The 1,016,977-nt window shown below is 39.7% G+C and overlaps 5 protein-coding genes, 3 non-coding genes and 2 pseudogenes across 28 annotated transcripts; 6 read left to right on the top strand and 4 right to left on the bottom strand.

The window, feature by feature from the left end:
• Nucleotides 1-4,835: 4,835 nt before the first annotated feature.
• Nucleotides 4,836-4,943, top strand: LOC126933245 (U6 spliceosomal RNA). The gene has a single exon (XR_007718487.1). It is a non-coding gene; the product is annotated as a U6 spliceosomal RNA (small nuclear RNA).
• Nucleotides 4,944-75,760: 70,817 nt separating this feature from the next.
• Nucleotides 75,761-75,866, bottom strand: LOC126933227 (U6 spliceosomal RNA). The gene has a single exon (XR_007718472.1). It is a non-coding gene; the product is annotated as a U6 spliceosomal RNA (small nuclear RNA).
• An 83,861-nt stretch (nucleotides 75,867-159,727) lies between these two features.
• Nucleotides 159,728-160,418, top strand: LOC126932043 (protein tyrosine phosphatase type IVA 1-like; annotated as a pseudogene).
• A 28,494-nt stretch (nucleotides 160,419-188,912) lies between these two features.
• On the top strand, nucleotides 188,913-220,589 carry UPP2 (uridine phosphorylase 2). 3 transcript variants are annotated; one of them, XM_050750492.1, is made up of 7 exons: nucleotides 188,916-189,201; nucleotides 193,144-193,261; nucleotides 199,405-199,563; nucleotides 202,142-202,256; nucleotides 206,032-206,241; nucleotides 208,395-208,541; nucleotides 219,356-220,589. In XM_050750492.1, the coding sequence occupies exons 1-7, from the start codon at nucleotides 189,140-189,142 to the stop codon at nucleotides 219,496-219,498; spliced, it is 954 nt and encodes a 317-aa protein (XP_050606449.1). In that variant the 5' UTR covers nucleotides 188,916-189,139; the 3' UTR covers nucleotides 219,499-220,589. The 3 variants fall into 3 exon arrangements, with proteins under 3 accessions (XP_050606450.1, XP_050606449.1, XP_050606451.1); XM_050750493.1 differs by lacking the exon at nucleotides 208,395-208,541 and having other exon boundaries at nucleotides 188,913-189,201; XM_050750494.1 differs by lacking the exon at nucleotides 199,405-199,563 and having other exon boundaries at nucleotides 188,925-189,201.
• Nucleotides 220,590-257,737: 37,148 nt separating this feature from the next.
• CCDC148 (coiled-coil domain containing 148) lies at nucleotides 257,738-541,782 on the bottom strand. Of its 6 annotated transcripts, none has more exons than XM_050750433.1 (15): nucleotides 541,694-541,782; nucleotides 446,922-446,984; nucleotides 438,731-438,852; nucleotides 431,542-431,645; nucleotides 427,712-427,794; nucleotides 427,361-427,512; nucleotides 419,986-420,081; nucleotides 419,722-419,903; nucleotides 394,576-394,714; nucleotides 391,899-392,105; nucleotides 341,399-341,539; nucleotides 310,844-310,962; nucleotides 264,971-265,088; nucleotides 262,594-262,734; nucleotides 257,738-258,023 (listed from the first exon to the last, which is right to left on the bottom strand). In XM_050750433.1, the coding sequence occupies exons 1-15, from the start codon at nucleotides 541,722-541,724 to the stop codon at nucleotides 257,877-257,879; spliced, it is 1,845 nt and encodes a 614-aa protein (XP_050606390.1). In that variant the 5' UTR covers nucleotides 541,725-541,782; the 3' UTR covers nucleotides 257,738-257,876. The 6 variants fall into 6 exon arrangements, with proteins under 6 accessions (XP_050606390.1, XP_050606391.1, XP_050606392.1 ...); XM_050750434.1 differs by lacking the exon at nucleotides 541,694-541,782 and adding an exon at nucleotides 541,395-541,681; XM_050750435.1 differs by lacking the exon at nucleotides 541,694-541,782 and adding an exon at nucleotides 469,168-469,328.
• On the top strand, nucleotides 509,566-516,785 carry LOC126932002 (heterogeneous nuclear ribonucleoprotein D-like; annotated as a pseudogene).
• Nucleotides 541,783-541,932: 150 nt separating the features above from the next.
• Nucleotides 541,933-770,418, top strand: PKP4 (plakophilin 4). Of its 13 annotated transcripts, XM_050751617.1 has the most exons (23): nucleotides 613,458-613,553; nucleotides 613,675-613,771; nucleotides 665,629-665,741; nucleotides 676,857-676,931; nucleotides 691,344-691,378; nucleotides 709,580-709,711; nucleotides 709,821-710,011; nucleotides 713,471-714,020; nucleotides 720,387-720,575; nucleotides 722,708-722,927; nucleotides 729,235-729,367; nucleotides 731,091-731,304; nucleotides 746,743-746,926; nucleotides 750,286-750,403; nucleotides 751,841-752,032; nucleotides 752,214-752,387; nucleotides 755,456-755,606; nucleotides 758,702-758,897; nucleotides 762,668-762,752; nucleotides 762,874-762,991; nucleotides 765,724-765,852; nucleotides 767,573-767,646; nucleotides 769,422-770,418. In XM_050751617.1, exons 7-23 carry the CDS (start codon nucleotides 709,853-709,855, stop codon nucleotides 769,668-769,670), a joined length of 3,135 nt encoding a protein of 1,044 aa, XP_050607574.1. In that variant the 5' UTR covers nucleotides 613,458-613,553; nucleotides 613,675-613,771; nucleotides 665,629-665,741; nucleotides 676,857-676,931; nucleotides 691,344-691,378; nucleotides 709,580-709,711; nucleotides 709,821-709,852; the 3' UTR covers nucleotides 769,671-770,418. The 13 variants fall into 13 exon arrangements, with proteins under 13 accessions (XP_050607567.1, XP_050607566.1, XP_050607564.1 ...); XM_050751610.1 differs by lacking the exons at nucleotides 613,675-613,771; nucleotides 676,857-676,931 and adding an exon at nucleotides 541,933-542,199 and having other exon boundaries at nucleotides 613,417-613,553; nucleotides 709,580-709,705; nucleotides 722,711-722,927; XM_050751609.1 differs by lacking the exons at nucleotides 613,675-613,771; nucleotides 676,857-676,931 and adding an exon at nucleotides 541,933-542,199 and having other exon boundaries at nucleotides 613,417-613,553; nucleotides 709,580-709,705.
• Nucleotides 770,419-789,512: 19,094 nt separating this feature from the next.
• Nucleotides 789,513-790,807, bottom strand: LOC126932591 (glyceraldehyde-3-phosphate dehydrogenase-like). Its single transcript, XM_050751618.1, has one exon. It carries the CDS (start codon nucleotides 790,722-790,724, stop codon nucleotides 789,717-789,719), a length of 1,008 nt encoding a protein of 335 aa, XP_050607575.1. The 5' UTR covers nucleotides 790,725-790,807; the 3' UTR covers nucleotides 789,513-789,716.
• A 96,269-nt stretch (nucleotides 790,808-887,076) lies between these two features.
• DAPL1 (death associated protein like 1) lies at nucleotides 887,077-905,276 on the top strand. 2 transcript variants are annotated; one of them, XM_050750431.1, is made up of 4 exons: nucleotides 887,077-887,190; nucleotides 893,848-893,935; nucleotides 896,629-896,689; nucleotides 904,993-905,276. In XM_050750431.1, exons 1-4 carry the CDS (start codon nucleotides 887,133-887,135, stop codon nucleotides 905,107-905,109), a joined length of 324 nt encoding a protein of 107 aa, XP_050606388.1. In that variant the 5' UTR covers nucleotides 887,077-887,132; the 3' UTR covers nucleotides 905,110-905,276. The 2 variants fall into 2 exon arrangements, with proteins under 2 accessions (XP_050606388.1, XP_050606389.1); XM_050750432.1 differs by lacking the exon at nucleotides 904,993-905,276 and adding an exon at nucleotides 897,296-897,389 and having other exon boundaries at nucleotides 887,092-887,190.
• A 79,117-nt stretch (nucleotides 905,277-984,393) lies between these two features.
• Nucleotides 984,394-984,585, bottom strand: LOC126933322 (U2 spliceosomal RNA). The gene has a single exon (XR_007718555.1). It is a non-coding gene; the product is annotated as a U2 spliceosomal RNA (small nuclear RNA).
• Nucleotides 984,586-1,016,977: the final 32,392 nt, after the last annotated feature.

Genomic DNA, 1,016,977 nt, shown 5'->3' with positions numbered 1-1,016,977 from the left:
TATATAAATTTTGGAAGGACACAATTCAGTTTATAACATCTGTCAAAACTAAGAACAGGAGAAAATGAAGGTAATGGAAACACTGATATACTAGTGGGAAAGTAAATCATCACAGCTACCTAAGAGGAAAATCTGGCAAAATCTATTCATGTTGGAACATGTATGTCCAAAACCTATGAATTCTACTCTGATTTTGGGAAATCTTTTACAGCTGTGCACCATGAAGTACATTCAAAACGATTTTTACAGCATTATTTTCAAGAGTCCCCAGATCGAAAGCAACCTAAATATCCATCAAAAAAAAAAAAAAGGAAAAACAAATTATTTAATTATTTTTTTCTGAGACAGGGTCTTGCTGTGTTGCCCAGGCTGGTGTGCAGTGGTGTGATTATAGCTCACTGCAGCTTCAAACTTCCAGTCTCCAGTGATCCTCCCACCTCAGCCGCCAGAGTAGCTAGGACTACAGGGTGTGCACCACCATACCCTGCTAATTGTTAAACATGTTTTGTAGAGAAGGGGTCTTGCTACATTGCCCAAGCCAGTCTTGTACTCCAGAGTGCAAGTGATCCTTCTACTGCAGCCTCCCAAAGCACTGGGATTACAGGCCTGAGCCTCTTGTGCCTGGCAGGGAAAATAAATTTTGGTGTGTTCATACATTCAACCCTACATAGCAGTAGAAGTGAAAGAAAAAAAAACAAAAACAAAAACAAAACAAAACTAGACCTACATGTATCAACATGAACAAATCTCAAATATAATAATGTTGAGGAAAAAAATCAAGTTAATGAAGAGCATAGAGCATAATAAATCAGTGGGGTGCCAGAGCTGGCTCACATGTATTGGGGTTGTCTCTTCCTAACTTCTTCTTCACTGACACAATGTGGTCATTTGAATTTGGCCTTTGGCATTGGAATTAGCCTAACTCTGGCTTTGCAGCCATTCTTACTAACTGCTTATGGTGGGAGTATGTAAGCATGGAAATTGGCAGATGCTTTAAATTAAGTTGTCTTTTTTTCCCTAGAGAGCCTGTTGTTAAAACCAGGATATCACTGGATAACATTTTTTTAGATTATCTCATTTAATCCATATATCAACACTATGAGATATTATCACCATTTCACAGATGAAGAAACAGGCTGAGTGTTGTAACTTGCCCAATCCACACAGGTAATAAGGACAGACCAGGGATTATTACCTCATAGTTAGAGTTTACATGTATATACCAAATATACACATATTATATACCTGACTTTTTTTGTGTTTTGACCATACTTTCTGACTCTCACTATTACTCTGTTCCTATTATAGCTGCTACATACGTATGTTTTAGCATTTGCCATGCTGAATTGCAGTCATTCGATTATTAATACTCCCTATTCAATTATGAGCCTCCAAAGAGAATGGACCATACCTTATTCATCTCTATAGTTCCAGAACACAGGCTAGACATGGCACATCTACATAAATTCCTTGTTAGTAGCCTAACTCTGGCTTCACAGCCATTTTTTACTAACTGCTCATGGGTGATGAATATTACAGGACCTTTATTGAATGATTAGCCATTTATTTTGCTCCAAGATCTCCAAGATCCCCCATCACAAGGCAGCCTCAGCAGGAAGAATATTCAATACAATCAACCTCTGTTTGTAGAGCTGTTCCTCATACCTTGAACCCCAAAACTGTGATGTCTAGGACTTTGTAAGTTTAAGAACTGCACTCACATCAGTCTGTCCCCAGCAGTTCACACACATTACAATAACTAAATGACAGGATAGCACCATATTCATAGAATATGCAAGAATAAAGGAAAAATATGAGACAATGTAGATCAATAGCATAAGATAAAATCTTGCCAAAAGCTATCTTTTTATTATGATATAGCCATTGGGTCCAGAGGGGCAAGACCACACAATTCAGAAGCTTTCCCACACAGGAAACTAACAGAGTTGGTTGTTGATGGCATTTGAGGCATAACATTTTTATAAATTTTAAAATACTTAACACAATATACCATAGTATCATATAAATACAAGTATTTGGTATAATAAATACCACATTCAGGATAATGATTACTTCTTAAGAGGAAGGAAAGGAAGGTAATTAATGAGGGAAACAGAAGAGCTTCAGTTGAGTTTGAAATGTATTTCTTAAGCTGAGGAGCAGGTATGAATTAGCGATTGTATAGTCTGTGCTTTTTGTTTTGCTAAAACATTTAGTAGTAGATCAATGAAATATGGCAGCCAGTTCTCCCACAGAGTATAGAGTTGCATGGGTGAGGTGGGAGGAGGCACCAGACACATCCTTATGCCATCCCACTAGCTCTGCAGTGAAGGGTAGCTCTATGGCTCCCAGATTTGGCCGTGGAGGTGGTGGGGGAGCAGGGGAGTTTTTAGTATCTCTGGGGCCACACGCAGTTGCCACATTTGGTTCTGAGTTTCCGAAAAGAAAGAAGGAGTAAATACCCACACGATGGGGAGAGGAGAGAATCAGGGGAATCATTCAGGTGGTGAACACGACCATTTTAAGATGACCCTGCAGCTCCACCTGACCTCTCCAGGCTGCCTGGCAGGCAGGGGGTATATTTGGTTACAGACAACAGATAGAAGATATATTATACAGATGCCTATTTCTAGTCAATTGAGTCATAATAGAATTCAAGTTCTCCTAGAAAAGGGCACAAGTAGGAAATGTTAAGGGCAAATCTACAGCTAACTAACATTGGTCAAGAGATGCTAGGAGGGGAGACTTAACTCCTAAGGGAAAGATCCTTTAGCCCTGCTGCTGGGGTAGGTGCCATGTTTTCATTCCTAGGTAAGGTGGTCTAAAGTACTCTACTTTAGTTCCATTCCCTTGGTGCTTGAAAGCAAGTTAATTAGGCATTTATAGGCTGGTCTGGATTTTGTACCTCTCCCTGACCTCCCTCCTCCGCTTCACATTTGTGATACTTAACTGTACGCTAAGCACATCGTGCTGTTTCTACACATGCTGTTCTCTCTGCCCCACCACAATCCTTCTCTTTCTTTAAGTCCTTTCTCTTTCTTCAAGTCCCTTCCCTTTCTTCCTGTGAGAAAACTTCCCCTCTACCTCTCCACATCAACAGAGGCATCTCTGTCTCCTCTGGGTCCCCTTCCTAGGACATACGTTTATCGTTTCTTTCTATGCACAGTATGGTAGTTGCTGCTCATATGTTCATCTCCCCTGCTGCAGTGCTGAGCTCCTTTGAGACAAGAAGGCTGTGTTACTTTACCTTTGTATCTCCCAGGCCTACCACAGACCTGGCACAGACATCGAGTAGGTGCTTACTAGAGGAGAGAAGAAAGAGAAGGGAAGAGAGAGCAGAAAAAATGACCTGACTCTTCACTTCTTTTCTTTAGACATCCTCTCCTTCACTCTATCTTTCCTTTTTTAAACTATCTAACTATCTGCTAACACTCATGCAGAGTTCAGTTGTAGGCAGAGAAGCAAGGCAGGAAGTATGGGGTATGCCAAAGATAAGGAAACTGACACTAGTGGGCACAAGAGGTCTAATTCCATTCTTTGGTGCAACTTCATTTTACATAGTGCTGTTTGTGGGAAATTAATGACCCTATATACAAAGGCTGGAGGTGCACAGAAGGCAGAGGTGAGGGATGATAACAAAGGTCCTGGTACCTTTTCTTCCCCCTTAACTGTCAACCTCTTCTGCTCTGTTTTTTTTTTTTTTTTTTTTTTTTTTTTGGTCTCCTGACCTGGTCTGGGATCTCCTGATCCCAGCTATCAACAGCTAGCAATTTCATGTGTGTTATGCCATGAATTCTATTCTGAATACAGCCATAGTAGGTTTCACTAATTAATTAAATTGTACTTCATAGACTTGGAGTCAGGTCTCTTGAATACAAGATGCAAATTTATGCAACATATGCAAATCACTCATGTTCTCAAATTCCATGAACAAAATCTGGTAGCCTTGAGATAAAAAAGCCCCTGCCAAGCATCATCTCTCCTAATTATTGCTTAATTTCCTCCTCCCCCCACCCTTTAACATTGAACACTTTCAGGCTTGGCAGAAACTGGAAGAAAACACAATGAGAGCTGGTTAATAAACAGGAAGTTCCTCAGGGGCAAAGACCCTGCAATCTATTTATTTTATGCTCTCCAGTGGCTCCTAATATACTGCTGAGCACACAGTCTTGCATAGGGAACACCACCAGTCCTGACTATCAAATTATGGATATTTCAAGATGAACAAAAGTTGAGAGCCCTGAAGGCTTTGCAAAACATGCCATTTAAGACTAGAAACAGGAAATTGATGACCTGTACTATATAATGCATGTAGCTATTAATTTATTTAAATTAAATAGCATTTAAAAATTTTGTTCTTGGCTGGGTGTGGTGGCTCATGCCTGTAATCCTAGCCCTTTGGGAGACCAAGGCAGGAGGATCCCTTGAGCCCAGGAGTTTGAGACCAGCCTGGGCAACATAGGGAAAACCTATCTCTATTAAATAATAATAATAAAAAAATGTAAAAGGAAATAAAAATTTAAAATTTAGTTCTCAGTCAAGCCACATTTCAAGTGTTTAGTAGCTAGATGTGGCTAGTGACTTTCATATTGGGCAGTAGAAGTATAGAACATTTCCATTATCATGAAAAGTTCTACCAGACGGCACTGATTTAGACACTTGGTATTCAAAGTCCAGTCCTTGGAGAGCATATTGGGCGTGTATTGAGAGCATATTGGAAATGCAGAAACTCAGGTCCTACTCCAGATCCACTGAATCAGAATCTGCATTTTAACAAAATCCTCAATTCATTCACATGCACATAAATGTGAGAGAGGCATTGGTCTAGATCTAGAATAGAAAACAGTGGTTCTGTACTCGCTTCAGCAGTATATATACTAAGAAGATTAGCATGGCCCCTGTGCAAAGATGACATGCAAATTCATGAAGGATTTCATTAAAAAAACTTTAAAGAAAGTAGAAAGGAAACAGGGGTTCTCCCCAGAAATAAAGCCACACATCTACAGCCATCTGATCTTTGACAAGGTCAACACAAATAAGTAATGGGGAAAGGACCCCATATTCAATAAATGATGCTGGAATAGCTGACTAGCTATATGCAGAAGAATAAAACTGAAGCCCTACCTTTTGCCATATACAAAAATTAACTCAGGGTGGATTAAAGATTTAAAAGTAACACCTCAACCTATAACAATCCTAGAAGAAAACTTAGTAAACACCATTCTGGACGTCGGCCTTGGGAAATAATTTATGATTAAGTCCTCAAAAGCAGTTGCAACAAAAACAAAAATTGACAAGTGGGACCAATTAACTAAAGAGGTTTTGTACAGGAAAAGAAACTATCAACAGAGTAAACAGACCTACAGAATGGGAGAAAATATTCACAAACTGTGCACCCAACAAAGCTCTAATATCCAGAATCTATAACAACCCCATTAAAAGTGGACAAAAGTCATGAACAGACACTTCTCAAAAAAACACATAGAAGCAGCCAACAAATTTATAAAAAATGCTTGATATCATTAATTATCAGATGAATGCAAATCAAAACCACAATGAGATACCATCTCACACCTATCAGAATAGCTATTACTAAAAAGTAAAAAAACAACAGATGATGGTGAGGCTGCAGAGAAAAGGGAATGTTTATACATTGTTGGTGGGAATGTAAATTAGTTAGCCACTGTAGAAAGCAGTTTGGAGACTTCTCAAAGAACCAAGAGCAAAACTACCATTTTACCCAGCAATCCTATCACTGGATATATATCCAAAAGAAGGATAGGGCGTCATGGCTCACATCCATAATCCCCAAACTTCGAGAGGCTGAGATGGGAGGATCGGTTGATTCCAGGAGTTTGAGACCAGCCTGGGCAATGTAGTGAGACCCCATCTTTTAAAAAAAATAGCCAGGCATGGTGGGCATGCCTGTAGTCCCATCTACTTGGGAGGCAGAGGTGGACGATTGCTTGAGCCTGGGAGGTTGAGGTTGCAGTGAGCCATGATCACGCCTCTGCATCGCAGCCTAGAAAACAGAATGAGACCTTGTCTCAAAAAACCAAATACAAAAACAAAAACAAACAGAAAACAAATCATTCTACCAAAAAGACACATGCACTCATCATAGCGCTGTTCACCACAGCAAAGACATGGAATCAACCTGGGTGCCCATCAATAGTGAATTGAATAAAGAAAAGGTACATATACATCATGGAATACTACACAGTCATAAACAACAAAATCATGTCCTTTGCAGCAACATGGACGCAGCTGGAGGTCATTATTCTAAGCAAATTAACCCAGGAACAGAAAACCAAATACCACATGTTCTCACTTGTAAGTGGGAGCTAAACATTAGGCACTCATGGACATAAAGGTGGCAACAACAGACACTGGGGACTACTAGAGCAGGGAGGGAGAGAGCAGGGGAAGGATTGGAAAACCCTTTGCTCACTACCTGCATGATGGGGTCATTTGTACCCCAAACCTCAGCATCATGCAATATACCCATGAAACGCACCTGCCCATGTACCCCCTGAATCTGAAATAAAAGTTGAAATTACAAAAAGAAAGAAAGAAAGAAAAGAAAGAAGGAAGGAAGGAAGGAGGGAGGGAAAGAGAAAGAAAAGAAAGAAAGAAAGAGAGAAAGAAAGAAAGAAAAGAAAGAAGGAAGGAAGGAAGGAGGGAGGGAAAGAGAAAGAAAAGAGAAAGAAAGAAAGAAAGAAAGAAAGAAAGAAAGAAAGAAAGAAAGAAAGAAAGAAAGAAAGAAAGAAAGAAAGAAAAAGAAAAAGAAAGGAAAGAAAGACAGAAAGAAAGGAAGGAAAAAGAAAGAAAAGAAGGAAGGAAGGAAGGAATCAGTGATTTTCTAATTTTAGTATATTTCAGAATCATCTGGGGTACTTATAAACACAAATTGCTGGGCCACAATATATGAGTTCCTAATTCAGTAGGTGTGTTAGTTTCATAGGGTTGCCATAATGAATTACCACAAAATAGGTGGTTTAAAACAAGCTCCTATTTCTGGATGCTCAAAGTCTGAAATCAAAGCATCAGCAGGGCCACACTTCCTCTGAAATTGGTAAGGAAGGTCCTTCCTTGCCTCTTCTTAGCTTCTAGTAGTTTGCTGGCAATCTTTGGTGTTCCTTGATTTACCGGTATATAACTTCAGTCTCTGCCTCTGTCTTCTATGGAGGTCTCCCCTTGTGTATCCGTGTCTCTCTCTCCTTTTCTTATAAGGACATTAGTCATACTGGATTAAAGGCCCACACTAAGCGAGTACAGCCTCATCTTGGCATATCTAATTACATCTACAATGACCCTATTTCCAAATAAGGTTACATTCTGAGGTACTGGGTGTTAGGACTTCAACCTATCCTTTTGGGGTCACAATTCCACCCATAACAGGAGGGCTAGGGTGTGGCCTGTTAATCTGCATTTCCAAGTTCCGCAGCTGGTGCTAATGCTGTTACAGGAACTACACTTTGAAAACCACAGGTAGGCCGGGCGCGGTGGCTCACGCCTGTAATCCCAGCACTTTGGGAGGCCGAGGCGGGCGGATCACAAGGTCGGGATCGAGACCACGGTGAAACCCCGTCTCTACTAAAAATACAAAAAATTAGCTGGGCGCGGTGGCGGGCGCCTGTAGTCCCAGCTACTCAGGAGGCTGAGGCAGGAGAACGGCGTAAACCCAGGAGGCGGAGCTTGCAGTGAGCCGAGATCGCGCCACTGCACTCCAGCCTGGGCGACAGAGCGAGACTCCGTCTCAAAAAACAAACAAAAAAAAAAAAAAAAAAAAAAGAAAAGAAAACCACAGGTCAAACAATTAGCAAAACAGGATTACTTGGAACAAAAGTTGGATTGTACCATGGAAGTAACTGTTCCACTTCCCAAATGTGCAGAATTCCATGTTTAGGCATACTTGGGAGGTGACCATCCAGCCATTGCATGAATACTTCCAAAGACAGAGTCCCCTTTACTAGCAGTGCAGCTTTCTTGATGGCTATGCTCTTGAAATTTGTGCCCTTTGAACTTTCCGAATATCTGATACATCTAGCTGATGTATGGCAGCAGAAAGTCTCGATATTTTTTTCTGATGGCTGCACAGTCTCAATATTGAATTTTACATTTCCTCTTTGTGACAGTTCTCCAAATCCTTTAGATCCTGGTTTGCTCTGAAAGGCACACTTGTTAAGGTTTTCAGGGGTGATAATCATGTCCCCCCACCCCCGGTTATGAGTTAATTAGAAACAGATATAGGAATCCAACAGATGAAGATCAAAAGATCAATTATATTTCCAGTAAGCATAGATTGGAGGGTAGAAGTTGGACCTTGACCACAATCAGCCTTCCTATGAACCCCCACTTAATTGAATTTATGTAATAGAGTCATATACAAAGAAGCAGGACAGTTGACTCCACACCACTGTGCAAGGTTTTAAGGGTATGAGTTACAGCTATTGCCACGTAAAGAAATGTAACAGCACTAGGAGAGATCAGGTTTTCCTGGGAGAGAGAAAGGAAAGATCTCTACCTTCTCTTCCATCAAATCCACCCATCCCAAGAGGCTTCCTTCTCCCAGGGTTGCCTCCTTAGCATCCTTCCCACCATTTTCCTTTTTTCAAACAGAACCCTAATGTTATCTACAAAAGCCCCACCGCAACCCCTTTCATGGTGCCCTAGTGTCTCAGGAAGCCAGCACTATCCTCAACTGAAGCCAATCCTATTAAATCTAATCTCCTTGCAAGTGATTAGTTTCAGCATTTAGGCTTCAGCCAATCAGTGCATGGCATGACTCCTAGAGATTGCTATTGGATGAGAGATGGACTAGTGATACAGACGAGCCTAATCAGACTACTTTTGTTCAAAGGTGGGAGGAAAGATTTTTTTTTTTTTTTTGACAGGAGTCTCACTCTATTGTCCACGCTGGTGTGCAATGGCGTGATCTCGGCTCACCGCAACCTCTACCTCCCAGGTTCAAGCGATTCTCCTGCCTCAGCCTCCCAAGTAGCTGGGGTTACAGACATGCACCACCACACCTGGCTAATTTTTTTGTGTTTTTTTTTTAAAGTAGAGACAGGGTTTCACCATGTTGGCCAGGCTGGTCTTGAACTCCTGACCTTAGGTGGTCCGCCTGCCTCAGCCTCCCAAAGTGCTGGGATTACAGGCATGAACCACCACACCTGGCCTGGAAAGAATTTTCTAATGAGGAAGCATGCTGTTCCAGGAGTTGATGGCAGTCACCAGGAGGAAGCAACCTGAAGAAAACGCCCCTATCTGGAGGACAAAGGAGCTCAAAGAACAGCAAAGCAATAAATCTCCAGCCCCAATTATGATACTTGCTCTACTTCTGGCTTTTGTTGTTGTTATTTAAAATAATACTAATTTTTTAAATTGTTTAAGCTGGTTATGTCAATGTCTCTGTTATTTCCGGCTAAAATAATTTCTACCAATAAAATACTCAAATATTTTTTCTATGATTTAGTAGAAATTGCCTCATGGGACTGGGCACGGTGGCTCACGCCTGTAATTCCAGCATTTTGGGAGGTCGAGGTGGGCGGATCACCTCAGGTAACGAGTTCAAGACCAGCCTGGCCAACATGGGGAAACCCCGTCTCTACTAAAAATACAAAAATTAGCCAGACGTGGTGGCACAAACTTGTAATCCCAGCTACTTGGGAGGCTGAGGCATGAGAATGGCTTGAACCAGGGAGGCGGAGGTTGCAGTGAGCGGAGATGCTCCACTGCACTCCAGCCTGGGCTACAGAGCAAGACTCTGTCACACACACACACACACACACACACACACACACACACGCACAAAGGAAAAGAAATTGCCTCATGAAAAGCTGAAGAAATAGGACTAGGTTTCCACCCACCAATCCTCCAACTTAATTCATTAATGTTGCTCTTAAAGTATGTGCCCCTAAATGGGCAGATTACTCCAGACACTGTGGTACAATTAACTCCCACCCAGCACAGTGCCTGCCATGGAATACATGCTAAACAAGTATTTGTTGAACAAATGCAACTGGAGACTACACTAACATTTTTAGTGGATGCATAATAATTATATCAGTTCAGGTGAACTAAAAATCCCTAGAAAATTGTAACACAACTTTTTTTTTTTTTTTGAGACGGAGTCTTGCTGTGTCGCCCAGGCTGGAGTGCAGTGGCGCGATCTCGGCTCACTGCAAGCTCCGCCTCCCGGGTTCACGCCAGTCTCCTGCCTCAGACTCCCCAGTAGCTGGGACTACAAGGCGCCCGCCACCACGCCGGCTAATTTTTCGTATTTTTAGTAGAGACGGGTTTCACCGTGTTAGCCAGGATGGTCTCGATCCGCTGACCTGGTGATCCACCCGCCTCGGTCTCCCAAAGTGCTGGGATTACAGGCCTGAGCCAGGCTGGAGTACAGTGGCGCGATCTCGGCTCACTGCAACCTCTACCCCTCAGGGGTCAAGCGATTCTTCTGCCTCAGCCTCCCAAGTAGCTGGGATTATAAGCACGTGGCACCACGCCCAGCTAATTTTTGTATTTTTAGTAGAGATGGGGTTTCGCCACGTTGGCCAGGCTGATCTTGAACTCCTGAGCCCAAGGGATCTGCCTGCTTCGGCCTCTCAATGTGCTGGGATTACAGGCGTGAGCCACCGTGCCCGGCCATATTTTAATATAAACTGATGCCATCACTGTTGTTCTTCACTCTGTATCTGAGCAATTGCATAGTGTATGAAGTTTTCCTTTAAAATTTTTTTTAACCTAAATTAATTGAGTTTAGGAGACTCCAGCATAGGTTGCACTCAGCTGAGGTGATTTTTTTTTTCCACTTTTTTTTTTTTTGAGATGAGTTCTTGCTATGTTGTTCAGGCTGATCTCAAATGCCTGGGTTTAAGCAATCCACCCACCTCCTCCCAAAGTGCTAGGATTACAAGCATGAGCCACTGCGCCCGGGCAGGTGAGGTGATTTTTAATTTTCCATCATTTGTCATGTCAGTTATTCTTCCTATTCTGGTAAGAACTTCAAAAAAGCTACACATTCCTTCTGTGCCTTCATATGCATCAAATAGCAAAATGTTGACCGTAACAGCACAAGCGGAAAGAACTCTAGGTTACCCTATTGTGTGCTAAAAGGAATCTCTCTGTTCCCCTCTATGCATTCCTAACTTGATCCATGAAATGAGACCTTCTGCCCTTGCAGAAATGTCAGGATCATAACTTCTACTGCTTCTAGTTCACTCCTTCTACCTCCAACCATGCTTGATGGTTGGTGAATTTTGGAGAAGGAACTGAAGCTGCCTCAACAATCCCTCTCCGAATTCTTTGAAGTTGCCTCTGTGCAGGACACCTACATTCTCCTCTTCCACCAATCACTGAGCTGCCCCTGAATGGGAGGCCAGAGGCAATTCAGCTGTGCCTATGACTGGAGAGGGATGTTTAACTGTGTCAGGCCTGGAATATTAGCAAGGATTAAGGGCCAGGTTGTGGACACACAACAAGCCACTTTCTCTTATCAGTTTAATCAAAAGCAGAGGTGAGGGGTTCCTTTTTCCCCATCTGGTTGACACCTGTGTTTACTTATTCATCGCTTCAGAACTTAGATGGGTAAGAGCAACTTGTTATTAATGGACTGTTCCCAAAGCTCAATCTTAACACTCAAGATTGATTGTTCAACAGCTTAAAATCTATCAAAACATACTATTATTGAGGCCTTCAACCAATTCCAGGAAAAGTAAGTCTGTCATAGTCCCCTAACCTGACAACTTAATACTCCAAACTAAAAAAGGAAAGGTAATGTTTGGTTCATTTTGGTTCAAAAGTATGACTTATTTTGAGCAAACTGATCATAATATGAAGTGCTTATTATGTTCCTTTTAAAACTTTTTTTTTTTTTTGACAGAGTCTCAGTCTGTCACCCAGGCTGGAGTGCAGTGGTATGATCTTGGCTCACTGCAAGATCCGCCTCCTGGGTTCACACTATTCTCCTGCCTCAGCCTCCCAAGTAGTTGGGACTTCAGGCCCCCGCCAGCACGCCCAGCTAATTTTTTGTATTTTTGGTAGAGATGGGGTTTCACCGTGTTAGCCAGGATGGTCTCAATCTCCTGACCTCGTGATCCACCCGCCTCGACCTCCCAAAGTGCTGGGATTACAGGCGTGAGCCACCGCTAAATAATTAGCCAGGCGTGGTTGCACACTTGTAGTCCCAGTTACTCAGAAGGCTGAGGTGGGAGGATCCCTTGAGCCCAGGAGGTTGAGGCTGCAGAGAGCTATAATTATACCACTGCACTCCAGCCTTGGCAACAGAGTGAGATCTTGTCTCCAAAAAATAAAAATAAAATAAAAAATAAAGAACTGGCCTCAAACCTCAAACTTACACATTTGTACTTTCTGTGATTCCCACTTTTTCTCCTTCCTAAAAATCAGACTACTTACCCATTTCTTGTCTTTGGAAACTACTCCCATGAGCCACACTTCCTCTGAGATTGCCCATTGTAGTAGTTACATGGTACCTGAATTTCCTTCAGAACCATGGAATGTAATTCTCAAGGTCTAGACACTGGAACTCATAAAAACCACCAGGTGAAATCTTGTCTCTCTTGGGCAAACTAAAACAAACTATGGCAACTGTCATGCGTAGTTTTCAACTATGAATAGACTCAGAAATACATGGTAGGTAGTAATTTGTTATTTTGCTGAGGCATTGGACTCTGGCCCACTGTCATAATTGTAAGTGACATAAGCATGCCTAGCTGAGCCCAACCAACTGCCTAACATGCCCGTCTCAACTGTGTGCTTCATATTCTTACTCTTTTCTCTTCACAGTGATTATGTCTTTTCTGTCTGTATGAAAATGATGCTGAACAGCCGGGTGCAGTGGCTCATGCCTGTAATCCCAGCACTTTGGAAGGCCAAGGCAGGTAGATCACCTGAGGTAAGGAGTTTGAGACCAGCCTGGCCAACATGGTGAAACCCCGTCTCTACTAAAAGTACAAAAATTAGCCGGGTGTGGTGGCGCGTGCCTGTAATCTCAGCTACTCAGGAGGCTGAGGCAGGAGAATCACTTGAACTCGGGAGGTGGAGGTTGCTGTGAGCCGAGATCGTGCCACTGCACTCCAGCCTGGGCGGCAGAGCAAGACTTTGTCTCAAAAAAGAAAAAAAAGAAAAAGTTATACTAGAAATCCTAGGAGAATAGAAAAGGATGCTTTAGAGGAAAGAGAAAAAGAAGAGTTAGAATTTGATGGGTCCATGACACCCCTCTGCAGAAGCAGCAGCAGGACTGTAGCAGGTGTGGTTTCCAGCCTCACTGAATCCTTCTGACAAAGAGAGAGCATCAAGCTACTATGGACCATGTGGAATGAACGAGAAGAATAACAGAAAAAGCCATATGACCCAAAGATTAGATACATTGGTACAGAATGCTAAATTTTATCAATAGATATTTCTCTTCACTGGGCACACAGTTAAATTCTATTTCTCTGCCAGCCTCCTTGTATCAACTTACAGCTAAGTGGTTGAGTCTGACTGATTGAATGTGGGCTAAAGTAATATACCACTTTAGGGCCTGATTCGTAAATATATCCTCATGATCTCTCTATCTCTACCTCTAATTCCTTTCCAGTCAGAGTGGCAGGAAGCAAATGATTTCAAAGCCCAGATGATGACAGAGCCCCATCATGGAAGGGGCTTGGATCCCTGAGTCACTGCTTGGAGAAGAGCTGCCTGGGATGACTTCCTGATCATGAACATCCACATTGGACTTTGAGCAAGGAATAAACATCCTATCTTAAGACAATGTGATTTGGAGTTTTTGGCATATGACCAGCTTCAATTACCCTGCATAATGTACACATCTTTTCCCTCTTTCCCAGGTAACTCATATGCCTCCCAGATGTTTATATTTGGAAGGAGGGAAGAAGACCCAAATAATAACTGAGATTAAATTTCTCACCAACTCATTGGGACTCTGAGAGATGCATTTCATTTGATTTAAAGAAAATAAATTACTTTGAAACTAGATTTGACATTATTCCTCCATCTGTATTACTTTTGATTTATGGGCAAGACATAAATTGAGTAATCCTGGTCTGACAGACAAGGTTCCCCAACACGTACCTAATGGTGGTCCCTCCCACCCAGATAAGTATTGGCTTCTTGACCTTTCACTCCCATCCTGTTACTGTCAGACCTGCTCAGCCCTTCCTCAGTGTGGTCAGGAGTCTTGAAGGCCTGGAGAGCAAAGAGTTAAGTCCTTCTTTCAGGTCTTTTTCTCCTTCAGTCGATTAATTAGATTGAAATTTCAACTTCAAACTGCTCTGCTGGTCTCTAGCTAATGCTGTCACCTGAAATACTGCCCACCACACATGAGCTTTTGACAGCAAGAGCCGCTCAAAAGCCTCTTCATGCCTCTATTCCAGGAATAACCCAAGGAAAGGGTAGATATCTGTGAAAGCTGAGTACTGAAGCCCTCTCTGTCCACCGCTTCAAAAGAATAACTACCATGGGTCTGCCTTTATTTTGTATTTTAGTTCCTCTTTGTCAATGAAAAGTTCCTGCTCTCTATTCATTATAAAGAATAAAGAGCTTTTCAAGTGTGAGTTGCTAAACCCAGAAGGGAACAGAGCTATTTTTGAGAGGGTTTCAACTCTGAGCTGTTACATCGACCAGCCTGCCGGCAGCGGAGGTCTTCCAGGGAGGCTGAAGGCAAGAGCGGCTTCTCTTCAGGTGGGCATCTCAGGGAGGAAGCTCCTGGGGCTGAAATGGTCTAGCTCTTTGGCCCACAGGCAGCCCTGGTGCCCTCGAACCTGGCTCCTCAAGACAGAGCTTGCAAGGGGGTCAGGGGAGTCACTGTGATTCTCACCCATTTGAGGTCTGCCTGCTGCCTTGGGTTTCTCACATCCACTTCCTCCACACAGGAAACAATCTGCTTGATTCTCCTCCGGGGGCACAGGGAGGAGGGGGGTGTCTTTATGTCCTCTCCTATCTTCGTCAAGCCATATGCAACTGGCAGCTAGCACGCTTCTCTCTGTGGGAAGAGGATCATCAGAGCTGGATTCCTGACTGAAAGGAGGAACATGCAGAGTTGCCTGCCTCCTGGCCAACAGGAGTGAAATCCTCTTGGCTTGGGTCTGTCCAGAGCTCTTCTGAAGTCCATACACTGTAGGGGCATGGATGGGATCTCAGATTCGGAGTTAGAGGACCTGGATTCAAGTCTCACCTCTCTGAGCCTCTGTTCTCCGAGGCTACAATGAGGATAATGGTACTTTGCTATCAGAGGTGCTGCGGGAGGACCTGGATTCAAGTCTCACCTCTCTGAGCCTCTGTTCTCCGAGGCTACAATGAGGATAATGGTACTTTGCTATCAGAGGTGCTGCGGGGAGGATGACCCATCCTCACATGTGTATGGATAGTCTGTGGACCCTGCAGTGTCATGCGTGGTGATCATTGCTCTGAGGGTCAGTGAGATACGTGTTATAGTGTCTTTTAAGGACAGAAAATGATGCCATTGGATGACAGAGGAGATACTGAAAATTTGATAGAAACAACTAATGATTTGGAGGAATGAGCGTCTGTTTTCTATCCTCCCATTCCATTCAGTTCCCCCACCAGAGAAAAGGGGCAGGGAATTAAAACGATTGCTTTGCTCTGATAGCTTTTGGAAGTTAAAGATGGGCATATGTACTAAAATACTAAGAGAGAACCAAAAGGATCAACTAATTTTTTACAGAGTGGCTAAAGATAATAGAGAAACCTACATGATTATATTTCATCTTGTACTACAGAGGATTTATGAGAGCTTACAGTAAATTTTAAAATTGTTATTATTTATTTATTTTTATGTTTTTAATTGATATATAATAGATGCACATATTTCAGGGGTACATGTGATCATTTGATGCATTCCTATAATCACATCAGGATAATTAGAATATCCATCACCTTAACTATTTTTCTTTATGCTAGGAACATCCTAATTATTCTCTTCTATCTGTTTTGAAATATACAAGAGATTAATGTTAACTATAGTCACCCTACTGATCTACAAAATACCAAGTCTTATTTCTTGTATTGTACTGTGTATTTGTATCCTTTAATTACCCTGTCTTTATCACCCCACCCCTCTACCTTTCCTGGCCTCTGGTAATCACCAATCTACTTTGTATCTTCACGAGATCTACCAGTAAGTTTTTTTTTTTTTTTAAAGAAAACTTATAGACATAAAAATGTAGGCAAAATAGGATGATTAGGTCCAAGAGAAAAGATACTGCACATATAAACAGGTGACAAGGATCTACTGTTACAAAAACAGGGCAGCCAAGTAGGCTCTGAGCTTCCAGGAGGCCAAAGCAAAAAGGGAAATATGATCTGTCACCGAATTTATATCTTTCTTGAGGAACCCCTTCACCACAACCAATTTCTCATCCTTTTTTATCATAAGACTTATAAACGTGGATATTTATCTTCAAGAAGAGAATACTTAGGGAGTTTCATTATGGCCTTCCTCAAGTATTTGATGGGCTTCCAAGTACAAAAAAAAAAAAAAAAAAAAAAAGATTGCTTTGGGTAATTCCAGACCACAAAACTAGAATCAATGAGTGTAAGTTAAGGGGAACAGATTTGGGTTAAAAATAAAGAACTTTCTAACAATTAGAGTTGTCCATAAATGGAATGAGCTGTCTGGCAAAGAAGTGAGCTCCCTGTTACTGGAAGTGATCAAACAGAGGCTGGCTAACCATCTGTTAAGGATAAGAAGGATTTGTGCATAATGAGAGAATTATGCAACAACATAATACAAGGCTCTTCATGACAGTTTTATTTATAATAGTAAGGGAAAAAATAGAATCAACCTAAATGTCCAACAAAAGGGGATTAGTTATTTATGGTACTTTCCTATGATTTTTTTTTATAGATTTTTCAAATATTAAAAGTCAGTACAACAATGACATAGAAAAACGCTGATGATCTATTGCTAAGTGAAAAAGCAGCCTACTAAAATAGCATGCGTACTGTGATACAACTTTGTAAAGAAAATTTTTGTAAACAAATATACATTTTTTTCATTTTGCTATTTTTTTCATTTTATAAAGAAAGATCAAATTAAAGAAAGTACACACATGAAAACATTAATAGTGATTATCAGTATTATTTGAATTATGGGTGATTTTTCTCCTCAGGGCTTGTCAGAGTTTTCCAAGTTTTCTACTTTAAGCACTTACCATTATGTAATTAGAAAAAAAAATTAACAAAAATCCCTTCATTAGTCATTAGTCTATAGTTTTAACTGGTTGATCCCTGAAGTTTTTCAAACCTAGTATTATATGATTCTCATTTTATACTTAGGTCATTTTTTTTCTCTTATAATATAACTTGTTTTTCAAACAGAACTCAACCAAATATAAATACCTCCCCAACAAATAAATAGTGGCTTAAATTATGAGGCTTAGGTACAATCTAATGCATTTCTGACTGCTAGAGTCATTTTCATCTGAAATCTCTTTTGGAAATATGTTGAATATAAATCTAAAAGTCTGTACAATAGAGTAGAAAGAGCTGAGACTTGGAGTCAGACACACTTAGGTCTCAAATTTTGGCTCTGCTACATACCAGCCTTAGTTTCCTCAACTTTAATATGTGATGATAATAACAGCTACGATTTGTAGAAAATTCAGTGTGTGTCAGGCACTGTTTAAGTGCTTTACATGCAATGGGATCCTCAAAATAATTCTTCGAGGTGAATTCTATTGTTATTTTTAGATGAAAAAATTAAACATAGAGAATTTCAATGTTTTGCCAATTTCATGCAGCTAAAAAGTAATGGAGTAAAAATTCAACCTCAGACATGTTAACCTTAGGATCCCTGGCATTAACCACTATACTATACTGCCTTATAGAATGGTGGAGGGATTCATTAAATTAACATACATGAAGTGCCTGCTTAACAGAAATGTGGGCAGTCAGTACATTAGTTTTCTCCCTAAACTTTTCCATGGCTATTTGGCCCCAGGAAGACTTTTGATTACCTTCCCTAAGACTGTGTATTCCACCAATACACTGGGGGAAGTCTGGCTCTGTGGTAGGTAGTTTTACGACAAATTTATTGTCAATGGTATTCATGTCAAACTCAGGGATATTAGAAATCATGTCCTACAGGCCTCCATTCTGGGGCTGATTCTTTAATATTTCATCAATGATTTATATGGATAGAACAGAAAATAAGCTCCTAGAGCTGACAGATGATAGCATGCTGTTAGCAGATGACACCCATCGTCAGTTAGGAAGGCGAGCATCCAGGACAGGATTAGAATTCCAAATGGTCTGGCAAGATGGGGAAGAGGTGGAGGCAGAAAGAATGAACTTCATTAGCAACTATCACAGAGTAATACGTTTATTAAGAGGGAAAAACAGATTATACCAACATAGCAAGAACAGTGACTGGCAATGAATGATTACTGCTTGAAGGAGTTAATGGTGGAAGTTACTCATAACTGGAAATGAGACAGAAAGTCAAATATGATTCTAGAAAAAGGACCAACAAATAGGAGTATATCGGAGTAAATCAATTTTCCCAATATATACTGTATTTTTAAAAATCCCTTTTTGAGTGCTGTTTTTTTCCTCAGTGTTGTTCTGGACATCTTGGAAAAGGCACACAGAAAGCAAAAGAAGTCTTTACAAGTGCAGAATGTAATCTGGGAGGATGGTGAAGTCACCAACATCCTTTAATTGAAGATGAGTCAGTTGCTGGCAATTCATTTGAGAATCATTTACTGAGCACTATCTATGTGCCAGCCTTTGTGCTGGGCGCTGGAGACAAAAAAAAAAAAAAAAAAAAAAGACTTGATTTCTACCCTTGAGGCGCTCCAAGGGAAGAGGATAATCACTTTTAAGTTTATAAAGACTGGTTATTTAGAAAGGGATGAGAACTCTGATGTGTGTCGTTTATGGCCAACTCCTATACATCTCTTTCTTTGATCTCCTCTTTATTCCTTTCTTCCCTACTTTCTCTTGTTTTTTCTTTCCCTTCTTTTATGTAGTCTTTAGATCTGTGATTGGAGCCCCTGGCATGGCAAGTTGGCCAGATGTGTTCAATGGAGTCCCATCTGAGACTATGCCAAGACACCAACACCTTTCTTTTGCGTTTCAAGGTGTTTTTAAAAAAGTAGTTTTTGCCCTCCATATACTCTGATTAAAATGCAGACAATGAAGCAAAACCTGGGGAGAGTAGAGTAGTTTCCTAGGATGCTAAGCAGATCAGTTTGGCTGGAGAAAATGCTAGACTATACATATCATGAATTGAATCATATTAAGGAATTTGAACTTTATCTTATTAATAATAGAAAGTCAATGAAATTTTGTGAGAAAGGGTTTGTGTTGTTTTGTTTACATTTTTCTGTAGAGACAGCACCTCCTATGTTGTCCAGGCTTTTCCATATAAGGAGAATATCTTTCAAGTTCTGAGTCACATGCTAGACCCATTGTGAGTGCTTCTTTGACCTCCTATTTCTTGTTTCTCTTCACTTGTGTTGCTTGCTTTGGAATGAAGGTTTGTGAGAAAGGGAGTGACAAGATCAATATAGGGTTTTAGGAAGGGTAACCTTATTGTGGGAGATAGAATGGGTTGTTAGAGGGCAGCCTGGCAGCAAGGGTCCTGTTAGGAAGTGATTACTAAGCTATAAAAAAATAAGGGCCAGAGTTAGGCAACAGCAGTTAGATGAGGCAGAAGATTTGTGGATGTGAGAAACGCTGTAAAGGAAAAAATTAATAAGATTTGGTGCCTAAGTAAAGATAAGCATTAAAGGAGAAAGGAATTGAAAACAACCTATAGGTACTAGACAAGGACTTTGGAAAATGAAAATGTCATTATCCAAAATAGAGCAGTGGGAATGTGAAGATGGTTTGTGGCAAATAAATCATGATAGGTTCAGGGCTAGACAGGTTGTCTTTGTTTTGATGGGATATATAAATAAAAGGCATATATCCAACAGGGATCTAGGAATAGATTTCCTAGGAGATCATTCTCACAGAGGTAATAGTGTGTTTTGGGCCTCTCCACCTGTATATCCCACTGACACATCACAGTCTACATGCCTAAAACTGAGCTTTACTGTCATTCAGAAATGCAAAGCTCAATTTGCATTGCTCTTCAAGGTGAATCATGCTTTTAAGTACCCAGGCTACCAAACTCAGAGTTACCTCTTCATCTCCCACCTGCCCCTCTCCCACAAGCAACTAGTCACCAAAACAGTGGATTCTAAGAGTCAAATATGTTTTGTGTCAATTCCTATTGCCATAATTAGTACTTCCATGGTTTGTTCCCTTGGCTATCACAACAGTTTTTGTGTTATTTTGTTTAAATTTTCTGTAGAGACAGGGTCTCACTTTGTTGCCCGGGCTGGTCTCAAACTCCTGGGTTCAAGTGATCCTTCTGCCTCAGTGTCCCTAAATGCTGGGATAAAAGGTGTGAGCCACTGCACCTGGCCCACACCAGTTTTATAACAGATTTTCTTGCCACATAAGTTTATTTTTCCACTGCTTAGAGAATGTAATTCAAAGTCTTTCTGGAATGAACCTACCTGTCCAACCTAATCCCTGAGAATCTTTATACAGCCCCAACACAAAAGCCCCACCAGCTTCTTCCTTTTCTTTCATGATGCCTGGCATATCTGTGCCTGGGGTGCCTCTATTGATGCTGTTTTATTATTTTGGAATACCTATTTCACTTAAGGAGAATATCTTTCAAGTTCTCGGTCACATGCTAGACCCTTTGTGAGTGCTTCTCTCACCTCCTATTGCTTGTTTCTCTTCACTTGTGTTGCTTGCTTTGAAAGCAAGAGCCTGAACCAGGGAGGTGGGAATAGACATGGGAAGAAGCAAAGGGCATAATAAAAATCTAAGCAAAGAATTGTGGGGCATAGAGAAGGAAGAAGTCAAAGAAAAAACATGTCAGTCTTGGCTGGTCTTGGTTGACTGGGAAGAATTATGGTGTACCAAAACAAACAAAACAAAACAAAAAGAAGGAAAGATTAATTTGGCTCTGAGCAAGTTTGGGATGAGATATTAGCAATGAATGTAAATTGGGCTAACTGATAAGTGAAAAGTTTTACAGAAATGAAAAGGGTGTTTCAAGCCAGAAAATAATATTTGGAAATTATATGCAAAGAGGTGGTACCAGATGTGTGATCTCCAAAGAAGAGCCTATTAGAAGACCAGGTCTGAGGAGAGAGCTATAAGCATGTTATCAATCTCAAAGGTGAGAGAAGGAAGTCCTATCAGCAAAAGAGCCTGTTGTAGACTGGCCATGGAGGTGAAATGATGAATGTTTTAGTTTTCTTAAAAAGTGAACCCGGGAGGCGGAGCTTGCTGTGAGCCGAGATTACGCCACTGTACTCCAGCCTGGGCAACAGAGCGAGACTGTCTAAAAAAAAAAAAAAAAAAAAAGTAATTGTTTTGGTTTTTAAAATTGTATGAGAAATTTCCAATTTCTGAGATGTTGTGCTTTTCGTTTGAGGAAACTGCTGATTCTCTGCTCAAATTGAGATTCTTTTGATTGTAAATCTTAATAATTAGTGGTATGAAAATTCATTGTTTTTCTTTCAAAGAGGTACTCCCTTCTTAAGTGAAGATATCTAACTAAAGTTTTGTAAGAAAAAAACAAACCAAAACTAACAACCATCAAAAATTAGGCCATAGCCGGGCATGCTGGCTCACGACTGTGGTCCCAGCACTTTGGGAGGCCGAGGCGGGCGGATCACCTGAGGTCAGGAGTTCGAGACAAGCCTGGCCAACATGGCAAAACCCCGTCTCTACTAAAAGTATAAAAATTATTTGGGCATGGTGGTGGGCGCCTGTAATCCCAGTTACTCAGAAGGCTGAGGCAGGAAAATAGCTTGAACCCGGAAAGTGGAGGCTGCAGTGAGCTGAGATTGCCCCACTGCACTCTAGCCTAGGCAGCAAGAGCAAGACTCCATCAAAAAAAAAAAAATTAGGCCATAGAATTTAAAACAGAGTTGGTTAGTAGGGGCTGTTTTTTCACATGATCTGTAACCTACAGGGGCAGGGTGGTGGGCTGGAATAAGATGTGTTAAGAATTGATTCAATTTGGTCAAACCACGGTTTCTGGAAACTCTACTGTGTTTGTTTGTTTGTTTGTTTGTTTGTTTGTTTTAGATGGAGTCTTGCTCTGTCACCCAGGCTAAAGTGCAGTGGTATGATCTTGGTTCACTGCAAACTCCACCTCCCAGGTTCAAGCGATTCTCCTTCCTCAGCTCCCGAGTAGCTGGGATTACAGGCATGCGCCACCACACCTGGCTAATTTTTGTATTTTTAGTAGAGACAGGGTTGACCAGGCTGGTCTCAAACTCCTGACCTTAGGTGATCCACCCACCTCAGCCTCCCAAAGTGCTGGGATTACAGGCGCAAGTCACCGTGCCTGGCCTGGAAAGAACCTCTTTATAGCATGGGATTCTTTGTTGTTTTTATAGATTCATTGAAATAAAAAAATATGTAGTTTACTATTATTAAAACTACCTATTTTTATTGAATATTGACAAAGAAATGTTAAAAAAAATAAAAAATAAAAAGAACAACTCAATCCACAAATATGGAAGTAAGCCCCACTACCATATACCATTTGGAACATACCCTTTTAGAATTTTCAGAATACATACACAATCATATATGCATATACCTTTTCTGTAAGTGATTTGCCCAACTCCCACCATCTTATTGCCTATTTTCTGCTAAAAGTAACAAGCTACAGCAATTAACAATGACGTTAATAAAGGTTATATTTGTACAGCACATCCACACATATTATATTTCACAAGTGTTACAGGTTGAGTACCCCTTATCTGAAATGCTTGCAACCGAAATTTTTTGGGTTTGAGATTTTTTTCCAATTTTGGAATATTTGCATGTACATGATAAGATATCATGGGAATGAGACCCAAGTCTAAACACAAAATTCATTTATGTTTTATATACACCTTATACACATACCTGAAGGTAATTGTATACAACATGTTTGATCATTTTTGGGCATGAAACAGTTACATTGAACCATCAGAAAGCAAAGGTGTCACTATCTTACCCACCCATGTGGACGATATGTGGTTCTTTGGCATCACCATCATTCTTGACTTTGATTTTATATGCTACTGATAAGCAATTGTTTTCTTACACTTATTTACACATACATACAGGAAAAAGTATGACATACAATTAATACAGGGAAAAAATGATGTGTTTGGGCTAACTGAGCAGCACGGTGACATCATCAGGATATTTGTATCAACTGTCAAACAACAGCAAAACAAACAACTGTGGACTTTCTGTCTCCACCTACAATTAAAAGGTTTGGATTAAAAGGTTACAGTACACTGTACTTTTTTTTTTTCAGGTAAGAAGAAACATCAGAAGCAGTTGAGGAACCAGGAAGTGGGTCCTGTAGCAATGAGGAGACATTCTGCTGGATAGCTTTTTAAAATGTTTCCTCCAAAGTCATCTGCCTCATTAACAATGGTTTTTGTTTTAGAAGCCTCTGATTTTATTAACGGACATGATTTCTTGTTCTGTTATGAATACATGCAGCTTTCATCCTTCAATAAACCCATCACACATTTTCAGCACGCTGCCTATAGACACTTTTTCTGTAATGTTAAGATCAACTTCATTGTCACTATCATCTTTTTGTTGTTGTTGTTTCTTTAAATTTTCTTTGTAGAGACAGGGTCTCACTCTTTCATCCAGGCTGGAGTGCAATGGCTTCATCATAAATTATAGATCATAGCTCACTGCAGCCTTGAACTCATGGGCTCATGTGATTCTCCCATCTCAGCCTCCCAAGTAACTAGGACTACAGGTGTGCACCTCCATGCCCAGCAAATTCTTAATTTTTTGTAGAGATGGGAGTCTCCTATGTTGCCCAGGCCAGTCTTGAACTCATGGGCTTAAGTGACCCTCCACGTTGGCCTCCCAAAGCACTGGAATTATAGGTGTGAGCCACCAGGCCTGGACTATAACCATCATACTGATTCAGAGTCATTTCAGCTATTTCACCATTGGTTGATAAGTGAACAACTGGAGACTCATTATCCATGTTAAAAATGTCTTTAATATCTGCTTTTTCCAGCTTACTTACAACAGCCTCTGAAAATATATATTGTTTTGCATATGTAAGAAGGTCAGAGACTTTTTTTTCTCACTCGACATATGGAATTCTTCAAAGTCACCACTTTGTTCATCATCAACTCTGAACATAGTGGCAGGCCAGAGGTTGTGTCAGGCATGTACACTGTGCCTTTAGTCATTGTGTTGCAAGTGTTGGCAACAGCATATATGTCATCTTTCATGCTAAACTTCTCTTGAAAATCTTCCACACCCACACCTCTGTTCACTGCTGCTAGCATATTGTTCAAGAAAATGTTTTTATATTTACTCTTCATTGACCTAAAGATACCTGAGTCACATGGCTAAATTACTGAAGTCACATTTGGGAGAAAGTACATAGTATAAACATTATTTCTGGTGAGAATTTCAACTGAGGATGAGCAGAACAGTTGTCAAGGAACAGCAAAATCTTGCAGTCATCATCTAGTTCAGCACAAGCCATCTACAGTAAGCCATCCACAGTAAGCACAAGCCACTGGTACAAAGTGTTTGTGAACCCAATCAGAAAAAGATTCCGTGGTGATCCATCTCTTTTTGTTAATATGATAATGAACCAGTAAGAAATTCACTCCTTGAAAATAGGGAGGATGTAAGCTTTTGCCTGTCACGGTAAGTTTACACTTATGCACGCCTGCCGCATTAGCACATCCCAGTACAGTTATTCTGTCCTTGGCAGCCTTAATTCCTGTAAGTGCTGTCTCATCGGCTGTAGTCAATGTCTTTCTGGGACAATAATGCCAGAGCAGCGATGTCTCATCAGCATTATAGACTTGTTCTGGCATCCGATTTTCATAACCAATGACCTTGGCAAACTCATCAATGAGTTTCTTCACTGCTTTGTGATTAGCAGATGCTTTACCACCGTAATTTTTTTTTCTTTTTGAGACAGAGTCTCACTCTGTTGTGCAGGCTGGAGTGCAGTCACGTGATCTCGGCTCACTGCAACCTCTGCCTCCCAGGTTGAAGCGATTCTCCTGCCTCAGCCTCGCGAGTAGCTGGGATTACAGGCATGTGCCACCGTGCCCGGCTAATTTTTATATTTTCAGTAGAGACAGGGTTTCACCACGTTAGTCAGGCTGGTCTCAAACTCCTGACCTCAGGCAATCTGCCCGCCTCAGCCTCCCAAAGTTCTGGGATAATAGTCATGAGCCACTGTACCTGGTATATCACCACAGATTTTCAAAAATTTAATGCTATGTCTTTTCTTAAATTTCTGGAGTGAATTTCTTACCAGTCCATTATTATGCTAACAAAAAGACATGGATCCCCAGGGACATCATTGTTGATTGGTTTCATAAACATTTTGTACCAGTCTGTTGAATATTCACTAGTTCCTTTCAATTTTTAGTTTATCATGAAAGATCTTCACTTGTGTTATGATCAGCATATTGTTAAGTGGCATAAGTTCACTGTGACACTGACAGACATACTCTTTCAATATATAATCAACATCTTCATTTTTAGCTTTATGCAGTGTTTTTCTATTTTTCATTAACTTCTGTTCATCACTTCAGCATAGAACTTAAACAGTTTATCCTTCTTTTCCTTCAGGTCACATATGGAGGTCATTCCAACACCATACTCTTGTATAAGACATTTCACACTTACACTGCTGTCCAGTTTCTCCAACAGCTTGACTTTCTGTGTGCTTTGGATAAACATAAATGCTTCCTCTTTTCCTTATCACTGTTACCCAAAGGAGTATCCGCAGGCACTTTTGACATGTTCAACAAATTTTTACACCACAGAGCAGAGAATAAGCAAAAACCCACAGTGAGTAATGCATGTAGGTTTTGGCCTTGTGTAGGGCATCATGGGGAACCTGCCATTGGCGTATCTGGCCTGCACATGTGCCATTTTATGAATCTTGGTGGGTGTGCTTGTGTGGGGAACTCTGGGCATGTATGGAAAAGATGTCACAGTTAACGAAGGGCTGAGAGGGCCTTTTTTCCTTTGGGAATGCTGAAAAACTGTGTGTTATGTGCCTGTGTTTTCACCGTGACCAATCACATGAGGTCAGGTGTGGAGTTTCCATTCATGGTGTCATGCCAGTGCTCAAACAGTTTCTTATTTTGGAGCATTTCAGATTTCAGATTTTCAGATTAGGGATGCTCAACCCGCATATCATAGATCTTCACTCTGATGATCAGAAGTAAGTGGGGTGGGATTATTCCCGTCATTTTATAGACGATGTCCTTTCCCACAAGTCTCATAGTTACTTGTGTTGAAAAGGTTGTCACTCAACTCAGGTTCTTCACACCAAATTCTGAGTTTATTTTCTACATCACCCCATTTTCTACAGGGCAGTTTCCACAATCAGGTCTCCCCAGTCTCTACTAAGGTGCTCTGCAGAGAAAGTCAGCACAAAACTTGGATTAGGTTAGAAACTGAACATTACTATACAGTGGCCTAGTGGTTTTTTTTAGCTGGGAGCAGGGTGACCTTCCCAGCTTGATCTGCCAAATATCTGGATCACATCTTGAAGTGATGACAATGGAAGGTACAATAAGTGCTACAGGACTCCAGACTGAGGTATCTGTACATGATCTAGCTAATAAATAATGCTGGCAATGGGCACATCTACCATTGGACAATGTGCTAATGAAGAAAAATTTGGGGGGAGATACATGATGTAGTATAGTGGAAAGAGCACTATTATCTTTTGTTTCTGAGACATATATTTTTTCTCAAGTTTTAATGCTTGAAAATAAGCATTACAAATCTTACAAATCCATTAGTCTTTGATTTGGTAAAAAGCAGTAAATGGAAACTCATTAAAAATAGCTTCTTTGTCTAAACTCTTACATTTCCCCATCTTGGGGAGGCCATTTAACCTCTCACTGCTGTGACACGAGGTGACATATATAAAGCTCACTATGGGCTACACAGGAGGTGCTGTTAATAATAACTAACATTTATTGAGGGTTTACCCTGTTCCACTGACTATTCTTAGCACTTCGAGAGGATTTTCTCATTTAATCCTCCCAGCAAAACTCTAAGGAAAGCTCTATAAATATCCCAGTGTTCTACATGAGCAAAGTGAGATTTAGAAAGTTCAAATGAATATAGCTATAGGTTAAAAGCTGGTAAGTGGCTAAAGTGGGAATTGAACCAGGTAGTACCAGGCCAGAGGCTCCCTCACAAACTCCAGTGCTATTTCCCTGCTTGCTGTGTATTAGTTCCCAGCAGTTTCCTTATTCCTTTCCTACTCCTCTGTGTGTTTGCTAGCTGATTTTAATTTATTACAAACTCAGATGCCCTCGGGATTATAAACATGGAGCTGGTAAGGGATGGTAAACATTAGGGATGGTAAACAATATGGACCTAATTCGGTATACACACACACATACACACACACACACACACACACACACACTAGACTGACCTTTGGATTGCCTTTTGCACAGTAGCAAAAAATTAAACGAAAAATCAAACAAACCAAACAAGAAAAAACAAAACAAAACAAACAAATAACATTGCATTGGCTCTTTATGAAGTAAAACAAAGAAAAATATGAAAAAAGAAAGCTAAGAATAAAACAGTAAAAGTAAAGCAAATTAAATTTATTTAAAAAATCTTGTGATGTCCCAACAAATGTATTGACTTCAGCTGCCTGTTTGGGAGCTTTCCTTAAGTCTCCAGTAAGAATACTCATCCTAGATTCCTAGATTGATCACAGAAGTACCTGCAAAAACTTAAAGGCAAAGGAGATACTAAAGGGAAGGAGAAGGTAGCCCAGAAGGGATTTGTAAATTCCCAAAGAGGTCTCCACCACAACGTTTTTACTGAGTACTTCCTGTCAAATAATGGGTACTTTCTCTGCCGTTGTCTTACGTATCTTTACCTTATCTCTGTGGAGAAGGGATTGAGAGTTCCATTTTACAGATTACTGGATAAAGCCTTTAGGTAGTGAGACACTTGCCCAAGGGCTTTGGAGCCTAGCTCTTCCAGTATACTCAGCTGGGGGTAGACGTGGATATGTCACAAAGCCTGTCCTCAGTTGCACTAGATCTTTCTGAAGCCCGGAACCTGATTTTATTCATAACATTCTGTTTCTTAATTTGGGGAACCCTCCGAACTGTATAAATGTAATGCCCAAAAACCCAGATCCGCCCCTGTATGAGAGTCAAAGGCTGTGATAACATGCTCTCTTGAGCAAGTCAACCTCAACTATTCCTCCAGGTGTGGAGAATGGCAGGAATGCAAGGATCTCTGGCCAGCTTCAACGATGGCAGGACTTCCCCGCATTTCACCTGGATGTCCTTCCTGTAAACTTAGCATTTAATGATCCTACACTGGCTCAACTCACAGAGTTGCTTGGTGAGCAATGTTGATGATACTTTTATAGCTCTGGTTTTTCTATTAATTGCAAAGTTATCCTTAGTCTGCAGGAAATGAGATGCCAAAAGGAAGAGGAGTGGATCCCTTCCAGACCTCCACAACTCTTAGATTATACTAAACCAGGAGGAAAAACCCTCTTTAGCATATGAAAGGGAAGGCAATTGTATTACTAAGCCTCACTCCACCGCCTCCAGACTTTTCTCAGCCAGAGAACAAAGGGCAAAAAGCAAACACCACTTCATACCCCTATTCACTGGAGGTTAAAAGAGACCTCCCACAATACAAAAGTGCTTCTAAAGGTCAGTTTGGGAGTGTATTGAGGAGGAGGGCACTGGCTGGGGAACAAAATGTTTACCATCACCCTCAGGCGGGCTGCTTCTGTTTTCCTTTCAGCACGTGCATGGGGTCCATCAGTCAGAATTGGACATTTTCATCCCTGATTAGCTGCTGGTGGTCAATTTATACCTCCTTGGCCCTCTGAGGTCTTTTTCTGATTCTCAATTCCAGTTGAACTAAGAAAGTGGGGCCACCCTGAGCCAAGACAAATCCCAGGGAACGATTATTCATTCATATTCATTAAGTCAACAGGTACTGATTGAACAGCCTAATGTCCATCCAGCACTGTGCTAGGCGCTGAAAGGATATAACAATGCACAGAGCCGATACAGTTGTTTGTATAACTTCAGTTCAATTGGGAAGACTGACATTGAATGATGAAACACACACTTCATTATTTAAATACAACTGTGATAAATGTTTAAAGGAGCATGATGTGCAAAGAGAGCTTAACAGGAGAGTTGCTAATGTCAGTTGGGCTGTGAGAGAAGGGGCTTTTTTTGAGGAAGCAAAAGAGTAGGAGTTAGCTATGTGCCAGGGCAGTTGCGATCATGCTGGGTATAGGGGTGGGCAGCAGGCAAAAAGGCCCCAAGTTGGAAAAAATATAGCCTGGCACAGGAATTGGAAAGAGACTAATGTGGCTGGCATCCACAAGGGAAGGCAGAATGGGGCTGGAGACTAGGCAGCGGGGGAACTTCCACAGGGCTTTGTACTCTGTAGGCTTTTGCATTCTGTCTCTAAAGCAATGGGGAGCTAGTTATGGACTTTAATGAGGAAGGTGACTTATGAGGTTTGCAGTGTAAAGGAAAAGTTTTAGGGGGCCAGAGATTTACTTTGACATAGTAAACTATGTCAAAAGACGAGAAGAGATGTTCTCAAATTTTAAAGAATTTTGCCTGGGGACCTTGTTAAAATGCAGATTTCTGATTTAGTGGATCTCAGGTAGAGCCTGGGATTCTGCATTTTTAACAAGCTTCCAGGTGCTGTGCTGCTGGTCCACACTACAAACACTTGAATCACAAAATTTTAGGTCAGGGTTGCAATGGAGATGAAGAAAAGCAGATAAATGTGAGAGTTATTATGTGGGAAGTGAGTGAAAATATCAAGATATCTTGCAGGTCTCTAACTTGGGTAACTGAGTGGAAGGGGGTGGTATTTACTGAGATAGGAGTCACCAAAGAAGAAAGAGCAAGTTTGGGTGGGAGGTGAAAAACTCAGTTTGGGATACGTTGACTTTGATGTGTCTTAGGAATATCCAAGTAGGCAATGGTACATATGGATCTGAAGCTCAAGGCAGAGGAGGAAGCTGGAGATACAAATTTAGGAGTCATCAATATGTAAATGGTAATTAAAACTATAAAAATGGATACTATCAGCCTAGGGAGCATACAGCAGGGGTTAAAAACTCAAATTTGGCCTGTTGGCCATCTGTTGGCCTTCTTTTAAATATCTTGGAAAGAGAAGAGGACCAGGACCAAGCAAGAATTTAACATCTCAGTGGGATGAGGATGTCAGCAAAGAAATCTAGGAAGATACCAAGTTGGAAGAAAAGCCATGTCAATATCCAAGAGTTGTTTCCTTTCTTTCTTGCTAACAGAACAGGTTTTAGTCTTGAAGATGACTTTAGATCCAGGAAAGCAGATCCTTCCTGTAGTCCCAGTAGCTGAGTCATGGTTATCTAAAGCATGCATGATATCTCATTTCACTTTACCTGAAATTCTTTCAGTAGTGGGATCTGACCAAATTCTAACCAATGAGACAAATAAAGGAAGTAGGCTTAGATGAGTAAAGATTCAAGGAAGGCATTTTTCTTTCCAATAAAAAGGAGAAGAACAAGCAAAGAGCTTCATGGTGCCACTGCTGCATGCACCACCACCCCCAACCCTTTTCTTTCTGCTTTGAACTCAAACACAATGTCAGAACAATGTCAGACATCCTAGGACTGAGAAGAGATAAGATAAGGGTGAAAACAGCTACAGGTTGGCAGAATAAAAAAACTGAAGAGTACCTGTGTTGCCATAGCTGAGCTACTGACTTGCGCTGGAACTACCTCACTTCAGTCCATGGTGTTAAGTGAGATAGTAAATGCCTATACTGCTTTAGCTACTGGTAGATGGTTCTGTCACTTGCAGCTGAATGTATTTCTTATGTTAATTAGGATATATCTTATCGTGACATTGAATAGTGTAGTTCTGGAGCTAGATAGACATGGTTCAGATAGATACAGTGTTTTACTTTGGACATTTTTTGTGTTTCCTCAGTTTCCTCACCTGCAAAATAGAGATACTAAATAGTATCTCTCTCAAGAACTCTCATACACTGTTGGTGGGAGTGTAAATTAGTAAAGCTACTTTGAAAAGTAATTTGGCAAGATTTCCTAAAACTGAAAATATATATAGCCTAAGGCAATTCTACTTCTAGGTAAATCTTAGAGAGACTCTTGCACAATGCCTGGAGGGATGTGTGCAAGATTATTCATTGAAGTATTTTTTTTTTTTTTGTATTAGGAAAGAATTAGAAACAGTCTAGATATCTGTCAGGAGAAAATACCTAAGTAAGGTACAGTATATTGATATGATCATATACAATGGAGCAGTTTAAACAGATGAACTAGCTCTCTCTATATATATCAACGTGGATGAATCTCAGAAACATAATGCTGAATAAAAAAAGCAAATTGCAGAGTGAGACATACAGTATGATTCATTTATATACAGTTTAAAAGCAGACACTATACTACATATTTTTACGGATCTGTAAGTCTATGGAAAGTAGATTGGAAGGACACACATTAGATACACTTGGGGATGAAGGATAAAGAAGATAAGAAAAAATGGGGGTCATGTCTAGACAGATGATTATATCATGCCCGTAACGGAAAAGAATGACTGATTGAATCAATTCAGCTCTGAGCCTCTGCAGCTCAACCTTAGATACAAAATAAAACAAAACATAATAGTATTGCTCTTCCAGGATTAAGTGACATAATAGTCCAATGTCTGGCACACAGTAAGGGTTTAACAAATGGTGGTCATCATTATTATTATGCTCTCCTGCTGTGCTCTACCTTTTTGCTTTCCATAAGCTCTTTCTAATACAATAATCTTAGAAGGGGAGTGTGGCTGGGTACTTCTCTATGCACCTAAATTTCCAGTTCTCATTTATTAGTTTGAGGGTTATAAAAGCCAAAGGCTTGGTTTGGGGCCAGGTATTGATGTGCATTGAGGCTACTCTAATGGGTTAAAAAAAGTGCTACCAGGCAGATACACAATGGCAGCCCACATCAATTCACCAAATAACCACAAGAAGAGAAACACCTTACTAGCATAAGTCCTTGTATTTTGCATAAGTAGCTTATATTAATCAGGACTAGATTGGGCAAAAATGGAAATTTATTGGCGAATATATGAATTGGGAAGTTCAATAAAAATAACTGGCTTCAGCTTTCTAAACTAAATTGGAGAATTCTCATTGCCTTGCACCTAATTCTGCTATTTCCACAGCAAAGTTCTGTTGCTTGCAGTGCTCACTCCCAGGTACCATTTCTGAATCAGTTCTGCAAGAAACTGAAAGAAGTTCTGACTCACCTAGATGGAAAAAGGAATTTATTGGAAGGACGCTTTATAGCTCACAGAATTGAAGGAAACACTGATGAGCCAGGTCTTGGGAAGAAAGAGGAACAGGAAGCTACCGAATCTTAGTCAGAAATATACATTAAGTCTTTCCTTAGGTCATGTTATGGAAATAACCCCATTTCACCCACCCAGAGTCTCTCTGTCATTCTCCCTGGAGAGTCTAATTGACTTGGTTTGGTAGAGGGCCCTGTGCCTGACTTTTTTTTTTTTTTTTTTTTTGAGACAAAGTCTCGTTCTGTCACCCAGGCTGGAGTGCAGTGGTGCGACCTCGGCTCACTGCAAGCTCCGCCTCCTGGGTTCACACCATTCTCCTGCCTCAGCCTCCTGAGTAGCTGGGATTACAGGTGCACACCACCATGCCCGGCTAATTTTTGTATTTTTAGTAGAGACAGGGTTTCACTATATTGGCCAGGTTGGTCTCGAATTCCTGACCTCGTGATCTGCCTGCCTCGGCCTCCCAAAGTGCTGGTATTACAGGCGTGAGCCACCACACCCGGCCTTGACTTTCTTATTAAGACTGCCTAGATGGGGGGATCATCTGAGATCAGGAGTTCCAGACCAGCCTGCCCAAAATGGTCAAACCTCGTCTTTACTAAGAATACAGAAATTAGCTGGGCACGGTGGTGGGCACCTGTAATCTCAGCTACTGGAGAGGCTGAGGCAGGAGAATCACTTGAACCTGGGAGGCGAAGGTTCCAATGAGCTGAGATCGTGCCACTGTGCACTCCAGCCTGGGTGACAGAGCGAGACTCTGTCTCAAAAAAAAAAAAAAAAAAAAAAAAAAAAAAGACTTCCTAGAATTGGAAAGCTACTTCCAAAATAAGGGATAAGAATGCTGGTTGTCTTAGTTGGCTTGGGCACCAACTATAACAAAATACTATAGACTGGTGGTTTAAACAACAGAGACCCTTTTCACAGTTCTGGAGGTTGGAAGACCAAGATCAGGGCGCTGGCATGGATGAGTTCTGGTGGGGACGCACTCTTGACTTGTAGAAAACTGTCATCTCGCTGTGTCCTCACGTGGCAGAGAAAGCACTCCGGTAACTTTTTCTTCTTTTTATAAGGGCATTAATCCCATCAAGAAGACTCTACTCTGATGACCTTATCTAAACCTAATTATCTCCCAAGGGCCTTATCTCCATATACCATTACATTGGGGGGTTAGAGTTTCAACAAGTGAATTTTGGGAGGACACAATTTAATCCACAGTACTGGCCTAGCAAAAACATTAGCTGTCTACTACATAGCTAAAGTAGTCTGCATCTTATCAGAGAGTTCCAAAGGTCACAGACTGAAAGATATATTATAGTTTCACTATCAGCTTGCTTAGTGACTTGGGGAACTTAACATCACAATTCTATCTCTTCCTTCTTTCACGCTTGCAAAATACTGTTTGAGACACATACTTTTTTTTTTGAGTCAGAGTCTCGCTCTGTCACCCAGGCTGGAGTGCAGTGGCATGATCTAGGCTCACTACAACCTCTGCCTCCCAGGTTGCAGTGATTCTCCTGTCTCAGCCTCCCAAATAGCTGGGATTACAGGCATGTGCCACCACATCGGGCTAATTTTTGTATTTTTAGTAAAGATGGGGTTTCGCCATGTTGGCCAGACTGTTCTCGAACCCTTGACCTCAGGTGATCCGCTCGCCTTGGCCTCCCAAAGTGCTAGGACTATAGGCTTGAGCCACTGCACCCAACTCCTCACTCTTTTTTCATGTCTGAACCTGCTCTGCTGGCCCAGGGTGGGCATTTGTCCCAGGCAAAGCCAATGATTGTGGCTTTGTCCCACCAGGGTGAGATTACCTCTGCTTGGAATTCAAACTCTGAGTGGAAACCCACAGAGGTGAAAGGTCATTTAGATAGTTATCAATGATAGTGCCATGAACTGAGAAAATCACCAAGAGCTGTGACTGAGTTCTTCACACTTGAACTGCTGTTATTTCTGTCCTTACCAACTCTATTTTTGCAGCTCTCCTGATTTGTGAGCCAGCCTAGAAGCCTTTCAATTAATCTTGTTTGATTGTGGTGGATATAATCAAAGAGCCTAGTGAGTCAAGCTACCTCAAAAGTTTGCTTTGAAATTAAATAAGACAATACATGAGAGGCAATTAGCACATTACAAGGGATATAATAAATGCTCAGTAAACGGTAGCTAGTATTATTACTACAATTTGACTTCCTACTTGGATTCTACATGCTTACACAAATAAATCCCTACTTATTACTGAGAAGTCAGCTATAGGGAGTTGCTCATGTGAGAAGCAGCCTGCCTGTGAACTGAAGCCTATACATCAGTGTCGACTCTTATGCCTTTAGTCAGGGTAAGAATCATATGTAGAAATTCTACTCACTAGGTTGAGTTGGGGAGGCAGAGCTCGACTTTGAAGCCACCAGTTATCTTCTCTAATTGGTGTCTTAATACATACCATAGCTCTCTTCTGATTGACAGATACATGAAACTGCTATTGTTTCTCAATTTTGGGTTCTCTAGAAGCAGACTGCTCTTTGAAAAACCAGAATTCCCAACGTTAACTTCATGTGTGTTGCATGTTTTTTTTTTTTTTTTTTTTTTTTTTGAGACGGAGTCTTGCTCTGTCACCCAGGCTGGAGTGCAGTGGCCGGATCTCAGCTCACTGCAAGCTCCGCCTCCCAGGTTCACGCCTTCCTGCCTCAGCCTCCCGAGTAGCTGGGAAAACCCGCCAATTCGCCCGGCTAGTTTTTTGTATTTTTTAGTAGAGACGGGGTTTCACCGTAAGCCAGGATGGTTCGATCTCCTGACCTCATGATCCGCCCGTCTCGGCCTCCCAAAGTGCTGGGATTACAGGCTTGAGCCACCACGCCCGGCCTGTTGCATGTTTTAAATCAGTCCATCTGCAGTAGGCTGAATGGCTCCCAAGCATGTCAGGTTGTAGCCTCTGGGACCTGTAAGTGTTAATTTATAAGGATAAAGAGTTTCTGTAGATTTGATTAAGTTAAGGATCTTGGGATGGGGAGATTATTCAAATTACATTTAGGGTAGACCTTAAATGGAATCTCACGGGCCTTTATAGGAGGGAGGGAGGGGGAGAGAAGTTTTATCCACACAGAGAGATGATGTGAAGTCAGAGGAGAATTGGGGTGACATGGCCACAAGTCAAGGAATACTGCCAGCCACCAGAAACTGGAAGAGTCAAGGCCCCTAGAGCCTTCAGGGGACCATGGTCCTGCCAACACCCTGATTTCTGCCTTGTGAATCTGATTTTGGAGTTCTGACCTCCAGAACTGTGAGAGAATAAATTCCTGTTGTTTGAAACCACCAGGTTTGTGGTAATTTGTTATTATAGTAGCTACAGAAAACCAATATGTGATTCTAAGTACCTTTGTCAAATGTATTGAGAATCTGTCTAATCAATTGTTTTAACAGACAGAAACTTAATTTTATTTATATAGATTATTTTGCGCTTTCCTACCATGCCAATGTTCCAAAAAGCTGTGAAGAGCTGTTTCTGCCCAGATACACCTCCTCCTGTGGTGCAGCTCACAACTGTCCCTAGTTGAATCATCCTTCTGTAATGCACCCAGGTTCATATGCCTCTCATGTGGTTCTCATGGTCCCTGGATCAGAGCTGCAATCCCTAAGCCCTTGGGCCCCTTCTGAAGGAGGAATGAAAGAGTATAGCTGACTAGGGACAGTAAGCCCCTTTCTCCTCATTCCCACCTTCTCCAGGGGCAAGGAAATGACTCATCATACAAGCTCTCAATGCCTATCACCCATTCATTCTCTTCTCTTGGGTTGGGTGAAGTAAGGTCAAACTTCTTAGGAGAGAATAAAGAACATTGCTAAAGTTTTCTTCCCTCTTCCAGTTCTCTTCCCCTACATTGATTGATCCTTTTACTTTTCCTAATACTTTAAAATGTTAAACAAATATTTGCAAAAATATTTAGACATGGAAGAATGTATAGAAAATTGTGCAAATTTCTTTCTCCAGAGCTTTTCATTGTACTCCCCTCCATGTATTTAACCAGTATTAAAAGTTTGATATTTTCTTCTAGAGATTTCTTTAAATTCACATGCACTTCATTGGATGTACATGCATGTGTGTACGCTTGTTCACATACAGACAGAGAGGGCTTTTTTCTTAATTAGTAATAATAATGGGAAGAGAGTAAATGCAGAATTAAAGCAATTCTGTTATGCCAAGATTAGGGCCAAGATTAGGAAAAACAGGACACTGTCCCTTAAACTGGGGAAATTTGGGTGAATGTCATTTAAGATTTTGAACCCCTAGGCTTCTTTGAATTCTCCTGGTCTGCAGAAGTGACCATCCCTCTCCAAGAGTTAGCACATCCTTCTTGCTTGAAGACAATGGAGAGGCCTTTTTCTGTAGCCACATGTGCCTGCCTCCTGATTTGCTACCACTTCCCTTCCTGGCCACTAGATCTATAACTAGGGTTAAGTTCCAACATAACGCAGCTTCAGACTTGCTGGGTTTGATAAGGATGGAAAGAAGCTCTACCCAAAGGAATTGCAAGACCTAAACAGAATGTATTGGTTGGCATTATTGGCACTGGATTCTGAGGGTGCACCATTAAGCAATCTGGAACAATATATTGGATAGGAGAGACTTTATTTATTTGGGGCACTCTCCAAAAATGTAAGATTCAATACTCTGTCAAGGATCTGAGGAGACGGTAGCAACTCACTACTAGTATAGATCCTAGAAGCATGCAGAAAATGATAACCCCTACTAAAGCTGAAATGCCAGAATTGCTATGGTAGGCAGTGGAGGAAAGGATTAAAAGCTCAGGGGAATGGGCATGCTGAAATGGGCATTACATATCTATGTAATGCTGAAAGACTCACCAGATGATTATGTACCATGAGAAGGACTATTGAGCACACCATTGTCAAGGCCACAATAATGCACTGGTGAGAGGAGTACCAGCATCACTAAAATGTTTAGTGCTGGGACTTCTTTATTAGACAGGGTTAATAGTAGGAGAGGCCATTACAGAGTAGGCTCAATAAAAGCAATGGGGATGTTAGGATTCCAAAACAATAGAGGGTGTGTAATGGTAGGAACTGCCAGAAGCCAGGTTGACATAATTATCTAAATGAGTAGCAGAATCACAGGGTTATAACCAAGAGGGCCTGACCTGCAGAGAGTAAAGGAGATGGCTGTAATACAGTATTCATAGGGGCAAAATATATGGGCTATAAGAGTATAACTCAGCTTGTACTATCAGAGGAAATTGAATATGGGTGACCACTAAATTGAGAGCAATTTAGCTCCTGGGTCTAAGTTCATTTTCAGCTACAGAACCCATTGACTGAAGAAAGAGCCAGGTTTCCAGGAAGATAGACCCTAACCTCATGCCAAATATACATTTTTGTTTGTTTGTTTCTTTGTTTTTTGAGATGGAGTTTTTCTTTTGTTGCCAAGGCTGGAGTGCAATGGCGCCATCTCGGCCAACCTCCACCTCCCAGGTTCAAGTGATTCTCCTGCCTCAGCCTCCTGAGTAGCTGGGATTACAGGCATGCACCACCATGCCCGGCTAATTTTGTATTTTTAGTAGAAACGGGGGTTCTCCATGTTGGTCAGGCTGGTCTCGAACTCCTGACCTCAGGTGATCTGCCCGCCTCGGCCTCCCAAAGTGCTGGGATTACAAGCATGAGCTACCACACCCAGCCAAATATCCATGTTAATAATACCTGCTAATCTTTCTCTAAAGGGACAAATGCCCACTTACTTAGGTATCCCAAATATTTTGGACACTGTGGGATGCAAAGGTCTGAGGTTATACCAGATCCAGAGACCCAAGGTAATATCATGGTCTCCCTGTTAGAATGAGGCCTTACAGTGTTATGACCAAAGTCTTGCTTATAGTGGGCCTATTGGGTTTGTTTTCCCAACTAGCTGTCATTCCTCTGGTACACAAAAGTATAACTGGGATTGCCCTATGTAGTACTTGGGACAACCCTAACTTTGGGTCTTTGGCCTGTAGATTAAGGGATCTCATAGTGGGAAATGCCAAGTGGAAGCCTCTAAAAATACCCCATCATCTACTCAATCCCATCTGAGATGGTCTAAATGTGCCCCCCGGAATTCATGTGTTGAAACTTTATGGTGAATGTGATAGTACTAAGGGGAGGTATTTTGTTTTGTTTTGATTTTTGAGACAGAGACTTGCTCTGTTGCCCAGCCTGGAGTGCAGTGGTGTGATCTCGGCTCACTACAACCTCTACCTTCTGGGTTCAAGCAATTCTCCTGCCTCAGCCTCCTGAGTAGTTGGGATTACAGGCACGTGCCACCATGCCTGGCTAATTTTTATATTTTTAGTAAAGATGAGTTTTCGACATGTTGTCCAGGCTGGTCTTGAACTCCTGACCTCAAGTGATCTGCCAGATGGAGGGCCTTTTGGAGGTGATTAAATTATGAGGGCAGAGCCATCCTGGATAAGATTAGGACCTTATAAAAGGACTTGGGGGAGCAGGTTTATTCCCTTCCATCTCCTCCACCATATGAGGATGCAACAACAAAGTGCTAGCCTGGAAACAGGGAACAGGCCCTGGACAACATCAAACTTTCCGGCACCTTAATCCTAGGCTTCCCAGCCTCTGGAGCTGCTAGAAAATAAATTTCTGTTCTTTAAAAATTAGCCAATCTGTGGTATTTTGTTGTAGTAGCACAAATGAACTAAGATATCATCAAAGGACCAAAAACATTACCACCCCAGGTTGGTAGAGGGCAGAAATTAGTACTGCTTTTAAGGATGCAGAGATGATAGGTGCTCTCATATTTCCATTTAATTCGCCAATTTGGCCCCAGAAGAAACCAGATTGCTCCTGGAAAATGTCAGTTTACTGCAAACTTAAATAAGTTGTTTCTCTAATTTCAGCCACAGGACTAGATATAATTAATATCTTTGCTAGAGGAGATGAACATGGTTTCAGGTACATGGTACATAGCTACTAACTTGGCAAAAACTTTCTTCTATATTCTGATCAGAACGAGTTTGCATTCTCATGGGATGGGTAACAAGACATATTTATGGTTTTGTCCCAAAGCTATGCTAATTCTTCTGCTTTCTGTAATAATACAGTCCAAAGAGATCTGTACCATCTGGATACCCCATAAAACTTCACAATGACCTACTACATCAGTGATATTATGTTAATTGGAGCTAATGAATAAAAAATGGCTGGTGCATTAGAGGACTTAGTAAGACACATGTGCTCCATAGGATATGAGATAAAGCCTGTAGAGAACCAGGGGCTGACATGTAAGCAAATTTTAAGAGTCCCATAGTCAGAAGTATTAATATATATGGGCACATATTTCAAAGTAAAAGACAAATCATTACATCTTGTACCTCCCACTACAAAGAAGGAAACTTTATGCATAATACATTGCCCTCAATTCTGGAGATATCCTATTCCACACTAGGGAATACTTCTTTAGCCCCTGCACCAACTGATAAGAAATATTGCCACCTTTAGCCTGAGCAACATTGCAAAACCTTGGTTGTACAAAAAATAAAAAAGATCAGCTGGTGTGATGGCGTGAGCCTGTAGTCCCAGCTACTCAGGAGGCTGAGGTAGGAGGATCACTTGAGCCTGGATGGTTGAGGCTGCACTGAGCTGTGATCCCACCATTGCACTCCAGCCTGGGCAACAGAGCAAGACCCTGTCAAAAAAAAAAAAAAGAAAAGAAAAGAAAAGAAAGAAATATTGCCATCTTTAAGAAGGTCCTAGTGCAGAAAAGAGTTATGTACCAAATCCAAGGTGTAGGACTAGCAGCTCTACTACTTGGACCACAAGACCCTGCAGATACTATGCTATTAGAAATACCAGTAACAAGAAAAGATACAAAGTGGCAATGGGGCTACAGTAAGCCCCAACAGGAGAATAACAGTGCCAGATTCTGAGATTCTGAAGCAAAAAGAATTATGTACTTGAAAAAACCAAAACAAAACTCCTGGGATACTGCCAGGCATTCACAGAATTCACAAAAATGCCTGACCAGGAGACACCAATGGCCATACCTCCAAGAAATGCCCATCATGAGCTTGATTCACACAGAACCTCCAAATCATAAGGTTGCTTAAGCGCCACAGCAGTTGTCTAAAGATAAGCATGAGCTCCAAGCATAAGAAGGACTAGCAAAAAACAAGCAGCATAAGCACGTAGGCCAGACCCCCATGAATTTCACCACTGCATACTAGGACCAGTCTCTCATCTCGCTATGGTCATGTTGGGAATCTCTCATGACCAGCTAATGGAAGAACCAAAATCCAAAGCTTGATTTAGAAACGGAAGAGTTGTTAGTATGTGGTTCTTAAAAATGGAAACAACTGAACTGTAGTCTCACTCCGAAGAGGTTTTAAAAGACTATAATGAGGGACAGGGACAATCCTCCTAACAGGTAGTTTGGAGTGATTCACCTGTTGATCCACTTTGTGTAAAAGGAGTAGTGGCTTGATGTAACAATAAATCCAGACTCACGGGCAGGAGCGCATGAAAGAGTAAGATTGAAGGAATGAGATAAGCAAGTGGTTGAACAAATGGAAGTAGGAATGAAGTGAGAAAGTCTTTGTGTCACATATTGATGCCCACCAAAGAGCATTAACCGTGGAGATCGATCTAAACAGCCAAGTAAACAGCATTACTCCACCAGTTTCTGTCATCAGCTACCCCAGTGCGGGCACAATGGGTTGATGAATGAAATAGGCATGGTAGGAGAGACAGATGTTATGTATGGGCCAGAGAGCATGGGTTCCCACTTACCAAGGTGAATTTAGCTGTTGCCAGCATCAAATGTCCAACTTGCCAGGGGCAGACACCGATGCTGAGCACCTGATTTATAGTTTCTCAAGGAGACAATTTAGTGGTAAGTTAACTACTACAAGCCCCTTCGAACTTGGAAAGGCCAGAGGCTTGTTCTAATAAGAATAAACACACGTTTTGGGAGTGGGTTTACTTTTCCTGCATGCACAGCCTCAGCTACCATCACCATCCAAGAACATGTGAAACGTTTTCTCCTTAGGAAAGGATCCTTTCCTGACACTGTCAGAGCAGAGAGTTCACTTTACTGCAAAGGAGGTATAGGAGTGAGCCTGTGACAATTGGATCCACTGGTCACATCACATACCACACCACTCAGAAGCTGGCAGCCTGGGAGAGCATTGAAATGTCATGCCCAAGACACAGTTGAAATGCTAGCTTAGAGACAATACTTTACCAAAAAAGGGTTTCATTCTCCAGAAAGAGCTCCAGCTACTGGGCATCAGGAGAGATTGGCTTCCATCTCCCAGGAGATTGAATCAAAACAATTTTACATGATACTGTATCTCCAGTAAGAAAAATCAGGGGTCCGAGAACTAAAGGATAGAAGCAGGAGTGACCCCACTTACCATCTCTCCTAAAGACTTAGTGGAGACTTGAACTTTCTCTCCCCACAACTCTAGGTTCTGAAAGGTTAGAGGTCCTGGTTACCAAAGGAGGTATGGTTTTGCTAGGGGATCCAGCAAATGTAGACAACAACTGCCACCATGCTCCTTGTGTCCAGGGACTGGCAGGCAAGAAGAGAAGTTATCGTCTTGGCAGGGATCATGGACCCTGTTCTTTAGGAGGCAGTAGGGCTGCTTTTACACAATGGGGGCAGGTATAAATATGCATGCATCCAGCTAATACACTTGAGTGGTGAGTGGTTTTTTTTTTTTTTTTTTTTGTATTCCTTTGCTCAACTGTGATTTTATTTGTACATTCAAAAATTTTTATTTAAAAAAATATTTATTTTTCAATTTAATAGAGATGAAGTCTCACTGTGTTGCCCAAACTGGTCTCAAATTCCTGGCCTCAAGCTATCCTCCTGCCTCAGCCTTCCAAAGTGCTGGGATTATAGGTGTCCACCACCGCACCCAGCCCTAACTACCCAATCTTGTCCAAAGTATTCTTCGTTCAATAGAAAGCCTCAATTTAGATGTAATCAAATTACTTTACTTTTTTTTCCTTTTGTTATGGCTTGTGCTTCTGAAGTTTTGTATAAGTAACGCTTCTCTACTCCTAAGTCACAAAAATGTTCTATATTTTATTTTGTTTTATTAATTTATAGTTATAACATTCTTATTTATTTATTTATTTATTTATTTATTTATTTATTTATTTGAGACGCAGTTTTGCTCTGTCGCCCATGCTGGAGTGCAGTGGTGCGATCTCAGCTCACTGCAACCTCTGCCTCCCAGGTTCAAGCAATTCTCTGCCTCAGCCTCCTGAGTAGCTGGGATTACAGGCACCCACCACCACACCAGGCTAATTTTTTGTATTTTTAGTAGAGATGGGGTTTCACCTTCTTGGCTAGGCTGATATTGAACTCCTGACCTTGTGATCCACCCACCTCAGCCTCCCAAAGTGCTGGAATTACAGCATATTTCTTCTTAAATCTATCTGGAGTCCATTTTTTTATTATGTTATATAAAGATCCAGTCTTTGTGTGAATATAGCTAGTTTTCCTTTAGTGTCTATTAAGTTCCTGTATAAACATGTCCCTGGCACTCACTTCTGTTCTTTTTTGTCTATGTTTGTTCTTGAACCAAACCAACAATATAATATTGTGATAGCTTTGCACTGTGTCAGATTAGTTTTACTGGAATCACATTTCCTATAATTATTTTTTCCATATGGTACTCAGTTTGTGTTGGCCACAGGAGGCATTTTGTGTGATACTTGAAAAGTGGTAAGTGAAGGGGCAGCTATCTATCTATCTATCTATCTATCTATCTATCTATCTATCATCTATCATCTATCATTTCTCTGCTCTAAAGGTCCTTGAAAAGTGGCAGGTACAGCAACATCTTGCATGCATTGTTACTGATCTGCTGGCTTATCTTATTGAATCAACTGAGACATCCAGCTCCTCCAGCTCCTGTCAAATCTCTGCCAGATTCTCCAGTTTCTGCCCCAAGTGTGTGGACAGTTCCATGGTGAAAGGTCCCAGCTTCTCCTCCTGATCACTCATAGCACTGATGTTGGAAATGGCAAGAGACACACACTGGTTCTGCTTTGTCTTGTGGGTTCCAGTTCCAGCTCCAGTTTGTCTTCACTGGTTCCAGTTTGCCCATCCTCTCAGCCACAGCTAGCTTTCCTTCCCATCTGCTAGTCTGTCTGAACTATAAACACTTGAGGTCAACACTAGATGCAGATGCAAAAGCTTATATAGACTCTTCTGCCAGCTCCCATAATTGCCTAAAGCCTAACACTATAGTAAATCCATTATTCTATGAATAGAAGTTCTGCTTCTCTTTTCAATTCCTTATTCATATAAACACCATCCTGCTCCTTATTACTACTGTTTATGTTTTAATGTTACAATGTAGGAGTCTACATTTAAAATGGCAACTTAGTCTACAAAATTAGTTGGCATATAAATTCTAGAGTGTAAATTTCCTCACGAAATCTAGCTGGAACTTTAATCAATTGCTTTAAATATACTAATTAATAGATTTTTATGTTAGTGTAATCAGATGTTTAAAATATTGTGTTTGAGAGTATGGTCTTTTCATGTACTAAATTCATATCTATGCCCTTTATAAAAGTCTTAAAATTTCCTCCATAGATGTCTTGTGTATTCTTGGTCAATTGGCTAATGTTAACAAAATATCTGGGTTAATTTAAGATACTTTATTTTTGTTGCAAAAATGAATGGCATAATTTATAAAATGCTCTTATTTGGTTATTGAGGCTAAAGGCAATCAGTTTTTTAATATAGTCTTGTGTCTGTCAACCTTGCCCAAATCCCTTATTAATTCTGATAGTTCATTGATTCTGTGTGTGTGTGTGTGTGTGTGTGTGTATTTGTGTGACTGACTCTGATACTTGCCTACCCATTGGCCAGTCTACCTTCTCTCGTAGTAGTATGTCTAATTCTCAGACATGAATTAGGATTGGTTTACAACATTGCAATCCCATTTCTCTTTGTAATTAGTCTAGGGGCATGCTACCAAGTTCTGTTCTGTTGAGTAGTTTAGAAAAAGACTGTCCTCTCAGTTAAGAGAAAGGCATAGAAAAAGAAAAGTCTCTCTTTACCCATATCCACTTCCTTCCTACTTAGGTATTGATAGGAGCTGATGTGTGAGAAATTTATGCTGGGAGCTCCAGTAGCCACCTTATGATCAAAATGGGAAACTTGGTTGACATGCAGAGGATGGTCCACTAAACAGGTGGGAAAAGTGTGGGCCCTTGCTATGTCATGAGCCCCCTAGCAAACTGGGGTCACCTACCTCCAGATTGCTGTCCGTTGAGGAAGAACTTTCCTAATGGTGAAGTCACCATTGATTAAGATCTCTGTCATTTACAGCTAAAATTACTCTGTTTGATATAGTAACGGTGTAGTTCATAGCAATATCACCTGAGCATTCTCCTTCACATTCTTTCTTTTTCTTTTTTGTAGAGATGGGGTCTCACTATGTTGCCCAGGCTGACCTCAAACTGCTGGTCTCAAGCAATCCTCCCACCTCAGCCTCCCAAGTAGCTGAGATTACAGATGTGTGTCACGTTGCCTGGCTCCCCTTTACATTTTTTAATTTAATTTAGAGACAAGGTCCTACTCTGCTGCCCAGGCTAAAGCACAGTGGCATAATCACAGTTCACTGCAGTCTCCATCTCTTGGGCTTATAAATAATTCTCCCACCTCAGCCTGCCAAGTAGCTAAGGCTACAGTCCCACACCACTACATCCAGCTAATCCTTTACACTCTTAATTACAAAATGTGTAATACATATAATATTTTCCTTTTGTCTATTTTCTACCTTTTGTCTCATATTTTATCTCCATATTCTCCACGTTTTCTTACTTTAGCTCTGGACAATCTTCACAGGCAAAACAGGAAGCAGTCCATATCATCAGAGCTCTGTTGGATCCCCGGTAAAATCAGCTCTGTCTCTTCCCCTTAATCCTCCACCTAAAATCACAGGCAGTTTTACAGGCTTAGTTAATACCTGGGATATTATAACTCTGTTGTGAGTATTTATAAAGAGCAAACAATCAGATATGAAGTTAAAATGAACTGGAGTATAGAGAGTTTCAGACATTTGCCCAAGTCTTAGGCAAAAAGTGTCACATTGCCTTTAAAATTTCTCATCTGATTCTAATAATTTGCTTAAATGAAATTTTTCTGGTAGAGCCAAATGGAAAGATCCCAGTATAAGAGGGAAGAAACTATCAGGTATCCAGTAAGAGAGCATGATGTTGCATGAGTAGGGAGTGGTAACAAAATCATAGGAGACCAAGTATAATTAGATAATGAAAACATTTTAAACCCATAATATTAATAAGAGGTGAACATTGACTCCTTTATAAATACTTTACTATATCAAAGAAGCTTGGCTAGAAGTTCAGGAAACTGAGCTTCTACCTTGTCAATTAATTATTCTGTGACCTTTGAAATTTTCTTCCCTTCATTCTCCTCACTTATAAATGAAATAATGGGATTTTTGTGAAGCTCGAAGGAACTTATACAAGTGAAATTATAGTTGGTTCTTTGTTGTATCTGTGGTTCACCATCCATGGATTTAACCAGTCTCAGTTATAAAATATTTGGAAAAAAAATTAAAAATAACAAGACAACAATAAAAAGAATACAAATTTAAAAGAGTGCAATATAACAGTGCTTCACATAGCATTCATGTTGTGTTGGTATTATAAGTAATCTAGAGATGATTTAAAGTGTATAGGAGGATGTGCTCAGATAATAAGCAAATACTACATCACTTCATATCAGGGACTTGAGCATCCATGGATTTTGGTATCCTCGGGGGTACTGGAACAAATCCCCTGAGGATACCAAGGGATGACTGTACTTAGAAAAAAAGAAGATTCAATGGGAGAAATGTGAGCTACATTTTCTTTCCTTTTTTAAATTGATGACTAAAAATTGTATATATGTATGGTGTATAACATGATGCTTTGATATATGCATACATTGTGGAATGGCTAAATCAAGCTAATTAACATATGCATTACTTCACTTATTTTTTTTTGTGCTGAGAACACTTAAAACCAACACTCTTAGCTATTTTCAAATATTCAATATGTTATTAACAATAGTCACTGTGACATACAATAGATCTCCTGAATGTATTTCTGAGGTTTAACTCAAAATTTGTATTTCTTGAGTAGCATCTGTATCTCCAATCCCCCTGTCTTATGTCATGACCTTTCCCAACCAACTGGGAACCATGAGCCCCTGATAACTACCATTCTAATTCTACTCTCTGCTTCTGTGAGTTTGACTTTTTCAGATGGTCTTTCCATGTCTGGCATATTTCACTTGACATAATGTCCTCCACATTTATCCATGTTGTCACATGACAAGATTTCTTTCTTTTTTAAGACTGAATAGCATTCCATTGTATACATACCACATTTTCTTTATTCATCCATTGATGGGCACTTAGGTTGATTCTATATCTTGGTTATTGTTTATAATGCTGCAATAAACACGGGCATGCTGATATCTTTCTGAGATACTAATTTCATATCCTTTGGTTATATACCCAGAAGTGGGATTGCTGGATCATATGCTAGTTCTATTTTTAATTTTTTTGAGGAACCTCCATACTCTTTTCTATAATGGCCGTACTAATTTACATTTCCACCAACACTGTACAAGTGTTCTCTTTTCTCCACATCCTCACCAACACTTGTGTTTTCTATTATAGCCATTCTAACAGGCATGAGGTGATATATCATTGTGATTTTAATTTGCATTTTTCTAATGATTAGTGACATTAAGCATTTTTTCATATACCTGTTGGACATTTGTATATCTTTTTTGGAAAAGTGCTTATTCGAGCTTTTTGTCCATTTTAAAATTGCGGCTGACTCTGGGCCCCCTGCCTAAAAATTAGCTCTGCTCTGCGAGGAACAGCAAAAAATAAAAATAAAATAAAATAAAATCGGGTTATTTGTTTTCTTACTATTGAGTTGTACAAGTTCCTTATATATTTTGGACATTAACCTCTTTGTATGATTTGCAAATATTTCCTCCCGTTCTGTAGGTTGTTTCTTCACCCTTTTGATTGTTTCCTTTGTTATACAGAAGCTTTTTAGTTTGATGGAATCCCATTTATCCATTTATCTATTTTTCCTTTTGTTGCCTGTGGTAAGCCACTTTTTTAAAGTTATTATTTTTATTTTTTTGAGAGGGAGTCTCGCTCTGTCGCCCAGGCTGGAGTGCAGTGGCCGGATCACAGCTCACTGCAAGCTCCGCCTCCCGGGTTCATGCCATTCTCCAGCCTCAGCCTCCCGAGTAGCTGGGACTACAGGTGCCTGCCACCTCGCCCGGCTAATTTTTTTTTTTATTTTTAGTAGAGACGAGGTTTCACCGGGTTAGCCAGGATGGTCTCGATCTCCTGACCTCGTGATCTGCCCGTCTCGCCTCCCAAAGTGCTGGGATTACAGGCTTGAGCCACCGCGCCCGGCTTTTTAAAAGTTATTAAGCTTCAAGAGGAAAGAGGTCTTTCTGACCACACACAGATATTCCCATGTCTTTTTTTTTTTTTTTTTTTTTTTTTCCTCAAAATAGAAAACAGGCTGGGCACAGTGGCTCATGCCTGTAATCTCAGCACTTTGGGAGGCCAAGGCATGTGGATCACCCCAGGTCAGGGGTTCCAATCAGCCTGGCCAATATGGTGAAACCCCGTCTCTACTAATAATACAAAAAAATTCAAAATACAAAAAGGCTGAAGCAAGAGAATTGCTTGAACCCGGGAGGCAGAGGTTGCAGTGAGCCGAGATTGTGGCACTGCACTCCAGCCTGGGCAATAGATTGAGACTCTGTCTCAAAAATAAATAAATAAATATAAAGCATACACTAATGGGTTAAGCCTAATTTAGCTCCAGGAATTGGAAAATTAGATTTGGGTCCTACCTCTGAACATTCACTGCTTTTTGCATAATCTTAGACACGTTGCATTTCTTCTTTCACTCATTCTCCATCCGTAAGTCAGTAAGTCCTCCTTAATTGTGTTCTCCTCTTCAGAGGAATGGTGTCAAACTTAGGAGAAATACATCCAAGTTCTTAGGTTTTTAGAGTGGTAGTTAGGCAGACAGGAGCAGGGCAGGAGAGGGCTCCCTCCAGGAATGTCAGGTGACCATCAGGTGATGTTCAGGTGGTTGTTAAACTGCCTTTCCAACATAATTGGTCGCAGCTGGTGCCAGGAAAAGACAGCCTCCCAATAGACAGAAAATACCCAAAGCTGGTGATCAGTAGCTTTCTGATAAAATCTCAGGAGTTGGGCGAATGGGCTCAAACATGCACACTAAGAGGCAAAATGGCAGTGTTTAACCGGTATATGACCTTCCTCTAGGAACGCTCAACTGGTAAGGAAAAAAATGCCTCAGGTGAGCATGCACACAACTTCAGTAAACACACTGCACATGGGGCCCCTCCCAAGTGCTGGCAGGCCATCACGCATATGGACAGCCCACTCCAAGGGAAAAATCAAGGAAGAAGAAATGCCAACCCCAGAACCATGCCAATGTAGAAAACCCCAAGTCAAAGGTCAGACGGGGCACTTGGATCTCTCAAGTGGTCTGCTGGGCCCTCTTCCAAGTATACTTTGCTTCCTTTCATTCCTGTACTAAAACTTCAAATAAACTTTCACTCTTGCTCTAAAACTTACCTCGGTCTCTCACTCTGCCTTATGCCCCTCAGTCAAATTTTTTCCTCTGAGGAAGCAAGAATCAAATTGCTGCAGACCCATATGGATTCACTGGAGGTGACTTCACAACCCTCCCCAGTAGTCACCAGGATCTGGGAGAGTGGCAGGAACTTCTGCTGCCCAGCGGAGTAAAATGCAATCTGAGTCAAAGAGCCATAAAGTGTAAACTCAGATATTAAAAATCTATAGGCAGGGAATTCTAGCTGGGGATCAGGTTTTCCAAGCAACCATGGATTTTCTTTGCTTTTAGGCATTTTCTTGTCATCTTGAATGAAAAGTATTAAATACTATGTAACAATTTTTTTTTTCTTTGAGACAAGGTCTCACTCTCACCCAGACTGGAGTGCAATGGCATGATCACAGCTCACTGTGGCCTCAACCTCCCAGGCTTAGTTGATCCTCTCACCTCATCCTCCTGGGTACTACAGGGGTGCGCCAATATGCCTGGCTAATTTTTTGTATCTTTAGTAGAGATGGAGTTTTGCCATGTTGTCCAGGCTGGTCTTGAACTCAGGCTCAAGTGATCTGCCCATCTTGGCCTCCCAAACTGCTGGGATTACAGGCATGAGTTACTGTGCCTGGCCAACAATTTCTTAAAAATAAGGAATCACTATTAAAACCAATGATTCTTAACTCTATCCAAATGCAACTCCCTTCTTATTATAGATATTTTGTAAGACCTGCTTACAATTCTGTCATTAGCTAAATAGACTATATTACTTACAAGTGAACATAATTTTTAAAAGCAACATAATGCCTAATTATGTAAGGGAGTAATAAAAGCAAAGTTGTTTATAATACAGTAGTATGTATTTCAATAGGTAAATATCTAAGTTTGACTTCTAGACTTAATAACATAGTCAGATGCTTACACTAATATATAGAATAAATGTAAATGAGACAGCTATAAATGTAGTATGATATAGCTGTGTTATACTGGAAACTTTAAAACCATATGCGGCATTACTAGTGATTATGTGATTTTCCTAAATGTTGAATACCTTATGGTGTATTTCTAACAAAATATTCCTGGAGGCTGGGCATGGTGGCTCGTGTCTGTAATCCCAGCACTTTAGGAGGCCAAGGAAGGAGGATCTCCTGAAGCCAAAGTTCAAGACCAGCCTGGGCAACATAGGGAGAACCCCATCTCTAAAAAAAACAAAAAACATCTGGGCATGGTAGTTACTACTACCATGTTACATGGTAGGACTACCCCTGTAGTCCTAGCTACTCAGGAGGCTGAGGTTGAGGTCAGAGGACTGCTTGAATCTAGGAGTTTGAGGATGCAGTGAGCTATGATCGTGCCACTGCACTCCAGCCTGAGCAATAGAGCAAGGCCTTGTTTCTTTAAAAAAAATTTCTGGAAAATTTAAATCTATTAAACATGTGAAGAAACTACTTGGCATTTATTTGCAAAATGAATTAAGTTCTAATTTCAGATCATTAAAAACACCTTTTTCAGCTGGATATATGTCTTTGGTGGACATTGAAAAGCATGCAAGATATAGGGCAATTCTTACTGCATGGGACAGTCTTATGCATTTTAAGAAATATTGTATTGGCCGGGCACAGTGGCTCGCGCCTGTAATCCTAGCACTTTGGGAGGCTGAGGTGGGTAGATCCCCCGAGGTCGGGAGTTCAGGACCAGCCTGACCAACATGGAGAAACCCTATCTCTACTAAAAATACAAAATTAGCCAGGCGTGGTGGTGCATGCCTGTAATCTCAGCTACTCGAGAGGCTGAGGCAGGATAATTGCTTGAACCTGGGAAGCAGAGGTTGTGGTGAGCCAAGATTGCGCCATTGCGCTTCAACTTGGGCAACAAGAGCGAAACTCTGTCTCAAAAAAAGAAAAAAAAAGATATAAAAAAAGAAATATTGTATTCCCAGTACCAATCCACTAAATATTAGTTGCTTCCAGTTGTAACACTACAAAAACTTTCTCACAAATGTTTAAAATGCTAATTAATAATAATAATACCACCCCTACTGAGAAACCCTGCTAACAATGTCTGGCACTTGGTATGTATTTAATATATGCTTATTGATTAGATGGACGAATGATTATATAAATATTAAATCTCCAAAAATAACTTTAATATCTGACTGTAAGTATCAGAAAACCCAACCAACAGTAGTTTAGACAAATTAGAGTATATAACTTTTCACTAAGAAGTTCGAAGTTAGGCAACCCAGGATTGGTCTTACACCTCATGATGTCGTCATTGTTCATGGTTTCTGTTTTCTTTCTATTTAGCCATTCTTAGCAAATGTGTTATTTCCTAATGAATTAAAGATGGGTGCTTCATCTCTGGTTCTCACATCTATATTCAAAGCAGAAAAGTGGAAGGAAGAGGAAACGATCATTGCCAGCAGACTTCCTCTTTTCTTATTGGCCAGAACTATGTCACATGATCAGTGCTAGCTGCAAGGGAAGCTATCATCCTCTCCCTCAAAGTAATACTGCTGCCATATAAAATATAAACAAACAAACTTTCAAACACATTACTGAACTGCCAAGAAAGTAAAGCCTCCCAGAAGTTAAAAATAAAGTGAACATGGAACCTCCTAAGAGGTGAGAAATGTGCTAAGGCCTTTGTCTTAAGAACATATGCTAAACTCTGGTGATCTTGACATTGCATTTATAATGGTTTCACAGGAAGTAGGGTGGAGAACAGAAGACAAAGCTTTCAGCCTGCCCAGTGTTTGGAGTCTAATAGTAGACCTTGACTCAAAGTTGGAAAATGAAATGGCAAGCCACAGACTACAGAAAATATTCATGAAGATGTGTGTTCAGAATATATAAAAACTTCTACAAACAGGTATCAAAATGAAAACCCAATTTTAAACAGGAACGAAAGTCTTGGCAAGACACTTTAAAAAAGAAGATACGCTAACAGCCAATAAGTCCATGAAAAGACCCTCAACATCATTAATCATCAGGCAAATGCAAATTAAAACACAATGAGATACTATGACACATCCATTAGAAGGGTTAAAATTTAAAAGACTAATCAAACCAAATATTGGAGAAGATATAGAGCAACTAGGACTTTCATACATACATTTCATATATTGCTGATAGAAATATAAAATATGCAATCATTTTGGAAACTGCTTGGCAATTTCTTAAGATGCTAAACATATACCTACTATATATACAGGATAAATGAAAATATATGTCTACATAAAAGCTTGTACATGAATGATCATAGCACCATTAATAATAATAGTCAAGAAGTAGAAACAACACAAATGTCCATCAACTGATAAAAACATACACAAAATGTAGTATATCCATACAATGGGATATTGTTTAGCTGTAAAAAGGAATAAAGTACTGATACATGCTACAATATGGATGGACCTTGAAAACATTATTATACATGAAAGAAGCCAGACACACAAAAAAGTACATATTATATGATATGATTTACATAGCATATATCCAGAATGAGTAAACTCATACAAACAGAGAGATGGTTAGTGGTTGCTGGGGGCTGGAAGGGAAGGAAGTGAGGAGTGACTTCTAATGAGTAGAAGGTTTCTTTTTAGAGTGATAAAAATATTCTGGAATTAGATAGTGGTTATGCTTGCATAATTGTGCTAAAAACCATTGGATTGTATACTTTAAATATGAGTGGACTGTATGGCATCTGAGTTACATCTCAATAAAGTTGTTGTTAAAAAAAAAAACAAATATAAACTATATACATCATCAACACTGCCACCATCCCAATCACCACTGACAACATCTTGGTATACAGCCTTCCAAACTCATTTCTGTGCATCATATATACGTGTTAAAGAATGAAAATTGGATTATACCATGCATATCCTTTAAGAAGTGTTGTTGTTTTTTAGATACAAGATTTCACTCTATTACCTAGGCTGGATGTAGTGGTGCAGTCATAGCTCACTGCAGCCTCAAATTCCTGAGCTCGATTGATCCTCTCAATCCTCCTGCCTCAGCCTCTTAAGTAGGTAGGACTACAGGTACATGCCACAACACTCAGCTAATATTGTAATTTTTTGTAAAGGCAGAGTCTCACTATGTTGCCCAAACTGGTCTCAAACTCTGGCCTCAAGCAATCCTCCCACTTCAGTCTCCCAAAGTGCTGGGATGACAGGCATGTGCCACCACATCCAGACTTTATAGAATATATTTTAAATTATAACACACATGGCTTTATAATTATAAAGTAATATCAGACTGGAAAACCATTGTCTTTTTTCTGATTTTAAGAGTAAAACTGTCAGTCTTTGATCTTTAAATATGGTATTAGTTCTGGGGTTTTCATAGATTCTCTTTATCAGGTTAAGCTCCCTTTTACTCCTCATTTGCCAAGTGTGTGTGTGTGTGTGTGTTTTTAAATCATAACATGTTGCATTTTGTCAAATGCACTTTTTGCATTAATTGAGATGATCATATGGGTTTTTCTGGTTATTAATATGGTATATCCTAATGATTGATTTCCTTATGTTGAGCCAACCTTGTATTCCTGTGATAAATCTCATTTGGTTATGGTGTAAAATCCTTGTTTAAGTGTAAATTGGCAAAATTTATTTATTTATTTATTTATTTATTTATTTATGACAGGGTCTTGCTCTGTCACCCAGGCTGGAGTGCAGTAGTGCAATCTTGGCCCACTGCAACCTCCACCTCTTAGGCTCAAGCAATTCTCATGTCTCAGCCTTCCAAGGAGCTGAGACTATAGGCACATGCCACCACACTTGGCTAATTTTTGTATTTTTTGGTAGAGGTGGGGTTTCACTGTGTTAGCCAGGCTGGGTGAATTTTATTTAGACCTAAATAATCTACATATGAATGGACCTCACTGTCTCAATTATGGAGTTTCATTATAACACCATTGTACTATTCCGTTCTCACACTGCTAATAAAGGCATACTTGAGACTGGGCAATTTATAAAGGAAAGAGGTTTAATTGACTCACAGTTCTCCAGTGCTGGGGAGGCCTAAGGAAACTTACAATCATGATGGAAAGGGAAACAAACATGTCTTTCTTCACATGGCAGCAGCAAGGATAAGTGCAGAGCAAAGGTGGGAAAAGCCCCATATAAAACCATCAGATCCATGAGAACTCACTCACTATCATGAGAATAGCATGGAGGCAACCACCCCATGATTCAATTACCTCCAACTGGGTCCCTCCCATGACACATGGGGATTATGGTAACTACAATTCAAAATGAGATTTGGGTGGGGACACAGCCAAACCACAGAATTATGCCCTGGCCCCTTCCAAATCTCATGTTCTCACATTTCAAAACACAGTCATGCCTTCCCAACAGTCCTCCAAAGTCTTAATTCATTCCAGCATTAACTCAAAAGTCCAAGTTCAAAGTTTTATCTGAGACAAGGCAAGTCCCTTCTGCCTATGAGCCTGTAAAATCAAAAGCAAGTTAGTTACTTTCTAGTTACACTGGGGGCTACAGGCATTGGGCAAATACACTCATTCCAATGGGAGAAAAATTGGCCAAAACACAGGAGTTAAAGGCTCCACCCAAGTCCAAAACCCAATAGGGCAATCATTAAACCTTTAAGTTACAAAATGATCTCCTTTGACTTCACGTCTCACATCCAGGCCATGCTGATACAAGAGGTGGGCTCCTATGGCCTTGAGCAGCCCCACCTTTGTGGCTTTGCAGGGTACAGTCTCCCTCCTAGCTGCTTTCATGGGCTGGCATTGGATGTCCGTGGCTTTTCCAGGTACATGGGGTAAGCTGTTGGTGGATCTACCATTCTGGGGTCTGGAGGACAGTGGCCCTCTTCTCACAGCTCTACTAGGCAGTGCCTCAGTGGGAGCTCTGTGTTGTGGCTCTGAGCCCACATTTCCCTTCCACACTGTCCTAGCAGAGATTCTCCATTAGGGTTCCAGCCCTGCAGCAAACTTCTGCCAGGACATCCAGATGTTTCTAATTGTGCTTATTTGGATTTTCTCTCTTCTTTTCTTGGTTAATCTTTCTAATGGTCTATCAAGTTTATTTATCTTTTCAAAGAAGCAGTTTTTTGCTTTGTTTATCTTTTGTATTTTTGTGTTTGTTTCAATTTCATTTAGTTCTGCTCTGATCTTGGTGATTTCCTTTCTTCTGCTGGGTTTGGGTTTAGTTTGTTCTTGCTTCTCTAGTTCCTTGAGGTGTGACTTTAGATTATCTGTTTGTGTTCTTCTAGCCTTTTTGATGTAGGCATATTACATATTCTTTCATGCTATGGATACACTGTATAGACACAGCTATGATTTGAGCAGTGCAATTAGTGTCTCAGTACCACTTGAAGAAGCTGTTTTATGCAGAGATAAAATGGAAGAATGGTCAGCCTCTTAATCTAGCTTATTTGAAAAGGCGCTGGAAAAAATATGGCAGACTTCAACAACGTGTGCCAAAACTTTTTCCCTTGGAAGTCATTGACTAGTATCGCTGAATGTTATTTCTTGTGGAGAACTACTGACAGATATGTGCAACAGAAATGGTTAAAGCAGCAGAAACTGAGAATAAGCTGAAACAAGTATATATCCCAATTCACAGCAAACCAAGTCCCAACCAAATATCTACCAGCAATGGCAAGCCTGGTGCTGTGAGTGGAACCATGAGGACCACGTTCCTGCCTCAGAATCTCCTTGTAATGTAAGACTGGGAGGGCTGCTGTGCTACATAGTCTAACCAGTAGTATTCTAGCAGCCCACCCAATATGCATTTGATGTAGGTATTTAGGGCTATGAACTTTCCTGTTAGCACTGCCTTTACTGTATTCCAGAGGTTTTGATAGGTTTTGTTGCTATTGTCATTCAGTTAGAAGAATTTTTAAATTTCATCTTGATTTCATTTTTGACCCAATGATCATTCAGGAGCAGGTTAATTTCCATGTATTTGCATGGTTTTGAAGGTTCCTTTTGGAGTTGATTTCCAGTTGTATTCCATTGTGGTCTGAGAGGGTACTTGATATAATTTCAATTTTCTTACATTTGTTGAGGCTCGTTTTGTGGCCTATCATATGGTCTTTTGGAGAAAGTTCCATTTACTGTTGAATAGAATGTATATTCTGTGGTTGTCGGGTAGAATGTTCTGTGTATATCTGTTAAGTCCATTTGTTCCAGGGTACTGTTTAAATTTATTGTTTTTTGTTGACTTTCTGTCTTCATGACCTGTCTAGTGCTATTAGTGGAGTATTAAAGGCCCCCACTATTATTGTGTTTCTGTCTATCTTATTTCTTATGTCTATTAATAATTGTTTTACAAATTTGGGAACTCCAGTTTTAGGTGCATATATATTTAGGATTGTGATATTTTCCCATTGGACAAGACCTTTTATCACTATATAATGACTCTCTTTGTTTTTTCAACCGCTGTTGCTTTAACATTTGTTTTGTCTGATATACGAATAGCTTCCCCTGCTTACTTTTGGTATCCATTTGCATGCAACGTCTTTTTCCATTCCTTTCCTTAAGTTTATATGAGTCCTTTTGTGTTAGGTGTGTCTCTTGAAGGCAGCAGATAGTTGGTTGGTGAATTCTTATCCATTCTGCAATTCTGTATCTTTTCAGTGGAGCATTTAGGGCATTTACATTGAATGTTTTACTGAGATGTGAGGTATCATTTCATTCATCATGCTATTTGTTTCCTGTATATCTTGGGGTTTTTTTTTTTTAACTGTATTTTTGTCTTGTAGGTCTTGTGAGATTTATGCTTAAAGAGGTTCTGTTTTGATGTGTTGCCAGGATTTGTTTAAAAATTTAGAGCTCTTTTTAGCAGTTCTTGTAGTGCTGGCTTGGTAGTGGTGAATTCTCTCACCATTTGTTTGTCTGAAAAAGACTGTATTTTTCCTTAATTTACAAGGCTTAGTTTCACTGGGTATAGAATTCTTCGCTGATAATTGTTTGTTTGTGAAGGCCGAAGATAGGGCCCCAATCCCTTCTAGCTTATAGAGTTTCTCTGAGAAATATGTTATTAATCTGACAGGTTTTCCTTTATAGGTTACCTGATGTTTTTGCCTCACAGTTTTTAATATTTTTTCCTTCATCTTAACTTCAGATAACTTGATGACAATGTGCCTAGGCAATGATCTTTTTTGTGACGAGTTTCCCAGATGTTCTTTGAGCTTCTTGTATTTAGATGTCTAGTTCTCTAGCAAGACCAGAAAAGTTTTCCTTGATTTTTCCCCCAAATATACTTTCCAAACTTTCAGATTTCTCTTCTTCCTCAGGAACACTGATTATTCTTAGATTTGGTTGTTTAACATAATCCCAGACTTCTTTTTTTTTTTTTTTTGAGGCAGAGTCTTGCTCTGTCACCCAGGCTGGAGTGCAGTGACCCAATCTCTACTCACTGCAAGCTCCGCCTCCTGGGTTCACGCCATTCTCCTGCCTCAGCCTCCCAAGTAGCTGGGATTACAGGCGCCCACCACCACGCCGGCTAATTTTTTTGTATTTTTAACAGAGATGGGGTTTCACCATGTTGGCCAGGATGGTCTTGATCTTCTGACCTCGTGATCCTCCCACCTCGGCCTCCCAAAGTGCTGGGATTACAGGCGTGAGCCACCATGCCCAGCTAATCCTAGACTTCTTGGAGGCTTTGTTCATATTTTCTTATTCTTTTTTCTTTGTCTTTGCTGGGTTGGGTTAATTTGAAAACCTTGTCTTTAAGCTCTGAAGTTCTTTATTCTGCTTGTTCGATTCTATTGCTGAGACTTTCCAGAGCATTTGCATAGTGTGTCCATTGTTTCCTGAAGTTTTGATTATTTTTAATTTATGCTACCTTTTTCATTGAGTATTTCTCCCTTCACTTGTATCATTTTTTGGATTTCCTTACATTGGGCTTCACCTTTCTCTGGTGCCTCCCTGATTAGCTTAATAACTAACCTTCTGAATTCTTTTTCAGGTAGATCAGGGATTTTTTTTCTTGGTTTGGATCCATTGCTGGAAAGCTAGTATGATTTTTGGGGGATGTTAAAAAGCTTTTTTATATTACAAGGGTTGGTTTTCTGGTTCCTTCTCATTTGGGTAGCTTCTGTCAGCAGGAACATCTCAGGCTCAAGACTGTTGTTCAGTTCCTTTTGTCCACGGGGTGGTTTCTTGTAGTACTGTCACCCTTTTCCTAGGGATGTGGCTTCCTGAGAGCTGAGCTATAGTGATTGTTATCTCTTCTAGCCATCCAGCAAGTCTATCAGGCTCTGGGCTAGTAGTGGGGGTTGTCTGCACAGAGTCCTATGATGTGAACAATCTGTGGGTTTCTCGGCCATGGATATTGGCATCTGCTCTGGTGGAGGTAGCAGGGTTATCAAATGGACCCTGTGAGGGTCCTTAGCTTCAGTTGATTATTGCACTATTTTTGTATTGGTTGGCCTTCTGCTGGGAGGTGGTGCTTTCAAGAGAGCATCAGCTGTGGTAGTATGTGGAGGAACAGGTGGTGGGAGAGGCCTTAGAACTCCCAAGAGTTTTTGTCCTTTGTCTTCAGTTACCAGGGTGGGTAGGGAAGGACCATTAGGTGGGGGCAAGACTAGGTGTGTCTGAGCTCAGACTCTACTTGGGCGAGTCTTGTTGCGGCTCCTGTTGGGGGTGGGGGTGAGGTTCCTAGGTCAATGGAGTTTTGTTCCCAGGAGGATTATGGCTGCCTCTGCTGTGTCATGCTGGTTGTCAGGGAAGTGCGGGAAAGCTGTCAGTCACAGGCCTCACCCAGCTCCCACCCAACCCAAAGGGCCAATCTCACTTCCACCATGCCCCCACCCCCAACAGCAACAAGTCAGTTTTCAGTCAGTGGGCCAGCAGGACTGAGAACTTGCCCCAGGCTACCCACCTCCCAGCTGTGAAAATAACTAGGGCTTTCCTTCCTCTCCCACCTATGGAGTCTGCACACCAGATTCACACCCTACCCCAGGTTCTGTCCAGGAGGCTTCTCAATTGGTTCAAATTGTTACAAAGTTCAGCTGGAGCTTTTCTTCTCCCTGTGGCCTTTTCCCAGTGACTCTGGTAGCTCTCCTCAAGGATCCCTGTGAGGTGAGGCAGAAATGGCTTGCTAAGGGACCCAGCAAGCCCACAGAGATTTTCCTGCTACTTCCTCTACTCCTGTATTTCGCTCAGCTCTCTAAATTGACTCAGCTCCAGGTAAGGTCAGAATCTTCTACCATAATCTAGACCTTCAGGTTCCCCTGTGGGGGTGAGTGTTCATGGATGAACAATCTTCCTTTCCCACTTCCACAGTTTGGGCACTCACAGTATTTGGGGTGTCTCTGGAGTCTTGCAGGAACAACCCACTTCCTTCAGAAGATATATGGGTTCTCTTGACTTTCTGAATATATTTCTGCAGTCATACTGCAGCAAAAGGTCACAGTGCAAGCCTCCACAGGCTGTTCTGTCCATTCAAGTGGGAGCTTCAATCTAGTCCTGCCTCCTGTCTGCCATGATCTCATCTCTCCCTCTTTTTCGAAGTCCACTAATTCCAGGATGAGGGCCCAAGCTCATGACCTAATCTAACCCTATTTACTTTACTCTAACCCCTTCTTTAAGTATCATCACATTGAGAGCTAGGGCTTCATCATGTGGATTTAGAGACAGTGAGGGGGAACATTCAGTCAAAAACACCTTATAATCTTTTTTGTTTTGTAAGGTTATTAATAATGTCCCATTTTTCATTTCTGATGTTACTAATTTTAGTCTGTTTTTTCTTTTCCTTTCTCTCCCTTCCTTCCTTCCTTCCTTCCTTCCTTCCTTCCTTCCTTCCTTCCTTCCTTCCTTCCTTCCTTCCTTCCTTTCCTTCCTTCCTTCCTTCCTTCCTTCCTTCCTTCCTTCCTTCCTTCCTTCCTTTGAAACAGAGTCTTGCTCTGTCACCCAGGCTGGAGTGCAGTGGTGCAATCTTGGTTCTCTGCAACCTTGCCTCCTGGGTTCAAGTGATTCTCCTGGCTCAGCCTCCCAAGTAGCTAGGATTATAGGTGTGTGCCATCACACCCAGCTAATTTTTGCATTTTTAGTAGAGATGAGGTTTCACCATGTTGGCCCAGGCTGGTCTCGAACTTCTGACCTCAGGTAATCCACCAGCCTCAGCCTTCCAAAGTGCTGGGATTTCAGACGTGAGCCACTGCGCCCAGCTGAGCTTTTTTTTTTTTTTTGCCTGGTAAGATTAGCTAAAGTTTTGTTGGTCTTTTCAAAGAACCAACATTTGGTTTTACAGATTTTCTCTATGGTTTTTCTATTTTCTATTTCCTTTATTTTCTCTGTAATATTATTTGTTTCCTTCTGATTGCTTTGGATTTGCTTTTTTTTTTTTTTCTCTCTTTAAGATAAAGTTTTGGTTTTGATTTGAGATCTACCTTTTTTAAAAAAAATAGGCATTAATTATACATTTCCGTCTAGGCACTATTTTTACTGCATCTCATAAGATCTGGTATACTGTGTTTTTATTTTCATTTACCTCAAGGCATTTTCTAATTTCTTTTGTGATTTACTTTTTGAGCTTTGTTATTTACAACTGTGCTCAATTTTCATATACTTGTGAAATTTCCAAATTTTCATGTTATTAATTTCTAATTTCATTTCACTGTGGTCACATAGTATAATTTGTATCATTGCAGTCTTTTACACTTTATTAAGGCTTGCTTTATGGTGTAACATAGGTTTTCTCTTGGTAAATGTTACTCGTGTGCTTGAGAAGAATGTATATTCTTTTATCAATAAATGGAGGTTCTTTAGATCTCTGGAAACTGGATTATACCTTGTTCAAGACTTCCATTTTTTTGAAGACATTCTGTCTATCTATTCTATACACCATTGAAAGTGGGTTAATTAATCTCCAATTACTATTGAATTGACTATTTTCTCCTTCAATTCTGTTAGTTTTGCTTGTGAATTTGGGGTTGTTTGGTGCATATATGTTGTTAATTCTGATATATTTTGGATCAATTCACTCTTTTGTTTTTTTTAAGACAGAGTCTCACTCTGTTGTTCAAGCTGTAGTATAGTGGTGTGATCTCAGCTCACTGCAACCTCCACCTCCCGGGTTCAAGTGATTCTCTTGCCTCAGCCTCCCAAGTAGCTGGGATTACAGGTGCATGCCACCATGCCTGGCTAATTTTGGTATTTTTAGTAGAGACAGGGTTTCTCCATGTTGGCCAGGCTGGTCTCGAACTCCTGACCTCAAGCGATACACCTGCCTTGGCCTCCCAAAGTGCTGGGATTACAGGCCTGAGACACTATGCCTAGCCAATTAACTCTTTTTTAAAAAATTATTATTTATATTATTTTACTTTAAGTTCTAGGGTACATGTGCACAATATGCAGGTTTGTTACATATGTATACATGTGCCATGTTGGTGTGCTGCACCCATTAACTTGTCATTTACATTAGGTATATCTCCTAATGCTATCCCTCCCCCCTCCCCCAACCCCCCAGCAGGCCCCAGTGTGTGATGTTCCCCTCCCTGTGTCCATATGTTCTCACTGTTCAACTCCCACTTATGAGTGAGAATATGCAGTGTTTGGTTTTCTGTCTTTGTGATATTTTGCTGAGAATGATGGTTTCCAGCTTCATCCATGCCCCTGTAAAGGACATGAACTCATCCTTTTTTATGGCTGCATAGTATTTCACAGTGTATATCTGCCACATTTTCTTCATCCAGTCTATCACTGATGAACATTTGTGTTGGTTCCAAGTTTTTGCTCTTGTGAATAGTGCCACAATAAACATATGTGTGCATGTGTCTTTATAGCAGCATGATTTATAATCCTTTGGGTATATGCCCAGTAATGGGATGGCTGGGTCAAATGGTATTTCTAGTTCTAGATCCTTGAAGAATCACCACACTGTCTTCCACAATGATTGAACTAGTTTACAGTCTCCCCAACAGTGTAAAAGCGTTCCTATTTCTCCACATCCTCTCTAGCACCTGTTGTTTCCTGACTTTTTAATGATTGCCATTCTAACTGGTGTGAGATGGTATCTCACTGTGGTTTTGTTTTGCATTTCTCTGATGGTGAGTGATGATGAGCATTTTTTCATGTGTCTGTTGGCTGCATAAATGTCTTCTTTTGAGAAGTGTCTGTTATCCTTCGCCCCACTTTTTGATGGGGTTGTTTGATTTTTTCTTGTAAATTTGTTTAAGTTCTTCGTAGATTCTGGATATTAGCCCTTTGTCAGATGGGTAGATTGTAAAAATTTTCTCCCATTTTGTAGGTTGCCTGTTCACTCTGATGGTACTTTCTTTTGCTGTGCAGAAGCTGTTTAGTTTAATTAGATCCCATTTGTCAATTTTGGCTTTTGTTGCCATTGCTTTTGGTGTTTTAGTCATGAAGTCCTTGCCCATGCCTATGGCCTGAATGGTATTGCCTAGGTTTTCTTCTATGGTTTTTATGGTTTTAGATCTAACATTTAAGTCTTTAATCCATCTTGAATTGATTTTTGTACAAGGTGTAAGGAAGGGATCCAGTTTCAGCTTTCTATATATGGCTAGCCAGTTTTCCCAGCACCATTTATTAAATAGGGAATCCTTTCCCCATTTCTTGTTTTTGTCAGGTTTGTCAAAGATAAGATGGTTGTAGATGTATGGTATTATTTTTGAGGGCTCTATTCTGTTCCATTGGTCTATATCTCTGTTTTGGTACCAGTACCATGCTGTTTTGGTTACTGTAGCCTTGTAGTATAGTCCCAAGTCAGGTGGCATGAGGCCTCCAGCTTTGTTCTTTTGGCTTAGGATTGTCTTGGCAATACAGGCTTTGTTTTGGTTCCATATGGACTTTAAAGTAGGTTTTTCCGATTCTGTGAAGAAAGTCATTGGTAGCTTGATAGGGATGGCATTGAATCTATAAATTACCTTGGGCAGTATGGCCATTTTCACTATATTGATTCTTCCTATCCATGAGCATGGAATGTTCTTCCATTTGTTTGTGTCCTCTTTAATTTCGTTGAGCAGTGGCTTGTAGTTCTCCTTGAAGAGGTCCTTCACATCTCTGGTAAGTTGGATTCCTAGGTGTTTTGTTCTATTTGAAGCAATTGTGAATGGGAGTTCACTCATGATTTGGCTCTCTGTTTGTCTGTTACTGGTGTATAGGAATGTTTGTGATTTGTGCACATTGATTTTGTATCCTGAGACTTTGCTGAAGTTGCTTATCAGCTTAAGGAGATTTGGGGCTGAGACGATGGGGTTTTCTAAATATACAATCATGTCATCTGCAAACAGGGACAATTTGACTTCCTGTTTTCCTGATTGAATACCCTTTATTTCTTTCTCTTGTCTAATTGCCCTGGCCAGAACTTCCAACACTGTGTTGAATAGGAGTGGTGAGAGAGGACATCCCTGTCTTATGCCAGTTTTCAAAGGGGACGCTTCCAGTTTTTGCCCGTTCAGTATGATATTGGCTGTGGGTTTGTCATAAATAGCTCCTATTATTTTGAGATACGTCCCATCAATACCTAGTTTATTGAGAGGTTTTAGCATGAAGGGCTGTTGAATTTTGTCAAAGGCCTTTTCTGCATCTATTGAGATAATCATGTGGTTTTTGTCTTTGGTTCTGTTTATATGATGGATTACGTTTATTGATTTGCGTATGTTGAACCAGCCTTGCATCTCAGGGATGAAGCAAACTTGATCGTGGTGGATAAGCTTTTTGATGTGCTGCTGGATTCAGTTTGCCAGTATTTTATTGAGGATTTTCGCATCGATGTTCATCAGGGATGTTGGTCTAAAATTTCCTTTTTAGTTGTGTCTCTGCCAGGCTTTGGTATCAGGATGATGTTGACCTCATAAAATGAATTAGGGAGGATTCCCTCTTTTTCTATTGATTGGAGTAATTTCAGTAGGAATGGAACCAGCTCCTCTTTGTACCTCTGGTAGAATTCAGCTGTGAATCCGTCTGGTCCTGGACTTTTTTTGGTTGGTAGACTATTAATTATTGCCTCAATTTCAGAACCTGTTATCAGTCTATTCAGGGATTCATCTTCTTCCTGGTTTAGCCTTGGGAGGGTGTATGTGTCCAGGAATTTATCAATTTCTTCTAGATTTTCTAGTTTATTTGCATAGAGGTGTTTATAGTATTCTCTGATGGTAGTTTGTATTTCTGTGGGATTGGTGGTGATATCCGCTTTATCATTTTTTATTGCGTCTATTTGATTCTTCTCTCTTTTCTTCTTTATTAGTCTTGCTAGCGGTCTATCAATTTTGTTGATCTTTTCAAAAAACCAGCTCCTGGATTCATTGATTTTTTGCAGGGTTTTTTGTGTCTGTATCTCCTTCAGTTCTGCTCTGATCTTAGTTATTTCTTGCCTTCTGCTAGCTTTTGAATGTGTTTGCTCTTGCTTCTCTAGTTCTTTTAATTGTGATGTTAGGGTGTCAATTTTAGATCTCTCCTGCTTTCTCTTGTGGGCATTTAGTGCTATAAATTTCCCTGTGCACACTGCTTTAAATGTGTCCGAGAGATTCTGGTATGTTGTGTCTTTGTTCTTATTGGTTTCAAAGAACATCTTTATTTCTGCCTTCATTTCGTTATGTACCCAGTAGTCATTCAGGAGCAGGCTGTTCAGTTTCCATGTACTTGAGCAGTTTTGAGTGAGTTTCTTGATCCTGAGTTCTAGTTTGATTGCCCTGTCATCTGAGAGACAGTTTGTTATAATTTCTGTTCTTTTACATTTTCTGAGGAGTGCTTTACTTCCAACTATGTGGTAAATTTTGGAATAAGTGTGATGTGGTGCTGAGAAGAATGTATATTCTGTTGATTTGGGGTGGAGAGTTCTGTAGATGTATATTAGGTCCGCTTCGTGCAGAGCTGAGTTCAATTCCTGGATTTCCTTGTTAACTTTCTGTCTTGTTGATGTGTCTAATGTTGACAGTGGGGTGTTAAAGTCTCCCATTATTATTGCGTGGGAGTCTAAGTCTCTTTTTATGTCTCTCAGAACTTGCTTTATGAATCTGGGTGCCCCTGTATTGGGTGCATATATATTTAGGATAGTTGGCTCTTCTGGTTGAATTGATCCTTTTACCATTATGTAATGGCCTTCTTTGTCTCTTTTGATCTTTGTTGGTTTAAAGTCTGTTTTATCAGAGACTAGGATTGCAACCCCTGCTTTTTTTTTGTTTTCCATTTGCTTGGTAGATCTTCCTCAATCCCTTTAATTTGAGACTGTGTGTGTCTCTGCACGTGAGATGGGTCTCCTGAATATAGCACACTGATGGGTCTTGCCTCTTTATCCAATTTGCCAGTCTGTGTCTTTTAATTGGAGTATTTAGCCCATTTACATTTAAGGTTAATATCGTTATGTGTGAATATGATCCTGTCATTATGATGTTAGCTGGTTATTTTGCTCATTAGTTGATGCAGTTTCTTCCTAGTATCGATGGTCTTTACAATTTGGCATGTTTTTGCAGTGGCTGGTACTGGCTGTTCCTTTCCATGTTTAGTGCTTCCTTCAGGAGTACTTGTAAGGCAGGCCTGCTGGTGACAATATCTCTTAGCGTTTCCTTGTCTATAAAGGATTTTATTTCTCCCTCCCTTATGAAACTTAGTTTGACTGGATATGAAATTCTTGGTTGCGGTGTTTGTTTTTCTGTTCCTGCATCAGTTTGCTGAGGATAATGGCTTCCAACTCCATCCATGTCCCTGCAAAGGACATGATCTCATCCTTTTTGTGGCTGCATAGTATTACATGGTGTATATGTACCATATTTTCTTTAGCCAGTCTATCATTGGTGGGCGTTTAGATTGTGTTCATGTCTTTGCTATTCTTAATAGAAAATGCACAATCAAATTATATTAATGGTAGCCACCCTGTTGTACAATCAAATACTAGGCCTTATTTATTCATTTTAACTTTTTGGTACTTATTAATGATCCCACCTCCCTCCTATCCCCCACTAACCTTCCCAACCTCTGGTAACCATCCTTCTACCCTCTATCTCAATGGGTTCAATTGTCTTTATTTTTAGATCCCACAAATAATGAGACCATGTGATGTTTGTATTTCTGTGCCTGGCTTACATAACATCACTTAACACAATGAATTCCAGTTCCATCCGTGTTGTTGCCCAGGGGTCTTATTATTTTTTATGGCTGAATAGTACTCCATTGTGTATGAGAACCACATTTTCTTTATCCATTATTTGTTGATGGACACTTCAGTGCTTCCAAATCTTGACTATTGTTAACAGAGGTGCAACAAACATAGGAGTGTAGATATCCCTTCGACACACTCATCTCCTTTCTTTTGGGTATATACTCAGTGGTGGGATTGCTGAATCATATGGTAACTCTATTTTTCATTTTTTGAGGAACCGCCAAACTGTTCTCCATAGTGGCTATACTAATTTACATTCCACCAACAGTGTACAAAAGGTCCCTTTTCTCCACATCCTAGCCAGCATTTGTTATTGCCTGTCTTTTAAGCCATTTTAACTGGGGTGAGATGACATTTCATTGTAGTTTTGATTTGCATTCCTCTGATGATCATGACATTGAGCATCTTTCATATGTCTGTTTGCCATTTGCATCTCTTCTTTTGAGAAATGTCTTTTCAAATCTTTTGCCCATTTAAAATTGGATTATTAGATTTTTTTTTTTTTTTTTTACTTTTTGTTTTGTTTTGTTTTGAGACAGAGTTTCACTGTCTCACCCAGGCTGGAGTGCAATGGTGCAATCTTGGCTCACTGGTACCTCCACCTCCTGGGTTCAAGCGATTCTCCTGCCTCAGCCTCCCAAGTAGCTGGGATTACAGACATGTGCCACCATGCCCAGCTAATTTTTGTACTTTTAGTAGAGATGGGGTTTCACCATGTTGGCCAGGCTGGTCTCCAACTCCTGACCTCAGATGATCTACCTGCTTTAGTCTCCCAAAGTGCTGGGATTGCAGGTGTAAGCCAACGTGCCTGGCCAGTTTTTCTTTTTCTTTTTTTTCCGATAGAGTTCATTGAGCTCCTTATATATACTGGTTATCAATCCTCTGTTAGATAGGTAGTTTGCAAATAATTTTTCCCATTCTGTGGGTTGCCTCTTTCCTTTTTGGGTTGTTTCCTTTGCTATACAAAAGCTTTTTAACTTGATGTGATCCCATTTATGCATTTTTGCTTTGGTTGCCTGTGCTTGTGGGATATTACTCAAGAAATCTTAGTGCAGTCCAATGTCCTGGAAGTTTCCCCAATGTTTTCCTATAGTAGTTTCATAGTTTGAGGTCTTTAAGTCTTTAGTCCATTTGGATTTGATTTTCGTATATGTTGAGAGATAGGGGTCTAGTTTCTTTCTTCTGCACATGAATGTCCAGGTTTCCCAGCATCATTTATTAAAGACACTGTCTTTTCCCTAGTGTATCTTCTTGGTACCTCTGTCAAACGTGAGCTCACTGTAGATGTATAGTTTTGTTTCTGGGTTCTCTATTCTATCCCATTGGTCTGTGTGTCTGTTTTTATTCTAGTACCATGATGTTTTGGTTACTATAGTTGTGAAGTATAATTTGATGCCAGATATTGTGCTTCCTCCAGTTTTGTTATTTTTGTTTAGGATAGTTTTGGCTATTCTGGGTCTTTTGTGGTTCCATATAAATTTTAGGATTTTTTTTTTCTATTTCTGTGAAGAATGTCATTGGTGTTTTGATAGGGATTGCATTGAATCTATAGATTGCTTTGGGTAGTATGGATATTTTAACAATATTGATTCTTCCAATCCATGAACGTGAAATATCTTTCCAATTTGTGGTGTCCTCTTCAATTTTTTTCATCAGTGTTTTATAGTTTTTATTATAAAGATCTTTTACTTCTTTGATTAAGTGAATTCCTAGGCATTTAATTTTATTTGCAGCTGTAGTAAATGAGATTACTTTTTAAAATTTCTTTTTCAATTTGTTCACTGTTGGCATATAAAAATGCTATTGATATTTGTATGTTGATATTGTATCCTGCAACTTTATTGAATTTGGTTATAATTTCTAATAGTTTTTTGGTGGAGCCTGTAGGTTTTTCCAAATATAAGATCATGTAATCTGCAAACAAGGATAATTTGATTTCTTCCTTTCCAATTTGGATGCCCTTTTCTTTTTCTCTTGTCTAGCTGCTCTATCTAGGACTTCCAGTATTAGGTTGAAAAACAGTGGTGATAGTGGGCATCCTTGTCGTGTTCCAGATATTAGAGGAAAGGCTTTCAGTACCCCCTGCTACCCCCTAGTTAGTATGACATCTCTTATGGATCTTTTGTATATGGCTTTTATTAGATTGACATATGTTCTTTCTGTACCCAGGTTTTGAGGGTTTTCTTTCATGAAGGGATGCTGAATTTTGTCAAATGGATTTTTAGCATTGATGGAAATGATTGTATGGTTTTGGTACTTCATACTGTTGATATAATGTATCACGTTGATTAATTTGCATATGTTGGAACCATCATTGCATCCCTGGGATATATCCCACTTGGTCATGATGAATCGTCTTTTTAATGTGTTGTTAAATTTGTATTTAGTTGAAGATTTGTGCATCCGTATTCATCCGAGACATGGACCTGTACTTTTCTTTTCTTGATGTATCTTTGGTTTTGGTATCAGGGAAAATAATAGCCTTGTAGAATGAGTTTGGAAGTAGTCACTTCTCCTTGATTTTTCAGAATAGTTTGAGTAAGATTAGTATTAGTTCTTCCTTAAATGTTTGGTAGAATTCAGCAGTGAAGTCATCAGGTCCCGAGCTTTTCTTTACTGAAAGACTTTTGATTATGGCTTCCATCTCATTAATTGTTACTGATCTGTTAATGTTTTGGATTTCTTCATGGTTTAATCTTGGTAGGTTGTATGTGTCTAGAAATTTGTCCATGTCTTCTAGATTTTCCAATTTATTGGCTTATAGTTGTTCACAGTAGTGACTTATGACCCTTTGAATATCTGCAGAATCAGTTGTTGTGTCTCCTTTTTCATCTCTGATTTTATTTATTCATATCTTCTCTCTTTTTTTTGAGCTAATCTGGCTAAAGCCTTGTCCATTTTGTTTAACTTAAAAAAACCAACTTTTTGTTTCATTGATCTTTTGTATTGTTTTCTTCCTTGTAATTTTATTTATTTCTGCTCTGATCTTTTTTATTTCTTCTGTTAATTTTGGATTTGGTTTGCTCTTGATTTTCTAGTTCTTTAAGATGCATTGTTAGGTGGTTTATTTGATGTTTTTCTTTTTTTAGTGTGGGCATTTATAGCTATAAACTTTCCTCTTAGTACTGCTTTTGCTGTATCCCATAGGTTTTGGTATGTTGTGTTTCCATTAGCATGTGTTACAAGAAATTTTTAAATTTCCTTTGTAATTCCTTCATTGACCCACTGGTCATTCAGAAGCATATTGTTTAATTTTAACGTTGATCTTGTTTGGCTGTGTCCCCAACCAAATCTCATCTTGACTTCCCACATGTTGTCGGAGGGACCTCAAAGGAAGTAATTGAATCATGGGGGCAGGTCCATCTTGTGCTGTTCTCATGATAGTGAATAAGTCTCATGAGATCTGGTGGTTTTTATAAGGGGGAATTTCCCTGCACAAGCTTTCTCTCTTTGCCTGCTGCTATCCATGTAAGATGGGACTTGCTCCTCCTTGCCTTCCATGATGATTGTGAAGCCTCCCAAACCACATGGAACTGTAAGTCCAATAAATCTCTTTCTTTTGTAAATTGGCCAGTCTTGGGTATGTCTTTATCAGCAGCATGAAAACAAATGAACACAGTAAATTGGTACCAGCAGAGTAAGGTGCTGCTGAAATGATACCCAAAATTGTGGAAGCAACTTTGGAACTGGGTTACAGGCAGAGGTTGGAAAAGTTTGGAGAGCTCAGAGTAAAACAGGAAAATGTGGGAAAGTTTGGAACTCCTTAGAGACTTGTTGAATGGCTTTGTCCAAAATTCGGATAATGATATGAACAATGAAATCTAGGCTGAGGTGGTCTTAGATGGAGATGAGAAACTTGTTGGGAGCTGGAGCAAAGGTGACTCTTGTTATATTTTAGCAAAGAGACTGGTGGCATTTTGCCCCTGCCCTAGAGATTTGTGGAACTTTGAGCTTGAGAGAGATGATTTAAGGTATTTGGTAGAAGAAATTTCTAAGCAGCAAAGCATTCAAGAGGTGACTTGGGCACTGTCAAAGGCATTCAGTTTTAAAAGGGAAATAGAGCATAAAAGTTCAGAAAATTTGCAGCCTGACAATGCAGTAGAAAAGAAAAACTCATTTTCTAAGGAGAAATTAAAGATGCCTGTAGAAATTTGCATAAGTAACGAGAAGCCCAATGTTAATCCCCAAGACAATGGGGAAAATGTCTCCAGGGCATCTCAGAGACCTTTGCAGTGGCCCCTTCCTTCACAGGCCTGGAGGCCTAGGAGGAAGAAATGGTTTTGTGGGCCAAGCCCAGGACCCCATGCTGTGTGCAGTCTACAGACTTGGTGCCCTGCATCCCAGGCATTCCAGCCATGGCTGAAAGGCGCCAACATAGAGATTGAGCCGTGGCTTCAGAGGGTGTAAGCCCCAAGCCTTGGCAGCTTCCACATAACATTGAGTCTATGCGTGCACAGAACTCAAGAATTGAGGTTTGGGAACCTCCACCTAGGTTTCAGAGGATGTATGGAAACACCTGGATGCCCAGGAAGAAGTTTGCTGAAGGGGTGAGGCCCTCATGGAGAACCTCTGCTAGGGCAGTACAGAAGGGAAATGTGGGCTCAGAGCTCCCACACAGAGTCCCTACCTGGGCACCACCTAGTGGAACTGTGAGAAGAGGGCCATTATCCTCTAGACTCCAGAATGGTAGATCCACTGACAGCTTGCACCATGTGCCTGGAAAACCCATGGACACTCAACACCAGTTCGTGAAAGCAGCTGGGAGGGAGGTTGTACCCTGCAAAGCCACAGGAGCAGAGCTGCCCAAGACCATGGGAACCCACCTCTTGCATCAGCATGACCTGGATGAGAGACATGGATTCAAAGAAGATCATGTTGAAACTTTAAGATTTGACTGCCCCACTGGATTTCAGACTTGCGTGGGGCCTGTAGCCCCTTCGTGTTGGCCAGTTTCTTCCATTTGGAATGGGTGTGTTTACCCAATGCCTGTACCCCACTGTATCTAGGAAGTAACTCACTTGTTTTGATTTTACAGGCTCATAGGTGGAAGACCTTGCCTTGTCTCAGATGAGGCTTTAGACTATGGACTTTTGAGTTAATGCTGAAATGAGTTAAGACTTTGGGGGACTGTTGGGAAGGCATGACTGGTTTTGAAATGTGAGGATATGAGATTTGGGAGGGGCCAGGGGCGGAATGATATGGTTTGGCTGTGCCCCCACCCAAATCTCATCTTGAATTCCCATGTGTCATGAAAGGGACCCCATGGGAGGTAACTGAATCATTGGGCAGGTCTTTCCCATGCTGTTCTCATGATAGTGAATAAGTCTCATGAGATCTGATGGTTTTACAAGGGGGAGTTTCTGTACGCAACTTATCTCTTTTTGCCTGCTGCCATCCATGCAAGACATGACTTGCTCCTCCTTGCCCTCTGCCATGATGGCAAGGCCTCCCTAGCCATGTGGAACTTTTTTTTTTTTTTTTTTTTTTTTTTTTGAGATGGAGTCTAGCTCTGTTGCCAGGCTGGAGTGCAGTGGCATGATCTCAGCTCACTGCAACCTCCGCCTCCTGGGTTGAAGAGATTCTCCTGCCTCAGCCTCCTGAGTAGCTGGGATTACAGGCACACACTGCCACGCCCAACTAATTTTTGAATTTTTAGTAAAGACAGAGTTTCACTATGTTGACCAGGATGATCTTGATCTCCTGACCTTGTGATCCGCCCACCTCAGCCTCCCAAAGTTCTGGGATTATAGGTGTGAGCCACTGTGCCTGGCCCATTAAATTTCTTTCTTTTGTAAATTGACCAGTCTTGGGTCTGTCTTGACTGACCCAAGTCCATTAGTCCATGAAAATGGACTAATACACATACAAATACTAAACATGTATTTGTATAGTTTCCAAAATTCCTCTTTTTATTGAGTTCTAGTATGATTCTGTTGTGATCAGAGAGGATGCTTGATATTATTTCAATTATTTTGACTATTTTAAGACTTGTTTGGTGACCTAACATGTAGTGACCTAACATGTAGTCTATCCCTGAGAATAATCCATGTACTAAGGAAAAGAATGTGTATTCTGTAGCCGTTGGATGAAATGTTCTGTACATATCTACTAGATTCATTTGTTATATAGTACAGTGTTTCTTTGGGCCATGGCCCAGTGTTTCTTTGTCGATTTTCTCTCTGGAAGATCTGTTCAATGCTGAAAGTGGGGTGGTGAAATCTCCAGTTACTATTGTATTGGAGTCTATCTCTCTCTTTAGCTCTGATAATATTTGCTTTATATTTCTGGGTGCTCCAGTGTTGGGTGCATACGTATTTCAAATTGTTATATTCTCTTGCTGATTTCACCCCTTTATCATTATATAGTGACCTTCTTTGTCTCTTATAGTTTTTGTCTTGAAATATATTTTGTCTAATGTAAGTATAGCTACTTTTGCTCTTCTTTGGTTTTCATTGGCATGAAATATATTTTTTTCCAGCCCTTTATTTGCATTCTATGTGTGTGTTTGTAGGTGAAGTGCATTTCTTGTAGGCAACAGATTAATGGGCCTAGTTTTATTTATTTATTTTTAATCCATTCAGTTACTCTATGTCTTTTGATTGGAGAGTTTAATCCATTTACATTCAGTGTTGTTATTGATAAATAAGGACTTATTCCTACTATTTTGTTATTTGTTTTCAGGTTGTTTTGTGGTCTTCTCTCCCTTCTTTCTTTCTTGTCTTCCTTTTAGTGAAGATGATTTTATCTGGTGATATTATTTCATTTCTTGCTTTTTCTTTTTTGTGTATTTACTGTATGTTTTTCAATTTGAGGTTACCATGAGGCTTGCAAATACTATCTTCTAACCCATTATTTTAAACTGATAAAAACTTAACACTATTTGCATAAACAAACAAGCCAAAAGAAAATTAATAGACTATGTCTTAACTTCATCCCCCTGCTTTGTAACTTTTTGTTGTTGCTATTTATATCTTACTCTACTGTCTATGTCTTAAAACATTGTAGTTATTATTTTTTATTGGTTCACTGTTTATCTTTCTACTTAAGATAAAAGTAGTTTACACACCACAGTTACAGTCTTATAATAATCTGTGTTTTTCTGTGTACTGACTATCACCAGTGAGTTTTGTATTTTAGATGATTTCTTCTTGCTCATTAACATCTTTTTCTTTCTGAATGAAGTAATCCCTTTAGCATTTCTTGTAGGACAGGTCTGGTGTTGATGAAATCACTTGGCTTTTCTTTGTCTGGGAAAGTCTTTATTTCTCCTTCATGTTTGAAGGGTAATTTTGCGGGATTTACTATTCTAGGTTAAGAGTTTGTTCTCTTCAGCACTTTAAATATGTCATGCCACTCTCTTCTAGCCCATAAGGTTTTACACTGAAAAGTCTCCTGTCAGATGTACTAGAGCTTCATTGTATGTTATTTGTTTCTTTTCTCTGCTTTTAGGATCCTTTCTTCATCTCTGACCTTTGGGAGTTTGATTACTAAATGCATTGAGGTAGTCTTCTTTGTGTTAAATCTGCTCGGTGTTCTATAATTTTCTTGTACTTGGATATTGATATGTTTCTAGGTTTTGTAAGTTCTGTTATTATCCCTTTGACTAAACTTTCTATCCCTATCTCTTTCTTTACCTCCTCTTTAAGACCAATAACTCTCAGCTTTTCCTTTTGAAGCTATTTTCTAGATTCCATAGGTATGCTTCATTGTTCTTTATTGTTTTTTCTTTTGTCTCTTCTATGTGTTTTCAAATAGCTTATTTTCAGCCTCACTAATTATTTATTCTGCTTGATCAATTCTACATTAAAAGACTCTGATGCATTCTTCAGTATGTCAATTGCATTTTTCACTCCAGGATTTCTACTTATTCTTTTTAATTATTTCAATCTTTTTGTTAGATTGATCTGATAGAATTCTAAATTCCTTCTCTTTGCTATCTTGAATTTCTCTGAGTTTCTTCAATATATCTATTTGGAATTCTGTCTGAACAGTCACATATCTCTTTCTCCAGGATTGGTCCCACATGCCTTATTTACTTCTTTTGGTGAGATAATGTTTTCCTGGATCATCTTAATACTTGTAGATCTTCTGAGTCTGGGTATTGAAGAGTTAGTATTTATCATAGTCTTCACAGTCTGGGCTTGTTCGTACCCATCTTTCTTGGGGAGGCTTTCCAGCTATTTGAAAGGACTAGGGTTTTGTGATCTAAGCTGTATCTGCTTTAGGAGGCAGTAACGCTCTGGTTCTTGTAGACTCACAGAGGTACTACCTTGATGTTCTTGGACAAGATCCAGAAGAATTCTCTGTATTACTAGGCAGAGACTCTTCTTCTCTTCCTTTACTTTCTTCCAAACAAAGAGTCTCTTTTTCTCTGTTCTGAGCCACCTGGAGCTAGGGATGGAGTGACACAAGCACCCCTGTGGCCACCACCTTTTGGACAGAGATGGGTAGGACATAAAGCGAGAATAGCACTGGGTCTGGCCCAAGGCCTGCTATAACGACTCCCTGGCTACCACCTATGTTCACTCAATGCTCTAGGGCTCTACAATCATCAGCTGGCAAAACCAGCCAGGCCTATGTCCTTCTCTTCAGGGCAGCAAATTCCCCCAGGTCTTGTGTGGGTTGGGAGGCCATCCAGGCACCAAGAACTAGAGTAAAAAACCGTAGAAGTCTACCTGGTGTTCTGTTGTGCTATTTTTGAATTGTTTTCTTAGTGGGTGTATGTTAGCCAGGGTTCTCCAGAGAAAGAGAAACAATTGGGTATATAGAGATATGTAGGAGGAGATTTATTATAGGGATTGACTCACAGAATTATGGAGGCCAAGAAGTCCAATGATATACTGTCTGCATATTTCCTGGGAAACCAGGAAAACCAGTGGTATAATTTAAGTTCAAAGGCCTGAGAACAAGAGTACCTAATGACATAAGTCTCCGTCCAGAAAAGTTTAATCCTGGTGTGGGGTGTACACTGGTGTAACTCCATTTCCTGAGAACTTGAGTTGGGGAGGGTTTGGAAGTCCTGGAGTCCAAAGGCCCGAGAACCAGTAGTTTCAATATCTGAGGGCAGGAGAAGCTGAATGTCCCAATTCAAGAAGAGAGAAAAAAATAACCCTTCCTCTGCCTTTTTATTTGATTCATGCCTTCAACAGATTAGATTATGTCCACCCACACTGATGAGGGTTGATCTTCTTTGCTCAGTCTGTTGATTCAAATACTAACCTTGTCAAGAAACACCTTCACAGACACACCCATAAATAATCTTTACCAGCTATCTGGGCATTCCTTAGGCCAGTCAAGTTGACATATAAAATTAATCATCACAGGTTGCTGTTAGAATTATGACAACATCATAATTTATAACAATCTATTTCAAGTTAATGCCAACTTAATTACAATAATATACACAACTTTGTTCCTATGTAGCCCATCCCCTTCCCCCTCATTTTTTGTTGTTATTGTCATGCAAGTTATAATATATAATTCCAAATCTAGATATCCTACTCATTACTGATCATCTCCAGTACATTGTGTACCCTTGAATACAGAAAAAAATATGAAATGCTTTGCAAATCTTAAGTCATCCTTGCACAAGGGCCATACTAGTCTTCTCTGAATTGTTCTAATTTTGGTATACGTGTTACTGAATTGAGCACAATGTGATCTGATTTTACCATTAAAAACTTCACTCTGACAGCATGAAAAATGGATTAAAGAGGAGGCCAGTGAGGAGGTGAGAAGACTGATAACAAGATGCTGGAATAAACAGATAAAAGAAGATGGTAGTCTAAACTAGAGTTCAGTACTGACGTGCTAGAGAATAGAGGCTGACAACAAATTTGAAAAATGTTAAAGAGATAATATTAACTCGCTATGGTGACTGAATGTAGGGTTGAGGAAAATAGAAGAGGAAAAATGTTTAGCTTTCTGCATTATGTAACTGAAGGGATATGGTGCATTTCATAGAAATAGATAACGTTGAAATAGGAGCTTTGGGAGAAAATGCAACAAGCTCAGTTTTAGACCTTTTGAATTTGTGATAGTTGTTGGATATTCAAATAGAGACCCGGAGATGATCAATAAAGAGTGCGATATCTAGATTTGAAACTAAAGTGAGCAATATGAGCTGTGAGTATAGATTTGAGTGATTAGTATGTAGATAGTAATGGAAGCCTACTAAGTTTATTAGAATGCCCAGTAAGAGTGAATACAGTGATAATAGAAGAAGATGAAGGATGGAATTCCAAGGAACAGTAATATTTGAGTTGGAGGAAAAGATTCTTCCCAAAAAAGAGAAGGAGAAGCCCTAGAAATACCTGGACAAGCAGAAGAATGTGTTGTCATGAAAGTTGAAGGAAGAAAGTATTTCCAGAATCAAGATGCCACAGAAAATAAGGACTACAATGTTTTGATTGGATTTAACAATAAGGAAATTAATTAACAACTGTGGTACATTAAAGATAGCTGTAAATTATTTGCTGTTCTCCCTATCAAGAAATGAAGTCTATTTGCCTTCTGTTGAATCTGGACTGGATTGGACTTGTATTGACCAATGTGGCAGAAGTGAGGTTCTTTAATTTCTGAGGCTGAGCAGCTTCTATTTTCACAAGGTTGAAATTGTTCCTCTTGAAACTCAGCCTTCATGTTGAGAGAAGCCCACATGTAGAAAGGCCAGGAGGAGAAGGACTAACTTCTAGCTGAGTTCCCAACCAAAAGCCAACACCATCTGCCAGCCATGTCAATGAGCCATAGTGGATGTTCCAGCTCAGTCAAGCCTCCAGGTGACTGCAGTTCCGTGCAGAACAGAGAAATTGTCTAGCTGAGCCTTGTCAACCCGCAGAATCATGACAGATAACCAATGGTGTCTGTTGTTTTAAATGACTAAGTTCTGAGGTACCGTGTTACTCAGCAATTGACATGTTTTCTTACTATTTTGTAATGTCCGTAAGAGCAGCTGTCCTATTGGGGAACTGCAGGTGTAAATTGCAATGGGTTGAAGAGTGACTTAAAGGATAGAAACTGTAGACATCTATTTTAAGAAGTGGAGTGTGAAAGAGAGGAGCTATTTAGAGTGGTAGTGGAAGAAGTTCTGTATTTGACAAAGGATGTTTTGTTTGTTTTTAATAGGAAAAACTTAAACAGTATTTAAGAAGGGGTTAGGTGGTGCCTCACACTTATAATCCCAGCACTTTGAGAGGCTGAGGCAGGAGGACAGCTTGAGGCCAGGGGTTCAAGACCAGCCTCGGAAACACAGTGAGACCTCATCTCTACAAAAAAAAAGTCAAAAACTTAGCCAGGCGTGGTGGTACATGCCTGTAGTTCCAGTTATTTAGGGGATTAAGGTGGAAGGATCATGTGAGCCCGAGAGGAGGTTGAGACTGCAGTGGGCCATGATTGTACCATTGCACTCCAGCCTGGGTGACAAAGTGAGACCCTGTCTCAAGAAAAGAAAAGAAAAAGTGTTAGTTTAAGGAAAAAACATTGAAGACACAGGAGAGACGAGTTAATTGATGGAGCAAGGTTCCTGAGGAGACAGGGAAAATGCTGTCTTATTCAGATGCCCCTAGAAAGGATCTGATTGGTTTCATTAGATATTATCCAATATGGATGCCTGGATGAGTGAACTCTCATATCTTACCTCCTCAGCAGTCATCCTGTGGATGGCTGCCTATGGCTCAGGCACTAATATATTTTCTAGTCATCTATGGCTAGAGTGTTTAAGTAGTATTGTTTAGGGTATTTCAGGCTACGAGTAATAGAAGACATATCTCAAAGTGGCTAAAACACATCTGAAGTTTGAAGGTTGATTAAATCAGCAGCTCAAAAGGTATCATCAAGGTTCCAGGTTCTTTCTATCATTCTGCTCTGCTGTCTTCAGACTTTTATCTCGTTCTCTTAGGTGTGCTTCCATAATAATCTCAAGATGACTGCTGCAGTTCCAGGGGTCATATTCAGAAGATAATGTCAAGGGACAGAAATAAGTTTCTCCATGCAAGTCCCTTTCCAGAAGGATTGTAGCAAACTACTCAAAAGTTTAGAATCTCATTATATGCCCAGTCAATATCGAGGATGATTTTAGGTAGATTATTTAAACTTTCTGAACTTCCATTTTGCTCATCTGTAAGATGGGTAGCAAAGTATCTATCTCAAGGTTATCATAAGGAATAAAAGAGTTTTATATTAAATGCATCACCTAGTGTTTGGCCCACATGTACTCCATCTTCCATCCTGTGTCTACAGTTCATTTTCTATGAAACATACTTGAGGTTCTCTCCTCCCATTTAAAAGACTACATATGGCTTAAAATAAAATTGATTCATGAGAACGCATGCACACAGGGAGGGGAACATCATATACTGGGGCCTGTTGGGGGGTGGGGAGCTGGGGGAGGGATAGCATTAGGAGAAATACCTAATGTAGATGAAGGGTTGATGGGTGCAGCAAACCACCATGGCATGTGTATACCTATGTAACAAACCTGCATGCTCTGCACATGTATCCCAGACTTGAAGTATTATTAAAAAAATAAATAAAATTGATTCATCTTCTGGTACTAGAGTTTACTTTCCTGAAAATACTCAGAAGAGAGAAAAAAATAACTGGATATCTATTAGAAAAGAAAAAGGATGGATGGACAAATGAGAATGTCTACTCCATGGGACCACCAGTCTGCAAGAAACTGTTCCGGTTGTCTCATTCTTGGGGTGTGAAAACTCCTGGGTTCCAGGCAGGAACTGAAGTGTCAGAGTTTCCTGTCTGGAAAAAAGGGAGACAGCCAGTGTATGGGATGGGGATCCAGGGCACAGATGGAGTATAGGTGCTGCTGTATGTGTTGGGTAACAGAGGTAAACATTCAGAATGATTTATTCTTATTCCAAGTATATACTGTATAGGATGGCCCTATGCTTCGCCACAGACCTGAGATGGAGCCAGAATAATAAATCATAAAGTTCCCTAGGCTCCAAAGAGAATATAACCTGAATACTGAATAGTATTTGCATTATCATGTAACTAAGGCAAAAAAAAAAAAAAAAAATACCATGCATTCTCACATGCCCTGTGCTTTCTCTAGAAACAATTAAATTTCCCATCTAGAAGCTCCCTTTGCTTATCTCAACAGACACAGTGCCATCTACTGAAAATAAAGCACCAATAGCCATGGTACCCTGAGGGATTCCCAGGAGAGCCCCCCTCTCTGTGGGCTCCCTGTCTCACCCACCTCCCAGATGGACTGAAGGGAGTAGGCGGAATCCACAGGCTGTTCTCCTGTCACAAACTGTAATGCATCTGTTCCCTGGTGCTTTCCGTGAGCAGCGAGAGTAAGACGTTCCTGAAGGGACCTAGGGAGCCTGGCAAGGCACTTACAGTGTAAGTGAAAGCTCTTTTAGGCTGCCCTCTTGCCTTCAACCAAGTATAAACTGAAGCTATTTTATATAGCAGAGGCATACTTTTTATATTCAATCATAATAAGGATGAATGACATGTCTTCCTTTGAGTAATTAGGAGATGTTTCTTTCCACACAATAGTGTAGCAATGTGTTTAAGTACGTTTATCCTTCTGTGAAATTTTTAATGGGTACAATGGATAAGAGATTAATAACAGAATCCTGGACCATTATCAAGACAGGTACGTCTTTGGGAAATGTGGGTAACCTAGGTTGCTGTGAAATTCACTTAGGCGAAAGTCCACATTTTAATTCATTATGTCCTCTCCAGGTGGCAATGTCTCTTGGTCTCATACATGGAGAAATGGAGAAACAAAAGAAGACTGTTTCTGATTTAGCCACTACAGTTAATGATAAAATAGAAAATGGAAGCTTTAAAATGGATGCAGCTGGAAACCATCATTCTTAGCAAACTATCACAAGAACAGAAAACCAAACACCGCATGTTCTCACTCATAGGTGGGAACTGAACAATGAGATCACTTGGACTCAGGAAGGGGAACATCACACACCGGGGCCTATCATGGGGAGGGGGTAGGGGGGAGGGATTGCATTGGGAGTTATACCTGATGTAAATGACGAGTTGATGGGTGCAGCACACCAACATGGCACAAGTATACATATGTAACAAACCTGCACGTTATGCACATGTACCCTACAACTTAAAGTATAATAATAATAAATAAATTAAAAAAAAAAAGAACAGAAAATGCATGAGCCTCACTAAACGGGTAGGGATAGTGACAGATAAAATAAAATGACTTTCGGATTTTGTTCCATGAAAAAAAAAAAAAAAAATACAAAGCCTTCTGCAGGACATACTCAACTCTTGCCCTCACCGCCTCTCACTTTACCATTCCTCCTCCCAAGGAATCTTGGCTCAGCATGTCAGGAAGCCCTTCAGGGACCATTTGTAATTTAAAGCTCTGGTTTGAATTGATTCTGATTTGGCTTTTGGTAGTCAGATCTGGCATCTCTTCCATTTGCCCCTCCAAATCTGGCCCCATTTTCTCTATTGCATTTACTGCTCATTCTTTCTGCTATCCTTTTATTAGATTTTCCAAAGCAAAACTCCCTGCAGTTAAGTCTGTGGTCTGGTAATTTATCACAAATATTCTTGAAATTGCCTCATTAAAAGGGGCATTTGAAGCTGAAACCTAAGCGTCCGTTGCCACGGTAACCACCGACAACTATTTAGAACAGCCTGCTTAAACCAGAGGGGTAGAGGATTGCTGTTGGCAGAGATTGAAGGTAGGTAACTAAACTCTACTGGGCAGGGGAAAAGGCCTATAGATTCTGATGTGGAATTCTCAATCTCAAGTCAGATATCCTTCTACATAATAAGACAAAATAAGTTGATGCCGTGCTCCTGAGTTATCTGCTGCATGTAGTCTAGGAAATTTGAAAATTGAAAGTTCTTTTCACAGTCTGATTAGCAAGGGAGCTTGGATTAAAAATGAATACCTCAAAATTACTTGATCATGCTTTGCATGTTCTTGAGCCAGTCATTTGCCTCTCAGTGCTTCAAGTTCTTTGTACATTTTTAAAAAAATGGCCAACATAAACTCCATATGTCTTAGTCTGTTTATGCTGCCATAACAAAATGCCTTAGGCTGGGTAACTTAAAAAGAAAAGAAATTGATTTATTACAGTGATGGAAGCTGAGAAGCCTAAGATCAAGGTGCTAGCATTGATGTTTGGAGAGGTGCTCTCTGCTCCCAAGATGGTGCCTTGTTGTGAAATCTGCAATATCATGGGGTGGGAGGTGGAAGAACAAGAGAACCAAACTCACTTACTCAAGACCTTTTAAGAGGGTACCTAACATCATTCTTGAGGGCAGAGTCCTCATGATTTAATCACCTCCCAAAGGCCCCACCTCTTAACACCATCACCTTGAGAACTAAGTTTCAATATATAAATTTTGGGGGTATACACACATTCAGATCATAGCACTATGTCAGCAGGTTATGTGAATATCAGTGACACAATAAAAGTGAAGCCTTTTTGTTAACAAGGTGCTACATTCCAAGTAGACTAAAACTCATGTTTTGAATCTATAACTGTTCTCCAGAATGTCTTATGGATTGCCATTAGGCAAACTTCTTCTCTCAAAACAGAAACAAAAACGAAAACAATCACAATTCCTCCAATAGAGAGTAGTGTCAAAATAACCTTATTTATTGCCTTTCCAAGACAGGATTCTCCATACTTTCCATTATCCACAGGCCTGTAAAAGAGCTAACAGTGCCTGTTAGGCATATCTTGAAGTGCTACAAAGGTGGTTATAAGAAAAATATATTTGGCAAATAATGAAGATTATTATAAAAAGTACAAATGACATTCCTTCATCCTGTTTTCTTGGTTTTCCAGTGCAAATTTGGATAAAATATTAAAGAGACAGTTATCAGGAGTGCTGAGCACTGTATGAAAATAGAGGGAGATGTCAGGTCAGGCAATATATATGGGTAATGTAGAAAGATCTACATTTTTAAAAGTAGTTATATGCTTGGGAGTGTTTTGTATGTACTGTTTTCTTGGTAGAAATATAGTGCATTAAATCAACAGGATTAGACAAATATGACAGATGGAAAAACACATCTTGGTAAGCAAAGTATGGAGGGATAAAGACATGATAAAGAAGAAAAGACTGCAGAGTGTTGATGTTCTTGTGACAAGAAGAAGGGGGTATGCACTGGAATGGAGTCGTGGTAGGAATAGTTATGGAACACAATAACAACAACAACTCGTGTCATATGAAAAGGGATTGAGTTATGGATATCAGTGGATGCATTAAATTGGCAAGATCTAGAATTTCTTCAGCACTGCACTCCTTTTGTTGTTTTTCATACTAGCACAACTGCATTACTCAAGTATTAGTGAATTTTTGATGACTCATTCATGTACCTACGAAGGAACGGGGTAAGCAGAGCTTACTCATGACTACTTCGGGTAGTCATAAGTAGGCAGCCTGTGACCTCAAATGTTCTAAATTTCCTTCTTTTCACCAAGTGTGTAGGGAGGTCAGAGCTTCCCAGAGATAGGTGGGGTGTGGAGGAGTTCACAGAACATCGAAAATATTGAGATGTTCAAATCAGAATGGATTCAACATCAAAGAGAGATCTTGCACATATTTGAGAAAAGGTGAACAAAGCAATTCCACACAAAATTGCTTGTTTTGTGGCTGTTAATGAGAAAATTCCCTGAAACATACCTTTTACTGTTTATGTCTCAGACCTTGTAAATCATGAAATGCAATTTCAGATTGTAGTGTAAGACCTATAGAGAAACGTGGGTATTGCTGTTAGCTGTAAATACAGTTCTTTATTATGATTGCAGCTTGTTCTCCCTAAAATAAAATTCAGCATGTGCTGAATTTAAGTTTAGCTTGGCTAACTTTTCTGCCAGATAGAATGTAAGTACACTGCATATAATACTGTGTTAGCTTTTTTCTTTTCAACATGAACTCAAATTTTGAATGTTCTTATCAGTTTATTATTAAACCTTCATGCAGAAACAAAATGGGAAAATGTAAGGGCATAATCTGTGGCATCAGATAGAACTGTTTAGATCTTGATTATGCCACTTACTTGATTGCTAATCCTTACTTTCCTTATCTATAAAAATTGGATGATAGACATGCTTACCTCATATGGTAGCTCTGAGGTATAAAGGAGACAATGAATGTAGACTTTGTTGGGATACTTACTCAGTAAATAATACCCATTTTCCCCTCCCAAGTTCTGAACCAATTTAGAAACAGACAAGAGTAATGCAGGCAGGAGACTGTTATCATTGATACAGTTGACACTGGAGAGCTTAGGCTTCCTGATGCTGAATACCAGAAATAGACAGGTTCACCAACTGGTGTCAGGTAGTCCTGGACAATGGGTCATTCCACTGGGAAAAGGTCTTTGCCACTATGCTTACAGTATGCCTAAAATCATGCTCCCTGTGAGATTTGCTACTAAAAGAGAAAGAGGCTGGAATACAAATACCCAGATTCTCTCAAACTTATCCTTGCCAGGGGAGGATAAATGAGGAGGTGGAAGTCTCCAGGAATGTTACAGCTCATGCGGCTCCCTCTCATGGGAGGAAACAGCAGGAGTGGAGAATGAGTATTGCCTCCCACAGAATGATTAGCACAGTGCCTGGCACAAAGAAGCATTTATTATTTGTCATCTATGCCTATTATAATTACTGATTCTTAAGGAAAAGTGAAAATAAATACAAATTATACTTTGAACATATGGGAGAGTAGTAGGTGGCAAGTTTTAGAAAGACTGATAAAACCTGAATAGTTAAGGTCCTTATATGTCATGATGTGCATTTTCATTTTGTTTTGTAGATAATGGATAACCAAAAATAATCTTAAATCAGGGAGAAACTCTGTATTAAGTCTGTTGTCACACCGTTATGAAGAACTACCTGAGACTGGCTAATTTATGAAGAAAAGAGGTTTAATATAGTTCCGCAGGCTGTATAGGCAGCATGGCTGAGGGGCCTCAGGAAACTTAACATTACGGCAGAAGGCAAAGGAGAAGCAAGCATATCTTTACCATGGCGGAGTACTAGATGGAGAGAGAACAAAGGGGGAAGTGCTACACCCTTTCAAACAACCAGATCTCGTGAGAACTCTATCGTGAGACAGCACTAGGGGGATGGTGCTAAACCATCAGAAACCACTCCTATGATCCAATCACCTTCCACCAGGCCCCACCTCCAACACATAGGGTCACAATTCAACATGAGATTTGGGTAGGGACCAGAGCCAAACCATATCAAACTTTCAAGTTTGCATTTTAGAATATGAACTATTTCTTAGACTGTTTCGTGTTGCTATAAAAGAATATCTGAGTCTGGGTAATTTGTAAAAGTAAGAGGTTTATTTGGCTCATGGCTCTACAGGCTGTATTACCATGACACCAGCATCTGCTTCTGGTGAGGGCTTCATGGAGCTTCCACTCATGGTGGAAGGCAGAGGAGAGTAGGTATCACGTGGTAAAGGGAAAGGAGAGAGAGAGAGAATGAGAGAGAGGGGAAGAGGGGTGGGGAGGGAGGTGTCAAACTCTTTAACCGATCTAACAGGAACTAAGAGTGACAACTCACTCAATCCCGTGAGAATGGCACCAAGCCATTTGTGAGGGATTCGTCCTCATGACCCCAACACCTCTCTCTAGGACCCACCTCCAACATTGGGGATCAAATTTCAGCATGAGATTTGGAGGTGATGAATATTCAAAGTACATCAAACTCTAAGTGCAGTATACAACATAGAGAAGATGAACAAATTCTCCCTGAGCCAGGCACTCTGCTATGCACCTAATAGAATGCTCTCTCTTTTAATCCTCACGGCAATCTTGAGAATAATGCCACACTCACATCGCTCCCATTTTAAGATGGCAGAACTGAAACTTTGAAAGTTTAAATAATTTACCCAAGATACTCAGCTTATAAATGAAAAATCTAGAATTTGATCCCATATCTACCTGACTCTAAAACTCAGGACTGGCTTCATGGGCCTATGACCAGTACAGTCACACAGAGACCTGAATTTAGAAGGGCTCTGTGCTTGGTTTTATGCTCAGCTGTCTCAGTATTAAAATTCTTAATCATTTTAGAACAAGGGGCCTGCATTTTCATTTTGCATTGGGTCCCTTAAATGATGCAGCCAGTTCTGCCAAGACATCTTTTCTTACTATTATTCCCGTCACCACTATCACCAAATCTGAAAGATTCTACACAAATAAAACTCCCCTTTTCATCAGAGTTATGGAAAATTAATGAGTCTAGGTGGAAAATTAATATGTGGATGATTGTATATGGGTGTTTCTGCATTTACACGTGTAAATGTTCACAATTCAGAGCCCAGTCATTGTCACCACTTTTTTCTCAAACATTTTTTTGTTCCTAGGGACTTAACCAGTGCTGCCATGCTGGCCCCAGGCTGTGAGTTGGACCCAGACCAAGAAGTGGTGAGGACAAGGCCTGAAGATTAGTGAGGGAAGAGGAGAAACACATTCATGTCTAAGCACATGTGTCTGGTCATATTCCAAGTCTCAGTACAAATTAATTTTGAATTATCTGGTTGATGTTTTCCACATTTCAGCTTCCATCAATTGGCACAAATAATTAAGGGATGATGCAACACATATTAGTACAATTTCTCAACTTTTTTAGAGCTAGGCCCACTGAAATTCAGGTAGCTACTACAGACGATGGAAAAGGGTATTTTAGAAAAACATGCTATGTGAATAGCCCTACATTGGTGCCTTATTTTCAACCACTTTTTTAAACCATTAATTCATACCACTCTTTAAGGTAGTTGACCACTCTATCCCTTTAACAAATACTTTTTTAAAAAAATTAGAAAAATAATTGAAAATACAAAAAGAAAGACCCTAGAAAAATTATTGTAAATCTTTCCATATTTTTTTCACATGCACATACACACACATACACAGACTTACAAAATAGAAAATGGTGGGCATACTTTCTTGTAATCTGAATTTTTCCTACTTATACTGAACATTAGTTCAGTATAAGTTTTGAAAAAAAAACTTTAATAGTTTTTTTGGTCATTTAAATGATTTCCTGTTTTTTTTTTTTCATGAAGTTCATTGTTGTAAAAAAATCTGATTATTTTCTTAAGCTAAAGTGAAATATCCTATTCAAAGGACATATACACTTACAAGAACCTTGATATATATTGCTAAATTGTCTTCAAGATTGGTTTTACCAATATACAGTCCCAGCTCAATGTGGGAATGCCTTTTCCATAAACCTATTTTTAAAAGTTCAGATCTAAATCTATTTGGTTTTCTCCTTCTAGCTGCTTATTAACCAAGGTGCATACTTTGGACTAAAAGGAACAGAAGATGCCTTGCCACTCTACCATACACACTGTGACCACATGATTGTAGAGGCAACATTGCCTCTCTCCACTGGAGAGAAGAGCTTTTCTTGGTTTACTATAGCTTCGGTTATATCTTAGTTTACCATACCTTTAGTGAGGATATATGACTATTGCCTAAACACACTTTTTCTTTCTTTTTTAAACTAGGCTATAATATTTATTGAGCTATTTTTTCCTTGCTAAATGATATTATTAATTTATTCTCTCACATATTTCCCTAGAACTTATTTACTCCCTATCGAATAAATGTATGGCTTTTTTTTTTTTTTTTCCAATCTGAAGTAATGTTGCAATGTTGTTGCCTAATTTGAGGTCTCTAAAATGACTTGTAAATAGATCCCAAAGAAAATTATTCCAGCTAATTATAAATCTTTGAAAGTTATTTTTTTGCTTTAGTTGTATTCTGTGAGGATTTATTATGGCCTTCTAGAGCTTTCTAGAATTAGAGAAGAAACAGCCTGAAAACCAACCTTTTGAGTAAGCTCAGATATTACTCATAGAAGCCCACATACTTAGATCCTCTTCTAAATCCTAGGATTGCTTTAGGGGACACATATCGATGAATCATATTGATTAAACTTCAATGAGAAGTTTAATAGGAAACTATAAATCTCTGGCCAGAAATTGAATAAGTAATTTTAGGGCAATATGACATGTTTTTGAGTGATAAGTTGGATTCTGAAAAGACACTTATTAAGTAATGCTAATAATCATAATTATTTTCACTAATTGCTTTCATCTCAAGTAATATTGTTTAATCAACTGCAGGAGGACCAAGAGAATAACACCAACTTGACCTTTGACTTTTAACCTCAACAGTGCGTCTTCACATCACTGCAGTAGCAGACTGCTGCAGTTCTTCCCTATTGTCTTTTCAAATGTTTCTTTGGAATAGTGCCCTAAACTCTAAGGGTAATTCATTTGCCTATAATGTCAGGGAACTGCTTGTCTGATTATTAGATCAAATAAGAAGATGAACTAGAGAGCTTATCAAAAAATCAGGAAAACATATTTGGGACACTATATAATATTTTGTGTTTGAATCTCCTTCTTTTTTTTTTAAATTTTACTACCAGTCACTCTACTGCTCATTTTGGGAACCTTGCTCATTTCTTTTATTATAAGTTTACCATTTTATAATATACCATTGAACATCTGTAAAGGTCCTCACATTTTTAGGTAGCTAAAATTGGATATTAATATTTTTTGGAAACCTGTTGCCTGGTAGTAATAAGGGGAAAGTGGGACTAGAAACTGGAAATAGTTATTTTGAAATTGTTAGCAAATTCTTCTGTCTCTAGAGGTAAAATTTTGAATTTACTTTTGAGGACAGATTGCTCCTTTACTTCCATGCCTTGATTCCTAGACATATATATTTTGATTGTGGGGAAGATGCCACCATGGTCTCTAATTCAAAGGTGTACCACATCCTGTGAGACAGAATATCATCCTTTTAAGCTGTTGTCTCCCAGTTGGCACCATAACAGAGTCTTCAGTGAACTATTCCAGCTTTGAAATAGCCCAGCCATTTCTGAGAGACTGGGTGTGTGATGAGGCATTTAGACCATTGCTAGGAAAACCTTCATCTGGGGAAGATGCTTTGAAAGGGGATGTTCATTTTCCTTAAGACACACCACAATCACCCCCTCTTACCAATCACACCCTCTAAATGTTTGGACAGGGCCAAATCTCAGTATGTTGTAGGTGGATACGTACACACAATGACCTGTGATAAAATAACTTACATGCTCCAAGCATTTCAAGACTTTGCTAATAAATATATAGCAACCGAAACCCGGGGAACATGTGTAAGAGTACGTTCTAAGGGTCTTTTTCATAAGAAGATACAATATTAGATTGGGTTAAATTCATGGATATGGGTGTACTTAGTAGAGATTCTGGATTTAATGTATTAGCTCATGCAACTGGAGGTGGATTGACTAAAACTTGGACTCAGTGGTGCTCCACATTTAATGGGGATGCCATGCCAGAGCTTCCTTGGCATGCTATGGAGAAGGGAATCCACAGGCTTAAGACATAAAGTTGAAATGGATTTATCATGTGCAACCTGGTGCCCATCCTCCCACCTAATGCTCCACCAGAAGGCCTTGAAGACCTTCCCTTCACTAAGATATTGAGAAATACTTCAGTGGAGGGCACTTCTGAATCCTTGAAATGCTCTGTGATTATTCTACTTTGAAGGTCAGAAATGACTGTGGGGGATGCTGCCCATTGAGATGGGCTCTCTGATTGATTACAACGTGCCTTGATGCATGTCTTCATCTTTCTTTTCATTAACATTTATTGAGGCCAGGCACGGTGGCTCACAACCAGGCACGGTGGCTCACGCCTGTAATCCCAGCATTTTGAGAGGCCCAGGTGGGTGGATCACTTGAGGTTAGGAGTTCGATATCAGCTTGGACAACATGGTAAAATCCCATCTCTACTAAAAATACAAAAATTAGCTGGGTGTGGTGGCGCACGCCTGTAATCCCAGCTACTCAGGAAAGCCTAGGCAGGAGAATCGCTTGAACCCAGGAGGTGGAGGTTGCAGTGAGCCAAGATTGCACCACTGCACTGCCTGGGTGACAGAGCAAGACTCTGTCTCAAAAATAAAATAAAATAAAAATAAATAAAGTTTATTGAGTTTCTTAGATCTATATGTTTATGTTCTTCAACAAATCTGGGAAAATTTCAGCCATATTTCTTCAAACTTTCTGTCTGCTCTTCTCTCTCATCTTGGAGACCACATTTACATTTAGAGTAGGCTGCATGAGGTTGTCCCACATTTCACTGAAATTCTGTTGATCTTTATCAGTCATTTTTTATCTGTGTGTTTCATTTTGAGTAGTTTCTATTGACATGTCCTCATTTGTAGTGTCTAATCTACTTTCAATCCCATCTAGTTTATTTTTCATCTCACATATTGTATTTTTCAACTCTAGAAGTTTGATTTGGGTCTTTGTTGTTGTTGTTGAGATGGAGTCTCACTCTGTTGCCCAGGCTGGAGTGCGATAGTGTGATCTTAGCTCACCGCAACCTCTGCCTCCTGGGTTCAAGTGATTCTTCTGCCTCAGCCTCCCAAGTAGCTGGGATTACAGGCGCCTACCACCACACCCAGCTAATTTTTGTATTTTAGTAGAGAGAAGGTTTTACCATGTTGGCCAGGCTGGTCCTGAACTCCTGACCTCAAGTGATCCGCCTGCCTTGGCTTCCCAAAGTGCTGGGATTACAGGTATGAGCCACCACACCCAGCCTACTTGGGTCTCTTTTATGTCATCATCTATGTCTTTTCTTAACACACTTATGGTTTCCTCTACTTTCTTAAACATATAGACTATAGTTATAAACCTGTTTTAATAACCATGACTGCTATAGTCATTCACCACATAACAACGTTTTGGCCAATGATGAATTACGTATATGACAGTAGTTCCATAAAATTTTAATAAAGCTGACAAATTTCTATTGCCTAGTGACATCTTGATAATCCTGACTCTATGTAGGCCTGCATGTTTGTCTTAGTTTTTAACAAAAAAGTCTAAAAAGTAAATGGAATAAAATTTAAGAAAAATTTTATATCTCTTTCATTTTGGGATGCTATTCAAATCACACATACACTTACCCAAAAAGAATCAGTGAGTGTGAGAGAGAATAAGAGAAGTACACTAAAAACATCAAAAGAGATGGAGATTGAACTAGAGGGATTAGGATAAAAAGGGAAGGAGGAAAGGAGAGAGAGGGAGAAATGATGTCAAAAAAGTTATTAAAACTTTTAAAAATAAGTATTAATGTAATAATGGTAGAAAAGATAATGTGTTTTTCTCTTCATTTTGCACCTTTCAAAATTTTTTTTTTTTTTTTTTGAGATGGAGTCTTGCTCTTGTCCCCCAGGCTAGAGTGCAATGGCGTGATCTCGGCTCACTGCAACCTCCGTCTCCTGGGTTCAAGTGATTCTCCTGCCTCAGCTTCCTGAGTAGCTGGGATTACAGGCGCCGGCCACCACGTCCATCTACTTTTTTGTGTTTTTAGTGGAGATGGGATTTCACCATGTTGGCCAGGCTGGTCTCAAACTCTGTCAGATGCATAGTTTGCAAATATTTTATCCCATTCTATAGGCTTTCTGTTACTCTATTGATAGTTTCTTTTGCTGTGCAGAAGCTCTTTAGTTTAATTAGATCCCATTTGTCAATTTTTGCTTTCGTTGTGATTGTTTTTGGCATCTTTGTCATGAAATCTTTGCCCATGCCTCTGTCCAGGATGGTATTGCCTAGGTTGTCTTCTATGGTTTTTATGGTTTGGGGTTTTACATTTAAGTCTTTAAGTTATGGTGAGTTAAGTTTTGTATACGATGTAAGGAAGGGGTCCAGTTTTAATCTTCTGCATATGCTTAGCCAGTTATCCCAGCACCATTTGTTGCATAGAGAATCATTTCCCCATTTCTTGGTTTTATTAGGTTTGTCAAAGATCAGATAGTTGTAGTTGTGTGGTCTTATTTCCGGGTTCAGTATTCTGTTTTATTGGCCTATGTATCTGTTTTTGTACCAGTACCATGCTGTTTTGGTTTAAAGCCAGGCAGTGTGATGCCTCCAGTTTTGTTCTTTTTGCTTAGGATTGCTTTGGCTATTCGGGCTTTTTTTTTTTTTTTTTTTTTGGTTCCCTATGAATTTTCAAATAGATTTTTCTAATTCTGTGAGGAATCTCAATGGTAGTTTAATAGGAATAGTGTTGAATCTATAAATTGCTTTGGGCAGTATGGCCATTTTAATGTTATTGATTCTTCCCATCCATGAGCATGAAATGTTTTTCCATTTGTTTGTGTCATTTCTGATTTCTTTCTTTCTTTTTTTTTTTTGAGACACAGTCTCGCTCTGCTGCCTAGGCTGGAGTGCAGTGGTACAATCTGAGCTCACTGCAACCTCCACCTCCCGGGTTCAAGCAATTCTCCTGCCTCAACCTCCTGAGTAGCTGGGATTATAGGCACCTGCCTCCACACCTGGCTAGAGATGGGGTTTTACCATGTTGGTCAGGCTGGTCTTGAACTCCTGACCTCAAGTGATCTGCCCACCTTGGCCTCCCAAAGTACTGGGATTACAGTTGTGAGCCACCATGCCCAGCCTGTTATCTCTGATTTTTTTTAGCAGTGGTTTGTAGTTCTCCTTGTAGAGATTCTTCACCTCCATTGTTAGCTGTATTCCTAGGTTTTTTTGTTTGTTTGTTTTTTGTTTTGAGATGGAGTCTTGCTCTGTCACCCAGGCTGGAGTGCAGTGGTGTGATCTTGGCTCGCTGCAACCTCTGTGTCCTGGGTCGACGCCATTCTCCTGCCTCAGCCTCCCGAGTAGCTGGGACTACAGGCACATGCCACCATGCCTGGCTAATTTTTTGTATTTTTAGTAGAGACAGGGTTTCACTGTGTTAGCCAGGATGGTCTCAATTTCCTGACCTTGTGATTCGCCCGCCTTGGCCTCCCAAAGTGATGGGATTACAGGCATGAGCCACTGCTCTGGCTCAGGTACTTTATTCTTTTTGTGGCAATTGTGAATGGGAATTTATTCCTGATTTGGCCCTCAGCTTGACTGTTGGTGTACAGAAATACTAGTTATTTTGCCCATTGATTTTGTATCCTGAGACTTTGCTGACGTTGTTTATCAGTTTAAGAAGCTCTGGGCTGAGACTGTGGGGTTTTCTAGACATAGGATCATATAGTCTGCAAACAGGGATAGGGTGACTGCCTCTCTTCCTATTTGGATGCACTTTACTTCTTTCTCTTGCCTGATTGCCTTGGCCAGGACTTCCAATACAATTTTGAATAGGGATAGTGAGAGAGAGCATCTTTGTCTTTTGCCAATTTCAAGGGGAATGCTTCCAGTTTTTGCCCATTTAGTATGATGTTGGCTGTGGGTTTGTCATATATGGCTCTTATTATTTTGAAGTACATTCCTTCAATACCTAGGAGAGTTTTTAACAAGAAATTAATTTTATTGAGAGTTTTTAACATGAAGGCATGTTGAATTTTATTGAAAACCTTTCTGCATCTATTGAAATGATCATGTGGTTTTTGTCTTTAGTTCTGTTTATGTGATGAATCACATTTATTGATTTGCATATGGTGAACTAACCTTGCATCCCAGGGATAAAGCCTACTTGATTGTGGTGGATAAGCTTTTTGATGTGCTCTGGATTCTGTTTGCCAGTATTTTGCTGAGAATTTTTGCATCAATGTTCATCAAGAATGAACATAGTAAATAAAATAGAATGAAGCTTAAAAAAAGAAATAAAAAATAGAAAAGAGAAAAAATAAAATAGGAAACAGCTTACAGAATAAGGATATAAAGTATGAAAATATTTTTATACAGCTTCACAATGTGTTTGTGTTTTAAGCTAAGTGTTATTACAAAAGAGTCAAAAGGTTTTAAAGAAATTAAAAAGTCTATGAAGTAAAAGTTACAATAAGCTCAGGTTAATTTATTGTGAAGAAAGGGAAATTCTAAAATAAATTTAGCAAGTCCTAAATGTACAGTGTTTATATAAGCGATAGTAGTGGATAGTAATGTCCTAGACCTTCATGTTCACTCCCCAGTCACTCACTCACCACAGCAACTTCCAGTCCTGCAAGCTCCATTCGTGGTGAGTGCCCTACACAGATATGCCTTTTTTTTTTTTTTTTTTTTTTGAAACGGAGTCTTGCTCTGTTGCCCAGACCGGAGTGCAGTGGTGCAATCTCGGCTCACTGCAACCTCCACCTCCTGGGTTCAAGCAATTCTCCTGCCTCAGCCTCCTGAGTAGCTGGGATTCACAGGCATGTGCCACCACGCCTGGTTAATTTTTTTGTATTTTCAGTAGAGATGGAGTTTCACCACATTGGCCAGGCTGGTCTCAAACTCCTGACCTTGTGATCTGCCCACCTTGGCCCCCCAAAGTGCTGGGATTACAGGCGTGAGCCACTGCGCCTGGCCAGCAGGTATGCCATTAAAAAAAAATCTTTTATATCATATTTTCACTGTATCTTTTCTGTTGAGATAAGTTTAGATATACAAATACCATTGTGTTCCAATTGCCTACAATATTCAGCACAGTAACATGCTGTGCAGGTTGTAGCCAAGGGGCAATAGACTACACCAAGTAGCTGTGCGTATAGTAGGCTGTGCCTTCTAGGCTTCTTTAAGTACACCATGATGTTTGCACAACAACAAAGTCTCCTAATGACAATATATCCATGTTTTTAAGCGACCCATGACTTTTGTTAAGCAACCCATGACTTTTCTCAGAATACATCCATGTTGTTAAGTGATCCATGTAACATTCTGGGTCTATTTTAATTGATTTTTCTTCATCATTACAGGTCCTATTTTTCTACCTCTTCATATACCTAGTAACTTTTGAATGGGTGGCAATAGTTGTGAAGTTTACATTTTTAGGAGCTGAATATGCTTGTATTTCTCCACACATACTTGAGCTTTTTTTCTAGGACACAGTTAATTTGCTTGGAAACAGTTTATCCTTTCAAGGCTTACTTTTAGGGTTTGTAATGCAGACTAACAAAGTCTAGGACCGATGGTTTTTGCCTCCTACCAATGTAATATACTTCTGAGTATTCTACCTGGTGTCCCATGCATTACAATGTTTTTCCTCTCTGGCTGATGAGATGACCAACCATTTCTGGATCTCTGTCAGCTCTGGAGATTGCTCTACCTGCTCCTTTTGAGTGGCCCTTTATCCAGCTTTGGGTAGTTTTCTCATACACATAGGCTGATCACTGCCCAGCTGAAGAGTCTCTGCAAGGCAGCCTTAATCTACTTACAGGATTTTTTGGAAATATAAATGAGAGATCCAACTTAAATTATATTAAGTAAAAACAAAGTATTCATTGTCTCATAATACTGGAAAACTGAAGGATAAAACTCACTCGAGAGACTTGCTGCAGTAGCAAATGAGGTCATCTCTTCTGTGCTCACTGTTGCTCTTCCTCCATTTATCCCTTGTCTCTCTCTCCTGTTCTCTTTGCTGATGCTAAATGATTTCTTACTGGAGACGGGTTACTCCAAGCAGAGGGAAAGGTGGTCTGAAGCAGTGGTGGCTATTATCATCATCCTTCTAGTCTTTCCCTAGGTCCAAGTATCAAATCTTGGAGAAACTTATTGGCCTGTTAGAGTCACATGTCCATTATTGAGCCAAGCATTGTGCATGGGAGGAGGTGTGTTCTGACAGGCAAGGCTGGGATTAGCACTAGTTAAAACCTGTGAAATGAGCTCCTTGCAGGAGAGAATAGTTTTATTACTAGAAGATGCTGAAGGAGGGAGTTTGGGTCTACAAAACAGCAATGATCAATTCACCCAGTTTCCTCATCAGTAAAGGGGATAAAAAATTCTAGAATGTGACAGGGTATTTATTAGGTACTTGGCCTATCGTAAGGGCACAGTAAATGTTGTGTTATTATTAATAATCTGAGCTTAGTACCTCCAGTTTTCAGTAACTGCATTCACTTCTCTGTATCGCTAATTCTCAGTAAAGAAGTTTCTCCTTATCTGTCTGTGCCAAGAGTTGCTTGAATTCCTACCATGGGCCTCAGTTTCCAGGTAACTGGGTTCCCGATCATTTGCCATTGCCGTTTCACAAATGCACCTGTTTCTGCCTTGCTTAAGCAGAGATCTTTTGTGATCATCAAACCAGCAGCAGGAAACAAATGGTCCACTCAAATTGGGTAATTTGAGTAGAATTTTAAGGAGATTTATTAAGGAGATTACTTATAAAGATATTAGCAGGTTATAGGGAAATCACAAGGGGTAGTGCAGTGCCCTGGGCTAGTAGAAGGCCTGATGGGACAAAGGACAGAATGGTGACTGGTGCTGGAGAGAGAGGGTCACCTGACAGGAGTGGGGATATTCAGCCAGCCTGTAGTGGCCCACGGAGAGGGAGCCAGTGAATAAATACCCTGACCTTCTGCTCTCACTATTCTACCCTCTTTCTGATCTCCACTGCTCCCCATGGGGTGAATCCAATAGGAAGCTATAGTGCAAAAGAGCCTGTTTATACAGCCTCATAGGTCAGCCTCCTACTTGGGGCACAAAGAGTGATGAAGGGAATAGGGTGGACTGGAAGAACAAGTGGGAAACATCAAGCACGCCCTAGATCTTGGCCTTATTTTTTTCCCAAGATGAAATAACTTATTCCTGGTCATATTCACACAACCTGTGTCTGCTCTGGAGTTTCCTGGTCTTGAGATAGGGAGCTCTGAATTTCTATAACCTAAAGTGGGGGAAGACTGCTAGCCACAGTCTGGTATTTAAGAAAGCAAAATACTGTTTGCAAATACCTGGCCATTTTCAACCTGATAACAGGAGGTTTTTATCTTTAGTTGTGCCCCATGAGATCAACCCATTGATCTTAGATCAACCCATTCCTTGAAGGGGACAGCTTTCCTGGTTGCCTGGAGAGAATGAGCACCAAAAAAAAAAAAAAAAAAAAAAAAAAAAAAAAAAAAAAAAAAAAAAAGAGCTATTAGCTTACATGGAAAGAAGGTACTCACATGGAAGGAGGCTACTGGGGTGAATCACAGATTCACCTTTCAGCATCTTTTACCAATATAACATTCACCTCATTTTTCAAAGTGCTTAGAGGGGAAGCCAAGGATGTAGGGCAGGGGAATGAAAATGGTAATAATAAAAGAGGGAGATGAGGTAAAAACAGGTTGCTGGGAAATACACAGACAGATAAAAGAGAAGACAAAGGGGAGGGTGAAGTAATAACAAAATCAAAGTGATGAGTACTAAAGATAAACGTGCAACTCCAAGCCAGAGGCAATCCTACCATTACAGAGAAAAAGCAGGCCTTGGTCCAGCTTTTGCTGTGGAAGATGAACCAGGGGCCGAGCCATTATCACCGTTAGAGGACACACCCATTATCACAGTTAGAGGCCAATGCAGGCCTGGCCCAACTCTCTGCTCCTTATTTTAAATCTTACATTTTCCTTTCCGAAACACCTGGGAAGCCACTTAGCCAAGGCAAGAGGAAAAGAAAAAGGCAGCTATCTGGCAGGCCTGCCTGCACAGAGCAAGAACTTTGCTGGGCCATTTGAGACTGGTGGGTGATTCAGACTGTACTTCAAGGGAAGATCCCTGTGGTGGTTTGAGGATTTGGGAATATGTCACCAAATATCTCAAAAGAAAAATCACAACGCAAGTGCCCCCTGCCTTAAGTGCATGTTTATTTTCACAGCCTTTGTCTTTCAGAAATCAGCACTCTATTGCTGTGTTGCTATTGTCAGGATGGAAAAAAATAGAACCATTTTAATGTTGTGCTGTTTGCATTTCCCGACAGTTAAGAAGCAGCCCCATTATTAGCTGGCAACACCATTGTGACATTAGTAGTGACTTTGCTGCTTGGGATTCAGCTTATGAAATATCTCCCTTCCTGGTACAATTTTTTTCTTTTTTCTTTTTCTTTTCTTGTCTTTTCTCTCTCATGTTTAATTCTCATGCAAAAGACTAGCTAAATGGCCATCTATGCTTTAGGTCTAACTGCTGGTCCTCGTTAAGAATGGGCTACCAAAGATGCTGACATATTAAGTTTGATGCAGTCTCAAAATACTAGGACCCTTGGAGCCACTTTCTCATGGCTATCCCTGTTGGGCAAGGGAGCTGTCTTTGTCAGGTATGGGGAGGTGGTGTGTCACAACCCAGGGGGCTCAGGGAGGTCCTGATACAGAGGAAGAAGGACTTTTGTGTTGGTGGGAGGCGTCGGAGCATGATGGCGCACGAGGTCTTGGAGGTTGTAGGGGGTGAGAGGGTCTGATGCGGAGTGATGGAGACTAGTGAGAGGAGAGAGATTCCTGCTAGGGATAGGGACAAGCGGAGGCAACAAGAGAGTGATTCAATGAATAAATCAATTGAAGACAATTGAAGCCAGCCTTCGCATTATTTGGGAGACTAATTATACGTATAAAAAGAGAGCCGGCTGGGCAGGGTGGCTCATGCTTGTAATCCCAGCACTTTGGAAGGCCAAGGTTGGTGGACCACCTGAGGTCAAGAGTTTGAGACCAACCTGGCCAAAATGGTGAAACTCCGTCTTTACTAAAAATACAAAAATTAGCCGGGTGTGGTGATGTGTGCTTGTCATGCCAGCTACGTGGGAGGCTGAGGCAGGAGAATCACTTGAACTCAGGAGGCAGAGGTTGTAGTGAGCTGATATCACACCACTGCACTCCAGCCTGGGCAACAGAGTGAGACTCTGTCTCAAAAAATAAAAATTTAAAAAAAAAAAAAGAGAGAGAGAGAGAGAAAACTACAACTCTGGGGCATAGGAAGGGAATTATAGATATTAGTCGAACCTCATGGCTTTTAATATATGGGTATATAGAAGTAAATACAGATGTAAAATGTACACATGTATACGCTTGTGTGTGTATGTGTGTATTTTGCATGTTGCAACGTTTCTCTAAGTGCTGGACTGTTTCAAAATAAAAACAAGAAAAATAATATGAGGGCAATAGTACTATTTAAAATGGAGTATAGTACTAATAATGTTATAGTACCAACAACATGGTGTTATTAAAGGATTAAATGAGATAATTAATGCAGTGGATATAATATCATGCCTGGCACCCAGTAAGCTCTCAATGACTATTATTATTATCCCATGGGAGAAAAGCTTACCATGAACACTATTCTTCATCGTGTTCTTTTCACTAAAAATATATCTTAGAAATATTTTCATAGCAGTACACACTTTACTTTTTAAAATTAATAAATTTTGCTAGTGTTCTTTACTATAATACTTTTATAATTAGAAAAACAAACAACAATCATTGTGGGGGGATAATTTGCCTTAGTATGTCATCTGCTGGTGACTCATAATTTAATTAATTCTTGTTGCTAATGGAAACCTCTGGGTGAATAAGGCTTAGTTGTATTTTAATAGCAGTACTTTAGTGGAGAGAATAAGAAAAAAAAAATCCAACACCAAATCTATGGAAAAATGGATATTCACACTAATTTTTCCTACTTTTGTAAAGCTCTGAATCAAAATCACTGAGTAATGAAAGCAGCTGTCAAACTTCATTGCTTCAGTCTGTGAACAAACCCCTACAGGTCTGCTGCGACCAGACACTATTCAATGTGCTCGGGAGACAGCTGTGAACAAAACAGGCCCTCCCCTCATGAAGCTCTCTCCTCCTAGTGGGGGGAGATGGATAACAAACAAATAAACACCCAACTTTCTGTGCTGCCTCAGTTAATGACAAATTAATATTAGATCTGTCCCTTTCCTTCATAAAGAAAGGCAATTTGGTAATTTCTTTAAAGTTTGTGAGTTATTATTCATTTGACTTTTAGTAACCTTTTGAGCCTCGGTTCCCATATATCAAAAATGGAGATAATAATTATCTTATAAGGCTTTTGTAATCAAATATGTAAAATGCCTGGCATAAAGCCAGCCCCTTCGCAGATGCTTGATAAATAGAAGCCATTATTACATGTTAAATTGTACAATTTTTGGTTCTTGTTCTTAAGACTAAAACAAGATTGTTTCGATTTATAGTTACAGTACCCTAGGTTGGGTGTGTCACTGATATATCCCTAAATCTTATCAACCAGTGCCTACACCACTAGTCATGTTTCCTTTACTGCCCTATCACCACCTCTCACCAACAGGAATGCAGAGCCTGTTCTTCTACTGGGTTCCCTTCTAGAAGGAATCTCAAGAAATCTGTTATGGTCTCTTGTCACCTACCCTGCAGCCTACACTTTGAGTGATCACTTTGCACTGACTATAACTGTGTTTTCCAGGCAGCTCTTCCCAGAGGCCAGGGCTCTCACTGAGTTTCCAAAGCTCACCAGGCCCAGACTGGACCTTGCAAAGCCATGCTAAGCATTTGGATCTTTATCCTGAGAATACTGGGAAACGGAAATGTTTAAGCCGGAGAATGACTTAACTTCATTCATATCGTAAAGGGAATCCTCAGGTTGCTGGTAAAGAATGGGATAGAAGGTGAAGAGAAAGCCAGGAGAGGAAGAGGATCCTGTTGTCACCCAGGTGGGAAACAACAGAATCGGAATCAGGGTGGGAGACAGGAGAGGTAAACAAAGCACGAACTTGAGCTTAAGTCTCTTTGGAGGCAGAACTGATAGTACTTGTTGATGGATTCAGTGGAGGAGTGGGAAGGAACAGGGAAGTTTTCAATTTGAACATTTTGGTGAATTTATATGGCTCTGCCATTTACTAAAAATGAAAAGTAACATGATACTTAATAAAAACTTTACTCAGTGCCAATGGAATCAAGTTAAGTGCTTGACACTGCAGGCACCAGTGGGTGCTCTTCCGGCTTACAGCTGACCCTAAACAAACTTCAGGGTCCTGGCCCAGTCCCCGAAGGCCTCTCCATGGCCAGGAGCAGCTCACACTCCACACATAGGACTTCTAGGCATCCGCAAGCCTCAGCCCTGTGCCCAACCATCAGTCCCTTGAAGCAAATAAGCTTCTCTCCTTCTCTAGGCGTGTTCAGCCCCTCCTCACACTCACCCAGGGAATGGTCTCATTACACTGCACAGTTAAAGTGATCAGCAAAACGCCCCCAAGCACATTTCCGTTTCCCCAAGTCTGGGCTCTTAGTCCTAAAGGGCAGTAAGTAGGGGAGAGTTCAGCTTATAAACACCGTTTTATGGCCAATAAAGAGTTCTTGAAGTCTTCAAGAGCACAGTGTAGTTAAGAATGTCCATAATGGCCAGGCACGGTGGCTCACGCCTGTAATCCCAGCACTTTGGGAGGCTGAGGTGGGCAGATCGTGAGGTCAGGAGATCGAGACCATCCTGGCTAAGATGGTGAAACCCCGTCCCTACTAAAAATACAAAAAATTAGCCGGGCGTGGTGGTGGGCGCCTGTAGTCCCAGCTAATGGGGAGGCTGAGGCAGGGGAATGGTGTGAACCTGGGAGGCGGAGGCTACAGTGAGCCAAGATCACGCCATTGCACTCCAGCCTGGGTGACAGAGCGAGACTCTGTCTCAAAAAAAAAAAAAAAAAAAAAAAAAACAAAACAAAAAAACAAACAATATCCATAATTCCCAATATGAAGCAGAACACTCAGCATCTTCCAGACTGCAGTGTCTGCACTCAGACACATGGAAACTTCACCATCTTCTCCAGAAACAAGGGAGAGATACTTCCTTCCCATTTTAAAAAATAAAGGACGATTCAAATGAATTAAAAAGATAAAAGCAACTTCCAAGAATCACTTGCTTTGGCAAAGAAGCTAACAAACCATCTCCAGTGGGTGCCTTCCTAGGCATACTCGAGGAAGCCTTTCAATGGGATGAGCTTCTCCTTCCTGCTCTTACTCAAAGGCACTTGTTAGATCTGAAACGACACTAGATTTGCTTTCCAAAGCAGCTGTTACAAATGACTGGATTTAGAGCAAGGTATCTTTAAGACAGGGTGGGGAAAGGTGAACATTCCAAGGGACATATTTAAGTGTACAAGATTCTGTGTACAAGAAGACCCTTGGTTCAATGCAAAGCCTAGTGAGGAGACTCCACACCATCGTGGCTCCCTTTGCCTTGTTTCCTTTGCCTCCTTGACTTTGACTCTGTGAGGTACCTATTTGTTTCCTTCTCTGAGACTGGCATTCAGCTTCACTTTGCCAGCCTCTCTGGCAGCAGCAGTCAGTAGTAATACTCCTATCCTTTGCTCAGCCCTTTCTGTGTACTCGTAGGCAGTGTGCTAAGTGCTTGACATGCATCATCTTATAACCCTATAATAATTCCACGAGGCGATGCTATCATTATACTCAGTTGACACGTGAAAAACACCAAGTCGGAGAGACGAAAGTCCTTTCCCGGAGGTGGCACATTTGATAAGCATCAGAAGTCAGGTTTTCATGACTTCCAAGCCCAAGCTCTTTCCACTTTGACTTCAGTCTTTTCTTGTTCCCTCTGGCTTGCACTTTCTCTTTTCAGCTCTGCATTCAGCTGACTTCCCCATAACAAACTGATCTTGCCCACTTCTCAGGTGCCCTGAGTGTTCCCTGGCAACCAGCTGGTCTTGAGGTCCTCATCTAACCATGTCATCGGGAAGTTCTCTCTGCTGCCCTGCCTGGCAACCTTTAACACCGGCCAGGTCCTTGTTCCATGCACATTTGCTAAGAGGAGCATGGGTTTTTCACGTATTTCTCTCTCTCTCTCTCTTTTTTTTTTTTTTTTTTTTTTTGAGACGGAGTCTTGCTCTGTCGCCCAGGCTGGAGTGCAGTGAAACAATCACTGCAACCTCTGTTTCCTGGGTTCAAGCAATTCTCCTGCCTCAGCCTCCTGAGTAGCTGGGATTACAGGTGTGCACCACCACACCCGGCTAGAGACAGGGTTTCAACATGTTGGTCAGCTGGTCTCGAACTCCTGACCTCGTGATCCACCCGCCTCAGACTCCCAAAGTGCTGGGATTACAGACCTCCCAAAGTGCTGGAATTACAGGCATGAGTCACCGTACCTGGCTTTTCATGTATCTCTATTTTCATTAACCAGATGCTCCTGTGTTATCATTTAAATTAAAGTAACAGCAATCAATTTTCAAGCTCAGGATCTAAGAATACATTTAAGATCTCAAAAATGGATTGAAAAGAATGTAAATTTAACTTGTAATTGGATACAGGAAAGTTAATGGTAAGTAAAGATATTTCAAATTCAGAATCCTTTGAGGCTTTTCCTAGAGATGAGAAATTATGACTTTTAAAAAGACTCTGTGTCTTTTTAATGTATATTTGCTTATAAATATGTTCGTTCATGAAACTGCCAAAGTGTCTCAGGAATGTCAGTCTAAAATGTAAATTTACTATTTTGAGAAGGTTATTACTTCTTCAGCTTATTAGAAATAAGCCAGTGTGAGATCAACAATTACCTTTTGGAATGCTGAATTATTTACTGTATTTGATTATCTCGTGTTGCAGGAATACAGTAGGTGTTTAGCTGGATGAATTAGAATGAGTACCTAAATTGCTTTTACCAGTTACAGAGCAGAGTGGAGAGGAATGTTATGTGACTTAGGCTACCCTTGGAATTTTTCTTAAACACACAGTTGTTTGAGGCTTTACTCAATAAAATACTGTACTGGTACAATAAAATGGGTATCCTGTTTCCCCAAAGCTAATGACTTTCTAAAGCACTTGACTTTCTTACTGTAAGATTAGCACTATTATTTCCAGGCCAATCAATAGGCACAACTCCAAGATTAAGAGCAATTTGGATCATTATTCTCTTTTCATTACATATTCATTATTTTCTGTTTGAATAAGACCCGTAATCAGTGTTATTTACCAATCTTTATGGTGAAACTTTAAACTACTGATTGTTTCTGTCTTTGCAGGTATTAAATGCCATTTCAAATATCCTTTCAATAATTTTGTAGTTGCTAATGAAGTCCATTTTCCCAGATTTTTCAGTCCACTGAAAGAACATTGAACCCCCAAGAGTCTTTAAAAGGTATTTGTTGTTTAATTGGTGGCAGCTGTTCCTTAGAAAGTTACCTAAGTATATAAAAATGCTTTTTCTCCCCTCTTTAATAGCTTTTTATCACTGTTTAAGGGTTATCCTTGAAATACATGCAGACTACATATGAAGGTCTCCTGAAATGCTTTGATATTACAAATTTTAAATATTATAATTCTAACACATGCAAGAAATTATAGGACAGTACCCTTTAATTTTGGATTTAATTACTAAAGCTTTAACAAAATGTATTCTCTTGGCTTTCTGGCTAGATTTCTTCAGGAAAAGTTATTAGTTTATTGTAGTTAATTCTAAACCATGTACATTCTGAATTACTTGAATACAACAATTTTTCTGCTTTGTCCTTGAATTCTTTCCAAAAATCATAAAGTATTGGATATATACAGTAATAGCAGATTTGCTTAAATGTCACTATTAATCCAGTTTATAACCCCTAACATTTTGTACAAGGAATTTCAGAAAGAAACCCTTACATAGACATCTAATGTCCAGAATAACCAGAGCCAAACATAATGATTCTACAGTTGAAGGATAGCCAAGACGCACATTTTCTGAGTGTGGTTTTACTGGGAGTCTGTGTGCAGATGAAATATGGCTTTTAAGAACATAATCTTCATGGAAAAGGCTTTTCTTGTCATAGCACTGGGCTGACTTTCAAGCCAAGGTCAAAGTACTTTCTGCGGGTCTATTTTTAGGTTTCCCATTTCTCAACAGGAGGCTCCCAGTTTTGAGTTAGCGCAATGCAGATTGGACTGTGCCCTAGAAGGAACAGGAATGCTTCCTCTTTGTGGCTTCCCCTGCATCTACCTGCAGACTTCCTGCTTTACACAGCTCCAGGGTGAATGGGCATTCTCCAGCTGGCTGCCTTCTGTGGTCATCTTGCCCCAGCAAATGCTGTAGTCTCTTTTAAGGCAAAGGGATATGCAGGGCTCACTTTCCTCTTGCCTCTTTTGGATTTCCTAAAAACGTGGCTACCTTACATTATTGCTATTAATCAAGAATTTTCCAGATCTTCAAACTGCAAACCCAAGGGGGGAAAAATGAGGTCAAAGTGATTTAATTTAGATTGAGATGGAAGACACCAGGAAACAAGAGTATGTTAATCAAATATATCAAATGCTATTTCTTTGTCTTTGAAACTGAATACAGAGGACATACAAGTCTGTAAATAAATTAATAAATTAATGCGTGTATTTTAGTTTTATGTTATGGCTTTTCATTGAAAGGGGCAGAAGAATGAGGATGAAGAAAACCCGGAAAAAAGACAAGCAATCAACCTTGACATAGGCAGAAAATATCTGCTGTAATAATTATGTATCACTTTCCCAAAAGGAACACTAGATTGTTAAAAAGAGTAATCCCTGAATTTGTTATAAGTAGTGCTTTGATTTTATGAATATATGTTCTTAAAATATTTTCCTTTCCTTATTTTCTAGTGAGGAAAGATTTAAATATCCTATCCTGGATGCTGGAAACCGTTGCAGCCTCTTCCCACCAACCATTAACTTTTACTTCCTTGCATAACAGCCCCATCTTGTGGTTATTTGTAAATTTTCCACTAAAGATATGTTGCATTTTCACAGTCACGGGCATAAGTGGAATCCTCCCTTTTATCTTTCCTAGTAGGCTGAATGAAATTAAGCAGGAAAGAAGAACGGGCATGCATGAATTCAGTTTAAAAGGCCAAAACTGGTGAGGGAAATACAGGGCAGGTATTCAGCAAGGATTGTTTGCATTAATGTTAAGTGAAGGCACAGTTATATTAATAGGTAAAAGGTAATACAATGAGGTCCCTCAAATGAGAACATCATTAGCTTCCTCATTAACGTTTTTTTTTCTTTTTTAGACAGAGTCTTGCTCTGTTGCCCAGCCTGGAGTGCAGTGGCACAATCTGGGCTCACTGCAATCTCTGCCTTCTGGGTTCAAGTGATTCTGGCGCCTTAGCCTCCCTAGTAGCTGGGACTACAGGTACGAGCCTCCACGCCCAGCTAATTTTTGTATTTTTAGTAGAGACGGGGTTTCTCCATGTTGGCCAGGCTCGTCTCGAACTCCTGACCTCAAGTGATCCACCCACCTCGACCTCCCAAAGTGTTGGGATTACAAGCTGAGCCACCGTGCCAGGCCTCCTCCCTCATTATCTTAATAAATCTTCTGATCTGGCGCCTGTCTGCTTCACTAGGCCCAGGAGGCTTACCAGAGCTCGTACAGAGCTCTGCAATTCCAAACCCCTGTACTGGGGAACACCCTTTGGTTTCACATGGCAGAAATACAATAGGAAATAGCATCAGAAGAACGTGAAGGTAATGGCTCAGGTAACGAGAAAACCAGAAGGACAGAGGAAATGGGTGATTCAGAAAGACCTGACACAGGATTCTGAATGCTAGCAGGACTCTTTCTCCCTCCTGCGTCTCTGAGTGTTTTGCTCATTGTCTCATTTTCCCCTCTGCTTCTTTTCTGGCTCTTTGCAGTTTCCACGCTCACACCTGGGCTCATGGCTCTCTAACTGGAGGGAAGAAGCCCTCCTTTCCCATAAAGTTTTGAAAAAAAAGCTAGGGAATAAGTCTGATTGGCTTGTTTTGGGCCACATGACCACCCTTTGATCAGTTGCAACGGTCAAGGGAGTGAGGCACACTGATTGGCTCAGCTTGGGTAAGTAGTCCACTGCTGAAGGGAACCAATCACTGTGGACAAGGATGTAGGGTCATGTGAAAATATATTTCACACAGAACATTTGCCTGGAGGGAGGGAGGGAAGGAGCGGTTTGTTTAAAGAAGGAAGAGATGAAGAGACCAACTTGGCTAATTGAAACAAACAGATTTCCTCCTTTCCTCTCCTGTGGTTGAGAGATGCCTGGCACATCTCTCAACAAATATTTGCTCGATAAATGAAAGATTTTCTAATTGAATAGAAGATCCCAGGGTAGGTGCAAATGGTAGCGGGGTGGGGATAAGGGTGTGTTTGCTATTTCCTGGAGCTGAAGAAATCACAAGGTTCCTTTCCTTCTAAAATTCTGAGGTTTTTCCACTCCCTGGCTATGGCCGTATATGGTCTTCCCTCTTGCTTAGAGTTTACACCAAGAAGGCTGGTTTTCATCTGCTTGACTCAGTGAGCATCTTTTTCATCCTTTGGGTATCTTCTCCTCTGCAGTCCTGGCTTTAGTGTTTGCATGCTCACTCTCTGAGCCTCCCTGTACTCTCTGCCCATATAGACCAGTACATACAGGCCTTTTAAAAAAGAGTTTGATTGCTAATCACTCTGAGGAAAATAGAAAATTATAAGAACAGAATAGACACGAGGGAGTTTCAAAGGTTCAACAATCTTACTGAATTGTTTCTACTTTTTTTTTTTTTTGAGAGGGAGTCTGCAGTTGCCCAGGCCGGAGTGCAGTGGCACGATCTTGGCTCATTGCAACCTCCGCCTACCGGATTCAAGCGTTTCTCCTGCCTCAGCCTCCTGAGTAGCTGCAATTACAGGCACGTGCCACCACACCTGGCTGATGTTTGTATTTTTAGTAGAGACGGGGTTTCACCATGTTGGCCAGGCTGGTCTCAAACTCCTGACCTCAGGTGATCCACCCACCTCAGCCTCCCAAAGTGCTGGGATTACAGGCATGAGCCACCATGCCCAGCCGATATAATTTTTAAATTATGAATAACATTGTTATGAATTATCTTGTGATATTTAACCATATCTTTGATCATTAAAAGAGATTCTTGGAAACAGAATTATTAAAGCATACAAATATTTTTATTGTAAATTTATTTCTTTTCCCTCATTATACCAATTTTTAGAAAATACTAAAAATACATAGAAGAATATATGATTTATGAAGTCACTACAAGGAGATAGTAACTTACTATTTTGTTGGATCATCTTTTTATGTGTACATATACTTTAAACAAAACAATAATTACAAAGACACTTTAATAATCTTTATTCACTAATAAACTCAAAATAACTTATAAATATTACTAAAAATTTTAAACAATGGTATCATACCCTTCTATATGGAGAAATACTGTAATCAAATTAATCGATGCCCCATTGTCGAATACTTACATTGTTTCCAATTTACGCTATTATAATCAATTCTTTTTTTTTTTCTGAGATAGATTCTTGCTGTTGCCCAGGCTGCAGTGCAGTGGCGCGATCGTAGCCCACTGCAGCCTTGAACTCCTGGCCTCAAGCAATCCTCCCATCTCAGTCTCCCGAGTAGCTAAAACGACAGGCATTGCCAGCAAAACTGGCTATTTTTTTTAAGTTTTATTTTTTGTAGAGATGGGGTCTCACTATGTTGCACAGGCTGGTCTCAAACTTCTGGCTTTAAGCGATCCTCTAACTTCGGCCTCCCAAAGTGCTGGGATTACAGGCATGAGCCACCACACCTGGCCGATAATTATTTTTTATGAATTTTAATGCACATATCTGACATGGACATGAGGAAGCATTAAAGTGGCATTATAAATCTTACAGCTTTAGGCATATGGGCATCCATTTTTGCTCTTGCCTGGGCTTTACTGATGTTAGGGGTTGGCCTGGCTGCCAAGGCCCAGATATTTAATTCCAGAAGTGGAAAGGCCTGGGGAAGAGGGATTAGCAGGATGAGAAGACAGCACATCATTTGTGACTTTTTCTCTCTTGCTCTGGTAAAATGTAAACAGAAGCAAAACCTCAGGTTGGGAAGCCAGCAGTGTAATTTGGCAACTCACTCGGAAGAGATGTGTTTGATGAGGAAGTGGTGAGATGATGGATACAGAGTTCCTGCATGGCGACAGGCACTCAATAAATAGTTACTTTTCCTGAGAAGGAGAGGGGCGAGGCACCTTTACATATCTGGACAAAAATACTTTTAAGCAGCAGTAAAAACTAAAGGAAGAACAGCTACTAGCACATGCAGATGAAGGAAAGAAAGCTTTGTGCAGCTTGTTTGTGTGAACGGCAAGCCCAGGGGTTTTGTTTTCTTGTGTTTACGTAGGAAAATCACAGACAGGGACTTCCCAAGAGACTGTTTCTGTTAGCCACTGTCTGCTCCTAACAGTTACAAGAACTGCTCTTCCTCCCACAGCTGCGGCAGAAGCAATGCAGGGTCTCTGATGGGGAAGAACTGAGCTGTTTAGGATTGAACTGCCCACCTACTGTTAAGTAATGTTCTGTCTGTAACACAGGATTTCCACTTAGGAAAATGTGCTGTGCACTTGGCTGCAGCATTTACTATGCATCTGCTTTACAAGCCTGTTCTGCAGCTCCAAGGCCCAGCTCCAAACTGGCAAATGGTCCCTGAAGACTTTGCCATCAGAAGGAGCCAGGCCAGAGTTGGGAAGGGGTAGGGTTAGCAACTAGTCTACTAGGAGGTCTGGTGGAATCAATTAGGAAAGTTAAGCAGGAGAGCTCATCAGCGGTTGATTGCCTCTCCTAGAACAACCCCAGCTCACAAATACTCCCCAGAATCATTCAGGCAGCAGTGGGTCTGTAGAACGGGCCCTACTGCAGTATTAAGCTGGAAGGTAGTAAAGTTTTCTTATGGGCTTCCTTGAATCTGAGCTCAAGCCACAGTTTCCTTAATAGTTTTCCAATAGCACTCCATCTCTTATTAAAAAGTACAGTTAATCTGGACCTTCCCTCTCACCGCCCCCGCCCCCCCGTAATGTCAGAAAAGAAATGTGTTTCTGATAATAAATGCTCCTTTTGCTGCACGGCTATATTTCATTAGGACTGTGGTTAGCAAATTGCTGCTGCACAACATAAAACTAAGCAATGAAACATAAGACATATGCCTTCTATAATACACTACTGATTAATACTGCTATTCTCGATCAAAAACACAAAAAGAGCCCCACCCAAATAGAGATCATGCCAACTTCCACCACATCTTCTTCCCCTCCACCCCATAGCAAAACACCCAAACCATTACGTTTTCTAGGGAAATTTGGTTCTAAGCAACTCTTCAATAACAAGTTACTTTTGAAAATGATACTTACATTCCAAAAGAATTCTTAGATTCTATGGTGATAGATTATCTTGGAATGCCTAGCCATGCTGGTTTGTAGGAAGCAGAAAACTTGGTCCAGCAACAGTAAAGAGAATAAAATTACCTGTATTCCTATCCCATAAGACATCTTTTGAGCACAATTTAATTAATCTTCATTATGATCATTAGACAGATTTTTTAAAATTATAATTAAACAAAAACATACAACGTAAAATTTACCCTCTTAACCATTTTAAAGTATACAGTTTAGTAGTGTTAAGTATATTCACATTCTTGTTAAACAGATCTCCAGAACTTTTCATCTTGCACAACTAAAACTCTATACCCATTAAACAACAACTTCCCACTCCCCCTTTCCCAACTCTTGGCAGCCAACACTCTAGTTTCTGTTTCTATGAATTTAACTACATTAGATACCTCATATAAGTGGAATCATATAGTATTGATCTTTTTTGTGACTGGTTTATTTCACCTAACATAATATCCTCAAGGTTCAACCATGTTATCGCATGTGACATAATTTCCTTCCTTTTTTAGGCTGAATAATACTCCACTGAGTATTATTATTTTTAGGCTGAATAATATACATGTGGTATGTATATACCACATTTTGTTTACCCATTCATCTGTTGTTGGATATCTAGATTGCTTCCATTTCCTAGCTATTGGGAATAGTGCTGCTGTGAACATGGATGTGCAAATATCTCTTTGAGACTTTGGTTATATACGGATGTGGTTTTGCTCTGTGTCCCCACCAAATCTCATCTTGAATTGTAATCTCTGCATGTTAGGGGAGGGGCCTGGTGGGAGGTGATTGAATCATGGGGCAGACTTCCCTCTTGCTGTTCTTGTGACAGTGAGCTCTCACAAGACTTGGTTGTTTGAAAATGTGTGACACTTACCCTTTTGCTCTCCATCTCTCTTTCCTGCTTCACCATGGTAAAATGTGCCTGCTTCCCCTTCACCTTCCGCCATGATTGTAAGTTTCTTGAGGCCTCCCAGCCATGCTCCCTGTACAGCCTGTGGAACTGTGAGTCCGTTAAACCTCTTTTGTTCATAAATTACCCAGTCTCAGGTAGTTCTTTATACTGGCATGAAAAAGGACTAATACATATACCCAGAAGTGAAATTGCTGGGTCATATGGTAATTCTATTTTTAATTTTTTGGAGAACCACCATACTATTTTCCATGGCAGTAGCACCATTTTGCAATGCCACCAACAGTGCACAAGGGTTCCAATTTCTCCACATCCTCACTAACACTATTTTTTCTTTAACTAACAGATTTTTTTAAAAAAAAATTACCTTTTTTCCTTGATGTGAATTAAGAAAATATTTTTAAATTGTCTCTTTTCATTAAGACTTTCTTTTAGTGCCCTTTGTATTTATTGAATACTTTGTAGGCATCAAGTTGTCTCATAAAGGGCTCACTTTACATAGAGTTTTATGGATGACTTATGTTAGCAAAAAATATTCTTGTGAATTAGATGATTTTTTTTTTTTGAGATGGAGTTTCGCTCTTGTTGCCCAGGCTAGAGTGCAATGGTGCGATCTCAGCTCACTGCAACCTCCGCCTCCTGGGTTCAAGCAATTCTCCTGCCTCAGCCTCCCAAGTGGCTGGGATTACAGGCACCTGCTACCACACCCAGCTAATTTTTGTATTTTTAGTAGAGACGGGGTCTCACCATGTTGACCAGGCTGGTCTTGAACTCCTGACCTCAAGTGATCCGCCTGCCTCGGCCTCTAAAGTGCTATATTACAGGTGTCAGCCACTGCACCCAGCCCTGGGTCTGGGTCTTGATCACCCTAGACCATCCCGTCTTCCTCTGGAATTTGAACTTGAGATTTGTTCAAGCAACTTTGATGATTGTTAATCCTTTTCTCTAATCCCGGAGAGAGATGGAGGATTTCTCAATAATTAAGTGTTGAGATGGCCCTTTTCTGTCCCCATCTCACAAGCAGAATCAGGTGGTTAATGTTTCAGGCACAGGTCCAATCCTTTTCAATTTTTCCCTCTGAACAAAAAAGAAAGCCAATGAAGAATGGGTGACTAGATTTTGTAACTGCTCATTACGGGGCCATCTATTAGGCTTTTTAGTATGCAGTATCTTAATAAGCCAAGATATTATGGCAGAGGGTCCATAACTAATCTACTGTAATAAATAAAAGGAATGGCAGTAGTACTGGTATATTCTATGGATATAATGTGCAGCCTGCACAGTGTGACATTTTAAATAAACTTTATTCTTGAGGTATTTAAAAAAACATAAAGGCAGTAATGAAATATAGTGCACAACATTAGTTGACACAGCAATTCCTGCCTCTTAAGACCCTGTTAAATAACCAGAGCTTAAATCTTCATCTTGAAATGTACAGCCCTTCTATGATTTTAAGTGAGTTGTAAAACTTTTATGGAGTGTGTCCTAACTTTTTTTAAAAAATATTCTCCACTTTTATAGCAAAGGTGACCCAGAAGTACAATGTGAATAATAGAACAACATATTTAAGCCATAAATTCACCTTTCTGGACAATACAGAAGTCGTCTTAGTACTTATATCTCTGCTGGAAGGAAGCAGGAGCAGAGATGCATCTTGAAATGACTATTTACCCAAAACTTACTGATTTTAACTCTAGAAATAACTAAGTTTTATCTCAAATGGGCACACTTAACATGTCTGCTACCAAACTGAAACAAGGATTCAAAAGTTAAAGCTAGCTATTATAGAAACATAAAGTCAAATCTTTGCACAGCTGAGTGTTGAAACTGGGAGAAGTTCATTCTCTCAATATCTGGTTTATGTAATTATTAGTGTTTGGACATACAACTCTGTAAGCTGATGTGGGCCTGTGAGATGAGTTCATTCCCATATAGGGGGAACCAAATTTGACTCCAAATCTAATTAAGATACTCAAGTGCTTTCTAATTATGGCCAAAATTTCACTGGGTTGCAATTCTTCGATTATATCAAACTCTTGTACATTTTTCAATGAAGTACAAACAATTCATTTTCTATCATTCTTTGTTTCTTCTTTTTAAGCTTATATACTTTGAAAATAGTTGTATAGTTGTAGTCTATTAAATATATATGTCATATATAAATGCATACACACTGAATACACAGTTTGGTCTTTACCTTGACACTGTATGTGGAGCCTCATTTGGAGGTAATGATAATTAACGTTTTAAAAATGAGAAAACCACTGACTTAGGTATTTCTTCTCTTTCCCACTGAAGTCACATAGAATAACTAGATGATATCATAACCAATGAAAATCATTTAGTAAACAGCCTCTCGTAAGTGGTGTCATAGTAAGCATTATCCAAAGGATACTAGTTTTAGTGACTAAATAAAAGCTCCACTTCCTGTGAAATCCCAAGAAATAGCTACTTCCAAAAATATCTAGTAAGGGTGTACTTGTTTACCGAATTCAGAAGTCTTATTAAGATGGTTTGGATTATGCTAATATTCTCTGTTCCAATATTTATAGAGGGCAGTGAACCTGGCGGTGTATCTTTTTTTCTTATTAGGAATTCACTGAATGCAAGTGAGCATCAGCTTCCTTTTTACCTGTACTCATTGTTCCTCCCCTCTCTTCTCTCTCTCCTTCTCCCTTTTCTCTCAGTTCCCAGCCTTCTTCTAAGGAAGGGGCCCAAGGGCAGGGTCGACCAAGTGGGTGCAGAAGAGTAGGCTGCAAGGCTGGAAGGCAGGTGCATGACTGTTTCCCATGTGTGGGTGGGGGAAGGGGGCTGCGTAATCTCTCTAGTTGGACAGCAGGTGGGGAGAGAGGACAGCTACCTGTTACTTTAGGCCATGTTAGGTGAACAGGAAGAGTCCAAACTAGGTAAAATTTTGGTGGGACAGGAAAAGGACATCTTTTCCCTTTTGTCAATACACTCTTACATTCCTGTCTCTCAGAACACCTTCTCTTTCCCACTCTTCTCGGATCTTTGTATCTCCTTTTCCTAGGAGTTCTGTGAAATGGCTGTATATGCTTAACAGCCCCCAGATGTTGCAGGAGCCAGGAAACTAAAGGAGGTGGTAGACAAATCTACTTTGTATTGGGTAATTTATTGAGGGAACTTATAGACAGAAGCATGGTCTTGGGTGGCCCCAAGATAGGTAGATCTTCACATGTTACTCTGCAAACCCAAGGCTTATCCACCATAAGGAAAGGGTATACGTGCTCTAGAAAGACAATTTAACCATCCAGAACAAGCAAGAATGCTACATGTGTCATAGCCTATAATTTGTGTGAAAACATCAAGATTGCTTTGATATAAAATCAGGAGCACATGTTCTTACACTAGGGACAGTAAATAAAGGAGGAATCAGGAGGCCTTCACAGAACTGGGGCTGATAAAAAGTCAAGATGGTGGATTAGCATCCAAGATGGAGTCACTTTTGTCTCCACAGAAGGTAAAAAAGAGGCAAGTTGGTGGGATATGAAAGGAGGCAGAAGAGAGAAGAGAGAACAAACCTGGAGAGATATCCAGATCCATTGCTGAAGGAGGGAGCGGTGAGTAGTACAGGCATAGAAGATCTTGTGAGTTGGGGTGGGGAAAGTGTTCAGAAGCCTCACTCCCAGGGCCACTATGTTTAGGCACCACCCCAGTGGTTCACCTTGCTTCCTCTTATGCCTTTCATCACAATCTAAAATGGTCAAACCATCATATTGCTTTACAGAATTATTGAAAATTCTCTTCAATGATAGCCTGTATAGATTATTTCTCAAGAATTTATATCCTCCAAGGTGGAAGGAAATACAATCCTTTAACACACACACACACGAGAGAGAGAGAGAGAGAGAGAGAGAGAGAGAGAGAGAGAGAGAAATTCTATCTTGATTTCATATGGATAAAATGTATACTTTATTTTACAAATATCCTTGTAGCTTTCATTTTACATGTACATCAGTATAATTTTTTTAAGACAAACAGCTAGCATGAAGGAGTTTTTTAGTGTAATAGATCTGTATCCTGAAGGTGGTTACATAAATGTGTATGTGGGTTAAAATTGTATACACCAAAAGAAAAAGTCGATTTTATTGTATTATAATTTGTAAAAATAAATAAAACATTTTACTGCCACGAAAAGCCTGTCTTCCATATAAAACCCAAAATCTGTCTTTGTGCCTAGCATAAAGGCTAAGGTGACTGTTGAGTAGTGACTAGATTTGCTTGAAAGGCGCAGACTTGCTCTGTTAAAATATTAATGCATTAAACAACGCTTGTTTTTTTTGTTTGTTTTGTTTTGTTTTTTAACACTTATTAAGCACTTGCTGTGGAAATCCCAAAAAGTCATTTCCCTTGAGGAGCGAGTGTTTTCAAAGTGTTCGAATGGACTAAAATGCAGGTCTGGGTCTGTGTTCTCCTTCTGACTTCGCTGCTCCTGTTCTTTGACTGTCCGTGGTCCTCCTTTGCAAAGTGGGGTTAGTTCCCACTCTTTCCTCAGAAGGTTTGGTATGAGGATCCCTCAGCTGAGGGCCCAGGGAGACAGCTCTGTCAACTGCACTATGCAGGACAAGCGTGGACATGATGATCGGTTCCATTTCCCCTCAAGGACGGCAGGGTGGAGCTGGCATCTCCACTCCTTTGCCAAAAAGGAGAAATTGATCTTCTCCTAGTTCCCCAGGATGCTCCCAAGCACACTCCAAATAGCCCACTGCTCACACTCCCTGATATTTCAGGAAGAAGGACAGATGCAACATGGAATGACACCCAGAGAGCTAGAGAAACCCGCTGAAGCAGGGATGAAAATCCCCCAGGCACAGGGCTGAGGTTCACAGGGCATGCACCGGCATTGTTTGTGCACAGATGGCAACCATTCTGACTGGTTGGTGGCTGTGCTTCACTGGTGTTCAAGGATGTTCAACGCAATCCCTGTGGACCAGAGGCCAGTAAGCTGGCATAAATAAGTGGAGCAGCTTAGTATAAGAATTCCAAAGTCCTCAATTCATTTCTCTTTTTCCAATTTTTGATAGAGACATAATTACAGGAAAATATTTCTTGACTCCACGAAAATTGTTAGTGCAATGGAAAATGAAAACAGATGCGTGGCCTCAGAGAAAGTAAAGAATGATGAGAACAGGGATCAAGGGGACAGCTGCTGCCTGGCTCTACACTAGGGTGGTCTCAGCCTTTATTGGGCCATGAACCCCTCTGGCAGTCTAGCGAAGCCCATGGATCCCTTCTCAAGATGATGCTTTTAAATAAAGAAAATAAAATACATAGGATTACAGAGGAAACTGTATCAAAACACAGGGGTTCCCTGGACCTAGGTTAAGAGCAATAGTCTCTGTGCAGGAATATGGATCTTACACTTCTAAATATTTTGACCTTTCCAAGAGAAGTCAAGAACCCTAATTTTTAAAAGAAATTTTCTGACTTTTAACTGTTAACATGAAGTCTTTTTAAACACCAAGCCAGTCTAAGTATGTATCTGGATTGGTTTTGGATGTTGGTCTGATACTGAAACTTAATTTTAAGATTCCAGGAGACTCTTCGTAAACAAAGAAGCGTGACAATCCCATATGGTGTCAACAGACGAGACTGGGGACAGTGTTATGGCCGAACCAGGGAAAGCCTAACACATGGCTGGCTGTTCATCGGAAGAGAACAAAACGCAGGAGAGAAGAAATTGTGTCCTATGTGCTTGGATTCACGTTTTTAACAGAGCTAGTTGATATTTGCCTTCCTTTGTGATTTTAATTTTAATATCTCACCTATCACTGTGATTTCCCATGGAGATATTTAGATAGATTTATTATAAAGTTTGATATTGGAATTTAAGATTTTTAATTTGCTTTTATCACTTCTTTTCTACTAACTCTTAGAAAATGGCTTTTTCACCTTGGTGGGAAAGAGAGAGAGCTAGTATTATACTATCAGCATAGATAGGCTCTACATGGGAAAACATAGAAGACAAAACAGAGGGAAGATCCCTATTTTAAGAAAATTTTCTTAAATTATTTATCTCTGTGATAGATACTGAACATAACTAAAATTAGATGAGATCAGATCATCATCATTTCAAGTAATTAGAAAATATATAGCTCTCTCAAAAACAGCACAGAATCTATATACATTTCCTGACAAATGGATCCCCACATTCCAATAAATGGAAGTTATACCATAAAGTCAGTAGGTTTTTTTTTTTTTTTAATTGAGTCAATGAAGTATTTAGTGAAGTATTAGGAAGTATTTCCTAGATGAGTGACTTCTACATTTTTTGACCACTGTGTGTAATAAAGAAGTATATTTTGTACCATGACTATATAATAAAAGTTTCGGCCAGGTGCAGTGGCTCATGCCTGTAATCCCAGCACTTTGGGAGGCTGAGGCGGGCGAATCATGAGGTCAGGAGTTCAAGACTAGTCTGGCCAACATGATGAAACCCCGTCTCTACTAAAACTACAAAAAATCAGCTGGGCGTAGTGGTGGGTGCCTGTAATCCCAGCTACTGGGGAAACTGAGGCAGGAGACTCTCTTGAACCCGGGAGGTGGAGGTTGCACTGAGTCGAGATCACACCACTGTACTCCAGCCCAGGCAACAGAGTAAGACTTGTCTCAAAAAAAAAAAAAAAAAAAGTTCCATGAAACTGTACTTGAATTTACTAAGAGACACGTTTTTAATTTATTCTATTATGTTATACTTCATTTAAAAATGTTGGTCTGAACCCACTAAATTGACACAACCCAATAGTTGATTTCACTGGCCTGTGCTTTGATGAGCAAATGCTTTGATAACCCACCATGCTGCTTCTACTGCAGGCGCAGCCCTCCATTCCCAGCTTCTCCCCAAAATGCTCCAGAGTCAAGAGAGTCTGGACCAGGTTCTTCTTTCCTCATCCAGACTTGTGCAAAGAATAGGTATAGAGGTTCTGTACAACAGTCAGCTTGCATCTTCTTAATTCCTTATTTATCCACTCATTCTTTCATTCCTACTGTCATTCATTCAAGGAAATATTTATTGAATATTCAGTATGTGGCAGCCACAGATCTTCCATTTAGGGATACAGGCATAAAAGCAGATGATTGTAATGTCACAGGTTAAGAGCTGAGCTGAGTATGCATAGGGAATGGTGGATTCTCAGAGGAGTGGCACCTGGGGCAATGACTTTGAAAGGATAAGAAGTATGATGTGGGTGAAGTCTCCACCTAGACATTCTTACAGGTATCTCAGCACTCTACAAAATGAATGCTAGAGCAGAAAGTGGGTTCAGAGACAGGAGGCCTGGTTGGGAGGTGGGGGTGGGAACAGCATGTATAAGGATGGGGTGTGTTAAAGTTTTTGAAGAATAGTGGGTGAGAAGGGGAGGACGTGATGAGGTCACGGGGTTGCTGTCGGTTGGGGGGAGCATTTGGAGGGCTTTCAGTCCAGTGCTGCTTTACCCCCAATATAGAGAGCTGACATTGCCAAAGTTTGTTGTTTGTGTATTGGCAGAGGATCTCATCTCTCATTGTGACACTCCATAAGAATTAATTGCTACAAACAGCAAAGCCTTAATGCTAAGCTTGGAATCTGGACTCCCAAGATCACTTCTCCTAAAGAGCCTCTTCTCCCTCTGAAAGCTCAAAATGAGATCACAGAATGTTAGAATGGGAAAGAAACTAAGTGATGGTTATCCAATTGCTTTCATTTACAGCAATAACACCTGAAGCCAGTGACCTGTCCAAGTTCACATGACTAGTCAGCAGGAGACCCTGGCCTGGAAGCTGGTCTCTTGCCTTTCACATGGAGTTGGGACATGGAACTTTGGGGTGGGGTGGACACGGTGGAGTTGGGTGGGGGTGATGGAGTAGCCTGCAAAGGTGCCTCTCTTTCTCTCTTTAATTGCCTTTTGCTGCTTCCTATGGAGTCCAGAGGGAGACACCCTACACAAGCAAGGCACTCTTCTGGTGGCCCATGGTTTCTTGTTAGAGGGTTTGACCGAAGTTGCCAGGTCACTGTGGTGGAGCCTCCCGTGTTCAAGCAGCAAACGTTTGGGCTGGCAGGGGCTTTTGAGAACTCCTGCACTGGTCTCTTGAGCTCTCTTCAGCTCTGGATCCCCTCCCTCCCAGGGCCAGAGGAAGATTGCCTAGGGTCAAAAGCATTTAATGTGTTAGGCCTCTAGTTTCTTTCCTTAGTTGACTAAAATGTAGAAGAACTTGAATGTGCATTAAAAATCCACCTGGGAAATTTGTTAAAAATGCAAATCCCAGGACTTAGACATTCCAATTCTTAGGTCTTAAGACCCAGCAACCTGCATTTTAAAGATCTTACCTAGGAATGCTGATATAGGGATCCCCTGGAGCATATGTTTTAAAATAAATAAAATATTTTAAAATAGGCCGGGCGCGGTGGCTCAAGCCTGTAATCCCAGCACTTTGGGAGGCCGAGACGGCGAATCACGAGGTCAGGAGATCGAGACCATCCTGGCTGACACGGTGAAACCCCGTCTCTACTAAAAAAAAATACAAAGAACTAGCCTGGCGAGATGGCGGGCGCCTGTAGTCCCAGCTACTGGGGAGGCTGAGGCAGGAGAATGGCGTGAACCCGGGAGGCGGAGCTTGCAGTGAGCTGAGATCCCGCCACTGCACTCCAGCCTGGGCGGCAGAGCGAGACTCCATCTCAAAAAAAAAAAAAAAAAAAAAAAAAAAAAAAAAAAAAAAAAAAATTAAATAAAACTTAGAGCATATAGGATTTGAGGAAGACAAAGACCTGGGCTTCCTGGGAGGTTATCTCTTCTCCTTAGTTTAAGGACCAAAAGGCTTCCTTCAGCTAACCCACTAAGGCCATTTAGAATAGCTTTCTTGCCCCCAAACTGCCAGGATATCACTACAAGTTGACCTGTAGAGGAGCAGGATTGGGATGTAAACTGCATGGGAAAAGATATTCTTAAGAGTCATTTAATTTAATTAGCAGTAGGGCCCCAACGCCTGGGAAAAATCAGGTCTAAGTGGCAGTTCCCACAGTAGCCACAAGGTGGCCACCTTCGGCATCAATTTGAAGAGCTCAGAGCGTTACCATCAGGTTTAGCTTATTTTCAACATTAATTGTCATCAGTTTTTAACGTGAGCGTTAATTTTAAAAGGATGCAAGAAGAAATGGCTTCACAAGAGAGCCTTCAAACTCACATTTTAATGAAATATTGACATGCTCTAGATGGAGGAATTTAGTGAGGTTTCCACATCAGACCTCAGAAAAAAGATAAAAATCTGTTTGAGAAAAAGCCATAGTGTTTGCAAAATGAAAAATGTCACTCAAAGGAAGTGTTTTTTAAAGCATTCTGAAAACTTGGCTTTCTGGAAAAGTAGCAGGTGCAATCTGGTCATAAAAAATAAAAAAAAAAAAGCATCATCTGGTAAATTTTTCTTTTTATTGAAGTATAATCAAGATCAGAAAATAGGGCCAGGTGCAGTGGCTCATGCCTGTAATCCCAGCACTTTGGGAGGCCAACGCGGGTGAATCACCTGAGGTCAGGAATTCAAGACCAGCCTGGACAACATGGTGAAACCCCTTCTCTACAAAAATATAAAAATTAGCCAGGCATGATGGCAGGGTGCCTGTAATCCCAGCTACTCGGGAGGCTGAGGCAGGAGAATCGCTTGAACCTGGGAGGTGGAGGTTGCAGTGAGCGCCAAGATCGTGCCTTTGCACTCCAGCCTGGGTGACAGAGTGAGACTGTCTCAAAAAAAAAAAAAAAAAAAAAAAAAAAAAAAAAGGATCAGAAAATATAAAAAGGTGGGGTTGGAGGGGCGGGTGTGGGCATGGAAATGCTCTGGATAAATGCAATAACCTCAGGGCCATTGTGGACCAAAAATGACAGCAGAGCTATGGCTTGGCTGATGCAGACCTGAGCCTTTCTTCCCAGCAACTCCACGTGCTTTAGATGTTATCCTAGCTGTCCTGGACTGTGGAGGAGAGCAGGCATGCAGGGAGGAGCAGCTACAGTGGAGGGAAGCCAAATGGGCTAAAAGCAGGATACAGGAGGCCTTGAGGACACACCACAGTGCAACTGCAAGCCAAGAAGCCCTGCCTTAAGCCTCTGGGAGGCCAAGCCACTGGCCTGTGACCTCAAGGACACAGCAGCCAGTAGTTGGGGTTTATGGTGAGGCCAGAGTCACCATTCCACAGGGATAGGTTGGAAAATATAGCAATGGCATCAGACCAGCAGAGAATGCTGGAGACAAGGTTGCTGGTCACTTAGTGGGCTTTGGGCCATATGTGTGCACATCTGTGTGAAATTAGTGCAGAGAGCAACTCCTGGCCAGAGCCTCACATGGAAGACATCCTCTGACTCATCTGAATTCAAGAACAATGTGCCTAGAGAGGTCAGTAGAAGGGGGTCTGGAGGGATAAACATCACATCCTCGTGTTCCAAGAGCACATGGGAAAAGTTGGCCTCACATCCTACCCTCTCATTTCAGCTTCATCTGGAAGAAACAGCCCTGGAAAGCAAGAGAACATAATTGAGGGAGGCAAAAGGTCACCAGGACATAAGGTGGTGATGAAGTACAACAGCTTCCATAGCTGAGGCCTTCCTCTCCATCCTTCTTCATTGTATTTCCTGTTGTGCCCTTTGTGAGGTTAGGAAATGGTGGGAAGGGAAATCTCTTGTTGATAAGAGACCTGAGGGGGCCTGGTTTCTTAGATATTTGGAGAGTTTGGGAGAGGATTCTGAGACGTTTCTCTTTCTGCCTCTTCTCTTATCCTCCCAGAGCAGTATCGGGGGCTGAAAATTCCCGGGGCATTGCCCTTGGTGCTTAGGCTGCCTTCTTTCTAGAAATATACCTTCCGCTCTCAAAGAGAAAGGACAGTGTGGGGCCCAAGTAAAGACCTCAAGGTCCTGATTGTTCTGAGGGACAGCTGTCCTTTGGTTGTTCTCTGATCAGGCCAGCTCACTACAGGCAAAATTGGATGACAGCATATACAGAGAGCAGGACTCATGTTCCCGATGTAAGAACGAGTGTCTCTCTAGGACCGTATCCCATGGGAACCCTCTCTGTGCTGCTTGGTAGTTGGAGGAGATGCTTATATGGTTGAGGAGAGGGGATACTTCATAAGTCACCCCCTTGGCAAGAATCTTTTTCCATGGCATTACCTGTGGCTCCAGGAGAGTGGCTTCCCAAAGTTGGCCACACAGAAAGAGTTCAAACCTGCTGACTGCCATGAGATCACCAGGTCATGTTTAATATAAAATATAACAGGCAAGCAGTCTGTATTAGTCCATTTTCATGCTGCTGATAAAGACATACCCAAAACTGGGAAGAAAAAGAGGTTTAATTGGACTTACATTTCCACATGGCTGGGGAGACCTCAGAATCATGGTAGGAGGGGAAAGGCACTTCTTACATAGCAACAGCAAGAAGTAAGGACGATGCAAAAGTGGAAACCCCTGATAAAACTACCAGATCTCATGAGACTTATTCACTACTATGAGAACAGTACAGGGGAAACCGCCCACATGATTCAAATGATCTTGCACCGGGTCCCTCTCACAACACATAGGAATCATGGGAGTACAATTCAAGATGAGATTTGGGTGGGGACACAGCCAAACCATATCATTCTACCCCTGGCTCCTCCAAATCTCATGTCCTCACATTTCAAAACTAATCATGCCTTCCCAACAGTCCCCCAAAGTCTCAACTCATTTCAGCAATAACCCAAAAGTCCACAGTCCAAAGTCTCATCTGAGACAAGGCAAGTCCCTTCCGCCCAAGAGCCTGTAAAATAAAAAGCAAGCTGGTTACTTCCTAGGTACAGTGGGGGTACAGATATTGGGTAAATACAGCCATTCCAAATGGAAGCATTGGACAAAACAAAGAGGTTACAGGACCCATGCAAGTCCGAAATCCAGTGGGCAGTCAAATTTTAAAGCTCCAAAATGATCTCTTTTGACTCCAGGTCTCACATCCAGGTCACACTGATGCAAGAGGCAAGTTTCTATGATCTTGGGCAGCTCCACCCCTATGACTTTGCAGGGTATAACCTCCCTCCCGACTGCTTTCATGGGCTGGCGTTGAGTGTCTGTGGCTTTTCTAGGCAAATGGTGCAAGCTGTTGGTGGATCTACCATTCTGGACTGGAGGATGGTGGCCCTCTTCTCATAGCTCCACCAGGCGGTGCCCCAGTCAGGGCTCTGTGTGGGGAATCTGAGCCCACATTTCCCTTCTACACTGCCCTAGCAGTGGTTCTCCATCAGTGCCCCACCCCTGCAGCAAACTTCTGCCTGGGTATCCAGGCATTTCTATACATCTTCTGAAATCTAGGCGGAGGTTCCCAAACCCCAATTCTTGACTTCTGTGTACTTACAGGCTTAACACCATGCAGAAGCTCCCAAGGTTTGGGGCTTGCACCCTCTAAAGTCATGGCCTGAGCTCTACATTGGCTTCTTTCAGCCATGGCTGGAGTGACTGGGATGCAGGGCACCAAGTCCCTAGGCTGCACACAGCACTGGGATCCTGGGCCAGGCCCATGAAACCGTTTTCTCCTAGGCCTCTGGGCCTGTGATGGGAGGGGCTGCTGTGAAGACCTCTGACACGCCCTGGAGACATTTTCTCCATTTTCTTGGAGATTAACATTTGGCTCCTCTTACTTCTGCAAATTTCTGCAACCTGCTTGAATATCTCCTTAGAAAATGGGTTTTTCTTTTTCTATCACATTGTCAGGCTGCAAATTTTCCAAACTTTTATGCTCTGCTTCTTATAAAACTGAATGCCTTTAACACTCAAGCCACCTCTTGAATGCTTTGCTGCTTAGAAATTTCTTCCACCAGAAACCCTAAATCATCTCTCTCAAGTTCAAAGTTCCACAAATCTCTAAGGCAGGGGCAAAATGCTGCCAATCTCTTTGCTAAAACATAACAAGAGTCACCTTTGCTCCAGTTCCCAACAAGCTCCTCATCACCATCTGAGACCATCTCAGCCTGGACCTTATTGTCCGTATCACTAATAGGCTTTTGGTCAAAGCCATTCAACAAGTCTCTAGGAAGTTCCAAACTTTCCCACATTTTCCTGTCTTTTTCTGAGCCCCCCAATCTGTTCCAACCTCTGCCTGATACCCAGTTCCAAAGTTGCTTCCACATTTTCAGGTATCTTTTCAGCAGCACCCCATTTCTGGTACCAGTTTACTGAATTAGTCCGTTTTCATGCTGCTGATAAAGACATACCCGAAACTGGGAAGAAAAAGAGGTTTAATTGGACTTATAGTTCCACATGGCTGGAGAGGCCTCAGAATCATGACAGGAGGCAAAAGTCACTTCTTACATGGCAGCAGCTAGAGAAAATGAGGAAGATGCAAAAGCAGAAACCCCTGATAAAACCATCAGATTTCATGAGACTTATTCACTACCATAAGAACAGTATGGGGGAAACCGCCCGTATGATTCAAATTATCTCCCACCAGGCCCCTCCCACAACACATGAGAAAGTGAGAAAGGCTGGCAGGCTTGCCCAGGGCTTGGAGTTCCGATCTGAGCTTCATCAGCCTAGAGCTCTTTGCAGCCAGTGTATCTGTTCACTCACCCCTCAATCCACGCAATGCACTCACTTGCAAGACAGTCCTTTGGAAATAAATTTTGCCTTAAATGAGACATCATTGTAAGTCTGAATGGTTCAATGGTAAAGTAAGTTAATAAGGACAATTTATCTCCAAATATTTAGAAATATTAAACGAAATATTTAGTGTAAACTAATAATAAACTAAATGCACAGTTCTAAGATCAAAGCAGCACTTCTTAACTGAGTTCCTCGTAATTAGAGTTCTGAAAAATAAAGCTTCGTTTAAAAAATGATTTCTTTGAAGCAGATGCTGTGTTGACTGGTAGTCAAATTTTCAGTATCTTACACATTTTAATATCACTTTAGATAATTAGTTACATTGCTTTAATTTCCAAGCACCACGCCTTTAAGTTCCATCTGGCTGCCATGCAGATATTAACTTTACAAGAAGCTTACTGAATGACCAATATGGTGAATGCCTTGACAAGGCCACAGATTTATAATATATAGCACATTCCTTGCCATCAGTAGAGTGGTAACTGAATATATTGTCCAAACTGGGACACTTTTGAGCATAAAAGAATGCACTATTAATAATTACTGCAGAAAAGAGGTATAAACTGGGCACTCCTTACCTATTAGGCAAGGTTTTTCCTTCAAAATTACTTCACAAAGGGAGGGAGACATAGATATAAAAATAGACACAGATATAAATGTAGGTATTATTCAAGACTTCTTGAAGTTTCTCATATTCTAGGTCATCTCGTTTCCTTTTTTTTTAAAAAAAAACACTGTTTAGGAAAGATACAGTCCCTGAAATGACTCAATCACTGCTAGTTTTACAGTTTTAGAGAGAACAGCTTACAAAAATGCGTTTTAGAAAGCAGGCACAGAAATTTGACACAGATTTTGTAATTATTCCTTAGGGTAGTCCTTCAAACTTCCAAATTTGGGTTTTGAAAACACTTAAAATAGCAAAAAGGGAAGTGGTTGTATTGTCAACTTAGAATGAATGGGAACCCCTACTGTTAGGAAAGTTTATGGTTTGAAAGAAATTTTACAGACATCATCTCACATGACTTCAAAAAGTGCTGTATGTCAAACAATGTGCTCTGCACAAGTTGGTGAAAGATAAAAAAAAACCTGGCGATTATGATGAAAGAGACAATGAACATGGAAAATGTATTTTGAGAATGTACAAAACTATTCTGAAACATGAGGGTGGCAAGAAATTCTAAATTAAGTATATTTTAGGTAGTACATGATTTTCAATATCAATAAGTAATTTAATTAACAAATTATTATGAGTAGACAATTGAATATTTCATCCATATCCCTAAAAGTTTACATATTCAAATTGGCCAAAAACTTTTCCTTTGGCTGTTCTTATGGGAAATCACTTTGTATTTGTGGCCATCTTATATGTCAGTATATGTTATAATCACCATATAGATTTCTGTTCTGTGTAAGTTTGTGGCAACAGACTCCTGAAGTTAAGGCTTGGAGAATAAAGGGTGCCCCAGCTTTCTGTTCGGGCAGAAACTTCATCAGGACCCCAGGTCACAGGGTAGGGTACTGAGGCTGTGAACTATGTCTTGCTTGGGCTGATGTCTAAGCCCAGCTACTGTCTTTCAAAATACCACCACATGTAAGGTAAGAGATTATGAATATGAGAAGATCCTACAGCTTAGTAGATGACAGCCAGGATAACTAAATGTCTCAGGGGCAGTTCCTTTTCATCTCACTTCTCTAAGCAGCCTTCAGTCATAGACCCAAGGCCTAACCTAGTCTGCTATTAAGGTGACCTTAGGTACATTTATTAAAAGTAAGCTGCTGGTTGGATCTAAAAAGAAGGGTGTGTCAACCTGTTCTCTTCTGACCTCTTGGGAGCTTAGCATCTAGCTGGGGTGGTTATCTGTACTCTTGTACTAACCAGCTTTGCAACTTTAGGCCAGTCAGTTCCCTCAGCTTTCTGAGGGCATTAGATGAGTTGTGTGTGTGTGTGTGTGTGTGTGTGTGTGTGTGTGTTTCCCTAGAGCTTACTATCCTTTTATTTATGAAAATAAAAATAAAAAGGCAGCAAAATATTAAAATTAAATCAATGGTACAGAAAATAAATGCCTCAGAATTAAAAGGAAACAAAAGATCAGTGTGGGCTGGAGTGGTTAGGGGATCCTTTGATTTCTTATCAGGCTTTCCTCCTTCATTAGTTGTAGGCTTTAGGTTCATAGATTTTGGAGTAGGAAGTAAAGTGAGGGCCAGGGAGGAGAATTCACTCGCATAAAGTCCTGTGGCTACATAAAAGGCCCTCAAGAACTAAAGCATAATCTGGCCTCCCAAGCCCTAAATCTATGTAAGGCATTTCTTGGTATGTTGAGCGGCTTGGAGAAAAGTAAATTGTTTCTTCCTGGTGGTTTTATTCTTACATGTGATGATTTCGTTCTCTGAATTTGGCTCTTTCAAGGGACTTTGGAGATTTTGAGGCCCTGGAGCAGGCTTAAGGATGCGTGAGGAGTACAGAGATCTGGGAAACCTGAGCTGCTGGAACATCTCCAGCACCGCTGAGGTTCCGAGTCAGCTCTGTTTTAACAAGGATCTGCAGAGGCAGCCAGTGTCGGTTTGGAAGGCCGTAGTTATCTTTCCAGTGGGTAACACATAAAACTGGTTAATCAGATACATGAACTTCTTCGTATAACTCACTCAAACCACAACTCCACCATCAGAAGGCTACGAAATAACACTGAGAAGGTAGATTCAATGTCTGCCACAATCCAGATGATTGCATTTCCTACATTTTTGGTTTTCTTCAAAACTGGAATCCCTTGGATGGGTAAAATACTAGCTTTCTTCCTTTAGCAATTTCCTTGTGTTTTAAACAAAGATGGTTAGAATTTGATTGTGATCATGATCATCACAGTTATCACCAAGATACCTCCCTCGAGTATGTTCATCATTTAGAGCAAGCATCTTCACACAGCCGAAAACGGTGTTCCCTTCTGGGCGGCACCTCTCATGAGAGATACTGGAAACGAGAAAGTTCCCAGGAGAGAGCTGCTGGGACAGCACAGGGTCTGGAAACTATGATAGATGAAGATCAAAAGAAAGGGGGAATCTCTGCTCTGGGGAAGAGAATCCTGACAAAAATTAAGAGCTAGCAGCTGCTTGTCATGCAGAATTGGGAGCAGATACTGCTGATTTTGGCTTAGTAGAAATAAGAACTTAATACAACTTACAGCTATTCAATATTGGAGCGGGTTGGGAAGAAGTCATGCACGTCCTGTCACCAGAAATGTTCATGGCGAGACTGGGCAAACATCTTTCAGGGATGCCCTGTAGGGGACCCCCTCCATGGGCTAACTTGTGGTGAAACGTTCTGGGTTTGAACTGAGGAGTCAAATAGGTGTATGACAAAGAGCTTACCTCTGAGGGGCCTGTGGTCTTCCAGAACAAAGGCTGCCTACATGAAAATATAAGCAACAACCTAAGGAAGTGTATGACACAGGACAGGGGAAATATTAAGAGCTGTGGGTGGTGAGGGCAGTGGCAGAGGAGGGCTTCATTAGGAGGTGGGATATGGGGTTGGTGCTGAAACATGGCTGGGAATGGAATCACTGGAGAGGGAGACTCAGGGCTGCATTTGGGGCTACGGGGAACATTGTGAACAAAAGATTGCGCTGGAACACAGTATGTCTGGGACACAGGAGGATTTGTGAGGATACAGATCATAAAATTAGAGAGCACTACAAAGGCTGGATTCTGGAAATCCATGAGTTCTAGGTTATTGAAGTAAATCCTCTAATGGTTTTTGAGTTGCTAAATAGCAATGCTTTTCATATCTGACAGGCAGCACAGGTTTCTTTGTGCAGGGCCACAGAGAGGCCGAACGTTAGGGCAGGAAGCAAGTAATATCATGGCATTTTAAATCCTGACCTCTTTCATCTCTGCAGGCTCTGGCCCTAACAGGCTTTTAGGGGGAAATTGTACATTCCTTCTGGTATTTACCAGTACTGGCCTACCCATCCTTAAACTCTCAAATCCCGCTGTATAATTACCCCTAGGAGGCCAGGGGTCATTTAGAACACCAAGCGTAGGCAACACCCAGCTATTAGAACTCAAACTTCAGAGCTCTACCTAAATTCTGCCCTGAAGCATATTGAAGATGAGAGGGGTGCCCCAAAGGTGGGGGACCTTTGAGAGTGGCATTTCTTGCTTGAAATGAAGGTGTTTAGTTTCTGAGGTTGGCCTGGGCAGGCTGTGTCCCTATATAGGGAAGGGTATAGCTCTACTCCCAGGGAGGCCTCTCTGCCACACTAGAGCCCTGGTGGCAAGAAGGCTCACAGATGCTCTCACACTCACCTACTCTCCTGCTTTCTGCATTTAGCTGGGCTCTCAGGGAGGAAAACTGAGATGAGACTCGAGGATGCTCTTATGACTACAGGTGGGATGGGTGGTTCCCGCAGCGAATGCTGAAGAATAGCTTCTACAGAAGGGATCCTCCAGGGAGCTTGAGGGGAGCCAGCCAGCCAGCCAGTGAGTACTCCTCCTCTTTCATGGGAAGAAGGAGAAGAGGCTGGGGAATGGGCAGTCCAGTAGTTGGTCTCCACGTAGGGCAGTTCCTTGGCAAGATGGCAGCAGTAACTAACTAGTTCTATGCAAGATCTACCTGCAGGCAGCTGTCCCACACGTTATAATTAAAGGGGTCCCACAAGCCCACTTTTCCAAGTAGTTTCTGTTATTAGCCTATCCTCAGGTTTAAAATGCTGCCATTAGGAGAGAGTCACTGGACTTCAGCACAAATCTCACCCCAAGGTTCTCTTAAAACATGCAGTTTCACAAGGGTGCAATGAATTAGTTTATTGGCTTATTCCAACCTGTTGAAAAGAGTGCACTGCCCTGAAAGCATGAGGAGTTAGAGAAAGCAGCCAAAGACAACCAGATGTTTTGAGAGTGGACAGTACCAAGGGTCACCTTTACTTCCTTCAGGATTTGCTCTGGGCCAACACAGACCCAGTTAAGCAGCATCCCCTAGCTCTGGCAACCCAGAGCCCAGGGTAAGGCTCCACACTTGGAAGTGGATACTTTTCAAGCTAGCTGTTTGTTCAGTCTCTCCAGGAGGAAAAGCCATACGTATCTAGGAGATTGACCATGATCATGAATTCCACACTTCCACCTCTGAACTGCTCTTCCTGGTGTTCCTTCCTGCCTGCATTTTCACCATCAGGGCGTTTGTTCTCGAAGCTGCCTGGGGATTCTCAAGTCTGTTCTCTGTGGGGAGGAGGCACGTTTTCACTGAGCAGACACAGCACCCGCAGGGCGGGGAAAGTTCTCCGTTCCTCTTCCAGTGCAGAAGCCAATGTCTTGGCTCCTTCGACCTCACATGCAGGGCAAAGGCTTCTGCTCAGATGCTTTTCAGAGAGAAGGAAACCGTCCAGCAGGTGTCAGTAAGTTCCAAGACGTGTAAGGAGCCTGGCTTGAGGCTGTGCGATGGAGTGTGCTCTTTTCCAAACCAGCTCAGCCTTCGAGGATCTCAGAGGAGATGTGACTGACAGGAGGGCCTTGAGTGACGCAGCTTCCAAGAAGGCAGCTGTTGAAGGGGAAATGGAAGTCCATTTCCTTCCAGAGAAGGACTGAAATTTGTCGTGTGTGTGTGCCTGAGGATTCTGGGAAGTCTGTCCTATAAATCTGGACTAATTACGCATAGTGAATGAAAAGAAAGAGATTGCTTGGCACCAGTCAGCAGTTCATTATGTCTGTTCCTGTGCAGCAGAGCACGAACCATTTCTGGCCTTCTCTCAGGGGCAGCTTGTTCAAACTAGCCTTAAGATTCTCCTTCAAATTGAATGAGGCCTTCAACTGAGGTCACTGTGGAAAGGTCACTGTCAGTCCAGCCTGGAGAACTCTATTCTGCATTAAGGTGGCCCTCCACCAAATAAAGTGCACATCAGAAGCCCCAGAGCCACTGTAGCTTGGATTAGAGCCCCATTTCTGGCCTGGCATCAAATGGGGTTCTGGAAGATGTGAAGCAGAGGTGTGGAAAAGAGTTCTTTACCTTGCTACATCCTCTTCTTTTGATCAGAATTTATTAAAAGACTGCATTTTCAGGTACAGTGCTAGAAACTACAGAGGATACGTAGAGATATAAGACAGGGTGCCTGAGTTTAAGAGGATCAGAATCTTGTTTTTTTTTTTTTTTTTTTTTTTTTTTTTGAGATGGAGTCTCACTCTGTTGCCCAGGCTGCAGTACAGTGGTGTGATTTCTGCTCACTGCAACCTCCGCCTCCTGGGTTCAAGCAATTCTTCTGCCTCAGCCTCCCGAATAGCTGGAATTACAAGCTTGTGCCACCATGCCCGGCTAATTTTTGTATTTTTAGTGGATACAGGGTTTCACCATGTTGGTCAGGCTGGTCTCAAACTCCTGACCTCATGATCCACCTGCTTGGCCTCCCAAAGTGCTGGGATTACAGGCGTGAGCGACCGCACCCAGCCAAGGATCAGAATCTTGAAGTGGGCTCTGATATTCTGTCATTGATCAGCATATTATCCCATTCCTATTGTGCTGGATACAATCAAAAGAACTCCTCCTCCAAGATTTACAGCATCTTGATGGGTTACTAATTGGGCACCATACCCTACTACTGTAGCATGGGCTTGTAACCTGGGCTGGCCAATGAGAGTCTACCCAGGAATTGCTTTATGGGTGTTATTAGTTTCTTACAGCAAGAGATGTGAAACTAATTCATACATTGATGACACTAGAGCTGCCAAACTGTTTAACACTGTAGAAAAACCAGCATGTAATTCTGCAGGGACGGGATTGACTGGTCCAGAGATGTTCTTATTTTACCTTGTAAGCAGTTGTTCAAATACACAAGGGTTGAAACCAGTCTTCCTCTGTTAAACAGCTGTCATCCTTATAAGCTACTTGAATAGGGGATTTCTAGGAAGTTGATTTTCACCTTAAACGTACATTAATGTTTTCCAAGGGATAAGGATTGTGTCAAATAGTTGGCCAAAGGTTACCAAGCTCCTGGAGATGTTGTCGCTCCTCTGACATGTAAGTCACTTGGGCAGTAGAAGGGTCGTGAACGTAGATCCTAAAAGAACTCAAGCTCACAAGCTTGCAAAGGAGCGGTGATGATTTAAAAAGCAAAATACGCCGGGCGCGGTGGCTCAAGCCTGTAATCCCAGCACTTTGGGAGGCCGAGACGGGCGGATCACGAGGTCAGGAGATCGAGACCATCCTGGCTAACACGGTGAAACTCCGTCTCTACTAAAAACATACAAAAAACTAGCCGGGCGAGGTGGCGGGTGCCTGTAGTCCCAGCTACTCGGGAGGCTGAGGCTGGAGAATGGCGGGAACGCGGGAGGCGGAGCTTGCAGTGAGCTGAGATCCGGCCACTGCACTCCAGCTTGGGCGACAGAGCGAGACTCCGTCTCAAAAAAATAAAAAAATAAAAAAATAAAAAAAATAAATAAGCAAAATACTCAACTTTGCTTCTTTAGTCTGTAAAATTAGATACATTATCATTAGAGAAGGGCTAGAAAAAAATGCTTGCTGAGTTTCTTAAGCCATTCTCCAAGATTCACAGTGCCACACATTCTGTTATTAAAGTTATATTTTATGTTTCACAGTTTTCTTTTTTTTAAGGTATAATTTTAAAGTCCTTTCACTTGAGCCTGAAGAGCAGGGTGGACAAATACCCAGCTCCTTCACTGTGACTGTACCGCTGAGCGCTTGGTGGAGACATCACTGACGCATCTCAGCACAGCTCCTGCCCAGTCCAGGTGTGGTCTGGTAATTGACCTCAATACAGAGCTCTCGGCATCAGCATTCATCACCAGGCCATTAGTGTGGGCCTATTGTGTGCCATGAAAGATGAAAGCTATTTTCCAGCTTAAACTATAGCCAGTGGTGCCATTTTATGTACAGACTCTGAGCAGAAATTTTGCTAGCTCTTAATCGGTTCATAAGCTGGTGTAAGTAAGGCTCCGAGAAACACACAACTTTAAAATCAATCAACGATAGATTGTGACACTGATGCTATGAATATAAATGTTTATGGAAAGGCAGGTGAAGATAAGACTGGTTACTTTTAAGTTCTCAACATGTCAGTTTTCTGTCCCTGTGGGCAGAAGATAAATATTCATTGAATAAATCAAAGAATGGTGAACAGTTGAAAGGGGGAGCAGTCAAAATTTCACATTTCCAAATGTGTTTTGCTTCACGCGGAAGGGTACCAGACACACAGTCAAGGAGACCCCAAGGTCTTCTGTATGTTCCTTAAAAGAAAGTGACACATCTCCAACAGAACACTGACTCACTAGAAAGTCTGCATGGGGCTGGGAAAGTTTCCTCTCTTCAGGTTCATTTATTTTTTGGAATCTCAGTTTCATTCCTATCTCAGAGGGCTAACCAGGCTCTCACTTGACATAAAGGATAGAAATGTAACAATCCTTAGCCGGGTGTGGTGACTCACGCCTGTAATTCCAGCACTTTGGGAGGCTGAGGCCGGCGAAAAATGAGGTCAGGAGTTTGAGAACAGTCTGGCCAACATAGTGAAACCCCATCTCTACTAAAAATACAAAAAAATTAGCTGGGTGTGGTGGCGGGCATCTGTAATCCCAGGTACTCGGGAGGCTGAGGCAGGAGAATCACATGAACCTGGGAGGCAGAGGTTGCAGTGGGCCAAGATTGTGCCACTGTACTCCAGCCTGGGCAACAGTGTGAGACTCCGTCTCAAAAAGAAAAAAATCCTTTTGGGGGATATATTAGTTTCCTAGGGCTATTGTAATAAAGTAGCACAAAATGGATAGCTTAAAACAACAGAAATGTATTCTCTGATTGTTCTAAAGGCTAGAAGTCCAAAATCCAAGTGTCAGCAGGGTCAATTCCTTCTGAGGGCTTCGAGGGAGAGTCTATTCCATGCCTCTCTTTAGCTTCTGGTGATGGCCAGCAGTCACCGGGGCTCCTTGGCTTGTAGAGGCATCAGTCTAATCTCTATCTTCCATGGTGTTCTGTGTGCATGCCTGTCTTCACATGACCATCTCTTTTGTAAGGACACCAGTCACATAGAATAAAGGATCCAATCTTCTCTACTATGACCTCATCTTAATTTAATTAATTACATCTGCAACGACCCTATTTCTAAATAAGTTCAATTCTGAGTTGCTGGGGGTTAATATTTTGGCATTTTTTTTGGAGGGGGTGGAGATACAATTTAATCCATAACAGGGAATGAGGAAATATCTGATCCCATCAAACAGTGAATGTTGCCAAAGCGTGTAAAGTAACATCTTAGATGGTTTTGATTTATGGTGGCAGGTTCATGGGCCCTTAGAAAGAAACTAAGGCAGTGTGTATCTGCAATGAGTGGAAGCATTTCTGCTGCGTTTTCCCATTTCTGCTCTGGTTAGAATGTCAACAGTCACCGAAAAGACAAAGGCTCTATATTCCATCATCAGTCTCCAGAACCATCTTATTTTCAGTTTGCCAAGTTTAAGAATGGTAGAACACGTAATTTAGTATTTGTATCAATAACACAGCTTTTTGCATTTTATTCAGGTGGCTTCTCTTTCCTGGGCTTTCAGTCTACCAGATGTTTTAAATGGCTTTTTTTTTTTTTTTTTTTTTTTTTTTTTTTTGAGACAGAGTCTCACTCTGTCGCCCAGGCTGGAGTGCAGTGGCCGGATCTCAGCTCGCTGCAAGCTCCGCCTCCTGGGTTTATGCCATTCTCCCGCCTCAGCCTCCCGAGTAGACTACAGGCAACCACCACCACGCCCGGCTAGTTTTTTGTATTTTTTTAGTAGAGACGGGGTTTCACCGTGTTAGCCAGGATGGTCTCGATCTCCTGACCTCGTGATCCGCCCGTCTCGGCCTCCCAAAGTGCTGGGATTACAGGCTTGAGCCACCGCGCCCGGCCAAAATCCATGAAGAAACAGAAAATATTCCACAGAGGTTAAAGTGATGCGAGGCTGATTTGTTAAAAGTGTGTGTCTTTAGAATAAATGGATACTAAAATAGCTGATTTCAAAGAACCAGATTGATAAACTCATTTTGATTGCACCAATAATGAAGCCAAGCCAAGCAAAGATACTTTGTAGCACATGTTTGCTAGTGTTCTTGTAATTTTTCACTGGGCAGATGCTGGAATGATATATATTTTGTATTATGCAGCAACAGTAGACAGACAGCTAATATTTTTTTCCAGTTCAGTTATTCATATCTTAGCACTGCTGTAGAAAGAAGTAATTTCATTCTTTTTACTGCAGAGAAAGAAAAGAGTTTGTGCTACTCTTCACCCTTGAGCTGGAATAGCCTGTGGCTAATGCCCATTTGCAAAATAATATTGGAGAGAAATTTTTTTACTCTCTCTGCTTCCTGACCTCCCAAAAGACATCATTGTCAAGTGTGGGCATTAGAACTCTATTGAGGGTTTCTATAAAGATGGCAGGGAAGAAGAAAGGGTTGTATGTGCCCAGCACTAATTTTAATTTTATCCCCAGGGACCAGGTCACCAAGGCTAGTGTTATGCACAGAGTAGACAATAGGTTCCATCGGGGCATCCATAATTTTCCCCATGAAGGAAATGCTTTCCCCTTGAGAGCTGCAGGGATCTGCACACCGCACTGAGAAGATCTAATCCACTTTGGCTGGTTGCACTGAGATACTCTCTGTTCCCAATTAAATCAATTATCTGGGTAATCTTCATAATTAACGGCAGGCAGAAGGCTTGTGCTGTCAGGACTGGCTATAGCAAAAATATTTGGGTGTGTGACATAAGCCATAGTTGCTCTGTGGGTTTCTGAGGCTGGGGCAGTGAAGGGGGTCTGGGTGTACCCTGGGGTCAGCTTTCTCAATTAGTAATGGGCTCTAACGAAGCAGCAGACCCACAGGCGGTAGAAAGGGCTTTCAACTAAAAGTCAGGAGATTGTGTTCCTGTGCAACCACTGGCACTAGCAAGCTGTGTCACATTGAGCAAGATTCTTCTCCTCAGAATGACTTTTCTGTACATCTGTAAAATGAAGCAGTGAAACCAGTTGTATTTACAAAGCAAATGCTAAATATCAGGCACTGCAGTAAGCATTATTTCATTTAATCCTTATAACCAAACTTTTATGAAAATCAAGGTACAGAAAAGTTAAGCAACTTGCTCAAGGTTACACAGCTAGTAATTGCCAAAGGCCAGAGGGTCTTTAATATCCCTGTTGAATATAATTTTAATGGCCATTGCTGAGAGTCAGGCATAAGACTCAGTGTCCCAACTAAGGCTTAGGTTAGTTTTGATTCTTGCTCCTCAAGGTTCATGGACTAATAGCATGGGAATCACCTGCCATCTTTCTAGAAATGTAGAATCTTAGATCCCACTCCAAATCTGTTAATCAGAATCTGCATTTTAACCCAGATACTAACTTGGTCCACGCACCTATTAAAGCTTGAGAGGCACTAATCTAAGGCCGACCAAAGTCTAGTCAAATTGGAACAAAGGTAAGGAACTTCCATTTTCTCTCATTTCCAGTAAGCTCTGAAGGCCCTAGACTGAGGCCCCAGGGGAGGGGTACTGTGCCTTCCATTTGGAACTCAGTTTTAAGCCATTTGTTTGTGTGCAGGGCTGTGTGTTTCATCTTGCAGTTTTTTTTTTTTGCCCAAGTTGTCAGCTCCTGGTTTGCTGCTCTGTGTCCAAAAGGAAGCCTCCAGTAACCAGAAGTGAAACAGAAGTTAAAAATGATCTTTGTGGGCTGACTGCAGTGGGGAGGCCATTATGAATGGATTAATGTATGTGCAGGATGAAATTCTCCAATGTCCTTTTGTAGGGAGGAGAGATTGCTGTTCCAATTTTCCCATTGGCTTCCCTCCTTTATTTAACAATGACCCCACACAAAAGCTTTCCATGGAAAGATAATTGGATTTCTAACTCTATTTGTTGAAAATTCACTTAACATTATAATGGCCCTAGTTATATTGTTTGTATCAACTCATGAGTACTAAAGTGCCAATTTCTGGATAGATATCTAGATTTTTGTACATACATCTAGCATTACCAAAGCTGAAAGGGAAAAAGAAGCCAGAAATAAAAATCCATTAATAAAAACAGATACCACATATGCTTTGCTATACTAGGCTTAAGTGTGCTGGATAAATTTAGGTTTTCAACATCTGAGTGCTGTTTTTATCTTACCTATGTATGTATTTGCTTAGTGTTTAATTGCTGTGGTACTTTTGGCAAATGGGTCACTGAAGAAGAATATAGCCTGCTGTACTCATGACTGAAGTGCCAATTTAACTCAATCTAAAATGAATTAAACATACACTTTAAGAGGGATTACCCCTCCCTTTCTCTCAATGGAGGTTGCAACAGAACCCTGCTTTCTGAATACACTAGAGGTTCCCTTTAACATCTTTAGCTCTTAAAACTTTGGTTACATCATGCTTGGCTATTTTTATTTATAAATAAATTTGGTGGCTATAATAGAATAAGCCTTGATCTGGGGACAGAAGATCTGGGTTGGAATGTGACTAATATTACTAGCCATGTGCCCAAGGGTTAGTCATTGAACCTGCTGGAGACAGAATTTTCTCCTTTACAAAATAAGAATAATTGCATTGCCTATCTTATTGAAGCTAATATTTACTAACTTTGTAATACTGTTCAAATCACCTCCCAAGGCCTCAATTTTCTTACCTGTAAAAATGGTGCTAATAGTTGCTCAGCCTAACAGGGTGGCTGTGAGCAACAAATGAAATAATATATGTGAAATAATAACCACAGATTGTCCTCATTATCCAAGGATAGTTGATATTTTAAAAATTCATAATCACTTGAAACAAGAAGTATTTTTCTTACAATAAATGGTGTTTTGAAAATATTGATTGAATTTTATTTTTAAAAATTAAAGGTATAAAATAATTTTGTATTTATTTTATATTTACCAGAATGTTAGCGTTATAATCAATTGCTAATTTTAGAATCAGGAAGTGAATTAAATGTTGATTTTTTTGACTTAAGTTTGCTGGCAAAATTTTGAGATCTCCTTTACTTTACACTGATTTTTGCTACAGTCATGAGAGGGTCATTTTTGCAAAAATATTAAAGGACTTCACTCATTTCCCCAAGAGTCTCTTTTAATTCTCTGATATTCAAATCACTCTCTTTTGAAGCTCAAATTATGTCCTCATCCAAGTTGGATGAAAGCCTACATCTTTTGTAGGATATGCAATTTCGCTTTGTTGCCATCCATTTGCATTTGATTTGCATTGTATGAATGACCTCATGGGAGTGACCAACAAAGATCTTGGTGCCACGTGTGAGAGTAGACAACAGCATAAGTGGAAACTTATGATTAAACGAGAACTAATTACATAAGTGGTCAATTAATTAGTGAATCTTTTTCTGTCCTGAGAATTTTTGCTTTCCCATCTGATATTGGAATTGCATAGATGTAGTTAATGAGTAAATGAGTTCCCTCTCTCACTTCCCCCGCACTGAATATGATTCTATTGCCAGGAATTTGATTGAGGATCAAATTCTTAAAAATCAGACCGTATTTCAAATGCCCTTGGTTGGGAGACACCATTTTAAGGCATCCTTTCATGTTTCCCAAGGAAAACAAAAAGCCTATCTAATCCCTGACTTAATCTTACCTTTATAAATCTGGACTTCCAGGAATCACATTTCCTTGGGTAGGCATACATTTCTTCAGTGATTTAGGGGTCAAGTGATGTTGCCTCACTTCATTCTTTGCAGACCAGGGGCCAGGTCCAGGACCATTTTGAAGTAGGCATAGGTGGGCCAGGCATAGAACAAAGTTCCCCACTTGCAGCAAGAGACTTAAATCCTGAGTGTGGAGCATCTCACGCCTTCCCTGCTACTCTGACTGATTTAGGCCTGTGCAGTGTTTTCTTTTCAATCCTCTGCAGGCCAGGAGTGTTGACAATTAAAGATAAAAGCCGGCCAGGGTAGAACAACCCCCTCCCTTTTATTCCAGAGCACCTCCCATAAGCCATCACATCCCCTGACATGTCTAGAAGGGGAAGCGTCTGATGTGTCATGATCACAGACGCTGCCCTTCCCCCGTCTTAAAACAAGCTCCACCTTCCTATCCTCTGGGATTACCATTGATTAAAGGTTGAGAACAAACAGGATTTCATGGTGTCTTTGTGAGGTTTCTTAAACAGACAGCTGTGGGCAGAAATTTAGACAAACAACAGGGCTTTTAAGGGGATCCTTAAATGATCTTGTCATGTCGTCACTGACGGAATTACTTCTAGTGTCTGCAGCCAACCCTTGGTATAACAAGAAACCTGCACTCCATTGGGGAGACTTTTTTGGGGTAACCTTACGGGAAGAGAGAGGGAGGCCTTTTCGAATGTACTTTGTTCTCTTCTTCCTCCCAAGGAGGACACTGGGCGGGAGAGGGAAAGCAGAGAGACTGGAGAGGCCAGCGAGGATGCTGGAGAGGAAGGGAGGAGCCACACTGTTGGTGGGGAGGAGGCCTTTGGAGGAAACGAGTGATTTCCACCCCAAGTCCTCTCACAACAAAGAGGCCCCTGCCGAGCCTTTTCCTGCCAGGCCTGGGCCTGTGAAGCTCCCCAACACCCTCTGCAAAGAGCAAAGCCAAATGTTGACAGTCTCAAAGCCTCATTTCACCACATCTTAAGGCAGCCCTAAATGCTTGTAGCTTTTCATTTAGGAACAGGAAGAGAGATCCCCTTGGGAAACTACCCTTTGAAGGCATAAGCTCTAATGTTTAAAATCTGGTCACAAACTATCCATTTCTCTGCTCTCACTGGGGCAGCTGGTTTCTCTCTAAATAAATCACAGGGTTGGGGAGCATTTAAATGAGAAATCTTAGGGATCTCCTTTCAACACTGTACAAAAAGCCCAGCCTCAGGGGAGCTGGTCGGGGAACACCTTCTGCAGGCTATAATCCTACTCATGAACGCCTTTGGGATTGGTTTGTCTGGAAGGTGGATTTAGGAACACTGTGCAACCCTGACATTGCAAAAGGGCATGTCATCGTGATGATGAGTCCCATGACATCAGAAGTCAACCTGGCAGATGGGCAGAGAGAGAGAAGTAGAGTCTCTGGGAGAGCATCCAGATGCCTCCTACCTTTGGCGGTCAGCACCTTGGTCATCCGGGGGCTCACAGAGTATTCATGGGAGGAAAGATAAGAAGTGCAGCATTCAAACTTAACAGAATCTGAATAAGCCTCAAATGTAAAGACCATGTTGCTCTATATTGGAGATAATGGTGATTCAATGGGAGAGACCAGTCAGGGGGAGATAACCATTCAAGGGTCTTGTATGTGCTTGCTTAGGAGGATGCAGAAAACAGATAATTCATGATCCTGCCCATATTATTGCCAGCATAGTTACCATCTAGTTGGGGAGATAAGATGAAGACACTTGAAATTGGAAGCAGTGATTCTCTGGGGGCAGTATGCCAACATTAACAAGTTTAGCCTCTGCAATGTAATTTCATGGTGTGAATTTTAGTTCCATCCACTTACCACCTGTATGACTTTAGGAAAGTTACTTAGTCACCAGGAGGCTCCATTTCCCCATTTCCAGTATGTGCATCATTGTGCCCACCTCACAGGGGTGGAGTGCAGCTCAAATGAGCTATCCTGGGAAGGCACTTGGCCCATAAAAGGTGCTCAGTAAAAATTAGCTTTAGATACCTATTATCCAAAGATGAAATATAATTAAGCTCGACACTAGTATGGCCTAGAGTAACTAACAGCTCAGAGTAAAGAAAATAAATAGGATTTGAGGAAGCTTGGAAAAATGGGTTAGATTTAGACTAGCAGTAGACAGGGGCAAAAACCATCGAGGAATTGGAGAAAATGAGAGAGCAAGCACAGACATGTGTTCCTCTTGCAGGCCAGTTTTGATTTTGGCCTGCCTAAGGTGCAGGCAGGTTGAGCCTAGTGGGAAATTGGATTCTTTTAAATGGGCAGAGCCTGGAAACTGCACTGAGGCAAATCCAACTTGCAATGACTGGGAGGAGGGTGAAGAGCAATGTGTAAGTCTCAGAGCAGGAGAGGATGTAGTGACAGTGGAGTTTCAGGGAGACTAAAGGGGCAAGGATGGCAGGATAACCGCAGAGAGAGCCTGGAGTCAGGTCAGCCAGCTAGAGCGACCTGGGGGTGTGGCAGCCAGAATCTGAGGCTATTAGGACATTTACAGGGAACAGGAAATGGGATTTAGTGACACTCGTGTGCACAATGTATACATTGTGGAATATAAAAGTCTTAAATGAATGCTTATGTTCGTTCAGTTATTTTGGTTTTAAGGAACAGAAATGCACTTAAGTAATTAAAGATTTGTACACAAGCATGGGAACACAGGAAAAGCCAAATAAACTAACAAAAGGAGGCTCCAGAGAGACGGTAACCAGAGAGTCCTCTGTAACCTAAATGGCTCTAGTAAGATGTTTGCTGTTTCATTTTAGTCCGTACCAATCACAGCCTTAACTCCGCTCCATGTGTCTGAATGGCAGTCCTCTCCCTTCTGACAAATTCCCTACCCTTTACAAATATAGTTTCTATTCTTGATAGGTAATGAGCGAATACTTTGCAAATATTAAAAGAATGTATTTTCTTGTCCCCCTCAAATCCTATTCTTTGCCATTTTCTACCTTTCCACCTTTTTCTTGAATGTATTTTCTTTTCCCTCTCAAATTATATTCTTTGCAGGTTAAGCCATGAAACCCCCTTGTCCTGCAAGAAAATAATGGGCTTGAAAACCAGGCTTGGATGACAGGAAGAATTTTCAAAATCCCTTTTAGAATTTCAGGAACTAACTTGGATGAATCAGACCATAGAATTTCTCCTGGGGTATAGAGATGATACTCTTTCTATCTAATACGGCTTAGTCACAAGGCTTAACTAGTGATGGTGAAAGGATGGTAAGATGCAGGCGAAGACAAGGAAAACCCCACCCTTTCTAGCCGGAAGCACTGTGGGAAAAAGGAGAGAGGCAGAGATGGAAAGACTAACTTCCTCTTATCTCCCAACACCACCTCAAGGCCAAACTTCAAGGGCAGTGGGCAGCTTTAGGAACATCCAGGTAATTTGGGGTGCTGGAGTGGCATGAGCATTTTGCTCCAATCCATGCCGGGGACTCTAGGAGGCAGTCACTTCCCATGTCGCCCTCTGCACCTCTGGGACAACTTCATCAAGTTGTCCACCTGGAGGTGCCATGGGGTGAGATCAACTTCCTGATGTTTTAGTTTTTGGGTCAGCTTTTGGTGCTCCAGTGACGTGGATTCAATGTAGAGGAAACAGAATTTGAGGAGCTCTACTTCTCAGTAAGCGTGTTTTGATGCTGTGACAGACAAATGGGAGGCACATCCCTTTAGGAAGGGTTATTCACATCAGTAAAGTGCAGTGAGGCCACATGAGCCAGGGAAGGCCATCAGCCACCGCCCAAGCTACGAGAGGCTAGATCGCAAGTGGTACCAGCCGCCAATTGTAGCTGCGAGTACCAGGGGGGCCAGCCATGAGCAGCTGTTCAAGGTCATGGCTGTGGAGACTAGAGGAGATGAAGAATATTAAATGGTATTTGGGCCTCTGTCCCCTCAAAGCCACAAGATCATATAGACTCTAATCTGCCCTACCCAGACATCACATTGACACAGAGAAGGAAAAGAAAAAAGATTCTAAAAAACTGAGTAATACCTAAGAATGTCAAAATTATTGCTTCAAGCTAAGAACTAGACTAAAGCATTTTGCTTTGTTTTGTTCTTTTTGTTACCCAGTGGGTGGGGCTCATTAACAAGATTAAGGCTGTTCTAAATCAAATAAAGAAGTTATATTTTGTCTGCATAGTGGAATTGTAGTTTAAATAAACGTATAACCTCATCACCAGAGTGTATGTTTGCTCATAGTTTCCACTCCCTCATACCCTCACTTGAATATGATCCATCATGACATCCCCGCCAACTTCTCAATTGCTCTTTAAATCATAACCTACAACTTCATTTTTCACTCTTAAGCATCTGGCTTGCTCATTATTTATTATTTCAAGGAATCCCCTAGCCAGAGAATCTGCTTGCCCCAAGTTATTTTTCTGTCCCAGGTTGTATGGATTGAGATTTTAATTTTGGGTTAGAAAATAGGGAGACAGAGCTACACACAAAAGAATTTCCAAGAAAGCATCTAAAGGTAGATAAATTAATAGTCAATTCTTCATTAGTTTGCCTATGGTTAACGTCATGACCAAAGGAGAACTGGGAAGAGTGCCTTGTCAAGATATTAAAAATGTTCTGTCTTGACAACATGTTGCTTCCCTTTAAACCTCTCCACTTATGTAATTCTTATAAACCTCTCCACTTATGTAATTGTGATTGAGTTTTTCTACTACCAGAAATAAGCTTAGGGAGTTCTGTAAGTTTCATCTCTTTTCCTTATATAGGGAACCAGGGAATCAGTCCATTCTTTCCTATGCAGAATTTTATTTTTATATTATAACTACCCAGATATTATAGTTAATAAGACATTGCCATTATAGAATAGAATGATTTTCCAAAGAATTTAAATATATTAAAAGAGATGAACTAAAACCACACCATGCTTGAAGGTTCAGAAGATAGTTCAGAATTTTGCAGACTCTCTGGGTTATAATTATAGAAATCAGCTATCATTGTTCTTTCTGTGTGCATCTAAGAGAGTTTTTGGTTAATAGTCTAAGTCAGCCTATAATGTGTATCTCATGTTGCATTTGTTCTAAGTTTCATTCTATCCAAAAGCAAATTCAGAGTGTCCTGTGGTGCATTTCCTATCTCATAAACATCTTTGTCAGGAACTCCACATGTTCACACAGCGGGGCTATTGAGGTTCATTTAAGGGGAACCAATTGGAAAGCCGATTTTAGGTGATGTACACTTCAGCTTGAGCACAGTCTGGTGAGCTGATGGCAAAGCCACATGATGCCCCCAAGGGTGCTGGGAAAAAGAGGTGGCTACTGGTTTACTTGCACGTCTACCATCAGCTGAGTTTAAACCTACCTTTTTCCCAGTTCCTGTGTCAGTGGCAAGAGGAGCACGCTGATATGAGGATTTTATAGCTGGCATTCAGTTTAAACCTGGGCATCGTTCTCTACTCAGAAATATCACATGGGTTTACCCAAGGCCAAACCAAGAGACCAGTGGAAATGAGAAGGCACAGAAAGTCTTTTGTTTTCCAGCACCACTCCTTAGTGTCATATGTCAAAAAAATGCACTTCAACATCAGTAATTGTTAAAAAACAGATCACGATAGAGCCAAATTATAAAGGAATGTAGCTTCAGTTACAGTTGTAGATAGACAGCATATCATCCTTTACCCTCTTGCCACAGTGGCTCATTCATTCGTTAATTTTCTTTCAACAAGTACTTGGTGAACATATACTATATGCCAGGCTCTTTGTAAATTGCTGGATTACAAGTCTTCCAAACTGGTTTTTCTGAATTCTAGAAGGACCCTCTCTTACCTCAGACTTATTAGTATAGTTGCTTGTTTGTAGAATTTTTGCTCCCAACACAGCTCAAAATCTGAGGACAGGAGTATGTACAGTGAGCAGTCTTGGGCAGAGTTCAGTGAGGGTTAATGAAGGCTGGGGGCATCTGAGATTACATAGCCAGACTTTCAACCAGAGAAGGATTAAGGGGTGAGGTTTCTGGGCATTTCCCCAAGCACCTAATCTATAAGGGGCACTAAACAGTACTAGACATAGAAAAGAAAGGACACGGGTTTTTGCAAGAACTCTCCTCATGGATTGCATTCTCTGTGGCTGGAAGGAACACTTGGACAAGAGACTTGGATTGGGGCAAGGGCAGATGAATGTTTTGATTTCCTGAGTGGAGTCCCCATGCTTAGTTGAAAGAACCGAGTTGCTGAGGAAAATAAAAGAAACTGAGGGTGGATATGGTGGCTCATGCCTGTAATCCCAGCACTTTGGGAGGCCAAGGTGGGAGGATCACTTGAGCCCTGGAGTTTGAGACCAGCCTTAGCAAAATAGTGACACCCCATCTCTACCAAAATATAAAATTACCCAGGCATGGTGGCATGCACCTGTGGTCCCAGCTACTCGGGAGGCTAAGGTGGGAGGATTGAACGAGCCCAAGAAGTGGAGGCTGCAGTGAGCTGTGATTGCACCACTGCACTCCAGCCTGGATGACAGAATGAGACCATGTCTCAAACACCACCACCACAACCACAACAAAAGAAACTGAGGACTCCCTACATATCTTCCTTCTCAGCTTTTCCCCTTTGTAGTGCACAGTCTCTCTTCCAAGTTAAACAAGTGTTTAAAGAGTATTAAAAAATTGTCAATTAGCTATACAAGGTGCCTGATTCCATGTTTAACCATCTTCTTGCTTCTCTGGGATCTACAATCTGTGTGGCTTGAAAAGGAGGAAGGCAGAAAGCCACGTGAGAGCTAGAGGGGAGTTTAGAGTTAGAGGAGAACTCCAGCCCAATTTCTACCCCTGCCCTTCTGCCTGCAAAGCAGAGCAGGCTTTTGAAAAATGTGATGTGAGTCAATGTGTCTTTGGCCATCTCTCCTTTCTCCACTATGGCATCTCCCTTGCTCCAGGCACCAAGTGCTGTGGGTGTGAGCCCTGACAATTTAGAGTTCGCCAGGGTGGTTCCAGACATTCCGCTTGCCCACCCTTCATCACAATTTAATTGTTACCTGTATGGTCCCCTTATGGCCTTACTAGCTGATTCTTACTAAAGTACTGTGTTCTAAAATAATGGTTGACTTTGGATCCATGTCTAACTTCTCCAGATAGAGGCATAGAGTTCAAAAGCAAAACATGAGAGATGGGTAGTCTTTTTCAAAGGCATGCATCTGTCATGGTGGGCTCCGTGACAGATGGAGAGAGATTTAGGGGCAAGTGCATCTGTCAGTGACACACTCAAAACCACAGCACCTGCGTGGCAAAAGAAGTTCCCATTCATGCCACAGGCCTCTTCCTTTAACCTCACTGGTTAAGTTCCAAGTGATTTTCAGGTGCAGTACAAACCAGAGGACATCAGGTTTTGTTAAATGTTCTTTCCCTGTTTTCCTTTTTCAACTTCTTCATCTGCTTACTGTAGCCTAGCATTTATTAGCAGGAGAGAATGGTTTTTCATTTTAGGGGTAATACATTAGTGAGCTTTTTCTCTACTGTGAACAACGGGTGCATGGAAATCATAGGCGGGGAGAACAGGCAGCAGCAATCAGACTAATACACTCTGCGGGGAGGAGGAGCGCCAGGCACTTTAATTGACTCATGCATTAGGGATCTGAGACCATTTTAAAAGATCTCAGTCTGCAGTAGAACAGCCTGTCAGCTTTCATTTGGGACTTTAAAGTGAACTGGGGAATATTACCTAGGGAGAAGAATTTTGTAAATGTTTTACACTAGTTTCTTACGAGCATCTATTAGAATTCAAATATATTTCTTTAATCCTGTTGACAATTTTTCACTTGGAAAAGACTTGAGCAAAATAGCTCTTATGTGATTTCACTTGAACCAACAGGCCCCATTATCATTTGAAATAAAAATCCCCTTGAATTTAAGCTTTTTTTCTTCAGTGTGGTGATTCATTTTTTATTTCTAATGGTTAATCTCCTTGATTCCTTCCATTTTATTTACCTTTTGTTTTTTCTCAAAATATTAAAAGTCATAGGCAACAACAGAAAGTGGAGTGTTTTATGCTTAATTTCTGATACAGAAATTTGGCACAGTGTTTGACTAAAGAGTTTTATGAGAAATAAACAGACATCTTTATGAACTGAGGGTTTCCATGAGCACATTCCCACATTGACCATCTCCTGGAGACAGGTAACATATCATTCTCTTCTGCATTTTTAAGAAAGTGTGAGAGGCATTAGCAACTATTTGCTAAAATCACAGAAGCAAAGACTCTAAGTGAAGACTGAGAAGTAAACAGCTTGGTTCCAATTTGTTTACATGGATTATTTAGTTTCTCTCTCTCTCTCTCTCTGTCTGTCTCTCTCTCTCTCTCTCTCTCTCTACAGGTTCTTGCTCTTTTGCCCAGGCTGGAGTACCGTGGCAAGATCTCGGCTCACTGCAAGCTCTGCCTCCCAGGTTCATGCCATTCTCCTGCCTTAGCCTCCCGAGTAGCTGGGAATACAGGCACCCGCCACCACACCCAGCTAATTTTTTGTATTTTTAGTAGATATGGGGTTTCACCATGTTAGCCAGGATGTAGTTTCTTTCTTTTTTTTTTTTTTTTTTTAATGTACTACTCTATCGTATTCTTATTCTCTAATAATGTAAGAGAAGAAAAATTGCATTAATTATAACCATCAAATTTTAGTTTCTAAAAGAGACCTTAGAATAAGAAGGATCTAACTAGGTGTGATGATATACACCTGTAGTCCAAGCTACTTAGGAGGCTGAGGTGGGAAGATCCCTTGAGCCTGGGAGTTCTAGGCCAGTGTGGACAGCATAGCAAGACCCTGTCTCAAAAAAAGAAGAAAGAGTAAGGTGGATCTGGCATTTACTGAATGGACAAAGAAAATAAAAATTCTATTATTCCAGGAATTTTTTAAAAATGAGTTTTTATTTGCTGCTGTCAAATGTGAGTATGGAATTTGAAACAGGGTGGAACTCGAAAGCAGATAATGTAACTGAATATGAACTGAGGTAATTGAAAAGCACTGAGGTAGTTAGGAAGGATGAAAAAGACCTACTATTTGATAGCATAACAGGGTGACAATAGTCAATAATAATTAGACATTTAAAAATAACTAAAAGAGTATAATTGGAGTATTTGTAATACAAAGGATAAATGCTTGAGGGCATGGATACTCCACTCTCCATGATGTGACTAATTCACAGGGCATGCCTGTATTAAAACATCTCTGTACCCCATAAATATATCTATCTACTATGTACCCACAAAAATTAAAAATTAAAAAAATAATTGAGGCCACTCTAGGAATGTGTGTGTGTATAATATCTTTCATTTTATAACAACCCAGTCTGTCAAACTTCCTTTTTTTCCCCCCATGGAATTTATAAATTGGGAGGAGCATTTTGTATACTTCATAAATTAACTTAACTTTGATGGTCATTTAAATCTTTCAGTGAGATCCTGGAAAACGAAGAGGCTAGAGGGACACAATATGACAGTGCTGTGCTGAGGGTATATTGAGGAATATCTGTTTTTTAGAATCTGAACTACCGGGGGAAATAACTAAAATGAATGAACAAATATAACTTGGAGTGAAGATAAATAACAATTACATGGTCGGGGTGGTGGCTCACATCTGTAATCCCAGCACTTTGGGAGGCTGAGGCAGGCAGATCACAAGGTCAGGAGTTCAAGACCAGCCTGACCAACATGGCGAAACCCCGTCTCTACTAAAAGTACAAAAATTAGCTGGGAGTGGTGGTGGGTACCTGTAATCCCAGCTACTCAGGAGGCTGAGACAGGAGAATCGCTTGAACCTGGGAGGTAGAGGTTGCAGTGAGCTGAGTTCACACCACTGCACTCCAGCCCGGGCAACAGGGAAAGACTCCACTTCAACAACAAAACAAAACAAAACAAAGCAACACAACTACACTTCGCCAAACACAATGCTATTCATGTACAACATTTCACTGAGTCTTTACCAGACCTTGAGAGTAGGGGCTCTCATTCCCATTCTGTGGAGGGGTGCTGTCCAGCTGGCCTGGCACACGTATCCTCTGCTGGGAAATCCAATGCTGTCTGTCCTAACCCTTGAGGCCTTCCCAGTAAATACCCTGCTACCCACAGTGGATAATTCTTCTACCTACAAAAATATTTACGTAGGGGTAAGGTTGCCAGAATTAGCAAATAAAAATAGAGAACACCCTTCATATGTCCCAAATATTATATGGGACATACTTAGACTAAAATAATTTTTTGTTTATCTGACAATCAAATTCAACTGGTGTCCTGTAATTTATCTGGCAACTCTAGGTAAGAGAACAATGGGAACAAGTCACCTAAAGGAAAAAGTAGGTAAGAAATTGGAACCCAACAATGAGCCTAAGGTCCAATAAACAGTGAGGAATGTTCCTAAGGAACAAAAGATGTATCTGACTTACTCTTCTATCAAATGAAGCTGTAGTAGAAAGTGGTGGCAATATCAAGATGAGGGTAAACTGGAAAGAAGTATACTTGGGGTAAGCTTTCAATAACAGGGACAGTTATCAAGAGTTACTTTTATCTAGAAAGGACTCAGTTATTATTCCCTGGAGTAAGGCCTACCATTCTATCCCTAATGGCTAATGCCCTGGACACCAACAGTAGCCACTCATTATATGGGCATTGAATAACTGAATTGGGAGAACAAACTTAGGAGTGATATTAGTTGCCATGCATTAGCTCTGTCACTTTGATAAGGTTACTTAACATCTTTGGGCTTCAATGTCTTTATTTGTAGAATAGAGTTAATATTATTGCCTTTTGCTCAATAAATGGCAGAAGTGGCTTGTCTTCTTCATTGTCATCATCATCATCATCATTATCTAGAGTAGGAACTGGTAAATGTTTTCTGTAAAGTCCCAGATAGTAAACATTTGAAGTTTGTTGGGTCATAATGTCTCAGTCCCAAGACTCAACTCTACCATTATAGTCTGAAAACAGCTACAAACAATACAAACAAGTGAACATGGCTGTGTTCCAATAAAACTTTACTTACAAAAACAGGCATTGGGTCAGATTTGGCCTGAGAGTTGTGGTATGCCAATCCCTGATTTAAAGCAGGGCTCCTCAATCACCTTGCAAATCTCATCATTACAGGGAAAGGATGGGAAAAGAAGAAAGGAGGTGCCCCTGGAACTGGTAGATAAGCTGGAGCACATTTCTAGCAGGAGGTGTGTAGAAGCCCCACACCAAAGTGTAGAGAAAGGAAAGTAACAGAAGACTTGGGTGTCAACTGTGTGTGGTGAATAACAATAGCCTTTTGGGAAGCCCTGACTTAGAAGAATAAGTAAGAAAGATGTAGCCTCTCTAACAAAACCTGGAGGGCAAGGATTGGATTTTACATACTTCTATAATAATACCTAACGTATACCAGGTGCTATATTATGTGCTGGCTGCTGTGCTAAGCACTTTATATGCATTATCTCATTTAGTACACCCCAAATTCTCAAGGAACAGGCATATTACTCTCCTCACATTCTAGATAAGGAAGCTGAGATTTGGAAAGACTCATGATCATAGTTACCCAGAGTTCAATTTCAAGCAGTCTGACTCCAATGTCTGAATGCCTAACTCCCGTACCATATTGCTTGTATATTGTACAGGCCTAGCTCAGTACCATGTACAGGGCTGGATTCAGGACCATTCTATAACCATTTGTAGAACAAGCAAATGGATGGATGGATGGACGGATGGATAGGGCTTTTATTTCTAGGTAAATCATTATCCATACAGTAGATGCTTAACTTTTGGCAGAATTGTTAGCATGTTTATAAATAATCTTACAAAGCTATAGATTAGGTTTTCCGGGGAATCTGAAGTATTTTAGCCACAGGATGTCTCACACATTACCATAATTTACTAGAAGTGTGAGGAATTTATCTTCCACAATTCAAATGTGGAAAATGGGGCATAGAGAGATTATAGGCCTTCTTAATTGCAAAAAGTAAATAGTGAAAAAACTAAAGCAGTGTTATTCCAAAGAAAGGGTTTTCTTTACCAGGTTTGATGGGACAATGTAACTATCTGTCACAAGCATTTTCACAATTTCTCAGTGACTTACAGCAAAATATTAGTAGCTGTGTTGAGTAAAAGTCTGCATTTTTGAAAAAGTGCAAAAGGAGACCGAGGCGGATGTATCACCTGAGGTCAGGAGTTCAAGACCAGCCTGCCCAACATGGTGAAACCCCATCTCTACTAAAAATACAAATATTAGATGGGCACGGTGGCACACGTCTATAGTTTCAGCTACTGAGGCATGAGAATGGATTGAACCTGGGAGAGGTTGCAATGAGCTTAGATGGCGCCACTGCACTCCAGCCTGGCTGACAGAGTGCGACCATGTCTCCAGGAAAAGTAAATAAATAGAAAGAAAAAGTGCAAAAGGGAAAAATATAGCTTATAAATAATTAATAAGTGCCTGGTTTACTTTTTCATGTTTTTGTTTTGTTGGTTGATTTTTTTTTTTTTAAAAGAACAAAATCCTTGCAATATGCGGAGAAAGAAGGAAGTGAGAGAAACTAATTAATGTATTTCTCTATGTTCCCTTGGAGAATCATGGGCTTTGCATATTGAAAGTCATTTTCCTCTGATGATAAGAGATTGTGCTGAAATTTCTGTAGTGGGACATGGGAAAGAGTAAGAAAATGCATGAAAACCATCCCAAAGCCAGTGACTTGTGAGAATCTGGTGTGTACTAGGGGCTTGTTGGGAGATGGGCTTTGCAGCTTTTTCACTGCCTTTTCCAGAAACATCTGCCACTAGTATTTTAATTGGTTCTTCTCATCCCCGTAAATAGTCAATGACTTCTACATGATGTTGAGCTAACAAATTTTTTCCCACTGAAAATGTTTTAAACTACAATAAAATACACAAAACATAAAACTTGCTATTTTAACCATTTTTAAGTGTATATACAATTGGGTGGCACTAAGTAAATTCACAGTGTTGTGAATTATCACCACCATCCATCTCCACAACTTCTTTTAATCTTGCAAAACTGAAACTCTGTACCCATTAGACTAAACTTCCCATTTCCCTCTCTCCCTAGCCCCTGACAACCACCATTCTACTTCCTGTCTCTATTAGTTTGACTGCTCAGATACTGTCTTAGTTCATTATCTGTTGCTTATAACAGAATACCGGGTAATTTATAAAGAATAGGAATTTCTTACAATTCTGGAGGCGGGAAAGTCCAACATTGAAGGGGCACATCTGGCGACAGCCTTATTGTTGGTGGGGGCTCTCTCTGCTGAGTCCCAAGGTGGTGCAGGGTATCACATGTCGAGGGGGCTGAGCATGCTAAGGTGCTGGCTCGGGTCTCTTTTATAAAGCCACCAGTTTCCTTCCCAGGATAACACATTAGTCCATTAATCCATGAATGGATTAATCCATTCATAAGGGCAGAGCCCTCACCATCCAATCACCTCTTAAAAGCCCCGCCTCTCAATATTGTTACACTGGGGATTAAGTTTCAACATGAATTTTGCAAGGGACATTCAAATCATAGCAGGTACCTCACAGAAGTGAAATAATACAGTATTTTTTTGTAACTGGCTTGTTCACTTTGCATCATGTCCTAAAGGATATACATCCTCAGAGCTGTCTTTCTTGACACCCCCAAGTGATATCCTTCTAAAAGTTTCCCATAACACGATGAACTTCTCTTTTATATAATTTGTGAAAGTTGTGATTTTTAAGTTAAAAATGGGTATTTAGTAGGCCATGCAACTATGATGTCAAGGAAGGGTAAGGAATTCAGGCATAACCAACTCCAGCATTTCCAGCAATGTCCCCGGGCCTCTCTGTGTTGGTTTCTTTCTAAGCTAAGCATTCCACTCATGGTGGAGATTGTGTTGTCCTCACAGTCAGCCATTCAAGCTTAAAAGGTCACAGGGTGATTTGGCATTTCTATGTGTGATGATATTTCTAGTGTCTGTCTCCTTCCCTGGATGGCAAGGTCACTTTGTACCCTACATCCCTGGCACATTTCCTGGCATAGAGTGAATGAATGGAGGGTTAACGAGACCTAAAAGGTTCATGTGTGAAGAGAGGAGAGGAAGGAGACATGACTAAACTGGGAGGCATGATGCCTTTAGGATGATGGCTTTCTGTGGAGAAGTTCCTGATTCTTTAAAATTAGAATGCATTTGATATAAACTACACAAAGGCAGATGGTTTCAAAATGAAAGCTTTGAGAAATTGAGACCTTATTTCAACAATTGCTGAAATAAGAAAAACGGTTCTTTTAAAATATATCTTATTCTAAAAACAATTTTCCATTGTTAAACAATTGAGAACTGAGTGCAGAGTTCCCATCCACCCACACCGAGTTTCTCCATTATTAATATCTTATATTACACTATGGTACACTTGTTACAATTAATGATCCAGTAGTGGAAACATTATTATTAATTACAGTCTATAGTTGATTCAGATGTCTTTATTTTGTTTACTTACTTTTTTCCGTTCCCGGATCCGGTATTCATTTCCTATGACCACTGTAAATATTTTTGACAAACTGGGTGGCTTAAAAATAACAGAAATGTATTGTTCTAGAGGATAGAAGCCTAAAACCAAGGTGCCAGGAAGATTATACTCCCTCTGAAACCTATAGGAGAGCCCTTCCTTTTCTCCTCCTAGCTTCTGGTGGCTGCTGGCAATCTCTGGTTCCCAGGGCTTACAGCTACATAATTCCAATCCCTGCCTTCACTGTCAAATGGCCTTCTCCATGTATCTTCACATGGCCATGAGATTCTTATAAGGACAGCGGTCGTACTGGATTCAGGACCTGCCCTACTCTAGACTGCATCCCAACTTAACTAGTTACACTGCAATGACCTTATTTTCAATTAAGGTTGTATTCTGAAGTACTGGGGGTTAGAATGTCAACATATCTTTTTTGTGAGAGGAGATATGATTTAACCCATAACAGATCTCAGGCAAGACACCACATTATGTCATGTCTCTTTAGACTTTGCTTGGCTGTGGCAGTTTTTCAGATTTTCCTAATTTTCTGATGACTCAACAAATTGAAGACTACTGGATATGTGTTTTGTAAGATGTCCCGTTTTTTGGAATGTGTCTGATGTTTTCTTATGATAACACTAGGGTTATGTGTTACTGGCAGGAAGGTCACAGAGGTAAAGTGATATTTTCATCACATCTTATCAAGGGTACACAGTGTCAACAAGATTTATCACTGTTGATGTTGACCTTGGTCACCTGGCCGAGGTAGTGTTTGTCAGGTTTCTCTACTGTAAAGTTACTCTTTTTTCTCCCTTTCCACATTGTGCATTTTGGAAAGTAGTTGCTATGCACAGCCCACACCTAAGGAGTGGGGAGTTAGGCTCCTGCTCTTCAGGGTGAAAGATCTACATAAATTATTTGCAATTCATCTGTGTGGGAGATTTGTCCCTTTCCCTGCATTTATTAATTTATTTAATCATGTATTTATATCAGTGTGACCTCATGGATATTTTATACATTGGATTATGTTCCATTACTACTCTATTTTGTTGCTCAGATTATTCTAGTGTTGCCAGTGGAAACTCTTACAGTTGGCACCTGTGTCCTTTTGAGAAGCTAGTGCAGAGTTCTCACCTACCCCACACCAAGTTTTTCCTTTATTAATATCTTATCTTATACTATGGTACATTTGTTTCAATTAATGATCCAATAGTGATACATTATTATTAACTATAGTCTATAGTTGATTCGAGTTCTTTATGTTTTTTAACCTAATTTTTATTATTAAGTATAGTCTATAGATGATTCAGATTTTTTATTTTTTTAACTTCTTTTTTTGTTGTCCCAGGATGCTGTAGTAGTTTTCTATGGCTGCCATTAAAAATTTTTGTAAAAGTGGGTGGCTTATAACCTCATGCTATGAATTGAATTGTGTCCTCCAGAAATCCATATGTTGAAGCCCTAAACTTCAATGTGACTGTATTTGGAGACAGGGCCTATAAGTAGATAATAAAGGTTAAATGAGGTGATAGGGTAGGGCCTTAATCCAATAGGACTAGTGTGCTTCCGGGCGCGGTGGCTCATGCCTGTAATCCCAGCACTTTGGGAGGCCGAGGCAGGCGGATCACGAGGTCAGGAGATTGAGACCATCCTGGCTAACACGGTGAAACCCCAACTCTACTAAAAATACAAAAAATTAGCTGGGCATGGTGGTGGGTGCCTGTAGTCCCAGCTACTCGAGAGGCTGAGGCAGGAGAATGGCTTGAACCCAGGAGGCGGAGCTGGCAGTGAGCTGAGATGGCACCACTGCACGCCAGCCTGGGTGACAGAGCGAGACTCTGTTTCAAAAAAAAAAAAAAAAAAGAAAAGAAAAAGAATCAGAAGAGACACAAAGGAGCAAGGGAGCATACTCGTACGCTTTCCCTCTTTTCTGTCTCTCTCTCTCCCCAGCCTCTGCGTGTGTGTGTGTGTGTGCACATGCATGGATAGAGGAAAGGACGTGTGAGGACACAATGAGAAGATGGTCTCCTACAAGCTAGGAAGAGAGGCCTCTCCGGAAACCAATCCCCTGACATTACCTTGATCCTGGACTTCTAGCCTCCTGAGTCATAAGAAAATAAAGTTCTATTATTCAAGCCATCCAGTCTGTGGTATTTTTTCTTAAGACAGCCCTAGCAGACTAATACATCCCATCAATTTCTTTTTCAAGCACTTCCATATTTTCTGGTACTATAAGATGCTCCAGACTTGTATATTTCCTACCCAGTCCTAAAATCAGCCATTTGTTTTGATGGAACCCTGGTTCCTTTTATCAGAGAAAGATATTAGACACCAATATTTGGGCAATAAAAAGCTTTTAAGTAAGGAAAATGAATGGTTCGGGAAGCTGAGAGGGAGAAGAGAGTTGTAGGCACAATGCCCATGAAAAAGGAAGGCAGGGAATTGCCCAAGTCAAGCAAAGATTTCCTGGTTAGAGATTCAAGTGGTTAAGGTGAAGAGAGATGAGTGCAGGGATATGAAGAGGACAAGCACAGAAGGTCCCAAAGTCAGCTGAGAGGTCAAAGCAAAGGGCTTTGTTATTAGCTAAGCTACTGATTCTCAGCCATTGAGGAGGTCTTCGAGAATTGACTAAAGATATCCATGTTCCATTGCCTGCCCCACTTTTGAAGAACAACTATCTAGTTGATTGTGACTTCAGAGTCTGAGATCATAGATATCTTCAAGAAGTCCAAGCATGATGCAGAAACATATGGTAGGGAATCTCTGCACTTACAGACCTTGCTGCCCAGCTTTAGCCATCTAGTGAACTTGAGCATCAGGTAACCAAGCTAGTGCCTCAGATAGCTTCATACTGAACACTAATGACTGTCAGTCTTTCAAATTATGTGGCCATTTAAATTGATGGCTAGGATGACTGGTTGCACATCCATTCTGTCACTGAACTGGGCTCTTGTCTTTAAACTCAACCATTGAATTTTCTGAGCTTCCTCTGAATGTTGTTCCACATGCAGTCACATTTTAACATAAGTCATACGTCATATCTTGGCAGCCAGGAATGACCAAACTTAAGCATCTTGCTGGCACAAAAAGAGGTCTTAATGACTTGACTTTGGTCATCTTGGGCAAAAGGGTAAAAGTGATTTGTCCTAGGGAGGCTGAGAACAGACTACAGACTATTGCGGGGAGAATTTGTACAGTGTCTGGCACACAGAGCTCTGGAGTGGGAACACCTCACTTGCCGTAGTTCTCGCCCCAATGGGGCTTCCTCCTTTTTTCCATCCTTTTCCTCTTATCAAGCACTTGAGCCTTTGTCTCATACCCTAGCTGTTCATGGTTTCTAAGTTCAATGTTCTATCTAGACCTTTCATCCTTCAAGGGCCCCAGTTCAAAATATCTTCTTGGTCTTCACCACTCATCAAAATTCCCATTTTCTGGGATTCTGATCTCATCAAGATGTTGGGAGAATGCATTTTGCTTAGTTGGTTAAAGAAGTCCATCATAGACTGTGAATAACTTCTAGGCATTAACACATTAATGAACACATATTATGACTACATTAAACGCATGCAACCTTTTTCAAGCACATCTGATTTATGTATATGTGTGTGCATGCACACAGGCACTCTTCCCATGACTTGTGTCCAACCTGAAGGCTGTAGATCATGGTGATTAGGAGGGCGGGCTCTGGAGTCAGTCTACTGAGTTTTCTATCTGGACTCAGTCTCATTATTTGTGACACTGTATGAAAGCTACTAAGGCTTTCCAAGTATTAGTGTGTCTTCATCTCTACAATAGGTCTAGTAATAAAGGCTATCACTTTAGGTTATTGTAGAGTTAAATGAGATGATACATGTAAAGCACTTCAAGGAGTGTCTGGTGCACAGTAAGTGGTCAAGTAAATGTTAGTTATTATGATAATGGGTAATTGAGACAGTCATCCTCCCATCCTGCCTCTGCTTTGAATATCAGAAAGGTGGGACACAATTTGACATTGCTTTCTCAAAAATTTCTTGCTGATGAGAAACACATCTTCTTTTGTTTTGTCCATGAGTAGACTGCAAAATTCCAAGAGGTCAGCATCTTACCTTAAAGTAATTTGAAGGTTTGTGCTATGGACTAAATTATGTTCCCTCAAAATTCATGTGTTGAAGACCTAACTTCCAATGAGATAGTATCTGGAGATGAAACCTTAGGGAAGTAATTAGATTTAGATGAAATCATGAGGGTAGGGCCCCATAATGAGATTAGTGCCCTTAAAGGAAGAGCCACCAGAGAGCTCAGTCTCTCCCTGCCATGTGAGGACACAGTGAGAAGGTGGCCATCTACAAGTCAGGAAGAGAGCCCTCACCAGAAACCAATTATGCTGGCACCCTGATCTTCGACTTCCAGCCTTTGGAAATGTGAGAAATAAATGTTTGTTCTTTAAGTCACCCAATCTATGGCATTTTAGTATGGCAGCCTGAGACTGATATAGTTTGAGTGATAGCATGTCCTTACAACTATCCAAGTATTAAATATCAGAACTTTTCAGTGAACTCGAAGAAACTTAGCTTATTCAGTTTTATCTTAATAGTAAAGCTAAGACTTAATCCATTGACATGTGATCAGGCTAACTATGTTAATTATAACAACAGGGCACAACCCCAGCCAGATTTCTTTCAGATGAATCATAAAATATTATTTCTGAACTGAATAAGAACCTAGGAGTCATTTGATCTGTCTCCCTATATGGCAGATAAGGTCACTGAAGCCCAGAGTGGCTAGAGGTTTAGTATAAGTCACACAGCTAGAGCCCAGATTTTCTCCCTCCATGCTAGTGTTCCCCTCACACAAGGCCTTAGTGTATATCCTCAGTCACAAGGAGGCCCTGGAGGGGCTGTAGAGGATGAATTAGCCCAAATCAGTGCTCCTAGAAAGAGTGCAAAGATTTCCTTTCTAAAGTGTCTTTATATATATTTGAGAAAACACTGTGTAGCAGCACTGACTTTTTATTTTCACTGTAACTTAGAGAGTCAAGGAAACTGTAGTTTATTTTTTAAAAATAATAGATTTAAACTTCCTCCTGAGCTCCTACTCCCTCAGGGGGTTAGGGATATGGGGAGTGGTGGGACTGGCACAGTGGGCGGGGCCACCTACATCTGCCAACAGACAGTATCACTGTCTCTTCCATTTAAACAGTTTCTTCTAGATCATTTCGATTATTTGGGGTTGGTCTTTTGAATTTCTTTCCTCTCTTCCTGCTCCTTCTCAGGATGGCCTTGAATCTGGGTGCAGGTTTGTGGTCTGGCCTTTGGCCTATATGTCTGAGTTGTACCTGGACCCATATCGCCTCTGGGTGCACAATTTGGCCCTAGCCCAGGCCTCCAGTAGCTCACTGATTCTTTCACTGGCTTCTGTCCCTTTACTGAGGCATGTGGGAACTTTGGCTCCTCTCTCCCAGGGACAGGCACGTTGCATCCCTCAGACCAAAGCCTGTTTTTTAAAATGAAGTTTTATTGGAATATGGCCATACTTGTTTATGTACATACAGACTACAGCTGCTTTTATGCTAAAACAATAGTATTGAATAATTGTGACAGAGACTTTCTTGTCCACAAAGCCAAACATATTTACTGGTTGGCCCTTTACGGAAAGGTTTGCTGACTACTGCTCTCTAATAGAACTTTCTATGATGATGGAGACATTCTTTCTTTGTGCTGTACAATGCAGTAGTCTTGAGCCATACATAGTTATTGAGCACTTGAAATGTGGCTAATGCAACTAAGAAAACACATTTTAAATTATATTTAATCTCGATTACTTTAAATTTAAGGAGCCTCTGTGGCCAGTGGCTACCATATTGGACAGTGTAGTTCTAGATACTGAATGAGCCTTGAGGAGCCAGGAATTCTACCTTTGGGTTTTCTCCCTAGCCATTTCTCTATTACTGCTCCTGGGACATGTATCCACGTGCAAGGTTTTTAACCAGGGGTTTGCATCTTTCCTCAGGCACAGTGAGGAAAACATGCTATTAAACCCTGATGTTCCAGATTCTCCCATATCTAGCAAAGGTTAAATGTGCAGCACTATCTACCCTACCCCAGTGTTTGACCCAAGGATAGGACACAAAGAGAGAACTTTGTAGTACTCTCCTTTTTTAGCTTTTTCTTGAATGATTTAACTTTTTTTTTTTCTGAACAATTACCTTTTCTGGAGAGCCATTCTTGATTACCTCATTTAGGTCCACATCACTCACCTGTCCTCTTTCCCTGCTTTACTTTTCCCCAGAGCACTTCATCACCTGACAAACTCTGCGATTACCTGATGAGCTCATGTTCTGTCTCCCTCTTTACAATACAGACTACATGACAGCAGGAATTCTATTTGATTCATTGCTATATTCTTATTACACAGAGCAGTGCCTGACAGAAAGTAGGTACTCAAATATTTTTGAATAAGTAAAAGAATCAAGATTATACCTCGTAGTATAACTTTGATGTCTGAAGACAAACCAGGAGCCACTCACCGCATGGTAGAGTCTGGTGTACCCCCTGGCTGCTTGCAACATGGCCGCCGCTATCTGGCGACGACCATCTCTGCCTCCTGCCCTGCAGCCCCTGCCACCACTGCCTGGGGACCAGCTGTAGGATTAGGCCAGCTGTAGGATTATTATACTTTAAGTTCTGGGGTACATGTGCAGAACGTGCAGTTTTGTTACACAGGTATACATGTGCTGTGGTGGTTTGCTGCACCCATCAGCCCATCACCTACGTTAGGTATTTCTCCTAATGTTATCCCTCCCTTAGCCCCCCATCCCCCGACAGGTCTTGGTGTGTGATGTTCCCCTCCCTGTGTCCGTGTGTTCTCATTGTTCAACTGCCACGTATGAGTGAGAACATGTGGGGTTTTTTTGTTTAATTTTTTTTTTTTGGTTTTCTGTTCTTGTGATAGTCTGCTGAGAATGATGGTTTCCAGTTTCATCTATGTCCCTGCAAAGGACATAAACTCATCCTTTTTATGGCTGCATTCTCTAATGACCAGTGATGATGAGCATTTTTTTCATATGTTTGTTAGCCACATAAATTATTCTTTTGAGAAGTGTCTATTCAGATCCTTTGCCCACTTTTTGATGGGGTTGTTTTTTCTTGTAAATTTATTTAAGTTCTTTGCAGATTGTGGATATTAACCCTTTGTCAGATGGATAGATTGCAAAAATTTTCTCCCATTCTGTAGGTTGCCTGTTTACTCTGATGATAGTTTCTTTTGCTGTGCAGAAGCTCTTTAGTTTAATTAGATCCCATTTGTCAATTTTGGCTTTTGTTGCCATTGATTTTGGTGTTTTAGTCATGGAGTCTTTGCCCATGCCTACAACCTGAGTGGTATTGCCCAAGTTTTCTAGGATTTTTATGGTCCTAGGTCTTACGTTTAAGTCTTTGATACATCTTGAGTTGATTTTTGTATAAGGTGTAACGAAGGGGTCCAGTTTCAGTTTTCTGCATATGGCTAGCCAGTTTTTCCTCAACACCATTTATTAAATAGGGAATCTTTTCCCCATTGCTTTTTTGTGTCAGGTTTGTCAAAGATCAGATGGTTGTAGATGTGTGGTGTTACTTCTGAGGCCTCTTTTCTGTTCCATTGGTCTATATATTTGTTTTGGTACCAGTACCATGCTGTTTTGGTTACTGTATCCTTGTCGTATAGTTTGAAGTCAGGTAGTGTGATACTTCTGAATAGGAACAGCTCTGGTCTGCAGCTCCCAGTGAGATTGACGCAGTAGGCCACCATTTTCAATGCATAAACACATTCCTCAGTTCTGTGGTGTTCTTGGTCACACATTTATGGAGTTTCTGAAGGGCAGTGGAGATTACTGCCAGGCACAGCACGACCTCTATGCAAACAAGGAAACTGTAGAAATTCATTACTACTCCACCAAGAGGCACCCAAAAGAGTGGTTATCCTGGACACGGAAGTGTTGTATTGAAACTCACAGGGCATTTTACAAGAGTTCTGACCTGGATGGGGTAAACCTCAGTGCATTTCCTTTCTGTTGCCTCGGTATTTCTGGATTGAAGAATTGCCGCTTCTTGTTAGGAGGTTAGTTTCATTTATCATTACTTACAACTTCATACTCAAAGCACAGAGAATTTCAAGTGGAGTATATTGAAGTAGACTTCAGTTTCTTTGCATCATTTCTATATTCAACTTTTAAAATTCTTTCATAACCCTATTGAGTGTCCTTTAACTAAATTAACATGGCTAGAATGAACCACCCAGTTCCTGTGGAAGTCACATACAAGAACATGAGGATTTTTTACTACACACAATCCAACCAATGTGACCTTAAACAAATTTATAGAGGAACTTAAGAAGTATGGAGTTTTCACAATAGATAAGAGTATGTGAAGCAACTTATGACACTGCTCTTCTGGAGAAAGAAGGTATCCATGTTCTCGATTGGCCTTTTGATGATGGTGCACCACCATCCAACCAGATTGTTGATAACTGGTTAAGTCTTGTAAAATTTAAGTTTCATAAAGAACCTGGTTGTGGTACTGCTGTTCATTGCATTGCAGACCTTGGGAGAGCTCCAGTACTTGTTGCCCTAGCATTGAAGGCAAAATGAAAGATGAAGATGCAGTACAATTCATAAGACAAAAGCAGTGTCGAGCTTTTAACAGCAAGTAACTTTTGTATTTGGAGAAGTATTGTCCTAAAGATGTGGCTTCGCTTCAAAGACTCCAGTGGTCATAGATACAACTGTTGCAGTCAATAAAACTGGGGTCCCTGATGCTACTGCCTTGGAAGTGGAACTTGAGATAGGACCTGATTTGTTAGACATATTAGCCAACATGTTGGCTTAGTGATCAAGTCTAATGTAGCTTCCATAGGAGTATTGAAAGGCAGTTTTACCAGGCCACAAGCTAGATAGATTTGGCAACCTCTGTGTTTGGGTTACAGTGAACCTATTTGGACACTTGTCAAAAGATTCTTGCTGTTAGCATTTAAAATATGCTTGTCATTTGTACCAATTGACCTTTCCTGAAATCATGCCGTATTGAGTTATGTGTTGTTTAAATCTATTCCCACGCCAGAATCTTATCAATATATAAGAAAATTAGGAGGATTAGGTGCCACCTGGCACAATATTTGTATATTTTTAGTACCATACAGAACTAAAATCCTAGGAACTATGAACACTCTAGACCTTATGTAGTTTATTCCTTCAATCATTTCAAACATTGAAAGTAGGGCCTATATGGTGACTTGCCTGCTCTCTTTCATACTCGCATGTATCAGGTTTGCTTAACCATTGATTTTTTTTTTTTTTTTTTTTTTTTTTTTTACCAAGTCTTACAGTGATTACTTAATGTGTTTCAATAAATCTTACTTTGTGCTGTTATGAAAAACCTCCATTTAAAAAAATCTACATTGTATAGAAGCACATGTCTTTAATGTCTTCAGACAGAAAGGCCTTACAGTTAATTTAATGTTTGCAATCTGAGGTGCAACTTCACAGGGAAGGCCTGAGAAAAGAATGGAAGGGGGCTATTCATTATTTTTAGCAAAATATTGCCATGGTCTTGCGCAGAGCATGTGGGATATGCCATTTAATTTAGTAAAATATTTTTTAAAGGTAGAGATGATTTGTTACTGTAGCTAAAACAATTCTTAATCATAAAATTTCTGAAATTCTTGTAATTTTTTCCATATTTATCAGAAGTTGTTTACCAACTTATTTTTGTTTGAAAGTGATTTTTTATTTCCTTCTCTTCCTAACCTTTCTTGCAAAAAAAGAAGTGGGTTTCTGCTAATGAACTGAGCAGACATCTAATATTTTATATGCCTTTCGAGCTGTGTAACTTAATATTTGGATACTTGATAATTTGTTTTATTATGTAATTGATAAAATAGTGATGTATATTAAGGTTAGTTCAACCATATATTTATACTGTCTGGGGATGTGTGGCTTTAGTTCTGTGGGAGAAATAATTTGTCAGTGTCCATCAGCTTGTAAAAACTTAATGTGAGAGCTTAAACATCTAAATAAATAGTGAAATGCATTTATCATTAAAAAACAAAAAACAAAAAAAAAAAAAAGAGAGAAAAAGAAAACAAACCGAACTCCTTCCCTATCAGGAGTAAAGACAAAGAAAGACAAATGAGGTGAAGGAGATAGGGAATTCCTCTTCACTGCCTTTGTGGGGAGAGGGAGAAACAAAAGTTGTAAAGGAATGTGGAATCCTACCTGCATCAGGGATTGAAAAACCAAAACTTTGAGAAGATGAACGTGACCCATTATGGGCAGAGAAGATTTACAAATCAATGTGTTCAGATTGCCAGATTCCAAGTTTTTACCATGCCCATTTTTTACTTGTTTACAAACACTGTGCCCCAGAATAATTTCTGAAACTTACTTATTTACCTAAAATTTCAGTAGTTGTCAATGTGTGGAGGTGTCTTTTATTTTTAAATAAAATGATTAGACTGTGTACACTACAATGAGTACCTAAATTTTCAATGCCCAGACACCGATGAACACCCCCAACTATCAAGACCATCCAGGAAAACTTGACTTCACCAAACTGAATAAGGTACCATGGACCAATCCTGGAAAAACAGATATGTGATCTTTCAGACAGAGAATTCAAAATAGCTGTTTTGAGGAAGCTCAAAGAAATTCAAGGTAACAAAGAGAAGGAATCAGAATTCCATCAGATAAATTTAACAAAGAGATTCAACTAATTAAAGAGAATTGAGCTGAAATTCTGGAGCTGAAAAATGCAATTGACATGCTAAAACAATGCATCAGAGTTCCTTAAGAGCATAATCAAGCAGAAGAAAGAATTAGTGAGCTTGAAGACAGCCTATTTGAAAATATATAGTCAAAAGAGACAAAAGAAAAAAGAATAAACAAAAATGAAGCATCACTACAAGATCTAGAAAACAGCCTCAAAAGGGCAAATCTAACAATATTGATCTTAACGCGAAGGCAGAGAAAAAGATAGGAGTAGAAAGTTTATTCAAAGGGATAATATCAAAGAACTTCCAAAATGTAGAGAAAGATATCAGCATTCAAATACAAAAAGGTGATAGAACACCAAGCAGATTTAACTCAAGGAAGACTACCTCCAAGCATTTAATAATCAAACTCCCAAAGACTAAGGATAAAGAAAGGATCCTAAAAACAGCAAAAGAAAAGAAACAACATACAAAGGAGCCCCAATACGTCCAGCAGCAGACTTTTCAGTAGAAACCTTATATGCCAGCAGAGAGTGGCATGACATATTTAAAGTACTGAAGGAAACAAACTTTTACCCTAGAATACGTTTGATGAAAATATCCTTCAAGCATGAAAGAGAAATAAAGACTTTCCTAGACAAACGAAAGCTGAGGGATTTTATCTACACCAGATCTTTCCTACAGGAAATGCTAAAGGGAGTTCTTCAACCTGGAAAGAAAGATACTAACAAGCAAGAAGAAATCCTTTGAGGGCCAGGTATAGTGGCTCATGTCTGTAATTCCAGCATTTTGGGAGACCAGTGAGGGAGGGTAGCTTAAACTTAGATGCTTGAGACCAGCTTGGACAATGTAGTGAGACCTTGTCTCTCCAAATTTTTATTTAAAAATTAGCTGGATGTGGTGGCATGCACTTGCAGTCTCAGCTACTTGGGAGGCTGAGGAGGGAAAATCATTTGAGCTGGGATGCAGAGGTTTCAGTGAGCCAAGATTGTGCCATTGCATTCCAGCCAAGGTGACAGAGTGAGACCTTGTCTGAAAACAAACAAAAACCAAACAGAAAAGACATCATCTGAAGATAGAAAACTCACTGGTAATAGCAAGCACACCGAAAAGCACAGAATATTATAAAACTATAATTGTGATGTGTTTACTCTCTTAAGTAGAAAGACTAAATGGCGAACCAGTGAAAAATAATTACTATAACACCTTTTCAATACATAGACATTTCAATAAGACATAAAGAGAAGAAAATAAAAAGTTAAAAAGCTGGGGGATAAAGTTAAAGTGTAGAGTTTTTATTAGTTTTTTTTTGTTGCTTGTTTATTTGTTTGCTTATGCAGTGTTAAGCTGACATCACTTTAAAACAATGGGTTATACGACAGTATTTACAGGCTTCATAACTTCAAATTTAAAAACATAGTATAAATATACAAAAAATAAAAAGCAAGAAATTAAATCATACACCAGAGAAAACCACCTTTAGTCAAAGAAAGTCAGGAAGGAGGGAAAGAAGGAAGAGAAGGAAGGAAGGAAGGAAAGAAGGAAGAGAAGACCTTCACACACACACACACACACACACACACACACACACACACGGAAAACAAATAACAAAGGGGCAGAAGTAAGTCCTTATTTATCAATAATAGCATTGATTGTAAATGGATCAAACTCTCTAATGAAAAGACATAGGGTGACTGCAAGAATTTTTTTTTAAAAAAAGACCCACGTATCTGTTGCCTACAAGAAAGGCACTTCACCTATAAACACACACATAGACTGCAAATAAAGGGCTGGAAAAAGACATTCTATGCAAATAGAAACCCAAAGAAGAGCAGGAGTAGCTATACTTATACGAGACAAAATAGACTTTAAGACAAAGACTGTAAGAAGAGACAAAGAAAGTCATTATATAATGATAAAGGGGTCAGTTTAGCAAGAGGAAATAACAATTATAAATATATATGCACCCAACATTGAAGTACCCAGATATAAAACAAATATTATTTGAGCTAAGGAGAGAGATAGACCCCCATACAGCAATAGCTGAAGACCTCAGCATCCCACTTTCAGCATTGGACAGATCTTTCAGACAGAAAATTAACAAAGAAACATTGGATTTAATCTATACTGTAGAACAAATGGACCTAAGAGATATTTACATTAGGGAACAATATAAATGTAAATGTTCTAAGAGAACATTTTTAATGTAATAAAAATGTGAATATTTTAAGATAACATTTTAGCCAATGGCTGCAGAATACACATTTTTCTCTTCAGCATATGAATAAGGATAGACCATATGTTGGGTCACAAAACAAGTCTTAAAACATTAAAAAAAAAAAAAAAAAAAAAAAAAACTGGAATAATACCAAGCATCTTCTCTGACCACCATGGAATAAAACTAGAAATCAATATCAAGTGGAATTTTGGCAACTGCACAAATAGATAAAATTTAAACAATATGCTCCTGAATGACCATTGGGTCAATGAAGAAATTAGGAAGGAAATTGAAAAATTTCTGGAAACAAATGATCATAGAAATACAACATACCAAAACCTATGGGATACAGTGAAAGCAGTATGAAGAGGAAAATTTATAGCTATAAGCACTTACATCAAAAAAGAAGAAAATCTTCAAATAAACAACCTAATGATGCATCTTAAAAAAATTAGAAAAGCAAAAACAAACTAAACCTAAAATTATTGGAAGAAAATAAATAATAAATATCAGAGCAGAAATAAATAAAAATGAAATGAAGAAAATAATAAAAAGATCAACAAAATGAAATGATTTTTTGAAAAGATAAATTGAGAAACCTTTAGCAAGGCTATCTAAGAAAAAAAGACATAAATAAATAAAATCATATATGAAAAAGGAGACATTACAACCAATTTCACTGGAATTCAAAGGATCACTAGTGGCTATTATGAGCAACTATATGTCAATAAATTGGAAAATCTGGAAGAAATAAATTCCTAGACATATACAACCTAACAAGATTGAACTATGAAGAAATCCAAAACCTGAACAGACCAATGACAACTAACAAGATCGAAGCTGTAATAAAAATTATCCCAATAAAGAAAAGCCCAGGACCTGATGACTTCACTGCTGAGTTATACCAAACATTTAAAGAAGAACTAATACCAACCTTATTCAAACTATTCTAAAAAATAAGAGTAGAGAATACTTCCAAACTTATTCTATGAGGCCAGTATTACCCTTATACCAGAACCGGACAAAGACACATCTGAAAAAGAAAACTATAGACCAATATTTCTGATGACTATTGATGCAAAAATCTTCAACAAAATACTAGAAAACAAAATTCAACAATACATTTAAAAGATTGTTCATCATGACCAAGTGGGATTTACCATAGGGATACAAGGATGGTTTAATATATGCAAATCAGTCAATGTGGTACATCATATCAACAGAATGAAGGATGAAAATCATATGATTATGTCAATTGATGCTGAAAACATATTTAATATAATTCAATATTGCTTCATGATTAACAACTCTCAATAAACTGGGTATAAGAGAAACATACCTCAACATGATAAAAGCCATATGTGAAAGACTCACAGCTAGTATAATCCTGAATGTGGAAAAACTGAAAGCCTTTCCTCTAAGATCTGAAACTCATCAAAGATGCCTGCTTTCACCACTGTTATTCAACATAGTACTAGAAGTCCTAGCTATAGTGATCAGAGAAGAGAAAGATATAAAGGGCATCCAAATTGAAAAGAAAGAAGTAAAATTATTCTTGTTTGCAGATGATATGATCTTATATTTGGAAAAACCTAAAAATTTCTTAAGGAAACTATTAGAACTGATTAATGAATTCAGTAAAGTTGCAGGATACAAAAGCAACATACAAAAATCAGTAGCATTTCTATATGCCAACAGTGAACAGTGTGAAAAAGAAACAAAAAAGTAATCTAATTTCATCAGCCATGCATAAAATTAAATACCTAGGAATTAACCAAAGAAGTAAAAGATCTCTATAATGAAAACTAAACATTGATGAAAGAAATGTAAGAGGACACTAAAAAATGGAAAAATATTCCATTTCATAGATTGGAAGAATCAATATTGTTAAATGTTCATACTATCTAAAGCAATTCCTATCAAAATACCCATGACATTCTTCACAGAAATAGAAAAAAAGTCCTAGAACTTATATGAAATCACAAAAGACTCAAAACAGCCAAGGCTATCCTGAACAGAAAGAACAAAACTGAAGGAATCACATTACCTGACTTCAAATTACACTACAGAGCTATCATAACCCAAACAGCATGGTACTGCCATAAAAACAGACAACATAGACCAATGGAACAGAATAAAGAACGCAGAAACGAATCCATACACTTACAGTGAACTCATTTTCGACAAAGGTGCCAAGAACATACATTGATGAAAAGACAGTCTCTTTAATATAGGGTGCTGGGAAAACAGGATATCCATATGCAGAAGAATAAAACTAGACCTTTATGTCTCACCATATACAAAAATCAAATCAAAATGGATTAAAGACTTAAATCGAAGACCTCAAAGTATAAAACTGCTACAAGAAAACATTGGGAAGCATTGGATTGGCCAAAAATTTCTTGAGTAATACACCACAAGCACAGGCAACCAAAGCAAAAGTGGACAAATGGGATCACATCCAGTTAAAACTTCTGCACGACAAAGGAAACAATCAACAAAGTGCATGAGACAACCCACAGAATGGGAGGGAGAAAATATTTGCAAAGTACCTATCTGACAAGGGATTAATAATCAGAATGGATAAAGAGCTCAAAACAACCCTATAGGAAGAAATCTAGTAATCCAATGAAAACATGGGCAAGGCCAGGCACGGTGGCTCAAGCCTGTAATCCCAGCACTTTGGGAGGCCGAGACGGGCGGATCACGAGGTCAGGAGATCGAGACCATCCTGGCTAACATGATGAAACCCCGTCTCTACTAAAAAGTACAAAAAACTAGCGGGCGAGGTGGCGGGCGCCTGTAGTCCCAGCTACTCGGGAGGCTGAGGCAGGAGAATGGCATAAACCCGGGAGGCGGAGCTTGCAGTGAGCCGAGATGGCACCACTGCACTCCAGCCTGGGCGACAGAGCGAGACTCCGTCTCAAAAAAAAAAAAAAAAAAAAAAAAAAAAAAGAAAACATGGGCAAAAGATCTAAATAGACATTTCTTAAAAGAGATACAAATAGCAAACAGGCATACAAAAAGATGCTCATCATGGATCATCAGAGAAATGTAAATCAAAACTACAATGAGATATCATCTCACCCTGATAAAAATGGCTTTTATTTAAATGACAGGGAATAACAAATGCTAGGGAGGATATGGAGAAAAAGAAACCCTTGTACACTGTTGGTGAGAATGTAAATCAGTACAACCACTTGTAGAATTTTGGTGTTTCCCCAGAAAACTGTAAAATAGAGTTACCATATGATCCAGCAATCCCACTGCTGGGTATATTCTCAAAAGAAAAGAAATCAGTATATTGAACAGAGATCTGTACTCCTATGTTTGTTGCAGCTCTGTTCACTACAGCCAAGATTTGGAAGCAACCTACTTGTCCATCAACAGATGAATGGATGAATGAATGTGATACACAGATACAATGGAGTACTATTTAGCCATAAAAAGAATAAGATCTTGTCGTTTGCAACAACATGGATAGAACTGGCAGTCATTATGTTAAGTGAAAAAAGCCAGGCACAAAAAGACAAACATCACACTTCACTTATTTGTGGGAGATGCAAATGAAAACAATTGTATTCGTGGAGACAGAGAGTAGAAGATGGTTACCAGAGGCTGGGAAGAGTAGTGGGGGAATGGGAGCAGGGATGTGGGGATATTTAATGGGTACAAAAAGTAGTTAGAAAGAATAAAGAAGACCTAGCATTTGATAGCACAACAGGGTGACTATAATCAATAATGACTGCACATTTTAAAATAATGAAAAGAGTAGAATTGGATTGTGACACAAAAGAGAAATGCTTGAGGGGATGGATACCCCATTTACCCTGATGTGATTGTTGCACACTGCATGCCTGTACCAAAGTATTTCATGGTGTGGTGTGGCTCTGCATCTCCACCCAAATCTCACCTCAAATTGTAATAATCCCCACATGTCAAAAGTGGGACCAGGTGGTGATAACTGAATCATGGGGGCAGTTTCCCCTATACTGTTTTCATGACAGTGAGTGAGTTCTCATAAAGAGGCTCCCCCATTTGCTCGGCATTCATTCTCTCCTGACACAATGTGAAGAGGTGCCTTCTGCCATGATTTTAAGTTTCCTGAGGCCTCCCCAGTCATACAGAACTGTGAGTCAATTAAACATCTTTTCTTTATAAATTACCCAGTCTCAGGTATATTTTCATAGCAGCATGAGAACAGACTAACACATACCGCAAAATATATATACATACTATGTACTCACAAAAATTAAAAATTTTTTTTTTAAAAAAAGAAAAAAAAGCCTACTTGTATATGTCCCTGTAAGATATTCAAATTATAAGAATTTGGTCCTAGATATGCTTCTTGGGTTGGCTGACCAGGGGTTAATGAAAGAGTTGTGGAATTTAGGATCGGAGAGACTTGGGCTATTCACCTCCTGGAGGACTTGGAGCAAATGAACTAACATTGTTGTAAAATGGAAATATCTATGTTACAGGGTGCTTGTGATGACAAAACAAGATCACAGACAGGTAGCACCTGTCATCATTAGGCAAATTTAGAAAAATTAAAAGGTGATTAAATCATACTAAACCCATTCCACTTCATTCAATTATTTTCCCCACTCATACATTTCTCTTACATATATATTTTTTCAAATGGCTGAAAAAAAGCCTTTTCCAATATTTTCTCCCCAACTTGACACTGTTTCTGCTCTTCAACAATGAGTGCGTTTCTGGCAGAGTAATGTTGAATGAGTTCAAGTGAGTCAGAGTTGAGAGAGGGGTAAGCTCCATGCTGCCTCATTCATTGTTCTTTTGCATAATCAGTGTTAACAAATGTAAAGCTAACTGTATTCTGTGAAGTGTATCATGGGAGTCAGTTTCCTGTCAGGCACTATTCACACAGAGACAACCAAGCCATTCAGTGTAATCATCATCTGTGTTTGAAGTCTGACTGTCTGGGGACAGAGTCTTGCTTAGATCCACACAGCCACATAAATATCCCTGGTCTTAGCCCCTTGACTCTGGAATTTCCCTTTCAGAGCCTTCTCATTTGATTAAGAGATTTGGGTTCCATGAGCCACACACCATTTCATGCTTCTTAAATATATATTCCATAAATTTTTATTTAAAAAGTATATGTTAAGATAAATGGTATTAAAATAACAGTAATTGTATCTTTCATTATGTGCTTATAAACCAGGTATTTAATATATATTTTCTCATTTTTATCTTCCCAATACTCCTGCATAGTAATCATTATTGTTTTCCACTTTACAAGAAGAAAACACTAAGATTATGAGCTTGCTGGCCCAATGATACATGGGTCCATTTGGCTTTAAAAGAATTATCCTTTCTGTATATCACACTGCCTCTTTAGGTGCAATTTGTTAGTCTACCATTTTGAAATAAAACAGCATCTATATCCTGTGACAGAATTGTGATGCACTGTTTTTCCTGCTTCCACAGCCAGGAGAATGGCTTTTCTCTGAGTACAATTACTTTCCATTTATCCACACACTGATTATACTCAGGAACAATGCATCATTTGGTATATTGTTGGTCTATTTTTATAAACCTTGATGCGCTACTCCCTTCCAACTTATTGAAGCCATAGTTATCTTTTCCAGCTAGTCCACTTCAAATCAAAACTGGCCAAACATCGGAAATATTTTTTCTACCTTGAAACAAAATTACGACTCTTACCAAAAAGCCAGCCTCTGTATTTTGTCCACCAGACTGTGCCCTCATTAGTGTGGGAATGAAGAAGGGATTAAGGCAAAGTAGGGGAGGATTAGAATTAGTGTGGAACATCTCTGCTCTCTGATCCCCTGACCTTCTCTCACCCCACCAGGCTCTGGAGAGAGGAGAGGAAAGATTTCCAGAAACCTCAGTTATTTGTTAGAATTTTAAAAGTATTCATTTAAAGGCATTTATTTTAAAATATTTTCAAATAAAATCTAACATTGAAAACTGAAGTGTGTCATGCCTGTGTACTCTTCTAAATGTTGATTTGCAGTGTTGTTACATCTCAAATGAGTTACAGACATAAAAATCAAGTGTTGCCAGGAAAATAAAGAATGGATACAGTCTCATAAATTAAATCACAGAATATAGAAAATTGTATGAAAATCATGATTTTGGGAAAACAGGACCATAAGTCCAAACACTGCTTATGTCAATTTTTACTGCTTAACAAAGATAGAGAATATTTCTAATTCTTAACAAAAATTAAGGTCACTTTAAAGAAAAGCTTGTGTCCTGGACCATATTTTTTGTATTGCACTATGTTCTTATTTTGCTTGAGGACTAGGTCAGTTAAAACATTTTTTTCTATTGAAGGGAATGTAAATCAGCAGTCAATATGGAGAATAGCATGATAGCTCCTCAAGAAACTAAAAATAGATCTACCATATGATGCAGCAATCTCACTGTGAAGTATATATCCAAAAGAAAGAAAATCAGTATACCAAAGAGATAGCTGCACTCCCATGTTTATTGCAGCACTGTTCATAATAGCCAAGATTTGGAAGCAATCTAAGTGTCGATTAGTGGTTGAATAGATAAAGGAAATGTGGTCATATACACAATAAAATACTATTCAGCCATAAAAAGAATGAAATCCTGTCATTTGCAACAATGTGGATGGAACTGGAGCCAGACACAGAAAGACAAACTTCACATGTTCTCACTTACTTTGGGGAGCTAAAAATTAAAAATATTGAACTCATGGAGATGGAGAGTAGAATGATGTTACCAGAGGCTAAAAGGGGTAGTGGGGAGTGGGGACAAAGTAAAGATGATTAATGGGTGTAAAAATATAGTTAGATAAAATCAATAAGCTCTAGTATTTTTTATTTATTTTTATTTCAATAGGTTTTTGGGGAACACATGGTGTTTGATTACATGAATAATTTTTTTTTTTGAGACAGAGTCTCACTCTGTCATCCAAGTTGGAATGCAGTGGCTCTATTTTGGCTCACTACAACCTCCACCTTCCAGGTTTGAGCAATTCTCCTGCCTCAGCCTCCTGAGTAGCTGTGACTACAGGCACCCATCACCATGTCCGGGTAATTTTTGTATTTGTAGTATAGATGGGGTTCCACCGTTGGCCAGGCTGGTCTTGAACTCCTGACCTCAAATGATCTGCCTGCCTTGGCCTCCGAAAGTGCTGGGATTACAGGCATGAGCCACTACACCCTGTCTGGTTACATGAATAAGTTCTTTAATGGTGATTTGTGAGATTTGGGTGCAGCCATCTCCAGAGCAGTGTACACTGTACCCAATGTGTAACCTTTTATCCCTCACCCCCTCCCACTCTTTCCCCAAGTCCCTAAAGTCCATTGTATGATTCTTAGGCCTTTGCATCCTTATAGCTTAGCTTCCACTTATGAATGAGAACACACAATGTGTGGTTTTCCATTTCTGAGTTCCTTCACTTAGAATAATGGTCTCCACCATATGCAGAAAACTGAAGCTGGACCCCTTCCTTAAACCTTATACAAAAATTAACTTAAGATGGATTAAAGACTTAAACGTAAGACCTAAAACCATAAAAGCTCTAGGAGAAAACCTAAGCAATGCCCTTCATGACATAAGCATGAGCAAAGACTTCATGACTAAAAGACCAAAAGCAATGGCAACAAAAGCCAAAATTAACAAAAGCGATTTAATTAAACTAAAGAGCTTCTGCACAGCAAAAGAAACTATCATTAGAGTGAACAGGCAACCTACAGAATGGAAGAAAATTTTTGCAATCTATGCATCTGACAAAGGGCTAATATCTAGAATCTACAAGGAACTTAAACAAATTTACAAGATAAAAACAACCCCATCAAAAAGTGGCAAAGGATATGAACACACACTTCTCAAAAGAAGATATTTATGCAGCCAATGAACATATAAAACAAAGCTCATCATCACTGGTCATTAGAGAAATTCAAATCAAAACCACAATGAGATACCGTCTCATGCTAGTTAGAATGGCGATCATTAAAATGTCAGCAAACAACAGATGCTGCAGGGGATGCAGAGAAACAGGAATGCTTTTACACTGTTGGTGGGAGTGTAAATTAGTTCAACCAATGTGGAAGACAGTGTGGCAATTCCTCAAGGATCTAGAATCAGAAATACCATTTCACCCAGGAATCCCATTACTGGGTATATACCCAAAGGATTATAAATCATTCTACTATAAAGACACATGCACACTTATATTTATTGTGGCACTGTTCACAATAGCAAAGACTTGGAACCAACCTAAATGTCCATCAGTGATAGACTGGATAAAGAAAATGGACATATATACACCATGGAATACTATGCAGTCATAAAAAAAGATGATTTCATGTCCTTTGCAGGGACATGGATGAAGTTGGAAACCATCATTCTCAGCAAACTAACACAAGAACAGAAAACCAAACACTGCATGTTCTCACTCATAAGTAGGAGTTGAACAATGAGAACACATGGACACAGGAAGGAGAACATCACACACCAGGGCCTGTCAGGGGTTGGGGGGTTAGGGAAGGGGTAGCATTAGGAGAAATACCTAATATAGATGATGGGTTGATGGGGGCAGCAAACCACCATGGCATGTGTATACCTATGAAACAAACCTGCAGGTTCTGTACATGTATCCCAGAACTTGAAGTATACTTTTTTTAAAAAAAAGAATAATTGTCTCAAATTCCATGTAGGGTGCTCTGAATGCCATTATTTCATCCTTTTTATGGCTGAGTAGTATTTCAAGATGTACATACATATACATGTAAACAGGAAGAAACAGACATATGTGATGTGTGTGTGTGTGTGTGTATGTATGTGTATATATATATCACAAGTTCTTTATCTGCTTGATTGAGTGGCATTTGGGCTGGTTCCATATTTTTGCAATTGAGAATTGTGCTGCTATAACCATGCCTGTGTAGGTATCTTTTTCATATAATGATTTCTTTTCCTCTGGGTAGATACCCAGTAGTGGGATTGCTGGATCAAATAGTAGCTCTACTTTTAGTTGTTTTAGGAATCTTCACACTGTTTTCCATGGTAGCTGTACTAGTTTACATTCCAGCTAGTGGTGTAAAAGTGCTCCCTTTTCACCACATCCATGCCAACATTTATTATTTTTTTATTTTTTTGATTATGGCCATTCTTGCAGGAGTAAACTGGTATTGTATTGTGGTTTTGATTTCTATTTCCCTGATAATTAGTGATGTTGAACATTTTCTCATATGTTTGTTTGCCATTTGTATACCTTCTTTTCAGAATTGTCTATTCATGTCCTTAGCCCACATTTTAATGGGATTGTTTTTTTCTTGCTGATTTGAGTTCTTTATAGATTCAGGAAATTAGTCCTTTGTTGGATATATAACTTGCAAAGATCTTTTCGCATTCTGTAGGCTGACTGTTTGCTGATTGTTTCTTTTGCTGTGCAGAAGCTTTTTCATTTAATTACGTCCCATCTACTTATCTTTGTTTTTGCTGCATTTGCTTTTGGGTTCTTGGTCATAAAGTGTTTGCCTAAGTCAATGTCGACAAAGGTTTTTCTGATGTTATCTTCCAGAATTTTTACAGTTTCCGGTTTCAGATTTAAGTATTTGATACACCTCGAGTTGGTTTTTGTATATGGTGAGAGATGAGGATCCAGTTTCATTCTCCTGCATGTGGTTTGCCAATTATCCTTGCACAATTTTTTTGAATAGGATATATTTTCCCCACTTTATGTTTTTGTTTGCTTTGTTGAAGATCAGTTTGGTGTAAGTATTTGGGTTTATTTCTGGGTTCTCTATTGTATTCCATTGGTCTGTGTGCCTATTTTTATACTAGTACCATGCTGTTTTGGTGACTATAGCATTATAGTATAGCTTGAAGCTGGTTTACGTGATGCCTCTAGATTTGTTCTTTTTGCTTAGTCTTGCTTTGGCTATGCAGACTCTTTTTGTGTTACATATGAATTTTATAATTTTTTTTTCTAGTTCTGTGAAGAATGATGGTGGTATTTTGATGGGAATTGCAATGAATTTGAAGATTGCTTTCGGCAGTATGGTTATTTTCACATTATTGATTCTACCCATTCATGAGCATGGGGTATGCTTCCATTTGTTTGTTTTGTCTATGATTTTTTTCAGCAGTGTTTTGCAGTTTTCCTTGTAGAGGTCTTTCACCTTCCTGGTTATGTATATTCCTAAGTATTTTATTTTATTTTATTTTATTGCAATTATTATAACAGGGAATGAGTTTTGGATTTGATTCTCAGCTTGGTCGCTGTTGGTGTATAGCAGAGCTACTGATTTTCGTACATTAATTTTGTATCCTGAAACTTTGCTGAATTCATTTATCAGTTCTAGGAAGCTTTTTGGAGGAGTCTTTAGGGTTTTCTAGGTATACAATCATATCATCAGCAAATGGTGACAGTTTGACTTCCTGTTTACTGATTTGGATGCCCTTTATTTCTTTGTCTTGTCTAATTGCTCTGGCTAGGACTTCTAGTACTATGTTGAGAAGTGGTGAGAGAGGGCATTCTTGTCTTGTTCCAGTTCTCCGAGGGAATGCTTTCAGCTTTTCCCCCATAAGTATGATGTTGGCTGTGGGTTTGTCATGGATGGCTTTTATTACACTGAGGTATGTCCCTTGCATGCTGATTTTGCTGAGGGTTTTAATCAAAAAGGAATGCTGGACTTTGTCGAATGCTTTTTCTGCATCTATTGAGATGATCACGTGATTTTTGTTTTTAATTCTGTTTATGTGGTATATCACATTTATTGACTTGCATCGTTAAAACATCCCGGCATCCCTGGTATGAAATCCACTTGATCATGGCAGATTACCTTTTTGATATGCTGTTAGATTCAGTTAGCTAGTATTTTGTTGAAGATTTTTGCATCTATGTACGTTCATCAGGGATATTAGTCTGTAGTTTTCTTTGTTATGTCCTTTCCTGGTTTTGGTATTAGGGTGATACTGGCTTCATAGAATGATTTGGGGAGGATTCCCTTTTTCTCTATCTTGTGGGATAGTGTCAACAGGATTGGCATGAATCCTTCTTTGAATGTCTGATAGAATTCAGGTGTGAATCCATCTGATCCTGGACTTACTTTTCTTGGCATTTTAAATTACCCTTTATATCTCACTGCTTATTATTGTTCTGTTCAGAGTTTCTATTTATTCCTGGTTTAATCTGGGAGGATTGTATATTTCTAGTTTCTCCTCTAGATTTTCTAGCTTATACACATAAAGGTATTCATAGTAGCCTTGAATAATCTTTTGTATTTCTGTGGTATTTGTTGTAATATCTCCCATTTTGTTTCTAATTGATCTTATTTGGATCTTCTCTCTTCTTTTCTTGGTTAACCTCACTAATGATCTGTCAATTGTATTTATCTTTTCAAAGACCCAGCTTTTTGTTTAATTTATCTTTTGTATTTTTTTGTTTCAATTTCATTTACTTTCATTTACTTCTGCTCTGATCATTGTTATTTCTTTTCTTCTGCTGGGCTTGGGTTTGGTTTGTTCTTATTTCTGTAGTTCCTTGAGGTGTGACCTTAGATTGTCTATTTGTGGTCTTTCAGATGTTTTGATGTAGATATATATTTAAGGCTATGAACTTTCTTCTTATCACCACCTTTGCTGTATCCCAGAGGTTTTGATAGGTTGTCACTATTATCATTCAGTTCAAAGAATTGTTAAATTTCCATCTTGATTTCATTGTTGACCGTGATCATTCAGGAGCAGGTTATTTAATTTCCAGGTATCTGCATGGTTTTGAAGGTTCCTTTTTGAGTTGATATCCAATTTGATTACACTGTGGTCTGAAAGAGTACTTGATATAAATTCAGTTTTCCTAAATTTATTGAGACTTGTTTTGTGGCCTATCATATGATCTATCTTAAAGAATGCTCCATGTGCTGAGGAATAGAATGTATATTCTGCAGTTGTTGGGTAGAATGTTCTGTAAATATCTGTTAAGTCCATTTGTTCTAAAGTATAGTTTAAATCCATTGCTTCTTTGTTGACTTTCTGTCATGATGACCTGTCTGTTGCTGTCAGTGGAGTATTAAAGTCCTCCACCATTAATATATTGCCATCTATCTTATTTCTTGAGTCTAATAGTAATTGTTTTATAAATTTGGGCACTCCAATATTAGGTGCATATATGTTTAGGATTGCAGTATTTTTGTGTACTCCCAATTCAACGACCCCCCCACCCCAAGTTCTGTCCAGGAAACTTTGCATTCGGTTGAGACTGTTACAAAGTTCAGCTGGAAGTTTCCTTCTCTCTGGTCGTTTCCCAGTTCCCCAGGCAGTCCTCCCTAAGGACCCCTGTGAGACAAAGTCAGAAATGGCTTCCCTAGGGAATGAAAGTGTCCATATGGCTCTTCTCGCTGCTGCTTGTACCCCTGTATTTCACTTGACTCTCTAAATTCCTCTCAGCTCTAGGTAAGGTCAAATCCTTCTCCTGTGATCTGGGATCTGGACCTTCAGGTTCCCCAGTGAGGGTGTATGTTGGGGGTGGAATATCCCCTTTCACACTTTGGGCACTCACAGTGTTTTGGCTATCTCCAGGGGCCTGCAGCAGCAACCCACTTCCTTCAAAGGGTCTGTGGACTCTCTTGGCTGTTTCTGCAGTAGTTCTTGGAGCAAAAGTTCATGATGTGAGTCTCCACAAGCTGCTCTGTCCATCCAAGTGGGAGCTGCAAATGAGTCCTGCCTCCTAGCCTCCATTTTCCCCAAGATCTAGTATTTCATAGCATAACCCAGTGACTATAGTCAACTATCATTTGTTATATATTTTAAAATAACTAAAAGGGTGGAATTGGAATGTTCCTAACACAGATAAATGATAAATTCTTAAGGTAGTGGATATCTTAATTACTCTGGTGTGATTATTACACATTGTGTGCCTGTATTAAAACATCAAATGTAGGCTGGGCACAGTGGCTCACACCTGTAATCCCAGCACTTTGGGAGGCCAAGGCAGGCAGATCACGAGGTCAGGGGATCGAGACCATCCTGGCTAACACAGTGAAACGTTTTCTCTACTAAAAATCAAAAAATTAGCCAGGCGTGGTGGTGGGCACCTATAGTCCCAGCTACTTGGGAGGCTGAGGCAGGAGAATGGCATGAACCCAGGAGATGGAGCTTGCAGTGAGGCGAGATTGTGCTACTGTACTCCTCCAGCCTGGGCAACAGAATGAGACTCCATCTCAAAAAAAAGCCCAAAAAAGCAAAAAAACAACAACAAAAAAACCCCATTAAATGTATCTAAGTATATACACATTATTTACCCATAGCAATTAAAAATAAATTTTAAAAACATTTCATTTCTAATTTTTTGCAATATTATTTTTGCTTGCTAAACAATGCATCTGCCAGCAGCATGGCACACTGACCCACATGGACAACTTTCCTAACAGACATAAAAGGAGTATTGTGTAAAGGTTAGCATGGGCTAGTTTTAAGGAATAAAAGAGATAAACCCCAAGTTTTAGAAATGAAGAGTGTAAGCTCATGAGCTGATGCCATTGAGGCCCAGTGAGGATCAAACTTGGAATAGGCCCCCATGCCATGGTGCTGGGGTTCTGCGGGATGTAAACACAGGGTCCTGGTCTGTAGGAGGTGACCGTTGAACCTGAAACTTCTACATTAAGCCAGGACTGGGAAACTCTGTACCTTCAGTGAAAGAGGGTTAACATCCCAATGACTGTTCTGAAATGCAAAGAAAGTTTGTCTCTGCAGCACGTGGGTACAAAAACAGTCTCCAGTGAGAAACTGAAGTAACGTGTCTCTTGTGTTTGTAGAATGACACTTTATGCTACCTACATGGTACCAAAATCTTTAAAATAAGACATTAATGTCAAACTGGTCCTAGACTGTGGACACACTTGTAGCCTCTAGCAGAAGCAAATACAAAACGGCTGTCTGCGGATGCTTTCAAAAACTTCTGTGTACTGGATTCCCATGGTAAAATAGATATGGACTAAAAAATTGAAATTATAGGCAAAATGAGGAAACACTAATGACAGAAATCAGCTATAACAGGAAAATTAGCACTCCAAGAACTTCAGATAGATCCACAACCTGAAAGAAGTTATAAAATATCTATGTTTAAAATGATTAAATAGACAAAATATGAAACAGAAATATATAGAAAAAATAGGATATGGTTTTTAAAAATAGGTAAATTTGAAAAAGTAATGATTAGCTTACCTACAAATGAAAAAAAGTTTAGTAAAATAAAAATCTCAGTGCATGGTATATTTGTTACCTGTTGCCACAACAACGCTATTGCCTAGGTCCTGAAAGGCACACAGCAAGCATTTCCTACTCATGTGCCTGGGGTCAGTAGGGCTGGCAAAGTGACCTTGCTGATCTTGGTGGGCTGGCTCACTTCTGGGGCTCAGCTGACTGTTGGATGATCTAGGCTGGGCCTCACTGGGGTGACGAGGTGCCTGGGCTCTGTTTCACATGCTTCTCTTCCCCCAGCAGACTACCCTGGGCATGTTAGTGTGACAATGGGGAAGTGCAAAGGCATGAACAAGTGGCACACTGTCAGTTCTGCCTCATTTTCTTGATCAAAATAATGGCATGATCGAGTCTGTGGTCAAGGAGCAGTCAATGTTACCCAGTTTATGGTGAGAAGGCATTGCATAGTTATATGGAACAGGGTGTAGATACAGGGAGGAGTAAATAATTGAGGACATTACTGCAACTAACCACAGATAGGTTAAGAGCTGTTTAAACACATCCAGAGAATGTGTGAAGAAGAAAGATCTGAGAAAATTTCTCATTTTGTTGCAGAGACAAACTGAATGTATGAAAGGGAAGTTAATAAATTAGGAGGACAAACTGAGATGGCTTAACATACATCTAAGAGGGGTGCCAGAAGAAGATAACATATTCAAGGAAGAAATAGTGAGAATTTCCTAACATTGATAACAGATAGACTTTTTCATAATTTGGAAGCACAGTGACCCATGAGAATGATTTATTTTTTAAAAAAGTCACACCTAAACACATTTTTTTTTTTTTTTTTTTTTTTTTTTTTTTTTGAGACGGAGTCTCGCTGTGTCTCCCAGGCTGGAGTGCAGTGGCGTGATCTCGGCTCACTGCAAGCTCCGCCTCCCGGGTTCACGCCATTCTCCCGCCTCAGCCTCCCAAGTAGCTGGGACTACAGGCGCCCACCACCACGCCCTGCTAGTTTTTTGTATTTTTAGTAGAGACGAGGTTTCACCATGTTAGCCAGGATAGTCTCGATCTCCTGACCTCGTGATCCACCCGCCTCGGCCTCCCAAAGTGCTGGGATTACAGGCTTGAGCCACCGCGCCCGGCCCTAAACACATTTTAATAAAACTTCAGGATATAAAGAGAAAATCTAGATGCAACCAGAAAGAAGAGACAGATTACCTACTCAAACACAAGCAGATGAAAACAAACTTTTCATCAGCAACAATGGGTACCAGAAGATAATGAATGAATATGCTATGAGTGCTGAGGGAAAATCACTGACAATCTGGAATTCTAGACCATGCTAAATAGTCACTCAAAAATGAGGATAAAACAAAGATAGTTTTCAGCTCAAAGCCCATGCTGAAGAACTATTATATAATGTGCTTTAGAAAGAAAGAAACCCAGAAAGAAGAAGATCTGAGAATCAATCGTGATCAAAGACATTGGCAGGCACGAATAATATACATTATTATTAACTGTCAACAAAGCGGTAACCATAAGACTAAAAGGGAGGGAGGGATGAAAACAAGATAGATTAAGTTACTTTATACCAAAAATGTGAAGTAGTAATTAGAGTTAAATTGTTCCAAGTTGCCTGTGTTATGCAGAAGAGTATAGGTATTCATTAACTTTGAATTTTATTAAGTCAAGTATGCTTGTTAAAATGTAAGGGTAACTATTGACAGAATAGAAGTAAAATATATAACTTCCAAAATAACATACGGAAATGGAGTCTGCAAAGAATCATGTAATCATTTTTTTTTTCTCGCTTTGTCACCCAGGCTGAAGTACAGTGGCGTGATCTGGGCTCACTGCAACTTCCGCCTCCCAGGTTCAAGTGATTCTCATGCCTCAGCCTACTCAGTAGTAGGGACTACAGGCACACGCCACCACACCTGGCTAATTTTTGTATTTTTAGTAGAAATTGGGTTTCAACATGTTGGCTAGGCTGTTCTCAAACTCCTGACGTCAAGTAATCCATCCGCCTCAGCCTCTCAGAGTGCTGGGATAACAGGCGTGAGCCATTGCGCCCAGCACAGAGAACTTAATCATTCTATAGAAGGTAGGAAGGAGGTAAAAAGAAGCATACATGCACACACACAGACACATTTAGAAACAAAATAAGAAATGAATAAAAGTATATCAGGAATCACAGTATTTGTAAAACAGAGATAAAAGACAACTCTTTGAAAATCCATCGATGTATTGTTTACCTGATACACTCCTAAAACATAATGACATGGAAAGTTTGGAAGTAAAGGACAATATATATAACCAACAAAGGATCAGTATTCATCATATATAAAAATCTCCTATAAATTAGTAAGATAAAAATAAAATACCCAGAAGAAAAAATGGGCAAAGAATGTAGAAGAAAGTTGAAAGACTGCCAAACACATATAAAGGCATTTAATCTCACTAGTAATCAGGGAAATGAAATAAAGCAAAGAGATACCATTTTACAGTCACCACATTAGCAAAGGAATTATAAGGCTAACAACATCAGATTTATTGGCAAGAATATGGGGAAATGGGGTATAGTATACACTGTTGACACAAGTGTAACTTGGTAAAACTATTTTGTAGGGCAGTGTAATACTATCTAGCAAAATTGAATACATGCAAACATATTATTACCACACATTAGAGAAACTCTTAGGTGCATACACAAGAAGATACCCATAAGGATGTTTACAGGAAAAAATTGGAAGCAACATAAAAAAGCCAGTTTTAAAAATGTATGTATAGTATATGTTACATTAATATATATGCGCCATATATTATATATACATATATTTCTTATATATACATATCTACCGTATATGTACATATACCACATACACACACACATATACACATATACCTTAAACCTGCTCATGTAGTTATAAGTACATACTTAGGAGTACGAGTTTTAAAATGTACCCCAAAGCACACCTACCAACTCTCCACCTTTAGGACAGTGATTACCTTCGGGAAGAAAGTAAAGGTAATCTAAAGTAAAGAATGTGGACAGGCTTTAATGAAATCTTTCTTTTAAAAAATATGTGTTAAATATGGCAAAATATTAACAATTGTTAAATTTGGGTAGTAACTACACAGGCATCTAATATATCTGTACATTTCTTTATGTTTAAAATATTTTAAAATTTAAAATTTAAAATATAGTAACTAACATGAAGTAGTCACAAAGACCTAACAATCATCACAGCAACAGTATTTTCTGTTTATTTATTTTAAATAAAAAAACAAGTAAAGTTTTCAAAAGAATAACATTTTTAAAAAGTCATGACATGCCTAAGGTGAAGCATTTACAGAAATGTGAATGTGACCATGATTATACAACCAAGGTTTTCTACTTCTTTAGAAAAAAATTAATGGTTAACTCAATATATTGCACTTAGTAATGTTAAGAGAGTACCATAAAACACGCTGTTCTCTTTCACTCAGCTGAACCTAAATTAGAATCAGTCAGCTTTGAAATTTCATGACTTTGGGGGCCTAGAATTCACCACCTCCACAATATATTAGCATTATTTTCCCATCTGAGCCCTCTTGGGCAGCAGCAGTAATAATCTGTGGTGTGTGTTAGAGGTTAGGACTGAACCTTCCTTGAGTTCCCAGGAAAATCACCCCCTCTCCCTTCAGTGTGGGGTTTGTCAAACACACTTCCTCCAGCTGTGGAGGCTGATTTCCCAGTGTACTTCACGTTCTGGTCAGGCACTTTCATCAGGTGCTGAAAGACAAACACGGGCTTTAATCTCCAAGGCCTGAAGTCACCAGAATGGCCAATCACAGGCAGTGAGAAGCCAGGCTAGGAGACCAACAGAAACAGAGCTTTTCAGCCCTCATGCCGTTTAACTCACATTTCAGGGACGGCTCAGGGGCAGTCAGAAATTGCTCCAGACAGGGTGGTGAGTTGGGCCCTGCTATTTGGGTAAAATCATAGGGAAGTGTTGAGTCTGAGAAGAGTTAATCATAAAGTGTATGTGAGACACATTTTAAGGGTCAATTTAAAATTTGGCAATGAGATGATTTTAAAATCACCTTTAGGACTGGGCCATCATTTTGATGGGGCCATCTTGTTCATCGGCATTCACAGAACACACAGCTGCTGTGGTTTAACTGTGCCCTCTTTTCCTATAAATGAGTTAAATCAACAACCTCATGACTAGCAGGGTCAAATGTGGCAGAGATGCTCCTTACATCCCAGTCCTACTTCACCTTCAACACCCAGATCAAATTCCCTTCTCTTGTTGACACCATTCTCCTTGGATTCTTGTCTTCTTTAATGGACTCCAACATGTACCAGAAGCGAAGTAGAAAGAGTTTTCATGGTTTGTGGCTACACAGATCTAGATCTGAACTCCAATCTCCATTTACTCACTGTAGGATCTCAGGCATTTCATTTAACCTCTCTAGGCTTCCATTTCCTCATCTGAAAATTGGGGAAATAATAATACCTCTTTCACAGAGGTGTTGTGAAGATGAAATGAGATACAGAGTCGAACTGTTTAGTCCAAAGCCTGGCCTGGAGTAACGCTTTTAGCCACTGTTGTTACTGACATTCTTCCTGCTTTTTTCATTATTTTTCCTTGTCCTTCAGATTTCTATTCTGAGTTGAATGTGTTTATTTTGAACTTAGACAAAAGCTTTTACATTTTATTCCCTACTGGTATTGATTTAAGATATGCTTTATTTCCAATGAAATAGCTTTTCTTGAATTTTTGTTAGACACGTGGTGCCTCATATTTTCTCAAACATCATTAAGAACAGAAACATCCTAAAAATTGAAGTCAAGTACATGCAGAAGTTAAGGGTCTTCAGTCTTAAGGCCCTCTGTTGACCAAGCCACTAGAGGCACTGATGACCTTTGCTGGCTTTTCAGTTTTCTGTTGACTCTGAGGCTCTGGTGTTGGCTTAAGGTCAGCTGTTAGAAAACAGTGCATTTATGATTTGGTCACACTGTGGGAGTCAGGCTTCTGCTAAGAAAGACCTCCAGAAAAGCCAGGAAGTTGTAAGTAAAGTTCTTTTCATTTGGATGTTGCCAGAAAAAACAGGCTGAGAACAAAGACCATTATTATAAAATACTAAAACAAGTCATTGCTCATCTTCAAGCATTAACAAACTTAGCACATAGTAGGTGCTTAATAATCACTTACTGCATGATAAGTATGACACTTCTTATGTGGAGTCTCCATTTACCTGGAGACAGGCCCTTTCTGGAATGGTTGACAATAGTCAGTCCTCCCCACCAAAACCGCTACAAAAGCCTATAAATAAATGTTCACACAATTTGAAACTTGTCATTTTATTGACTTTAATCATTGTCCAAAGAGAAATTCCTGGAGATATATATATGTGTGTATATCTACATATATTTTTATATATATATATATACACACACTCTCTCTATATACAGCATCTCTCTATATATATATGAGTTAAATCAACAACTCTCTATCTATATATATATATATAGAGAGAGAGAGAGAGAGAGTGTGTGTGTGCGTGTGTGTGTGTGTGTGTGTGTGTGTATATATATATATACACTCTAAATATTAGGAAGCATAATTCTGGTAAAAAATAAATTTTGTCAATCAAGAAATTTTCCTCAGGCAAATTTCAGCTTTATAAAGATTCCAGTCCTTTGCAAGGATTGGGGGATGCTGCAGTCCTCCCTAGCACCTCAGCATGGGTCAGCCTCCGCTACACTAACCCTCGGGGGAAGGTATCTGTGCAAACATTCAGTTGCCACCCCTCTGCCTGACCCTGCCTAGAAGAGCAGTGCATTTTGACAGAATTGTGGAGGGAAACACCCTCCAAAAAAGAGCAAAACAAACACTGTAGGGTCATAGCATTTGTCCTCGGGATACAATTCTTTATTGCTTATAATTATAATCAATAGAGTACTGTGAAACCTAATACTAGTCTCTTTTTTCTTTTCTGTATACATGGCCTTTTTCATAGTGCACACTCCCATCTATCCGCTGGGGGAATGGGAGGTAGAGTAGGAAATTAGGATTCTTTCTATAGCAATTTTGAGTCCCTAATAAGGCAATGTGAGGAAAAATAAAGATTTTAGATATGTTTATGCTGCCATTAACACAACAAAACCTAGGTCTGGACTTGAACATGGAGATTGTTAGAAACCAAAGAGAACTCAGGATAGAATATAAGGGGAATTCACATAAAACAGAGAGAAAAAGTACAAAGAGGATCTCCTTTTCTAGTTATGAGAGTGAGAGGGCAGGAGAAATGGGGCAAGAGACAGACCAAGGTCTGCGGTGACCGTCCACCCTTGGGGGTGAAAATAAAGGAGGAGGGCACTATTCCTATCCAACTAGGCATGGACCAGCCTGAGAACACTGGAGCCAGAGGCCTGCATCCTTCAATGCAGCCTAAGAAAGGTTGCGATTCTCCAGGAGAATCTCCATAGTCAGCTCAGGCCCGCATCCAAGATGGTGATGGGAAGGGCCAGCATAATGCTCCCTTAGGGCCAGATGGGGCCAGCTGCATCTCAGTGAGCCCATTCAAGGACCCATAGACTATACCTAAGTAGCCACAGGTCCCTCATGGGGACACAGTGGACAATGCCTGAGCTACAACATCACATAGAGCCAAGGGATAATACAAGGAACTGAGCGCATGGATCCAAGAACCCTTCTTTTCCTCCTTGCTCCTCTCCACTATTCCATTTAGTATGTGTCACCTCAGATGGGAGCAGTGGGTACAAGGAAGAAATTGGATGAATACATATCTAAAAGAAAATAAATCATTTAAATGAGACTATTTAAACCAAAGATGCAATTAACAGAGATGCTAACTGGTAAGTTTAAAAACACTATCCTCTGCTCTGTCTCCCAGGAGGGTGGGTATAGTGAGAAAGACTGGATAGCTGATAGAAAATACTGGACGTTTTCTTTGCACATATGTGTAATAATGTTAAACTATAACACGTCTATACTATAAAACAATTGTATATTTTTAACAGCTCCCCTTTTATACGAAGGTTTTGAGGCAGCTATAATCTATGTATTGGAAAATAAACACTCAAGGAAAGATTAAAAGACCTTTAATTAGTTTTAGTTATTTGTCATGAAGGAGCGAATGCTGAATTTACACTTAGTATATGTGTTTTAACATATAGAAGGTTAGTATGAGAAGTGTGGTAACTTGCATTTTCTTTATTCATAGAATGTCAATATTTTTGTGGAAGAAAAGAAGCAAGAACTGTCATATTAATGCCTTTATTTTCAGCACTTCCTAGACTTCCTAGAGCATGGTGTATGCTCAGTTAATATTTATTGAATGAATAAATGAAAATACAAATTGCTTAGCCTCAGAATGGATAGCTTAGGACATTTTTGGAGCTCTCTCAAGCCATTACTGGTGCTATGGGCTGAATGGAAGAGCCAGGGGAATCTGATGTGGCAGGAGGAAAGGGCTCTTGGTTACCCCATCCCCACTCTGACAAAACCCGCCAAAGAAGGAGATGTGAGGACTTTGCTGTGCCTGGACACCCCTGCTCCCATAGGCTGTAAGGCTAGTGTGAGTGTGAGTGTGTGTGTGCGTGCGTGTGTGTGCGTGTGTGTGTGTGTGAGTGTGTGTGCGCGTGCGTGCGTGTGCATGCGTGTGCGTGTGTGTGTGAGTGTGAGTGTGTGTGTGCGTGCGTGCGTGTGCGTGCGTGTGCGTGTGTGTGTGAGTGTGAGTGTGTGTGTGCGTGCGTGCGTGTGCGTGTGTGAGTGTGCGTGCATGTGCAAGGGGCAGTGTTTTCTGGGTATGGGTGCTTGCTGCAGCCTCAGGTGAACGAGTACAACCTTTGCTGATACCCCATGGAGAGGCATCTAAGAACTGAGACTCGTCCCAGGGCCAGTCTAGGAGGCAGGGAAAGAGCACAAAAACATAGTCTCAGGGAGGCCTAAATGCTATCCAGTGGTACATCAAGACCATGCTTTTTTTTCCCCCCTCTAATATTAGAGGTTCAGGGACAAAATTAAGCCAGATAGAAAATTGTAATGGAATTGAGAATGTGATAGTGCCGGCATCATAAAGGAAGACGGTAGGAAGTGAAATGTTTTGTCTCAGGCCAGACACTGTGGAGCATGGATTTGGCAGATCTGATGCAAGACCCTCCTGATCACAAGGCTGGACTGAGTCATGGGCTGTGCCTGGCACATAGCCTTTGTTTGCAAATCACCCAGTGGCCGAGCCTGAGTTTGCCTTGTGCACTCCTGTGTGCATAATTTTTAAAAACGAAACCTTTTCCCATGCTCTTCAGGAGACTGGCCTTTTGCAATACAGTCAATCAAAAAACATTGCTGAGAAACAACCTACCATAAGAGCAGGACTGAGTCTTGAGAAGATTGAAAAGTGGGGAGAATAATTTAAGACTGCCCAGAAGGCATTAACTAGTATTCTACTTTCATAGATCAACTTTTATAGATTCCATAAGATTATTCTGAACTTCATCCAAAAGACAATCACTTGCCTTAATGTCTGGCCGAGTTGTTTCATGGGGTCCATAAATCTCAAATGGCATTACCTGGCACTGTTAGTGATCAAGATCACTGGTTGACTGAATCTGCACTGGAAACAGACATGTTAATCCACCTAGTTAATTCACTGTGGTAATTAATTACTGAACACTTATCTAATTAGCTAATGCTTTTATCTCTCAAACCCAGAGGTAAATGCCAGATTGAAATTGGTGGTTCTCCTCATTATACCTTAAAAATAAAATTGAGAGGTATGGCATGGAATATCAAATAAAAGTGTGCTGGTGCCTGTGGTAGTGAGTGAGTATGGTGAGTCTCAAAATTGCCAGTGGTTCCTGGGAAGGAGCAGCAGGTAGACCAGCCTGAGATGAGTCAGGGTAAGAGACAGATGTATTATTACAAGCTATCAACAATAACTACTGTCCTAAGTTACAAAGGCAACACACATGTTAAAGACTATTTTGCCTCATAGTCATCATTACCTTTTCCAGGATAAGTGTCCTCAGGAATTTTTTGATATCTGGGCACAGTTGCAAACGTCTAGTTGGTGGTAACAATGGCAAGATTTAGGCTACATGGATTCCTCAATATAGAGTCCCCTATTCTTTTTCCTTCCTATTCTGTAAACTTTGCTGTCTGACCAAGATGGGCCAAAGGAGGCCAGTGTGACATTCAAAGAGTTTGCCAAGAATGACTGTCACCAGGAAGAGGAGCGTCTTCTAACATGGAGAACTCAGTTAGGATATGAGCACTTGATTCTTGACTGTGATGCACATTCTTAGAAATCCAAGCATATTAGGAGGTGTCTTGTATTTGCTGCTGTTTGGCATTTATAGACATTTTAGGCTCTGATTCGCCTGAAAGCCATGAGACTATGTTCTTGAAGCTCTCACCAGCATAGAACTTCAGTCGATTGCTCTGGGAGTGAAGGGAAAAAAGATCAGGATGAAGTTATCTAGTTTTCTAGATTTTTCCATCCCCAAAGTGAAAAGTGAGAAGCATTAGCAAAAGTAGTGAATTCATGCCTTTCTTGGCAGAGACTTCGTTTTCTGAAAATACTATGCTATATTATTCCATGTGGATTAACCCCTGATTCAATAAATTTTACCAACGGCCTACAGTTTAAAGAAAGAGGCCCTGGGAAATAAGTTTTTTTTTTTTTTTTTTTTTTTTTAAATTATCAGTCCTTCTGTGTGAACTGGAATGAGCAAAGTTCAGATAAAGGGACATTCTGAGGTCCTGACTTTGGATGCTTTCCTAACTTGTGATGACAAAGAATGAAAACAAGTTGGTGAGGGGCTGGATGGAGAGGGGAAACTGAAATGTTTGAGAACTGGACGTTCTCGTATGTATTGGACACAGTTTTGAGAAGACCTGGTAGGCGTGTTATAGAAACCAAAAGAGGACTTGTATCCGTGTACAGTTTTCTCAAAGCAAATAAGCCTGTTTACAACATCAAACCTGTGTTGGGATCAAGGACAAATGTAAGGGAAAGGTTCTCACCAATAGTTAACAAGCTAACCAACCTGGTCAAAGAGCTAGGATGGCACACCATCAAAGGGGACCTATCTTCTTGAGAAAGTTCTGCTCTGAGAGCTGGGCTGTGGTATAAAAGGCATGTCAGGGAGGGCGTTTTTTATTTGATAGGAAAATTTAAAATGCTAAAGGAAAATGTTTCTTAGCAATTTCACAGGAAAACCTAAGTTTTAAGAGAGGGTATCATTCTAACTTGGAACTGAACTATTATGACTAGATCTATAATAGCAAGTCACAATATTTCTCTTTCTTGACATCAATTTAAGAGTGACTATTCACATAGTAGAGAGAATGGCTTCGGTTATACCTGCCTCCAATAGTTCCATGAGATCTGATAGGAATACATATGTTGGGTGAGTAATTTTGATTTTCTAAATTTGTTTTGATCAGATGGATGCTCCTTAGATTTTGTATTAAATGATTAGATAATGGGCCTCTACAGTTATCACTGGATACAGCTCATAAAACAATAAAAACAATGCAAAATGTCTTTTCAATGACATTTTTACTCCTTGATTTTGGGGGTTAGGGGTTGGCTCATCTAAGAAAATGGGGCAAAATAAGTCAAAAAAACTTGCAAAAATTTAGCCAACCTTCAGTAGTAAACAAATTCAAGGTTCAGCCTGGGACTCACTATAGCGTTCAGCCCTTAATTCCAAGACCATGCGCTGCAATTGAGAAATAATTAAAAGGGTCTCTCAGTGCCTGAGGGAGGTTTAATTGTGTTGCAGGATATTGTGGAGTGATTTAATATGCTTCGTGATGGACCTTACAGAGAATTTACTTCTGAAATACCATTTATGTGATTAATCTCATGGGTAGATATAAAATTGCTGAAGCTGTCTACAAATTTAGCTCCAGTTCCTGCCCCAGGTTAACAGAACACAACAGAGCATTAATCATCACGAGGCATAAGGAGATTTTGATGGTTCCCTCTGATTTCCTGAGAGTTGTGTGAAATGTCTTGCTCAGAGCCTCCATTATATCAGCATTTCAGAAAACACTCCATTTGCCCACCCCAAACAGAGGTAGCCTCCTGCATGTTCCCTTCCTCAGGGAAGCCCAGGAGAAAGAGAAAAAGAAAAATTATGAAGACGAAGGTAATGGCAAATGGAAAGACTTCTTCCCAGCCAGCAATTTCTTTTGTTTGGCAATATTTAATAGTCATCACGTAGTGTAATTTGTCATGATTTACTAAAAAGACTATTATCTGTATTAGGAAAGGAAAAAGAGTTTGAAGAGAAAACAACACGTACAAACTTATTTAGTAAAAAGTATATATTTTGGAAAAATCAAAGTATTGCAAAAACTACATTCATATTGGGTAGAAATTTGGTGTGAAATCCCAAACAAGCTTTTTCTTTGGTACTGACAGAGTGATCATCTTAGAAGTGCTGCTTGATGAACCCAGTGAAACAAGACACTTCTATAGGCAGTCCCCCAAATTTTCTGAGAAATCATTAGACAGTGGGCCAGGGCATCAAGGAAAAGTAATCCTAATGAATTAATGTGTTATAATACAAGTGAAAATAATTAATGGCTCTGGTGGTTGGAGAATTTCTCCCCGGAGATAGGAAGAGTGGTATAGATGAGTGACTTTAAAAACACCAAAGCCCAGGTCTCCTTGAGTAAGTCAATCTGAATTTCTAGAGATAGGGTCTAGGAATTAAAGTGCCCCTGGTGGTTCTGATATGTAGCTAGAGTTTGGAATCACTAGGGTAGAGGAATAAGACTCTTTTATAGAATAATGATTCATAGATTCAGTTGGGAATCCAAAGGAATATTTCCAGGTCGTGAAAGTAGTCTTGGCAGAGTGAAACAGAAAGTGTAATAGAATTTGGAAGAAAAAGTGGATGGCAGTGTTTGTCAAACTTTAATGTGCATGTGAATCACACAGAGTTTGTTAAAATGCAGATTTTGATTCAGCAGATGTGGGGTGGAATCTAAGATTTTGCATTCCTAAGGAGCTCCCCAGGTGTTGCTGATGCTGCTGGTTCACTGACCACAAACTGTATAACGAGGGACTAGGGCTAAATTCTTGCCTCACAAGAGAAGAAAGGAAATGTCCCTTTGCTTTGAGATTTTGAAGCTTGTTCTGTAGTAGTAAAGTGCACTAACACCATGGAATACTTTATTTTGGAAACTAGGTATGTATGACCCAGTAACTAATTAAAAATCTATTACTCTAGATGTTTTTGAGAAGGAAATTAATAGTATTTTGTTCTACTTTCTGAACAGTTCAATTTAATTCAACAATAGAATTTGTTAAAACTTAGGGATTCAAGAAAGATATTTGAGATAGCTTGCCTCAGGGGATTCGCAGTCTTTCTAGGGGGATGGAAACTTAACTACATTACAATGTGAAATGCTATCTACCAGCACTAGTATGAAACAAATGCTTTGGGAACATAGTAAGAAAAAAAGTAATACTGACCAAGGAGAGAAGATGCTTGGAAAAGCCTTTATGGAAGACGTAATATTTGAATTGGACCATGAAGGAAAATTGGAATTTTGGTAGGTGAAAAGTAGAAGAAAGGAGGAAGGATGTTTGAAGGACAAAGGCCTGAAGCAGGGGTTCTCAACTTTGGCTGTACCAAAGATCATTTGAGAAGATTTTTAAAATACTTAAATTTTTTAGATTTAAAATACAGAGTGTCTAAATTAATTAGTGCCTGGTCAATAGTGTTTTTGTTTTTGTTTTTGTTTTAAAGCTCCCTGGTAATTTTAATACACAATCAAAGTGAGAATCAATAAAGATATAGAAAGACACAAGGCTTGGTAAAATGTTTTGAAGTGTATGGAATGAAAAGCATGTGGAAAGGCCAGGCTTGGTGGCTCACACCTGTAATCCCAGCACTTTGGGAGGCTAAGGTGGGTGGATCGCTTGAGGTCAGAAGTCTGAGACCATCCTGGCCAACATGGTGAAACCTCATCTCTACTAAAAATACAAAAAATAGCTGGGTATGGTGGTGGGCACCTGTAATCCCAGGTACTCAGGAGGCTGAGGCAGGAGAATCGCTTGAACCAGGAGGCTGAGGTTGCAGTGAGCTGAGATTGGGCCACTGCACTCCAGCCTGGGTGACAGAGCAAAATTCTGAAAGAGAAGAGAAGAGAAGAGAAGAGAAGAGAAGAGAAGAGAAGAGAAGAGAAGAGAAGAGAAGAGAAGACAAGAGAAGACAAGAGAAGAGGAGAGAGGAGAGAGGAGAGAGGAGAGAAAAGAGAGAACAGAGAAGAGAAGAGAAGGCATGTGGAGAGAAATGGGAGGAACAAAGAACAAAGAAGTCCCAGACAGTTCTTGGCAAAGACGTCTTGACCCACTGTGGTGTGGGGGTAGATACCTTTTATCACTGATAACTCTAGTGGCATATGATTACTACCCAAATAACCAAAAGCTACAAATGATATCCTTCATAAATATGAACTGGATTGAATTAAGGTCATTCTTATAGCCGTCATCAACTCACTGTCTTGCATTTCGTGGTATTTTACAAAGAAAAGAGAGGAAGGATTGGTGTTCTAGCTGTACTGCTGTGATGGGGGTTCGAGCCAGGGCCGTGGCCACTGGGTTGGAAAGAAAGTGGTGTATTCAGCTTGGTTGGTGGAGTCCTCAATGGCAGTGCTATTCAAAGTGTTGTCCACAGACCATCAGCGTCAGGACCAATGAGGAGTTTGCTAGAAATGCAAATTCGGACACACATCAACAACCCACTGAATCAGAATTTCCAGAAGAGGAGTCCATGAAGTGTCTGGCTGATTCTTATGCATGCTACACTTTGAGAAGATAAAATAAAATACAAATAATTTACTCAAGTTTGCACAATTAGGACATATATGGTTGAACTTGTACTGGAACCCAGGCAATCTGAATCCACAGCCCAGTAGCTTATATTCCACAGCCTCCCATGCAAAGAAATCAGATGACCATTACAATCAGAACTGAATAGAAATGGCTGTTTTGTAATTTACTGGTTGTTAATCTTGCACAAGTTTCTCAACTTCTGTAAGCCTTGGCTTCTTTGTTTGTAAACTAAATTATTAATCTTACCCAGCTAATACAGCAGTTATGGCACAAATGAGTTAATGAATTTGTTATATGCAGTTTTCATGCCATTTTCATGCTTAGTGCTATGCTTGGCACATAGTGAGAGCAAATATTCGCCATAATTATTGTTATACTGCATTGCTTCTCAACGAATAATTTAACCCTAAAGGAAGGTTTATGTTCAGGCTTTCTTTCTTGTGAGCTTTCTCTCAAAATTCTTTTATATCTTCTTTGTGTAATTTTTTTTTTCCAGAAAAAGGTTTGTTCATGTTAAAAATCCTTACTTGGATTCAATGGATGAAGACATTCTCTATCACTTGGATTTGGGAACAAAAACACACAACCTACCAGCAATGTTTGGAGATGTAAAGGTAAAAACATTTCTAATTTCAGGAAAAATGATTGAGTTTTTTCTACTAATTTTTCTTCTTACCTTGCCAGAATAATCTATACACCATTGGCTAGTGAAGTCCCAACAGGAACTAAAGTCACACTCATTCTCTGAAACAATTTGGAATGTGTATATCATGAACAATCATTTCCACCCCAACAAGACATAAAGGTTCCCAAACTAAATCTAATGCAAACATGTTATTTGACTACTCTGGTCCCTGGAGATAAATACAATTTTATTGACAATACTGCTGGGTGTTGAGAATTCATTATGTTTTAACAGATTCAGCTCACTAACATCTACATTTATAGCTTAATCTCACTAGTTCTCATTTTATTAAATCATAAAAATAACTCAACAAAACTAACAATATTATTTCACTTCTGGAAAATAATCATTATCTAATATTTCATATTAAGATTTTGTTTCGTAAGAAATATTTCATAAAAATTATTTATTAAATACTACATAAAATTGTACTTCTGCATTGTTTTATCTGACATGTATTTTAATTATATAAGCAATTTGTAATTTGTATTCCTTATTTAAAACAGGGAATACAAAAAAGAATATGATTTTTAAAAAACACCCAGTAGTCCTACCACCTAAACATAGACACGATCAACTCATTTATTTCTTTCAATCATTTTTAATGAATAGACTTTAAAATAGTTGCAACTATATAGCTGCATTCTACACTTTATCATTTAGCTTTACATCATTAACATTTCTCCATATTATTACATTCTTTTGAAACATATCATTTATGGGTGTCAAGTGGTGTACCACACATTACAGAGACTATTATTAACTTTTATGCTAAAATATTTTCCATTATAAACAGGACTCAAATGAATATTTTTGTACCTGAAGATTTTCTACATTTAGGTCAGTTTGCTTAGGGTGATTCACAGAAATGCTCAAAGAGACTGGATTTTTAAAGAACTTTGTTTTCCAAAAGACTATATCTATTTACAGTTGCACTAATGGAGAATCGCGCAGTTTTCATCTGACTTTTTCATTTCTTTGGCAATTACAATAACAAAAATAAAAGCGTCACATGTACTATCTCACTAACATCTGCAGATTTAGCTCTTTTAGGTGGGTTTAGCAGATATTAACTCTCTCCATAAAACAAGAAAATTAAGTTCAGAGAGGTGGAAGAAGGTTACAGTTACACCACAGAGTGGTGGCGCTGAGACCTGGACCAAGTTCTTCCAAGTCCAATCTCTAGGGTCCTTGCTCATTGCACTAGGAGGACCCTTTGGGTCACAGTAACTCAGGATTGTCCATAATTATTTAATCCTAGCTCTTTCACTTACCCATTGGGTCAAGAGGCAGGTGAGAAAAGGGGAGGAAGAAGAGGGAGAGGTTAAGAAGGAGGAGGAGGAAGAGGTTGGAGGCAGAGGAAAAGGAAGGGAACAAGAAAGTAAGGAGGGAGGGAAAGAAAAAAAGTTGGAAAATGAGAAGAAATCGATCTACGATGCCTATGGTCAGTAGGTGCTGAGTGGCCTTCTCCCACTCCCTCACTCCTAGGCAGGAAAGTGTGAGGGTTTGGGTGGGTGTCCTCACAGCGAGGTGACCCACCGTTTCTTCACTCCTCTCCAGGCTGCGCTCCTTGCCTTTGTGTCACTTCCCTCTATCTTGTGCTTCATCTTCTCAATGTAACCTCTTCCCCTGCTGCTGTTTTGGTTTACTTATGCTCCAAGAGTCATTGATCAAGGCGGTTTTTAATACTCAATAATCAGATTGTACCAGAATTCAAATGTTAGATTTGAGGTTCGTGCCTCACAATAATATCCCAGGACCTTTGTCTAGAGATGACTCTGATTAATTGAAAGACTTTTCATAATTAATGAACTAAGACACATAGCTGGTTAATACATTTAAAAGACTTGAGACATGTATTTGAGGCAGAAAGTGATTTGCTATCTACATATCTGGGTTTCTGTCTCTCTTCTACCATTTATGGAGTGCTTTCTATATATCAGACTCTGTGTGGCACGTGCGAATGGTACAGTCAGTCCCCACAGCAACTAAAGTAGTTATTATCTCCACTTTACAGATGAGAAAACCCAGGCTCAAATATATACATAGTGTTATAACATATATATAATATATGTTTATCTGTAATAGGCACAACACAGCTGGTATGTGAAACAACTGAGATTAAAACTTAGGTTTCTCTGATTAAAAAAAATAATGGCTCTTTCTCTGTTCAAACGAAACAAACCAACACAAAAACAAAAATAAAAGCACTATGTTTTAGTACTTTTTAGTAGTCCAAGTATTAGTTTCTGGGAAATCATTGGGATGGAAAGCTTTGTTTTAGAGATAAAAATAAAGGGACTCGCATGTATCTCTCTCTCTCATGCGCGCACACACACACACACATGCACACACATAGTTGTCCCATCTCGGTTATAATCCCAGGAACCAGACCTTCACATCTCTGTCTGTCCAGATTTTGTTCAGCACTTATTCTCACACACTGTTTATCATAACCACTATCCAACCTTATACATTCACCACCCACCTGGTTGTGAACCTTCAGTAAATTATCTTTTGGATACAAAGATATGCTCTGTTTCAAACCTGTTTATCCCATCAGAGAGCAACTCTACTGATTGAGCCACTTTGATGAATAGGAGGCGAGAGAGAGAGAGAGAGAGAGAGAGAGAGAGAGAGAGTGTGTGTGTGTGTGTGTGTGTGTGTGTGTGTGTGTGTATAAATTGAGGAGCAGGTAACCTAGTTCCAAATGATCGGAACTGGCCATTTAACCTGAACTAGAATTTTTTCAAGGCAACAGGTAAAGTCTGATTTATTCTCATAGATGGTTTCCTCAGAAACTTGCCTTCCTCCAGCCATGTTCTCCTCTTTGAACGAGAACATTCTACATTCAATTTCTTGAGTCCCTTAAATCTCAGGGCAGCAGTCCTGGCTCAGAAAAGAGGACATAATCCATCAGTACCTGAAAACTCAGCCTTGTCTTCACAGAGATGATAATCATTATTAATAGCATTATCTTCAAAGAAAGGAGAACTCTGGGTGTATAAAGTTGAAACTTCAGACTCCAGCAATCGCTCCCATTTCCTTCATATTCTTACCATATTTAAAAATTTTTGCTATGTGCTACTGCAAAATCTCAGTAGCTTAATACAAGTTAAGTTTACTTCTCACTCATATTAGGTACAAAGTGGGAGTTCTTGGTTGATGGATGGTTTCCCTACAACTGATGATTCAAGGACCCAGGCTCCTTCCATTATTGTGACTCTGTTTCCTTCAAGGCATAAATTGCCGTTTCCCAGTGTGTCAACATCTGTCCAGCAGATGAGAGTGACAATATGTAGGGTCACCAATACATCCTCCTTGTAGGATAGGAGACTTCTATGGGCTAGGACTGGAAATGGTACCCATTACTTCTGCTCAAATTCTAGTCACTGGAACTCAGACATATGACCTTGTCTAACTGGAAAGGAGGCTGAGATGTTAAGTTTAGCTGGGTGCCCAGAAAGAACGGCAAACTGTTTAGGTGAACAGCTAATCAATCTCTGCCACACTCACTAGAAAGATTCAGACAATTAATACATATGGTGGAGGATCCTTAGGAGTTATCTATTCGATATCAACATCCAAATATGTCTTTTATAAAATCACTAACTGATATCCTCTAATCTCTCACTAGAAATTTCTAGTAATATGTAAAATTATTACTTTATAATACCATACAATATGCATTTTGAATGTATTTATATTCCCTTGTTAATGTAGAAAATGCATAAGATGCAATAGACCAGATTCATACAACATGGCATAGTTAAGACTTTTAAGATACTAGGGATATCTAAAGCTGAGCTTTTTTCTGGCAGTCATTAGCCAAAGTCCTTAACATATTTTTGTAATGCCTCTGACTCCTTCCCATTGTGTTTCTAACTTCTTTGATAAAACCAGGACAATTGATTGTTTTGTTTGAGACAAAAACACCGTAAATGTCACTTAAGGTCAATGTTGGTTGGTGGTCTTCAGCCATATTTTACTTCTCATTAAAGCAGCCAGACTGAAAACTGTGTCTAGAGATGATGTTTAGTGAGTCTGGTTTAGGAGTAAGGAAGGCTTTAAAAACCAAGCTGCTTCTGTCTGTGCATATGATCTTTATGTCTCCAGAAATATTCAGGAATTCTTGTTGATTATAGCAACATCTACAGTTCAAAGGAGAATTCAAACCACAAGCTATTCTAACATCTGTTTTGGTTTTACGGTCAATCTGAATAGTTGTAATTTACATTCGCTGGCACCACACAATGAGGTTATTTTCAAACTACTGTACTGTGTTTTAAAAATTTCCTAGGACTTAGATCGTGAGCCAAGTCTTAACTATCCACACCAACAAAGAAGAAAATTCCATGAATTATTAATAACAAGTTTAAAACTCACCTGAAGCCATGGTCTTAACCTCTTTGTTACCAGTCTTTATGGCTGACTTCTATTGCAGTTCATTACTAGCTTAAGGCTTCATCAGAGAAACTCATAAGAAGGCAGAGAAATGACAATGTTAAGGGTAGAAGAGAAGCAGAGGGCCTGGATACAGGGCTAATAACACCACTAATTGCAAAAGAGTGTAGCTCAGGAACTATTGCTAAATGGAAACAGGATGCATCATGTTATCAGACCACCCAATAGTTAGAGTAAATCATTTGTGAATGGGGCCACCTATTCTATAACCTCAGTTAGGTATTTCATTAGACAGATATTCTTTATCTCTGTGATGGACCTCGTCAGCCCTCCCAATCCTCTGTCCAATGCTGCCCACATCAGCTAGATACCACCAACTGCCTTTTCCTTACTAGAGGACTCAGACCAGCTTCATTTGTACTAAATTCTGCAATATAGGAATAGTAAGCAAGTTCAGAAGCAGGAATAGAAAATTGCTACATGATATATAAATTAACGGTTACCATTTGTCCATCACTGAGAACGTGTCTGGACTTGTGCAATGTCCTTTGCCATATGCAATCTCACGTTCTTCTTTCAAAACCCTCTGAGGGGTACTGTGTTTTTCCTATATTGGGGATGGTCTGAGGCACATAGCTTATTTGTGTGACACTGAGCAAGCTTCTTACTCACTGATGGGGTTGGAGTTCAAAGCCAGGTTTACCCAACCTCAAAGGGCAGACCCTCAGCTATGTTGTCTTCTCTCTCTTTGCATTTTCCTCGCCACTTACTTCAGAATCCTGGAGGATTTGACTCTTGCCACCTTGCTGTGGCCTGTGCTTCCTCCTGGGTGTGAGAGTCTGCCAGTGCTCACTCTCTTGTTGCCGACCCCTAGTGCTTCTCTGCTTCTCTCCCTGGCATCTACCTCTCCCATTCCTGGTCCCTGGGGCTAGTGTACCCCTAAACAGACTGTTGTATGAGTAACTGCCAGACAATTGTATTGCCATCTTCTATTAGACATCCCTGACTGCAACACCTATCCTAATTTCAGAGAAGGGAAAATGTGAATAAAGCAAAAACAAAAATAAATCACTGGAATTGATGAAATGCCACAGGGAGATCCCACATTTACAATAATAAGGCTTGTTCCATAAGAATTTCTTCTGAATAAGAAATTTAAAAGTCTTGAAATGATTCCTTTAAAATTTTAAGTTCACATAATCCATTTCACAATACAAATTTATGATGGGGGATGCGGAATCAGAAAACATACCTAAAACTGGTAGTTCTCCTTTTGCTCTTGTATCACTTACATGCTGTGGCCTCAGAACTTACATCCTAAGCATATGTCATGGTAATGCTCAACAATAGGCTGTCAATGTCAATTTAAGATGCTGGTTGGTGTTCACTATAAACAAAAACACCAGGAAACACCTCCTTGAATAATATGAACATTTATTTTGATTTGTGATTTTTTTTTTTTTTTTACTAATTTAGTGCATAAAACTTTGCATCTGTTGCCTTATTTACAGGTTGATGCAAAATAGCTAATTCATGGAACATAAACCATGACATCTACACACTCTTAAGTAAATTAACTAAAAAGTAAAATAAAAAATTAGAGTTGAAACTGACCCGTGGTTCTTATCCCAGTTACCATGGCAGGCCCTTGTTTATTTTTATTAACAGTTTGTCTGTGTTGGTGGGAGCCCCAACAGAATGAAAGCATTTGCACTGTTTATGCACAAGGAGCTTGGGTTGGAGGAAGCTGAAGAAGACATAAAAGACATCTGTGCTGGGACAGACAGATACTGTATGTACAAAACCGGGCCTGTGCTCACCATCGGTGTGAGTATCCATGGTTGCATTTCAGCTAGTCATTGCAGGCTAGACAAAAAAGTGGGAACTTTTACATGTAGGAGTTCTTTTTCCCTCCTGCTTTGCATTCTTACACAATTAAGCTAGGTGTCCAGGTATGAGTTTCTTATTGGAAAAAGCCCCCAGGGCAGAACATAGCATGCAGCATCATTTTTGTTTATTAGTTACCACTTAGATATTCAAATTAGGGGGAAAATACTCAAAGCACCCCTCCTTTCTCTTTACTTTGTAACTGGTTAACACCCCTCACTCCCCCCACTCAACGGCAATTTTCCTTCCTCTATCCCTTACCCAGCTTTGGGAATGTTGAGCTTTTAGTACACATAGGCTAATTTTCAGGACTGCTAAAGTGCTGCTGTTCAACACCATAATAAGCTCGCTGAAAAGCTGCTAATGCATTTCTACTGAGCTCTTGTGAATTACTGTCCTGCATTTAGAACATGTGAACAGTTACGGAAGCACACAGTGTCCTAAGACAAAATGAAAGGGGAATGATTTGCAGTTTTAGGGAACATGCAGACCATTTCCGCCTTGGACTCAGCTGGGCACACACTGACGAGGGCGTATGTGCATAGGTGTCCAATTTGCCTTCCCATGTTTATCCCTCTGCACAGGGCTGTATTCCGAAGCAATAACTCTGAAGCCATCACATTTCTGGGCAGTGCAATCCTCATAAGAGGCACAGGCAGGCATGCCAGGGGACAGGGGAAGAATCTCCTGCACAGGGTGGCAATTCTAAGGAACTGAGCTGTAAGTGGCTCCTACCAGAGGGAATAGGCATCATCCATGGATTGCCCTACAGTGTGGACGAGCATTGATGAAAACCTGGGGTAAAGAAGAGAAAATTATGCAACAACAATGAGGCAGCTAAATTGATCTCCTCTCTGGGCCAAGAGAGCCTGAAACCTGTTCAAATGGGAATCCATTCAATTATTCGCTTGTGCATTCAATAAACGATTACAGAATATCTACATTAGAAGGAAGCTGAATATCCACTGATCTTGGCAAATTTTTTCTTACCAACATTTGCTGGACTTTTAGACGATAACTGTTTTTTGTACAGTAAATGGAGAAACACAAAAATGTTAAGTTTCTTAAAAATGTGGCACTGCCATAAATAAGCAGTAAAACTTCAGAGGAAGAAATGAAAACAGCAATAGACTGATCCTGCTGTCCTGTCGGGAAAAAGACCTGAAATATGTGTCATGCCAAGGTTACCAATTAGAAATGGGCCTTACTAGGCAGGCAGGGGACTGACAACTGTGATTCCTTCTTTGAAAACTCTTCCTCTCCAGTAGCGGTTGAATGGGGTAAATGTGTGTGAAAGAGAGCACAAGTCCATTTGTCCTTTCATCAACGCGTCACATAATAAGTGACAATCATTAACTTACTAAATGTCTGAACTGGAAGGACTCTGAGAGATCATATAATAATTCATCTTAATTATAGTAAGAAAATTAGGTAAGAAAAAATAATACTGAGAGAGTTTATTCATTAGTCACAGAGGCAGTTCCAAAGTCCCAGACTTTTTAATTTTGGATATACAAATCAATACAAGTTTGATTCCTGGCTCCAGGACGCTTACTAAGCATTTGAAAGTCAGGGCATATTCAGTGGGAACCAGAAAGGGGGAACGCAGAGGTTCGAAATTTCCATAGCTCAACATTCTTGATAGAAGGAGGAAGTTCAGGTGAAAACATCATGGTCACGGCCAGTGGTTTTCCAAAGTCTTTGTATCCAAGAGTAGGACACATTGAGGAGCACATTTGACTCTCTGCTGTCATGTCAGGAATTAAGTTACTACCAGTTTTGAATTCAGTTCCAGTTTCTACAAATTACAGAATGGAAGATCTTTCTGGAGGGTTATTAGGACATCGTGTAGACACCAGGAGTTGCTAAATCCTCCAGCCTGTGTTGATCCCTTTCCTGTTGACATTGATTCCACTGTCCTGAATACTGAATAAAACAGGGTTATGGTCATGATCTATAGTAATTTAAACTCACTTCCATGTTCAGTATAAGTTTAAAATTGTGAAGTGGGGAATCTAGCCCACGTTTCTACCCTAGTACCTTTCAAAGCACACAAAATTAAAAGCAAATGAAATGGATTCACTATTTCATTTAGTATGGTTGAAAAGGACTCTTGATTTGGAGGCCGAAATTATATTTCCTCAAAATCAAGTCAATCGTGCAAAAAGCTCTTTTTCAAAGGCTCATCATGAAGAGCCCAGTGGGAAGATGGGAAATGGCTCTGCCCTGACACACCTGTATACCATACCATCCCCACGTTCTGCTCTTGCTGATGAGGGCTGAAGTCAACAGAACTGGCAGCGAGACGCCTCCCTCTGATCTTCACAGATGGACACATCTGTCAGCATGTCATGTAGGCGCCAGTTAGGGAGGACTTACGTTTTCCTCAGCATTGCCAAAGTCTTAATGATTATGTAAATTTATCTGAGGCCTGTTAACTTGTAATGAAGGAAGAAGATATGTCCTGTTCATGTATCACTTTGCAAGATGTATGAAGACTTTCTCTTTCTCTCAACAGCATGGCACGGGCATCCCCTCCATTTCTATTATGCTTCATGAACTCATCAAATTACTCCACCATGCACGGTGCTGCGATGTCACCATTATTAGAATTGGTACATCAGGGGGAATAGGTGAGACGGATTGATTTCTATTAGAATTGAGTGATCCTTACACACGTGGTAGCTGCCAAAATATACCATCCTATTCAGAGCCCAGCAGAAGCCCAGATGGGCTAAAAAGTGTCAGAAGGCTGGACTTGAGGAAATTCAAGGAAATCTGCCCACATTGCGTTTTTCTTTTCTTCCTTTTTTCTTTATTGAAACCCACAGGGAGAGATCTCACTGCCTATTGCAGGATGGTCTTAGGTGTTTATAAAGGGAAGAGTAGAAAAGTTGCTAGAAGATGTGTTTTGAGGGCAGGGGTAAATTTCAAGTCTTAGGAATTTTTTTGTTGTTGTTTTTGTTTTTGAGACAGAGTCTCGCTCTGCCGCCCAGGCTAGAGTGCAGTGGTGCAATCTCGGCTCACTGCAAGCTCCGCCTCCTGGGTTCAGGCCATTCTCCTGCCTCAGCCTCCTGAGTAGCTGGGACTACAGGCACCCGCCACCATGCCTGGCTAATTTTTTGTATTTTTAGTAGAGACAGGGTTTCACTGTGTTAGCCAGGATGGTCTCGATCTCCTGACCTCGTGATCTGCCCCCCTTGGCCTCCCAAAGTGCTGGGATTACTGGCATGAGCCACCGCGCCCAGCCAGGAATTTTTTAAAGTAACAGAAATAAGTGTGTTCAAGTAAAAAAAAAATCACAAAAATTTCCCAGTTTCATCAGCTAAGTGAGCAAACTGCGAAGCTCTTAGAAAAACATTGCTTTTTGCTCACATCAGTTACTACATCACCTCTGTTGGCTGTATCTTTTCCTCATCAGTACACCAGAAAGAACCCAGGCCAGGCTTTCAGGGAAGGCTTAAGTGATGCTTCCTAAAGTTTTCACAGAGCCTCCTGACCTCCCTTCTTCTTTGGCTTCTCAGGCATCTGTAAAGAGGCCTTGTTTTTGCTTCCAGAATGTGTTGTGATGAAGTTTTGAGGAAACGTCTTCTTCTTCAGCTTTTTCTTAAGGAGCACATCTTGTCAGGGTATGATTTTACCATGTCACCAAAATGCAAACACAGACTGCACATGGTAAATGGAGAAGTTTGGTTGACAGGGCGATAGAACTGAATGGGCATTATAAAAAGGGCTGAGATTTAGGAAGAGAAATGGTTGTAGAATTAGACATTTATGGAGCAAAAAGGGATGTCAGAAATCCTCACACAAATAGCTGGAGAAGTGTTGTGTTCAACATCACAAAGCCACCATGGCTGAGCCATGCGTCACTAGAAATCATACACGTTGGAAAAGATGGTGGCCTTTCCACAGCCGTGGTCCAGGAATCAAGTCCAGCCAAGGCCCTTACATCTGGGAGAAAGTAAGACCTTTGTGGATATCCATCCAGAGAGAGAAGTAGAGTGTTAGCAATAAGTGTTAGATCAGGCATCCTTCTAGATTGTAGTTTATCCAATACCCCAAATAATCAGTAGTAGGGAACTACTCATTTGGGCATGAATTTCAGATAACATAGCTATTAAAGTTGCTCATAATTCTTGGGTTGTGGGTTACAAGGATCTGCCTTCAGAGCCCACATTCATGCATTGTAAAGTCTGGACTGCTACAGTTACCACTTGATATTAATGAACACCAGCATGGGCAAGGTGCTCCAATGACCATCTAGCTCTTGATAATGGTCTTTTATTTCATGGCAACATGATACATACAGCACACAATGAAGGCCCATGGATGGTGGCAAATTAACCCACTGTGCTGGTGTAGACACCTTCATTTTGAAGTTTTATCCTCATTAAGAACTCTTAGCTTATCAAAAAGTTGTATTTGCTTATTTTGTTTTAAGCAGTTTTGCATTTGGAGATGAAAGATGTACACAGTATTATGTTGCTCACATGATCCCTTCCTACATGAGCCAACACACCTTGATAAGCATAAAGTACTCAGTTAAATAGTACGTTGACCTTTGAGAAACCTTAACCATGACATAATACACTAACACATTTAAATATCAGGATGGCATATAAATAACATCATTTTTATGTATACGCTTTCAACTTCCCTCTCAATCACTTTCTTAGGACATTGTGAACAATTCAAGGAGCCACTTACTTGGATTGTTTAAAAAGCATCTGGCCAGGCACGATGACTCACACCTATAATCCCAGCACTTTGGGAGGCCGAGGCAGTGGATCACTTGAGGCCAGGAGTTTGACAGCAGCCTGGCCAACATGGTGAAATCTCTACTAAAAATATAAAAAATTAGTTAGGTGTGGTGGTGTGTGCCTGTAGTCCTAGCTACTCTGGAGGCTGAGGCAAGAGGATTGCTTGAACCCAAGAGGCAGAGACTGTAGTGAGCTGAGATCACCCCACTACATTACAGCCTGGGTGACAGAGCAAGACCCCATCTCAAAAAAATAAAAATAAAAATAAAATAAAAAAAATAAAAAGTAGTTCACCCAACAAGGACCTATTATCAGTGGCCACCTTGGGTCTCTAGTTGGATCCTCTAAAGCATTTTGTAATTAAGTCTACTTTGATCAATATCAAAATTTATGCCACCCTGAAGGATAAGGCTATACTCTATAGCAGGGATTGTCAAGCTTTTTCTGTAAAGGACAAGATAGTAAATATTTTAGGATTTGCTGACTGTGTGATTTCTATTGCAACTTCTCAACTCTGCCCCTAGAGCTTGAAAGCAGCTATAGACAATATGTAAATAAATGGGTGTGGCTGTGTGATAATAAAACTTTATTTACAAAGACAGGATTTGGTTTATGAACCATAGGCTTGCAGAGCTATAATCTATGGCATCTTTGTGAAAACATTCACTCATTCAACAAATTGTTATTGAGTACCTATAATGTGGCAGGCACAGAGCTAGACCAGGAGAGAGCAGTGAACAGACACAGTTCTTGCCTTTATAGAGTTTATGTTCTATCAGAGAAAAAGATAAACAAATGGGTAATTATAAAAATTGTTAGGACAGAGAGAGTCTAGGGCATCTATGAAGATATATCTTCTTATTCAGACTCTAAATAGAAATGAGACTGGGTCAAAAGCTGGGTCAAAACTGGGCCTGGGGAAATTTAGTGTAACCTGTCTGTGTTGCCTTTTAATTTTTTCATTTGTTTGCTTCCCTTCTGTGGATTCAGACCTTTTTCAGGAAGTAAATTAAGCTGACACCTGAAGAGTGACTTGGGGTGTGATGAAAAGGTGGGGGGAGGATGAGAGGGCATGCCAGGCAGGGAGACTAGCAGTTAGCAGAAAACAGTTTCTTAAGTAAGCCCAAGTCCCTTGAGCACCCCAGAGTTTGTAGCCATGGAAGGTCAGCCAAGAGGCCTGATTTACATGGAGTCGGGGAGGGAACAAATGTGACAAGAATCAGAAGAAAAAGAGGATAGAGATGCAAAGAAATTACAGTAATCAAGAAGTCACGAGAAGATTAAATATTAAGAAGTCACATCACTTTATGAAAGCTACTTGCTGGCAGGCTTATTTATTTTTTTCCTGACCTAATTTATTCAGATTTGAGCCCAAAGGCTGGCACTAATTTGCATGTCCAAGAGTCATGTTTGTTTTGAAATCTAAACCCCATCACATTGTAAATATGCATTTGGAAAGACAACAAATGTAAATGCCTCTTCTGAATGTTATTTAATTGCATTGGGAAAAGAAAATAATTTTAAAGTTGAAAACAGGGAGACTCATTAGCAGCTAGCATTAACGTTCGCAGAATTGGTTACATATGCTATGTGTCAAAAGTAAACTCTAAATGATATTCTTCTGTAATCATTTATTATCACATTGCAGCGATTGCACCAGGGACTGTTGTAATAACGGATATAGCTGTAGACTCCTTCTTTAAGCCCCAGTTTGAACAGGTCATTTTGGACAACATCGTCACCCGAAGTACGGAACTTGACAAGGAACTATCTGAAGAACTGTTCAACTGTAGCAAAGAAATCCCCAACTTCCCAACCCTCATTGGACATACAATGTGTACCTATGATTTTTATGAAGGTGAGAACAGTTTATAAACTGGGAAGGCAACAGAAAAATGCCAGCAACTCTTTGTTATTCAAACCCATAATTTATATTAAAAGCTCTCCTTTAGAAAATTAATATTTGTGGATTAAAAAGGAACTGAAACAGCCTTTTTTTACTTACTAAAGCATAAAGACACAAGGACGTAACGAGCAGCAGAGAAACACCCAGAATGAATTTCTATTGAGGGTGAATTTAATCCTCCAAGAACAAATTGAACACTAAAATGTAATTAGTGATGTTCACAAAATCTTATCTCTGTTGAATGCCTTTAACTTAGATTAGCAGCTCTAAGAGAAGGGAAGTATACTGATTCTGTGTTTCTGCCATTCGTCTGTACCTTAAAAGGGATTCTGTCCCCAGGAAAGAGTGGGTCAGAAAATGGGGAGAAATGCTTGGGGAGGAGGTATAAATCCCACTGGATGGTGTGATCTGAGTGGGGTTTTGTCTCTCAGCCATGAGTAAGGGGTCCCCAGACCGAGTTTAGAGACAAATGGAAGGTGACTGCTATGTAGCGGGCTTGCTACTAGAGATGAAAGGCCCAGGGGAAGAAACCTTCAAAGACAGACCCCCAACTTTTCTCGTCCCAGAAGAAAGAATCTACATAGAGTTGGTACCGTGCCTTGAAGGGCATTCAGAAAATCTGGCAGTATAGTTATATTCTTTTCAAAATCCATACTATTTCATTATAAATTATTTTTATTTTCCCTTTGGATCAAACTTAAAATACTATATTGGATTTTAAGAAATTATGTTTGGAGATAGGTCATATTATCTATACATTTTACTTCCAGTTAGTAAAGGTGGTTTTACCACATACTTGTTGTAAAATAGCAGGGCTGTTGGGGTCTGAAAGGGCTGAGACCCTCTGTTTAAGCCCACTGACTCACAGTCCCTCCATCTCGAGGGTCACTCACTGATATGTTAAGCAGAGTTTGCAAATGGCAGTTTGTTAAAGTCAATGTTTCCTTTGGCCTGCACAGCATTTTAAAAAATGTGAATTATTTTGCCAACATTTACAATATCTGGAAATGTTATATGAACATCCACATTTCTGGCTTTTTGAAAGAACTAACATTTAAAAATGTAGAATATATGCATGGCAGCCTTGGCAAGCCCTGACCCACATCTGGGGCTACGTTTGCTGAGGCGGGGGTGAGGCTGCTCCCCTCCGACCAGACACTTGCGTCGGCATTACCTGCGTGGCTCCTGCGAGGTCTTGTTTGAATCAGCTTAAATCGCACTCTGTCAGAGGTGTCGGCTGGCAGCTCTAATGAGAAGAGAAGGAACAAGGGGAAGCAGACTGCCGGGGTGAAGGTAGCATGAAAGAGTTAGAGGAAAGGGAGAAAAAGAGAGGAAAGAGCACCAAAAAGGGGATTGCGAAAATAATGGATGGCAACCGTGTGCTATTAGGCCATTTGCTTGAATCCAGGCTTTTTCAGGAGTGGGGAGGCATTAGAAGGTCTATTTCTGGGTGTGCACAGCGTACAGGAGGAGTAATGACATCAGACTTTCCTTTTCTTGCTTCTGCCTGCACTGGAGGATACAGGTGAAATTCAGTGACGAATGAATATTGGGAGCAGCCTGGAAAGGAAAACATGATCACAAGGGGTGGCATGCAGCCTGAGAGGTGTGCGGAAAGGGGGAAGGCGGACAGTGTCGCAAAGGGCATAAGGAGAGGCGCAATGTGCAAACACTGTCCTGATCCTCAAGTAGCTTAGTGTCTGGAAGCCTCTTTTTCTCTCCCAGCACCCGTCCCTGGGCCATTCCCCAGTCATTGGAGCAACCTGAGATTCTCTTCAAAGGGCAGCTCTCACAGCAACCCGCCACTTCCTGATTTGCCTGGGCACAGTGCTGGCTACCATAGCCACTCAGCAGTGACTGACCCCAGAATTGAGGCCCTCGGCCATGGACGCTCCTTCCTACATATGAGACTCCTGAGCCAGGGACAGCCTCGTTCCATGGTCCTCTGGTAGGAAGAGTCACACAGCTCAGTTTATCCTACATGGGAAGCACACTGCAGAGTTAGAGACAGCCGCGGAGGGCTCCAGCCAACAGCCAGCCTCTTGTGACGCCACTGACAGTGGGGTGGGACATCAAGTCACTAAACGTTCTCCCCTCCCTTTCAGGCCAAGGCCGACTAGATGGAGCACTGTGCTCCTTTTCCAGAGGAAAAAAGTTAGATTACTTGAAGAGAGCATATAAAGCTGGCGTCAGGAATATTGAAATGGAATCTACAGTGTTTACAGCCATGTGTGGACTCTGTGGTCTAAAAGGTAAGCTTTTCATGAATGCTTAGGGTCAAATTCTCCTCCTTCATGCAGCTACTTTTACACTTCCGGAGAAGAAAAAGGGGTCCAGCTATATATTACCTTGGGCTGAATGCATGACTTGTAATTGTATATAATATACATTATCTCATAATATCTTGTGAGTGGCCAGGACATTATTCCTATTATGCAAATAAGGAAACTAAACCTCAAGGGTCAAAATCAAGTTGCCCAAGGTCAACAGCTAGTTGGTGACATGTTCAGGACTCGACAGCAAGTTCGGTTTCCTTCATCCTGGTAGTGGCTGGTAGTTTCTATTACAACTGAATTTATTGAGACAAGATACAAAAAGAAATTCCTAAAATAGTCCATCAGTCATAATTTTAAATAGCACGGTCAGGGAAGGATGGGAGGAGAATGTGCCACATGGCTATCTGGGGGAAGAGCATTCTGATCAATGCAAATCCAAGGCCACAGGCAGGAGGAGCACTCAGGGAGAACTGGAGGAAGAGGGAAGAGATCAGGAGGGGAGAGGCAGTGGTGGAGAATGGTAGGAGAGAGGGAAGGTACACAGATTGTATAGGACACTGTGAGAACTCTGGGTGAAATGGAGAGCTTTGAATAAAGAGGTGGCTGGATCTGACCTGTGTGTTAACAGAATCACGGTGGCTGCTGAGCTGGGAAGACCCGAATGGGGTGAAGGGTGGAGCAGGGAGAAGAACGAGAGGGCGAATGCAGTAGTCTAGTGAGAGTTGATGGACAAAGTGATAGCAGCGGAGGTAGTGAGAAGTAGTCAGATTGTAGAAACATTTTGAAGACAAACCCAGCAACATTTGCTGATGACTTGATGTAAATTTGGGGAGAAAGGCAGGAGTTAAAAGCGACTCCCATGTTTATGGCCTAAACTACTGGAAGCATGAGGTTGTATAACTGGGATAGAAAAAATTGGGGTGAAGATGTTGGGGTAGTAGACATCAAAATGGAGGCCAAGCAAGCAGGTGAATTTATGAATCTGGAGTTTAGGTGGGTCGTTTGGACTGGAGACATAAAATTCTAAGTTGAGAGCATATAGATGGCATTTAAAGCTATGCAATGGATAAGATAACGAACAATGAGTCTAGACACAGATGAGAAGAGGTCCTTGCTTAAACATTAGAAGTTAAGGGAGATGGGAGAGACCAAGGAGGAGTGGCTCATGAAGTTGGCAATACACCAGGGAAGTGTCGCATCCTGATATGCAGAGAGGAAGGCTTCAAAGAAGTAAAGAAGTACAGCACAATAAAGCTTCATTTTTATCATAAGTGGAATTTGCCTTGCAATACTTGTCCTTATAGTCAACCAATTTTAATCTACACATTACAAACAGAATATATGTGGTCATATTTCTAAGAATGCATTTTACAAAAAAGCTAAGGAGATTGATTGTCGAAGTACTATCCTTAACTACTTGCATCTGTCAGAATATATGCACATGTAAATTATTGGTAAAAATGTGGGAGGAACACACAATGCATTTTTGTACTTTTTTTTTTTTTTTTTTTTTTTTTTTTGAGACAGAGTCTCCCTCTGTTGCTCAGGCTGAGTATAGTGGTGTGATCTCAGCTCACTGCAACCTTTGCCTCCTGGGTTCAAGCGATTCTCCTGCCTCAGCCTCCCGAATAGCTGGAATTACAAGCTTGTGCCACCATGCCCGGCTAACTTTTATATTTTTGGTAGAGATGGGGTTTCACCATGTTGGCCAGGCTGGTCTTGAAATCTTGATGTTAAGTGATCCGCCTGCCTCGGCCTCCCAAAATACTGGGATTACAGGAGTGAGCTATCACGCCCAGCCCATCTTTGTACTCTTTTGAAGGTCATTGCTAATACCCTCTTTTAGAGAACAAGAGCATCTGCTTTTCTCTCTACAAGTTAGTGACAGTGGGAAAGCAGCACCCCACACAGCCCGCAGGGACACCTGGATTCAGATGTTTCTGCTCTAGGAAATGCCTCCTCACGTTTATTTATTATATAAACAAGTGATCACTTGAGTCATGTCTCCACCTAATATGTAAGTGTAACATAATCTGTTAACCACTTTATTAATAGTTAAATATAAAATGCCGAGATATCAACATGTTGCCTTTGTGAAAACTGGGTGATGATCAGCAGTTCTTTCTTAAGAGGTACCAATTGGCAGCCAAGAAGAGTTCTAGGCTTGTGGACCTGGACTCTGAGTCTTTCTTTCTCTCTTTAGGATGTTGCAGAAACCTAAGTGAAGTTATTCTAAGAGCCTTTCTGTCCTTGCTGCAAATCCTTGTGACCTTGGTCTCTCTGCTACCTGCAGGTTTCCCTCCTGGATACTTTCTTCTCTACGTTTCTGTAGTTACCGGCCCCCACTGCATTTTCTTTCTTATGCTGCTGCTGGACCTGCTAGTAGCTGATTTTCACCTGCAAATAGCTCTCTCCCAGGCCACTGCTGCAGCCTTTCATGGAGTAGACCCCTTCCAGACTGCCAACATTCACACTAAAGGCTGCATCTGCAGCTCTGTAGTTCTTGGGAGTATTTCTATCCGAATGTCTTCATGGTGCCAGGGGCTCTTTATCTCCCTCAGACACTACTGTTTTAAAAGGTGGATTCCTGGTATGCTGCCCCTTGGAAGATCAGCCACCAAGTATAGAGACAAAAATCCCATACATAGGATGCTAGCATATTCTCTTCTTTCATTACTACTTCATAACATCCTCTTCCTGTAACACTGAAACTTGGAAGCTGGCACCTGGCACCTTCTGATTTTAACCCATTTATAACATACTTTGTGTGAGCCAGAAAAGCTTGCTTGGGGAAGGGCTGAGAATGCATTAACGGACAGCTGCTGAAACAGAGAAAGTTAGAGAGGGCATCCAATGGTAAGCAATATGGAAAAAAAGATTTCACCTGGCACTAAGAGCCCAGGGTCCATAGGCATGTCTCTGCAACCCCCTCCCCGCCACTGTTAGTTATGGCCCACCCTATCCTGTTTCACCAGACAGCCCTCTGAGACCTCTTCTGTTCCTTTAGTACTACCAGATGACTGGATAACCAATCTGAATTCATACTAAGGTGATGGCTTATAAATAACAATTTTTTACATAAACAAGGGTCTTCTAGAGAGCCATTGTACTAATTTAGATGAATTACTCAGAGTTTGGACCATTGCCGAAACAGATCTTTCTATATCTACTTAGCACAAGGAAGCCTTGGGTCCATGTGGATTACCACTTATTATCTTTGCAGTTAGTATTACACATCTCACCCTAAATCTCACCTCCTCAAAAAAGTCTTGCATGACTACCTATACTCACTCACTCACAATGGTGTCATTCTATTTCATTTATCTGCATCACATTTACCACTACCGACTATATTTCCAGTCTGTTTGTAAATTAACTTATATATTATTTCATGCATATTAATGTGTGAAGGCCTATATTGATTATTTCTGTCCATTAGAATATAAGTGCCATAAGAACAGGGACCTTGTTTGTCATTGCTGTATCCCCAGTACTTAGAATATTGCCTGCCATATGGACTTTCAATATTTACTGAATGAGTGAATGAATGAAAAAAAAAGGGCCACTAGACTCTTTTTCACCATGGAAAATGGCCATTGCAAACTTTAACCTTCATTCCCCAGCCATATAAGTGGCTTAGAATTGTCTAAAAGACTTAGGAGTATCTCCTAACTGTCCACAAAAGAGGAAGCAAAGCCTTAAAGTCAAGCCTCCCTTTGCTCTAAGGTCTATACAAATATTTATTTTGCTAGATCTACAACCTCTGGGTTTTTCAATATTTGATAGGCGGACAAACTACCTGTAATAAGGCCACTGACACCCATAAGTCACTGCTGCTATCCTGATCTCATTATCTTAGAAAAGAGAGTTGGGAATCCAATGCTGTTTTAACAAAGATTCAAGTGAAGGGAAATAGTGGAATTCACTCAATTATTCCAAGGCTAAATTTTCAGCATAAGGTAAACCTGTACAATGGAAGCACTGTGTAATGCTCAATAAATGCATTCTCCTGTCACTTTATAATATGCACATATCTGTGTCTCTCTTAAAGCAAAATCTACTTTAATTAAGCCCCAAACATTCTGGTTAAAGATGATAATCCTCTTGTATTGTGAACTTGTGATAAGTATGTTTAACTTGCATTCATGTTTTAAAGACAGTGCTGCCTTTTGACACAGGCTTGCATGACAATATATGAAGCCTAATATTTGCCTAAGCTTAGGTTCTGCTTAAATCCTCTTCTATGTCTAGTTGTTTGCAGCACTCACAGTGGCTTTTCTTTAAAGCATTCAGTGTTATTTCCTTGGACAGACACTGGTAACTTAGGGAAATATTTAGTCTTTATAATATTATCTTAATACAGTTCAATGAGAGGGAGCAGAATCTTGACTTTAATTCCACGTTTATATTCTTCTGCTGTTCCCAACAATGAAGGATATTGGACTCCGAGAACTACATGAGGATCATTGATAAAGGTAAAAAGATACCACAAGGATTAAAGGTTGTAATCGGTTTGGAGCTAGAGTATTTCTTAACCCTAAAATGGAGATAAATCCAGATTTTGAAAAACCCTTAGGCCAGGGTACAAGGCAACCAATTGCAGTGCTCTTCACCTTTACAAGAGAAAAATAGACTGTAGCTCAGGAAGGTTAAATAACCTTCCCACCTTCTCAGAGCTGGGAAACAGGTGAGCTGGACTTTGAACCCAGCTCTGCTGACTCAGGCCCCTTTGCACCCTGCCTGCCATTTCTTGACAGCAGCCTCCCCGTGGAGACAACATGGTCATAGTCTCTGGACAGAAGAGCCAAAATGTGCACCACTAAAAGTCAATGCAGATTTTTCCATTTTAAGCGTCGTGAGCAGATAGTTGCACCACTGCTACAAGCAAACCCTAAGGACTGAGCACATACCAATTGACTTAGTGATGGGATCAAATAAAATGTTAAGCAGATACTTATTTACTAGTATGCAGAGCCCTTATTTTGCCAAGAAAATCAGTCACTGTAGCTGGAAAATCAGGTATAAATGGTATATAATTCACTTATTACTTTTAGAGGGACAAGATTTTTAAAAAATGTTTCTTTTTGCTTTGTTTTCACATATTTTAATCAAAGTCAGTGTCTATAGCTTTGTTTCATTCATTTTAATTCCCCCCTCCTAGCCTCTATTCCACTCTTCGCTCCCCACTGGCAACAACTCACACATTAGAGATCATTTAGGGCCATTGATTCCACCCTGTCTGTGGCTGTCATTATCTGTGGCCCTCCTTTCCCCTGCTCTGGCCCCAGGGAGGCCATCTGGATTCCCCTGGTGAGCCTCCCACCCCCACCTCCAGTAAGTGCGCAAGGCTCCATCCTCTGCCTATCCTGCCACATCTCTGGTTAAGGGTCCCACATCTGGCAGAAGCCCCAGTCCTCGAGGTTACCTCTGGACCTGCTGGAGAAGACAGCAGTTTTTTGAACTAACCAAATCATGTGACGTAGGTAAGCTGAGGATGTAGACTTGCAAGAAGCCTCTGAGATCTAACCTGCTCCTTGCTCAGAGGATGAAATGAGGTCTAGAGAGTGTAATTGACCTGCCTGAGGAAACAGATAGACTGAAACAGAGATGAACTAGAATAGAGATCTCCTGTCTCCTGATCACCACTCTCTTCACTATTCCATAAGGTGCAAAAAAGTACTGTATTCATCTATTGAAAGATGACCTGTACTGCCTCTGTTTGAAAAAGCATTTGTGGCAGCTTTCAATGAAAGAGGAATGCATAATAATATAATTTAAACAGAAGTAAAAAAAAAATAGGAGGCATTTATTTAAGGGAATAGATAGGAAGGTATCCTTTTTTTATTTTTATTTTTTGAGACAAGGTCTCTCTCTGTAACTCAGGTTGGAGCACAGTGGTATGACCACAGCTCACGCAGCCTCCACCTCTTGGGCTAAAGCTATCTTCCCACCTCAGCCTGCAGAGTAGCTGGGACCACAGGTTCAAACCACCACTAATTTGTGTGTGGGGGGTGTGGGTTTGTTGTGGTGGTGGTGGTTGTTTTTGCAAAGTTGAAGTCTCACTTTGTTGCTAAGGCTGTCTTGAACTCGTAGGGTTCAATCAGTTCTCATGCCTCAGTCTCCCAAAATGCTGGAATTGCAGGCATGAGCCACTGTGTCTGGCTAGAAGTTATCAGTATTAAAGAGGCCACCCAGGAGTACAATACTTAATTTAAACACTTAGATTGAGCTCCAAGTTTCCTGGAAACCAAGCTGTAAATGAAAACACTGCATTTGGGAGGCTGAGACGGGCGGATCACTAGGTCAGGAGATTGAGACCATCCTGGCTAACATGGTGAAACCCCTTCTCTACTAAAAATACAAAAAAAAATTAGCCGGGCGTGGTGGTGGGCGTCTGTAGTCCCAGCTACTTGGGAGGCTGAGGCAGGAGAATGGCGTGAACTCAGGAGGCGGAGCTTGCAGTGAGTCAAGATTGCGCCTCTGCACTCCAGCCTGGGCGACAGAGCAAGACTCCGTCTCAAAATTTAGCTACTAAACAAAAACATTTGCAGTTTGTCACAAAATCTTGATCCAAATGTTAAACTTAAATGAAATTATCAGCTATATTATAATGTGCAGTGTCTCTGATAGCACCTTTATAAAAGGTATGGGGCAATTCTTTATAGGTATAATGAATTGGTTCTAATTCAGCATTGTTTGGGCACCCAAAGAACTGGGGTCCAGGTATGTACATTTGTGGTAATGATGATTCAGAGATAGAGTTTCAAGTCTTTAAAGCAGTCATTTTCAAATATTAATGTACAAATAATTTAACTGGGAAGATTTTTTCATGCAGATTCACTGCCCTTTCCCAACCCCCCATCCCCAATTCTGATTTGGTATGTCTGAAATAAAGCCTAAGTATCTCTGATTCTGTTGCAAGAGACTAGTGGAGCACATTTTGAGAAACACCAATCTAGAAGAACAAATTGTTTCTATGTCTCTTACCGTTGACCAGCCCCTTTGAATATAAATTTTCCCCACCTTGTTTTTAATAAGTAGCCAACAGCCTGAGATTAATGTTTCAGCGGAGATACAGGAAGTGCAAAGGCTCTGGGTTGTTGATTAAAAAACATTTTCAGTGCTTTACATACCAGGCATATAGGGAGCAAAGGTAGTGTTTGCTTAATAAACTCAAACCCTTGAGGAGCAGTGGGGGAGGGTATGAACACAACCAGGAAGAGGTAGAAGAAAGGCCAGGCTGGGAACTCCAAAGCTAATCTTTTCTGCTTTGCCATTTTCCAAAGACCAGCCCTGTTTGGCTTCTACTGTGCACATGGGCATTTGTGCCCAGCCCTGCTATTTTTGCCCATTGTTCATGGGAAATCCTTGTTGGAAGTTCATTCTGAATCAGAGAGGTGGGGTTAAAGTGGTGATCCATAGCGGTGTATGGATTCCTAAGGATTCATGAGTGAATTTTCAGGGACCCTGGGACCCCTGAAGTTATACACAAATATTTTGTGTGTATAGGCAGAAGTGTATTTTTGTGCGAAAAGAGGTTCCAATTAAGACTTTCATCAGATTTTCAAAGGGGTCATAAATGTTCCCAAAGGGTTGACAATCACTGGGCAGTCCTAGTTCAGCTCAGGGTGCATCAAGCTCCATGTTCCGGTCTGTGTGTTCCCAGAACATTCTAGCCTCAGGTCAGCTCACTGACAATCTCCTTGGTGGCAGCTGGGTCACTAAGTATCTCTTCCTCCCCAGCAGCCAGCCTCCCTGCCTAATCTGAGGATTATGCTAGCAAAGCTGTCAGGCTTAATTTCAGCAAATTGTTTTGGGTAATTAGTCCCTTTTAATTGCTCATGGAAATAGTAATTTTAGGTGACAAGATTATTATATGCTGCTCGTTAGTGGATTCTCAAGGGTCAAGAAAACACCACTGAGATTGCTATAACCTGTTCTTTTCTATCTTTGGCATTCCCCTTGAAATCCAGAAAAGACATTTAGTAAAGTCGGTTCCCACTCTGTAAAAAGTATAGAGCACTGGTTTCCTTTTATCCTTCTGCCAAAGTGAAGGATTAGAGCAGGACTTTCAACTTTTCTGTGTGACTGCCAGCCCATGTTAGGCTTCACAGGTTTGCTGATCATTAACTTGAAAAGCTGTGGGAAGTTTCTAGCTCTTCCATTTGCTTGTTTACCTGTACAGCCAAGTTGCTTTACAACTCACTGAGTTTTGAATAAATAGGGTCCTAGGTGATGAAATATTTGACGCAGCTCAAGTTGAGTATTTTCATTGCTTTTCACGTCACTGAACAAGAGGGTCAGTCTGACCAATGGGTCAGTCTAACCGATAGGGCAGGATTGCCTAATGGTTCACCATGTGCTAGCTCAGGGGAGGAATGGATGGAAGGTAGAGAACTCTTCTCATCAGTTTAGGAAGCTAGGAGTTGATTGGCTCTGACTAGCTGTGTAATACTGGGTCATTTGGTTGATTTTTCTAAGCCCTCATTTAATCATCTGTCAAAAGGGGACAAAAATAATACCTAGCTCAAGGAACAGCTGTAAAGGATTAAGTGATATCATAAATGCTTGGCATGTAGCAATAACATATCAAACAAAAAAGATATACATGGATTGGAGAAATGTGGAGAAACACATGGAGAAAAGATTTCTAAACTGATACATCTGATAAAAGGTGATATAAAGAATATGCAAGGAACTCAATAGCAAGAAAACAAATTGAGAAATGGGCAAAGGATCTGAATAGTTTCTAAAAGAAGACATACAAAAGGCCAACAGATATATATAAAAACAAAAAACAAAACAAAAAAAACAACCGCTCAACCTCACTAGTCATCAGGAAAATGCAAATTGAAACCATGGTGAAGTGTCACTTCACACCTGCTAGAATGGCCATAATCAAAAAAGACGAAAGATTAAAAGTGTTGGCAGGATGTGGAGAAAAGAGAACCCTTGAATACTGTTGATGGGAATGTAAATTAGTACATCAATTATGAAAAACAGTATGATGGTTCTTCAAAAAACTAAGAATTCCCATATGAGCTAGCAATCCCACCTCTGAGTACATAGCTGAAGGAACTGGTATCAGTGTGCTGTAAGGAGACACCTGCTCTCCCATGTTTGTTGCAGCATTATTCGCAATAGCCAAGATACAGAATCAACCAAGTGTCCGTCAACAGATGAATAGATTTTTTAAATGTGGTATATATACATGATGGAATACTATTTCACCTTTAAAAAGAAGGAAACTCCCTCATTTGCAACAACATGGATGAATTTGGAGGTCATTTTGTTAAGTGAAATAAGCCAGGCACAGATAGACAAATACTATATGATTTTACTTAGATGTGGAATCTAGAAAAATCAAATTCATAGAAATAGAGAGTAGAATGGTGGTTACCAGAGTATAGGGGGATGGGGAATGGGGAGAAACTGGTCAAAGGGTGCAAAATTTCAGTTACAAGGAGGATTAAGCTTGAGAGCTCTATTGCATAGCATAGTGATGAGAGTTCGTAATAATGTATATTGAAAAATCTCTAAGAGAGTAGATTTTAATTGTTTTCACCACAAAAATGCAAGTATAAGAGATGATAGATATGTGAATTAGGTTAATTTAACCATTTCACAATGTACACATACATCACATTGTACCTCATAATTATATACAGTTACTATTTGTCATTTAAAAATAAAGATAGCATGTACTATTATAATTACAGTATACTACTTCTTCCCAAATCTAGATCTTATAAAGAAGTCTGAAGTAGCAGAGAGGTCAAAGAAATAAACATTATCCTCATGCCCAACTCTCTCCATGCCTTCCAAGTTTGTTAATATAGACACATCTAATCAAATCACATATGCACCGAAATCCTTTTTAAAATGATGCAGTTTCAGATGGAGATTATCACACTGTTAGCAATTCAAAGTGGCTAACACTGATTTCGATGTGAGTAACCACATTCCTTGAAATCAAAGATTTGATGTGAAACTGACAATAAAGAATTCATATGGAACTCAATTTTTCTCGCTGATGAAACCAAAGACATTGCCCTTGTGACAACTTTTCAAAAATGAGAGTTTCAATTTTTAAAAAAGACTTTTGTTCTTTTTTCTCCAGTTTCTTATCATAAGATTTCATTCTCATTCTTTAGAAATCAAATGCTAATATATTTGCTCTTTCATGGTGCTGCTTCTTACATTTAAGCATTTCATATCATGTTTTTTTCCTCTCAAATTTCATGAGGACCAGTATTCACCTTTATTGGTATTTCCTGAGGTCAGCATTCTATATCTCTTCTGTATTTACTTTTCTCTTCAGCTAGGGCTGCAATGCAGCAGGCAAACTCAACCATTGCACCAAGGAGTAAAATGTCACCTTGGGAATAATGGCTAGTTCTCTAGTTATATCCTCCAGTAAGAAGACCCTCCTCTTAAGAAATGGAAATAGGATAGAAAACTGGAGATGGCATGTCTCAGATTGCAAAGCTTTCTGCTTTATCTTGAATATGATGCTTTCCTGAGCCTTAATTGTGGAGTCAATTGTGGAGGAAAAGAGGAAGGAGGAGTATTTGCAACAATTTCAGTTAACTTATTTAAATAAAGTGTTTGGTGGGATTCCACAAAAATATGAGTTATATTGAAGACCAGAAGTTTCAGTAAGTTGTGTCTACATTACAAAAAAGGAATACACAAAGCACATGTGCTATGGATGCTGGCGTGTTTGACTAATGCTTCTATAGAGAAGATGAACCCATTGATTCCAGCAGTTGTGCTAATTGTTCTTCTAGCTGCTGTGGTCTGTGTGACACTTCTCAAAAGACTTGACTGTGATCAGATCAACTTGCCTCATGATGTCCTTGTGGAGTACCAGCAACGGCCTCAGCTCCTAATCTCCAACTTCATCAGACGGCGGCTTGGACTTTGTGACTAGACGTCCTAACGGGGCAGCCCAACCCTCCCCTGCAAGTTGGTAGCTCAAGTTGTAACACGAAAGTCATATTTTATTTGTGGCATTTTTATATAGTTCTCATCCACATGCTAAAATCATAATGGAAAGACTTTATGAAATCCTTCTCTCTTAAAAAGGAATTTATTTTAAAAGAATTTAATATTCACACTAAATTAAATTCAAATTTCATTTTATAATAAGTTAACTAAATCTGTCTAATAATTAAAATTTTAAAACTCCTGGATTATGACATTTGGAGTTTCATATGCAGCATTAATTAAGCTCACATCAAAATAGACCAGCCATTTGCAGATACAGTTACCAGTCACTCTGTTTCTGAAACCAATCCAGAAATTCATGTTAGAACATTGTCAGGCACTTCTAGGTATTGGACAAGTGACAGAAACTGATTATCCACATTAAAAATATTTACAGAAAAAAGTGTCAATGAAATGTAGGTCTATATGGAAAAGTTATCATTAGGAAAATATGGCCATACTTCTTTTTTACCCCTACACAATTTCAGTGCACCACAGAATAGGATTCAAGATTTACATATGCCTGTTTGTGTTTTGTCTTGGAATATAACAACTCTGGATTACATTTTCCTTTCAACTGAAAACTCTCAGTAATGCAAAGAAAGGCCTTCCTTTTTCTTCAGAATCACAAGTGACTAAATTGCCTTCTAGACACTTTTTTCTTGTAAGAAATGTGTTTTGAGGAGGCTGTATTTTTTATTCCATTTCAATGTTAACCAAATAGGCTGAGAAATTCATAGCAATTGAATTAAGACTTGAGTTCCAGATGTTAAAGGAATCCTTTTGTGTGACTTGTCCAGACCGGCCTATTGCCCTACCCGTTTGATCCTCTGGGAGGCATGGTGCTCCTCCTGGCTGCACATGCTCTCTGTGAACTGATTGCATCTTGGGTTCTTCTCAATTTGACATACTTGGGAGTTGGAATGACTGGATGGGGGATGGTGGAGGATGACTGGCACACTTGTATAGTATGTAATGTGGTGTACATATATTTATATGGTTGCGGCTCAAATAAAGTTTAATTCCAACACAGTACAGATTATTTGGGTCCTGGAGCCATTGTCACATGTGAGCAAATGGAGGCTTGGAGCAGGAAAGAGGTCCTGGCTGTTGAGTCTGAACTGGCCTGCTCCTGTGTGGGCAATGGCTTTCTCTTTTAAGCAACAACAATAAACAAGAGGTGTTTATCGTCACCAATAAACAACCCACCAAGAGGTACATTGGTTTGTGAACTTCATTTTGGCACTAGAGACACTTTAAGTGCTATTTTTAGGGTATCCCAATATTGACCATCAAATTCAAAGATCAGAGCTAAAGGCAAGCTAGAGTAGTATCGCCATCGTTTTCTGATGGGATTTTTACTTTGTTTCATATTTTTTTAGACCATGTAGTGGAAGCCACCTCAGAGAGCCTTCAGTTTGAACTTTTATCTGTCTGCTCCTGGACAATCCTTTTTTTTTACAGGAAGGAGGAGAGGCTATGAGAGGGAAAAGAATGAAATAATTACAGTTAATCTTCTCAACTCCTGCGAGGTGTGTGTGTGTGCGCAGGTGTGCGCATGCGTGCATTTGTGTCTGTGTCTTCCTCACTGGTATTTCCTAGCTCAGTAAACCATATCACTTGCACAAGCCAGAAACCCGGGAAATCCCTGTGATGATTCTTTCTCCTTAATTCTCACAGCCAGTCGATCACTAAGTCATATTAATTGATCCTCCTAAATATTTCCCCAGTCTGTTCATTTCCTTCCATCTTTTTGGCACCCATCCTAGTCCAGGTCACCATGATCTCTCCTCCAGATCACTGAGGAAGCCTTGCTCCTGATCAGCCTGCCTCCATTCTTGAAGTTTGATTGGGTTATTTTCCTGCTTCAAGGCCTTCACATTGGTCCTAGAATGAAGACCAAAGCCCTCTGCACAGCTTAGGCATTCCCGGCTGGACCCAGCTTGGTAGCCCAGCTCACCTTGCCCACTTCTTCCCCTTGTGTCTGCCCTCCAGGCACATCATCCTTGGTTCTTTAGTCTTACCCAGGGCACAAATTCACAAAGGCACAGTCCCTTGGGAAGGACTGCCTACAGATCCATCTAATGGGAGTGCTTGGCTGTGGGGACAAGTGGGACTGAAATCCACCCTGTCCAGCTAGCTGTGTGACCTGGACAGGGTGAATCTCAGAACACCCTGAGCCACATCGACTGAGAGGGGCCTTTTCCCAATTTATACAATGGTGTTATATGGGATAATGGGAACTCTCAGTGCCAATGTCCCTTCCCATTTCAGAGCCTTTTGCTGTCTACTCTCCCTGAAGGGCCCTCTCTTAACTCATGCTCATGGTTTAAATCTCAACTCAGAGATCCCTTCCTTTAGAAAGTCTTTCTAATCCTCAAACCAGATTCCTCCCATGGTCACCCGTAGGCCCCCTCCACAGCCTCCTCGACTGTTTCTTCAAAGTACACAGCTTGCAACTATGTCATGATAGGAGTCATTATTTAACTAATGCCTACTGTCTAGACTATAAGGTTCTGGAGAACAAAGACTGTACGTATTTTATTTGTGTCTATCGCTCCAAGCATCTAAAACAATACAAGACACACCAGGCACTCAATAAATACTTGTCAAGTGAAGAATGAATCTTTTGCATAGCATTTCCCTTGTAAACTCTCACTATAATTTCACAGTCTTTGCAAGACTCATACTTTCCTTATTCAGTCCTGGTCAGTACAGCTCTCCCTGGCTGTTCCTCCCCTTACATCTCACACGGTGGGGAGGAAAGTCCTCTGTACCATCAGCGTACATCTGTGGCAGTGTCTAGAACCTCTTGTTCCCTCATATGCACATGGCTTTCCCCTCTGTCAAAACCAAGCCCCAAATTCACCTCCTTTGGGGAGGTCTCCAAGTTCAATTTTCCCTCAAGTCATCACTTCTTCCCTCCTTCCTTTAGAACTAGATTTGCACTGGGAAGACAGGAATTCGTTCTCATGCAGATGCTGTGTTGAGAACATTTATCCTTTTTTCATGTTCCTGAGCTGTCTTCATTTCCTTTGTACTCTTAGCATGTTTTGTCCTCTACAGGTATCTTCTGACTGCTTACCTATGCATATTCTCGGTCTGGGCACCGGCTTTTTACTTCACCTGCAACACGCTTCTCTACTCATTCACTCTTACCCTCTTTGAACACCCTTCAAGAAGCAGATTGGCCTGCAAAAACCCTCTTCTGGTCATTTCTATGTATGTTTGTGTGCATTTTTTGTATTTTTTTTTCCTTTTTTCATTCATTCATTATAAACATATAGTCCTCCTTCTTCCCCAGTAGAATCTGAGACAGCTTATAAGGTTGAGTAATACATCAAGATAGTATAAGTTAGAACTAAGTGGGCAAGAAAAGGAAAAGCAAAGGGAAGGGGCATCAACTGGTACAAGTCTGAAGCTTGTGCTCCTGTGCATTCCAGACAGTCTGTGCCTCAGCAGAACTTGGACCCTGACTTGGCTTGGGGCCAGCTAGCAGTTGCCTCATAAAGAGAACAAATTTACAGCATCTCTAAAATAAAAATGCAAAGTAATGATCAGGAGAAGAACAACTAATCCTGATTCTAAGAGGCCACAGTGTGCAGAGATGAGTGTGGGTCTCAGACTGCCTGGGTGTGGAGTTGGGGGATGAGCCCAAGTTGGGCGTCAGTGTGTTCACTCCAGGACACCGCCCTGAGGTTCTCAACACGGGTGCATACTAGGATCACCAGGGAAGCCTTTTGAAAACACTGTTCAGAGGTCCACCTCAGACCAATTCAACAAGAATCTCTGGGAGTGGGACTAGGAAGCTCTATTTTTTATTTTGCAGCCTAAGTTGAGATTTACCAATTTAGAAGAGTGGACAGTCTGTGACTCTGGCCCGTGCTCTTCCAGCTAAACTTCTAAAACTCTTTACGCCTTGTCTCCTAAAGATCTTTATACATAGTTATATAAAGATCAAGTTCTTTTACTTGACTCACTCCTCGATGCTAGCAACAGTATCTTATTCATTTTATATCCCAGCAACTTGCACAGTGCCTGGCACATAGTAACACTGAAAGAATTTTACACACACACACACACACACACACACACACACACACACACGTTTACAATTTATATAACAGGTGATATATTAAAAATTACGTATAATTATGACATAATTGTATACTATACATTATATATTAATAAAATAATATATACCTCATTCAGTCTTACTATGCATGTATATATGTTTTTGTTTTGTTTTGTTTTGTTGAGATGGAGGCTTACTCTGTCACCCAAGCTGGAGTGCAGTGGCGCAATCTCGGCTCACTGCAAGCTCCACCTCCCAGGTTCATGCCATTCTCCTGCCTCAGCCTCCTGAGTAGCTGGGACTACAGGTGCCCGCCACCACACCTGGCTAATTTTTTGTATTTTTGGTAGAGATGGGGTTTCATCATGTTAGCCAGGATGGTCTCGATATCCTGACCTAGTGATTCACCCACCTTGGCCTCCCAAAGTGCTGGGATTACAGGCATGAGCCACCGCACCCAGCCACATGTGTATATAAATACATTCATACATATACACAGGTACACACACATATTTGTTGGTGTGTATAAAATTATATACAAAAACATACAAAAAACTAAACCCCAGCAAAAGATGAAACAAAAATGAACAAAATCACAAAAATAAATAACAAAAAATAGCTGACTATCTCTCAGGGTAATTTTATCCAAATGTTATCACCTGAACAAGTCTTCAGATTGACATGTATATATTAGTCAATATAATTTGCTTTTGTATTCCATTTTCATTCCCAAACATCAGCACAGGAAACAGTTAAGTTTAATCATTGCTTAGAAAAACTCAATCTGTAATCCAAAGTACACAAAATAACGTTTTTGACTTATTTTTATCAGCTATAGAATGTTATCTAGTGGTTTGCATCCTGTAGAGGCTTCATAAGGGATGTAAACTATCAACTTCAGGAATATAACAGTTTGAATTTTATTTATTCCTTTTACAAACACAGGTCTGAACATTTGGGATTCATTTTGGAGACCCTTGATAAAATCTATGAACCCGATCTTCCGGAAAACACACATTCATACATATGCTCCCAAATCTGCATATAATTTCATGGGTTTGTGCACCTTCCTCAGGCCAGGTTGTGGCAGGACACCTGTGTCCTCTACCAAAGGCCACAACTCATGTGGGTGGCTCTTGCCACACTGCTGTCCTCCCTGGGTTCTGGTAATTGCCCCGCTTCAGCCCTCTCAGTTCAGGGCTGGTAACAGTTGTTTCCAGCTGCATCATCCCTTGTTGCTCCCTAAATCCTGCCCACCCCTTGTAAACAGTCCCTTCAGTAAGTTCTCTCAGTTCCCTGTTTAATTATGCCATCTGGTTCCTGCTGAGACTCAGTAACACAACCTCCAAAATACATCTGGGGACCTAAACCATTTTGAAAATCACTGACTTAAGGAACTGAAGTCATTCTATATGAAGATCTTTCAATTATACATTTTTTTAAAATTGCAAAACAGAAGCTAATTCTTTTTTTAACTGGTAAAATACTTTTAAAAATATAATCTTCTGTACAAGAATGCATTCTTTTATTTGGAGATTCTCACGAACTCTCCAGGGCCTGCAGCTTGAGAAACATGGTGCTCAACTTATTTTCCTGGCTGGCTGCTGGGCATCACATGTATGATAGAATTGAAAACTTGCGTAAAAGATAGATTAATGGCCTCTATTATTTGCCTCCAAGCTACAAGTCCTGTCATCCCGTCATGGAAGGAAATTAAAATTGTCTGATACATACTGAGTTTCATAAAGCCGCACTGTTCCTCTCCAGGATCCTGTGTGCCTCTAGATGTCTATACCATAAATAGATTTTTTTTTTTGAGGATTTGATCAACAATCTTCACCTCAGGGTTGGAGCTATGTAAATTAATCTTTAATTGTTAAGATCTCCCTTTGTTCCTTTTAAAAATACATGAATTATACATGTTTTTTCTTTCCCAATCCTCCAGGACTTTCTCCATCTTTTAATGATCCTAAAACTATAGCCAGTGACTCTGCAAACCACTGTCTCCTAAAATGAATAACTGGAAAAACTTACCATTTGCAATCTGCTTCATTATTCACTTCTCAATGATTTTCTCAATTTCTGATTTGTTTTCTCACTCTTCCCAAACAGAAGTCATTCAATCTAGAATCAATTTAACATTCGTTTTTCTAAAAAACTGAGCACAGCATTTTTCACTTGAGAACAAAAGCTGTTAAACCACTTTTTCCCCTTGAAGCATTAAGCTTGATTTAAATATTATTTTTATTAGTATAAAGTAGTTTAGAAATTCATTAGGCAAACAACCTAGACCAGTATATTTTGCACAGGACTGGCCTAGAATTGCCCTACCAAAAAATAGTAATTTAAGGTTGTGTCTATTTTTCTAAATTTCTAATATTTCTTGGAAAAGCTGTACCATCTATTGTAGCTTAATTGTTAACACTGTGAAGCACTGTGGATGTTCCAGGGTTACAGACATTATCTGGGTCATTGGATTTTGCCCATTCCTTGTTAAAACAGGAAGATGGATCTTTAAAAATCTAGATGCTTTTCATATCCAAATCAACTTTTTTCATTTGAGATCAAGTTTGTACATTTCCTACCAGCATTCCAACCAACAAAAACCAATGAGGAGATGAAATAAAATGTCACCCAGGTTCCACTTCCTCTAGGTAAGTGATCAGCAGTGACCATGAGTCCTCTACTCAGATCTGTGTTCTACACTTCATGGTCCTACCTTCAGCGCTATCTTCTTCCTTCCCCTAGGACCTCAGAGGACTCACCTCTTAAAGAGCCAGTCCCACTGTTGGTTTAAGGCTGCAATGCTATGAACTCACTCCAAGTAAACAAGCAAATGACAGAACAAATATATTTATAAAGAATCTACTTTGGGTAAGTCACAAGGCTAGGTGTTATGAGAGAACAAGATGCAGCCAGCTCTGTTAAGCAATTTGCAACCTAATAAGTTCAAGGCACTAAGACAAATGTGTGAATGACTAGGACTCAAAGGATAATCTGATAGACTCCAAAACAGAGGTAGAAATACAAGTGTTTTGAGAGGTTAAACCAAGAAAATGATACTACAGAGCTGAGAGGGTTTGAAAGGGTTTTTGGCTAAGGTGGATATTCGAAATGAGCTTTACTTAAGGGTATTTTGATAGAGGTTCTAGGGGAGGTGTTGCCACTAAAAGGAAAGGCATTAAGAAAAATGAGGAAAATACAGGACTTATGACTAGAATGGTGAAGATTCCTGGTTGGCTGAATCTGGAAATGTATTTTGGGAGTCTATTAGGGAGGGTCCTAAAAGTCAGCTTAAGAAGATTGGACCGTATTGGCCAGGCAATGGGAAGTTGTTAAAAAGTGTAAAAGCACTGGTTCTTTTTCAGATAAAGATCACTAACAAGAACACCTGGATGTAGATGACCACTACTTGACCGGCTACATTTCACAATTTCCAAGGTGGTGGTGGGTGATCGGGGGAGATAGATTAAAGATAAGATGAGGCCTCCAAAGACACTATTTGCTTGTCAGATTAGTCAGTTTCCTTACTTGTGAAGGTCAGTGGCTTCAGATTTTTACCTAAAAAGTCAAGCCGCTTACATATTTCAGAATAAAAATTGCCTTTTCATGTGAAAGATCATGTGCTTCCAAAATCTTCTTATGTTAAAAGGCTAAGGAGAGTTCAAATATGACAGAGCCTGAGCAGAGGCTGTGGAAGACAGTGGCACTGAAATGACTGATGAGTGAGAGATGTCAGTGAAGATCTCAGCATCTATGCAGATAAAACCTTTTATGGTTTTGTGGCTAATAAAAAATTAGCTTTTCCAAAAAAATGTATAAAATTTGATTCATTAAAAAGTAAAGTCTCAGTGAAATTCTGATACATGCTGTAACATGGATAAACCTCAGGATATTATGCTAAATGAAATACTACACACATACAGATAAATACTGTGCGATTTTACTTGTATGAGGTACTTAGACAAATTCACAGAGAAAGAAAGTAGGAAACTGGTTACCGGGGCTGAGAAAAAGAGGAAGTGGGATTCATGGTTTTATGAGCACAGAGTTTCAGTTTGGGATGATGAAAAAGTTCTGAAGATGGATAATGGTGATAGTTGCACAGTAATGTGAATGTACTTAATGCTACTGAATTGTACATGCAAAAGGGTTAAAATGATAAATGTTATGTAAATTTCACTATTATAAAAAAGTAAAGGCTCAGTGAGGTCTATTTTGTGTTTTTTTATACCAAATTCTAATTTACTAATTTTATTAGTTTACTCATTGCTGATACTCATGCCTGCAGGTTGCTATTTCTATGTGGGCTTCTCTGATCTACAGGACTAGTTAAATGGCTTTAAGAAGGTTCTGTGGTGAGTGATGAGTCACAGCAAAGGAGTTGAGTGTCGTAATTGCTACCAGCAGGGAGACTGTGTAGCCTGATGTTCTTATCTCCAATATAAGACTGTATCTGCCAAGAAGTCCTAAATCTTTGAATCAGGCAGTTCAGGCATTCTTGCTCCAGATAGCATAGCTGACTGAAGTTATTTTTTAAAACAATTTATCAGACTCAGGAATGCAGTGAGAAGATATGACTGACACATCAATAGCTATCAGAGAGAATGATTAAATCTAAAATACTAGAGAGAAGAGAAGAAGGTAGACACACCAGGGAATGTTTCTACAGGATCAAAGTCTGTGAGTTTAAAATGGAATTTTCCTGCATCAATCCAATAGGCATTACCCTGGGTATAAATACTCTGGTGTCTCATTAACAGAAGAACAACTAATAAGGTAATTTATCTTTTCAGGTTGTCATAGCATACATGGGACCCTGTGGGATCAAAATATGTTGTTAGAGAAAGAAATGAATTATCATGAAGTGGAGGGAAATAATAAGAAAAAATGAAAGGAAATATTGAGAGGGAAGGGAGACTAGTAAGCAAGGAGGACAGTTGTGGAAGGATATTATGAGAAGAAGTTTACTGGGGGTTTTGCAAGAGGGAGAGCTATTATACCCCAAAGCATCGAGAACATCTACAAAGCCTGCATGAAATATTTTGGGAAGAGAATCAAAACATGCTAGAAAAAAAGAGAAAACTTAAAGCCAGGTTTGTGACCTGAGCTTACAGCTGATACCAAACATGAAGGCTAAGGTTTAAAGCTCATGTAGACATGAAGCCTCATGTCAGGTGAGGTGGATATTGGAACTAAGACCCAGCTGAAGAAATCTTCCCACCTACACAGGAGATTCTAGTGAATCTAGTTTGTCTCTGTTTAACAAGGCAATGGGAAAAAACATACAATTCCCTAAGAAAGTCAAACTCCATGCCTGAGTCTGGCTTAAAATTTGAATTTATGTTTCAGGAACTCCCATTTTAAAAGATATACAGAAAATTGGGTCATGGAACAGAGATGCCCCTGGTACTTCTGGCATAATAAATGCAAAACCACCTGGGGAAGCAGACACACCCAGGTGACACAAGATTCTCACAAAATAGCCAGCCTTGTTGAAGAAAAGCTCATGATAGAAAGTCACAGAATAAGCGAGTAACAATATTTGTATGAGGCACAGTCAACAGGAGGATTAGACCCAAGAATGTGACTAGAATTGGGCCTTAGAAAGCAACTGCCATAGAATAGCTTTAAAATCTCAAAGCTATACCAGAAGTAATTAAAACACAAGAATAAGAAATGTGAAAAGACATGTGAGGATCATGGCGGACGGGAGGCAGGACTAGATTGCAGCTCCATCTCGGACAGAACTGTGTGTGGAGGCTTGCATCGTGAATTTTTGCTCCACAACGGCTGCGGGAATAAATCAGGAAACTTGAGAGGACCCACAGACCCCCTGAAGAAAGCAGATTGCTCCTGCAGGGTCTGGGGGACAACCCAAATACTCTGAGTGCCCAAACTGGAAGTGGGAAAGGGAGACTGTCTGCCCCAAAACACACCTCCCTCGAAGGCCTAGGTTATGGGAGAAGATTTTGACCTTACCTGGAGCTGAGTCAATTTAGAAAGCCGAGTGAAATACAGGGGTAGAGGAAGCAGTGGGAAAAGCCCTGGGAGCTCGCTGGGTCCCCTGGCAAGCTGTTTTTGCCTGGCCTCACAGGGGCGCTTTGGAAGGATAGCCAAAGGTGCTGGGAAAAGGCCACAGGGAGAAGGAAATCTCCAGCTGAATTTTGTAACAATTTGAACTGATGGAGAAGCCTCCTGGCCAGTCGCTCCTCCCTTGGGGGAGGGCGTCAATCCGACGTGCTGACTCCACAGGTGGGGGAAGAAGGAAAGCCATATTTGCTTTTGCAGCTGGGAGGCAGGTAGTCTGGGGCAAGTTCTCAGCCCAGGTAGCTGAAGACAAAAGCGTATACTCTTGGAGTTCTGAGGCCCTGCCCACCACCTGTTCCTCCCCATACTATCATAGCTGATGCTCTCTGGAAAGCACTACCTCACGGCCAGAGGCCAAACAGCACAAAAATAGTGCATTTAACCACTGAAGCTAAGAACCCTCACAGAGTCCATTTCACCCCTCTGCCAACTCCACTGGAACAGGTTGTTACATATGAGTTCTAAATTTCCTTTCAAAGAATCAATATGTCAGTATGTTCAATTCTTTACCATCTACTTTTAAACTTAACTTCCTCATAAAGCAAACTTTTTCCATTACCTGCTCCACCCTGACTCATTCTGATTACCCGCTCTGTCATAACCATTTTTCCTGCCAAAACACTCACCGCCCCCCCCCCCTTACTCTCTTTAAATTAGCCAATCGGAATTTAGTTTAGCCTGTGCAGTCTAACCCTAGCCAGTAGGGGAATGACACAGCAGCATGGGCCACCTGCATCAGGGATACGAACCCTTTCCCCTCCCTTGTCCAAGTGTGTGCTCACCATTCCTTCATCTGTAAGGGCACACCCTTCTATAGAAGTACCTTGCCTTGCTGAGAATTGAAAAGAAAATTTTATATTCGAGTGCTATTTCTTTTGCAGCACCAAAACTTTATACATAACAAGGTGCTGGTATCCATGGCTGAGAGACCCAGGCAGTTCACATCACAGGACTCAGCAGACAACCCCCAGTACCAGCCAGGTAGTGGTAGACTCACTAGGTGGCTAGATCCAAAAGAGAGATAACAATCACTACAGCTTGGTGCTCAGGAAGCCACATCAATAGGAAAAAGGGGAGAGTACTACATCAAGGCAACACCCCATGGGACAAAATAATCTGAACAACAGCCTTTAGCCCTAGGCCTTCCCTCTGACAGAGTCTACTCAAATGAGAAAGAACCAGAAAACCAACTCTGGTAATATGACAAAATAAGACTCTTTACCACTTGCCAAAAAATCATACTAGCTCACCAGCAATGGGCCCAAACCAAGAAGAAATCCCTGATTTACCTGAAGAATAATTCATGAGGTTAGTTATTAAGCTAATCAGAAAGGCACCAGAGAAAGATAAAGCCCAATGTAAGGAAATCCAAAAAGTGATCCAAGAAGTGAAGGAAGAAATATTCAAGGAAATATATAGTATAAATAAAAAACAATCAAAACTTCAGGAAACAATGGACACACAGAAATGCAAAATGCTCTGGCAAGTCTCAGCAATAGAACTGAACAAGTAGAAGAAAGAACTTCAGAGCTCAAAGACAAGGTCTTCGAATTAACCCAATCCAACAAAGACAAAGAAAAAAGAATAAGAAAATATGAACAAAGCCTCCAAGAAGTCTGGGATTATGTTAAATGACCAAACTTAAGAATAGTTGGTGCTCCTGAGGAAGAAGAGAATTCTAAAAGTATGGAAAACATATTTGGGAGAATCATCAAGGAAAATTTCCCTGGCCTTGTGAGAGACCTAGACAAACCAAATACAAGAAGTACAAAGAACACCTGGGAAATTCATCACAAAAAGATCACCTAGGCATAGTCATCAGGTTATCTAAAGTTAAGGTGAAGGAAAGAATCTTAAGAGTTGTGAAACAGAAGCACCAAGTAACCTGTAAAGGAAAACCTATCAGATTAACAGCAGATGTCTTGCAGAAACCCTACAAGCTAGAAGGGATTGGGGCCCTATCTTCAGCTTCTTCAAAACAATTATCAGCCAAGAATTTTGTATCCAGCAAAACTAAGCTTCATATAAGAAGGAAAGATAGTCTTTTTCACACAAAGAAATGCTGAGAGAATTTGCCACTACCAAGCCACTACTACAAGAACTGCTAAAAGGAGCTCTAAATCTTGAAACAAATCCTGAAAACACATCAAAACAGAACCTCTTTAAAGCATGAATCTCACAGGACATATAAAACAAAAATATAATTTAAAAAACAAAAACAAAAAACCAAGTTATACAGGCAACAAATAACATGATGAATGGAACTGAATACTAACCTTGAATGTAAATAGCCTAAGTGCTCCCCTTAAAAGATACAGAATCACAGAATGGATAAGAATTCATCAACCAACTATCTGTTGCCTTCAAGAGACTCACCTAAAACATAAGGACTTGCACAAACTTAAGGTGAAGGTGTGGAAAATGCATTTCATGCAAATGAACACCAAAACAAGCAGGAGTAGCTACTCTTATATCAGACAAAACAAACTTTAAAGCAACAGCATTCAGAGAGACAAAGAGGAACATTATATAATGATAAAAGGCCTTGTCCAACAGGAAAATATCACAATCCTAAACATATATGCACCTAACACTGGAGCTCCCAAATTTATAAAACAAGTGATAATAGACCTAAGAAATGAGATGCACAGCAACACAATAATAGTGGGGGACTCCAATATTCCATGGAGAGCACTAGATAGGTAATCAAGACAGAAAGTCAACAAAGAAACAATGGATTTAAACTATACCCTGAAACAAATGGACTTAACAGATGTATACAGAACATTCCATCCAACAACCACAGAATATACATTCTACTCAACAGTATATGAAACTTTCTCCAAGATAGACCATATGATAGGCCACAAGACAAGCTTCAATAAATTCAAGAAAATTGAAATTATATCAAGCACTCTCTCAGACCACAGTGGAATAAAACTGGAAATCAACTCCAAAAGGAACCTTCAAAACCATGCAAAATACATGGAAATTAAATAACCTGCTCTTGAATGATCATGGGGTCAACAATGAAATCAAGATGGAAATTAAAAAATTCTTTATACTGAACAACAATATCAACACAACCTATCAAAACCTCTGGGACACAGCAAAGGCGGTGCTAACAGGAAAGTTCATAGCCCTAAACACCTACATCAAAAAGGAGGGAAGAGCACAAACAGACAATCAAAGGTCACACCTCAAGGAACTAGAGAAACAAGAACAAACCAAACCCAAACTCAGCAGTAGAAAGGAAATAACCAAGATCAGAGCAGGACTAAATGACATTGAAAAAAAATACAAAAGATAAATGAAACAAAAAGCTGGTTCTTTGAAAAGGTAAATAAAATTGATAGACCACTAGCAAGATTAACCAAGAAAAGAAGACAGAAAATCCAAATAAACTCAATAAGAAATGAAATGGGAGATATTACAACTGACACCACAGAAATACAAAAGATTAGTCAAGGCTACTATGAAGACCTTTATATGCATAAACTAGAAAACCTAGAAGAGATGGATAAATTACTGGAAAGATACCACCCTCTCAGCTTAAATCAGGAAGAATTAGATACCCTGAACAGAGCAATAACAAGCAGCGAGATTGAAATGATAATTTAAAAAATTACCAACAAAAAAGAGTCCAGGACCAGACGGATTCACAGCAAAATTCTACCAGACATTTAAAGAAGAATTGGTATGAAGCCTATTGACACTACTCCATAAGACAGAGAAAGAGGGAACCTACCCTTAATCATTCTATGAAGCAAGTATCACCTAAATACAAAAACCAGGAAAAAACATAACCAAAAAAGAAAACTACAGTCCAATATCTCTGATGAAAATAGATGCTAAAATCCTTAACAAAATACTAGCTAACCAAATCCAACAGCATATCAAAAAGATAATCCACCATGATCAAGTGGGTTTCATACCAGGGATGCAGGGATGGTTTAACATATGCAAATCAATAAATGTGATACACCACATAAACAGAATTAAAAACAAAAATCACATGATCATCTCAATTGATGCAGAAAAAGCATTTGACAAAATCCAGAATCTCTTTATAATTAAAACTCTCAGCAAAGTCAATACACAAAGGACATACCTCAATATAATAAAAGCCATCTATGACAAACCCACAGCTAACACAGTACTGAAAGGGGAAAAGTTGAAAGCATTCCCCCTGAGAACTGGAACAAGACAAGGATGTCCACTCTTACCACTCCTCTTCAACGTAGTACTGGAAGTCCTAGCCAGAGCAATCAGACAAGAGAAAAAAATAAAGGGCATCCAAATCAGTAAAGAGTGAGTCAAACTGCTGCTGTTTGCTGATGATATGATTTTTTACCTAGAAAACCCTAAAGACTCCTCCAGAAAGCTCCTAGAACTGCTAAGAAAAATTCAGCAAAGTTTCCAGATGCAAAATTAATGTACACAAATCAGTTGCTCTTCTGTACACCAACAGTGACCAAGCTGAGAATCAAATCAAGAGCTCAACCCCTCTTACAATAGTTGCAAGAAAAAAATTACTTAAGAATATACCTAATCAAGGAGGTGAAAGACCTCTACAAGGAAAACTACAAAACATTGCTGAAAGAAATCATAGACAACACAAACAAATGCAAACACATTCCATGCTCATGGATGAGAAGAATCAATATTGTGAAAATGACCATACTACCAAAAGCAATCTACAAATTCAATGCAATCCCCATCAAAATACCATCATTTCTTCACAGAATTAGAAAAAACAATTCTAAAATTCATATGGAACCAACAAAGAGCCCACATAGCCAAAGGAAGACTAAGCAAAAAGAACAAATCTGGAGGCATCACATTACCTGATTTCAAACTATATTATAAGGGCATAGTCACCAAAACAGCATGGTACTGGTATAAAAATAGGCACGTAGATCAATGGAACAGAATAGAGAACCCAAAAATAAACCCAAATACTTACAGCCAACTGATCTTTGACAAAGCAAACAAAAACATAAAATGGGGAAAGGACACCCTTTTCAAAACAAATGGTGCAGAAATAATTGACTACCCACATGTAGGAGAATGAAACTGGATCCTCACCTCTCATCTTATACAAAAATAAACTCAAGATGGATTAAGGACTTACATATATGATCTGAAACTATAAAAATTTTAGAAGATAACATTGGAAAAGCCCTTCTAGACATTGGCTTAGGCAAGGATTTCATGACCAACAGCTCAAAAGCAAATGCAATAAAAACAAAGATAAATTTTTGGGACTTAATTAAACTAAAGAGCTTTTGCACAGCAAAGAAACAGTTGACAGAGTAAACAGACAACCCACAGAGTGGGAAAAATCTTCACAATCTATACATCTGACAAAGGACTAATCCAGAATCTACAACAAACTCAAACAAATTAGTGAGGAAAAAAACAAACAATCCCATCAAAAAGTGGGCTAAGGACATGAATAGAGAGTTCTAAAAAGAAGATATACAAATGGCCAACAAACATATAAAAATGCTCAGCATCACTAATGATCAGGGAAATGCAAATCAAAACCACAATGGGATACCACCTTACTCCTGCAAGAAGGGCTATAATCAAAAAGTCAAAAAATAGTAGATGTTGGCATGGATGTGGTGAACAGGGAACACTTCTACACTGCTGGTGGAAATGTAAACTAGTACAACCACTATGGAAAACAGTGTGGAGATTCCTTAAGGAACTAAAAGTAGAACTACCATTTGATCCAGCATTCCCACTACTGGGTATCTACCCAGAGGAAAATAAGTCATTATATGAGAAAGATACTTGCACATGCATGTGTATCGCAGCACAATTCGCAATTGCAAAAATGTGGAACCAACCTAAATGCCCACCAATCAACAAGTGGATAAACGGTGATATATATATAATCAAAGATAGATGTATAGTAGTATCCATATATACGTATGAATACTACTCAGCCATAAAAAGGAATTAATTAATGGCATTCGCAGCAACCTGGATGGAATTGGAGACCATTATTTTAAGTGAAGTAACTCAGGAATGGAAAACCAAACACCATATGTTCTCATCCATGAGTGGGAGGTAAGCTGAGGATGCAAAGGCCTAAGAATGACACAATGGACTTTGGGGATTCAGGGAAAGGGTGGGAAGCAGGTGAGGGATAAAAGACTACAAATAGGGTGCAGTGTATACTGCTCGGGTGATGGGTGGACCAAAATCTCACAGATCACCACTAAATAACTTACTGATGTAATCAAACACCACCTGTTCCCCCAATAACCTATAGAAATAAAAAAAAATTTAAAAACTTTTTAAAAGAAATACAAAAAGACAAGTTTGCTTCGAATGATGTTAATGATGATGATGATGATAGCATAGCACTGACCACATACTACACACTCTATTTTTGCAAATATTAACTCATTTAATTCTCACAACATTATAGTATTATTATTGTGTTATGAGGCATTATTATTTTCCCATTTTATAGTTGAGGAAACTAAAGTACAGTGAAGTTAAGTAACTTGCCCTGGGTCATAGATCTAATAAGTGACAAGAGTTGACATTTGCACAAGGGCATTCTTTATTTGGAGTACAGGGCCTTAGGCACTATACTAAATTAAGAACTAAATCTATTTCCAAATGAAATTTCAAAAGAACTTCAGGATTTGAGAATTACAAAAGTTAAAATGTTGGTAATTGTACAGAAAATTCAGCAGGTGAGTTAAAGAGCTAGTTAGGCATAGTTGAAGAAAAAAGGCATGTATAATAATGTATAATGGAATTGAGAAAATCTAAGAATGTAGTATAAAAAGGAAGAAATGGCAAATATATAAGCAAAAGTAAGAAATCAAGAGAAGAAAGTAAGACGATCCAATATATTTCTGAAAGTTTCAGAAGGAAAGAATACAGAGAACAATAAAGAGGCAAAATTCAAAATATAATGACTAAGAAATTTCCAAAGTTGGTAAAAGACATGAATATTCAAGAAGCACGGTATAAATATACATCACAAATGAATATATGTAATAAGGTTGTCTAAGAAAACTAAGAGAAACTGTTAAAAGGAAGCAAAAAAGGAAAGAGATTTCTTACGAAGGAACAGTTAGATGGATAGCACATATCTCAATAGCAACTGCAAACACTAAAAAATTCTAGATTATCTAGGTGATAATATCTGCAGAGTCCTGAGGAAAAATATTTTCAACTTAGAATTCTATAAGCAAGTAGAAGACCAATCAAGTATGAGGACAAACTGAAAACATTTTTAAGCAAATAAAAATGGAGAGACTCCCCTACACTTAGGTTATTGATGAAAGAATAGCTAATTGAAGGATACACTTCAGGTAAAAAAATAATTGACTCAGATAGGAAAATAGGATGCAAGAAGAAATGGTGAGCAAAGGAATACAAAAATAATAACTGAAAAAAATGTGAGGGATTAAAAGTAAGTACTAAATAATATTAAAATGGAAATCTGAAATATAGAGTTGAAGGGTCCTAAGAGCCCACCATCACTGGAGAGGGCAGGAGAGGTTTGAAATAACATTAGACTTTATTAGTTGTGTATACTAAAATACAAGGTTGGAGGAGGGGGCAGAGCAAGATGGCCGAATAGAAGCCTCTAGCAATTATCCCCCCACCACCACAGGAACACTAAACTGAGCAACTATCCATACACAAAAGCACCTTCATAAGAACTAAAAGCCAGGTAAGTGACCACAGCACCTAGTTTTAACATCATAAGAGGCACTAAAGAGGGCATGAAAGGCAGTCTTGAATTACCTACACCATTCCTTCTTCATCCCTTGGCAGTGGCTACATGATGCAGAGAGAGAATCTGGGCATCTGGGAGAGGAAAAGTGCAGAAATCATGGAACTTTACATTGGAACTCAGAGCTGGCCTGTCAGAGTGGAAAACGACTTGGGGTAGAACTCAGTCGGTGCCCACAGAGTGAGCGTTTAGACCAACCCTAGCCAGAAGCAAATTGTCCATCCCAGTTGTTAGAACCTGAGTTCTGACAAGTCTCACTATGATGGCCTAAGTTCTCTAGAGTTCTAGATAAACTTGAAAGGCAGTCTAGGCCACAAAGACTGCAATTCTTGGGCAAGTCCTGGTGCTGTGCTGGGCTGAGAACCAGTGGACTTAAAGGGCATGTGGCCTAGTGAGACACTAACTTGGACAGCCAAAGGAGTGCTTGCATCGCCCCTCCGCCAGCTCCAGGCAGCACAGCTCACAGCTCCAGGAGAAACTCCTTTACTCTGCTTGAGGAGATGAGAGAAAAGAGTAAAGAGGACTTTGTTTTGCAACTTGGATACTAGCTCAGCCACAGTATAATAGGGACTAAGCAAAGTTCTGAGGCCCCCATTCAGGACCTAGGTCCCAGAGACATTTCTAGACACCATAGGCCCGAAGAGAACCTGTTGCCTTTAAGAGAAAGATGCAGCTGCTGCAGGATTTATTACCTGCCGGCTAAGGGGCCCTTGGGCCTTGAATTATCAGCAGCAGTAGCCAGGCAATACTCACCACTGGCCTCGGTTGAGACTCAGAGATGTGCTGGTTTTAGGTGTGACCAAGCACATTCCCAGCTGTGGCGGCTATGGGGAGAGATTCCTTCTGCTTTAGAAAAGAAGAGGGGAGAGTAAAGGAAACTTTGTCTTGCAGCTTGGTTGCCAGCACAGCTACAGTGGGATAGAGCACCAAGTGGGCTCCTGGAGTCCCCGATTCCAGGTCTAGGTTCCTAGATGGCATTTTTGGACCTGCCCTGGGCCACAGGGAAGCCCACTTCTCTGAATGGAGACTCAGGACTGGCAGCATTCACCACAAGCTGACAGAAGAGCCCTTGGGCCTTGAATGAACATCAGCAGTAGCCAGGCAATACTCACCGTAGATCTAGGGCACTGGTGGCTACAAGGAATATTCTGCTTAAGAAAAGAGGAGGGAAGGCTGGGCACAGTGGCTCACACCTGTTATCCCAGCACTTTGGGAGGCCGAAGCGGGTGGATCAGCTGAGGTCAGGAGTTCGAGACTAGCCTGAAAAACAAGGTGAAACCCCATCTGTACTAAAAATGCAAAAATTAGCCGAGTGCGGTGGCAGATGCCTGTAGTCCCAGCTACTCAGGAGGCTGAGATAGGAGAATTGCTTGAGCCCAGGAACGAAGGTTGCAGTGAGCTGAGGTCGCATCACTGCACTCCAGCCTGGGCGATGGAGCAAGACTCAAAAAAAAAAAAAAAAAAAAAAGGAAAGAAAGAAAAGGGGAGGGAAGAGTGAGAAGAACTTTTGTTTTGCAGCTTGGGTGCCAGTTCAGCCATAGTAGAATAGAGCACTGGGTATACATGTAAGGTTCTGAACTCCAGGCCTTGGCTCCCAGATGGTACTTCTGGACCTACCTTGGGCCCAGAAAAATTCACTGCTCTGAAGGGAATGACACAAGCTTGGCTGGATTTGCCACCTCTTGATTGTAGAACCCTTGGCCATTGAGTAAACCTAGGTGGTAGGCAAGCAGTGGCCATCCTGGTCCTTGAGCAAGACCCAGTGCTATGCTGGTTTCAGGATGACCCAGCACAGTCCCAGTGGTGGTGGCCATAGGGGTGCTTGTGTCACCCTCCTGCATCTTCAGGTTGCTCAGCACAAAGAGAGGCACCATTTGTTTGGAGGACAGTAAGGGAAGAGAACAAGAATCTCTGCCTGGTAATCCAGGCAATTTTTCGGATCTTACCCAAGACCACCAAGGCAGTATCTTTACAAGTCTGCAAGAGTCACAGCCTTACTGGCTTGGGGTGCCACTTAATGCAGATATAGCTTCACTGACCAAAATCTTAGATCACAACATTCAAGTCTCTTCAAATACCTGGAAAGCCTTCCCAAGAAGGACAGGTACAAAGAAGCACAGACTGCAAAGACTACAATAAATACCTAACTTTTCAATAGTCAGAAACTGATGAATATTCACAAGCATCAAGACCATCCAGGAAAACATGGCCTCACCAAACAAACTAAGTAAGGCACCAGAAACCAATCCCAAAGAGACAGAGGTGTGTGACCTTTCAGACAGAGAACTCCAAATACCTGTTTTGAGGGAGTTCGATGAAATTCAAGATAACACAGAGAAGGAATTGAGAATTCTATCAGATAAATTTAACAAAGAGATTGAAATAATTGAAAAGAATCAAGCAGAAATTCTGGGAGTGAAAAATGCAATTAATACACTAAAGAGTTCATCAGAGTCTCTTAATAGCAGAATTGATCAAGCAGAATAATTAGTGAGCTTGAAGACAGGCTATTTAAAAATGCATAGAGGAGACGAAAGAAAAAAGAATAACAAACAATGAAGCACACCCACAAGATGTAGAAAATAGCCTCAAAAGGGCAAATCTAAGAGGTACTGCCTTAAAGAGGAGGTAGAAAAAAGAGACAAGGGTAGAAAGTTTATTCAAAAATAAAAGTAACAGAGAACTTCCCAAACCTAGAGAAATATATCAATATCCAAATACGAGAAGGTTATACATCACCAAGCAGATTTGACCCAAAGAAGATTACCTCAAGGTATTTAATAATCCAACTTCCAAATGTCAAGTATAAAGAAAAGATCCTAAAAGCAGCAAGAGGGAAAAAACAAATAACATACAAAGGAGCGCCAATACATCTAGCAGCCGACTTCTCAGTGGAAACATTTTGGGGGTCCAGGGGACCTTCCCAGCACTTCTTAAATTATACCATTATGATACATGTGATTCCATATCCTGGTAAAAACCCAAAGAAGAGTCATCACTTTATCTGATTCGTGGATATGTCCCATAATGTTCTATAGATACCCAATGTAATTCTTGATACTTGTGATAGTAGAAGATGGTCAATTTGACAAATGCTGAGATCAGGAGACAATAGAGTTGAGGGCTTAGAAGCCAGGTTACCTGGCTTTAAATTCAGATTCTTATCCATTCTGTAATCTTGGGCAAGGTAAGTCACCTTTCTAAGCCTTGGTTTCCCCCATTGTAAAATGCAGGGTAGTAACAGTGTACACCTCATAGTGTTGTTGTTGCAGATCAAATTACCTCATACATGCAAAGCACCTGAAACAATTCCTAGAATTTGGTCTTCCATAAATGTTGGCTGTTACTCTTAGCAGTTCTGACAAAAAAACCTGTCAGTCAAGAATCTGTTGTTCAGGAGTTTGATTTCGATATTTGCATCTGAATAACATGTCACTGTAAAACAATAATGTATTACTGTTCTTTATAATTTCATAAGTTGACTGTGATCAGATGGGTGGTTTTCCTGCTGGTCTTACTTGGGGTCTCTCATGTGGTTGCAGTCATATGACGGCAGGGGCTGGAGTCATTTGGAGGCTTGACTGTACTGGGATGTCCCAGATGAGCTCTTTCCTCACTTGTCTTGTGCCTCAGTGCTCCACCACATGGCTTCACTCTCCACAGAGCTCATCCTCCAAGGCTCTCCGTGGGGCCTATCCTTCAGCGGCATACTTGGACTTCTCACATGGTAACTAGCTTCTAAGAACACAGGAGCAGAAGTTGCTAGTCCTTTTTAATGCTTAGGTTCAGAACTGTCAGCATCACTTCTGCCTCATTCTACTGGCAAGTCACAAGGTCATCCAGCTACAGTATGGGAGGGAGGGCACTAGAGAAGAGCATTAGGAGAGGGAGGCAGGGCTCACTGGGGGTGGTTTTCAGTGACAACAGCTACAGCTGGCATGTGGGAGTGTGAAGAATGTGTTACACCCAAAATGAAGAAAGGACAGGTAAGGTGTGAGTACTATAACTGAAGTGAACAGAAACCAAGACTTGTGGTATAAATAGATCCAAGCAGGGGTAGGCCTGGCAGATGGTTGGCAGAACTCCATGCCAGTGGTTGGTAACAGAAGATGGTGAAGGTAGCTACCAGAGGAATTGGAGATCTTGATCACAGAAGGCAACCTCTGAGTCCTGGAGTACCACAGACAGAAAAACCATTACCAAGGAACCACAAAAAAGTGTCCATGGACAGGATAGGGTGTAACCAACCAGGCCCTGGGCAGTGGAGTGACATGCTGGCAACAGGAGGAGCAGACTCAAGGTCTTGATGCTGAGTGAAGGCAGCCTTCTTATCACACTGTGCTTCGAATCAGGATTGTTCAGAGATTCTGTAAGAGCATTAAGTGTACTGTTTGGGATTTGGACAAGAGAGAAGCAGCAGCTAGAGCCAGGCCAGTCATCACACCTTTGGTCTCTGCAGAGTTATGAATATTTCCATTTGCATATCCACTTGCCCAAGGCTTACTGTGCAGACAGACCTGCTCTGCTACCCCTCTAAAGGAACTTTCCAAGAGAGAAAACATTGAATACATTTGCTCTTCCTCTTGAAGTGATAAGGATTGGATCCCACTGACTTCCACTTTCACATCACCTCACACCTGATTTATTCTGATTAATCATAAACGTTTCCCCCACTCCCAGTGTTCTCCCTGCTTCCATCTGACTGTACCCTGCTCTCCTATCAACCTTCTGGAAGCATTGTCTTTGTTTTCGTGTTCCACAAAGATTTAAATATTTTGTACTCTCTACATAATGAAGTTCAAACACCTTGGGCTGCCATTCATGAAACCCTAGGCCTGTGTCTGTGAAGAACGGGATGGAGTTGGAGGATGGCAGAAGTAAAACTCACAGATACCAGTAGGTATTGCATTCTGGCTTTATAAAGCCTCAAAAGGGATAAAGACAGCACAGACCAGTAAACATCTGAATGTTGTTCTTTCAGAAAGAACATGGAAAGAGACCAAGGGGGTCTCTTTCATCATGGAACAGACCAAGGGGGTGACAACTGGTCAGCAGCCTGCAAAGGTGAAACATCTGCTAGGTCTGAACCAAAGGGATCCCAGAAATTTGTTATCTTCCCTATTGGAAGAGTCCATCGTCACCCAAAAACAATTGCTGCTTCTTGTAAAGCCACTCAACAAGCCACAGGCGTAGGCATGGCAGGTTATTGGCTGAACTCCATGCTAGTGGTTCACTTAGAACAGTCACCCATGCATGGTGTCTGGGTTCTCAGTCCCAATATTTTCAATCCATCATATTCTGCAAGTTTTTCTCTGTGCCTGCACCACAGATGATGCAATTTCCTTTATCTACACCTGTGTAGAGATGAGGAGGTTTTTCCATTTCTCCATGTTGGAGGTTTGTTGAATTGAATTAACCTGTTATAGATTTGGACTCAAAAAGAGGAAAAAAAGGAAACTGTCTAGAAACATTAAACTCTGAGGCTTCCACTGATCTCTCAAGCCAGTTTTAAGTAACTACGTTATATTGATATAATGATATCAGTGGATAACAAAATATTCTCTTCATATTATCTGGACCTTTCCTTCTAGACACCAGGGTCCCAATCTATGCAGATAGAAGTTCATGTTGTGCTGTGCTGGATTTCCTTTAGCAAGGCATTTATTTTCACTACCAAGTAAAGTTTGATTTTATTTTAGTAGGTTTAAAAATATTATTTTTAATAATCTTCCCAAAGTAAATGAATGTATATTTCAATAGTAACAGGGCATTTGTGGCATCATTTTGTTTGTAATATACTGTAAAGATAAGCATTTCAGATGAATACCATATTTATAAAATGTCTAAAGAAATGTAAGCAAATTGTTTTTGAAATTGTTTATAAATATTAGGAGTTTTAAGCATATGTGGTGCTAAGTAATATTGACATGTCTGGGAAAATGTGCAAAATAGAAGGCAAATAAGGCAACTACTCATTCCACAAATTCCCTTACCCATAAGCAAAATAAATTCTTTGAGAAAAAAAATGTGATGAAATTGGTGAGGCCAACAGTGACATTTAAAACATGTATTTACATACAGTTAAGCAGTGAAAAAAACCTTGACCCCTATACTATTAAAGGCAGGAAAGAAAAGGAACACAGGCATTTGTTAGTACAAGAATTACTGTTGAGGGTGGAAATTCTTTCTGGAGATTATAAAAATATGGTAGTAACAGATTTGATGTCATATTTTTCCCTAAGGACTGAGGGGTACAGTTGATTCCATAAGTGGTCGGGCAGCTTGTGGATTCTATTGTTATAATTCAGTCCTGTATTGAGTTTCAAATATCTACTGTTCCTAAATGCTCAGTGTCTAAGTTCCTCATACTTTCCTCTCAGGATCTCTCCAGGATTTAGCAGTAATATATTAAGTGTTCATCTTCAAGTGTATCAGCAGCCATTCAATCATTTTTCCAAAGAAATTGGTCAAATGTCAGAAACAGTAGAATTCCCAGATTGTTTTTTCTTCCTAGGTCAAACTTCATCATTTCTGGGATTTGTTTGAAGTTTTCAAAAATTTTATAACTTAGATTTTCCTCGTGACTTCTCCTGGCAAAGTATTGGTTTTAACAAGTTTCTATTTTCTCCCCCATATCTTTTACTTTCAAAATGGCTTCATATTTTATCTTGTGAGTCCTGAACACAGAACACAGAGGTAAAATATAACTATGTTAGATTTTAAGAGATGACGAAGCTGTTTTAATGAGGGCAAAATAAAACCTATGGAAGTACAAGCTCCATAAAAAATAACTGAATACACATCAAACGTAGAAAGCCCCATCCTTTCTATGATTTTTACAATTAATAGGACCATATAAATCATAGGAATTCGGGTGTGGAAAAGTGGGCTGAGCTCTTTGGAGGGAAAGAAGGTCATTTTATAGTTAGCTTTTCTGTAGTGCAGAAGTCGTTGCTGTGAAAAACAGTACTCAGCAATTAAAGTGAGGTTAAAAAGAAACTGAAATGTTCTCTTCTTCCTATTTTCAGAAAAGAGTGGAAATGGTAGTTGAGACGACAGTTGCAGAGATGGAGGGATTGTCTTCAGAGGGCATGAGGCTGTGGTTGGCGCATCAGAGGAACTGAAAAAAGAGCAGTGGTATGTCATTGCATCCATAGTAGCAAATATTGAAACCCTCTCGAGCTAATATAAGTAGGAAAGCAATATTTTATGGGTGTTAGGTAGTTCTTAGAATTTCTGGAAAGGCCGGAAAGTGATTGTTTGAGGCTATCCAACTAGAGAAGATGCTCAACTCTAACCAGGAAATGGCCCCACTGAAGACCCACTGCTGCTGTGTCCCCTGCACCTTCGCTCACATCAGTTACCCTAAGAACTAAGAACCAGATACTTTAAATTATGCAACTATTGTTCCTTGAAGCTGAAACCTTCCACTGCTACTCTTGTCAGAAGTGGATTCTTGCCTTATCACATAGCTGTCTTATGAACTGCAGTCTCAAATGGGTGCATCTGATAGGAAGATAATATATCACAAGATATTGGGGAAACTGAATCTCTAGCTTCTACTCTGGAAGATAGAGGCATAATACGGGACATTGCCCAAATGTGAGAATGGCAAATATATTCCATCAGCAAATGTCCTCCAACAGCAGTATGGTTCCAGTGTAGGAGATAGGAAGTCAAGAAGTTTGACAGATTAAATGTTACAAATGAGAAAAAATGGGGCATCATGAATGACTCCCAGATGTCAGGTTTTCATACTGTGGTAGACGGTGGCAGCATGACTGAGATGAAGTGGGCTTGAGGAAGGAGCATGTTTAGTACAGGAAAGGCAGTCAGAACCAAGAGTTCATTTTTGGTGAATTCTTTAGGAAGATGACAGCAGAAGTGGCATAATATTTTGAATCTCCTTAAATCAGCCTATAAAGAGAAACAGAGCAAATAGGATAACAAAGCCAAAAACCCATGGAGATCATCCTTAAAAACAGGTGACAGTGTCTGGGTGTGGTGGCTCATGCCTGTAATCCCAGCACTTTGGGAGGCGGGCATATCACGAGGTCAGGAGATCGAGACCATCCTGGCAAAGGTGGTGAAACCTCATCACTATTAAAATACAAAAAATCAGCCCAGCATCGTGGCACACAACTGTAATCCCAGCTACTCAAGAGGCTAAGGCAGGGGAATCGCTTGAACCCAGGAGGCAGAGGTTGCAGTGAGCTGAGATCACACCACTTCTCTCCAGCCTGGCAACAGAGCAAGATTCCGTCTCAAACAAACAAAAACAATAGTTGACAGCATATTTCCATAGACTGTAAAATATGAGTGGATGAGGAGTAATCGCTGACACCAATAAGAACTGCACTTTATCAGTACCTTTGCAGGAGGAACCAGAGAAAAACAAGGGGCATCAGATGAACTTGAGAATGCTAAAATATCCAAAAAGTACTCACTGGAAATTTTATCTGAAACTGAGAGGAGTTTTACACCCTCTAATAATGAGTGAGTTAAAGGAGTTTGCAGTAAAGTCTGACAGGACCAGAGAAGTCTGGGCTCTATGAACTCCCAAACTAACTCATCAAAACTTACTTTGAGGGCAAAGAGTTCAAATGAAGAGAAACTGTCGCGTCTCCAGCAAGGAGATGCCCATTTGAGCAGCACAGAGACAAGAGCACTAAAGGAAAGGGAAGGTCCAGATAAAAGTAAGGGAAAATGTATTTCCAGAAAATAAGCTTCCAAATTTTTTGAATATTGCACAAATTAAACAAAAGAGAGAGCTCTAGAGCCATGAGGTTACAGAAACTATCTTGAATAACAACTATTTCTAAAAATAAAGGAAAACTAATTTCAAGTGTAAATGAGGAAAGGGAGGATCAGATCTTAAGTCAACATCAGATAACAGATCAAGAAGCCAAGTAATATCCCTAAAATAATTAATGCACATTAGAAAAACATTACCACAAAATAGATTAAAATTATAACCTAAAAAAATAACTAAAAAGCTAAACAACTATGAAAATGATATATGAAATAACATTAATCAGAATTAGGAACACTCAAAAATTAGGTAATATATCTCTGGAAATATTACAAATAAAAGAAAAATATTTTAGAAATGAAGAGTACACTACAAGGAGCAAATGAACTAAAATGCAACAGATAATACCTGAAAAATAGGAAGTAAGAAATATAAAAATTTAAAAAGCAAAGACCAAATGGAAAACATTCTATTTTGTTTAAAATGACACTGTGTTCTTCAAAAATGTCAGTTTCATCTTCAGTAAAATACTAGCAAACTGAATTCAGCAGCATATTAAAATGATTATATGCCATGAACAAAAGATATTTATTCCTGGAATTCAAGGATCATTCAACATACAAAAATCTATCAATGTAATACTCCACATTAACAGAACAAAGTAAATAAAATCACACAATCATCTCAATTGATGCAGAAAAGGCATTTGACAAAATTCAACACTGTTTTGTGATTTAAAAAGAATATTTGACAAATCAGGAATTAAAGGAAATTTTCCAACATGATAAAGGCCATATATGAAAAACCCACTGATAACATCATAACGGTTTTTCAGAGCAATTAGGCAAGAGAAAGAAATAAAAACATCCAAATTGGAAAGAAACAAGTAAAATGATCATTTGCATGTTCTTTTTTTTTTGAGACGGAGTCTCACTCTGTCACCCAGGCTGGAGTGCAGTGGTGCGATCTCAGCTCACTGCAAGCTCCGCCTCCCGGGTTCCCGCCATTCTCCTGCCTCAGCCTCCCCAGTAGCTGGGACTACAGGCGCCCGCCACCTCGCCTGGCTAGTTTTTTGTATTTTCAGTAGAGACGGGGTTTCACCGTGGTCTCGATCTCCTGACCTTGTGATCCGCCCGCCTCGGCCTCCCAAAGTGCTGGGGTTACAGGCGTGAGCCACCGCGCCCGGCAATCATTTGCGTGTTCTATGTAGAAAACCTTAACGATTACACACTTATACAAACTGTTAGAACCAATAAGCAAATTTAGCAAAGTTGCAAGATACAAAGTCAACGTACAAAAGTCAGTTGTGTTTCTGTACACTAACAATGAAAAATTCAGAAAGGGAAACAACTCCATTTACAATAACATCAAATAGAATAAAACACGAATTAACTTAACCAAAGAGATGGAAGACTTGTACAATGAAACATACAAAATACTGCTGAAAGAAATAAAGAAGACATAAATAAACAGAAGGATATCCTGTGCTCATGGATTGGAACACTTAATATTTTTAAGATATCTATATTACCCAAAGCAATCCAAAGATGTAATGCACTCCCCATTAAAAACCAATGGCATTGTTTTACAGAAATATTTTTTAAATTCTAAAATTTGTATGGAATTCAATGAACTCTGACTAGCCAAAAAAATCTTGAAAAAATAAGAACAAAACAATCGTGAAAAAGAACAAAGTTGAAGGACTTCCTGATTTCAAAACGTACCACAAAGTTACAGTGATCAGACTAATGTCTTTAGGTTAGCATGGTACTAGCCTAAAGACAGACAGACCAATGGAATAGAAATAAGCCCTCGCATATATGGTCAACTGATTTTCAACAAGGGTGACAAGACCATTCAATTAAAAGCACAGTCTTTTAAACAAACAGTGCTGAGAAAACAATATCCACATGCAAAAGGATGAAAGTGGATTCTTACCGTATACAAAAAATAACTTAAAGTGGATGAAAGTTCTAAATGTAGGTACTAAAACTATAAAACTCTTATTAGAAAACATGGAGAAAAAGCTCCACGACATTGGGTTTGGCAATGAATTTTTGGATATGACAGTAAAAACACAGCAACAAAAGAAAAAATAAATTGGACATTGATATTAAAAATTTTTGTATATCAGAGGATACTATCAGCAGGATAAAAAAGGGAACCTACAGAATAGGAGAAAATATTTGGAAATTATATATATCTGATAAGGCATTAATTTCTGGAATATATGGAGCTCCCCTACAACAGAACAACAGCAAACCAATCCAATTCAAAAATGGGCAAAGGACTTGAATAGACATTCCTCCAAAGAAGATATATACAAATGACCAAAAAGCATCTAAAAAATTCTCACCAGCATTAGGAAAATGCAAATCAAAATCACAATGAGATACCAATTCACACCCATTGAAATGGCTATGATAAAAAACAAACAAACAAACAAACAAAAACAGAAAATAACAAGTACCAGCAAGGATGTAGATAAATTGGAACTCTTATGCCTTGCTAATGGGAATGTAAAATGGCAAAGCCACTGTGGAAAACAGCATGGCAGTTCCTCAAAATCCTAAACATAAAACTACCATATCATTTACCAATTTCACTTCTGAGTATATTCTCAAAAGAATTAAATGTAGTGGTTTGAACAGGTATTTGTACATCAATGTTTATAGCACTGTTATTATAGCCAAAAGGTGAAAACAATCCAAATGTCCTTTGACAGATGAATAAACAAAATTTGCTTGTTGGTTCTAACAGTTTGTATAAGTGTGTAATCTTTAAGGTTTTCTACATAGAAGATGTTGTCAGCCTTAAAAAGGAATGAAATTCTGATACATTCCACAACATGGATGAACCTTGAAAACATTATGGTAAGTGAAATAAGTCACACATAAAAGGACAAGTATTATATGATTCTGCTTATATGAAGTACCTAGAATAGAAAAATTAATAGAGAAAAAAATTAGAATAGTGGTTACCACAGGCTGAGGGGAGGAGGTGGGTAGTTTTGTTTAATGGGTTCAGAGTTTCAGGTTGAGATGATGAAAAAGTTCTGAAGATGTAGAGATGTGATGGTTGCACAATAATGTGAAAATACTTAATGCCACTTAATTGTATGCTTAAAAATGGTTAAAATAGTAAATTTTATATTGTGTATATTTATCACAATAAAAAGTCAATGTCTTGAAAGATAAAAAAGGCTGTAGAAATGAATCAAATTAAAGAAGAATACAAAAGCAATTTAAAAGTTGAATAAAATGTTAACAATAGGAGAATCTGGGTTAAAGTTACAACAGTTTTATTCTTGCAGCTATTCTATAAAGTTATTTCCAAATAAAAAATTTTTTAAAAATGAAAAAAGAGATTAAAAGAATTCAAAACAAAGTGACAAATAAAGACTATAGGCAAAGAAGATCCAACATAGCAAAATAGCATAATAAGAGTCCCGGGGAAAAAGTATAACAAACACTAAAAATTATAATTTTAAAAAATTCCTGAAATAAAATTGAATTTACATTGTGAAAGGGAATATAATTTACTAAGTGTATTAACCCAGAATGACAAACACAAAGTCCACTAAAACTGCTATATTATAAAGAAAGTGAAAAAAACTCTAATCAGGCAAAAAGATCAAGTGATTCTTAGGGAAAGAAAACTATATTATAACCAGCCCTTTGACACTTTATGCTAAGAAAAGAAAACATGAATAAAGTATCTTAGACCCAGGAAAAATTTATTTTCAACAATAAAGATGACCATCAATCTGTTATTAACATTCAAGGACCCAGAAAATATTGTTTGATGACCAATTCCTGAATAATCTTCTGGAAAACGGGCTTCACACCACCTAAATGACAAGAGAGAAACTGACATAATAACTGACAGTATCAGTAAATATGTATTTACTTAAAGAATAAGATTCAATCACGGATAAAAGAGAATATGTATAATACCTACATAATCCCTCACAATATAGATAACAAAAGGAAAAAGAATAGGAAAGGCGTAATAACCCCAAATTTTATTATTTTTGTTTTTATTATATTGGTATTTTATTCTAAGACTTTTGTGGGTAAAATGTGGGATAATGTAAATTAGTAATTATGTCATACTCTAACATGTGTGTGTAATTGGCCACCAGAATTGTCAGTAAGGAAAAAAGAAAATACAAAAGTAAAATACAACATTATCAAGTGAAAATCTTATGGAATTTGAAGTAACAGAATAAATAAATAAAATATTTTATCTGTAGATAATATATGCATATATCTGGATTTGTTGTTGTTTTTTGTTTCTTTTCTTTTTTTTTTTTTTGAGACCGAGCCTTGTTCTGTCACCTAGGTTGGAGTGCAGGGGCGTGATCTCAGCTCACTGCACCCTCCACTTCCTGGGTTCAAGTGATTCTCATGCCTCAGCCTACTGAATAGCTGGGCTTACAGGTGTTCTCGACCACACCTTACTAATTTTCATATTTTTAATAGAGACAGGGTTTCACCACGTTGGCCATGCTGGTCCTGAACTCCTAGCCTCAAGCGATCCACCTGTCTCAGCCTCCCAAAGTACTGGGATTACAGGTATGAGCCACCGCACTTGGCCTGTTTTGTGTATATGTATATGTATATGTATATGTATATGTATATGTATATGTATATGTATATGTATGGGAGTGTGTGTGTGTGTATTTTCTAACCATGCTCATTGAAAAGGTCTAGAATAGAAGACCAACCTAGTAGCAATGTGTATTTTTGCATCCAAATTTTGGTTTTGAATTACCATTTTCCAATAAACAGAACCAAAGCTTCTCAGAGAAAAGGTTAGTTCCAGGTCAGAGCAAGAAATATTCAAAATGAGCTTAACCCCATCAAAAAGTGGGCGAAGGATATGAACAGACGCTTCTCAAAAGAAGACATTTATGCGGCCAACAGACACATGAAAAAATGTTCCTCATCACTCGCCATCAGAGAAATGCAAATCAAACCACAATGAGATACTATCTCACACCAGTTAGAATAGCAATCATTAAAAGTCAGGAAACAACAGGTGCTGGAGAGGATGTGGAGAAATAGGAACACTTTTACACTGTTGGTGGGACTGTAAACTAGTTCAACCATTGTGGAAGACAGTGTGGCGATTCCTCGAGGATCTAGAACAAGAAATACCATTTGACCCAGCCATCCCATTAATGGGTATATACCCAAAGGATTATAAATCATGCTGCTATACAGACACATGCACATGTATGTTTATTGTGGCACTAGTCAGAATAGCAAAGTCTTGGAACCAACCCAAATGTCCATTAATGACAGACTGGATTAAGAAAATGTGGCACATATACACCATGGAATACTATGCAGCCATAAAAAAGGATGAGTTCATGTCCTTTGTAAGGACATGGATGCAGCTGGAAACTATCATTCTCAGTAAACTATTGCAAGAACAGAAGACCAAACACCACATGTTCTCACTCATAGGTGGGAATTGAACAATGAGATCACTTGGGCACATGAAGGGGAACATCATACACTGGGGCCTGTCGTGGGGTGGGGAGAGGGGGGAGGGATAGCATAAGGAGATATGCCTAATGTAAATGACTAGTTAATGGGTGCAGCACACCAACATGGCACATGTATACATATGTAACAAACCTGCACGTTGTGCACATGTACCCTAGAACTTAAAGTATAATAAAAAATTAAAAAAAATAACAACAATGAAAAGACACTTTGATATGATATGGTTCTTTTTACTCACATGTGCCTGGCACATAGTAAGTGTTCAATAAACTTTTGCTAAGTGAAAAAAAAAATGAGCTTAAAACATCTTGTTATGCCCAATAGCAAACATGACAGATTTCAAAAAGTGGCTGCAAAAATACTTCCTGTTTCACATACTTTTATCCAATGTGACCTTGCTACCAATAAGTGGACCTTTTTCTCAACTCCTTTTAATCTGGGGGAGTTCTATGACTGCTTTGATGAAAAAAGTATGGAGGAAGAGACCCTATCCCAGTTCCAGCAGTAGATCTTAACTGGTCTAGAAGCTTGCATTTTATACCTCTCAGAATGTTTGCTCTTGGAAAATTCTATCTTGGAACCCAGCTACCATTCTATGAAAAGCCAAGCCATCTTAAGAGGTCATGTGTAGGTGGTCAGTCCCATTGACAACCTCAGATGAGCTCCCAGCCAACAACCAGCATCAACTGCCAGTCAGGTAAGTGAGTCCTCTTGTTCATTCAGCCAAGTTGAACTTTTGGATGACTACACCCTCAACTAGCAATTGACTACAAATTTATAATATACCCCATGGTAGGCAGAAAACGTCTCCCAAAGATGTCAATTTCCTAATCTCCATAATCTGTTAATGTTATGTTACATGGCAAAGGGCATTCTGATCGCTAATCACCTGATCTTAAAACAGGGAGGTTATTCTGAATTATCAGAGTGGGCTTAATGTGATCACAAGAGTTCTGAACAGTGGAAGAGGGAGGCAGAAGAGGCGTGTGGCGTGCTGGGATGTGAGAAGGATTAGGCCTGCCATTGCTAGTTTTGAAGATAAAAGAAAGACAGCGTAAGCTAAGGACTATAGGCAGCTTCTAGAAGCTGGAGCAGGCAAAGAAATCGATTATCTCCTAGAGCCCTGAGAAAGGAATACAGCCCTGTCAACACTGTGATTTTAGCCCAGTGAGATTCAATTCTGATTTCTGACCTCCCAAAACTATAAGATAGATTTACATTGTTTAAACCATTACATTTGTGGTACTTTGTTACAGCAGTAATAGGAAATTAATATAGGCCCCAAGTGAGAACTACCCAGTAGAGCCCAGTCGACTCATAGAAACATGAGAAATAATTTTTTAAAATGAAGTTTGAACCACTAAGTTTTATTGCATAGCAATAGATAACTGGAATAGCAAGGGAGTTACCAAGTCTATTAGGCTATCTTAATAGAATTCATGAGCCAAACTGAAAAGGTTTCCATTGGGCAAAGGGGGAATAAATGGAGCATCAGTAAGGATAACACTTTAATAGAGTAAATGATCAAATACATTTAAATTCATAACTTCATAAAGATACAACAAAACTGATCAACTTTGTAGGATGTGAAAGAATAAACTCATTATTTGTAAAACTGTTAAGTAAAAAAAAACAAAAACAAAAACAAAATGTAAACACTTACTTAGCCTACTCCTCTTATACTATCAAATACCAGAAGAGGAAAATTTTTTCTTTATATAATTTTTCTAGGTAATAAAGGAAAGAGTGATTGAATTTGAATATATCTCTACCATGCAATCTGTAATTAATTAATGGACTTAGGCATTGAGAATTAGTGGCAGCAAAAATTGCAAAAAGAGGTTCCATCAGACAATATGTATATCCTGCTGGGGGAACACACCACCACAATAAAGCAGCCTTGGAAAAAAGAAAAAAAGAGAACGACCTGAATCTTATGTCTGATAAAGCCTCTGGGTCAACTACCAATTTATGGCAAACACAAAGAACACAGGAGAGAGGAATATATTAAACTATTAATACACCAAAAAGATAAAGTCAACAAAATCCAGCAAAGGTAATTCTGCATATAAATTTCTTTGTTTCTTCAAAAAATAAAATGCAAAAGGGGAAAATGGATGGAGGGGGAAAACCTGTAAATTAAAAAACACTCAAAAGACATAATTTAAAGCTAAAAGTAAAGTATAGCATTGAAGGATGTTCCCTTTGATAATACAATTAAAAAGATAGAGTTAAAGGGTCTAATCCTGGAGCACTTCAACATCTAGAGATGGATAGAGATGGAAGAGTCAGAAAAGGAATTGAGGAATGACCAGAGAAGCAAGAGGTAAAGCAGGCTGGTAACATAGAAGCCAAGAGAAAAGCATGCTCTGAGATGGGGAAGTTGTCAACTGAATCAAATATCATGAAGTCAGTAAGACGAAAATTGAGAAGTGGTCATCAGATTTGCCAACACACAGTTCATTGGTGACCTTGCTGAAAGCAGTGTCAGAGGAGTTGAAGGCAAAGCTAAATCAAATGAGTGACAGTAACTGGAAGATGAAAAGAGACATATAATGGCTATTGGCAACTCTTTAAAAATGTTTGCTTGAGAAGAGGAGCAGAGATACAGCCTGGTAGCTAGGGGACAATACAGGGTTAACGGAGATTTCTTTTTAAAGTGGAGTTTGTTCTAGCATATTTGTATGCTGAGAGAGAGCTTGAAGATATAGAAGAGAAAAAGAATAAACAAAAAAGAAAAGTTCTTGCGGAGTTGAGATGGGATGAAACCCAAAACACACATAGAAACACTGATCTCTGATAGAGGGAGGGTTGCTCCATCTGCCAGAGGATGCAAAAGGTGAATGCCCATTTGGGTATACTTGCAGATTTGGTGGTAGGGAGGTAAGGGAATTTCTACCAGATGGATTACATTCTTTCCTTTCAGTTTGAAACAAGCCCATCATCTTCAAAGATGTGGAGCTGTATCAGGATATCCCATTTGTTAACCATGGGATTGAGGTTAGTGGTTTTTAAATTTTTTTGGACCATTACCCACTAATAAATGTATTTTTCTTATGACCCACTATACACAAACACAGGTAATTGAAATAAAATTTCATGGCCCAGTGCTTACTCCTATCAGGTATGTTCTCTGTTCTTTCTTTTTCAAGCCTACTAGTCTAACTAGACTGGCAAGAGTCATGAAGCAGAGCACATGGGTTGGGGAGGACGAAAATAAAGGGGATCCTATCCCACGTCAGGGTAAATATGACTCATGAGTAGGGACTGGCCTCCCTGTCTCAGAAATACATGTAAATTAAGGATATTAAATCAGAAATTGGCTAACAAGATTATTTCCAATGCACTTATATACTAAAATATTGTTTTTCATAATTTTCTAAGTTTTAAAATTTTATTGGGAATTTATAGTATTACCTATTATAGTATATAAATAAAACACTTATGTAGACATTAAAGGACAATCAGACAGATCCTATACTCACTACCCTGGTTAAGCAATAAAATGTTTTCAGTAACATGGAAGCCCCCACTCCCAACTGTCTCTCCATCTCTGAGAGGTAATCATTACCTTGATTTTACTTTTAACCATTCAATTTTTCTCTATTATTTTGCCACTTATGCATATATCCCTAAATAATATAGGTTAGTTTGTCCTGCTTTTGTACCTTAGATAAATATAATACTACACCATATGCATGTTCTTGTATCTGGCTCCTTTCACTAAATATTATGTCCATGATGCTATTTTATTCATTTTCGTTGCTGAATGCAATTCCGTATTTGAATATACCACATTTTTTATATTTGTTTACTGTTGATGAACATTCTGCTTGTTTTCATTTGGGAATCCTAGTTTATGTCCTCCTACACACATGCAGGAGCTTCTCAAGAGCATCTATCTTGCAGTAGAATTGCTGGATCAAAGAGTATGAATACTTTCAACTTTATCAGACAAGTTCAAATGCTTCCAATTTACACTCCCACTACCAGTAGGCGTTTCCCATCGTTCTATATTATCACTACTTGATATTTTTAGATTTCTTGACACTATTGCCAATCTGGTGGGTATGTATTGGCAATTCATTGTGGGCTTTAATTGGTACTTCTATCCTTTCATATGTTCATTGGCCATTTGGATTTCAGATTTCTTTATTCAATTTTGTTTCATTAAAAAATGCTAGTTAGAGTTGATCTTTGACAAATCTGAAAAACAAAAAAAAGCAATGGGGAAAGGATTCCTTATTCAATAAACAGTCCTCGGAGAACTGGCTAGCCATATGCAGAAAACTGAAAGTGGACTCCTTCCCTACACCTTATATAAAAATGAACTCAAGATGGATTAAAGATGTAAATGTAAAACCCCCAAACCATAAAAATCTGAGAAGAAAATCTAGGCAATACCATTCAGGACAAAGTCACAGGCAAAGATTTCATGATGAAAATGCCATAAGCAATTGCAGCAAAAGCAAAAATTGACAAATGGGGTCTAATTAAACTAAACAGCTTCTGTATAGTAAAAGAAATTATCATCAGAGTGAACAGAGAACCTACAGAATGGGAGAAATGTTTTGCAATCTATCCATCTGACAAAGGTCTAATACCCAGAGTCTACAAGGAGCCTCCACATGTCATCGATTGTTCTCAAAATGGTGGTGCTATCCCTCACAGTACTATCACCAGCTACTAGTCTGTTGGGAAAACGTAAAGGGGATGATATTCAGCTGGAATCTGAGTGTGATCTGCTGTACATCCGTGTGGATGTTGATGTTGGGAAGGATCTGTGGACTCTGAGGAATATCGGTGTCATGCTGTTTAGACGGGGTATGCTCTGACATGGCAGGGCTTTCTTGGGTCTATGTCTGAGGCACCACATCAAGCAAACTGAGGACCCATAAAGGAATACTGTAACCCTGGGAGACACCGTAAGGATAACAATAATGCTCACTACTCCCTAGCTCTTGTTAAACACTCCTTTCTCTCTTTTTATGAGATGTTATGATGCGGCAACAAGAAGGGTGTTAGAATGAATTTTGGAATGCAGATAAGGATATTGCCCATAGAATCTTTTGTGAAGATTTATTCTAACAAGGCTGTACTTGTATTTTTTATTTCCATGATGTTGAGGACAATCATAAAGTCAAAGATTCCACTAGATGGACACGTCTTTTTGTTTGTTTGTTTGTTTGTTTACATTATTCCAGTAATTGCACGGAGGCTGCAACCCTTGGGAGGCAGGTGGGAAATGTCAGGGAGCTGCAATAGAGAGAAAAAGGAGTGGGGGTAATCTTAACGGTAACAATGGCAACTTTCAACAACACTAACTTGTTATTCTGCTTGAAAAATCATTTTTTAGAAATAGTCAAATATTTATGTTTGAGTTTTGTTTGAAATGTTCCTTTTCTATAAAATCATCGAAATATTTAATAATTTGGAACTTTTGACAGCATTCCAAATATTATGAAATTTTAAATATTTCTTCTAAACAATCACACAAATATACATGTTTCCAAACCAAAACAGATATTCCCATGCTTGAAATGCTTTTTCTAATTTCTAATTTATTCTTAAGGGCTAATTTGCAAAATGAAATTGTTTGGATGATTGGTTTGCAGTAAACATGGTGTACCAAATTGGTTTCTAAATTTAGAGAAAGGTTGAGTCTCCTCTTAAAATAATCAAGAAATAATAGAAGTATTAATGATAATGAAGTTTCCATAATTAAAAAGTCAAATTCTCAAATAACAAGCAGAAATGAACATTAGCAGGTAGCAGTTACATAATTTATAATTCTTACAAAGTTATTTTGAGCTCTTTTTATAGGATAACACAACCTCCAACATGCAGTTTGCTAAATTATAGTATAAGTACTATATGTGCCATAATTAAGTTCCATAATTTGGGGGAATTTAGTACTATTAAATATAACTTAAAGATACAGGAAATATAGTGCATAAAATTCTAAGAATCACAAAAGAAAGGCAAAGTTGTTTTAATAGATGCTATGATTTCTATGTCTGATATTTCAAACATTTTAGAAAGTAGTAATTATTATTATCCATATAAATGTTTTCAAAGAAAAATGCTCTTTACATATAGAATTTGAGGAAGAGCTCTATATTTTAAATACAGTAGACTCCATGTCCTTCCTTGGAGGTTTTCGAGGACTAATTTTTGGTAATATCTCTTTGGCATAAAGTGTTCTATGAAGTCCAGCTTCTCGAAGCGCTAACTCGAAGCGAAGCCTAGGGTCAGAAATTATCTGTAGAAATAAAAATACAATTTAAATAGCAATTCATTGAACTAAAATAACTTTTAACATTTAGTTTCATGTTTTCCCAAACTAATTTTTTTTTTTTCTGGACAGATGACTAGGTGACAGTAAACTTTGTGAATACAGTGACTATATTTTGGAAGCATCCAAACCTTTTTGACATTATCACTTTTCAGTACTTCAGTGGTTTCCAATGTAGGGTGTATAGAATATTGTGTACTAGATTAGTCAAAATATAATGCCTTAAAATTATTAGAAGATGAAGTAAAAGAAGCTTACTTTCAGTGCTACTATCTATTTATTACTTATTGCTGGCTGGAATTATAAAATACAGATAAGCATTGATTAAAATAAATCTAAGCCACAGCCTCATACATCTGTCTTTAAAAAGCATCTTAATTTCTCCATCATTTGGCAATATTTAAATTAAGCTTAAACACATGGCCACCACTTGAAAAACAAAATCAATAGGACTTTTCTTCCAAGGCTGGGTTTCTATTTCAAACAGAAGTAGAAAATGCCTCCATCAATCTAAGTGGGAGTAGACATATGAGTAGTTCAATTTCTGTTTTCATTTATAGCTGATTGGATCTTATTCCTCTTCCCCTCCTCCTATGAATATTAAATGTCAACAGAGACTGTTTGAAATGATAAGAAGGTGGCTACATATGGATTTTACCTAATGAGGCATTTTACATGGATTTGAAGTCCCCCTAGAGGATGTGATAATAATCTAGTAAAAGCAGCCCCTCCAGGAGCTCTTAGGCGAATTGGGGCAATAAAAATGTAGACAGATAACTACAGATTATGGCAACATGTGGCAGATGCCCTAAAAGTAGTAAAACAAGGGGGAGCATCTCCTGGTGCTGGCGGCATGAGGATGGTCTCAGGTGAAGATGAGCAATTGAACTACCCTTAAAGTCCAACTTAGTCTATAAAGCAGACTGGGGAGGAAGAGAGACCTAATGAGAAAGGAAGATACATACAAACTCAGAGGTGAAATAGGTCAACCTGGGATAAGGGTGGTTTGAGCAGAGCACTGGTTATCATTGAGGAACACTGGAAACAGATGCTTCTCAGACAAGGACTTGAACTTAAAAGGCTTGCATGGCCATGCCGAGTCTAAGGAGCTACCAGGGTATGTTTGTTTCTGGTTTTTGAATAAAAATAATATAATCACTGTAGTTGCATAGGAAGATGGGTCTGATTGTAAGTTCAGAATAAATTAAGGTAGCAGGGAAAGAAGAAACGGAGGCCAAAAGAGTGGTTAGGAATTTACTACAATTGTCTAGACATAAAGTGATAAATGTCTGAACTTGGCTGGTAGCAAGGAAGAGATAATCGTTAGAAACACTATGAAAACAAGAATCAATAGTACTTGGCAGTTGATCAGATACAGGCCTTGGGGCAACAATGAGTATGAAGTCAAGAATAATACAGAGATTTGTGTCTGAGAAGCAACAAATATGAGCCTAAGACCCAGGTTTTTCCTCTTCTGTCTCAATGTCTTCTCCCTGGTCCAGTCTCATGTGCTCCAGTGATTCATGTGCAACCTGTATGCCATTGACTCCCAATTACATCCAGGACTCACCTCTCTTCAGCTCCACATTGTGAGGCTTAAATTTTTTTTATTATTCAATTTTTGCAGAGCTAGAGCATGAAATGGAGATCTCCCCACTACTGGGACTTCCATCTTCCCAATTCCCTTCCCCACAGGCAGCCCATCAGTTTCTTATAAATACATACTAGATACTTTTACTCTAAACATGGTATAAGTAAAACAAATTCTCTCTTTGCCTAAATCTGTTTTTCTTTCTGTATTCTTATATGGTTAATGGCAGCACCACCAGATGATTATAATTTACTGAATTACTACTAGGTGCCCGGAAATATTTTAGGCAGTGAACATTTATTATCTCTAATGCTCACAAGGGCTTTGTAAGTAATTATTTTACAGATGAGGAAAACAAGGCATAAAGATACAAATAGCTTATACAAGTGCACCCAGCCAATAAACAGTGGATGCGGATTTGAATCCAAAACACCACTCTGGTTTTTTTTTTTTTTTTTTTTTTTTTTTTTTGATACGGTGTCTGGCTTTGTCACCCAGGCTGGAGTGCAGTGATATGAGCTCGGCTCACTGCAAGCTCTGCCTCCCGGGTTCACGCCATTCTCCTGCTTCAGCCTCCTGAGTAGCTGGGACTACAGGTGCCTGCCACCATGCCCGGCTAATTTTTTGTATTTTTAGTAGAGACGGGGTTTCACCGTGTTAGCCAGGATGGTCTCAATCTCCTAACCTCGTGATCTGCCCGCCTTGGCCTCCCAAAGTGCTGGGATTACAGGCGTGCGCCACCGTGCCTGGCCAACACCAGCTCTTAATATTACTTGTTGTCTAGCTTGGAATCATCCTTACTTTCTTTGTCCCCTCCCTTTCTCAGCCAGAGCCATTCATGACCCCACCACCACCACTACTTCTATGAAGGCTCTGTTATTTTAAAAGGAACTCACCCCAACCCACGCCCACCCCCACCAATTTTACATTCAGTACACAGAGCTAAAACATAAATCTGATTATAGTTGTGTGTCACATAATGACAAGGATACATTCTGAGAAATGTGTCCTTAGGCAATTTTGTTGTGTGAATGTCATAGCATGTACTTACAGAAACTGGGATGGTACAGCCTTCTACACACCTAGGTTGTATGATATAGGCCACTGCTCCTAGGCTGCGGCCTGTACAGCATGTTACTGCGCTCATGACCGTAGGAAGTAGTAACACAATGCTAAGTACTTGTGAATCTAACCACAGAAGAGGAAATGCATTGTGCTGTGATGTTAAGACGCCACTAGGCAATAGAAATTTTTCAGCTCAGTTATAATCTTAAGGGACCACCAACATATATGTGGTCCGTCTTTGACCAAAACACTGTTATGGGGCACATGACTATATACAATTTAAAGCTCCAAAGTCTGGCATCTGCATACAGATGCCTTAGTAGCAAGGCCTACTTGCTACTACTGGTCAAATGCCTTAGTAGCAAGACCTACTGTGCTTTTCACCGCCTGAACCTAACCCGTGTTTCCAGTCTCCTCTCCCAGCACTTGTCATGTACCCCTTGTCATGTATCTCACACTGAAGACATCCTAGGAAAAGCCTTGTCCCACCCTCTTCCGCTTGGTCAAACCCAGAGGTGAAATAGGTCTCATCAGGATAAGGGTTAGCCCAGCAGCCTGAGACTTTGCAGCTTCTGATTTCAATCCTTTCAAGCCTCAGCTATTCTCCTCACTTTGGCAGCCAGGATCTAGAGACACCTCTTAAACCTTGTAATTAATCCTTCTCCCTATGTATCTTCCCCCACAACCTATTTTTGTTGTTGTTGTTGTTATTGTTATTATTGTAAATCATCTGGAGTGGATTTTGCTTCTGCTTCCAAAAATCTTTGACTAAGATAAGGCTCAGAAGTTTCCTCTCTGACACCTTCTCTGACTTCTCCAGTCAGGGTTAGCCATTCATTCCCTTCTTCTTCCTAGGGCAACCCTTAGACCTTCATTATAGAGTTGATCCCACCCGAGTGGCATTGTTGCTGTACATGCTACTTTCCTTCCCCAGCGGGCTCTTTTGCTCACTTCCTCCAGACAAGATCAGCCTATCTTGCTCAGATGTAGCCCAGGCACCATACACAGAGCCAGAATAAAATATATGTTGCATAAATGTTGGTTCAATTAATAAATGAATGAATTATGCCTCTTTAGAGTCCCTAGCAAAGTATGTCACACAAAGTAGAGACATAAGCGGATGAATGGATGGTTTCCTGGTTTTTAAATAATTAAATGATTATTTAGCTTCTCTCCTTAGATTTGTAAAATTGACAACTACTTTCTCTTTTAATTTCAGTGACTGACATATCATCCACTCATCCATCCATCCTTCCATCCATCCATTCATCTGTTCTCCCTCCGACCCTCCATCCGTCAATCCATCCATCTAAAAGATCTTTTAAAAATCCTTTCTCAGTTACAAGCACAGACTAAAATGAACCCTAGGTTCCCAAAAATGGTTAAATAAGCTCTTAACACCTTTTTCTGTAGAAAATGTTTTATCATTAGCTCTGATGTATTATCGTCTGTTCATTTTCATTTCTAAAAGCTTTCCTCTGCTTTGTCATCAATATCAGTTGTTTATTTAATATAATTTATATTATGAATTTAAATATAATTCTTAATGTAACAGAGAAACATTTAAACAACAAAATACAATATTAATACAGAACTCTCAAATAAAATTTTATAAAGCTTTTTTTAATTTAAAAAATAAGTTTCAATGACAGATTTATAACATTTTTAGATAAGCTCTTGTTCTGTGGTAGCCTATTAACTAGTTTGTAATATTTAGAATTATGTAGCAATTATGTACTATCATTTAGAAGTAAAAATTATGCTAATATGTGTGATATTCAAATGTAAATATTGAAAACTATTGTAACCCCAAACACACACTTCTACAGCCTTTACCATCATCATGGCTTTTTCATCAGTCATGCTAATTTCCATAATTACCTGCTGTTCATTGTATGTATTCAATGTGAAGAGTGGCTTTTGAAGAATAAATTCTTCTTCAATTTCAATGCCCATCCTAGCTTTCGATGCCATTGTATCTGACATCATTCTAACAGGATCAAATTGAGCAACAACGGCAACCTAAAAATGAGAAAGCATGGCTACTTGGAACAAGGTACAAACTAAATATTTCTGGGCAACATTATTGATGTCTAATGCCCATTAAAGTTGGAAATTTTATTAAAGGTAAAGCCTGGGAGAAAAGGGCAGAAAAAAGTATTAATTGGCCAGTCCTAGAGATCCACAAAGGAGTTAACACAAAACAAGACAATACATATAAGACAAAATATTAAAATGCTATGGCATATAGTTATTTGCTAATGATTGAATAATTATAATTAATTTCAGATAACAATTTATCTTTCTGATATGAAGTCACAGGAAATCCTCGTATAGAAAATCTTACATATTCAACCAACTTGAAAGTCATAGAAAGTAAAAAAAAAAAAAATTCACTTTTTAACCATTAGTAATTTATGGTTATGGTAACAACCCCATGAAGTTTTCTAGGAAGTTTAATCTGATTGACCTAGATCTAGAGCATATAAGTCATGGGTCAAGTCAAGTGTGTTGGCATTAGTAAGCAAGGTGGGTGAATTTCCTTTGTAACAGGCAACTAGATTTCTAGGGACTGCTGTAAACCATTGTCCTCCTTCTACTGAAAAATTGCAAAGTCATTTTAACCCAAATGCCCTTGTCTTTTATAATTCAAACCTGCATCTTAATGAAAAGAAGTCACTAATTCTGTAAATGATATGCACCATTAGTAACACCTGCCTATTAATTCTGAAAGTCAAGAATTAGCATGAAGAAAGTGGCATTCTTAATGCCATTTAAAGACTGTAATAAAATAACTGAGGGTTGAACATGCTTTAATTATTTTAGGTTTGCTAGCTAAAATAGCTTCCATCACAGTTCTAAATACTGATTATAGATAAGAGATAACAGCTATTTCCTCTTTTGAAGCATTCACAGATGGAAAGAATTCTAATCACATAGACTGTGTAGTTATCAAAGTTATGTTTTGAACAAGAATGTGTTTAGTAATAGTGACATTAAATCTTGTACCCAGAAGGCCATGGTATATAAATACTTGCTAATGGTTGAATAACTAAAATTTTGTAGGATCCAGGATTACCAGGACTTACATTCCTATGCTTTACATTTATCTTTATAATTTTTTTATCAAAGAAGATGATGATATAATAGTTGTATGTATTTACACCACATCTATACCATCTCATTTAGCTAGAGTTCCTTGGTTTGAATCAGTATAACATTTACTAGCGGTGTGACTTTGAGGAAAGCACCTAACCTCTGTGTCTGCTCTGTTTCCTCTCCTATGAAATGGGGATATTAATACTGCCCACATCATAAAGTTGTTATAGAAATTAAAGTAATACCTAACAGCATTTAGAAGAGGACTTTACACTTAGTAAATAATAAATTTGAACTCACATTATTGCAAATCTATAAGACAGATACTATTATTCCCATTTTTCAGAAGAGGAAATAAAGTTTACGGAGGTTAAGTAAATGACCTGTTTCCAGTGCTGGTGAGTACAGAACCAGCTTGTACCACGTTGGAAGGACACCAGAGGCCAAGTTCTTATCCATGATTCTGTGTTCCCTCCAGCAACATAGGAGGGAACCAAGTAGCCCTTTCCTATTAGCTGGGAAACGGTGTCAATGAAGATTTTAGAGATTTTGAGTTGAAACAACCACTTCAAGTTCAAAACTCAAAAACTACCAAGTAAAACTATCACATTTCCCAGGTTCTCAAATTCTCACCCTTGCCATCTACCATCCATTTTCATCTACTTTTGCTTACTTTCACTAGGCAAAGTGATGGGAGGCTTTTATTTCTCCACAACATAGATATTTTCTAAAAAGTAATTTTTAACACATTTGTTGACTGTGGAATGTTTCCAAAGGGAGGCTCCTGTGCCAAAGAAGATTATCTTGCTCGAGCTCCACCAGGTTTTTTGAGGACAGTAAAATTCGTAGACTAGATGTAGAGCCTCACTGTTGTAAATGGATACTATCCAGCTAATAAACTCTAGGTGATATGATATACTTAAATAGTGGGAGAGCTTTTTAAAAGGTGATGATAAAGTTCTTTCAATACACTGAGAAACTGGAAATGGTTCAATATAATTTAATTGCTCCTAGGAATGAACAGCAGTATCCCAATTTGGAAAAGTTACATTTTATATAGCAGATGCCATGAACTAAGCCCCAGTAAGAATGCTATTAAGAGCACTTAGAAACATTTTTTTTAAAAAACTACCCATGAAAATTTCCAAATGAAAAACACCTGTTTCCTAAGGGCTTCTAGCCGCCTTGCTCTCTCTTTGTCTTCATGAGCTTCTTGAAGGGCCGCTTCCTTTTTCTCCATCAAACGCCTTTCCAATAATTCTTTTCTATATTTAACCCTTAAAAAATAACACAGAAGGAAGTTGTGGAAGCATCATAATAATATTGGAGATTGTACGGAAAACAGCATAGGGGCATAACACATCTCAGAGGTGACATCACTGTCACATTTTGTTTTTACTTGTTTTTTTAATTGATTTCTCATGCCCAAACCAATAAAAAACACTTGTATAAAATGCAGTTCATAGTTTTTGTTTTTGTTTTTGTTTTTTGAGACGGAGTCTCGCTCTGCTGCCAGGCTTAAGTGCAGAGGCACGATCTTGTCTCACTGCAACCTCTGCCTCCCGGGTTCAAGCGATTCTCCTGCCTCAGCCTCCCAAGTAGCTGGGATTACAGGTGCCCGCCACCATACCCGGCTAACTTTTTGTATTTTTAGTAGAGAGGGGGTTTCAACGTGTTGGCCAGGATGGTCTCAATCTCCTGACCTCGAGATCCGCCTGCATCGGCCTCCCAAAGTGCTGAGATTACAGGAATTCATAGTAATTCTAATAACAACCAGAGAAATGCAGGAAAATGTGGGAGTAAAATTCAGTTCATCTCATTCCTCACAGAAATCACTTTATTAACTCTCAAAGTACCCACTGGCTGCCTTGGCTCCGGCTAACCTGCCCTGAGAGGTGACTGGCTCACTTTCAAGTGAGCTATTATAGTGGTCTCCCAATGAGAAGTTTTAGCACACCTTGAGTTGTTAGAAAGTTTACATTACTGATTAAATATACAAATTTTTAGAAGGAAAAGTAAAATAAGCTACTATAATAATGTCTAAATTATTTTACTTATCTAGAACTTAAACTTTACATATGTTGTCATCTACATTCTCACTTTCTGAGTAGGTGCATACGTGTGTTAAGCAACTTTTAAAATTGCACTTTGACATCTGTAGATGGCAGCAAAAACATGACTTTCCCTTAGCATTCTATTTCCAACCCCCTTGAAATCATCAGCTATTAAAATATGGCACACTTAAATACCAGCTTAAAGCCCTGTGCACGTTGGCCCTCCTCTGCTGCCTTTTTTGGGCAGCTTCCCTTGCCATCTTCTTGTCCAAGCTATTCTTCTACTGAATTACAGAGATGGAAATCATCCTTTCAAAAGAGTAGGCACCTGGGTTCTCAGGGGAGTATTAGCTCTCCACCTTTGCCTTCCATCATTGACAGTTTAGATTTAGCTTTCTCTGTGGCATCAGTCACAAATGTCCTTTACCCTTAGTGTGCACACCTGCATTTTCCAAGGTGGAGACACCTTCACTAGACCTTTTACCTTCTGGATTCTGATATTTACTGCGTGTTCACCGTGCATCAGGTCTTGTGATAAGTGCTTTACATGTTTTAGCTCATTTAGACCTCACAACAATCATATGCTGGGGTGCCATTTTAAAATTCTATTTTATGGATATAAAGAAAGAGAAGCATAGATATGTGATCTTAAGAGACGTACAAATAAGAGCCACTGAGAATTTGGAGAAAGGTGAGATGACCAATCACTGCATTGTGGGACGGGCTGGTGAAACTTAGCAAGAGCTTCATGGAGGAGGCAGTATCTGAGCAGGGTCTTGAGGATTAGGATTCCAGGCAGAGACAGCAAGTGCAGGGTTGGTATCTGGGAGTGGCCCTCACTTGCTTTGACCTAGTCATGGAGGCCACAAGAGGGGAAGAGCTCAGGGTGGCAAGAAGAGAACAAGTGAATGATGAGTGACAGAGAAGCCAGGCAAGTACTGGTGGCTGAGGCTGGCGGCCACAGGGTTCCCTTAGGAAGACATGCTCCTGGGGAGAAACACCCTAGAAACAGGTTGCTCATGAGGCTGTCATGAAAGGAGAGGCACAGGAGAGGAAAGGAGGGAAGCATACAGTGGATCCTTGAGGAATACAAAACCCAGAATGGGATTTAGAAGGAAAATCCTAATCTCCTTTGATGGCCATGAGTGTTCTTGACAAAACCAGGAGTCATTATAGTCAAGACACATGGATTAAAGAGCCCACAGACCAGAATGCTCCCTTTCATGCCTCCATGTCATGGAAAGCTCTATTTCTCATTCTCTCCACTTTCACTAAGGCATGACATGACACAACCTCCCTAGTGAGGTTCTACTCAATTTAAGCACTGAGTACAAGCTAAGTGAACCACTGTGAAGGTTCAATTAAAAAATACCCTGGGATTTGACAATTACCATATGCTAATTCTCAGAACTTTGGAAAGTTTCTCTTCCTTTGGGATATATAGGTTGCTTTGTCTGCAACAAAGTTTTTGCCTGCTTTGTGGAAAAGTAATAGTTGTTACAGTCAGGGGAGCTTGACTAGTGAGGAAGAAATTGCAAATGAGAGAAAGGCATTTGTACTTGTGTGGTAGAGAAGGCTGACTCATCATTTACTCTGAGGCTCATTCATTCATGTAACAGATATTTGTTGAGCACCTGCCATGCATCAAGGGCTGTGTTAGGCGCTGGTGATACAACGTCAACATGGAGACATGCTCCTGTCCTGGAAGAACTGACAATCCAATGTAGATACAATGACCCAGGCAATTATGATACAGGGCAGCTTGTGCTCTGATGGGACAATGGGGCAGAGACCATGGAAAAGACAGCTTTGCCACACTTGGGGCTTTCAGGGCAGTATCTATAATAGGAGGAAGTACTCTGAATTTAAGGTACAAAGAAGGAGCAGGAACGCACCAGGAGGGGAGAGAATAGAAAGAATGATTCAGACAAAAAAGTAACATTTGAAGGCCCAGAGGTGAGAGTGAGCAGGTATGTTTGAAGAACTAAAAGAAATTCAGAATAACAAAAAATGAACAAAATAAAGTGCTGAGGACCAAGAATTGAAGCTAGAGAAGCAAGAGGGTCTGGACTGTGAGGGCTTTGAAAGCATGAGGGCTTTTTATCAGGGAGAAAGATCTGCTGTGATATGGAGGATGGGTTGTCGGGAGGCAAGACTAGAGATGAGCAATCCAGATGGGAGTGGAAGGCTTCCTGATCTAGGATGGGGGAAGAGTACTCATAGGAGGTTGGGAAAAGATAGGGATTTAAAGGACATGTAGAAAATAAAAATCAATAGAAAGTTTTCATTTATTTTATGGGAGAGGCAAAGAGATAGAGGAAGTTTTCTGTCTTACACAGTGAACAGTGGTGTTCCTCCCTACGACTGGGAACTTACATTAGAAACAGGGAAGTGAAGGAATTAAGTTCAGTTTGAACACAGATCGGTCTTCACAAGATCTGGGCTGGAGAAATACATGGGGAGTCTTTATCAGTAGAACGGAATTTAAGCCACAAGGCAGATGCCATCATCTAAAAAGAGTGTAGAATAAGAAGAGAGGTAGGCCTGGGATTGATTCCTAAGGAAACAACACTTAGGAAAGGGACAGAAGGCGAGGAAATCATTTAGGGAAATGAGGAGGATAAGTGGTCTAAGACATTAGGGAAAATGGGGTCAACAACATCAAATGCTATAGAAAGATCAATTCTAGTGCAAAATAATTATTGGGTTAAACAACAGGGAGTCATTGTTGACCTTGGCAAGAACATCCCACAGAGGTGGATGAGGTAAGGTGAGGCAGTAAGAGAGGGTGTGGAGATAAGCAAGTCCTGCAGCAACACTGATGCTAATGGAGAGGGGAGAGACAAGGGGGAGATGGAGGGTGCACAGAGCCGACCACAGTTGCATTGGCTCCAAAGTGATGATCAAGGTTACTCTGACTGCCTCAAGGATTGGCCATGAAAAAATTTCAGGACTTAGGAGACACACTCAATTTCTTCATTTTTACAGATGCTATGGTTTAAACTCAAATAATACTTCACTTTAAAAAGGAGAAACTCTTGGTGCTTCTTTCTTCTACTCTCGATAGAAAATTTTCTTTGCCTAAAGAGAAGTGATGCAGAAAAACTCCTGGGAGGAAGCCAAATACATATTCATGGGGAAAGAAAATAGCAACACAGTAAAGTCAATCATTTGGAAAATTTTCCACATAAATACTTTTAGCCATTTGAGGTAGCAGATTTTCTCCAAATTAAACTGTTGCTATGAAAGTCAATGTCAGGAAGTGGCTAAACTCAATAGTTTTTAAGTTGTGCACTGAATTCCCAAACAGAAACCTTTTTGGGTTCATTTCTCAGTCTATTACATGCTCCCTGAGTCTACAAAGGTTGAAAGTGCTGCAAAAGAGGCATTTTCAACTTCTCTTGGGGGAGGAGAAGCATCATATTGTTCAAAAGTAACAGCTGCTGCAGAATCAGGCACAGCACTAACAATAATCTGGAAAGGATTTTATTTAAGCCTCCAGGCCTGAGTGTAGTTGAAGGGACAGTATGCTTTCATGTAGAAATGGAGAATTTATGTGTCATTTTTGAGACTTTTTAATGTGTGCACTGCACTCTAAGAAATGAGTATACAAACGCAAGTGTTTGGAAACACCTTGATCTGTAGTAACAGCTTCCCTGAAACTTCAGTAAGAACCGGGCAAAATAATAAGTACTAAATCTTGACCTCCCTTTTATCTGGAGTCGCAGCTAACTTTCCTCTCAAAAGACGCTACAGCCACCAAGGGGGAAAAAGACTTCTGACAAATGGTCAATAGTGGCAAGTTCTACAATTTAAAACAAACAAACAAACAAACAAAAAACTTAAGCAATAAAACGGAGCATAAAGACATATCTTAATTAGGGTCTCTAACTAGTATGGAACTCCCCCCACCACCTAACATTTCAGGCAAGTAATTTGCCCTACTGAATTAAAGGCGGTTTATAAACAAACTTGCTACTTAGTGTTTAAGTCGTGTGGCTTAGTCAATATGGAACAAGAAATCTTTAAACAGGCACGTGCCGGAGGTGCTACTATCAGGTGTTTCAGCGGCAGCATCATGGGGAACCTCTTTCTGCCTGTTGGGAAATGCATTGTTGGCTCAGATTTTACTCAGGAGGTTGTTCTTCCCACCAGGCAGAGGGGACCCTTCTATTAACCACAGGGCACCCCAACAGGGAAGAATGTGCAGATCAAAGCAGGCAGGCCAGGTGCTGACATGTTTCAAGTGGAGGGGAGAAGTCTGCCCAGAGAAAAGAATGGAAATTGCACAGGCAGACATTCACACTGAAAGGCATCAGCCCTCTAACCACACGGGCTGGGAGTCTCCACTCAGTGGGGATTCTGGCTAGGGACATAAGCAAAGACCAATTTCTGCAAACAGGAATGTGAATCCTGACACAAGACAGTGACATCCTGGTACAGATTGGCATGAGGCAAGAACAAAGAAAACTCACAGGTCTCTGCAGAACCAGAAAAGATGAACCCATGCCAGCCCCAAACACAGACCATTGTTCCAGCTCAGAGAACTTCCTGCTTCCTTTGTGAAGCTATTGGAACCCTATCTTTTAATTGATTAATTAGTTAAATTAGTCAACATAGAGTTACTTAAGCACCTACTATGTGCCAAGCACTGTTCTAGGTGCTCAGGTTATAATAGTGGGGGGAAATAAAACCAAGGAAAAAAGTCTTTGCTCTGTTGTGTTTTACATAATCTGTGGTCTGTTATGCATGCCTAAATGAACACTGGAGTAAAATCACAAAATTGTTCTTAACAAATTGTCTTTGAATTTATTCATAAATTTCCAAATTAGAGAGCCCCTTCTCAGATTGCTACAGAATCATGGTTCTCAATCACTGAAACTTGTAAAATCACCTGCAATGTCAAGGCTTCACTCCAGAATAATTACATTGGAATCTAGTAGTCAGGCCCAAGTACTGTATTTTGTTGAAAGTTCCACTAGATGATTCTAATGAGCAGCCTGGGATGAGAACCAATGCTACATAGCCTAGTGATTCTCAAATGAGCATACATCGGAATCACCTGTGTGGCTGGTTAACCCTCAGACTTCTGGGCCAGCTCCAAAGTTTCTGATTCAGTAGTTGTGAAGCGGAGCCCCCAAATCTACATTTCTGACAAGTTTCCAGGTGATGCTGATTGTGCTGGTCTGGGGACCACACTTTGAGAACTACAGCATAGATAAATATACAGATTAAAAGGACTCTACCTGACTATTGTTATCAAGACAAAACCAGATACAAATTATTACCTAGACAGGGCTTATTTCTGTTTGCCTGTGCTAAACATTGCAGTTATATGCCTCAGGACTGTTCTAAACTAGAAATTCTTGCTTGGTACTATTGACATTCCAGAGCAGGACCTTTCAACTCCATTCTTTCCCAGCCCCTATGGCCCTGACACACATGGATGACAGATTCCTTCAGAGACCAGAGCCTTCTCAGGCTTGGATAAATGCTGGTGATGGGCAGTTGCAACAATGGCTGTTACTGAACCTTTCTTTCCCTCTGATGGACAAAACACTGGTGTATCCTGATGACAGTTGAAAACCTCGGGTAGCTACTGGCCAATATTTAAAGAGTCTATTCAGCAAAATCAAAGGAAGAGGAAATAACTCGAAGGTATCTCTCAGCCTTGAAAAAGAGGTATGAACCACTTTCTTTGAGAATCATTTTGACAGCTCCAAGGGTTGGATATTTTATCACAATGGAAGCAAAAACCCATAAATAAGAGTACATTTTCCTGTTGATTTTAATCAGTTCTAAGCCTGCTGTTTGAGTTCAGGTGAGCTGGACGTGAGAGATACAAACAAGGACTTCAATCTGGGAGTCCAATGTTGAAAGCAGGACAAGCTGTGAAGAGAGAGACATTGGAAGAATGTTGCAAATATAATATTAGCCCGTTCCCCAAACTAATCCAAAAAACTATTTCTGCCACAACTTATTTCTTCTTCTTTTTTTGAACCATTCGTAAGCCTTTCTACCTGACTTTCTGTAATCCTTTTATATCTTTACATATCTTCAACATTTTCCTCAACTACTCCTTTCCAATAACATTCCAAATGGGGCTCATTATTTGTAGAGAATTTAAAAATAATAAACTGGCAAAAATCTTTTTTTAAAAAATCACCATGCCCCAATAGTCTAAATAATGTTAGTGATAAAACACTTCCTCCACTGGAACACTCAGCCCCACCTGACCCCATTCTCAGTCACTGCTTTCAGTGATTTGCCTTAATTGAAAACCAGTGCTTCCCAGGTGCCACTACTTTTATTGCAACCTCTTAAAATAGAAGGTACCTGCAGAGAGGAGGCTGAGTTTTTCTGGCTCCTCAGTGACAATTTCAGAAAGTTTTACACATTGACTTTGGGATGATACCATCCTATCTGTACTATGGCTCTTGGAATTAACTACTGGCTGGCTGGGTCAGTGTCCAATATTTACTCAACTCTGCCCACACAATCTCTTGATCTCCAGCACCATTAACTCCATCCCTACTTTAACAATCTTTTCCTTAGACCGAACTTGGAGTTGTCATCACCTAGAACTGTTCCCCTGCCAAAACCTTAAACTGGGGAATCCCGTTATATGACTCCAAGGTCTCCAAGGTCTGGGGTCATGGCATAGACTTAGAAAGGCTGTATGCTGCACAAGTCTAGGAAGTGTCATTCACATGGATTGCCTGTCACCCTCCTTCTGACACTGTCACTCACTTAACCTTACTCAGTCTGTGACTTGAGCTTAGCAAGATTTCCATTGTTCAATGATATTTATTAACTTAAATTAATAACCAACCACCTTCCATGGTTATTTTTCCTCTACATACAAACTTATTCAAATGGGGTGGAGGGATGTACCTCTCAACTCTGGCTCCCTTTTCAGATACCATCTTTTTTCTTTCATTACTTTTACTGCAAAATTTCTTAACTGAGGAAGCCATACTTTCCATCTCCAGCTCCTCACTTCTCATTTATTAACTTAAATATCATTGAACAATGGAAATCTTGCTAGGTACCAGGTTAGGCCTTCCCTCTTGAAATTTTCTTTCTAGTTTTTGCCTTTTCACCCAGGCTACAAGAACCAATCAAGCTTTATCTCATTCTCTTTCCAGCTTTGGAGCCCTGGGTCTATCTCTTCAAAGGCATTGTCAACAGTATCCTTTAATTATCTTGCCTTTTTTTTCCTCATCTACCCTGCCAATATCCAACTCTAATTCTTTGTTGAAATTATTATACTCTAATGAAGTTGAACCTTAACTGGACATTTAGCACTACTCCAGAATTATTTATTTTCTCCCCAGCTGCTTGATGTTCTCCTTGAATTTCTACATCATGGCTAACTCTCCCTCTTAGTAGAGAACCTCACCTGCTCCACTGAAAAGAGCATTCATTTCCTCAACATGCTTTGCCTGCTTCCAACCTTGTCAAAACTCATCTTCATTCATCCTTTCCTCCTTAAATCTGGGCTCTTAATCATATAAACCTAGTTGCTGCTAGGATCTTTCTCCAGAAGTAAACTTCTTTCTTTCTTAATTCTTCAGTCTCTCTCTCTCTCTAACCAACCACCTTCCATGGTTCTTTTTTCTCTATATATAAATGTATTCAAATGGGGTGGGGGGATGTATCTCTCAACTCTGGCTCCTTTTCAGATACCACCTTTTTTCTTTCATTCCTTTTACTGCAAAATTTCTTAACTGAGGAAGTCACACTTTCTGCCTCCAGCTCTTCACTTCTCATTTAGTCCGAACAATCCTGCAGTCTGGCCTCTGTCCACTCCACTCTATGGAAACCACTTTCCCCAAAAACACCAGTGACTCAAAATTGCAAAATCAGAGCTGTCTTTCAGAGCTCCTTTAATGTGACCTGTCTGCAATACCTGGTACTGATGATACCTTCTTCTTGGAATATGCTTTCTATCTCTTGCACTTCTTTCTCTCCATTCCTTTTACCAGCTTCTCCTCATCTATCTACCCGAAGTTCCAACATGAATCCTCTTCTTTTCTCAATTTAAAAACTAATTCTGAGAAATCTGACTTCAACTACAATCAGTGCACAAATATCTGTAGCCTTCACCTCCCTCAAAGTCCCAGATCCTTTGAGCTTTTATTTGTTCTTTATGTACATTCAGGGTTACCCTCAAACAAATTTCTCAAGTGTAACTATATTACATTGCTGGTTAAATGAAGAACTGCTGCTTTAAGGGCATCTGAGTTGGGTATAAGGTTGACATCTTCTTGTGCAAAGTTAGGAATGAACCTGATGACACATCTAAATAGAAAGACAGACGGCCTCCTTACATGCTGTTGGAGATGAGCCACTCTGGTACCCTGGGTACCATGGACAGAGCTCAGATTATGTCTGGTCAATTATCTGGGGTTCACTCCAATCCAAAAGCAGACAATCAAGCTCCCAATGTTTAATGTCTTATAACATGGCTGCAACAATTTTAGCCTGAAATATTTATAGAGGAGTTGGTTATTTCAGCTACTTAAAAACCTAAGGAAAGCACTCATAAAATATGTAACTTTGAGCAATAGAACTTCCTGGGGCCAAGAAAATCATGTATATGCTTAAACAACTGATTGCGGTGACTTCACATTTGCAATTATTAGCTATAAACCACTTTATATAATCTAAAACTAATGACTTTGATATTAGAATAGTTTTTTAATATGTGTCTTCTTTCTAGCAGTAATTAGATACCAGAGCCAACTAGTATCTAATTAGATACTAGATGTGTATTATGGACACATCTAGATTTTAATCATTAAATCAGCACTGGGAAAACTGGCTAACTATATGCAGAAGAACAAAACGGGACCCCTACCTCTCACCATATATAAAAATTAACTCAAGATGGATTAAAAGCTTAAGAATAAGAAATCAAGCTATAAAAATCACAGAAGAAAATCTAGGAAATAATCTTCTATACATTGGCCTAGGCAAAGCATTTATGACTAAGTCTTCTAAAAATGCAACAAAAATAAAAATTGACAAGTAGGACCTAATTAAACTAAAGAGCTTCTGTGCAGCAAAAGAAACTCTCAACAGATTGAACAGACAACATACAGAATGGGAGAAAATATTTGCAAACCAAGTATCTGACAAGGGACTAATATCCAGAATCTATAAGGAACTTAAGTCAACAAGAAAAAGAAACAAATAACCCCATTAAAAAGTAGGCAAAGGACATCAACAGACACTTCTCAAAAGAAGACATAGAAGAGGCCAAGAAACATCACTAATCACCAGAGAGATGCAAAACAAAACCACAATGACATACCATCTCACACAGGTCAGAGTGGCTATAATTAAAAAGTATAAAACAAAAGTAACAGATATTGACCAGGTTGCAGAGAAAGGGAACACTTATACATTGTTGGTAGGAATGTAAACTAGTTCAGCCACTGTGGAAAGTAGTTTGGAGATTTCTCAAATCTCAAATCTCCAACTGAAAAAAAAAAAAAAAAGAATTACCATCTGACCCAGGAATCCCACTACTGGGAATTTATTACCCCTCAAAAAAATAAATAAATCATTCTTCCAAAAAGACAGCTGCACTCACATGTTTATTGCAACACGATCTACAATAGCAAAGACATGGAATCAACCGAGGTGCCCATCAATGGTGGACTGGAAAAAGAAAATGTGGTACATAACCTCCACATAATACTATGCAGCTGTACAGAAGTATGAAACCGTATCTTTTGCAGCAACATGGATGCAGCTAGAGGTCATTATCCTAAGTGAATTTAATGCAGAAACAGAAAACCAAATACCACATGTTCTCACTTATAAGTGGGAGCTAAACATTGAGTACACATGGACACAAAGACGGCAACAGTAAACACTGAGGATCCCAAAATGGGGGAGGGAGGGAAAGGGGCAACGGTTGGAAAACTACCTATTGAGTACTATATTCACTCCTTGGGCAATAGGGTCATTAGAAGGCCAAACCTCAGCATCACACAACATACTCATGGAACAAACCTGCACAAGTACTCTCTGAATCTAAAATAAAATAAAATTAAGAAAAATATGTAAACCACAATGTGGTAGACAGCTTTTCCTTTTTTAATCCCTCTAGCATTAACCTAGTAACTCCAACCCCCTTCTTTTGCAGAACTGCCCATTCTTGTTCTATGTAGGTCTGTTGAGGGCTCCATTCTGAGAACCACCCACCTCTTCTTGGTATTAGGATTTACATATGACCAGATATGGTTAATGATAGTACATTACAAGTATGACCACAGGGATTGGACCTGAGTGAACACATGGCTTCAGCTTAGCCCGTTTGACTCTCTTCCCGGGATTTATATACGGGTACTGAAGAAAAGCCTTCTCTTCTCTCTGAGGTCACTAAGCTAGAATGATATAATCAAGCCTGGAGCTGCTTACAGTCATGCCTCCTCTTCTTCCCACCTGCAGCCAGGCCCATAGAGGAAGTTCATATCAATGCAGAGACAGGTAGAGTTAGAAAGAGAATGAGAGGAATCTGAAGATACCATTGGAGTCACTGAGGCAAGACTCACGCCCTGGATTCCCATTCTTGTAAATCAATTCATTCCCTTTTCTGCCTAAGCTAGTTTGAGTTAGGTTTTGTTAGCTGCTTCTGAAGATTCCTGACTAGTAGACATATCTTCTATGTGTAAGGAAATCCATGTATTTTTGTCCTCTTTAACAAGAGGGCATGTATCTAGCTGTTCCAAAGGGTAATCAGTTCTTTTCCCAAATTGATGGTCCATGGAATGTTAATTTCCCACAGGATGTTAACATGTATACCATAAAAATGTGTTCAAGTAAGTTTGGGAAATACTAAGATAAACAAAGTAAAATATATTTATTTATGGCAGGAGCTTTCAGAATATTTATAATAATATGGTGGAGTGCATTATGAATCTCTAAACGGAGGACTTGCTGTGCTTATTGCTCAGTTATCTGATAACAGAAACCTTTTTCAATAGACCCAGTTTGGGAAATAACACTTGCCTTTCCATAAGCAAAGCAGGAATGGCCAATAAACAAACTGAACGGCATAGACACATAGACACTTCCTGCTTTGTATTAGAGTTTTTGTTTTCATGTCTTGTCTACTAGACTGTGCACTTCCTGAGTCTAGTGGCTATGACTCAATCTCCTGTGTATCCCGAAGAATTAGCAGAGTGCCTAAAACACAGAAGATATGCACCAATAAATGAAAGAAACATCGAATAAATTAATGAAATTAAAAAGTGATGGAAAGCATTCCATTGAATATCCCAAGCTGTAGGTAAATAACAGGACACAGGAGTGGGCAAAATAAAATTTAAGAATAAATTAAATATATATTATTCCTTTAAGCCTGTCTAATTAGTCAGTGAATATGTCTTTGTAAGATATTTGATCATTTGAGATGTTGGAAGAGAAGTTGAATTACTGGAGAACAAATCTAGTCTCTAGTTCCTTTTAAGAATAAGGAACCAGGAATGCTAAAAGCCAAACTCAGGCATGCCATCCACGGCCATGACACAGACTTGCTAGGTACATGATTTTGGAGGGACAGCACAGGCAGAACTAACGTTGGCTTTCAGAAATTATGTATCATGAACTGAAATTTAAATCACCCAGGCAGATCAGCATTTATTTGCCCAATTGCCTCCATACATTTATTTATTTAGCACATTTATACAAAGTGCCATATATGTAAATGTGTAACAATTGTATTTCTGCAAAACAAACCAAAAACCCAGAGCAATTAGAAACACCTATCAAGCAGACAAAGGCAGAGCTTACATCTGGATTTTGAATACTTACAGGCACCTGTCACTTGCCATCATATGAACTCACTAACAAGACATCTGCCATTTAATACTAATTGGGTAATTTGCACAGTGACTCTTGAACTCACAAATGGTTTATGGTAGATATAGTATAACTCCACAATTAATACGTATTGCATTTTAACAATCTTTACAAGGCTATATAATCATTTTAACAGTTGTGTAAGAAGGGAACTCTTGTTGAGGGTTTACCGCATAGTATTGGAACTTTTCTTTAAATTCTTATGCCGATTTTGTTTGTAAAGGAAAAGATGCCTTTAAAAGTAAGAAAATGATAAGCATGGGTGATTACTTTTATTGGAGAGGTTTCTTTCAGCTGAAAAATTATCATAAGACACATATAATTTCTGATGCCCAAAATTTTCATAAATGTGTTTTCAGAATCACAAATATTGCAAGAGGCATTGCTTTAGTATTGAGCTTTTAAAAAACATGCTAATAAAATATACCACTGTGTTATCGAATATTTCAGTATAGTTCTATCTATTTTTAACTTCAGCTACTTATTGCGAGAACTGATTTTAATTGGTCCTCATTTTTCCAGAGATAGATATCTGTATGATTGTGATGATGGGACTGGGTTCCCTTCTTTAGCAGCACTGCTGAACCGAGAGGACACTGAGACCACAAAAGAAACCACAGTCTTCTCCCTCAAACAAACGATTTAAGTAAATACGATTAATAAAACATGGCTTCTCTAATGCTGTTTGAAAAAATCCCCATTACATTTTCTTTCTTCCTTCCCAGATCTCTCAGAACTTCTGTAGAAAGCAAACATCAAAAGGACCAAAGATTTTTGTAGCGATTCAGCTGCCCACAGCAAAGAAGTAAAACCCTGATTTTCTTTCAGCTTAGGAAATGATCAGCGAAGAGGCTTCACAAACAGCCTCTAACATTTGAGGTTAAAAAAGAAAGTCAGTGGAGCAGAACAGTTACTTTGTAACACCTTCTGGGTTTTTTCTTCCATTTTTAAAGTAACCCTTCTAATCCCCCCAGTAAAATATTTTCATTAGTTTAAGTTTTTGGCTAGGCATTTTAAACATGCTTTAGAAAAACAAATGATAAAATATATTTATGTATTGGGCGTGACTTTTTCTAGTGCTTTTTCCCCTTGGCGCTCTCAAATGCTGATTTCCTCTGGCTATAGAGTTTCAACTAACTTCTTTGGTGACTCTGCCAAGTCACACCTACCTTAGCAGTTTCCTTTTTGTCTCAGAATTCAGCTTTTGGAATTGAGCTCCGGAATCACTGTTTCTTTTTTTCTTTGGAGACAGACAACTCTACAAAGCAGTTCACCCTATAGTCCCACCAAGTGAACCCTGGTGTTTGGATTTTGGGAGGAAAGCCCATCTCCAGTGCCTACTTGGGGAACTCTGTTACTTACGTTGTAGTTTTTTTCAGGTGAGATGCTAAAGCTTATGTTCAAGAAAGGCAAAGAGAGAGATGTGTGGCTTTTTCCAGCACTCAGACAATAAAGTCAAAAATAGTACAATTAATTAAATTAATAGGGAACCAACTTTACTGGAAAAGATAAAGCAATAAACTGGACAGAGATTCAGATGAATTTACAAACAACACATAGATCACTGATAGCCCCCTCTTTTAAAGGAAACATGTATATATCCTCTCACTAGCTTTATTCAAGTATGGACAGAAATAAACCTCAAGAAACCTTGTCTTTTCCTTTCCTACATTAAGCTAGAGATGTCCATATGGGTCTCTCTTTGGATAGCTCTCTCAAAGGAAACAGAAATTCCTAGAGGAGGGTCGTGGGCCAGAGAATAAAACAGGCTTCCAACAACTCACGATTTGTAAACTTTAGTCGGATGTCTGGATTATAATTAAATCAAAAACTTGGAAGGCATCTGGGGAAGGGTAGACAGGCTGAATGAGAAGTAGGACAGGGTTTACTAAGCAAATCATGGTGTAGGAAAAACAGATAGCTAACTTTTATGAAATTTTATTTTAATAAAGATTACAATGGCCAAGGGTTGGCCATCTAGACACAGCTAACAAAGGACACCAAGAAGTGGTTGTGTCTCTTTGTTCACATTCTATGTAGAAAGTAAAGCAGTAGCAGGAGAGGCTCCTTAGGAAAAAGAGCTCTCTCCCTTCATGAGAACTTCACAGTAATAGAGGTCAGGAAATAAACAGACCTGGCTCTCTCATGGGGCCTAACCATGACCCCCAAACAGTCAACCCAAGGGAAAATTCCACTTAGTCCAAGTTAAGCTGACAAAAGGGCTATCAATATTGCCCACTAAAGATAGGTTTATTTGCTGCTTGGCAATCCCATGGTCTAAATAGAAAAAAAAAGGCTATTTTATTTTCTCTAAAAGCAATAAGCTTATGTCCAAAAGATTATAATTTCTTAGAGATATTGCCAACCCTGTCAATATATGAAAGGCAACTCACATTTTCTCTCCAAGTGACTCTAAATTTTAATCTTTATTATCCTTTCCCAGATGTCACAACTCCTCTCTGCCAGATTCTCTATTATTTCAAGAGACAAGAATATTCCTTAAGGCCTCCTTTTGAATATACATCTTTCTGATATCATGTCTCTGGTTTCCCTGAAGACTGTCACATCAACAAATCTATCTTGTGCCTGGATTCTAGGCTTTGAAAATAATTGTATCAGTTTAGCCAGGCACAATCAACATTTCTCTCTTACATGCTTTCTTCAATTCAAGCAGAATGTTTTGTTTGCACCGCCCCAATTCTATGCATAAAAGTGTTGATGCGGAAATTGGCATAATTGTGAACAGAGACAAACCTTTCTGCAAACAAGACAACTGTCACTCATGGACCACAGCAAGATTCTATTCTGAGACTGGTCCAACATAACATCAGCTATGGAAGTCCTAGGAGGGTATGGCTTGTGGAGTAATACCCTGATTAGTGTGCACCGAAAGCTCACAGTATTTTTTTTAAGCATCAAAAAGCCTTGCTCTTCTAGAAACGTTTAGCGCATTCAAGCCCACACATGCTCAGATAGTAATGATAATCCTTTCTTTGTTTGTGGGATTTGGAAGAGCTACAAAGAATTAAAAAAACCACAATATTTTGACAAAGTGATGCGTTCTTCTCTAGGTGTAGTTGATGGAAACTTTTGGACTTTCCCTGTTCAACTGATAAAATTGCAATTATAATTGCAAGAACATTGGAGTATATAAGGTTTTATAGGCATACAACAGATAAAGACACATGCTTATTAGGTGTATATGAAGTACCTTATATTTTTTAAATCATCCATTTGCATAAAAATGTACAGTTTAAAAAGTATTCTCTGATACATTATCATGACATTTAGTATAAAAATAATTTATTAATTACTCAACTAATATTTAAACAGCATCATTTACTTTCTCCACTTCTGATTAAATGAGGAAGGGTGTTGGCAATTTTTTAAAAATTTAATAAAAATTTCTACTCACCTGTTTCCAAGCAAGATTTGAACTGATATTTAGTATTAAACACAGGTAAAACAACAACATTAAAAATCAAAGGCAAGACAAGGTAAAAGGAGTAGATATTTCCAAGCAATTGTAACAAGTTAATTATCACAGTTGGGCCATGAATTTGCCTCCACAGGTGTCAGCATTTGCTCACCAGATGGAACTAGTGAAACTCTGCGCCTGTTTAACAGGGTGTTTCTAGACCTCTCTCACCAGCAGGGGCCCTGGATTAATTATACTGCTATATTTCTCAGAAAGCGGTGAGAAATCTTCAAGGAATCTTGAAGGATGCCTATTTTTAAAATGCAGATTCCTGGGCCTGCCCTAGGCTCTCTGGAGATAGGGTTCTGGAATTTGCATTTTCATATTACCCACCAGGTGACACTTTTGCTCTCTGAAATTTGGAAACCACTACCTTCCTGGGAATGGTGTCAATTGCATGGGAACTATAGAAAACTCAGCAACAATGAGATAGAAAATTGTTGTAGTGACCAGCCCCTTGGATATTGCTGTATGCTTTGCTATTTCTGCCCTGTACAGGAAATACATTGAAATGCCTGGTCCACAGTTCACTTAATTTTTTATTTTGAATGGTCCCATGTGCTTGAACTCCTCTGACTATTATGTTATTCTCTTTCCAGCATCCCATCCCCCATCTGCCCATCCACACTTTTTTGGTTCCTGCCACAAGCCCCTGATAATTGTGCATGCCCCATAACCTGCTGGTTACTCCTGAGCCCACTTTGATAGGTCTGCATGTGCTACAGTCTCTGCTTGTCTCGCTGGGATCAATTCACTCCATGCTGGTCATGGGTCCGTCTGATACCCTCCCTACTCCAGCTTCTAGCCATCAATGCCTAGGTATGGACCTACATTGGAGAAATTATCTGTTCTTTGTTCTTGAAAGATATTTCCAGTTCACTGGCTTTATTGGCTTATTCTCTGTATTTGAGGTGTGTATCTTAGGCTTTTCCCACTCTCTCCACACTCTCACAGTCGATTGCCCCTGCTCTTTTCCATTTTCCCCCATATATTTATTGGCTTATATTATTGTCTTATGACGTGCCTCTTACATTTGACAATTTCATATGAAGTCATATCCAACATCCGGCCTTTAAGTTTACGGTCCTAATTTCTACACTAAACATATGAATTCTCCAGTCATATATTTGGGAATTCATCATCATTTAACATTCATTTACCCCCAAGTAATTTTGTTTGTTCTTGTTCCCTGTGAAGTTTTGCCTTTTGCTAAAAATTTACAGTAATACTCCCCCTCCCTCTTTGTGGAATCATTAAGACTCCTGTCAAAAATCTTTGCTGCATTCTTGAGAGTACCCATTGTCCCTAGCTCAGAGCCTCCCTTTCTGGTCACATATCACTCAGGAAATAATTTTTAAAAGAGCATGGACAGCACATTCTGGGAGTTTTCTATGGTTATGCTGCTTCCAAAGCAATCTGCATGAGTCTTCAGCAACCTGCAAGAAGACAAGATAGAAATACTACCTCCACACTCATCTCCTTTATTCTTCTACTCAAGACTTCAAAGTGTTTAGGATCCTCCCACTTTTCTTCAAATTGATCATACAAGCCAGGACAAGTGCAGAGTGGCCAGTGGGTGCAGAAGGCTTAGGATCTCACTTCTGAATTTTGGAAAAGTTTATCAGGGGAGGCAGCACAGTAGATACAGCATGTCAGGTCTGTAACATGGGAAATTCCAGAGCAACCCATAGGGAATCACACTTAGCTCCTCATGGGACTTACTCACAGGATTTCTTCCATCAGTCATATGCCAGAGCCGCTTCATACTAGCTGGAGGGAGTGAGCCAATTGTTACATTTTGGGACCTTTGCAAGCTAGTCGTTAAACACGGGCATTATTAAATTATGTAAATTTACAATCAAATCAATTATATTAAAAACAAGGTAACAAATACTAAAAACTCACCACTTTTTAATTATTTTACTATGCTTTACTATCATCTATGCTCTTGAGATAATTTATATCTACTAAATCTGTATGGCGGAAATAATAGATGAGAGTGTGCCACTGCGCATCTCTTCTCATCTCCGTGTTCAGTACTATCAAGTTGGTAATTTGCAATAGGTTACGGTGGGATATTTACACCACAGAAATCAGCACGTGCTGCAAATCAGGATTTAACCAACCCTCTCCTCTGACCCCCAGCCAGTTGTTAAATACGTACTAGTGCATTATTTGCTGTGAACCCAGCTCACTTAGGGAATTATGCATGTACTTTTGATGGAAAGTGCAAAAGTATACCATGGTTATGGGTCAAATTTCCCATCTTAACTTAAAACTTTCTCACTTCCCCAATCTGCTTTCCTTTCCGTATGATCCAACATGTCGCAAGCCAAGGCCTGTGGAAGCACGACCTGTATCAAATAACTTACCTGAATAACGTTCACCCTGGCCCTCCTTTTAAAAATCTTCAGGAATTCTTTCATATAAATTTTACATCTACTTTTTCTCTGCTTAAAGTCCCTGCTCTTTTACCTGCATTGTCTCCTATACCCTACTCTGCACTTGTGTGTCTATGTGTTAATATCTGCGTGTTTGGGTTTGTGTGTTCGTATCTGTATGTACCAGATAGTAGCTGGGCAGTTACTTCTGATTGACTAACTTTAAATTAAAATATCTGTAATTTAAGCCCAGCTTAGTATCTACTAAAACACTAGAAGGTGAGATCATTAACTGTCTTAGAATCAACACTTGAGGCCTTAAGAGGTAATTCAGGAGGTTAGCAGACATTATTAAAAGATCAGAAAATGGATTCAGGAAAATCTAAAGAAAGTAAGACTCTTTATGTGGCAATGATAAGGCTAATGGGGAACTGAAAGTGATCATGGAGAATGATTGGGAATTTTATACAGAGAAGTCTTTGTTCTCTGTTTCCACTCACAGTAAGTCAGGAGAGATTCAACTTACAGCACTTCATCTAAAGAACTGTAGAAGAATTCAGTAAGAGAAAATTATCTAAAGGTTTTCTTTCTCCTAAAGTTGTTTTTAATCAACACTTTAATCAATGATCCTACAGAAGCTGAATTTGAAGGTAGAGAGTCTAATTACAAAAAAGTCACTCAAAAATATAGTCAATGGGAGATGGGATGTCTGAGTTGTCCCCCAAACAGATATGGACTCTGGCTTTCTAATATCCTACAAAGTTCTAAGCTTAACTGAAGATCTTATTTACTAAGGTTACCCCAAGTAGAATGTGTACGGTTAAGGGATAAAGATATAAATACCTAAGACACATGATACCAAATTTGACCAAAGAAACATCCTGTCTAAAACTCTGCTTCTGATAAGGTCACTGAAGTTATTTTGCTGGAGAGCATATGAAAGCCTCTAATAAACAACTTCCCCTAATACTTCATGAGGCCCTTGTGTTTGTCTAGTCTCATTTTGAACCAATTTATGTATTAACTTGCTATGCACAATTTATGTGCAACCTCCTGGTAATTTCTTCCCTATTTTTTATTGCCACTCTAATGATAGACATAGTTTCTATACAAGTTTCTTCCAGTATCCTGGAATTTGCTAAATCTCTGGGTATATATTATAATATTTTTGAAATAGAAAAGGTAAAAACCACTAAATGCATTCATTAATTGGTTAATACAATTAATTCAAATGAATTAATCAATTACTTTAAAAAGTCAGAATTAACCTTATTCAAGCTCTACAATATTTAAGGCTTCCAGGGAATTTTGTAATTTGGCCTCTACTTATCTATTTAATGTTTTCTCTCACCACAACCTTTGCCCAACCTACTCCAAATGCTTCAACTATAGTAAATTACTAAATTACTTTCAGTTCCTCATAGAGATTTGGCAGGAGGACATTTCCTATTTCTGGAGGACCTTTCCTTCTACTATGAAAACACCTGATTCATCCCTGGCATCGCCTACCCCTAGTTTAAGTGCTACCTCCATATGTGTCCATAGCACTTTGTGCTTGCCTTCCCCAGGAATATCTGAATCTCTCATTAGGCTTTCGGGTTCTTGAAAACAGGGACAGTGTCATTTTTGTCCATCATTGTATCCCAAGGTAGTAGACACTCAATAATACTTATTAACTGTGTAAATCAAATAAGTTGGTGGATTTTAAATAATAGTATCACTGTGTTCTCAGTCTAGAGGCCAGTCTATCAACTCTGCGCCTTTGAAGGTGAAATTGAAGAATGGCCCAACTTCATGGCTATTATATTCATCATTTTCTGAATCATGCCAGGAATCATGAAGTTTCCCAAATGCAAATTCATGATGATTTTACACACATGTCATTTCATGCCTTTGCTTTCTTTCCTAATGATGCCTGGGTCTTCATTGGACGTTTTGGCTGATATCTTCAGATAATACTTGTAATGGTTTCAGGGTCTTTTTTTCCAGGTAGGAAACAATTATTTGGAATTATCATCCTATAAGCATAGTTTGTAGGATAGAAAAAATCAGAAACAGTGAACTGAGTTTACATTTATCTTAAGTTAGATTTTGTATGTTACCAGCAGCACAAATTGTATCTCTTTGTCAAACAGAGCTGAAAAGCTATTGTAAAGTTCAAGAACATCTCCCCTAAGGAACAAAAGCAGGAGAAAACTTCTGTTATGATGAGTGAAATCAAACAAACCTTGATTCGGAAACAGCTTTGTTCTCAGAAAGATGACTTTTTAAGGGAGGAGACCAAAACAAGAGTGAAAAACCAGAGGCAAGGACCTTGGGACCAGTAAAGATTAGTTAAGCATAAAGGGATCTGCTTGAAAGTTACGTATAGGGAGAACAGAAGAGTGTCATGGCAGCAAAGTGTGAATTAAGAAAAGATGTCTTGGTTTATAAAAGCTTTTACTTGGTTTTATTCATCTACTCTAAGATGTATGATACTTTAAGATTGGAAAGTAATTTTCTTATAGTTTTAATGAAGACATTTTGATATTGCTTTATTTTTTTAATTTTAATTTTATTTATATATATTTTTTGAGACAAAGTCTCACTCTGCTGCCCAGGCTGGAGGGTACTAGCACCATCTCGGCTCACTGCAATCTCTGCCTCCCAGGTTCAAGTGATTCTCCTGCCTCAGAGTCCCGAGTAGCTGGGATTACAGGCACCCACCACCACCCCTGGCTAATTTTTATATTTTTAGTAGAGACAGGTTTCACCATGTTGGCCAGGCTGGTCTCAAACTCCTGACATCAGATGATCCACCCACCTTGGCCTCCCAAAGTGCTGGGATTACAGGCATGAGCCACCACGTCTAGCCTTTGATATTAATTTAAAACCAGTTTTCAGCTTATAAGTTATTTAAATTATCATTCGATAATAGACTTTAGGTGCTTCTAGATGATAGTTTCTGAAATAAATTGTCATTTTAACTCCAAGTCCAGTCTCAAGAAACCGTAGGTGAATAATGAAGGTCACTTTATGACAATTATTGTGAAAATATAGTCATCTGCTTAGATCATTATTGGGAACAAGCACATTTTTCTTTTTCTTTGAAAATAAAAAGGGTCAAATGATATAAATCTTCCACTTGTGTCTCATGATAACTAAAGATTGGTGCTTAAAGCATAAGCATCTCTTTTTCTGCCTCTCTCCATAAACTTGCTTTCTTAATGATTTTAATCAAATGTTCAGGTGAAATGGCATTGATTTTATATCATGAGGCTTTGAAAAGCAGCTCAAGAGGGTTGAGACACATTCAAACTAGTCATTGTAGTAGTGATCACAGATCATTGTGATGGCAGGGACAGGATAATTGAAAGGTTCTCCTCTCTGGTCCAAAAAAGTCAGCTGCACAAAGACCGAGCTGGGGAGACAGAGTTTAGTGGTGCATGTATAAAAAAGATGATCATTATCTAGGTTCATGCCCTGAAACTGGTTTTTACATCTCACTGCTTTATTTTAGTCTGGACAGACCCAATTGTTTTCCCATAATATTAAGTTTTTGGAAGTACTTAAGGAATACTGTTTAATTTCAAGTCTTGTAGGATGTTCCTCATTTTTGATTTGTCTGATTATTTCCTCTTGATATCCAATTATTTACTTTGGTTCCTCTTTCCCCTGAATTTCCTGTAAACAATAAGTTGGGTCTTAAACAGGGGTTGACACACTATGACCCTGGGACCAAATCCAATCTACTGCTTATTTTTATAAATAAAGTTTTATTGGCACATAGCCATACCCATTTGCTTATATATTGACAGAGCTGAGAAGTTGTGACAGAGACAGGATGGCCCACGCAGCCTAAAATAATTATGATCTAACTCTTTTCAAATAAAATTTGCCAACTCATCGACTAAGAAATTGATTAGGTTCAGGTAAAATATTTTGGCACCAGGGTGATGTACTTCATATTATACCATCATGAGGCACACTGTCAAGTTGCCCCACTGTTGTGATACTAAATCAGTAGACTTGGTTAAGGTAGTGATAGCCAGCTCCCTCCACTGTAAAGGCATATTTTTCCCCTTTTAATTTAGTAATTCATAGAGTTATATTTGGTTCTGTGTAAATGTCTGATTTTCTGAAAAATTCTTTACCTAAAAGTTTCACCATCCATTGATGATCTTGAATTATTACATTAGGAAATAAAAAATGTTATTTTCCAAATCTATCATTTCTTTAGCATTTATTAGCTGACACAACAAAATAGCCTAAACTCACCCTATAATTTCCCTACCCCAGACCTGGAATCAGTCATTTGTTTCCCAGTTGGTCCAGGTTCCTTTAGGTGGGAAATAACATCTAGAAATCAATATCTAGATACTAGGTACACTCATTGCCACTGGAGTGTCATTGTTTCTAGCCCTTACTGTGATGCTCTCTAGAGAGAGAAAAATTTTCATTTTATATTTAATATTAGTTTTGAAATTTTCATTTAATATTGGTATTTTTCTTTTATACTGAGTCCTAGTCCTGTTAATATTAATATGTCAATGTATATGTTTTATTCTACTGCAAATTTAAAATATTTCAAAGTCTCAATACCAGTGTTACCATTAATAATAAACCTAATGAGTGAAGTTTAGGATTTCTTTCCAGTACTTTTTCCCTAAGTATATATCCAAATAATATATACAGAGTACTGTTTTCTTTTATTTGTTACTTTTTTTTTTGGGGGGGGGGACAGGGTCTCACTCTGTCACCCAGGCTGGAGTGCAGTATTATGATCTTGGCTCATTGCAACCTCCACATCCCAGGCTCAAGTACCCTCCCACCTCAGCCTCCTGAGGAGCTGGAACTACAGGTATACGCCACCAACCCTGGCTAATGTTTTTGTACTTTTTGTAGACACGGGGTTTCACCATGCTGCCCAGGCCACTCTGGAACTCCTGAATGTAAGCAATCCACCCATCTTGGCTTCCTAAAGTGCTAGGATTACAGGTGTGAGCCACCAAGCCTGGCCCAGAGTTTTCAAGTTAGTTAAGATAGTTTTTTTCCTCATGTGGTTATATTATCTTAGTTGGGAGGGGTTATAAAAAATATTTTTAGGACAATTGGGGAAATATGAATATGGCTAGGTACTATTAGATATTATGGAATTACCATTCATTTTCTTAGGTATCACAATGGTATCATGGTTAAGTAGGTAATTGTCCTTATTCTTGGCTAATTCATGTCAACATAGTGATAAAGTGTCATGATGTCTGCAACTTTCTTTCAAATGGCATGGCAAAACAAAGTGTGTGTGTGTGTGTGTGTGTGTGTGTGTATAGAGAGAGAAAGAGTACAAACGATGAAGCAAATTGGGAAAAATATTAAAAATTAGTAAAACTGGGTAGAAATTATTTGCACTATTCTTATAACTCTTCCTTAGCTTGAAATTTTATCAATAATTAAAATTTAGAGAAAAGGGTGGGAGAGAAAGAAAAATATTATCACTGTTCCAAGTGAATTTTTTAAAGTGTTCCATACACATACACACAAACACTTTCCCACTTTGGGCAAAATTAATTAATGTATATATCCTGGGGAAAGAAGCTTATAACTTTGCTCTGTTTTAGCAGAAGGGTCAGACCATACATAAGGCTCTGAGTGTTACACTGTGGAAGTGAATAGGCAGAAAGGAATGTAATCAGATGAGAATGGTGTCTTAGGTTTAATAGAATGTCAAGTTTTCTCAGCTTTCCTTCATTTCAGTTCAGTTTTTCTAAAGGTGAGATAGAACCCAAGTATGTAAGAATATTTTGCTTTTAAGCAGCAATACTAATGTTCCCCGCATCTTCCACCATCCTGCTAGACCTGGGATTAGCATACGTTTTGTGGAAAGGGTGCCAAAGAATAAATATTTCAGGCCGGCAGGCCATACAGTCTCTGTTGGCATCTATTCAACTCCGTCATTGCAGCACACGAAAGCGGCCAGAGACAAATAAACTTGGCTCTGTTCCAACAAAACTTTACTTATGGACACAGAAATTTTAATTTCATTTAATTTCTACACAACACAAATTCTTTTTTGTCTTCTTTTTTCAACCATTTAAACATGCAAAAACACATTCTTAGCTTGCAGGCAATACAAAAAAACAGGCAGAGGGCCAGATATGGACTAACCCAGAGAACAAAAGGGAAAACTTACAATTGAATCTTTGTGTTAGCTGTCCTTTTAGCTGCCTAACTTAACTTTGGTGAAGGAAAGGGGCTCTCTTGGATGGTGTGACAGGTTTGAGCAGCACTATACTCTTAAGCCACTGAGCAGAGAGCAGGAGACTCCTCTGAGACCTCCAAGATTAAAGAAGTCCATGAGCTGCTCTAAGTAGGGAGGCTTGCTTCTAGTTTGCAATCAGCGTGATTGAAGGAGTCATAATGAAGGTACTGGTAACTGGAACCTTGGTCTGTTAGTCCAGAATCTACTCAGAGTTGGAGAGCAATGTCTTATTTGCTCCCTTCTGCGAGTGAAGCCACCTTACCCACTGTCTGTGCTTTGAGGCCTTTACCTTGACAGGTCAATCTCATGTTAATATATCTGCGCAGTACAATGGGTTTGCTTTCAGATACGAACTTATCCTATTTAAATAAATATATATTAGATACTGACACAAATAACTTCCTAAGCAATAAGCTTTATTTGTAATAATTTATATCCTTTAACAATAATGCCATAGTGATCCTGAACCACGACGTGTGGGCATCATCACTGTGGTGTCCTCTGGCCAGTGAGGATTTTCCTCCTAAACCCTCCTCCACTAAAATGGCAAATGAGTTGAAAGCATACTCCCTCCAAAAAGAACTCATAAAAGAAAGACCTTATAGGGATGGAGACAGATATGGGGAAAGAGAAAGATATGATATCCTCAATATTAAAAGTTTGTTAGGAGAAAGATTTACATTTGTTTCACATGGTCTCAAACAATAAAAGGAGGACCAATGTGTACCAGAGACAGATCTGAGCTTACTATAAAAAAAAAAGGAATAAAAAAAGGAAAAGAAAAAAATTCTATAGCTATCAAAAGATAAAATATAATGCCCTCAAAGATAGCAAGTTCAACATCAGGAGATGGACATGTACATAGGATGTATGAAATGTAGGAACACTTAGTAGAGAAGTGGAAGAGATTTAAACATTAAAACCATTGAGCTAGATGACTTTTAAGATTTATGATCTTTAATACTCAGGCTTGACAATTTTGGGATGTTACTCTTTCCTTTGTTTAGAACAAAAAGGCAAACATAAATAACCAAGAGACAATTCCTTATTCTTCTAGTTTAACCAGAACTAAAACAAGTGTGGTTCATTCAACTATAACAAATCAGGGCCCTACCATTTGTCTAGTAGTGGTTTATGCTAGTTATTTTCCTCTTCTCAATGAATATTTATTGAGATGGGTTACCTATAATGTGCCAGATACAAAGGTAGGATGGTGAAGACAGATGCAAATTCTACTTCAATAGAATTTACTGGAGTTTACTGGAGAAGATAAACATTTAACAAGTAATTACAATACAAAATGAGTGTTAAGATTGTACAGGAAAAGGGCACTATGGTGGTTTTTGATATGGGATCACAAATTATTTGATACTCCTCCTATTGAGAGTTTGGACCTAAATGCCTTCTACTTGAATCTTGATGGGCCTTATAATTATTTTGACCAGTGGATAAAATAGAAGCAACACTATGTGATTTCCAAGACTAAGTCATGAAAGCTTTAAGGCTTCCGCCTTTTTTGTTGGAAGACAAGCTCCTGGAGCTCAGAGGCATTATAAAGGAAGTCTGGCTCCTCTGAGGCCACTATGCTTTGAAGAAGCCAAGCTTCATGGAGAGGCCATGCATGGCTCCAGATGACAGTTCCCAGCTACACCCAGCTTTCTTTTTTTTTTTTTTTTTAATTTTTTAAATTTTTTAAATTTTTTTATTTTTTATTATTATTATACTTTAAGTTCTAGGGTACATGCGCATAACGTGAAGGTTTGTTACATATGTATACTTGTGCCATGTTGGTGTGCTGCACCCATCAACTCGTCAGCACCCATCAACTCGTCATTTACATCAGGTATAACTCCCACTGCAATCCCTCCCCCTTCCCCCCTCCCCATGACGGGCCCCGGTGTGTGATGTTCCCCTTCCTGAGTTCAAGTGATCTCATTGTTCAGTCCCCACCTATGAGTGAGAACATGCGGTGTTTGGTTTTCCTACACCCAGCTTTCTAGTCATCTCAGCCCAGATGAAAGAAGTCATCAGATTATTCCCCTCCCCAGCCATTCAAGTTCTCCAAGCTCCAACTCCAGAAATTATGAAGCAGAGACAAACTATCCTCTCCATGTCCTGTCAAAATTCTTGACTCTGTCCAAATTCATCTCAACAGGCATCATGAAAACATACACCAAGACGACCTAACTTCAACAAGGGGCCAAAGAAGGTCTCACTGAGGAAGTCACATTTGTGCAGAGACATGAAGAACACATGAATATAGTCAGCCACAGGAATGTTCCCAGTAGAAGAAACATCCATCTGAAGACCCAGTGGATCTACCAGGAAGTGACAGAGCCCAGCAGTCTGGAGAGGAGTAGGAGGGGCAGGAGTCCAGTGACAGATTAAAGAGCTAAGCAGAGTCCAGCTTTGGGTATCCCATGGGCAACATTAAGGCATCTGAACTTTACTCAAAGTGTGAAGAAAAACCACAGAAGGGTTTTCAGTATCTGAATGACATGACTAGCTGTGTTTGCTTTGGGGCAAGGCTGAAGAAGTAGGTGTTGTGGCTGCAATTCAGGTGAGAGAGGATGGTGGCCCTATCAGGGTGATAGCAAAGGATATCGATATTCAAAAGGTAAATTTCCAGAATTTAATAAGCCCTTGGCTGTAGGAGTGGGGAGTAAGAGAGGGAAGAGTCACCTTGGGCTTCTGATTGGGCAGTGAGTACATCCTATTGTCATTTACAGAAAAGGGAATGCCGGAGGAAGAACAGGGTGGAGAGAGCGATGCATATCTTTACCTGAGGCACGGAAAATGTGAAGTGCCAGAGAGACATCCATATAGCAAAGCCCCAGAGACAGCTGGCTAAACATTGTAGATAAGGAGGAAGGTGTCGAGAGAAATGAATATAATAGTGTGTATTGTACTCCGGGTGCTTTATATACATCGTTTCCTTTAATTCTGCTAACAACCACTTGGGTGTGTTCAGTGACATCGGTAACTTGACTAAGGTCATAGAGGTAGGAAGTGGTAAGGTAGGGATTTTAATACAGATTTTCTTACTCCACATTAAAAAAAGACAATCATAATGCCAGATGATTCTTTGTAGGTTTGGAAGGTAGCAAAATCAGCATTTGTGAATGCCACTCCAGTCAGTTTAGTGAGTGACCTAAACAGCTAACAGTATGAACACCGGTCAGAACAAGAGAAAGCTGTCCAGCTGGTCCAGGTCATGATGCAGATGGCAATGCCACTTGGCCTTGGTGCAGAGAGTTCACTGGTGCCCTGGTGTATTCTGGGTGACTAGAATGTCTTATAGAGCGTGTCAAAACCTTTAGAGGTTCTCACATAGTAGAGACCTTCAGGGCTCTGCAGCACAATCGTGCCGTCCTTGCAAGTTGTAATTTTTCTTTTAAGATCTAGCTCTTTAATCACTATTGGACCCTGGTGATCATTATGATAACTATCATTTGTCAAGCAGATACATGTGGTAGGCATTGTAGTAAGTGTTTTCCATGTTTTAGTGTGTTTATCCCTCACAAGAACCATATGAGGTATGTATTTTTTTAACCTCCATTTCAGAAACAAGAGTTTGGCTCCTGATCTTAAGATACCAGGTAACAATGAGACTCACAGCTATTCTAATGAGCTGGGTGTCATCTGAGCCACCAGATGCTTCTAGGAGTGCCTAAGCAGTACCAACTCATTAAACCAAAGTGGAATGGGCCTGAAGACCCAAGTAATTTACACAGACAGGCAGCTCCCACTCAGCATGCCACTCCTGCCACAGCAGCATCCCTCCTTCGACCCACACCCACAGCCCCTAAGACCCCCTCTGGAGAAAGGAAAAAATGAGCCAGTTTTACAGCTGGATCTACACTTGCACTGGTCCAGACAGAAGCTGAGTGCTGGGATTGATGGCACTGCTCAGAGAAGTCCCTGAAAGGGGACTGAGGAGGGAAATTTACCATGCAAATGTAATTTCTATAGGATGATTTCCATGTTCACTTTACCTGATGTAAAGAATTAGTGACTGGCTCATATTAGTATTCAACAAATAGTTTTTAACAGATGAATAAAAGATGGATTAGTAACATTTTGTGGGCAGTAGCTAATGGTTTGGCCAGTAGGTTACGGACATTGAAGGAATAAGATTGGAGGATTTGTGAAAATAAGTCTCCGAAAAATTGTTGGAATTAGTCCAGAGTGCACATATATTGTATGGAGGTGATTTTAAAGAAGTAGGTGGGAGTCATGGCCTATTATGTGTGTATCAGTCTTCTTCTCCAGCAACCTGCCACTTGCTCAATGGGCTTACAATAAAATGCTCCTAGTGATGGGAACAGGGGCTATGGACTGCTCAACCATGTAGGTTGCTTTTATCAAGGCTAATCCGACTACTGTACCTGTGAGTCCTTAACATGGTATAATACCCCAGGGGAATCAGCCAATTTTAGCCAGTTCCAATATTTTATTGCACACTTTTATCGTGGAAAGGACAGAAAAAAATAATTGGATTTTCTTTCACTATACACTGTTTTTGTGCCAACTGTGTATACATAATATCCCACAGGACATTGTTTCTTCCTAAGGAAGTCCATTTACTGTGTAAGAAGTAGAGCAATAGGCTGGAGCGCAGGCATTCACCGCATCACCCGGATGCTGCTGTCCTTATAAAACGACAGATAGCCAATTGAAGACTCCGCTACAGAATGAACTGGGAAGCAGTATTTTCTGAGGTTCAATGCTGTTTTGTAAGAAGTGATTTTGCTCTGATTAGTGACCAATATATGGTGCCATTTCTCACAAAGACAGAATATGCACATAGTTGTACCATTAAATACAAGTGGGAATGGTGCTTTTCACAATTAATACCAAAGATCCTTTAATAAAATTTCTGTTCCCCATCCCCAGGACTCCAGGCTCTGCTGGTTTTACTTCTAAGGCTTCCATCGGAGGACAACAATGGTTACATTGACTTAAGATCTGATGCAAATGTTTGCCTTTTGGGGTTTGTCATACCATGAAGCAAACAGACATAAAAGAAGGTTACAATGTTGGTTGGAACAATAGACCTATCAAGGGGATATAGGAGTACTATAATTTAATACAGGCAGGGAGAAGCAGATGAAATCCAAAGAATCCCTAGGACATCTTATGGAATTGTATGCCAGGGATAAAAGTCAACCTATGCAAGCAAGTCCTTCAGAAAAGGTAGCAGTCAACCTATTAAGTAAAGAACTGCAATCAGTCAAGATGCTGGCTGAAAGCAAAGGGCATATGTAATTCACAGTAGAGAAGGGAAATTATAAATCTGAATTATGATCTTGACCATTTGCAGAAGCAAGGACCACTTACAGAAAGGTGTTCATCCTTGATCTGACACACGCACGCACACACACACACAAACACATACACACTTTCTGTTCACTTCCTTCACCTCCCTTTTCTATACTATTTTATATGAGGTGTTGTTATTGGTAGTGAACTTTAAAATTCCATTCACAGGTCATGGAATATCAAGATAGATCATGACAAGATGAGAGGATGATGGGACAAAAAGATATGACCTAGGGATCCTGGATTTGGAGCTGGATGCTGTCACAAATAAGACTTTAAGTTTATTCCCTTTGGGAATGAAGTGAGTACATTTTGGGTTGTAAAACGTAAAACAACAGTGTTAGGTGGAAGCAAATTTTTTGCTGTTTTAAGTATAGAAAGAAGGCTATGTGTTGATTTTTCCAACTAAAGCTGTGAACTGTAGAAGGTGTTCTCTTTCTTTTTTCTCGGCTTCTGAGCCCCCTTCCTCCTTTGTAGAAACTCCCACTGTAAGTGGGGGCCTGATGCATGCTTTCCCAGCCTCCTTTGCAGTTAGAGCATGAGTGTGGGACCTGAGCTCAGCCCCATGGATGCTGTACTTAGAAGTCAGTGGTGCAGAGAAGCAGGGCCTGTTGAGGAGCTGTTAGGACCCTGAGCTGGGTGGCACGACAGGAACAGGAACAAAGGCAGTGTTGCCAGCAGAGATGTCCAATGTCATGACACCACAGAGGAGGAGGCACGCCATGGTGTCCATTAGTCATAGTTAAACTTAAGAGGATAATTCCGAAGGGAGTTGGGTTCCAAACCTGATTCTTTTCTGCCTTCCCAGATTTCATTATTCCCAACTGTTTGGTAAGCTTGGGTCTGTGGCCTAACTGATGCTTCTGTGGGTTAGTCAAATATCTTTCCGGCTGGGCATGGTGGCTCATGCCTGTAATCCCAGCACTTTGGAAGGCCAAGGTGGGTAGATCATGAGGTCAGGAGATTGAGACCACGGTGAAACCCCGTCTCTACTAAAATTACAAAAAAAAATTAGCCAGGCGCGGTGGTGGGCACCTGTAGTCCCAGCTACTTGGGAGGCTGAGTCCAGAGAATGGCGGGAACCCAGGAGGCGGAGCTTGCAGTGAGCCGAGATCATGCCACTGCACACCAGCCTGGGGCAACAGAGTGAGACTTTGTCTCAAAAAAAAAAAAAAAAAATCTTTCCACGAAATCTTTTTACTACAAAATTTAACTACAAAGGATTTCTGTTGCTTGTAAGCTAAAACCTTTGTAAATGCAAGGAGGATGGACTAGATGCATTGTAAGATTCCTCCCAGCTTTAAAATTATGTGACACTGTAAAACTTATGTTAGAATATATAAAAAAAATAACCCCAGATTATAAACATACTCCCTTCACTAACCTTCTAATTCTTATTTAATATCATCTGATGGCTGTATTTATATATGTATAGATATAAATAAACATAAATGTATATTTTTATACATATATATATATTTTTTCAGGGGTAGTCCCCCAAAAGAATAAACTTCAAGTGCCTGGAGTTCTATGGTATCCACCAGGGTACTGGCATATTGTAAAAGCTACCATTTTATTTCTCCCAATCCATGGCTTTATTCTCCTTCCTTCATTTAACCTATACCAGATAAGTTTCTGCCTACCTAGCCCTGCAGCTTTATAAAATCTTTGCAAAGTTTATGCCCAAAAGGTCAGTATTTCATTACTTAAAACTGCTTAGTAAAACTCCCTAAGAGATTAGTAATAAACACATCAGTAAAGTATATAATGATTGCCTCCATATCACTCACAAATACTGGGTGACATACTGGAGGACACAGCATCCTTTACTGCTGAGGAAGCTGCAAAGCATTTACCTCTACATATAGGCGTAAAGGCTGCCAGAGAGAAAGGCTGGGTTACCCACAAAGGGATGCCCATCAGACTAACAGTGGATATCTCTGCAGAAACCCTAGAAGCCAGAAGAGCGTGAGGGCCAATATTCAACATTCTAAAAGAAAATGATTTTCAATTCAGAATTTCATATCTAGCCAAACTAAGCTTCATAAGTGAAAGAGAAATAAAATCCTTTACAGACAAGCAAATGCTGAGAGATTTTGCCACCATGAGGCCTGTCTTACAAGAGCTCCTGAGGGAAGCACTAAATACAGAAAGAAAAACCAGTACCGGCCACTGCAAAAACATACCAAATTGTAGATCATCAACACCATGAAGAAACTGCATCAACTAATGGGCAAAATAACTAGCTAGCATCATAATGACAGGATCAAATTCACACATAACAATATTAACCTTAAATGTAAATGGGCTAAATGCCCCAATTAAAAAACACAGATTGGCAAATTGGATAAAAAGTCAATACCCATTGGTGTGCTGTATTCAAGAGACCCATCTCATGTGCAAAGACACACATAGGCTCAAAATAAAGGGATGGAGGAATATTTACCAAGCAAATGGAAAGCAAAAAAAAAAAAGCAGGAGTTGCAATCCTAGTCTCTGATAAAACAGACTTTAAACCAACAAAGATCAAAAAAGACAAAAAAGGGCATTACATAATGGTAAAGGTATAGAAGCAACAAGAAGAGCGAGCTATCCTAAATATATATGCACCCCATACAGGAGCACACAGATTCATAAAGCAAGTTCTTAGAGACCTACAAAGAGACTTAGACTCCCACACAATAATAGTGGGAGACTTTAATACCCCACTGTCAATATTAGACAGAACAATGAGAGAAAATTAACAAGGATATTGAGGACGGAACTCAGCTCTGCATCAAGCAGACCAAATAGACATCTACAGAACTCTCCACCCCAAGTCAACAGAATATGCATTCTTGTCAGCACCACATTGCACTCACTCTAAAATTGACCACAGAGTTAGAAGTAAAACACTCCTCAGCAAATGCAAAAGAACAGAAATCATAACAGTCTCTCAGACCACAGTGCAATCAAATTAGAATGCAGGATTAAGAAATTCATTCAAGGCCGGGTGCAATGACTCACGCCTGTAATCACAGCACTTCGGGAGGCCAAGGTGGGTGGATCATGAGGTCAGGAGATCGAGACCATCTTGACCAACATGGTGAAACCTGTCTCTACTAAAAATACAAAAACAAACAAACAAACAAAAAAAAAACATTAGCCGGGCATGGTGGCAGGCACCCATAGTCCCAGGTACTCAGGAGGCTGAGGCAGCAGAATGGCGTGAACTCAGGAGGTGGAGCTTGCAGTGAGCTGAGATCGCACCACTGCACTCCAGCCTGGGTGACAGAGCAAGACTCCATCTCAAAAAAAAAAAAAAAAGTTCTTTGAAACCAATGAGAACCAAGACACAATGTACCACAATCTCTGGGACACAGCTAAAGTAGTGTTTACAGGGAAATTTATAGCACTAAATGCCCACAGGAGAAAGCAGAAAAGATGTAAAATTGACACCCTAATATCACAATTAAAAGAACTAGAGAAGCAAGAACAAATAAATTCAAAAGCTAGCAGAATACAAGAAATAAATAAGATCAGAGCAGACCTGAAGGAGATAGAGACACAAAAAACCCTTCAAAAAAAATCAATGAATCCCAGAGCTGTTTTTTTGAAAACATTAACAAAATAGATAGACTGCCAACCAGACTAATAAAGAACGAAAGAGAGAAGAATCAAATAGACACAATAGAAAATGATAAAAGGGATATCACCACTGATCCCACAGAAAAACAAACTACCATCAGAGAATACTATAAACACTATGCAAATAAACTAGAAAATCTAGAAGAAATCAATAAATTCCTGGACACATACACCCTCCCAAGTCTAAACCAGGGAGAAGTCAAATCCCTGAATAGATCAATAACAAGTTCTAAAGTTGAGGCAGTAGTTAATAGCCTTTCAACCAAAAAAAAAAAAAAAAAAAAAGCCCAAGATCAGACAGATTCACAGCCAAATTCTCCCAGAGGTACAAAGAGGAGCTGGTACCATTCCTTCTGAAACTATTCCAAACAACAGAAAAAGGATTCCTCCCTAACTCATTTTATGAGGCCAGTGTCATCCTGATACCAAAACCTGGCAGACACTCAACAAAAAAGAAAATTTCAGGTCAATATCCCTGATGTGAAAAACCTCAATACAATACTGGCAAACCAAATCCAGAAGCCCATCAAAAAACTTATCCACCATGATCAAGTTGGCTTCATTCCTGGGATACAAGGCTGGTTCAACATATGTAAATCAATAAATATAATCTATCACATAAACAGAACCAATGACAAAAATCATGTGATTATCTCAATAGATGCTGAAAAGGCCTTCAATAAAATTCAACACCCCTTCATGCTAAAACCCTCTCATGCTAAAAACTAGGCACTGAAGGAACATATCTCAAAATAATAAGAGCTATTTATGACAAACCTACAGCCAACAGCATACTGAATGGGAAAAAGCTGGAAGCATTCCCTTTGAAAACTGGCACAAGTCAACAATGCCCTCTCTCACCACTCCTATTCACCACAGTATTGGACGTTCTGGCTAGGGCAATCAGGCAAGAGAAAGAAATAAAGGGCATTCGAACAAGAAGAGATGAAGTCAAATTGTCTCTGCTTGCAGATGACATGATTGTATATTTAGAAAACCCCCTCACCTCAGTCCAAAATTTCCTTAAGCTGATAAGCAAATTCAGCAAAGTCTCAGGATACAAAATATATGTGCAAAAATCACAAGCATTCCTATACACCAATAACAGACAAACAGAGAGCCAAATCATGAGTGAACTCCCATTCACAATTGCTTCAAAGAGAATAAAATACTTAGGAATACAACTTACAAGGGATGTGAAGGACCTCTTCATAGAGAACTACAAATCACTGTTCAAGTAAATAAGAGAGGACAAAAACAAATGGAAAAACATTCTATGCTCATGGATAGGAATAATCAATATCGTCAAAATGGCCATACTGCCCAAAGTAATTTATAGATTCAGTGCTATCCCCATCAAGCTACCATTGACTTTCTTCACAGAATTGGAAAAAAACTACTTTAAATTTCACACAGAACCAAAAAAGAGCTCATATAGCCAAGAAAATCCTAAGCAAAAAGAACAAAGCTGGAGGCATCACACTACCTGACTTCAAACTATACTACAAGACTACAGTAACCAAAACAGCATGGTACTGGTACCAAAACAGATATATAGACCAATGGAACAGAATAGAGGCCTCAGAAATAATGCCACACATCTGAAACCATCTGATCTTTGACAAATCTGACAAAAACAAGCAATGGGGAAATGATTCCCTATTTAATAAGTGGTGTTAGGAAAATTGGCTAGCCATATGCAGAAAACTGAAACTGGATCTCTTCCTTACACCTTATACAAAAATTAACTCAAGATGGATTAAAGACTTAAATATAATACCTAAAACCATAAAAAACCTAGAAGAAAACCTCAGCAATACCATTCAGGACATAGGCATGGGCAAAGACTTCATGACTACAACACCAAAAGCAATGGCAACAAAACCAAAATTGACAAATGGGATCTAATTAAAATAAAGAGTTTCTGCACAGCAAAAGAAACTATCATCGGAGCGAACAGGCAACCTACAGAATGGGAGAAAAATTTTGCAATCTCTCCATCTGACAAAGGGCTAATATCCAGAATCTACAAGGAACTTAAACAAATTTACAAGAAAAAAACAAGCCCATCAAAAAGTGGGCGAAGGATATGAACAGACACTTCTCAAAAGAAGACATTTATGTGGCCAACAAACATATGAAAAAACGTTCATCATCTCTGGTCATTAGAGAAATGCAAATCAAAACCACAACGAGATACCGTCTCTTGCCAGTTAGAATGGCAATCATTAAAAAGTCAGGAAACAACAGATGCTGGAGAGGACATGGAGAAATAGGAATGCTTTTACACTGTTGGTGGGAGTGTAAATTAGTTCAACCATTGTGGAAGACAGTGTGGCAATTCCTCAAGGATCTAGAATCAGAAATACCATTTGACCCAGCAATTCCATTACTAGCTATATACCCAATACCCAGGATTATAAATCATTCTGCTATAAAGACACATGCACATGTATGTTTATTGTGGCACTGTTCACAATAGCAAAGACTTGGAACCAACCCAAATGTCCATCAGTGACAGACTGGATAAAGAAAATGTGGCACATAAACACCATGGAATACTATGCAGCCATAAAAAAGGATGAGTTCACGTCCTTTGCAGGGACATGGATGAAGCTGGAAACCATCATTCTCAGCAAACTAACACAGGTACAGAAAACCAAACACTACATGTTCTCACTCATAAGTAGTAGTTGAACAATGAGAACACATGGACACAGGGAAGGGAACATCACACACCGGGGACTGTTGCAGGGTGGGAGGCTAGAGGAGGGATAGCATTAGGAGAAATACCTAATGTGGATGATGGGTTGATGGGTGCAGCAAACTACCATGGCACGTGTATACCTATATAACCAACCTGTACATTCTGCACATGTATCCCAGAACTTAAAGTATAATAATAAAAAAAAGAAAGAAAACAACCTAATGCTCCAACAAAAACTTTCAAATATCTGTAGCACTAGTTATGTACCAAAATAAGAGTCTGTGTTACTGAAGAGGAGAATTTGAGATAATTTATTCTCAAAAAGATCATAGCACCTAGATGTTCTATTTGGAATTATAGCATCTGTGGTCAATTCATTGACACATACATATGACACAAAAATAATAGTGGGCATAAAGGGATGTAATAACGCTCATTTATACTTTAAAAAACATATTCTAAAGCATTTCTGATTGTTGTCTGGCCTCTACCAGACACATACTTGCTGACATTCCATTTTATGACCCGAACAAGTAAATGCAACAGACAGATCAACTTAGCGTACAATGAAAATCCAGTATCTCTTTAAATGAACAAGATTTCCAAAATCAAAAATCAAAGTTGTAAACAACAAAGTAAAAGCAGCCTAAACTACTCAGCAAACGACATGCTTCAATTGCTTGTGGTTTGGAAGGAACCACATATGTACAGTCAACTTGATGTACAGTCATCAGGAGCTAAATCATCATCCAAGACCTCTTGAATGACCCTCAGCTGTGCCATCTCTGCCCATCTGGTGTTTCATTTGCCCACGGGCACAAGCTTGCTTGCTCATTTTCACATCAAAATGGCTATATATTGCTTTGTCCTTGAATTTCTTATCCTCTCTGTCAATCATGCTTGCTTAGCTAAGCTCCATTCGAGAGCTACTGCAATCATATCCAAATAATCTGTGTATCCATGTCCCAATTTATGAACACACACACACATCTCCCACAATTTGTTTTGTTACACTGAGGAGCAGGTCATAAGTACTATTATTATTATTACTGTTGGCCACCAATGAGGTTTCTTTCCATCTTTTAAGTTACTGCTAATTTGCAAAACATTTCTAATATACATATAAAATACAAAACAGTCCTATTAAGAACTGTATTTGTTTAATGGTTCACAGTGATCTTTGGACTATATCATTTGGCACATCCACTTGGAATGGAGATTTGGTTGACAGAGACTTAATGAACAAGAGCAATCCTACTAATTTTGAGAAATCTCATGCTGAGAAGCAAAAACATGACAAATGTTTGTAAAAATTTCTGATTAAGTCACTTTACTAAACATACTCTTTAAAGATCTCAAATATTAGACTGTGAACCCACTTTAAATTTCCTTAGTGCCTTTCAATACAACATGTTGAAATTTGCACATTGTTAAGAAAAGACATGGAAAATAGAGAGAAACATCTGGCTTTGTTACTTAGAAAACACAGTAACTGTCAATTCCCCGATGCTGGCAAGCACCTCAAAACACACACTAGATTTGCAAGGCCAATTTAGTGTTAGAAAGGCAGCTGGCTCTAGTCTCTTCCTTCCCAAATGGTCATTGACATCTTAAACTTCAAATGTTTACTGTTTTACAACACAGGAAAATGCTGTTATTTGGGAAAAAATAACCTAAAATTAGTGTTTTTTGTTTGTTTGTTTTTTACTGTGGAAAGCAATGTTTTCTCCACTAAACACACACACACACACACATACATACACATAACTGGGTTGTTAGAAAAATAACATGCAAAATTTTTACTTGAAGAGGTTTTCTAGAATTGATAAACTGTTCTATGAATGTAAGTTTCACCTATATGACCTCTCTGAGCTCAGTGAGGGTACTGTCTGGGAAAAGTAAAATTATGGGCATTTCTGCAAAAAGTAGAATGGTCTCAAAAACCCAGTAGATGACTTTGGGCCCACACTTCAGAAAGTGTAGAGAGAACTCTAGCACAATGGTTCTTAAATTTTGCTGCACTTTAGAATTCCCTAAGAATTTCCCAAAAATGTGGGGATCAGAATTTTCCCCAGAGATATGAATTTAGTTGGTCTGGGGTCTGGCCTGGGCATCAGGACTTTCAAAAGCTCCCCAAGTGATTCTAATGTAGCAAAGAATGGAATAACAGCTGCTCTAGTATTACATGAGCATTGACTGATAAAGTTCTTAGAACCTGTAGCATCCATTTGTTGGTTGTAGGCAACTTCAGTTTTTTTGGTCATGAAATGGTATCTAGAGGAACTCCTTAGCTAAGTAAATCTGCTTTTAGAAATCTTTAAAATTATCTTCTGGAGTATATTGTTAAAACATTTTTGAAACATTAAAATTAGCACAAAGGAGGTAAAATGAGAAAAGCAAGCTATTTATTAAATTACAAGAAACAGCAATGGAGATAAGTAAATGAAAGGCCACAATTATAATTATCCTTATTAAAGCAATAATTGGCAAATACAGAGGAAGAAGATTGTTATGTTAACTACAAGAGAGCTGAACTTCAGAAAAGTTAAAGATTGAACATTGTAATAAGCATTTTCAAAATGTCATAATGTAGAGGGGAGAAAGGCCCCTGTGCTTGGAAGAACAGTCTAATTTCTGCTTGCTTGCTCTGCAACAGTCACTGATAATAGAAAGCAGTGATGCTAAGGATATACAGTGAATGAGATATGACCCTTACATATCCTAGCTTTCTACTCCTCCCTGTGTGTAGACTCTTTCGCTACCCAACATAAAGAACACTCAGTAAAGAAAGTTTCTGGGAACAGGGTAAGTGTTTAAAATCACCTGAAAACAAAATAAACATATACATCAAAGAATCACTGCAGCTGTAGAGAACTCTACACTGCAGTGACCAGGGCACCAGTATTGGTCCCAACAAGGTTAGTTAGGAAGCGCAGTCAGTGCCCTGCTGAAAAGAAAGAACAACCACTGTATGCGAAAGAGAGACAGTTTAGCTTTCAGCCATGGTGGGGTGGGGGGAGGGGGAGAAGACTTTGGAGGACTAAGTGGCAACGTTTTGGGATGGCTAGAAAGGAACCACGAGCATAGAGTTACAGAAATGAAATAATACAAAGAATAAACATTGTGGTAAAAAAAAAAAAGACAAAGATACGTTCTTATGTCTATTTTGAAGACTGTCATTTGTTACCCAAAAAAACTAAAGGTATCTTCCACTTAATACTCATATTTTGATTAGTATTTTAACTTTTACACATTTTGCTATACAGTTTGCTCACCAATTTGAAGCCCATCGCAAGACAATCAATGAAACTGAAACTTAGCTGTGGCAAGCACCCCAATATCCATCAATTTATTGTTGTGACATCAAAAATGAAATGAAAACTACTAGAAATTAGGTAATAAAAACACATATTTCAAACCTTGTAGAATATGGCCAAAATAAACAGGAAAAAAAAAACTATAGCCAAATGAATTGGTTAGGAAATAAAATACACTGAAAACAAAATAACTAAAGCTTTCAACCCAAGAGGCCAGAAAAAGCACAATAATATTCAGGGTTTCATTCTTTGTCTTCCTTCAGACTCCATCCCTGATGACATGAGTCACCAACTCTAACTCATGTTAATACTTCACACACATCTGTCAGCTTTTGTAGCACTTCTGCTTCCCACTGTCACTTCCTTAGTTCAGAGACTTTTTCTCAAAGAGCTTACTGAAGGAAACTTATAATTGGCTTCTTGGTCACCAGTTTCTACCTATTTCAAAAATAATTTCTGTCCTCACCCAAAAAAAAAAAAAAAATGATGAACTTTTCTAAAGGATCTAGTAGAAGTCTAGAACTGTAGAGCTATTTGGAAGCATGTCCCCAGGCTGGAGATTAAATTTGGTATATGTGTCAGCTCTCCTTAATAAAATTTCAACACAAAAAAATCAACAACATTTCTAAGTGAAATTTGACATAAGAATAGCTAAGATATTTTTGAAAAGAATAATGAGTGAACACTTGTTCTACTAGATAGCAAAACAGAATAATTAAAACAGCATGCTATCAATGTAGAACTATAAACATAGATCAGTTTTTAATCTAATCAAGAGTCCATATGGATATAAAAGTATAATTAGAAATGTAATATATAACAAAGGTGGCACGTTAAATCAGTGGGTAAAGATGAATCATTAAATAATTGGTGTTTAGATAGTTGGCTATCAATTTAGAACAATTTAGCTCATATCACTCATTAAAATAAGTTCCAGATGGCTACAGAACTACACTTTAGAAGAAATATGAATAATATATACTATTTTAAAAGAATTAGGTAGGTTTATTTGCAGAGATACCATGTATCATTTTGAAGTTTGTGCTTTACAAAACTGATCCATGACCAGAGATCCAAATGAAGTATGACATCCAGCTTTGCCTCTGCTTGTCAAGCTGTATGCTGTGATTCAGAAGGGAATCTTTTCCTAATTTGTCCACTTGTAGTAGGAGCAATATGCACTCTGCCACCAGAAGGAGGCACCTTTTCCTAACTAGCACAAAGGACTTATATGCCAGCAGCAACCTATAAATAAGTTAGTAGTAAATAGTCGATTTGTACATACATAAATGCTTTTTTTACACAAATGGTTGCTATAGACTGAATGTGTTTGCTCAAAATTCATATGTTGAGGGCCTAAACCCCAATGTGACAGTATTTGGAGATGTAGCCCTCACAGTGGGAGTCATGCCCTTATAAGAAGAGACACTCAAGTACTTGCTGATTCTCTCTTCACCATGTGAAGTCACAGCAAGATGGCCCCACTCTGCAAGCCGAGAAGAGACCCCTCACCAGAACCTGACCATGCTGGCACGTTGATCTTGGGTTTCTAGCCTTCAGAATAGTGAGAAAATAAATTTCTGTTGTTCAAGTCACCCAGTCTATGATATTTTGTCATGACAGCCCAGGCTAACTAATACAGTGGTATTATATTGTTAAATGTATTGTGATTTTTATTGCTGTTCTTAAACTTGATTTTGTATAGGTACATACAAAATAGATAGCATGTATGTGTATGCATTTAAAAACAATAAAAGCAATGACTTTTAGAGAAGAGACTACATGAGGGTAGTGGTTAAGGGCACTTTTGCTTTAACTTTAATTTTTATAATAATGTCCTCATTTTTACATTTTACTTAGAATATTTTTAAAATATTCATTTAAAATGTACCTATATATGTACTACATAAAATCTTTAAGAACAGCAACAAAAACCACAATACTTTTTTTTTTTTTTTTTGAGATGGAGTCTCGCTCTGTCATCCAGGCTGGAGTGCAATGGCATGATCTCGGCTCACTGCAACCCCAGCCTCCCGGGTTCAAGCAATTCTCCTGCCTCAGCCTCCGCCTCCTGAGTAGCTGGAATTACAGGTACCACTGCCACCAGGCCTGGCTAAAAAAGCACAATACATTTAATAATATAATAACATTGTATTAGTTAGCTTGGGCCATCATGACAAAATACCGTAGACTGAGTGACTTGAACAACAGAAATTTATTTGTTCACTATTCTGGAGGCTAGAAGCCCAAGATCTAGGTGCCAGCATGGTCAGGTTCTGGTGAGGGCTCTCTTTCTGGCTTGAAGTGTGGCCTTCTTGCTTTAATATTTTGAGAAAAAATACGTTAGTATTTCATGATGTAAAAGTCAATTGATAGGAATCACTTATATTTAATGAATACTTACTGTGTTCCAGGCAGTGAATATGTTACATTCAATGTATCATTTGATCCTTGCAACAATCTTAAGAAGTAGATACTGTTTATATCCCCAATGTACAGATGAGGAAACTGAAGCACAGAGAAGTTAAATAACTCATCCAAAGTTCACACAGCTATAAAGGATAGAGCCAGTATTCTAATGTCAACCAATTCTAGAGCCTTCCCTCTTAATCTCAATGGCACGTTGAGAAATAAAAATAGGGTATTAGGAGGTTAGTGGAAACTTGGGCAAAAACAATTTCGATAAAATGAAGAGGGCAAAAGACATATTCTAATAGATTGAGAAGGTAAATGTAATTAATAAAACAATTATATGTCTTGTTTTAATGTTGAACCACATGAAATTGCCAATACTCAACCATTTTGACCTACAAAAATGGAATTTTATGTGGTTCAACCTAATATATAATTTTATTTATTTATTTTTGAGATGGAGTCTTGCTCTGTCGCCCAGGCTGGAGTGCAGTGGCGCGATCTTGGCTCACTGCAAGCTCCGCCTCCTGGGTTCACGCCATTCTCCTGCCTCAGCCTCCCGAGTAGCTGGGACTACAGGTGCCCGCCACCATGCCCAGCTAATTTTTTTGTATTTTTTTTTTTTAGCAGAGACAGGGTTTCACCGTGTTAGCCAGGATGGTCTCGATCTCCTGACCTCATGATCCGCCTGCCTCGGCCTCCCAAAGTGCTGGGATTACAGGCGTGAGCCACTGTGCCCCACTGAATATTGTTTTCAAGAAATATAATCTTAGAATTTAAAAATAGAAAAGGGAAGTAAATGACATAAGTTTTCAAACCCTCAAGGATATGTGTGTGTGTTCTGAACACAGATCTGGAAACTGCTTCAAGCCAGCTTATTCTGATATGGAAAAAAAGTGTCCGTAGTTAAAATATCAAACACAAGGTTTATGAATTGCATTTCAGTAGTACAGAAAAATGTTTTAACCAATCAACCAAATTTCTTAGTGCTATGTAGTTATGAAAGAAGACAACTTCTGGTTACTATCAAAAGCAAAACCTATCAGTAATTTTGTATGTTGAACTCTATCTCCCTAAGTCACAAAATGAGGAATATACTTCTATAATATTATAAAAAGTTTCCTGAGAATTATATCTCTTATATATACTGATATTTTAAAGGCCTTTTTCACTGATTTTCCATTGGCAAATAAGCATTGGACTCATAATTATCTGAATCTACAGTATTTTAACATAAGAGTTGAACAAACAGATCATAGGCCCTTAAAAGTTGATTAACTCTGTCCTCAGAAGTTATCCAGTTCAGTTTTACAGAGGACAAAACAGAGCCTGTGGAGGTGGAATGACAGACTTTCCCAAGGTCATATAAAATTCAAAGAGTCAAGACTAAAATCTTGGTCTCCGGGCTCCTAGTCTTTAGTACTCTTTTTAGTATCTTATAATATGCCTATTTTTTTGTGTTACGTAATGCAGATTAATCTGATTTTCCTTTTCTTCTTTTTCAACTGAAGTTCTGAATCAGCTAATCTTGATAATTATTGGGACAGGAAGCAAAAACTGAAATGACTCTGTAATCAAAGAAGCTCCCTGACTATGAGGGGTAATTTTAGTGGAAGCCTGTCTCCTAATGCTGGAACTACATATCTGTTCTGTTTTCCCCATTCCTTATAATTTCTGTGGCTCTCTTTCATTTTGCTAGGATAGCTTTAGACTGATCAATCTGCCTTTGCCTTGCCCTTTAGTATTTGGCTGTTTGGGAATTCTTATCCACCTCCTTGTTTCTGACCCATGGCCTCTATCCACTTAGGTCTTGGTTTGTGTTTGTTAATCTGGGTTCTCATTGATGGCTTCACCTTCTAACCATTAGCCCTGGCTTTGCTATATTCTCAGTTCTCTCAGTAATAGATTATACTAAACTCTAAAATCCTGAGCTACCTGGGAAATAATGTGCATTTTGTACAGAAAATCCTTAGGAATGCTTAGCATCTATTTGAAACTCCAGATTCAATCTACAACCTCAGTGATTAGAGTTTGAGATAACAGTCACATGGGTCAAAAAGGAAGCTTCCTAGATACAAATGAACCTCATTGTATCCAATGGTTATGCCTTCCAAAGTTATATGTAAGTCTGAGGGGCAATTTTCAAGATAGGTTTTATTTGTTACAGCAATTTTAGGTTCCCAGTGAAATTAAGCAGAAAGTATAGAGTTCCAGGAAATCTTTTTAGAGTGACTAAGGTAAATATATCAGGGAAGATCACTATTTAAAGGAAATTTACTGTGATTTATGATATGAAATGAGAGCTCTCTCTTCTTTATCTTTTGTGAAAATCACTAAGGAGCTAGCTAAATTAGATAACTATGCCAGTTATCAGTGTAATGCCTCACAGCTCCACCCTTCATTGTCTGCTCTTTGAAAATGGAGGTGGACCCTCTATCTGTCCCTTGCCACTGGCAAAATATTAAGCTGTGTCAGAAGAGGGTGCTTGAAGGACACTGCAGAGGAAGGGGATTTCCTTCCTGGTTCGTGTGTTTATGCCTTCTTGTTCATACTGTACAGCTGCCAGCAGCACGTGTAGGGGACACAAGTGTTGCTGTGTCCATGGAGTTCCAATGGCGCACTGATGGTCAGTCCCATCAAATTTCAAAGGTACTTCTATGGTCAGATTTCCATTGAGCCTTGCAAGCATCTCAATAATTGGCTTCCAGCTTTGGCCTGCCTGCACCCAAGTTGGGTGTTCCCTGTTTGCCTAGTGACTATTGAGCTAGCTCTGTCTTAATCCACCCGAGAACTTCACCATTCAGAGGGGTCATGACCATAGCTTCTACAGTAAGGTGTGAATCCCAACCATGGAGAGGGCTCCTCAGTTCCAAACTTGGTTCTTCCATGGGAACCCTCCTTAAGTCCAAGGGTATTCTTTAGCATGCTATTTATCTCTTTATATAGAAAGGATTTCCTGTTAGAGTTTATCATTCTTTCTCTTAAACTTTCCCTGTTCAAATTACTATATGTTTTTTGTCTCCTAATCGACCCTAACTGATACAGTAACTTTGCAAAAAATAACTTAAATCTCTTATTGTACTCACATGTAAACTGAGGAGACTAGGCTACTTGATCTCAAATGTCCTTTCCAGGTCTAAAATTACATATTTCTAGGAAATTCCAGATTTTTTTCAGGTATTGGGCATGCCCTAAGTATGTTATAATAAACACCACACAGCACTGTATAATTGTGTACTGTCTTCCCCAGCCTCTGTCACAGTAAATGGGTTTTCCTTCTTATTTGAATAATGGTTTTCTCCTTCTGGGTCAAGAGATAGTTACAGCAGCAGCCAGTATCATTTTATGCACACAGTGGGTAATCAAATACTATCAAATCCTCTGTGAGGGTTTTAACTAGGAAGCTATCTAAGGAACAAAATGAAAAACCGGAGGTTAATGTATGAATATGAGAATTTAAAATGCATTATAGATATCATTGTATTCATTTGTGAATATAAATATTGAAAGGATACATTAAGTATAGAAAAATGCTCCCTCTGATATTATTTATTCTAACTCATTGCAAAAGACTCCATTCACCACCTCCATTTCCACACAATTTTAAATTTTCTTTTACCTTTCTCTGTCTTTTAGTGACTGTTCAGCCATTAATTTCTTCAGTTCTTCTAGACGCTGAAGATCTCTCATTTCCATTTCTTGCCACTTCTGTTTTTTCATAGCCCAGTATTTTTTAATCTAGTGTATAAATGTTACATAAAATTTAAATTAACAACAGATATGTAAAAATGAGGGGAAAAGCCATAACCATATCCACTGGTTCATATTACAAAATTGAATTTAAAGGGCACTTCATCTTTTTTGTTTCATAGATATGCTTATAATATATTGGCAACAGAAAAATAAATTAAAACATGAAGGTAGATGCCCTGAGAAACTGCAAGGTTTAACAATTTCTGCAATGAATGGAAATATAACTTGTGCTGAGACCTAAGGTTTAATCTATGGTTAAAATAATCAACTTTCCAGAGAACCACAATAAAAGTATGTTATTGTCTCTAAAGTATATGATCTAGCTGTTACTCAAGAATATTTTTATCTTTTTATGGTAATGCAGTCTTTAACAAATATAGCATTCAAACTATTTTTATTTTAAAAGCATTAGTTTATTTATGCTAATGGACAGCAGGATGTTGAAAGCTTTATGCTTCTGGGGAAGTGGCAGGAGATAGGTGGGAGGAAGGAGGAAAAGAGCAAATTAGCAGGGTTGTGGTATATAGTACTTCTGACTTATGTGGTAAAATAAAGGTCAGGCTTATCAAGTGCAAAAAGGTGACAGCAATGTTAATAGTAGGCCTGTTTTACTTCCCTTTTCCAGAAATGTAAGCAAAATGAGAAAACCAGAAGTAGGTATGAGCTGTTTTCAGGGAGCTGAAACCCTTATTCAGGATTTCCCAGTGGGATGAGACAATGAATGTTTATTTGACAGAGGCCCTTTCCACCACTCTGGCCTGCCATGTTGTGCCTGGGTCAAGAGACTGGCTCTTGAAGGGGAGTACCTCAATGGTACATAGTGAGTGACTGGCAGCAGGGGGTCTATTCTAGAAGCTGGGCTAGCCCTACCCCCAAGGTGGCATTTCCTCTTCTGAGACAGAGGTGAATAGGAAAATCTAAGTGGTTTCCTGACTTGCCAACATGGTCTCTGATTTCTGGGAGAATCAAAAGAAGCATCCCAAGCACCATCGCCACAAACAAAGCAACTCTGCAGCCACAAGAGCAACATCTGTTCAATGTTTAATGAATAACTAAATAAGCCCAATGTGCAGTGATATCCACTCTAGATATGACAGAGCTCTGGATTTAGAGAGAACAGAGATAAAGCTAGAAAGGCAGCAGCACCCAAGATGGAGCGTGACAGAGAGGGTGGGTGCAGGAGAGAGAGGAAACATTGATTGACAAGGAGTGTTCTAGAGTCCTAACTGATAAATGCCAGGGAATTCTATTAATGACAGACACGGAAATGTTAGCAATGATTATGTCATCTCCATCTGGGAATTATAAACAAGCTTTATCTTATTCTTTTCTGCATCACCTTATTTTTGCAATGAATCATATTTCTTTTATAATCAGAAAAAAATTAAGCTACTTCAAAACAAATTTTTTTAAAAGAACATATATGAAATCAAAGAGCATTTTTCTCTGGGTTAAAACAGACCAATAATATTTCCTTACTCCCAGCATTGGCCTTGGAGAAAGTCAGTGGCTCTTTTGCAGACAATCCCTTGACGACAAGCAGAGTAACCCCGGGTTGCTGGCGTCCTCAGATTTCTGACACCACTTGATCACTTGATACACTGTCCTGTGCAGGCCCTAGACGTATGCTATACCTGGAACTTTCTGCAATCTCAAGACTAATTATTTCCATCTTTGACTCTCTGGTACCTTCAGGCATTGCTATAGTATAAGTGTGCTCTCTCTCTCTCTCCCCCTCTCGCTCGCTCGCTCTCTCGATCTAATCCTTTTCAGTGCTTTCTACTGAGCCCTGTGGAACCCCTGTGTCATCATATGTAAAACTCCCTACATCTTCAACCTTCAGAAAACTATTTCCTTGTTTTCGCTGAAATTCTCTGGAGTGAAGGATACTCATATTCTGATACCCTATGTGCCATTTGGCTGGGGAATAGCTTGGGCATTTTCCTCATTGTTAACTGCCTATTTCAGGCCATTGTGATATGTAGAATTCTTTCTCCCTTTGGTGTTAACACCACATGGATATATCACCCTCTACCTGTTGTTTTCATTGGCATGTGTAAATTTCCAAGTCACTCCCAAATTTTCATCAAGAATTCAGATACTTTAGTCACAGTCTTCTCAAACACAGGCAACTTCGGCCTGTCTGAATGCCCTTCCAACCTTCCTAGACAACTTCAGCATCTGTCTGAATGCCTTCCAAACTGTTTTTCTCATAATTCGATGACTTCCTCCATTCTAGGGAACTTTCTCTTCCTCCAGAATTCTATTATCATTGAAAACAGTTCCAACTGGGAAATCCTGAATAATAGCAATAGACTCTGTGACCAGAACCTACCCTCCCATTTCCCATCATCCTCTGGTCTCCAGTTATATAATGCTATTTCCCTAGTGCATCTCTCATCACAAAGCTTTGCTAATTAATATACTTTTCTCTTCTCCCACTAGGCTGCAAGAATTGTGATATATTCAGCTAAAGTGTCTAAAACATAGCATGTACTTAATAACCATTTGATTGATGACATAATTGTAGGAACTAGTACTAAATTTATGGTTTCAATTGAATCTTCAATGACAATAAGCATTCCATTTATGAATTCCTGGACAATGCCTCTCAGTTTCTCATAGTGATATGCTAAAACCTGTTCACTATGTTTAGCTCCATACCTGCTGCTATTTCCTCACTTTCATCAGAGCAAATAGAAGCTCTACAAGATACCTTTCTTAATGTTCAGCCCATCAGAAGAAGAGGTATTCTTCCTTCTGTTCAAGACTAATGCCTCACCTGGGCTGCAGATCCCATTCCCAATTCCACCTTCTTCATGGCCCCCCTCTTCATCTATCTCCTCCTCTCCCCTGTACCTTCAGCTTCTCGCTCTTTGCTGCTTCCTTCTCACATGGAATTAAACATAATTTTATCCCATTACAATAATTCATAAATTCTTTAGAATCCCAAGATTGTAGCATCATACATTTCATTGTTCCTCTTTGGGCAGGCATCTTAGCATACTTGCTTTCTCCCATGTGCACATCTTCTATTTCACTCCTCACCCATGGTATTCCTACCTCTGTGCTCCACTCCAAAGTCACTGCTCTCACTAGTGAGTTCCAAAGGATCAGATCAATATCCTTTTCCATCATGATTTTACTTGATGTCTCTGTGTATTTGATTCTATTAACCCTTACCTATAGTATTAAACCCTTATTGACTTTGGGACTTAGACATTCATTTGTTCAACAAGTATTTGTTGAGCACATGATACTGGTACTTAAAAAGAAATGAAGCCTCTGCCTTGTGGAACTGAGACTTTGTAGAAAGGGAGACAGATAGTAAATGAATGAATGAATGGAATATTACATGTTGTATTAACCTCTAAGAAAGGGATAAGTAGAGTAATGGTTTAGAAAAATTTGAGTAGAATTAGTAGAAGGTATCTTTTAAATGTCTTAAATAGGACATTTGGATGACATGACATTTGTTTGAAAACCTGGTAGATGAGAGTGAAACACCCATGGGAAGAGATGAAGGGCAGTACATTGGGAAGAGGGTGCAACAGCATTGGATGGAGAAGACCTCACATATGTTGAGAGCTGGGAAGAGGCCAGGGAGCTGGAGCAGGTGGCATAGGTTAAGATTAGAAGCAAGATTGGAGAGCTGCATGGGGGTTAGATGATTTGGCCAGGATATGATTCTAGAAACAAGGAAAAGCCATTGAAGAGACTAAAGCAAACGGTAGCACGATCTGACTTATATTTTAAAAAGAAAGCTCTGGATATGAAGTGGAGCATGGGTAGTAGAGAAGCTAAGGAGAAACAGGGAGACCAGATAGAAGGAAAAGGCAGCGCTGGTCCCTGGACTCAGGAGATGGATTCAAGTGTTCAGATCTGAGATGTGCTTTTGAGGAGAATCGGAGGGCTCATTGAGAGATTCCAGGAGGGCTCATTGAGAGATTCCATGTGAAGATTGGAGGAAAGACTAATCAAGGACAATTCCTAGGTTTTTTGCTTGAACAGCTTGTTGAATGGTGATACTAGTAACTGAGATAGAAGATTGGGAGAATAATAGGCTTGGAAAAGGAAGAAAATTGAGAACTCAGTTTTGAACATATAACACTTGACAAGCCCATAAGACCTCTAAGTGGAGGGGCCAGACGAACATCTGAAGGCACAGATGGGTGGCTTAGGGGAGAACTCAGTGCTGGAGACCTAAATTAAGGAGATAGCCACATAAACAGTATTTGACACCAGAGGACTGGATGAGGTCTCCAGTATGAGGATGTAAACAGGAAAGAGAATGTGGTTATGCACTCTCATGCTTATTTGCTTTTCTGCACAGCTTTCTCTACTAGAATGACTTAATTTCCCTCTTCCACCTGTCAAACTCACTCTATCTTTAAGATCAGAACAAATGCCACCTCCTTCTTGAATCTTCTCCTGAGCCCTCTAGAAAAACAGTAGCTCCATCCATGGCACTCCAATAGCTTATAGTTTATGACCCTCCTTTCTTTGACTACCTGCATTCCTTTACTTTTTTCATGAGGTTCTGCCCCTGGATCTTTACCAATATATTTGGGCATTTACTACATGCCTGGAAAGTTCTGCCCTGCCTTATTGCTTGGTAAATCCTTCCTATCCATCCTTTAAAGACTCAGTTTTAGCATTGCCTTCTCAGCCTTTCTCCCTCTCCTCTCCTCCAGACATAGCTAGCTGTACCTTCTAAGGCATTATTTGTGTATTCTTAGCATAGCATTTCCCATATTAATCTGCATTATTTATCTTTGTATCCTTACTACATTGTATCATGTCTAACACATAAGAGGGTATAATTGTTCACTCTTAGGTGACTGGAAGCTTCTTCTGGTCTCCGGTCCAAGAATAACAAAGTTGTGCATGGGAACCAGAAGAGCAGTTTTCTTTTCAGGATGGTAAAGGCCGAACTAAGTACTTCGAACTAAGGACAGTTCCATTCACTTTTCATCAATTAATTCATCCTACAATGTATGTATCAAGAATTATTAGCTTTGCAAGCCTCAAACTGAAGTAAAAACTAAGGGTATTTAACTAGTCCTTTGGGACATTTGTTGAGACAGAGATTTTAAATGTACTGATTGTTGAAGGATTCTTACTATATTCCAATGATAGAAGAATCAGAGAGTCAGCATATGATAAGAGTTGAATTTATAGCTTGTCTCTTTACTTCCACATGAAGTTTATAGAAAAACAAAACAAGCACTCATTATCCCCTATCTCCTCTTATTATTATACTTCTGATTTGTATTGAATGTAAGATGTTTATTTTCACAATCCCACATTTTGTTCATTTTAACAAAGTTAAGCCAGTAAAAGTGTAATAAATACTGTAGAAATAAAAACTGTAGAAACTATTCACCATGTAGATTTTGGAGCCAAAATAATGTCATGATACTTTTCAGTCTAAGATCATTTTTATATCCTACTTTACTTTTGTAATCTTTCAGACTTGTTTCCTATTAAAAACTATACTTGTAAACAGAACATTTATAATATTAGAGTATCTCAAAGTTTAACTTTAAAAAAAACTTGAACCACTATTACACAACCATTAAATTCAACATGAAATAAGAACTTCTTTTTTATACATAGGAAGCAGAAAGTTAGGACAAAAGGATTAGAGCAGCAAACAGTTGGTCTCTTATTTCACGCTGTGTGATGTGGAATCTTTGAACATATAGACTTCTGTACATTGTTGTCAGGTCATTATCTCTGACCTGTGACTCAGTCAGAAGGAAGTCATAACACTTAACCAGACTCATAAAAGATACGAAGTTCAAAGCATCCAGTTCCAGTCCCCATAAGCCATTAAGATAAAGCACATTTTTATTCCATTTTCTAGATTCTAATTAGATAGTTCTTTGCATCTTAAAGATATTCTTTTTTAAGGTAGAGACTAGAATGGTGGTTATTAGAGGCTGGGAAGGGTAAGGGGCAGGGGATGAACAGAAGTTGTTTCATGCATATTAAACTACAGTTAAATAGAAGGAATAAATTCTAGTGTTCAATAGCACGGGTAGGATGACTATAGTTAATCACAATTCATTGTATATTTCAAAATATCTAGAAAAGAATATTCGGAATGTTCCCAACACAAAGAAACGATACATGTTTGAGGTGATGAATATCCCAATTACCCTGACTTGATTATTACATGTTTTATGCATGTATCAAATATCCCAGGTACCCCAGAAATTTGTACAATCACTACGCATCAATTATTTAAAAAGATCCCCTTTCTACTTTTGGCCTGGAATATGCAACTCCACACAAAAAGTATGTTTTACATATAACATAGCATTGTATATGTTATATATATATATATATATGTTACATATAACATAGCATTGTTATATGTAAAAACATAACAGGACGTCTTAATAGAAAAGTATGCTTTTTTTTTACTATAATTTTTCCCATGCACTTCATTTAGATCAATGATGGTCCCTGCACCCCCTAAAATCACCACCAATTGAAGCATGACCCCTCTTTCTATGTGATCAATTTTACAATCATCTATATTTTGCCACATACATTTTTACAACTTTGTGTGAAATTCTGAATGGTAAGGAGCATGCCTTGTACTATCATATTTATTTGTATCTAGTATTGCACCTTTCAGATAAGAGATGCAAGGTATACATTTTCTAAACTGACCCAATGAGAAAGAACACAGAAAGATAGCATTGCCCAAAATACTTTTCTTATATCAGTTCATATGAATCCAAAAACATCTGGATAGGCAACTTTTCAAACAGTGAGCCAGTTCATTTAGCCAGTTCATGCAGGGGTATGGAGGTACATTTAATCCCAACAGAGAATGGGGACCTGGTATGTCTCTAGGTCAAATTGCTCATGGAAGCCAGATTAAAGGTATTCTATGCTTAGTTATTCCTACTCTCAAAACCTTTCGGCCAACATTATCTCTTCTGTAGTTTGATGGTATGCTTCTGTGTGCTTCAACCTAGGACTGGCTTAAGTTTCTGAATAAAAAATTGGCTTCAGGTTGGGTGCAGTGCCTCACGCCTGTAATCCCACTGAGGTGGGTGGAGCACGAGGTCAAGAGATAGAGACCATCCTGGCCAACATGGTGAAACCCCATCTCTACTAAAAATACAAAAATTAGCTGGGCGTGGTGGCGTGCACCTGTAATCCTAGCTACTCGGGAGGCTGAGGCAGGAGAATCACTTGAACCTGGGAGACAGAGATTGTAGTGGGCCGAGATTACGCCATTGCACTCCAGCCTGGGCAACAGAGCGAGACTCTGTCTAAAAAAAAAAAAAAAAGGCTTCAAAAGATTTACCTTCCAGGGCATTTATTATGCAAAGATAGAAAAACTCTCTACATGAGTAAGAAACCAGAGTTAATCCTTGGTTTTCAAAATAGAAAGTCAATTTGGCAACCATCCTGCCTGGTTATTTGAACTTAATAGATCTCCTTTCAGACTACAATTAAAACTGTTTGCATTTCAGCTACTTATCAGTGCCCTAAACTTGAACATTTTAGCAACCAATCTCCAAGATGATAAACAAGCTTATCTACCTCCGCTAGGAGGGTAAATTGTCATACTTTTTCTGAAGAATAAATGTTAAAAAATAAAAATAAGAAAATAACTAGCAAAAATCTTAAGAATTAAGAAATAAACTTTTAAGAATTAACAGGCAGGAATCTATGCAAAGATTTATATGCAGGTATGTTGATCACAACCTTAAAAGGGTGAAAAAATTGGAAACAACACAATGATCCCAAATTGCAAGATTTGCAAATACACTATTCTGATGCAACACTATGCAACCACTAAAAATTATGCAGCAGGAGAAAAAGGGGAAAATATGCAAAATGTTGATCAATGAGAAAAAAATCTGGTTAAAAATAACCTATATTGTGTGATTCTAGTTAAGTTAAAGTTCTTGGATATGTAGAAAAAAGAGTGTAAAGACATCATTAATTTTCTTTTGGCAGTGGTTTAGGATTTCGAGTGATTTTTATTGTATTTTGTATGCTTGTTTGCATTTTCCAAATTATCTACAATGGACATAAAATACTTTATAATTACACAATGGAGCCTTTCTGAAGGTGGAGGGTGGGAGGAGAGAAAGGATGAGGAAAATAACTAATGGGTACTAGGCTTAATACTTGGGTGATGCAATAATCTGTACAACAAACCCCCATGACACAAGTTTACCTATGTAACAAACCTGTGCTTGTACCCCTAAACTTTAAATAAAAGTTAAAAATAATAATAGGGGGGGCGGAGCAAGATGGCCGAATAGGAACAGCTCCAGTCTCCAACTCCTAGCGTGAGCGACACAGAAGACCGGTGATTTCTGCATTTTCAACTGAGGTACTGGGTTCATCTCACTGAGGAGTGCCGGACGATCGGTGCTGGTCAGCTGCTGCAGCCCGACCAGCGAGAGCTGAAGCAGGGCGAGGCATCGCCTCACCTGGGAAGCGCAAGGGGGAAGGGAATCCCTTTTCCTAGCCAGGAGAACTGAGACACACAACACCTGGAAAATCGGGTAACTCCCACCCCAATACTGCGCTTTAAGCAAACAGGCACACCAGGAGATCATATCCCACACCTGGCCGGGAGGGTCCCACACCCACGGAGCCTCCCTCATTGCTAGCACAGCAGTCTGTGATCTACCGGCAAGGCAGCAGCAAGGCTGGGGGAGGGGCGCCCGCCATTGCTGAGGCTTAAGTAGGTAAACAAAGCTGCTGGGAAGCTCGAACTGGGTGGAGCTCACAGCAGCTCAAGGAAACCTGCCTGTCTCTGTAGACTCCACCTCTGGGGAGAGGGCAATAACAAACACAGCCAAACCTCTGCAGACGCAAACGACTCTGTCTGACAGCTTTGAAGAGAGCAGTGGATCTCCCAACACGGAGGTTGAGATCTGAGAAGGGACAGACTCCCTGCTCAAGTGGGTCCCTGACCCCTGAGTAGCCTAACTGGGAGACATCCCCCACTGGGGCAGTCTGACACCCCACACCTCACAGGGTGGAGTACACCCCTGAGAGGAAGCTTCCAAAGCAAGAATCAGACAGGTACACTCGCTGTTCAGAAATATTCTATCTTCTGCAGCCTCTGCTGCTGATACCCAGGCAAACAGGGTCTGGAGTGGACCTCAAGCAATCTCCAACAGACCTACAGCTGAGGGTCCTGACTGTTAAAAGGAAAACTATCAAACAGGAAGGACACCTACACCAAAACCCCATCAGTACATCACCATCATCAAAGACCAGAGGCAGATAAAACCACAAAGATGGGGAAAAAGCAGGGCAGAAAAGCTGGAAATCCAAAAAATAAGAGCGCATCTCCCCTGGCAAAGGAGCGCAGCTCATGCCAGCAATGGATCAAAGCTGGACGGAGAATGACTTTGACAAGATGAGAGAAGAAGGCTTCAGTCCATCAAATTTCTCAGAGCTAAAGGAGGAATTACGTACCCAGCGCAAAGAAACTAAAAATCTTGAAAAAAAAGTGGAAGAATTGATGGCTAGAGTAATTAATGCAGAGAAGGTCATAAACGAAATGAAAGAGCTGAAAACCATGACACGAGAAATACGTGACAAATGCACAAGCTTCAGTAACCGACTCGATCAACTGGAAGAAAGAGTATCTGCGATTGAGGATCAAATGAATGAAATGAAGCGAGAAGAGAAACCAAAAGAAAAAAGAAGAAAAAGAAATGAACAAAGCCTGCAAGAAGTATGGGATTATGTAAAAAGACCAAATCTACGTCTGATTGGGGTGCCTGAAAGTGAGGGGGAAAATGGAACCAAGTTGGAAAACACTCTTCAGGATATCATCCCGGAGAACTTCCCCAACCTAGTAGGGCAGGCCAACATTCAAATCCAGGAAATACAGAGAACGCCACAAAGATACTCCTCGAGAAGAGCAACTCCAAGACACATAATTGCCAGATTCACCAAAGTTGAAATGAAGGAAAAAATCTTAAGGGCAGCCAGAGAGAAAGGTCGGGTTACCCACAAAGGGAAGCCCATCAGACTAACAGCAGATCTCTCGGCAGAAACTCTCCAAGCCAGAAGAGAGTGGGGGCCAATATTCAACATTCTTAAAGAAAAGAATTTTAAACCCAGAATTTCATATCCAGCCAAGCTAAGCTTCATAAGTGAAGGAGAAATAAAATCCTTTACAGATAAGCAAATGCTTAGAGATTTTGTCACCACTAGGCCTGCCTTACAAGAGACACTGAAGGAAGCACTAAACATGGAAAGGAACAACCGGTACCAGCCATTGCAAAAACATGCCAAAATCTAAAGACCATCGAGGCTAGGAAGAAACTGCATCAACTAACGAGCAAAATAACCAGTTAATATCATAATAGCAGGATCAAGTTCACACATAACAATATTAACCTTAAATGTAAATGGACTAAATGCTCCAATTAAAAGACACAGACTGGCAAACTGGATAAAGAGTCAAGACCCATCAGTCTGCTGTATTCAGGAGACCCATCTCACACGCAGAGACATACATAGGCTCAAAATAAAGGGATGGAGGAAGATTTACCAAGCAAATGGAGAACAAAAAAAAGCGGGGGTTGCAATACTAGTCTCTGATAAAACAGACTTTAAACCATCAAAGATCAAAAGAGACAAAGAAGGCCATTACATAATGGTAAAGGGATCAATTCAACAGGAAGAGCTAACTATCCTAAATATATATACACCCAATACAGGAGCACCCAGATTCATAAAGCAAGTCCTTAGAGACTTACAAAGAGACTTAGACTCCCATACAATAATAATGGGAGACTTCAACACTCCACTGTCAACATTAGACAGATCAACGAGACAGAAAGTTAACAAGGATATCCAGGAATTGAACTCATCTCTGCAGCAAGCAGACCTAATAGACATCTATAGAACTCTCCACCCCAAATCAACAGAATATACATTCTTCTCAGCACCACATCGTACTTACTCCAAAATCGACCACGTAATTGGAAGTAAAGCACTCCTCAGCAAATGTACAAGAACAGAAATTATAACAAACTGTCTCTCAGACCACAGTGCAATCAAATTAGAACTCAGGATTAAGAAACTCCCTCAAAACCACTCAACTACATGGAAACTGAACAACATGCTCCTGAATGACTACTGGGTACATAACAAAATGAAGGCAGAAATAAAGATGTTCTTTGAAACCAATGAGAACAAAGACACAGCGTATCAGAATCTCTGGGACACATTTAAAGCAGTGTGTAGAGGGAAATTTGTAGCACTAAATGCCCACAAGAGAAAGCAGGAAAGATCTAAAATTGACACCCTAACATCACAATTAAAAGAACTAGAGAAGCAAGAGCAAACACATTCAAAAGCCAGCGGAAGACAAGAAATAACTAAGATCAGAGCAGAAATGAAGGAGATAGAGACAAGAAAAACCCTTCAAAAAATAAATGAATCCAGGAGCTGGTTTTTTGAAAAGATTAACAAAATAGATAGACTGCTAGCCAGACTAATAAAGAAGAAAATGGAGAAGAATCAAATAGACACAATAAAAAATGATACAGGGGATATCACCACTGATCCCACAGAAATACAAACTACCATCAGAGAATACTATAAACACCTCTATGCAAATAAACTAGAAAATCTAGAAGAAATGGATAAATTCCTGGACACATACACCCTCCCAAACCAGGAAGAAGTCGAATCCCTGAATAGACCAATAACAAGTTCTGAAATTGAGGCAGTAATTGATAGCCTACAACCAAAAACAGTCCAGGACTAGGCAGATTCACAGCCAGATTATACCAGAGGTACAAACAGGAGCTGGTACCACTCCTTCTGAAACTATTCCAAACAATAGAAAAAGAGGGAATCCTCCCTAACTCATTTTATGAGGCCAACATCATCCTGATACCAAAGCCTGGCAGAGACACAACAAAAAAAGAGAATTTTAGACCAATATCCCTGATGAACATCGATGCAAAAATCCTCAATAAAATACTGGCAAACCGGATTCAGCAACACATCAAAAAGCTTATCCTCCATGATCAAGTGGGCTTTATCCCTGGGATGCAAGGCTGGTTCAACATTCGCAAATCAATAAACATAATCCAGCATATAAACAGAACCAAAGACAAGAACCACATGATTATCTCAATAGATGCAGAAAAGGCTTTTGACAAAATTCAACAGCCCTTCATGCTAAAAACGCTCAATAAATTCGGAATTGATGGAACGTACCTCAAAATAATAAGAGCTATTTATGACAAACCCACAGCCAATATCATACTGAATGGGCAAAAACTGGAAAAATTCCCTTTGAAAACTGGCACAAGACAGGGATGCCCTCTCTCACCCCTCCTATTCAACATAGTGTTGGAAGTTCTGGCTAGGGCAATCAGGCAAGAGAAAGAAATCAAGGGTATTCAGTTAGGAAAAGAAGAAGTCAAATTGTCCCTGTTTGCAGATGACATGATTGTATATTTAGAAAACCCCATTGTCTCAGCCCAAAATCTCCTTAAGCTGATAAGCAACTTCAGCAAAGTCTCAGGATACAAAATTAATGTGCAAAAATCACAAGCATTCTTATACACCAGTAACAGACAAACAGAGAGCCAAATCAGGAATGAACTTCCATTCACAATTGCTTCAAAGAGAATAAAATACCTAGGAATCCAACTTACAAGGGATGTAAAGGACCTCTTCAAGGAGAACTACAAAGCACTGCTCAGTGAAATAAAAGAGGACACAAACAAATGGAAGAACATACCATGCTCATGGATAGGAAGAATCAATATCGTGAAAATGGCCATACTGCCCAAGGTAATTTATAGATTCAATGCCATCCCCATCAAGCTACCAATGACTTTCTTCACAGAATTGGAAAAAACTGCTTTAAAGTTCATATGGAACCAAAAAAGAGCCCGCATCTCCAAGACAATCCTAAGTCAAAAGAACAAAGCTGGAGGCATCACGCTACCTGACTTCAAACTATACTACAAGGCTAGAGTAACCAAAACAGCATGGTACTGGTACCAAAACAGAGATATAGACCAATGGAACAGAACAGAGTCCTCAGAAATAATACCACACATCTACAGCCATTTGATCTTTGACAAACCTGAGAGAAACAAGAAATGGGGAAAGGATTCCCTATTTAATAAATGGTGCTGGGAAAATTGGCTAGCCATAAGTAGAAAGCTGAAACTGGATCCTTTCCTTACTCCTTATACGAAAATTAATTCCAGATGGATCAGAGACTTAAATGTTAGACCCAATACCATAAAAATCCTAGAGGAAAACCTAGGTAGTACCATTCAGGACATAGGCATGGGCAAAGACTTCATGTCTAAAACACCAAAAGCAACGGCAGCAAAAGCCAAAATTGACAAATGGGATCTCATTAAACTAAAGAGCTTCTGCACAGCAAAAGAAACTACCATCAGAGTGAACAGGCAACCTACAGAATGGGAGAAAATTTTTGCAATCTACTCATCTGACAAAGGGCTAATATCCAGAACCTACAAAGAACTCAAACAAATTTACAAGAAAAAAACAAACAACCCCATCAAAAAGTGGGCAAAGGATATGAACAGACATTTCTCAAAAGAAGACATTCATACAGCCAACAGACACATGAAAAAATGCTCATCATCACTGGCCATCAGAGAAATGCAAATCAAAACCACAATGAGATACCATCTCACACCAGTTAGAATGGCGATCATTAAAAAGTCAGGAAACAACAGGTGCTGGAGAGGATGTGGAGAAATAGGAACACTTTTACACTGTTGGTGGGATTGTAAACTAGTTCAACCATTATGGAAAACAGTATGGCGATTCCTCAAGGATCTAGAACTAGATGTACCATATGACCCAGCCATCCCATTACTGGGTATATACCCAAAGGATTATAAATTATGCTGCTATAAAGACACATGCACTCGTATGTTTATTGCAGCACTATTCACAATAGCAAAGACTTGGAATCAACCCAAATGTCCATCAGTGACAGATTGGATTAAGAAAATGTGGCACATATACACCATGGAATACTATGCGGCCATCAAAAAGGATGAGTTTGTGTCCTTTGTAGGACATGGATGCAGCTGGACATGGATGCAGCTGGAAACCATCATTCTTAGCAATCTATCACAAGAACAGAAAACCAAACACCGCATGTTCTCACTCATAGGTGGGAACTGAACAATGAGATCACTTGGACTCAGGAAGGGGAACATCTCACACAGGGGCCTATCATGGGGAGGGGGGAGGGGGAAGGGATTGCATTGGGAGTTATACCTGATGTAAATGACAAGTTGATGGGTGCAGCACACCAACATGGCACAAGTATAAATATGTAACAAACCTGCACGTTATGCACATGTACCCTACAACTTAAAGTATAATAATAATAAATAAATAAATAATAATAATAATAATAGTAATAACTACAAAAGCATATTGTATATATTATGTGTAAGTATATTATGGCCAGTTTTTATAAAGTCTGGCCAAGGAAATTAATATTTGGGAGGAGCACATACGGGGCATAACTCTTATTCATTCCTGAAGTTTCCAAATTCTATTCCTGTATCAGGTCAAATGACAAGAATCCTATATATATTTCTATGTAACATTTTTATTTTTTTATCACCTTGCATGTGGCAGCAGTTTCATTTTCTATAGAAAAGTTTCAAAGAATTATGATTTAATTTTATGCCACAGGTCTTATAAAGGCTGGTGCAATCTCATAAGAGGATTGACTTAGGCTCTTGTAAAATTTCTACTGAAAATGCTATCCATTGAGTGGGTTGTACTCCTCCTCCCAGTGCTACCAGCTCCTGATCTGCTAGTATGTTCTCTACTATCAGCAAATAAGAGGTAAATGTTTCCCTCTAACTTTAACCATGCTCAATTACAACACCCTTCTTTAGTCTTGGTTTGCTGACATAATGATATTCCCATTCCCTTAATTTCTCATCTTTTGTTCTTTTACTGACTTTCTCTTTTAATGATTCCTAATAGGAAACAGATGGCACACTGAAAATTAGGATAAGTTAAGAAGAATGTAATAAGCGGACAACTGACAAAGGAGGGTGGGAATGCAGGGCAACCACAAGGACTCATGCAGTGCTGGGCGAGGAGGACCGCCGACAGGAGCTGAGACCTCTGGTGAAGGACACAACTGATCAGCACAATCCTGCAGGACAAGGAGCTGGAGAAACAACTCTCCAAACCCCACACCTCTCCCTCACCTTGATCTCCCATGTTCCACTTTGGCTGAACCAAACCAAAAGCCAGAGGTCAAGGAAGCCATTTGTGAAAACTGTTGCGGAGCAGAATGGAGAGTGATACGACTCAGGGAGAAGATATCCAGCACAAGAGTGTTAATGCCTTTTATTATAAATTGTTTGGAAGTAGATGATGTCTATATGCATAAATAAATAACATTAATCTCTTTTAGGTGATATTCACTTTGGTCACTTATGTGAGCATTTTCCCATAGCAAACCTTCCCACTCAAATTGGCAATAAGCTATTTTCTGCTGTGATGCAGTCCCATGTCCTTATAACATGATGAGCCAAGAAAGTATTCCTGGGTAAACACATTAGTTATCTCCTCCTTAATTGAAATGCCAGGTGGATTAAAAAATAACTGTCATGTCTTCTTTAGGAGGAAGGTCTGTTTTCAGTATGGGCATTGAAATATTGCATAATGATCGTGTCATATGTTGATATTGCAGAAATGAATTTGTCTATAATCTTGTTTAATTTCTCTCGTTTCACTATTCATTAAGAAGGGAGTATATAGACTGAGGATGTTGTATTTCAAAACCTGAAGTGTCAGAGAGAGTGAAAAGTGAAAAGTAATCAAACCTAAGTCATTCAATCGTGGCTTAGAGCCGAGGTGATTTTTAAAATCATTTAATCCAAACACCTCATTTTACAACTAAGGAGGCAAAACCCACAGAGCTTACATAACTTGCCAAGGTCACTGCTCTTGTTAAGACCTCTCAGCTTGGCATGCTTTCCTCTATACCATAACATCAAAGGAGAGTGGTATACTTTTCATTCATTGAATTCATTTATTCAACCACTATTTTTGAGTGCCCTGTGCCGGCACTGGGTCTAAAGCAATAAAGAAACTACACAAATTCTCTTTTCTCATGGGGCTTACATTCTAGAAGTGGAAGTGAAGATAGTCAATAAATAGATGTCAGGGAGTGACAAGTGCTAAGGAAAAAATGAAGAAGGATAAATAGATAGTGACAGGCAAAGAGGATGCCATTTTTGTTGGGCCATCAAGGGCTTTCTTTCTAAGATGACATTTGTGCAGGACCCTGAATGCTGTGCAGGAGTGACTCATGCAGACATCTGGGAGCGCATTGTTCCAATCCTGGGCAAAAGGCTTAGGGGGACATATGCTTGAGTGTTCACGGAGTAGGAAGTAGGTTGCTTGGGCTGGAGCTCAACGATGGGAAGAGGGGTAGGATATGGGATCTAAGAGGTATTGGAGCAGAGCAGGGAGGCAGATCACACAGGGCCAGGTATGTCCCTGCTAGACCTCTAGATTCTATTCTGAGTAGAATGGGAAGTCATTGACGTGTTTTCTGCTGAGGAGTGACATGATCTAAAGTGAGTTTTAGAATGATCGGTCAGTCTGCTGTGTGGAAAACTGATTGGAAAGGCAGAGTGGAAATGGAAAGGGAAGGGGCAGATAAATTAATTAGGAGATTAGGAAGCTATTATAATAGTCCTAATTATATTTTAAAGGTAGAGCCTTCTATCCATGCCAACAGGTAAGGGTATAATGGGGGAAATAGAGGTCAAAGAGGACACCAAGGCTTTTGACCTGAGTGCTAGGGGACTAGATTTCCATTTTCTGAGAAAAGAAAAACTAGGGAAAGAGTATGTTTGGAGAGAAAAGCAAGAATATAGTTTGGGAATATTAGATTTGAGGAGTTACACATGTGAGTTTGGAGTTCAAAAGAAAAGTCCAGGCCAGAGGTATGAATTAGTATTAGGAAATAAATGGTATATGAAGTCATATGGGTTGGTTGAGATCACTAGAGAGTACACATACTGACAGGACTGACACGCCCCCCCCCGCCCCAGGAGACTCCAAAGCTTAGAAGATGGAATGGTGAGGAGGATTCATCCAAGTTTACTGAGGGGAAGATACCAGTAAGACAGAGGAACAAAGAAAGAGTGGCTTCCTAGAAGCCAAAGGAATCAGGTTTTCCAAGGAGGAGGCAGTGATCAATTCTATCATAATAATTCAAGTAAGGTGAGGACAAAGAATTGATGACTGAAATACAGAGGTAAGTAATGACATTGGCAAGTGCAACATTGCTTGAGCAAGGGACAAAATGGTTCAAGAGGGAATGGGAGAAGAGAAGCTGGAGACACTGTGTATAGGCCAGGGAATGATGAGATTTTCTGAAGGGGGGATGTGGGATCGAGGGAGGATAGTTTATAGATGGAGGGCATAATGGTGTATTTTTAGGGTACCTGGAAAGAGCTAGAAAAAGCGGGGATGGTGGTGGGAGAGAAATTGGGATAACCTTGAGCAGGAGAAAGCATGCACAAATGGAGGGACTAGCCTTAGACAGGAGCATGACATGTCATGCACTGTGAAAAAAGGTAAGGGGAGGGGAGGAGTACAGATTCTGAGAGGTGGGCAGATGTCATATTGGAAACCTGTGGAAATTCTCTTCTTGTGAAATATGATGTCAGTAGGAAAAGAAATCACACCAAAATCGTTACATTTTCTTCAGTCTACTTAACAAAAGAATGGCACCAAGGAGGCAATGAAGAAGGTATTTTTTATCTATTCCATAACACATGTCTTGATACTTCAACTATGATCAAATTATAATGGTCTGGTTTCCTGTAAAGTGTTTAGACATCATAATTCATTATCCCAGGGAGAAGAATCTTAAAACAATTTTAAGAAGCATAGGGAGACAGACATAGTAAGCGGTGTGGACTTTTAGAACACAAAAGAAATTCTACTAGAAAGCAGGCAGGCAACAACAAAGAGTTTTAAGATTATCAATTACTTATCCATTGAATAGTTCTGAGTAAACCAGGACAGGACCAAAGCCATTAAAGTGACCTGAAAGTAAATAGTTTGAAACTGAGATTTCTCAAAATTAGTTAATCACAAAATTGACAGCACATAGCAATCATGATGATGGGGAGCATAGCACAGTGTCTAAAATCAGACCGGTCAGACCACTCAGGTTCAAATCCTCACTGCACACTTAATGTTCATGTGACTTCGGGGAAATTATATAACCCCTATGTGCCTCAGTTTCTTCATTTATGAAATAAGGATCATATTAGTATCTACCCCTTAGGGCTGTTAAGAAGATTAAATGAACATGGAATACTGCCTTGCACATAGCAAGTACTGTTTAGGTATCTGTTAATTAAATCAAATTCCTATGAATAATCAAGACCTAGCCAGAAAGTATAGTCAAAAATTTATACCTGGAGGTAAACTCAAGATTCTTTCTCTAAAATTGTCTAATGGGAAATCTTTCCCAGAAAAACAAATATATCTGGCTCCTGATTATCCAGGCTTCTCTCACTCTCTCTCTCTCTCTTTCTGGGTTTTGCTTAAAACTACATCCTGACAGAGGGTAGAAAGATTCTATCAGCTTTTCTACCTTTTAAAAAGATGCTCTACTGGAAGTTTTTATTTTTACAAGACAGCTGAAACCGAAAAGTGAGCTTCTTGGATTACCATTCTATCATCTGTGGGTTACCACCACACGTTTTCTGTTACCTATTGACTCATATACTGTACCAAGAGTTGACCGTATGCTCAGTCTCATGTTAGAAGGTGAATGTTAATTTCAGTTAATTTAAAGTTAAGTTAATAGGGTTAATTTAAAGTTAATTTAAATTAATAAGGTTAATTTAAATTAATAAGTTAATTTAATAAAATAATATTTATTTCTAAATTTTAACAACAAAGCAAGGAACACTAAACATTTAAAAATTTAAAAATTAGATGATCCCTAGTTTATTTCTTCTGCATAATTAAACCTCCTATTCTACTTAATTTCTTTACACATACAATAATACTAAAAGAACCAATATTAAATCTTCAGAAAATAAGGTTTGAATCCCAGTTTATTTTGGAGTCCTATCTACAAAAAATATATGCTATCTTCTCCTTTTGACCATTATATTATCCTGACAGTTAATTTACCAATTAGGTTTCTTTTTTTAGTTCCCATATTTGGAGTACTCCATCATATTCTCAAAGAAAAAGACTAATAACTAAATAAAAAATACTCCCTTAAACTTTGCAAGATCACATGTTTAGGAGTTATTAATTGAAAGAATCACAAAAGGGAGGGTAGGAAGCAGTTCATCAGAGCAGCCCTCAGCCAAGTAGGGACACTTCAGCTCTACTGGCAGCAAGTTCCTTTGCAGTGAGGATGCTTGCTCTGAAAGATCTCAGTGGATGGATGTTAGAACCAAGCTCAAGTTGGTGTTCAGAGTGCTTCAAAGACATGTTTCCAGGGTCCAAGAAGTCTATGGGAGTTCTTATATTCCATATTCTCAGGTTTACGAACATGTAAAAAGAGTGCTATAAGCCAATTTTAGATCATCTGAATGGCACTGTACTATTGAGTCCTGCCATGGTGTTTTTATTTGTGTTCACATTTCAGGTGGCCCTAGTAACATAATATATAAACTGACAATATTTATAGTTTAAGTCATGTTTGTCTAACTGGGATCCAGTTGGATCACTCTTTCTGTCTCTCTCTGTCTCACTCACACACACACAAACACACACACACATGCACACACACACCCCTCTTTAAAAGAAGTCTCAGTCTCTCTGTTACACAAGGTTAACAAGGAGAGTCATGAGGGAAAAGGACCTGGAAGAAATGGATGACCTGGGCCAGGACCAGCAGGTACCATCTCACAGCGCCCTCTCTGCTATGTATTGGCTTCCAGGCAACATTCTGATTTTCCCACTACCTGAAGCCCTGAGATCTGTATCACTCTCCCTCCTCAACAGCAGAGCATTCAATGGAGATGAAAGGCAAACAGTCAAAAGCATTTGAAGAAAACTGCAGAGGACAGTCCCACATCCTGCAGTCCCCACAGTGCACCATGCCTTCAACAACAATTAAAGGCCTCAATGGAAACAGATAAATTAATAGAAAGAGAGTCTTTTGGAGTCAGTCACGGCAAAAAGTCTATATTCTAAGGCCTGAACTTTGATTAGCTATAGCAAAACTATAACTTCTGTTAGCATAAGAGCATTCACACTAGGAAGCAGTCAGACCAGCATGGGCCAGTGTGAAGACACATGCCCAAATTACAGTTTGATGATACTGGAACAGGAAATAAAAGGAGGTCTAAGCATGGATGAGAACAAAGCCACTCTCCTAACTGCCCCAACTTAGGTTAATGTTAGGTTAGGTTAGGTTAAGGCTTTGTCGATACTCCCTGAGAAAGGCAGGAAGTAAATCTCAAAGTCACACTCTACATGTGTGTATACACATGCATATACATATATTTGCATATACATGTATGAATGTATGTATATGCACATACATATTTAATTTGCTATACATAGGCATGCTTAATTTAACCAGTGACAAACTCTATATAGTTCATTTCATTTTATATTTTTAGTTTTTCTCTATTAACTCTTTTTGTTGTGCTTGTAAAGTCTGAAGCTAAAAGACATCCTTCTGCATTATTAATAAGAGCTTCCACTGACCTAAGAATTGTACATCATTTTGTGGCAGAGCAGGTAAACACCTCCCTTTAAACAGAGACCAGAAAGGGGGCAATTTCTTGAGTGGATGATCTCTTATAATTGCATGAGGTATGGAGAATGGGGGACTGGGTATAATACATGTCACAATAAAGGCACTTGGTATGTACTTATTGAACAAGCGAATAAATGAATGATCATTTTGTTTGGACCCTTAATGTCCCATTTGGAATCATACACAATCTTATTGTCAATGTATCTTACTAGGAGTTGATACCATTATCCTATGTTAAAGGGTGGGGAGGCTATTGGAGAGGAGGCAAATGCCACACAGGACATTGGTACCAATACTCAATATAACAGTAAATGAAATATGTTGAGCCATAGTATTTTCTGAAAGGTGACTTTGGGATTTCAAAATAAAACACAGATTAGAAGACTTATGTATATAGTTTAAAATAAGATCAGCAAGTCACGAAGTCATGAAACTTATGAAGTTAGTGTATGTTTTATTTGTTTGAACTGTTTAGGTGCTAATGAGTACATTTTGTTGATGATTGCCATTTAGAACAACAGGATGTACAAATGAGTCAAAGATTCTTTGGTTTAAGGTGGATAACTACAGATAACTATTTCTGCATGCCCTATGCTGTAATTAGAACATTTCTTCTTACTTGACCTTTCAAAGGATTCCACAGTCACTAGTGTTGGTAGAGTTCTACCACTCTAGAGACATTCTGCTACCAGGTGAAGAGTAACCAGGTAACGAGAAAAAGAAATGTATTCATGACATTAGTTTCTGAACCAGCGTTAAAACCACTGCCTTTCATTATTATTATCTTTATCTCATTTCTACCTTTTCTATTTGGTTCTCATGATTTTTCTAACGGCCATCTTCTCTACCATTCCACTGGGGTAACAATAATAACAGTAACAATTAGAACATCATTTACTGAGGCCTTTCTAAGTGCCAGGCATGTGCTAACTGCTTCACATGCCTTTTCTTATCATACAAATGCAAATAGCACACAGACACAAACACTGAAATGGAGAGAAAGTAATTTCCCTCAAGGCCCCGCAGTTAACAAGTGGCAGTGCTACAACTCCAGCTCAGGTCTGAGGGAATGCAAAACGTCCCATGCTCAATACCACCCTGAGCCATTCCCCACTTGCAGTGGGCTCACTGAGTTTTTGGCCTTCCACATTCGCTACCCACTCTGTAGTTTTTTTTTTTTTTCCTCTCCTTCCACCATGGCTCTTCTTCATCTTTATTCTGCTAAATACACCCTCTTAGATCAGCTCTGATACCTCCATATCTAGGAACTTCTTGGCTCAGGTCTTCATGAGGTTGTTAGTGTACCATTTAGTTATAGGTTTAAGGCCAAGATATAATTGAATAAAGGTGTATTTGGCCTGCTCTCCTTCTTTTGAGCCTTTAGTGAAATATCATTTCAGCACCATGGAAGTACCAGGGGATGTGGAAACTACCCTATACTCTTCTTAGGGGGAATGCTCATCTTCCACTCCTCACATAGCTGGGGGTTCACAGCATGGCTTCTCATTCTGATTGGCAAATGTGGGAGAAATGATTGAACAAGTTCAGCTCAGCCCAGTCTCTCTCTTAAAATGCCATCTGTCTTCAGGTGGCACTTTCTCCCTTCTCTGCCTTGCAGTCAGCAGCCTGTCCTTTTACAGGAAGATCTGGATAGTCACAGCTCTTTCTGAGCCTAGAGGTGAGTTTGTTCAACGGTGGAAGTATCAAAAAAATGCCAGGGGCCACAGGGGCCAGCCACAGTCTCTCATACCTGGGCTACTAAATTCTGCCCTCTTGGTTCGAGGGTCATTCATCTTTTTTCTTGAATGGTAGTACACACTTGCAGTTGAGTCGTTTTATCGGCCTGCCTCTCACCACTATAATAGAATTTTGGGGGTTTATTAGCCTCTTTTCACATCATACTCTCTCTGTCCCTTTCAGTCCAAGCTGGCAGTGTTTGTAATAAAATTTTCCCAAGAACCCAGAAGGACCTCTGTGGATTTTTTGGGAATTCACTACATCAGACAAAAGTTATACCACAATCTTTTTGAAATAATCTTGTCTCTCTCTCGGTCTCCTGCCGAGATGGCTAAGGGATACCACCCTTAACCTTTCTGGAGGCCTGCTAGTTTGAAAAGATCCATGAGAAGCACCGTTAATCTCCCAGAAGGGTCTTTCATGTGACTAAATACTCTGACCTTTTGATCTTTTCAAGATTAAAACAAAGGATTGTATATTCACACCTCAGTCTGTTCTTCATACCATAGTGTTGGCAATAATTTATTAACGCTAAGATCCTTTCCAATCTAGACAGGCCAAGACGTTCCCAAAGCATCAAGTCTTGATCCTTTTCACTTAAACTTCTTCCCTTTATTTATCTCTTTTCTTTTTACTACAAGCAGCAAAAAGAATCCAGGTGGCACCTTCAACATTTTTTTTTTGTTTTGATATCTTAGTTCGTCAACTAGGAAGTTCATTTCTGGTTTATTTGTTTTCCATCTAACTGCAGGACATGGCTGCCCTAGGCTTTCTGTCACCATATTAACAATGACCCTCCATTCTCCAGTTTCCAATAAGACATTCATTACTTACTCCTCAGCCCTCACCAGTCACGTTGTTAACATGCATATTTCTACTAACAGTTGATTCAAGGTATTCTAGTATTTTTCTATCATCCTCAAGATGATATCCTCAAAATTCTTTTTTTTTTTTTTTTTTTTTTTTTGAGACGGAGTCTCGCTCTGTAGCCCAGGCTGGAGTGCAGTGGCCGGATCTCAGCTCACTGCAAGCTCCGCCTCCCGGGTTCACGCCATTCTCCGGCCTCAGCCTCCAGAGTAGCTGGGACTACAGGCGCCCGCCACCTCGCCCGGCTAGTTTTTTGTATTTCTTTAGTAGAGACGGGGTTTCACCGTGTTCGCCAGGATGGTCTCGATCTCCTGACCTCGTGATCCGCCCGTCTCGGCCTCCCAAAGTGCTGGGATTACAGGCTTGAGCCACCGCGCCCGGCGATATCCTCAAAATTCTTTCAGCTTCTTCCCACTTACAAATTCCAAAGCCACTTCAGCATTTTTAGGTATTCATTAAGGCAGCATTTCACTTCCAGATACTAAAATCTGTAATAGTTTTTTAAAATTGTTGTTTATAAAAATTATCTCAAATTTAGCAGCTTAAAACAACACTCACTTGCTAGCTCAGAATTCTGTAAACCAGAAGTCTAGCACGGTGTGGCTGGGCTCTCTGCTTACGTTATCACCAGGCTGAAATCAAGGTGTTGGCAAAACTGAGTTCTCATCTGGAGAAAAAAATCTGCTTCCAATCCCATTCATAAAAATCCAGTTCTTTATGGCTATGGGCCTGTAAGCTATAGGTCCCATTTCCTTGCTGGCTGTCAGCCTGGGCTACCCTCAGCTCCTTGAGGCCACCACATTCCTTGCCATGTGACTCCATCAATGGTGGTCACATCCTTCTCATGTTTCAAGTCTCTGACCACCCCACTCTGCGACCACTCTGCCTTTAAAGGGCTCATGTGATTAGGTCAAGACCACTCAGATAATTTTAAGGTCTTCTGTGCCATATAATCTGACCCAATCATGGGAGTAAAATCCACAGTATTTATGGTCTGGGTGATTATACAGGACATGTCTGGAGGGTAGGCAGGGGATCCTATTGCCCATCTTAGAAACCTATTTATTTTGGTGTTATTCATTGACCCCTTTAAATTCAACAATCCTAAAAAAGCAGAGTTTAAAACCTGGGAATTTTTTAAAAAATTATTCTTCTGTGCTCACCTTTTTTCCTACTCTTAGCTCTTTAGATCAGTATACTATTAGATTAAAAGACACTGGAGAAGAGATTTTATAATGCCATGATTCATTGCCCTGATAAGAACCTACAAATTCCCACACCGGGAGAATGGCTCAGATCTGAACTGGGGAGGTACTCTGAATTCTCTCCTGTGCAAGAGCTTCCGGAGTCTTCTGAAATAAGAATGGTGACAGTCCTCTAACCTGCATTCTGTTTATGATAGTGTACTGGTTTTTGTTTTAGATTATTTCTCCTCTTCTTGGTTCTCTGCAGGAAGCATGTAATTTGGGTACTATGAGATCCCCTGAGGGCGTGGGGGAATACTCAAGTACCAATGCTCTAGCAAAGCCATGCCTTTTGGTATTTACTGGTATGATGTTACAAGAAGTTGAGAATTCACAAAGTGACAGATCCCTCCCCAGAAAGATCTCTAAGGTAAGGCTGAAGGTCACATCAGAGGTATCCTGATATCCTTGAAAATGCTCCCCACCCCTCAATTGTACAAAGTGGCTGGTATGCAGATTAGGAGTTGGCTAAATTAGAATTTTGAAATGCTAGACGAAGCGGGAGATATGTCTTCTTTTTATGTGAGTCTTGCTTAACATCTCCATTTTGGAAGTGAGGCTAGAATCCTTGTGGTGGATTCTGTGGAACTCTAGATGTTGTTGCATCACACAGCAACAACATATCCTAAACCTCAATAATGCAGATAATTTTTTCGGTGATTTAAGCTACACAAAGAGCCACATCTAGAGAAAGGGTGGTATGGGAGCCAATATTATATGAGGTCCATCTAGCATGGAAATTGTGTTTTTTACAATAGCTCCCAGGGATCATTTATAGAGAGGCATTATCTTTTGATTTTATCATGACAGCAATTTCAGAAATAGAGAGATGCTCCTGAAAAACATCAATATCATCTAACAACTTAGGAATCAAAACTTTCTTTGAGTCTTAAGATAAAACCATGAAAACTATAACTATTATATTCAGCTTGAGTTTTAAAGCATAGAAGAAAAAGTGATTTAAGGAGCTGGGCATCTAAGGGTAAAATTAGCATCGAATACAAACCAAAATATTATTGCAGTAAATTGGTCATAACAGACAAATTGCTGGAAAGAAGAATTAGGAGGAAGATTATCTCTTGTTCAGAAATTGTATGGTGGAGTTTTCACATGGCACAGTTTCTCTGCCTCTACTGCCAGTCTCTGAGGAGAAGGGAAAGCCAGGTAGATGAGACAGCAGATGGGGGAAAAACAGAGCACCATCTACCAAAGCAACACCTCTCATGACAGCAGGGAGCTGCCGGTGGAATTTTCTGCCAAGCTGCTGTTAAAAGCTGAAGAACCAAAATGTGTCTCCAACAGATAAAACAGTTAAAACAAAGATCATCTAGGTTTGTGGTGAGTATATGTAAAGACAGCTAGAACTTCTGGTCAGTATCTCTGAGTTGACATGGAAATCTCCTTTCCTACCTCAAACACGTAGAAATGCTGGACAAACTATAACACAACTACACACACACATACACACACACACACACTGCCCCAGTGTCAAAAATAAAGATGGAACCTAAAGTCAGAGCAGTCAGAGAGAGCTGAAGAAAAAGGACTTGAGGAAAACTAGGACCCAGAATAGGTCTGCATAGCGGTGGCAGGGCCTTTAACATTTGTCATGGGACCCGTGCTCACAGGAGCTGGAATCAAGCTACTTAAAAATAGCACAAACTCACATAGGACTTGTCCAGACACAAAATCGGGACTAGATACACCATAATCATTCTCTGCAAAAGTTCCAGGGAGACCAGAGAAGAAAAGGGATCAAGTGCAGAACCCCAGACCAGTGCTGTGCACTAGCCCTAAATCAGATGCACTCTAGGCTCACGGCATAGTGTTCCAAGTCTAGAAACTGATACGAAAATTATTCCCAGGCCAAAGGGTAAAGTGCATATGACCCTCAACAGAGACACACATAAGAGCCACCTGTAGAGATGCTCTTGCTACCAGGTCACAGTTCATGAAGAGAAGCATAATTCATAAGAAACAGTTTGATAACCTTGATTACTTGATCATTTTAAATTTCCATGACACTATAGATACTATAGGCAAAATGAAAAGGCAAACAACCAATGGGTGAAAAGATATGCAACCCATATAGCTACAAAAAGAAATAGAATCTAGAATTTATAAAGAGCTTTTACATATTCATTTTAAAAATGGATTTTAAAAGTATGAAGAAGTGAGTTACAGAGAAAGAAAACTCTCCAGTAAACATGAAAGATTTTCAACCTCAAAAATGATCATGGAAATATAAATTAAAATATTGATAAGATACTTTTCAAATTTACCAGATTGACAAAAGTCAAAAAGCAAAGTTGTAGTATTTTATAAACCACCCCCCAAAATCTTATAAAGTTGAAAGTATATGAATCTACAACATAGTTATTCCCTTCTAGGTGCACCCTAGTGAAAGCCTGAATACATGCATCAGTACAAGCTGGCTGCTGCAGCACAGCCTATAAGAACAAAACGTTGGAAACTTAAATATCAACCACCAAAGAGAATGGATAAACACTAGCTCACTTCTACTATGGAACACTGTAGCAATTAAAAGGCTGGGCGCGGTGGTTCACGCCTGTTATCCCAGCACTTTGGGAAGCTGAGGCAGGCAGATCATCTGAGGTTGGGAGTTCGAGACCAGCCTGACCAACATGGTGAATCCCCGTCTCTACTAAAAACACAAAAATTAGCCAGGTATAGTGGCAGGCGCCTCAAATCCCAGCTACTCAGGAGGCTGAGGCAACAGAATCTCTTGAATCCTGGAGGCAGAAGTTGCAGTGAGCCGAGATCACGCCATTGTACTCTAGCCTGGGCAACAGAGCGAGACACCATCTCAAAAAAAAAAAAAAAAAAAAAAAAAAAAAGAGTGAACTAGGCCTATGTGTATTACTAACACAGGTATTTTTTTTTTTTTAATTTTACTTTAAGTTCTGGGATACATGAGCAGGACCTGCAGGTTTGTTACATAGGTATACGTGTGCCATGGTGGTTTGCTGCACCCATCAACCCCTCATCTAGGTTTTAAGCCCTGCATGCATTAGGTATTTGTCCTAATGCTCTCCCTCCCCCACACAGACATATTTTTAAAACACTGCAGAATGACACAGCATGATAGTGTTCATGAAAAAATTAAAGTCACAAATTACATGTCAAAATATCTTAAAATCTATATATGGCCTGGAAAGATAGAAGTAAAATTCCTGATCATGATTGTCTCTGTGTAGGAAAGAAGGGAAATGGTACTGAGGAAGGTCTCAAAAGAGGATTTCAACTTTATCTGTAATATTCTCTCCTTTATTTAAATTTTAAAACTCTGAAACAAAATGAAAAATGTTAACATTTTAATGCTAGCCAATGTGTGCTAATGTCTATAACATATCAATCTCTACTTTAAAAATAATTTTCTAAATGAAAAAGTATGTTTTAAATAAAATAAGTCATATGCCTTGGTCCTACACAATTGCTAGGGTTTGACCACAAATTTGGCTTAGTTTCCCAAAACATTGTAATGTCCTCTATACTCTATATAAATAGGACAACAAATTTGATAGGGCACTTCTTATAATATCTTTTATTATAAAGGGCAGGACACTTTATACATGTAACATCCTGCATGAAGCTTAGCCAAATGCAACTAGGGACGAAAAAATGCATTCTAGGCATGGAGGTTTTCATGTTTTTTCAACATGTGCTACTTTAATGCTCATAGGTATAGATCTCATCTTGCATTCTAAGATGAGGAGAGGATATTTAATTTACACACATAACTAATGATACTGAAATTCTCCTCAGCCTTCATCTTTTCAGGCCTAAGTGTCCTTGTTTTAAGCTGCATTTAGGTTAGCCCTTTGGGTGCCTCAGCCATTAAAACAGCTTAATTCTTCCTTCCGTTACTCTGTTCGGTTTTTGTTGTAGTGTTTATGAGGCAATTGTCAGCCCCATCTGCAAGCTCAGGAAGCTCTCTCTCTCATCTTTTAAATGCCTTTCTCTCACTTCCAGAAATCTTACAAACTAGTGATGTCTCCCCATCCTCTCCTGTGTAGCCATGCCAGTTCCTCAACCCAAACTGAACTCGCACAATTAATTGTACCAACTCCATTCTCAATACTTGAGTTATTTGATTTAAATGGCTTTACCTGTCTTTGTAAACCCCCAGTAAATGAAACTGTTTCCAAATCTCTTCATATGACATTTAAGTTGACACCGCATGCAAACAAGTGCCTACAAATATAATACCTTTTGTGGTCATGCTAATTCACAGTGAGAAAATGCTTCGAGGGCCCAGGTAGAGGGATATGCTTTTCACATGCTGTACTTCCATATCAGTAAATAATTGGTAAGTTCCCCCACTCCAGAGATACATAGCTCACTTACATTATTTGAAACATGATCAATACTTATGAGTTTTGGAGGTACATGTAATTATTCCCTTTAATCATCAACTCTCTTGATAGGGACTTGATAAAACCACCCCATTTACTTCCTTAGAAGCAGAAATCAAATTCATTTTTGAATTAAAATAAGCACTGTGAAGTCTATCTTCTTAGCAGCTGACTTTGTCAAATGATCATATAACTTCTATGTATGCTGTTTTCCACACATGCTGCCTCTACACCAATTTGCTGATTTAAAGTCACAAAACAAATCAATAACAATGACAACTGAAGTCTAATAAAATGTGGAAAAACTGGCTTATAGCTTTAAGATACATAGTTCCTTTACCCCTACATATTCAACTTGGAAGGAACAACTTCTAGGCATGAGCTTCTTTGACTTAGTTGGTTCACATAGTGCAAAATGTCAACTATGTTCACAAAAAGGAAAAGTTTGTCCACCAATGACCATAAATTAATTAATCATTCTTAGCACTATAAGCAGCTTTTCCAAAGAAAAGAGTTTTTTACACCATATAGATCAAATCAAAACAGGTGTGTAGGTTAAGGCCATTTCCTTTTACTCTGCTGATCACAAATTAATTGCCTTTTTGAGAATTATTTCTACAGAGGCTAGCCACTCCATTTAAAAAATGGTTAATATATCTGATTAAATGTGTAACAAAAATATTTTTATGGCAAATTTCATAATTTTTGTTGTGGGAAAAAACATAAATGTCTAAATAAGTATCTCATACATATATTTAAAACAAAAACAACCCTTAAGTGTATTCTATCTTCCATGGAGAATCAACAATCATTTCTTTTGGTGTATAGTTTTAAGATTATGCAACAAATGTTTACTCAAAAGAGGAATGAGGAATTTGTGTTAGTAATCGAGAAACAAAACCATCTAATACATAGCCAAGAAGTAAACTCTTTAAAGGGCATTTTGACTTTCCATGAATTGCACTGCCTCTAGTATAATATATTCTACTAACAAGGATGTTTTTGGCAATTATTTACCACATTGCCATCAACCAAGACACTATCTCAGCACCCTCTCATTTTTTGCCACGTCCCTACTTATTACAGGATTTAACAACCTTCACAAACCTTGTTTTTTTGTTGTTGTTGTTTTGTTTTTTAACCTACAGCACCTCTTCTAATCACAGGTACCTGTGCTCACACAAATCAACAAAGTGGGTTCTCCTCCATGTCAACAAATCTTTGAAGCTCAAATAAACTTTTCATTAGAAGCAACATTCCACTAGATCTTTATGAATGTTCTCAGAACTGCTTAAGAGAATTTCATGCCAAACATCAAGACCAAAAAACTCAATCAGGCCAGTAAGCATTCATTCACACATTCATATTGACAATAGATTTTATACTTTTTTTTTCTTCTCTGCCCTTTGCAACAATTCCTTCTTCTTCCACAATTTCTCTTTCTCCTCTTCCTTTTCTCTTCTTCTGGCAGAAATTTCCATTTCCAGTCTTGCTACCTCTTCCTGGTGGGCTCGCCATTGAAGAACCTGAAATAAATAGAAAAACTTCATTCCAGTAACTATGCACACTGAAGTTATTTCACAGGTCATAATAAGACTAGGCTCTATATAAAGCAGATGTCAATTTTTTTTTCCAAATAAATGTTTAAATTCTATGTGCACATGACTGTGTGATGTATCTGTGAAACATGTGTGTGTGTGGGTTAAAAGGAAAAAGCAACTTTAAAATCATGTCATTCAGTTATTCTTCACCTAGATTCATGGAGTGGGGTTCCTAAAGAATCTATGATTTAACTCCAAAGAATCTGTATATTCCCACAAATAGTAAGTAAAAATTTCTGGTTTAGCCCATTTTTTTTTTCCAGAGGTTAAACAACTTTCAAAAATTCTCAATCCTAAAATGCTTAAAAGTTTAAGAATCTCTGCTATATTTCAGCTTTCTTGTTTTATAAGAATGGAAAGCAGGCCTGAGTTAAGATGAAAAACCACTGTAAGACACTTAGAACAACTTTCTGGGTACCGGTATGTGTTATTGGTAAAAGTATACTTGCTACAGCCTTTCTGTTGGGTATTAGGTTATATGTAAATATGTGTCACAATATAAAAAATGCATAGCCTTGATCCACAACCCTATTTCCAGAATATTATTTAAAGAAGACAATTAACTGGACAAGTGCACAAAAATGTACCCACAGGAGTGTGCACTACAGTGCTGTTTAAAACAGAAAAATCGAAAAAGTCTAAAGTCTGGCAAGGAGATGGCTTAAATCAATTATGGTACTTTTATACAATGACTGCCATTGAAAGAGGATGCCATAACTCCATACTCATTGAAATGGAAAATATCCACAATATATTATTAGATGCAGAAAAGCAGATATAAAGCCACATTTGCAGTATGATCTCATTAATGTAAAATATCAACTATGTATCTATGCATAGAAAGAGATTTGGAAGGGGACTTACCAAACAACAATATTGGTTATCTCTGAATAGAATCATTTCCTGGGATTTAAAAAAATTATTCTTTAAACCTTTCTGTGCTGGGTGACATTTTTTCAATAAGTATTTATTATCCTTGTAAGCAGGAAACCAATGAAACTAATGAAATAAAAACAAATACTTATCTGATCCATGTATATATCTGGCTAAGGAAGCAGACAGCAGGGAAATGTAGAGGTATGCAAAATTCTTTTTATATTAGCATTCCCAATTAAATACTTCATTTCTTACACATTTCATGTAAGCATCATTTATTAATGGTAATATATATGATGAAAATTAAATAAAATAATGTCATACAAATACAATTAAAGTGAGTCTAAATAATTAAGTTCATTTTGCAAAATTTTCATTTTCTAAAGTAATATTTTGCCTTGTTTATCAAAATAACCCAGGAAATTTCTACTCCTAGTTTTTAAACATCATTCAGTTTAGTCCACTTACTGCTTATCCTGTCCATCATATTGACCTTTTTCTTGAGAACCCCATTCCTAGAATACATCATCCCTGCTTCTGTCCTGACCTGCTTTCAAATCTTTCCTTTCTGTAATTTATCTTCCATCTTTCACTTGCTACAATTAAAATCAGTGTTCTGTCATCCCATCAAATATTACTAGTGATCTCCCCCTGAAATGCCCAAAAGATAGTTCTCTGTTCTCCATTCCTTGACCTCATGGTGATAGTTGACCCTGTTGACTATTGCTTCATGCTTAAAACTCTTTCCTGCCCCAGGTCATGACATTTCTCTCCCCTGTTTCTCTACCAACAGATACTGCTCTCTTCTTCCTGTTTCCTGTGTCTACCTTATAATTCCAACCCTACATTATCCTCTCATTAACCTTCAACCTCTCTATCTATGTTCATTATCTGATGTGCTCATCCCCTTCTAGGAGTTCAATCTATGTTTCTGACCACAAAATTTATATTATCCGCTCTATCTTTTTGTCTGCAATTCAATCCTATATTAACAAATTCTTTAAGACTTAGCTATTTGTATGTGCACTTAAAATCCAACATTTCCAAAATTAAATTCAACATCTTTAACTTTGCCACAGCTTCACATCAAACCCTGCGCACCTGCTTCTCCTTTCCAAATATCCTGGTTTGGTCTGTGGAACCACAAGTCGCCATGTAGTTTGGATTTTTTTATTACTATGTATACACATCAACATGACTGTCTCTTTACATTTTATTTCTGACTTGGAAGCTCATAAATTTCTTAAGCTCAGATGAATTTTTATTTATGACAAACTAATTTCCAAACCATTGAGCTTGGTTGTAGTTCCCTAGTCCATCCAAAGTATTTCTGCCAAAAGTGTTTAGAACAAGATCAGAAAGTTCAAAAGGATGATGTCAACTAATCAATATAGAATCTAAATAATTTAGTTTTCTCACTACCAACAAATGCCCCCCTTTGATGTTGCTAATACATAATCTCTAAGTAGTGTTCTTCCTCTGCCTTCCCTTATATGGCCATTCCTATTCTTAGCTCATGGAGTGATTCAAAGCACCCCCTGCTTGCAATTCCCTCAGATTTCCCCTTCTTCATAAAATACTCATGGTCCACATCTTCCTTGAAACATTCTACTGCCCATGCTTATCTCTCTTGTCTTATTTCACTGACCATACCATAACTGCTCTCTGAGTATGTTGGATATATTGTTGGTTTCCACTTAGAGCACAGTCCATGCACTTGCCTTCCCCTTATACTGCCTAGCAGAGTACTGGTGCATCATAGGTGCTCAATAATTAACTTTTATTCAATCCATCAAAATGAATATTTTAAATGAAGCTGGATAAATAAGAAAAAATGTTAGTATTAGAATATACCACTTTGCAACAACTGCTGTAATAATGGATCCTAGTTAATGATCATCAATGGCTGCTAAAAACTTCATATTAACAATTAATGGAAAACTTTATAATGAATGGATCAAGCTGGAAACAAACACATGGAATAATCTTAACATCACAGAGGAACAAGCAGACATTGTTCCTTCTTATGGAAGCATACAGCATTCCCATGAATTATTCTCACCAAAAAATAAAATAGAATCTGATCAAAGCCCTAGACCTACCTATCAGGTTACAGGAAATTCAGCCAACAGAGAAACACATTATGCAATAGTATGTTGGAACACAATCCACAAAATTAAAATTTGTGAACACTCAAAGAACTTTAACAAATTACAAGGAAAAAATGAGGGAAGAACTATGAATTGAAAGAGATTTAATAAACATATAAGCCAAATACAATACGTAGTTTATATTTGGATTTTGATGTAAATAAACCAATGTAAAAAGAAATTATGAGATAATTAGAGCTATTTCAATACTGATTAGTTAGCTGATGCTATTGGTTAGTTGATGCTATTAAGGAAATATTGTTAAAGTTTTTAGGTATGATAATAGTATGGTTATGTTTTATAACTTTAGAGATATAGACTTTAATTTTAAAGCTAGATACTTAATACTAACAGATTACATGGTGCTTGTGATTCTTACTATTATTTCAAGGGGCGGGAGGGAGTAGGTAAGAATATGATAAAACAAATGTGACTAATGAATGGATAATGGTTGAAGTCAGGTGATGATAGACGTTTATAGGTTTTAAAAATTTTCCATACTAAAAATGTATTGAAAAACAAAATAAACTGTAAAATATAATGCATATGCAAAGAGATTTATATAACAAAATACTGTAGTCTCAAGGTTCTGAGGCAGGGCCGAGACGGGTGGATCACGAGGTCAAGAGATCGAGACCATCCTGGCTAACACGGTGAAACCCTGTCTCTACTAAAAAATACAAAAAACTAGCCGGGCGAGGTGGTGGGCGCCTGTAGTCCCAGCTACTCGGGAGGCTGAGGCAGGAGAACGGTGTAAACCCGGGAGGTGGAGCTTGCAGTGAGCTGAGATCCAGCCTGGGCGACAGAGCGAGACTCTGTCTCAAAAAAAAAAAAAAAAAAAAAAAAGGTTCTGAGGCAGTAGAAAGGAAGTTTTGTAATACACTGAAATAGTGAAAAGAAAAATTCAGCCTTTCTGAGCACTGAGACTATTTTTATAAATTTTAATGCAAATAAGTTAGGACTTTAGAACTACTCTTCTCATTTTTTTATTTAAAACTAATGGGAACCATCATTGAATGACCTTTGCATATTATATGATGTCCTATGATTTAAAGAAGCAAAAGCATAAATCAAAATCTATAAATGAAAAAGATTTCTGTTTCCTAAGGCAAGTATAGCAAGAGAATAGCCAGACCAATCAAACTGGTATAACCAGTTTACTCACCAATTTATTTAATTTACCATTCCCTGTCTTTGGCAAGTCTAAATGATGCTTCTTTACTCCAAAAAAAAAAAAAAAAAAGTGATAAAGTTATGTTGATTTTTAAACAGTGATGTACACACCAGAAAATCCTGAAACAGCTGCAAATTCAACAACCAAAAGTCAATAGTTTGTAGATCTTAAGTAATATAAGAAAAAAAGAAAAGAAATGCTGTGGAAAAAAAAAAAAACAAAACAAAACCCTAGAGCAAAGCTTCAGCCTTCAGAAACTAAATTGCTTCTACTTAATATTGGAATCATGGGGATGATCAGGAACTCATAGAATTTTACCGGAAGTCAATAATTCACAGCATTATTTCTAATTATAATGCTACCAGGAAAAAAAGGGGGGGGGGGGTAAAGGAAAGAAGGTTGTCGGAAGCTAGAGTGGTGAGATCTTGACAATGAGAAACAAGCTCAGCAGCAATTGCTATGTAAGCAATAAGGCAAAACAGCTTTTCAGAACGCACACTGGATAAGATAAAGAATCTGGTGGCCATTGAAATAATCCTTATCCAATGGATCCTCACAGAGATAGTCAAGGGATGTGAATGGCTCCCATGTGGAGAGAATGACAAACAATTATGGTATTTTCAAGACGCCTAAGGATAAGAAAGCTGGCAGGTGGGCAAAGGAATCAATACTAGTACAATAGACTAAAGCACAGAAGACTCTGAGTGAACAGTGAGCAAAAGGAAGAATAGCACAGAAGAACATTTTAGTAGTTTTATTTTAAAGGCTTTGCTAATTATATAGCTTTAAAGAGAGTATGTGAACATATAACCATGTAACAATAATAATCACAAAAGAACATTACCACAGTGGCAGCCAGGAGTGTGTGTTATAGGAAAGTATTATTTAGACTACTAACTACAGGGCATTTTTCCAGGTTTTAATTAATACTTTGCTTAATATGCCTACCAATGGTCATCTTTGATTGAGACCTTGACCTAACAGAGGATAAATGACATTTAAAATATGTTTGTCTACTGCAAATAATAAATTAATGGTTTAAAATGAAAATGGATAGTAGCATTACGTATACTCCTCACTCTTAATGTACAGTAAAATGGTTCAACTGAAATTAATAAGCACACATTCTCAGAAAGAACAAAGTAGTAGAAAAACAAAAATGAAGTCCATGAAAACTTCAAAGGTAATGATTGAAATTAACATCAATGAAACAATATTAACACAATTTTACATCAAAGTTGAGAGCTTTGAAAACAATTTATTATAAGTGTCAGTACGGCATAAAGGAAATGAATATTGAACATCTGCTTTTGAGACCCATCTTTGCCACCAACAAACAATATTGTTACTTTGAGCAAATGGCTCATTCATGTGTTATGTTCTTTCATGTGTTAAAGGGAGGGACTGTATCAGGTCACCACTATAGTTCACTTAAGTTCTGTTAGTCTGATTCTATATTTTCCTTAGATAGACAGATTGTAATATACTATATGCTCTGCATTTTTCTTCTCCAAGCAAAGCTGACTTCAATGAAAAACATCAGTATTTTGTAAACCTTTTAAATAATAACAATTAAACATTAACATTATATTCTATTGGCCATATTTATGGAAACAGTATGTGATGTGGTTGTTTTCTATGGAAAATCAAAAGAAAGGTACCATCTGAGCAGTGCCTATAACTGACAATAATGAAATACGAAAAATTGCCATTTACGGGAGATTATTCTGTGCCAGGCTAATGTTTATTAAGATGTTAAACACATGGTATGATGTAATCCTTGAAACAGGCAAACCTGTCTACTTCACACTTCATCTGCATAACTTCTACTTATCCTACTCAAGTCTTGGCTCAGATGCCATTTGCTCCAGGAAGCCTTTCCTAACCCACCATGCCCAGATCAGATACCTCTCTACTTCTGTAGCACACTGTCCCTATTCTATTACAGCATGTGTCAAGTGTTTGGAATGACCTAAGGGACTGCAAACTTCATAAGGGCAGGAGACCAGATCTGTCTTATTCATAGGTTGTCTCCAAAGATTAGCACAGCATCTGCTACTCAGTAAGGGTTCAATAAGTACTTGTTGGGTGACTGCATGGATAATACCCTGAAGTTAGATGGACAGTATTTTCTCTTCTGCCTCTTGTATTGGTTTTTAAAAAGAAAAAGTCTCCCACCACACATGCTACTATTTTCCAACTCCCCCACCGTGGGACTTCTGATCCCTGTTTTCCTCAGTCCTAGCTGTTTCACTGCTTCCTAAGCTTTGCTTGTGCATATCTGATGGGGAAAATAATCAGAAAACTTGTCAGGATTTTCAGCAACTAATTTATATTTCCATCAAGATTAGAGGACTGTGTAAAAACTAGCAAACAAATCCCTTTCTCTGTCTTCTCCCTAAATGTTACTATAAGCTTCTAAATTCAGTTCAGCTGAGTAAACTTTAAATTTTCATTTATTAAATCTTTAACAGTCTGATAGCTCCATTAAATATTTTTCCAATGTACCACTGTTTTTCAATATTACCTACCTAAGCTTTTTAAACTTACGTATTTCGTTTATGTTTAAACTTTGCTCATGAAATACAGTACCTGTGATTTTGCATGTTATTAAAACTTTCTATTCTCCATTTGGCATTTCTGCTTAGCAGAAAAATTTTGTTTTTATTCTTGGCTTCACAATTATTCCTTGGTTTCTTAGGTAACTTCATAAGTTCATTTTTTTATCACCTCTCTTTGATAACTGCTTTTCATTTTCTGTGGCCTTTTATTAGTCTTTCTCAGATTCTCAAAGATAATGCACTATTATTATCTTGGCCGTTCCATGTCCTTTACTTTTGAAATAAAATCTTGCAATGTTTCATTTAATTGGGTCCTGGAGGGTCTAACCTTAGTATAAAACAAAACTTTTACAGGAAGAAACAAACTAAATGCCAATAAGCAAAAATTATCAACAGCTACTTTTTCCGAAATGATAAAATTTACAAACCTATCAGTCAATTTTATTTATGAAAGAAACAAAAAAAACTGGACTAAGGGTAAGGAATTCACTTGCTTCTTGGCTGTAAGATTTTGGGAAATCCCTTCCCAGTTCTGGGCCTCAAATACTCTTCTAAAAATTAAGAGGACTAGATTAGTATTGTCTAAACAATTCATTAATTGGATTATGAAATCAATTTTGTGGATAGCAACTAGCATTTTTTATGTAACATGATAGAGTGGAAAATAACAGAGATCATGTCAATATATTAATGCTGTGTCAAGAAATTGTTTCCATTCTTTGTGTGGTCATTTGTGATGTAAAATACATTTCTCACTGTAAGTCACAGTCAAAGAAGCTCGAAAAACACATCAGAAAGCTTTCTATAATCCCTCCCAATGCTAAGATTCTATGGCTCTGTGATAATAAAGACCAATGTTTTTATGTCACCATCATTGAGCTATAGTCTTTCTTCCTTCTGCAATCAACTCAGAAGCACAGCATAGATGAGATAACCCAAGTTTTGAAATCATACACCAGAGTTTGAGTCTTACCTCTGTGACCTATTAAAGGTGTCCCTAGGCATACTATTTAGCCCCTTAGAACCTCAGGTAAGTGTAAAATGAGATAATAATGATGCACACATGACAGGGTGACTCTGCAAACACCACCCATTTGCACAAACAAGAAACTCAGGAATCATCCTAACACTGCCTGTATCCAAGTTCTGTTGCCCATTATTCCTGACTGTACTTCCCACTATCTCTTAAACCCATTCAGTTCTCTCTATTTGCATAACCACTACCCTAATTCCATAAGAACCTCCCTGCATCCACTGTTGCCCCTCTCTCTCTACTGAGGCCAGAGTGAGTATTTTCAAAACAGATGTCTGATCCATCTCATTCCCTGTCCACACTCCCATCTCCCTGCCTAATATCTTTCAGTGGTTTCCACTGCTCATGGGTTAATGTGTAAACTCCCAGGTATAGACGACATGGCTCGCAGTATTTGGCCTAGCCTATGTCTGCAACCCCAACTCATAATTCCACACCAATTACCAATTTTCCCTCTGTTCCAGATGTACCTTACAGATAGATCCCTGAACAGGCCATATGCCCTCCAGCTATACAGATATTGCACATGCTATTTTTTTTTCTTTTTGTTTGGAGTGTTCTTTTCCCCTCCCTGCCCTACACTCCACTTTCTAATCAATATTTATTCAATCTCAAATTTCTGCTGCAATTTCTGTCAGGGAAGCCTTGCCCACCACAACATGATATCAAGCCTCTTAGTTATGTGCCCCCATAATGCTGTTTACTTTTTCTTCAAGGTAATTCTCATAATTTGAAATTAGCCTTTCAGTCTTGTAATTACTTGACTGGTGCCTGTTTTGCCACTCCACTGTGATCCCCATGAGAACAGGGAACATAACTGATTGACTAACCAATGTATCTCCAGTGCTTTACATACCCCCCGGCACCTAATAGATGCTCAATAGATATGTTCAAATGAATATGAAATGAGGTAAGAAAGCAAATGTGATATAAAAATGTTATTTATGTGCCTGGATTGCTGCAGTTGCATTCTAGCTGACATTCCTGACTTCAGTGTCACTTTGGTTCAAACCATTGTGTACACATATATTTATTGGATTAATTTTCACACATTTTTGCTTCCCTGCTCAAGCCTCTAATAGCAGTGGCTTTCTGGCCACCAGTTCAAGTGGATTTAGAGCTATTTATTTATTCATTTATTTGTATACCACTTTGTCCAAAAGGAAGACTCAATCTTTCAAGGTGTATTTGGATGTGACCCTGTACACATGACTTTATTTCCTATGACTCCCCAGGCTTTCGTCCTTCTCTGCCTCTTCCTTTCCTCCCCACTCCTACACATTCTTGCTTATCTCCATCCCACGTCTTGCCTGAAAAGCTCTCGTTCCTGCTTCTTGACCCTTCAAGATTATTCAGTGCCCCATCCTAATGATTTCACCTAACATTTGTCTATCCCATCTCTTACCTGTGTCTGTGAATAGTGTCTAAAATACCCTCCTCTTAATGACTTTTTAACTACCTACTTTGTTTTATCTTCATTTCACTTACATTTGCCACTATATAAATTGTATTATTAATCAATTGATTTATTTTCTTGTCTGTTTTTCTCTTTAGACAGTAAGCTCCATGATAGCAGGGACTTGCCTTATTCACTGTTCTATCCCTACTCCTGGAATAGTGCCTCCCCCAAAGCAGATACTCAATGAATATTTCTAGGGTGGATGAATAAGTATCTAAAACTCAGATTAACATAAACAGAACTAAAGACAAAAACCACATGATTATCTCAACAGATGCAGAGAAGGCTTTCAATAAAATTCAACATCCCTTCAGGTTAAAAACTCTCAATAAACTAGGTATTGAATGAGCATAACTCAAAATAATAAAACTGTCTATGACAAACCCACAGCAACATCATACTGAATGGGCAAAAGCTGGAATCATTCCCCCTTGAAAACCGGCACAAGACAGGGATGCCTTCTCTCACCACTACTATGCAACGTAGTATTAGAAGTCCTAGCCAGAGCAATGAGGCAACAGAAAGAAATAAAGGGCATCCAAATAGAAAGAGAGGAAGTCGAATTACCCCTGTTTGCAGATGACATGATAATTCTATATATAGAAAAACCCATAGTCTCAGCCCAAAAGCTCCTTCAGCTGATAAACAACTTCAGCAAAGTTTTAGGATACAAAATCAATGTACAAAAATCACTAGCATTCTTATACACCAACAACAGCCAATCCGAGAGCCAAACACGAATGCAATCCCATTCACAATTGCCATGAAAAGAATAAAATACCTAGGAATACAGCAAACCAGGGAAGTGAAAGATCTCTACAATGAGAATTACAAAACATTGCTCAAGGAAATCAGAGTAGATGCAAACAAATAGGAAAGCATCCCATGCTCATGGATAAGAAGAATCAATATTATTAAAATAGTCATACTGCCCAAAGCAATTTATGGATTCCATCTTATTCCTATCAAACTACCAATGATATGCTTCACAGAACTAGAAAAAAAACTATTTTAAAATTTATATGAAACCAAAAAAGAGCCCAAATAGCCAAGGCAATCATAAGCAAAAAGAACAAACAAAGCTGGAGGCATTACGTTACCTGACTTCAAACTATACTACAGGGCTACAGTAACCAAAACAACATGGCACTGGTACAAAAACAGGCACATAAACCAACAGAACATAATAGAGACCCCAGAAACAAGGATGCACACCTATGACCATCTAATCTTCAACAAAGCTGACAAAAACAAGTAATGGGGAAAAGGCTCCCTATTCAATAAACAGTGCTGGGATAGCTGGCTAGCCATATGCAGAAGATTGAAGCTGGGCCCCTTCCTTACATTATATATAAAAATCTACTTGAGTTGGACTAAAGACTGCAATATAAAACCCTAAGCCATAAAATCCCTGGAAGACAACCTAGGCAATACCATCCTGGACATAGGAATGGGCAAAGATTTCATTACAAAGACACCAAAACTAATTGCAACAAAATCAAAAATTGACAAACAGCATCTAATTAAACTTAAGAGCTTCTAAACAGCAAAAGAAACTATTAACAGAGTAAACAGACAACCTACAGAATGGGAGAAAATATTTGCAAGCTATGTATCTGCAAAGGTCTAATATCCAGCATCTACAAGGAACTTAAATTTACAAGAGAAAAACAATCCCATTAAAGAGCAGGCAAAGGACATGAACAGATACTTTTCAAAAGAAGACATACATACGTCTTCAACAAGCATATGAAATAAAGCTCAATATCCCTGATCATTAGAGAAATGCAAGTCAAAACCACAATGATATACCATCTCACACTAGTCACAATGGCCATTATTAAAAAGTCAAAAAATAACAGATGCTGGCAAGGTTGTGGAGAAAAGAGAACCCTTAAACACTGTTGGTGGCAGTGTAAATTAGTTCAACCATTATGGAAAGCAGTATGGTGATTCTTCAGAGAACTGAAAGCAGAACTACCATTTGACCCAGCAATCCCATTACTAGGTATATAGAGGAATATAAATCATTCTACCATAAAAAGACATGCATATGAATGTTCATTGCAGCACTATTCACAATAGCAAAGATGTGGAATCAACCTAAATGCCCACCAATGACAGATTAGATAAAGAAAATGTGGTACATATACAACACGGAATACTATGCAGCCATAAAGAAGGACAAGATCATATATTTTGCAGAAACATAAATGGAGCTGGAGGGTATTATCCTTAGCAAACTAAGCAACAGAAAATCAAACACCACATGTTCTTATAACTTATCCTTTAGCTAAAGGATAAGAACTCATGAACACAAAGAAGGGAAAAACAGACACTGGAGTCTATTTGAGAGTAGAGTGTGAGAGGAGGGAGAGGAGCAGAAAAAATAACTATGGGTACTAGGCTTAATACCTGGGTGATGAAATAATCTGTACAATAAGCCCCCATGACATGAGTTTACCTATATAACAAATCTTCACATGTGCCCTTGTATTAGTCTGTTTTCACGCTGATATAAAGAACTACCTGAGACTGGGTAATTTATAAAGAAAAGAGGTTTCATTGACTCAGAGTTCTGCATGGCTAGGGAGGCCTCAGGAAACTTACAGTCATGGCAGAAGGTGAAGGGGAAGCAAGGCATGTCTTACATAGCAGCGGGAGAGAGCAAGGGGGGACCTGTCACACTTTTAAACCATCAGATCTCATGAGAACTCACTCACTGTTATGAGAACAGCATGGAGAAAGCCGCCCCCATGATCCAATCACCTTCCACCAGGTCCCCTCCCCTGAAATGTGGGGATTACAATTCAACATGATATTTGGGTGGGGACAAAGAGTCAAACCATATGAACCTAAAAGTTTTAAAATAAAAGTAATAAAAAAAAAAAGAAAACTCTGATTGGCAATCATATACTTGTCTAGTACCTAAACCACAGGGCCAGATGAGTACCATTTAGCATGTCACTGCTGAGATTATGTGATTTCAATAGGAAACTTTAGCCTGACAAATTTCTTACACAGACCACACTTCCTTCCACCTATCCTGTTGCCCTCTTTGTGTCTCTAGTGTTTTATCAAGGAGGCAGGCTAAAGTCATGAAGGTTTCACACAGCTGGTAGGACCTGGATTCAGCTTTGAACAATTCACAAAGGAGGATTTAGATTCTAAGGGAATAGTAAAGTTTAGAATACAATAAGACTCTACTTTAGGGCATATAGTCTATGAATTGAGGCCTTGAGTAAGTTAGGCTTATGTATGTGTAACTATCTTCTGCAGTGGGTAGAGGGCACCTACCTGTTCTTTTTACCTCCCACGGAAACTATTGCAATGCCTGGCACAGTAAATACTTATTAAAGATGTATTAAATATATTTAGCACTTTATTATCCTATATTAAAAACTTTATTAACCACTTCACATGTGTATCCCACTTCCCAACTAGATTATATACTCCCTATATTCTGGGGACAAGTTGTATGCCGATTTTGTAATCCATAAAATCTACCACATGCTAAATTCAAAGGAGATACTCAAAAAAACTCATTCTTAAAGATACTTGTGATCTTACAAACATCCCTTTAAAAAGTTGAGACAGCTTTCTGCTGAGCCTTAAGTTTAATTTTAATATCAGAGATTTTCCATAAATCTACCAAACCCCGGAAATGACTCCTCTTTTGATTCTGCAATTCTGAGCTTTCTTATCTTGGGCTGTGGTTAAAAATAAAAATTTACCTAACAAGGCATTTGCCTAATTAATGCAAGTTAAATGGATTACAAAGAAGAAAAGGAGTTATTTAAAATCCTTTTCTATAATTAAGGGATTATGATGCCTAGCAGGGGAAGGTGAAAGATGTATATTATATAATGTAAATAATGTATATAATATAAAAAAAGTATATAATGTAAATTATATAATGTAAAAAAGCATTAGTAAACTATTCTTAAATGTACAGGTTTACATTAATATAACCATACTCCTTAAAGCTCTGATATTTCCTTTAGAGTTATTATTTTAATGAACAGAACCCTCAAGAGAACTGCTCATAGATCAGTAACAACTGTAACTTTTTTTTTTTTGTAACGAGAATAAGATCGTTTTGGAGCTACAAAATAGAGACCACTGCTGAAAACAAAAATTAAGGAAAGTGATTATAGAGTGTGATAAAAGTGATTACAGTATATGGATTTACTAACTTATGGGACCCAAATAGGAAACTTTCAATGAGAATACTTCTTCCCTCATCAGCTCATTTCTTTCTAGATATAGCACAGAATCAACAACTGATAATTTAAAGAAACCGGCAGTACTTTTAATCTCTTGACTTGTTACATCTTAGCTATACAGGGGACCAAGAATGGAACTCAAACAAGAATCACAAGATTATTAACTGGGAAAAATCATAAAATAAAGTGACTTCCATAATTATCAGCAGAACTCCCTTCACGTGGGATGTTATTCAGCAATGAATATTTCAAACTAAATATAGTGCATGTTGATATGTGTGCATTTTCTGAATGCCGTCTTCTAGAAAGAATAGTCAGAATATACCTGGGGGAAAAGGAAGCAACACCTTCAAGACAGAAAAAGAAGTGGGGATGGGAGGCAAAGGATAAAATGTAAAGTTAAGGAGCTATTATATCCATGCACAGGGGCCTCACCCAGATTATCCCCAAAATGCTAAATGGAAGTTACAAACATCAATTCTCTGAGTACTCACAATATGATAAATTCAGTCATCTTGAATTTTTTCCAAATAGATACTAAAAGGCAAGATGCTGTACTGATATTACAGTATGTTTGTGGACATGGGAAATCTTATTCTTTTCCATAAAGTCTTGGTTAACCTCTGAAATGAATGTTCTGACCAGATAAACACTAGAATAATGTGCATTATTCTGAATTCATTTGTTTTATGTTCAAGATTTAGCCAGCTTTACTTCTAAATGACAACTCCACCAAAGCTCATTTATACATTCCTCCAGCTTCCCCAATCTTTGAATTACTTATTCCGTATATGTTTCTTAAAGGAATAGCTATGACCCCTCATACAAAATTCTATACTATTCACCCAAGGAGACAGCTCTGTCCTAATCCATAAAAATGTATTAAATAGAACATATAAAGTATGATGGTGTGAATCTAATAGACACTTATGCTAGGAGGTTTAGAAATTTGAATTTGGTCTTTCAAGTCTATGTTCTATTGAACATTTCCTGCTTACAGATAACTACTCTCAGCTAGAAAAAGATGCTATCTTTCACAACAGAGCTAATGCAACCAAACAATAATCCTATGCACCATTATGTGCAAATGTCTTGGTTTTTTATTTTTTTACATTTAAAATTACTTCATCTCTTCATAAGAGTCAGTTTTTTCATATGTGTGACTCCTCTGCCTCATATACATTCCATGGAAGCCTTAATCTTCACACAAGGGGAAACTTTAATCTTCGAATACTATTGTCATTAGTGTTTAAAGTATATTCTGTTGAATTAATAAGAAAATGTTTCTAACTTATAATTCATAAGTATATTTTAAAGAGTTAGTAGCATGTTGGAACCAATAACACCAATTGTACATCTCCCTTGGCTAGCTGGGTCCACTTCCTCTAGTGTTTCCTTTTTGGTTCTTTCCTTTTCACTCAACCCACTGGGGCCTCAGTACCACAAATGTGCTCACAGCTCCCAAGTCCTTGGCTCCAGATCCATATATTCAGCTCTCTGTTGGGTAGCCAACATATCTCCAAAAGCAGCACATTCAAAATGGAATCACTATCTTCCCCTCAGAATCTGTATTCCGTATCTAGGTTAATGGCATCACAGATTACCCAGTCGGTTGCCTAAGCCAACAGCCACCCTAGACTTCTTTTTCTCCATTACCCTTCACATCCTGTCAGCAAATCCTCCTTAATGTATCTAGGCTCTGTTATCTCACCTCCAGCCCCCTACTAAGTTCAGTTAAGCGTTCATCTCTTTCCTAGATTGGCAATTATTTCCTAACTGGTTCTCCACTTTCAGATTTATCCCATGTCAATCTACCTTCCATATGCATGCCTGACTAATCCTTTTAGAGTGGAAAGTCTGATCACATGATTCCCCTGCCTCAAGGCTTTCATTGGCTCCCCACTGTCTTCAGCAGAGGCACAAGCTCAAATATCTGCCACGGGCAGGCAGGTACAAAAGTGAGTAAAGGGGGCTGGGTGTAAAATGACAGGTGGTGGTTGGGACTGCACCCAGAGGAAGAGGCACATGCTCCGCCTCAAGGCACTTAAAGGAGGCAGCTGCTTTTGACTCCAGCCAGTTGCTGCCACATAGAAATGAGTGTAGGCCCACAGTCACCAGATGTTCCAGTTTTTCAAGAGAAGCTGGAAGCCTGGATCTGTATGCACAACTTCCAAAATGTTCATGTTGAAAATATACCCACATTCTTTTTAAAATTTATTTATATCCATAGTTTTTTGGGGGAACAGGTGCTATTTGGCTACATGAATAAGTTCTTTAGTGGTGATTTGTGAGATTTGGGTGCACCCATTTCCCGAGCAGTATACAGTGAACCCAATTTGTAGTCCTTTATCCCTCACCTTCTTCCCACCCTTTCCCCCTGAGCCCCAAAGTACATTGTGTCATTCTCATGCCTTTGCATCCTCATAGCTTAGCTCCCACTTATGTGTGAGAACATACAGTGTTTGGTTTTCCATTCCTGAGTTACTTCACTTAGAATAATAGTCTCCAATCCCATCTAGGTTGCTACAAATGCCATTAATTTATTCCTTTTTATGGCTGAGTACTAGTATTCATATATATATGAATATACATATATATGAATACATATATACATATATGCATATATAAGAATATACATATATACGCATACAAGAATATACATATATACGTATATATGAATATACACATATATGTATATATGAATCTACATATATGAATATACATATATATGAATACAATATATGAATATACATATATACAATATATGCATATATGAATATGCATATATGCATATATAATATATGTATATATGAACATACATATATGTATATATGAATATACACACATGTATATATACATGTATGTATATGTGAATATATACATGCATATATGAATATATGTATATGTGAATATATATATGAATTCATGTATATATGAATATATGTATATGTGAATATATATGAGTGGTTGATTCCTCTGAATACTTTGAGAAGTATTCCATTCTATGGATGTACCACAGATTGTTTATACATTCATTAGTTGTAGGACGTTTGGGTTGTTTCCAGTTTTTGGTGATCACAAATTAAGCTGCTATACACATTCATGTGCAGGTTTTTTGTGAACATAAGTTTTTATTTCACTTATTAGTATTTTGATAAACAGTAGCATTGCTGAGTCCTATAAGTGTATGTTTAACTTTATAAAAAACTGCCAAACTGGTTTTCCAAAATGGCTGTACTTCTCTGCCTGTCTATCAGCAGTGCATAAGGATTCCAGTTGCTGCACTTCTTCACCAGCAAGTGATACTGTCAGAGTTTAGACGGCTAGTTTTCTGAGGGAGGGGGGTTGATTTACGTGCTCTTATAGGGTGTAGTAGTATCTTATACCTCCTTTAAAGCATTTGTCTGACCTCCTTTAAACTCCTCCTTCACTATTCTTTATTAGCTGATAAATCAAACATCTGTGTACCATCTCATGTCCTCTACACCAAACTTTTAAAAATTTCCAGATTTATTGAGGTATAATTGACAAACAAAATTATATTAAGGTATACAATATGAGGCTTCTATATCTAAGAATTTTGTGACATGACTACCACAATCAAGTTAGTTAACACATTTATCACCTCACCTAGTAACCCTTTTTGTTTTGTTTTGTTTCGTGGTGAGAATATTCAAGCACATTTCAAATATACAATTCAGGACTGTTAACTATAGCCACCATGCTGTATATTAGATCCCCTGAACTTATTTATCTTATAAATGAAAGTATGTACTCTTTGACTAAAATCTCCCCTTTCCTCCCATGCCCTTGCCCCTGGTAACCATCATTCTACTCTCTGCTTCTATGAGTTCAACATTTTTAGATTCCACATGTAAAAGTGAGATCATGCAGTATTTTATTTTCTCTAACTTATTTTACTTAGCGTAGGTTCATCCGTGTTGCTACAAATGGCAGAATTTCCTTCTTTTATGGCTGAATAATATTCCGTTGGATGTATACATGCCACAATTGCTTGATCCTTTCATCCCTTGATGGACACTTAGGTTGTTTCCATATCTTGACTATTGTGAATAATGAACACAGAAGTGCAGCTATCTTTGATTGGTGATTTCATTTTCTTTGGGTATATACTCAGAAGACGAATTGCTGGGCATATGGTAGTTCTACTTTTAATTTTGTGAGGAACACCTATACCATTTTTTCATAATGGCTGTACCAATTTACATTCCCACCAACAGTGTAGAAGAATTCCTTTTTCTCTACATTCTTGTTGACGCTCATTCTCTCATCTTTTTGGTCATGCCATCCTCTCAGGTGTGAGGCGGTATCTCATGCTGGTTTTAACCTGCATTTGCTTCATGTTTGAGCACATATTCATGTACCTGTTGGCTCTTGGCCAGCCTCTTAACTGCAGCAAGTGTTGTGGCAACCAGCTGCTCATAGGTAGGACCTGGCAGCAACTCAACCTCATCTCACTTGCACCATGTATCTCACTTTCTGCTCCAGGGTTTCTCTGCCCTCCAATGCCCATGTAAAATGTGTGCAAACTTATTCATTCTGAAGCATGTGTAAACCTAGAAATACAAGAAAGTTTATACCCTACTTGTCAACCCTTGACCACTGATGGAGGGAAGCTGATGAATACATGTTTCTCTCTTCCACCCCTTGGAAGAATAGTTATACGGCACATTCTCTATGGCTCTGCACAGGATACCTAATTGCAATGAACACAGACTGAACACTGTAGTGCCCACAGTGGTGATCAACAAAACAATGCATCCTTGGAATGGCTTTTCCTCCTTCCTTGTTTGACTTTTTCAAAGCCTCTACTTTTCTTCCTTGATGTAGGTCATTTTCTGAAATAAATTACCTGCACATAAGCCCTTGTCTTGGGCTCCACTTTAGGTGCTATCCCTGCTAAGTCTAAACGAAGTAAATAACAGAACAAATTAGAAAGTATTTCAGTTCAAAAGGGAAGTTAATAATGGAACAAAGTAGAATCTACACTAATATTCTCTGTAAGGAACACAGTATGCATTTCTTCCTTCTTTGGTGAGTATTATTTATAGGCATGTCTTCAAGCATGAGATGTAAGATTGCAAAGTCACGTGGCTAAACTATTGGATTTTTAATACTTAAGTATGTCTCTTCAATTAGAATCATAAGGAGATATGTGAATATAGTATTTTAGATTTATTGAAAAGCAATAAAATAGTAATGTCAACTTGCTAAACATTAACATCTAACTTTTATTCTTCACTAAAGTCATTTGTAAATTGGCATTGTTTTATTTTACCTGCACATTTTGTGACATAGCCTCATGAGAATCACATGAAAAACAAGTGAGGTGGCTTGTATAGGTCTGGTCTCATACAGAAGCAGGGAATTACTCTGTACAAGGGTTCACGCCAGGGCTGGAGAGAAAACACAAGTGTACTAATCGGTGTATCATTTAGGACACAAGCAAATAGCAAAGGACAGGGTTACTTTACTTTGCATGAGGAAAAGAATCCGTGATTCTGATAACCAACCACTAAAGCTATACTCAAGTGACTCAGATGAATCCTACACCGAAGAAATGTCCATATAGAGAACAATTCATGGGTAAACCTGGGATCTTGTAAGAGATTGGATTGGTATCACTTTTGACAACTGACACCACTTCTCTGACTGTCCATACAAAAGTAGCTTTTGTTAGCAAGCACGAGAAAGCTAGTCTATTCCAAAGGATAGATTTCTCAAGTTCCTTGATGATGATACAAATATAGCTCAACTCTTTTTGGCACAGCTTTCTGGCACATGCATATTACATATACATGTTGATTATATCCACAGGCACTGTTGCCGGGGGGTGGGGGCGAGTACTTTTCCAATTATAGAAAGCACTGTTAGTATTTTCAAAATGGTAAAAGCTGATATAGTGGTAGACAGAAGCCACATATGCACACCCTGTCAGAGGATAGCTCCTGAATTTCATTCAACATTTCATAGCATCATAGATAAATGCTGGAAAATAGCTCCTGAGAAAAATGGGAAATCTACATTGGATTTGATTTCAGATAAAAATGTATAAGGGAAAATTATACAAATAATTGCTTAGTATTTATAACCAAGCATTGCAAACATTTGTAACATAGTGCCTTTGTGAAATTGATCCATTCACTGTTTCAGCATAATCATTATCACCTTCACTTTCATCATCTAATAGACTTAATGAAGAAGATTTACGGGGGGTTAACAAGCTACTTTGAGGCTTTTATATGTACTCTTCTAAATCTCTCAATTACTAATTCACCACTAAATGAATACCTTGCAACATATCTATGTTTCTTATACAGTAGTCCCCCCTTATCTATGGTTTCACTTTCCACAGTTTCAGTTACCCAAGGTCAGCCATGGTTAGAAACATATTAAATGGAAAATTTCAAAAATAAAACATTCATAAATTTTAAGTTGCATGCCGTTCTGAGTAGTGTGATGAAATTTCGTACTGTCCTGCTGTGTCCTGGCCAGGAGGTGAATCACTCCCTTGTTTAGCACACCCATGCTGTATGCACTACCAGCCCATTAGTCACTTTGTGGCCATCTTGGTTATTAGATCAACAGATCAGAAGTAGAAAGGTGAGCACGGTACAGTAAAGTATTTTGAGAGAGAGAGACCATGTTCTTATAACTTTTATTACAATATGTTGCTATAATTATTTTATTCTTCTTCTTGTTCAGTTCTTACTGTGCCTAATTTATAAATTAAACTTTATCATAGGAAAAGAATATAAATATAGAATTTGGTACTATCTGTGGTTTCACGCATCTAGCGGGGGTCTTGAAATGTATCCCTCATGGACAAGTGGGGACTATTACAGCATGGAAATCAGATAATATGTGACTACTAAGTATTTTTATTTAGGGTTACTACTGTCACTTAAACAACGTGCCTTAAAACCAAGCTTACTGATTTTGTCACAAAAGTAAATTGCTCTTCCTGTTCCTCTATTTCCCTAACTACTTTAGCTTAGAAATCTCAGGCATCCTACATCCTTTTGCTTCCATATGATAAGTTGCATTAATTCATTCTTTGTTTTATTCGATCCTTCTTTTCCATTTCCACTCCTCCAATCCAAGTTCAAAAAGCAGGACTGATGTCCAGCTGGTTAATATCAGGACAAAACATAAGTTAGCTCTTACATGATATGAAAATTGTCTAACAAGCTTAAAGACAGCATTCCAAGAGGTTTCATAAGAAGATTTATAGTGGGAAATTCTGTGGAAAGCACAAAGAGCTTTAGCTCAATTTCAGACTTAACAATCATCTTGGAACAATCTCAGGAACAAGCAGAGCATGTGCTAGAGGTAGAGACCAACACAGTATATGAGTCCTAAATACACACTGGTCTTGTTGACAGAGGAGAAGGGTTCGGTAATATTTCTCTATACCTCTGGTTTATGGAAGGTGAAGTTTAGTTCTTGGATGAATGGAATAAAGTATTCTTGAATAAAAGTCAAAAAGAAAAAGTACACAACTACTGCCAATTCTTTGGTAGTTCTTATCTTTGACATAGATGAGAAAAAGAGGAAACACTAGCAGGCCTTAACTACAGGTTAAATATGAAGCTGTCTCCAGGCAAAGCAGACTCAGACCTTTTGATGAAGCTGCAGAATCACCAGCCCCCGAGAGTAGGATGCACAGTGCTGTGCCGAGATGGATGTATAGTAGTTTATTGCAGAGGATGAGGCAGTCAAATGCAGGCCTGATGTGGGGAATCTGTCTTCTTGGAGTATGCAGTCAACGTTCAAGAAGAACTGGCGTTGAGTCAAGCGTACTGACTCCTATACTTCTGCTCATTCACTGGGAAAGCATGAAACGATGAAACCCAGAATGTATCTTGTCCACCATAAAAACTCGTCTCAGAATTTGAAGTCTTGTGATAAGTAGGTGAGGTGATGGATATATTAATTAGCCTGACTTAATCATCCCACAGTGTATACATATAGCAAAACACCACATTGTTCTCCATAAATATATGCAATTATTGTTTGTCAATTTAAAAAGGATTTAAAGCCTTGGAAACATAACAGGTGGATTCATTTTTTCTTCTAATGTGAGATCATGACTTTGGAAGAGGCTGGAGGATGTGAGAAGTGAATAACTGGCTATGATAAAAGGACCAAGAAAAGATTTTCTTTCTGTGCTACAAATTATGATTTAGATGAGCATCTTATAACAATCAGAGGAAAATTTTGATAGGAGTCATACAGACCTGATACAGAAGGCATCAAGCTAAAAGAAGTTGAAGATGGGTTAAAAGTGTATATTATGGTGATTGTAGGCATGATATATGGGGAACAACAGTGAAGGATCTGACTAGTAGTAAACATAATAACAATATATCCCCAATGTCCTGAGATTTCTTTGACCAGTGATTACACATGAAATCGTATTTGCATTTGTGTACAAATGTTATTGCCTCCTCATGCTCACCTCCTTCCACTATAAAATGCCCCCTAAAGTACTTCTGGGGCTTAACAGAAGATACACTAACAAGAATGTACCTGATGGGCATGTGTCTCTGTTTGCTGACTTCAGGGGAAGATCTGCCATCTCTACTATGCATCCACTAAATCTGCAGCTGCTCTTACAGAAGCTGTCCTTGAATGCCATCTCCCAGTGCTCACAAAGATGCCACACCCTAGAGGTGCTAGCTGGCCCTGCATTCCCTCTAGTATTTCTGTGCCACAGCAATTCTGGGTTCCTTACAGAAACGAATCATGCTTATTACTTGCTGATTTGATGGATGCATTCACTGTGCCATCCCTCCATCACTCTCTCTCATGCATCTGTCTCAGGCACCTGCATAGATTTATGACATGAGATTATAGGGTCAATTTAGGTTCAGCATGATCTACCTTACTACATGGTGCCTCCCCCACCCAACCAAAAAAAAAAATATTACAAGTGCTTTGGAAAGGATTCCAATGTCAGCCACTGATTCCCCAGAGAAGAGGATAGTATTTTCTTTGCAACTCTCTGGCCCTTTCTCTGGGCTCAGAGCCAACGGTTACTGGCCTCCAGGGCTATGTTCCAGAATAGCAGTTACTCTAACATATAGATGACCCCATACTAGAAGCTAGAATTCATGAAGTTTTGTATGGGACTTCAGATTTCACCAGAATGTACCTGGATGTCATTAGCCTCTGAATAAAAACGAAGTTCCCCAAGTTTAGGCTCTGGCTATTCAACATGAAGTTTGTGAACCAGTAGCACAAGCACAAGGAGCTTGTTAGAAATGCAGTCTCAGGCTCCACCCCAGAATCTGCAATTTAAAGAGATTTTCAGGTGATTCAGGTTTACATTGAAGTATGAAAAGATAATGTTACAGACTATGTCCCTGAATTTTTCCATTTTAGAAAATTACTGACAGCAACACCGCTCATGGGTTTGAGTCATGAATACAAACATCTAGGTCCATCTGCACCTGCAGCTGTCATAGTCACTGTGTTAAACAAAGGTGCAAGCAACTGATCAATGTGTCTCCTGGTGATGTCACATCCAAATATTTACGCATTGAAATATATATTATTTTACACTCATTTTATTTTTATTTCTCTTTTACGTTATTGTTCAGGCATTAGTTAATTTTATTTTCAAGCTGTATAAGTCAGTCTACTATATTTCCTATGGATTTCATTTGGGTACTCTCCCCAATGAAATATTGCAGAGTATTTGTTACAAAAAGGGAGCATTGGGTCTAAAAGAATTGACAACCAAGAGTCATGAGAAGCCATCCAACAAGTTTATAGCAGGCAAATAACATGATCAGATTTGTTTCAAGTACATTATTCTGGTGGCTATTTGGAAGATGGATTTAGGATCACAAGGCTGGTGGTAGAGAAGTCAATGTGGGAGAATACTACTATAGTCCAAGTGAGTCTGACAGGTGGCTGGGGACTAGAAGAAAAACTGGCCAGTGAAGATTCTCAGAAGCAAAGATAAAAGGGTTTCAAGATGAAAGGAGCAAGTCAACAGAGTCAAATGGATTTATATGAATTCTATAAATTGGCCACAAAATGTGGGAACAAGGCCAACTCACTTTGCCTTGGCAGGAGTCTTGGAGGGCAAGGAACAAGGAAAAAGACAAGGAGGAAGAAGAAACACTTGCTTTCTTTTCTCTGAGCAGCATTTTCCCCTTCATCCCTACTTCCTCATAAGAGATTCTATAGTCTTTGGGAAATGTCATTGCTAAGAATCTGCAGAATAAATTCTAGTACCAAATCAAATGCCAATGAGCTGCGTAACTTCTGGCTGGCCAATTTTCTGTGACTCAATGTCCCTACCTGTGGCTTAGGGATAATAATTTGTCCTCTCTTATAAGATAGCTCTGATGACAGAAAAATAAATGTCAAAGTATTCTGCAAAATTAAGGAAGAGTTCTAATTGTGATTGTTATATTGTTTAGGTTTAGACAATATAATAGGTTTCCATTCAGAGCATCTGGATGCACGAGTGGGAGCCATGTCATTTGCTTCTAGGTAATCATTAGGTTTTTTCTTTCTCAAAAGAGAAAGAACTTTTTGATATTAGCACTTCTCTATGGCTTTATACTAGGGAATTTATATGAACAAAGAGGCCTAACGGTTCTATGGCTTTTTGGAGTCTCTTTCTTTATCAAATCCCTGTCAGTCTAGTTTTATAATCAAAGTATATTCTTTAGAGACCTTTGGTGACAGCTGGAAGTCAGAGTTACAGTTGGTTATATTTATGCAAAGTATTTTCTAAAAGATTCTTGATGGGAAAAATTTAAATTGAGAAGTCTCTGGAGAAATTACTATTGCTTTGGAAGAGTGTAAGTAGTCATGATGACTCTGAAAAAGTATATCCTATGATGAGGGTTTCTCTTACAATGGAAGTTCCAGACAGACTCTTCTATGCACATCATCAGCAGTACTTCTCTGTACCCATAGACATTTATGGCCTGAGCATCTATTCACTTTAAAATCAAAGAATTGTCATTATACCTATAGATTCCCGAAAGGCTTTAAAAAATGCCTAATTTCTCAAAAAAAAAAAAAAAGTAAACGGATTTGGTTAAGTAAAATATTAACATGTAAAAGAGTGATATGTGATTCTAAGTTATTTATATGACTTGGAGGTTTTCAAGAGTCTTCTCAGGTCAGGATGAGGCACTGGGAGTTTACTGGGTTTGCATTAAAAACTGCCTTGCCTCAGTGGCTCACGCCTGTAATCCCAGCACTTTGGGAGGCAGAGGCAAGTGGATCGCTTGAGGTCAGGAGTTCAAGACCAGCCTGGTGAAAACCTGGCTGAAACCCTGTCTCTACTAAAAGTACAAAAAAAAAAAAAATTAGCCAGGCCTGGTGGCATGCACCTGTAATCCCAGCTACTTGGGAGGCTGAGGCACAAGAATCTCTTGAACCTGGGAAGCAGAGGTTGCAGTGAGCCTAGATTATACCACTGTACTCCAGCCTAGGTGATAGAGTGAGACTCGGTCTCAAGAAAAAAAAAACAAAAAAACAAAAAAAACTGCCTCGTTATACTCGTGAGCTGCCTTTAAGACCGGGCATGAAGTTATCACATTAGGTGAGCTGAAGCGCTGAAACTCCATTCAGATACACAAGACAGCATTTCCATTATCGCTGATGAGGACTTTTCTTTCAGCCATTTGAAATATTGTGAAGAAGGCATTTGATATGGTCCTTTATACATAGACAATTATGGTGCTGAAACAGACTTTGAAAAGGTCACTTAGGTCAGACTAAGCCCCGTGATTTTAAATGTCACACATTTGTTCTAGAATATGTATCTTTGTTAATATGACAAATAGAAGAAGTATGATGTTTCATGCTAATTATCAGCCTCCAAATTCCAAACTGCCCAGCTAATACTAGAAATTTACTAAAAGACGTAAATCTCCTACAGAGATACTGAAATTGCATTTTACATGCAAATCATAAAAGTTTAGAGCTGGAGATAATGTAGATCAACTCTCCTCTTTGACAGATGAATAAATTCAGATACCTTAAGTCCAATGGTGGTTTGCAAGTTAATATTGCAAATGTATAGAGACTATATCATTATTGAAGAATTTTCCCAGTGCCACTGCGTGTAGTTAGTTGTGCAAGTTGCATAAACACACAGCACAACTCGAGGGGATGATAACATTTGCATAAAATTTGGGCAGTACAGTATACAACTTCCATGGCTATTCACAGCAGGGTTGGCTATTTCATGCAAAAAGTCCTTTAAAGGATTTGGCCTACATTTCTTTGAGGTAATAATGATCATTCCTGATACTTACCATTCGCACCTACTGAGAATGTTCCAAATTAGATTAATGTTTTGTCATAGTCAAGGAGAATAATGATTGATCTAAATATATACTATTGTCATTTTTCTGTCTGATTCACAAATAGGGGAAATAATAGCGAAATGCTATGAAGTGTTTACTACACTAAATGCCAGGGACTATGCCATGTCATTTACAGGCATGGCCCCTTTCAATACTCACAACAACACAATGAGTTATGTTTTTTTGTTTTTGTTTTTGTTTTTGAGACGGAGTCTCGCTCTGTCGCCCAGGCTGGAATACAGTGGCACGATCTTGGCTCACTGCAAGCTCCGCCTCCTGGGTTCACACCATTCTCCTGCCTCAGCCTCCCGAGTAAGCTGGGACTACAGGCACCCGCCACCATGCCCGGCTAATTTTTTGTATTTTTAGTAGAGACGGGGTTTTACCATGTTAGCCAGGATGATCTCGATCTCCTGACCTTGTGATCCGCCCACCTCAGCCTCCCAAAGGAATTATGTTTTTTATTTTCATTACTTTATATACAAAGAAACCAAGGCTTAGAGGGGTTAAGTAACATGTTCAATGTTAACAAACTCATAACTGATCTAGATAAGACATAACCAAGTCAATTTGACTAGCACCTGTGGTTCTAGCCACTACACTGTGTTTGGTAAACCTCAGTCATTGGAGGGTCCCCTTCTAACTAGATCCGCAAATAATCTATTATTAACATTTTTCCTTAAATTAACTCATTTTTTAAAACATAAATTTATTTGAAAATAAAACCAATAATGACACACTAGTATTTCAGACCAAACTTTCTGCTAAACTAAAAATAACTATTCAGTATTTTTTATAATTAATAATAATAACCTCTTAAAGAACTTAACAAGATGGTGAGAAATTAATGTGACAAGTGAAGATCTCCTTTTGGAAATTTGGATAGCTACTCAAAATCAGAGATTCTTTTGTGAAAAACTGAGGGTGAGCACTGGGGCATTCACCAACTCAGGGAGGAGGATAGGGCTTTGGAAAGGTCATGAAGGAATCTGAGTGAAAAACTGCAGCAGTCAGCTGGGATCCTCGATAACTGGAGCAATTAAAAAGGCTTCAAGCTTTGGTCCTGGACTTTTAATGCTTTCAGGAATATGGCAGAAGGATGCAGCATGTTCATTGGAAGAGGCTAATATTACTTACATATCAAAGAATTTCTGTGAGCATTTTCAATTCAATGTCTAGTAAATAACCAAAGTGCAAGATACATGAAGAGAAAGAACCTGAGCCAGAACCAGCGAAAACAAAGGCATCTGTAGAAATTATCACAAACAGATTGTAAAACAACAGTGCTTACTGTGTTCATGGAAAGGAAAGTTCAGCTTAAAATAAGCAAGGAATTTAAAATTATGAACACTGACATTTAAAATTTTGAAAAATAAGCAAATATCAATTCCAAAACTGAAAACTGATATTAAGAATTCAGTGCATTAGCTGGGCGTGATGGCTCATACTTGTAATCCCAGCACTTTGGGAGGCCAAGGTGGGTGGGTCACCTGAGTTCAGGAGTTCTAGACCGGCCTGGCCAACATGGTGAACCTCGTCTCTACTAAAACTACAAATATTAGCCAGGCATGGTAGTGGGTGCCTGTAATCCCAGCTACTCAGGAGGCTGAGGCAGGAGAATCGCTTGAACCTGGGAGGTGGAGGTTGCAGTGAGCTGAGATCACGCCATTGCACTCCAGGCTGGGCAGCAGGAGTAAAACACCATCTCAAAAAAAAAAAAAAAAAAAAAAAATCAGTGCATGAGATTAATGGCAGATGAGAAATAGCTAAAGAAAGAACTGATAATCTGAAAGTTAGATTACAAGAAACCCTCCAGAATAAAGCATAGCATATGAAATAGGAAATAGAAAAAGAAGGTAAACATAGAATCAGAAAAGGTATTTAATAATAGTAATAATAATACTGATATACATATATATACACATACATTCATACATACATATACTTCTAGCAAACTAAAACTAAAAGGTAACTTTTTTTCTTTTTCTTTTTCTTTTTTTTTTTTTTTTTGAGATAGAGTCTTCCTCTGTCTCCCAGGATAGAGTGCAGTGGTGTGATCTCAGCCCACTGCAAGCTCTGCCTCCTGGGTTCATGTCATTCTCCCGCCTCAGTCTCCCGAGTAGCTGGGACTACAGGCGCCTGCCATCATGCCTGGCTAAATTGTTTCTTTCTTTTTTCTTTTTTTTTGGTATTTTTAGTAGAGACAGGGTTTCACTGTGTTAGCCATGGCTGGTCTCGATCTCCTAACTTCATGATCCGCCCTCCTCAGCCTTCCAAAGTGCTGGGATTAGAAGCGTGAGCCACCGCGCCGGCCAAAAGGTAACTTCTTTAATCCAAGAATGTTCTCTTTCAGGTCAGGAACAAGACAAAAATGGCTCTTATCAACACTTCTATTAAATACTGTAATGGAGGTTCTAACCAGTGCAGCAAGGCAATAAAAATAAGTAAAAGGTATAAGCACTGGTAAAAAGAAGCAAAATTGTCATTCATAGGTAGCAATATCCTATACACGGACAAACTAATGTAATGTACAGAAAAATTATTAGAATTGATAGTACTCATATTGATATGTATTAATATTAGTATACCAAGGTTGCTTATAAAATCAATAAAAATTGTATTTTTATGTTCTAGAAAAAAAAGACACAATTTTTTTAAAGATACTATTTTCAATAGCATCAAAGACACCAAATATATAGAAATGAATCTGGCAAAAGGTTGTATAGGACCTCTGCAAAGAAACAATAAAACTTTGTAAGAGGCTGCTCTGTCTATGGAGCAGCCACTCTTTATTCTTTTACTTTCTTAATGAAAAAAAGACAAAACAACTTTATGAGAGAAATTAAAATTAAAGAAGACATATGTAAGTGAAAATGTATGCTATGTTCTTTATTTTGCAAAGCTCTCCATTCTTGCCAAATTTATTCATATATTCATTACAATATTAAACAACCCTCAATAGGACTTCTTTTTTAGAACTTGGCAAATAGTTTCTAAAATGTAATGCAAAGGTTCAAGAGTTAAAAAGACACTTATGAAGAAGAACAACAAGATAGGAGGACATTCTCTATAACAACACTCATTACAAAGTTATAATATCTAAGGTAGGATAGTACCTGTCCACGGACATAGACAAATAAAATGGAATGGAGAGTTCAGAAGTAGATTTAGAGACGCTTGCCTATAGTACAGATGGAACTGCAAAACAGTGGGAAGGACAGAGCTTACAACAAAAGGTGCTGGGACAACTGGGTATCCTTATGATAAGTAACATTAGACATTTACCTCATACCATTAAAAAAAACAAGTCTAGGATTATGGGTCTGAGTATTAGAGGCAAAATTATAAAGCCTTTAGAAGATTAAAAGGAAAATGGATTCATGACTGTATTAGTTCGTTTTCATGCTGCTGATAAAGACATACCAGAGACTGGGAAGAAAAAGATGTTTAATTGGGCTTACAGTTCCACATGGCTGGGGAGGGCTTAGAATCATGGTGGGAGGTAAAAGGCACTTCTTACATGGTGGCAGCAGGAGAAAAATGAGGAAGAAGCAAAAGCAGAAACCCCTATAAGCTCATCAGATATTGTGAGACTTATTCACTATCACGAGAATAGCACAGGAAAGAACTGTCCCCGTGGTTCAATTACCTCCCACTGGGCCCCTCCCATAACACATGGGAATTCTGAGAGATACAATTAAAGTTCAGATTTGGGTGGGGACACAGTCACGCCATATCATTCCACTCCTGACCCCTCCCAAATCTCATATCCTCACATTTGAAAACCAATCATGCCTTCCCAACAGTCCCCCAAAGTCTCAACTCATTTCAGCAATAACCCAAAAGTCCAAGTCCAAAGTCCCATCTGAGACAAGGCAAGTCCCTTCTACCTATAAGCCTAGAAAATCAAAAGCAAGTTAGTTACTTACTAGATACAGTGGGGGTACAGGCATTGGGTAAATAGAGCCATTCCAATGGGAGAAATTGGCCAAAACAAAGGGGCTACAGGCCCCACGCAAGTCCAAAATCCAGCAGGGCAGTCAAATCTTAAAAGTTCCAAAATGATCTCCTTTGATTCCATGTCTCAAATTCGGGTCACACTGATGCAAGAGGTGGGTTTCCATGATCTTGGGCAGCTCTGCCCCTATGGCTTTGCAAGGTACAGCCTCCCTCCTGGCTGCTTTAATGGGCTGGCATTGAGTGTCTGAGGCTTTTCCAGGTGCAAGGTGCAAGCTGTTGGTTGATCTACCATTCTGGGGTCTGGAGGATGATGGCCCTCTTCTCACAGCTCCACTAGGCAGTGCCCCAGTTAGGACTCTGTGTTGGGGCTTCAACCCCACATTTCCCTTCTGCACTGCCCTAGCAGAGGTTCTCCATGAGGGCCCCACCCCTGCAACTTTTGCCTGGACATCTATGTCTTTCCACACGTCTTCTGAAACTAAGGAAGAGGTTTCCAATCTTCAATTCTTGACCTCTGTGCACCTGCAGGCTTAAACATTACATGGAAGCTGCCAGGGCTTGGGGCTTGCACCCTCTGAAGCCACAGACTGACCTGTACCTTGGCCCTTTTTAGTCATGGCAGGAGTGGCTGGGATGTAGGACACCAAGTCCCTAGCATAGGAACCCTGGGCCCAGCCCACAAAACCATGTTTTCCTCCTACACCTCTGCCCTGTGATGAGATGGGCTGTTGTGAAGACCTCTGACATGCCCTGGAGACATTCTCCCGGTTGTCTTGGGAATTAACATTCAGCTTCTTGTGACTCATGCAAATTTCTGCAGATGGCTTCTATTTCCCCTCAGAAAATGGGATTTTCTTTTCTATTGCATTGTCAGCCTGAAAATTTTCTGAGCTTTTATGCTCTGTTTCCCTTTTAAAACTGGATGCCTTTAACAGAACCCAAGTCACCTTTTGAATGTTTTGCTGCTTGGAAATTTCTTCTGCCAGATACCCTAAATCATCTCTCTCAAGTTCAAAGTTCCACAAGTCTCTAGGGCCGGGGCAAAAAAAGTCACCTTTGCTCCAGTTCCCAACAAGTTCCTCATCTCCATCTGGGACCACCTCATCCTGGACCTTATTGTTCATATCACTATCAGCATTTTTGTCAAAGCCATTCAACAAGTCTCTAGGAGGTTCCAAACTTTCCCATATTTTCCTGTTTTCTTCTGAGCCCTCCAAACTGTTCCAACCTCTGCCTGATACCAGTTCCAAAGTCACTTCCACATTTTTGGGTATCTTTTCAGCAACACTTCACTCTACTGGTACCAATTTACTGTATTAGTCCGTTTTCATGCTGCTGATGAAGACATACCTGAGACTGGGAAGAAAAAGAGGTTTAATTGGACTTACAGTTCCACATGGTGGGGAGGCCTCAGAATCATGTCAGGAGGCAAAAGGCGCTTCATATATGGTGGCAGCAAGAGAAAAACGAGGAGGAAGCAAAAGTGGAAACCCCTGATAAATCCATCATATTTCATGAGACTTAGTCACTATTATGAGAATCGCATGGGAAAGATCAGCCCCCATGATTCAATTACCTCCCACTGTGTCCCTCCCACAACACGTGGGAATTCTGAGAGATACAATTCCACTTGAGATTTCAGTGGGGACACAGCCAAACCATATCAATGACTTTGAAGTCAGGAAATTATTTCTTACATAAAATATAAAAGAACTAACCATAAAAGACAAAGATTGATAAATCAATTACATAAAAATTGTAAATGTTTCTTAACTGAAAGATACTATTAAGAAAATGAAAATGAGTGATATAGGGCTGGAAAATATACCTGAAATATACCCATATAACCCACAAAGAACTAATATGGAAAATATTTAATGAACAAGTACAAATCACTAAGAAAAAGTGGGGTAACACAATAGAATAAAATGAATGAAATAAGCAATTTCACAAAGAAAAAATCCAGATAGCCATTAAACATGCTGAAAGTCCCTCAATTTAATTAGAAATCAGAGAACTGCAAATTAAAACTACAATGAAATATCACGACATATTTTTAAAACCAGATTGGTTTTAAAAATACAGTAGGATAATAGAAATATTCATAAGGATGTGGAACAGCAGGATCTTTTATATGTAGCTAGTACAAGTTCTGGTATAAGCTTTTTAGGAAAAAGTGTGGTGGTACCTTGCAAAGTTGCAGAGATACATATTCTATACTGTTAGGTATGGACCCCTGGACCCCGGAGAAGTGTGTATACCAGGGAACGCATATAAAAATATTTATTGCAACATTATTTCTAATAACCATGAAGTAGAGATAACCCAAATGTCTACCAACAGCAAAATGGATCAATAAATGATGGTACACAATGGCCACACATAACAACATATTGGGGGAAAGATACCAAACACAGTACAGTAACATACTACTTGATTCAATTCACCGGAGTTCAAACACAGGCAAACTAACTTATATTACTCAGGGATGCATATCTAGTGGTAAAACCAAGGAAATGATTGACACACAAGTTTGTTTATAACAAGGGAAGGTAAGGGGTTGGGGTAGGGTGAAGCTACATCAAGTATTTTAATAAAGGGTAGAGCATGGTAAAGGTGCACCTGAGAGACATGTGAGATGCAGACATGCAGGTTGAGGTGAGGTGCAGAGGAGAGGGAGCTGAAGGATGGCAGGTGGCTGAGATGAGCACAAGCTGGGAGCACCAAGACAAGCTGGGGAAGAAAGGAGGCTGGCTGTGAGGAAGGACTGGGCACAGGCTTACCCCACCACTCAGGACAGGTTGTCAGTACATAATCACATTTCATCCCATGGTCTCTAATCTACCTTACTGCAAAAGTTTCCTAATATATCTGCCAGCTTCCTCGCTTGTCCTATCGTCCATTATCAAGCCAACAGTTTGACTGTTTAGCCAGAGCATATCATCCTCTGCTTACTCCAGCCACACTGTTCTAATTGCTGTTCCTTGAATATATCAGCATGGCGTTTATGCTTGCTGTTCTCTTTGCTTAGAATATACTTCCCCTAGAATTGAGTCTCAGGATTTGACTCAATTGCTGTCTTCTCAATAAGGCTTTCCATAGATAGTTCCATCTAAATTATCATTTGCCTCCTTCCCCACGTTCTATCCTTTTCTTTGCTTAATACTTTTCTCCCTAGCACTTTTTGCTCTCTTGTACTATTTATTATATATTTTGTTGATGTATCTTGTTAGTCATCTTAACTTGCATTAGAAACGAAGCTCCACAAGGACTGGGATTTTGGAATCTTTTCCACAATTTGATTCTCTAATATTTGGAAGAAGGCTAGCGTATACTCAGCACTAACTAAATATTTGTTGGATGAATGAATCTATCCATCCATCCCATAATGAAAGTAAAAACCTTTCATTTCTTTCAATACTTTGGCTTTCTTCTCCTTCATCCAGTTCTGCCCATTCAACTTTCTCAATATCCCTCTACTCCTTTATCTCCACCTCCATTACCAACACTCTAGTTTGGACCACATCATCTGTCACTGAGACGATGGCAATAGAAGCCTGACTCCCCACCTCTAGCCCTCTCTCCATAAAATCCATCTCTGCCCCTAACGTTCCCAACTATGAGACTGATCCTCTTTTACATATATTTTGTTTTTTAAAGAGATGGGGTTTCGCTATATTGCCCAGGCTTGACTGGAACTTCTGGGCTCAAGTAATCCTCCTTGCCTCAGCCGGAGGCTGGTATTACAGGCATGTGCCATGGTCCCCAGCTCCCAGGCTGATCTTAAAACATGTCACTCTTCTAATAAAGGCTTCCAATGGCTCCTCATCACACAGGTAGAGAAAAACTCCTGCTCCTTGATGTTGCACACAAGGCCCTGCGAGATTAGCACACTCCTAGTTCTCTAGCCCTTCTCTCATTACACTCTGATTCACACCTTAAAAGTAAGAACCACTGAACTGCTTTTGCATCCTGAAACATTGTTTCTGATCTAAGGAAGACTGACTCGTCTCTGCCCAATGTCTAGAGGGTCCTCCCCCTTCTCATTTTACCCAGCTAACAATCCCATCCTTGAACAATTTGTTCAAAGGGTTGCCTCTTTGGTGTTTATATGGCTGCCTTCCTCCTTAGGCTATGTGCTGTCCTCTGTGCTACCGTAACTCTTATACATATCTCTCCCATGGTATATAGTGAACTCCATAATAGCCAAATGTTTATGTGTATGCCTCCTCTACTGGAATCTGAGATCCCTGAGGATGAATTACTCACCTCTGAATGCCCAATGCCTGTCATAATGTCTGGCACAAGGTAGGTGCACAAAAACTATTTGTTGAATGTGTAAATGAATAAATTATACCATATAAAAGAAAAATAATTTTTGTAATAATCACTAAGTATATTACTAACAAGCAACTTGTGTCACTTTCAAATACCCAGGCATTCAACATATGTCTTTTATAAACTCCATCTCTTGTGAAAGTAAAGAAATAGGCACAGAGCCCAGAAGAATCACGTTTAACATGTCTTTTATGGTCTTTTCACACCCAGAAAGTTGATTCTCTTTATTATAAACGCCTCAGGCACTGAAAGATCACTTTTTTCATTTTTTTTTTTTGTTCAACTTTATCCCTTTGCTAGTCTGCCTCTCTCATCCACAAGAACTTTCAGCAAGCCACTATAACCAAATGAAACATTTATTATAATAAAACAATATTGGAGAAACACAATATACATTATTTTAGACATTTACAAAATAGAGATTTTTCTCAAATAGTCTTCAGCGAAAATACTCTGATGGGAATTCATTTGGTTATAATCAGCTTGGCACGGAATACCAAGCAGGCACTGGGTTCAGAGAATGATACGCTCCACCAGGTGGAAATGTACTTGAATACTGCAGATCTCAAAACAGAGATTTCCTTCAACAACTAATATATTTAATTACTTCATTATCGCCCCGATAATTCTATGAAAATAAACGATATATTTAAAAGTATCATCTGTACATTTGCAAACTTTCCATTCTGACCTTGAAATTCTCTTGATAAAAGCTTTCCTGTGCCATCTGGAGCTAAGAGCAAGAAATCAAGACTTGAGTCTTTCTAACCAATTATTCCCTCATTCACTGCCTAAAGTTTCCCCAATCAAACAATGCCAGGGTAAAGGGCAAACTACAAAAGGCAGTTAGATCTGCCTTCTGAGTTTCTAGCTGGAGAAAAGTATATATAGAAACCAGAATGAGCTCTGGTGTTATGCAATCTATAGGGATTGCCTCAAATAGACTCAGATACATTAATGGCATGAACAGATTTTACAATGCAATGTTTAAAAACACCATCAAGAATATATAAAAGCCAGATGTAAACTATTTGAAATACAAGTAAATTATCAGAGAACATAAAGGAGTACACAAGATTCCTCCTATAGCGCTTTTTAAAATAAAGTCAGTTTGTTACAAATGCAGCATATTCAAAGGTATAGTAAATTAATGCTGTGTTTATTGAGTACCCATTGTGGATTAGGACTGGTGTTAGGCATTAGTGATACAAAACTCAATAATAAATGTACCCTTCCTTTCATATGTTTGAATCCAGAAATAGACATACAAACAAATATGTATATCAGATATAATAAATGTAATATGGGAGATGAGCACTAGGAAGACAATATGGGGGGTGGGGGAGGAGCACATTCATAATATCTATGACATTATTGTAAAGAGCAGATCTCCAGAGAAAGTTGCACTGGTAATATACTTTCATAGGGAGCCAACACACCTTGCACTTATCTGCACACTAGGTTTCACCATATGATATTGCTGATACTATGCCATTCCTGACCTATAGAAACAGTAAATTGACACATTTTAACCTATTTGTTTCTAAAGCAAAGTTTCATTTATTTATTCCACAAATATTTGGCAATCACATAGCAAGTGCAGGTAGGGAGGATAAAGAGAAGGTAGAGTAGATGGAGACTAAGAGAAGCCAAGGACCACTTAACGAAATGTTTTTTTCCCCTAAAATTTTCCCTGAAACAATATCATAGGCTTAGCCCTCCAGGAGAACTGTGCTGATCAGAGGACCCTGTGGTTGGCCTTAGACATAATAAGCCATAGAGAATCTTTGTGAGAATACCTGAAGCAGAGGTAAAATCTTAGAAAGAAAGGTACCCCCAAATTCCTTGCTGGCAACTCACAACCCTGGAGTCTGCTAGTTGTCCCTGTTATTTTATTCTCCCCTTACTTCATAGTAATAATCTCTGAATTTTGGTTGGCATCAACTACCTAAAATAGACTGTATTGCTCAGCTTGCAGCTAGGCATGGCAAGTATAAGTAGGTTCTGCCTCATGCAGGTAGTGAGAACAGAATGTGCAATTTCTGAAGGAAAACAAATGAGGGCCACTGATGTGACCTCCCTCCCTTCCTTCCTTCCTTCCTTCCTTCCTTCCTTCCTTCCTTCCTTCCTTCCTTCCTTCCTTTCCTTCCTTTCCTTCCTTTCCTTCCTTTCCTTCCTTTCCTTCCTTTCCTTCCTTTCCTTCCTTTCCTTCCTTTCCTTCCTCCCTTCCGCATTGGAAATCCTTCCCCACCAAGTCCCCTGGCAAGGACTGATTTATTTTATGTTCCTATAGTTTTGTCTTGCCAAAAGATCACGTAAGTGAAATCATATGGAATGTAACCTTTTGTGTCTCACATATTTTGTTTAGCATGATACATTCAAGATTTGTCCATGTTGTTGCTTGTATCAGTAGTGTGTTACTTTTTGTTGCTGAGTAATATTCCATTGCATGGAAGTATCACAGCTTGTTTATCCTTTCCCTGGTTGAAGCCATTTGGGTTGCTTCCAGTTTTAGCAATTATAAATAAAGTTGCTATAAATATTCACTTACAATTTTGTGTGTCAACATAGATTTCCAGTTTAAATGAATAAACACCCATGAGTAGGACCACTGGGTCATGTTGTAAGTGTGTGTTTAATTGTATAAAGAACTGCCAAAACCAGCCAAAATAGTATAAAGAACTGCCAAAATCATATAAAGAACTGCCAAGATTATGCCTGTAATCCCAGCACTTTGGGAGGCCAAGATGGGTGGATCTCTTGAGGTCAGTAATTCTAGACCAACCTAGGCAACATGGTGAAACCCTGTCACTACTGAAAATACAAAAATTAGCCAGGTGTGGTGGCTGGCACCTGTAATCCCAGCTACGCGGGAGGCTAAGGCATGAGAATTGCTTGAACCCAAGAGGCATAGGTTGCAGTGAACTGGGATCCCACCACTGCACTCCAGTCTGGGCAACAGAGCAAGACTGTCCAAAAAAAAAAGAAAAGAAAAAAGAAACCTGACAAAATGTTTCGCAAAGTGACCATGTTACTTTGCATTCTCCGCCAGCACTGTATGAAAATTCCAGTTGACAATATTTGACATGGTCAGGTTTTTTAGTTTAGACTTTCTGATAGGTAATACTAATATCCCACTGTGGTTTTAACCTGTATTTTTCTACTAATTAGTGGTATTGAACATCTTTTCTTGTTTTATTTGCCATATATCTTCCTTGGTGAAGTGACTGAATATTCTGCTCTTTTTAAAAATTGAGTTGTTTCTTATTAAGTTTCAAGAAATTTTTATAAATTCTGTACACGACTCTTCATTAGACATGCAATTTGAAAATATTTTCTTCTAGTGGATGGCCTGTCTCTTTATTATCTTAGCAGTGTCTTTCAACAATTTTGAAGATGTCCAATTGATCAATTATATCTTTTAGGGATAGTGCATTTGGTGTCATATCTCAGAAATCTTTGCCAAAACCAAGATCATAACAATTCCCCCAAGTTGTCTTCCCCTGTGTTTTGTAGTTTTCAGTTTTACATGTGGGCTTATGATCCATTTTGAGTTCATTTTACATAGGGTAGGAGTATGTATTAAGGCTCACTTATTTTTGCATCTGGATGTTCAATGGTTCACACCGTTTTTTCATAGGACTACCATTTCTTCATTAAATTGACTGTGTATCTTTGTTGAAAATCAACTGACTTGAGATGTGTGGATCTATTTCTGGACTCTCTATTCTGTTCCACTAGACATGTTTAAATTTTTTTAATAGCTATGTATTTATTTTTAACAGATATTTTAAGAATATTGGCTTTCCAACTCCAAGTTGTAACTTCGCCTCCTAAATTACCCAGTACTTGAGATTATGGTTGCCTGAAATTTTGTTGCATAAAGTCATTCTAAAATGCAAACATCTATATTCCAGACCAAGTATCCTCATTTGCAAAACATCATGTGAGATGTTATGACTTGCCACAGAAATATAATGCTCTCATTATAAAGAACATTAAAAAGTACAGCCTCTTTTAAACTTTACAAAAGAGACCCCAATGCAGACAGATATACTTTAAAAACTAAGACATTTTAAGAGCACGGCTACTTGGAATATTTTACTTGGAACTAATATGTAGATTCATCAAGTCCTCGAACCCTGGGAATTTCAATTAGCTACCTGCCAAGAGCCACAGATAGTGCAATATAGCTGTATAGAGGAAATGCCATCTGCTGCTGTGACCAAAAATCACTCTGGCATTGATGCCTATGGTTCCTCAGAGCTCTCTTTCTTCTGCCAATATTGTATCCATGGTTAACCACGGGGAACTTCTCCATAAATGCCCCCGACTGCAGTGACTATAGGGAAGCTGATAATGCAAAGAATTCATCACTAGCACTGATTATGCTAATGATGCATAGCACAATTGACCACTCCAAAATACTCATGAACAACTGCCTTAAATTGGCAGAAACTATTGAATCCTTGCCAGTTCCCATAGTAAACTGGACACCTAAGTTCCTCCAATTATGTTGTTTTTCTTCTCTAATCAAGGAAGTATATTGTGTGGAGATCCCTAATGCTCCAAAAGAAGCAACTTGCTGTACCTCCTGAGCAAACACCCCCTAAATGATGTCAGAGTACGAATGAAAGTAAATTACATCTACAGATGTTGATATATCCTTATTATATGCATCTCCTTCCCTATACTTTGTCACTTGGGCCATGTGACTGATGGATGAGCTTTTTGTGATTACCTCTGTTTCAAAGGTGATCCAACATAGTGTGTGCCTGCAAGATCTATTTCAGCTTGGACCAGGAGAATGATGAATCATTACTGATTCTGTCTGCTGTTCATCTTTAACCTGCAGCCAGCAAGAAGGCCTGTCAAAATAGCACAGTAGGACCCAGACACCCTCTGTGTCAGAGTTTTCAGTTGCACACAGCAGAATCCACCCTAGATAGCTTAGCAGAATGTATTAATTATGGAATTTTAGAAAGCTCATAAAATCTCTGGAGAGGGCAGAGAAGCAAGCTCCAGACTAAGCTTCCAGAAATAACATCCAGAACCATGTACCACAGGTAGAAGCCACACTGTCTCTGGCGCAATTGGGAATTTGTTGCATCACCAGTGACTCAGAACAGACTGCCTTCATGTGTGACCACACCAGCAAAACGATGGCCATGCCATGTCTGTCTCTTCATATAACTCCCTTTCTCTTTACCCATCTGAATTAGTCTGTTCTCATGCTGCTAATAAAGATATACCCGAGACCAGGTAATTTATAAAGGAAAAAGGTTTAATTGACTCACAGTTCAGCGTGGCTGGGAATCCTCAGGAAATTTACAGTCATGGCGGAAGGGTAAGCAAACATGTCCTTCTTCACATGGTACCAGGAGAGAATATGAGTGCCCAGCGAAAGGGGGAAGCCCCTTATAAAACCATCAGATCTGGTGAGAACTCACTCAGTATCACGAGAACAGGATGGGGGAAACCACCTCTGTGATTCAATTATCTCCACCTGGTCCCTCCCACTACACGTGGGGATTATGGGAACTATAATTCAAGATGAGATTTGGGTAGGGATACAGTCAAAGCATATCACCATTGTTTTCAGGAGTTTGACTATCAAGTGCCAAGGTGTGGGTTTTTTTGTGTGTGTTTGTCTACTTCGGGATTTGTTGAGCTTCTTAAAAATATAGGTTGATGTCTTTCATTGGATTTGGTAAGTTCTTAGGTATTATTTCTTCAATACTGCCTCTATTTTATTCTCTCTCTCCTTTTTCTGGGACTTTAATTACATATATAATACAACGTTTTACCATGTTCCACATCTCTCTTATGTTCTCTGCTCTATTCTTTCATTTTATTATTTTTTCTTTATGTGCTTCAGTTGGAATACTTCTATTGGCTTGTCTTCAAGGTCACTAATTCTGTCTTCTGTTATGCCCCGTCTGCTGATAAAGCCAATTCAATAGATTCTTAATTTATTATATTTTACATTTCTAGAATTTCCATTTGACCCACTTTTATATCTGCAAATTCTCTACTGAAATATATACTTTCATTCATTTTTTCCATTTTTACTTCTACTTTCTTTAACAAATTAATTATAATTATCTTGAGGCTCTTGTCTTTTAACTACAAATATCTGGATAATCTCTGAGACAGTTTCTTTCCTTGATTATCTATCTGTCACTTTTCCTGTTTCTTTGAATGTTTGGTAATTTTTATTATATTTTGGATATTGCGAATGATATTTTGTAGAGCCTCTGGGTTATGCTGTTTTTCTCTAAACAGTGTTGAGCCTTAGTCAGGAAGGCACTTAAGTTGCCAGAAAATCTCCTGAATCTTACTGATGCTTTATTTTGGTCTTTTAGAGGGTAAGTCTCTTTCTATTTTCTTCATAATCCTAGAGTACAGCCCTTACCCCTACGGCATGGCCCTTCTAGGGTCTCAACTGAATGTCTAGAGAGTTCACCAAGATTTCTCTACTTTGGCTAAACTAGAACTCCAAGACCTACACCTCCCCAGGCCTGTGTCCTGTGACCTCTGAAATCTCTGTTTGGTTCTCAGCCTTCTAGTGGTTGTTCTCTGTTTGTCTTTTGGTATCTCATCCTGTGCATTCAGAACTTAGAAGCTGACAAAGGACCCAAGGAATATTTTTATATACATTTTTGAGGCTCTTTATATGCCAGTCCTTCATCTCTAGTATCCTGCCCCCAAATCATATTTGCTTTTGCAGCCCAAACTCCAATCTCTGCTTCTTTTACGTATCAAGACTGTCATTCTCTGCTTAGGCTGTTTCTGTCCCCCTCATATTGACAGATGACCTCAAGAAGAAATCCAGGGTGAATATGAGGCTCATTTTTAAAACTTCTCTTATTTTAAAAATCTCATCCATACACTGGTTATCCATTGCCTGCAAACATTTTTAAATCATTTTGTCAAGTTGCTATGGTTGCTTCCTGTGTGAGGGTGAGTCTGAGTACGACATCAGCCATTCATCATCCTTGGAATTGGAACTCAGAAAACTCTATTTGAATTAAAGTACTGCTCACATCTGATTTGTGAAACCTAAATCCAAGTCTGCTCTTCAACAGCAAAGTAGGCTGAAATCTGTGCAGAAGGGGGCTTATGGAAGGAACTGATACTGTGGAGAACTACCAAATGTGGAGAGAGAGTTCAAGTGATATTTACTCAAAAAGGTATCTTCCATCTCAACATTATCTGATTTTCTTAACTACTTGTGGCTGCTTGACTGGGCCATACAATCAGCTAGAGAGACAATAAGGAGCACAAAAACAAATGAAGTGAAGAAGAAAACTAAGTGCCTGGTGACTTTGTTCATGCCTAAAATATACCTCAATTTTATGGGTAGTCAGGTTTTATTTTTAAAACTACATTTGGCATCTCAGAATATTCAATGTTGACAATTCAGTCTTGTACTTTACTTCTTGATGACTTTGCACATCATATACTTGTTTCAACAGCAAGTTTCCTGAGAAATACATTAGAAAGAAGGTATGAGGAGAGTACTGTATCAGGAGGTATTGGGAAGAAGAAACAAAATGCCTAAGGCTTATCCACTTCACTTCAGCGAGTTACTAAGCACCTGTCTAGGTGAAAATCTAGGGCAGGGGTAGGGGGAGGCTTACACCAAGATGAATAAGATGGTGTCCCTCCTTGCACTTCTGTTGGGGAAATAGAGTTTTCCGTGTGACATAATCATAATCACAGGTGAGCCAGAGTTATGTACCAGGAGTTAGGGAGAACAAAGAGTGTATTGACTCTAGTCAGGGATTCAACAAAGTCTTCCTGTATCAGACATTTGAGCTGAATTTTGAAGATGAATGAGATTTATTCAGACAAAGGAAGGTAAGAGAGGCATTCCAGGCAAAGCCAACAATAGCAACAGCAAAGGCACAGGGACAGGAAATAGAATGTTGTACTGTGCAGAGGTAGAGCGAGAGTGAATTACAAGGAGTTTGATATTTCTAAATTGTAATGTGTAGAGTGGAGTGTGTCAAGAAAGGAGGCTGGAAGAAAGCTGGGGTCCAAATTATTGAAAACCTGGACAGCAATGCCAGAAAGTTGGGCGATTACTGTAAGCAAATGAGATGGTATCATCAGGGAATGGCATACCTGAATTATAGTTTCTTTAAGAGACAGGGACTCACTCTGTCACCCAGGCTGAACGGAAGTGCAGTGATGCAATCATAGCTCACTGTAACCTTGAACTCCTGGCCTCAATAAATCCTCCTGCTTCAGCCTCCTGAGTAGCTAGAACTACATGCATGCACCACTACTCCTGGCTATTTTTTAAACCCTTTTTTGTAGAGATAGGGTCTTGCTCTGTTGCCCAGGCTGGTCTTGAATTCCTGGCTTCAAGCAATCCTCCCACCTTAACCTTCCAAAGAACTGGGATTACAGGCATGAGCCACTGGGCTTGGCCTGAATCTGAATTGAATTTTAGATAGAGCATTCTGCCTGCAATTTAGAGAAAGGGTTTCTCAAGGGCAGAATGTGAAACATAGCCATGAGAGGTGCAATAGCTCAGGAACAATGGCCAGGGCTTTATGATAGAAAGGAAGGGGCAGATAGATAAAGTTTTCAAAAGTACATAAATGGCTATGAAGGTAAGAGAAAAGAGGAAGCGGAGTTTCAAGAAAGAAGGGAAAATTTACCACAGGAAAATGAAGATTTCTATTTTGGACACTGAATTTGAGGCATTCAGCCTTCTAAGTTGATATAATCAGCATGTAGCTGGATACATGAAGCCGAAGAGAGAACTGTGCAGAAATGGGAATAGAGATCTGAGAGCAGTTAGCATATCAGGGTAGGCGGAATCACGAGGAGGCTTTAGTGGCCAATGAAGTAAAGAAATAAGAGCAAAGAGCAAGGACAGAAAACTGGAAGGCCCCAGGGTTTTAGAAGTGGGCAGACAATGGGAAATACACAGGAAGACTAAGAACCACTGTAAGATATGGCAAGATAGGTTTTATAGAAGCTGAGGGAGTAAAGAATGTCAAAGAGTGGGTCATCAACAAGCAAGTGAAGGGGAGAGGTCCAGGAGGATCAGGACGGAAGAGCCTTGCTGGATTAGGTAACACGGTGATCACTGGAGACATTAAGGGGTGGAGAAGATTTCAGTAGACTGAGAAGTCAGAAGTTCTTGGGACGATAATGTAGACTATTCTTTCAAAGGATTGATTTCAAATGAAAGAGTAGAGCTAGGGACTGCCCAAGACCTTGAGGATGACAAGAGAAGACTTCTTTGGATAGTCTTTTACTTAGCCATGTTTATAGGCTAAAGAAAACACTACAAAGAATAAGAGAGACAAAAATAAAGAAAGGCAATAATCACTAGCATCACATTTCTAAAGTAGTTAGGTGGGTCACAGTTCCAGACTTTTGGGAGAAGGACTGAACTTGAATACATAGGAAACATAACACCCTTCATCTAGAGGAAGGCCAGCGCCTGGCAAGAGACAGAAAGGCATAGGGTGGGGAAGAAGAAATTAGGGGTTGTTTCACTCCTCAATGACTTAATTTTCTTGCTAAAGAAGGAGGTAGTTTGTCTCCTGGGAGTCTGAGGATGAGAGTGTATGGTGTCAGGTATGGGTCCTATGGAGTGGCAACCATGGGAAACAGTCATAAAAGGCATGGGGAGAGTGGGCAAACTAAGGACAGGACGAAAGCCTCTCATGTGGCATTGAGCATCCAGATGAAGTTAACTCTTCCCCTTTGACCACCAGGCAGCACTCAGCCACCCAGCATGGAAGCAAAGAAAGACAATTATGAGGGCCAGGCACATGGTTCACACCTGTAATCTCAGCACTATTAGCTGGGTGTGGTGGTGCGTGCTTGTAATCCTAGCTACTCAGGAGGCTGAGGCAGAAGAATTGCTTGAACCCAGGAGTCGGAGGTTCCAGTGAGCCGAGATCGCACCACTGCACTCCAGCCTGGTGACAGGGCAAGACTCCATCTCAAAAAAAAAAAAAAAAAAAAAAAAAAAAAAGAGATGGCTCTGGGGAGGATGTTCCTAGCCATGCCATGGACAGACAAGGATGCTATGGAATCAAGTGCACAGCTAACAGACTGGTTCAGGCAGTAGTCTGGGAAAACTTGGGGGATCAAAGAGCAGGTTTCATGGGAGCAGGAGAATGAGAGCTCTACTTCCTCCCTTTCCTGTCATCCTCTGGTGAGAGGCCCAAATACCTCTGCTTGCTACAGAAAACCAAAATGAAACAAAACAGAGACAGAGAGAGCACGAGAGCATCGTTTCAAAATTCCTTTAACACTTCTCTTAAAAGACACAAATCATCTAAATTACCCTCCAAAAGCCCTTTTAAATTCCAAGGCTGAGAACAAAATTATGGTTAAATGTTTAATTAATGTTTCTTATAGCTGGCATATTAGTTTTAGAAAGGTCAAATTTATGATACAATGAAGTAATATTTTTCACACTTTGTGGGCCTACTTTATAGCACACTGGAGCCTACAGTATAATAAATATCTTCTATTATTTTGTAGAACTCTTGTATGCAAACCTTTGTGGGGCCAAGATAATATTGAATTACAAGTTGAATGAGCTGATGTGAACCTCAGGCAAGTCACTTCATCTTTCAGGGCTCAGCTTTCAGGCTTATAAAATGAAGGGCAGGGATAAATTGCCAAGTTTCCTTCCAGGTTAAAAAAAATTATAAGCATAGTTTAACATTTTAAATGACTGCAGAATTTATAGATTTACTTCTTTTCTTTTATGATATCGTTTTGATCCCAGATCCCAGCTATAATTTACTGAGCTCAGTCCCTCATCAGGAATACAAATTCCAATGATAACACTCTCTCTAGAAAAAACAGAATCCATTTTACTACAGTGTGCTTTATGTTCTGATTTCCCCCACTATCTGCCTGCATTTACACTTTTCAGGTTTCATCCCTGAACGCTCAGATATTTGTTTATCCTCGTGTGACCATACCTTTCTGAAGAGGCTACATGTTATGTTGTCTCTTAGAGCTGCAGCCTTGATTCAGTGACTAGATGCTCTGCAGCAACCTCTGCACATCTCAGCTTAGATTTGTCATTGAAGAGAATATCAGGAAATGCATAGAAAGCATCTATTAGGATGCCTGGTGGTAGGGGACACTCAGTAAAGTATGCTTCGTATGTGGTACAGCATGATGTGTGAGACATCATCAAAATGTGGTATTGTTTTTGTCCTCCATTCAGATGTTTCTCCAACCACCAGTTGAAAACTCAGCAGAATGCATGGCTCACTCTTGAGTTACAGAGAGGTCCATGGTAACTTTAAGTCACAAAACAGTCTTGGTTCAAAATCAGTGCCTGGTTCTAAGAGATTAGTTAGCACTTCCCTCTTCATGCAGAAGATGGCTTCTTTCATTCCCTAGATGCTTAAACCTTCGGGGCCCAGAGGTGGGAGGAGGAAAAGAAAAGGAGGGCTAAAGAAAAGGAAAGCAAAGTTCTCAGTTGATGGGTGACTGACACTGTCCTAAGTAAGCTAGGCAGGAGGTTCATGCTGACCCTTGCCCTCCAAGCAGTGCTGTTGCCTTGATTGCTAGCTGGGTTTTCCAGGAAAGATGCTCCTGATGTGTGTCATGCTCATTTACCTTTGACTAGCCATTTCTTTCCTATCCATCAGGTTCCCATTTATTGTTGTTCCATCCCACTGTCTTTGGGGTCCCCTTACTTCTGGCAGGAACCCTGTTAGGCAGAAAAATCTTGGGCATAATATCTTTGACAATGGCCCTTTACCATTAGCCAGTGATTTCTTAAATAGGACAAAAAAAGATTGATGAATTATATTTCATTAGGAGCTATGAGCTTCCATTTAGGTGTAGAAAGTTAGACAGAATATTGTTCTCACTTTAACCACAAGGAAAAGCTGAATCACCTACATCAGGACTTTTCTTGAACTCCTCAGAGAGCAGAGGCCACAAGGCAATAAATTAGTCTGAAATTTAAGGAAAGACAGATGCCTCCAAGGAGAGCCAGGATGTGACAACTGGCTTACTTGCCACAGAGCATCTGGGGAGATGAGGCCACTATGGAAGTCAGAAGACTGCAGCTAAAATGTTGTAATAAATTGACAAATGTTAATGATTTACAAGTTTTAATGACTTCGCAGAGCATGAGAATATAGAACCTGTGGAAGCTACAAACACAAGAGGAATTTGCACCCACTCTCAGGCTTTTCTCCATAGATCTCAGAGTGCTCACAAAAAAAAATCAGAGTCAGGGTAGGAGAGCAGAGAAAGCATCCTATGGCAGTGCAGATCTGCCAAAGAAGATCCAAAGTCCTATAGAATGAACACCTATCACTGCTGGAGGAAAAGCCACAAACCCACTAGGGTACAAGTGTGGACCCATCACAACTGGGAGAAGGAAATGAAGAAACGCTCTTCTCCTGGGGGAGGTGCAGGAAACTGTCTCCCTCACAAGAACATCAAAATCATGAGGCAGAATTTGTCTGCTGTGGGAAAAAGAGCAGGATTGCTGAGTAGGCCCTTAGCCCCAAGACCCAGGGACACAGGCCCTGCCTGAGAATGAAGCTGAACCAGTATTGCAGAATGCCCCTTCCCCTACCAGGCTAGCAAGTGTCTAGTAACAATCTAGTGCAGGGGAAGGAACAAGAGTGTGGCAGGGCCAGGCCCAGTGGCTCACCTGCAATCTCCGGCTTTGGGATTGCTTGAGGCCAGAAACTCAAGACCAACCTGGGCAACATAGCAAGACCTCATCTCCACAAAATATTGAAAAACTGAAAAATTAGCCAGGCATGGTAGTGCATGCCTGTGGTCTCAGCTATTTGGAAGATGGAGGCAGGAAGATCACTTGAGCCTGGGACATGTAGGCTGCAGTGAGCTATGATTGCATCTCCACATTCCAGCCTGGGCAATAGAGTGAAACCCTGTCTCTTAAAAATAAGAAAAAAAAAAAAAAGGAGGGACACCCTCTGAGGCACAGGCTCACCAGGAAGCCTAAAGTCTACTCCCACTATAAGCAAGGTAACATTAATCACCAATAACTTGAAACAACTGATGAACGGAAAAACTGTAACATAGCCATGTCATGGAATACTACTCAGCAATAAAAAAGAACAAACCATTGATACAAACAACATGGGTGGATCTAAAATGCATTATGATAAGTGAACAAAGCCAGACTCAAGGCTACATACTGTTGAGTTACACTTACATGACCTTCTAGAATAGGCAAAACTCTAAGGATAGAGAACAGATCAGTGGTTGCCAAAGGCTGGAGGTAGATGAGGCGTTGACTACAAAGGGGTGTGAAGAATTTTTGAGTGGTGGTGGAACTGTTCTATATCTTGATTATGGTGGTAGTGATACATCATGCATTTTCAAAATTCATAGAACTATGCATTAAAAATAGTGATTTTGGCTGGGCGCAGTGGCTCACGCATGTAATCCCAGCACTTTGGGAGGCCAAGGCGGGCAGATCTTAAAGTCAGAGATCAAGACCATCCTGGCTAACACAGCGAAATCCCGTCTCTACTAAAAAAAAAAATACCAAAAAATCAGCCAGGTGTGGTGGCAGGTGCCTGTAGTCCCAGCTACTTGGGAGGCTGAGGCAGGAGAATCGTGTGAACCCAGGAGGCGCAGCTTGCCATGGGCCAAGATCACACTACTGCACTCCAACCTGGGCGACAGAGCAAGACTCCATCTTAAAAAATAAAAAATAAAAAAATTAGTGATTTTACTGTATATGATATATCTCAAATACATTTAAAAATTTAAAAAAGTACTTCATTAAAATTAAGAAGTTTTGTTCATTTAAAGATGCCGTTAAGAGAGTGAGGACACAAGTCATTGACTGGGAGAAAATAAAAAGAAATAGCTCTTGCATACAGAATATATAAAGAACATATAAATAAGTAAGAAAAAGAAAAAGCACACCACCCAAAAGAAAAATAGACAAAAGACTTGAGTGGGCTTCTCACAAAAGAGGATATCCAAATGGCTAATAAACATATGAAAAGATACTTAGACAGCTTTATTCTAAGTGCGAATAAAAAATAATGAGGTACCACTACTCAGTCACCACATTACAGGAAATTAAAGATTAGCAATACCAATGTTGGGGAAGATGTGAAGCAATTGAATTAGGTTGCAAATTTGTATAACCACTTTGGAAAACTATTTGGCAGTATTTACTAAAGCTAAACACATCTGAGCCTTATGATGTAGTGATTGTGCTCCTAAGTATACTATCTATCCAATAGAAATGAATGTATATGTCCACCAAAAGACATGTTCAAGAATGTTGATAGTGCCACTATCATAATAGCAAAAACCTGAAAACGGCTCAAATTCCTGTTAATAGGAAAATATATACATATACTATGAAATACTACACAGCAATAAAGAAGAACAATGTAACATGCCACAAAGATGAAACAGATATGATGAATGCAAGAAGTACAAAGGACTATATACTATATATATATTATATATATATATAGTAGTATCTCATTTGATTTATATGAAGTTCAGGAATAGACAAAACTAATCGATGGTCATGAAGTCAGAATAGTGATTACAGGTGGGGACTGTATTTACTGAGAAGAGGCATTAAGGGGTCTTCTGAGCTGCAGGAAACATTCCAGGTTTTGATCTCAGTGGTTTTTCATGGGGGTGTGTGTGTGTCGTAAAGCATCATCCAAGAGTCTTTGGATCAGCATTAGACAGTTACTTTATCATTACACTTGCATTTTTGTCAAGCACCTCAGTCTCATGTGCATGTCTATGGTTGGTATTGGATATCTCAATCAAAACTTCAATATTAACATCCTGTTAGAGTAACTTTTTGGTTGAACCATATGAAATTATTGATTGTTGACTGTTTTTGACCTAAAGTGCACTTGTGCACTTTACTACTTGTATACTGACCTCAGTGCAATACAATATAAAGAAAAATATCAATTTCAGCATAGCTCAACAGTTAGTGATAATGTGTGCAAAATGACTATAAATAAACTAGGAATACAATAACTTGTCATGGCCCCTGGCCCCTGTGTATTTCTTATCAGCCTGAAGATGGAGAAGAAACATGTATTAGCCCTGCAGCCCATGACAGATCAGCCTTGATGCAGCTCCTATTCCTTTTAGGTCTCAAGCTTATGCAATGTCAAAAGAAATATCTTTTTGTTTTAAAAATATGTAGATGAAACATTTTTCCTCTAATGTTTTAAAACAAAGACATTTGTTTTATATGCTCTTAATTGGTGTTGCTTAATGTCTGCCAGTTGTTTTCTATCAGGAGAATAAAATTTTTTGTTGCACCATCGTCTTTCTACCATATCATTTATCAGCTCAAGATTTGTGCACTTCAAGTATGTTATACCTCAATACAATTTGTTTTTAATGGCCCTGGCCAGCACTCCTGGGGAGGTCATATCCACGTCAGGCCTCCAGGACTCATGCACTGTGACCCTCCTGTGGAATGCAGTTGTTCCCAGCACAACAGCCACTCTTACTTACAGTTCTGCCACTGAAGCAGCGCCTCTACTTCCCTCTGACATTCCAGTCCTCAATCCTTCTAACAGCGAGGGTTACCTACCAACTCCCCAAGCCACCCTCAATCCAGCCCCGCTAGACATTTCTGGGTCTGAGGAGGAGGAAAACCCCATCCATTCCCCAGCACTTCGCTGAGGACTCACACATAGCCCAGCAAGCTTGCCCCAATGTATTTCATCATGAAGCTTCTCTTCTCCTCCTCACTTGGACTTTTTGCTATCTTTGATGTGAATGAGAAGTCCAAGAGTCTTTGGATCAGCATTAGACAGTTACTTTATCATTACACTTGCATTTTTGTCTAGTACCTCAGTATGACGTGCACGTCTATGGTTGGTATTGGATATCTCAATCAAAACTTCAATATTAACATCCTGTTAGAGTAACTTTTTGGTTGAACCATATGAAATTATTGATTATTGACTGTTTTTGACTTAAAAAATGCAATTTTATACAGTTCAAACTAACAGTTTTATTCAAGATAGGCTTTTTTTTTAAAAAAAAAAGAGAAACTGAACTTTAGGGTGAGTTTGAACAAAAGGGAAAAATTGATTCTTAAATATCCAGACAAATACTGAAACCCCTGTGCAGCATCTTACCTTGGCTTTCAGATCAGCACACAATTCCTGTTGCTTTTTCTTGTCCTTAGCCAATGTGCTCTCCATTTCATGAGCTGCACAAGCCTCAATGAGTGCCAGCACAGCCTTCTGCGTAAAGTCTTTCTTATTTTTATTCCAATTTGATATCAAGATCTTTCGCTGCTCCATAGCAAAGCGATATTGGTCACAATATTTCTCATGTTCAATCTGAAAAGATAACAGAGGGTGAATACTTATCATGAAAATGAGCTTATATTTTGCGTCATTGTTACAAAAATGAAAAAAAAAACCATTATAACCAATGATTTTGAAAAATTGGGGACAAATATTTAATCATAAATACAGCAACCAGAAACCAGGTACTACCTACAAAGTTCTGAACTCGTGGCTAATTGGTGACTGAGGACAAGTCATTTAATGTTTGTAAGTCCTTGGTTTCCTCATATAGGATGCGGTTACACCAGGTAACCTCTAAAACCACTTTCGTTTCTAAATGGTAATGATTCTATGAGAGCAGAAAGCAATATTTTCCCTATATTTAATTTTAAAAATATCCCATCTTTATATCAGTTTTGGTATTTTAACAATTACATCAAGTGTTTCAGTTAGACAAAATGCTAATAAACATAAAAATTGCTACCACAATCTTGAAAACTCACAATTTTACCCTTAATTACTGAAACATTCAGATGTTAGGATGCCTAAACTTAAAGTAATAATAGCAATGACACTGAGCCCTTCCCATGCTATGCTCATGAAGGACATGGCATTTTCACATCGGCAGCAGTAGCTCCTTTTGGCAGTGAATCTCAACCATGGGAATTAGCAGAGTCTTGAGGGAAGAACAGGAATGGAGAGAACCTGAGTAGCCTGGAAAACCTCTGTGGGTCGTTCTGAAATGCTCCTCAGAAAAAGGTGTGTCTTCCAAAGTTGAGAGTCACTGATCTAAATAATTCTTTATGTTGCCAGTATAGACCATGACTCTGAATTTAATACATTATTTAACCTCCAGGAGTTGTGGGAAAAGCAGCTAGCAAACAGGACATTTTATGTCCCACCTAAAATAATACTTTAGGTATAATTAGGTACGCAGTAAAACCACTTACTTGGTCTCACTTAAACTAAGTATCAGCTACTGAGATCTGTTCTGTAAACTTCTCAGCTTTGTTTTATAAAGCCAAAAATATACTTAACATCTGTAAAACATTAAGCATATACCACACAGAAATGGATGCTAATAAATCTAATGTAAGAAGTAAATGTATTGGGAGCCCGAGGAGAGCAGATCACGAGGTCAAAAGACTGAGACCATCCTGGTCAACATGGTAAAATCCTGTCATTACTGAAAATACAAAAATTAGCTGGGCCTGGTAGCCCGTGCCTGTAGTCCCAGCTACTTAGGAGGCTGAGGCAGGAGAATCACTTGAACCCAGGAGGGGGAGGGTGCAGTGAGCAAAGATCGCACCACTGCACTCCAGCCTGGCAACAGAGCAAGACTCCATCTCAAAAAATAAATAAATAAATAAATAAAAAAGTAAATGTAAAAATCTTTATCATGATAATAATAGAAAAATATAAAAATCTACAAGTTATAAATGACAACTTGTCACAGAAGCAAATAGAATCAATAGGCAACAAAAGGAAAGATCTAATTTAATAAGTGAAAGTTATTTAAAAATTCAGAGTGAATTATTTATCATATAACAGGTATCTGTTACTGAATAAAGGGAGAGAGGTGAAGAGAATGAAAGAAGATGGGAAAAAATGGTCACAGTAGCTGTGTGACCTTTGCTTCAGTTTTTCCATCTAAGGATGGGAACAGTACTTCTCTCATCCACTCTTACGTGTATTCAAGGAGTTTCCATGTGATTGATACATGGTTAACTTCTATATACATGTGAGTATTGTTGTTACTTGCTTAATTTAAAACAATTACAAAAACAGAGTATTTAAGATGCTATAGCATGGCTCACTTAAAAATTAAAAGTCTGCGTGTTTGTTTATGTGTATGTTATAAGGTGAGTTATTGTGAAATTAATTAGTGACAGGGTAACTTCTGTTTTCTTGCCCTTGTGTTCTTGTTGACTAAAGAATGAAACAATAAAACAGTAATTTCCCAGTTCCTTTTTAGGAAAATATCAGTCACATCTTTGACTTCTGTATTTGGGGTATTTGTGTCTCAGATCCATCTAGGAGGATCAAGCAGAGTTGTCGTGGTGGTGAAGAGATAAGTAAGTACCACCCCCAGGGCAAGTGCTGGCTTCCCTGTGACTAGAAAGACTGAGGTGAAGCAGGCTCTGTGAATAGTGGAGCAGGCATTTCACTTTCAGGCAAGACCTGGAGATGGCAAAGCCCCCGAAGGTGAGCATCTGGCTGACCAGACACCCAGCAGTCAAATACTAGCAGAGCAGCCCTGGGATCACAGTGAAGATCTCCACAGCAAGTAGGCACAGAGAGTGACTTCTGCCCGAGGGGGCCCTCCACCTCGTTATGGACAGGACAAACTCGAAAAAATGACCTGCACAGGCTTTCAAACCATTATATAACCCTATTATTTTCTAGAGTATAGGAAAAAATAATTTTTAAAGAACCATTTAAAGTACATGTACATTGCTTAATAATTATTGACTACTAAAACAATTTAATTTGCCAGTATGTACGTAGGCCCAGCACTCACCAAATCATGCCTAGATTTGTGAGGAAAATATCTTTGTAACATGTCCAGATACAGAGTCCTTCTTCCAAAGAGATCTCCAGGGTACTGATCCAAAATAGCCTGGTAAATCCAGTGGTCTTCTTCACTTAGTTGGCAGTTTCTGGAAGCAAAAAAATGTCACAACATATTACTGAGCAATCACGAAATTTGAGGGACTCAAACTGTTCAAGCTATTAGCAAGTGATAGTGACGAAGCAAAACGAGGTTTCTGGGTACTTTAAAGACATTAGCCAAATTTAATGTCTGTTTCAGAAAAGTTTCTAAATTCTAATGCAATGGGTTCCTTCAATTCTTTATTTGGTCTTGCCATGAGTATGAGCCATAATTCGATTAAGTTTGATGAGACATAGTATTTCAAAAATAATTATTCTATCTTGCCTGTAATGATATTTTAGAAATCATGACCAATGAATGAAATAAACACTGGGGAATAAATTATTATGTATACAGATTAAAAAGGAATTTTATTTATTCAACAAGGTTCCTATGTCTAAACTGGAGAAAAGTACAAATGTAGACAGTTAAATGAGCAATTATGTAAAGGAAAAGACAGACTGAGGAAGATATCAGTCAGAAATGATCACAGATATCATTTCATTATGATTTCTCATTATTTAAGGTTTGACTTCAAAAGAAAGTCTAAAATTATCTATTACTTTACCTCTTAGTGCTTCATAGAGGCAATACTAAATATTGATAGTGAAAAGATAACCAATGGCATTAAAACCACTGAAGAAATCATTTGCAAATAGGATCCCTTCAAGTCACCTTCCCAATAACGTATCTACTATGCTCCAAAAGGCCTTTTTCCTTTCAGAACACTCCTAGGCACCATCCTGGTTTGCATTCTTTATAGAGTATTAGCAAAGTCTTGTGCAGAGTGAAAAGTTTGCAATATCAGCTTGAATGCTAAACTGAATTAATATATTTTTATATTCTCAGTTTATTTTGCATACCATTATTCCTGTTTAATGAATTAGAATAATCACATAAAAACGCAATCAGAGGGAATATTATTAGCAACAAATACTTCTTAATCCAAGAGGAGACTTGTCATTGTTTATTTCTACTATATCAGTGGTCTTATACTTTAAAGTTAACTGTGCAATTCAAAGAATTTCTTATATATCTTCCATGCCCCTGAAAAATATTTGACAATTTAAAACAGAATAAAACACCTCTTAAATCAGTGATACTGATGGGAATTCCAATGTTCTCATACAAGATTATTATTCTGATAAATAGCAAGAAAGAAAAACTCTTTTTCAAAGAAAAAAGTCCTATCTGTTTCATAATAGGGGGAAAAAAAGAGGGTTGGAGATTCTACCAGGAAGAGGAATACTCTACAGTTCTTCAGTATGACATAACAATTTATTGCAGAGAGAACTGCAAATGAATTCGTTGAACACACCAAGTGTTTCAGTCCTGTCTGAATCAGTTATGCATGTACAGACAAAGGCTTCTGCAAATAAAGCAGTACAAATAGGAGTATTAAGCCAGAAGAAAGATTTGCCTGAGTAAACTTGGCATTTAAAACATCCTCAGGATTTCATGGACAATATCTCAGGTCCTCTTTCAAGGAGCCCATCTTCATTCAGGTTAACATAAATGCATTTTAATAGCAGAGTTAGCCACATAACTTCTGCATTACCATACCACAAGCAACAAACAAAAAATAGAACTAAAGTCCATGTCTTCATTAATGTTTGTAAAATGTTTTTTTAAATCAAAAGGACTTGAAAAGAGTTTGAATTTCCACCTTTACTTGACTATAAATGTGGATGCATGGGTGTGTGTGCCCTGGGAAGGGGGAAGCAATAGAAGCTAGGTCCAACCAGTTCTCTGTTCCTTTAAATTGTGATTCATCTCTATAATGGATGCTGTTGGTACCGCACCCAGATTGCCTTTATTAGATGGAATTCTTATCACCGAGATGCTGTGAGTCTTGGCAGATAACTCACAGATGCCTCTTCCTTCTCTGGAGAATTGCCCTGGACCAAGTGGGAGCTGCCTCTCCCACCCTCTTTAGAGAAGTCTACCCTCCCACCCTCTTTCAAAGGCCAGCCATAACCAATGACTGACCTACCTGGAGGTACAGAAAGCCAGCCTACTTGACTCCAGAGAGGCTCAACTATATGATACCTTTGCACTCCAGTGTTTCCCCATGGGAGCAAACCATGGCCAGTCTCCACTGACACCTTCTTGCTTACACATTTCCCTTCTTCTATTTGGCTTCTTTCACAGCCCTCCCCCTGAGAGCACCTCCCAACAAATCTCTTGTTTAGAAATCCCTGTCTCAGCTTTGTTTCTATAGAACCTACCTTAATATAATCTATAAGCAATCTTACCCGTAATTTTCAAAAATAGTTTAAATCTTTTGGTAAATGGAGAAGTACTCCTAAATTATTTTCTTTCATGATATCTCATACTGAGTGGCAGTGGAAGATTGTGGCTGTGCTCAAGGAGAAAGTGAAAATGGCAGACATTTACAAAAATGCTTTCCAAATAGAAGCATACATTAAGCAGTGTACATTGCTATAAATAAATATAGCAGCGGGAGAATTTGTGGCACTCAGTGCATTTTTATACATTGCCTCAATGTATTAATTAGCTGCCATTTTAGTGACAATATTAAACCACTTAAACATATGAAATGATCATAAAACATTAAAGTCAGATATTTCAAAGCAAGCATGCCATGAACTGTCATCATATCCATTTTGACCTTCTTGTTGATTTTAGAAGCCTCACATCCCGACAGTTTTTCCCAGTTACCAAAATTACTCAAATTGCAAGTCACTTTTTAGTACATGTAGAATAAAATTTTTAAAAAACATGCTTAAAGGAAATGATACATAAATACTCACAATATTATTATTTTTAGGTTATGTATTTATAGCAGTTTCCAGAGTTGCAGCCTTAAACATTGGAGCAAATATTCACATAGGCAGGAATAATGAAAAAGCCCTGCATCTCCATTAGAATGCTGCATGTGAGGAAAGGAGAACTCTCCTTCAGCTACATCATACCCTACATATATACCGAGCCTTTGGATGGTAAAAATCTAAGAAGAATATTTAAACATAGTAGCCTCATCACAATAACAAAGTAGTCACTTCTGAGGAACATGGACTTTGAACTTCTAAAATAAAATCAGATTCAATATACTTGCATTTCCAAGTGTAAATCTGGACACTTATCTTTTTAAATCAAACCTTCATCTTTTTTATATAGAAAAATCTATATAAAGTAGCTGAAACTAAGGTTAGGTTTTACCTTTCAAAGTTCTTGTTGAATTCAACTGCTTTGCTGGTGATTCTAATGACAGAACTAGCTAAATTGCACAGATAGTGAAAAATATTCTGATCCCTTATCTACTTTCTGAATTTGAAAAATGACTCTATAATGTTAAAAGAACATTAAGAACATTTTAAAGAAAACTTTCAAATTGTCCTAAGCTTTTTGCAATTTACCAAAAAAAAAAAAAAAAAAATCTTTAGACAAAAAATCTTTAGCAGTTCTCTGCAATTTCTATTCCTTTTTGTCCGTCTAAACTTTCTAATTTAAAGTTCTTTAGAATATTCATCTTTATCACAGCCTGCTAAGATTTTACAATTTGTAAGGTTATTGAGTACTTTGAACACTTCAGGGAATTTCAGCCTACAAAAAGGTGAGGTATTTACCACTCAATTCTTATTCACCATCTCCTGCCCTACAATATGGTATCTGATCACAGATATCATTTCATTATGATTTCTCAGGAAGTGAGACAAAACAGATAATTCAGAAAACAACAACAGAGCTGTAAAAATTCACCCTGACCCAGGCCATTGTCTTCCTAATTCTGCCTGTTTGAATTATCCCAAAAATCCTAAAGTGACTCACAATTAACTTAGCTACTAGTGTTCCTCATAGCCACATTTAAATCACTTTCCTTGGGTTCTGGTTCCGTGACATTCAAATACACTTAGGGATGGAGGGCAGGCAATGGTGGTAAACAAGACATGTACAGGTAACAGGTACTTTAACAACAGAAACAAGTTTATGAAACTAAACATTGTGGTTACAAACTGGCTGAAAGCTGTCTTATGTTTTCTCAGAGTAAAGCAGCTTTCCAGGCAAAATGGTAATTAATGCTCCTGAAGCTAGCTGATGCAATAGTGAACTTGACCTGAAGAAAAACTCATCTCTTAAAGCATTACAGTGTTAGGGGACACCTACTGCTCCTTCGGAGAAGTAGGGGTGCAGTGAGCCACCATTCAATTAATGTGGATGACAGACCATCCTCTTCTCTGGCTGCATCAGATCTGACCCTCTGTAATACACAATCTGACTTCACCTTTCAGTTTTTTCTTTCCAATACAGAACCATCCAAACACCCAATCTAATCAGCCTGGTTTCTTCATCCACCAACAACCCCAGCCCAGGCCCATTGTCCAAATATAAATCTATGTCTGATTTTCAGTCTGGTTTACAGGAGGCTCCCTGCTCCCAGACCCATTTCTGACCAACAGAATCTGCTCCTCAAATCTTCCCTGGGTATGCATCTTCTATTCCTCAGAGATCTATTCCCACCTCCATAGTCCTTGGCTCTAGCAGTCTGGCTACTTAGCTGGAAGGTGACGACCAGAATAAAGTGGACTTTCACGAGCAAGGTCAAAATCCATTGAAACGAAGGAAAAAAAAGTGATGCTATAGGGTAAGGCCAAAACTTGTGCCAAATTCCAAAGCCTCATTCTTCTGAAGGATGATGAAAAGATAGCAGGATTCTAAAAGTAATGGCTTTGGGAATCTGGTCAGAACAGTAGGCTAAGTGATTTATTTGGAAGTTGCATTTTCCAAATGGTAAGTACATTGTTTTTACTTAGATTATTTTTTAGAGAAGTTTACATAGAAAGCTCACTTTTTTCACTTAGAATGTATATTTTTTGGAAGTAGAATAGTGGGGATGATGGCAAGCCTCTTAAACCACTCTTTGTCTCTGAAACATCCATCCACCAGTAGTTTTCTGGTGGAAGTTTTGAAATAACATGACGGAGATAAAATAGCCTTTTACTTTTCTTTTTTCTTTTTTTTTTTTGGAGACAGGGTCTCGCTCTGTCACCCAGGCTGGTGTGCAGTGGCGTGATCTTGGCTCACTGCAGCCTTGAACTCCTGGATTCAAGCAGTCTTGCCTTAGCCTCCCACAGAGCTGGGACTACAGGCATGTGCCACCACACTCAGATAATTTTTTATTTTCAGTAGAGATAGGGTCTTGCTCTGTTGCCTAGGCTGGTCTTGAACTTCTGAGCTCAAGCAGTCCTCCCACCTTGGCCTCCCAAAGTGCTGGAATTACAGGCATGACACACCGCACCTCACCTAAAATAGCCTTTTAAAAGTAAGACGTAATTGCTCAAACACCCCATATGCTAGGTTTTTAATAATTACATTCATCATAAGAAGCGTAAGGAAAAGAAAACTGTAGCAGACATTGCTCCCACCCCTGCTTCTGCCCACCAGAATGCTGACTTTATTCAAGATCTACTCTCCTCCATCCACATTTGGCCCTGCTTCAGGAAAAGTGAGCCCCATCTCCAGCCCTGGCAGTGAATCTGGATTGATTTTCAGCTATTCACAAACACCCATTCACAAACTTCCTGTTTCTCTAACAAGTGTTTGGTAGGAACATGGACAAAAGATCCAATTCTGGCCAATGAAATGTGAAGGGAAGTCTTCAGGGGTAATGTTTTCCTAGCTCTTAGAGTCACAAAGACAGAAGGAAGGTCCCTCTCTGCCTCTGGACGTTGTTATGCAGAACTGTCTGGCAGGAAGTCATCTAACTTGCAAGAAGGCTAGGCAAGAGAATGCAGAACACCAGACCTCACTGTTCTTGGACTTCTCTACCTCTAGACTTCTTGTTACATAAGAAATTGCTTTATTATGTAAGTTACTTTGAGTTGGATTGGGTATTCTCTTATAGCTAAAGATAATTGACAGCAAACTGAAAAAGAGAAAAATGACTTTTTAAACATAGCATCTTAATATTGCTTTGGAAGAAAAGTACTATGGAAGGATGTGGAGATGAAAGAGATGTAGACCCAATGAATGGAGAGACCAGCATCTAAGGTGACGAATACTCTGCAGCTGATTCCCGGCCAATGATGTTCAACACCAAGGGCCATTTTTAAGACCAGAAAAAGACTCTCAAACTCAAATGAATAGAATCAGTGAAGACAAGATCATCTGCAAATTCATTATTTGCTCTATGTTTTAAATCCTTATATTGAACCAAAATCTGTCTCCATGTTATCATTTTATTCTTCATTTTTGGGGGGACAAGAACATTTTAAACTGCAGTAAAGTTGAATTAAATAAAATTACCTTATATAGACATTATGACTCAATTTTCTAAGTCCAAAAGCAAGAGTAATAAAATTGGCCTACTTCTTTGGGACAGTAGGAGGAAAACTTTACTTAACCATCATAAGGTCTTCTGAAATTTTAATTGCCACATAAAATGTCATAATGTCATCTCAAACCAAGCATAAGTAATCATTAAGAAATTATAAGAATGAATTAAAAGAGTGATAGTTCTTCTCAGTTTATTTTTGAGACATTAGCAATGGTTAACTTTATGTTTTCTGATAGGCACTAATACGGCAACTAAACATAAACCTGGGAATGGTGTGGTTATCCTTACTTGCTCTCCATAGTGTTTGTTCTTATAGTTACCTCAAAAGATTGTATCTTAACTGCAATTGAACTTCAAGGTATAAAGAATAGGGAAAAGTTGTTTATGAACAATCGGTTTGTTATATAAAATAGGTATTAAAATTCTTCTCATGTTAAAACTTGACAATCTTGTCCATAGAAATTTTAATCTTGGCTTTGCATATAAATACACAAATTTTATTATTTTTACAATACATTCTTTCTGTATTATCTAATAACAAATGTCAATTGTCCTAGACACAAACTCGTCAAGCTGTTATGTTTCCATTTTCTTCAATCATATTTATTCAAATTAATTTGATTTCACACCCAGTGAAGAATAGAAACCCCTTATAAATGATTTTCACCCCTTCATCATATAAAACCCAGATTTTTCAGTTTCCTGAAGTATTGAAAAAGTATTTCATGCACTATTACATTGTGCAGTCACTAGCTAAAACAACTACATCAAAAAGGCAGGTGAAGCTGCAGTGATATTACTAATAAAGACTTAAACTAGGTATTTAAGCCGCTATTCTTAAATACCTAGATATACTTTTTGCAAATACATAACATGCAAGTAAATATAACTAAGCAAAGGTAAACTCTAAGACTAGTTTTTGAGGGTATCCTGTAGAAAATGAACCCTTTTTTCCCTTGAAAAAGGGCATTCCACCATAGCCAAGAGAATTTAAAATGTTTTATTCCCAGGACAAACTCAAAGTAGGTTGAATAAACACCACATGTGGTTTCTGGTATTTAAAGAAAGAGTATAAAACCATAAAGTAGTTATTATGAATGATATATTTTAAGAGAAAGCTACTAAATATATGTGACAAAAATAAAATCATGGTCCACACTATTACCCACTCCTTCCAAAAATATAAACTCCAACATCAAGTTGGACAAGAGAAAATGGGAGCTACAGTGACCCAGAATGTTGAGTGAGGGGTCATCTAACCAGTGAGACTACGTGAACACTGGAAGATCAGGTAATTATGCCACTGTTTCTGGGAACTTCTCTCATTAATCACCCTTGGCACACAACCAGCCCAGACTGGAAGTGTAGAACCTGAGACTGGACATGCCCAGGCACTGAAACTTTCTAACAGCTCTGAGACTTCATTCTCAGAGAAAAATGCCACATGGGAATTAGGGCTCCAATGTTTTAACTTGTTGTCACCTCATCAAGTAGGCAAATATCAGTTATTATACCCCTTTCCCTCTCTTTCTTCTCTCTTGTATTCATCAAGCAATGGTCATATATGTAAGCATTTGTTTATTTCACATATTTTTAAAGAAAATTATGTAAAGCCACACGGTGTTTCTTGAGTGTTGCCTTCTGATGCTGACTTTTATCCATCTCATCTTTATTAGCAATAGAGTTTATTTTGAAATATGGTTTATTTTGAAACAAGGGAAGAGTCAGGTTTATTATGAAAATTATGTATAGATTTCTCTTTTGGCAAAACTTTCACATAAGGACAGTGAAAGAGCTATGCTACAAAAATAAATACTGAAAGAGAGAGAAAGAACATGAACATGACACTGATGATATTTACACATGACAGCAATCTCCAATGCCCTGATCTCCAAGTACAGATGAACCAAATAATATAAAGTCTACTAATGAAAACATAAATTGTTTTTACTTGTCTGGAAGGCAATTTACCAATGCTACCAAAAGTCTTAGAATTTTTCATGCCCTTTGACTCAGCAGTTCTATTTCTAGGAGTTCATCTTAAGGGAATAATTATAGAATTACTCAAAATATAGTGACAAAATTGTCTATTCCAAGTTTTTAAAACAATTATCAAAATGTGGTAAAAATAATTGTCCAAAAATAGGAAATTGGTCAAATTTATGTGATACAGCCATATATTGTAATACTATCCAGCTAATTTTAAAATATATTGTAAAATAATATTTAATACATGACCTAAATCATAGAAGAAGCTCAGTAACCATTTATTGGAAAAAGGAATAACACTGGATGTGATTCAAAACAGGAAAAATCAGTAGATACGTGTATAGATTTTTTTTATTTTTGTAAACAACATTCATAGATCTGAAATATATACAATGTTACCGACAGATATATCTGAGTGTTGGAAATTTAGATTAATTTTTAGTTTCTTCTCTAGTTTTCTAATTGTATTTTACAAATTTTCTTTAACAAATATAATTATTTCTGTATTAAGAGAAATATGCATAAAAGGAAAAGCTCATAAAGCACTAAACAGTTATCTTAAAAATTACTAACGAGTAAAGTAAAGCTACTAACAATTAGGGTAAATTCAAATAATTTAGTTGAGAAAATATAAAACTATGGGCATCAGCAATGTACATACAGAGGAGAAAATTGTTAAATCATTGTGGATTTTAAATAGCATTCAGATTCAGATCTCGAATAATAATAGAATATTAATTATAAACTAACATCATAAAATTTAATATACCTATCAAACAATAAAGTAGAAATTACTTGCCATCACTCTATAGCTTTTTCCACATATTGACTTCATATCTGACATAGCCAAATGGAGCATCAGACAATTATGTCTCATCTATACGATTAATTCATCCAAATGTTAGGAAATTAAAGCCACAATCTCATCTGAGTCTCAAACAAGCAATTAAACTTGTCTTCATGTTACTGATGAAATACAGCCCAAATAGAATCTAAATAGCTTCACAAAAACACTGAATAAAGGAAGAGGTTCAATTGTAGTCAAATTGTTTTTAAAATGTGTTTTAGTAAAAGAGATCATCCTTTAAAGCTGTGCTGTCCGTTAGCCCCTAACCACACATGGCTTAAAAATGTGGCAGTCCAAATTAAGATATATTCTAAGTATAAAATGCTGACCAGATTTCAAAGACTTCATATGAAAAAAGAGAATGTAAACTATCTCATTAATTTAAAAATACTGGTTATATGTTGAAATTACAATATTATGGAACTATTGCATTAAATAAGACACACTTTAAAATAAATTTCACCTTGCTCTTTTTAAATTTTTAATACAGCAACTTGAAACTTAAAATTACATATGTGCTCACACGTACAGCTTTTTGTCATATTTCTATGACATGGCAACCTGTTTTACCAGCTGATACTGGTACTCAACCTGATTTACCAGCATCCTGGCATGTGTATATTCTTGAAGCAGTGTGGTAACCGGGGAAAACTCTCTATTCAGATGTGCAGAAGAGACTTAATGTTGCTCAACCATTTACCACGTCAGAGACTTTGGGGAAATTGCTCACCTTCTTTTGAGCTATAGTTTCTTCATCTGTAAAATAGAGCTTTTAAGATGGGGTAAACTGAGGGTTAAAATCATTTGTATTTGTCAGATCATGTAATAGGTACTCATTAAATATCAATGGTCTCCTCTTTACTCTTTAACTTTGATTTTTAAAAACATGTATTTTTGCTTTAAAAAATAGAAAGTAAAAATACGCCAAAATTATGTATAATTTCACCACCTGGGGATAGCTTTTTTTTTTTTGAGATAGGGTCTCACTCTGTTGCCCAGACTGGAGTGCAGTGGTGTGATCTCAGCTTGCCTCCCAAGCTCAAGCAACTCTCCTACCTCAGGTTCCCAAGTATCAGGAATTACAGGCATGCACCACTACTGTCTGGCTAATTTTTGTATTTTTAGTAGAGATGGGGTTTCACCATGTAGGCCAGGTTGGTCTTGAACGCTTGACCTCAAATGATCCACCCACCTCGGCCTTCCAAAGTGCTGGGATTACAGGCATGAGCCACCGCACCTGGCCCAGGATAACTATTTTTGTTTATTTGGGCGGATAACCTTCCAGTCTTTTTTCTGTGGCTATATATAGATGTAACGCTTTCAGAAGGAAAGAAAAAAAGAAAGTCCATGTTCTATAAACTATTTTGTGGCCTACTTTTTAATTATATAGCAACATATTCAAATCATTTGTATCATTAGAAATATCCTTTATATAATCATTAATGTCAGTGTAGTATTCCATTGTGTGGATATATCATACTTGATGAAGTTCATTCCCTAGTTGCTGGCTCTTTAGGTAGTTTTGAAGATTTTGCCATCACTAAGGAAAGAAAATTTAATGCTGAACACCCTTGAAGCCAATATCCACTTTATGTCTCTGATTATTTCCTTAAAGATCATATCTAAAGAAACAAAGAGTATTCACATTTAAAAAGATTTTTGATGACATGGTGTCAGACTTCCAAATACACCAATTATATATGAAAATGCTCATTTCTCCCATACCATTTTAAACTCTGGACATAATGTTTTACCATTTTATAGGAAAAAAAATGAGTATTTTTAACATTTTTATTGCTTTGATGAGTAGAGAGGCTTTTATAAGTTTCTTAATCATTTGCATTTAGAATTACCAACCAGAGTTCCACAGACTGCCACCATGAACATCTATTCATTCCCCTCCCAGCATCTGCACCATATACTCTGCAACCTCACCTGTTAGAGTAGCAGATGAACCATCTGTGCTTATTCCTCCACTTGTGTACTAAATCCCAACTCTCCTTACAACTCCAAGACATCATTCAGCAATTCCCCTCGCCTGCATCTTCAGAGTTTATCCTTTACTAGATTACTCTTGCTAGAATCAAACACACTGCTACTTCTCCCATTTGGAAAAAAAAAAAAAAAAAAAAGCAAATAACTACATAAAAGCTTGGCCCTACTTGCCTACTCTCCTTTGCAGAAAAACTTATCAAAATAGTTTTCTGTACACACTATCTTCAATTCCTTTCCTATCCATGCAAATCTACTCAATCAGGCATTTGCTTCCACTTCTTCAATGAAAATTGAACCTCCATCTAAAGCCACCAACAACCTCTATTAAAGTCAACAGTCAATTATCAGTGTATTTTACTTATTAGCAGCATGTATTCAATGGACGGACCACTTCCTCTTCACTTGCCTTCCAGGACACTACACTCTCTTGGTTTTCATATCTCACAGACATTTTCTCAGTGTCCTTTGTTGGCTCTTCCTCTTGTCCCTGACATTGTAATGTTGGCAGGTGTAAGGGATAAGTCTTTGACTTTTCTCCTTTCTCTCTTTACTCACTACTTTAGTGATCATATCCAATCTCATGCTAATGACTCATATCCATGTAATTCCAGTCAAGATCTCTTTCCTGAATTCCAAACCCATATAGCCAACTGCATCCACACAATCTCTACACAGATACCTAATGGCATCTCAACCTCATCGTATCTAAACCTCAACCACGGATTTCCTCCACAACCAAAGCTTGCTTCACATACAGTGTTCCCCATCTAAGATGATGGCAACTCCATCCTTCTAGTTGCTCAGTCCCCAAAACGCAGCTATTTGGAACTATTCTTGTTGCTCTCTTTTTCTTACATGGCTCATTGAATCTGTCAACAGATGCTATTGGCTCTGCCTTTAAAATATATCCAAGAGCTGAACTGGATTACTTTATCTAAGTGTCCGATATTTTCTTGCACTTCTACCCCCAGCCCCACAGTTTATCTTAAACACAGTAACTGCCAATGTGATTCAGCTAAAACATAAGTCTGATTTTGTCACTCTGCTCACTTCTGCTCAACACCTTCCAACAGCTTCTCATATCACACAGAGTAAAAGCTGAAGTTTTAAAAATGGCTACAAGGCTCTAAATGTCCTACCCCCACCCATACCTCTATGACCCCACCTTCTACTACTCTCTGGATCTGTCACTCTGTTCCTGCCACACTGGCCTCTTGCCAGGCATACTCCCACCTCAGTAAACACTGGCTGGAATACTTTTACCCAAATATCTTGAGGACTAGTTTTCCCAACCCTGTCCTAACTTTTATGTCACTTTCTCAACCAGGCCTGCTCCTAAACATCTACTTAAAATTACAGTCTGCCCCCTAGAATCCCAACACCTTCTATCTCTCTTACTTTGTATTTTTTCATAGCACTTATCACTTTCTAACATTACTGTGTATAATATACTTAAGTATTATGTTTATGGTTTTCAGTGTGTTTCTTACTGTTTCATGAGTACGTGAATTTTTGTATATTTTATGCTAATAGATGCTCAATAAATATTGGTTGAAAATACGAAGGGTAAGTCAGCCATATCTTCATCTCCTTTGCTCCATTTTCCTTTTGGCTGTTCACCAATCGATTAATTTGCAAAATGTCTTTATGTGTTAGGGATTTTAATCATTTGTACCTGATATATTGCCAACATTTTCCTGTTACTTCATTTTTACCCTTGTCAAATTTTTTCCTTTAAAAAAATTTTAGAATAGAAACAATATTCACATGGTTCAAAATTCAAAAGGTTTAATGAAAGAGGATACAATGAAAATTCTTTCTACACCTACTCACCCAGGCATGTGGTTCCCTTCCCTCAAGATGAATGTTATCAATTTTTGTGTATTGTTTCAGACATGTAAAAGCAAATATACAAAAATATATATGTTGGCTTTTTTCCTGTTTTACACAATGTAGACTGTACATTGTTTTGATTACTTAACTATATACCTCACCCTAACTCTTACATATTGTTCCATGTCAGTTAATGTAAATTTTCACAATTTTTAATGTGCAGAATAATATATTGTATGGATGTACAATAATCTATAAAACTAGTCCCTATTGATATTAAGGTTTTTGCTTAATCTTTCACTACTGCAATGAATAACTGTAAAAATAAATTGGTGTATACATATTCAATTATATTTATATGATATATTATTGAGATTTGGAGGCTGTCAGGACAAAGGGCATATACTCTGTGATCTGGGAAGTCCTGCTGATCTGCTCTATAGAAAAGTTTCACCAGTTTAGACTCACTTTAGCAGAATATAAAATACCTGTTTTCCCCACACCGTTGTCATATCTGTTAGATTTAGTTGCAGATGATAAAAACTATTCGAACTCTTTAAGCAAAAAAAAGTTTATGACTAGATATTACATGACTTACACAATAATGGCTCTGCCATGATTACGAAAGGCCCCACCTACCACCTCAGGAAGCTATAATTTCAGAATGTGATCACATGAGTAACATAAATGCCTCACTCCTTGCCTCTTTTCCCTTTAACTCAATTCTGAATCCAAATTCATCCAAGGATTTTGGATTGTCCGAGCCCAAATCACATCCCTTGACCGATCTGTTCATGGCAACATGCTATTGTTTATAAAATGCTTAATATAAGATAGCAATAGTCTTCCCTCATTATTGCTTCTTTTCCTCAGAATTTTCCTAAATTCAAATTCAGATTAATATTTTAATCCTGTGAATAATTTTATTGAGATCATTAAATTTATAGATTGACAGGAAATATATCTATAATTATTCAACCTTCTATTCTGAGACTAAAATATCACTTGTTCAAGTTTTATGTCCTTCAGTAACATTTGAAATGTTTTTTCCTATAGTACAGATCTTTTACATTTCTTGTTAAATTAATTCCCAAATATTCTATATTTATAATTGCTATTGCAAACTATGTTTGTTTCTTTCATGAGATCTTCCAGATGGCCATTGTTTATATATATATATGAAAGTTTGGGTTCCATTTATATTAATTTTATACCCAGCCATCTTACTAAATTATCTTATTTCTGTAGGTTTTATTCCGTTGATTGCCATGAGTTTTTCTTGTAAAAACTCACTATCTGCAAATAAGATAATTTTACCTATATCTATATTTTATAACTCTAATATCTTTCTCTTGTCTAATTGTGTTGCCTACTATTTCCAGAATAACATTAAATAATGGTGGTGATTACAGACTTGTTTGTCACTAACAAAAATGCATCTATTGTATTCCCATTAAGTTTTTGGAAGTTTATATATTTTATTATAGGAAAAAAGTATTCATCTATTCCTTTTACATTTTTAAAGAATAAATGTTAGCTTTTTAATAGCATTTCAGTGTTCATGAAGATAAGCCATAATAGATATCCTTACATTAACTATTTTAAGTTGCTGGAATCATGACAGTGAATATTTTATTTATAATTTTTGTATTAATAGATATAAATGAGATTGGGCCACAGTTTTTGTATGTGTGCAGTATTTTACAAGATTGTCTATCAATGTTATACTTGTTTCATGAACATAACTTAGAAGTTTCCCTCCTTTATCTACTCTCTGAAACAGTTAAATAGCAATGAAATTTTTATTTTTTTCTCTCTGTTTAATAAACTTTATATTCTTAGTGCAGTTTTAGAGTCACACCAAATTAAGCAGAAAGTATAGAGTTCCCATTTATCTTCATCTCCCATGCAAAATAAAATCTCTTCCACTATCAGTATTCCTTGCCAGAGAGTACATTTTGTTGTCATCAATGAACCTATAATGACACATAATTATTACCCAAAGTCCATAGTTTATATTAGGATTCACTCTTCATGTTGCACATCCTATGAATTCTGACAAACACATAATGACATTTATCCACCATTGTAGTATTGCACAGAATAGCTTTATTGTCCTACTACACTGTGCTCTGCCTACTCATTTATCCCTCCCTTCTGGCCCCTGGCAACACTAATTTTTTTTTTACTGATTCCATAATATTGCCTTTTCCAGAATGCCATACTGTTGGTATAATACACTATGAAGCTTTTTCAGATTCACTTCTTTCACTTAGTTATATGCATTTAAATTTCCTGCATGTCTTTTCAGGCTTGATAGTTCTTTGCTTTTTAGCATTGAATAAAATTTCATTGTCTGTATGTACCACAGTTTGTTTATTCATTCACCTACTGAAGAACATCTTGGTAACTTCCAAGTTTTAGCAGTTATGAATAAAGCTACTATAAACATTCATTTGCAGCTTTTGTGTTGACATATATTTTTTATTCATTTGGGTAAATACCAAGGAGCATGACTGCAGGATTGTATGATAAAAGTATATTTAGTTTTGTAAGAAACTGCCAAACTGCCTTCCAAAGTGACCGTACCATTCTGAATTCCCACCAGCAATGAACAAGAGGTCCTGTTGCTCTACATACTTATTTGTCAGCATTTGGTGTTGTCAGTGTTCTGGATTTTGACCATTCTAATAAGTGTGTATATCTTGTCTTAATTTGCATTCTCTAGTGGCACATAATGTGGAGCATCTTTTCATGTGCTTATTTGCCATCTGTATATCTTTTTTGCTGAGGTGTCTTCAGGATTTTGCCCATATTTTAATCAGGTTGTTTCCTTATTGTTGAGTTTTAAAAGTAATTTGTATATTTTGGATAACAGTCTTTTATCAGATGTGTCTTTTGCAAATATTTTCTCTCATTCTGCAGCTTGTCTTCTCATTCTCTTGACATTGTCTCTTGCAGAGCATAAGTTTGTCATTTTAATGAAGTTCAGCTTATCAATTATTTCATTCATGGATCATGCTTTTGGTCTCAAAAGTAATTGTCATACCCAAGATCATCTAGGTTTTCTCCCATGTTACCTTCTAAGAGTTTTACAGTTTTGTGTCTGACATTTAGGCCTATCATTTTGAGTTAATTTTTGTGAAAGTTGTCTAGATTCTTTTTTTTGAATATGTATGTCTAGTTGTTCCAGTAACATTTGTTGAAAAGACTATCTTTGCTTCATTGTATTGCCTCTGCTCCTTTATCAAACATTGCATATATGTGGGTCTATTTCTAGGTTCTTTTTAAAATTTTTTTTAATTTTTATTTTTTAAAATATACTTTAATTTCTGGGGTACATGCGCAGAATGTGCAGGTTTGTTACATACGTATACACATGCCATGGTGGTTTGCTGAACCCATCAACATGTCACCTACATTAGGTATTTATCCTAATGCTATCCCTCCCCTAGCCTCACACCCCCTGACAGGTCCCGATGTGTGATGTTCCCCCTTGCTGTGTCCACGTGTTCTTATTGTTCAACTCCTACTTATGAGTGAGAACATGTGGTGTTTGGTTTTCTGTTCTTGTGTTAGTTTGCTGAGAATGATTGTTTCCAGCTTCATCCATGTCCCTGAAAAGGACGTGAACTCATCTTTTTTATGGCTGCATAGTATTCCATGGTGTATATGTGCCACATTTTCTTTATCCAGTCTATCATTGATGGACATTTGGGTTGGTTCCAAGTCTTTGCTATTGTGAATAGTGTCACAATAAACATACGTGTGCATGTGTCTTTATAGTAGAATGATTTATAATCCTTTGGGTATATACCCAGTAATGGGATTGCTGGGTCAAATGGTATTTCTAGTTCTAAATCCTTGAGGAATTGCCACAGTGTCTTCCACAACGGTTGAACTAACTTATGCTCCCACCAAAAGTGTAAAAGCGTTCCTATTTCTCCACATCTTCTCCAACATCTGTTGTTTCCTGACTTTTTAATGATTGCCATTCTAACTGGCATGAGATGGTGATGGTATCTCATTGTGGTTTTGATTAGCGTTTCTCTCATGACCAGTGATGATGAGCATTTTTTCATATGTTTGTTGGCCGCATAAATGTCTTCTTTTGAGAAGTGTCTGATCATATCCTTTGCCCACTTTTTGATGTAGTTGTTTGTTTTTTTTCTTGTAAATTTGTTTAAGTTCTTTGCAGATTCTGGATATTAGCCCTTTGTCAGAAGGATAGATTGCAAAAATTTTCTCCTATTCTGTAGGTTGCCTGTTCATGCTGATGATAGTTTCTTTTGCTGTGCAGAAGCTCTTTAATTAGATCCCATTTATCAATTTTGGCTTTTGTTGTCATTGCTTTTGGTATTGTAGTCATGAAGTCTTTGCCCATGCCTATGTCCTGAATGATACTGCCTAGGTTTTCTTCTAGGGTTGTATGGTATTAGGTTTTATGTTTAAGTCTTTAATCCATCTTGAGTTAATTTTTGTATAAGGTATAAGGAAGGGGTCCGGTTTCAGTTTTCCACATATGGCTAGCCAGTTTTCCCAACACCATTTGTCAAATAGGGAATCCTTTCCCCATTGCTTGTTTTTGTCAGGTTTGTCAAAGATCAGATGGTTGCAGATGTGTGGCGTTATTTCTGAAGCCTCTGTTCTGTTCCATTGGTCTATATATCTGTTTTGGTACCAGTACCATGCTGCTTTGGTTACTGTAGCCTTGTAATATAGTTTGAAGCCAGGTAGCATGATGCCTCCAGCTTTGTTCTTTTTGCTTGGGATTGTCTTGGCTATACGGGCTCTTTTTTGGTTCCATATAAAGTTTAAAGTAATTTTTTTCCAATGCTGTGAAGAAAGTAAATGATAGCTTGATGGGAATAGCATTGAATCTATAAATTACTTTGGGCAGTATGACCATTTTCACAATTTTCATTCTTCCTATCCATGAGCATGGAATGTTTTTCCATTTGTTTGTGTCCTCTCTTATTTCCTTGAGTAGTGGTTTGTAGTTCTCCTTGAAGAGGTCCTTCAAATCCCTTGTAAGATGTATTGCTAGGTATTTTATTCTCTTTGTAGCAATTGTGAATGGGCGTTCACTCATGATTTGACTCTGTTATTGGTGTATAGGAATGCTTGTGAGTTTTGCACATTGATTTTGTATCCTGAGACTTTGCTGAAGTTGCTTATCAGCTTAAGGAGATTTTGGGCTGAGACAATGGGGTTTTCTAAATATACAATCATGTCATCTGCAAACAGAGACAATTTGACTTCCTCTCTTCCTATCTGAATACCCTTTATTGCCTTCTCTTGCCCGATTGCCTTGGCCAGAACTTCCAGTACTATGTTGAATAGGAGTGGTGAGCGAGGGCACCCTTGTCTTGTGCCAGTTTTCAAAGGGAATGCTTCCAGTTTTTGCCCATTCAATATGATATTGGCTATGGGTTTGTCATAAATAGCTCTAATTATTTTGAGATACGTTCCATCAATACCTAGTTTATAGAGAGTTTTTAGCATGAAGGGGTGTTGAATTTTATCAAAGGCCATTTCTGCATCTATTGAGACACTCATGTGGTTTTTGTCATTGGTTCTGCTTTTATGATGGTTTATGTTTACTGATTTGCATGTGTTGAACTAGCCTTGCATCCCAGATATGAAGCCGACTTGACCGTGGTGGATAAGCTTTTTGATGCGCTGCTGGATTCGGTTTGCCAGCATTTTATTGAGGATTTTCGTATTGATGTTCATCAGGGATACTGGCCCGAAATTTTCTTTTGTTGTCGAGTCTCTGCCAGGTTTTGGTATTGGGATGATGCTGGCCTCATAAAATGAGTTAGGGAGGATTCTCTCTCTTTTTCTATTGTTTGGAATAGTTTCAGAAGGAGTGGTACCAGCTCCTGTTTGTACCTCTGGTATAATCTGGCTGTGAATCTGCCTAGTCCTGGACTGTTTTTGGTTGTAGGCTATCAATTACTGCCTCAATTTCAGAACTTGTTATTGGTCTATTCAGGGATTCGACTTCTTCCTGGTTTGGGAGGGTGTATGTGTCCAGGAATTTATCCATTTCTTCTAGATTTTCTAGTTTATTTGCATAGAGGTGTTTATAGTATTCTCTGATGGTAGTTTGTATTTCTGTGGGATCAGTGGTGATATCCCCTGTATCATTTTTTATTGTGTCTATTTGATTCTTCTCCATTTTCTTCTTTATTAGTCTGGCTAGCAGTCTATCTATTTTGTTAATCTTTTCAAAAAACCAGCTCCTGGATTCATTTATATTTTGAAGGGTTTTTCTTGTCTCTATCTCCTTCAGTTCTCCTCTGATCTTAGTTATTTCTTGTCTTCCGCTAGCTTTTGAATGTGTTTGCTCTTGCTTCTCTAGTTCTTTTAATTGTGATGTTAGGGTGTCAATTTTAGATCTTTCCTGCTTTCTCTTGTGTGCTACAAATTTCCCTCTACACACTGCTTTAAATGTGTACCAGAGATTCTGGTACGCTGTGTCTTTGTTCTCATTGGTTTCAAAGAACATCTTTATTTCTGCCTTCATTTTGTTATGTACCCAGTAGTCATTCAGGAGCATGTTGTTCAGTTTCCATGTAGTTGAGTGGTTTTGAGGGAGTTTCTTAATCCTGAGTTCTAATTTGATTGCACTGTGGTCTGAGAGACTGTTTGTTATGATTTCTGTTCTTTTGCATTTGCTGAGGCGTGTTTTACTTCCAATTAGGTGGTCAATTTTAGAATAAGTGTGAAGAGATGCTGAGAAGGATGCATATTCTGTTGATTTGGGATGGCGAGTTCTGTAGATGTCCATTAGGTCCATTTGGTACTAAGCTGAGTTGAAGTCCTGAATACTCTTGTTAATTTTTTGTCTCGTTGATCTGTCTAACATTGGCAGTGGGGTGTTAAAGTCTCCGACTGTTATTGTGTGGGAATCTAACTCTTTTTGTAGGCCTCTAAGAATGTACTTTAGGATCTGGGTGCTCCTGTATTGGGTGCATATATATTTAGGATAGTTAGACATTCTTGTTGCATTGATCCCTTTACCTATTTCTAGGTTCTTTGTTCCGTGGATCTGCTTGGCTATTATCTGGCCATACCACACAATCTTGATTATGGTAAGTCTTGAAGTTTGGGAGTATCAGTCCTCCAACTTTGCTCTTCTCTTTCAATATTGATCTGGCTATCTGGGTCTTTCATTTTTTCACATAAAGTTTAGAATCAGCTAGCTAGTCAATATCCAAAAACTAATTTGCTGGGATTTTGACGAGGATTGCATTGAATGCATAGATCAAGTTGGTTCCTTTTATCCTCCTGCTACCAGAAGCAAAAGGGAATTTTTCTCAGATATTTATATATCAGTGAGGACCTGATATAGCTCCTGGTGTAAAACTCATAAAAGTGTGGAGCGCCTCCTAGGATTGGGTCCTCTTGGAGTTTTTAACTCTCAGAGTTGTCCACAGTGAGTCTCTAGCAGTTTATCAATTATGGTTCAGGGTTTCTTAGCTCATTATTGGTTCCTGCAGAGGTTTCTGCTCATGTGTTTCTGCTCCAGTAGGTTGTAATTCTTTGTATCTTTCTGTCTCTCCAATTTTGGGGGAAGCATTTTGTACTGTGGTCTCACTTATCTGAAAGATTGAAGACGATCTGTTGATTTTTCAGTTTGTTCAACTTTTTATTTGTTGTAATAAGCGAGTGGCAACTATGTTTCTACATGCTAGAATGGAAACCAGAAGTCTCTATTTTCTAGAGTTAAAACTTCTCTGAGAAACGATAATGCTAGATTTTTAAAAATATTTATGCCATTGTATTTATTTAAACTATTTCTTTAAGAGTTTCACTGAAAATAATAGGCTTTGAATGGCCTTCTCCACTTCAAGGTTATTTATTTTTATTTTTATCTTGTTCTTTTATGATTTTCGTTCTTCATATCTTAATGCATCTGGAGTTTCTTGAGTCAAATAGAATGAAGAGATTAACCTTATCTTCCAATTGCCTATTATGTAATGCTATCTCTTTAATAATCTGATATTACCCCAGTTTTGAAACTAGCCTTTATAATAAATTAAATCATTATATTTTTCTGTTTTCTTTTTATTTCTATTTTGTTCCACTGATCTGCTACATACTCCATAGTCACATAGAACTTTCTAATTTATTTTTATTTTAAAATATGTATTTATATTTGGCTGTGCAAGTCCCATCCCTCCACCACTAGTTAATCTTGATTTTTAAAGTTTGGCTGATTTTACAAGCTTAATCTTCCTAATAAATTGGAATATATTTAAGAATGTTTCAGATTAATTCCATCAGTCATGGATATTTTGAAGCCAAATCAATTACTGTATTGAATTAGGGATGTTTTTAGTTGCAAACAATTAAAAACCCAAGTCACACTGGTTTAAGACAATAATTGGACCAATGGCCCTCAAAACTAAAGCAGTGAGGTGGACTTCCCATGCCATTCAAATAAGGCACCAGCTCAGTTTTTCCAGGACTCCCAGGGCTCTGCCCTGTCTTTAAGAGCTGTCTTCCTTCGGTCACCAGATGATGCCAGCAGCAACCTCAGCCATGTGCTTTCTTGGTAACATCCATGCAGAAGAAAAGATACTGCTTCTCACAAGTACCTAACAAAAGTCCTGAGCTTTGCTCAGGGTAGCCTATGCTAACCCTACCCATTCTTCAAAGTTCATAGTGAATTTTGCTTCTCCATCAACCCTCCTAAGTTATTTTATCCTCAATGGTTCTTTCCTCTGCAGAAATATTAGCATGTGTATTAGTCTGTTCTGAGGCTGCCAATAAAGACACACCCAAGACTGGGTAATTTATAAAAGAAAGATGTTTAATTAACTCACAGTTCCACATGGTTGGGGAGGCCTCACACTCATGGCAGAAGGCAAAGGAGGAGGAAAGTCACATCTTACATGGTGGCAGGCAAGAGAGCTTGTGCAGGGGAATTCCCATTTATAAAACCATCAGATCTCGAGACTTATTCACTACCATGAGAACAGTATGGGGGAAACTGCCCCAATGATTCAATTATCTCCACCTGACTCCACCCTTGACACATGGGGATTATTACAATTCAAGGTGAGATTTGGGTAGGGACACAGCCAAACCATATCAGCATGTGATGTATATTCATCTGGATTAGACCTCCCTGAGCTAGTCACTGTGACCTGGGGAAATGAGGTTGCACTGACTGGTACATACTCCCTATCACTGCCTACCTTTGGATTTAGAGATGGAGTCATTTCAAACCAACCAGTGAGCTACTACAAAATAGGAAGAATTGAATAAATACAGGGACTAACCATGATGTCCACTGCCTTTTGCCAATGAAAACCTTTTATAATTAAACAATGCCCCCTGGATATGTCAACTTTCATATGGCATAGCAGTGCACAACTATCTAAACTATGCACACACTCCCACATACATGAACACAATCTATGTGAACCCAATAACTAGAACAAAGAGGGGAGAAGCTCATATCAAAGTAGTGAAGATACTGTTAAACTGGAAGTACAAATATTATGATTGAACCTATAATTCACTGTCCTAGGTAGAACAGTATACTTTTGTGCTTACTGCTCAAAAGCCACAGACTACTGATAGCTACCACCTCTGTATTTATTCAGAAATAGTTCTTTTACTCTTTCTTCTCAAAGACACAACTCCTGAAACCTCATTCAGGTTTTATTGATGCTTCATTATTTCCTGCCAGCATATTTATAAAATATTTTCTTTAGTTGACATTTGCATGTTATTTTTATTTGGTCAGGGTAGAGGTATATATGTTTCTTCCCCCAAATATTCCAAGCCTTCTCAGAGGCAAAACAGACGAAACTAATCTGTCTGTTGAATCCCCTACCAGGGAGCTTGCAACGACTACAGTATTTTAAGTTTTATTCAATAAATATTCATCAAGTAAAACACACCATCAACTGAATAAAATGTATTATGGATAATTATAGGTGGCAAGCAGACTATTAAACTAGAATTTATGAACTTTATATTCCTCCAAAGTAGATTCCTACTGTTTCCATAACATGCCTTTCCTTCATTGTTTTTCCTTTCAAATTCAACTCAATTGAACAATCATTTATTTAGAAGATGTTAAGGATACAAATATAACTACTAAATTATTTTATCCTCAAGGGGTTTACAGTCTAGTCATTTAATCTCCCTTCTAAGAATGCCTCCCCACCCCTTCTGCCTATGCTAAGCATACCCCTTCTTCAAAGTCCATAGTGAATTTTACTTGCTCCATCAAGCCTTTCTAAGCTATTTTATCCTCAATATTTCTTCCTTCTGCAGAATTGTTAGCATGTGAAATATATTCATCTAATCCTCCACTTAATCTTCAGTAATTGTAATGTAGCTGTGAATCCCAACTGTTTCTGAGTCACACAGGGTTGCATTATGAAAGAGCAGAAATTGAGATTCGATTAAAAAGAAAGAAGGAAAATGGGCTGTGAAGCATAAGTCTTACTGGAAGGAAGCCATTTTAGACTGCTAAGGCAAACTCCTTCCTCTTGAGGAGTTACTAACCTAGAAACATCATGATCTCAGCCAGCTTTCTCAGGGATCAAGGTATCATCTGGGAGAGGAGGTCCCGGGGCAGCCAACTTGCTTTAAATGATAGGGTCAGATCTACCCTCTTCCCAGCTGCAGTTAATCAGTCTGATTATAATGCCCTCTCCACTGTCAAACAAAAAATCCTCTTCCTCTTTCTTGATGAGTTCTAAAATCTCTTTAACAAGATTGGGATGGGGAGTGGGAAGAGAATGTTCATTTAACAATTGGAAACTTAAGTGTAGTGCATGGTTGAGTTAGGACTTCACTATGACTGAGTTCCAGTTAACATGTAATTAATCAATCATCAAGTGTAAATTGTATATTATTATTTCTCAGCTTTACTGCAAGATAGGAAAGAAGAAAGGAAAGGAGAGAGATGGGGAAGGAAAGGTTATCAGGAGACCAAAAGGTATGTGATGGGGAGAAGCTAACGTCAGAAAAAGGGCTCCAACTTCACCTACAATTGGCTCTAATCACTGACAAATGTGCTAAAACAAATAGAAGCTCTAACTGAAGAGTTTAGATCAGGAAGCCACCAAAGCAAATAACTCTACTTGGTATAATTTAAGGGTTTTTCTCCTGTAATTTATTTCTTACCAGTAGTAGTCTCATACAGAGGAGCTGCAGTTCACAGGCAATTCATAAGAAATATAAATATTTGTCATATTCATCTTCTTCCATTCCAAAGTTATAAACCTTTTATTTTAATTTACTATAAATGTGTCCCTTCAATAATTTTCTTTTTAAATATACATTCTTTTGGGGAAAATATTGAGGTCAATATCATAGCACACAAAGCTGTTTCCCTACAAAATGTCCCCTAGAAGCTTTATATACACTATAAGGTAGACCATTGATCTAGTTCAGAGTGGTGTATCTGGATTTGTCATCTAAGCGAATTTTAACATAGAAGACACTAGAGAAGATGACCACTGCCAAACTGAATTTTAAATCACTGAACATTACATTCACCATGAAGAAGTGGATAATCACTCTTGGGAGAAAACCAGAAGTCTACTTCCTAAAAATGAAATTTAACACATAGAAAAAATTTTTTTTTAATTTATAAAACATACTCTGTGTTTATCATAGGATAAAATTACAGTCAATTACAAGTAACATAATTCCATGGGTACATTTTCCACTGTATCAATTACTGCAGAGCAGCTTCATATCTTGAAAAGAAAAGTTCTGGTTACTGAAAATTCATATTTGAAAACTATTTCTTATCTGTGTCATGAAGAGCTCAATAAGAGAGATGTTTTCAACATGTCTTAACCTTACAAAAATATTAAGAACTATTATGTCAAGAAACTTTTTGAAAAAATAAAACCCTCTCCATTCAGCAAATAGTCAATCTAAACATTTATTGATTGTATTCCAATTACATAGTAACTATTCAGTAAGTTGGAAGTATAGTGACCCCAAACAAAAACAAAAAGTTAGTGTCAAAAGTCTACACAGAACTCAGTAAGTTTTATCATATCACCTGTATATGTCTTCCAACTGCAGATCAACATCTTGAAGCTTCTTTTGATATTTCTGTGTAAACTTACAGAACTCACTGTGGATTGAAGATTTCAAATCAGGGTATGGGCATTCCAAACTTCCTAATTCAATGGGCAGTTCACTAAGCAGGTTAGTCTTTTCTTCCAAAGAATGATCTAGAATCTGAAAAAAAGTATATAATTATTTTATTTAACATAAATGACAAATTGAAAAACACATAAATTACTAGCCTCATCACACTTACCTTTATACTCCAGCCTGAAAGATCATTTTCTATTCTCTGTTGCTCCAGGCCAAGTCTTTCAAAGACAGTTTTCAATTGTTTCTTCACAAAGTCAACCTATAGGACATTTGGAACAAGTAGTATGCAAATTATTGCAATTCATTCCATACTTATATTTAAAGACACAAGAATTATTCTCAAAAGCCAATCAGTGATGAATTTTAAAGACCTGTGGAAGAGAGTTAAAGAGATGCCAGCCAGGTAGGCAGTGCTCATCAGACAAATGAGCTGCAATGAGGCTTCTAGACATCCCAAAAAATAAGCTCAGAAAGTTCAGTACAGTCACAGCCACTCTGCACACACATTTTTATTTTCTCTGTGGTAATGCAGAGAACTTACCAGATGTCTGTGCTCCAATCACCCCTTCCTTCCCTTGCATTCTTGCCTCTAATCCCCAGCTGGGCATACATTTATATTTTTTATGACTATTTATAAAGCAATATAACAACATTACAGAATAACTGAAAAATAGAAAAAATCAAAACCGCCTAAATTTTTATCAAACATAGCACACATATACTCAAGAAGCTTATGCTCAATTAAGGGGAAGCAGCTGACAAACTAATTAAAAAAAAATGTGAGAAAGGGTCAGGAGCAGGAAGGCAATGTCAAAATAGGGTGGTGTAGCAGGGACTGACTGTGGCTTCTCAGTACAGGCCTCTCAGAGAAGAGGATTTAAGCCAAGATCTACATGGCAAAAAGTGGCATCAAGAGGACAGAGGAAATAACCAGTACAGGAAAGGGCCTGGCATGTCAGAGAAACAGAAAGAAGGCCAGCCTGGGTGTGACTGAGCTTCTATGGCAAAGGGGAAATGTCAGGTAGCAGATGTGACTGAAGAAGCAAAAAGGGGGCTAGGTGGCTAGAAGGACTTATGTACTCACAGGAGCCCCTGGGGAATTTCAGCAATAGGATGACTTAATCCCCCTGTGCTGGGGTAAGATCCCAGGATGCACTGGGAGGAGAGGCAAGAATGAAAGCAGGGAAGCCAGTTATGTGACCACCGGAACATTCCAGTCAAGAAATGAGGGTGCTCAACAGAGTTCAGGCATGTGTTTAAAATATTTAGTGGAGGGGGGTTCCAAGATGGCTGAATAGGAACAGCTCCAGCCTCCAGCTCCCAGTTGAGTGACACAGAAGAGAGGTGATTTCTGTATTTCCAACTGAGGTACTGGGTTCATTTCAATGAGGCGTGTTGGACAGTGGGTGCAGGACAGTAGGTTCAGCCCACCGAGTGAGAGCTGAAGCAGGGCGAGGCATTGCCTCACCCAGGAAGTGCAAGGGGGAAGGGAATTCCCTTTCCTAGACAAGGGAAACTGTAACACACAGCACCTGGAAAATCGGGTCACTCCCATGCTAATACTGCGCTTTACCAAGGGTCTTAGCAAATAACACACCAGGAGATTATATCCTGCACCTGGCTCAGAGGGTCCCACACCCACAGAGCCTCCCTCATTGCTAGCATAGCAGTCTGAGATCTAACTACAAGGTGGCAGCGAGGCTGGGGGAGCGGCTGCCGCCATTGCTGAGGTAAACAAAGTAGGTAAACAAAGCAGCCAGGAAGCTAAAACTGGGTGGAGCCCACCGCAGCTCAAGGAGGCCTGCCTGCCTCTGCAGACTCCACCTCTGGGGACAGGGCATAGCCAAACAAAAGGCAGCAGAAACCTCTGCAGATTTAAATGTCCCTGTCTGACAGCTTTGAAGAGAGCAGCAGTTCTCTCAGCACGGAGTTTGAGATCTGAGAACGAATAGACTGCCTGCTCAACTGGGTCCCCGACCCCTGAATAGCCTAACTGGGAGACACTCCCCACTAAGGGCAGACTGACACCTCACACCTCACATGGCCAGGTACCCCTCTGAGACGAAGCTTCCAGAGGAATGATCAGGCAGCAACATTTGCTGTTCTGCAATATTCACTCTTCTGCAGCCTCTGCTGCTGATACCCAGGCAAACAGGGTCTGGAGTGGACCTCCAGCAAACTCCAACAGACCTGCAGCTGAGGGTCCTGACTGTTAGAAGGAAAACTAACAAACAGAAAGGGCATCCACACCAAAACCCCATCTGTACGTCACCATCATCAAAGACCAAAGGTAGATAAAACCACAAAGATGGGGAGAAAGCAGAGCAGAAAAGCTGAAAATTCTAAAAATCAGAGCACCTTTCCCCCTCCAAAGGAACGCAGCTCCTTGCCAGCAACAGAATAAAGCTGGACGGAGAATGATTTTGACGAGTTGAGAGAAGGCTTCAGACAATCAAACTTCTCCAAGCTAAAGGAGGAAGTTCAAACCCATCGCAAATAAGTCAAAAACCTTGCAAAAAGATTTGATGAATGACTAACTAGAATAACCAGTGTAGAGAAGTCCTTAAATGACCTGATAGAGCTGAAAACCATGGCATGAGAACTATGTGACAAATGCACAAGCTTCAGTAACTGATTCAATCAACTGGAAGGAAGGGTATCAGTGATTGAAAATCAAATGAATGAAATGAAATGAGAAGTTTAGAGAAAAAAGAGTAAAAAGAAACGGAAAAAACCTTCAAGAAGTATGGGACTATGTGAAAAGACCAAATCTACGTCTGATTGGTGTACCTGAAAGTGACAGGGAAAATGGAACAAAGTTGGAAAACACTCTGCAGGATATTATCCAGAAGAACTTCCCCAACCTAGCAAGTGAGGCCAACATTCAAATTCAGGAAAAACAAAGAACTCCACAAGATACTCCTCAAGAAGAACAACTCCAAGATGTATAATTGTCAGACTCACCACAGTTGAAATGAAGGAAAAAATGCTAAGGGCAGCCAGAGAGAAAGGTCAGGTTTTGGGTTACCCACAAGGGAAGCCCATCAGAGTAACAGCAGATCTCTCAGCAGAAACTCTACAAGCCAGAAGACAGTGGGAGCCAATATTCAACATTCTTAAAGAAAAGAATTTTCAACCCAGAATTTCATATCCAGCCAAACTAACTTTCATAAGTGAAGGAGAAATAAAATCCTTTACAGACAAGCAAATGCTTAGAGATTTTGTCACCACCAGGCCTGCCCTATAAGAGCTCCTGAAGGAAGCACTAAACATGGAAAGGAACAACTGGTAACACCAACTGCAAAAACATGCCAAAATGTAAAGACCATCAATGCTAGGAAGAAACTGCATCAACTAACGAGCAAAATAACCAGTTAGTATCATAATGGCAGGATCAAGTTCACACATAACAATACTAACATTAAATGTAAATGGGCTAAATGCTCCAATTAAAAGACACCAACTGGCAAATTGGATAAAGAGTCAGGACCCATTAGTTTGCTGTATTCAGGAGACCCATCTCATGTGCAGAGACACACATAGGCTCAAGATAAAGGGATGGAGGAAGATCTACCAAGAAAATGGAGAACAAAAAGGCAAGGGTTGCAATTCTAGTCTCTGATAAAACAGACTTTAAACCAACAAAGATCAAAAGAGACAAAGAAGGTCATTACATAATGGTAAAGGGATCAATTCAACAGGAAGAGCTAACTATCCTAAATATATATGTACTCAATACAGGAGCACCCAGATTCATAAAGCAAGTCCTGAGAGACTTACAAAGAGACTCAGACTCCCACACAATAATAATGGGAATATTTACCACCCCACTGTCAACATTAGACAGATCAACAAGATAGAAACTTAACAAGGATATCCAGGAATTGAACTCAGCTCTGCAGCAAGCAGACCTAATAGACATCTACAGAACTCTCCACCTCAAATCAAATGAATATACGTTGTTCTTGGCACCACATCACACTTATTCTAAAATTGACCACATAGTTGGAAGTAAAGCACTCCTCAGCAAATGTAAAACAACAGAAATTATAACAAATTGTCTCTCAGACCACAGTGCAATCAAACTAGAACTCAGGATTAAGAAACTCACTCAAAACTGCTCAACTACATGGAAGCAGAATAACCTGCTCCTGAATGACTACTGGGTACATAACGAAATAAAGGCAGAAATAAAGATGTTCTTTGAAACCAATGAGAACAAAGACACAACGTACCAGAATCTCTCGGACACATTTAAAGCAGTGTGCACAGGGAAATTTACAGCACTAAATGTCCACAAGAGAAAGCAGGAAAGATCTAAAATTGACACCCTAACATCACAATTAAAAGAACTAGAGAAGCAAGAGCAAACACATTCAAAAGCTAGCAGAAGGCAAGAAATAACTAAGATCAGAGGAGAACTGAAGGAGATAGAGACACAAAAGCCCTTCAGAAAATAAATGAATCCAGGAGCTGGTTTTTTGAAAAGATCAACAAAATTGATAGACTGCTACCAAGACTAATAAAGAAGAAAAGAGAGAAGAATCAAATAGACACAATAAAAATTGATAAAGGAGATATCACCACCGACCCCACAGAAATACAAACTACCATCAGAGAATACTATAAACACCTCTACGCAGATAAACTAGAAAACCTAGAGGAAATGGATAAATTCCTGGACACATACACTCTCTCAAGGCTAAACCAGGAAGAAGTTGAATCCCTGAACAGGCCAATTGCAGGCTCTGAAATTGAGGCAATAATTAATAGCTTACCAACCAAAAAAAGTCCAGGACCAGTCGGATTCACAGCCAGATTCTACCAGAGGTACAAGGAGGAGCTGGTACTATTCCTTCTGAAACTATTCCAATCAATAGAAAAAGAGGGAATCCCCCCTAACTCATTTTATGAGGCCAACATCATCCTGATACCAAAGCTTGGCAGAGACACAACCAAAAAAGAGAATTTTAGACCAATATCCCTGATGAACATCGATGCAAAAATCCTCAATAAAATACTGACAAACCGAATCCAGCAGCACATCAAAAAGCTTATCCACCATGATCAAGTGGGCTTCATCCCTGGGATATAAGGCTGGTTCAATATACACAAATCAATAAACATAATCCAGCATATAAACAGAACCAAAGACAAAACCCACATGATTATCTCAATAGATGCAGAAAAGGTCTTTGACAAAATTCAACAGCCCTTCATGCTAAAAACTCTCAATAAGTTTGGAATTGATGCAATGTATCTCAAAATAATAAGAGCTATTTATGACAAACCCACAGCCAATATCATACTGAATGGGCAAAAACTGGAAGCATTCCCTTTGAAAACTGGCACAAGACAGGGATGCCCTCTCTCACACTCCTATTCAACATAGTGTTGGAAGTTCTGGCTAGGGCAATCAGGCAGTAGAAAGAAATAAAAGGTATTAAATTAGGAAAAGAGGAAGTCAAACTGTCCTTGTTTGCAGATGACATGATTATATATTTAGAAAACCCCATCGTTTCAGCCCAGAATCTCCTTAAGCTGATAAGCAACTTCAGCAAAGTCTCAGGATACAAAATTAATGTGCAAAAATCACAAGCATTCCTATACACTAATAAGAGACACACAGAGAGCCAAATCATGAGAGAACTCCCACTCACAATTGCTTCAAATAGAATGAAATACCTAGGAATCCAACTTACAAGGGATGTGAAGGACCTCTTCAAGGAGAACTACAAACCACTGCTCAATGAAATAAAAGAGGACACAAACAAATGGAAAAACATTCCATGCTCATGGACAGGAAGAATCAATATCATGAAAATGGCCATACTGCCCAAGGTAATTTACACATTCAATGCCACCCCTATTAAGCTGCCAATGACTTTCTTCACAGAATTGGAAAAAAACTACTTTAAAGTTCATATGGAACCAAAAAAGAGCCCGCATTGCCAAAACAGCATGATACTGGTACCAAAACAGAGATATAGGTCAATGGATCAGAACAGAGCCCTCAGAAATAATACCACACATCTACAATTATTTGATCTTTGACAAACCTGACAAAAACAAGCAATGGGGAAAGGATTCCCTATTTAATAAATGGTATTGGGAAAACTGGCTAGCCATATGCAGAAAACTGAAACTGGACCCCTTCCTTATACCTTATACAAAAATTAACTCAAGATGGATTAAAGACTTAAACATAAAACTGAAAACCATAACAACCCTGGAAAAAAACCTAGGCAATACCATTCAGGATATAGGCATGGGCAAGGACTTCATGTCTAAAACACCAAAAGCAATGACAACAAAAGCCAAAATTGACAAATGGGATCTAATTAAACTAAAGAGCTTCTGCACAGCAAAAGAAACTACCATCAGAGTGAACAGGCAACCTACAGAATGGGAGAAAAGTTTTGCAATCTACTCATCTGATGAAAGGGCTAATATCCAGAACCTACAAAGAACTCAAACAAACTCACAAGAAAAAACAAACAACCCTATCGAAAAGTAGGCAAAGGATATGAACTGACACTTCTCAAAAGAAGACATTTATGCAGTCAACAGACACATGAAAGAATGCTCATCATCACTGGCCATCAGAAAAATGCAAATCAAAACCACAATGAGATACCATCTCACACCAGTCAGAATGCTGATTATTAAAAAGTCAGGAAACAACAGGTGCTGGAGAGGATGTGGAGAAATAGGAACACTTTTACACTGTTGGTGGGAGTGTAAACTAGTTCAACCATTGTGAAAGACAGTATGGTGATTCCTCAAGGATATAGAACTAGAAATACCATTTGACCCAGCCATCCCATTACTGGGTATATACCCAAAGGATTATAAATCATGCTACTATAAAGACACATGCACATGTATGTTTATTGTGACACTATTCACAATAGCAAAGACTTGGAACCAACCCAAATGTCCATCAATGACAGACTGGATTAAGAAAATGTGGCACATATATACCATGGAATACTATGCAGCCATAAAAAAGGATGAGGTCATGTCCTTTGCAGGGAGACGGATGCAGCTGGAAACCATCATTCTCAGCAAACTTTTGCAAGAACAGAAAACCAAACACCGCATGTTCTCACTCATAGGTGGGAATTGAACAATGAGAACACTTGGACACAGGGTCTGGAACATCACACACTGGGGGCCTGTCATGGGGTGGGGGGAGGGGGGAGGGATAGCATTAGGAGATATACCTAATGTAAATGACGAGTTAATGGGTGCAGCACACCAACATGGCACATGTATACATACGTAACAAACCTGCATGTTGTGCACGTGTACCCTAGAACTTAAAGTATAATAAAAATATATATATATACACACATGTAAAAGAATAACTCAAAAAAATATTTAGTGGATAGAATTAGCTGACCTATTTAAGATATTAATTACATATTAATATTAACGAATACACAAGTCACACATGTTTGTTTCTTATCTCAAACTCTTCTAGTTGGGACAAAAATGAAGTATTACATTATCGAAAATAAAGGTAACATACTAACCTCTTCCAATACTTTCACAGAGTTAAACTCAACATGTGGGTGTGAATGCTGCAAAGTGTGATGCTGTCTGTATTTTAGATCTGCTCTCAGCTGCTGAATAGGATTTATCACATTTTTAAGATATGTGCACCATTGTTCTGATAGCTCTTGCTCTATGGTGAAACAAAATGGAATCAAAGGAACACATTATTAAGTGTCTCCAAGAACAGATCATTAGAGTACAGATTTATTTGGGGATTCCTTTAGAAAAAAACTAATGGCAGTTAATATTAAAAGAACATGAAGTGAGTGGCCCATTCTCATTCTTCAAAATAAAACTCCCCTTTAAATATAGGATTAAACAAATCTTACCAAAATTTGTAAGGTCACAAAGACATTCGTTTCCAATGTTCTCTTCATTGAGAAGGGATTTTATTTCAGATTCCATTTTATATCTGAAATAGATGTGATCTCAATAAATGTTACAATCATAAACATACATCTAGGTTTTTAAAAAATAACCAAAGAGATATTTAATCGAATATGGCTTTGTAATCCATTCATTTATTTAAACCATGTACTAAATTCCTAACATGGCTTGAGTCCTTGCTAGACACTGAGATAGATGCATAGGCTCAGACAGAGGAAAGAGCGTGAGCAAAGGCCATCCCACAGCAGGTCCTAGCATTGCGTGTGGAGAGGGCCCGGGGCATTGGGAAGCACTGAAGGTCGGTAGGCTACCTCACTTCCTCAGATCCATGTTTCAGAAAGATTCCCAAGACAGCAAGATAGAGCAGAAGGAGATGTGAACAATAGAGATGGAATATGAAGAGGAGGGTGTCAGACAAACCTAGAGCAACAAGGAGGTAATTTTTAAAGTTCAGAAAGAATGAGACCCTGAATTGCAGGGGTGGAAGTATACTTTATTTTTAATATACTAATAAGAACAACAAATATTCATGAGCTTATATATGTATACATATATATGTGTACACAAGTATGTACATATATATACATATAAATACTTTTTTTTTTTTTTGACCGAGTCTCCCTTGGTCACTCCGGCTGGAGTGCAGTGGCACAATCTCGGTTCACTGCAACCTCTGTCTCCTGAGTTCTAGTGATTCTCATGCCTAAGCCTCCCAAGTAGCTGGGACTACAGGTATGCGCCACCATGCCTGGCTAATTTTTGTATTTTTAGCAGAGACAGGATTTCACCATGTTGGCTAGGCTAGTCTCAAACTCCTGACCTCAGGTGATCCACCTGCCTCGGCCTCCCAAAGTGCTGTGTCATAATTTTCTAAGCCAATTTACATGGGACAAAGATTTGGTTTTTGTTTAAACATATAAAGGAGGGGTGATATTGTAAATGATACCTCACTGTCTGTTTTTCCAGCAGGTAGTTTCTGCCAGAAATATTTTTAAGATCACATTTGCAACTGTTACATGGAGGATGAGTGCATAATGGTTGAGTCAAACCAGAAGTTATTCCAGAACAGATTTGTTTAACCAAAAACATAGCACTTAAAAACCATCTAGCTCGGCACCCAGAAAGTCATAACAGAGCATATAAACTGCCAAAAAAAATGAAGATATGGGTAATTTTTGATGTTCTGAGGAGACTGATTCTCTACCTAGAACTTTGGCACCTTTCCGGAAGGATAAGAACCTGTACCAAGGTAGACACCTGAAGGCTCAAAAATGCCCTTCACCAGGGTGTCTTATTTGCAGGTGGTTGCACTGAGTAGATTATTACGTCATCTGGGCAAACGAGCACACAAAAACTTAAGGGATTCTTTGTGGTACCAGAATGAAACAATGGAGAAAGTACCTCTGGGAAAGTATATCAAAAACCTCAAGGGGTATAGTTTCATTAAGCATAACACAATTTAAATAAAATGGTATAAATGTAAATATTAAACATAATTTTACATTTGAAAATTTTGTCTAGTTTTCTTAGTACAGATTACAAAGAATTAAAGTTTGGCAACTTGTTTTCATTTTGTTTTGTTGTTTTTAGACATGGGGTCTCACGATGTTGCCCAGGCTAGACTGCAGTAGCTGTTCACAGGTGCAAGCATAACGCACTGCAGACTTGAACACCTAGGCTCAAGTGATCCTCCTGCCTCAGCCTCCCAAGTAGCTGGGACTACTGGTATGCACCATCACACCCTGGCAAAACTTGTTTTGTTTTTGCCAGCAAGGCTAGACCAGTTGGATCTCAGCTGACGTAAACAGAACCCCGTAGAAAAAGGAAAAAGCTACTCAACTCCAAGGTCATAGAGCACAGAAGTTAGGGGCAAACGTTCCAATCCCAGCTCCACACAGACTAGGTTATTTATGATCTACAAATACCTTTCATTATCTGAGACACAAGATTCTCATTTGTAAAACTGAGACAGCAATAACTACTACTTTGTAGGGTCATTGTAAATATTAAAGGAGATAAAACATGTAAGGGACTTAACATATTCAGTTGGTGCAAAAATAATTGTGGCTTTTGCCCAATCTAGTATTACCTGGCACATATTAAATTACCTAACAAACGTTAGGTGTCATTGTAGGCCCTTATCCTCTGCCTGCCTGAGGTTCTTAAACGTTGTCTTTTATGGTAAGGCATAGAATCTTACTTATTAAAATGGGATGTCGATTTCTAAAGGTTGACAAACACTGTTAGGACTTTAACTACTTCTAATTTGTTGGTGGCCCTAAATTCTCCACAAGGTAGTCATTTCTCTAACTTATCTCCTATTGCTGTTAGTTTTCAGTAGCACCGAACACAAATTGAAATTAGCCTGCATTCTAGAATAACACAGAAACTTATCCTGGAATTCTTCATTTTGTCCAATTTTCAGCCCTTAGAAGTTCTGAGACATTAACGTTATCATTACCTAAGTGTTCCCCACCTCCATTTTCTTTGTGTCATTCCAGGTCAGCCAAATGAATTATTTTCCATCATGATATATATACATCTCTTCTACCTACCTTAAGAACAACTTAATATACACAGTAAGAAAGATGTGGAATAGCCAAGATTAAAAAAAAAAAAAAGTTTACCCAGTGTCTTCCTTTACATTTGAACTGGAATCAGTGAACACCATAATTAAAGCTTCCTAATGGCTTTCCTTTTTGTCATGTTTCAAGTTATGCACATTTTCAAAAAAAAAATTCCAATGGGCTGAAACATTCTCTCCACAAAAGGTGACTTTTGAGGGATGGGATGGGTCTAATTTCATTGTTTTTATAGTAGATGTATGGTGATGAAGTCCATATAACTCTGTTTTTCTATGTTTTAAGTTACACAATAATGTAAAACCACTTTCAATTATAAGCCTTCTACTTCACAGAGGAGTCACCTGCCAGAATAAGAAACTAATCAACATGAAAAATACCTAAGTCAAAAGTAAAGTTAATGGTATTTAGAAACTTTACTTGGAATAAGACCACAGAAATTACCTCTTTTGATATAAATGTTTTAAAATTCACATTTTAAAAGCACACTTTATAAACATCATCACTAAAAGAAGTATATATGCTATAAATGAAGGAGAAACACATCTGCCTTCATTTTTTGCCTTGACTTTCGAAAAAAACTAATTTTTCAAAGATTACAATTAAGATCAACTGTAGAAGCAATATTTCATTTTAATTTATCTTTATGTGACTGCAGGAAATAATAACAAAAGTCAAAAAGCAAACTTGAGTAAGTTAGTAATGATGCAGTCACACCCGGAAACCATTTGCAACTTGAACTCCTTGTTCAATACATCCATGTATTAAAAGCATTTACATCTCTCCTATGTATTCTACTATATAAAAATGAATATGATAAGATGTTTGCCTGTGATAGGATCTCTACCACTTTATAGGGAAGAAAAAACATGTAACCAAAACATTATAATCCAATATGCTAAGTATGATACAAGTAAATACAAGTATGAGAGTGGGAGTGTGGAAGTGATTGGCACATACAGAAGATTATCTTCTTTCCGAAAAGAGGCAAAAGCCATATTAATATATTCATTGGATTTCAGATTAAGCTGAGGAAATGAAAGGATTTTAATTTAACTCACATTCAAACTGTAACTTTAAATTTTTTATTGCAATGGTTAATTAACATGGAACATTATAGAACATCTGACGAGATAAATGCGATTCCTAGTAATTCCTACATGTTCTTAACTATTTCCTCCAGTTCTTACCTGACTTCATTCAGCCTCTGGTATTCCTGCCACCACACTTGCTTGTGTTGTTTTATTAGTGTTTGTTCTTTGGATATCTTTGAAGTCAACATTGCTTTTCTGATCTAGATTTGGAGGAACAAAAGAGGAGCAACTTCAAAGATTTCAGAATGTGTTTTTCACAAAGAAATGTTTAATCTGAATTTTCTAAGTTAAATAGTCGCTCTTTTTAAATTCTTATTAGTGCATCTTCTAACACAAAATCTACCTAAAATAAGTTTGATTTCTTAAAGCAGGGAGGAGAAAGAAAAATAGTTAGGAATACTGACAACCTTAAGAACTGTTTTTAAAGTACTTATTAAAGGTGAAGTCATTCTATTTTCCATACATGAAATAAATAATACCTTAATTCATATCACCCCAGAAAATTTTTCAAGAGGTCTCATTTCTACCCTTTTGGGTTTATCTTCCCTGTCAGCTATAATAGGCATCTTTATTCACATTTTTGGAGGACAATATTTATTGAATGTATGAGAAGTTAAAAGATGTTGTCAAGATCATAAAGCTCATAAACATCAGAGTAACAAAGAACCTTGATGTTTAGATTGGTTTCTATCTGATCCCTCAGCATAAGATGGGAAAGATTCATTGGATAAGTTTTTAGGAGGCCTGGCTTCAACATTTACTAGAAATATGACCTTGAACACACAATTTTAATCTTTCAACTCTATGTACATCTTTGTAAACAAAATTTTTTAATTTAAGCAAATATTTATTTGATGATACTTAAAGAAATATGAAAAATCATGTAACATTGAAATCTAAATCTTCAACTGAACTTAATTTTTCCTCAATTTTATGACTTTTTAAAAATGTAGCACATAATGAATGCTTTTGGGTTTCAGCTGAAAGGTTATATCAGCCCTGGATCTATTTGCCTTAGATCCATTTCTGGCTGTTTGCCTGATCTGCTCCATCTCACAGAGCAGCCTGTGTTTCTCAGGCAGCCCTATCAGTTGGCTTCAGCCAAAGCAAGACCCTGGCATGGGAGACTGAAGGCAGGGAAGAAAGGAGAAGCCGAAGGATTACATCATCTTGCCTTCTCTACTCTCACAGGGTCTCCAGGAGCATTTGCTCATATCCATTGCCCCAACTTTTCTCTGAACAGTTCCGCTACGTTCCAACTATCTCTAGGTAACCTCACCCCAGGAATGTGGCATGGCCTTGCTTCTTCTGTATGCCCCTCTGACCTACGGATGGCAGTGACTTCCTGTTCTTGTCAACTTCTGTATTGCCTCCCAGTCCTCTGCCTTCTCATGCTATCACCTGCATAACCATCTTCCTACATTAAAAATCCCTCTACTCCAAATCCTCAAGTGATGTCTGTTCCCTGGTTAGACTCTAACTTATACTCATATGTACTCCAAACTCAAGTATTCCATATTAACAATTTTAAACTACAAAATTGTAAATCAGAAACTTGATGAAATACACATTTTTCATAATTTCTCTGCTGTTAAAGCACTTAGTACCCTACAAGCTTTAAAAGATCAATACTGGAGATGTAAAGACTTCAGAAGACAAGTTCTAAAAAGGAATCTTTATAATGCATGCTATTTCCAGCTGTCATTCACTGATTGCTTTAACCTTGAGTTTATCTTTCTGCTGTTCTGGTTACTGATTCAAAATTAGGGATATAAGAAAACAACCCAAAGATTACTTTTAAAAACTACAAAGTCAAAGTCAAATATTTTCCTAAGAAGGTCTTAAGAGTGTTACAATTATAAAATTTAGGAGGGAAGTACATTTTTAAAAGCACAGGACACTGCAGAAAAACATTCAGCAGTCTCTATTTTACCTACCAAAAAATACAAGTACACAGTATTTCTAAAATCTGACATTTTAATGTTCGCTTTAAGAATGCTTAAAACTCATTCTAGCCATTTACCATACACAGGATCTAAAGTTTGTTGCAACAGATATAATTAATTTTAAAATCTAATTTTAAAATTAGATTTCTTTGGCATATTTGGTACACATTGTACAAAAAAATTAAAATACATTGGTGAAAGACGGGGACACATTTTCATAGTTTGTAAAAAAAATCAATGCTCTCGCCTTTGGGCGCAGGGAAAGTCCAATTACGTAGACAATAAAAGTCAAAATAAAGCTAATATTTTTCACTAGACAATTCCAATATTTTGCACAACACACTGATTTTTTTTTTATAAATTCACTCATTGATTCCCCTTCTATCCTCGGGCCAAAAATGAAAAAATAAAATAAAATAAAGTCTTAAAAAGAGCAAAAAGATTTAAAGTTCTATCTTTACCAACAGAGAGATGTCTAGGTGATTCCAATTCATTTTACTGGGCAATATGCCATATAAAGTCAATACTTAGGGTGGATGATAATTTGTGCAGAATGCTGATGATTCAAAAATACTCTGGAAAAATGACAAAACAATGAATTCACAAAAGACTCAGAAACCAGGGGTTTCCTGTATATGACTTATTGTGATGGTCCAAGATAATAAAACCTAAATAGGCATCTTGAAATATTACAAAAGTCCTTTGAATCAGAAGATCCATCTTTTGAGACAGATGTCAATAACTAGTAGACAACTGGTTACATGTATGTGTATGTTTGTCAAATGTCACTGGGATGCACGTTTGAGATATATACATTTTACTACATGTGAGTTATAACTCAATTAAGAACTGTTAACACAAATAAAAAGAAAAAAACAACTACAGTAAGATGCAATTTCTCATTTATCGGATTGGCAAAAACTCAGTTGTTTAACAAAACACTCTGTGAAACTAAAGAAAGCATGTTCCCTCTAATATTGCTAGTGGGAATACAAAGTGATACAACCCCCACAGAAGGGAATTTGGAGATGTATCACAAGATTTCACATGGATTTATCCGGTGACCTAGCAGCTTCATTTATAGAAATTCATCTGAAAACTATATTGGTGAAAGTATAAAAGATATATGCACAAACCTATTCACTGCAGTACCATTTGTAATAGAAAAAGATTAGAGCACAAAACTTCCATCAATAAGTGTTCTTGCCAAAATTAATTGAACTTGAATCTGATCAAGTCCCTAAATATAACTATCAATTTACTGGAAACACAAGAAACAGAAAAATATGTTGAATGGCACCACCAGGATGTAATCTGCCTAATTCAGACTATAAGACAAACAATACAATTTCTTCAAAAAATAAATTACAAAATACAAGAGGATAGAGGATCAAATCTAAAAAAAAAAGTTATAATGTACAGATCATATCTAGAAGCTGATTTAAATAAACTTTAAGACAAAATTTTTGAGATAATCAGGAAAATTTAACACTACATATTTGAAATTATTAAGACAATAACATTTTTAGACATGGTAATAGTATTACAGGATTTTTAAAAATCTTTATTATTTCAGCAATACATGTTGAAATATTTATGAGTGAAATATTATGATGTCTGTGATTTGCTTCAAAACAATCTGGCACAGGGGGTGGTTTGTGGGTAGGAGTATAGAGGAAACAATGGTCAAAAGTTGATCATTGTTGAAGCTGAATGATGTGACATGGAGATTCACTATACCATTCAATCCACTTGTTCATATGTTTATAATTTTCTATAACATTTTTTAAAAGAATTAATGAAGCCTTGAGCTGTACAAGAAGTATCTAAGCAAAGATATTCAAATTTAAAAATAATTGTAAAGATCTTTTTAACAGCTAATACACTGGGAATGAACAGTTACACACAATGTACCAAAATTGGTCTCAGTTTTTAGCCCAACTCTATTATTCGTTTTCAGGTTCAATCTCAGCCTTTGAAAGACTAGATCACTGACTGTCCACTTCAGTCTTATATGGTTGGCATCCAAGAAATTGTGCATGATCAATGACACCGTGATTATATAGATGACCATCACATCTAGCTTGTTAATAATATCAGTAGTATAAATCAGACAGGTAACTATGCATTCTAGATGTAACTTGAAGCAATAATCTCTTTTTGTGCTTTAAATGCTAATATTTTATCATTTTATTTAAATATGTTTATATTTAATATTGCCAGAGAAAAGTGCTGTAATAATTAACAATGATTATTAAAACTGTAAATTACATGTCTAAAAAAAGAGTGCACGTAAATGGTAAAATAAACAGGGAAGTAGGCCAATAACTAATACAAATATTAAGAGAGAATGTGTTAGCTATGAAACATTAAGAATAATAATATGTTCTTTTTGAGCCTACATATTTTTAATTCAAGTAATATATGAAAGAATAACAGAGATACTATTATAATCATAATTCTAGTTAGTGTGGATTGTTTTTTATCTTAGCATTCAGGACATTAAAAAAAAACTTTGAGTTGTATTTAATTTCCATTTATTTAATTCCACTTAAGCCATGAGTCTTTTAAGAAAAAGTCCTATTTGGCAATTGTTCACAACTTACAAGAATAAATTAAAAGCAAAATGTCAACTTGCCACCTTTAAATTAAATTAGAAGGGAAGACTCCAAAAAATAATGTACAACAATATTCCCAATGCATTTTCCTTAATCCAGATATAATAAAAAATGAAAACTGCATGAAGAAAAAAAAGCAAGTGTTAGAAAATGATGAAGTACCTAGGACACATTTTGTTCTCACTAACTGAAATTCAAAACAACAGACATTCCAAAATGCTTTAAAAGGACAATTCCTTATCATCATGAATCTACGGAGACTGAAAATGGAAGCAAAAGCTTGTCAAAATGATTGCTACAGACTGTGAACCATTTTCATTAGTTAAAGACATGGGATTTTTTTGAGACTTGCCAAGCTATGAATCCCAGGTACACAGTTATTTCTAGAAAAGCTTCTTCCTGAATTACATTCCGCTATGAACAAAAAGGTTACTGATCTTATTTAAAATGCCAGTTGAAAGTGAGCATCTGTTTAACCGCACAAATATGTAAATACAGTGACCAGAGTGGCAATCTAGCAGCTGACAGTGCTGAGAAATTATTGTTCCTGCACTTGATACCAAACTATAAAGACCACAATAATAATTAAAAATCTGAAATATATTGATTCTTTCATAATGAGTCTGTCACCAAAGAGAAATTCACTTTGACAAAATACTGATTTTAACACTCAACCATTCTACATTCAGTCAAAATATCTTTTTTGGTACATCTCGAATGGATGGATGGATGGATAGTATTAGAAATATAAGTGTGTATATATACATACATGAATATTTATCTATTCCAGTACTGACAAGGGTGTAGAGAATACATTTGTTTGGTATCTTCATTAAAACAATACCTTGGGAAAGAAATTTGGTAACAAGTCTCAAAAACACTAAAAAACACTCACATTTTTGATCCAGATGTCCCAATCATGGGAATTTTTCCTATGAGAGTAGAGGATTCTAAAACATGAAAAGTCTCTATGCTTGAAGTAGCATAATTTCTATTATCACAAAATTGGGTACATCTCAAATATCTAAAAATTGGGGTGGGATAATGCATGCATCATTTTCTCTTCGGAGTACTTGTCACTCCTGTTTTTGCCTAGTTAATTCTTTTGTATTATATTTTTAATTGACATATTGTAATTGTGCATATTTATGGGCACAATTTGATGTTTTGATACATATATATGTTATATAAAAATATACGTTAAATCAGGGTATTTAGCACAGCCATCGTCACATGCATTTATCATTTTTTTTGTGGGGAGTATATTCAACAGCCTCTCTTCTGTTTTGTAACATACAATACCTTACTGTTACTCATCCTCACCCTACTGTGCAATAGAACACCAGAACTGATTCTTCCTATCTCATTGTAACTCTGTACTTTATTGGCCTTGAGATCCCAATTCCAATATCCCTTCCTCAGAAAAGCCTTCCCTAACCACTCAGTAAAGATCAAATCCTATTATACACCAGACAGCATGGTTTTTATTGCAGTTTATACTTTGGATAATTTTACTTCCAGGCTTATTTGATAAACACTGACTCCTCTCCCTCCCCCAGCAAACAGTAAATTTCATAAAGGCAAGGGCTGTATTTTGCTTACCATTGTATCTTCAAGGCAAATAGTAGACACATAATAAATATGTACTGGCTTGAACAATTAAATATTTAAAAGATTATGTGACAGACTGTTAGGGATAAAAGTGTACATGATTTCATGTCTATGCTTATCATGGGAAAAATAAAATGTGTAATATGTTTATGTTTATATATACGTGTACAATAAACAGAAGTCAGGAATATGAAAAGTTTTGTTAGGATAATAGTAATATAAGTGACTTTACCACAAAATTTCTTTGAATGTTCCCATAACATTAACTTATTTTAAAGTTATATAAACCATAAATAATGCCCTGGCTTTTAAGTGGTTGCCTTAGTTTGAGGAGATATAGCCCATGAATATATGGTAATCTCTCCAGAATAGAGTATCAAATGTGCTTTGAAATCATAACAATTGCCTTCTATAAAAAAAGATATAAACAATAAAAGGCAAAATGAACAAACCATGAAAATTATGAATACAAACAACATGCAAATTATGTAACAAGTTGCTTCACCTAACCTGTTTTTACTGCAGCCAAGTAATGAAAATACTGTTTTCAATGAACTCTATTATTTCCACAAGAAAGAATCATACTGTGTGAGTAATCCTAAACTATACATGGTCCTAAAATATTGTGCAAAATCACTTGCACATAATCTCGTTTCAAATCTAGCCTAGGTTCACCCTGGCTTGGAACATATCTTTAAGCCAAAAACGGAATTCTAGAAAAGAGAGCACCTGAGGACATATTTGTATAGTGTTGGAGAAGGAGCCTTAATCAGATAATAGTCAGCAGCTGGTAATTACTAACAATTTTTATTCTTCAGATTAAGTTGGAAGTTGTTGAAAGCTAATAAAATAACTGTCTTTCAAAAAATAAAGTTGAATTCAGACCTCAAAGAGTTGTTCTGAACATTAAATGGGTAATGAATGCATGTAAACTATATAATGGTGTCTGAGAGCATTCAATAAATGTTAGCTGCTATTCACTATTATTACTATTTGGGAGTTTCTAACAACTATTTGGAATGTCATTTATTTTCACATTTACATTGTAAATACTTTCTAGCAATTGAATTTTCTAAAACTAGAAAAACACATATACACATAACTTCTAACCTTTAGCTCTGCAGAGGCAGAAGCTAATTTCTTTGCTTCAGTTAATACACGCAATTGTTGATAGTCTACTGGTTTGTACTTGGTGTTTCTCATCTCATTTTTCATATGCAATACCAGATGATCTATTAGGTATAAAAATAGAAAAATGACAAAGAAAGAATATCATGTTATTGGAAGTCAAAATATAATTAGGGCAACATGTCAACTTCAGATCTTATTTTTAAATATTTTTAAGCAAACACAAGAAATAATATATTACAATATTGATAATATATTTGAGGCCTCTATTTCTAGAAATTATTATAATATAGCCCCTTTATTTCTTGCACAACATTACTTCTGAAAGGGTACAGAGGGAATGCTTTCAGCTAAATTAGTACTGTATATTGAAGATTTTAGAAAATTATAATGCCAAGCTACAACGTATGATGACTGTTAACCCATTCTTTTTATTTAAAATGTGATAGACATCAACTGTGAATATTAAGTATCACATCATTATAAATCAAATTATATAAATAGATTTTTCAATCATAGATGCATTTTTAACTTAGAAAAATCAAAATAATTTTAATTAAATTTGAAAAAAGGTTGAAACTGAAAGCCAAAAGTTTAATACATTGAAAAATATTAAAACCATGTAAGATGTTTGAGTAATCTACATCCAAATACATACAATGTCCTAGTCCGGTATGATATGAGCCATTTGGATAAAGCAAAACACAAGCAAGGGTTACTCTAAGTTCAAGTAGCATAAAATATACAATAACTTGAGTAACTCAAACAAAACATGTGCTTCCACCTCAATTATATGAATAATTCATCTGTGTCATATAAAGTAATTAGGATTTATTAAGTAAATCATGGATCACATGACTATAGAAAGCTCTCAAATGATTTCAGGCCAATCACAGTGAAAGAAAGCAAGGGTAGGGAGACCTGGCAAGATGGCCAAATAGGAACAGCTCTAGTCTGCAGTGCCCAGCTAGATCAATGCAGAAGGTGGGTGATTTCTGCATTTCCAACTAAGGTACCTGGCTCATCTCACTGGGACTGGTTAGACAGTGGGTGCAGCCCATGGACAGCAAGCCGAAGCACAGTGGGGTGTCACCTCACCCAGGAAGCACAAGGAGTTGGGGAACTCCCTCCCCTAGCCAAGGGAAATCATGAGGGACTGTGACATGAGGAATGGTGCACCCCAGCCCAAATACTATGCTTTTCCCATGGTCTTTGCAACCCACAGACCAGGAGATTCCCTTGAATGCCTATGCCACCAGGGCCCTGGGTTTCAAGCACAAAACCGGGCAGCCATTTCAGCAGACACCGAGCTAGCTGCAGGAGTTTTTTCATACCCTAGTGGTGCCTGGAATGCCAGTGAGACAGAACCGTTCACTCCCCTGGAAAGGGGGCTGAAGCCAGGGAGCCAAGTGGTCTAGCTCTGTGGATCCCACCCACATGGAGCCCAGCAAGCTGAGAACCACTGGCTTGAAATTCCCGCTGCCAGCATAGCAGTCTGAAGTTGACCAGGAATGATTGAGCTTGGTGGGGGTAGGGGTGTCTACCATTACTGAGGCTTGAGTAGGTGATTTCCCTCTCACAGTGTAAACAAAGCCACAGGGAAGTTCCAACTGGGCAGAGCCCTCTGCAGCTCAGCAAAGCTGCTGTAGACAGACTACCTCTCTAGATTCCTCCTCTCTGGGCAGGGCATCTCTGAAAAATAGGCAGCAGCCTCAGTCAGGGGCTTATAGATAAAACTCCCATCACCCTGAGACAGAGCACCTGGAGGAAGGGGCGAGCGGCTGTGAGTGCAGCTTCACCAAACTTAGACTTCCCTGCCTGTCAGCTCCTTGCAGCAGATCTCCAAGCACAGTGTTCGAGCTCTGCTAGGGGTGAGACTGCCTCCTCAACTGGGTCCCTGACCCCCATGTCTTCTGACTGGGACACACCTCCCAGAAGGGGCAGACAGACACCTCATACAGGAGAGCTCCAGCTGGCATCTGGCGGGTGCCCCTCTGGGACAAAGCTTCCAGAGGAAGGAACAGGCAGCAACCTTTGCTGTTCTGCAGCCTCCACTGGTGATACCCAGGTAAACAGGGTGTGGAGTGGACCTCCAGCAAACTCCAGCAGACCTGCAGCAGAGGGGTCTGACTGTTAGAAGGAAAACTAATGAACAGAAAGGAATAGCATCAACATCAACAAAAAAGAAACCCCAGCCAAAGGTCACCAACATCAAAGACCAAAAATAGATAAATCCACAAAGGTGGGGAGAAGCCAGTGCCAAAAGGCTGAAAATTACAAAAACCAGAATGCCTCTTCCCCTCCAAAGGATCACAACACCTCACCAGCAAGGGAACAAAACTGGATGGAAAATGAATTTTACAAATTGACAGAAGTAGGTTTCAGAAGATGGGTAATAACAAACTCCCCCAAGCTAAAGGAGCATGTTCTAACCTCATTCAACGAAGCTAAGAACCTTGAAAAAAATTAGTCAAACTGCTAACTAGAATAACCAGTTTAGAGAAGAACATAAATGATCTGATGGAGCTGAAAAACACAGCACAAGAACTTCATGAAGCATACACAAGTATCAACAGCTAAATGGATCAAGCAGAAAGAAGGATATCAGAGGTTGAATATCAACTTAATGAAATAAAATATGAAGATAAGATTAGAGAAAAGAGATGAAAAGGAACAAACAAAGCCACCAAGAAATATGGGACTATGTGAAAAGACCAAACCTATGTTTGATTGGTGTACCTGAAAGTGACAGAGAGAATGGAACCAAGTTGGAAAACACTCTTCAGGATGTTATCCAGGAGAACTTCCCCAACCAAGTAAGACAGGCCAACACTCAAATTCAGGAAATACAGACAACAACACAAAGATACTCCTCCAGAAGAGCAACCCCAAGACACATAATCGTCAGATTCACCAAGGTTGAAATGAAGGAAAAAATGTTAAGGGCAGCCAGAGAGAAAGGTTCGGTTACCCACAAAGGGAAGCCCATCAGACTAACAGTGGATCTCTCTGCAGAAACCCTACAAGCCAGAAGACAGTGGGGGCCAATATTCAACATTCTTAAAGAAAAGATTTTCAACCCAGAATTTCATATCCGGCCAAACTAAGCTTCATAAATGAAGGAGAAATAAAATCCTTTACAGACGAGCAAATGCTGAGAGATTTTGTCACCACCAGGACTGCCTTACAAGAGCTCCTGAAGGAAGCACTAAATACAGAAAGGAACAACTGGTACCAGCCACTGCAAAAACATACCAAATTGTAAAGACCATCGGCACTATGAAGAAACTGCATCAACTAACAGACCAAATAACCAGTTAGCATCATGATGACAGGATCAAATTCACACATAACAATACTAACCTTAAATGTAAATGGGCTAAATGCCCCCAATTAAAAACACAGACTGACAAACTGAATAAAGAGTCAAGACCCAACAGTGTGCTCTATTCAGGAGATCCATCTCATATGCAAAGATACACACAGGCCCAAAATAAAGGGATGGAGGAATATTTACCAAGCAAATGGAAAGCAAAAGAAAAAAAAAAAGCAGGGGTTGCAATCCTAGTCTCTGACATAACAGATTTTAAACCAACAAAGATCAAAAGAGACAAAGAAGGGCATTACATAATGCTAAAGAGATCAAAGCAACAAGAAGAGCTAACTATCCTACATATATATGCACCCAATACAGATTCATAAAGCAAGTTCTTAGAGACCTACAAAGAGACAGACTCCCATGCAATAATAATGGGAGACTTTAACACCCCACAGTCAATATTAGACAGATCAACAAGACAGAAAATTAAGGATATTCAGGACTTGAACTCAGCTCTGGACCAAGCAGACCTAATAGACAGCTATGGAACTCTCCACCCCAAATCAACAGAATATACATTCTTCTCAGCACCACATCACACTTACTTTAAAATTGACCACAGAGTTGGAAGTAAAACACTCCTCAGCAAATGTAAAAGAATGGATATCATAACAGTCTCTTAAATCACAGTGCAATCAAATTAGAACTCAGGATTAAGATACTCACTCAAAACTACACAACTACATGGAAACTGAACAACCTGCTCCTGAATGACTACTGGGTAAGTAACAAAATTAAGGCAGAAATAAATAAGTTCTTTGAAACCAATGAGAACAAAGACACAATGTACCAGAATCTCTGGGACACATTTAAAGCAGAATCTCTGGGAAATTTATCTCACTAAATGCCCACAAGAGAAAGCATGGAGAAGATCTAAAATTGACACCCTAATATCACAATTAAAAGAACTAGAGAAGCAAGAGCAAACACATTCAAAAGCTAGCAGAAGACAAGAAATAACTAAGATCAGAGCAGAAATGAAGGAGCTAGAGACAAGAAAAACCCTTCAAAAAAATCCATGAATGCAGGAGCTGGTTTTTTGAAAAAACTAACAAAATAGACCGCTAGCCAGACTAATAAAGAAGAAAAAAGAGGAGAATCAAATAGACACAATAAAAATTGATAAAGGGTATATCACCAATGATCCCACAGAAATACAAACTACCATCAGAGAATACTATAAATACCTCTATGCAAATGAACTAGAAAATCTAGAAGAAATGTATAAATTCCTGGACACATACACCCTCCCAAGTCGAAACCAGGAAGAAGTTGAAAAGTTCTGAAATTGAGGCAGTAATTAATAGCTTGCAAACCAAAAAAAGTCCAAGACCAGATGGATTCACGGCTGAATTCTACAAAGGTACAAAGAGGAACTGGTACCATTCCTTCTGAAACTATTCCAAACGATAAAAAAGAGGGAATCCTCCCTAACTCATTTTATAAGGCCATCATCATCCTGATAGCGAAACCTGGCAGAGACTCAACAAAAAAATAAAATTTCAGGCCAATATCCCTGATGAAAATCAATGCAAAAATCCTCGATAAAATACTGGCAACCGAATCCAGCAGCACGTCAAAAAGCTTATCCACCATGATCAAGATGGCTTCATTCCAGGGATGCAAGGCTGGTTCAACAAAATGCAAATCAATAAACGTAATTCATCACATAAACAGAACCAATGACAAAAACCACGTGATTATCTCAATAGATGCAGAAAAGGCTTTTGATAAAATTCAACAGCCCTTCATGCTAAAGCTCTCCATAAACTAGGTATTGCTGGAACAGATCTCAAAATAATTAGAGCTATTTATGATCAACCCACAACCAATATCATACTGAATGGGCAAAAACTGGAAGCATTCCCTTTTAAAGCCGGCACAAGACAAGGATGCCCTCTCTCACCACTCCACTTCAACATAGTATTGGAAGTTCTGGCCAGGGCAGTCAGGCAAGAGAAAGAAATAAAGGGTATTCAAATAGGAAGAGAGGAAGTTAAATTGTCTCTGTTTGCAGATGACATGATTGTATATTTAGAAAACACCATCATCTCAATCCAAAATCTCCTTAAGCTGATAAGCAACTTCAGCAAAGTCTCAGGATACAAAATCAATGTGCAAAAGTCACAGGCATTCCTATACACCAATAATAGAGCACAAAATCATGAGTGAACTCCCATTCACAATTGCTACAAAGAGAGTAAAACACCTAGGAATACAACTTACAAGTGATGTGAAGGGCCTCTTCACAGAGAACTACAAACCACTACTCAAGGAAATAAGAGAGGACACAAACAAATGGAAAAATAGTCCATGCTCATGGATAGGAAGAATAAATATTGTGAAAATGGCCATGCTGCCCAAAGTAATTTATAGATTTAATGTTATCCCTATCAAGCTACCATTTACTTTCTTCACAGAATCAGAAAAAAATACTTTAAACTATTATGGAACCAAAAAAGAGCCCGCATAGCCAAGACAATGCTGGGCAAGAACAACAAAGCTGCAGGCATCATGCTACCTGACTTCGAACTATACTACAAGGCTACAGTAACCAAAACAGCATGGTACTGGTACCAAAAAAGATATGTAGACCAACAGAACAGACCAGAGGCCTCAGAAATAAAGCCACACATCTAAAGCCATCTGATCTTTGAAAAATCTGAAAAAACAAGCAAATGGGGAAAGGATTCCCTATTTAATAAATAATGTTGGGAAAATTGGCTAGCCATATGCAGAAAACTGAAACTGGATCTCTTCCTTAGACTTTATACAAAAATTAACTCAAGATGGATTAAAGACTTAAATGTAATACCTAAAACCATAACAATCCTAGAAGAAAACCTAGGCAATACCATTCAGGACATAGGCATGGGCAAAGACTTCATGACTACAACACCAAAAGCAATGGCAACAAAAGCCAAAATTGACAAATGGGATCTAATCAAAATATAGAGCTTCTGCATAGCAAAAGAAACTATCATCAGAGTGCACAGGCAATCTACAGAATGGGAGAAAAATTTTGCAATTTATCCATCTGACAAAGGGCTAATATCCAGAATCAATGAAGAACTTAAACAAATTTACAAGAAAAAAACAACCTCATCAAAAAGTGGGTGAAGGACATGAACAGACATTTCTCAAAAGAAGACATTTATGCAGCCAACAAACATATGAAAAAAAAAAAAAGCTCATCATCTCTGGTCATTAGAGAAATACAAATCAAAACCACAGTGAGATACCATCTCATGCCAGTTAGAATAGTGATCATTAAAAAGTCAGGAAACAACACATGCTGGAGAAGATGTGGAGAAATAGGAACACGTTTACACTGTTAGTGGGACTGTAATTAGTTCAAACATTGTGGAACACAGTGTGGCGATTCCTCAAGGATCTAGAACCAGAAATACCATTTGATTCAGCAATCCCATACCTATATATACGGTATATACCTACAGGATTATAAATCATTCTACTATAAAGACACATGCACATGTATGTTTATTGCGGCACTGTTCACAATAGCAAATACTTGGAACCAACCCAAATTCTCATCAATGATAGACTGGTTGAAGAAAATGTGCCACATATACACCATGGAATGCTAAGCAGCCATAAAAAAGGATGAGTTCATGTCCTTTGCAGGGATATGGATGAAGCTGGAAACCATCACTCTCAGCAAACTAACACAAGAACAGCAAACCAAACACTACATGTTCTCACTCATAAGTGGTAGTTGAACAATAAGAACACATGGACACAGGGAGGGGAACATCACACACTGGGGCCTGTTGGGGGCTGGGGGGCTAGGGGAGGGATAGCATTAAGAGATATACCTAATGTAGAGGATGGGTTGCTGGGCGCAGCAAACCACCATGGCATATGTATACCTATGTAACAAACCTGCACGTTCTGTACATGTTCCCCAGAACTTAAAGGAGGAGGAGGAGGAGGAAGAAGAAGAAGAAGAAGAAGAGGAGGAGGAGGAGGAGGAGAAGGAGAAGGAGGAGAAGGAGAAGGAGGAGAAGAAGAAGGAGAAGAAAGAAGAAGAAGGAGAAGAAGGAAGAAGAAGGAGAAGGAAGAAGAAGAAGGAGGAGAAGAAAGAAGAAGGAGGAGAAGAAAGAAGAAGAAGGAGGAGAAGAAAGAAGAAGGAGGAGAAGAAAGAAGAAGAAGGAGGAGAAGAAAGAAGAAGAAGGAGGAGAAGAAAGAAGAAGAAGGAGGAGAAGAAGAAAGAAGAAGGAGAAGAAGACAAAAGAAGAAGAAGAGGAAGAGGAAGGGGAAGGGGAAGGGGAAGGGGGAGAAGGAGGAGGAGGAGAAGGAGAAGGAGGAGAAGGAGGAGAAGGACGAGAAGAAGAAGGAGAAGAAGAAGGAGAAGGAGAAGGAGGAGAAGGAGAAGGAGAAGGAGGAGAAGGAGAAGGAGAAGAAGAAAGAAGAAGAAGAAGAAGAAGAAGAAGAAGAAGAAGGAGGAGGAGGAGGAGGAGGAGGAGGAGGAGGAGGAGGAGGAGGAAGAGGAGGAGGAAGAGGAGGAGGAGGAGAAGAAGAAGAAGAAGGAGGAGGAGAAGGAGGAGAAGGAGGAGAAGGAGGAGAAGGAGGAGAAGGCAGCAAGGGTATCCTGACCACTGTTGAGGATTAAAACAAACCCATTGTAAGGAACTGGCCAGTCATTCAACGTAACCAGAAAGTAAGCTTTCCATTATTTAAATATTTGAAAAATCAACATTCCAATTGTATATCATTTTAAAAGTACATAATCCAGTGCAAATAATAAAACAGAGTTGGAAGTAGGAAAAATACCTGAGCTATCATTTCTCTGAATTGTCATGAATGGTCGGTCTCTTTGATTCATTTCTTCCATATCTGTTAAGGAAACAAGAGAGAACTAAAATTTCATAATATTATTTTATAAATGTTTTTAAAGCTGTGTTACTTGAAGTATTTTTAAAAGTAAGACCCAGGACTGGGTGCCATAATGCTTTTTATTTTATTAAAATGTGCTTTTCTTGCCCCTAGAAGCCTCCCGCCACTAGTGTTTTTCTGTGCCTTTCTTGTTCTTGGTCCACTCTTTCCTATTTTTTCCCTCTTAATTCTCCCCTGCTGGATTGTTCCAGTGACTGATAAAAATTTTGTTATTAGAAAGTTGTTATGTGTTTTATTTTGTGTTCCTGGGAGGAAAGAAATTACCTAAATTGAAGAATAAATTATTCACTACTTCTATTACAACTATTATCCACTTTTGATAGATATAGAGATGCAGGGACACGGAGCAAGATGGCCGAATAGGAACAGCTCCAGCCTCCAGTTCCCAGCGCAAGCGACACAGAAGATGGGTGATTTCTGCATTTTCAACTGAGGTACCGGGTTCATCTCAATGGCGAGTGCCGGACAATCGGTGCTGGTCAGCTGCTGCAGCCCGACCAGCAAGAGCTGAAGGAAGGCGAGGCATTGCCTCACCTGGGAAGTGCAAGGGGGAAGGGAATCCCTTTTCCCAGCCAAGGGACAATGAGACATACAACACCTGGAAAATCGGGTAACTCCCACCCTAATACTGCGCTTTACCAAGGGTCTTAGCAAACGGCACACCAGGAGATTATATCCCACACCTGGCCCAGAGGGTCCCACACCCACGGAGCCTCCCTCATTGCTAGCACAGCAATCTGAGATCTAACTGCAAGGCAGCAGCGAGGCCGGGGGATGGGCACTGGCCATTGCTGAGGCTTAAGTAGGTAAACAAAGCCGCCAGGAAGCTCAAACTGGGTGGAGCCCACCGCAGCTCAAGGAGGCCTGCCTGACTCTGTAGACTCCACCTCTGGGGACAGGGCATAGCTAAACAAAAAGCAGCAGAAACCTCTGCAGATATAAATGACCCTGTCTGGCAGCTTTGAAGACAGTAGTGGATCTCCCGGCATGGAGGTTGAGATCTGAGAACGGACAGACTTCCTGCTCAAGTGGGTCCCTGACCCCTGAGTAGCCTAACTGGGAGACATCCCCCACTAGGTGCAGACCGATACCTCACACCTCACACGGCAGGGTACACCCCTGAGATGAAGCTTTCAGAGCAAGAATCAGAGAGCAACTCTTGCTGTTCAGCAATATTCTATCTTCTGCAGCCTCCACTGCTGATACCAGGCAAACAGGGTCTGGAGTGGACCTCAAGCAGTCTCCAACAGACCTACAGCTGAGGGTCCTGACTGTTAGAAGGAAAACTAACAGAAAGGACACCCACACCAAAACCCCATCAGTAAGTCACCATCTTCAAAGACCAAAGGCAGATAAAACTACAAAGATGGGGAAAAAGCAGGGTAGAAAAGCTGGAAATTCAAAAAATCAGAGCACATCTCCCCTTTCAAAGTAACACAGCTCATCGCCAGCAATGGATCAAAGCTGGATGGAGAATGACTTTGAAGAGCTGAGAGAAGAAGGCTTCAGTCGATCAAACTTCTCAGAGCTAAAGGAGGAACTATGTACCCAGCACAAAGAAATTAATATTGAAAAAAGAATGGAAGAATGGATAACTAGAATAATCAATGCAGAGAAGGCCATAAACGAACTGATAGGGATAAAAACCCTGACACAAGAAATACATGACAAATGCACAAGCTTCAACAACCGACTCGATCAACTGGAAGAAAGAGTATCAATGATTGAAGATCAAATGAATGAAATGAAGTGAGAAGAGAAGTCTAGAGAAAAAAGAGGAAAAAGAAATGAACAAAGCCTCCAAGAAATATGGGATTATGTAAAAAGACCAAATCTACGTCTGATTGGGGTGCCTGAAAGTGACAGGGAAAATGGAACCAAGTTGGAAAACATTCTGCAGGATATTATTCAGGAGAATTTCCCCAACCTAGTCAGGCAGGCCAACATTCAAATTCAGGAAATACAGACGACAACAGAAAGATACTCCTCGAGAAGAGCAACTCCAAGACACATAATTGTCAGATTCACCAAAGTTGAAATGAAGGAAAAAATGTCAAGGGCAGCCAGAGAGAAAGGTCGGGTTACCCACAAAGGGAAGCCCATCAGAGTAACAGCAGATCTCTTGGCAGAAACTCTACAAGCCAGAAAAGAGTGGGGGCCAATATTCAACATTCTTAAAGAAAAGAATTTTAAACCCAGAATTTCATATCCAGACAAACTAACTTTCATAAGTGAAGGAGAAATAAAATCCTTTACAGACAAGCAAATTCTTAGAGATTTTGTCACTACCAGGCCTGCCCTACAAGAGCTCCTGAAGGAAGCACTAAACATGGAAAGGAACAACCGGTACCAGCCATTGCAAAAACATGCCAAAACATAAAGACCATTGATGCTAGGAAGAAACCGCATCAACTAACGAGCAAAATAACCACCTAATAACACAATGACAGGATCAAGTTCACACATAACAACATTAACCTTAAATGTAAGTGGACTAAATGGTCTAATTAAAAGACACAGACTGGCAAATTGGATAAAGAGTCAAGATCCATCAGTTTGCTGTAATCAGGATACCCATCTCACATGCAGAGACATACATAGGCTCAAAATAAAGGGATGGAGGAAGATCTACCAAGCAAACGGAGAACAAAAAAAAAGCAGGGGTTGCAATCCTAGTCTCTCATAAAACAGACTTTAAACCAACAAAGATCAAAAGAGACAAAGAAGGCCATTTCATAATGGTAAAGGGATCAATTCAACAAGAAGAGCTAACTATACTAAATATATATGCACCCAATACAGGAGCACCCAGATTCATAAAGCAAGTCCTTAGAGACTTACAAAGAGACTTAGACTCCCATACAATAATAATGGGAGACTTCAAAACCCCACTGTAAACATTAGGCAGATCAACGAGACAGAAAGTTAACAAGGATATCCAGGAAGTGAATTCAACTCTGCACCGAGCGGACCTAATAGACATCTACAGAACTCTCCACCCCAAATCAACAGAATATACATCCTTCTTAGCACCACATCACACTTATTCCAAAATTGACCACATAGTTGGAAGTAAAGCACTCCTCAGCAAATGTAAAAGAACAGAAATTATAACAAACTGTCTCTCAGACCACAGTGCAATCAAACTAGAACTCAGGACTAAGAAACTCAATCAAAACCGCTAGACTACATGGAAACTGAACAACTTCCTCCTGAATGACTACTGGGTATATAACAAAATGAAGGCAGAAATAAAGATGTTCTTTGAAACCAATGAGAACAAAGATACGACATACCAGAATCTCTGGGACACATTTAAAGTAGTGTGTAGAGGGAAATTTATAGCACTAAATACCCAAAAGAGAAGGCAGGAAAGATCTAAAATCGATGCCCTAACATCACAATTAAAAGAACTAGAGAAACAAGAGGAAACACATTCAAAAGCTAGCAGAAGGCAAGAAATAACTAAGATCGGAGCAGAACTGAAGGAGATAGAGACACACAAAAAAACCCTCCAAATACTCAATGAATCCAGGAGTTGGTTTTTTGAAAAGATCAACAAAATTGATAGACTGCTACCAAGACTAATAAAGAAGAAAAGAGAGAAGAATCAAATAGACGCAATAAAAATTGATAAAGGGGATATCACCACCGACCCCACAGAAATACAAACTACCATCAGAGAATACTATAAACACCTCTACGCAGATAAACTAGAAAACCTAGAGGAAATGGATAATTTCCTGGACACATACACTTTCCCAAGACTAAACCAGGAAGAAGTTGAATCCCTGAACAGGCCAATTGCAGGCTCTGAAATTGAGGCAATAATTAATAGCTTACCAACCAAAAAAAGTCCAGGACCAGATGGATTCACAGCCAGATTCTACCAGAGGTACAAGGAGGAGCTGGTACTATTCCTTCTGAAACTATTCCAATCAATAGAAAAAGAGGGAATCCCCCCTAACTCATTTTATGAGGCCAACATCATCCTGATACCAAAGCTTGGCAGAGACACAACCAAAAAAGAGAATTTTAGACCAATATCCCTGATGAACATCGATACAAAAATCCTCAATAAAATACTGGCAAACCGAATCCAGCAGCACATCAAAAAGCTTATCCACCATGATCAAGCGGGCTTCATCCCTGGGATGCAAGGCTGGTTCAACATATGCAAATCAATAAACATAATCCAGCATATAAACAGAACCAAAGACAAAAACCACATGATTATCTCAATAGATGCAGAAAAGGTCTTTGACAAAATTCAATAGCCCTTCATGCTAAAAACTCTCAATAAATTTGGTATTGATGGAATGTATCTCAAAATAATAGGAGCTATTTATGACAAACCCACAGCCAATATCATACTGAATGGGCAAAAACTGGAAGCATTCCCTTTAATCCCAAAAGGCGGGTGGCACAAGACAGGGATGCCTCTCACTATCCTGGCTAACATGGTGAAAACCCCGTCTCTACTAAAAATACAAAAAACTAGCCGGGCGTGGTGGCGGGCGCCTGTAGTCTCAGCTACTGGGAGGCTGAGGCAGGAGAATTCAACAGCCGAGTGCCTTGGACTGGCACAAGACAGGGAGTTCAACAGTGTTGGGCTAGGGCAATCAGGCAAGAGAAAGAAATAAAGGGTATTCAGTTAGGAAAAGAAGAAGTCAAATTTTCCCTGTTTGCAGATGACATGATTATATATTTAGCAAACCCCATCATCTCAGCCCAAAATCTCCTTAAGCTGATAAGCAACTTCACCAAAGTCTCAGGATACAAAATCAATGTGCAAAAATCACAAGCATTCTTATACACCAGTAACAGACAGAGAGCCAAATCATGAATGAACTTCCATTTACAATAGCTTCAAAGAGAATAAAATACCTAGGAATCCAACTTTCAAGGGATGTAAAGGACCTCTTCAAGGAGAACTACAAACCACTGCTCAGTGAAATAAAAGAGGACACAAACAAATAGAAGAACATACCATGCTCATGGACAGGAAGAATCAATATAGTGAAAATGGCCATACTGCCCAAGGTAATTTATAGATTCAATGCCATCCCCATCAAGCTACCAATGACTTTCTTCACAGAATTGGAAAAAACTTCTTTAAAGTTCATATGGAACCAAAAAAGAGCCTGCATTGCCAAGACAATCCTAAGTCAAAAGAACAAAGCTGGAGGCATCACGCTACCTGACCTCAAACTATACTACAAGTCTACAGTAACCAAAACAGCATGGTACTGGTACCAAAACAGAGATATAGACCAATGGAACAGAACAGAGCCCTCAGAAATAATACCACACATCTACAGCCATCTGATCTTTGACAAACCTGAGAAAAACAAGAAATGGGGAAAGGATTCCCTATTTAATAAATGGTGCTGGGAAAATTGGCTAGCCATAAGTAGAAAGCTGAAACTGGATCCTTTCCTTACTCCTTATATGAAAATTAATTCAGGATGGATTAGAGACTTAAATGTTAGACCTAACACCATAAAAACCCTAGAAGAAAACCTAGGTAATATCATTCAGGACATAGGCATGGGCAAGGACTTCATGTCTAAAACACCAAAAGCAATGGCAACAAAAGCCAAAACTGACAAATGGGATCTAATTAAACTAAAGAGCTTCTGTTCAGCAAAAGAAACTACCATCAGAGTGAACAGGCAACCTACAGAATGGGAGAAAATTTTTGCAATCTACTCATCTGACAAAGGGCTAATATCCAGAACCTACAAAGAACTCAAACAAATTTACAAGAAAAAAACAAACAACCCCATCAAAAAGTGGGCAAAGGATATGAACAGACATTTCTCAAAAGAAAACATTCATACAGCCAACAGACACATGAAAAAATGCTTGTCATCACTGGCTATCAGAGAAATGCAAATCAAAACCACAATGAGATACCATCTCACACCAGTTAGAATGACGATCATTAAAATTCAGGAAACAACAGGTGCTGGAGAGGATGTGGAGAAATAGGAACACTTTTACACTGTTGGTGGGATTGTAAACTAGTTCAACCATTATGGAAAACAGTATGGCGATTCCTCAAGGATCTAGAACTAGAAGTACCATATGACCCAGCCATCCCATTACTGGGTATATACCCAAAGGATTATAAGTCATGCTGCTATAAAGACACGTGCACATGTATGTTTACTGCGGCATTATTCACAATAGCAAAGACTTGGAATCAACCCAAATGTCCATCAGTGACAGACTGGATTAAGAAAATGTGGCACATATACACCATGGAATACTATGCAGACATAAAAGAGGATGAGTTCGTGTCCTTTGTAGGGACATGGATGCAGCTGGAAACCATCATTCTCAGCAAACTATTGCAAGAACAGAAAACCAAACACGGCATGTTCTCACTCAGGTGGGAATTAAACAATGAGATCATTTGGACATAGGAAGGGGAACATCACACACCAGGGCCTATTATGGGGAGGGGGAGGGGGGAGGGATGGCACTGGGAGTTATACCTGATATAAATGACGAGTTGATGGGGGCTGATGAGTTGATGGGTGCAGCACACCAACATGGCACATGTATACATATGTAACAAACCTGCATATCGTGCACATGTACTCTAGAACTCAAAGTATATTAAAAAAAAAAGATTTGAACAAGTAATTCATGAAAAAAGACACCCAAATAGCCAATAAACATATAAAAGACAAACAAAAAAAAAGAGAAAGATATAGAGATGCACCAGCCAGATCAAAGGACTCACTGCCTTGCTGTGGGAATGCAGTCTGCAGATAGCCTCTAGCATCACCCACTTCAGGGTAGGACTCAGCTGCAGAGAAAAGCCTTGGCCAAAGGCATATGCTTTCTGGGGCAGCCCATACCAAGTGACTGAGCAAGGCAGGGGTGTAAGGCTATTTGGGCCCAATGTAGGACACTCTGATATGTAATATTTGCTCCAGAGCTTTCTGCCACGCTGGCCTAGAGTTTGTTGGACCTGCATTGAAGTTGTTGTCTTCATCTGTCCAATCCCACTTCCTTCTTCTCCCTTTCACAGTAATAGATGCCTGCTAAACATCTTCCACTCCACACTCTTCAGGTGGCTCTTTAAATAACAGTACTCACTTTTCAAAAGTTTGTGTTCCATATCCACTAGGTTGAACTACCCATGTCTAGTGGCCCTTTCAGTAACCTAAACCTTCTTAAATGGAGGAGAAGATAGTTAAGGTCCATGACTTTTGGAAACTCCCCAAGAATTCCTAAGTGCTTACTATAGCCTCCCTGTCACTACCATAGCCCTCCCATTTATTTTAATCTGCTTTAAGAGTATAATCTACAGACAGGAGTGGCAAATGTAAATGCATTCAGCAGCCATCAGTAAGTTAAAGGAGAGAAATGACAAGGACCAAGACCATAGGAGTGGCAGAAAATATGAAAAACTGAAGAGCATTCCACACCCGAAGATAATCAAATATACCTATTTCCTTTTCAAATATACCAGACAAAGCAAGCCTCCAGAAATAAATCTATGCTGGTTTGTCAGCTCAGGCCTATTGCATCCCCTCCCTAGTTTTCATTTAATTCTGCCACCCATAGCTTAGCTGTCCAAGTTTGCCATCTTTATCTCATAGGAGACCTCCCCTGTCCTCTTATTGTTCAGTTGTATAGTTTTCTTTCATTGGACAGCCAGCCCCTTTAGATTTAGGCCTCATTTTTCTTGGCATTGAGACTCAAACATTGAGGTTCTGAAACAAAATAGGGTTTTGCAGATTCCCTTTTGGCTACCTTGGTCTAACCCTCCCTAACTTGTTCCTCCTGGTTTTCAGAAGAAAACCATGCAAGCCATAAAATGTTTCTCACCATCTCTATATACTTCAAATTTTAATTATGGCCATAAGAAATCTGACATTAGAATATATTCTGGAAATCAAAGTTGTAGCCAAATCTGTCTTCATGAACTGGAAACCTCATTTGGTTCCAACTATTTAGAAGACCAAGTGGAAATACTTCCTGACCTGCATACTCTAATCTTTATATATAAATCACGTATAATTTATACTTGCCTTCCAAAAATGTTGAGGGCCTGTGAACTAAAGAGTTACTAAGCTGAGGTATTATAAAACTGATTTCATTGTAATGTTTCTTACATGAGAGAAATGATTAGACATTCAGATTTAGAATCTGCAAAGTTCACAAGTAATTTACTTAGTTCAGGTCTCATTTTAGCACTTGAGATGATTGAGGCTCACAAAAATGACCAAAATTATACACCTAAGTCAGTAGCAGAACTTTCAGTTTCAAAATCTCACATTATAATACAAAAATCTCGGCCGGGGGCGGTGGCTCACGCCTGTAATCCCAGCACTTTGGGAGGCCGAGGCGGGCGGATCACAAGGTCAGGAGATCGAGACCACGGTGAAACCCCGTCTCTACTAAAAATACAAAAAATTAGCCGGGCGCGGTTGTGGGCGCCTGTAGTCCCAGCTACTCGGGAGGCTGAGGCAGGAGAATGGCGTGAACCCGGGAGGCGGAGCTTGCAGTGAGCCGAGATGGCGCCACTGCACTCCAGCCTGGGCAACAGAGCGAGACTCCGTCTCAAAAAAAAAAAAAAAAAAAAAAAAAAAAAAAAAAAAAAAAAATCTCTGAAAATGAAGGTTTATTTCATAATTAATATAGTGGCCAAACCCAACCTGAGCTGCAATCATTTGGTGGCAAACCTGACCCAAACTGAAGTTTACACTATTAATGTGAACCTTCATACATTTATGTAAAAATATTAATCTGTTTAATTATGGGATGATGCCGGTGCCCCAATGGGGTTTCAAAAAATAATGGGCATATGTTCTTTATCCCATTTCTAAAAATCTGAAAAACCTAAAAAATATCTAGCTCCACATATTTCAGATAAGGGATTTATGAAACTGTATTAAAACGAATATTTCCTGATTCCCAAACAAGTATACATCATCCAGACAATTTCAATTTTATGCTTACTAGTGAGAAATTCAAAGTGGCTACTTCAGCCTGCAGTTAAAATGCTTTTGGCTGAGTAACTGCTACTTGAACAGAATTTTTTATGTTAAATAACTTAAGAACAGTTAGTTTTAGAAATTATTCCATATTCACATTATATGACAGTTTAGAAACTGCTTATGAATGTTATCAAAATGTTAAAGCTTTCAGATCTACTCAATTATGGAAAATATTTTTGTAAGAAATTTCTTATAGCATAGGAAGAACACTGATATATAATAGAATGACAGTGTCACAATAGCCAGAAGGTTGAAAAACATTTTAGCAAAAAGTTAATTATTACAGAGTTGACGGAGAATCTAAACTTTTGTAAAATAGATAAATAAACGAAGCCATTTACTTGTCTATTTATGACCAGTCTCTACAGGGAAAATCAGGACTTCTTTAGAGATGTGAAAAAATGAGAGACATCATTTATATAAGGAGGCAGGTTTTTAACACTGTTAATATTCTTATTCTTCTCTTTTCTGAGAAAATCTTTTTTTAATACACTGAGGAAGGAAAAAGTCAATTTTATTTAGGCTTAAGGTTGTACTACATAGGGATAGCTTGTAAACTCTAAACTGATTATAAATATGTAGACTAGTCAATCACCCCATGACAGTGAGTTTTCCACAGTGGGGATTCGGCCAGGCGAAATGATGTTAAAAACAATACCAATATGTAGAAATAGTATTGTTTTGGCTATACGGGCTCTTCTTTTGTTCCATATGAAGTTTAAAGTAGTTTTTTTTTTTTCTAATTCTGTGAAGAATTCAATGGTAGTTTAATGGGAATAGCGTTGAATCTATAAATTACTTCGGGCAGTATGGCCATTTTCACGATATTGATTCCTCCTACCCATGAGCATGGAATGTTTTTCCATTTGTTTGTGTCCTCTCTTATTTCCTTGAGCAGTGGTTTGTAGTTCTCCTTGAAGAGGTCCTTCAATTCCATGGTTAGCTGTATTCCTGGTATTTTATTCTCTTTGTAGCAATTGTGAATGGGAGTTTATTCATGATTTGGCTCTCTGCTTGTCTATTGTTGGTATATAGGAATGCTTGTGATTTTTGCAAATGATTTTATATTCTGAGACTTTGCTGAAGTTGCTTATCAACTTAAGAAGCTTTTGGGCTGAGACAGTGGGGTTTTCTAGATATAGGATCATGTCATCTGCACACACAGACAGTTTTACTTACTTTCTTCCTATTTGAATACTCTTTATTTCTTTATATATTTCTCATGCCTGATTGCCCTGGTCAGAACTTCCAATACTATGTTGAACAGGAATGGTGGGAGAGGGCATCCTTGTCTTGTGCCAGTTTTCCAGAGGAATTCTTCCAGCTTTTGCCCATTCAGTATGATATTAGCTATGGGTTTGTCATAAATGGCTCTTACTATTTTAAGGTATGTTTCATCAATACATAGTTTGTTAAGAGTTTTTAACATGGATGGATGTTGAATTTTATCGAAGGCCTTTTCTGTGTCTGTTGAGATAATCATCCGGTTTTGTCTTTAGTTCTGTTTATGTGATGAATTACGTTTATTAATTCGTTGAACCAGTCTTTCATCCTGGGGCTGAAGCCAACTTGATCGTGGTGGATAAGCTTTTTGATGTGCTGCTGCATTCAGTTTGCCAGTATTTTATTGAGGATTTTTGCATCAATATTCATCAGGGATACTGGCCTGAGGATGGCCTATCAGGGGGTTAGTAGAGGGAGAGTATCAGGATAGATAGCTAACGCAAGTGGGGCTTAATACCTAGGTGATGGGTTGATACGTGCAGCAAACTGTACGTACATCACACAATTACCTATGTAACAAACCTGCATGTCCGGCACACATATCCTGGCACTTAAAATAAAATAAAATTAAATTTTAAAAATATATACATGTAGAAACATCTTGGATGTGGTATCAAATTATTGTAAAAAATTAATTTATCAATAATAAAAGTTGGCCATGATATTGATTATAAAACAAACCTTCATTTTTAGAGATTCTTGTATTATAATGAAAGATTTTGAAACTAAAGTTCTTTTGCTACTGACTAGGTACTGATCTTGGACATTTTCTTATGAAAGATCCCATAACATTTTAAGTGTTTTCGTTCAAATATTATGGCCAAAGTCCAGCTGAAGCAGTATTTTTCTAACATCCAGAATTCATTTTTAAATTTTAAGCAGAATGTTACATATCACTTTTATTATAAAACATTATGCACTGTAGTTTGTGTAAGATAAATTTATTGTCCTGAAAAAACTAATGGAACCAAAAGATGTACTATTAGAACTAATATAAATGGTTAAACAAAGTACTCAATCACATAATAAATATGACCAATTCAAATATAATGTGAAAGATCTCACTCAAAACAAAAAACAAAATATCTAGGAACAAACTGTATAAGAAGTTTGTAGGACATATACTGTGAAAAAAGTATCAAACTTAATTACAGGAAATTAAAAAACATTGAACAGAAAGAAACTAGTCTAATTCTGCATATCAAATATTTAACTTTGGCAATTTCTGGGTAGTAGGATTATATTTAATTTTGATTACTACTTTATGCTTGAGCATAATTTCTAAATTTTTCTTATTTTATAGGAAGAAAAAACAACACAGTTTTAAAAGTACTAAGCAGAGGCAATAGTTATTTTACTATATTCTGGAAAAACACTACCATGGTATACCTATTTTACCAATTAAAAAATAAACTGGATTTCGTGACATCAAGAATCCTTTAAGATATAAACATATGTAAGTGTAATTCATGATACTGATACTGAATTGAGTTCTTACTAACCTTCTACCAAAAGGCAGACTATATTAAAATACACTTGTTGCATGGTATAGAACTTTAAAATGTTAACATTAGAATATTCACCAGTTTATTTATTTTATATAGGTATAATAATGACATATATACAATTCCACAAGTTATTTTATTTAATAATGCAACTTGGCCATCTTTCCATATCATTCTATTTGTGTATTCATATATATGCATATACACACACATACAGGTGCCTTTAATGACTGGAAATGGCATATATACATACATACATTCATTCAACCAGTACAAGAATAAAGACAGAAATTTTTCTCAAAGAATTCTGCCTTTTTTACTGAAAAATAAAATTCATAATCAGAAAAATAAAATCTATCAAATCTCTGCCCTCTTTATAATTCATATAAATTTGCTTATGAACCAATTCCACATATAGTCAACCTATATGATTTTCTCAGTTTTTAATGTTTAAAACAGCTCCAAGTAGAGAGCCTCAATCAATCTTGCTAATAAAATAATTCAAATACAGCTCTATACATCCCATAGGCTTTTCCAGTCTGGGGAACAGAGTCCGGGAGAAAGAAAAGAGTTTAACCACGGCAAATAACCTAAAAGGGCCCGTTTTCCATGGGACTTCAGAGCCCCACGGAGAGTGAAGGTAACTGCATTGGAGCGTCTCATGCCCTTACTCCCTCTATATATCCTCCAAACTATTTTAATAATTCCAAAACCCCAACAGAAAAGGTATAAATTAGGTATATGCTACATAAAAATGGGAATTTTCCAGATGTTTTTTGGAGGGAAATAGATGAATTCACAGTTTCCACTGTCTCAGAAATTCTGACCAGAAACTATGACTGGGAGTTTTGAGTTTGACAAATCACCTTAGGGAAACTAAGTACTTATTTATGAAGGAATACGGTTTTGCCTCTAATTTTCCCCTTGAATGTGGGATTCATAAAGAAAGAATAATGAAAGTAATCCTCTGCTTTGGAAAGACCACTTATCCTCCCACATGACTTGCCATTTTGGACATGCTTAAATTTAAGATTTGTCGATTTTCTGACACAATTTGGGAATCTACTTTCCCATCCTACATACCTGTACTTGATGTAAGGGGTTCACCTGCTTCCTCTTGGTCCCTTTTATGCCTAAGCTCTCCGACAGCTGCAGGGTATTATATAATTCACCCCCTCCATATCCTGTATGTAGAGTTTTATCAATATCCTTTTATCTGCTCTTCTAGGCCAGCTACCATCACACAACTGCCTGGATAAGTCATGTCTCAAACACCCAAATATATCATAGAACTCCCTGACCTACCAAATAGTTTCTCATTGCTCTCCAGGACAATCTAGCTCTTGACTATCTAGCCCCTTCATTACCCATTACCTTATTTGTACATTACTCTTGAGCATTCCCAAACCATTTGTAGATCCCTGAATGGACACTGCTCGTGAAAGGCAGAACAATAGTGCCCCAAAGATGTCCATGTAGGTCCTAATCCTCAGAACCTATGAACATGTTATGTTATGTGGCAAAGGGGAATTAAGGTGGCAAAGATAGTTTAGATTGCTAATCAGCTAATGTTATATAAAGAGATTAGCCTGGCTTATCCAGGTGGGCCTAATGTAGTCAGAAGGGCCCTTATTAGAAGGAGGCAGGAAGGTCAGAATCAGAGATGTGATGACAGAAGCAGAGGTCAGAAGCAGGAAGGTTTGAAGATGCCACGCTTCTGGCGTTGAAGATAGAGGAATGAAACCATGACCCAAAGAATGCAGGTAGCCTCTAGATGCTGGAAAAGGAAAGGAAACAGATTCTCCCCTAGAGGCTCCAGAGGAATACAGCCTTGCCCACAGCTTGCTGTTATTTTGGATGTCTGACCTCCAGAATTGTAAGATCACAAATTTGTATTAAGTCACTAAGGTTGTGGTAATGTTTTTTAGCAATAGGAAACTGATAAGCTCTTTCATATCTCTCTTGTTTGAAATAGTACACACACTATTACCTATTCTTGGAAGGGTTTTCTCTGCCATTGCCTCTCTGACCAATGCCTACTTATTTTTCAGTCTCATCTTAATCATCCTACTGGAGCTTCTCCTAACACAGACAGAAATGATCTTTCCTTTACCTTGTGCTATTATTATACTTTGTGTTTGTCCCCACTGTTTCTCTAATTTATTTATGCTCTTATTCCAATGTTTATTAAACATCTATTGTATACTAGATTAAGGGCTATAGATTTATTCAGGCCTCTGCAGAGAGACCATCTCTGGCAATGTCATCTAAAGCAGCTCCCTCTAACCCCAATTATTCTTCACCCTCTCATTCCAATTATTTTCCTTTCTGGTACAGCTCACTGTGTGGCATTACACTGTACATTTATTAACTTTCCTATTGTTCACATCTACCATTAGGATAAATGCTCCATGAAAACAAGGCCTTTAGCGGATCATCTCTGTTTCTCCAGACTGCCTAAAATAGTATCTGGTACCTGCTAGATATTCAATACATATTTGCTGAAAGAGCATTAAGTGATTACATTATAGATCACAGTCCTGCACCTAACGCATGGTAGTAGTAGAAGCAAACACATAGTTTTCACCTGCTTTCCCCTTATATTTAAATCTAGGCTCACCTGTATGAGACGCAAACTATTATCAAGAACAACCTCCAAGTCAAAATGGCATAGATTGAGGTATATGAAAAAGTGAGGAAGAAAACACATGCCCACTTTAAACTTTCAGCACTGGCTCTAAGTTCACATTAACTACAGTTGACCAGTGCTCCAGACCAGCTACTCAGCTGTCAATCATAGCACACAACCCCCACATGGAGAAACTTGCATTTTGTTAGTAATCTAAGGATATCTATGCTATCTTACTTCTCCAAGAGCTTGGGGGTAAGAAGGAGATTCCACGCATAGTAGACACAAATAATGTAGTTTTACCTCCAACATATATTATTGAGTGAAAAAAGCAAGTTGCACTATGATACATACCATATGATACCATTATATAAACATGAACAGACTTCAAACAATACTACCCACCCCTCCTTGTGCATGTGCTCTCTCTCAAGAAAAAAATCCTAAAGGCCCACACGTAGACCAAACTGAAGAGGATGCTGCAATTGGAGGTTAGTGTCAAAGGGGACTTTAGCTTTAACTGTAATAAAATCATTGCATTTTTACAATGAGTGTGCGTGTATCTATATATGTATATATATCCATATATACGTGTGTATATGTGTGTGTGTGCGCGCGCGTGTGTGTGTGTATATGTAATTAAAAGTAATCAACATTGCCCCAAAGAGTCCTATCTACTAAATACAGCCATCCCTCAGTATCTGCAGGGAACTGGTTCCAGGACCTCCATGGATACCAAAGTGTATGGATACTAAAGTGTCTCATAGAAAATAGTGTAGTGTTTGCATATAACCTATGCACATCCTCCTGTATGCTTTAAATCATCTCTAACTTATTTACAATACCTAATACAAGGTAAATGCTATATAAATAGTTATGCTGTATTTTTATTTTTGTTGTTCTATGTTATTTATTTTAAAATATTTTCTATATGAAGTTGTTTGAATTCACAAATACAAAACCTGCAGAGATGGAGGGCTGACTGCAATTCTCATTTCTATTGTAAAATTAATGCAACAACATTAGAGTCCATAAATGATTACCAAGTGGGTTCTGCTGGTGACAACCCCAGTCTGATCACTCATCACTCACATTTCTGAACCCACGAAGTTTGGACCACTTCCCCAGAGCTCCTCGACCCTACCAAGTCACACAAACCCTGTGAAGGCCAGCCTGAAATATCCAGTTAACTTTAATTTTGTACATAATTAAATAATTTTTAAATAAATTTGTTCTGCCTTGTAAGATAAATTTCTTTCGACACCTTTAACAAAAATTATTCAAAACAGTTTTTCTTCTGATTAATGGTCACAAATGCATTGTCTTTCCCTTGATTACAAGCTTGATAATTAAAAGAAAACCATGAAAGCAAAGGCCACAAGCAAGGTTATAGAATTCAACAATTAAATGGCATTTTGATGTGCTTTTCACTATCACTGCTGAGGAAATTTTATCCTCTGAAGTTTAAAACTGTGGAAGACACAGCTAGGTACTAATATTCTACTTTTTCCCTTTCTAACACATTCTAATTTTGTTCAGGGTAAAATATTGGCTTTCCTTTGACAGCTCTGAGACTGTAAATGACCATGTGATACAATTCCAACCAATGAGACACGACCAGAGGTCTGCTGGGAATTTCAGGGCAAGATACGTTTTCTCATACAGGCACACCTCCTTATTCCTTGCCCTTTCTCCTTTCTTCCTGCATGAAATGAGGACATAAAGCTAGACATGGAGTGAGTATTAGGATGAAAGATTCATACTGTTGCAGAGAAGAAAGCCAAGGGGAGCCTGGGACGTTGTTATCAAGAATCTGCTGTACCAGCCCTGGACTCTTTCCCTCTGGACTTGTTGTAATGAGAAAAATAAATCCCCAAGCTTCTGCCATCAGGTTCTGTAACTTTAAGCCAAACAAAATCCTCAACTGAGATAGACTGGGATAATATGAAGCACCCAGGAGATTCTGATGTCTCTCTACATAAAGCAGTATAAAAATTGTTCTAGAAAAACACCTCTCAATATAGATATAGGTAAAATACTAGAAAATATTACTGTCATTTCTTTTCAATAGTAGCATGAGAAAATTACATCTAGCAAAATTTCCTATCTTAAAACTCCAGTAGAATTTTACATGTAGTTTTAACATAGCTAAACAAGAGTAGGTTAAGAGATATGTAGGTGGTTCTGGAAGGGGAAAGAAAAAAATCCTCAGAAACTTAAGTATACTACCAAAAAGTAACACAAAAGAATACATCTGTGAGTTTACAATACTCCAGAATAGTTTTCCATGAAGGATCAGTTATGCAAGGAGTAATTTTCCTCTATAATATTACACAAAGGGTATTTTTTAAATTTTTAATAAAAAATAGCAACCTACCACTCTTTAACAACAAAGACTATAAAACTCTATTAAATTACAGGGCCTGGAACATGGTAGCCACTAATATGTTTTGAATAAATGAAATAGTTATAACAGGTAAGAAATATTAATGCATTTTGTATTATCGCCAGTTAAGTTTGAAAAGATCTCCAGCCTAGGAAGTAAATAAATGCAAGGGGAAGATGAAAGGAGTTAAGATAAAGTTTAGAGGGAGGGAAAGGAAGAGGGAGGAAAAAGAAACGCAGAAGGAACAAAAAGAGAAAAAAATGTCCTTCCCTTCCTATCTCGTCTTTTCAATTCTCTCAAGTTTAAATCATAAAAGAAAATCTTCCTCCCTATAAAGGCAAATTTATAGTTGACATTAGCTGTTAGCTGCACTGAGGTGGGTAGAGTTTTTACTGCAGAGGAACTAGAGTGGCTAATTTTGAAGCACGAAAGGTGGGCCCTCAGGTCTGGGTGGGGTTTTCAGGGAGAGGTGGTGACTAAGGATGAGCAGCTACCTGGAGAAGAGGGAGGTGATGTGAGGAGAGGGGCTGAATGGAGGGTGTTCATAATGTCAGTCTTCTGTTGTTTCAATTTTTGCTTCAACCTAGTCCTTCACAGAGGCAAGGAGGGGACAATTTTCCACTATCCTTTTTTTCATAATCTCTTTGCACAAGGATCCATATTCTCTGAACAATGATTTGGAAGTCCTTTTACAAAAAAAAAAAAAAAAAAAAAAAAAAAAACTCAATGTCTATGAAAACTAGGGGAAGTAGAGGAAAAAACTGCTCCTTAGAGCAAGAGGGAAGGGAGTTTTCCTTTCTGGCTGGAGGGGTACGGTGTGTGGATGGTGGGTGGGGGGCAAATTGTCATGTAACACAAGGACAAACAGAATGTGGCTGCATAGGATTTTCCGCTTGGCTTTAAAACTACCAGCAAATACTTTGTTTCAAAATATAATGGTCAGTAACATACGAAATAGTCACTAACATATGACTACCGCTTGTTACTGGCAGTCAAAAACATGCAAAGTAAAATAACCACAACATTCCCAATCAAATTAACAAAAAATAATATGTATATATGTAATTGGGAAGGTGGCAGTAAATTAACTCTTGTACTCATTGTTGGTGGGTATCTAGGGGGCTGTCTGGCAACATACAGGCATACCTTGTTTTGTGCTTCATTTCATTGCACTTCACAGATATTGAAGGTCTGTGGCAATCCTGTGTCAGGCAAGTCTGTCAGCACCATCTTTTCAACAGCTGTGCTTGCTTCATGTCTCTGCGTCTCATTTTGGTAATTACTGCAAAACCCTTCATTATATTTATTATGGTGATCTATGATTGGTGATCTTTGATGTTACTATTGTAATTGTTTTAGTGCACCTCAAACTGCATCCACATAAGAAAGCAAACTTGATAAATGTTGTGTGTATTCTGACTAATTCATTCCAGCTGCTTTCCTCTGTCCTTCCCTCTCCTGGGGTGCCCCTCTTTTCTGAGACACAACAATATTGAAATTAGGCTAATTAATAACACTACAATGTCCTGTAGGTGTTCAATTGAGGGAGAAGAGTACATCTTTAACTTAGAATCAAAAGCTAAAAATGTTTGAGCTTGGTGAGGAAGACATGTCAAAAGCCAAAATGGGATGAAAATTAGACCTCTTGTGCCAGTTAGCCAAGCTGTGAATGCAAAGGAAAAGTTCTTGAAAGAAATGAAAAGGGCTACTCCAGTAAACATGCAAATGATAAGAAAGCAAAACAGTCTTATTGCTTATATGGAGTAAGTTTGAGTGGTCTGGATAGAAGATCAAAACTGCCACAACAGTCTTTAAGCAAAACCCTAATTCAGAGCAAGGCCCTAACTCTCTTTGATTCTAGGAAGCCTAAGAGATGTGAGGAAGCTGCAAAAGTTTGAAGCTGGCAGAAGTTGGCTCATAAGGTTTATGGAAAGTTGCTGTATTCAGAACATAAAAATGCAAGATGGAGCAGCAAGTGCTGATTCAGAAGCTGCAGCAAATTATCCTGAAGCTCTTGCTAACATCACCGGTGAAGGTAGCTACACTAAACAGTAGATTTTCAGAGTAGATGAAACAGCCTTATGCTGAAAGAAAATGCCATCTAGGACTTTCATAGCCAGAGATGAAAAAACAATGCGGGGCTTCAGAGATTCAAAGGACAGGTTGACTTTCTTGTTAGGGTCTAACGCAGCTGGTGACTTTAAGTTGAAGCCAGCACTCCTTTACCATTCTGAAAATCCTGGGGCTCTTAAGAATTATGATAAATCTACTGTCTGTGCTCTATAAATGGAGCAACAAAGCCTGGGTGATAGCACATCTGTTTACATCATGATTAACTGAATATTTTAAGCCCACTGTTGAGACTTACTGCTCAGAAAAAAAGATTCCTTTCAAAATTTACTGCTCATTGACAATGCACCTAGACACCCACGAGCTCTGATGGAGATGTACAGGAAATTAATGTTGCTTTCATGCCTGCTAACATAACATTTATTCTGCAGCCCATGGATCAGGAGTAATTTCAACTTTCAAGTCTTATTATTTAAGAAACACATTTCATAAGGCTATAGCTGTCATAGATAGTAATTCCTCTGATGTATCTGGGCAAAGTAAATTAAAAATCTTCCACAAAGTATTAACTATTCCAGATGCCACTAAGAACATTCATGATTTCTGGAAAGAGGTCAAAATAAATAGCAACATTAACAAGAGCTTGGAAGACATTGATTCCAACCCTTGTAAATAACTTTGAGGGGTTCAACACTTTCATGGAGGAAGTAACTGCAGATGTGATGGAAATAGCAAGGAAACTAGGATTAGAGCCTAAGATGTGAATGAATTTGCTGCAATCTCATGATATAACTTGAACAGTTGAGGAGTTGCTTCTTGTGGATAAGCAAAGAAACTGGTTTCTGGAGATGAAATCTATACCTGGCGAAGATGCTTGTGAACACTGTTGAAATAATAAAGGATTTTGAATATTATATAAACTTAGTTGATAAAGCAATGTCAGGGTTTGAGAAGATTGACTCCAATTTTGAAAGAAGTTCTATGGTGGGTAAAATGCTATCAAAAGCATCACATGCTTCACAGAAATCTTTCATGAAAGGAAGAGTTAATTGATGTGTCAAACTTCACTGTTGTCTTCTTTTTATTTTTTATTTTTTATTTTTAGAATCAAAAGATTGACTTTAATTTTAACAAAAGATGATCATTTAGAAAGTTATAAATTCATATTTTACACTTATAATTTTATTTTATTTTTTGCTTTTTTTAAATTATACTTTAAGTCCTAGGGTACATGTGCATATTGTGCAGGTTTGTTACATATGTACACTTGTGCCATGTTGGTGTGCTGCACCCATCAACTCGTCAGCACCCATCAACTCGTCATTTACATCAGGTATAACAGACATTTCTCAAAAGAGGACATTCATACAGCCAACAGACACATGAAAAAATGCTCATCATCACTGGCCATCAGAGAAATGCAAATCAAAACCACAATGAGATACCATCTCACACCAGTTAGAATGGCAATCATTAAAAAGTCAGGAAACAACAGGTGCTGGAGAGGATGTGGAGAAATAGGAACACTTTTACACTGTTGGTGGGATTGTAAACTAGTTCAACCATTATGGAAAACAGTATGGCGATTCCTCAAGGATCTAGAACTAGAAGTACCATATGACCTAGCCATCCCATTACTGGGTATATACCCAAAGGATTATAAATCATGCTGCTATAAAGACACATGCACACGTATGTTTATTGCGGCACTATTCACAATAGCAAAGACTTGGAATCAACCCAAATGTCCATCAGTGACAGACTGGATTAAGAAAATGTGGCACATATACACCACGGAATACTATGCAGCCATAAAAAAAGATGAGTTTGTGTCCTTTGTAGGGACATGGATGCAGCTGGAAACCATCATTCTCAGCAAACTATCACAAGAACAGAAAACCAAACACCACATGTTCTCACTCATAGGTGGGAACTGAACAATGAGATCACTTGGACTCGGAAAGGGGAACATCACACACCGGGGCCTGTTGGGGGGAGGGGGGAGGGATTGCATTGTTGTCTTCTTTTTAAAAATTGTCGCAGCTACCCCAACCTCCCCAGCCACTACCCTGATCAGTAAGCAGCCATCAACATCGAGGCAAGACCCTCCACCAGCAAAAAAATTATGACTAACTGAGGCTCAGATGAGCATTGGCATTTTTTAGCACTAAAGGATTTTAAAATTAAGATATGTATATTATTTTTTAGACATAATGCTATTGCATACTTAATAGACTATAGTATACTGTAAACATAAACTTTTACAGGCACTGGAAAACCAAAAGATTCATGTCACTTTCTTTATTGCAGTATTAGCTTTAATGTAGTGGTCTGGAATCAAACCTGCAATATCTCCAAGGTACACCTGTACCAAAATTCTCTTTGCTTTTGAGATGGGGTCTCACTATGATGCCCAGGCTGGTCTTGAACTCCTTGGCTCAAGCGATCCTCCTACTTCAGCCTCTTGAGTAGCTGACTATAGGTGTGCATGACTGCAGCCAACTCTGTACCAAAATTCTTAACATTTTTATACCATTTAACCCAGTGACAATTTTAGAGAGTTATCCCAAGAAAACATGTACAAAAAGATATCTTTACAAGTATGCTTGTAGCTGAATTATCTACTTGAAGAAAAACTGAAAATGACTTTAAAATTAGTGATCATAGGCGACTGGTTAAATTAAATTATGAGATACCCATACAATGCAAGGTTTTAAGACAATAGTACTGTAAAAGAAAGCATTATAGTAGACCAATAAAATAGGTTCATTTAAAATATAGTTGAAATAAAAATAGCATATCCTCAAAACTAAGGTATACCTAAACTCTAGGGTAGTGTTGGTCTTTGGAGTCAGGCTGTGAAAGACTGAATTCCAGGTCCACCACTTATAAACTGGCACCCTCAGCAAATTACTTAAATGGTGGAAAAGACTCAGTATTGTAAAAACGTCAACTCTTCCAAATTGATTTATATGATCTCAACTGAAATCCGAGAAAGTTTTTTTGTGCATGTGAAAATTGGCAAGTTGGTTTAAAAATATGTATAGAAATGCAAGGACAAAGGATAGCCAAGAGAATCTTGATGAAAAGAGCAAAGCTGGAGGATTTATAGTACCATATATCAAGATCCATTATGAAGCCCTAATAATCAAGACTGTTACTGGAGCAAGGATGGGCAAATAGGTCAATGAACAGTATAAAGAATCTCAAGAAACAGATCCATACATACACGATCACCTGGTTTATGAAGAAGTGAGTCATACTGCTGTGCAGTATGGAAAGAACAGTCTTTAATAAATGGTCCTGGGTCAGTTGGATATCCACATGGAAAAAGTGATTATTGATCTCCTACTTCCCAACAGTCACATAAATCAATTCCAGATGTACAGAAGATCTAAATGTGAGAGATAAAAATGAACATTTTGGAATAAAACAAAGGAGAACATATTCATGACCTTGGAATTGGCAAAGATTTCTTTTAAAAAAATGTTCATCTTAAATGGAAAATGTAATAAGTTGGGAAATACTAAAATTAAGACCATCTATTCATCCAAAGACATCATTAAGGGAGTGAAAAGGGAGCCTGAAGAGCAGGAAAATCCATTTGCCATATATCTTTTCAAAAGACTTGAATCCAGAATACATATCTATATATTAAAGCATATACAAATTAATGAGAAAAAGGCAGACAACCCAATAAAAAATGGGGCAGAAGACCTCAACAGACACTCCACAATAAAAGGATACCCAAGTGGCCAATAAACATATTAAAATGCGCTCAACTTTATCCATTAGCAAAATCCAATTTAAAACCACAGTGTAATACCTCTATAAACACACTGGGGTAGCTGAAATGAAAAAGATAGAAAATACCAAATGTTGGTAAGAAAGTGGAGCAACCAGAACATTCACACACGGCTGGTGGTAGTGTAAACTGGAACAACTTCTTTAGAAAAAAAAATCACTGGCAGTTCATCTAGTATGACCCAGCCATTATACCTTTTATATACTCAACAGAAATTTGCACATATATTCATCAGAAGATATATATAAGAATGGTCATAGCAGCACTACCTCTAGTAACCCATGTTAGAAATGACCCACAGCCTGGGCAACAAACAGATACTAGCTCTACGAAAAAAATTAAAAACTAGCCGAGTATGGTGGTGTGTACCTATAGTTCCACCTTCTCAGAAAGCTGAAGTGGGAGGTTGGCTTAAGCCCAGGAGGTCAAGGCTGCAGTGAGCCCTGATCACACCACAGCACTACCTGAAAAAAACAAACAAAACAAACAAACAAAAAGAAACTACCCAGATGCTATGGTCTGAATGTTGGTGTTTCATGCCCCCACCCCCTGGCTAAATTCATATGCTGAAACTGAATCCCCAATGTGACTGTATTAAGAGTTGGGGCCTCTTAGGAAGTTATTAAGTCATGAGGGCTTCTTACTTCCGAATGGGATTAGTGCCCTTACAAAAGAGATCAAAAGGTGTGTATTTGCCTCTTCCACCATGTGAAGACAGAGCAACAAGGGCCCATCTTTGAGGCAGAGAACAATCCTCATCTTGCCTCATCAAGCTCTCATCGCCAAATGCTGCTGGCACCTCAGGCTTGGACTTCCCAGCCTCCAGAACCATAAGCAATCAATTTCTGAAGTTTATTAATTACCTAGTCTACAGTATTTTGTTATAGTAGCTCAAATGGACTAACACACCAGATATCTACCAAGAGTAGAATAAATTGACATATATTCACAAATTCACTATTATATTTTTGTTGTTGGGAAAAGGGCTGAGAGGGAGAGTATTGAAATATTAATACTAGTGCCGACTTATGTCTAGAAAACTATGCTTCTAGTCCTGTCCAATGGGAAATATGTATAAGGCAAAGTGTGTGTAAACAGCTAGCATCATTCTTGTTTGACATATGTATTAACTTATTTGCTCCAAGTTATATTTTGTAACTGCTAGCTAAGGCTAGTTTGACATGACCAAGTGACAGAGCTGACAAACTTGAATAGAAGTGTTCAGATAATTTTAAAATGAAATCTGAGGCCAGGCACAGTGGCTCACACCTGTAATCCCAGCACTTTGGGAGACCAAGGCAGGTAGATCACGAGGTCAGGAGTTCAAGACCAACCTGGCCAACATGGTAAAACCCTGTCTCTACTAAAAATAAAAAATAAATTAAAAAAAAAAAGCTGCGCATGGTGGCAGGTGCCTGTAATCCCAGCTACTCGGGAGGCTGAAGCAGAAGAATCGCTAGAATCCAGGAGGCAGAGGTTGCAGTGAGCCGAGATCGCACCACTGCCCTCCAGCCTGGGTGACGGAGCAAGACTCCATCTCAAAAAAAACACAATAACAACAACAACAACAAATCTGAATATTTCAATGATAACACACTTTTACATGTAAAAAAGTTGCCATAAAAAATGATATTATATGCTGGGCGTGGTGGCTCATGCCTGTAATCCCAGCACTCTGTGAGGCTGAGGTGGATGGATGACCTGAGGTCACGAGTTCAAGACCAGCCTGGCCAACATGGTGAAACCCTGTCCCTACTAAAAGTACAGAAAAAAAAAAAAAAAATTTAACTGGGCATGGTGATGCATGCCTGTAATTTTAGCTACTTGGGAGGCTGAGGCAGGAGAATCACTTGAACCTGGGAGGTGGAGGTTGCAGTGAGCTGAGATCACACCACTACACTCTAGCCTGAGTGACAGAGAAAGACTCCATCTCAAAAAAAAAAATTATAAATGACTATTTAGTGACATATAGCTTACATATAATATTAAAATTCTAAAGCAAGATCAGAGATAGAAATAATTCTAATTTTATTTTAAAAGTGTGTATGTGTGTGTGTGTGTGTGTGTGTGTGGATGTATAATAAATGACAGCAAAGCTATACACCAAAGTGGAGTAGTAGTAATCAATGTGAATAGATTTATTTTTATTTTCTTCTTTGTGTTCCATATTTTATGAATTTTCAGTGAAAGAAATTTTTTTTCTTTTTAAAATTTGTTATGTTTTTATGTTTGGAAATAATCACAGACTTATAGAAAAGTTGCAAGTAGAGTATAAGGAAGTTTATTTTTCTGAAGGAAGGTTCTATTTCAGAGGAAACTGTTGCCCTGATTTCCCATCCCTGCTGAATACTTGAGGGTGTCTTTCCTGCAAACAAGGACATTCTACTACATAACCACAAGACAACTCGCAGCAACAAGAGATTTAACATCGATAATATTACTATCAACCAATCCTCAGATCTCATTCACGTTTTGCCAACGTTCCAATAATGTCCTTTATAGAAAAAGGCTCCAGTTCTGAAACAAGCATTGCATATCGTTGTCATGTCTCCTTAGTCCCCTTCAGCCCAGAATTGCTACTCAGTCTCTGACTTTCAGGATCTTGACACTCTTGAAGATTACATGCCAGTTATTTTGTAGCATGTCCTTCAATTTTGGCTTGTCTGATGTTTCCTCATGACTAGGCCCAGAACATGCATCTGGCAGGAATATCACAGAAGTGATGCTGTGCTCTTCTCATTGCATTACCTGATTTCCCTTTGTCCATTACTGATGCTGTTGACTTTGATTGCTTAATTAAGGTAGTGCCTGTCAGGTTTCTCCACTATAAAGTTACTCTTTCTTCCTACCTGTATTTTGTGGAGAGGTACTTTGAAATTAATGAAGTTTAATTTCTCGTTAAACATGTATGTTTTTGTTTGTTCATATCTGCGTAGATTTGTCTTATTCAATGGTGATGCAGTTTGGTTCTGTGTCCCTACCCAAATCTCATATGGAATTGTAATCCCCAGTGCTGGAGGAGGGGCCTGGTGGGAGGTGATTGAATCATCGGGTGGATTTCTCCCTTGCTGCTCTGTGATAGAGTGAGTTCTCATGAGATCTGTTTGTTTAAAAGCGTGTAGCGCCTCCCCTTTCATTCTTTCTTCCTCCTTCTCCAGTCATGAGGACATTCCTGCCTTCCCTTCACCTTCTGCCATGATCGCAAGTTTCCTGAAGCTGCCCCAGCCATGTTTTCTGTACAGCCTGTGGAACTGCAAGTCAATGAAACCTCTCTTCTTTATAAATCACCCACTCTCAAGTAGGTCTTTATAGTAATGCAAGAAGGGACCAAAACAAATGGGTTACAATCTGTTACTGTATTTATTTATTTTGATGCTCAAATTATCCCAAATTTGGCCAGTGGAAACCCCTTCAAGCTGGTTTCTGTGCCCTATGTCTTTAAACAACAATACCCATTCGTTAGCTCACAGTTCTGCACGTCAGAAGTCTGGCATGGTGTGACTTTGCTCAGAGTTTGATAAAGCTGAAATCAGGGTGTCACCTGGCTGAGTTATTTTCCAGAACCTTAAGGGAAAACCCATTTTCCAGCTCATTCTTATAGTCAGTCAAATTCAGTTACTTGTAGCTATTGGACTGAAGTTCCCACTTCTTGCTCACTGTCAGCCAGGGACAGTTGTCAGTGACCACAGTTGTTTGCATTCCTCATGTGGCCCTGTCCATCTTCAAAGGCAGCCATGGAATATCACCCTCATGCCAATTCCTTCTCATGCTTTGGATCTCTAATTTTCTCTAGATCTAAATTTAAAGGGCTCTTGTGACAAGATCAGGCCTACTTGGATAATCTCCCCTATTTTGAGATCAACTATCAGGAACCTTAATTACATCTCTAAATCTCTTGCCATATAATGTAACACAGTCATGGCAGAGATAGCTCAACATATTCACGCTACTGGGAATCACACAGACCATATGTGCTAGAGGGCAGGAAATCTTGGGGGCCCTCCTAGAATTATACTACACATGTAAAGTACTAAAAAAGGGCATGGCACATAGCACTATACATGTATTAACTGATATTATTATGTATAATTGAGCAAATTCACAGACATCTTTAAAATAGCAATGCCACAGCAACGACAAGGGCAGAGCAAAATAACATTCCAATGAAACATTAAGGAAATAGGCATTGGTAGAAACTTCTGGCAATTTGCTTAAATGTATATAGAAATCCCAGTACTTCCATTTCTAGGAATTCATCCTAATGATATAATCAAAGGTATACACAAAGATATATAAAAGAAGATATTAATTGCAGTTAAGCTTCTGTGGCATGTTACAATTGGTCTTAGCCTCCTGACATTGCTATAGGTCAAACAAGGCATCTGGCAACTTCTTAGGGAGACCCAGCCTTCTTCCTGGAATGTGAGGTGGCTTTTCGCAAGATAGGGTCTCTTGAAAAGCAAGAGAGCATACCCTGTTACCATCTGTCTATGATAACATCTAGGTCATGCCTATCTGCCAAAACAAGGGCATCCTGGGAAGGAAGCCTCTGCACTGTCTCCCTGGTTTTCTGTGCTACAGCTTCATCCAAGCCCTAAAGTGCAAAATAGTGGGGTCTGGCCTCTCACTCCTAATGTGTTGTCCCCTTTATACTAAATTGGTTATATTATACTCTCAGCCAAGATTCTAGAGTATGGCTTTTGCTTGGTTTTAGCAACAATATGAAGCATTCCAGAGTACAAAGTATGTATCCGCGGTTGGGGGGCAGTGCGGGGAGTTGATGCAGGAGGTAATTACTAAGAGACCACCTGTTGCATACATTATAACACTATAAAACAGCTGCTATTAGTCTCATTTTTCAGGTGAAAAAACGGAGGCTCAAAGAGGTTAAGCAACTTGTTCAAGGATGCACCTTTAGAAAATGGGGAAACCATGTTTTGAAACAACTGGTTTCACCCTTTTTACCATACCAGTGATTGCTATTAATTTCTGAGATTGTGTATTTATTTTCAAAGCTCACCAAGAAATGTTCACAATTAGTCTAGTTTCAGAACTACTGCAGTAACCATCTCTGCTTCCCTGTACCTGAAGGCAAATTAACCATATACACTGTGGTTGCAATACAGATTAATTTTTCTCCTAAGTATTTTTTCAGCTGTAGCCTCCCATAACTTAAATTTCAAACTAACAGATGTACTACAAGTTCAGCTTGAACAATTTTTTCCCATCATCTCAACCCAAAGAGAGATGCTCCAAACTCCATAATCTTTGGAACTATCATCTTTTCGTAGATTCAACAACCAGGCTAGTTTTCTCTACCTCATACTATTCTCTGACACGATTCTTGACTTTTTAAAAAATCAATGCCTAGGGGCCCTGAAGTCACCAAGTTGTCCATTTCTCCTTCAGGGACCTTTCCTTCATCTTTTCCATACTCCTTCCTACATATTTTACCTTCCCCCATATTCAATCTGCATTCACCTTCATTCGCCTTTAATTTTCACCCATTTCTAGTTCCAACATTCTGCCCCATTCTTGTCCTAGTTTTTGCCAGTGAATCTCTGGCAATCAATTCAAACTCATGGTTACATTCTAGCCATATAACAAGTGTCTTTGCAGGGACAAAAATGGGACTATAAAAAATACATATAAGGTTGTAGAGTTCTGTGTTCTTTTGAAACCTTTCTTTAAACGTTTCCTTTCTTTCTCTCTGTCACAATATAATTTTCTAGGCTCTTCTGGGTCTTTGCTGGTCACAGTCCAGACCAAATATTTTTCCAAGGAGCTCTGGTTCCTTGGAGAATGGCATTAGAAGGCAAAATCTGGGCACTAGATGGTCATTGAGATGTCACTACTTCTAGGCCCACCCAGTAGGCAAAGCTAGAAAACACAGGCCCACACATTTATATCTATATCTATGAATATACACTGATATCTCCAACTGCAATACAACAATGTAGGGTTCATTATAGTTTTCTCCTCTCCTATATTTGTAACTTCCTTCTCCAACAGTGAGAAGCCCAGCTGCCATTAACTTTTCATCTTTTATTTGATCAACTCCCTATATAAAATCTCATCCCTCATCTATAATACCACCTCTCTTCTACACAGATGCCTCCCTTATCCCATTTGGGTCCCAACAGCCCATAGCAGGTACTTCCCTGCCCTCACTCACATGAGCTACAATATTCCATGGCAGATTCTACCCTTCCAAATATACTTTGTCCTCACTCTGACTCCCCATTCTGCCCCCTACCCCACTGCATGAACATGCTTCCCAGTCCAGTTGAGTTTCAAAACCCCACGTCAGGCTGTCCCTCCATGATGATGCTCTTCTCACTCTGCTTGGGCAATGACACACCCATTCATGGTACCTCTTTCACCCCCACCTTGCTTGAGCTCTGACACCCATATCAGGCTTCCCTTACACATAAACGTGATCCTTAACCGCATTGGTTTCTGACCCACTGAAGGTCAGCCTTCCTAAACAAATGCCCTCTTTTCCCCTTTTTGGGCTCCAACACCATAGTTCGGGCCACTACAGTTCCCTCCCAGTTCCAGTGTAGAGACCAGCACTGTTCTGCTCCTTATAATGGATTTAGGACTGAAAGTTTAGGAAGGGAGAAAGAAGAGAAGGAAATTGGGTAGAGGAAACATTGTTTTCTTCCTATATGGATAATGCACACCAACAGAAATTCTCTAATTTATTGCTATTATGGCTTAACAGTTTTCTATTGACAACTCTAAAAATGTTTGATACACAAATTCCTTCTAAAAGTGGTCATACCCTTAGAATAGAAGCCAGTCAACATTTTCCAAAGTCTTGTTATTCCAAGAAATTGAAACCCATATTCACCAAATTAATGAAAGCAGTTACTTTTTAAGTCCTCATAATTATGGGTAACCAATGACAAAGGCAGGGGACAGTACCCATTATCCCCACCAGGGAGGAAAAGGTCACAGTACTCAAGAGCATGAACTCTGGAGCTAGAGTGGGGGATTCAAAACCCAGGTCTAACGCCCTTGGCAAGTTCCTTAACTTATTTGTGTTTATGTTTTTCTATCTTTATTTTATCTATTTATTTATTTTGAGATGGATTTTCACTCTTGTCGCCCAGGCTGGAGTGCAATGGTGCAATCTTGGCTCACTGCAACCTCTACCGCCTGGGTTCAAGCAATTCTCCTGGCCCAGCCTCCCAAGTAGCTGGGACTACAGATGCCCACCACCACACCCAGCTAATTTTTATATTTTTAGTAGAGACAGGGTTTCACCATGTTGGCCAGGCTGGTCTCGAATTCCTGACCTCAGGTGATTGACCCGCCTGGGCCTCCCAAAGTGCTGGCATTACAGGCGTGAGCCACCACGCCCGGCCTCTTCCTGTCTTTAAAATGAGGAAAATAGTAATACTTTCTAGAGTTGTGAGGATTATAGCAGATAATACATAAAAACTTCTTAGAAGATATCTGGTGTCAAAAATATCATCTGAAAATATTATTTATTAACGTTATTACAAAGATAGTCGCAGATGCCTGAAAACATGTCCAGAGGTTCTGTGATTCTTAGAGGCTGATTTGAGAAGCAATATATTAAAATGTAGATACTGTCTTGGCACTAATGTCATAAATCTACGGACACAAAAATAGGCATCAATGTCATATGGATGGATTTAAACTACACATGCTCTTCCTTAAAAATTATGTTTGAAACTAACACAAAATATTTAAATTCTCATAGAGAACTTGAAAACCTCACAGCATATGTTGGTGGCCCCCAGTATGAGAAACACGTTTGTATAACATAATAACATATTTTTCATTCTCTCTATGACTCGAGGAAATACATAAAAAGACCAAATAGTCCTTCAATGAATTTGGTTTTAGCCAGAACTCCTTTCAACTATTTTAAATAAATAAAACACAAAACAAGAATGAAAAAGAAACAAAACAAAATCAAATGAAGTTTATGTATGACAGAATTCATGCTAATTTACTGCAGAACATGACAAAACTGTGATAAAGTCAATGGGGCTGATCCCAGATCAACTTCAATTCTCAATTCACATTCTCTTAAAAGAAGGGCCAGATAATTACTCTTTCAAAAGCACTTATCCATGTCTTCACAAACTAATTAAAGTAAAACTTCATCTTTCTTCATTTTAAAATCATTTCACCATGGAGCTAAATGAAAAATGCTCTGTAGGACTACAACATTACCTATTTATTTGTAAAGATGTCCTCTTTGATTAGAATTCATCCTGCTCTCTCTCTGACTTTATTTGTAATTATTTTCTCAAGATTCAAAATGTATTTCCAAGACAATTTTTGCACATTAAAAAAATTCAGCACAAAAGTTTAAGTGTAGTAGTGCAGATGAAATGTCCTGCTCTAAATTAGTCTTACACTTCCTTTGGTCATTTTAAAATGCTATTGTCAAATCCGACTCAGGGCAGGCTTTGCACTGGCTGCTGGAGGAGTAGAAGCCTTAATTGCCTTTCCAGAAACAGAAAAGAAAGATTATATTGGTAATTCCCATGCTTCAATATGTATGTACCTTTTTACTGATCAAGGTCATTTCTTAGCACTTGCATCAGAGAAAATTCTAGCCTAATGACTGAAGGTGTCCCACTTTACAAAAGAAGTTATTTTAAGAACTTCTACCCTATATGCTGCTTAGGACTACACTAGATATAAAATAACTGCCTTTTGTCCTTTAGTGAAAACAATTTGAAAGTACAAGGAAGACTAAAACAGCTATGGTTTATATAATCTTGAAATTTACACATTATATGGCTCAATTCCTCTCAGACAAAAAGTTGGAAGGGGATTCTCTGGGAAACAAGTCTTCAGTCAAGACAAAGGGATAGAAGGACCAAACGACATACCAAGACACAAAGACCAGGAAAGCTAAGAGCCAAATAGGCCAGGAAGAGAGTTAAGAAGTGAGAAAGACTGGGCCAAGAGTCCAAGTTTGGAATTAAGGAAATGATGCTGAGAAAGAACAGATGGGGATAAAAGTGGGAGACTCAAAAAAGAGTGGTGGGGCTGCAAATTAATTGTTACAGCAGAAATTTCTGAAACTCATTTTAAATAGCCAAACTCTTGTAAACAAAATTCCTTCTCCAAAATTTTAAACTTGAGGCCAAAGAAAGCCTGAAGTCAGTCTTTAACCAGTGACTAGGGATCTAAGACGTACTAAAGCTTAACAGCTGTCATAAGTTATGTTTCCCACTGAAAAAACTGGTCTGCAGTGAGCATGAAGCCAACAGGCTGAGAGATGAAAAGGTGATGTTTATTCTGGGACCCAGGCTGCATTCTAGCCTTTCCCTGAGGTCTTTGGCTCTACCTTTTTTGGTATTTCTAAGCCAATAAATCTTTTTTTTTTCTTAAGGTAGATTGCATTGTAACTAAGAATCCTGACAAATAACACTCCAGCAGCATAAAGGTTCGACAGAAAGCAGTTTGCTATTGGCAGAACGACTCAGCATCTCCACAGAGCACCAAGGTTCCCCAGATCAGAAACTGAAAACACTGCCCTATACAATATTATTTGAGACTTATCTTTATGGGCAGGCAAAGGTGTAATACATGGCTAGTGCCAGGAGTGAACATACACATACTTCATTCATTCGTTTGACAAAATATTTGTTGTATTCTTATTACATGCTAGGCACTCTACTATGCATGGAGGCTACAATGGTGAGTGAAAGGATATGCTTCTTGCTTTCATGGTGCTTACTGTCAGTGGCCTCTTGTGATTATGAAGAGTGAATTACAGAAGGGCAAGCTCCATTTGTTATTGATGGTTGCAACTCTTTCCCAATAATGCAATAAAAAATATTTGTGCTCAAAATATATATTCTATATTTATCATGAACATTTAATTAAAAGATCAGTATTACTTGTGAAATGCCTATATTACTACTCCTAAAACATATACGGTAACCTTATAACTATCATAAAATTTTAGAGAACGTTTAATCAAGATGACACAGATGAATTAAACATTTGCTACCTAAGTAATGAGGCTTTATTTTCTACTACTAGATGCTGAAATTGTTCTGCTCTATTAAAATATTAGAAAAATATCTTTCCTTATTTCTGAAAACACAAGTATATTGCTAGTCCATATTGCTTGCCTCAGCACTTATTATTATTTATTAATAAAAATAATTAACGGATCCCTCTATTAGGAACCCACAACATCCAAGGATAAGTAATTCTTAAAAAGTAAAACAATTGAGTCCTAAGGTGAAATTTGTATTGCAATATCATGACATGAATTAGAGAGATTCTTTTCACTTATACTGAAGGATGAGGCCTGGGCTTGCAGAATTATGTAAGTAAAGTTGTAATCATTTATCAGAAAATAGCTTTGGGACTGTGATTACACAGACATAAGCAAAATCACTCAGTAATTCAGGTGAGCATTTCAGGCAATAAAGCTTCCTTGGTAACAGGGGCACAAGTGGTGGTGTGAGGGGATGAGACCTGGAGGAGGATCTGAAAAAGAGGGGGCAGTTTTAGGGTAAAATCAAATGAAGGACAGTCCCTGATTCTTCCCAACGGGCAGTATCTCTCTTTCCCCATGAGACAGGAAGTGATGACTTCACCAGATAAATTCACGCTGCAGTAGGGTCATAATTTCACTGCATACTCAGACATAAATCCACTTTCCGCATCTGAGTCATCAGATTCTTTCATCTTGGTTTGTCACCTCTAGTTGGATATTATACCAGGTAGAGTCCTCTGCAGAACACTCCCCGACCTATACTTGTTCTTCTGTTGATTTATTCACTCATTCAATATTTACTGAGCACATAATATGGTCCATTCATTGTGCTAGGTGCTTGAGCTACAAAGATGAAAACAATACAGTCTCTACTCAACTCTGGGCATTCATCTCTAAATTCATAGTGGTGGTCTGTTACTTTTTATTACATATGCCTACTAATATACTTTTTAGCATGTTCTGTCAATAATGAATATTTATTACAGGTTGAGCATCCTAATCTCAAAATTCAAAATGCTCCAAAATTTGAAACTTTTGAGCACCAATATGATATTCAAAAATTGTCCACTGGAGGAGTATTTTAGATTTTAGATTTTTGGATTTGGGATGTTCAACTGGTAAGTATAATGCAAATATTCCAAAATCCAAAATTCAGAATACTTCTGGTCCCAAGCATTTTGGATAAAGGATACTAAACCTATATTTGTAAACTATTATAATTATTGTAAATTATTTGCATTACTATATACTATATAAATTATTTGTATTGCTATATTACTTTCATCTACTCTCTCAGGGCAAAATAAACCCTTAAGATAATGTTACTAGACAGCAATAGTGAAATACAGATATAAATCTATATTTTAAATTATCTGAGTCATTTTAAATCTTCTATAAGATGTTATTAGATTGCTACCATTGCTGTTACTGTGATGGGCCTGATGTCAGAGACACTGCATATGACTTCACACAACCACATGCCACGCTATTGCTGACAAAGTCTTCGTAGCGGTATAAGGAGTCAGCTCTGACTTTTTCCTGTCATGTGTTGTGCTTACATTACAAGTATTATCTACAAGTCAGGGTGTTTTTGTAGGAATGTATTTAAGATACTTGTCCATCTTGTGAAGGTAGTTTTAGTTTAAAAAAAAAAAAAGTTAACGTAATCTGTAAATCCTCTTAAAATCAGATAAAAATAACTATAACATTTTATAATATGCTGAATATGAGCAAATGTGTGAGAGCAAACGTGGAATAATGGCGGGACTGAGTGAAGGTGCCAGGATGGATGTATACGTGAAAGATTAGAAAAGCTTACTGTATTGCCTTAGATTTCAAATCAATATAAATAGGTCTAACACTGCCTGGATCATCTTGTACTCTTCACAAAGGAATTCTGGTCTGTGGAGTGAGGCAGAGATCATGATATCGTAGCTATGCTACTGGAGCACAAAAGGCAGACAGCCTAATTTTGCTTAGGATGGAGGGCCAAGGTGGAAAAAGATAGACAGGTGATACATAAGGTGAGTCTTTAACAACAGTCTCTAATCCCTTCACCAATTATAGGAAAAGAGAAGACCTTAGAAAACAGAGATATTTGAGTGAAGGGGCCACAAGGGTGGGATATGTTTGAAGTAGTACAAGCAAGCAATTCTGTGTGACTACAGGTTAGGCGGCCAAGTGGGCAGCCTCAGATATAGACAGAGAAAAAAACTGATAAAAAGAGGATTGACAGAAATCTGCTGATGCCAAGAACACTGATGGCTTCAATTCCGAAAAGGGCAGCCAAAATTAAATAGATGAGCTGACAAGAGAGCAGAACACAGAGGTGGATGGATTTTTAAAGAGAAATCATTGAGGAACATGTCATATTAAAAGACACTGCTATAGAAAGGCTTTCTTGGGAACTAAATAAATGGGTCTTTTCTCCAACAGTATTACAAAGAATAGAACAGTTTCACCCATAAAAGTCTTTCCTAGTACCAGATATCTGTGGGATAGACAAATGGAATAATTACATAACAAATTTGATTTTAAAGGATGTGATTGTCATTTTGCCTTTAATGACCAAAGAGCCTTCTGAGTTCCTAGACCCTAATATTCTTCTTTGTAGAGCTCTTACTCTTCAATACCAGTAAGGGATTCTGAGGACTGACCAAAGAGGTGTGTTTAACGTTCAAATGGGTAAGTCAGTATCACCTGACTCATTCCACTTACAACCAATGTTCACCAGTTTTGAGTTTATTTACAGAGGGTAAAGCTTAGTTATTATACACTAATAAATGGAAAATATTTGCATATATTCTACTCCTGAAAAATTCAGAATTTGCAGAGAGACAGTATACTATAGTAAGGCAAAGCAAAAATTACCAATGACAAATAAATAGGGAAATGAGTTGAGGATCCCAAGCTGCATCTGAACCAAATGAAATAACAAAATTTTTCATAGCTGATATCCAAAATGAACAAAAAGGGAAAGAAAATAGAACTATTCTGAGACTTCTGAAAAGTTGGGAGATAGGATTCAGGTTACAAGAAGGCAGGAGGAAACTCTAGCAAGGCTTGCATAGTAAACATTTGGGGCTGTTTTGGGCAAAGCTGTCTAATAAATAACAGTCAGTGCTAAGGTTTAACAGATGTCAGGGAATTCTGAGCATTGAATCACCCTGAATTCTTCCGAATTCTCATTCTCACTTCCAGAAGGAAAAAAAAACTGTGGAGAAACCCCACATTCCTTGGGGCTTCAGGAGTAGGGAGAAGGAAAGACTAACTAAAACTTGGAGAGCCAGCCCCTCCTCGCTTCCCTTTCATGAGCCTCATATCCTCAATAGGGCCCCTCTCCTTGAGGTAATTACAGATTCTAACTCACAGGCAGTAAAACTTGCCCACCTCATTCTGACTACACCCTGACAACTAAGACTTTTTTCATTCACCCTCCTCCAACACCAAAACTCTATTGTTTGTTCTCTCTCTAAAATGAGTTATCTTATTATAAAAAATTTCAAACAATACATTAAAAGTCCATAATCCTATCCCTTAGAGACAGCTATTTTGTGAGTATCTCTCCAGCTTTGTTTTCTCTTTATTGACAGAGTCTGTTCCTTAATTGGGAAAAAAGAACATTAATTTTCTAAAGATAATAGTTTTATTTTAGTAACATAAAGATATTCAAAATCTAATTCACAGCAAGAAAAGAAAAAAGAATGCTCCATTTCTGTACCATAAATATAATAGGATAAAAATCACCAGCCAATAATGTGGTTTTGGTTTTGTTTAGTTGAGGAGACAGATCTAGGCAAAAGGTAACATAATTAACAAACTTCTGTGCCCACTCTCCTGCTTCTGAAGCAGCCAGAAACCTGCCCATGGCACACAGGGCCTATCCCAGCTTCCACAGTCTGGTCACCCCATCTAATCAATGACACGTACTTCTGAAGAGCCACTTCCTCCTCCCTGCTGTCCAGAGAAATTCCCATGATCTCAGCTAGTTGTTTGAAGGATATAATCTGATTAACTTCATGTTAACACGTGAATGAAGGAAAGATTGCTTAAGCAGGCACCTTCACAGGAGTATGCTTGTTAACACCAAAGAATCTGTAAAGGCTCAAATTTCAGGCTGAATGATAATGTGAAAGGGAAGAATTTCTGGTAGTGTACAAAGATAATTTTGATTAGAGGAATCTCTTTGTTGAAACTGAAAGTCATGCTGAACAACATAGATAGCCTTTCCCTGCCTATGTGAGATCCAGCATAATGCAAACTTCACAGCAGTATGTCACTGTAAAGGCAGCAGAGCTGCGCAGGAAGACAAAGGGCTCTGGAATCATGCATATCTGGATTCACACCCCACACTGCCCCTTGCTAGAGATATATGTTTTTGGCAAGTTGCTGCTGTTACTTTTTGACCTCTCAAATATCTATCCTCACATGGCTAACAGGAATGTTATGGGAATTAAAAATAATAAAATAGCCACACAAAGTGCTTGGCACACAGTAGGGGCTTAAGAATAGAATCATTATTATTTATGTGATTTCTTTCAGTCTTTATACAGCATTTAATAAACTGGAATTTCCCCAGAGTCTTCTGTAAAGAAATTGTTGATGGATGGCTAAGGACAGTCCAACTACTGGCCAATACGGAACATTTTATCTCTTATTGTATTGTGTCATCACTCATTGACATGGTTTGAATGTTGCAAAATTTTTCCCTGAGAGAGGTAACATATCAGGCCCTACTTGGTCCTCAGACATAATTATTTTAACCTTCACAGTGTTTTGTTTAGCTTTTCATTTGCATCCAATGCCAATATTTAATAACTGAGAAATCTTATACAAAATCCATGTTTTCATCATCTTTTTAAAATTTCTGTATTAAAAAGTTTATTTCTCTATGAGAACAACTGCTGGATTAAGTAGCTATCATTTTTTTTGGATAGGACATATGTTCTCCAAAAACCCCAGTCCCCACAATGCCTCATAGCACCCCAACACTGAGGAAGAATGTCAGTTGCCATTTATCATCTAGCTTACACTGCTGTCTTCCTAATCGTGGGCCCTGTCCACCAACTTTTACTTCTGATCTGGCTCCTATAGGCATTTGAGTCAGTGGCCTCTGCCCCAAGAGCCAATTAATGTATTCCAGAAAGTGGAGTGGTACACTCAGGTTCTGAAATCAAACCTGGCTTTGAATACTAATTCTCCATGTTATTACTCAGGCAAGTTGCTTCACCTGCAGAGCCTCAGCATCTTCAACCCTAAAAGAGAAACAGTAACAGACTCACCTCACAGGGTCATTGCAAGGTTTAAATCATGTAATGCATGTTCAGAACTTTAAATCATATTTGGTTGTAAAAAGGGGCAATAAATGTTAACTACTACTAAGACAAAGATGATGACTACTACTACTACTATTATTATTGCTTTATTGCTATTACCAAAATTACTTCTAGCAGCACTACCAAAATTACTACTACTCTTAGGTAGGAAGGTTAAAAACACTTACTGGCTTTCTTCAATCTTATTTCTGCTTTCTCAAGCTAGAACTTGAAATTCATTTGGAAACTCTTATGGAATATGGAGTCTTTCAAAAGTGGGAAAGAGCAGTTTCTATCTGCTGCTGACCTTCAGAACAGGGATGTAGGGTGCAGAATGAAGTGAGAGCACTCCCACTCTCCAGTCAGCAAGACCACTAGCAAGCCAGACCCACACTTAAGCCCAGGTGAAGAAGGCAAGAATCTGTCTCAAAATCTCAGTAAGGAATATGTTTCAGGTAAACCAACCAAGGAGACAGAACTATGGCATGGAGAGGATAAGACCTCTAAAGACTTGAAGCTAGACAAGGCAGGCCAACATTCAAATTCAGAAAATACAGAGAATGCCACAAAGATACTCCTCGAGAAGAGCAACCCCAAGAGACATAATTATCAGATTCACCAAGGTGGAAATGAAGGAAAAAATGTCAAGGGCAGCCAGAGAGAAAGGCTGCATTACCCACAAAGGGAAGCCCATCAGACTAACTTAAGTGGATCTCTCTACAGAAACCCTACAAGCTAGAAGAGAGTGGGGGCCAATATTCAACATCCTTAAAGAAAATAATTTCAACCAAGAATTTCATATCCAGTCAAACTAAGTTTCATAAGTGAAGGAGAAATAAAATTGTTTATATACAAGGAAACCCTGAGATATTTTGTCATCAGCAGGCCTGCCTTACAAGTACTCCTGAAGGAAGCAATAAACATGGAAAGGAACAACCAGTACCAGACACTGCAAAACATTCCAAATTGTAAAGACCATCAATGCTAGGAAGAAACTGCATCAATTAATGGGTGAAATAACCAGCTAACATCATAATGACAGGATCAAGTTCACATATAACAATATTAACCTCATATGTGTGTGTGTGTGTGTGTGTATATATATACACACATATATACACACATACATTAACCGTAAATGTAAATGGGCTAAATACCCCAATTAAAAGAAACAGACTGGAAAACTGGATAAAGAGTCAACACCCGGCTGGGTGCGGTGGCTCACGCCTGTAATCCCAGCACTTTGGGAGGCCGAGGTGGGTGGATCCGAGGTCAGGAGATCGAGACCATCCTGGCTAACACAGTGAAAACCCGTCTCTACTAAAAATATAAAAAATTAGCTGAGTGTGGTGGCGGGTGCCTGTAGTCCCAGCTACTCGGGAGGCTGAGGCAGGAGAATGACATGAACCCGGGAGGTGGAGCTTGCAGTGAGCTGAGATCATGCCACGGCACTCCAGCCTGGGCAACAAAGTGAGACTCCATCTCAAAAAAAAAAAAAAAAAAGGAGTCAACACCCATCAGTGTGCTGTATTCAGGAGACCCATCTTCCATAAGGAGACATACATAGGCTCAAAATAAAGGGATGGAGGAAGATCTACCAAGCAAACGGAAAACAAAAAAAGGCAGGGATTGCAATCCTAGTCGCTGATAAAACAGACTTTAAACCAACAAAGATCAAAAGAGACAAAGAAGGCCATCACATAATGGTAAAGGGATCAATTCAACAGGAAGAGCTAACTATCCTAAATACATATGCACCCAATACAGGAGCACCCAGATTCATAAAGCAAGTTCTTACAGACCTACAAAGGGACTTAGACTCCCACACAATAATAATGGGAGACTTTAACACCCCACTGTCAATATTAGACAGATCAATGAGACAGAAAGTTAACAAGGATATTCAGGACTTGAACTCAGCTCTGGACCAAGTAGAACTAATAGACATCCACAGAACTCTTCACCCCAAATCAACAGAATATACATTCTTCTCAGCACCACATCGCACTTATTCTAAAATTGGCTACATAATTGGAAGTAAAACACTCCTCAGCAAATGTAAAATAACAAAAATCACAACAAACTGTCTTTCAGAACACAGTGCAATCAAACTAGAACTCAGGATTAAGAAACTCACTCAAAACCGCTCAACTTCATGGAAACTGAACAACCTGCTCCTGAATGACTACTGGCTAAATAACAAAATGAAGGCAGAAATAAAGATGTTCTTTGAAACCAATGAGAAGAAAGACACAACATACCAGAATCTCTGGGACACATTTAAAGCAGTGTGTAGAGGGAAATTTATAGAACTAAAAGCCCACAAGAGAAAGCAGGAAGGATATAAAATTGATGCCCTAACAATACAGTTAAAAGAACTAGAGAACCAAGAGCAAACAAATTCAAAAGCTAGTAGAAGACAAGACACAACTAAGACCAGAGCAGAACTGACAGAGGTAGAGACACCAAAAACCCTTCATAAAAAATCAATGAATCCAGGAGCTGGTTTTTTGAAAAGATCAACAAAATTGATAGACCGCTAGCAAGACTAATAAAGAAGAAAAGAGAGAAGGCTCAAATAGACACAATAAAAAATGATAAAGGGGATATCACCACCAATGCCACAGAAATACAAACTACCATCAGAGAATACTATAAACACCTCTATGCAAATAAACTAGAAAATCTAGAAGAAATGGATAATTTCCTGGACACATACACCCTCCCAAGACTAAACTTGAAAGAAGTTAAATCTCTGAATAGACAAATAACAGGCTCTGAAATTGAGGCAATAATTAATAGCCTACCAACCAAAAAAAGTCCAGGACCAGACGGATTTACAGCCAAATTCTACCAGAGGTACAAAGAGGAGCTGGTACCATTCCTTCTGAAACTATTCCAATCAATAGAAAAAGAGGGAATCCTCTCTAACTCATTGTATGAGGCCAGCATCATCCTGATACCAATGCCTGGCAGAGACACACACACAAAAAGGGACTATTAGGCCAATATCCCTGGTGAACATCAATGGGAAAAATCCTCAATAAAATACTGGCAAACCGAATCCAGCAGCACACCAAAAAGCTTATCCACCAAGATCAAGTTGGCTTCATCCCTGGGATGCAAGGGTGGCTCAACATACACAAATCAATACATGTAATCCATCACATAAACAGAACCAATGACAAAAACCACATGATTATCTCAATAGATGCAGAAAGGCCTTCGAAAAAATTGAACAGTTTTTCATGCTAAAAACTCTCTATAAACTAGGTATTGATGGAATGTATCTCAAAATAATAAGAGCTGTTTATGACAAACCCACAGCCAATATCATACTGAATGGGCAAAAACTGGAAGCATTCCCTTTGAAAACTGCCACAAGACAAGGATGCCCTCTCTCACCACTCCTATTCAACATAGTATTGGAAGTTCTGGCCAGGGCAATCAGGCAAGAGAATGAAATAAAGGGTATTCAATTAGGAAAAGAAGAAGTCAAATTGTCTCTGTCTGCAGATGACATGACTGTATATTTACAAAACCCTATCATATCACAAGCATTCCTATACACAAATAACAGACAGAGAGTCAAATCATAAGTGAACTCCTATTTAAAATTACTACAAAGAGAATGAAGTACCTAGGAATCCAACTTACAAGGGATGTGAAGGACCTCTTCGAGGAAAACTACAAACCACTGCTCAACAAAATAAAAGAGGACACAAACAAATGGAATAACATTACATGCTCATGGATAGGAAGAATCAGTATCGTGAAAATGGCCATACTGCCCAAAGTAATTGATAGATTCAATGCCATCCCCATCAAGCTACCGATGACTTTCTTCACAGAATTGGAATAAACTATTTTAAAGTTCATATGGAACCAAAGAAGAGCCCTCATAGCCAAGACAATCCTAAGCAAAAAGAACAAAGCTGGAGGCATCACACTACCTGACTTCAAACTATACTACAAGGCCACAGTAACCAAAACAGCATGGTACTGTACCGAAACAGATATATAGACCAATGGAACAGAACAGAGCCCTCAGAAATAACACCACACGTCTACAACCATCTGATCTTTGACAAATCTGACAAAAACAAGAAATGGGGAAAGGATCCCTATTTAATAAACGGTGCTGGGAAAACTGGCTAGCCATATGTAGAAAGCTGAAACTGGATCCCTTTCTTACACCTTATACAAAAATTAACTCAAAATGGATTAAAGACTTAAATGTAATACCTAAAACCATAAAATCCCTAGAAGAAAACCTAGGCAACAGCACTCAGGACATAGGCATAGGCAAAGACTTCATGACTAAAACACCAAAAGCAATGGCAACAAAAGCCAAAATTGACAAATGGAATCTAATTAAAATAAAGAGCTTCTGCACAGCAAAAGAAACTATCGTCAGAGTGAACAGGCAACCTACAGAATGGGAGAAAATTTTTGCAATTTTTCCTCTGACAAAGGGCTAATATCCAGAATCTACAAAGAACTTAAACAAATTTACAAGAAAAAAATGACCCTCAAAAAGTGGGCAAAGGATATGAACAGACACTTCTCAAAAGAAGACATTTATGCAGCCAACAGACATGAAAATATGCTCATCATCACTGGTCATCAGAGAAATGCAAATTAAAACCACAATGAGATATCATCTCATGCCAGTTTGAATGGGAATAATTATAAAGTCAGGAAACAACAGATGCTAGAGAGGATGTGGAGAAATAGGAATGCTTTTACACTGTTGGTGGGAGTGTAAGTTAGTTCAACCATTGTGGAAGACATTGTGGCGATTCTTGAAGGATCTAGAACTAGAAATACCATTTGACCCAGGAATCCCATTACTGGGATATACCCAAAGGATTATAAATCATGCTACTATAAAGACACATGCACATGTATGTTTATTGCAGCACTATTCACAATAGCAAAGACTTGGAACCAACCCAAATGTCCATCAGTAATAGACTGGATAAAGAAATGTGGCACATATATACCATGGAATACTATGCAGCCATAAAAAAGGATGAGTTCATGTCCTTTGCAGGGACATGGATGAAGCTGGAAACCATCATTCTCAGCAAAATATCACAAAGACAGAAAACCAAACACTGCATATTCTCACTCATAAGTGGGAGTTGAACAGTGAGAACATATGGACACAGGGAGGGGAACATCACACACTGGGCCTGTTGGGTGACGGGGAGCTGTGGGATGGATAGCATTAGGAGAAATACCTAATGTAAATGACAAGTTAATGGGTGCAGCAAACCACCATGGCACATGTATACCTATGTAACAAACCTGCATGTTGTGCTCACGTACCCTAGAACTTAAAGTATAAAAATAAAAAATAAGTATAAAGAGTAGAAAAATGAAAATAAAAATTAAAAAAGACTTAAAGCTAGAAAATGTCAGAGGGAAAAAGGAAATGTCCTGAAGTTGATTCTGACTCAAGCAAGACAAGCCTTTCTTTTTGGGAATGAGGGAGAGGGCAGGGCAAAGGAGATGACAGGGAGAAAATAGCAGAATTGTTGCAAAGCGGAAATGGAGTGTAAACTGTGGCCAGAGCAGAGCAGCCCAGACCTCAGCTACAGAACCAAAGAACAGACCAGAAGAAAAGCATGACCATGTAGACAGTGAGAATCCCACAAAGCATGAGTGCACACAATCTGAAATTTATCTCCTTAGGGCTTCCACAGAGTGAAGAAAAACAACTGAGTTGTGTACTTAATGTACCTAATAGCCCATAGGCGGGACTTGTATCATCAACACAATAACTGACATCTGTCTTTTACAAAGTACTTTCATAGTTATCATTTGATCCTAAACTAGCCATATGAAGTGTTATTCTCCTACTTTAAAGGTAAAGAACAAAAAGATTAACTCAATTGTTTAAAGGTACAAAATCAGTTAAACGGTAAGGACTAGAGTTAAATTTTTCATAAACCAAATACTTTGTACTGTTCATTGCACTATGTTCAGAAATTTCATGTCATTCACCACATAGTTTCCTGGTTTGTTTTTTCTTTATAATTTTCCTTATATGATTAAGGAAGTTTGTGTTGTTGTTTGTTCCTTGTTTGTAATACAGATTGGCTTTGATAAATACAGAGAAAAAAGTCAAAAAAAAAAAGATATATCAGAACCTGGACCAACATAGCTAAAGAGATCCGTTTTCCTGAGGTATCAGGTATGGGATCATCAACAGTCCCAGCTACAGATCAGAATAACCCTAATTCCACCACCACTACTCCAGCCTCCAGTTGGGGATTATAATGTGGTAATATTTCCATAAGGGATTTATAATAACTTCATCCAAAATATCTTCATTCTCATAATAGATATATTAATCTTGTATTATCCTATTGGAAGTGAAGGATTACAGTTGAGAAGAGACTTTTAAAAGTTGTAGAAAAATGTAACTCAAGGGAATATTCTCTGCCAGGATTTGGAACTTTCCTATTAGACAGCATAATTTTGCCAAGGTCTTTCCAGTTAATACTGTGCTTTCAGGGCTGATTAGAAAGTAAAGTATACTATCTCAAACTAGAGTAATATCTTTATTTGAAGGTCATGTGATTTTGTTTTAAGAGATTTTCCAGAGCTGAGAATAGAACATGTCTCTAAGGCTCCCAGTCCAGTGAACTAAACAATGTGACTTCTTCATTTTTAAATGATCTGTTTTGAAATGAACAAATCTTAACACTTCCTCAAGCTAAGAAAAGAAACACGAGAAAAGAAATAGTTTATTGAGCAAGGGAAAAGCTGAGAAAGGTCTGAAGATGCAGAAGTTGAAGTCACCTGTTAGGCTTCCAAGCTAAATTGAATCAATTGATTCCATTTTTTTTAATCAAACAGAATCCATCACAAATATTTTTTCTTTATTTTTCCAACCCGAAGCCTATATTTGCAAGTTACACAGTCAAAATGTCTGTCAAATCCAATGATATATGATAGATTCACAGTAGATGTTGATATTTCATAAGAAAGAGATTGAAGAATCCAGTTCATAAGTTTGTAAGACTAGGGCTTTCAAACAAGATGTGTGCATATACAGATACACACATATTCCCACACCATATATACAGACATCTTCTCCAGAAGGCACAAAAGGTATTCATTTCAACCACTGAGGGAAAGTACCTGCAACACATATAAAATGTCTATTACATCACACATTAAAGTGTGTATTTTTAGAGCTACTGACCTTTATATGAACTAAACAATAAAGCTGTTCACAAACCTGACAGAGAGCAGCTTTTCCAAAGTGAAACAGTGAACCACTGTTCCTAATGCACCCATCAAACTAAACAATTAAATTGGCATTTAGTACAAAATTTAAAAAGCCATTGTAACATAACACTGCCAAGATTATTGGTCCTGTCTCAAACACACACACATACACACAAACGCACACACACAACATTGTTTGTCTTGTCATTTACTAAAAAATAAAAAGAAAAAGAATGTATTTATTTAGTTCACAGATGAATGGGCTGAATAAATTTAAGGCAATCAAAAGAAACTCAGTTGTCCCAGCACCACAAGTTGTTACCAACCTAACTCGGGTTCGGTGGCCACAGACTTGTTCTCATAACACAGCAAAGGCACAAACAGTTACTGTGCAGATACAACAAGTCTGAATTCAAGTCCCAGTTTATCAGTTACTAGCTGTTTGACTTTGGGTAAATTACTTAACCTCTCTTGGCTCCCAATGCCTTTTGTAAAATAGCATTCTAATACAGTTGCCTAATGGAAGAGTTATGCTCTATGCAGTAATAAAAGAAATAATACATGCAAAGACCTTAACACAGTGCCTGGTATACAGCAAATGCTCAATAAAAGTCATTGTTATCATTGACAAATCTCACAGAGTGACCGCAGAATTTAACACCAAATCCAGGGCACTCCTGAGGTTGAAAGGGGGCTCTATTTGCAACATAGTGGCAAGGATGGAAGCACACCCTAACCATGGTCTGTGCAGCACAGTCGTGTATCATGGAATGCTGAGGACTGGGAGCAAGGTTCTAATGCTACACATGAAATACAAAATCATATTAGTGAATGAGGATGCCTAGAGACCCTGAATAGAAATATTAGCAATGAGAAGGAGAAAGTGCTTGAGTGAATAAAAAACTTCCAATTTTGTAATTAGTTGGTGATATGATCACACGAGAGATAATTGTTAGCATCAAACTCCTCTTCAGCATTCTAAACAGTTCAAACTCTTGAAACATCACTTTTTACAAGATTTGAAATTACAAGTTTTTAAAATTTGCATTGAGCGTAAAACATCCTTAATCATTTTTTACATCTGTATATACTTTCCTATGTTGTGCCTTTAGCACAGCTTTTATGCTAGAAATTAAACTAATTTTTAAACTATGAAAAAAATAGCTCAGCAGTTATCCAGATCATCAAACCAGGAAGGCAGTAACCTGCATAGTGTGCCAGAACATTCCAGTCACTAGGGAGGATCAGACTCCCTCTCTGACGTCCTTACCTCAAGCACTGTGTTTCCAGCAAATCAACCAATCCATTCTGAAAACTTGTAAGAGTGGAATCAATTAATAATTATTTAAAATCATCCTGTTAATTTTGATAACTTTATAGAGATCTTCTGAATGCATACATAGATGATTTAATGAATTCTCTTTGCAAAGAAGTAAGTTACCAACTGGAAAAATAAGTCAGCAGCAAGGTTAAAAGGCGTTGTGGGCAGAATTTTTAAACGTCACCTCTTTTTGAAAGACAGGGAGAAAAATAAGAACATATATTTGTGTTTTATTTTCATTAGGAAATACAGAAATGATTAATAAGAAGCTACTAAAAATGGTTCCTTATGGGGCTAGGAGGAACAGGGGAACGGGGAAGGAGTAGTCCCAAGACTTCTCCTTGTATACATTCTGACATTTTAATTTTGAACCATTATCAAGTATTACATATTCAAAACATTAATAGAATTTTTAAATTGCCTATTTTAAGAAAATAAAAAGCCCTACAGATTATCTTGAACCTGCAAACAGTAATATGGGGTTTAAATACAAAGGAAGATACAGTGCTTGTATACCTCTTATAACCGTAAGCTTTACTAGTGGCAATATGTGACATTCAATAAGTCTAAATGAAGGAAATGGAGCAGCCTTAATTGAGGACAATCTAAACTGATACAAATAAAGACATGGACACAAATCATATTTGATCAGCAATATCTTATTGCCCAGATTTTCACTGAAATTGAAAAAGAAGATAAAGCAAAAGCTAAATATTGAAAATAAGTGTAAAATATTTTTAGCATAATCATTTATGTGAATAAAATGTGTTAAATGTTTGGTTAATTAGCATTAAACATTAAAGAACAGTTCAATAAGATTGGATCATGGTTTCAAAATTCCTCACATAAGTTAATGATTTACCTAATTTACATGTTTCATATTTTGTTAGAGTAGACATAATAGGAATTGTTGACATTAATTGCATTTATTGGATAGTACATTCATTGAATACTGTAATAGTTTAAAGTAACTCATATGAAAGAATGGCTAGCATTTATGAATATAGGAAAAATGTATATGAATCATGTATAAATGTATGTGTATAAATACATACAAATATAATTCTGGAATGATTTCTATGATTATTTATGAAAAGATCAAAATTACAAGTAGCTTCTGGATGGACGAGCAGTCTGGCTGAAACATCTGCCTCCTTATTGACCGTCAGGGTGGCTCTATGTGGTATGGCTTGCTGAACCAGTACCTCTTTCCTTTTTGATCTCTCCACCTGCATCTCTCCCAAATTGCTGTTCTGTAACCTTCCTACCCAGATTCACATTTACATGGACAGCTGGAATGCTAGAAATGAATAATATTGTAGGGGCTCTGGCCTTGCAAGAGACCTGAATATGCTTACACATACCCAAAGGCTGTCCGCATCCCCTCTGCTGCCTGAAGCCTAAGCAGAAATTCAGTTCTTTTTAACGGGTTAACACAGAGGGATGGCAATGGAGAGAAATGGGCACTGATATCCCAACAGCATTGTGCTCGCTAGGCCACAAGTCCTAGTGGAGGGCTGGATCTGTATGTTTCTAGTTCAAAATAAAATGTCCTGTGGGCTATTGTAAGCTCTGAGCCTTGACAATTTGACATACAGGGGAGACGCTGGCCCTTTCGTTTTCTCTAATATTCCTCTTCTCACAGTGAAGCATAAAGTAGTACATATACACTTTCAGTAACTAATTTTAAAGTGCACACTCTTGAGGTTACAGCCAGTTAAAGAGATTACACTTCTTTTTCTTTCTTTTTTTTTTTTTTTTTTGAGGCAGGGTCTCCCTGTTGCCCAGGCTGGAGTGAAGTGGCATGATCACATCTCACTGTAACCTCGACCTCCCAGACTCAGGTGATCCTCCCACCTCAGCCTCCTGAGTAGCTGGGACTAGAGGTGGGCACAACCATGCTTGGCTAATTTTTGTATTACCTGTAGAGACAGGGTTTTGCCATGTTGCCCATGCTGGTCTTAAACTCCTGAGCTCCAGTGAGTCTCCCACCACTGCCTCCCAAAGTGCAGGGATTACAGGTGTGAGCCACCATGCTCAGCCTGGCACTTTACATTTCCACGAGATAATCAATTAGACTACTTTTGTATAGATAATACAAGTGTGGCTTCTTTCCTGCGCTTCTCTCTCCCTCTGTCTCTCTCTTTTTTCCCCTCTACTCCCATTTCTTCCCCACTCAGTATTTCTCTTTCTACCCCCGGATATCAACTCTAAGACCCTGAAGAAAATAAAATTATTTCTGCCTGGGCTTTTTGACACAATCCTCAAATTTGGGTTGAAACAGTTTTCTCTGCAGCCATCTGCCACCCAAGCTGTTTTCATTCCTCCCTGAATTCTCATTTCTAAAACTAGGGAGGGACCAAGGGCATATGCTGCCAGCTCTCTGAACTCATCCCTTTGATTCCAGTATGCACTAGGCTTTTGGTGGCTAGCTTCTGGTCACCTTACCTCCTTCCCCCAAGCATCTCCCTTCTTGGATTGCACGATCAGGAGTCTATTAGGAGTCACCCTATCTCAAGGTATTTTTCCCTCTATTATTCCCCCAATAAATTGTCAACTTCTTACTCTTATAGCTTCTCCAAAACTGGAGTTGTACCACAATACATGAGATTTTAAAAATTGACATATTAAGGAAAAGAAGTACAATGGTAACATATGTCATATTTAACTGGAAAGAGAGGTATATTCAGCCAGAACCCTGGACCAGTTATTAAATTTTGGCAATATAGCATCCAGCAAGAAAAAAAAGTTAAGGGCAAGGCTAAGATACTTAGCATAGAGCAAAATTAAAAATAATGTGGGTCCTAACTGAAGAATAGACCTTAAACTGGTTCATGGCTGGAATCCACTGTTGTATGTCTGAGTTTGTAGAAGCCTTGTAATTATATGCAAAATTTGCATGTGTTAATTTTCCTGGGGAGAGATCACACAGATTTCATCAACTTCTCAGAGGGAATCTGTGACCCAAATAAGGTTAAGATATTGAAGGAGAGTCAGTTACTAAAATATTAAAAGAAACTTACTCTAAGTACTGATAAAATTATCTAATATTTAGCCTATTTTAAGTACAAACACTAAATTCTTTGAATAAATATAAAAATGGTCCATTCATTGGTGGGAGTATACTATGGATCCAAGTAAGTCTTTCAAGTTTCCTTCAAAACACTTTATATATGATTAAGAAAATGTGAAAGTATTTTTCTGCTTTATTGGAGTATAGTTGACAAAATTATAAATATTTAAGGTATACAACTGAATCTTTTGATATATATATACAATGTGTACCACAATGTAATTAATATATCTATCACCTCACATAACCATTTTCTTTTTTCTTTTCTGTGGTGAGAACCCTTAATATATACCCTTTTAGCAAATTTCAAATATATAATACAGTATTATTAACTATAGTCACATTGCTGTATGTTAGATCTCCAGAATTTATTCATCTTGCATAACTGAAACTTGGTACCCTTTGACCAATATTTCCCCATTTCCTCTTCCACCAGCCCCTGGCAAGCACCATTCTACACTCTAATTCTATGAGTCTGACTATTTTAAATTCCACATGTAAGTGAGATCATGAAGCATTTGTCTTGTCTTTCTGTACCTGGTTTATTTCACTTAGCGTAATGTCCTACAGTTTCATCCATGTAGTCACAAATGACAGGGTGTCTTTCTTTTTTAAGGATAATGTTCACACACACACACACACACACACACACACACACACGTATATATACACACACATATATACCACATTTTCTTTATGCATTCATCCATTGATGGACATTTAGGTTGTTTCCATATCTGGGCTATCTGAATAATATTGCAGTTAACTGATTCATTTCCTTTGAATATATACCCATAAGTGGGATTGCTGGATCATCACGTGGTTCTATTTTTAACTTTCTGAGGTAACTACCTACTGTTTTCCATAATAGCTGTACCAATTTACATCCCCACCAATAATGTCCAGGGTTCTGTTTTCTCCACATCCTCACCAACTTTCTGATAATAGCCATTCTAACTGGTGTGAGGTAATAATTCATTGTAGTTTAGATCTGCATTTTCCAAATAATTATTAAAGTTGAGCAACTTATCAAATACTTGTTAGCCATTTATGTGTCTTCTTTTGAGAAATGTCTATACAGATTTTTGCCCATTTTTTCATAGGATTATTTGTGCTTTTGCTAGTGAGTTGAGTTGTTTGAAATATATATATATATTATATATATACACATATAATTTTTTTCTGGTTATGTATCCCTTGTCATGGAGAACCTCTGCTAGAGCAGTGCAGAAGGGAAATGTGGAGTCAGAACCCCCACACAGAGTTCCTACTGGGGAACCGACTAGTGGAGCTGTGAGAAAAGGGCCACCATCCTCCAGACCCTAGAATGGTAGATCCACTGACAGCTTGTACCATGAGCCTGGAAAAGCAACAGACACTCAATGACAGCCCATGAAAGCAGCCAGAAGGGGGGCTACACCCTGCAAAGCCATAGGGGTGGAGCTGCCCAAGGTCATTGGAACCTACCTCTTGCATCGGGGTGACCTGGATGTGAGACATAGACTCAAAGGAGATCATTTTGGAGCTTTAAGATTTGACTGCCCTGCTGGATTTCGGACTTGCATGGGGCCTGTAGCCCCTTTGTTTCAGCCAATTTCTCCTATTTGAAATGGCTGTATTTATCCAATGCTTGTACCCCCATTGTATCTAGGAAGTAACTAACTTGCTTTTGATTTTACAGGCTTACAGGTGGAAGGGATTTGCCTTTTCTCAGATAAGACTTTGAACTGTGGACTTTTGAGTTAATGCTGAAATGAGTTAAGACTTTGGGGGACTGTTGGGAAGGCACGATTTTTTTTTTTTTTTTTTTTTTGAGACAGAGTCTTGCTCTGTCGCCCAGGCTGGAGTGCAGTGACGCAATCTCAGCTCACTGCAAGCTCCACCTCCCAGGTTCTCACCATTCTCATGCCTCAGCCTCCCGAGTAGCTGGGACTACAGGTGCCCGCCACCACGCCCGGCTACTATTTCGTATTTTTTAGTGGAGATGGGGTTTCACTGTGTTAGCCAGGATGGTCTCGATATCCTGACCTCGTGATCCACTCGCCTCGGCCTCCCAAAGTGCTGGGATTACAGGCGTGAGCCACTGTGCCCGGCCACGATCGGTTGTTAAATGTGAGGACATGAGATTTGGAAGAGCCAGGGGCAGAATGATATGGTTTGGCTCTGTGTCCCCACCCAAATCTCATCTTGAATTGTACTCCCGTAATTCCCATGTATTGTGGGAGGGACCCGGTGGGAGATAAGTGAATTGTGGGGGCAGTTTCCAACATACTGTTCTTGTGGTAGTGAATAAGTCTCACAAGATCTGATGGTTTTATAAGAAATCCCTTTCACTTGGCTCTCATTCTCTGTTGCCACCACCATGTAAGACGTGCCTTTCACCTTCTGCCATGATTGTGAGGCATCCCCAGCCACATGAAACTGTGAGTCCATTAAAATTATTTTTTCCCTAGTCTTAGGTATGTCTTTTTTTTTTTTTTAGACGGAGTCTCGCTCTGTCGCCCAGGCTGGAGTGCAGTGGCTGGATCCGCCTCCCGGGTTCACGCCATTCTCCTGCCTCAGCCTCACGAGTAGCTGGGACTACAGGCGCCGCCACCTCGCCCGGCTAGTTTTTTGTATTTTTTAGTAGAGATGGGGTTTCACCGTGTTAGCCAGGGTGGTCTCGATCTCCTGACCTCGTGATCCACCCGTCTCAGCCTCCCAAAGTGCTGGGATTACAGGCTTGAGCCACCACGCCCGGCCAGGTATGTCTTTATCAGCAGCGTGAAAACAGACTAATACAATGACCTCCTCTAGAACAGTTTTTGATTTAAAGTCTATTTTGTCTAACATAAGTGTAGCCACCCCCGCTCTTCTTCAGTTACTATTTGCATGGAATATTTTCTTCCAACCTTTCATTTTCAACCTATGTGTATGCTTAAGAACAAAGTAAGTCTCTTGGAGACAGGATATTGCTAGATCTTGGTTTTAATCCATTCAGCCATTTATTAGAAAGTTTAATCCATTTATATTTAATGTAATTATTGGTAAGTGAGAACTAACTATTGTCATTTTGTTAGTTGCTTTCTGTCTGTTTTGCAGTTGCCTCTCTACCTTTCTTGCTTTCTTGATGTCTTTTTTTGTTACGAGATGATTTTTATAGTAATTTGGTTTGATCCTTCTCTCTTATGTTTTGTGTATCAATTATAGGTTTTTTTCTTTGTAGTTACCTTGAGGCTTGCAAAAAATATCTTGTATTCATTTATTTTAAGTTGATAACAACTTCAATCACATATAAAATCTCTATACTTTTATCACCCCTCACATACACACAGTGTGTTCTTACAGTCAGAGTTTACTTCTTTTTGTATTGTGTATCCATTAACAAATATTTTGTCTTTTAACTTTAATATTAGGGTTAAAATTTACACCACCATTATCATGTTAAATTATTTGTTGTCTATATATTTATCTTTATTAGTGAGATTTATGCTTTCATATGCTTTTATGTGGCTGTTTAGCATATTTTTGTTTGAAATTGAAGAATTCCCTTAAGCATTTTTCAAAGGAAAATCTAGTGATGACCTAATGTAAATGATGAGTTAATGGGTATAGCACACCAACATGGCACATGTATATATATGTAACAAACCTGCACGTTGTGCACATGTACCCTAGAACTTAAAGTATAATAATAAAAAAAAAAAAACAGGAAAAAAAAAAAAAGAAAATCTAGTGATGACAAACCCCTCAGTTTTTGTCTGTCTGAGAACTACTCTAACTACTCCTTTATTTTTAAAGGATAGTTTTGCAAGGTATCATCTTGGTTTGCAATTTTTTTTTCTTTTAGTACTTTGAATATACCATCCCACTTTTCTCTGAGCTGCAAGGTTTCTGCTAAGAAGTCTACTGGTATACTTATGGAATTCTCTTATATGTGATTCCTTTTCTGTTTGCATTCAAAATTGTCTGTCTTTGACTTTTTACAATTATAATGTGCCTCAGAGTAGACCTCTTTATGTTCAAGCTATTTGGAGTCCTTTGGGTTTCTAAAATCTGGACATCTATTTCCTATCCCAGATTTGGGAAGTTTTCAGTCATTATTTCTTTAAGTAAGCTTTTTGCCTTATTCTTTCTCTCTCTTCTCCTTCCCTATGACTCTGATAATTTGTATATTGGTTCACTTGAAAATGTACCATAAATCCTGAAGGCTTCTTTCACTCTTTCTCATTCTTTTTTCTTTTCCTTCTCTGACTAAATAACTTCAAGTAACTTGTATTTAAATTCCCTGATTGTTTCTTCTGCTTGATTGAGTTTGCTGTAGAAACTATTGCATTTCATTCATTCCATTATTAATAACTTTGGCAATTTTCCATAAAGTGCTTCCTATTGATAGAAATAATCTGAGATATTTCTTTCAAAACATTCCTATGCGTCTCTCTTTTAAACTCTGATTCAGTATTTGTGGGCTGGAACTGGGGAATTTTCATCTTTAGAATACAAGCACTGAGTTATTCACATCATGAGAAGAGTTTAGGAAATGTTGATTTAAAGAATACCTTCATGGGAGTGATGTCACCAAGATGACAGACTAGGAGTCCCATTCCTCATGTCCTTCAAAAACAATGACTTACTATCCACAGATGAAAATAGCTCTAGGAGAGCTTTAGAGTACATTTAAAAGCTACAGTAACCCAAGGAGCACAACAACTGGGGATACGCATATAGAAAAGCACCAGAAAGCACTCTAGAATTTGTTTCGTTCTTCATTGTTATTTCTATTCCTTTGTTGAATTCATTTTGTTTATGTATTGTTTTACTAATTTCATTAAGTTGTCTAATTGTGTTCTCCTGTTGCACATCAAGCTTTTTTAAACAAATTATTTTAAATCTTTTGTCAGGCAATTTGTAGATCCCCATTTCTTTGGGGTCAATTACTAAAAATTTATTGTTTTCCTTTGATGGTATCATGTTTCCCTGATTTTTCACATTCCTTATAGTCTTGTGTTGGTGTCTGTGCATTTGAAGGAGTTACTTCTTCTATACTTTATGATCTGGCTTCGGTGGGGAGAGGCCTTCCCCTGTGAGTGTCTGCAAGGGTACTAACTGGGTGGGATGTGCAGCAGTGCTGGGTGCATGAGTGCACAGTGGAATCAAGTCAGGGGCATAGGTGTGCATCAGTGTTGGCGCTGGGAGTAGTGCAGTGGCTCCAGCTCCAAGGGTCACAGAGGCAGTTCTGGCTTGGGGTGGTGCAGTGGTGTGGGCTCTGTGCAGCTCTGTCAGCTGGGGTTTTACTGACAAAAGCTGTAGGGATCCTTGGCTGAAAAGCTGAAGGGTCTGTGATGGTGACGATTACGGGGGTTGTCCTGCTTTCCTTTTCCACTACATCAGGAAGTTTCAGCCAAGGAAACTTTTTGGCACTGAGTTGTGGTGGCCTAAGTGATGGGATAACACAGATAAATTGTTTCCGGTGCTTTTCTATGTGCCTATCCCCAGTTGTTGTGTTCCTTGGGTTGCTGTAGCTTTTAAATTGTACTCTAAAACTCTCCTAGAGCTATTTTCATCTGTGGATAGTAAGTCATTGTTTTAGAAGGAGATGAGGAATGGACTCCTAGTCTGTCATCTTGGTGACATCACTCCCATGAAGGTATTCTTTATATCAACATTTCCTAAACTCCTCTCATGATGTGAATAACTCAGAGTGCTTGTATTCTAAAGATGAAAATTCCCCAGTTCCAGCCCACAAATACTGAATCAGAATTTAAAAGAGAGAGGCATAGGAATTTTTTGAAAGAAATATCTCAGATTATTTCTATCAATAGGAAGCACTTTATGGAAAACTGCCAAAGTTATTAATAATTGATGTCCTTGTTTGTCAAACAAAAACAAATGGATTACAAACAGAAAACAAGAAATCTATGCCCCAATTTTAACAATTTTAACATAGCAATTATCCACTTAATGCTAGGTTTGTTACTTTGTGAAATTCTGCATAATACAAATGATTAATAAATTATAATTGTTTAAAACATTTTGACCTTTATAGCAATATAAGTGTTAAAAATTAATTTTGTAATTCACATGTAGCCACATACAAAGGTTTTACTACCTCAACAATTTTTCCAAACAAGGTGCTAAAATAAACTTACAGAAAATATTTGTAAAAAATGCATTTGAGTTTAGTAATTTGATGAGTTTTCATCCCTAAAGTATTAAGAAATTATAAAGGAGCCTTAGTATAAAAAGCAAAATGTTAAAAGAAGCAGAAGGTGGTCAAGCAGTCTCTCTCAAACATATTATCCCATTAAACTAATAGTTTTGTGTTTTTTTTTTTTTCACAAAAGGAATGTTTGTCCAGTGTATTACAAATCACCCCAGAGAGATTGTTTATAATGGTCACTTCAGTGGGCTAGCCCAGCTAGTTTACTCTACAGTGCCATTTTAATAAAAACATACTGGGAAGAAATCTCTTTTTAATTTAAGCCATTTAATTTTTAAAATTAATGTAAAGTAAAGCCATAGTCAACTCAGTTCCACAAATATTTGATTATTATCTCATATAAATAAGCCTGGCTGTAGGTTAGCTACTAAGGATAAAGTGATGAGTAAGACACAGTTCCTACCCTCAAAGAAGTATCTTGCTCTAGAACATTTTTTTCTCTTGCCTTTTTTTTTTTTTATTTCGAGGAAACTAAATCAGGTGTTTGCAAACTTTTTCTGTAGAAGGACAGACAGTAAATATTTTCTTCTTTGCTTGTCATTCAGTCTCTGTTGTAACTATTCAACTCAGTTGTGTAGCATGAGAGCTGTATAGCCAATGTGTAATTTTAAAAGCATGATTCTAATAACAAAAATAGGCTGCTGGCCAGATTTGTTCCTTGGGCTATAATTTGCTACCACTGGACTAAATAACTTGTGAGTGCTTATTTAATATTTCAAATTTTTATCATATCTGCCTTACTAAAATATTTATACCAGAAATAGTGAAAAGTAGCTATACCAAGAAGATAGGAAATTTAAAAGGAATTACAGAAAAAACAGACTGAGATAAATCAAGGAAGTTGTTAAAGGAGAAAAGGCAGTGTCACCCAAACAGAAAGTGATACATCAATAAAGGTCAAGCTCTCTAGGGGAAATCTGAAAACTTTTAAAACATATGTGCAACAACAGTAATAGTAATATATTATGAAATAATCCACTTCTATGTAAAATCATCTTTATAGCTCTAACTTGCTTTAAAAACAGATGTGTTAAATAGGCATAAAATCTAAAATGTTTAATTATACAAATAATGCATAATTTTATAATTAAAAATACAAATAAGCCCAAAGAAAAAATTAAGTATCTCCTCAAATCTTACCAAACCAGAAACACTACTGTTTTACTAAAGAAGTTTTCAAATATGTTAGAAGAGCCAAGTTTTCATAGGATTTTTCTGCAGCTTGTAGGATCACATAGGATCAGAGCTTAATCCATTCATTCACTCCCAAAGTTCACATTTTAGAGTGCTGAATTTGCTCAAGTGGGGCAAACTGCAATGCCCAATGCCCAATAGCCTATCACCATAAGAATAATGTGTGCTAGGCACAATATGAGGAGCTTTCTGGAAATCATCTCATTGAATCCTTCCCACAATTCCAGAAGGCAGACACTATTATGATTATGTGCAATGTTAGAAATGAGAAATGTAAGACAGAGGGATGAAGTAATTTGCTATAGTCAAGCAGTCAGTCAGTGCCAGAATGATGACATTAATCCAGAAATTTGGTTTCCATCATCCATGATCTGAAACTTTAGCATTTCTCCTAAGGAAAAATAGGTACATCCATACCCTGTGGTATAAACCTAGAGCCAGTAGTCTGACACTCCTTGCTTTCATTGAGATAGATATGAATGTAAAAAGTATAAATGTCTCTGTCACCCATAAAGAGATAATGGCAACAGTATCACAATTAGCAATGATTTGGTATGTATTACTTACCAAACTCAAGGTGATAAATTTGAGTCCATAGTTTGGGGCCATAATTTAACTATTTAAGTGTATATTTGTCCATTCTCACATTGCTACAGAGAACTGCCTGAGACTTAGTAATTCATTTTAAAAAAAAAGAAGCTTAATTGGCTCATGGTTTTGCAGGCTGTACAGGAGGCATGGCTAGGGAGGCCTCAGGAAACTTACAATCATGGCAGAAGGCAAAGGGGAAGCAGACACATTCTACATGGCTGGAGCAGGAGGAAGAGAGTGAAGGGTGAGGTGCTATACACTTTTAAACAATCAGATCTCATAAGAACTCACTCACTATCATGAGAACAGCAAGGGGTAAGTGCACCCCCTTGATCCAATCACCTCCCACTTGACCCCTCCTCTAACATTAGGGATTACAATTCAACATGAGATTTGGTCAGGGGTACAAATCCAAACCATAACATTCTCCCCTGGCCCCTCCCAAATCTCATGTCCTTCTCAAATTGCAAAATACAATCATCTCTTCTCAACAGTCCCCCAAGTCTTATTTCAGCATTAACTCAAAAGTCCACACATTCCAAAGTCTCATCTGAGACAAGGCAAGTCCCTTCCACCTATGAGCCTGTAAAATCTAAAACAAATTATTTACTCCCAAAATACAATGGGGGTATAGGCATTACTCCCTTTCCAAGAGAGAGAAATCTGCCAGAAGAAAGGAACTACAAGCCCTGTACAAGTCCAAAGCCCAGCAGGGCAATCACTAAATCTTAAAGCTCTAAAATAACCTCTTTTGACTCCATGTCTCACATTCAGGTCATACTGATGTCGGGAGGATGATGGCCCTATTCTCACAGCTCCACTATGCAGTGCCCCAATGGGGACTCTGTGTAGGGGCTCCATCTCCACATTTCCCCTCTGCACTGTCCTAGTGGAGGTTCTCCATGAGGGCTCCACCCATTCAGCAGACTTCTGCCTGCACATCCAGGATTTTCCATACATCCTCTGAAATCTAAGCATAGGCTCCCAAGCTTCAGCTTTTGTCCTCTGTGCACCTGCAGGCTTAACACCACATGGAAGTTTCAAGGCTTGTAGCTTACACCCCCTGGAGGAGTGGCCTGAGACATAGCTGGGATCCTTTTAGCCATGGCTGGGGCTGGAGGGGCTGGGACACAGGGAGCAGTGTCCCAAGGCTACACAGGGCAGCAGGGCCCTGGGCCCAGCCCAGGAAACCATTCTTCCCTTTTAGGCCTCCAGGGCTGTGATGGGAGGGGCAGCCATGAGGTCTCTGAAATGACTTGAAGGCATTCTCCCTATTTTCTTGGCTATTAACATTTGGCTCCTTACTTAGGCAAATTTCTGCAGCCAGCTTGAAGTTCCAGTTTCAGATCATCTCTGCTCACACATATGAGTATATCCTGTTAGAAGAAGCCAGGCCACATCTTGAATGCTTTGCTGCTTAGAAATTTCTTCTGCCAGATACCCTAAATTCTCTCTCTCAAGTTCAAAGTTCCACAGATCCTTAGAGCTGGGGCACAATGCTGTCTGTCTTTGCGAAAGCCTAACAATAGTGACCTTTGCTCCGGTTCCCAATAAGTTCCTCATCTCCATCTGAGACCACATCAGCCTCATTGTCCATATATTACTATCAGCATTTTGGGCACAACAATTTAACAAGTCTCTATGAAATTCCAAGCTTTTCCTCATCTTTCTATCTTTTTCTGAGCCCTCTGCACTCTTCCAACCTCTCTGTCTTTACCCAGTTTCAAAGTCACTTCCACATTTTCAGGTATCTTTATAGCAATGCCCCACTTCTCAATACCAATTTTCTGTATTTGCCCAGTCTCACATTGCTATAAAGAACTACTTGATACTGAGTAATTATACAGAAAAGAGGTTTAATTGGCTCATGGTTCTGCAGGCTGTACAGGAAATACGGCTAGGTATGCCTTAAGAAACTTACAATCATGGCAGAAGAGGAGGCAGACACATTCTAAATGGCTGGGGCAGGAGGAAGAGAGCAAAGGGAGAGGTGCTATACACTTTTAAACAACCAGATATCGTCAGAACTCACTCGATATCATAAGAACAGCAAAAGGGAATTCCGCCCTCATGACCCAGTCACTTTTTACCAGTTCCCTCCTCCAACACTGGGGATTACAATTCAACATGAGATTTGGGCAGGGACACAAATCCAAACTATATCAAGGTGTCTGAATAGTCAGTTGTTCTGAACTTTCTTTGGAACCCAAACACTTTGTAAATGTAACAACAGCCACAGATAGTTCCCTCAAAGGAGTGCAAATAAACATACTGTGGTGGCCCTGGAAGTGTACCACTCAGATATCCTTCATAGAACTCCTTCCAGGAGCTGAGTTGATAGACAGCCCCAGCTACTACCCCTTGGATTCATGACTGCTCACAGCACTTGCCCTAGGGCTGCTTGGAGCCAATAACTAAGCATGGAAGAGGTAATGGTATATGTACCTTTCTGTCCAATATAGGATGCTTCCAATAAGCAAATTTTGCTTGGGGACTCCACATTAGCTTGGATGAGACTTTCTTAGAACTATACTGCAGTCTGATGCCTCCGACCAAATCCTCCTTCCCCTCTCTCCTTTCACAGACGCCAGACCTGCCTTGTGGTCTCAAGGCTCTTGCCTTCTATTCCTCCTCCCTCTCTTTTGCCCTCCACATGCACTCCCCTATAAATTAAGCTTGTGTAATTCTGTCTTGTTGTCTATTCCTCAGAGGATAATCACAGGTGTGTAAAACATTGTACATTTTTTCAAAGGGTTAATGGAACCCTGAAGCCCATTTGTGGATCCCCCGAGGTATAAAGACACCAAATTAAGAATCTCAGCAGGTGGTACAATTAAAGGCAATTAAAAGATGGATACTAAGCCAATTTTTGCATCATTCTGCTCTTATAAAACTTTGGCAAATGATTTTTTTACAATATGCATAGTTCAAATCTAAAACAACTATATTTAAATACTGGTTAAATTATAGTAATTTATTTTTTAAAAAAAATCAAATAGGTAATAAGAGAGCCATTAAAACACCATAAATTTAAAAATCCCTTGAGTGTGTTTTTTTTTAAATTAGTTTTACGGAAAGAACATCGTACCCTCTAATACTAAAGCCTGGGCTCAAATCCTAGCTTACCTAGCCTTGCTGATTAACCTCCTACAAGTCACTTAACTTTTCTGGGCTCAAATTGCCATATCTCTAAAATGAAGGGGTTGGACTAGGTAATTTCTAAGAAATCTTTCCATTCTAAAATTTTATGATAAGATATGATTTTCTCTCTGGCATAACAGTATCAAGAAGGCAAAACTAACTCTAAGGCCAATATAATAATATCAGTAATGTCATTTCAGAAGAAACTGATGGAAAAATTAAATTTATTTTAAATCCTCAAGGTCTGGCCTCTGCCTCCTCTTCCAGCCTTAAAAACTATGCTAGTAACACCTTCTTTCTGTTCCTGGTACCTCCCAAGTTCATTTCTGCCTCCAAGTCTGTTGCATTTGTTTGGGAAGTAGTTCCCAAATGGCTAGTTCCTTCTCATAGTTCAGGTCTTGGTTCAAAAGTCACATCTACCAGAAGATCTTATGTGACAATATGTGACAATCCTGCCCAAAATAACATCCCCAATCCCCAACTGCTTTTTTCAGAGCACTCTGTTATATCATCTTACAAACAATTATCACTATTTTTTTTCTTTTTTTTTTTGGTTACTTGTCTGTCTTTACCCACTAGAATAGAAGCTCTACGGGGCAAACATGTTTTTTGTCTTGTTTATCATATATCTCTTAGAATAATGCCTGGCATTTAGAAAGTATACAATAAACATGTTTTAATGAACAAATGAGTGAATCAATATGTGCATGCTAACAGAAAACAAAATTGCAACTTTTAGAAGAGTGAAAGAAAGTATAAAAATCACCCCATTCCATTTTTTAGGGTGATATAGAAGCAGAAATACAGTTGGCTTTCCATGCTGTATTTTATAATTAGAGAAGATAATAACCCAAATGTGTGCCAGGAGTAGCATTATGTTTAGCTTTGGACTGGGTTTTTTCTGTGGGACATCAATAGAATTGTATGATGATCAATACCAAGATCATGTTCTAACTGATTGAGCTCACAGGCTTAAATTACTCAGCTTTTAATATTTGGAAACAAGCAAGCATCAAAATAATTCTACTGACTTCCAAAGAATTAAAAATCATGATGCCTAATTTTAAAAAGTCATCAAATAGCTCTATGAAAATTTAATTACTATGGAAAGGTTATATTAAGAATGAGTCATAGAAGTTTTAAAAAACCTTTTTTTAGAATTGAATTTTATGTCACAAAGACCAGGAAACAGCCAAATGTGAAGTCAACTCTCAATTTTCCATGATAAAACCAGGAATTAGCTCGTGAAGAAGTAGTAGGAAGGGTATGTATCGCTTTTGGTGCTTCAGAGATACTGGCCTTGCCACTTACTAACTATCGCTTTGAACAATTTGCTTAATTTGTCTGGCTCTCAATTTTTTAACTTGTAAAATAGGATTAGTAATGTTTGTATGCTTGTTTTGGAGATTAGTAACACTCTAAAGCACTAAACATAGAGCTAGGAACATATGAGATAATAAAAGGCAGCTAAGCCAAACAATAAAAATACATTGACCACTTAAGTCTATGGTGATCAGGAATATGTGTGTGAAAGGAGATAGATGTCAGAACTACCTCTACAGGCCCATTTCCCTCATTAGAAACTGGATAACCATCCCCTTTGTGAAAATATACAATCTATACAGTTGAAAGCTGAAATATTTTGAAAGTAGGCCTTTCCCCCCACTAGAAAGAAAAATTGTCCCACTCCTAGAAAGAAAAACTGGAACCAGGAGGTGAATCTTTTAACCACATTAGATACAGAAATAGTTGCTCTGCCACCACTACTGCAGCAACCCAGACTGCATGCCAGCACCTCTCTGCTGACAACTCCTCCACTATGGAGGACACGAACAAATACAGCAACAGAATTCATAGAAGGACCCAAGATCAATGCAAGCAAGAATCAGCAAAATGATAGTAAAATGTGTATTGGAAGTTTGAGCTGGGATAAAAGCAAAAAAGATGTGACTGAATACTTATCTCAAATTGGGGAAGTTGTAGACTGCACAATTAAAACAGATCCAATCACTGGGAGATAAAGGGATTTGGATTTGTGCTTTTCAGAGACACTGCTAGTGTTGATAATGCTTTGGAACTGAAAGAACACAAACTGGATGGCAAATTGATAGACTCCAAGACGACCAAAGCTTTAAAAGGGAAAGAATCTCCATGCTGGGGGAACCACCACTACTTTCTTTGAAGCTGTCAGACAGGGACATTTAAGTCTGCAGAATTCTGCTGCCTTTTGTTCAGCTATGCTCTGCAGCCAGAGGTGGAGTCTACAGAGGCAGGCAGGTGTCCTTGAGCTGAGGTGGGCTCCACCCAGTTTGAGCTTCCCAGCTGCTTTGTTTACTTACTCAAGCCTCAGCAATGGCGGGCGCCCCTCCCACAGCCTTGCTGCTGCCTTGCAGTTCCATCTCAGACTGCTGTGCAAACAATGAGTGAGGCTCCGTGGGCGTGGGACCCTCCAAGCCAGGTGCAGCATATAATCTCCTGGTGTGCCGTTTCCTAAGACCATTGGAAAAGTGCAGTACTTGGGGGGAGTGACCCAATTTTCCAGGTCTGTCACAGCTTCCCTTGGCTAGGAAAGGGAATTACCTGACCCCTTGTGCTTCCCAGGTGAGGTGATGCCTCGCCCTGCTTCGGCTCTCGCTCAGTGGGCTGCACCCACTGTCCTGCACCTACTGTCTAAGGAGCCCCGATAGGGACCGACTGACACCTCACACGGCCGGGTGGCCCTCTGAGATGAAGCTTCCAGAGGAAGGATCAGGCAGCAACATTTGCTGTTCTGCAATATGCACTGTTCTACAGCCTCCGCTGGTGATACCCAGGCAAACAGGGTCTGGAGTAGACCTCCAGCAAACTCCAACAGACCTGCAGCTGAGGGTCCTGACTGTTAGAAGGAAGACTAACAAACAGAAAGGACATCCACACCAAAACGTCATCTGTACATCACCATCAACAAAGACCAAAGGTAGATAAAACCACAAAAATGGGGAGAAACCAGAGCAGAAAAGCTGAAAATTCTAAAAGTCAGAGCACCTCTCCCCCTCCAAAGGAACGCAGCTCCTCACCAGCAATGGAACAAAGCAGGACGGAGAATGACTTTGACAAGTTGAGAGAAGAAGGCTTCAGACAATCAAACTTCTCTGAGCTAAAGGAGGATGTTTGAACCCATTGCAAAGAAGCTAAAAACCTTGAAAAAAGATTAGATGGAAGGATAACTAGAATAACCAGTATAGAGAAGTCCTTAAATTACCTGATGGAGCTGAAAATCATGGCACAAGAACTATGTGATGAATGCACAAGCTTCAGTAGCGAATTTGATCAACTGGAAGAAAGGGTATCAGCGATTGAAGATCAAATGAATGAAATGAAGCGAGAAGAGAAGTTTAGAGAAAAAAGAGTAAAAGGACACAAACAAAGCCTCCAAGAAATATGGGACTATGTGAAAAGACCAAATTTACATCTGATTGGTATACCTGAAAGTGACAGGGAAAATGGAACCAAGTTGGAAAACACTTTTCAGGATACTATCCAGGAGAATTTCCCCAATCTGGCAAGGTGGGCCAACATTCAAATTCAGGAAATACAGAGCATGCCACAAAGATACTCCTTGAGAAGAGCAACTCCAAGACACATAATTGTCAGATTCACCAAAGTTGAAAAAATGTTAAGGGCAGACAGAAAAAGGTCAGGTTACCCACAAAGGGAAGCCTATCAGACTAAGAGTGGATCTCTCGACAGAAACTCTACAAGCCAGAAGAGAGTGGGGGCCAATATTCAACATCCTTGAAGAAAAGTATTTTCAACCCAGAATTTCATATCCAGCCAAACTAAGCTTCATAAGTGAAGGAGAAATAAAATCCTTTATAGATAAGCAAATGCTGAGAGATTTTGTCACCACCAGGCCTGCCTTACAAGAGCTCCTGAAGGAAGCACTAAACATGGAAAGGAACAACCGTTACCACCCACTGCAAAAACATGCCAAATTGTAAAGATCATCAATGCTAAGAAGAAACTGCATCAACTAATGAGCAAAATGACCAGATAACATCATAATGACAGGATCAAATTCACACAACAATATTAACCTTAAATGTAAATGCGCTAAATGCTCCAATTAAAAGACACAGACTGGCAAATTGGATAAAGAATCAAGACCCATCAGTGTGCCACATTCAGGAGACCCATCTCACATGCAGAGACACACATAAGCTCAAAATAAAGGGATGGAGGAAGATCTGCCAAACAAATGCAAAACAAAAAAAGCAGGGGTTGCAATCCTAGTCTGTGATAAAACAGACGTTAAACCAACAAAGATCAAAAGAGACAAAGAAGGCCATCACATAATGGTAAAGGGATCAATTCAACAAGAAGAGCTAACTATACTAAATATATATGCACCCAATACAGGAGCACCCAGATTCATAAAGCAAGTCCTTAGAGACCTACAAAGAGACCTAGACTCCCACACAATAATAATGGGAGGCTTTAACACCTCACTGTCAACATTAGACAGATCAACGAGACAGAAAGTTAACAAGGATATCCAGGAATTGAACTCAGCTTCACACCAAGCAGACCTAATAGACATCTACAGAATTCTCCACCCCAAATCAACAGAATATACATTCTTCTTAGCACCACATCACACTCATTCCAAAATCGACCACATAGTTGGAAGTAAAGCACTCCTCAGCAAATGTACAAGAACAGAAATTATAACAAACTGTCTCTCAGACCACAGTGCAATCAAACTAGAACTCAGGATTAGAAACTCCCTCAAAACCACTCAACTCTATGGAAACTGAACAACCTGCTCCTAAATGACTACTGGGTACATAATGAAATGAAGGCAGAAATAAAGATGTTCTTTGAAACCAATGAGAACAAAGATACAACATACCAGAATCTCTGCGACACATTTAAAGCAGTGTGTAGAGGGAAATTTATAGCACTAAATTCCCACAAGATAAAGTAGGAAAGATCTAAAATTGACACCCTAACATCACAATTAAAAGCACTAGAAAAGCAAGAGCAAACACATTCAAAAGCTAGCAGAAGGCAAGAAATAACTAAGATCAGAGCAGAACTGAAGGAGATAGAGACACAAAAAAAACTTTCAAAAAATCAATGAATCCAGGAGCTGGTTTTTTGAAAAGATCAACAAAATTGATAGACCGCTAGCAAGACTAATAAAGAAGAAAAGAGAGGAGAATCAAATAGACATAATAAAAATGATAAAGGGGTTATCACCACTGATCCACAGAAATATAAACTACCATCAGAGAATACTATAAACACCTCTATGCAAATAAACTAGAAAATCTAGAAGATATGCATAAATGCCTGGACACATACACCCTCCCAAGTCTAAACCAGGAAGAAGTTAAATCTCTGAATAGGCCAATAGCAGGCTCTGAAATTGAGGCAATAATTAATAGCCTACCAACCAAAAAAAGTCCATGACCAGACGGATTCACAGTCAAATTCTACCAGAGGTACAAGGAGGAGCTGGTACCCTTCCTTCTGAAACTATTCCACTCGATAGAAAAAGAGGGAATCCTCCCTAATTCATTTTATGAGGCCAGCATCATCCTGATACCAAAGCCTGGCAGAGACACACACAAAAAAAGAGAAATTTAGACCAATATCCCTGACGAATATTGATGCAAAAATTCTCAATAAAATACTGGCAAACCAAATCCAGCAGCACATCACAAAGCTAATCCACCATGATCAAGTGGGCTTCATCCCTGGGATGCAAGACTGGTTCAACATACACAAATCAATAAACGTAATCCATTACATAAACAGAACCAAAGACAACCCTTCATGCTGAAAACTCTCAATAAGTTAGGTATTAATGGGACGTATCTCAAAATAATAAGAGCTATTTATGAAAAACCCACAGCCAATATCATACTGAATGGGCAAAAACTGGAAGCATTCTCTTTGAAAACTGCCACAAGACAGGGATGCCCTCTCTTACCACTCCTATTCAACATAGTGTTGGAAGCTCTGGCCAGGGCAGTCAGGCAGGAGAAAGAAATAAAGGGTATTCAATTAGGAAAAGAGGAAGTCAAATTGTCCCTGTTTGCAGATGACATGATTATATATTTAGAAAACCCCATCGTCTCAGCCCAAAATCTCCTTAAGTTGATAAGCAACTTCAGCACAGTCTCAGGATACAAAATCAATGTGGAAAAAATCACAGACATTCCTATACACTAATAAGAGACAAACAGAGAGCCAAATCATGAGTGAACTCCCATTCAAAATTGCTTCAAATAGAAAAAATACCTAGGAATCCAACTTTCAAGGGATGTGCAGGACCTCTTCAAGGAAAACTACAAACCACTGCTCAACAAAATAAAAGAGGACACAAACAAGTGGAAGAACATTCCATGCTCATGAATAGGAAGAATCAATATAGTGAAAATGGCCATACTGCCCAAGGTAATTTATAGATTCAATGCCATCCCCATCAAGCTACCAATGACTTTCTTCACAGAATTGGAAAAAACTCCTTTAAAGTTCATATGCAACCAAAAAACACCCCACATTGCCAAGACAATCCTAAGCCAAAAGAACATAGCTGGAGGCATCACGCTACCTGACTTCAAACTATACTACAAGGCTACAGTAACCAAAACAGCATGGTACTGGTACCAAAACAGACATATAGGTCAATGGAACAGAACAGAGCCCTCAAAAATAATACCACACATCTAAAACCATCTGATCTTTGACAAACCTGACAAAAACAAGAAATGGGGAAAGGATTCCCTGTTTAATAAATGGTACTGGGAAAACTGGCTAGCCATATGTAGAAAGCCGAAACTGGATCCCTTCCTTACACCTTATACAAAAATTAATTCAAGATGGATTAAAGACTTAAATGTTAGACCTAAAACCATAAAAACCCTAGAAGAAAACCTAGGCAATACCATTCAGGACATAGGCATGGGCAAGAACTTCATGTCTAAAACACCAAAAGCAATGGCAACAAAAGCCAAAATTGACAAATGGGATCTAATTAAACTAAAGAGCTTGTACACATCAAAGAAACTACCATCAGAGTGAACAAGCAACCTACAGAATGGGAGAAAAGTTTTGCAATGTACCCATCTGACAAAGGACTAATATCCAGAATCTACAAAGAACTTAAACAAATTTACAAGAAAAAAAATCAAACAACCCCATCAAAAAGTGGGCAAAGGATATGAACAGATGCTTCTCAAAATAAGACATTTATGCAGACAACAGACACATGAAAAAATATGCATCATCACTGGTCATCAGAGAAATGCAAATCAAAACCACAATGAGATACCATCGCACACCAATCAGAATGGTGATCATTAAAAAGTCAGGAAAAAACAGGTGCTGGAGAGGATATGGAGAAATAGGAACACTTTTACACTGTTGGTAGGACTGTAAACTAGTTCAACCATTGTGGAAGACAGTGTGGTGATTCCTCAAGGATCTGGAACAAGAAATATCATTTGACCCAGCCATCCCATTACTGGGTATGTACCCAAAGGATTATAAATCATGCTGCTATAAAGACACATGCACACGTATGTTTATTGTGGCACTATTCACAATAGCAAAGACTTGGAACCAACCCAAATGTCCATCAGTGACAGACTGGATTAAGAAAATGTGGCACATATGCACCATGGAATACTATGCAGCCATAAAAAAGGATGAGTTCATGTCCTTTGTAGGGACATGGATGAAGCTGGTAACCATAATTCTCAGCAAACTATCGCAAGGACAGAAAACCAAACACCACATGTTCTCACTCATAGCTGGGAATTGAACAATGAAAACACTTCGACACAGGAAGGGGAACATCACACACTGGGGCCTGTCATAGGGTCGGGGGAGGGGGGAGGGATAGCATTAGGTGATATATCTAATGTAAATGATGAGTTAATGTGTGCAGCACACCTACATGGTACATGTATACATATGTAACAAACCTGCACGTTGTGCACATGTACCCTAGCACTTAAAGTATAATAATGTTAAAAAAAGGGAAAAATCCTGCCAAAATGGTTTTTCAGGTGGATTGAGCCCAGATACTTCTGTAAAACAAATTAAAGAATATATTGGATGCTTTGTGAAGTTTGAAAATATTGAAATTCCCATGGATACAAAAACAAATAAAGAAGAAGATTTTGTTTTCTCACATATACAGATGAAGAGCCAGTAAAGAAATGGTTAGACAGCAGATTATTATCAAATTGGTTCTGGGAAGTGTGAAATCAAAGGTGCACAACCCAAAGAGGTATGGAAGCTGCAACACCAAACAAAAAGGAAGAACAGGTGCTGCAACCAGTGAATGAGGGGGCCCTAGGGGGTCGTGACCAAGGTCAGGACATAACTGGAATCAATGATCTAGTGACTACTATGATCTTGGATATGGGAATTACAATAGTGCCTATGGGGTGATCAAAACTGTAGTGGCTATGGCAGATATGATCATGCTGGGTATAACTACAGGAACCATGACTATGCACAGGTGTATGCAGACTATAGTGGCCAAAAGAGCATTTATCGCAAGGCATCTCCAGGGGGTGGCAATCACCAAAACAGTTATCAGTCATACTAAAGGAGGACATTGGAGAAAACAGGAGGAGATGCTAAAATAACCCATCTTGCAGGATGACATTGAAGATTGGTCTTTTGTTGATCTCAGATGATTATTTTGTAAAACACTTTCTAGTGTACAAGACACAATTGTGTCCAACTGTATATAGCTGCCAATTCATGTTCTTTGTTTTTACTTTGTCCTTTGCTATTTATGTTATGACTCAATGTGGATTTGTGTTTACACACATTTTATTTGTATGATTTTATATTAAACCTCAAATAAATGCTTCCTTATATGATTATTTTTCTGTGTCAGGTACTGCATAGCTCCATAAAAATATAATTTTAAATAAGTAATAATTAAGGCACAGTTTGTTTTGCAGGGAGAAGTGATCCATAGGGATAAACTGTGGTCCTTTATAAATAGCCAGCCACAGTGTCACCCTGTTTCCCAGTATGTAGATATATTCCATGCTCTTAAGGCTTCATCTCTGTGTTAACTGAAGTTTCCACCACATCTTTGGATGATGTTCTTTCCCCTCTGGATATCTGAAGACACTTTCCTGAGACAAAGTCACAGTGTTGTGATCACTGGAAGCTTTCTAGTAGACAATTTGTCCTCTGGATTGTAACATAATGATTGTTAGTAGCTCCTTTTGCTTTGTTCTTGTCTCTGGAAAGCCATTTTTGAATTGCTAATTACTTCTTTGACTTTAGAGCTAATCAGTGGTCTGCTAGAAAAAGCTTTATATGCAATTATAATCATAACACCATGATGTTAATTCTCTTAGTAAAAATCTAAATAAATATAGAAAAGAACACTGTAAAACTGTGGTAGGAGCTATAGTTTAAAGTATTGAAAGTAATTATAACACAAGGAATTTCACAGATAGGTATGAGATTATCCATTAAAGTATGATCAAAAGTTCAATTAAAATTTGAAGTAGTGGCAGAGAAACTAATTTAGTTATATTATGTCACAGCCATCACAACACCGAACAAAATATTTTCTATTTGGGCATTCTGAGGAAGCTGTATTACAGTTAACTGCAAATGCCATGTGAGTTTAGAAAAAGTCATGATAGTAAATATCATTTTAATGTAGTTAGTGAATAAATTCGAGTAGGTAAGCATTTGCATATTCAGACGTTGGAAGGAATAGTGGAAAAGATAAGTCTTAGGTATGGTAATGTTGATCCAAGTGTGCCTGACTCGTGTCATTACAGTAGATTTTCCCGGTGCATTGAAAAGAAATAATTTCATATTTAGGTTTTAGAGGACCTGCGTAAACACAAACTTTGAATTTTGCATTCAGTATAGTTAATTGGATTTAAGGATGTTTGTCTCCAGGTTAACTACTGGGATTGGCACACGTGTCCACATGCAGAGTAGTTAATCTTGCGCAACCAGTTTTAAGTTTTTTATGCTTATGAACTTGCCTTTTAAAAAAAATTCAGTATCTACAACTTTATTTGTTCCAGTGATATTTGTACTTGTCGGGCTATCAAGTTACGATGCTCTTGGCCGTTTTTGCTTCTGTTTTTCCATTTCACCTTATACCTAGGATAAGTACCAGTGTTGGCTATTGCAAGGGACTCTGCTTATTCTTTCAACATGCAACTTTAGGGACTAGGAGGGAGTTCATTTTGTGTTGTCAGTAGGTACAGTATCTAGGGCAGTGAATCCTGTAAGTTCAAATGTATAATTAAGTGAAAAGTTGACCTTGAGATTGTCCTTTTCTCTGACCAAAAATGAATAAAGGCTTTTGAAATATATAAAAATAATAAAGAAATAATAATCTGACCTCACAGTGAGAGTTTATCTAAAATTGTCTATACTATAATTTCAATAAAATATAAACCTTATTTTAAAGGCCATAAATAGACATTCAGAGCAGATGAAATGATGATGCACATTAGGCAACAATTCACAAAGTGTTCAACAAATTTTCATTTATGACTAATTATGTTCCTGATTCTATAAAAATAAATGGAAACCATTGAGTAATTCATTCACTTATCCATTCAAAAATATTTATGTAGGACCTAGTGCTGAGGATATGGATCTTATTTTCACTGGGGGACAAAGTAGCAGTGACATAATCAGTTTTATACAATTATAAACAAAGTGTGTATTTAAAGGGAAAAAGGGGTTTTCTTGAAGAGGTGGCAAAGCTGGAATCTATAGATATTATAAATGGGAGTTAACCTGGAGGAGAGTATGATTTAAAGGTAGGAAAAAATAAACAGAATTGCATATCCTGAGATCCTATGGCAAGAAGGAAATGGGGGACCCGGAGTAGTGGCTCATACCTATAATCCCAACAGCTTGGGGGACTGAGGCGGGAGGAGTGCTTGAGCTCAGGAGTTTGAGACCAGTCTGGGCAACATGGCAAGACCCTATCTCTAAAAATATACAAAAATTAGCTGGGTGTGGTAGCACATGCCTATAATCTTAGCTACCTGGGAGGCTGAGGTAGGAGGACAGCTTGAACCCAAGAGGTCGAGGTTGCAATGAACCATCATCACACCACTGCACTATAGCCTGGGTGGCAGGGTAAGACTTTATTAAAAAAAAAAAAGAAGGAAGTGGGGCATTTTCCAAAAACTGAAAGAAGCCAGTTGGTTGGGGAGCACAGTCAAGATCACTGTGGTAGAGAAGAAGCAGGAGAGGTAGACAATGGCCAAAACACAGAGAGTCTTTTAGGCTTTATTTAGGATTAGAGTCTTTATCCTAAAATCAATAAGAATCTATGGAGGAGATTTAAGGAAGGGGCTGACATGCTCAGATCTGATCTTTGGAAGGTCACTTCAGCCTGGGGTATTGAGAGCAGATTTGGGTGGAGGATTAGAGGAGATATACAGAGGCCACTTAGGAGACTGTTACAGTAGATCAGATGAAACATGATATGTAGCTTAAACTAATTCAGTGGCAATGATGAGAAGTAAATAGGGTCAAAAGACTTAAGAGGTAAAACTACAGTACTTGCTGATGGAGAGAATATACAAGGAGGTAGGGTCAGGGATTGCAGCGGAATAAGGAAAAGGAAACTGTCCAAGATCTCTTCCTCATTTCTTAACAGCACAACTAGATGGGATGGAGGAATAATTCACTGAAATACGAAACACTGGAAAAGGGCCAGATTTGGAGGCAGGTGTCAGGGAATGTGAGAAGATAGCAATTTCATTAACTTGACTTTGAGTTGCCTTAGAGATGTCAAAGCAGGCAGGAGGGTTTAGAGCATGTAAGAGAGGGCTAGGCTGGAAACAGAAGTTTGAAAGTCCTTGGTGATCTTTAATGTGATAGGTAAGATTTCCTAGAAAGAGAATGAATAGATAGATAGATAGATAGAGAGACAGATAGACAGACAGGAGTACTTAGAACTAAGCCTTGAAAAATTCCAAGATATAATGCTAAGGTAAAGGATGATGAGGTAAAAAGGAATCTTCAAAGAAATAGCAAGAGAAAAAGGAGAAAAATCAGATTAGTATGATATTCTAGAAACTAGTGGAAGAGAACCTTTCAAGAAAGATGGAGTGAACATATCCAATGCATAAGGGCATACATAAACAAAAATGTAAATTGTTACAATTTTTTCTGAGGGATTAAGATAGTAATAACAAAATTAAGAATACAAACCAGACATCTGCTTCTGGCTATAACGCAGTATCAAAGACCAGGCTTACCCTTCCACTGTAAACAACTAGAAAACTGGAGAAAATATATAAAACCCATGTTTTCACAAATTGGATAACAGGCAAAGCATGTCTGTGATCACTGAAGAAAATGAAACAAGTTGGGTGGAACTCGTGATTGCCACAGCTTTCTGACTAGAGGTATACTTCAGGCCATACAACAGGGAGGGCATTCTCAAGCATTAGTAAGCTTCAGGAAACAGAGATCAGCAGTCAGGGAAGGGAAGGCCTCTGGAAGTTGTGAAGCAGAGTTATAAAAAAGAGGGAGCTATGCACAAAATCAGTTCATAAATCTGCATATAGCTCTTCTTGAGTTTTTGCTGAATACCGAGAGGTGTGTGCAGAGAGGAAAGTAGTACAAATCCCAACAAAAATGGAACAGGAAGATAAAAGTCAAGGAGTTATTTGAGTTCACACAGGGATGAAGATGTTTGACCTCTTACTAGTTAAGGTGGAAAGTCTTTGTGAATCACCCCAGTCATTCACAGGAGAGACCTCAGGAGCCTTAGTAGAAAAACTAAAATTTGTTACAGTAAAGCCTACTCCACACACATTCTACCAAAGCTTAAAAACAAGCCTCTAGTTCTAGATCCTTGAGGAATCGCCATACTGTTTTCCATAATGGTTGAACTAGCTTACAATCCCACCAACAGTGTAAAAGTGTTCCTATTTCTCCACATCCTCTCCAGCACCTGTTGTTTCCTGACTTTTTAATGATTGCCATTCTAACTGGTGTGAGATGGTATCTCATTGTGGTTTTGATTTGCATTTCTCTGATGGCCAGTGATGATGATTCCTCAAGGATCTAGAACTAGATGTACCATATGACCCAGCCATCCCATTACTGGGTATATACCCAAAGGATTATAAATTATGCTGCTATAAAGACACATGCACACGTATGTTTATTGCAGCACTATTCACAATAGCAAAGACTTGGAATCAACCCAAATGTCCATCAGTGACAGATTGGATTAAGAAAATGTGGCACATATACACCATGGAATACTATGCAGCCATAAAAAAGGATGAGTTTGAGTCCTTTGTAGGGACTTGGATGCAGCTGGAATCCATCATTCTTAGCAAACTATCACAAGAACAGAAAACCAAACACCGCATGTTCTCACTCATAGGTGGGAACTGAACAATGAGATCACTCGGACTCAGGAAGGGGAACATCACACACCGGGACCTATCATGGGGAGGGGGGAGGGGGGAGGGATTGCATTGGGAGTTATACCTGATGTAAATGACGAGTTGATGGGTGCAGCACAGCAACATGGCACAAGTATACATATGTAACAAACCTGCATGTTATGCACATGTACCCTACAACTTAAAGTATAATAATAATAAATAAATTTAAAAAAAAAAAAAAAAAAAAAAAAAAAAACAAGCCTCAACCTGATCCATAAGTCTTAACTGTCTGCCAAAACAAGGCCCAAAACTATTTTTTTTTAAAAGACAGAAAAATCAGGCATTCAACAATATTAACATTTACAATATCCTGTATCCACTCAAAAAACACTAGAAGCACCAGGAATCAGACAAAAAAGTTGATCAATGAACAAAATAAAAATCCATAAATAGTGATGGGTACAAATATACAATTAAACAGAAGAAATAAGACCTGGTATTCTATAGATCTGTAGGGTGACTACAGTTAATATTAATTTATTGTACATTTTGAAATAGCTTGGAGGGAATAATTCAAATGTTCATAACATAAAGATAAATATTTAAGGTGATATATATCCCAATTACCCTGATTTGATTATATGAATGTATCAAATTATCACAAGTACCCTAAAAAATATATATCTACTATGTATCAATTTTAAAAAGCACAAAAAATCCAGTAAATAAAAGATAGAGAAATGGCAAAAATGATAGAATTAGTATGAAAGAACTTGAAAATAGATCTAATAAGTGTTATAAGTATGCTACAGGGCTTAAAAGAAAACATAAACATAATGAAAAAAGAGAAAATTTCTAGAGCTGAAAAAAATATAATATGTAAAATGAAAATGTCATTGGATGGAATTAATAGCAAATTACATACTGCAGAAGAAAAAAAAATCAATGAACTTAAAGATACAACAATAGAAATTATCTAAAATGAAACACAGAGTGAAGAAAGACCAAAAAATTAACAGAACCTCCATGATATATCAGGTAATACCAAGAATACTAATATACATGTAAGTGGAGTGCTAGAAGAAAGGAGAGGGAATGAAGAAAAATATTTTAAAAATTAAAAGTCAAAATGTTTTCAAATCTGAAAAAAAAGATAAAATCACAGATTGAAGAATACCAATGAACCACAAACCAAGAATTACAAGCCTTAATAAAACTATTCAAAGGCATTCAATAATCAAATTGTTAAAAAAAAAAAAAAAAAAAAACTGTCATAAAAAAATCTTAAAAGCAGCCAGTGGTGGGGTCAAGAAGGGAGACATTATATATAGAAAAACACAGAGAAGAATGATCACAGACTTTACAGATAAGAATGATCACTCTAAGAAACTATACAAGTCAAAAAAAATGATAGAACATCTGCAAAGTGCTGAAAAAATGTTTGTTTTTTTTAAAAAAAACCTGTCAGTTTATAATCCTACACACTCCATGAAAATATCTTTGAAGAATAAAGACAAAACAAAAATTTTTTCAGGCAAATAAAAGTGAAGAGATTTCTAGCTGCCCAAAAAGGATTATTAAAGAAAGACCTGCACCGTAAGAATTATTAAAGAAACGTCAATCACAGTGGCTCACGCCTATAATCCCAGCACTTCAGGTAGCTCAAGGTGGGCAGATCACTTGAGGTCAGGGGTTTGAAACCAGCCTGGCCAACATGGCCAAACCCTGTCTACTAAAAATATAAAAAATTAGCCAGGTTTGATGGTGTGTGCCTGTAATCTCAGCTATCCGTGTGGCTGAGGCACCAGGATCGCTTGAACCTGGGAGGTGGAGGTTGCAGCGAGTCAAGATTGTGCCACTGCACTCCAGCCTGGGCAACAGAGCAAGGAAGAAAAATGATAACAGATGGAAAATATATGTAGCAGTGTTTACTGCATACATAGAGATGAAAAAGAAATTATAACAATGGCAAATTATAGAAGAAGGGAAATGGAAATATCGTGTGTTAAGGGTTTTATATAATGAATAAACTGATAAAACATAATTTAAGATATACTGTAATGAGCTAACCTACAAATTCTAGAGGAACCACTAAAAATTATAATTAATAATCTCATAGTACAGATAAAGTAAAATAAAACATAATAAAAAGGGAGCAGAAAAAGGCAAAGAAAATAAAAAAATAATAGATGGTGCAAGTAAAAAAAAACAGCAAGATGGTAGGCTTACATTCAACCATATTTTTAAGTATATTAAAGGTAAATGACATAAACACTATAATTAAAAGGCAGAGACTGGCAAACTTGATAAAAACAAGACAAACAATATGGTATTTACAAAAAGCCCACTTTAAATACAAACAAAAGTATAGGTAAAAAATACAAGAACGGCAAAAGATATACCATGAAAACGCTATACTATAAACAACTTTATGCCACAAAATTCAACAATGTAGATGAAATGTCCAAATTCCTAAATGACACAAATTACCAAAAATAACTCCAGAAGAACAGCAGATCTGAATTCCTTATATCTATTAACTCAATTCCATTATTAAAAACTTCCTCAAAGAGAAAATTCCAGATCTAGACCATTTGACTGGTAACTTTTATCAATCTTCTGAGGAAGAAATAATACCAATCCCATACAAACTCTTTCAGAAATTAAAGGAGAAACGAATACACCCCAAATCTTTTTATAATGTTGGTATTTGCGTGATATCAAAGCCAAAAAATTAAATTATAGGAAAAGAGGTCAGGCGCGATGGCTCAAGCCGGTAATCCCAGCATTTTGGAAGGCCAAGGTGGGTGGATCACCTGAGGTTAGGAGTTCGAGACCAGCCTGGCCAACATGGTGAACATGTGCATGATGTGATGCCTCACATCATACACAAAAATTAACGTAGGCAAAATTATAGGTTGGGTGCAATGGCTCACACCTATAATCCCAGCACTTTGGGAGGCCAAGGTGGGTGGATTGCTTGAGCTCAGGAGTTTGAGACCAGCATGGGTAACCTCATGGTTAGATGAGTTAGATGGCAAAACCTCATCTCCACAAAAAATAAAACATATATATATATATATATATATACATATATATATATAACATGGGTGTGGTGGCCCACACCTGTAGTCCCAGCTACTCAGGAGGCTGAGGCAGGAGGACTGTTTAGGCCTAGGAAGTCAAGGCTGCAGGGAGCTAAGATCAAACCACTGTACTATAGCCTGGGCAACAGAGTAAGACCTTGATTCAAATATATATATATATATAAAACAAAAGCACAAATGAAAGAAAAACTTAATATATGGACTTTATCAAATTTAAAACTTTTGTCATAAAAACTGTTCAGAAACCTAAGTTGTAAACAAAATACTAGGAGAAAATATCTATGGTACATATATCTGACAAAGCACTTGTATCCAAATACATAATGAATTTTTAAAATCTCAATAGTAAGACAACCTAATTTTAGAAAGGGTAGATTATTTGAACATATGCTTCACAATAGAAGACATACTAATGCTCAATAAGCATATTAAAAAATGTTCAACATCCTTAGTCATCAGGAAAATGCAAATTTAAATTACAGTAAGATGCCACTACACACACATTACAATGGATAACATTTATTATTATTACTTTTTTAGACAAGGTATTTCTCTGTCGTGCAGGCTAGGGTGCAGTGGTGCAATTATGGCTCACTGTAGCCTCCACCTCCTGGGATCAAGCGTCTTCCTACCTCACCTCCTGAGTAGCTAGGACCACAGGCACATGCCACCACACTCAGCTGTTTTTCTTTTTTTATTACTATCAGTTTTAGTAGAGATGAGGTCTCACTATGTTGCCCTGGCTGGTCTTGAACTCCTGGGCTCAAGAGATCTTCCTGCCTCAGCCTCCAAAAGTGCTGAGATTACAGGTATGAGGCACAGCACCCAGCCTAAAATTTAAATGTTGATAATATCAAGTGTGGACAAGAAAGTAGAGTAACTGAAACGTTACACATTGCTGGCAGGAGTGTAAAATGGTATAGCCATTTTGGAAAACTGTTTGGCAGTTTCTTAACTGTTAAGTCGCTAAACATAAACTTAGTCTGGGACCCAGCAATTTCAAGCGAAACAATGTACACCTCCACAAAAAACTGTACATAAATATACATACATTACTCATCATAACCAAAAACTGAAACAACTCAAATGTCCATCAACAGGCAGATGAATAAAGAAATAAATACATGCATAATAGTCCCCCCTTATCCTCGGGAGATGCATTCAAGACCCCCAGTGGATGCCTGAAACCTTTAATAGTACCAAACCCGGTATATACTATTTTTTCTTATACTTACATACCTATGATAAAGTTTAATTTCTAAATTAGGCACAGTTAAAGATTAACAAAATAACCAATAATAAAATAGAATGTTTGTAGCAACACTGCACTTCAGCCTGGGTGACACAGTGAGACCCTGTCTCTTAAAAAAAGGAAAAAGAGGCCAGGCACAGTTGCTCACGCCTATAATCCCAGCACTTTGGGAGGCCAAGGTAGGTGGATCACAAGGTCAGGAGATTGAGACCATCCTGGCTAACATGGTGAAACCCCGTCTCTACTAAAAATACAAAAAATTAGCCGGGCATGGTGGCGGGCGCCTGTAGTCCCAGCTACTCGGGAGGCTGAGGCAGGAGGATGGTGTGAACCCAGGAGGCAGAGTTTGCAGTGAGCCAAGATTGTGCCACTACACTCCAGCCTGGGCAACAGAGCTAGACTCTGTCTCAAAGAAAAGAAAGAAAAAAGAAAGAAAAAGTACCATACTTGACAATGACAATTACACCCTGTATAGGCTATATAAACAAATAGACCAGCAATTCTAGGGAAAGATATCTTGAAAGAGAATCTGCACTACTATTATAATACTGGGGTAAGTGGATTACACTACAGTCCCAGGTTTGGACAAACTAGAGAGATTTCAACATCTCTTCTTCTGAGCCTTTGGAAAAATGGAATTTTTATTTCTAGGACTGTCAATTCACCAAAATGAACTATAGAACCCTAAATGAACAATATGCAAGACACAAAATCAAGATATCTTCTGAATGAATTGTATTTAAAATAATATTTTCTAACTAAATATCACACCAAAAATTTTAAAGTAAATCAGAAGTATCTAATTAAAAGTTTACAAAGTAAGTACAGAATGTAGTTGCCTTATACATACAGAAAGGTCTACTGATTTCTGACATAACCATGCAATATGATTGTTTTCCTCTTAGTAACATATTTGAAATAAAATATATGCTGAAGATGTTTTATTAAAAGGCCTAATTCTTTGCTATGTGACATCCTATGGCTCAGGAATTTTAATTCTTTCTTTTGTTGACATATTTCTTTTTGAACTTCAAACACAGTATTTATGATCTGAAAAGGTACATATACTATTTGATTGGCCTTTTGTCAATACTGTTTAGTATTATTTTACTTCCACCTTAGAAGAGTAAGAGGAAAAGTTAAATAGTGATTGATTTATCCAGATTTAATTTTAATATCTTCCATGTTCATCAAGAATGTGCAATATTATAATTTTCTAACTACCATAGAATTTTAACATTTTACCAGCAAAAATCTTTTTATGTGCCTTCTTTTCATATGACATATTTGTCATGCTCACTCTACAGAACATTTGGCATAATGGTACTTCTTAATCAAAATGGATAAATACCCTCTTATTTTAAAAACCTACATACTTAGATATTGAGGTGGAAAGTATGTTTTACACTCAAACTAGAATCCTGTTATTGGATTTGGCTGCCTTTTTCTTATAAAAAGACCTGCTGTATTTAAAATTTTTGCTTTGATAGAGAATAGAAAAAGAGCTCTGTTACAAAAAACAAAGGCTTTTTAAAGGTAGTATTGAAAATAAATAATTGGCTTTTGTTCATTAGAGGCTAAATCTATTTTGTGGTTTGAAAGAGCTAAGAACAGATTGCTTCCCTCAGATTCTTAGCAAAGAAATGTTTTTGTCAATTAATATTCTTTGCTAAGAACAGTTTTTCCAGTGTTGTTTTTCAAATGGAATAATATTATAAATAGGCCTGTCCAAAGGACAATTCTTGGGCTTTTTTCTAAGATCTTAAGGTCTTAGAGCATAATAATTATGGCATGCCAGTTCAGAAGCATGGTAGAAGACAAAAAATCATGTTTCAAACAGGAAATGTACTGGGAGAAAAAGTTGCCATAGGTAGCCTTTCTTTCAAATTAAATAAAAGGAACATCAACCACAAATTATGCCAGTCTTCCTCTTCTCATCATGCTTTTGCCCAACATTTACATCCCAGGATGATAGCAGGAAAAGAGCAGGAAGCAAGGAATTGAGTGCCATTGCAAAAGGCCCAGAAACTATCAGAACACAGCATTCCACACACCCAGTGTTGTTCCCCTGCTTCAGCTTTATCCTCTCTTCCAGCCTGTGCTGAAGTCACTGCCACTTTATGAGCGTCAGTAGCAATTATTATGTGCCAGACACTATCCTAAGAGTCTTAGCTCTTTTAACTCATTAAATACTCACAACAATGTTTGAGTAACACCGTTCTTCTCATTTTGCAAAGAAACTGTGGTTCAAGATCATTCAGCTGCTGAGTGGAGAGACCAGATGCAAACCCAGGCAGTCTGGCTCCAATGCCCGCAAAGGTTTCTATTCTACCCTCTCTCCAGTAAAGGGAGATGACTACAGTTAGTGGCTCCTCAACAGGCATGGAAGAAGATCAGTCACTGGTTTTTTTGTTTTTTGGGTTTTTTTTTCCCAGGAAACAGCTGCTCCCTTGTTAAGGTAGGGGTAAGGTCCTAGAGTTAGGGACAGGAAGGCAAGATATAAGTAGGAGTAAAGCAGAAAGGCGTATCTCGAACAAACAAACAAAAAAAGAGTCACCCAGGCACAGCGGCTTACACCTGTAATCTCAGCACTTTGGGAGTGCGGGGTGGGAGGATCTCTTGAGACCAGAAGTTTGATCCCAACCTGGGCAATATAGTGAGACCTCATCTCTACAAATAACAATAATGATAACAAAAATGGCCAAGTGTAGTGCCCTGTGCCTGTGGTCCCAGCTACTTAGGAGGCTGAGGTGGCAAGATCACTTGAGCCTGGGAGACCAAGGCTGCAGCCAGCCATGATGGTGCCACTGCACTCCAACCTGGGGACAGAGCAAGTCTGTCTCAAAAAAAAAAAAAAAAAAAAAAAAAAAAAAAAAAGAAAAGAAAGAAAAAAAGAAAAAGAAAAAAGTGAAGGCAAGAGAAAAGTCTATTCAAACATAGCTTCTGGAAAAATTGAAAACTAACAAGGGGGTGAAAATAGACTTAAGAGCTATAGCAATGTGATAAACATTTTTGGGAAATTTCTTTCAAAATAAAAAAAAATCAAAATATAGACTGAGACCATGTAGTATTTCATTTTATACACAAATTAACCTAGGCCAGGAAATATTTCTGCCCAACCGAGTCATTTTATAGATGGGTAAACACAGGCCATAAAGATTGAATGCCCTGCCCAAGACTTGAGGAAGCAGGCAGGACAGGCAAGGCTACAAGTCACCCACACTTCCTGACTTTAAGCTCAGTGCTCTTCCACCAACTGTATTAAACACAATTTATCAGCTTTTAAAACACAAAAGCCATAGTCAATAGGTTGCAATTCAATTTTAAGAACATAAAAAATTACAGTGTACCCATATCAAAGGTTAAATACACAATACCTCAGGCTATCACCTGCTTAATAGCCAAATAATATTGTAAAGTAGTAGTTAGATAAAGTAGTCATTTTTAAATGTGAGGAGGAGAATTATTGGCATAACTGCACTTTTTTTCTTCCAATATTTTATCCATATAACATTTTCAATATTTACATTATTTTAAACTTGGAAAATTTAGTCACATGCATATACACATATATACAGCAAACATGGTGAAATGACTGAATCTTATTAATTTCTTCTTCTCTATAAGGGAAATCGAAAGGTTGAATAGAAAGGGATTTAAGCTGAGAGTTATTAGGCCAGTATTAATACTGATTTATAATCTCTAAGATTCCTCTAGTCCTAAAATTCTATAATTTTAGAAAGCTCATAATTGAAGAAAACATTGGATTAAAATATTAAATTTAAGTATTTGACTAATGAGATTATGACATACCACCTAAAGAAAATTATTTCTAGTGGTTTCAAAAAAGGGAGAAGAGGCTGGGTGCAGTGGCTCATGCCTGTAATCCCAGCACGTTGAGAGGCTGAGGTAGGAGGATTGCTTGAGCCTAGGAGCTCAAGACCAGCCTGAGCAACATAGGGAGACCTCATCTCTATAAAAATAAACAAAATTTGCCAGGCATGGTGGCACATGCCTGTGGTCCCAGCCACTCAGGAGGGCTGAGGCAAGAGGATCACTTGAGCTGGGGAGGTTTAGACTGCAGGGAGCTGACATCTTGCCACTGCACTGCAGCCTGGGTGACAGAGCAAGACCCTGTCTTGAAAAAAAAAAAATAAGATTTACAAGAAGTTGATAAAATACTGGTGATTATGTTATCTATGGGATTACAAATTATGGAAATTTTTACCAATCTTAACAAATAGAAAGGGGGGGCAAAAAGTTAATGTAAAGTAGAAATAAGTTCTTTCCTGACATAAACTCTTTGATACTAAAGCCCTCTGTGTTTATGCACACTAGCATAGGAACACTAGCACACTTATACAAAAAGTTCAGAAGCTTACATAGTTCACACTTAAACGTTAATAATGTTGTAAGAAATGCAGAAGTACATTAAACCTCATTTTCATAGATGTGGGAAAGAGACAATGGAAAAATAAGTGACATTTCCAAGGCCAAACAGTAAATCATTAAATGCCTATGATTTTAAAAATCAAGTTTTCAATGGACCATAAAAATGAATTAATTCTGTGTGGGCAGATATTTTTCTTTTATCAAATTCTCTACATTATAGGAATTTCCTTGTCTTTCTTCCTGTTGTGTTTTTGTTATTTATGTCCTACTTTTACATCATTTAGAAATGTCCAAAGAAGGCTACTCCTCTCAATACCACTGGAGATTTCATTGACCTTTCTCAGTTTGAATCACAATAATGATCACTGTCTCTGATAATCAGTGTATCTGAGATTCAAATTCATTGGAGCTAAATAATTTAAATGATCTTTAAGACAAAGAAAAACGCAAAAGAACAAAATTAAAATATAGTCTTTCAAAGACTTACTTCTAGTAATTGGGGTAGACAGAAGAGAAAAAACTAAAACGACAACAAAATACACAAAAATGGCAGGGAAATAATGAACATTTTATCTAAAGATATTCTACTAAAACTTTGAGGTCTCACTCACACATCTCTCTTACTAACACTTTTGAGGATATATTTCCAAATTTACTTATTTTAAATTCTTTAAGTGTAATCGTGTTCTAAATTATGTATATTATAAAGTACAAATATAGAAAATCTATGAGTACAAGAAAAAAGATATATAATGTGGACATATGTAGTATAGACAATTGGAATAAATGTTAGTGAAAGTTATGTGATGGACTGTGCTTCACTACTTGAAAATCTTGGTTTAATGGTTGGTCATAGAAGAATTCAAACTCTAAGGGCAGTTCACCCCCATACTTGGCTTTAACGAATATAGTCATTAAAATAGACACTGGAAAAAATATGGAAGAAATACAAAATAGGCTCTATGTAATCAATTACGATGCTCAAATTTCAATTCCTGGGCTGGGCGCTATGGCTTACACCTATAATCCCAACACTTTGGGAGGCCAAAAGGGGAAGATCACTTGAGGCCAGGGGTTTAAGACCAGCCTGGGCAACATAGTGAGACCCCATCTCTACAAAAAAACCTAAAATGTAAAAATTAGCCAGGCATGGTGGCACACACCTGTAGTCCCAGATACTCATGAGGCTGAGGCAGGACTGCTTGACCCCAGGAGTCTGAGGCTGCAGCAAACTATGGTCACACCACAGCACTCTAGCTGTCTGACAGGGCAAGACCTTGTCTCAAAAAAAAAAAAAAAAAAAAAAAAAAAATCAATTCCATCCACCAATTATGCAAAGATTGTAATTTAGTCTTTTTCTCTAGTGAATTTCTGGCTTCTCTGAGGTCAAACAGTTTTCCTCACAAATTTTTTTTTTTTTTTTTTTTTGATGTTTAATAGCTGGGTTCTGATCCACTGAAATGCCATTAGGAATATTTTTAATCATGTTAGAAAATGTTTTCAAATTTATTAAGTCTTCATATAAGCAAGTTCTAAGATGTGCTTATGTCATTATTCAAAATTTTTAAATTTATAATAGCTTTATTGGGGTCTAATTTACATTCCATAAAAATATACCCATTAGAACTGTATTATTTTTAATAAATGTATTGTTGTATAACCATTACCACTATCTACTTTTAGGACATTAACATCACCAGAAAACATTCAGTCACTTGTATTAAATCCTCCCATCCCAGTCTAAGGTAATCACTGATCTGTCTTCTATCTCTATATTTTTTCCCTTTTTGGGAGTTTCATATAAATGGTATCATACAAATGAGGCCTCTTGTCTGCCTTTTTTTCTCTTGGCATAATATTTTGGAGATTTATCCATACTGTGCCATGTATCAGTAGTTCATTATTTTTAGAGCTGAATAGTATTCAAGTATGCCATGTTTTGTTTTGTCAATCATCAGCTCATAAATATTTAGATTATTTCTAATGTTTTGCTATTATTAACAATATTACTATCGTTCATGTAAAAGTCTCTGTGGACATACATGTTTATTTCTATTGAAGTAGGATTGCTGGGTCATACAGTATAAGTTTACATTTACATATATAACTTTTTTTTTAGACTAGGCCTCTCTACATTGCTTGGACTGGCATGCAGTGGCTATTGATAGGTGCAATCCCACTACTGATAAGCACAGGAGTTTTGACCTGCTGTTTCCCACCTGAGCTGCTTCCCCTCTCCTGAGGCAACCTGGTGGTCCCTTTCCTCCCAGGAGGTCACCATAGTGATGCATAACAGTACAGACACCTGATCAGCATAGTGCACTATCGCCCAGAACTCCTGAACTCCAGGGATCCTCCTGCCTCAGCCACCTGAGTAGCTGGGTCTACATGCATGCAACATTGTGTCTGGCTATGTTTATGTTTTCAAGAAGTTGCTAAATGACTCCAAAAAGTGTGTATACCATTACACATTTAGCAATTTATGAGAGTTGCAGTTTTTTCACATCTTTGTCATCACTGTGTATTGTCAATTTTTGGCTTATATCCATTTTACTGGTAGTGTACTGGTATCATATTGTGGTTATAATTTGCATTTCCCTAATGATTAATAGTTGAACATCTTTTCATGTGCTTATTAATCATTCATATGCCTTTTCGGTGAAATCTCTATTAAAACATTTTATTTTTAATAGAATTGCTTATCTTATTTTTGACATTTAGCATGCTTTATATATTCTAGATACAAGACCTTTATCAGATATTTGACCTAGGAATTTTTTCACAGGCTGCTATTTGTCTTTTCACTTTCTTACTTGTATCTTTTAGAGAGCAAAACTTTTCATTTTTATAAAATGCGATTTATCAATTTCTTCTTTAATGGATCACAATTTTGGTGTTGTATCTAAGAAACCTTTCCAAAAGCAAGGTTGCAGAGATTTTCTACTGTTTTTAGATATAATTTTAGCTCTTACATGTAGGTCTGTGATATATATTAATTTTTTTCTGCATGGTGTGAGGTAAGAAATTAAGTTCAGTATTTTGCATATGAATATGCAATTATTCCAGTAGTATTTCTTTAAAAAAAGCATCCCTTTCACTATTGCTCTGCTTTGTCATCTTTGCTGAAAACCAACTGATTGTAAATATATTAATTTCTGTACCCTCTATTTCATTGATCTAAGTGTCTATCATTATGCCAATATTACATACATTCTATTATTATAGCTTTATAAGTTTTGAAATTGGTATTGTAATAACTCTTAACCTTTTTTTACAAGATTGTTTTTGATATGTATTTCCATTTTATTTTATTTTATTTTTTTATTGTTGAGATGGGGTCTCATTCTGTTATCCAGGCTGGAGTTTAGTGGTGTGATCACAGCTCACTGCAGCCTTGACTTTCTGGGCTCCAGCCATCCTCCTACCTCAGGCTCTTGAGGCGCTGGGACCACAGGTGTGAGCCACCATGCCTGGCTTATTTTTGTATTTTTGGTAGAGACAGGTTTTTGCCATGTTACCCAGGCTGGTCTTCAACTCCTGAGCTCAAGCAATCCACCCCCTCGGCCTCCCAAAGTGCTGGGATTACATGCTTGAGCCACTGCACCCGGCCTGTATTTCCATTTTAAAATTGACTTCTCAATTCCTATAAAAATGCTTGCTAAGATATTGATAGAGATGACATTTAATCTATAGATCAGAGGTCTTATGCTTGTTTTCTAAAATTTATTCTTAAATATTGTCTTCTTTCTCATGTTATTGTAAGTGGAACTGGTTTTTTTTTTTTTTTTTTTTTCTTTTTTTTCCGATATGGAGTCTTGCTCTGTTACCCATGCTGGAGTGCAGTGGTACAATCTTGGCTCACTGCAACCTCCGCCTCCCAGGTTCAAGCTATTCTCCAGCCTCAGCCTCTTGAGTAGCTGGGATTACAGGTGCCCGCCACCACACCACACACACACACACAAATAATTTTTGTATTTTTAGTAGAGACAGTGTTTCACCATGTTGGCCAGGCTGCTCTCGAACTTCTGACCTCTTGATCCGTCCACCTCAGCCTCCCAAACTGCTGTGATTACAGGCGTGAGCCACCGCGCCCAGCTGCAACTGTCTTTTAAAATTCATTTTCAGATTCCTAGTTCCTAGCATATAAAAATATAACTGACTTCTATATATTGATGTTGTATTTTGTGACCTTGTTAAATTCATTTATTAGGTCCTAGTAGGATTTTTTATGTATAAGACCAAGTAATCTGTAAATAAAGATATCTTTAATTTTTCCTTTTCAATCAATATGCCTTTGATGTATTTTTCTTTCCTTGTTACACTAGTTAGAATCTCCAGTAAAATGTTGACTGAAAGAATTGAGAATGGACATCCTTATGTATTCTCCCATTCAAGTACTAATGAGCTCTGTCCCTTCTTGCCCTCCTTGGTTTCTTTTCTTTCTTTTTTTTTTTTTTTTCCCGAGACAGAGTCTCGCTCTGTCACCCAGGCTGGAGTGCAGTGGCAGGATCTCAGCTCACTGTAGGCCCCACCTCCCAGGTTCAAGCAATTCTCCCTACCTCAGCCTCTTGAGTAGCTGGCACTATAGGCACCCACCACCATGCCAAGCTAATTTTTGTATTTTTAGTAGAGATGGCATTTTGCCATGTTGGCCAGGCTGGTCTTGAACTCCTGACCTGAGGTGATCTGCCCACCTTGGCCTCCCAAAGTGCTGGGATTATAGACATGAGCCACCATGCCCAGCCCCTCCTTACTTTCTGAGATCAGACATAAGGTATGTTCAAGGTGGCATGGCCATATTCTTTATTCTCAGAAGGAAAGCACAGAGTCTTTCACCATAAACATGTTGTTATCTGTTGGTATTCATAGATGCACTTTATCACACTGACGAAGTTCCCTTCTACTGTTAGTATGCTGAGCATTTTACCATGAATCGGTGTTGGATCTTGTCAATTGCTTTTTCTGGCACATAGTGTCATCTTCATCTTTTTTGTATTTTAAAAATTTACTAAACTACAGAAAAATGTGAAAGTTCCTGACAAGATGATGTATTAGTAGGTACTGTTGTCTTGCTGTGCTGATCCAACCCCAAAGATGTGCAGAAAACCAAAACAACAAACAGTGGCCCAGGGATGTAAAGGGCCAGGCATTATGGCTGAAGGAGAGGGCAGATATTTTTTGAATGATTTATTTTCTCTCCGCTACTGCTCTAATAAGCTTCTTTCTACCTCTATGAAGCAGACAAAAGAGCTCTGAAGTTAGGAGAATAATGAGGTCATATTTTCTGAGGTTTTATTTTAGAAGAACTTCAGATCTAGCGTTTTACAACAGCCCTCTACTGTGGTGATCATTTGATGACCCAGTGTTAGCACTAAGAGCTGCTTTCCAACTGGAGATGATGGGTGACTTGCCAGGTGCCCTGCATCTGTCTGACAACCTTCTTTTACTTTGAGTTTTGCACAAAGCTGCTGGCTGTATGGGACCTGTCAGTAATTAGCACACTTCCAACACAGGTCCACTTATGGTAAGTGCCACCTTCATTTTGAAGAACAGTTTTGCTACATATAGAATTCTTGATTGACAGGTTTTTTCTTTCAACATTTTGAATATATCCTTTTACCACCCTCTAGTATCTTTTGTTTCTAATGAGAGGTCAGCTGTTAATTTTACTGTGATTCCCTTGTGTAAAATGAGTTGTTATTTTCTTGCTGCCTCAAAATTTTCTTGTTGTTTTTGTCTTTCAGCAGGCTAAGATGTATCTAGTTGTGCCTCTCTTTATGTTTATTCTACTTGGTGTTTGCTGAGTGTCTTTGATGTGTGCATTAAGATTTTAAACAGATTTGGGAAATTTTAGGACATTGCTTCTTCAAATATTTTTTCTATACCCTTCCATCCCTCCTTTCCTGCTGGGGCTCCCAGCATAAATTGGTATACTTTGATTCTGTCCCACAAGTCCAAGAAGCTTTGTTCATTTTTCTTCAGTCTTTCTTCTATTCTTTAGGTTGGATATTTTCTATTAGTCTGTCTTCAAGTTCACTGATTCCTTGTTCTGCCATCACAAATTTGCTATGGAACCCATATAGCAGATTTTTAAATTGTTATATTTTTCAACTCTAAAATTTTTTGTTTCTTTTTCATAGTTTATATTTCTCTATTTAGAGTCCATATTTGTTGAGTCATTTCATCTTTAAGTTTTAAAACATACTTATACTAGTTGTTTTGAATTAGTTGTATACTAAATCCAACAAGTGGGGCCACTTAGAGCATCTAATGGCTGATGATTTTCCTGAATTTCAGTCACATTTTCCTGTTTTTATGCAGGTCTCATAATTTTTGCTGATAATTCAGTATTTTAAATAAAATAGTGTAGCAATTTTGGATGACATCTGATTTTCCTCCTGAGAAATTTTTAAATTGCTGGAACTTAAACATCAGAAGCTATTTCTTCTGCATTGTAAAACTACTGATGTCTCTAATAAATTATTTTCCAGCCTGATTCCTAAAATGTATAATAGAAATACAAGTTCCAATATTTTCTTCCCATACCAATGATGTGGCAAAATGATTCTGAAAAAACGATTATATCACTATAATTGAAACCCTGAAAAAACAATTATATCACTAATTTTCTCAAAGTCCTTCTCTTATCTCCAACTTGAAAGGATGAGAACAGAGAACTGAGGAACACAGGGCTTTGATATGGGAGAGTAGGGGGTAGAAACACCACACTAAAAAAATTATTTTGCCTAACTCAGGTTGGCAGTAATTTGATTCTAGATAGATAATTCATTTTCTATTATTTGCTTATTTTATAAAAACCTTTAGGGTGTTACTCTTCATAGTTCAACAAGTCATAATACCTGTTTTCTTTCGTTGTAAAATATTTGCATAATTTGTAAATGAAGCCTTGGATGGCAAGGAACAAGGACTCACTAAAGGCAAACAAGGAAAAGAATGGAGTAGGGATGATCACAGGAAACAAAAATCTCACAAAACAAAAAGGAAATGAAGTTTATTTAAGTATGACCTTATGAGGAGAATAGTGTAAGGAAGGAAAAACACTTCCTCTATCCTCCTAGGTTCAATGTCTGAGAATGAAACTGATAAAAGACAGACTGACAAGAGAAAAAACATTTAATTACATATGTACACAAAAGCTTCACAAAGAAATGTGACTCAAGGAGACAATTAGAATTTTTGGCCGATATCGTCTTAACAGAAGTGATAAAGTGTGAAGAGGCTACACAAAGGAAAGGGGGTATGGGGCTTCCCGCGGAGAACAGAGTTGAGGGGGGAAGTTATGGAAAGGTGCTAGGAAACATATAAGTAAGGGTTGTCTATTAAGGTGTGTTATGTGCATAAGTGTCCTCTCCAGTAATAAGAGTCATTTCCAAGTAGATCCTTTCCTGGTAGTAGAGAGGGAGACAACTTTACAAATAGAAAGTAATGGCCTACTTTTAGACAGAAAAGCAGAAGGGAAAGAGTTTTTCTTGCATCTGCTATTTCTCAATTGCTTTCAGCTCAAAATATTCCTTATGCCAAAATGGCACATTTTGGGGTAGGCATATTGTTGTCCCATCAATAGGAACCCAGAAAACATCAGGACCAAGACAGTGCTCTCTCTGGTTCACTTGTCCTCTCAATTTCAAATTCCCTGGGAAATAATCTGATTGGCATAATTACCAGTTAGGGGGCAATGGGTTGGCTACATGGGTCAGGTCTCCACAGGGGCCGATGCCATGCCAGGTGCATTGTTATGAGGTGTGCAGGGCTGCCTCCTTCAAGGGCTGTGGATATACGTACTAGGAAGCATGACTATTACACATACCAGATGTTTGACGCCATTCTGATTTTATGAAGTTGTTAAAATCTCATGACCCCACTGTTTTCCAAGAGACAGAACAACCTAGAAGTTTCATACACCAAAAAAAAGTAACTCTTGTTTAACTTGCTTAGCAAAGCTGAGTTTCAAAACCTCTATTCTGCTCTATCATACTTTATCTGATTTTTCCGCATTGAACAGCTAATCCCAACTTTTCCTGATTCTCTCCCAACATCCTGATTCCAATTTTTTATTATTCAAAGTCAAGTTCTCCCAAGAACTAAACAAAGAACTACTGAATATTGGCTTTTCTTAGTGTGGGAGGTGTTTCAGTAGTTTAAGGCAGTGAGGGACACAGTGATGACCACGATGTGGATCCTATCTGTCAGGGGAAAAGGCTCACACAAAAATAACCACAACATGGGACAGAGTATCAAGGGTCACAATACAATAAGAAAGAACTCACCCTCTCAAGAATGGGGAGGGCCAGGAAACTTTCAGAAAGTTTTTACAGGTAATTACTAGGCAGAGTCATGGGAGGATTTGCATAATATATTCAGAGGATGGGGATGGGGTGGGGCTCAGCCAATCCTGAAACCACCATAGCCACCTGAGCAGAACTATTATTAAGCCCTAGCAACCCTTCTCAGGACCCGCTTATTCCACCACTCTCTTTCCCTCCTTTGCCACCCACCTCTGTTTTAACATTCCTCTTTAAAAAGAAAACCCCAAAATTATCATATTGGTGTACTTTTTGAAGATTTTATCTTTACCTCCCCCACTCCTCCATAGACATCCAGATATGACAAGAGACTCAGTGTTCCTGCTTCCTCCTATTCCTTGCTGCCTCTGCTATGCTTCTTAGGGAATTTACCACTAATTTTTATGGGATAATACGAAAATAATAAACATTGGAAAGTTACAAAGTTTTCATAATCTTAAAAGTTTCAGGTTGACTTCTTTCTGAGCTGGTAATTGAAAAGTTGTTCGAATTTCTGCTGTTTACTTTTGTTCTTGAGGGTGGAGTCACCAAACCTCTTAATATTCTAACCTTGCCCTGGGCCCCAGTGTCAGCCTGAGCACAGGCCCTCTTCCCACCCCTACTTCCCAGCACTTTTCCCAAGGTGGCCAGGCTAGCAGTTTAAATCATCCTCTTCTCAAGCTGGTCATTTGCATTTCTGTGGATCCTCAGGGTAGGCGACAATGGTTTCATTCCTTTACTGGAAATCTGGAATTGGGCCATTGCAACTTGGAGGCAAAGGACATTTTTGTAGGAGAGAACTTAATTGGCAAAATAAGGTAGGATTTTGAGGAGAAACAGCACAATCTTCAAAATCATTTCTGTTGTATTCAAGGGCCAAAACATTGGCGACAAAGTAGAAACCTCAAGAAATTCCCTTCAGACAGCTTCTTGGTGAAAAGAAAGGCCAGTAGATAGAGATGGTGGTAGGGTAGAAGGAAGGTGGTTTTACCAAAAGCCAGATGTTTGGAAGACTTAGGAAAAATCTTTGGAGGAGAGGGTGTAACACATCATGTAAGAGATAAATTATAATCAATAGAGCAAAATCCTGGTAGAGAGAAGATGGCTCATGTTTAGGAGCATAAGTGGAGTATGAGCTTTGAAGAGAAATGTGGACACCCTTTCTCAGCCATGACTGAAGGAGGTGCAGATGTGTGAAAACTAGGACTGGGTTTTAGGAAAGTTAAGTTGAGGAACCTCATGGTGGATCCTTCAGTAGAGTACGAGGCAAGATCATTTGCAGAAGTGGAGGAAAACCACGTAAAGTGGGGGCTTGAGGAAAGCAAACATAGGACAGGTTTGGAAGTGGCCTGGATAATGTTCTTGGATAAGTTCCAGATAATCATCCTCCTGATGAGGAAAGGAATTGAGAATCAGTGAAGACACAGCCAAGTCTGAATAGCATGAACTTTGAGTGGAATGAAGTGATTCTTTAACACTATATAGCAATCCTTAGTAGCGCAAGAGCAAGTTCAAAAGAAATCTTTCAACTAAATACAAAAATAAAAAAATTAATGTTGAGTGGCAACTTATTTCAGAGGACATTATTCATGGTGGATTTTAGAAACATTTTAATTATGACACACACAAAATCTACAATATCAAAATAGTCATCAGAGAAAAAACACACACACAAAAAGATTACTGGAGTAATAATAAGCTTTTTTTTCTTCTTTCTATGCTAGCCTAAGGCAAGAGAAAAGGAAAGACCCATTTTTTCTTCCCATTAGACACATCTTCCATTCATTTGATGTTATTCAAATTTTTTTTTAAAAAAGCAAAATCTTTGGTATCTTTTCATTGAACATGTGTCTTATATAACAATTTGTGGTTTACTTTTTCTATTATATAAACAAAAACACATACTAAAAAGCCAGAAGAAGTTAAAAACAGCCTATTTCCATGATGGCCAGCCATGGCACAGCACTTCCTGGCCCCTGCAGATCCCTTCCCAATTCTGAAAATATTTAGGGGGAACATTCACATGTTCACCTCTTTTTTACTACAAATGTGGAGAGGTTTTTTTTTTCCAATCAAGGCACCATATTAACATTTCTTAGGTTACATCTTTGTAATCTTCAACTATAGTAAGATAAAAACCGGTAGCAAAGCGTATCACTCAACTTAAAATTCAGAATACTGAGACATATGCAGCTTGCACACACATTAATCTGTTTCTCTCAACAAAATATTTGTAATTTCCAAAATCCTATCAGCTTTTTCACACAATATGGTCCCTCCAATTTGAGGGGCAGTAACGTAAACATAGTCTCCTTACTAAAAAGATTAGTCTTAAAAAAGTAAAATCACCAAAAGAAAGAATGTAAGAATATCAGTGGCTATAAGCTAGAGCAATATCATGTTTTAAAGCCTTATATGTTCATGAAATCTCACTTTAAGAAGGTGATATCTAAATACAATATATATTGGCAAAACAATTAGTATTGACAAACTAGCACAAAATGATTTTAAATGAAAGTAGAAGACATTATTAAAGCTGAAGATTTTTGTGTGTACTGATTTCATGCCTCAGGTTATTTCCATATCAAATTTAAAGAGATACTGGAAAATAGAAAACAAAATCCATCAACTGTAATCCATTTCCCTTACTCTTTTGTGAAATCATCGGAAGGCGTGAAGGACCGTTTCTATTTCCTCTATCTTTATCAAGCCAGTAACCTCTCAAGCGAAAGAACATGCACCTGTCAAGCTCATCGTGCAGGATGTACACACAGATGTGTTTAATAAATATCTGCCCACAGGGAGATTAGAGGTTTGCTTTGAGAATCAGGGAACAGGCTAGCTCATGTGTTGACGCTTTGGCATCTATCATACAATCCGCCACCTTGTTTCCTTACCAAAATAACCTCAAAGGAAATCCTCTTTGAGTCTTCTTTGAGAAGGGTTATAAGTTTGAAGACCCAAAACGTTGAGGCAAGATCCACCTCAGGGAAGGGGGAGTGGCTGGGGAGAACAGCGTAAGTAGGATTTAGGTGGCTCAGTGACGTCAGGAGGAAGCAGCGATGGAAGGGATGGGGTGCAGACTCACCTGGAGAAGCAGAAGCTGCACACATGTCAAAGGTCAAAGGGCATAGCCTCAGGGACTCCCCACACGCAGGAAAAGTGAAACGCCCATTCCTGGGCTCTCACCGTCAGGGGTACGTCTAAGGGCTCAGCTGTTCCTACCTTTGATACCAGGGACAAACCCTACCAGGCACAGTTGGGGTTGGCAGTAAGGCAAAGGAAAACCTGCCCCAGATTTCAGAGCCAGCGCTGGGGAATCTCCCTGTCCTCTCCGCCACCCCCTCCCGCGCCCGAGACCTGAGACACCTTCAGCCTCACACCCACCTTCTCCAGGCCCTCTTGCGCTGAACAGCATCGGTCTCTATGGCGACCTGAAACCGCAGCTCCCATTGGCCCGTTCAATATGAGGGCCGGGCCAATGGGGAGGGCCAGCCCTCTCCTTCCCGCCAATGGGGTGGCGGGAGCTGGCCCGGGGACGGCGGCGTGCTGACGTTCCCGGGAGCCCGGGGCTGGCCGGGCGGGAGGGCTGGCGGCCGGGCGGGCGGCGGCGGCGGCCTCTGGGCAGTAGAGGGGGCTCCGGGGCTGAGTCCGCGTCGACGCCGGCCGCGGAGGCGGCACCATGGGCAAAGGGTAGAGGGGCAAGTTGGCCACCGCCGCCGCCGGGGGTGGTGGGAGAGCCGCTCCGGGGGAGGGGGCGGGTGGGGGAGGGAGGGGCGGGCAGCCGCGCGGCCGCGGCACTTTTTTAGTTTTTGCGGGTGCCGCAGCGGCGACCCCTCGGCGCCGATGTCCCTGATCCCTGGAGCGACGACGGCCGCAGCCTAAGCTGGAAAGTAAGTGTGTGGGCTCGCGGGAGGGCGCGGAGACTCCTGCCCACGAGACCCTCGGCCCTCGCCCCGAACACGCGCCGGGGCCGGGACCTGCGCACCGGGGGCTGGGGGCCTCCCTCCCGCTGCCCCGTCCCCAGCGCCTGGCGGCCGCCGCGGCTTTCCTGCCCCGCCTCGTGTTCCTGCCCGCACTCGCCTGCTGCTCCCCTCCCCCCGGCAGGCGCACAAGTTTCACCCTCCATTTGCTTTTCCCGGCGATTCCTCTCCCTGGTCTCCCGTACGCGCCGCGCACGACCTCTGCCTACGCTGGGCTGTGTGGATCAGGAGCCCCCAGCCCCGAACTTGAGCGCCGCGCTAAGCCTTGCTGGACGCCCTCGCGGCGGCTTCCCCGCTGCCTGCCGCCCCGCGGCCCCTGCGCCCCCGACACCACAGGACGCCCGCCCTCCTCAGCCCTCGGGGCTGGCTGGCTGTCGTTGCAGCCCCAGATCCTGCACCTTGGCCCCCTCCCCGTCTTCCCACGCCCCTGCTGCCCGCGCGGTCTTGCGTTTGTCCCCGAAGTCCTGCACTCCTTGCCGGTCCTGCCCACCCCCTCTGCCCAGTGCGCCCCTCTCTACTGGCCGCGGATCCTCACGCTCCACCCCTCCCGGCTTCCCAGCCCGGAGCCTCGCCGCTGCCCTCCTGCGCCGCCGCTTCCTCCTCTCCCTGCCAGGAGTTGAAGCGGAGCTGCGGCACCTCCCTGGCGGATCTGGTATCCCCCCCACCGGCTGCTGAGGCTGCCGGCCCTCTCCCCTGGACCGCCACCCGGAGAGCGAGCGGCGGGGCCGGGATTTGGCTGCGTGTTGGCTGAGTGCGACACACCGCGAGCGCGGGCAGTGGAGGCGCCGCGGCGGCCGTGGCCGCTCGGGGCGCAGCGGTAGTCAGGTGTGTGTGTACAGCGGGGGACGCGCGCTGCCGGCTCCTGGGCTGGCGACAGATTGTGCAGGAATGCGAGGAATGCACCAGGGGCAGAGTCCACACAGCCCGCCGCGGCTGCACTAGCGCCTTCCCTCCCCAGCTCTCGCCGCGCAGCCAGAGGTCACCGGAGCATCTTCGGAGCTGGTGAGCCTCATTCCTCTCCTCTTCTCCCATTGCTTCCCTCCATGCGGCAGAGGGGAAGCGCGGTAATTCTTTGGGGCTCCAGCTAGCATTTCGTCTGGGTTTTTGCTTCATTGGTCTTCAGAACCGTGAATTTGGGGCCAATGACTCTGTAGCCAAGGTTATTGATCATTGCACAAGGCTGTTTGCAAGTTTGGTGTGCAAGGTTTGGATAGTGCCTGGTTTTTACCAGGGTTTTCTGAAAACCAGCAGGAACAGGGGACCTGAAGGTTCTTAGAGTAATGAGCTTGGGGCCAACATATTTTAGCTCTATCAAAAAAATGCCTGTTAGTGCTTATGGACGGGCATGTACTGCAAGAGAGATCTTGAATGCATCACTTTGGTATCCTAAGAAGTGTAATTTTTTCCCTCGTCATACTGGGCTGTGTTTAGACCTCGTATAATACATAATGAATAGAAACAGAGAAGCACTGTTTGGTCAGCGATGGGACAGATAGAACTGTCTGGTACAGTTAAATTCGGGGCGTGTCAGTTACCATTGAACTGACACGGGGACACCACAATCATGTATATTTCAAGATGTTATTTATTAGTGGAGGTCTCAGTTCTTTGTTACTGAGTTTGACTGAAAAAAAAAATGCTGCCCTACAACTTTTAAAGAACGGTAATTATTTACGTGTAAAATCAATGATGGTCAGTATGCATTTTTGGTCAAATTTTGTTTTCCTTAATACGGGAGAGCAAAATTTTGACAGAAAATGTTCGCGAGAATTGAGCTTAGATTCTTTTTATTTTAAAAGAGAGACTAGAAGAATGCTTGTCTTCTTGAATGCAGTATATTGCTGTGAGAGTATCTTCGTTTTGGTGCCTGTAAAACAGTTATGGAAAATAGCAACATGAAAACGAGAACAACTAATGTCTGAAATAAGTGTTTCCGGATGTTGAAAAGCATCGTATGTGTGTTTTTATTTGACACAATTTGCTTGGAAGGTTGCATTTATGACAAACCTCTATGCACCTGGTTATTTTATGTCAGATTCAGTAAAATAATAAGTCAGTTGTCTGACCAATCAGCTTTCTTCCAACACCTACTTTGTGTAGATCAAGGACATCGAAAACTATCAAATAGGAACCTTTAGTTAAGGACTCAACAGAAAGGAAAAAAAATAGAAAAAAAATATTTTGCACTCAGAAAGATTTATCTTTTGGTTGCTACGTTGTTTTTCAGCTGTGTGCATAATCAGTGAATCTTCTAATTTAGAGGTTTAATTTGTGTCCAGTAACACTATGGAGGATATTGGGAGGTGTTTGTAAATGCTAACAGGAAACTTTTATTATGTAACAATATCATATTACAGCAGAGTTTAACCCATGCTTAACCCGTGCTTATTTGACTTGATGTCAAGATGAGGAAGTAAAAGCAAATTTAGTTTCCCTGCCGCATTAGAAATTGAAAACCCTCTTCAGATGTATGGATCACACACACACACACACACACACACACACACACACACGCAATTGGCTGTGCAAATAGTTTTGCCTGCTTCAGTTAAAGGTAACCTTTCGGTTAGAAATGCTTTCTATTTGTTACAGATATTTGAAGAGAGGAAGTTTTTCAACTAGTGATCCTACACAATTGAAAATAACCGAAATCATATTTTGACCAAAGTACATTCCCTCCCCACCCCCTACTATTATGTAAGGAGAGGGTGCTGCATCTGGCGTCTTATATATTATACTGAAGAGTCTAAGTTGGAGAAGTGAAGTATCCAGTTATTTTAATTTTTACCTGTATTGTTTTTGGAGGGAGGTAAGGGAGCAGAGAGTATTGATGGAAAACAAGGGAAGAAGAAACTAGGGGCAGCTAGTATTCAACCAGAAAGTAAAATTACATACTTTATTGCAACAATAACGCATTTATAAGCTGAATAAATCAAATCTAATTTTGTGACTAGTTCTGACATAATATGAATTTAAAGAAACTACTACCAAATTCAGTTTAATAAAAACTTTAGCACTTGTATGACCTTGAGTATTTGGATTAGGTTTAAATCAGAATCGCAGTTTTCTTCCTTTTCTTGTAAATAGGCAAAGTAAATTTAATGTAAAAATTTGAAACTCACTTTAATTTTTAAAGATGCAATTATTGCCAATTTTTGACCTGAGTAATTTCCATGCTGTTACTCAGGGATCAATTTAAATAATATTCATACCCTGGATGATGCCAACCATCAGGTAAGTCTAGCCTCTTACCTGACTCTTTTGAAGTATTAAGGTATTTCGAGAATGCTCTGTAATCGAATGTGTTTTTTTTCTATTTCAATTGAACAGTAATTCCCTACCTTGCTTAATTCTAAAATGAACATCATATCTTCATTCTTAAATGGAAGGTAAAATAGAGGTTATTATAGGGTTATTTTAGGGCATAAATGCCTATGGAATTGCACGTCAGTTTGGGAAGTTTGCCTTCACGTCTTCAAGTGTATAGGGAGATAAGTACTCCTTCAATGTGTGAAATGATTCTGTAGTGCCCATCCTGCACTAAAGGGGAAGAAGAATCTGAAACATAACACCAGTGGACTAGGTATGTTTGGAAAATTAAATAACTGTTTCACGGCCAGACAGTACTACAGACAACTGCAAATAGAGAAAAGAAGGAAAACTTTTAAGATACATGGATGTAAGCTTTCTTTCTTACATCAGTGGAAGTGATGATAGCAGTCAGCAGGTCAGTTCGATGCTCAGTGATAAGAAATAACAGGGTTATTTCGGGGTAGGGTAATCAGGCCCTGAGTTGCCAAGAACGTACTTGCTGGTTTCAGTTCAGAAGCTGCACAACATTCAAATATTTCTTACATTGTCACTTTAATAATTCAGTGGAATTATCTTAATTTAGTGTGCTATGTTACCATTACTAAATTGGGGATGTTACATGATGGTGATCTTCAGTTAAACTCAGGAATGTTGCAGACATTTTCTTCATCATTGACCTGTTGTTTTTTCCTTTTCATAATTCAGATTTATTTAATATACCAATAAATGTTGGCTATATCACTGATCATTTTATTATTCAGAGTCTTGATAACATTATAGTTTATTATGACTCATATATAATGATTCATTGCAGCTGAAAAAATGTCGTTAGGGATTGTATTGTGAGATATTATTACTACTAAATATATAAATTAAAATATAGAAGTGTCTGAGTTATTGTAAGTCATGTGATTGCAAAGCATTTTTCCTGAATGGAATAATGCCTGGTGGTTGGGTGGGTGCCAGTCCAGGTAGCTAGATACAGAATGATACAGTCCTCAAAAAATCCCGAACTCACAATGTAGGGTAGGGAGAAAGGGGGCCAGGGGAAGCACCTTTCTTTGACATCCGAGGCATGTTTGACTTCTATAGTTTCCTCTCCACTAAATATAAATTTGGTGAGTTGCAAATATTCAATGGTGTTAGTACTGCTCTTCCTTAATCTGTGCCCCTAAACTGCCCCCACCACCCCGCCACAACACACACACACTATGCCATCACCACATCTGTCAACTTGGCAAGGCAGATGAAGCTGCTTGTGGTCTGAGGCCGTGTGCATAACCTGTAGACATTGGTGTCCTGTATTCCAGGTTGAATTTAAAACAGGTGTGGGATTTGACACAAAAATGATACTGTATATGAAAGTTAGGTAAAATGTGTATTTGAAATGAGGCTATCAGGGTACTATGCAGACTTTTGGGGCCTGGCCGGAAACTTGGAATGCAGTTTTTCATAGAAACCCACAATCGGTTTACAAATAGACTTTTGAAACACTGGCTAGGTGGTATGTGAAGTTTTGTCCCATTGCAAGCTGTGTTTTAATTGCAAGCATGAGGGAGGTAAAAAGTATCCCAAATCAAAAATTAGGAGATCTGCCATTAAACCTTATTACCTTGACAAACCATTTAACATTTGGATGATAGTTTCCTCCTTTTAAAAATACAGTTTGGATTATATTGATCTAAGTTACATTTTAGCTCAAGATTCCTGAAGTTCACAGTGGTTTTAAAAAATTTTTCTTAAGAAAGAAAGAAAAAAAAACTTTTCCAAGCTTGAATATACTGTTCCCTCTTGTACCTCAAATCATGACAGCAAGGAAGTTGCATTTCTCTTTTGAGACTTCGAACCTTCTTCACATTCATTTTTAATTGTTTTGTTTTGTTTTAAAACGATATCATTTTGGGAAATGAGGGTAAGGGATGAAGCACATGTTTTCAAAGTCTTGCTACCTCTACCCTAGTCCAAGATTACATATGGTAGTTTTGGCCAGGGAAAGTGCTTGAGATTTCACCTTTACATTCAGTGAGGCTCATGAAGTGTCATTAAGGTAGTGAGGTGTCATGGTTAGCAACCTTACTGTCAGGGTCCAGTTCTGGCACTGCAACTTGCTAGCTGTGTAACCTGGCAGATTGTATAAACTCTATGGTCCTCGTTTTGCTCATCTGTAGGATGGAGTGATAAAAGTACCCACTTCATATGGTGGTTGTGGAGATTAAATGAATTAATACATGTGAAGTGCTTACAACAGGAGCTGGCTCAGAGCCAGCACTTAATACCTTTAAATCATTATTTTTACATTGTGGTGCTTTATGATGGTTTCTGCCGCATTTACCAAATGCCAGGGAAATTATTGGCTTGCTTTCTGTGTGGGTTTTGTCAAAATGATTATGGATTTCAACAGGATATTTCAGGGAAGAAATAAACTGCTGAAGAGAACCATTATGAGCTTGATAGTTTGCAGGACATTGTCTGTAAGAAAGAGAATCCAGCACAGTAATTAAGGGCCTTTTTAAGTAAGGAAGTTGTAGCTTCTTGTGGTAGGTAATACTTGGAGAGGCATTAACCACTACTAGCCAACAAGTATAGGAGAATGTATACAATTATTGCATTTGTAATCCCAGGTAGTAGTCATTTTATAAAATGTCTTTGCTAGTCAGTACATGAATAAAGCATTAGAAACTGTTGATCATTTAACGCCATTTGCCCAAATGCAGCTTGTAAGTTAACTCTTTAAGCTGGCTTTTCTGTCCGAAAGTGATCACAGTTGAAAAAATAAATAAATGGATATTTGAAATCAGCAGGAGACTCCCAAATCAAGAAAGGCTAGAAAAGAGGAAGGAGGTTTGGAAGATACATGATGTAAATCAACAGACAGTGGTTAAACAGATATCAAGAGGCTCTAGTTCTAGTCCTGGCTTTGCCACTGTGCCAGGTGTGTGTCCCATGAGCAAGTCATTTAACTCTCGTGGGCTTTAGTTTTCTTGTCTATAAAATGAGGGAGCTGGTCCGGATGCTCTCTAGAGTCCTTCTAGTACTTACATTTCGCAACTCTTAGAACATCAAGCCATTACATTTTTTCCTCAGCAAGAATGTACTGTCTTCCCAAGGATTTATGACAATTTACCCTTTAGGATAAGGAGAGAAAATTGAAGTTGTATACTTGAAATTCTCAGCTCCTGAAAATATAAGTGTCGCAGCCAGACAAACCTGTGACCCCTTTGTGGCTGAGTCAGTGGCTCCGTGTCTTGTGCGATGGTGGTGTGAAGTGCTCCAGGAGTGAGGATCCTTGGGGCTCCTAGGGGCAGGAGCTGAGCAGTGAGCCTTTGTGGAGCTGCACATCTGCAGTTTGTCACAGCCCTGCCTTCTGGGACTCATTTGTCTACAACCAGTCCCCTGTGCACACTGGAGACTTCACCTCTGATTGAGACTACATTTTCTAGAAGTTGGATAGAAACAAGAAAGGGGATTTAGGATGGTGATTAGAAGGGACTAGTCTTGTTACAGTGAGAATGACCCACTTCTTACTTGCTCAGATGGTTTGATTTGTCCTCAGAGAAGTTAAACAACTGACACAGAGTCGCTCCTCTGAAAACATTTTGTATGAATACTTTAGGTTCATAGGGAACTCACTAATCCATATCTCATAGAATATAGGTACTTTTCATTCAACTCTAATTATTACATATATTTCATTCAACTCTAATTATTACATATCTACCAGTGTTCAGAAATTGTGGCACATTTCATGAGGATAATTTTTTACTTGGATTTGTGCTCTTCTATAAAAAGTAATTTAAAAATTCAGTGATGAAAGTTTCTTCTAGACCCTGTTCTCTTCCTTTGTGGAGGAAAAAAAGTCCCTATAGAACTCTAGTATGTATAAATCTATAAAACAATTTTTAAAAAGTATTGAGGTTAGCTCTTCCCCTTTGCTAATGCAATAAGGACATTATTTGCAAAGGGAAGCATTAATTATACTACTATTGTATGCAGTATTAAATGAATTGTCAATGTCATGATCAAAGTAAACCCTTGAAGAACTGTCTGTTGTTCCCAGATCTTCATGAGAATTGTAAACACTCATGTAAAACAAACCATTATTTACCACTTTGCAGTAAAATGGATCATGTGTTCTGACACCTATACTCTGGGTTGAGTGGGAAACAGGGACTGTTTGATGAATTAAAGGTAACTTTATTCCTGTATACCACTAGGGGTGCAAGTGAGGGGACTGTAGACAATTATTACTTTAGATATTTGTTGGAGTCCTACTGTGTGTAAGGTATTGTGTTTCATTTTGCATACTTATTTAAAACCATACTACTTATTTGAAATGATTCATTTTAGTTCATTTTAACCAACATTTTTTAGTCCCCTGCTCCATATCAGACTCTGATAGGCCTTATGGCCAAAAAGATGACTTCCTCCAGGGATACTTACTGTCTGTGTTAGATTCAGTAATGGGAGTCTCAGTCTTTAAGGAATCCATGATACATTTTTCAATCTGGTTGGGAAAGATAAGACACCTAAGGTGGTAGAGAAGGTTGTCCTAGAAATGTTGGTATATAAATAAACATGTAAAATTGTTTCATAAGTATTAAGGATGAGCTATAAAATAACCAGGTTTTAGCTTATACTTCTACTTGCTTCGTTTTGTATTACATGATAAATTACCCGATTCTGGAGATAGGCATTAACCACTCTCATTAGCTTTCTTTGGGATAAGTCTGTACCAAAGATAAGTAGTGATTTCAAAACAAATTTTAATCATGAACTTGATTTATTTTGGCTGTATCTCTTGAAACACTTTACCATATAGCCTGTGTGAAATAATTAATCATAATGACAATACATTATTTACAAGAAACCATAATTTATGCCTTAAGATCTGCCATTTTATTAAGTTCTTATTTTTATTTTTCATGCAGCAGTATTTTGGTTTATTGTGTTTTTTGCTTTTCTTGTATTCTCTATGTTTGTGTGTCTTTATAAGCCCAATCTTACTGTTGAAAACATTCCCTCCCATTGTTATGAATAAACAGAATGTTTTAAAATCTCTTGTGACATATGCTAGAATAAATGGTCTCACTGACTCTTGCCTTGAATCTCAGAATGATGCACTGATGGGAATTTTTCACTTACTGTCAGTTTGTCGATGACTACATAAGCAGTAAGTCTGTTTAAAAAAGGCACTGAATAAGGAATCAGAAAATCGAACTGGACTTCACAAGAACTATTAATGCTATTAGTCTGAGACTTGTGATAAACAACTCAGATGTTAAAGGTCTAATTCAGACTGTTAATAGATGAAAAATAAGTGTCAGTCTGAAATCTTTGGATAGTATATTGGCAAGTATCAATCTTCCAAAATATGGTTTAGAACTGTGAATATAATTTTTCATAGAAGCAACATTAATCCGTAAATCTCCCATCCTATAGTGTAACTAGAGTATATCAGTTCCATGGGAACATAGTCCTGCTCTAAGCTACTCAATAGCAGGGACTTTATCTTTCTACGTGACTTAATCTCAACCTCCAGCGGTTCTACATACCTTAAGTGAATAAATGAGTTTGACTTCTACTTTTGAACACCTTCACCTACTACTCTTGGATAATCTTGTCTGTCTGTGCCTAATACTTATCCTCTGTCCTTTTGTAAATTGGTCTGAGACCCTAATACCATTTATCCTGCATGTTTCAAAGGAAAAAACTATTTAGACTTTAAAAAAAAAAATGCTTTTGTAATAAAACTTGCTAGATAAATAATTCATTATACCACATTCCTTAGTAAAGAAATTAATGGCCAGGTGCAGTGGCTCAAGCTGTAATCCCAGTACTTTGGGAGGCTGAGGCAGGTGGATCACTTGAGATTAGGAGTTCAAGACCGGCCTGGACAACATGCTGAAACCCTGTCTCTACTAAAAATACAAAAAAGAAAAAAAAAACTTTGGCAGGCACCTGTGGTCCCAGCTACTTGGGAGGCTGAGGTGGGAGAATCACATGAACCCATGAGGCAGAGGTTGCAGTGTGCAGAGATTACATCACTGCACTCCAGCCTAGGTGACAGAGCGAAACTCCATTTCAAAAAAAAAGAAAAAGAAAGAAAAGAAATTAATTAGAAGATTATAAACAGATTGGTTCATGTTCATTTTAACCTTAATTGCCTGGATTATAACCACAGTGAGATGAGTTTTCATAATGCTCTTTATCGTACTATTACTAGGCACCCATCAAGCACCAAGACTAAACTAAGCTTTGAAAGTGTGGTGTTGAGCAAGCTTTCTGTATCCATACCTTTTGTGAATCAGTAATATCTTTGTATAGTCAGCTGAAGAAGACAGAAGTAGATATAATTTAAAGCACATGAAGTTTTTCAAAGGGGAAATGTTACAAAAATGCTAAGGGTATTATTGGTACTATAAAATTACATAAATGTTAAGAGTAACGAAATGAAATTTTGTAGCTTGTTTTGACCTAGTTGGTATAGTAAGTAAACCTTTGTTTGGTCTTAATATAGTAGATAGAAATATTCTTATACATTTTGGTTGTCCCTTTCCCAACCTCATATAATTACTGTAATAAAATTTACAGAAAGAAAGATCCTGTGTACCCTTTATATCGTTTTTCCCCAATGGTAACATCTTGCAAAACTGTAATACAGTGTCACAACCAGGATATTAACATTGATAATATCAAGATACATAACATTTCCATCACCACAAAGCTCATCTCCCCTACCCTCATCCCCTCATAAGTCTCTGGCAACCATTCATTGTTCATCACATCTATAGTTTTGTCATTTTAAGAATGCTAGTGGCGTACACCTGTAGTTACAGCTACTGAGGAGGCTGAGGTGGGAGGATGGCTTGAGCCTGGGAGGGCAAGACTGCAGTGAGCCATGATCTCACCACTGCACTCTGTCCTGGATGAAAGAGTGAGACCCTGTCTCCAAAAGAAAAAACTGTGGGCACGATGGCTCACTCCTATTATCTGAGCACTGTGAAAGGCTAAGATATGAAGATTGCTTGAGGCCAAGAGTTCAAGACCAGCCTGGGCAACATAGGCAGACCCTGTCTCTAAGAAAAATTTTAAAAATTAGCTGCATGTGGTGGCAGGTGCCTGTAGTCTCAGATAATTGGGAAGCTGAGGCAGAAGGATTGCTTGAACCCAGGAGGTTGAGGCTGCAATGAGTTATGGTAGTACCACTGCACTCCAGCCTGGCCAATAGAGTGAAACTCTAGCTCCAAAAAAAAAAAAATTATATAAATACGTTGATAAAGTATGTAACTTTGGCTATTTTTTCCCATTCTGCATAATTCTTTGGAGATTATTCTAGGTTCCTGCATGTATGGGTAGTCTGTTCTGTTTTATAGCCAAGTAATATTCCATAATATAGATGTACCATAGTTTCCTTAACCATTCACCTGCTGTTTCTAACTTATAGCTACTACAAATAGAGTTACTATGAATATGTATGTACAGTTTAGCATAAGTATACTTTTCTCTGGGGGAACGCCCAGGAATCCAATTGCTGCATTGAATCATAATTTTTATTTTTATTTATTTATTTATTTTATTTTTTGTGAGATGGAGTCTCACTTTGTCACCCAGGCTGGAGTGCAGTGGCGCGATCTCGGCTCACTGCAAGCTCTGCCTCCCGGGTTCAGGCCATTCTCCTGCCTCAGCCTCCCGAGTAGCTGGTACTACAGGGGCCCGCCACCATGCCTGGCTAATTTTTTGTATTTTTAGTAGAGACGGGGTTTCACCATGTTAGCCAGGGTAGTCTCGATCTCCTGACCTCGTGATCTGCCCGCCTTGGCCTCCCGTAGTGCTGGGATTAAAGGCCTGAGCTACCGTGCCCAGCCCGAATCATAATTTTTAAAGCTTTCTTTCTAAATTATGCGCTGAATTATGTGAGACCTCAGTAATCCAGCCATCTTTATCAATGTGTTGGTGAATTAAAATAAAGAATTTTATAAGTTAGATTTATAGCTTGGTAAATTACAAAAACTTGTCTATAAAATCAATCTTTTATCTTTTGTTACTGTTTTATAAGTAGTAATTCGCACAGGTTTACCTTATTTTTTAGCAAAAACCCATTGATTTTAAGTAGAATTCGTGAAGTTGATTTGTAACTTGGCTTTAGGATTTGTTTGGTTTTGTTATATTTTATTTTGTTTTAGATAGCAGGCACATTTCATTTTCTGTAACAGTATTATATTTTAAAATATAATCATTAATGTTGACTCTTTCAGAATTTCACCTGCATATGATCATAGGTAATATTCTTACAAAAAAATGTTGATAGTGCACCAAGCTAACAGGCAAGGTGAGGATGTAAAATGAAGACAGTATTCTCCTGTGTGATTGGAATTAATCCAGTCATTAGGTTGAAGCCAATAAGCATACATGATACTTTAAAAGGTGAGGATTGTTTCATTCCTAGAAGAAAAGAAATTAGACATTTTCTCTTCTTATTCTTCGAGACAGGGTCTCACTCTGTCACCCAGGCTGGAGTGCAGTGGCGGTACTCTTATAACTCACTGCAGCCTCAAATTCCTGGGCTCAAGGGACCCACTCGCCTCAGCCTTCTGAGTACCTGGGACTACAGGCACATGCTACCATGCCTGACTGATTTTTTTGTTTTTGTTTATTGTAGAGGTGAGATCTGGCCATGTTGCCCAGACTGGTCTCAAACTCCTGGCCACAAGCAATCCTCCCGCCTCAGCTTCCCAAAGTGCTGGGATTACAGGCATGAGCCACCATGCCTAGCCAGAAAATACGATTTGTGTGTGTGTGTGTGAGAGATGGAGCCTCGCTCTGTTGCCCAGGCTGGAGGGCAGTGGGGTGATCTCGGCTCACTGCAACCTCCGCCTCCTGGGTTCAAGCTATTCTCCTGTCTCAACCTCCTGAGTAGCTGGGATTACAGGCGCATACCACCATGACCAGCTAATTTTTGTTTTTAGTAGAGATGGGGTTTCGCCATGTTGGCCAGGCTGGTCTCGAACTCCTGACCTCAGGTGATCTGCCTGCCTTGGCCTCCCAAAGTGCTGGGGTTACAGGTGTGAACCACCACACCCGACCAGAAAGGACATTTTCTAAAGTGATTTTCTTATCCCCTCCTTCCCACCATGCTTTTTGTGTGACTGTTGTATATACCTCTGCCAGAGAAATATGTTGAAATTGCATCTGGCTAAATAAAGTCTTCATGATTGATACTTTGGTTAGTTTTTATTAATGTCTTTTCTACCTTGAAGGTCAAATCTGTTTATTTTCATAGTTTAAAATACCATCAGATTATTTAACGAGCTTTATACTCTGTTCAGTATTAATTTTATGTTCATTTTAATATTTTTATTATCATTACTTCAGTCTTCCAAAATCCTAGCTGAAAAGGTAAGTGTTGACTGTAATCAGTCCTAAAATACGGCTATACAGTAACATTCATTTTTAATATAGTGCTTTTAAGGATTTGATCCTTTTTCTATATTTGAATGATATAACCTCAGCATTATTTACTTTCACAGAAATATGATCCTCCCAATAAGTCGTGTATTTCCTGAAGGTTTTTCTGTGATTACGTATTATGTCCTTCTCTGCCTGGTGAGCCCTTGTTTTTCTTCTTTGGGGTCTAACTCAATGACCCCTCTTTAATGAAGCTCTCCCTGGCCCTTTGCTCTGCCACACTCCAGATTTCAACCTTCCCACCTGTGCTTGTCATCACTCTGCACATAACTCTGCTTTGAACACTTGTCACATTGTGAATAGTTTCTGTGTCTCTTTCCTGGCCATGTTGTGAGCTCTCAGCAGGTTAGAACTGTGTCATAGCCATCACTGTATTTCTCTCGTGTAGCAGTATTCCTAACATGTAGTAAGCAACAGGTGCTTTCTTTGAGTGAATGAATAATTAAATAATTTGTTTACAACCTTAGTTATCCCCTTCTCTTCTAACCTTACGTGGCTCCCCATTGTTTGCCCTGCAGGATCATATTCAGATTCTCCAGCGACCTACCATATAAGGCCCATTACAGTCAAAACCTAATTACTCTCCTTCCTGAACCCTCCACATCAGCAAGACTAGTCTCTACTCATTGTTCTCTGTCTCCCTCCACTCCGGGTTCACATCTTCATAGTCCTTCAGGACCTAGTTCAAATAGATACTCTAATAGTATCTAACTTTTTTTCTGGTAGAAGGAAACAAAGAACAAAGAGCTCACTCTGATGACAACAAGAACAAAAAATACCACACATTCTGCTAATTCATGATTTTCTTCAACCCCTCAGAGAGCTGATATCTCAGTATAACCAATTAGCCTGAAATCTAAGGAAGGAAAGGCAGCTCCAAGGTTGGGCTTGCTTACCTGGGACAGATGATGCTGGACACTAGTAAGAACTGAGTTAAAAATGTTTAGCAAATTGCTAAGTGTTGAATGTGGGCAGGCAAGAGAATACAGAACCCCATAGGGCATCAGTTGGGCGGTGAATTCATACCCCTTGAGGGCTCTTCTACATGGACCTCCCCTGTTGCTAATTTAAAAAAGATTGGCCAGAGTCCTGAGAAGGCCTCCCACTGAGTGTGGGCCTGGGGAGGGGAGCAGCAGCCTAAGGACAGAAAAGCAAAAAACCCCAGTCTTCCTTAGGGCACTAGTGAAAACCATTGAGAGTGAAAATTTCTGAGAGTATTGTTAAGCCATGCAATTCAAAAACAGCATGCTTGCTACAAACACAGCTTCAACGCCCATTCAGCCCAGCCACCAACCTAAGCTCCTCCTCAACAAACACTATGCACCCACGATGGGCAGAGGAATCTCTCAGAGCCTTGGAGGTGAAGGAGAGAGAATGATGGCCCAAGATAAGGTTTTGGTTGAAAAAGTTTTAGGATAGAGAGGACTTAAGCATGGTAATGGATGGAGTGAGGAAAGCCAAAGAATAGAATTAATAGAAATCAGGGAGTAAGGAGGATAGGTTGTAAATCATATAGCATGAATTTTCTTCCTGAATGTTTCATCAATGTAGATGCTTAGGCATGCAAGTTTAATTTTTGTTTAAAATGGGGGAAAAACCCTACATGAATAGATTCCTGGATTAAATTTAGTATCGGATTTAATTTTTACAGTCAAGAACAATTAAATTGTCTGCTCGTATTTTCTGGATCATGAGATCTATTCACACTGAAATGTCTAACATTTTGCTCATTGTCAAAAAAAGCCTTTAAGTGCTGACACGAAGGATTGTGCTTTATTTCAAATTGTGCACATCACTGCAGTAACAGAGGCTCATCACACATGAGAGAAGACATACTGGAAGTAAGATTCATCTCTTCTAGTTGATTTGACATAAGCAGTATTATCCAACTAAGTATCAGTGAATGCCTGTTTTAATATTTCTCCAATCTTATTCATAGTTACAAAATCAGGACAATTTATTTCTTCTATCAAATGCCATTTATTGAACTAAGCATTATTTCAAAGAAAAAAGAACTAGTCATTGAAAGTAATTCCTTTTTTAGTTACTCCATTAAACTTAACAATAGCATTTAAACACTTCTGATTATTGAAAAATTAAACATGCCTAAATTATTTGGTCTCATTCTACTCATAGCCAGAATTTAAACATAGCTTATCTAGTGGTTTCTGAAAGGTATAGGGTAGAAATGCATTCCTCTTCAGCTCTTTTTCTGTACCAATAAAGCTCTATCTAGGAAGCTTAGCTCAGAACTGAAAGTGAATCAATAGGAAGATGTTGGTTAAAGAATATATAATTAGTTAGATGGAAAGAATGAGTTCAAGGAATCTGTTGCACAGCATAGTGAATATCATTAATGATAATATGTTTTTGAAATATGCAGAGAGTAGATGTTAGGAGTTCTCACCACAAAAATGATAGCTATGTTAAGTAATGCATTTGTTAATAAGCTAGTTTTAACATTCCACATGTATGTTTACTTCAACATCGTGTTGTACACAATAAACACATACAGTTTTGTTTTTAGTTTCTAAAAATTTAAAATCAAAATGAATTTTAAAAAGTAGAATTAAAAACTGTCTTTAGGCTGACCATATCAGTTTTTATGTCTTTTCAACCAAATTGAGTCAGATAGAGAAAAGGAAAAGATCTGCATACTCATTACAACCTATGCTTTTCCTATGAGGAGGGCCAGTCATCTAATTTTTTAAAAGCAGTGAAAAAAAGACTACAGACTCTGTAGCATAGATTTATGTTAAATGTTACAAACATGAAATGTTAAAATATATCCATTTACAAGAGAGTAAACAGACAGCCTACAGAATGGGAGAAGATATTTGCAAACTGTGCATCTGACAAAGGTCTAATATCCAGCATCTGTAAGGAACTTAAATTTACAAGAGGAAAACAACTCCAGTAAAAAGTGGGCAAAGGACATGAACAGACACTTTTCAAAAGAGGACATCCATGTGGTCAACAAGTATATTTTAAAAAGCTCAATATCACTGATCATTAGACAAATGCAAATCGAAAAACCACAGTGACATACCATTTCACACCAGTCAGAATGTCTGTTATTAAAAAGTCAATAAATAACAGATGCTGGTGAGGTTGCAGAAAAAAGGGAACACTTATATACTGTTGGTGAGAGTGTAAATTACTTCAGCCATTGTGGAAAGCAGTATGGTGATTCCTCAAAGAGCTGAAAGCAGAACTACCATTCAACCCAGCAATCCCATTACTGGGTATATACCCAGAGGAATATAAATCATTCTACTATAAATACACACACACACACACACACACACACACACACACACAAATGTTCACTGCAGCACTGTTAACAGTAGCAAAGACAACACAGGGAATCAACCTAAATGCCCATCAGTGGCAGACTGGATAAAGAAAATGTGGTACATATCACTCTGTGGAATACTATGCAGCCATAAAAATAACAAGATCTGGTCTTTTGCAAGAACATGGATGGAGCTGGAGGCTCTTATCCTCAGGAAACTAACTCAGGACTAGAAACCAAATACCATATGTTCTCACTTATAAGTGGGAGCTAAATGATGAGAACTCATGGACACAAAGAAGAAAACAACCCTCGGGTCTACTTGAGGGTAGAGGGTGAGAGCAGAGAGGGGGCAGAAAAGGTAACTATGGGATACGGGACTTAATTCCTGGGTGATGAAATAATATGTACAACATACCCCAGTGATATGAGTTTACCTATGTAACCTTCACATGTACCCCTGAACCTAAAATAAAAGTCTAAAATACATATATATCCATTTAAAGCAACTCATACTGTATCTTAGCTTATTTTTTGCTTTGAAGCTAGCTTATGAAATTTTAAAATCAGGTGAAATTTGTGTGGCTTATAAGGTCAGCATTAAAAAACCTAAGGTAAGAGGAGGACTCTGATTTTCCAATGGTTACGAAGCAAGGTGATACTAAATGAATTATATTTATTATGTGGATTACATAATAAAATTTCTGTGTTTACGGGGTATTTTTTCATTTTAATTCCCAAAGCAAAACTACAAAGATGTCCAGAACAATTGTTTTCCTTCTTTCATCATAACCATGAACAAGTTTTAGCAGAAGCTACTGGAGGACAGATATTCTGCCTTTTACACGTTTGCTGCCCCTAAAGGACTGAGCAAAGACAGAGGGAAGCTCCGAAAGTACAAGACTCTGGGTGACTTGAAGCTGCCACATAGCTGAAAACAATCGAGTCTTTCTGTAATCAGTAATGACATTCTAGGATCCCTGAGGCTCACTTGGTGTTACGATATCACTTCTAAGATATTATAATACCAAAGCTATTAGAAACAAAGGATCTAGGCCGTGTTGATTATTGAACCCCTGCCCACTCCTAGCACTGGGCCTCAGAAATCAGTTATTGATGAGAATTCACAGAACTACACTGAAAATGTCAAAGTTAAGCCCAATAAAAATTAAAAAAAAAAAAATGAGATTTTAAGTGAAGGCAAGAATAATTTGACAACTGCTTGTGCGTAAAATGTTTTCCATAATTCATTTGGGAAATGAAAATTTACTTCCTGTTTCCCATTTGCAATGGTTTTTCACCAGTGCCCTAAGGAAGACGGGTTTTTTGCCTTTACCTCAGCAGTGTAAGGCTGTTCCATAGTAGAGATAGGGGAGAAGGATCCAGGCAGGATTTCTTGCCTCTCCCACACTGGCTGCTGCTCCCCTCCCCAGGCCCACACTCAGTGGGAGGCCTTCTCAGGACTCTGGCCAATCTTTTTTAAATTAGCAACAGGGGAGGTCCATGTAGAAGAGCCCTCAAGGGGTATGAATTCACCGCCCAACTGATGCCCTATGGGGTTCTGTATTCTCTTGCCTGCCCACATTCAACACTTAGCAATTTGCTAAACATTTTTAACTCAGTTCTTACTAGTGTCCAGCATCATCTGTCCCAGGTAAGCAAGCCCAACCTTGGAGCTGCCTTTCCTTCCTTAGATTTCAGGCTAATTGGTTATACTGAGATATCAGCTCTCTGAGGGGTTGAAGAAAATCATGAATTAGCAGAATGTGTGGTGTTTTTTTGTTGTTGTTCTTATTGTCACCAGGGTAAGATCTCTGCTCTTTCTACTAGAAGAAAAGTAAGATACTTTTATAACTGCCTTAAGGAAGTTCACCTTTCCATTTAAAATGCCAAGGACCCCTGGTGCCACTTTTTAAATCTTTTTATTAGAGTTTTAGTATTTTTGATAACATATATATGCTGTCTCCCCACTAAATTGTGGACTTTGAAAGTCATGAAACTGACTTCATTTTTTTTTTTTTTTGTCTTCAGCACCCAGCAGAGTCGCTGGCATAGAGTAGGTGCCCAGTGTTTTAGACACAGCGGTTTGCATTTTAATCTCAGTGAGGGCATTTTTACTTTTTTATTGTTCTCAGTAGGTAGGAACAACCTGGCAGCAGATTCTTTCTGTGCTCTGTCCACATCCTATGGCACTTGCAGTGACCTGACAGCTTTCTACTGCAAGCTTCTAGAATTTTTAGCCAGAAGACTTCTCTGCCACCTACCTGTGTTGGGGCAGGTAAGAAGTGCCAGTGGGTTATCACTCCAGGAGCAACCCTCAGTCAGTAGCTAAGCGTCTTCACCCCTTAGTTGGTATATCTTTGAGGTGGGTTCTTTGTAGGCTGGCAGAAGTGCCGAGTGGAAGTAAGACCCATTTGTTCACTGTGATAAGTGATTCAGTGCACCCCATATGGACTTCCCTGTCCTATCTCCCATATCCATCTACCAGATAAACTACATGCACTGAAATTCTTGTCTTGGGTTCTGATTCTGGAAGAATCACAACCCAATACAGACAGTTATAATTCACATAAATTTTCAGATATTTAGAATAGTTTTCTTTAATAGGGACAGTCGGCAAAATCAAGGAGCTTTTTGAGGGCAATTATAGCTTTCATCAGATTTTCGAATGTTCTTGCCTCTCCCTTCCTCTCATAGAATTCATTTTCATTGCAATAAAGACAAAGAAACATCCTTATCTTTTTAACTTAGAATATTAAAGCAGCTATTTTCCTTTCAGAGGACCAGTGCACTGAATCTTTTTAGATGCAATCAGGAAATCATTGGGGTGTGTTGTAGGTACACATGTGATTGTATCTTAGTAACTGAATTTCAAAGATAGGATTTTACTTTTATATTCATGTTATTGGTTATCATCCACATGCACAGTGAAAAGTGTGCTGGGATGTCATATGATTGCTTTCCTGCACTTTTGAATTGGGGGCTCATCCTCTGATGATTTTTAAACTTTATTTTATTTTTTTAGAGACCAGTCTCACTCTGTTGCCCAGCCCAGAGTGCAGTGGTGTGATTATAGCTCACTGCAACCTTGACCTCCTGGGTTCAAATGATCATCTTGTCTCAGCCTCCCAAGTAGCTGGGACTACAGGCATACACCACCCTGCCTGGCTAATTTTTAATTCTTTTCTAGAGACAGAATTTCACTGTGTTGCCAAGGTTAGTCTTGAACTTCTGGCCTCAAGTGATCCTCCCACCTCTCCCTCCCAAAGTGTTGAGATTATAGGTGTGAGCCACTGTACCCGGCCCCTGAAGATTTTATTTGAAGTAAAATAGTCTCAGATTAGAGACCTGCTGTTTCAAATTTAGGTGATCTCACTTTTAAAATAGTTTTCTTTTTCTGATTGTAAATGAAGTCCATGCATTTGCAGAAAACTCTTTCAATGCAGAGCAGCACAAAAGAAGAAAGTAAAACCCAAGTATAGTTTAGCTGCATTCACAGGTGACCACTGCTGTCATTTTGTCTTACATGCTTCCAGGAGGTTTTTATTTTCTAAGCCTCTGCATGTACATATCTAAAAGAATTGGAATCAATAATCATCATATTCTTACTCCATTAAATGCTCTTCTAACACAAGTATTTAAAACATTTACAAAGAATTATATTCTGTGAACACCTGTGTAATAGAATTCTTTGTAAATGTTAATTCATCCCTTATAATTGGACACTTTTTTTTTGCTTTTATAAATAATGAAATTCCACTTGTAGTTTATGACTGCCTTGAAGTTAAGCCACAGATATGACCACATTTATTTGAGGATGACACTGCTGATGATTAGTGCTTGTAGAATCGCAAGCTTTTAGACCAAGGAAAGATGTTAGAGATCACCATATGCAGTTCTTCACTTTTACAGGGGAAGAGCCTGAGATCTGGAGACACGGTCCCTGAGGTCAGCATGCATACCTGTATCAGGAGGCCTGGGCTAGGTGTCTTGTTTCCCATCAGCTTATCTGGCCGGAAATACCAGACTTTGCTCCTCTTCTCCCCTACTAATTGAAAAAACAGGAAATGATCTAGCCAACTCCGCTGGAGGTGTGCTTTTTACAAATAAGAAATTAGAAGAAAACCATACCAAAATGAATGAACTACTTAAGTGAAGCAAAAGTATCAGCCCCTGTACCACTGAGGTAGTAATTATGGCCTGATACCTCAGGAAGTCAAGCAGCAGGGGATAGACCCCATAAAGAAGAAAGAAGTATCAGTCTTAAAGTAAGGTTTCCTGAAATTCTGCTGTCATATTGATCAACTGGGATTAGGCTGAAGTTCAGTTTCCTGGCGACAATATCCTGATTTAAAAACTGGCTAAATCGGGGCATGATGGCACATGCCTGTAATCAACGCTACTCGGGAGGCTGAAGCAGGAGTATTACTTGAACTCAGGAAAGTGAGGCTGCAGTACACTGTGATCCTACCTGTGAATCACCACTGCACTGCAGCCTGAGCAGCATAGCAAGGCACCCGTCTCAAAAAAAAAAAAAAGGTCCAGGGCCTCATGCTAACTGAGCTGTAGACCAGCTTCTGAGGTATGCCAATAAATAAATTGATGACTATACTAATGCTTCATATGTTTGACTGATAAGCCAGGGACAAAGTTTATTTCCTCAGTTCTTATGTTCTAAGAGAAATTTCTAGTTCAGGCTTAAAAATGTTTTCAGTGTCCTAAAATAGACTGGCAAAGGTTAGAGATCTTAAATTTGCAGTTTTGTTTTGAAAGGGTGTGGTTTGAAGCTTAATGTTAACCTCATGTTAGCTATAAGATGTGAGGCTATTGAATAGGAGCTTATAGCTTTATCCCAGATTTTAAAGACATTATTATTTAGATTTTCTTTTATGATTAGGGAAGCGTTCAGAAACATTACTTCTGAACCTTAAAAGTAATTTTATTAAGTTGTATGTTTTGTTTCTCCCATTCAGTGAGTTAGAATGTTGTAAAATGGGGTTTTCACAGGCAGATGACATGCTATGGTTTTGATTTTCATAGTAAACCCTTTGGACTATGCCAATAGAAGTGTTTTTTACATTCTCGTGTTTAAAGACATTAACATGTTTTAGAAGAGTGGTACTAAGTGCTGTCCTAATCAAGATAAATGGAATCATCAGCAAGCATGTGGTCTGCCCACCGCTCTCTGTCTTAGCAATAGCTCATCTTTTTTTGTTAAGTAGTTTTCTAAATATTTGGATAGGTCGCCTAAGTTATCAGTGATGGCTTAAAACTTAATTCAGTGTGGTAAAGCACAAACAAAATGTGAATTATCCACATAGTATTTTGGTGACTGTTTAAAAACATAATTTGAACTTTTGTTGTAAATGAAACTGATGATCACTAATGATAATTAAACTTTTTGCTTAGGGTTTGTATGGCACATTTTAAATATGCAACAGTACAGAGAATAATGTATGGAGTGCCCATAAAACTTATTCATGTTTTTAAATCTTGTTTGCCAAGCTTGCTTAAGGATTCTGAAGTTGGTGTTTATCCTCTTCATTATGTTTTTAGTTTTACTACGTGTCTGTATCTCCATAAACATGGGCTTTTAGATGCGGAAAATCTTTGTTATAGTTATGATTTCCTGACACATTTTCCGCAGTATTGGAATTAGTAAATCCCACCCACTGAGTACTTCCATGGAGAGACTTGTTTCTATTGCTTTCTAGGCTAGGCTGCCAAGCCAGCATTCTCCAGGAGGTTTCTATTATTTTTATTTTTCCATTAGTAGGAGTTACCTAAGCAGTATTGTTTTTAAAACCTTTTTAATTCTCAAACAATTTAGATATTAAACATTAGCTAACTTTTAATTCAGCATTTAATTTTTAAATTTATTTATTTTATTATTATTTTTTGTCTTTTTTTGATACAGGGTCTCCCTCAGGCTGGAGTGCAGTGGCACAATCTTGGCTCACTGCAGCCTCCTCCTCCCAGGATCAAGCGATGCTCCCACCTAAGCCTCCCAAGTAGCTGGAACTACAGGCACATGCCACCATGCCCGGTTTATTGTTGTATTTTTTGTAGAGATGGGGTTTTGCCGTGTTGCTCAGGCTATTATTGAAATCCTGGACTCAAGCGATCCGCCTGCCTTGGGCTCCCAAAGTGCTGGGATTACAGGTGTGAGCCACTGCCCAGCCCAATTTTTAAAATTAATTTTTTATTTTGTAATTTAAAATTTTTAAATTTTATTTGTCCGTAATATAGTCTTATTAAGCTTCTATAGGCAGATTGTCACTTTCGTACTTAAAATGAGAATCATCATGATGTCTTTATCAGTTTGGGAAAGAGTTCAACTAATATCAACTGTATTAAGGGAAAAAAGCTTTATATTCTGTCATTGATGGCAGGTAAATAAAAAGCATTAATAATTCTTGGTTTATTCTTTAGTCTCTGATATACTATATGGCCCAGACAAGCAATCCTTTTTCCAAGTCATAATTTGGAAATGTGTATCTAAATCATTTCTGATTCCTCTGTTGACTTGACTTAATATTGAAATCTAGGACTTGCCCATAAACTGACTCCACAGTTTTGCTTCTGCCCTAGCTACAACCAGGGCTGCCCATGTGGCTTAAATGTTTGTATCCTTCATCAGCTGAGAAGGGTATCAGAAAGAGGGGAGACTCATCTTCTCAAGACGTTGACTCAGAACTGCTGCTGCTTTACAAAGAGCACCAAATTGCAGATCTGTCCCATGTCTCTAGGTCAGGAGTACATGCCTGTCTTTTTCTGCGCAGAAGTCAGTGCCAACTCACAGATTTTAAAGATTTCTGTAAAATATTTCCTTTTGTCTTAATTTTAAGTATCTAGCAACTCTGAAAATTTGCCTCCTATATGGAATTTGTTTATTTATTATTTGTTTATTTATTTTTTGAGACAGAGTCTTACCTTGTCACCCAGGCTGGAGTGCAATAATGCGATCTTGGCTCACTGCAGCCTCTGCCTCCTGGGTTCAAGTGATTCTCCTGCCATAGCCTCCCAAGTAGCTGGGATTACAGGCACCCACCACCACGCCCAGCTAATTTTTGAATTTTTAGTAGAGACAAGGTTTCACCATGTTCGCCAGGCTGATCTTAAACTCCTTTCCTCAAGTGATTCACCTACCTCGGCCTCCCAAAGTAGCTGGATTACAGGTGTGAGCCAGCGCACCGGTCTCTGGGCTGCCTCCCCCCCCCCAGATGTTTGTACTTACAGAAAAATGATTAAAATGGTCAGCAGTTCTTTAAGAGGAAATAAAAACCACACCTAAGATATTTAATGAAAAATCATATAAATAGGAAATTAATAAAATTTTAAAACTAAGAATTGAAATGCATATGACAATTGAGATGTATTCTCATATCATAAATTCACTCCTATAAAGGATATAATTCAGCGATTTTTAGTATATTCACAAAGTTGTACAATCACCATCCCTATCTAATTCCAGAACATTTTTATCACCCCAAAAATAAATCCTGCACTCATTAAGCAGTCATTTGCCATTTCTCTCTCCCCTCAGCACCTGGAACCACTCATCTTTCTGTCTTTATGCATTTGCCTATTCTGGACATTTCATGTAAATAGAATTATGCAGTACATGGCCTTTTGTGTCTCACTTTTTTTACTTAGCATGTTTTCAAGATTCATCTATGTTGTAGCCTAAATCAGTGCTTCTTTTTAAATTAATTTCTTTTTAAAATTGATATTATACTTTTTGTTTTTAAATATTGAAATGATATCTCACTGTGTTGCCCAGTCTGTTCTCAAACTCCTGAGCTCAAGCAATCCTCCTGCCTCAACCTTCCAAAGTTCTGTGATTACAGGTGTGAGCCACCATTCTTGGCCTCATTTCTTTTTATGTGTGAATAATAGTCCATCATATGGCTATGCCACATTTGTTTATCCATTCATCAGCTATGGGCATTTGGATTGTTTCCATGTTTTTGGCTGTCATGAATAATGATACTATAAACATTTGTGTACATTTTTGTGTGAACATATGTTTTTAGTTCTTCTAGGTATATACCTAGGAGAGGAGTTGCTGGGTCATATGGAAGCTCTATGTTTAACTTTTTGAGAAACTCCCAAACTGTTTCCAAAGCAGCTGCACAGTTTTTATTTTCCTACTAGCAGTGTATGAGGGTTCCACTCCTCCACATTCTCACCAACGCATGTTATTGTCTGTCTTCAATTATAGCTTTCCTAGTGGGTGTTAAGTGATACCTCATTGTAGTTTTGATTTACATTTCTCTAATGACTAGATACATTTGAGCATCTTTTCATGTGCTTCTTGACCATTTGTATGTCTTCTTTGGAGAAACGTTTATTTAAATCCTTTGCCCTTTTTAAAATGGGCATATTTCAAGTGCTGTTATAAGTACTATGATTAGTTTTAGAGAGAGAATTTTGTAGAATTGAATGATAATGTATAAGTAAAATGTATGTGGAGAGTTGATTGCCACATAACACATAAAAATAAGCAAAACTGGTTTATACAAGTGGACAGTATTCACCTACATGTATTATTGAAATGGTGCCAAATTATTTTATAACTTTAGTGTCTGATTTTAAAAACTGTTGTAATGTTAGTGATATTTTACTATATTCTACTTAGAATAATGTTGGTAAAGTTTATATAGAGTTGTCAGTTGTGATCTGTCATGCCATAATTATGTATCTGTGCTGTCTAAAATATATCTACTAGTCACATGTAGCTATTTACATTTAAATTAATTAAAATAAAAAATTCAGTTACTTGGTCACACTAGCCACATTTCAAGTGTTCAGTAGCCGCATATAGCTAGTGCCTACCGTGTAGGACACTGCAAATACACATTTCCACATCATCACAGAAAGTTCAGTTGAATAGAGCTAATGTAGATATACTATATCCTGAAATTCTCTCTTTCCTTTCTTCCTCCCTGCCTCCATTCTTTCCCTTCCTTCCTCCCTGCCTCCATTCTTTCCCTTCCTTCCTTTCTTTCCAAGACAGGGTCTCGCTGTGTTGCCTAGGCTGGACTCAAACTCCTGGACCCAAGTGATCCTCCTGCTTCAGCCTCCCATGTAGTTGGAATTATAGGCACACACCACTGCACCTGGTTTATTATGAAGTTTCTTACTCTAAGGAAAATGTCAGTGGAAGTTTATTTCATTTATGTTTTAACCCACGTTATCTTAGAGCCTTACCATTTGAAATTGAACATTTTGGCCGAGTACGGTGGCTCATGCCTGTAATTCCAGCACTTTGGGAAGCCAAGGCAGGAGGATCGCTTGAACCCAGGAATTTAACACCAGTCTGGGCAACAAAGGGAGACCGTATCTCTACAAAAAATAAAAAACTTGACTGGGTGTGGTGGCTTTTGCCTGTAGTTCCAGCTATTCAGAAGGCTGAGGTGGTAGGATTGCTTGGGCCCAGGAGGTTGAGGCTGCACTGAGTCACGATCATGCCACTTCTCTCCAGAAAGAGCAAGACCTTGTTTCAAAAAATAAAAGGGAGGTGGGGGCGGGAAGGGAGAAATTTAGAGAACATGCAGGTCATTGCACAGAATGGAAGTATACCTATATGTATTATTAAAGTTTGTGATAAAGTATTTCTTAGCCTACACACAGGCCAATTGGTTATTTTTTAAATAGCTTTTCCCCTTCCAGTGTGGAAATACTGAATACTTATGGCTAGCTAGGTCCTGAAATTTAGACCTCAGAAGTAGTCATTGGTTCATCTCTAAGTCACGAGCAGTTAGCAGTCTGTTCATTAGTGTGTCCTTAAAAAAATCAATGTTTTGAGTTGGGGAAGTTGTATCTTTTAGAAAGTTGATGTAAGGATTAGGAACCTGTGATTGGTTTTCTTTTTCTTTTTTGTTTATCCCTTTCTCGTGGTGGAATTTTTTCCTCAATTATTTGTTCTATTCATTGTTAATGCATTTTATTCAAAGACTCCCGAATTTCTGATGCTATTCTGGGAATGTTTGATCATTCTCTAATTTTTCCTTTCTGTGTATAAACAGATTGCTCTTCATTGTTATGTGTTATTTGTTAGTTGTTGTTGTTTTTTTTTTTTTTATCATTTTGTCTTCTCATTCTCTCATTTTATTATTGAGGTTTGGATCTCCAACTTGCTGTTTCTAAACTTTGATCATCTTATATAAGTTTCATGAGTCATGAATTAACAACTGGTCATTAATTAACTCTAGCTACATATTGATGATAAAATATGCAATATAGCATCATAGAGACCATCAATGTGGCAGGATGGAAAGCAAACAGCTTTTTGTGTATTAAATGGTGTTTGGGGGATCTACTATCTGGAAAAGTCATTGTAGTGATTTCTTTCTTTCTTTTAAAATGCCATTTTGAAACTTTAAAGCCCCTAACATAAAGAAAAATACTAAGGGACATAATTTTCACTAAAGTTAACTCTTGAATTTACTATTAACATCTTATTAGAACCAATTGAATTTGGAATTATGTTCTGTTCTAAGGAAATGTGTAGATAAAATTAGGAGATTAACAGATAATTAATAAATAATTTGAAAAGTATTGTTTTTCGTCATCGTTCTGCCAAAGTATTGTTAAAACTGCCAGCAGAAACCATGGTCAGCTGATTTTATTTTCATTTTTCCATCTATTGCCAGCCTGACTAATGAATTTCTCTGTGTGTGTGTGTGTGTGTGTGTGTGTGTGTACATTAAAAGTGAGCATAACAAGAACGTGCACAGTTGCACATTTTTTCAAAGCCTCTTGAATCTGAGCTCACTCAGCATCATTTCTGTTTGTCCTTGAGAACTGAAGCATTGAGGTTCTGCTATTGCAAGTGTCCATTGCTGTCCTGATGTGGTGAATGTGTTAGAGATGTTTATGGTTCCAAGTTAGCATTTCTCCTTAATATGCATATTGTTGTCTATTCTTAGTGAGGATTTCTCCTTTGTTTGCATACTTGGAACTTTTGATGACTAAAATGCCTGGTTCCTGTTGAATATACACATAGATGACTTTCTCAAAGAGGGCCTTACCTAAGAGGCCTCTCGCATATTTTCTGTGATAAAGCTGACGACAATTGGCCTTTATACCAAGTGGCATTTTATAGAGTTGCAATAAGTGGATTCTCTTCCCTTATAAATGGGTTGTTAGCCATGAAGCTATTCTTTTAAGGTGTGGTAACAGAGTGTGGTAAATAGAAGATTGCATGGTTCTGTAAATGCTGAAAACTGCTCATAAGTGGCGTGCAAGCACAGCCCCATATGAACTTTTTAGAAGGGAGTACTTCCAGTAGAAAAAGCTTAGCAGGTGACAGAATAAATGGTACAGGATTTTGTTACTGCAAGCCATCCAACCTAGTATACTCATATCTCACCTCAATATACCTCACTCAGTTCTCCCCAAGTGCCAGATCTTTAAAAAGAAAAAGAAAAACCATTTGATTAGGTCACTTTCCTTTCCTACCGGAATGGCTTAACTATTGCTCTGTGATAGACTGAAAGCCTGACCATGGTCTTCACGCCCTTTTGTGGCCCACCCTTCTCTATAATTAGAATGTCCCAAATGACAGCCTGGCCTGTATACAAGGCCAGATTTGCAGCTACTCTTAAAACAATAGTCATTGTTTATTGAGCACTTACTGTATGGCAGGCACTGTTCCACACATTTTATGTGAATTAACTGATTTAATCACAACAACTCTACAAGCCAATTGTTATTAGCCCTATTTTACAGATGAAAACACAGAAACACGTAACAGTTAAGTCATTCAGAAATACATAGCGAGGAAATGACAGTGCTGGAATCTCATCCAACCCACTTAACCGTAGACCCACATTATTATCTGAGATGAGATAGGCTCTCCATGTAACCTATAACACCACTGTTCATAATTTCATATTTGTCGAATTATTTGAAGCCTCTCCAAGACTCTTAAGCTCTATGAACCGTGCATGTTTAGAGCCATTGCAAGCACCTTACATGTATTAGTTGGTCAGTGTGTATTTGTTGAATGAATGAAAATGATTTGATATGATTAATCACTGAGCTTAAACATGAGAATAGGGCCTCTTTTATAAAATGGGAGAATGATACTGAAATTTCTGTATGCCTGTTGGATTCTAATACAAAAAAAAAGTGTAACTTCATAATGGCTAAAGATTTGTTTTTGTAGTTTTGTTTTTATCTCAAGTGTAAGAATAGACATTAATTCGTTTATGTTCAGTAATACCCATCCTTAATGTCAATAATTAAAATACATTGGCATATGTAATCTAATTAAGGTTATATTTACAGTAAATTGTTATTTTATTGAAAGCCTTTTAAATAGCAGTTGTTACCAAACAAAAATACACATTCTAATTTTGACCACATTAAATTTTTTTTATTTCTAATTAAATCTATGTAATTATTAATAGTGGAGTTCAAAGTAAAAGAATTACAGAAATGGAATTTGATCAGGAAAATTGGATTTTATAACATTAAATTTGTACATAGCAATATTATTTTCAAGATACTTGGCAGCTCAATTTTTAAAATTCTTTATGATAGGCTATAATTAAACTAGTTGTTTCCTATGTGAATATATATAAATATGATATAAGGAGAAAATTGTATTATTTTGTATGAGGCATAGAGACAATATTGTATCTTACAAAGTAGAATTGTTTTCCTTTGAGGTTATTACTAGAGTAATAAATCATGGTAAAGTGAAGAAATTTACACGGCATATGACTGAATATTTTCCACTGTATCAAATCTAATAGGTTTTGGGAAAACCTATAGTTTGGTGGCAGTATAGAATTGAGTTTTAGGTAAAACTGAGTATTTAAAGGACAAAACTTTGAAGGACCACGAGACCCATAAGACCTACAGATATTATTCAGCTTTTTGTGCAGTATTCTAGTTTACTAAGAGTGTGGAAGGTAATGTATGGCAGTGAGGCAGGGAGTGTTCAGAACACAGGGACTTACATTCCAAATACAACTCTTCTAAACTATAAGGCAGAGAATAGACTAAGTAAAGCATAATAAGTTAGGACCTGTCACATGGCAAACTGATTTTGGGAAGCAGTCTAGAAAGATACTTGAAAGATGTACTGATGTGTAATGCCAGCAGCAGGCTGTTGTCATGGTATAGAATAACGGTGACTGAAAGTCATTCTCCTTTGCTTGGGATGGTCTGTCTTAAGCATGAGCAGCTTGAGGCGGAATTGTAGACAAAAAAACGTGAGTCCAATGACACTCTTTGTAGGCTGAGTAAGACTATTTGTCTACTAGCCATTTTAGTTGTAATGCATTCACGGAATGATTAGAGTCGGAATTACAGTAACATTTAAAACACAAAGGAGAGTATCTTCAATGTCAGCTTCATAGTTCTGTACCTATTCCCAGCCCTGTGATATATTCCATAGGAAACGTTACGTTAGCATCCTTATATAAAGCATACCTATAAACCGGGGTGGGACAGAGAAGTAGTGGCCAGAGAATGGAGTTTGTCACACTATGATTCAGCTTGTGGGAGTGATTTTCACACTGCCTGTCAGCTTTGTGTGATAGTTAAAAACAATTTGCAAGTGACATAGTAGAGCCTTAAGGCCATAAATAGGAATTTTTAACTGGCACAAAGCCTTTTTTAAAAAAAAAAGCACATTTGTATAAACCAGTATGTCTGTATAGTTTCTTATTTACTGGTTGTCTTCACCATAATCTTTGGAAGTGCATAATCTTATAATCATTATGTGTGTTTTACACATGAGAAAACAGTAAAAGAAATCTATGACTTGCCCTAGGATCCTGCAACTAGTGAGTAATTCAATCAGAATTCATACTTTTAATTTTCTGATGTATAAAGAAAAGGCCTCTGGTTGGATCACACTGTTGCTGTGAGTTAATATGGGAGATGTCATAAGTATAAAGTACCCATGAGTTTAAAGTTTTGGTTTGTTCAAGTATAATGTTTATATAATTATTCAAGTTAAATTTAGACACATGCTGAAAGAACTTGAAGGTAAAAATAGTTGCTGCAAATACTATTCCACACTTTGTTTTTATACCACTTTGAATGCTGAGTAAGGACATTGTACTGTACCATTGCCCAGCATAGTTCTGGCTTATAGAGACTTGATGGCAAAAGAAGGACCGAGAAAGAGAGAAGAGAGAGAAGGAGGAGGGAGGAAGGACAAAGATTTGACAAGTGAATGTGTTTTGTAAGAGAAGGTCTTTGGGGAATAAATATAGTCTTGAAATATACCATGTAATACAAGTTTAGTAGAAAACTACAGAGATGTGGCCGGACGCAGTGGCTCACGCCTGTAATCCCAGCACTTTGGGAGGCTGAGGCAGGGAGATCACGAGGTCAGGAGATCGAGACCATCCTGGCTAACGTGATGAAACCCCGTCTCCACTAAAAATACAAAAAATTAGCTGGGCGTGGTGGCGGGTGCCTGTAGTCCTAGCTACTTGGGAGACTGAGGCAGGAGAATGGCGTGAACCCAGGAGGCGGAGCTTGCAGTGAGCTGAGATCGCGCCAGTGCACTTGCCTGGGTGACAGAGCGAGATTCTGTCTCAAAAAAGAAAACAAAACTGTGGAGATGTGCCTAAATCATAAATGAAAATATTGATTTGTTTCTTCAGTTGTGGAATTACACACTTCTGATTTCGTTGCATAGGATCCAACTATATTCTAGGTAGACCCTTTATATTTTTCAATCTGTTTCATCTATATTCACAAATTTATTACTGCCACCTACTAAATTATTTATAACCATTGTATGATCTTATTTTTGTATACATGTGTTGCTAAATAAGTTTCACATTGTCATGAAACCAAATTATAAAAAAATCGGAGGCAAGGAGTGAAAGATATAGGTGGTATATGAAAGTTTAACAAATATTTGTTGAGCCTACTATGTGCTGGGGCATCCTCTTTAACACTTCCTAGGCGCCATACCCCGACTAGAGTTCCTTCAGCTTCTCTTCAGCACTTTTCCGCATTTCTTTCTGAGATGACTCTTCATTTGTTTTTATTCTGACTATTGAGGCTTTTCCAGAAATGGTGCCTTGCTAAATTCCCATATATACCATGTACTCTTTTTTAATGTTTATTACGCCACTCGTAATGTCCCACTACCTCTAACCAATGTGGGGAAGCATTCACAGAGAAGAGAGATCATTGCCAACCCTGTTTTGACTTTGTTTGACACTCACTGTCTCTCTCATATCCAGGTGTCCTTTCACCAATAGGTTTGTGGAGGCAGCTTTAAGATAGCCTCCAGTGATCCCACCTCCTGGAATCTATGCCTTTGTGTAATCCCTGTCCTTTGAGCATGCCTGAATTTATTATTCATTTTTAATGAATAGACTATTTCTTTGGGTGATAGTGCATCACTTCCAAGAATAGCAGTGTTAACAATATCTTATCAAGAATTATCAATATTATTGATGGTGTTCAGGAGAGAGAGCTTAGAATTCACTCCTGAGTCAGGGAAAGAATGAAGCCTATGGGTGTTTAAAAGAGAGCTGTCCAAGGAGTGCCTGGAATCAGATAGGAACGGGTGCACAAGGCAGAGTGTCTTCAAAAGATGTGTCTTCATTTGCATCAACTGTTTTAACAACCTTGGGGAAGGCATTACATCTTTCAGAGCCATTATTTTCTCATCTGTACAATGGAGTTGAACTTGATGATGATGGTTTTGATAAATCTTTTCAATTCTCATTCTCTACATCCAGAAATCCAATATTTTACATTTTGATAAGATTTTATTTAAAACAAAATTCATCCACATACTGAGAAGTCATTTTGTTTCCTTCAGAAATCATATATTGTAGGGTGTGAAATTTATATAACATCTTACATCTTTTGATATTATTTCTCTGGGTATTAGCATACCTGAGCTTCTCTTTTTGAACTGCTATTTATAGTAACTTTCTGGGGTTTTGCTTTTCATAGTTATGGAGTTTTAATGTGGCCACGCTATCTTAATCATTTTGAGTTTGTGTCCCTGACAAATCAAAGAGATTTCTGAAGCTAAAACCTATCAATAACCCTTCTCAGAATTCCTTGCTAGAAGAAAACGATTGGCTGCTTGTCTTTTGTTCCTCCAGTGGAGTTGGTATGTCATCCCTGAAATCATCTTCTGTACCCTAAAATGTTCCAGCTACCCATCGCAGCACTCAGAATGCTGATTTGGGACTTACCTGACCCCTCTGCCCCCTGCAGCTGCCTTAACTGGATGCAGGCAGGTGGGTTTTTGCTGAGGCTCTTCCCACGCTAGTCTAAAGATTTATTAACCCTTTCTTTTCAGTGTTACAGTATCAGAAATGGAATTCTACTCACTTGCTGCATTTAAGCCCTATGTTATTCATGTCATTTACAAAATGTTCTTTCCTTTTGGTATCATTTGCAAATCAATTTAAGCTGTGTTTATCAAGCAAGATGAAAGTATACATATTAAAAACATAATTATGTCCAACAAAACTCTCACAATCTATAGTAGGAAAACCTTAAGGTGAGAGGAGTCTGGATTCCTCAAGTGTGGCTCTAGTGCTGATGAACTCCAAACCCAGGGAGAGCCAGTTACCTCACCCCCTTCCCCCGTGAGCAAAACAACAAAACAACTAACAGTGTGAATCATTTTTCTTCAGCTCTTGGTCATTATTAAGACAACAATTAGGGGAAGTCTTATTCTCAGATTGTCTTTTTAAAATAATTACATTAATGATACTATATAAAATAGTGAGATTTCTTTAAAATATTATCAATTTAAGGGGTGTGCAAATCATTAACACCAGATGGCATCTACCTAGGATTTTTTAAAGGGTGGATTTGGGATACTTGTAGCCAAAATGTACAAATTTAGCTTATAAACAGTTACTGTGCCAACAGATTGGTCAGTGCAAATTGAATGTGTCGATGCAAGAGGATTTAGAGCTTTTGTTGTCCATCTTTCCTGCTAAGCTTCTGGTACCTCCCTGATGACAGACCTGGTCACCAAATTGATTTTAAAAAAAAAAAAAAAAAGGCAAACAAATGTGATATTTACAAGAAAAAAAATACTAGAATATTTTAGGGGGTTAAAAGATGCATAAGTAAAGTAGATGAATGTTTCTTAGATTTTCAAAAAGCTTGTAACAGATTTCCACTTGTTTTTAAAAGAATGCTGTTGGGTTTTAAATGGTAAGAAGGACTGATTTGTCATAGAAGATTGAAGTTTAGAAATGGGAAATAGCAAGTTGGGATAAGCAGGCGTTTTTCTGGAGGAAGAAGTGCAAATAGGGTTCCTCAGGAGTCAATGTGAACAATAATTTTAAACATTGATTTCATCTGTCTTAAGGAGGGCATGAGTCTCTGTAGGTTTACAGTAGCAAATCCTCTAGAAGACTGATCTGACCACCTCCTGTTTATTCTCCTTGGCTCTGGATTCTCTCTTTTCTGTTCACATTGCTGCTCTTTATTTTGGAGAAATTCTTTAGTTGGATGTTAGGGAGGCGTGAGCTGTTCCTGTATCTCCATTGATGGCGTTTGTCAGGACCAGGTCAGTGTTTTATTTCTTTATCCCCATCTTCTACATCTACCTCCCACGGCTGTAGGCATTTCTAATGTGTTTAGTGTTTTTTTTTTTGTTTGTGTGTACTCTTGTATAATATGTATTTTGCATTATGTAAATCATTATATAAATGTTGTTATTCTCATTCAGTTAATATTTTTTCACTTAGTTTATTTTAAAGATGTGTCCCTGGGTGGTGTCTGTATTAATTTGTTGATTCTGACCACAGTTGAGTATTTCATGATATATATCCATCCAGTTTTCTCTCTCCCCTCCTTCTGTGATGGTTATTTAGATTACATTCACCTCCTCACCATCGTAAAGAGGGGTGCATGATCCTTGGAACCTGTGTGACAGTTTCTTTGGGAAATATGCCTAGCACCAGAATTGCTGCATCATAGACTATGAGTACTCTTAGTGTGCTTAAGCTGTGCTGTGCTGATATTCTCTAGAATGGCTGCATCCATCTATATATCTCCACAACCCAACACTTGGCATGGTTCAGTCTGCCAGGTTTAAATCATCTCATTTTCAGTTTGTGTTTCTCTGACTACGTATGAACTTGATAATGTTTTCACCTGCTTGTTATCTTTTTTGGGGTATCCTCTTCTGCAAATTTTCTGTCCATTTTGCCCAGTTTTCTATTGGGGATTCCAATCTTATGTTGATTTGAGGGACATCATTATATTCTGGGTATATATCCCATGTTATGGCGTTACAAAAATCTTTAATATCTCACTTGCCTGTAAACTTTATTGAACAGAAACCATTAAATGTGCTATCAAAATCATCGTTTATTCTCCCCCCACCCCTACCCCAGCCATATAGCTTAAAGGTTTTGTTCAACCCTAGTTCTCAAGGTATTCTTCGTGTTTTCTTTTTTATTTTTGAGACAGGGTCTCACTCTGTCACGCAGCCTGGAGTACAGTGAAGCAACTATGGCTCACTGCAGCTTTGACCTCCCAGGCTTAAGCAATCCCCTCACATCAGCCTCCCTAGTAGCTGGAGGTGGAGTAAATGGAGCACAGGTGCGCATCACCATGCTGGAGTAATTTTTAAATTTTTTATAGAGACAATGTCTCGTTATGTTGCCAGGCCTGGTCTCAAACCTCTAGGCTGAAATAGTCCTCCTGCCACAGTCTCCCACAGTGCTGGGATTACAGACTTGACCCACTGCACTGGGCCCCTTTTTTTAACTTTATAGTTTTACTTTATACAATCTGGCTCTCTTGTACCTGGAGTCTACATTGTGTCACTGCCCTGATTTAAAAAAAAAAAAAAAAAAAAATCTAATGGCCTCAGTTACCCACAGAGTGAAGCCAAGACATCACAGGGCATAGGAAGCTCCTCAGGATCTATTTCACACCTTCCCCCGTTCAGATATTCCCACATGGTCTCTTATTCACCTTTGTATTCCAAGTATACTGAGTTTGATGTCTTCTAAAAACACCCTCTAACAGGAAAATGAGCATCGTGACATAATTCAAAAGGTATTTTCCCTACTTAAGCCTACTTAAGTCATTTGAAAACTTATAAGGAGGTATTTCTTTTGTTAATTTTTAAATGGAGATATTTGTATTTAAATTATAAAGATAGCACATCCCCATTGTTTCCGAAGTCAAACAGTGCAGAAATGTACAAAGTAGGAAATGAAAAGTTCTGAACCCCAACCGTTTCATACTTTTGTGACATAGAATCATACAGATGAGGGTAGTGGAGGAAGGATGACAAAACCTTAATGCCTGGGCCATGTCCCAGACCAGATAAACAAATATTGCCAAGGTGGGTCCCAGGCATTGGTATTTTTTTAACAGCTCCCTAGATGATCCTAATATGCAGCTTGGTTAGAAATAACTGGCTCTTACAACACTTGAAAAAATAAAAACATCATACCAAACATAATGTTCAGCATCTTGCCTTTTTCCCCCAAGTACTTACTAAGTGATATTTAAAACCCTACCTTTGGCTTAAAATTTAACCGTAATAAAAAATTCCACTTATTTTTGTACATGTTTTCAAGCATGCAAGCCCTGTTAATCAATTTGATCAATATTATAGAGCAATTATTATTATTATTTGAGACAGAGTCTTGCTCTGTCGCCCAGGCTGGAATGCAATGGCATGATCTCGGCTCACTGCAGCATTTGCCTCCCGGGTTCAAGAGTTTCTCCTGCCTCAGCCTCCCGAGTAGCTGGGACTACAAACGCGCACCACTACACCCGGCTAATTTTTTGTATTTTAGTAGAGATGGGTTTTCACCATGTTGGCCAGGCTGGTCTCGAACTCCTGACCTCATGATCTACCCACCTCGGCTGGGATTATAGGCGTGAGCCACTGCGCCCGGCCTGAAGAGCAATTATTATAAAGGGACAAAGTATTTTGAATAATGGTAGCTTTTGACTTGCATATAATAGCATAAAATTCTTCTCTTTTTACATTAGGACTCAGCTAGTCAAAATTCATAATGAATGGCCAAAGTCCTCATGGGTACTATGTTTTTATGCCAAATGGTAGAACATATTCAGGTAGTCAATAGCAACTAAGGTTTATAAAAATTAGAAACCAAAAAGCAAGTTATGCGAAGTTAATTTTTTTTTTAACGGAGGAATCATCTTTGTCTTATCCTCAGTTGCTTCCTCTCCACTGGTTGCTTCTCCATAAGTATCTTCTGTCTCCTCAGATTTTAACAACAGCCAGCAACCTGCCTTCACCTCTGGAGAGCTGTACTGGCACCCCCTCTTCCCTCTACCAACGCAACCCTGTTTCCCTTCAGGGTTAAATATCTGGTGCAGGCTCTTCTTCCTCAACCCTGCTCTCTACTTGGCTCCCGCCACCCTGCTTCCCCTCCTGCCACCCTGCCCAAGCTTTGCTCCTGAGGACTCTCTTCATCTGTCTTGCCCAGCCACACTTGACTATCCACTCCATGGGAAAATTGCTTTCCTACTTTGCCTGTTAAAATGGTATTTTTTTGGTCTCCTTTTATCTTTCTGACTCTTACTTCTTAAGTTCTGTTTCCAGCTGACCACTTTCCTCCTGCGTACCTTTTTAAATTACTATTTTTTCTTCTTACAGAAGTGTTATATGTGTTTACAGTAGAAAATGCAGACTAACCAAAAGATGGACTACCTATAATATCATCATTTAGAATAGCTTTTTGGTTTTGTTTCTTTAAAAAATGGGGATTATGCTTCATAGGCATAGTCTTTATACATAACCTTTATTTCCTCCCTACTAATAATATTTATTTTCTAAACTGTTTATATTTAATATTGGTTTGTTTTAGGTTTTTATTATTTTAAATTAACAGGCATGTAGTTAAATAATATTGAAAGCCTTATAACAAATTATAAGTCCTTTGACCCCCTTGTCTCATTCTTTTTGCCAGAAGTATATACTTTCAGTTATTTTGTCTATTTCTTCTGATATTCATCTCCTTATTTCTAAATAACATTATTTCTTAAATCATTAATTTTAGATATTATCTATTATTATTAATACACAAATGAGAATCTCTGCGTTATACCCCTTTGCTCTCTTCCCATTTTCCTAGTAATGACAGATCATGATTTTTTATTAAATTACTATTTATTGTTTCCATTATTTTGACTACATATATCATTCACCAATGAGCCAAATAGTTTCTCATCGTGTTTTAAGTACAAGTGTTTTTTCCACCAATGGAAATACCTGCCTCATTTTTCCATTCCTTAACTTCGTTTTGATCTACAGCCAAATCTTCTCACACCCTCCTTCAGCCTCTTAGTGCCATTTTCCATGTGGTTACCCTAGCAGCTCATCAGTGAATCCCATTTAACCCTCACATTTGGGACCAGCCGTCTGTCTTCCTTTTCCAGGCTGGACTGCTTGCTCTCTAGGCCTGCTGCACAGTGTCATTAATGCCTAAGGAGCCCTCTTCCAAAACTGAAGTCGGTGACACAGTGACGTTAGCAAATTGAGAGATTTGAGAAGGTCTCGGGAGGCTTCCAGTCCCTGTAGGTGTCTAGCACTGCTGCCTGAGGGCATGGAGCAGCATTTGGCCTGGGCTTCTGTTTTATGCATGCTGCTCACTTGGCAACACGCTTTCCTCCTTGAGGGTTCAGGACTGTTGAGCTTTTTCCTGCTAATCTAGGTCTTACTGTTGCCTTTCTCTCCTCTTCCCTCACTCTCCCCTTTCCCCACCCACGTAGACCCCTTCTTTCAGTCTTCTTTTGTTCTCCAGTGTGATTATTGATTTCTCTACTAATGTTTCTTGGTCTTTGGGGAAGAAGTGAATGGAGTCCAGGGGTGCAAAATTCATTTAAAATGAAGCTGACATTTTCATTTCAGACTTATCAGGAGGGAGGCAGATTCTTGCCATTATAAAAGTTGGATCTTTTTAAATATAATTTAGGAACTTTAAATGATAAACACTGATGAGAAGGGAAAAGCTATTTGTACTTAGCATATTGCTTATTCGACTTCAACTAAGAAACTTATCCATTACACCAATTTAGGCATCTCACTATATTTCTACTACTCTATGACAGCAGAGTATATATTTATATTATGTGCATTTTATTTTACTTGTGGAAGGGAAAATGAGTTTTGTATAAAACAAGAAACACTTAGCACTAAAAAATGTGTCCTTTATATAGTCTTACCTGAAGTTAGTTGAAATATCCATTGTGCCAAAAAATATACTTGTCAACTAGAACGTTATTTGCATGGTATGAATAAATGAAGTATGTCTTAGTTATTTGAAAGTAGGTGAGCGAATTAAGAAGCTGATATGTCTGAAGTGATGATTAATACAATTAAGGATGATTTGTTTTGGAATAACATATTTAAACTAGGCAATCATGGATAGCTAAGGCACTTTAAAATATGGTAGTAGATTACTTTCATTATTCAGTTATTTAGGTTTTTAATATGAAATTTTGTAGACCAATTGCAAAGACTTTTTCAAAGTACTAAATATTCCCATTATAAATAAAGTGCACTTAATGGTTCTTTTAATTTGTAAGCAAACAGCAAATAATTTTTTATAACCAAATAGAGATTTTAGTTTTGCTATTTGCTTGCTCTTAAACTTTGGGCAGATATTTAAACTGTTTTTAACCTATGTCCTAATCAGTGAAGTGAGGATCATTCCTACCTCTAGAGGTTTTGCAAAAACTTTGAGATGAAATAAATGATCATTGCTCTATTTTTTTTTTAAGTTCTGCATTTTTAGTAGTCAAGAAATCTATTAAAACAATGAGGTGGCCGGGCACAGTGGCTCACACCTGTAATCCCAGCACTTTGGGAGGCCAAGGTGGGCAGATCATGAGGTCAGGAGTTCGAGACCAGCCTGGCCAACAGAGTGAAACCCTGTCTCTACTAAAAACACAAAAAATTAGCCGGGCACGGTGGCAGGTGCCTGTAATTCCAGCTACTCAGGAGGCTGAGGCAGGAGAATCACTTGAACCCAGGAGGCAGAGGTTGCAGTGAGCCAAGATTGCACCATTGCACTCCAGCCCAGGTGACAGTGTGAGACTGTCTCAAAATAAATAAATAAATAAATAAATATGAAGTACCATTTTTTCATAGATTAGACTGACAAACACTGGAAAGAATGATAAAACCTCATGTGGGTGAGCGTCGTCAAGTTGGACTCACATTGCCATAATTATTCTGGAGAGTAAAAAAAAAAAAAAAAAAGGCCCAGAAAGTTCGCTTGGCTCATCACTTCTAATGTGCTACAAGGAAATAATCACACAAGTGGACAAAACCTGTTTTCTGCTGAGTTGTTTATACTGTCAAAAACTAAATATTAATACATCAGACAATGAATTTTTTTGTAGCCCTTAGTAATAACTATGTTTTAAAAAAAGGAGTGTCCGGGTGCCATGGCTCATACCGGTAATCCCAGCACTATGGGAGGCCGAGGCGGGCAGATCACTTGAGGTCAGGAGTTCGAGCCCAGACTGGCTAACATGGCGAAACCCCAACTCTACTCAAAATACAAAAATTAGCCAGGCGTTGTAGTGGGTGTCTGTAATCCCAACTACTCTGTAGGCTGAGTCAGGGGAACTGGTTGAACCCAGGAGGCGAGGGTTGCAGTGAGCCGAGATTGGACCACTGCACTCTAGCCTGGGTGACAGAGCAAGACTCCATCTCTAAATAAATAAATAAATAAAGAGGGGTATATGTATGTATTTTTAACCTTTCATTTTGGTAAATCTTATCAGTTTAAACATTTTTCTTTTTTGTATACATTTTTACTTGAAAATATTTTATTTTATTTTATTTGAGTTGGAGTCTCACTCTGTCATCCAGGCTGGAATATAGTGGCGCAATCTTAGCTGACTGCAACCTCCGCCTCCTGGGTTCATGCAGTTCTCCCACCTCAGCCTCCTGAGTAGCTGGGACTACAGGCGTGTGCCACCACATCTGGCTAATTTTTTGTATTTTTAGTAGAGACAGGGTTTTGCCATGTTGCCCATGCTGGTCTGGAACCCCTGGCCTCAAGTGATCCACCTGCTTGAACCTCCCAAAATGCTGGGATTACAGGCTTAGGCCACCGCGTCTGGCCCAGAAATATTTTAAATAGAAATTTAAATAAACATTTGATAGTTTACCTAATAAATGCCATGTTATGTTTTCTTGTTTAGCAGTGTATATTCATTTCAATTGAAGGCCTTGGCTTTGAGGATTGAATTTATCGATGCTGTGAATCTGTTGGTGCATCCCTCTTGATAACGTACTAAAAATCAAAAGTAGTGGCAGATCAGTCTCCTGTAAACACTCTTTTTCCTCATGGTCCACATTGATCTGTCCTCTGGTCTGAAATATCTGTCTACTTTTTCATTTTCACCTGTGCAAGTTCAGAAGTTTTTCATTTCTTGCTTTTAACCAGAATCTAGAATTCAGCCTTCTCATGTTTACATTTCCCCAAAATATTCTTACTTCAGAACAAAGCCAAGCTGACTGAAAAGTTTCAGGTTCAGCCAGTCACTCTCTCTCTCTCTCTCTCTCTCTCTCTCTCTCTCTCTCTCCCCCTCTCTCCCCCCCTCCCTCCCTCTTTCCCTCCCCCCCCCCCCCCCCGTGTGTGTGTGTGTGTGTGTGTGTGTGTGTGTGTGTGTGTGTCTCACTCTTTCTGTCTCTGTTTCTTCTTTATCCTCCTGGGTAGGTGGTTCTTGATGAACAAAATTCTCAAATAACCTATTATTAATTCTTCCTGTAAAAAGACATTTAGGTTCCTGCACTCTTGATCCTTTTTCATTGTATCTTGAAAAAAAAAATGGTCTGAAGTCCCACTAACAGATCTTTTTCTATGCATTTTTAGTGATATATTGATTTCCTTAAAAGAATAATTTGGTATTATACAGATGTGCCATGATTCTTCAGCTCTAGGAACTTGCAGTTATTCAGCTTGGTTAAAGATGAATCAGGTTCTTTAGACTATCCATTGGACAGTGCCTCACCTAGAGATGAAAAGATCCACAGGGCCAGGTGTCAGGAAAAGGGAACAGAGCCTCCATCCCGCAGGAACCTCCATGCATTCAACTATCAAGAAGCTCCTATATATTTTTATATGACTAGAGTGGTATTCTAACTATACTTCCAGTGTTAGGCAGTATTTGCATTTGTATATTTTTGAGTGGCCTGCCTTTTCCCCTTGGTTCTTTGCCTAGTATTTATCTTCAAGGTACCTTCCCTCTTTCCTGCTTTTTCTCTGTAGTTCACTTGCTTCTGCTTGCCCAGTGCTAAATAAGAATCACATGGAGAAAGCAAATACTGATTTAGGAGTTGTGTTCTCTTAAATTGTTTCCTTTTAATTCTCTAAAATGTGGCTTTAAAAAACAGTCTGACAGTTATTCTGGAAACTCACAGAGTGGTGGTGAAGAGCTTAGGAGTCAGGTAGACCCGGGCTTGAATTTAAACTGTGTCACTTACTAGCTGCTTAACCTTAGGCAAGTTATTTCACTTCTCTGGCTCTGTATTCTCAATTGTGAAACAGAGGTAATGTGTAATTCAGTTTTGCCTTAAAGATTAAATGATAGAATGTTTTAAAGTGCTTAGCACTGTATGAGTCATAGACAGTATTCAATAGGTGGTTGCTGATGTTGCTATTATAACATTAACTTTTCAGAGATGAAGGTAGAGGCCAGACATCTTATTTCAAATAACATTGTAACTTTAAAAATCCCAATAAATGTTGCCTGTTCAGTATACAGTCAAAATTCCGCAAAACAAATAAAAAATCCCAGTAAATGTTGCCTGTTCAGTATACAGTCAAAATTCCCCAAAACAAATCCACAACACAGAAGTGTAGGGTGGGACACAGGTGCGTCTGGTGTTTCATAAGTATTATGAGCTTAGATATGGAGTGTTGTAGAAAGAGAATGAAGAGAGGATAATGGAGGAAGGGAAGAACCTAAGTCTTGTTTCTGACTAAATTTTTTTAAAAAAAGAAGATTGGATGACTGCATTGAGGCAATGTGAGGATGGGCAGATTTTAAGTTGTGCAGCTTTTGACACATTTTTATTTTTTTGTTATTTGTATTTTCTTTTTGAGGTGGGATCTTACTATGTTGCCTAGGCTTTGAATTCCTGAGCTCAAGGGATCCTCCCACTTCAGCCTGCCAAGTAGCTGGGAATACAGGCATGTACCACCAGGCCCAGCTTTTTCACACATTTTTTAGTGAATGTAAATATCAAATTTCAATTGTTAGGTGATTGAGAATGGGAAAATCAAAACCTATCCAGATATTAAAAGCATTTTTATAGTCCACTACATTCTCATGATGGATTCTGTACTTTGTTTCAGATTTTTTGTTGTGAGATACTTTAAAAGTGTTAACATTTTATCATGTTACCAGTTTCACCTAGTTTTCCAAAAAGGTTAACCCATGTTGTGAAATGTAATTTTGTTTCTTGGGCTTCAGCTTTCTCTTCAGCATTATTCCTTTTGTAGTAGTGATGATTGGGAATCTTGTGCACTCTGCTGATGTTGGCCTTGCAGCCATCTTCCCCAGGATGTTTCTTCTAAATGGCTGGGGATGCTGCAGTGTTACACAGTGGAGATAGGTTGATAGGGCAAACAGTTTTGGCCTGTTCTAGAACCTTGACTCCTCTGTGCTCTGCTCTGATAAACTCCTGCTCAGTTTGTCCAAATAATACTGCTGACCCAGTGCCTCCAGTAGGTAGGTTGTGAGTGGGTTTTTTTTTTTTCCTTCAGGGGTGAGAGATTTTTGGTGATCATTCAGTTCTGCCTCTGCTGACCAGGCACAGCTTTCTGCAGCACAGCTGGTGGTGGTGACAGCACAGCCTGTGGCCACAGAAGAAAACACAACTCCTGTGGTCACCTAAGGATTGAGCCCACCGGGCTGGTGCATTAGTTCAGTGCTCCTGGATTCAAAACAGTTGTAGAATATTGTTCAGAAAGAACGGTAAAATACCCTGCATGAAAGAGCCTGCCATAGGGGTGCCTTCAGTGGTCCAAAATGGCAGTTACTTTAGATTCTCCACAATCTGAGGAGTTTATTTTACTATGGTGGTAAGGGGAAAGGCTTGGTGAAGGTTAATGTTAAATATATAAGATCAAATGACCCACTGATTTTTTTAAATTAAAAAATGGGCCCCTTTCATATCAACACTGAAAATAGATACATTACCTGAGGTGCACATCAGCCAACAAAAGTGGTCAGCATCCCAGTGGGGCCCCCCACCCTGAACTCAGAGCAGTTCCAACAGCCTGCCCCATGCAGTACCTCTGTTAGTGAAGTACCACCTTTGACCCACCTTGGTCAGGTTCCTCACTTGCTCTTAAAAGAAGTTAGTTCCTTGTGACCCAGTTGTGTTTCTAGCTATAGAGAAACTGTAACACCACTGGGTTTTAGCTGGATAACATTTTTAACACATGTCTGCATTTGCGTTAGAATAGCAGAGATCAGAGTACTGATAATCCTGAAGGATAATTGGGCCTGTGTTCACTGGCCTGGAGGAACACATATTTGTGTGAGTGGCCAAGCAGAGCACCACTGACCCCTCCTGCCATTGGAAAGCACAGTGGCCTTGCTTCAATGGCAGTGTGTTCTAAATCATGCCATTTTACTTAGTCTTCATTCACTCAGTTAGAAATGAGGTCAATTATTCCTGAAAAAAAAATTGGTAATACTTGGATTAAGTAAAAAACTGCACCTGCCCATAGATTTGTCTTAGACTTCTTGAATAAAATGAATGATGTTGAAACATAATAGAATAGAGACAAAATTTAGAGAACAGGATACATGAATTAAACCAAGTCTCACCTCTCCAGACTTGAATTTGCAACTTCTGATTCTACTATGCACAACAGCATGTATCAGAAAGTGAGATAATTTCTCAGAAATATTAGAAAGTTTTAATTACTGTACTGATGCTAGAGAGCAGCCATGAAAGTCATCCTCAATACTAAGTTGCTGGCACTTTTATGGACAGTATATAAGGTAATTTAGTGTATTTTACATTCATGAATAATCAGGGCAGGTTAATCTTGCATATTTGTTTCTAATTATTCTATTTTTACTACTCCCATCATTTCTCTTTCTCCTGAAAGAAGTTGGAATGTCCTAACCGCAGTGCAGGGCATACACCCACAGAACAGTAGCAAATGAGGGCCCCAGTCAATCCAGTGTTTCTGTAGAGAAAGCAATCACCCTGATAACTGCCGGTAATGACAACCTTGTTGATTGTACCAGTCAAGGTTTATTATTAAGTGTGCAGAAATTTTCATTTTTGACTCTCAAATACGTTTTTGTTCTTTCGTAAACATGTATAATAGCAAAAAATAAAGATAACCCATCCTCATTAAAACCTAAGTTCCATAAAGAAAAGACACAAAGCCTGCTCTGTTTATAGATATTTTGTTTCCCTGAGCAACAGAAAATGCAGTGCTTATTTAACTTAGCAGAAATGCCTTGTAAAAATATAAGCCTGCAGATGGCAATGGCCTCTATTTTTCTTCCACAAGTTTCCTCCAATTCAGAGCCCATGCCTTCCTTCAGCCACAGAGCGCACAACAGCATGGATAAGATTGAGTCAGCCCTCTTACATTGTTGACCTAGGGCTATGGAGCTACCTTTGTAGAGTTGTCCACTTTGGAGTTTGAGCATGGGAAGTAAATTCAGAGATGCAAGTATCTGGGAGAGGGCATACACTCATGAGAAAGTCCTCATATTCTGAGCTCCTATGACAGTTTTGTCTTTAGAAGCTATCTCATCTCTTAGCAGCTTTGTTCTGGGCAGAATGAATAGCAGAGGGGCAGGAAAGACCCAGAATCTTGGTGCCCAGCCTCCCTGCTTTTACTCTGCTGCTTGATACTGCCTCTAACGAAGGAGCCATTCTCATAGAGCAGTTACTTTGTCTGAGGCCTGAGAAACCTAGAAAAATTTATCATGACTGCTAGACCTGGGCACAGATGGATTTTAGATTAAACTTGGCAGGGACAACAGGCATCTTGGAAACTCCCTAAGGAAGGGTCCAGATCAACAACACTGCAAACACCGTATTCCCTTCAGGCAGACATCCCTATTTTGCTGTACCAGGCATTAATACTCTCTGGGTTGTGGCCTCCAGTGGTCCATTTGACTTCTGAGATGTATTAACAAGAAGACTAATATTACCAATGGTAACCGCTCACTTAACAAAAACAAAACAACATACCCCAACATTTATTGTTGCCTTGCAACTGTGCCTTTTTGGCCTCTCTGGGTATCCACTGACATCATTTAAAATGAACCATTTTATTTCTAATTGCTACATGCCAGGTTGTTTTGTATGCGTCTGTTTCTCAGCATTCCACAGATGCCACATTACTCAAAGCTGTGCTTTTGTGCATCTTCACAGATTTCTCCCTCCCTACCCTGCACAGCCTCCCTGCTTGAGGTTCTCATGTAGCAGCTGCCTGCATGCCCTGCTGACATCCATCCGCAGCACATGCCTAGCCAACTGAGCTCAACTGCAGTGAATGTGGCTGTAGTGCCAGTGAACTGGCTGTTCTCCAGGACTTTGCCACCCCTGCCTGGCCAGCCAATATTAAGTGTTTTGTTGAAGAGGGAGATTTAAACTCAGTGAGGGCAAACCAAGTTTCACAGATCTATGAAAGGTGCATGATTATTATTTCAGTCTCTATTGTGTGCCTATTTTGATTCACTCTTATACTGTCTTCTGTCTGCACATGCACAGTATCACCATGCAGATGTTTGGCTAGGTAAGATTTGCCTGTTTAAGGCAGGTGGCCTTGATCGTCCTACTTTTCAGTCCTTTGTATCGTTAAGGTTTCAGGATCATGTGTAAGATCTCAGCAGCTTTCCTGAATGTGTGCCTCAGGAGCGTGGTGGTTGGCATCAGGCAGCATCTGAACAGTATTTATAAAGCATGTTTGATGATGCTTACAACATAATCGAAGGTTTTCTGAGGGCTGAAAACACTTACCTAAGTAAAATAGAGTATAATGAAATCCAGTTAATTGACTTTGCTGTATTGCATTCATGCTGAAAAGTAGACCATCCACTTGGATTTTAAAAACTGTGATCATGAAATCCCAAGATGTTAGAACAAATGAGCCAATCATATTTTAGGAACTGTTCTTGATGATGGTTCCTGGAAATAAAGCACTGGACACAGAAGTGACCTCCTTTGCAGCTTAGGGTCCATAAGAATTCTGGTTCTGCTCTTTCTGAGATTGAAGTCTTCCTAGTCGCAGTAGGGGAGGGATCCCCAAAAAGCTTCCAAAGAAGTTAGAGCCCTTGTTCCCAAGTTAGTGCCCTGGGCTGGAAATCTTAGTTTAAATTGTCTCTCAAATCCATTTGAGCTTTAAATTTCAGTGACAGAAGGCCTCACCTTCAGTTCTCTAACACATACTTGTCTCCAAGTGAAGTGCCTTCTCATCACCCCTCACTTTCTTCCCGGTCCCCTTTCATGTGGATCACTGCAGTCACTTCTAGTTGAAATCTCTGCTACCACCTGACTTCTTTCCAGTCCTATAGCCCAACTAGTCTGTAAAACACAAGTTTTCCAAGTCACCTTAAGGGAAATGCCCAATTGCAATTGGTGCAGATGGACACAAAAGGTGGCTCAAAAGTTGGGTTAACCTGCATGCTGATAGGAGTTAATGGTGATGCAGAATATTTGTTTACATTTAGTACTACTTTTACAGTGTGTTAGACATGGTTTTTGTAAGAATAGAAGTAGACATTCATAAAAGCAAAGAATAGTAAGTTCTCTCTGTTTTAAAATAAACTTTTGGCACAAATCCTCGAGACTTTCTGCTTTGTGGTCGTCTATTTATATATTAAGAATGCTGTTCTTATTCTTGCTAAGAAATTTTAAAGACTTTAGGCCTGTAATATACCTCTCTTAGCTTTGCTGTCCACATGTGTTTTGCATAAATCCAGTTAGGCACCTCCCCTTGTAGGAATTCTTTAGCCTAATTAAAAGTTTGAGCCATAACACATGTGAAGGAATTGGACCGCTCTTGGAAGCAACATTTGTCAGATGATGTAAGCAATATCCAATTTGTTAGCTGTACTTACTGTGCTTCTGCTATTTCATAGATGCATATCAACTCATGTAGAAGATATGTCAAAAGGAATTCCAGTAATGCATTATCTTTCATTCAATCCATATTTACTTGATGGCTGGCTCTAACACTTCAGCAGTGCAGAGTCCCTTGACTCTCCTTTTGCCTCTAATTTCCTCCCTCACCTAGGATTAAAAAGTATTTTGATAATTTATAAACAAATACTTCCGTGGCTGACTGAGGAAACTTGCTATGCAAAGTAAGTTCCGTGAATAATAGGGCAAATAATAGTTTTGTAAAATGAAATTATATTCTCATATATAAACTCATATTTTATCAAATCCTATTTTCTTAAAGTGGGGATACACTTGTAATTTTTAATTGTGCTTTCTAAACTTAAGATCTTCCACTTCTCATTGAAATTTTATGTTAAAATTTTGGACATTCCAAGTATTTTAAACACCTTCTTTTTTATTGGAAATTTTAGCAGCTGAGCAAAGTTTGTATCATTCGTATACTTAGAACTATTTTAACCCCACCACCCAAACTGCCTTTTTGTCTTTTAATTGTATACACAATTCTGAAAGCATTTGGTTCAGTTATATTACCTCATGATGTGTTACTTTAGGACAGTGCTTCTCAACCTTGAGTGTATATCACAATCACCTGGATAGATTGCTAGAAACAGGTTGCTGGGCTCTCTATACCCAGAGTTTCTGATTCAGTAGGTCTGGAGCGTTGCTGATGGTGCTGGACCATACTTTGAGAACTACTGCTTTAGGATTTCTGGTAAATACTGGCTTTTTTTTTTTTTTTTTAGTAATGGGCTTGAGATATAAGAGAACATAGGAAAGGTTTGCCATAGATTTTATAGTTCACAAAATTATATTTAAAGTTCCTTTTTAACTTCCCCTTGTTGTTCTCATAATAATTGCATTTTTCTTACTTGATTTAAATGTATTTAGTGCTGACAATATGACTGGTATTACTTGGTAAATGACCAATGTACATTTGCTACTTTAATAATTAGGTCATGAAGGGAGCATTCCAATGACTTTTATACTGTCAACATTGTGTTAGTTATTAGGAAGTCAATATAAACAAGTTCCTATGAAGTACATGGCCCAGGCCCTGACACATACTGAACACTGAGTAAATGCTGGAATGAACAAATGAACAATTGTCCTACTTCCCAGCAGTGTAATAGTTACTCCTTGAAAACTTGATTGATCCAACTTTAAATATATGAGAATTATCTGATTTATTGATCTTTACTGTTCCTTTGCTTCTCATTCTTGTAGTCCTGAGGATGGTTATCTCACTGGCAATTTAGCCCTTCTAAGAGAGGAGACAAGTTAAACATAAAATTAAGTTTTCACTTGTCTCTTGTTAGTAGTACTTAATTATTTACTAGAATAGGTAGTATTAAAAGTTCTTCGTTTTAAGTTGATTCAGGTGAATTTATTCAAGCTGGCCTTATGATCTTCTAAATATCCTTTAAAAAAAAAAAAACTTTATTACCTAATCTGGAACATAAATGTACAGTAAATCAGATACTACTTTTATATCCTTCTTACAAATTCACAGGAATTTCCAGTACTCTGTTATTGCATTCTAACAAAGCTTATTATGAGAGTTCTGAAGATACTGAATATGTTGAAATCTCTTTAGTGCTTCATTTTCCAACTATTTCAGTGCAATTTCAGTCATGTTTTGTCTGTTTTTGATGGCTGCCCTGTTGATTAGATAACGGATAAGAGTTACTGTACATTGCCAAGCCATCTGTTTCTATCGTCTTCACAAAGATGCTTCTTCCAAAGGAGAAAATGGACAGAAGAGCTTAATAGTGTTTTCGGGTGGAAATTAAGAGTTCTATTCCTGTTCTGGGACTCATAGCATGCTTATAGAATAATTATATTCTGCTCCTGCTTACTTCATGAGGGTATTGTAAGAGTTAATTAAATAACTATTTTGAGTGGCTTAAGGCACTGATAGGAAAGGTACTTTGTTAACTATACAGGCATAGGAAGAGTATGAGTTCTGCCATAGGCATGCTGAATATCTGGGAGGAAACCCTGTTGATGACTGGGAGACATGAAATCAAAACTGAGCTCAGGGATCCAGAATAAAATTTTTAGTGGGTAGCGTAGAAGTGATCACCAGAGTATTAAGATTCTACCCACCTGCCAAATGTAGGCCTATCAGGAAAACCAAAGACAACCACTAAGGAACTCTTGGAGCTTAAGGGGAATCAGGAGATTGAACCCTAGTCATTTGTCCAGGGCTTCCCTGAGGCCCAGGTTTTTCCTCCTGTACCGTGCTGCCTGCTGACAGCTGTTGCATTTGATAAACCAGTGAACAAAGTCTTCTGTACTCATGTAGCTTTCTCTTTGAGATTGGGGTCGGGAGGATGAGAGATGTAGTAGGTGGTGGTAATTAGCATTAAGGTGAGAAAGGAAGCAGGGTGGGTGACGGGAGAAGTGAGGGTTTTGGAGTGGCAGGGAAGTGGGTTCATCAGGATCAGAGTCAAGTCAAGGAAGGCTTCTCAGGTGAGGTGACTCAGCAGAAAGAAGGAAAAGATAAAGCTGGGGAGAGGGCATGCCAGGGCCTGGAACTCTAAGTGCGGAGGTAGTGGCAGGGAGGGGGTAGAATGCTGCTGTCCCTGGAAGTACAGGTATGGAGGAGGTGGGGTCTGCAGTGTGCCCACCTCTCTACCAGCAGATCTGGTGAGGAAGACCATAAGCACACAGGAGGCGCATCCCTTAACTGTGAGCTTCAAGAACCCTGTTTTGAAACCTTAAGTAAAACATTTGGAAAATAATAAGCCTGAACTTTTTTCCTCCAAGCTATACTGTGAAATGCGAATTTTAAAAAGAATGGTTGTGTAAATATGAAGAAAGTACTTTCAAATTAGATTATCAGACTGCATTTCCTTCAGAATTGTGTTGCTTTGCTTGCACATGGCAACTGAAAGATCCCAGGAGCAGGACTGTGGGCAAGTGATGCCCTGGCTTTGAGCCTCCAGTCACCTTGCTGTGCAATGCAGTCCTTGATGTTAAATGGCCTTCCTCCAACCTTTAGGAAGTCTCAGTGCGGGTTGTAGTTGAGGAGATGAAGAAGGCCTAAGAGGAGCAGCTCCTGTTTTTATAATTTTTTGTATCAGTGTTCCCTCCCAAGGGTATTTAGGTAAAGGTATTAACAAAATTTAAGAATTTTGCATACAGCTCACTTAGATGATCGCCAAGGTCCTTCTCATTTCTAAAGCTATTTGAAGCTGCTGTTTTCATTAGTCCTTAAGTATATGTTGCTACCATACAATTTAGCCACAAAAATGTTTAGATATGTGTCAAGGACCTCAGGGCTTCCTGACAAAAGTGCTTCTTGACTGATTGTGTATTTAGTACAAGGGCTTCCTTGGTGATAGTTTCCACTCACTTTAAATACTATTCTGTTATTTTTGAAATCTGATCAAGAAATGACACAATAAATATCTTCGATATTTATACTTACGCCTACTTTTAACCTTTTAGGAAAACTTTATTACTTGGAATATTCTAAAATTCTGAAATAATTTGGAATATTCTAAAATTCTGAAGAGAATATGAACGGATTGTTATAATGGAACTTTTACCCAGTTCCCTCAGACTAGAGTGTTCATATGACGTTTTGCCAAAAAGTTCCTATAGAGGCAATTTCACTTTTAGGGTGGATGGGTCTTTTTAAAAGGATCATATTTAGTTTCTGGTTATTCATGATTGCACTCACTTTAGAGGATGTGTTCTTGTGAGGTTGCTGGTACTATTTGTCTCTCCTAAATAACAGTGTGGAATTACAGAAAGAAAGGGTGGGAAAATAGTCTTGTGATTCTCCTGGTCAGCATAAAGCCTGTTCCATCCAGCAACTGACTATTTTGTTCTTCCTCTTGCTTTGAAGGCCAAGATGACATGCCCATTACTTGAATGTTTTTATGTTCTGTACCTCTCTCTTGCTCCATGTATTTTGCAGTGGTGCAGATATATTGATTCATAAGTGATTGGTATTACATACTGAATCAAGGTACATGTATTCAACTCTAGAGAGAATTGTTTCTCGGTGTTTTTCACTATGTGACTCACCACTGTCAAGGTATGAAGATGAGTTTATGCTGCTAATGGGGTAGCTTTGTTGTGATGTAATTTCAGTAGCTGCCCATGGCAGCTGTTAGTCGAAGGTAAATTCAAAGCCAGATGGTTTAGATATCACAGTGGTGAAGATCAACAGAGTACCGTGAAACAGGGACTCAGTCATGGCAACCTGAGGCTGTTCTAGCTAACTCTTTCTGATGTGTTTCATCTGTCTCTTTCCCAGTTCAATCCCTTGCTTACCTTTCCCCATTTGAAAAACTCTACTTTTGGAAGGAGAGTGGATTGCAGGTCTTGACAGAGACTTGGACTCTTTACTTCTTGGTTTTTTTTTTTTTTTAATTTTTAAAAAAGTTTCAGGTCTTTTGTGACCATCACATTACTGAAGTTAACATTGATGTCTTGCTCAAACTTTTTTTGTTTCTCTCACACATTTCAAAAAACCGAGTTAATACATTGAATTGAGCAGTCTGATAAGAAGGTAGTGTGTGGAATCTCTGGGTCCATAGAATTTCTTTGAGTATAGATTGCTGTGTAGCAAAAGCTCTCTAAATTTTTTCTGCTGGCTGAATGTAGAGTAATGTGACCCTGTTGCTCTCCATGGTGAGCTTTCCATAATTGAAATATTCCTGGATTCATTGCCAGAAGTGGACTTCCTTTACCTCTGCTCTGCCACAGGGTGGCTGTTGCCTTTCTCCTTTAATAAGGTACATTGAGTTTGTGCCACTCAAAGAGCATTTCATCCTTTAGACATTCCACACAGGACATTGAAAATAGAAATGAGGCCAGGTGCAGTGGCTCACGCCTGTAATCCCAGCACTTTGGGAGGCCAAGGTGGGCAGATCACCTGAGGTCAGGAGTTCAAGATCAGCCTGGCCAACATGGTGAAACCTCGTCTCTAGTAAAAAAAAAAAAAAATACAAAAAATTAGCTGGGCATGGTGGCGGGCACCTGTAATCACAGCTACTCGGGAGGCTGAGGCAGGAGAATTGCTTGAATCCGGGGGGCAGAGGATGCAGTGAGCCGAGATCACGCCATTGCACTCCAGCCTGGGCAACAACAGCAAACCTCCGTCTCAAAAAAAAAGAAAAAGAAAAAGTGAAGGAAAGTTAGAAACCACTGCATGTCCTAGGCAGTTCCTAACTCCCATGGACAATTCTATCATGGGATTTAGAATAGTTTATAATCGACATATAGGTAGAAAATTGATACCGAGAAACCCAGCTGCTCCTAGAATACTAGTAGTAACTCAGAAAGAGTAGAGAATTGTCGTACTGTAAAATGAGCAGATTGCCTTTTCACTTTCTTTTTCTGCCCCATCAAAGTGCCAGCTTGCTCTATCTTTGCTAAACATTAGATTAAATGTCTTACTTATCATGGTACCTCTGATGTTCAAAATTGCATATGCTGCTGTAATTCTTATGAATTGTGAGCATACATTCTTCTGTGTAAACAGATGGTACTGTTGACACAGGCTTTATAATCATAGTAGGGTGGACATCAAAATTTTGTATTTCTACTATTACCTTAATTGTAGAGAGATTCTGGGGTGACTGTGGAAAGTCATCTAATGTGTTCTCTTTCTTTGCACTGCCGGGGTTCTAAATATTTATTAATCATTATTTATTTATACTCTGTAATGCCATACTTTATTGGTGAATGTTCCATCTTTTGGAGGGCATTAGATAGACTTTCTTTAGTATCTAAGAGAAATATCTACCTATCAGTGAATTTCAAATTATAGTTTATGATCTTCAGATTAATGAAAAGCAAGTTTCCACCCTCACCCTCACCAAAAATTAAAATGACACAAAAATGCATCTTGGGAACATCACAGTAGTTTAAACTGAGAATACTATTTTTTTGAGATTTGATTATGTCACATTTGACTTAGATTCTGATAGATTATGAATTTGTAATCACTTCAATTTTATATACAGAAATTATCTTTGCACTCTGAATAAAGTATCAAGCAAAATTTTAAAAGTAACAATATTTTAAAAGATGTAAACACAGTTAAAATCTTTGAGGTATTTTACCATACACTTTTAGAATCATCAAATACTACTTTGATCTTTTCATCGAATCAGAAAAGATATCTATATTTTTATTGGCAACAGTCAAAACAGTCTGTGAGGAAATGAAACAATCCAGTCTTTCATTTTCTTGCTCATTTAATCTAAACAGGTGATGTTTCAGTATATTGAGACATAAGACCATCAAGACTTTGTTAACAGCTTTCTAGATTATTGGTAGAATTATAGCTCTGATTTATAGGGTCACATTAAAAGTACACCTTTGTGTACACTAGGTCTGCAGGTGATGATATAGAAATACTAGCATGGGCCGGGCGCGGTGGCTCACGCCTGTAACCCCAGCACTTTGGGAGGCTGAGGCGGGTGGATCACCTGAGGTCGGGAGTTTGAGACCAACCTGACCAACATGGAGAAACCCTGTCTCTATTAAAAATACAAAATTAGCCGGGCGTGGTGGCACATGCCTGTAATCCCAGCTACTCGGGAGGCTGAGGCAGGAGAATTGCTTGAACCCAGGAGGTGGAGGTTGCAGTGAGCCGAGATCACACTACTGCACTCCAGCCTGGGCAACAAGAGCGGAACTCCGTCTCAAAAAAGAAAAAAAAAAGAAACACCAGTGTGACCACACTGTGACACAGGTTGTGTTATCTCCTGTTAATGGAATGTAGCTTCCTTGACTTGTGGTTATTTCCCTGAATTCTTCTTTTAAGAAATTCAGAACCCTCACCTAAAAGGAAAGAAGTTACCCAAATAGGAAGATTGAAAATGAAATCGGATTCTTTCTGACATTTTTGCTGCCAACTAATGAACAAAAGACTTCATTAAGGAAGCAGGTTGTTCAGTGGTTCTTTGTGTCTGAATATGACTGATCTAATATATTAAACATTTTTCTGTAAGTGTAGCAGTATAGTGCTAGTTTCTATTTTCAGCTCCTCAAACAGTAAAACCAGTTCTGTCAGCAGGCATTTTATTAAATGCCTCAGAACATGTGTTAGACATCTTAGAAAATACAGACATAGAAGACAGGGATCTTGGTCTTATTAAACTTAAATCTAAAAAGATGTGGGAGCATTTTAAAGAGCAAATACAAGTGGGTGAAAATGAGCATTGCGTGTTGCTAAGACTCGAACTAGATTGGTTGGACTAGAGGAGTGAGTCATGGAAAAAAGGCAATTTCAGAACACATTAATGAATGTCTTCTTAAGGATGAGGCACTTGCAGAGGGCCTGTGTGTCAAAGGAAGAAATGTTTTGGTGATTCAAGTGGTAGTGAAGTTGTTTGACACTTACTTGTGGGCTTTGAAATGACAGGAAGAGCAGGGCTGGAGCTCCAGGAGGACTGGGCTGGACTAGGCTGATGGGTTAGGGTGAGTCCACTTCCCCTGCCCAGGCAGCTGATGGAAGGCATGAGAATAGACCGATTCTAGGGCAGCTATGTTGAAAGGGAACTGCTTTCAGCAAGAATGCCCACTGTGCCCACCATTTGGGGACAAGCAGATGCAGAGGGACCCCCTTCCAAATTTACACCTAGCTTTTGCCCAAGATTTCTTTAGTGATCTCTACCACTGCACCTACTCTGCTTTTCTCTCACTGTTCCTCAAAGTGCAGCTCAATTCCTGTTGTGCCAGACCACAGAGTGGTAGGGGAAGGCCTCTCGGAGCCTAAGTATGGTGAAGGAAGAACCCTGGAGAGAGCTGGGCTGGAGGGAGCATGCAGAGCTCTGCCAAAACCGACGTCAGGGGTTGAGTGCGGTGGCTCACACCTGTAATCTCAGCACTTTGGGAGGCTGAGGCAAGCGGATCACCTGAGGTTAGGAGCTCAAGACCAGCCTGGCCAACATGGCAAAACCCTGTATCTACTAAAAATACAAAACTTAGCCAGGCGTGGTGACACACACCTGTAATCCCAGCTACTCGGGAGGCTGAGGCAGGAGAATCACTTGAACCCAGGAGGCGGAGGTTGCAGTGGGCCAAGATGGCACCACTGCACTCCAGCCTGGGGGAGAGAGTGAGATTCTATCTCAAAAAATAAAATAAAATAAGTTAAGTTGGTGCTCTTTATTTTCTGTACATAGTGTATTATGTATCAAAAGTGTGATTTTGGTTAAACAATTTTATTTGAATCTTATAATTTACCATTACTACAAAACAAATGTTCTATCCTTTGGAAGAAATTAGTAAATGGGAGAATTTTCTTTAACTTTGAAAAATTTAATCTGGTATTTATCTGATGTACTATATTTGCTCAATTAACTGTCACCTGACTTAATTTCCTTCTAGAAAACAGTGACAAATTGTATTTATCAGAGAATGAAAGGGAGAAGCCAGCCAACCAATTAGGAATAAATTTTCAAAATGAAATATTTTTGATTTGCAGTTTTATTTTTGTACAAGCTTTCATGTAGAACATGATTATTTACCTTCCTCTGACTATGAAATGGCATTTAAGTTTTACACATGAAGTAGAAGCACAAGCAAACACAAGCTAGTCATGAAAGATACCCCATTGGGTGTTGAAGAAAAAAAAATGCTGAGTAAACCATATTGTCCTAAAAATGGGTTGTATTAAAGCCAGCAAGAATGGTATGGCATGAATCATAACTCAGTTTTTTAAAATGTTATGGTACACCTTGTCTAGAGAGTATTTCTGGTTGCTTAGAGCATATTTAAAGATAATTATATTACATACACATTTGCATGCATGTATGCTCTTGGGATGGCCAGACTAGAAACAAACTACTATTATTTTAATAAGGGCAGGGTTTATTTTAAAATATACAAAATTGGAGTAATTGCCTAAGTCGTTTCTAGATATCATATGGAATACTAAACCCAGGTATCTTGGTTCTTGGATTTGAAATTGCACTTTAGGTGAAATGGAAATACACTGCCATGAAAACAAAATTTTTAAACAGATTGTTAGACACAGATGATATCTCAGAATTAAGGCATTATTTTGGAAAAGGTGATTTAAACCCATGAATATTGAAAAAAGAGAGATTAACATGCTCGTGGTGGTGATACAGTGCATGAGCATAGCCATTGCACAACAGTGGTAGAGATTTGTGGAACGGTTGACATCTGCAACATTCTCAGCCAGCTCTGTCAATTAGTGCAGATTCTGACTGATAAGCTGTGGTGTGCCCATGTGGCATGGAACACTTAACTCCATCAGCTGTCCCACTGTACACTTGTGAATGAGCATGTAGCTGTTTTCATCATGTTCTAAAGTGACTAATAGACATATATTACCCATGGTGACCAACCTTTTCATTTGTATAGATTCATATTAACCCTTTCTTAAACTTTTGAATTGGAATAATCAGCTAGATTATTGTCTGTAGAGACCAACCACCCATAGTGACCAGACCTCCCTAAAGTCACATGACGGAGCTTTGAAGTCACTGCAGTCCTGAGCCTGTCCTTAGTTTTACAGTTCTCAGAACCTGGAGTAATATATAAACCAGAACACAAATTTATTAATTCATAATTACCACAATGTCCATATTTGCCAAATACACTTCTCCTTCCTATGATCAGGTGACTGTTGCCATTGTGAACTTAGAATCTTGTCAAAGGGGAAGACATGTTTGCAAGAGAGGTCATCTCAGGACCATCTCTGTCCCTGAGAGCAAAGATCTTTCTTGTAATCTCACTTGTTTTTACTTCTTTGGGGAGGGCAGGAATCTGGGTCTTCCTTTTCTATGTTTCATACTAACTAACCTCTTCTCCAATTGTGACAACAATCACATGTGATGAGTCATAATCATAATCTGATTTTGGTCTATGTGTTAAGAGTCTGTTCCTTGATGATAGGTTAGAGCTCTTGGGGGGATACTTTTACTGATTCTTAGTTTATATAAGTCCACCCATTTCCAGTCTTATCCTCATTTTATTGATTTTTCTAATTTTCTTCTCCTAGAAGCAACCTTGTGTCCTTTCACTTGAGGTTTTGAGGAGCAGCTCCCTGATGCTTCTACCTGTGAGGATACTGAAACAAGGAGGATGGCAATACCCGAGAACATCTTCCTAGTGTCCTTAAGTGGCCCACTTAGACAAGGAAGGACAAGGTTTTCTAGGATTCGATTCATGATTGTATCTCCCAGGGATTTGGCACATGAAGGAGAGGAGAACATTGCTTTCTTTTATAGATGTTGGAGATTTCTTCTTTTTGATGTCTTTAAAATCTTCTTTTCCTCACAGTTGCTTCCTAGCTCCTCACCAGGCCTTCCAGACATTTCCCCAGTAGTCCTAAGTTGACACCATCTAACTTTTACTCTCCTAACTCCAGGTCACATTACCTTCAGTGGGACCAGTGAAACCTGATTCAGTTTGACTCTTTGCCTCAACTGTCACCATCATCTTAGGCAAATTTAAAGGCTGTGGAGACAATTCATGTCTTTCCTTGCGTTTATTATTGTTCCTTCGTCTTCTCATCTCCAGAGTTTTCTTTCTGTTTTTCTCTCCCACCCCACTTCCACCCCAATTTTAGACTGTTGGCATTCTCTGAACATAGCACATTGTGGTGTTTTATGCCTCTGTCTTTGTTGTAAGTCTCATCTTCCCTGACGACCCTGCTGTCCCGTGCAAAGTTGAGCTCCCCTCACTTCTGTGGTGGTATATTTTATGCATGTTTACTCTTGCATTTATCACACTATTTTTACTCCTTTGTTCCTGCTAGACAGCTCTTTCAGCATCATAATGGCCACAAAACCTAACACCATCTGGTGTATAAATGTGTTTTCATTGAAAACACAGATATGTTGTCATGCCTTCCCTCAGTTTGTTTCATGCTCCCATTGCACAAACACTTTCGAACACCTACTGTGTTTCGGGCACTTTCTGGATCTGCTGAGAATGCAGTGGCAATCCAGATGAAAATAGTCCCTCCCATTACTGAACCAAGACTGTATGGTTAGATTGCAGAGAAGTAAATAAGTTATCATCCAGTCCATTGCATTCTCCATCTGTGATCAACAAAATTCTAGAAACTTTGTAGTGGTGGTTATTTTTTCTTGTACTTTCTTCAAAAAGCTGTTTGGAGATGTTAAGTATGAAAATTTGTCTTCTTGAAAACAAAATATAGTATTAAGCACGCAGATTCTAAATGGAATAAAGCAGACTGAGAGATAACCATCATTCCTCTATCCTGCTGAAGACCGGACAGAAAGAAAGGATGTTATCACAACTGAGAATCTATGGTACTTTTTAAAAAATATCTTTTAAAATCAAGAGTTTTTTGTTTTGTTTTGTTTTGTTTTTTTAACTCTAAAGAGCTACTTTAAAAAATTGCAAATTAGGCCAGGTATGGTGGCTCACGCCTGTAATCCCAGCACTTTGGGAGGTCAAGGCGGGTGGATCACCTGAGGTCAGGAGTTCAAGACCAGCCTGGCCAATATGGTGAAACCCCATCTCTACTAAAACTACAAAAATTAGCCAGACGTGGTGCCATACGTCTGTAATCCCAGCTACTCTGGAGACTGAGGCAGGAGAATTACTTAAACCCAGGAGGCGGAGGTTGCATTGAGCCAAGATCGTGCTATTGCACTCCAGCCTGGGTGACAGAGTGAGACCGTCTCAAAAAAAAAAAAATTGCAAATTACTCAATGCAACATTGCTTAAATCAGCATTATTAAGAGGCTTTAAACATGTATAAAATCAACATTTCTGATGTTATAATTCAAAACTGTTGACTTTGCTTTTTTTGCCTGTGCTTTCAGTAAAGTAACTTATAAATTAACGTCTGTATAAACTGGATATGTTTTAGGCAAATTGTTGTATAACCCAGATGGGGAATTTATCTGTCAACCAAAGTACCAGAGTGTACAGTATACCAAGGTCATTTCCATGTGAGTGTTCATGAAACAAGAATGAAAAAGTAGCTAAAACTTGCACCTGGCCTGGAGTAGGCTGGGCTTTTTTTCTGGAAAATCATTTATTCATTTACTTTCAAGCTAAGTTGTCAAGAAATGTAAGCCAGATATGGTGATGTGCACCTGTAGTGCCAGCTACTTGAGAGTCTGAGGGCTCAAAAATTATTTGAGCCCAGGAGTTTGAGTCCAACCTGGGCAACATAGCAAGATCCTATCTCTTGAAAAAAAAAAAGAAAAAGAAAATAATTGGTACCCAGCCTTCAGCATAAACACAATTTCATGTTTTTGGTGTAAGGAATCTTTATTGAAAAGAGCTTTAATTTTTCTGTACCATTTCTTAAAAGTATTAAATTAATGTTTTTCTTTAATAGATAAACATCATTGGAAAAGCTGAGGAAAGCCAAATTGTGAAGGATGGAACAATGTCTCTTTCCATCTACATTTGCTCATGAATGATAATGATTATCATATTGTGGGATTTCCCAAAGTATGTTCCTCTGAATGTTAATAGGTGATCCTCAAAAAAAATGGGGGTTGGCTGGTCTGGTGGTGCACACCTGTAATCCTGACACTTTGAGAGGCTGAGGTGGAAAGATTGCTTGAGGCCAGGAGTTCAAGACCAACCTGGCTAACATAGTGAGACCCTGTCTGTACAGAAAATTTAAAAATGGGCTGGGCATGGTAGTGTGTGCCTGTAGTCCTACCTACTAGAGAGACTGAGGTAGCAGGATTGCGTGACCTAGGAGTTCAAGGCTGTAGTGAGCTATAATTGTGCCACTGTACTCCAGCCTGGGTAACAGAGTGAGAACCCATCTCTTTTTTTTTTTTTTTTTTTTTTTTTTAAATACACGTGAGGGTCTCTGGTTAATAAATGTTGAGATGTAGGGTTAGGTTAGATTAAACAGGTTCATTTTTTTCATGATTTCTCGGAGTCTTTATGATGCTCCACACCAGTGCTTCTCAAAGCTGAATGTGTACAGAAAACACTGGGGATCTGACCCACATGTAAAGTGTGATTTCTTTGGTCTGGGGCGGGCCTGAAATTCTGCATTTCTTACAAGTTCCAAAGTGCAGCCTGCACAACTGGCTCACAGATCACACTTAAAGCAAGATTCTTAGGGATTTTCAAGAGGAACCATGTTCTGCCACATTTCCCAGACTTGCTAACCATAGGAACGTCATTTTGAGTTGCTGGAAGTTGTCCATGGAGCACATTTGAGAATTTTAAATTGAATCTTTAAAATTACAAATGAATTAATGTATAATTTAAATAGAAGTCTCATGCAGATCTTCTAAGTTATGATCGGCCAAACAGCCCCGTGTAAATCCCAAGACACTGAAAAAATCATTTAGCTAGTTCACGTAGAAGGAAAAACCAATATGGGCTAAAAAGACAACCACTAGGTAAGATAGCAAGTGCACTGGATTATATACTTCCCTTTCTTTTTCTTTTTTTTTTTTTTCTTTTTTTTATGAAACGGGGTTCCGCTCTTGTTGCCCAGGCTGGAGTGCAGTGGTGCAGTCTTGGCTCACCACAACCTCCGCCTTCCGGGTTCAAGCGATTCTGCTGCCTCAGCCTCCCGAGCAGCTGGGGGATTACAGGCACTTGCCACTACGCCTGGCTAAGTTTTTGTGTTTTTAGGAGAGACGGGATTTCACCATGTTGGCCGGGCTGGTCTCAAACTTCTGACCTCATGATCCACCCGCCTCAGCCTTCCAAAGTGCTGAGAATACAGGCGTGAGCCACCACCCCCAGCCTACTTTTCTTTATTTTTAATGACCTTATAAATATTGTTAAATATTCAAGTCTTTAAACAATTTTACTTTGTTTTTACTGCCTCTAATAATTCACATATAAATTGCCATATTTCTAAATCCCCATATGTGCTCTGCTAGTGATTTCATTAGTCTTTAATCTTTGTTAACACTAGTATTTGATATGAAAAACTAATGATGAAAACAAATCTTTTATTTAAACAGATTGAGATTTGATATGGTTTACCATACCCTAATTACAAATGACATAAAACAGCAGTCTAGGGAGGTTTTTAGAAATCTGTTGAACCTAAAGCAAATTTAAAAAAAAAAAAAAAAGCTGAATAAAATTAATTATTACATTATAGATGGGCTTTTTCCCACCTGGGTCCTTCTGCCCCACCTAGAATAGTGTCTTCATTTATGCATTCCTGTTGAAATCTTTTGAGCCCCTGCCATCTGTTTCAGCTCTTATTTCCTCATTTATCTCACATTGCATTTTATTGTAGTTTGTTAATTTTTCTTGTGCCTTTTAGATTGTAAGTTGGATGGGAGTTCAGGGTCTTATTTATCTTTGTACTTTTACACCTGGTTTATAATGTGGTTGATACATAAGTAGATCAATAATACATTAAATAAATAATATTGTTATAAGATAATTCTGGGTAGTAGCATATGCCTGTACTCCCAGCACTTTGAGAGGCCCAGGCAGGTAGATAGGTTGAGCCCGGGGGTTTGAGACCAACCCTGGGCAACATGGTGACACCCCGACACTACAAAAAATATATGAAAATTAGCTCTGTGATGTTGTGCCCCTGTAGTCCGAGCTCCTCAGGAAGCTGAGCTGAGAGGATTGCCTGAGCCTGAGAGGTCAAGGCTGCAGTGAGCTAAGATCCCACCACTGCCCTCCAGCTGGGGTGACAGAGCGAGACCGTGTCTCAAAAAAAAAAACCAAAAGAAAATAAGATAATTTCGTACGTCAAATATTATACTGAAAAAATAAGTTTAAAACTTTTTTCTGTATCCCCGTCATCTCCTGATAGTTATTTCAGGTAGTATTGACTTATTCAGGGTATAACAAGCCATCCTAAATCTCAGTGGCTCAAACAACAGTGAGTTTTTAAGTTGGCAAGGAGGTTCTTCTGGTCTGGCCTAGGCTCAGTCAGGTGCCTGCAGTCAGCTGGTGACTAGGTCAGGGCAAGACTAAGATGGCCTGTCTTACATATTCTGAGGTCTTGGCTGGAATGGCTGCGATTGCTGGGCTGTGTATACATAGCGTCTTTTAATCCCAAGTTCTGTCACAGCTTAGTGATCTCAGGGTTTCAAAAGAAGCTGTTAGTCCTCTTAAGATTTAGACTCAGATGTTGCACAAGATCACCTCTGCCACATTTTGTGATCAAAGCAAGTCACCTGGCTGGCCCCAGATTCTAGGGGTGGGGCAGTAGATGCTCCCTCCTCCTGCAGTTTTGAGAGCAGCAGCAAAATTGCAGTCACCTGGAGTTACTGTCTACATATTTCTTCCCCCGAGATAAATAAAAACACTAGTATCATTTCACTTTTATCAGCTCCTCACTCCTCTCATGTTGATACTACACAGAAGGTATGTAGGTTTAATCTTCAGTTTTCCTAAATCATTTGCTTTGCACTGTTTTTTGTGTCCTAAACCTTCCTTTGTCATATTTGTTATTTTGCTGCAGAATTTCCTTTTATTCAGCATTATGGTTGGGTGATTTTGGTTACAGAACTTCGTTTTGTTGAAACAAATTCTCTGAGTCCTAGTATGTCCCAAAATACCCTTTATTTTGCCTTCATATTTGAATCATAATTTTTGGTCAGTACTTGGAAGCTATTGATAAATTTATAATTGAGAAGATGTGTGATGCTAATTTGATTTTATTTCTTTTTTCTCTATGGTAACATACATAATTTTTTCTTTATCCTTGGAACCTAGAAATGTCAATGGCTTGGTCCAGGCGTAGCTTGTTTCATTCATTTTATTCACTTATTGTCTCATTTTAAGTGATTTGTTTTCAGCTCTGGGAATTTTCATTTCTTACTTCTTGTAGTATTTCTTCTTTTTTCTCTTTTCCAAGATCTTGGAGTAAACAGATGTCATTCCTGCATCTGAGCTCTAGTCACCAAACTGTTCTTTTATCTTTTTGTAAAATCTCTCACTCTTTTTTGTTGTTGTTGTTTCTGAGATATTTATTTAGGTCACTCTTATGAAATACTCTGTTTTAAAAAATCCATTTTGCTATTCATCTCACGATTAAGATTTCTTTTTTATCCTGTAACTTTTTCTTCAAGATTTCTGGCTGCTTCTCTTTCCTACATACAATTCTTAGTTTTAACACTAGGATATTAGTTCTACCTGTTCTACTTTACTTTCTTCTGTTTGGGGAATTTGGTCCCTCCTGGGTATCAGTGTCTGAGGCCTGCTCTGTCTGAATCTCTTCTCTGCCAGTGACAAAATGCTTGGGCACTTGCAGGGTAGGCGCTGACCATCTAGCTGCACTCTCTCTCCCCTTGATTATCCTGACGTTGGCCCCAGGCCTGAGGGCCTCAAGTCTGGGATCTACCAGACTCTGAGCCTTGAGCTCTCTCACCCAGTGTTCCACCCTCTAAAGCCAGCCTTTGCCTCTTTGTGTTACGGTTTCCTCTGGTTGCCTTACCAAAGGTCTATAGCAGTTATCTTTCTGACATTTTGGCACACTGATGACATTTTTAAAATTTCCAGGCTAATTTTCTTATCTTAAGAATGAGAAAATGCCTTTTCTATTATTTCATGGAGTTGGGAGTTGGAGAAAAGTTGAAATTTGTGCTCATCTTGCCTCTTGCTCCAGTTTCCCCTATCAGAGTTTTAATTACATTCTTACTCTATTGATTACCTCCATCCTATCTTGGTATACCCTTTAACATTCCAGGTATATCTCTGAATTTGTCATGATTTTTCATTTCTTCTCCTCCTAGCATCTGTGGCGCTATAAAGGATCCTGATTCCTCAAAAAGAAAAAAAAAATGAACCTGTAGTACTTTTCAAAAAGATTTTCCTCTTTTCCTTCTTTCCTCTCTATAAAAAGTAAGATATTTTGGGGAAAGGTTGAAAATGCCCACATGTAATTCATGTTTATCAAGATAGAATTTCCAGTTTTCATTAACCGTTTTGCGGTGCTTTCCTTGTGTTATAGAGGCCAAGTCAATGCTGCGTAAGGCCAGAGGAGCACCATTCATAAAAGACACAGTGTGAGCAGCTCAGGATGCCAACAGTGTTAACTCTGGTGTTATATGTTAACCATGTGTTTTATTTTCAAAAATTGTTATTGAATGTTATACAGGGCTGAGGGCATTATATTTTGCAACTTAAACCACTTATTATTGAAGTGGATTCCTTCTAGACATTTATACATCATAAAATTATATTTAGTCTAGTTTTAAAACAAGAAGTAGTTTAATTCTATTAAAAGTAGATAATCTTTAGTATTTAAGTTACTAAATACTATTCTATTTATCATCATTGAAATATTCTAAATTATTTGATTTATAAACTGCATTTAATATTATACCGTGTTTATTCCACTATATTATTCTTTTTCCATTTTATGAGAAAACTATGAAAATACATAAAATATGCATACAATTAAAAAATACTGAAAAGCAAGCACATCTGTGTAACTGCCACCCATGTCACGCCGGCGCTTGAGAAGTTCTTCATGTGCCCCTCTGAGATCACAGCCCCCTCTCTCCACGGAGGTAGCCACTCCTCTGACTTTGGTGATGGTCATTTCCTTGCTACCTATGCATGCATTCTTAGTAAGCATAGTTTTATTTTGCCTATTGTAGAATTTTACATAAATGGACTCCCACTGTTTGTGTTCTTTTGCACCTTGCTTCTTTTATTCGGTATTGTGGTTGACAGTCATCCTTGTTTTATGGAGAGAGCTTTGGTTCATTGATTTATTGCTATAGATGAAATACATTGATTGAATATATTACATTATATTTATCCATTCTACTGTTAATGGTCACTTGAGTTGTTAGCAACCTATCGCTTTCACGAAGAGTGCTGCCGTGAACATATTTCTATAACTCTCCAGGTGCCCATGTACAAGAGTGTCTCTACTTAATCAGGAATGGAATTACAGGGCTACAGAATGTACATGTCATCAGCTGTACTAGATAATGCCAAAATAGATTCCAAGGAGTTGTTGCCATTTACACTGTCATCAGTAGCATGGGATAGTTACCATTGTTCCACATCCTCACCAGAATTTGATACTGTTTTGCCATTCTGGTGTTTGTGTATTGACTACTCATTGCAGTATTAATGTTCATTTTTCTAATTACTAATAAGGTTGAGAACTTCATTATTGGTCATCTAGATTTTCTCCTCTTTATACAAACCTTTTGCTTAATTTTTTTTTACCAGATTTACCTTGCAGTGATATTTCTAGTGAAAAATTCATAATCAAAAACATTTAACTACTCTGCATAGATTATTCTCTTGAACTACTATGCTGTTTGGCATAGAGCTCTTTTCTAAGCAAATTCTTGCCAAGACATTTGAATTTTTTTATGAACCGCCTGATTAGAAGGTTAGTATGCAGCTACCTCTAATCCTCCTGAAGAGTTGCAGCTTTTGGTTATATTTCTATTTCCAGGATATTTTAAAAATATAACTGCAAGAAGTTTATCTGATACTCCTTTTAGAATTCTAGACTCAATGCCATATGCTCCTGAAGATGTTTAACTTTTCAGGCAAATTCTTAATTTCCTAGTACTTCATTCTTCTGCAATATCTGTTCCAGTTTCATTATAAGTAAAACAAAGAGAAACTTATCTTTGCTATATGATGATACTCTTAGCAATTTTTTCTACTTATTACTGTTAAAATATTTTGTTCATCTAATGCCTATTTTCTATACTTTTATCTGACATTAGTATCTTTATTTTTTGAATCAAATTTAAATATTCACACTTTCTTTAACCTTTATTTTTTATTAATTTTTCTTAGGCATCATTATTTTGTCATATCAGTTTTGAAATTGTATTTCTCATCAACATTTTTTTGAGTGTTCATAATGACAACTATATGTTGTACTCCAGACACCTAAATCAAGAAAGAGAAAAATAACTGGAGTCCAACTTATTTTACTAAAAAGATAAAATAAAGTGTACTTGGTATGCTTTCACCAAAAATTATTAGTAAGGTGAGTAGAAGGGAATTAAGTAGAGAAAAATTCAGTATTTAGTTGATTTTCCATCTCTGGAAGATTTAAGACAGATGATTTTGTGGACTATTATCAGCTGTGGTAAAAGAGATTATACATATTGAATAATAGGTTACACCTATATATTACATCTATAATATGCCAAAAAAAGCCTTCAGTAGTCATACTAGAGTATATGTAGTCTGCAGCCTTGAGCAGAAAAATTGCATGTTAATCACTAAGAGTTGAATATAAGATTAAGATACTTGCATGCGTATACACACAATTATACTGCCAGTTTCACATATGAGCCTCTTCGTGTTCAATAAAGATTATGATGAAAATGCACAGCTGTTCATAGTCAACCCTCCTCTAAAACTGTGAGGATATCATACTTAATTCACAATATTTATCTTGCTGACCCTGCTTCCCAGGACCAATGAACCCAGAGGAGGCTTCTTAGAAGCCTCAAAAGAATTTAGTCTAATGGTATGATTTAAAAAAAGAGACCTGGGCAAAGAAAATGTTTATTAAGTAAAGGCTAGGATAAAATGAGAACACAGATATGCATACCCACACATGTAAGAGCTGGTCACAGATTCATCTCTGAGCTTTGTATAGCCAAAGAGAAAACCAGCTAATGCTACAGTTTCCAATAGCATCCACCATTCCCTTAGGAAAAGCCTAGGTCCTGGCTTTCAGATGGCTGATACAGAGACAGTGTGACACAGCAGACAACATTCTGAAAACTCCTGAGGAACATTCACATCTGTTTAGAATCTAGAACTTGTTTAATCTTAGTGTGGGCCTCAGGGTTTAGAGTTTACTGTTTCTGCCACACACAGTGCAGCATCCCTTCTACACTATCCCTCCTGCAATCATCATCCAGACCCTGATTAAAGATCTCTCATCATGGGAGTGTGCCACCTTCAGAGGCAGTCAGTTCTTGAAATTTTAAGCATTTGACTATTAGCTCCAAAAGGAAAGCCCTCCGTTATTGTTCCAACCTTTAATTTTGATTCCAAATATAAAGACAGTAATAATATAGGTTAATACACATTTATTACAAAACCATTAATTTTTAGTCTGGCTCTTGGGATTATAATCTAAAAAGCCTCCTTCAGAGGCTTATAGGCATCTGCTTGTCAATGCTGGACTTCTCTTCTTCAGGTCAAATTTTCTCTTCTTGTTCCATTAACTACCACTCTCATGTCTCCCAGTGAGCTTTGAGCTCATAAAGAGCAGGAGCTGTGTCATTCACATCCTCCCTGTCCCCTTGCCTGGAAATAAATGACTGGATCCCTTTAACATCCCACTCATCATCTCTTGAATGGGTACACTGTGTCCATTCCTGTTAATGTGCCGCCCTTATCTGGAAGTAGTTATGTCCCAAGGAGCCTGAAGGAAAGTTGTAAGCTCGCTTATGCCCTTCCTATCATCCTAATGATTTATAGCAACACAGCATAAGATCACCTTAGGTTTGGGCAGTCTTGTTTCACTTATGATTCACTCATTTTGCTCTTGAACCTGAAATGCCTACATTGATTTCCCAATATGCTGCTGAGCTAACCTAAATACAGGACCTTGTATTTATTCCTGTTGTTTTAAATCTCATCAGAGGCAGCTCATTACTGCAGTGTAGCAGTATATTTTTTGTATTTTAATTTTATCTCCATCTGGTAAATTCAATATTCTTCATCATCATTGAAGAACTTGTGTATGACTTGTATTGATATCATGGTTAAAACATTTGGTGGGGTTGGGTCAAGGTCAGAACTCTGGCATTACATTAGAAACCTCTATAGATTGATGTATTTCATTCAACTGTTTACAGATTGTTGGAGTCAGCAGTTGCCCTTATTCCAGCCCCATTTCTATGTTAATGACAATATCACGGGGGACTTCTAATATCATATACACCCCACTAGAGTTTGGGCAACACTGCATGGTTACACTGCCCCAGACAGACATTAGACCAGCTTAACATGACTTTTCTTTGGTGCCCCATTTTATTTCTCACAAATCACCTCTTGGATAAAATCGTTTAAAGAATCTCACCCAAGATCTGTGTCTAGCTCTGTAGTTTATCATGTGAAGAGTCTACCTTCCCTTTTTCCAAAAACAGCCATGGCATTTTCCTCCTTCCAGTTTTCTGGCATGCCTTCATTCTCTGTAGAACCCTCAAAAGTGATTCAGCAACCTATCTGTAAGTTTTCTCAGTTCTCCGGAATGTGATCACTCAAATCAGGCAAATTGAGGTCACTGAGGGAAGTGTGAGGCCTAATTTCTCACAGTCGCTTTACAATATAAGTCCTTTTTTTTTTTTTTTTTTGCTAGTGGAATGGAGCAATAATATTATTCTGTGACTCCAGTCTTAGCTTGATACTTTCCAGTTCATTAAATGATCTTACAATTATGAAAACTATGAGAAAATGGATAGGAAACCTTCATAGGTTTATAACTTGTCAGCACAGTGTTACCGCTCCCCTGCCCCATGTTGGTTGTGGCATATTGAGACTGCTCCAGAGATTAGGGGTAGGGAAGTGTCTCACCCTTAGTAATGACAGGTACCATTGGCTTTGCTCCTCATCTGGTGACTCTTCATGGCTGCCTGTGATGTGACCTAACCTTTGAGGAATCAGAATAGATATCATCCATGTCTATGAAAATCTCCTCTCCTGCCAAGCTTCTCAGCATTATATTACTTTCTTTTATACAGTTACAAGGTCTCTGACCCTCCTCCTCTTGACTTTAGCATTACTACTTTTCATTTACATCTTGCTGTACTTTGCCTTGATCCTATGTTGCTGCATCAGCTAGGTGATGAGCCCCCTAATGGTCAGAGTCCCTGGGAGAGTGGTACTCAGAAAATGCTCCTCTGGGCTCATTGGTCCTGGGAAGCAGGGTCAGCAAGATAAGTATTGTGAAATTAAGTATGATATCCTCACAGTGATGTAATACCATAATATAATTCTAGGTCTTTTTAATAGTAAGACTCCTTCTATATTAATAAATAATTACTTCCCCAATTACATTTCTGTTTCTCCTTTTCTCAAATTCTCTTTGTTCACTGAATTTTTCGTTTTCTTTTTCTTCTTACACAGTGGTTGTTTCATGATATTATACTCTTGACATTTAAAATTTTTGGTTCTTGGCATTATTTGTTTCACTGTTGCATAGTAACATTTTTGTTCTTTGCAACCATCTGCTTATTTTAAGGTGTGTAATTTTTCAATGGCTAGAATACTTTTATATCTTTACTTGCCTTAAATGCTAATCTAGGATCTTTGTGTAGCATTTTTTTCCTTTATAGAGCTTATGTCTTCTCTTTAATGAGCACTTGATAGAGAAAGAAAATTTTATTCAGTTGATAATATTTTGTTTTACATCTCAATAAACATTCCACATACACTAAAAAATATAGATTGTCATAAAATTATTACATTGTATAAAGAACTAGCCATTTTTATCGGTGAGGTAGTGAGGTAGAACTCCCCCCCCCCCCGCCCCACCCAGGACACTTAGGTTTTGATCCTACTCATCTCCATGTCTCAGGATCCTTCTATTCATACCTGAGAAGATCCTGCAGTTCAAAGTCTATCTAGGCCTTATGCACCGTGAAAATGGGAGATTGAGAATTCACTTGCTAGATGGAGCAGGCATGAGAACTCATGAGGCTGGTGTCGGGGGAAATGCACAGATAAACTAATCAGATCCATTGTCCATTTATGCCTATTAATATGACAAGAATAAAAATACCACCAGCAGAAACATGAAACTTAGACCCTCTCCACTAACATGGAAGCCAGGAGAGTAGGGAAGAAGATGGGAGCTCAAAGGGCATGTAATTTCCCCTTTTACTTACAGATTATTATTTTGGAAACAGAAGACTGATACTGAAATTTGAGGGAATGGGGAAACAAGTCCCAGATCAACTATAGAATTGAAGACCGTGGAAGTTAATTGATTAAATTGAAATATATAATAGTAGAGTAATTTGCGAGAGAAAACTGAAGAATGTTGAGGAAAATGTTTATAGTCTCAGATGTCCGTATTTGAATATACGATGTGACACATCTAAACAGATAGGGTCTCTCGGACATCTTAGGACTTGGCAGAATTTACCTAATGACGGGAATGAGACAATGAAAATATATCATCCTTCATTCATGTATTCATTTATTTTAGTGAACATTAATTGAATACCATTTAATATGCCAGGTACTTGACTAGTTTCGTGGTATGATAAAGACTGTACTCACAAGAAAACAGAGAAACTGACATGTAAATGAGTTATTAAAATTTTAATAGCACTTTACGCTAACCATCGATTCCCCCTGTTTTCCAAAATTGTAGAAAGTCCATATCAGGTCAGTAAGTCTCTTGACAAACACACTGCTCTCACTATGTGTTGTCTTAGGAAAAGCACTCTAGCTCCTGCCAAGAACCTATTCTTCTGTCATAAGCTATGGGCCTAAAAAATAGATTTTCTTTTCAACATCACATTCCTAGTCATTGTTATCTTTGAATAATCAGATTCTTCTAAAGAAACCAAGCTAGCTGTAAGACTCCACCAAGGATGAACTTGTTGCTAGTTATTAATACATTATATTTCTTTAAAATAAGCAGACTTTTATTTTTAAGACTTCTTTAGGTTTTAAACTCTTTTTTTCTTTTCTGTTACAAAAACCTCTTCTGCGATTGGTAAAACATTCTTCTCATGTCAGTTAACATTTGTAGATGTCTTTTTGTGTGCATGTTACTTTGAAAACAGACCCCTATAGCAATCTAGAATGTTTATTATTTAATTTCTTGATAAGTTAGTCATATTTACTTATTGGTTACCATTTAGAAAATTTAGCAATTTAACAAGCTTTTGATCATGGTGTGTAGACTATAGTCTACTGTAGTTGCTAGGAACCATCTGTAAATCCTCGGTTCCTGCAAGGGAGCCCAGAAGAAAGTGTTAACCCTTTGCCTGCTTGATTGCAGGAGGAATGCCAGCTCCTGAGCAGGCCTCATTGGTGGAGGAGGGGCAACCACAGACCCGCCAGGAAGCTGCCTCCACTGGCCCAGGCATGGAACCCGAGACCACAGCCACCACTATTCTAGCATCCGTGAAGGAGCAGGTACATCCTCGTATTGAAATTTGCAATGAGTTATTTCTTTAATGCCTTTAAAAAATTAATCTTTGGATATGTTTTAAATTTGTCTAACGTCCTTGACGCCTTCACGTTTTCTAATTATAAGGTGTTTACATCCCTGAGTACATTGGGATGACTGGCATGTAGAGCTGCTCCAGGTGCCAGTCAGAATCGGAACATGCAGGATACTTGTGCGTCTGCAAGTAAGGACAATCTCGATGGTGATCGGTGTCTGTCTCTCCCACATTGCAGAGTGTGTGCATGCACGCAAAGCTGTGTGAAGCATAGTTCTCAGTGCTGACTTTTCCATCAGGACTCTGGCAACCTGAGGCCTGTAATAGCGTTAGGTATTTTGAACATTTTAACATAGGTAGTATATAGGGTTGTCTCTGTGATTTTTGGATAAAGGCTATATTTGTGTGTTTGTCTAAATTTAAGTATATTCATTTTGTGAGCTAATGTTCTAAAACTTGTCGAACTGTGCCAGTTTGCTTCAATGTCATGTTTATGTTGATTTTTTTAAGGCATTAATACTCTTTATCCTTCAAACTCAAGTAACCTTCTATATTAGGTCTTATCTGTTGTGCTTAGAGAAATTAGAATTCTGCAATTTTAATTTCTTAAGATTTAAAAGCTTAATAAGGTAAATGTAAATTTAAAGCTCCAGGGATAGTTTTTTGTTTTTTGTTTTTTGTTTTTTTTCCTGCTTCTTCTCTCCAAAAAACATTATATGTCCCCTGTGAGGGTTATTTTGTTGAAATAATCTAAGATTAAGTTTTTTTAAAAAAAATCTTATAATTAAGCCACTGGATTTTTTTTCTCAAGATAGGTAATGTTGTATTTGCTGGGATATTCCTTTAAAAGTCAGTATCAGTAACTCAGATGACTAATGATGACGAAGATTGAGGAAACATTTATTACCTTATTGTTGTACTATTTGCTGTAACTTGGAATGTGGCATGAAAGATTGCTCTATAACCGTGACACATGTCTGACGTTAGAACTATGTTTTCAAGAAAAATTATTTCAGTTTATTCTAGTAACAAGATGTCAAAATAATTTTTTTATTCCTCAATGAAATTTGAAGTTTTTAAACTTTCCACAAAGAGTTTGAAAAGGTACAAGATATAGTCAGTACAATTTTCATCTTCCACCAAACTATAGAATAGACGTCTAAGCTTCTATTATCTTTAGGGGAGAAAAAAGGACTCTTCGATAGCACTTCATAGTTGTCAAGATTTGACCCACAGAGCTGCTAAGGGTGAGAAGCCTCAGATTTATTTGGGGCTCTTAGTATATACTGTGTTTTGGTGAAATGTGGTAAATTTATCAGAATGTTTAGAAATGACTTAAAACTATTAGCTGTGTGCAGTAAACATAGCAATGGTAACGTTCTGTTTGTACCTTGAGACCATATACCCTATATGTAAGAAAATAAGGAAACTTGTTAAGATTTTGACACTAGAATTCCTTGATGGCCTCAAATGACTTCAAAATTTTATCTTCTGGCAGTAAATAGTGTTCTAAATAAGTATTTTATGGGAAATGCTAAGAAGAGTTCTAGCTTCTCAAGGCAGCCAAAAATGTATTTATCCTATTCATTAAAACAATTATTATATATAATTAGTTAGTGGGATGCTATACTCTGGTCTTTGGTTCTATTCCTGTTGTGAGAAATTGGAGTTCATTAATATATATTTGCAGTTTCGTACATAATTTCTTTTAAAAATTTTAAGTACTTAGCATTTCAGTTGTTTAACCCAGGATACCACATCTGTGTCTTTTTTCAAGATACTCTCCTGGTTTTAAATAGCTCCCCTGCAATTTTTGTGGCACCAGGCAAAATATAGTTGGAGTAAAAATTTCTTAAGACCCTCCTGAAATATGTCACTTCCTATCATCTACCCAATGGGATAGAGCACAGAAAAGTTAGATCCAAGTAAGAAAACTAATTACCATTCACCTTATATGTTTGATTTTAAAATTTACTGGTCAGAGTGTGACACTCTTAGCCCACTGTTACATGCAGTTACAATAAATGTTGGTCATGTTTTATATCCAAAAGAGCAATATTCCCAAAAGAGCAATATTCTTAGATGGGATGCATAATTATTATTACTTTTTAGAGATGGGGTCTTGCTGTGTTGCCCAGGATGGAGTACAGTGTCACCTTCTTAGCTCACTGCAGCTTCAAACTCCTGGGCTCAAGCAATCCTTCCACCTCAGCCTCCCTAGTAGCTAGGACTACAGGCATGTACTACCATGCCTGGCTAATTTTTAGTTTTTAATTTTTTTTTGTAGAGATAGGGTCTCACTATCTTGCCCAGACTGGTCTTTAACTCTTGGCCTCATGCAATCCTCCTACCTCAGCCTCTCTAAAGTGTGAAGATTATAAGTATGAGCCACTGTACCTGGCCCATAATTATTATTTTTTAAAAAAGCCTCACTGCCATGCCATAATGGTATCCACTCTGTGATCTCAAATAACAGTCCTTGTTTCGTGGCAGCCGTGTCTTAGGAATGGTGTTTCCTTAGGTCACAAAAGGAAGGGACCCTAGCAGTGCAACTGGGTACATGGAGTAGGTTTCCATTCTGTTTTCTCTGCTGACCGGTCATGTGATCTTGGAAAGATTTCTTAACCTTTCGTTTCCCAGTTTGCTTATTTATAAGATGCAGATAATAATAGTGAGGACCTTAAATTAACCTAGGTAAAATGCTTACAACAGTACCTGGCCCTTAGTAAGGGCTAACATTACAATTGTCATTATCATTTCTGCATAAGAAGAAAAGGCTCCTCTTAGGAGGAGCTAGTGGTTCTACTTGTAACCATACTAAAGATTCAGTGAGCCGTTTTTTTGGACATTGATAGCAGAAGACAAACTTTGAATGTTGAGCATTGTTTATGCTGTGACAGTAGTTTACTTATGCAGACACTAAACTTTAAAAACTTCATATTGATCTCACAAAAACTATACATAAACATATAGTTTTTTATATATGTTATGAGAAGAAGCATATAAAAATAAATTTTATGAACATGCTAATTTATTGCAACCCCAAACATAATGTCAAGGCACTTGGTTAAGGAATTGCAAAGTAGTATCTTATAATTTTGAGAGGAAAAGTCTGGGTTCTTCAGTAAAGTACATCTAAGCCAGTAAAATACCTCACACATACTCCCCTTGGGCAATTCATGGTAATTGGTAGGAAGGGAAATGGCAAGCAACCAATAGCAGTCTTGTTAACAAACCATTAGTCTATTAAATATCTGAAATTGGGCATTCAGTGTCATAAAACAATGAACTCTTTCTTCACTGGGCTATGCTTTCCCTAGAATCCTCCAGTGCCAGAGGCTAGCTGTTCCTTGTTCTTTGGCATAATGTTAGAATTTACAATGTCTTTTGAGAAGTGATAACCTCTCATAGTGATGTCAGTCATGTGGATGTGTACCCGCGAAGGTACAGAAAAATCCTCGCTCCTTGACAGAAAGAATCCTTGCTACTTCTGTTCAAACGCTGCCTCTTTCATGAAACATACCCAGCCTGAAGTCAAATCTCTCTCCTGATCTCTTTTAGCACTTTATGCCACTGTCATGACTCTTAATAGTATGCTTTTTTGGATTTATATAATCAGCTACCTAAGGATAGAGCCATGTTTTATGCATTGTTTTATACCTGTGTTACAGGTTGCTCCTCTCCCAACACCATGGATATATTAGACCTGCAATAAATGGTTGTTTGAGCAGGGAATGAATAGATAATACTTAGTGTCGATTACTTTGTCACCAATTTGCAGTTTTATTAAGACAACAAAACCTATAGCCACATTCACAGAAATATTGCGAGCAAGAGAGTCTCACAGCACCTAGAAAACTTGTCACTCAGCTGAACATTCTTCTTAAGACAATTTGAATTGCACTATATCCATATTGATACAGGATTTAAATCCTATCTCTTCATAATGCAAAATAAAATTTTATTTTGTATCTATGGTCAAAAAATGACATAAGTGTCATAACTTTCATTTCCCATCTGTCCAATTTAGTTGAAAGTTAAGTTTAGGGAATAAAAGGATGTGGTTATCTTGGTGATGTCACAAAATATCCACCAGTGTTATGTATATTGGGTGAGGCAACTACTAAAGAAATGTTAAGAAATATGCTTTAAGAGAAATAAAAAGTCAATCCACAGGAATAACAAGGTGATGTGATTCCTGGACATGATTCTGAAATTACAGGAAATGTCAGAACTTCAGCCACCAGTTGACTGTAATTAGGATCGTCCTTTAGCAGGTTCTGCTGTTCAACTCAACTCCTAATAAGAATCCAGGAGTCCATGATGAATACAGATGTAGGAAAGGAGGAATCTCCTAATAGTTTTCAAAAATATCTGACAAACTTGATACTGGTTACTGCCTAGCATAATCTCTTACATGTAATAACTAGATAAAGAAATACAGCGCTGGGCATGGTGGTTCGTGTCTGTAATCCTAGCACTTTGGGAGGCTGAGGTGAGCAGATGGCTTGAGCTCAGGAGTTCAAGACCAGCCCGGGCAACATGACAAAAACCCCGTCTCTACAAAAAATACAAAAAATTGGCCAGGAGTGGTAGTGTGCGCCCGTGGTCCCAGCTACTCAGGAGAATCACTTGAGTCTGGGAGGTCAAGGCTACAGTAAGCTGTGATCATGCCACTGCACTCCAGCCTGGGTGACAGAGCGAGAACCTGTCTCCAAAAAAAGAAAGAAAGAAAAATGTGGTGCCCTCAAAGGATCCTGCCTCTTCCTGTGAAAACTTTAGATTAAACTGATTGATTTGTCACTGAAATGCACAGCACATCCTTGGATGCAGGGGAATTGGAATTTGATAAACCATTTGCTGCTCATCAAGAGCCTTGCTGCTGCCCTCTGCGACTTACTTAGATGTGTCAGAATGCTCACTCACAGGCACAAGGAAGCAGCAAGCCAAGCACCATGTGCAGGGTATTATTATCAATTGGTAGAATACATTGTAGTTTTATAATGGTTCCGATGTGATCTCTTGGTTTTAGAAACACTCTTTAAAAAAGACAGTATGGCCAATCATGGCTAGGATTTGCAAGTGTCTTTCACAGTTCTATGTAGGGTGCAAGTTGATTTCTGGTTTTGTAGAATTGCACATGTAATATTCATTAGAGTCTTTCATCTTCTGTCATAAATTTGCTTGAATAATTGAGATCTCTATTTGAACTTGGCCATATTTTCAGGCTCTTTAGCCACTTCTTTTTTTTTTTTTTTTTTTTTTTTTTTTTTTTTTTTTTTTGAGATAGACTCTCGCTCTGTCACCCAGGCTGGAGTGCAGTGGTGCAATCTTGGCTCACTGCAGCCTCCTCCTCTTGGGTTCAAGCAATTCTTCTGCCTCAGCCTCCCATGAGTATCTGAGATTACAGGTGTATGCCACCACACTCGGTTAATTTTTGTATTTTTGGAAGAGACGGGTATCTCCATGTTGGCCAGGCTGGTCTCAAACTCCTGACCTCAGGTGATCTGCCCACCTTGGCCTCCCAAAGTGCTGGGATTACAGGCATGAGCCACTGTGCCTGGCCCACAAACCACATTCTTTTATTTTTGGTTAATGATTTCCGAAGCTTAGAATCTAGATTTAAGGTTGAAGCCAATCCAGATAGTATGAACTGGTAAGCAAAGAATAGATTTGGTAAAATATGCTAATTTTATATGCACTCTTTTTACTCTGGTGAGGTCTCAAATTAGATACTGTGTGTGCTGCTTTTGTTATCTTTGATGAGTGAAAATTGCAATGTTCCTCATTTGTGTGGCTCTTAAAGAGAATACCACTTTCAAGATATTTTCTGGCTTTTTTGAAAATAACCATTCTATCTTCAGTATGTCCGTATTAACTTAAGCAATATTTAAATATCAAAGAGTGAAATGAGAGCCAGAGATCCTTAATTTTTTGAAGATAAAATAAGAAAATCTGAAGCCCAGCTGTGTCCTATTGATGTTACTTCATTTTTACATAGATATCTTAGCTTCAGTAATTACACACCCTTCCTGTATGGCAAAATGCCCAGAAGTGAACAAATTCCAGTACAATTATTTACTTTATTCCTCTGGAACTGAAACAACTCAACTGTTACACACCTGCCTTTGTAACTTCCTTTTGTTTGGCCATTTTGCTTATTTACAATGAAATAGTCCTCTTTGACACACCTCAGCCACATGCAGAAGAGAATTTTTATTTCAGCTGTAAACAAGCATAGTTTGTCACTTAACTAGAATGTGCTGTGTAAGTACAATGCCTGAAACTTCTGACTTTTCCCATTGGCAACTTAGTTATTTTTCCAATTGGTAACTAAATTATCCTGGCAGTTGTTGTTACTGTGTATAACCTATAGTGAAGTTTCTAGTGCCTGAGCTGCAGCATCTAACCCAAGGTAAGATTGGATCTCAGTGGTTTTTGTAGGATCATCAAATTTTACAGCTTTATATCCATAATATTGTAGAAACGAGGTTCAAAATGAGGACAAATGGCAAAGCTCTTGTGACACTGGTTGACTTGTATTCAAGAAGTCTGAACTCTAAAATGGCTCTCAGGAGATCAGTCCTCTTAAGTTGCATGTACCATGGTCAGAATTTAACATTTCCCTTCATTTTGTTAACGATACAAGGTGTCCTCCACCTCAAGCGTCCCTGTGATTAAAGAATACTACAGAGTATGGCCAACAGGTTTATTCAGTATTTGAGTACTCCCCACTTCCCAAAGAAGTTGTCCTTCTCAACATTAAAAAATTAGACTGCCAAGAGGTAGCTAATAACAAGCATATGCATTTGGCTAGCTGTCTACATTTTCCAGTAGTCTGATGAATGATCAGATGGACCTGCTAGCAAAGCTTCCAGTCTTATATGTCTTCAACTGTATATTCAGAATAACTTAGTATTTGTTCTCTTTGATTTCATTGGAAGCATCATTTTAGGTTGTATTGACACTGAAGGGTTTGTTTGGAAGACTATTAAATTCTATGAATTTGAACAGACTCCTTGTGGCTGTTCACACATAACTGGATCACACATGCAAACATGGAAAACATAGTAGGTGCCCAAAATATTTATCAGTTAATGAACTAAAAATGTAAACATGTTTACAGGGCCTCCATACTTAGATTAAGCTTCCTTTTAATTAATTAAGAATTGTTTATTCAAAGACTACTCTGAGCAAAGTACTTTGTCAAGGAATGGGTTGAGGGGGATAAGCAGACATATAAAGATGATCTATTTCATATAGTTTCTACTCTCAGAGTAATGCAGAGGCACAAACCATATTTATACTTCAATATAGAGTAATTGACACATTATGAATATTCATTAATTGATCCGTAAGAGACAAGAATGTTTGTACTTTTGCCCCCTTTTAATTTAAACAGGCTATCTATATGTATTATGTCAATTTTATGTAAGTTTGTTAACTTACACATTTTTAGCTTTAATTTTTACCACTGAATTACCATTACATTTGAAAATGGAATATTTTTGCTTAATTTTTACCATTGAATTAGCATTGTTTCGTTTACATTGAAAGTGATAGAATATTTTTCCTTTGTTAACACTTAAAGCCAACCGTGACTGCACATTTAAAATTGTAAATTCCTTTTCAGTTGAATAATCCAGTTTACAGTTTCTTTTCAGAGTTAAATTATGAATATATGGAATAATTTCCCCCTGTACATGCAAACTTTATGCTGTTAAATTTGAAATGAGTGACTGCTGAGTTGGTGAGATTAAATGGATGAGAGGATTATTCAGCATTGAATTCTCTGCTTTGCATGATCGTTTTTCTCTTTAGAATCACTTCTGGAGAGAAAAATATTTCAGAAACATATTTTTCCCTTTAGGTATAACCCTAAAGTTATTCCATAGCTGTTCCAAAACATAGCCTATCTAGTGCCTATCTTCATGTTTAAGGGCTCCCAATTTCTAAATTGCCATTTTTGTTAATTTGCAAAAATGTGTCCATATGGTCTTACTTCATCTGTTTATATTTTACGAATGTATTGTTCCCAAAGTGATGAGATCTGCTTGTACCTCAGCAAAGTAATTTGGGTTATGGTTATTTTATTTCAGGCATTCCTAAGAAAGATCATTTAAAATGTAAAGTTCTTTTCAAGTAGTTCAAAGACAAATCTATGTTTTAGCTTATAGAATCTTAAGAGTTTTTATGTACCCAAACCTTAATAATGTAGGAGTTACACAAAGTGGAAACAGTCTGCAAGCAAATTGAAATAACACATTATTGAAACTTAAAGAGAAATAATATACTATGCAATTATATTCTATATAGTTATATTTCAAATATGAAAATAGCTATCATAAATTAAAAGTATACTTAGAATTTCAGTCTGTGTGGCTCTTGAAAGAAAATTTAATTTTCCTTTAAAAATTGGAGTTCAAAGCATTTCAATTTATTAACTGTTTAGTATTTTAACTTATAGTCTTTTTCTTATGAAAACTCCTATAAAGCAATGTGGCATCAGTGAAATGTTTATCGTGAGTTATCATCTACCTTAATAGGCATATATCTCATTTTAAAAATTTCCCCAAATCATTGTTAGAGTCTAAACCAAGATTAAAGTCTTAACCACTGCCTATGGCCTTCTAATAAACTATTCTGGCAGAATTAATAACTCTTACTATTTCATTCATATGTAGTATTTCTGTATTCTGATATTCCTTTAGAAATACCTTTCCATCACAAAGTCAACATAAGCCATGATTTCTCTTCTTTTGAAAATACTTCTATTAGTTATTTTTAAAGTAAGCCCTTTATGCCCAACTGAAGAGTCAAGTAACACCGTTTTTCATTCATAAGCTTAGCTGCCTTATATATTCCTTGGTTTAAGTCTAGGATTGTTGGAAGGGACGATGCTTACTGGAGTTTTCCCATTGTCCCACTTTCTCATTTGTTCCTTAATAAGATAAGTAATATTATTTTTCTATAATGTAAGCTCTTAACAGCAAGATTTTGATTTTATTTCAGTTAGCAAAGAATAGTGAAAAGCAAATTCATATTAAACTATTATGTGAAAAAATATATCTTAGTGATTGCTGCTGTTGACATTCTAAGCTGATTGAGTAGAAGATTTGAAGGTCTGTAGGTATGACTGTGAAAAATATTTGTGTATTTATGGGTACTGAACAGAATGCTGTTGCACTTAGCTCATTTGATCTGCACTACAAATTGGGCAAATCTGTTTTATTGATGTGGAATAATTTATCTAGTTGAACAATTTTTTTAAAAAAGCAAACTTTTTAACCCTGTATAAAACTTCAGTTTCCCACTGAAAACCTTGTCAGAGTTGGAGAGTGCTCTTCTTAGTTTAAAACCAGTAGATCAGAAATGCAAAAAATGGATCATCTCTGGCAGGTCTGCCATTGTGCGAACAAAGACCCTTCATTGCTTTACTGGGCCTGCTGCTTTTTGATGCAGCTAGATTGCTGTCTCTGTTCTCCTTACTACTACTACTACCACCACCACCACTACCACTGTTACTACTGCTGCTGCTGCTGCTGCTGCCACAACAGGAAACAAATGACAAATCTAAAAGAATTATAATTGTGAGTAAGATATAAGAATCAGTGATCTCTATGGAATAGAAATCCAATAGGAGAGTAACAGCTAACATTTATTGAATACTTACTATGTACCAGGCATTGTAGCATTGTACTTAATTCAATAAGTGGAAGATCTTCTATGTTCCTTATCACAAATTTTGGAGTTAATGTAGTAAAAAGTCTTTCAGGTTATTTTGGCCACTGAACATCTCATCTCAGTTTCTTTGTTCTATGTGTTTTCCTACCTTTTTCAACTAGTGGAGCAATATATAGTCTTGAACTGTACAATATCCTTTCAGTAAATATTTTTATTCTTGAATTACCCAGAGTGTTTTCTGGTGCTTGTAATTAAAAACCCTAATTATACAGGTCAGTATCATTATTACCACTATTTACAGATTGGGAAACTAAGCTCAGGAAAGTTAAGTAACTTGTTCAAACTTATATAATTAATAAATAGGGAATATGAGATTCATATCCGGGTAGTCTTATGCCAGATATGCATACTAAACAATTAAAATCTGCAGTGAAGTCATTAATGAGAAGAATGCATACAGAGGAAAACTGAACATTGATGGTGACAAGCATGTGAGATCTTGTCCTGGACTATGGAAGAAAAGAATGAAAATGTTGTAATAAATTCTGCTAGACATGGAGGCCATAGAAAGTAGATCTAATGAAAACATTATGGGTTTTCTTGAGAAGGATTTTAGAGTAGTTAGAAGAGAAGCAGTACTTAAGTATACTTTAAAAACAATTTTTATGAGCAGAAAATAAAGCTCTGCGTGTATAGATTTAAAGCAATCATCGTATTCCAGGCACCAAAGACCAGTCTCAAAATTACTTTTATAAAATGTCATATTTACAAAGGGAAGGAAGAAAAACCTTTGCAATTCAGATAAAAGAAATGGTTTATCTACAAAAGATAAAATCAGGCTTCAGTGAAACACTAAATTCCAGAGAAGATTACAGCAATGTGTATAGAGTTTTGAGGGAAAGTGCTTGTAATCCAAGAATTTATACCCAGCTCAATTGTCTTTAATATGTGAAGGATTGCAAAGATACTCTCAGACATTCAAGGATTCATGAAATGTGTTCACTCTTTTCCCCCTGTTTACCCTTTTTGATAATTAAGGATTTGTTCTCTTTAGGGAGGAATTAAATTTAAGACTCAAAAATTAGAAATTCATAGTATGTAATTACTAGTGGATCTTCTCTTAGTTAAGGTTCCAAACCAAGAGTCAAGGATTATTGGGTATTAGTCAATTACATTTTGAAGTCCTCTGCTTTCCTGCTTCTCATGATCCGTAAGCCATGTTCTCTTTCAAGTAGTTCAGATTGATAGACTTTGTGTAATAACTTATGTCATAGGTTGTTGGCTTATTGCATTTGCAAAGAAAAACCCTAATGTTTAACCTGAGATCTAATGTTTTCCCATGAGTACTGTTTTAATTGTGCTTAAAATATCAGTATTGGTAATGGGATCTTAGTTATGTTAAAATATGTACTCACTTGAAAAAGTCTTGTAAGGCAATTTTCAAAGGTGTTTTTGGCTACACAGGATAAGAATTGTGTCCTAAGCAAAGGAGGAAGTAAACAGCAGGGGTTTGGCAGGTACTTATCAAATGAGTGAATAAATGAATGCAGTCTGTGCGGAATAAATCAGTACTGATTTGCCTTACTTACAAATCAGTAAGGCAAAACTGTGACCACCTAATGAAAAGGGAGTACTTGCCATCAACTAACACTTGTGAAAAGAAACATTAATAACTAATATGCACGTGAAATAATGGTCTACCTCACTAGTAATCACAGAAATAGACATTAATATACTGAGAATATATCTGCTTTTCACACTGGCCACAACAAAATTAAAGATAAAATAGTGTGGGTGTACTGATGTGGGCAGGGCAATTTCATGTGGTATTGGTGTGAGTACAGTGGCACAACCATTTTGAAAGTAATGATCTGTAGTAAAGGTCTTAAAAACGGTTATGGAATGATCCAGTTTTGCTATAGAAATACACATTCATGTGTGTATCCAAACACATATGCACTCACTAATAAAATAGAAGGAGATACTCCTAAATGTTGAATAGATGTCTTTGGATAAGTTTCCCCCTGTATTTTGCAAATTGCTTATGAAAAGCGTAGAGTATTTCATAAAAATTCTAAAGCCACAAAATAAAATGGTAATTTAGAATAAAAGATATGAAAAATGGCATTTTTATTATCACAAAAATAATAATAATAAAAGGTCACCATAGGCTAAGGTTGACAGAAAGAAAACAAGTAAGTTTTTATAGGTTGCAAGATGTGGAAAACTTGTCAAATGAATTATGGTTGAGAAACTGGATTGTCTTGCCTAAAAAATAAATGGAATGTTTAGTATGACCACAGATCCAGAAGGATATCGTAGAACAGGAGTTAAAAGCAAGAACTCCCACCTACATACCTGCTAAGTTGTGTGACTTTGAGCAGGTTACTTTGAGTGGAGCCTCCTGTGTCCTTATTTGTAAAATGAGGGTAATGGTTCCAATCCTGCTAAGAGTAAATGTTCAGTAAACATTCTCCAGTTGTTATCCTTGAGATGATATGTAGAACGGTAGTGGAAACACATGTTGTAGCCTGGGGCCACTTATGAGGGACATGGATCCAGACTGAGGAATACTCATAGATGGACGGCTCAGGTTAAGACTTGGCCCCACAGTAAGGATTCTAGCCAAAGGGTGAGGCAGAAGTTCGGTCATGTGCCTCAGCCTTATGCGGTCAAGATGTCTCAGAAGCTGATGGAAAAGGTCAATATCTGTCTGGACTCATGGAGATATGAGTTGTGTCATCCTAAAATAATCCTGCAAATCCAACTCTTTCCAGATAGCTTTACAGAATATATTCAGGAATCTCATTAAGAGATTGTTCACATATATCTTTACCTGTTGCCTCGGAGGGAATTCCACAAAGTATGTTAACTAAGAGAAGGAAGTTACACACAAGTATGTAAAATACCCCATTTTCTTTTCTTTCCTTTTTTTTTTTTTAGACGGAGTCTCACTCTGTTGCCCAGGCTGGAGTGCAGTGGCATGATCTCGGCTCACTGCAAGCTCCGCCTCCTGGGTTCAAGTAATTCTTCTGCTTCAGCCTTCCGAGTAGCTGAGATTACAGGCACCTACCGCCATGCCCAGCTAAGTTTTGTGTTTTTAGTAGAGACAGGGTTTCACCTGTTGCTAGGCTGGTCTCAAACTCCTAACCTTAAGTGATGTTCCCACCTCAGCCTCCTAGAGTGCTGGGATTACATATGTGAGCCACCGTGCCTGACCTCCATTTTCTGGACTGTCCCACTTCAGTATATAAAGTCCAAACATGTTTTCCACTGTATTTCAGAGATTAGAATGGACTCTGGTGCTAGTTCGTGTTCAGTACTTGTTGAGTACATGTTTGTTAAAAATGTTGGTTTTCATGAAACTAAACACAAATATACTAATGAATATCAAATTCACATTCATATTATCTAGGAGAGGTGAGGGAGAAAGTAAAAAGCCCCTCCCCTCAAGACAGTATACTGGTGGGGAGGAGCTATCCAAAGGAAAACCCAGAAGTTTCCTCAGCGAGGCCCAGTGGCTCATACCTGTAATCTCAATACTTTGGGAGGCTGAGGCAACAGGATCTCTTGAAGCCAGGAGTTTGAGACTATATATACATATATATATTTAGCTGGGCATGGTGACACATCCCTGTAGTCCCACCTACTCCAAATCACCAAGTGCCTGTAGTTCCAGCCACTTGGAAGACTGAGGCAGGAGAATAGCTTGCGCCAAGGAGTTCAAGGAGTGCAATGAGCTAGGATCGCACTTCTGTACTCCAGCCTGGATGACCAAGCAAGACTCTATCTCAGAAAAAAGTTTTCTCAAGACATGTATGCTATAATTTACACCCAATACTTTTTTCCTTTCTATTAAGTCAATTCTGCACAAAATTAATAGCCAAAACAGATTTGTTCCAATGTGAATCTTTCTTGTTTCTAAAGTGAAGTGGTGGTCCCTGAATCTTGACTATAGGACCACACCAAACTTAGGCTGCTTCTACTTGGGCAGACTTTGCCCCCTCTAATCCAACATACTGGTGACAGCAGACTGACTGTATTTTGAAATGATGTCACACATCTTTTGGGGAATTGGGGGAGCATCTCTACTGACAAGATTGTATTTTCAAGCTTTTAAATGCTTCCAGCAATATTTCATTGAAAATGTAGCTCTAGTAAGTCATGTCTAAGCCTGAAGAAATACTGGGGCTTTTACAAAGTCAAGATTTTGTCCCTGCTCTGATGGCACATACCCCTAATCTATTCTTGCCTTCCATAACCTGGATGCAATCCAAAGCCAACTGTAGTCACTCTGACTGATTTATTTGAACTGGCAGAGCTCACGTCGGTATCCTCTAAATGTTCCTTGTGATATATTCCTACACAGAAGAAGGTAAATGTAGTAATTAGGACTGTCTTATTTTATGACTAGCACTATGCAAAAAATATGGAGACATTTCCAATACAATTCTTGCGTGTTAAAAAAAAATATATGTCCCTGCTTCATAGTCCTTTATCCAGGCTGACTAGAAATGCACAATAGAGTAGATTGGCCACAAAATATTGCAGAGCACAATATCTTGCTATTCTGTGACTGTTTTAGTTAGCATTTCGACTGTCCAAAGTAAGCGCTAAATAAGGTTTTACCATGTCAACCAGTACAGTGAGTTTTGATTCCCATAGCAGACTAGTATTGGCAAGCTGGAAGCACTAGCCCCCTGACCGCTCAGAAAAATAAATGTCAAATGGCTACTAAGAGCCAGTCAGAGGAGTCTACCAACAGGGAAAACTGAGCTCTCTCCCAGTTCTTTCAGCTGAGCACTCTGGAGGGTGCTACTGGATGGGCTCATCAACCAGGGCATTCCCACCACCAGCCAGCCCCCAGGACCCTCTAGAAGAGGTGCATGGACCCCAGGGGCTTCAGTATGTCCTGGGATATTATATCACAAATAATATTTGTAAGTGTTACATTTACTATTACTTAGAGTGATAATTGAATAATTCTGACTCATCAGTAAACTCTTCCAGTGCTTTAACTGTACTCTTCTGAAGAAGTTAGTAGAGTTTTTAAAAGCATCTTGATATAGTAAGAAGAATGCGGGCATTGATATCAAACAGACCTGGATTCAAATCCAGACTCCTACAAAGGACTTTATTCTATTGGGCAAGCCCCTTAACATCTCATAGCCTGTTTCCTCCTTAAAATTACAATAAAAGGCCAGGTGCGGTGGCTCACACCTGTAATCCCAGCACTTTAGGAGGCCGAGGCAGGCGGATCACGAGGTCAAGAGATTGAGACTATCCTGGCCAACATGGTGAAACCCCGTCTCTACTAAAAATACAAAAATTAGCCGGGTGTGGTGGTGGGCGCCTGTAATCCCAGCTACTTGGGAGGCTGAGGGATGAGAATCGCTTTAACCTGGGAGGCAGAGATTGCAGTGATCACAAGCCTTGGTTTCTAGAATGGAACGTTCAGTTGGTATTTTGAACATCTGGTTAAAGCCCAGGAATTGCCGAGGAATTCAATTCCAGGGGGCTGTCTGACCCTGAAACCTACAGCATAAACTTATTTTTCCTACTCATCTTTCCCTCAGTCAGCTCTGTATTAGGCTGTTTCAGAGAAATAAAAGGATATAGAGGACATAGTCACAGCCCTCCAGATGCATAATCCCCTGAAGATGCTTACAACCCAGTAAAGGTGCTCAGAATGTACTTTGTTTAGGAACATCAGTTACCAGGTGGCTCTAAGCTTTAGGACAGGAGTTGAGGCAGCTAGACACTAAAACAGTCAGGTCTGTTGTAAAACTGGGTGTTAAATGGGCCTCGAGTTTTGCTGCTGTAACAACGAGGCATCAAAATACCTTGGCTTAAACAAGATGTATTTCTTAGGATACAGTCCAGAGAGCAGTGGTCCAGAGCTATCCAGGGCAGCTTTGCTGCAAGGTTGCCATCTCTGGGCCTGAGGCAGCTCCCAGCTCTCATCAGGTCCCAGGCAGCAGGTAGGGATAAAAAACCATGGGAACAGATGCATTTCTTTGGAAAAGCACAGTCTAGAAGAGGCTTGTTCCTCACACGCTAGAACTCGGTCTCATGGCTGCAAGCTTCCCCAGAAGCTGGGAATTGCAGGCTCCAGTGAGCAGCCATATGCTAAGCTAAAATGACCCTAAACAACTAGCAGTTTCTGCCACAGTCTACTTTGGAAGAGTGCGGGTGCCCTGGCACCTGAACCTGGTTGCTCCTCTGCTCTCTTTTCTACCTGCTTTACTGTATCCTCCTTTTGATTAGAGTCAGGCCGGGCTAGGATGTACTGGACTGTTTTGGGTGTTCCATAGTGGTCAGTAAAGAGCCAAAAGCATTATTCTGATTCTTATATTTTTTTAGAAGATGATTTTGTTTCACTGTTTAATATCTGTAATAAGTACTATGGAGGATAGGATATAATTTTATTTTCTTGTGTTTGCAATACATTTTTATTGTAAAATATTTTTAAGTTCATTTTCCTTTTAAGCCTTAATAGTCTGGTTTTTGAAATCCCGTAAATATTGTTTAAATTTTAAAAATAAAATCCTTGTATTGAACTTTTCATACTATTATCCCCTTATAAATAGTAATGGAAATCACTAAATACACCCAATATGAGTAATTAATGTTGTTCTGATATCCTGAATGTTGTGTTTCTATTTCCTGACTTCTCAGTTCCTGCATTTGGGAAAATTGTTGTGCTACTCCAGGGTTTTAATTTTAGTTTATTTTTATAATATCGCCAATTTTCTCTCCAGAGAATTCAGAATCTCAAGTTAATATTTGTAAGGCTATTGAACACAGATTTTTCCCCATTGCCGGAAAACCTTTTTTCTTTACAGTTTATAATTGGAAGTGAGCAAAACTCAAAGTACAATCTCAACAACAACAAAAAACATTTCTTTTTAAGGAGACAAAGTTGTTCTATCCTCAAACATTTTGATTTTTTAAGAGTAGAATAATTATTTATCTTGTTCAACATTTTATTCTCAGTACCTTGTAGAGGGGCTGTCATGTGATAAGTGTAGTACTCAAATATTTGTTGACTAAATCATATTTACATGTGTAAATTAAAAAAAAATCCCCATTTGTAATCTCTATCCTCAAAGCTATTAAAGTACTTAAAATATTTTGACTGTAGTAACTGCCTCCTGATACTCAATACATTCACATATAGCACCCACACACATATACTTAAGCACACCCTTGTGTATGGACAAGGAGCGTACATACACATATGTATTTGTGTGGCATTACGCTGTGGCAACTGCAGCTCTTGGAAACACACTAAAATTATACTTGAATGTCTCTGCATAAGAAAGAGCCTGTATTTTGCTCTTTAGGCCCTCACACTCAACCTTATTTGCTGTAGTTTGAAATATGGGTTGAGTTTCTCTTATCTGAAATGCATAGGACCAGAAGTGTTTTAGAGTTCAGATTTTTCTTTTAACTTTTGGAATATTTGCAAAATATACATACCAGTTGAGCATCTCTAGTCCCAAATATCTGAATATTGGAGCATTTTGAATTTTGGGTTTTCTGGTTAGGAATGCTTAACCGGTATATATTTGGTATCTTTGTATTTTTGTGGAATGTATTTTAGATGTGCACATTTGGTTACATTAGTGGTAGAGGCTAAAGAGAGGAGAAGAGACCAAAGAACAAGAAAGAGAGACACAAGATCACAATTAGAGGAACAGTGACAGCAGCAGCTGATGGTCTTGTGTCAGGGGAAGAGACAGAACAACTGCAAGATAGGTCTGGGGGCTAATGGTGTCTCCATGCAGTTGTGAATGTTCATAGTGGTGCTTTCAGTCATCAAGAAAAGTCTGTGTTCTGTTTATTCTGGTTAATAAGGCAGAAAATAAGTAATAGTACTAGAGTCATATTTGAAATCAGAAAATAAATTGGCATCTGAAGGATAAACTTTGGATATCCAGAAATTGTAATCCTGCAGAACAGCTCTTGACTCGAAGATGAGAGAAATGAAAAATTATTAAGTAATGCAAAGGACCAAGGTAGCCAGTTTTCAAATGTAATGCATTAAAAGGTCATAACTCCCTTGGGAGAAGAGCACTGAGAGACCCGGGTGGTTCTCCGTATGTGGTTACTCTCACCCAGAAAGGCAAGGTAGAATTTTGTTATTAGAATGATAATTAGTGTTCACTGAGCAGTTACTATGGGTATCACTGTGCAGGTGATGACATGTGTACCTCATTTAATTTCTCATCACTTTGCAGTTTAGGAATTACGAGGATTATCTCATTTGAAATGAGAGGAAACTGAGGTGTAAATTGGTTTTTAAAGCTGTTGATGGTCACACACAATGCATAAGCAATCAGCCTGAATTCTCCTCCCCACCCCTAGTCCACCACTACTCACAGAGCTTATGCTCTTGCCAGGGCTTGCTAGAGTCATGCTTAAGTGAAGCAAAACCACCTCCTAGCTTTGTGGCTCCAGGGCAGCCAGCCGAGTAGTGTTTCCAAGCCTCAGTCTGCCTGTTAGACAGTGGGCGTAAGAGTAATTAGTTGACTGCCTATTGCATAGGGGCATTGTAAGACTCATGAGTGTAAAGTTTCTTAGAAATCCAAAAACAATTTTGTAAAAAGGATTGTTATAAAGCATTGTTATGATATCCTTATAGTCAGCAGAATAAAAATATATTTATTTCCTTTTGGGAAGTATTATATAAGATTATGCACTAAGAAATAAGAATTAGAGTAATTTAGTCCTAAATATTGTCAAATTAGAAATTTTAATTTGATTTTCCCCACCATAAATATTCTCTTACCTTCCCCTCCCCCAGCTCAACAAGAAAAGTTCTTGTTATATTGTATTAATTTCATTCTGATGATATATAGGCTGCATAAAAAAGACAGCAAGGGTAATGAATTTGCTTCTTACACTGATCAGTGAATATGGTATGAATTGAACATCCCACCAGGAGCCAGAAGGTCCTGTATTGTCATTCAGTTGTCTCTTCAACCCAGTAAATACGGAGTGTTTCTCTGCCACTACTCCAACTTACCTGTTATCCATAGGTGTTGGATGAGTTCATGTTCCTCATCTGTTGGAGCTTCAGAACACAAAAACTGTGTCAAGAGGGCCCTTTTTAACTGCAGGTGGAAACAGAGCAATAGCCATGAAGTGACTTTGAAGGAAGCTGGAGCTTAATGAATGAAAGTCCCCTGTCCCACCTAGAGCCATCTACTCTCCAAGGCCTCTCATTCACAGGACTAGGATTTGGTTCCATCTTCTGAATGTACACTGCCGTTGGGCACCCAGAGATCCAGCACTTGTATTTTTTAGTCCAGAGTGTAAAAGAGAGCAGGCCTAACCATTTTGTTTGTTTGTTTGTTTGTTTGTTTGTTTGTTTGTTTTTGAGCCACTGGACACAAGGCAATTGGGTATTCCTTCTGATTAGCTTTTGTTAGCTCAGGAGGAAGCCTTTTATCACTTCCCCCTTTGGGGGCGCAGCTTCCTCACGAGGCATCTGGGCCTTCACTCTCTCCCTCTGTACTCCCTTTGACAAAAGTTTCCTTTTCCTGTTCCCTTAGCTTTGTCCTTTTTGCACTTTCTGTAATCCCACCAGCAGCAGTGTTCCCTTTTGTTTGGAAATAAGGACGAGAAAGAAAGGGAGGTAGAGAAGAGTTTTAAAATTTTGAGAAATGAATAAATATGTTCTTTTAAGTCATAAACCGCTGAAGGTCAAGTGCCCTTGTTAAATATTGTAGAGCGCTAATAAAATCTCATGAACCTAATACTTCTGATATAACAGAGCATAGCTATTATGGAGTCTAAGCAGTTGCAGAGGTTAGGATTTTCCTAATAATAACTGCATTCAATTCATAATCTTCACACTTCTTTAAACCTGTTTCTAGTCATTTTTCATCATATCCATGAATAATTATAGCTACTCATTCTTATATCCATATATAACTGCATATTTACCCCCTAGGTTTATGCTTGATTTAAACCTGGTACCATAGTTATTCCTAATTGTAAACTGATGATGAGATTTCACATGTGTATTGCATAATTTAGTTAGTTCAGTGTTTGTAAAAATTGTTTGAAGGTAAAATATTTTCATAAATGCCAAGATTTATGATTACTTTTGTCATGTAATTTCTAAGACTCAGTTTCTCCTACATATAGTTCCTCTCTTAAGGAAGGTTTATACACAGTGCCTTTTAAAAATATTTCAAGATTGGAAGCATATTTTTGGTTGTAGTACATACTGAATTATTCTTACTGGTTTGAATCTTGAAGAAAATGAAATGTAAATTCAGATTAAATTGGTGTCTCTTTAGTACCCAGAATGTGTTTTTGACATTTGGATAGTGCCCATTAAATTCTTTGTATTTGACTGTCGATTATTTTTAAAATGTATTCTGAATTTGTGTGTCTATTCTGGGTTTTATTTGAACTGAATTTTAGTTAAGTAAAGAATTTTGATATACTTTAAGTGGCATTAAATAAAATGAAAAAGAGTGATTCCAAATATTAATCTTTTTAGATTCTTTTGCCATATGTTCTTTTCCCAATTTATTTTGTCATATAGTTTCCTTTTGTTCAGATGTCATTTTTCTTTGGATTTTTGCTTTACTCTCTTCGCAAGATTATGAAAACTGTCTCTTCTGTAACTGCATTCAGAGTGAAACCTGCAAACAGGAAATGCCCAGGTAAAGATGGTTAGATGGCAAAAATAGTAAGCACTGCATATTTAAATGTGATGCTTTTGAAATCTTTTTTTAAGTAATCACAAGATATTTGGGAGTTTGGTTGTCCTTCTCAGTACACAGGAAAGAAACGTGAAATTTTGGTTGAGAGAAGTAGCACCATAGGGCAGGAGCCAAAAAATGTAGCAGTAGGCAGCCCAAGAGAGGTGTCAAATTCAAGCTAATTTCACTTTTGAGAACAAGATTTCCTCTCAGACAGTGCAGCTCAGAGGATAGAAGATAAGCACAGAAAAACAGCATGGGATCTTTGAGGTGGGCACAGGTTAAGGATAAAGAGCAAGGGGATGTGATTTACACACATAGAGACAGTGTGAAACTAGGCCTGGAGCACTGCAGAAATGCTGACATCTCGAAGTTGAGAGAAGAAAAGGTCAGAGGATTGGATTCACAATGAGGCTATAGTAAGTTAAAAGGCTTCTTTTTTTATGCAGTAAGATAAGAAGTAGAAGGTACGCACACTGGAAAGGAAAAGTGAAACTGTTTTTCACAAAGGATATTACTGTGTATATAGAAAATTCTTGAGCAGGAATGAGCAAACTATAGCCTACAGTCTAAATGCAGTCTACCATCTATTTTTTTTTATCACCTATGACCTAAGATGACTTTTATATTTTTGGGCCATGGAGGGGGAGGGCGGTGGTAAGTGTAAGATGGCACAACCATGTTGGAAAACAATTTGACAATTTTTTATAAAGTTGAAACACATTTACCATATGGCCCAGCAGTTCTCCTGGGTCACACATAGGAATCAAAGAAAAAGTATGTCCACACAAAAACTTGTCTATTATTTGTGAGTAATAGCACTGTTATTCACAAATACCCACCAAACTAGAAACCACTTAATTGTCACTGGTGAATTAATAAATTATATTCGTAACATACAACAAGAAAAAAGAACCCAACCATTGATACATACACCATGGATGAATCTCAAAAATAAGCTGAGTGAAGGAAGTAAGTCAAACCTAAAAGAGTACGTACTGCTTTACTCCGTTGATAGAAATTTTAGAGCAGGCAGAATTCATCTGTAACAACAGAAAGCAAGTCCATGATTGCTGGGGAGCAGAGGGAGGGGCAGTACTGCAAAGGAGCTAAGGCAGTTTTGCGGGTTGGTGGCATGACCAAAATATTCTGAATCTGATTGGAGCTGTGGCTCGTCGTCGTGTACATTTAGTAAAACCCCTAATGCTGTGCCTTTAAAATGGGGGCATTTTACTGTATGTAAGTTATATCTCAATAAAGTTGACTTTTTAAAACACATTAACGTATTTTTAAGAATCACAGTAAGACCTGGCTTAAACTAGATTGTGAGCTTCCATAGAGCCCAGACTCTTGGATAGACACTGTTTTATAAAACTTCAGCATACAGCTTAATATTAGGCACCCAAAAAATATTTTTGAGCAGATCCCTGAGCGAAAGAAAGAAACAAGACAGCACATTAGGCTGAGCGTTGAGGAGTGAAGCTCCGTGAAGTCGGCCAGCAAGGCTCAAGGCCAGAGTTCAAGTCTGTGCTGAGGCTGGGTAAAGCTGTTGGATATAAAACTTTTTGTTTTAGGTTTGTTCATCTTAACGTTTATTTTTCTATTGGAGGTAAATATGTGTGATGTAATCTACTGTGACTAGAATTACAGATAAAGTCTTTTGAATGGCAGACAGGGATTTAGACTATTAACCGCCTGTGGAGTACTCTGTATAGGAAACAATTTTATTGAAATCACATAAGGAGCCTGAATTGGTAGTTTTAATAAAATCAAGCCTGACTCATCTATTTGAGGACCAGGATTATGGAAATAACATCTTATGCTTCAGGAGTATTTTAAGGTTGGAACAGTTATACTCATATTTATGAAAAAACAAAATTTGTGCATAAGTAAAATTTTAACCCTGTGGAAAAATTATTTTTATTTGGCTTCTTTATGTTAACCCTGAAGAAATTCCTTTAGATTATACAACTTCATGAATGTTAAGTTTCAGTCCTCCAGCCACCCAGAATGCCAAAAGGAAAGGCGGCCAAGGGAAAGAAGTGGCCGTGTCCCCTGCTGTTGCGGAGAAGCAGGAGGCCAAGAAAGTGATGAATCCCCTGTTTGAGAAAAGGCCTGAGAATTTTGGCATTGGACAGAATATCTAGCCCAAATTGGATCTTACCCACTTTCTCAAATGCCCCTGCTACATCAGGTTGCAGCAGCAAAGAGCTGTCCTCTATCCGGAGCTGAAAGTACCTCTTGCAATTAACCAATTCATCCAGGTTGTGGACCTCCAAACTGCTACTCAGCTGCTTAAGCTGGCCCATAAGAGACAAAGCAAGAGAAGCAGCAGAGACTGTTGGCCTGGGCTGAGAAGAAAGCTGCCGGCAAAGGGCACATCCCCCACTAAGAGAACACCTGTCCTTCGAGTAGGGGTTAACACTGTCACCACCTTTGGAGAACAAGAAGGCTCAGCTGGTGGTGATGGCACATAACATGGATCCCATTGAGCCAGTTGTCTTCCTGCCTGCCATGTGTCCTAAAATGGGGGTCGCTGACTGCATTATCAAGGGGAAGGCAAGCCTGGGATGTCTATGCATAGGAAGACCCTGCATGACTGTTACCTTCACACGGGTTAACTTGGAAGACAAAGGAGCTTCGGTTAGCTGGTGGAAGCTATCAGGACCAATTAACAATGACAGATATGATGAGATCCACCATCACTGGGGAGGCAGTGTCCTGAGTATCAAGTCTGTGGCTTGCTTTGCCAAGCTGGAAAGGGCAAACGCTAACGGACTTGCCACTAAACTGGGTTAAATGTGCGTGGTTGAGTTTTCTGCACATAAAAATAATAAAAATTCTCCTTCCAAAAATAAATAAGTTTTCAGTATTATCAGAAAGGTACTTTCACAGGGGTGGATCATGTTTTATTTCATGTCTAAAAAAATAGGCTTGAGTCAGTGTATTCTGCTTTTTAATCCTTTTAAATTTTATTTACAATATTTTTCAGAGTTTTTGGGAAATTGTTTAGTGGCCCTGCACCTACGTTCCTGTGAGGGACGAGTGCTTTGGTTGAATATGTTCCTCCCCACCACCACCCCTAGATTTAGACCTCTTCCCCCACCCTTTGCTATTCCACACACTAAGGGCTGCTGGGCCTGCAAGTGATTGGGTGTCATTGCTCCTCTGCTTGAAATTCAGAACAGAGAACTTTTTTTCTTATAATATTTTAATAAGCAGAGGGAGGAGGTAAAGATTGATTTAACTGAATGTCCCAGTATTTTAATTTTCCATGTTGACCAGTATGGAAAGGGTCATTAGTATTCCAACACTCATATTTTGCATTTATTCACAAAAGTTTAAAAAGGTTTTTTGATTTAATTCTGATGTTTTTATTGAAGTGATAGTAGTTTATTTTCATAAAACATGTTTTTGTTTTTCATTATTGCTTAAATTCTGTGAATTTATAGAAACAAAACATTTAAGTTGTGAAAACTACTTAAGATTATGCCTAATAAATGCATGGTTGTGGTTTTAAAATTATTCAACCTAATGTAAATAATATTTTATCTCCTAGCATTGTCACTAATGGGAGTAGTATTGTCCAACATAGGAGGGTCAGGCACAGATGGAAGATCAAAATCTCACTCTCCTGAGGCTCCATCTATGGCTGTGCTCTCTGAACAAGGTTGCATTTATAGATCTCTCAGAATAAAACTTTATCTTTCTGCCAAGAAGAAGTTAACCCATCTATTAATGTGGAAAAATGTTGCTTCAAACACAGAAGTCTGTTTGTAATGTGTATCAAAGTGGATTCATGAATGAATCTATAGCAGTATTTTGCCAGAGTTGTAAGAATGTCATTTATAGCTTACAAAGTGATAACTTAATAAAAAGAAAATATGAACATGTATGTTAATGTTTTTAAAGGCAAGCTTACTGAGGTATAATTTATGTAAAATAAAATTTAATGAGTTTTGACAAATGAATGTAGTCATGTAACCGTAATCAATATATATAACATTTTCATCACCCCAGAAAATGTTCTTTAAAGCAGTTTTCAAACAGTGGTTGTGAGTCCTTGGACAAACACAGTGTGACCCAACAAGCACTTTGCCGCCAGGGCTGACTCCCTGATGGGGTGTGATTTCTAGTCCTGCTGCTTGGCTGCACTCTCAGCAAAGGTGGCAACTTGGGATCATGTTAATGTAAGACCCTGTCTGTTCTGGTAGACTGGTGGGGCCTGTCTACTTCTCAGACTTAGTGGAGAATTCCTGCAACTCTGTGTCCCAATGAGAAACAGTGTTTGAAATTTTTTATCACTCAGGTTCTTAAACTGTGGATTTTAAATTTTTGCAGGATTGGACATTCATTGATTTAGGTACATTTACGAAGTAATATTTGTTGTTAGTTTAGAATTACAAAATGAACACTTTGAGAGAAAGCTTATAAAGGTCTAGGAAACAAATGTGGTGCCTTTCTGGGAATTTACAACTTAGGCAACCTGGCCTTTTAAAGATGCACATAACAGAGAAAGGAGACTACATTGCCTTGCTGTGTTATTTATGTTTTTTAATATAAAAAATTTGACCACATATTCAAATTACAATGCATGAATCACCATTTTTTAGAATAAGATTTTACAAATACAGTTGTCATTATTTTCACTATTAAGTATTAATTATTATTCTATAATGTAACTCTGATTTGCTTTTAGGCTTACATGGAAAAAAGTAATAAGAATCTTGTCAGGCCTGTGGTCTTTGGGTCAGCTTTATAAAATTAATTAGAGCTATTAAGCAGGCACACCATTTATTTACTTGGCCATTAAAGCTCTAGACAGAAAACCCCAAACTGTTTGCTTCTAGGTTGTTAGAGATAAAACATTAATTAGCATTACCATTGCCTCTCTGAATCTTCCCTTTTCCCTGTAGTGGACAGTGCAAGTGGGGGAGCCAATTGCTAGACTGTGAAGCCATTCCCAAGGTAATTAATCATATTGACAGGAACTTAGCTGCCTGTTGCTCTACTAAAACCATCTCCGTCAGTATTCTCCCTCTGGTATTCAGTCACCCTTGCCTTTCCTAACCCTAAAGACTGAAACATAACCAAGATTTAAGAGAGAGATAACAGCCATTTATTTACTCTAACTCCTAAGGGAAAATAGTATTTTCCTAAAGAGTAATTTCCTAAAATAAAGGCATATCTGTTTCTAAAATATTTTTACTTTATGCAGAAGTGTTTTTTAAATCTTTGCAACTATTTATATTTGCTAATTTACCGGTACTTACTCTACTTAGCTGTACCATCAACCTCATTTTTAAAATTTTGTTTAAAAGTTAATTATACTTATTTGTAAATGAAAAAATCAAAATAAGTATCTCACATTTACATATAGCTTCAGAAAAGTAATTTTACAGCTTTTGTGATATTAAGTAGTAATTTTGAAAGAACTATAACTTTTTTATAGATAGGATAGTCTTATTATAAATTAATATACTGTCTGTCTAAACTGTGATCGTGGGAGGCAGAATAATGTTCTCCTCCCCAGAGATTTATTATCCCAACGCTTGGAGCCTGTAAGTGTTAGCTTATTTCAAAACTTTATGGGTGTAAATAAGTTAAAAAATCATGAGATGGTGAAATTATCCTGGATTATCCAGGTGAGTTTTAAATGCCATCACAAGTATCTGTCTCTGAGAGGCAGAGGGACACACACACACGAGAAGGCTCTGTGAAGGTGGAGGCAGGGATTGGAGAGATGTGGCTGCAAGCCAGGGAATGCCAGCTGTCCCCAGAGCCTGTAAGGGGCAAAGAAGAGGTTTTTCCCTACAGCCTCTAGAATGAGTACATCCCAGCTTACACCTTGATTTCAGCCCAGTGAAACTGATTTCTGATTTCCAGTTTCTAGAGCTGTGAGAATAAATTTTTGTTGTTCTATTCCACCAGGTTTGTGGTGATTTGTTACAGCAGCCGTAGGATGCTACTACAGATTTTAGCATCAGGAAGGGGAGTACCCTTGTAACAAATACCTAAAAATGTGGAATTGCTGTGGAATTGGATAACGGGTAGAGTCTGGAAGAATTTTTAGCCCCATGATAGGGAAAGCCTAGATTGCTTTAAACAAAATATTGGTAGAAATGTGGGTATTAAAGGTGGTTCTGATGAGAGCTCAGAAGGAAATGAGGAACATGTAATTGGAAACTAGAAGAAAGAAAGGTGATTCTTAATATTTACAGGCAACCTTGGAGCTACTAGTTCAGTACTAGACCACTGCACTAAAGCTGATATTCCAATAAAGTGAGCCACATAATTTTTTTTTGTTTCCCAGTGCATATAAAAGTTATGTTTACACTATACTGTAGTCTGTTAAGTATGCAATAGCCTTATGTCTAAAAATCAATGTACATGCCTTAATTTAAAACTGTATTGCTAAAAATGCTAGTGAAATGATCACATATTGTTGGGAAAAAATGTGCCAGTAGACTTGCTCAACTCAGGGTTGCCGCAGACCTTCAATTTGTAAAAGATGCAATAGCCGCAGAGAGTAATGAAGTGAAGTGCAGTGAAACAAGATAGGCCAATACTGGTAGAAAACTTAGCTGAATTGTCTCTCCCAGTCCTGTAGAAAGCATGTAAATGATGGACTTGGATATTTAGGTAAAGAGATTTCCAAGCAGAGCGCAGAAGTTACAGTCTGGTTTCTTCTTGCTTCTAATAACAAAATATGAGAGGAAAAACAAATCAAGGGGAAACCTCTCAAGCAAGAATGAATCACAGTTTGATAATTTGGAAAATTCTCAGCCTGTCCAGGTTGCAAAAGATGGTAAATTAGGAGATTCACTTTTAGGAAAGTACTCCAGAGAGAAGGTCAAGGATGTAACTAGATAACCTTTGACTAGTGCTGAAGATATCAAGCATGTGACTCAACAGAAATCAGGAGTGGAGATGAAATTATCCAGGGAAGATGAGTGGAGGACCCACTTGTTTAATGGCAAAAATACACAGGAAACCCACAGGTTTTTTGAAAGTGTTTTATCAGCAAAAATACTGCCAGCTTGAACTGAAAAGGACAGAGACAGACTGAAATATAAGAAGGCTGTTAGACTTATCAAACTATACAGGCTTATCAAAACAGTGCTCAGTTGCAAATATGTGCTACCCTTAAGGTAAAGGAAAAATGACTTCAAGGATACAGCTTTGGCCTAAAGTCATATTCTCAGACTTTAAACCTTGCCCCGCTGGGTTTTGAAATTACTTAGGAAAGGTGACTCCTTTATTCTTTCCATTTTTGTTTTCCTTTTGGAATGGGAGTGTCATAACTGTTATCCTATGTCTATCCCACCACTGTATTTTGGAAGCAGATAACTTATCTTTTAGTTTCACAGAATCAGTAGTTGGAGAAGAATTTTGCTCCGGGATGTATTATACCAAAGTCTCCCCTGTACCTGATTTAGATGTTTAGATGATGAGATTTGGGATTTTTGAGCAATGAAATTTATGTGAGATTCGACCCTTCTAGTTGATGCTGTAATGGTTTGAGACTTTTGGAGATGTTGGAGTGGGTTGCATATATTTGGCACATGGGACAGACATGAATTTGTTTCTTTAAAATCTGGTTATTCTCCTACCCTTTGGGTTCTCAAGCTAAGTAGGTGGGGTCAGCATTCTCCTTGCTCCCCAGTTGTTGCCTGCCTTTACACGTTCCTGGCTCCTTTGAGACTTCTATGCCTGGCTTTACCATGCTTCCTCCTCTCTCCTGACATTCACTACCCTTCTGGCACTCACTATCATTCACTGAAGGTTCAGCTCTTGGCCGCCTTCTCCAGTTCACTTCTGCTATGGGTCCGTAGGTGACTTCAGTATCTACCCAAACAGCCCATCCAGTCTCTGGTGGGGCAGCCCCTTGGCTTTCTCATCTTGCATTTCCTTTAGACATTATATTCTTAGGCCACAAACTCCTGTCCTTCAGTTCACTTTCTTAGTATTCATTCAGAATTTTTTTTTTTTTTTTTTTTTTTTTTTTTTTTTTTTTTGAGGCAGAGTCTAGCTCTTTTGCCCAGGCTGGAGTGCAGTGGCGCAATGTCGGCTCACTGCAAGCTCCGCCTCCTGGGTTCACGCCATTCTCCCGCCTCCTGAGTAGCTGGGACTACAGGAGCCCACCACCACGCCTGGCTAATTTTTTGTACTTTTAGAAGAGACGAGGTTTCAGCGTGTTAGCCAGGATGGTCTCAATCTCCTAAACTCGTGATCCGCCTGCCTCAGCCTCCCAAAGTGCTGAGATTTACAGGTGTGAGCCACCATGCCCTGCCAGAAATAATTCTTCATCAGAAATTGCTATCCATTGGTCTTGCCACTTTCTCTATATCTCAAGCAACCCTACTTTTAATATACCAAACTCTTATGGCCCAAGAATAGGGAAGGTAGATTTCTTTAGAGAAAAATCAAAATGCCACACCTGGAAGAAAGGTACAAAGATGTTAAGTAGCAAGAACAATAGGGGTCCACTACATAATACTTGCACGGTGCATATATTGTGTTGTGATTTTTTGCTATTGTTTAAACTAAATAATCCTGAGTATTTTAATTGTGTGAATAACTTCCAAAGAATATTTCTTCTTAAAAGCTGTGTTTAAATGTTAGTACATGTTTTCTTTAGTGAAATGATATTTTCTAATTGTTCTCTAGGTAGTTCAGGAAGCTTCCCAGGCTCCTAAGAAGGTGAAATGCAACATCAGCAAAAATGATCTATACCAAGTGATCTGTGCCAATCTTATGTAAATTATAAGTGCTTGTAAAGTAATTAAGGTTTGAGTTGTTCAGTCCATTTTTTGTCTGTGAAGCCTGTCTGTGGTGTCTTTGTAATTGTGAGCCAGCTCTTCTCCTGCTTAGCAGGTTTCAGGGACACCACCTTTCCCATACATGTGTATATTAAATAAATTTTAGCTAATTTTAATAATAAAGCAAGATGTAATTCGATCTGCTACAGAAACATCATACTCTGCATTACAGATACAAATGTAAATAATTTGGAGTAGACACACACCACTGGATAGCTCTGTTAGCATCAATAACTAAGAATTGGTTGTATAAAAATAACCTTACATAATAAATGCTTCTCTGTTCTTTCATTTAAATATTTCCGAAATGTTTTACTGCCTCCAACACAATTTATACCCAAGTGCAGAAAATGTTTGTTAAATGTGTTGTATTTGGATGTGAAGATGGATGGTAAGAGTAATTCACACTCATCTAGATTTGCCTTTGGTTGATTTTCTGATTGTCATGGGTTTTGTCCATGCCACCTGTGTCATCACCTGGTCGCACTTTTGGTCATGATATAATTCATAGGCTGGCTAACAGTTTGAGTTAGTACAACCCACAGATATAAACTGCTTTTTTCTTCTGTGGCCTATTTTTTATTTGTTCTCAAAATACCATCCCAGCTGAGCTAATAGGCCAAATCCAAGTATAATCTACTCTGAGACTGAGCTTGGTTTTTTCCATAGCTTATTTTGGCCACTGCTGATCTAACTCAAGATACTTTAAAACTCCTGATCAAATTCTAAGGACAGTGCATTTATATTCTGTCATAATTAACAGTGAACAATTAAAGACATTTATGAATCAGAGCCAAGATTCAGTATTTGCTAGTGATAAAGGGCAGTGTCTTATTTATCATATTATTACACTGTGACATTGGCCAGTTTTGAAATAGCTTAAAGATGTCTGCCTTATTTTCTAAATAAGAGGGAAATGGGTTACAAACAATTAAACACATCTCAGTGTGATTGTATGTGTGAAAAATATCTTCATATCGGGTAGTTTAGTTTTTAAAGTTCCTTCAATGCACTAATGGCATACAATTTAGTTTAACAGCTTGGTGTGTTGTAATCAAGAGTGTGAATAGGCAATCAAATACTTCTCTGAGATTCTGCTCCCCAAAGAATTCCTGGGAAGCCTGTTGCTATAGTGCAGTCTCACCTGGGACTTGTTTAGTGTCTTTCTCAATCAGATATATTGACAAAAATGAGCTTAAAAACAGAACTCATAGAAAATCCAGAATGGAGAAATTCGGATACATAAATGAAGCAATGTGACTCTCTGTTTTTTTTTTAACTTGTACTTACCAATTCTTGTTTGTCATCCCAAGAGTCTTAAAATCTACGAAAGATATTACTCTCTCACTGTAACGGATGCTGGATGTCATAGAAGGCTCTGTTTATCAGATGAGAAACTATGAAGATGATAATCTCTAAAACCCTGCAAACTAGATTTTCTATACCCACAGCTGCTTCACTGGTACTTTGGCAGCTGTGATAATTGTTGCAGACCATCACTGTTTGGTATTGCCACTCTATTTAGATAATGTCAAAGAAAGGCTTATGAGTCACAGTTATTAAATTGCAGGAGACGATCATGTCAGAGTAAAGCCAGGTAGTGAGACCTCTGATGGATTACTCAGGCTTATATTGTTTTTAAGAGATTATTATCTTGTCCCCTCCACCTTGAAATCAATTTCATTTCCACACCCTGGAGATCATGGCATGGGGCTGAATGAGTGATAAAGAACACCAACTCTGGAGTCACACCTTGTAACTGCATATCCCTACCATGCCATCTACTTGGTGAACCTTAGATATTCATGATCTACATCTCTAAAATGAGGGGAATAGTAATATATTCCTCACGGGGTGGATGTAGAATTTAAGGGTAATAATAACATATTCCTCATGGAGTGGTTGTAGAATTTAAATAAAAGATGCTTCACCCGTAGAAATTATTCAGTGGGTGTTGGCTATATTCACACTTTTGATATGCATAGAAAGCCTTAGTATATAGTATGTAGCTCATTGTATGCACTTAATAAATAATAGTAATACTATTATCATGATACCTTAAATGAGTCTGTGTCAGATGCAGACTTACTGAAAACTTAGGAGGAAATATAAGGGAATGGCTAAAATTTGACTTTATCATAAATTTTAGTTGTATGAATGAATGAGCCGGGGTAGTGAACCAGAAAACATCAAGTCATTCTCTATACTGCCCTGAAGTATACACATGCAAGGTTTCTGGGACTGAAGTCATCCTAGCAGCCTTTTCAGTGAAAATGTTGCTGTTCTTAAATCTAGCTAAGTACATGCCATTTTAAAACACAGTGTTTTTCAAATTAATGTGTGCTGCTGAGAAAATGTCAGGTTTTGCTAGATCCTGTATTTTTACCTATTGTTTGATATTCATGTCATTCATAACATAATACTATTAAAATGCTTTGTTTTTATTGTAATGCATTAGTTCATTTTAAAAGATAAGTGTCACAGATGTGTAGTAAAGTGATAAGTTAGGTTTAGATCCAAGGAGAATGAGAGATGGAATGGGACCTATTTACGTTTGTGTGTGGAAGGTGGTGGAGCTATTTAAGAGGATGCTTGGGTTTGAAGAAGGCAGCTGATTACAGATTGCTAGAATTTGTGAGAGTAAACTTAATGTTCTGCAGGTGTATACCTTGAGATGATTGTAGATCATCCCCAAGAAGAGACCCATTAGATAGCCAGACACATGGACTTGCACCTTGGTCAGGAAGATCTAGGTCGAAGTTGTCGATATGAGATCCACAACTACATAGTCATTACTTGAAGCCATGGGAGCAGCAGAGGCATGAAGAACACAGGCCCTACAGTGATCCTCAGGGAATCTAGTCCCCAGTGTTCCCTGTGCACCATATGACCGTGGCTCTATCTCCTCTGAATAATAAGTGTTAACAGTTCCTACATCATAGGCACAATTACTGAGAGATCAATTTGATTTAAAGACTTAGAATGACAGGTAGCACATAGTACATGCTTTTAGTACATTTTGGCTGATGTTGTCACTATTATTATTGAGGGACTCACCTAGGGAAAATTTCTAGAGCAAGTAGAAAACTGGAAAAAGCAGTATTTACAAGAGGCGGGGAAGGAACAGGATTCTATGAAGGAGACAGTATAGCCAGAGGAGGCAGGATGGGCAAAAAATAGAAGGTGATATCAGTGAAGTCAGAGGAAGGATGAATGTCAAGGAGGATGTCATCAGTGATTTTGAAGGATGCAGAAACGTCAGGGTAGATAGATGGAGAACGGAAAAGTGCCCTTTGGATGTAGCCACCAAGAAATGGTTAGTAACCTTGGGGAGAACAGTTGGTACAGAGTTTAGAGCAGCAGCCAGATAACAGAGTTGAAGAGAAAATGAGACCTGAATAAGTGGAGAGTCCTTGAAATACGTGTGTCTGGAAAGGGAAACAGGAAGTGTCTGAAGTGAAGGACTGGGGAATCCGGGCATTGTCAGAGAGTGATGCGATGGTCAGGCTGAATATGGAAATACCTAAAGAGAAGGTGAAGGTGTCGTGGGTGCTACTACAGGCTGTAGAAGTTCTGAGTAGTTTAGGAGGTCCCCAAGCAAAATGAGTAAGGGAGGATCAGGGTCAGTGCTTCAGTAGAAGGGTTCCCTTTGGAAACCACTGCCTCCTGAGTGAATGGGAGGACTTTAGAAAAAGCTGACCACAGCTACATTGGTGGTACTTCAGAGAAAAGTCTCGCCTGCTATGTAGGAAGTTGGGTTAGTTTGTTCTCTTTTGTGGGAAACCGCAAACTCTCCTGAATAGAAGGCCTTTTCTGTTTTTAGATTTCAGACTCCAGTGTGAGTTGTAAGGATCCTAGGATATTTCTTGTGAAGAGCAAAAATTGCCCAGTGAAGTATTGATTCCTTCATGGTTCCTGGACTTGTTCACAGAACCACTTTTCTGCCTACAAGGCCTAAGAGAATTGGGGTCAACCCATGGCTTGCCCAGAGGTGATCCTTTCTATAGCCCCTTTATTCACTTTGCTGATGAATTCAGAAGGTTGTGGGTCTCGGTGGTAGACTGTGTTGTCCTTTCTTTCCAAAGGGACCCAGTCTTCTAACCCTGTTAACACACATGCTTGCAGGGAGACAGGCAGGCACTGTCCCAGGCATTAAGGTTGACGATATCCCTGGGGAGGTACGGGCCAGCGTGCTGGCCGCTGTTTGCAGGAGCCTCAAGCCCTACACGGGAGCCCTGACCTAGCCTGGCACTCTGCGGAGGATTTACACCAAGCATTTGGTTTAGAGATAGCATTATCTTGCAATTTCGGCTTCCTGCTTCTGGAAGGAGAAAAGACTGTTATGGAAGTAAACTTGATCTTTTCCTGTGTATTAACTGGAGGTAGGGAATTGTTACCATGAAAACTGCCCGGAGTAGCTTCAGAAAACAAGGGCAAAGAGGTTTTTTTTTTGTTTTTGAGTATTTTCATAAAATTGACAAAGGAATTTCTTAAAAGGGTAATATGATGGGAAATACTGAATTAAGACTTTGAGTTACCTTAAATCAGTATCTGAATATTAAAGAACAACACAAATGTACCCACCATCCCTATACTGGACTCCCTTTTTTTTTTTTTTTTTTTTTTTTGGAGATAGAGTCTCACTCTTTCTCCCAGGCTAGAGTGCAGTGGTGCGATCTTGGCTCACTGCAACCTCCACCTCCTGGGTTCAAGAGATTCTCCTGCCTCAGCCTCCCGAGCACTGGGATTACAGTCATGCACCACCACACCTGGCTAATTTTTATATTTTTAGTAGAGACAGGGTTTCACCATGTTGGCCAGGGGGGTCTTGAACTCCTGACCTCAAGTGATCTGCCCGCCTCAGCCTCCCAAAGTGCTAGGATTACAGGCGTGAGCCACCATACCTGGCCAGCATTGATATTTTGATGTCTGCAGACTGGCTATATAAAGAAATCATACATTTTAATTTTGTAAGGGTTATTAGAGTACCTAATCTGTGTAAATTACTTGCTTTGAAGTTAAATAAATAGAGCATTATGGCTGTAGCAAAAAGGAACCACTGTTTTTCTCACTCATTTGTCATGAGTGGTGCTTCAGCCACTGCTTCCTTCTTGTGATTTTTATGTAAAAAAAAAAAAAAAAAATGGATCTTCTGTATATGAAGTTTAAGAGGAAAGAACAAAAAACGACATTGAGAGCAAAAAAGGGTTATTGAGAACAGAATATGATCAGAAGATAAAAGAGGTAAATTATTAACTAAGTGGCATAATAACATTGTACAATGCTAAGAGCTTAGTAAAAATGGAATCCAAGGCATCTGTCTGTGGCAGAAATTACTTCATTTTTTTTTTTCTCTACTTAGGAATTGAAAATATATTTCCAAATTTTTGGCAAGTGAACCTCTTAGGAAAGAACATGGCATATTAAAAAAAATAAAGTTTTATTTTTTACTTTATCATGCCTCTAAAAAATAGCTCACAGCATTTAGCATTTTGTTCATGTACTTCACACCCAACTCCTCTTATGTGGTTGTTATTCCCATTTTACAGGTGATTAAACTGGGGTTTACCGATGTTAAAGTGACTTGTCTAATATTATATAATAGCTAGTAAGTGACAGAGCCTAGTGTCAGATTCAAGTTGATACCAAAATCCTGTAATCTTTCCATATTTGTTCTAATCTTTGTCAAATCGTATGCCTTTAAAGAGGCTTACAAGTTTTTAAACTACAGGACAGGTGGCCCACTGGCTGAATCTGGCCCTTGCCTGTTCTTTATAGCCTGCAAGCTAAGAATGTTTTATACAATTTTTAATGGTTAAAAAATAATCAAAGGCACAATATTTGATGACACCTGAAGATTAGATGAAATCAAATTTCAGTTTCCATATATATTATAAAATCTTATTGGAACACAGCCACACTCTTCATTTATGTTTATGGCTGCTTTTGCACTCCCAGGTCAAAGTTGAGCAGTTGTGACAGAGACCTATGCTGTGGCCCACAAAGCCTAAAATATTTACTGTGTATCTGGCCTTTTCTAGAAAAAGTTTGCCTACTGCTGCTCTAGGATATTAGAACAAAAATCTGTGATGAGAAGTTCTGTATGGGGCCCGAAAGCACGTTAAAGCTCTCTCACACCTTAGGTCTTTTGATCATTCCAGCAGCCGGCAAGGCAGATGGTGTTGCTTGGTTGAACCAATGGGGAATGGATGCCAAGCCCTGTGGTCTCATCAGCACCATGCAGTTTGTTCATGTTCACTTCTAGGTGCCTACTTTTATTTGACATCTTAAAACAGGGATTTGTTTTGACCCTTCAGCTTGAATGTTTTAATCCAATTCCCCTACCTCCTTAAGGAGAAACTGCATGTCAAATTTAGACCACCTCTGCTCTGTAGCCCCAGGCCGACTTCCTGGGTTACATGAGTGCTTGTTGCACTTTGTTGTGACTGTGGAGTGCAGGCACTGGTGTTGCCTCTGCCTTTCCCTCTTTCTCTCTACCCACCACAGTGTTTAAACGAATGAATGTATAATCAATCAAGTCAGTCTTTTTTTTTTTTTTTTTTTAATTATACTTTAAGTTCTAGGGTACATGTGCCCAACATGCAGGTTTGTTACATAGGTGTACATGTGACATGTTGGTTCGCTGCATCCATCAACTCATCTACATTAGATATTTCTCCCAGTGCCATCCCTCCCCCAGTCCCCCACCCCCGACAGGCCCTGGGGTGTGATGCTCCTTGCCCTGTGTCCAAGTGTTCTTATAATCAAGTCAACCATTTAAATTACAGAGGAAAAAGTCATAGTACTGTTTTCATCCTGGGAGATAAGACCTTTCACTGTTGAATTTTGTGAAAGTTAATAGTTTCGTGACAGGAAAAGAAGCCAGGAGAGGAGAAAATAGAAGTGTGAATTTTAAGATATGTTTTGTTACAGAATTTGGCTTAAATTTTGTATAGACTTTTGGGATTTTTAAAAAAGACGTAAAAATAACCCAAGTTTTTATTGACAAGTTGTTTCTGTTGACAATTCATTGACAGATGAATGGATAAACAAAATGTGGCATATATATTGCAATGGAATATTTATCCTTAAAAAGGAAGTAAATTCTGTAAACCTTGAGGACATTATGCTGAGTGAGATCATGCCAGTCACAAAAAGACAAATAGTATGTACGTAATTTCATTTATACAAGGTGCCTAGAGTAGTCGAATTCATAGAGACAGAAGCACAATGGTGGTTGCTAGAGGCTGGGTAAAAGGGGTAACTGGAAGTTGTTTTTTCAGTTTGGGATTATGAAAAAGTTCTGGAGATGGATGATGGTGATGGTTGCACAACAATGTGAATATACTCACAGCCCTGTACACTTAAAAATGGTTAAAATGTTACATTTTGTTAGCATATATTTTGCCACGGTAAAAATATACACATATATCATCACCTGTTTAAAACATCATATCTACTTTGAATACCTAATCAAAATTATATATTACAAAAGAATGATTACCCTTTCAAACTATTTGTTTATCAATTGAAAAATTTACCATGTGATACATGGTATCTAAGTGATTCAGCCCTGACATGATTCAAATTTAAAGTGAATTGGGTCCTCTTGCATGTTTTATTTTCAAAGCATATTTCTATAAAATTTGTAAGAAAGATTAGGTAGATAAAAGATTACAATCGATTATCAGTTACTCTTTCCTTCCTTACTGATTAGCAGTTTATAGAAGAAATTAATTAAAACTACAGAGTAAGCCAAAAAGCATCATTCTAAAGATACCAGTTCTTTATTAAATCCTGTGGAGTTTCCAGAGAAATACATACAGTAAAATCTATTAAAGCAAACAGTTCATTTTACAGCATATATATTTAAGATGTTATATATTTCATGCCCTTCTTGAAAATTAGTTCTTAAAACATTTTCTTTGATAGGTCAGAATTGGAACATTTAGCATTAATAAAAATTGGGACCGTAGTGTGGTTTTACATAAGCAAACAACTCTTACTCTATTTTATTTAGAAAAATTAATAACAAAAATAAATGCCCAAGGTAAAGGGAATTAAATACTCAGAAGTATAAAATAATAAGTAAGCCACCCTACAGGCATCCAGTCCCATTTCCCAAAGGTTAAAATTTCCTCTAAAATTGAGTTTTTTGAGGATACATCAAGAAAACATTTATTTCTGCATATTCTAGCATAGATGTCTTTTTAAAAACAACTGCCTGGCTTTATTTTCCTGCATAATCTTTCTTAAAGATATTCTGCATCAGCACGTTTGGACTTACTTCAATTCTTTCTAGCAATTGCATGGAATCCTATTATGTAGATGTATGTATATATCTAGCTATTCTCATTTTGATGATTATTGGGTTGTTTCCAGTTTTATTTGATTGGTTGGTTTTGTGTACTCTTCCAAGTATATCACAACCTCAGCATTGGAACTAATGAGACAACAGGTAGATATGTAGTATTTACCTTTTTTTAGGTATTGTTAAATTGCCCCACCAAGAGTTTGTACCAGTTTACATTCCTTCTACACCATTTCTTCATAGCCTCACCAATGCTGTGTACTTTCAAATCTGATGTGTTGTTTCCAATTGTTCGAATAGGCCATAATGGGTTATTAGAATATTATTGAATACTGTTAGCATACTTTAATGGCTTCAGAAAAGCAAAAATACCAGTTGTCCACTAAATCAGAATACCATGTTTGAGGAATTGACAGTTTCCTCAACAGGTTTGTCCTGGGGTATGCAAATAGTACTTTGTGTCTCTTCTTTCTGCTTAATTTTCTGAATTCAATTTTAATTACAGAAATTGTGTTGTAACAAGTGATACAATTAAAAGAGATAATATAAAAGTGTAGATAATTTCTCTGTTCTTTCTCAGTACCACCCTTCTGAGGTGACCAATCGTACTGATCTGCTGTGTCTCATTCACAGCTGTGTCTGTTCAAACAAACCTATGTAGCCTTTGGGTTTTTAAATTTTGTTGTGTTTTACTCAGTTCTTCAGTTGACTTTTTAACATAATCATATATAATCGTCCTTCTGAAGCAATAGATAAAAGTCCAACTTATTCTTTTGAATAAGGACATAGTATGCTGTAGAATGGAAATGGCATGATTTGTTACAATATTGCTATGTGGATGGACATTCAAATTGTTTCAAATGATGCTGCAATTACTGTTTAATACACACCATTGCTTTTATTTCTGTAGACTAGATTTCCAAGTGGATGGCAGAGAATGATGAATATGGCTTTTTAATTTTAATAGTTATTACCAGATTGTTTCTTCAAAGGGTTATGGCAAATCCCACTCCCATGAACAATACGTGCAAGTGCCCATTTCCCTCCAGTTCCTCACCAGCCCTGGCTGTTACCACTTTTTTAAATGTTTGCCAATATGAAAAATGACATGTCTGATTTTCTTTCTCCTTACTAATGAAATTGAGCAGTTTTTTCAATATTTTAGTTAGCATTTACATTTCATCTTAGGAGACTTGCTTGCTGATATTCTTTGACTATTTTTACATGTTTAAAAAATTGTGCGTAACATTTTGTTGATCCATTATAGGTTATGTGTTACAAATATTTCTCTCTCTTTTCTTGCTCATCTTTTAACTTTATGTGATCTGGGTACAAAGTTTTGGTTTGTTGGTTTGTTTGTTTGTTTGTTTGTTTGTTTATTGAGACGGAGTCTCACTCCGTCGCCCAGGCTGGAGTACAGTGGCAGGATCTCGGCTCACTGCAACCTCTGCCTCCCGGGTTCAAGCGATTCTCCTGCCTCAGCCTCTTGAGTAACTGGGATCACAGGCACAAACTACCACGCCTGGCTATTTTTTGTTTTCAGTAGAGACGGAGTTTCACCTTGCTGGCCAGGCTGTTCTTGACTCCTGAGCTCAGGTGATATGCCCACCTCAGCCTCCCAAAGTGCTGGGATTGCAGGAATGAGCCACTGCACCCAGCCAAAGTTTTATTGTTGTATAGTTAAATATGCCTGTCTTTTCCCTTATGGTTTTGGAATTTTTTTTTTTTTTTTGCCTTATTTAAGATTTCTATCATCTTAAGACTATAAAAATATTTTCCTAGGTCATTTTGTTTTTGTTTTCTATATTCATTATAGAACTTGTGTTTATGTGTGTATGCATGTGTGTGTACAGTTTGAGGTAGTAATCTAGTTTTGTTTTCTCTACTTAACAACAGCAGTACTTTTCCCATTGAACGAAATTTCCCCTTTGTCATTAGTTAAGTTCCCATGTATACTTGCATTTGGCTCTTTAATTCTTATTAAATTACGGGGTTTTATTTGATTTGAGAAGAAAGTTTTGAAGTAATAAAGTCAATTACAGTTCTAAATATAACCTTCAGCAACAGAATATGACACAACCTTAATTTTTCCACTTCCTATAATGGAAAGAGCAAGAATTTAGAATTTCAGTCCAACTCTTCACTTACTAATTCATGTGACCTTGAGCAAGTCATTTACTTTGCCCCTCCCATTTTAGGATTGCTTAACTCAAAACTCTGCTGCAGTTTTTAAGGATTAGAGAAAATATAAATAGAGTGCCTGACCCACAGTTGGCATTCATTCAGTACTGCTCGATATTATTATTTTTGTTATGACTTGAAAGGTAGACTTTTGATATTAAATTGTGCCCTTTCCAAACATAAACAAATAGATTTCTTCATAAGTGAGGATGTATTTTATGCAAGAGAAAAAGAATTCTCAATATGGCAATTTAAAGATTCTTTTGGTCAAATAAATTAGTCTGAACAAAGTATATATTCAAATCTGGAACTTCTTTTTCTTCTTTTTTCCTTTTTTTTTTTTTTTTTTTTTTTTTCGTTTTCTGTTGACTGTTGACTGCCCTATAGATGTAACACAAGTAAAAAGTAACATTACTTGCCTGCTTTTTTTTGTTGTTGGTAAATAGGGAGTATGCAGATATTCAATAAGGGTAAGAAAAAATAAAATTGCTTTTATATGTAGCTGGAAGGAGCCAAATGGTAGGGGAGAAAGCAGGAGAGTCAGAGAAAGACAGGGACATCAAATATGGAAGCACAGGGAACAGAGCACTCGTGGACCCAAAGACTGAAGTGGGCTTTATTCTGGATGCATATATGCACTGAGGTTGGACTCAGCCTGTAGCTAGATGTGCCTGAGCTCTTCTACAGCTTTAATGTTCCTTATAGGTTAGATATGGCTTATGGTTATCGACAATAGATTGATCTTTCTTAACCTTCTTTCCCAAGAAGCCCACGATAACTTCTGGAAGTTTAGAAAGGAATGATGATATTATTGAAACCATACAGATAACATGAAAAAAGTTAAGACAAGATTTTGAACACTTATACCTCTTGAGCCAGCTACCCAGCATTCCCAAGGAGCCATTTAATTGACTAGGGCATAACTAATAAGTATGTTTTCTAATTCTAGTACCCTTGCCACCCACACACACACATTAAGCCACAGAATATCTGCAGAGCAGAAAGGATAGTTGTAAAAGTAAACCTAGTATAGTCTTAAGGAAAAAATCTACCTATATTAGGTGGTATTTGTTTTCATTCCCATTAGATTTCATTAACTTGCTAACCAAACCTTAAATTAGTAATTTTTAAAATAAGCCTCCTATTCTCTAGTGCAATTGATTACCTCTACTGAGGAATAGAAGGTTAAGTTTAGCCTTGTTGTTTCTCTTATCATTTTTATATTTTTTACAGTGTTTTCATTAACTAGTCTACGTAGAGAAAGGAGAAAATTGGTCATTTATTCTTTTTAGTTTTCCATTTCAGCAAATAATGATTTATGCGGATTATTATCATATACTGTGTAGTCAACCCCCAAATAAGCATCTAACATTAGGTGATATGCATCATTGGTCTTAATAATTTTGATATACATATGTATATACACCCATATATATACACATGCACAGTGAAAACCCAAATTGTTCATGTTAAGTCATTACTAGTTTTCATAATTTCTTAAGGTTTAAAGTAATAGCTAATCAAATATTCAAGGCATTACATTTTAAAGAAAATCTCATTGTGTTTTTGACATTAATTCTACCACATAACTACCTTGTTGGACAATGATAGCAACGGTTGTCATTGACAACTACAGCTTACACTCCTCCAACTTCTATTTTCCTTGTGATATCTCTTTTCCTCAATATTTGACTACTAGGGCTTTCCCAAATTTAAGGAATTTTAAACATAATAAAACCTCAACTACAAGACTGAACTAGAATTATTTATATCTACACACACATGCAGCACACATATCTATACATCCTATCTATACATTCTACATTTTAGGAGAAAAAGTAAATGAAAATAAATGGCATTCCCAGTTCAACAATTAAATGTCAGTAGTCTGTTCAATGAGTTTTCAAAAGTGGCATGCTAAGGCTGGAAACCCCTGGTTTTTTGATAACGTAGCATGTGATATCTGAGAGATCAAGAAATCAAGGAGGAAGGGGGGGGCTGTAATAAAGGAGTAAGTCGTAAAATCACCCTGAATGACTTACCAGGGTTTTCTGGGTTTGTTGTTGTTGTTGCAAAAAGCTGCAGAGATACTAAGATGAATGAAATACAGATTCCACTCTTCTTTAAGAGGAGTCCTGTTTAGTAAAGTGAGATGTCACAGAGCACTATACCCAAGGGCTGGATAAAGAACTGTAGGTGTTTATGGGAGGGTGTTTCAAGTGGATGGAACAAATGAGGAAAAGCCTTGAGTGGTGTGTATAGGAAACCACAAATAATTCTGTGTAGGTGTGTGAAGGGAAGTGATGGGAGACCACAAAAAGATATTTGGGGGCCAGACTCTGCAGAGGGTGTTAAAACAAGGCTGAGTTGGCTTTTTATAAGTGGTTTTATGGGTTGGGTTGGGTTGGGTAGAGCATGGTGCGCAGTGGTTAACACCGTGGGGTTAAGACAGATTGAGGTGATTTCAAATCTTGGTTTTGAATGACCATAGGCAAGTCAGTTCTCTATGAAATGAGGCTGACTCTGACTCCCTCACAGGCTGATTATGTGGAGTTCATGAAGAAATACTTGGCACTTAGCGTAGAGCCTAGAGCCCAGTAAGCCTTTTTTAAAACATAGAAATTATTGGTGAGTAGTATTGAACTTTGGCAAATGTATCAGGAAAAAATGTAAGCAGTGGAAGCAGGATCCTGTACCACCATGGCAGGGAGAAGACTTAATGAGGAGTTTTTGCAATAGTCTAAATTAAAGTGAACCTGAAGGAATAGTGAGGAAGGAAGTGGATTCGGCTTATGCTAAAAATGTGAACTGACAGGATTTGGGAAATCACTTAATGTGCAAAGAATGGGAACAAGGTAAAGGGAGGAAGTGACAAAAAGATGAGAACACTTACAGTTTGAGCCTAAATGAAAGAGAAATGGTGGTTCCATTAGGACAGTGGTTTTCAACGTTCTGTGTGCATGAGAATCTCCTGGAGGACTTGTTTAAACAGGTTTCTGGCTGGGCATGGTGGCTTACGCCTGTAATCCCAGCTCCTTGAGAGGCCGAGGCAGCGGATCACCTAAGGTCAGGAGTTCAAGACCCACCTGGCCAACATGGCGAAACCCCTTCTCTACTAAAAATACAAAAAAAATAGCTGGGTGTGGTGGCACACACCTGTAATCCCAGCTACTTGGGAAGCTGAGACAGGAGAATCGCTTGAACCCAGGAGGCAGAGGTTGCAGTGAGCCGAGATCATGCCATTGCACTGCAGCCTGGACAACAAGAGCAAAACTCCATCTCCGAAAGAAAAAAACCACACAGGTTTCTGAACCCTACCCCTCAGACTTTAAGAAGTTCCCAGGTGGTGCTGATGTTGCTGGTTCAGGGACCATACTTTGAGAACTACTCCGTGCTGAAACAGAAAACACAGTAGATGGGGAAATATGGGAGAGGACAGAGGTGTATCTGGGTAAGGCCATGGCTCATCCATCATTTAAATGTAGCTACATAGCAGACCACTGAAAATTCGATTAAAGATAGTGAATTTGGACATTACCACTGTACATGGACCCGTGTGATGGTCATATTGTCAAGTGAGAGGCTGAAGAGCCAAGGGCAAGTTACACAGTGAGGCACTGTTGAGAAGACAGTGTTTTAAGAAGCCATTGGCTCACGCCTGTAATTCCAGCACTTTGGGAGGCCGAGGCAGGTGGATCACCTGAGGTCTGGAGTTCAGGACCAGCCTAGCCAACATAGTGAAACCCTGTCTCTACTAAAAATACAAAAATTAGCCAGGCTTGGTAGCACATACCTGTAATCCCAACTACTCAGGAGGCTGAGGCACAAGAATCACTTGAACCGCAGAGGCAGAGGTTGCAGTGAACCAAGATCATGCCCCTGCACTCCAGCGTGGGCGACAGAGTGAGAATCTGTCTCCAAAAAAAAAGCCATCCGTGTGGTGGATACGTAGGAAAAGCATGTTACTCTATCTGTTTTGTTTGAAGTTCTTATCCACACATGGTTTTTAGTAAAAAGCTTTTCTTGTGTATATTTAATGTACCCCCAAACCTCTCCTCCTTTATTTTGGTTTCCTAATAGAGGAGCTAAGTTACAGATAAGAGCCTGAGTCTTAGAATATAAACTTCAAACATCTGATAAACTTTACTATTTTCAATCTGCTTCATTAAAACTGAAGGAAAGATGTCAACTAGAACTTGGTTTATTCCTGTTTTGGTGGTAGGATAAAACAACAACAATCTTAATATTGTTCATCTCCTATTAGAATATTAGCTAGTAAGGCTAGAAATTAGGTGTGTAGCTGTATGTTGCACTTTTCTTTGATCCTGAGATCTCAGTGTAACAGACGATGGCCATAGCCTAGGGCAACAAATCCCGCAGAGCTGTCCTAATAATGTGTATCCTTCATGTCTTCAAATTGATGCAACGTCAGCAGTTTCCATTTGAAGACTAACCCTTTGTAGTGCCCTTCCCTATGTAAGTATTCAGTCTTGACAGAAGTGATTAAAATTTTGTTTTCCAATTTGTAAAAAATATTTTAAATGTAGACTATAGTATAGTACCTCTTAATTCAGCCTTCCCTAAATACAACAAATAAACTTTTTTTTCAGTGTTGTCTAAGTTGTGTTCTCAAAATGATAGTTCCTTGAGATGTTAATAGTTGTTCTTTGCAAAAGAAAAAGTGTGCTTAGTGTTCAATAAATCAAAGAAGTGCTGGATTAAACAAAGGTAAGCTGACTTCCTGCCGGTAGACTTCTCAGAACTTTTAATATGGTAGGGTTGCTGTGACTCTCCAAGATTTAGAGTCTCCTGGGCAGCATTTCCCAAATCTGCGTGACTCGGAACCCTTCCTTTAAGGGAATATCTGTTAACATCCTGTGGGACGCTGGTGTTCTCAGTTTGAGAAACATAATGTTATTCATCTTTGATTTTTAATTTCCTTCTAACAAAGGAAGGTAGCCAGTACAATGGTGACTGACATCATATGCCCAGCATTTCTATAATTAGTAATACATTGATTTAGGGATTACCAAGTAGACAATAATGGTCTATCAGTTATTAAGTAAATTGTGGTAGATAGGACATTTGATTACCTCTGTCGAATTTGCTGGTTGTCTTAAGGATGAGAAGTTCAAGGACCTTTGTAAATATGACTGCTTTGGTTTTTGCACCAGCCTAGGTTACAGGACGATATTTAGGATGTTTTGGGGGATTTCTTAGTAGTTCTTAAATATTTGTTTTTAATATAGTTTCCTAAACTTGGCCCAAAGATATGATCATGACCATAATTGACTCATCTTTTCGATATGGGAAATGGGGAGAAATGCTATAGCATGTCCTGGGTACAGGACATAATCCTGCCCAATCCCCTCTATCTTAAAAATCTAGTCAGTGTTAATTAGTATTTCAGTGATATAAAACTCTCAGTATACTAAGGCAGAAAGTAGATATTTTTCAAAGCTTTTTAACCAACAACAGTTGAAATAAAAATGCTTGCTTTCTTAACCAGTAATTCCATCACATAACGACCATCTGTTTTCTTCTTTCAATATAACTGGAACTAAGTACCTTCCTGCTGAGATATATAGTCGTGGAAAGGTATGTTGTCTCTTGGTGTGTTACACTGCTAGCATGAGATGATTTTTGTCAAACAGATAAACATTTCTAAAAATTACTATGTATTTTATATTAAGAAAAATATACAAGCATTGGAAACCAGGATTTCAATGACTTCAATACCTGGAATGAAACTGTCTTAAAAAGGAGGTCAGTTTAAAGAAAAATACTCAATGAAAGAGATAATATAGGTCAGAGGAGAAAGAAACAGACTGAGGAGTCCTATAATCAAGAAGGTATGTTCTCAGATGAGAAAAACTTGAGCGTTAGACTGAATGAAACTTGGAGGATTCCAGAGAGAAGCAAGATTCTGGAGGAGGCAGGAGAGCATGCAGAGACCAGCCTTGGATGAGAAAGGGACAGTCCCTCCACTAAGCCTGGAGGAGAACTGAGGATTAGTGTGAATGTGGGGGCAGGAGTTGAGTTGTCAAGCTGATGGTCTGAAATGAGCGCCTACTGCTGTTTCTTAATTGTCGTCATCATAGTTGTAGTAGCTATTGCAGCTACTCCTGAATTAGTCAGCTGGACTAACTTGAAGTAAATCCACATAATGATGCAAATTGACAACTGAGCTAGATGGCTGGAGGCTCAAAAGACAATGAGCTTTTGCACATATTTTGGAAGCATAATGGTCTTTACTGATTAGGAAGAAAAGGAAAACATGATTTACTAATATCAAAAATGTAAGGGGGATATGACTGCAGATCCTACTGACAATGAGAACAATTATATAACATATACTGACAGCAAAGAATATTATGAACCACTTTATGCTAATAATTAGAGGTGGTAAGGAGCCAGGAGCACACCATCTCTCCTCTCCCCTCTTCAAGGCATCTCGGGTTTGGGGTGTGGAGGAATTCATAGTTTTCACCAGAGAGGGTTGTAGGAAAATGCAGTATTTTCAAGAAAGAACTACATTTCAATTAAAGCCTGAAAGTGGAGAGTATTCTTAGTAACTCAGAGGTGGAGAACATTCTGATTAAAAGATAAAGAGTTTGTATTGGGAGTTATACCTGATGTAAATGACAAGTTGATGGGTGCAGCACACCAACATGGCACAAGTATACATATGTAACAAACCTGCACGTTATGCACATGTACCCTACAACTTAAAGTATAATAATAATAAATTTAAAAAAAAAAAGATAGAGAGTTTGTAAATAGAGAGTTTGTAAACTGGAATGAGGCTTCCACAGGGCACAGTTGGAAGGGGTCAGGAGATACGTCACTATGGCCATCCGTGAGAACTTAATGAGGGTAAGAGACTAGGAGGCCACAGGAGGATGAAGTATGACCTGCTTTCGGTGTTAAGTGAAAATGGTTCAAGGGACTGAGCCTTGAACAAGAGTGGAGCTCTTCCTGCTTATCAAAGGAGCGGGAGTGCAGAGACCTAATTCTGAAAGCTACCTGGGGTTTCTGAAAACCAGAAGGAAAACGGTACCCTTGTGACTAGATGTGCAGTATCCTAGTATTTCTACTTGAAAGAAACACAGTAATCAACAATTTTAAAGCCTTATTTAGAACTGAGTAACTTGGGAGTTGAAGTAAAAGTCAACCTAAACAGGAAGGGAAAATAAAAGAAGAAAGAGATTTCACACCCAATGACCATGCAGGAACAGACATGAAAAAGAACTAATAAGAAGTCTCAGAAATGGAAAATACTGTCTTTGAAAAAAAAGTTAAGTAGATGAAATAAACCATAAACGGGACACATAGAGAAATAGTGAATTGAAGGCAGTGCTGAGAAATTCTCCCTGACTACAGCTCAAAGAAATTAAGAGAAAATATGAAAGAGCTATACTGTAGATTCAGTATTCTAACCAGTCTTTCCCCTGAAAGAAACTAAACATACTCAATAAAATATTGGAATTTTTTTTTAAAGCAAGGCTAAGCTAGAAAGAAAAGAAATAGCTCGCAAAACTAAAAGCAAAATGCAAATGAGAATCCTAAGCAATAAACCTGGCTTTTACCCTGAAGATATCTGGCAAATCTAGGTGATCTTGAGCATGCCATTTGACAGCTCCATGCCAGAGGCATTTGAGGAGGCCTAAGGTGAGGGTTCAAATTAGATCCTTTGCCCAAAGCTAAACTTGCCAAAACTACAACATTGGCTAAAACTGATAAGAAATCTGTCCCACGGAAGAGGACAGCCCTGGGTGCTGGCAGGAGGAAGACATTTTCCCGGAGAGTTATGATACCTATGAGATTCAGAAACTTAAATTGGTCAATAAACATAGGAAAAAGGTGTTTGTTATCAGGGAAATACAAAATAAAACACAAGCAAAATAGCATTCTATGCCTATCGGACGACCAAAGAAAAGAGAAATTTAAGGCCCAGAATACCAATTGATGTCAGTAAGAATGTGGAGAAGCTGAAACTCTCATTTATTACTGGCTGGAATATAAATTAGTACTACTACTTTGAAAAGTAACCTGACAATCATTATCAAGCAAAACTGAAGATGTGTGTATCTTTCGACCAAGCAATTCCACTTCTAGGTCTCTTTACTCTGGAGAAGTATGATTCAGGTGCACAAGATGGTTTATACAAGAAAGATTATTTTACAGAATGTTTATGATTACATAAAATTGGGAACAACCCAAGGTTCATGGTGAGAACATATAAAGACATTATGTGATAGCTATGCAATGGAATACTACTGAGAAGTGAAATTAGATTAGCTAGATCTACATGTATTGATGTTAATAAATCTCAAAATCATGTTGCACTAAAAGCAATCTGCAAAACCTGTACAACATACCAGTGGCATAAATTGTGTGCACATATAAAACAATGCTATATCTGTTGCCATTTATGGCTCTGTAAATATGTAAATGTGTAGTAGTAATATAAAATACTCATGTGAATATTAAGCACCAAATTTAGGGTAATGATTCCTTCTAGGGAGGGAAGAAAAGAGAAGAATGGGATGTAGGAAAGAGAAACCAGGGATTTCATTGTATTTTAAAATAAAATTGTAATGTTTTACTTCACAAGACATCTGATGCAGATGTAGCAAAATATTAAAGTTTGCTATAGCTTGGTCAGATTCACAGAAGTTTATTGTGTTATTGTCTATAATTTTCTGTATTTTTGAAGTGTCTCACAATATTTTTAAATTGGGAGAGAGAAATCTATCATTATAGAAATGGAAGGCAAAAAAAAGACTGTTTCAGGTTGGGTTCTCACTGACATGGAGTTTTACATGCAGAATATTTGTCAGGGATCAACACCTGTGGAGGAGAGGGGATGAGAAAGCAGGATTAGGCAAGGGAGAATTCCAAATCAGGCTGACAAAGCCTTGGCCAAGGCCAAAGGGAGCAAATCTGGGCCTGGTCTTTACTTTCTTACCTGGATCAGTGCCTGAATGCAAGTGGCTCTCTGCACCCAAGCCACCCCTGAAGGAGCTGATGACCACAGGCCACCTGCTGGCAGATGGGGCAGCCAACCCTTCCTTGGGCTTCCATGGGCAGTGTAGCTCTGTCTACCAAATATGACTCATCTGAAAGTGCTGCTTTATTTTCATCTGTTCCCTTAACTCTCTCTCAAAGAATATTTATCAGTATTCTTATTTGAGAGGAAGGAAGTAAATATAAAAGACAAGCTTTGTAACACATGTGAACAGATTCCATTTTTAAAGCATATTAGTAGCCTTGACTTTCTAAAGTCATGTGTGGTTTTGCTAGGCTCTACGAGGAAATTTTCATACACTAAATCACTGACAAATGCTTTTAACTTTAACTTTTTTCTTCTCATGAAAGAACATACAAGCTCGCCCTATAATTTAGATTCCCAGTTTGGGATACTGATTTAAGAACCAGTCTTCACATTTTTTGTTTAGAGGATAAAATACAAGAATTTAACTTCATAGATGATGTCTCTGCATCATCATCTTAATGAGTGTTATTTTGGAAATTATTAGATGTGTTTTCATATGACTGCATAATGCTCTCCTCCTCATCATCAGTCATTCTAAGAAGCCAGTAGAGACTGAATTGTCAAATATTGATATCCCACTCATACATCTTGGTGCCATTCACGTGTGTGTGTGTGCAACTTGTATTCTGTAGGAATAATAGTAATAATTTTGCAAGAAAGCATATTTTTCGTTTGTAAACATTCACAGGTGTTAAACTTTTACAGATTCAGTACTTTATAGCTTCTTGATAGTCTGCTTTTGGCACTTTGATGAAGTCCTACTTGTGAGAAGTTGTGGGCACATAGTAGGTTGAATGGTTTTGATAAAAGTAGCCAGTGATGTTCAATATTATGGGCTCTGCGCCAGGAGGGATATAATGTAGACTTAACTCAGTCCATAAGAATGTTAAATAAAACATATAGCTACATCATGTATGTATAGACTTTCCTAGCAACTCAACAACTGTGAATTGTTTCTATGGGTACATCGATCAAAGTTTCTAGTTGTAAGATACAGACACTGACATGGCTAATTAAACAGAAAAGTAATTCATTAAGGGATTATTAGTGAATTCCCACACTTGTTACAAGTACTGGAGAACAAGACTTGAGACTAAGATTCCAGGAACGGTGTCCAAATTTGTGCCACAAAGTTGATCAGATAAAGAAACTATTGTTATAGCCACCAAACACACAGAGTTGTGTATGGAGGTTGTTTCTATGTCAGGAACTTGACCTTGAGAACTAATGCAGGAAGCACAGCAAGAAGGCAATAGAGAAAATGAGTGTCCTCTTTACTGGAGTCAGAGTCTCTGTCAGCACCTGCATCACAGTCTGGCATGGGTGTACCTTCTTGGCAGAGCCAAAGTCACCTGTCTGTGCTTTTGAGGGAAGGAAATATGGGAAATTCCAACTTCTGCCTTCAAGCAGGAACTTTCCCAGCCATTTCCTTGAAAGGTTGTTTACAAGGTCATAGGCAGCCACAGACATGATAAAAATTCATTCCTGTACAGTGGAATTTTTTTCTATGAATGGAATTTTTTTTCTTTGTTCTTATTTGCAATGTATCTTCATACTATACCTGATATGGTAACTTTTGGCCATCCCAAAATGAGGACAATACTCCAGCTCCCAATCCCTAGTAGCCACTGAACTCAGAGGACGAAGGTAATATGGTGGCTTGGGGAATGTTTTGGGATTCCCGAGTAGTCCTTTCCTGGCCCAGCTTGATAGAACCAGGCAGTCTTGTGGGAAAAGATGCATGTAATAACAAGTAAGTAAAAGAAGTGAACGAATGGAAGTCTATCACAAAAAAAAAAAATGATGCTGTTTCAGAGCAAAGAAAGAGTAAGTGTGAGTTAAGCATAATAGTATTTTCAAATTGGATCTTAGCCTTGTACTGAATTCTGAACAATTTATGTCTATCTAGTCTTTTGTTACTGAACATCTATTAAGAGCCTAAGAATTGTTAGGCAGAGGCAAGCATTGTCCCACTTACCGATTATGATCATATTGTACAGCGTTATTGAGCCAGCTATTATTCATCTAGGCCCTGTCCAATACGCCCACACCAACTGGGATCATTAGGAAAGGATTCGCAGTATCAGAAGGTGGTAAGGAGTTTAGGAACTGTTTCTTAAAAATTATTCTAAGAATAGCTTGTGGAATTTGCAGAGCCAGTGCTGTCAAGCAATTACATGTTTGCCTGATTTCACAGGGAGTTCATGTACTTTTCAATTAAAATTTTTAATGGCAAATATATACATATAATCATAAATAATATTTTTAGGTCGTTCTATTTCTGAATTGTTTCTAGATTTAATACTAATATGTCTGGTATTTTGACCTAGCAGTCATCAAATTAAGCTACTTACAGTTCAGCATTTGCTTTGAGTAGACTTGTGAGGAGACAATATGGCACAGGGGAGCTTGAGATGCTATTTGTGGCTTAAAACCTTTGGAATATACTTGATCTTTAGATATTTTATAACATGACATGTTTTCTACTTATTAAAATCCCATCAAACTAACAATGAGAGAAATACAAATAAAGTTAAAACATCCTCTCCTTTCATAGAACTTGTTTGCCTTCACTTTGCAACGTAGATTGAAGAATATAATTTCTGTAGACACTCTTCCAGCTTTTGAATATATTTTAAATTCCATGTTATGGCTTAGTCTTTTTCATTTCTTGTGTTCCTTCTCTCCCTTTGCATGGTGGCACATGATTGCTTTTGGACACAGCAAATTTTTGTTGGTTGTATTATAGATAAATATGGCAAGACTTTCTGTGGCATTGGAATCATTTTTTTTTATTAATTAAAAGACTATATATCAAACATGGTAAAGTGATTCTGATCATGGGGATTTACATTTTTTTAAACTATGCTGACATATAGTATGAGAAATATAAAAAGTAGCCATTATTTGCTGTGCCTCTGATGTAGATACATTAAGTAAGGTCTCTGGAAGCCTTAACTTTAATAAGGCACTGTAGCAGAAGTACTGTTTAAAGACCTCAGTTAGAACCAAAATCAGAAAAGGCAAATAAAGATCTACATGTTTTCTATCCCAAACAAAGGCTGATATTCTATTGCCTTTAGATTTGAAAAAGCTAGGAATCAATAGGTCATTTATTTCATCCACAAATTGCATTTCACAAAGCCACACCATAGCTATATGTTATGGGTACGTTCCTGTGTTTCCTGTGACATACATTACTTCATATATCTGCCTGAGCAGCATACCTCGGAGCCTTATATGCCTTTTATTTCTTTGAATCACAGGAGCTTCAGTTTCAGCGACTCACCCGAGAACTGGAAGTGGAAAGGCAGATTGTTGCCAGTCAGCTAGAAAGATGTAGGCTTGGAGCAGAATCACCAAGCATCGCCAGCACCAGGTACAGGGCCAATGGCTCCATCTTTATGCACACTCAAGTTACATACCTTATTAAGTTGTTCTGTATGCAGCAAATGATTCTGTTAGTGTTGTTACTGTTAACTTGCCTTCCAGAATTTGAAACCAAAAATGTCCATTTATTCTAATTTTGAGAAGCCTCTTGCTGTATCGACTGTCCCTCAGTCCTGTGCTTAAAATGTTTTCTATAGCATTGGCAAGCTTCTGTAGCAAAAGCTACTGTGCTGCCTTCAGATTCCTCATATGTCCACACAGTTAATGGATGTTGTTGGGATTAATTGCTAATTATTTGGTAAAGCTAATTGGCTGGTTCTTTGAACACCTGGTATTGATTTTTTTTAAATTAAGAAATATTTCTAAATAAGATTGCATTAACTTTTAAAAATGTCTCCAGTTTACTTTGGGTTTTTCTAGAACTCTATGAAAGTACCACACAAACTAATTACTATAAGGAATAATTTACTGTACTCATATATAGTAAATACAAAATGAGTGCATTACTATAAAAACATAGTCATGATTGTTATTTTTTATTTAAATACCTCTCATGCTATTTAAAAGCATCATTGTTGGCTGGGCGCGGTGGCTCAAGCCTGTAATCCCAGCACTTTGGGAGGCTGAGACGGGCGGATCACGAGGTCAGGAGATCGAGACCATCCTGGCTAACACAGTGAAACCCCGTCTCTACTAAAAAAAATACAAAAAAACTAGCCGGGCGAGGTGGCGGGCGCCTGTAGTCCCAGCTACTCGGGAGGCTGAGGCAGGAGAATGGTGTAAAACCCAGGAGGCGGAGCTTGCAGTGAGCTGAGATCCAGCCACTGCACTCCAGCCTGGGCGACAGAGTGAGACTCCATCTCAAAAAAAAAAAAAAAAAAGCATCATTCTTGTAAAAATTACTACATGTTCTAAATAATTAAATCATTGCTTATCCTACCTTTCTTAATAATTACATATTTCTATAAAGCCTACTGTAAAATGCTTTCATTGCTTGCAGTTTTAAATTTGATCTGCTTACACTTAGGTAGACATGCCTGCAATAACTTTTCTCTCAGTCATTTCTAACCTCATAATTATTCTACTTTTCAGTATCTTGTGTTACTCATGGGCAAAAAAACTTCTTAGTGAATAGAATGCTGTCTGTTGTTTCTAACTGATTGTTGGTATGAACATTAAACTGTTGAGCTGGTAAGTTGTAGTCATGTGAATTGTTCATCTCTCTTAACAGTTGTGTATATTGATATGTTTGGTAAGGCATAAAGCATATAAATAAAGGTCGTCGAAACCTTTACAAAACAAATATAAGATTATGTAATTATTTTATAAATATCCAGAAAGGTTTTTATAGGAAGAGAATCATAAGCAAGGTATAAAATAATAAATTAGAAATTTCTAACTCAGACTTTGCAATACCCAATGAAATAATTTGTTAAGGAAATTAAAACTGTGAAAACAAAAATTAGCTTTAATTCTCTATAATATTTTTTAGAAATTATCCATATCTTTAACACCAAAAAGAACAATTCACAAACTCAATAATATGGTATTATATATTTCTAAAAGGTATGAACCAACTGGTTTTGTTTTTCTAACCAGAATTATATTTTAATGGAAAAGTGATTCAACATTTAACAGAATTCTGTTAGTACTTCTTATTCTGGCAGTATTACCAACTAAATTAAAATAGAAATTCTCTTGATAAACTCCTAGTAATACTTGGTATATCAATAATAAAGACCAATACCTAGAGGAAATGGCAGAAGAGGAGGGAAAATCCCCAGATGTCGAAACTAGAAAGAGCACTGAAAGCCAGAGCCAGAAGCTTGAGCTACCTCTAGGAGATGTTAGAACAGTTGTCAAACCTCAAAGTAAGCACTAGAGGTGGGTTTTATACCCATATAGGAGCCGAAGAATGAAGTCTTGTGTGAGCTCAAGATGGTATGTTTGAACTTAAGATTACTGTACTAAGCCATGTCCTTTAAAGGACCCCACGATTAGCAAACCCCAGGCTTCTACCATATGTGGATTTGGAGCCCAAATGTAACTATCCACATTGCTCAGGAGTCCCCAGCTGAGAAAATGGCACCATTAAAGATGAGCTCACCGTGAGATAGTATAAAACACAAATTTGAGTGACATCAGCAAGATGACAGGATAGGACTTGTCAGTGCTCATCCTCTCACAGAAACATCAGTTTGAACAACCATTCACACACACAAATACCTTCACTAGAGCTAAGGAATCCAGATGAGAGATTATAGCACCTGAGTGTACAAAAATAAGAAAAGATGTGTTGAAGAGGGTAGGAAGGACAGTTTCACACTGTGCTTTGTTCATCATGTATTTCTGAATTAGTTCTGATTTTGTAAAAAAATAAATAAATAAATAAATAAATGCATTGAAATACATATCATAAACTTGACCATCAGTGAAAGAATCAATGAGCAAAAGAATAGTTTCACACTCCCAAGAACTGGATACCATTGGGGGAAGTCTGACAGGTGTGCACAGTGAAATACAAAGGGTGCTCATTGCAGCATCATTTGCAAAAGTAAAAATTACAAAGAATATACTTATTCTTCTGGACAGAAATGGAAAATAAACTGTTAATAGGTACACTTTAAAGCAGTTAAAATGAAACTCTAGAGCAGTTAAAATGAAATAACTGGATCTACGTGTATCAACATGGACGTGTTTGCAAAACAGACTTGAAAAGCTGTAAGTTGCAGAAGAATAACTATAGGAGGATATAATCTATGAGCAATTTAAAATATATATATAGCAATACTGCATAATAATTAAACAGTACTTGGTGTTTTTTTCAGTGTATGCATGTGGAGTAAAAGTATGAAATATTTTGGAATGACACCAATTTAAGATAGTGGAACCTCTAGAAAGGAAGAAAGGAGGATGATACTAGGAATTAGGCTTTCACTGAATCTGTAGCGTTTTATTCAAGAGCCATCTGGAGCAAATATAACAAAATGTTAACAACTGTTAAATGAAGGAGTGGTTGATATATGCATGGCTATTAGATGATGTTCTGGACTTGTTAATTTTAAAATGTTAAATAATTTTAAGGCTATATCATTCAGCTGGCTAATTCCATATGTTTGTTAAAAATCTCTAAGTAAAATACATATTGTGGGCAGTAGTTTCCGTCAGTGACTCTTTTTTGTGGTTCCTCTCTGGTTCTCAGTGCCTGGCATTTGTGCCTGGTATGTGACTATGGCACGACCAGTGAATGTCAGGTGAATGAATGGGTCATGCAGAAATGGGAGTGGGATTGACCAGGGAAAGGAGGAAAATGTACACCGAGGCATATATGATCCCACATTACAGTCGTCCTGGAGCACTAAGAGGCTCAGTGTCTACGATATGCCCTAAAAGGACCTTATGAAATTGGAAAGGTGAAGCTGGCATTTAATTGTGAAGAACTTTATTGGATCTTTCAAGGAGACCTACTGAAAGTTGTTATTGGTGGTGGTGATGGTTATTGGAAGTTTTCCTTTTTTCAGAGTGCAGTGTGTAAAACAGAATAAAGAGGCCAGGCAGCCAGATAGGAATCTATTATGAAATTTTAAGGGTTATGAGTAAGGTGGGTTTCTTCATTCAGTGATCTCTGAGCCGTGGTTGGAATGGGAACTGATCCACTTGGATTGCCCTACTTTCTTCTCATGTTGAATTCCCATCTATTTTTGATGTCCCAACTAAATGCTTACCCTTCTTTACAACCTTTCTCAAGTTTCTCCGGAAAAGTCACCTCCTTCATCTGAATTCCCATCACTGTTTCCCTGTGCATGTTAGCTGCTCAACAGGTCGTAAGGCCCATTCCAACCCCATGGCCCTGGCACAGAGCCTGGCGCTCAGCAGATGGGCTCCCAGCCAAATGATCATTGAATGGATAATGAACCTTAAGTCCAGGATGCTTCAGGCACATCAAGTAAAGGTGCTTTGCCATTAGGGGAGCCAAGGGTTTTTTTTATTGTGTCACTTGAGAGATCCCCCTTGCGTCTCCAGTGCATGCCAACTGTCAGTCTTGGAACCAGAATCTAAGGGATACAGAAGAACAGAAATTAGCTCTCAGACCCAGGCCCCCTTTCCTGTCTGCCATTTCCAATTTGCTAAAAAAATAGCAATTAAAAGTGGAATTGCTGCTTTGGGCCATCAAGCTTCTGTTTGATTCAGTTCGTTTTTGCATGGAATGAGTTTAATCAGCAAAATGGGGGATTTGATCACCAGTTACCTTTCATAGTGTTTGGATCCTGTGGCAGAGTTGGTAAGGTGATCTGTAAGATTTTCTTACTTTTCCTGGTCCAAAGATGACAGTAATGACTCAAAGGAAAACAAAATGGATTTGTTTTTATTTACCTTTTCACCCATCCAAAGTTTTTGTCATTATTGGCCTCACCCTGTGAAGAAAGATGCAGCAGTGGCATGAGGTCCTGTTTAATACCTGTTTAATTATGCTTATGTTGTGATAAACTGTGGAATCCTCTTCCCCGAATGAGTGGCTCTAATAGTGAGTACTTTGTTTGCCTCACACTTGTAGGATCAAAGATTCATTTTTAACCCATGCCAGAATATGTTTCCATTTTAAAAGTGGAAACTAGTCCTCTGCATACATTTGCACCTGTCAGGAAGTGTCCCAAAAATGTGAACTGCATAATAATCATTGGCAGTTTATTTGCAGTATGCCTTCTTGAGAACATTTTAAAAATCTTAAGATAAAATTCCTTACTTTTTCTATTAATGACTCTTTAGAAGTAGTAGTCTTCCCAACAAGGTAAAAACCTCATTTCTGATGACTTTTCCATTGGTTTTATTTACTTCTAAAAAAATTAATAAAACTCACATTTTCAATATATTTTAATGAACTTTCATCTGGGATTGATGAAGCCTGTATCAAGAGATGATATATCAGACCAGAAATAATCGCTGCAACCTTGAAAAGCCCTGAAGATGGGTTATGGCCTTGTTTAACAGACCAGTTGTAGCCTTTCTTCATTTGTACCAGGTACACTAAAGTTATCTGTGCAGATAATATTATCTGTGTATTTAATATTTCACCTCATTGAAGTTTGGTTTTGTAATGAATTAATAAAGAAGTTATAGTTTGTCTGCATTTATATTGAGTAGAGTATAGTTATATTTCACCTCATTGAAAGGAACCAGTTAATAGGGAAGAAAAAACTTTTCTGCATTTGTTCTGAGTATGCTATAGTTACTGATGCATTCAGTATTTCACCTCATCCAAAAGTATTTGAAACACCTTTCAAAATACAAAAACTAAAAGGAAATGAGGGCAAAAAGAAGATAAAATTTAGAAAAATAAGATGAAGCCAAGGTTAAACTGGTACACAAAATGTATGTTGTAACCTTCCATGCCACATTCGCTCTGAGTGACCTAATAGCCATGCTAAAGACAGAAACACTAATGAATTCCACAGTTCACATGTCTGTAAGAGAAAAACAAACTAGGTTGCTCAGGAGGATCCACCGTTCCTGGGGCTGAGGCTTAAGTGGTTTCTCCTGTGTGTCCCCATTAACATACCGCTGTATGATGAGGCAAGCAGTGTCCTCAGTGGTCTCTTTCTAGTAAATTACAAAAACAAGCTCATAGGGCTCTTTCTTCCATTGTTAAATGGAATATAAATGGATGGAATAACACCTTAACTAAAAGTAATTCTCCAGGGGCCAATTCTGACGCTACAGCTTGGCTCCAGGATAATACTTAGCATATGTAGATAGATGAATCAATTGTAGGTCCACTAAGCAGGCAGCCTACCATGACTGTTTCTGTCTGTAGAGCCTTTTAGAGTCATGGATGGCAATGAGTGCTGAGATGTGAGATGGCCTGTATTGCCTGTCATTGTGCAGGTGCATAGTATATACGTCTTAGCAACAGAAATGACTCCCAGGGGATGCTGGGGTATGTACAGCTTGTCTTAGGAAATCTCACGGCACAGAATCCTCAGAGGGAAATATGTCCTTTAAATCTCTTGTCTCCCACGGGCTAAGCAACATCCTTCAAATCCAAATTTTGATGAGCATGGGACTTGTTCTTTTATTCCCTGCAATATATCATTGATGGGGTATCATTTTCACATTAGTTGGGTTGAGATTTCACTGGACACAGTGAGAGTAAAAGGGTCCAATAGCCCACATTACAGGGCCCACTTGGATTCTGTAGCCATCTACTCCCCCTAGGACTTCACCTTATGCCTACACTCTAAGGACACTGGAACAGGCAAGGGTGTAGACAAGACCTTATTCTTACGCTGTATTTTATTGATTATGGAGTTAAATGATGTTCCTTTTAGACAAGTTGTGAAGTTCAGGGAAGTATAAAGGGAAAAATTCATGATTCTACCATTCAGAGATAACTACTATGCATTTTAAGTCAACTTTATTGAAGTGTGATTTACTTACCATAAAAATCAACCCTTTGTAGTGTAGTTTTACAATCCTTTACTAGCACTTTTGGCATACAGTTGTGTGATGACCACCACCACCACAACTGACATATAGAACATTTTCATGAACCCCCCAAAAAGAGGCAACCACTTTTAAAAGTTTGCTATATTTCTTTATCTTCAAAAAATACTTTCTGAAAAATTAAATTTAAATTTAATTTTGAGGTAATTCCCTACAGGTAACTTTTTATCTTGTTCCTAATGTCCTGCTTTAGTATGCCAGGATATTCTTTAAACAACTTTTTTTATGTTTTTTGTTTGTTTGTTTCTTATATTTTTATATTTTCTGTTTTCTTCTTTTTACAAGCCGTTGTATCGAGGGCAGACTTTCAATAGATCACAGTGAAAGTGAGGGAGCTGCTCTGCTACATACGAAACCCACCCCAGAAACAGGTTGTCCAAATGGTTTAGCGCCAGGTTCCCAACATGCGTTGCATGATGGGTAAGTGGGCAGCCGCCTTTCCAGCCACACTCTCTTTCCCAGGACCAGGGGCTCTCCACACCGGGGTCCCAGCGCGCGTCCAAGTGGCCTGCTGGCGGGGATGATGAGACCAGTATTCGAGGCTAACCGAGGGTCCATGGCCCTGCTGTGTGGCTCTGCCTGGGAGGGATTCTGACTTAGAGGTGTTCAGTCATAATCCCACAGATGGTAGCTTTGCCCCATTGGCTCCCCAGCCAAGCACATACATCAAATTTAATGGTTTCCATGTGCCAGCAGAATTCCCAAGTGCTGAATAGCTTGGGGCCTAGGGATGCTAACTTAGTAGGTTAGAGACCAGTGCAGCCTTCCAGTGGCTGGTGCATACTAGTGAAAGATTCGGCCAGGAGAAATATTGCAAGATAAATTCAGCATTCCAGTGTACAGTGTATGGTCTGTGTTCACATATCACGCAAGCAGAGAAGTTACACTAGTGGTTCAGCTTGTTGTGTAGCAAAACTGGAAGGATAGGCCGGGCACAGTGGCTCATGCCTTTAGTCCTAGCACTTTGGGAGTCCAAAGCAGGAGGATCAGTTGAGGCCAGAGTTTGAAACTAGCCTGGCCAACATTGTGAGACCATATCTCTACAAAAAATTTAAACAATAAAAACTAGAAGGATTAAAAGTATATAGTTAGAATTGAAAATTTCATAAATAAAATATGATCATCTTAGAATTCTAGAAACTATCCCTGAAATTTTATAGTAAAGAATTTCAAAACTATAACTATTCTTGACAACAGACTTGGAATGTTACTGTTTCCCAGAAACTCATCTTGGTTATCTCTTCTTTGTTTTTTATTTACTTCTCAATAAATTGTAAATGGTGAAAGAGAAAGTTTATTTCTTTGTACATCATAAATTGGTTCCAAATATTTGATTTTACAAATCGTAGTTTGTCTCCTTACTAAAACAAAGCCCTAACTTTTGATTTATATTGAAGTAAAAAATATATATTTAAAAATTGGGCCTTTTCATAATTGTAGAAAATATTAATGGCAACTTTTGGAAGTAAATCACAGTTTAGATTTTCATTTTTGCTTTTTGCAAATGATTTTGAAATTTGATTATCCCGTTCAGAAGCAGTTGGTCCCTTCACATTGTTCATTCTTTGACTGGCTGCTGCTGGTACTAGGAAAATGGTGGCAATGTTGAAGTTAAATAACTTCACAGTCTTCCTAAGATTATCTTCCCTTTTTTAGTTAGTTTAAAGCTCTGCTAAAATAGAATTCTTTATGATTTCAAAAAGGTCATACAGTTTTGACAAATAGTATTCTTACTACCACTTAAGAAAAGAACTTTTTTTTTTTTAATGAAAAGATTTGATTCCCCACTGCCATTCAGATTTTTTATTTGTTACACTTGATCGGGTCATCTGCAGATGCCCATCAGGTTTCAATTGATATTACTAAAAATTCTAAAAATGTTTTAGGGCTGACAGCAGCATAAAAGGCCTTTTTGTGGTTCAAATCTTTTCTTCAATGAATATTTTTAAGTCATTGAGAAATCAGCCTCTTCAAATAATATATTCTTTAAAACATGAAGAATCTTTGAATAGATTGAATGTTTGTGCTTTAACAGTTTATTACTTATTTAATATACCACTTAGGAGAATGTTTGAGAAAGTTCTGTCCCTTTGACCTTCGGTGCTCTCACCAGGCAAAACCTGAGCATGCTTTTTATAAAGTAACTATTTTATTGAGATACATTTCACATACCATAAAATCCATACTTTTGAAGTGTACAATTCAGTGTTCTTAAGTATATTCAGAGTTGTGCAACCATCACCACTACTTAATTTTGAAACATCATTCCAAAAAAAAAACCCTCTAGCCTCCCCCTTTTTTCCTTTTCCCTATCCTCAGAGAACCACACTATTCTGTCTGTATCTATGGATTTGCCTATTTTCAACATTTCTAATAAATGATATCATTACAATTTGTGGTCTTTTGTGTCTGGCATTTTTCACTTTGCATGAAATTTTCCAGGTTCCTCCATGTCGTGGCATGTATTGGTACTTCATCTTTTTTATTTCCAAATAATATTTCCATCATGTAGATATGCCACATTTTGTTTATTATTCATCAGTTGTACATTTGGGTTGTTTTCAGTTTTTGGCTATTATGAATAGTGCTGCTGGGTATTGAATTTTAAGAGGGGAAAAATATCAAGAGCTTCACTCTAGACATTCTTAAGTTGGAGGCGGCAGGAGCAAAGGGAGATTTCCCTTGGCCTGTCCACCCATCCTCCCACTATCTCATGTGGGCTTGCCTCCTTTCCTTTCTCCTTTGCTTCCTGTTTTAGTAAATGCTTGTTTATTGGTGAGTTAGTTGGCTGTAATGATTTAGTTTTAATTTTTTAGTGTATTTGGTCACTAGTGGCTCTCTTAATAGTCAAATATTCTAAAGCTCCCTAACTTCATTTCTAATTCAGACTAAATGAAGACTAAACTGTTGAATATTTCAGTATAATTACCAGAAACCCTTGGGATCTTTATGGTGAATAGTTATTAAATTGGTGCTCTTATGAGCAAATTTGGTAACATTGCATTTTCGTGATGCAACTCCTGTTGTAAACACAGTAAAGAGTTCCACATCTGAAAGCTACCAAATGAGTCAAAGCTGACCTGCAGCTCTACAGAAGTTGTTTATCTGAAGCAGTTTGCTCAACACAGTTCTTCCAGAAGGCATTTTTAATTATGATATCTCATTGCCATTCCAGTCACAAGCCAATTTCAACTGGGACATACAAATCCAGGTGACAGGTATCTCTACACGTGTGAATTAAACTAGTGTAACTAAGTCTTGCCTAGGACATGTGACCCCAAGGTATTTCAACCAGTATTGCAGTAAGCTAACATATTTTAAGCTAAAAATGTCACCATGTAGAATTTTAAACAAGATACCTTTCATGAGTAATAGAATCTTTTTTGAACCTAGAATGTTGTACTACACAACGTTTTAATCACAGCAAATAAGTGTTCCAAAATAAATTACCTGTCTCTTAGACTGAGCATTTTAAATGTCAAATAGATAAGGTGGTTAGGAAGAACCACAAAAAAGATCAGGTTAATAGGATAAATGTTTCAGATTATTTTAACACTATTTTAATATATGTGGTTAAAATGGAGGCACCTCAGCTGTATTAATTTTTCTAATACTCTCAAAAATTCAGAAGCCCATACATCTAAAATATGTATATCATGCTATTATTTAATTATCTTTTAAAGAACAATTTTAGTTAAAACAGTATTTCATTTTCTGTAAATTTTCATAGTTCACTTTCTATAATTATATTACTAAGTTATTTAGCAGTATTGAATTATTGGATCAAAATAAGAATTATAATATTAGCCCTTACTCTTCATCATTAGTTTTTGAAATTACGTGTACATATTGATAAAGTACTTTAATCAGTTATACAGGATATTTCAAGATGATTGAACAAATTTGCTTTCACTGCTTTATAGGAATTAGTAATTACATTTACCATCTCATAAAAGCAACAATGCTCTTAAATCCTGTATTTTCTTATTACTATTATTATTTTCCCTTTATCTGTGTTTTTAAATCTTTGTTTTGAGAAATGTTAAAAATTGTAAGTGCAGAGAATAGAATGAAAATGTAAGTACTCACATCCCGTAATTAAAAATTATTAAAAATTCATTTTTTATAAAAAATATTAAACATAAAATTCAAGTCCCCTTTGCCACATTTTCTCTTCCCCATAGCTAACCACTAGTGTGTAGTGTTTCAAATTACTTTGTATACTTTTATGTCAATACATATACAGTACTTACATATTATATACATATATATTAACACTTGTGTAACCAATATTTTGTGTTGCTTTTTTTTTTAACATCAAAGATGGTAGGTGTGGTTTATGTGTCATTGTGCACCTTGATTTTTTCCATTTGAGATCCAGCCACATTGATGTGTGTAAATCTAGTTCATTCTTTTAACTGCTCTTGTATATTTATATCATAGACATTAAACTGTTTAGCCATTCCATTGTTGAAGTTTTACAATACTGTAAGTGAACATTTTTGAACATATATCCTGGTTCACATGTGTAAGATTATGGAAAATATATAATGAAAAGTAGACTATTTGGATCATAATGAATGTACATTTTTAATTTTTCTAGATCTTGCTGGTTTGAAGCAGCTTTCTGAAGTAGCTCAACAGTTGCACCCCCTTGAGCAGTGTAAAAAAGTTCCAGGTTCATTTTCTCTTGCTTGCTTTCTTTCCTTCTTTCTTTCTGCCAATGTTTAATATTGAACTGTCTAATTTTTGCCAAACTGACGTTATCTCATTTAACTTTGCATTTTCTCAATTGCTGTTGGTGTTGAATATCTTTTCATATGTTATGGTCCATTTGAGTGTCCTCCGCTGTTCATGTTTGCTCATTTTTCTAATGAGTAATTTGGCTTGTTGTTTTTGGTTCTATCATTAGTTTTTTAAAGTTAAAATAACTCTGGGATATATTTCTTAAAATAGTACAGATCCTAGTACATTGTAGAACAAAGTACACCATATTGATCTATTTATAGAATATGAACATTTTAGTACAGTGACACGTATGTAGAAGAAATAACCCTCTATATATAATATAATAATAAATCTCAAATTATCCAAACCTGCCACTTAGGGTAGGTGAAAGCCCAAACAGATTATACTGACGTTACTCTCAGTTTCTATCTCCACGTTTTCTTTAGTGACTCTGCATTTGTTTTTTTCTGCAAGTATTTATGACGTCTTTTCTAAATTCATTCACCAAATACTTAGCTGTTGCTGTTTTCTAGAGCTACAAAGATACAAGCTTAGAAATTTGCCTTCTATCAGCAAGGGACCATTGTGCGTAACTAAACCAGATGATAAAGTGTCTTTCTAGCAGCATAAAATGTATGCCTGTATTTTATTATTTTTAATTTTGTGAAGAATGCTGTTGATGAGGTTGCACTGGCTCTCCTAGCTCTATCCCAGGATGCCTTACCTTGGTATCTTTGATCATCATACCCTTCGGTAAAATCCCTTTTTATAATTATAGTATAGGAAAGAGAACAACAGCCGTTCAACACCTATTATGTAATTTGCAGTTTGATAGTAAATGTTTTGTGCATGTTATCCTCTTACTCTTCAGTAGGGTTTCATTTTTGGTCTTGGCGGTGGTGGTGTGTTTTGCTTTGATTTGGTTTTATTTATTGTACACCTGAATCTAACATGAGGATGACATTTTCCCCTAAAGACAGTGTTTTTCTCTTGCTTTTCCATTGGAGTCTCAAGTGGCTGGGAAGACTTCAGTACTTCATTTACCTCCTTCTTGCCACTGCACCCCTCCAAACACATGCTACCTAGGTAAAAGTTGTGTTTGCTGTACAGAGGCATCTGCGAGAGTCCTCGTCTACAGCTCCACCTCCACTACCACTATTTTGTGCCTCCTATCTGGAAACTCTGAAGTGCTTGATATTTCTATTCCTGGTCATTCACAAACAGGTTACAAGAGGTCATATAAATGTTCAATCAACAACTCTAGGAAACAACCTTTAAAAATATATTGCCTATTGCCACTAATGTACTTAGCGCAGTTAATTATTTTAGGGGGAAATTTTTTGTAATTCCTTCATCTAATCACTTTAATATTCATGATGAAATAAAAGAAGGCGGGTGGTAAACTCTCATTATCGTTACCATTTGGCAGGTTAAGGACATAGAGCAACAAGAGCAATATGTGTGATGTACCCTTAACCCTTCAGAGAACTACCCTACACAGCTCTAATCCAGTGATGTATGGGAAAGAAAACTGAAAATGTGATTATCTAACTAAAAGTGAGGGCCCTCCATTAGTGCGTTTTCAGCAGTTAATCAGCTTGTCATAAAAATGTACATGGCATGTCTGCCTAGGAATGGGAGTGGGGGACAAACATGACAAGTTTACCAGACTTTATATTGTCTGAATTGTTATTATAGTTATCTTCCCTGAGGCTTCACAATCTATTTAATAACAAATCAATCTAATCTTTTTTGCATAGATTTTTCTATGCTGCTGTTGTGTTACTCCACAATTAAATAGGAGAAAAGCACTCTAAAACTGAAGCAGGAAAAAGTGTGTAGACTACAGATTTTCACAGCTAAAAAAACTTCCATTAAATACCTACACATTTTAACCACTGTCAAATGTTTGGTTTGCATTAGTAGACTGCATATAATCTAAAGAGGAATGTCTTGAGTGTGTGTGTGTGTGTGTGTGTGTGTGTGTGTTGTGTATTTCTTCTAGACTTTTTTTTTGGGGGGGGTAGAAAAAGAATAGCCAGTTATTTTAGGATCCTATGATGCATAGTCTTTGCTTCAGTCCAAGTCAATTAAAGATTGATCTACTTCCCAGATTGAGTTACATTATCAATAAGAGAGCTATTTCAGCCACAGAGAAAATTCAAGTAAAATTATCAACCATAATATAAGAACTAATATTTACAGAGCACAAAATGTGGAATTATATCTGTTTTCTGAACAACATTAGCAAAATACTTTTCAGTAAAGACATTTATAAGTGACAACTGAAATAGTATTATATCATATTTCTTATGAACATAAAACAAAGGGAGAAATTATATTATTGTATGAAGTAGTTTAAGCAGAGTAAGTCTAGAAGTTAACTCAATTGAACTTAGCAACCACTAACAAAATAGTTACAAACCAGTGACCACCAATGGCTACTAAAATCATCAGCTGGAAAGGTAGTGGGAAATTTTACAGTGAATGGATTGGGCTGACAGGATGTGAACGCACTGATCTATCTTATGTTAATATCGCAAAAAGGGAGACAACCAGAAATCTTAGTCACCTGATATGATGCAATGAGAAGTATGTAATGTCACCCATGACATGTTCTTGCCCTAAAATTATTTAAGCATCTAGATATTAATACCAGTTTATGGGGAATACAGGAGACAGAGGAACATGTCAGTTGATACTGTGCTGAATGAATGTTATATTCATTAGAACCAGGCTAAAATTCTACAGAGCAAATGAAATTATTTCAAATAGGAAAAAGAAGAGAGGGGGAGGTAAAACTATATATCAAAAGATTTTTAGAGACATAGCAACCAAATGTAACATATGGACCTTGTTTTGGTCCTGATTTAAACCACCCAACTGTTTTTAAATTGAAACAGGGAATATGAATACTGACTAGATACTTGATACTAAGAATTTTACTGTTAATTTTTGGTGTGATAATATTATTGTGATTATGTTCTTTTTTAAAGTATCTATATTTCAAGATACATTTAAAGTATTACTGAAGTAATAAGATGTCTTGAGTTTGCTTCAAAACAATCCAGTAATGTAGAGAATATAATGTAGAATAAAGATGTCAATGAAATAAGTTTGACCACATGTTCACTTTCTTGTTGAAGCTGGATAATAAATACAGAGTGTTTGTTATACTGTTTTTTATTGTATATATTTTAAATGTTGCATAGCAGTTTTTAAAATGTTAGGTGATTCAGATCTTAATTTTCTGACTAAAATTGCATTTTAAAAATTAACCATAATTTCAATGTTTATAAAATTAGTATGGTTATATGTCTTACAATCTGAGTGATAAACTTGTTGAATATTTAAACAAACACCATTTATTAGCTCTAACTTTTACAATGTAGACATTATAAATTTACATAATACGCTCCACATACCATGTAATGCCTTTCCTATCAATGATGTTCACTCATGGCAATGAATGGGACAGGGAGAAAAAAGAGGGAAAGAAAGATAAAGTTAGTCAACCTCTCCTCTGGTATGTTGTAAATTGGCATTTCTTTTTGGATTCATGTTTCTCAAAAGAAGCCTCGACATTAAAGCTAGAAATTTAAGGCAGTCTTGACCAACCACTTACCTTTTCTGTTTGCCTTGAAGGTTACTTGTTCAACTCCTGATCAGTGTTTATGGATCCGCACTGTTTATCAAGAATGCTGTTTTAAGAGACTTTACCCTGTCCCTCCATTGTCATTATCATCATTCCTCCTTATTCATCCTGTTAGGCTTTTTTCTGCTTCATTCCCCTACAGCAGTAGTTAGGAACATGTGGGTGATAAATAGAGAAGAGTAGGAAACCAGAGTGGTGGGTAAGGGGATGTGGGACAAATTAGGGATCCATGAGAGTTTTCAGAGGTATTTAAACCTTTCTAGAACCACTTTTCTAGGATCCAGATGTTTTACTACATAGAAACATAGTATCTACTATGTAGAATATTGTCTGTTTCCTTATGGGTCCACTCTTCTTCCAGGTTAGTTATTAATAATCCTGGGTCTGTGGACTGTCCCACGTGTGAATTCATTCCTCTTTCTGCACTAAAACAGCTATTCATGTTGCTTGTCCATGAATCAAGAGCTGAAAATGCTGTCACAGAGAGAAACCTTTCTTTGTCAAAAAGCAAAGCAGAAATTTAACAAGTATATTATGCTTTCTCTTTTCACACTTATGATTAATTTTTTTGGCAATTTAAGGAACTTTACTGTTTATAAAAATTAAAAATCTTTACTCCAGATAATCAGTAGATAGAGAGTATCATTCTTTAGACACACACCAGATTTGACAGTACCTTTACATGAGTAGCAAAGAACTCTCTGTGTAAGTGATTGGAGGTATAAGTGTTTAATTACAAATTTCGGCTTAAAATTCCTTTTAAGTAAATTTTTACATAGGCTTTTCAAAGCACCTAAAATATGAAATAATGTACAAAATTAAATTGTATGCATCAAATAAAACTCTTTGTAATTATGAATTTCAAGGGTTTTGTATCCCAGCTTGTCTCTTACTACAGACTGCCACAGCTTAGTCCCATGTTAATGCTGTGCCCAGTCTCATGTAGAACAAATAGAAAAACAGGGCCCTTTTCTTGCTCTTTACCAGCATCTGCTTTATTTACAAGTATAAGATGTAGATACTTTTATGCAATTCTAGCAGAAAATAGTATGTTTATATGCCCTTTCTTCTTTATTTTAAATTTTTTAAAATTTCCTTTCTATTTCTTCAACTTTGGAAGGTTTTAGAAGAATAGAAATGAGGGAGGCCACACCTTTTTGTAGACCATGGACACAGTTCCCAGTAGCCCATCTGGTTCAAGGCCAACCCTTTGCCCAAATAGGATCCTAGGTTTGTGGCAGGATATTTAGGAAGAGAGTCTGTTGTTGCGTTTAGCCATTTTACTCTTTTCATCTCAGTTGCTTTCATTCTTTCAAATGTCATTTGAAATATTAGAAAACCTTCCTATTCTGATTTCTACTTTGACTAGTTGGAACACCTGTTGTGGGATGGGCATAAACAGAAGTCATGTTTCCTGTATAATTTATAGGGATACTAGAGGGAACTGTTTGTCTCATTTTTTGTCTAGTACTACATCCTTTTTGATCTTCCCTTTCCCATATGGTCTTCTGAATCTTTTATTCATAGATTCAAAGCACTAACACAAAATGCTTTTGTCAAAGAATATTTAACATCTTCTGAAATTTGTTCACCTCTAGTCCCTATGAAGGTTACTTGAATTGTATTTCCTGTTCCTTTCATGTTTTTGCTCTGCATCAAATAAGCAATTTTCCCTTCAGGAGGCTGGTCATGATATTATTTATTTAAATCTTACCTTTCTCTGGAATGCATTTTAGACAGCTGTTATAGGGGTCCAAAAATATATAGTAGAGTAGCACAAAGGAAAAGTAGAACGAAGAACTGAGAAAACAAGTATGAAAACAAAATAGGACCATGAATAAGACCAAACATGTTCACCACAGTATCTGGGCATGTATTTCACTCAAACTTGCTAGCATCCAATGTAAACCAAGACTGGACTTTTATTCCACATTTTGCTGTCCCTGTTGCTCATGATTTTTTAAAGACTAAAATTGTAAAAGCATATTCTGAGCATAGCCAAGTTTTTCAGGTAAAGTGTCACTGAGGGAGATATGAGTCTGACTCTAGGCCCTTGAGCTTTCCTGCCTTCCATGAGGCATCAGGTCTGCCTTCCTGTAGCCATCTCGTTTGTTCATTCTGTTGGTCACAGCAGTGATTGGGTTTGGAGTGGAGATGGACTGATGCAGAGCCTCGCTAGTGGAAGGCAGCTCAAGCCTCATGTCCTGTGGATGGTGGGTCAGGAACAGCTGTAGCCTACATGAAGGGTGTCGTTTTTAATTCAAGTGCTCTTGCTTTTCTGTAACCTCAATATCGCCCTCGGATCATATAAATAATTATGAAAAGAAGCCCTTTGCCCTGTCTCATTTGTTATGCCTTGCTTAGTTCAAACTATAGGCATGTACCATTTTCAGGGGCAAGGTCATAACACATAAAAGTAACTAAACTACAGTTAGGGACCTGTTGTCACATTTTCACTTTTCCTGGCTGCTGAGATATTGGGAATAGCCTTAGGAAGAGAGGGGACTAACAGCCATTCTGATGAAAAGCCAGGAAGAATTAATTAGTGGCCCCTTCTTGGGAAGAAAGAAATCAGTCTCCATCCAACAGAGAATTGCCCAGGATCTGACAGTATGGTAAAGAGAGACTTGGTCAGTGAAAAACCAGGAATTTGAAGGAAGAGGTTTTGTTTTGTTTTTGTTTTCATTGAGATTGATTGTGAATAGACACTAAGTAAATTTGGAAGGGGTTTCAAAAATATAGTTAAATACTAAGGGGGATTGCTTTCAGAGTATTTTTGCTAAGAAATCATCACTGCCTGGATTCGTGATTTTTCAAACTAGGGTCCTGAGAGTCCCTCCAAGGTGGTAGTGAATGTGGTGGTGGAGATATTTGTTTGCCTTCCATCTCCCCCGTCCTTGAGCTGGGCAAAGCAGTTCACCTTCACTGTCTTCACGTGTTGACCTTCCTGTCTTCACCTTACTGAACTAGCTTAGTGCAATGATGAAGAGCTATCCAAATTTGTTTTGGGAAGAATAATCATGATAATTTTGTGTAACTGCTCTATTTGTTCTGATGTTAAGACGAGCATAAGTCTCTAGTGTAAAGAATTTATTTCCTGGGCAATCCTTATCTAACTAAAAGCAACAGCTAAAGACCCTGTTTCCCAAACAGGAAAAACAAAACTGGTTGTAACCTGAGAGTTACCTATTAGTAGGTGGTATGAGTTTTCAGAACATCGGAAGACAGGTTATAGCATTAGAGAACCCTTTATTCCATCTTAGTCTTCTAGATCCTACTTCTCACCTTGCTGATTATAAGTATAAAATGAGCTCATGGACATTCTTGTTGAGGGTCGGGGTAAGGAGAAATCAGACCTGCCCACAGGTGAATGCCTGGTCCTAATAAGACCAGGGACTTCCACAGGAACTACATTCAGAAAGCGGCATTCTCAGCATAAATTCATGTGCACTCAAGAAAGCTAAAGCACAGAATGCATTTAACATAGCTAAGGACTCACAAGAAACTAATGGAATATTTTACAAATGCGTTAAGAGAAAGACTGAGCAAAGATTTAAATGTACTAATTAAAACAGAAGCCAAAGCAATGTTAGATAGAAATAAAAATCTTGTCTCCTCATCATAATTGAAGATTGCATTTAATTATAATTAATGACAATATAGAAATTTAAGTGTTTGACAGAATGTGTTACTTCGTTAAGGTAGTTTGTTTAAAATTTATCCTGTGATATTCTTAAGTAGAGACAAACTTGAGAATCATTAGTAGTTATTTTGCCATATTCCCTTGGGGAGGGGGAAAAAAATCCCAGATGCATAATGGGAAATACAGAGTAACAGGGAACTATGGAGCCCAGTTCACGTTAACTAGGAGGATTTTGGAGTAATTCATTAAAAAGCAATTTGTAATGCCTAGAGGATAACAAGGTGTTAAGTAATTACAATGGTAATTCATTGCCAAAAAATAAAAACACAAAATGAATTTCCCTTTTTTTTTTTTTTTAACTTAGAAATAGACCTTGGAATTGACTAAAAAGTAGACTTAGCTAGAACTCACAATAGATTTAGAATCCGGAAAGCCTATACGTTTGTTAATGGAGTAACTTTGATTAGTGGAGAAATAAAGCCCACCAATGGCACAAGAAAAGATGAAACATAAGTTATAAAATGAGCAAATCACAAATTTAAAGTAAGACAATAACGAATTGGTGGAGAAAGAGAGAAACGCATTTTGGAACTTATGTCCTGAAGCTACTGAGATTTCATCTGTAAATGTGGGAGTTTTTAAACTCTAATTCAAGAATTAATATTTACAGAAATACAGACTTGTGGAACTTAGAATCAGAGCTCAAAATAGTAAAACTGAGAGGAAACTGAGGAGTGAAACATCAAGGAAAGGCCAAAAATGTACAAATGTATTTTTAAAAATTTTTCATAGTAAAGATTAATACACATCTGATTCATGTATTAATTACCTCTATTTAATAGAAGAACACTGAAGAATAATTTAGAGAATATTGTGTACCAGGCACAGTGGCTCATGCCTGTAATCCCAGCCTGGGCAATGAAATGAGACCCTGTCTCTAAAAAAAAAAAAAAAAGAAAAGAAAAGAATATTGTAATATTGTAAAAAACTGTGGTGTGATAGTGAAAGTAGATCATGTAATGCTACTCATTTGAGATGGTTTACATAGCCATTAAAGAGATCATCTGTCATGACAGAGGGGAGAAATGTCAGATTTCTTACACATGTTGCATATTGTTTTGGTGGTCTCCCAAACTGTCTTATTCCCAACCGCTTACAGTTTGTGAGCTGTGGAAATCGAGGTACAGTCTAGACTATGGGGTATAGTTCATATGGTTCCATACCTGTCTCACTGGAGACTTCATGTTCAAATTCCTACCTGGGTGCTCCCAGTACCAGTTGACCTTCTTTTCATAGATGAGTATAAGGAGAGTTAGGTCTTGGTTTTTGTTTTTAAAAGTTGCTTCACACTTGTTTGTGATAGATATGTGAATGTCTTTAGTCTGGATAGTGCTGGACCCTGTGACATTGACATCAGAGTCCTCTCTTGTAGGATGCTCTTCTCACCATGTATTCCCGGCTTCTAACAATGGCTGGCACTCAATAAATGGTCAACGGATATTTGTTGAATGAATCCATGTGATGTATGCATATATGCAATAAACATCTTTTCTATGAGATACAAAGAGCCCAAATCGGGAGGAAATGGTCTCTTCTGCAGAATGATTGAAACAGTTTCTAAAATTATGTAGCATTAGTCTTTAAAACAGCAACCCAAAAAGTTAAGATCAGCTATGATCTATTTAAGCATCCTACTCAACACCAGTTCCTGGTTAGATGCAAGTAGAATTAATATACTGTATTTACTCTCAAGAAGGCTGCAGTCTGGTAGTAGAAACAGGTAGGTAAACAAATACTATGGTTACATTGTGAAAAGTGCAAAAATACAGATAAATTATTGAGTACATTCACAACAAAAAGGAGGAGGTGACCAACTCTCCTCAGGTAATTCTTGAAGGATGATGGGTGGTCACCAGAGAGAAGGCTGTAGATGGTACATAGTCCAGAGAGTGGTACACACCCATGCTCCATTCATAAATAAAACAATTTCTAGGATAATTTGAGTTATCCCTTCTAATTAATACTGAGTCAAATTTAATTTGTTATTGACTGTGGTTTATTTTTTCAGCTATTAATGATTTATATTGATATATAAATATACATGTATGTGTAAAATCTCTTGACACAATTATTTTTGTTTATTTATTTATTTTTTTTGAAACAGGGTCTCTGTTGCCCAGGCTGGAGTGCAGTGGCACAATCACAGCTCACTGCAGCCTTGCTTGCCTTGAGCCTTGCTGTCAGGCTCAAGCAATCTTCCCACCTCAGCCTCCCAAGTAGCTGAGACTACAGGCACATGTCACCATGCCCGGCTATTTTTTTTTAAAACTTTTTTGTAGAGATAGGGTCTCACTTTGTTGCCCCAGCTGGTCTCAAACATCTGGGGTAAGCAGTCCTCCCACCTTAGCCTCCCAGAGTGGTGGGATTATAGGTGTGAGCTACCGTGCCCAGCCTGATTTTTTTTAAATAAAGCAGTAAATTTTGCAATTTGACCATATTCTAATTTCAGGCTAAGAACTGGTTCTTTTTCAGAAAGGAGTAACCCTTGGATCTTGTCCTAATTCAATATGTCTTGCTAAGAGACTAGTAACAGTAGCTTGTGTATACTTGTGATAAAATGAGCCCTACCTAGACCTGAAAGAAGGTGAGGGAAGTGACATGGCAGAATTACCATGTGGCTCCATCCAGTTCTCTACTGTCCCTTCTCCTAGCGTTTACCTACTGGTATCCACTAAAGCAGGGTTGCTCACATCAGACAGAAGAATTAAGTAAAACATTTTTTTTTAATATTCCTGTTATTATAGAAGGTGATACAAAGTGAAGGTAAACTTTAGAGCATTCTGTTTCATGGATATATAAACAAGTTATATGGCACCTGCATGTGCCATTCTAGAATTTGAGTAATTCTGAAAGAATTTTCAGGCTGTATTCCTGCATGTTCTGCCCTAAAAATAGCAGTGAAAGTGTGAAACAGTATGGTGTGTGAGGCAACTGCAAGCAGTCAGAAGTGCTTCGAATGTAGGTTTGTGTGGGAAAGGGCACACTAGAAGGAGCCAGGTGGTGCAGGGCCTTCTGTGCCATCTGAGATGTTTGCATTTTATCCTGTATGGATCTGCTGTGCATTAGGAGCAGAAGAATGACATCAGAGGTGAGTGTTTGAAAAAAATCACAGTAGTAGCAGCGTAGAAGAGAGCCTGCCAGGATGAGAAGTAAGACCAGTCAGGAGAGAGACTGAAGGACCCAGCCAAAAGAGGATAAAGACCAGAACTATGTCAGTGGTAGTAGAGATTAATTCAAAATGAGTAATGGCCATGTGTCAGATACTGCCTTAGGCTCTGGCCATTGTCTGTAAACAAGGCCAACTCCCATACCCTCATGGAGCTTACACACTAGTGGGAAGAACAAACAGTAAAATTACTCCCTACTCTTCAGTTTCAGTGACTAGGTGGGAATCACTAAGCAGGAGTCAGTTTAGAGGGAAATAATTTCAATACGTTGAATCTGATCTGTGTTATATATCCAGTATGCAGTTGGAAATAGTCTGCAGTTATGAGTCTTGGGCCCTTTTCAGAGGGCTAGTTTGTCTTTGTTAGTTTTAGGATAACATCAGTCAGGATTTTTGGTTGCAAACAATAGAATCTTCTCTGGCTTATGTAAGCAGAAAAGGAACTTTTTAAGAGCTATTGGGTGTCAACTCATGGAGTCTCTAGGAAGGCCAGGGAGCCAGAATCTGAATCTGGGTTTCCAGGAGCAGTACCTACTGCCACCACTGTATCCACCACAAATGCTCAGGACCACTCTATCTCCACATGTGGCTTCTTGTGGACTCTCACTTACTGGCCTGCCTCTGGCTGCAGGGGATTATGAGCAGGTAATTTTCTGAGTCCTAATATGGAAAACAGCAAAATAAGGAGAGTTTTCAAAGTTGATATTGCACAGCCATTAATGTCCAACAAAGATATTTTGCCTCCATTTGCATCTGAATGAAAAAAATTAATTTCAGGAGTGTGTAGAATTTTATAGTGATCTACAACATATTTTCATGTAATATGATGAGGGCACATTGTCTTCCTATAAACAAAACTGATTTTTTGCATTAAAATGAATTGTTAATTTGGTAATAAATTTGCTTTTGATTGATGTTCACCATCTGACCGGACAGCCCCAAGGTTATTAGTGGATTTCATTCTAAATGATTATTATTAAGTTATTAACATATTACATTATGAATATATCTTCCCATTGAAACAAAGTTATCATGGGTGACTCAGTTCCTGTATGTATTTTAAAATGTGTTTCACATTCCAGTGGAAGCTCCTAGAACGCAAGCTGCTTGGCATCTTCAGAAGAGAAGTGAAAGGGAACCGGGATGGAGTCATTTGTGGGCACAGTGCCTGCAGACACATTGTAGGCATTCAGTATAAGTTGGGGAAGTGTTTCTAGGAATAGATGGTTGGAGGGAGAGAAGGAGGAAATAAGCCTATGTTTCTAACGTGAAGCTGCCTGTGATTGTTCTAATAAACATGGGTTTATTAGAACAATTGCATTTGGTGGTTTAAAACAGCCTTTCAAAATTCCATGTGTTTTGTTGTCCAATCCCTGAGTCCCAAAGTAGTGAACAATTTGAGAATCATTTGAAGTAATTCAGAAAGAAAATAGGCTGTTACGAATAACATGTAATGACCAGTTATTTCTCAGAATTATAGAAGTTAGTGTGAAATTAGTTGGGCTGAATACATGATCTTCAAAATACACCATGGAACTTTTTATTTTTAATTTTCTTTATTAGCTTGTTTTTCTAATGATTTATATATTCTACCTTAAATAGAGAAGGGAATATTCATGTTAACCGAGGCTTCCCATTGCCTTCACCTAGGAATACCTATTATATTTTGGTAACCAAAGGTTCTTTCAGCAGCAGAAACGCTGTCTGCTTGATTGCTACACAACGAGGCTACTGGAACTTCCTACCTAGACTCAGGGAGAATAAGTTGACTTGCTTATACTAGGTAATACCTGGTAATTTATATAATCCTGACCTTTCAAAACAATAAAGAACTTGATTTTTTCACAATTTAATTAAGCATCTGCTGTGTGCTGGGCAAATGCTAGGCACTTGGTATAAAGAGATGAGCAAAACAGCCACAGCCCTTGCTCCATTTGAGCAATTATCTGAAATTATATTCTGTGACTTACAATTTTGAGGATAAAAAGTCTTATATTTCATTAAAGTTTATATAAGTTTCAAACTCAGAAGATAAAACTTCCTTAATATTCCCAAGAAACTTGAGGTATACTAAACATTTCTGGATGGCAGTTTCATTTACCATGTGTTTTAATGTTGACATATAATATGATGCTTTTGAGGAAACACAGTTGGGTAATGTCAATCTCAGTGCTTAGAAAACTAGTTTAGATAATACAATTAAATAACAAAAACAGATTGAGAAGAAATTGAAATTCAGTGTGCAAAACCACTTTTGGAGTCTCAAGACAGTGATGGCCTACCCTTAGGAGCAAGACAAATGTCTCATTCCTGATATTTGACCAAGTTTTCACTTTTTCCTATCAGTCTACTTTGAAATCAGCTAAGGGTATTTCAGATAAAGGAATATCACAGAGCCCTGGAGGAGATTAGCATTAACTGGTTGACTCCACTTGCTGGGAACATGTCCCCCTGCTTGCAGCTCATTCAAGGTCCTGGAATGTGAACTGTTTCTCCTGTGATGGAAAAAAGGCAAATCACACACAAAATTGAAGTTCAGGGAGTTTCTATGGAATCTAGGGTTTTCAACCAGCAAGTTTCATAACCACATAATGACTTGGGGAAAGTATCAAGGGGGTAATAAGAACTTAAAATCTTAGAAATACAGCACTAAAAGGGCTGTTCTTCCCCTGCTCCACGTTCTTTGTTTTGCAAAATGTTTCCTTAAGCCCGGAGTCACACTCCTTTTTCTATAAATTTAATAAGCACTCAAAAAATACCATGAATATATGTCCTTTTTCTGGTTTTTTAAAAGGAAAAAAAGTACAAATGATTAAAAAGAAAAAAATATATAATGGCTGTACTCATGGATATAACTGCTAGCACATTGGTTTTTATTTTTCTAGACTTCTAGTCATATTGTCTATGTGTCTATATGTGTTTAATGCAAAAATGGGATCACAAGCTGTTCTGCCAGGTAGCACGGTTATATGGTGCGCGAGTTTGGAATCTGACTGTCCTGGGTGTGGTTCCAGCTCTTCGAATTACCAGCATATGTTTCTTTATCTGTAAGATAACAATGAGGATGTACCTGTTCACAAGATTGTGATAAATAATATGAAGGAGATCATATGTGAAATGCTTAATCTAGCATTTAATAAATGCTTAATAATCCATTATTTTGTTCCTGCATTCTGCCGCACTGTCCCTATAACACCATGATTTCCTGTATTGATTGGGGCAAGAGGGGTGGCAACCGGGGATGCAGTGATATGTTTTTATGCACAAATTTTTTAAATGCACACTCTAATAACCAAGGAAAATACATAGCTGTCACTTTATCCTGGCTTATAGGACCTTATATTTTTGATATAAAGTTCTGTGTTTTAAATTTTATAAGGCAACATTCAATTCAAAAGTGGCCTCGGTAAATTTTGTCTCTGTTATATGTTTTGTCTCTGTTCTAATTGCCACTTTTGAAAATAAGTAAAATAAACTGTTTAACAGCCTTTTTGGTTCCTTTTCATATATATGATACATATGTAGTTTTCATATTATCACAAAAAAACTGTAGTACATCATGTAAGTACTGTGAATATCATACAGTTGTGCTGTTTTGTCTTCAAGTAGAATTTTATGTCATTTTATAATTTGCCTTAATTTCCAAATAGAAACAATTTTTGTTCCCATTTTAAATACTATCTAAAAATTAGCTTAGATAAGTTTAAATTTTATTTAAGGTTTTTATGCTTTTGTATAATTTAATGTGGAAATTAAATGTTAATATGCAAAACAGGTCCCAAGCTAAATTTTGTGACAAAATAAATAAATGTTTCATTTTTTCCTTCTTTTTCTTTAGCTCAACTGAGAAGTCATTTCCTTGGAGAGCAACAGGTATGTTTTTTATTATATAAGAGTTATGTTTGATAAACACAAATTACATAGCCTACTCTCTTAATTTACTATTTCTTGGTGAAATAAGCCAAGCAAAGCCTTTAATAGTGACAATATTGAGCTATGTTGCTTTGGAATAGTAGTTCTTAATATGCTTAAGTTTTTAGTATAATTGAGTAAATTTGTATATGTCAACTGTAATGAAAAAGCATTGAACAGCAGTATTTTTAATATCAACCCCATATCTGAAAATTTCCTTTTCCATCATAAGAAAACACAGGGCTGACCTCAAAAAAAGTTATTATATAATGGAGAAAGCTGCTAATTATACAAGTTGGGTCTTTCACTGTGTTTATCATACTCAGAGAAAAGATGCTTGAAGTTTTCATTTTTTTAATGTATCCGCATGTTTCTAATAGTGTGGTAGCTTTTCATGTAGTCTATCTTTTCTTTTTAACCTAAATTCACCACATAGAAAGGATGAATTACATTAAGGAGACTGTCTGCCACTTACACAAATCATTGATGTCTTCATACCCAGCCTTCACTCAGTAAATGTTTATTGAGCATTCACATCATGTACCGGATGCTGTGCACATTGCTGGGCAGTGATGGGCATAACACACACTTGTCCCTGTCCCCTTCCCCCATGGAGCTTACATTGTAAATAGTAATGTGAACAATGTTGTAATGCTGGAATAGGCATTGATATGTAAATACTTTGGCCCTTTTCAAACAAGACTTGAATTGAGGAAGACTTAGATAACCAAATGCCCAGTATCTGAGTTTATCTACACCTGGTGCCAGGATTCTGGTGTTCCTTATAGTGCATACAAGACACTTGACTGTCATACAAAGAAGTTATTTCCCCCCCAAAAAAGGTGTTAACTCAAACTGTTAATGAGGCAGAAACATGTGAAAAGCTACCTAACAGTAAGACTTCTAAACAACAATTTAATACAAGGCAAGACACACCTTGAAATAATATGTGGTTGACTGCCAAGTAAGTATTATGTGGGAAATATTGATGTAAGTGGACAAGCCACATCTGAGATGGCAGAGGAGATGGTCTTGCAGCCTTGGGCTTGATGGACCACTCTGGAGAGGGCATTGTCACTGGGCAAGAGAAGAGACAACACAAGTGTCAGGGGAAGGGAACATGTAAAACTGGTTTGGGAGGTGGTAAGATGTGCAAAGGCAGAGGGCTGAACTGGCTGAAATTACAGAGATCTGTAAGTTCCAGGGACTTGATACTCTCTCTGTGGGGAGACACTAAAAATCCTTGAGGCAAAATGTCATATTATTTAAACATTTCTCAGAAGAAACAGCAGAGCTGTGAACTGGTGGGAGGAAAAATTAGTGACAAGATAGACCAATTGAAAGCTTATTGCAGAATTTGGTGTGTGAGATCATCTAGGCGATTCATAGGGATTTAGAGGCTGGTGTGATGGTGAGGTGGGTACGCAATAACTGTGAGGTTTTGTGTTTGGGAGGATGATACAGTTAAAACAATTAGGAGTGTCAAAATGGAGAGCCAGTTTTAGTGGGGGTGCTCTGGACCACAGTGTGAGATGTGTTGGATTTGAGATGATGAAAGGGCAGCAAGTGACACCACTCAATAAGCATTTAGAAATGTGATTACTAGAGAAAGCCCTTATTCAAATGTGAAGAAAACACTTCTGTTAAACCAATAGGTCCATGCATATTAATACTTTATTATGTGGTTCAGACATGTGGGCCAGAGTGCTATGGATAAAGGACAACTGAGTTAGAGAAAGCGTGCCTGAAACCTAGGAGAGCAGCCTATGCCAGGAGAAAGCTGCTGCTTTTTATTCTTGGGAGGTAATGAGAGAGTGATCTGAAATCTGACCAGGGCGGACAAAGGGAGTCAGTTGAGATACGGTGTTATTTCCCCCACTTTGTCACAGCATTTAAGGTGGTTACTGAGAGCCGGAGCCGTGTCTGCTCTGTTCAACAAAGCATTCCAAGGGCCTTGTGGATGGTAGACCCTAGATAATTCACCACCTGAGCGAATGACTACTGTATACATGAATGAATAGTAAATGCTTCTTTACACTGTCCTAGGAATATTTAGTGTGCATATATTAGCTTCACAACCAAATTCTAAGCCCTTGAAAAGTGTCTCTTTTTTCTCTCCTACTTCATCCCTAGAAAATGCCCAACCTTTAGAAGGTATTAAAAATATACCTAATGCCCCATCTCTACTAAAAATACAAAAAATTAGCCAGGTGCGGTGGTGGGCGCCTGTAGTCCCAGCTACTCGGGAGGCTGAGGCAGGAGAATGGCATGAACCCGGGAGGTGGAGCTTGCAGTGAGCCAAGATTGCGCCACTGCACTCCAGCCTGGGCGACAGAGCAAGACTCCGTCTCAAAAAAAAAAAAAAAAAAAAATATATATATATATATATACACACATACACACACACACACACACACACACACATACCTAATGAGTAAATGAGATGAATATTTTCATTTAGTAACAAAATCTGTATTTTGAAAAAATACATACACAAGGAAGTTATGTTTTCAAAAATGACCAGAATTATTTTTGATTCATAACTTGACTCGCAATGCCTTAAAACCTTTATAGCCTAGCAGGACGTTAGTACAGTATTGCAGGTTTGTCTTTTTTATGGCAAATTTGGCACACATGCATTTGAACTTAATTCTTTTTGTTTCTCTTAACAGCCTTTTCTTTATGTATAATATACAAATTTCTTTATTATAATAGCTTTATTGAGAGGTAATTCATACTATATAGTTTACCCACTTATAGAAGACTCTTAAGTGTTTTTTAATATATTCTGAGTTGTGCGTCTATCACCACAATCAATTTTAGAACATTTTCATCACCCCTAAAAGAAACCAGTGTGCCAGTTAGCAGTCACCCATTTTACCCCCAAACTTACCAGTCTTAGGCAACCACTACTCTATTATACTTTCTTTCTTTATGGATTTGCCTATTCTAGACATTTCAGTTGAATAGAATCATACATGTGGTCCTTGTGGCTGGTTCCTTTCACTTGGCATGATTTTTTCAAGGTTCATCCTTATCGTAGCATGTGACAGTAGTTTATTCCTTTTTCTGGCTGAATAATATTTCATTTATTGATTCATCAATTGGTGGACATTTAGGTCTTCCTACTTTTGGCTGTTATGAATAATGCTTTTATGACCATTTACATAAAATTTTTGAATATATGTTTTCAATTCTCTTAAGTATAAACCTGTTAGTGGAATTGCTAGGTCACATGGTAACTCTGTGTTTAACCTGTTAAGCAACTACCAGATTATTTCCCAGAGTGGCTGTACCATTTAACATTTCCACCAGTTAAAAATAACAGTTCTGCAGGAGAATGGCGTGAACCCGGGAGGCGGAGCTTGCAGTGAGCAGAGATAGCGCCACTGCACTCCAGCCTGGGCAACAGAGCGAGACTCCGTCTCAAAAATAAAATAACAGTTCTGACTTCTCCACATCCTCTCAAACACTTGTTATTATCTTTTTGATTATAGCTATCCTAGTGGGTGTGAAGTAATATCTCATTGTGGTTTTGAATTAAATTTCCCTGACAGCAAATACTCCTTTTTTGGGGGTAGAGGAGGTTAATTGTTAGTTTTAGTTATTCAAGCAGTGGTGAATAATATAGAGCTTGTTGTATTTTAACTTTACCAACTGCTTTCATCTCTGCTTTCTTTTTCACTTTGTAAACATAATTTTTCTCCTGGTTCTAAGTGTAATATATACTCATCAAAAGATATTTGGAAAATATTTAAAAAGTACAAAAAGTGGATAAAATTACTTATAATCAAACTCATCACTTAGCCTTTCTGTACATTTCTGTGTTACATGCAGTTTTTTTTACCTTTTCAGTGAAAATTCTTCAAATTCATCTTTAAGACTACATAATTATTTCTGAAATATTTATTGAGACAAACACTTGTCTAGCACGTAATTGTCAATGTTTAAAGCAAACATCCTTGCCCTCTGAAGAACTTCAGGTTTAATGAAGGTGAACTATAGTGGAGATGTATAACTATATTCACTTACAGTTGGGGGATAGGGGAATTCTATAAGGGAAAATCGTATATACCATATTTACCCATATCTCTAGTATCGGACATTCAGGTTTTTTCTTATTTTTTACTATTTTAAATAACAGTGTGGTAACCATCCCTGTATATAAAATTATATCGTCACCTTTTGATTTGCCTTAGGCTAGAATTTCAGGAAGAAATTTATTTAAAGTACGTGAATATTTTAATGCTTTTGCTATATGTAATCAAGTTGCTTTCCTGAAAGATTGTATTAATTTTCCCTCCCTCCAGGTGTATGGGATTGATCTTCTCATATTGCCACATTAGTGTCATCATTTGTATTTCTAATTATCTGGAGAATATAGAAGTACAATATAGATTGCCCTTTTCTATTGGGGAATTAGTGTTTGATGGATAAGAGTTCTTTGTAACCCAGAGATAATAGGTGTATTTATTAGCCACGGTTCAGTTGGGAAAACAGAACCCATGCCAGGTAGTTCAACATATGGAATTTGATACAGAAAATGTACAGTTATGAAAGTGTGGGTTGGAAGATTTGAGTGATTAAACAGGATGATGAAGCACCCAAGAGATAATGATGCCAGGAAGCTGCTATCATCCCTAGGACTACAAAGGCAAAGGGGTAGGTAGGTGGTTTTGTCAGAGTCCTAGAGCTGGAGCAGTCGTAGGGGCTTCGGATCGGGAGATTTCCAGCATTAGTTGGAACCAGGAAGGAGATGCCACCCCTGCCAGAAATGTTGTTTAAAATAGAGCCAGAGAAATACCCTGATTTCCCCATGCAATTTTTCTCCTAACCCTCACCAGTCTGTACACTGGCTGAACTGAGCTGGAGAGGGCATTTGTAGATTTTTAATTACCAAAAGCCCAGCAGACCCTGCATATAATCATGTGTTGATTTACAGCCTAGAGAGAATGAATTTAGATTATGAAGACACATTATAGTGGATGAAATAGCTAGGGCCTTGGCATCCTTTCTACTGCTTCCCCATTGCTTAAGTCATTTGACTACAATCTTCAGGATTTTTATCATGGCCAAGTAACAAATATGAGTACAAAAAAATAGAAAAAACCAATAAGACCTACTATTTGGTAGCACAACAGGGTGACTATAATCAATAATTTAATTGTACATTTCAAAATAACTATAATTAGATTGTTTATAACGCAAAGGATAAATGCTTAAGGGGATAGATACACTATTCTCCATGATGTGATTATTATGCATTGCATGCCTGTATCAAAACACTTAATATACCTTATAAACATATATACCCTCACTGTACCCACAAAAATTTAAAATTAAAAAATTAAGAGAAAACCATATATACTATTATGTGCTTAGTATTTTCCTTTACATTAAAGTTTTCAAATCTTTTTTTTACTTTTCTAGTAGGCTGAGCAATCAGCTGTTAAATATAAAAATATATATAATACACAAGCGAATGTATTAAATGATTTAAATTGAATACATAATAATTAAGTGTTGTCCAAATAGCTCCTCAAGTACTTTAGTGTTAGGCAGATACTAACTCAGTGGCTCATCTCCCTTCGCCACAGGTGTGTCCATAATTCACACTTAATAACTGCATAGTTCCTTATTTTTCTCAGAGCACACTCTTTACTAAAACTCATATTCAAGCCTAGTAGTTACATTTACTTATGTTTTTTTCCTTTGATGGGAAGGAGGAAGAGTATTAACTTCTAAACATGGCAATCACAACTGGTATTTACTTTCTCATATTTTAATTGTATAATGTTGTGGTTTTTCTTAAGTTTACCCACTTTTCAGCTATATTTATGACATTTAAATTGTAACCATGGCAATAAGCTATAGTTAGAAGAGGAGAAAATTGAAAATTTATGAATAAAAGAGTAAAATCTTATTTTGTTCATATTTCCTTTCTTTTTTTTTTTTTTGAGAAGGAGTCTTGCTCTGTTGCCAAAGCCGAAGTTCAGTGGCACCACTGCAACCGCCACCTCCTGGGTTCAAGAGATTCTTCTGTCTCTGCCTCCCGAGTAGCTGGAATTACAAGTGTGCACCACCACACTCGGCTAATTTTTGTATTTTTTTTTTTTTAATTGGAGATGGGGTTTTGCCATATTGGCCAGGCTGGTCTTGAACTCCTAACCTCAGGTGATCCACCAACTCTGCCTCCCAAAGTGCTGGGATTACAGGCATGAGCCACTGCACCGGCCCATATTTCCTTTTCTAGTAACTATAGATGATCTTTATAACTTTGAGTATATATTAATAATTGGGATAAAACAGCACTGTCGCTGCTGCTTTTTCTATAAATTTTGACACTTTTTTTTTTCTTTGCTGCTTTGGCCGCAAAGATACTGAACATAGTATGAAAATCATCTATTTTAGAATTAGGCAGCCCTACTCAGCATAAATGAGGAGTGGCTTAAATGTGAAAAATATTTAAAAGACCTTCAGTCCACTTAGTCTTTGGCTGGGTCTTGACAAAAGCAAATCTTTATTCGTTTTCTGGTTTCCTATACAACATTTCACAATAGTGAAATAGAAAGTCCTCATTTGTCCTCATTTATTTTTATACTTTGCATGTTTACTTGCGGACACTTTCTCTACCTTTTCTCTTAAGTTTTACAAATTGACTTGAAAAGCTTAGCTCTTTAAAAGCCTTTCAGCAATAGGTGTATTGTTAGAGATGCAAGGGTTTGATCACTGCTTAGGAGCGATCCCTGCCTACTCAGATGTTTTCAGGATGTTACATTCTGTTGAAATGTGGTAAACTGGAACCAGCTGCTGAATTGGATTTTCAATAGCTAACCTACTGCAGCACCATTTTCTAAGGAAGAGCTTAGGATGCCCTAGGCAGAAAAGATTTTCATTTCACTTTCATTTCATTTGATTGAGGAGACTCTAGCTTGCTTGTTTGTGTGTTTATTACTGGGGGAGGGGGGCGGAAGTTAAGGGGGGTAGGACGTTTGAAAACAGAAAGCCCAAGTTTCTGAAGTATGGGAGTGGAGAGAGATACTACCCAAAGAATGAGGAAGAGCTGCCCATTCTGCCAAACATTTTTATTTTCTCAGGTCTTTAAACTTCTTCCCTAGAAGTAATAAAGTTGTTTTGGAGCATTTATGCTTTATGATTATCTTGACTTTTGCCCTTTCTCTTCATTATTCTGTACCTCTAGCTTACCAGTGTTACATATTTGCATTCTAAAAATATAAATGCACATCTTTTGTGTTTTTTTATGAGGAGCAGTTTATGTTTCAGCTTTGTCTTTTCTTGCATGTCTTATAACCTTGTATATTCTGCTAAAACATTCCGAGAGAATGTTATGTTAGTGTTCCCTTCTGTTTCCATAATATTAGTGTGTCTGTTTTTCCATTGTTCACTTCTTCACATCTCTAAATATACAATCTATGTGTGCCGTCAAAATTTGAGGTAACTTGTCAGAACATATATAATACAATAAAAAATAAACATAAAAATCACAGAAAATATATACTAGAATAATAGGTAAAGGGTGACGAAAGTGAGAATGCATATATAATCATAATTCTTCATGAGGGAGAATACTATACAGAATCTTTTTCTTTAAATCCTTTGAATGTACCTCTTTTTTAAGAAAAACACCAACTCAGTAATAAAAATAGCTACACGCAGTATATGCTACCCATCAGAAAGAATCCATAGATTGAAGCCATGGATTGAAATTTTTGGTCAAAGCAGTCATTGGTTGTTACTTAGGTCCCCCAGTCTCATTCCGTGAAATGAATTTTGCTACAAGTCACAATATCATAGTTTTTCTGTTTGCGAGAAAAAAAAATTACTAGAGTTTAGGTGGTTGCCAACTTGAGTAGATCTGTATAAAATGCAGGGGAGGAGAATCGGCTTCAGAATTCAGCCTCCCTCTGCCCCAGCTCTTCCTAGCACATTAGACCAGGAGCAGCCCATCTTACAGAGCTGGAATGTGCTGCTCTGTCCCCACCAGCCAGTCAGCCAAGCTTATTCTTTTTAACACTGCTGTGTTCCTAGAAAAAGAAAGTGTTCAAGAAATCGGTGGATGTTATGTAGGTGATAAAGAATTGGTACTCATGGATAAGAAATTAGAGGCCAAAAAAGATTGGAATCTCTACCAAAACAAGTGAGAGAAATTTTCTGGTTGACTCAGAAGGCATTAAGGGGTTAATAGATTTGGATGAACAGTAGAGAAAATAGTAACAATTCTAGGCAGTTAGGAGTGTTGATGTTAGTATATATGGAAGGGAAGAAAAAAGACCATAGTAAAATAGGAAGTTTAAAACTGATTCCATAACTTCACAGTGCTACATCATTTATTGTGTAACATGTATTGAAGTGGTATGATTTTAACATACTATTGATTTAAATCATTACTGTGTGGAATACTGGCATTAGTTAATGTTTACTACTAAATTTAAGACTGTAGGAGCTAGGCTGTGCATTTTGTTTGTGTATTTAAATTTTGTTTCTAAAATGTATGGATACAAGTTTCTTCCACTGGGATGAGCTTTAAAAAAAAGAAAGAAAAAGCCATCAATACTGAAAATAAATGACAAAAGAGAAAGTAGACCTAAGTCAATTTATCTTTTCTTTTTCCTCTATCTGGTACAAGTAATTTACAACACAAAAATTCATCAGCACATCATGAGATAAGAAGTTGACTTAAATGGAAACACTTTATGCCTCAGTAGAAATGTATTGAATTTATAAAGGAGATACAGTAGGAAGTGAGTATTGTATTGTACATGTTCATAAACAGAATATTAGATCAGCAGTCATGTATAAAGGACTATTGAGGATTTTGGACGCCATCATTTATTGTAGCCATAAACTTTACAAATGACAAAACTTTATCATATATTTCTTCCTGTTTCTCTTCTAAATACAAGGATGATAAGAATTTCGCTTAAAATCAGCTGTAGAGTACGAGTTTCTCTCCCTTATTTTTTGCACGTCCATTTTAGCCACACAGGCATGACTGCCTTCTTTCCAACTGCAGTGTGATAGCTTCCTGATTGCCACTGTAAAAGCTCTTCTTAACTTACTGTTTTAAGATGAAAATAAGATATGCTTCTTTAAAAAAAAAAAAAAAAAAAAAAGTCTAGAAGAATCTGAATAAAAGGTAGAAATTTCCTTCATTCCAACATGTTCCCATACCATGACCACCACACCTACACAACTAACTATACACAGACACAACGTATAGGAAAAAGTCTGGAATAATGAAACAGCCCAGACTGTTACCTGTGTTTGTATGTATGTCGAAGTATCCACACACATTGGAGTTGTTTGTTTTGGTTTAACACAAATAAAGATACACTCTATGTTGTTCTGTGACCTTTAAGTTTTTCCCCTAACATTACAAAATAATGGATGTGTTTCTATGTCAGTATATAAAGCCCTATTTCTTTTTAATGGCTAAATAGTATCCATCGTTTGAAAATTTATATAACCAGTTTCTTATCAGTGAACATTTTGTTTTTTCCAGTTTTCTACTTTGTCAGACAATGGCAAAGATTCTTTCTGCACACATATGAGTGTCTCTGATAGGATTTCTGTAACTGAAACTTCCTGGACAAGGGTGTTTACATTTTAATTTTGGCAAATATTGTCAATTTGCCCACCAGAAAGCTTAAGAATTTATGCTCCTGCTGATAGCACCTGGTAGTCCTAGCTGCACTTACTATGTTACCAGAGTACAGGAATGTAAATCTTCATGAATACTTAAAATTTTAATAAGTTACTAGGCTTTAACAAAAACATTTGTTTCAAATTTCTCTATATCATAAAACTTAGGAACAGATTGAATGAAGTAAGATAATTTTTAAATATCATTATTAACTATTCATTAAATCATAACACTCCATGGAAACTTGAGCATACCCCTGACCATCATGTTAATTAACTCGTTCTCATGGAGATTGGAGATCAGCATGACCTTAGAATTTAGTAAAATTCTAAGTTTCCTGTCAATTTGGCTTTCTTCTGTCTTCGTAGCTGGCTCAAAATGATCAGATACATTTTTCTATCATGAAAAATGCAACAACCACTACCAAATCAAGCAAAAACAAACGTTTAAAAAATCACCGTTAGATGTAATTGTGGGTGCCAACAACTCACTCCTGAGGTTCCTACACACTGCTGCACTGTAGAGTCACCTGTGGAGCTACTAAAATCTTGATGCCCAAGCATCACCCCTACACAATTCAGTTCAAAAGTCTGAGCTGGGAACCAGGCGTCAGTGGGGTTTAACGAGTCCCCAGGTGACTCCAGTGTGCACAGTTTGAGAACCACTGCTTTATTCTAAAACCTAGTCATTAAAAAGAAGAATTAAACATTTATCCTACCTGTCCTGTTCATATTTCAGGATAACTAAATAATTCTAGCTATTATGTAAAATATTCCAAAAGAATTCCTGCTGATAAATGTAGAAAGAATAATAAAATTAGAAAAATCACCAGTTTGCAAGCCCTCATGAAATAAGTCAAGCAAAAATTGTCAATGGATGCGGAAACCTCTTAAGTTCCCAACCCTAGCTGTGCATTAGAATCACCCTGGGAGTTTTTAAAAATTCCGGTATTCAGAATACAGCTTAGACTGATTGAACTGGAATATGTGAGTGTGGGACTTGGACAGCAGTAGTGTTAAAATTCCACCCAATTTTCAATGCAGGTGATTGCATTTTGCAACCAAGGTTGAGAACCATTGCATTAGGAGACAGGTTGGTGGTAAACTTGACAGAAGGATTAAGCTGCCACTACCTGCATTGCCTGATAGATCTTAGCAACCCTGAAAGTTGTGATATGAAAGGTGTCATGTACATGGCACCATTCATAAAGTATGCTACCCACAAAGGCTTGACCTGAAAGCTTTTAGCTATAACCTTCTGCTTAAAGAAATAGTGTATTTAGAGGAATAAGTAAATTACATGAGAAAACCATCAGACAAATTCAGGATGTGGAACAACTTAAAAGTGTATTGCTGCAGTTTCCTCAGTGCATCAAAAACATGAAAATGAAGGAATGGGTGCCCCTTTCTAAATTGAGGGACTTAAATAACAATTGTACTCAAATGCAATCAGTAAACCTTATTTCAGCCTGACTAGTACAAGCCAACTGAAGAAGCACATTCCAAGACATCTGAAAACTTTGAATTTGAACTCACTATATGGCATTATGGAATAATTATGGTTTTATGAAGTCCTTATTTTTTAGAGATACAAACGGAAATTTTTAGCGTTGAAATGATCCAATGTGAGAGATTTGTTTTGAAATTATATAACAAAGGAAAAAGATAATGGAAAAAAAGTATGCATAATGCTGATAACTGTTAAACCTGGAATACATTATACTTTTTCTTTCTACCTTTATATATGTTTAAAACTTTAAAAAATTAAATACCAATGCTTTAAACAAAAGTTTTGAAATATGAGGTTAAAAATGGTGTGCTGGAGTGACATGGTAAAGCCAGCAAAATTTTGACCGTATTCTGAAGGTCAGCCCTGACATAAATGGTATGAAGAAGCCAACTATGAAATGGATGCATGAGTTTCCCAGCCAGTGCATATTATTTAATTTGTAGTTTCCAAATATTTGGGATTTTGTGAAATGAATTTTTATTGAACAAATTACCTATATTATACAGAAGATCAGCCTTTCAAGTTTAGAACCATAGATGTCTCAATATGTTTGTCATGGGCCACCACCAAATAAGAGTATTAGATTTTGCCTTAGCAAACTTACACATAATATATGAACAGATCCCCAAAAGCACATTATATGAAAATCAAGTATCCAGTTTTAGCCTTTAATATTTCATGTTTGATGTAAACATGCCAAATATTTAAACTGCCTCGTGCTTTTAGTGATATGTGAAGAAATGTGCTACTAACTATCTAAAATAAAATAGAAATTGTCAAGTCTGAAAACCCTTCTTTTTCTATTACTACCTCCTCAAAACACAGAGCCTTCGTTCCTCAATTTATAACTGTTGCTTTGGGACACATCTGAAAGTCACCCTCTATAATTTCACGTTTCATTCTTATGACAAAGTTAGTCTGCATGTGGCTTTATCTTAGTATATTTTACCAAAGAAAAAAAAAGATAACTAGTGGAAAAATATAGAAGATCTTATTTCAAAAGAATCGTTTCTTTCTTTTTGATAGTGACTATCATCCTTTATAGGTTTGTGTTTTTAAAAAGGCTTTTTTGGTTTTTAACAAAAGGAATCTTACTTTGTATCTCCCACTGACAGATATTCCCATTTCTATATTTGGTAACTTTTTTTTTCCCAAAGAGAATAAAAAGTGTCTTTGAAAAATATTGTAGGGTGATTTTTGAGCACTTAGTTGTATTTTCCATAAGCTGACTTTTTACATTACAACAGATCCCTTACTTATCCCTTCTTCAGCTTTCCTTGATAGGAAGCGAGACCCCCTCAGCCATTTATGAAGCCCGTTAAACTCAGTATTGGGCAAGTTATGTCTTGTTCATTTCATTTTGTATTTATAATCCTTAATTCCTTGTTGTTTTTCTTGTTTTCTTTTTATAGGTGTAAAGTATAAATTTTTATAGTAGGTGTGACATCTGTATTTTAATTAGTATCCAGACTGAAAATACTTAACATTCATTTTTATATGACTGTTAGTAGAAATTTCTCTTCAGTTTATTTTTTGTAAAATTTATTTTTAATGGTTTTATATTCTTGGACAGAATTTATATATGACCAGGAGATCTCTTTTAGTTTAGGCATTGTGGAAATCACTATGATACCAGTTTATGCATTCACAAAATTTGCTTATACTATAGATTTGAATCCAGGCAGTCAAGCTTTACAGTGAATTTCAAGGCAGACTAGTTGATGCTTAAAGCAGAGTTTAAAATGAAGTAGAAGATACTTCATTAATGGTTTCCATTTTCCAAGACCTTTTATGCAACACTTTTTAGACGGGTAAAATTTTTAGAGCCATTGCCTTATTAATATTGAAAAGATAATATAAATATGCACAAGACCCAAGAATCTAGAAATACTTAAGAACCAGACCAGAAATAGTTTCAAGAAACATGGTCTTTCTGCCTTATGTCTTTACTTCCACTAAAATCCAACTTTTAAATGATATCTTATGTATATAGTAGCTTATATTTGAGTCAGCAAACTCCAAGTATGTGTAATATTCTTAAAATATCTGTCAACTTGTATTTTCTCCTGTGGAGGAAGGAATACTATTGGTGCTTCATGTTTCCATCACCCTGAAACAACGTTTCTCACTCTGAAACAGGGTTTCCCAGTGGCCTTATTCCCTCTGATGATAAGCTTGCCTGCTATAGAAATAAATCTTGTATGTCACAGAAGGTATAAAGAGGAGAAATCTTTTTGGTGCCACCACCCATGTTCTCTTCCAGAATTTGGCTTTACTTTTTTGCCATAGGAGGCACTGGACGATTTTTGCACCTCTGTGGAAAGTAGACTCCCTTGTAAGCCTGTGATCCTACAGGAAAGGAGAGCCCTGTAACCAGACAGGAAGTTGAGTCCATGTAACACAGCATTTTCTACTCTTTTTTTCCACAAAATGTTGCCCCTCTGCGTATGACAGCCTAACCTCAGCTCACAGGCCAGAGAGTTGGAAGAAACCATCAAGGAGAGTATCATCTGCCTTAACATCGGGTGCTATTGCCGTCCCAAGAGTCCTGCCGGAACTCACACTACACATTCTTTATGTAAGGGCAAACCCCTAAATACCACAGCAACTCAGAACAGACTCAAGCAAGGAGAACCTATCATGAGGTTCCAGTGTGCTGGACTATGAAAGACTAGTCACAGGGTTGTCTATACTAAAAATCTCCTTACTGATCTCTCAGTTCCTGTTTCCATGGTGATTTTACACACACTACAGACCTTCCTCCTTTCATACAGCAAGACATAGATTAACAAAGCAGAACCATTTTAATAATTTCAGGTTCATTAGAGAGGCCTTAGACTCTTTTACTAAGCATATCTTCATACACACTCTGTATATTTGGGGATGTACATTATAAAAAAGATAAAATATCTCACTTTGTATTCCATCTTTTACCATGAGCTTAATGAGGTGGATGATATACCAGATTTTCGTAGCCCTACAGTGTTATTGTCCCTTACCCACTAGTATTTTTTATAGATGCACCATAACACTTTTTCTAATTATATATTTTTAAATATTAGAGCACTCAAATGAAATGTAATAGACAAGAAGGCCCATGATTCCAATAATTTTGCAGTCTTTGGCACAAATGGAAATTTCATTCTACCTTGAAGCTTGTTCAATTTCTCTGTCTTTAGATATACATTTTCTTCAAAGATGCTAATTTGATGTTTGAAAGTTCCCCATAGTATATTTCTGGTGTCCCAGAAAACATGTTTGTGATTTTTTTTTTTTTTTAAGCAACACATGTTGTTCAGTACACTGATTAAAGAAGTAACATTCACATGCTGTTTGCCATTTTTACTTATAAAAATGTCTCTTGATTTCTTATTCTGATTGTGCTAAATTGTAATATGCCAACTATTTAATTATAGGTTACAGCATTCATCATGAAATGGTTAACTGCATACGATATGCCTCTGTGTTTCTCTAGTGAATTTGACTAACATCTTTCATTCCACATAGCAGAGGTTTTTAAAATTCATTCATCTTAAAGTAAGATTGTTTAAATAATACATAATTGGTAAATGTGAACCCTACCATACTACAGTGAGGAATACTTTATCCAGTAAAATTAGAAGATGTGTTTTCTGTTTACCTGAGATATGATGTCTGTGCATACATAGGTTTGTGCATGTATATAGATAATTTGTGGATTACAAGTTTTCAAAGAAACAAAATAGTAACACTATTTTGAAAACCATTTACATTTCTTTTCATAAATCAGAATAGATTTCAGGATACTTTGATCTCTGCAGCTATTCTTCATTATTGTTGGGCTCTGCTAAGGAAACAGAAAAATAACTGGATGGCCGAGCACAGTGGCTCATGCCTGTAATCCCAGCACTTTGAGAGGCCAAGATGGGCAGATCACTTAGGGTCAGGAGTTTGAGACCAGCATGGCCAACATAGTGAAACCCCGTCTTTACTAAAAATACAGAAATTAGCTGGGCATGGTAGAACACACCCGTAATCCCAGCTACTCAAGAGGCTGAGGCATGAGAATCACTTGAGCCCAGAGGTTACAGTGAGCCAAGATCGTGCCACTGCATTCCAGCCTGTGTGACAGAGACTCCGTCTCAAAAAAAAAGAAAAAGAAAAAGAAAAAATAACTGAAGACCTTATTTATAGTATAGAAGTTGATTGCTTTATAGTTCATATTAAATAAATCTTTTATTAACTCTTACTTTTATATTTACTTAAAGATAGGTCACAAAACCTAAGTCCTGTCCTTTAAACCCAGTTCCTTAGATTTTCAAATTGGATTCTGGGCACCTGAGAATTTTGTATTTTAGTGTTCTAGTTAGCATCTCAGTGTCCTTTTCTATATTCTGTTTTCTAGGGTGGTGCATTAAAAAATATATGAAACAGAGTCAGGTCATAATATTTAAAAGCAATATGGCTCTTATATTACTTTTGGAATAATTTTGTATTGTTTAAGATACTAATTTCGTGAAGTTTTATTAGGGCAACCAGTATGGAATCACATATCTCATGATTCGTGCTTTCTCTGAGGTTATTTATTTTAAATAGCTTCTCATAAGGAAGAGTTTAAATGAGCAAGATTGTTACATGGTTTCTGGGAATATGTTTCATTGAGTGGAAAGACACAATTGCTGAGCTACAGTTTTTAGGGTATATGTTCCTCTTTTTCGTTTTTTTTTTTTTTTTTTTTTTAAGCTCTGAATAGCTTTCTTTAAAAAGTGGGTGGGCAGCTTACATAAAATTTTAATGGTTTTGGTTTCCATGGTGAAAAATGTTGAGACCCTGATACTACATGCCACCTAGTGTTTCTAAACCAAAAGCTTTAAAATATTAGTGTCCCAGATTTTACCTTACATTTAACTAACGCTGAGAACTATCTGAACATCTTTTTTTTCCAAGACAGTACATTTTTCCATGTATGTGAAGCCTTGAGGCTACCACAGTGGTACTTTTTATCTGTAGTTTGTTGCTAGTTCATATTTGCTTTCCCAGGGTTCCATTCCTGATGGAACAAAGGTTGATTGTTGCATAGCTCTGATTTCAGGCCAGTACCTGTGCAGCTATTCCCAGCTATTCCAATTCCTTAGCATTTTACTTAATCCTTAGCAAAACTCCTTTGAGAATTACTGTATAAGAATGTTTAGAACTCTGGAAACTCATGATAGAAGCTGTACAAATGAAGCAGAGCACTTTATGGTATTGTCAGCCTGACAGTGACTCAGCTCACGTTTCAACGTGTACCAGGGAAACCATATACAATCTTTAATCTTTGCTGAAATTCCAAACTTAAGCAATCAGAACTGTCACAGAATTCTACCACATAGAAGCATTCTGTCAAATAATATAGCAGGAGGCAGGTCGTTAAAAACCTATACTAAGAATGTCAGCTAATCTTTCCAGAGGCTAGGAAACAAAATCTTGAATTGAATCTGACATCAAGTTAAAGGTTTATAATGCACTGGGATTTCCCACTTCTCCCTTAAACCTTGTATTCACGTTCTAAAGCAGCTTAATCAACAGTCCCTAAAAATTTTACTTTGCTTTATATAGCCAAACTTCATTGAACACAGTAAGGTAAAGCCACAGTGCAATGCCAGGCATGAGTCAGCACTCAGTAAAAGGAAGCTGCTGCTGTTACTAGGAGTTTGCTTGTTCAACAAATATTTACTGAGCACCTACTGAGTACTCTGCACCATCCTAGACACTGAGGATATAACAAACCAGATAAAAGTCTGTCTGCCCTTGTGCAGCTTATATTCTAGTGGGGAGAGATGGTGATAAGTGTGATACAGAAAGGAAAAGCTGGCCTCCTGTGGTAAATGAATGCTACTTAGATGTTACTTCCTTTAGGAAAATTTTCCTAAGCTCCATTCCCCCAGACACACACACACACACACACACACACACACACACACACACCCCCATATCTTCTCTCATAACTGCATAGGGCCTGGTGTGTAGTAGTACCCAGAGGGAGAAAGGGAGGGAGGAAAGGAGGTAGACATTTAAATCTTTAGGATTGTATGTTAAACTCCGAATGTGATAAGAATTAAATTAAATTAATTAAAATCTTTGAAGTGAGAGTGAAGCAGCATTTCTGAAAAAAAGTTTGTTAATATAAGGGTTAAATGCGAGGAAGAAATGGCTTGTATTGAAGTCCATTGGAAAATAGGAAAATATATTTTGAAGATATTAGAGAAAGAAGGACATACGGGAATTAAACTGGGAAGAGGCAGCATGATCTATGCCACCTAAGTTTACAGCATAAAAAACAGAAGTTTGAATGGGGTTTGTTTTTTTCAAGTTCAAGATGGCAAATGGTACTGTTAAATTAAAGGAGATAATGGAAGAGATGGGTTTGGCTGGAAGAAACAATGATTAGGTTAGGCTTGCCCATATTCCTTTAAAAAAGACTAAAGGAATAAAATAAGCAGATGAACAAGGAAGTTTTCATTGCTTGGCAATTCTAAAACTTTGTATAGAGTTCCTTTGACTGTAGGTGACATGAAATATAACATAAAATGTGCTCTACCTTCAGAGGCTTCATCACCAAGCTCAATAATATGAATGTTGTGTAATTTTTCATTTTTAATTGTTCATAAGATGGAGGACCCTTCTTAAAATACTTGGTCTCCATTCTCAGTCTTTTAATCCCTTGGAGGAAGGTGTCTGAGATGTCAGTTTTCCAAGGGGAACAGGATCAGTTTTCAGATTTTGACTTAATATTGAGACTCATAATCATAACAAACAACATTTATGAAATTCAGCAAAATATATTAATGAAGTATAAGTTTATGGAACACATTCATATAGTTAAGAGTCAAATGTGCTGTGTAATCTGAAAATACAGCCTTGGATTAGCATATAGATTCTAAGATGCTATTGACAAATATTTGAACCTTTTTTAGCAAGCTTTTATGTAATATTACTATGTTTAGCTGTTTAAACTTTTCTTCTTACAGATGTGCCAAATACTGGTGTAAGCAAACCTAAAGTTTCTGACGCTGTCCATCCCAACAACTATCTCATCAGGACAGAGCCAGAACAAGGAACCCTCTATTCACCAGAACAGACATCTCTTCATGAAAGTGAGGGTCTGTTGTGTTATCTTTTAAGTATTGGAATTGCTTTTAAGATTTTATTCTTGAAAGCGAGTGTCAGAAGTGTGTATAATAAAGATATTTCTTGGTTTCATTCTCACAGGATCATTGGGTAACTCAAGAAGTTCAACACAAATGAATTCTTATTCTGACAGTGGATACCAGGAAGCAGGGAGTTTCCACAACAGCCAGAACGTGAGCAAGGCAGACAACAGACAGCAGCATTCATTCATAGGATCAACTAACAACCATGTGGTGAGGAATTCAAGAGCTGAAGGACAAACACTGGTTCAGGTAAGCTGAACACATCAAGATCTCTGCAAAGAAATACCCTGCGGCCGGGCGCAGTGGCTCACGCCTGTAATCCCTGCATTTTGGGAGGCCGAGGCGGGTGGATCACCTGAGGTCAGGAGTTCAAGACCAGTCTGACCAACATGGTGAAACCCCATCTCTACTAAAAATACAAAAATGAGCCGGGCGTGGTGGCGGGCGCCTGTAATCTCAGCTATTTGGGAGGCTGAGGCAGGAGAATCACTTGAGCCCGGGAGGCGGAGGTTGCAGTGAGCCGAGATCGCACCACTGCACTCCAGCCTGGGCGACAGAGCGAGACTCCGTCTCAAAACCAAAAAGAAAAAAAAAAAAAAAAAAAGAAATACCCTCCTAGTTGAAGATCTGTTATAGGTATTTCTTATTAGAAATCAATATGTATAATTTTTGTAGAATGGATAAAATAGTAAAATCATTTTATTGTATTTGAGATACAATGTTAAATGTATTTGTTTCTATGAGTTAGCTCCCACTGATGAATTCTGATTAGTTCCTGGACACAGTAGAGTAATTCTTCTGGAAACAACAAGTTTGGCATGAGAAGAGTCTAAGGGGAATGTAAGAGGGTTGGATGGAATGTTTTGGTCCCTGAGTGGTTATGAGTTCCTAAAAATACTGGGGCTAAAATATGCTCTAAAAAGCTCCAGAGGGCAGGGTGCTATTCCCACACCTACATAAAATGGGATTTGCCCATTCTAACCAAAGACTATTACCATCATCACTGGAATTATTCTCTAAAAGTACATTTCTTTTCTTTTACTAGAATAGAGATATTCCTGCTTAAAGAAAGGTATTGTATAGAAACATATCCATTCTGTTAAGTGAGGGTTCTCTAACTTGATAGCAAAAAATATATATTGCATGTGTATTTCTAAAAACTCTTTAGCTCCTTTCTCTTTACCACTGTATTCACATCAGTCCACCAACATGTCCCAGGATTCAGAGAGGCAATAGGAGTCCTGCATGGTGGTAACCAGTGAGGATAACTATCTGTGCCAGTACCCCAAAATCCCCAGTGCTTGCTTTGGAGCTGAAAAGTAGCAAGATAATCAAATAAGTTAGGAGGACACTGTGCTGCTTCTACTGCAATACAGGAAGCTCTACAGGTACACAGCAGTGGGTCACAGTTCCCAGTGCCCACAGAGATACATAATACAACTTTGTCACTTTTGCTGAGCAATTCAGGAGAAATTTCAAAGTCATTTAAAACATGTTTGTATTAAACACAAATATAGCACATGAATTTTTCAAGCTAAAATGGGAAATCTTGTGCATGTGGCAAGCGACTGCAGGCTGCACCCCCGGTCCTCAGATTATACATTTACTCCTTTGCTGTTGGGGATGCTTTGGTGGAAAAATTTGAGAAGCTCTGGACTAAATGCTAATGGGAGTTCATCTGCTTAGGTGAATTTCTATGTCAGCGGGTCTGAAATCACACTTTTCAAAAGTAGTGTATCTATATAAATTCTATTGCCCTTCGTAGTGGTCATGTAAACACTCCTTTCTTTAAGAGTAAGTTGATTTTCTCACTAGAGCTAAAGAATTGTTTGCAAGGGGGCATCTGAGACTTAATTTGCATGTAGTCTAGGCAACACATTTCCTAGTTGTCTGGACCAACTATCACTTCATTTTGGTAGTTGCAAGTCATGTGGGATTCTCTTTGCATTTTGTTAGCACTATTACCACCCAATCATGCTTTTTTTTTTTTCTTAATTGATAGAGACAAGGTCTCACTCTGTCACCCAGGCTGGAGTGCAATATGGCACAATCATAGCTCACTATAGTCTCAATTCCCTGGGCTCAAGCAGTCTTTCTGACTCAGCCTCCTGGAGTAGCTAAGACTGCAGGAACATGCCACCATGCCCAGCTAATTTGTTTGTTTTTTGTAGAGGCTGGGCCTCACTATGTTGCCCTGGCTGGTGTTGAACTCCTGGCCTCAAGCAATCCTCCCTCCTCAGTCTCCCAATGTGTTGGGATTACAGGGGTCAGCCACCACACCCAACCCCAATCATGCTTGTTAACTTTCTAGCTATCTGCTGATTTTTAAACCCCATCTTCTTTGCCTTGTTGTTTGTTTACCATCCTCTTTCCTCCCCATGTCTTCTCCACTGCTTATTGCCTTCCCAAAATTGTTGAACTTGAGCACACAGTGAGGTCTTACTGCAAGTGTTTCAGCCAGCCCAGTTGCATTCGACGCCTGGAGGCAGAGCAGACATCCTCGTATGACCTCTAAGGGTATACAAGCCCTCATCTGATCCCCACTTCTTTCCTTACTTCCCGAACTAAAAGTGGTTGTGGGTTGTCATCCTAAAAGTGATGACAACTAGACTCTAGCAACCACTACAGAGGTAACAGAGCAGCCTGGTCCTGAGCTTCTAACCTGGAGCCCTAATGTCTGTTTTTATTTCTCAGTTGGCTCTCCTTTTTCCCATACCTGTTCCCCTTGGGCCCCTTCTCCAGCCCAACCATTCCTTTTTATTGTTGCACAGCATCAAAAACAGTGTCCAGCACCTGCTGTAATTGCAGGAATCAACAGATTCATAGTAGGATCAGCCATGGCAGAAATGTTCATTTTCCAACCTAGTCTTTTCCAGCTGGCTAGGCCAAGAACCCAACAGAGGCTTTGACCATTCCTCCTGCTGGAATAGATTTGGGGGTGCCTTTTTTTTTTTCACATCTCTTTAAATCCACCAACTAAAGCTAAGAACTCATAGATTGGAAGAGGTAAAAAGAAATGGCTAAAGTGAGGAGAAGCTATGCTTGATCTAAAGGAATCAACAAATTTGCCTAGAGCACCTGTGTAGCCAAGCTGTTCCCCGAAGTAAATTCACAGTGGAGAGCGCCAGACCCACACTTGATCCAAATGTTCATTTATTCCACAATGAAAGAACCTGTTCCTTTTGTTAATGGGACCAACCCATAAAAAAAAACAATGATAAATATTCCACTAGCTACATTTAGACTGATATATTCAAATTATATTCAGATTTTTGTTTTACATAAATGTATTGCCTTGGCCAAACTTTGCCTCACAGGGAGTGAAGTAAGTACATTGTTCCGGTGCCCCTTCACGCTCATGAATTACTTGTAACACTTAGAATAAAACATTTTATGTGCTGTGAACAACGCATGGGCAATAGTTAAAAATGTAAAGATAAAAAGGAGTAGTAAATGTCTTCAGATCTCTTTTTACGGGTTAATTTTAGCATTTGGTTTAAACCACCAAAAAAAAAAAAAGTAAAACAACTGAAGCACCATGAGGAAAAATTAATGTCTGGCTCAAAGCGTAAAAAGGAAAAGAAACTTAGACGCCTAAAATAAATAGTGGATTCACGTTCTGTAGTGAGCTATGTGTATTTCTTTTGTAATGGCAATGAACACAAAACCCTGGATAAACCCATTCTCTTTTTTCCCCCCTTTCATCAGCCATCAGTAGCCAATCGGGCCATGAGAAGAGTTAGTTCAGTTCCATCTAGAGCACAGTCTCCTTCTTATGTTATCAGCACAGGCGTGTCTCCTTCAAGGGGGTCACTGAGAACTTCTCTGGGTAGTGGATTTGGCTCTCCGTCAGTGACCGACCCCCGACCTCTGAACCCCAGTGCATATTCCTCCACCACATTACCTGCTGTGCGGGCAGCCTCTCCGTACTCACAGAGACCCGCCTCCCCAACAGCTATACGGCGGATTGGGTCAGTCACCTCCCGGCAGACCTCCAATCCCAACGGACCAACCCCTCAATACCAAACCACCGCCAGAGTGGGGTCCCCACTGACCCTGACGGATGCACAGACTCGAGTAGCTTCCCCATCCCAAGGCCAGGTGGGGTCGTCGTCCCCCAAACGCTCAGGGATGACCGCCGTACCACAGCATCTGGGACCTTCACTGCAAAGGACTGTTCATGACATGGAGCAATTCGGACAGCAGCAGTATGACATTTATGAGAGGATGGTTCCACCCAGGCCAGACAGCCTGACAGGTGCGTACAAGGTGACAGTGCTACATAAAACCCAGTGAGGAAATCTTCTGTGTAACTAAAGCTGAAACAAAGAATGAAAAGGTGGAAAGGGCTCATTCATGTTTTTAATCTCAGAATTTAAACTATGAACTTAAGGTTAACTTGTCTTTCAGGCTCTGTAATTCTTAATACATGAAATTATATACATTTATATCAATAGAATCATTTTACAATGGATACAACTCTTTTGTAATATTTCCCCCTCAAAATATTAGGGTTTAAAATGTACATTTTTTTGCATTTCAGAAGTATTAGTTGGAATTCTAAGCAGTTGACTAACTTTTTTTTAATGAAATATTTTTTACCAGCCAGGCCTACCCCTAAACATACCCTAGAGTTATGTTAAAAGGTGGTATCAGAATATCTGTTTAAATATTTAAATTTTTTCTTTAGAAATACTTCGGTAGTATAGACTAGAATATGAATTTTATCGCCTACTTGACTTTCGCCTTTTAATGGAAAGTGCACAAAGCACTTATAAATTACCTTTACATGCCACTCCTATTAAAGCAGTAAGACACCGGATCCCTAATACAGCTGTTCCAACTTCAGGGTTTTTCATGGAGGGTTTCCCACATGATGTAAAGATTTGGTTATTTTAAATAAAATGCAATTTAACTGTAGTGTTTTAAATTATATTTTTAAAGTAACATATACCGAATGGTAAAAATTAAAATATACTGGAAAATACTGAAATGAGTGAAAGCCTTTTACCCTCACCCAGTCCCATCACAGTTGATGTGACTTTCAGAATGTTTCTTTGCATTTACAGATACACACAATCCATGCAAATCTGCACACACATTGTGTTTTCTACTGATGGAATTCTGTCATATAGATCTCCTATACTTTGTTCTTTTCACTTACTGTGTCTTAAGAGCTCTACTTCATTCTTAATAGATGCATGGGACTCATTTTTTATAGATAATATCAATTTATTTGTCCTTTTCCTACTAATGGACATTTAGGTTGTTTGTTATGTTTAGCTATTAGAGATGATATAGTATAGTATACATTGTTCTACCTGCATATTTCACATAAGTACTAGGGTAACTGGGATCCAGTAGAATTGCTGCATCAAAATATGTGTGTATTTTTACTTTGAGAGATATTACTTAGAATTGCCTTCTAAGAAGGTTACACATGGATTTATGTTTCTGCCAGTAGTTTGAGTGCCTGTTTCTCTATACCTTGTCTACACTGCACTAGTGCTGCCTATTCCAAGTTTTTCATATTTGCCAATCTGATAGGTAAAAAGCTGTACCTCATTTTTTTAAAGGGCTTTTATTGAGTTATGACTGAGGTTGAAGATTTCATATGTTCATCAACAGCTTTATTTTGTTTTGTTAAACTATAAGTTCAAGTCTTTTGTCTATTTTTATAATTTGTGAAAGCTTTTTTTTGCTAGAGATAAGTTAGCACTTCATAATATGCTTCTCAAGTTTTTTTTCCATTTTGTCACTTGTCTTTTTATTTCATTTTAGTTTTAATTTACAAAACTGTTTAACATTTTTACATAGTAAAATTAGTATCTTTTTATGGCTTCTAGGAAAGTTTAAGCCTTTTGAGATTTTTCTGATTGAATAATTTTGCCTGGAGAATTTATATTGAACTTAATTTTTGAGCTCAGAGAAATTCTTGGTGGAGAAACCACCTCTTATTCATCCATCCAAGAAGTATGTTTGGCTTAGATATTTTTTGCAATGCCTCTGAAAAGTATGCAGCAAAATGATGTAGGAATCATTTATGAAATTCTACCTCCCAAGGAAATCTTAGAAAATAAATAGTTCTGAGGACTTCCATATTCTCCCTGGGTGTATAGAACAGCTATGCAGAAATCCCTGCTTGTAAGAGAGTAAAGAGAAGACTGGAGGAAGGAAGCCAGCATATAAATTATTGTCTCCATGTTTAACCCTAAGAGGGCTCATTTCCTCTGGTTTAAACAGTCCGTTTCTCTGACAGTGCAGGTAAAATTAGACTTTATGTTTTGGGGGAGAAATATATATAATGTCTATTTTTTAGGCCTAGACTCTCAGTGATTTTTTTCTAGAAATACTGCAGTATTCTCAAGAAGCAAAGTGTTCTTAATTTTAAAGGATTAATAGCCTGCTAATTGATAAGCCTAAAGCAATGTTTTGTACTAAATTGAGGGACTTGGGTATTTGGTGATCATAATTTAAATGATGATACAAACTTACTTTCTACTACAGACATATATATATATACTCTAATATGCTCATTTCAGAATAATCATAGCATGTCAAGAAAACTTTAGAGGAGATAAAGAATCGATCTTTGAAAGATAAATTTATGTTTATTTCTAATGCCATAAATATAAAGATTTTGAATCACATGGAATCACTATAATACTAGCTAAACTAATATGTTTGTGGAATTGCAAATAGAAGGTATTGGTTGGATAAATAATGCAGTGGCGTATCAGTGTTTTCCATTATTTGGAAGGGGAAGTAGTGTTATTAAAAATTAATCTGTGGGAATACCTATGAAATTTATTTATTTTTGGAGGCAGAGTCTCACTCTGTCACCAGGCTGGAGTACAGTGGCTCGCTCTCGGCTCACTGCAACTTCCACTTCCCGGGTCAAGTGATTCTCCTGCCTCATCCTCCCGAGTAGCTGGGGCTAAAGGCACACGCCACCACACCCACCTAATTTTTGTATTTTTAGTGGAGACGGGGTTTCACCATGTTGGCCAGGATGGTCCCAATCTCTTGACCTCGTGATCTGCCTGCCTCGGCCTCCCAAAATGCTGGGATTATAGACGTGAGCCACCACACCCAGCCCTGAAAAAATTATTTCTAATACCAATTATAGAACATAATTATTTGAATTCCAGTTTCCATAATAGTAAGTTATAGTGAGCTCTCTACACATATTCATTTTACTTAATCTACAGAGGCTATTTACTGTAATTTTTTAAAATGCTAATCTATAGGACTGTGTACATGTGTTTTTAAACACATGAGCGGGTAAACAAAAATAGTAGTAGACATTATTGTGTTATTCAGAAGGATTCTTAATATCAAGAAAGTGCTACATCCCACTAAAGTTCTAAGTCTTTTATTTCCCATTATAGTCTATCACATAATAGTAATTCCAATTTACTAATGATCCTATAGTGAGTGAACATCTGCCAGTTACTTTTTATATTTCTAAATGCAAAGAGCTCATTTTGTTACCTTTCTCATGAAATCATAGTCAGTGTTTACAAAACCTTTCAGATTGCATGGATTCCAGTGAAGAATCCAGCCAGATACTTAGAGAATGAGAATATAACATTGTAATGGTGATGCAGAATGCTTTGTCTTATTTCACATCCCAGTGCAGTGGTGGGAGCACGAGGACTCAACCAATGTCAGAAGCATCCAGTCCCCAGCTTGGCTCTGTCCAAGTGTCAGTGATCCTCAGTGTCTTGCACTGAGTCGTGAGTGTCTGTGGCTCTGCTGGGTGTTACAACAGCACCTCATAATGATAAGGTTATTGAGGACTAGGTACATTCACCTTTCTGCTTTATGTCACTGTTAGCAAAAACTGTGCATTTTTGTCTAAGGTATTCATGGGCTCCATAAAGAAATAGAGCTTAGCCCCTAGACTGTGCTAAAAATAAGAAGAAGAAGAAAAAGAAGAAGAAGAAATTGGCCAGTGACTAAAAAGCTGAAATCCTCAAAAGGAAATTTTGCAATAGCAATCATAGTGTCATCTTTGAAGTTGGTTTCCATGGCCCCCTTCTTGGTGGGCTTACCTTCCTCTTTAACCTGGTGTTTGTGGAAGGCTCTGTGGAGTTCAGACTTTTCCTCACCACATGCCATTGCTCCATGAGGGATAGCTGTGTCCAGTATTGGATGTATAATGACAGAGCACTGACGTGAGCTTTCCTCCCAGCTCGGCAGGGAAGTAGCTCTCCAGTGGGGATGAATCACATTTCCTTTGGGACTCTTGTTTCCTCAGTTTTGAAATGAGGTTTGGGTGGATAATTTCCCAGTTATAAGATTGTATAAACCTGTGGTCTTCATTATAGCAAGAGGGGAACCAGTAGCTAAAACCCACATTGATTCATTTAGTTTCTTTCCGTGTCACATTGCTGTCCAGGGTAGGTAATAATCATTCAGTTTAGAAGCTGTATGCATGCATTAACTTTCTTGCCTCTCCTCACTAAGCAACATATAATTAGCACTCATATTCAGGCCCATTTGCTTTTAGTTGTGATTTGATTAACTGAACTAACAGGATGGGAACAATCTTTTTTTTTTTCTTTTTTTTTTTTTGAGACGGAGTCTCACGTCTCACTCTGTCACGCAGGCTGTAGTGCAGTGGCATGATCTTGGCTCATTGCAACCTCCCCCTCCCAGGTTCAAGCAATTTTCTGCCTTGGCCCCCCACAGGTTCAAGCAATTCTCTGCCCAACCTCAGCTGGGATTACAGGCGCCTGCCACCATGCCTGGTTAATTTTTGTATTTTTAGTAGAGTCGGGGTTTCGCCACCTTGGCCAGGCTTGTCTTGAACTCCTGACCTCGAGATCTACCCACCTCTGCCTCCCAAAGTGCTGGAATTACAGGCATGAGCCACCGTGCCCGGCCAGTCTTACCTTTTTATAATTACTTATTTTGTTAATGCTTTGCCATTTTTTAAAAAGCAAATATATGCTGACTGGCTTCAGATATGTTTGTGCTTTCTCTTATGTTTGGGATATACCCTTAATTGATATTTTTACAAGTGACAGACTCTACTTACTAATAATGCAAGTCACTTCTGAGCATCATAATATAGAAAATATTCATTCAGTCTTTTTAAGAAAATGAAATGTTTGGGTTTGAAGTATACCTTTTTATCATGAGTCCCATGTGTAAACATTAGTTATTAGCAGTTTGAATCAAAATATTTAAAATGATTTAATGTTCATGTACTACTAACTTTGTGTTTTTTCTTTATACTAGAAAGAAGGTAAACAAGAATCTGGTATGTGAGTTCTTATAAAAACAACAGTTTTTTGGGTTTGTTTTTTTTTTAAAGAAAGGAAAAACATAATGATAAATAGTATTTTATAATAATATTAGTTCACTGATAATATTACAAAACTTATAGCACAAAATTTCCAGTGTTTTTCTGTAAAAATTATATGTGAGTTAACAGACATTTCAAAACAGCTTTTAAACATCAGCCTTTACCAAGTACGTAATGTAGGCATTCTGTTAGATGTTGGGATTCAAAGAGGTGTGAGATGGTGGGCCTTGCACCCAGAGAGAAGCTGATTGTCCACTAAATGAGACTGGCAGGTCCGCAGGGTAGGAAGAGAGCAGCATGAACCACTGCTCGTATAAAGCTTTTAAAGTGAAAATGATATAATAATAGGTCATTCTCTATTTGATCACCATCATAAAATAGCTTTTTGGAGGATGAATCTCAGTGTATCAAATCATTTAATTTTTTGTTATTTTTCTTAGAAAATCTACTTTCATCTTGCTGCCAAGAGAAAGTGTTTTGTTTGTTTGTTTGTTTTTGAGACGGAGTCTCGCTCTGTCGCCCAGGCTGGAGTGCAGTGATGGATCTCGGCTCACTGCAAGCTCCGCCTCCCAGGTTCACGCCATTCTCCTGCCTCAGCCTCCCGAGTAGCTGGGGCTATAGGTGCCCGCTACCATGCCCGGCTAATTTTTTTTTTTTTTTTTTTTTTTGGTATTTTTAATAGAGATGGGTTTTCACCATGTTAGCCAAGATGGTCTCGATCTCCTGACCTTGTGATCCACCCTCCTCAGCCTCCCAAAGTGCTGGGATTACAGGCATGAGCCACCGCGCCCAGCTGAGAAAGTTGTATTTAAAATACATATATGGAGTCCTTTTCACATGTGTCATTTCTCTTTGGTAAAACTTACTAGTTTTAGTGTTTAGACTTAACACTTGGTCCTATTGGTTAGGATTTTCTTAGCATATATCTACATATGTATGTATGTATTTATTTATTTTGAGACAGGGCCTCACCTGGTCACCCAGGCTGGAGTGCGGTGGTGTGATCATGGCTCACTGCAACTTCGACGTTCTGGGTTCAAGCAGTCTTCCAGCCTCAGCCTCCTGAGTAGCTGGGATCACAGACATACACCACCATACCCAACTAGTTTTTTAAAAAAATATTTTTTGTAGAGATGGGGTCTCACTCTGTTGCCCAGACTTGTCTCAAATTCCTGGGCTCAAGCCATTCTCCCACCTCTGCCTCCCAAAGTGCTGGGATTACAGGAGTTAGGATTTTAATTAGGGTTTATGTTTTTAACCTCACTGTGATTGTCTCAGTTCTTAATGATGTAATTTTTGTGCCTCTAGGCTTACGGAGTTCCTATGCTAGTCAGCACAGTCAGCTTGGGCAAGACCTTCGTTCTGCCGTGTCTCCCGATTTGCACATTACTCCTATATATGAGGGGAGGACCTATTACAGCCCAGTGTATCGCAGCCCAAACCATGGAACTGTGGAGCTCCAGGGATCGCAGACGGCGTTGTATCGCACAGGTTCAGGTGGGCATCAGCTCTGTTTACTGGTTTCCTGATTTCACAGGCCCCACAGTAGAAGCGTTTCATTGAGATTGGGTTCCCTGTTAGAAGGAAATCATGATGTCCATTTGGTTGTCAGATAATCAGCTGTGACAGCAGATCAATAAGCAATAAAACAGGTTCATTGAGTACCTATTTGTAGGTGATATATTTTTACCTTAGTACAATATAATCAATGAACATAGTGATTATACTGTTAGTTCAGGAATAAGTTTGTAAAACTGTAAATCTGAGTCCAGGTTGGACACATATTCAGTATCAAAAGGAAAGCCTTGTTGGAATATTTCTTTGTAATTCTTTTGCCGAGCAAGTTTTTGGAGAAAATCCATAACTGAGTTACTTGGCCGTCTTTGATTTAGCAAGTGTGAAGCCCAAGTGTATTTGGCATTACTCCTTTTTAAATGTTGGATGTTCTCTGAATAGTTAAATGTAGAATGTGAAATAGATACCCTTGTGATGGACTCAAACTGGGGCAGGATTCAATAGCGACATTTATAAAAGCAGGGAGCTGGAGCATCACACCCTTGTACCACCAGTCCTCATGTTTATGCCACACCATCAAGGCTGGTAGAGCAGAAGCTGTAGCCTATGGTGCTGTGAGCTGCCAGGTCATGCTGCACAGCTGGCTCATGGCGTCTCAAGACTACTCTTTTTTTTTTTTTTTTAAAGAGGTATCAGATTCATTAACATGCTTACAAATGAACCCTAGGTAGCAATAATAACCCCTCAAAGGTACAACTCTAGGAGAAATACCTATCAGAACACCAGAATGGGGAAGACTGTATTTGAATTGGTTCTTTGCAGGAAACTGACAGTTTGATCCACTGAGGGATTTATCTTCTAATAAAATGTACCATTTCTAATAGATATTAATAAAGAAATATTTTGCTTTTCCTTATGTCTGTAAATTGAGGAATTCCTTTAATAGGACTAAGAAATAGATATTGTTTAAAATCTTTTTAATTGCAAGAAGATACGTATACAGTTACTGGAGGGATACCCACTGCAAGAATTAGGAAAGTCATTTTAAATTCAGTATACAGTATCTTTATAATAGCATCATACAATAATTTAGGGGAGTAGCTGTAGAATAATTTGATATCAGTCTTCTTTCCCTCTTGTGAAGTAGATTTTCCAGTGTTATTACAATCCACAGGTCTAGACATAAAAGGTATAGTAGTCTATATCCAGAGGGAATACGTTCTAAGACCATCAGTGGATGCCTGAAATGGCAGATGGTACTGAACCCTGTATATACTATATATTTTCCTATATATTCATTCATATGATAAAGTTTAATTGATAAATCAGGCACAGTAAGAGATTAGCAAGAATAACAAATAATGAAATAGAACAATTAAGTAAAATAAGGGTTGTTTAAACACAAGCCCTGCAGTACTGAGACAGTAGATATAATAGTCAAGACAGCTGCTAAGTGACTAACAGACTAGTAGCATCTATAGCATGGGTACACTGGACAAAGGATTATTCACGTCCCAGTGGGATCACAGCCGAATGGCACAGATTTCATCATGTTACTCAGAATGGCGTGCAATTTAAAACTTAAGAATTACTTGTTTCTGGAATTTTCCATTTGATATTTTTGGACAATTGACCACGGGTAACTGAAACCATGGAAAGCAAAACCAAAAGGTAAGGATGGACTGCTGTAGAATAAAACAAGTAACCTGTGTACACAAAGTGTTAAAATTTTGATAGTTTTAATTACTTACAAATTTGAAGAAATCTTGTTTTTACCACTAGAATGAAATTAATAAATTTTGCTATTTTGTCTATCTCTAAGATTCTTGTGTTTCTCTCAGTTTTGTAACTGAACCTCAATGAACATATTATATAAGCAGATTTGTAATTTCACTTTTGTTCTTTCTTGCTAATAAAATTAACAAAATATTTATGTACATTAAAAACTTAGTACCCTTTTTAGCACTAATAAGGTAGAATTTTAAAATATAAAAGTAAGCGATTTATATAATTGCCAAAAACTATAATCCTTAAAATTAAAAATGTTTTACCTTTTATTAAAGTGTGATCTCATGGAGAACATACTAATCTTTTTCAAAATGTTGACTTTCTAGTAGGTATTGGAAATCTACAAAGGACATCCAGCCAACGAAGTACCCTTACATACCAAAGAAATAATTATGCTCTGAACACAACAGCTACCTACGCGGAGCCCTACAGGCCTATACAATACCGAGTGCAAGAGTGCAATTATAACAGGCTTCAGCACGTAGTGTCGGCTGATGATGGCACCACAAGATCCCCATCAATAGACAGCATTCAGAAGGACCCCAGGCGAGTACCAGTTAGGAGTCTCTAGAAGGCTACAGTATTGCAGGAGTTAGCCAGTTCCTCACTTTTGCCTTTTTTTAAGTTGCTAAGTCTATTATTATACTATCATTAATTCCATATCTATTAATACTTCCAGTTGTATTCCAGCTATATAGGTCATTGAGGTTAATTTCATTTTAAAGATGAAAATCTTTTCTTTCCATCCTTTCATAATAAGTTAGAGAATGCACAGATCCGTGGGAATATCTGCAGCATTCATCACTGAAATATTTCATCAAGACAACTACCTGGAATAGCCTCTTAGAATTAAACAAGGCTTTGAAGGATCAGTTTTCCCTTTGCCGTTGTCCTGACCGACTTCTTGGATAACAGCTTCAAAAAATGGATTTGATTATTACAAACTAGAGAAAGACCAGTGTTATATATGTTTTGAATCATAGTGGTCAACAATATATAACACTTTTATTAACCAGGTTCTTTGAAAAAACTTTCTGACATTTAGGAGAAGATAGTCTTTATAAGAAATTCTATCTAATAAGCAAAAAGTATTTGGCAAATCGTAGACGTTTCCTCCTCCTGATTTTGTTTGGCCCTGTAGACAGCATTTTTTATTAAGATAATATGAGTCATTTAATACTTGATTGATTTTGAAAAACTGACCTTGTCCTTAAAGCCATTTAAAATATTCAGGAAATAAAGATATTTTAAAACTAAAGGAATTTTCATTTCTGAAAGAGTGAAATTGTTGCTAAATTTTAAGCAACTTTAGTGTTATTTTAAGGCATGTATGCAAGATTTCATTCACTGTTCGCCCACAAATAGTTGCTTCACTGGAAAATTGTTATAATTATCAATTCATTTTTAGCAACCTACCAACTTGTTTTAATGAATGTGAATTAAAATGATGAGTGAGGTTTTGGTCATTAAAACACAATGACTAAAGATACTTTAAAGTTGAGTGGGAAATCCACTGCTTCACTAAAACCACTTCCGTTATTCACTTTTATTCCTGAAATTCTTTAAGCTTTATAAATGCATTTGGTTCTGCTATTCCTGGTTTGCCACCTTTTTGTAATTTTTAAGGAGTTTCAAAAATAACTTGTCTAATAACACCTACAGCTTGTCAGAGATACTCTTACTGATTTTGTTTTTCCAAATCCTCAAAATGACAAAGGCCTCAGGCACCCAAATAGATGCATAAATTCCCAAAAGGGTTTTGAATTGTAGGTAATTTAGACCATCCCTTGACTGGACCTGAAGAGAAAATAATAGCTACCTAGAAAGGCAGTGAAGTGTGATGAGAGCTTTGAGTTTAATATGTGTCCCTGAAGACTTCAGTTTTGACCTCTAATATGAGTTGATTCGCTATAAACAAGGACTTCATGTATGATAATATACCTCAGCTATTCATAGTGTGATAATTTCATAGTCTAATGCATAAAACTGTTATGGCTAGCTTTGATTATGTGAAACTTTACTGATAATGCATTTTGTAAGGTGAATAAGTGATTATATTGGTAGGTGCATTTATTCTAGCTGAAACTGGAATTCAGATGATTTTGAAGTTTGAGTATTTAAACCAAAATTAAAAGCTCATGACAACTGTTAATTTTTAGTTTTGAAAATAGCAATTGGAAGTAATATTTTTATTCACTTGTAAGCCTTTATTGTTAATGCCACATTACAGTTAGCCTGAAAAATTCTCTGCAAGACTGAGGAAGTTATTGATCTTTACTGTATAAAAGGAAATCTGTGAGTTTATAGTCATCTACTTGGGAACAAAATTTATTAATAACACCAATGATGCTTCTGAAAGGAGTAACATGAAAGACTTCCTGTGTATTCACATTTCCATCTCAGCTCATTTCCCTTTGGCCTAAAGAACTTCCTTTAACCTTTCTTGTCTTGCATTTCTGCTTGTAACAAATTCTCCCAGCTTCAGTTTATCTGAAAATATTTCACTTGTTTGTTTTTAAAGGATTTTTTTTACTAGATATACAATTCAAGATTTACAGGTGTGGATTTTTTTCTTTCAGTACTTTAAAAGATGTCATTCATTGTCTTCAGACCTGCGTTGTTTCTGTTGATAAGGCAGACATCATGTGTATTCTTCTCATTATGTAATGTATCTTTTCTTTGGCTGCTTTTCAGATTTTTCTCTAGCTTTCAACTGTTTTATTCTGATGAACCTAAGTATAATTTTCTTTGCATTTAACCTGCTTGGGGTTCACTGAGATGCTTGGAATATAGGTTGATGTTTTTGTCAAAATTGGGAAATTTTCAATGATTAATTCTTTAAGCTTTTTTCTGCCCCAAACTCTCTTCGCTTCTTCTAGGACTCCAATTAAACACATAGGATCAGTTTATTATTTCACACATTACTGAATCTGTCTTCGTTTTTTAAGTCTTTTTTCCCTATATTCTTGTAATCAGAATTTTTTATTGATGCCTTCAAATTTAGTTTTCTTTGTCCTATAGACTACAATCTATTGTGAAGCCCTTGCAAATTTGTTTTTATTTCTAATCCTTGAATTTGGTTCCTTTTATATAGTCCATGTTCCTGTGAGATTCTCCATCTCTTCACTCCATATATACATCTTTTTCTTTAAGTCTTCGAACACATTCAACATAACCATTTAAAATTTTTCTTCTGATAATTTCAACATCTGGGGTGTCTCTGGGTCTGTTTCTATTGGTTTCTTTTTTACGTATTTATAAGTCATACGTTTCTGTTTCTTCTCGTGTTTAGTCATTTTAAATTATATACTGACTGTTGTAGATGATACATTATAGGGAATCTGGATTAGGCTGTCTCCTGTTAGGATGCTGAGTTTTATTGTGGCAGAGAACTAAATTACTGGTAGATCCTTTCAATCCCATCAAAACTGGTTTTGTTCATTGTTAGGTCTAGTTCATATTTCTTTTAAACCTTAGAACATGGTCCTTACTCCTAAAACTTGGCCTTTGTGGAGTCTTGACTAAATTCCCAAGGTGTTCAGTGATGTCTGCGCTCTGACTGGTGGCGGGGGTGGTCCACATCAACTGGTACCTCTTCAGCATTGAGTCATGTAGCAGCCACTCTCCACCAGACCTGTGCATGTACCCTACAGCTCAGGGTACAACTGAGGACTTGCGGATAGTCCACACACAAACCCAGAGAATCACCTCTGCTTAGCTCCCTTGTCTTCAGTACTCTGCCTTGCACATTATAACCACTTTAGCACCTGCAAATTCCACTTGCTCCCTGCCTCAGCTCACTAAATCCCTCACATACTACTTGTCCTCAGCTTCCTGTGTCATGGTCCAGAAAGTGCCCCCTGGCAGAAAGCCAGGTAAACATGGGACTCATTGATGTTTCCCTCCTCTCAAGGATTATATTCTTGTGTTGCCTGTTGTCAAGGGTCTAAAAACAGTTTTCTCCTACATTTAGCTAAATTCACTTTTATCATTGTTTATGGTGGGAGGGCAAAATCCAGTACGAGTTACTCTATCATGGCTGGAAACAGAAGTCTGGGCTTAGGTTTTACTGAAGCAAATCCTGGCAGGCATTGATGCCATCCAGCCAGCCTACAAATTGATGGCAGTTTTTCCAGGGTAAATTTCTACTGAATTTGCATCAAGGTTGGAGATGAAGCCAAGCAAGCCTAATTGCCCAGCTTTGGCAGGAGCCCACCCTCGGGGCTGTCTGGCCCTCATGGCACCCAGGGATGTCAGGAAATCTTGACCCTCAGTGTCCCATTTAAAGAGGACAAAAACGTGTATTTGTAATGATTGTGAATCATCAAAGAAAGAGTAAATCACACTTCTTGCACTCTGTTAAGTACAACAGAGATTTACATAATAGGCTTTAGATAGATTTTCATGAGAAATGATTGATACAGTTTCAATATATAAAAGGAAAATTATTTGTTACCAGGAATTCATCTATTTGGAATAGCTCATTTTTTAGGGATGATGAATATTAATAAAACATCTGTATCCGAAGTAAAAATATATAAAATATTTTAGTATTCAACATCACATTTAATCATCACAACCAACCAGTGAAGATTGAAATATTAGTTTCATTGATCTTGTTTTACATTTGAGGAAACTGAAGCTCCAAATAATGAATTGCTTTTCAAAATCACACAGAAATTGAAGGACCCAAGACTGAAACCCAGGCAATCAAACTCCATATTCTGTGCTTTTTCTGCTGTTATCTTGCCTTCTTTGGCATTGGCTATATTCTTAATGTCTGTTAATGACGTCATCATCCAGCCTGTTCCCCAAGCCGGAAACTCCATCTCACAGCTGACTTCAGTTTTTAGATCATCTGGCTGCTGTATAAAGAATGGATTGGGGGTGCAGGTGGGGTGGGGGGATAATATTAGAAGCAGAGAGAACATGTAGGAAACTGTTAGACTCTTCTGGGCAAAATGGAGAAAATGAATGGATTTGGTATATGTTAAATGTTTTGTAGATAGTCAACAGAACTTGCCGATGGATTCCATGAGGTAAGATGAGGAAAAGAGAGAAATCAAAGCGAAGTCTATTTCATTTCAAGCAGCTATGTAGATTCCTGTGTGGATAGTGGGTACTCTGCATGACACCCATCTTTTTGTATTCTAGGACATTCTTTCCTTGGCCACCAGAGTTATTGTCTGTATAAATGTGACTATGTCATATCCTCTCGCTCTCCTGCTTCACAACCTTCATTCCTTATGTGTAGGCACACATATAGACCACCTGGGTTTCACTAACCTCCACCACTAATTACTAATCCTGAGTTCCTTATCTGTGTCTAATGTTATTTTAATAGTGCTTACCTCATGAGGCAACAGTAAAGGTAAATGAGATAATGAAAGTAAAGTTCTTGGCGCAAAGCCTGATAAAGGTAAACTCAATAAAAGATAACTCCTCCCGTTATTGGTATTAAGACAGAACTTTTTAGTTTGGCATTAGAAGATCCTGTAAATGGAATCATATCTTATCCAGTATTTGTATCTCCAGCACTATAGCACAGTAAGGATTCACTGAGTGTGGTGTGTGTGTGTGGATGCATGTGTGCACACAGGTGTGGGATGGCAAGCCCCTTTGCAGTGGTCTGACAAGTTAATGCATGGAGCCTTCCCAGACCAAGAGAGACTCTAAGGCTTCAAAAATCAGGCAAGAAAAGTATCACTCGGTCATTAATTTTATGAATTCTTTTTTTAATAAACAACTAAGTTTATCCTGTAATCAGAGTCTGTATATTTGTTGTTCTGTGAGCCATTTTCTAACAATCTGCTCTTCACATAATAAAAGAGCAAACTTACATTTAACAAGAATTCCAAACACTGTGCCAATATCTTATTGGCATAATGTCATCTGGACATTAGAAAATCCTGAAAATGGATGTTAGCTGAAAAAAAGCAAAGTACAAAAGTACATATACATAGCATGATTATATATCATTGTCAAAAAAAATGGTATAGCATAGTGTTGGAGGGCACACACTCTGAAGGCAGAGTACCACTCCACTGTTTACAGCCACGTGGCCAGTCACATGGCCTTTCTGCCTCAACGTCCGCATCTTTAAGGTTGCGGTAAGAATAAATTAATAAATATATATAAAATGCCTGGAATAGTGCCTGACACAGGATAGGGGTTTATGAAATATTAACTGCTATTTAATAATAACCCAGTTTTACGGAAAAAATCCCAAACCCACACGTGTGCACTTTTGCACACATATATGGAAAAACAGGAAATGTCAGCAGTAATCCTGAATATAGGATGACTGGTCAAATACTTTTTCTTTTTTATAGTTTTCTGTGTTTCTGTGTTATACTCAAGAGCAACCATAAACATTGTTTCTTAAAAATCCTCAGGCCCACAATGTTTGTGATTTCTACGCTGACGCCAGCTCTGTCTGTTCCCACCAGCCCTTTCTCTCCCTTCAGGCATGACATCTCACTTCACTGAAGTGCACATGTTTACCTGTGCCTTGCACCTGCAGATTTCTTACATAGGTAGAAAGACATAAAATTAGAACCAGGAGGAGGAGCACTAGAGTGGAAAGGTTACTTATATTAAGAATTTTCTTTGTTCCCCTGAATCTATCTCTTTCTGTGCATCTGTGCGTCATGATTTCTTTAAGATCGTAAGCATCTGGGCCTCTGCATATGTTCATCAGGGGGAAAAATTATTTAGGTATGTATTTTTTAGGATTTTTGTAACTTCCCATTTTTATCTCAGCAGAGCTTTTTTCCCTTATAACAAGTGTTTTTGTTCAGTGTATTTTTACAACATGGGCCTTCCTTTCTGAAGCCATGTTTTTCTCATGTAGGGAGTTTGCCTGGCGTGATCCTGAGTTGCCTGAGGTCATTCACATGCTTCAGCACCAGTTCCCATCTGTTCAAGCAAATGCAGCGGCCTACCTGCAGCACCTGTGCTTTGGCGACAACAAAGTGAAGATGGAGGTACAGGACACGGTGCCTGGGATGACTGGGGAAAACAGTGCCTTTGCATTTAACAGCCACATGCTTCTGTATTTACGAAATTACCTGATGTAATTCAAGAGTCTTTTTAAAGGGATATTTTGATACCAGATACTCTTTGACTTAACTATGCATTTCAGTATCTCTCAGGAAAAACTAGGATAAATATATTTCTTGGAGTGCTTTCAGCATTTTCAAATCATGTCTACTTCATTAGCTTATTTATAAAACCATGAAGCAAAAATCAATTTAACTTGCATTTAAACAATATTTTTTAGGCCGGGCACAGTGACTCATGCCTGTAATCCCAGCACTTTGGGAGACAGAGGCTGGCAGATCACCTGAGGTCAGGAATTCAAGACCAGCCTGGCCAACATGGCAAAACCCCATCTCTACTAAAAATACAAAAATTAGCTGGACATGGTGGCGCATGGCCTGTAATCCCAGCTGCTCAGAAAGCTGAGGCGGGAGAATCACTTGAACCTGGGAGACAGAGGTTGCGGTGAGCCGAGATTGAGCCACTGCACTCCAGCCTGGGAGCGAGACTCCATATCAAAAAAAAAAAAAAAAATACTAGGTAAAAATTATAGTATTCATTGAACTAGTGAGTTCATGTATTTTATGGAATTCTAGTCAGGTTGGTGCCAACTATAAATAAGTTATAGAGGATTATAACCATCACTAATGCCAAACATACATGAATATTTTATTTCAGGGTTTTTTAGGTATTTATAGAAACATAGCAAGTTATTGGTTATTGGCTATAATTCTATATAACATACAGATTCTTTAATGTTTCAAACCTTCTTCTGACCCACAGTGTTATATAAAACTGAAGTGGTTTTCATCATTTTAATATGCAAAACAGCATACAGCTCCAGACCTAAATGTGAATGTAGTAAATAAAGCCCAGAAATACTCAAGTAATGTACTAATGCATTGACAAATGGAAGAAAATTTAAGGAGAGTAGCCTCAAGAACTCATTCTAGAAACCAAATAACTTAAGTCAAAAATTATTTCCTATATTGTCTCAAGCCCTGCATATAGCTTTGCTATGTTTGTATATTTGCACATTGCCCTGCTGGAGTGAAAGCACAATTCTTGATGTGTGTTCTGAGGGTTGGAGGAGGACTGTGCCGCCTGCCAATGGATATCAAACCACCTAGATCTCCTATCTCTTTTTTAAGCCATGAACCCAGGAAAAGTATCATGTAAGAGAGTGTCCTTAGAATTTTTTTTTTTTTTTGTTTGTTTTTTTGAGACAGAGCCTTGCTCTGTTGCCCAGACTGGAGTGCAGTGGCACAATCTTGGCTCACTGCAACCTCCACCTCCCAGATTCAAGTGATTCTTGTGCCTCAGCCTTCCAAGTAGCTGGGATTACAGGTGTGTGCCTCGACACCCAGCTAAGTTTTTTGTATTTTTAGTAGAGACAGGATTTCATCATGTTGGCCAGGCTGGTCTTGAACTCCTGACCTCAAGTGATCCGCCTGCCTTGGCCTCCCAATGTGCTGGGATTACAGGCATGAGCCACCGCGCCTGGCCTCTCCTTAGAATTTATAAAAGTTGTCTTATTTGGAATAAAAAGTAACCTTTGAAATGGTCTGGAGATATCCACATCCTGTGATCTCTCCATAACAGACTTCTGTTTGATCACTGATTAATTGCATGTTACTTAGGCCTGATACCTAGTATTTTTCATTCTAGGTTTGTAGGTTAGGGGGAATCAAGCATCTGGTTGACCTTTTGGACCACAGAGTTTTAGAAGTTCAGAAGAATGCTTGTGGTGCCCTTCGAAACCTCGTTTTTGGCAAGTCTACAGATGAAAATAAAATAGCAATGAAGAATGTTGGTGGGATACCTGCCTTGTTGCGTCTGTTGAGAAAATCTATTGATGCAGAAGTAAGGGAGCTTGTTACAGGTAGGTATAGAATGTGATCTTGTCCTAGAGGAAATGTTGAAAACAGACTGGACTGTGCCCTTGTATAGTGGCACTGTGGAGGAGTTGGAGGTTCCAGATAGTAGATAATAAGATATATTATTTATTATATATATAATATATATTAACATATAATATATATTAAATATAATAAATTATATATTGTTTAGTCTGATGAGTCAGAAACCGTTTACAATGTGGTCATCTCTATTAGTATCAGTTACTGTACTTAATGATTTGTAAATATCAGCTAACAGATGTCTTTTTCATGGAGGACTAAATACCACATGTTTTATTATGTATTTCATAGTAAATCTAGTTGTTTTAAATAGGCAGACTCTCCTTTATTATGAGAATAAAATATACTTAATGGATTGGCTGTCTTTCACGTTAGCTCAGCTGGTGTCTGAGTGCCTGTTTGTATTCCCACGTACTTTACTAGGCCCCAGGGATAGAAAGAGGAATAAAACCCAGTGCCTGCGCTTAAGTCACCCTCAGACTGGTGAGGAACACAGGTGATTTTGTGAGTGTCAGGGAAATGTGGCAAGTCTCACTCAACAGAGGTTGCATTGGGCACAGAGGATGGGTAGCGAAGTTCCCTGGGTGACATGAAACTAAAGTTGGCCTAAAGGATGAAGAAGCACTGGCTGGATAGGCAGAGGTCTTTCCAGTTACAAGCTCAGAAACAGCATGGGATATAGTTCTGGAGCTACCAACAAGAGGGGGCTGCTGTGTTAAAACTTAGTGAAGAGCCAAGTGTGGTAGCTCACACCTGTAATCCCAACACTTTGGGAGACCGAGGCAAGAAGATCACTTGAGGCCAGGAGTCCAAGACCAACCTGGGCAACACAGGGAGACCCCATCTCTACAAAAAATAAAAATAAGTAGCTGGATGTGGTGGCACGTGCCTGTGGTCCCTGGTACTTGGGAGTCTGAAGTAGGAGGATCACTTAAGCCCAGGAGGTTGAGGCTGCAGTGAGCCATGATCACACCACTGCACTCCAGCCTGGATGACAAGTGAGGCCCTGATTCAAAAAAACAAAAATCAAGGAAAACAAGGCCAGAGAGAGATACAGTCTTCATTTAGGGAACTTTTTTTTTTTTTTGAGACGGAGTCTTGCTCTGTCATCCAGGCTGGAATGCAATGGCGTGATCTCAGCTCACTGCAACCTCTGCCTCCCAGGTTCAAGCAATTCTCTTGCCTCAGCCTCCTGAGTAACCAGGATTATACACATGCACCACCACACCCAGCTAATTTTTGTATTTTTAATAGAGATGGAGTCTCACCATGTTGGCCAGACTGGTCTCCAACTCCTGACCTCAGATGATCCGCCCACCTCAGCCTCCCAAAGTGCAGAGATTACAGGCATGAGCCACTGCACCCGGCCCATTTAGGGAATTTTTATAAGGAACTTAGTTGTGTCCCACATGCAGTGAGGACACTGGGGTATGGCATGGCTAGTTTAGGCCTTTAAATGCCTTCCAGCAGGCAGCAGGATAGAGGATTGATAGGAAGTGGGAGAGTCTGGGAGGCCTGTGAACAGACCAACAGTCCAATGATAACAGCTTGAACTATTTCATTGATGAAAAGAAAGAGTAGGGTGGAGCAGTCAGAAATATTTCATGGTCTGGGCATGATGATCAGATGTGGGGAGTGAGAGAGAGGGAGGAGTAAGTAACGCCTGGATGTTGCAGTGTTAGTGGCTAGATTGAGCTGGAAGAATGGTTCTGCAGGAGAATACATTGATGACAGCATTGTTTGTAATAGATAATTCAGGGAAAATACTAAGAATTCATTGGCAAAAGGATGGTTACATCAGTGGCAGTACTCTCACACAACAAAACCACATACAGCAGTTAAAATAAGCACATTAGACTGTACATAACAACATAGATGCATACAGCTTTAGAAATACTTGCAGAATAATAACTACAGAGCAATACAATTTGAATAAAGTTTGTAAATATGTAGATTGATGTAGATATATGCACATGCAATAAAGTTAAAATTTCTAATTGGAATAATAAAAATAGATTCAGGATAGGGGTTACCTCTGTGAAGAGGAAGGAGGAAAATGGGACTGCGGGTTGTATTCCAGCTCTGTTTCTTTAGAGGACTCTGAAATACATAAGACAAAATGTTAATATTTGATAAAGCTAGCATACCTAGGTGTTTGTTTTATATTTTCTTTGCCTTTTTTCGTGCTTGAGATATTTAATTTACAATTTTAAAACAACGTTTCTTCAAAATTAATTTCATTCCCCCCAGGTTTCCAGTATGAAATCAGAGTTGTAGTTTCTGTAACACTTGGGAATGAATTAAACCATCCTGCATCCAATATTTAAGGGGAATCAACTTTCTCATAAGATATTAATGTTCAAAATACAACATTAATATTCCCTTGTACTCAAAGTACCAAAAGTAGAATATACTTTACAAATAATCATAAGTCTGGAATGGACTATCTGCCTTAATGTATTTTGAATATTCTTTAGTGCTTCTAAATTAATACTCCCACTTTCTGAAATGCTTTTGAGGCATCTCACCAAAAAACAAATTATTTTTGCTAACATGTACATGTAGCTATAAAATGAAAATTAGAGCAAGCTAAACAGAATTTTAAAAAAATTGAAATGTAGCTATGTTCATCCTAGAAGTCAACACAGTCACCGTGATTACGCCCACAAATTTACCCTGAGCCGCCTGTTAGGGAGGCATAGAGGAGACAGAATCATCTGTAGTACATGAGTGCTTTCCTGCTATGTCTGATGTCTCTCTTTCCATCACTTTGAACTTCCTGTGTCTTGTCCAGTTGTCTTCCCATAGTAACACCATGCAGCCAGGAGGGCTGCAGACAATTGTGTGCGCTGCTCCCTGAGACAGCAGTGGCGATCCAGGGACAAATGACATGGAAAACACAGCTTCTCCTCAAATTTAACTAGCCAGATTCATCATGACTTGATCCTTACATCCTTAATGTGAAGCTTTTTCCTGCTCTTCTGTCCTCTCATAGGAGGAATGAGTCTTTTCTGAATTTCTGTTTGAGGTTTTTCCTTGGGAGCGACTATTACAGTGCCTTTCCTGAGCTGAGCTCAAGGAATTTGTAAGGTTTAGTGTTAAACAGGAAGAAAAGTACATGATTGTGTGCTCTTTTTTTCTTTACATTTAAAAATAAGTCAAATTTACTTTAAGTAGAGCCCGACTTTACTACCAAGGACTTTTATGTGCCAGGTTACCTGGAGCACACTCTGGAATTGAGTGCTAATGTAGATGCTTTCCTCCTTATTTTATTGAGAACATGAGATCTTTTAAGACATGGACCTCGGCCTTGAAGAGAGGATATAAGTGTTTTCTAATTCAAAAAGAGCTATTTTCCTAATAGATCATATCATTTCTAATGTAAAACTAAGAAGTACCTCTGATATTTCTCTTGAAAATATCTGCCAGTAGCTTTTAGGCTATAAGAAACAATTTTTTTGCCATACTTACAGAGTAGGAGACATTAAGAATTGCTTTATAACTATATACTTTTACCACTAATCATTTATTTTGACATGTGGTCTCATTATCAAATGTTTTCTTCAAAACATTGAAATGAGAGTGGTCAGTGGGCAAACACTTCACGCAGTTGCCATAAGTAAAGTAGGTTGGACCAGAAGACTTCAGAAATGAGTTTCCAGTTCAAAAAGCCAAATGGCAGCTGTGTTTGATTTATACCTAAACATTGTCTAACTAATATGAAACAAGTCACAATATAAATCTAGCATTGTTGCTTTTTTTGTGTGTGTACATGTATTTATAGTCTAAGCTTTATAGAGACAGCAAAATTGCTCACATTTCCCGGTCCTACAATTTAGTGGTACTAACCTTAACTGATGTTCAGTAATATTTTAAGGGTGATTGATCCTTGATACATTTTAAACCATGGAAACATCAAGAGATCCTTGAACTCTTCTTTCTTCTTTCATTAACTCTTCCTCACATCAAATGCTCAAGCCGTCTTTAATTATAGAATCACAGGATTGGGGGAGACCTCAGAACTCATTTTGTTCAGTAATCTATCCAGTGCTTGAATCTCCTGTACAGTTTCCATACAGAGTAGTCGCAGTCACGTGCATGAACCCACAGGACAAGAAGCTCATTACCTGGTGGGGTTAAGGCTGGACAAAGTTATCCAGAAAGCAGCAAGAAGACATCTGATATAACTTGAAAAGGCAAAAAATACAAATGCTTAGGAGGTCATTTTTGCATAGGAATGGCCCTACAAAAAGACCAGTTCCACCCTAGATCCAGCCACCAGCACTCCTAACCAAGGAAGTAAGCCCTCAATCTGAACTGTCACTAAATCATGTCTGCTCCGAACTCAGGCTGCAAGGTGCTATGTGACCATGTCACCCAGCATTCCCCATCAGGTGCCCATCTCCTATAAAGTTCCCTTTGAAAACAGAACATTAGCCTTAGATTTTAGTGTTCTGCTAGTATCATTCACAAATACCATGGCCAGCCTTGCACGGTGCTTGGCCTTTGTGGGTAGGGTCTATGCGTTCCTAAGTGAAAATTATAGTCAACTTAGGATCATGAAATGTTAAAATACAGTGAACCATTGTGTTCCAAATATTACATAATTTGAAGAAACTGCTATCCCCTTGAAACTAGAAATTCTTTTATTCTTAATATTAAGTAATTCAACCCAGTTATTAATCCAGTCTTTTTTTTCTGGTTCCCTTTGTTTCAGTTTGGCAGTTTTTACTGTACTTAAGTGGAGAAATTTTAGCTGTTTTTTGCCTTTGCTTTAAACACAATAACTGCCCAGGGCCTATATTTTTGGCCACATCTTTATTTTTAGAGGGGAAAAAGGACTTTTCTTCAAATGTATTTTCCCAAGACAGTATGGCTGTCATTGTTAATTAAAATGGTTCTCTAATATGTAACATGGTTCTTGTGTTTTCTTCATTGTGTTGAACATTTTCCAAGTTGAAACCTAATGAGCTTTTCGTTAAGTGCTGATATATGTGAGTGCTTAGGGTAATTTTTCTTTTATTCCAAAGGTATTTTTTGTTGTTGTTGTACTTAAACTTGAAAGCTGGATGAAGTATGGTTGTTCCCCAGTTTGGTTATAAAATGAATGTCTACTGGGCCACAAAGTATGGAGGGAAGATGTGAACATATTGTCACTAAGAAAGATATGTTGAACTCATTTGTTCAAGATAATTAAATAGTGTTTCTAAGCTAGGAAATAGGAGTTTCAAGTTATTGCGCATCCTGAAAACATCATTTTTTAAAACTATAGACATTGAAGATATTGCACAGAATCTGGAGACCTGCTTTTTAATGTGTATACCAGATGTCCCAAACCATCACACTTCTATTACCCTCTTAAATATCAGAAAGTAGCCTTTGTTCTTCAGTAATAATAGACCTTGTTCATATGACTGCTACATGTACATTTCTTCCAATTTAGCTAGTGATTATTCATCCATATAGCAAAGTAAAATATTTCCACTGTTTATTGTGAAATGTTTGGATGCCAGCAATGGATTCCAGACACTGCAGAATATGAAATGAAGCGTATTGTTTTCCTGATCATTAGCTCCATATTTCTAATTCAATGATAATAAGAAAATAATAGTTGTAACTAAGGAAGGGTAGATGGGCCAGGCTAAGGTTTAACAAAGGGCAGAATAGTCTGGCAAGAATTAGTCTTGTGTGCTATAAAAAGCAGGAGTTTAGTGGACATGCCTTTTGGACAGTTACTTGCCATTACAGGATGAAAACAGTTTACGAAGCATGTCCCCTTAGCCTAGTTAATAAATGCCTTCACAACAGGTCATTTATTCTCTGATCCAGAGAGGAGTCCGTCTGTTACTTTCTATCCTACTGTAATGGACCACTAGGGCTGTTAGAAGCTGTGTGGGTCATTTTTAGAAATCTAGCAACATCTCCTCCCAATTCCCAGCCCAAATCAGTAAGGATCCATATCACTTGGTCCACTTTATAAAACATAGCTGGGCGTGGTGGCACACACCTGTATTCCCTGCACTTTGGGAGGCCGAGGAAGGCAAATCACTTGAGGTCAGGAGTTTGAGACCAGCCAGGTCAACATGGCGAAACCCAATCTCTACTAACAATACAAAAATTAGCCAGGTATGGTGGCACATGCCTGTAATCCAGCTACTAGAGAGTCTGAGGCAGGAGAATTGCTTGAACCTGAAAGGCAGAGGTTCCAGTGAGTCGACATTGCGCCACTGCCCTCCAGCCTGGGCGACAGAGACTCGCTCTCAAAAAAATACATAAAACAATAACAACAGAAACAGATTCCCTTATTTACTGAACATTTCAAACCCTGAAAATGTGTAATGAGAAATGACAAATTTTTTAAAGTTTAATTGCTAAGAAGACAAAAAACGTCTATTATAAATAGACCAATTCTCAATTGGTAGAGAACTTTAGGAAAGAACCCTAAAGAAATCTGTCTTCCCATTATTACAGATGAGAAATTGAAGTTCAGGAAGGCTGAGCAGGCAAGTCTCCAGGCTGAGTTCCTGATGTCCAGGCTGGAGGTGTTTCTTCCTTGACCCTTCCCCTGCCTACCCTGGCCACTGAAAAGGGCTGAACAGGAGCTAAATCTGGAGGGTACAAATGTTATTTCCCTTGTTCTTTAAGATTACCACCCAAAAGGGAGAAGAAAAAAGCCCCACAGTAAACTTTACTCTGTGCATTTTATCCGGGACCATAGAGAAATATCCCTGAATTTCGTCACTAGCACTATAATATCAAACTAGGGATCAAGTAAAGCTTCAGCTTGCTTAGGAAACCTATGAAATGTGATTTTCAGGTCTTGTAATTCAAGATTTATAGTTTTGAGTATGAAAAGATTCAACTCTGTAAGTGGAATATGACCCTATATTTTGAGTGTAGGCTTCCGAGTGCCAGGCACAAGGAGGCAGTCAAGTAGGGAGTCTCAGAAGTACTAATAAGACTTGGGTATTCAGACATCAGTCAGAGTGGAACTTCTCAGCACGAGAGAGACCCTGTTATGACATGCTCCCTCAGTTGACTAGACGGCCTATAAATGCAAGGAAGGTGGAAATTTGGAGATCCCAGACCAGGTCCTGCAAATGCTTTGCGGTTTCTGAGTGTGATGTAGCTTACAGCTGGGGGCATCTTTGTCTCTAAGCTTCTGCCAGCACCAGACAACTGGGTGTTGAATAGTGCAGGTACAAATGAGCAAGTGTGTTCCTGGAACATGTAGGTCAGCTGTGGAATATATGACTTCAGTGACAGTTTCTTGGGCAGATCTCTATGAGAGTGTAACTGTGACAGTGTAAATGACTTAATTCTGTGTCACACTGAAATAACCTGCAGAACAAGGGTGGCCAGGGCCACTGCTCCCACTGCCGTTTCTGCCCCAGAGGGATTCTCTAATTTCCTTTCGTGTGGCCTGTTCCCTTTTATTAGCTCTGTTCCAACAGAAGGAACCACTCTTTGTGTCCCATATGGGCAATTCTCAGTCAGCATTTCTGAATTGTAAGCTTATTTATTTTCTGTAGAAATGCCTTTCCAGGGAACATAGAACTGTATAACTACATTATGTCATTAATCCTCAAAGCATACCCATGAAGTAGTAAAATTAGAATAAAGAAGAATATGTTAAAATGCAAATATGATTCTGTAAATGGATCTCTAAAAATTGATAGATCTTTTCAAAGGTGCTGTGATCCACCTTTATGCCTGCAGAATCACAGAAACTCGGGCTAACCCTTATATTCTCTAAAGGCACTAAAGATCTATCTTGTCTCAGCTAGGGGAAAATTTCAGCAGCAGAAACAATCACCTTTAAATGGAATATGCAGCCTGGGGCCCCTGTGTGCAGCCTCTGTGGCCACCCCAGGTGCTTACTTCCACACAGCTCCCTCCTAGGAAGCATCTTGCCCTCAGACCATCTGAGCATCCACTTCCCACTGCCCTGAAAGCTGAGATGGTGATGTTCCGAGCACAGCTGGACCTGAGTGAGCTCACCCATGCCCCATGAGGATTATGCATCTGCTGTGCAGGAAATCCCAGGGAACACAGAGGTGAGTAAGGCAGGCCTGTCCACCACCTGCAGTGCTCTGTGCCAGCCAGCAGGGAGTGCAGCAGTCAGTCTCTCATGCTTCGGGGCAGGAAGGAGAAAGCCTCAAGCCACACCTGTAGACCAGGAGCCTCACTGCATGGAGGGATCACTGCACAGGTTTCAGGAACTCTGCTCAGATAGTGGCATCTTAGAAACGCTGGGAATGGCTACGTACCACCACGACTTGTTTTGCTCAGAATTTATCCAGAGAAAGGTATTTTTCTATAACTGAGGACAGTAGTTTTATCCCTGTCTCAATAATTGTTTTCCCATTATTTCAGTTTCACTTAGATTTCATAATTTGTTGACAGCCTTCAGCCCTGTTAGAAAGCTTGGGCAATTGATTAGCCCAGCAGACATTTTTATGGCACTGATTCTCCCCACCATCCCCTTGACTTCCTCATTTCTGTTAACAGCACCATATTTTCACACATATTCAAACTGCTGGCTTACCTGTGACGTCACCCTCAGTTTGCATCTGGCTCCAAATTCTCACTACAGGCACTTCCGTTCCCTTTTGGCCTCCTCACTCCTTCAGGTCCTCAACACCTCCCTCCTCCATCCTGTCCTGTGAAATAGGCTCTGCCCCTCCTGGCCCATCGGCCTCACCCTCATCCCTGGGATAACACTTGTGCCTGCAGTTCAGGTTTTCCCACCTGCCTGTCCAAATCAGTAGCTCCTGTGACCTGCCAGCCAGCTCCGTTGCCCCTTCTGCTCCTTTCCCAGGCTATAGTTGGCCTAAAGAGCTCTGCACCCCAAACCTGCTTCTTTCTGGCCTCTGTCCTTGACACTCCAACTCAAATGTGGTCTTCCATCCTCCTATCAAACGGAAGTTCACACACTTTGAAAAACATCCAGGGAGAAGTGGCATGGTCTCGAATGAGCGTGAGCTTTGGAGCTAGGTCGACTTGTTTCCTTCCAGCTCTGTGGCTCCAGGCACATCACCACTGTCAAACCTCAGTGTCCCCAGCAATAACACATTACCTGCAGCTTGGTGTTTTTGTGATGATGTGTGTTTAGCGCCTGGCACACAGGATATTCAAGCCATACTTGTTGCTCTTCTTGCCCTTCGTCACAACTGCCTGGTGGTGTAACTGTTTGTGGTAAGGCCCCCCTGAGAACAGACGGCTCCCCTGTGTGTCTCCCTTGGAGTCTGGCATGAAGCAAGCAAGCATCTCTACCAGCGCTGTTCAATAGGAGAATAATATGAGCTGCATATTTTCTATGTTTTCTAGCAGCCATGGGAAATCTATTTTAATAATATATTTTATTTGGCCTAATAGTTTCAAAGTATTTCAACTTCTAAGAAATATAAAAATTATTAATAAGATGTTTTGCGTTCACTTCTTCGTACCCAGTCTTCATAATCTATTTTTTACTTAACAGTGAATCTTAATTTGGACTAGCTATATTTCAAGTAGCCACATGTGACTGATGGCCACCATATGGGGCAGCACAGGTCTATACTGCGTTTGGGTAGAGGTAACGTAAATCTCAAAGGTGCAAGGTGTGTAACTTTAAGGCTGGCGGGAAGCCATATCGTAGCAAGATGTAGGCCCCATAGCATCTTGGCATTACTCTCTTCCCAAGAAAAAGCCACAGAAGTTTATAAAAACCCACTGGGCTAAGAGGAGAACTTCAATGGCAGCTGCATAGAGAAGAAATGAAGATGTGTGTTTGCTAGATCTTGAGTGTTTCAGCCAGAGACTATATAGGGAATGATAATGGAGGCATGTGCTAGGAGAAGCAGGCAAGAGCCCTGATAAAATCTGCAGCCCTGATATTATTATGTTTGTGCTATTAATCTAATATTTCTACCCCCATTTTTCAAGAATGTTTGCAGGGTGGTTATTTATGACACCAGTCTGTTCCAGTGAGCCCATAGATGCAGAATTGCCAGGAGCTGGGGCGGGCGGTGGGGAGGAATACATACGGGTCAGTGTTCCCCCAGAGAGCTTCATCGGGAATGCACAGTCGCATTAGCCACTGGTCATGATACTTGCTTTGTACTGGGAATGGAGTAGGGGTTGAGTGTGCACAAGACCTTAGCATCTGTTATCTCCTTGACGGTTCCTCACACCCTGAGCCTGGGTAGTTTTACCTGCCTCCCTCATGAACGTGTTGTGAAAGAGCACAACTGAAACCAGAGCGCTCAGAGCAAGGTTCACTCAAGAAGGAAAATGCAGGAGCCTGTCCAGTGATGATGTTTGAAGCACATTGGCACCTTTTTAGCTATTGCTTTTTTTCTTTTGACTGTCTACAAACACTTGGGCTTTTTAAAATATAATTAGGAAACATGGCATAAATTGACTGCTGTCTAAAAATGAATGGTTTAAGATTGTCTTTCACATCAAAAAGAAAAACAGTTGAGTAGGCTGCCGTGCGTATCCGCCACCAGAGAAATCGCATTTTCCAAATGTTGTTTGGTTGTTTTTTAATATCCTTTAAGAAGTGCATTTTTCAAATAGTTGCTATTATTTTAATTAATCAGTAAAATCAGCTTCTAATTTGACTGTAAAATTATCAGTTGGCCATTAGAATAGCTATAAAGCTAGTTTTAAATGTGAGCTCTTTCAAAATTGTGCAGCGTAGGATTTATGTGAAATGGTATTTTAATTACTTTATTCATTCTTTGTGGGGAAAATGAACTTTCATCTCTCATGGCAGTATTTCATTGTGATTATTGGTTACTCATAATTATATGTACTTGTTCCTGTGACAGAGAATAAGCAGCATTTTCTACAATAATATGCATGAAACTCCCTAATATTTTCTAAATTAGTTTGTATATTTATATTCTTAGTCCTCACAACAAATAGCTAATTGCTTTAAATTAAATAAAACCTCAAGCTTCCTCAACCAAATTCTAGTTTATTTTTAACTTTCCCATTGGGAACCAGGAGATAATGGAATATGGCGATAAATGTTTTTGAAGCAAATTTTGCATTAGGATGTTGGAGTTAGAGGTTTGTCATGTTGATGGAGAAGGCTAATCCTACAGCTCTTCATTTTCTCATCAGTCTTACAACATCTGGGACTTGGTATATTCTCTATTCATTATTTACTGCCCTAGCAAGATTCTTCCTGACCCATTAAATGAAGCCCTAGACAAAGTGGAGAGAACATTGTTTTAGTGAGGTCGAGCACACACAGGTGTTATTAGCCGGTCTTAAGAGAGGTGCTTTTTACTTTGAGCAAAAAAGCCAAATTAATCATTTTATATTTAAGGCTTTTAAGTTTAATTAAATCTTTTTCATCCATTATTTGTTGACTAGAACTGGTTGTTTTGGCTTTATATAACCTTAGTTTTGGAATAGAAAGTGAGGAAGAAAAAGCAGTGCCTTGAGACTTGCTTTGCTGCTCAGAATGGCGAGTTAAATCCATACCGAAGGTTGCAGCTTTGTGTTACATTGTGAAGTGCAGGATTAGAGGGATAATATAACACACAATGCAGGGTGATAAAGTTGCCTTTTTGTGGGTCCCTTGAACACCACATACTTAGCAAAAATAGAACCTTTCCTTTTTTCTGGTCAAGAATAACTGTGAACTTTTTTTTTTTTTTTTTTTTTTGGAAGTTGCAGAAATGAAAGCCTGAATTTCTATGGTAGGCTACTGTTATGATCCATAAGTCATTTTACTTGACTGAAAGATAGCAGAGTCAGCTTGTCTACTGAAGGGGAACATATTTTTTAACAACTTTATATTTTATAATTTGCCAGCACTGTTCCTTTCTATTTTGCACTTTGAGGGATGGGGATTCTGGCATGTTGGTGTGACTTTTCTGATTCTGGGAGATAGAATGGCAACTGGATTCTCCTATCCCCATAACTAAGATGGTGGTTTCAGCACCCATCTATTTTGGTCTTAATGTGAAAGGCAGGCAAAACTATGCTGACAAACTTTGTTAGAGATCCTCTCCCCCTAGTTGCAAATTTTAAAGACACTCCTGAATACTCAGTTTTACGAAAAGGCGCAAACGCTAGGTAATAATAATAATACTTATAAGCTAAGTCCGATAGGCAGGAAATAAAAGAGAAATCTAAAAACAAATACAAGATATAAAAATGGATCCGTCACAAATATTTTTGACCACCTACTATGTGTCCTGCATTTGTGTCACACAACATATATATAAAAGGATGGATAATGATAGGGTATTTCTTCCTCATTATATAATACTTGCCTAATGAAATTAAAATTAAATTTCAGCATGTAAATGTTCATCTTTTTTTTAATCAACATGTAGAATTTCAAACCTATAAAAATATTTAAAAAGGAAAGTTAATTAATTTGGGACAACTTGGCTCTTTAAGGTATTATATGTAAAGCACACAATGCCTGGCACAGAGTAAAGCCACGGTAAATGGTGATGCTACCATTGTTTACATTGATTTAGGAATGTTTACGCTATGTCCAATCCCAAGTATATATACTGGCTAATACTAAGCTGTAGAATGACATACAGCTCCATCAGTCATTCTGAATGCCTGGGAAGAAAAAGAAAGAGCAGGACAAAATTCTACCACCAGCATGAAAATCAGGGAAATTCTCAAATCAGAGAAATATCCTCTTGCCAGAAGTAGGTGTTACAAGTAGCTGGGAGTAGAGACAGAAACAACACAAAAACGGGTTTTTCTGAAAGCAATCAGATAATTTCTAGGTATCACCTCCAGGATCCAATATGCTGAAGAACCATTCTTCTTAGTCATGTTTTCACCTGAAGTTTGTGACACAGCTTGTTTAATTTTCTGTGTGTATATCCAGTATTATAGTAAGAGAGACTTGACTTTCCATAAACAGCTGACTTTACTGGAATGCATTTATTCTGTGAAGTTGAAAATATCTTACTGAAAAATGCAGCTCTCCACCATGCATTGAGGAATTTGAAAGCTGTGACAGAAAATTTGTGCCAATGGCATTAGGAATCACATGTTACGAAACTGCCCACAGGGGAGGTTAGGGAATCACCCTTTTCCCACTGATGGCTTCTGGGCCGCATGCTGCCGCTGTAGCTGGCTCATGCTCCTGGAGGCCCCGTCAGGGCCCAGGGTGGCTATGGTTGGCCTCCCTAGCAGGAAATGTTAAAGCCCATGTTAGTGACAGAGTCTGTTGTCCTGCCCTGCTATGCCTTGACCCAACTCTGTCTTCTGTTTTCACTCCCTTGTCCTGTTATTTGGTTAGGACAGACTGCCAAAAAAAGTGTTTCTCATCCTTAGCTCCCGGGTCCCTTCTGTGGTCGTCAGGCTTATCAAATGTCTTTTAGATTTGAAACAGAAACACAATGAAGCCCAAAATTGAGCATAGATAATATGAAGCTGCTCTGAGTCAATTGGGGTGGGGATCCGGAGCCTTAGGACCAATTCTTCCCCAACTCCTCACGTGGCTGCCGCTACGGGAGGCCAGCAAAACCCCCAGGTTCCAGGGAGCACAGTTTAAAACTATTGCCCAAAAGCACTTTATATAGAAGCATAGCCAATTTTCTAAGAATCCGTGGAGAAATAGCTCCAACTGTAGAATTTAAGTTCTTTTCATAAGTACCCATAATGTGTGCTGCCTTCTAACCAGGACTCTAGTTTTTGTGTACCCCAACATAATTATATAAGCAAAGGTCTGTCATGAACAGAAGAAAAGAAGAACAGAACAAGCTTTCAGAGGTAAAGCAGGGTCTTTACTTGCCTGATTTAGAACTGTCTTAAGTCTCCCTCCCATTCCGTGTCCTGAAGACTGCAGTTATGGTGGAATAGGAGCAGAAAAGGGGTAAAAGTCCTTGGGGAACAAGGGAAACCAAATCAGCAAGATCTAGAAGTCAAAGCCAAGTGAAAGAGGAGAGTAATGGGCACAGGTCCAGAGCAGAACACAAGAGGAGGCCAGAGCACAAGCATCAGGTTCCAGTCCGATCATTCCCTCCACAGCACATGGACAGGCCTGGGAAGGGGCAGTCCTCATGCAGTTTAGAGTCAGAGAATTGTTTCACTCTCTTCACTTCTAGCCCTTGGCTTCTACCTCCCCTTCCTCCACAAAGGAAGGAGTTCCTGTCTTCCTCCCCATACCACCCTCCTTTACAGGGGCACCCAGAGAAGGCTGAGCAGGCAGTGTCCAGGCTGGCTTCTTGGGCTGTGACAGCTGGAGCAGCAGTGCTCAGTCTTGTCTCTGGGCCATGCTCTTGGTCAGTCATGTTCACAGGCCTGACACGCTCTCGTGGACATAGGCAGATTTTGCCAACCCTCTCTCTTTGCAAGGCCACAAATGTTTTTGTGTGTTGGTAGTTGTGAAAGCACTGTACAGACTTGAGCAACTTGCCAGGGACATGTCAGGAGTGGAGGGCTCTGGGGAACTTGAATGCAGAGAAAACCAGCTGCACCATCTCTTCTCCACCTACTTTCCTCTTACTCAGAAAGATGCACTGATGTGAAAATGACGTTAGGGTAGGTATCATCTCAAATTCGCTCCAATGTCTATGAGAGCAATTATTGGAAAACCTGTGCTATGATAATAATTTAAGCTACCTCATACTTGATGCAAAGATTAAGGCCCTCTAATATCATTAAATAGAACTCTAATAAGCTCCATTTAGGATCTGTTATCCTGAAATCTTGATATGAATTACAATACAGGCGCTTCTTAATTTATTGTTAGTTTCACCTATCTCCAAAAAGGAATGACAGTAACGTGTATTTCTAAAGCACATGATAATAAAACTCTTAAAATTGAGATAGAAGTGTTTAAACCTTATCTAAGTAAGGTGGATGAAGCAAATATAACAAACGTCCGTGCCAGGAAAGTTACGGCAAGTGCTTTATTGAAACTTGAGCTTCCTGATAGCAAAAGTAAGAAAAGGAAGCAGATGAAGAAAAACATGCCAGTCTTTCAAGAAAAAAATATTTTTCCAAGTACTAAATTCTAAAAATGGTTTGTCACACAGCCATTAAATGTAAAATACAATGCAATGAATAGCAGTTTTTTAAAAATCACAGATGTATTATATTCAAGACCCTTGCTTGGATTGTGCCCCTCTCCCTTTACAGAGTAACTAATTTGCTTTGCAAAATCCACAGTCACCTTGCCTGATAGATACAGAGGCTCTAAAATCCAAGAGGGTGAATATTAAGAATTTGTAATATGCTGTCGGAGGCTCATACATTCACTCAAAACTTACTAGAGGTCTCTCCCCAACCTGGTTGCAAATACAGGCCATAGATTAGGTTTGGAACAGACTGACTTCATATTATTTAGAGCTAATATGTTTATTTTATTTCTAAAGCCACAGGATCTCTAACTATTTGATCTTTTAAATCTCCTTTTTTAGGAGTTCTTTGGAATTTATCCTCATGTGATGCTGTAAAAATGACAATCATTCGAGATGCTCTTTCAACCTTAACAAACACTGTGATCGTTCCACATTCTGGATGGAATAACTCTTCTTTTGATGATGATCATAAAATTAAATTTCAGACTTCACTAGTTCTGCGTAACACGACAGGTTGCCTGAGGTAAATTCTTTATTTCTTCTTTCCAATTAGTTCTGTGATTAAATAATATGTGTCATAGGTAAATTGATTTTAGGAGGACTTACTTTATCTATCTAAGTTTCCAGTTTTTATTTCAAAATTTAGGCCACTGAACTTTGTTATTCTGGGAGAAAAACATCATGAGCACAGACTTGTGGCCTTAAAGAAGTTATCTTGTAAATGACTCTTCTGTGACTTACTCAGAAAGGCCCTTTCAGTCTAAGATTACTGCCAAAATTCCAGTGTTTTCCACTTTAACAGCATTTTTCTGGTAATCACATTCTGATTGCTAATGTGTTTGCAGCCTGGTGTTTGTTTAAATTCAAAATGTGATGGTTAAAACCATTTTGCTTTTAAAGAGGTGTGTGATTTAAACAATCAGTTTCAAGTTTTATAAATAAGCGAACATGAGCCCAAATACTCTTTTTTAGTCATTATCTTTTACAGTTAAAGTCTATATATAAAGTCTCTTGCAAGCGTGCACAGTAGAGTTCATTATTTGCCGTTAACACTCATCAGCTCCATTTTGACCCTGTTTCCCAGCCTTACAGTATCCTAAGAACTGGAAGCAAGCCTTAGGGCAGAGTGGAACAGGGACAGAAAGAGTGGGCTCTGGTCTCAGACCGCCTGGCTTCCAGGACCCCTTTGAGCCTCCGTTTCCTCATCTGTAGAATAGGGATGATAATACCGCCTCAGAGCTGTGAGGGGTCAGCAGGTGCTTGTGGAAGGTGCTTAGCGCAGTGTCATCATGTGAGCACTCAGTAAGTGTTAACATCTAAGCATCACCAAGACAGATAGCCTGAAAGACAGCAAAGCTTGCGTGGCTGGTCTGCAGCCTTCCAGCATTGTGACAGGTAGCTATCAGCCCCGGTCAGGGGGCAGTGCTGGTGGGGAGGTAACAAGAATTAGGATCTCAGAATGCAGGCCAGCTCCTCCTAATTCAGATGCCTGCATCCTAGGGTGGGTCTCGTGGCCTAGCAATCATCCAAAGAGCTAGGATTACTCCTCAGCCAGCCAGCTAGGCTTCAGGGAGAGCCTGGGGCAGGACTCACCCTAACTCCCCCTGTGGGTGAGGGATAGAAACATTTGGTGAATGCCCTCTGTGTAAAACCAATGACCAATAAAACAGACTAGCTCCCTGCTCTGATGGAACCATATTCTTCCAGGAAGACAGACAAACAAGGAAACAAGAAAATAACAGTAGGTGCTATAAAAATAAATAGGGTGCTATAAAAATAAATAGTGAGGGTTATTGAATGGTTACTTTGGGGGTCAGGGGGTCTCAAATTTAAATTTAAGCCTACATCTGAAATACCACAAGGAGTGACTCCCTAGAGGGTGGTGCTGGGGAAGACAAGAGTCATAGGCCAGTCAAGGGAATGGTTAAGGTAAAGGTTCTGGGCCAGAAATGAGCTTGCAGCCATAGCCTACTGAGCAAAGGGCAGAGTGGTACCAGATGATGTAGGATTTTGTAAGTCAGATGGGGTTTGCATTTTATTCCAAGTGCCATGGGAAACCATCAGAGTGTTCTAAGCAGTGAAGTAATGGGGTTCGTTTCTGGGTGCAGTGTGGAAGAGTGAGTATGGGCAGAAGTAGAGACAGGAACATCAGGCTGTTGCAGAGATCCGGGCAAACAGTGAGAGTGGCCTAGACCCAGGTGCTGGGGTGAGGTAGGCAGATTTGGGTTATTTTGTGGAGGAAGAGCTGACAATGCTTACTAATAGATTTGAGTATTAGGAGTGAGGAAAGGGGGGGAAATAAGGGTACACCTAGATCTTTGGCTGGATCAGCTGCAAGCGCAGAGGGCTTGATGGGGGTAAGGGAGAAGAATGCTTGGAAGGGTGAGCAGGTGAGCAGCTCAGAGTTTTGACAATGTCCAGTTTGAGAAGTCTAATTAGCTATCTACGTTCCAGTGTCAAGAAAGCAATTGGAGGAAAGAATCTGCAATTCTAGAGAGCAGTCAGGGCTAAGGGCAGATGTGTGCCAGCCTATGGCCATGGGTCCATAGGTTGTATTAAAGCCAAGAAGCAGAAGAAGGCACCTCGGAGAGTGCTAAGATGAAGACAACACAGGACCTGAGGTGCTCCCTTGGGCAGATGAGTCTGAGAAGCGCGACATGAGAGAGAAGCCGGGTGGGGTCCCAGAAGCCAGTGGAGAAAAGGAAGGTGGTGCGGAGAGGCAGGGCAGATGAGAGCCGCCGTTCCACTGCCCCCTCATCTAGTCGCAGTTTTGCAAATTCTCAATCTGCATAATTTTACAGGTAGCTTAGAACTACAGGTAGCTTAGATCTATGGGACACAAAATAGATCCTTATTTGGTATCAATTTATGAAGACAAATTGATATAAAAAAATTTAGACAGAAAACCGTTTTCTGGGTGTTTTTTTTTTTTTTTTTTTTTTTTTTTTTTTTTTTTTTGAGACGGAGTCTCGCTTTGTCGCCCAGGCTGGAGTGCAGTGGCCGGATCTCAGCTCACTGCAAGCTCCGCCTCCCGGGTTTACACCATTCTCCTGCCTCAGCCTCCCGAGTAGCTGGGACTACAGGCGCCCACCACCTCGCCCGGCTAGTTTTTTGTATTTTTAGTAGAGACGGGGTTTCACCATATTAGCCAGGATGGTCTCGATCTCCTGACCTCGTGATCCGCCCGTCTCGGCCTCCCAAAGTGCTGGGATTACAGGCTTGAGCCACCGCGCCCGGCCTTCTGGGTGTTTTATAATTGAAAAGACGAGAAAAGTTTTAGCATAAGCAAATATCTATATTTAACTAGAAATGTTTATAATACAAGAAATTATATATTTCCTCTGTTCATCCAAGAAACATTTAATGACCACCTACTTACTGTACACAAAATATTATAATAGGCCCGGGGGACTGCAAGAAGCTTCTGGCCTAACAAGGGAGGTGAAGCATGTCTAGAAGTAGCCACCACCATGACTGAGAGCAGGCGGCCTTCCAGGAAGCAGGCACTTTTCTGATTGTTTTCTATGTAGCAACTCACTTCTTCACAACAACCCTGTGAGGTAGTTACTGTTATTTTCCTCCTTTTACATATGAAGAAGCTTAGGAGAATAGGCCCCTAAACAATTACATGAGGGAGTTAGAAAGTGACACATCATGAGGGAGATACAGTCCAAATGTGCAGGTTCCCTTCCATGTGTGGATAATGAGGAGCCGGCCACCATTGTGAGCTTCAGGGATGTTACTGTGCAAGCCCTCAGTGCCTCCTCAGACCTCTAAGTGGCTGCCACCTGTTGTCTGCTCTCTCAGATCCTTAAGGTAAGTCCACGTGGCTGATGAGTGCATGATTCATCTCAGCAGCTCCTCCTGTCTCCACCCCTTTAGGAACCTCAGCTCCGCGGGGGAAGAAGCTCGGAAGCAAATGCGGTCCTGCGAGGGACTGGTAGACTCGCTGTTGTATGTGATCCACACGTGTGTGAACACATCTGATTACGACAGCAAGGTCAGTGCCGGCCTGGCTGCAGGAGGGCGTGGTGGCAGGTTACCATGGTGCCTGGTGCCACTATTTGCATGCCATTGGTTCTTTCTGACCTGTAGAGCCTGTCCTCCTCAGGAGGCCACTCTCCAGATCAAAGGGCAAGTCTCCAAAATTATAGGAGCAAGGACGTGGCAACTTAAGAAAATATCCTGAGAACCGTGAGAACAGAGTGGCTTGGTGTGGTAAAGGCTTTCTCTCTGGTTCTCCTAGGCTCATTCTCAGGGTGGTGCCCATGCTGCTATTTCCTCCAATTCTGCATCCCCACTAGAATCAGAGCCATCAGTACTTGAGTATCTACTGAATAAAAGTTCCTGGTTGAGGCACTGTAATCCCCCCAAACTCTCTGCCCTCTTGGCTGCAGTGCAGTCCACAGTCCCCACCCCCGGCACTAAGTGTTGCTGCACCTCTCTACACCCACTCCTGCTGCTGCCCTGTGGTTGGTCTGTCCCCAGCATGAGCCCCTTACCCTCTCCCTCCTGTGTCCGAGTGCAGGGCGTTCTGCTCATCATTTGTCAGCTGTGACGACCATCCAGGATCTTCCTGGGGACCGAGGAAAGTGGGAAGTACAGGAAAGAGAGACTGAAAGTGTCAGGACTTCCAAAGCGAGCCAGATACTTGGTGTCAGGATGGACTGGACTAGGAGAGGCCTTTGGAAGGTGTTGGATTGTAAGGGTGAGCCTGAGAGGAAAAAGGATGATAAGTGCCTGGGAAAAGAGAGAGGAATACAAGGGAACACTTTTTGTTTGAGCCTCATTGAACCAGGAGATCTGCAGATGAAATTGAGAGGAGTAAGCAAGTTGGAAAGGGAAGCTTGCTAGATAGGCAAATGCTGAACTTGGTTTTAGGCACTCAGTTAAATGACAATTGGCCTCCCAATCAGAGGTGTGATAACAGTCTTTTAGGGAACAAAAGACCGTGTGCAGAAGGCAAATGTCAACAGGGAAAGACACCTCTGAACATGGCTCAAAAGAAGAGTAGAGTTGGGAGATTGAGAAGGAGGCAGACATGGAACTTGGGGATATGGTTGTCCCCAGGGAGGGAGTTGGGGCATCTGTTGTCATGCCAAGGATCTGCAGTAGTGAGAAGTGAGGCTCAGGCGTCTTGGGTGCAGCCTGCACGGCAGCAGCCCTGAGGAGAAACACTGGGCCGGAGCCTCATGCATTGCAGTCGGCATGAAGTCAGATCCTCAGCAGGACTGAGAAAGGCTCTGCATCCCGTCATCTGGGTATTCCACAAACACTCTAGAATCATAATTCCCTCTTCAGATTGTTTCAAGTTCCCAAAAATAAAAAGTAGTTCTTTCATATTTCCCATTTATTTCCTGTCTGCAGTGTTCAGTACAGAAGTGTTTTGCTCTAATGTGCCGAGTTGTTTTTAATTATATGCCATGCTGGGTTTCAGACAGTGGAGAACTGCGTGTGCACCCTGAGGAACCTGTCCTATCGGCTAGAGCTGGAGGTGCCCCAGGCCCGGTTACTGGGACTGAACGAATTGGATGACTTACTAGGAAAAGAGTCTCCCAGCAAAGACTCTGAGCCAAGCTGCTGGGGGAAGAAGAAGAAAAAGAAAAAGAGGACTCCGCAAGAAGATCAAGTTAGCATTTTATCTGATATGAGACTCACGTTTCATTTTTCTGGGAGTGAGGAATCACATATTTGGCAAGAAAATAAATTTTCTGCATAGCTATAGCTGAGTCCCGCAAAGGTGAATGTTTTCAAGTATTGAAGATCATGTTCATTCTGCCTCCATTTAACGTGTGCTATTTGTCTTTCAGTGGGATGGAGTTGGTCCTATCCCAGGATTGTCAAAGTCCCCCAAAGGGGTTGAGATGCTGTGGCACCCATCGGTGGTAAAACCATATCTGACTCTTCTAGCAGAAAGTTCCAACCCAGCCACCTTGGAAGGCTCTGCCGGGTCTCTCCAGAACCTCTCTGCTGGCAACTGGAAGGTAGGATGACTTCCGCGTATCTACACTTCTTTCCATCTTTGCAAATTAACTTGAAATGTTACATGTATATGTTCTGCCTCAGTCAGATCAGCCCTGATGATGAAATGGTCACAGTTACTTAGTTTGTCTGTGAAGGGGGTAAAGGGAAAAAAGGGAGACATGCAGTTGCTCTGGGGATCCAAAGATAAATACAAGTCCCTCACTGTGAGAAACAGAAGGCTAGTGAGAAAAATAGATGGTGCCAGCACAGTGTAGAAGCCACAGGATGTGTGTGTTGTGGGGTCCTGAAAGAAGACATCTAACCCAGCCACACAGTGTAAGGGAAGGTCAGGAAAAATGCGGAGTGAGGACATGGAGGAGATTTCCTGAAGGGGATGCTGCCCAGCAGAATCTCTAAGGATGAATGAAAGTAAGCCAGTAGAGGCTGAGGCTGCAGTGTAGAGGGAGCCATCCAGATAACAGGGACAATAGGAGGAAAGTATCGCGGTGCAGAGAAGACAGTGTGGGCCAGGACTACTGGCTGCCCTCTGGGGCCCAGTGTGGAGCCAGGCATCATGGATAGGCCTGAAGGCCAAATTTCAGGAGCTGAGTCCTAACCTGCACACAGGAGGGGCTACTGAAAGAGTCTGGGCAAATGAGTGACAGAGACGGGCTAATGTCATCACGGTTCACCCACTTACATGGCAGTGCAAAAGGTGGATTCAAGGAAGGGAGAGTTAGAAGCAGGGATTGCATTTGGGAGCCAGTGCAGCAGTACAAACAGGTGAGAGATCTTGAGTGGCAGAACAGAACACAGGTTGGGCAGTGCTGTGGGGAGGGATAGAGGACCTCACTCTGTTACTCTCAGGTAGTTACAGACATGCCTGTGTCTAAGGTTTCTGCATCTCTTTGCAGATGTATGACTATAAAAACTGAAGACAGTTTCCTCTTGTTACCACTGTAAGCAAGTTCTCAGAACTTTCTAAATGTCCCCCAACAACTTCCCAGACAGTCCTTGTCTAAGACATTTTCAACCTCTAGAAATTTCCTGACAGGTGTATTTTGTAGAGTTATTACAATGCTTGCTTTTGGCTACTTATCCCACCTTAACCCCCCAAAATGAGAATCTTTTGGTGATAGTGTTTTCAAGATAGTGAAAAGAATTGATAAACCTAGGTATGGTTTGTTTCATGCAAGTGGCCACTATGTTGAATATAGACCGATAACTATGGTCTAGTGCTAAGCCAGTATGGTGATTTTGTTGTGGCTCCTAGTTAAAGTGCCAGTGACTCCATGTGTAAGTGCTGGCTCTGAATCCAGGCAACTCTGCCTACCGTCTGGCAGCCTAGATGCTCTGCCCACAGTTTCCACCTCCCTAAAATAAAGCGAATATTAATACCTGCCTTATAAGGTGGTTGTGAGGATTTAGTGAGATACTCCCAGCACATAGGTATTTATATAAACATTTATGTTGTAGAACAGCCTTCACCTTCAGCTTCTGTGACCAGAAGATTATTTGATGACACTAAAAAAGACAATAATTGAAATCGATGTGATTTGAGTTGTTTCGAAGTTCGTGTCTGGGATCATTTAGTGAGAGTTAGATGGCAAGCTCATTTAAAATATAAACATTATATCTAAGCGATTTCAATAGTGAGTTAAAATATTGGACCTTCACTAAGAAAATGAGATAATCGTGGCCACAAGTGTTATCAAGTAAGAAGCTATTTCAGGAGCAGCAATGGCTGTAGTTCTCCAGAAGGGAGACAGACTGGGCTGGGCTGAGCTGGGCTAGGCTGGGCTGGGCTGAGCTAGGCTGGGCTGGGCTGGGCTGGGCTGGGCTGGGCTGGGCTGGGCTGGGCTGGGCTGGGCTGGGCTGGTAGGTCTCCAAGTGAGACAGAAGGAGATGGTTCTGTTGTTGCAGGTTTCAGAGAGAGAAGTTCATAAAACTGCCTGAGTGCTTTGCCCAGTAACAAGTCATGTACTTCATTTCCCCCCTGTAGACTTCATTTGATTTGAAAAATGGGAGTATGCATTTCATATGCAGAATATAAATAGGATCTTTGAAATGCATCTTTCCCTCTTATTTGTATTATTAAAATAATCTATTCTGTTGGTATTCAAGAAACTGGATGGTCAATCACATATTTTAATGTTCAAAATAATACAAAGGCCTGGTAGATCTCTGTCCTCATGTCTTGGTCACAGTAGGAAAGTAGATGTTTTGTGAGCAGCATCTTTCAATTACCCTAAAATTTGAAAGATGATTTGCATTGGTTGAAAAAGTCAATTAAAGCCCAAAGCTGAAAACAAGATTAAAGAACCGTTTTCTAATGTTACTCTTTTTGGTTGTTTCACTGATGAGTTAGCGCTCATTTCCATTTTATAAGATACACAAACTGACTCACTATACAGAGTTTCTTCATAGTCACAGAAAAATTTCTTGACTATGGATCTTTAAAAAACAGCATCAGCAGCTAACTAATCTTGAGTGAGAATGCATTTTGCACACAAATATACTTACTTTTTCACCAGGCTGTATGAATTATGATGCTGGATGTTTCTGGAGAATTCTCTTTCTTCTGAGGCAAGGGATTTTTCCAGCCAATCTCTTTGACAGGTTACTGAACTCTAAATATTGTTGCAGGGAATGGAGAAAAAAAATGACTTGATGGAGACAGGTTCCCCTTTCATGTGTGCTGATGGGTTACTGTCTCTGCCATCCTATTTATAGCCTCTGGGCTTGGCAGGGGACCAACTGCAAAGAAAACACACGATCCTTCCTTAATCATGTTTATGTATCTGAGATAGAAAGTAATCACTGCCTTCTCTTTTCTGCACAAAAATATCTGGCAGATGGTGGTTTCAGATTTTCAGGCTTTCGGATTTCTTTTTAAATCAGTCATTCCAGCCTATCTTTCTCCCCAACTTTGGTTTTCTCTTCACTGACACCACAGATTTGATCTTCAATTGGAAAGAAACCATTTAATCTATTAGTTCATCTTTTGGAAACATCTTTTTTAGGTGACAGTAACATATGAAAGTGGAACTCTGTTTTATATTACTTCTTGCCTTATTTTTCTCACTAGTTTGCAGCATACATCCGGGCGGCCGTCCGAAAAGAAAAGGGGCTCCCCATCCTTGTGGAGCTTCTGAGAATGGATAATGATAGAGTTGTTTCTTCCGTGGCAACCGCCTTGAGGAATATGGCACTCGATGTTCGCAACAAGGAGCTCATAGGTATGTTCTGGTGACAAGATGAGCTGTAAATGTGAGAGCAGCTACAAAACTCGTGAAACTCTTCTTTTGATTAATAAATATATGGCTTCTAAAATCATTAACAGCTGAGCCCTAGTCTCCAGTTTCTTGGCGTATTTGAGTACTCCTGCTTTGTGACCATTCTTTTTCAGCAGGAGGCAAGCTCATTAATTAATCACTGATTAGGGAAGGTAAATTTTCAGAAAGGCCAGCAATTTTAGTTGTACCTTACAACAGTAGTAGAGTTAGTGTCTCTCATTTCTAAGAGAGTTCCCTATATTCTGAGCCACAAAAAATCTTAATTCTCCCTTTCCAATTTTTGGACTGATATCTGCTAATTCACCAACACTACCATACTCTAAATAAAAAATCACATGAATGTTTTGTAGCTTTCCCCTCTCACATCGGTATAAATGTTGATTCTAGAGAAGAACCACTGTCCCAGCATCATTTCCACCCAGGGCAGGGGCAGGACTAGGGTGAGCTAAGCAAGGCCCCAAGGCCACAACATTTTAGGAGGCCTTTACTCTCAGGTTTGTAAAGGTAGGATTGGCACATGCACAAATCAAACAGTGAGGACTGCTGTAAGCTCCGCATCCCAGGCAGCTTGCTTGCCTCTGGGACATTGCCACATCTTAGGCAGGATGCAGGCTAAAGAAGAGATCAGGGACCCCCCCATAAACCTGAGCTTCATTCCTAGGATCTGCTGCTCACTGGCCATGCGACCTGAGGTGTCCTGTATAACCCACTCCGGGCTCCATTATTCTCTCTAGATTGGAAAGGAAAGGAAACTCCTCATCTCTGAAGGGGAGCTGTTGATGTCTGCTGTCCTAACTGTGGGTTTACTGTAAAGAGGAAATTAGAGAACTCCATGCCAAGTCCTACAGCTGGTGCCAGGTCAGGGGAGAAGGAGGGGAAATGGGACAAGATCTTATGTGGATTCATCTGAATCTATAGTAAACTTAAAATACACCTGCCATGAGAAAAGGAGAGAGAAACAAGGGCGATGACGTTTACCATAAAGAGTTGCTGTAAGGATTAAACGTGATGACTTACAATGGAAGCCCTTCACACAGTGCCTGACAGAATTGCTATTTTGAATTGTTGCCCAGATTAACCTGCTCTTAACACACCATTCCTTTAAGCCAAATCATCCCCCTATGGAAAGGAAAGGAAGTTCCTCCACACCCTGTTCATGGTCCAGCTCGCGCCCGATTCTTGTAGATGTGCCATATCTCTCAGTTCCCACACTTCCTTGAGAGAAATCCTTCAAGTCCCTAAAGAGAGATATTCTTTATTTTTCTTATGGCTATATTGTTTGGATTTCTTGTAAGAAGCATGTATAATTTGGGCATTTTTAATGCTAAAATATACATGCTTGACACGTGTATCCTGTGGCCTGTCATATTTCACAACGCAAAGGCACAGGTTGACAGGAGGCCTTGAGCTGGTACTGTGAAGTGCTAAGACCTTTGGCAAGAGGAATGTGTGTTCCAAGTCTTGGCTTCCTCTCAGTGCGTTTCTGTGTTTTCTGTGAATAACCCTTTTTAACTTCCTGTCTCTCCAGTGTGATGAGCATTTTTTTTACCTGGCTGAAGCACTCTTGAACTGTTCCATGAATCCATTTTTTTTGTTTGTTTCCCTATTCCTGTCTTCCTGTGAGATCTGCACCCCTCCTGGATTCAGTATTTAGCTCTAATTTACCCAGCACTTCAGTTCCTAAGAACCTTCCCCTTCTCTGACCTCTTCCCCTCTTTTTTCACATTCATCATCAGCACTAGCAACGGACTTTCTTTTCAGAGCCATTTTTCACAAAGAAGCAAAGTTTTGTCACTTCATAAAAGTTACTACATACTTAACTGAGTGGGACCCACCCTGCTGTTTGGAGCTGCAAGTTCTGAGGGGACCGCCAGGCTCACTCACTCATAGGCAGAGCGAGCTGCCTCAGCCTAACCCCCAGGAGTGCAATTTAAAGTTATGCTTTGGCAAAATGACAAATTACATGTCATGGGCCTTTTGGTCATTCATGAATATTCAAAATCACCAGGGCTAACTTATCATCTGCTCTGTAAACCACATTTATCTTGTGGCCTTATAGTGTCAGCACTGTTTTTCCACTCTTCCTAACAGTGTTTGCTGTGAGCAAGCCAGAGCCTTCCCTCCGACGTGCTATACATTGCACAGCCTGTAGTTGAGACCTGTCTTCTGCTTACCATTGTATATAAACAGCCTTTATAAAAACCCCATTTCACATCCACTCAATTATTAGCATGGGGGAAACTAAGAAAATGTTTACTTGCACTTTAGTTCATTTCTTTTTGTTTGTAGTGCACTTACAGTTTGTCAGTTGGTAATCTCTTTTTGGAGAGGAATAAGAAAAATTCAGTATCTATAAAGAAATATCTCAATAACTGTGAGACTCCCCTCACCTTGTCTTAGCAAGAATTTCGTTATCGTCACATTACTCCTGGGAGATAACATACCTATAATTTTCATAGCAGAACTTTTACTTGTGTCATCTTTTAAAGAAACTAACATGTTGCCACCGTTGTCGTATCAGCTGCAGTACAGAAATGTGTAACTGTACCCAGTTCACACATTAAGATCCAGAAAGATCTAATGGCAAGTATTGTTTAACAGCCTGACTTGGTCCAGATTCAAAGGTAAGTTTTAAAAAGCTTTAAGAGGAAATTGAGGTATTTGTGATGCATAGGAATTCCATTAAGGATAAAATTTACTATTACAATTCCTTCATTACTGAATGTTACTGAAAATACTTGAACGAAAACAACTCGATTTGTCTACCCAGTTTTACGCATTGATTTACATTTGCTTTCAGCGGTTGACAGTAATGTTTTATAAATGAATCATTTCTGCAAGTGACGTTGCAATAAATGTTAGCTTTCCCCTTATAATGACATTTGTCCTTTTCTTCTTTGCTGTGAGTTTTGATATTTTCCCCTGTTATTGTCTCTTTGGGGGTTTTATTTTTAAGAGATTGCATACCACCAGAATCTGAACAACAATAACCAAAACCTAGTATCTGGAAGTAGAATTTACTCTTTTGCCTTTGGCAGGCAAATACGCCATGCGAGACCTGGTCAACCGGCTCCCCGGCGGCAACGGCCCCAGTGTCTTGTCTGATGAGACCATGGCAGCCATCTGCTGTGCTCTGCACGAGGTCACCAGCAAAAACATGGAGAACGCGAAAGCCCTGGCCGACTCAGGAGGCATAGAGAAGCTGGTGAACATAACCAAAGGCAGGGGCGACAGGCAAGTCTGCGGCAAGGAGGTGCAAGTAGGGCTCTTATTCCTGAGATTGTGCTGTGATGAGGCCTTTGTTTGAGGATCCCTTTCCTATTGGAAAGGATTTATTTTTGCATTTCTTACATGCTGATAAGCTAAGCAGTCTCCAGCACTTACAACCTGCTGTGCTGGGAGAAATGTTTTCTGTTATGGGGCCTTTTTTTGGTTTTCACTTTATTGTAACACCCTCACTCCTACATTGGTATTTGTCTCTGTCTTAGTCTGTTTGTTCTGCTACAACAAAATGTTGTGAACTGAGTGGCTTATGAACAACAGAAATTTATTTCTCACAGCTCTAGAGGCTGGGAAATCCAAGATCAGGGCACCAGCAGATTCGGTGTCTGGTGAGGGCCCCCGTTCTGGTTCATAGATGGTGCCTTTCAGCTGTCCTTGCATGGTAGAAGGAGGGAGGGGTCTCAGGCCTGTTTCTATAAGGGTGCCAATGCCATTCATGAGGGTTCTTCCCTTATGATCTAATCACCTCTCAAAGGCCCCACCTCCTAATACCATCACCTTGGGGGTTGGAATTTCAACATATGCACTTTGGAAGGGACACAGACTTTCAGACCATAGCAGTCCCTAAAGCCACAACTGGTCGTGCCAATTCCTGGAAGAATTGGAAATGCCAGGATGAGGAAAATCTAGGGGGCACCATTTCCCTCGTGCCCTTGTCTCTGCTCCAGGCCTGAGTGCCTGTTCTGCAAGAACGTCTTCTTGAATCCCCAGTTCTGGAACTGAGTTTTCTGCCACATACCCAGAAAGTATTAAAATTACTGCTCTGCAGCAGGGCTGCTGTGTGGCCTCAGGATGTGCCCCAGGCTTGGGTGGTACATTTCCCTTTGCTTCTGCATGACACCTCACTGATGAAGCAGGAGGGAAGGACTAGAGAATCAGTGGTAAAAATTGAAGGCCGTTTGTCATGGAGCTGTAGCAGTGACTGTAAGTTTGCCTTAGTATCAGATCAGAGAAATGTTAGTAGGATGCCTGGTGCCATCTCAGAACAGCAGGACAGCGATCTCCCTGAGCCATAGTAGCTTGGCAGCCCTCTCCACCAACCTCCCTGCTTTGCTCTCTCCATAGTGCTGATTTCCCCTTGCTGTGGAAGTTATGTCTTCCTCTTGTACCTGACTCTACCATAGCAGGGATTTTTATTTTGGTTCACTGCTATATCCTTAGCGTCTAGAATAAACCTGGCCTGCTCATAACAGGTGTTCGGTGAATATTTATTAATTGGCCAAATGACAGTGCTGGAACTCACGTTACATCTCATCTAATCTTTATACTTTTGAAGGAGTTTCTAAAATATAAGAATAATCTCAAACCATATTCTCATCTGCCAGAAACCACACCTATCAGCAGTAATGATGTTTCCTTTCAGTCCTTTTTTTAAATGTATATTTTTCTATTTCATTAGTAATAAATGGTTATAGGGAGTGGAGAGGGCTGGGAAGGGGAGTGAGTGAAACCATAATCACTTATGCTCTTAAAATGTCGCTGGACAGCCTGCACTTGTGAGCAGCATAAGAAGAGGCTGAGATGCTGAGCCAGTGCCAGAACCTTTGCATATTAAGAAAATTGCTACCCAGTCTAATCTGTTTTTCAAAACCAGAGATTCGGAAAGTCTTGGACCAAATCAAATTGTCTCCTAGCTCCACACACTTAACTTTTCTCCTGATTCTTTCACAAGTACTTAGTGCCTGCCTGCTGTGTGCCAGACGCTGTTCTCTATGCTGGGCTTGCAGCAGCAGGCAGGTCGCACGACAACCCCACCCGAAGTAGCTTACGTTCCATGGGCAAAGTAGACGCAGACGAGGTGCCAAACGAGCAGAAACGCGTGGAGTGTGGTGGGTGGTGCTGAGGGGCAGGGCACATAATAATGTCAGGGCAGGTGATGGGCCATGCTGGGGAGAGGGATGCTAATCAAGGAAGGCCTTGCAGAGACAGCGCCTTCTGAGCACAGAGCTGGAGGAGGCGGGGAAGGAACAGTGCAGCTCCCTGGGGAAAGAACATTTCAGTTAGAGGGGGACATCAAATGAGAGAGCCCTGAGAAGCTAGAGGACCTCGTGTGCTTGAGGAACAGAAGGAAGCCAGTGGGGCTGGAGCAGAGCCAGTGAGGGTTATAGGAGGCCCATCCCAGCATGGTGATCTGATGGCCTTAGCCAAGGCAGGGCACCGCATTCCCTCTGCACTTACCCATGAAGCTACTGATTTAGAGCAGCGGCTCCCAAGGTGAAATACAGCGACTCAGGATGAGGACTGCAACTTGACTTTCGGGTGTAGCAATATGGAGGTCCTATGTTTAAGAGAAGACGGGATGGTAGAAATTAGAGAGGCAAGTGTATAACTGTTTCAAGGAGTTTTGCTGCAAAGGAGAGCAAAGAAACTTCCTTGCTTTTCTCATGGGTCAGATTTCTGCTCATGGAATTTGTGTCTGAAAATATGTAGCCTGTTGTTGTCAAGGCATATCCCAGGCATGGTCCTACCTGGTCAAGTGTTTCAGCTGCCATCCTCCCAGGCAGCTGTGGAATCTGCCTTTTGAGCCTTCATCCCGCTGCCTAGCACTTAAAGACAGATGGGTGAACAAAGCAGCAACAGCAGGGTCCAGCTGAGAACAGGTGGCTATGCGGGGCAAGTGCCCTGCTCCCCCAAATCTGTCTTCCAGAGGCTGTCTTGGGTGCCTGAAATTTCATCTCTGTTTATTTCTTTGGGGTATTTAGCTATTTCTTGTTCCATAGTCCAATTTGGAAATAAAAAGGTTGGAAAGGCTTTGAATGGGTTGGCTTTACCTGGCTCTGCTCACCTAAACCCTCAGAATCATTAGCAACCCACGTTCTGTTGTTAGGGGCTGGCGAAGTAGCTCAGCGCCTGCTCCCCTCCTTCGTCCTCCTCCACTTCATGAGAGTTTAATTGGGAAGATAAGGAGTAGAAGAGAAAACCAGATTTTAGATCTGGTGTATACAGTTGAAGTCAAACTGTCAATGGAGTCTTAAGACAGAAGTGTTCAGTTGTCCTTAGGGCTAACTCCCCAAGCACTGGTCCATGAGTACCACCCCAATGTAGAGATCTGAGGGCCTTAGCCGAGGCAGGAAGTCCCCTTTTCACTTACTGGTGAGGCCACTGACTTACAGCAGCGGCTCCCAAGGTGAATCCAGTGACTCATGGTCGGCAGTGCTTAAACAGAGCACCAGCATTTGCAAAATGCCCTCAGAGAGGGGAAATCATATCTGTGACCATGTTTTCCAAATTCAACATTAAAACACCCATTTTTTACTTAGAGGTATGAATGATGAGGCAATGGAGGTATTTAGATGAAGGCTTAATAAAGAAGGAGGGATAAAACATATTCACTTGGGAGGGTCCCCAGACACTCAGAATGTAGAGTCATGGTTGCATGAATCCCAAAGCCCCAGTGAGATCAGTGGCCCTCAGTGAAGATGTGGAGGGAAATTGGGATTGACACCTACCGAGATCCTCAACTCAGGTTCGTCCAAGCCACAGCTGCTCCACAGAGCTCACTGCCTGATGGCCTCACTTCAGTTCTTGCCACCTCTGGCCAGTCCCGAACCTGATCAACTCCTAGGCACACCTGATCCCTTTGTGGTGTGTCCTGCAGTAGCCTCCGTCCCTGTGACCCTGAGAATGATGGCCTCTTGGCCACTGATTTTCATCCTGCACCCCTCTGAGTGGGGCTGAGGCTGTGCCACCCACATTCATTAACATCCTTGCTCTCTCCCTAGATCATCTCTGAAAGTGGTGAAGGCAGCAGCCCAGGTCTTGAATACATTATGGCAATATCGGGACCTCCGGAGCATTTATAAAAAGGTAACCTACAAGAATAGCTCTGGCATAATTAGCATTCATCAAAGCACATACTCATAATCATTTATTGTAATGAAATGTCATTATTCATTTTGAGAGGTTTCTTTTTCTCTTAACTCTGCAGGATGGGTGGAATCAGAACCATTTTATTACACCTGTGTCGACATTGGAGCGAGACCGATTCAAATCACATCCTTCCTTGTCTACCACCAACCAACAGATGTCACCCATCATTCAGTCAGGTCAGTGGGAAACGCCACTCCTTCACGAGAGCCTTTGTGTGACAGAACATTGTTTCCCAGCCAGAGAAGATCAAACATAAGCTGGTTAAGCCTGTCATCTCCAACGCTACCCATGCAGCAGAGAACCTTCTGTAGGAATCACACACCATTATAAACCACAAGCCCACTTTCTTCCTTCCTTTTTAAAAGTTTATACCAGTTTACATCAGCAAGAGCACCCCAGGCCCTGCCCTCAAGTCTGCCTCACTAAGTGTGAGAAGGGGCCCTGAAATCTGCAGTTGACAGACTGGACAGGGGAGCAGGGTGCCCGAGAGTGGAGGGCCACACTTCGAGACATGCTGGGTTATGCCGGAAAGTGGCTGCCCTGTATGCTAGCTGGCCGTAAGGTTGGAATCTCCTCCAAAGTGAATTTTTTTAAGTTTTCTTAGTGAAACCTTTTAGAAGCAGGGTCCTTTAACAGAGGACCTTTACGGTCTTCAGATCCGCAACCTGGGAGAGCTGCCTGCTCTTCTTCCTCTGCAGACCCCCAGCATCTGCTGCTAATGGAAGCAGGCCTTACGGGTGGGTTTGTGGGAATTCCTTTAGATTTTTAAGTTGGGAATCCTGTCAACCATACTGCGTACTTCTTTGTAAGTTTAACTTCGTGGAAAGAATGTTTTGAGATTCAGACTAAATTTTTTTACATGTAAGGGCAGATTATTACTGCCAAGCTAATCAGTCCTGTAAATCTAATTCTTTCCAAAATGAGAAAGGAAAAGTAATAAGTATCTTATTTTTATTTCGCTTTAAATCACCCATTCTGACTTTTAAATATTACCTATTTTATTCAGCAGTGTTACTGCTGGCAGTCTTATTTCTCATGTGGACAAATGTGGCCAAAAAGACTAATATACATGGCCGGTGGTTCTTGCCACATAATTGGATGTCCCCACTTGAACTAGAATTTTTTTTAATTATCTGTGCTTGTTGTATATGGTATTTATCTTAGTTTTTAAATTATAGGTTGCTTTCTTGAAAGAAACCTACATGTCTGGTTTTTAACATCCTTGCTAAGCTCCCAGGTATAGCCTGAAACTGCTCTCTTCTAGAAAAATGTTCAGAACCTTTTAGGGTCTTGGGGATAGAGGTGCCAGGGAAATAAAGAGGTGTGGCTGCATAACGAAATGCACATAGACAAGCAAAGGATAATTTTAGATCAGTGCGAGCTTGTCCAGTCTGCGGCCAGGGGTTGCATGCGTCCCGGAATGGCTTTGAATGCGGCCCAACACAAATTTGTAAATTTTCTTAAAACATTATGAGATTTTTTTGTGACTTTTTTTTTTTTTACTTCCTCAGTTATTGTTAATATTAGTGTATTTTATGTGCGGCCCAAGATAATTATTATTCTTCAGTGTGGCCCAAGGAAGCCAAAAGATTGCACACCCCTGGTCTCATTAGCACATAGTTACTGAATAGTGACCTTGTTTTCAGGACCCCTTAAATATACATGCTGGACAGTGTTGACTAGCCCCATTCAAATTCCTAGGTGCCTCTTGGGATTCTAGTCAGTGGTAAGGAATACTCCACTTCTCCTCTCCAGTTATTCTAAGGGCTGATCATGCATCCCTTCACACTAGTGTGGGATCTGCTTCTGGGCATGTCTGATGCCTGGCTGATGTCACTGGAGGCAGGCGGGTATGCTTTCTGTCCTACTACCTTCTGGAAAGTAAGCAAGGTGAACAGCACATAGACATTGTCCATACATGCTTACATGTTTAACACTGAGCAATCCTATGTCAGTGAGGTGACTTTTTAGGAAAAGTATTTCATTGTCAGTCTTCCTCTGAAAGTGTCAATTTGTACAAAACCACTGGTGTCAAGGTTTGGGGTGCTGTTGCTTTCGAGTGTATCAAGTGAATAAGTAGCCACTATTATTTGAAATTAAGGGAAGCAAGATGATTTTTTTTAATAAGAAAAAGGAAAAAAACGTATGTGAAATGTTTCTCTCTTCCTTCTGTGCCAGAGTGTCCAAAAAGAGTCCTAAGGATAGATACGGTATTATTAGATGTTGACTGAAGCTGGGCTAAAAAAATCCTCTGGGCCTTTCTGAGGTCAGGACTTAGCACCATGTGTGTTTCCTGATGACCCAGGCTTACTGGGTTTAAATTGTTTCCTTGATAACCATAAAAAGAATTATAAATTTTATAGACTGGGTGCTCTTATTCAAACACGTTTAGAGATGTGGATATTTTTTAAATAATTAGAAATCAAAACATGCCATAAAACTTCTGTTGACTGAAGAGCTATACATAAAGGATAATAATAGGTGGGTATTTTGCAAGCAACTGAACTGAGATCATAAAATAACAGGTATAACTCTTGCATGGCTAGTAAGTTATGATCACTCACTCAGTTTCAAAGGCCTAGTTAAGACATTGAGACACACTGGTGGGGAAACCTGCATGATCTCTACACTGTGCCTCTTTAGCCGGGCGGCTTGCCCTCCAGCTTGAGAGTGAGCCCCGATGCTGACTTTGCTGAGTTGTGCAGTGGCGGGCCTGCATGCAGGTCGCACTTGCGGTACTTGGGTGTAGCTGCTCTTCAACTCCCAGCACCTCTGAGATATTTTCAGCACCAGCTGTGTGTCATTTCTAGTTACTGACCTTTGTGTTTCTGGAGAGGATTTTCCACAGATACTGATGCTGATTTCTCTTTCTTCCCCTCTTTCTCTCCTCCTTTGCCTCTCCCTTCAGTCGGCAGCACCTCTTCCTCACCAGCACTGTTAGGAATCAGAGACCCTCGCTCTGAATACGATAGGACCCAGCCACCTATGCAGTATTACAATAGCCAAGGGGATGCCACACATAAAGGCCTGTACCCTGGTAAGACGCCAGTTGGGTGTGTGATACAGTCTCTTGAAAAGCCGCATTTGCAGGCACTCGGCCAGTGGCCTGGGAAGTAGCCTGTGCTTGTATTGAGACGGTCCCCCAGCAGCAAACCATGTTCCAGTCATTCCCTTTCCTACTTTGGGGATTGTTGCCTTTTCTGCTTGTTTAAAGTAAAACAAGCATGTACTTGTTTGTATGTATGTATGTATGTATGTAGCTGTACGGTGGCCACAAATAAAAAGAGGGCTGTATCCAAATAAATCATTTCTGGCTGCTCACTGGCACAGTCCCTTTGCTCCGTCCCCTCCTGCCTTGAGCAGTCTCTGTGTTTTCCACATGCATCAGAACCCTCAGCCCGGTGTCGCTTTGCAGGGGCTACGTCTTCTAGACAGGCCCATCTCTTAACTTCAAACCAGAGAATGGAGATCAATTTCATTTACATTTTCATGGAGAAGAGTTTGAATAAATAGCAAAAGGTATAATGTGATTCTTCTCAAAGTGATTATTTTTTAAGAATAACAAAAATAATGTTACATAGTGTTAATATTTTTATATCCTGTTCAGAAAGCTGTGCATACAATTTATTTAAAGGATACCAGCCCAAAGGGTTACTAAGATTTCATACTCTTCCCATTCTCAACCGTCCAGCAGATTATAACTACTTTAGATGTTCCAAATAAGTCAGTGTAAGCTACCCCACAAAAAGTACTCTTTTCTCAAACCTATTAAAAATAAATAAAAGCTAGTGGCAGCTTTACTCCTGCTGGGGGAGCAGTCTCCGTTGTACTGTTGTCTTTGAAATTGTGATTTCACAGGACTATTTACTAATCGACTGTTGTTACTATGGCAATTAATAGCTCAGAAAATTGCAGATGCTACATTTCAGCACCAAGCTCTGTGCAAAAGGAAATGGCACATACCAGCTGAAGTGCATGGTTGCTTCCGACTTGCAGCAGCCTGCCTTATCTTACAGATCGCCTCTTTAGCATGCATGCCCTTCTGTATCTTCTTCGCTTGCTTCAATAAACTAATTTGCCTCAAGTACGTTTCATTTTCCTCATTAAAAAAATAAAAATCTTTGCTAGCCTTAACAATAATGGAAGGGTAACATCATCAGGAGTCTACTATGGACTTTTGAAGACAATTATCTCATTATTACCAAGTTCCTTTTGTATTAAAACATACTTAAATATAGCAGGCACAAGACTGTGCCTCCATTGTTGCCCAACGGCTGCTCCTTCCTTGACCTGAGATTTTGAATCCCAGTTGTTTGGAAGGCATGGGGCTTGTTCAAATACTGTGTTTCGCTTCTCCTCTCTGACCCACTGCTGTAGCTCGGAGCCCTGGAAAAGGGGTGTTCCTCAGCTCAGGATCCTGTGCTGCTGTCCAAAGCCAGCCGGAGAAACCCTCCCACGTATGAGCAGAGCTTGAGCAGGAACCTTTGCGCATGGGCTCTGCACTGGCATTGCTTTTTGGGGAAACACACGCGGCCTGTTTTTGCCATAGTTTTGCTATTAGCCGCCCCCAGCCCTGAGTTAAGCAGCAGCCAGGCCAGATCCAGACCCTGAGCTGCTACCTCTCCCAGCCTGCATTGGCACTGGGGAAGGCAGGCCCTGTCGGGGACAGCACTAGCCCTAGTGCAGGGGAGACCGCTCAGCCTAATGGACCAGAGTAATAAGCACTAGTTTTAATTTCATAAAATATTTTCTTACAGGCTCCAGCAAACCTTCACCAATTTACATCAGTTCCTATTCCTCACCAGCAAGAGAACAAAATAGACGGCTACAGGTGAATTTGCAATATCATTTTTACAGAAGGCCGATTAGCAGTTAACACAGTAAGGGGTCCACGTCGGTTGACTTCCCAGAGCTGGGCCAACACGGCAGGGTCCTAGATGCTTTCCCTGGGGATCTTCACTCCTTGGAAACTCACCCGTGGTTTAAGCAAAGCATTTCCACGGTAGCCTCACGTTCTTAAGTATCCACATCGGTACTGCTGAGACCACCACGCCACTGATGGGGACAGCCAAGAAGTCTTTAGTTCATGTCCTTTGCCCAGCGGTGTCCTTTTCCCACTCTTTTTCTGTTAAGCTTTAAAATCTCTTCCAGCCTCTGGGTGAGGGAAGGTTGGTAAGCACACTTCATGCCCTCATCACCTTGTTCTCTTTTGTGTATACCTCATTCTCCATCTCACCCCTCTCTGTCCAGGCTCCACAATTTAAAAACACTGAGTCCATGGCCAGGTCTGTTTGTGTCGGTGGTCAGAGTGGACTCAGCCCCTGCCGGAATGGACCTCACTGTGGGAGAGTGGGACTGGCGGTTATAACACATCCCGGCTTTGCTTTCATGAAGGGCCTGCAGTCAGTCTCAGGTCCTTCCCGGTGCCGTGGTGAACCTGGACCATCTGGTCGCTCCTCTTCCCTTTCAATAACAGAGCAGCTGGAGTTTCCTAAAACAAGACTGTATCCTGTCCTTCAGATAAGGATGTGTTCTAAGACCTCTCCTTCTCATCATCTTTTCTCTGTAGATGGAAGAAAACGAATTTTCCAAGTTATTCATAATTTATGCCATAGTTTTTTAGTCAGGAAAAATAGACCAGAATCATAACTCTGGCTTGAAAAGAGAATTTAGCTCTGAAATCCTTATAATGTTAGAATGCATTGAGTTCCAGGACATAACATTGATTCCTGTGTGGTAAATTTGTTACATCTTACTAAGTAGGGGGATTTGGGCATGATCAAGAAGATAGACATAATAACCATCACAATTTGAAGAAAGTAATGTGAGGTCAACGCTAAGACCGAACAAAAGGAAATGGAGAGCAGTGTGCCCTTTGTGGGTGCCCACGTGTGCCTGGCCTTGCCCACTTACAGATGGACTTAGCCCTGGCTTGGGGAAGCCTTTTCCTCTAGAACCATATTTGCTCACATGTCTCTCCTGATTTTACTATTCTTCTACCTTGAGATTGCTTATTCCTTTAATATTACGACTTACAGCAGAGTTTCCAAAGTGTGACTATTGTTCACCTAGCCACATACATCTTTTAAAGTGGAGAGATGGACTCCATCTTCATATCCGAAGTAAATGTTTTAAAAGATGGTTCGGTAATTATGCAATTATGCAAGGCCCAGAAACCCAATCTTCGACTAAATTAGTGATGTGCTAATAATTCCCCTGTGTCAAAGCAAATGTCAAGACCATCCTCTCATTCGGCATGCCCAGGTAACGGGTCCCTCCACAGCTGAGCACACAGCAGGGCCTCCAGTAAGGAGGGGAGGCCGCTGGGGCCACGTACCTGGAGATCTCAGGCTCTCCTGAGGCACCTACTTCTCTAGAGGTCTTAGGACAGGAAACTCAGCAGCCTGCCTGAGAGTGCAGCTTAAAATCCTTAGAGTCCAATAGTAAACAAACACATAGTGTGTGCCAGAAACAGCTTTTAACCTTAAGCTGCAACTATTGAATATTGCTTTAAAAATATGAAGCAAGAAGCCCACATTAATTTTCCTGACACATGTCTTTTTAAAAAATTGCTTTTATTTATTTGCCTTTTCATTTTGTCAACAGCATCAACAGCTGTATTATAGTCAAGATGACTCCAACAGAAAGAACTTTGATGCATACAGATTGTATTTGCAGTCTCCTCATAGCTATGAAGACCCTTATTTTGATGACCGAGTTCACTTTCCAGCTTCTACTGATTACTCAACACAGTACGGACTGAAATCGACCACAAATTATGTAGACTTTTATTCCACTAAACGACCTTCTTATAGAGCAGAACAGTACCCAGGGTCCCCAGACTCATGGGTGTAGCATCAAGATGCCCGACAGAGGAACTCTTTCTTTCTAACCTTGTTTGGATTGAGGTGAAAAGTCCATCTTGCTGATTTGATGATTGAAATGTGAAAGTGAAGTGGAAGGAATGAGTGAAGTGCGTTTTTTTTTTTCTTTTTTGAGGAATTATCAGGGAAGTGAGGAAATTTTGGGAGAGGACTTTCTAAGCTCTATTTAGTTGTTAGATCTAATTACTTATAGATTCTGTAGTCTGGTGAAGGTGTGGGTGACGTGATGAGAGGTTTGAGAAATGGGTGAAATGAAATGGGGGATGTGTAGGTCAAATCAAATTAAAGATTTTTTTAATGTGAATAAAGTTATGTTCTGATAGTTTGTACAGAAAAAATAAAATGGATGCCCATGTTTTATTGCTATTACTAAATGTCAAGATTGTATGCTATTATGTCTTGTAAATTTCTTTGTTGGTGTAAATATGGAAATGCCACATTGGTTAAGTGCCATCATTTGTAATGCAGTGTGTCACTTGAGAAGAGATTTGAAGAAACTGACAACTTCAAAAACAAATGGGAAGCCCAAGGAACTGTGAGCAATTAAAAACAAACTGCGATGCCCTTTGTCCCCACCACGCGTAGTGTACTTTGGAAGCACAACGTCCAGGCTGGTACCACAGCGCCATGCCCATTCCTCGCCTCGTTCATAGGACACTTCACTGCCATTTTCTATGCACATAAAAGAAAAATAAATGTGGAAATTTCATCCTTGGAAATGTGTTCTCTATTCTTTTTAAATTTTCTGTATGTATATGGAAAAGCAGATTTAATAAACACAAATCTAACTGCATGTTGGAAACAGCCTAAACATATCCAACTATTTTGGACTTTTCCTAGTTTTATATATACTTTGTAAGATGGACCACACCAAAGAATTAAGCTATGAACTTTCCTCCTCTGACTATGTAGGTGTTTTCATTTCTTGGAATCTATTTTAAATCTAGTACACTTTACAGTTTTATCATGTTTTTCTCAGACCCATATGTACATATCATCACTCTTCACCTAAGACAAGTTATATCTGGCAGCGTGGCCATAACTAAATTGATACTTTTTTAGGCATCGTTTTTAAGAACTCGGTAACTTCATAATAATAGTGGTTGGGCATTTATTTCGTTGGCACCAATATAATAAAACAAATTCTAAATTATGATCTTGTTGAATAATTCCATGAGACAGTAATTCCTGGATTAGGAATGGGGCAGGGGAAAGAAGCCCCACAGATAGGGTAGGCAGAGGTCCCCATAGCACCACACAGCATTACTTGGGAGCTTTTCTCCATCTGTGGAGACAATGAGGGGCACCAGGCCCAAAATCTGAGGCCTTCTCGGGTCTTGCAGTTTCTACCCTTCAGCCCTAGCTCTTGGATGTTTGTGTAAATATGGAAATGCCACATTGGTTAAGTGCCATCGTGGAAAACTAGGAACTAATTTACCTATAGCTGTACTAGGAAAACTAGGAACTAACCCCCATGGCGTCAAACCCAGAAGTGTTGTCTTTACTCAGTATACCCTGCAAGTGTGATACAAATCACAGATTAAAACATTTGTACTTACATTTGTGAGTATATGGAAAGAAACCCAAGAGAAAGCTATGTTTTGTTGCCGAATGGACAGCAGCCCAAGATTAGCATCCAAAGTGAAATGGAAATACCAGTGCGAGCATGAAGGTTCCTAAGGTCTACAAGCTGGGAGTCTTTCTGGGGCGCCTTCTTCTGAAGAACACCGAGCCAGCTTGCGGAGTTGACTGCGCAGCTACTGAGCCCTGGCTGCCTCACATCTGGCGGAGCTCAGGAGACAGCCCTTGTTAGACGACAGAGGTCACCAGATGTTCCTGAGGAACTGGCATCAGGACTTGTGGGATGTAACCACTTCAATTTCTAATCACTGACTTCCCTGAACCTGGTATCTTCAGATCTGGGTTGAGGCCGAAGGCTGTCAGCTGGGGAATCAGGAAAACAAGGGAATCGGAGCCAGCCCAAGCCGATTGACAATAACTTTCTTTTAGTGACCGCATTAGTTTGGAGTAATGCTGTAACAGGCAGCATTTCAAAAACGGATCCAAATTTGGATTGAAAATAACTCACCTGGGTCTCCAATCAGACCTAACAGAGCCAGAAAGAGGCCTGTGCACGGGGACTGAGCAGAAGATCTAATGCTGTTTAAGACTCCTCCCTTGAGACCAGAGAAAAGAAATCGCAGATACAGCCTGAATGATACAAAGGGCATCATTGAGGGAAAAACCAAGCCTACTATTCCTTCAAGGTGTGGGAATAAACAAGCTTTGCTAAAACAAAGTTGACTTTTTATTGCTGTCTTTACGTCACTAAGTAGCATATAGAATTCAGCCCACTTCCACCCTGTCCCAGAGGGTCAGGGCTGAACTGAGCCAATGTCAGTGAGCTAAACAAGGGTTTCCTTACCCTGATTGCACATTAAGAGTCACCCGGACCCCACCCTGACCAATCAAAACCACAGAGGTGGAGTCCAGGCATCAATATTCTTTAAAAGCTCCCTGGGTGATTGCAGCATGCAGTCAGCTGAGAGCCACTTGGTACTCCCCATTCTCCCTCCATCCCTTGCTGTTGCACGACCTGAAAATTTAGCAGCTGGGGTTTAGGGCGCGGAATTTGCCTAGAAGCGACGGTTAGATTTGGAGTGTTATCACTGAGATCTTAAACTTGGAAAGTCGATGTGAGGTTTTTCTTTTTGCCAGAGTATGTCTTTTGCCTGTGTACACTTGTTAAAGGTTATGTCCTTTGAAGTCCATGAGTATCAGAAGTGATCACCACACAGTCCCGTAACTGTTCCAATCATTAATCCCTGGCCAGTGTTTGATTGTCCACCCGATGCTGCTTCTTGCACTGAAATCCCAACAGTTCACTTTATTGACTGCTCACTATGTGCTGAGAGCACCATATACGTTATCATCCAGCCCTCACAGCACATGTGACATCTGTACTGATAGCCCATTTCACATATCCTGAAGCAAACTTGGAAGAGTAACTTGCTGAAGATCATACAGCCATTAAGGGGCCATTAGCGTTACACTCTATCTTAACCACAATGCCAGTGGTTTTCATATTTAATAATTTGAGTTTCAACTGAACGTCTACGAAGTGTTTTTCATCATTGCTTTAAATTTGCCAAAGGACTCTATTGCTACTCTAAAGGAGAAAACCATCACTTGCCATAAATTGTGGGCAAGTGATGGTTTTCTCATATACTTTTTAGTAACCATAAAAATGAACACTTCACTATTAAACATAAAAAATGTCCATTTTTTTTAAATTAGCTGGGCATAGTGGCATGCACTTGTAATCCCAGCTACTCAGGAAGCTGAGGCAGGAAAATCACTTGAGCACAAGAAGTCAAGGCTGCAGTGAGCTATGATTGCACCACTGCACTTCAGCCTGAGTGACAGAGGGAGACCCTATCTCAAAAAAAAAAAAAAAAAAAAGCCTGCGTACCACCAAAATTTATCTTGTCTACCACCACTGGTGTTACATGAACCTCATTTTGGGAAACGAGTTCTGATTATTCTGATGTGTGTGATGATTTAGGTTTGGCTGACAACTCCCCCTAAAAGAATGTTGTGAGCTATGCCTGTAAGCCCACTAAAACAAAATCTGTCACTAGGCAACCCTCTCATTTGGGGGCCTCAGCAGTACATTTGATAGAACACTTATCCAAACGTATTGGGTGGTGGTTTTATTTCCACAATCAAACTGGCTTGCAAGGAAAAGACATTTGAAAACTTAGCCATTGCTATTCACTTATTAGATTTTTAAAATACCATTGTTTTTAACAGCATTATTCATAATTGCCAAAAACTAGAAACAACCCAAATCTCCAACAGAAGAATGGATAAACAAAAGTTACATCCAAGAATAGATAAAATTGTGGTCTATTCATGTAATAGAATACTAGTCTGCAAAAAAAAGAATGAGCCACAGTACAGAGACATGGATGAATCTCAAAAATATGCTGCTCAAATGCAGGAGAAAGTTGCAGAAAAGAGTGCATAAAGCATGACTGATTCAAGAAGAGGAAGAATTCATCTATGGAGATAGAAGTCAGAATCATGGTTGTCTGTGGGGCTAGGTATTGACTGGAGAGCTGGGTGATGGGAATGTTCTATATCTAGGTGGGGGTGGCAGTTACCCAGGGGTATGCGTTGATCAAAACTCATCAAAATAGCCGGGCGCGGTGGCTCAAGCCTGTAATCCCAGCACTTTGGGAGGCCGAGACGGGCGGATCACGAGGTCAGGAGATCGAGACCATCCTGGCTAACACGGTGAAACCCCGTCTCTACTAAAAAAATACAAAAAATTAGCCGGGCGTGGTGGCGGGCGCCTGTGGTCCCAGCTACTCGGGAGGCTGAGGTAGGAGAATGGCGTGAACCCGGGAGGCAGAGCTTCCAGTGAGCCAAGATCGCGCCACTGCACTCCAGCCTGGGCGACAGAGCGAGACTCCTTCTAAAAAAAAAAAAAAACAAAACAAAACTCATCAAAATAGGCTGGGCATGGTGGCTGACACCTGTAATCTCAGCACTTTGGGAGGCTGAGGCGGGTGGATCACCTGAGGTCAGGAGTTTGAGACCAGCCTGGCCAACATGGTGAAACCCCGTCTCCACTAAAAATACAAAAATTAGCCGGGTGTGGTGGCGGACACCTGTAATCCCAGCTACTCGGGAGGCAGAGGCAGGAGAATTGCTTGAACCTGGGAGGCAGAGGTTGCAGTGAGCCGAGATCGCACCATTGCTCTCCAGCCTGGGCAAAAAGAGCAAAACTCTCTGGACGGGGACACCCTCAGCCCTCATAACAGATTCCAGGGAGAGGGCACCCTCTTGTCCTCATCTCTGCCCTTTGTGTCTCTCTTGCACACACATCTGCCCCTCAGCACGTCGGTGTGGGGAGGGAATTGCTCCTTAAACCTCAGGTGGCTGACTGTCCCTACCCAGCCCAGGACATTTTAGGAAAAAAAAAAAAAGAAATGTGGGGGGCTTCTCATCTCCCCAAGATTCTCTTCCATTCAGCCAGATGTTTCCTGTATAAATGTTTGGATCTGCCTGTTTATTTTGGTGGGTGGTCTTTCCTCCCTCCCCTACCACCCATGCCCCCCTTCTCAGTCTGCCCCTGGCCTCCAGCCCCTAGGGGACTAGCTGGGTTGGGGTTCCTCAGGCCTTTCCTCTCCTCCCTCTTTTCTTTCTGTTGATTGTCGCTCGAGCTGGCTGTATTGCTTTTTAATATTGCACCGAAGGTTTTTTAAATAAAATTTTAAAGGAAAAGGGGAAAAAAAATCAAAATGTACACATAAGATCTTCATTTCATTGTATGTAAAATCTGCCTCAAAAATCAGTAAGGAAATACACGCATTGTCTAAGACTTGGTTTATGAACTAGAATCAAAATTTTGATTATTAGGCTCGCATGAGTTAAGAAAAATCCATATACCTCTAACATAAAGCATAATTTCTTTCTTTTTTTTTTTTTTTTTTTCTTTTTTGAGACGGGGTCTCGCTCTGTCGCCTGGGCTGGAGTGCAGTGGTGTAATCTCAGCTTACTGCACCCTCCAACCTCCCAGGTTCAAGTGATTCTCCTGCCTCAGCATCCCAAGTAGCTGGAATTACTGGCACCTGCCACCACACCCGGCTAATTTTTGTATTTTTAGTAGTGACGGGGTTTTGCCATGTTGGCCAGGCTGGTCTCAAACTCCCGACCTCTAGTGATCAGCCTACCTCGGCCTTCCAAAGTGCTGGGATTACAGGTGTAAGCCACCACGCCTGCCCTAGAAAACAGTTTCTTACACAAAAGGTTTTAGCACAAAATGCCTTTGTAGTTCTATACACAAGTCCATTTAAAAACTGACAGCCTACCAAGTTAAGTTTAAACAGAATTCTGGAAAATATATACTTGGAAAGCACTACAGGGGGTGTCCTTTTGGATGAGCTATGATTGTACAGATTCAGGTGTGTGCTGACAAGAAGGTAAGTTAAGAAGCAACACTCAGGCACATGTTTCAACATGTTGCTGAGAGAAGTGTGTCACCCCTTTTACCTAACGATCCAAAGAGACGTGTAAATAACCACTTCACTCATCTCAGTACTTCCCAAGCCACAGGGAAGGAGTGTGGGAGCGAAGCTCCTTCATCAAAGCACCAGAAAGATGTCAGCAGAAAAACAAACAGGTCAGTGAAATCAGAGGCAGAGCAGCTAATGGGTTTTTTTTAATGTTACAAATGCAGGGCAGACTTTGAATTCAAAGGAGAATTCTGCAGCAGGTCAAAGGCATCTTTGCTGTGGAGGAACCAAACAGTCTTTAATTAGTGTGCAACTGGGAAGGGAGTTAGCGGGTAGCAAAGATGCAAATGATGGTTGGAATTCCATGGGGCAGCTTCCACCGCTGATACACAGCTGCCCTTTGCTGGCCTGTGCCAAGTACTGGACTGGGCCTCAGAGACCATGTGCAGCATGGGCTGCCACCCACACAGAGGAACGCTTCTCAGCTGGGACTCGTCAGTTCCGCCACCCTTTAATCAGTCTCGTCTTTGGTCTTCAGCCTTATTCATCCTCGTGATAGCAGTTTGCTCTGCCCTGGTGTGATGGCTTGACTTAACTCTCTGTCTTTATGAATACCCCTATTCAGGACAATCCTTAAAGGCTGCAGACACAAAAAGGAAATTATTAGTAGGCAGATTATGACTTGGATTGTGCCTGTTTTAGTGCCTTTCCCTGTTTTCATGTCAGCAGCTTCGCTGGAAGCAGCTGGCATGCCCCCGAAGTGGCTGTTTGTGCCTGTCACTATTGCCTAATTCTAACGAAATCCCTAAAAATCATTTTGTGCTGTCATAATCATTTGCATGAGCCATAACTAGCTCTTTCATTATTAAAGCCCCATCCAATGGTTGGGGGAATTTTGATAAAGACTTAATGATATGATGAGCTATTTCACCCTCCATTCACATCCCAGTGATTCCAGGGCTGACCAATGCATTGTCTTGGAAAATAAAACACAACTTATGCTAGGTCAAAGGTGTAATTCTGAAATCAGTGGGAACAAATCCAATTCTTCCTTCAGAAATCCCTTATAACTCTTAATTCACTCCCCAGAAGCCCCCTGAAATGTGCCTTTATTTGCTGGCAATGAAATGTAATGTGTTTGGCTTCCAAGGCCTTGAGGAGCTGCCATCCACTGAGAATAATCTAATAAAATGACTTCAGGGAGGACGAAACCCCTCTAGGGTCTTTATTTCGGATCTCCAGAGTCAGTGGTTGTGCCAGCGCAACCCAGGGCAGCTCTCTCATTTCCAAGGGTAAGAATGAGCCTAGTGAGGTGTGCCCAGTTTCCTGGGGACCAGAGGAAAGATTCAATCCTGATGGGTTCCAGGTTAGAAAAGACGATCATAGGAGGGGTCCTGGCCATCGTAGAAATGGTTGTGTTGTGCTATGAGGAATGCATTTTGAGCCTTCACAAAAACAAAAACCAGGAGGTTCTATCGCTGAATGGTTTAAGTATATGTATATGTGTCCACCAAAATCACTGCAATTATGGCTGGCCACAGTGACCAGTAGTCTCCTTGTCTCTCACTGTGGTCAAAAGATGATGGTGTGTTTATTCAGCTTGCAAATGATGAGGTTCTTGTTTTTCATTTTCCTCTCATCTCTGCGTAACCTTTTAATCACTTCTTTGAAGATTAACACTGCTTTGGAAAAGGCTATCAGAGGCGAGGTGGAGTGGTGTTGAAATCAGGTCTGTCACTATATAACATCTTAATTGGAGAAAAGCTGATGCTAAACCACCTGAAGCTACAAATATTGTCCTCTGAGGCCACATCACTGAGTGTGGTGATGATATATCATCGCTGAGAAATTGCATTTGGCTGGCAGTAAAAAAAAAAAAAAAAAAAATCCAAAATTGAGGCTTCAACAAGACAAGTTGTAAGAGGTTTTATTTGTAATTTTTTCCTCTACCACATAAAGAGATGACCACAGAAAGTCTGATGTCTGTCTTTCTAGTATGGGGTTCCACAAATGCCCTCATGGACCCAAGCTTTATCCTACTCTTTGGGTAGGACCCTCATCCTCATGGCTTCCTGGCTAGCTGCTGTAGCTCCAACAATCACATCCTCATTCCTCAACAAAGAGAAAGGAGTTGGGAAAGTGGAGCTTGTCAATTGAGTCAAAACCCCTAAAAAAGCTTTCCTTGAATCCCTGCCCATACATCTCATTGGCCATTCCTATCTATAAGAGACACTTGGAAAAGGAATCTTTACCAGGTCCTATTGCCACCTCTACTCATGTAGGTTCTGTTAGTAAGGAAAAGGAGGGGGTGGATAGGAGGAAGGCACTCTCAGTCTCGCCCAAGATGACAGATGACCTCTGCACTTTTATTTCTTCGGTTCCTATGAATGTATGCTCCAAGCTGGAGACCTGTGTTGTATTGTTCCCATGCTTGGGCAGAAGCCATAGTACCGAGGGCTCCTAGACATGAAAGATAAGTAAGGCTGGATGAAACTTTTCAAGCTCAAGTTGTCCTAGAGGTAGGAGTTCTCAGCACGTCAAGCTCCATGTCAGAGTGTAAAAGTTAACCGTGGAAAGCCAGTAACCATCAGCAATCTATGGTCAGAAGCCCCACCCTCCTGGTAGCTTCCAATCTCCAAGGGGCAGAGCCATGGGGAGTCCACAGAGGTGCAAGAGTCAAAGGGAGGGGCGCCAGGTGCCTCTCCCCACTGCACCAAGAGCAGCCAGCTGTGCGCTGCTTTCTATATTCCACGTCCACCTGAGATCATTTTAGCAAAGGCTATATAGCTAAAAACAAAAATAATGATAAACCATGTATAGCCAACACCTGACCTTAATAAGCAGCTCCCTAGAGACCTGTGGCTCTGTGTGCTCCTGACTGGCAAGCCAGGTAGGCTGAGGCAGCAGCTGCCTCCCTCAGCCACCCAGATGAGAGTCGCTGCAACTCACTGTATGTCTGTGGCAATCTTCCTGCAATGTTCTGGGCACCGTGGGGTTATCTGGGGCTGACACGTCTGCCATTGCCCCCAAGAATTTGTAGCATGCCTGAGGCCATTGGAGCAGATAGCAGCTACCAAGTCCTGGTTGAGCTGTCAAGGAAAGCCCAATAGAGCAAGAGGGACTCAAGCTAAACTTTGGGTTAACTTTAAACAAAGGCATCAGGAAATACTTGAGAATGGTGGGGTGCGGACTACAGAGAAAACCAGGGAACCTGAGGACAGGAAGAAAGTCAAGAGGGAAAGACAAAAAAAAAAAAAAGTTTCTCTCAGCGGTTTGGGGTAAAGATGAAAGAAATCCCAGCCTTTCAATCACTCCTAAAAATAATGATAATAACCTTTTGGTGAGTAATTGCTAGGATGTAAGATATCAAGGACTGTACTATATGCTTTAACCACATTATCCCATGTAATCTTCATAACAACCCTAAAACAATGTACAAGAGAAAACCGTCCTCAGAACTACAAAGTGGCCCAGGGCCACATCAACTGGGGATTGCCAGGTGGATCTTTTGGATGCCGGAGACCCCATTAGCTGTTCCTGCCTCCCTAAGGAAGCAGAACAGCCGTCCCCTCCAGCCTTCATGTTTATGCTAATGTCAACCCCTGTGACGTCAAACCCTCTCCCAGCCAGGAATCCCCCTCCAGCTTCCTACCAGCTTTGCAGACAAGTTAGGCTCAAATAATACAAACCCATTTTAGTGTTGCCTTAGCAAAGATTACTAGGAAAATAGCATATTGGCACAAATCAAAGTTGATGCCTTTGAAAAGAAAACTATCAAATGGCCTGTTTACAAAATACGCTCCGAGTCCAGACGTGTGACTAAAGACTTCATGGAATCAAAAGAAGCCAGAAGAGAGGCCCTCCCCTGCACGGGCCAATCGCCCTGCCCCCACCCCCACTCGCTTAGCCTCAAGGAGCAACTCCACTGGGCAGGAGCAGGGGCAGGAGGCCAGGCCCTTCAGCTGGGAAAGGGCTGTTACCTCAAAGGGAAGGAAGGGCCCTCCCGCCAAAGACCATCTCCAACAAGGACTCACTCACAGCCCTGCAAGTCTATAAAAAGGGAAGCACAGACATTCTGGAAGATGTGGAATGAAACCTTTTATCTTTATCTTCACTCATTCTTCACTCCTCACTCATCTTCAAGGGCAAAGGAGGGATCATCTGATGAGACGAGGAGAAACAAAGCAAGCTCGGGGAGCCAAGCTGCCAGGCAAACGGCTGGAGCATACGGCCTCCCTCGCAGGGCAGACTATCTGGCTGGTGCTGCACTACACGGAGGCTTCAAGTCTTGGTTGGATGAGTTCAGTTAACCCAGGTGTCTATAGAAGACCGACTTTTATTCTGGTTCAAGCTATAGTTCCCAAATCCACCTCAAGAGTGAGAAAGCCAATAGTGTTTTAATCCACACGACCCCTGCGTATATTCCTCCACGGTTCTGGTCTCAGCCCTAAGAGGAGTATGTCTGGGCTTTCAGAAACCCCAGCACATCCAACCTTGTGGACCAAACTGAATCTCAGAATGTGAAACAGGACTCCTTCCTGGGAGTAGATAAGAAGGGGCTATCACCAGTGCCTCAGGGCTAACACACACTGAGGGTGGAAGTCCCACCAGGTTAGCCTGGGCCAGCACCCGTCACCCCAAGGGACAAAACTTCAAGCAAGCTCTTTGGAGAACATGGCTGAACCCGAGGTTGAAGTCAGATTTCCCACTTCTCCCCTCCCTTCCCCAGATGGAACTTCAGACAGCCAAATCCACAGTGAGGTGTGAACTGACCTCCCCACCCAGTCATGTGCTTACACATGGGAACAAAACCCAAGAGGGTGGCCAGCCTTCAGCCCAGTGCCCAGGGGTAAAACATGGCCTAAGAAATAACACCACCACCCTCAGCTGTCCCTGCTTCCACCTCAAGCACCGAGCAAGATCCTCTGGCGAATGACTTCACTGGGAGGTTGAGAGGAAAGCGCTGTTGTCAACTCCATTTTGCAGGTGAGGAAGCCCAGTAAAGGGAGGTTAGGAAGCCCACCCCAAGTGACAGTGCAGTGTCAGGCTGTCACCTGTCAGATCAGCAGTGGCCCTCTGCTGGGGAGCACAGGGAAAGAGGGACAGAAGCTCCTCTTGGAAGCCTTGTCACTTGGGAGAGTGAGCATGGGTGCCCTGTTTTGTTTTGTTTTGTTTTGTTTTGTTCTTATACTTTAAGTTCTGGGATTCGCGTGCAGAACATGCAGGTTTGTTACATAGGTATACACGTGCCATAGTTGTTTGCTGCACCCATCAACCCATCATCTACATTAGGTATTTGTCCTAATGCTATCCCTCCCCTAGTCCCCCACCCCCGACAGGCCCTGGTGTGTGATGTGGTCTCATTGTTCAACTCCCACTTATGAGTGAGAACATGCAATGTTTGGTTTTCTGTTCTTGTGCTAGTTTGCTGAGTATGATGGTTTATGGACTAGCTCTCATTCCGTTTCAACTCCCTGCGCTGTGTCTGGGTGGATAAGGCAGGTGAGACCTGCCCTGGGCTTCCTGTCTCTTACAGCATCATTGTCTCATCTCTGCACTGCTCTTCCCCTCCCATCCCCAGTATCCCCCATTCTCACCAGACCTAGAAAGCTTCGATTTCTGCTCTCCACCCAGGCCTGCCCTGGGCTTCAGAATCACCTGTCTCTCCCGTCTGCTGCCTTGTTCACCACCAGGTTGGGCTGAATGCTTCCTGGCCCACTCCACCCCCCACCAGACCCAGCCCTGCACCCCCAGAGTACAGGGCACAGCCAGCCCTCCCTGTTCCTGCACTGGAGCAAGCAGCTGGGCTTGTAGTCATTGAGCAGCTCTCAGGTCTCAGAAGCACTTCATCCTTTTGCTGAGTAAAGCACTTTCCCGAAGTGCGTTCCTTGGAACATTAGCTCTACAAGTCGTTCCTAAAAAAGTTTATGATCAAATAAGTCTGGAAAGTACAGCATAGTGTGTTTCTCTTGGAGATTCACAATACCTTTAATGTTCATATTGAAGGCTTGGAGAAGATTTACAGTAAATATTGAATTCAGAAATCCAGTATCTCTGAAATATGAGAGTAGATAAAAGTTATTTTTCCCTACTCATAACTGAAGGTGCTTTTTTTCTTACACAATCTATACATTTATAATTAAAATATGTCTTCTTGACTGTAAGGTCCCCTTAAATTCAAAATAGCCTAATTGAAATCCAGACTCATTTGCTCATTCTGTAAAGGTCGAGAGTGAGCATGTAATGTGGCCCAGAGCCCCTGATGCCACACGATGTGGGGTGCTCTGTAGACTCAGTAATGTCAGTAGTTCTCAAACCTTTTGGTCTCGGAATTCCTTTACATTCTTAGAAAATACTGAAAAATCCAGCAAACTTTAGTTTATGGGGGTTATCTCTCTTGGTATTTATGATGTTAGCAATTAAAATTTGGAAATTTTAAAACTACCTAATAATACATTTTTTAAAATGAGTTCATTATATGCTAACATAAATTATATATTTTATGAAAAATAACTATTTTTCAAACAATCAGGAAGCATAATAGCAGCATTTTACATGTTTGCAGATCTCTTTCCTGTCTGGCATAAGAGAAGACAGCTGGATTCTCATATCTGCTTCTGCACTCAAACTGTTGCAACACCACACATCGTGTAGCCTCCAGAACATGCCAGTCTACGCTCGTGAAAGAGTAAGAGTGAAAAGGGAAATTGACATGTTAGCAGCATGATGATAATAGCTTTGATCTTGAGGCCCACCCCACAAAAGAGTCTCTAAGACCTCTGGGTCCCCATATGACACTTCGAGAACCACTGCTTGGGATAAATGACCCAGTGCCTCCTTGCTCTGCGGCCCCATGAGAGGGGTGAAGGGATGGATGGGTCTCTGTGGCTCCTGAGATGAACAGGTTCACAACCCGGAGCGGGGCCGCCTCTCAGAGAGCCTGGGGTGGGGCTACCTAGAAGTCAGCCTGTGCTGTCATCCACTATGGCCCAGCCAGGCTGATGCCTCCTTCTCTCCCCTCCTCACCGCTTCTCACCATGGTCCCTGGGCCCAGAGGAATAGCGTTCTCTTTGCATGATCTCGACTCACAGATTTTTAAAGAGCTTTGATGTATAGAATTTCATTAAAGCTATAGGGCCCCAAGGTAGTCATTGTCCAAACACAGATATTGCCTTCATTTGTAAGCTGCCTAATTCCTGCAAAAATGGATTTAAGCTTTATCTATAATCCATGCTCTGTTCTACAGGGTGTCAGTGGGTCTATGATATGAGCAAGCCAAGATCTATCTTTTGTTCTTCTTCACACATAGAACAAGATGAAACAGTGTTTCATCTTTGCCCTGGGGAGGTTTTTAGATTAGACAGAAAAGGGACAGACAGAAAGGAAGACACCAGCCTCAGCAGATCTGAGTGTAAAGGCCACATGCTGTTGATACTCCCACACCCCGAGGCAGGGGCCCCCTCCCTTGGGCCAACTTCCTAAGATGGAGTGAGAGATGGGTCCAGAAGAATAAGGCCTGGGTTGGTCCTTGTTCTGTAGAGACTGCAGGTGAACAGTCAGGGACAACTAACAAATTTTCTGCTTTGGGCCAAAATGAGAGAAAAGGAAGCCCTGGGGACCCCTCTTGTACCATGGCAGTAGCGACACCCTTGTTCCCACAGGCAAGAACCTGCATTTATGAAGCTCAGATTAGGTCTGATTTTGGAGTTAAATGGCTAGGATATAGATCCCGTTAGCCACTAACTACTAGGGTGACCTTGAACAAAGTACGTGGCCCATCTGAGTCTCAGTTTCATCATCTGTAAAATGGGTTATTGTTGGATTGGCTGAGATCATGCGTGTAAAGCACTTACCATGGTGCCTACAATAAGCACTCAATAAATGCTGACCAGTATTCCACACTCCTGCTCACCTTCTAACATGATTAGATAAGTAAAAGTGCAGGCCCAGCCTTAATGTTTACAGAGCTCAGTGTAATACAAACAAAATTCTGGACACTGTATAGATAATATAGATATTTTAAAGATATGTCTGCTAACAAACTGTTACATAAACTGTATCTCATATACTTATCTTAATTATTTTTTGTAAAAACAAGATTTTAAAGTATGCATAAAGGTATGATTTTTTATATGACCAAAAGTTTGCAAAATGTAAAATATGATTGAATGTTATTATTATTGCATATATCTCACTCAGGGAAAGCACTATTTGGATGAGTAATAAATACAAACACAATTTATTATTATAAATATTTCATAAAACACTTCCTTTATTTTGGCAAAATCACTGATGATGATTTATGGTCAAGGTTTTTACATAATTTTTGTTCTAATATTTAAATTAGAAAATAAAATGTAATTATATTTAAATTATAGTATATTCAAAAAGTAGAAATAGATTTTTATCAAGGCATAAAGTATATGTAAAAGTCAAAAATATAAAATTCTCTTTTTTTCTTTTTTGAGACGGAGTCTCACCCTGTCACCCAGGCTGGAGTGCAATGGTATAATCTCAGTTCACTGCAACCTCTGCCTCCCAGGTTCAAACAGTTCTCCTACCTCAGCCTCCCAAGTAGCTAGGATTACAGGTGCCCACCACCATGCCCAGCTAATTTTTGTATTTTTTAGTAGAGATGGGGTTTCACCATATTGGCCAGGCTGGTCTCAAAATCCTGACCTCATGATCCACCTGCCTCAGCCTCCCAAAGTGCTGGAATTACAGGCATGAGCCACCACCCCCCAGCCAAAAATTACTTTTCATATGTTTCCAAAACATCATTTTGCTTTTAATATATTCAAGATGATAAAAGGCAAATTATAAATTTTAATGTATTAATATAAAAATTTTAATCAATTAATTTAAATAAAGCTGCCATTAATTTAACTTTTAAAATTTGAATTAAATATTTTACCTATTTTGACCAATATGAAACTTTTAATAATGCCAGCATGTATATCTACCTAGTACCAAATCATTTTCATGTTTTGTGTATGTTACTTCTAGACTGTCATGTATTCAAATTTAAAGTAACATGAATTAATACTGCAAACGTTCCTCAATCACCATGTGCAACTGTTGTGTATACAGTGCTCCTTATTTACTACTGTGGGAACCACACATTAGAACTTGAAGAGACGACAACAAAAATCAACCCAATTTAAAAATGGGCAAAGAAGTTGATTAGACATTTCTCCAAAGATGATATATAAATAGCTAACAAGCATTTGCAAATATGCTCAACATTACTAATCATCAGAGAAATGCAAATCAGAACCACAAAGAGATATCACCTCACACCCGTTAGGATTGCCAATGTAAAAAGTAAAATAAAAGCAGAAGTGTTTGGAAGGAGGTAGAGAAATTGGAACCATTGTGGACTGTTAGTGGGACTATAAAATGGTGCAACCATTATGAAAAACAGCTTCCTCAAAAATTAAAAATAGAACTACCATATGATCCAGCAATCTCACTTCTGGGTATACATCCAAAAGGATTTAAAGCAGGATCTCAAAGAGATATCTGCACACCCATGATCATAGCAGCAGTAGTCACAATACCAAGAGGAAGAAGTGACCCACATGTCTATCAATGGACGAATGCATGAACAAAACGTGGTATACACATACAATGGAATATTGTTCATCTTTAAAAAGGAATGAGGTCAGGCACAGTTGCTCATGCCTGTGATCCCAGCAATTTGGGAAGCCGAGGCAGGAGGATTGCTTGAGCTCAGGAGTTTGAGACGAACCTAGGCAACATGGCGAAACCCTGTCTCCACAAAAAATACAAAAATTAGCCAGGCCTGGTGGCACATGCCTGTAGTTCCAGCTATTCGGGAGGCTGAAGCAAGAGGATCGCTTGAGCCCAGGTGGCAGAGGTTACCGTGAGCCGGGATCACACCACTGCACTCCAGCCTGGATGACAGATTGAGACCTCATCTTGAAAAAAAAAAAAAAATCGTGTCACGTGCTACAGCATGGATGAACCTTGAGGACATCATGCTTAGTAAAATAAGCCAGTCACAAAAAGACAAATGCTGTATGATTCTACTTATATAAGGTTCTAAAGTAGTTGAATGTATTTTAAAAAAGAAAGTAGAATGGTGATTACCAGGGACTGAGGGCAAGGAGAAAGGAAAGTTGTTATTTAATGGGTACTGAGTTTCAGATTTGCAAAATGAAAAAATTCTGGAGATCTGTTTCACAACAATGTGAATATATTTAACGTATTGAACTGAACACTTAAAAATGGTAAATAGTAAATTTTACATGTGTTTTTTACCACAATTTTTAAAAACAGTATATATCTATTTTTTTCCTCTAAATAGTTACAGTCAGTCAGTAGTCAGCCCTTTGAGGTTTGGGAAAAACACTATATATATGGCCAAAAAGATACACATTGAGAAATATAAAAATAAAATGATCTCAGTAGAATAGAAGTAAGGGTGAACTTCCTCAACTTGCTGAAGAACAGCTACGAAAAGCCTACAGCTAACATCAATGGTGAGAACATCTAAGATTTCCCAGTAAGGTCAGGAATAAGGCAAGGATGTCTCCTCTCACCACTGATTTCCAACATTGTACTGGAAGTCCTAGTTAAAGCAATAAGACAAGAAAAGTAAATCAAAACTATATGGATTGGGAAAAAATAAAGAAAACTTTTTTTTCACAGATGCCATGAACATTTATGTAGAAAATCCAAAATAACTCACACAAAAAGCCCTCCCAGAACTAATAAGTGATTATAGCCATGTTGAAGAGTACAAAATTAAATAAACAAAAATCATTTTCTTTCCTTTATACCTGCAATGATCAAGTGGATTTCAGAATTTAAGATACATTGCCATTTATATTAGCACCCCCCCCCCACAAAAAAAAATTCTTAGGTATGAGTCTAGCCAAGTATGTGCAAGATCTATATGAGAAAAAGCACAAAACTCTCATGAAAGAAATAGAAGAAATAAGCAGAGAGATAGTCCATGAGATTGTCAAGATGTCAATTCTTCCCAACTTGATCTATAGATTTAATGGAGCTGCAGGCTATTTTGTAGATATTAACAAACTGAATCTAAAATTTATACAGAAAGGCAAAAGACTCAGAATAGCCAACTCAATATTGAAGGAGAACAAATTTTGAAGACTGACACTCCCCAACTTCAAGACTTCCTATCAAAGCTACAGTAATTAAGACAATGTGATATTGATAAAAGGATAGACAAATCAGTGGAACAGAGTAGAGAACCCACATATAGACCCACATAAATGTATTTTACTAATCTTTGACAAAGGGGCAAGAGCAATATAATAGGGCAAAGGTCGTCTTTTGAATAAAATGGTGCTGGAATGACAGAATATCCACAGGCAAAAAGATGAACTAAACACAAACCTTACACTCTTTATGATAATTGATTTAAAAATGGATCGTAGAACTAAATGTAATATGCAAAACTATAAAATTCTTAGAAGGATTGCTTGAGCCTAGGAGGCTGAGGCTGCTGTGAGCCATTATTGCGACATTGCACTCCAGCCTGGACAACACAGCAAGACACTCTTAAAAAAAAAAAAAAGGAAAAAATAGAAAACAGAGGAGAAAATAATTTGGAGTATGGAAATAACTTTTTAGATACAGCACCAAAGACATAATCTATGAAAGAACTAGTTAAGAAACTATACCTCATTAAAATTAAAAACCTGCTCTGCAAAAGACAAGGTCAAGAGAATGAGAGGACAAGCCATAAACTGGGAGAAAATATTTGCAAAAGAGACATCGGATAAAGGACTGTTATCCAAAAATATACCAAAAAATTCTTAAAATTCAGCAATAAGAAAACAACCCAATTAAAAATGGGCAAAAACAATCAATGATAGACTGGGTAAAGAAAATGTGGTACATATACACCATGGAATACTATGCAGCCATAAAAAGGAATGCGATCATGTCCTTTGCAGGGACATGGATGAAGCCTGAAGCCATTATCCTTAGCAAACTAACACAGGAACAGAAAACCAGACAACACATATTCTCACTCATAAGTGGAGTTGAACAATGAGAACACATGGACACAGGGAGGGGAACAATACACACCAGAACCAGTCGGGGGGTAGGGAAGAAGAAGAGGGAGACCATTAGGACAAATAGCTAATGCATACTTGGCTTAAAAACCTAGATGACAGGTTGATAGGTGCAACAAACTACCATGGCACACATATGCCTATGTAACAAACCTACACTTTCTGCACACATATCCCGGAACTTAAAGTAAAAAAATTAATTAATTTAATTTTTTTTAATGGGCAAAAACCTTGAACAAACATCTCACCAAATAAGATATGCAGATGATAAGTAAATATATGAAAAGATGTTACCATCATACGTCATTAGGGGAATGAAATTAAAACAACAGTGATATGCAACTAGCGCCTATTAGAATGGCCAAAATCCAAAACCTTGACACAACATGCTGATTAGGATGTGGAGCTGTTGTTCCACAATGAACTCTCATTCATTGCTGGTGGGGATACAAAATGATACAGTCACTTTAGAAGATAGTTTTGCAGTTTCTTATAAAACTAAACATAGTCTTATCATACAATCTAGTTGCACCCCTTGGTATTTACTCAAAGGAACTAAAAACTACTGTCTGCACAAAAACCTGTACATGGATGTTTCTAGCGCCTTTATCCATAATTGTCAAAAACTAGAAAAAAACAAGATGTTCATCAAAAGGTGGGTGGATAAATTGTGGTATACCCAGAAAATGGAAAACAATTTAGGCCACTGCAACACAGAGAAAGTAAAAAGATAAAAAATATAAATTAATAATTCAAGAGACTAGACAATAACCTGAAATAAAGTTAAGCATAGGATAGATCTATATTTCAGGCCATCTCTCCTCCTGTAAAATGTGGAAAACCAGATTTATGGACTAAGTTCTGCCTCCAAGAGGATCTCCCTTCACCACTACCTTTCAGAGCCATAACTGTATTAGACTATAATGACTATTCCAGAATAAAATGCAGACCTATCCAAAGAAGAAGAGAAGGAGAGGAAGAGGAGGAGGAGGAGGAGGAGAAAGAATGAAAAAGAAGAAGGAGGAGAAGGAGGAGGGGAGAAGAAGAGGAAGAGGGGAGAGGAGGAGGAGGAGGAAGAGGAATAAAGGAGAACAACTTGAAAAGAAGCAGGCAGTGAATTCCTGTCCATTGGGATCTGACACTGTGTGATGCAGGAATCCATCATATTCATGCTATGGGAAGGGAAGCATGACCATGATGGATTCCTTTTATTTCTTTCTCCGTCCTTGGCATTTTCACTACTGAAATTCTTCCTGCACTCTGAAGCACTCTGTCTCTGACCTAGACCTCAGTTCTACCCGCACCTTCAAGGCCTTCAGTCTCAATAGCAATGAGATCTGAGCTTCTGTGGCACGAGATGGGCAGAAGTTCCTCTTTGAGGCATGAGCAGTGTGTCTGCACAGCAGTTGTTAAGAGTTATGAGTCCTGAGTGACTGAAGCTCTCATGCGTTCTTTAATAAATGCTGTGTGCACGTGTGTGTGTGTGTGTTATGTGTGTGTGTGTGTGTGTGTGTGTGATGTGTGAGGCCTGGAGCAGGAACCCCTTTCTTTGACCAGGTCTGAGGTAACGACTGTAAAGGGCCTTGGTGAGTTTTCCCACCAAGTGTGAGAGGGTGTTTTATTGTTGTAGAGATGGACCAAATACAGCAGTCCTTTCTTTTCCATGTTTTGTTTTGTTTTGTTTTGTTTTGTTTTGTTTTGTTTTGTTTTGTTTTGTTTTTTGGCTGAGCACAGGGGATTTTATTGATGGTACACGACAAGGTGGGGCTCCCTAGGCCCCTCCCCTTCTTCAAGGGGTCTACATGGAAACTGTGAGGGGAGATTCACTGTGGCGGGGGACTGAGTGTGGCAGGGACTCCCCAGCAGTGAGGGCCTCTCTCTTTCTCTTGTGCTCTCGCTGGGGCTGGTGGTCCAGGGGTCTTACTCCTTGGAGGCCATGTGGGCCACGAGGCCCACCACCCTGTTGGTGTAGCCAAATTCGTTGTCATACCAGGAAATGAGCTTGACAAAGTGGTCGTTGAGGGCAATGCCAGCCCCAGCGTCGAAGGTGGAAGAGTAGGTGTCGCTATTGAAGTCGGAGGAGACCACCTGGTGCTCAGTGTAGCCCAGGATGCCCTTGAGGGGGCCCTCCGACGCCTGCTTCACCACCTTCTTGATGTCATCATATTTGGCAGGTTTTTCCAGATGGCAGGTCAGGTCCACCACTGACACGTTGGCAGTGGGGACACGGAAGTCCATGCCAGTGAGCTTCCCGTTCAGCTCAGGGATGACCTTGCCCACAGCCTTGGCAGCGCCAGTAGAGGCAGGGATGATGTTCTGGAGAGCTCCGCGGCCATCACACCACAGTTTCCCCGAGGGGCCATCTACAGTCTTCTGGGTGGCAGTGATGGCGTGGACTGTGGTCATGAGTCCTTCCACGATACCAAAGCTGTCATGGATGACCTTGGCCAGGGGTGCTAAGCAGTTGGTGGTGCAGGAGGCGTTGCTGACAATCTTGAGGCTGTTGTCATACTTCTCATGGTTCACACCCATGACGAACATGGGGGCGTCAGCAGAGGGGGCAGAGATGATGACCCTTTTGGCTCCCCCCTGCAAATGAGCCCCAGCCTTCTCCGTGGTGGTGAAGACGCCAGTGGACTCCACGACGTACTCAGCGCCAGCATCGCCCCACTTGATTTTGGAGGGATCTCGCTTCTGGAAGATGGTGATGGGGCTTCCATTGATGACGAGCTTCCCGTTCTCAGCCTTCACGGTGCCATGGAACTTGCCATGGGTGGAATCATACTGGAACATGTAAACCATGTAGTTGAGGTCAATGAAGCAGTCATTGATGGCAACAATATCCACTTTACCAGAGTTAAAAGCAGCCCTGGTGACCAGGCGCCCAATAGGACCAAATCCGTTGACTCCGACCTTCACCTTCCCCATGGTGTCTCAGGGATGCGCTGGCCATGCAAGAGAAAATGCAGCTGACTCTCGAACAGGAGGAGCAGAGAGCCTTTCCATGGTTGATTTCTATGATTTCAGTTACTCGCAGTCAACAGCTGTCCAAAAATATGAAGATATTTTTAGAAGGAGATAATAAGGGAGACTATATTCACATAACTTTTATTACAGCATATTGTTATAATTGTTCTATTTTAGTAGTAGTTATTGTTGTTGATTTCTTACCTCTCCTAACTTATGAGTTAAACTTTATCATAGGTGTGTAGTATAGCAGGTCCTCAAATAATGTCGTTTCATTCAACGTCGTTTCATTGTAAAACTGTTGAGAAAAAAATTGATTCGGTGCCAGGGCCACTGTCTGTGTGGAGTCGCACATTCTCTCCATGTCTGTGTGGGCTTTCTCTGGGTACTCTGATTTTCTCCCACACCCCAAAGATGTGCACCTTGGGTTCATTGATGTGTCTACATTGTCCCCATGTGAGTGAGTGTGAGGGTGTGTGTGAGGGTGCCCTGCGATGGGATGTCATCCTGGCCAGGGCTGGTTCCCACTTTACATCCTGAGCTTCAGAAAAAGGCTTAAGCCACCCGCAGGTAAGTGGGTAGGTAAAAGAATGAGTGAATGAACACAAACTATTGTAAAATTTTTAAAAAGTAGACAATAATCATACAAATGCATGACAATAAACTATGCAATACAAAATTACTCAGCAAACTGGCAGTATTTATGGTTGTTTCTGAACCGTGTGGTGGTATGGGGTATTCCTTACAATTTTCTCTTTGTAAATATTTATTCCTTGTTTTAACCTACCAGGCTACAACTGCTGTCACTCACTGACTTATCAAAAATTAGGTAAGTCATGATCTTATTTTTATTACTTTATTAAATGTATGTATAGCTCATATTTATTCCAGTGTTTAATGTTAAAAGTATTTTGGTCTTTATTGAGAAGTTTGGTGATGTTTTTGTAACCAGAAATCTGCCCTAGAAATTTAACCCTTGTTTACATCAATTAGCTCTATGGTAAAATTGGTTTTACTATATTGGTTTCATTATATTTTGCTAACATCCCAGTTTCCAAGAACCCACTGATGACACTAAGTGAGGACTTATTGGACAGTAAAAAACATAGCACACACAGGGTTAGGTACTATCCAAGGTTTCAGGTACCCATGGAGCTTGTTGGAATGTATTCTTCACAGATTTGAGGGGAGGCTATTGTCCTGCCAGGAATGAGGTGGGAGGTGGGGCATTGAGGGTATTGTGCTGTCACACTCTGCTGACTCGTTTTGAAGTATGGCTTCCCCCACCCAAAGAACCAAGGCAGAAAAAAAAGAAAAACAAACAAACAAACAAACAAAAAAAGAAAATCAACTCAAACAGCCATGGTCTGGTTATTTTTGTGGATCTCCCAGATCCACAAAATGTTTTTTTTTTCCCTCCCCTAGTTTTGTTTCCCTCCCCTAGTGGTCTGTCTTTGGGTGTCTCTCCTCTCCCAGGCTCTCAATGAAATGTCAAAGCCATGTTGAGGAACTCCAGTGAAGGTTGGGATTATCTGTGGTTCCCATTAGCTACACATCAGTAGCTCCTGTCACTACAAATAAGAAAGAGTCAGCTGCACCTGAACGATTAATGAGTTGACTCTTCAGGAAAGAAAACGAATGATGTCAAGATTAAATGAGAAAAAAAATCAATGGATGTGTAAATCCTGTTTTAACCAGGCTGTCTTCCTCTGAAGCACTAAGGCCTCAGAGGAACTGGCTGGACCTACACTCACCGTTCCTGTCTCCTGTCTGCCTGTCCTCTGGAGCCATTCTCCAAGGAGCCAAATTAGACCAGGGTATAGGACTCCCTGTCCCAGCCACAGAAACTATGACCCTGGGGAACTGATTCTAATGTTCCAATGTGACCTCCTAGGAGGGCCCCTGCTGAGACCAGGGTAAAGACCTATGTTGGGTGGTTGGGTGTTGGATTCTGCAACCACCTGTTTCTCTCTCTCTCTCTCTCTCTCTCTCTCTCTCTCTGTCTCCTTTCGAGATCATGAGTTATAGAATGTGTCCAGGCTAGAGAGATAAATCAAGCAGAGAAGAGACAACCAATAGCATTGTCAAATCAATTTTATTACCTGTCTTCTGTCAGCCTGCAGGGAAACCCAGAAGGCTATATTAGTCTGTTCTTACACTACTAGAAAGTACTGCCCAAGACTGGATAATTTATAAAGAAAAGAGGTTTAATTGACTCACAGTTCCACATGGCTGGGAAGGCCTCAGGAAACTTACAATCATGGTGGAAGGGGAAGCAGATACATCTTACATGACAGCAGGTGAGAGAACGTGTGTGAAGGAGGAACCATCAAACACTTAGAAAACCATCAGCTCTCACAAGAACTCACTCACTAGCACAAGAACAGCATGGGGAAAACTGCCCCGATGATCCAATAACCTCCCACTAGTTTCCTCCCTCAACACATGGGGATTATGAGGATTACAATTCGAGATGAGATTTGGGTGGGGACCCCAAGCCAAACCGTATCAAAGGCAAAACCCCAAGTGTTTATTTGCTTCCAATTCTTCAGAGCAGTCATCTTCATGGGTCACAGGCTTGTCTGTCTAATGCAGTGATTCTCAAAGGAGGGCATTTGGCAATGCTAGAGAAGTTTTTGGTGTGACAACTGGGATGAAGTGCTACTGGCCAGTAGAAGCCAGGGACATTGCTTGACATCTCATACGACAGCCTACCCTTATGCAATAATAATAATAATAATAATAATAATAATAATATTATTATTATTATTATTATCTGGCCCAAAACATCAATACTGCGAGGGTTACAAATCTTGCTCTAACATTTCTGTGGATCCAAAACCCATCCATGGATTTAGCCTATGTATCAGTTTCCTGGACTGCCATAATAAACTGGGCAACAGAAATTTGTTCTCTCACAGTTCTAGAGGGCTACAAGTCAAAAATCAAAGTGTCACCAAGGCCATGCTCCCTTCAAAGGCTCTGAGGGGGATCCTTTCTTTCCTCACAGCTTCTGAGGGCCTCAGGTGTTCCTTGACTCATGGCAGTAAAATTGCAATCTCTGCCTTCGTCTTCACAAGGCCTTCCTCCCTGTGAGCCTCTCTGTCTTCTCCTCTTCTTGTAAGAACCCTAGTCAGGCCTGGACCAGCCCATTCCCCCTCCCCGCCGGCTCCATGAGGCCGACTGTGAGCAGCCGAACAGACAGGCGGGTGCACACAAGAACTGACAGGTGGACACATGGAGGGCAGCAGGCAGGCATGACTCGGGCTGGCACTCGAGGCCCTCCCTGGAGGGCTAGGGCAGGGCTCGGGTACTGGGAAGAATGGAGAGAGGACCTACTAACTAACTTTCCTGAGAGTGGTCAGAGAGTTCTTCAACAGAATTTTGATTTGGCCGCTACCTTGAAATCCAAGCCCTAAAAATGCCAACTTGTTTGGACTTAGAAGATGACCTGAATACATGATAAAAATTTAGAAAGAGATTCTGGTTTTCTTATTGTCCCCTTGGCGTACGCTTCTGGAATAATATTCACGAGGGTTTTGGATGACCTTCCAAACTTAGAAGACATCTATATATCCTTGTGTTCATCAACAGTGGGAGACTCAGAGATGGATTTTGACTCTGAACTGGAAGATGATGACATAAAAAGTGATAATATTTTGGAGGGTTCCACAATGTTTGTGGCCTTCAAAGGAAATACAGAGGATAAATGTGCCCAATTTGTTACACATGGGTAACTTGTTTTAATTATTTTTTCCTTCTTGTTACTGTTTTTGAAATGTTTGCCCTACCTGGTTATCTTGAGTTTTACAAAGTAAGTTTGCTAAATTGGGGTCAAAAGGCTGATTTTAAGGGCAAAGGTGGAATTTTCAGATTTTTTAAAATAGAAATGTTGTGTTTCTTTTATGTACATAGAAGAACTGAACATGATAAAGTATTGCTTATCATGGACAAAAAAGATCCCTAGTCATTGGATTTAGGAAAACCCTAAAACCAGGATGATTTCATCTCAAGATCCTTCACCAATTACATCTGCAAAAACCGTATTACCAAGTAAGGTCACATTCTGAAGTTCCAGGTTGATATAAATTTTAGGAGGATACTATCCAACCCACCACATCCTAGAAAAAAGTTACCTTTTAGCCGGAAGTAACAGCAGGGCTGTCAATGTTAAAAAACAAAACAAAACAAAACAAAAAAAATCCACTGCCTACCCTTAACTCCTAAATACCCAGGTTGCAGCTACAGAGAAGTGAAAATAAAGAAGTTGAATCTGGCATTTCCCAGTCTTCTGACACCAATTTTAGAGGCCAAAAAGGCAGGTTCATTCCCTTCCTGCACAAAACCTTTTTTCTTTCTTTCCATAATATCGTACAGAAAAATGAAGCCCAGAGGAACACCAGGGCCTGTGCAGAGTCCGTGGTATTGGTGGCAGTTTTAAAGCATAGCCACAGCTTCTTTGGCACTCCTATTGAAAGACAGAGCCCATCCCATGTCCCACCCTGTCTGGGTGAGCCTGTGTCTACCTCAACCAACAGAGTAGGGTGAAAATGATGCCGCAACTTTCACGACTGGGTCATAGATGGCTGTAAGAGTCCCATATTGTTCACTGGAACACTGGGTAAGTAGTCTGACCATCCTGAGGCAACTACGGTGGAGAGACCACACGTATAGAGAGAAAGAGAGAAAGAAATGACTCATGAGTCCCCTGCCCCCAACTCAAATAATGCCAACCCTAGTGGTAGACATCTGAGTAAAAAATCTTCCAGAAGATTCCACCTCCCAGCCTTCACTCTTCCAGTTGATGCCCCAAACATCACAGAGCAGAGGCAAGCCATTCCTACTGTCACCTGTCCAAACCGCTGAGCCGTTGGCATTATTAAATGATTGCTGTTTTACAACATGAAGTTTGAGGGGGTTTGTTATACAACAATAGACAATTGAAAGTCTCCAACTCCATTTTCACCCAAGGAGGGCCTTTGTTAGATATTGATATGGTTTGACTTTGTGTCCCCACGCAAGTCTCATCTTGAATTGTAATCCCCATAATCCCCACATGTCAAGGGAGAGAGCAGGTGGAGGTAACTGAATCATAGGGTCGGTTTCCCCCATGCTGCTCTCATGATAGTGAGTTCTCATGAGATCTGATGGTTTTATAAGGGGCTCTTCCGCCTTCATTCAGCACTTCTCTTTCCTGCCGCCTTGTGAACAAGGTGCCTTGTTTCCCCTTCACCTTCCACCACGATTGTAAGTTCCCAGAGGCCTCCCCAGCCATGCTGAACTGTGAGTCAATTAAGCCTCTTTCCTTTATAAATTACCCAGTCTTGGGCAGTCCTTTATAGCAGTGTGAAAACAGACAAATACAGATATCAAGTTCCTCATAGTTTTTGTGGCCTCCCCTCCTTCCCTGTCTCTGGGCCTCTATATTAGCAAACAGCTCCACAGATGGAAAAAGAATGAGGTCATTGCAGCACTCATTTACCCCCTCCAGGTCCTGAGCACTGTGCTGAATGCTTGACATACATTCTCCCATGTATCTTCACAACTGCCCCAAAAAAGTGGGTATTATTCTCCCTGATTTAGAAACAAGGAAACCTTGGCTCAAAAGGTTAAGCAGTGCAGGTAGTGGAGCCTGGCGTGAAAGCAGTTCCACTGGACTCTGGGGACCTTGCTCCAAGCTTCTATTCTGTCTTGCCTTTGAGCACAGCTTGTCTGGATAATCACCTAAATAATCTTCATACAAAGACCATACAAATTTTCTAGAAGTTTGTGTTATTGAGAAAACTAAATTAATGTAACCACCCAACAGGTTCACCTTGCCAATTTATCACAACAGGGGAATTGCAACAGAGAAAAAGTAATTCACACAGAGCCAGCAGGGTGGGAGACTGGAGTTTTATTATTTCTCAAATCAGTCTCCCCAAGCATTCATGGATCAGAGTTTTTATGGATAATTTGGTGGGTGGGGCACCAATAAGTCAGGAGCGCTGATTGGTCAGGTCAGAGATGAAATCATAGGGAGTCGAATTGTCCTCTTGCACCTGGGCCAAGGCCTCAAGAGTCAGTTCCTGGGTCATGGCCACAAGAGCAGATGAGCCAGTTCATCTATCTGGGTGGTGCCAGCTGACCCAGGGGTCTGCAAAATATCTCAAGCACCGATGTTGGGTTTTACAATAGTGATGTTAACCCCAAGAGCAATTTGGGAAGGGTCAGAATCTTGTAGCTGCCAGCTGCATGACTCCTAAATCATAATTCCTAATCTTTTGGCTAATTTGTTAGCCTACAAAGGCAGTCTAGTACCCAGGCAAGAAGGGGGTTTGTTTTAGGAAGGGGTTATTATCATCTTTGTTTTAGGCTATAAACTAAGCTTATCCCAAAGTTAGTTCAGCCTATGCCTAGGAATGAACAAGGACAGCTTGGAGGTTGGAAGCAAGATGGAGTTGGTCAGGTCAGAACTCTTACACTTGTCTCAGTTATAATTTTGCAATGGCAGTTTCATTAGGACACTATTGAAAGGGGTACAGCATCACAGGAAGGATTAATTGTATCAAAGCATCCCTGGCCATGTTTTGCCAAGATGGCACAACCAATGTTCATTTGGTTCCCTTATGTGGATGTTGCCCTTAAAGCTTATGACAAATATCCTTCTTGACAGTGAGAGATCTTTCAAAGGACAGGGTCCTGATTTCCACGTCTATCCTTTGTGGGAAAGCAGATTGACAATGGACAAACCATAGGGTTTCTGGGCAGAAAATAAATGCTGTGCTTGCTGGTTGCTGCAATGCTCCTCTGCCCCTCCATGGGTCCTATGCTTCCTGGGGCTTTTTCATCATATACCCTGACATCGGTTTGTCCAGAAAAAAATTAAAGTAGCTTGCTTATCATGCCAACTGTAGAACAGAAAACTGAAGAAACAACTTTATATTTCTTTTAAACAACCCTTTAGACTTGTGGTTTCTGGTTCAGCAGGTAAGGAGCTTGGAAGTTGCCACTCCATCCTAACAAGTAAAAACCCAAAAAAACTGAAACCCAACAGCTCTTCTTAGGTCTTAGAGCAAACTGCTGCTCCCAAAACTGCAGAAACAGACAGGAGGATACAGAGAACCACAACTTACTGGAGCAGAAACCAATGAGCAGAGACCTCCATGGGAACCAGAGCTGGGCGAGGAAACCCTAAACTGTAATTGTTCGATTTCTGGAAGCTCAATGTGGATAAGTCAGAGGATTAAAAACTCTGGGGGACCTCAACATTTTTGTGAGTTCTACCTCTCATTTTGTGAGTTCTGCCCAACTAGGTTCTGACAGCAAAGATTAGAGAAATATCCCCTTGTACCTTTTGCACACACACACACACAAAAACTGTTTTTAGATATATCAAAGTATTCTATTCTTAACAGGGCCTGACCTCAGGAGAAGCTATTTTACTAGACCCTAAACTGCTGGAGTTTTATCAGAGCCAAACCTTCCTGGGGAAAGGGAAATACCCACGTCCAGGCCCCTCTAGACTTCCTGTCCCACCTAAGGCTGTGCCCCTGGCAGAGACACTCTTGTGGAGGTCATAGACCAGGGGTACGGACTCACTAGAACACTGAGGCTAATCATAGGACCATAGAACATTCCTTTCCCCAGTATCCTGCGACTACATTTCTAAATTTCCTCATGTTCTTTTACCCAATGCATCATGTCTGGCTTACCAAATAAATCACAGCAAGCTTAGGCCATAATGCTCCCTAGCCCACTGCTCAGCTGCTGTGTGGCCTGGTTTCTAACAGGCCTCAGCTCAGGGTTTGGGGACCCCTGATTTAGAGGGATATATTCCTTCTCCGTTATGAAATAAACTTTCAGTGCTGAATTATACAGGTGACTTAACTTCACACTGCAGTAGGCATAGCACAGTACACCGTACACATGCAGCAGGGGTTTCTGGATAAATCTCAACCAATGCCAGCATATGGAGTCCCAGCCTGGCTCTGTGATTTCCAGACCAACTGCTGGAGGATATCTGTGTGTGAGGCTTTCACTCACAAGGTGCTGTCTGCTCCTCACAGCATCCCTTTATGGTATAGTTATCTCCATTTGGCCAATGTTAATACGGGGACTCATAAGGTACCAATAGTCACCTGCTAGTAAGTTGGGAAACTGAGGCTCACACCCAGGTCTTCAGCTGTAAATACAGCCCTCTTCTACTACACTGTGCCCCTTCTCCTGAGACAACCGCTACACCTTGGTTCACTCTGCAAGTTGTCTTTCAGACAAGCACCTGTGCTGGGTGAATGCCAATCCTGCCAAGCAGGTGAAAGGGAATTTTAATTTCATCTGCTCTTCTACCCATGCAGAATTTTTTAAATTAAACTTTTAATTTTGCAACAATCATAGTTGTAAGAAACAACTACAATTCTGTAACATGTAGTTGTAAGAAATAATAGATCTCAGGTATCCTTTGCCTAGTTCCTCCAAAGGTAAAACTTATAAAACTATAATACAGTATCACAACCAGGATATTGACATTGATAGTCAAGGTACAGAACATTTTTATGAACACTAGGTTCCCTCAAAACTCTTGATATTCACTAACCTGTTCTCCATTTCTATAACTTTATTACTTCAAGAACGTTATATAAATGGGATCATACAGTCCATAACCTTTGGGGATTGTCTTCTTATATTCATCTCTGGGGACTCATCCAGGTTGTTACTGTACTAATAGTCCATTCCTTTTGATTGCTGAGTGGTATCCTGTGGTATAGATGTACCAGTGTGCTTAGCTATTCACCTATTGAAGGACATCTAGGTTGTTTCCAGATTGGGACTATTACAAAAAACTGCTATAAACATTCATGTAGGGTTGTTGTTGTTGTTTTTGTTGTTGTTGTTTTGTTTTGTTTTGTTTCATACAGGGTCTCTGTCACCCAGGTTAGAATGCAGTGGTGCAATTTCAGCCCACTGCACCCTTGACATCCTGGGCTCAGGCCATCCTCCCCCCAGCCTCCCAAGTAGCTGGGGCTACAGAGACATGCTACCATACCTGACTAATTTTTATATTTTTTATAGAGACGGGGTTTCACCAGGCTAGTGTCAAACTCCTAAGCTCAAGGGATCTTCCTCCCTCAGCCTCCCAAAGTGCTGGGATTACGGGCATGCGCCACCACACCCAGCCCACATATAGGTTTTTGTGTGAACATAGGTCTTCATTCCTCTGTAATAAATGACCAAGAGTGCAATTGCTAGGTTATATGGTAGGTGCGTGTTTCTTTCTTTTTTTAAAGAAACTTTCAAACTGCCTTCCACAATGATTATGCCATTTTACATTCCCACCAGCAATCTAGAAGTGATCAGTTCCTCCACATCCTCTCTAACCTATAATGTTGTCACTATTTTTTATGTTAGCCATTCTTATAAGTGTGTAAGTGTGTATCTCACTGTGGTTTGATATCAGGGTGATACTAGCTTCATACAATGAATTAATAAATATTTCCTTTTCTTCTACTTTCTGGAAGAGATAGTGAAGAACTGGTGTTAATTATCCTTTAAACATTTGATAGAATTCTCCAGTGAAACCATATGGCCTGGAGATTTTTTTTTTCTGAGAGTTTTTAAATTAGAAATTAAATTTCCTAATTTTTTTTCTCTTCTTTTCTTTTTCTTTTTTTGAAACACTCTCATTCTATCCCCCAAGCTGGAGTGCAGTGGCACGATCTCAGCTCACTGCAACCTCCATCTCCCTGGTTCAAACGATTCTCATGCCTCAGCCTCCCAAGTAGCTGGAATTACAGGTGCGTGCCACCACACCCCACTAATTTTTGTATTTTTAGTAGAAATGGGGTTTTGCCATGTTGGCCTGGCTGGTCTTGAACACTTGACCTCAGGTGATCTACCCGCCTTGGCCTTCCAAAGTGCCAGAATTACAAGCATGAGTCACTGTGCCTGGCCTAAATTTCCTAATTATTATAGGGTCTATTCAAATTATATATTTCATGTTGGGTGAGTTGTGGTAATGTGTGCTTTTTTGAGGGAGTGGTTCATTCAGCCTAAGCTGTCAAACTATGTATATAGACTTATTCATAACAGTCCTTTATTATTATCCTTGTGATAACTGCAGGGTCTGTAGTGATAGCCCCTCTTTCATTCCTGATATTGATAGTTTGTGTTTTCTAATTTTGTCAGTTTTACTTTTAAAATTGACTATTTTATTGATCTTTAAAAAAAAAGCTCTTTGTTTCATCAATTTTCTCTGTTGTGTTTCTATTTTCAATTTCATAGATTTCAGATATTACCTTTATTATTTCCTTCATTCTGCTTGCTTTGGGTTTTTTTTTTTTTTTTTTTTTTTTTTTTTTTTTTTTTTTTTTTTTTTTTTGAGATGGAGTCTCGCTCTGTCACCCAGGCTGGAGTGCAGTGGCCGGATCTCAGCTCACTGCAAGCTCCGCCTCCCGGGTTTACGCCATTCTCCTGCCTCAGCCTCCCGAGTAGCTGGGACTACAGGCGCCTGCCACCTCGCCCGGCTAAGTTTTTTTTGTATTTTTAGTAGAGACGGGGTTTCACTGTGTTAGCCAGGATGGTCTCGATCTCCTGACCTCGTGATCCGCCCATCTCGGCCTCCCAAAGTGCTGGGATTACAGGCTTGAGCCACCGCGCCCGGCCTGCTTTGGGTTTATTTTGAGTTTTTCTAAATTCTTGAGGTGGAAGCTTCTGTTATTGATTTCAGACTTTCCTTCTTTTCTAATGTAAGTATTTCGTGCTATACATTCCCTTCTTGGCACTGTTTTAGCAGTGCCCCATGAATGCCAAGATGTTGTATTTTCGTTTTATTTACTTCAAGGTAGTTTTTATTTTCCTTGAGCCCTCCTCTTTGACCCATGGATTATTTTGAAGTGTGTTGTTTAGTTTCCAAGTGTTTGGAGATTTTCCATTTATCTTTCTGTTATTGATTTCTAGTTTGATTTCACTGGGTCACAGAACATACTCTGCATGTTTTCAGTTTTTTAAAATTTCTTAAGGTCTGTTTTATGGTACAGGATATGGTCTATCTTGGTATAATGTTCTGTGGGCCTTTGAAAACAATGTGTATTTTATTGTTACTGAATGTAGTTTTCTTTTTTCTTTCTTTTTCTTTCTTTTTTTTTTTTTTTTTTTTTTTGAGACAGAGTCTTGCTTTGTTGCCCAGGCTGAAGTACAGTGGTACAATCTCGGCTCACTGCAATCTCCACCTCCTGGGTTCAAGCGATTCTCCTGCCTCAGCCTCCCAAGTAGCTGGGATTACAGACGCCTGCCACCATACCTGACTAATTTTTTTTTAAGTGGATACAAGGCTTCACCATGTTGGTCAGGCTGGTCTTGAACCTCTGACCTCAAGCGATCTGCCTTGACCTCCCAAAGTGCTGGTATTACAGGTATGAGCCACTGTGCCTGGCCTTGAATGGAGTTTTCTATAATGTTGATAAGATTCTGTTGATTAATGTTTGCTGAGTTCTCCTATTCTTGCTGATTTTCTGTCTAGCTTTTCATCAATTATTTATTTATTTATTTGAGACAGGGATATGCTCTGTCGCCCAGGCTGGAGTGCAGTGGCATAATCTCAGCTTACTGCAACCTCTTCCACCCAGGATCAATTGATCTCCCAACTCAGCCTCCTGAGTAGCTAGGACTATAGGCGTGCGCCACTACACCTGGCTAATTTGGGTTTTGTTGTTGTTTCTTTTTTTTTGGTAGAGATGGGGTTTTGCCACGTTGTGCAGGTTGGTCTCAAAGTTCTGGGCTCAAGCAATCCACATGCCTTAGCCTCACAAAGTGCCGGGATTACAGGCATGAGCCACTGTGCCTGGCCTACATCAATTTTTGAGAGAGGCGTGTTGTGCTCTCCAAATATAGTTGTGGATTTTCCGATTTTTCCTGCCTATTCTGTGAGTTTTTGCTATCCATATTTGCAGCTCCGTTGTTTGGTGCCTATGCAGTTAGAATTACCATTTTTAAAATTTACAATGGACCCTTTTATCATGATGTAACATCCCTCTCTGTCTGTGATAATTTTCTTTGTTTTGATATCTACTTTAATATTAATATAACCAATCTTGCTTTCCTTTTATTAATGTTTGCATAATATATCATTTTCTAGCTTTTTACTTTTTTAACCACTTTAACCATTTTTAGTGTACAGTTCAGTGGTGTTAAGTACATTCACATCATTGAACAACCATCACCATCATCCATCTCTAGAACTTCTTTAATGTTCCCAAACTAAAACTCTATACTCATTAAACAATAATTCCCCATTTCCTCCTCTCCTCAGCCCCTGGAAATCAACATGCTACTTTCTATTTCTGTGAATTTGACTATTGTAGGTATCTCATAGAAGTGAAATTATACAGTATTTGTCCTTTTGTGACTGGCTTATTTCACTTAGCACAGTGTGTATTCAAGGTTCATCTATGTTGTAGCATGTGTCAAGTTTTTTCCTTTTTAAAGCTGAATAGTATTCCATTGTATGTATATATCACGTTTTTGTAATCCATTCATCCATTAGTAGCACACGTAAGTTTCTTCTACCTTTTGGCTATTGTTAATAAATCTGATGTAAACATTGGTATACAAATATGTTTTCAAGTCCTCACTTCCATTTCTGCTAGATACATACCCAAAAGTAAAATTGCTGGACCTTATAATAATTTTATGTTTGATTTTTTGAGGAGTCACCATATTGTTTTCTATAGTGACTTCAGCATTTTACATTACTACCAGCAGCGCACAAGTGTTCTAAATTCCCCACATTCTTGCCAACACTTGTTATTTTCTGTTTTGTGTGTGTGTGTATTTATGTGTATCTTTAATAATAACCATCCTAATGGGTGTGGAGTGCTTCCATCTTTTGCTTTTAACCCGCCTTTATCATTATATTTGCAGCAAGTTTCTCATAGACAGTACACAGTAGAGTTATGTTTTTTGATCCACTCAGGCAATGTCTGCCTTTAGTTGGTGTTTTTAGACCATTTACAATGAAAGTGATTATTAATATGTTAGGGCTTATCTCTGCCATTTTATTTCTTTTGTTTTCAGTTACTTTTTCCTTTTCTCACCTTCTAGTGGGTTGCTTAAATATTCTGCAGAATTACATTAGGAATTTTCTATAATTTTTTAGTTTATCTCTTTGCAGAGTTGTTTTTTTTTTTTTTTTTTTTTTTTTTTTAACAGAGTCTTGCTCTGTTGCCCAGGCTGGAGTGCAGTGACACGATCTCAGCTCACTGCAACCTCCACCTCCCAGGTTCAAACTATTCTCATGCCTCAGCCTCCTGAATAACTGGGATTACAAGCATGTGCCACCATGCCCGGCTATTTTTTTTTCCCAGTAGACAGAGTTTTGCCATGTTGACCAGGTTGGTCTCAAACTCCTGGTCTCAAGTGATTTGCTCCCAAAGTGCTGGGATTACAGGAATGAACCACTGCACTCAGCCATCTTTGCATAGCTTTTTAGTGGTTGCTCTAGGTATTGCTTTTTATGTACATAATTTATCACAGTCTACTGGTGTTGACATTTTACCAGTTTGAATAAATATAAAAACCTCTCCTTCCTTTATATTACATTACACTCCTGTTTTTATTACTGCCTTAAGTATTTCCTCTAGATACATTCAGAACCACATTAGAAAGTGTTTTAATGTTTGCTTCAACCATCAATCGTAATTTAGAAAACTCTTGTAAAGCTTATTGTAATAGCCCATATTTTTGCTTAACACGTTCTTTCTTCCTTCCTAATATTCCAAAGTTCCTTCTTCTTTTTTTCTTTTCTTTATGTGTGGAGAACTTCCTTTAGGTCTACTTGCAACAAATTCTGTTCATCTTCCTTCATCGCAAAATGTCTTGATTTTCTCTTTGTTCCTGAAGGATATTTTAGCTAGCTATAGAATTCTAACCATTCTTTCCTTTCAGCACTTAAAAATTATTATGCTGCTTCCTTCTGTTTTCTATGGTTTCTGATGAAAAACCCCACTTTCATTTAAATTGTTTTTTTTATTGTACATAAGGTTTCATTTTTGTCTGGCCACTTTCAAGATTTTTTGTTTGTCTTTAGTTTTCAGAAACTAAATTATCATGTCTTGTTGTGGATTTCTTTGAGTCTATTCTCTTTGGTAATTCCTTAGCTTCAGAAGTCTGTAATTGTATATCTCTTGCTAAGCCTGGGAATTTGCCAGTGATTGTTTCTTCAAATATTTTTAAATTCTTTTCTCTATCTCTTCTTCTGAGACTCCAATGATGCAAATGTTAGATCTTTTGTTATGGTCCCATCAACACCTAAAGCTCTATTTGTTTGTTTGGAGTTTTTCTCACCAGTTTGTTTTCTCTCTGTTGCTCAGAATGGATAATTTCTATTTTTCTATCTTCCAGTTCTCCAATCCTTTCCTCTGTCCCCTCCATTCTCTTTTTGAGCCCATCAATTAGTTTTTAAGATTTTGCTGATTATATTTTTTAGCTCTTAAATTTTATTTGGTTCTTTATATTATCAATTTCATTGTTGAGAGTTTCTTTTTCACTGAGGCTTTCTATTTTTCTATTTGTTTCTATCATGTTCATAATTGCTTGTTGAAGCTTTTTTTATCACAGCTGCATTAAAAACCTTCATCAAATGATTCTATCATCTGTCATTTCAGTGTTGCCATCTATCAATTCTTTTTAAGTATGATGACAATTGAAGAGAAACCTGGACATTTTCATACTATTTTCTGGTTTAGCTGGCTTTCTTTGACAATGCAGGGGAAGAGGGAGTTTGCTGCCTCATTATTGACAGATGGAAGTAGAATACCAGTTTCTCCACTCAGGCTCCATTGCCACGGGGGAGGGGAGTGTGCCTTGCTGTTGCTGGTGGGTGGGAGTTCTGGCTTCTAATGTGGTCTCCACTAACTCCATTGTGGAGGTGGCCTCATTAGAGCTGGGCAATGGTAGAAGACCTGACTCTCTACCTGGTCTCCTCTAACACCGCCCCATCCAAGGATAGAGGTGCATGTCATACTCTCAGGTGGGGAGGGAAGTCCAAGCTCCCTTTGTGGTTTCCACAGACATGGTGGGGACAGCAGTGCATCATGACTGTCCAGCAGGGACAAAAGTTGGCTCCTTGCTTGGCCTTCTCTAATCCCACTCTTTGGGGGTGTTAAGTAGGGCTCCACATCAAGGCATAATGAGGGCAGACATCTGGGCTCCCCACTTGGCGAATTTCACTAGTGAGGGTGGAAGTGGGCCAAAGTTTTCGCATGGTGTCTGGTTGCAGTAGAGCTGTCATTGTCTGGAAGGTTTCTGTCTTGCTAGGCTGCCCCTTTCCTGATACTTTGGCTGGAGAGAGCTGGCTTTTGTGGGCACTTTTTTGCCCGTGCTTGTTGCTGTTTCCAGGTTTCTGGCTTCTTCAGCTGCAAGTCTGGGATGTATGAGGCAAAAAGAAAACCCAGAGAACTCATCACTGTGTCATCCCTCGGGTCCCAAGGTCCTAACCACTCTGCCTTCTTCCCTCTACCTTTCAGAGTCCTGATGTTTGTTTTACATATAACGTTAATGGCTTTAAGGTGTAGGAAGAATAGGGGAAAGTATGTTATTCCATCTTCCCAAAAATACAAGTCCAAGAGAATGGTTTTTATCAGTGGATTTTTTTTCTAATGAGGCTGATTTCAAGAACAGCATGATGTTGTTTAGTCAAAATAATAAAGACTATAGATATTTTGTATAGCCAAAGGCATAAGAACGAACATCAGCACTTGTCACCCTATTCTGAGACACATGAATAGTTGTGCCATGAGGAAAATACTTCTCTGTGATCAAAAACATCCGGGAAAGGTTGCATTTTATGCCCCCTCACTTTGGAATTCTCGATGAAATTAGCATATTAAATACTCTGAGAAGATCTGAATGTAGTTAATTTTTTTAATCCAGTGTTTCCCAAATTCAACTAAGCAGGAAACATGGTTTACCAGCATACTTACAATAGGCTATACTCCATCCACTTTGGAAATAGTGTCCACTGAGCCACATAATCTGGGGAGTCATCTCAGGACCCACCCTTCACAAGGGAGGGGACTGGCATCTTACTGTGTGTGCTGTGCCCCCAGGTCCACAAAAGGATCAAAGGTTATTCTGTCTTGACAGAACATACAGAGGAGAGTGGTGGGGAGAACATAGTAATCCTTTGCATTTTTCCAATTCCAATAACCTCTGTGCCTTTATCTTTTCTTTAAGTCTATACCAACCTCTACTAGGTAAGAGGGAAAAGTATTACTATCTCCATGTTGCAGGTGGCAGAGGCCCAAAGACATAAAAGTATATTTCTAGAGGAGCCAGATCTAGAACTGCACCCTTTGGGCTACAGGGCCCTCCATAATTACTGAGCCCCTGTGATTCCAGCCTGGAGTCCGACCCTGTCAGAAACAGATACAGTCTCACCTCCTGCGCCTGCCCTCCAGGATCCTGGACCCTGAATCCTAGCTCGGCCTCCCTAGTAGAAATAATAATAATAATAAATAACCCCAAGGGGCTTCTAGAACATGGCTCCCTGCTCACTGTCCCATACAGGGCTCTTCCAAGATGGCCTTCTTGCTTTCCAGAAACCTTTGTTCCATGGAAAACAAGTGCTGTTTTCCAGAACAAAGCCTCCAGGGAGGTGAGGGGAAGCCAGAATCCTAAATACAGGATGAGGCTCAGAATTGCTCCCCGGCCCTCACTTCCTCTGCAGCCATCACAGCCCACTGTGTGACTTGAGAGAGGAAGTGGCTGGGACTTCAGAAAGTGGATTTACTGGGAAGAAATGATTCCAGTAAACATAACCTCCAAGCGGCATGCCCCCGCCTTCCCCTCAGAACTACACAATAGTGACTTGTCTGCCATGTCGCCTTCAGGGAATGGGGAAAAGGAAATGACCACTCTTATTTTGAGAAAGGTTCAGGACGAGGGCAAGGTCATTGAATAAAATGAGCCATGGGATGATGCTGTAAAAATGAAACATTCATCCCAGAAAAGAGCTCCTGTCTGAAGGATTACTTTTCTCTGCCCCCATGGTTATAGCACAGCCTCCCTTTTCTCTGCAAATGGCCACAGAGGAAGGCAATTCTTTGGAAAGGGAAGAACTGAGAGAACAAGGGATTTTATGGTTGACATCACTGGTCTGACTGGCCTTGCCAGAAAATGGAATTTATTTTGGCCCTGCAATTAGTTCTTCCTTCCCACTTAACAATTCTTCTTGCTGCTAAAGACATTAAGTGAAGCATTAAATTCTTAAAATATTTCCCCCACTTGCCAAGCCTGGCTGCTGCAATGGCAATAGGAGTCTTTTGCTTTAAGCCATTGAAGGCCACTGTTAGAATCTAGCTACAACCTGTAGGAGGGAAAATAGCATCCATTGTTCACTCTTTAGCTTGGATTAGTTTTTCCAGCCTGACCAGATAGGCTTAAAGAATCCCACATAAGACTGATTCCTGGACATAAGACTCATTTGACTGGGAGAGAGGTCAGGAGAACATGGAGCATGTCCGAAACAGTTGGCCCTAGAGGGGACCCCGAAAGTTACTGTGGTCAGTCTGGGGCCGGCATGAGAGCCCCAGGCACTTGGGCAAGTCCAGGAGACACAGTGAGAGGGAAGGAGGGGTGTGAAAGGCAGGTGAAGGAGTGCCGGCCTCAGACTACAGTTCCACCCCAACCACGCGCTATCACCACCACTGTCCTTTGGGCAGCACTGACAGGAAGGAACAAGGAGAGTCCAGAGAGCCAGGTTCTGCCATTACCACCTAGCTATGGGGCCTGGGGAAATGGCTTCACCTTCAAGCCCACTTCCTCCTTGGGCTAGATCTACTCCAAGGCCACTTTCAGCTCTAACATGCCATGTTTTAAAAAAATTTATTTTAAGTTTTTTTTTCTTCCCTCCACCACCCCAGATTTGCATATTTATCACATGTTCACCTCAACCAAAGACAGAAGTGCATGAAGTAAAAAGTAAAACACCCTCCCAACCCCCTCACCTCCTCCAGGTTGTTGACGCCAGGGCTTCATTTCCAGACAACTGGAGCGGAGCGGGTGTTTAAGATCCCGGGCTCCAGACACAAACGGCCCAGTTCAAACCCATGCTGAGCTCCTTCCCACTGTGAGGTCTTAGACACAGCGCTCCCTGCCTACCTGCTTCCTCATCTGTAAAACTACAACTATAATAATGTCTGTGTTTCTGTGAATGAACACACAGAACCACAACAATGCCTGGACACCATGTTCCCTACACGCCAGCTGTTTTGATTGCATCTGACTTTCACTTACAGTAAGGGAGCGATAACTGTAACAGATGTGAGTGCTACCTTTAAGGAGCTCACAGTTGAAAGTCGCCCCCGCAAATGTCAAGATCCGCTTTTTGTCTGTTCCATGCCCCTCCATGTGGAAGGAGGGAAGGAGATGTTGGTTAGAGTGGAGTGTGGCTAAGGAGTTGCCCAGGACTGACCCATCACACAGGTGGCCGCATCACAGTGTGGAATCGCTTCAGCCAGATGAGCCATCAGAAGGAAGCTAGATAACCCATTTAGAAACAAACATCTTAAAAGGGCATTGCAGATAAAGCAATGAAGAAAAAAACTGAGTTTCCTATTAATTATGATGTGTTTTTTTAAAAATACAATCCATGCGGAAATTCCCAATCAGGCATTGTCTGGTGTTGAATACTCTGCGGTAGAGAAATGCTGCTTGTCGTGGGGGACACACAATTCCTCCTGTCCTTAGGCACCCTGGTCCCTGAGGGTTATGTCCTGTCTTCTTCAGCCTGCACCCTAAAAATAGCTGGTGCTATTTCCAGGTTCCCCAGCACAGTCTCCATCCAAATGTATCCTATCAGCTTCTCCAGCTCAAGATCACAGCAGCTCACCCCTGGATTGATTTGGGAGCCCATGACCTCAGGCTTCCAGTCTCCCCCACTGGCCAGGTCCCAGTGAAGCTTTTCCCCTACCCCCTGAGTGCCAGCTTCCCCTTCCTCTGACTCCTTGATGCTTTATACCTGTTATAGAGGGGCATCAGGGGCACAGAAACCAGGGGCTGGTTGGAATCAGGTCCTGACTTAACCTCCACGGTTCTCAGTATTCTTACCTATAAAATGTGCCAATAATAGTGTCTGCTTCATAGCCTTACAGCAAAGACTAAGTGGGATGATAATGTAGATAAAATGCCTAGCATCATATCCACCACATAGATGATGTTCAAGAAAAATTGTTCCCATTGTCACTTCCCATTAGAATGGCATGTTTGTTGGGCTGTCTGCCTCCACAGACCGTGAGCTCCTCAAGGGCCAGAACTATGCTATCCACCTCTGTATCTCTGATTCTCTGTGGCTTCAAACTCTAGAACAGCAGTAGTATACAGTAGGTACCCAGGAGATCAGTTATTTACTGCCACAATAATGCTGCACCGCAAACCAAACTTAAAACAACAATTCGTTTAGCCCATGATTCAGCAATCAGGCTGTTTAAGCCAAGCTCTGCCTGGGGGGTTCTTCTGGTCTCAACTGGGCCCAGCCACAGACCATGTAGACACTGCTTCTGCGTATGGAGGTGGTGGAGAGAGACGGACCACGTGTCTCTCATCAACCAGCAGCAAGGCCTGGCAGAGCTCTTACAGGGAGAAGAGCAAAAGGCCGCGGGGGTTTTTGAAACTGGCACATTGTTACTTTCACTACATTCTATTGGCCAAAGCAAATCACAAGGCCAGCTCAGATTTAAGGGATGGAAAAATAGACTCTGTCTCTTAATGGGAAGAGTGGTGACACCACATTTAAAGGGCATGGATTCAGAGAAGGGTGGGAATTGTCACCCCTTTCTGAATTTCTGTGATCTACCACACCCAGTTTTTCATATGAAAGAGGTAAGTTAGAGAGAGAAAAATGAACGAAAAGAGCAATGAGAAGAAAAACCCAATTTATGTCCTCACAATCATGGGCAAGGACACTTAAATTCTAGGTTGCTCAATACAAGCAAGATGAAAATTGACCTCTCAAACCATTATGTAGTTGAGAGTTCTCTAAGGTACAGTAAAGAGAATATGTGCCAATCAGGGCATAAATCAAGACTCTCCTCTCCTGGTGTCTTGGGAAGGCAGATGGGCCTGGATTTATCGAGGACACTCAGCCTCCTGACAGCAGTATAATTACAGACGCCAGCATCATTAATCAGCAATCCGCCAGCGACCGAGGAGTCTATAAACCTCCAACTCTCTCTGTTCCAAAATTGATTTGACTTAAAAACAATTATTTAAATTCTACATGCCTGAGCATTTGGCTTAGGAGAATGTAGGAAAAATATCAAAAAGAAAAGTTTGTGTTTTTTATTCATCTCCACCTTCAGAACTTTGAAAGTTTTTATTAGCCCATCAATAATTGGATGAACCTTCTGTTTCACACACACACCACCCACCTTCTATCAGAGAGACTCTCACCAAAGATCCTCCAACTGTGATGTCTGAAAACTCAATTCAGTGATGAGCTAAGGGACCCACTAACCTAAAAAGTGCTGAAAGGCACAGACATGGAGTTAGGTGACTTCCATGGAGCCAGCTCCCCAGACAGGCTAGTCAGTCTCTGACTATGTGTAACCATCCTTTCCAAAGATTCTCCATCCTTCTGGATCCCCCTTTTCTTCAATACCAAATCAAATGGTATTGGTAGTGAGAAAAGTCCCCATTCCTGGTGCAGGAAGTCTAGTATCCCCGAATGATGTATCCATGTATTTGCAGTGGTAAGAACTCACATTCTTCTGGTCAGTCCTTGCCTAGATTCTGCTTCCTTACTGGACCGCAATTCCTGCAATGCCCATCTCTCCCCTTTCTTGAGATGTTCTGCTACGGCACAAAGTCTCTTTTCTGCAAAGGTCTTTGTACACAAGCTACACATAACAGATTTTACTGAAGGTTTGGTGGCCAAAAGAGGGTCATTACAGCATAGACTACGAGGTAAATTCATGACCAGGCAGACACCACTTCTAGTTTTAGGCTACCTCTGCTTCCCAGGGAGGCTTCTTCTCCGGTCCTGTCTTCCATATGTTCCAGCCTTAGGCCATGTCACTGGGCCCCATGACCCCTCAGAGCTCCCTCTAGATGACTGTGTCATCTCCTGCTGGTCTGATCTTCTAGCTTCTCAACTCATCTACATCCTGGACACCAAAAACCTTCAATATTTCTTCATTTTCAAGAGCAATTTAGCCTTCCTTTGTTTTGTCTTTATTCATCCAGCTCAGGCCCAGAACCTGATCTCTCAGCAGTAGCAGAGCTCCTGTCATGTTTCCCAAACAATAGGGCCATTCAACCTCTAGGAACAATTCATCTTCCTCTGAGACCAATGAAAAAAATCGCACTCAACTTTTGAAGTAACAGATGTTTTCTATCATCTTTCCACACTGTCTACCATGTGATTTGAAAGCTTAGAGAGACCTGCCTAACCCCCATGCCTGACACCCCTACCAAGAATGCCATCTCTTCAGGTTAAGGGATTACATCCAGAAGATGCACATAACCACACATTTCATTTGGGAAGAATAACCCCAGCAGATCTCAAACTACAAGTTCTCAGACTTTAGCACATATACCACTCTTCTGGTGCACATGTTAAAAATACAGCTTCCCTGGCCCTAACCTGACACAGCAGGCAGTAGAACCTAGGAATCTACATTTTGTAAAGTCTTTCACCGCCACCCTCCCCCAGGTGATTCTGATGCAGGGGATCAGCTGCTCACACCTGGAGCAACTCTGTGCTTCTGCTTGATCTATGGCATGGAATGCAGGAAGGCCGAGGGTCCAACCAACATCTCAAAGTTTCCTAGGGCTGCTGTAACAAATTGCCACAAACTTAGTGGCTTAAAGCAACAGAAATGTGCAGCACTGTTCATAATGACCCAAAAGTGGAAGCAACCCGAATGTTCATCCACAAATGAGCGGATAAACAAAATGGATATTACGCACAGTGAAATATTATTCAGCCTTAAAAAGGAAGAAAACTCTGACACATGCTATGACATGGATGACCCTTGAAGACATGATGCTAAATGAAATAAGCCAGACACAGAAGAAAAAATACTATATGATTCCATGTATATGAGATACCTAGAGGAGTCAACTTTGTAGAGATGGAAAGTAGAATAGTGGTTACCAGGGTCTAGTGAGGAGGGCAGGATGGATGATTTATTTCCATGAATACAGAGTTTAAGTTTGGGATAATGAAAAAGGTCTGGAGATGGATAGTGTTGATGGGTGCACAACAATGTAAATGCACCAATGCCACCAAACTGTACATTTTAAAAGGGTGAGAATGGTAAATTTTATGTGAGATAAACAGCCCCAGCCCCAGAAATGTACTGTCTCATCGTACTGGAGGTTGGAAGTTGAAAATCAGTATCACTGGGCTGCAGTCAAGGCATTGGCAGCCCCACACTCTCTCCAGAGGCTCTAGCAGACAATCCTTCTTTGCCTTTTCCAGCATCTGGTGCATCCTTGGCTTCTGGCCGCAAAACTCCGGTCTCTGTCTCCATCTTCACATCACCTTCTCCTCTTCTCTCTGGATGGGGAATCTCCCTGACTCCCTCCTGTAAGAGCACTTAGGATGGCATAATCTTCCCACCTCTAGATGTTCAATTCCATCACATCTGCAAAGTTCTTTTTTGCCATGCAAGGTAACATTCATGGGTTCCAAGGATTAGGATGGGATATGTTTGGGGGACCATTATTTGGCCTACCGTACTCTCTGTCAGAGCTCCCAGGAAATGGGGGCCACAGTGGAGAGAGGAGAATAAGAGGCAGTAAAGAGCTGGGATTTGGGCCTTAGGGGCAGCAGGTCCAGGGGAAGGATGGGCATCCCAGGCAGGGAAGGGCCCCACTCTGTAGGTCCTGGGTGTCAGGGGTGCTCTCCCAACCCAGCAGGAGCCCAGCTCAAGATGGAGCCACTTGTCAGGGAAGGGAGTGGCTGGGGGTGCAGTGGTTGCGTCAAGGTCACTGCCCAGCCTCCCAGACATGATGGGCACCCAAGCACACACAGTGTCACATGCTCTGAGGCAGAAAGGGAAGCAGGAAGTGACTCCGACCCCCCTCATGCCTGGCTTGGGCCTCGATGAGAGCACTCCAGGTCTGAAGAAGGACAAAGAGTCAAGTTTCGCTCCTACAGTGTGCCAAGCAGAGCCAGGCACTCTTCATACTTCATCTTAGCTAATCCCCACCCCAGCCCCAGAAGGGGGTCATATTAGCCCCTCTTCACATGTAAGGTACCTGCGGCTCACAGAGCAATGGGCAACCTGAAGCAATGGGCTCACAGTTACACTGTATGTCCATCTTCTGAGTCCCGCAAGTCCTGACGTGGGGAAGATCTCCCATGCGAGTTGGACAGAGCTGGGATGAATCATATCCTGGCCCTGCACTTACTGGCCATGTGACCCTGCACACCACCTTGCTACACTGGCTGCGTCTATCTCGTGGGTTAATTTTTGTAAGATAAGCACAGTGCTGAGCACAGCATTTGGCATGAAAACACTCAGATAACTCATACTAATGTCCCCAGCCCTGCCCAGGTGTGGAGAGCAGGGCCTGCCCCAGCACAGCTCCTCCCTCCCTTGCACGGTGGGGAGTACCCAAGCAAGGATGCTTACTGCTTTGCCACTATCATCTGCAGCTGGTTGGGCTGGCCTGGTTAGAAAGAGGTTTCTAGACAGAGGAGCTCCTGGGTTTGTAACAGCTGGACTCTCCTAGCCCGTGCTCTTGGGCCTCCCAGCAAGTCCACTATGAACCCTCAGCAAAGCAGAGCGCAGGGAAGCCTCAGGATAATTCCCCGTTTGTCCTCCACCCCCATGGCCAACTTGAGTCTCGATGGGCTTCAAGGACTTTGTTGTTCCGCTGCTCAGAGCCTCTCGCAGGCCCAGCCTCACAGCCAGTGCCAGCTGCAGTCGCGGGGCTGGCAGCCAGACTGGGGAAAGCAAGGGGGGCCCCGTCCTTGCCCCCAGCCTTCTAGGGGGTTCTGCCTGGACAAGAAACCCTTTCAGAGTCATGAATCCAGTTGTGGGACAGGCCTGTGATTGTACATGTTGTTTTAAAGAGCTTTAACAAACACAACTGGCCTAACAATGGCCTGACTAACATTGACTCTGGAGGTCACCAAGCCCAGGGCACCCACAGGGAAACCATTGTGGCCCTGCCTGAGTGGCCCTAGGCACTCCAGGCCTGGCAGGATCTCCCATAACCCACACTCTAGGTGTACCTCACAGTCATCCAGAAAGGAGGGAATCTACCCTTGTATGAGTGCCATTGTATGCCAACCTCTGCCCTCCCGTCATAGGTGAGGGGCCGATGTCCTATAAAAATGCACTATCCCTCTGCCCAAGGCCTCACTCAGTGAACTTGTCCCAAATGAACCTTCTCCCCTCAGTACCAAACCTACCGCTCTGACCTGCTCTCTCTAGTTCCGGCCCTGAATCCCATCACTGGCTTCTGCCTCTCTCCGGAGCCCCTCAGAGAAGGCAGTGTGACAAGATCCAAGCTCCCCAAGGAGCTCTGGCAGCTCCCTGGTGGCTCATAGCCAAGCACCTTTCTGTTTGTCACAGCCTTGCCCAAATGTAAACAACCAGTGCAGGCTGGCCCCAGGGCTCACATCAGCTCACGACAGTGTGCCCTCTCTTCATCGAAATTTGACAAGTCGCAATGTTCATCTTCTCAAATGAAAAGTACTGCAGGCATAGAGACGCGCCCCATGTGGACGGGGCCTGCCTATCTATGACCTCAGTAGCAAAACAAAACAAAAAGGCATCCCTGACAAGTGGGCAAATTTCCTTGGATTTTATAAAAACTTTACTTAGCATCTGCAGAGTGTGGAGCTGCAAAAAGCATTCAAGGTGTTGAGGTCCATCCCCTAGTTTTATTTATTTTATTTATTTTTTTAATTTTTATTGTGATAGCTTTTGGGGTACACGTGGGTTTTTGCTACACGGATGAATTACATAGTGGTGAATTCTGAGATTTTAGTGCACCCATCACCCAAGTGGTGTATTTATACGTTGTACCTATGGTGTCATTTTTTCTCCCTGGCCCCCCTTTCATTCTTCCCCTTCTGAGCCTCTAAAGTCCACTTTATGACTCATGCCTTTGTATACTCAGAGCTTAGCTCCCACTTACCAGAGAGAACATATGGTTTTTGGTTTTCCACTCTGGTGTTACTTCACTTAGAATAATGGGCTCCAGGCCGGGCGCAGTGGCTCACGCCTGTAATCCCAGCACTTTGGGAGGCCGAGGCAGGCGGATCACGAGGTCAAGAGATCGAGACCATCCTGGCTAATATGGTGAAACCCCGTCTCTACTAAAAACACAAAAAATTAGCCAGGCGTGTGGCGGGCGCCTGTAGTCCCAGCTACTCGGGAGGCTGAGGCAGGAGAATGGTGTGAACCCGGGAGGCGGAGCTTGCAGTGAGCCGAGACTGCGCCACTGCACTCCAGCCTGGACGACAGAGCGAGACTCCATCTCAAAAAGAAAACAAAAAAAACAAAACAAACAAACAAACAAACAAAAAAACCCAGAATAATGGCCTCCAGCTCCCTCCAAGTTGCTGCAAAAGACATTACTTCGTTTCTTTTAACGGCTGAGTAGTATTCTATGGTGTGTATATACCACTCATTGGTCAATGCAGCCCCTAGTTTTGTAAGTTAGGAAACTGGAGCAAGAATGGCCTCCAAGGCATGTAGCTGGGACTGGAGTTTTAAATCATGTGACAGTCCCCCACCCCTACACATTATCATTCCTTGACAACCTTGATGACAAGGTTAGAAACTGGAGTCTTATCATCGGTAGGACTTTCCTTAAATGAAGATCTCAACCTCTATCCTGGACAAGTGGGATCTTACAGAATGGACTCGGGGTCCCGGGGTTGGGCAAGGCTGATCCGTGAAAGAGAATCTAGAGGCAAAACTGAAGCTACAAACAGGCACAGACTGATCAAGATGTCTCAAAGATGCCTTCAAAAAGGTAAGATATGAAGAGGCAATCCAGGTATAAGACCTTGGGATGGCATCAGATTTGGCTTCGAGGCTGGGAGGGGGTTCTGAGAAGTGGGGTTCTGAGAGTGGCCTTCTGCTCCTGAAGGGCTGTGGTGGTCACAGTGATTAAGCAGTGCAATGGTTTTTTCTTCCCTGTTCTTACAAAACTGGTTACCTGTCTAAATTCTTAGCTCCACTGAGCTCAGAATCCACCTTTTTTTCCCCCTATCAATGTGGAGTAGAAACTTGTTATCTAGCTCAATATTAATCCATTTCAAAATCAGCATCAGCAGGTCTATTTTTGTAAGTGCTTAATACAATGAAAAACAACTGCCCCTCTCAACTCCCAGCCCAGGGTTCTTCCTACCAAACCAAGCAGGTTATTGCCCACACAGAGGCTCAGTTCATTGAAAAATATTTAGTTTTTACCTTTCTGTTTTTTCCCTTCATGGCCTGTGAATGAAACCAGGAGCTGGGGATTTCGTGAGTGTTTCGAGTCCATCTAGCTTCGCAGTGAACTGCAGGTCCTGCAACAGAGAGGGCTGGGCAGCCGGCGCTTCTCAAGCTGACTCATGCTTGGCTCCATTACTCTGGGATTCAGTTTCTCCAGTTATAAAAATCATGATAGAAGATGGAAAGCAAATTTATTGAATGAAGGATAGTTTTCAAGAGCCCCCACTGTACTTGCACAAGCAACTTTCAAGACCTGCAAGTCGTATATCTATAGTTTTGTACTATTTTTCTTAAAGAAACTCCCCAAATTATAAATACATAAGCTTCTGTAAAACCTGATCCATCCCCAGAATGGCATCATCCAGCTAGTCAGGGGCACTAAGGATTCACATTTTGAAAGAAAGTCTAGACACCATGCCTCCTTTCCTCTGCTTTTGCCAATTCCTTTTTTTTTTTTTTTTCTTTTTTCTTTTGCCAATACTAAAGAGTTGGAAATGTTGCTATCAACAGAAGCTAACACCAGATATTTATTAACATGATTCTATTGGAAGGGCCACAGAGCATTGGGTTACAGTGATGTCTATTGTTGATGAAAAGATGAGGAGCTTCCACTGTGAAAAATAAAACTAAGCTCATATAAAATTCAACTTGGCTAATTTGACTTGAAGGTTGCAAAGCAGGAGGAAGCCAGAAAGAGGGGGAAAAAAGAACTAGGAAAGGCTATGCAGCAGAGAAAGTTTAGGAGACTGGTCTATAGAGCAGGAAGAAGTCATCCCCTTATCACTGGGCCCCTTTGCTCTATAGAGAAGACACTGCCCAGTACCTGTTGATGTTCTGTGTTGCAACTAAGAGAATACAGAAAAGACCCCTGTCTGTGCTGCAAGACTGCATGTTGTGGTATGAGGGGCTTCAATCAGTCATCATTCATTCAACAAATGTTTTCATTAGTGTTGGTAGATGCTGGAGACATTATGTCGAGCAAAACATATGTGGCCCTGGTGTTCCAGTTTGGAGAAGACACAGCCAAGCAAAGAAGCCATTGCAATTCAATGTGATGTGTGCTGCAATAGGGCAGTACAGGATATTAGGGGAGCACAAAGAGTGGCATCTGATCCAGCTTTGGGGAGTCAGGAAAGACTTCTCCACAGAAGCGAGGATCCATCTGAGACCTGCAAAATGAGCAGGCATTCACTAGAAGAAACGAGAAGCGTGTTTTAGGCAGAACGAAGAGGGAAGCAGTGTTTCTGAAGCATCGTGGACCAGGTGTGTGGTGGAGTCATGGGGGAAGGATAGAGGGGGCATTATTTAAGCAGACGCTGGCTCTTATGGGTTTTGAAAGCCTTAGCGAGGAGTGTAAACTTTATCTCAAAGGTAATAAATTTATGATATCACCAGATGTTGTGGGGGAGTGGTCTAGAAGGAAGCAAGGCTGGGGATAAAGAGGCTAGTTAGGAGGCTGTGGCAATGGAGGCAAAATGTAGTGGGGCCCTGGATGGAAGTTACAACCATGGATGGAGAGATGAATAAAGATTCAAAAAATATTTAAGAGGCACAATAGACATGCTTTGATAGTTGGTTAGAAATGCAGTGTAATGTGTCCAAGGAATCTAGGATGACCTCAGACACATTTGACTTGAGCAGTTGGGCAGCCAGATGGTAGAGCCATTTGGAAAGACAGTGACTCCAGAAGGAACAGGTTTAGTGCTTCTGAACTGAATTGACCATTAGGTTAAAAGGAGGCTTCATATTCACAGCAGAAGGTCAAGTTGAAAGGCCCAAGAAAAACTGACTTATTAAAGTTATAGAGGTCAGGACAGAGGAGGAAAAGACAGGAGGTTGAGAAGTTCAACTGAAAAGGTGTCCAGATGAGAAAAGGAGGCTACAAAACCATATGTACAATAAAATACACATGCACATGATAGAAACAAGGAAAAGATGCTGGAGAAATCCTCATGAACACGTTAGCAGGAATTATTGCCTCATAGTAAGATCACTGGTGATTTGTAGTTCCTTCTCTTTGCTTGGCTGTATTTGCAAAACTAAAGATTGCACAATAAATGTGTGTTCTTTTTGTAATAAAAACAAAAGGTGCTTTTGGAAAGTGGTTATGTAGGTGAGGGAAGAATACTGGAAGGGCTTTTTTTTTTTTTTTTTTTTTTTTTTTTTTTTTTTTTTTTTTCAGGCAGAGTCTTGCTCTGTTGCCTAGGCTGGAGTGCAGTGGCACCATCTCGGCTCACTGCAACCTCCACCTCCTGGGTTCAAGTGACTCTCCTGCCTCAGCCTCCCGAGTAGCTGGATTACAGGCAGCCACCACCATGCAGGGCTAATTTTTGTATTTTTGGTAGAGATGGGGTTGCCATGTTGGTCAGGCTGGTCACTGGTCTTGAACTCCTGACATCAGGTGATCTGCCCACCTTAGCCTCCCAAAGTGCTGGGTTTACAGGCATAAACCACCCTGTCTGGCCTAATAATGAAGGGCTTTTCACTTAAAGTGAAAAACGTAATTGGAAAGTATATAAAAGCTTGTGGACAACTAAAGGAAGTAACCCGATTTACTGTCCCACAAACTTGGTTGCATATTGAAATCACCTGCACAATTTCAAAGACACTGTTCCTGGATCCCACGTCCACAGGTTCTGATTTAATTGACAGGAGGTGTGGTCTGAGCCCTGGAGAGGTCTGTAATGCTCCCCAGGTGATTCCAATGTTGGCAAAGATGGAAAACCACTAACGTAGTTAATGAAAAGGAAGAGGGAGAACTTTTTAGCCTAGCACTCTGAGTTATTTAAAGGAGTGAGAATCTTGAGGAGAAGGCTCTCAGTGAGGCCCTAAAGCGGGGTCAAGGCCCGGCAGTGAGATGGCACCCCAGGCTCAGGCATGAGGTCAGTCCCACAATATGCTCTTAAATGACAACATAGTGAAGCGAGCTGAGCTCAACCTTAAAAGGACGCTCCAAGAAACTCTGCAAAAAATAGGGACATTTTATACATGGGAAGGAAATCTGAGGTCCTGCCAGCTTTGCCGTAGTCAAGAGCACGTGGCAGCTGGTTCCGTATTCAAAGGCAAGCGACTCTCACATCCTAAGGTATTACCCAGCAAAAGGCAGTGTCAGGAGGCAGCCCACTGAAGACCTTCAAGTCCACGAAGACAATGTACGGATTATTCACTAAAACTGAGGAATGATTTTCAAATAATCTGTCACCAGAGGGCCAATCCAAGCTTCGGGCTCCAGTGCGTATGGCGGAGCTGCCACTGCAGAGACGCTGGCTTAGGGGGCTGGGGGATGCCTCCTTTGAATTCTGGGCCCACCACTGACAATCCTTCTCTTCTTGGGTGAGTTATTTCATTTCTCTGACCTCGCTCTCTTTATTTGTGAAAAACAAGCTAGTACTACCTGTTCCACAGGTTTCTCAGGATTAAATGAGCTCAGGTTGAGCTCATTGTGAAAACAGCTATTCGGTTTTTTAAAATGTCATTGCCATTGTTTGAAATAGCAAGAGAGGATATATCGCTGTTAAAGTCCGTCTGGACGGCAGTCTTGCTGCGTCATTTTCACCTCTCGCCTGACACTTTTTCTCTTCTCATTTAGTTTTCTAAATTCTAAAGTAAGGTGGCTAGAGCAGACAAACTGTTCTTTTCTTAGTAGATTAATGGCATTGAGTATGTAGCCCTTAAAAACATAAAGTTTAAAAGCAAAAGCAATGGCCAGGCACGGTGGCTTACGCCTGTACTCCCAGCACTTTGGGAGGCTGAGGCTGGTGGATCACTTGAGGTCAGGAGTTCGAGACCAGCCTGGCCAACATGGTAAAATCCCATCTCTATTAAAAATACAAAAGTTAGCTGGGCATGGTGGCATGTGCCTGTAATTCCAGCTACTCGGGAGGCTGAGGCAGGAGAAGTGCTTGAACCCGGCAGGCGGAGGTTGCAGTAGGCCAAGATCACTCCACTGCACTCCAGCCTGGGTGACAAAGCGAGACTCCATCTCAAGGAAAGGGAGAGGGGAAAAAAAAAAAAAAAAAAAGCAAAAGCAACAGACTCAAAATTTTATTTTTTAAGTAAAATATCTTGATGTTAGTAATCATCAGAGCGAAGACAATGGTTACTGAAATTTCAACTCTAAAAGGCAAAACGCATTTATAGCAAAGTATGGGCAACTTCTGTATATATTTCATTAAATCTGAGATGCCTTTTATTGTAAGATATGTTCATTTTCTATGTGGTTAAGAAAAAAAATAGTTGCAAATTAAACTATGACACAATGCTTTCTTTCCTGATACAATGTTTTCCGTATTGAAAGAGCTCTTTCAGATTTATTTAAACATCTCCTGTTACCATGTAGCACTCCACATAGCTAAAAAGGAAAACACACGTGAAATGAATTGCTTAAGGTGGTCCACAAAACTTCACATTCTCACTCTTCTGAATCACTTTGCAGTCATCAATGCCCATGTTTCCCCACACAATTAACATCCTCGGGGCTTTCACGTGAATTGGTGATACACTCTCTTATGCTCTCCTGTATTTTCTTCTCAGCTGCTGACATCTCTTTTCACAAGCTTAGTGTGTGATAGATGATCCTTTTGTGCATATCTTGGTAACAAACCTAACTCAGCTTTATCTACTTGTGGATATCTTCCTTTCATAAGTCCTATAAAGCTATGCTTCTCAAACTTTCCTGTTCATATAAATTACCTGGGGATCTTGTTAAACTGTAGATATACAACAGGTCTGGGCTAGAGCCTGAGATCCAGCAGTTCTCACAAGCTCCCTGCTGAGGCCAAAGCTGCCGGCCCCAGTGCTACAGTTTGAGCAGCAAAGCTGTAAAGCAATTGATCCTATCGGTTGCTTCTTTGTAAGAAAATATGGAAGTGTGATTATTCCTCCAACAAATGGTTGTTTCACTAATATCAAATTTATGCCTTGCTGCTCTGTTTTCATGCTCTTCTGTATATGCAGTAATTTTCATTTCAATGCCAAATTGTCACATAATCTTTTCGAAAACACTTAAATGGCAGTGAAACTCAACATGGGTAGTGCCAGCATTGCACATAATTCACTGAAGTGTGATGGTGGAGAGTGGAGCTAGGATCAAGCTAGTTGTAGCATACCACTGATTGCAAGCTGTACTCTGATATCAGAGATGCTAAAAAGTGGAGAAGGTGCAGTTTGCGATCAAAGAAATATGGAGAATCTGTTGCAAACCTCTGTACTTCTAGCCTCCACATTTTGCCTTTTTTTTTCTTTTTAAGAACATGCTGAAATCAGCATTTGGAATTATGAGAGATAACACTAATAACACCAGTGTGTTTTGCTGTGTCTCTGTTTTTAACCTTTTGGCTTCACCTTTGTATATGGAACACAAGGATGAAAGTTCCTTGGTGTGTGTGTGTTGGTGATATGTGCGTTTACAACTGACTCCACAGCGGTCAGTCACCTGAGCACTGACTTGTTGAAAATACCCGACTCTGAGCTCCACCCAACCTGCTGAAGCAGCATCTCTGGGGGCTGATCCCAGGAAACCCTTTTACCAAGTCCCCCAGGGGAGTCTTAGGCCACTCAAGCTTGAGAACCACTGGTTTAGTGCCTTCGTGCCTTCCTGAAAGATTTAGTCCATCAGTCTTCCAGTAGGGGACAACTACTGGGCATGTCCCAAACACTGTGTAGGTGCCAGAGGGAACACCAAGAGGCCTGGCACAGCACCTGTCCCCACCTCATGGAGCCTATACTCCAGATAGGTTGCCACAGAGAATACTGTGCTAGGGGCATTCAGAAGGGGCCTGGAAGAGAGGAAGAAGATCCTCATATGGGTGTGATTGGAAAAGGCTTTGTGGAGAAGACGAGAAATGTGCTGGGTCTTGAAAGATAGATGAAATTTGGAAGGGACAGGAGAGGAAAGGAGCATTTCCGGCAGGTAGTACAGCATAAGCCCAGGCAAGGAGGCAGGCAAGGACTAGTCACACGCCATAGACAGTCGACCAGGCATCTAAAGAGATGGTTCGTGCACACAGGCAGAAAGCGTATGCTTGAAAGTTGGACAAGAGTAAGGCAATGCCCCAGGAGGATTTACCCTCTAATATCTGGTCCTTCCATGTGGAGTTTTTAATTTGTTTCTTTTCTTCTTTCCCTTCTCCTCTCTGTCAAGCCTTTGGCTTCTCCTCAGTACCCCAGGCCATCCCTCTCCCTCCCCACCACTCAATGTGCTTCTGAACACCTCCTCTGTTCGAACCCCTCTGCTGGCAGGTGGTGCATGAGGAGAAATGCAAGCTCATTGCAATATTAATCTGAGCAAAACACAACTAGAGAGGAAATTTTGCTGCTCTGTTGCAAATAGCATATGGTACCTGCCCAAAAGCCAAAAGAAATGATTTTTTAATCATCTGCTGTTTGGGATTATCCACGCTCCCTTTCCTCAGTGTGGATAATTGAAGGTTGGCTGTATCTGGATTTCAAAGCGGTTTGGACTTTATTGAAATCCAAGGATCCCAGTTTGCTCCCCACCCCCCAGTGGGCATCCATGTCAGTAATTAAACTCATCTGACAAGGGAGGGCCAAGGGGGTATCTCTGATGTGAGTGGTTACCAGAGAAAGACAACTGGCATTTCTGTGGTGCACATGTGTCCCACGTGTGGAACGAGAACGACAGCAACTGCTCGCCTTCAAGAGAGAGCCCTTTGTGCTGTGGCTCTGGGGTGCTTACCCCTAGACATTTCAGATTTGCTCTCTAAACAAAGCCTTGCAGTGAATTTAACACGTTTTAAGGTGAGGAGGTCTCACAGTGATGTAAGCAAAGATATTAGGGTGATTTGTTTTTTAGGTGGGCAGAAATTGGTCAACACATAAACACAGACACACACACATTCTGGATGCTGAAATCCTGAGGAGAGAAAGCGCTGAGGAAAGCATGGTTAGAAAAATCCATCTGTCCCCCGCAGGTGTGTACAGTTTGTGTGTGAGAAGGAAGGTGGGCAGCCTCTTGGAGGACATGGGACAAGAAGCAGGGGGCGTCTTTCTTCAAACAGAGCCCTTCCTAGACGCAGGGGACAGGGGAGGAAAGAAGGTGTGAGTCAGCCCTTCACCTGGACTTGTTCTCCACGCGGCTATAGAGGCTCCACACAGTGCTGGGGTGAGGAGTGAGAGGCCGGGGGAAGCCCAGGAACCAGGTTGTCACTGGCTGGGCAGGGGCACTGGGCAGCTGGCTGAGCCTGGAGTAGCAGGAAACCTCCGCCCAGGACTGGCCCCTCCCAGCCGGCCCCCTGTGGAGGACACATTAGCTAAAGCCTCCTGAGCGCTCTCAGCCACTTGCCCATGCATGTTCTTTCTTGATGGCAAGGGAAATTTCCCATGGCCAGCGGCCACAGAAAGTGTTCCATTGAAGTCCGCAGCCTACGTGGACCCCCAGGAGCAACCCCCAAACCCCTGCTGAAGGTCAGTGGCAAGAGTATCAGTAGTGGGCGTTCATGTGGGCAGCCCCTTCACGTCTTCACCAAAGCCAGCACTGGGCAGTCATTAGTCAGGACCCCAGCGTCCCTCACTGGCCATCCCCCGAACATCAACCACCAGCAGCCTCTCCCTGGCTCTGCTTCCCCACGCGCCACGGGCTGCAGGGCCATCGCTGCCTCTGTTTGTTTGCTGTCATGCCTCAGCTGGCCCGAGAGAAAGAATGTCTCTGTTTAGTCCAGCGAGGTACGGCACGTGTGTCCTGCGGTCAGGGCTCCCTCTCTCTACTTCTCTGCCTGATGCCAGACATACCGCTCTTCTTGCCTTCACCATCTCAGAAGAGCTTCTGTCGAGATCCTCAGCTCTTGCATGGAGCTTATTAGTGAGTATTTACACCTCCCTGGCTGTCCCCTCAGCAGAGCACAGACACTGAGAGACGGCAGCCCTGCACAGCCAGCTGGCCCTCTACTGAAACGAGGATGAGCAAGGAAAGAAAGCCATCCAAGGTGTCATTTCGTGTCCTCCTCAGAGAGGACAGCCGGCCATTTTCATGATTAAACCCGTGAACCACTCCCACTGGCCTCTGTGACAGCATCTTCTGACCATAGTGGTTACTGATGAAAGAGAATCTGGATTATTTTTCTTAGTAGAAAATTAAAACCACATACACACAGATGGAGGGAGAGTGTATTCCACTGTAATGCTCTTAATAAGAACTCCAGATTGCTCAAGGCATGTCCCCCTCATGATACCAGACACCCCCGTCACCCAGAAGATGGCCCAGAGGACTTGTGCTACAGCTCAGCAAGTGTGCATGTCACGGGGATCCAACCACTCTGGCCCTTTCTTCACCCAGCATATTGATTCCTCCAGAGTGTCAGGCACTGTGCTGGGCCCAAGGACAAAAGCTGTCCCCAGGCCTCTCTACCACAGGAGACTGGCCAAGGCACACTGAGCGTCTGCAGGAGAGTTTAGGCAGTCCCCTCCCAGGCTGCTCCATGCTGGCCCTTTCTGCTCCTGCAAAGCTGCCCATCCATCTTGCTTTATAGACTGCAGAACTGCAGCCCTGCTCAAAGGCAGACGCTTGCCCCTGTGGCTGAGGAGCAATGAACTGTCCACTGGCAGCTCTCCCAGCTGGAATAAAAAGACTGTACTTCAAATAAAGTTTCCTCTAAAAAAATAAAAATGATAAAAATAAGGCACTACCCCGGTGTTTCCCATATGTGAGCCTGCCTTTTACGGCCTAGATGCTTGACTCTCATTAGCATTGTTAAAGAAAAGCTGTTGACTGTACGTGGGGGCAGCTCCAGCACTTCTGTATCGCCGGATTTGGGGACGGGGTAGTGGTCAGCAGGAATGGGGTATCTGCTTATTGAGCACACTGGTTTTTGGGGAGATGCTGATGGAGAATGCAGAAGGGTAAGACCCTCTCCCAGCACCCCCACCAGTTCTTGGCAGCATCCCAAATTAAGCCTTTGTTCCATGAACGGAGCCAGCACCAGGAATCAGGAGCGCTGCATGCCAGTTCCAGCTCTGATTAGCTGAGGGACTTTGTGCAATTCCAAAATTTTCCTAAGCTTTAGGATTCTGCTCTGTAAAGAGGTGGAGTTGGACCACATTATCTCTAAAATCCCTTGAAATGATTCTAGGCCTTGGAGGAAGAAAAAGAAATTGGAGACACAGTTTCCATCCAAGGAAATGCTAATGATGGTGAAACTGTAGCACCACACGGAAACGTTGATGAAACTACAAATGGTGAAAGTCATGGAAAACTCTACCCCCATTACTTCTGGCAACAGCTCCCGATTTCCATTTGGGAAGGTCACAAGCTTCCGGTTCCAGGGATGGAACTCATGACCTACAACGTGTCCTGAGTCCAGCCACTTCTCACCAGCTCTGTCACCACCCCCGTTCCAGCCACTATTGTCTGGCCCCTGTTTCCCCACCCCTCTCCACACAGCAGCAAGGGGGCTTTTCCGAGCATAACTCGTGTCATGCCTCTTCCCTTCTGAAAAGCCTGTAGACTCCACCATGGTCAGAATGAAGCTCTGTCTCCTCCCCATGCCAGCAGGGCCTGGCCTCCCATGGTGTCTGCCATTTCCCTACCTCTCCTCCCCTTGCTCTCTGTCAGTCCACTCTCCTCTGTCCATACTGGCCACTGTGGCTCTTCCTTTATCAACCTGGCTTGTTCTGCTTCAGAGCTTCTGCACTGGCCCCCTCTGCCTAGAATATTCTGTTCCTGGATCTTCTCGCAGCTTCTATTCTCATTGCATTCAGGTCTCTACTCAAATGTCACCTCCTAAGAGAGCCATCTTATTTAAGCAGCACTCCACCCCATACCCCACATCACTCTCTACCCTCTTAATCTGCTGTGGATGGTTTATTTTTTAATATCTGTTATCATTTCCTAATTTTGTATCATTCTGTTTGATGTACTTGTTTGTTTTCTGTCTCCTACTGGTAAGTAAGCCCCAACAGGGTAGGGTTCTAACCTGTCTTGTCAATATTATGCCTCCGGAATACACAATAGTAGCTGGTACATAATAGATGCTCAATAAACACTTGGTGAGTGAGTGAGTAACTGAGTGAGGTCAATCTGAGCATTCAGTGTCCCAGCCATATTGGTTGGTTCTGGTTTGGGGGTCACATGACTTAACCTGGTCCAGGCAGAGTGAATCTCAGGACTTTACCGGAACACTGAGTCATGGGCACCTGCTTTGGTCTGCTGGGCTAAGTGTTGTTGTGGTGTGAGGCTGAGGCTGCCAGAGCTTCCAGATGGAGCCAGGAACAGGCCAACCCAGGGGAAGAAGGACCAAGGGGCAAAACCTGCTGGCATTCTTAGAACCTGAATAAAGTCATACCCAAAGCCAGAACTTTCTGACTTTTCTAACTAATGGGAGCCAGTTGATTTCATAAGCACTGTCTAGTTAATCTTCACACGACACCGAAAGAGTTCCGCTTACCCACATTTCCCAGATGACAGAATCAGGCTGAGGAAGAAAAGTTGAGTGACTTCGCCAAGGTCACAGAGTCAGTAAGGGTCACGTTAGGGCTCGATTTAAGGTCTTCTCGCCCCAATGCTATGTTCAGCATTCTCCTCCCCAAGGCCTTTAATGGCTCGTTTCTGGGGAAGACAGCAGGCTTGCTGACATGACAGAGCTGAGCCAGGGTGGAGTCAGATCAGCCTCGCAGCAGAACAACCTGTTTGTGTCATTTTTGTTTATATAGGGCTTTTCTTCAAAGCACTCCACCTGTTTTTGCAAATAACTATTACAAGCCTTTTCTGCAGCAAGTCAAGAAGAGACAAGGCAAACAATAGCAACAGATGTTTCCCAGCCTTAGAAACTGGTGAGTGGCCAGCCTTGTCAGCTGACGCAGCTGACAGAGCCCAGACTGACAGCACAGGCCTCTGTGATCCATCTTTGAGAAGTGACATGGCACCTCACACATGTTCAGTCCTCACTGTCCATTGGCCCCACCAGCAGGGTATGAGACAATGAAGCTCCTTATGTTTTAAAGAGTGGCCAGTGTCTGGCTTTTGTCCCTCCCAGGCTCCTCTCCCATGAGCGCCACTAAGGATGGCTTTGTTGGTCTGGACCGTGAAGTTCAGCTGCCTCCACTGGCCCTGCTCCAAGGATGAGCTTTGTTTCTCTGAGCTGGGCTCACACCATGTGAGTCCTGGGTCCAACTCCTAGGCCTGAGGTTTCCCAGCAGCCACCTTCGGACTGACTGCCCAGGTGACTGTTCTCAGGAACAAGCCTGCAGGGAAACATCTCAGCCACATGTTCTCACTTGTGCCCGAGGTGGCCAAACAGCATCTAAAGGACTCAGAGGAAGACCAAGGGGTGGCCCAGGCTCCCCTGCCAAGCCCCCAGGCTCTTAGTGAGGGGTGGGAGCCATGGGAGCTGTCTCCGTTCATCCATATAGCCTGCTCAACAGCCCTTTCCTTTCCTGGGCCTGGTTAAGAACCTGCAGTGCCTCTCACTTTGCCTCCCAGCCAGGCCATTGGGTTCCTTCCCAGTGCCTGCCTGCTCTGCAGCTGGACCAGGGCACAGCTCAACCTGAATCTCCTACCTGGGTGGTGGCACCCATGTCAGCATATGGCCCTGCAGAATGAGGCTGAAAAACCACCCAGTGAGCAGTCTGAATTCAACTAGTAAAGATCAGATGACAGTTTTCATGTGGACTCAAGTATTTACTTCTTTGGGCAGTTCTCAGAAAACCAGAGTCTAGACGGAGACTCACCAGTTTTTGTTTGCCTTTGCCTAGAACCCGCTAGGCTCTTACTAAATGACCATCTGACTCCACACACCTAAGCATCAGGTAATTCCCGTAAGTCCACAGTCTTCAAGCATGGAGGTGCATCAGATTCAGGGGGGAAGACTGGGAAGACTCTCCACCTGCAGAGATTTGGGTGCGATGAGTCTGAGATGAGCTCACAGTACACATCCCATGTTGCAGAGAAGAACAGAGCTAGTGAGCAGCACTTCTCCCTGGCTTCTCCATTCTCTCCTTCATGGGAGTGGACAGGAATCCCCTCATAATTTGTCCCTATGACAGCCGAGTTGTCCCCACTGGGGAGAAAGGCAACCCCTGATGTCATCAGGTGCAACACATAGCCAGATGAGCCCAGCGCTGGCCAGGCTGTGGTTATGCACTGCACACACCCAGCTCTTTGCATCCGGCTCACTCCTAGCCAGACTGCAGAGGCATGTGATAAGTGGCAGCCATTCAAAACCAGAGGGACTCTACCCTGTTAAAGGGGTGCCACTCTCAGTTCTGATGGAGACAGCAAAAGGGTGGATGTCTTTGGGACAGCCTCCCATAGCAAGAAGCAAGCTGTGCATTTGTTCCAGGATCACATTTCGCCCTTGGGTGAACTGGCTCGGAGCAAGCAGTATCATCTCTGCTCTGGAAGGTTGTTTGCCTAGGCTTTCTCCGCAGCTGTACTGGGCTACGCATGGCCATATTAGCGTCAGCAGTAAGAGCTGGCACTTTCCAGGTCCTCAGGAAACTTATTAATCCCCATTATGACTTTATCAGGTGGGCACTAAAATTACCTCCCGCCCTTTAGAGATAACTGAGGCGCAGGGAGGTTCATGACTTGTCTGAGAGCCCATGGCAAGGGAGTATCGGCTCTGGACAGTGAACCCAGGCAGTCTTGCCTCTGGAGTTCTCCACGGCTTGGACAGGAGAACAGGGCACCAAGTGAGTCTCAAGTCTGCCAGGCCAGTGCTCAGGGACCCATCCATTGGAAGGAGTGGTGATGTGGGCACCATTTGCCTCATGGGATGGAGGGGCTGGTGTAATCCGGGCACTTGAGGTCAAGGTTTTTGTGACTAATGCCATAGATATGTGACTGGGTGATTTGTTTTTCTCCTTTTTATTAAACTGATTGTAAGATTAGTGACTGGGGCATTCCATAAATGCACATCAGAGTGTTCCAGAGAGGTGCGGCTGGTAGGGCAGAGAGAGAAGGCAAACACCAGCCACCTGAAGGGCTGGGGGAACTCCAGCTTCTGTTTTCCAAAGACACAGCTTCCAAGAACAGCAAAGAGAAGCCAGACCAAGCTCCAAGGAGCATGCCCTGACAGCCCGCTGCGCATCCCGCCCGGGGTGGCTGGGCTGTCGTGGTCCTAGAGGGTCTGTGGGTCCCTACCCTCTCTCCCTCAGCCAGGTGTCTGGATACCTGAGCAGCAGTCCCCCTCCAGGGTCCCTTCCCTGCCAGGCATCAGAGCCACAGGGGAGACCCACAAGGAGCCTGCCTGATGCAATTGTAGCTGGCATTGTCTCCATACCTCACAAGCGTGCTCTCACTGTGAGGAGAGCCACCTGCCCTCTCTTCCTGTTTGTGTCTGTCCAGAAGAGTGCTCCCTTGCAGACACCTGTAGGGGAGGGAATCAATGGGATGGGACTCGTTAGCAGTCACCGCCCCTGCTGGAGCCAGTGGGCCTATGGGAGATGTTGGATGGTTCTGTTGAAACAAAAGAGAACAAGCAGTGGGTGGAGGCAGAGGGCAGCTAGCAGGACAGAGGAGGCTGGCGCGTGAGAGGGCGTTCAGAGTGGGGACAGTGGCTAGCTCTCTCTTGAGGGTGGTGGTGGGGAGTGCAACTGCTCCCTCAGTGGCTGTGGAAAAGTTGGTTAACAAGCAGCTGGGCCAGGTGCAGTGGTTCATGTCTGTAATCCCAGAACTTTGGGAGGATGAGGCAGGAGGATTTCTTGAGGCCAGGAGTTCAAGACCCTGTCGCTACGAAAAAAAAAAAAAAAAAAAAAAAAAAAGCCAGACGTGGTGGCTAAAGCCTGTAGTCCCAGCTACTTGGGGGGCTGAGGCAGGAGGATCGCTTAAGCCCAGGAGGTCAAGGCTGCAGTGTGCAGTGATCGTGCCACTGCACTCCAGCCTGGGTGACAGAGCAAGACCTTGTCTCAAAAAAAAAAAAAAAAAAAAAAAAAAAAAAGATGTAAAAGGCAGCCTGACCCCCTGACCCCGGGATGATGCAGGCTGGATGCAGGAAATAGGAACTGCTCTGGAAACCAGAACTGGAGGGGCCTGAGATGGAAATGGATGGACTCGGCTGGCTGAGCAAGGAATCTGGAATTTAAGGAAAGGCTCCCAGGAAGAGCTGCAGCCTCGGCTGGACAAAGCTGCAGTCCATGTCACCCTTTGGCTTTAGCTAATCTGCATGGGGACTGGCCCTGACAGAGACAAACACGCCTGAGGCACTTCCTGAGGAGGGGGTGAGGGAAAAATGGAAGGCAGCATCTCTGAGCCTCTGTCCCAGATGGAGGCTGTGATGGGGAGGCCCCAGTCTCAATCCAACACATACAGTGAGTGTCTACGGTAAGCAGCTGAGCATCTCTGTCTTCACACATCCCCCACAAACACATGCTATACAGGCACATCTGCAAACAAACTCGTGACACATATATACCTCCCACAAACACAACACAAAAGGACATCAAAACACACACACATGGTATCTTGTATGACTTCTCCCTTGGAGCCAGGTTCTGGAACTGTGCCACAGCCTTATCATGAGGAGTGTTAGATCTTCGGTGATTAAATCCCCTTGGATAAAGTCCAATGAGGTCTTCTTGTTCCAAATTCTCCAGCAAATGCTGTTGCAGTGAGGTTCCTACTGGGACAGAATCACAAAGCCAGATGCTAACTGAAGTGGTCATCTAGCACCTAAGGGAACGGGCAGGACACCCCCCAATCCTCCCCCGGGGATTATAGTTGCCTCATTTTAATTCATTCTTGGAGGAACACATGATCCAGTCTCAATCCCAGAAGTCAATAAAATCTTCTTAGTGTGGAAATGGTGCAGAGTTACCATGGTTTAGAACCAGGCTCACAATATGTTGCCCTCATAGTTTCTCTCTTATCATTACTTAAAGCATGACTTTTTGCCGGAATCCATCATCTTTTATCCAACACAAGTCCTCTTGTACATTCTCTCCCTCATGCACATAAGAATTGCTTTATAGTGGGAGACAGGGAGCCTTCTGGGATTGTGTTTGCAGGGTGGAACTCTCCTGGAGGCAGGGCAGGCACTTAAGAGAATGAAAAACACAGCAGTCCAATGGCATTGATCTGAAAATCTCTGGAAGGCACCAAGCCCAAAGGTGTCTATGGACAGCAGACCACGTCTCCTACTCAGCTAACCTTTCATCCTGTGGTTGGGAGGAGCCCGACACTTGGGTTGGCTAAAGTTTGAAGGCTCACCTACTTCAGGTCTTTAGGTACAATTCATCCTGTTCAGGGCTGCCCAGTGGCCCTGTTGCTAGTTAGGAAGTGGGTTGGTAACCCTTGGTCTTTTCTTTGGGGAAAAATCAAACCCATATGCTTCTTCAATAATCAGAAAAGGACAGCAAACACAGAGGACAGTGGGGATGAGAGAGGAAAGCTCTTTGCAGCTTTAAATGTCTAACAACTCAGCCACGAAGCCTAAGCATTGAAAGCAGCAGATTTTGCAAGTTGTTAGTTCTCGAAGTGAACAGCTCCTGTTACAGTAGGTAGCTAGTCAGGCATGAGCCTAGCAGGAGAGGGCTCCCTGACACACATACCAGGAGTGTCAGGCAACCATCAGGTGATGGTCAGGCGGTTGTTAACTCTCTCAAATAGTAATTGGTCACAGCCAGTGCCAGGGAAAGGCAGGCTCCCAATAAATAGAAAACACTTGAAACTGGTGATGAGCAGCTTCCCGATAAGATCTCAGGAGTTGGGCAAGGGCTCCAGCATGCGCATTAAGAGGCAAAATGGCAGAGTTTAACTGGTGTAGGACCTTCCTCTAGGAATGCTAGCCTAGGAAGGGAGGATGCCTCAGGTGAGCATGCGTACAACTCCAGTCAACACACTACACATGTTCCCTTCCCAAGCCCTGGCAGGCCACCCCGAGGAAAGAATCGGGAGAAGGAACACACAAGACCCCAGAAGTATGCCAACATATAAACCCCAAGTCAAAAGATCAAACAGGGCAGGTGGCCACTCAAGCCACTTGCCTGGCCCTCTTCCAAGTGTGCCTTCCTTTCATTCCTGCTCAAAAGCTTTTTTATTTTATTATTTTATTTTATTTTTTTGAGACGGAGTCTCGCTCTGCCGCCCAGGCTGGAGCGCAGTGGCGCAATCTCAGCTCACTGCAAGCTCCGCCTCCTGGATTCAAGCGATTCTCCTGCCTCAGCCTCCAGAGTAGCTAGGGTTACAGGCGCCCACCACCATGCCAGGCTAACTAAAGCTTTTTAAGAAACTTTCACTCTTGCTCTAAAACTCCCCTTGATCTCTCCTGCCTTATGCTCCTCAGTCAAATTCTTTCTTCTGAGGAGGCAAGAACTGAGGTTGCTGCAGCCCTGTGCAGATACGGATAAGTTCCACTGCTAGCATTTCCACCAGGGCCGAGACAAAAGTTCTTGAAGGCAGTGTTGTTTTAGCCAGTGCTCCCAGTTCGTGCAGCAGCAGGAGTGCAGCTGACGCTAATCCACAGACTCCTAAGGGCTTTCCTGTGTGGGCAACTTCTGCCTCCTCCAGGGCATCTCCTCCAGAGTAATTGCTAAGGGGAGCAAGGAAAGAGGATAATTTTCAGCTGTGACCTTTCTGCTAGGCAATCTCTCAGTTATCAGTGGCTGATATGTTTAAAATGATATTTGCAAGGGGGATGACCTTCATTAAATAAGGTCAAGGGCACCATTAGGGGAGGGAGCTGAGAGACACCAGAAGAGTGCCAAAGAGACAAAGACAGAATCACAGCCCTCCCCGGGGTTGTTGACTGAATTCTGAAAGATTGAAAAGTCCCTAAGGCAGCAACCACAGCTTCCCAACATTGAAGGGAGTCGAGTCACCTGCTGGCTTACCAGCAAGCTCCCTGGATATGCAATAAATAAAAGCAAAGGGTAAAGGTGAGACCTGGCTGCCCGGGAGCTCAGTTGGCTGAATCCTTAAAAGAGCTCAGGTATTTAATTTAAATCACCTGGTGAAAGGCATTTTTTCCCCCCCAGCAGTTCTGTCTAGAAGTTTCCCACCCACTCTTCCAAAAAAAAAAGAAAAGCCCAAAAGAGTTCCCTAAGGGCCCTGGGAAAAAGCAAGAAATAAATAGGACCATCAACTGTAGCTGCCAGTGAATTGTTAAAGTCTGTATATGGTTTGCAATTACCTACAAAAATCAGACTATCAGAGCATTCTCAGGTACTATTCCAGGTAAAGGTATTCTTGGGGCCTCAAAGGTATGATTGCTTCAGCTTTGTCTTGGTTTCTCCTGTAAGTCCTTTGAAATACCAGCATGGTTCATGTAGAGAAGAAACAGTGTGATGAACAAAAGAGCATGTGTCTGGGGTCAAGGACATCTGTATTTCTAACCTGCTCTGCCTTTTCCCAGCTAGGTGATTCCAGGCAAGTTATCAAATTCTCTTAGCCTGAGTTTCATCATCTGCCAAAGGAGATGACCATTTGGTGTGTTTTGTGGGCTGCAATCCCAGAAAGCCTAAGGCTAAAAGCTGAAACAACCAAGGGGTTGACTGGCTGGCATCGCTGAGCCCAGAGCACCAGCCATAGCTCTGTCCGGGCCCTCCCACACCCTTTCTCTGCGAGTTTTTGGCTCTTCTCTCTGCTATGTGTTGAGCAGCACAGAAACGGATGCAGCAGGTCTAGGCCTTATATCCATACACTAGGAAGTCAGTGGCAAGAGACATCTCTAGTAACCCTCTTTTAAGATAAAGCAAACTTCTTTCCCAGAAGCACTTAGCTAACTTTCTCTTGTTTCCCATTGGCCCAAAGAAGTCACACCTCATTTCTCAACTAATTGCTATGGCAAGGAGATCGGCCTTGAGCTGTGTTCCTCAGCCTATTGATCACAAAGGACTCCTCTTGGATCAGTGAAGCCCTCCCTTGGAGCTGGGAGTGCAGTCCTCTTATTGGGACAGCCAAGGGCTGGGGAGAGCAGGAGCTGTATTTGGGGAGAGGAAATGGATCTGCTGCTTAGATAGGCAGCAATTCCAATTCACAGAAGGTGGTGGGAATTAAATGAGATGTGTGAAAGCACTTAGCCCGGCCCCTGACACATAGTCAATACAATAAGAGGGAGTGAGAGAGAGTAAATACAGTAAGACAGAGGAAGGCAGAAGGTGGGGAAGAACACCATAGATGAAGTGAAACCAGAAATGAATCATTCACATATCTGGGGAGCTACAGCTTAGAGAGTGTGCTTCTAGTTACCCTAAAATCTATTCCAATAGCTAACCTACCATCACCACACTAGTGCTCAACCCCGCTCCCCACCCCAAACGCAAACATTTCATGTATTAGGGTCAAGACCATCCTCAGGATGCTTCTAAACTCTGGAGTAGAAATCAGAAGACCACTGACTGGCTGGAAGACACAATTCTTCTGAGCCTTCATTTCCCCCCATTCATTTGCTCTTAATTTCCACCTTTGTAAGTGGCCTTATGTCGTTCCCATAGATGCCCAAAATGCCCCAATACTGTCCAGCAGAACTTTCTGCAAGGATGGGAATGGTTTTGGTGCTGTCCAGTACAGTAGCCACTGGCCACATGTGGCTACCAAGCACTTGAAACATAGCTAGTTCAACCTAGGAGTTGAATTTTTTATTTTAGCTACTTTTAATTGAAATAGCCACATATGGCCAGTGGCTACCAGAACGGGTAGTGTAGCTCTAGACTGTACCTTCCTGAAGGCTGAGACAGAAGTTTCTGCTTCCTCTGTACCTCACCACTGCCTTGAGGCAAGTGTGGGGCCCTCGGAGGGCCTCCCGTAAATGCATGTCACCAACTAGCTAAGTGCTCCCAGTTTGCACGGAATCATGAATAGACCTGCTCAGCAAAGGTGAAGTGACTGAGCCCTTGTGGTTTAATGGAGAAAAACAGAACTAACCTGGGCACTGAGAGTGAGCAACGCCTGCTCCACTCTGCAGCAATGGATTGCCGCACTCTCCAGGCCGTGTCAGTCTGTCCTCACGGGTCTTTGCGCGTGTGTGTGTGTTGTGTGTTGCATGAGAATGGCCTTGGGAGGGTGAGAGGAGCTGCCTGCTCCTCCAGCCCTGCCTCCCCAGTGGCTGGCCTCCGTCCTGTCTCCTGCTCACTTGAGGCGCTTGCTGAGATGATACAGGCTTGAAAAGAGGAGGGGGGAAAACACACTCCGGGAGCTGAGGGTCTGAATGCATTCTATCCTGACGGCTGGGAGATCACCCCTTCCACCACGGCGTTCAGCCAGCGCCCCCGCTGACACCCTCCCGGGAGTAACAAGAGGCCTTTTCTTCTCAGAGCATCGAACGTTTCCATGGGCACACTTCACCTCTCTCCTCCCGGGAAAGGCCACAGCTGATGGCTCCGCGGCATCCTCAGGGAGCTGTGATGCCTTCCCCCCACTGCCATCAAGATGATCAAAGCTCTGCCATCTTTAAATCGAATCCAGGAGGTTCACATTTAGGGCTTGCCTTCAGCTGGGGCAGGGAGTAGTGTCCTCATAAAAATCCCCTGCTTCTGAACGGAGCCATGAAGCTTGATTCACTGATAAAATCTCATCCTCTTCTCAGGTATTTATCACGGTCTGTGCACCACCTAGAGGCCACTGTCTTAAACTCTTTCCAGTAAGCAACCTGTCTCCTTCCCTCACCAACAGAAAGACCCCAGAAAGCCTGTGTTTCCTGAGCAGGCTCCACTGTGCTTCCACTTTCTCGGAGTCGGCTTTCTGTGATCCCACGCAGTCTCACGGAGTCCCCAGACTGAAGCAGACCCACTCAACCAGAACAGCTTTCTAACACTTTCTAGCCTCTGTCAAATGAAAAGAACTTTTTGGTTTGTCTTCAGAAGTAAGAAAGGTACCTAGGAAAGATGAGCTGAGCCTTCCAGCTGATGTCCAAACCTACACGAGCTCTCAGTGCTAGGAGATTCTTGCAGCCGTCTGACCCGCACTCCTGGCTGGGTCTTCCTGTATGGGGCCCATTCTCCCAGAACTGGAGCTCCTGTCCCCTTCACCCTCCCTCCCATGACCATGTCGCTGCCACACAACACAGACTAGGAGCTGTCCCCAGGAGATGACACCATCTTAGGGGAATTGATACCGAATATGTTATTGTTGTCATTGTTTGCTCTCGTTTATTGTGGCAAAATATATATAACATTTACCTTTTAGCTTTTTTCAAGTATACGATTCAATGCTGTGCAACTGTCACACCCATCCATTTCCAGTACATTTTCATCATTCCAGACAAAAACTCCATGCCCATTAAACTACAACTCCTCCTCCTTCCTTCCCCTCAGCTTCCGGTAACCTCTACCCTACTTTCTGTCTCTGTGACTTTGCCTATTCTGGGTACCCCCTATAAGTGGAATCGTACAATATTTGTACGGCTGTGCCTGTGGAAACTGCTGCAGTCTACAGGAAAGGCAGAGCCAAGTTCAAACTTCTCAAAACAAACAAGGAAGGGTCCGTTGTTTGGGAGCGTGGGCAAATCAAGCCTCAGCTGGTGTTTACTGTCTCCATTTTAAAGTGATCTGAAGAAAGCTCTACTGCAGAGCTGCAGGTAACTAGAGGATCTGACCCTGGAGGTTTGAGGTCAGGCAGGAGGCAGCTCTGAGTGTCTGGACGTGTTGGCGTGGGAGTTTCTGGGTTTGCGTGCCTGGATATAACCTCCGGATTCAAGGGGGGGTGATGTCTACACTTCTTTCTTCCTGTACTTGACAGTGAACCGATGGTGTACTTTATAGTCATTTTCTTTTTTTTTTTTTTTTTTTTTTTTTTTTTGAGACGGAGTCATGCTCTGTCGCCCAGGCTGGAGTGCAGTGGCCGGATCTCAGCTCACTGCAAGCTCCGCCTCCCGGGTTCACGCCATTCTCCTGCCTCAGCCTCCCAAGTAGCTGGGACTACAGGCGCCCGCCACTTCGCCCGGCTAGTTTTTTGTATTTTTTAGTAGAGACGGGGTTTCACCGGGTTAGCCAGGATGGTCTCGATCTCCTGACCTCGTGATCCGCCCGTCTCGGCCTCCCAAAGTGCTGGGATTACAGGCTTGAGCCACCGCGCCCGGCCTATAGTCATTTTCTTATTACACTAACAGAATGGACCCTCTTGTAATATAAATGACTATTACAATTTGTGTAGGTTTCAATTATTTTTATATTATGAAACTACAATTCTGTAAATGCTGCATCCCAGGGAGAAAGGGATTGGAGCACCAGAGTGAGTCATTGTAATAGTGACAATTAACATTTATACAGCATTTAGTGGTTGATAAAGCAGCTTTCATAACCATGAACTCATTTCTTATAATAAGCAGAGAACATAAAAAAGTAGGAAGAGTTTATAAGAGACAACCAGAAAAGATGCATCATGTATTGGTTTCAAGAAAATAATGATCATCTCAGATCTGCAAAAGGGATTTAAACCTTGGATATCTCCTTGACTGAAAAGACTGAAAAGAGGGACTCAGTAGGAGTTCCCTGCCCCCACCCACCCCCACCAGGAACAAGAAAACTACATATGAGAGAAAAGCATATTTGACTAGGAATTATAGGAAATTTGAGATGTTCAGGACACACCCTCCTAAAGCTGACCTCTAAGTCAAGCTTTCTCAGTCGGTAAGTGGGAAACATTGGGTTGATTAATAGGATTTCTTTGCAGGACTTCTCAGATCCTTTAATATGCTAATGTGCATTTTGACTTCCCAGAGTGAGACTACAGTATACAGTGTTTCCCACACATAGTTGATAATGGAATAGTGTTTGAGACTAATGTTCCTTAGGACACAGTTTGGGAAGTGCAGACTAAAATGGGTGGGTCCTTGAACCCAGGAGAAACCAGGACCACCAAAACGTGGAAACAAAGAGCTTTCCAGAGAGGTAAAGGAAGCTGATGATCTAAGCAGAATGGTCTGAAGCTCAGAAAAAAATGGAAACAGCAGGGGCTTACTCCTGGAGTGGGTACAGGGCAAGTCTGAGAGCAGAACGTCCAGCCGCAGAGCTTCCATGGTGGCCCGGCCCGCTTGTGTGGTCAGGGCAGCATCTTTCCTTCCATCTTCACCAGGTTGGCAGCAGTGGGGCCACGTCCCCCCAGGTTCATAGAGAGTCTCTCAAACTGGTCGCACCCCACCACACGGGAATGCAAGGAACCTCAAATCATTTAGTCCTATGGAAACCACACTTAAAAAGAGCCACCAATCCAGATTTGGGAACCCCTCCATCATACTTTTTGGATGACATATTTGTTTGAATGGGATTTAATTTTTATCACATGTTATAAAAGTTATTGAAACTTTGCTTCCCGAGCCCTTTAAATCAGAATCCTAGTAATAGCTGTCACTTTGAACTGCTTTCTGGGTGCCAAACAGTGTGCTAAGCCCTCCGCATCTACATCGTTATCAGACTCTCACAAGCCTTTGTGGGAGTTTTGATTACTTTCTTTATTTCATAGATGAGGAAACTATGTCTTAGAAATGTTAGGTGTCTTGTCATTGATCACACAGTTAGTAGGTGATAGAGCCCGGATGCTAACTCAAGTAATCTGGCGTTAGAAGCTCCGTGCGTAACCATGAGGCTTTACTGCCTCATCATATGTGGAAAAGAAGACAGGCTGCCCCACCTACATGGCAACCCTTCCGAGAGAATCTCCGTTTATTCCAGGAAGCCAAGTCTGTATTCCTCAGCCTTCCTTTCAGCTAGGTGTGCTCAATGAAGCAGAAGTTGTCAGGAGTAGCTTCTGGGATGGCTACTTAAAAAGGCTACCCTGCTTCAAGACACACCTTGTCAAACTTTTTTCTGCATCCTTTTGCCTAACACCTGGATGTGATGGCTGGTGTGTCAGCAGCCAGCCTGAACCTAAAGCAGGTGATGTCCCTCACCTGCTTAGGATGACAAAGCAGGAAGGTAGAAGTCTGGGTTCCTAACAATCATGGAACCCACATGCCAGCTATGGACTGCATACCTCCAGAGAGAAATTAGCTTTATTATATTTAAACCACCTTTATTTGGGTTTTCTATTCTATGCAGATGAAGCTAATACTAACAGATACACCAGGCCATATTCCCAATTGTGCCTCCTGGTCTTTATTTGCCACTGCCTGCCCCATCAATGAAGAGTTTCCTCCATTAAGCTCTGTTTCCCTTCCACACCCCATTCCCCAGGGATGCATGTTCCCTGGCTGTGTGACTCAAGTCTGAAGTCCCGGTTTTCCACATCCGCCCAGCCTCTCCCTTTCTAGATCTTACAATTAATACTGCAACCAGAGAGCTGGGCCTTGTATTCGTTTCAGCATCATTCAAAATAGTAATCAGAATGTTTTATACCAACAGCTGTTGAGGGAGAAGCATGGTTTGTGTAAAAAGCACTTGACCTAGTAGAAAAATAAGGGGGTGACTCTATCCTTTGCAAGCTGCAATAATGTAAAGAATCAGTAGGCAATGTCTTCCTTGCCGTGGGTCTGAGACCCCCCAACTCAGCAGTAATGACTTTTCCATTTTATAGAGAGCAGATGGGATTTCAATGGACTGTGACTATTGTCTATTTTCTCTAAGAAACATACACCAAGATCTATGCACCTCTTACAGGTGATAGTATGCATAGCTGCAAAAAGAAAGGTAATATTTACAACTTCCTACTTAAACACTTTCCTTTAGAAATCAGACTTTGCTCTCCCCCACCCCCAAAAATAAGTAAATAAATAAATAAATAAATAAACAAATAAATAAAGGAGACATGGATCCTTCTGTTTTCTAGATGACATAAGAGAGTCATGATTGAAGAGCACCACAATGCCCCCTTTTTTGCCCTAAAGAAAACAATAAAATGGAGCACTTCTGGATATAATAAATATTCCTTCCACTCTTGGGGAAGGAAAAGGGGGTAGAGTTTGGAGAGAGCAATGGAGGACTCCTTGGGTGGCTGGCAAATTTCTGTCTTCCAACACATATTCGTTATAAGAATTTTGGCCTTATTTAGAATCCACTTGTTTTATGCCATATTCTGTATTTGTGTTTTATTTAACATAAATGGTTAAAAGGAGGGGAGATCACATCTTCCCATTGGAAATGTCTCTTAGTCATGTTCATTTGTAGATAGCAAAGGGATTTTTTCTAACATCCATCCCATCAGCAAGGAAGCAATGCTAGCTCCAGAAAATGGAAGAATTCCATTTCTGCAGGTGGAGATACGACAATAAGACAATATCAATTGCTCACATTTCCCTGAGTACCTATTCCAACTAGTTACAATCGAAGAAGCAGTGTGTGTGTGTGTGTACGCGCGCGCGCGTGCGTGTGTGTGTTATTTTCTAATCTTTAAGCAATCTATTGAGGCAGGTATTTTCATCATCCTCATTTACAGATGGGGAGACTGAGGCACAGAGCGGTAGAGTAACTTGCAGTTAGTGAGTTCTGAGGTCAGAATTGAAATACAGGCAGTCTGGGTTTTGCTTCTAATCCATTTGACTGGGAGGGTGGGAGGGGAACCTGCCAGAGTGGCCAACTCTCTTGGTGTGCCCAGGACTTTGGGGTTTCCTGGGACATGGGACTTTCAGTGTGAAAACTGGGCAAGTCCCAGGTAAACTGTAACAGTTGATCACCCTAGATGGGCTCCTCCCTGCATGTCTCAGATGCAGGGACAATCTCCCTTAAAACAAAACTCAGGTGACAGCTGGGTCATTACGATGCATCTGTGAGCCACAAATCCCCATCAGTGTGTACACCAAGAAAAAAAGAGGTCTGGTGGCTCAGAGCCTGGCTAGGCCAGAGGCCTCCCTGGGATTGAGTCAACTTCCTAATACAGAAAGCTGAATTCATCCTGACACTTAGAAAAAAAAAATCAACGGTAGCATAGGAATGATTTGAATGAGAACAAAATTTACATTTCTTTATACTGGGCCACAAATCCTCCTTGGACTTCCCATCAGTCTAGACCATGTTTCATTCTGTCAGTCACTCTGAGACAGTACCGAGGTCTTAGAGACAAGGATTTGTGCACATCGCTGTAATCCCTTGCTGTGGAACAGGGCTCAGGGCATCCACAAATGTCACACGTGCCTCTGCAGCTGACTCGGGGCTGTTAGTGTTCAGCTCATTGTTGGAGGGGATATGATTCAGCAGAGGCCACACAACTTGCCACCAGCATCTCTTTCCTCTGGTGTATAATGAATGGGAGAGGCATACATGTAATTGCAGAGTCACAGAGGTGGAAGGGACACAGGGGGAGGTGTGCAGCCAGCGCTCTGTGGGGAGGTGTTTGATTCTGCAGTCGGTAGCGGGGGGTGGGGAAGCAAGGACATAAAAAAATGACAACTGTCTGACTAAATTTCATTCACATTCCTCACTATATCACCTTCTACGTTCATTCAACAAATACTCATTAAGCACCTGCTCAGTGTTTATTCTAGGTGATCTGTGGTGCTCCTTGGCTTATATTATGGATGCACCACTCCAATCTCTGCCTCCAGCTTCACACAGCATTCTCCCTGTCTCTCTATCTTCACATGGCCATCTTCTTATAAGAGCACTGGTCATGGCCAGGCACAGCGGCTCATGCCTATGATCCCAGCACTTTGGGAGGCCAAGGCAGGAGGATTGCTTGAGCCCAGGATTTCGACACCAGCCTGGGCAATATAGTGAGACTCCATCTCTACAAAATACTTTTTATAAAAATCAGCCAGGCATGATGGTGTATGCCTGTAGTCCCAGCTACTTGGGAGACTGATGTGGGAAGATCATCTGAGCCCAGGAAGTTGAGGCTGCAGTGAGCTGTGACTGTGCCACTGCACTCCAGCCTGGGCAAGAGTGACAGCCTGTCAAAAAAAAAAAAAGAGAGACTGGTTGCATTGGATTAGGGCCCCCCTATTCCAGTGTGACCTCATCTTAACAAATTCAATCTGCTAAATCCAAAATTCCTATTTCCAAATAAGACTACATTCTGAGGAGCTGAGGATTAGGGTTTCAACATACCTCTTTGAGGGGGACACAATTCAACCCTGAATTGTGACCCTGGATGACAGTGACCCTGGGCAAGCGCTTTAGTTCCCTCATCCACAGAATGGGGATGACAATAGTACCAACCTCTGAGGATCAATGAGTTAATAAATACACAAAACTCTCAAAGCAGTGCATTGAATGAAGTAAGTGCCATTTAGGAATTTACCATTATTTTACTTTTTATATGCCGGTTATGAACCACTATGTTGGTTTCACACCCCACATTTTAAAGAACATTGCTCACACAATATGATTCCAACATGGTTTCCAAGGCCTTCATGATTGGCCTCGGCTGACCACTTAGCCTCCTCTATCCCAGTCTCCCCTCCCACACGTAACTCGTTTTCAGTTACCTGAATATGTCATAATCACTTTTGTTCCCAGGGTTTCATTCAGTCTCTCATTCTACTTCTATACCCAATCATCTGGAAAATGCCTATTTTATCCTTCAGGTCTCAGGCACACAGCACCCCCTCCAGAAAGTCTTTCCTCACCACCAGTTATGAGCCCTTTAGTTCTATCTGCATAGTTCTTAGATGCTAGAATATAAATACCAGTTTGCTTGTCTGGAACCTTCCGTACTGTAAGCTCTCCAGGATGCCATCTGACTTATTAACTACTATATGCCCAACACCAAATACAGTGTCTGGAAAACAGTCTTGGTTGCCTACCCAACAGCCATTTGTTCCCTTTTTCTTTACCTAATTGATTTCTTTTCTAGTACCAACAACTCCAGAAGACCAAGAGAGATCTAAGGTTGATTCATGATTGGTCTGTTCCAATCATGGAAACCTATTCACCCTCCCAGAGGCTGACTTAGGGATGGGCAACGTGACCCACTCTGGTCAGTGAGACATGAGGAGAGATATGCTGGAATGACATCTGAGAAGCAGGTTCAGGAACACTCTGAAGAGTTTCAGGAGAGGAAAGAACCCATCGCTGTTTCCAGGTGAGTGGGAGGCAGCTGCTCTACAGCCATGATGAAAGGCACAGGGACAGATACTCACCTGCTGAGGATGGCAGAGCTAAAGTATGGGACGAACCCAAGTCTTGATGATTTTGCTAAGACTTCACATCAGCCAGCCCTGGAACCACCCTGCTGCTTGACTTCTTGTGATGCAATAATACCTTTTCACTATATTACCTATATCATAATATTGTGATTGTATCTCACTATAGAGATAATACTGTTTTCCTTGTTGTTTATTTAAGTAACATGTTCTGTCACTTGAAGTTGAACATAACCTGACAGGCACTCAGGAAATATTGTTGACTGCACAGGTGTTTAGATGTTAAACATGCTAGAGATGGAAAAGAGAGATGAGAACTAGAAGGCCAGCCATGTCCCAGGAGCCAGGCACCGGAGGCCTGTTTCATGTGCATCGTAGAATTCAACCTTCCCAGCAAGTTTGTGACCATACAAAGTTTATCCATTTTAGAGATGAGGAAACTGAAGCTCAGGAAAGTTTATCAACCTATCCAAGATCACGGAATTATTAAGTGCTGCAGCTGAGCAATATTTAGTTACTCTTTTATGAAGACTTAGTTCAGCATTTTAATTCAGACTTCTCATTCATAACACAGGATTTTAAAATTTTTTTTTTTTTTTTTTCCATTTCCACTTCCCATGGGTTTTTACCTATCAGTTTAAGTTAAGCATTCTAATTTTGATGTTATCCTGGTCACTCCCAATGTTTGACCATACTCATGCTTATTTTCCCACGTTACTTTATCGGTGCCATCGCACTCTCTCTTTCCCTCCAGAGTATCTGAGCCCAAGGGACGCTCCCGTGTGATTTGGTCTCCCTAACCACTCCCCTACCTCCCTTCAAGTTAATGTTGGAGCGTCTCCAGGGCTGACTTGGGAGAGGAGCCGGCAGGACAAGCAGGCAGGCCGGGCCAGTGCACCCTCTTGGCAGGAAGCCTGGGTGTGGGAAATAAATCCCAGGTTTGTCTGCTTCCAAAACACATGCTTTTCACTACACCATGAGGCCTGAATAGATGCATGTGGCCTACAAGTATATTCTATTTAGCCGTCTGAGAAAGAACAAAACTCATTTGAGCAGCTTTCTGCAGCCCTTTTCTCCTCCCCTTAGTGGGAATGAGTGACGGGAACAGAGAATACGGTCCTTCCTCTACCCGCCAGAATGTCTGCTTCTTGCAGCCAGCATTTCACAGATGAATGCCGAAGAAAATGTCTTAGCTGCATCCAGGGAATTTCAAGTGCTTTCCTCCTGTTTCTGAGGGAAAACAAACAAACAAACAAACAAAAACTGTCTTTTTCTGCAGCAAAGCCCCGGGAATTGGCTGTGTAAAGGGCTTGTGAGCTGGGAATCATGTGCCCTCTAGTGGTCATCTCTAGGAAGTCCCAACCAGATGGTCTTTTCCACAGAAAACAGCAGGAGGAACCGGTACAGAGTGTGGGAGACAAGAAGAGAATGCCTCCGAACACCTACATAATAAGCTGTAATGGTGGAAAGCCATGTGCTTTTGGATTTTATTGAAAATGCCAAATCCAGGTCGTGAATATTGAAATGGACGTCTGAGCAGTGCACAAATCCTCTCTGGTCTTACCGAAGCTTCCCAGGATTAGCTTCCCAGCACAGAGCCCCTAAGGCTTGATTGGTTTTGCAAAGCAAGGATGCTGAGCTGGAGAAAATCCACCAGCCAGAATTCCTGTTGGGAAGGGAAAGTTATTTCTGATGGGAAAATATTTGGTAAGAAGCTGAGGCCTGTGTGGACAGAATGGTCTAGGGTTTGTTTTTGTTTGTGTGTTTTGTTTTGTTTTTTGTTTTTGAAACGGAGTCTCGCTCTATTGCCCAGGCTGGAGTGCAGTGGTGCAATCTCGGTTCACTGCAACATCCACTTCCCAGGTTCAAGCCATTCCCCTGCCTCAGCCTCCTGAGTAGCTGGGATTACGGGCACGCACCACCACACCCGGCTAATTTTTGTATTGTTAGTAGAGAGGGAGTTTCACCATGTTGCCCAGTGCTAGGATTACAGGCGTGAGCCCCTGCACCCGTCCTAGGGTTTGTTTTTTAAATTGCTGCCTGTAAGAAAGCCAGATGAGGGAAGGATGCGCCCACTTTCCATGTGTGAGCTCTCCCAGTTCCGGCCCCACCATAACCCCTATCAAGTCTTCACATTCATGTCTACTGCCCACCAGTGCATGAGGGATCCTTTTGAGCACCATGAAGAGGAGCTGAGCTCTGTGTCAGGGCTGATGCAAGGGTGAAAATAGCACATGAGCGCAGGAGTGGGGTGGCCTAGAGCAGTACAAAGAGGGAAGCCCCAGGTCACAGCTAGCATGCAAGGAATGAGACAATGACTGGGTGGGACTGTGGTGAACCAGATCTCTTTTGGGGAGGGGAACCCTAGCTACCAAGGTTACACAGCCATAAACATGGCTAAAATAGATGTTCAGGCTTGGGTTTTCAGGGACAACAAGCAAACTTAACAGCAACTCCAGTCTGAATGCCAACATTTGTGTAATAATAACAACAATAAGATAGCTTGATAAAGGTCCATACCAACTCAGAAATGAAGAATATGACTTTGGGGATCAGGGACAGAACCTGTGATCTTCAAACAGTGAAATAAGCTGCAGAAACTCCTTTGGGTTTAGTTATCTAAATTTTCCAAGAGATGGGAAGGGAGGACAAACAGAGAAGACAGACCCAGATGAGCAATCCGAGGTTCAGAGACTTGTCTGTTGGAACTCGACAAATGAGTAGCAGAGATAAGACTCAAACTCAGGTCTTTCACTGCAGATCCCATATTTGTCTCACATGTTATGCTGCCTCACCCATACAAAAAGCCTATTTTTATTGTGTTGTGGTTTTTTTTTTTTAAATGATGAAATATAGTAGTCTCCCCTTATCTGCAGCTTTGCTTTCCATGGTTTCAGTTACCCACAGTCAATTAGGGTCTGAAAATATTAAGTGGAACATTCCAGAAATAATTCATATGTTTTAAATTATGTGCCATTCTGAGTAGCGTGATGAAATCTTGCTCAATCCTGCTCTGTCCTACCCAGGACATGAATCATCTCTTTGTCCACCATATCCATGCTGTTCACACTTCTAAGTTAGTCACTTAGTAGATTGGCTTCCTCTTAGTAGATTGGCTGTCCCACTATTGCACTGCATGTGTTCAAGGAAGCCTTATTTTACTCAATAATGGCCCCAAAGCACAAGGGTAGTGATGTTGGCATATTGTTGTAATTTTTCTTTTCTCTTTTTTTTTGAGACAGAGTTTCACTCTTGTTGCCCATGCTGGAGTGCAGTGGCGCCATCTCGGCTCACTGCAACCTCTGCCTCCCAGGCTCAAGAGATTCTCCTGCCTCAGCCTCTCGAGTAGCTGGGACCACAGGAGCATGCCACCAGGCCTGGCTGATTTTTGTATTTTTAGTAGAGAGGTGATCCACCCACCTTGGCCTCCCAAAGTGCTGGGATTACAGGTGTGAGCCACCGTGCCTGGCCTGTTCTATTTTATTGTTAGTTATTATTGTTCATCTCTTACCATGCCTAGTTTATACATTAAACTTTATCATAGGTACATATATATAGCAAAAGACATAATATATATATGGTTCAGGCATCCACTGGGGGTCTTGAAATATATCACCCACAGATAAAGGGAAACTACTGTAACTTCAGTTGAGAAAAGCTCATAGTCAAATGCTTCTCTCTGACTTAATGTACTGCCCATCTATTGGTACTAGAAAAGTCAATGTTATAACAGCCCTAAAACTGCCAACACGTCTGAAAAATATTTAGCTTTTTGTCTAAGGATGGGACCCAACTGACCAAATAAAACCCAAATAAAGAAACTCTAACTGCTCTGCCCCATATCTTTCATGCGTGCCTGCGAGCAAATTTTATATTCCTTCCCACTGAGACTTCTTTCTTCCAAAATATTCCAGGTATGTGGCTTCAAAGCATGTGGCATCTGCCATGTGGACACATCGAGAGTAGGATGAGATTGTATTTATCTGTGCCTTGCTGGGGCTTAGCACCTTTGTGGTGTCTTTTGATAAATGGGAAGTGACAAATGTTCTCATGTGGGCAGCAGGAAGGATTCATATGCTCCTAGCGACAGACAACGAATGAAAAGGAAGGGCTTAGTCATGCAGGGGCACACTCTCACCTCATCACTAGATGACAGTGCAGCACCCCAGACTCACAGCTTGCCCATAAGTCTTGTATTTGTTGCATGAGAATTCCATTTGGATGCCACCGAATGCCATTTCCATGATCCAGACTGGTTTTTTTTGCAGGCACAATAAAGACAATTTGGAGTCATTTGCCTTGTTTCTTCGATAAAAGAAAGACTTGGACTTACACAGCCTCTTTTCTCCAAAGAGCTCAGCATGCTTGCCCATCTGGTGTCTCATTTATCTTCGTTTCATCGCTGTAAAGTCAATAAAGTGTGTTATGCTAGTGTCAGGGCCAGCGAAGGTGAGAGAATGTGTAAGCTTATTCCTGCTTGCCACAAGGGGGCGCCCCTGTGCCCTCCTAGTAACACATTCCTGGACACCCGTTGCCCACCTGTGAGGTGGCCAGTCCACATTCTGCAGGTACCAGAGGCTCTCTGCCCACAAGTAATGCCAGTCTGCAACTGCCAAGTCTAACACAAAGAGACACATGAACAGAGAATCACAATATAGCATGATAAGAGGTAGACTGCAGGGATGGGTTAGGTTTGGGTGTGGAGAGAGTCAGAGTTGGGCACCGAAGGAAGTTACTGCAGGGTTTAAAAAGTAAAGCTTCAGTACAAATTGTAGTAAATGAAATAATTGGAAAAACAGTGTTAAATCCTTTTTAATTAGTTAAATTAATTAAATCAGACTTTCTGCTCACCAAAATGTATCCTGTATGTTTTCTAAGCTTGATTGACAAGTTTGGCTGAAAGGACCAAACTACTTTTTACTTAATAATTACAAAATAAGTAGAAAAAAATGCACCCCCTCCAAAATGTAAAGCTTCAGATAACAAGGCTGTGGAGGAGTTGTAACCCTCATATATTGCCAGTGTGAGTGAAAAATGACTCAGATGCTATGGAAAGCAGTATGACGGTTCCTCAAAAAGTTAAATACAGAATTACCACATGACCCAGCACACATACCCAAAAGAATTGGAAACAGGTGCTCAGACAAATCCTTGTACACAAATATTCATAGCGGCATTATTCACAAGAGTCAAAAGGTAGAAACAGCCCAAATGTCTGTCAACGAATGAAGAGGTAAAGAAATTGTGTCTACACACATACAATGGAGTATTATACAGCCGTAAAAACAACTGAAGTACTCTCACACCTGTAATCCCAGCACTTTGGGAGGCTGAGGTGGGCGGATCACGAGGTCAGGAGATCGAGACCATCCTGGCTAACACAGTGAAACCCCGTCTCTACTAAAAATACAAAAAATTAGCCGGGTATGGTGGCGGGCGCCTGTAGTCCCAGCTACTTGGGAGGCTGAGGCAGGAGAATGGTGTGAACCCAGGAGGCAGAGCTTGCAGTGAGCCGAGATTATGCCACCGCACTCCAGGCTGGGCGACAGAGCGAGACTCCGTCTCAAAAACAACAACAACAAAAAACTGAAGTACTGATACACGCTACAACTTGCATGAACCTGTGGACTGTTACGCTAAGTGAGAGAAGCTAGACTCAAAAGGTCACATATTGTGTAACCCCATGTATATGAATTATGCAGATTATGCAAATCCATAGAGACAGAATGTGGATTGATGGTTGCCAGGGACTGGGGAGAGTGTTGTGGGGGGTAACTCCTTAATGACTGTGGGGCTCTATTTTGGGATGATGGGAGTGTTTTGGAACTAAACAGAGGTGGTGGTTGCATAACACTGTGAATGTACTAAATGCCATGGCGTTGTTCAACCTAGAGTGGTTAATTTTGTTAAGTGAATTTCACCTCAGTAACTTTTTTTAAAGTAGAGCTTCACTCAAGAGGTATGTGGGAGCAGGAGGACAGCAGGATCTTGACAGATGGCCTAGGGGAGGGCATTTGAGTCAGAGACAGCATCGTGAGTAAGAGGAACACAGCCTGAATTGGGCAACTCGAGCTGCTGCAAGTAATCCCATGGGCTGGATGCAGGGGCACATGACGGACTTGGGGTTGGAGAGGGGTAGAGAATTAGATGGCACATAGTTCACAGATATATCTTCATTAAGTCTGTATGTCCTGTGAAAGTCAGTTTCAATTGCTTGGATAACCAGCCGAGTGGGGAGAGGAGTTGCCAGCCAGGAGGCTACCCTAGAACCCCACAGAGCAGACCAGGCACCACCTGAGGCCAGGGCCAAGATTTTTCTCTGACACTCTCCATTCTAGGACCATCACTCCTTGAAAAACGAAGAATCAAAGCCCTGGCCTTCTCCACAGGGCAGGGTGCAGTCATCTGTGTTGGGGAACCTTCTCAGCCCTTTGAGGTACACTCCGTGCACAGGTTCTCAGCCTTTATTATTATCACACATTCTCAAAATGAAAGAAAGGCTATTATAAAATGAAACTTTCAAACCAACTTGAAAAATAACTGAACGACTGACTGGGCATGGTGGCTCACACCTGAAATCCCAGCACTTTGGGAGGCCAACGTGGGCAGATTACCTGAGGTTGGGAGTTCAAGACCAGCCTGGCCAAAATGGCGAAACCCCATATCTACTAAAAATACAAAAATTAGCTGGGCGTGGTGGTGGGCACCCCGAGTAGTGGGCATCCCAGCTACTCAGGAGACTGAGACAGGAGAATCGCTTGAACCTGAAAGGCGGAGGTTGCAGTGAGCCGAGATCACACCACTGCACTCCAGCCTGGGTAACAGAGTGAGACTCCATCTCAGAAAACAAAACAAAAAACTACTAGTCACCAAATTAACGACACTTTTTGTCTTAATATTCAAAGAAGACCTACTCAGAGAACAGTACCCAGAGAATCTTAAGAGAGTCAACCACACTCCTTCCGGATCCTCAGAGTGTGGGGCCCTCAGCTCCGGCTGGTTCTTGCTGCCTCAAAGCTCTAGACCTGCCTCTAGCTCACTTTAGCACTGCTGGCCAGGCAGGTGGTGCTGATGTTGCAGTACGCAGATTCAACTTTAAGCTTGGTTATGGAGTACATTGTGTTTCCCTGGTGTGACTGTATTTGGAGGTAGAGCCTTTAAGGTGATAATTAAGGTTAAATGAGGTCACAAGGATGAGGCCACAATCCAATAGGACAGGTGCCCTTATAAGAAAGGGAAGAGACATCAGAGAGCTCTCTTTTTTTCCTTGAATATACAGAAGAAAGGACATGTGAGGACATAGTGGCCAACTGCAAGTCAGGAAGAGAGGCCAGAAAACAACCTTGATCTTAGACTTCCAGCCTCTAGAAATGTGAGAAAATAAGTTTCTGTTGTTTAAGCTACCCAGTCTGTGGTATTCTGTTCTGGCAGCCCAAGTAGATTAGTACAAGCTTGTAAGAAATGCAGAATTTTAGGTGCCACCCAACCTAATGAGAACCTGCACTTTAACAGGTGGATTTATGTGCACATAGTTTGAGAAGCATTGTCCTAGAATACTGCTGTGGTTAAATGTGTCCCCCAAATTTCATGCATTAGAAACTTTATTATATTTTATTTATTTTGAAATTTTATTATTTTATTTATTTCACTCTGTCACCCAGGCCGGAGTGCAGTGGTGCAACCATGGCTCACCGCAACCTTGACCTCTTGTGCTCAGGTGATCCTCCCACCTCAGCCTTCCAAGTAGTGGGGTCTATAGGTGTATGCAATCATGCCTGACTAATTTTTTGTATTTTGGATGGAGATGGGGTTTCACCATGTTTCCAGGCTGATCTCAAACTCCTGGGCTCAAGTGAACCACCCACCCCGGCCTCCCAAATACTGGCATTGCAGGCCTAAGCCACCTCACCCAGCCTGTGTTGGAAGCATAAATTACAAATTCATATGTTGATTGGAGTTGGAGCCTTTGAAAGGTAATGAAAATTAGATAAGGTCATCAGGGTGGGGGCCCCATGATGGACCTGGTGGCTTTAGAAGAAGAGAGATTGGCCTGAGTGAGCACACTTGCTCTATCTTACAATGTGATACCCTCTGCCTTGTTATGATGCAGCAAGAAGGTCCTCATAAGATGCCAGCACCATGATCTTAGACTTCCCAGCCTCTCGAACCATGAGCTAAATAAATTACCCCGTCTGTGGTATTCAGTTATAGCTACAGAAAGTGAACTAAGACAAATACCTACTGTCTTTAACCTCTATTATGCTTTCAGTGTGATAAAATGGGCCACTCACAAACTTCAGCTATACACTCATAAGAGCTAACAGGCAAACTGAATGATTTTTTTTTTTAATGACAAGTAAAGTGAACTACTATCCTAACACAAACATGCAACTGGAGTGGACATCTGATGCTTTGTCTGCCCAGCACTCCTCCTCCTGCTGGAGAACTGCCCCCATCCTATTTCATTCCTACAGGGATAGTCATTCACAATGCTGGATCAGTGTTGCACACCTACCTATCCACAGGGGTGGATGTGTGACCCCGAAGTTGACAAATCTGATACCCACCTATTTGAGTTTTATGTGCCAGGCATCAAGCTGAATGTGAGGGATACTGACATGAAGAAGATGCCCTCCCTTCCTTCTGGTTACTAACAGTCTGGAAACGGGCTACCGCAGAGTCCAAGATATTAACAAAACATGCAATACAGGGTGAAGCACTGAGCAAAGTGTTGTGAAAATACAGAGGGCAGGAAAAGGCCGAAGAGAGGAGTTAGTATTTTGGGCAGAATCTTAAAAAGAAGTTCCATATGAGGAATCAGCATATGTAAAAACAAGGATTTGTGAAACAGTCAGGGCTTGTGGCCTGGCAGGGGCACTGGAACCCCACCAGAGGGTGAGATTAAGGGGAATGGTGGGGAGCAAGACTGCAGGACGGAGTGAATGACATGAAAAGATCGAGTCCAGCCAAGGAGTTGGATTGAATCCTAGGCAGCAAGGAGCTAATATAGCTTTCTGAGCAGAGAAGAGTTACAAGCAGGTTTGTAATTTAATACAATCCCTCTGGAGGTTAAATGGGATCATTAAATGATGAATCTTGGATGGTAGGAGTGTCTTTGGTATGTAGTAGTGTTGATAAACATTTGTTGGGAAATGATTTCAGTCAACAGAGGCAGTAGCAGAGGGGATAGAAAAAAAGGAGCAATTTTGAAAGGCATTTCTGAGCTAGAATCAATAGGACTTATCCAACAATTAGGAAGGAAAGGGAAGAACTAAGAATGTTTTAGCAGTTTCTCTCTTAGGTGATAAAATGGGTGGAAATAAGAACTAGGTGAAGATAATAGTCATACTTTTGAACATATTAGATTTGAGGGGACTTGGAATCCAGAAAACGAAGTAGGTCTGACAGGTCAGGAATTTAAGAATGGCTGGGGCAAAAGATAGGAAGGTCTAGAAGTCACCATCACAGAGATGCAGTTTACAAGAGACGGTGTTAGTCAAGAGAATTAACCTCCGAAATACTAGAAATTGTTCAAATTATGACTTTCCAAAGGAATATGTCAGACTCAAGTTCCTTTACAATTGTTACATACAAGATCAAAGCTCCCCTACCTACCTCCACATTCCCTACACCCCTAAAATAGAATTGGCAAAATGCCTCCACACCACAGTGTAGGGTTAAAAAACAAAACAAAACAAAAAAACACTCCAGCTATTTGACCCCCTTAGCATGTCTGGGCCACCAACAAATCATAGGCTGTTGGAGATTCTGCCTGGCAACCAATGCTGGATCGTTCATAAGGAGAAATGGCATCAGCATCCACTAAACCAGACAGCATTTGAAGTACTTCTGCCAAACCCAGGGTAACTACTGAGCCAGGAGGCCTTCCGGGCTTTTCATTTCCCTGCCAAACTGGCCACGTGCTGACTCTCCCTTGCCAGGAGTTCATGCCTGCACCTCCATGGGTACCTGATAAGATGCCACAGTCCTTGTTGTGGGCACATGCTTGGGGGCTGGGGTGTGAGGTGAGAGGAGGCAGCAGTGGCTGGGGAGCTGGCAGCCTGGGGTCAATTGTACCAATGATTCTCAGCTAAACTTGGCTTAGTGGAGCCACAGAACCTCGTCTGAATATGTACCTATTAGAAAGCCGATGACTTTTCTTGTTATACTTTTTATTTAAAAATGAAACAAAACTGAATTAACATAGAAAGATCTAACTGATATGATACTTGATAAAGGCACATGGTATACCTGTATGCATAATATGATCTATTTGGGATTTTTTTCTAAGTGTATGTGAAGATGTGTGTGTGTACGCCTGTGCATACGTAGAACTTCTCTGAAAGGATACACACCCAGCACTAGGGAGCTGGTATGAGGAGGGGGAATGGGGAGCTTCTACATTTCACCTTTCTCTATTGTTTGCATTTGCTTTTTTTTTTTTTTTTTTTTTTTTAACAAGAAACTTGTTAATTTTCAAGTAAATATTTTTCAAAAGGCACCAGAGATTTTGATCAATCAGGGAAGGGCAGCCCAATAATAAATTTCTAAGGTCTGTGTGTGGACATGCATTGCTTAACAGCGTGGTTTGCAAGTAGATGCCTCCTAACCAAGTCAGCACAAGTTCTTGAAGACTGACTGAGCAAGAGTGCGGCCTCCTGAAGGCAGAGTCCCTCCCTCCCCCTTCCCTCCCTTCCAGCCATCCCAGGTCAGGTAAGAACCTGTCTGGAGAATGTGTGTAGGAGAAAGGAGGCTCCACAATGGTGAATAGGAGAGTCACTGGCTGCAAAGACGCTTGTGAAACAAGACCAGGCCTTGGATTACTACCTTCACGTTCATGGGGATGCGACACTCTTTGCCCAGACTAACCCAGTTTATCACACCCACACTAAGCTAGCGTGGAATCGGTAACTGGGTCAGCGATCAGCTCTAAAACTGGCTTGTCCCAGGGCTGAAGGCAGGTGGATCCCTGTGTTGAGCTGGCTTCTTTCCCTGGGTGAGAGGTGGGTTCCTGACTGGTTGAGGTGCCCTCTCTGCCAAGCTGGGAAATGCCATCAGGAGCATAAATCCTGAGAGCCTCCTCAGAAAAAAAAAAAAAAAAAAGCCAGGAAGATTCAGGAATAACTGGCTCAGAAAACATCTCCTAAAGGCAGAGGTAAAGGATTCCCATTTAGAAAATTTAAGCAAGAAATTAAGTAAAACAAACAAACATAAAATTCAGTTTGAAAAACAACATACTCCATGTTGGATTTTTGATGCTCTTTAAATAACAGCAAATTGAAAATGCGGACATCAGTGGCAGGCAGCCACATCCTGTGACTTCTCCAACAGCTGTGCCACAAGAGCCCTGCCTGCCCTGGGCAGGGGAGACTTATAGGGAGGAAGTAGGGGAAGCTTCCTCTCTCTGCCTACCCCCCATCACCACCACCTGCCACCACCCCCATCGAAAGGCAAGTCTACCCTTCCCACACTGCCACTCTACATTGTCCTTGTCCTCCCACTTTTTTAAAGAAGATTTCATTTTTGTATACATATTTGCTTAAAATCCATGAGTTTCTGGCCAGGTCGTGGTAACAGAAGGCTTTTATGAGTAGTTTATGTTGCTTAGACCCAAGGTATGCTGCGAACAGTCTGGAGTGAAGTGGACAATAACATCTTTCTAAAGAGAGGTTAGAAATTTCTAATCCAGCAAGTTTTTAAAACATGTTTTCATTTTCCAGGAGCAAAGCTGAGTTATATTTGGCTACCAGGACACGATTCACAGGTATTACCAAGGAAACAGAGTATAGACCACCAAAAACAAGTTCAGCCCATCCATTCATGTTACAGTACAGCTATCACAATTCAAATCCCCCACACTCAAAGGCAAGCTTACAAAATCTTTGTAAGGTACATGTGCTGTCAAAAATGCCAGGTAAGGCCGTGCATGGTGGCTCATACCTGTAATCCCAGCACTTTGGAAGGCTGAGGCAGGAAGATTCCTTGAGCTCAAGAGTTTGAGACCAGCCTGGGCAACATAGTGAGAGCTTGTATCTACTAAAAATAAACAAATTTAAAAATTAACTGGGCATAATGGTGCATGCCTGTAGTCCCAGCTACTTGGGAGGCTGAGACAGGAGGATTGCTTGAGCCCTGGAGGTTGAGGCTGCAGGGAGCTATGATCACACCACCACACTCCAGCCTGGGTGACAGAATAAAACCCTGTGTCAAAAAAATTAAAACAGGTAAGCATGTAAGCTAAATTAACCTGTGTCACATTTAAGGTACATCAATAAAGACTAACTGAGGATGTGAATAAATCAGAACCCTTGTGCACTGCTGGCGGGAATGTATAATGATGCAGTCACACAAGGAAAATAGTGTGGAATTCCTCAAAAATTTAAACATAGAATTGCCATATAATCCAGCAACTCCACTTGTGTATATACACCCAAAAGAAGTAAAAGCAGGACTCAAAGGGATATTTGCACACTCACAATATTGCAGCATTGTTCACAATTGCCAAAACGTGAAAACAACCCAAGTGTCCATCAACGGAAGAAAGAATAAAAAAAAAAAATGTGATCTATTCATGCAATGGAATATTAGCCTTGAAAAGAAAGGAAATTCTGACACATGCCACAACATGGGTGAATCTGAAGACGTTATGCTAAGTGAAATAAGCCAGTCACAAAGAGAAATATTTTATGACTCCACTTATGTGAGGTACCTGGCCATGTGCGGTCTAGAGTGGTCAAATCCATAGAAACATAGTAGAAGGGTCTAAACCTCCTAGCCCTGAGCAGCAGGGTCTAAACCCTGTAGGACTGAGACCCTGACAGGACCCGTGAAAGGAATCCAGAGACCCAAGACCCGCTGAAAAAGGACATGCTTATAGGAATGGTCTGAATCCCTGTAGGCACTGGCTGAGTTGGTCTCAGTTAGTTCTTTTGTTTGGACATTTGCAGTTGGACCTTTTCCATGATAGACCCCAACAGTGACTCACCTCCTCTTCCAAATCTTGCCACATGCTGAAATATGTTGACTACCCTGGCCTACAGCCTCAGATATCCTTGCTAGGGATTCTGCTCGCGTGGCCACACACCCAACCCTGCCATCCATAATTACCACTCTTCCTCTGAAACTCCTGCTAACTCTTTCCTGGAATATTGATGTCCCACTTGTCTCCGTAATTTAGAGAGTAAAATCTTTGAACAAAGACTATTCAAAACTACTTCAGCCAACAGGCATTTATTAAGTACCTAACAGATGCAAAACATGTATGAAGTTTGAGTTTGAGCAATCACTAGCCATCAATTGCATTAACAACTAACCAAACAGACATTGATATGTGTAATTTACCCTACTTGCAGGTGGAGTAGGTGGCCAGTGGAAACTTCCAAAGGCTTGCCCAAACTATCATCCTATCAGATTGTTTAATATGGAACTGGCAGGGAAACCTGGGAAGCCAGACACACCCAATTGCTACCATTAAGGAGGCTTTTATTGACTGAGCATTGTTGGAGCCATTAGCAGTATTGTGATAGTAGCTGAGGGAAGGTCTCAGAGGGACACTGCAATGGAACATTTTTACAGAAGCAGAGACAATGGAAAGTCTGAAGTAAGGCACTGGCCAATGAAAGCTGGCCTAAGGAGTGAACAATACTGAAAATGACCTTGGGCAATCAAAGTCTTCATGAGGACCAGCCTAGAAGGCTCATGCCTGTAATCCCAGCATTTTGGGAGGCTGAGGTGGGTGGATCACCTGAGGTCAGGAGTTCAAGACCAGCCTGGCCAACATGGTGAAGCCCCATCTCTACTAAAAATGCAAAAATTATCCAGGTGTGTCTGGTCAACATGGTGAATCTCCATCTCTACTAAAAATGCAAAAATTAGCCAGGTGCGGTGGTGTGCACCTGTACCCCCAGCTACTGGGGAGGCTGAGGCAGGAGAATTACCTGAACCCAGGAGGCGGGGGTTGCAGTGAGCTGAGATCATGCCACTGAACTCCAACCTGGGCAACAGAGTGAGAGTCCTGTGTCTCAAAACAAAAACAAAACAAAGTCTTCATGAGGACACCTAGCACCAGGAGAGCCACTGTCTAAAGGGCCAAAGAGAGTGGAAGGAGAGGCAGCAGAGAAGGCATTGTCATCCTCCTGCACGCGTTGGCCATGGGCCAGCCCTGCAGATGGCTCATGGAAGCTTTCGGAGGAAGAGACACAACCTCTTGATGTCTCCCAACCTAGTCAGAGCCTGGGAGGGAATGGATAAAGTATCAAGGTTGAAACAGTGGCATATACTTTTGAATATTATGTTAGTTTCCAAAAAAACCAGACTCAAGAGGCCTCTTCTCTGGCAGCTCTCCACCCAACGCTTCTCTGAGGCCTCTACTCTATATAGAAGACACGGCTATCCACACTTGAGATTCCACAGCCTCCTGGAGTCTTCTGAGGAGAATAAGATCCTACTTGAGTTTTCTGATCCATCCAATTTGCTGGCCAAATTATTTTTTGCATAACATTGGGTCTGTGACCAGCCTTCCTTTGGGGGTCTGCCATACTGTTAATGTGCCAGAAAACAGCGGAGATTAAAGTGTAATGGAGCTAAGGGAAATAATCTGTAATGAGCATTAATAAGCACCAAGTGTGAAACCATTAGTAAAATTGTTACTGGGATAAGTCGCCTTTGTAAATGGCGTGGGAAACTTTATGGTCCACAGAGTATAGCCCTCTGTTCTTAATACTCTGTCAAACTCAGGAAAGCATTCAATATTTCAACTAATTCTCCTGGACAGCTTTCCCCTCTACCTACTAGAAACCAAAACTGTATCTATAATGGGAATTTTAAGGGCAAGATTTTACAGCAATTTCATATTTATAAAATATAAACCTTTTACAATTTTTTGCAACTGGCAAATTTTCTATGAGTTTTTCATTTTCGTACATGTGAATATAAGAATCAGGTGAACTGGGGCTCATTAATATTGGAATTTTCCTTAAAATGTACAAACAATGATTTTCCTTTCTTTGGCTATTTTACTATGGGAATGTGTACTGTGTCAACTGGGTCAATCTAGAACTTCATTTCCCAGAACTCCCATATGGTTCTGAGAGAGTTGGCCAAAAGAAGAATTTGTGCAAGATTCGTAAGGCAGGAGTAAAGCAATAGCCATTATTCTCTGAAGGTGACAGATAGATGGAGAGTAGGCGGCAGCTTGTAGCTTCTCCTTGCTCTCTCCTGCTCTGTGTTCAGCTTTTGCTGACTGCCAACACTGCTGACCAACCGCATCTGACAGCCCACCGCCAGATTCCTGGCTACAGACCCTCAGAAGCAATTGCTATGCAGAGATCACACCTTTCAACCAGCTTTCCCTCAGGGTCCAACTCTGACAACTGACTATATCTGGCTTCCCAGATTCCCTGACAAGTTCCAAATTGCCCGTCTTGGGGGCAGATTAGCAACTTTTCTCTGATCTTCCAATTCCTCCTTTCAGGCCTTACTTCCCCAGCTTCTCCCACAATTGTGTAATGAATCCTTTCCTCTATAATACGCCTAGTAATTCCACTTCCCTGATTACACCCAAGCTGATTCCTTTGCCTCATCATGCTGGGAGCAGTCAATCAGCCAAAGAGATTTCACACCAGAATCGAGAGTTGGCTCCACAGTTCCTGTTTCTGAAGAAAGGCATACAAAGCTAAACTTCACCTATATCCACATCTATCCAATTATAGCTATGCATTCATTTTTTTGCTGTGATCAAAAATGAGAGTCTGGCCTTGTAAAAGGGCTAAAAAGTTATTAGTTTTATATATACGTATTTTAATTTCAAAGGTGAGATAGAGTTGGCCAAAAGAAGAATTTGTGCAAGATTTGGAAGTTAAGATACAGTGTTGAGTAGGATGTGTCAAATTTCTGCAAATGTTGATACCCCACTTTTACTTGTTACTTCAAAATAGTGCACAAAGGAAAAAGAAATTGAAAGCCATGGTTATTATGCCCTGTTCAAATGATAAAACTCCCATATTTAGTGTTGAGCTGTGTACAGCAACAACATAGTCAAAAATCATAAATATTTTTTCACCTTCTGAAAGTATATTACACAAGAGACCACCCAAGCACTAAAACTTCCTTTATTATTCATATATTTCGCCCTCTTACATACCCTCAAGGGTCTCATCTCAGTCTCTGCCAAAGGCAGCTTCCCCTGATTATCTCGAGAATTACTCCATGAGCTGCAACCAATTCTTGTTTGCTCCTTGCTTTCTCTGCACTTTCTTAGGTGCCTCAAATATCTCATCTATGGTGACTTGAGAGTATTATGCTATGTGGGATTAAGTGTGGCAAGAAGACTCATACACAGCATCACATATATTAAATATTACCAGAATGTCACACACACACACACAAGGGAAATGATTTAAGAAAGCTAGAGAGGCATCTACCCATGGTAAAGATATGTACGCTATTCAGTGGACAAGATAAGGAGTGAGAATAAAAATGTTATGGGACAGAAGGCAGCCGGAAATCTAGAAGAACTAGCTTCTATCTAGTCCCAAACCTGGACTAAATTGCCATGTGGCTGTAGGCAAATGACACATATCTATTGGGGCAGAAAATGCTAGTTACCCCTAATAATCCTGCTAAATTTCAAAATAAGCACATTCTAAATTTTCTCTTCTTCAGTGCCCACAATTTATCTGTGCACATGACAGCCAGGAATAAAGACTCAATTTCCCAGCCTCCCTTGCAGCTAGATGTAAGGTATGACTAAGCTCTAGCCAATGGGATGTAACAGGAAACAGATAACATAGAAATTTCCAGAAATTTCCTTAAGAGACAACTGAGATGTGTGCCCTTGGCTCCTTCTCTTCCTCTTTCCTTCACCCTACTTCTCGAGATGTGGAAATGTTAGATAGACTTCTATCTTGGGTAGTGATGACAAGAGCCACACTCTAGTGACTATGCAGTCAAAAGCTGGAAGTAGCCTGGGTTGCCAGTGATTGTGGAGCGTTACACCACATTTCATGTGATAGAGAAATAAATTCTACATTGTTTAAGCCACTGTTTTTCAGATCTCTGTTACATTTAGTCTAATCCTAACAAATACACGTATATTTTCAACTGTTTATAGATGCTGTTAAAATTAATAAGATAAATATTCCATTGAAATGTTATTGCATTTGCAATATTTTTGACTATATGTATTTTTTTAATCAGTAGAAATAAATGCTCTTACAATTTTCCTGGATTTTTTTTTTTATATTTTTTAGACAGTGTCACGCTCTGTCACCTAGGCTGGAGTGCAATGGTGCAATCTTGGCTCACTGCAACTTCCACCTCCCAGGTTTAAGCAATTCTCATGCCTCAGCCTCCCAAGTCAAGTAGTTGGGACTGTAGGTGTTCACCACCACACCCAGCTGATTTTTATATTTTTAGTAGGATGGGGTTTTGCCATGTTGGTCAGGCTGGTCTTGAACTCCTGACCTTAAGTGATCCACTCACCTCAGCCTCCCAAAGTCCTGGGATTACAGGCATGAGCCACCATGCTTGGCCTGGATATTTCTGATATGCAACAATCTTCATGATTAAAAAAATGTTTGCACTCTGCTCTGGAGGAGGGACAGAAATTGGAAGTGAATAGAGGAAGGAGTAGGAGAAAAGTCACAAGTGTGCCCTCTTCCACCATGTACAGCCACCTGCTTAATCTACCAGGCATAATTGGAGAAATAATAGGCAATATTTGGAGAAAGAAAAACAAAGGCAGATGGGTGAACAAAGCCCACGGCTTCACCAAAGCTCAGTAGGGTTATCTTCACCAACATTGCTTAAACTTGTCCCCAGGCATTCCAAGTGTTTTGCCTAGCTGAGCCTCTTAACCATGTTTCTCTACAACTTGTGGTGCGAGCTATTTAAGCCTCAGTGATACAAGGATGTCTGCATCACCTGTCCTTCTTCTCACCATGCTGTCACTCCATGTCTGTACTTGAGCTAAAATCTTGACAGAGCTCCCTTCTCAAATTCCCTCTGGAATTCTAACCCTTTTTATCTTTCTCCGTATTGTTCCTCATCTCATCAATGTCAGCTCTCCCAGAGTTATGGTCTCCTTAGTCCCCTGATGTTTCTTTCCTCCCTCCCTCTCCTGACTCCTTGCCAAGTTTCAAAATAAGCACATTTAAAATTTTTTAAACATTTTTATTTATATATGTATTTATTTTTAATCAACAATAATTGTACATATTCATGGGGTACATCGTGATGTTTCAATATGTGTAATGTACAGTCATCTCATCAGGGTACTTAGCATATCCACCATTGCAAACATTTATCCAACATTGTTTCAATGTTGGCAACATTCAATATCCTCCTTCCAGCTACTTGCTTCTATGTATTATCATTAACTATAGTAATTCTACAGTGGTATGAAACACTGGAAATTATTATTCCTCTTATCTAGCCATAATTTTGTATCCTGTAAAAAAATAAGCACATTTTTATAAAGGAAGATGCCCACTGGGTCAGCCACCCCTTCACCCCAGTGCGTTAACTACATCCTGGTCCCACGCCAACTTGAAGGCAGAACGCTGACTCTCACAAGAAACTCATTACTCCTAGCATTTGGATTTCATTTTTCTGGTTTTTACTGAAGCTCTGTGGATAACAAAGAGAGGTCAAATCAGGCAGCACATTAGATACTTCTCTTCTCTTAAAGGCCCCCGCTAGTCTTGCTCTCAACAGAATTGATGTAGGAAAGCTTTTTTCTCCAAGACTTCTCCATATGGTTCCCAGTCCCTCTGGCTTCTCCCTCTCTTATTCTCCTTCTGTACTTCCTACTCCCTGATCTGTACAGAGCCTTTAAGCTCTGCTCCAGCTTCAAGCCCATTTTTGCATAGCCCATGCCTGCATATCCAAACTCTTTAAGATGCTTGGGGCCTATCAATTGACAGAAACCCTCTTTGGAAGGCAGTTTACCCATTCTCTTTTGTGGCCTGACTGTCCTTTGGGGCCTCACTCTTTTCTGCAGCTTCTCATATGTATTTCTTTCAAACAAATGGAAGACCCTGCTCAAAGGAAAAGCTGAAAGAATAAAACATCTCTGTATGCTTCTGCCCTATGGATTTCCATGGAACCACTAACCTTATCTCAGGTATATCCTCAATTACCAGTTCATTTCATGGTTTGTTAATTTCATGGACTCCTTAAAAATAATGCAGTTCTTTCCTTTTTGCTTCATTTTTTTCTTAAACTTACTGTCCCTGGTGAGCATTATCTAGAATACTTTTGCATATTCACTTAAAGGCAGGTAGGTATTATCCTTCTAGAAAAGTCTACTCTTTAGGATTTCCATATTTGCTGGTAAAGAAATTAAACAGACATTTAGCAGAATAGACAGTACTGACTTTATCTTGGTGTATTAGTCATAGTTCTCTAGAGAAATGGAACCAATAGAATAAATATATATATGGATAAGGGATTTATTATAGAAATTGGCTTATGCAGTTATGGAAACAGAGAAGTCCCAAGATCTGCCACCTAGAGCTGAGGAACAGAAAAGCCAGTGATGTAATTCAGTCCAAATATAAAGGCCTGAGAACTGGCAAGCAGGGAGGAAGAACTTATATAAGGCCCCAAAGGCCCACGAACCAGAATCTCCAATGACTGAGGCCGGAGAAGAGAAGCATCCCAGCTCCAGAAGAGAGCAACTTCATTCTTCCTCCACCTCTTCATTCTAGTCAGGCCCTCAACAGATGGGTGAGGCCAACACACATTGATAAGGGGCCGATCTTTTCTCAGTCCACCAATTCAAATGCTCATCTCTCCCAGGGCACCCTCACAAACACACCCAGAAATGTTTTACCAGCTATCTGGACATCCCTTAACCCAGCCAAGTTGACACATAAAATTAACCACTGCAGTTGGAGAATTGAAATAGAGTTGAGTCTGGCCCTTTGCTCTGGGCCCTAAACTATACATATAATTTTCAGCAGATCCCATTAACCTCTACAGCATAAGGAAAAAGCCGTAATTCCTCAGTAGGACATGCAGGTAGGAAGCTCAGAACAGTCCCGGCATAATTATAAAGGGAATCCTTTTTCATTCACAAAAGTGTTCCATTTTGGACAATCATCTGTATGGTTCTCCTCAGCAAGGCCCTGGGCCTGGTGCCTGGCACAGTGACTGGCCCATGGTAGAAGTGGCTCCTGCAGGGCTTAGGAGTGTGGGCTCTGTAGTCCAGCTGCCTAGCTGCAAGTTCTGGCTTCCCTAACAGAATATTCAAATCAGTTAGGGTCTTAGCTGCAAGTGACAGACACTGACTCTGGTTAATTTAGGCAGAAAAGGGATTTATTAAGAGGATTGAGAGAGGCTCATCCAAAATTGCCAAGAGAGCTGGAGAACCATGCTTGGAGGCTGGCATTTGGGACAACACTCAGGAACCACAGGGCAGAAGTGATATGGCAGTGGGGACTGCTCCTGTGCCCTTGAGAACTACAGCGTCTCACCCATCCCTTTCCCCTGCCCCCACCATACTGCTCCCACCTCTATCTCCCTACCTGCAACAAATGCCTCCCCATTCCCTCACCCTCCCACCCCTATCCCAGTGGCCAACGCTGCAAGTCCTAAACCTGGTCTCTGCCTGGGGGACCTCTACTGCCCTGAGGCCCTGACTCTGCTGCAGCCAGCACCAGCCCTGAGAGGCTTTTCACAGCCCCTGCTTCTTTTTGTTACAGGACAACTACAAAGTGGACCTCCCGGGATATCCCTTCCCAAGGTCATTTTCACAGGTCTCTTAGACATTCACTCTCATTTTGCTTCTAAGAAGCCCTATCTACCATTCACATTGGAGCTCCTCGGTCTCTGATTTAACCCCCTGGGAATATTTTATTATAATATTTGTATGAACATATGAGTTAATGAGCAAAACTCAGGCTCTTCTGCACAGCAGTAAACCATCACTATAGATAAAGAAGAAAAAGGAATGTAAAAATCCTTTATTTTATCTAAAAATATTAGGGGACATGCTCAGACTTTACTTAGAAAAGCAGTATATGCTGACAAAAATTATTAATCTACTCCTAAATCTATCCCCACAGTAGATTCAGATACACTATAGCTTTCTTTATGGCTTATACTGAGCAATTAGGTCATTATCTCAGAGTCCTGTACCTGGAAGCTCTCCAGAGAGGTTGTAGGCAAGGAAACATGGTCCCCATTCAGATGTACCCGACTCGTTTGGCAAAGATGCCCAGGCAAATAAATCCATGGGAAGGCTGAGCACAGCGTCAGCACTAAATGGAGAGACAGATGCTGTTCAGGCTGGTCTCTCCAAAGCTGGCACTCCCATCCCCAGTGAACAACCGAGATCCTGTCCATGTTTGCCAAACTCCAGAATTAGAAAGCTGAGCCTGGGCTACTGTGGTCCAACGAATTGAATGGACAATGACTAGATTTAAAAGTGATTCAGATGTTTCAGTGCTCAATCATGCTGCTGCGAGAGGAGGTTTGCACTGTGGTGGATGGTATTTTCTGTTTTAATTACAAACTACTAGCGAAATATGTCTGGAATTTTGCAAATAATAAGCAAGTCCAGATCTCCATTTTCATTCTACAGTTGGCTGCTGTGAGAAAATAGCGATCATTGTTTCTTCCAGCTTTTCATATGCTGAGTCTGTGAAGCACACGTGAAGGCCGAATGGAGGGGAGGCAGGAAGCCAGGCTGCCTCACCTGTGTGGATCCTAGTTCATCCAACACACAACATAGGCTTGTTATGCTGCCTTCTTCTGAACCTTGACAGTTTTTACAGAAAAACAAATTTTGGACTGATGATAAAAATTCTAATTGTTATGCTGTTTCTGCTAAAAGAAGGCTAAACTCATTTTTAAAGCAAGACAAACTATAGAGCGTATACAGGATCACAAGCCTAAACTGGAAAAAAAAATCTGTGTTCAGCATAGCAGATATCCATGAATAAACCAGATGTTCACCTTATGAGACTTCAGCCAGCTTGTAGAGCACCTTGGTGCAAATTAGAAAACAAAAAAGACAATAAAAACAAAAACAAAAAATTCATTTTGGGTGGTTGAAGCCTCATGGGATGTGTCATACATTGTGGTTGAAGGCTCAGGGGGCGTGGCTTGGAGGGGGGCCTAGTTGGAGTTTAGCCTTCACTGCCCCTGAGCCAACTGCCTGGGCTCACACCATGGCCTGAGTCTCAGATCAGTTTCGTGATGGGCTCTTTTCTGGTCCTTCACTGAAAGCAGAGTGAAAGCAATGGGACTGTTCTGGGTTGGATTGTGTTGCCCCAAAAGATATTGAAGTCCTAACCTCTAGTACCTATGAACACGACTTTATTTGGAAATAGGGTTTGTTGATTGATGATTATTCCTGTCTTTCTTTCCTTTTTTTTTTTTTTTTTTTTTTTTTTCCTGAGACGAGGTCTTGCTCTGTTGCCCAGGCGTAGTGCAGTGGTGTGATCTCGGCTCACTGCAACCTCCACCTCCCAGGTTCAAGCGATTCTCATGCCTTGGCCTCCTGAGTACCTGGGACTGCAGGTGTGCCTCACCATGCCCAGCTAATTTTTGTATTTTTAGTAGAGATGGGTTTTTGCCATGTTGACCAGGCTGGTCTCGAACTACTGGCCTCAAGCCATCCACCCACCTTAGCCTCCCAAAGTGCTGAGATTACAGGCGTGAGCCACCATGCCCGGCCAAATTTCTGTCATTTAAACCACCCAGTTTGTGGTACTTTATTATAGCAGCCCGAAAAAAGGAATATAGGGACCAACAGCAAGGCTGCAGCAGAAGGCAAAGCCACAGAGCATGACCTGGGCCAAAGGCCAGAGTTCAGCAGAGGTCACCACTCATCCAAAGCTGTCTCCCAAGGCCGTGGAAAGCACTCAGCTGAGGCAAAAACTATATAAAAATAAAAATAAATAAATAAACAAACCTAGGGCAGAATTGCAGAACTGCAACCCTGTTGGGGAGAGATGGAGGCCTGTCCTGAAGGAAGGGTGGAGGGTAAATGAAAGCCTGATGGAGTCATGGGGCAGTAGGCTATAGGACTGCCAAGAGAGCTGCCAACAGACATCTCGTTAATAGCACAGGAGTAAGACAAGCCATAGAGCCTTGGGCCTACAGAATAAAGGGGACACTGTCTAAAGATAAGACTTTGGGGTGAAGAAAGGTATGTTCAGAGCTTGAGCCATTAGGAGATGGAGAAAGGAGTTCCTGGCTCAGGGCAGAGCCACTGGATTCGAAAGGAAAATGGGAACAAACAGTTCTTCAAATATAAAAATGTGCTTATAGTATGTCAATTTTACCTCCATCATAAAAAATAAATAAGATAAAAAAATCAAAATGTACATTAGTGGCCATTAATGATGGGTCTAGTTTCCTTACAGAAATTAATAGAACACTTGAGGCTGTTGGAGGATTTCCAACCTTGGTCAGAGAGGGATGCCCATGTTCATATGGTTACATCACACCAAGAATTGGCTCCTTTAGGCAACGTTTCTGATTGTTTTCTATTTCCTACAAACAAACATCAAGCCATAAATCCTCATGTTTGATCCAAGGAAACTACCAAGGCAGTTGCCAGTGCAGAAAAGATAAAGTCAGATGGCCTCGGAGTGAATTTACTGAGTTTCATGTTACATTTGCAAAACAACCAGAAGTGAACTGAGCCTGCGAGTGAAGTGGAAATCAGTAGTTGAGAACAGAAGTAGAATAGTGTGTGAACTCTACCCAGTCTTTACGACATCTGAGTAGAGGCAGAGGCCCTGGGTTTTCATTTCTGTTTGTCGCTCTTGTCTTGCACATGAAATGAACTGGTTAAGGTATAATCATAGTGTCCCAAATGGGATACATTTTCCTAGACGGTTTCAAATCATCCCATAACCACATTCAGTTTAAATATGCTTTTTTGGTAACCATGAAAGGAATGTTATATTCCTTTGTCACACAAAATATGAGCATTATCCATGTCTCCAAATGAGCAAAAGACTGCCCAGATGTTTGTTATTCTGAATCCTCCAAATCAAGAAAAACTGGGATTCTTTTTCTTCTGAAGAAAATTGTCGGCTGGGTGCAGTAGCTCAAGCCTATAATCCCAGCACTTTGGGAAGCTGAGGTGGGAGGATCACTTGAGGCCAGGAGTTGGAAGCCAGCCTGGGCAACATATTGAGACCCCATCTCCACAAAGAAAAACAAGAATAAGCCAGCCATGGTAACATGCACCTGCAGTCCCAGCTACTCAGGAGGCTGAGGTGGGAGGATCTCTTGAGCCCAGGAGTTCGAGGTTACAGTGAATCATGATCGTGCCACTACACTCTAGCCTGGGCAACAGAGAAAGACTCTGTATATAAAAAGAAAAAAGAAAATTGTCTCTGTTAGAAAAAAGAGCCATAAATATATCACATATCAACAACAACAAAAATATAGAAAATCTTTGGAAATACGAAGAAAAACGGGAATGCTATTTTCCAACTTTGTTTGCCATGGCAGCTGAGATGAACGAATATGTATATGACATTTATTTTATACGATCAAAGCAAAATGATTCCATATTACTCCATGCAGATAATCTCTCAAGAGTGTTACCTGGAACTTGATTTCCTGGAGATCTTTAAGGAAGGGGGTCAAAGGTCATTCATTAAACACCATTAGACATTGTTTTTACCAGATTACAAAGAGCTTTACAAAAAGTGCATCAGCTATATAAGGTTACTGAATCATCCAGTTGAAGGACATTTTAATCAGTAACTAGACTCAGCTATGAATCACTCTGATCTTGGTAATAAAAATGATTAAAAATAATTGGGCATTTAAAATCTGACACATTCCATTATGTAAAGACACGGAGAAGAAGATACAAATATACAAATATACAAACCACACCCAACCCAACCAGTTAGATGATTGAATTAGAACAATTATATCTAATAAGAATTATAGTTACAAACTGTCAATATCTGTTGAAGACTTATGTCCTGGGCAGAGGACTCTGAAAAACTCGTACATTTCTTTTCTTTTTGTTTTTTTTTTTTTTTTTTTTTTTTTTGAGATGGAGTCTCCCTCTGTCACCCAGGCTTGAATGCAGTGGCGCGATCTCTGCTTACTGCAAGCTCCGCCTCCAGGGTTCATGCCATTCTCCTGCCTCAGCCTCCTGAGTAGCTGGGACTACAGGCGCCCGCCACCATGCCCGGCTAATTTTTTGTATTTTTTTTTTTTTTAAGTAGAGACGGGGTTTCACTATTTTAGCCAGGATGGTCTCAATCTCCTGACCTCGTGATCTGCCTGCCTCGGCCTCCCAAAGTGCTGGGATTCCAGGCGTGAGCCATCGCGCCCGGCCAGTACATTTCTTACAACTCTCTGAGGTGGATGTTGACATCTGCATTTTACAGTAAAGAAAATGGAGGCTTAGGGAAGGACTTGCCAAACATCTCTCACTATCAAGAACTGTGAGGTGTCTGAGACTTTACCCTACTTGCAAACTAATGAGTTAGGCTGCCAGTTTCATGTGTGCTCACAAAAGACATATGATTCCTGGCTCAGAGACAAAGGACTTCATTTTCATGACATAGCAGACAGCTGTGTAAGCATCAGGTACTCATCGGTTTCCCATCTAAAGTGATCATTTTGCCCAGGACTGTTTCAACTTAACATTGAAAGTCCCGTGCAAACTGGGACGATTAGTCACTCAAGTTCCCCTTACCTTCCAAGTCCCGCGAAGTTGTGGGGATCAGTCCAGGTGGATGACACACACGCAGTGGACCTGAGAGCTAAGGAACTCCAAGCTTAGGAAACTTCCAGTCTTGCAAGAGGGCTGCTAGTAAACTCACACAACTTTTTTCCCCAAAGATGCCATTAATTTTATGATCTAGAATGGCAAACACATCTGCTCACTGACCTGGAAGGAGACACTGTATCTTCGAAGACTATTCACTATAAAAACATCCTTGAATAGATTCACTGATACAAAAGCTGACACAAGACGTGCAGAAATGTGAGAAACCGACGGAGAATCATCTCACAACAATTACAACTAGCTAAGAACAGGTGAAGACAGTATTCAAATCCAGCTCCCTCAGACATCAAAACCTATGTGCAATCCTGTCTCTTAAATTATTATGCTCAGGTTTACAGAGTTAAGCCCCAACAAGAATGGGCTTTTCTTGTAATTGAAGCTTTGAACTTTTAGTTATATTTTTAGAACAGATGGTACAGAAGTCCCCTCCTTATCCATGGTTTCACTTTCTATGGTTTCAGTTACTCTCAGTCAACTGCAGTCTGAAAATATTAAATGGAAAATTCCAGAAATAAACAATTCATAAATGTTAAATTGTGCCCCATTCTGAGTAGCGTGATGAAATCTCTCACCATCCCACTTCATCCCACTTGGGACATGCAACCTCCCTTTGTCCAGCATCTCCACTGTATTCAAGTGGCCAGTTGTCTATCAGTCACTTAGTAGCCCTCTTGGTTGTCATGTTATCACAGTGCTTGTGTTCAAGGAACCCTTATTTTACTTAGTAATGGCCCAAAACACAAAAGTGGTGATGCTGGTGCAATATTATAATTGTTCTATTTTATTATTAGTTATTGTTGTTCATCTCTTACTGTACCTAATTTATAAATTAAACTTTATTGTAAGTATGTATGTATTTTTTTAAACATAGTAGATATAGGTAGGGTTCAGTACTATCCAAGGTTTCAGACATCTACTCGGGACCTTGGAGCATATTCCCCCAGGATAATGGGGACTATTGAATTGTGTCCATCTTGTATGCACTTATGGAAAAGAAATGTGGAGGTACTGTGTTGCAGAATAATACTGTCGTCCAAAACACAGTTAAAGGAGTCAGATGGCCTAATTGACTTCTACTTGGCTCTTCTTGCCCTGAGGGTCCATCATTCTACTTCCATATTGTTACTATTATTACTACTCACTATTTTCCTTCCTCTTGTTGTGATCAATGCCTTACCCAAAATGCTATTCTTCTGCCTCATTTTTTAATTCTGGCAGGATTTCAGCAATGAGCAGTGTACTTTCAAAGCACTGTACCTTTCAACAAAGGTGCAGTGTATATTTAATACTAGAGTAATTTTAAAAACATGTTTCATTATAAAAAGAAAAGCAACTAAGATTATTGCATAGGGACTCACTTTTTATAAATTTTCATTCTTTTGCACGATGTTGACCGCAGCATCAAATTGGTGTGACATTTTTTAGGCAGAGTTTAAAGTCTATTTTTTCCTGTAATATTCAGATCAAATTTCCTTTTCCTTTTTTGCTTAACCCAAGGTGAGAACAGGAGCGGATATTACAGTATGTTTTTAAAAGATTATTTTGATTTCCTTTCTGGGTAGAGCTGGTTATTATCTCTATTGCTCTCTAAAGATCAGAAGATGAAAAGAAGAAACAAGCAAATAGAGAACAAAAGGCATGTGATAAGAGAGTTTCTCTATTGCCTAAGTGATAGTTTGCCATAGTACATTGTAGCCAAAAGGTTGCACAAAAGTTATAAGCAAAGTATGAAAAAGTTAATAGAAACAGCCTATCCTTTGAAGAGATAGTTGGTGATTAAGATGCCATGGGGTGGAAAACAGTTTGGCAGCTTCTTTAAAAAGTAAACATGTAACCCCGTCTCTACTAAAAAATACAAAAAACTAGCCGAGCGAGGTGGCGGGCGCCTGTAGTCCCAGCTGCTCGGGAGGCTGAGGCAGGAGAATGGTGTAAACCCGGGAGGCGGAGCTTGCAGTGAGCTGAGATCCGGCCACTGCACTCCAGCCTGGGCGACAGAGCAAGACTCCATCTCAAAAAAAAAAAAGTAAACATGTAACTACCGGACAGCCCAGCAATCACATTCCTGGGTACTTATCCCAGGGAAATGAAGACTTATGTTCACACCAAAACCTATATACAAATGTTTATAGTACACACTATAAAGTATATAGTATAGCTTTATTTGTAATAGCTAAAAACTAGAAATAGTTCCTAAACAAACTATAGAATATCTATACCAGAGTAATAAAAAGAAATGAACTATTAATACATGCAACCACCTGTATGAATTTCCAGAAAAACATGCTGAGTGAAAAAAGTCAATCCCAAAAAGTTACAGACTATATGCTTCCATTTATAGAACATTATTGAAATGACAAAAATTACAGAAATGGAGAACAGATTAGTTATTGCTGGGGATTAGGAAAGAGGTTGGCAGGAGGGAAGTGTGTGAAGCCAAAAGGGTAAGAGATTGTAGTGGTGAAGGAATGTTCTGTATCTTGACTGTATCAGTGTCAGTATCCTATAGTGATAGCATATTATAGTTTTGCAAGATGTTACCATTGGGTGAAACTGGATAAAATGTGCATGGGGTCTGTCTGAGTTATTTCTTACAACTGCATGTGAATCTACAGTTACCTCAAAACAGAAATTTTAATCATAAAAAAAGATGGCCTTGGAACATGATCACACCAGACAGAAACTACATAGGTTACCTGAAATGTCCAGTTATGGTCTCTATTCTGGGTCTCCAGGATGCTCAGAGACTTAGAAATCAGGATCCAGAGCTATTTTCCATTCATTCAGAAGGTTTGTGGAAGTTATACCTTCTCCTGGCAGGAGCCCTCAGGAGCCAGACCTTCCACTGTAATGCATGAAGCCGAAGTAACACCAAAGGAAAACTAGACAGCATTTGTCCCACCTCAAGGTGTTCAAATTCAGTTTTGGCAAAACTGCCCAAAAAGAGTCAGCTATGTTGGCACTCAGAGGGTCAGATTGCAAGTCCTGCCTCCCAGACTATCTCAGACACGAAGTTGTTTGCTGAAATTCTATCAGCAGTAAAGAAATACCCATCCAAACAAAGCTTTGGTCTATACATTTGATTTAAGAAAAGTGGAAATATAAATTGCTCATGAAATGCAGTTTGGCTGACAAAATCTTTCAAAACATGGAGTCCATGGGATAGAAAACGATGAAAAGAGTGCTTACAATGGAGCTGTTTTTCTCTCCTAATGAATCAGGATCTGGCATGCTAGGAAGAAAACCAGAATGCATGTGGATTGTGCAAGAAAATGTAATAAAAGTTGATTTTCAGTAGGCTTATTTTCAGAAGAAATACTCTTTGCAGACCTAAGAGCTCTGTTTTTTACTGCCCAACACAAAGCATGGAGATCCCTCTGGCTTGGGAGGCACAGGCACACAAGTCTTATTGACATTTCCACTTTGAAACTCAATGGGCTTCAGCAAAGGATATTGCTACTCTTCTAAAGCATTTCCTGCTGGCTTGAAAACACAGAACGCTGGCATTTTAAAAGGCCCAGTTATCTATGTGAGTTTGCTCTTGAAATCAGCTCCTCTCCCTCTCCCAGCCCTGTATTCCCCTACCCAATTTCTATTTTATACAAGGTATTTTTTTAACTTTTAAGTTCCGGGATGCATGTGCAGGATGTGCAGGTTTGTTATGTTACATGGGTAAGTGTGTGTCATGAGAGTTTGTTGCATAGATTATTATTTCATCACTCAGGTATTAAGCCAAGTATTCATTAGTTATTTTTCCTGATTCTCTCCCTCCTCCCATCCTCCACCCTCCAATAGGCCCCAGTGTGTGCTGTTCCCCTCTATGTGTCCATGTGTTCTGATCATTTAGCTCCCACTTATAAATGAGAACATGTGGTGTTTGGTTTTCTGTTATACAAGGTATTCTTTGCATCTGCTTTTTTTTTTACCTCCTCCTTTCTCTTTTCTGCCCAATTTTTGGCATTTCTAGTTTTTGCCTGCTACCATAGCTATTTTCTGACCCTTTCCATGGTTCACAGGCTTAAGATTCCTCTTTTGGCATGTCTATTTTCATGGAATACACACTGGTAGCAGAGGAGAAACCCTGAAATGACTATTGATCACACTGTTTGTCATATTGCCTTCGAGGTGCACCCATAAGATTCTCTGGTGATCTGAATCAGTGGCGCTCCCTTCCTTAAGTGGAATTCTGAAAGTCAGAGCTGCCAACTCTCCTGCTGACTGCTCTTCATGCCACACAATTAGGAGTGAAACACCTCCCACAGCTGTCCATCCTGGTATTCTCAGCATCATCAATAACATGCATCTATTTCCTGCCAACCGCATGCCATGTGATCTGAATAACAAACAGAGCCTACTCTCAGAGAGGTCCTAATCCTGCCCCGAAGGTAGAAGTGCACGCAGAGTGAAATGCTGATGTTGCAAGTTATCCTTTGCTAAAATCCACAAAGGGGCTGAAGAGACAGTGCAGAGCCAAAGTTCCTTTCCTGATTGTTCTGCATCTTAAAACCCCTGACTTACTATTTCCACCCACACCCAGCCTTGGGATTTCAAACAGCACACTAACTCAACATTCCAAAGCAAAGGGAGTGAAATTAAGGGATTGTTTTGTAAAAATTCTACATTAAGTTGTGGTCATATAGGAAAGGAAGAATTGTATTAAAAGTAGCTACCTTAGAAAGTTTTTTATTCAGAAATTAAATTCTTGGGTAAGATAATCCATTAAATCTATTACTATACAAATTTAAATATGTGTGCATAAATGTGTATAAATGTGTGTGCATAACCATTTTGAAAATCTCGAACCAGTGCTATTAAAGAGAAGATTACTTTCAGAAAGTGGGTGTTTTCTCACAACTTCTCTTCAAGTAATAGTTGAAATGAAATTCTACGTGATCTGTCAGTGTCTTCGGATTCTCATTTATTTTTCAATTTCTAAAGCACATCAGCCATTTGTGAGACCAGAAACACATGCATCCACAGCAAAATACCCAAGAGAGAACAGGGCACGCGCACCTCTTTTCCAAGCCCGTGTGCTCCCAAACCACGCAAGCACAAATCTTTCACATGACTGCAGTTGCTTTTATACCCACAGGGAAGGGCGAAGGAAAGGAGGGCCATCTGCGGAAACCTTTCAAACAAGCCACTTCACTTGTCGAAACATCCGTTTATCTCTTTAGATATCACTTAGGATCATCATAAGATGGGTTTAGGAAAGTCATTTTTGTGGTTAAAATAAGGTTAACTAATCGGATTGGCAGAATTTTAAGGCAATTGCAGATACTGCAGAATGGCTTTGGGAAAGTAACTTTCCATTGAGAAACCACTCAGGCTACTTGTCTTTGAAGAAATGCAGTTTTTAAAGTAACACGAAACAAAGAAATTTGATTCCCTTTTAAAAAGTACTTACTGAAGATCTACAGGTTGATTTAAATTCAGGATACTACGAGATTTAATTCATCAGTCCCATAAAGTATTATGAATGAGAAGAGTAGAATGATTGCAGGAGCAACTCACGGATGGATGGGATTATGGAAGGCATGGGAGTTGACCAAGAGTAGAGGATTATAGCATACAGAGGAAAATGACAGCTCAGAGGCAGGGAAAGAAGAGCGGGCGCCCGTCATTTAGACACCGAAAGTTCAGTGTGACTGCAGCCGAGACCCCAGCCACCAAGGCTTCCTGGAAAGACGTCTTCCAAACCCCCTAAATTATCACTCACGTTTTTGAGGTAGCTATTTTAAAAGTGAAACATAATAAGCAAGATGAAAATATTCTGAGTCAAATGAAAAAGAAAAGATGGTAGAAAATGCCTGAAATCTAAATACATTCTGACACAGTAAGCCAGCAAATAAATCACACAAATTTTTTTTTTTTTTTTTTTTTTTAGATGGATTCTCGCCCTATCGCACAGGCTGGAGTGCAGTGACACCGTCTCTTCTCACTGCAACCTCCACTTCCCGGGTTCAAACGATTCTGCTGTCTCAGCCTCCCGAGTAGCTGAGATTACAGGCACCTACCACCATGACCAGCTAATTTTTGCATTTTTGGTAGAGATGGGGTTTCACCGTGTTGGCAAGGTTGGTCTCGAACTCCTGACCTCAAGTGATCTGCCCGTCTTGGCCTCCCAAAGTGCTGGGATTATAGGCATAAGCCACCGTGCCCGGCCAAATCACACAAATATCTGATGCTGAACTGAGGACTAAAGGGAACTTGAACCAGAAGGGCACAGTTTTTTCTGTGAGTCTTTCACTGTGTTAAATATAAAAGCAAGCTACCCACATTGTGTATTCTCTCCTCTCGAAAATGAAGTTGTGGGTTTCTCCTTTGGCACTTCATTTTCCATAGAGAAGCAAATTTTGTTTTCTATATCTAACAGCATTCTTTAAGAACAGAATGTCAGCTAAAATGACAGATCAACCTCAACATTGATTACACAAAGACAACCAGACTTTACATGCCTGTAGATGTGCCTCAACAGGAAGTACACAGTAACACCCTTGGCTATACTTGCCCAAAATCAATCAAGCAAGAGTCTGATCACGCCTCTAGATCTAACCACCAGTTTGCAGGAAATACAAAGAACAGGACATGTTCATGCAATACGACAAATCCAACCAAATCCAGAACGTAGCAAATTCTACAGGACTAAGGACCCAGCGTCTTCAACAAATAATTGCAAAAATAAATAAATTAAGGAAGGGGCCAGTTTGGATTCTGGTGTGAACAAACCATCTGTAAAAATAAATAAATAAATAAATAAACATATGAGACAATCAGACAAATTTGAATACTTTCTAAGTATTTAGTGATATTAAAGAACGTCTGTTAATTTTGCTAAGGATACGTAATAGTAATACTTCAATATAACAGCAATCATTACCGTGAAATTATATAACACCCAGGATTTCTACATCTGAATAGTCAAAGGGTCAAGGGAAAATTTGTGCAGAAGTGGGGTGGGTCAGGGAGAAGGTTATGGATAATAAGATGGCCATGTGCTGATAATTGCTGAAGCTGAGTAATGAGTGCATGGGGGTTTGTTATGTCATTCTCTCTACTTCTGTACATGTTTAAAAGTGTCAATAATAAAAAGTTTTGGCCGGGCGCGGTGGCTCACGCCTGTAATCCCAGCACTTTGGAAGGCCGAGGCGGGCGGATCATGAGGTCAGGAGATTGAGACCATCCTGGCTAACACGGTGAAACCCCGTCTCTACTAAAAATACAAAAAATTAGCCGGGCGTGGTGGCGAGCACCTGTAGTCCCAGCTACTCGGGAGGCTGAGGCAGGAGAATGGCGTGACCCTGGGAGGCGGAGCTTGCAGTAAGCGGAGATCGCACCACTGCAGGGCCGCAGAGTGAGACTCCATCTCAAAAAAAAAAAAAAAAAAAAAAGTTTTAAGACCAAGGCAGGAGCATTGCCTGAGCCAAGGAGTTTGAGACCAGCCTGGGCAACACAGTGATACCCAGACTCTGTAAAAAAAAAAAAAAAAAAAAAAAAAAAAAAAAATTAAATTAGCCCAACCATGGTGGCTCACACCTATAATCCCAACACTTTGGGAGGCTGAGGCTGGAGGTTCGCTTCAGCCGAGGAGTTTGAGGCCAGCCTGAGGTCCCATCTCTTAAAAAAAAAAAATTTAAAAATTAGCTGGGTGTAGTGGTGTGCAACTGTAGTCCCAGCTACTCAGGAGGCTGAGCGGGGATGTCCGCATGGGCCCAGGGGGTTGAGGTTGCCGTGAGTCATGATCATGTCACTGTACTCTAGCCTGACAGAGCAAGACCCTGTCTCAAAAAAAAAACAAAAAAAGTTTTTGTTTCATGAATGTGTAAAAGCATTAAAAAATAACCAAATTTCCTCTAGAATCTTTTAATATATACATCAATAAGTTATATCTCTTTTGATTTACACAAGAAAATTATAAAAGGGTTGCTTGTTACACTGATTACAGTATATAAAGAGCTTCTAAAAAGTAATAACAAAAATGACCAAAATACCATCAAACTCCTACAAGAATCAACATGGTGGATAATAATTCACAGCAAAGAAACTTCAAATAAGTCTGAAGCATTAAAAGATATTCACTGTCTCAAAAAAATAAGAATTTTAAAAAATAAACTAGCCAGGCATGGTGGTGTGTGCTGATAGTCCCAGTTACTCAGGAGGCTGCAGTGAGAGGATCAACTGAGCCCTGGAGGTTGAGGCTGCAGTGAGCCATGACCATGCCTCTGCACTCTAGCCTGGGTGGCAGAGTGAGACCCTGTCTCAAACAAACAAACAAATAAAAGATACTCCACTGGCCAAGCACTGGTTCATGTCTCTAATCCCTGCACTTTGGGAAGCCGAGACTGGAGGATTGCCCGAGGCCAGAAGTTGAAGACCAACCTGGGCAACATAGCAAGGCCTCATCTCTACAAAAAAAAAAAAAAAAATTAAATTAAAAAATTACTTGGGTGTGGTGGCATTCATCTGTAGTACTAGCTACAGGGGAGGCTGAGGCAGGAGTATTCCTTGAACCCAGGAGTTCAAGATTGCTGTGAGCTATGATCACACCACTGCTCTAGCCTAAGTGACAGAGTAAGACCCACCTCTAAAAAGATGTTCAGACTCACTTATACTCAGAAAAATGTAGACAAAAACAAAATTGAATACTATTTTTCACCTATCAACTTGACAAAGAGCAAGTTGGTAAGACTTGGCAAATTGGTAAGACTTAGGGGACAAAGACACTCATTTATTTCTGGCAGGAATTGCCCTCCAACATCAATAGAGAGCAATTTGACAGTATCAGTATTACAAATGCACATGCCTTTTGACACAGCATTCTATTTCTAGGAATTTATCTTATAGATAAAATGGCATACACAGGCAAAGCTGCATTTGTCCAAGATTATTCACTGCAACATTATTTAGGGGAGTAAATGGTTAGAAACAACTTAAATCTTCATCAGAAAGGCACTGATGAAATAAATTCTGATCCATCCTTAACGTGGAAGGTTACAGTCACTAAGTAATTTCAGAGCTTTTATGTCTAATGAAGGAAGTATCTTCAAGATATTCTGTAAGTGAAAAAAGTTAGGTACATAATAATATATGTATATATTACCATGTGTGTTATAAAAATTTAAAAACATATGTATGAATTTCTCCTAAATGTATGAAACATCTTAGGACAACTTATAACTTTCATTGTCCCCAAAGAGTGGACCTGGAGTCGTTGGAGAGGGAAAAAAATCAATTTTCACTATATTCCTTTTTGTATCTTTTGAGTTTTGAATCATATGAATGTATTACTGAAACAGGATATTTCCCTGACCCCTTCAAGGGACTCACGACAGGGGTGCCTGGTTTACTCAGCCTGCCACTCTCAACTCCTCACAGGAGGGAACACGTGAGTGAACAAGATGGGAACTGGAGTGCATGAGCACTGGAACCAGCCTACCGCTTCAGCACTGGTAGGAGCAAACTCTGTGTAGGCCCCACGGCAGCATCCAAGTGGGGTGCCTGCGACCCCTGAAGCCCCAGAGGGCAAGTTACATTGCTCTTTCAGCACTGCCATCCACAGACTGCTTACGTGTCAACAGTTCAGTGGGCTCTTTACCTTTTCACGTGAGGCAGCTGCCCCTCACCATAGCAGGAAAAGAGCCAGTATGACAGCCTTTTGTGTCCACACTCATGGTTCCCAAGCTCTTGTCCAGCATCCAGGAACAATGAGGTCACATGAACAAATTGAAGGATGGTAAACGTTGGGAATTTTATTACCGAAGAAAGTGGTTCTCAGTGGGAGGGGGAGCTGAAAAGGGGATGAGATGGGGTAGGTAATCTTCCCCTGAAGTCCTGCTGTCTCCGGTAAGATTCTTCTCTGAAGTTACGCCATCAAGCTGTCCCTCTGAAGTCGACGACATCCAGCCGTAGTCTCTGATGTCCAGCTGCTTCTCCTGTCTGCTGGCTGAGTCTGGGGTCTTTATAGGCACAGGATGGGGTGGGGCAGGGCCCTGGGTGGTTTAGGAAAGGGTAATATTCCAGCGGGAAGCCAGGGATATATGTTCTCACTTCCGGCCACCGTTTCAGGCTTTTCAGCTTGAGGGTGAGGTTTTCCCTAGGGACATGCCTTTTCTGCCTGAAACTTCTCTGCCTCCTGTCTCCATCATTACACATTCAATAAATAAAAATGTAAAAATCTTTGGAGAAATTAAATTCATTTGTGGGAGACGTAACACAGGGCTTTGCCAATGAAGAGATAAACAATAGTTTTTGATGACTGAATTGGAGGGTTTTCCCAACAGTAGGATGGGACTTACAGAGGAAAGAAGGGTCATCATATCATGACTACAAGGGCCCAGATTCATGAAAAGGGAACTCCAGGGTCCGAAATTCACCACTGAAACCTGAGTGACACCAAGAGATGGTGCTCACAGGCAAGAATGTCTTGGTCTTTTAAGCCCAAGGACCAAGGGAATGTTTTCTTCATAATCACTCCCATGATCCCACCACACACACCCCACCTAGAACACATATAATGGAGAAACAACAAAGAAAATACTGAATGAAATCTAAAGAGAAAGCAAAGCACTTAAACAAACGGATATAGACTAAAGGAAAAAACTAGAGTGCAAACGTCTATAAAGACTGCATTTTATATAAATTTCCAGCTCTAGTTTTTCCTTTAACAGGAAAGGCAGGGAGGGTCCTTGGCAGAGAGAAGAGGGAAGCAGTCAGTGCAGTAAACACTTGTCCAAAAAAGTCAAATTCTGGCCCACAAAAGGCTGGCCGTCTTTCCAGGTACGTCTTTCTCATGGCCTAGTCTGGCTATGGTTGGAAGTCATTTCAGAATCTTTGGTACCTGAAACAGCTTGACCCATGGAAGGGGTACACAACCCTGTAACAGATAACTTATTAGCATCCGCTGCTCAGAGAGTGTGCTGTGCTTTGGCTGCTTTACTAGTGGTGCATTATGTAGATTCCTGGCATGACTTTTCAGATGCCTAATGTGGGTTTCAAGCTGCTGGACAATAATAAAGATTGGGCCAACAATGGATCAGTAGCAGCTTCTGATCATTCCACTGCCATCCTGTTATGTTTTACAATTAATTTACCTCTCTTTGTTTCCTTTTATGGCCTTTTCCCACCTGTAAAATGGGGTAAGTAAATTTTGGCTTTATAGAAGGTGTGGAAGGTAGGGAATTGCAGAAATTTGTGTTTTAACTAATCTCAAGTTTATTTCAAAAAGCAAAGTGAACTATTATTATCTTCTAATTAATATTATTTGCCTTTTGGCTCCAACACTCACCACTAAAACTTCAAGACCCCAAGGCAGGAAAAAAATGTATTCTTCATTGTTTACCTTATTATCAAGATTGGCTAACTTCAAAACTATGTTTCTATATTCCTGCACACAGAATTGTGATTGTTTTGTTGCTGGGGGAATCCCCTCTATGTAAAAGTGTCTATCTGTGGGATAACTCAGAGTTTCCTCTGATCCTTACACATCTCCAAATTATGAACGGATTCTTTGTTTCAGGTCCAGCAAACGGAGAGAGAAGACAGTGAGCACTTTCTGCTAAAGAATACTAGGAATTAAAAATGTCCTCGGACGAAAGGAAAATCCCAGTGTTTTGGAGAGGGGGAAGAGAAAGACACACTATACCTTAAAAACAGACCAAAAAAGCTGGTAAGCACAGTTTTCTCCATTATGTAGTTCCCATAATACGCCCCCCTGCCCTGCCCGCGACACACCCCACCTAGAACACATATAATGGAGAGACAACAGAGAAAATACGGAATGAAATCTAAAGAGAAAGCAAAGCACCTAAACACACGGATATAGACTACAGGGAGAAACTGGAGTGAAAATGTCTAGACAGGCACTGGAAGCTCAGAGGCATCTTACAAAACAGGGGGCAAGATATTTTGGAGAGGGCGTTCTCTAAACCCCCTGCTATGGTTTGAATGTCTCCTGCAAAACTCGTATTGAAACTGAATCGCCAATATGCCAGTTTGGAGAGGTGAAGACTTTAAGAGGTGACCATAGGGCTCTGCTCTCATGAACAGATTGATTCATTCATGGATTGATAGGTTAAGAGGCCAGGTGGAGCCTGTAATCTTAACACTTTGGGAGTATGAGGAGGGATGATCACTTGAACTCAGGCGTTCAAGACCAGCCTGGCCAACATAGAGAGACCTCATCTCTACTAAAAATGTTTTAAAGATTATCTGGGCATGGCAGCACATACCTGTAGTCCCCGCTACTTGAAAGACTAAGGCAGGTGGATGGCTTGAGCCCAGGAGTTCAAGACCAAACTGACCAACATGGTGAAGCTCCATCTCTACAAAAATGATAAAAATTAGCTGAGTGTGGTTGTGCACACCTGTGATCCCAGCTGCTCGGGAGGCTGAGGCAGGAAGATCACTTGAGCCCACGAGTTTGAGGCTGCAGTGAGCCATAATAGAGCCACTGCACTCCAGCCTGGGGAATAGAGTGAGACCCTATCTCAAGAAAAGGTTAATGGTTATCCTGGGAGGGGAGCTGGTGGCTTTATAAGAAGTGGAAGAGAGGCTGAGCATGGTGGCTCACACCTGTAATCCCAACACTTTGGGAGGGCCAAAGTGGGCAGATCACCTGAGGTCAGGAGTTTGAGACCAGCCTGGCCAACACGGTAAAACCCCATCTCTACTAAAAATACAAAAGTTAGCCGGGCATGGTGGCGCATGCCTGTAGTCTCAGCTACTTGGGAGTCTGAGCCAGGAGAAACTGCTTGAACCTAGGAGGCAGAGGTTGCAGTGCCACTGCACTCCGGCCTGGGTGATAGAGTGAGACTCTAAAAAGAAGTGGAGGAGAAACCCCGAGTGAGCAGGTTAGCATACTCAGCACCCTCGTGAAGTGATGCTCTGTGCCACCTGAGTCTTGGGACTCAGCAGAGAGTGGGACCCCACCAGCAGTAAGGCTCTCAGCAGATGCATGCCCTCCACCTTGGACTTCTTAGCCTCCATAACTGAATAGTGTTTTTTGTTTGTCTGTTCTTGTTTTGATACAGGGTCTCGCTCTATCCCTCATGCAGTGGTGAGATCTTGGCTCACTACAACCTCTGCCTGGTGATCCTCCTGCCTCAGCCTCCTGAGTACCTGGGGCTACAGGCATGCGCCACCACACCTGGTTAAATTTTCACATGTTTTGTAGAGATAGGGTTTTGCCATGTTGTACAGGCTAGTCTCAAACTCCTAGACTCAAGCAATCCTCCAGCCTTGACCTCCCAAAGTACTGGGATTACAGGCATGAGCCACTGTGCCCAGCCCCTTATTTTCATAAATTACCAAGTTTCAGGTATTCTTTTATAAGCAACAGAAAACAAATTAAGATACCACCCCACCACCTGAGAGTCACCACCCTCCCAGTTAGCTTTCTTGCCCCTGATTTCTAACACAGATTTCTCATACTTTCAGAACTTAGCATTAGATGCAGCATGTAACTCATGTTAAGAGAAAAGAGAAAATATAAAAATTAGATGCACCCTGCAAATATACAGGTGCATGAGGAAGGTAATGTCTCCCACATACAAATTAAAAGAAGAAAGTGCAATACTATGATGAAAGTGTTGTATGATTTTAAAATATGATTAATGTCTTTAACGTTATAGCATCCTTTCATTTTATGACAGAAAGCTCTCTGGCAACCTCAACATCGTGAGAATCCATTTTACTAGGCTTTTCACATTACAAAGCACAATTTCAAATACTTTGGTCCTAGCATGAACTGCTCTCCTGTTGCAGTTAACTAGACTAATGCCATTTTTAAAGTGAGCTTTATAAGCCCATTTAAAGAGTAATAACATGTTGCCTTCCTTCCACGAGACTTTTACCCTGATGGAAGCTCCAGTATGTCCCCAGAGTAAATCACTCGGGCTCCACTTACCTCACAGTGTACAAAACAGGCCTGGGCTTTTGATGATGAACATAAAGACAAGGCAAGGGAAGACCCCACCCGGCTTTGGGGCTGCCCTGTGTGCCTAAGCATGCACAGAAGGAGACAGAGTTGGGACCCTGGGTCTCCTCCAGTGGAAGCAGAAAGAGTGGCAGGGCAGGAAGGATGTGCTGGGCAGGGCCCCCAGGAGGCCACACTGGCCTCGTTTTCGCTTTTGCCCCTTACCTGTTACTATCACCCCCTCAATACCACCACTCCCATTACCTCAGATCAGTATTTTCCAACTTGGATTTCAAGAGCACAAATTTCTCTCTTTCTTTCTTTCTTTCTTTCTTTCTTTCTTTCTTTCTTTCTTTCTTTCTTTCTTTCTTTCTTTCTTTCTTTCTTTCTCTCTCTCTTTCTTTCTTTCCTTCCCTCCCTCCCTCCCTCCTTCCTCTTTCATTTATTTATTTATTTATTTATTTATTTATTTAGAGATAGGCCTTGTTATGTTGCCATTGAATTCCTGGGCTCAAGCAATCCTCCCACCTCAGCTTCTCCAAGTAGCTGGGACTCAGGTGCACAACACCCCACCAAGCCAAGAACACAAATTCTAGGGGTTGTTCGTTGGTTTTTGTTTTGAGACAGGGTCTCAGTCTATCGCCCAGGCTGGAATGCAGAGGCATGATCTTGGCTCACTGCAGGCTTGACCTCCTGGGCTCAAGTGATCTTCCCACCCCAGCCTCCCAAGTAGCTGGGACCAGAAGTGTGCGCCACCACTCCTGGCTAATTTTTGTATTATATTTTTTGTAGAGATGGGATTTCTCCATGTTGCCCAGGAGTCTGGTCTCTTAACTTCTGGGCTCAAGCAATAGGCTGGCCTCAGCTGCCCACAGTGCTGTCCAATACCAGAGTCACATGCCACATGTAGCTATTCCTATTTCTATTAATTAAAACTATTTAACTGTAAATACAAATAAAAATTCAGTTTTTCAGTTGCACCAGCCACATTTCAAGTGCTCAAATGAATGTGTGTCTTGTGGCTACCACACTGGTCAGAGCAGATACAAATATTTCCATCGTCTCAGAAATTTCTGAGGAATAATGCCACAATAAACCTTATCAATCATAGAAGGAATTCTCTTAGCCTTCTCGTGTTGTCCATATCCCCATGAGAATATGAGATCACTGAAAGCAAGAATGAGGTTTTCTCATCTCTGAACCCCAGCTCCTAGCCCAGGGACCTGCAGGAAAGGCCACTCACAAAATATCTGCTAGATGATACAAATGTTTCTTCTTTGCTCCCAAAGAGGTACCCACCTTTGTCACAACACTTTAGCATACTTTTCCCTCAAAAAAAAACCTTTTATTAGTTTTTATTTATTTAACAAGTAATACAGAATACTGAAAGAAGATTTAAAAATCCACAAGTGATACTCCCACCTACAGAATGCCACTCTTAACATTTTGGAGTATTTACATTCATTTATTTACAAACAGATTTTTTTGTCATTTGTTGAGGCATATTTTGCATACAGTAAAATTCACCATTTTAAGGTGATGTGTGTATGATGTATGATGAACGTAACAATCAGTACAATCAAGATACAAAATATTTCCATCACCCTCGAAAAGTCCCCTTCTCACCTTTGTAATTAAACCACTCTCCCCAACTGCTCTCTAGCCACTGCTCCAATTTCTGCTCCTAGGGTTTCAACTGTTTAAGAGTGTCGTGTACATGAAATTATACAGGAAGTAGCTTTTTTTAGTCTGGCTTCTTTCATTTAGCGTGATGCTTTTGAGATTCATCCATGTTTCCCTTTTTATTGCTGAGTTATATTCTATGATATGGATACACCACAATCTGTTTATCCATTCTACAGTTGAACTTTGGAGTTGTTTCTAACTTTTGGCAATCCTGATAGGGCTGTTATAAACATTTGCACATAGGGTTTTGTGTGTACATATGTTTTCATTACTCTTGGGAAAATTCCTAGTAATTGGATTGTTAGTCATATATAGTATGTGTATGTTGAATTTTATAAGAAACTGTCAAACTGACTTCCAAAATGCCTTCGCTCTTTTGTGTTTCCCCCAGCAATGCATGAGAGTTTCAGTTGCTCTGCATCTTCACCAGCATTTCGTATTTTCCTTTTTTTTTTTATCTTGAGCCATCCTAATACATATGTAGAGGTATTTTATTGTGACTTTGATGTGCATTTCCCTAATGACTAATGATGTCGAGCATCTTTTTATGTGATGATGTGTTGTCAATATCCTTATTTTGTAAAGTTTTGTTTGAATCTTTTGCCCATTTTTAATTGGGTTGCCTGCTTTCTTATTATTGAGTTGTAAGAATTCTTTATATATTCTAAATGTCAGCACTTCATCAGAAATGTATTTTACAGATATTTTCTCCCAGTTTGTAGCTCGTTTTTATTTTCTTAACAGGGTTTTTTGAAGAGAAGACAACAGATCTTTAAGTTGTTTTTTAACTGTACTGAAGAACAAAGAAATTTTTATAAGTGTCTGCCACATGCTCAACTTTTATTGGCACTAGAATTACAATAATGTCTAAGCTTAAAGTTGTATTTTTCCTTTTTAACAAAATTGGCATTGATTGGTTTCTTGTCTACTTTTTCACTATCATATCATTAATATTTCTACATCATTAACTATTATTTGAAAACATGATTGTAAGGTATACTCTCACAGCGAGGTCTTGATTCATCTTAACTATCCCTCTGTATTCGGAAATGTTTATGTTGATTCCCATCAATATTTTAAAAAGAAAAGAAGCATATGATTACCATCCTTGCACGGATATCTCTGTATACATTTCCAATTACTTTCTTAGTATAAATGCTTATAACTGCAAAAACTGGGACAGAGGCACAAGACTTTGCTCTATACCTGTCTCTTTAGAAAAACTGCAGATGTCCTGAAGCAAAGAACTTGTCTTGCCCTCCTTGCCATGCTGGAATATGACAAAAGCCTGTTACATTGCAGGTGCACTATACACACTTGAGGGATCAACAGTTGGAGAGAAAAAGAATTCCACTGAACTCCATCCTCTCCCTTTCCTCCTGTGGAAAAAAAAAAAAAAAAAGAATATCCTGTCTCCTGTAGACATCTATCTTGCCTTCCCAGATGAAGGGAAGAAGAAAGTCTTCTTCTAAGAGAAAACTTGCCAAGGAGATGCAGGTTTCCCAGAGAGCTGGATGACAAGCCCTGTTGCTGCTCAGCAATGCCCTGAAGGGGCCCTGCCCCCTGCCTGTATAAAGCTGGGTGCGGTGGTGGGACAGCCACAGCTGGCATTCGGCCTCCAGAGCACCAGCACTGGCACTGGCACTGGCACGCGCTATGGCAAATGAAGTGCAAGACCTGCTCTCCCCCCGGAAAGGGGGACATCCTCCCGCAGGTAGGCTGCCACCTGCCCTCAGTCCTGCAGGCTGTTGCTGCACCCCTCTTCCACCGGTGCCTTCCACGGAGCACCCCAACAGACCGAAGCTTCTCTGCCTACCTAGTATTACTTTAGCTCCATACAGCCCGACTTCCTCCTATGCCTTTGATCCTTCTCGGCTTGTGTGTAAAGCCACCTGGGGATTTGTCAGACCCCCCAGTGGGTTAAAACCTAATTACCTAGGGGAGTGTATGGATTTGGCGCTTGTGGAAAGGCATAGGTAGAGAGGCTGTACCTTTCCTCCCTTGAGGCAGCGTTCCTTTCCTGGGGCGCTGGCTGTAGGTTAGCAGTGACACATCCACACCAGGAAGATGATTTGCTACCATGGAAACCTTTCTCTTTAGAGGTTCCAGCTGTAAGACTCAGTCTCCCCAAGATGCCTGTACATCATCTGACTTCCTACCCAGGCGAAGCGGCTTCTGCACAGAGGACAACAATCATGTTTCTTTCTCCCTCCTCAGGCTTTGGGGATGTGGCTTACCTGTCAACAAGCTGAGAAGTACTTTTAAATAAAGACACAGGTCTTGAGGAGGCTGACTGGAAAAGGTAGCTGTCAAGGTGTTTGCAAAGCATCCAGAGTTGTCTTTTTTTTTTTTTAAATTTATGCTATCTATATTGACTCTCTGGAATATGGAAATTAGTTGTATTGTACTTAACCATATGTTCATATAGGTTGGCTGAGGTGTACAGGCCTATTTTTAGTCAGTTTTATATTCTTCCAACTGCCTTCTTTCTTTTTTACTGAAGAAAGACCTCAAAAGCTTGATTGCTTTGTTCTTGCCTTTCTCCATTTACAAAACATATTTACTATCTAATTCTCTGGCACCTCTAGGCCATGGTTATTTTAATAATCTTTGCTGCAGAGGGTGATGGCAGTATCGTCTTCACAGAGAGTCAAATGTAACATTGTTTTGGTGGCTTTCTGGCAGGTAGCCTAGCCAAAAAGAGTCCAGAATTTTACTACTCATTCTGAGTTTCCAATTCTAGACATCTTGCTCTGATCTCCTCTAGCAGATTACTGACATTTTATATTTGTAATCAAACGTAGCAGTATTTAACATTACCTATATTTAAAGTTAATGATGTTAGCTATTAGTCTGGAAGTATATATGCAAGTCATTGAAGAGAGGCTCCTTGCATAGACAAAGACAAAAGAAAAAAGAACTCCATTCTCATTATGTCATTTCCACTCCAATCCTTCATAAAATGTCTAAGCTGAAACCTGTTTTGCTAAGCAACATTTACACACAAAGAACACAGACATAAACTTAACCAAATGAAAGTTTGAATGAAACCACTGGGAACTTTCTGTCCCCACCACTAATGATTGCTAATTACTCTGTGTACATAGCACACCATGACTCCATCAAGCATGCCACGATGCCTCTGGCATGACAATTAATTATTAGGAACTGTGACACTACAGATAAGAGGTTTTGGATAATTAGAATGGAGATGAAGGCAGACTTTTGCCTCCCCACTGAGCACAAGGGAACAAAGAAGTGTCATCCTTCAGCCTGTCTTGCCACTAATTTTAAGTCTGAATCTGTTTGTGGTGGTGCAAAATTTTATTTATGGAACAAAAACAAGAGCCAAAATTCTATTAATTTTTCACTTGATTTTTATAAGCAAAATACAGATCCCTAAAAGTGGGAAGACGAGGTGACTCGGTGGGGAGGGTGGGACATACATAGCCTTTGGAATCAGACAGACCTGGGTTCGGACCTTGATTTCATTTCCCATCTTCGAGCCTGAGTTTCCTCATCTCTGAAACAGGATGCAATAAATAACATCTATCTAGTAAGTTTGTTGTAATGATTAAAAGAGATCACCTCTGTAAAGTACCTGGCACCTGAATGTTAGCCTCCTTAAAATGCAGGCTGGTAGAACACATTACTATCAAAAGAAATTATCCTCCCCAATTTCAAGACATCCTGATGCTGGAGCGGCATTAGACACTACTGCAGTAGTCGGAACAGAAGAAAACTGCAATGGAAAAAATGTGTGCCTATCCCATCACAGTTAAAAATGAAATCACTCAGCTGGCACAGTAGCTCACACCTGTAATCCCAGCACTTTGGGAGGCCGAGGCGGGTAGATCACCTGAGGTCAGGAGTTCAAGACCAGCTTGGCCAATATGGTGAAACCCCGTCTCTACTAAAAATACAAAAATTAGCCAGGTATGGTGGCATGAGCCTGTAATCCCAGCTACTTGGGAGGCTGAGGCAGGAGAATCACTTGAATCCGGGAGGCAGAGGTTGTGGTGAGCCAATATCATGCCACTGCACTCCAGCCTGGGCAACAAGAGCAAGACTCTGTCAAAAAAAAAAAAAAAAAGACTCAGAAGTCAGCTAGCTGCATCTCTTTCCTACCTATATATGGAGCACTCAGTGGTTTTGTTTTAATGTATATTAATATAATATATTGCACCTCTGTTAGCCCTGGCTATATATTTATGCTATGAAACGAGACTACATAAAACACAAGGTGGCCTGGGCTCTAGTAAGCAGAGCATGGAATTTTCTGCTTTCTTGATTTGTCTCGCTCTCACTTTCGGAAGAACCCCATTATATGAACAGCAGCACCAAAAATGTGTGAGTAGAAGGTGATCCCAGGAAGCCAGATATGTGATGAATAGAAAGAGCAGTGGTTCACGACTTTTTCTACATTTCCTGCACTTTTTAATTGGGGCTAAGCCAAATGAATCAGAGCCATGAGAGGGGTGTCTCATGCTTGTAATCCCAGCACTTTGGGAAGCTGAAGTGGGTGGATCACCTGAGGTCAGGAGTTTGATCACCTGGCTAACATGGTGAAACCCCGTTTCTACTAAAAATACAAAAAATTAGCCAGGCATGATGGCACATGCCTGTAATCCCAGCTACTTGGGAGGCTGAGGCAGGAGTAGAGTTGTCCAACCCTACATGACATTTCCTCATCAGTAAATTGCTCCTCTGCCCTCATGACAGCCCTTCAGATATTTGAAGATGATTCACTAAGCTATCTTGAGTCTTTGCTTCTTCAGGAGTTATCTTACCAGATTCCCTACTTCCTCATGTAGCATGCCTGCCTTCACTCTGGTCACTCTCCTCTGAAGATTCCCAGATTATCAATGTCCTTCTAAACGAGTGGTACAGAACTCAATATTCCAAAGGTCTTCTTTTTAAAATAAAAAATAAAATAAAATAAAAGAGGAGTCTCACTGTGTCACCCAGGCCTGCGTGCAGTGGTGTGAGTGGTGTGACCTCAGCGCACTGCAACCTCTGCCTCCCAGGTTCAAGCAATTCTCCTGTCTCAGCCTCCCAAATAGTGGCTGGGCCTACAGGCAACCGCCATCACACCCGGCCAATTTCTGTATTTTTAGTAGAGACAGGGTTTTGCCCTTCTGGTCAGACTGGTCTCGAACTCCTCACCTCAGGTGATCCACCTGCCTCGGCCTCCCAAAGTGCTGGGATTACAGGTGTGAGCCATCGTGCCCAGCCAGGTCTTCTCATCTTTAACTAAAACAATTTTGCTTCTATAGTTGGTGATAATAATTAGTCCAGGCAGAAGAAAATGTGTAGGAATAATAGCATCAGGGAAAGCAAAAGGAACACTAACAAGAAAATAATTACAGCACACCATATATAAAAGGCACTTGTCATAAGGAGAATGAAAAATACTGTTCGGAGGTGTATCAAAGCCCCTAGAGCTCTTATTTGATTCTTCTTATCATCAAACAACAGAGCTATGAGCAGACACCAGCTCCCATACAGAGGCACACACTCCTCAAACATTCTTTGGGAAAAAGCCCATCCCTTGATTTATTTCACCTGTGTTCCGCGGCTATTCAGAAATGTTTCCATATAATTTCATTTTTGTTGCTGATTACTTTGTATGCCATATGTGTATATAAATAATTTATATATATAAAGAATGTATATATATATAAATTAAAGCAGATAATATATAAAGATAGCATTTTCTGAGGCTTATATATATAAATCAATATTGTTTTAAACTTGGTAATTCAAATGACCAAATGGAGTTTATTCCATGAATGCAGGAATGGTTAAATAGTAAAACATCAGATCTCCTTAGTGATACAAAACCCATAAGAGATTGACAAGGTCACATAAAAACACCAAATTTCTGACTGGCAAAAACATTATCAATAAAGCCAAAAAGCAGTAACTGGTAACTGGTACAATATAATATTTTATATTTGCAATGTATTTCATGGAAAAAGAGCTCCTATAAATCAATAAGAAAAAGATAGGAAAAAGACTAACAATCCAATTGTAAAGGACAAAAGATTTGAACAGCTTACAGAAAAGAAAATGCAAATGTCTTCTAAAACACAGAACCAAGCTCAACCTTTAATAAAAAATGAGAAATGAGAATTAAAACAGTGAGATACCCTTACCTATTTTGTAACTTATTGGCTGATAAAACCAAACACTTTGTAGCTCTCATTGTTAACAGGGCTATGGAAGAACAATCATTGTCATCGTGGCTGGTGAGATTCTAAACTGGTACAACCTCCGCTAAGGGCAATTTGGCAAGATTTAACTAAATTCCAGACACGCATACTCTTAAGAACTAACAAGATCACTTTTAGGAATTCCCCCACAGGTATACTTGTATTTGTGCAAAATTATATATCTAAAACTGTTAGGAGAGCAAGAATCCAAAAGAGCCGGAGTGACACCACTTTAAAATCACCTCCATCTTAGAATGAGCGAGGCACATTCCTTGCCAGTCACAACCCCATGGTGCTAAGATGTTTACAGCTGAGGAAACAGCTTGGTAATGCCTGCAAGAACAAACTCTTACAACCACAGAAAGTCCAGATGTGCCAATACCCATAACAATAATGCTTTCAAGATAATAACAGTTACGCTTTGATGTACTCACACACCAACCAAATGTCAAGGATGGTTTTCTTTACATCAGTAGAATAATAAATCTTGTCATGTTGTCTGCTCACCTGCATGTCGTCACAGTTTAGTCTTTACATAGACAAGGCCCCTATATAAGAAAAACTGAAAAACATTGTTTGTGCACTCGCTTTCTGAGGACACCCTACTCTGTAATGTTTCTAATAAACTTACTTCACTGAGCTCTGTGATTCGCCTTGAATTTCTTCCTGTGCAAGATCCAAGAACCCTTTTCTGGAGTCTGGATCAAGACACCTCTTTCTGATAACAAAAGGATATTCATTGCAGCATTGTTTGTGATAGTAGTAGATTAGAAACACATGAAATGTCCAACATTAGGGAACTGGTTAAGTAAACACAGGGTGTTCATATAATAAAATGCTAAAGCAGGTGTTAAAAAAGAAAATCACATAAATGATATATAGAGATGTAGATGTAAATATAGATATGGAACTTTCTCTAAAATATGTGATTAAGTGAAGAAAATAAACAAGATGTAGAGCAATGTGTACCTTATGCTACCATTTTTATAAAAAATAAAACCTAAGTGTATGTGTAGAATAACTGTGGATGAAGACACAGGAAGCTCATAACATTAGCAGTATCTTGGGAGATAATCTAGGAAGTTGGAAAATAATGGTAGGAGGGAGACTGCAGACCTTTTTATGGCTTTTGAATTTTGTGCCTTATGCAGATAACATAACCAAGATGATAAATTAAGTAATAATTGTAAAGAACAATGATGAAGTCAGTTCACAAGGGCACAGAGAAATACAATAGATTTTCTTTATTTTTCACTTTATTGGACCACAGTTTTAGAAAATCGCCAATCTGGCATTTTCATAAAAAGAATTAACAGGCTCAAACAAATCAATGTCCATTTAGCTTTTCCTCATTTGAGCTTGTCAGATTTTAGATGTGCAAATTTCCTGGGAACAGAAAAAAAGCATTTGCTTTGACTTGCTATCTGAAATGGGTTGTTCCTTTTCAAAAGTTGATTTCATCTGACATTGTTAAACACTTGAATTGCTGTTAGGTCATCTGTAGCCTAATTAACATTAATTGATCATTTGAATGGCAGGATTATTAATGCAGTTTAATTACTCATTAGAACATCTGAGCTTGGCCCACACTGGAGGTTTGGGGTCTGGATGGAAGGTGGGTATCTGGTAGACTCGGAACCACCTCTGTTGAGTTAAATGCCTTTTATCGCTGTGTGCCCTGACTTTTGGCTCATTTCTCAGAATCTGGCTTTTGAAAGCTTTGGTTAGAAAAAGAAAAATGCAAGCCACGCACAACTTTAATCTGGTGGGAAAACAGAGGGTCACATTGTAATTGTCGGTTGCTATTGTGGGGAATGTAATTGGTTTGATAATAAGAAAAAATGTTTTTCAGTGAAATGCCTGAGGGAGTATGTTGTTATTCTCTTCCCTAAATCTAAGGTGTAACCTTCTGCTTTTTCAGCCTTGGTTCCACTTCTCTGAGCATAAACAAGTAGCTCTCAGCCCTTCCTCCACCCACACCTGGTTTGCCAATAAAATATATATATTTTTCTTTTATTGTGTTGTTTTATACAAAAGTTTAGATCTTTAAAAAATAAGTTCAAAAATTATTTTCAAATCTAAAGTCATACCTTTAATAACAAAGCAAGCCTTCTCTCACTATTCTAACTTCCTTGCTGATTTTTATCTGTTTGTAGTAAAAGCTGGAGGAATGAGAATTTCCAAAAAACAAGAAATTGGTGCCTTGGAGAGACATACCAAAAAAACAGGATTCGAGAAAACAAGGTAGGGACTCTTAATTCTTCTCCATCACCTTGAGTTTTGAATGACTCTGCCTCCAGGAGTTATTTTAGGACAAACCAAGGCTTCCTGTGCCTTTGGAAGGCCGCCAGAGAAGGGGGTGGGGTTGGAGGGTGTGATCTGTGGTGACTTAGGGTGAGGGGTGGGGAAGTTAGGTGGCTACCCTCTAGAGGGCTCCCATCACCACCCCCACCCATTCTCCTCCTCTCTGTGTCCAGCCCAGCGGCTTTGCACTTAATAGGCACGGTCCTAAATGCATCCAAACCTGACACCAATCCTTTTATCCTATTTTCAGATCAGCCTTTAAAATATTGTTCCTAGGTTGGCCCTGTTTTCATAATACGCTTTCTGCTGAAGTAAATGTCCTGAATTAAAAATAAATGTCTTTTTTGTTTTAAATCCATCACTGAATTATTTAGAAAGTAATGGCCACTATATTTGGCACAGCTGGAAGGCACATAGGTACTGAGCAGCCTCCCCCAGCTCCTTCCGCCGTAACCTTGACGCCTGCGCTGTTCTCAGAACTCAGCCGAGAGCTGTGGGCTGGATCAGGAACGCACATGGCCCAACCACTCTAGGCATTGGGTAAGGAAAGCCAGAGCATTTCAAAAACCAAGAAACACGCAGAACTGGTTCTTTCTAAGGAGTGTTTCAAAGACTATTAATTTTGAAATGGTTTCCACAGATCAGTTGATGAGTAATTCAAAAGGAGCTGAGTAGAGGATGCTCCAGGCACCTCCATGAGAGTTAAACCATCTCAGAAAGAGAATGGAAATAGACTATGGCACGTCTTTGACTCTTTTCTATAAAATTATTTTTAAGTCACTTTTAAAGATTTCTTCCTAATTTCTGGGAAGACATTTTTTGAGGATTTGCCTCCCTCCACTTTAGAATGAAATGCTGATTTGCCGCATTAGCAGCCAGTCATTTGTTACTGCCATATCAGAAACTAACCATCACATGACAAGAGGGAAGCTGTATGTTGTCAAGGGTGGAGGTCGCACGTTATTTATCTTCTGACCCAGCATCTAGGACAGTTCCTAGAATAGTGAGTGCATTCTGTAAATGATATCAGACTGCGATTGAATTGCAAGCTGATTAATTTTGAGAACTATTCATTCTGTATCCAAAACCTGACTCAAGCATGTGCCCTGCTGATTGTGACATTGGTTAACCTGCCTGAGCCAGGGGCTCAGGAACTAAAGCGTCTTGTCTTGGAAACGACTTACTAGTGGGCAGCCAAAGGACAGGTCATTCATTTCTCTGCATCTCAGAAAAATGGGGCTTACTATTAATTCTAACGTCCACTGAACAATGCAGGTAGGGGAGTTGGCTAGAGAGTAATAAGGTGGTGATTGGAATCTTCTTTAAAAACTCAATTGTTTTCTAATAGTCGTTAAATGACAGAAATTGGACTTTTACAGAACTTAAACAGCAAAAGATGGCTCTTGCCCTAAGTACCAGGGACAGAAACAGGTTATGTGGAGCTTGAAACTTATAGACTTTCAGGGCCATTTTAAAAGAAAAATAACCAAAAATGACCAATATGGAATGGGTAGGGCCCCTCCCAGGGCCTTGGGAGGAGCCATTGTGGTAGGAGACCCTGGAATTAAGTATCATCTCCACATGTATCCCCCTCTGCTATTTACATCTCCTAGCGGGGCATGTGCACAGGATAGGAAAGCCTTGTTTTCATGGACAAACACTCCTTTTTATGTCATCTTAGAGAATAGCTTTTTAAAAATATGCTGTAGACCAGAATTTTCCAAACATCATCAATCCATATCCACTTCCTAATAGCTTCTACAAACCAACACAAACCATCCAGAAAAAAATATATGCCAAGTGCAGAGTTTCTTCAAGACATTGATATTGTACTGTAGATTCAGCCCTGATTGAAACTCTCCTACAAAATAACTTGGCCTGAGAGAAAGAAGCCAGATGCAAAAGAGTACGAGCTGTAGACGGTTTATTTTATGAAGCACAAAAACAGTCAAAACCAGTCTTTGAGGCTATAAATCAGGGTAGCAGTTATCCTTAGGGACAGCTGGTTTGACTAGTAGTTTCAATTTTATTCAATCTATATGCTTATAGTATGTACATGTTTCTGTGTGTATATCATATTTCAATAAAAAGTTAAAAAAATAATAATAATAATAGGCAGCCATGGTGTCTCATGCTTGTAATCCCAGCACTTTGGGAAGCTGAAGTGGGTGGATCACCTGAGGTCAGGAGTTTGAGACCAGCCTGGCTAACATGGTGAAACCCCGTTTCTACTAAAAATACAAAAAATTAGCCAGGCATGGTGGCACATGCCTGTAATCCCAGCGACTTGGGAGGCTGAGGCAGGAGAATCGCTTGAACCCAGGAGGCGGAGGTTGCAGTGAGCCGAGATTGCACCATTGCACTCCAGCCTGGGCAACAAGAGCGAAACTCCGTCTCAAAAAAACAAAAACAAAAACAAAAACAAAACAAAAAACCAATAATAATAACTTGGCCTGCAAAACTTGTTGTGTGTAGCACATAGGTACACAGAGGCAAAATCTGTGTCTTCTAGATGTTCCCAAGCAGAGTGAAAGCAAAAAAGGCCGCAGAGACAGTCCTCTGTATAAATCATGTGGCCTTTTCAGTGGGAAAATTTTTTAAGTCCTGTTCAAAGTTTCTTTTCATCTTCACAGCGCCATTGCAAATGTTGCCAAAATACAGACACTGGATGCCCTGAACGACGCGCTGGAGAAGGTGAGCCGTGGGCAAATCACATAACGCTACAAGTCAGTCCGCCCAGCAGATCTGGCTGCATGGGTGAATGCGCTGATGACCACTGAAGTTTTTTCCAACCCAGGGGTTTTATGTCCTTGTGAAAGAATTTGTTCTCGGTCAGAGGAACACAAAGTGATTTGAGTGGGAGAAGCTGCGTCTCTCAAATTCCTAAAGTGTCCATTTAATAAACCCTTTCCAAAATAAGATAAGAAAGCAGAAATTGTGATGCTGAATTTGCAGAATGGTACTTTGCTATCCCAAATATTTCTTGGAAACATTGGCATGTTTTTATAAAAGGCAGCCTGTGGAGTGGGGCTTCAGCAGTTTTTGACCTTCTTCCCTGCCCCTGTGTTCCTATAAGGAGATATTTGATTTGAGGAGAGGGTGGGTGGTAGAGGGCTGCATGGTCTAGGGTTGGAGGAAGGCTGGGCACCAGCTGGGTTTATCCAGTAAAGTCTGCTTATAAAGGTAGTTGACCAGGACTATTTTTATTTCTATATTCTGAATTCCTTCTTTTCTTTTTTTTTTTTTTTTTTTTTTTTTTTTTTTTTTTTTTTTGATACAAACTTTGCTCTTTTTGCCCAGACTGGAGTACAATTATGCGATCTCGGCTTTCACTGCAACCTCCACCTCCTGAGTTGAAGTGATTCTCCTGCCTCAGCCTCCCGAATAGCTGGGATTACAGGCATGCACCACTACCTTCAGTTAATTTTGTATTTTTAATAGAGACAGGGTTTCACTATGTTGGCCAGGCTGGTCTCAAACTACTGACCTCAGGTGATCCACCCACCTCGACCTCCCAAAGTGCTGGGATTACAGGTGTGAGTCACTGCGCCCGGCCATATATCCTGAATTCCTGTTAGGTAGTTCTAGAAACTCAGAAAACTCTTACCAAGTAGACAGTGGTTTGATTTTCTGGATTCAAAAGTTTGTTTTCAAATTTTGTAGGTGAGCTGAGCGAAGGCCCTTATTCTATGTCTAGTAGGCAGGTATGTCACAGTCAAGGTAATATAGAGCCACTCTTTCTGCTACTGCCCTGTTTATGGAAGGGGTGGGATAAAGCATCCTCTGTAGAAGGAAGACTGCTGTTGCAACCAAAATCAGATGCCTGAGGACCACCAGCTCAGCCTTTGAAAAAGATGAGTGCAGCTAGCCCCCAGGCCTCCCATTTGGCACTGGCTTCATCACCGTCTGTATGGCCTTGAGCAAGTTACTTATCCTGTGGTTCAGTTCCATGTGTGTACAATGGAGGTAAGGAAGAGTGCGCGGCTTATAGGGTTGTTATGTGGAGACAGTGAGCTCACAGACAGGAAGGTCTTGGAAGAGTCTCAGCACAGAGTAACCTCTTTGCACTGTGTTAGGGTTAGTAGCATTGGTTTTTATGACAGTGAAATAAGACAGCATATCTAAAGTCCATGTTGTACAAAGGTTAGATCTTGATGATGAGCCGTAGCTACCGAGCCTCCTCACATGGGAGCCTTGGTTCTGCACTCAGGTCAATTTAGGGTGAAGTCAGAAGTGACTCTCTGCCTTCCTGGCTTCAGAGGCAGGGCTGGTGCATGATACCCTGCCAGGGTAACACAAGCTGTCTGCTCCCACATCTTACATTCTCTTGCTCCTGCCCACTAAACACCTCTTCCTTGGGGCAAGAGAGTGCTCACAGTTGTAAGTGGAACTAAATAGAATAGACATGTTCCCCTAAAATATTTGTTAACTCAAAATAAAGTATTGAAAAGGAATGGTCAATAAAGGTTGGTCATGCTGTGTATTAGGTACGATGCCAGAGTTTACACTGTGTTCTTATAGACAGATGATATGCTTATGTCTTTGACATATCACTTCTTTATTTCAAAGGTAAAAAGAATAATCTCTTCCCTAAGTAACAATACTTAACAATAATAATCAGTTGTATATGGAAACCATAAGAGAACATTGAGATGATGTGCTGTTAGAAATATTTTTAACAGGCCAGGCACAGTGGCTCACACCTGTAATCCCAGCACTTTGGGAGGCTGAGGCAGGTGGATCACAAGGTCAGGAGTTCAAGACCAGCCTGGCCAATATGGTAAAACCCCGTCTCTACTAAAAATACAAAAATTAGCTGGGCATGGTGATCCGTGCCTATAGTCCCAGCTACTCGGGAGGCTGAGGCAGGAGAATTGCTTGAACCCGGGAGATGGAAGTTGCAGTGAGCCGAGATCACGCCACTGCACTCCAGCCTGGGCAACAGAGTGAGACTCCATCTCAAAAAAAAAAAGAAAAGAAAAGAAAAAGAAATATTTTTAACAGAAACTATACCTATTTTTAAAAATATACCTCTGTGCTCAGCTCAGTGTTTAGTGGAGTAGGACTGTGGCTAAGATTGTACAGGTTACTGGTTAGGAGAGCAGGTCCTGGCATCAGCCATAGGCTGCCCAGTTCCTGTGCTGGCTGTGTCTCTCACTAGCGTGTGCCCTGGGGCAGGTTTCTTCACTTTTTTGTGCTCTTCTTTCCTTATCTGTAAATGGGAATGTGAGTACTAGTATCTACTTCGCAGAGACATGTTGAGAGTAAAACATAATACATGCACAGTGCTAGGACACTTAGCCCTCAGCAAGTGATATCTTCTGTTCCCAGGCCTGCATCCCATTATCACTTGGGAACTCAGGTAAAGGGTAAGGCACCAGCAACAAAAATAAGCTCCAAGAGTACCGTAAGGGACTACCTCAAAGACAAACATTGGTAGGATCCATGTGTTTCCCTATAGCTAAGAAAAATCCCACGGAATCCATCATTCAACCTGAAACCTAGTAAGATTTCACAATAAAGGTCAACCTGGGGTTGAGATCTGCTGACCACTAGATCTACTGAGATCACCAGTTGTGTGGGGCTGAGTAGGAGGGGTTGATTACAAATGACCAGAGGGAATTTGGGGGAATGATGGGACGGTTATTTATCTTGATTGTGGTTGTAGTCACAAACTGTATGTCCTTGTCAAGACTCATAAAGCAGCACACTAAAAAGGGTAAATTTTACTTTAGGTAAATACTTTGATTTTAAAAACTGAATAGCCATGCTGCTATAAACTATACAGGGTGATTCAAAAAATATAAGAAATGATATATAAAAGATACAGAGATACAGGTATCTTTTAATACATTTGTCCTGCATTACAATGATTCTCCTCACAGTATGTATTGCCACAGAGACCTAACAATATACAGTTGGTCAGAATAAATGCAGTGGCAGAATTGAGAGTCACATCCTCTGCATTTATTAACGTGTTCATGCCCTCAGTTACAATCGTGTCTAGTCCCAAGAATCCATGTTATTTCTCATACTTATTTTAAGAAATTAAGTCTCTAAAGCAACCCCTCTCTATAGGAACTCATCAACCATTCAACCATGGCAGGAAAATTCTCTCTGTATGCTATTCATCTCTGAATTCCTACTTTAAAATCAACATGGGGTTTAAGATTTTGGAGATTGAAAAATGATCTCCAAAGGGCTGGAATTGTGTAAATCAAAATGGGAAGCAGCCTAGAATCTACCCCAGTATTTCCCCACCTCTCCCCTCCACACAGACTGCTTTATCCCACCCTACCTCATTTCTCCTTTCCTCCCCGCTCTCCAGCCAGCCTTCCCCACCTCTTGAAGCCCTCAATATTAAGAGAATTCATGTTGCCCAGTGGCAGAACACATGACATGGTATTCCTGCAGAAAACAGGTTATGTAACCCAAAAGCTCTCTGGGCTAGAAATCTGGGAGACCTGGTCTTAGATCAAGTTCCACCCACTACTTAGAAGTTATTTGACCTTTTAGATGTCACGTAACTCCTCTGGGATTTGTGCTGATTCATTTACTTTTAAAAAATTATTTTAAGGTAGGGAGTGAACAAGAATGATTCTGCCAAATATATTAATCCTCTGGACAGCCATGGCAATTAAATTTGGCAATAGTTGTGAAACTTCTCAGACCATAAAAGTATCCAGTTAAAACATCCATAACGGGGTTGCGTTATGGTGTGGAGGGGGAATGCTGAAGCCTGGTTAAAGGAGGGGCTACTTTTTTCAAGCTGCCAGACTATGGGTCACCACTGCCAAAGCCAGTGAGATGTATGTGAAATGGGATCCTGGGGGAGAGAAAACTATCAAAGGCTCTGCAGATTTTAAAAGGCTTCTCTTGTTCTGTAGATTACTATCACTGTAGGAGTATCCTTGAATTTCATTGACGAGAGCTGAATGTTTTGTTTTAAGCAGTTTGCTTAACAGGGTGTGGAAATTTAAGTGCCAACATTCGAGTTGGAAGTTAACACCCTGGAAAGATGAATGAAAGCACTGCCAGTCTGCTAACACCACCAAACTTCAGGCTCTAAAACAAAACCTGCAGCTGATTTGCTTGCATCTAGAATTTCAGGGCTCTAGTCATGAAGACCTCCATTACACTTCTTTTGCTTTTTCTCCTAAATGAAAAATATAGGTTCTGAGGTCACAGCTACCCAAGATGAAGGTAAATTCTCAATGTAGAAGTTTCTACTGATCCACTTTCTAAGTTCAATGTGTTGCCCCTGTAATGGAGCCACAGCAAGGCAGGATCCTTGTACATACATGGCTTTAAATTCTTTCTCTCGTGGAGTTACCCTGCATTCTCTTACCCTGATGAATGACACAAGAAACACCTTTCATTCTACAAATACTATCATTTTACAGAGGCTAATGATGAAAATTCCACAGCTTCCCCAAAGTTAAAATGTCAGACTAAAACACAGCTGGTTGTAGCTTATACTCTGGAAAGCTATTTCTACTTATTTGTAGTTTAGACTTGAAAATAACCTTTTCCTATCTCCATTGATATAAAATCTACAACAAAGAATTAGTACATTGAGGAGCTGACCATTTTATTGACAGTTTCATCCATTCTGACGGAAGATTCTTTATAGACTCTTCACCCATAGCCCCAAGTCCTACATCAGGATGCCCCTGACTGAGGCAGGTAGGGAGATGAGAAGGAGAACTTTCCTTTTATCGTATTTTCATGTTGCTATGGAAACCCTGGTCCTGGAACCCCAAAACCTGTACACTTGTAGCTTAACAATGATGGGCAATTTGTCTATTAGCTTTGCCAGAATTATTCCTACTTTTTTCTCAATCCTGTTGATTTTCTTTTCTTCTCTCGAACTTTCCCAGATCAGTTCAAATGGCCAATGGGCCACAGGAGCTGACTTTGTTTCCCAAATATTCTAATCTGTGAAATTCGTCGTCTGGGAAGTAGTTGAGCAGTGCTTTTAGAGCTCTGGTTGAATGCCTCAGTTAAAATGTAACCCTTAACACTTCTGTATTGCTGGTGGGAATGTAAAATGGTCCAGTTGCTGTGGAAAACAATATGGTGGTTCCTCAAAAGATAAATATAGAATTGCCATGTCAGGCTGGACGCAGTGGCTCACAACTTGAATCCTAGCACTTTGGGAGGCTGAGGCAGGAGAATCGCTTGAGCCCAGTTCAAGACCAGCCTGGGCAACATAGAAAGACCTTGTCTCTACTAAAAATATAAAAAATTAGCCCAGCATGGTGGCACATGCCTGAGGTCCCAGTCACTCGGGAGGCTGAGGCAAGAGGACCACTTGAGCCAGGAGTTCAATGTTACAGGGAGCAGAGATCACACCCCTGCACTCCAGTCTGGGTGACAGAGCAAAACCTCAAAAAAAAAAAAAAAAAAAAAAAAAAGAGAGAGAGAGAATTGCCATATGATCCAGCAATTCCACTTCTTCCAATATAATCTTCCCATATATTGGAAGAATTGAAAGTAGGGACTCAGAACAGATATTCCTACACCACTGTTCATAGCCACATCATTCACAATAGCCAAAAGGTGAAGAGATCCTAACCAAGTATTCATCAATGGATGAATGGATAGACAAAACGTGGTGAATATATATATATACACACACACAATGGAATTTTATTTAACCTTAGAAAAGAAGGAAATCCCAACACATCTGTAACATGGATGGACCTTGAAGACATTATGCTAAGTGAAATAAGCCAGACACAAAAGGACAAATATTGAATGATTCTACTTATGGGAGGTACCCAGAGTAGTCAGATTCATAGATATAGAAAGTAGAATGGTGGTTGCCAGGGGCTTGGAGGAGGAGGGAATGGAGAGTGATTGTTTAATTGGTTCCAAGTTTCAGTTTAGGATGATGAAAAGGTTCTGGAGGTGGATGGTGTTGATAGCTGTGCAATAATGTGAATGTATTTAGTGCCACTGGACTAACTGTACACACACTTTAAAATGGTTAAAATGACAAGTTTTGTATATCTTAGCACAATTTTCTTTACATGCCCAAACAATGTAGCCCCTAAATTGTGGAGATCATCCTGGAGGTGATCAAATAACAAATTAGTGCCAAATTAAGCAGAAAATATCTTCGATCACTTATTGTAACACTACTCTCCTTTCCTTTTTCTTTTCCTACCTCCACCCATCATCTCTTACTTAAGAACAACAATCAGCATGTGGCTTTCTTTGTTCCAGTCCCAACTTGTCTTCTTACCCTACCTCACCTTGGCTAATTGCCCACATTTCTATTATATCAGAGTTTTTTTTGTTTGTTTCCCTTCTCACCCCCTTTTACCTTCACTAACTTGTCAAATTTTTATTCCTACCTGCAATCTCTCAAATGTGATGTAAAACTAACCTGAAATAATTCATCTATTTTAGTTGAGACTAAAGACACCGACTCTGGAAGTAAACTACTGAAGTCAATGCCCTCTTAAATTTCCTTCTGGATCTAATGCTGAAAAAAAACCAAAGCAAAACAAAACATTCTGCCCTTAACACATTGTAAAATGAACATCATATGGTCTGATGATAACTGATCTGACCAAAAAAAAAAAAGTCATCAGGTCTTTTTTAGACTCTAATGCAACATTTATGATCAATATCTCAATTATGTTTTGTTTCCAACTGCTAGAATGTTGGCAGAGATAATCCTTGGGCTTAATTTTTGTATAACTTGTACCTGCTCATTATAAAAGAAAAAAAAAAAGTACTGATAAATAAAGCAAAGAAAAAGACCAGGCATTGCCTGTAATTCTATCCCCCAGAGGTAACCATTGCTAACACTTCAGTGTATATTCTGCCAGTGTGTTTAATTTTTTAAAACCAAGAAGAAAGGACTTTTTGGAGTCACATTTCAAATGAAAGGGACTGCTTTGTGCCTAGGGCCTGGGCAGAGACATTTGAGAAGAGATGTAACGCACATATGTTTTCTCTGGCTTAGAAGAGCACAAACAAACCATAAACAGTGTGATGACTGGGGTCATGAACAGTTTTATCTCCCGTTTTATTTAGAGTGTCAAGGCAAGGGCATCTAAGTTCAATAGTGATAAGTTAAATTCCTACTGAGTTGAGGCATCCCTTCCTTGCTGGCCAAGGGAGGTTTCTTTAGGTACTTTTATAAATTGATGGGCTTGGAAACCAAGAACTAGTATGGACCCAAAAGGTCACTGGGTCCAAATTCTCCTCCTAGGAAAACCGTGTCTGAAGTGGTCAGCACCATTGGGCATGCTTTCTATCTTAAGTTATCATTAATGTAAATTCCACAAGGTCTCTGGGTTCCATATGAAATGTCTCTCATTGTCAAAAAGTCTCAGCCTGTGTTAATAAGTCTATTTAAGCTTATTTACTCACAGATGTCTTCTGTGGAGAAGACTAATCAGAACTTTTGTTCCCTGAGGCTAGTAAGCCATCCCTCAGCCTTCTCTTCACTGGGCTATTTAGATTGAACCATATGGAATGGCCAATATCACACCATTTTTGACCTTAAAAATAGCAAATGTACATACTTAGACCTAATAAATAACCCTAACTCTTCTTAACTTATTTCAGAGGTTCTTTATTTCTTTTGACAATTGAGGAGTTTTTCGTCCCCCCTCTGGACCTTCTCCAATGTCTCTGTAGCCTTCTTAGAATTCAGTGATTCATAGATGCATACTAGTGCCAGAATAATTGCTAACACCACAGAGAACTGTTGCAGACATACTTAACCATTCCCACTTTTTAAAATGTCAATTGGAATTTTTTAAAGTTAAAGACAGTAAATGAGAGAAGACCCAGGTTAAAACATACTCCCATCGGTTTAGGGCTAGAAATAGTACGGGGAAAAAAAGGAGATATTATCAAATAAATAAACAAAATTATGAGATTCCCTTGACCAACGATATCACTTTCTACTAGTTTAATATTTCATGACCAAGAAGATCCAATATGCCTATTTTTTCTTCTCTTCTCACCTTTAGCTCAACCATAAATTTCCAGCAACAGTGCACATGGCGCATCAAAAACCCGCACCTGCTCTGGAAAAGGTTGTTCCACTGAAAAGGATCTACATTATTCAGCAGCCTCGAAAATGTTAAGCCTCGATTTAAAACACAGCCGTCTGGCCAGCTGCCTCAAACATCTGACAGCTTAGCAAAAAGGGCCAAAGCTTTCCATAGGCATGCTGCACTTGCTTGGTAAATTAAACAGCTTTTGTATCTTCCCCTTTGACTTTAGGTAATAAAGCATCCAAACTTGTAAATCTAACACATCCCTGTGCCTCTTTTTGGTCCAGGTCAGAATCCCATTGATGTTTGCATGTGTAATTCTGTAGACTAAGTGAAGCATCCAGAATACCTGACTGTTCCATCCACCTCCCTGCATAAGCACTCTTCTTGACACTGACCCTGAATTGTTCCACCCTCATTGAGTTCTCCTTGAAGGCAGAGGTTGGAGAGGAGTAGACTGGGCTTGGAAAAGGCCAATATCCAATGCAAACATAAGAAGTGACTCTTCTCAGTTGTTTGTCTAAGGATGTTCAAGTTTTCACTTGAGGTGAAATGTCTTTTCCAGTTTCCCACATAAGTACATAGTTTGTTTTCAAGGCTTAATGTGGGGAAATGAAAAATTAAATTGATTACAAACATATTATTTTCTGCCAAGCAATCAAGGACAGAAGGTGGAATTATAGCTTCAGTGGGAGAGTTGCTCAGGGCCTCCCAGAAAGCTCCAGAATAGGACATCGTGGTTGGGCTACAGAAGTTATTTTCACTGGAGGTGGGGTGGGAAAGAGAGTATTGCCATAACTAAGCTTGCACTAGCTCTTCTCCCCTCTACCACACACACACACATACACACACACACACACACACACACACACACACTTTTCATGAATTCACACGTAAACAGTCAAGGGCATCCTCAGGTGACAGGTGGGGACCTCCATATCCTTTCCTCACAGAGGTTGGCTGTCACTCACTGCTTCACCATTCTGCACCTCCAGTTGAGAATGCTATTGGAGCACTAGCCCTTCTCTTTACCCAGGGAAGGGTGCCAGCACTTCAGTCCTTGATTGAACAGGTTGACAACTCTTGGAGTATGACCTGGTGCTGAACCTGTCTCTGATTCTTGGAAACAAGAGGCACTGGCTAATGCCCACTTGGATGTGGGGATGCATCCACCTCCTCCCCTCCATTTTTTGGCTCTTTTTCGGGAATAAGAGAATTGCTAGAGACAATAGCAGGCCTTCAGGCAATGCCAGCATGAATCAGTAAGACAGTTATTACCACCTCATTTTGGCTTAGCTCAGTTTCCAGTCCTCTGGGACTGTTGTTAGATATATCCCAGGAAGATAACTGTTGTGAGGAAAATGGATGAAGTTCAAGGTCAGCCACTGTTTTCCAAGGGGACAGTAACACAGAGCAGATGGTGGGTACAGGTTGGAACATTAGACTAACATTCAGGAGACGGAGATGCTACTACTGACCCTTACTGGTTCTGCAACCTTAAGCAAGCCACTCAACCTTTCCAATCCTTGCCAAATGGGCACAATAACACCTGACTCCCCAACTGAACCCTTTCAGTGTTGCATACTGCAAAGAAGATAACATGACTACTGAGATTGGTAAAAGCTAATTAAAGAGTAGTGGTGAGAGCAAAATGGTGCTGGGATGCCTATCCTAGAAGCTGCCAGAACTACAGTAATAGTAGAACTCTATTAAGCTGAGACTAGAACAGGAAATTCAGAGAAAAGGTGAAGATTTGGGACTGGATGGAGGCAGGAAGGAAACATGGGGAGGGGATAATAAGAGAAATGAGAAACACAGATGGTGGCACTGCTAGATTTGCCTTTCTTTAGGGTGATATGAGGGCCAGCCACCTAAAGGAAGTGAGACGGGAGGAAGGGTACCATTTTCTCTGTCTGGAGACGAGGGATGTACTGTGGGGGAAGGGAGGCTGCTCAAAGGGAGCCTATGCAGTGAGGACTCACGCATGAACTTAAATTATAGTCATTTAAATCACCAAGTCACAGGAAGTCAGAAGTTTGGTACGAGCTTCAGATCTGAAAGGAAATTGGAATTCCCTTAGCTAATGTAGCAGCAGAAGAAGGTTCAGGAGAGAATTCTGTGGTGATATGGAGGCATGTGCAAGAGCTGCCCACTGTCCCTCCTGAGGAAGACAGCCCAGCGTGGATGTCCTGTGGCTCCGCTCAGAGGCCCTCAGCCATGGGTCATGGGCCCAGCAAAGGCCATGACAAGGAGGAGGGGCTGCCGTGGGCTGGGAATCCACTGGCAGATAACTTTCTTCAGCTCATTTGAGTTCCGTTCACCAGATTCTATGCTAGGCACTGGGACATGAAGATGAATAAAACACAGCCCCTGTCCACCAGGATCTCTCAGACCAAAGGGAAATGGACACCCAACAAATCAATAACAAGAGAGAGTATAGATGCAGCTTGGTGGGGGCCGGGGTCATGCTGTGGATGAGGCTCAAGAACTCACCCGAAGGTCACGTGCAGGCCAAAAAATCCATGGTGGCTGTGGAGACCAATAACTCATGTGTGGATCTTTAATAAACAGACATTCCCTAAGCTTATTACGAAATCTTCAAACATACACAAAAGTTGAGTGAATATTATATTGAACCCTCACGTACCCATCACAGGGCTTCAACAACATGGGCCATCTTGGTTTGGCCACAGCATCCGGCCGCCTCCTTCTTTGCTCTTTTCCCTCTCTTCTCCCTCTGGGTTACTTTAGAGTGAGGCCTAAACCTCGTATCATTTCATCTAGAGATACTTCAGTACGTTATCTCCAAAAGACAAGCCCTCATGTGCTTGCGCTCTCTCTCTCTCTCTCTCATCTCTTTCTCCTTCTGTAAACTGAATTTTCACCAAGATTGAGGAGAATCTTTCCCCACAGAAGGGAGATCGGCATTGCTAGCTATGCTTGGCACAAGAGCCAACACAAACAGAAGACCCCCGCTGAGCCAGGAACGCTGAGAGAGCAGGTAGAGTTCGGACAGTAGATGATGAAGCTGGCCTTCAGGTCCAAGGAGGGAACCAGGAAACACGAAGTTACTGAGGGCAAACAACAGGAAGAAAATGACAGGCAAAACTAGGTCTTGCCAAGGAAAAAGATGTAGAGAACACTTAGAAATAGCTATTTCTGAGATCACTCAAAAAAACATACAGTAAGAGAGGAACAAAGGATGATAAATTATTGGCAGGAAAAACTAAAATCAATTTATCCAACAAACACTTGCCAGGTTTCTCCTGTGTGATAGGCTTCGTTTAGATAGATGCCAAGTCAAGCAATATATGCCTGGCATTTGACATGTCGTGTTTTATCTGTTTTATTTTATTCATTCATTCATTCATTTTGAGACAGGGTCTTACTCGGTCGTCCAGGCTGGTGTGCAGTGGCGCAATCATGGCTCACTGTAGCCTCAGTCTCCCTGCTTCAGATGATTCTCCCAAGCTGCTGGGACCACAGGTGTACGCCACCACACCCATGCCTGGCTAATTTTTTATTTCCTGTAGAGACAGCGTTTCCCCGTATTGTGCAGGCTGGTCTCAAACTCCTAGGCTCAAGCGATCCTCCCACCTCGGCCTCCAAAAGTGCTGGATTACAGGCATGAGCCACTGCACCTGACCTGAGCTATGTTTTGTTTTAAAGAACATCTAGATGTCAGCTGGTGTCACCACCCCTTTCAGAATAAGATTGGCTCAAATTCCCATATTGTCCCCAGTGGATATTTAAAGCCCTCTCCAAGATGTGTGTAAATTCCCAGGAGGGTTACACTGGTATGGTTACCTCTGATTTTCAGTGAATTCGTTCATTGCTTGCTGTCCCTGTGCCCTCACTACCCTGATCCGGACCCAGCTCTTTTCCGTGATTTCCCTAAAAGTCTTCTTCAGTGGGTGGCAACATTTACTAAAGACTTGGTAGAGCATTTACATCGTGGTAACCAGACGACATCCAGTAGAACGTCTGCTACCCTCATTCTGTTTGTGGGTCCTTCCACCCACTTCCCACTGCCACCCCCACTGCACCCCACCCCAGGACTTCGTTCACTGCTCATGTCACCTGGGGCAGCCTCCATCTTGTTGGAAGTGTTCCCCTCTCCCACTCTCCCTTCCCTCACTTTTCTTCCCTTACCCTGTTCAGTTTCAAATCAGCAATTCAGCTACTTCTCTGGTTGTTGGACTCCTGGAAAATCATGTCACCTTACCCCAAAATAGTCTCCTCACACTCAAACAGCTCTGACACCAACGGTCAGGATGTCAACATTTTTGTCCAAATATGATAGAACAGATGAACAATGAATTCATTAGAACAAATGAAGTGATGGAGAACCAGAGGCAAGAGAAATGAGAAGCGAAAGGAAAAGGAAGAGAAGTTTCAAATAAAATCTTGAAGGCCTGAAAGAAATACCCACACAAAATTAGGGCAAGCAGAGCTTCCACTAAAAAATATATAAGACAGAATTTTAAGCATGGTTCTCCATACAGTATTTCATGGAATTGTCACAAGAATTCTGAAAGATGATAGCTATTATTATCCTATTATACCGATGGGGAAAATGAGCCTCTGGGAAATTAAGAGATTCCTTAATGTCTTATAGTTTGTTAAGTAGAGAAATTTATCTGGGGCTCTCTTAATCCCAAATCTAGAGCTGTCTCTGCTACCCCATAAGAAAATAGGTTGGAGCTGAAGCTTAGAAGTCTCCAAACAGAGAGGATCGAGATGTACTTTTGGCTTAGGAAATAGAGATGAATTTGAAGAGAGAATTCTGTGTGTGAAAGAACTGATGTGGGATTCACCGAATACCTCAATAGGGCAAGAGCCACACAAACACAGCTTCTCAGATTTTTCTTTGAAAGGTGCTATGGTTTGAATGTCTGTTTCCTCCAAAGCTCATGTGGAAATGTAACCTCCAATGTGGCAGCGTTGAGAGGTGGGGCCTTTGAGAGGTGATTGGGTCAAGAGGGCTCTGCCCTCCTGCATGGATTAATGTGTTCAGGGATTAATGGATTAATCGGTTACCATGGGAGTGGGCCTGGTGGCTTTATAAGGAGAAGAAGGGAGGCCTGGCTTAGCATGCTCAGCCCCCTCCCCATGTGTGATGCTCTGCACCACCTCGGGACTCTTCAGAGAACCTCCACCAAAAAGAAAGGGCTCCCAGATGTGGCTTCTCAACCTTGGATTTCTCAGCCTCCATAACTGTAAGATATACACTTCTTCTCTTTATAAATTGCCCAGTTTCTGGTATTCTGTTGTAAGCAATAGAAAACAGACTAAGACAGATATAATGTGAAAGCTTGAAAGATCATGGAAGTGAACTGGGTTTGGAGAAAAGATCAAATGTACAGGATGAGCCTTCAAAAGACAAATGAAAGATAAAAGGAAACTTTGCACAGGACACCTCTCCTGTGTACAGCAAAAGATATGAGGCTGGGGAACATGTCAAGTGAGGCTTGGGAAAAGAGCTAGGGTAGGGGAAAGATGACCTTGCACCGAAGTATTCATTATCAGACTGTAAGATGTAGCAACAGACATCTGAATGTTTTCTACAATGGCTTTGCAAATAAGTCTAAATCATTGCAGAAGCATGTTTTGAATGACCTGGATGCCTACTTTATGAGCAAGTGTATTACAGGACCTCTGGCCCAAGTTCACACTGGGATTTTTAACCCATCAACAGTGCCAGTACTCTATCTCAGAGACCTATGAGAAAAGAAGGGAGGAGGACTTACAGATATGTTCCTCATGAGCAAAATTTCATGGTAGTGTGAAAACAGACAAATGAGAGAACTGAGTCATTGTAAGCTTGCTAAAGTTATGAAACTAGCCAGAATCATATCTATATTAGAACAGCCATTGGTCATAAATAAAATAATTTAGGTCAACACTGTGGATGCAGAGGAATTTTTTTTTCTTTTTTAAAAGATCTATCAGTTATTCAAGTTAAAGAACCATTCAAGTGGAGACAGGAATATTCATTTAGCTGCCCATGCTAGCCATTTGAATATGGCAGGATTGAAAGGATCATAAGCAAAAACGCTAGAGGTCATAAAACGTAAAGTGCAGGATTTTGTCATCTCTGTGTACACGATGAAGAGATTGAAATTAATTTCTAAAAACATAGGAAATTGGGTAGAAGTGAAGAAGAACAGAAGTCCTGCTCCCCTTTAAAGATTTCAGAAAAATGAAACATTTTCTTTAACAAATAAAGAGAGTTTTCCAAAGGGGTATAGCCAGAGGCTTTTAAGGATAAAATAGATACTGCTGCAGAAGTGTTTAAGAGACAGCACAGTTAAATAAAATGGAGGTGAAGACACTGGAGCAGAAATAGCGAAATTGAAGACCAGATGAAACAGAATGGGGAGGATGAGAGCAGAAAAGGTCAGGCAAGAACAAAAACACTCTCGCCAGAAACCTGAGGTCTGGGAGACGAGTGAGGACTGTCACAAGATTAAAATGGACAGAATAAGAAGGCACCAGAAGAGAACCTTGAGATAATGGAAAGGTTTAACCAAACGTATCAAGTGCAAAGAAAGATTGAGTGGCCAGCTCGGCTGTGGGCTGACGAAGAAACAAGCAATCTGACAGCGGACATCATGGGTCAAGTGGCTCTAAGTGAGCAGGTTTTGAAGGAAGGAAGCACCCCGGGTCTGGCAGGCGCCCTGCGTAGTTCTATCAGGCGTTTAAGAACTGAGCAAAGCACTGTTTCCCATGACAGACACTTGAGAGGAAGGTGGAGTGTCCTGTATAGTAAAAACAAGGAGCTGGTGATATTTCCAAAAAAAACAGAAGGTGGATGCTGGGAACTAGAGGTCAGTATCTTTACAAACTTGTAGTAGGAGACTTTGTAGCAGAATGCTAGACAAAGTTTTTTTTAAAAAAGTTGTCTGGACTGGTGTGAAATGACAAACATGTCAGGGGCTTAGCAGGGATAATCAACAGTGGGGGTGGGAGAGGGGGATGGTCCCTGACCACACAAGCATTTGTAAAAAAAAAAGGAAAAAGAAAAAAGCCTTTTTGCTGTGTCTCCAAGGACTAGTCATTTGGCCTCCCTTTTCCAATTCCTGAAACACACCAAAGGGGCTGAAGTAGCACAAATCAGTCTATTTTTATCAGGCAAGAAGGAAGGCCCAATACTGCCATATCTTTTTGTTCTTTTCCAAAGCAATCTGAAATATAGGTTTTGTGTGAAATCTTCTGAATTTGATACGTTGGCCCAACTTTCTTATGTTTATTTATTTATTTATCATTTATTCTTTTTTTTTTTTTTTTTTTTGAGACAGAGTCTCACCCTGTTGCCCAGGCCGGAATGCAGTGGTGCGATCTCACTGCAAGCTCCGCCTCCCGGGTTCAAGCGATTCTCCTGCCTCAGCCTCCTGAGTAGCTGGGACTACAGGCACGTGCTACCACGCCTGGCTAATTTTTTGTATTTTTAGTAGAGACAGCGTTTCACCGTGTTTTCCTGACCTTGCAATCCGCCCGCCTCAGCCTCCCAAAGTGCTGGGATTACAGGCGTGAGCCACTGCACCCGGTCTTTTACGTTTATTTTTACCATACACTGTGCAGAGAAACAGTTGAGTTTACATGTTCAATTTGGCCAATGGGCCACCGTTTCGTGTATGCCGGGATTTTCACACCCAGCCTTCACAACCATCCTATGTTCCTGATGACCTGAGGGATGCAAGGGCAGGGCTTGCCTCTCTTGCAGGGGGAATGCAAGGAAATAGTTGATAACCTTAGAGTTTGGCAAGAAGTAGGATGTGAAGATGAAAAGGAAATGGCCCACTTTAAGCAGAGCCCGGTTTTAGTTTCCGCAGGTGGTAGCATTCAGGCAGTTACTGAAGGTTTACATCAGCACTGACAAAATAATACACAAGGTCATAAAAATAAAAATAAAAAACAGAGAAATCTGATAATACGGATGGTATGGATGGATGAAGAGGCTAGGCCCATGAAGATTTCTGCTTCAAGGTTTGGAGGGTGTAGAATAATAGCTATCATTTACTGAGAATTTACTGTGTGCCAGAGGCTGTCCATTATATTTAATCTCTAATATTTACAACAACCCCTTTTACAAATGCTGAAGGATTATTCAGAGGAGTTAAGGCATACAACACCCAGGTCTCTGGGCCTTCATGCTTTCTTCTTTAACTGGAAATCTTTCCATTACTTTTTTTTGGCCAAAATATTCATCGCAACACTATTCATGTGTTTAAAAAGCCAACAAATGGTCAAATAATTCCACTCCTAGATATAGAACCAGGAAATAAAAGACATATCCACACAAAAATTTGTACACAAATGTCACAGCAGCTTTATTCATAATAGCCAAAAATTAAAAACAACTCAGATGTCCATCAACTGACAAACAGGTAAAAAAGATGCAGTATCTCTATACCCTGGCATATTACTTGACAATAAAAAGGAATGAAGTGCTGATTCATGCTACAACATAAATCAATCTTGAAAACATTACACTAAGTGAAAGAAGCCAGTCACAAAAGACCGCTAAGTGAAAGAAGCCAGTCACAAAAGACCACATATTGTTCCGTTTACATAAAATGTCCAGAATAGGCAAAACTATACAAGTAGTGAGTAGAAGTGGTTGCCTAAGACCGAGGGACAGGGAGAGTTGGAGGTTGCATTTTTAACCCTAAATATTAATAGTATAGGGTTTCTTTGAAGGATACTGAAGATGTTCTCAGATTGATTATACCGATGGTGGCACAACTCTGAAAATACTAAAAACCATTGAATTATACACTTAAATAAGTGAAATTGTATGATACATCAATTATCTCAATAGAATTGTTACAAAAAAAAAAAGATATAAAGAGAATATTGGTTTTGAAATATCTGTTCCATGTCATGAAACACAAATTATTACCTAATAAAGGTTGGCACCAATTTTATATTCTAACTTCTTCGCCAACCCAAACTGTAGTCCAATCCCCAGGCTTGTGGCCCTCAATATTGGGGCTTGGCTACACCTCGGGCCTTAGACTATCCAGGGCATAAGCATTTTTTGTGTGTGTGAAACAGGGTCTCACTCTGTCATCCAGGCTGGAGTGCAGTGGTGCAATCACAGCTCACTGCAGCCTCCACCTCCTGGGCTCAAGTGATCCTCCCACCTCAGCCTCCAAAATAGCTGGGGACTACAGGTGTGAGCCATCGCACCCAGCTAATTTTTTAATTTTTTGTAGAGACAAGGTCTCCCCATGTTGTCCAGGCTGACCTTGAATTCCTGGGCTCAAGTGCTCCTCCTGTCTCAGCCTCCCAAATTGCTGGCATTACAGGCATGAACCACTGTGCCTGGCCCTCACATAAGAATTTCACATACAGTATCTCATTTACTTCCATGACAGCCCCACAAGAAGGGTATTATTATCATTCCCATGGGAAGGATGAGGAAATGCTTAGTGAGACTGCATCATTTACTAAGCAATGAGGTTGGTATGTGGCAGAGTCAGGGTGCAAAACCAGACAGCTGGATGTCACAGCCTGGACTTTCCACGCAAAACCCCACATGCTCATACGCTGTTGGTGGGATTATAAATTGGTACATATTAACTTTCTAGAGGGTAATTTGACAGGGTGTGTCAAAAGTTATTTGAAAACCCATACTTTTTAACCCAGCTACTCTACTTCTAAAAATTTTCTATAAAAATTATTGGACAAGTAAATAAAGATATATATGCAAATATAAGGATGTTCATCAAGGTATTGTGTATATATATAGCAATAGCCAATTTTAAAAACTTTTTAAAAGAAAAATTCGTATTTCTGTCCACAAAGGAATGGCTAAATTATAGCCCAGCACATCCCTCTGGCAGTGTAGCTGAGCTCAGGAAAGGTATGTTCTGTGCATTAGCATCTGGGGGAGCAAGAGGGGTCAGGAGAATAGGAAGGAAGAACCCTTCACCAAACCAGGTCACAAGGCCCAGCCTGGGCTGATGTGTGTGTCACACTCTTGGAAAGGTCACCTCCTCACCACCATCCCAGTCTCCACCAGGATTGTACAGCAGTGTCTATTAATGACAGAACCATTCTTCAATGTCATTTACCCAAAACATATCATTTAGCATTAATCTATTCATAGAATGTTTCTGAAATATTTTTAAGCTAGTTTTAGGGGCCGGGTGAGGTGACTCATGCCTGTAATCCTAGCACTTTGGGAGGCCAAGGAGGGTGGATTGCCTGAGTTCAGGAGTTTGAGACCAGCCTGAGCAACACGGTGAAACCCCGTCTCTACTAAAATACAAAAAAGAAATTAGCTGGGTATGGCGGCATGTGCCTGTAGTCCCAGCTACTTGGGAGTCTGAGGCGGGAGAATTGCTTGAACCCGGGAGATGGAGGTTGCAATGAGCCAAGAATGCACCACTGCACTCCAGCCTGAGCAACAGAGCAAGACTCCATCTCCAAAAATAAAAATAAAAATAAACTGGTTTGGGGGCTGCAAAATACTATCTCATAGTAGTTAAAGCAGCCACGTAAGACTCTGGGTCTTCGCCAGAGCCACAGGGACTCTGTGGAAAGGAAAGCCCCCTTTCCTTCCTTAGACCTTCCATGCTTACCTCCACCTCCATATTTCTCCTCTTTCTCCAACAGGAACAAGCTCAGCTGGGAGTGAGCAATGAAAGGCAGGTCCAGCCCTTTCACCATGGCTGCAGTTGGAAGCAAACAAGTGAATTTGACACAAGGTGATATATATATATATATAGAGAGAGAGAGAGAGAGAGAGAGTTTTGTTTTGTTTTGTTTTGTTTTGTTGTTTTGAGACACAGTCTTGCTCTGTCACCCAGGCTGGAGTGCAGTGGCACAATCTCAGCTCACTGCAACCTCCAACTCCCGTGTTCAAGCGATTCTTCTGCCTCAGCCTCCCAAGTAGCTGGGACTACAGGCACGCACCACCATGCCTGGCTAATTTTTGTATTTTTAGTAGAGATGGGGTTTCACCATGTTGGCCAGGCTGATCTCAAACTCCTGACCTCAAACGATTTACCCGCCTTGGCCTCCCAAAGTGCTGGGATTACAGGCATGAGCCACTGCGCCCAGCCTATATATTTTTAATTACTTTTAAACAAGGTGTAGTTGAGGAATCTTCTTCCAACTTCATGACTGAACTATAATGGGAGACTGTGCAACCTTTTTATTAGGACTTAAGGGAAGCTGCAGACTTTTAGAAATTAATGGCTTGATTTTACCAAAAGGAAGATGAAAAAACTCTCTAGAGACTGATGAATGGATGCCATTAAGAGTGTTTGATGAGCTCCACAGTGACACACCCAATTCACTTCCTCACCTATAACAGTAGATTGCCCAATGGCCATTTTGTACAATATAAAAGTTCAGATTGATCTTCTGTTTAGGAAACATTTGTTTCCACAAAAAAACTCTTGTTCGTATTGCATCACCATAAATTCATGAAGTGGGTAACTGTGCAATGGTTACATTTTTAGAAAATACATACTGAAACATTTAGATGTAGAGGATCCAGAACCTCAGATGGTTCAGATACAGTATGAGAGAGAGAGAGAGAGAGAGAGAGAGAGAGAGAGAGGAAGCGCATGTGGGATAAAATGTTGATGACAGGGAATCTGGTTAAGGGCATATAAATCTTTTTTTTTTTTTTTTGGAGACAGGGTCTCACTCTCATTGCGCAGGCTGGCAGCTCACTGCAGCCTTGACCTGCCAGGCTCAAGCAGTCTTCCCACCTCAGCCTCCAGAGTAGCTGGGAACACCAGTGTGCATCACCACATCAAGCTAATTTTTATATTTTTCATAGAAATGGGATCTTGCCATGTTGGCCAGGCTGGTCTTGAGCTCCTGGGCTCAAGTGAGCCATCTGTCTAGGCTCCCAAAGTGCTGGGATTACAGTTGTAAGCCATTGCACCCAGAGGGCATAGAGATCTTTGTGCTATTTTTATTTTTGTAATATTTTTAAAATTTTGAAATCATGTTTACTATTTGGGTGACAGAATGGACTATTTGGGCTTTCAACAGAAGCCCAAACCTCAACATTACGCAATATATCCATGTAATAAACCTGCGCATGTACCCCAAATCTAAAATTTATTTATTTATTTGTTTAATTTATGTGTTTATTTTGAGATGGAGTCTCGTTCTATTGCCCAGGCTGGAGTGCAGTGGCATGAACACAGCTCACTGTAACCTCGAACTCCTGGGCTCAAGTGATCCTCCCACCTCAGCCTCCCAAAGTGCTGGGATTACAGGCATGAGCCACCATGTTCAACTTAAATTTTTTTTTTTTAAGGAAAAAAATAAAATAAAACTTGCCATCATTTCTAAATCAAGTGCTAAACATTAAAAAAGATTCTCTAAGCCAAAAGCTAAGAATATATTGATGCTTCTCAAATGGTAACAAGGCACCCTGAGGATATTAATGTAATGCCTACATCTGACATTTTTTTATAGTTATTTTAAATAAAAAATACACTTAGATGAGTGAAAACTCTGAACACTATGAAAAGGTAGGTACTGAGAACTGTCATTCCTTCCTATCCCCATCAACTCCGTTGCTCTCACACTCTACAGGTAACCATATTTATTCATTTCTGGTTTCTCTTTCCAGTGACTACTTACGCAAATACAAACAAATATGAATATATATTATTCCCCTCCCTCCTTTATACGCAAAATGAGGCATGCTGTACACACCCTTCTGTGCTTTGGTTTGGTCACCTAGCAGTATATCCCTTTAGGATGTCATCCCTGCCTGTAGAAAGGTGAACATAATCGCTGCTTCTATTTATTCACACAGAGAGTATGCCCAAGCCTGATACCTGGCTCTGGATTAAATGAACTGTGCTTTGCATTTGCACTTCACAGCTGGCTAGAAAAGTCAACTCCTACAGTTGTCAAAGGTCAAGTTCAGAATGTCTAGACACTTTCTTAAATATTCTGACTCGTTTTGAACTTCAAGGAAAAATGATACTTCAAATATTTTTCTTGAAAGAACACGGAGAAGATGGGCTGGCCACAGAGTTTACTTACATTTTCATGATTCTTTTTTTAAATGCCTCACTCGGGGAATTTTCAGACAATCTTTGTTTTGTATTCCTGCCCTTTGTTATACATGGCTGCAACCCAGAACTGTCAGAGGAGATTAAGTTTATAAGAGAAGAGTTTCTAAATTTTTGAAATATTATGACTAAGTGAAATCATTTTTTTTTTCTATCTGCAATGCAGTTTAGCTCAGCTCAACAGACATTTACTGGGCCTTGTGCAAACCACTGAGCTTTAATAGATGAATGAGACATTGCTCCTGGCCTCAGATGAACACAAATAATTTCTCTTTAATGTGGAAACTGCTATGGTACACAAGCAGGCACAGGCTGCTACAGGAGGACAAAAGAAGAGTGCTGAGCCCTGCCTCATTAGAGAAAATGAGCTAAGTCATGAAGACCAGTAAAAGCTGAACAGAAAAAGAAGGGCAGGAGCAGCAGAAGCAAAGGTCGTGAAATTTCATGAACACGCAAAGGTAACTACTATAGGTGGGAAAGTAACAAACCATTTGAGCATCATTAGAGTCCACAGCAGGAGACATGACTGCAAAAGGGAGAGCCTTGTATGGCCTGCCAGGGAGTTTGGACTTGAATCTAAGCAGTGGTTAAAAAAAGGACCTTGGTCAGGTTTCCTTTCAGAAGGCTCATCTTGGCTTTGATATGGAGGATGAATGTGGGAAGGGATAAATCTATAGGCAGAGAGACATAGAGGCCAAAAGGAGGAAGCGTATTTGAGAAAGGTTTGGGCAGCAGACACTGCAGGGCTTGATGATTGCTGGTCTGTGTGTGGGAGGAGTCCAAGAGGATCGTTGGTCCTGACTCATGTGACTCAGAGAATGATGGGGCCATTTATTTATTTATTTATTTATTTATTTATTTAAGATGGAGTCTTGCTTTGTCACCCAGGCTGGAGTGCAATGGTGCAATCTCGGCTCACTGCAACCTCTGCCTCCCAGGTTCAAGCGATTCTCCTGCCTCAGCCACCCGAGTAGCTGGGATTACAGGCGCGCGCCACCACGCCCAGCTAATTTTTGTATTTTCAGTAGAGGCGGGGTTTCACCATTTGACCAGGCTGGTCTCGAATTCCTGACCTCAGGTGATCCACCCACCTCAGCCTCCCAATATTCTGGGATTACAGGCGTGAGCCACCACACCCGGCTGATGGGGCCATTAAAGGAATCAGGGAAACACAGCAAGAGGGAAAGGATGATGGGTTCTGTTTGAGTCCTGTTGACTGTGAGCGTAGCAGGCAGATGCAGCTATGAATCCGATGATCAGAGGAGAGTTCTGGTATGAAAAATACATATTCAAGCATTATATTAGTTTCCTGAGACTGCTGTAACAAATTACCACAAATTTAGTAGCTTAAAACAACATAAATTTATTCTCTTATGATTCTGGAGGTGAGAAGTCTAAAATTAGTCTCACTGAGCTAAAGTCAAGGTGTCAGCAGGGCTGGTTCCTTCTGGAGGCTCTAGGGGAGAATCCTTTTCCTTGCCTTTGCTCCGAGAGACTGCCTGCATTCCTCAGTTTCTGGTCCTTAATCCATCTTCAAAGCCAAGAGTGCAGGGTCTTGCTTCTGTTGTCGCATAGCTTTCTTCTGTAGTCAGGCCTCCCTCTGCCTCCCTTCTATCAGGATACGTGTGATTACATTGCATAGATAATCCAGGATAATATTCCCATCTCAAGATCACAACTGCGCATTTTGCTCGATAAGGTATTATTCACAGGTTCCAGAGATTAAGACCTGGGCATCTTTGGAAGCCATTATTCAACCTACTATGTGTTGATAGCATAAAGTTACTGAGAGTAGATACAACTGATAAGGTGAACATGTATGGAGAGAAAAGCATGAGATCAAGACCAGAATACTGGAAATACCAAAGTTAGAAGAGTGAGCACTGGACTAGGCATGGTGGCTCATGCCCGTAACCCCAGCACTTTGGGAGGCCGAGGTGGTGGATCTCTTGAGCCCAGGAGTTTGAGAGCAGCCTGGGCAACACAGTGATACCCTGTGCCTACAAAGAAAATTAGATGGGCATGGTGGCATGTGCCTGTAGTCCCAGCTACTTGGAAGGCTGAGGTGGGAGGATCACTTAAACCCAAGTGGTTGAAGCTGCAGTGAGCCAAGATCATGCCACTATCCTCCAGTCAGGGAAACAGAACAAGACCTTGTCTCAAAAACTAATAATAATTGACTGGGTGTGGCGGCTTACGCCTGTAGTCCCAGCAATTTGGGACACCAAGGTGGGTGGATCACTTGAGTTCAGGAGTTCAAAACCAGCCTGGCCAACATGGTAAAACCCCATCTCTACTAAAAATACAAAAAAATTAGCCAGGCCTGGTGGCACATGCTTGTAATCCCAGCTACTTGGGAGGCTGAGGCAGGAGAATTGCTTGGACCTGGGAGGCAGAGATTGCAGTGAGTTGAGATGGCGCCATTGCACTCCAGCCTAGGTGACAAAAGCGAAACTCCATCTCAAATAATAATACTAATTTTTTTTAAGGCGTGACCATTGGAAGAAGAAACCCAAAGAAGATGGAGAAGGAAGGTTGACCAAGGGGAGCACCAGGAAAGAACTGGTGTCATGGAGGCGAAGAATGGAGAGTTACAGGGAATGGCGGCAGGTGACATTGAGTAAACCACCTAGAGGTTCCTGGGCATCTTTTCCATGGTTGTTTCAGTGAAATGCAAGGGGTAGAAATCAGATGGTAGTGCTGGGTGCGGTGACTCACGCCTGTCATCCCAGAACTTTGGGAGGTTGAGCCGGGCAGATCACAAGATCAGGCAATTGAGACCATCCTGACTAACACGGTGAAACCCCGTCTCTACTAAAAATACAAAAAAATTAGCTGGGAGTGGTGGCAGGCACCTGTAGTCCCAGCTACTTGGGAGGCCAAGGCAGGAGAATGGCATGAGCCCAGGAGGCGGAGCTTGCAGTGAGCCTAGATCACACCACTGCACTCCATCCTGGGCGGCAGAGCAAGACTCCGTCTCAAAAAAAAAAAAAAAAAAAAAAAAAGACATCAGATGGCAGCAAATAGCAGTCATGGGCAATGAGGACAGATGGACCACCTTTTCAACAAGCTGGCTAAGAAGAAAAGAAAAGAGGCATGATGGCAACTACAAAGAAATGCAGACTCAACAAAGGAAGCAATTTTGTGTTGTTCTGCTTTCTTTCTAAGAAGACCTGAGTTTGGAGCATACTTGTAGGCTGAAAACAAAGAGCTCATGGACTGGGAGAGGCTAAAGATTTATGCGGAAAAGAGTCACTGAGAGAACAAGGTTCCGAAAGAGGCTGATGGGTAGGAATTCAAAAGCTCAGATCACTGAAATTTAAAATATGCCTATCCTTTGATGCCGTTTCTCAGAATTTATCTTTCAAGAAAAAAAATTTTAAAAGAACTTATAAAAATGTTCACATAAGGAGGAAAAATTGTACAATATTGTTCAAAGGCAAAGAGATAGATGTATGTACAGGAGTATTCAATGCAGTATCACTAGTAATAGGGAAAATTTGAAACAATTCACATATCTATCAGAAAAGATTAGTTAAGCTATGGATTACAGAACTGCTTTAAAGTCTTGCAGTGGAAAGGTCTCCCTCATAGTATATGATTTCTAGACATAATAAAAGGAAGCTGTTACAGAATTGATAACAAAAGTATACAGCCTCTATAGACTCCACAAATAAGTCTGGAATAAAACAGTTCTAGTCCACCTAATATATAAAAAAAACTCCTTCAAATTCTTTCTTTATTATTATTTTTTATTTTTGGAGACAGAGTCTCCCTCCATCCCCCAGGCTGGAGTGCAGTGGCATGATCTCAGCTTACTGCAACTTCTGCCTCCCAGGTTCAAGTGATTCTCCTACCTCAGCCTCTCAAGTAGCTGGGATTGCAGGCACCTGCCACCACACCCAGCTAAGTTTTTGATTTTTAGTAGAGACAGGGTTTCGCCATGTTGGCCAGGATGGTCTCGAACTCCTGACCTCAGGTGATCCACCAGCCTTGGCCTCCCAAAGTGCTGGAATTACAGGCATGAGCCACCACACCAGCCCAAATTCATTTTTTAAAATAACAGCCTAATAGAAAATATGGGCAAAAGCTAGAAACTGGCATTTCATAGATAACAAACTAGAACAACTAATATATATATATATATTTTAATAATCAACCTCATTAAGAATGAAAGCTATGTAAATGAGATCCTTCACTTTGTCAATAAGATTGAGAAAAATTAGAAAGATTAATATGTGTTGTTGGTAAGAAAAACACTCCCATAAAGATTGATGGAGCTTAAACATATACATTTGTAGAGAGCAATTTGGAAGTGCTTATCAAATTCTTTTTATTTGTATAAAAATAAAAATATTTATGGGGTGCAAGTATAATTTTGTTACATACAGAGATTGTGTAGTGGTGAAGTCAGGGCTTTTAGGGTATCCATCACCCAAATTCACAGTTTTAAATGTACCTTTTCACTCAGCAGTTCTACTGCTAAGAATCTATCTATACATTAACAAGAAATTATGAACCAGTATGTATTTTACCTGTTCATACTTTTTACATGCTGGAACAGTGAAAAATTGGACATGACCTGATTGTTCATTAAGAGAAGAACAGTTAAATATATTATATAGAAAGTATGTAACGGAATACTGGGCAGCTATTAAAAAGAAAGAGTTAGATCTAGACGTAGTAAGTTACAAAGAAATGGATTTACCTAAGGTCAGGAGTTCGAGACCAGTCTGACCAACATGGAGAAACCCCATCTCTACTAAAAATACAAAATTAGCCGGATGTGGTGGCGCATGCCTGTAATCCCAGCTACTCAGGAGGCTGAGGCAGGAGAATCACTTGAACCCGGGGGGAGGAGGTTGCAGTGAGCCGAGATCGCACCATTGCACTCCAGTCTGGGCAACAAGAGCAAAACTCTGACTCAAAAAAGAAAAAAGAAAAAGAAATGGATTTCTAATATTTAAGTAAACAACAAGAAAAGAAATAGCTACATTCCAGGATTCCAGGTATAGCATGATTCCATTTCCAGGAACAAAAACCATTTCTATATACTAGACAAAATAAGGATTTAATAACACACACATCAACATGGATGACTCTCCAATGGATTATGCTAGGGGAAAAAAGCCATGGCTCCGTGGTGGCTCAGGCCTGTAATCCCAGCACTTTGAGAGGCTAAGTGGATCACTTGAAGTCAGGAGTTCGAGACCAGCCTGGCCAACATGGTGAAACCCCATCTCTACTAAAAATACAAAAATTAGCTGAGTATAGTGGCACATGCCTGTAATCCCAGCTACTCAGGAGGCTGAGGCGGGAGAATCGCTTGAACCTGGGAGATGGAGGTTGCAGTGAGCCAAGATCGTGCCCCTGCACTCCAGCCTGGGCAACAGAGTGAGACTCGGCTGAAAAGGCTAGACGTTGTATGATTCCATTCATATGGCCCTCTAAAAAAAGCAAAACTATAGGAACAGAAAACAGATCAATGGTTGCCAGGGCTGGGAGTCAGGGAGCGGGTGACTGTAAAGGGACACAAAAAAAGTTTCTCATTGTTATGGAAATGTTCCATAACTCAATTATAGCTTTGGTTGCACAATTATATGCAATTTTTTTTTTTTTTTTTTTTTGAGACGGAGTCTCGCTCTGTCGCCCGGGCTGGAGTGCAGTGGCCGGATCTCAGCTCACTGCACCTCCCGGGTTTACGCCATTCTCCCGCCTCAGCCTCCCGAGTAGCTGGGACTACAGGTGCCCGCCACCTCGCCCGGCTAGTTTTTTGTATTTTTTAGTAGAGACGGGGTTTCACCGTGTTAGCCAGGATGGTCTTGATCTCCTGACCTCGTGATCCACCCGTCTCGGCCTCCCAAAGTGCTGGGATTACAGGCTTGAGCCACCGCGCCCGGCCCAATTATATGTATTTTCACAAATTCATAGAACCGTACACTACAAATGGTGAGTTTTACTGTATGTAAATTACACATCAATTAACCAGACTTTTAAAAAAGTTTGTAGAGATTCCCAGTAAGCTGTTAATAATAGTTAGCCCTTGGAGAATGGGAGTGGGAGTATAAGAACAAAAAACATCTTTCATATTTTACACTTCTGCATAATCTGTATTACTTTTAGTAAGTACATACTACTTTTTGGCAATTTTTTAAAAGGTTTTAATAAGTATGACATACTCAATGCATGCAACACTGAATAGCCCTAGAAGACAGTAGATTTACATGTGCTAATACATAAAGGCATTCACAATCACTGTTAAGTAGAAAAAGACAACTTGTACAAAAATATACAATCACTGTTTTGGGAAAATACAATAAAATTATATGTACACATATGTTTAGTTGTGTGTGTGTGTGTGTAGAACTGGAGGATGGCTACCAAATATTTAACAGTAATTTTACAGTATTTACTTTTGGGCAGTGATATCATTGTGGGCTTGTGGAGGAGTGACTTATTTTTAATTTTGGTTTTAGGGTTCTGAGGCTATATCATTTTCACAATTATAAAAAACACTATGTTTTTAAAATAGCATAACTGAAGAAATTTCTTTGACCAAAAGCAGGACTATCCCATCCTCTGAGAGTGAGGCAAGATTTGTACAGATATAGAAAAGTTTGTAGGTTGGACAGCAGATAGAAGATTCTGTACTTTGGGCCTCAATTTTCTCAACAAAATTAGTCATCTGGTGAGAGTGTAGGGAATGGGTGTTGGGGAAATAGGGACTTTCAGAAAGGTGCAAAGGTCTGAAAGCATTTGTAAGAGGAAAGACAGAGAAAAGTTTTTGAGGCTAAGTGAGAAACCCTGCCTAAGATCAAGGTTAGAAATGCCCTCAGAGGGGCCGGCACGGTGGCTCACGTCTGTAACCCCAGTGCTTTGGGAGGCCAAGGTGGGCGAATCACAAGGTCAAGAGTTCAAGACCAGCCTGGCCAACTTGGTGAAACACTGTCTCTACTAAAAATACAAAAAATTAGCCAGGCATGGTGGTGGGCACCTGTAATCCCAGTTACTCGGGACGCTGAGGCAGGAGAATTGCTTGAACTAAGAGGTGGAGGTTGCAGTGAGCCAAGACCATGCCACAGGACTCCAACCTGGGCAACAGTGCAAGACTCCATCTCAAAAAGAAAGAAGGAAAGAAAGAAGGAAAGAAAGAAAGAAAGAAAAAAAGAAAGAAAGAAAGAAAGAAAGAAAAGGAAGGAAGGAAGGAAGGAAGGAAGGAAGGAAGGAAGGAAGGAAGGAAGGAAGGAAGGAAGGAAGGAAGGAAGGAAGGAAAAAGAAAGAAATGCCCTCAGAGGCCAATGTGTGAGGCGGCCAGGAGGGGTTTCCAGCAAACTGAAGAGGGCAGGATTAATCAAGGTGGGCCCTAGAGCCTCCACCACAGCCCAGTGTTGCCATGATCCGAGAGAAGGCAGAAATACAGCTTTGTAGATGAAATTATCCAATTGGAAACATTGACAATTAGTTAAATGTTATTTCAAACACTATACAGGTCAAACCAAACTTGGGAGCCCATAGCTGCAAGTAGGAGTGGGAAGTAACGTGTAGTGTGCATGCTTTTTTAATAGAACCCTAGGTCTTTTTTATTCCCCTACTTTTTTACAGCCTAACATCTTTTAACCCACTGATGCTTGTTTGGGGCAGAGGGTGAGATATAGTTCAGAACAACAAAAAAAATCATTGAGGTCAGGCATAGTGGCTCACGCCTGAAATCCTAGCACTTTTGGAGGCTGAGGTGAGAGGATCATTTTAGCCCAGGAGTTCAAGACCAGCCTGGGCAACATAGTGAGACCCCATCTCTGTTATTTTATTTTATTTATTTATTTTGAGATGGAGTCTCACTGTGTTGCCCAGGCTGGAGTGTAATGGTACGATCTCGGCTCACTGCAACATCCACCTCCTGTTCAATTGATTCTCCTACCTCAACCTCCCAAGTAGCTGGGATTACAGGTGCACACCACCACACCCAGCTAATTTTTGTATTTTTTTGTAGAGACAGGGTTTCACCATGTTGGTCAGGCTGGTCTTGAACTCCTGACCTTAAGTGATCCACCCACCTTGGCCTCCCAAAGTGCTGGGATTGCAGGTGTGAGCCACTGCACACAGCCTATTATTTTAAAAAAGAATTTTATATAACATAAAAAAGAAGAAGAAAAAAGTCATTGATCAATTATGATGCTCAAAATACACCTTTCTTAAAAGAACATAGCAGAAACATTAGGTTTGAATTCAAGCTTTCAATGGCAAAAGTCAGGTTTGCCTTTTTGTTTGTTTGTTTGTTTGTTGTGTTGTGTTGTGAGACGGAGTTTCACTCTTGCTGCCCAGGCTGGAGTGCAATGGCACGATCTCCGCTCACCGCAACCTCCGCCTACCGGGTTCAAGTGATCCTTCTGCCTCAGCCTGCTGGGTAGCTGGAATTACAGGCATGTGCCACCATGCTCAGCTAATTTTGTATTTTTAGTAGAGACGGGGTTTCTCCATGTTGGTCAGATGGGTCTCCAACTCCAGACCTCAGGTGATCCACCAGCCTCAGCCTCCCAAAGTGCTGGGATTATAGGCGTGAGCCTGGCCAAGAGTCAGGTTTTTAAGAGAAAAGAGTTTCCTGCATTCTAAAAATTTCTTCTTAAATATCTAGAACAGGAACCTGGCTCTTTCAGAGCCCATAGGAGAACAAGTTCTGCAAAATATAGATGCAATTTTCCATCAAGGGAAGAATTTGACCAGTGGGATGGAAGGGGCACTCAGAGAGGAGGAAGGGGTATTACACAGGAGAGTGAGGCTGGGCTCAGTGGCTCGCGCCTGTAATCTCAGCACTTCAGGAGGTGGAGGAAGAAGGACCATCACCTGAGGCCAGGCGTCCAAGACCAGCCTGAAGAACACAGTGAGAACCTATCTCTACAAAAAAGAATTTTTAAAGATAGGAGAGTGACTCCTAAATCCCTTAGCTAGGTCTGACGGCATGCAGGGAGGGGAGGGGCTTATGATCTCCTTCCCTCTTGAATCCCTGGAAGGAAGCGGTCTCCTCCAGGCTCCTGGCCAGCCGTGGGCAACTGCACTCAAGTAGCAAGCTCAGCAGGACGGGTCCAGACAGAGAGCGGTCCTGAGCTAGCCTCTCCTTTCATAAGCCTCTCTGTCTTAAGAGACCCAGAGGGTACTGAATTTCAAGCCTTGGAAGAGGTGGAGAAGAGGAGCTAAGAGGGCTGGCCTGCAAGCCAAGGGTCACCATGGTGAGGGATGAGAGGACCTTGTGGCTGAGGGCTTTAGGGTGGACTGTCTGGGTGGTGGCGGACCTCAGGGAAGTGTGTGTGGCCGGTGTGAGCTGAGGTGGGCTGCAATCCCACCACATTTGGAACAAGCAATAGAAACAAGCATTTCAGGTGATCCTGAGGCGTGCTAAGGTGGGGCACGACTTGCCTGGCTGGGCAGCGGGAAACAAGTGTGCAGCTGAGATGTGGATATTTGTAAAAGAATGCTTCCAGTTACCCAGTGAACAGACTAAACCCACACTTGGGGTACCAACAAGGGGGCACTCAAAACTGAAAAAAAAATGTAAGAACACTATATTCTCCCCACTCCTCCTCCCTCCCCTCCCTCTGAAGAACACTAGTCACCGTGAGAACCAAATCAGAAACTGGACTTACTTATACTTTTGGAATTACCTTTACAGACAAGGGATCCATAATTTTTTCAGCACCTAGGGCATCTAGCCCTGATTTCTTTTGACTTTTTAGAGACAGGGTTGCCCAGGTTGCTCACTCTGTTGCCCAGGCTGGAGTGCAGTGGCATGATCATAGTTTACTGCAACTTCCAACTTCTAGGCTCAAACAGTCCTCCCACCTCAGCCTTCTTATGTAGCTAGGACTACAGGTGCACGCCAACACGACTAGCTGATTTATTTATTTATTTATTTATAGAGATGGGGTGTCCCTATGTTGTCCGAGCTGGTCTTGAGCTCCTGGCTCCTGGCCTCAAGAGATCCTCCTGCCTCAGCCTCCCAAAGTATCTGGATTACAGGTGTGAGCCACTGCACGCAGCCTCCCTGATTTTCAAGTGAGTAACTACGTAGTCTCATCTGGATGAGGTACTCTTATCAGGGATGGGAAATAAAAGGAGGGGTCAACCTGTTACAGTAGGTAGCTAGTTGGGTATGAGCAGGGCAGGAGAGGGCTCCCCCAACACACCAGGAGTGTTGGGTGACCATCAGGTGATGGTCAGGCTGTTGTTAACTCTCTCACTAAAGTAATAATTGGTCACACCCGGCACCAGGGAAAGGCAGTCTCCTAATAGATAGAAAACACCTGAAACTAGTGAGCAGCAGCTTCCCAATAAGATCTCAGGAGCTGGGCGAGTGGTGAGAAGTAACACAAGACACCAGGATTTTGCCAACATATAAAACCCCAAGTGAAAACGTCAAGCTGTGCACTTGTCTTTCAAGTTGCCGGCATGGCCCTCTTCCAAGTGTACTTTCTTTCCTTTCATTCCTTCTCTAAAGCATTTTAATGAACTTTCACTCCTGCTCTGAAACTTGCTTTGGTCTCTGTCTCTACCTTATGCCCCTCAGTCCCATTCTTTCTTCTGAGGAGGCAAGAATTGAGGTTGCTGCAGCCCCGTACGGATATGAATATGTTCTTCCAGTAACAAAGTATTGGAGGTCTCCGTGGGCTCCAAGAGCCCTTATGGCCACTGGGAGGATATAAGAGAGGATGTGGCCAGAACCTCTCTGAGGACAGGCTCTGGGCTGTGGCCATGGAGGTAGGTGGCTATGTGGAGCAAGAGAAGGAGACAAGGTTGTTGAAAAGGTCATCAAGAATAAAGCAAGTCATAGGATGGAAAATAGAACCATGAGTCAGGTGCCAAAGTCTCCAGTGAAAGCCAGAGAACTTTCCAGTGCCGAACAGATGCTGGAAGTGTTCAGTTTACTGAGCCTAACTTTGGACCTTCTACTATTGGACTTTCTCATCCAGTGTAGCCCATAGGCACGTTACATGAAGTAGTAAGTTTATACCAGGGACTAACATAACACATCCTAACATGGCAAAACTCTGTAAAGTGCGCTAAGCATGAAACATTAGTTATTTTCTCACATCGGTCAGATTTTAACAAAATTGGGATTCACGTGTGCGATATTAACTCGGTGCTCTACTGTTTCCTGTTAAACACACATAAAAATTTCTCCTTTCCCATTTTTCAGTTAACAAAAGGCAACATGTTACTTTAGAAAAAAGAAGACTTTTATTATACTTTAAGTTCTGGGATACCTGTGCAGAACGTGCAGTTTTGTTATATAGATATACACGTGCCATGCAGGTTTGCTGCACCCATCAACCCGTCACCTATATTAGGTATTTATCCTAATGCTATCCCTCCCCTAGCGCCCCACCCCCACAACAGGCCCCAGTGTGTGATGTTCCCCTCCCTGTGTCCATGTGTTCTCATTGCTCAACTCCCACTTATGAGTGGGAACATGTGGTGTTTGGTTTTCTGTTCCTGTGTTAGTTTGCTGGGAATGATGGTTTCCAGCTTCATCCATGTCCCTGCAAAGAACATGAACTCATCCTTTTTTATGGCTGCATAGTATTCCATGGTATATATGTGCCACATTTTCTTTATCCAGTCTATCATTGATGGACATTTGGGTTGCTTCCAAGTCTTTGCTATTGTGAATAGTGCTGCAATAAACATACATGTGCATGTGTCTTTATAATAGAATGATTTATAATCCTTTGGGTATATACCCAGTAATGGGATTGCTGGGTCAAATGGTATTTCTAGTTCTAGGTCCTTGAAGAATCGCCACACTGTCTTCCACAGTGGTTGATCTAATTTACACTCCCACCAACAGTGTAAAAGCGTTCCTATTTCTCCACATCCTCTCCAGCACCTGTTGTTTCCTGACTCTTTAATGATTGCCATTCTAACTGGCATGAGATGGTATCTCATTGTGGTTTTGATTTGCATTTCTCTAATGACCACTGATGATGAGCTTTTTCTTCATGTTTGTTAGCTGCATAAATGTCTTCTTGTGAGAAGTGTCTGTTCATATCCTTCACCCACTTTTTGATGGGGTTTTTTTTTCTTTTTCTTGAGATTTGTTTAAGTTCTTTGTAATTCTGGATATTAGCCCTTTGTCAGTTGGCTAGATTGTAAAAATATTCTCCCATTCTGTAGGTTGCCGATTCACTCTGATGATAGTTTCTTTTGCTATGCAGAAACTCTTTATTGTAATTAGATCCCATTTGTCAATTTTGGCTTTTGTTGTCATTACTTTTGGTATTTTAGACATGAAGTTGAAGGGGCCATTCACGGTGGCTCACACCTGTAATCCCAGCACTTTGGGAGGCCAAGGTGGGTGGATCACCTGAAGTCAGAAGTTCAAGATCAGCCTGGCTGATGTGGTGAAACCCCTTCCCTACTAAAAATATTTAAAAATTAGTCAGGTATGGTGGCACGTGCCCGTAGTCCCAGCTACTTGGGAAGCTGAGGCAGGAGAATCGCTTGAACCCAGGAGGTAGAGGTTGTAATGAGCTGAGATCATGCCACTGCACTCCAGCCTGGGTGACAGAGTGAGACTGTCTCAAAAAACAAAACAAAACAAAACAAAAAAGTTGAAGGTAGGCACAAGCTTCCAGGGGAGCCAGTTCTGTGCATTTTTATTTGACATTGCAGTAGAAGCTTTCAGGGAAAGCTTTTTGCTCAACATCAGTGTCTTTTTTCTTTTAAGTCTCCAGAGAAAATGACTACCCAGGAACGATTTTTTTTAAATTTGTTTTCATTTTCCCTGTGCCAAACTAAGTATTCCTGAGAGAAAACAAACCTTCCCAAGGAATCCAGACTTGGCTCAGGATATCTCATACTGAGTGAATTAACATTTTCTTACCAAGGGGAGTAGAAAACAGACTATAAGAGAATTCATGTTGACTCCTGGTTAATCTTTAGCTTTACACTGAGTTAAACTGTCTTTTCTCCTTAATGATTTAAGTATCCCATACTAAGCTTTCCTGTCAAATAAACTGAAAGTCTGGTTTTATTCTGTTTGGAAGTTTGTAGCTAAATATTTATCTATGGTCTGAAGACAGAGGGAAAAGTCAAGTCGGTTGTGATGGAAAGTGTTTCCGCACACCCGTCATCAGAAAGTGTTGAAAATGGTGATATAGTTACTGCTCTATTAAACGCTCAAGTCTGCCAATAAAGGAGGATTTATTTGTTTTTCCAACAATGTCCACTTAATTTTCTCTAATTTTTATTTTGCTTTGCTAATCAAGGCTTCTGCATGATCGCAGACTGCATTGAACCTGATCTAGGAATCTGTGGGGTGAGGAAAGCCCTTGAAAGCAAGCAGTGGCTGTCCTTGAACGAATGGAGTGAGTCCTCAATTATGTATGTAGACAGAAAGGGAAAGGTTAGTGAAGAAAACCGCAGATAATACAGAATTCCTTTTGATTTCTTTCGGTTTCTCGCCCACACACACACATGCGTTTATATCACACAGCAATGTGCCGTGGCTGCAGGTCGTTGACTGGGTCCGGAGGAGGATTTTGCCAGACTGCTTTCCTTTCTCCTTGGAATCTTCAGAGAGGGGAGAGAGGGTTGTGTTGGGGTTTGGGGGTTCTTCGGGAGAACTTGGGAGAACTACTAAGGTCTCTTGAGTAGAAAGGTTTATATTACACTTTAAACCAGGTACATTATTTTCCTATTGTTGCTGTAACCAATTGCCACAAATGTAATGGCTTTTAAAAACACACACATATTGGATATCTTACAGTTCTGGAGATTAGATGCCCAAAATTGGCTAAAATCAAGGTATTGGCAGGTCTGTGTTCCTTTCTGGAGGCTCTAGAGGAGGATCTATCTTCTTCCCTTTTCCAGCTTCTAGTGCCACATGCACGCCCATTTTCTTTTCTTTTCTCTTTTTTTCTTTTTTTTTTTTTTTGAGACAGAGTCTTGCTCTGTCTCCCAGGCTGGAGTGCAGTAGCATAGTCTCGGCTCACTACAACCTCCACCTCCCAGGTTCAAGCAATTCTCCCGCCTCAGCCTCCTGAGTAGCTGGGATTACAGGCACACATCACCATGCCCAGCTAATTTTTGTATTTTTAGTAGAGATGGGGTTTCACCATGTTGGCCAGGCTGATCTCAAGCTCCTGATCTCAGGTGATCTGCCTGCCTCAGCCTCCCAAAGTGCAGGGATGACAGGGGTGAGCCACCGCCCTGGCCTCATGCCCTCATTTCCAACAAGCATCACTCCAACTCCTGTTTCTGTTGTCATGTGTCCTTTTTCTGACTTTGATCCCCTTGTCCCTCTTCAAAAGACACCCGTGCATAAAGCAGGCCTACTGGATGATCTGTATAATCTTGCCATCTCAACATCTTAATTTAATCATGTTAGCAAAGCTTCTTTTGCCATGGAAGGTAACATAGTCACAGATTTCAGGGCCAAGAACGTAGACATTGTTCAGGCGACCACACCAAGACCAGCCATGTTTTCTCAAACCTGGGGCTGATCCTGATCTTCAGTCACCAGAGCAAGTTTAACCTGGGCTAGGGTTTTAGGGGTTCAGGCTACCGCAGCATGCCATAGCACCTTCTGCTAGGTCCTTCACCCACTTCACGGCCTGCTTCTGGCTCTAATGCATCCAAGCAGCTGGGATGTAATTGAGCAGCTGTGGGGAAGAGCTCTCAAGTCACTGCAAAATGCTTGTAACCTCCCTGTAATCGATGTGGTGAATAAGCATGAAGGGCAACATAATCAAAATCTATTTCTATTTTTGTCTCCCACTGTCTTTTTTTTTTTTTTTTTTTTTTTTTTTTTTTGTATTTTTGTATTATTTTTTTTCTCAGATATTTACTGTGAGAACCTGGCTGAGCTCCAGCAGGTAAAATTCATGAAAGTAACTGGGTCCCCTTGGAGTTTTCTTCTCAGACTTGTCCACATTGAGCCTCCAGCAGGTTGTCAATTATAGTTCTGGTTTCCCTGCCTGGCATAGGTTCCACTGTCTTTTTAAAACTTGTTTAGGAAGGGGTGATCCTGCACCTGCCTCAATGAGTGTAGGCCTCAATTGGGAGCACTGTTAGTATTTCAAGCAGGACAGTTCATGCATTACTAGGATATCAAGTGTCTCAGGCCCTTGCCCTCTAAATGCCAATAGTATCCTCCCTGCCAATCATTGTGACAATCAAAACACACTCCAACATATTTCTGAATGATCTCTAGGGAGGTGGTACTGCCAACAAACCCAGGCAGCCCCATGACTTCCTTCATTCTCAGGTCCTCAGGGAGTCATTGTTTCGTAGTCCCAGCAGGTCTCTATTCAGCCATTAGAATACCTGATCCAGTGTGAAAACCAAAACTCCCAGGGGTTTAGGGCTGCTGTTGGGGAATCTGCGGGAGGGAAGGGAACTGTCAAAGTCTCTCTTAGCCCACTCCCTCATCCCTGCTTACTCACCTGAGTGGGCAGGAGCTGGGGAAAGGGAATCAGAGAAGTTTCTGAGTTTCTTATTGATGGCTTGATCACAACTCACTTTTTCTTTTGTGGGAGCTTTTGTGGGTTTTTAGAGAGTCCCATCACTGAGAATGCATTCCACCCTCAAGGCCATACCCGCTTGACCCCTGGTTCCGTGGTACCCCACCCCATCCCACACACAGGCCTCACCTCCCTCTCGGGTAGGGAGGTCAGAAGTCAGGACACTGCTTCTTCATTCTGCATATGGCGGCCCAGAGGCTCACTTTGGAATATCACATCTATCGCAGCTTGGTACCTAGTGGAAACTTCCATTTTAACATTCTATTGTAGTCAAGAATTAAGACAATAATTTCAAAACAAATCGTTTATAGCTGATTCTTCATGACTGGGGACCTCTGGGTCTCTGAGTTTCCACAGCATTGTCAAGTACATACAACTGACTTTTATAAGCTAATACCTTTCCAAATGGAATGTTGAAGACAATACTTGAAATGTCCTTTTGTCTGGAAGAATGTGTAAGACATTTTTTCCTCCCATTATGACTCCGTTCTCATTGTGATGACTTCTGAAAGCTTTCTTAACCTTGCTGCTTTATTTTCCAGTCCCCTCAAAATGGAGGTTTGGGGGACCTACAGATAACTTGTCATTCATGTTGTTTTCTGACTTTAAAAAAGGCATTTTAAAATGTCTGGAACATAGAAGAGTGAGTGACTCAAATCTGATGAAAATATAATGAACTGTTTTGCTGCTACATGTAGCATTTCACAGCTTACAACACATCCACACATAGATTTTCTTTTTTGATCTTTATGAGGCAAAGAGGAGGCAAGTCCTGTTTTATAGATGAAGTGTTCACAGTGGACAAATAAGTAGGTATTATTATCATCCCTAAGAAACTAAGGCTCAGAAAAGTGATTCACCCAAAGTCACACAGCCAGTAAGTGTGCCCTCAAGATACATGCTGTTCTTGCTGTGCCATACATCTAGCCTTCTCTCTTGAACTAGAACTTGATCAGTTGCTCATGAAATGCTTTAATATTCACCCTATACCAGAAAAGAAAGGTTTGGGTCCGTCTGTTTTATTGGATGTTAATGCCAGCAGAAAGCCAGATGGCCAAAAGGAGTAGACTTCTATGGTTCTCAATTTTGGCATTTAAGGGTGAGTGAAAAGGAACATGAATTTGAGGAAATAGCAGTACAAGGCGTCCCACGAGGCATCACACGTCTTTGTAAAATGAGTACTTTGGGACCAATCAAGCCAAGATAAACACTGAATCATTTCAAGTGAGACAAACACAATCTCCGTGTCTCTATTTTGCTCATTAGGAGCCCAGAGCACAAAGCTCACAGGACTGGTGGTGTCAGGTTAAATTCTGGAGCATTCCTGTAAACATTTCCAGAGACCTCCCCTGCCCTTTGTCAACTGCACATTAAACAGCTTTCTCAGCTCGAGGGGCCCCTGCCTTTGCAGACCTCCTGCTGGGCAAGACCTTCTACCCAGGATTTCTCTCTTTACCTTTAATTTTAGGAAAGCCCTTAGCTCCCTTTGTTGCAGTTATGTTCTGCCTGAGTACTCAGGCTTCCCCTAGTCCTTTGTACCTGAAGTTTTATAGCTCTTGTTCACTCTTCTACCCTGTCTAGCACTTCATAATGCTGTGTTCTTTGTTGCCTTTATGTACATTCAAGTAATACTACTATCCAGGCTTTATAAATCACTGAGTTGTGGAAACGAACCGTGTAAGGCACATTCAGATGATGATGTTTTACTGGTCACAGGAGATTCTTAAGGGCTAAGTATTTAGCAGTAGCACCCAAAGTGGCAGAGACCGGTTAATACTATTCAGAGGACCCTATCTGAGAGGTTGAGGTGGTTGTTATAATGGGGAAGAAGTAAGAAAAAGACAAGGTAAGCTTCAAATCTGCACAACTCCCCAGAAGGAAGCCTCTCTTCTCTGAGCTCTATAACATCACTTCAAAGCAATTTTACAGCATGAATTATTCTGGTCAGTATGATCATAATAACTTCATGCCCTTCAGAGCAATTGATGATGGAGTTTTTACCCTGGGATCATGGTAAAAACTCATCCCCAGTGACTGTTTACCATCAAAGTGGGTAACACACTGACTTCAGGTTTACAGAAGCAGGTCTGCACTATCCAGGGAGGGAGATCACCCCAACCTGAGTAGGGGCTCTTTCAGATTGTCGGAGAAAGAAGCTTAAATGTCCTACTTTCAACAATGGGTTCTGATGATTAAAAAGAAAACCTCAGGCCGAAACAGCTGACTGAATCAAATGTTGATGCTCCCATCCCTGAGCTAGGTGCAAATTATATAATTAAAATGAAGCCTTTGGGCTTCATTTTGTTATCTGTAATATCCAACTTTTAATTTTAAGTGAGATTAAATGAAATAATGCTGGTAAAGCACTTAATGTTTTAAATGGCTGGTACTTAAAACAATGTTAGTTCTTTCATCAAAAAACACCATTAAGAGCCAGGCATGGTGGCTCATGCCTGTAATCCCAGCACTTTGGGAGGCCGAGGCAGATCACCTGAGGTCAGGAGTTCAAGACCAGCTTGGCTAACATGGTAAAACCCCGTTTCTACTAAAAATACAAAAAATTAGCCAGGCGTGGCGGCATGCGCCTGTAATCCCAGTTACTCCGAGGCAGGAGAATTGCTTGAACCCGGGAGGCAGAGGTTGCAGTGAGCTGAGCAGCGCCATTGCACTACAACTTGGGCAATAAGAGCGAAACTCCGGAAAAAAAAAAAAGCACCATTAAGAATAGGCACACCACAGATTGGGAAAAAACAAACAAACAAAAAAAAAACAGCATATTCATCTATAATCTTAGCATAGCAAGACCTCGCCTCATCTCTACTGGAAAAAAAAAAAAAAAAACTAGCCAGGCACAGTGGCTTGTGACTATAGTCCCAGCTACTGGGGAGGCCGAAGCGGGAGGATCACTTGAGCAAAGGAGGTTGAGACTGCAGTGAGCTATAATTACACCATTGCACTCTAGCCTGAATGAACAGAGCAAGACTCTGTCTCAAAAAAAAAGTTGGAGGGAATCTGTATCCTCATATATAAAGAATTGTCACAAGTCAACAATAAAAACATGAACCACCTCATTTTAAAAATGGGCAGAAAACTTGGACAGACTCTTCAGAAAAGAAGATATACAAATGGTTAAAGGCATATGAAAAGGTGCTCAACATCATTATTCATCCAGGAAATGCATATAAAGCAACAGTGAGACACCATTTCACACTCAATAGGATAACTAAAATCAAGAAAGACTGATAACACTAAACATCGGCAATGAGGCAGAGCAACTGGAACTCTCAGACCTGGCTGGCAGGAATATAAAGAGGTGCAATTGCTTTGAAAAGCAGCCTGGCATTTCCATCAGTTTAAACACACATTAAGCCTACAAACCAGAAATTATACTCCTTATATTTATCCAAGAAAATTAAAAGCTATAATCTAAAGAACACTTGCCCGTGAATGTTTGTAGCAGCCTTATTTTTAGTAGCCCCAAAGTAGAAACAACCCAAATGCCCTTCAACAGAGAAAAGATGAACAAATAGCATGTTCCTACAATGGAATACTACTTAGCCATAATAAGAAAACAACTATCGATACTTGCAACACGATAACTCTCCAAACTATTATGTTGAGTGAAAGAAACTAGACACAAAAAGGACATTGCATATGAAGCACAAGAAAGGCCACGTAAACCTATGGTGCTTTTGGTGCAAGAAGGATTGATTGGAAAGAGGCACAAGAGAACTTTCTGGGATCAGGAAAATATTCTATCCTGTTTTTGTTGGTGGTTACATGGGTGTATATAATTTCCAAAATTCGTAGAACTGAGCATTTAAGATCTGTGCATATTGTTGTGTTAAATTATATATTGACGGCCGGGCACAGTGGCTCATGCCTGTAATCCCAGCACTTTGGGAGGCCAAGGTGAGTGGATCACCTGAGGTCCAGAGGTCAAGACCAGCCTGACCAACATGGAGAAACCCCATCTCTACTAAAAATACAAAATTAGCCGGGCGTGGTAGCACATGCCTGTAATCCCAGCTACTCGGAAGGCTGAGGCAGGAGAATCACTTGAACCTGGGAGGCAGAGGTTGCAGTGAGCTGAGATCGCGCCATTGCACTCCAGCCTGGGCAACAAGAGAAACTCCATCTGGAAAAAAAAAAAAAAAAAAATATATATATATATATATATACACACATACACACACACACACACACACCCCCCAATATAAAATAACTTATGTTACTTATTATTTTATCATGATTACAACAAATCAGCAGCAGCACCACAGGCCTTATGGAGAACGGGAACAGGACCTGCAGCTGTTCAGGATACACCAGTAGCTCTGTGACTCCAATATTTTGTGGTCCCATCAGAACTGAGCATCTGCCATTCCCTTATATAGTGGCTTTGCTCTCATGACTCAGATTCTCTCTCGACTCTCCAATTATTTCTCCTGCTGCCTCTCTCATTACTTCTCTTGGTTCCCATTGTAATTTTTCCTATGCTTCTCTCTCACCCCCAATCTTTCCTATGCTAAGATTGGGTGAGTTAATTAGCATTCCCTGACTATTGGTCTGATCTCTCATATCCTGCCATCTCAAAAGCCTCCACTGTCCTTGCTTGTAACATCTAGAGGTGCCTTTATTAGAACTCCATTTCTGGTCCAGTCTGTACAACCAGGGTGGCAGGGTCTCATGACACACTTCATAGCAATTTAGATGAAGGCAGGAACTCCAGGGGCTGTGTGGGTGGTTGAGCACTTGAAGATTCCTGAGTCATTGTGATGACTATGTTTAATCACAGGGAAACAGTCCCCCTCGGCTCCCCAGTGTCTGAGTCTCCAACCCTGGTTTTGGGGCACACATCACTGTAGCAGGAAGGATCCAAACACGTGCTTTACACCCATTACTGCTTTAATACCTGGTCCTGATAAAGTCGCAATGTTACCAGGGCTGTCTTGTCAAATACATGCTTAACGTCAACTCTTGTCAAAGAAACCCGGAAAAACCTGTTGATCAAGAAAAGCTAAGGGGGAACATCACCTTGACAAAGTGTCTCATCACGGGAAAGTAGAGAGAGATGTTTTCAGGTTTTCAGGACCAGGGCTGAGGATTTTCAGGCAGGTCTTGCAAAGTGGGGAACTGGTTGGAATGAGGTAGAGTTTGTGACGTAATAGCTTTGCGTGGTGGCTCCATGAGGTGAGGGGCCTGAGGGATGTCTTAATGGGCAAGCTGCTAGTTGGTTCATATGTCTGCCTTCCAGGGCTATTAGTTTCCTGGAGCAAGCAACTCACATATTTTTGCCTGATCCCAGCACTGTTTAATACAGGGAGAGGCAACTATGTTTTCAGCTTTTATTGATCTCCTTGTGAAATGTTAAAGCTATTTCTCACATATTCTACTTGACTCTCCCACCTTCAAATCCATCAGTTAAAACAAGGTTTCGGTGTGCATCACAGTCATGGGAGACCTTAGGTAGAGAGCAGGTTGTGATAGGGTGGCTATGGTTTTTAAATTCCTACGAGACAGTTAGGGGGCTTATGTTTTACCCATAGTTTTTCTTTAATTACTTTATGATCCAGAGCACTCTTCAATTTTCCTCATCCGTAAAATAAGGAAAATTAATGTATCGATTTCACGGAACTGTAGTGAGGATTAAATGACTTACCTAAGTGTAGAGAACCTGGAAAGTATTTATATTATTAGTATTTCCCAATTTCTCCAGCCTGGACACTGCAGCAGTCTGTCTGCCATGAAGCTGTCTCGGTAAATCCTGCCGTGCACTTGCCCGGGTCTTTTCCTGCCCCCTCAGCTTTTGCCCTCAGTAACCATGTGCACCAGTATGGCCATAGTGGTTGCTTAAAATATTGAGAAACTTCTCTTCAGGTGTGCAAGCCCCTCAAGTGTCCTCTACCACTGTCACCACCACTGCTCCTGGAACATTCCATTTTCTCTGTCAGGCAACTGAAGGTTAAACATCTCTTCTGCGTTTACACAAGGGTCTCAAGCCCCTGCTCAGCACCATTCTCTCTCTGCTCCCTGCCTCTGTTCATGTTTCCTGCCCCCCACATGCTTTTTGCACCTCCTTCTCTCAATATTCACCTGTCCAGATAATAATGTGCAGCATTGTTGTTGTTGTTGTTGTTGTTGTTGTTGTTGAGACAGAGTCTCGCTCTGTCACCCAGGCTGCAGTGCAGTGGCACGATCATAGCTCACTGCAGCCTCTACTTCCTGGGCTCAATTGACCCTCCCACCTCAGCCTTCTGAGTAGCTGGGACTACAGGCACACGCCACCATGCTTGGCTAATTTTGGTATTTTTTGTAGAGATGGGGTTTCACCATGTTGCCCAGGCTGGTCTCCAACTCCTACACTTAAGCGATCCACCCGCCTCAGGCTCCCAAAGTGCTGGGATTGCAGGCTTGAGCCACTGTGTGTGGCCAATGTGCAGCTTTTTAAAAACATGTTGCTACAAGCCATGGGGCTATATACAGGTGTGTACAGTTACAAGTGAAGACTCTCAGTAGGTTCCTCACTTGAGTTTGATTCCATTTAGGAATCATTTACTGAACCCGGCATTGTGCTAAGCTGGGGGTTACCAAATAAGGAACTCTCCTCAAACCCTCAGCTAGAAAATGTCCTCAGCTGGTTCAGGCTAAGGCTACATTAACCCAAAGGCTGAGGGTCTAATACGTCACCTCAGCCTCTGGAGTTGAGCTGACTCTCTGGCCACAGACCCTCTGCCTGTTCCTACAGAAATTGGTGACAACCTTAGGGTTGCTGTAATGTAGTTTTCCTGGTACCAGCCACTACCAGACTAAAGCCCTTTTCTCTCCCACTAGCAATCTCCTCTGCTTTACACCCAGATGCTCAGTTTCTCCTGCTGGGCTCAGAATTAGAGGCAGTTTGTTTCCATTGGAAGGAATAAAGTAACATTCCTTGTTCACCTCCTGACTGCTGGAGGAATGTGCCACACATGGAACCACATACGTCATATCCTGCATTCAGACCAAGCCCAGGGAGGGATGGGGTGCGGGGCATTCGCCACAGGCCTCCCTCTTTCTGCGCCTCCCCCACTGTTTCAAATGTCAGTGGCAGAAGTTCTGTCGGCTCAGGAGTGGGAGGAGGCACAGTGTGCGTGTGGAGGAACAGATGGCTGCAGGGGGTTGGGGCTGAGCCACTCTCCACCCCCCTGCCCGGCTTGTCCTGGCAAGTTTGTTCACTGGTGGAGCACAGCCTGAGTGTTCACAGCCCCCGCTCAGTCTCCCCACCTCTGCTCTCTCACTGCCGTTCATCCTCCTCGGAAGCCAGAGTCCTTCTCTCCTTCCACAGGGAATCCGGTCAGGCTCTGCTTCACAGCCTTTGTTGACTTGCTTGGCTACAGGATAAAATGCCAACTCGGTACCTTGGCACAGGTCACGTCCCATGTGCTACTAAAACACAGAGTGCTCCTGCCATTCCTAAAGGGATCACACTCTCTAGACCCTGCCCCAGGGCACAGGCTATTATTTCCACCTGGAATTCCTAGAACCTTCCCTCACACCCTTCCCACCTACTAAACTCCTATTCACCCTTCAAAACCCACTCCAATATTGCTTCCTCTGGAAAGCTTTCCCCAAGGCCTCTGTGGAAAAAGAGCTGTTCCTTCCTCAGAGTCCCCTCAGTACTAGGTTCATACATCTAAATCAGCATATTACAGGTCTTACTGTAATTTACCTGTTCTTGTGTCTCTCTCCCCAACTAGTTCCCAAGATCCTCAGATACATAATCCCTGCCTTAAGTTGATGCTCAATGTATTTACTGAATAAATGAATGAAAAGTTAAATACACACTACTGATAGATTCTTCTTAAGCCTTAACACACTTCTCAGGGTTATCAATGTTCTTGAGCCTCTGCCTTTCCTTCCCCATTCACCCTTCCTAGGGCTTAGGGGTTATGGGAAAAGGGAAATTGTAATGACTGTGAAGTGGAGCACCCCTGACTCTAGAACCACGTCCCTGCCCTTTTTGATGTTCTCTCCTCTCTTGGAGAACCCTCTTCCCCGCCAGGTACTCAGGTGGAGAGCAAAGCAAAATACCGACTAGTGTGTGCCTGTGGCTGAGTCATTTTACATCTCTAGACTGCAGTGTCTTATCTGAGAAACTGGAGATTAGAACCAGGTGACGTCAAAGGCTCTTGTAGTTCTGACAAGCTGTAAGTCATGAAGAAAGTCATTGGAATTTTAGGCATCCCGGAAACTAGAGAATAGAAATGTGCACAGGGCCTCTTCCATGTTCGCATAATATAAAACTGTTTATCTATGAATAAGGCCGACCCCGGCAGTGGCTTCTTTCTTTCCTGACACATCACTCCTACCACTTCTGATTCAAAGCCACCTCCTGAGTTGTCAGCTGGGCACCTTGGGAGACTGTTTTTGGCTTATTAATGTTGATGGAACAGCATTTTCAACTGCTACAACCAGTATAATCCAAACTCTCCATATTAAAAAAAAAAAATTATTTTTTTCCCGCCACCACTCACCCCTGGACTATTTGCAGAGCCTCCCAGAGGTAGAGAGGCCTGGGCACTTGTGTTTTGTTGGGGACTCTTTGAACAACTGTGCAGGTAGTATACTGTACAACTCTAGGAGGCTCCCTTCGTGCTGAAGTCACTGTAAGACTTGCACATGCATTAGGATACGTTTTTTGCAGATGGCAGCCAAGCATCTGAGGAGAAGTTGTTTTTTCTCACCTGCACAAAGGTACTTAGGAGGTTAGCTCCAGTGCTAACTCTTTTCAAAAGGAACCTACGCCAGGCCAGTCGCGGTGGCTCAAACCTGTAATCCCAGCACTTTGGGAAGCCAAGGCGGGTGGATCACTTGAGGTCAAGAGTTGGAGACAAATACAAAATCTAAAATATTAGCCAAGCGTGGAGGCATGTGCTTCTCGGGAGGCTGAGGCAGGAGAATTGCTTGAACTCGGGAGGTGGAGGTTGCAGTGAGCTGAGATTATCCCAGCACTTTGGGAGGCCAAGATGGGCGGATCACGAGGTCAGGAGATCGAGACCATCCTGGCTAACATGGTGAAACCCCGTCTCTACTAAAAACACAAAAAATGAGCCGGGCGTGGTGGCAGACGCCTGTAGTCCCAGCTACTCGGGAGGCTGAGGGAGGAGAATGGCGTGAACCCGGGAGGCGGAGCTGCAGTGAGCTGAGATCCAGCCACTGCACTCCAGCCTGGGCGACAGAGCGAGATTCCGTCTCAAAAAAAAAAAAAAGAAAAGAAGAAAGAAAACTATGCCAAAATAGCATTATGCAAATTGTGGTAGACATCAATGTTTCCATGTTAAAAATCAATATTTTTTAAATTGTGGTAAAAAGGTATACATATCTCACATAAAATTTACTCTTTTTTTTGAGACTAAATTTTACTCTTGTTGCCCAGGCTGGAGTGCAATGTCACGATCTTGGCTTACTGCAACCTCTGCCTCCCAGGATCAAGCGATTCTCCTGCCTCTGCCTCCTGAGTAGCAGGGGTTACAGGCATGCACGGCCATGCCCGGCTAATTTTATATTTTTTGCAGAGACAGGGTTTCACCATGTTGGTCAGGCTGATTTTGAACTCCTGACCTCAGGCGATACGCTGTCTCGGCCTCCCAAAGTGCTGGGATTACAGGCGTGAGCCACTGCACCCAGCCTTCTTTTAGCCATTTTTAAGTATATAGTCTAGAAATGTTAAATACATTTACATTGTTGTGCAACCTATCTTTAGAACCCTTTTCATCTTTCCAAGCTGAAACTCTATACCCATTAAGTCATTACACTCCATTTTCCCTTCTACCCAGTCCCTGACAACCACCATTCTACTTTCCGTCTCTATGAATATGACTCCTGTAGGTAGCTCAGATAGGTGAAATCGTACAGTATTTGTCTTTGTGTGACTGGCTTATTTCACTTAGCAATGACCTCAAGGTTCACCTATGTTGCATTATGTGTCAGAATTTCCTTCCCTTTTAAGAATTTCCATTGTGTGCATAGACCATATTTTGTTTATCCATTCATCTGCCGATGAACACTTGAGTTGCTTCTACCTTTTGGTTACTGTGAATAATGTTGGTGTGAATGTGGGCGTACAAAGAAACATTTTTAACATCAAAAATATTTCATGATGAATTATTTCTTTGGCCCTTTCAGAGTATCTCTGGGATGGCTCCTATAACTTTATTTGCTTTTGAGGGTATGAGGCCAGAGCAACGTGGGCCTGCTGCTCCCACCCCAGACTGCCGTAGGCTCTTTTTATATGATTCTTCTAACAGGCCTTCCTAGCATAATTGGCAACCAGATAGATTTTAAGAGCCCTCCTCTGTGCAACAAAATTATTTTTAGAAATTATCATGAAATGGGCCAGGTGCAGTGGCTCATGCCTGTAATCCCAGCACTTTGGGAGGCTGAGGTGGGTCGATCACCTGAAGTCAGGAGTTCGAGACCAGCCTAGCCAACATGGCAAAACCCCATCTCTATTAAAAATATAAAAATTAGGCATGTTGGAAGGTGCCTGTAATCCCAGCTATGTGGTAAACTGAGGCATGAGAATCACTTCAACCCGGAAAGCGGTGGTTACAGTGAGCTGAGATTACACCATTGCATTCCAGCTTGGGCAACAAGAGCAAAACTCTGTCTCAAAAAAAAAAAAAGAAAGAAAAGAAATGATCATGAAATGAAGTGCATAATAATGATAGTCTAAAAAGAAATGCAGGCAGTGATCATTTTATTGAACTTTGTCTATATTGAGAACTAAAACTCTCTACAGTCATACAGCTTACTGTCTGCATTAACATCACTTTACTCATCCAGAATATTCTTGATCAGGAAGATAAAGTTGAATTTCCTGAAACAGCAATTTCTCTAAATAGGCTATCAATTTGCTCTCCACGGGATGTCTTAGTCTGTTCCGGCTGCTATAACAAAATACCATAGACTGGGTGGCTTAAACAACAGATTTTCTTCTTCTCACAGCTCTGGATGATGATAAGTTCAAGATCAAGGTGCTAGCAGATTTGGTTCTCTGCTGCCTTTTCATTGTGTCTTCACACGGCCTTTCTGCAGTGCGTGTACATGGAGAGAAAGCTCTGGTGTGTAGTACTCTTCTTATAAGGACACTATCCATGATGGGGGCTCCACCCACATCACCTCATCTAAACCTAATTACATCCAAGGCCCCGAACTCCAGATACACTTGACCCTTGAACAACATAGGTTTGAACTGTACAGGTCCACATATACACAGATTTACCTCCACCTTTACCTGAAACAGCAAGACCAACCACCCCCTTTTTCCTTCTCCTGAGCTTACTTAATGTGAAGACCGCAAAAATAAGACCTTTATGATGATCCATTTCCATTTATTTATTTACTTAGAAGCAGAGTCTCGCTTTGTTGCCCAGGCTGGAGTGCAGCGGCACCATCTCGGCTCACTGCAAACTCTGCCTCCCGGGTTCAAGCCATTCTCCTGCCTCAGCCTCCTGAGTAGCTGAGATTACAGGTGCATGCCACCACACCCGGATAATTTTTATGTTTTTAGTAGAGACGGGGTTTCACCACATTGGTCAGGCTGGCCTCCAATTCCTGACTTCGTGATCTGCCTGCCTCAGCCTCCCAAAGTGCTGGGATTACAGGTGTGAGCCACTGCACCTGGCCCCACTTCCATTTAATGAATGGTAAATATTTTTCTCTTCATTACGATTTTCTTCTTTTTTTTAATGTTTTATAGAGACAAAATCTCACTGTGTTGCCCAGGCTGGTCTTGAACTCTTGAGCTCAAGTGATCCTCCCATCTCGGCCTCCCAAAGTGTTGGGATTACAGGCATGACCCACTACACCTGGCCCCTTATGATTTTCTTAATAGCATTTTATTTTCTCTAGGTTACTTTATTATAAGAATACAGGATATGATACACATAACACAAAAAGTATGTGTTAATTGACTATGTTATCAGTAAAACTTCTGGTTAACAGTAGGCTATCAGTAGTTAAGTTTTTGGGGAATCAAAAGTTATACACAGATATTTTTTTTTTACTTTGTGGGGGATCAGTGCCCCTAACTCTTGCATTGTTCAAGGGTCAACTGTACCATGACATTGAGGACTAGGATTCTAACATATGAATTTGGGGGACATAAACATTCAGCCCATAACACAGGTAAACAGCATCTTCTCAAAGCAATAGCAAGCTCAGTTGAAATTATCAAATGATTGTTTACTGTTTGAAGATTCATTTCAAAAGCCCATCTTCTCTGTATTCACCAATACTAAACTATTATGAACTTTGTCCCATCTCAGCCAAGCCTGACATTGAAAGACCCACCTTAAACCAGACCCCAGAAACCTCATAAATATCCCCACCTCTGGCTTCCCTGCTATTAAGATTTCTTCAAGCTAGTGACCTCCACAGCAGCCAACAATATAATCGAGTCAATTGTTAAAATTTTTAATAAAAAATAAAGTATACAGGACAAAAAAGGAAACGTGTAATGGACTGATACCTTTAAAACATATTAGTGTAAAAAAAAGAAGAAGGTAAGCCAGGCATGGTGGTTCGCAAAGGTAATCCCATCACTTTAGGAGGCTGAGATGGAAGAATCACTTGAGCCCAGGAGTTGGAGACCAACCTGGGCAACATAGTGAGACCCCCATCTCTTAAAAAAAAAAAAATAGCTGGGTATGGTGGTATGCATCTGTAGTCCCAGCTACTCAGGAGGCTGAGATGAAAGGATCACTTGAGCCCAAGAGGTCAAGGCTTCAGTGAGCAGTGATTACATCATTGCCTCCAGCCTGGGCAAGAAAGCAAGACTCTGTCTCAAAAATGAAAAAAAAAGAAGGCAAACGTATGTACATTTGGTCTGTTGCACTAATGAATAGGATTATGGTTTCTATTTTCAAGCCTTCTATAAATTTGTCAAGAACTGTGAAAATCAAACTTCTTCCTCATATTAAACAAATAATATTTTAATTAGTTTAATGTTGAAAAGCTGCTTTCAAATGTGTCAGTACAAACACAAATAGTTAAGAAAAAACTTAAGCATCAGGATGAGATTGATTCATAAAAATTCCATGTCAAAGTCAACCTGAGATTGTAATGCAGTCCATGTAGTTTCTTGAGGATGAATTATAGCAGTTTTCAAACATCTCTGCAGTGAAAAAAAAAAAAAAAATCCCCTCAAGTATTCTCACCAGGAAATTCATGATAAATTTCTTCTGCGTTTAGTTAAAACTTCTCAAGTTATTCTTTTGCAAAAATCAGAGAAAGTGGCTGAGTGATAGTAAGTGTTCATCATATTTGATCCTTTTAGAATGAATGCCCAGTTCTTGCTGAAAAGAATTCAGGCATTCAAAATTGTCTTTTTGATTGCTTCTGGCCATGTAAGACCTGCATCTTTTGTTGTTTCTCCTGACATTTTTCTTTGAAATGTCCATTTCCTTATATTTTGTTTTTGCAGAGTTAATGGTCTTCTTGAAGTCTATGTTCCCATCTGCAGTAAACAATTTCACTGTACACTGTTCTAGGTTGATTCTGGCTGTTTGTTAATACGTTTGTGAGGTCACATAGAATGACAGAATTAAAGTTACTCAAGCTGTTTCTTTGTCTTTACAATCACTGTATTATCACTGATCATTTCAAATCTGCAGTTTAGACTCAGAAATACATGGTACAGCTCTGTCCAATATGAGGTCTAACAATTACAATTTAACATGAACTTACTCCTGAAACAAATGCTTGTAGCTGCAAATGTCATAGGCCAACTGTGTAACTGGAAATTCTCCAAATTGACTTCCATGACATAGAACAGAATGTTTGTGAGAGGATATATAATGAAAACATGCTAATTGGAAGCATACAGAATTAAAACTGGAAAGAAAGCAAAGTCCTTGTTTAGAACTTAAATGAGAAATGTTCAGGGAGAATGAGTTGATCACTGTTTAGAATCACAGTCTGATGGTGATAATAAAGAGCAGGCCACCTTTTAGTTAGTTTTACTATTGTTTTTCAGTTTTCTTCAGGTAATGCCCACCTTAGTGCCTGCACAGGGAGGATGCTCCCATGGGCCTGCCCCCACGCCCCCACCTCCTGAGGTCGCCCAGGAGGGAGACTCAGGTAAGCCTGTAGCCACCCCTGCAGCAGGACTTCTTCCTTGTCAAGACAATCCCGGCTGGGCACCGTGGCTCGTGCCTGTAATCCCAGCACTTTGGGAAGCCGAGGTGGGCAGATCACTTGAGGTCAGGAGTTTGAGACCAGCCTGGCCTGGCCAACATGGTGAAACTGAAATACAAAAATTAGCCAGGAGTGATGGTAACTTTTAAGCACCAGCCTGTAAACCTCCTCAGGAGGTTGAGGCACAAAACTTGCTTGAACCCAGGAAGCAGAGGTTGCAGTGAGCCGAGATCGCGCCACCGCACTGCAGCCTGGGCCACACAGTGAGACTCCATCTCAAAAAAAAGAAAAAAAGAGACAATCCCAATTATCTTCACATCTCCGCCTCTCAGGCCAGGGGACTCTATGCCCAATTCAGGAGAATATACTGATTAATCTAAAATTTTGAGTTAGTTTATCCTTGCCTGTAATGGTTTAGGAGTGGGTATTTGTTGAAAATCTAGCCAAAGAACGTTGATGGAAGTCTAATATGGGGGCTTCCAAATCCATCAATGCACTCCAGGCATTGTCTATAGCTAAACAAATAAGGTGTGTGTTATATACATACATACATATATATACACACATATATATGTATAAAACACATATATTGTAAAACACATGTATATAACACATATTTATTTATAAATACATGTATGTGTATATATACACACACAAAGATATATATCACCTTGTTTCCTATGTATGTGTATACTATTGAGATTAATAAAAATAAAAATACATGTTCACATAAATGAGGTGCTAAATTCATAGAAGCTTTTAGTCTTTATGTATTTTTCTCAGTCAAAAGATGCAAAAAGTACAAATACTATTACATGCAGGTTCATGTCTTACCTTTATGCTTAAAAGAGTCCTCATTAGTGGATAACATTCTATTTCTCTGTCATTAAATAGCCTATCATCGAATTTTCCTATCAACCACTAGAGGGTAGTATAGACCAGAAAAAAAAGCCCAAGCATCCAGTTGGCTGCAGCACATTCCTGAGACTAAGTGCTGTAGTGATAAACAGCCATTTGGTTAGAATGACCAGTGTAGGCAAAGCACTTCAGGCCCCACTTTACAAAAACTCAAAATAAAAATACTGTTACCAAATTCCATGAGAAATATGTATATTTAACTGGTTAGACAACTTAGACATTAAGTGCTCAGAGTCTAGGGTTGGAGTGACTAGGTTTGAATCTCACCTCCACTCTCAACAGCCATGTGACCGTGGCAAACTGTTTAACCTCTGTTTCTGTATCTGTAAAATAATAATAATAACAGTATCTGTGATCATTCATTTAAAACAGTGACTGTCTAGCACATAGTGAGCATGCTCCAAATTTGGGCAAATTGATTTTTCTTGGCCTCAGTTTTTTCATCTGTAAAGTGGAGCTAACAATATTAGTCCCATGGTTGAAGAGTAAATGTACATAAGCAATTAGCACAGTGCTTGACCCTTGGTAAAATGTAATATATGCTTTTGTTAGTACTATTTTAATATTTTTTTTATAATTACTAATGATATTATTGTTAGACTTGTAATAAAAACTTAGCACTGGTATTGTGTCATTCATTGTTTACCTTAAGGCACATTTGAGAAATAGCAGCCCTTTGGGGTGGCTCATGCCTGTAATGTCAGCACTTTGGGAGGCCAAGGCAGTTGGATTACTTGAGGTCAGGGGTTCGAGACCAGCCTGGCTAACTTAGCAAAACCCTATCTCTACTAAAAATACAAAAATTAGCCAGGTGTGTTGGTGCATGTCTATAATCCCAGCTAGTTGGTAGACTGAAGCAGGAGAATCGCTTAAACCTGGGAGGCGGAGGTTGTAATGAGTTGAGATCACACCACTGCACTCCAGACTGGGCGACAGAGTAAGACTGTGTCTTAAAAAAAAAAAAAAAAAAAAGAGAGAGAGAAATAGCAACATGGAATTGCATTTTCTGGTTCTTCCCAAAGCTGGCAAGGCTTCTGGCCACATACTGCTCACCACAGTTCTAAAGCTTTGTCTCTACCTGAAAACCAAACTGGATATGCAGTTAAGTGGAGAATTTCATCTTCCTTGACAGACAATTCAAACAATTTGTGCCCCTTTAAAACTTCCTTTCTTGTTGGAAGTAAATCTTTCATTTGGATCATTCAAAAACTTTGAGTTTCTGCTGTGATTGTGTACAAGGTGTCATCCCTTGTTTATTTCTGGATAGACTTCCACAGATTAAAGCTAGCATCTGTATTCTCCCTAAGCTGGTCTCTGCTGCCAGGGCCTGCCTTGTTGTTGAGCAAGGATGGTTTGGCACTGACGGGTCGATTTACATCCTCCTATCTCCATGAAGAAGCTTATCCTAGCCTGGGCAATATAGTGAGGCCTCGTCTATACTCAAAATAAAATAAAATAAATTTAACTGGACATGGTGGCTCATGCCTGTAGTCCCAGCTATTTGGGAGGCTGAGGCAGAAGGATTGCTTGAGCCCAGGAGGTTGAGGCTGCAGTGAGCCATGATAGAACCACTGCACTCCAGCCTGGGTAACAGAATGAGACTCTGTCTCTAAAACAACCACCAAAAAAAAACCGTACCTTAAAAAAATCATACCTACTTCAAAATGATGTAAAAACATCATCAGTCATTTTATGTGTTTTGCTATACCTGCCAAGAAGAGTTTGATGGTGTTGAATGATTGCTTAGCTTTTAGTCTCTTTTAGTAATAAAAAAATTAATATTGGCAACAAAACAAATTGATTTCATGAGCTTATTGACAGCACTGGGGAATTTAGAGTTTGCCATAGTGAGCCAAGAGGGCCGAGCTGCTTTTGCTTGACCTACAAATCCTACAGTTGCCAGCCAATCTGGTCAATTCTTGGCTATGGATTGATTTCCCCATCAGTTTTCCTCAATCTCGTCTCAGACCTCAGAATTTCCTATTCCACTGGACACCATTGCTGCTCAAATACATCCCATTATAGACAGCCCCAGTGTGTCATATCTCCAAAAGACAGAGCAAATGGCTGGTTGGACTGCTGTAAGCTCTGGATCACTTCCAGAATACAAGTTCCGCCATGCCAACCAATCAATCTGTTTTCCCAGTCATCTGTTTTCACCAAGTCAAGAGTTCAGAAGACTTGTTCAATAAGTCAGAACTTCTGTAGCTGAATGACTGGTGTTCCACTGTGATCATGATATTTGCCCTTTAAATGTAAAAACTGAAGCACTTTGTGAAACCTGAAAACAGTTTAAGACATTAAAAAGACCTCCCCCCACCACCTAAAAGAAAAAGGAATTTTCATGCACTGTAGAAACCATTCAGAGGCAAAACATCACGTCCTAGTGAATATAATAGGGTCTTGCAGCCCCCTTTTATTTGAACACAACTCTCATTGACTTAAAAGTGACATTTCCAAACTGGCTGCAAGAATGATTTGTCCCCCAAACAAAGCAGGCTGCATTTGTTCTGCTAGAATGGCTGCTCTTCTTTGTCTCTGGGTAATTTGATACAGCATGCATTCATTCATTCAAGGGTGACTCTTATTTGAAAAATTTCTCAATGAGACCATTTAAAAAATGGTTTTTAATCCAGAGCTTTCATGACTAACTCTAAGGCTTCTTTCAGCTTTCAGCCTTGTCCCTGTTAGTTTCATAGAACTGACAAAAATTGATCTTTTGAAATAAAATTTTTTACAGTAAATATCAACTTAAAGTGATCATTTTTTTCTGAAAACTTTGTTTGGACTAAGAATGTGCAGCTTATCTGCAATTTTTAACTGGAAATTCTCTAATCTCTTCAAGATTTTTTTTTTTTTTTTCTAGTTAAAATGGCAGGTTAAGGGAAGGGAAAGTGACTTAAATGAAGTCTGTTGCCTTCCACATGCCTGGGGCCATTTCAAGAGGAGTAACAAATCTTGAAGTGTTTAAAAACAGTGCAGTGGAAACCAGAGCTCCAGGTAATATTTTCTCTTCCAGGAAAAGCTCTCCATCACAGGCCATACTCCTTGCTACCCACCTTCTCCAGTCCCATGCACTTCCTGGCCCCTTAGGTCAGAATTCCTATAAATTTCCGGGCCTGCCATTTTCCCAGGGCAGAGGTGAGGACTGGGGGAAGAGATGCCTCCAAAATCACAACTTCATTAACTAAAACAAAGCAGACATGCAAGGTTGACATTTGGGGCATATGAATCTTCTTCATGATGGTTTCCATGTCTCTTTAAATAAACAATGTGGAAAGAAAAATATGACAGTCTGTATTTGCAGCAGTTCTAAAAATAACTTGTGCAGGAGAGGTGAACCAGTGGCATGTGCCCGAGCAGAGTCCCCTGGCTTCACTTTCGCAGTCACCTCTTCCTAAAAAAAAACAAAAACAAAAACAAAAAAAATGAGCAACTCACAGGATACTGCAATACATGTGTGTACATTATAAAAACCAAAATGAAAAGGTCTCTTTAATGCTAAAGGTAAGATGCAAGTTACATTTAGAACTGACCAGAAGGCAGTCTGATTAGTGGTTGTTTTTTATCTCCAACTTCTGTTTTTAGTATATAAATAGGGTTTAAAAGAATAATCAGTACTTAAAGTCAGTGTAGCCCTTTAAGACATAAATAACTGAGAAATAATGAGATTGTTAAATATCAAAGAGGTTACTACTGCACCCTAAATTTCCCCTTGAGTGAGAAGTGAATGATCAAATTCAGAAACACTTCATTAGATAGAACTAAATGCTGCCTTTCTCCTTGCTAATCTCCTCCTGAGATTTTGCTCTTCACTTGAGCAAATTAACTGAGGGTGAACAATGATCAAAAGAAAAACTTATGAAGAGCAAACTCCATAAATTGCTAGTGAGACTGAAGCACAGATCAGAAAAATCTCTCTTTAGTTAGCTAAAGATGAGAAATAAAAGGCACAGATATACGCATGAGATATCTGCTATAAAACAAATAGAAGGCAAACAGAAACAGGAAGGTTTGGAGAGGGGTTAAGAATATCACAAAAAGCAGAGGGCTTTGCAGGGCTCCACAGCTTCTTACAGCCCTCTTTGTGTTCCTTTCTTGGCAGGTAGATCCTGAATTATGAAGAGCTCCTGATTTGCAGGCTTCCATACCCACCCCTCCCCCTATACACACTCCACACCACACACACACCAGTTTGTAATATATATAAATAGAATCTGCACAAGCCCCTTGAGTGGAGTTGAAATAAACAGAGGAAGTTGACATAGGAGTTCAGAAAGGCCATGGTTCCATGGTTTAAGAAACAGTCATCTGAACTGGGCTTGTGGCCCGTGCCTGTAGTCCTAGATAGTCGAGAGGCTGAGGTGGGAGGATCTCTTGAGCCCAGGAGGTTGAGGCTAGTGAGCCAGGATCACACCACTGCACTCAAGCCTGGGCAACAGAGCAAGACCCTGTCTCAAAAAAAAAAAAAAGGAAAACATTGCACACTTCGCCAAAGAAAAGATATGAACAACAAATAAGCACATGAAAAGATTCTCAACATCATTAGTCGCTGGGAAACTGCAAATTAAAATTAGAATGGCTCAAATTTAAAAACCTGATAGTACCAAGTGCTCAAGAGGATGCAGGGCAACTGGAATTGGTCCATTGCTGGTGGGAATGCAAATGGTACAGCCACTTTGGCAACAGAAACAGTTTATTATAAAGTTTAACATCCATTTACCATATCACCCAGCAATCCCAGGCCTATGTAGTTAGCCAAGAGAAATGAACACATATGTCAACTCCACCCCCAACAAACAAGTAAGCTTGGATGCTTATAGCAGCTTTAATCATGGTTGCCAAAAACTGATGACTTGGGTAAATAAACAGTTTATTGCTGGAATACTACTTAGCAATAAAGAGGAATGAACTACCGATACCGGCAACAACATGATAAATTTCAAATGCATTCTGCTAAGTGAAAAAAACAGACTACATAGTATGCGATTCCATTTATGTGACATTGTGAATAGGATAATACTATAGGGACAAAAGTAGATCCATGTGGGTAGAGAAAGGTTTGCCTATACAGGGACTCACACACAATGATGTGCCGTTTGTTAAATATTATAGCGTTGTACTCCTTCAAAGGGTGAATTTTACTGTATATAAATTATACCTCAACAAAGTGACTTTGAAAAAATTATAATATGAGCTGGGTGCGGTGGATCACGCCTGTAATGCCAGCACTATGGGAGGCCAAGGACAGCGGATCACCTGAGGTCAGGAGTTCAAGACCAGCCTGGCCAACATGGTGAAACCCCATCTCTACCAAAAATATAAAAATTATCCAGTGTGGTGGCACATGTCTGTAGTCCCAGCTAGCTACTCAGGAGGCTGAGGCAGGAGAATTGCTTGAACCCAGGAGGCGGAGGTTGCAGTGAGTCGAGATCATGTCACTGCACTCCAGCCTGGGTGACACAGCGAGTCTCCATTCCAAAAATAAAAATAAAAATTATAATATGCTGAGCTCAGTGGTGTAGTCTCAGCTACTCAGGAAGCTGAGGCAAGAGGATTGCTTGAGCCTCATGTGTTAAGGTTCAGCCTGGGCAAAATAGTGGGACCTCGTCCCTTAAAAAAAAAAAAAAAATTGTAATAATAAAAAGGAGGGAAACATGGTCAAACTACTGTGTTGGAAAGTCACTCTGGTTGCTGTGTGGCAAAAGGACTGGAGCAGCAAAAGCAGGAATGGTCTTGAAGCTGTTTCAGTGGTCTTGGTCGGATGGTCGGACATCTTTCCTGAGAGCCAGTCCCAGGGTAGTAGGGGTAAAAGATGGGGAAAAACAGGCCACTGGAGGCATATTTTGGACGGATAACTGGAAGATTTGCTAATGGACTGGAGTTGAGTCAGAAAAGACCTAGAGTTGTCAAAAGACCCCAGGGATTTTCTTTTAATTTCCTGTGCCATTTGAGGCAGGTGTAGGGCAAAGAGCCTCAAAGGTTCTATTCCTAACTCCCCCGTGAATTACCTGCAGAACCCTCCTAACCTGCAGAATTACATGCATATATTAGCAGCATCTCTAAATGTGTGCTAAGGACTGGAATAGTAATATAAACACGGAGAACATGAGACAGAGAATTATCTTCTTGCTTGTACTAGAAACCGAAGAAGAAAGAACTAATCTAGTCAAGATCTCAAGCGAGAAGAGCTACTCTGAAAGAAGATACTGCTCGTCAGAAGGACATGTGAAACTCTGTTATTTGTATATTCTGGTTAACATAAAAAGCCCTGACAAACAAGAGGGAAAAAAAATGGCTAAAATGTATCCAATGTATTAATTGAAAATAAATAACTAGAATTTCTTTGTGTTTTTTAAAATCTATAAAGTCCATTTCCTACGCTCATTCATGCCTTATATACCATGGTTGATTGTGGACTGAGAAGTGATTTCCTATTGGCCTAGCTTGGATGCTCGTAGCTCCGCCATTAACATGCTTCCCCCACCTAAGATCTAACCATCTAGAACAGGACAGTTACCTTTGGTCACTTCAGTTCAAGGTCATTTGGTCAAAGTGACAAAACCCAATCTTGGAATGATTTGTGAAGTCTGACAGGCAATTCTTCCAGGCTTGTGCTTGTGAAATTCTCTAGTGATGGAGCTGAAGCAGGGCTGGGTGCGGTGGCTCACACCTGTCATCCCAGCACTTTGGGAGGCCAAGGTGGGCAGATTGCTTGAGCCCAGGAGTTTGAGACCAGTGTGGGCAACATAGCTAAACCCTGTCTCTACAAAAAACCACAAAAATTAGCCAGGCACAGTGGCACATGCCTGTAGTCCCAACTACTCAGGAGCCTGAGGTGGGAGGATTGCTTGAGCTTGAGCCAGTGGAATCAAGACTGCAGTGAGCAATGATCACGCCACTGCACTCTAGCCTGTAACATAGCAACACCCTGTCTCAATCAATCAATCAATCAATGCAATGATAGATCCCAAACCTACTATGTGCAACTCTTTCTTTTATTTTACATATATACAAATATATTCAGATTATAAAAATAACACTCAAAGGGTATAAAACACTTTTTAAAAATACCTCCCCAATTCCATTTCCCAAATATCCAGTTAGCTTTTTGTCATATATTCCCACAGATTGTTTTCTGCATAACTACATGTTTAAGAGTGTTATTTATATCAAGATAATTTAGAGAAATTCAAACTAAGATATATACACTGGGTATTAATAATTCAACCCTGATTAGGAAGAGAAAGTTATCAAAGAAGATATATCTCTAAAGGATATGTCTAAATAATTCATTAACTTTTAAAGTATTAACCTAGGATTTTTTTCCTTGATGGCTATTAAGACAGTGTAATAGGCCGGGCGCAGTGGCTCATGCCTGTAATCCTAGCACTTTGGGAGGCCGAGGCGGGCAGATCACTTGAGGTCAGGAGTTCGAGACCAGCCTGACCAATAGGGTGAAACCTTGTCTCTACTAAAAATACAACAAGTTAGCCAAGTATGGTGGCATGTACCTCTAATCCCAGCTAATTGGGAGGCTGAGGCAGGAGAATTGCTTGAACTCAGGAGGTAGAGGTTGCAGTGAGCCAAGATTGTGCCACTGCACTCCAACCTGGGTGACAAACAGAGAGACTCTGTCTCCAAAAAAAAAGACAGTGTAATAGAAAAGTCATATAAAAGAGTAAAACAACATTACAGAATTATCTGATTCTATATAAACATTCTTAGCAACAATATTTCAGAAACAGTTAATACATTTAAAACATTTAGAAATGTTTTGATCTGATAGAAATGCTTTCTAAATAATATAATAAAACATATGCCTTAATGTAATTAGGCATTTTAATTGTTTGAGTATTTGAATTAAGGGAAAATCTCGATTAATAACTAGTAGGTGGGCTGGGCGCAGTGGCTCACACTTGTAATACCAGCACTTTGGGAGGTCAAGGCAGGAGGATCACTTGAACCCAAAAGTTTGAGACCAGCCTGGGCAACAAAGCAATACCTCATCACTAAAAAAAAATTTTAAATTAGTCCGGTATGGCAGCATGCATGCACCCATAGTCCTAGCTACTTGGGAGGCTGAGCTGGGAGGATCACTTGAGCCCAGGATTTTGAGGCTGCAGTAAGCTATGATTGTGCCACTGCACTCTAACCTGGGCAACACTGTCTAAATAATATATAAATAAAACTAGTAGGCAATTCACGCCCAGGCATGGTGGCTCATGCCTGTAATCCCAGCACTTTGGAAGGCCGAAGTGGGCAGATCACCTGAGGTCAGGAGTTCGAGACCAGCCTGACTCACATGGAGAAACCTGTTTCTACTAAAAATACAAAATTAGCCAGGTGTGGTGGTGCGTGCTTGTAATCCCAGATACTCGAGAGGCTGAGGCAGGAGAATTGCCTGAATCCAGGAGGTGGAGGTTGCAGTGAGCTGAGATCGCGCCATTGCACTCCAGTCTGGGCAACAAGAGTGAAACTCCGTCTCAAAACAAACAAACAAACAAAAACTAGTAGGCAATTAACATCAAGATATCTAGTTTGTTTAGGTCCAACCTTATTCAAGAAAGATTAAGGAAACCCTCAACCTAAAAAACATAAGGAGACCCTGTCTCTACAGATAATTTAAAAATTGGCCAGGTGTGGTGGCATGTGCCTGTGGTCCCAGCTACTCATGAGGCTGAGGCAGGAGGATCACCTGAGCTCCAGAGGTTGAGGCTTCAGTGAGCCATGATCACGCCACTGTACTCCAGCCTGGGTGACAGTGAGATCCTGTCTCAAGAAAAAAGAAAAGAAAAGAAACCATTACCCTGAAGGTATTTTATATCACCTTATACACAACTTCTTCTGGTCATAAAAATATTTTGGGCAGTCAAAAAATACCCAGACATGGTTTGAAAGATCAATTAATACTACAACACTTACAATAGACAAGTACAGTCAAAAAATACCCAGACATGGTTTGAAAGATCAATTAATACTACAACACTTACAATAGACAAGTAACAACAGCAATAAAGAAAAAATAGCAATATTTGGCCCCAGAATTAGACTACCCAAAGGTAGGCCGGGCGCGGTGGCTCAAGCCTGTAATCCCAGCACTTTGGGAGGCCGAGACGGGCGGATCACGAGGTCAGGAGATCGAGACCATCCTGGCTAACACGGTGAAACCCCGTCTCTACTAAGAAATACAAAAAATAGCCGGGCGAGGTGGCAGACGCCTGTAGTCCCAGCTACTCGGGAGGCTGAGGCCGGAGAATGGCGTGAACCCGGGAGGCGGAGCTTGCAGTGAGCTGAGATCCGGCCACTGCACTCCAGCCTGGGCTACAGAGCGAGACTCCGTCTCAAAAAAAAAAAAAAAAAAAAAAAAAAAAAAAAAAGACTCCCCAAAGGTAGAGACAACTTTTACCTCAGCTGTTTTTTCCTTTACATTTGACTCCTCATTTTTAGTATTACGTTTATGCTACTATTTATTGTATTTATTGATTGTAGACATTGCAGTGGACTGACTGTGTGTGTCCCCGCAAAGTTTATATGTTGAAAACCTAACCCTCAATGTGATGGTAAATAGGTCACAAGAGTAAACCCTCATGAATAAAATTATGGCCCTTGTAAAAGGGACCCCAGAGAGGTCTTAACCCACTTTCACCATGAGAAGACACAAGAAACTGCCAGTCTGCAACCCGGAAGAGGACCTTCACCAGAACCCAAGCATGCTGGCACGCTAATCTCAGACTTCCAGCCTCCAGAACTGTGAGAAATAAATGTTAGTTGTTTAAGTCATCATTTTTTTGTTTTTGTTTTTGTTTTTTGGTGTGGGGGGACAGCCTCACTCTGTCACCCAGGAGTCTGGAGTGCAATGGCGTGATCACGGCTCACTGTATCCTTGACCTCCCAGGTTCAAGCGATCCTCCTGCCTCAGCCTCTTAAGCAGCTGGAACCACAGCTCTGCACCACCATACCCGGCTAATTTTTAAAAATGTTTTTTAGAGACCTTGCCCAAGCCAGTCTTGAAATCGTGGGCTCAAGCAATCCTCCCACCTTGGCCTCCCAAAGGGCTAGGATTACAAGCCTAAACCACTGTACCCGTCCCACTCTGTCTATGGTATTCTATTGCTTTTTCATTGTCCTCTAGAACAGCCACATGGCATTCTATTACAGCAGCCTGAACAACAGATTCAGACATTATCAACTTACTTCCTACTAAGGAAGATAAGGATTTAGCACCCTCTCACTACCGCTCCTCCTACCCACCCCTCCACACATATTTCTCCCACCTTGTGTGTTTTAATCACAATTTTGTATTAATTGAATATCCAAGGTTTATAATATAATGATGCTGCAAATATTGCTCATAAAAAAGCAATATCATTTTTACATTTTCTTTTCTAGACACATTTTTTTGTTTGTTTTTCCTAGGGTTAAATACTGCTTCCTTATTCATCTTGTTTTGGTTTTTTGTATGTGTGAGTAGACTTTCGAAAATATGTATACATTTCTTATGCTTTCCCAGTTCTCTTCCAGACAACATGGTCAAGCACCTAAGTATTCTAGCAGGTTCTGGTTTTTTGTTTCTTCTTTTTGATGGAGACATCTCTCCTAGATTCTTTTAAACTTCTGTTGCTGTTTGTAGTGACTGATCTCTAGAATTGCAACATTTTGTTGTCATAGGATATCTCTTCACCATCACTACAGAAATTTAATTTGATTCTTTCTTTTGTTTTAATTCCTGTTTCCAAACTCAGAGCTTCCTCTTTCTTAATTTATTCCCCTCTTTTAGTGATACACATGCCCGAAGTTTCGTGGGGAAAAAAAAAAAAAAAAAAAAAAAGATGCAAAGCAAAGTTTTTGAGATTTTACCTGTCTGAAAACAACTTTTTCGTAATGCTCATATTTGGTAGTTTGGCTGGCAAAGAATTGGATTGGAAAGATTTTTTCTCAGAACTTTTTTTTTTTTTTTTTTTTTTTGAGACAGAGTCTCACTCTAACTCAGGCTGGAGGGCAGTGGCACAATTTTGGCTCACTGCAACCTCTGCCTCCTGGGTTCAAGCTGTTCTCATGCCTCAGCCACCTGAGTAGCTGGGATTACAGGCATGCACCAGCAAGACCAGATACATTTTGTATTTTTAATAGAGACTGGGTTTTACCATGTTGGCCGGGCTGGTCTTGAACTCCTGGCCTCAAGTGATCCACCCACCTTGGCCTCCCAAAGTGCTGAAATTACAGCTGTGAGCCGCCGGGCCTGGCCTTTTTCTCAGAAGTTTGAAGGCATTGCAATATTTTGTCTTAGCTCCCCACGTTGTTGTTGAGAGTCCTGTGCCATTCTATTCCCTGGTAACCTCTGTTTTTCTCTCTGGACGCTTTTGAATTCTTTTTATCCCCAGTGGAAATTTTATAGTGATGTGCCCTGGTATAGGTCATTTTTATTTCTTGTTCTTACTGGGGCCCTTCACCAGGGACCCACATCCTTCATTCTGGAACATGTTCCTATTTCATATCTGTGATAGTTAATTTTATTTGTCAACTTGGCTGGGCCATGGGGGCCATGGGGTGCCCAAATATTTGGTTAAACATTATTGTGGCTTTGTCTGTAAGGGTGTTTCTGGATGAGATTAACATTGGAATTGGCGGGCTAGGTAAAGTAGATTGCCCTCTCCAATGTGGGTGGCCCTCATCTAATCCATTTCAAGCTTCACCAGAACAAAAAAGACTGAGAAAGAATTCACTCTTTCAGCCAGGTGTGGTGGCTCACATATGTAATCCTAGCACTTTGGGAGGCCAAGGCAGGTGGATCGCTTGAGCTCAGGAGTTCAAGACCAGCCTGAGCAAATGGTGAAACTGTCTCTACCAAAAAATACAAAAATTAGCCAGGATGCCTGTAGTCTCAGCTACTTGGGGGACTGAGGCAGGAAGGTCGCTCAAACCTCAGAGGTCAAGGGTACAGCGTGCAGAGATCACGCCGCCGCACTCCAGCCTGGGTGACAAAGTGAGACCCTGTCTCAAAAAAAAAAAAAAAAAATCATTCTTTCTCTTTGACTGTCTAGGAGCTGGGACGTAGGTCTTCAGACTGGGACTCAGATTGGAACTTACGATGTCATCTGTCTGGCTTCTCAGGCCTTTGTACTCAGACTGGAACTACACCATCAGCTCTCCTTGGTCACCAGCTTATTGACTGCAGATCTTGGGGCTTCTCAGCTTCTCTATTCGCATGAACCAATGCCTTATAACATGTATCTGTTCCTATTGGTTCTCTTTCTTTGGAGAACTCAAACAAACACAGTATTTTTGACAATGTCTGCCCTTCTTTTTTGCCTTCTGTCTGAAATCCTTGTTAATTAGAAGTTGACCCTCTTGAACTACCCTAATTTTCCTGTCTTTCCTCTTTCTTTTTTCTAGTTTTTTGTTCTATTTTTGAGAAATTCTTCAACTTTGCCTTTCAACCCCTCTACTGAATTTTTTACTGAAAATATTTTTAATTTCTAAAACTCTTTCTTTTCCTTGGTTATTCTATTGTCTTAGCATTCTATTATTTTATGGATGCAATATCATCACTTATCTTTCTGAGGTTTTTCTGGTTTTTTTTTTTTTTTGAGCTGGAGTCTCACTCTGTTGCCCAGGCTGGTGTGCAGTGGCGCGATCTCGGCTCACTGCAAGCTCTGCCTCCCAGGTTCATGCCATTCTCCTGCCTCAGCCTCCTAAGTAGCTGGGACTACAGGCTCCCGCCACCATGCCCAGCTAATTTTTTGTATTTTTAGTAGAGATGGGGTTTCATCGTGTTAGCCAGGATGGTGTCGATCTCCTAACCTGGTGATCCGCCTGCCTCAGCCTCCCAAAGTACTGGGATTACAGGCATGAGCCACTATTCCCGGTCTTTCTGAGGTTATTAATAGTTTGTTTGAAGTTTTCTTCTGCTCTTTGCACTGTCTTTGATTCTTCTGAATTTCTTTTTTTCTTTTTGTTTCTGTTTCTATTTTTGCATATCAGAGGTTTTCCTCAAAAATCTGCCAATTCATATTTTAAAGGGACGCACTAGATTGGAAGTTCTGAGTACATGAATGGGGCTTATCAACTGGTGAGTTTCATTGCAGGGTGATCAAGTGTGACCTTGATGGTTTGTTGGATGATCTTAAAGGCGAATAGGTCTGCTGGGGAGAACTTTTCCAAAACAGAATTATCCAGCCTGCTGACCGAGGGGTCTGGGCCTTCCTGCCAGCATTCTTGTGGCTGAGAAGGGGAGAAGGCCTGGGGTGTCACCATAGGGTGTACAGCCTTTCACTCAGTCCAACTGTTTCCTGTCCAGCGCCTCAGGGTCTCACTTGATCACCACGTGCCTTCAGTTGTTTCTGTCATCCCTGAATTCAGGGTCTCTAGCATAGTGTTTTCAGGGATCAAACCTCCCATTTCCTGATGGTATTGGGAGAGTGTAATTACTGGACTTTTGGGAGTGGGGTAGAAGTTCAAGGAATGGAATTCCTTCTAATAAAAGCTCTCAATTAATTTTCCTGTTTTTATCCCCCTCCTTATCCTTCCTTTGAAGGCACATGGTGTCTCTAACTTCTGAGTTTCTCGAGTGTTCTAGGCCATGAGTCAATTTGATTCCCATTGGCAACCACCTTTGCAGAACTATAGGCTTCAGTTTTTGTTATTTTGTGAATCCAGTTATCACTTATCCTCTGCCCTTAACTTTCCTAAATTCTGTTGGTGTCTCTAAGCCACAGTTGTCACCTCTCAGTTCTGCTTGTCCTTTGTTGTCTCTTCACTGTCATTTTGGTGAGGTTTTAGGAGAAAGCATAGATGAACACAAAACGTGTTGTAAAAGATACGTAAGAATCCCTTACAATACGTAAGCATAGAGAGCAAAATGTGAGAGCATGTTTCAAACCCTTTCACTCCATTCCCCCAAGGAGAATCACTGTCAGTGATCTGGAACTCTCCCCAGTTCACTCTTGATGATGATACATACACAAATTATTTGATTCTATGTTTTTTCCTTCTGGCCTTGGTTAAGTGACACATTGTCTTGGAGTGATTTCCATATTGACACATATAGGGCCATCTCATTCTTTTTTATTTTATTGTATTTATTTATTTTTTAGATGGAGTCTCATTCTATTGCCCAGGCTGGAATACAATGGTATAATCTTGGCTCACTGCAACCTCTGCTTCCCGAGTTCAAGTTATTCTCCTGCCTCAGCCTCCCAGGTAGCTGGGATTACAGGCAAGCACCACCATGCCCAGCTACTTTCTGTATTTTTAGTAGAGACAGGGTTTCACTATGTTGGCCAGGCTGGTCTCGAACTCCTGACCTCAGGTGATCCTCCTGCCTTGGCCTCCCAAAGTGCTGGGATTACAGGCATGAGCCACAGTGCCCAGCCAATTTTATTTTATTTTAAGTTCCAGGGTACATGTGCAGGACGTGCAGATTTGTTACATAGGTAAACATGTGCCATGGTGGTTTGCTGTACCTATCAACCCATCACCTAAGTATTAAGCCCAGCATGCATTCGCTACTAATCCTAATGCTCTCCCTCCTCTTGTCCCACTGACAGGCCCCAGTGTGTGCCATTTCCCTCTCTGTGTGCATGTGTTCTCATTCTTTTTTAATACCTCTATAGTATTCAGTAGTATGAATTTATCATGACTGATTTAATTATTTAATCTTTCTTTTTTAAAAATTTTACACACATATGCACACCTATACATACATACACTTTCATATACACACATATATCTTTTTGAAAGGTCAGTAAATTAACTGACTTGAATTTTAGAAATATCAAACAATTGTATACGTGCAAAGAAGAAAGTAAAAGCAGGACCATGTTATATGCATGGACATCTTCATTGTAGAGTGTGTCTAATAGTGAATGGGGAGAACCATTTCCAAGGCCTCCAAAACCAGAGCTATTAGGATTCACCTCCTGTTGAAGATGTGTCATAAATTAAGCTAAAGCACACTTGGAATGATGTAAACCCATCACCATAGATTTATGTAAGTCAATGGCTCTATGGTTTAATCTGCAATTCATATTTTTACAAAATGTGTTGTGCTCTTCACCAGTCAGAACCACTTTGTGTCAGACTCCTGACAGGTGAAACTTTCAAATGGGGTACTGAGGAGAAAGTAACAGTGGGACCATTTTCAGTGGTGTGACAAGGTTAAAGGAAACCAGAAAAGAACAGTGAAGCACCTTGGGAGGAGCAGGAGGGAGAGACATCATCACCCCAAGACCTGAGAGTCAACAGAACAAAGCAGTTACTGGGCACAGAGAGTAACACTAACTGTGTAAGAGGGCACCTGCATGGTCCTCATTCAGCAAGGAAAGGAGCGGGAGGTGGTGGGTGACCTCACTCTTGATCTCATATTTTTATTTGCTAAATCTGGCAACCCTAGGTGGGCAAGGGTAGACAGCCAATCTGAAGGGGTACGTCAGTGTCCTTCTTTGCTCATTAATAGCAATGCATGTGGACCTCAGGCCAAAGCCATCACCAAGAACCACAGACAACACATTTATCCAATTATGGTAGTAAATTGGTTATATCTGCTCTGAAAATTGTTCAACTATTTAGGAATAGCTGTAGACAACTTGGCTTATAATTCCAATTATATATATATTTAACAAGAGGCTGTACATTAAAAGAGACAATAAAAAGGTAAACTTTAGAGGGAAAAATGTCCCCTACTTGCCTCTGCCCATTAGTGTTTACTTTCTTCATCATTCCCAGTATGGGAATCTGTAAGATGTGCCATAGGAGCTGAATGGAATATCTTTATCCAGGCCTTGGGAGAAAAATTCCATCATGAGTGGAGGCTAAGCTGACCAGAGAATGCAAGAGGAATAACTTGAGCAAAGACTGGAAACTACTATCCTCATGCTTACAATAAACGTTAACCTAAGACAGAAACAATGTACAAAGAAGAATGTGGATGGGGTCGATAAGAAGTCAGAGTTCTCCACAAATCAATATGATTAAACAATATTCTGGTAATTCCAAAACAGCAATCTGCTTTAAGAATAAAGTTTATTTTAATTTATAAGCAAATAGACAAAAATTGGAGACAACATATCTACAGCTGTTCTTAGATTAAAATGATAAATCTGATTGGTTGGCAAAAGAAGAGCCCAGAGGAAGCACTGGGATTGTATAGGTTTGGAAAGTACTTTTCCCTAAAAAAGCTTTCTTAATTTACAAATAAATGTCATTTATCCCATTTCCACAGTTCATCTATTTATTACCAAAACATTACGTTTTTAGAGGTTTAGCATGCCATACGTTCACTATAAAATGTGTATTTTTAAAAAGCACTGAAGAGGAAAAATGATTAAAGTTCTGCCATTTGGCTCAACAGCTGTAAGAGAGTTTGAATTTGTTTTAAGTGGTGGGCTACTGTTCACTCTTTGATGTCTGGTGAAGTCCAAGCATCTGGTTTCCAAATAGTGGTCTACATAGCTCATCTGACACCTGGAATAGATCATTTTTTAACACACCCCTTTATGTATGACAAAATTATCTTCAGTAATAATCATGAAATTAAATAATAATGTAGCCAAAAGTATAATTTTTCTTTTATAGAACTTTCTACATATAATCATCTCAGTAAAAAAAATAAATATTACAGTACCAAAAAAGTAATGGTTTGATTCTGTTTAATTACATTAAAGTAGCTTTTTTTTTTAGGGGGTGGTAAAACACATGAAGAAAGGCTTCCAAAAAATTTAGCTTCACGAGATGTGACTATAAAAGGGCAGCACAAGGATTTTTGCAGTGATAGAACAGTCTGTATCTTAATTGTGGTGATGATTACATGAATTCACACATGTCATAAATTGTATAGAACTGACTAGGTGTGGTGGCTCATGCCTGTAATCCCAGCACTTTAGGAGGTAGAGACAGGAGGATCACTTGAGCCCAGCACTTCGAGACCAGCCTGGGCAACATAGGGAGACGCTGTCTCTCAATAAATAAATAAATATTAGCTGGGTATGCTGGCATATGCTTGTGTTCCCAGGTACTCAGGAGGCTGAGGTGGGAGGATCACTTAAGCCCCAGGGGTTGAAGCTTCGGTGAGCCATAATCCTGCCACTGCACTCCAGCCCAGGCAACAGCGTGAGACCCTGTCTCAAAAAAGTAAAATAAAAATTGTATAGAACCACACACACATCCACAAATGAGTGCATATAAAACTGATGAAATCTGAATGAGGTATTTGAATTGTACTCATGTCAATTTCCTGGTTTTGTTACTGTATTATAGTTATGTCACATGTCATCACTGGGGGTAATGGTGAAGAGTACCAGGATCTCTCTGTACTATTTTTGCAACTTTCTGTGAATCTCTAATTATTTCTAGGTAATATGTTTTTGTTAAAATTTATGTGCTGTGTGATTTCATGTATTTGAGATTCTTGAAAACACCAAAATACAGCAACATTTGCCAGGGATGGGAGAAGGTATGACTGCTGAAGCTGAGGGAAACCTATCAAGGCTTGTTAAACTTTAACCCACTTTGCTTGCTTTTGGCTGTTTTTTTTTTTTCAAAAGAAACTCCCTTCAGCCATCCTATAGATAACATCTCTGACATATAGGTCACAATGGTAAAACAACTGCCTAAGTTGTTTTTCAGGAACTTAAAGTCAGCTCTCATCCAGTCCAAACTGGGTAAGACCACACTGACCCTTTAATTGGGCCTGAGTGAATGTCCGAATGTCCAATGGGTGACCTTTTGATGTCAGAGGCCGTGAGCTTCACCCTCTGATCATGCTAACGCTACCATTTTTGGAACATGTGTCCCACAAAGAGCCATAAAGCTTAGCTATGCTTGCACAGAACACGAATTACTTCACTTTTCGTTATCCCCAATCACTTTCCTTGTACCTCAGACCACCCTGCTCCCCTACCCCATAAATATCTCTAAACTCCATCTTTGGGGAGATGAATTTGAGACCTGTTCTCTCATCTTCTCACTTAGCTGCCATGTGACTAAATCCCTTCTTTGCTGCAAAGCTCATTGTCTCAGTGATTGGCATACTGTGTGGCAGGCAAAATGGGCTTGGCTCCATAACACGACAAAGGAGCCACACAAGGAGAGTTGTTGGGTGATGGAATAGTTCTGTATCCAGATTGTGATTGTGGTTACAAAAATGTACACATGCATTAAAGTTCATGGAATAAAAATGTCAAATGTACTGTATGTTAAATTTTTAGAAAATTTGTCATTATCTTATTTTTAAGACATTAAAAGCTTCGGAATCAGTCAGACTTGTATTTAAATATTGGAATAATAGGCAAGTCAATCTGTTTTCTTATCTATAAAATAGTAATAATGCCATCCATCTAATGATAATGTATGTAAAGGCCTTAGCACATTGCCCAGCGCTAAGAAAGCACTGAGCAAATAGTCTTATTTATTTGTTTCTATTTTTTATTTAGAGGATTCACTCTGTAAATAAATTTAGAATAAGCAAAGAGATTACTAGGTATCTCCAGTGAAAAACTGTGTTGTCTAGAACACACTCTTTATCTGATTGTTGCCTTTTGTTGACTTCCAGTTATTTTATGACTATAATTTGTAGGTAATTGATAGCAATCCAAAATAATTCTTATCTATTGTAATGCAAATACAATCTGCAGTGGAATTGTGGTGTGGTGGTTTCATTTTGCTCCTCCTGAAGTCCACAAACTCCCCACTCCAGTCAAAAAAGCCAGTTTTGTTTCCCTTTGTAAATTCATTTTAATGTTCCCTTACTCCATATAAAATTGTGGTTCTTTTGACTTTTCCTTTGAATCAGTTGTAATATGTCTACAGTTTATTCATTAAATAATGAATTGAGTAAAATCTTTGATGGGTGTTTATTTTATAGTTGCATGAAAATCATGATTTTATCTCTTTTTGAAAACTATCCTTTAACCATTTTATTTTTCTTCTTTGAGACAGATTCTTGCTCTGTCACTCGGGCTGGAGTGCAGTGGTGCACTCCAGTGGCACGGTCTCGACTCACTGCAACCTCTGCCTCCCAGGTTCAAGCAGTTCACCATACTGGTCAGGCTGGTCTTGAACTCCTGACCTCAGGTGATCTGCCCACCTCAGCCTCCCAAAGTGATGGGATCGCAGGCATGAGCCACCGTGCTCAGCCCCCTTTTACAATTTTATGGTTGAAAAATTGTCGGACACAACGTAAAATTGGGAATAAAGCACACTGTACAGCATCTTAGATACCTAGTCATTTTGGCTGTTTTGAACTATCTGGAATTTTGGTGTTTTATTTAAAAAACAGTAAAATAGTATTACCATTTAAATACAGTTTTGGGTCTGTTTTGTTATTTTTTTGTTGTGTTTTCAAGATGGAGTCTTGCTCTGTCGCCCAGGCTGGAGTGCAGTGGTATGATCTCAGCTTATTGCAACCTCTGCCTCCCAGATTCAAGCAATTCTCCTGCCTCAGGCTCCCAAGTAGCTGGGATTACAGGTACCCGCCACCATACCCAGCTAATTTTTATATTTTTAGTAGAGACGGGATTTCACCATGTTGGCCAGACTCATCTCGAACTCTTGACTTCAGGTGATCCGCCCACCTTGGCCTCCCAAAGTGCTGAGATTACAGGCGTGAGCCCCACTGCACCCAGCCAAATATGGTTGTGTTTTTTTTCACCCTTCATGTAGTGCTTTGTACACAGAAGCTCCTCAGTAGATACTTGCTAAGTGAATAAATTGAATTGCTATTTCATCTGAGATTGCTCAATCAGATGTAAAGGCAGACTTTAATTTTTGTACTCACGGACTGAGACAAACATCCAGTGATGCTCTTCAATATTTATTTGTGATTTTTCTGGAATTTTATCAGTCAGGAAGGGCTAGATAGTAACAAATATCTCCCAAACCTCAGCAGCTTAACACGACAAAAGTAATTTTTCACTGTCCATTGCAGATTGGAAGGGAGCTCTTGTAGTCACTGTCACTCTAGGATGCAGGCCACGGAGACTCTATCTCAACATTTACTCCTACAACCACTGCAACACTGGGAGGCAGACCTGAGGAATCACAGGATTTGAAATTTTCACCTACACATGACACATATCACTTTTCATATTCCACTGGCCAAAGCAAATCGCATGGTCTCACTTCTAAAGGAACAATGAAGTACAGACCTACTATGTGCCAGGAAAAATGACCAAAACAGCATTAAGGATTTCCATATCAATACAGTCAGTGATAAAATGAGCACAGAAGGATGAGATGCCCAGCAATGGACTTATTGTACATACATGATTATATGTTTTGTATATTATACATTATAAATATTTACAACTAATATGTATATATAATTTCAATTTTTATTTTGATTCATGGGGTATATATGTGCAGGTCTGTTACATGGGTATATTGCGTAGCACTGAGGTTTGGGGTACCAGTGGTCCTGTCACTGAGGTAGTAAGCATAGTACCCAATAGGAAGTTTTCCAGTCCTTACCCCACTCCCTCTGTTTGCCCTCTTGTAGTCCTCCGTGTCTATTGTTCCCATCTTTATGGAAACCCAATGTGTACCCAATGCTTAGCTCCAACTTATAAGTGAGAACACCAGCAATGGACTTCTAATGAAATTGTTACTAAAAACTGTAGGGCTGTTAGAAATTTACTATACGCCTTCTTCCCTCATAAATGTTCCCTGTAGAAATGATGCAGGATTTTTTGGTACCGGTTTGCCAGTGGGAGACCTCCACAGCTGGTGACACCCTTGCCCAGGGCCTCACTCAGCTCCAGACTCGCTGCTGGAGGTACCCGGCGTACTCGGCCTGGCAGGCTGTGCTTGGCTTGTGCCCTGGCCAGGATCCCATGACCACTGCAACTGCATACTCGGCCTGCAGCGAGAAGGGGCTCATGAGCAAGCGAGCACAGGGCCTGGCCACAGTGCATAGTCAGGTGTGTCAGCTGCTGCAGGGGGTGGGCTGCTGCTGTGGTGGGTGGGCTGCTTCAAGCAGCCCACAGGCTCTGCACGGGGTTTGCATCTGAACCAGGTGTGTCACAAGTGACTCCCTCAGTGGATTCCAGTGACCAGACAAGAGGGATGTGGTGGTACTTGAAAACTTGGAGATGACAAAAAACACAGAGCCCCAAGGGGTGTCATTCCCACCATCTGTAGCTTGGGGTGGATGGGGGCACATTAATGGCTCTTTCAGTCCCTCTGCCCTGCTCTGGCCCATGCCCTCTGGCTGGCCTGGCCCCATCACTGCTTCCCATCACATAGAGCAGCCACTTGGCACTGGCAGAGTGCAGAGGGCTACAGTGTTACAGTGTTACTTGGGACCTGCGTTTGGCAGGTCCCAAGTTCTTGTTCTACACCCAAGAAGAATAAGGTTATACTAACAACTGAAGAGTGAGTGGGGTGGAGAGTTTTACTGAGCATAGAACAGTTCTCTGTGGAGAGGGGACCGAAAAAGGGCAGCCCCTTACCCAAAGTCATGTAGTCCCAAAATGTGGCTAAGTCCGGGGCTTTTATGGGCTCAAAATGGGGTAGTGTGTGCTGATTGGTGAGTATGCAAAAAAGCCTTAAAAAAAGGTACCACTCAGAGATGGGCATGACAGTGTACAAAACCAATTAGGGAAGGGTAGGTATATGAAAAATAGGTGAAGGGTGGGGATCAATCAGAGGAAAGTACACCAAACAGAAAGAGAGGTTCTCAATCCAGTACATGGATTTATCCAAGATTTGTAGCTTGGTTTTCAGGCTTTAAACTGTCTTTGATTTGAAGGTGAGGTTTCACCAGGGACTCATCCCTGTCTGCCTAGGATTTGCCTGCCTCCTATTGCTATCACCACTGCCCCCCAAGTAGAAAACATCCTTCGCATATTTTTCTTTTTAGTTAGCGTTTACAGAAAGAGAAGGAAACTCTTTCCTTGTCATTATCATCATCATCAAACCATTAAGGCACCCTAGTAGAGGTGAGGAGAGCCTGTGGGCACTAATCTAAAATAAGGAATAACCTGAATGTCTAAGGGAAAATGAATACTTAGGAACAATCAAAATAAAACTTCCAGCGAGGAAAAATAGGAGGAATGAAAAATAGTTCTAATTGGATAAAGACAAAAGAGTCTTCCAAAAGTAGATGGATAGGTCTAATAGAGTGTTTATCTGATTATCTACCCCAGCTGATTTTTGTGTACTCCTTGGTGAAGACAGAATGTTATGCCCTGGCACCGTCTCAAAACAGGAAGAATGAAGGTTTTTAAATCACTGTTTTATTGAAGGGAAACACCAGTCTGCACCAGAGGACTCAAAAAACCCAGGAAGTGAAGTGTAGCCAACTCCTGCCTGGGGCTATGGGGGAGTGGGGAGTCTGTATCTGGATCCAGACCAAGTCTGTTTCAAATTTACGTGATTGAGAATTTCACTTTGAAAAGAGTACTTCATGGGACCTTTGGGAGCTGTCAAACTCTGCCCGGGGGCAGAAGATTAACTGCTCTGTGGACCAGCAGGGAGAACCTACTAAATCAGAAGCCCCTTGTTTGTGGGTCTGTGGACTTACAGGTGGCAATATAACAGGCAGTGCCTCTCTGCAGGCGACTGGGGGACTTCAGAGTTTGCAACTCAGAAGTAGCCATGTGAATGGAAAGGAGCATTTGAATCCATTCTCCAAACTGCTTATTGAAAAACCCACTTGAATGAACCTGCAAAAGAAGTTTCCTTGAATTATCTATCTTCTGGAAGAATCCTCACGAAATGGTGTCTTCAGGGGAGGAGAACATTCTTTTGTTTCTTATTGAGGGGGTGGTCAAGTTAAGAGCATGACTTTGGAAACAGCTCTGCTGCCCTTTAGTGGTTGTGTGTGTTTGTGACCCTAAATTGTCTCAGTGGTAAAATGAGGATTATAATGAGGATTAAATGAGCCAATTACATGGAAAGCAGAACAATGAACATAGTGTGTGCTATTGGCTTTTATTATTCCATATATTCGGGTGTATTACCTATTAAAAATATTTTAAATGTTTTTACAAAATATTGAACTATTTCTATAAAGCAAGTAATTGTCTGATAATCTCTCTCTTTTCTGGAGTTTAATTTTTATAAAGTTTGGTTACAGTTAGACTCCACTATTATGCCCCTTCCTCCCTCCTTCATATTTCTTTTGTGATCCTGCTCTGCCAAGTGCAGAGCTCCCTGTAGCTACATGGTAGCCCAGGAACATGAAAGGTTATTTGCATCAGAAGCCTTCCATACGCCATTCTCCACTTGTCACCTCACTGCTCCCCAGAGAGCTTATCAATAGAAATGAAATTACTACTATTCCTCAGACAGTCCCTACATTGTAGGTGCACCCCAAAAGAGAAGAGGGTGATCTCTTCCTTCGTTTCAACTTGTAATTAGTAAAGGCAAGAAATTACCTTCTCAAATGTAGGCTTAAGGATATGGATGTTAAACTGGAACTTCCACTTTTTTTTTTTTGTAATTAATAAGCTTTATTTTTTTAAAGCCGTTTTAGTTTCACAGCGAAAGTTAAGCAGGAAGAACAGAGTTTTCATATAACCCTTGTTCCGACACAAGCACAACCTCCCCAACTATGAACATCCCCCACAAGAGTGGTGCATTTGTTACAATTCATGAACCTACATTAGCACATTGCAGCCTCAAACTCCCCAAGCTCAAGTGACCTTCCCACCTCAGCCTCCTTAGTAGCTGGGAACTATAGGCGCATGCCACCATGCCCATCTAAATTTTTTATTTTTTGTAGAGAAAGTTTCTTACATTGGTCCCCAAGCTGGTCTTGAATTTCCTGAGCTCAAGTCATCCCCCCGTGTCTGGAATTGGTGGGTTCTTCAAGAATGATGCTGCGGACCCTCGCAGTGAGCCTTACAGTTCTTAAAGATGGTTTGTCTGGAATTTGTTCCTTCAGATGTTCAGATGGGTCTGGAGCTTCTTCCTTCTGGTAGGTTCGTGGTCTTGCTGGCTTCAGGAGTGAAGCTGCAGACCTTCGTGGTGAGTGTTACAGCTAATAAACGCAGATTTAAGCAGCAGCAAGATTTACTGCAAAGAGCGAAAGAACAAAGCTTCCACACAACTGAAGCACACACCACCTGGTTGCCACTGCTGGCTCGAGCAACCTGCTTTTATTCCCTTATCTGACCCCACCCACATCCTGCTGATTGGTCCATTTTACAGAGAGCTGATTGGTACGTTTTGACAGGGTGGTGATTGGTTTGTTTACAAACCTTTAGCTAGACACAGAGTGCTGATTGGTGCATTTACAAACCTTTAGCTAGACACAGAGTACTGATTGGTGCATTTACAGACCTTTAGCTGACTCAGAGTGCTGATTGGTGCGTTTGCAATCCTTTAGCTAGACACAGAGTGCTAGACAGAAAAGTTCTCCAAGTCCCCACTAGATTAGCTAGACACAGAGTACTGATTGGTACCTTTACAAACCTTGAACTAGACACAGGGTGCTGATTGGTGCTTTTACAAACCTTTGGCTAGACATAAAAGTTCTCCAAGTCCCCACCCAACTCAGGAGCCCAGCTGGCTTCACCTAGTGGATCCCCTGCCGGGGTTGCGGGTGGAGCTGCCTGCCAGTCCCATGCTGCATGCCTGCACTCCTCAGCCCTTGGGCGGTGGATGGGACCGTGGAGCAGGGGGGCAGCGCCCTTCAGGGGGGCTCCGGCCCTGCCGGAGCCCACTGGCGGTGGGGCTCGGGCATGGCGGGCTGCAGGTCCTGAGCCCTGCCCTGCAGGGAGGTGGCTGAGGCCTTGCCAGAATTTGAGTGTGGCACAAACGGGCCAGCAGTGCTGGGGGACCCGGCGCACCCTCCGCAGCTGTTGGCCCAGGTGCTAGGCCCCTCACTGCCCGGGGCAGGCAGCACCAGGGTAGCCCGTGCCTACCTGGAACTCGTGCTGGCTGGCAAGCACCACATGCAGCCCCAGTTCCCACCCGTGCCTCTCCCTCCACACCTCCCGGCAAGCAGAGGGAGCCAGCTCCAGCCTCAGCCAGCCCAGAGAGGGGCTCCCACAGTGCAGTGGCGGGCTGAAGAGCTCCTCAAGTGCGGCCAGAGTGGACCCGAGGTTGAGGAGGTGCCAAGAGCGAGTGAGGGCTGCTAGCACGTTGTCACCTCTCACCCCCACCTCAGCCTCCAAAAGTGTTGGAATTACAGATGTGAGCCACCATACCTGGCCTGGATTTTTCTGTAGATATAAGTTTTCAATTTATATAGACAAGTATCAAATATTTTAATTGTTTAAAAAACTGCCAAACTGTCTTCAAAAGTGGCTGTACCATTTTGAAATCCCACCAGCAATGAATGAGAATTCTTGTTATTCCACATCAGCATCAGCATCTGGCATTGTCAGTGTTCTGAATTTTGGCTATTCTGATAGGTGTATAGTGGTATCTCACTGTTGTTTTAATTTGCAATTTTCTAATGACATACATTGAACATCTTTTCACATGCTTACTTACCATCTGTATATGTTCTTTGGTGATGTGTCTGTTCAGATCTTGTCTATTTTGTTTTGTGTTGCTATAACAATACTTGAGACTGGGTAAGTTATAAAGAAAAGAGATTTAACTCACTGGTCTGCAGGCTGGGAAGTTCAAAATTGGGTGGTCACATCTGGTGGCTTCTGGTGAAGCCTCATGCTGCATCAAAACATGGCAGAGAAATGAAAGGGGAACTAGGCTCGTGTGACAAAGGGCAAAATACAAGAGGCAACCTCCCTATGACGACCAGCTCTGCAAGGAACTAATCCATTCCTGGGAGAACTAACACAGTCTCTCGAGAAAGACATTAATCTATCTTAATGACGTAATTACCTCTAAAATTCACCATCTCCCAATACCATCCCATTGAGGTCTAAGCCTCAACGTGAGTTTTGGTGGGGACAAACTGTACTCTAACCATAACAGATCTTTTGTCCATTTTTAAATCAAGTTATTAATTTTCTTCTGGTTTAGTTTTAAGAATTCTTTGTATATTGGGGATAATAGTCCCTTATCAGATGAGTCCATTGCAAATATTTTCTCCAAATCTGTGGTTTGTCTTTTCTTTTCCCTTGACATTGTCTTTTGCAGAGAAAAAAACAAAACAGAAAAAAAAAAAAAAAAAAAAAAAAAAAAAAGTTTTTCATTTTAATGAAGTCCAGCTTAAAAATTATTTCTTTTGCGAATTGTGCCTTTGGTGTTTTACCTAAAAAGTCACCACTATATTCAAGGTCATCTAGTTTTCTTCCTAAGTTATCTTCTAGGAGTTTTGTAGTTTTGTACTTTATGTCTACATTCATGATCCATCCATTTTGAGTTAATTTTTCTGAAGGTTTAAGGTGTGTGTCTAGATTCTTTTTTTTTTTTTTTTTTTTTTTTGGCTGGTGGATGTCCTGTCATTCCAGTACTGTTTGTTGAAAAGATTATCATTGCTCCATTGTGTTGTCTTTGCTCTTTTGTCAAAGATCAGCTGACTATTTTTATGTGGATCTATTTCTGGGCTTTCTATTCCATTCCATTGATCTTTTTGTCTATTCTTTCATCAGTCCTGCACTATCTTAATTACTGTAGCTTTGTAGTAAGTCTTGAAGTTAGGGAATGTCAGTTCTCGTCTTCTTCCTCTTCTTTTTTTTTTTTTTGAGATGGAGTTTCACTATTGTTGCACAGGCTATAGTGCAGTGGCGTTAATTCGCCTCACTGCAACTTCCACCTCCCAGGTTCAAGGAATTCTCCTGCCTCAGCCTCCTAAGTAGCTGGAATTACAGGCATGTGCCACCACGCCTGGCTAATTTTTGTACTTTTAGTAGAGACGAGGTTTCACTCTGTTGACCAGGCTGGTTTTGAACTCCTGACCTCAGGTGATCCACCCCCCCCTCGATCTCCCAAAGTGTTGGGATTACAGGTATGAACCACTGTACCCAGCCTGTTCTTCTCTTTTAATATTACATTTGCTATTCTGGTTTAGTTTTTTGTTTTGTTTTTTTGCCTCTCTATGTAAACTTTAGAATTAATTTGTCAATATCCACAAAATAACTTGCTATGATTTTTATTGGAATTGTATTGAATCTATAAAGTTGAGAAGAACTGACATCCTGAAAATATTTAATCCATCTTAATTCTTAATTTCATGACCGTGAATAATCTTACTAAGTTAAGACTAAGATGATCATGGAATATCTCTCCATTTATTTAGTTTTTCTATTTACTTATTCTTTGATATCTTTCAGTATAATTTTATAGTTTTTCTTATATAGATATTGCACATATTTTATTATATATATACCTAAGTGTTTCATTTTGGGGGGTGCTAATGTAAATGATAATATATTTTAGTTCCACAGTATAAATTTGATATACAGGAAAGTGGTTAGCTTTTGCATATTAACCTTGTATCCTGTAACCTTGCTATAATTGCTTACTAGTTCCAGGAGATTTTGTTGCTATTGTTGTCAATTCTTTTGGATTTTCTACACAGACAATTATGTCATCTGCAAACAAAGACAGTTTTATTTATTTTTTCTAATCTATATTTCTTTTACTGCCTTTTCTTGTCTCACTGAATTAGCTAGAACTTCCATTAAAAAGCAGTGGATAGGCCGGGCGCGGTGGCTCAAGCCTGTAATCCCAGCACTTTGGGAGGCCGAGACGGGCGGATCACGAGTCAGGAGATCGAGACCATCCTGGCTAACACTGAAACCCCGTCTCTACTAAAAAAAAATACAAAAAACTAGCCGGGCGAGGTGGCGGGCACCTGTAGTCCCAGCTACTCGGGAGGCTGAGGCAGGAGAATGGCGTGAACCCAGGAGGCGGAGCTTGCAGTGAGCTGAGATCCGGCCACTGCACTCCAGCCTGGGCGACAGAGCGAGACTCCGTCTCAAAAAAAAAAAAAAAAAAAAAAAAAAAAATCAAAAAAGCAGTGGATAGAAGGGACATCCTTGTCTTGTTCCTGATCTTAGTGGGAACGCGTCAAGTTTCTCACCATTAAATATATTAGTTTCAGGTTTTTTGTAGATGTTATTTATTAAGTTGAGAAAGTTCCTCTCTATTCTTAATATGCTGAGAGTTTTTATTATAAATTAGTGTTGGGTTTTTGCCAAATGCTTCTCCACATCTATTGATATGATCATGTGATACTTTTCTTCTTTAGCCATTGATGTAACGGGCAATGTTATTTTCAAACGTTGAACAAACTACACACCTGGGATAAATCCGACTTGGTCATAGTATATAATTCCTTTTATACATTGTTGAATTTGACTTGCTAATATTTTGTTGAGGATTTTTGCATGTATGTTTATGAGAAGTACTGGTCTGTAGTTTCTTTTATTGTAACATATTTGTCTGGTTTTGCTGCCTCATAGAATGAGTTAGAAACTATTCCCTCTGCATCTATTTTCTGGAACAGATTGTGAATAACTGGTACAATTTCTTCCTTAAATGTTTGGTAGAATCCACCAGTGAACACATCAAGTCCTGATGCTTTTTGTTTTGAAAGGTTGTTAATTATTGATTCAATTTCTTTAATAGACATAGACCTATTCAGACGGCCTATTTCCTCTTGTGTGCATTTTGGCAGATTGTATCTTTAAGGGAATTGGTCTGTTTTATCTAGATTATCAATTTTGTGGGGATACAGTTGTTCATAATTTTTTTTAATTATCCTTTTAATGTCGATGGGATCTGTAGTGATGTCCCCCTTTCATTTTTGATATTAGTAATTTATGTCTTCTCTCTTTCTTCTCTGTTTTTTCTTAGTTAGCTTGGGTAGAAGCTTATCCATTGCTTTTTCTTCTGTTGATTTTCACTATTGACTTCTTATTTTTAATTCATTGGTTTTTGCCCTAGTTTTTATTATTTATTTTTTCTGCTTACTTAAGATTTAATTTGCTCTTCTTTTACTAGATTCCTAAGGTGGAAGCTTAGATTATTGATTTTAGATCTTTCTCCCTTTCTAATATATGCATTCAATGCTATAAATTTCTCTGTAAACATTGATTTTACTGCACCCACAAAATTTGATGGTGTCCAAGTCTCCGGGGGCTTACAGAGTGTAAATGCGTATGAACAGGTGAGTCATGGGCCCCTGGATTTCCAGAGAGCCTGCGTTTCCTGCTTTCTGTAGCATGTGGTCCAGAGACCCTACTGAGAAACCTGCTGTGGACACACCCTTTCCAGCAACCAGCTAATCAGCCAAAAAAATCCCCAAAAAACTAGGAAATCCTAACCAGTATTTCCTAATCATCAGATTTCTGAGGGGTAGGGTCTGAGTATCTGTACTTTTTAAGCCCTCTGTGTGATTCTGATGAACTGGTGCCTTAACTACAACCACACTCTTCCATTTGCATTTCCCTGAATGTGATTCACTGTCAAGCTTCAGCATATGACTTTCCTTTGGTCTGCATTTCCCTTCCTCCTCCTGCTCATCCTTAAAGTCCAGCTCAGAGGTGATGTCCTCTATAAAACCTTCACAGAGGCTCTCTTCTACCCCCTCCCCCTATCTTCCTACCCCACCCACAAATTAGAATTAGTTATTTAAATGTCTACGTCTGCACACTGGGCAATGAGCTACTTGAAAGCAAATGTAGTGGTTATATTCATTATCTATTCCTGAGTAACAAATTACCCCCCAAAACCTACTGGCTGAAACAAAAATAAACATTTATTAACTCACAGCGGCTGTGGTTCAATAACTTAGAAGCAGCTTAGTTGGGTGTTTTAGGGCATAAGTCTCTCATGAAGTTGCAGCCAATACATAGGCCAGGGGTGCAGTCATCTGAAGGTTTGCCTAGGGCTAGAAAATCCACTTTCAAGATGGCTCTCTCAAATTTCTAGCAACTTTGTACAAGAGGTTAGCGGAAGTTCTCAGTTCCTTTTTGATACAGTGTGGATGATTGTGGCCTCTAAATCTCGTGTTGAAATGTGATTCCCAATGCTGGAGGTGGAGCCTGGCGGGAGGCTCCTAGGTGTGGATCCTTCATGAATGACTTGGTGCCCTCCCCACAGTAATGAGCTCATGTGAGATCTGCTTGTTTAAAAAGGAGCCTAGCACCTCCTTCTCTCTTGTTCCCTCTCTCACCATATGACACACTGGCTCCTATGCCTTTTGCCATGATTGTAAGTTTCCTGAGGCCCTCTCCAGAAGCAAACGCCAGCATCACACTTCCTGTACAGTCTGCAGAACTATAAGCCAAAATAAACCTCTTTTCTTCATAAATTACCCAGTCTTGGGTACTCCTTTGTAGCAAGGCAGATGAACTAATACATTCTTCACATGGATCTCTTCACAGGGCTGCTTTGGTGTCCTCACAACATGGTGGCTGACTTCCTTCAGAGCCAGTAATATAAGAGAGAACACAATGAAAGCATCACTATGTTTTATAACCTAGCCATGAAGGTCACACACCACCACTTCTGCATTTTCTATTGGTCATGCAGACCAGCCATGATTCCATATAGCAGAAGATTATGCAAGAATGTAAATATGGTCATGTACCGCATAACAATATTTCCGTTAGCAACGGGCCACAAATAAGATGGTAGTCCCATAAGATCATAATACCATGGTTGTACTGTACCTTTTCTATGTTTTGATATGTTTAGATACATAAACATTCACCATTGTGTTACAATTGCCTACAATACAGTAACATGCTGTACAGATTTGTAGTCTAGGAGCAATAGGTTACACCATAAAGCCTTGGTGTGTAGTAAGCTATACCATCTAGCTTTGTGTAAGTATACTCTATGATGTTCACACAATGACAAAATCATCTATGGACACATTTCTCAGAATGTATCCCTGTTGTTAAGTGACACATGACTGTATGAAAAGGTGGAGATCATTTGGGGCCATCTTGGAGGCTGACTATCACAGTGAATATCTGTTCTTTTTGTCCATCGTTTGCCCCTTTCCCTGTGTGGAAAACATATTTCATGTTGTACAACTGCTAGTAAACCCTCCTCATCTGAAGAGGAAGCAGGTAATCAAAGTGTGGCCAATCTGAGGACTTCATTTCCCTAACCAGATTGGTCAGTCAGATGGGCATGTTATCAAGTAGAGCCAATCAATATCTTTCTTGATTTTTGATAAGTGGATTCTTATTGAGAGATGATCTCTCTTCCTGTACTTCTTTGAGCTCCAAAAATGATCTAAGCTGGAGCTTCTTATAGCCATTCATTCGGTTTATATTGGAGGAAGCTATGTTTGGTAAGAGAAAATGAGGCCAGCACACAAACAGAGGCAAAGATGAGCAGAGATGAAAAGAGAAAAAGGAGTCCTAATGAGATCATTTGAGTCCTCTTGATCCAGTCATGCCTGAAATTTACATCTAGACTTTTCAGTTACATGAGTCAATACATTTCCCTTTCTTTTTTAAGCTATTTTAAGTTGAGTTACTATCACCTGCAACCAAAACAGCCCAACAGATCGGCAGGGTCTATATCTTTTACCTCTTAAATTTCTGGCATTGGGATTAATTCCTAATACTCAATTCAAATTGGATGAATACATTATTTAACTATTATACTTTTACATAAAAACAATCTGGTATGTGCAAACAATGGGGATTTTTTAAAAAAGATTTGACAACTTTCTAAGTAACATTTACAAGAACCCTAAATGTCTTAGAACCTCTAAAAGTTTTGGAATCTGTCAGCCCCCAAAACCATTGTTAGCCTGCTATGCTCAGGGTCAGTTTTCTGTAGCTCTGTGTAATGTGGTTGAATGAGTCATTCACCAGGATCCTGAGTATACACAGAGCTAGCTAAGGAGACAGGGCTGCTGCTGATGAGTACCACGTTGCCTTAGTGACAGGAAAATGGGAAGGGGCCCTGAGTGGACCTCCAAACACTCGCTTATCCAATATGTGGATAAAATTCTGTTGCAGGAATTAAGATGAATAAATGGGTAAAAAAACATCCATAGAATGATGGTTGTGGCTGGTGGTTTACGTCCCCTCTAAGAGCCATGGCCAGAGAGGAACTTGCAAAGGAAAGATGCAAGATCAGGTTTACAGCTGCCGGTGAAGGGTCCACCAAATAACCGTGCTAGTAATCAGATTATCCCAACTCTTGCTCTCACTGAGAGGCTGAAAGGAACATAGAAAAACATGAATGTTTTGCTGTGACTTAGATCAGTAGCTTCACGTGTAAATGGTTGTTCTGATATAAGACATTATAGGGAGATATAAAAAGAGAGGAAGTCGAATATGGAAAAGAGAGAAGCAAGTTGTCTGCCTTTCTCTTCAAAGCCTTCTAAAATTCCACAGTTTTGTTGCGTCTAGGAAAACTGTTATACACATCATCAACCAAGTGACAGATCTTTATTTTTAATTCATCACAGAAGTCTGCTGCTGAAATGATGCTTGACAGAAAAAAAATCTCTTGTTGGTAAGAGCCTTTTCTGAAGTCAAGGAAAACCTCAGAATTCCTTAGTTTTCCCCTGGGCTTTTATAGCAAGTCCAGTTTTCTTTAACCCTATAAGTTCCTATTGTGGCTTCTAGTCACGTACCAACTGTTATTCTTCAGAAAGGAAACTATGTTATCTAAAGCAGGTGCAAGCCTGGATTCCAGAGTCAGACTGCCTGAATTCAAATCATTGCTTCCCCACTTACCTGATCTGTAGAACCTAGGATAAGTCACATTTTGTGCCTCAGCTTCCTCATCAGTAAGATGGGAATAATAATGTGATGAGCTGGGCATGGCGGTGTACACCTGTAGTCCCTTGGTTTCTGAGTACAAGAAGCTGAGACAGAAGGATCATTTGAGCCCTGGAGTTCGAGGCCAGCCTGGGCAACATGGAAAACTCTGTCTCTAAAATAATAATAATACTAAGATAATAGTATGTCTTTACCAAGGTATGGCTTAGAATAGTTACTGGCACATAGTAGGCCCCATATAATTCTATTGTTATTATATAGACAAAACCACATGTTTTTCTATAAATCTTCCTTGAATTTTGATCATCACATGTAGATTTTTTTTTTCCTATTTGGCCCTCTTTTTTAAAATTATTATTAAATACATCTCATGGTAACTACTTGTGGATAGTTAAATGTTGTTAACTTGTTCAAATCAATTTGGTGGCACACAGTTGTTAGTGCCTTGCTGGGGCCTCCGCCCCTTTGAGTCGTGGGAGCTTGGATCTTCTGCCCCTGCACAGGGTCACTGGGTGTTGAGGTCCATAAAAGTGAGTCTTGGGCCTATCAGCAAACAAGCCTGAGTCAGGCAAATCAGCCTCATAAGCTTGGTAAGCTCCAGACTCTCTGGCCATAGTCTTCCATGAAGTATTCACTTGAACCAGACGCCACAACGTCGCAGAGCAGAATCCAGTGGATCAAATGACTGGACACTGCCTTCAGTTCAGGCGCAAGACTAAACAAACACCCAAGCCTGGAGCAGCATTCTGGGCTCACCCAAAACTGAGTGTCTGGGACTGCAGGGACACACTACCACACTGTACTAACTTCTTCTACTGTCTGTAGAGATGGGGTTCCACTATGTTGCCCAGGCTGGTCTCAAACACCTGGCCTCAAGTGATCCTCCTGCCTTGGCCTCCCAAAGTGCTGGGATTATAGGCATAAGCCACCATGCCCAGCCTCAAAAGTTATTTCTAACATCTCTTATGCTAAATAATAAATTCGCTAGTGTAGATTCAGAAAGGAATTGTTGAAGGAGCTGTAGTAGCTATAGATTCCAAGTCCAGGGTCCTGATTAGGGCCCTTAAATGCTAACAAACCACCCCCTGGAGTGTTATTCTCCATTAGACTACTTCAAATGTTAATTAGCAACTGCTAGGGTGAATATTAGAACTCACTTTGAAAGCACACACATGTATCTTGCTAAGCTGAAGTATTTAAATTATTACAATAATTGTCTAATGTCGGTAAAACCCTCAAACCACAACGTGACTTTTTTTTTAAGGAGACAGCCTACCTTTGACTCTGATTTTTAAAGATATTCATAGGTGCCTCATTAAAAGTGAATGATTAAAATAACATCAGCTGATACAATGCTCTATTTGCAAGGAAGCTTCACAGCTCTTGATTTTATAATTGCTGAAAAATGTGTTTTCACATATGTGGGTAGATTGGAAGTGATTCTACATGTGACTTGGGCACATCAGAGGTAGCACTAACTAGAGCTCTTTAAGACCAGAATTATCAGTGGGAAACGGTCCTCAAATAAATAGATTTTTGAGGAAGCAAGTGAAATTTTATAATTTAAATATCAACGTATCAACACAGGAAATCTTCTTAATTTTTGCTCTCTATAGAAAACAAGTATTTGGTTATGGTACAAAAACTATGCAGCCAACGCTACGGCAGAGTTCATAGGCATGTTTATTTAGGACACATCTCACCCATTTGCTTTTGAAATTTAACTGAAAGTAGGTCACAGTAGGCAAAATATTAGAAGAAAATATAGATACTTATTTTTAGTGTCCTTGATGGTACATAAGTTTGGCTCTTGTTAATTGCAAGGAGGGTTGCAGGAGGGCATGGATTTATTGCAGGATGAGGGAGAGAAGGCAGAAGGAAAGAAAGATTCAGAGGGCAATTGTCAAAGACAGGCTTTGTCTAGTTTGAAGTGAATCTTCACCAAAGTTTTTGTTTTTGTTTTTTGTTGTACTGATAGCGGAAGTGAAGAAACCCTATAATCATTGAGGAGCGGCAACTCATTGGGATGTAAGCATGAAACCATTTGACTCCTCCCAGCTCCTTCTTGTGAAATCCGTGCTTTACTCTGAGCATTAGGCTCCCTTGATGTCTTAATTATGTCTCCGTTCAATTCCATCACTTCCCAGTCCCGTTTCTATATGTTGTGTTGCATACTTTTTTTTTTTTTTTGAGACAGCGCTATCCCCCAGACTGGTGTGCAGTGGCACTTTCTTGACTCACTGCAACCTCTGCCTCCCTGTTCAAGCAATTCTCGTTCCTCAGCCTCCCGAGTAGCTGGGATTACAGGCATGCACCACAACGCCTAGCTAATTCTTTGTATTTTAATAGTGACAGGGTTTCACCATGTTGCCCAGGCTGGTCTCAAACCCCTGAGCTCAGGTCTTCCACCCGCCTTGGCCTCCCAAAGTGCTAGGATTACAGGCGTGAGGCACCGCACCTGGCATCCCATTCATTTTGAAAATTCAGTCACAAAAACAAAATGTCAAAAGCAGGGAATTCCAAGCTCTCTGCTCTCCTGCCCCGTCCCAGTACCCGCCAGTCCAGCAAGGGCGAGGATGGGAGCTATATCTGCTCTCACATACCCATCTTCTCCTCCTTTCTCAGAAAGGACCCCCCTAGGTTTGGAAGACAGAATGAGAGGCAGGGTCGTTTTACTCGACTCCTCTAGATGAGGGGTGGAGGGGGTGGGCACTGGGTGCTCTCACCAGGGTTGCTGCTGCCTCTGTAACTCCAAGAGAACTTCTTCCACCTCTGTCGCTGCCCATGTTGTTGCTCCCTGGGGACACATGTCCTAGCACACAGTCCCTTGACATGGGATTTCTAGCTCAGCCTGTTCTCCTGCTCAGCCCAGTCTGCCCCTCGCTCAAGTGATCTTCTTGTCCAACACTCTCTTGGATGTGGTACTGGCAAGATAGCTCAAGCCCACTGCTTTGTCGACTTCACTTATGGGAGACTATTTTTGCAGCACAAATGGTGGAAATGCAGTCTGGAACCTCGTTAACAGTGAATTAGAGTACTTTGTAGAACACTAGGGGAACAAAAGAAAACAATCTATTATTAACTCAAAAGGAATGCATTACTCCTGAAAGCATTGCAATTACATGCTGAGGCATGGAGAGGATAGAGCAAGCTCCCAAACCATTTCCGAATTCCAAATATTAATTTAATTCCCTGAACATAGATAGAGATCACATTCGATGCTTTAACTGATAGGAACAGATATTACATTTGTTTTTAGCCAATAGGCGGAGAATGCGTCTACTTACGCCACACCTCTCCTATTTCTCAGTTGAGGTGGAGGCTGACACCACAGATCCCTATAGCTCTCCAGTGCTCTGAAACTTCCCCTGATATTGCTCTGACCTGACGTAATGCTCCCAAGGAAACATCTTTCACCCTGAAAATAATCAGTCTCAGTATCTTATTCCTGAGGGCTGACCCAAACATCTCTTTTGTGTACTCACACTCATAAAGCTAAGTGGTCACCTCCATCCTCCCAGCTCCCATATTTTCTGAACCCCTTTGGGAGTCAAGGGACAGTTCTGGGAATCATGTCAACAAACTCTTTCTTTTAAACATTTTATTATGGACTGCACGCGGTGGCTCATGCCTGTAATCCCAGCACTTTGGGAGGCCAAAGTGGGTGGATCATTTGAGGTTAGGAGTTCAAGACCAGCCTGGTCAACATGGCAAACCCCCATCTCTACTAAAAATACAAAAATTAGTCGGGCATGTTGGCAGACGCCTGTAATCCCAACTACTCAGGAGGCTGAGGCAGGAGAATCGCTTGAACCCGGGAGGCAGAGGTTGCAGTGAGCTAAGATCGCGCCACTGCACTCAACCTAGGCGACAGAGCAAGAGTCTGCCTCAAAAAAAAAAAAAAAACAAAAACCACAAAGTTTGTATTATGGAAATTTCTGAACATCCACAAAAGTAGGGAGAATAGTATGATAAACTGACGTGTATCTACCACACAGCCCAACAGGTGTCAACTCATGGCCAACCTTGCTTCAAATATTCCCTCACCTACTCTCCCTTTCCTCTGAAACATGTATCCAAAATATAGGAATTCTTTTTGTTCTTCTATTTTTTAAATAGAGATGGGGGTCTCACTATATTGTCCAGGGTGTACTCAAACTCCTGGACTCAAACAATCCTCTTGCCTCGGCCTCCCAAAGTACTGGGATTATAGGCATGAGTGGCCTCTTTTTGTTCTTTTAAACCTAACTGCAGTACCATCCACACACCTAAAAAATTAATAGCGATTTCTTAATTATCATCAAAAATATCTAGTACATACTCAAATTTCTTCCATTGTCCCATAAGTCAATATCCTAACAAGGTTCAAATATTGTATTTGAAACATTACTTATATGAGTCAGAGTACATTATGTTATGCTGTTATGTTTAGCAGACAACTTCAAAATCAGAGTGGCTTACAACAACCCGGATTTATTTCCTGCTCACGTGAATTTCCATTGTGAGTCAGCCCTGCATCCTCTTCACTCCTGGCTACAGGCTAAAGAAACAGTCTGTGTTTGGGATATGCCCAGTTCCTGACAGATGGAAATGAGGAATGGCTGAAACACACAATGTCTTTTAAAGTTTCTGCTCAGAAGTAGCAACCAACCATCACATCTGCTCACATTTCACTGGTCAAAGCAAACCACATGGCCAAAGCTGGTGTCAGCAGAGAGACAGGAAGTATAATTTTCCCTATAGGAGACAGCATCTGTTACTGGGAAGAATACAACCTATTCTTATGTCTCTTTTAATTTACAGGTTCCCCTCTTCATCTTGTTTTTTCAATTTATTGGTTGAAGAAAATGAGTAATTTGTGCTTTAGAATTTCCTATATTCCCTGCAGTGTGTTTAACATGTCTCCGTGTCACTTCTAGTTCTTCTAAACTTGTGATTAAACCTAGAGGCATAATCGGACTCAGAAAAAAATTAAGGCCTAAACTGAAGTACTAGATCTTTATATTGCTGTGTGAAGTCATTCAAAAATCCAAATTTGGGGCCAATTTTTGACCTTCCTAGATGGTCATGTGAGTTGTATCAGTTATATCTTGCTGTGTAATAAATTATCCCCAAACTTAGTGGCTCAAACGAAGAATAATCATATATTATCTCATGGTTTCTGTGAATCAGGAATTCAGACAGGGCAGAAGGGCATGGCTTGTTTCTGCTTTATGATTTCTGGGATCTTAGCTGGAAAACTTAAGGTCTGGGGGACTGAAATCATCTGGAGACTTGATTGAGACTGAAGGCTCTGTGTTCAAGGGGTTCATTCACTTCATTCACAAGTTGGTGTCGGTAAATTGGTTCTCTTCCATATGGGCCTACTCCTCATGCTGATTGAGCATCCTCACATGGTGGCTGACTCCCTGCAGAGTGATTGATCCAAAAGACCAATGTTGAAGCAGCAATGTCTTTTATGACCTAGTTTTGGGAACTTATCCACTGACACTTCTATTGTTTGCAAAACCAGCCCTTACCTAATATGTGGGAATAGTCTGCCCAAAGGCATGAATACCAAGAAAGGAGGTGCACTGGGGACCATCTTGGTGGCTGACTACTATATACATTAAGTGGTTTTTGATGTTAAAAAACAAGAAAGAGCCGGGTGCAGTGGCTTACGCCTGTAATCCCAACACTTTGGGAGGCCGAGGTGGGTGGATCACTAGATCAGGAGTCCGAGACTAGCCTGACCAACATGAAATCCCGTCTCTACTAAAAATACAAAAATTATCCGGGCGTGGTGGTGCACGCCTGTAATCCCAGCTACTTAGGAGGCTGAGGCAGGAGAATAGCTTGAACCCAGGAGGCAGAGGTTGCAGTGAGCTGAGATGGCGCCACTGCACTCTAGCCTGGGCAACAAGAGTGAGACTCCGTCTCAAAAAACAAAAAGAAGGGACAGTCTACATTGTGTTCTGTGCAACAGTGATTTACAGCATTTGAGATGTCATGATCCAATAGAATTTCAAAGGAAAAGCTTAGAAGTTCCTAAATGGAACTAGTAGATCTTTATTTTGGCATGTAAAAAGAGCAATCTGTTAACTCAACCATCATTATTTTTTGTTTTTTATAAAAGTCTTTTTCATACAGAAGGATATTATCTCAAAATGAGGAATCATTTTTTGGATGTGGAACAGGGAGAACTCTTCTAAACTGCTGGTGAGGATGTACATGGAGAACCCACTTGGAAAGTATTCTATAGTCAAGTTGAGAATTTACGTACTCTATCACCCAACATTTCTTTTTTTTTCTTTTGAGATGAGTCTTCTATGTTGCCCAGGCTGCTCTCAAACTCCTGGCTCAGGCAAGCTTCCTGAAGAGCTGGGAATACAGGCATATGTCATTGTGCCCAGCTTTATCACCCAATATTTCTACTCTAGCCATATATTTACCCTAAAGAAATGTGTATACACTCATACCAGGAGTCATGTACAAGAATGTTCATAGCAGCATGCTAATAATAGCCCCAGACTGGAAACAAACCAAATGTCCATCAACAGAGGCATAGACAGGTAAACCGATGTGGAGTCATCCCTCAGTATCCATGGGAGATTGGTTTCAGGCCCTCGCAGATACCAAAATCTGCAGATGCTCAAGTCTCTTCTATAAACTGGTGTAGTGTTTGCATATAACCTACACACATCCTCGTGTAAAATTTAAAGTCTCTCTACATTACTTAATACCTAATACAATGTAAATGCTATGCTATACCATATTGTTTTTAAATTTGTATTGTTATTGTCATATTGGGTTTTTAAATACGTTTTTGATCCATGGTTGGCTGTATTAGTGGATGCAGAACCAGCAGATATGGAGGGCCAACTGTATATTCACATGATATGCTTCCATTTTTATAAAGTCTCCAAACAAGCAATACAGGCATACCTCATTTTACCACATTTCACTTTATTAGAATTCACAGATACTGTGTTTTTTACAAATTGAAGATTCGCAGCAACCCTGGCATCATTGTTCCAAGAGCATGTGCTCACTCATGCCTCTGTGTTACGTTCTGGTAATTCTCACAATATTTCACACTTTTTCATTATTATTATATCTGTTTTAGTGATCTGTGATCAGCGATCTTTGATGTTACCATGTAATTGTTTTGGTGCACCACCAACCACATCCATAGAGGATGATTAACTCAATCCAGAAAATGTTGTGTGTGTTCTGACTTCTTCAACAACCAGTCTCCCATCTTTCTCCCTGTTCTTGGGCCTCCCCATTCCCTGACACACAAAAATATTGAAATTAGGCCAATTAATAACTCTACAATGACCTCTAAGTATTCATGTGAAAGAAAGAGTCACATGTCTCTCATCTTAAATTAAAAGCTAGAGATGGTTAAGCTTCATGTGGAAGGCATGTCAAAAGCCAAGATAGAATCCCAGCACTTTGGGAGGCCGAGGCAGGTGGATCACAAGGTTAAGAGATCGAGACCATCCTGGCCTACGTGGTGAAACCCCATCTCTACTAAAAATACAAAAATTAGCTGGGCGTGGTGGCGCACACCTGTAGTCCCAGCTACTTTGGAGACTGAAGCAGGAGAATCGCTTGAACCTGGGAGGCGGAGGTTGCAGTGAGCCAAGATTGTGCCACTGCACTCCAACCTGGTGAAAGAGTGAGACTCCATCTCAAGAAAAAAAAAAAAAAGGCCAAGATAGGCCAAAAGCTAGACCTCTTGTGCCAAACAGTTAGCCAAGTTACATATAGAAAGGAAAAATTCTTGAAGGAAATGAAAAGTGCTACTTCATTGAGCACATGGATGATAAGAAAGCAAAACAAACATTGCTGAGATGGAGCAAGTTTGAGAGATCTGGGCAGATCAAACCAGTCACAATATTCTCTTGAGCCAAAGCCTAATCCAGAGCAAGGCCCCTAACTCCAATTTTATGAAGGCTGAGAATGGTGAAAAAGCTGCAGAAGAAAAATTTGAAGCTAGCAGGAATTGGCTCATGAGGTTTAAAGAAAGCCATCTCCATAATATAAAAATGCAAGGTAAAACAGCAAGTGCTGATATAGAAGCTGCAGCAAGTTATCCAGAAGATCTAGCAAGATCATCGATGAGGGTGCCTACACTAAATAACACATTCTCAGTGTAGATGAAACAGGCTTATATTGGAAGAAGGTGCCATCTAGATCTTTCATAGCTAGAGAAAAGAAGTCAGTACTTGGGTTCAAAGCTTCAAAGGACATACTGACCCCTTTTGGGGAGCCAATGCAGCTGGTGACTTTGTGTCAAACCAAATGCTAATTTACCATTCTGAAAATCCTAGGGCCCTTAAGAATTATGCTTCACATACTCTGCCTGTGCTCTATAAATGGAACTACAAAGCCTTGATGACAGCACATCTATTTATAGCATGGTTACTTTTTTTTTTTTTTTTTTTTTTTTTTGAGACACAGTTTTGCTCTTGTCACCCAGGCTGGAATGCAATGGCACAATCTCGGCTCACTGCAACCTCTGCCTCCCAGGTTCAAGTGATTCTCCTGCCTCAGCCTCCCAAGTAGCTGGAATTACAGGCATGTGTCACCATGCCCAGCTAATTTTGCTATTTTAATAGAGACGGGGTTTCACCATATCAGCCAGGCTGGTCTCAAACTCCTGACCTCAGGTTATCCACCCGCCTTGGCCTCCCAAAATGCTGGGATTACAGGTGTGAGTCACTGCACCCGGTGGGGTGTCACAAATGTTTTAAGCCTTCTGTTGAGACCTACTGCTTTAAAGAAAGGATTTCTTTCAAAATATTACTGCTTATTAACGATTCACCTTGTCACCCAAGAGCTCTAAGGGAGATGTACAGGGAGATTAATATTGTTTACATGTGCACTAACACAACATCCATTCTGTATTCTATGGATCAAGGAGTCACTTTGCCTTTCATGTTTTATCATTTAGGAAATATATTTTGTGAGGCTATAGCTGCCATAAATAGTGATTCCTCTGATGTATCTGGGGGAAAAAACTGGAAACCTTCTGGAAACAAGTCCCCATTAAGTATAATAATAAAAAATAAATAAAATAAAAAATAAAAACAAAACAAAAAGAACATTTGTGATTCATGGGAGGAGGTCAAAACATCACCATTGACAGGAATTTGGAAGAAGTTGATTCCAACCCTCATGGATCACTTTAAGGGGTTCAAGATTCACCATAACTGCAGATGTGATGCAAATAGCAAGAACTAGAATTAGAAGTAGAGCCTGAAGATGTGACTGAATTGCTGCAATCTCATGATAAAACATGAAAAGATTAAGAGTTGCTTCTTAAAATGGTTTCCTGAGAGAGAATCTACTCTTGGTGAAGAGGCTACGAACACTGTTGAAATGACAGCAAAGAATCTAGAATATTATATAAACTCAGTGAAGCAGCAGCCTGGTATGAGCAGATTGACCCTAATTTTGAAAGGTCTACTGTGGGAAAAATGCTATCAAACAGCATCACATGCTATAGAGAAATCTGTCATGAAGGAAAGAATCCATCAGTGCAACAAACATCATTGTTGTCTTTTTTTCCTTGAGACAGAGTCTCACTATGCTGCCCAGGCTAGTCTTGAACTCCTGGACTCAAGCAGTCCTCGGGCTTGGCTTCCCAAAGTGCTGGGATTACAGATGTGAGACACTGTGCCAAGCCCATTGTTGTCTTATTTTTTTTAATTTCCACAGCCCAGCCTGGGCAACAGAGTGAAACCCCCTCTCTAAAAAAAGTACAAAAAATTAGCCAGGCATGGTGCCATGTGCCTGTAGTTCCAGCTACCGGAAGGCTGAGGTGGGAGGATCACTTGAGCCCAGGAGGTCAAGGCCACAGTGAGCTGAGATCACACCACTGCACTCCACTGGTGTGCAGTAAGACCCTGTCTCAAAAAAAAAATTTTTTTTCACAGTCACTTCAATCTTCAGCAACCACCACTTTGATCAGTCAGCAGGCATCAACCCTCCAACAGCAAAAGGATTACAAGTCACTAAAGTCTCATGATGGTTTATGGTTTTCAGCAATAAAGTATTTTTGAATTATGGTATTTTTAAATTATGATATGGTATTGATTCTTTTAGACATAATGCTATTGCACACTTAAACCACAATATAGTGTAAACATAACTTTTATGTGCATTGCAAAACCAAAAAATTTGTGTGACTTCCTTTATTGTAGTAATCTGGAACCAAATCTGTAATATCTCCAAGGATGACTGCACTGAAGTCTACCGTTTTGAGATGCTACTTTTTTTTTTTTTTTTTTTTTTTTTTTTTTTTTTTTTTTTTTTTTTTTAGAGATAGGATCTTGCTATGTTACCCAGGCTGTATTTAAATTCCTGGGACCAAGCAATCCTTCTACCTCAGACTCCCAGTAGCTGGGACTACAGGTATACACCACCGCACCTGGCTAATAGCTCATTTTGGTACTGGACACCTAGCAGCATCTTGTTACACTACTGTTGATGGAGCACCTATTATATTCAAGGAACTTTACTACTTGTTTCACATACATTATGCAGTGTTTTATAATTTTGTTTTTTGAGACAGAGTCTCACCCTCTCACCCAGGCTGGAGTGCAGTGGCACCATCTCAGCTCACTGCAACCTCTGCCTCCCGCATGCAATCTATTCTCCTGCGTCAGCCTCCTGAGTAGCTGGGATTACAGGTACACACCACCATGCCTAGTTCATTTTTGTATTTTTAGTGGAGATGCGGTTTCATTATATTGGCCAGGTTGGTCTCGAACTCCTGACCTCAGGTGATCTGCCCGCCTTGGCCTCCAAAAGTGCTAGGATTACAGGTTTGAGCCACCATGCCCGGACAATGTTTTATAGTTTATAATATTTTATTTCATTCTCACAACAGGCTGGGCATGGTAGCTCATGCCTGTAATCCCAACATTTTGGGAGGCCAAGGTGAGAGGATCACTTGAGCCCAGAAGTTCAACACTAGGCTGGGCAACATAGCAAGACCTCATCACTGCAAAAAAGAAAAAAAAAAAATTAGCCAGCCATGATGGCACACACCTGGGAGCATTGCTTGAACCCAGGAGTTTAAGGCAGCAGTGAGCTACAATCGTGCTACTGCATTCCAGCCTGGGCAACAGAATGAGACACTCTCTCTTAAACCTCCCCCCCACACACAAATACATAAATAAAATAATAAAAATAAAAAAGAGTCATGTTCATAACAATCCAATGAAATAGATGAGAGACCTTTAGTTATTTCCACTTTTCAAAGAGGCCATTGAGGTTCCTAAGGTTGTGTCCTGCCTAAGGTGATTGCTAAGGGCTGGCCACACCTTGCCATGCCTACAGCCACTTGGCAGTTAGGTAGGTAGCCCTGAATGGTCCTCGGAAAGGGTTTGCTTTGATGGTATCTCCTGGTCCCTTCCCTATTGCACAGCTGATTTTGCCAGAGGTGGTAACTGACTCAAGGGCAGCCAAGCTACAAGGCCGAGGTATACGAGGTTACCTAGAGCAAAAGCTCTGCCCAAACAGGAATGATGGTGATTAGGTACATAATTAGATTATCTACAAAACATTTTGTGGGAAATACAGGGAGGATGTTTTCATTAGTAGGAAAAGCTGAAAGCTACCAGAGATGAGAAAATCATTGTCTTTGTCTGTCTTGTCTTGCTATAACATAATACCACATACTGTGTCATTAACAAAGAATAGAAATTTAGACCAGGCACAGCGCCTCATGCCTGTAATCCCAGCACTTTGGGAGGCTGAGGTGGGTGGCTCATTTGAGGCCATGAGTTTGAGACCAGTCTGGCCAACATGGCAAAACCCTATCTCTACAAAAAACACAAAAATTAGCTGGGTGTGATGGCACACATCTGTAATTCCAGCTGGGCTGAGGCATGAGGATTGTTTGAACCCAGGAGACAGAGGTTGCAGTGAGCTGAGACTGTGCCACTGCACTCCAGCCTGGGAGACAGAGTGACAACACCCTGTCTCAAAAAAGAAAAAAAGAATAGAAATGTGTTTCTTATAATTCTGGAGGCTGGGAAGTTCAAGGTTGAGGACTGCATCTAGTGAGGTCCTTCTTGTTGTGTCATCCAGAGAGCATGAGAAAGCCAGAAAGGAAGGAAGCCAAATTTATCTTTTATTGGTAACCTACTCCCAAGATAACTAACCCACTCCTGCAATAACAACATTAATCCGCCGGGCGCGGTGGCTCAAGCCTGTAATCCCAGCACTTTGGGAGGCCGAGACGGGCGGATCACGAGGTCAGGAGATCGAGACCATCCTGGCTAACACGGTGAAACCCCGTCTCTACTAAAAAATACAAAAAACTAGCCGGGCGCGGTGGCGGGCGCCTGTAGTCCCAACTACTCGGGAGGCTGAGGCAGGAGAATGGCGTGAACCCGGGAGGCGGAGCTTGCAGTGAGCTGAGATCCGGCCACTGCACTCCAGCCTGGGCGGCAGAGCGAGACTCTGTCTCAAAAAAAAAAAAAAAAAAAAAAAAAAAAACAACATTAATCCATTCATGAGGGCTCTGCCTCTTATTACCTCTTATTACCTCTAATTACCTCTTAAAGGTTCTACCTCTCAACACCATTGCATTGGGATTTAAGTTTCCAACACATGAACAGATTAAGAATTGCTTCTTAAAGTGGTTTCTTGAGATAGAATGTACTGCTATGACTTGAATGTGTCCCCCACATTCAAGCCATAGCAGTTGTGCCCATATACTATAAGGCAACAAGAATCATCCATAAACAGGGAGTATGAGTAAGAGTAAGGTAACTATAAATACAAAACATATGTACTGTGTACAAATAGAAGGCAAGCTTTTAAAATGGCATTGGCGGGAGCACTGAAGCAGAAATTTCAGGAGACAAGTTCTCATAATGGTGGGGGAACAGCACTCCTGCTGCTGAGTGGGCTTAGACCAGCCGCCTCTGATTTTTTTTAAAAAGTTTCATCCCATGGCCAGACTACAAGGACAGTGATCAAGAAAGACAGAGCCAGCAGGTACAGTGGCTTATGCCCGTAATCCCAGCACTTTGGGAGGCCAAGGTGGGATGATCACTTGAGCTCAGGAGTTCAAGACCACCCTGGGCAACATAGTGAAACCTTATCTTTACAAAAAAATAAAAATAAAAAAAATGAGGTGGGAGGATCACTTGCGCCCAGGAGGTGGAGGCTGCAATGAGCTGTGATCATGCCAGTGCACACTGCGCTCTCACCTGGGCGACAGAAAAAGACCGTGCCTCAAAAAAAAACAAAAACAAAAACAAAAAATAAGGAAGACTGAACCTAGAGGCAATGACTATTATATTTTATCTGATTATAAGAGTAAAGCCTTTTTTCCCAAAGTACTGATAGAAAAGTAGCAGAGAGACGGCTGGGCGTGGTGGCTCATGCCCATAATCCCAGCACTTTGGGAGGCTGAGGCAGGCGGACCTGAGGTTAGGAGTTCGAGACCAGCCTGGTCACATGGCAAAACCCCGTCTCTACTTAAAATACAAAAAAGTTAACTGGGCGTGATGGCGGGCACCTGTAATCCCAGCTACTCAGGAGGCTGAGGCAGGAGAATCGCTTGAAACTCAGAGGCAGAAGTTGCAGTGAGCCAAGATTGTGCACTGCACTCCAGCCTGGGCAAGAAGAGTGAAACTCCATCTCACAAAAGAAAAGAAAAGAAAAGAAGTAGAGAGAAAATAAGAAAGTTAGAGAATCAATCCAGAAGACTGTCATCTGATCAACAGGATAGAGAAATTTTTTTTAAAAAAAGGAATAGGAAAAAATGGAGTGGAGGAAATTATCAAAGAAATAATAGAAGAAAAATTTCTACTACCAGTTGATGTAAATCTTCAGAAGATAGGTCCCACTGGGTGCTCAGTGCAACAAATCAAACAAATGAACAACAACAATAAAGCCATGGCATACCCTCATATAATCCCAGAACATAGGAAAAAAGAATAAATCCTAAAAGCTTCAATACAGTAAAAACAGGTGACACACAAAGGAGTAGGTAGCAGAATGGTACTGGACTTTCTCATTCATTTTCTAAGAGTTTTGTAAAACAATTTTAAATGTTTATAAGACATACATGTATTACATATATATGTAACATATATATTTATATATATATCATATATATGCATATACATAGAAAAAGGTCTAGAAAATTACATACCAAAATATTAATAGTGGTTACCTTTAAGAAATAGCACTATGGTTTTTTTGTTTTTTTTTTTTTAGACAGAGTCTTGCTCTGTCGCCCAGGCTGGAGTGCAGTGGTGCAACGTCAGCTCACTGCAAGCTCCATATGGCGGGTTTTCTGTGTTTTTTTTTTTTAAGAGATGGGGGTCTCACTGTGTTGCCCAGGCTGGTCTCAAACTCCTGGCCTCAAGCGGTCCACCCATCTCGGCCTCCCAAAGTGCTGGGATTATAGGCGTGAGCCACTGTGCCCAGCCCCATTATGGTGATTTTCAAATATGTCCACAAATACGTTACTACTTCTCTCTCTAAAAGATGAGACTTGATTTCACTTCCCTGAATGTGAACTGGACTGAGCGGGGTATGTTTGTGTGTGTGTAATTTATTAGATTCAACCATAAAAGTCATTTGGCCTCTTTCTTGCTCTGTCTTTTGGATTGCTCACCCTGGGGAAAGCTAGCTTCCATGTTACGAAGACATCCACACAGTGCTATGTGATGGCCACGTGGTGAAGAAGTGAGGCCTCCTGCCCACGGCCAGCATCACTCACCAGGCTTACTTTTGCAGTGGGTCTTGAAGCCCCAGCCAAGCCTTCAGATGACTACAGCCCTTGCAAGCATCATGGCTGCAACCTGTGGGAGATGCTGGGCCAAGAGCCACTCAGCTAAGCCACCCTGGATTCCTGATCCACAGAAACTATGTGAGCCATTAAGTTTCAGGGATAATTTCTTACATGGCAATAGATAACTAAAATAAGTATAAACAGGAGAAAGGTAAGGGAGAACATTTTACTTTTTAGATTTTTTTTTTTTTTTTTGAGAAGGAGTCTTGCTCAGTTGCCCAGGCTGGTGTGCAGTGGTGCAATCTTTGCTCACTGTAACCTCTGCCTCCCAGGTACAAGAGATTCTCCTGCCTCAGCCTCCCCAAGTAGCTTGGCCTACAGGTGCACACCACCATGCCTGGCTAATTTTTATATTTTTCGTACAGTCACTATGATGGCCAGGCAGGTCTCAAACTCCTGACCTCGTGATCTGCCTCCCTCGGCCTCCCAAAGTGCTGGGATTACAGGCGTGAGCCACCGTGCCTGGCCTAGATTTTTATATTCATATTCATTGTTTACATTTTTACAATCAGTGCTTGTAATTTGACTCTTTTTTTTTTTTGAGACGGAGTCTTGCTCTGTCTCCCAGGCTGGAGTACAGTGGCACAATCTTGGTTCACTGCAAACTCTGCCTCCCGTGTTCACGCCATTCTCCTGCCTCAGCCTCCCAAGTACCTGGGACTACAGGCGCCTGCCACCACGCCCGGCTAATTTTTTGTATTTTTAGTAGAGACAGGGTTTCACTGTGTTAGCCAGGATGGTCTCCATATCCTGACCTCATGATCTGCCTGCCTCAGCCTCCAAAAGTGCTGGGATTACAGGTGTGAGCCACCGCGCCTGCTGTAATTTAACTTTTAAAAAAGGTGGAGGGGGCGGGCAGGCATGGTGGCTCATGTCTGTTATCCCAGCACTTTGGGAGGCCAAAGCAGGAAAGATCACTTGTATCCAGGAGTTCAAGACCAGCCTGGGAACATAGCAAGACCCTGTCTCTACAAATATAAAAAATTAGCTGGATGTGGTATCAGTGCACACCTGTAGTCCCAGCTACCCAGGAGGCTGAGGTAGGAGGATTGCTCAAGCCTGGAGGTTGAGGCTGCAGTGAACCGTGATCTTACCACTGTGCACTTCAGCCTGGGTGACAGAGGAGAGGCAGGCAGCCTTTAAGGAAAAATAGTATATTTGCTGGATCTATAAATAATAATACCTATTTTGAGAAATATGTAAGAAACCCTTTCAGTGACTAGTAGTGGTAACTGCATATATAAGGAAACAGGCAAAGAATATATTAAATATCTGCTCCTGGTGATATAAAACATAAAACATTGCCAGTCATTGTTCGTTACTATGTTGTTCTAATTGAATATTTCCCAGTCATCCCTAATGTGCTGAGGAAGAGACCACAGAGGGGCACTTCTCTCATTGCACAAATGTTTACGTTTGTGTTAACAAAGGACAAAGGACCCCTTTCTGATTTTTTTTCCTTAAAGAACCAGTAGTTCGACTTGCAGTATTGATTATTGTGATGTCACTAGTTAAGGTATCAGTGAAAGAAGTTAAGTAAGCATTCAATATCTGCTTCTTTCTTATCACCTCCATAGTCTTCCTTGGTGTTGTACCCATTAGAATTTCAGGATGGTCTTTTGCTCACATCATTTCTTCTCTTCTTCCCGATTATTTTATGTCTGCACTACTTGGGCAAACCCAACAAATCAGTCTAGCCAGGTTGCAGAGTAAGGACTTCCTAGAAAAAGACCATTGGCTTAATGACTTCCCTTGCTCATAGTTACATTTAATTCCTGTTGAGCTAATGGTACCAGGGGACTGATGTCTGCATCCTGTAGCAAATATTCCCATCATTTCTTCCTCTCCACTTAAAAACATTCTTTAGCTTTTACTGAAGTTAATAGCCCCAGATTTCTTTGTGTGAGTGTTGTATGTGCTGTTATATGGATTTTATCCATGTACCAGATTTGGTTTACAGTGAATATTAGTCTTGCCTGTTATATAAACTAAACATCTGCAATTTTCCATGTGTAATGGTAATTATACCATCAAGGGAGGCAGCAGTGTAAGAGAAGAAGGGGGAAAATCATTAAAAAGAGAATATCAGGCTAAGACAAAGGAACCTAGACCTAGACTGTCTGAAAAGTTAAACTAATTGTTTTCCTTAAATTACATCATCAACCCAATGTGGGGGGTTCAGGGCCATTCCAGTCATGGTCATTGCAGCTACCACCCAAGTAGTGTAAAAACTTCTGTCAACCTGTTCTTGTTCATTTTTAGCATCCAGACTTAATTAGTGTTCAGGCAGGAACTTGACACCTATTTGACACACTTCAAATGTGTTAGTAAAGCAATTCTCCCCAACATCCTCCCCTAGTCCTCTTTGCTAACAGAAAGCATCCACTATAACTTTCCCCAAAGAGGGTCAAGATCTAACCCTGTTTTGACTATGGAAAGCAGGGCTTTAGGGTACTGACTGTTTTACGGTCTCATTTGGATTATGGTGGGCAAACAAGGTGAGATAAAGTCCAAATAAACGCCTCTGAAATTCCCATGGTTGTGTGGATTTATTTGGCCCTTTGATGTCTTTTTTGTTTCTCTGTTGGAATGTTTCAAATATGCACTTAAGTCACCCATAGAAAAGGCTGCTAATGTAAACAGACGTGTGTTTAGAATGGGTTGTCATCTTAACCTTCCCAGAGACGCAAAACCCATAAAAACACAAAGGGTCAATTGGAATTACCTCTTCTGTTTCTTCTTTTAAATATGAGAGGTTACAGAGTTCAGATTGCCCTTTCCTTCTCTTCCCTTTATTTATTCAGGTGATTTAAATTTTGGCTGTTATACGAAGGGGTTGACCCTCAACTCTAAGACATTCCTCTTAAAATTAAGTTTTGACTTCCATGCTTAACTGATTATTTTAAGAATACTATTTGAGTCTTTAATACTCTATCTCACAGTGATTTCCATTAAAAAAAAAATCTATAGGGACACAGAAGTATGTAACCAGAAGTATTTGAACTCATATTGTAAATGCCATTTTCAAGTTTAGAAAATATTTTATCATAAAAGTATTATACAAGAAAAATTGAGGCCAGGAGCAGTGGCTCATGCCTGTAATCCCAGCACTTTGGGAGGACAAGGCAGGCGGATCACTTGAGGTCAGGAGTTTGAGACCAGCCTGGCCAACATGGTGAAACCTCGTTTCCACTAAAAATACATAAATTAGCTGGGCATGGTGTCATGTGCCTACAGTCCCAGCTATTCAGGAGGCTGAGGCAGGAGAATCACTTGAACCCAGCAGGCGGAGGCTATAGTCAGCCGAGGCGGCGCCACTGTACTCCAGGCTGAGAGATAGAGTAAGACTGTCAAAAAAAAAAAGGAAAGAAAGAAAGAAAGAAAGAAAGAAAGAAAGAAAGAAAGAAAGAAAGAAAGAAAGAAAGAAAGAAGGAAGGAAGGAAGGAAGGAAGGAAGGAAGGAAGGAAGGAAGGAAGGAAGGAAGGAAGGAAGGAGAAAGAAGAGAGAGAAAGAAAGAAAAGGAAAAAGAAGAAAAATTTGAGGAACAAAGGGGAAAATTCATCTATAACCTATAACGCACCCACAAAAACTGCTAAAACAGACCTAATCGGGATGAGATTAGGAAATTGGCCCATCCACGCACATCCAGATTAGTGTGTTGAAGGTAGTATGTACTGGAACCAATGGAACTGTAAATGTTTACAGACTGCTTTTCCATGCAACATTGTATCACAAGGCAAGGCCTGGTGGTTTATGCCCGTAATCCCAGCACTTTGAGAGGCTGAGGCAGGCAGATCGCTTGAGGTCAGGAGTTTGAGATCAGTCTGGCCAATGTGGTGAAACCCTGTCTCTACTAAAATTACAAAAATTAGCTGAGTGTGGTGGTGGGCGCCTGTAATCCCAGCTACTCAGGAGGCTGTGGCAGGAGAATCACTTGAACCTGGGAGACAGGTTGCAGGCAGCCGAGATCATGCCATTGTACTCCAGCCTGGGTGATAAGAGCAAGACTTCATCTCAAAACAAAAACAGAAACAAAAATTATATCACAAGCATGTTTAGGTACAGTCTTTATAAAAGATAAAATTATATTTAGGTTTATAATTTTTTAAGAACGTGCTTAGAGAAATAAAAATCTAGCTATATTATATTAATACCAACTTTGGTTGAATACTTAAGGCGTTACCATTAGCTATGTAGGAGAAATAAATTACAGTGCAAAAACTATTTTAAAAGCTTAAAGGATCATCCTTTTCTTGCTGAAAATTACATGTCTTCTAGAAGCAGGTCAATGGTACACAGCCATGCTCTGTTTGAGGCCTCTAGAGAGAATCGGTGTCTCTGGTGTGCTTGAGTGCATACTTTACTCTGAAATGTGAATCCCTGTCAGCATTATTATAGTCAGAGCAATATTACATATATGTATATAAAATGCTTTTAATGAACTTCTGAAAATCATAAACACTCTTTAGGGATTAAAGGTGAGGATTATACAATAGTGAAGAGAGCCCCTTAAAGCAATTGGTTATCATCTAGGGTAATAGGAGACATTCTGAAGTTATCACTTGATAGGCATCAAGCTATCAAGTTACCACTTGATAGCTCAACTTGAAGGTTTTTGAGGAATAGAAGTAGCATAATGCTGCCTCTCAATTTTATGGTATTGTCTGTCCAACTCACTCAGCATACCGAGTATCTCCTTGTCCACAGTCTTATTTCAGTCATTTTTGTTTCAGGGCTTGTTGTGATCAGTTTTAAGTCCTTAGGCAAGTTAGTTCAGTTGGTCACCTCATTAAACTAATGAGGCCAAGGAAGTATGGCCCCATTGGTTACCATACTTGAGCTTTGTCGAGAGAATTATTTCTTACATAAACCCTTTACTCTGTTTTTCTCTACTTCTCCCAACCCTCAAGATTGTGAGGTTATAAGCAGCTCAACATGTTACCTAGGAGGCCAGGGTAAAAGCATAGGTTTTGGAATCCAGTGAAACTAAAATCAAATCTACGTGTTAGATAGGTCTCTTGGACAAATAACTTGGCCTGTCTAAGCCTCTAATTTCTCATCCAAAAATTAGAGTTAAACAATATCCAAATGTATTGTAAGAATTAGATAACATAAGTGACAAGACACACAGCTAGCACATAATAGGCACTCAGTGATGCTATTTCTTTGATAGGCATTGATGCCGTTCGCCAACACTTTCTGGTGCTACCCTTTCTGGCACACAGTAGAAGTGCACTTCATGCCTCACTTTTGGTTACCTGAGGCCATGGGACTTGTTCCAGATAGTGAGCTGTGAGCAAAAAGCGACATATCCTTGAAACTGCCAGAGCAAGGCCCATTTTTCCTTTTGACATGGTGGCTGGCAACGTTCAAGATGATGGTTGCTCTCTCAGCTTGAGTTCCACAGCTATAATGAGGAGTGTGTCCCAGTTAACCCATGAAGGATGAGTGGAATGAATAAGAAACAAGTTTTGTTATTTTCAGCCACTGGGATTTTGGTGGAGGTGTTCTTGCAGTGTAATTCAACCTCTCCTCCTGCTCCTGCTGCTTTCCTCTGCTGAAACAACCAACAGTTCAAACTGAGAAAAAAGGAACATCATTTAATTGGTGGCTTGAGGGATGTCTGATTGGTTCTCTGATCTCACCCTGGTCATATGGGGAAGTCACTTGTCCAGACTGAAGCTAGAATGAACTTTTCTCATATTGGGGATGGATCCATGCTACCACATGGAGTGAGACATGGTCTCACTCTGTCACCCAGGCTGGAGTGTGGTGATGCAGTCATAGCTCACTGCAACCTTAGGTCCTGGGGTCAACTGGTCCTCAGCCTCCCATGTAGCTGGGACTACAAGTGTGAACCACTGAGCAGGCCTTTATAAGTTAAAATATGTAAATGTTCTATTCCCCCACCTCCCATGAGAAGTTTATTAGATTTATTAATAAAATAATCTCTTTAAAGAGCTAGTTGAATATAACCTAGCAGGAATAAAGCACTATCCTAGAATGTCAAATTCTATTTCAACAAATGTTATTACTACCAGTGTCTCTGAATAATGTTTACCAACTCTAGTTGATAATTGATAATTTTATATAATATTTGCCATAGCTAAATTCTATGACAATGATTGTGAACCTCTCTCAGTGTTCAGCACAGAGATAGCTGACTTATGGTACGTCATAGAAAAATAAAAGGTAACCTTTTTTTTTTTTTTTTTTGAGATGGAGTTTTGCTTTTGTTGCCCAGGCTGGAGTGCAATGGCACAATCTCGGCTTACCACAACCTCTGCCTCCGGGGTTCAAGTGATTCTCCTGCCTCACTCTCCTGAATAGCTGGGATTACGGGCATGCGCCACCACTCCCAGCTAATTTTGTATTTTAATAGAGACAGGGTTTCTCTATTTTGGTCAGGCTGGTCGCAAACTCCCGACCTCAGGTGATCCACCTGCCTCGGCCTCCCAAAGTGTTGGGATTACAGGCGTGAGCCACTGCGCCTGGCCTAAGGTAACTGTTCTTAACATGTTATTGGCAGGCAGTATGTTGAGTTTAGATCAGGCTTGCATTCAGCTGCATGTAAGAGAAACTACCATGGTGGCTTAGCCAAATGGAGTTCATTCTTCTCATGTAACAAGAAGTCTGGAGATAGGTGGCTCGCTACTGGCACAGCTGCTTCAGGACATCATCAGGGCCCAGGTTCCTTCTAGCTTTCTGCTCTACCATCCTTAGCATGTGGCTCTTGTCTTCTTAGTTGCAAGATGGCTGCCTTTCTTGCAGGTATCCTCATTCCAGACAGAATGAAAAAGGAAGGGCAAAGAGCAACATATACACGCCAGCTGGGTCCGTCCTTTTTTTATCAGAATCTGCTGCTTTCCTGGAAACCTCTCCCTGTAGAATCATATGATCACCGTAGCTGTAAGAGAGTCTGTAGGAGTATTTTAGCTGGGCACACTGCCACCCCAAACAAAATCGTATTTCTGTTAACAAAAACAGAAGAATAGAAAGGAGCTTGGGTAGAGAACGAGTCATATCCTCCATTGAACCTTAAGTGCATTATCTCATATCTTTGCAACAAAACTATGAAGTGCTTACTATTATTTCCTGGTTTTCCTCCCATGTTACACATTAGGAAACTGAGGTACAGAGGGCTTAAATAACTGACCTAGGGTCACCCAAATGATGGGTTGCAAAACTGGGATTTGAAGCTAGGCAGTCTTTGGAAGATGATTTTCAAATAATCACAAAAGGCAAAAGTGGAAAGTCGGTCAAGTTTAGAGATTGGTTCTGGGCACGGCCAAGGTCTCTTGGGCAATCTGCCAGCAGGTCCCTGTGGGAGGCAGTTATGATGTCATGTATTTCCTGCTGTAACCACATACTCTCAGACTCCAGATAGTCCGAAGGCAGCTGTGACAAGCATCTGTATTAGCTTACTAGTGAGGCAGGGTTCCTGGATCCAAAAAACTTGGCACATCAGTGCTTCTGGGCAGCTACATGGATTGGGGGAGGGGTGATGCAAAGGTGTGGCCTTTCTGCCCTCTTAGCTTAGGGTGTGTGTTTCAAACATGCTATAAAGTACTTCAGGTTCAAGGAGAAAACAAAATCATTTGAAGCAATAAATATTGACAAAAACTTAAATAATTATTAAAATGCTGGATTTTTTTTTTTTTGGACTCATTCTGTTATCTTTATTCATTGTTTTACTTAACTTTAACAGCTCCAGGACTGTAGTAGAAGACATGAAGTGTAGCAACAAGAAGAAAGGCTCCGCTCAGGGCAGGAGAGCAGAGGCACTGGGAGCCAGCCAGTGTTCTCAGGTTGTAAAATAAAATCTCTAGACCAATTGGACACTGGCCTCAGGCCATGGCAGTGATTAATGCCAGAGTTGTAAAAAGTGCCGTGGTGGGAACGGTTAGCCAGGTTGTACTGTGTGTGTGTTTGTGTGCTGGATTTTTCCTTAAAGTCGCTTAATATGAAACACATAATTTTCAGTTGTTTTAGAATCTAAAAATAAAATTTAAGACTCATTTACTTTTCTCTGTTTCTCTCTCTTTTTTTAAGGAGACAGGCTTTTGCCCTGTTGCCCAGGCTGGAGTGCAGTGGCATGATCATAGCTCACTGTAACCTCAAACTCCTAAGCTCAAGCAATCCTTCCGCCTCAGCTTCTCAAGAAGCTAGGATGACAGGTGTGTGCCACCAAGGCTGGCTAATTTAAACATTTTTTTTTTTTTGTAGAGACAGGGTCTCATTATGTTGCCCAGGCTGGTCTCAAACACCTAGCCTCAAGCAATCTTTCCCCATCTGCCTCCCAAAGTGCTGGGGTTACAGGCATGAACCACTGTGCCCAGCCTCCTTCTTTTTTTTTTTTTTTTTTTGAGACGGAGTTTCGCTCTTGTTGCCCAGACTGGAGTGCAGTGGCACGATCTCAGCTCACCGCAAACTCTGCCTCCCGGGTTCAACCTATTCTCCTGCCTTAGCCTCCTGAGTAGCTGGGATTACAGCCATGTGCCACCATGCCCGGCTAATTTTATATTTTTAGTAGAGCCAGGGTTTCTCCATGTTGGTCAGGCTGGTCTTGAACTTCCAAACTCAGGTGATCCACCCACCTTGGCCTCCCAAAGTGCTGGGATTATAGGCGTGAGCCACTGTGCCCGGCCAACCTCTCTTTTAATTAAGAACTTAGCCAACTTTATGGAAGAAGCCTAAGTAACATTAAGCTCCAAACCAGTTACATCACTCCAAGTCTCCCCTGATCTTTGTTAATATACATTAGTTCATTTTTACACAGATGTAATTAGTGTAGTAGACGTATAATTCTGCGTTCTACTTTTTTCAATTAACCGTATTTCATATGAACATCTTCATACTGCCTTGAAACATATGTTTCGGGTTTTCTTCTAAGCTTTAGAGTATTTAGATACCTTGATCAGTCATTGCTTGCTTAATCATCCCCTTATTGCTGGGTATATGGGCTGTTTTCATGGTTTTGCTGTTATAAATGATGCTACTTCAAACATTTTTGCACAAATTCTTTCTTTTTTGCATGTAGGTTATTTCTCAGGATGATGTTCACCAAAGTGGCCTTATTTAGTCAATGCGTATAAACAGTTACTTATCTCTAATTGTTCTCTGACTTACAGTATCATCGGCAATGTAGAAATACACCTACTTTTCTACATGACTGGATGTGCCAATTATTTACCTATTGTCTCATAGCTCCACACCAACCCCACTCTACTCTGCTTCGCAATGCTGGGGCTAGAAGCCTACAAAGCACTTTTCCCAGCTTTATTTTCTGGCTGGTTTCTTGTTAGGTTCTGTCAATAGAAGAGGCCAGCAGAAAATTAGAAAGTGTAAGGGAGGGAGAAGCCATAGTTTTCTTTCTTTCTGCTTCTGGCAGTATTTCTAGAAGTGACTTCATTTCTGGACGTCCTCTCTCTGGTGTTCCCAGAATCCTATTTGGCATTCCCAATGACACAATAAGACGTGCAGTCTTGTGCTGTGGTAGTGCTACCTCCTCCTTTTTATTCTGCCAGCTTCTTTCTATCTTTATTAATCTCACAGTTACCTACCTTTCCCTTTTGACCTTTCAGTTCTCCCAACAATATAGTTTCCTGTATTAAATATCCTCTCTGAAATACCTAGCTTGGTTGCTAATTTCCTGACTAGATCCTGGTTTAGAAACTGGGTCTTCTAATTCTAATATATATTTTATTAGGTTAATGTGAGTATAATGGTACCCAAAGTCCTATTTTGCATTTTAAAAAATTGGTAGTGGAAATAGATTTTTTTTAAAAAAACTTTAAACATTTCATTAACAAATATAATTTATTTGTAAATTTAAATCTAGTCTTAGGGTCTTTATTCAATTTTTGTTATTTTTCTGTTTTAATAAATATTGTAGTGGTTGAGTGGTGGCCCCTAAAACATAGGTCCATGTCTAAATACCTGGAACTTTTGAATGTTACCTTATTTGGAAAAAGGGTCTCTGTGGAGGTAATAGTTAAGGGTTTTAGGATTAGCTCATCCTGGATTATCTGGATAGGGGCCCAAAATCCAATGACAGGTGTTGGATTGGATAAGAGAAAGGCAGAAACTGGCCATGGTGGCACACGTTTGAAGTCCCAGCTACTCAAGCATCACTTGAGCCCAGGAGTTCAAGACTGCACTGTGTTATAATCATCCCTGGGAATAGCCACTGCACTCCAGCTTGGACAATATAGCAAGACCTCATCTCTTAAAGAGAGAGAGAGAGAGAGAACAAGAGACAGAGGTAGAGTGAGAGAAAGAGGGAGATTTGAGACAAACAGAAGAGGAGAAGACACAGACCATATGAAGATGAGGGCAGAAACTAGAGTTATGCAGTCATAAGCCAAGAAATGCCTGGAGCCACTAGAAGCTGAAAGAGGCAAGGAAGGATTCACCCCCAGAGCCTCTGGAGGGAGGATAGAGCATTGCCAACACCTTGATTTTGGACTTTTGACTTCCAGAACTGGGAGAAAATAAATTTCTACTGTTTTAAGCTACTCGGTTTGTGGCAGTTTGTTGCAGCAGACACACGAAATGAAGACAAGTATTGAACAATTTCAGTATTGTTAAAAACTATTTTTTCTTTGTTTCATTTGTAGTGTTCAAAGTCCTATACATTAAACGGGGAAAAGGTCACACAAATATTGCCATTAAATAATTGAGTTTCAGATCCTTCTCTACTTGTAGCCATCTCTTATTTAATATTTGTCCCTACCTTTTTTTAGGTGAAATTTATTACAAGTTGTTCTTGTTCTGTTCTGTTCTGTTTCATTTTGCTGATGGCTCTAATAAACCTTATAATTAGGTCTCTATGTCATTCATGTTCAGAGAAAAAAACCTTATCAGCTTCTTATTGAGACAAGACTCTTAAAATTAATTTATCTTTGCCTATCTCTTCTTTTTCTCTCAATCTTTCTTTTTAAATTTTGAGTCCATCAGTTACCCTGTTTTCTTCCCATTCTTTTACTTGCTTTTATATCAGCGATTCCCAACCTTTTTGTTTTGTTTTGTTTTTTTGAGACAGGGTCTCACTCTGTCACCCAGGCTGGAGTGCAGTGGCGCAGTCACAGCTCACTGCAGCCTCAACCTCCTGGGCTCAAATGATCCTCCCACTTCAGCCTCCCGAGAAGCTGGGACTATGGCGTCACTATGTCTGGCTAATTTTTGTATTTTTAGGAGAAACAAGGTTTCACCGTGTTGCCCAGGATGGTCTCGAACTCCTGGGCTCAAGTGATCTGCCGCCTTGGCCTCCCAAAGTGTTCGGATTACAGGCGTGAGCCACCGCGTCTGGCTCCAACTTTTAAAAAAATTGTGACTACAACCCCTCCACTGCCTGGGAAGTGAGGAGCGCCTCTGCTCCGCCGCCCGGGTTCACTTCCCCCGCCCTGTCTGGGAAGTGAGGAGCGTCTCTGCCGGGCTGCTGTGCAACTCTCCCAGTGTGAAGTGACAGCCTTGTGTGTGATCTTTCTGCCCTCCCCAAGTTTGCATTTTTGACATTAAAGTTTACTTTTTAATTAAAAGTTTTTAAAAAAAATATGGCTTAAAAAAACCCTGTAAGTTGTTTTTTTAACCACCAAAGAGCCTCTTAATTAATTTCCCCCAAATAGTTAACAATTTGAAGAATTTTGTCTGTAATCCATATTTGCCAGTTGTGGTGGGTATTTGTTGTTTTGCTTCTACCTAACAAGGTATTCATTTGGGAACTTGCCTTTTCCTGGTGTAGCCCACATGCTTCAAGGAAAAGTAACTACCTCTTCCACCAATGGCAGGGACAGGCCATGATTGACAGACCAATTGGCAGGGTTCCCCCTCCTCACCACCAACCACTGTCATTGATTTCAAAGTGGACATTGGAACTCAAAGGATACAATCAAGGTGAATTTCACGACTCTTGCTTAGAATGTTGGGACAGAAATGTGTGTTTTCTCCTACTGGATTAAATATGGAAGCGCAGAGCCCAGTGGCAGTTCCCAGCCACATTACATTCACAAGGGGAATTGGCATTAGGATGAAGGATGAAGCTAACATTGTACATAGCTAAGCAGAGAATAGAAAGAAAGTGAATCTTTGATGATCTTGAGTTGCTAGATCACCCAAATTTTGAAGCTTACTTTATCTGTCCCTCTTGCCACTGAAGTGAGCCAATAACCCCTCTGTTGGTTAAGCCCATTTAAACTGAGTTTTCTTTCTCTGATTGTACCCTTAACTGGTATATCATGCAATATTTAATTATTCGTTTTTATTAAGATATGTAAATTTGATCTTTTGATCAATAATTGTGATACTTGTTGCCATTTATTATCTATAATATGCCGTTACATTGCAAAGTAGTTAAAATCATTATTATTGAAAGTATGTCAGTGGCTGAGGGAGGGAGAATGGCAAGGGAGACATAGAAGCAGCACATTACCATCAACGACTTTAAATTTAATAAAGAGCACTTATTCTTAAAATGTCCTTTAGCCACCCCACTGCAGGGATCTTCTTGTGGGAGGGAAAGTTCCTTCATACACATAGCCTGCTACCTTCTACTGCCTGCAGTTTCCTCCTACCGCCTTTCCTCAGAAGCAAACACCAAGTTCTCTCCTTGTCACACTTTAGAGCAGTTTGGCCCTTGTCACTGATGCCTCGCCACTTAACATATACTGAGGATTATACGGTCTCACCTTCTACTTCAATAAATGTTTTCCCAGTAAAGACAGTTACCTTCTGGAGGGGAAGTCTTGGCGCCAATTATTAAGATAAAGGTTTCACCTTGGGTGGCAAAGAGATTAAATCATTTTGCCAAGGACTCATAGCTAGGAAAGGAAGAACTGGACTGTGAATGTAAGTGTAGCTGTCTCTAAAGCAAAAAGTCTTCAGTTCCAGGAGCCAGAATTTTTTTTTTTTTTTTTTTTTTTTTTTTTGAGACAGAGTCTTGCTCTGTCACCCAGGCTGGAGTGCAGTGGCGCGATCTCGGCTCACTGCAAGCTCCGCCTCCCGGGTTCACGCCATTCTCCTGCCTCAGCCTCCCGAGTAGCTGGGACTACAGGCGCCCGCCACCATACCCAGCTATTTTTTTGTATTTTTAGTAGAGATGGAGTTTCACCATGTTAGCCAGGATGGTCTCGATCTCATGACCTCGTGATCCGCCCGCCTCGGCCTCCCAAAGTGCTGGGATTACAGGCGTGAGGCACGGCGCCCGGCCCCAGGAGCCAGAAAATTTAAAACAAACAAACAAAAAATAGGCCGGGTGTGGTAGCTGACACCTGTAATCCCAACACTTTAGGAAGCCAAGGTGAGTGTATCACTTGAGGTCAGGGGTTCGAGACCAGCCTGGCCAACATGGTGAAACTCCATCTCTACCAAAAAATACAAAAGTTAGCCAGGCGTGGTGACATGTGCCTATAGTCCCATCTATTTGGGATGCTGAGGTGGGAGAATTGCTTGAACCCGGGTGGTGGAGGTTACAGTGAGTCAAGATTGTACCACTGCCCTCCAGCCTGGGCAACAGAGTGAGACCCTGACTCAAAAATAAATAAATAAAATAAGAATAATAATAAAGCACAAAGTCTTAATATTACGCCATGGCAATTCTCAGCAAGAACATTAAAGGATGCTGTGCGACTTCTGAGTCTAGGCTAGAAAAGGCCATTCAGCCTTTGCTGTTGCACTTGGGAACTCACTCTGGGAGGTTTCCAGCTGCCATATTAGAGATTTGGCTGTGCTGAGACTGCCATGTGGAGAAATCGCAAGAAGACAGATAGATGCTTAAGGAGCCCCCAGTTCCTCCAGCTCCTAGCTGTTTAAATCTTTCTAGTCCAGGCTCCAGATCCTACCCCAGCCATATTCTAACTGCAGCTTCATGAGGGACATTGAGTGAGAACTGCTTAGCAGAGCTCAGTCAAACCCTAGATTTGTAAACGAAATAAATGATTATTATTGTATGAAGTCCCTGAATTTGGGATGGTTCATTACACAGCAACAGATAGCCGGGGAAAAATGCACAATACATATTCATTCGGTCATGCAGCATGTTGCTTGTCCTCATATAGCTCACATTCTAGTGAAAAAGTGTCTCACTCATTGTGATTCTCTTATAAGCCATTCTGCCATTTGGTTATCAGCATTATTTATTATACAGACCATTCTTCTCAAGGGCCTTTGGATGTTACATTTTAATAAACATCTGGAGACAATCTTGCTTTGGATATATTTGTCATACTAAGTGATGATACACATGACTTTTTTTTCAAGTCAAATATTTCTATTATTATTTTGGTTTTCAGCTTCTTGAGTATTTTTTTGCCATTTGATTTTTTAAAGTTAAACTTTTAATTTAAGATTATTATCAATACACATGCAGTTGTAAGAAATAATATGGAAATCTCCTGTACCTTTTATCCAGTTTATCCCAAATGGTAACATCTTGCACAAGTATTATAGTATATTATCACAAGGACGTCGACAGTCATACAGTCAAGAAAAAAACATTTCCATCACTACACAGATCCTTCCTGTTGCCCTTTTACAGCCACACCTCCCTCCTCCTCCCACACACAGTCCCTGACTCCTGGCAACCATAATCTATTTGCCACTTCTATAATATTATAACTTCAAGAAGGTTATTTAGGCCAGGAGTGGTGGCTTATGCTTATAATCCCAACACTTTGGGAGGCTGAGGTGGGCAGATTGCTTGAGGCCGGGAGGTGGAGGTTGCAGTGAGCCATGATGGCTCCAGCCTGGGCAATAAAACTAGATCTTGTTTTAAAAAAAAGTATTTAAATGGATCATAAGATATGTGGCCTTTGAAATTTTTTTTTTTCATTCAGCATAATTTCCTGGGATTCATACAAGTTATATATATCAAGAGCTCATTCCTTTTCATTGCTGACTAGTATTCCATGGAATGGCTGTATCCCAGTTTGACCATTCATCTGCTGAAGGGCATCTGGATTGTTTCAAGTTTTTAGCTGTCATGAATAAAGCTACTATAAACATTTTGTGTATAGGTTTTCATGTGAACACAAGTCTTCATTTCCCTGGGATAAATGCCCAGGGGTGCAATTGCTGGGTCATATGGTAATTTCATGTTTAGTTTGTTGTTATTGTTGTTGTTTTAAGAAACTCCCAGGCTAGCAAGGTGACTCATGCCTATAATCCCAGCACTTGGGGAGGCTGAGGCAGCAGGATTGCTTGAGGCCAGGATTTCAAGACCAGCCTAGGCAACATAGTGAGCCTCTGCCTCTACTAAAAATTAAAAAACAATAAAAATTAGCTGGGCATGGTAGCTGGATAGTCCAACTACTTGGAAGGCTGATGTGGGACTATCACTTGAGCCCAGGAGCTCACTGAGTCTGGGCCTGGGTGACAGAGCAAGACTCTGTCTCTAAAAAAACAAAAACAAACAAGCAAAAACCCCCTCAAAACTTTTAAACCATTTCTCAGAAAAGCTGTATCATTTTATATTACCACTAGCAATGTATAAGTGATTTAATTTCTCTGCATGTCACCTGATTTTGAATAAGTTAAATATAGCTTCCCAGGTAAACAGTAGTTCTTTTTGTTTTCAAAACCGACTGTGGGAACTTGTTCTTTGTCCAATAAGATTGAAGCCTCTAACATTCTGGTTGACTTCTGGGGGTAAAACAGGGGCATGGCAAATTAGAAAAAAGATGAATGGATTTGTTCCTGAGCCCAAGAAAAAAAAGAAAAAAAGAAAAAAGACAGTCAAAGAAAACAGCATCTAATTTTAACCCCCAGTGACTGCTGTCTTATTTTGGGTTCCTGACATCTTGTTTTAACCTGTTTCTATTGTAACTGTATCAGTAATCTCTTTCCCTTCAGGTGGTCTTTTCAAAGGCACTGAAAACCTTGAAGAGTGAGAGGCAATAGATTAGCTGTGAAAGCAAAAGGAGGTTTAAGAAGAGCTTTGAAATCACTGAAAGGTAACAGGGCTTTAGCTACAGCTCACTAAGTAGTCAAATCAATCTTTACTAAGTAGCTGGTTTTTAGAGCAAATGCTCTAGGTAATGGGTGACTTCTCTAATGAAGCCTGGTAGTTTAATTTCTCCTGATAATTACGTAGTGCCCTATTTTCTCTTAGGCAGACATGACTCCCGCTAAAGCCATTGAGACATTTAGACATGACACACACAAGAAAGACAGAGAAGCAAAAGTTTGTATTTAATCAGTTTCTGCTCCGAATCAAAAATGTTCAGACTTTAATAGACCTTAGATAGGACTTCTAATTGTTGTATTAAAATCCAAACACTAGTTTTAAAAATAGTTTTCTAAATGCACAAATCTTGTTTTATGCATCTTTTGGCTTGGAAGTTACTGCTGTCTCTTACATGTAGCCCTTTAGTGGATAAACCTCTTCAATTTTATCAAGTTGATTTTGTTCATCATCCACAATATCAACATTCCTCATCTGTTTCTGGATTAAGTTGTCAGATCATCCAGAGAAAAACAGCAAACCGGTTTTTAAACAAAACCAAATTTTCTATTTTGGCTAGGTTCTCCATATTTTTTGTCCCCCCTATCTCCCACATCTCATCCCCTTTAAACCAAATCTTTTGGTAGGTGCTATTTTCTGATTTGCATTTCTTCAAATAAATGTGCAACTACAAAGCAGGTTTGATTAGTGCTTGGTCTTACAAAAGTATTTCAGGGGTTCAAGTTCATAATCCCATTGGTATTTATCAGTGTTATTTCACAGAATTGAAAAGATTGTCACTAACTAATAACATAAATAAGATTGTACTGGCAGTAGCAAAGAATCTCAGTGAGAATTTTTTAAAAGAAAATATTTCCTTTACATTAATATATTATGTAAGTAAGAATTTCTATATGTTGATTTGCCTAGAGTTGTACCTGTATTAGACATATACTACAGTTTTTCCTCTATGGTAACACAGGAGAAAAATGTATCTCTGTAAATGACTCCTGACTGCGACAAGACCTGCCAATTTACCCCCAGATGAGTCTCTGAGAGCTTAATTGGAGTTATTACCTACTACTAAATCATCTTTAAGTCACTCTTCCTTAAGAGTACAAATATAGGCATTCTGGACTGCTCCGATCAAACCTTTAGGTTATTCAAGTCAAAGTGGTCCCAGGTAACAGGGAGAGAAAAACATCTTATTGTCTACTAAATAAAAACTAACTTCGGTAGAGCATTTTCTAATTAATTGTTTTCCTCCTTTTTAAAATTTAATCTTCCCAACACATCTGTGAGGCTGGGATTCTATACCATTCTCTTTTTTTCATAGATTAGGAACCTGAGGCTCAAAAAGACTAAACGAACTGCCAATCATCACAAACAGTAAGTACCAGTCAGATTTGGCATTTAGATATTATGATTCCATTTCCAATGCCTTTTCTAGAACAACTTGCTGAAAAGAGGGAAGGTGGAGAACATTAAAATGCATCTGTTGTACTTAAAATTAACAATACATTTCTTTTTAAACTGTCTTAACCAGACTCAATGACATTTCTCAGAAGGGTTACTATCTGGTTGCCTTACCTTACCTTTCCTGAACAAGGGAATTTTCCTGTTTCCCCAACAGGGTATTTCACCATCAGAAGATTAATGAAAATCTATATTTAAAATCTGGATCTAAATTTATAAATGTAGATTTCTAAACCTAAATCTAAATTTACATTTAAAATATTAGTCAGATGACATGCTGTCTTAAACCAAGTTCTCCCAGGACTTTAGTTACTCTCATATTCTTACAAGGAAATGTGAACCTCTGACTCCATCTCTCTGCTTCTTCTCTCAGTGGATTACATAGCGGTTTAAACAATTCACTGCCTCACCCATATTGGATGAGTTTCTACAATGTTGGCAGGCCATGTGCTAGACCTGTGGAGGGGTTTATATGTCCCATGACTCCTTTAATTTAACTGTCTGGCTAACTGTGCACAGCTATGGCTTTCTATATTCCTGGATGAATGTCTGCCATTAGCTTGCAGCTGACCATGGTGTTGGCACCCGTGTATGACCATGGATCGTTACACATGCCGGTACTGTGTAGGGGTATGCAATTTCATTGCTTTTCCCACCTGATTTCTAACTACACCCAATTTATTTTATTATTCTCAATGTCTTTAACAATTATTTTCTTCCCCAGAATGTTAAAAGGGAGAGGAAGAATGAATGGACCAAAGGAGAATGGATTTTGTAAACATTAAAAGATGTCCCAAAGAAGGAGAAAAGTGTTTGTGTGCTGAATTGAGTCTAGATTTCCTTAAATTTTGCCTTAAAATTGACTTAAATTTTTTTTTAGCCCTGTTACAGTTTTTGTATGTAATTAACTACAGTGTTTTAAACATTTCACTTCTCACTATGTATTCTATACTACGCATACCATAATAAACACTGGCTATGATCCTAACTTAGACTTGATTTAAAATAGAAGTACTTACGAATCCAAGCAAGAGAAAAAAGCGTTCTAACACTCACAAGGCACATTCTTTTCTCACGCCTTCCTCAGCCTATTCCCCTGGGCAGTAAACTGTATAGTAAAATAGCCAGTTTATTATTTGCTGTTTTCTTTCACTCTGCTGAGAAAAGCTACATTGCTGGCAAACTGACAGAAAATTTAAAAATGGAATCCAGTATTTTGTATGTCTGTTTAGGGAATGTGTGCAGCATAGACAATTCGTGTGATCTATATTTCTTTTTTTTTTTCCCTAACTGGTATCAACAGAAATGTAATGAATGAGCTTCTTAAACTAGATGGGATAAGCAGAGATATCCCCAGAAAAGCAAGAGATGATTCTTGCTCTCCTTTTCCTAAAAATTCAAACAAACCATCACCTAACAACTAACTAAAAATGCTTGTTTTTTAAAGGGAAAAGCAGATTTTTAGAAAACCATTATAATTCATTTTTAATATGTGCTCAGCTAATACTTCAGTTATTAAGTTGCTTAGAAAATGTTCACATTTTTTTCTTACAAACTGATCTTAGTGGAAGCCCCCTGTCTGCCTCACCCATGAATTTTCTTTTCTTTTCTTTTCTTTTTTTTTTTTTTACTGTTTTTGGCCTTGTCTTTTATAAAATGTACTGTTTTCACCCACGGCTTAAGAGAGCTTCTTTGATGTTCTTAGTACAACATCGTGTATGTAATGTCAGCTGTTTAAAGCTGGAGATCAGATTGTGCATAATAACATATGTAGTTTGGATTATATAAACACTACAGGAAGAAGGGGAGACAGGGCCTTTCTGTGTGCACATTTCAGATTGCTAGCTGTATGCCTGTTTAGAATGTTAAACACTCCTAACTAGGCGGTGATGAAGTTACTTCTTTAGTGACTGTGACTTCTGAAACTATAAAGACAAAAGTTTTTCAACTAAAAATAATTTAAAGATGATGCCAGTAATGAACATATTTATGTGATTTTCTACTTGCTACTTAAGGAGCTTTGAGGGTAGAGGGAAAAAAATTGCATTGCCTTCAAAGCCCTATTTAAGCAATTTCATACAAAATTTGGAAATACAGCTGAGAAAAGCCAAAACCAGAAAAATGTGGTACAAATGATACATTTCATCCATTATACCTTTCACCCATTATAAAGAAGTCTGGAGCAGGAAATTACCAGTCTATTTTCTTAGGATTGTTCCTCTTGTATCTTAATATTTCAGATTAGTTAGACTGCTTGGAGTTTTTGTCTTTTCCTTGCGTTATTCTTTTATCATTAAGGTTGCTGTCTGGCTTTTTTGTCTGTTATTGAAAGATTTCGTTTCAAGATAAATTAAATAAAACATTACCATATTTTTCAGCAATGAAACATTTCAGATGGAGAAAGAAGTCAATAGCTTTTCTGGTTTAAGTTCGTATTTTTATTTTAAATATTCTATCCTGCCTCATTTCGGGAATACTTCGAGGCCACTGATGTGTTTACTGCTCAAATATCAACACAGCAGTAATCAGGCCTTTGAAACTACGGGTGAAAAATCCAGTCCATTTCAGTCTTTTTAATTTATGAAAAGAGATTGTGTGGCATTTTGCTTCCCGTCCCTTTTCATAAGACCTTTAAATATGGACACCCCTCCTGCTGGTGTCTTTATATTGGGAAGCTCTGCGTGAGGTTGAAGTTTTTATGAGGAAACTTGTTTAAAACACAATCGTATTTAAAGGCGGGTTTGCCACAGCAAGGTTAGGGGTTGCCAATAAATCGGTTTATAGCAACTTCTCTATTCTCTGCTCCAGACACACCAATGGGGTGACCCGTGCACAATTCCCGCTGGCCACACAAGGCAGGGGCAGTTCTAGTTGATCCTTCCCTGGTCAACTAGATCAACGAAGGCTGTCTTAGAGAGCTTCGGGTAATAAGTGGGCAGAGTACCCTAGGCCAATTTGGCTGCCTGGGATTCCTGGGAGGATCTTGGAGAACCCAGGACACCCGAATCCCTAGGCCCTATCCTGGTTTTTGCTCTGCTGGAGAATAACAAAACATTTGGGGAACTCAGGAGTTTAATTTACTGCCACCAACCGACAAAATAATAGCATCTTTGTGTGTTCTCTCCCCTCCGTCCCTCCCACCTCCTTCCGACAGAAGCACGACGCTGTCCCTCTGTGAAAGTAGCGCAGACAGCACGGGTCAGCCCGGAGCGGTCGCAGGAGGTCCAGACCCGCGGCCCCACGGACGCCCGAGAAATCACCGGTTCCAGAACATCCCCCAGTCGCTTTTGGGAAAGAAAAAGACGCAGCCTGCGAGATGCCTTCTTAGACCTTCCAGTTCATTTAGCTCATTCTGGCCCCAGAAAGTGTGTTTGTGTTTGTGTGTAGTTAAGTGAGGCAGAGAAAATCCAAGAAAGCCGCACAAGCCACCCTAAAGCGTCCACGGA

Source organism: Macaca thibetana, chromosome 12, assembly GCF_024542745.1.
Source record: "Macaca thibetana thibetana isolate TM-01 chromosome 12, ASM2454274v1, whole genome shotgun sequence".
Taxonomy (NCBI): domain Eukaryota; kingdom Metazoa; phylum Chordata; class Mammalia; order Primates; family Cercopithecidae; genus Macaca; species Macaca thibetana.
This window is presented reverse-complemented; position numbering and strand designations above follow the sequence as displayed.

Coding starts and splice junctions, on each gene's coding strand:
- UPP2 (XM_050750492.1), top strand. CDS start 189,140: ATGGCTTCGGTTATACCTGCCTCCAATAGTTCCATGAGATCTGATAGG. Junction 189,202..193,143: donor GATAGGAATACATATGTTGG/GTGAGTAATTTT, acceptor TTTTTTTTCCAG/AAAAAGGTTTGTTCATGTTA. Junction 199,564..202,141: donor GGCCTGTGCTCACCATCGGT/GTGAGTATCCAT, acceptor TTCTCTCAACAG/CATGGCACGGGCATCCCCTC.
- CCDC148 (XM_050750433.1), bottom strand. CDS start 541,724: ATGCTGTTCAGCGCAAGAGGGCCTGGAGAAG. Junction 427,513..427,711: donor TTGTGACCTTACAAATTTTG/GTAAGATTTGTT, acceptor GTTTCACCATAG/AGCAAGAGCTATCAGAACAA. Junction 392,106..394,575: donor ACAAATCTAGGCATGATTTG/GTGAGTGCTGGG, acceptor TTATCTTTTCAG/ATTGAACATGAGAAATATTG.
- PKP4 (XM_050751605.1), top strand. CDS start 613,422: ATGCCAGCTCCTGAGCAGGCCTCATTGGTGGAGGAGGGGCAACCACAG. Junction 752,388..755,455: donor TCTCTGCTGGCAACTGGAAG/GTAGGATGACTT, acceptor TTTTCTCACTAG/TTTGCAGCATACATCCGGGC. Junction 762,753..762,873: donor TCCGGAGCATTTATAAAAAG/GTAACCTACAAG, acceptor TTAACTCTGCAG/GATGGGTGGAATCAGAACCA.
- LOC126932591 (XM_050751618.1), bottom strand. CDS start 790,724: ATGGGGAAGGTGAAGGTCGGAGTCAACGGATTTGGTCCTATTGGGCGC.
- DAPL1 (XM_050750431.1), top strand. CDS start 887,133: ATGGCAAATGAAGTGCAAGACCTGCTCTCCCCCCGGAAAGGGGGACAT. Junction 893,936..896,628: donor ACAGGATTCGAGAAAACAAG/GTAGGGACTCTT, acceptor TCATCTTCACAG/CGCCATTGCAAATGTTGCCA. Junction 896,690..904,992: donor TGAACGACGCGCTGGAGAAG/GTGAGCCGTGGG, acceptor TCTCACCTTTAG/CTCAACCATAAATTTCCAGC.